The following is a 1142788-nucleotide window of genomic DNA, read 5'->3' on the forward strand; positions in this document are numbered from 1 at the left end:
GAAAATTCTCAACAGTCACCACATACTGCAACAAGTTCTGCACTTGGCACTTTCTTGTCCATGCTAAAACAATGCAAAATGAAGAGTCAACAAAGAGTGCATGAGAGAAAGCCATCTCAGCATAATGTTCACCCCAAAATGTAGAGAGTATTACTGCACAAGATGAGACATTCTATTTCAAAATAAAACACCAAAACATTTCTCCCTTTTCTTGAACCAGCTTATACAACCATCTGCACCAAGTAGTTCACAAGCCAAATGAAACAGATCATTTGTCAAAATGATTTACATTTCTCATCCAAATATTCTCCCCCAATTCGAATCCTTATCCTGTTGCACAAATAAACTTCGGATTCAATAAGATGATAGGAAAACTACTGTCAGAATCAAGAACTTCCACACAACATAAAGCCCAATTGAATTTCCAGTCTTGAGCTTCTCTACTTCTCCCCAAAAATACACCTCAGCTGTAAAAGACAGGTTACCAGCCATTAAACACACAGAAAATAACACAGCCTTAAAAATGGAAACGCCGAGCCAACAGTAAAATTTAAAGCTTTGTGGTTCAGCTACATGACATCCTTGTTTTTGTCATGAGTTCTACTTGCCTGCATCTGCCTGTCCTATGCTGATGCAGAAGTATCCTGAGACCGCATGGTAATTGCTGCTAAAAGTGATTTCTAATCTTGAACACGAAGTCACTGTCGACTCTTTTGCACTTCGATTTCACAGATCCATTAGCCATCATGCAAGATGGCCAATTTAATACCAAACTGTGACCAGCTGAAGAATAGTTCATGCATGGTTCAATGGCTGGCAGAACATGGATTTAGGTAACCTACACAAGTACAAACACATGAACCTAACTCAATATGTATATCTACCTCTTCTGATATTATTTCACAATGCAAAATCAAAAGTTAAAAGAAAACTTAGACAAATGTTTAAATTGTAAGATAAAGTCAATGAATCATTTTCAAGTAAACAAGAATAAAGCTCATGATCATTCTGACTCGGTCTTTGTTAACAATGATTTGCTCATGATTTAGCATTTAAATTAGTCTGCCAGTTAAAAAGGATTTATGACATCTTGGTGACAGAATTTCTAATACAATAGCTGGATAATAAATGCTACTGGCAATTAAAATTAATCTTAACTTGCAAAAGCATAAAAACAGTTGAGGCACCCACTGTCAAAACCAAAATCACTCAAGTGAATTACAGAACTGCCGATACCATGTCCACCCATCTATTCAATAATATCTTCAGTCACCAATAGCAAGCAGCTTCCATCACATCTTTTTAATTTCCATACCAATTGCTTCCATTCATTCGCTCAGTGAGTTCTGAAAAAGGGTCAATGGTCCCAGAATGTTAACTTTGATTTCTCTCCAAGGATGCTGCCCAACCTGTTGAGATTTTCCAGCAATTCCCGTTTTTGTTTGATTTCCAGCATCTGCAGTTCTTTAGTTTTTTATTCTCTCAGTTAGAATGCTGATTAGGACTGAATTGGGTACAGTTTTGTCCATGTTCAGTAAGGACTACATCAAGATTGCTGAAGCTCAGTTTGAATACTACACTTAGCAAAAGAAAACATTTAACTCTGCAATTTATGCTTGATTTTCATATCCAGGAGGTGAGAAAAATCTAGCTCAATGTACTGAGCTACCCAGTTCACTAAAGCAATAGTTATAAAGCCCAACAGGATCTCACAGGTCACTCCAGGGCAATAATGATGATTGTAAAAGGCAGATATAGCGACACAGCCATGGACTATTGGATCTGTGATACCACAGTGACTTCAACATGCTCACAGGTTAGAAATCACTTTTAGCGACAAGTAGCACGTAATCTCAGGATACTTTTGCGCCAACTTAAAACAGGCAGATGCAGGCAAGGACAACTCATGGTAAAAACCAGTTGAACCACAAAGCTGACTGGCAACTTCAAATTTTATTGTTGGCTGGACTTTCCCATTTTTAGGCCAAGTGTTTTTTTTCATGGCTGGTGTCCTGTCATGACTCTCAGAGGCATTTCTCATGCTATCTTCCATTCCTCACCTCATGAATGATGCTATCACTTCCTGGCATTCTTCTCATGCAACATACAATAAAATTCCTGCCAATGCCAGAATCTTCAGGAATACAAGCGGCCAGTGCACATCACATCAGATACTGCACGCCAGGAACTACCTTATACATTGTCCTTTTCAGAAACTGAAATGTCTCAAAGAGAAGCTGGCACTCCTCTTTTCAAATAGGAAGCTAAATGGACCAGGTGGTTGAAAGGAGGGCCATCATCTACCTGGTTGATCAGCAGAGTAAGCCAAAGTATCAAATACAACTGGTCTGGTCACAGATAGTGGCCTATGTTATTGCTATCTCCAGAGTCAGGCAGAACACACAATAGGGAAGGAAAGAAACCAATGTCACACACTCACTCCAATCTGCCACTGCACAGAAACTTTTCCAAAGTTTTGGCTTACCAATCTCATTATTGCATGCAGCCTCCCCACTCAATAGCTCTTACCCACCTCATCCTCCAGAACCACTAAAATTTTTCTGCCCTCTGGATATAAAGCTGTGCAATCCAGAGAAGCTGGCAGCCTCCTAGCAAGCGAGTGAATGCAAAGAAATTAATTCCAAGAGCCATAAGATGCATCATTGGGGTGCAGTAGTGTTGGATTTGCCCATGGCTGAAATGAATTGTTAGTTGAGGCAGCATTTTCCAGTCAGAATAATGGCTTTCATACACATGGAAACCGATTAGATAATGAATTGTCTCACAGACATCTTCGTGGGAAAGAGACAACTTGCAGAAGGGAAAGTCTGATTCCATCATAATTAAAGGCTTTTTTAAGTAATTGCCTTATATATGCAGGTATACTGAAACTATAAATGCCCAACTAACAAACTCCAGTTAAGGAATTTAACTGAATTCCTTTAAACAAATGTCTGTAGCAGTCGAGAGAAGCCCCCATCCCATCAGCAGGGGGATTGAATGACAAATGATGCAAACACTAAGAACTGGAGAACACAGTGAATACAAGGATTGAACAAAGTACAAAGGGTATAAATAGATAAGTTTGTGAAATGATGCCAAAAAACAGATAGCATTGTAAGAGAATAATTGCAAAACATTACTTGGGTCATTATAACCTTAGGAAAACAAACAATTACACTTCACAGGTACCAAATAGTATTATGCAGCTGGCAAATATCTGGGGAGGGGTCTAAAAGATATAGGGGAGATGGCAAGCGGTGATGTCAATGCTGCAGGTAAATCATCATAACAAAGAATACATAAATGTACTAAACCAGATTGTGCACGTGCATTTGTCTCTTCATGTCTTCTGGAGATGTCTAGCTCCAGGAACTCTTTCCCAGGCTGGTTGGTAAGGAACTTCAAATAAAAAATCAGTTTGTGCTGATGAACACAGGACTTGAGACTCCTCTTTAGAATCCCTCCCCAACAGGTAGGTAATTGTCAGCGGAAGTTTCCTTGCCCATGATTGACTCGACACCAGGACACTTCATGGAGGTCCACAACGTTGAGGATTCCCAGGGCAACTCCCTCCTACCTGTATGTACACAACTGTGCCTATCATCTTTCATGGGTCTGACCTGAGAGCAGGACAGGACAAATGCAGAAAAGGTGATAGTGGTGTCCAGTATATTGTCTGTCAAGTTTGATTCTGAGAGTATGGCTACATAAGGCTGTTTTTTTGACAGCCAATGTGTTATGGGACAGCTCTCCTAGTACACAAGTTTCCAGATGTTAGTAAGGAGGACTTTGCTGGTTTGACAGGCTGGGTTTGCTACTGTCATTTTTTTCCAGGTGCCAAGTTGATGCTCACTAATCCATCTGGTTTCAGAGTCAACCACACTGCTGTAGATCAGGAGTCTCATGTAGGCCAGATCAGGTAAGAACAGATCATCTATAATTGAAAAAACCCATTTCTGTCCTTTTGGAAAGGAAATCTGTCATTCTTACTTGGTCTGGCCTACAGGTGATTCCAACACTATTAAAGTATCTATTTGAGACGGCTCAGTGAATCCCTGATGGACGCAACTGTAAGCCTCTCGGTTTGTCCTGGAGACTATATTCTGTGGTAGTCTGGAACAGACAGTTTAGTTTAAATTATTACTTTTATTTACCAATGGCATCAATGTTACACTACAACACTGATACTCATAAGCCAAGCTTGAGCTAAGGTTCTAAAGCCATTAGCAGAGTAGCGACACCAGCTCTTACCCCTAAGAGCTCTCTCAGGTTACTCTCCTTATTGCTGCACACAAGCTGTCTTTATAGAGAATTTGGTATTAAAATTACAAAAACACCACACGTCCTTAAACAGTTAAGCAGCAATAAAATGGCAAAAAGTTTACAGAGGAAGAGAAACTCATTGACAGGTCTGAGCATGTTTGACTAATTATGCTACATGCACATCAAGTGGGAAATCTTAATCCAGCCAGGTCCCAAATGACTGATTGCTTTGGCTAGATAACCTTCCCTTTTAATAGTGCATCATAGCAAGGGACAAGTCTAACCTATATGGGAAAGGTCATGAGGTAACCTTGCTCAGCTAACATGTCCAGGATCATTGCACCACAAAATGGCTTTTTCTTTTAAAATCATCTTAGATTCCCAGCATTCAAATTTAATTCATAACATTCCCAGATCTCAAGTTTCAGGGAATAATGCACAAACATTCAAGCCATGAGAAGCCAGTGTTCACTCAAATCAGACCACAAAGAGTTCATCTTTCCACCAGCTTCCATCCTGTCTCTCTCTCTCTCTCGCTCTTTCCAAGACCCTTGAACCCTTCAGTCATCGAATGTAATTTACAGAAGAATGTTTTCTCTCTCAGTCTCACATGAACATCTTCCAACTTCCTCACCATATCAGTTTCAGCCTGTGTTTTCCTAACCTGGAAGAGCGATGAGACATTCGAGGGAGCTGTGCTTCATAAAATCAAATCTGCTTAGTGTGGTATACATGAAAATGCATCAGGATTGTTCTATTACGTGCAAATTCCACTCAGCTTATTAAATTACAAGTTATTTTCCTATTGAGTAGAAGTTTTGTTAAGTGTTTGATATAACCAGAATTTTTAGTTATCTAACACCCCACTGTGAAATATGTACACCTCCCGCTACTGGGGTGAGAAGGATGTACTGCCACACATTTCACAAGTCAACAAATCATAAGAATAAGTGAACACCTTATTTACACCAATCCATTGACACTAAGAACAGATGTCCCCAATTCTTCTGAATAAATTCACCCACCATCACCTGCACAATCATAGTCTAATCTGTCCCACCTTCAAGATATTCAGTAAGAATGGTCCATACTGACAAGCGTATTTCTAATTTCTAGATGTTCTGCCATTTTCCCCTTTGAAAACGGACTTCATTATTTTTCCTTTACTGATGTTAAACTCATTGGCCTGTAATTGCCTGGCATTTTCTGACTCCCTTCTGAGATAAAAGTAAATTCCTACATTTGTTTACTAATTCTCTGGATATTTGACCAATTTTGCCAAAGTACTCCCTGAATTTCCATTTACGTTATTTTTTCATTTAACTTATTTTCTAATCTAATAAGTTAACACACATCTCTGGAGCAGAAGGGACTTGAACCCAGGCCTCCTGGTCTAAGGGTAGGGACACTACCACTGTGTCACAAGAGGGTTCTAACTGATAACACACAGCCACAAATGAATTATATTTTTTTGAATCAACTCGTTCAGAGAGAGCATCATACACCTGGGGAGCAGGTGGGCTTTGAACCTGGGTCTTCCAGACTAGAAGTAGGGACTAGTAGTAGCACTAGCGCCCCACCACAATCAAGTTGAAAATGTCATTATTTCTTTCGCCTATTTTTCTAATCAACCTCTTTGGAGAGGTTTTTAGACACCTTTGGAGCAGGTGGGACTTGAACTCAAGCATCTCAGTCCACAGTTGACCCCCAAAACACCAACCACAATGGTCCAGATGCAAGGGTGTTAACTAACTGAGCTACAGTGGAGTTATTTTTTTAAACAGTGAATTTAATTAACAAAACCGAGGCAAACGTAAGGTAATAAATTTGGTAATAGCATAAATTGAGGGATACTGTATAAATCAAATAAAACAATATAAATATTTAAGATTACAAAAAGATCTTGATCAATTGGGTCAATGGGCTGAGGAGTGGCAGATAGAGTTGAATTTGGATAAATGCTAGGTATTGCATTTTGGTAAAACAAACAAGGACATGGCTTATACAATTAATGGTAGGGTTCTGGGTAGTGTTGTAGAACAGAAGAGACCTAGGGTTCAGGTACATAATTTATTTTAAATTTCCTTCACTGGTAGACAGAGTGGTTAAGAAGGCACTTAGAATGCTTGCCTTCATTGTTCAGCATTTGAAGTACAGGAGTTGGGATGTCAGGTGGAGGTCGCACGAGATGTTGGTGAGGCCTCTTCTGGAGTAATGTGCGCAGTTCTGGTCGTCCTGCTATAGGAAGATGATTATTAAACTGGACAGAGTTCAGAAAAAAATTTAGATTAGATTCCCTACAGTGCAGAAACAGGCCCTTCAGCCCAACAAGTCCATACCGACCCTCCGAAGAGTAACCCACCCAGACCCATTTCCCTCTGACTAATGCATCCAACATTATGGGCAATTTAGCATGGCTAATTCACCAGACCTGCACATCCTTGGACTGTGGGAGGAAACCGGAGCACCGGAGGAAACCCATGCAGACAGGGGGAGAACGTGCAAACTCCACACAGTCGCCCGAGACTGGATTCGAACCTGTAATGTTGCCAGGAATGGAGGGTTTGAGTTATAATAATAGGCTGGGACTTCTTTCACTGGCATGTAGGAGGTTGAGGGGTGATTTATAAAAGGTTTATACAGTCATGAGGGGCACAGTTAAGGTAAATAGCAAAAGGTATTTTCCTGAAGGTGAGGGAGTTCAAATGAGGGGCACACTTTTAAGGTGAAAGGAGAAAGATTTAAAAAGGACATGAGGGGCAACTTTTTTTTTTGTTTACAGAGTTGTTAGTGTTTGGAATGAACTACCAGATGCAGGTACAGTTACAAATTTAAAAGACATTTGGATAAGTACACGAATAGAAAATGTTTGGAGGGATATGGGCAATACGCAGGCAGGTTGGACTGGTTTAGTTTGGGAACATGGTGGGCAAGGACTAGTTGGACCAAAGAGTCTGTTTCTACACTGTATGACTCTATAATATATTTCATGTTTAGGTGATCGGATCTATAAAATATCATGGAGGAAGTGATGATTGCGGATGCTGGAGATTAGAGTCAAAAGGTGTGGTGCTGAAAAAGCACAGCCGGTGAGGTAGCATCTGAGGAACAGGAGAATCAATGTTTCGAGCATCAGTTCTGATGAAGAGCTCATGCTCAAAACGTCAACTCTCCTACTCCTCAGATGCTGTCTGACCGGCTGTGTTTTTCCAGCACCACATTTTTTGACTCTGATAAAATAGCAAACATGATATTTTACAATGTGTTAGCAAAGCCGACACCAGTGAGATGTGGGATTGAAAATTCCCATTAAGTCAGAGTTTTCTATTTGTAAGCCGTTGGATTACAGAAGTATAATTTATTGACACAGATCTTAACTGTTTAGTCATCATATTACCACAGAAATAAACTACTTACATATTTAAACTGAATAATCTTGCAAAAAACAAAACAATTCAGTTTAGCAAGATTTTAAAATAAAATTCTTCCAACAAGCTAATAACCAGATACACAGGGCTACAAAATATTCTTTAATCAAATGTTATAGAGATATAATTGGATCCCATCCTAACTCACCCAAGCATACCAGAGGCTGTCAGACAAGATCATGAACACACTGACTGCTTGTCATACGTCCTTCAACACTCCTATTGGTTTCCCATTCATTCCCTAATACTTGAAGACATTTTTGTCAAATGGAATCTTTTTCTTTAACATTTAGAATAATTTAAAATCAGATTCTGAGTTGATGTCTTGATGGAAAAGCAGAACTATTGTTACCAAAGGCCAACACAAAGTCAATTCAGACCTCTAATGTGATGCAAATCTGAGCAGAGCAAAGGCATGGTGACTTTAAGTCCAGCTAATTACTGTACCAGTACGGTCTTCTCTCACTGTTTGGCAGGAATGGCAAGATAGAATTATTGGAATTTCAAAGCATGCTCAGGACTCAAACTCATTGGTAATGTCTGCTACTATTGAATGCATCAGAATTATAAAGCACTGAAGGAAGCCATTTCATCAATGTATAATGCCTTAAATGGTCTTAACAAGGTTAGATGTGGAAAGGATGTTTTCTCTTGTGACGAGTCCAGAAGTACAGGTTACTGTTTTAACATTAGTGATCACTATTTTGAGACTGAAATTAGGAGAACTCGCTTTGTGTAGAATTACTGTATCTGCCTCAGAAGGCAATGGTAGTAAGGTCAGCAAATATTTTTAAAGTAAAGTAGAGTTAAATAGATTCATGGAAGGCCTGGTAGTCAAAGGTTATCACGAGTAGATGGAAATTTAGAATTTGAAACAATTGTTTACTGGTGATCCTACTGAATAGCACAGCAGGCTTGAAAAGGTCAAAATGGTCTACTTCTGCTCCTATTTCATATTTCACATGGTCCATCATGCTTGTGTACCAGCTCTTTGGCAAGTTCTGATTTCACCCTAATCCCTCTGCTTTGTCACTCCTCTTTGCCAAAATCTCTATCACCCATGTAAAATAATGGCCTTCAGAAATGCATCATTAAACAGCCACATGTGCCCTTCATAAACAGACCCATCTCCAAATCTTGAGAGCTGTTAATAACTACAACACAATTTTTTAAAAAAATTATTTGACACACTGTACCAATTAGAACACAGAAAATTTCGAAGTGAAACTGATCTGAATTATTTATAACCAGGTCATTGGACAGGGTCTTGTCTGCAAGGTCAATAAATCATTTTGTGGAGAAAAACAGGAATCTAGCAATATTAGCCGTATAACTAGGGAGTGTTGGTAATGAAGTAGATATATAATCAAAAAACTCATCAAGATCAAATAAGGCACCATGGATGTAAATGATCTAATTTGCTCACAGTGGCCAGAAGGGTAAGAGAACAGGGATTTTTTTGGGTACTGAAGGAACAAAGTACAAAAATCCAGAGTGACTCTCTCATGAAGTGCTAAGGAAGTTCTATACTGCTAGGATTTCTAGTTTTTCAGATGAGGTATCAAACCAACGCTTGGTCTGCTCTCTCAGATGGATCTAAGTGGTCCCATGCCATTATTTCAAACAACTGCAGGGGAATTATCACTGAATTCCAAGTCAATGTTTATCCCTGATCCACTTCAACAAAACAAAAACTATCTAGTCATATCACATGGCTATTTGTGGAAATTTGTATATGGCTGCTAGATTTTCTACAATAAAGTAGTAATCAGAATTGAAAAGGTACTTCATTAATTAAGGAGTGCTGCAAGATCTTCCACAGGCATGCAAACTTTTTCTCCCCTCAATTTTCCCCAGTATATAAACTAAAAACCTTTTACTCAGAGTACCAAGACAAAAGAACCAGTGTCCATAAAAGAGAAACTGCAGGGGATTGAGGTAGCCAGTTGTTAAATAAATCAAAGTCAGCAATAATAATTAGAAGTTATCTACAATTCATGGAGTGTGGTGTTATCCGTGATTAGCATTTTATTTATAAAACAGTGCAATTAATTTCTCAAAATAATGTGGCCCAATAATTACTCAGTTTATCTTTGTCTAAGTTTCTTTTATTCACCTTCCCCTTGCATATTCATGAATCGTGAACAAAAGATGATCACAAATTCATCTTCTTATACAGCTCACACAATTTTCTATTAAATATAGTACATCATTCTTTATTTTTTCATGTGAAAAGAGGCTTTATGCAGATTTACTACAACAAATTTTAAACTTAGCGCTTATGGTTTCTTCTTGAGCACCTACTCAGATAAATGTAGCAACACGGTGAAAAGCTGACAGCAAACATAGAAACCATTTGTAAGTTTGCTTCACCATGTATCATAATGCATGAGCTTAATGATTTATTTTATACTAAGAATTATCAATTAACTACCAAAATTTCATATAATTACTTAAGTCCATCAGCAGTAATCAAATCAAGTTCAATTGAAGGTTCAGCTGCTTAAAGCTGCATCAGTACAATTTGGAATCAGTCTGTACCCTGCTTGATAATATCCAACATCAAGATAAAACTTTCAACACTAACATTCTCATACCAAATCTAAAGGTCTAAGCCTCAACTTTGGGCTCGAAAGGAATCAAAGAATGACAGGCTAGTAATTGCAATTCATCTTCTAAATCTTTTTTTATTACAAGTTATCACTTGTAACTGAATTAAAGGCATAACCTTAAAGCAACTACAACTGAAAACAGTCTTATCTGAAGTAAAGCTTTCTTAACAGGAAAACTATATACATTCCAAACACAGGATCCTGTATTAAAAACAAAGTAGCTGAATGACTCAGCAGATCTGGCAGTATTTATAGAGAGAAAAATACAGTTAACTCCATTTTGAATAGGAGTCATACTGGATTTGAAACAGTAGCTGTTTCTCTCTCCACAGGTGCTGTTAGTCCTCCTGAGTTTTTCCGGTGCTTTGTTTTTATTTGAGATCTCCGGCATCAGCAATACTTTGCTTTTGTTAGTGTTCTGGATGTCTTGCTTCAATTAACAAGTACAAACCGGACTGATTACAATTGCTTATGTTCTTTGCAATCTATTACAAACACTAAACTACATTTTTGCTTCGTAGTTTCCAACTTCAATGAAAAACTGTATTAATGCTGAAGCAAATTGGAAAGGAGAGCCAGATAATTGAAGAGGGAGAAAGGAATAGAAAAATATGAAGGCAAGGTCAGATGACACAGAATGGGAGGAGGCAGCTATGAAATTGTGCTAAATGACCAGTTATTTTGTTGCTATTAATGTTATGTAAAGAACTGTTAAAAAAGGGTTAGAATAGAATCAAAGAATTTACAGCACAGGAAAAGGCCCTGCGACCCATTCTGTCCAGTCATCAAGCACCTATCTGCTCGAGTCCTATTTTGCAGCATCTGGCTCATCGCGTTGTATGCTATGCAACTTCAAGTGGTCATGTAAATGTTGTTTGAATATTTTGATGGTTCCCATGTTTATCACCTTTTCATGCAGGCAGTTCCAGATATCTTATATCCTCTCTGCCTCTTTCTTTAAATCTATGCCCCTGGTTATTGATGACTCTACTCAGGGGAAAATATTCTTCTCTACCCAACCATGCCCCTCAAAATTTGAATAATGCAATACTCAAATAAAAGGGCTAAGAAATGAGACAACCTCATTTGTATGGAAAGTAACGGATATACTTCCTTTTAGTTATTTCATCCCTGCCATAAATAGGAATATATACTAATGCTAGCCAAATTATTTAATTCTGCTGTAACTGGTTCTCGACGCATATGCAAACATACATTAAAAATTAAAAGAATAAAACTAAAATGAAAAATAATCTTTAAAGTTTTACCTGTTCAGATTATTCAATTTTTCAATGAGAATCTCAACCACGTTATCTTGATGGTCGGCCAATGAATTTGCCGCTTACTAGAGGTTTAGGCCCATGGAATAAATATTTTACTTAAATTGGGAACAGAGTATTATTTAAACACTAAATATCTGATATCACAAGATAGCAGAAAAGAGCCAATACCCTTTAGCATCGGGTTTAGTCTGACCTTCAGATAAAAGGCAGTTTGCGCAATCACAAGCAAGCATGGAAGTAGACATCTGTCCCCTTGTGCATACCATTTATGTGCCTCCTCAAAAAAAATAGAAAAATGGCATATCTCAGTGAATACCAACAGCAGAAACTACTCAAGTCAGATTTAATTCTTATATTGAGACCACAGAAGCAAGACAAACAAGTAAATGGTAAAGTAGCTTTAAAAAAAAAATCAGATTTAAGCAACTGTTAATATATCAGAGAACATTTCTTAGATTTTGAAAGTAACAAGAGGCTTTTCAAAGAAATTGGCCTGTCTTGATGAGTCTTCAGGAAGCTCTGAAGTATTTGACCAAGGAGTTCTGAAGTCCTGCTACAAATAACGCTAAGCAACAATGTTTATAATAATGCCAAAGGATATATTTTTCACTTCACAATAATTTCTTTGCATCAAAATACTTGGCACTGTATCAAAAGTTGACCCATTATAATACGGCTAACACAAATAGGTCTGATAGTATGTAGCCAATTATACCAGGTTTTACCTCATTATAATGGAATCCTCCAGGTATAGTTGGCTGGAGCTATTTAATTTATCCAGCAACTTGAATGTGCAAACTATGTAAAAGTTTGTCTATTTATAATAATCTTTTTTGTTCCTCCTAGAATTCCCCACTCCCCACTGATGACTCAGCTGAGATTAGTCAAATGTTCTGAATTTCTATACAGTCATGGGACAGCCTGAGAAGTTTCAGCATTTCTGATGAAAATAATTAAAAAGAGGACTCATTTGTCCAAAACACAAGAGAGAGGCTCAGCTTTCCTTATCAGTATCCCTGTCCAGATGGACCCTCCCTCACAGCACCAAGGACCCAGGGTTCGATTCCAGCCTCAGGTGCAAGTCTGTGTGGACTTTGCATATTCTCCCCGCGTCTGCCTGGGTTTCCTCCCACTGTCTAAAGATGTGCAGGTTAGGTGAATTGGCCATGCTAAATTGCCCATAGTATTCAGGGATGTGTAGGTTAAGTGCAATAGTCAGGGGTAAATACGGGATAGGGGAATGGGTCGGAGTGGATCAATGGAGGATCAATGTGGGCTTGTTGGGCCAAATGGCCTGTTTCCACACTGAAGGGATTCTATGAAACAAATACTCAATGTTATTACATGGGACACTAAGTATGTAAGCAGACTTGAGTAAATTACAAAACTTGGAAATAATCATAACAGAGATTAGGTTGTACTGACTGAATATAATGACTAAAGAATCTGAATAAGACAAATCATTTGAAATCAGGTCATACACATATTAACAACAATTAGTCTTCAAAAGCAATATTTTGTAAATTTCCAGAAAACAGATTTCATTCAGATATAGACCAGCTTTACAAGCTTCTGTTAGTACATGATTTCAAACAAGTATGGGGATTCTTATAGTGCAGTGGAAGTGTTCCTACCTCGAGGCCAGGAGACCTAGGCTCAAGCCCCACCTACTCCAGAATGATTTAATAACACATTTCAAACAACTGAACTCACTAAACAGATTTCAATGGTCTCATTTACTGACTTCAATTAAACATTATTAGCCAACATATTCCAGCAGTTATAGTGAAGTAGGTTTAGGTCAGATGGTTAAGAGAACTATAGATGGCAGGAATGATTTTACACTGAGAATCTCTTTCAATTCATCATAATTGCTTTCATCCAGAAGGAAAACATAGTTCTGACTTGTACTTGACAAAGCTAACGTTGTTTCATATTGGTTCATCACGAAAGGGAGGAAACTAAAAGTGCTAAGTCAACGACATAACAATTCCAAGCTCTCTGAAGCAGAATTACTCATATTCCTCTTTCAACACATACTACATCATACTTGCACATGCTTTGAGCACCATCTGTCAGTGCTCTGCCCACTTACTCCTTTTGCAAGTCCTTTACTAGATCAGTCTTTTCCACCCAGCCCGGTATTTAGTACGACAATTTTAATCAAACTACGTGGGAATTCTTGTACAAAAAAATTTTTTCACATGAATTAGAAAAAGACAACATCCCAGTCATTGTCCATCAGGTAATCTACTAGCAAGTTCCAAAAATAAACTTTAACCTTTAGTTAAACATCTATCATATGTCATAACCAAATGTACAAAAAGTACCTCAAATTTGTGAATGTGACGTCTTTTCTAATTAGATTAGTCAAGCAGCAAAGATCGCATCATTGCAGCCACATCTATGGCTAATCAATGATGTCTACTGTATATTGCTACATCAGCCCCCAATCATATAGAATTTTGAAGTTAAAAATGAAATACAAAATATAAAGAAATTTAACAGACATTTTATTCAACATTCCTTCTAAACTATGCAAGGGAACATTAACAAACCATCTCAAAAGTAAATACAAACATCAACATCTTTTAAAGCAAGCAACTATAGATTGGGAAATTTCTTATGATGCACTCCTTCAGCTTTCAAAACATTTCTGGAGAGAACATGTACTAATTAAGCCAAAAGCCATAAGAATTTAGAATACAACATGGTTATTTGACCAAGACCTGGGTTCAATCCCAGCCAGTATTAGAATTAAAGTCCATGCACGTTAACTAAGCACTTGTATGAGTGAATTTATGTAGTCTCAATCCAATTCTATGGGGACATGGATCAGAAATGCAAAACTCGCCCAGTATTTGGACTTTGAATTACAAGGTCACCAAGAAATAGACCTGCCATACAAGTACATTACAAGAAGAATCGAGGAACTTGTTTTTAGAAACAATGCTTGCAATTTGATTCACTCAAGGGTTAACGACATGGTGCAATGAGAGCAACCTCTCTCAACGTCAGCAAAACTAAAGAACCGATCATTGACTTTAGTAAGAAAGGATGAGAATACAACCCCATCTACATTAACAAAACTGAGGTTGAGTGGATGGAAAACATCAGTTCCTTGGACTGACAATAACAGAGGACTTGTCCTGGTCTTCCCACAAAGTTGCAATGATCAAGGAGGCACAACAATGCCTCCTCTTCCTCAGGCAGCTCAGAAAATTTGGCATGTCCATAAGGATCCTCACCAACTTCTACAGATGCAGAATTGAAACCATACTGTCTGGGTGTATAATGGCCCGATATGGCAACTGCTCTGCCCAGAATTGTAGGAAACTGCAGAGGGTGGTATGCATGCCCGGGCCATCACATGAGCCAATCTTCCATATATGGACTCCATTTACATGGCTTGCTGCTGTAGAAAGCAGCATCACAGACCCTTCACACCCCGGTAATATAAGTGGTGTGTTCAAGCAACTGCTAGCCTCATCCTTCTAGCTAGTAAAAGCCACAGGTTGGGAAGGTGCAGTCAAAAGGAGCTTTCAGTTGCTGAAATGTATTTGCATATGGTATACTTTGCTACCACTGTGTAGTGTTGGTGAGAGTTAATTGTTAAGGTGGTTGGTGGTCTGTTTTATCCTGGATATTTGAACTTCAAGTGTTCTTAGGAACCACTCAGACAAGTGAAGAATGCTTCTGCACATTCCTGACTTGTGCCTTGTAGATCATGAAGAGACTTTGTGGCATGAGCAATGATTACTATTCACAGATTTCCCAGCTTTTAGGCAAGCTCTTGTAGCCACAATATTTATGCAACTGATCCATTTCAGTTTCTGGTCAATGGTAACACCCAGGTTAGTGATAACAAAAATTCAGCTAAAGTAATGCCAATGAACTTTAATGGGAGATTGTTTGGTTTTCTCCTTTTGGAAACTGTTATTGCCTGGCATTTGTGTGGCATGAATATTCCAAGTCACTTATAAGCCTAAGCCTGGATGCTGTCCAAACTTGCTGCACAAAGACACAGGCTGCTCCAGTGTCCAAGTCACTGAAAATGATTCTGAACATTTTGCAGTCAGCGAATATGCCCAGATGGTTATAAGTCTTATCCCCACTCAAATGTGAATTCTAGCGCAGAGGGAGCGGATGTTCAATCGCTGAGTTTATTCAAAGCAGAGATGAACACATTTTGGATACAAAAAAAAAATCAAGGAACAAGATGATAATGTCAGAGGCAGACTTGAGACAACATTCATGAATCGTGGAGGATCAAGTGGCCTATTCCTGCTCAGATTTCTTCAGGAAGGATATAGTTGAGAACAAGACTGATCCCAATTGCCAACGAAATTAAGCTTTGCAAAGATTTAAGCAGCGCAAGTTCCACTGTCCAATAGTATAGTGATTGAAAGGAAGATCTTACTGGGGTACTATACATTAAGTTAAATCTAGAATACTGAAGAATAAACCAAAAAAAAGGCACCAATGGCAGAAAATAGTTTAAAACAGCAAGTCAACGGTTTAAAATGCGAGACAACTTCTTTGCTGAAATAGTAACAAAATATTTATAATTATGTACTCAAGAGCAGAATAAACACAAAATTACTACCGTTGTTCAAATTGCAACTGGATCCAGAGATGCACAAAACCATACTGCCACAGAGATAACCCAAGATTAGCTAAATAGCTGTTATTATGTATAACTTCAACATTTCAGACAAGCAAGAGGAAATTACAGTTGACATTCTTCCCAGTAAATTATGTTTCAAGCTCAAATCCTTATACCCTGCTGTCTAGGTACATGAACACAAGACTTGTTAAACCCACTTGTTACCCTATAATTGTCCTGGATCAAACTAGTAGCATAAAAAGTCAAAAGCAATCATTTATGAAAAAATATAAATGTCTTTCAAGTCTAACATATTGGCTAAACTGTGGTGTATAAATGTTTATTTAACATATTTCTGATTTCATATTAAAATTAATCAGCAGATTAATTTGTCATACAAAATGAAAAATACCAATAGTCTTCTCTAGACTTAATTACTTTACTAAATCATATACTTTGAGTCTCTGGCGCTTTACTAAAAAAAGTCTAAGATGTTAATTCTCAAGCCCCTTCCCCCACTGCATTTTTACAGCTCACAGCTCCATTCCAAAAGAGACTCAAGATTCTCCCGGACACAAGGCAGGATCATTGAGTGTTTACTGCACAGAAAGCACTCCCCAGCTATTGCCCTATATCTGTAACTTTCTCCTACACAATGCCCTTTTCAAAGTTACAATTAACTCTACCTGGACCACCCTTTCAGAAAGTGCATTCCAGATCATAACCACTCTCAGCATAAAGCACCTTCCTCAGATCGTTTTTGGCTCTTTTGCCAATCACGTTAAATCTGTCTCATCCAGCTCTCAATCCTTCCGCTGGTGAATAATTTCTTTCTAATCTGTTGTTGCCAATGCTGTCCAATGGAAGTTCAGTGCTTGCCAAATTTGTAAAATCAAGTCACATGATAAAATGTATGAAATATTAAATGAGCTTACATGTATTTTGATAAAAAAGGATAGAGGTTTTAAATTATCACGACGAATATAATTACTGTCACAATCATGCATACAACTTGTAAAGGGTCTTTCAATCCAATTATTTCACAAATGAGGAAGGGTCACTCGATCCAAAACGTTAACTCTGATTTCCCTCCACAGATGCTACCAGAGCGGCTGAGTTCTGGTTTTGTCTCTGATTGACAACATCCACAACTCTTTCGGTTTTTATGTTGTATTTCACAAAGGAAGCCTGCTGTAAACCTTCAAAGGGTAATGACAAATGCTAATTAAAGTGATCTCTTGCTGACAGCGTGCTCCAGTTTGTTTTTAAATATATCTCCAAGAGTAATCTGCCTCTTATCTCTGATGAAATATATTAGGAAACCAAAGACTAGAAGGGAATCAACTGATCTCTACATCATGGTTTCTGTATGCCACCTCTCACTTGCTCATGCTCCACTCCATGTCACTTTCAATCACAGCATCATGATTAATGGACCTTGAACTCTCAGCAAATCTCCTGCGATCTCTTCATTTACAGTAATAATACCCTCTCACCCCATGTTTCAATAGGCCTATCAAGATAAAGGCTGACCGCATCACATCAGCTGGCCAATAACATACATTTCAACTCTTGGCAGCAGTCATACAGTGCTATCCACACACACCTCAGTGGTTTTCCAAAAACAAACTACCAACTACTACCCAAACCAAGTAATCAAATTGTGAATTCAGAATGAAAAAACTTCTTTATCCAAACAATGGTGAGAATGTGGAACTTGCTATCACAAATGAATGACTGAAGTGAATAGTATAGGTGCATTTCAAAGGATGCCAGACAAGCATGAGGAAAAAAGGAACAGAGGGTTATGGTGGTGGATTTAGGAAACAAAAGGGTCAGAGGAGGGTCAAATGAACTACAAAGTCCACTGGACACTGGTCACAGCCAAATGGCCCATTTCTGCGCCCTACATCCTGTGTAAACAAAACCAAAAATTCTTCTGTGAGCATTCCTTGCATCGCTAGATTTCGAACAAAATTGTGAATAACCGGACCACAATCCTCCCACGTGGTTAACCTTGTTTACACGGTACTTCTCAAAACACTTCCTGCAGAACAGGTTTCAAAACATATCGGGACAGCAGACAAATTCACCCAGAAAATTCAACTGTAAGGACAACAAATGGAGGAAAAAAAAACTCACCCTCCTAAATAGAAACAACTATTCACTCTCTTATCCAGTACCAAGGTCATAAGAACACCAGATTGTAGGAGCAGCAAGCAGTTAAGAAAATATGGGGTACAGTAAGAGTGTCACCCGAGCAGTCTTTACCCCAGGGCAATGTCTCTCATCAAGACTGCTGTATGTAGGGGGAGACTCTTGCCAAGAATGCTTGCCAAGGAGCTTCAATACGAATACCTATTTCTTTAAAAATCGCACCACAAGATAACAAGTCAGGCCAATCTCCTCTGATTCCCTTACATAGTACCTTCAGTTCTGTAGCATTTACTATTTCCTCCTGAAGTTGGTTGCATTTATGCAACCAAAATGCATTAGATTGATCATTTACCTCAATGTCTACCCAGTCTATCCAGTATTCATAGTATTTTGCTTTAATCAACATAGTCTACTAGTACATCTGGTGAAACCTCCAATCTTTTTCAACTTTGGTAACCTGCTCAGTCCAAATGATGCCAAGTTTGTAGTAGACAAAGTCATACCCCCAAACTTCTACCAGAGGTCATATAGTGTACTCGTCCTGTGGCTTGCAGCAAATCACTTTCAATGGATTATGATCAGTTTCCACAACGAACTGCTTACCAATAGTTACATGTGGATTCTTATGATAACAAATTCCAGTGCAAGTGTTTCACACTCTATTTTCAAATAAAAAGGACAGGTCCTTGAGGATAGCAATACCTGGATTGCTCCCGGTGCTACAAGCTAGTGAGGGTAGGAATAGGAGGATAGAGCAGATGAATGCATGGCTGAGGAGCTGGTGCGGGGAGAAGAGTTCACATTTTTGGATAATTCGAATCTCTTCTGGGGTGGAAGTGACCTATAAAAGGAGGATGGATTGCATCTGAATTTGAAGGGGGCTAATATACTGGCAGGGAGATTTACTAGAGCTGCTTGGAAGGAATTAAATAGTAAGGTGGAGTGAGTGGAACCCATGGAGATAGTGAGGAAACAGATCAGTCTGAGACTGTTACAATTGAGAAAAGGAACAAGTCAGTCAGGGCAGGCAGGAACAAAGCAGAGAATGAGGTAAGACTGACAAATTAAACACATTTATTTCAATGCAATAGGGAAGGCAGATGAATTCAGGCATGGTTAGGAACATAGGACTAGGTTATCATATCAATTATTGTGATGAAGGTCAAGGATAGACAGGACTTGTAGCTTAATGTCCCAAGATAGAAATGCAATAGAAAGGGTGAGGGGGCGCAAAAGAGGAGGGGGAAGAGCATTTTTGGTAAGGGATAATATTACAGCTGTACTTAGGTGTTATGAAGATGTGGGTGTACTGTACATTAAGAGAGTTAAAAGCTAGCAGTACTACCTGACAGCACCAAGTCTTCTGAATACAATACAATGTAACATGTGGTCCAGTAGCTAGAGTAGCTGGCTGCCTGGATACAAAAACAAATTTGAATTTGGCCAACCAGTTTAAATTGTATCCCAAAAGAAATACCAAACTCCAATCAAGTTTGAATTTAGTATATTGACAATATTAAAATCCAATGACACAATCCGATGCTTTGGGGGTATACGACTGGGAAAGATTTAGCAGTTGGGAGAGAACTGCCAAAAGACCAACAGGTGTAGGCTACTAGGCAGAACTCAGAGGTAGGAGAAAGCAAGGACTACAGGTGCTGGAGATCAGAGTTGACAATGTGGTTCTGGAAAAGCACAACAGGTCAGGTAGCATCTGAGGAGCAGGAGAATCAAAATCTTGGGCATAAGCCCTCCATCAAGAATGGCTAGAACTGCTCAGAAGGATTTAAACTAGTAACGTGGAGAAGATGGGACCCATGGAGATAGTGAGGAAAGAGATCAGTCTGAAACTGCTAAAGTTGAGAAAAGGAGCAGGTAGACTTGTTACAAAAGGTCAACAATTATTGTTACAGGAAAGCACTCCCTCATGGTACACGTCATTAGTTCTAAAAACAAAATTTGCCACGTCAGTAGCCAATCTGCCATAATGCAGAAAGCATATTGGTCTGGGCACTTCATGACTTGAACATCTCAAGCAAATAGAGTCATGGGGATGTACAGCACGAAAGCAGACCCTTCAGTCCAACTCATCCATGCTAACTAGATATCCCAACCCAATCTAGTCCCACCTACCAGCACCTGACCCATATCCCTCCAAACCCCTAATGCTCAAAAACCCATCCAGATGCCTTTTAAAAATTTGCAATTGTACTAGCCTCCATTACTTCCTTTGACAGCTCATTCCATACACGTACCACCCTGTGTGAAAACGTTGCCCTTAGGTCCCCTTTATATCTTTCCCCTCTCACCCTAAACCCATGCCCACTAGTTCTGGACTCCCCACTCCAGAGAAAAGACTGTCTATTTATCCTATCTATGCCCCTTCTAATTATATAAACTTCTATAAGGTCACCTCTCAGCCTCCTACTCTCCAGGGAAAACAGCCCTAGCCTATTCAACCTTTCCCTATAGCTCAAATCCTCCAACCCTGGCAACATCCTTGTAAACCTTTTCTGAAACCTTTCAAGTTTCACAACATCTTTCCGATAGGAAGGAGACCAGAATTGCACGCAATATTCCAAAAGTGGCCTAACCAATGTCCTGTACAGCCACAACATGACCTCCCAACTCCTATACTCAATACTCTGACCAACAGAGGAAAGCATACCAAACGCCTTCTTCACTATCCTATCTACCTGTGACTCCGCTTTCAAGGAGCTATGAACCTGCACTCCAAGGTCTCTTTGTTCAGCAACACTCCCTAGGACCTTACCATTAAGTGTATAAGTCCTGCTAAGATTTGCTTTCCCAAAATGCAGTACCTCACATTTATCTAAAATAAACTCCATCTGCCAATCCTCAGCCCATTGGCCTATCTGATCAAGATCCTGTTGTAATCAGAGGTAACCTTCTTCACTGTCCATTACACCTCCAATTTTAGTATCATTTGCAACTAACTATACCTCTTGCAATCATGTCCAAACCATTCATATAAATGACGAAAAGTAGAGGGCCCAGCACCAATCCTTGTGGCATACCACTGGTCACAGGCCTCCAGTCTGAAATCTCTCCTCAACCTTCCTCTTCTCTCAGGGGGAGAAACCTTCTCAGTTATATACATCTGGTGGCATTCTTGTAAATCTTTTCAACACCCACCAAAGGCCACACATACTTCCTAAATAGAACACGAAAGCACTGCTTTAAAACAATATTAAAATCTTCTCATTTTTATTTGAGCTTTATTTATAAGTCCAAGAAACAGGTGCATTTTTATCCATTTTTTCAATGTATTGTGTACTCAATGACTTATGCATTGGTTTCCCTGCTCCCTATATGCTGTTTAGAGAATTGTACCCTTCATTCTATATTGTCTCTTGTCATTCGGACTCACAGAATGTTAAAATTTGAACTTGTTAAAATTAATGTAAAGCCCATTTCATCTTGGATTTTCTCAATGTTAATCATTATCCTCCTTAGTTCGCAATACAGGAAGTCCCCTGGTTACGAACAAATTCAGTTTTTTTCCCCGCTGTTCCTAAGCCAGATGATTTGTGCTTAAGTTGGAACAGATACAGGCAAATTAGTCTGCCCATTCATTAGGATGAAACATTATAGGCAACTCAGATTTTTTTAAAATAATACTTAAAAATGAGAAGCCAGAGGTTGATTCCTAAGTACGGAACATTTGTAAGTTGGGCATTCATAACCTGGGGACTTCCTGTACTTCCAAATCTTGTGTCATCTGCAAGTTTTGAAGTTATCCTTTGTTATTCTCATTCCAGATTTGTGCATAAATCAAGACAAGTAGTGATCTTAGTACCAACCCTTTACGTATATAGTGCAAATATCTAGTTAAATGTTCATACGTTTTAGAATATATGTTTTAGTTTTAGGAACTAAAGTTTTATATGGTAATAAATAGAGAATCTATTTGAGAAATTGATAACCAACCCTGAAGCAGGTGCAATTCAAAGCAGGCTTGGAGTTAATTATATTTAACTTGTAAAGGTCAGAGTTGATCCTGCAAAGATCATTAGACAAAGGATCAGAAATGAGGCCATTCAGCCCACTGAGGCTGCTCTGCCATTCATTCATGGCTGATAAGTTTCTCAAGGCCATTCCCCAGCTTTCTCCCCTTAATCCTTGATCCCCTTGACAATCAGGAATCTATTTATCTCAGTCTTAAATACATTCAATGACCTGGCCTCCACAGCCTTCTGTGGCAATGAATTCCATAGATTCACCACTCTCCAGCTGAAGAAGTTTCTGCCCCACTCTGTTCTGTAAGGTATTTGCTTTACTCTCAAGGGTGTGCCCTCAAGTACTAGAGTCTCCTACCAATGGAAACATCTTCCAAACATTCACTCTGTCCAGGCCATTCAATATTCTGTAAATTTCAATTAGATCCACCCCCGCCCCCCCAATCCTTCTAAACTCCATCGGACCCAGAGTCCTCAAACGTTCCTCATATGTTCAGCTTTTCATTCCTCAGACAAGTCTCATGAACCTTCTCTGAACATGCTTCAGGACCAATACAACATTCCTGAGTGTTCAGGCCCAAAACTGCACACAATACTCCAAATGTGGCCTGACCAGAGCTTATAGAGCCTCAGAAGTACATCCTTGCTTTTATATTCAAGTCCTCTCAAAATAAATGCCAACATTGCATTTGCCTTCTTAACTATTGACTCAACCTACAGGTTTACCTTGAGAGAACCCTAGACTAGAACTCCCAAGTTTCTTTGCACTTCAGAATTCTGAATTTTCTTCCCATTTACAAAATAGTCCATGCTTCTATTTTCCTTACCAAAGTGTACGACCTCACATTTTCCCATGTTGTATTCCATCTGCCACTTCTTTGCCCAGTCCCACAACCTGTTCAAATCCTTCTGCAGCCTCCCCACTTCATTAATACTATCTGTCCCTCTATCCAGCTTTGCATCGTCTGCAAACTTAGCCAGAATGCCCTCAGTTCCTTCATCAAGATCATTAATGATGAAAGTGAAAAGTTGTGGTCCCAACACAGCCTTGTGGAACACCACTTGTCACCAGCTGCCATCCTGAGAAGTACTCTTTTATCCCTACTGTTTTCTGCCAGACAGCCAAGCTTCTATCCATGCTAGCACCTTGCCTCTAACATCATGGGCCCTTATCATGCTCAGCAGTCTCCTGTGCTGCACCTTGTCAAAAGCCTTCATGAAGTACAGGTAGGTAACATCCATTGGCTCTTCTTGGTTTAACCTGCTCATTATTTTCTCAAAGAATTCTAGCAGATTTGTCAGGCATGACCTCCCCTTGAAGAAACCATGCTGACTTTGCCTTATCTTACCATACACTTCCAAATATTCAGAAATCTCATGCTTCAAAATCAACTCCAAAATCTTAGCCACAATTGAGGTTAGCCTAAGCAGCCTGTAATTTTCTGTCTTTTGCCTTAATCCCTTTTTTAAACAGGGGTGTCACATTAGCGATCTTCCAGTCCTCTGGAACTCTCCCTGATTTTAGCGATTTTTAAAGATCACCACGAACGCCTTCACTATCTCTTCAGCTACCCCTTTTACAACTATGGTGTGTAGTCCATCTGGTCCAGGTAACTAATCCATATTCAGTTTTTCTAGCACCTTCTCAGAAGTGATGGCCACCATATTCAGCTCTGCCCCCTCACTCTCTTGAATATTTGGGGTATTACTCACGTCTTCCATCATGAAAACTGACGCAAAGTAATTATTCAGTTCCTCAGCCATTTCCTTGCTCCCCACTATCATCTCTCCAACGTCAGTTTCCAGCAGCCCAAAGTCCACTTTTGCCCCGTACATATCTAAAGAAACCCTTACAGTCTTTCTTTATATTACAAGCTAGCTTACACTCATTTAATCTTCTCCCTCATTTATGCTATCCCAGACTTCCCTAGTCAGCCACGGTTGCCTCATCTTCCCTGTACCATACTACTTTTTCCTAGGGATGAATTTTTGTTGTGTCTCCTGAATTACTTCCAGAAACTCCTGATATTGCCGTTCCACGGTCTTTCTGCTAGACCCCTCTCCCGGTCAATTCTGCCCAGCTGCTCCCTCATGCCTCTGCAGTTGTCTTTATTCAGCTGTAATACTGTTACCTCTGATTCTCCCTTCTCTCTCCCAAATTGCAGAATAAATTTGATCATACCATGATTACTACCTCCTAAGGGTTCCTTCACCTTATACACCCTTATTGAGTATGCCTCATTGCACAACACTAAATTCAGAATTGTCTAGAAATTATGAAAGAAGTGACATGGAAGGAGAATTCAGAGGTTATTAAAGTCTCCAACACAGACACAAACAGGACAGTGTGTTTGGAAAGGGTTAGCAATCAAACTTCAAGCACAGTGGACAAACGACTGACAATGAGAAGAGGGATGGTTAGTACAGGACTGACGGTGTTATATCTGAATGCACATAGTAGAAGGAGTAAGGTAAATTAGCTTGTGACAAAGATCAAAATTGGCAGGTATGATATGGTGGGCATCACGGACGACATGGGAATCAGAACTAGGAGCTGAATATACAGGGATACGCATCCTATTGAAAAGGCAGGCAAGTGGTCAGAAGGGATGGGGTGCCTAATTACTAAGATATGAAATTTAATCAATAGTAAGAAATGAATAAGGGTCAGACGTGTAGAATCTGCGTGGGTAGAAAAACCATAGTTGGAGTTATGTACAGGCCTCCAAACAGTAGTCAGGAGCTGGGACACAAGATACACCAGGAGATAGAAAAGTTACAGTGATCATGGGGGATTTCAATATGCAGGTGGACTGGGAAAAATCAGCTTGATAGTGGATTGCAAGAAAAGGAATTTATGGAATGTCTACAAGATGGCTTTGGAGCAGCTTGCACTAGAGCCCATTAGGGAACAGACAATACTGGATTTAGTGTTGTGCCACGAGGCAGACTTAATAAGGGAGCTTAAGGTGAAGGAACCCTTAGGAGGCAGTGATCAAGACAGAGATGTACAGTACAGAACGAGTCCCTTCAGTCCGACCTGTCTATGCAGACCTGATATCCTAAACTAACCTAGTACGGGATGTAGGTTTGCTCACTGAGCTGGTAGGTTCATTTTCAGACATTTCGTCGTCATTCTAGGTAATATCTTCAGTGAGCCTCCAGACAAAGGACTGATGTTTCCTGCTTTCTATGTTTGGGTTTCTTTGGATTGGTGGTGTCATTTCCTGTTCTTTTTCTCAAGGGGTGGTAAATGGGGTCCAAGTCAATTTGTTTGTCAATAGAGTTCTGGTTGGAATGCCGTGCTTCTAGGAATTCTTGTGCATATCTGTCTGGCTTGCCCTAGGATGGATGAGTTGTCCCAGTCGATGTCACCACTGGAAATGACATCACCAACCCAAACATATAAATAGAAAACATGAAACATCAGCAGTGCTTCATCCGGAGGCTCACTGAAGATGTTACCTAGTATGGTGACGAAGCATCTGAAAATGAACCTTCAAGCTCAATGAGCAAACCTACATCCAGAACATCAGCCTGAGCTACAAATCTTCTCAAAACTCACTAAAACCTAGCCCCATTTGCCAGCACTTGGCCCATATCTCTCTAAACGCTTCCTATTCATATTCAACCACAGCTAGCCCATTTCCAGAACTTGCAGTAGAGCCAGGGAATCTATCTTTACTTTCATAAAAAGTTGAAGTAATCGAGAAAAGAGTTGTAAACTTAATTAGAAATACACATTATTCATAAATTCCACAGAATCAAGGAAAACCAGAATTATAAATAGGTAAGGAATGTGCATGCCCTAGTGAAAACAAGTCGTGTGTGTCACATGCTACTGAAAGCCACTCGAAGTGGAGCCTGGATTACAGAGTTCTTTTATTTATATCTGTCTGTGTGCATTTGCTGGCAGAAACCTAATTTTTAGCCCATTTACTGTCATAACCACCAAACTTATGACTGACATTTCCAGCATCTTGATCCTTGGATAGGACAGATGCAAAACACTCATTACTACCTCAGCTATAATCTCTGCCTCCATGTGGGACACAGAGAGGGAAAGAGAAAGACTAATGACATTACATCAATCTGATCAATTAACTCTCTCTCCACAGATGCTACCCTGCCTGATTATTTGCAGACTTTTTTCTCCCCTTTCACTTCACTAGAATATTGGAAAGGAACTGACTCTCTCCAAGCTTATGGTCAGTTCAGACTGCAAAGGACAGATACACCACTCCTGTGCAAGGAATAACTGAACAAGTCTCTCTAACTTGTCACTATTTGGAGATGCCAGTGTTGGACTGGGGTGTACAAAGTTAAAAATCACACACCAGGTTATAGTCCAACTTCATGCAGTCTCAAAAACTGCATGAAGTTATGTAAAACTTATTATCTCACTTTTTGGATTAGAATCAATCTAAACATCAGGTCATAGACAGAGAACAGGGGGCTAACACCTTCAACATATTGTCTAGCTATCACCATTGTTAACAGCTAACCCGAGAATGCAACTTTAAAAAAAGGGTTTTGTGATTTACACATAGAATACAGTGATAGTTTCACTTCTTTCAACAGATGAAAGGCTTAACGGACAATCAATTTTTCAATGTATAATTTCAGTTACATCACACTGCAAATTTTTGCTATAAATTCTGTGTTACGATCGAGCCCTCCACAATCACCTGATGAAGCAGCGTCGCTCCGAAAGCTAGTGCGCTTCCAATTAAACCTGTTGGACTATAACCTGGTGTTGTCAGATTTTTAAACTTGTCACTGGCTGCAAGCTACTCAGTTACTCAAAAGCCAATCACACAGTTGTGGGCAGGCAAAAAAAAGTCTCTGTCATCCATCAATGGACTAATGACCAATTATCAAATCAACTACTTGTTACCAGCAAAATCTGCATCAGTATATTCCCTCAGCTCCAAATTATTTGCAACTATACAGTTACTGCTTGTTCAAATAATCATTTACATGATGCACGGCATGGGGGGGGATCATATTACTTTTCAAGACTGCAGCCGCTCACTCAAACACTAGATTTTAACAGTTCACTCATTCTACATTCAAGTTTTTGAAAACAGAAAACAAAAAAGACACAGTCTTTACATAACAATCAGATGGTTGGTTCTCAGGTAAATGAATAACCTGTGACTGGGAACAAGTTATGCAGAAGTGACCAGATTTCCACCAGCTCAGGAATTGTCTCTCTGCTCTCTCTCCAGTCAAAACTTTAAACCTGAAGAAAGCCAGTTTATCTTTCCTTCAGCAGTTCCTGTAAGTTGTGACCCTTATCTGATAAGTCAGAGACCATTTACAAGTGAACCAGTCATTTGTGTCACTTGCAAACAAGAGAAAGCATTCAGAAAAGGAAGGCCAAGAAGAAATCTTTGATGAGCAAGAACAAACTCAATATATCTTGTGAACAAAGACACTAAACAGCTTTCCCAATTTTCCCTCCACTCTCATGTCTTTTTTCTCCCCATCTGCATCTAAATGAGTGAAAGAGGAAGTTTATAAAGGGGATTGGTTTTAATTAGTCGCATTATTTTCCAACAGTTTATAACTCTTTACCTGTAGAGTACAATTACTTGTATTGAACAGCAATTCTTGTTAAGAACAGAAACCTGGTCCATTGCTGTTAATCAACCGGAGCCTCAAAATCAGGTAAATTGGTGAATCTGCGTGTACTTGAGAAGATTCTGGGAAAAGCTGAGTTTTATTTCCAGCAGTGGAGTCAAGACACTTTCCAACCCATAATATATGTAATTCCAAACTCAAAATAGCATCCACTATTAACTAAAATGAAATCTCAAACCTGCAAAAGCTTCAACAAAATATTTTAAATACAACACAGAATTCACCTTAGGAAAGGGAATTACTAAAATTTCTTCAAACACCATTGATCGCTGCTCACCGAAAGTCTGACAACTCATAACACAGAAGGAACAGACAAAACTGTAGTGAATTTCTATTGTAGATAGCATATCCAAACAAAAGACTTTGTGAAGGAACTGACACATACTTGTGAGCAAATGTCACTACATATCTCTGATTACATACTGTCACAAATTTTAATAGCTTTCCAATTGTACTTTATGCTGCTAAATGGACAATTAGACTAACTGGAATCAACTTCAACAGAAACTTGTGCTGCTTTTACACCCTTTGTTAAATGCAACTGACAATTCAAAGTCTGGACAGCCCTCTACCCCCCGCTCAGGCAGAAACTTAAACTCCAACTTCATAAGTAGTCACATCACCCCCAAACAATAATATAATTTGGCAATGCTAAAAGCATCTATCTCAAATAATCAGGACCATTTAACAAAATACTGAGCAAGAGAAGTTACAAATTTCAATAACAATGTTCAGCAGCATACAAGATCCATGCAAGTCAACCTTTCATTAGCCACAACTGGCATTTGCATTAAGCCTCAATCTTTCCACCCCATAAATACATGCTTTACTTACCAGTACCTTATAATTGGATACAAGGAATAAACCAGGTGAAAATGGGTTGCATTGCCAAGATGCATAGGAGTTTAAGACAGTCACTCTTCGTATAAAATGCCAATGACATTTCAAATATTCAAACACCCATGTCACTGGTACATGCATATAATGGAAATAAGAGTCAACTCTCCTATTGGAAGGGAGTTTTTGGCTTCAAAAGACAACTTGCATGCCATGATCCAAGTTACATAGCCATTTGTTTCCATTAAAGACGACGACAACACAAAACAGATGCAACTTATGTTTGAAATTACCCCTTAAGTGCCTGCTGACTTCTCATTCAAGATCACATGAATACTCAAGCAGCAAGTCCTGAATCTTGGCCATCCCGTCACAAAGAATGCCAAATAAGGTCTGGCACCATCATGGGCACAAGTGGAAAAATAAAGTTTCTCTCAAGTCTCCAAACAGATGAAAAGAATGATTACATGACAAAAATGAAACTGGGACATGGCAAATAAACTTGAAGACTGTTATTGTTCCATTGCCCAGTCTCTTCTTTTCCTATTACCATCTTCATCCTGGTCAGTTAAAATGATTTCTGTCTTCCATCCTAGCAATCAAATCCCAAGCTCAGTCCTCATTTAAATGATTACCAGATCTTCACCTTTTGTCAATCTCAACAAAAAGCCATCGACCTGAAACATTAAACATTGCTTACCACTGATGGTGTCTGAATTTTAAGCATTTTTCAGGGTTTTTTTGTTTTTAATCCAACAATTTTATGCACATAGCTTGTTTTTATTCCGCCTTGAAAAGTGATTTTCTAAAATATCAACTATAACACTCAAACAAATATACAACCACTCAAATTTCATTTGACTGGATTACTTTTTCATATCTTTAGCACAGCAAAAAGCTCATCATTTAGTTTTAAGGTTGTTAGTGCATTACTGGAAAAAGGTTAGCCCCAGCTCTGAAAAGGAGTCATAATGGACATGAGACATTAGCTATGTTTCTCTCTCCACAGACGCTGCCAGATTGGTTACATTTCCTCAGGATTCTTGGTATTTGTTCCAGATTTCCAACATCCGCAGTTAGCTGGTTAACTCAAATGACTAGAGAGCTGACACGTGGTTCAAAATAAAACTAACAGCGTAGATCTGATGCCCATTCCAGCTAAGATAGACATGTAACCTGCTTCCTTGCTCTGACCCCCGAGATAGGTAAGCAATGGAACTAACCACAGATTGCCAAATACTCAGCTCAGGATGAAATATCAAGACAACAAGCTAAGGGCCTGCCTTCAGACAGAGGACAACATGAACGAAAGAAATTTATTGTCATGGCATCCGGTGTACAATTATCCTTTGCCAAAATAAAATACAAGTAGAGAAAACTAATGTGATTTAACAGGAAAATTTCACATACTGAAACTTTTCTTTGGTATGAAATCTGAAAAGCAGGGATAATAACAACTACCTTTCAGGTGAAAGGATCTTTTCTGTGACAGCCAATTGCTAAAGAAAACAAAGACTCTTTCTTTAAAATTAATGGTCTTAATCAAGGGACGAAATCTCAATCGCATATCAGTACATAATTCAACTGTGCAGGATATTAGAACTGAACCAAATCTGATGACTTTCCAAGCTCATGCGATTTACATCTGATGACATTTTGTGGCACCTCCACAAGATTGGTTGCGATCATTGATCAACCAGGAAATTTCATGACTTGTTTACTTAAAATAGAAAAGATTTTAACCTCCAAATGAAGACAGAAGAAAGTAATCACATTTAAAATGACACTGACTAACGTATTAGCAGGCATGAAACCTCCAGTTAATAACACTTCTTTGCAACACAGCTATATGTTACAATTCTACATCTGGATATTCATTGCAAAGTTTGTCCCCGAGGTACAGCATTTGGATCACTCACATAAAACTAACCCTTCATAAATAAGTTGGATCAAATCTTATATTCTCTTTAGCAAAATAACATGGAATGATAGATACGGCTCAAAACTTGCATCATGGAATAATCTCTGACCCTCAATTAATAGCTAGTTTACATCCCTCTTTTAGAAGGGCAGGGAAGGTGGTAAAGAAGAAATAACATTAAAGGGATCACAGCTTTTCAAACACTGAAGTTACCCAGTTACACTCATGCTCCCAGGAACATCAAGAGCTGCATTTTCAATGAGACGATGGAAAGTGGTACCATCTTTAGATTTTGGTCCTTGATTTTGACAAGGAAGTTGAATTACCTTAGATGACACACGAAACCCAATTCTATTGTTTAGCTATGCAAGTGGACAAAACAAAAAACAGGTTCTATGGCACTCTTTGCAGATAAATCGAGGAATTCTTTCAGCGGCCTGACCAACATTCAACCCCTACCAATCACCACAGACATAATTTGGTTTTTAATCAGTGTCACTGGAAGGTAATTTTTCATTCTTGTTTATTAGTCTATTAGTCTCTTTGTAAATAATATCCCTCAAAAATGAATAAAGTAATTTCAACAAAATTGGGTACACACATATGGGAAAACGAATTAGTTTTGGAAAAAGCTGTAGATCTTGATCCAGGAATTTTAATTGAAGCATCCATTAACATAGGGAGAAATTGCTAGAAAAGCTCCAAATCTGTGGAGAGAAATCAGAGTTAATGTTTCGGGTTGAGTGGCCCTTCCTCAGAACATAAGCAACACCAGTTCTGAAGAGGGGTCTCTCGGCCAGAAACATTAATTCCAATTTCTCTCCATGGATGCTGCCAGACCTGCTAAGGTTTCCAGCAATTTCTGTTTTTGTTTCTGATGTAAAGCATCCCCAGTTCTTTCAGTTCTTACTAACACTGGGAAATGAAACAGATCGACTTATTTTCAAAAAGTATAGAATAAAAAAATTCTATGCATTGTTCGCTTTAGAAATGTTGTTGCTTATTAACATCGTGGATTGTCTCAGCTGTTGCACTGGAGTTTGCCACTGTCAAAATATGAACAAAGTTTTCAGAGCAGGCTATTCAATATGGATTGAGGCACTGTGGGCCATCAACAGTAACATAACTGTACTCCAGCACAATCTCCAACCTCATGGCCTGGCATATCCCCCACTCAACCAACATCATCAAGCCAGGAGATCAACCCAGGCTCAATGGAGAATGCAGGAGGGCATGCCAGGAGCAGCATCAGGCATACCTAAAAATGAGGTGTCAACCTGGTGAAGCTACCAAATAGGACTGCCTGAATGACAAACAGCATTAACAGCAAATGATAGACAGAGCTAAGCGATCCCAACATCCATCAGATCCAAGCTCTGCAGTCCTTCCACATCCAATGTGAATGGTGGTGGACAATTAAACAACTGACGTGAGGAGGAGGCTCCACAAACATCCCCATCCTCAATGACAGAGGAGCCCAGTACATCAGTACAAAAGATAAGCTAATGTATTCACATCAATCTTCAGTCAGAAATACCTGGCTCCTCCAGTGGTCCCCAGCATTACAGGTACCAGTCTCCAGCCAATTTGATTCACTCCACATGATATCAAGAAACAGCTAGAGGCACTGAATACTGCAAAGGTAATTAGCCCCGATAACATTCCATCAATAGTACTGGACATGTGCTCCAGAACTTGCAGCTCCCCTAGCCAAGTTCTTCCAGTACAGTTACAACACTGGCATCTACCTGACAATTGGGTCAAGAGCGTGGTGCTGGAAAAGCACAACAGGTCAGGCAACATCTGAGGAGGAGAATTGACGTTTCGGGCAAAAGCCCTTCATCAGGAATGGGGGCTGAGAGATAAATGGGAAGGGGGTGGGGCAGGTAGCTGGGAATGCGATAGGTGGGGAGGTGATGGCGATAGTTCAGAGAGGAGTGTGAAGCAGATAGATAGGAAAGATAATGGACAGGTCAAGAAGGCGATGCCAAGTTGGAGACTTCAGACGGGGATAAAGTGGGGGGGGGAGGGGAAATGAGGAAACTAGAGAAATCCACATTGATCCCATGTGGTTGCAGGGTCACAAGGCAGAATATGAGGTGTTCCTCCAGGCGTCCGGTGGTAAGTGTTTGGTGGTGGAGGAGGCCAGAACTCTCACGTCCTTGGCAGAGTGGGAGGGGAAGTTGAAGTGTTCAGCCCCCGGGTGATGGGGCTGGTTGGTGCGAGTGTTCCAGAAATGTTTTCTGGGACGATCCGTAAGTTTGTGCCCTGTCTCCCTGATGTAGAGACCACATCAGATGCAACAGATAAAGTAGATGACATTGGAGGTGGTACAGGTAAATTTCTGTCAGATGTGGAAGGATCCTTCGGGGCCTTGGACGGAGTAGAGGAAGAAGGTGTGGGCACAGGTTTTGCGCTTCCAGCTGTGGCAGGGCAAGATACCAGGAATCAGGTGTGGGTGCCACCTACACACACACACCCCACCACCAGAGATAAATTTCCCTCCCCACACTTATCAGCGTTCCGGAGAGACCATACCCTCTGTGACTCCCTCGTCAGATCCACATCCCCCCCCACCAGACCACACCCCACTCCCGGCACCTTCCACTGCCACCGCAGCAAGTGCAAAACCTATGCCTACATGTCTCTCCCTTCACCTCCGTCAAGGCCCAAAAGGATCCTTCCACATCCGACAGAAAATTTACCTGTACCTCCACTAATGTCATCTACTGAATATGTTGCACCTGATGTGGTCTCCTCGACATCAGGGAGACAGGACGTCAACTTGCAGATCATTTCAGAGAACATCTCTGGGACACCCACACCAACAAGCCCACCACTCCATGGCTGAACATTTCAACTCCCTCTCCCACTCTGCCAAGGACATGCAGGTCCTGGGCTCCTCCACTGCCAAACTCTTACCACCCAACGCCTGGAGGATGAATGCTTCATATTCCGCCTTGGGACCATGCAACTATATGGGATCAATGCGGATTTCTCCAGTTTCCTCATTGTCCTTCCCCCCCACATTATCCCAGTCCCAAACCTGCAACTCTGTACCGCCCTCTTGACCTGTCTATCACCTTTCCTATCTATCCACTCCACCATCCTCTCCGACCTATCACCTTCTCCCCCACCTTCATCTATCTATCTATCACATTCTCAGCTACCATCCCCCCAACTCCATCCTCTTCCCATTTATCTCAGCTCTCCCAGCCCACATGCCTCATTCCTGATGAAGGGCTTATGCCCAAAACTTCAATTCTCCTGCTCCTCAGATGCTGCCTGACCAGCTATGCTTTTCCTCTCGACTCTGATCGCCACCATCTGCAGTCCTCACTTTCTCCCAATATGGAAAATTGCCCAGGTATGTCCGGTACACAAAAAGCAGGATAAATCCAACACTGCCAATTACCACTCAATCAGTCTACTCTCCACCATCAGTAAATTGATGGAAGGGGGCATCAACAGTGCTATCAAGGAGCACCTACTCAGCAAGAACCTGTTCAGTGACGCCCAGTTTGAGTTTCGCCAGGGTCAGTCAGCTTCTGATCGCATTACAGATTGGTTCAAACATGGACAAAATAGCTGAATTTCAGAGGTGAGGTAAGAAAGACAGCCCTTGACATCAAGGCTGCATTTGACCGAGTATGGCATGAAGGAGCCCTGGCAAAACTGGAATCAAAGGGTATCAGGGGCAAACACTCCGCTGGTTAGAGTCATACCTGGCACAAAAGAAGATGGTTGTGGTTGTGGAGGGTCAGTCACCTCAGCTCCAGAACACCTCTGCATGAGTCCTTCAAGGTAGTGCCCTAGGCCAACAATCTTCAGCTGCTTCATCAATGACCTTCCCTCTGTCAGAACGTCAGAAGTGGGGATGTTCATCCATGATTGCACAATGTTTAGCACCATACATGATTCCTCAGATACTGAAGCAGTCCATGCTCAAATGCAACAAGATCTGGACAATATCCAGGTTTGGGCAGACAGGTGGCAAATAACATTCGCACCACACAGACAATGCCATCACCAATAAAAGACACTCTACTCACTGCCCCTTGACATTCAACGGTACCATAACGGAATCCCCCACTGTCAAAACCCTTGCCGTTACCATTGACCAGAACCTCAACTGACGTCACCACACACACACACACACACAGTGGCTACAAGAGCAGGTCAAAGACTAGGATACTACAGCGAGCAACTGACCTCCTGACACCCCAAAGTCTATCCACCATCTACAAGATACAAGTCAGGAATGTGAAGGAATACTCCCACTTGCCTGGATGGGGCATCTCCAACAACACTCAAGAAGCTTGACACCATCCAGGATAAAGCAACCCACTTGATTGGCACCAAATCTACAAACATTCAATCCCTCCACCACCGACGCTCGGTAGCAGCAGTGTGTACTATCTACAAGATGCACTGCAGAAATTCACCAAAGATCTTTAGACAGCACATTCCAAACCCACAACTACTTCCATCGAGAAGGACAAGGGCAGCAGGAATTTGGGAACACCACCATCTGCAAGTTCCCCTCGAGGCCACTGACTACCCTGACTTGGAAATATACCGCCATTCCTTCACAGTCATTGGGTCAAAATCCTGGAATTCTCTCCCTACCGGCATTGTGGGTCGACCCACAGCAAGTAGGCTGCATCAATTCAAGGCAGCATCTAATCACCACCTTTTCAACGGCAAATAGGGAATGGGCTATCAAGGCTGGCCAGCCAGCGACACCCAAGTCCCACAAATGTATATTAAAAAAATTTTGTCTGAAAGCTCCTCAGTAAGGAGGAAACAATTGTGTTGTTCAACTCTACAGTCACAGAGCATCAACCAGCAGGAAAAACTGCATTACTGCACTAAAACTGAGTGAATAGATGGTACCAAAGGTACACATTCCTGCGAGTGTCCTTTTATCTTGTGATAACATATTGTGAGCAAACTGCATTCCATACTTCTATTTAAAAGACAAACGTGTCTAAACTTAATTGAATGGTTATGAGCTGCTCTGAAATTTCCTAAGAAAGGAAAGAACATTAAAAGAACTGCAATTGCATTAACGATTTTGAAACATGCAAACATTTAGCCTGTTTTTCTTTGCAAGAACCAACTTTAGAATTATTCAATGTAACAACATTTTAAGGTAACTGAAAAAATAAATAGTTTTAGGTATAGCCTTGCTGTAAATCTACAATAATGAGTAGAGTGGGTTTTTCTTGATTATATGTTTTTATTGGAATCTGTCTCTTGAGTAAATTTTAAAAATATAAGCCATAAGTATTAGGTTAGCCTGGTGCAGAAAGGAGCAAAATGGCTTTAAGAAGAGTGATATGCTCTTCTTGTCAGATGTAGGAGTTGCGAGAGAGTTTAAGGGTAACTGAAGATTATATCTGCAGCAAATGCCGTTGGTTGCAAATCCCATCAGATTGAATGGATCGGTCGGAGTGACAGTTAGACACAATGAGGAATTTATAAGAGCTAGGGGATGTGATAGATAGCAGTTATAGGGAGGGAGAAAACCTGCTGTTACAGTCAGGTGGATGGGCCAACTCCAAAAAAGGTAGTGTCGTTCCCCCACCCCACCGTTGAAGCAAAACACTCAGACACAGTATAGTTTTACCTCCATTTTCATTCTGGGCCCTGGAGGGAGATAGTACAATCACCCATGCACACACAGACATGAGCTCACAGTCTTCTCTCTCGAACAACACAGTTTCTTAAGGAATTATATAGTCACTTACAGGGATGAGCATCCAGATAAGGCAATATATACATTGATTGGGTGACCGTTACAATCAACGAGTGTCAATAGTAAAGATTAAGCCATCTGCTGTTACACAATAAATGTTCTTAACCTTACCTGGCTTCACATAACGAATACTTTTCACCTTGTTAAATTGGCCTTAAATACTGAATGCTTCCAATATTGTTAAATGGATCTACATCATGAATGCTTTTTCACCTTGTTAACCTATTACCCTTGCCTCCAACACTCCACTATTAATTTTAAGTTCTTATCTGATCTGATCTGATCTGATTCATGCTCAGCTGAACCTCTTGTTTCACAAAACACAACTTAACTCTTTCCCTACCTATTAATATCCTATACACATTCTCATTAGGAGAAATAGGCAGTTAGTACAGGGGTATTCTGTGGCTATCCTCATTTCAAACACGCATACCATTTTGGAAAATGTAGGGGGTAACGCACACTCAGGGGAATAAAGCACGAACACCTAAGATTCGGGTATCAAGACTGGCTTTAATGTAACAAGGAATACACTGGGTTCCAAGTTATCAATTGTGTTAGGAGACTCAAGTCAGGGGCACAGATAAGACGTTTCTGCAGTCAGCAGCAAAAAACCAGAATAGTGTGTTGCCTCCTTGGTGCCAAGATCAAGGACGTGTCAGAAAGGATACAGAATGTTCTCAAAAGGGAGAGGGACCAGCAGGAAGTCATTGTACACTTTGCTACCAACAACATTAGAAGGGAAAATGATGAGATTCCGAAGAGAGAATATAGGAAGTTAGGCAGGAATTTTAAAAATGAGGCCCTCGAGGGTAGCAATATCTGGATTACTCCCAGTGCTACAAGCTAGTGAGGGTAGGAATATAAGGATAGAGCAGATGAATGAGTGGCTGAAGAGCTGGTGTATGGGAGAAGGATTCACATTTTTGGATCACTGGAATTTCTTCTGGGGTAGAAGTGACCTGTACAAGGAGGATGGATTGCACCTGAATTGGAAGGGGACTAATATACTGGCAGGGAGATTAACAAGAGCTGCTCAGGAGGGAGATACTGAGGAAACAGATCAAGTTGAAACTAGTACAGTTGAGGAAAGAAGCAAGTCAAACAATCAGGTCAGGCAGGAACAAAGCAGAGAACAAGGCAGGACTGATAAATTAAACCGCATTTATTTCAATGCAAGAGGCCCAACACAGAAGGCAGATGAACTCAGGGCATGGTTAGGGACATGGGACTGGGATATCATAGCAATTACAGAAACATGGCTCAGGGAAGGACAGGATTGGCAGCTTAATGTTCCAGGATACAAATGCTATGGGAAGGACAGAAAGGGAGGCAAGGGAGAAGGGGGGAGTTGCATTTTTGATAAGGAATAGCATTACAGCTGTACTAAGGGAGGATATTACCGGAAATACTTCCAGGGAAGTTATTTGGATTGAACTGAGAAATAAGAACAGGATGATCACCTTATTGGGATTGTATTATGACTAGTGGAGGTCTAGAGGGGATTGAGAAACAAATTTGTAAGGAGATCTCAGTTATCTGTCAGAATAATAGAGTGGTTATGGTAGAAGATTTTAACTTTTCAAACATCGACTGGGACTGCCATAGTGTTAAGGGTTTAGATGTAGAGGGATTTGGTAAGCGTGTACAAGTAAATTTTGAGTCAGTATGTGGATGTACCAACTAGAGAAGGTGCAAAACTTGACCTACTCTTCGGAAATAAGGCAGGGCAGGTGACTGACGTGTCGGGGGGAGCACTTTGGGGCCAGCAACCATAATTCTATTAGTTTAAAATAGTGATGGAAAAGGATAGACCAGATCTAAAAGTTGAAGTTCTAAATTGGAGGATACTAAAACAGTATTTTGCATCAGCATTTACTGTAGAGGAGGACATGGAAGACACAGAACGAGGGGAAATAGACGGTGACATGTTGAAAAATGTCCATATTGCAGAGGAGAAAGTGCTGTGTGTCTTGAAACACAAAGGTAGATAAACCCCCAGGACCTGATCAGGTGTTCCCTAGAACTCTGTGGGAACCTAGAGATTGATTGCTGGGCCCCTTGCTGGGATACCTGTATCATCAATAGTCATAGGTGAGATGCCAGAAGACTGGAGGTTGGCTAACATTTTTTTTAAGAAAGGTGGTAAGGACAAATCAGGGAACTATAGAACAGTGAGCCTAACGCTGGTAGTGGGCAAGTTGTTGGAGGGAATCCTGAGGAACAGGATTTACACGTATTTGGAAGGCAACAACTGATTTGGGACAGTCAACATAGCTTTGTGCATGGGAAATCGTGTCTCATGAACTTGATTGAGTTTTTTTTTGAAAAAGTAACAAAGGGGGCAGAGCAGTGGACATGATCCAAATGGGCTTCAGTAAGGCGTTCAACAAGGTTCCCTATGGGAGACTGGTTAGCAAGGTTAGATCCCATGGAATACAGGGAGAACTAGTCATTTGGATACAGAACTGTTTCAAAGGTAGAAGACAGAAGGTAGTTATTTTTCCAGACTGGACCAGTGGAGTGCCACAAGGATCGGCGCTGGATCCTCTTCTTCATATCAGAAATAATTTGGATATGAACACAGGAGGTAGAATTAGTACATTTGGAGATGACACCAAAGTTGGAGATGTAGGGACAAGGAAGGAGGTTACCTCAGATTACAACAGGATCTTGATTAGACGGGCCAATGGGCTGAGAAGTGGCAGATGGGGTTTAATTCAGATAAATGCTGGGTGCTGCATTTTGGGAAAGCAAATCTTAGCAGGACTTATACACATAATGGTAACATCCTAGAGAGTGTTGCTGATTCTCCAAAGAGATCTTGCAGTGCAGATTCATAACTTCTTGAAAGTAGAGTTGCAGGTAAGTACGATAGTGAAAGCGACGTTTGGTATGCTTTCCTTTATTGGACAGAGTATTGAGTACAGGAGTTGGGAGATCATGTTGTGGCAGTACAGGACGTTGGTTAGGCCACTTTTGGAATATTGCATGCAATTCTAATTTCCTTCCAATTGGAAGGATGTTGTGAAACTTGAAACGGTTCAGAAAAGATTTACAAGGATGTTGTCAGGATTGGAGGATTTGAGCTATCGGGAGAGGCTGAATAGGCTGGGGCTGTTTTCCCCAGAGTGTCAAAGGCTGAGGACTAACCTCACAGAGGTTTATAAAATCATGAGGGGCATGGATAGCATCAGTCGATAAAGTCATTTCCATCGGGGTGGGAGAGTTCAGAATAGAGGGCATAGGTTTAGAGTAAGAGGGAAAAGATATAAAAGGGACCTAAGGGGCAATATTTTCACGCAGAGGGTGGCGCGTGAACGCAATGAGCTGCCAGAGGAAGTGGTGGAGGCTAGTACAATTACAACATTTAAAAGGCATCTGGATGGGTATATGAATAGGAAGGGTTTAAGAGGGATATGGGCCAGGTGCTGGCAAATGGGACGAGATTAGGTTGGGCTATCTGGTGGACATGGATAAGTTGGACCAAAGAGTCCGTTTCCGTGCTGTACATCTCTATGACTCTAACACTGGCATAATGAAGTAGTGAATCTGCTTCACAAAAGCATAATAACTGCAACTGGTCTAAAACTGAATCAAACATCCTTCAAAAATTACTGGGGAGATATCACAGGTATCATAACCATTCTGTAGTTACATGGTTGTATCATATAATGTGGTTAAATCTTCTATCCAGAAAACATTCAACCGTCAAAGAGATCAGAAATTTTTTTCCTCTATTTTATTTAATCAATGTTTATTCCCTAGGTATTTAGTGTCACAAGCTGAAAAGTTGATAGGTATCATTTTCAAAATGCAGTAGGTCTTCTGTTAATGGTAAACCCCCTTGCATTTGATATTCAAATTTTTTGATCCAGCAAGGATTCTAGAATGGCAGCATTTAATTGATCTTGGAAATAGTACATGATTTCAGAAGGGCTTGTTGTCCCCAAATTAATACAGCAAGATCCATGGCTCTTGATGGCAAATGAAATACAAACTTGCCTCAAGAACTAGTGAATTGTACGTGCAGCTTTTAGAGTCATAGACATGTACAGCATGGAAACAGACTCTTCAATCCAACTCATCCATGCCCACCAGATACCCCAACCCAATCTAGTCCCACCTGCCAACACCTGGCCCATATCCCTCCAAACCCTTTGTATCCATATACCCATCCAGATGCCTTTCAAATGTTGCAATTGTACTAGCCTCCGCCACTTCCTTTGGCAGCCCATTCTATACATGCACCACCTTCTGCGTGAAAAAGGTGCCCTTAAGTCTCTTTTATACCTTACCTTTCCCCTCTCGCTCTAAACTTATTGGGCTGAAAAGTGGCAAATGGCAATGCAGTCAAATGTGAAGTGATTAATCCTGGGAAGATTAATAGGAAGGCAGAGTACTGGGTCAATGGAAACATTCTTGGTAGTGTGGATGTGCAGGAGAATCTTGGTGTCCATCATGTACATAGATCCCTGAAAGTTGCCACCCAGGTTGATAGTGCTGGTTAGAAGGCATATGGTGTGTTAGGTTTTACTTGTAGAGGGACTGAGTTCCAGAGCCGTGAGGTCATGCTGCGACTGTACAAAACACTAGCACAGCCTCAATTGGAATATTGCAATAAGCTCAGCTCACCCCATTACAGGGAGGATGTGGATTCACCAGGATGCTGCCTGGTCTGGAGCGAAGGTCATATGAGGAAAGGCTGAGGGATTTGGGTCTGTTCTCACTGGAGAGAAGGAGGCTTAGAGAGGATTTAACAGAGACATACAAGATGATCAGAGGATTAGAAAGGGTGGATAAAGACAGTCTTTTTCCTCGGATGATGACGTCGGTTTTTATGGGGGACATAGCTGCAAATCGGGGGGCCTAACTGCAGACCTCAGTAAATTCATTCGTTGTTCTTATTGAAAATATCGTGACAATGGAAAATTAAGCAGCTCACAAAGAATTTACACAAGAAAGAACACAAAAAAACCAAACAAAATCAGCACTTGCACAGAAAGAATATCACTAATGGTTTAGAAGTTCATCATGGGACATTAAGTATATACACGGGCAGACTCAGTCACGCCCATGTGAACAGTGTGTCATATTGTGGGACTGAAATGGGAAAACACCAGCCACGACTCAATTGTCACATTCCAGCACTGAACGAACCCAGAGAAAAGTCTGGAGACATTCATATATGCGAACACATGTAGCACATTTAGGAGAAGTGGTGGTGACAGTTCAACCACAAAGAAGGTGTGTTGTAAAGTGCGAGTGAAATGTTAGATCCTTAATATTTATAAGCACTCAACATGAACACAGGCAATTCTGATCATTTAATATAAAACTCAGCGCAATGTTTAGGGGTAAGGAGACAGAAATCCTATGAAATTCTGTTGTGGGAATGCACACAAAAGGCTCATTTGTATAAGCTTAGGGGCCCAGTTAGTCCAATTCCTGTGCAGTACGGAGTAGTGTTTGACCTAAATCCCCCGTATGTCAGTTGACAAAACTATCCAGACTCATGCGCGTAAAAGCTTGGAAAACACTTGTCACTAACTGGGATTCATCATCCATGCCCAACAAGACACAGTAACCACTTGCCCTTGACATACAACTTTAGAATGAATATGGTTCTCTCTTCTCTCCTCGCAGATAATGGCAAGTTATCTTGCTTGACTGGCAGCCCATCCACTGGTTTAAATATTCAATCCTCCACCAATGTGCATCATCTGCAAGATCCATTGCTACAATGCTCTAAGGTTTGACAGCATATTCCAAATATATGAATGCTACAATCAGTGCAAAGGCACAGGCACATGAGAGCTCCTCAAAGTGATCCAAATCTTGCACTGTTTTACTAGACTGAAAATCAAAAAAACTCCCCATTCAAAAGCATCCTGAAAAGTTCCTACAGCACTAGAATTGCAGCAATTTAAGAAATAGCCCACCATTACATTCTCAAGGGCAACCAGGGATGGGCAATAAATGAAGCTTTTGACAGCAACACCTATATTCTGTGATTACAAAAGTAATTCCTGCTGACTCCTCCACAAGTGTGTGGATTGGAGCCATAAAGATTTTGTTTTTTGCTCTTATCCTTTCAATCAAGAGGCTATTAGTTAAAACTGACAGTCTCATGGCACTAATTTAGAGCCAAAAAGCAGAGTTCAAGTCACACCAACTTCAGAGCAATTTCATTTACAAACAGGCTAATTGTCAAAAAATGTATCTAAGGACCCAATTAGAACAGTGGTAATGTCCCTAACTCTGGATCAAGAGGCCAGGTTTCAAATCCCACTGCCTCAGAGGTATCCAATAACATCTCTGATCAGGTTGATGAGAAAATAAAACTAACAGTGCCCTGTTTAATGACGTATGTGCACAGTCTGTTCTCCTCAAAAAAAAGCCTAAACCAAAGAAAGACACATGTTAAACATATTGAAGGGGGGATCCAAGATGGCGACGACCCAGCAAGTCTGAGTCTACAGTGCTCCTCCCAAGACTTGGGCAAAGTGGGTCACCCACCCTGACCACACTCACCAAATCATTTAAAATATTTTTTTTACTTAATGCAATTAGTTGTTTAGTATTGAATTTAAACAATTTAATCTCCAGTAAAAATGACTAAAGGGAAGGGAGCCCGCAGCTCTAAGCAAGCAGGAACCCCTCCCACATCCTCTCCAGCTGCAGCCGCCCCCAGGGGACTTACCTACGGTGGCGAGCCTCATGGAAATAATCTCCAAACTCGATGCGAAGACCGACGTTTTTAAATTGAAGAATCCCGAAGACGATGGGACTCACTCTCGGCTGCGCTGCAAAAGCACAACCGAGACATCAAGGAAATCAAGCGCCGAGTCGGAGGGGCTGAGCTAAAGGCCGTGACCTCCGAAACTACAGCACAATCGGCCATGGATTGGGTCCAGACTCTCGAACAGCGAGTCCGGACCTTAGAGAACCGCACTGACAACCTCGATGGTTGTCAGCTTACAGTATTCCTTGAACAGTGGCTTCCGCAGCTTTTAAATCTGGAGGCTGGATCAGGCCAGGTAAGGGTGGAATGGGACTACCGGGTTGCAATACGCAGGCCCGGCTCAAACCAGCGTCCCCGCCTGGTCCTGTTCCGGCTGCAGAGTTTAAGAGTATCTGCCTCTTCTTGTAACTCTGAATGCTTTTAGAAGCCTCTAGAAATCTTGGAAGAGATCCCCAAGCCATGATCTATAAAGGATCCAAGATCATGTTATTCCAGGACTTTTCCCCAGCTCTGGTCCGAAAGAGCAAGGCATTTGATGAGGCGAAGAAGTGTTTAAGGGACTTAAATATTCAGTACTCCTTGCGCTACCCAGCGACACTATGCTTTAACCATGAAAGGTCCATGTAGAACTTTGGATCGCCAGAAAAGGCCAAGGAATCTTTGGACTCTCTTAGATAAATTGTAAGAGATAATTGATGTTGGTTTGCTTTCCCCCCACTCCAGTTTACATCCCCCTCCCTTTTTTAATATATTAATCCCTTTTTTTTTAAAACCTGTTTAATATTATCTTGGGGGATGGGGAGAGGGATTTATTTATTTGTTCTCAACTTAACGATTTTCTCCCACCCCCATGTTTTTGTTTTATTCTATATCAGGCCAGGGGGTCTAGTTAATGTTGATGGGGGGAAGTGGTTACCTTATCCTATTTTACCTCTGTCTCTAGGAGCAGGGTTGTTTTCCCTTGTTATTTTGTATTATTATATTTAATTATTACTTGTTGAGGTTGTAATTTTATAGTTATATATGTTTATATATGGTATTAACATTACCAAATATATCCAGGTGTTGGTTTGGGGTGGGGAGAGGGTAGGGTGCTCAATGTTAACTCCAGCTCTGCAGTTTATTTGAAATTTCCTTCTTCCTATTGAGAAGCGCCTAGGTCAAGGGTGGGGCACTGGTTGGGAGAGGATGTAACTCTGAAGATGGACAAGGGAGATCCAGTGGATGTAGTGTACCTGGACTTTCAGAAAGCCTTTGATAAAGTCCCACATAGGAGGTTAGTGAGCAAAATTAGGGCACATGGTATTGGGGACAAAGTACTGATTTGGATTGAAAGTTGGTTGGCTGACAGACAGAAACAAAGTAGTGATAAACGGCTCCATTTCGGAATGACCAGTGGGATACCGCAGGGATCAGTGCTGGGACCACAGCTTTTTACAATATATATTAATGATATAGAAGATGATATTAGTAATAACATTAGCAAATTTGCAGATGATACTAAGCTAGGTGGCAGGGTGAAATGTGAGGAGGATGTTAGGAAATTACAGGGTGACCTGGACAGGTTAGGTGAGTGGTCAGATGCATGGCAGATGCAGTTTAATGTGGACAAATGTATGGTTATCCACTGTGGTGGCAAAAACAGGAAGGCAGATTACTACCTAACTTGACTCCATTTAGGTAAAGGGGCAGTACAAAGAGATCTAGGTGTTCTTGTACACCAGTCAATGAAGGTAAGCATGCAGGTACAGCAGGTAGTGAAGAAGGCTTATAGCATGCTGGCCTTCATAACAAGAGGGATTGAGTATAGAAGCAAAGAGGTGCTTCTGCAGCTGTACAGGGCCCTGGCGAGACCACACCTGGAATATTGCGTGCAGTTCTGGTCTCCAAATTTGAGAAAAAAAAACAAAAACATTCTGGCTATTGAGGGAGTGCAGCGTAGGTTCACAAGGTCAATTTCTGGAATGGCGGGACTACCTTACGCTGAAAAACTAGAGCGACTCGACTTGTATACCCTTGAGTTTAGAAGACAAGAGGGGATCTGATTGAGACATACAGGATTATTAAAGGACTGGACACTCTGGAGGCAGGAAACATGTTTCCACCGATGGGTGAGTGCCGAATCAGAGGACACAGCTTAAAAATACGGGGAAGACCATTTACACAGATGAGGAGAAACTTCTTCACCCAGAGTGGTGGTGATGTGGAATGCTCTGCCCCAGAGGGCAGTGGAGGCCCAGTCTCTGGATTCATTTAAGAAAGAGCTGGATAGAGCTCTCAAGGATAGTGGAATCAAGAGTCATGGAGAGAAGGCAGGAACAGGATACTGATTAAGGATGATCACCCATGATCATATTGAATGGTGGTGCAGGTTCGAAGGGCAGAATGGCCTACTCCTGCATCTATGGTCTATTGATATGATGGACTTTTGGAAAGGAAGTGAAAGCCCCTGGGAACAAGGGGGAAAATCTCCATTTAAATATGTTTTATATTTTTTTTAAATTTAGAAATAGTTTTTTATTATACTGCTACGATGTATTAGAGAGCCTTTATTTTTGTGAATTTTATATGCTCTATGCTCGGGATGCTCTGGATAGGGTCTCCCCTCCTGAGGGGTCTCGGATTTGCCCAGACGATTATGGTTGATCAGTCGGTTAAGTGGTGCACTTGGAATGTCAAAGGGAGTAATTCACCAATCAAAAAAGGAAGAAAATATAATCAAACCTCAAGAAAGAAAGGGTTGATATAGCTCTCCTACAAGAGAGGCACTTATTGGATAAAGAACACTTGAAATTATGACAGGGTGGATTTGATCAGGCCTTTTTTCCTTCTTTTAGCTCAAAAAGCAGGGGAGTTGTTATTCTTATTCGTAAGAATTTCCCTTTCAAAATCCTAAATCAGATAAAAGACGAATCTGGACGATATATTCTGATTAAAGCCCTTATAAATGGAGAGGAATATGGGATTTTAAATGTGTATTGCTTCCCCCGGCATATGCTTTTAAATTTATAACGGAAGCCTTCTCAAAACTGATGGCTCTCAGTGCTCGTCATACAATTATAGGGGGAGACTTTAATTGTATTATGGATCCAGAAATAGATAGGATTCCCAAGAGTACTGCAGGAGTATCTCCCAGATCTAGATAATTGGTGGATTTGAACAAAGAATTAGGACTAATAGATGTATGGAGATGCCTTCATCCACGGGGCAGAGATTTTTCTTTTTACTCCAATCCACCTAAATGCCATTCCAGAATCGATATGTTTTTTGCCCCCTTGATTTTTTTTAAATTCCATATCATCCTGTAAAATTGGCAGTATAGTAATTTCTGATCATGCTGCTGTATATATGGAAATCAAAGTGAGAAACAATGAGACATCCCCCCAGCATTGGCATATGGACCCCTTCCTGATTAAGGATAGTAAATTTGTAAAGTACTTCTCTCAAGAATTTAAAACGTTTTTAGAAATCAATTTAGGTACGACTAGCAACCCATCAATGATGTGGAAGACCATCAAAGCTTACGCGCGAGGTTTGATCATCTCATACTCAGCAACCCAGAAAAAAATTAAAGGGAGAACAACAGGGTCTGCCTGAAGCTCGCTTAAAAGCAGCTGAAACTGCATACACTAACAGACCTTCTATTATTAAATTGCAAAGGATTATGGCCCTTAGGACAGCTCTAAACACCACGCTTACCCAAACAACTAAGAGGAAAATATTATTTGCAAAACAAATGTTATATGAATTTGGCGATAAACCTGGTAGATACTTAGCATTTCTTGCAAAGGAAAAGGAGGCCCCTCAAACTATCACATCTATCAAGGAAAGTACGGGTATTTTGACTCATGATCATAAAAGAATTAATGCAATCTTCAGAAAATTTTATTCCGATTTATATAAATAGCAGGATTGTGAAGTCCGGACTAGGAGGATGCAATCATTTTTTAAAAACTTTACCTGTTCCAGAGTTAGGTCCGGAACAGGTATCGGTCTTGAATGTTCCTCTAATAATCCAAGAAATACTTGACACAATCAGGCAACTTCAGAGCGGTAAGGCACCTGGCCCAGATGCTTTCAAGCTGAATTCTATAAAGAATTTACAGGAATATTGGCTGATCCACTTATGGACATGTATAACTACTCATACAGTCAGGGCGCTCTCCCACCTTCACTGAAAGAGGCAAATATCTCTCTCATCCTTAAAAAAGGAAAGGACCCAGAAGATTGCACGTCATACAGACCAATGTAGATTTGCTAAATGTAGATTTTAAAATCCTCTCTAAAACATTAGCATTGAGGCTAGAAAAGGTATCGTCACATATCTTAAAGGAGGATCAGACGGTGTTTATTAAGGGTCGTAGATCATCCAATAATGTCAGAAGGGTTTTGATTGTGATTCAAGCCTGCCATCAGGGAAAGATACCAGGAGTAGTCATCGCATTAGACACGGAAAAGGCATTCGACAGGGTTGAGTGGTCATATTTGTTTTACACGTTGGACAGGTTTGGCGTTGGAAAGGTGTTTACCAAATGGGTCTCAACACAGTATAGTGATCCAAAAGCAGTTGTGATTACTAATGGATTAGGCTCGGATACCTTCAGTGTGGATATAGGCTGCTGTCAGGGATGTCCTCCCTCACCATTGCTATTTACGCTAACAATTGAGCCACTAGCAGAAGCTATACGGGCTCACCCTAATATAACAGCCCCGAGAATTGGTATAGGTAAACATAAAATTACCCTTTACACAGATGATGTTCTTCTATTTCTCAGTAATCCTTTGTTGTCCATGCCTTGCTTAATCCAAGTTATTAATACATTTAGTGCATTTTCAGGCTACAAAATTAATTTCTCAAAATCGGAGGCTATGCCAATGGGTGGCCTTTCTAGTATACCCCACTTATTGGACGGATCCACTTTCCCTTTCGGTGGTCCCTGGAGAGTTTTTTTTATATTTAGGCGTTGTTATTACCCCAGTATTTGGTCAGTTATACAAGGCTAACTTTGTGCATTTTCTGGAAAGGATAAGGCAGGACCTCCAGCAATGGGGAGACCTTCCAATTTCCTGGCTAGGCAGAATAGTACGAATTAAAATAATGTCCTGCCCCGTCTCCTATACCCTATGAGAATGCTTCCGGTGATGCTGTCAAGGCTGGCACTATGTAAATTATATGGCTGGTTGGGTTCCTTTATCTGGAATCATAGACGGCCCCTCATTAAGCTGAAGAAGCTACAGCTTCCACAGGCAAGGGGAGGATTGGATTTCCCAGATTTTAGGAAATATCAGTTAAGTTCCCTATTAAGTTACATAGCTGATTGGGTCTTGTCTGACCCGCAATCAATCTGGCTGGACATCGAGGCTTCTCAAGTAAAATGCCCACTTATTAACCTTTTATTTTCAGACAAGAGGAAAATCATTACGGATCACTGTAAAAACCCTATAATACTAAATACAATTAAAGCTTGGAATATAATGCGGCACAACGAGGGCAACTCACATAAAACATCCCCCTATGCTCCTATAGTGGGAGCATGGGGAGTTCAAACGGGGTTTAGAGATGCCACTTTCAAACTCTGGAGATCCACGGCTATCTCTTGTTTAGGGGATCAATTTAAAGAAGGGGTCCTGATGTCTTTTGAAAAGCTGTGTCAGAAATTCAGATTACCTAATGGAGACCTCTTCGATAATTCCAACTTCGAGACTACATACAGAAGAAGACTACGTCATTAGATAGTCTTCATAAATCAGATAGAGAATGTAAAGTGCTATGGCCAATGGGGGTATCTTCCGTCAGTACTATTTACCATTTACTACAAGAAGTAGTTTCGGGAGATATGGACAATTTGCTTAAAACATGGGATCAGGATTTGGAACTAGAAATGTCTATAGAAACGTGGAATGACATTTGGTAAAACGCCAGAAGAATCACCATCTGCAACAGAACTCAGGCTATTCAGCTGAAGATACTTCATTGGGCCCATATAGCACCGGATCGATTGGCAAAATTTAAGGCAGGAGCATCTTCAATGTGTCCCAAATGTAAAATAGAGGTGGGCACTCTTGTACATTATCTATGGATCTTATGACAGGTCCATAGGCATTGGACTAAAGTAGCAAGTGCTCTGACAGAAATCTTAGGAACGGAAATTAGTGGACCCTGTATCTCTCGTTTTGGGCTTTTTGAACTTACCCTCCCTGGATATGCACGGAAAAGATTTTCTATTCTCTCTTTCTGTGCAAGGAAAAATATTTTGGTAAACTGGGTGGCTGAGGGCCCCCCTGGACTTTCAGATTGGCACAGATTAATTATGGAATGTATTCCCCTTGACTTCTTTACAAATAGGGTGCACCAAAAGACCGAATTATTCCATAAAATGTGGCAGACCTTTCTGAATTATATAAATACAGATATTTTGGCCATCCTAACAAGGGTTTTTATTTAACTGAGATGGCGAACCTGGCTGGTCCAGGGCCCCTTGGGAGAGGAATCCCGCACGAATATGGGTTTTGTTACATTTGATGTTAATACATTCCGAGCATGTATCTCACTACCCAATTTCTGTGTTATCCGTCCTTTTTTTTCCCCTCTTATTTGAATAATGTAAGAGACTTAATTATACACTCTGGTCAGTCGTAGGTTAGATTAGTAGTTAGTTGAGCTTTGATTTTTTTCTCTCAGTATTTTTCTTTTGTTAAATTTTGATTATTATTTACTTAAGATTTAATTGTATATCAATGTTTATACTTGGGTTTTTTTTATTTTGTAAACTTATAAAAATGTTAAATTTTCAATAAAAATATCTATAACATGTTGAAAATACACTAAATAAAGTCCTAGAAATATCAGTCACAACTCCTCTATATTAGCTCCAGCTCTTCAAAAACGCATTTCAATCTAATCCAACAAGCTACTGTTTTTTTCATTATCCTGCTAATTAGCTCTGAAGAACACGTCCAATTCCTTTTTTTAAATGTATCTACAAAATGAGACTCCAGGTACTGTATCCTTTCAGCTACTGTCCTCCAAGTCTTGTAATTCTAAAATAACTTTTAGTTTTCTACCAATTTTAAATCTCTTGTTTGATTAACAACTCTTCAGGTGGAGGTCTGTTAAACCTCTCTAGTCCATCAGGAAGTAGTCAGCACATAATGTCCTCAAGACCCAGCAGGAAAAGGAGAGTGTGGATCTTGTCCCTGAGCAGATCAAGTCATTTGGCAAATGAAGTATCCTTATGCTGTCATGCCAACTTTGTTTTAAGACCAGAGCCATAACACTTCTACATCAAATTATTAAAAATTGGTCTGATGTAAACTGTGAGATTTAGATCTATAAAATTTAATATCTGTTGCAAGTATGGGTTTCAGGTCTTGGAATTAGTAACTGGTAGGTTTTCTGGTTGTCTTCTGCCTACTACCTTGTAAGCATTTCTGTAGCCATTATGACTTTTTAAAAGTTTGAGGACTAGTTTTATAATGAATTGATTTTGTGCACTATTTATTGTATAATGTTCTGCCATGTAGCATGATAAGCTAGAATACAATAGCTGTTTAGAAAAGTGCTATCGAGAAAGGTAGGGTTTGCAGTGAACTAAATTACTTTAGAGTCAAGAGGTAGCGTTAGTCCCAGACCTGATGCACCTGAAGAAGATTAAACCTGAGTCAATTTGAGTGGTGTGTGACAGTTTCTTCCAGGACTATCTGCAGTCCAGTCTAAAAGTCTCAAAAGACCCAAACCTCAAGGTGTTAAGTTACTTGGACACTGGAATGAGTATTAGCACGGGCGGTATTTTGGGTACTGTGTTTTAGGTACCTTACCAATACAGTTTTTGATTTGTTAAAGGAGCATTTTGGAATCATACTTATGATGTGTTTAAAAAATGTTGTTATCAAGAGATGGTTTGCTATATACTATCTTATAACAGAAAAGCAAAACATGCTTATAGAAACTTAGCATGTCTAGCAGTATCTGTAGATAGAAAGAGAGCTAGTGCTTTGAATCTGATGAAGGGTCACTGGACACAAAACATTAACTCAATTTTTCTCACCACAGATGCCATCAGAGCCAAGTTTCTCCAGTATGTTGTTTTTGTTTGTTTCAGATCTCCAGCATTCATTGTTGGAGTTATTTGATTCAATAAACTTTTGTTTCATCATCAAAGCAAAACATGCAGCATTGTGTGCTATGCTTCAGCGAGAAAGTACTTTGTTAAAACCAAATCATGCAAGAATATGATCCATCAGACCAGATTCATGTCAGGGATCTTACTTGTCTAGCAATAACATCATACAGGATAATAACAACATCGGTCAATCATGCAAAGAACTGGCATAGTTCTGGTGGTAGACACAAATATCAGCAAATAACTGCAGAAGAGAAGCACATTAGTTACGAGCTATCCATCCTACAGTTCAAGTTATTAGTGAGTCACCTCTTCCTAAACAATTACCCAGAGTCTTTTAAATTTAATATGAAATTTAGAACTCAATATGATGCACTCAAAGTAATCTCAAGGGTGGACAAATTCATACTTATCTACTGGAATTTTAAGAAAATGGCAACCAATCCAAGTATAGATTAAACAGGTATTAAGGGAACAAAAATCATACAACATTAAGCTGGAACATAAACAACTGTAATGGATTGTGGTGGAAGAAATAATGATTGATTATCTAAAACTTTCTCAAGCAGCACAGAAACTTATAGACTTAGTTGCATCTTCTCTATAGTACAATATACTAAACAGCGTCTGGAGAACTGCTATATGATAACCATTTAAGCAAGAGAAAAATGGATGATGTGCTCAACAGGTTAATGATGGCAAGGACCATAAATTTACAGAAATTTTACAAGAGATCTTAAAATAGAATATCTTGTTACAATAAGTTTTTTAAAAAATCTTGCTCGCAACAGGCACAAGCCTACATATTTGAAGGTGGCACGGTGGCTAATTGGTTAGCACTGCTGCCTCACGGCCCTGGGGAACCAGGTTTGATTCCAGCCCCAGGAGACGGTCTTTGTGGAGTTTGCACGTTCTCCCCATGTCTGTGTGGACTTCCTCCAAGTGCTCCAGTTTCCTCCCACAGTCCATAGATGTGCAGGTTAGGTGAATTGGCCATGCTAATGTCTTGTTATCTAATGCCTTAATTAACATTCTTTAAGCTGAGCACTGCAACCGATAACTTAGCATACAGATTACAAAAACTCAATACAAAAAGCAATCCCTTTAAAATATGATATGCAATGCAATCTCAAAGAGACAATGCAGTGCAAAAGGGCTGCTCATAACAAAGGGAAATTAGATGGAATATAATTTTAAATCGACAATGTCTCAGATTTCTTGATCTGTGATAAATTATTAGGAACATAGCAAATATAATATTACAGTGGGTCTTAGCACACTTCAAAATTACCTTGGAAGTTGCCATAATTTATTCTGCAAGTAATACCTCCTCCAGCCGTAATATGGTGGGATGGATATCCAGAGTTAGAGGCTTTCTAGCAGAAGGTGGCAGTGCATATATACCGTAAACTAAACTGGGTCTTAAGACAAATTTCACCAGCTAGTAAGAATGTGTATTTATGTAAATGATTCACTTTGTTCCCATTCAGAAATACTCACTGTGTAGGTGCAGAGCAAACATCAAGACCTTTTAAAGAGATTTGGAGAGAAATTAAAGGCAAATCCTGATAGTCAGTACATTTCACCACAGTATCCCTATAGTATGGAAACAGGCCCTTCATCCCAACAAGTCCTCAATGATCCTCTGAAGAGTAACCCACCCAGACCCATTCCCCTATCCTACATTTACTGCTGACTAATGCACCTAACCTACACATCCCTGAACACTATGGGCAATTTAGCATGGCCAATTCACCTAACCTGCACATTTATGGACTGTGGGAGGAAACCGGAGCACTTGGAGGAAACCCACGCAGACATGGGGAGAATGTGCAAACTCCACATAGACATCACCGGAGGCTGGAATCAAACCCGGTTCCCCAGGGCCATGAGGTAGCAGTGCTAACCAATTAGCCACCGTGCCACCTTCAAATATGTTTTGTGCCATCTTCAAGTATGTAGGTTTAATGTGGCATGAAAAGTTGCAGCTTGGTGATTTAAAAAAAGAAAAACTGTTCAAGCTATTTGCAATAGACTAATAATCAAAGCAGGTTTTGTCAAATATTTATTCACATAGGGAGAAGAGCAGAAACTGCCTGTGTGGGGCCAGTGCAAAAAAGGACTGCCCTGAAAGAGATTCCATGGGGTGCAAAATAATTGAACATATGCCAAATCAGTCAAAGGCAGATGATTACTGAAGTATAAAAGAGCCCTTTAGGTCCAAAGGGTTTTGGAGAACGGAATACGTTTCTACTTCTCCACCCCCATCTACTGATTCATCCTACAGTACGTTTAAGACAACCAGGTGAGGACAAAATTTAAATCTACTGCTGATGACTTCCCAGGGCTGTGCAATTTACTGTGCAGAATTTTAACTAACAGTGAAGCACTGTGACCATCTGTATAAGGATATTCCAGAAATCACTGCATTTTGAGCTATTAACTGGTATGAGTTGGTTCAAAGACAAAAAAAAAATCATTCACAGTGTTTGTAAAACTTTTGGGACTAAATGACTAATGTAAAATTCTGGGATTCCAATACTGGAAAACTGAGCTACTGACTCAGCTATTTTCTGGCAAAATTGCTGAAGCAGGTTCAAGAGCCCGAATAGCCAACTCCTATTCATTTTGCCCTTTACTACCCTTTAAAATAGAACTTGTTTGAGTTGCACTGACTTTGCCACTTAATGACTTGAGTCCTGGCTTTAGAAGCAGAAGCAGAGAACCATCAAGAACTAGAAGTTTGAACAAATTGGTCAATGTCATTTCTGATTCAGTAGGTTGATCAAAAAGCAAAGGACATACAGAATAGAACAGTACAGTATACAGGCCCCTAGGTCTGTGCTGACTATGCTGCCATTTTGGGCGGCATGGTGGCACAGTGGTGAGCACTGCTGTCTCACAGCGCCTGAGACCCAGGTTCAATTCCCGACTCAGGCGACTGACTGTGTGGAGTTTGCACGTTCTCCCCATGTCTGCGTGGGTTTCCTCCGGTTTCCTCCCACAGTCCAAAGATGTGCGGGTCAGGTGAATTGGCCATGCTAAATTGCCCGTAGTGTCAGGTAAGAGGTAAATGTAGGGGCATGGGTGGGTTGCGCTTCGGAGGGTTGGTGTGGACTTGTTGGGCCGAAGGGCCTGTTTCCACACTAAGTAATCTAAACTAAACTAATCCCATCAAACTGCACATAGTCAGCCTCTCTATTCTCAGTCTGCTCACGTCTTTGAGTGCCTCTTAAACATTGCTATCATTTCTGCCTCTACCGCCTTCCTTAACATACATTCCAAGTACACACCTCCCTGTGTGTAAAAACAAAAACTGCATCACAAATCTCCTTTTAACTTTTCCCTTCTCACCTTAAATCCACACCCTGCAGTATATGACATTTCCACTCTGGGAGAAAGACTCTTACTATCCACCCAACCCATGTCTCTCATAATTGTAAATTCTTCTATCAACTTGACCCCTAGTCTCCGACACTCTAGCAAAAACAAACCAAGTTTGTCCAACCTCTCCTTCTAGCTAATACACTCCAATCCAGGTAACTTCCTGGAAAACCAGCCTTGCACCTTCTCCAAAGCCTCCACATCATAGTGCGGCGCACAGTTAATCAAATGTGGCAGTCTTACAGAGTTGCAACGTAACTTGTCAAACTTTAGACTCAATGCCTCATCCAATCAATGAAGGCTGTATGTCTTCTTTATCATCGTATCCACTTGTGTTGTCACTTTCAGAGATCTATGGGCTTAGATCTCAAGATTGCTCTGTATATCAATGCTCCTAAGAGTCTGGCTATTTATCATATACTTTCCTCTTGCATCCGAACTCCCAAAATGCATCACTCTCTGGACTAAATTAATCCCAACCCACCTGCCATTTTTCTGGACACTTTCCAACTGGTCTATATCCTGTTGCATCCTTTGATATTCTTCCTCACTTTCCACAAATCCCATCAATTTTCGTGTCATCTGAAAACTTATTAGACTACCAACATTTCATCCAAATCATTTATCCAACTCGCCCAAATATCACTCCAACAACTAATGCAGGATTAGGATGGCCAACTGTACCAGGACCCCAGTATTCTAATTATAACTAGTATACTGAGAACAAGTAAACAGAAAATTTATTTCTCTGAACTGTCTGATGTGAAGAGTCAGGTTAGTTTCTGATTGATTTGAAACATGCAAACTGTTTTGTCAGCTTACTGTTCTTTTATAAGAACTAAAAATCTCTCCTTTCCTTACTGTTGGTTGGTGGTTTTCTCGTCCTTCTTTCCTGAAGAAAGTGATTCATTGTCTGATACACATCCAACAACAGCAGTCTCTCTCCATTAACTCGTTCAACTTTTCAATGTTGAAATTTCAATGATTGTCATACTTCAACTCAGTTTCTTCCACAGCAATTTTAAAAGTTTTAAAATCAGAATTAAAAAGAATCAAAGTTAAACAATATGATGTTTCATTTGGATTTTACAAGCTCACATTCTGCATAGTTTCATTGTTATTTTGAAGAATTTGGCTACCCCTTTCCGGTGTACAGTTTAACTAGCCTTGATTAAATTATTAGTCCCTGGTGTACTTTATACAGAGACAAACCACAAATGTTACACTTTCAGATTAGCACCAAGAATACTAAACACTCATATAATGCATAAATTCAGACTGATTTCAAGGATGGCAGCTTAATTTCCACCATTGTAAAAAAACTGAATGGGTTTATGTAAATGCATCCTGTAGTGTGATACAAAAGCATCATATGTCAGAGGGCCAAACGTAACAGTCATGTCAACATTCTCTCCCAGACAAAGCAGAACTGCTGGTCACACTTATATTGACCTCAAAATGTTCTTAGACAATGGTTAGAGAAAAATTAACCAGGTTTATCAAGCCTTAGCAACTACCAAAATAACTCAGTTTAATAAATCAGAGGACTTTTTAAAAAGTGATGCCAGATCCACTAAAATGTTCTATTTCTAGAATAATACCACAGGAAGTATTACCAGTGGTATTATTCTAGATATGGAACATTTCTAGTCATAGAGACGTACAGCACAGAAACAGATGTTTCAGTCAAACTCATCCATGCCAACTAGATATCCTAAATTAATCCTGTCCCATTTGCCAGCATTTGGTCCACATCCCTCCAAACCTTTCCTAATCATGTACCCATCCAAATGCCTTTCAAATGTTCTAATTATACTAACCACCACTACTGGCTCTGGCTGTTCATTCCATACAAAAAGCACCCTCTGCACAGAAAAACTGCCTCTTAGGACCCTTTTAAATCCTTCCCCTTTCACCTTAAACCCATGACCTCCAACCCCAGGGAAATAACCTTGACTATTTATCCATGTCCCTTAGGATTTTATAAATCTCTATAAAGGTCACCTCTCAGACTCCAATGCTCCAAGGAAAATAGTGCCAGCCTGTTCAGCCTTGCCCTATTACTCAAACCCTCCAGCCCTGACAACATCCTTGTAAATCTTTTCTGAACCTTTTCAAGTTTTGCAACATCCTTCCTATAACAGGGAGACAGAATTCAGTGTAATACTCCAGAAGAAGTGACCTAACCAATGTCCTATACAGTTACAACATGACTTCTCAACTCTTCTACTCAATTAATTGACCAATAAAGGCAGGCCTGCCAAACACCTTCTTCACGATCTTGTTTACCTGCGAGTCCACTTTCAAGGAACTATGAATCTGCACCTCAAAGTGCCTTTGTTCAGCAACATTCCACAGGACCCTACCATTATGTGTATAAATCTTACCCTACCAAAGTGCAGCATCTCACATTTATCCAGATTAAATTCTATCACTCCTCAGCCCACCAGCCCATCTGATCACGGTCTCATTATACTTTGCTATCCACTATACCACCTATTTTGGTGTCATCTGCAAATTTACTAACCACACCTCCTATATTCACATCCAAATCATTTACATAAATGACAAAAACCTAACTGAAGAATTTTATGAATGTGTCTATTCTTCACTTTGACAGGCTGAACTCCAGTAGTTTCTCATCAAGACAGTCACAAACCAATTCATTATTTTTGCAGACCCATATTTCTTTTATTTTCACTGTATCTGTTCTACAGTCCAAGATAGTGTTTGTTGGGCACAGTAATAGAATATTCAGCTCAACCACAGTTTGCATGCTACAAGATTGATCTTATCCAAAACCAAGTGAATAGGGCTGCACATCATTTTCTCACCATGCAAACCCATTGCTAAAAGGGCTCAAGCCATTCTGCAGAACAATGGCTATCTTGATCAGATCATTTCTCAGTGTACTTTGTGCAAACTTGAGAAATCCCAAGACATTCATTCATTCGTGGGCCTGTGAACTGCCCAATCCACCTCAGATTTCAAGGGTAAGATAACATATCTCTAAACTTCAACAAACAGGTGAAGCCAGCTGTTTCATCGTACTACTAAGCAGGAGCAACATGGGAGGCATTTGTCACTAATAGGACATTGTCTATTTGGCTTAATGCCATTCTGCCTATAACACAAATGAGTTATCTGATACACGATTCTCAGTGCTGTTTTACAGTAATACTAGGTACATAGTCCCAAAGACTGACATATTCTATTAAACTGCATATCCCTTCTGCTTGCAACAAGAAAGATGCTGACCATACCCAACCAGTCCACACTTAAAGAACTCACAGCACTGTCCAATTAGATGTGATTCTGTAACTGGACAAATTTGCTGAACGTGTGAAGAATAACACTGACAAGTAATTTAGGTTTGTCAGTAATGCTCAGAGTTTAGTTCACATGCTTGTACAGGAATCTATATACTAATACAACATGGTTTTGTTCTGTGCAAACAAAGAACACATGCATGCACTGAGTTTGATACAACTCAAAAAAACTATTTAGAGGTCTGTGGTTCATTTCTCAGACTAACGCCCTATCCATTCAATACAATTTGGAGGTGCCAGTGTTGGATTGGGATGAACAAAGTTAAAAATCAGGTAGGCGAAAGTGAGGACTGCAGATGCTAGAGATCAGTCAAGATTAGAGTGGTGCTGGAAAAGCGCAACAGGTCAGGCAGCATCCAAGGAGCAGGAGAATCGACGTTTCAGGCAAAAGCCCTTCATCAGCGAAGAGGCAGGGAGCCTCCAGGGTGGAGAGATAAATGGGAGAGGGGTGGGGCTAGGGAGAAGGTAGCTAAGAGTACAACAGGTGGATGGAGATAGGGGTGAAGGCGATCCTGATGAAGGGCTTTTGCCCGAAACGTCAATTTTCTTGCTCCTTGGATACTGCCTGATCTGCTGTGCTTTTCCAGCATCACTCTAAAGTTAAAAATCATACAACATCATGCTATAGTCCAACAGATTTTATTTGGAAGCGCTGCTCCTTCATCAGGTGGTTGTGGAGGTTAAGATCACACTCACAGAATGTATAGTCAAAGGAGTCCAGTGTCATGGTGATGTGATACAGCAAACAACCTTAAATAAACACTTTCATCTTTTATAATGGGATATGCTGGTTTCTGTTCTTTGATATGTAAATCCATTCAGAATCAATTTGCCTGGTTTGAAATCTAAACAAAACCTAGCAGTGAATGGTCGGTCAATCATTAATGGATGTACTCTTCATGACAATGCCTCTACCAGAGACATTCTACCAACCAATCAGTACTCTCCTTACATTATAAATGTGGGCTTTCTCCTTTACCGCCGAGAATTGTCCTGTTTAGGGCAAGACAAAAATGTATCTTTTTGCAGCAATTCTTTCTGGTTAACCACAAATGGAGAGTCCTCTCTTTGGAAATTTTCTCTTGTGGGGAATGGATCTATTTTATGTAATCATACATTTCCCTTTAAATTTATGACTCTGCATTTCTATTGATCTATCCCTTAACCTAAATTTGCCAGTCTATTTCAGTTAGCTCTGTTTTCATACTCTCATTACTCCCTTTATTTAAAATATTAGCGTTTGCTCCACCCTTCTGTCCCTTAGACTGGACGTTAAATTCAATTGTGATCACTGCAACCTAGGAATACATTCACCATGATGTCACTAATTAATTCTATTTGTTGCACAATTCCAAGTCTAGTGCAGCCTGCTCTCTGGTTGACTCCAGAATGTGCTGTTTTGAGAAACTCTTGCAAAAATATTTAGGAAAAGCCTCTCTGATTTCTCCAATCGTAAATGGTTTAAAATCTTCCATGGTTATGACCTTTCTGACAAGTTGCCACCATTTCTTCTTTTGTATTCCATTCACAGTGTGGCTATTGTCAGGAGGCCTATGTACCACTCCCACAAGTGACTTCTCACTTTTATTTCTAAACTCTACCCAAATCACATTTATATTATGGTTTCCTGAACTTAGTTAATCAGTTTGATAATATCTACTTTAACTAATAGAGCTCCCCCTTCACTTTTCCTAGCTTCTGGTCCTTCATAAGTGCCCCATATTTTTCAATATTCATGCTCTAATCGAGATCATTCTGCAGCCATAGTAATCAGAAAGCTATCAGATTTCATTTACTGATTTCTACTGTACCAGCCCATTAGAAGCACTTATTAATGGCCTTCTGAAAAACCAGATAAATTGCATCCAGTCTGCCTGTCAATCTAGATGTTCCCTTTCAAAATCCATGTTGGCTATTCAATAGCATTTTTTAAAAATTTCTAGATATTCTACTACTTTCTCTTTTCATAGTGAAAAATTCATAATTTTTCACATTTTTAGCCAGCTTGGCAATGGTAAAGAAAGAATGTGCAGATTTCGATGGGGAAAGAGGGAGGAGAGGACAAAAGAAGCATATGTTTTCAGGCAGGAAAAGATCCAAGAATAGGACTGAGGGAGCTGAAGAGGCTGCAGCCAACAATAGGTCAAATGGTGGTGTTGCACTGAAGACCAGAATTAGAAGGGTAGCATATTTGGGTGGTGATACAATAGTCTTCAGTGCTGGGAGCAAGGCCATGAAGAATGTTTAGAAGACAATCCAGAATGTGTTGAGAGAAAAGTAGTGTGGAATCTGCCAAACAAGATTTGGACAACCATGGATCCAGGAGGTATACACTCCTCAAAAAGGAGTGGAAGGTTGAAACTGAAGTAACATTTGAAAAACATATGAGTAACTGCAAGTTTTTGAGGAGTGGGGTAATTGCTGTGGTTTTGATCAGGAGAGGGATGTGGCCCAAGCAAATAGAAACAAGTCACAAATGGGCATCAAGTAGCCAACAGAGAATCAAGGGAGAAGACAGGTCAAAGGTTGGAAAGAGCAGGGAAAGAAGAGATGAGTGAAAACCAACAAAAACAAAAAAAGAGACCTTGAGTTAGGACTAAGCAGATAATTGCGGAATAAAAATAAAATGCTAGAGAAACTCAGCAGGTTTAGCAGCATCTATGAAGAAACAAAGTTAATATTTCAAATTCAACATGATGTCTTCAAAACTGTGTATCAGGTTTGCCACTTCAATATTGCACAGGGAAGTCAACATTGTGTCTTTAACAGCAGTTCTTGAACAAACAAATGAATTTCACAAATACATACATTTAAAACATCTAAGTCTTCTCACTGTATAATCAACAGCATATCATAAAATCATACAGTACAGAAGAGGCCCTTTGGCCCATCAAATCTGCACCAAAAATCAGAAAACTAAGTATAATTAGAAAAGAAACATAACCCTTTCTCTCAGTAATTTGTCAATTCAAGCAAGTCCAGTCGCAATTCATGTTAATTCTTTATTACAATTAAGTATTGTTGTAACCAACAATATCTGTATAAAGTTAATTAACATGTTATTGTGATTAATGTATTAGAGATTCATTCGTGAAACTAAAAGCCAAGTATCACCAGAATTAAAACGAATTAGGTTTCTCCAGTTGCACTGATAAAAGATATATAAAGACTTTGAGGAAGCTATTTTTAAAATCAGGTATCACAGACCACAATGGTATTATGTTCAATTTATAGAAGACAAAAAGATGTTTCCAGGCATTGCTCAAAAAAATGAGGCAGCCATGGGGAAGTCATGCTTACTACCAGTTAACGAATGCAGAAGCAGATTTTTCCAGATGAAAAATGTGTTTTTAACTGGTTCCTAAATTTGTTTTTAAAGCTCTACACACAAATTCCACATTTACATGAATAAATCTCTACATGTGAAATTTCTGTACAAAAAAAGTCACGAAGAAATATACAGTGTGATTTTTAATTTGCAGTTTTCTTTACCAAATTTATCTACAATAACATTGGCGGTATTTAAGAGAACATTTTAAGACATTTTAAATACAGGATATTTATTTAGAATTCCTTTCCAATGGAATTATCAAGCTCAATTTAGACACAAAGATCTGTCATATAAAATGACAAGGAATGTCATTATGCAGTAACTTGTTTCAAATGGAATAACAAAGGTTTTTGAAATTATGCACAACATAAAAGGCTCAGAATGAGGAGGATGAGGCAGAGGGAACTGTACTAATTACAAGAAATTTTAGTCCAGTAATTGCTGTTTTAGTTGCAGATTCATTCAACTGCAGTGTGTTGGACAGTAGATGCATGTCCAAAATGTGAGGAGTATACTAGTTTAAATATTACTCAGCCCTTAATGAATCTAGATATGGTTGATGCAATTTGAGAATTTAGTCAGTTTCAGATTTGGGGTTAATCATTGACATTTTATAAATTCCTACTTTGGAAATAAAACCAGTCTTACTGCAGATTGGGATACAAACTGTCTCTAACCTCACACCTTCAATGCACTGAACACTTTTTAAAATATACTGATAAAACCTTAAGTTATGTTGAGGCAGTGACTGAAAGAAACTCTGGGATTTACAGATCAATGAATCAAATCCTGCATCCCTATTCTAAGTGGTTAAAGTTTTAACAGCCATCTAGGTTTGTCTCTCACATCATATCAGTTGTATGACACTTTGATCTTTTACTTATAAAAGTATGTCCAATGTATACTACTCCACCAGCTACCTGACAATGGAGCAGTGCTCCGAAAGCTTGAACGTTCAAATAAACCTGGTTGACTATAACCTGGTGTCATGTGATTTTTAACTTCTTCAATTCAGTCCAGCTCTCACATCTGTGGCTATATGCACGCATTGATCAGTGGAAATTTTTTCTGCAAGTTCAGTCTCAACATTTTCGTCATCACTTGTTTCTTCATTTCTTACTTTTACTCTTCAATACCATTTTAACAATCACTTCAGCAGGTGATTCACAGCTGGAGCATCTTTGTCAACATCCTTCTAGTCCTGTAAATTTTTTTCAATTTTTTTTTAACTACACTGTAGGGCTGGATATACTGTTGGTATGCTTCCATCAACTTGAGAATAAACATATTTGTTTGAGACAGTCTGAATCCAGCAAAGTCAGTCTCTTGAGCTACACCAGGACGATCTTCAAACATTAAAACAAGCTACACAGCGCACCAGCTATTATTCAGAGTGAACAGAGGTACATTTGACCAGCTACGAGGTACTATCCAAATCATATCCTGAAGGTTAAGTTCTTTCCAAAATATTACCACAGATCTCCCAGTATTAAATTCACAAAAGCGACTGGTGCATAAATTTGGACCTGTACTTAAGTTACTTAAGGGATCAGGAGATACCCTGATCACAAAGCTAAATCAGAGGCATACACAGTTAGAGGATAAATACATTCCTGTCACATTGCTCTTTAAAGAACAGTTCAGCTTTAGGACAGGCCAAAGAATCAAATTTTTTCAAAGTCAGATGCAGTCCTACACTTATTTCATGGATTCTAGCCTCCATTACAAAAATATTTCTTGAACCACTTGGAAATAACTGTGATTATGCAATCTCTCTTGTCACAGTACATAAGCAGGAATATTTTTGCCCTTTTGAATACTTTTGGGTGACATATTTGCTAATGATGCTCAGGAGCTTGCACTTCTGCATAGCTGTAGCATTACAACAAGTTACAAAATAAAGTCATCCTGTCCTTTGGTCCCTCACTCCAGTAGGCACTGCCATGGCCTTTTGCTAAAATTTGCAAGGCATACAAAGCCAACAAGAATCAGTTTCATTGGCATTGTATACCTGCTCTGGGGATACCTATTCAGTGCTAATTAACTTACAAATTCAATAAAATTGGCAGTTACGCATCAACACTTTTTTTTCCCCCATCAGACGCACACTAACATCATGCCCATTTTTAAACTTCTGCAGCCATCCTTGTAACTATTCACACATGCTGCAGGTTAAGTTCTTGGTAGAATATTTTTGCTTGGGTACTTATCATCTTACTAGAAATCTTCATTCCAATAAAGCATAAATTAATGCAAATGTGCGCTCTCCAAATCAATCTTTCATTCTTTTAATGTCTTACAAACTATAATAACTAATCTAGTTAAAAAAACTCAAAGCAGCAAAAGAATAAGACCAAGTCATATACTGTGGACAACCCAGCAGTGTGATCAAGCAAAGCCTACACTAACTTGTTTTTTCTTTCAACAATTCAACCTTTTATTCTACGAACGTATGAAATAAGAGCAGAAATAAACCATTCAGCCCTTCAAGGGTGCTCTGCCACTCAATAAGATCATAAACTGATCTGCTTGAGTTTCAAATTCCACATTTCATTTACCTTCAATAGTCCAAATCCGACTGCTTAACAAAGAACCTATGCACCTCAAATTCAATTTCAATGATCCCAAGCTATCACTTTTCGAAGCAACTTCCAAAGTCACACAACTGTCAGAAAAACCAATTTTGTCTTCATCTTGAAAAAATGACCTAAAGCTTTAGAACAGTACCCCCTACTTTTCAGCTGATGACCAGAGTATACATTGTTTCTGACATCCAATTTATCAAGGCCATTCAACATATCCTATGCACTTCAAATCACGCCAATCCATGCTCCAAACTCCAGTGGAAACAAGCCCAGTCTGTTTTTGGTAACATGGGTGTTTAAGAAGTTAAAAATACATATAAAACAAGTTGCCCTTACATAAATAAAATATATTATTTTGAATAAGTTCTATAATCTAGTTTGCATCACTTATAAAATATGTGTAAGTATAGAATGTCTAAAGTTAAAAAATCTCATTTGCCTTGATGAAAGTATGTAATTCATTATGTAATTCCATGAAGTATGTAATTCATTATGGGAGGGGGAGAAGAGAGTAGGATGAAAGGTGTACAACACAAATTCTCATTTATACAGCATCTTTAATCAGTATAAATGCCTATTGGTGATCAAAAGACAGACAGATATTAAGCAACAGGAGAGGCACCCAGAAAAGAGATCATTTGGAATGAATAAAATTGGCTGAAGACTAGTATCTGTGATGCTGGGTACTATGGAGGAGGCAGAGGTGGATCAGCCACTTGGCACTCCTGGCTGAAGATAGCTGCAAATGCTTCAACCTTTTCTTTTGCACTAATGTGCTGGCCTCTTTCATCATCGAGGATGGGGCTATCTGTACAGCCTCCTCCAATGAGTTGTTTAATTGTTCACCACCATTCATAACTGGATACGACAGGACTGCAGAGCTTAGATCTGATTGCTCACAACCAGCCAATCAGCTCCATCACTTGTTGCTTATACTGTTTAGAATGCAAGTAGTCCTGTTTGGTAGCTTCACCAGGTCGACAACTAAATTTCAAGTACATCTGGTGCTGCTCTTGGCATGCTCTTCTGCACTCTCCATTGAACAAAGATTGAGCTCTTGGCTTAATGGTAATGATTGAGTGGGGAATATGCTGGGCCACGAGATTGCAGGTTGTGCTGAAGTACAATTCAGCTGCTGTTGATGGCCCACAACACATCATGGATACCAAGTCAAGTTGCCAGATCTGTTCAAAGTCTGTACCATGTAGACAATGATAATACCACACAACACAATGGAGGATATTTTCATTGTGAAGGCAGGACTTCGTCTCCATAAGGACTGTGCAGTGGCCACTCTTATCAATACTGTAACGGACATTTGTATCTGCAGCCAGCATATCGGTAAGGAGAACATAAAGTCTGTTTTCCATCTTATTGGTTCTCTCATCACCTGCTGCAGACCCAGGCTAGAAGCTACGTCCTTTAAAATCCAACCAGCTTGATCGGGAGTACTGCTGCTAAGCCACAATTGTCACCACCAATAGAAATCCATCACCCAGGGTTTGTGTCCTTGCCATCCTCAGTGCTTCCTCCAAGTATTGTTTAACATGGGAGGAGTACTAATTCATCAGCCAAGGTAATTAACAGGATTACCTTGTCTGTGTTTAACCTGATGCTATGAGACTTCATTGTGTCCAGAGTCAATATTGAGGACTCCCAGGGCAACTCCCTACCAACTGTATACCACTGTGCCTCCACCTCTGCTGTGTCTGTCCTGACAGTGGGACAAGACATATCCAGGAATGGTGGTGGTGGTGTCTGGGACATTGTAAGGTACAATTCAATGAGTAAGACTATATCACGCGGTTGCTTGACTAGCTTGTGAGATACCTCTCCCAATTAATGCACGAGCCCCAAGACATTGGTAAGGACAGTACTGTTTCTGCCGTGGTCTTTTCCAGCACCTCGGTCATTGCCAGGTGATCCACCCGGTTTTATTTTGAGACTTTGTAGCAACTGGTACAACAGAATGGTTTACTCAGCCATTTCTGAGGGCAATTCAGAGTCAAGCACATTGCTGAGAGTCTGGAGTCAAATATAGGCCAGATCAAGTGAGGATGGCAGATTTCCTTCCCCGAAGGACACTAGTGAACCAGACAATTGTTTCATTATCATCTGCAGATAGTTAATTCAAGATTTTTTTTAAATTGAATTAAAATTCGCCAATCTACCACTGAGGGATTTGAACCTAGATCCTGCTCCTTGGATGCTGCCTGACTTGATGCGCTTTTCCAGCAACACATTTTCAGCTCCCTAGAACATTAGCTGCGTTTCTGGATTAACAGTCTAGTGATAATACCACTAGGCCATCACCTCCCCTAAAATGTTTTTACTCCAGTTAAGTAAAATATAATAGATAATTCTAAACTCATTAGTCTGGTTTTCTACTAGGTTTGTCAGTGAAATTCATGTGAAAAATCACACAAAGAGAAATTTTGTGGAAGTTACATCACAAATAGTATGAAGTGGCTTCAACAACATGAAGCTGAAAGCCAGCCTTGCCTATAGAACTCTCATTTATCTCTCCACTCTTCAGGCTCTCTGCCTGTATTCCTGATGAAGGTCGTTTGCCTGAAACGTCGATTTTACTGCTCCTCAGATGCTGCCTGAACTGCTGTGCTTTTCCAGCACCACTCTAATCTTGCCTGTAGAACTAGGCACCTTTCCCAAATCAAAATAATGAGTACAGCAGGTTTCCACCATTTGCGTCTTCATGAAAAAGCTCTTGAAATTAAACTGGTCTTTCTGTGCAAAGGCAAGTAACAAAAAAATTTACACCATTTAATTTATTAAGAATCTGACTGCAACACAATGATTGTAGTAAATGCTGGTGTGTTTTTAAAAAGTCATTTTCAGCAATTTAAACTGAGGGGGTACATTCAAAAGTTAGGTTTTTCTGCATTTTACTTCTTGTTACTAACTTTTAACGTGCCTTTCGTCAACGCAAATTTGCTGTACCACAATTGACAAATTAGGCTCGCTGTTTCTACAATGCAAACTTTTAAAACATATGTTGTCTGTAACGCGATTACAGGGCCAACACTTTAAGCACTGCTTCTAAAGCACAATTTTTCTATCACACCGGTTGCACAAGAACGTAACTATCACATTATGTAAAAACTGACTGTAATCTTGCTACTATGTTCAAATTCTACAGCTCTTGTAACTAGTCAAGGTTCATATCCCTGCGTGTGAAGATAACTCTTATTCCATCAGCTCACACACACCACCCAGTCACGTCTACTACATCAAATAATAGTCTCCCAAAGTAGCAACCTCAACTGCTAACCCAGCTAGTTTGCAGGCTCAAATCACTAAACCTTCCTCTCATTTTACTGTCTCTCCTAACTTTCCACGTGGCTTTTGACAGACCTGTTATGTGCCTCCCGCCAGCATGCTGGCTCTTGTGATTGCAGTCCTGCGCTCAGGCACCCAAGCTTCCCAAGTCTGTCAAAACAGTAGTCTATCTGAAGCCCAACTTGGACACTGGCTCACTTTCCGCAAAGACTTGAAAGGCTTATTCATCCCCTTAACCATCCAAATTTTCCCAAACTCACTACACATGCCTTAATTTGTTAAATATTTGCTCACATGATAAGAGCATCACAAGCAAAAATCAAGCATTTAGCCCCCCTCCAACATTAATTGCCCTTAAAAGGAGTGGTGAGCCATCTTTTTAAATTGTTGTAGTGTAGATTCATTCGCGGTACATTTACAAAGGGAATTTCAGTGAAATGGAAATACATTTGTTAATCAAGAAGGTGCATCTGGGACAGGAACGTTTTGATAGTGGCTTCCATCTGGTCTGCTGCCTTGTTCCTTATAGGTGCACAGGATGTGGATTTGGAAAGTCAGCCCCCATGAAAGGGCCGAGGATGAAAACTGGAAACTTTAGGCCAGTTACCTTGACATCTATCGTGGGGAAGGAGTCAGACTCAATTAGAGATTATAGTTGTGTTCTTAGGAAAACCCAAGGTACTGAAAAAGAACTAAAGACAAGCAGCACCTGAGGAGCAGAAGAATCGACATTTCGGGCATAAGCCCTTCATCAGGAAGGAAGGCGGAGGACTGAGATTTAAATGGGAGAGAGTGGGTCTGCGGGGAGGGTAACGGAGAAGGTAAATAGGTCAGAAAGGAGGGTAGAATGGATAGATAGGAAATACGAGGGATGGGTCAAGAGGGTGATGCCAACTAAGACACGTGGGACTGGGATGAGGTGGGGGAGGGAAAATGAGGAAACTGGTGAAATCCTTTGGGTGGTTAGGGTTTGGCAATGGAATAGGCCATCTCTGTGTCTGTCTGTGTAGTGTTCAGCCAGAGGGCGGTATGGTGACGGAACATCTGAAAACAAATCTTCAACTCAGTGAGCAAACTTGCATCCAGAACCTCAACCCGAGCTACAAATCTTCTCCAAACATGCTAAAATTAAGGATGTTTCAGTTATACAATGCATTGGTGAAACCACATCATAAACAATGCATGAAGTGTTGGTCACTTTATTTAAAAAGGAAGAATGTAAATGTATTGGAGGTGGTTTACTAGAGTTTTATCTGGAATAAGTGGATTATTTTAAGGACAGATTGGGCAGGCTGGGCTTGTTTCGACTGGAATTGAAAAGAGTGAGAAGTGACTTGATTAATCAAGATTCTATATGGTCTTGACAAGGTGGAAATGAATACGATGGTTTCTCTTGTATGACAGTTCAGATCACTGCTCTAAAAGGCAGGGGTCACTCTTGCAGGATGGAAATGTGAAAGTTTGGAACTCGCTGCCTCAAAAGATGGTAGCAACTACTGAATATCTTTTAAGATGTGGTGCCAGTGTTGGACTGGGTGCACAAAGAAATCACAAGACATCAGATTATAGTCCAACAAGTTTATTTGAAATTACAAACTTTTGGACTTATCTACCTAAGTTCTTGGTAGGCAGAGAAAAATCAAGGGTTAGTTGGGGTAGATGGGAATGGGGAATATGAAACAAAGGTCAGCCACACTAACCGAATGGTGGAGCAGGCACAAAGGGCTGCACTTCTGCTCCTATTTCATGTGTGCATATTTTCATTAGATGTTACCAAAGAAAGCTTTGCTTATTTCTTCAAAATATCTTGTGTACGGTGCATACTGCTGCCACTGTATACCAGTGACCGGTGGTCTGAATAGACAGCACAGTGGCTCAGCAGTTAGCACTGCTGCCTCACAGCGCCAGGGACCCTGGTTTGATCCCAGCCTCGGGTGACTGTCTGTGTGGAGCTTGCACATTCTCCCAGTGTCTGCGTAGGCCTCCGGCTGCTCTGGTTTCCTCCACAATCCAAAGACATGCAGGTCAGGTGGATTGGTCAGGCTAAATTACCCATTTAGTTGGGGGAAATGGGCCTGGGTGGGTGACTCTTCGGAGGGTCGGTGTGGACTAGTTGAGCCGAAGGGCCTGTTTCCACACCGTAGGTAATCTCATCTAAAAATGAGAAAAATCGGGTGCCAAACAAATGACTGCTTTTTGACAGTATACAAGCAACTCTACCCCATCTAGCATAAAGCAAAAACTTACTTGGACTGATGCTCAACAGCCACACTTACGCCACCAGCACACAACAGTAGAATGCATAATCGAAGAATACACAATAGTATATGTAGTTCTTCTATAAGATGGTTGCATTCTCGTGCAACCCTGCATTATAGAAAAATCACGCTTTAAAAAAAGTGCTTATATAGTGTTAGTGAGAAAACATCCAAAAATCGTGTTACAGCCAACACGTTTGCCCTTTAGAAACAAACAGTGTCCCCAGTTCATCAATTCTGTTACAGCAGAATGACCTATAGTCCACTAACAGAATCACTGTGACACCTATCACTGACAAAGACAACAGCAGTTAGGATCATTAAAACCTCACTGCCTCAATGCACTTCTCCAATTTGCACACCATCCTGACTTGGACAAGTTCTGCTGTGTCTTCAATGCAGCTGGGTACACATACTTGAAAACCTTTTGCCATCAACACTATGGAAACACCATTAGCATAAGGATTGAAGTATTTCAAGATATACTTTTAAGTTCAATCCTATTTTCTCTGAGAAGTCAAAAACACCAATCTACTAAAACTAGAGAATAAAACGTTTAAAAATGGAACCTCAGGTAAGATAGAGGAGGACTGCAAATTTTGCTCAAAGTGTGCAAAATGTTATTGTCAATGCTACTGGCAGTTGCTCCACTAGCTGTTGTTCTTAAGATTTCAAGTGCTATATTATATTTGACTAAAGTTAAATAAATAAAAAAAGCTGCCCCATTACTCTAAATAATTAGTTTTAAGAAAATTCAAAACTACTTTGGAAGATGCATGGACTGACTTATCAAGGACCAGATCAAAAAACTTTTTTCATTTTAAAACAGAGATACTAATACACAGACCTCACGAGGACAGAACTGGTTTTCACTTACGATTCTTAATGTCAGTACAACCTGTCGCCATTCACCAATAGGCTCATACTTTATTGACTATTGGGATTTATCTACAAAGTAATTTTGTCTCCTCTCTCAACGAGAGCTCAAAGTTTTCTTGCCAATGCTATTCTCTCTTCCATTGTACATACTGTTCAATGAAAGGTAAGAATGCTTAACTTTATTTCCTTAAATTGAGATACCTGTCCTAGCATTCTTTTTTCATTTTGGTCATACGCCAAAAGTGAATAAATTTTATTCTCCTGTATCATCCAGAAATCCACACCCTTCAAAAACAACATGACTGAGCAGGCTCAATGAGTCATTGTCATATGTAAAACTAAGCTTTTATACCAGACTGTCACAGCTTTGTTAAATTAACTGAATTTAGAAAGAACAATGGTTTCCCCCAAATCCCTGGAATAATAAAGCAAAAAAAAAGTAAACATAGAAGTAAAATAAATCGGGCAAGAATCATGTCCCTGATTCCTAACTCAATAACCCCTGTAGATCAATGCAATCTTATGGAATCCAGATAAAAACTAGGCTTGGTTTTCATAGCACAAGTAACTTGCCAGCACACACTGCTCGGTCTGAGGCATCAAGAGTAGTCACTTGGGTGAAGTACTGAAATGTTGGAACCACCCTGTGAAACAATACTTCTATAAGTTTAGGCATTGCATGAAGATGTACATTGCATTGCCCTATAAATGGTTTAAAGATTTGTACCAGTTTTGAATCTGAAGGAGAGGAGGGTAAAGTGGACTGTGGACAGAGTTATTTCATCAATCTGTTCAGACATGTTATGGGTACATCTCTCAAACAGGTGGGACTTGAACCTAGGCCCTCTATCAGATACAGGGATAAGAGTCCCTTCAAGAACTGCATAGATACACTATTCAAAAATATGCATTATTCTCCTAAAGAAAGATTTTCTCTACATTTTACTTCATCTTGATTGCACAAAATGCCTGAAAATAATGATTTGTTAATCTGAATTTTGCTTTGTTCTTCAATTTCTCTTTCATTCCATCCAAGAGATTGCTCTCATTTTATGCATATTCATTTCTATTAACTACCCCTTAGTACAAACTTGTCAAATGCTTCCTAGCAATCTATATGAACAAGGGCAGCACGATGGCTCAGTGGTTAGCACTGCTGCCTCACAGCACCAGGGACCCAGGTTCGATTCCCTCCTGGGGTGACTGTGTGGAGTTTGAACATTCTCCGTGTCTGCGTGGGTTTCCTCCCACAACCCAAAGATGTGCAGATTACGTGAATTGGTCATGTTAAAATTGCCCATACTGTTCAGGGATGCGTAGACTAGGTGCATCAATCAGGAGTAAATATAGGGATGGGAAACATGTATGGGTGGGTCACTCTTTGGAGGGTCGTGTGGACTTGTTGGGCCGAAGGGCCTGTTTCCACACTGTAGGAATTCTAACAGACAAAATCATTTCCTTTTCTACCATCTCATTTATCTCCTTAAAAAAGGATTCATTAGACATAACTTGCACTTTACAAAGTCAATAAAGCTTGGCGCTAGAAAGAACACAACAGGTCAGGCAGCATCCAAGGAACAAGAGGATGGACATTTTGAGCAGGACCATTCAAGACTGGTGAGGGGGGAAAGGAGGTGGAGGGGTTGCCCTATAGTTTGAAGGTGACGGGTAGGTGGACATACATATATTTCATTAGCCATTTCAGACATGTTATGGTAAACCTCGCAAGCCGATGGGACTTGAGGCTGAGCCTTCTGGATCAAAGACAGGGATAAGAGCCCCCTTTTTTTTCTCCCCCCCATCTCTCAATCCCCTTCCCCACCCCAGTCCTGAAGAAGGGTCCTGCCCGAAATGTCAATTCTCTTGCCTCTTGGATGCTGCCTGACCTGGGTGTGCCCTTTCCAGCACCATACTTTATCAACTCTGATTTCTCCAGCATCTACGGCCTCCATTGTCTCCTAGCCGCACTTTACAAATTCTTGCTCTGATCAAACCAATATTTTTCAAATGCTCAGTCACTATCCAGAAGAGCAGATTCTAAGTCATCTATCATTGATGTTAAATCATAGGCCTAAAAACACCTTAGTTTATCTCTCGTCATTCTTAATGTGACTAGCAAAGGCATAAAATATAATATGCAGAGAGACAATTATACAAAAAAACCTATTTAATGCCACTATATGAATCTGATTGCCTTAAAAAGGAGGAAGAAATAATGAACAACCAGTTGTGTCTTAAACTCATTTTAAGACTATGCCACTAACAATCTGTACTAAAGTTTTACTCAAAGCAGAACAGGAGAAAACCACAAGAATCTTCCAAATACTTTTATGGTATCTAGCTTTGGTCCTAATTAAAAGTGAATGTCTCTACAAAAGCTTAAACACCTAGGAACATTTTCCAAATGAACCTCAGTTAAAACAGCAAAAAAGATTGCAGACCAATCCAAAGTTAGAATAGCTAAAGAATGACAGCAAAGTCCAACACCCCAAAATGTGAAAGTGAGGGCAAGAGAGAAAAAGATTGTGCCAAACAAACAAACTTGCACCATATGTCTACTTCCTGCATTAACGATGCAGAGTTTCTGCATCCTTCAACACCAAGAATCAGAAGCTGAAATCTGTTGTAATGACAAAACTGTAGAGCTGCCAATCATCAAGTGGCAAATTCACTTGGGTAACATCAGAATGTAACAGTGAGCATGAAGATGGATAGAAAGCAAGATGGGACCAACGTCTGATAAAAATCCTAGATAAAAACAACGCATAACTGATTATTTAATAGAAACTCATTTAGGAGCAATAGGCATGATCTGTTGCACTTCGAAGTAAGTTTTCAAGCAGCTTTAAACAAATTGGTGAATTTATATTGAAAGCATAGCATCGCATAAAACATAAAGATCAGTATTATTGGGCTCATACAGCCATTTAGTGAACATTTAATGAACTAAAATCTCAACTTAGAACTTATCTGGCTATCAGAACATTTGATTACTTAAATGAAGTTTAAAGATTCCAATGAAATTCACAGAGCTAATCAGGCAACCTGAAAACTTGACTAGTTTGGAACCCTCTAGCACAGTTTCAGTGGCTATGACAACAGTCAGTCAGATTATTCAGCAAATTTAACAATGTTATTGATTTTAAGCATCAGGGATGGAATGAAGTTATTAGCATTATTTGAACATTTCCAACATGATTATCTTTGGAATAGCTCGAGTTCCAGAAAATGACAGCATGGAATATGTAACACAAAACACTGTTTCGTGGGGAATTTTTCATTCACTTATTCTCAGAGTAAGAGAATCTCAACAGCACCAGCATTTATTGATCATTCCTAGTTGTTTTGCCAACTACTGTAAGTAACAGCTGACAAATTGGTGAAGCATTGAATGTATTCTATGGTGTAGCATATCAGAGACTGATCACAACAGGCCAAAAGACCATTTCCCTCAGTGTGCTCACGTCAGTTGTCTAGAAGGACAACTTACAGCTTCTTTTGCGCACTTCACAGTCCTTCGCATTTTTTTTCCCGACTTCAGTTGATTATCCAATTCTCTTCTGAAGGCCCTCAAAAGAATCTGCCTCCACCACGTGCTCAGTTGGGAGCATACCAGATCCTAAACAGTTCTACGTGAAAAGTTTTTTCTTGTCACCGTTGCTTATTTCCAGTCACCATAAAACAGTGTCCTCTGGATGTCAACATACCGTCAAAGAACAGCTCTGTCCCTACTTTTTTATACCCAGACACGTTTTGCAAACGTCTCCTGTTAAAATTCTCTCTTTTACACAAGCCAGACCTGGGTGGGAACAAAAGATTTTCTTCCCTAAGGGCGTCACTGGGATTTTGACAACAGATTTGTTGATTTTCGTGTTGGTTCTACGCCGACTTCGTTACTTCAAAGGAGAAAAACCGAATGACATTTGGGAGTTTTGTGTGTGTGTGTTGGGATCTGAACTTGCAAATTGCGACTGGCCCTGGAGCCACACAATACTAACCGGATCCAGCCTGAAATTCCCGCACTAGGAAAAGTGGCGGAGGCCAGGAAGGGAGCAAGTTTTAAGCAATCTTATGGACGTTTTTAAAATTATTAAAACACAGAGACACCCAACGCAGTCGCACTAAGGCTGCGACCCTCCCCGAGATAAACAAGTCAGTAACTAACCCCCCCCCCCCCCCCCCCCAAACCCTTCAGAGCGGGAGGAAGGGCCGTTCCTTCACCTCAGACACGGTGGCGGCTCTCTCCCCTGAGGGGGGGGGTCAAAGGGTCCGGGGACCCCCCACAACAGGCCATTCTACCCGCTCGGGCCTAGTATCGTACACAAACCTTGTAAACGTCGCCGTAGGTGCCGCTCCCGATCCTCTGGATCAGCTCGAAGTCCTCCTGCGGGTTCCTCCGGGACAGGTCGAAGCTTCCCTGAGAGTGGGAAGACATGGTGGCTCCGGGCAGAAAGAACTAGAACAAGTGCCGGGGGGGGGGGGGGGTCAGCGGGGACCTTCCAGCGGGAGGTGGTAGTGCCTCTCAATCATCCCAAACCCCCCTCCCTTAACATTCAGCACACACGGAGCCAAGACAGCAGCGGGCGAGAACAAAGACTCCGACGACCCAGTTTAAACACCCCCCCCCTTTCTCGTCGTCGTCCCCACAAACAACAACAACAACAAACAGCAGCAGCTTCTTCCCTGAACCCCTAAAAAAAATCACGATCCAACACTCCAGCCAAACATGGCCTCCGAACGGCTGCAACTGCGCGTGCGCACTCCGGTCTGACGCGGCCGGGAACCGGACAGTTCTGCCAAGGCTGTCTGAGGCAAATGCACAAATCCACATAGCTCATTAGAAGTGTTTATATACTGTGTCCAAGACAAATGCACACATGCATATAAACTTTAAATGTTTTTACTGTGTCCAAGGCAAATGCACGAATGCATATAAGTTATAAATGTTTTACTGTGTCCGAGACAAATACACACATCAATATAAATTTAAAATGTTTTTACTGCGTTTAAGGCAAATGCACACATGCATATAAATTTTAAATGTTTTTACTGTGTCCAAGACAAATTGACATTCCATACAGATTATAAATATTTGTATGCATGGAATTGCCATATGGATAAAGATAACGTTTCGGGTCCAGTGACCCTTATTCAGAACCGGAATGCCGAAAGACTGTCAGCTGTCTTCAGAAGACAGCTAACATGACTTCTATGTAAAACAGTGAGAATAAATTGCACTGGAAAATATAGAATATTTAGTTTAACACCAGTATAGAAAGCTAATGGAATCGTTAGTTAAGAATGAAATAGAAAAAAACGAGAAATTAAAATTACAATAGCAAATATCAAAAAGGAAGGTCATGTTGAGGAACCTTGTTGCTTCTTGCATGAAGTAACAGGCAGGGTACAGAGAATAATGCAGTAGATATTAAACTTGGATTACAAAAACATGCTTCATAAAGTAGGCTACAGAAGAGTCAGGGGCTACTAGTAGAAAGTATCAAGCTAGCTACAAGGAAGGAAATGGTCAGGTTGCCAAATGTTAGAAAGTGGTGTTCCAAAATTATGCTGGGACCATTCTTGTTCACCATTTATTTAAACAATTTGGGCTTGTTAATTGGATGTATAATTTCAAAATTTGCAGATGCACCAATGTAAGTTGTGTAGTTACACAGAGAATTTGCAACAAAATATAGGAAGACATGAATAATTTTACAGTATAACTTGAGAGGAAGAATAAAGTGATCACATTTGGAAAATAAGTGCTGAAATGGGGTAGAGAAACAAAGCAATCTTGGTACTCAAATTCACAGATCAAAAAGTATATCAGCACTGGTTAAGAAGGCTGTAGGGGAAAAAGTCAAAGAAATATCCTATAACAATAGAATTAAAAAGCAGAAAGCATATGTTAAACTTGTATAGAATTTGGTTCAGCCACACCTAATTCTCATTTTCACATTATAAACTGGACATGTTGGCAATGTAAAAGATGCAAAAAATTACTACCAGGATACCAGAATCAGACAAAAAGCAGTGAAAGGAGGCTTGCGTGGAGTCACAAACACAAACATGGCCTGCCAGACCAAATGGCCTGTTGGTCTACTGTACAAACTTTTTTTTATAATTAAACATACTATTATCTGCATGTAAATTTTGATTCAATATGAATACAAATGTCAACATTTTTCCTTAGAGATACTGGCTGGCATTGTTTTAGACTTATTCTTGAGGATGTGGGAAACACTTCGCAACTTAGAATGTGTCATGCATTCCCAGCTGTCTTAAGTATCACATACAAAGTGTGGGACTGGAATCTCATATAAACCAGACCAAATAATATTTTCTTAAATGTGCATGTAACACTTCTGAACTGTCCTCCAATTTGTTGCTTGCTTTCTACAAGATGAAAGGTAATCTTCAGATGTTACAACTTCAAGCAAAGCATTGTGACAGGCATATCCCTAAACCACAGACTATCCTGTGTGCTAGTAAGTGGCCATGCATCATATAGCCATGCTCTGTTATCATGATTTAATATCTCAAGCCCTATGAAGATCTGTAGGACCCAAAGCTTTCAATTGTAGGTTGAGAATTCACTGCCAAAATATGTATACGTACAAGAAGCGATGTGAAATCTATAAAGCCAAGCTTTATGAACATTCCTTTATAAAATACCCATAAAATATGTTTGTCACTAGCAAGGGTAACATTTATTGCCCATTTGAGCAAGTATATTGAGCCATTTTTGAGAATCACTGTCACCCATCATTGATGCTGTGAGAAACAAAATTAAAGAAAAAAACAGAAAATCCTGGAAATCTCAGTTCTGGCAGCATGTGTGGAGAGAAAGCAGAGTTAACACTTCAGGTCCAATAACCCTTCTTCAGAACAGTTCTCCGCATTCAGGAACAAGAAAACTTATCCAGTTTTTTTCCCAAAAATGTAGTTTATTTTAAAAAATTGTGAAAGTGCATTACAAAACATTTGAACTTGAAAATTACAGAAAATGCAGTAAAATTCAACTTCTCTTCATACAGCATTTACGTCTCTGAGGTGCATCAATATAATTTCAATGTTTATGATATTCACAAGGTACATTCTTAGTCAGATATACAACCTGAGGATTTCTAAACAGTTTTAGCCCTCAGCATATGATGACTGAAAGGCCTTAAACAGCGACATTTCACTTCTGCTGCAGGTAGCCCCACAGGTTTTTGGCGGACCAGAAAGAGTCTTTCATCAGTGGATGGTCCTCCAATTGCAGCTGATCTTTATGTCTGTGTGTTTCTCTGGGAACAACCTGTAAAGCAAAAGATCTTGCTTCATGGAGTTACTTGGAAAGAACTTCAAGAAAAAACACTCCATATCTCTCCAAATCTTCTTCAAAAAGAAAAATTCCTCAAGCAGATGTACAATAGTCTCTTCCCCACCACAGCCTATGTAGTACCATGTGGAGAACTTGAGATTCCAGGTGTTACCAGCCAAACTATGTCATGGTTTGTAAGTCTTTGTCATAGAGTCATAGAAATGCACAGCATGGAAACAGACCTTTCGGTCCAACTCATCCACGCCAACCAGATATCCCAACCCAATCTAGTCCCACCTGCCAGCACCCGGCCCATATCCCTCCAAACTCTTCCTATTCATGTACCCATCCAGATGCCTTTTAAATGTTGCAATTGTACGAGTCTCCACCACTTCCTCTAAGAGGGATAGTTAGTAAGTTTGCAGTTGACAGCAAAATTGAAGATGTTGCAGTCAGTGAAGAAGGTTACCTCGAATTACAACGGGATCTTGACCAGGGCCATTGAGCTGAGGAGTGACAGATGGAGTTTAATTTACATAAATGCAAGTGCTGCATTTTAGGAAAGCAAATCTTAGCAGGACTTAAATACTTCATGGTAAGATAGGGTTCAGAAAAGATTTAGAAGAATGTTGCCAGGGTTAGAGGAATTGAGCTAAGGGAGAGGTTCATTAGGCTGGGGCTGAGGGGTGACCTTATAGAGCATCAGAGACTGAGGGGTGGCCTTATAGAGATTTACAAAATCATGAGGTAGTCTGCTTAGGAACCATGTGACACAAACTCCGATATTCTTTTCCTGCAGAACTTGAAGACTTTACATGTTGACCGCTTTCTGATGAATTTATGGTGTTTTTATCCATATGATTTTCCATGAAGGGAGTTCAATAACTTTAAGCATTCTGCAGCAACCTATCTACATGCATTCTTCACAAAACTGGGAACAGAAAGAACCTCAGCACAGAACCAGAAAATTTACATTATAGGATTCCTTTCAGGTTTAATATTCCCAGTAATTTGTAATGCAAACAAGGACAAGTAATTTTAAAGCCACATTAAAATCAGTATCACCTGAATTACTTTCTTCTCAAAAAAAATGGTCTGCCATACACATGCTATTAGGTTTAAGCTCATTTCAAGTTTTTTTTAAAGAGGTGATGAGGAACTCATGAAAGCCCATTCAAATGGTAGTTGTCAAGTGTTTCCAAGAAGCTGTGATCCAACAATTAATGGCAGTTGTTTTCCAAACTATCAGTTTCCTGTTGAAGAGCTTTGGCAGGATGAATCTTAGAAGTGTGCACATGACACTCCTTCAGATAACAGGAATCACTGTGCTGACTAATTTCCCATTAACTTCCAGATCGTATTGTCCACACACATGCAGTTGGCTAACCATCAAAGCAGTACTTAGTTAAAGGAGGTCTGTCAAGGAAACTGTTAACATGGCCCTGACAATTAAGCAATGTTGTAAGTAAAATGTTAAGTGAGAAATGGGAGTTAATTGTCAACAGAAAAGGCAAAAGGCAATGCTCACACATGAAGAGGTGATCAATCCTGTGTCTATACTTCAACTTTTCTCAGGCAGGAATATGAGACCAGCCATGATGGATTGTACAAGATTTCTCATTTCAGTTCACTCAACAAAGTGTGACAAGTAATGTTTTGATCATTTTTATTTTAACACATGTAAGTTTTATTTTGAGATACACTTCATTGCTTAGATGTGGAGGAGACAGTGTTGGACTGGGGTGGACAAAGTTAAAAATCACACAATACCAGGTTACAGTCCAACAGGTTTATTTGGAAGCACTAGCTTTCAGAGTGCTGCTCCTTCATCAGGTGGTTGTGGAATATAAAATCATAAGACACAGAATTTAAAGCAAAAGATTACAGTGTCACATCACTGTGTGACATTGTGAAGAGTGCAGGGTGCCCTCCACAATAAAGCTCAGAAGGAGACAGCAGACATCATGGAATCACTACAGTGCAGAAAGAGGCCATCTGGATCACTGATTCTGCATGACCTTCCAAACAGCATCCCACCCAGACCTCTACCCTTTCCCCATAAACCTGCATTTACCCTAGCTAATCCACATGGCCTGCACACCCTGTAGACACTACGGAAAATTTAGTGTGGCCAACCCACCTAACATACTCATCTTTGAACTTTGGGAGGAAAGCAAAGCAACCAGAGAAACCCACACAGACACGGGGTGAAGGTAGGTTGTCTGGAATTGAATCCAGGTCCCAAGTACTGTGAGGCAGCAGTGCTAACCACTGAGCTATCATGTCACCCATGGACCTGGAGTGTTCAGGACTTGGATCCGGAATCACAAGTTTATTATCAAAATTATCAAAATCAGACAATACATCTTCAAATTCTAAATCCTTCCAAACATAGAACGTGCTTCATAATAGCACTCTGACATACTTATCGAGTCTTCTGTCTACAACACAGAAGAAGGCTCTTCAGCCCATCAGATGGTCATAAGCAAACACATAACTATTCTAATCCCATTTTCCAGCACTTGGCCCATTACCTTGTTTGCCTTGGCACCACAAATGCACAGGTAAATACCTCTTAAGTGATATGAGCATTTCTGCCTTTACCACTCTTTCAGGCAATGAGTTCCAGGGTAATGGACATTGACCTGCAAAGTTGGTATTTGGTCACACACCAATTGGACATTAAGGAAGTGAAACCTTTTACTTTTCTGATTTAGGGCAGAGTGAACAAGTGATGTGTATGCAATCACTGAAATCTTACAAATTGGCAAAGCCTGCATTCCAGCAAAGCATAATGTTGACTTTTTGTGCTTCTTTCTAGCAACAGGGAATTAAGTATAATGAATAGAGAAATATAATGAATATTGAAAAACACAGAGCAGCCATTTCAATGTATCAAATACTTCCAAATGCAGCCTGGAGGAGACAGGTGCGTAAACGTTTATCACCATGATTACTTCAGCTACTAGCAATATGGTCCAGGTCTTGTTCTAGTTCTGCAGTTCTGGTTGCAACACACGGCAGATTTTGGTAAAGATGCCCTTATGAAAATAAAGAAGCCTCAGACACTTGTCTGAGCTGAAGTTCAGATAGGAAACCTATTCCTGACCACTCTCTGCAATGGGGCCCTCTCTGCCTCCATTTTCCAGCAGTTTTTCCTGTTTTGCTCTGTTTCCCTCTTCCAGATTTTATTCTATGGTAGAGGCTAAACTGCACATAATAGCTCGCTAATACTTGTGAAGATTTTCCTTTGTGTTGCCACAGGTTATACAGCAGGTAGACTGAGCAGGTAGAGATAAAGATTTGGATGGGAACCCTTCACAACAGAGCCCTACCCATCTTAAATCAAATAAATGTTCAGTTTAGGCAAAAATTATGAAGTTAAAGTGTCAGACATCTGAGGCATTATTACTTCATGTTGTTACACTATGCATATATACATTGACCTCAATTTTATTGAGTGACAGGAAAGGTGTTTTGCATGCAGTGGGCACTCCACTAAGGGAAATTCCTTACTGGTAGTAATTTTGCGGCTACAGTGAAGGAAACTGAATAGAAAATTGTGACAATGCTGCTTTGGCCCTTTAAGTTGATGCAGGTTGAAATAATACCCTCCCAGTGCTCTATATTGGTTTTCCCAGTTATTAGCACATCATCCAGACAAATGGCAACCTGGGATCGCCCTTGTAAAATATTCTCCATGGTCCGTTGGAAAGAGGTGCATACTGATGATATCCCAAATGGCAGTCTTGTACATTGGTGTAAACCCTTATGGGTGTTAATTGTATGTGCTTCTGGAGCTCCTCATCCAGTTGTAATTGTAGGTAGGCATGACTCATGTCCAGCTCCGTAAAGGATAGCCAACCCCCTCATCAACTCTGTGTACAAGTCCTCTATGCGAGGGATCAGTTATTTATCAAGCTGTGAGATGCGGTTTACCATTTGCTTAAAAATCCCCACAAAGGTGAACTGAGCCATCAAGCTTCACTATCAGAATGACAGCTGTCCATTCTACGAACTGCACTGATTTGATGGTTACTTTGCTCTCCAGCCTCCTGATTTCTGCCTCTACTTTCACCCACATGGCAAATGGCGGCAGGTGGGCCTTGCAAAATCTCAGAATTGCTTCCTGGTCAACATGTAATGTGGCTTTGGCCCCTTTGATAGTCCCAAGCCCTTCTTGAAAAATGCCTGAGTATTTCACTAGAACTTCACTGAGGCAGCCATTTTCTAATTGAAAAATGTTGAGTCAATCCAGGCAAATCTTTTCCAACCAATTCCACCCCAATAGACCTGGGCCTGAGCCTTTCACTTCCATCAGTGGTTGCTGCACCAACTACTTCTCATAGGAGACTGGAGCTGAAGTCATACCCTTAATCTGCAGTGGTTCTCCAGTGTATGTTCTCAGTCCGGCTGAGGTCTTATGCAAATGTATGGTTTGGAGTCCCAAGTGAATCTTGTTAAAGACAGATTCTGCAATCACAGCTGCACCAGCATCAGTCTCCAAGAGAACTTGGTGACCATTGAACCAAACATTAATTTTAATCAATTCCAACTTGGATGTTGTTAAGCAATTTGCAATTTCCCACAGATAAGGGAATTTTCCAGGCCTAGGCTTGGCTTTGTTGTTGGGTTCTGTTGTGGGCTTGCTGAGGATCCCACTCTCATTGGCACTGAAAAGCTACACAGAGGTCAATACCCCATCACCAAGTCACCCTTCACGTACTTGTCTGCAGTATACTGACTGTGGCCAGCCAGCTCAGAGTCATTCCCCTGAACGTTATAAATTCCCTATTAATTTTTTTAACTTTTATTAACCAGTACAAATTACAAACAAACTGTTAACATGAACAGCCATATACAAGAAACAGCAATTTACAGGGGAAAGGAGCAGCAAAGCCAAACCCCAAACCCCACTGTACAATCAGTTCACAGGGAAACGAGGACGAACCTTGAATCCCAGCTTACATTAATAAAGGAGGAAACAGTAAATGCAGTCACATACAGACAGTCTCATAAGCCAAACAATAAATCAGTGTATATATCGTAGACACCCCCGGCAACCCAGCAAACCACCCATCCCTCCCACCTTCTGGCCACTCAAAGGCAGCCCGCCCTTCCGGCTCTCAGACTGCCCAAGCTCCTTCTGGCTCTCAGTCCGCCCTGACACACCTTCCGACCACCTCTCGGACAGCCCGTCCTGTTTCCCCACCGCCCCCCCAAGATCAGGACAGCCTACCACCTTTTGGCTTCCCTAAACGTCCTCTTGCGCCTTCCGGCCACTTGTAGGACAGCCAGCCCCAGTACCTGCCCAGGTTGACAGTGCTGACGATGGCTTACCTGCCTGCCCCTACAGACCATCTGGCTCTCACCCACCCTGATGCACCAGCTAGCTTGTGGATTGCCCTGACACACCTTTCAACGACCTCTAAGACACCCAGGGACGACGGCACACCGGGCAGCCCACTGGCCTTCTGGATTTCAGCCTGCCCCAATGCACCTTCTAGCTCCCAGCTGCTCTGACACACCTTCCAGCCGCCTTAAGGATAGTCCATCCCTATTACCCCTTCTCGGGACGACAGAGCTCAGAACAGCTGACCCAGTTTCCGGCCTCGGGGCGACTGGCATCAGGGTAATCTACCCACCTTCTAGCCTTCAGGGCAGCCTACCCACCTTCTGGTTCACAGGACAGCCTGCCCACCCTCCAGCTGTCAGGCTGACAGCATTTGAGGCGACCTATGAGCCTCCCAGCTCACAGTGAGGCCTGCCAAACGCCAACAAACAGAGTCCTTTCTGGTACACAGAGACCATTACCATAAACAGTTCTCTTCAAAATGCAGAGTCCATTCCCAGGAACAGAGTCCACTCCAGTATACAAAGTGCATTGTCAGAGATAGAGTCCACAACCAAAATCAGAGTCCACTCCTGAAGGCAGCAGGTGCACACACCCCACAGCACACACACAGGTGTTCAGTCTCCATAGAGGCCTGGTTTATCCACAGAGAACCAGGCCCACTCACAGGAACACAGTACATGCAGTTAACTCACAGGGGTTTGGTCCACTCTCAAACTCCAGGACACAGCGAATGCTCACCTCCCAACACACACACATACACACACACACAGGTGTTCAGTCTTTACACAGGCCTAGTCCACCAACAAAGGGGCAGGCCTACCCACAGGAACAGCTCATCTGGAAAGGTGCACTTTCTCACAGAGGCTCAGTCCAAATGCCAAAAAAGTGAAAACACACACAAAAAACAAAGAAAACCAAAGTGTAAGGCCTAAGCTCTGCCACAAAATCAGCACAGTCCTTTTCTCAAGTAAAAGAAAAAGAATAACACACAAGCTGTAACCGGCCAGTGAAACAACAGTTCTCCAATAAGAACTGAATTACACCCGTAACACATTGACTGTGTAAGTCAGCCAGTTTAGAAGTCAGGATCTAGATTAGAGTAGTGCTGGAAAAGCACAGCAGGTTTTACCCAATTTAGAAGTCAGTCCTCAGTAAAAGGAATATCAGTTAACAGCCAATTTAGGAATCAGGTTTCCCAAAAAAACAGAAACCAACAGCATCAGAACACACTGGCTGTGGCCAGCCAGCTCAAAGCCAGTCTGAGGAGATTCTAAATCCCCTGTTAATTTTTTTTTGGGGTGTGTGTGTGTGTGTGTGTGTGTGTGTGTGTAGGTGTGAGACGCAGTGAAAGACACAAAGTGTACAAATCTTTATTCAATTTCCACCACCAGGAAATCCCCTGTTAATTTTTTTAAGGGAAGACCCTCTTTTTTTTTAATCTTTTTGTTAATTTTTTAATTTTATAACCCCCACACTACCACTATCCCATGTTTATTTTTTTTTGTTTGTTGGACGGTCCTCCTAATTATATATTTTTTCTTTTTTATATAACCCCACACTACCGCCTAACTGCGGTAGTGCTTATTTTTTCCCCAGCACCCATAGTGTGTGTGCAGGTGTGAGACACAGTGAGAGACACAAAGTGACCCCCTGTTTATTTTCATTTTTCTTCTTGCAGGTATGAAGATCTCCTGTTTTTTTTCTTTTCTTCTTTTTTTTAATTTTTTTATTTTACCTTCAGCACCCATGATGTGTGTGCAGGTATGAGACACAATGAAAGACACAAAGTGTACAAATCTTTATTCAATTTCCACCACCAGGAAATCCCCTGTTAATACTGGTCAGCCAGGGCTTCTTTACTGGTCCAGGTTAACAACCCCAATCAAGGATCTCGTAATCAACAAGATCCACCTAGTTCCAATCACTATTTAGGTGTTGCAGTCCAGCAGCAGTATCTTATTCTGCTCCAGAGTGAACATAGGAAGCAGTATTGGGACTTAGCTAAAATATCTAAACAAGGCTGATGCCAGAAGATCAGCTGAAATCAGAGTCCTGGTGAAAAATCACAACAATGTCCCTTCATTTTAGGTCTCTCTTAAACAGTACCAAAAGCTGGTGACATTCTTAAAAAAGCCTTTGACACATTTGGTTTGAAATTTTGGTATTTTTGTCTTCACTTAGTGACATCCATGCACAATTCTGTCTATACTAAATTAGAAACTATCTATTTTGAATCTCTTTCCCAAGGACATTTAACTCCTCCTCGTCTCCACCTCCCCATCAGCCCTTTTTAATCATTAGCTGCAGTTTCTCATATGGCAGGCTCTCAAGCTGGCATTTCTCAACAGAGAGGAAGAAACGTTTGAACAGCAAATTGAAAACTGCCCTTAGGGCATTTCCAAGATTTTAGAGCATTATGGGCCGAGGCCAAGAATTAGGCAATCTTCCCTTTTTCCTCAGATAATAGAAAATAGAAATACTGTGGAAGTAAAGTTCTTTTAAAATAATAATTGATACAAAATAAAATATATATTTGTACAGAACTCAGATGGTGACAAAGCATGGTTCTGGTCAACTGGAGTCTCAATGGAAAATGTCTGAAGTTCAAACACAAACATGTTCCCCTTGATAGGCAAATATCTAGTTCGCCATTATAAGGCGTTAACAAGAATAAAAACAATCCCATAGTACAGAATCACATGCAAAAAACACAAGGAAAACCACAGGAGACCATTCAATCCATCATATGCTGGCATTTTCAAAGATGTTTATAATTAATCCCGATGCCTTAATCTTTCTCCGACAGTGTACAAAGTTGACCAATGCATGTATTCATCTAGTTTCTTTTTGGAAGCTACAATTTAATCTGCTTTCATGATCCTTTCAAGCAGTGCACTCAATGTCATTAAAAATCTGCTGAGTAAATAAATTCTTCTCAACTTCCCTCAGATTCCTTTGTCAAATATTTTACATCCCTGTTACCAACTCCCTGTTACCAACCCTCCCACCAGGAATTAGCTATCCCTCATCTGCACTATCAAAATCCTTTTCTAATATTGAATATCTCCATTAAAACTCTTCTTAACATTCTCTGCTCAGTGGAAAACAATCCCAACCTCTCTATAACTGAAGTAAGCTCAGTGCTCACTGCATTCCAATAAATCTCCAAGGCTTTGACATCCTTCCTAATTTGTGGTGCCCAGAATTGAACACAATGCACCAGCTGGGGCCAAACAGTTTTAGAATAACTTCCTACATTTGTCCTCAATTTATTTCAAAACTTTACAGGTCATGTTCACAGGAGATATGTATTAGTGGTGTATACACACACAAACAGATGTTGTCATCATTCTCCATTTACTATACAACAGCGTCCAAGTAGTGATCCTAAACAACAGATCCACAGCAGCTCTAATTCATATTCAATCCAAGGTCAAACAAGGCTGCATGATCGGACAAAGGCACCTCTCGATCTCCCCTGCAGAAATGCTTGACCTCAAGCTCCCCACTGAAGTAGAGTTTGTCCACAGAAGAAACAGGAACACATTCAACCTCCGCCACCTGCAGATCAGATCTAAGATTATCTCATCCTCTGTCATTGAACTACAGTATGCAGATGGTACTTGCTTTTGCATAGATTCAGAGGTGTATGAGAGCATAGACCTTCCACAAAACATATGTAAGGCAGCAGTCCTCTACTAACCTGCCCCTGCTACACAACACTGCCATAGTTAGCAAAATCCAAAATAAAGACTTTAACAAATGAATCACTTTCCCTACATTGGGCACCTAATGCCAGCAAGGGCTGATGATGACAAGGTTCAACATTGCCTTTAGTGTGCCAGCATAACCTTTGGTCTCCTGAGGAAGTGAAGACCAGTGCCTCAAAACCTTCACAATTCATGATCTACAGAGCAGTATTGATCCTGTCCTGTACGGTTCAAAGATGTGGACTGTATGGCAACAGGCACCTCAACACCCTGGAGAGGCTCTACTAGAGCTGTCTCTGCAAACCCATCAGCTAGATCAGCATAATAATGATTTCACTTTCACTCAAACTAACATTCCCAGCATTAAAGCATTGAGCTTGTTCAACCAGCTCCATTGGGTAGTCCACAGCAATCGCATTCCTGCAACAAAACTCTCAAACCAAGCTCACTACTTGGAACTGTGGCATGGCAAACTAACCCCAGGAGAGCAGGTGAACTGCTTCAAGAATGCCTTCAACGTCTCCTTGAAAAATTGCAACTGTCGCATCTACATCAGGGAAACCCTGGCCCAAGATTACCCAAACTACAGGGAAAATAGGGAAGGATTTTTACTGCTCGAGTCTCATCATAAATGGCAAGCCGAAGGCAACACAAAGAGAAAGGAGCACATGGTAAACTGGACATCCCGTTACCCAATCACCAATTGTCCCATCTGTGTAGGTTATGTATTGGACTTTTCAAGTCACCTGAGCACTCATCTTTTGTGTGGAAGCAAGTCATCTTTGATCATAATGGACTGTCTAAAAGGAGGTTGCACATGCATGGGAATGCTGAGGGAGGGGAAAGACCAATGATGTCAGAAAAGTCAAGGTTGTACAGTTGTCAAGCTTGCTAGGAACATGCGATGCTGGATATGTTCTGAGCAGATCAGGTTCTCAGCTGCCATGTTCTTGCTCAAGAGTGTGGGGCTCATAAAGCTCTGAAAAATATCTTCACCTCACCCACATTGTTCAGAGTTTGCAATGAAACACAAGATTTTCACTAAGCATCTGCATGAACCTGGCATACTTTCAAAGTCACTTCCTGCTGTTCAGGACAAAAGCTTCGAAAGGTGGAGTCCCCTAACTTCCTAACTGGCAATAACATCATTTCTTTCTTTTATTTATTTCACAGAATCAGGTGTACTGTATGATTTTGTGTTTTAAAGGTTAATTTAATGGCTTATTCTCTAGTTCTCCCTCACCTTTTCTTTTCTCTGCACAACTCTGACCCCATCAAATACTCCACTTTTTTAAGCATGAGTATGTAAAGGTGTTATTCTGTTGACCGTAGCGCCTGCGCTGCTAGACTCTTTAGAAAGTTAGAGTGTAAGGAACAGTTCTTGATTGGAAGACTTTCTTGAAAATGTGATGGGTGCCAGAGACTATCTGTTACCCAGGTATGCAGTTCCACACACTCCACATGAATAGGCACCTGACAGCATTACCATGTTGTCTCTCAAGCGTTGCAAAGGAAAGATCTACTCTGCATGTTGGGACTGGACCTTTCATATGCTATCTTGTTTCTCAAGCAGTAACATAATAATGGAGTGCTTAGTAGTGACATAGTCCATACACTGTGACAAAGTGCACAAACTGCACACCAACTCAGATTTTAGCCAATACAATGCTGAGCTATGCTGCACTCTCAGGGTAAGTACCTTTTGGATGAAACTTTAATTTGAGGCATCTTCTATCCTTTCAGATGTCCTCAGCAGAAGATTTCATGACATTATCTGAAGAAGAGCAGGGGAGTTCTCCCTGGTGTCCCGACTGATATTGATCATACTACTAACAAGTAACACCAATATTAACAGAACCTCCAGCAGCAATTAGTGATAGTGAGGGAAGGCAGCTGGCACAATTGAATGGATCCTCTCTGGAAAAACATGGTGATTTTGGGAGAAGGAAGCCTGATGGGAAGAAACAGCAGATAAACAGAGGATTCCTCATCCCAATGTAAACCTCAGGCTTCATTCTATATAAGTACTTCTCTGTTTAACCTTAATTTCCCTTCACGTTTGTGATAACCTGATTCCAGTGACAAAAAGAATCCTTGCTTCATGATCTTTGCACTGTCTGTATGTTCAATTATCATTTTATATTTCTGGTGTAGTCAGTAGGATTCCATAACACAGGCATCAAGTCATGGTGGATGAACTTGAAAGGTGCCTGGTCCAAGTGCAGCTGATGATGATGAGCATAAGTTTGGCAAGTTGAAGCATTGTGCCTAATTGACACAGGAGTGGAGATGTCAGCCATTACTCAGCATTTTTTCAATGAGTGCATTCTCATTGATGTGTTAACCCTTATCTGTGTCTCTACTTCCCAGAGTTGGACATCCTCTCTCATGGCTACCTCAAGGTTTCCTTATATGTCCTCAATCACACTTTTCATAGACTGGGTTTTCAGATAGTTTGTGATTAATGATGCAGTGGCAGTAAGGAAGTTAAGAATACTCATGGTGTTGGGGTCAACTCTGATAAGAGATATCTGGAAATCCTTGGCAACTTTTATGAGCAGGTCAGCAAATGGGCACAGGATCAGTGGAAGTTTGAAACTAGGATGAGGTGGGGGAAGTGGAAATGATGAAGCTGTTGAAGTCCACATTGATGCCCTGGGGTTGAAGTGTTCCAAGGCGGAAGATGAGGCGTTCTTCCTCCAGGTGTCCGGTGGTGAGGGAGCGGTGGTGAAGGAGGCCCAGGACCTCCATGTCCTCAGCAGAGTGGGAGGGGGAGTTGAAATGTTGGGCCACGGGGTGGTGGGGTTGATTGGTGTGGGTATCTCGGAGATGTTCCCTAAAGCGCTCTGCTAGGAGGCGCCCAGTCTCCCCAATGTAGAGGAGACTGCATCGGGAGCAACGGATACAATAAATGATATTAGTGGATGTGCAGGTAAAACGTTGATGAATGTGGAAGGCTCCTTTAGGGCCTTGGATAGAGGTGAGGGAGGAGGTATGAGCACAGGTTTTACAGTTCCTGCGGTGGCAGGGGAAAGTGCCAGGATGGGAGGGTGGGTTGTAGGGGTAGCACGAGGTGGCGCCAATGCAGTCATCAATGTAGTGGAGGAATAGGTGGGGAGTAGTGCCGGTGTAATTACGGAAGATCAACTGTTCTATGTAGCCAACAAAGAGACAGGCATAGCTGGGGCCCAATGGCTACCCCTTTGGTCTGGAGGAAGTGGGAGGATTCAAAGGAGAAATTGTTAAGGGTGAGGACCACTTCGGCCAAACGAATGAGAGTGTCGGTGGAAGGGTACTGTTGAGGATGTCTGGAGAGGAAAAAACGGAGGGCTTGGAGGCCCTGGTCACGGCGGATGGAGGTGTAGAGGGATTGGATATCCATGGTGAAGATAAGGCGTTGTGGGCAAGGGAAATGGGACTGCATTGGCGCCACCTCGTGCTCCCGCAAGGAGGTTGAGCAATTCATCAACTTCATCAACACATTCCACCCTGACCTTAAATTTACCTGGACCATCTCTGACACCTCCCTCCCCTTCCTGGACTTCTCCATTTCCATTAATGACGACCGACTTGACACGGACATCTTTTACAAACCCACTGACTCCCACAGCTACCTGGATTACACCTCTTCCCACCCTATCTCTTGCAAAAATGCCATCCCGTATTCCCAATTCCTCTGCCTCTGCCGTATCTGCTCCCAGGAGGACCAGTTCCACCATAGAGCACACCAGATGGCCTCCTTCTTTAGAGACCGCAATTTCCCTTCCCACGTGGTTAAAGATGCCCTCCAACGCATCTCGTCCACATTCCGCACCTCCGCCCTCAGACCACACCCCTCCAACCGTAACAAGGACAGAATGCCCCTGGTGCTCACCTTTCACCCTACCAACCTTTGCATAAACCAAATCAGCCATCGACATTTCCGCCACCTCCAAAAAGACCCACCACCAGGGATATATTTCCCTCCCCACCCCTTTCCACCTTCCGCAAAGACCATTCCCTCCGTGACTACCTGGTCAGGTCCATGCCCCCTACGACCCACCCTCCCATCCTGGCACTTTCCCCTGCCACCGCAGGAACTGTAAAACCTGTGCTCATACCTCCTCCCTCACCTCTATCCAAGGCCCTAAAGGAGCCTTCCACATTCATCAAAGTTTTACCTGCACATCCACTAATATCATTTATTGTATCCGTTGCTCCCGATGCGGTCTCCTCTACATTGGGGAGACTGGGCGCCTCATAGCAGAGCGCTTTAGGGAACATCTCCGAGATACCCACACCAATCAACCACACCGCCCCGTGGCCCGACATTTCAACTCCTCCTCCCACTCTGCCGAGGACATGGAGGTCCTGGGCCTCCTTCACCGCCGCTCCCTCACCACCGGACACCTGGAGGAAGAACGCCTCATCTTCCGCCTCGGAACACTTCAACCCCAGGGCATCAATGTGGACTTCAACAGCTTCCTCATTTCCCCTTCCCCCACCTCCTCCTAGTTTCAAACTTCCAGTTCAGCATTCCCCCCATGACTTGTCCGGACTTGTCCAACCGGTTTATCTTCTTTTCCACCTATCCACTCCACTCTCTCCTCCCTGACCTATCACCTTCATCTCCTCCCCCACTCACCCATTGTACTCTGTGCTACTCTCTCCCCACCCCACCCTGCTCTAGCTTATCTCTCCATGCTTCCAGCCTACTGCCTTTATTCCTGATGAAGGGCTTTTGCCCGAAACGTCGATTTCGCTGCTCGTTGGATGCTGCCTGAACTGCTGTGCTCTTTCAGCACCACTAATCCAGAATCTGGTTTCCAGCATCTGCGGTCATTGTTTTTACCTAGATGGGCACAGGAGTCTGTAACCTTCCTCAATGCACTTAAGGTGTATGAGCCTGAACCAAATTCTGGAGCTGTTCAACTAGAGGAAAATAAGGCTTTTATTTTATCTGTCCACACTATCACTATTCTTGAAGGCTCCTACCAGCCATCTGCAACTGGTCAACATCAGACGTTGCTAGAGCATCATATATCACATATGGCAGAGCTCCCAATTTGTGTAACTCTGGGAGCATCCCCCATCACTGTGGGAGAAATGCCTATGGTAGCCATGCAGATGTACAGGTTCGGCAACAAAGATGTTTAACTCCAATCAAGAACACTCATAGTTGGCTTTAAACTTGCCAATGTCGTGGCTAGTGGATTGACTCGTGGCAATATCCATAAGCTCATTATAAAGAAGGATATTGGTAAGTCAAAGGAGACCTCAAGGAGGCATTGTACTTCTACTGTTACAGAGTGCAAGACAAATTTCAGAAAGATGAGGATAGCATAGGATATTGTGACCTAGTGAACCACAGTGTAGTAGCTAAAGTTGACCTCCAGTAAAGACTCCTTATCGCTGGAGAAAATCTGAGACAACTTTCAGTAGTCTTTTGAGTGAGGTGTCATCCAAGAATCATCAAGTCTATACATCTGTGTTATAGTTCTCATGAGGAAGAAAGATGGAAAACTGATGATCTATGTCAATTATCTATGTCAAAAGGACATTTATCCTCCAACTAGAATTGAAGAAGTATTACATGTCCACAAAGGTGCAAACTATTTCTGAGATCTCAATTTATCCCCTGGTTATAACTGGCTATCCATCCCTGAACAAGACATTAAAAAGACAGCATTCCAAATAGGCCACTGGGAACTTCATAAAATCAAAAAAATGCCATTTGGGTTCTGGAGTGCACCACCACCTTAAAGTTCATGACTTTAATTTCCAATCCCTCCTTATCTATCTGGACAACACGCTCAAATTCAGCTTGACAGTCAAGGAAATGCTTGTGAGATTCTATACCATTTTAGCTTGCTTGTTGCAGTTTAGCTTGAAAGTTAAATCAGAGAAGTGATAACTTTTTCAGTCAAAGGTATAATAATTTGGCACTTCATTGCCAAGGAAGGCCTTACTACTGACAATAAGAAACCTGAGTTATAGAGTAATAGTCCCAACCTAAGAAATCGAGAGAAATGCCAGGGATGTTTTGTATATCTGGGGTTGCTATAAGAGGTCAGTGTAAGATTACGCAATGTTGGCTGTCGCACTCTGCAACTTGATAAGGAGATCAGAGAATGATGAACGAGTGAATGGGAAAGGATGTGCTACTTCATAATGCATTACAGCAAGTTGGACCTCAGCAAGTAAAAAATGAGGTCTGCAGATGCTGGAGATCACAGCTGCAAATGTGTTGCTGGTCAAAGCACAGCAGGTTAGGCAGCATCTCAGGAATAGAGAATTCGACGTTTCGAGCATAAGCCCTTCATCAGGAATAAGAGAGAGAGAGCCAAGCCGGCTGAGATAAAAGGTAGGGAGGAGGGACTAGGGGGAGGGGCGATGGAGGTGGGATAGGTGGAAGGAGGTCAAGGTGAGGGTGATAGGCCGGAGTGGGGTGGGGGCGGAGAGGTCAGGAAGAGGATTGCAGGTTAGGAGGGCGGTGCTGAGTTGAGGGAACCGACTGAGACAAGGTGGGGGGAGGGGAAATGAGGAAACTGGAGAAATCTGAATTCATACCAGACTCCATCTGCACCCTCAGGCAGAAGCTTGTCTTATCAACTGTCCTTGGCTACCCAGAGTTCCAACTCCCTTCCATGTTGGAAACCAATGTCAATTCCATTGGGTAAGGAGCAGTGCAATCACAGATTCAGGGTAGAAAGGTGTAATCATCACTTATACCAGTTGTAGTCTTAAGCTAAATGGGAGGGATAAGAAGAATTATTCCATATTAAACTCAAACTGCTAGCTTTGAAGTGGGCTATTTCCCAGAAATTCAGAAGCATTCATATCTGTGCGAAGTTTAAAATGTTTACAGACAGCAACCTACTCAGTTAGTTTTAACATCCACCAAACTTAGAGCAACAGAGATACAATGGGCTGCAGAACTCATACAGTTTCAATCGTTGCTTACATAATGCAAATGCTTATGCTCTTAGTCAAAAAACTAACCACAGGAAGAAACCTACTCTGCCCAGCTTGAGGGGGCTGTGTCTAATGTTGTGCCCATACTCATGTTTAAGTCAAAGGCAGCATCTGACCCCAATGCCCTATGACATTTAGGCTAAGATTCAGTGGAGTATCACCAATGCACTTATATATGAGATACAAACCAGGTCCAAACAGGTATGCTTTCACCTTTGCCATCTATCTTGAAAGAGGACCTCAGGTAACATTATCTGAATGACACAGACATCAGTAGACAGCACCATTATTAGAAGACCCAATGTCCACCAAACCAGCACCAGATGACAAGGGCATGCCAAGTAAACATGGAAATTATCAAAGTGCTGGAAGACAGTCATGAAGAGGATGGGGTTCTCTATCAGCTGGTTCAAGACAAGGAGTGAGAGGTGAAGCAACTCGTCCTTCTTAGTTTCCTTTGTTTCTTATTTTGTCCGTTTCAGTGTTCCATGTCAGATTCACAGTGATGAGGGAACAAGATTTTCCAGGAGTTTTGCAAAGTTGTGACATTGCCAAGAGTCGCACCATCCTCTATCATCCAGAGGGTAATGGACAGTGGAAATGGTTCAAATGTACTCCACAATGACTGTTGTACAACTTGCCTTCTGAGAGTCAATGAAAGCAGCTGAATACCTTCTCTGGTTTAATTTTACTCAGCAACAAACTATTCTCTATACTATGTCTTCTTTGGATGAGACCCATTTCTTCTCATGGACCACCACCAGGACCCAAAATGCCTTCCAAAGAGAGATGGCCGGTTTAATGAAAAGATAGCTGAACATCACATGAGCTTAAGCCTGACAATTGACAGGTTGTCTGTGAGGACTGAGAGAGAAACACTGACAAGAAAAGCTTTGGATAATCGGAGGGCTGATAGGAGTGACCTTCCAATTAGTACAAGTGTATTCCTCTGAAATAGGAATATCCTGAGTTGGAATACGACACAGGACATGTGGAACCCTGAACTCCACAGAGTCATCAACCAGATAAACACAGGCAACCACAGCTACATTGTTGAACCAAGGCAGCCTCAGAAAATAGTTCACGGAGGGGAGTTGTTTGAGGCGAGATGGCTGGTGGATGATGTGGAGGAAAGCTGCTCACTATTTGCTATTGCAGAACCGTAAGTGTCAACGGATGGATATTACAAATGAAGTGCAGTTGGATAGAGATGCAGAATCCTGGAATGACCTGTGTGCTGTGAGTCCAGGGAGTACATCCAGCATGCAGAGGCTTACTCCCACACTGGAAAATGTGCAGGGACAACCTGCTGAGAGATGGAAACCGAAACAAATTGAGTACTGACTGATCTAAACCCCAATGTGGGTGATCAGTCGCAGAGCCTGAAAGGAATCAATATAGGTAGAAGGCTGAGGAGGTCTTCTTGCACAAATGCTGGACATCACTCCTAACCTCACCATTTGCTCAGTTTGATGATACAAGTAAAGAATGTTCCCACTAAGGTAGACTCAAACATTCTAGCCATCATGGCACAATCGAACTTCTTAATCAAGCATGCTATGCTTATACAGTTGTCAATGAATAATCTATCAAACTCATTGCCAAAGCTTACCTGAATCTTGGAGCCATTGCTTATAACATCTACTTTATGCAATTTTATTGATGTGACACCACCCCTTTCAGTAGACTGAAATACAAAATGTCATGATAGAATATGATCACATCAAAGTGAAAACTTGGTACAAAAAGAAACACAATTTTAGACATTTTCAATAGGAATGCTCCAAAATGACCAGGACAATATCAATTAGCTTCAGTCTTTAAAAATCAAAATCCAACATGGTTGAATAGTTACTTTTAGGATTGGTACATTTAGAAAACTCTTAGGGTAGTTTCCCTAGTGTACCAAACAGGACTGTGCCAATTACTGAACTGTCTAACACTACTAACATTTGTAGGGTCTGGGTAGAGGAATCGAGAGAGTTACATATTTAGCAGTTTGGAAATGATTGTGTAGTGATTCGCTGCTGAAGGAACTGCTCATGTTGCTGACAGCTTGTTTAGATTAGATTAGATTAGATTAGATTACTTACAGTGTGGAAACAGGCCCTTCGGCCCAACAAGTCCACACCGACCCACCAAAGCGCAACCCACCCATTCCCCTACATTTACCCCTTTACCTAACACTACGGGCAATTTAGCATGGCCAATTCACCTGACCTGCACATCTTTGGACTGTGGAAGGAAACCGGAGCACCCGGAGGAAACCCACGCAGACACGGGGAGAATGTGCAAACTCCACACAGTCAGTCGCCTGAGTCGAGAAACTTAGTTGGGAAACTTTGTTGGGAGAGGAGAGTTTCTGAATTTTGACCAGAAAGAAAGATACACTTCCTCAGAGTTGGGTCAGAGTTTAAAATTAAAGGGAAAAAATGTTGTACAGATTTTTCAGGTTTAGATCTAGTTCTACTTCTTTGTCATGATGAGGACGTGTGACTGGTGGAATGGGAAAGTCTCCACTGCTGTAATGTCAGGTTCCAACTGAGGGCCAGACTGCAGAGGGTCTCAGACAGGCTCCATCCATTCTCTACCTCTTCTACATTGATGGTCTTAAGGGAGCAAGCAGATTCTCAAAGCTAGGCCAAAGACCTTGAAAGATTTGAGGTTGTTCCAGAGCACACCCTCCAGAGTGTGCTTCCAGCTCTGTGGAAGGAAGGACTAAAGAATTTGGGCTTCCATTATTTGAAAATGGGAGACTAAGGCAACCTAATTGAAAACAGACTTCCAACCTGGAGCAGGTAAATTGTTAACGATGATGAACAGTTTAAATTCTAGAGGACACAGTTAAAAATTAACAAGTTGCAAACAAAATATGTGAGGTGGGACCTTTTGACCAAAAGTATAAGAGTGATATAGAATAATTTTTCAAGGTAGTTATCCAGTCATTGTATAAAGGGTTCAAGAGGTCATTTATGGCTCTGAGGGGAGGAGAAGGCTTGATACATTTAGTATTAAAAAATAGTTTTAAAAATCTGAGTTCTGACCCCCAACATGCATCCAATTTCCCCATTCCAGTGTTAACAAAAATGGGATGTAGGGGGCAGGTGACCAACCCCACTACCAGAATTATAATGAAGCTACAGGCCTCAAAACACTCTTGACCTCCAGGTCTCCAGGGCCACAGAAAATCCACAGATACATTAATGCTAAGGCTAGGGCTAATGGACCCAAATTCCCTGTCTTTTCATTTACTTCCAGGATGAAGACCTTACCAAATCCTTTACAATGGGCATCGCACAATCTTTTAGATTTCCCCAAAACATCCCCCCAACCCTCCACTGAGAAAGTCACTACACCCATCCCATCAAAGCATCCTCACTCCATTTTATACTGAGGACCCTGATTTCTTACCTCCTACTACGAGAAAGCAAAGACTGCAAACGCTGGAGAGTCAGAGTCGAAAAATTTCTCTCTCAATTTGTAACTGCCAAGATAGTTTTCACTCTTTCTCTCTCTCTTGTTACATGTGTCACATTGTTTCTCTTTCTCAGTCATTGGGCCGAAAATTAGTTTGACAGCCTGTCTCATTGTGTGTAGGAGAAAAACATCATTTGGTATTAAACAGGGAAACAGCCGTAAGTTAGACAACCAAAAATAGAGCTCCTGGACTATCCATTTTAATACATATAAAAGCAAGTTAGTAACCTCTGGATTTACATTTCTCTGCTCTACTTAACAAGATTTTGAAGAGTGAGAGTAGAATTACCAGAGAAACGGACTGAATTCAAGCAGTCAGCAGATATTGATAATAGTCATTTGTAGCAGTAGTCTGCTTTCCAGGAGAAGGTCATGTGGTGCCTCTTAGTAAGGAGTTCAAGTCCCCCTCCAGCATGTGATGGCTACAAAAACTGGCAGATGAATAGAGTAGGAGAGTCTCTTGGTCAGCCACGCTGATGAGAGCAATACCCTCAAGCTATAGTCTCTGGTGACATGCGATGGAAAAACTAACCATAGAATTAGACATAAACACATGCTTTGTCTGTTTTGTACCTCTTGAAATGGAAGAGAACAAAAATTATTTTTATATACCTCAGTAAGCTTCTTTGTCAAATTTATAAGATTCCAGTTATGCTAAATTATCATAATAATTGTTCCTGCTTATAGGTAGAGTTTCAGGTCACTAACACTTGCTGCTTTACAAAGTTCTTCTTCACAACACCCTATATCTCTTGCCTAACATCTTAAAACTGTATATCTTAAGCCTGTGTACCATCAGATAATGGGAACCTTCTTTGGCTACCTTATCTCTGTCTGATGTAATCTTGTATGCTTCCCCTTAACCTCCTTTGTTCTAACATTGAACACCCCCTGCTTCTCCAACCTAACATTGTAGCTAAAGTCCTTCACCCCGGACCATCCTGGTAAATTTAATCTGCAACCTCTCATAGACCCTCACATTTTCCTAAGTGTGATAACCAAAACCTAAACAGAGTTTTATAAAAGTTCAGCTTAACCTCCCTATTTTTGGACTTAATACATCTATTTGCAGTGCTCAATATCTAGCCATCTTCAAAGACACATCGATATGAATTCTCAGGTCCCCTATATTTTTGCACAATCTTTAAAACTGTGCCATTTTCTCAGTGTTGCTTACATTTCCAACATCAGTATCATTAGAAATGTGTACATTTCACTGCATATTCATATATCTAATCAGTTACAGTTGTTTCATTAAAGCAGTGGATCAAGAACTGAATCTTAGGGAACATCTCTGAATATCATCATCCAAATTGAAAAACAAACATTTAGCATGCATCACTGTTTTCTATCCTTATGCCTTGTTTTTTAATCCAGCATGATACTAACCCTTCTCTTTTACAGAACTCGATTTTAATCAGTCTTTCATCAGGTACTTTGCCAAATGCTTTCTTAAAATCCATGTGGAAACATTGATTGCATTCTTATCACCACTTACTTCATCAATATTCATTTAGATTAATCAAGCACTATCTTTTTTTTAACACATTGGTTCCAGTTTCCTCAATTAACTCAAATCACTTTAAATGCTTGTTGATTTTTTTTCACTGATTGTAGTTTCCAAAATCTAAACGCTAAGCAGCATTTAATTAATAGATTTAACAGTTACCTCCCTCTGTACTTTGAATCATTTAATTAATTATAGTATTACATCATCTTTGATCACTCCTACTAATGAAAACATTCCTCACATATTTTGTAATGCGTGAAGAACACCCATAGAGCTGTTTAACAAAAAATTTGACAATCTACAAGTATAGTATATTTATAAATTAAGAACTGCCAAATAAGGCCGTATTTATAATAACAACTTATATTTAAATAGTGCCTTTAATATAAGAAAATGTCCCAAAGCGCTTTGCAGGAGCATTACAAAGCCAAGTATGACATCGAATCGTGACAGGAGTTATTTGGTCAGATGATCAAAGGCTTTATCAAAAACGTACAGTTTAGAAAGTGTTTCACAGGAGACAAATGATGCAGGAAGATATAGGGGCTGCATTCTAACAACTGATGCCAAGGCACGATAGGGATAGCCACCAACGATGGAACAATTAAAATCTGAGGCTAGAATTAGAGAGGCACAAATACCTCAAAGGTTTGTGGGTTGAATGTTACATAATAGGGAGGGTTGAATACTATGAGGGTTTTGATGAGAATTTTAAAATCAAGTCATTGCTTAACCAAGATGCAATGTAGGTCAGCTGGTACAAGGATGAAAGAGAAACATAAGTTGGTATGAGTTCGGACCAGGGCAGCAATTTTTGGCTTACATCAGATTTAAGGAGAATAGAATGTAGGAAACGAGCCAGAAATGTGTTGTCTAGAGGTAATGAAGACAGCGGATGAGTTGAGATGGGCAAAGTCAGGTGATGCTACAGAGTTGAACTTTAGTTGAACTTGATGATGGCTTGATTGTGAGTTTGAAAATGAGGCTGTTGTTCTGATTATGGAATATACAGGAAAACACTCACAGCCAATGCCCACCATCTATGGAAAAACAATTTTGCCTCTGCCCATCTATCTGAAAATCCATTCTCACCTATAATCCCAGTATTCAAATAAGACCTCCTCTCCTGAGCACCATATCATATCTGATACTTTATAATCTACTTAGCCCAAACGGCATTCAAAGGTTAATTGTCTTTCAGGCAGTGAGGTCCTATGAGCAGTCATTTGATTACGATCAGGCAATCTGGTTGAAGGACACATATTGACGAGGACGCTGAGAGAACTCTCTGGCTTTTCTTCAAGTAGTGCCAAGTCTTCCTGAGAGAGAAGATGAAACTAACACTGGAAATGTAAGATGGACAGGCCATCATAGGCAGGCAAGTGGCAGATATAATTCAATACAGATACAGAGAAGTAAAAGGTGATGCAGTTTAGCAGTCGGGAGCGATGCTGTAACTTAATGGCACAGTCTTAAAGAAGCTGCATAGGGAACCTGGAGCATCATGTCAATAGATACTTGAAGGTGACATATTACAGTGTGAGACCAGTTAGTAAAACACTCCTCTGTTTGTGGGCCCTAACTTTCTAAGGACTGTAAAATTCTGTTGTAAAATTAAACTATGAGTACAATTAGTTTCACATTTAGGCACAATTGGGATTTTGCAACACAGGCATGCCTACAGGTATGTATGGAGAGATAGAATTGGAACAGGTAAAGAGGCTATTCGGTGAGTAATGCCTGAAGTATAAAATAATTGAGGAATACAATGTAAAAGCAAAGAAGTCAACAAATCATTTGGAGCATTGTGTTCAGTTCTGGGCACCTTAATTAAGGAAGGATGTTAAAACCCTAGAGAGAGCTCAACAGATATTTACTAAAATGATACCAGGAATAAAGGATTTTAGATACAAGGAAAGATTAGAGAGATTGGACTTAATCTCCAAGAGCAGAGATTAAGAGGTGACCTTATTAAGGTGTTCAAAATTATGAACAATTTTGATAGTGAAAAGAAGTATATTCTATTTCCACTAGCTAATATGTCAGTAATCAAGGGTCATAAAATTAAAAAATCATAAAATTATAACAATTATAAAAAAAGGAGTGAGATGAGGAGAAACTTCTTTACTCAGAGATTTGTTAGGATTTGGAATGAGCTGCCTGGGAGAGCAGTGGAAGATGGATTCCATTGGAAGGTTCAAAAGAGAGCTGGATATATATTTGAAAATGATGATGTTTGTGGGTTAGAGAGTGGGAGTAGCTGGGCAGGTTTTTTGAGAGCTGGTACAGACACGATGATTCAAAACGGCGTGCTTCTTTACAGTAAAAAGAAATTTAATTCAGAATCTTGGGCACATTAAATAGAAAAGCAGCTTTATAAAACTCTGTTTAGGCCATGACTAGCATATTGTGTCCAGTCTTGGTTGTCACACTTTATGAAGCATGTGTAAGTCCTCAAGGAGGTGCAGAGAAGATTTACCTGAATTAGAACATAGAACATAGAACAGTACAGCACAGTACAGGCCCTTCAACCCTCGATGTTGTGCTGACCTTTTATCTTACTCTAAGATCAAATTAACCTACATACCCTTCATTTTACTATCATCCATGTACCTATCCAAGAGTCACTTAAATGTCCCTAATGAATCTGACTCGACTACCACTTCTGACAGTGCATTCCATGCACACACCACTCTCTGTGTAAAGGATCTATCTCTGACATCTCCTCTAAACCTTCACCCAGTCACTTTAAAATTATGTCTTCCCGTACTAACCATTTCTGCCATGGGAAAAAGTCTCTGGCTCTCCACTCTATCTATGCCTCCCATCACCTTGTACACCTCTATCCAGTCACCTCTCATCCTTCTTCACTTCAATGAGAAAAGCCCTAACTTCCTCAACCTTTCTTCATAAGACATGCCCTCCAGTCCAGGCAACATCCTGGTAAATCTCCTCTGCACCCTCTCTAAAACTTCTGCATCCTTCCCATAGTGAGGTGACCAGAACTGAACACAATATTCCAAGTGTGATCTAATCAGGGCATTATAGAGCTGTAGTATAACCTCACAGCTCTTAAATGCAATGCCCTGCTAATGAAAGCAAACACACCATACACCTTCTTAACAACTCTATCAACTTGGGTGACAACTCTGAGAGATCTATGGACGTGGATCCCAAGATCCCTTTGTTCCTTCACACTGCCAAGAATCCTGCCCTTAACCCTGTAATCTGCATTCAAATTTGACCTTCCAAAGTGAATCACTTCATAATTTTCCAGGTTGAACTCCATCTGTCACTTATCAGCCCAGCTCTGCATCCTGTCAATGTCCCATTGCAACCTAAGACAGCCCTCCACACTATCCACAACTTGACCAACCTTTGATTCATTGGCAAACTTATTAACCCACCCTTCCACTTCCTCATTCATGTCATTTCTAAAAATCAAAAAGAACAGAGGTCCCAGAACAGATTCCTGTGGAACACCTCTGGTCACCAAGCTCCAGACTGAATACTTTCCATATACTACCACCCTCTGTCTTCTATGGGCCAGCCAATTCTGTATCCAGACAGCCAAATTTACCTGTATCCAATGCCTCCTTACTTTCTGAATGAGCCGATCATGGGAACTGTATCGAACGCCTTGCTAAAATCTATATACACCATTTTTTTTAATTACAAAAATATACTTTATTCATAAAATAATTTGATGGTCTATACAGTTGGTCATGCTGCACATTTGGTATGTCATGTAAACATTTACATACAGAGATCAGAATTTATCATTTGTATATACAGGTCTGTACATTTATCAATCATACGTCCATATATTTAGCTGAGGCGTCAGTAGAGCCCAAATCTATATACACCGCATCCACTGCTCTGCTTTCGTGAATCTGTTTTGTTACATTCTCAAAGAATCCAATAAGGCCCATGAGGCATGATCTACCCTTCACAAAGCCATGTTGACTACCTCTAATCAAACTATGCATTTCCAAATAATCATAAATCCTGTCTTTCAGAATCCTCTCCAATAATTTATCCACCACCAACGTAAGCCTGACTGGTCTGTAATTCCTAGGGTTGTCCCTATTCCCTTTCTTGAACAAGGAAATAACATTTGCTACCGTCCAATCATCTCATACTGTGCCAGTAGACAGTGAGGACGCAAATATCATCGCCAAAGGCACAGCAATCTCTTCCCTTGCTTTGGCTATATCCCATCTGGCCCAGGTGACTCATCCATCCTCATGTTTTTCAAAATTTCAGCATATCCTCCTTCTTAACATCAAGCTGTTCTAGCATGTCAGCCTGGTTTACATTGTTCTCACAAACATCAAGGTCCCTCTCATTAGTGATACTGAAGCAAATATTCATTAAGGACCCCCACCTCCTCTGACTCCAGGCACAAGTTCCCTCCACTATCCATGATTGGCCCTACCCTCACTCTGGCCATCCATTTGTTCCTCACGTAAGTGCAGAATACCTTGGGGTTTCCCTTAATCCTACCCGCCCAGGTTTTCTCGTGCCCCCTTCTAGCTCTCTTAACTCCATTTTTCAGTTCCTTCCTGGCTACCTTGTAACCCTCTTGAGCCCTGTCTGATCCTTGCTGCCTCAACCTTATGTAAGCCTCCTTCTTCCACTTGATTAGATGTTCCACATCTCTAGTTGTCCGAGGTTCTTTCAATGGACCATCCCTTCCTTGCCTCAGTGGGAAAAACCTATCCAACACTAACAACAAGTGCTCCCGAAACAACCTCCACATTTGTGGGCGGCACGGTGGCACAGTGGTTAGCACTGCTGCCTCACAGCGCCTGAGACCCGGGTTCAATTCCCAACTCAGGCGACTGACTGTGTGGAGTTTGCACGTTCTCCCCGTGTCTGCGTGGGTTTCCTCCGGGTGCTCCGGTTTCCTCCCACAGTCCAAAGATGTGCGAGTCAGGTGAATTGGCCATGCTAAATTGCCCGTAGTGTTAGGTAAGGGGTAAATGTAGGGGTATGGGTGGGTTGCGCTTCGGCGGGTTGGTGTGGACTTGTTGGGCCGAAGGGCCTGTTTCCACACTGTAAGTAATCTAATTTCTCTTCTGCATTTCTCTGAGAATATCTGTTTCCAATTTATGCTTCACAGTTCCTGCCTAATAGCATTGCCAATTCCCTCTCCCACAATTCAATACTTTCCCATACAGTCTGCTCCTATCCCTCTCCATGAATTGTCCTGGGATGAAGTATTTTAGCTATAAGATTGTGGAGGAATGATGAAAATCTGGGATGTGTAAAAGATTAGAATTGACGGCCTGCTGAGATTAGAGCTGGTTACAGAGTGATAGGGAGAGGGGCAAGGCCATTGAAGGATTTGAACACAAGGTTAGGATATTAAATTTGTAACATTGCTGAACAAAACACAACCAATATGGTCCAGCGAGTGCAGGGAGATGGGTGAACTGACTTGAGATTTATTAACTTTGCAAAGACTAGAGGTTGAACACAGAAGTGTCTTTGGTCTACAAATTTGGCCTGTGACTGTCTTAATCAACCCTTTAAAGTTTTATTTTTGTGCAAATTAAGTCTTTTTGAATCTTTTGACTTTTCTCTTGCTTGAAATTATTAGTTGAATGGACTGTAGCAGCTAAGCTGAAGTAAGTGATTGCATTTTTTTTCAACATTTTACTGTGTGATTTTCTTTCATTAGGGTTAAAAATAGACTTCCCTTATCTTCAGCAAATTAGAATGTCTGGTATGTGTTGTTGCTATGTTTAGTTCAGTGAACTGTGATTTGATAATGTTTTATGTCCAGTCATTTCTGCAGTCTGGAATTTTTTTGCTTTTAGTTCCTTTCTTAATTCTTCTATACTGAGTGCTTAATGTGTTTTTTTTTGTTTATTTACATAATATTCTTTACTATTACATTTATAATCCTGTTTATTCCTTTATTTCATCAATGTCTGTATTTTAGTACAGCTTTAGGAGCATGTAACATAATGGCAGGAGAAGGACGTTTGACACTTGAATCTGTTCCTCCACTCATTAAGATCATGGCTGATCTGCAACCTAACCATGAAACAAGAATTTATGGATTACCCCCTTAGTTAATATCAGAATAGGCAGATAGGGTGGATGAATTTGTTGAAGAAGAGTTGGTACTGGAGGGACAGCATTAGATTCCTGGATCATTGGGTCCATTTCTGGGGATGGTGAGAACTGCACAACTCCAACGGGTTGCACCTGAACTGCAAATGAGGCCAAGTCCTTGCAGAGGGAATGGTTTGCTATTACTGTTGTTGTGGTTTAAAATAATTAGACAGGGAAATGGGATACACAGTGGAGGTAAAATAGTGGTTGATGTACAGACAAATGTAAAAAGAAAACCAAGTCAGACTGGCAGGCAGAGTATATTTGGACAAGTTAAAATGCAAGAGAGATCTGCGAGACATTTATTTTCAAGCAAGGAGTCTTGCATGTCAGGCAGAAGAGTTGAGAATGTTGAGTATGCATGGGATATAATTGCTGTCTTGGAGACATGGTTGAGGGAGGAACAAGACTAGCAACTCATTACTCTGGGATATAGAATCTTCAGGTGAGATTGCGGGTTGTAAATGTAGATTTAGTGTCACCATACTGATCAAGGAGTCAATTAATGCAGTAGGAAGAGATACTATTTAGAAGTGTCCTCAATTGAGGCCATTTGGGTCAAATGTAAAACAAAAAGGGACAATCACATTGTTGGGAATATAGATCCCTAAACAGTCAGGAAGGGAAAGAAGGGTAGATATGTAGGCAAGTTTCAGAGAAGTATAAAACAAATAAGTTAATAACAATAGCAGATTTCAATTTGCCAATACTAACTGTGATAAGACAAAATGTCAAGTGCTTAGAGGGATCAAAGTTCTGAAAAGATATCCAGGAGAGCTTTTTAAGGCAGCTTCTAAAAAGTTCTACAAGAGATGGGGCAATTCTGCACCTCATTTTTGGGAATTAAACCATGAAAGTGGTAGAAATGTCAGTGGAAGACCATTTCAGTGACAGTGACAATAACTTGATAAACTTCAAGGTAATCACAGAAAAGGACAAAGATGGACCCAAAGTAAAAGTTCTGAATTGGGAAAAGGCTGATTTTAATATGATAAGATAAATGTTAGCCTAAATTGTCTATGAGTGAAGTTGAAAGACACAGGCGAGTTTTTAAATGAATACGTTATATTTGCATTCATGATAGAGAAGAATGGGTAGATAAAGAAATCAGGAAGAGGACTATGATATACTTGAACACATTAGCATTGAGAAGAAGGAGGTATTAGCAGCGTTAGCTTGTTTTAGCACAAGAGTACAACATTTCCAGTTCTTTTGTCTCTTGCATAATTCCCTCAGCAGGATTGGAAAATTATGGCCAGAATCTCCACAACATACATGGGCCTGGATGAGGTGTAGGAGGCAGGGCAGGAAATTTCAAGGGCCCTGACCTTACTTTTTAAATCCTGTAGGACAATGAGCTTCACATCAAAAATCCACATAGACAATATTAATCTCCACTTAGACAGAGAAGGCTTAAATCAAACACCACTTTGTTAGGAGGAGATCATGTCCGACAGGTTTAATTGAGTTGTTGGAGGATGTAACTAGATATGTCGATGAGGGCAGTGCAATAGATATTGTCTACATAGACTGTTGACAAGATCTTGCATGAGAGGCTGGTCAACAGGGTAAGAAACCATGGGATCTTGGACAATTTGGCAAATTAGATCCAAAATTGGCTTAGTGGCAGGAAACAGAGGATTGTTTTTGTGAGTTAAAGTCTGAGTCCACGGGCAAATCAGTTCCCTTGCTTTTTGTTGTCTACAGTGATGATCTAGATATGAATGTAGTTGAGTTGATCTATAAATTTGCACCTCACATGGAAATTAGTTATGTGGTAAATAACGAAGAGATAATGCCTTCATTAATTCAAAACAATGAATACAAGAACTGGAAGACAATGATGGAGGTGTATAAGACATTAGTTAGGCCACAGCTAGAGTATTGTGTACAGTTCTGGTTGACACACTATAGGAAGGATGTGATTGCAATAGAGAGAGTGCGGGAAAGGTTCACTTGAAAGTTGCCTGAGCTGGAGTGAATCGGTTATGAAGAGAAACTCAATTGGCTGGAGTTGTTTTCCTTACAGTAGAGAAAGCTGAGGGGGGAATGATTGAGGTGTAAAATATAATGAGGGCATAAGTGGGGTAAATAGGAAGAACTTTTTCCCTTAGTAGAGGAGTCAATATCAGGGGTACAGACATCTTTTTCTAAAAAGGCAGGAAGTTTAGGGAGGATTTAAGGAAGAATTGTTTTCATCCTAGTAATGGTGGGTATCTGGAACACACTGCCTTAAAGAAAGGTAGAGGTGGGAACTGGCATAATATTTAATAAACATTTAAATTATTTCATGAAATGCCATAAAATCTATGGGCAAAGTGCGAGAAAATGAAAATAGATAAATACTTGATGACAGGTACCCACATGATGGGCTGAAGCTGTTAAGCTCTATGACTTTAAGAATCTACATTCATAATCTGCAAATGTGAGCTATGATCTGATGGATTTCCATGTTTCACACACTTTTTTGTGTATAAACGTGTGCCTCATGTGCCTTTATATATATGTGCGTGTGCCTTCAGATGAGCACAGTTTTTCTCATGCCCCTCATTGTAGGTTGTTTCTGGACGTTTAATAAACCTGCTTCTCCAAAAACAACCTGCATTTATATAGTGCTTTTCAATGCAGTAACACATTTGAAGACTCTTCACAAGTGTATAATCAGATAACAATTGACACTGAGGCAAAGAGGGAGGCATTAGGATATGTGACAACATGTTTTATCACACAGGTAGGTTTAAGCAAAGGCAGGATGGAGAGACAGGAGTGTGGCCAGACAGCTCAGAGCCTGAACGGCAAGGCCTGAAACCAGAATAGGCAGCTTTTGAGCAGCCCAGGCCCGATGGGACTTTCAGGTCAGGTCAAGCACAAAATATCCACACAAGACAAGGGCAGGCAAGGAGACTTTCCGTAGAGAGTGAGGCTGGTTTGTGATTTGGAGTACAGTCGGCAGACTTGGGTTCCCACCATGACCATGTATGGAAAGAGGGATGGCCCTTGACTCATCAGAGTATGAATGCTGAGGGTAGCCCCAGCATCATTCATACATGACATTGGGGATCCAATTGGACGCCGTGGCCTTGACCTGGAAGAATGATTGGCTGAGGGCCAAAGAACATTCTGGAAGAGTAAAGCAGGGAGGGATAAGAACAGAAACCTGGTGATCATTCCCTCAATGAAGACTAGGTCTGGATCGAAGCTCCAATCACCTGGCGGGGGTGGGGGGGGGGGGGTAGAAAGAAAGAAGACAACCAGGGTGGCACGGTGGCACAGTGGTTAGCACTGCTGCCTCACAGCGCCAGGGACCTGGGTTCAATTCCTGCCTCAGGTGACTGACTGTGTGGAGTTTGCACGTTCTCCCCGTGTCTGCGTGGGTTTCCTCCGGGTGCTCCGGTTTCCTCCCACAGTCACAAAGATGTGCGGGTCAGGTGAATTGGCCATGCTAAATTGCCCAAGTGTTAAGTAAGGGGTAAATGTAGGGGTATGGGTGGGTGGCGCTTCGGCGGGTCGGTGTGGACTTGTTGGGCCGAAGGGCCTGTTTCCACACTGTAAGTAATCTAATCTAATCTAATCAAGTTCATCAGAGCCAGTTACAGCTTGGCCAAGTTCAAGTGCACAGATCATATTGTTGGTAAGCCAACAATAATTTAGATATGAATTGCAACAAAGAGTTAACTTTGAGATTGGCAGAGTAATTAATATAAGAATTGGAGTTTCATCGTGAATGAGCAGAGGTTTAGATAATATTTGGTCAAAAGGCCCCTTTTTTGTCCTGTGTATTTTGTGCATGAAATTACGTTAAATTGCAAGTCAACTCTAACCCTTTTGTCTGCTGCACAAGTATAGTAGGAGAAGGTGAGGACTGCAGAATCTGAAGATCAACGTCAAGTGTGTGGTGCTGGAAAAACACAGCAGGTTAGGCAGCATCCCAGTAGCAGGAGAATCAACGGTTCCAGCATAAGCCCTTCATCAGGCATGAGGCTTGTGGGCCGAGAGGCTGAGAGATAAATGGGAGGTGTTTGGGGCTGGGGGGAAGGTGGCTGGGAATGTGATAGGCAGATGAAGGTTGGGGAGAAGGTGGTAGGCCAGAGAGGAGAGTGGAGGGGACAGATGGGAAGGATGATGGACAGGCGCTGAGTTGGAAGGTTGGATCTGGGATAGGGTGGGGGGAGGGGAAATGGGGAGCCTGATGAAATCCACATTGATGCCCTGGATTGGAGCATCCCAAGGTGGAAGGTGAGGTGTTCTTCCTCCAGGCTTTGGGTGCTTAAGGCTTGGCGATGGTGGAGGCCCAGGACCTGCAAGTCCTTGGTGGAGTGGGGCTGGGCTGTGGGGTTGGTTGGTGTGGGTGTCCCAGAGATGTTCTCTGAAACATCCTGCAAATTGGTGTCCTGTCTCCCCGATGGTGCAATGGTTACAGTTGATAACATTTGTGGAAGTACAGGTAAATTTCTGCGGAAGGTTCCTTTGAGGCATTGTACGGAGGTGAGGGAGGAGGTGAGGCACAGGTTTTGCACTTCCTGCAGTGGCGGAGGAAGGTGCTGGGGGTGGGGAGTGGGCTGATGGGGGTGTGGATCTGACAAGGGAGTCACGGAGGGAATGGTCTCTCCAAAATACTGATAGGGGTGGGGAGGGAAATGTATCCCCTGTGGTGGGGTCTGTTTGTAGGTGGCAGAACACAGACATCTATTATACGACCTGAAATTCACCTGGACTGTCTCAGACTCCTCCCTCCCCTTCCTAGACCTTTCCATTTCTATCTCGGGCGACCGACTCAACACAGACATCTATTATAAACCGACTGACTCCCACAGCTACCTGGACTACACCTCCTCCCACCCTGCCCCCTGTAAAAACGCCATCCCATATTCCCAATTCCTTCGTCTCCGCCGCATCTGCTCCCAGGAGGACCAATTCCAACACCGCACAACCCAGATGGCCTCCTTCTTCAAGGACCGCAGATTCCCCCCAGACGTGATCGACGATGCCCTCCACCGCATCTCCTCCACTTCCCGCTCCTCCGCCCTTGAGCCCCGCTCCTCCAACCGCCACCAAGACAGAACCCCACTGGTTCTCACCTACCACCCCACCAACCTGCGCATACAACGTATTATCCGCCGCCATTTCCGCCACCTCCAAACGGACCCCACCACCAAGGATATATTTCCCTCCCCTCCCCTATCAGCGTTCCGCAAGGACCACTCCCTTCGTGACTCCCTTGTCAGATCCACACCCCCCACCAACCCCACCTCCACCCCCGGCACCGTCCCCGGCAACCGCAGGAAATGTAAAACTTGCGCCCACACCTCCACACTCACTTCCCTCCAAGGCCCCAAGGGATCCTTCCATATCCGCCACAAGTTCACCTGTACCTCCACACACATCATCTATTGCATCCGCTGCACCCGATGTGGCCTCCTCTATATTGGTGAGACAGGCCGCTTACTTGCGGAACGCTTCAGAGAACACCTCTGGGCCGCCCGAACCAACCAACCCAATCGGGCTCAACACTTTAACTCCCCCTCCCACTCCACCGAGGACATGCAGGTCCTTGGACTCCTCCACCGGCAGAACACAACTACACGACGGCTGGAGGAGGAGCGCCTCATCTTCCGCCTGGGAACCCTCCAACCACAAGGTATGAATTCAGATTTCTCCAGCTTCCTCATTTCCCCTCCCCCCACCTTGTCTCAGTCGGTTCCCTCAACTCAGCACCGCCCTCCTAACCTGCAATCCTCTTCCTGACCTCTCCGCCCCCACCCCACTCCGGCCTATCACCCTCACCTTGACCTCCTTCCACCTATCCCACCTCCATCGCCCCTCCCCCTAGTCCCTCCTCCCTACCTTTTATCTCAGCCTGCTTGGCTCTCTCTCTCTTATTCCTGATGAAGGGCTTATGCTCGAAACGTTGAATTCTCTATTCCTGAGATGCTGCCTAACCTGCTGTGCTTTGACCAGCAACACATTTGCAGAGGTGGCAGAAGTGGCAGAGGATGATGCAATGTATATGGAGGTTAACGTGGTGGAAGGTGAGGACCGGGGGGGTTGTATTCTTGTTGCATTGGGAGGGTTGGAGTTCAAGGGCGGAGTTGTGGGAAGTGGAGGATATGCACTGGAGGGCATCATTGACCATGTGGGAGGGGAAATTGTGGTCTTTGAAGAAGGAGGCGATCTGGGATTTTCTATGGTGGAATTGATCCTCCTGGGAGCAGAGGCAGACTAATTGGGAATAAGGGATGGTGTTTTACAGGAGCCAGGGTGGGAGGAGGTGTAGTTCAGGTAGCTGTGGGAGTCGGTGGGTTTTGTTGTACATGTACATGGTTAGTCGTTCGCCCGAGATGAAGATGGAGAGGTCCAGGAAGGGGAGGGAGGTGTCTGAGGTGGTCCAGGTGAATTTGAGGTCAGGGTGAAAGGTGTTAGTGAAGTTCATGAATTAATCCAACTCATCATGGGAACATGAGGCAGCACCAATACAGTTATCGATGTGATGGAGGAAAAGGTGGGCATCCTGGCCCACAAGCCTCATTCCTGATGAAGGGCTTATGCCCGAAACGTCGATTCTCCTGCTCCTTGGATGCTGCCTGACCTGCTGTGTTTTTCCAGCACCACACTCTCTACTTACAAGTATAGTACTCAAGTGCTAGAAATTGATCAAAAAATCCAACAGAGGTTAGGAGGTTTAGGAAGGGAATTCAAGGACCTTAATAGCCGAGGTCATAGCTAAAATTGTGCAGATGCATTTTTAAAACTGTAATATCTTGATAATATTAGTAGAAATCTTTTCACCATTATATTTTTTAAAATGTTGTTTTACTTTAAAATAAAAGTGTCAGCCTTGGCTGAATTGTAGCATTATCTCTTCTGAGACAGGAAATTGTAAATTCAAGTTCCATTCCAAACACTTCTGTTTAGGGAATATTGCACTGTCTGAGGTGGTATATTTGGGATTGGGATGAGGCCCCATTTGGCTTCTCCTTTCATATGGATAGAAAAGATCTCATGTCACAATTTCAGAGAAGAATGATAAAGGTAGAAGTCAATTTGAAGTCAACAAGTGACTTAGAAACAGATCATAAAAGCATCCATAGATTTTTAAAAAGGAATAGATTTGTGTAAGTAATTGTAAGTCCTTACACAGATAGACAAGACAAACTGCAATCAGAATAAAGCAATGGCAGAGAACGAATTAATAATGTGTTTCTTTTTACAATGGAAGACACTAGAATTCAGATATAATAGAGAACCAAGGCTTGAGCAAGTAGGTGATACTTCATGAAATGATTGGGAAATAATACTGCAGAAAGTAATGGGACCAGAAGACTACATTGAAGTCATGGGAAATTGGAAACATTTCTGAATGCTAAGCAGATCATGGGATTTGGGGGTAGAAACAGAAGGTGATGTTGAGATATAATCTCAGACCTGATCTTATTGAATGGCAGGGCAGCTGAAAGATAGAAGGCTCCTATTTCTTATGAGTTGGAGATGTCGGTGTTGGACTGGGGTGTACAAAGTTAAAAATCACACAACACCAGGTTATAGTCCAATAGGTTTAATTGGAAGCACACTAGCTTTCGGAGCGCCGCTCCTTCATCTATCACCTGATGAAGGAGCGTCACTCCAAAAGCTAGTGTGCTTCCAATTAAACCTGTTGGACTATACCTAGTGTTGCGTGATTTTTACCTATTTCTTATGTTCTTATGAAAGAACAGTGGAGGCAACATTTCCCAATAATGTTCTGACCCATATTTGTTCCTCAAAGAACATCACTTGAAACAGATTATCTGATAATGCATCTCACTGCTGTTTGTTGGAGCCTTGGAATCCACAAATTGACTGCCAAATTTCTTACGTTACAACAGTAAATGTCAAAAATATGTCATTAGCTACAGAATGTGCAACATAACTTCAAGTTCTTATACTTTCTAATGCTCTGAAGACTTGTAGTTGTGTTTCTAATTGTTGTTAGTTTACAGTTAGAGTTAATTTTCCATTTGTGTATAATGCATATATTCTGTCCTGCCTGACAGCTTGGAGGAAATAAGGCACTGAAACAAATCTAAAGCTATCCCTGTAGTATGTCAATATTTGAACTCTCTGTGTTGTCACCAAAACCAATATATGTATCCACCTCCCCTTTTCAGGAATGAATGAGATCAGCTGGACAGCTTGTTTTTAGCTAGCTTCCCGCTAAGTCAGCCTCTTCTTAGCAGGCTTCTCTCCAACTCAGCAAGATAAAACAAGAAACTCTGCAAGTCATTGTTCAAGAATGGTCTCAGTAGGGTCTACAGATCACCAATGTTCAAAATTCTTCAATGTCCACAGTAAACTTTGAATGATTTCTTTTAAAGAAGCCATTGCAGATCTGTCCACAAAACCTGATATAAATTTCCTTTTGTGTAATCATGCAAAATGTAAATCCTCCAAGCAAAGTTAAATTTAAAGCACCTTCATAACACGAGTGTTTTGTGAAGTATAACTTTCATGTTTTTGTATTTATGGCTCTATGTATGAAGCCTGAATTGCCCATGTCTTTACAACAGTCTTCTTGACTTGGCCTGCCACTTCCGAAAAATCTCGGTTTTATTATACCATAAAATATCTTTATTATATCAGTTTATTTTAAATGCAAATATATTTTAACATTTTCAGGAAAATATTAAAGGTTTTTAAAAATGCATGCATTTCTGCTTTTATTAATTGACTAAATCATTGATTGAAATCTCAGTTCAAATGTATAGGAGGAGGAGGAAAATGAATGTATTTTTAGCAGCATAGTCTGTTGCTTCCTTATGGTGCAGTATCTTGATTTGTTTTCATTGGTTGCATGTTTCCATGGTAATGATTTCAGTAGCTGAATGTGCAGTGGGTGGGATTTGAAAATTGCCTTGGGTTGATAATAATTTGCTGACAGATGCATGTCATTTGACCTAGGTAATATATCATTTTTTTAAGTTAATGAGTTTCATAGAAAGGCTGGAGGAGATTGGCTCCTAAAATGTACATATGAGCCAAAAAAATTTTGTGTTAATTAACTTTGTTGTAAATGAGCATGATAAAAGGAAAAGTACTGCATTCTTCTAGCAGCTTTCATGATTTCAGAACAAGCCAAAGAATTCTACAGTCAATAGGTTACTTTGCAATATTTTGACTGATTATGTAATACTTAAAATACTTTGCCTAATTGTAATTTTGCAGCTCAACAAATTCTCACAAGTTGCTGGCATCTGGAGCATTGCTGAGACCAGAGACTTGCTCAGCCCCAGGCAGGAGAGGACTCTGTAGTGTCAACTTTCAGGAACTTCATCCAAAGGCTCTGCTGGAGCAGCAGTGGCAGATAGGGATCTGAGATGCAATAGCCTTATTTGCACAGAAGCTGCATCATGCAGCAAATCATGCCACTGTCTGGCTGCCTCCATGGACAGGATGGTGGCATCAATGGACTGACAGGGCCAGCATCCTCAGGGGCTGCTGAAGATGTGCTCACAACTGCATTCCATGACCCCAACCCATTGGACTCCAGGACAGAAGGCATGGTGACAGGGGCTGGAGTCTCCCATCCCCACAAGGAGACAGGGCAATGCCAGGAGGCACCCAGGTGGAAGTGGAATCATACACAAACACCACCCCCCCTGCATTTTGTACTCAGGACCTTGCAGAGGTGGCTAGGCCTTCCATCTCCACCCTGCCTGCTTCCCTCCAATTCTTGGAGGCACAAGCCAAAGACAGTCAACTTGCCATTGACCAGTGGCATGTCTGGCCCACCTGGACATGTGCTCCTGGGGTCCCCACCAAACTTCAAAGCTAATGGGCTCTATTGCCCAGAAGCTCCCTCTAACCCAGCAGAACCAATGAGATACTATGTTGTAGTAGAAAGGGAGAAAGAAGAAAACCCAACTGCGAGCGTTTTGGTGGTAGAGGTAAAAAAGGTTTGTATGCCCAAATTGGTTTCACTCGTGGGATGTGAGTGTTGCTGACTGGCCAGCATTTATTGCCCATCCCTATCTGCCCTTGAATTGAGTGGCTTGCTAGGCCATTTCAGAGGGCAGTTGAGTGTCAACCACATCATTATGGGTATGGAGTCACATGTCACCCAAACCAGGTGAGAGTGGAAAATTTCCTTCCCTCACATTAGTAAGACAAATGGGTTCTTCTGACAATTGCCAATTTCATGATGATAAGTATGTTCTTAATTCCAATTCTTTTTCCTCACTAAATTCAAATTCCACATCTGCCATGAGCTGAATTTCTGGATTAATAGCCGTGATAATACTGCTAGGCCATTGCCTTCCCTCTGTCTCTCTGTGTAAGCACTTCACGCCATCAGGCAGCATTTCATGGCCACAGGTGAGACTTTATAGATGGTGGTCTGTGCTGAGAACCTGCAGCATTACCTGGAAGTAACAGGGAAAATGCATACCTCTGCTATTGGCTCATGATGACACCTTCATCCTTCCTCATTCAGCATCCTTTATGTTTTGCTCCTACCATGCACAAAAGTATAGCTGTGAATGAATTGTCCACCAGGAAGCTTTAACTCACAGAGAGGGTCAATGCTGTAAGATGGCCCAGGAATAAGCAACCTGCATGTCTTTGTGCTGTACATCACATGGGTGTGTCCAATGCTATTTTCTTTTTAGAACCCTCTGATCAGTATTTACCACAGCATCATCCCTCAGAGGTGACGTCATTTACCCACCCACTCACAGCCATTTACTTCCACATTGCAGACTTTAGAATTGCATCACAATGTTAGATGACAGTGAGTACTCCTCTTCCAGTAGCTTTTAGCCTCAGCCTGAATGTGCCAGTGAGACCTTAAATATCCAGATCGCCTTCCTAGCAGCCCATCCCATGAACTCCACAGGCTTTCCAATTACCCAGACTCCCCACCCATTGTGTACCACGCCTGTCCACCTTCTCCACCCAGTCCCTCTCTGGAAGCCAGAATGTTCCCAACTGTGGACAACACCTCCTCCCACATTACGTTCTTCCAGGGTCAAGCCTACCCAGGACTTACATCCGCCAGTTCAAGGGCTAACCTGCTGAGGCTCAATCCTGTGGCATGACTGAATAGCCCTGGGCAAGCTGTGCCCAGACTGGTGTTTATATATCCGAAAGATTTGCTCTGGAGCCAATGGTCTGACTGTGACCCACTCACTGATCTGCACAAGCATGGGACCTGGGGGCAGCAAACACCCTAACTGGACATTTGATCTTGGCCAATTTCCTGGGTGGCATCGAAGGCTTCTCTTGATATATAATGTGTTAGACACCCTGACTGATGGGTGACTCCAGGGACTTCCGTGAGGACTAGTCCTTTAGACTCTGAAACTGGCTACACATTTGCTGCATATGCAGTGTGTTTGCCACATAAACTCACTGGCATAGTCCAAGGTCCAGGTGCTGAGGGACATCCTAACATTTGGGGCAGCTGCCGCCAAGGCGCAGTGGGGAAAGATCACCACTTAAGATCTTTCTGTTGAAGATAAATGGAGGTTGTTCAATTATTGGACCCTCCTGGTGCCTCAAATGTATGTAAATGTAGTCTTGTATAAGTAAGAAATGCCTTGCATTTGTTCTCCATATGTAAAGACTGTACAGAGCAGGACTGCTTTAGTAACTCTATATGTATGTAAAGTTTTTTTGCATATTTTTGAAACAAAAGAAAAACTGCCAGCACATGGTGCAGGTTTGAGATTGATGTAACACACCGCCTTACAGCCCCCCTTAGACTAAGGACCATTAGTGACAGAGCAAACTGCCTGTGTTAATTGTCCAGACAAGACAGGGATGCTACAGATAGGCACTAAGTGAATGAACGCAAACAGAGCAAGTGAACATTCGAGAGATGCAGCCTGGTCCAGTGTCTGGGCTGGGTGCCTGGCCCTATGTGGAATGCTCATACTCATATGGCCTGCAATACATATGTATGCCAATGGATAGGAGAAGTGCCAGAATGGTCGTGATAAGGTGGCAGATGCCAGTGTCCGTGGACAAAGTCTGTGTGTGGCTAGTGCCTGTGGATCATGCCCTGAGATGTTGTTGCCCAGTGTCTGACTTAGAGGTCATTTGGAGCAAGTGGCGAGCTGATTCTGCCAGATATGTGCCCTGGTTTACTTAGCGAGGTTTCCTGACATCGAGCTTGTTTGGTGAGTTTGATAAGATGAGGTGAGTTATGGTGTTAACGAGTTGCTTAACAAATCACCTTCAATTGCCACGTCACCAATGCCTAGTGAGAATCTTGCAACATCGCTTGTGAAAAGTATAAAAGATGTTGAGAGATGACCTGGATGTTGGCTTGGGTCTGGCTGGTCTTCTCTGACTCTGGCCACACCTCCCCCACATCACTTAGACCCTGTCAGATTCCTCCAGACAGGTTAAAGTTTCATCTTGCATGATGAGGCATCCTCAGTTTGTCTGTCTGTGTGTGTGTATATTGGGAGTGTGGGCGGAGAGGCTTGTTTCAAGTCAAGGCTTCACCAAAGGGGACACAGGCGTTGACAGTGTCACTCTGAGAGGGAGAGAGGAGGAAGCAGAAGTTAACAGCCGGAGTTCCAGGGAGATGCCAGCGAGGAGTGGAGTGTGAGAATCTGCAGACCAACAAACACAAAGGAAGAAGGCAGTGTAGGAGCAGAGCAAGGCTGAGCCCTGGATAGGCTGTGCCATTGTGTGTCTGAGCCAGTGCAGCCTAGGCCCGGACAGGTGACCCTGGGCAGTCCCGGAGCCTCGTCCACCATGTAAAATAGACACAGGGCCGGGGTGCTGGGGGGAGACAACCTGAGCTTTGGGGAGGAGGGATAGATAAGGGAGAGGGGGGGTGGCAGGCTGGGGGGGTGGTGGGTAAGCGGAGAGATGGAGAAGGGGGTGTGGATGACTGGAGTCAGCCTGCTCCTCAGCGGCTCTGCCCTCCTGCTGCTGACCACGGCCATCTTCACTGACCACTGGTACGAGACCGACACCCGGAGGCACAGGGCGGGCTGTGAGCGCGCTCCCATCCCGGGGGCCGGCGGCGGAGGAGGAGGAGGAGGCGGCGGCGGCCGGGTCATGCCCATCCCGAACCTGCCGCTGAGGGAACGCAGCAAAGCCGAGGAGCCGGTGGTCCCGGGGCCCCGGGGTCCCCTGAGAGCCCTGGCCCCGTTCACCCCGGGCCCGGCCAGTGAGCAGGAGCTGCTGGAGAGCTGGCGGTCGGTGCTGGGGCTCGGCGTCTTCGAGTCGGACTGCAGCCGTCCCCTGTTCGCCAGCTACACTGGGCTCTGGAGGAAATGTTACTACATGGGCATCGACCGAGACATTGACCAACTCATATCCAAGGGTAAGATCACCCTGGGCAAAACGGGGGGCCCGGAGATCCTCCTTTTCCGAGTCGGTTTGTTTCCACAAAAAAAGGTGGATTTAACAAAACGAGATTAGTTTTTTTTATTAATAGCAGCCGGGTATTCTTTGAATGGGAAATATTCATCCCTCTCGTTACTAGGGGTCAAAGAATTGACCTGGGGGAAAATGCTTTCGTCTGAGCGAAATGAGCCCCTGTGCCTGTTTTTAATTTTGGATTCAAAGACACGTTCCTTCACCGAACAAGGAGACGCGGGAGTTGCGCTTGAAGCTGGCGTTAGTGGGTTTTAAATCGAACTCCGTGTTCTTCATACCCGTGTGCATTTTTATTATCTCTCCCCAAGAGCACTGAACGTGCTAAAATGATCTGAAATTTCATAGTTTCGGCTAATTTGTGGAGGTCAGCGAGCGCCTAGGAGAGTTCGGTGCAGAGTTGTATTTTTTTTTATAAATAAGTCAGCCGAATATTTCAAAATGTCAAAAGAAATTCTGCCAATAATTTGAGGCACAGCAACGTTCTCTTTAGGTGTACACGAGGAATGATCGATTGAGAGATTTAACTCCTCTGTTCTGCTTCCAACAGAACCTTCAAATCTCCTGCTCAAACCTGCGGCTTGGGACTTCAGTTCATGGAAAGTGAGAGTGTTACTTCTGAGTCAAAACTCACACTTGCAAAGCAGCTTATCTCGTGTCCTTTTTTATGTATCCCGAGCATTTGATCTATTTTTAGTTGTATTTCTTTTGAATTTGGGGGAATTTCTAAGTGTCTGGACTGGAGCTCCCCTGAAATGCAGTTGTTCCTGGACAATAGAGGCATGGGCATCCCAGCACTTGTCTGTGTTTAATTTCAGGTGGTTGGTAGTTAATGTAGCATGGGCTGAATTAACAAGGATATAACAGATAACAATATTGTTTCTTTATGGCAACATATAGTGCATTTTTTTATTATTCACATGGCTGGGAAAACTGTTATAGTTTGACAGAGAAAGTGAGGACTGCAGATAAAGGGCTTGTGTCCGAAATGTCGATTCTCATGCTCCTCGAATGCTGTCAGTTATAGTTTGATGTCAAGTTTAACAATCTATTCAGCAGCTGAGCTCGGACATTGTCATTAATTATGCTTCTTAAGAATGTTATCAGTATTTAGCTAAAACAATTAAATATATAAATGACCCTGATTTCGTTGAAATATGACAAGAGTCCTGTATACCACTCAATCTTGAAATCTTTCCATCAAGAAAATATATTTTTCTTGAAAATTGTGTTTGGAGGATGACGCTCAGTGCTGGAGACAGAGATAGTATCATATCTTAATTCAAGTCTCCCTGCTAAAGGGAAGATGTTGTGAAACTGGAAGGGATTCAGAAAAGATTTACAAGAACATTGCTGGGATTGGGGGGTTTGAGCTATGAGGAGAGGCTGAATAGGTTGGGCCTGTTTTCCCTGGAGCATTGGAGGCTGAGGGGAGACCATATAAAATCATGAGTGGCATGGCTAATGTGAATAGCCAAGATCTTTTCCCCAGGATATGGAAGTCCAAAATTAGAGAACATAGATTGAGGGTTAGAGGGAAATGATTTAAAAGGGACCTAAGGGGCATCTTTTTCATACATAGGGCCATGTGTGTATGGAATGAACTGACAGAGGAGGTCATAGAAACTGGTGCAATAACATTTTAAAGGTTAATGAGTTGGAGGGGTTTGAAAGGAAATTGGTCAAATGCTAACAAGTGGGGCTAGATTCATTTAGGATTTCTGACTGGCATGGATGAGTTGTACCAAAGGGTCTGTTTCTCTGCTGTACATCTCTATGACTGTATGACTCAGTTTGGAATTGAGTACTCCCTGGTCCTCCATTGAATCACTGGGAATTCAGAGTTATGCTTAAGAGTTATGAGTTGTTTGAATCCCAACATTTGTAAAACCACATGAAGAGATCCAATATATAGCATCCATCAGAACCTGAGGGACTCCCTAAAGCACGGTGGCTCAGTGGTTAGCACTACTGCCTCACAGTACCAGGGTACCAGGTTCTTTTCCAGCCTTGGGCGACTGTCTGTGTGGAGTTTACACATTCTCCCCATGTCTGCGTGGGTTTCCTCCCACAGTCCAAAAATGTGCAGTTCAGGTGAATTGGCCGTGCTAAACTGCCCATAGTGTTTGGTGCATTAGTCAGAGGGAAGTGGGTCTGGGTGGGCTATTCTTCGGAGAGTCAGTGTGGACTTGTTGTTCTCCACACTGTAGAATCTAATCGAATCTAATCTAATCACTTCACAGTTAATGACTTACTTATGGAAGTGCAGTCACTGTTACATAGGAAAAGACATGATTTGGAGATGCTGGTGTTGGACTGGGCTGTATAAAGTTAAAAATCACACAACACCAGGTTATAGTCCAACAGGTTTAATTGGAAGCACTAGCTTTCGGAGCAACACTCCTTCATCAGGTGCCAACCACCCGATGAAAGAGCAGCGCTCCGAATGCTAGTGTGCTTCCAATTAAACCTGTTGGACCAGAACCTGGTGTTGTGTGACTTTTAACTAGGAAAAGGCACCAGTTTACAAGGTTCTGCAAACAGCAGTGATATAAATGACAGTGTTGGTGGTTGAGGGATTACTATTGGCCAGGATACAGCAAGATCTCCCATGTGCTTCTTCAAATAGTGCTATGTCATATCTTACACCTAGTTGATCAGGCAGTTGCATTTTTGGTTGAATATTGCAACCAAAAAAATTCCAACATTGACTGTGCGGCACTCTATAAAGCCAGGATTAACTTCTTAAATACTGGAATGAAATTTGAAAGCATTACCTTCAGATTCAGAGCAAGGAAGTGCTACCACTGATATAAAGCTAACACCTGTATGACAGCATAATAATATAAAACAACTGTTATTGTTGGACATCTGAAACAAACACAGAAATTGCTGAAGACACTCAGCAGGTCTGGCAGCACTTGTGGAGAGAAATCAGCTAATGTTTCAGATCCGATGGTCTTTATTCAGAACCTCTTCAGAGCTTCTGAAGAAGGGTCATTGGATTCAAAATGTTAATCCCATCTTTACTATAACAGTTCATTCTCTGCTGTTTGAGAAACACGATTAAATAAATTGATGTCATATTTTAGGATTTTATGTGACTGATTTGCACTATCATTTAACTTCGTGGCCTTACATGAGCTAAGACAATTTCAAATTATTTCTGAAGAAGTGCAAATGATTCAGAATTCAATACAATTGACCCTGAATTGCCATTTAGTTATTGAAATTAGAATTATGCCTCTATGGAAATTATCAACAAAAATCAAGCTGGTGAAATAAGGCATAGAGTTAAGACATAATTGGGGGAAAATTTTTCAAGTCTCTATCAGCAGTGGCCAAAGCTAATCCTTGAATCCTTGTCCACATCTCAGCCTTTACATGTGCTTAACATGATCTGGTAGCGTTGAATGCCAATACACAGCATGCTGTCAGAAGTGCAAGGCATTCCATTCCTCACTATAGACTCCTCAGCTTTAAATTTATGTTGTGCTTTTAAGTCTTGCTCCAGAGGCCAGTGCTGTGTTGACGGAGTGCTGCTCTATCAAAGGTGCCACAGCTGAGTTGTGAAACTGAAATCCCACGTGCCCTCTAAGGAGGATGTAAAATACCCCACAATACTAGTCAACAAAAGTAAGTGTGTTGCCCAATCTCCAGGTCAGTCATCACTAGATTAGTTCCTGGGATGAGAGTGTTTTCCTTTGATTTGAGAGGCTGAGTAAATTGAGCTGATACGTTATGGAGTTGAGAAGAATGAGGGATGGTCGCAATGAAACATAGAAGGTTCTGAAGCAGCTTGTCAGAGTAGACACTGAGGTTGCTTCTGCCACCTAGAGAATGTAAAACATGAGGCGACAGTATCAAAGTAAGGGGATGATCATTTAGGATTGAGATGTGGAGGAATTTCTTCTCACAATGGGTTGTGAATTTTGGGATTTCCTGCTGGAGAGTTTGTGAATGGTCCATCATTAATTATATTCGAAGCTGAGGTGATCAGAATTTGGTCACTCCAGGAACCAAGAAATGTGATGAATTGATGGAAATTCAACTGATGGTTGAGCCAGAGGACCCGCTGTGTCAGACCATAAGACCATAAGACATAGGAGTGGAAGTAAGGCCATTTGGCCCATCGAGTCCACTCTGCCATTCAATCATGGCTGATGGGCATTTCAACTCCAATTACCTGCATCTGATGCCTCAGGAAACGTTAGGCTCCTAATAACTAAAAAACTTGAGGTCCACATTCTTCTTGAATGGCAGAGTAGTCTTTAGGAGTCACATGGTGTACTCCTGCTCCTATTTCTTATGTCCTTGCGTATTTATCCCTCAACCTATATTCATCCCTCAACTAGCACCACAAATTGAAAACAGCTTTTTCTGACACGAATGTCTGCATTTCAAAAAGTACTTAAGGTTGTGAAGTCCTGAAACAACACAAACAAAACTTATGTTCATACACCGGTTTTAACATACTAAATATTTAAGACTTCTGCATAAAACAATATTTAACACAAAGCAATGTAAGGAGATGTAGAACAGCTGTCTGAAAGATTGATCAAAATATTTGGATTCAGGGAGGAGAGATAAAAAGAAAAGCAGAGTCGTTTAAGGACACAGTTCCACAAATTAGAGCTTAGGCATTGGAAGCACAGCTACCACTAGTGGAGAGATGCCAAAGAATTTGAGGAATGTAGCTGCGTAGTAGGGTTGTGGAGCTGGAGGATGTTACAAAGCTCAAGAGAAGTAAACTGTGTCTCTCATTTAGAGGAGTCTTGTGTCCAGCATGGACATCCCCGGGATGGCAGGACTATCATATGTTGAAAGATTGGAGTGACTGGGCTTGTATACACTTTAGAAGGATGAGAGGAGAATCTGATTGAGGCGTATAAGATTATTAAAGGATTAGACACTCTGGAGGCAGGAAGCATGTTTCCGCTGATGAGTGAGTCCAGAACCAGAGGACACAGTTTAAAAATAAGGGGTAGGCCATTTAGAACAGAGTTGAGAAGAAACTTCTTCACTCAGAAGGGAATAAGGCAGGAATAGGATACTGATTGTGGATGATCAGCTATGATCATAATGAATGGTGATGCTGGCTTAAAGGGCCAAATGGTCTACTCCTGCACCTATTGTCTATTGTCCTGATGCCATTTAATTCTTCCCACCAAGGTCCAGGAAGATCGGATTTAACTTGATGCAGAACCTTCTCCCCAGTAGCAACTTTGCTGGAGCTATGCCATGAAGGGGTGCCCGATAATCAAACAGGAATAGGGACAGTTTGGTATCTAGTGAAGCTGTAGGCTGTTTCTTTAGGCCTGCCTTCACAGTTTGAATGGCTTTTTCCACCAGTCCATTGGACGGTGGATGGTTTGGAGCTGTCCTTTGATGCTAAATGCCATTCAACTTTAGGAAATACTCGAATTCCCTGCGGGCTAAATGATATCTTGTTGTCCGTGACCAACACTTTCAGGAGCCCATGTATTGCAAAATATTCTTGCAAGTTTTTTATCGTTGTCCATGTGTTTGGCTATGTGCATCCAGTGCTTTGAGTGGTCTCCACAATGACTAAGAATATTGACCCCATGAAAGGATCTGCGTAGTTGCGGTGTAACTGAGTCCAGGGTTTCCCCCACCATTCCCACAATTGTGGGGGAGCTGCTGGGGTAATGCCCACCAATGTGGCTAGGTCTACATCCTGTTCTGGCCACCAGACATAACTTCTCACCAACATTTTCATTTTTGAAACCCTTGAATGACCCTGGTAGAGTTCAACCAGTGTCTGGTGGTGACCTTTGCTCAGGACAATCGCCCTTGCTTCCTATAATAAAATGTCAGCCTCTGTTGTGATCTGGTTTGGCCTAGTCCAAAAAGGTTTCAGTTCTGACTGTGATGGCCCTTTTTTTCCTTTCATCACCACCAACTGTTTTAGTTTTGCTAGCACCGGATCTTTGTGTCCACAGTTTGTTCTTGTCAGCAGTGACTGGAAAGGTGTCCAGTAAGTTTAAAATCAGAAAGGACTTTTCCTGCAGTTGCACCATTGGTGGAGTACCTTTCAGCAGGAGGCAGCTCAAGGCATCTGCATTTGCTACATGTCCTCCTGGATGGTGTTCCAACTTGTAATTGTATGCACCATTGAATTCGACCTGAAGCTAATGAGTGGCATGGTCTTGTCCTCTTTGAGCAGCCCTAGCAGATGTTTGTGGTCTGTTACTATTACAAATTTATGTCCGTAAAGGTATTGGTGGAACTTTTCTCACACCAAAGATGACCATCAAACCTTCCTTCTCTATTGATATTAGCACTTTGCATTGGCCGAAGTCCGGGAAGCATACACTACTGGGCATTCCACTCCATTGGGCCATCTGTGAGCCAATGTTACCCCAATACCATACAGGGAGGCATCAATCATGTTTGGGATCAAAGTGTGCCAACTGATGATGATGATGATAGCTGCTTCTTCACTTCCCTAGAGGCTCTTTTAGCTATGAGACCATTCCCAAGGCTAACCCTTTTCAGTGGCAGATTTAAGGGTGCCAAGATAGATGCCAGATTATGACCGAACTTTGCATAGTAATTCACCAACCTAAGGAAAGACTTAAGCTTAGACATGGGGAGTCGGGACACATATCGATTGCCCGCAACAGTTCAGTCTTGTTGACTCTGTGGCCGAACATTCACTTGGAGTGGCTGGAACACACATTTTTCCCTTCTGAGGCATATGCCCACCATGGAAAAATGTGTAAGGACTATGTCCAAGTTCTCCAAGTGCTGTTTATTGGTCTTCCCTATTATTAGCAAGTAACCCAGATAAATGGTCATCTGGGGTTGACTTTGTAAAATGTTCTCCATTGTCTGCTGAAAGATGGCACAGGCTGATAATACCCCAACTGGCAGTTCTCGTTTATTGGTACAAACTCTTATGGGTATTAACTGTAGTATACTTCTGGGAATCCTCATCTAAGTGCAATTGCAGGTATGCATGGCTCATGTCCAGTTTTATGAAAGACAGCCTCCGCTTGCCAGCTTTACACGTAAGTCCTCTATGTGACAGACTGGATATTTATCCAGCTGCAAGAAGCAGTTTGCCATGTGTTTAAAATCCGCATAAAGGCCAAACCTATCGGGCTTCACAATCAGTACATTCTGCAAACTGTACTGGTTTGATGATTCCTTTGTTTTTCTGCCTCTTGCTTTCTGCCTCTACTTCTGCACATAAGACAAATGGCATTGGGCAGGCCTTGCAGAGTTGTGGAATTGTTTCCTGGTCAACATGCAAGGTGGCCTTGGCTCCTGTGATAGTCCCTAGACCTTTCTGAAAAACTTGCAGGTATTTAATTAGGACTTCACTCAGGCAACCACTTCCTAATTGAAATATGTTGAGCAAATCAATTTGAATTTTCCTCAACTAATTTCACCCAATTAAGCTTGGGCCCGAGCTTTTTACTACAATCAGTGGTAGCTGAACCAACTGTTCTCATATGAGACTGGAACCGAAGTTGTAGACTTAATCTGTAAAGATTCCCCAGTATAGGTTCTCAGTCATTCAGTCCATTAAGTTACACAAACTTAAGAACTGGAGTCCGGAGCGAATTTTGTTAAAGACTGATTCTATATTCACTGATACAGCTGCATCGGTATCACCCTCCATTAGAACCAGGTGACCATTAACCAGACATTTATATTGATTGGTTCTGATTTGGATGTTGCTAAACAATCTAACTGTTCCAAAGGAGATGTAGATGAGTTTTACAGGATGTGCATTCTCCTGAATATTGGCCTATGAAGTAGCTGATTCAACTCAGGCCTATGGGGCCTTTTTGCTGTCTCAAGTCCACACACTGGCAGCAACTACAATGGCTTGCAGGCCCAGTTCCTGAAGAAAATGTTAAGCGTTTGGCCAAGGCTTGTCTTTGCTTTGGGATTTTGTTGAGAGGCGACCTAGAGTCCCTCTGTTCAGGATATGTCTTGAGTGAGGCTATGCAATTGCCTTCATTCCAGTGGTGTTCCCAAGCTCAGTTAGCTTGGCGAGGGTGTCCACTTCCATCTGAATCCCCTGCAACTCACATACTCCACTTGCCACAATTTCTAATGACAAAGCCAATTGTAGTGTAACGTTTGAAGTCCAGTTGGGCTTCAGCAAGTAGCATCTTTGCATGGTTACATCGTTAATTCCTCATACTAAATGGTCTTTCAGCATCTCATTAAGCGTTAAACCAAAGTCACGTAGCTCTGCCAGTCATCTTAACCTTGTAAATAATCCTGACATGGATTCCCCTGATTCTCAAACTGCTAAGTCAAACCGATAGTGTTTCAGAGGCTTGGGTTCCTAATATTCTTTAACTAAATCCATCATCTCTTGAAAGGTTTTAGTATCTGGTGCCTTGGGAAATGTTAGACTCATAATAACCAAAACATTTGCGAGTCCACAAGCTGCCAGAATAATTACACGTTGCTTTTCATCGTCCCCAATCTCATTGTCCAGAAACAGTAGTGCGTTCTTTCCACAGCGGATCGAATGAGTCAAGCTTCCCAAATAACAGCGTGATGCCAGAAATGCTTACCTGCCTCAGAGACAGCAGTTGCGAGCAAATGTCTTCAAATGGATTTTTTTTCTCTCGTCACCACTGTAATAGCTCCACAGAGGCCAGAATCCCATCACCAAGTCATCCTTTATTTACGTGTGCATGGTATTTGACACTGGTCCAGCTTCCTGAAAGCCAGCACTTAGAGTGAACAGAACCATTGAACCATTGACAGTTCTGTTTGTTTTTTTCTTTTCTTTTTTTAGAATAAACAGAACCTTTGACACTCCTGGTTTTTTTTTGTTTTACCCCCGCACTACCACCTAACTGCGGTAGTGCTTATTTTTTCTCCAGCACTCATGTTGTGTGTGTGCAGGTGTGAGACACAGTGAAAGACACAAGGTGCACAAATCTTTATTCAAATTTCCACCACCAGGAAGAAAAGAAGCACCCGAGTGGCCTGTAACAAGCAGTGCCCTTCACATCAAAGGGCAATGCTGTGTGATCAAACAGTGAAGGGGAGGGCAGGGATTAAATCAAAATAGAGTTGGAGGGGGAAATAATGCACTCCACACCCTGCGGCACCCACCTCTCCCTGAACAACTCCAGGGTGTCAGTGGACACTGCGTGCTCCTTTTCCAGAGACACCCAGGCTCTAACGTAACCACGGAAGAGGGGCAGGCAGTCGGCCCTAATGACCCTCTCCACGGCTCGCTGCCTGGACCTGTTTATGGCCAGTTTGACCAGGGCACTCCTGTTTATTTTTGGTTTTCTTCTGAACCCCTGGCACTCCTGTTTTTTTTCCTTTTTTTAACTTTTTTTCCCCTTTTTTTAAACTCCCCCACACTACCGCCTAACTGCGGTAGTTCTTATTTTATTTCCCCAGCACCCATGTTGTGTGTGTGCAGGTGTGAGTCACAGTGAGAGACACAAGGTGCACAAATCTTTATTCAAATTTCCACCACCAGGAAGAAAGGAAACGCCCGAGTGGCCTGTGACAAGCAGTGCCCTTCACAAAAGGCAATGCTATGTGATCTAACAGTAAAGGGGAGGGCAGGGATCAAATCAAAATAGAGTTGGAGGGAGAAATAATGCACTCCACTCCCTGCGGCGCCCACCTCTCCCTGAACAACTCCAGGGTGTTGGTGGACACCATGTGCCCCTTCTCCAAGGACACTCAGACTCTAACATAACCGCGGAAGAGGGGCAGGCAGTCGGCCCTAACGACCCTCTCCATGGCCCGCTGCCTGGACTTGTTTTTGAACTTGAATCTTTATTGCTTCTTTGAAAAACTGTTCAGAGTCAAATATGATACCAAGGCCATCAACAGTTTGATTTAGTTGCCTGATATAATAATAGTTAGTAACTGGGAAACAGAGTTTGGGGTCTGGATTGAACACAGTGAGCTTTGGTCTTTCCAATATTTGGTTACAGGTAGTTCATGTTTGCCTGTTGCTGAATCGCCAACAAGCAGTCTCACAATTTCAAGGCAGTGGAACCATCAAGAATAGGTGAGGGTGTGGTAGAGCTGTGTGCTGTCAGTGTAGATGCGGAAAATTATGCTGGGTTTTTGGATGATATAGATGAAAAAAAAGGAAGTGGTCAAGGATATATCCTTGGGAGATATCACAAGTAACAGTGTGGGAGCAAGAACTGTAGTCTTTTTAGATGATACTCTTAGAGCTTTAGACAGATAAGATCCAAACCAGGAGAGTACAGTCTGCCAGAGGGATGATGGTGGAGAGATGTTGGAGAAGGATTTGTTTTCAACCATGTCAAAGGCTGCAGGCAGGTCAGGAAGGACATGAATAATCATTTCTCTTTGTCGCAGTAGGATGTAATTTGTGATTTTGTTAAGTGTTTTCAGCACCGAGGCAAGGATGGAAACTTGACTGAGGGGATTCCAAAATATAGTCCAAAAAAGACGGGCACAGATTTGAAAGACAACATGATCAAGACATTGGACAGGCAGATGTACTGGGGATAGGGTGGTAGTGGTATAAAGATTTTACAAGTGAATGTTCTTTCTTTCATTATTTTAAACATGTTATTCTCTGGTCATCAACCAGCAATGATCAAAGAATGATGGCTTTTGATACATGCATTTATGTATGTTGAGCACATCTTGCTTGGTTGCATGTGGGATTTCAGTGTTTTAGTAGTGTGGTTTGAATTGAAATAACATCTTTTCATGTCAAAGTGCCCCATATGCAAAATATTATTGTGCTTTAGATAAACATGCAACCTTTAGACACACATTTTGAACACATCACAATCCTACAAACAATAGTTGAAAAAAACCGTCAATTTATTTCATGGTGTGAGTTGATGAGAAAAACATCAGCTAAGAGACACAAAAACCTTTCTGTTTCTTCAGTTTGTACTGTAGGCTCTAATATCCATATGACTATGGGATCAGAATAGAACCTTTGTTTATTATCCCATCTAATCAGTGACACCTTCAACAAAAAAAAAGTTTAAAAATTGCTGAGAAAAGACACATATTGCCAAAGCTTTTGCCTTGCACTCAACAGGACATTTCACAAGAACACCAATTCAAGGGGAAAATCAACATTTGGAAAGCTAAGGTATCTTAAAGGTTTGAATAACATGTGAAGCTAGCTGTCTCACACTGCTACTGTGCAATAGCAACACAAATGGTGTTTATCACTAACAGGATGCTGCCAACAAGTCAAAAAGGTGTTCTATCAACAATGTGTAATGTGTTTTATGAATTGCAGTGCCAGTGTGGTGCCAAGTACGTAGGTAATGCATTACAAAGATCAGGTCATACCAAACAGTATATTCCTTCAGCTGTGCACAAAGTACTGACCATACCAAACGAGTCCCAATTTGCAAAACTAGTAACACAGTGTCCAATTTGGGTTTTGATTCTGGAGTTGGACATCTGCTGGATAATCATGAGTGAGCATGCATGCAATATGCTGACAACTAATTTCGGATTGTCAATCTGGTCTGTGGTGTGGTGTACTTGTATGAACTGGAGCCACATATATTAATACAAAGAGTCCTGTACATTGCAAGGGGAAAGAACATATACAGATACATTGCACCTATTTCAATTCAACAGAATAGGTGAGAGCCATTCGCTGGTTCGTTTCTCCAGGTGATGTCTTGACCAATTTGAGTCAAGTTTAAAATTTAAATAAAGCCTGCCAGCTAACTGCCAATCAGCATTAATGAATGTATTCTACATGGTAACACCCCTACCAACCAATCAATCCTGTATGACATATATTGTAAATGTTGGATTTCCACTTGAATCGGTATTTTTGTGAAATGTCCTGAAGTGTTCAAGACAAAAAGCTTTGACAAAACGTATCTTTTTCAGCAATATCCAATTTCTGTATCGTCAAATGATTAATTTAAAAATATACATACTTTTATCATATTGTCATCACTAATAATATTGTCGAGCCAGTCCCTTACAGTGTCTGGTGAATCACAATAGTTCCACATCCCATCCCACCCATAAGTTGTGCAATCCACTGAGAAAATTGAGACGGATAAGGGAATAAAAATCTGGAGTTTTCTTCTCTGATTTTATTAAGTGAACAGAATTGGCCCTAGAGGCCACTTTGGTTATAATTAATATTATACTTTTGCTGCCTTATAGTAGATTTAGATGAAGAAAAGTGGGAGGAGCTTGATTAGAGCACAGTAGACCATGAACTGGGTGAATCAAAAGATCTGTGTTTTATATCCTATGTAGCTCTAAGTAAATGTGATTTCTTGTTGTCTTGAGAATATCTTGATCTGACTGAGTACCTTGTGAAGCCACTTTTAAAAATTTGTTTTTGATATACAGGTCACTGACTAGGCCAGCATTTATTGCCCATCCCTAACTGCACTTGAGAAGGTGGTAATGAGCTGCCTTCCTGACCAGCTGCAGTCCTTGAGGCATAGGGTCACCTGCAGTCCTGTTAACAAGGGAGTTCCCAGAATTGGACCAGCAGTAAGGAAACGGTGAAATGTTTTCAAGTCAGAATGGAGATTTGGGAATCAGTTAAGAGTCAGTCATTTTGGTGTAGGACTTGAGTTGCATTATATAAGACCATATGACTAGCTAATAGCTTTAAGCTCATTGATGTTAAAAATTGAATTCCAATTCTCAAAGCATTATGATGGAATTTGAACATGCATTATATTGTGCTGAAGTGTCACTGTAGATGAATTCCTTATATCCTGACTGGAAATTAATTTTATGTTAGAGGTAAGAGTGTACCTCATGTCTGGATGCATCTCAGCAAAGTGTGGCAAGCCCAAAAGAAACTAAGAAAGTTGTGAAGACAAACCACCTCCTCCTCCATCCATTAACTTCATCTATACTTCCCTCTGCATCTGGAAAGCAGCCAATGTCCGACCCCGTTATACTCTCTTCCATTGGGCAGAAGATATGCAAGTTTGTATACATGTACGAACAGTTTCAGGAACAGTTTTTGTCCTGGTGTTATCAGAGTTTTGAATGGGCCTCTTTAATGTTAATGTTGATCTCTCTCTGCACCTTCTCAGCAGCTGTAACATTGTAGCCTGCATTCTGTTCTGTTACCCTGATGCACTCATATAATAGAATCTGCCTGTAAAGCATATAAGATAACACTTCTCACTGTACCTCAGTACACGTGACAGTAATAAATCAAATCAAATCAAAATCATGAGACAAGCCAATACAATAGTGATGTTGGCTTTTCATGTTGTGTACAAATTTCATAATAGGCTTTCAGAAAATGTATATTTACAATCTTCTGAAAACAAATTCCAGAACACAAATATTGAAGTGCTATTCTTTCAATGATTTATATCCTTTTATCAAAATCATGTATTTTATACCAATGATCAAATATGGACATTATTTACGTCAAGATATGGTTTTGGTGACCCTTAGTGTAGCTTATAGTTACTACAAGTTCTGGTATGTTTTTGTACTTTAAAGCTAGACTTCCTCATTTTCTTCTTTGTATTGAGAGTAGGATTTGACTTTTGCCTTCTCCACTTCTCAGGTGATAATGAATCATCTTTTATCTTTTTAAATAATATGCTTTATTCAGGATGTTTATAAAAATGGATTACTGACACTATACATCGAGTGTAAAACAAATCAGTTTCATTCACGACCATATGTTACTTCTAACAATTACCATTGCAGTCAATCTTTTCTATGCTCATTATGTGTTAAACAAACAGCTCAAGAGATTTTACAAAGCTTCTAACCCCTTGAAGAACCTTGGACTGTGCTCTTTCTCTTTGTGATAGCTGCCCAAAGTTTAATATCTCCCTCAGCATGTAGTCTTGGACCTTAGAATGTGCCAATCTGCAGCAAACTGTCAAGGACAACACTTTGCACAGGAAGATTAAGAAATTTTGGGTAGACCAAAGAGTGTTTGTCACTGAATTAATTGTTCTCCAGGTGTAGTTGATGTATGTCTTGGTGTGTATCTATGGGAACAGGCCATAGAGCTGCAATAGAACATAGATCAGTACAACACAGGAGCAGGCCCTTCGCCCCACCATGATTCTATTATCAGCTAATCCCATCTGCCTGAGCATGATCTGTACCTCTCTATTCTCTTTCTGTTCACGAATCTGTCTAAATGCCTCTTATACTTTGTAATCGGATCTGCTTTTACCATCTCCTATGGTAGCCCACTCCAGACACTTACTACCCTCTATATAAAAAAAGCATTCCTCACACATCTTCCTTAACCTTTTCCCTCTGACCTTAAATATGTACCCCATAATATTTGACATCCCCATCCTGGGAAAAAGACTATCCAACCTATCCATGTGTCTCATAATTTAAAAACTTCTACCAGGCTTCCCCCTCAGCCTCTGCGCTCTCATGAAAACAATCCAAGTTTTGTCTGATCTCTCCTTAGAGTTGTCACATGATGAACATTCCCAAAGTAAAAAAAACACTGTATATTTTCTGAAAGCTCCTTTGCAAAGGCACATTTCACAAGGAAGGGTGAAACTTGGGGTCTGGAGGAAAGATCTGGCAGGAAGGGCCTTCTGACCTGCAGCCATGCTCTGTCTTGCTGCTTGTTTGAAAGGTTTGTTGATGAGACATTCTGCCAAATGGACTTGATGGTCTGTTCAGGGAACCATTCAGCAAGATCAACTGTCTCCCTTCTCCAAGGACATTATGTGCTGACCACTGTCTGATGAACTTGTGGTCAAAGGTGTTTGTTAAGAAGAAATGGTGCAGCTTAGATTACTTACAGTGTGGAAACAGGCCCTTCGGCCCAACAAGTCCACACCGACCCAAAACCCACCCAGACCCATTCCCCTACATTTACCCCTTCACCCAACACTATGGGCAATTTAGCCTGGCCAATTCACCTAGCCTGCACATTTTTGGACTGTGGGAGGAATCCCACACAGACACGGGGAGAATGTGCAAACTCCACACAGTCAGTCGCCTGAGGTGGGAATTGAACCAGAGTCTCTGGTGCTGTGAGGCAGCAGTGCTAACCACTGAGCCACCATGTCGCCCATAATCACTATGCCACCGTGCCGTATGATCCAACTGAATGGAGCATTCCCGGCAAATGTGCTCAGACCAGTCCTTCTCATCACTAGACACAGGCAGAACCTCAGCTCATAGTGACACTTGGTATTTGCAGATTTAAAGTTTATGTACAGCTGGATGCAGCTGCACACAAAGGTGGTCATCAAGATGAGGATGATACTAGATATGTTCCTTCCCCCATTACCTAGGTGATTGTACGTCATGTCCTTATGAACCTAGTCCATTATTGATCTCCAAATAAAGCAGAAGGTGATTTGACTGATTGCCATGGATCAGGAAAGTGGAATGAGCCTGACTTGCATCACGTGCAGCAACATCAAGAGCACTTCACACCTAATGACCAGTAGTTTCCCTGCAGTGAAGAGAAGTTTTGTTACCATCTGCCCAGATTTTATTTTAATATGGCTACTCTTCCCGACCAGGTTTTAGTACTCAACTCAGCCATTCAAAGCCATATCCCTAGCATCATCTTTAATTAATTTGACCAAAATGAGTCATGAAGAAGAGTCGTATTGGACATGAAACACAAACTTTGCTTCTGTCTCTTTGACCGATGTCAAAAACACTATAAATATGTCTTCTACCACATCAGTTTAATTAATTAACCCATTAGGATTTGTTTGTGTTGCCTTAGAAAGAGACTTATTTCTTGCTCTATGTGAGCTTTAGCTTGTGTTCACTTTATGGCATCCAATGTATGATATTTACACAGTACAATTCCCTGACAATCACAAATTCAGCTGATAAATAGTCCACATTATCACATCTACTTCTCTGTGTTTTGAAAAATGTCAGCTATTCTAGAGTTATTGTGACAATTCAGTCCATTACTGCAAAGTTGCAATGCTTGATGTAAACACGCACACATTTCTTTAGCTAAACACAGAAACACATTAAAATCAGTGACCTTTCTAATCATTATGTCAGCACAAGGCTTCATATGTTTTCTCCTCATTTCATTTAATTTCATTTGGCTATCCCAGCAAATTTTAGGTTAATATGTTCAGCCCTTTTCTTGTGCATGAGAGTGATGATGCCTTTCCTTGTGCATTCCGGCATATTGCCACCAAAAAGCACATTCCCATGCAGTAGGTCTTGGTTGATCTGATCCCAAAGAGTCAATTGCAATTCACCAGTAAATCATCATTTCCGGGAGCTTTGTTTTGTCTCCAAAGACCTGGAAGACTTTGTCAGTTCATCAGAGATAGAGACTATTCCAGCATCCCATATACTGTCATCTAAGACATCCGTGACAGAGGACAGGAAAGACTGAGAGGCCATACTGTCTGTGGCTTCATATCATACAGACAGGGATAAAAGGATTTGCTGAGCTTCGTATGTAAGCCTATGATAATGTTATTGAATCTCTTTTTCCTTAACGTGGTAGATCACCGTCTTCTCTATCTGAACTTCTTTGATAGAAGGGAAACTAATGTGTCTCATCCTTTGCTCTGGACCAGACTGTGTGCTGGAAGATGATTGTCAAGTAAGTAATGAGTCTTGTTGGATCTTGACCTGTTGGAGATCCTTCTCAATGGTAACCTACATTGCCTGCAGCAGGTAGAGATTATGTTCTGGAGGTGGGACATTTCCCTCTGTTCCTCTCTTGCATTCTGAACATCTCTGAGTGTGATGAATCTTTGGATTTTTGCCTTGATTGCTTGCCACCAATTAACTCAAAGAAGAGTTTTACAATGTTTTCTGGTCTCAACATAGTCTCAACATGTTCAGCTTCCACGTCCCTCAACCAATCCTCTGGTCAATTTGTTGGTGATAGTCAATAGGAAGTAGAAGAACACAGGCTTAATTTTGACAGATCTGTCCATGAACGTTTGGGACACAAATCATCAATCCTGGAACAGGGAGACCCATCTGGTCTCAAACAGGTGGACCTGTATAGTGCTCCATTGGCAAAATTGAAGAAGATGTTGTACAGCGTGTCATCTTTTCTTGTTTCCACAGGAGTGTGAATGTAGCATCAGCCTGCTGTTGGCCCTGTTGGAATGTCCAGCTGTAATCACCACCTGGATACCACCAGCACTAATAAGAGCTGCTGAAATCTGCCCTGTCAATTACTGTTCTGAACCGGGGCCACATTGACATTAAGTGGAGCAGAGTGCTTTTGTACATTTCATCCTCTGACTACAAGAAGATCGAAGCAGCAATCCCTACATTCCCTTACTTGTCACTGCCTGCCACTCAGAAAAAGACACGTTGTTTCCAGAATGCAAATCAGTTCTCTATCTATCTCAATACACTATCTCGATCCCATGCATTTTAATTTTATTACATCTTGAATCATTCCAATAAATTCGTCAAGCATGATTTCCCTTCTGTAAATCCATGCTGACTCTGTCCAATCCTGTTACCATTTTCCAAGTGCTCTTCTAGTAAAATCTTTATAATGAACTCTAGTATTTCACTACTCCTGATGGTGAGCTAACAGACCTATAATTCCTTGTTTTCTCTCCACCTTTCTCTTAAATAGTGGGGTTACATTAACTATCTTCCAATCCATAGGAGCTATTCCAGTGAATTAGACAAAAGAATGAGCGAATTACAGACAAAAGTTGTAAAGGACACAAAACAATTAAAAAGCACACATTTTGTGCTTTACTTCTCAACATTTCAACAACAAATACACAAAAATGATTAAACTACACATGCATACATCATACAATATGAGTATCCAGATCATTGGTCCAATGTCAATGTCTACAATTCATATTTTATTTACTAATGAAAAATACAATAATCTAGACCTGGTTTCTCAATTAACTACATGTTAATAATGGCTAACATATTGTACAACAATGGTGTATGTGGAATTATGATATTGTCGGGAAGAATATTTTATGAATCTTTTATTATTATATCAGCTGTATACTGTATTCTATGTCATTGGTAATTATTATTCTGATATGAACATAATGCCATTTATAACACAAGTATTTAAATCAGTCAATATATAAACATGCCAGTTGTGATGGGCAGTACTTCACAATAATGTTTATTCTGTTTATTTGATTATGACAGATTTCCATTGATATTTAAGTCCCGCTGTCTCAGGTTGATGAATTTTACTTTCCTCTTAGGAATTGCGCAGAGATGCACATCTGTCAAGTATCACTACTCGCAGCCTATTCGTCTAAGAAATATTCCTTTCAATCTTACGAAAACCATCCAGCAGGATGAATGGCATCTGCTGCGTAAGTGTGAAATAGCATTAAACAATGCTAAACTAAGAATAAGCTGTGCTTTCCATTTCTGCCTCAATGTAGTGGTTCTACCTGCTCTGTCAGAATTACTTCACCCACATTCATGCCTCTATTCGCTGTTCATATGACAGGAAATGTGAGAACAGGGAAAGTGGCAGGAATTTTCTTGGGACTACTTCTGTTCCATGATCAGATCTACAATGGAAGTTCAATGGAAACCTCATTCATGGGCATATAGATTGTAATGCTGAGTGGAAGAAGGCTTGAGGAAATTATTGACCATAATATGAAGAGCTTTTAAGAGAAATAGAGTTAAGAGTATAGTCTTTTTTCTCTCTTCCTCTGTCTCAGGATGTAGCCATTTCTCCAAAGGCTATATTTGTTGCCAGCTGCACTGAAGAAGCTCGTAGTGAACAGTTTGTGGTGAAAGTGCACTCACAGTGCTGTTAGGTAGGGTGTCCCATAATTTTTAGCCAGTGACAATGAAGGAATGGGGGTATATATACATCCTTCACAATTTGGTCTGTGACCTGGTGGGGAAGCTAAAAGGGTACCTGTTGACCTTGTCCTTCTAAACAGTAGATGATTTTGCTACGTGTTATCAATGAAGCTTTGACAAGTTGATGCAATGTATCCTGAGAGTTATGTGTATTGCAGCCACTGCTAACAACTCAACAGGTTAACGTTGCCTCTGTCAAAAGCCAGATCTAGATAAAGGTTTTTGGTGGCATTCTGCAGGCAGGGACAGTTAGTAGGATACAGCTTTCCTTATCTATATATCCATTGAATTGTCCAATGTCACGTCTGTTGGATGTTAGGTTGGAACCCTAACTCTATTCAAATAAGGATAAGTATCGTTACTTGAGGTGAAAATAGTACCATTCCACAGAACCCATTTTTTGTTTTACCAATTCAATTGCATTGAACATTAATTATTCTTATATAAAGTAGGCCTGCACTATATAAAGTGTGGACCAGCTTAAGAGTGTAAGTTGATATGCAAACAATGCCAGTGGCAATCCTAACCATTAATTATTTTGATTCTCAACTTTGGGTCTGATAAATATTTGTGGGGTGCTTGAATCCCCAGCTGTGTACTGGGGATGGGAAATTAGAAACTACACTGGCAGCAATTGTACCTGCCTCTTTAAGAACTGATGCTTGCCAATTCAATCAATTTCACTCCTTCAATATAGTTTGGGTAGATTGGGAACTCATAGCCTGGTGAATTACAACAAATAATCACTTTGTCTCATTTCTGTGTGACCTAGCATGCATTAGTGATGTTGAAATGAATAATTTTATGGATATTGGTCAGTAGAATGCTGTCAAAGCTATTCCTTAGTGGGGTTTTCTTCTGAAGAAATACTAATGAGGTTTATTTTTCTTTTTCCGCTCTACAACCACAGATTTGAGGAGAATCACAGCTGGATTCCTGGGCATGGCAGCTGCTGTCCTGCTGTGCGGGTGTATTGTCGCATCAATGAGCTTCTTCTGGGAAGAAAGTCTCACGCAGCATGTGGCAGGCCTCCTTTTCCTAATGGCAGGTCATTTTCCAGCATTTTACTTCAGCAGTTTATGTGTCTGCAGTTATTTTTTATAACATTGGTAGCTTTTACTTCTAAACAGACACTTTATAGAGATACCTTTTGACAGTGGGTCAGGTGAACAATATTTTGCCTTCTGCATCTGTTTAAGCCAGTTAAGTACTTCTGAGGTCACTGCTGGTAATGTAGGAAATACAGTAACCAAACTGAGCACAGCAAAGTCCCAAAAACAGTGATGTGATAATGGCTAGACAATAAGTCTCAGCAATGGTGGTTGATATAGGCAAGGAAGAGAAAGTGAGGACTGCAAATGCTGGAGATCAGAGTTGAGAGTACGGTTCTGGAAAAGCACAACTGGTCAGGCAGCATCCGAGGAGCAGGAGAATCGGCTTTTCGGGCATAAACCTGATTCATGATGAAGGGGTTATGCTCGAAACATTGATTCTCCTGCTTCTTGCTTGCTGCCTGACCTGCTCTGTATTTCCAGCACCACACTCCCGACTTTGGTTTATGCAAAGATCTAAGAAGAGCTTTCTCTGTTCCTCTATATATTTACCTAAAAAAGTAGATTAGATGACACTTTCAGGATTCCCTGATTACTGCATTGTTTAGTAGCTCCAGCGTTTGTCCACAAGTCCACGGAATAGAGCATTACACGTGTATCTAAGTGGTGAGAAGAAGAAGAATTTTGCTAGGACAGCAAAATCATCTCAAATCCCAAATAGTGGCATCAAAGGAAGGCAGCAGAGAGCTTTTTAAATAAAATCATAGAGATGCACAACACAGAAACAGTCCCTTTGGTCCAACTCGTCCAGGCCAACCAGATATCCAATATAAATCTAGTCCCATTTGCCAGTGTTTGGCTCATATCCTGCTAAATCCTTCCTATTCATATACTCATCCAGCTGCCTTTTAAATGTTATAAGTGTACTAGCCTCCACCACTTCCCTTGGAAGCTCATTCCATACACACACCACCCTCTGTGTGAAAACGTTGCCCCTTAACTCTCTTTTATATCTTTCCCCTCTTACCTTACCCTCTAGTTCTGGACTCCCCCACCCCAGGGAAAAGATCTAGCGTATTTACCTTTTCAGTGCCCCCTCATGATTTTATAAACTTCCATGAGGGCACCCCTCAGCCTCCGATACTCCAGGGGAAACAGCCCCAGCCTACTCAGCCTTTTCCTATACCTCAAACCCTCCAACATTGGCAGCATTTTTTCTGAACCCTTTCAAGTTTCACAACATCCTTCCTATAGGAGGGAGTCCAGAATTGCACACAATATTCCAAGAATGGCTGAACCAACTCCCTCAACAGCTGCAACATGACCTCCCAATTTCTACACTCAATGCACTGACCAATAAAGGTGAGCATACCAAATGCCTTCTTCATTATCCATCCATGTGCGGCTCCACTTTCAAGGAACTATGAACTCCAAGGTCTCTTTTTCAGCAACACTTCCCAGGACCTTACCATTAAGTGTGTAAGTCATGCCCTGATTTGCATTTCCAAAATACAGATCTCACATTTATCTAAATTAAACTCTATCTGCCACTCCTCAGTCCATTGGCTCATTTGATCAATATCCCCTTGTACTCTGAAATATCCTTTTTAGCTGTCCACTGCACTTCTAACTTTAGTATCATCTGCAAACTTATTAAACATACCTCCTATGCTGACATCCAAATCATTGATATAAATGACAAAAAAAGTATACCCTGCACCAATCATGTGACACACCGATGGTCACAGCCTCCAGTCTGAAAAGCAACTCTCTACCACCACCCTCTGTCTTCTACCTTCGAGTCAGTTCTGCATCCAAATGGCAAGTTCTCCCCACATTCCATGTGATTTAACCTTGCTAACCAGTCTACCATGAGGAACCTTGTCAAAATCAAAAATGCAACCTTTACACTGTAATATTTTCTGTCCTTGTCAGGTGAAATGAATCAAGGCTTCCTCTTGAAGCTATTTTTATTTAACTGAATGTGATTGTGTAATTTCAGTTTAATTGTAGGGGCAACACAACATGTATGGAATGCACAATGTATTTGTTAAGTTAAAAATCTCAATTCACAACAGCACTTTAGCAAGAAAAAAGGAGTGCATTACTGACATCCCCTTCCTGCAACATATAAAGGTTTGAAATTTGCTTCTCTGCTTTAAGGAACATAATTAAAACTCATGCAACACCAAGTTATAGAGTCCAAGAGTGTTAATTGGAAGCACTAGCTTTCGGAGTGCTGCTCCTTCATCAGGTTGTTGTGGAGGTACACAATTGTAAGACACTGAATTTATAGCAAAAGTTTACATGTAATGTAACTGAAATTATATATTGAAAAATACCTTGGTCAACACTTTTATCCTGGTCTTTGACTCTTCAACTAACAAAAGTAGTTCTCTCTATCTACCTTAACTACACACTTGCAAAAAGAAAATCTTTGATCAATTTACCCCATAGCCGTTGAAGTTCCAAGGAATGCAAGTTTGGTTTGCTCTACTTTTGTAATTTAACCTTTGTTGTTCCGATAAATCTATACTGCTATTCCACACAGTTCTCAATCAGTGGTTAACTAGGGCTTTCGAAAGCTTTAGCATAACTGTTGTAGTCCTCTAGATGTAACCTTTTTGATTACTTTTCATAGCTGTCCATGATATTTTAACAATCTATGCATATGGATCTCTGAGTTATATTTGAACTTCTAAATTTCAAGTTTATTGCCATTTAAAAAGTGCTTTATTCCAATCTTTTAAATTCAAAAATAGCTGGTCTCACATTTGTCTATCTGAAATTTAATTGCTACAGTTTTGCCTTCATTTCATTTATTTTGTTTATTTTAATTTATCTTATTTATGCTGTTACCTGTAGTATTGCAATGCAAACTGTTTTTGTGATAGATTTTTAAAATCTCTTTACTCATATTGTTTAATCAATTTTTTCTGAACCTTTTCTGACATGTGGGAGAAAGCTTTACATGTGTATGCATTTTCTAAAATGATTTATTTAAAGTGACCCTGGACATTTCACAGTACACTCAAATACCTGTCAAAATGTATTGACTTCAACCACTGAAACTAATTTGTCATATTCACTGTCTTGTTGCACATTTCCTTTAGATAGTAAAATATACTACAGTGTCTGAATTGTATTATATTTTGGATAGAAATAACAGCAATTTTCTTTTCTTTCCTTTAGGAATCTTTTGCACAATTTCTCTTTGCACATTTGCAGCCAGCATTTCGTATGATCTTTCACGTCAACCAAAATTTATCTATGGCCTACCAAATGATGTTGACCATGGGTACAGTTGGTCCATTTTCTGTGCATGGTGTAGCCTAGGGTTAACGATGATGGCAGGCTGTTTGTGCACTGCATTGCCATTCCTCAGCAGAACCAAGACAATCCATCAAAAGTCCATCAGAGATTCTTCTGTTTGAGCACCATTTGAAAAATACAGTTGATTTTATGCAGGATCTGTGGTTCTCCAGTCTGATCTTGTGTTGGGAGTGTGGCATATGAATCATGCATCTGTGTTTTTGATTCTCTGTAGATTCTGCCATAAACTACTTTCAATAAATCTGCATTTGTGTCTTTAGAACACAAAATTGTTATTTAAAAGAACTGCACCATTCAATGTAAACTATACAAAAGAAAACTCATCAAACAACTACTGATAATATGCCACTTGAAATTACAAATACTTCATGACTAACCACTGCTGCCTCAGTTTTTCTTTGGTCTTACCTGTTCTGAGATGAGTTGAAGTTATTTTATTGTGGTGGTTGTTTTCTGTGCAATACCAGTTGTATTATTATTGTTGTTGTTTTCCAAATGCAAAAAGGTAGGAATATTAAACTGGGCTCAGCTATTGAAATATATTGAATATATTGAAATTGTACCTTCAATTTTACAATGTTACTTTATTGATATCCAACAGAAAAACATATCAATATGTCTCTATGAGTAAAGCACACTGGGAGTACAATTGATCTTTGGTGATCATGCAAAATGGGCAATAGGAAATTTGGAAACCCAAATGTTTTTGCAGTTGATTTCAAAGAAAATTGAGTGGGATGCAAAATGGGCCAATGATTCACCATCACTCACTTAGCACAACCATCTACTTTGAACTGCCAGGTCCAAGCATCAGTTTGCACTTTTACATTCCAAGTATTGCCTCTCTTAAAGCTGTGGTGATTATTTAACTAAACCATGTACTTTGAGTAAGGTTCAACTGTAATTATTTGACAATACTGTGCTGTCAATTGCTGTGTTAAATTTTGTGAATGAAAATGTGAATAATTGGTACAATTGTTACAATATTTCCATAATCTGGTACTGAGTGTAAATTCTTTGTGCTGTTCCTCTGTAGACACTGCTTTTATTTTGATAAACTTTAAGTCTCAGTAGGTTAGAAATTGGATTGCACCTGGTTGTATCCCTATATACAGTGTATCTAATCCAGGGCTGGACCATGCAAAATTGGCCCACTGGCCTCCTCTGTTTACTGTTGACAAACTGCAGGTGCCAGTGAAGGCCTTGGAAGCAATTCATGGTTCTGTGAAGAACAATAATCAGACTTTTGAGATGGTAGGCAGAGGAGGAGGGCGGGGGGGGGGTGAGATCGGAAGGGAGGGAAACTTAACGTGGAGCTGTGAGGAATACTCTTCCTGTCTTCGCAATAAGGTGAGCTACAAAAAAATAACTTTCAGGGAGCAGCTTCCAGCAGACCCTTGCCTTTGAGAATAGTTAGTTTCTGCCTGCAACCTTCATAGTGTATATAAGTCAGTTGCTAAAGAGGTTTAGAGGATGAGCCGTTCATTGCATATACAAAGGGACGATTGCCTTTTTGGGCACAGGCTGTGGATACCTTTACAATTTAATCAGCAGTACATGTTAAGTGTGGAATGCATGCCACCCATGATATTGATACTTAGGTGCCCATTTTACAGGTGCAAAAGGTTTGACACCTATGAATTTCTGGGCAAGTACGTTTATTTTAAATAAATAGTCTCCAAGATAGCTATTCCTTTGTAGGTATGAGATACCATCCGAGAAAACCTGCTTAGCTCCAATATGAGATAATATTGTGCCGCTTTGTATGAATTGTGTCCATACTTGCATATTGTGCAATGATTCTGTACGACGCAAAAATTTTAATGTATTTATGTTAGAGAAGTGACATTTTTATTTTCAAAAGTGAGATAAACATATCTGGTAACAAAAATTTTTTCTTCCAATAAAAATTATCCAATGGAAATTTACTTTTTCTTCCATTCATTCTGAATTCTACAATTTTAGTCTTGAACCATAAAACATTGTCACAACATGAAGTTAACACAATAAATGTACCATAGGAAAGTGACAGTAGAGAAAGAGCCCATTCCACCCATTGTAACTGCACTAGCTGAATAAGCTAGCTGCCCATTTTAATCACACTTTCCAGGGTGTTGAAGCAGAATGACTAAATAAATCACTTGACATCAAGAGTCCACTTCCAACATCAAAGAGTTTATTGACGTTTCACTGTTGGGAAGAAATCTCTGGTGGTGCAGAAGCTTGTTCCTTGAACAAAGGAAAAATGTAAACTTTTATACGTTTGTTTTCAGCCTAACTTTGATGATTGCAAACCAATCATATTATTAATTAATTACATACACACCCAACCAAATTAATCATATGACTGTACAGTCAGGTATGGGCAGCCTTATGGACAACATCAGGTATTTCCATGATCAAAGTATTAATTAGACATCCTTATCTTTATCCTTGGGCCTTTACAATGCATCTTATTCAATCCACATTCCAATGCCTGCTGTTTTCTGCAATTCTTGCGGTAAGCAGGTTGGCTACCTTTATTTTTGTTTAAGGCTGTCTGTCCAGGGACCTGGGTTCAACTCCACCCTAGGTGACTTAACAGGCATCTGGATGGGAATATGAATAGGAAGGGTTAGAGGGGTACGGGCCAAGTGCTGGCAAATGGGACTAGATTAGGTTGGGAAATCTGGTTGGCATGGATGTGTTGGACCGAAGGATCTGTCTCCGCACTGTACATTTCTATGACTCTATGAATGTCTGTTCAGAGTTTGCACATTCTCCCCATGTTAATCTGGGTTTCCTCTGGATACTCTGATTTCCTCCCACAGTTCAAGGATGAGCAGGTTAGTGGATTGGCAATGCTAAATTGCCCATAGTGTCCAGGGATGTGCAGGTTTGGAGGATTAGCCATGGTAAATGTGGGGTCACAGGACTAAGGTAAGGGTGGGTTGTTCTTCAGAGGGTTGGTGTGGTCTCTATGGGCAAGTAGCCTGCTCCCACACTATAGGGATTCGCTGACTCATGGAAATGATTTTGATTCCCAGATCAGTAACGGAGTAACTGGTGAATTCCATGCTCCAACTATTAAAAATAGCTACCAGTACTCCTTATTTTCAGTCCCAAGGTCAGGTTGAATTAATTCATATTGGGTGACCCAAGAAGAACTAAGAAGGCCGATGAATTCTGAGATGAGCTGCCTCTAGTCTCCAGCGCCATATCTAATAATTAAATCAAAAGAATAAAATATTCTTCCAACCCTCACCCGTCATGTCCCTTTTCACCCCCACACACTCCATTTGCCCCATTGATGACAACCCCGCCTCTTAAAAGTTTGACGGTTCTATGACACCTTGACAGGTCCGAGGGCACTTTTGGGCGCAATTTTCTGTACTGTTTGCAACCTAAAGATCAGCAGGCTGCTCACCCCCTCCTCTTTCAAAAGCTTCCTTTCAGGATACCTTATCTCTCCAAAGGAGTACCCTGGTTAGATATTTTAACTAAACCACAAAGTTCCAACCTGTTTTAGCAGCTCTAATGCTCACACTGCAGGTTCTAACAGAGATAACAACATCCAATTTCAGTGGAGTCAGCTGGTGGTTTAAATGGCCAATACATCCAAAAAATATGCATTGTAAGTCCCAGCCTGACACCAGTCCTCCCCCATGAAAATGGGAAGTGCCATGCTCAGTGTTGGGTCTTGCTACTTATTCCACTTCTGATATTTTTGTAAATTATGAAATTTACAACTGTATATAATGGTATATATTAAAGCTCCAGTCCCCTCATAATCTCACAGACCTACATAGATGCAGTCAGGTTAATGAAACATGGGTGTTATGAATGGAGGGAAAACTGGAAAAACAGTTCAGTTTCCTCTGTGCATCAGTTCCAGTGAGATAGTTCCTGTGCTGATCAGAACACTGCTTCTCTGCCTTCCTCCTCCAGATGTTTTCACTGGTTTGCAGGCAGCATAGAGGAGCTGGTTCACACTTATGAAAGGTCCCTGACATTTTTCATTAAAAGTCATGGTTTACAGCAACTGCTAAATGCATTTTTTCCCCATTTTAAAATTACATTTACTGCAGAAATCAGAGAGAGTCCTGAGCTGGTGGACATCTGATGGCGTCTCAGTATCTTGTTTACAGTCACAAGATGTTTAGCTTCCTCAGAACCAATTACACTGTTGTTGGCAAGCAGGAGGCCTTTGTCGCCACTAGTTGGTGACAAATCCAAAGTCATTAATCAACTACTTGCTGCCAATCAAAGCTCTGTTTATACAGAGGTATGTGACCCCAGCTAATCTTCAAACAAAATACAAAGACAGTTCTCCACAACATGTTATGGTTACAGTTAATGAACATTGGCTGGGCCATAAACTCATTCATAAAGTACTAATCACCTCCTTAAGTAAGCCAACCGCTGAGACATGTATGAAGATAATTTGAGATCGCTAGCATGACAAGCAAAGCAGTAAAGAGCTGTGGGGATGGGAATGACAACCAGATCAGCTATGGTCTTGTTGAATGTCAGCACAGATAAAAATACCAAAATGCCTTTGCTTGCTTCTAATTCCAATGTAAAATTGAACGTATAGCTGTACTTAATATTCTCAAAATAGAATACCTTGTTTCTGATTTTCAGCTTCAGTAATGTATTTGACTCTTAGCGAAAAGAGAACGTGGTCAGCACAAACCCTGCCCCCATAATCTGCAACAGGTTAGGCCCCACCCTTGTACTTACATACCTAGAATATCAGACTGTCTTCATGAAGAAGGTTTTGTTGGAGTGTTGCAGATTCTAAGCAGCAGAAATCTACTGCCTGCGGAATTTCCCTAGTGCAAGGTATATTGATGTGACCTTCAGGAGCTTGATGCAGTGTGAGCAGGTTTTAAGGGTATTCAAGGACAAAAAGAAAGGGAGCCTCTGTTCTCCATCATGTCAGCGGTGCACTTCCTACACAGAGGAGTCAGGTTGTTACAACCTATATGTACAACTCCCACGTCCCAGCAGCTGATGTCCTAACCTTCCTGGGAAGGTATGTGCAGGTGGAAGGAGACAGCACTGTCATTGTGGACTTCTTTGGAATCTGGACCAGCAAACAGCAAGTCAAGGTGACCCTGAGGGTGGATGCCAGTGGGAACATCCTCAACCCACTCCCCAGCTTTGCAGTTGGGGGGAGCAGGAGCTACCTGACGTATGCAGGGCAGCCTAAAGTGTGCCGAACCTGTGGGAAAGTTGGACACATGGCAGTGGACTGTAAGGTGATCATTTGCAGGAATTGCAAGCAGGAGGGTCACCTGACCAAGGACTGTAAAGAGTCAAAGAGCTGTAACTGTGTGGAGAGGTGGGCCGCATGTACAAGGCCTGCCCAAGACGGGTGTGGGGAATGCTGGGGCACTTACGCACAGATGGCTGGAGGTGGCAATGTGAGCTGTGGACCCCCAAAGATGAGCAAGATACCACCAACAAGCAGGGGAATGGAGTCTGCCAGCACCCAGAAGGAAGGGTGGGCTGGAATGGAGCAGCTGGCATCCAGCATGGAGGCACAGCAGCTGAACCAAGCTCCAGTTGGACAGACAAAGGCAACGGAGGAAGAGAAAACCGAGGAAGCGGGGAGAGTGGATTCCAGTGAAAAACAGGAAGAGGAAAGCCCGCCAGGCCTCTAAAGCCTCACAGCAAAGAGGGAAATGACAGCCAAATGGAGAGGAAACGGGCAGCTCCTCAGATGGTGAAGACTGGTGCAAGGAGGGTCATCACCAGCAGAAGAGGCAGAGCACCACTGGGGAAAAGGAGGATAGTATCCCCCAATCGGGAAATGACAGACTTCTGAGGGAACTGGTAAAGCCCAGCCCCACCCGGTGAGAACCAAGGGTTATCAATTGCCCCACAGCTCCAGGTAACTGGGAGCCACGATCATCTGGCAGCCCCACTGTCAGATGCTGAACTGGACTCTGCGAACCCTGGTCTCAACCCGATGACACCAGATAGGGAAAATGACCCCAGTGAGGAGCCAGACATCTACCTCAGCCAACAGTTCACCTACACCACGGAGATGCAGACAGTCACCCCAGAGAGAGGACCATCAGTAAATGGACAATAGTAACCTGATAAACTGTAAAATGGGAGTCAAAATTGCCATTATTAATGTGCATAGTGTTAAATCTTCTATGCAATGTGTTTCTACGATGGCCTTCCTAGCCAACGTTAAAGCCAATGTCCTATTTCTGCGGGAGTGTGGGATACCACACCTCAGCAGCTACAGGAGATGGCCAAGTTTGTGGGCCCATAGGCCGTCAGTTTGGTCAGGGTGAGGCAATGATAATCGTTCCTCCGGCCTGGGTGTCCTGCTGCAAGGGGACAACTTCACTATCTCTGAGGTTACAGAGGTGGTGGGTGGGTGCCTCCTCGTCACTGATGTTACATACAGAAATGCTCCCCTGAGACTAAGTAACGTGTACACCCCAGCAGGTAAGAGTGAACGGCTGGCTGTTTTGCAGCAGCTTCCACTGTTGCTGGCTACGTCCAGGCCGGTCATTCTGGTCGGAGACTTCAACTGTATCATTGATGCAGATGGACAATCCGGTGGGGGAGTCAATAAACTGGATGCCATGCCCAGAGTCCTGGTGGAAATGGTCAAATTTGCCAAGTTGCACGACGCCTTCAGCACCCCTGCAGATGGAGCGCAGTGTAGATACACCTGGTCACAGGCAGACGTATCTATCTGCTCAAGGATAGCTTATCTGTTTGTGTCCCAAACGTTCTCGGTCAGATCCACTGACATCAAGCCTGTGTTCTTCTCTGACCACTGCCCCCAGTGGGGCCTGTGCCAAGTCTTGAGCATGTCTCCAAAGTGAGGCAGAAACTGGGCAGATGAGAGCAACGATCGCTCTCCGTCATGGGTAAAAACCTGGTCATCAGGTGTGAGGTACTCTCAGCGTTGTTATATGTGGCACAGGTCTGGCCTATTCCCCGAACCTGCGCCGCCGCAGTCCACCACTTCTTGTGGAGATCAAAGATGGACCGGGTCTGAAGGGAAACAACGTACAAAGACCTGGACAAAGGCGGGTAAAAAAACACACCCAACACTACCCTCACCCTGATGGCCACCTTTGTGTGTGGCTGCATCAAGCTGCATGTGGATTCCCAGGGCACAACACCAAGTGTCACTACATACTGAGGTTCTAACTGTCCCTGGTGTTGCAAAGGATGTGCCTGGCCCCCTCCCATGGGATGCTCCAAGTAGTTGGACTGTTCTATATCACCTGTCCCTCGTGGAGAAATTTGTGAAGAGAAACACCTTTGACTACAGATCCATCAGGAAGTAGTCAGCACGTAGTGTCCTTGAGACCCTTCGGGAAAAGGAGAGGGCGGAGCCTGTCGAGTGATTCCCTGAGCAAACTGTGAAAGCCATTTGGCAGAATGCCTCATCGCCAGAACTTTCCAACAAGCACCAAGGCATGGCTTGGCTGGTGGTGAGAAGTGCAGTGCCAGCCTGGACTCTCTGTGCTACCGCATGATACCCTCAAAGCGGCTGTGGAGGGGACAAAACGGTCACACACCTCCTTCTGGAATGTGCCTCTGCAAGGAAAGTCTGGAGAGCAATGCAGTGGTGTTTGTCGAGGTTTGTCTTGAGCAGCTCTATGATGCAGCATTCTGTGCTCTATGGTCTGTTCCTTGGGACACACACTGAGACGAACATCAACTGTGCCTGGAGGACCATCAACTCGGTCTGCCCGAAACTTGCTGGTCTTCCAGCTGAAGGAACTGACCCTGACTGAGTGTTGCAGACTGGCACATTCCAAGGTCCAGGACTAGGTGCTGAGGGACGTGCTGAAGCTTGGGACAGATGCCGCCAAGGCGCGATGGGGAAAACCCACTGTATCAGGTCTTTCTGCCAAACAATAACAATTCAGTAATTGGGCCCCATGGATGCCTCAGCTAAAGGCCAAGAAGTCAGATGGTTAACAAATAGAATTGTAAATACCAATGACTCAGTCTGTTATCTGAATATAAAGACATATAACGTGTACATCTGAATGGCATCATCAACTATACAGGTACCAAAGATTTCTATGAATAAAGCATATTCATAGAAATGTCATAGCATATTCATAGTCTCCAAGAAGAGCACTCAGCTATAGTTCATTTTGCTTTTGTGGTCTGTTTTATAATCATGCAGAAAGATATATCATTTTTTTTTCATTTTGCTCACAGTCTTGTGGGCTGTAGTGATTTTCTTGCTTTTTCTATTTCCTACTTCTCCAATTCTTTCAGGGAGAGTTATGAATATCTACTATACTTTAGAAACTTTTTAAGTTCCTGCTCCATATTGTTAAAGCTACATCCTCTTGCTAATGGCCAGAGTTTTCACTTTTTTTTTGTGATCCTGCTTTTGTGGGTCTTTTATTGCCATAAAGGAAGCTTTTGTTGCTTTAGCCGAGGTCTTAATTTTGTGGGCGTCTGTATTGCTACCATTTGGTAACTGTGTAAGTCATTGTGTAAACTATAGAGGGAGCACTAGACATTGTATTATATGCAATGCAATAAAAAAACCTTTTTTTATTAATTAAAGCATTTCGCCAGTATCTTAATGATCCTTATCTTACTCCTTCATGGGAATAGTGTGTCAGGAGGCAGGAATCCACATCACATTTACCACAATGGTTTGAAGTGAAATGTTTAAGGCTTAAACATCAAGGATAAGAGGCTTGTCATCACTTTTATGCCTAACACAGACATCATCTGCTGAAGGGCTTCCTTCCGAGGCATAAGTGTTTTGTATTTAGATTTTTTGGCAAACGCTATACTTTATTCATCAAGTATGGAGAGGGACATTTCCAACTGGACATTGCAGAAATAAAGGCAACAATTCTTGGCTGAGCACATTTTACTTATAGGTGTTAATACATGTAAGATCTGCTGTATTGTGTACTTGTACATGATAGTAATGATGCCCTTTTACATGGATTTGTAAATGCTACTTGGCAGACGCATACTGTCATACAACTCCAGCAGGTCTCAGACTATCAAATCCTACAGAGCTGAATACAACTCGGCCAGTAAACTGTCACTTCCGGCAGTTTTACTCTTCTTAAAGGACTCAAGAATCTGAGCTCATCCAAGTGATAATGGTTGGTCCAGGCTCTTCCACATGTGTGTTGTATAAGATATCCATGATAGAGGACAAGAACTACTGAGAGGCCGTATCTGTCTGTGGACTTTGTGTCATACAGTCTGCCATAAACAATTTGCTGATGCTCTAAATGTCAAACTGAGCTGATGTTTCCTCACAGCCTTCTTCCTTCAGGATGATGATCACAGAGATCTCCTTATGTGTCATATGAAAGAAGACATGCAAACACTTTTCATTCTATTCCATGGATGGACCCTGGACCAGAGAGTTACCTTGGAGGCAGACAGTGAGGCTTGCTGACTCTTCACCTCATAGAAATCCTCCTTGAAAACAAACCCCTTCAGCTGCAGCAGAAGTAGGTTCTGCATGTTTTGCTGGAGTTGGGACAATTACATTGTTTTTTTCTCTGCCTTGTGAATAACTTTGAGGATGAGCTTCCTACCAGTGCACTGAAGACTACCAGCAGGAGTGAGGAATGCTGAAAAATGACCAGCTGCTTGCTGGTAAGAGAGCCTTTGTACATAATGCACACTGCTAGATAGTGCCCATCCACCAGCTCCTTTTGTACAGAGATAGTGAAAGTCATTCCCTGCAGCACAATAAAAACCAAAAGAACTGCGGGTGCTGTAAATCAGAAACAAAAGTAGAAATTGCCCCTCAGAGATCTGTAAGGTAGCCTGTGTGTGGAGCCACAGTAAATGGGGAAATATTAAACAAGTATTTTGCATCAGTGTTTGCATCAGTATTGAGAAGGTCATGGAAGATATAGACTGTGCGGAAATCGATGGTGATATCTTGAAAAATGTCCATATTACAGAAAATAAGATGCTGAATGTCCAAAAACACATAAAGTTGGATAAACCTCCATGACCTGATCAGGTGTGCCCTAGACCTCTATGGAAAACCAGGGAAATGATTGTACAGCCCCTTGCTGAGATATTTGTATCATTGATAGTCACAGGTGAAGAACCAGAAGACTGGAGATTGGCTAACGTGATGCCACTATTTAAGGAAGGTGGTAAGGAAAAGCCAGGGAACAATAGACAGGGTGAGCCTGACATCATTGGTGAGCATGCTGTTGGAGGGAATCCTGAGGAACAGGATTCACTATTTTTTGGAAAGGCGAGAACTGGTTAGGGATAGTCAACATGGCTTTGTGCATGGGAAATCATGTCTCACTGACTTGATTGAGTTTTTTGAAGAATCCTATTGGAAGGATGTTGTGAAACTTGAAAGGTTTCAGAAAAGATTTACAAAGATGTTGCCAGGGTTGGAGGATTTGAGCTACAGGGAGAGGCTGAATAGGCTGGGACTGTTTTCCTTGGAGCATCAGAGGCTGAGGGGTGACTTTATAGAGGTTTATAAAACTATGCGGGACATGGATGAAGTAAACAGACAAGGTCTTTCCCTCGAGTCCAGGGGAGTCCAGAACTAGAAGCCATAGGTTTAGGGTGAGAGGGGAAAGATGTAAAAGAGACCTAAGGGGCAACATTTTCATACAGAGGTTGGTATGCGTATGGAATGAGCTGCCAGAGGAAGTGGTGGAGGCTGGTACAATTACAACATTTAAAAGGCATCTGATTGTGTATATGAATAGGAAGGGTTAGAGGGATATGGGCCAAGTGCAGGCAAATGGGACTAGATTAAGTTGGGATTTCTGGTCAGCATGGACCAGTTGGACCGAAGGGTCTGTTTCCATGCTGTACATCTCTATGACTACCCTGATGGAGAATGGATGTATCATGGGATATTATGTTGATGTTAAAGAGGAGGTGCTTGGAGCCTGCAAACTGCAAATCTGAAACTGATGAAAAAGTGTCAGGGCTTAAATTGAGTTGAGAAAGGAAGAGATGAGCCCTGTGGGGCAGGAGTAAGTAGAATTCTTGCATCTGCCCAGGCAATTGTGTTCATAGAGTCATAGAGATGTATAGCATGGAAAAAGACCCTTCGGTCCAACCTGCCCATGCTGACCAGATATCCCAACACAATCTAGTCCCACCTGCCAGCATCCAGCCCATATCCCTCCAAACCCTTCCTATTCATATACCCATCCAAATGCCTCTTAAATGTTGCAATTGTACCAGCCTTCACCACATTCTCTGGCAGCTCATTCCATACTCGTACCACCCTCTGTGTGAAAATGTTGCCCCTTAGATCTCTTTTATATCTTTCACCTTTCACCCTAAACCTATGCCGTCTAGTTCTGGACTCCCCCACCCCAGGGAAAAGACTTTGCCTATTTATCCTATCTATGCCCCTCATAATTTTGTAAACCCCTATAAGGTCATCCCTCAGCCTCCGACGCTCCAGGGAAAGCAGCCCCAGCCTGTTCAGCCTCTCCCTGTAACTCAGATCCTCCAACCCTGGCAACATCCTTGTAAATTTTTTCTGAACCCTTTCAAGTTTCACAACATCTTTCCGATAGGAAGGAGACCAGAATTGCAAGCAATATTCCAACAGCAGCCTAACCAATGTCCTGTACAGCCGCAACATGACTTCCCAACTCCTGTACTCAATACTCTGACCAATAAAGGAAAGCATACCAAATGCCTTCTTCACTATCTTATCTACCTGCGACTCCACTTTCAAGGAACTATAAACCTGCACTCCAAGGTCTCTTTGTTCAGCAACACTCCCTAGGACCTTACCATTAAGTGTATAAGTCCTGCTAAGATTTGCTTTCCCAAAATGCAGCACCTCCCATTTATCTGAATTAAACTCCATCTGCCACTTCTCAGCCCATTGGCCCATCTGATCAAGATCCTGTTGTAATTTGAGATAACCCTCTTTGCTGTCCACTACACCTCCAATTTTGGTCTCATCTACAAACTTACTAACTGTACCACATATGCTCGCATCCAAATCATTTATGTAAATGACAAAAAGTAGAGGGCCCAGCACCGATCCTTGTGGCACTCCACTGGTCACAGGCCTCCAGTCTGAAAAGCAACCCTCCACCACCACCTTCTTCGACCTTTGAGTCAGTTGTGTATCCAAATGGCTAGTTCTCCCTGTATTCCGTGAAATCTATCCTTGCTAATCAGTCTCCCATGGGGAACCTTGTCGAATGCCTTACTGAAGTCCATATAGATCACATCTACTGCTCTGCCCTCATCGATTATAGAACATAGAAAAGTACAGAACAGAACAGGCCCTTCGGCCCATGATATTGTGCCAAGGATTATTCCTAAAATAAAACAACTTAACCTATGAACCCCTCATTTCACTGTTGTCCATGTGCATGTCTAGCAATCGCTTAAGTGTCCCTCATGACTCTGCTTCCACCACCACAGTCTTCTGTGGCTATCTCCATTTCAAACCAATACACTGTTTTGGAAAATGGTTTCTCAGGGGAATGTAGCACGAACAGCCAGGTTTCTGGTATCGACACTGGCTGTAGTGCAATGAGGCATACATCAAATTCCAAGAGATCAATTGTGTTAGGGGACTCTCTAGTCCAAGGCACAGATAGACATTTCTGTGGCCAGCAGCGAAAAATCAGAATGGTGTGTGCCAGGATCAAGGATGTCTCAGAGAGGGTGCAGAATGTTCTCAAGGGTGAGAGCGACCAGCAGGAGGTCATTGTACACATTGGAACCAATGACATAGGAAGGCAAAAGGATGAGATTCTGACAGGACAATATAGAGCATTAGGCAGGAATTTAAAAAGGAGATCCTCAAGAGTAGTAATATCTGGATTACTCTTGGTGCTGCGAGCTTGTGAGGGAAGGAATAAGAGGATAGCGCAGATGAATGCATGCCTGAGGAGCTGGTGTATGGGAGAAGGATTCACATTTTTGGATCTTTGAATCTCTTCTGGGATAGAAGTGACCCGTACAAGAATGATAGATTGCACCTGAATTAGAAGGGGACTAAAATACTGGCAGGGAAATTTGCTAGAGCTGCTCAGGAGGATTTAAAGTATTAAGGTGGAGGGGTGAGACCCAGGGGAATACTGAGGAAAGAGATCAGTCTGAGACTGGTACAGTTGAGAAAAAAAGCAAGTCAAACAGACAGGGCAGGCAGGACAAAACAGAGAACAAGGTAGGACTGATAAATTAAACTGCATTTACTTAAGAGGGAAATCAGGAGGGCAAAAAGGGGACATGAGATAGCTTTGGCAAATAGAGTTAAAGAGATTCCAAATTTTACAAATACATTAAGGATAAAAGAGTAACTAGGGAGAGAATAGGGCCCTTCAAAGATCAGCAAGGCGGCCTTTGTGTGGAAACGCAGGAGAGGGGGGAGATACTAACTGAGTCTTTTGTATCAGTGTTTACTGTGGAGAAGGACATGGAAGGTATAGAATGTAGGAAATAGGTGATGATTTGTCTGGATTAAACTCCATCTGCCATATCTGTGTCCAAGTAGCCAATCTATCTATATCCTGTTGTTTCCTTTCAAAATTATTGGCACCATCAGCAACTCCACTGTGCCATCTTCAAACTTACCAATCAGTCCACCCACATTTCCTCCAGATCATTTATATACTACAACCAACAGAGGACCTAAGACTGGTCTCTGTGGAACACCACTAGTTTCCGTTCTGAAAAAAACATTCTTCCACCGTTACCCTCTGTCCTCTATAATGAAGTCAGTTTTGGAGGTTCTGAGAAAATTTATTTAGCATGGTAAATTAACAGTTTTGCCACAGGCAACTGTCAGTGTGGGTTTCCTCTTGGTGCCCCGTCCTCCTCCCACAGTCCAAAGACATGCAGTCTGGGTGAACTAGCCATGAGATCTTTGCTACTTCTTCAAAAAACCCAATCAAGTTTGTGAGACATGATTTCCCACTCACAAAGCCATGCTGACTATCCCTAATCAGTCCTTGCCTTTCCAAATACATGTATATCCTGTCTCTCGGGATTCCCTCCAACAACTTGCCCACCACCAACGTCAGGCTCACTGGTCTATAGTTCCCTGGCTTCTCCTTACTGCCCTTCTTAAACAGTGGCACAACATTTGCCAACCTCCAATCTTCTGGCACCTCACCTGTGATTATCGATGATACAAATATCTCAGCAAGGGGCCCAGCAATCATTTCCATAGCTTCCCACAGAGTTCTCGAGTACACCTGATCAAGTCCTGGGGATTTATCCACCTTTAACCGTTTCAAGACATCCAGCACTTCCTCCTCTGTAATCTGGGCATTTTGCAAGCTGTCACCATCTATTTTCCTACAGTCTATATCTTCCATATCATTTTCCACAGTAAATGCTGATGCAAAATACTCATTTAGTATGCAAAATGTTGTGGATTTTGAGAAGGGAGACAGCACATTACATGCAGCACAATACCCAGACTGAAGGACTAGAAATTGTTACTTCCTGACTGAGGCAATGACCCAGGGAACAACTTGCTCAAACATTGTGGATATATGTTGCAGTGTCGTATCCTGCACTACTGCTTTGATGTATAGTGTCTTCAGATTATGCATGTTGATACGAGCAATTTTGAAACTCATACTTTGATTTATAGTTACCAATCCAAGTATGCTCCAGACCTAGCCATCATCTATCTTCACACAAGAAGTAGGGCAAGTCGAACCCAGCCAATTACCATCTTCTCAGTCTATACATCCAGCAGCAAACTGATAGAAAGGATTGTCGACAGACCCTGTCAAGTAGCCATTGTTTCTCCATCTCCTGATGTTGCCTGGCTTGCTGTGTTCTTCCAGACTCCTGCTTGTCTAACTTGGATTCCAGCATCTGCAGTTTTTTTGCCTCTAAGTAGCCATTGCTTAGCAATAACTTGGTCAGTTTGGGCTCATCAAGGGTCACTCTGTTCCTGACTGTATTACAGCCTGATCAAAAAGACAAAAACACTGAAACTGACTGCAAGTTTCCGACATGCATCAGTGGGATGTCAATGAGACTCATAAATCAGACAATTAAATAGATCCTTGAACCCACTACAATATTGTGTTTGTGCAAGGATTGCCATGATTTTGATTTTGATTTTGTCAGCAGTTTTCCAGGGTGACTTTTGAGGGACCTGTGTGATGATGTTGCTCCTTTAACAAGGTTATGTTGTCCTTGGCGCTTTTTCAACGAGGTTGTGAAATACACAGACTCCAAAAAGTCTAAGTTTGAAGGGTTTCAGGGCCAGTTTGACGATAGCTAACAAACACTGCCTCAGGAAACATGCTTTCAAGCTTTAAAAAAATCTTGTACAATGAAAGGAGAGTGGCCAGTTCTCCCAGCTCAGCTTTTCTCTGGTCTGGTTTGCTTTTTAGCAGTTGTGTTCAGAAGCTGCTCGATGCAAAGAAGCAGATCCAGGCCGGTACTCTCTCTCTGACTTCTCTCCTGTAAGACCGTGTTTGATTTTACCTTTTGTGCCAAGGGGTGTTCATGGGGATTGTTGCAGGTATTGGGAGCAGCATCATTAAGTTGGGATGATCTATTGGGTTTTTGGATTGGCTAAATTATTCAGTATTCTGCTCTCTTTTATTTGTGTTTCATTCAATAATCTTGTAAATAAATTGTTTTTTTAATATAAAACTAAGTGGTTTGACCAGCTGCATCACAACTGGAATATCCACCACACACCTGCTTAAAACAACTAACAAAGTCAGGGTCTGGGGATGAGGTGATGGGTGGGGAGTTTTGAGGGGGTCTGGTCTGGTCCATAACATCTGGAATCACAATGTGGGGAGTAGCAACACCAAACCCTTTCCCCAAACCCATCCATCACGTTTTCCCTGAACACATTTGCTACTTTCATGCCCTTTAGTTTTGGGGTACCATTGTAATTCTGACCCTCTGGTACTTTACCATCAGCTGCCACAGCTCTGCCTGATGACATGAAAGCCAAAACAATTCCCCAAACCCTCTGATCTAACCACTTAATGATCACTGGAAAGCTGAGGCCTGATCTGATGAAGGTGTATAATGCTCCTAAGAACATAAGTAAAGAGGGAGAACCTGTTCCCCTTCAGACAAAGGTCAGTAACAAAAGGGTGCAGCTTGCAAGTGTGGGGAAAAATCTTAAAATATAACACAGCCAGTAGTTTCCAAAGGAGGGTCAGTGTGGACTTGATGAGCCAAATGGCCTATTTCCACACTATAGCATTTCCATGATATTCCAGGTGATCTATGAACGTATTAAAATATTCAAGATTCTTAGGGTGTTTGAGCAAGTTAAGGGAAGTGATTGCTTCCCATTGTGGGAGAGTCCAGGATTAAAAGATCTAATTCCAGAAACAGATGAGAATAATGAATTGCTGGGATAAGACTCCGGAAGTGATTGGGAAGCCTTCTAATTGCCACTCTGTGATTGAGACTAGGGGGATGGCATATAACCAGCAGGGCTTGGGGCTGGGGTTTAGAGTTGAGCTGAGGTTGTGAGTGGGGGTGGAGTTTCTCTCCAGCATGGGTACGTGAGTGGCAATGATCATGAGATCAGCAGCATTATTCCTTCCTCCTGATGTGATCTCATCTACATCAGGGAGAGCACAAAGTCGGGAACCGGTTCAAGGAACATTTATGGTCCATATGCTCCAATCAACCACACCTTTCAGTTGCCATCAATTTCAACTTCCCCAATAAAATGTCCAGCCTAGGCCTCCTCCACCATCATCACAAGGCTACATGCAAACTGGAAGAAGAACATTGCATCTTCCACCTCAGGAGCATACAACAATATGGCCTTAATATAGAATTCACCAACTTCCAAATCTCCCCACCCATCACCTCATTCCAGGCCCAGCCCTTCCTTTCTATCCTGCCCCCTTAACCGGACCCTAGCTGTCTATCTTCCTTCCCACCTGTCCAACCTTCCATTTTGTCGAGAGCTGAGAGCAAGGACCAGAGGGCTGCTGGGAAGGTGAGTGAAACCACTTTTAAAAATGTACCTTGAGCGTTGGGGGCCTCCATTTGTCAAGAGGTGAGAGCGAGGACCAGAGGGGTGCTGGGAAGGTGAATGGAACCGTTTAAAAAACTTACCTCGGGTGTCAGGGCGTCCATTTGTCGGGAGGTGAGAGCGATTACCAGAGGGCTGCTGGGAAGGTGAATGTAACCATTCAAAACACTTACCTTGGGTGTTGGGCCCTCCATTTGTTGAGAGGTGAGGGTCCCTGACAGCTGATGTCCCTGGCTCCTTCATGTGCAGGAAGTGCGTCCAGTTGCAGCTCTTGTTAGACAGCATGATGGCTCTGCAGCTGTGAATGGACTCACTTTGGAGCATATGCGATGCTGAAGTGGTTGTGGATAGCACGCTTAGTGAATTGGTCACACTGCAGATTAGGATTGATGAGAGAGAAAGGGAATAGGTGACCAAAAGGCAGAGAAAGAGCAGGAAGGCAGTGCTCCCTCATCTCCCTCCAAAACAGCTATACCATTTTGGATACTGTTGGGGGAGATGGCTCACCAGGGGAAGGCAGCAGTAGCCAGGTTTACAGCACTGTGGCTGGCCCTGCTGTATAGAAGAGCGGTAAAATGAGTGGAAGGGCTACAGTCATAGGGGATTCAATTGAAAGGGGAGTAGATGGGCAGGTCTGTGGTTGAAAACGAGATTCCCAAATGGTCTGTTGTCTCCCAGGTGCACAGGTTAGGGAATTCTCGGATCGGCTGCAGAACATTCTCAAGGGCGACGGTGAACAGCCAGTTGTTTTAGTGCATATTGGTACAAATGATACAGGTAAAAACCAGGATGAGATCCTACAAGCAGAATTTAGGGAGTTAGGAGCCAAGTTAAAAAGTAGAACCTCAGATGTAGTAATCTCACAATAGCTACCAGTGCCACGCGCTAGTCAGAGTAGGAATGATAGAATAAGCAGGATGAATGCATGACTTGACAGATGGTACAGGAAGGAGGGGTTCAGATTTTTGTGACATTGTGACTGGTTCTGGGGAAAGTGGGGCTATTACAAATCGGACCGTCTCCACTTGGGCTAGACTGGAACCAATGACCGAGATGTGTTTTTGCTAACACTGTTGGGGAGGGTTTGAACTAATGTGGCAGGGAGTTAGGAACCAAACGAGGAGGGTAGTGAACAGGAAGGAGGTAGCAACTAAAGTCTGCAAGGAACTAGATAATGAAGTCAGTGTGACTAAGGGGAAGTGGAGGTAGAGAGCAGATGATGAATGCAAAGGGACTGGTGGTCTGAGGTGCATTTGTTTTAATGCAAGAAGTGTGGTAGGTAAAGCAGATGAACATAGGGCTTGGATTAGTACCTGGGAGCGTGATGCTATTGCTATTACTGAGACTTGTTTGAGGGAAGGGCATGATTGGCAATTAAATTTCCCAGGATATCGATGCTTCATGCAGGATAGAATAGGAGGTAAACGGGTGGAGGAGTTGTATTACTATTCAGAGAAAATATCATAGCTGTGCTGAAGGAAGGGCTTGAGCAGTGAGGCAATATGGGCAGAGCTCAGAAATAGGAAGGGTGCGATAACAATATTGGGGCTGTACTACAGGCCTCCCAACAGTGAGAGTGAGTTAGAGGGACAAACGTGTAAATAGACTATGGAAAGATGTAGGAGCAAAAGGATGGTGGTGATGGGAGATTTTAATTTTCCCAACATTGACTGAGATTCACTTAGTGTTAGTGGTCTCCATGGAGCAGAATTTGTAAGGAGCATCCAGGAGGGTTTTCGAGAGCAGTATGTAAATAGTCCAACTTGGGAAGGGACCATAATGGTCCTGGGGTTGGGGAATGAGCCCGGCCAGATGGCTGATGTTTCAGTAGGGGATTACTTTGGGAACAGTGACCTCACTTCCATAAATTTAAGAATATTCATGGACAAAGATGCAAGTGGTCCTAAAGGAAGAGGGCTAAATTAGAAGGCCAACTATAGCAAAATTTGGCAGGAGCTGAGGAATGTAGATTGGGAGCAGCTGTTTGAATGTAAATCCACATTCAATATGTGGGAGGCCTTTAAAGAGAGGTTGATTAGAGTTCAGGAAAATTATGTTCCTGTGAAAATGAGGGATCGAAATGGCATAGGGACTATGGATGACAGGTGAAATTGTGAGACTAGCTAAGAGGAATGCGTACGTAAGGTCTAGACTACTGCAGACAGACAAAACTTTGGAAGAATATTGGAAATGTAGGACCAATCTGAAATGAGGAATTAAGAGGGCTAAAAGGGGTCATGAAATATCTTTAGCAAACAGGGTTAAGGAAAATCCCAAAGCCTTTTTTTAATATATAAGGAGCAAGAGGGTAACAAGAGAAAGGGTTGGCCCACTCAAAGACAAAGGAGAAAAGTTATGTCTGGAGTCAGAGAAAATGGATGAGATTCTTAATGAGTGCTTTGGATCGGTCTTCACCAAGGAGAGGGACATGATGGATGTTGAGGTTAGGGATAGATGCTGGAGTACTCTAGATCAAGTCAGCATAAGGAGGGAGGATGTTTTGGGTATTCTAAAAGGCATTAAGGTGGACAAGTCCCCAGGTCCAGATGGAATCTACCCCAGGTTACTGAGGGAAGCGAGAGAGGAAATAATTGGGGCTTTAACAGGTATCTTGGTAGCATCGTTGAACATAGGTGAGGTCCTGGAGTACTGGAGAATTGCTAATGTTGCCCCCTTGTTTAAGAAGGGTAGCAGGGATATGCCAGGTAATTATCGACCAGTGAGCCTGATGTCAGTGGTAGGGAAACTGCCGGAGAAGGTACCGAGGGATAGGATATATTTCCATTTGGACGAAAATGGACTTATCAGTAATGGGCAGCATGGTTTTGTGCGGGGAAGGTAATGTTTTACAAAGGTGACAAAGTTGACTGATAGGAGAAGGGCTGTAGATGTCATATACATGGACTTTAGTAAGACATTCACCATGGTCAGCTGATGGAGAAGGTGAAGTCGCATGAGGTCCAGGGTGTTTTAGCTAGATGGATAGAGAACTGGCTGGGCAACAGGAGACAGAGAGTAATCGTTGAAAGAAGTTTCTCAAAATGGAGATCTGTGCTGGGATCACTGTTGTTTGTTATATATATATAAATGATTTGGAGGAAGGTATCGGTTGCCTGATGAACAAGTTTGCAGATGACACCAAGACCGGTGGAGTAGCAGATAGTGAAGGGGACTGTCAGACAATGCAGCAGAATATGGATAGATTGGAGAGATGGGCAGCGAAATGGCAGATGGAATTTAATCTGGACAAATGTGGGGTGATGCATTTTGGAAGATCCAATTCAAGAGTGAACTATACAGTAAATGGAAAAGTCCTGGGGAAAATTGACATACAGAGAGATTTGGGTTTTCAGGTCCATTGTTCCCTGAAGGTGGTAACGCAGGTCAGTAAAATGGTCAAGAAGGCATATGGAATACTTTCCTTCATTGGACAGAGTTGGCAGGTCATGTTACAGTTGTATAGGACTTTGATTCGACCACATTTGGAACACTGCGCACAGTTCTGGTCGCCACATTACCAAAAGGATGTGGATGTTTTGGAAAGGATGCAGAGAAGGTTCACCAGGATGTTGCCTGGTATGGAGGTAGCTAACTATAAAGAGAGGTTGAATAGATTAGGACTATTGTTATTAGAAAGACGGAGGTTGAAGGGGGACCTGATTGAGGTCTACAAAATCATGAGAAGTACAGACAGGGTGGATAGTAAGAAGTTTTTTTCCCAGAGTGCAGAACTCAAATACTAGGGGTCATGAGTTCAAAGTGAGAGGGCAAAGTTATGCATGGGGAGATATGCGTGGAAAGTCCTTTATGCAGAGGGTTGTGGGAGCCTGGAACGCATTGCCAGCAAAGGTGGTAGAGACAGACACAATAGCATCATTTAAGATGTATCTAGACAGATACATGAATGGGCAGGGAGCAGAGGGATACAGACCCTTAGAAAATAGGTGGCAGGTTTAGATAGGGGATCTGGGTTGGCGCAGGCTTGGAGGGTCGAAGGGCCTGTTCCTGTGCTATAATTCTCTCTGTTCCTTGTCGCACTGACCAATCACAGCCATCTCCTACCTGCATTCTCCTTTTGCCATCCCACTCACCTTCCCCCAGCCTCACCACCCCTCTTTCTATTTATTTCGCAGGGCCCTTCTCCTCCCCTTCCTGCAGTCCTGATTAAAGTTTCCCACCTGAAACTTCGACTCTCCTTCTCCTCTGAAGCTTGCTTTTTCCAGCCCCACTGTTAATCCACTCTGACTCTTCAGCATCTGCAGTTCGCACCATCTCCTAACAAAAAAAGCAGCTTTGCGAAAACAGGCACAATGTAGATGCCCACAAAATTAAGACCTAGGCAATAGCAACAAAGTCGTCTTTTATGTCAATAAAAGCCTAAGAAAAAAAAAGGTTAAAACTCTGGCCAATAGGCCAATATTAAGAGAATGCTGCTTTAATAGTACAGAATAGGAAGCTTAAAAAGCTTCCAAAATATAGCAAGTATCATCCAACCTGCCTGAAAGACTTGGAGCAACGGGAAACACAACATAAGACACAAGACTGGAAACATAAAGCAACACAAATATAATTTCTTACATTGCAATTATAGAACAGCCCGACAAAAGCAGGGCCATAAAAATTGATTCAAACTCTAAGTGTTCCTCTCCATGGAATTTTTTAGTAAAAGGTGAAATATTTCTACTATCTGAAAAGAAACCAGAGTATACTGAAAAAAAAACTAACCACACCCTCAAACCACTACACTTGTAGCTCTATAGCATTATGCTGACTGACCACACTGACAAATAACATCATTTTTATAATGTCATTTTTATAAATGACCTGGGTGAGGGTGTAGAAGGAGGGGTTAGTAAATTTGGGGATGACACTAAGGTCGGTGGAGTTCTGGATAGTGCAGAAGGATGTTGCAGGTTACAGAGGGACATAAATAAGCTGTAAAGTTGGGCTGAGAGGTGGCAAATGGAGTTTAATGTGGAAAAGTGTGAGGTGATTCACTTTGGAAGGAGTAACAGGAAAACAGAATACTGAGCTAATGGTAAGATTCTTGGTGGAGAAAGTGAGGTCTGCAGATGCTGGAGATCAGGGCTGAAAATGTGTTGCTGGAAAAGCGCAGCAGGTCAGGCAGCATCCAAGGAACAGGAGATTCGCCGTTTCGGGCATAAGCCCTTCTTCAGGAATGAGGAAAGTGTGTCCAGCAGGCTAAGATAAAAGGTAGGGAGGAGGGACTTGGGGGAGGGGCGATGGAGATGCGATAGGTGGAAGGAGGTCAAGGTGAGGGTGATAGGCCGGAGTGGGGTGCCCATGGCAACTCCTTTGGTTTGGAGGAAGTGGGAGGATTGGAAAGAGAAGTTGTTCAGAGTGAGGACCAGTTCAGTCAGTCGAAGGAGGGTGTCAGTGGAAGGGTACTGGTTGGTATGGCGACTGTATCGGCACTGCTTCGTGCTCCCACAAGGAGGTTGAACAGTTCATCCACTTTACCAACACCTTCCACCCCAACCTCAAATTCACCTGGACCGTCTCAGACTCCTCCCTCCCCTTGCTAGACCTTTCCATTTCTATCTCGGGCGACCGAATCAACACGGACATTTACTATAAACCAACTGACTCCCACAGCTACCTAGACCTATATATTGAACAAACCTAGATTGCTGTTAAGTCATTCATCTGTTAGAGTGGGTTGCAGGTTTCGGTTAATTAATATTTGGTTCCCATGGCTGTTCCGTGTATCTGGATGAAGCACTGGTTGTCAAAGGTGAAAATGTTGTGGTCGAAAATGAAACAGATGAGTTGTAGAATGGTGCTCAGAGATTGGCAGTTGTTGGTATTGAGTACTGAGGCTGTTGCAGCAATGCCATCACTGTGGGGTATGCTGGTGTAGAGTGCCAAAACATCCATTGTAACAAGGTATGTTCCAACTTTGACTCGTCTGTAGGTGCTGAGTTTCTGAAAGAAATCTATAGTGTCACAACAGAAGCTGGGGGGTCCCCTGTACAATGGGTTTCAAGATGCCCTCGACATAGCCAGAGAGGTTCTCACACAAGTTTCCATTGCCTGACACGATGTAACATCCCAGTGTGTTGGCTTTGTGTGTCTTTGGAAGGCAGTAGAAGTCCCCTATCCGAGAATTACGTGGGATGAGAGTGTGTAAGGAACTCTGTAGGACTGGATCAAAAGTCTTGATCAATCTGTTTAGTTCATGGGTGTGTTCTTCGGTTGGATTGGTCGGTAGTCTCCTATAGTATTCCTGGTTGATCAGTTGTCGGTACACTTCCTTGCAGTGATCCATTTTGTTCTGAATGACATTTTCGATGAGGATGAGCACCTTGCTAAGACCTTCCCTATGCCTCCACTTCTCCCCTTTAAACAACCGCCAAACCTGAAATAGACAAGGTTCACAGCAAACTGCCCAGCCTTCAGGACAACATCAATCACAACACTGCACAGCCCTGTCATGGTAGCCACTTTATTCCTCTTTCTGTGGGATATTACCTATGTTTTGCTATTGCCCCGGATTTAATTGTCATTGTTGGTTCTCTGGTATTTATATATCAATTGTCAGTGTGGTAAGTCAGCATATTAGCAAGTTCCACACTAATCTCACTATACTCCAAGTCCTTCTCTTGGGTGAATGCCGAAGCAAAGACTCCATTTTGGATCTCGCTCACATCCTTTGCGTCCAAGCATACATTCTGTCCTTTATTCTTGAGTGGTCCTACATTCTCCCTAGTTATCCTCTTCTTTATAATGCATGTATAGAATGCCTTGGGATTCTCTTTCACGTGACTTGCCAAGATCACTTCATTCTCTCCTAATTTGTATACCTTTTTACAATAACTTCCAGCTGATCTTTGAGACAGAATAGGTGTGAGATGTTTCTGCTGTTTGGTGGAATTCTCCCCTTTCTCCCCTAATGTTTTCTTACCTCCATCTCTCCTTAGCTGCAGCTGCCTACAACATGGTCAAGACCAGGAGGAGAATCTCAGAGAGACTCTGAACTGGCTGCCTTAACTTATTACACTGGGAAGTATTTGCTGGTTCTTGGTAGAACCATGTGGTTTGGCAGGCAGGGAGGAATTAGCTGTGGAAAGGGAGTGTTTTTATTAACTCCCAAGAATGAGCTGCCAGACTAAGTGGTTGAGGCAGGTACAATAGCAACATTTAAAAGACATTTGGATAGATACATGGATCGGACGGATTTAGAGGGATATGGACCAGCGTGGGTAAGTTGGAATTAGCTGAACGGGTGCCAGGTCAGCGTGGACCAGTTTGTGTCAAAAGGATTGTTTCCATGCTGCGTTACTCTATGTCTCTATGACACTACGTGGAGATAAGCACTGCCTCTCTCATTCTTTGTCCTCATCAATTTTTTTTTAAATGTGGGAACCTGTGAAAAGTGAGGAGAAAGGAAATTTAAAGGTGGGGGTTGTGGTCATGTCCCTCAGAAATTTCAAGTTTTCATGATTTTCAGATTCTGATGTTTGAATTATCCCACAACAAAAACCATTCAGATGAAATCAAAGGTAGCATTTAAACACAAAACATTCGAAGTGTGAGGGAACTGCCACCTACCCCATTCACACAACTTGAGTCATGTGAGAAAGACAGGCTTTTCGGGTGTTCAGAGCCCATCTCACTAAGACTAATAGGAAGGTCAGGCTTTTCATCCATTATTTGAAAGTCTATTGTGAGATGATTAAGTAACTGTAAAAGCAATAGTGCCCATTTTAATTTGAATATAATGGGTCTTAATGATGCCCTTCATTCAGAGCTGGTTGGAGGCAAGCAGCTCAAGTCTAAGATGGTTCTGATGAAATGTCATTGCATTTGATAAATTAACGCTATTTCTTCTTCTACGCATCCTGCTAGACATGGTTATCTTTTTTTATGGCTCTTTCTAACGGCTCTCTTTTTTCTCGTCTCTAAATCCCTTATGTCAGCTTTAGCTGAACTGTCTGTGCAATGCAGGTGGTATGGAAGATTCTGGAAATATAATAACATGATCAATTTCAGCTAACTTGTGCATCTGGCAATGTTGGGAATTTTTTTTTAAAGAAGCAGCACTGAAACACGAAAAATGCAGAATATTATACATTTATGTGCAATTTCCACTTATGGTCTCTGGTCTTTGATTAAATTTCCTTAAGATAGGTTAGTAAGAGTACAAAACTGAGATGTATAGATGGGGTTAAGGTGCAGATCAGCCATAAGTTAACTCAATGTTGAAACAGGCTAGAGAGACTGCACTGCCTACTCCTGGGGCTGCACAGAATCAAATTTTGATTCTTGAATTTTCCCACAGCAAAAACCACTCAGATGAAATCAAAGGTAAGGTTTAAACACAAAACTCTCAAAGTACCAGGCAACTGCCCACAGAACTACCCCATTCACTCAATTTGAGTCATGTGAAAAAGAGAGCCATTTCAGGTGCTCAGAGCCCATCTCACAATGACTAATAGGGAGGTCAGGCTTCACCTCCAGTGTTTGAATTTCCATTGTGAGATAATTAAGTAACTGTTAAAGTATTAGTCTCATTTTAGTTTGAGCATAATGGGTCTTAATGATCCCCTTCATTCAGAGCTGCTTGGAGGCAAACAGCTCAAGTCTTAGTTGGTTCTGATGAAAGGTCACTGCATTTGATAAATTAACTCTGTTTCTTCCTTTACACGTCATAGAATTTCTACAGTGAGGAAACAGGCTATTTGGCCCAATAAGTCCACATCAACCCTCCAAAGGGTAATCCACACAAACCCATTCCCTTACCCTGTTACTCTACATTTACCCCCGACGAATGCACTCTGCACATCCCTGAACACAGTGGGCAATTTAGAGTCATAGAGATGTACAGCATGGAAACAGACCCTTCGATCCAACCCATCCATGCCGACCAGATATCCCAACCCAATCTAGTCTCACCTGCCAGCACCTGGCCCACATCCCTCCAAACCCTTCCTATTCATATACCGTTCCAAATGCTTCTTAAATGTTGTAATTGTACCAGCCTCCATCACTTCTTTTGGCAGCTCATTCCATACGCATACCACCCTCTGTGCGAAAAAGTTGCCCCTTAGGTCTTTTTTTACATCTTTCCCCTTTCATCCAGTTCTGGACTCCCCCATCCCAGGGAAAAGACTTTGCCTATTTATATACCCCTCATAATTTTGTAAACCTCTATAAGGTCACCCCTTGGCCTCCGACTCTCCAGGGAAAACAGCCCAGCCTCTCCCTATAGCTCAAATCCTCCAAACCTGGCAACATCTTTGTAAATCTTTTCTGAACCCTTTGAAGTTTCACAGCATCTTTCTGATAGGAAGGAGATCAGAATTGCATGCAATATTCCAACAGTGGCCTAACCAATGTCCTGTACAGCCGCAACATGACATCCCAACTCCTGTACTCAATACTCTGGCCAATGAAAGAAAACATACCAAACACCTTCTTCACTATCCCATCTACCTGCAATTCCACTTTCAAGGAGCTATGAACCTGCACTCCAAGGTCTCTTTGTTCAGTAACACTCCTCGGACCTTATAAGTGTAAAGGCCTGCTAAAATTTGCTTTCCCAAAATGCAGCACCTCTTATTTATCTGAGCACAGCCAATTCACCTAAACTGCACATCTTTGCACTGTGGGAGGAAATGGAGCACCCAGAGGAAACCTGCACAAATGCAAGAAGAAAGTGCAAACTCCACAGAGAGTCGCCTGAGGCTGGAATTGAAACCAGGCCCCTTGCAGTGTGAGGCAGCAGTGCTAACCACTCAGCCACCATACCACCCATGCTGCCAGACATGCTGAATTTCTTGAAATCTTTTGTGTCAGCTTTAGCTGAAATATCTGGGCAATGCAGATGGTACAGAAATTTCTGAAATATAATCACATGGTCAATTTCAGCCATTTTATGCATCCAGCATATTGTGATAGTTTATGAAAGCAGAATTGAAACGTGATAAATATAGAAGATGATATGTTTATTTGTCATTTCCTCTTGTGCTCCCCAGCCATGGTTCTTTGATTAAATTTACCTAAAATACCTAAGAGTATGAAACTGAGATGGGTAGATGGGATCAAGCTGCAAATCAGCCATAAGTTAACTCAATGTTGAAACAGGCTGGAGACGTCATGGCCTATTCCTCGGGCAGCCCAGAAGTAAGATATCCAAGAGCCTTTCTTGGAGATATCATTGTCCAATACAAGACAGCAAGTGGACATATGTTCCAGCAGCTTAGACTACTAGGGTTTTACCAGAAATTCATACATCTACAGGAGATTTTAAAGGATCTAATAGCAGAGCGTTTACGAGATAGAATAGGGGATCTCTGAATACTATTTCAATGGAGAAAGACTGGAAACCACAGAATAGTGGGACTGAAGAATCCTCATGCATGAATGAAAAAAAGCTAAAATTCAATTTTGGCAGCAATCGGAAGGCATGCAAATTGAAATACTAACTCTTATTTCAAAGGAGATTAAATAAAAAAAGTAGGGAGGTTTTGCTAAAACCAAACGATGCACTAGTTGGACCTCAGCTGGAATTGTGTGAACAGATTTGGGACACTGATCTAGGGATATTTGCATTTGGAGCAGTCTACAGAACGTTCATGAGATTGATACCCCCTTTAAAAGGACTGCTTAATGTGGGGACTTTGAGTACTTTGAGCCTCTACTCATCGGAATTTAGAAGAATGAGAAGCAACCGAATTAAAACAAGGTTAATGGAAAAAGATTGGTTCCCCTTGTGGGAGAGCCCAAGACTAAAAGATCTAATCCCAAAATAAGTGGTTGAATAATCAAAACAGATGAGGGTAATGAATTTATGGGATCAGACATCTGAAGTGATTAGGAAGCAGTCCATCTTCCTTCCCACCTATCCCTTCCACCCTGCTCTCTGACCTATCACTTCACTCCCAACTTCAACTACCAGCTCGCATTCCCAGCTACCTTCCCTCCAACCCCCACTGCCATTCATCTCCTTTAGTAAAAGGCGAAATTTTTTTTTAATTTCAAAAATATACTTTATTCATAAAATAATTTGATGGTCTGTACAGTTGGTCATGCCATACATATGTAAACAGTTACATACAGAGATCAGAAATTATCATTTTTATATACAGGTCTGTACGTTTTTCGATCATACGCCCATATATTTAGCTGAGGCGTCAGCAGAGCTCAAATGACTGCGTGGGCCCCCTGTTCTTAGGCAGGCAGATGTTACACAGTGGTCTTTCCCCACCGCGCTTTGGCGGCAGCTGCCCCAAGCTTCAGCGCGTCCCTCAACACATAGTCCTGGACCTTGGAATGTGCCAGTCAGCAACACTCAGTCAGGGTCAACACCTTCAGCTGGAAGATCAACAGGTTTCAGACCACCCAGAGAGCGTCTTTCACCAAGTTGATGATCTTCCAAGCACAGTTGATGTTCGTCTCAGTGTGCGTCCCGGGGAACAGGCCGTAGAGCATGGAGTCCCGCGTCACGGCGCTGCTCAGGACGAACCTCGACAAACACCACTGCATTCCTCCCCAGACTTTTTTTGCATAGGCACATTCCAGAAGGAGGTGTGTGACAGTCTCGTTCCCCCCCCGCAGCCGCTTCGAGGGCAGCGTGCGGTGCGGCTGAGAGTCCGGGCGTGCATAAAGGATCTCACAGACAGAGCCCTTCTCACCACCAGCCAAGCCATGTCTTGGTGCTTGTTGGAAAGTTGTGGTGATGACGCATTCTGCCAAAGGCTTTGACATTCTGCTCAGGGAACGGCTCGATAGGATCCGCCCTCTCCTTTTCCCGAAGGGTCTCAAAGACACTATGTGCTGACCACTTCCTGATGGACTTGTGGTCAAAGGTGTTTTTCTTCACAACCTTCTCCACGAAGGACAGGTGGTACGGAACGGCCCAACTACTAGGAGCGTACCACGGCAGCGAGGCCAGGCCCATCCTTCGCAACACCGGTGACAGGTTGAACCTCAGTACATAGTGACCCTTGGTGTTTGCGCACCGGGGATCCACGCACAGCTTGATGCAGCCACACACAAAGGTGGCCACCAGGTTGAGGGTGGCATTGGGTGTATTTTTTGCCCCGTTGCCCAGTCATTGTACAGCAAGTCCCTTCGGACCTGGTCCACCTTTGATCTCCATATAAACTGGAAAATGGCCCGGGTGACTGCAGCGGCACAGGTTCTGAGAATAGTCCAGACCTGTGCCACGTATAATAGCAATGACAATGCCTCACACCTGATGACCAGGTTTTTTCCCGCGATGGAGAGCGACCGTAGCTTCCATCTGCCCAGTTTCTGTCTCACTTTGCTGATACGCTCCTCCCAAGACTTGGCACATGCCCCAGCCCCCCCAAACCAAATACCCAGCACCTTCAGGTAGTCGGTCCTGACGGTGAAGGGGATTGAGGATTGGTCGGCCCAGTTCCTGAAGAGCATGGCCTCGCTCTTGCCTCGGTTTACCTTGGCCCCCGAGGCCCGTTCGAACTGGTCACATATGCACATGAGTCTGTGCACGGACAGCGGATCCGAGCAGAAAACAGCGGCGTCATCCATGTACAGGGAAGCCTTAACCTGCAGGCCCCCGCTGCCCGGAATAGTCACCCCTCTCAGGCTCGCATCCTTCCCAATGGACTCGGCAAATGGCTCTATGCAGCACACAAACAAGCATTTAGGAGGTAGAATAGAGGAGCTGAATACTATTTCAAAGGAGAAAGACTGTGGAAATCGACAATATAGTGGGAATTGAGAACCCTCTCGCAAGAATTCCAAAAACCTAGTACAGGTATTCAATTTCAGCAAGTAATCGGGAAGGCAAATTGAATATTTACTCTTATTTCAAAGGACGTCAAGTATAAAAGTAGGGAAATTTTGCTAAAACTATACAATGCACTTGTTGGACCTCAGCTGGAATACTGTGAACACATTTGGGACACTGATTTAAGGATATTGACACGTGAAGTAGCCAACAGAAGGCACACGAGGTTGATAGCCCGTTTGAAAGGACTGCCTTACGTGCAGACGTGGACGAGTTTGATTTTGTACTCATTGTAATTTAGATGAATGAGAAGCAACCTCGGTAAAACATTCAAGATCCTTAGCGTATTTGAGCAGGTGAAAGGAAAGAGATTGTTTCCCCTTGCGGAAGAGTCCAGGAGTAGAAGGACAAAACCTCGGAATTGGAGAGCAACGACAACTTTCAAACTAGGTGAGGGTAATGAATTTATGGGATCAGCCTCCGGAACTGATCGGGAAACTTTCTGATTCCCACTCTGAGATCGAGACTGCACTAACACTGCTGGTCTAGAGCTGTCGGATCCAGCTGTGACATCCCAGCAAAGTCCATTTGGAAGAGCACGTCCCACGACTACGTGCGTGATATCCTGGCAAAGGTGTTCCCCTGGTCGAGACTGATGAGGCAGGTATTCAGCTCCTGACTTGCACCCAGCTGATCATTCCCCTGAGGAGTGTGAGGCTGTCAGAGATCATCCTCCGTGGTACAGCACAGGTCTGGTCGGGGCGATTCACCAATCCCAGATCAGACCTGACCCGGTTGGCGAAGACCTTTGACCTTGTCATCCGCATTCAGCAGTGAAAGTGATTGCCAATGTCTAATTTCCTCACCCAACCACTTCCGCTCACAGTTGAGTTTGGGGATAGCTTTCCGCATACTGTGGTACACCTCCAGCAGATCCTGGCCAATCAAGCCTCACAGAGCCGAATACAATTCGCTTTCAATCACCGCGGTGCACAAGTTTGCATTTGCCAGCAGTTTCCCAGAGTGAGCCTCGAAATTGAGGATCAACAACACCAAGCACATTCCTCAGTCAGGAGAGAGCAAGGACTGCAGCTGCTGGAGATCGAAGTCGAAGGGTGTGGTGACGGACAAGCGCAGCCGGTCATGCAGCAACTGAGGAGCAGGAGAGTCGAGGCTTCGAGCATAAGCTCTTCATCAGGAATGACGGGGTGTTCCAAGGCAGCTGAGAAATAAAAGGTGGAGGGGTGGGGCCGGGAAGCATTTGGGAATGTGATGAGTAGATGAAAGTGGGGTTGAAGGTGATAGGTCGGAGAGGAGAGCGGAGCGGATAGGTGGGAAGGAAGGTGGACAGGTAGGACAGTTCAAGACTGCACTCCCAGATCGTCTCCTACGCCTGAACGTTTTAAGTGGCCCTGGCACTCCGCCAAGGACATGCAAGTCCTGGGCCTCCTCCACCGCCAAACTCCAGCCACCCGATGTCTGGAGGAAGAACGTCTCATGTTCCACCTTGGGACGGTCTAACCACACAGAATATCATCAGTTTCCCCATTTCGTCTCCTCCCACCTTATTCCAAATCCAACCTTCCAATCCAGCACCGCCCTCTTGAGCTGTCCTACCTGTCAATCTTCCTTCCCACCTATCCCTTCCACCCTGCTCTCTGACCTATCACTTCACTCCCAACTTCAACTACCAGCTCGCCTTCCCAGCTACCTTCCCTCCCCCCAACTGCCATTCATCTCCTAGCCCCCTCGGGCCACCCCCTCGTTTCTGATGAAGAGCTTACGCTCAAACCGTCGACTCTCCTGCTCCTCGGACGATGCCTGACAGACTGTGCTTTTCCAGCATCACACTGTTCGACCTCCCACATTCACTATTCCGAAGACAATCCTCTTTCTAGGTTAAAACTCACACGACACCGGGTTATAATCCAACGGGTTTATTTGGAAGTACCAGCTTTCGGAGCGCTGCTTCTTCATCGGGTACATCCACATCAATATTCCTTCTGTCACTCATCTTTTCTGAGACCTAATAGACCAGCACTGAGGAGTAGATGGCGAGAACCATTCCCGATCAACAATGAGATTTATACACAGGATTTATCTAACAATGAATGGAAATACTCTATCAGATCTGTTTGCAGCCAACAAAAGCAGCCTTGCCAAAACAGGTAGCAATGAAGACACTCATAAAATTAAGACCTAGGCAAAAGCAACAAAGTCCTCATTTCTGATAAAACAAAATCCAAGAAAAGAAAAGCTAAAAGCGTGGCCAATAGCACAAGGACTCTGCTTTAAGAGGTAAGAGAAGGAAGCTCCCAAACCGTAGGAACCATTCTCAAGACTACCCACTAAACATAGCGAAATACAGAAAACCACACAACATAAAAGACAGAAAGCACAAAACAAAACAAACACTTCATATCTTTCTTTGCAACTATTGAACAGCCCTACAAAAGCAGGGCCACAAAAAATTGATTCAAACTCTGAGTGTTCCTCTCCACGGAAATCTTTAATAAAAGGCGAAATTTTTTTTTTATTTCAAAAATATACTTTATTCATAAAATATTCATAAAATATTTGATACACTGTACATTTGGTAATGCCATACATCTGTCAACATTTACATACACAGCTCAGAATTTTCATTATTACATACAGATCTGTGCATTTCTCACTCATATATTGAGCTAAGGCGTCAGCAGAGCCCAAATGACTGCAGGGCCCCCTGATCTTCTTTAGACAGGCAGATGTTAAACGGTGGTCTTTCCCCACCGCGCTTTGGCGGCAGCTGCCCCAAGCTTCAGCGCGTCCCTCAACACGTAGTCCTGGACCTTGGAATGTGCCAGTCTGCAACACTCAGTCGGGGTCAACTCCTTCAGCTGGAAGATCAACAGGTTTCGGACCACCCAGAGAGCGTCCTTCACCGAGTTGATGATCCTCCAGGCGCAGTTGATGTTCGTCTCGGTGTGCGTCCCGGGGAACAGGCCGTAGAGCACGGAGTCCCGCGTCACGGCGCTGCTCGGGACGAACCTCGACAAATACCACTGCATTCCTCTCCAGACTTCCTCTGCATAGGCACATTCCAGAAGGAGGTGTGTGACAGTCTCGTCCCCCCCGCAGCCGCTTCGAGGGCAGCGTGCGGTGCGGCTGAGAGTCCGGGCGTGCATAAACGATCTCACAGGTAGAGCCCTTCTCACCACCAGCCAAGCCATGTCTTGGTGCTTGTTGGAAAGTTCTGGCGATGAGGCATTCTGCCAAATTGCTTTGACAGTCTGCTCAGGGAACCACTCAACAGGATCCGCCCTCTCCTTTTCCCGAAGGGTCTCGAGGACGCTACGTGCTGACCACTTCCTGATGGACTTGTGGTCAAAGGTGTTTTTCTTCAGAAATTTCTCCACGAAGGACAGGTGGTACGGAACGGTCCAACTACTCGGAGCGTTCCGCGGCAGCGAGGCCAGGCCCATCCTTCGCAACACCGGGGACAGGTAGAACCTCAGTACGTAGTGACACTTGGTGTTTGCGTACCGGGGATCCACACACAGCTTGATGCAGCCACACACAAAGGTGGCCATCAGGGTGAGGGTGGCATTGGGTGTATTTTTTCCCCCGTTGCCCAGATCTTTGTACAGTGAGTCCCTTCGGACCCGGTCCATCTTTGAACTACATATGAACTGGAAGATGGCCCGGGCGACTGCAGCGGCGCAGGTTCTGGGAATAGGCCAGACCTGTGCCACGTACAACAGCAATGACAGTGCCTCACACCTGATGACCAGGTTTTTTCCCGTGATGGAGAGCGACCGTAGCCTCCATCTGCCCAGTTTCTGACTCACTTTACTGATACGCTCCTCCCAAGACTTGGCGCACGCCCCAGCCCCCGCGAACCAAATACCCAGCACCTTCAGGTGGTCGGTCCTGACAGTGAAGGGGATCGAGGATTGGTCGGCCCAGTTCCCGAAGAGTATGGCCTCGCTCTTGCCTCGGTTTAGCTTGGCCCCCGAGGCCCGTTCAAACTGGTCACAAATGCACATGAGTCTGCGCACGGACAGCGGATCCGAGCAGAAAACGGCGACGTCATCCATGTACAGGGAGGCCTTAACCTGCAGGCCCCCGCTGCCCTGAATAGTCACCCCTCTCAGGCTCGCATCCTTCCTGATGGACTCGGCAAATGGCTCTGTGCAGCACACAAACAAGGCAGGAGAGAGACGGCAGCCCTGCCTGACTCCAGATCTGACTGGGAAGCTATCTGATTCCCACCCATTGATTGAGACTGCACTGACGTTAGTAAAAGGCGAAAGATTTATACGATGTGAAGAGAAACCAAAGTATACTAAACAACTCACTAACCTTACCCTCAACCCACTACGCTTGTAGCTCTGTAGCATCATGCTGACTGACCACACTGACATGTATCATCAATACCAGAGTACAAAGAACTTCATTCATAATAGGTTCAATAGGGAAAAATAGTTAATATCCCACAGGAAGAGGGGTAACTATTTCCTGTCGCACCGTTATGTTCCAGGTAAGTAGATGAAGGGGCGGGGCCTCCCTCTCGCCCCGCTGGAAATCATATTGCTGGTTGTCGGTCCTGTGCTGTTTATGCTTTGGATGGCGAGACGAGCACCGCCTCTCTCACTCTTTGTCCTCCTCAAGTTTTTTTTAAAGGTGGGAGGCCGAACGAAATTTAAAGCGGCCGGGGGTGCTGATGCCCCTCAGGAATTCCATGCTTTTAAAATTTTCAGATTCCGAGTTTTGAATTAGCCCACACCAAAAACCGTTCAGATGAAATCAAAGGTAGCATTTAACTACAAAACATCCCAAGTGTGAGGGAACTGCCCACCAAGCCCATTCACACAACTTGAGTCATGTGAGACAGACAGGCTTTTCAGGTGCTCGGTGTTGAAACAGGCTGTACCGACTGCATGGCCTAGTCCTGGGGCAGCCCAGACCTGGCTTGAGCATTTAGGAGGTAGAATAGAGGAGCTGAATACTATTTCAAAGGAGAAAGACTGTGGAAATCGACAATATAGTGGGAATTGAGAACCCTCTCGCAAGAATTCCAAAAATCTAGTACAGGTATTCAATTTCAGCAAGTAATCGGGAAGGCAAATTGAATATTTACTCTTATTTCAAAGGACGTCAAGTATAAAAGTAGGGAAGTTTTGCTAAAACTATACAATGCACTTGTTGGACCTCAGCTGGAATACTGTGAACACATTTGGGACACTGATTTAAGGATATTGACACGTGAAGTAGCCAACAGAAGGCACACGAGGTTGATAGCCCGTTTGAAAGGACTGCCTTACGTGCAGACATGGACTAGTTTGATTTTGTACTCATTGTAATTTAGATTAGATTACTTACAGTGTGGAAACAGGCCCTTCGGCCCAACAAGTCCACACTGACCCGCCGAAGCGCAACCCACCCATACCCCTATATTTACCCCTTACCTAACACTACGGGCAATTTAGCATGGCCAATTCACCTGACCCGCACATCTTTGGACTGTGGGAGGAAACCAGAGCACCCGGTTTAGATGAATGAGAAGCAACCTCGGTAAAACATTCAAGATCCTTAGCGTATTTGAGCAGGTGAAAGGAAAGAGATTGTTTCTCCTTGCGGAAGAGTCCAGGAGTAGCAGGTCAAAACCTCGGAATTGGAGAGCAACGACAACTTTCAAACTAGGTGAGGGTAATGAATTTATGGGATCAGCCTCCGGAACTGATCGGGAAACTTTCTGATTCCCACTCTGAGATCGAGACTGCACTAACACTGCTGGTCTAGAGCTGTCGCATCCAGCTGTGACTTCCCAGCAAAGTCCATTTGGGAGAGCACGTCCCACGACTACGTGCGTGATATCCTGGCAAAGGGGTTCCCCTGGTCGAGGCTGATGAGGCAGGTATTCAGCTCCTGACTTGCACCCAGCTGATCATTCCCCTGAGGAGTGTGAGGCTGTCAGAGATCATCCTCCGTGGTACAGCACAGGTCTGGTGGGGGCGATTCACCAATCCCAGATCAGATCTGACCCGGTTGGCAAAGACCTTTGACCTTGTCATCCGCATTCAGCAGTGAAAATGATTGCCAATGTCCAATTTCCTCACCCAACCACTTCCGCTCATAGTTGAGTTTGGGGATAGCTTTCCGCAGCTGAAAATGTGTTGCTGGTTAAAGCACAGCAGGTTAGGCAGCATCTCAGGAATAGGGAATTCGACGTTTTGAGCATAAGCCCTTCATCAGGAATGAGAGAGTGTGTCAAGCAGGCTAAGATAAAAGGTCGGGAGGAGGGACTTGGGGGAGGGGCGATGGAGGTGGGATAGGTGGAAGGAGGTCAAGGTGAGGGTGATGGGCCGGAATGGGGTGGGGGCGGAGAGGTCAGTAAGGAGATTGCAGGTTAGCAGGGCGGTGCTGAGTTGAGGGAACCGACTGAGACAAGGTGGGGGGAGGGGAAATGAGGAAACTTGGAGAAATCTGAATTCATACCTTGTGGTTGGAGGGTTCCCAGGTGGAAGATGAGGCGCTCCTCTTCCAGCCGTCGTGTTGTTATGTTCTGCCGGTGGAGGAGTCCAAGGACCTGCATGTCCTCGGTGGAGTGGGAGGGAGAGTTAAAGTGTTCAGCCACGGGGTGGTTGGGTTGGTTGGTCCGGGCGGCCCAGAGGTGTTCTCTGAAGCGTTCCGCAAGTAAGCGGTCTGTCTCCCCAATATAGAGGAGGCCACATCGGGTGCAGCAGATGCAATAGATGATGTGTGTGGAGGTACAGGTGAACTTTAGATTAGATTTACAATGTGGAAACAGGCCATTCGGCCCAACAAGTCCACACCGACCCGCCGAAGCGCAACCCACCCATACCCTTACATTTACCCCTTACCTAACACTACGGGCAATTTAGCATGGCCAATTCACCTGACCCGCACATCTTTGTGACTGTGGGAGGAAACCGGAGCACCCGGAGGAAACCCACGCAGACACGGGGAGAACGTGCAAACTCCACACAGTCAGTCGCCTGAGTCGGGAATTGAACTCGGGTCTCTGGTGCTGTGAGGCAGCAGTGCTAACTACTGTGCCACCGTGCCGCCCCTTGTGGCGGATATGGAAGGATCCCTTGGGGCCTTGGAGTGAAGTGAGTGTGGAGGTGTGGGCGCAAGTTTTACATTTCCTGCGGTTGCAGGGGAAGGTGCCGGGGGTGGAGGTTGGGTTGGTGGGGGGTGTGGATCTGACGAGGGAGTCACGAAGGGAGTGGTCCTTGCGGAACGCTGATAGGGGAGGGGAGGGAAATATATCCTTGGTGGTGGGGTCCGTTTTGAGGTGGCGGAAATGACGGCGGATGATACGATGTAAGCGGAGGTTGGTGGGGTGGTAGGTGAGGACCAGTGGGGTTCTGTCTTGGTGGCGGTTGGAGGAGCGGGGCTCAAGGGCAGAGGAGATGCGGTGGTGGGCATCGTCGATCACGTCTGGGGGGAATCTGCGGTCCTTGAAGAAGGAGGCCATCTGGGCTGTGCGGTGTTGGAACTGGTCCTCCTGGGAGCAGATGCGGCGGAGACGAAGGAATTGGGAATATGGGATGGAGTTTTTGCAGGGGGCAGGGTGGGAGGAGGTGTAGTCCAGGTAGTTGTGGGAGTCAGTCGGTTTATAGTAGATGTCTGTGTTGAGTCGGTCGCCCGAGATAGAGATGGAAAGGTCTAGGAAGGGGAGGGAGGAGTCTGAGACAGTCCAGGTGAATTTCAGGTCAGGATGGAAGGTGTTAGTAAAGTTGATGAACTGTTCAACCTCCTCGTGGGAGCACGAGGCAGCGCCGATACAGTCATCGATGTAGCGGAGGAAAAGGTGGGGGGTGGTGCCAGTGTAGTTGCAGAAGATGGACTGTTCCACATATCCTACGAAGAGGCAGGCATAGCTGGGGCCCATGCGGGTGCCCATGGCAACTCCTTTAGTTTGGAGGAAGTGGGAGGATTGAAAAGAGAAGTTATTCAGGGTGAGGACCAGTTCAGTCAGTCGAAGGAGGGTGTCAGTGGAAGGGTACTGGTTGGTGCGGCGGGAAAGGAAGAAGCGGAGGGCGTTGAGTCCTTCGTGATGGGGGATGGAGGTGTACAGGGACTGGATGTCCATAGTGAAAATAAAGCGTTGGGGACCGGGGAAGCGAAAATCCTGGAGGAGGTGGAGGGCGTGGGTGGTGTCCCGAACGTAGGTGGGGAGTTATTGGACTAAAGGGGACAGGACCGTGTCGAGGTATTGGGAGATGAGTTCGGTGGGGCAGGAGCAGGCTGAGACAATGGGTCGGCCGGGGCAGGCAGGTTTGTGGATTTTGGGCAGGAGGTAGAAACGGGCGGTGCGGGGTTGTGGGACTAGGAGGTTGGAGGCGGTGGGTGGGAGATCCCCTGAGGTGATGAGGTCATGGATGGTCTGGGAGATGATGGTTTGGTGGTGGGAGGTGGGGTCGTGGTCAAGGGGGCGATAAGAGGAGGCGTCCGCGAGCTGGCGTTTGGCCTCAGCGGTATAAAGGTCAGTGCGCCAAACTACCACCGCGCCTGCCTTGTCTGCGGGTTTGATGGTGAGGTTGGGATTGGAGCGGAGGGAGTGGAGGGCTGCACGTTCTGAGGGTGAGAGGTTGGAGTGGGTGAGAGGGGTGGACAGGTTGAGTCGGTTAATGTGACGTCCCTCCGGCAGGTCCTGGCCAATCAAGCCTCACAGAGCTGAATACAATTCGCTTTCAATCACCGCAGTGCACAAGTTTGCATTTGCCAGCAGTTTCCCAGAGTGAGCCTCGAAATTGGGGAGCAACAACACCAAGCACTTTCCTCAGTCAGGAGAGAGCAAGGACTGCAGCTGCTGGAGATCGGAGTCGAAGGGTGTGGTGATGGATAAGCGCAGCCGGTCATGCAGCAACTGAGGAGCAGGAGAGTCGAGGTTTCGAGCATAAGCTCTTCATCAGGAATGACGGGGTGGCCCAAGGCAGCTGAGAAATAAAAGGTAGAGGGGTGGGGCCGGGAAGTATTTGGGAATGTGATAAGTAGATGAAAGTGGGGTTGAAGGTGATAGGTCGGAGAGGAGGGTGGAACGGATAGGTGGGAAGGAATGTGGACAGGTAGGACAGTTCAAGACTGCGCTCCCAGGTCGTCTCCTAAGCCTGAACGTTTTAAGTGGCCCTGGCACTCCGCCAAGGACATGCAAGTCCTGGGCCTCCTCCACCGCCAAACTCCAGCCACCCGATGACTGGAGGAAGAACGTCTCATGTTCCACCATGGGACGGTCTAACCACACAGAATATCATCAGTTTCCCCATTTCGTCTCCTCCCACCTTATCCCAGATCCAACCTTCCAATCCAGCACCGCCCTCTTGAGCTGTCCTACCTGTCCATCTTCCTTCCCACCTATCCCTTCCACCCTGCTCTCTGACCTATCACTTCACTCCCAACTTCAATTACCAGCTCGCCTTCCCAGCTACCTTCCCTCCCCTCAACTGCCATTCATCTCCTAGCCCCCTCGGGCCACCCCCTCGTTTCTGACGCTCAAACCGTCGACTCTCCTGCTCCTCGGACGATGCCTGACCGACTGTGCTTTTCCAGCACCACACTGTTCGACCTCCCACGTTCACTATTCCGAAGACAATCCTCTTTCTAGGTTAAAACTCACACGACACCGGGTTATAGTCCAACGGGTTTATTTGGAAGTACCAGCTTTCGGAGCGCTGCTTCTTCATCGGGTACATCCACATCAATATTCCTTCTGTCACTCATCTTTTCTGAGACCTAATAGACCAGCACTGAGGAGTAGATGGCGAGAACCATTCCCGATCAACAATGAGATTTATACACAGGATTTATCTAACAATGAATGGAAATACTCTATCAGATCTGTTTGCAGCCAACAAAAGCAGCCTTGCCAAAACAGGTAGCAATGAAGACACCCATCAAATTAAGACCTAGGCAAAAGCAACAAAGTCCTCATTGCTGATAAAACAAAATCCAAGAAAAGAAAAGCTAAAAGCGTGGCCAATAGCACAAGGACTCTGCTTTAAGAGGTAAGAGATGGAAGCTCCCAAACCGTAAGAACCATTCTCAAGACTACCCACTAAACATCGCGAAATACAGAAAACCACACAACATAAAAGACAGAAAGCACAAAACAAAACAAACACTTCATATCTTTCTTTGCAACTATTGAACAGCCCTACAAAAGCAGGGCCACAAAAAATTGATTCAAACCCTGAGTGTTCCTCTCCACGGAAATCTTTAGTAAATTTTTTTTTTATTTCAAAAATATACTTTATTCATAAAATATGCATAGAATAATTTGATACACTGTACATTAGGTAATGCCATTCATATTTCCACATTTACATACACAGCTCCGAATTATCATTATTCCATACAGATCAGTGCATTTCTCACTCATATATTGAGCTGAGGTGTCAGCAGAGCCCAAATGACTGCATGGGCCCCCTGCTTTTCTTTAGACAGGCAGATGTTAAACGGTGGTCTTTCCCCACCGCGCCTTGGCGGCAGCTGCCCCAAGCTTCAGCGCGTCCCTCAACACGTAGTCCTGGACCTTGGAATGTGCCAGTCTGCAACACTCAGTCGGGATCAACTCCTTCAGCTGGAAGATCAACAGGTTTCGGACCGCCCAGAGAGCGTCCTTCACCGAGTTGATGATCCTCCAGGCGCAGTTGATGTTCGTCTCGGTGTGCGTCCCGGGGAACAGGCCGTAGAGCACGGAGTCCCGTGTCACGGCGCTGCTCGGGACGAACCTCGACAAATACCACTGCATTCCTCTCCAGACTTCCTCTGCATAGGCACATTCCAGAAGGAGGTGTGTGACAGTCTCGTCCCCCCCGCAGCCGCTTCGAGGGCAGCGTGCGGTGCGGCTGAGAGTCCGGGTGTGCATAAACGATCTCACAGGTAGAGCCCTTCTCACCACCAGCCAAGCCATGTCTTGGTGCTTGTTGGAAAGTTCTGGCGATGAGGCATTCTGCCAAATTGCTTTGACAGTCTGCTCAGGGAACCACTCAACAGGATCCGCCCTCTCCTTTTCCCGAAGGGTCTCGAGGACGCTACGTGCTGACCACTTCCTGATGGACTTGTGGTCAAAGGTGTTTTTCTTCAGAAATTTCTCCACGAAGGACAGGTGGTACGGAACGGTCCAACTACTCGGAGCGTTCCGCGGCAGCGAGGCCAGGCCCATCCTTCGCAACACCGGGGACAGGTAGAACCTCAGTACGTAGTGACACTTGGTGTTTGCGTACCGGGGATCCACACACAGCTTGATGCAGCCACACACAAAGGTGGCCATCAGGGTGAGGGTGGCATTGGGTGTATTTTTTCCCCCGTTGCCCAGATCTTTGTACAGTGAGTCCCTTCGGACCCGGTCCATCTTTGAACTCCATATGAACTGGAAGATGGCCCGGGCGACTGCAGCGGCGCAGGTTCTGGGAATAGGCCAGACCTGTGCCACGTACAACAGCAATGACAGTGCCTCACACCTGATGACCAGGTTTTTTCCCGTGATGGAGAGCGACCGTAGCCTCCATCTGCCCAGTTTCTGACTCACTTTACTGATACGCTCCTCCCAAGACTTGGCGCACGCCCCAGCCCCTCCGAACCAAATACCCAGCACCTTCAGGTGGGCGGTCCTGACGGTGAAGGGGATCGAGGATTGGTCGGCCCAGTTCCCGAAGAGCATGGCCTCGCTCTTGCCTCGGTTTACCTTGGCCCCCGAGGCCCGTTCGAACTGGTCACATATGCACATGAGTCTGCGCACGGACAGCGGATCCGAGCAGAAAACGGCGACGTCATCCATGTACAGGGAGGCCTTAACCTGCAGGCCCCCGCTGCCCGGAATAGTCACCCCTCTCAGGCTCGCATCCTTCCTGATGGACTCGGCAAATGGCTCTATGCAGCACACAAACAAGGCAGGAGAGAGAGGGCAGCCCTGCCTGACTCCAGATCTGACTGGGAAGCTATCTGATTCCCACCCATTGATTGAGACTGCACTGACGATGTTGGTGTAGAGCAGTCTGATCCAATTGCAGATTCCCTCCCCAAAGCCCATTTTGGAGAGAACATCTCTCATATACATGTGTGATATCCTGTCAAAGGCTTTCTCCTGGTCCAGGCTGATCAGGCAGGCGTCCAACCCTCTGTCCTGCACGTAGGCGATCGTATCCCTGAGGAGTGCGAGACTCTCAGCGATCTTCCTGCCTGGCACAGCACAGGTTTGGTCAGGGTGAATCACCGACCCCAGAGCAGACCTGACCTGGTTGGCAATTACCTTTGACAGGATTTTGTAATCTGCATTCAACAGTGTGATCGGTCTCCAATTTTTGAGTTCCTCCCTCTCCCCCTTCCGCTTATAGATGAGGGTGATGATGCCTTTCCTCATGGATTTGCTCATGGTACCTGCCCGAAGCATACTGACATACACCTCCAGCAGGTCCTGGCCAATCAAGTCCCACAGAGCGGAATAGAGCTCGACCGGTAAGCCATCGCTTCCGGGAGTTTTATTCTTTTCGAAGGACTCGAGGGCCTTGGTCAGCTCGTCCAGAGATAGCGGCTGGTCCAGCCTCTCGCGTGTTCTGTCGTCTAAGACCTCCGTGATAGACGACAGGAACGACTGGGAGGCCGCGCTGTCGGTCGGCTTCGCGTCATACAGACTGGCATAGAAGGATTTACTGATCCTCATGACGTCAGCCTGAGATGACGTTGTCGAGCCGTCTTCTTCCTTCAGGCTGCTGAGCACAGAGCTCTCTTTGTGCACCTTCTGGAAGAAGAAACGTGAGCACGTCTCGTCCTGCTCCACCGAGCGGACCCTGGACCGGAAGATTATCTTGGAGGCCTCTGAGGCAATGAGCGAGGCTTGCTGGCCCTTCACCTCCTTGAGGTCCTCTGTGACATCGACCCCCATCGTCTGCAGCAGGAGCAGGTTCTGCATACTTTCCTGGAGCTGGGACAGTTTTCCCCGCCTCTCTCTCGCCTCCTGAACACCTTTGAGGATGAAGAACCTCTTGATGTTCCCTTTAACTGTTTCCCACCAGTCTGCTGGAGACTCAAAGAGGGGCTTCACGGTTCTCCAACCTGCGTAGTCCCTCTTGAGCTCCTCAATGTTTCCCGGGGTCAACAGCTTAGTGTTCAGCTTCCACGTTCCCTTACCCGCCCGCTGCTCGTCCTGTAGGTGACAGTCGGCCAGCAGGAGGCAGTGGTCAGAGAAGAACACCGGCTTGACGTCGGTGGATCTGACCGAGAGCGTTCAGGACACAAACAGGTAATCTATCCTTGAGCAGATAGACCCGTCTGCCCGTGACCAGGTGTATCTACGCTGCGCTCCGTCTGCAGGGGTGCTGAAGACGTCGTGCAGCTTGGCATCTTTTACCGCGTCCATCAGGGCTCTGGACGTGGCGTCCAGTTTACTGTCCCCCCCGCCGGATCGTCCATCTGCATCAATGATACAGTTGAAGTCTCCGGCCAGAATGACCGGCCTGGACGTAGCCAGCAACAGTGGAAGCTGCTGCAGGACGGCCAACCGTTCACTCTTACCCACTGGGGCGTACACATTGATCAGTCTCAGGGGAGCATTCCTGTACATAACGTCGGCGACGAGGAGGCGCCCGCCCACCACCTCCTTAACCTCGGAGATGGTGAAGTTGCTTCCTCGCAACAGGATACCCAGGCCGGAGGCGCGGCTATCGTTGCCCCCCGACCAAACTGACTGCCCATGGGCCCACAAGCTCGACCATCTCCTGTAGCTGCTGAGGTGCGGTATCCCACACTCCTGCAGAAACAGGAGGTCGGCTTTAACGCTGGCCAGGAAGGCCATCGTTGAAACACATCGCGTAGCCGATTTGATGCTACGCACATTGATGCTGGCAACTTTAAACCCCATTTTAACAATTTACAAGGTTAATAGTGTCCATTTGTTGCTGGTCTTGCTCCTCTGGGGTAGCTGCGTGCATCCCCGTGGTGACGGCAAACTGCTGGACCATCCCAGGGCTGAGGTAGCTGTCCGGCTCCACGCTGGAGCCATTTCCCCGCTCTGGTGTCTTTGTGTCAAGCCCAGGGTCCGCACCGTCCAGTTCTCCATCTGACAGTGGGGCTGTCACAGGACCGCTGCTCCCAGTTACCTGGAGCTGTGGGCCGGTGGACACCTCTTGGTTCTCACCGGGTAGGGGGAGGCCTTTACCCATCCCCACAGAGGGATCGTCTTTCCCTTCTTGGGTGGTGCTGCCCTCCTTTCTCCCCATGGCGCTCTGTCTCTTCCTCTGGTGGCGACCCTTCTTGCGCCCGTCCTCACCATCAGAAGAGCTGCCTGTATCCTCGGCTTGGAGGTGTCGTTTCCCCCTTCTCTGGGTGGCTTTGGGGCCCGAGACAGGTTTCCTCTTCCTATTTCTGACTGTGATCCAGTCATCTGTCTCCTTTGATTCCTCCTCTTCCATTTCCTCCGTCTGCCTTGAAGGAGCTTGGATCGGCTGCTGCACCTCCCCGCTGTCTGCCGTCTGCTCCGCTACCGCCTGCTCTTCCTTCTGGGTGTCTCCAGGCACCGTTTCCGTGCTATCTTGTGGTGCCCTGCTGTGCTTTGGCGGTCCCCGGCTCGTGTTGCCACCTCTGGCCATCTGTGCGTAAGTGGCGGCTCCTCGTCTTGGGCAGGCCTTGTACATGTGGCCCGCCTCTCCGCACAGGTTACAGTTCTTGGCCTCCTTGCAATCCTTGGTCAGGTGGCCTTCCTGTTTGCAATTTCGGCATACAGTCACCTTACAGTTGGCCGCCATGTGGCCTGACCTCCCGCAGGTTCGGCACACCTTCGGCTGCCCTGCGTATGTCAGGTAACCTCTGCTTCCTCCGATGGCGAAGCTGGAGGGTGGGTGGAGGATGTTCCCGCTGGCATCGACCCTCAGGGATACCCTGACCTGCTGCTTACTGGTCCAGATCCCGAAAGGATCGACCACATCGGTGCTTTCGCTTTCAACCTGGACATACCTCTTCAAGAAGGTGAGAACATCTGCCGCTGGGACGTAAGGGTTGTACATTTGGATTGTCACAACCCAACTCCTCTGCGCAGGAAGCACACACAACGGGACCGCCGACAAGATGGAGAACAGAGGTTCCCCTTCCTTCTCCTTGAAGACCTTCAGGAGCTGCTCACAATGCTTCACGCTCCTGAAGGTCACGTCGAAGTAGCCTGCCCCAGGGAAATCCTGCAGGCAGTACACATCCGCTGCTGCAAACCCACAGCACTCCAGCAAAACCTTCTTCACAAACACCATCCGATCGACCGGTGTGTGCTCCTCCACCTTCTTCACAGTCACCCTGACTGTGCTGCGAATGCCCTGGCCAGGGCTGCGAGCGCCTGCTGAGGCCATAGCTCTGAGGTTGGCTGATACCTGAATTGGCGTTAGGCCGAAGCCAGCATAAAGATCCACCAAGAGCAGGTCAGCACAACCAAACGACCCTCCAGCGGCCAATCACGATCCAGCGATGGTCTCCAGCAGCTCCAACGACTCGCAACACGAACCCCTTGGTTTTTCTCCCGCCAGCGCACTTCTGCAGCGTCGAACCTGCAGGTCTCGAGCAGAATCTCTTCCTCTGGACCTCAGGAACTACACATATTCCAAGCCAAAAGGCCGAGAAGCGAAGTCTTCAGATAATGACCAGGAACAGATCATTTCCAGCCAAAGGCGAAAGATTTAAACGATCTGAAGAGAAACCAGAATATACTAAACAACTCGCTAACCTTACCCTCAACCCACTACGCTTGTAGCTCTGTAGCATCATGCTGACTGACCACACCGACACGTATCATCAATACCAGAGTACAAAGAACTTCATTCATAATAGGTTCAATAGGGAAAAATCGTTAATATCTCACAGGAAGAGGGGTAACTATTTCCTGTCGCACCGTTATGTTCCAGGTATGTAGATGAAGGGGCGGGGCCTCCCTCTCGCCCCGCTGGAAATCATATTGCTGGTTGTCGGTCCTGTGCTGTTTATGCTTTGGATGGCGAGACGAGCACCGCCTCTCTCACTCTTTGTCCTCCTCAAGTTTTTTTTAAAGTTGGGAGGCCGAACGAAATTTAAAGCGGCCGGGGGTGCTGATGCCCCTCAGGAATTCCATGCTTTTAAAATTTTCAGATTCCGAGTTTTGAATTAGCCCACACCAAAAACCGTTCAGATGAAATCAAAGGTAGCATTTAACTACAAAACATTCAAAGTGTGAGGGAACTGCCCACCAAGCCCATTCACACAACTTGAGTCATGTGAGACAGACAGGCTTTTCAGGTGCTCGGTGTTGAAACAGGCTGTACCGACTGCATGGCCTAGTCCTGGGGCAGCCCAGACCTGGCTTGAGCATTTAGGAGGTAGAATAGAGGAGCTGAATACTATTTCAAAGGAGAAAGACTGTGGAAATCGACAATATAGTGGGAATTGAGAACCCTCTCGCAAGAATTCCAAAAATCTAGTACAGGTATTCAATTTCAGCAAGTAATCGGGAAGGCAAATTGAATATTTACTCTTATTTCAAAGGACGTCAAGTATAAAAGTAGGGAAGTTTTGCTAAAACTATACAATGCACTTGTTGGACCTCAGCTGGAATACTGTGAACACATTTGGGACACTGATTTAAGGATATTGACACGTGAAGTAGCCAACAGAAGGCACACGAGGTTGATAGCCTGTTTGAAAGGACTGCCTTACGTGCAGACGTGGACTAGTTTGATTTTGTACTCATTGTAATTTACATTAGATTACTTAGAGTGTGGAAACAGGCCCTTCGGCCCAACAAGTCCACACCGACCCGCCGAAGCGCAACCCACCCATACCCCTATATTTACCCCTTACCTAACACTACGGGCAATTTAGCATGGCCAATTCACCTGACCCGCACATCTTTGGACTGTGGGGGGAAACCGGAGCACCCGGTTTAGATGAATGAGAAGCAACCTCGGTAAAACATTCAAGATCCTTAGCGTATTTGAGCAGGTGAAAGGAAAGAGATTGTTTCCCCTTGCGGAAGAGTCCAGGAGTAGAAGGTCAAAACCTCGGAATTGGAGAGCAACGACAACTTTCAAACTAGGTGAGGGTAATGAATTTATGGGATCAGCATCCGGAACTGATCGGGAAACTTTCTGATTCCCACTCTGAGATTGAGACTGCACTAACACTGCTGGTCTAGAGCTGTCGGATCCAGCTGTGACTTCCCAGCAAAGTCCATTTGGGAGAGCACGTCCCACGACTCCGTGCGTGATATCCTGGCAAAGGGGTTCCCCTGGTCGAGGCTGATGAGGCAGGTATTCAGCTCCTGACTTGCACCCAGCTGATCATTCCCCTGAGGAGTGTGAGGCTCTCAGAGATCATTCTCCGTGGTACAGCACAGGTCTGGTTGGGGCGATTCACCAATCCCAGATCAGACCTGACCCGGTTGGCGAAGACCTTTGACCTTGTCATCCGCATTCAGCAGTGAAAGTGATTGCCAATGTCTAATTTCCTCACCCAACCACTTCCGCTCATAGTTGAGTTTGGGGATAGCTTTCCGCATACTGTGGTACACCTCCAGCAGATCCTGGCCAATCAAGCCTCACAGAGCCGAATACAATTCGCTTTCAATCACCGCGGTGCACAAGTTTGCATTTGCCAGCAGTTTCCCAGAGTGAGCCTCGAAATTGAGGATCAACAACACCAAGCACATTCCTCAGTCAGGAGAGAGCAAGGACTGCAGCTGCTGGAGATCGAAGTCGAAGGGTGTGGTGACGGATAAGCGCAGCCGGTCATGCAGCAACTGAGGAGCAGGAGAGTCGAGGCTTCGAGCATAAGCTCTTCATCAGGAATGACGGGGTGTTCCAAGGCAGCTGAGAAATAAAAGGTGGAGGGGTGGGGCCGGGAAGTATTTGGGAATGTGATAAGTAGATGAAAGTGGGGTTGAAGGTGATAGGTCGGAGAGGAGAGTCGAGCGGATAGGTGGGAAGGAAGGTGGACAGATAGGACAGTTCAAGACTGCACTCCCAGGTCGTCTCCTAAGCCTGAACATTTTAAATGGCCCTGGCACTCCGCCAAGGACATGCAAGTCCTGGGCCTCCTCCACCGCCAAACTCCAGTCACCCGATGTCTGGAGGAAGAACGTCTCATGTTCCACCCTGGGACGGTCTAACCACACAGAATATCATCAGTTTCCCCATTTCGTCTCCTCCCACCTTATCCCAGATCCAACCTTCCAATCCAGCACTGCCCTCTTGAGCTGTCCTACCTGTCCATCTTCCTTCCCACCTATCTCTTCCACCCTGCTCTCTGACCTATCACTTCACTCCCAACTTCAACTACCAGCTCGCCTTCCCAGCTACCTTCCCTCCCCCCAACTGCCATTCATCTCCTAGCCCCCTCGGGCCACCCCCTCGGCTCAAACCGTCGACTCTCCTGCTCCTCGGACGATGCCTGACCGACTGTGCTTTTCCAGCACCACACTGTTCGACCTCCCACGTTCACTATTCCGAAGACAATCCTCTTTCTAGGTTAAAACTCACACGACACCGGGTTATAGTCCAACGGGTTTATTTGGAAATACCAGCTTTCGGAGCGCTGCTTCTTCATCGGGTACATCCACATCAATATTCCTTCTGTCACTCATCTTTTCTGAGACCTAATAGACCAGCACTGAGGACTAGATGGCGAGAACCATTCCCGATCAACAATGAGATTTATACACAGGATTTATATAACAATGAGCTAAAGAGGGAGCTAAGAGCAGCGAGAAGGGGACATGAAAAGTCTTTAGCTGGTAGGATTAGGGAAAACCCAAAGGCTTTCTATAGGTATGTCAAGAATAAAAGGATGACTAGGGTAGGTATCGGTCCAGTCAAGGATAGTAGTGGGAAGTTGTGTGTGGAGGCGGAGGAGATTGGAGAGACATTAAATCAGTACTTTTCATCAGTATTCACTCAGGAACAGGACACTGTTGCTGATGTGAATATGGAATCACAAATAATTAGAATGGATGCCCTGGAAATATGCAGGGAAGAGGTTTTGGGAATATTGGAAAGGATGAATATAGATAAGTCTCCTGGGCCTGATGGCATTTACCCCAGGATCCTATGGGAAGCTAGGGAGGAGATAGCAGAGCCATTGGCCTGGATTTTTATGTCGTCATTGTCAACGGGAATAGTACCAGAGGACTGGAGGATAGCGAATGTGGTCCCATTGTTCAAGAAAGGGAGTAGGGATAGCCCTAGTAACTATAGGCCAGTGAGTCTGACTTCAGTGGTGGGCAAAGTCTTAGAGAGAATGGTAAGGGATAAGATTTATGAACATCTGGGTAGGAATAACGTGATCAGGGATAGCCAGCATGGTTTTGTGAAGGGCAGGTCGTGCCTCACAAACCTTATTGAGTTCTTTGAGAAGGTGACTAAGGAAGTGGACGAGGGTAAAGCAGTAGATGTTGTGTATATGGATTTTAGTAAGGCGTTCGATAAGGTTCCCCATGGTAGGCTAATGCTAAAACTACGGAGGTATGGCATTGAGGATACATTAGAGGTTTGGATTAGGAATTGGCTGGCTGGAAGGAGACAGAGGGTAGTAGTTGATGGATTATGTTCATCTTGGAGCGCAGTTACTAGCGGTGTACCACAAGGATCTGTTTTGGGACCATTGCTTTTTGTTATCTTTATAAATGATCTAGAGGAAGGACTTGAAAGCTGGGTAAGCAAGTTTGCGGATGACACAAAAGTCGGTGGAGTTGTGGATAGTGAGGAAGGAAGTGGTAGGTTACAGCGGGATATAGATAAGTTGCAGAGCTGGGCGGAAATGTGGCAAATGGAATTCAATGTAGCTAAGTGCGAAGTCGTTCACTTTGGTAGGAATAACAAGATGATGGATTACTGGGCTAATGGTAGGCTACTTGGTAGTGTGGATGAGCAGAGGGATCTTGGTGTCCATGTACACAGATCTCTGAAAGTTGCCACCCAGGTAAATAGTGCTGTGAGGAAGGCATATGGTGTACTGGGCTTTATTGGCAGAAGAATTGAGTTCCGGAGTCCTGAGGTCATGTTGCAGTTGTAGAAGACTCTGGTGAGGCCTCATCTGGAGTATTGTGTGCAGTTTTGGTCGCCATACTATAGGAAGGATGTGGAAGCTTTAGAACGAGTGCAGAAGAGGTTTACCAGGATGTTGCCTGGAATGGTAGGAAAATCTTATGAGGAAAGGCTGAGGCACTTGGGGCTGTTCTCATTGGAGAAGAGAAGGTTTAGGGGAGATCTGATAGAAGTGTATAAGATGATTAGGGGTTTAGATAGGGTAGATACTAAGAACCTTTTACTGCTAATGGAGTCAGGTGTTACTAGGGGACATAGCTTTAAATTAAGGGGTGGTAGGTATAGGACAGATGTTAGGGGTAGATTCTTCACACAGCGGGTTGTCAGTTCATGGAATGCCCTGCCCGTATCAGTGGTGAACTCTCTTTCTTTATGGTCATTTAAGCGGGCATTGGATAGGCATTTGGAAGTTATTGGGCTAGTATAGGTTAGGTAGGATTCGGTCGGCGCAACATCGAGGGCCGAAGGGCCTGTACTGCGCTGTATCCTTCTATGTTCTAATGAATGGAAATACTCTATCAGATCAGTTTGCAGCCAACAAAAGCAGCCTTGCCAAAACAGGTAGCAATGAAGACACCCATAAAATTAAGACCTAGGCAAAAAGCAACAAAGTCCTCATTGCTGATAAAACAAAATCCAAAAAAAAAGCTCAAAGTATGGCCAATGGCACGAGGACACCGTTTTAAGAGGTAAGAGAAGGAAGCTCCCAAACCGTAGGAACCAGTCTCAAGACTACCCACTAAACATGGCAAAATATAGAAAACCACACAACATAAAAGACAGAAAGCACAAAACAAAAACTTCATATCTTTCTTTGCAACTATTGAACAGCCCTACAAAAGCAGGGCCACAAAAAATTGATTCAAACTCTGAGTGTTCCTCTCCACGGAAATCTTTAGTAAAAGGCGAAAGATTTATACGATCTGAAGAGAAACCAGAGTATACTAAACAACTTGCTAACCTTACCCTCAACCCACTACGCTTGTAGCTCTGTAGCATCATGCTGACTGACCACACTGACATGTATCATCAATACCAGAGTACAAAGAACTTCATTCACAATAGGTTCAATAGGGAAAAATCGTTAATATCTCACAGGAAGAGGGGTAACTATTTCCTGTCGCACCGTTATGTTCCAGGTATGTAGATGAAGGGGCGGGGCCTCCCTCTCACCCCGCTGGGAATCATATTGCTGGTTGTCGGTCCTGTGCTGTTTATGCTTTGGATGGCGAGACGAGCACCGCCTCTCTCAGTCTTTGTCCTCCTCAAGTTTTTTTTTTAAAGATATTTTTATTAGAAATTTAATATTTTGACAGATTTACAAAAATAAACAGAACTTTCAAGCACAAACATTAATATAAAAATAGATCTTAAATATATAATCATCAAAATTCAAAGGAATGATACTAAAGAAGAAAGAAAAACAATGAAACTCAGTTAACTACTAATCTAATCCACAATTATCCAGAGTGTATAGTTGAGTCACTTACATCCTTCAAACAAGAGAAAATGTTCTCTAATACACTCATAACAGTATAATAAAAAGGAAACTATTTCCAAACAATAAGAGCAAAAAAAAACATGTTTGAATGGAGATCCTCCCCCCTGTTCTCAGGGGGCCTTACTTCCTTTCTAAAGGTCCACCATATCCTCTCCCAAACAGTGTCCCACCCTTGACCCGGGCGCTCCTTAATAGGATTTAGATATAATACCGAGCTAGAGTTGACAGTGAGCGCCCCACCCCCACCCCTCCCCACCCATACCTGAGTATATCTGATACATCAATGCCACGTACAAACACACATAACTATAAAATTACAACTCCAACAAATTACAATTAAGTATAATAACATAAAATAGCAAGAGAAGACAACCCTGCTCCCAGAAGCAAAAGTAAAGTAGAGTAAAGTATCCACTTCTCCCCACGGAGTGTGGAAGAGGCAAGCCAACATAAATTGTCTCTTACGATTTATTTAAACGAGTCTAAAAGTTCCTTAGCCTCTTCTGGTGATCTAAAATTATACTCGGATCCTTCGTGGGTAAAGCATAACGTCGCTGGGTAGCGCAAGGTGTATTGAATATTTAAGTTCCTTAGACATTTCTTCACCTCATCAAACGCCTTCCTCCTTCGGGCCAAAGCCGGGGAGAAGTCCTGAAATAACATAATCTTGGATCCTTCATGAATCATAGCTTTAGGATCCTTTCCAAGCTTTCTGGAGGCATCCAGGAGTATCTGCCTCTCCCTATAACTCTGCAGCCGGAACAGGACCGGGCGTGGGCGCTGGTTTGGGCCAGATCCGCATGCTGCGACCTGGTAGGCCCACTCCACCCTTACCCGGTCAGTTTCAGCCCCCAGGTTTAAAAGCTGGGGCAACCATCGCTCCAGAAATACTACTAACTGTCCCTTCTCTTCTTGTTCAGGGAGGCCCAGAAGACGGATATTCTTTCTCCGATTTCTATTATCCAGGTCATCCATGTAGATTTCAAAGGCCCGGACTCTCTGCTCCAGAGCTCGCACCTGTTCTGCAGCTGTTTGTGCTGCAGCCTCGGAGGTCATGGCCTTTAGCTCCGCCCCCTTCACTCGGCCCTGTAATTCCTCGAGAGCCTGGCTGTACTTTTGTAACTTTTCTTCGAATGCATTCCATCTCTGTCTGGATTCTGCGATGAAATTGACGAGTGTCGTTTCCAGCCTGGCAATCATCTCTTCAAGGCCTGTTTTTAAATCAGCTGCAGCAGGAGGAGAGGAGGGTGGGGGAGGGGTCTTTGTTTTCTGAGAGCTGCGGGATCCCTTTGGTTTACTCATTATCCACTTAATATTAAACTGCTTAAATATAATAGTAAACAGCTAATTAAGGTTAGAAAATGTTTTTGGGTGGTTTGGTAAGTGTGGTGGGGGTGAGTAACTCACTTTACCCAGGTTTTGGGAAGAGCACTGTAAACTCAGACTTGCTGAGTCGCCGCCATCTTGGATCAACCCAAGTTTTTTTTAAAGGTGGGAGGCCGAACGAAATTTAAAGCGGCCGGGGGTGCTGATGCCCCTCAGGAATTCCATGCTTTTAAAATTTTCAGATTCCGAGTTTTGAATTAGCCCACACCAAAAACCATTCAGATGAAATCAAAGGTAGCATTTAACTACAAAACATCCCAAGTGTGAGGGAACTGCCCACCAAGCCCATTCACACAACTTGAGTCATGTGAGACAGACAGGCTTTTCAGGTGCTCGGTGTTGAAACAGGCTGTACCGACTGCATGGCCTAGTCCTGGGGCAGCCCAGACCTGGCTTGAGCATTTAGGAGGTAGAATAGAGGAGCTGAATACTATTTCAAAGGAGAAAGACTGTGGAAATCGACAATATAGTGGGAATTGAGAACCCTCTGGCAAGAATTCCAAAAACCTAGAACAGGTATTTAATTTCAGCAAGTAATCGATAGGGAAAATTGAATATTTACTCTTATTTCAAAGGACGTCAAGTATAAAAGTAGGGAAGTTTTGCTAAAACTATACAATGCACTTGTTGGACCTCAGCTGGAATACTGTGAACACATTTGGGACACTGATTTAAGGATATTGACACGTGAAGTAGCCAACAGAAGGCACACGAGGTTGATAGCCCGTTTGAAAGGACTGCCTTACGTGCAGACGTGGACTAGTTTGATTTTGTACTCATTGTAATTTACATTAGATTACTTACAGTGTGGAAACAGGCCCTTCAGCCCAACAAGTCCACATCGACCCGCCGAAGCGCAACCCACCCATACCCCTATATTTACCCCTTACCTAACACTACGGGCAATTTAGCATGGCCAATTCACCTGACCCGCACATCTTTGGACTGTGGGAGGAAACCGGAGCACCCGGTTTAGATGAATGAGAAGCAACCTCGGTAAAACATTCAAGATCCTTAGCGTATTTGAGCAGGTGAAAGGAAAGAGATTGTTTCCCCTTGCGGAAGAGTCCAGGAGTAGAAGGTCAAAACCTCGGAATTGGAGAGCAACGACAACTTTCAAACTAGGTGAGGGTAATGAATTTATGGGATCAGCCTCCGGAACTGATCGGGAAACTTTCTGATTCCCACTCTGAGATTGAGACTGCACTAACACTGCTGGTCTAGAGCTGTCGGATCCAGCTGTGACTTCCCAGCAAAGTCCATTTGGGAGAGCACGTCCCACGACTACGTGCGTGATATCCTGGCAAAGGGGTTCCCCTGGTCGAGGCTGATGAGGCAGGTATTCAGCTCCTGACTTGCACCCAGCTGATCATTCCCCTGAGGAGTGTGAGGCTCTCAGAGATCATCCTCCGTGGTACAGCACAGGTCTGGTTGGGGCGATTCACCAATCCCAGATCAGATCTGACCCGGTTGGCGAAGACCTTTGACCTTGTCATCCGCATTCAGCAGTGAAAGTGATTGCCAATGTCCAATTTCCTCACCCAACCATTCCGCTCATAGTTGAGTTTGGGGATAGCTTTCCGCAGCTGAAAATGTGTTGCTGGTTAAAGCACAGCAGGTTAGGCAGCATCTCAGGAATAGGGAATTCGACGTTTCGAGCATAAGCTCTTCATCAGGAATGAGAGAGTGTGTCAAGCAGGCTAAGATAAAAGGTAGGGAGGAGGGACTTGGGGGAGGGGCGATGGAGGTGGGATAGGTGGAAGGAGGTCAAGGTGAGGGTGATAGGCCGGAGTGGGGTGGGGGCGGAGAGGTCAGTAAGGAGATTGCAGGTTAGCAGGGCGGTGCTGAATTGAGGGAACCGAATGAGACAAGGTGGGGGGAGGGGAAATGAGGAAACTGGAGAAATCTGAATTCATACCTTGTGGTTGGAGGGTTCCCAGGTGGAAGATGAGGCGCTCCTCTTCCAGCCGTCGTGTTGTTATGTTCTGCCGGTGGAGGAGTCCAAGGACCTGCATGTCCTCGGTGGAGTGGGAGGGAGAGTTAAAGTGTTGAGCCACGGGGTGGTTGGGTTGGTTGGTCCGGGCGGCCCAGAGGTGTTCTCTGAAGCGTTCCGCAAGTAAGCGGCCTGTCTCCCCAATATAGAGGAGGCCACATCGGGTGCAGCGGATGCAATAGATGATGTGTGTGGAGGTACAGGTGAACTTGTGGCGGATATGGAAGGATCCCTTGGGGCCTTGGAGTGAAGTGAGTGTGGAGGTGTGGGCGCAAGTTTTACATTTCCTGCGGTTGCAGGGGAAGGTGCCGGGGGTGGAGGTTGGGTTGGTGGGGGGTGTGGATCTGACGAGGGAGTCACGAAGGGAGTGGTCCTTGCGGAACGCTGATAGGGGAGGGGAGGGAAATATATCCTTGGTGGTGGGGTCCGTTTGGAGGTGGCGGAAATGACGGCGGATGATACGTTGTATGCGGAGGTTGGTGGGGTGGTAGGTGAGAACCAGTGGGGTTCTGTCTTGGTGGCGGTTGGAGGAGCGGGGCTCAAGGGCGGAGGAGCGGGAAGTGGAGGAGATGCGGTGGAGGGCATCGTCGATCACGTCTGGGGGGAATCTGCGGTCCTTGAAGAAGGAGGCCATCTGGGCTGTGCGGTGTTGGAACTGGTCCTCCTGGGAGCAGATGCGGCGGAGACGAAGGAATTGGGAATATGGGATGGAGTTTTTGCAGGGGGCAGGGTGGGAGGAGGTGTAGTCCAGGTAGCTGTGGGAGTCAGTCGGTTTATAATAGATGTCTGTGTTGAGTCGGTCGCCCGAGATAGAGATGGAAAGGTCTAGGAAGGGGAGGGAGGAGTCTGAGACAGTCCAGGTGAATTTCAGGTCAGGATGGAAGGTGTTAGTAAAGTTGATGAACTGTTCAACCTCCTCGTGGGAGCACGAGGCAGCGCCGATACAGTCATCGATGTAGCGGAGGAAAAGGTGGGGGGTGGTGCCAGTGTAGTTGCAGAAGATGGACTGTTCCACATATCCTACGAAGAGGCAGGCATAGCTGGGGCCCATGCGGGTGCCCATGGCAATTCCTTTAGTTTGGAGGAAGTGGGAGGATTGAAAAGAGAAGTTATTCAGAGTGAGGACCAGTTCAGTCAGTCGAAGGAGGGTGTCAGTGGAAGGGTACTGGTTGGTGCGGCGGGAAAGGAAGAAGCGGAGGGCTTTGAGTCCTTCGTGATGGGGGATGGAGGTGTACAGGGACTGGATGTCCATAGTGAAAATAAGGCGTTGGGGACCGGGGAAGCGAAAATCCTGGAGGAGGTGGAGGGCGTGGGTGGTGTCCCGAACGTAGGTGGGGAGTTCTTGGACTAAAGGGGACAGGACCGTGTCGAGGTATTGGGAGATGAGTTCGGTGGGGCAGGAGCAGGCTGAGACAATGGGTCGGCTGGGGCAGGCAGGTTTGTGGATTTTGGGCAGGAGGTAGAAACGGGCGGTGCGGGGTTGTGGGACTAGGAGGTTGGAGGCGGTGGATGGGAGATCCCCTGAGGTGATGAGGTCATGGATGGTCTGGGAGATGGTGGTTTGGTGGTGGGAGGTGGGGTCGTGGTCAAGGGGGCGATAAGAGGAGGCGTCCGCGAGCTGGCGTTTGCCCTCAGCGGTATAAAGGTCGGTGCGCCAAACTACCACCGTGCCTGCCTTGTCTGCGGGTTTGATGGTGAGGTTGGGATTGGAGCGGAGGGAGTGGAGGGCTGCACGTTCTGAGGGTGAGAGGTTGGAGTGGGTGAGAGGGGTGGACAGGTTGAGTCGGTTAATGTGACGTCCCTCCGGCAGGTCCTGGCCAATCAAGCCTCACAGAGCCGAATAAAATTCGCTTTCAATCACCGCAGTGCACAAGTTTGCATTTGCCAGCAGTTTCCCAGAGTGAGCCTCGAAATTGGGGAGCAACAACACCAAGCACTTTCCTCAGTCAGGAGAGAGCAAGGACTGCAGCTGCTGGAGATCGGAGTTGAAGGGTGTGGTGATGGATAAGCGCAGCCGGTCATGCAGCAACTGAGGAGCAGGAGAGTCGAGGTTTCGAGCATAAGCTCTTCATCAGGAATGACGGGGTGTTCCAAGGCAGCTGAGAAATAAAAAGTAGAGGGGTGGGGCCGGGAAGTATTTGGGAATGTGATAAGTAGATGAAAGTGGGGTTGAAGGTGATAGGTCGGAGAGGAGAGTGGAGCGGATAGGTGGGAAGGAAGGTGGACAGATAGGACAGTTCAAGACTGCACTCCCAGGTCGTCTCCTAAGCCTGAACATTTTAAATGGCCCTGGCACTCCGCCAAGGACATGCAAGTCCTGGGCCTCCTCCACCGCCAAACTCCAGTCACCCGATGTCTGGAGGAAGAACGTCTCATGTTCCACCCTGGGACGGTCTAACCACACAGAATATCATCAGTTTCCCCATTTCGTCTCCTCCCACCTTATCCCAGATCCAACCTTCCAATCCAGCACCGCCCTCTTGAGCTGTCTTACCTGTCCATCTTCCTTCCCACCTATCCCTTCCACCCTGCTCTCTGACCTATCACTTCACTCCCAACTTCAACTACCAGCTCGCCTTCCCAGCTACCTTCCCTCCCCCCAACTGCCATTCATCTCCTAGCCCCCTCGGGCCACCCCCTCGGCTCAAACCGTCGACTCTCCTGCTCCTCGGACGATGCCTGACCGACTGTGCTTTTCCAGCATCACACTGTTCGACCTCCCACATTCACTATTCCGAAGACAATCCTCTTTCTAGGTTAAAACTCACACGACACCGGGTTATAGTCCAACGGGTTTATTTGGAAGTACCAGCTTTCGGAGCGCTGCTTCTTCATCGGGTACATCCACATCAATATTCCTTCTGTCACTCATCTTTTCTGAGACCTAATAGACCAGCACTGAGGAGTAGATTGCAAGAACCATTCCCGATCAACAATGAGATTTATACACAGGATTTATATAACAATGAATGGAAATACTCTATCAGATCTGTTTGCAGCCAACAAAAGCAGCCTTGCCAAAACAGGTAGCAATGAAGACACCCATAAAATTAAGAGCTAGGCAAAAGCAACAAAGTCCTCATTGCTGATAAAACAAAATCCAAAAAAAAAGCTCAAAGTATGGCCAATAGCACGAGGACACCGTTTTAAGAGGTAAGAGAAGGAAGCTCCCAAACCGTAGGAACCATTCTCAAGACTACCCACTAATCATAGCGAAATATAGAAAACCACACAACGCAAAAGACAAAAAGCACAAAACAAACACTTCATATCTTTCTTTGCAACTACTGAACAGCCCTACAAAAGCAGGGCCACAAAAAATTGATTCAAACTCTGAGTGTGCCTCTCCACGGAAATCTTTAGTAAAAGGCGAAAGATTTATACGATCTGAAGAGAAACCAGAGTATACTAAACAACTCGCTAACCTTACCCTCAACCCACTACGCTTGTAGCTCTGTAGCATCATGCTGACTGACCACACTGACACGTATCATCAATACCAGAGTACAAAGAACTTCATTCATAATAGGTTCAATAGGGAAAAATCGTTAATATCTCACAGGAAGAGGGGTAACTATTTCCTGTCGCACCGTTATGTTCCAGGTATGTAGATGAAGGGGCGGGGCCTCCCTCTCGCCCCGCTGGAAATCATATTGCTGGTTGTCGGCCCTGTGCTGTTTATGCTTTGGATGGCGAGACGAGCACCGCCTCTCTCACTCTTTGTCCTCCTCAAGTTTTTTTTAAAGTTGGGAGGCCGAACGAAATTTAAAGCGGCCGGGGGTGCTGATGCCCCTCAGGAATTCCATGCTTTTAAAATTTTCAGATTCCGAGTTTTGAATTAGCCCACACCAAAAACCGTTCAGATGAAATCAAAGGTAGCATTTAACTACAAAACATTCCAAGTGTGAGGGAACTGCCCACCAAGCCCATTCACACAACTTGAGTCATGTGAGACAGACAGGCTTTTCAGGTGCTCGGTGTTGAAACAGGCTGTACCGACTGCATGGCCTATTCCTGGGGCAGCCCAGACCTGGCTTGAGCATTTAGGAGGTAGAATAGAGGAGCTGAATACTATTTCAAAGGAGAAAGACTGTGGAAATCGACAATATAGTGGGAATTGAGAACCCTCTCGCAAGAATTCCAAAAATCTAGTACAGGTATTCAATTTCAGCAAGTAATCGGGAAGGCAAATTGAATATTTACTCTTATTTCAAAGGACGTCAAGTATAAAAGTAGGGAAGTTTTGCTAAAACTATACAATGCACTTGTTGGACCTCAGCTGGAATACTGTGAACACATTTGGGACACTGATTTAAGGATATTGACACGTGAAGTAGCCAACAGAAGGCACACGAGGTTGATAGCCTGTTTGAAAGGACTGCCTTACGTGCAGACGTGGACTAGTTTGATTTTGTACTCATTGTAATTTACATTAGATTACTTACAGTGTGGAAACAGGCCCTTCGGCCCAACAAGTCCACACCGACCCGCCGAAGCGCAACCCACCCATACCCCTATATTTACCCCTTACCTAACACTACGGGCAATTTAGCATGGCCAATTCACCTGACCCGCACATCTTTGGACTGTGGGGGGAAACCGGAGCACCCGGTTTAGATGAATGAGAAGCAACCTCGGTAAAACATTCAAGATCCTTAGCGTATTTGAGCAGGTGAAAGGAAAGAGATTGTTTCCCCTTGCAGAAGAGTCCAGGAGTAGAAGGTCAAAACCTCGGAATTGGAGAGCAACGACAACTTTCAAACTAGGTGAGGGTAATGAATTTATGGGATCAGCCTCCGGAACTGATCGGGAAACTTTCTGATTCCCACTCTGAGATTGAGACTGCACTAACACTGCTGGTCTAGAGCTGTCGGATCCAGCTGTGACTTCCCAGCAAAGTCCATTTGGGAGAGCACGTCCCACGACTCCGTGCGTGATATCCTGGCAAAGGGGTTCCCCTGGTCGAGGCTGATGAGGCAGGTATTCAGCTCCTGACTTGCACCCAGCTGATCATTCCCCTGAGGAGTGTGAGGCTCTCAGAGATCATCCTCCGTGGTACAGCACAGGTCTGGTTGGGGCGATTCACCAATCCCAGATCAGACCTGACCCGGTTGGCGAAGACCTTTGACCTTGTCATCCGCATTCAGCAGTGAAAGTGATTGCCAATGTCTAATTTCCTCACCCAACCACTTCCGCTCATAGTTGAGTTTGGGGATAGCTTTCCGCATACTGTGGTACACCTCCAGCAGATCCTGGCCAATCAAGCCTCACAGAGCCGAATACAATTCGCTTTCAATCACCGCGGTGCACAAGTTTGCATTTGCCAGCAGTTTCCCAGAGTGAGCCTCGAAATTGAGGATCAACAACACCAAGCACATTCCTCAGTCAGGAGAGAGCAAGGACTGCAGCTGCTGGAGATCGAAGTCGAAGGGTGTGGTGACGGACAAGCGCAGCCGGTCATGCAGAAACTGAGGAGCAGGAGAGTCGAGGCTTCGAGCATAAGCTCTTCATCAGGAATGACGGGGTGTTCCAAGGCAGCTGAGAAATAAAAGGTGGAGGGGTGGGGCCGGGAAGTATTTGGGAATGTGATAAGTAGATGAAAGTGGGGTTGAAGGTGATAGGTCGGAGAGGAGAGTGGAGCGGATAGGTGGGAAGGAAGGTGGACAGATAGGACAGTTCAAGACTGCACTCCCAGGTCGTCTCCTAAGCCTGAACATTTTAAATGGCCCTGGCACTCCGCCAAGGACATGCAAGTCCTGGGCCTCCTCCACCGCCAAACTCCAGTCACCCGATGTCTGGAGGAAGAACGTCTCATGTTCCACCTTGGGACGGTCTAACCACACAGAATATCATCAGTTTCCCCATTTCGTCTCCTCCCACCTTATCCCAGATCCAACCTTCCAATCCAGCACCGCCCTCTTGAGCTGTCTTACCTGTCCATCTTCCTTCCCACCTATCCCTTCCACCCTGCTCTCTGACCTATCACTTCACTCCCAACTTCAACTACCAGCTCGCCTTCCCAGCTACCTTCCCTCCCCCCAACTGCCATTCATCTCCTAGCCCCCTCGGGCCACCCCCTCGGCTCAAACCGTCGACTCTCCTGCTCCTCGGACGATGCCTGACCGACTGTGCTTTTCCAGCATCACACTGTTCGACCTCCCACATTCACTATTCCGAAGACAATCCTCTTTCTAGGTTAAAACTCACACGACACCGGGTTATAGTCCAACGGGTTTATTTGGAAGTACCAGCTTTCGGAGCGCTGCTTCTTCATCGGGTACATCCACATCAATATTCCTTCTGTCACTCATCTTTTCTGAGACCTAATAGACCAGCACTGAGGAGTAGATTGCAAGAACCATTCCCGATCAACAATGAGATTTATACACAGGATTTATATAACAATGAATGGAAATACTCTATCAGATCTGTTTGCAGCCAACAAAAGCAGCCTTGCCAAAACAGGTAGCAATGAAGACACCCATAAAATTAAGAGCTAGGCAAAAGCAACAAAGTCCTCATTGCTGATAAAACAAAATCCAAAAAAAAAGCTCAAAGTATGGCCAATAGCACGAGGACACCGTTTTAAGAGGTAAGAGAAGGAAGCTCCCAAACCGTAGGAACCATTCTCAAGACTACCCACTAATCATAGCGAAATATAGAAAACCACACAACGCAAAAGACAAAAAGCACAAAACAAACACTTCATATCTTTCTTTGCAACTACTGAACAGCCCTACAAAAGCAGGGCCACAAAAAATTGATTCAAACTCTGAGTGTTCCTCTCCACGGAAATCTTTAGTAAAAGGCGAAAGATTTATACGATCTGAAGAGAAACCAGAGTATACTAAACAACTCGCTAACCTTACCCTCAACCCACTACGCTTGTAGCTCTGTAGCATCATGCTGACTGACCACACTGACACGTATCATCAATACCAGAGTACAAAGAACTTCATTCATAATAGGTTCAATAGGGAAAAATCGTTAATATCTCACAGGAAGAGGGGTAACTATTTCCTGTCGCACCGTTATGTTCCAGGTATGTAGATGAAGGGGCGGGGCCTCCCTCTCGCCCCGCTGGAAATCATATTGCTGGTTGTCGGCCCTGTGCTGTTTATGCTTTGGATGGCGAGACGAGCACCGCCTCTCTCACTCTTTGTCCTCCTCAAGTTTTTTTTAAAGTTGGGAGGCCGAACGAAATTTAAAGCGGCCGGGGGTGCTGATGCCCCTCAGGAATTCCATGCTTTTAAAATTTTCAGATTCCGAGTTTTGAATTAGCCCACACCAAAAACCGTTCAGATGAAATCAAAGGTAGCATTTAACTACAAAACATTCCAAGTGTGAGGGAACTGCCCACCAAGCCCATTCACACAACTTGAGTCATGTGAGACAGACAGGCTTTTCAGGTGCTCGGTGTTGAAACAGGCTGTACCGACTGCATGGCCTATTCCTGGGGCAGCCCAGACCTGGCTTGAGCATTTAGGAGGTAGAATAGAGGAGCTGAATACTATTTCAAAGGAGAAAGACTGTGGAAATCGACAATATAGTGGGAATTGAGAACCCTCTCGCAAGAATTCCAAAAATCTAGTACAGGTATTCAATTTCAGCAAGTAATCGGGAAGGCAAATTGAATATTTACTCTTATTTCAAAGGACGTCAAGTATAAAAGTAGGGAAGTTTTGCTAAAACTATACAATGCACTTGTTGGACCTCAGCTGGAATACTGTGAACACATTTGGGACACTGATTTAAGGATATTGACACGTGAAGTAGCCAACAGAAGGCACACGAGGTTGATAGCCTGTTTGAAAGGACTGCCTTACGTGCAGACGTGGACTAGTTTGATTTTGTACTCATTGTAATTTACATTAGATTACTTACAGTGTGGAAACAGGCCCTTCGGCCCAACAAGTCCACACCGACCCGCCGAAGCGCAACCCACCCATACCCCTATATTTACCCCTTACCTAACACTACGGGCAATTTAGCATGGCCAATTCACCTGACCCGCACATCTTTGGACTGTGGGGGGAAACCGGAGCACCCGGTTTAGATGAATGAGAAGCAACCTCGGTAAAACATTCAAGATCCTTAGCGTATTTGAGCAGGTGAAAGGAAAGAGATTGTTTCCCCTTGCAGAAGAGTCCAGGAGTAGAAGGTCAAAACCTCGGAATTGGAGAGCAACGACAACTTTCAAACTAGGTGAGGGTAATGAATTTATGGGATCAGCCTCCGGAACTGATCGGGAAACTTTCTGATTCCCACTCTGAGATTGAGACTGCACTAACACTGCTGGTCTAGAGCTGTCGGATCCAGCTGTGACTTCCCAGCAAAGTCCATTTGGGAGAGCACGTCCCACGACTCCGTGCGTGATATCCTGGCAAAGGGGTTCCCCTGGTCGAGGCTGATGAGGCAGGTATTCAGCTCCTGACTTGCACCCAGCTGATCATTCCCCTGAGGAGTGTGAGGCTCTCAGAGATCATCCTCCGTGGTACAGCACAGGTCTGGTTGGGGCGATTCACCAATCCCAGATCAGACCTGACCCGGTTGGCGAAGACCTTTGACCTTGTCATCCGCATTCAGCAGTGAAAGTGATTGCCAATGTCTAATTTCCTCACCCAACCACTTCCGCTCATAGTTGAGTTTGGGGATAGCTTTCCGCATACTGTGGTACACCTCCAGCAGATCCTGGCCAATCAAGCCTCACAGAGCCGAATACAATTCGCTTTCAATCACCGCGGTGCACAAGTTTGCATTTGCCAGCAGTTTCCCAGAGTGAGCCTCGAAATTGAGGATCAACAACACCAAGCACATTCCTCAGTCAGGAGAGAGCAAGGACTGCAGCTGCTGGAGATCGAAGTCGAAGGGTGTGGTGACGGACAAGCGCAGCCGGTCATGCAGAAACTGAGGAGCAGGAGAGTCGAGGCTTCGAGCATAAGCTCTTCATCAGGAATGACGGGGTGTTCCAAGGCAGCTGAGAAATAAAAGGTGGAGGGGTGGGGCCGGGAAGTATTTGGGAATGTGATAAGTAGATGAAAGTGGGGTTGAAGGTGATAGGTCGGAGAGGAGAGTGGAGCGGATAGGTGGGAAGGAAGGTGGACAGATAGGACAGTTCAAGACTGCACTCCCAGGTCGTCTCCTAAGCCTGAACATTTTAAATGGCCCTGGCACTCCGCCAAGGACATGCAAGTCCTGGGCCTCCTCCACCGCCAAACTCCAGTCACCCGATGTCTGGAGGAAGAACGTCTCATGTTCCACCTTGGGACGGTCTAACCACACAGAATATCATCAGTTTCCCCATTTCGTCTCCTCCCACCTTATCCCAGATCCAACCTTCCAATCCAGCACCGCCCTCTTGAGCTGTCTTACCTGTCCATCTTCCTTCCCACCTATCCCTTCCACCCTGCTCTCTGACCTATCACTTCACTCCCAACTTCAACTACCAGCTCGCCTTCCCAGCTACCTTCCCTCCCCCCAACTGCCATTCATCTCCTAGCCCCCTCGGGCCACCCCCTCGGCTCAAACCGTCGACTCTCCTGCTCCTCGGACGATGCCTGACCGACTGTGCTTTTCCAGCATCACACTGTTCGACCTCCCACATTCACTATTCCGAAGACAATCCTCTTTCTAGGTTAAAACTCACACGACACCGGGTTATAGTCCAACGGGTTTATTTGGAAGTACCAGCTTTCGGAGCGCTGCTTCTTCATCGGGTACATCCACATCAATATTCCTTCTGTCACTCATCTTTTCTGAGACCTAATAGACCAGCACTGAGGAGTAGATTGCAAGAACCATTCCCGATCAACAATGAGATTTATACACAGGATTTATATAACAATGAATGGAAATACTCTATCAGATCTGTTTGCAGCCAACAAAAGCAGCCTTGCCAAAACAGGTAGCAATGAAGACACCCATAAAATTAAGAGCTAGGCAAAAGCAACAAAGTCCTCATTGCTGATAAAACAAAATCCAAAAAAAAAGCTCAAAGTATGGCCAATAGCACGAGGACACCGTTTTAAGAGGTAAGAGAAGGAAGCTCCCAAACCGTAGGAACCATTCTCAAGACTACCCACTAATCATAGCGAAATATAGAAAACCACACAACGCAAAAGACAGAAAGCACAAAACAAAACAAACACTTCATATCTTTCTTTGCAACTACTGAACAGCCCTACAAAAGCAGGGCCACAAAAAATTGATTCAAACTCTGAGTGTTCCTCTCCACGGAAATCTTTAGTAAAAGGCGAAAGATTTATACGATCTGAAGAGAAACCAGAGTATACTAAACAACTCGCTAACCTTACCCTCAACCCACTACGCTTGTAGCTCTGTAGCATCATGCTGACTGACCACACTGACACGTATCATCAATACCAGAGTACAAAGAACTTCATTCATAATAGGTTCAATAGGGAAAAATCGTTAATATCTCACAGGAAGAGGGGTAACTATTTCCTGTCGCACCGTTATGTTCCAGGTATGTAGATGAAGGGGCGGGGCCTCCCTCTCGCCCCGCTGGAAATCATATTGCTGGTTGTCGGCCCTGTGCTGTTTATGCTTTGGATGGCGAGACGAGCACCGCCTCTCTCACTCTTTGTCCTCCTCAAGTTTTTTTTAAAGTTGGGAGGCCGAACGAAATTTAAAGCGGCCGGGGGTGCTGATGCCCCTCAGGAATTCCATGCTTTTAAAATTTTCAGATTCCGAGTTTTGAATTAGCCCACACCAAAAACCGTTCAGATGAAATCAAAGGTAGCATTTAACTACAAAACATTCCAAGTGTGAGGGAACTGCCCACCAAGCCCATTCACACAACTTGAGTCATGTGAGACAGACAGGCTTTTCAGGTGCTCGGTGTTGAAACAGGCTGTACCGACTGCATGGCCTAGTCCTGGGGCAGCCCAGACCTGGCTTGAGCATTTAGGAGGTAGAATAGAGGAGCTGAATACTATTTCAAAGGAGAAAGACTGTGGAAATCGACAATATAGTGGGAATTGAGAACCCTCTCGCAAGAATTCCAAAAATCTAGTACAGGTATTCAATTTCAGCAAGTAATCGGGAAGGCAAATTGAATATTTACTCTTATTTCAAAGGACGTCAAGTATAAAAGTAGGGAAGTTTTGCTAAAACTATACAATGCACTTGTTGGACCTCAGCTGGAATACTGTGAACACATTTGGGACACTGATTTAAGGATATTGACACGTGAAGTAGCCAACAGAAGGCACACGAGGTTGATAGCCTGTTTGAAAGGACTGCCTTACGTGCAGACGTGGACTAGTTTGATTTTGTACTCATTGTAATTTACATTAGATTACTTACAGTGTGGAAACAGGCCCTTCGGCCCAACAAGTCCACACCGACCCGCCGAAGCGCAACCCACCCATACCCCTATATTTACCCCTTACCTAACACTACGGGCAATTTAGCATGGCCAATTCACCTGACCCGCACATCTTTGGACTGTGGGGGGAAACCGGAGCACCCGGTTTAGATGAATGAGAAGCAACCTCGGTAAAACATTCAAGATCCTTAGCGTATTTGAGCAGGTGAAAGGAAAGAGATTGTTTCCCCTTGCAGAAGAGTCCAGGAGTAGAAGGTCAAAACCTCGGAATTGGAGAGCAACGACAACTTTCAAACTAGGTGAGGGTAATGAATTTATGGGATCAGCCTCCGGAACTGATCGGGAAACTTTCTGATTCCCACTCTGAGATTGAGACTGCACTAACACTGCTGGTCTAGAGCTGTCGGATCCAGCTGTGACTTCCCAGCAAAGTCCATTTGGGAGAGCACGTCCCACGACTCCGTGCGTGATATCCTGGCAAAGGGGTTCCCCTGGTCGAGGCTGATGAGGCAGGTATTCAGCTCCTGACTTGCACCCAGCTGATCATTCCCCTGAGGAGTGTGAGGCTCTCAGAGATCATCCTCCGTGGTACAGCACAGGTCTGGTTGGGGCGATTCACCAATCCCAGATCAGACCTGACCCGGTTGGCGAAGACCTTTGACCTTGTCATCCGCATTCAGCAGTGAAAGTGATTGCCAATGTCTAATTTCCTCACCCAACCACTTCCGCTCATAGTTGAGTTTGGGGATAGCTTTCCGCATACTGTGGTACACCTCCAGCAGATCCTGGCCAATCAAGCCTCACAGAGCCGAATACAATTCGCTTTCAATCACCGCGGTGCACAAGTTTGCATTTGCCAGCAGTTTCCCAGAGTGAGCCTCGAAATTGAGGATCAACAACACCAAGCACATTCCTCAGTCAGGAGAGAGCAAGGACTGCAGCTGCTGGAGATCGAAGTCGAAGGGTGTGGTGACGGACAAGCGCAGCCGGTCATGCAGAAACTGAGGAGCAGGAGAGTCGAGGCTTCGAGCATAAGCTCTTCATCAGGAATGACGGGGTGTTCCAAGGCAGCTGAGAAATAAAAGGTGGAGGGGTGGGGCCGGGAAGTATTTGGGAATGTGATAAGTAGATGAAAGTGGGGTTGAAGGTGATAGGTCGGAGAGGAGAGTGGAGCGGATAGGTGGGAAGGAAGGTGGACAGATAGGACAGTTCAAGACTGCACTCCCAGGTCGTCTCCTAAGCCTGAACATTTTAAATGGCCCTGGCACTCCGCCAAGGACATGCAAGTCCTGGGCCTCCTCCACCGCCAAACTCCAGTCACCCGATGTCTGGAGGAAGAACGTCTCATGTTCCACCTTGGGACGGTCTAACCACACAGAATATCATCAGTTTCCCCATTTCGTCTCCTCCCACCTTATCCCAGATCCAACCTTCCAATCCAGCACCGCCCTCTTGAGCTGTCTTACCTGTCCATCTTCCTTCCCACCTATCCCTTCCACCCTGCTCTCTGACCTATCACTTCACTCCCAACTTCAACTACCAGCTCGCCTTCCCAGCTACCTTCCCTCCCCCCAACTGCCATTCATCTCCTAGCCCCCTCGGGCCACCCCCTCGGCTCAAACCGTCGACTCTCCTGCTCCTCGGACGATGCCTGACCGACTGTGCTTTTCCAGCATCACACTGTTCGACCTCCCACATTCACTATTCCGAAGACAATCCTCTTTCTAGGTTAAAACTCACACGACACCGGGTTATAGTCCAACGGGTTTATTTGGAAGTGCCAGCTTTCGGAGCGCTGCTTCTTCATCGGGTACATCCACATCAATATTCCTTCTGTCACTCATCTTTTCTGAGACCTAATAGACCAGCACTGAGGAGTAGATTGCAAGAACCATTCCCGATCAACAATGAGATTTATACACAGGATTTATATAACAATGAATGGAAATACTCTATCAGATCTGTTTGCAGCCAACAAAAGCAGCCTTGCCAAAACAGGTAGCAATGAAGACACCCATAAAATTAAGAGCTAGGCAAAAGCAACAAAGTCCTCATTGCTGATAAAACAAAATCCAAAAAAAAAGCTCAAAGTATGGCCAATAGCACGAGGACACCGTTTTAAGAGGTAAGAGAAGGAAGCTCCCAAACCGTAGGAACCATTCTCAAGACTACCCACTAATCATAGCGAAATATAGAAAACCACACAACGCAAAAGACAGAAAGCACAAAACAAAACAAACACTTCATATCTTTCTTTGCAACTACTGAACAGCCCTACAAAAGCAGGGCCACAAAAAATTGATTCAAACTCTGAGTGTTCCTCTCCACGGAAATCTTTAGTAAAAGGCGAAAGATTTATACGATCTGAAGAGAAACCAGAGTATACTAAACAACTCGCTAACCTTACCCTCAACCCACTACGCTTGTAGCTCTGTAGCATCATGCTGACTGACCACACTGACACGTATCATCAATACCAGAGTACAAAGAACTTCATTCATAATAGGTTCAATAGGGAAAAATCGTTAATATCTCACAGGAAGAGGGGTAACTATTTCCTGTCGCACCGTTATGTTCCAGGTATGTAGATGAAGGGGCGGGGCCTCCCTCTCGCCCCGCTGGAAATCATATTGCTGGTTGTCGGCCCTGTGCTGTTTATGCTTTGGATGGCGAGACGAGCACCGCCTCTCTCACTCTTTGTCCTCCTCAAGTTTTTTTTAAAGTTGGGAGGCCGAACGAAATTTAAAGCGGCCGGGGGTGCTGATGCCCCTCAGGAATTCCATGCTTTTAAAATTTTCAGATTCCGAGTTTTGAATTAGCCCACACCAAAAACCGTTCAGATGAAATCAAAGGTAGCATTTAACTACAAAACATTCCAAGTGTGAGGGAACTGCCCACCAAGCCCATTCACACAACTTGAGTCATGTGAGACAGACAGGCTTTTCAGGTGCTCGGTGTTGAAACAGGCTGTACCGACTGCATGGCCTATTCCTGGGGCAGCCCAGACCTGGCTTGAGCATTTAGGAGGTAGAATAGAGGAGCTGAATACTATTTCAAAGGAGAAAGACTGTGGAAATCGACAATATAGTGGGAATTGAGAACCCTCTCGCAAGAATTCCAAAAATCTAGTACAGGTATTCAATTTCAGCAAGTAATCGGGAAGGCAAATTGAATATTTACTCTTATTTCAAAGGACGTCAAGTATAAAAGTAGGGAAGTTTTGCTAAAACTATACAATGCACTTGTTGGACCTCAGCTGGAATACTGTGAACACATTTGGGACACTGATTTAAGGATATTGACACGTGAAGTAGCCAACAGAAGGCACACGAGGTTGATAGCCTGTTTGAAAGGACTGCCTTACGTGCAGACGTGGACTAGTTTGATTTTGTACTCATTGTAATTTACATTAGATTACTTACAGTGTGGAAACAGGCCCTTCGGCCCAACAAGTCCACACCGACCCGCCGAAGCGCAACCCACCCATACCCCTATATTTACCCCTTACCTAACACTACGGGCAATTTAGCATGGCCAATTCACCTGACCCGCACATCTTTGGACTGTGGGGGGAAACCGGAGCACCCGGTTTAGATGAATGAGAAGCAACCTCGGTAAAACATTCAAGATCCTTAGCGTATTTGAGCAGGTGAAAGGAAAGAGATTGTTTCCCCTTGCAGAAGAGTCCAGGAGTAGAAGGTCAAAACCTCGGAATTGGAGAGCAACGACAACTTTCAAACTAGGTGAGGGTAATGAATTTATGGGATCAGCCTCCGGAACTGATCGGGAAACTTTCTGATTCCCACTCTGAGATTGAGACTGCACTAACACTGCTGGTCTAGAGCTGTCGGATCCAGCTGTGACTTCCCAGCAAAGTCCATTTGGGAGAGCACGTCCCACGACTCCGTGCGTGATATCCTGGCAAAGGGGTTCCCCTGGTCGAGGCTGATGAGGCAGGTATTCAGCTCCTGACTTGCACCCAGCTGATCATTCCCCTGAGGAGTGTGAGGCTCTCAGAGATCATCCTCCGTGGTACAGCACAGGTCTGGTTGGGGCGATTCACCAATCCCAGATCAGACCTGACCCGGTTGGCGAAGACCTTTGACCTTGTCATCCGCATTCAGCAGTGAAAGTGATTGCCAATGTCTAATTTCCTCACCCAACCACTTCCGCTCATAGTTGAGTTTGGGGATAGCTTTCCGCATACTGTGGTACACCTCCAGCAGATCCTGGCCAATCAAGCCTCACAGAGCCGAATACAATTCGCTTTCAATCACCGCGGTGCACAAGTTTGCATTTGCCAGCAGTTTCCCAGAGTGAGCCTCGAAATTGAGGATCAACAACACCAAGCACATTCCTCAGTCAGGAGAGAGCAAGGACTGCAGCTGCTGGAGATCGAAGTCGAAGGGTGTGGTGACGGACAAGCGCAGCCGGTCATGCAGAAACTGAGGAGCAGGAGAGTCGAGGCTTCGAGCATAAGCTCTTCATCAGGAATGACGGGGTGTTCCAAGGCAGCTGAGAAATAAAAGGTGGAGGGGTGGGGCCGGGAAGTATTTGGGAATGTGATAAGTAGATGAAAGTGGGGTTGAAGGTGATAGGTCGGAGAGGAGAGTGGAGCGGATAGGTGGGAAGGAAGGTGGACAGATAGGACAGTTCAAGACTGCACTCCCAGGTCGTCTCCTAAGCCTGAACATTTTAAATGGCCCTGGCACTCCGCCAAGGACATGCAAGTCCTGGGCCTCCTCCACCGCCAAACTCCAGTCACCCGATGTCTGGAGGAAGAACGTCTCATGTTCCACCTTGGGACGGTCTAACCACACAGAATATCATCAGTTTCCCCATTTCGTCTCCTCCCACCTTATCCCAGATCCAACCTTCCAATCCAGCACCGCCCTCTTGAGCTGTCTTACCTGTCCATCTTCCTTCCCACCTATCCCTTCCACCCTGCTCTCTGACCTATCACTTCACTCCCAACTTCAACTACCAGCTCGCCTTCCCAGCTACCTTCCCTCCCCCCAACTGCCATTCATCTCCTAGCCCCCTCGGGCCACCCCCTCGGCTCAAACCGTCGACTCTCCTGCTCCTCGGACGATGCCTGACCGACTGTGCTTTTCCAGCATCACACTGTTCGACCTCCCACATTCACTATTCCGAAGACAATCCTCTTTCTAGGTTAAAACTCACACGACACCGGGTTATAGTCCAACGGGTTTATTTGGAAGTGCCAGCTTTCGGAGCGCTGCTTCTTCATCGGGTACATCCACATCAATATTCCTTCTGTCACTCATCTTTTCTGAGACCTAATAGACCAGCACTGAGGAGTAGATTGCAAGAACCATTCCCGATCAACAATGAGATTTATACACAGGATTTATATAACAATGAATGGAAATACTCTATCAGATCTGTTTGCAGCCAACAAAAGCAGCCTTGCCAAAACAGGTAGCAATGAAGACACCCATAAAATTAAGAGCTAGGCAAAAGCAACAAAGTCCTCATTGCTGATAAAACAAAATCCAAAAAAAAAGCTCAAAGTATGGCCAATAGCACGAGGACACCGTTTTAAGAGGTAAGAGAAGGAAGCTCCCAAACCGTAGGAACCATTCTCAAGACTACCCACTAATCATAGCGAAATATAGAAAACCACACAACGCAAAAGACAGAAAGCACAAAACAAAACAAACACTTCATATCTTTCTTTGCAACTACTGAACAGCCCTACAAAAGCAGGGCCACAAAAAATTGATTCAAACTCTGAGTGTTCCTCTCCACGGAAATCTTTAGTAAAAGGCGAAAGATTTATACGATCTGAAGAGAAACCAGAGTATACTAAACAACTCGCTAACCTTACCCTCAACCCACTACGCTTGTAGCTCTGTAGCATCATGCTGACTGACCACACTGACACGTATCATCAATACCAGAGTACAAAGAACTTCATTCATAATAGGTTCAATAGGGAAAAATCGTTAATATCTCACAGGAAGAGGGGTAACTATTTCCTGTCGCACCGTTATGTTCCAGGTATGTAGATGAAGGGGCGGGGCCTCCCTCTCGCCCCGCTGGAAATCATATTGCTGGTTGTCGGCCCTGTGCTGTTTATGCTTTGGATGGCGAGACGAGCACCGCCTCTCTCACTCTTTGTCCTCCTCAAGTTTTTTTTAAAGTTGGGAGGCCGAACGAAATTTAAAGCGGCCGGGGGTGCTGATGCCCCTCAGGAATTCCATGCTTTTAAAATTTTCAGATTCCGAGTTTTGAATTAGCCCACACCAAAAACCGTTCAGATGAAATCAAAGGTAGCATTTAACTACAAAACATTCCAAGTGTGAGGGAACTGCCCACCAAGCCCATTCACACAACTTGAGTCATGTGAGACAGACAGGCTTTTCAGGTGCTCGGTGTTGAAACAGGCTGTACCGACTGCATGGCCTAGTCCTGGGGCAGCCCAGACCTGGCTTGAGCATTTAGGAGGTAGAATAGAGGAGCTGAATACTATTTCAAAGGAGAAAGACTGTGGAAATCGACAATATAGTGGGAATTGAGAACCCTCTCGCAAGAATTCCAAAAATCTAGTACAGGTATTCAATTTCAGCAAGTAATCGGGAAGGCAAATTGAATATTTACTCTTATTTCAAAGGACGTCAAGTATAAAAGTAGGGAAGTTTTGCTAAAACTATACAATGCACTTGTTGGACCTCAGCTGGAATACTGTGAACACATTTGGGACACTGATTTAAGGATATTGACACGTGAAGTAGCCAACAGAAGGCACACGAGGTTGATAGCCTGTTTGAAAGGACTGCCTTACGTGCAGACGTGGACTAGTTTGATTTTGTACTCATTGTAATTTACATTAGATTACTTACAGTGTGGAAACAGGCCCTTCGGCCCAACAAGTCCACACCGACCCGCCGAAGCGCAACCCACCCATACCCCTATATTTACCCCTTACCTAACACTACGGGCAATTTAGCATGGCCAATTCACCTGACCCGCACATCTTTGGACTGTGGGGGGAAACCGGAGCACCCGGTTTAGATGAATGAGAAGCAACCTCGGTAAAACATTCAAGATCCTTAGCGTATTTGAGCAGGTGAAAGGAAAGAGATTGTTTCCCCTTGCAGAAGAGTCCAGGAGTAGAAGGTCAAAACCTCGGAATTGGAGAGCAACGACAACTTTCAAACTAGGTGAGGGTAATGAATTTATGGGATCAGCCTCCGGAACTGATCGGGAAACTTTCTGATTCCCACTCTGAGATTGAGACTGCACTAACACTGCTGGTCTAGAGCTGTCGGATCCAGCTGTGACTTCCCAGCAAAGTCCATTTGGGAGAGCACGTCCCACGACTCCGTGCGTGATATCCTGGCAAAGGGGTTCCCCTGGTCGAGGCTGATGAGGCAGGTATTCAGCTCCTGACTTGCACCCAGCTGATCATTCCCCTGAGGAGTGTGAGGCTCTCAGAGATCATCCTCCGTGGTACAGCACAGGTCTGGTTGGGGCGATTCACCAATCCCAGATCAGACCTGACCCGGTTGGCGAAGACCTTTGACCTTGTCATCCGCATTCAGCAGTGAAAGTGATTGCCAATGTCTAATTTCCTCACCCAACCACTTCCGCTCATAGTTGAGTTTGGGGATAGCTTTCCGCATACTGTGGTACACCTCCAGCAGATCCTGGCCAATCAAGCCTCACAGAGCCGAATACAATTCGCTTTCAATCACCGCGGTGCACAAGTTTGCATTTGCCAGCAGTTTCCCAGAGTGAGCCTCGAAATTGAGGATCAACAACACCAAGCACATTCCTCAGTCAGGAGAGAGCAAGGACTGCAGCTGCTGGAGATCGAAGTCGAAGGGTGTGGTGACGGACAAGCGCAGCCGGTCATGCAGAAACTGAGGAGCAGGAGAGTCGAGGCTTCGAGCATAAGCTCTTCATCAGGAATGACGGGGTGTTCCAAGGCAGCTGAGAAATAAAAGGTGGAGGGGTGGGGCCGGGAAGTATTTGGGAATGTGATAAGTAGATGAAAGTGGGGTTGAAGGTGATAGGTCGGAGAGGAGAGTGGAGCGGATAGGTGGGAAGGAAGGTGGACAGATAGGACAGTTCAAGACTGCACTCCCAGGTCGTCTCCTAAGCCTGAACATTTTAAATGGCCCTGGCACTCCGCCAAGGACATGCAAGTCCTGGGCCTCCTCCACCGCCAAACTCCAGTCACCCGATGTCTGGAGGAAGAACGTCTCATGTTCCACCTTGGGACGGTCTAACCACACAGAATATCATCAGTTTCCCCATTTCGTCTCCTCCCACCTTATCCCAGATCCAACCTTCCAATCCAGCACCGCCCTCTTGAGCTGTCTTACCTGTCCATCTTCCTTCCCACCTATCCCTTCCACCCTGCTCTCTGACCTATCACTTCACTCCCAACTTCAACTACCAGCTCGCCTTCCCAGCTACCTTCCCTCCCCCCAACTGCCATTCATCTCCTAGCCCCCTCGGGCCACCCCCTCGGCTCAAACCGTCGACTCTCCTGCTCCTCGGACGATGCCTGACCGACTGTGCTTTTCCAGCATCACACTGTTCGACCTCCCACATTCACTATTCCGAAGACAATCCTCTTTCTAGGTTAAAACTCACACGACACCGGGTTATAGTCCAACGGGTTTATTTGGAAGTGCCAGCTTTCGGAGCGCTGCTTCTTCATCGGGTACATCCACATCAATATTCCTTCTGTCACTCATCTTTTCTGAGACCTAATAGACCAGCACTGAGGAGTAGATTGCAAGAACCATTCCCGATCAACAATGAGATTTATACACAGGATTTATATAACAATGAATGGAAATACTCTATCAGATCTGTTTGCAGCCAACAAAAGCAGCCTTGCCAAAACAGGTAGCAATGAAGACACCCATAAAATTAAGAGCTAGGCAAAAGCAACAAAGTCCTCATTGCTGATAAAACAAAATCCAAAAAAAAAGCTCAAAGTATGGCCAATAGCACGAGGACACCGTTTTAAGAGGTAAGAGAAGGAAGCTCCCAAACCGTAGGAACCATTCTCAAGACTACCCACTAATCATAGCGAAATATAGAAAACCACACAACGCAAAAGACAGAAAGCACAAAACAAAACAAACACTTCATATCTTTCTTTGCAACTACTGAACAGCCCTACAAAAGCAGGGCCACAAAAAATTGATTCAAACTCTGAGTGTTCCTCTCCACGGAAATCTTTAGTAAAAGGCGAAAGATTTATACGATCTGAAGAGAAACCAGAGTATACTAAACAACTCGCTAACCTTACCCTCAACCCACTACGCTTGTAGCTCTGTAGCATCATGCTGACTGACCACACTGACACGTATCATCAATACCAGAGTACAAAGAACTTCATTCATAATAGGTTCAATAGGGAAAAATCGTTAATATCTCACAGGAAGAGGGGTAACTATTTCCTGTCGCACCGTTATGTTCCAGGTATGTAGATGAAGGGGCGGGGCCTCCCTCTCGCCCCGCTGGAAATCATATTGCTGGTTGTCGGTCCTGTGCTGTTTATGCTTTGGATGGCGAGACGAGCACCGCCTCTCTCACTCTTTGTCCTCCTCAAGTTTTTTTTAAAGTTGGGAGGCCGAACGAAATTTAAAGCGGCCGGGGGTGCTGATGCCCCTCAGGAATTCCATGCTTTTAAAATTTTCAGATTCCGAGTTTTGAATTAGCCCACACCAAAAACCGTTCAGATGAAATCAAAGGTAGCATTTAACTACAAAACATTCCAAGTGTGAGGGAACTGCCCACCAAGCCCATTCACACAACTTGAGTCATGTGAGACAGACAGGCTTTTCAGGTGCTCGGTGTTGAAACAGGCTGTACCGACTGCATGGCCTAGTCCTGGGGCAGCCCAGACCTGGCTTGAGCATTTAGGAGGTAGAATAGAGGAGCTGAATACTATTTCAAAGGAGAAAGACTGTGGAAATCGACAATATAGTGGGAATTGAGAACCCTCTCGCAAGAATTCCAAAAATCTAGTACAGGTATTCAATTTCAGCAAGTAATCGGGAAGGCAAATTGAATATTTACTCTTATTTCAAAGGACGTCAAGTATAAAAGTAGGGAAGTTTTGCTAAAACTATACAATGCACTTGTTGGACCTCAGCTGGAATACTGTGAACACATTTGGGACACTGATTTAAGGATATTGACACGTGAAGTAGCCAACAGAAGGCACACGAGGTTGATAGCCTGTTTGAAAGGACTGCCTTACGTGCAGACGTGGACTAGTTTGATTTTGTACTCATTGTAATTTACATTAGATTACTTACAGTGTGGAAACAGGCCCTTCGGCCCAACAAGTCCACACCGACCCGCCGAAGCGCAACCCACCCATACCCCTATATTTACCCCTTACCTAACACTACGGGCAATTTAGCATGGCCAATTCACCTGACCCGCACATCTTTGGACTGTGGGGGGAAACCGGAGCACCCGGTTTAGATGAATGAGAAGCAACCTCGGTAAAACATTCAAGATCCTTAGCGTATTTGAGCAGGTGAAAGGAAAGAGATTGTTTCCCCTTGCAGAAGAGTCCAGGAGTAGAAGGTCAAAACCTCGGAATTGGAGAGCAACGACAACTTTCAAACTAGGTGAGGGTAATGAATTTATGGGATCAGCCTCCGGAACTGATCGGGAAACTTTCTGATTCCCACTCTGAGATTGAGACTGCACTAACACTGCTGGTCTAGAGCTGTCGGATCCAGCTGTGACTTCCCAGCAAAGTCCATTTGGGAGAGCACGTCCCACGACTCCGTGCGTGATATCCTGGCAAAGGGGTTCCCCTGGTCGAGGCTGATGAGGCAGGTATTCAGCTCCTGACTTGCACCCAGCTGATCATTCCCCTGAGGAGTGTGAGGCTCTCAGAGATCATCCTCCGTGGTACAGCACAGGTCTGGTTGGGGCGATTCACCAATCCCAGATCAGACCTGACCCGGTTGGCGAAGACCTTTGACCTTGTCATCCGCATTCAGCAGTGAAAGTGATTGCCAATGTCTAATTTCCTCACCCAACCACTTCCGCTCATAGTTGAGTTTGGGGATAGCTTTCCGCATACTGTGGTACACCTCCAGCAGATCCTGGCCAATCAAGCCTCACAGAGCCGAATACAATTCGCTTTCAATCACCGCGGTGCACAAGTTTGCATTTGCCAGCAGTTTCCCAGAGTGAGCCTCGAAATTGAGGATCAACAACACCAAGCACATTCCTCAGTCAGGAGAGAGCAAGGACTGCAGCTGCTGGAGATCGAAGTCGAAGGGTGTGGTGACGGACAAGCGCAGCCGGTCATGCAGAAACTGAGGAGCAGGAGAGTCGAGGCTTCGAGCATAAGCTCTTCATCAGGAATGACGGGGTGTTCCAAGGCAGCTGAGAAATAAAAGGTGGAGGGGTGGGGCCGGGAAGTATTTGGGAATGTGATAAGTAGATGAAAGTGGGGTTGAAGGTGATAGGTCGGAGAGGAGAGTGGAGCGGATAGGTGGGAAGGAAGGTGGACAGATAGGACAGTTCAAGACTGCACTCCCAGGTCGTCTCCTAAGCCTGAACATTTTAAATGGCCCTGGCACTCCGCCAAGGACATGCAAGTCCTGGGCCTCCTCCACCGCCAAACTCCAGTCACCCGATGTCTGGAGGAAGAACGTCTCATGTTCCACCTTGGGACGGTCTAACCACACAGAATATCATCAGTTTCCCCATTTCGTCTCCTCCCACCTTATCCCAGATCCAACCTTCCAATCCAGCACCGCCCTCTTGAGCTGTCTTACCTGTCCATCTTCCTTCCCACCTATCCCTTCCACCCTGCTCTCTGACCTATCACTTCACTCCCAACTTCAACTACCAGCTCGCCTTCCCAGCTACCTTCCCTCCCCCCAACTGCCATTCATCTCCTAGCCCCCTCGGGCCACCCCCTCGGCTCAAACCGTCGACTCTCCTGCTCCTCGGACGATGCCTGACCGACTGTGCTTTTCCAGCATCACACTGTTCGACCTCCCACATTCACTATTCCGAAGACAATCCTCTTTCTAGGTTAAAACTCACACGACACCGGGTTATAGTCCAACGGGTTTATTTGGAAGTACCAGCTTTCGGAGCGCTGCTTCTTCATCGGGTACATCCACATCAATATTCCTTCTGTCACTCATCTTTTCTGAGACCTAATAGACCAGCACTGAGGAGTAGATTGCAAGAACCATTCCCGATCAACAATGAGATTTATACACAGGATTTATATAACAATGAATGGAAATACTCTATCAGATCTGTTTGCAGCCAACAAAAGCAGCCTTGCCAAAACAGGTAGCAATGAAGACACCCATAAAATTAAGAGCTAGGCAAAAGCAACAAAGTCCTCATTGCTGATAAAACAAAATCCAAAAAAAAAGCTCAAAGTATGGCCAATAGCACGAGGACACCGTTTTAAGAGGTAAGAGAAGGAAGCTCCCAAACCGTAGGAACCATTCTCAAGACTACCCACTAATCATAGCGAAATATAGAAAACCACACAACGCAAAAGACAGAAAGCACAAAACAAAACAAACACTTCATATCTTTCTTTGCAACTACTGAACAGCCCTACAAAAGCAGGGCCACAAAAAATTGATTCAAACTCTGAGTGTTCCTCTCCACGGAAATCTTTAGTAAAAGGCGAAAGATTTATACGATCTGAAGAGAAACCAGAGTATACTAAACAACTCGCTAACCTTACCCTCAACCCACTACGCTTGTAGCTCTGTAGCATCATGCTGACTGACCACACTGACACGTATCATCAATACCAGAGTACAAAGAACTTCATTCATAATAGGTTCAATAGGGAAAAATCGTTAATATCTCACAGGAAGAGGGGTAACTATTTCCTGTCGCACCGTTATGTTCCAGGTATGTAGATGAAGGGGCGGGGCCTCCCTCTCGCCCCGCTGGAAATCATATTGCTGGTTGTCGGCCCTGTGCTGTTTATGCTTTGGATGGCGAGACGAGCACCGCCTCTCTCACTCTTTGTCCTCCTCAAGTTTTTTTTAAAGTTGGGAGGCCGAACGAAATTTAAAGCGGCCGGGGGTGCTGATGCCCCTCAGGAATTCCATGCTTTTAAAATTTTCAGATTCCGAGTTTTGAATTAGCCCACACCAAAAACCGTTCAGATGAAATCAAAGGTAGCATTTAACTACAAAACATTCCAAGTGTGAGGGAACTGCCCGTAAAAAATGAGGTCTGCAGATGCTGGAGATCACAGCTGCAAATGTGTTGCTGGTCAAAGCACAGCAGGTTAGGCAGCATCTCAGGAATAGAGAATTCGACGTTTCGAGCATAAGCCCTTCATCAGGAATAGTATTCCTGATGAAGGGCTTATGCTCGAAACGTCGAATTCTCTATTCCTGAGATGCTGCCTAACCTGCTGTGCTTTGACCAGCAACACATTTGCAGCTGAGGGAACTGCCCACCAAGCCCATTCACACAACTTGAGTCATGTGAGACAGACAGGCTTTTCAGGTGCTCGGTGTTGAAACAGGCTGTACCGACTGCATGGCCTAGTCCTGGGGCAGCCCAGACCTGGCTTGAGCATTTAGGAGGTAGAATAGAGGAGCTGAATACTATTTCAAAGGAGAAAGACTGTGGAAATCGACAATATAGTGGGAATTGAGAACCCTCTCGCAAGAATTCCAAAAATCTAGTACAGGTATTCAATTTCAGCAAGTAATCGGGAAGGCAAATTGAATATTTACTCTTATTTCAAAGGACGTCAAGTATAAAAGTAGGGAAGTTTTGCTAAAACTATACAATGCACTTGTTGGACCTCAGCTGGAATACTGTGAACACATTTGGGACACTGATTTAAGGATATTGACACGTGAAGTAGCCAACAGAAGGCACACGAGGTTGATAGCCTGTTTGAAAGGACTGCCTTACGTGCAGACGTGGACTAGTTTGATTTTGTACTCATTGTAATTTACATTAGATTACTTACAGTGTGGAAACAGGCCCTTCGGCCCAACAAGTCCACACCGACCCGCCGAAGCGCAACCCACCCATACCCCTATATTTACCCCTTACCTAACACTACGGGCAATTTAGCATGGCCAATTCACCTGACCCGCACATCTTTGGACTGTGGGGGGAAACCGGAGCACCCGGTTTAGATGAATGAGAAGCAACCTCGGTAAAACATTCAAGATCCTTAGCGTATTTGAGCAGGTGAAAGGAAAGAGATTGTTTCCCCTTGCAGAAGAGTCCAGGAGTAGAAGGTCAAAACCTCGGAATTGGAGAGCAACGACAACTTTCAAACTAGGTGAGGGTAATGAATTTATGGGATCAGCCTCCGGAACTGATCGGGAAACTTTCTGATTCCCACTCTGAGATTGAGACTGCACTAACACTGCTGGTCTAGAGCTGTCGGATCCAGCTGTGACTTCCCAGCAAAGTCCATTTGGGAGAGCACGTCCCACGACTCCGTGCGTGATATCCTGGCAAAGGGGTTCCCCTGGTCGAGGCTGATGAGGCAGGTATTCAGCTCCTGACTTGCACCCAGCTGATCATTCCCCTGAGGAGTGTGAGGCTCTCAGAGATCATCCTCCGTGGTACAGCACAGGTCTGGTTGGGGCGATTCACCAATCCCAGATCAGACCTGACCCGGTTGGCGAAGACCTTTGACCTTGTCATCCGCATTCAGCAGTGAAAGTGATTGCCAATGTCTAATTTCCTCACCCAACCACTTCCGCTCATAGTTGAGTTTGGGGATAGCTTTCCGCATACTGTGGTACACCTCCAGCAGATCCTGGCCAATCAAGCCTCACAGAGCCGAATACAATTCGCTTTCAATCACCGCGGTGCACAAGTTTGCATTTGCCAGCAGTTTCCCAGAGTGAGCCTCGAAATTGAGGATCAACAACACCAAGCACATTCCTCAGTCAGGAGAGAGCAAGGACTGCAGCTGCTGGAGATCGAAGTCGAAGGGTGTGGTGACGGACAAGCGCAGCCGGTCATGCAGAAACTGAGGAGCAGGAGAGTCGAGGCTTCGAGCATAAGCTCTTCATCAGGAATGACGGGGTGTTCCAAGGCAGCTGAGAAATAAAAGGTGGAGGGGTGGGGCCGGGAAGTATTTGGGAATGTGATAAGTAGATGAAAGTGGGGTTGAAGGTGATAGGTCGGAGAGGAGAGTGGAGCGGATAGGTGGGAAGGAAGGTGGACAGATAGGACAGTTCAAGACTGCACTCCCAGGTCGTCTCCTAAGCCTGAACATTTTAAATGGCCCTGGCACTCCGCCAAGGACATGCAAGTCCTGGGCCTCCTCCACCGCCAAACTCCAGTCACCCGATGTCTGGAGGAAGAACGTCTCATGTTCCACCTTGGGACGGTCTAACCACACAGAATATCATCAGTTTCCCCATTTCGTCTCCTCCCACCTTATCCCAGATCCAACCTTCCAATCCAGCACCGCCCTCTTGAGCTGTCTTACCTGTCCATCTTCCTTCCCACCTATCCCTTCCACCCTGCTCTCTGACCTATCACTTCACTCCCAACTTCAACTACCAGCTCGCCTTCCCAGCTACCTTCCCTCCCCCCAACTGCCATTCATCTCCTAGCCCCCTCGGGCCACCCCCTCGGCTCAAACCGTCGACTCTCCTGCTCCTCGGACGATGCCTGACCGACTGTGCTTTTCCAGCATCACACTGTTCGACCTCCCACATTCACTATTCCGAAGACAATCCTCTTTCTAGGTTAAAACTCACACGACACCGGGTTATAGTCCAACGGGTTTATTTGGAAGTACCAGCTTTCGGAGCGCTGCTTCTTCATCGGGTACATCCACATCAATATTCCTTCTGTCACTCATCTTTTCTGAGACCTAATAGACCAGCACTGAGGAGTAGATTGCAAGAACCATTCCCGATCAACAATGAGATTTATACACAGGATTTATATAACAATGAATGGAAATACTCTATCAGATCTGTTTGCAGCCAACAAAAGCAGCCTTGCCAAAACAGGTAGCAATGAAGACACCCATAAAATTAAGAGCTAGGCAAAAGCAACAAAGTCCTCATTGCTGATAAAACAAAATCCAAAAAAAAAGCTCAAAGTATGGCCAATAGCACGAGGACACCGTTTTAAGAGGTAAGAGAAGGAAGCTCCCAAACCGTAGGAACCATTCTCAAGACTACCCACTAATCATAGCGAAATATAGAAAACCACACAACGCAAAAGACAGAAAGCACAAAACAAAACAAACACTTCATATCTTTCTTTGCAACTACTGAACAGCCCTACAAAAGCAGGGCCACAAAAAATTGATTCAAACTCTGAGTGTTCCTCTCCACGGAAATCTTTAGTAAAAGGCGAAAGATTTATACGATCTGAAGAGAAACCAGAGTATACTAAACAACTCGCTAACCTTACCCTCAACCCACTACGCTTGTAGCTCTGTAGCATCATGCTGACTGACCACACTGACACGTATCATCAATACCAGAGTACAAAGAACTTCATTCATAATAGGTTCAATAGGGAAAAATCGTTAATATCTCACAGGAAGAGGGGTAACTATTTCCTGTCGCACCGTTATGTTCCAGGTATGTAGATGAAGGGGCGGGGCCTCCCTCTCGCCCCGCTGGAAATCATATTGCTGGTTGTCGGCCCTGTGCTGTTTATGCTTTGGATGGCGAGACGAGCACCGCCTCTCTCACTCTTTGTCCTCCTCAAGTTTTTTTTAAAGTTGGGAGGCCGAACGAAATTTAAAGCGGCCGGGGGTGCTGATGCCCCTCAGGAATTCCATGCTTTTAAAATTTTCAGATTCCGAGTTTTGAATTAGCCCACACCAAAAACCGTTCAGATGAAATCAAAGGTAGCATTTAACTACAAAACATTCCAAGTGTGAGGGAACTGCCCGTAAAAAATGAGGTCTGCAGATGCTGGAGATCACAGCTGCAAATGTGTTGCTGGTCAAAGCACAGCAGGTTAGGCAGCATCTCAGGAATAGAGAATTCGACGTTTCGAGCATAAGCCCTTCATCAGGAATAGTATTCCTGATGAAGGGCTTATGCTCGAAACGTCGAATTCTCTATTCCTGAGATGCTGCCTAACCTGCTGTGCTTTGACCAGCAACACATTTGCAGCTGAGGGAACTGCCCACCAAGCCCATTCACACAACTTGAGTCATGTGAGACAGACAGGCTTTTCAGGTGCTCGGTGTTGAAACAGGCTGTACCGACTGCATGGCCTAGTCCTGGGGCAGCCCAGACCTGGCTTGAGCATTTAGGAGGTAGAATAGAGGAGCTGAATACTATTTCAAAGGAGAAAGACTGTGGAAATCGACAATATAGTGGGAATTGAGAACCCTCTCGCAAGAATTCCAAAAATCTAGTACAGGTATTCAATTTCAGCAAGTAATCGGGAAGGCAAATTGAATATTTACTCTTATTTCAAAGGACGTCAAGTATAAAAGTAGGGAAGTTTTGCTAAAACTATACAATGCACTTGTTGGACCTCAGCTGGAATACTGTGAACACATTTGGGACACTGATTTAAGGATATTGACACGTGAAGTAGCCAACAGAAGGCACACGAGGTTGATAGCCTGTTTGAAAGGACTGCCTTACGTGCAGACGTGGACTAGTTTGATTTTGTACTCATTGTAATTTACATTAGATTACTTACAGTGTGGAAACAGGCCCTTCGGCCCAACAAGTCCACACCGACCCGCCGAAGCGCAACCCACCCATACCCCTATATTTACCCCTTACCTAACACTACGGGCAATTTAGCATGGCCAATTCACCTGACCCGCACATCTTTGGACTGTGGGGGGAAACCGGAGCACCCGGTTTAGATGAATGAGAAGCAACCTCGGTAAAACATTCAAGATCCTTAGCGTATTTGAGCAGGTGAAAGGAAAGAGATTGTTTCCCCTTGCAGAAGAGTCCAGGAGTAGAAGGTCAAAACCTCGGAATTGGAGAGCAACGACAACTTTCAAACTAGGTGAGGGTAATGAATTTATGGGATCAGCCTCCGGAACTGATCGGGAAACTTTCTGATTCCCACTCTGAGATTGAGACTGCACTAACACTGCTGGTCTAGAGCTGTCGGATCCAGCTGTGACTTCCCAGCAAAGTCCATTTGGGAGAGCACGTCCCACGACTCCGTGCGTGATATCCTGGCAAAGGGGTTCCCCTGGTCGAGGCTGATGAGGCAGGTATTCAGCTCCTGACTTGCACCCAGCTGATCATTCCCCTGAGGAGTGTGAGGCTCTCAGAGATCATCCTCCGTGGTACAGCACAGGTCTGGTTGGGGCGATTCACCAATCCCAGATCAGACCTGACCCGGTTGGCGAAGACCTTTGACCTTGTCATCCGCATTCAGCAGTGAAAGTGATTGCCAATGTCTAATTTCCTCACCCAACCACTTCCGCTCATAGTTGAGTTTGGGGATAGCTTTCCGCATACTGTGGTACACCTCCAGCAGATCCTGGCCAATCAAGCCTCACAGAGCCGAATACAATTCGCTTTCAATCACCGCGGTGCACAAGTTTGCATTTGCCAGCAGTTTCCCAGAGTGAGCCTCGAAATTGAGGATCAACAACACCAAGCACATTCCTCAGTCAGGAGAGAGCAAGGACTGCAGCTGCTGGAGATCGAAGTCGAAGGGTGTGGTGACGGACAAGCGCAGCCGGTCATGCAGAAACTGAGGAGCAGGAGAGTCGAGGCTTCGAGCATAAGCTCTTCATCAGGAATGACGGGGTGTTCCAAGGCAGCTGAGAAATAAAAGGTGGAGGGGTGGGGCCGGGAAGTATTTGGGAATGTGATAAGTAGATGAAAGTGGGGTTGAAGGTGATAGGTCGGAGAGGAGAGTGGAGCGGATAGGTGGGAAGGAAGGTGGACAGATAGGACAGTTCAAGACTGCACTCCCAGGTCGTCTCCTAAGCCTGAACATTTTAAATGGCCCTGGCACTCCGCCAAGGACATGCAAGTCCTGGGCCTCCTCCACCGCCAAACTCCAGTCACCCGATGTCTGGAGGAAGAACGTCTCATGTTCCACCTTGGGACGGTCTAACCACACAGAATATCATCAGTTTCCCCATTTCGTCTCCTCCCACCTTATCCCAGATCCAACCTTCCAATCCAGCACCGCCCTCTTGAGCTGTCTTACCTGTCCATCTTCCTTCCCACCTATCCCTTCCACCCTGCTCTCTGACCTATCACTTCACTCCCAACTTCAACTACCAGCTCGCCTTCCCAGCTACCTTCCCTCCCCCCAACTGCCATTCATCTCCTAGCCCCCTCGGGCCACCCCCTCGGCTCAAACCGTCGACTCTCCTGCTCCTCGGACGATGCCTGACCGACTGTGCTTTTCCAGCATCACACTGTTCGACCTCCCACATTCACTATTCCGAAGACAATCCTCTTTCTAGGTTAAAACTCACACGACACCGGGTTATAGTCCAACGGGTTTATTTGGAAGTGCCAGCTTTCGGAGCGCTGCTTCTTCATCGGGTACATCCACATCAATATTCCTTCTGTCACTCATCTTTTCTGAGACCTAATAGACCAGCACTGAGGAGTAGATTGCAAGAACCATTCCCGATCAACAATGAGATTTATACACAGGATTTATATAACAATGAATGGAAATACTCTATCAGATCTGTTTGCAGCCAACAAAAGCAGCCTTGCCAAAACAGGTAGCAATGAAGACACCCATAAAATTAAGAGCTAGGCAAAAGCAACAAAGTCCTCATTGCTGATAAAACAAAATCCAAAAAAAAAGCTCAAAGTATGGCCAATAGCACGAGGACACCGTTTTAAGAGGTAAGAGAAGGAAGCTCCCAAACCGTAGGAACCATTCTCAAGACTACCCACTAATCATAGCGAAATATAGAAAACCACACAACGCAAAAGACAGAAAGCACAAAACAAAACAAACACTTCATATCTTTCTTTGCAACTACTGAACAGCCCTACAAAAGCAGGGCCACAAAAAATTGATTCAAACTCTGAGTGTTCCTCTCCACGGAAATCTTTAGTAAAAGGCGAAAGATTTATACGATCTGAAGAGAAACCAGAGTATACTAAACAACTCGCTAACCTTACCCTCAACCCACTACGCTTGTAGCTCTGTAGCATCATGCTGACTGACCACACTGACACGTATCATCAATACCAGAGTACAAAGAACTTCATTCATAATAGGTTCAATAGGGAAAAATCGTTAATATCTCACAGGAAGAGGGGTAACTATTTCCTGTCGCACCGTTATGTTCCAGGTATGTAGATGAAGGGGCGGGGCCTCCCTCTCGCCCCGCTGGAAATCATATTGCTGGTTGTCGGCCCTGTGCTGTTTATGCTTTGGATGGCGAGACGAGCACCGCCTCTCTCACTCTTTGTCCTCCTCAAGTTTTTTTTAAAGTTGGGAGGCCGAACGAAATTTAAAGCGGCCGGGGGTGCTGATGCCCCTCAGGAATTCCATGCTTTTAAAATTTTCAGATTCCGAGTTTTGAATTAGCCCACACCAAAAACCATTCAGATGAAATCAAAGGTAGCATTTAACTACAAAACATTCCAAGTGTGAGGGAACTGCCCACCAAGCCCATTCACACAACTTGAGTCATGTGAGACAGACAGGCTTTTCAGGTGCCAGCGTGCCTGCTTCAACCATCCTCCACTGGCAAATATTCCTGGCTTCCACTATTCTCTGGGCAAAAGATTTTCCCCGTACATCTCCCCTAAACCGTCCTCCCCCCCCCCCACCTTGTCTTTTGCTGTCTCACAGTTGATCTTTCATCCAGCTTCTCACAATGTGCCCCATCAAAGCTTTTCATAATTTTGTAAACCTCAATCTAGCCACCCCCTAAGCCTCTGTATTTCCAGTGAATTTATCCAACCTCTCCTCATAACTGAAATTTCAGACCGGGCAATATCCTGGTAAATCCTCTCTGGCCCTCTCTGAAACCTCCATACCCTTCTGTTAGGTTGGCAACCAGAACTGCACACAACATTCCAAAAGTAGCCTCACTGAAGTTTGTACCGTTGTAACAGAACTTGCCAACATTTATATTCGATGTGTTGGCCGATGAAGGCAAGCGTGCTGTATTCCTTCCTGACCATGTTATTAATCTGTGCTGCCACTTTCAGGGTCTGTCGACCTGTACACCCAGAATCCTCTGTATGTCAATGCTCCTAAGGGTTCTGCCATTTATTGTACAATTCGCAACTGAATTTGACCTTCCAAAATGCATCACCTCACATTTGTCCAGATTAAACTCCATTTCTTTACCCAAATCTGCAATCTCACTACATCTCGTTGTATCCTTTGATAATCCTCCTCACTATCTGCAACTCTCACCAATTTTTGTGTCATCCACAAACATACTAAACAGACCACATGCATATTCCTTCCAGTTAATTATAGATACAACAAACAATATAGGCCCCAGCACTGATCCCTGTTGACAACTGACTGATCTCCATTCTGAAAGGCACCCTTCCACAACTACTCTGTCTTCTATGACCAGCATGTTTTCTGATGGACTTGGCAAACAGTTCTGTGGGACACAAGAAACAGGCCAGAGGAGGAAGGTTTGCCCTATCTGACACATGGTATGAAAGGAAAGATTTATGTTTCCCATCCATTCTTTGAAACTATTTTGAAATTTGTAATTGACCACACTTTTTAGAGAAGTGTTGTGCCGGTTTCATTGCCTATTGTATGAATGAAAGTTTTATTGCATATCCCTGAAAGAGTGAGATCAATTTTAAGACTTAATCTATATTTCTATATTTGAAAATAAGTTCCCTCGTCCATTCTACCAACTCCTTTCTTCCAGAAAACAGCTAAATTTTGTTATCCCGTCATCTTCTATAGTCAATGGAGTCTTTTTAAATGAATACTTAATTGTACAACTGAGATTGATTGAAATTTTTTAGTAACGGATACAGTTGGTTGCAAAACTTAGATGGGAAGATGGAGTTAATTGGAGAATCAGCCATGAGTTAAAGGGGTTGGAACAGGCAAAAGAGACTAAATAGCCAACTCCTGTTCCGATGTTCCCATCTGCACAGTTTACTCTGCCATCGACTGTCCTGCTCCTTGGATGCTGTCTGACCTGCTGTGTTTTTTCCAGTGTCACATGTTTTGATTTTGACTCTCCAGCATCTGCAGTCCTCACTTTCTCCACATTATATTGATGAGCAATTTTGGAAAGGCGGTCCTTTCAAGCTTTACAATAAAAGCTTTTAAATATCGTAAAAATACAAGAGTCCTGAGGGACATCACAACACTCTCCTTTAAATTGACTTTCTCCTCACTCTTCACAGGTTCTTTCATTAAAAAAAAACTTGATGAGAACAAAGAGTGAGAGAGGCAGTGGTCATCTCCTCGTCTGAACAGTAAACAACACAGAACTGACTAGCTGCAATGTCATTTCCTGCAGGGAAAGACATGGAGGCCCCACTCCTTCATCGCTAGAATATAAAAAGAAAATAGTTATTTCTCAAGATACAAGGTAATGAGAGGAAGAGTTACAATGTACTAGGTAATGAGAGGCATAGATAGATTAGATAGCCAAAGACTTTACCCTAGGGCAGAAATGGCTGTCACGAGCAGTCACAATTTTAAGGTAATTGAATAAGGTAGAGGTGAGATGTCAGAGGTTGTATCTTTATGCAGAGAGTGGTGTGTGTGTGAAATGCACTGCCAGTGGTGGTAATGTAGTCAGAGACATTAGGGATATTTAAGTGACTGCTGGACAAGCACATGGACGGCAGTAAATTGAGGCATGTGTTGGTTAGGTTGATCTTTGTTAAGATAAATGCTCGGTACAACATCATGGGCTGAGGGGCTTATACTGTTCTATGTTCTATGATCCTTCTGTGGAAAATGAACTATTTTCCACTATTGCACTCAATTTTATTTACATTGTTTGTTCCTTAGTATTGACATTGATTGTCAGTGTGGTCACTCAACATGATGCTAAAGAGCTACGAATGTAATGGATTGAGGGTAAAGTTTGAAATTTATTTAACATACTATAGTTTCTCTGCAGATTGTATAAATCTTTTGCCTTTTACTAAAGACTTTCAGTCTCCAGCAGACTGGTGGAAAGTCAAGGGGAACATCAAGAGGTTCTTTATCGTCAAAGGTGTTCACAAGATGAGAAAGAGACAGGGAAACTTGTCCAAATTCCAGGAAACATACAGAACCTATTCCTGCTGCAGACAATGGGGTTGATGTCACAGAGGATCTCCAGGATGTGTTGAGCCAGTAAGCCTCACTCTTCACGTTGGAGACCTCCAAAATAATCTTCTAGTCCAGGGTCTGCACAGTGGAGCACGATAAGATATACTCACGTTTCATCTTCCAGAAGGTGCACAGGAAGAAAGAGCTCTGTGCTCAGCAGCCTGAAGGCAGAAGATGGTTCGGTATTGTCATCTCAGTCTCATACTGAGAATTAGCAAATCTTTCGATGCCAGTCTGAATGAAATGAAAGCCACAGACAGCATGATCTCCCAATCTTTCCTGTCCTCTATCTTGGAGGTCTTAAAGGACAGCATGTGGGAGAGGCTGGAACAGCTGTTATATTTGGATGAGCTGATCAAGGCCCTTGCATCCAGCAGATCAGATCAAATTCCCAGAAGCGATGGCTTACCAGCCAAGTTATATTCAGCTCTGTGAGTCTTGATTTGCCAGAACCTGCTGGAGATAGATGACAGTATGCTTCTGTTAGGTAGCATGTGCAAATCCATGAAGAAAGGTATCACTCTCATCTGCAAGTGGAAGGGGAGAGGGAAGAAATCAGAAATTGGTGACCAATTTCATTGCTGGACACAAGCTACAAAATCCTGTCAAAGGTCATTGCCAACCAGATCTGCTGTGGGATTTGTGATTTACCCTGACCAAATTTGTGCTGTACTGGGCAGAATGATCTCTGAGAGTCTGCAATCCTCAGGGGAATGATCGCCGAGGTACAGGACAGGAGGATGGATGTCTGTCTCATCAGCACCTGGACCAGGAGAAGGCCTTTAACAGGATATTGCACACCTACATGTGGGACATGCTCTCCAAAATGGGCTTTGGGGAGGGAGTTTGCAACTGGACTGACTACTTTATTTCTCATTTCCTCCCCTCCCCACACTTTATTCCAGTCCCAAGCCTCCAACTCGGCACTGCCCCCTTGATCTGTCCATTGTCTTTCCTATCCATCCGCTTCGCCCTCCTCTTCGACCCATCACCTTCTCCCCCACCTTCATCTTCGTATTACATTCCCAGCTACCTCCCACAGCCCCACCCCATCCCCCTCCCATTTATCACTCAGTGCCCCCTTTCTGGCCCACACCAAGCCTCATTCCTGATAAAGAGCTATGCCTGAAACGTTGATTCTCCTGGTATTCGGATGCTGCCTGACTTGCTGTGCTTTTCCAACATCACACTCTTGACTCTGATCTCCAGCATCTGCAGTCCTCACTTTCTCCTGACTATTTTATAGTCGTGCAGTCTCAATCAATGGGTGGGCATCAAAAAGCTTCCTGATCAGATCCGGGGTCAGGCAGGGTTGCCCACTCTCTCCTGCCTTGTTTGTGCATTTGCTGAATCTATCAGGAACGATGTGAGCCCAAGAGGAGTGACTATTCCAGGCAGCAGAGGTTAGTAGCTCAAAGCCTTCCTCCACATGGACAATTTACTGTTTTCTACTTGGATCTGCAGTCAGTGTGCAGACATCTGTGACCAGTTTGAACTAGCCTTGAGAGCCTAGATAAATCGAGGCAAGAGTGAGGCCATGATTTTTGGGAACTGGGCCAATTGATCCTTTACCCCTTTCACCTTCTGAACAGATAACCTGAAGGTGCTGGAATGTGGTTCGGAGGGGCCGGGGCATGTGCAAAATCTTGAGGGGAATGCATTGCCAAGGTGAGGCAGAAACTGGTCTTGTGGGAGCATTGTTCCCTCTCCATTGTGGGTAAAAATCTGGTCAGCTGGTGTGAAGCACTGTCTGTTGTTTGTGGTACAGTCTGGTCCATTCTCTGAAACTGTGTGGTGTAGTCACACGAGCTATCTTCCACTTCATCTGGAGGTCAAAGATGTCCGCAGGGACTATGTACAAAATTCTGGACAAGAAGGTGAAGAACGTACCCAACATTATCCTCATCCTGATGACCACTTTCATACGCAACTGCATCAAGCTGTGTGTAGACCCTTGGTATGCAAACACCAAGTGTCACTACATACTGAGGTTCTATGTGTCCCCAGTGTTGTAGGGGACTGGCTTGTTTGCTTGAATGCTCCCCATAGTTGGACTGTTTCATATCCCTGTCCTTTGTGGAGAAACTTGCAAAGAAAAACACTTTTGACCACAAGTCCATCAGGAAGTGGTCAGCGCGTAGTGTCCTTTAGATCCTGAGGAAAAAGGAGAGTGGATCCTGTCGCTTGGAAGCCAACTGGCAGACTGCCTCATCACCAGAACTTTCCAACACGCACCAAAACATTGCTTGGCTGGTGATGAAAAGGTGAGAAGGACACTACCTGTGAGATCCTTCATGTATGCTTGATGTGTGTGTGCCACCACATGCTGCCCTCAAAGCAGCTGTGGTGGAGTAGAGACTATCACACATCGCCTGCTTGAAGTCTGGAGAGAGATGCAATGTTTTTTGTTAAGGTTTGTCTTGAGCAGCTCTGTGACACAGGATTCCGTGCTCTATGGTCTGTTCTCAAGGACACACAGCAAGACAAACATCAATATTTCCTGGAGGACTATCAACTTGGTGAAAGCCACTCTTCGATCTGTCCGAAACTTGTTGGTCTTCCAGAACAAGGAGTTGACCCCAACCGAGTGTTGCAGACTGACGCATTCCAAGGTCCAGGACTACATGCTGAGGGATGCAGAAATGCTTGGGGCAGCTGCCACCAATCTGCCCTAGGTCTTCCTGTTGAAGTTAAATTAGGGGTTCATTCAGTTATCAGAGCCTCTGATTGCCTCAAATGCATGTGAATATAGTGTGGTTTAAACCAGAGACGCTTTTGGTTTGTTTGGATAGAGTCAAACTCCCATGTTTGTTTATTTCCCCGATATGCTACTGTACAGAAGCAAATTGCTTTTGTGACCATGTGTGTATATAGGTATTATTTTATGAATGAATTATACTTAAAATAAGAAAAGCATGTAAATATAATCTTGGACAAGCCTTTGGTTTGTTGTTGGATGAGCCAAACTCCAATGTTTGTGTCTTCATATGATAATTTACAGAACTGACTGTTTTAGTGGCTGACTGTGTACATAAAGATATTTTATGAATAAGGTATATATTTGAGAATAAAACCTTGTATCTGAAAAGATGAGTGAAAGAAGGAATGTTAACATTGGAAAAGTGATTGGGGAAGGTGCTTGGCTTCTATGTTCCCCATTTCCCAATTCCAGGTCCCTCAAGGGTCTCTCTGGGAAGCAGATGGTAAACTCAGTCTGACCACATTGTAAGAGAAAACCACGTGATTCCCACTGAATCCCTGTACCATCACTATATTGCAGTGATCTCAAGGAAACTGTGTTAATTGTCTCATTAATGAGTTGAATTGACATCCTGATGCAGGTGGGAATGTTGCACTCTGCTTCATTTCTGAACTTTAGCCCTTTTGTTTTTCGGACCTAGACTGCAGTGAGGCCATGAGCACCTGGAAGAAACCAAACTGAGCAGATAGAGTCAGAGAGTTATACAGCATGGAAACAGACAGTTCATTCCAACTCATCCTCAGTGACCTGACATCCTAAACTTATCTAATCTCATTTGCCAGTGTTTGGCCCATATCCCTCTAAACCAGTCTATTATATGGCAATTGAGATGCGTTTCAAATATTGTAACTGTACCTGCCCTCACCACCTCCTCTGGCAGCTTGTTTCATGTATGCACTAGCCTCTGCGATAAAAGGTTACCCCTTAGGTCACTTTTAAATATACCCCCCCACCCCCCAAATTAAACCTATGCCGTCTAGTTTTGGACTCCCTTACCCTGGGAAAATAACCTTGGCTGTTCACCCTATCCATGCCCCTCATGATTTTATAAACCTCTATAAGGTCATCCCTCAGCCTCCAACACACCAGGAAAAAAAAATGCCCCAGTCTATTCAGCCTCTCCCTTTGGCTCAAACCTTCCAATCCTGGCAACATCCTTGCAAATCTTATCTGAACCCTCTCAAATTCAACACTTCCTACCGTACAGAGACCATTATTACTAAGCAATTGCCACTTGTCAGCTCTGCAGACAACCTCTATTATCAGTTTGCAAATGACTAAATAGACCGATAAGATGGAAAATAAATGGGTTGGAATTGTCCTGCTTTTTCTGTTAAGCTAGGTGTATGACTAGGTCTGGAGGACATGAACTGGAAATCTTTATCTTAAACATGGGGTTCAAAATTACTGGCATCAGCATGTACATTAATAAAGCAGCTACATAAGAAGTTTCCCCACTGGCATATCTGGCTAATATAAAATCTACAGCACTACAGCAGATACAGAAAATGTTTGAGCTAGTGGCTCCAATGGATCAGTGATTTGGTCAGGAGGTAATAATGCCATTCCTTCAGCTTGGATATTGTGCTGCAGGGAGCTACTCTTACCGTCAGAAGGAGGTGGTGGGTGGGCACCTCACACAGCACATATTTTGTATGAAACAGTCTAAGATAAACTAATGTGCACATCTCACTGGTAAAGTGTGACCAACTGGCCATCTTCCAATACCTCCCACTGCTGCTGTCAGTCACACAGGTTAATGATTTCAGCCACACAATTGAAGTGGTTGGATGACCTGGAGGGACTTACAGCAAACTGGATGTCACGTGTAGATTCCTGGTAGCAATGGTAAAAGATGCCAAGTTGCATGACACCTTCAGCATCCTTGCAGGTCAAGTGTAGCTTAGGTGCATCTATTTGTGGCTAGAAGTCTTTGTCTGCTTCAGTATAGACTTCCACATTGTGTCCTGAGCATTCCTGGCGAATCCACCAAAGTCAAATGGATGTTCTTCTGTGACTACTGCCTTCTACTGGCCAATTATCATCTACAGGAGGTTCAGAGGGATGACAGGGGAACACAGAGGCTGAATGCCAAACTGTTCACTCCAGAAAACATTGAGGAACTCAAATTTGCATACAATGGCAGAAGAATAGTGAATTCCCTTATTAAGTCTCCAATATATGGTTTGGGAAGCAATCAGGTGAACATTGAAAGGTTCTTCATCTCAAAGGTGTTCAGAAGATAAAAGGGTGATGGGTGAGATTGTTCTGACTTTGGAAAAGCATGTAGACCTGTTCCTGCTGCAGCTCATTGGGGGTTAATGTCAAGGAGGATTTTTAAGATATGTGAAGACAGCAAGCCTCGTTCTTTGTCTCAAAAACAAACTTCAGTTCCTGTACCCGTTCTGTGGAACAGGATGAAATATGTGCGTGTTTCTTCTTTCAAGAACAGTGATCAGCAGCCTGAAGGAAGAAAATGGCTCAGGAACATTATTTCACTGGCATTTTGAGGATCAGAAAATTCTTTCATGCAAGTCTGTATGATGTGAAGGCTCATGATATAATGTATGATATGGTAGTTTAGCGCCTCAGTAATTTTGGTCCTCCATCATGGAAGTTTTAGATTATAGTATGTGGGGATGTCTGGAAATGCCACTACCTCTTGATCTAAGATAATGTAAGACCCTTGAGAACAGTTGAATTCCTGAAAGCAACAGTTTACTCGCCAAGTTGAATTGTAATCTGTGCAACTTGTTTGGCCAGGACCTGCCAGAAGTATGCAAGAATAGGTTTCTGACTGGCAACATGTGTAAATCCGTGAGGATCCATCACTCCCATCTACAACAGGAAGAGGGAGAGGCAGGCAGTTAGGAATTAGCAACTAATCTCACTCGAATGTAGACTACAAAATTCTATCCAGGGTCATTGTCAACCAGGTTAGACCTGTTCAGAGGTTGGTGATTAACTGGTTTTAGTTGGCGACATCAACTGTATCATCAGTTGGATGATCCAAGAGAGTTTACAGCAAACTGGATGTAGGAGCAGATTTTTAATGGATCTGGTAAAAAAAAATACTAAGCTTCATAATGTCTTCACTAATCCTGCAAACAAAGTACAGCACAGACACTATTGGACAAGGCCAGACTCTAAAAGGTAATATTGTTTAAAACTAATTTGTTTTTATGTTTCTCCCTCTCCCCCCAATCTTGTATATAAGTTCCACTGTTGAATTTACTCTATGTAAACATGTTTATTTGTATTTTTTGTTTCCTCTTTTCCTGTTTTTTTTGGTTGCTGAGTGCAAATACCTGGCCAACAGGTCATTTATTCAAAATGTCATTCAGTTTTAATTAGAACAACTAAGTCCCATCCTGAGAAAACCAAAAAAAAGTCATACAATTAAATTAATGGTAGGAGCAAAATGTTATGGCCGATTGATTATCAAACTGTTGCTTGATATTAAATTGAAAGGTTCTTACTAGTGAAGATCCACAGTACATTAATATGCACTATAAAAAGCAAGGGCCAATACTATGATTTATACTCAAATATAGTGGTATCATTAAGAGTTTGTCAATGATTTTTAATGAATGGCCATGTAATAGATAGAGGGAAAAGAAATACACTCAGTGGACTGGGTAAGGTGTACAGAAAAATAGCAAATGGAATTCAACAGAAAAGTAAGAGGTAATGTATTTGGGGAGGGCATAAGTAATAAATGGTAAGTTACTGATAAGTGTGAAGATACTGGAAGGTCTTGGAATGCATGTGGATACATTCCTGGAGGCAGCAGGATAGTTAGCTAGGCGGTTGTGCTAGGACAAATTAAGTACTGCATAAAATTTCTATTCAACGCATTCCAGGAACAATGCGATCCTACTAGAAAGGCTAGAGGATATTTCAAGTTGTTGTGGGGACGAGAGAACTGTAGCTCTGAAGTAAGATTGGATAGGTTGGAGTTGTTTTCTCTTGCATTGATGTTTCAAAACTATCAAGAAAAATACACATTCTTCAACTGCAAATAGACACATTTTCAAATCAGAGTTGAGTGTGTGGTGCTGGAAAAGCAGAGCAGGTCAGGTACATTCTTGATGAAGGACTTATCAATTCTCTTTCTCCTTTGATGCTGCCTGACCTGCTGTGCTTTTAACCGCGCCACGCTCTCGATTCTGATCTCCAGTTTCTGCAGTCGTCACTTTCTCCACATTTTCAATATAGACCAGTTCAATATCAGTTTCTATTGTGCGCCTCCTTACTCTGCGTATGCAGTTTCTACTGATGCAGGAAATAGGATTTGCAATTAACACACATGTTCATATTAATTGGCTCTGTGCACGCACAAGCAGGCTGCATAACAGAGCAGATTTTCTCTTCTACACACACACTCGTGGTGTCGAGTCTCGAGCACATGATAGATCAGAAGCCTAAGCATGCGTGGCTCTGGAAGCCTGCACATACACAGTTGATAGGGCAGCTGACATTAGCAGATACTGCCTTCATTTGACACTGGCGCACTGGAGGAGACTGAAGGCATGGACAGGGCAAAGATGTTTGGGTAAAGCGGCATTGCTTCCTGAAAACGTTGCTGCTTGTTTCTCATCTTGGTGCAGAGTGGTTGGGAAACTAGACCAGAGCAGAGAGCAGTTAAAAGTCAACTGTACATATATTTTTGAAAATATACTTTATTTATAAAATTTGTAAATAACAATAATTCAACTTGAACATTGCAGGATTTTCAAGAAAATTTAATATTTTCCAAGAAAAATATGCCTCACTCAATAACATTTCAACTGTCTTAAGGTTTACAAAATATATTTCATGTCAGGTATACAACTTGGAGGCAAAATATTTCAAATTTGAGTTAATAAGTGTAGCAGATATAATGTTCTCCACACAACGCATGAAGAGATGGCTCAATAAAATTTACAACATACATTCTTGGGTAGACACAGTCTGGGTGATCTACAGTTTCTGACCCTTAGGTATACTGTGGCCAAATGGTCCTAGAGCGCAATTTTTCCCCATTGCACCCCTGCAATGGCTACCCCAAGTTTTAGTATGTCTTGCAACAAATAAACCTGGAACTGGAAAAATGCTGGTCTGTAAAACTCAGTCATGGTCAATTCTTTTCACTGGAGGATCTGCAAGTTTCTGGCAGACTTAGAAGCATCTTGACAGAGGTTTCTTCAGACACAGTTGGAGTTTAAGAGTCAAACACACTGTGGATCTGAAATAACAGATAGGCCAGACCAGATTTCCTTCCTTAAAGTTGATGAGTTTTATGATAATTGAGAATAGTTTTATACTCACAATTACCCAGATTAATTTTCAATTCCAAAAGTCCTACAATGGTATTTGAACCGGATGCTTAGGATTACTCACATATTGATATTAGCATTGCGCCACCTGTTTACACACTAAAAACAAAGCAGGAGTGATTTCATTGATTTTTGTTCAACTTGAGTAAATAATACTCTTGTATTTGTTTCTGAAAACAAACTAAGCCAAGAGTAACGACACAGTGATGAGTGAGTGTTATGGAAAAGCACAGCAGGTCAGACAGCATCAGAAGAGCAGGAGAATCGATGTTTCAGGCATATGCTCTTCATCAGGAATACAAAAGTAAACCGTATAGCTTGGTATGTTAAAATAGTTTAGACCAAGTTAACAGAAGTAGGTACAGCTTTGTTACCTCACAGGAGTTCTTCTTTGTTGTTTACGGCTGTAAGATTTAGCCGACAACGCCCTGGCATGAGTAACTATGACTCTTTGTGATGGGATGTCCCCAAAGCATCTTGCATGTAAAGTTACTGCTGCAAGAGTTTTCACATCTTTTGCAGTAATTGATCGATCCTCCTCCTGCTTCTCACTGGTAACAATAGATTTATCTATTACTGGCTTATTGATCACATAAAAAGTATGACATGGTTGCAGATCTACACGGATCATTAGAGGTGCCACCTTGCCAAAAAATAAATCTACAGTACGGAAGATTTTACAGATCTCCCCAAGTCCAGTTGAGGGTATTCCAGACAAACAACTGCCCTGCTAGTTCACTGTTGGTGGTGACTGGTGTAAAATATAGCAGTCACACTATACCAGAGATATAAAAAAAATCACAACACTAGGGGATAGTCCAACAGGCTTATTTGGAAGTACAGGTAGAAGATCCTTTATTCCAACATCCAAAAACGGAAAAGCTCCGAAATCCGAAGGCTTTTTTGTGAAGCTTTTTCTCATTAATAAGGTGAGCAAACAGTTAACCCAAGTCAACATCCACTCAACGAGTGTCACTCAGATCCGATGTGTGTGTGTGTGGGGGGGGTGGGTGGCCAAGCACCGACAGGCCTGGGGTCTCTCTGTAAACATCCCCAAATTGACACCCACTCAACGTGTATCACTCAGATCCGATGTAGGGGGCGTGGCCAAGCACTGTTGGCCTGTTCTTACTTAGAAGTCTGCTCTTCCAGTAAGATTCTTGAAACTTTCACCATTAAATTTACTCTGAAAACTGAAAAGTTCTTGTGCATTTTGGACAAAGGATAGTCTTGTTCCTTTGTCAGGTAACTAGTGGGGCAGGATCACAGGACACAGAATTTATAGTATAAAATCAAAGTGTCAAACAACTGATGCGATGTATCGAACAAACTTGGAAGGGGGTTGCAGGTTTTGATTCATAAATATGTAAATCCCAGAACTTCTTTCAAGTCACATGCTTGAGATAACTTAAGGTTTATTAAAAAAAGTGATATCTCAGCTCAGACAATGCATTGAAAGGTGAGGTTAGAATCTGTCTGTATCCCAATCTTGAGTCAGACTGGTTCTATTTCCAAAGTAGGAATTTATAAAGTGTCACATCCATTATAAAAAAAATTGACTGCCTACAGATTGTGTGCTTTTTAAGAGCTATAGGGAGAGGCTAAATAGGTAGGAAGGCACAGTAGCTCAGTGGTCAGCACCTCTGCCTCATAGCGCCAGGGATCTGGGTTTGATTCTAGCCCAAGCAACTGCCTGGGTGGTGTTTGCGCATTCTCCCAGTGTGTGCATGGGTTTGCTACAGGTGCTCCGGTTTCCGCTCACGAGTGTTCAGGGATGTGTAGATTAGATGCATTAGTCTAGGGGAAATGCAGAGTAATAGGGGAATGGATCTAGGTGGGTTGCTCTTCAGCGGCTCAGTGTGGACTTGTATAGGGATTCTAAGGCAGAGAATTATAGACTGGTTAGCCTGCTATCAGTGGTGGGTAAGTTTAGATTACTTACTTACAGTGTGGAAACAGGCCCTTCGGCCCAACAAGACAACAAAGTGCAACCCACCCAGACCCATTCCCCTACATTTACTCCTTCACCTAACACTACGGGCAAGTTAGCATGGCTAATTCACCTAACCTGCACATTTTTGGACTGAGAGAGGAAACCCATGCAGACATGGGGAGAATATGCAAACTCCACACAGTCAGTCGCCTAAGGTGGGAATTGAACCCGGATCTCTGGCGCTGTGAGGAGCAGTGCTTTGCCCCCGTGCTGCCCAGAGGAAATTCGAAGGGACAGGATTGACGTATATTTGGAAAGGCAAGTACTGTTTGGGAGAGTCAACATGGCTTTATATATGGGAAATCACGTCTTATTAACTTGGTTGAGGTTTTTCAAGAAGTGACAAAGATGACCGAAGATGGCAGAGCAGTGGATGCTGTCTATATAGGCCTCAGTCAGGCATTTGGCGAGGTAGACAGGTTAGCAAAGTTAGATTACATAGAACACTGGGAGAACTTGACACTTGGATATAGATCTGGCCCGAAGGTAGGAGGGCTGCTTTTCAGACTGGAGGCCTGTGACCAGCAGTGCGCAGCAAGGTTTGGTGCTGGGTCCACTGCTTTTTGTCATTTATATAAATGATTTTCATATGAACATAGAAGGTATGGTTAGTAAGTTTGCAGATGACACCAAAATTGGTCGTGTAGTCAACAGCAAAGGGGGTTACCTCAGAGTACAGCAGGACCTTGGTCAGATGGGCCGAGGAGTGTTAGATGGAGTTTAATTTAGACAAATGTGGGGTGCTGCATTTTGGAAAGGCAAACGGGGCAGGACTTGTACACTTAATGGTATAGGCCTGAGGAGTGTTGCCAAACAAGTAGACCTTGGAGTGCAGATTCATAGCTCCTTGAAAGTGAAGTCACAGATAGACATGGCCATGAAGGCAGCATTGCATATGCTTGTCTTCATTGGTCAGTGCATTGAATATAGGAATCAGGAGGTCATGTTGTGGTTGTACAAGACATTGGTTAGCCTACTTTTGGAATGATGCGTTCAATTCTGGTCTCCTTGGTGTGGGAAGGATGTTGCAAAATCTGAAAGGGTTCAGAAAAGATTTAGAAGGATTTTGCCAGGGTTGGGGTGTGAAGGTTAAGCAATAGGGAAAGGCTGAATAGGCTAGGACTATGTACCCTGGAGTGGAGACTAAGGGATGACCTTATAGAAGTTTATAAAATTATAGGGACATGGATAGGGTGCATAACCAAGCTCTTTTCAGGGGCGTCCAAACCTAGATGGCATAGGTTTAAGGTGAGAGGGAAAAGATTTAAAAAGGACTCAAGAGGAACCATTTCATTATACACAGCGTATCTGGAATGAGCTGCCAAAGGTAGTGAAGGCTGTACAATTACAACATTTAAAAAGGCCTCAGGATGGGTATATGAAAGGAAGGGTTTAAAGGGATATAGGCCAAATGGGACTTGACTTATTTAGGATACCTGGTTGGTACAGACGACTTGTAGCAAAAGGGTTTGTTGCCATGCTGTACAGCTCTATGATGCCATCAGCTCTAAGTGTGGGAAATGTATTTGTTTTGAACAAAGCATATTTTTGCAAAAAGTACAGCATCAGGATTAAATGGGCTATATCAGATATGGAAACAGGAAAGGCTGGAGGAACTCAGAAGATCTCCCTGTATCAATGAAAAGGAAAAGATATTAAGGTGAAGCACGATAGGATTTCTTCAGAATTAACAGAGTCCAAACTTCAATGTTTTAAAGTAGTATTGACACTGGACTTAAAATGTGAACTTTGTTCTCTCTCCAACAATGTTTCCAGTTTTTTTCCTGCTTTATTTCAGATTTCCAGCAACCACTTTATTCCGCTTTTATATATGAAGCAACCTGCTGCGGCAGTTGTCTCAACAAATACAAGTAGCAATAAAGTCTTATGCCACCTGTTGGATTAAATTAGAACTGCAGGTCATTGCTAACTACACATTTAAAGTATTTCCCAGGAGCTGAAAAATTACGCCATGTTCTTCTTGACCTGCAACACATTATCAATGAGGATGAGCACCTCACCAAAACCTTCCCCACACCTCCACTACTTGCCCTTAAACAACTGCCAAACCGCAAAGAGATCGTTGTTCGTAGCAAGTTGCCCGGCTCTCAGGACAACTCCATACAACCCTGTCACGGTAGGCCCTGCGAGACATGTCAGAGTGTGGACATAGATACCACCATTATGTGTGGGGACACCTCCCACCTTGTACATGGCAGGTACTCATGTGACTCAGCCAACGTTGTCTATCTTATATGTTGCGGGCAAGGATGCCCGGAGGCATGGTACATTGGGGAAACTGAGCAAAGGATGAATGGGCACCGCACAACAATCAACAGACAGGTGGGCTCCCTCCCAGTTGGGGAACACTTCAGTGGTCCAGGACATTCAGCCTCAGACCTTCGGGTGACCATCCTCCAAGGTGGACTTCGGGACAGGCAGCAGAGAAAAGTGGCTGAGCAGAGGCTGATAGCTGAGTTTGGTACCCATGGGGAGGGCCTCAACCGGGATGTTGGGTTCATTACAGGTGACCACCATTGTACTATACACACACACACACACACACACACACACACACACACACACGGACACACGTGCACTCAGACACCCACACACACCCTTACATTCACACACACTCCCACAATCTCACATGCACTCCCTCACAGACTTAAGGCACTCTGCACTCACTACACACACATACTTTCTCACACTCTCAATCCCCAACCCAGACAAGACACACACAGAGACAAAAACCTACATGCACACACATATTTTGTGGAATGAATTTGTACGTGCAGGATTACATTGTACTTTGCTCAAAAACTGCATGCATTCATGGAGAACTCCGTTATCTCACTTCTTAGATTAGAATCAATCTAAACATCATGGCATAGACAGAGAAGACAGGGGACCAACACCTTCAACATATTGTCTAGCTATCACCATTGTTAACAGCTAACCTGAGAATGCAACTTTTTTTTAAAAAGTTTTGTGATTTACACATGAAAGAAGTGAAACTAACACTGTATTCTAACAGATGAAAGGCTTAATCAATTTTTCAATGTATAATTTCAGTTACATTAGACTGTAAATTTTTTTCTATAAATTCTGTGTTAGGATTGAGACCTCCACTATCACCTGATGAAGGAGCGTCACTCTGAAAGCTAGTGTGCTTCCAATTAAACCTGTTGGACAATAACTGGTGTTGTGTGATTTTTAACTTTGTACACATTTAAACAATTTTACAGATGGCAATATGATATTGCTACCAAATTCCTTAAGTGTTAATAATGGAATTTTAAGTTCTTTCCCATATATTTGTTTGATCATTAGAGGGACTCATTATGCAGTTTATTTGCATAAAAATGATGGAGACTCAATATCTCCACAATGAGGCAGAAATCACCATGTGGATTTCTGTGAAGAATTATGCTTCGGTGGCTGCTTAAAGAATCTACAATAGGATCACACCAATTTAGGAAAATCTGGAGAACAGAAAAGGTCCTTTATTGATTTTGCAGCTTATTTAGCCATTCAAACCAAGCCCAGTACCTCTTATAAAATGGGAAATCTCAAAAATTCCTGCTGCATGTAGTAGACATACATGGAACATCAAATCAGTTTCTAGTATAATTTGATTTAAGGCAGGCTGATTGTGCTTTAACATATTGAAACATTTATCATACTTCACACAATAATTACCTGGTACACATCTGAATTTAGTGTTTAAGATCCTCTATCAGTTGAAAAAATTATGTGTTACTAATGCAGGGAAAATGGACAATCTTGCTTCAATGGATGGAAGAATAGTTAGGGATCTTAATTTGGGAATGAGCCAATATCACGTAACATTTACTCCTGCCCATCAACAGTTCAGCTGATGCAATACAATCCTCTGCTCTATCACAAGCTGTCATCCTTTAGGAATGTTCTGACTCAGTCAAGCTGGAATTGAACCAGCAACCTAAGGATGATAGTTTTGAGACATAATAGTCTTTTGCTCCATCAACTTAACTATTGACAGGCAAGAGTAAATTTAATGCGATTGTCTCATTCCCAAATTCACATCCCTAATTATTCTTCCATCCATTGAAGCAAGGTAAGCCATTAATCAATTTCCCTGCATTAGCAACAAATACATTTTTCAACCGATAGAAGATCGTAAACACTGAATTCAGATGAAGGGCTTATCGCCAAAATGTCGATTCTCTTGCTGCCTGACTTGCTGTGCTTTTCCAGTGCCACACTTTTCGACTCTGATCTTCAGCATCTGCAGTACTTTCTCTGGAATTGGAACATTTATTGCCATAGACATGATGAGCTAAATGGTTTTTTTTCTCTGCTGTAGGACTGTTTAAATGACTAATTTGGGCCATTTCTACACTATCTAGTAATTGAAAATGGAGTGTGTCTGTAGGGACAAACCTCTCAATGCATACACCTTTGGATCAGTGGGTAAACATACGTATTGCTGCTCGCATCCTGAAGATTACCTATGTGAGTATCAAGTTGTGTGTAGACCCTTGATATGCCAATATTGTTTCATAACATGCTGAGGTTCTGTCTGCCCTAATGTCAAGGAAGGACCTGGTTGGATGAAATGATCTGTTCAGTTGGTCTGCAGTACAGCATGGGCCTCTTTTGAAAACGTACGGGAAAAGGAATATGGACGAGAGTGAGTGAGAGTGAGTGTGTGAGTGTGTATGTATGGTGAGGTGGGAGAAGGAGGTTTAAGCTGAGTCAAAGGCTCTATGAGGAAAGGCTACGTCATACCCAGGAACTGGAAATCATGTTGAACCCTTGAAGCACTAGAGTCCAAATATCCATTTGTGGAATAATCTGCCAAGGCAAGTGCAATGAATGAAATCTACTTTGTGAGGAAAAAAAATGGGTTTATATTTTGGTAGTGCCAAATTTGAATTATTATACCTTAAAAATTATGGATACAAGATAATTTTGTAAAATCTTCTGGTATATTAAATTGTAATTCAAGTACTTAATCAACCACATTGCTGTAGGTCTGCAGTCACATGTCGGCCAGACCATTCGGCCTCTAAAGTGAACCAGATTTAATTCATTAAATAGCCTAACATTGCATTGACTATGATGAAACAAGGTAAACAGATCAATACAGCCTCACATGCAATAAAAAGCAATGATGTAATAGTTAGTTTTCTTCAAAATACAAAGAGTGATCAGCAGTATAAATAAATACCTTGCAATGCATGATTAAACATAATTTTCCTTGATGCCGTTTCTATAGTTCTCCTGCTATTCTGACTGCCTACATTAGCATTGGAAGTTTGAGGGCTGTGGATCAGAATTGTCATTTTTCAGTCCCACTAATTCTGCACTTACTTCCCACAAATGCTTGGCTGTCTCATCATCCAGAGCCTGCGGAGCAGGGTCTTTTTCTTCATTAACATCAAAGTATTTTCCAGATACCCCTTCCAGCTCCTCTGCTACAGCCAGATATATGGAGGGTTGTGCTCCTAAAAGTGGGGATTTTACGAGAAGAGAGAAAAATGGTCCTGAAAAAGAACAAATGCAATTTTGAAATAAACAAATATAAATAATCAATGTCTTCATGACACCCAGTGTATCAGGAAACACTATTTAGATACTCACAAATACTCCCAAGTGAGGTTTTGACGGAAGATTTAAAAAAATTCCTGAACATTGAAAACAAGTTGAAAGATAAAATGAAAGATTACAAATGGTAATCTACTGATAGCCAAGAGGATCCCTCATTTTCCTCAGTGAGGAGAGGCAACAAAATCTTAATAGTACAATTTTAAAGGGGGGGGGTCAGACATGGGGGGGGGAACGACCTTAGAAAGTGTGTACATATTCAATTCTATAAAAAGATACTAATCAAATTGAGGTGGTTGTTAAAAGCCACAAGAGATCCTTGCCTTTATTAAGAAAAGCTTAGGACTAATAAGCAATTGAAATTACACTAAACAGTTCTTCTGTAACGTGATAATTGGATTCTTGTGCAACCCTGCGTGAGCAGAAAAATCGCACTTTAGAAACAGTGCTTAAACTGTAGGTGCTATAACTGAGTTACAGCCAACACCTATTTTAAAAGTTCACACTGTAGGAAGTGTTCCCAATTCGTCAATCACATTACAGCAACACATTATAACAGATTGACCTGTATTTTTATGAAACACTGGTTAAAACCACTTGTTGCTGACATATGCCTTTAGTTTTGTTTTAATTTAAATAGTGTTGTGTCTTAAGAAATTAACGCTTTACTTGTGCATTGTGCTTTGATACGAAACGGCTGTGTTGGTTATTTAGGATATTGATTAATTCTTCTAACTCTTATCAGCATCGGAATTAAAATATCCTATTATATCAACACAAATAAAGAAAGGTATTTTTACGAGGTGATGGCATCACCTAATGAAGAATTGAGAGAGACTGGAAATATAGCCCAAAAGAAATTGAGCCCTGGCATGGTGTCAATGCAAATAGCTAGCCGAGTTCCAATGTCATCACAATTTTTCTTGGAGTCAATGTTGTCATTAGAATGTTTACAAGATGATAGAAGTCTGAGTGTGGGAAGCCAGAGACCTTGACAGGACAGTATTTTAAGTTATATCTTTTGTATGGGTTATTCAAGTAATAGAAATTTAAAGATTGGATTATATTGATCTTTTGTGTGAGAAAAGACTTAAGAGGAGATGCCTTGAATATTAAAACTGATGGTATTTTATTGGTCACTGACTGGTGTAACTGTACTTGGGGTATACAGTCATTGCATGGGGATAATAATTCTACTGAAAGTTTAACTGTCACAACTGAAGACTTGAATAAAGTATTAAAGGGTTAATTGAATCTGATAACCCAAGTTCCAAAATGACTTTTAGTATTTGCCAAGCAGGAAAAGATAATGGTAGATGCTGTTAATTGGTTCGTTAGTAAATGAAGGTCATTTGGGAGAATCTCTCATTGTCAGAAGTGACAAACACACACCAAGACACAGCTGGTGTTGGAAGGGCCATCCTACCTGATCCTTCTTATATTCAGGTATCTCAACCACTTGGCATGTTGCCCTCATGGTGGCTGTGGCAGAGAAGAGATCATTGTTTATTTCCACGTGGAAAATACTTTTGCAAAAGAGGTCTGGAGAAAGATGCTGTAGTTATTAAAGCAAGTTTAATTCTGAGCAGCTCCATGGTATAGGACTGAATAGTGTATGGTGTGCTTCCATGAGAGCAACCAAGGTAAATAACAAAAGTGGTTGGAAGACTGTTAACTCTGAAGGATGCTCTTTCCCAGAAAGACTCTTGTCATTTAGAAAAGTGAAATGAAAGCAGTTTCCTCTCTTACCCAATGTTGTCCTGGAAAATTTTGATTTATGCATCCCTGTGTGTCTGCCTAGTTCAGTGTTCACCACTCCTGGGTGCACAGCATTGACTGTAACTTTACTTCCTTTATTCAGAAAATAAAAATAAATTGTTGTTACTTTTGCTGTGAAATTACATTTGAAGCATCAAAAACGCATCTACACTCCTCCTGATGGTTCAGCAAGCTAATGCAGCAAGTAGCTGTGACATTCGAACTGGATATTGTTCAATGGTTCTCACTGTCAAGGTTCATAAAGAATAATGCTCAAAACTTGCTTGGAGATCAGTCAAGTCAATATACACCGGTTGTGAAAAAGATAATAAAATAGAGTCTGGGAATTGCATTTTGGGATCTTTCTGGTTAGATAATTTTGAGTCAGCTCACCTTACTAACTGAGTCATTAGGGAAGTTCACATTGCATGCGTTTCGCGTTTTGTTTTAGTTGTGAAAGGAAACCTTCCTCAACAGTGACAAAACACACTGTAGGTGAGAGAGGGAGATACAGGCTGAAATGCATTGACTCCCCCGCCAAAAAACTGAGTATTTTGGAAATTCCTCATGATACTAATCCTTTGGCTTGTTATAGACTCATCCTTTTTCTGCTGTGTGTTTAAGTATCTTTACTGGTTTATTTCTCTATAAGGAAATGAAAGTAATCAGAAACAAAATTTGCAAAGGTATTGCTATAGCCGCTAATTTAGTGTAATGTTAACTTATCTAAAGTCAGACAACAATGTTTTATACAGCTCCATAAATGACATTTCGTGGAAGTGATAACCAACTTGGAGCATGTATATGTGTGAACTGCTGGATTTAAGAATGCAGTTCAACTTCATTTGATAATGATCACTGTGTTATGACCGCAGCTGAAGTTATTACTTGACAAGACAGCTCCCAAACAGAAACCTTGCTTGATTCATCATATTTTGAATTTTTTCAGATTCTAACAATTCAATCTCTCGCTGAAATATAAGTATGCTATCCTGCATACTTTGCAGTAACAATAAAACAAAAGTTTAACAACAAAAGACAGTAAAATAAACCAAACCGTTTAGTGATTCAAACATGTTTAAACACAAAAATATAATTCCACTAAACCCAAAACCATCTGCATAAATTGAAAAATAAAAATCAAAACTGGCTTTGTATTATACCTAAACACCCTTAGGTACAGTACCCAAAATAGCACGCAGAGTCCCTTTATCAAACACTTGAGAAGATTTAAATTACTATAACGTCAACTTTTAGATGAGAACTGAAGGTAGCTCCAGGAATTAGCTTTCACACACCTGATTTTTACAACATGGAGACAGATCGAACCAAATCAGTCCTTTCTATCTTTGCATTCACAACACTAAAATTAAACTGAACACACTCAAATATTCACTGCAAGCATTTGTAACCAGACCTTTAAAAAATCAATACTAGCACTTGTGAATAATTGCAGACATCGGTTTTTCATCTTAACTATTAAATACACAATAATTTCAGCAGAGAAATTAAACACCACATTAATAAATTAATGCCTGTGCTCTAAATATGAAACATTTGTTCTTAGCCCTACTTACATAAAAGACAAACAAATGCAGTTAAGGGATGATTGAAAGAAAACAACATTGACTTAAATGGCTTTCATAATAAGTTGTTTCACATGCATAAATAGACTCCTTGGTCATTTATCAGAAATGTTTCTTTGGTCATCTTCTCAGTTCAGAGTTGAAAAGTTTGGTGCTGGAAAAGTACGGCCAGCCAGGCAAAATCCAAGAAGCAGTAAAGTTGACGTTTTGAGCATTAGGTCTTCATCGGGAATGGGGGCTCACAGATAAATGGGAGGGGGTTGGGGAGAAGGTAGCTTGGAATGTGATAGTAAGATGAAGGCAGGGGTGAAGGTGACATGTCAGAGAGGAGTGGAATGGCCAGTTCAAGAGGGCTGTGCCGAGTTAGAGGGTAGAATCTGGGATAAGGTGGGGGGCAGGGGAAATGTGGAAACTGGTGAAATCCACATCAATCCAGTGTGGTTGCAGGGTCCCAAGGCGGAAGAAGAGGCATTGTTCCTTCAGGCGTGAGATGGCTAGAGTTTGACGGTGGAGGTGGTCAAGGACTTGCATGTCCTTGGCGGAGTGGGAAGGGAGTTGAAGTGTTTGGCCACAGGGTGGTGGGGTCGATTGGTGCGCACCCCCAGAGATGTTCTTTGAAACATTCCACAAGTTGGCGTCCTATCTCCCAAATGAAGAGCAGACCATATCGAGAGCAACAGACATGGTAGATGATGTGTTTGGATGTACAGATTTGTCGCCTCAACCACTTCTGCCTTCACCGACACCACTCAGAACACTGCCCAAGACATCACAAGTGTCATCTGTTAAGTCACTTCCGCCCCTGTGGATGCCACCAAAGGCACCGCTTCTGCATACCCCCACCCCCAAGGTGAATGTCACTTCCATTGGTGAGGTCAGCCACGATCCCAAAACCACCCACTCCAGAGAGTCTCCGCCCTCACTCCCAACTCTAGCCCCATATCAGGTCCTAGCTCCCAGCACTGCCATGGTTTTACCCCGCGTCCCCATGACCTCGCCCTCCCTGAAGATGAACAATGAGTCCTCAGTAAAGGTCTCACCTGCGCCCCTTACGGTCCTGATCAATGAATACAACACAAGTGACAACCTCGAACTTTACTTCTGTCGCTTCCGCACTTGCTTTTTGCCAATCAGGATACCAGTCCACCTTCCGATGACCCCTTCTCCCACCTCCAACACACCCCATCCACGTGGGCACCCTGTTCCTGTCTATTACCCATACTCAATCTCTTCACCTCCAACAGTCGCCACGATATTGACTGCCTCAATCTGTTCACCTCTCTCACCTACCCCAATCTCACTCTCGCAACGCACAGCCCTCCATTCCAACCCCAACCTCCCATCACCAAACCATCTCCCAGATGTCCCACCACCAGCCTCCAACCTCAGTGTCCTTGAACTCCACACCACCTGGTTCCTCCTTCTACAGAAAATTCACAAAACATGACTGCCCTGGTCAACGCATTGTCTCAGTCTCAGCCTGCCTCACTGAACTTATCTCCTCGTATCTTGACACGGTCTTGTCCCCCTTGGTCCAGGAATACTCCACATACATTCGGGACATCACCCACGCCCATCACCTCCTCTGTGACTTTAATTTCCCTGGCCCCCAACCCCTCGTCTTCACTATGGACATCCAATCCCTGTACACATCTGTTCGCCATAACTAAGGCCTTCAAGCCCTCAGTTTCTTCCTCTGCCACCGACCCAATCAGTATCCTTCCCTTGACACACATTTGACTGACTGAACTGGTCCTCATCCTTAATCTCTCCTTCGAATCCTCCCACTTCCTTCAGATCAAAGGGGTGGCCCTGAGCCTCTCTCTCTTCGTTGGGTACATGAAACAGTCCATCCCCCACAGTTACCCCGGTACCATTCCCCACCTTTTCCTCTGCTACAATGACTGCATTGGCGCCACCTCGTGCTCCCACAAGGAGGTTGAACAGTTCATCAACTTCACAAATACCTTCCACCCTGATCTCAAGCTCACCCAGACCATCTTGGATACCTCCCTCCACTTTCTGGGGCTCTCTGTCTCCATTTCCAGGGACCGACTTAACAATGACATATATTTCAAATTACCAACCTGCTAATACTCCCTTGCAGATTCCTTATGTCTGCATCACCATATCGCATGCCATCTATTTTTGTCTTCAAACTCACTGACTCACACAGCTACTTGGACGACACCTCCTGCCACCCTGCCTCCTGCTAAAACTCTATCCCTTACTGCCAACTCCTCTGCTGCACCTACTACCAGAACCAAATACACCATAGAACATTGGAGATGGCCTCCTTCTTCAGGGGCTGCAATTTCCCCTCCCACATGGTCAACAATGCCCTCCAATACATCATCTCCACTTTCTGCACTTCTGCCCTTGAACCCCACCCCTCCAATCGCAACAAGGACAGAACCCCCTGGTCCTCACCTTCCACCCCATCAACCTCTGGATACAATGCATCATCTTCTGCCATTTCCACCATTGACAAACAGACTCCACCACCAGGGAAATATTTCCCTTCCCACTCCTGTCTCTTTTACAGAGACTACTCCCTCCTTGACTCCCTTGTTAGATTCATGCCCCCCACCAACCTATCCTCCCCTCCTGACACCTTCCCTTGCCACTGCAAGTGTAAAACCTTTGCCTACACCTTCCCCCTTACCTCTGTCCAAGGCCCCAAGGAATCCTTTCTCATCTGACAGATTCACCTGTACTTCCACACACATCATCTACTCTGTTCATTGCTCTCGAAGTTGTCTCCGACGTTGGTGTGGCAGGACACCACTTTGCGGAATGTTTGAGAGAATATCTCTGGGACTCGCATCAGATCAACCCCATTGCCCTGTGGCCAAAAACTTCAACTCCCCTTCCCACTTTGCCAAGGACATGCAAGTCCTTGGTCTCCTCCACCACTAAACTCTAGCCATCTGACACCTGGAGGAAAAAGTGCCTCATCTTCTGCCTTAGGATCCTGCAACCACACAGGATCAACGTTGATTTCACCAGTTTCCTCATTTCCCCAGTCTCCATATTATCCCAAATCCAACCCTCTAAATCAGCACCGCCCTTTTGAACTGTCCATCTCCCTTCCCACCGACCCACTCCACCTTCCTCTCCAACCTATCACCATCACCCCCACCTTCACCTACCTAACCCCCACCGGCCTCACCTCCCTCTCATTTATCTCTCAGCTCCTTTGGGCCACTCCTCATTCCTAAGAAGAGCTGATTCTTGAAACATCGACTCTTCTACTCCTTGGATGCTGCCTGACCACTATGCTTCTCCTGCGCCATACCTTTTGACACTGATCTCCAGCATCTGCAGTCCTCACTTTCTCCGACCTTCTCGGTTCATCCAGGCAATACTTCTAACACCTCATAGAAACAGTTTAAAAAAAACATTAATTCTTGTTCGACAGAGACAGAATGATTTACTATTCAGCGGCCTCAATTGCCAACTGCTTGAACGTAATTCCAGCATATCTGCAAGAGACCCTAATTCCCAGGTATTAACCTTGTTCAGGTTAACCTTGTCAACAAGTCATCTCTTTTGTTGTCTGAATGCAGACAGCATTTGTAAAGTGTGTTAAATTTAATTTTTAAAGTATTGTTACCATTTCTAATTTTGGCAGCACTTGTTTATATTTTTTTTAACCCTTCCTGTCACAATTTAATTTGCCTGATTACCCTGCATCTCTGCTTTCTCGCTTACTTTGGATTTTTTTATTAAAAAACACTTCACTCCAACTGAACCCTTCTCCTCCCTAAATTAGTTTAACATCCTATCTACAGGATAGCTTCTTCCTCACTGTTATCAGAGTTATGAATAGGCCTCTCATTAGAACTGCTGATCTTTCTCTGTACCTGTAATGTTAAAGGCTACACTCTGTTTTATTACCCCAGTGTACTTATGTCAGGTATGATTTGTCTGGTTAGCACACAAAACACTTTTTCACCATCTCAGTACATGTGACAATAATAAATCAAAATCAACGCTAGTTAGGTTTTGCCAGGACATTGCAGCCCATCCCAACAGAACAGCTTTCTCTTCAACTGCTGGTACCAGTACCCCATGAACCTGAACCAATTTTTCCCACAATCTTTGAGTCAAACATTTAACTCTAACTTTATTTACACAGTACCAATTTGCATGCAACTCAGGTAGCAATTTTTGGTATTACCCTTCAGGGATCTGCTTTTTAAATTTAAGCCTGAGCTGCTCATAACCACTCAGCAGGATCTTTTTGTCCTACCTATTTATTGGTAACTAACATGGACCACAGGAACTGGATCCTTCCCCTCCCATCAAGTTCTCTCCAGCCAGAAAAGATGTTCTGAACCATGGCATTAGTTAGGCAACATAGCCTTCAGAATTCTCCGTTCTTAATACAGAGTTCAGCATCTGTTCCCCTAACAATACTATCATCTTTTTCTATTAAGTTTCTCTTTCTTCTCCCCCCCCCCCTCCAATTTCACCTCAATTTAATGGTGCTCTGCACCATGGTGCTGTGGTCAATACATCAAATCTTCCTGCAGTCGGTACTCCCGTCCTCATTGAAAAAGGGCATTGGCAAAGGCCCCTCCAAAGCTGAAGTCCGATCTCCATACCTGCCTCATTTGCAGTCACATCTTCTCACCACTGACCACAGATCAAATTCAACATAGTTAATCTAAGGAGGGTGTGACTTCCTCCTGAAACTATATATGGGTACATCGTCCCCTATCTGATGTGTACAAGAGCTTGCAGCTCAGTCTTAAGCTCATCAACTCGGCACGGTGGCACAGTGGTTAGCACTGCTGCCTCACAGCGCCTGAGACCTGGGTTCAATTCCCGACTCAGGCGACTGACTGTGTGGAGTTTGCATGTTCTCCCCGTGTCAGCGTGGGTTTCCTCTGGGTGCTCCGGTTTCCTCCCACAGTCCAAAGATGTGCGGGTCAGGTGAATTGGCCATGCTAAATTGCCCGTAGTGTTAGGTAAGGGGTAAATGTAGGGGTATGGGTGGGTTTCGCTTCGGCGGGTCGGTGTGGACTTGTTGGGCCGAAGGGCCTGTTTCCACACTGTAAGTCTAATCTAATCTAAACTCGAAGCCAAAGTTCCTTAAGCAGCCAAAACTTGCTGTAGATCTCATGAAAGCACCCTACTCACAACAGGTCACGCAAGGTCTTGGTGCTTGTTGGACAGTTCTGGGGATGAGGTGTTCTGCCAAATGACTGACATTCTGCTCAGGAAACAAACAACCTGACAGAACCCACCCCCTCTTTTTCCTGTAGGGTCTTGAGGACACCATGTGCTGACCACTTTCCAACGGCCTTGTGTTCAAAGGCGTTTTTCACTGCAGATTTCTCCACGAAGGACAGGTGATACAGAACAGTCCAACTATTTTAAGTGTCCATGGCATCAAAGCCAGTCCCATCCTTTGCAACTCCAGGCACAGGTAAAATCTCAGTACACAGTGACATTTGGTGTTTACAAGGTGAGGGTCTAATGACCATCTTGATGCAGCTGCAAAAGTGGTAATCGGGATGAGGGAGGCGCTGAATCCATCCTTCCTAGCCAAGAGAGAGCACCTCAGACCTGATGACCATGTTTTTACCTGCAATGGATAGGGAGCAGTGCTCTCAAAGCCCTATTTCTGCCTCACCTTGGCAATGTGCTCCTAGCAAGTTTTTGCACAGGCCTCGGCCCCTGCAAACTATATTCCCAGCATCTTGAGATAATCTGTTTTGTTAGAAACGGGGAAGAACTCCATGAGGTTCATTCTCAATAAATTACTCCCAAAGAAAAACCTCTTGCTTCTGCTCAAGCAGAAATTGTTTCAGCGAATAAAAAGGAGATATTGAGAATAAAAAGGACCCCAAAAACCAAAAAAGTAGCCAACTAAAATTAAAAAGGCACTGCAAAAAAATTTGAGACTGTATTAACAACTATTTTTGATCCATTTACACTTGTTTTTTTTATTTCAAAAATATACTTTATTCATAAAATAAATTTGATGGTCTGTACAGTTGGTCATGCCATACATATGTAAACATTTACATACAGAGATCGGGATTTATCATAGTTATATACAGGTCTGTACATTTTTCAATTGCATGCCCATATATTTAGCTGAGGTGTCAGCAGAGCCCAAATGACTGCATGGGCCCCCTGCTCTTCTTTAGGCAGGCAGATGTTACATGGTGGCCTTTCCCCACCGCGTCTTGGCGGCAGCTGCCCCAAGCTTCAGCGCGTCCCTCAGCACGTAGTCCTGGACCTTGGAATGTGCCAGTCTGCAATACTCAGTCGGGGTCAACTCCTTCAGCTGGAAGATCAACAGGTTTCGGACCACCCAGAGAGCGTCTTTCACCGAGTTGATGATCCTCCAGGCACAGTTGATGTTCGTCTTGGTGTGCGTCCCAGGGAACAGACCGCAAAGCACGGAGTCCCGCGTCACAGCGCTGCTCGGGACGAACCTCGACAAACACCACTGCATTCCTCTCTAGACTTCTTCTGCGTAGGCACATTCCAGAAGGTGGTGTGTGACAGTCTCGTTCCCTCCCCGCAGCCGCTTCGAGGGTAGTGTGCGGTGCGGCTGAGAGTCCGGGCGTGCATAAAGGATCTCACAGGCAGAGCCCTTCTCACCACCAGCCAAGCCATGTCTTGGTGCTTGTTGGAAAGTTCTGGCAATGAGGCATTCTGCCAAATGGCTTTGACAGTCTGCTCAGGGAACTGCTCGATAGGATCCGCCCTTTCCTTTTCCCGAAGGGTCTTGAGGACACTACGTGCTGACTACTTCCTGATGGACTTATGGTCAAAAGGTGTTTTTCTTCATAAACTTCTCCACGAAGGACAGGTGATACGGAACGGTCCAACTACTCGGAGCGTTCCGCGGCAGCGAGGCCAGGCCCATCCTTTGCAACACCAGGGACAGGTAGAGCCTCAGTACGTAGTGACACTTGGTGTTTGCGTACCGGGGATCCATGCACAGCTTGGTGCAGCCACACACAAAGGTGGCCATCGGTGTAGTGGCATTGGGTGTATTTTTTCCCCGGTTGCCCAGATCTTTGTACAGCGAGTCCCTTTGGAACCCGGTCCATCTTTGATCTCCACATAAACTGGAAGATGGCCCGGGTGACTGCAGCGGCACAGGTTCTGGGTATAGGCCAGACCTACGCTTTTTTTTTATATTTCAAAATATGCTTTATTCATAGAAATAAATCTTTGGTACCTGTACAATTTGTCATGTCGTTCATAGATATATACTTTGCATGTCTTAACATTACAAAGAACAGATCGAATTAATCGAATTTACAGTTTTCCTACTTACAGATCCCGTCCTCCCCATCCTAAGAGCTGGCCGTCTCTCCTTCGTGCAGCTGTCTTTTCCCCCTTTGCTGGGAGGCTTTGGGGGCCTGGCAGGATTTTCTCTTCCTGTTTTTAACAGGTATCCACTCCTCTGCCTTCTCGATTACCTCCTCCTCCATTGCTTCCATCTGCCCAGCTAGAGCTAGGATCAGCTGCTGTGTGTCTCTGCTTGCTGCTGTCTCCTCCACTCCAGCCTGTTCTTCTTTCTGGGTGCCACCAGACTCCGTTTCCCTGCTGTCTGGGTGGACCTTACTGGTCTTTGGGGGTCCATGGCTCACATTGCCACCTCCAGCCATCTGTGTATAAGGGGGGCCCCTCTGTCTTGGGCAGGTCTTGTACATGTGGCCCGCCTCTCCACACAGGTTGCAGCTCTTTGCTTCCTGACAGTCCTTAGTCAGGTGACCCTCCTGTTTTCAATGATTTATGTATGCCACTAAAAGCAACAGACCTCCTATCGAGCCTTGCAGAAATTCCACTGGCAACAGCCATCCAGTCAAAAACGCCACTTGGGTGTAATCGTTTGGTTCCCGCCATTAAACCAATTTTGGACCAAACTTTGCACTTTTTCTTGGATAACATGGGCTTACTTTTCAGACCAGCATGCCAAGTGGACCTTGTCAAAAGTTTTGCCAAACTCTGTTGGAGATATCAAACACTATTCATCATCAAAAAAAAAGCCATCAAGTCAGTCAGATATAAACTTCCCTTAATCCATGATGATATCCTTAATTAAACTTTGCCTTTCTAAACAATGATTCATACTGTAACTCAATATTTTTGTAATAACTTGCCCATGACAAAGATCAGGCTGACTGGCCCTTAATGACATGGTCAACCCATTCTTCAATGTTTTCACCAATTATACCACATGCCATCTGGTATCAGCTTTGCAACCAGAAATTATTTTAAAATGATGGTCAGAGCTTCCATTAATTCTATCCTTTCTTCCCTTAGCTTGTGGAATAAATTTTATTCAGATGAATTACCAACCTTCAAACTGAACACCTCGACATTTCTTCTCATTTTACACCAAATCTTTCACACTTAATTACACCATCAACATCAAGCCCTTCTTTTGTGAATACAGACACAAAGTACTCAAAGAACACTTTCCATGGTCTTCTTCCCCCATCTGTCAGTCATTCTTTTCAGAGCTGTTGCAGCACAATGGGAGATGCACTAAGCCAGGAGGCCCAAGTTTCAAGTCCCATCAGGTGTTGAATAATAACACCTCTGAGCAAATGGATTAGCAAGCATTTGCAAGTTACCTATTTGATCTTTAATCTTTTCTGACTTTATTTGTCCTTGAAAGCTTTATTTAGCTTTTGATCATCTTTGGGTCTTTCTTGATTTTACTTACTACCAATGTTGGAAACTTTCCCTGACTGGTAACTCACTCCCCTGGGATTGTTTTCTAACTGTTTAGTGTAATATTTACCTCCGACAATAGAATATCACCCTGGAGTCATATCTACAGCTGTAAAAAGTGTGTCTGTTCCTTGAATTAATGAATCCCTTTCATTGTTGCTTTTCTGACTTGCCTCCTTTCTCTGCTCAAATAGAGCCACTGATGGCATTGTAGACTAGGTTCTGACTGTAGTCACCAAAGGAACCAATGTCAAAGCAGTATTCAAAGCTGAATACTGATTACAGAGCAAGATGCTCTTGGGGAATTATTGTACTCTATGCCTGGCCCTCATATTATGCCCTCTGTCTGCAACTTTTAAGCTGAAACATGCTATCCAAACAACTTCTGTAGCTTAGCAAATGCACAACAGTGACACAAGCTAGTGTTCATGTTCCAAAACCTGATGACACCACTTTTCGCACATGCAGTTGTACTGGGCATAAGAAATGTACACCTGGTAATCCAGACTAAAATTTACTTACTTTAGTTCTTACTCTCTGAAACCATCTTTCTTAATGAAAATCTGTGCCCATTTGCCCTCAGCTCAAATAGACTCTTCCATGCAAAAATATAGGGCTGATAAACACACAATCAAGCCGTCAGCTTGATTAATTATATACCCCTAATCACAACAAAAGACAGTTGATTAAAATACTTTTCATGACCCTAGTATGCCAGAAAAAGAAAACCCAGCTCCTCTCTTATCACTCCCACTGTAAGTCTGCACTTCACTTCCATTTTCTCTACTCTGCTATAGTTGCTCATCTACAACCCCCACAACACATACACTGACATCAGAAACATTTGACGGGGGAAAAGGTAAATACTAATTGTTAAATATGAGGATAACAGTAGTTCATGGTGTAAATTGGGGACCAATTGCACTATTGAATGCAGATTACAAAACCCTGTTTAACATCACTGGGTCAGGTCTGCTCTGGGATCAGTGATTCACCCTGACCAAACCTGTGCTGTACAGGGCAGGACGATCTGAGAGCCTTGCACTCCTCAGGAATACAACCGTTATGTGTAGGATAGAGGGGTGGATGCCTGCCTCATCAACCTGGGTGAGAAGAGGTCTTTGACAAGGTATCGTACATTTACATGTCGGGTGCATTCTCCATAATGGGCTTTTGTGGGGGGGGTGGGGGCTGGAGGAGGAAATCAGATCTTCTGCATGCAAGCACCAGATGTCATGACATACAGTGGACTGTCCCTCGTATTGCAAAAAGATGGGACTGGCCCCATTGCTGCAGAATGCTCCAAGTAGTTGGACTGTTCCGCATCATCTGTCCATCATGGAGAAATTTGCAAAGAAAAACACCTTTGACTATCAATCCATCAGGAAGAAGTCAGCACAGTGTCCTTGAAAACCCACAGGGAAAAAAAAAAGAGGGTGGATCCAGCAGACGGTCATAGTCACTTGGCAGAATGCCTCATCATAACTTTCCAACAAGCACCAAGACATTGCTTGACTGGTGGTGAGAAGGGCATTACCTGGGAGATCCTTCATGTACACCTGGACTCTCTGTGCCACCACACTCTGCCCTTGAAGCAGCTGCGATCAGTAGAACCTGTCATACATCTCCTGCTGGAATATGCCTTTGCAAAGGAAGTCTGAAAAGAGATGAAGTGATTTTTGTTGAGGTTTGTCCTGAGCAGCTCCATGCCACAGGGCTTTGTGCTCTACGGTCTCTTCCCCAGGACTCACACCAAGACAAACAAACAGAGTCCACGAGAGGACCACCAACTCAGTGAAAGACACTCTGGTCTGCTGGAAATTTGTTTGTCTTCCACAGCAGAGGAGTTAACCTCAGTGTTGCAGATTGGCACATTCCAATGTCCAGGACTACATGCTCAGGGATGCACTAAAACCTGGGGCACCTGTGCCAAGGACCTGTGTCTGAGGTCTTTCTGAAGTTAAAGGGGGGCCCATTCAGTTATCAGATCCAACTGGTGCCTCAATTGTATGTTAATATACAAGTACGGAATGCTTTTTGGTTTGTTTGTTAGATAGAGTCAAACTCCAATGTTTGTGTCTTAGTATGCTACTCTGTAGAATCAAACTGCTTCAATGACTGAATAAATTATGTTTTTGAAATAAAATAACTTACAAGCGATAGTTATTTGTTGTAGATATTGAAAGATTATTCACATGCCACCTGGTCATGATCTCACATCAAGAAAAAGTTCTGATTCAGCCGGTGACATTGGGACCTGTTTTGAGTTTTTGAGAAAAGGAGACAGCAACTGATCGGCTGAAGACCTCTACAAAGACAGTAAACCTGCTGAGACTACATCTTACCAATCAATATTAGCAGAATTCCAGTCAGCATTTGAGTCTCACAGCAAACAGCGACAAGCACAAGGTAACCCGACAGTCCAGCCTTCCAATTAAAGAAGGCATCTAGGCATTCGTGTTGAAATTTCTCCATTCCTTACTTCCCTTCATCTGTAATCTCCTCAAACCACATGATTGAGATACTGCACTTCTCTAGTTCTTGCCTCTTCAGCATTCTTGATTTTAACTGCCTTCAGCTGCCTTGGCTCAAACCCTGGAATGGGAAAAAGTGAGGACTGCAGATGCTGGAGATCAGAGCTGAAAATGTGTTGCTGGAAAAACACAGGTCAGGCAGCATCCAAGGAGCAGGAGAATCGACGTTTCGGGCACGAGCCCTTCCTGAAGAAGGGCTCATGTCCAAAACGTCGATTCTCCTGCTCCTTGGATGCTGCCTGACCTGCTGCGCTTTTCCAGCAACACATTTTCAGCTCAAACCCTGGAATGTTTTGAAACTACCCTCCCCACCACTGTACTGCTCATTACTTCTTTATGGCACTGCTTAAAATTTACCTCTGACATAACATTTGGTCATTTGCTTGAATATCTCTGTGAGGATTAGTGTCAAAGTTTGTCTTATAATGCTGTGAAGTGCCTTGGTATATTTTTAATATGCTAAAGCAGCTATACAAATCCAAGTTCTTATAAATGTACAATTGGGTTGAGACAACACCTTAGAGAAAAAAAATCCTAAAATGTATCACTTTTGTTTTTTCAAGGAGTGTAGACAAATAAACTAACTATATAACACAGTAATGTATGTTTGGTAAATGAAGCCACTTATGATCAATGTCTCATTCAGTGGGTCTTTCCAACAAGTTATTTGAAGGGAGGGCAATTACATTGTGCCATGTCAAAAACTTCAGTTGCTCAAGTATGATTTACTCAACTTACCATAAAGTCTTTTAGCCAGTTCCCTTGTAAACAATATGTTTGCAAGTTTGCTCTGACAGTATGCTGCCTTGGTGTCATATTTTTTATTTTCCCAGTTGAGATCATTGAAATCAATTTGTCCCACTTTGTGAGCAAGTGACGATACATTTATGATGCGACCATTTCCAGAATTCTTTAATTTTTCAAGTAGCAGGTTTGTCAACAAAAAATGACCTGCGTTAAAAGAGAAACCTGACATCACTAAGCTTTAAAAACAATGTTTTAAGACAGAAAAGCATAAACCTGTTAAAAAATGGTCTAAAATTAGTTGCAGCAAATCTAGTAACTGGTTCATTTCACACTTCGGATCAGCTTTTACCCTTGAAAACTTGCAATTTGCTGCAAATTTGTAGCCCCAGATTTTAAAAAAGATTAATTACTCTCAAATTGTTTGCAATGATCAAATGTGTCCTTAACAGTGTTATCAAGCAACACTTACTCAACAAAAGTTTCACTGATGTACATTTTGGACTCTTCCAGGTCAGCTTAGCCCTTGAACTCACTATAGCTTTGTTCTAAACAAGAGCTTAACTCAAAAGGGGAAAGTTACAGCAACTAACTTGACGTTAACTACCTTGACATTAAAAGGCACCATTTGACCAAATGCAGCATCAGAGACCTCTAGCAAAACTGGAATCAAACAGAATAGAGAAAACTCTCTGCTGGTAGGAAAGCTCCCAGCATGAAGGAAGATGGTTGAGATTGTTGGTGGCACAGCTCATTCATGTTATTCAGGGTAGAGTCCACCTTTAATGATCTTTGATAAAGCAGATAAAGGTCAAAGGTGGGCATGTTTGCTTATGATTCAACATCATTTGCAGCTCTACAGATATTGAAGCAGCCCATGTGCAAAAGCACCATGTCCTGGACAACGATAAGGCCTTGGCTGATAAGTGAGCACGAACATTTCTGCTACACAAGTATTGTGCATCTCCAGAGAATCCAACCATTGTCTCTTGACATTCAATGGTATTATCATTACTAAACCCTCCCAACTCTTGTAGGCCATCAATGGCTTTAAACTTAATATAAATATCATGGCTCCATGAGTAGGTGAAAAGCTTAGAATTCTGAGTGATAACTGACTAGCTTCCACCCCCTCTGAACAATCCAAGAAGCTTAACACTAATCAGAACAAAACAGCTGTCTTGATTGAAGCCCTCACCTAACATCTTCAACATCGCTTTCATTGCACATGCGTGCAGCAGTCCAAGTGTATGAATTACAAGATGCACTACAACATCTCATCAAGGCTGCATGTACAGCAACTTCCAAACATGCAGATTCTATCAGCGAGAAGGACAAGGTCACCGAGTACTTGAGAACTACAAATTCTCCTCTGAGCCACATCACCTTGATTTGAAACTGTATTACCCTTCCTTTAACATTGCAGGATTAAAATTCTGGAATACCTTCCCAAACAGCACTCAGCAGAAGGCAGCTCACTACCACCTTCTCTAGGGCAATAGAGAGGGGTAATAAATACTAGCCCAGCCGTAAACATTTGCATACCTTGAATTAATTAAAAATAAATTTGTTCTTGTGTGAGCCTAAGCACAACGTTCAATTATCAGAGACTTAGTAGCATCTTCCAATCTTACTTTAAAATGAGTGTCTGTTTGTCTGACCAACATCCAGACCAAAACGTTATTGGTGATGTGAATTAATTCTTACAGGAGTGAAGAAGTGTTGTTTGGGTTTCAGCAACTCCAGTCAATCTTATCAACTTTCCTAACTGATGACTCGACTCAGCTTATGAGAACAAGTCAATATCCCTTGCTCTGCCTTTATACATGCTCAACTCGTGTGAAACAAAATGAACTGTGAAAAACTATAAAGTCAGTTTTAAAACTTTCGGTGACCTTTAAACATGCACGTGTTTCGAAGTATTCTGCAATTGAATTGAAAAATAAATCTATGTCAAACTAAAATTTTTCAGACCTTTGGACTAAAGATAACATGACAGCTTCTTCAAATACATGCAGCCCTGCCTTCCAGAGAATCGACCAACGCTTTTATTTGAATCATAATTTACTTTCACACATGACTGAATGATCAAACTTGGCAAGTCTTTTCAATTATATTTCATTAAGGAACAGGTTGAAGTGCAAGTTTCTCAGTAACAGGTAGTGAAGTGGAATTCCAACTAATCATAGAAAACTGCCAAAAGTTCTCCAATAGCTATACCAAACTGAGTAGCACAGTGAAATCTGAAGACCTTCCACCAAAAGGGCATGGTGCCTCAGTGATTAGCATTGCTACCTCACAATGCTAGGGATCTGGGTTCGATTCCAGGCTCAGGTGACTGTTTATGTGGAGCTTGCACAGTTGCCCCATGTCCGCGTGGGTTTCCTCCGGGTGCTCTGGTTTCCTCCCACAGTCCAAAGATGTGCAGCTTAGGTGAACTGGCCATGCTAAATTACCCATAGTGTTCAGGAATGTGTAGGTTAGTTGCATTAGTCAGGGCAAATGTAGAGTTATAAGATAGGGGAAGGAGTCTGGGTGGGTAACTCTTCGAAGGGACAGTGTGGACGTGTTGGGCTGAAGGGCCTGTTTCCACACTGTACGGATTCCATGATTCGAAGAAAAGGAGAGAATGAAATGTTGGAATGTGACCTAACTCTTGTGCATCTCTAGTTGACTTCATAACAGAATATCAGCAGAGGACTGAGAGTAAGTCTGCCTTCTCATTTGGGGAATAGCAATGGGACACTTCAAGACAAGATAAAAAACAAAAAAAACCTACCAGTTGAAATAAGGCAGTAAATTTAGCCTAAATGGGAGGAGACAATTAATTTGGTGGGGTACAATAGGCAAAGCTGATTTGATTCCATTAGTTGTTTGCCAGGCAAGTTAAAATTATCCCCAGTTAAAATACTTTCTAACTCTCAAACAATTATACTTGGAATAAACTGAAAGGAAAGCCATCATCACAAACCTGAAATCTTTCTACAGAGCTTACCAAGGTGATTTACGCCAAACTGCATTTCAAATCCATCTTCTGTTTTCCAGTGAGGACATCTCATAATACCAGCATTGTTAATTAACACATTTATATTCTCTTCCTCTAAACAAAAAGAAAAACAAACCTTAGGAGGTTTGGAATTTCAGACAAAATTACCATAAGTGTATCTATTGTGGACACACCAATTCTCGGCGAGCAGGGAAAGGGAGCGTGCAAGAAGCAGATAAGAGAATTGTTAAGAGATAAATGTTGAATGGTTCCTAACAGAAAACAGTATTTCAAAGTGGGTTGCCAACCCAAAAAGATGATCTGGGGTGCGGAGTTGGAGATTAAACATGGACGAAGGTGATCACACTCTGAAATTTAAATGAGTCCAAAGGCACTCTTAGGTACCAAAGCAGAAGATGAGAAAGTGTTCCTGCAGCTTGTGTTGAACTTCACAGCAGTAGACCCGAGACAAACACTGTATGGGTACAGAGTCTTTGGTGTGTGGCAGATGATTGGAAGCTCAGGGTCATTATTACATACCAAGTGGAGGTGCGCTGCAAAACGGTCACCCAATCTTCATCTACCCAGTGTAGAGGGGGCCACATTGTGAGTAGCAAATATAGTCAACAAGACTGAATGAAGTGCAGGTAAATCACTGCTTCAGCAGGAAAGTATGCTGAGGACATTGAACAGTGAGAAAGGAGGTGGCAAAAATGTAAATGTTGTACCTTCTGCAATTCCTTCAGAAGTTACCAAAAGGGTGAGGGGAGGTGTTAGGGAGGGAGGAAGAATGATACAGAGTGAACACTCCCTGCAGAACGTTGACAAGGGAGGGCAGGGGAATGTATGACCGAAATGGTACTACATGATCCTTTGGATGTGGAAGCTGGTAGGATGGTAAGTGAGGATTTGGGAGGGGAGGGATCTGGTTAGAAAAAAAAGTTACCAGCAATCAATCAATATAAACTTCTTACAAATGGTTGATGTGCCAATCAAATTTTTTACCTTCATTTACTTGTTTGGCAAACTCTCGAATTGATTTCAGCGATGCAAGGTTAAGAGGCTTTGCATACACATGATGATTCAGGGTTTCACCTCTAATTTCTCGAGCAGCTGTTTCACATTTCTCCATATCTCGACATGCCATTATAATTCTGCCACCTACAAGGAGACAGAAAGAATTGCAAATAGCTTTCCAGCCCTTGTTCATTACTACAGAGGAACCTCAATTATCCAAATGGGTGGGCACTACTTCGTTCAGATAAGTGATTATTCGGTGAATTGATTCCATACCCTTCCGCTGGGGCTCAGAGTTTTCTGTTAACCCTACTTCCATTCAGGAGACTAGGCAGCAGCACACCGCCCGTGACTGCCCGCAACCCCCAATCCCATCCAACACACCCTCCCCCCTGCCCCTCAACTTCGTTCAACACCACCCCATCACCTCTCCTCCCCCGCCCTCGTCCAGGGCAGCTGGACTGGAGACCAACAAGACTACTGCTGCCTTCTGTGTGTGTTGGGTGGGGGGTGGGGTGGTCGGTCTCTTCAAATTGTACCTGCGCGCGCGCACACACACACATGAGAGATAGAAACAGACAGAGAGAGGGCTCCCATCAGTCTAGGATTGTTCTCAGCAGCATTTCAGTAATTAGAGTTCACTTTTAATCACTATAAACAAAAGATGTGATCAGTATTGGAAACACGCCCTTGATGCAATGTTTCTATTGGGACTTCAAGATCTCCTTCAGATAATTGATATTCGGATAACCAAGGTTCCTCTATACTTGCTTTCTTTTAGAATTATCAGCACCTAATGGGCTGAGATTTCACAGGTCCCAACAGCATATATTTCATCTTCGTGACCATTCTTCACGCATATATTTCAACTACAGCAGAACTGCATGCCATTGGCTCCGGGTATCACCCCTATATGTGTTGCCTTCAAGGTGACTATCGGGGAAAGAGATGGTTGTCCAACTCCTTGTGGAACATGCCCTCACAAGGAAGGTCTGGAAACAGTGGCAGTGATTTCTGTCAAGGTTTATCGCAACCAGCTCCTACCAACTGGACTCTACACTCTGCGGGATGCTCTCCAAGACACATACTGAGAAAAACATCAATGGTGATTTGAGCAATGAACTTGGTAAAAGACTTTCAATGATCTGCCTGAAACTTGCTGATTTTAGTGCAAGGAGCTCTTTATCAACTGTTTCAAACTGGCACGTTCCAAACGGAAGGATTACATTTTGACTGTTGCATTAAAGCTCTAGATACCCACTATTGAGACAAAGGAGAAAGCTGATTGTTTAAGGCTTTTCAGTGAGACTAAGAATACAGAAACTGTCAACCCTTTGATTAAGCACCTTACAAATAACATTGTATACATTGTAATCTTGTTTACAAAGGGTAATCTTGTTTACAAATTGTAAAAGATTACCAATAATGTTTTCAGGCAGATAATAATGTGACCTGCAGATACAGGAAAACTTCATGACTTCAGCAGTTACTATTATTACCAATTCCATTTGTGCATCATTATGCCTAACATGGAATGCATTTTGTGAATATTACAAGCATATTGATTGGAACATGCTGTTGGTGGCAACTTGAATATTACTGTAAATTCAGCAAGGTTCAAGTTGGAATGATTGTTTTTTTAAACAAATTTTATGCATAAAATATCTCTTTCTGGAAAAATGTGCAGAGTGTAGATGGTTATAGATAGAATATAGAAAGAGTAGGTAATTTAGTTCTTTGAGCCTGCTCTGCCATTCAATATAATCATAGGCGATCATCCAACACCTAATGGGCTGAGATTTCACAGGTCCCACTTATTTCCACTTTGTCCTTAAACTTTCTAGGGGTAAAAAAATGAGGTCTGCAGATGCTGGAGATCACAGCTGAAAATGTGTTGCTGGTTAAAGCACAGCAGGTTAGGCAGCATCCAAGGAACAGGAAATTCGACGTTTCGGGAAGGGCTTATGCCCGAAACGTCGAACTTCCTGTTCCTTGGATGCTGCCTAACCTGCTGTGCTTTAACCAGCAACACATTTTCAGCCCTAAACTTTCTAATCAATCTGTGCAGAGATATTATTATACATCTCTGGAGCAGGTAGGACTTGAACCCAGGTCTCCTGACTCAGAGGTAAGGGCACTACTATTGCCACATAGACCCTCTTCCCTCTAACCATTAGGAGGCACTATATTGACACACAGCTGAGACTCAAGGCTCATGATTGAAGTTCCCATGGTTAAGATAAGCTAATTTGGTCACATTTCTGGTTTTTGTCATTTAATGCTGTGCTAGACAATTCCCAGGCCTACAAAGCAGTCAGTGTAGCATACATAAGCAAGCAGTAAAAAAAATTTCATTTTACTTCAAAGCAGCCTGCAATTCTCTTGCGATAAACCGCTCCCAGGCTGGTACCATTCGATTCATCACTAGGTGGAGCAGCTTTGATGATCTTTCCTCATTCAGCAGGCCAACATACATTCAATCTAGCACTGCAAATATATTACTGGCGTGATGTAATTAAATTTTAAAAATCCTCTCACGAGAGCATAATAAAACAAAACAAACTGAACAGTCAAAGATGAAATTAAACCATATAATCAAAGGAAAGAACTAGACTTTAAAGGAATGTCTTAAAGTGGTAGAGTTATAGGGAGGGTATTCCAAAGCTTGGGGCCTGAACAGTAGAGTGCAGAGCTGATGGTATAATAAAGACCATGAGGCCAAAATTAGATGAGCATCAGAATCTTGGAGGGTTGTGGGGCTAGACAAGTTTATAGTTATAGGTTGGAATGAGCTCTGGGAGCAATTTGGAAGCAAGAATGAGAATTTTAGAATCAATGTATTCTTGATCAGGGGTCAATGTAGATCAGCAAACAGATCAATGTGACCAACTATGATTTTCCATGAAGGAAATGGGCAAAGTTCTTGGTGACCTCATGTTTATGGATAGAATGTGGGCGATCAACAAGATGTGCATTAGAGTAGTGAAGTTTAGAGGTAACAAGGCACACATGAGGTTTTCAACAGCTGTTTAGTTGCAAAAAGAGAAGTTGGGCAATGTTTGTGGAGGAAATGGGCACTGGTGGTCAGAAGTCCATTTTGAGTTCAAATATTATACCAAGGTTGAAACCATTTAGTCTTAAACAGTTGCCAGGGTGAGGGATGAAGGCTGAAGCTAGAGAGCAGAAATTGAAGTGTGGAAATTGAAAAATTATTTTTCTTCTGGTTCTTTACAGGTTTGGTCATGTCGTATTCCTTGATTGCTTGGGCCATGGGAATTTGAGCAGAGTGCCTCAAAATACTGTTTTGTTATCAAAGGTACGCAAAAGTATTGACTCAAATCTACTGTAAGCAAGCTTCTTTCACCCTTGGCACCAGTTTGGCACCACCTCAGATGATAAACAGAAATTTAATATTTGTGGAATACTATGGGTCATCTTCATTCTACAATGAATGTAATAAACGAGCAACAGGTCCACCTACAGAACTACACAATTGTTTTTGTTCACTTTTGGTTTTGACATATTATCGTCACTAGATACCAACGAAATGTCATGTCAGTAACTGTTAATATCCATAATTTGTTCAATTAGAAAAGAATACAGCTCAATGCAAGATCGTATGGGAAACGGCTTATAACGTCTTTACTGAATACATCCTTTGGAAGTGATGGTTACATGATTGGTCTCTTTATTCAGTGTTCAGTCAAAATACCAGTCTATGACGCTTCACAGCTGACCAGGTCTTTGTGTCTGCAAGAGTAATTCAATTGTTATTTTTGATATTATTCTTCGTTCAAACATCAATTTATCCTAAAAAGAGATCTTCTCAGGTCTATTAAGTTTCATGGGCTCTTCTGAAAATTCAAAATTACTAGTTAATAGCCTGGGGGTCAAAATTGATTAATCTATGCACTCTCATTTCCAGCGAATACCTGAAATCTTATTGCAAATCTCGCAGGATGGACAGCTGTGAATTGTAGCCTTGAAATTAATACCTTCCATGAAATGTCGATACTAAAGAATTAGAAATTAAAAAGTAAAAGTAAAAAAGTGCAGGAAAGAAATCCAACCCCCTAAATATGCATTGTAATTTTTACAATGGCAGATATTGAGTCCTACAAATACCTTGCTATGGCATGGTGGGACTTTTATTAACATTGTTAAATTGAACACCCCTGCAGCCCTCTAAGCCTACGCCAATCCAGATCCTCTATCTAAACCTGTCACCTATTTTTAAGGGTCTGTATCCCTCTGTGCCCTGCCCATTCATGTATGAATCGAAATAGATTTTAAATGTTGCTATCGTGCCCACCTCCACCACTTCTGCTGGCAATGCATCCCAGGCACCCATCACCCTCTGCATAAAGAATGTTCCACTCATGTCTCTCAAACGTCCCCTCACCTTGAACCCATGACCCCTAGTAATGGAGTCCCCGACTCTGGGGAAAAAAAGCTTCTTGCTATCCACCCTGTTGAAACCTCTCATGATTTTGTATAGCTCAATCAGGTCCTCCCCCTCAACCTCGGTCTTTCTAATGAAAATAACGCTAATCTACTCAACCTCTCTTCGTAGTTAGCACCCTCCCTACCAGACAACATCCTGGTGAACCTCCTCTGCACCGTCTCCAAAGCATCCACATCCTTTTGGTAATGTGGCGACCAGAACTATACGCAGTATTCCAAACACAGCCAAACCAAAAACCTTTACAACTCTAGCACGACCTGCCAACTCTTGTACTCAATACCCCGCCCAATGAAAGAAAACATGCCGTCTTGACCAATCTATCTACCTGCATTGCCACCTTCAGGGAACAATGGACCTGAACACCCAGATCTCTCAGTTCATCAATTTTCCCCAAGGCTTTTCAATTTACTGTGTAGTTCACTCTTGAATCACCTCACATTTGCCTGGGTTGAACGCCATCTGCCATTTCTGCACCTAACTCTCCAATCTAGCTATGAAGTGAGGTTGAGTAAATTAAGGTTATTTTCATTCAGCAGATGGAGGTTGAGGGGGGAATATGTTTGAGGTCTCCAAAATCATGAGATATAGACAGGGTGGATAGCAAAAATGCTTTTTCTCCAGCATGGGTTCTCAATTTGCCTGAATTGAACTCCAACTGCCATTTTCCACCCAACTCTCCAATGTATATACTGGTGCATTCTCAGACAGTCCCCTTCACCATATGCTACTCCACCAATCTTCGTGTCATCTGCAAACTTGCTAATCAGACCTACACAAAATCGAGAGAGGTATACCTTCCTCCAGATCATTTACATATATCACCAACAACAGTGATCCCAACATGGATCCCTGTGGAACAACACTGGTCACAATTCTCCATTTTGAGAAACTCCTTTCCACTACTACTCTCTCACCTGCTGCCCAACCAGTTCTCTATCCATCTAGCTAGTACACCTTTGACCCCATGCGACTTCACTTTCTCTATCAGCTTACCATGGGAAACTTTATCAAATACACGGACTTCAGTAAGGTGTATGACATCTACTGTCCTTGCCTCATCAATCAACTTTGTCATTTCCTCAAAGAATTCTATTATGTTGGGAAGACATGACTTTCCCTGCACAAAACCATATTGCCTATCACTGATAAGCCCTATGTTTCCCAAATGGAAGTAGATTGTATCCCTCAATACGTTCTCCAGCAGCTCCCCTACTATTGATGTCAGGCTCACCAGTCAATAATCACCTGGAGTATCCCTGCTATCCTTCTTAAGCAAGGGGACATTAGCAATTCTCCAGTCCTTTGGGACCTCAGTGTTCAAGGATGCTGCAAAAATATTTGTTAAGGCCCCAGCTACTTTCTCTCTCGTTTCCCTCAGTAACCTGGGATAGATCCCAACTGGAACTGGGGACATGCCCACCTTATTGCCTTTTAGAATATCCAACACTCCCTCCCTTCTTATGCTGACTTGACCTAGAGTAATCAAGCATCTATCCCTAACCTCAACACTCATCACGTCCCTCTCCTCAGTGGACGTTCATTAAGAATCTCACCCATTTTCTGACTTTATGCATAACTTTCATCCTTTGCCCTTGAGTGGGCCAACCCTTTCTCTCCTTATCCTCTTGCTCCTTATCTTTGAATAAAAGGCTTTGGGATTTTTCTTATTCCTTACCTTATCTGCTAAAAGATATTTCATGACCCCTTTTAGTCCTCTTAATTCCTTGTTCCTGATATTCCTTCAAAGCTTTGTCTGTCTTCAGTCACCTTATGTAAACTTCCTTTTGCCTCTTAGCTTGTCTCTCAAATTTCACCTGTCATCCATGGTTCCCTAATCTTGCTATTTCTATCCCTTATTTTTCACAGGGGCATACATCTACTGAACTCTAATCAACCTCTCTTTAAAAGCCTCCCACATATCAATGTGCATTTACCCTCAAACAGTTGCTCCCAAACCATAATCCCCAGCTTCTGCTCAATCTTGCTACCCTTGGCCTTCCCTCAATTTAGCACTCTTCCTTTAGGACCACACTTTTTTTTTAAAAAAAGAATACTCATGGACACATGAAATTGTGATCACTATTGCCAAAGTAATCCCCTACTAAAACTTCAACCACCTGGCCGGGCTCACTCCCCAACACCAGGTCCAATACGGCCCCTTCTGAGTTGAACTATTTACATTCTGCTCTAGAAAATCCTCCAGGGTACAGGTTACAAATTCTGCTCCACCTAGACCTCTCTCACTCAATGTTGAGAAAATTAAAATCTCCCATCACCACCACCCTGTTGCTCCTACATCTTTCCATAATCTGTCTACATATTTGTCCCTCTACCTCACTCTCACTGTTGGGAGGCCTATAGTACAGCCCAACATTGTAACTGCACCCTTCCTAATTCTGAGCTCTGCCCATATTGCCTCATTGCTCGAGTTTTCCATAGTGCTCTCCTTCAGCACAGCTGTGATATCATCGCTGACAGTAATACAACACCTCCACTGCTTTTACCTCCCTCTCTGTCCTGCTTGAAGCATCTATGTCCTGGGATTTCGCCAATCTTGCCCTTGCCTCAATTAGGTCCCAGTAATAGTAAAAACATCATACTCGCAGGTACTAATCCAAACCGTACCTACTACACGTTGCGCATTAAAACAAATGCATCTCAGACACCTGTCCCTTTGTGCTCATCATCTGTTCCCTGCCTACGTTACCCCTTCGTCATGCTGACTTCATTACCTAGTTCCTTACAGGCTTCAGTTATTAACTCCTTACTGTCCACTAACCACCTAATTTGGTTCCCATCCCACTGCAGCACCAACCCCTCACCAACAGCATCAGCAATAGCACCTCCATGACATTGGTTCCAGTCCTGCTCAGGTGTAGACCATCTGATTTACAATAGTCCCACCTTTCCCAGAACTGATCCCAAATATCTGAACCCCTCCTCGTGCACCCTCTCTCAAGCCACTCAGTCAACCTGCCTATTTTTTTATTTCTACTCTGAATAGCATGTGGCACTGGTAGCAATCCTCAAATGACTACCTCTCAGGTCCTATATTTTAAACTTGGCTCCTAACTCCCTAAGTTCTGCTTGTAGGAACTCATCCTGTGTTTTTTTTTAAACCTATACCACTAGTGCCTGTATATGCACCATAACAGCTGGCAGTTCACCCTCCCCATTCAGAATGTCCTGCAGCCCATCTGAGACATGCCTGACCAGTGCATCTGGGAAGCAACAGGCCATTCAGGAGACTATTTTGACAACAAAACCACCTATCTACTCCCCTTAAAAGCCGTGAACCTGGCTACTGCTGCCTTCCCCTGGCGAGCCATCTCCCCTCACAGTATCCTAAATAGTACATCTGTTTTAGAGGGAGATGACCACAAGGGACAACTGCACAGCCTTCTGATCTTTCTCTGCTTTTTGGTCACCTATTCCCTTTCTTTCTCATCAATCCTAATCTGTTGCGTGACCAATTCACTAAATGTGCTATCCACGATGCCCTCTACATCACGGATGCTCCAAAAAGTGAGTCTACCTGCAGCACCAGAGCTCTCATGCAGTCTAACAAGAGCTGCAGGTGAATGTACTTCCTGTATGTGAAGGAGTGAGGGACATCAGCCAAGTCCTTGAGCTCCCACATTAAGCAAGAGCAGCATAACACGGGTTTAGGATCTCCTGCCATTTTTATTCTTCAGTATTCCAACTATAATATCAGATACTAGATAAATTAAATCAAATTAAACAAAAACATTTTTTTAAAAAAACAGTCACACTACTTATTAGCACACAATAAAAAAAGGAAAAGAAAAACCTCATCAACACACCAGTCTTTTTTTGGGTAGAGGGCAGTGGCAGGTTGGAAACACTACACGTGTAGTGTCTCAGGTTTAGTCACTGCCCAAATATATCAGTTCACTCACCTTCCCACAGCGCAATTTGATCCCTTCAGGGCTCAGTTCAAATGTGCTTAAGTATCCAGCTTCACCACCACCGATTTCCAGTCCACTTTCCCCCAACCCTGACAGCCCATCCGATTGCTGACTTTGTTACACTCCACCTGAATGCTGGCCTTCACTGGCCAAAATTTCCCCAGCTTTCCAATTACTGACCCCTTCTTTATTTCCTGATATCTAGGACCATTCCCAAATGAATAGAAGGAGACCTTGCTTGGTAATATTTATTCCATGCCTACTGTCTGGACTATCCCTTTGCCTAGCAGCCAGACTGAAAGCAGACTGACAAGACAAAAATGAGTGACAGCAGTGCCACTTATCCAGCCTTGCCACATTCTTCATATTTCAGCTTCACCAGCTATTTCACTGCCTTCTGATAAATATCAAGGGCTGTGCATTAATACAATTAATGATGGTTTATTGTTGAAACTTGATATTCAACTTCTTCACAATCAATTTCTGTAAAAGCAGGGAACAGCGAGAAAAGTTGGAAAGAAGGTGGGAGAAAGCTCCATGGCAACCATTGTGACCTTAAAGCTTGCAAACCGTAAGATTACAGCTCACAACTCCAAATAGGTCCTGAACCACATTTTCAGAAACCCCGCTTTATGGAGAAAGGAAGTGAGTTCATGGTTTAGGTCAATGATGTGTTATCAAAACAACCAACGCTGGGTTCAAATCTTCTCAGCTCTTTGGAGGGGAGGGCAGTCAAAACGGCAGTGAGACAAGAGCCACATATTTAACAGTTTACAGACATGAAACTTGCAAAGAGCATTTGGCATTCAAATGGGTTAATCTCTCTGATTTTGGTAATGTTTGCCAATATCAACACGTGCTTTGGCCGCTTTACCTACTGCAGTTGGACTAACTTCTTGGAATTCTTGGGAAAGGCAGATAGGCATTCTTAATCAAACAATGGCCTTGGTGGCAGCAGGGTAATAAGTTGCCTTATGTCCCGGTTCCAGATCAAGTGGTCACTTCTAACTTTCAACCCAGTTAACATGGCTTCCCCACTAATTGCAAAATATATTGCACTGGTCCTGTTCCATTCTCCACAGATGCTGCCAGATCAGTTGAGCACTGGCAACATTTCTTGTCTTTATTTCAAATTTCCAGCAACCACACTAATTCCCTTTCATTTAAATTTTAGGTAGACTGGTTTGGCCAAATACATTGCTCCTGTGTTGCAATTCTGTGCTTTTCCACTCATTATATAGTGTTAATACTGAGGATTCAGGACTGAGAAAAACATGGTACATTGATTAGCTTGGCAGTAGACTGATGATGATAATGCCAATTTAACAAAATGGTGCTGAGAGATTCAGGACAAAAACACAGACAATAGTCCAAGGATTCTTTCCCTGCTCCTGGTCCTCTGACTTTACCTCTGCTGGCCAGTTCTCGGGCAGTTTCTTTTCCAATACCAGTGTTTGCTCCAGTTACGATTATAGTTTTTCCTGATACTGTTGCTTTACTTGGACACATTCCACCCGTTGCATAGTCTCTAAAAAGGTAAATTAGATCACATTGAACTAGTGAGCATTTCAAAAGAAAAAGTAATTTATAAGCACTTTCATCACCACTGGACATCCTAGTACTTTACATCAAATTCAGCACCTTTTAAAGCGCAGCCATTGTTGCACTGACCGCAATCTTTTTACCAACGTGTTTCCACAATACTTCCACTAACAGCAACATAATGGTAAGGTAAAAAGTAGATTAATGCTAATTTGGGATAAATAAAGGTAAACTCGCCATAGTCCTACCAGACCATAAGTTTACTCTCTCATAAGAGACACAACTGATGGTGGTTTAACCAGAGGGTCACCACTCCTTAAGGGAGGGGAATAGATTGAGATTAAACATTCACAATAACCTCATTCAGTGCAGGAATTGAATGCGTGCTGTTGGCATCAATGCATCACAAGTTAGTCATCCAGCCAACACCAATCCCCCCTGAGAGGGGTCAGTTTTAAGAATTGATTATCACCAGGCATAACTCCATGAGATTTTTTTACATGCATTCAAGCATTTGGTTTAATATCTCATTTGGTCCATTTGACAAAGCAGACTTTCTTCAGTGCTGCAACACTGATTTGTGTGTCCACGCCTTAGCCTCCTTTGAACCCAAAATCCTGTGATTTCCAAGTGAGTGTGCGATCAGTGGAGTCACAGCAGACTTTCAATGACATAAGCATGAACTTGATAAAGCAACAGAAATTTATAAGGGAACTCTGCATCTAAAACAGACACATTGCATGACCCAGTGCTGACCGAAGTGCCTGAAACAGGTAGAATCTGTCTGTTCTTTGCTGATACTCCATCTGATGTGAGAGGAATTCTATTCCAGAGGGCTGAACCTGATGCTTGGAATGGAAAGACTGTCATTGTACAGAATTAAAAGGCTCAACATGATTTTTAAAAAAGCTATTGCCTTAAGCTAAAATGTACTTCAAGTTAGGTTACTCTATTTGCAGCAGTTTGCACTGATCCTTGAATTCCACTTTGACTGAACCAGAGGATGGTCGCAGATAGCCTCAACTTGAACTACCCAGTGCTTTCTCTCGTGCTCAATTAGTACATAGTGCTGGAAGAATTGCACTTGCCGACAATTTTTCTCCCTCAAATCAATTAGCTATTGCCCTATTTGTATTACATCACAAAGACAGACTTGAAGGGCTTCCAATGCCTTAATGAGTAGAGAGGCTCCGTACAGCATAACGACAAACAACACCAGACATTCCATGGTTCAAGTTTTAACTATGAGCCAAATTAGATAATCTCAATTAAGGCAATGGTTGGGGTGCCATAATTGATGTAATACTTCAAGGTATGGAAGGGAATAATTTAGAGTAGGGTTTCCAGAGGAGGTTGAAGGTTTTTTCAAGGACCCTTCCCAAACATTCTTTCTTGAGGTTTGCATGATCTTTTTTCAACTTTCAGATGCTCTTTTCTCAATAACTACTTTAATATTGATAGTCACTTGGCAACCTTATCTTCTGTATTTGTGTTGACCTTAATGTTTACTTCTTTCAAATGGACAAGACAGCACAAATTCCAAAGACTGTAGGTTCTTGAGAATTATACATAAATCTCTGATTTCTAATTTAAAAATAAAAATTAGAACTAGTTGGCACTTATTGTGAATGCCTATCACATCTGCATCCTGTTTAAAAATAAATTGCAAGTTACTAGCCTCTCCAGCATTCTTTGTTTGTTCGAGCAACTTTAAGTTTCTTTCCTCCTAATATTTGATTAAAAATGAATGCTGACAAATGCAGTGTACTAACTTTCAAAAGGTCTAACTGTGCCACAAGGGGAATACACAAATTAATTCTTTAGCACAAGATAACAATTCAATGAGGAATGATTTAACTCTCATGCTTAACATTTCAATGATTTTCTTTTACCCCAGTGAATGCATCGCCTTGCATGATTGCTATACTGCACTAAGAGTTTGCTTGAAGTGCTTAACGTTACGAGGATGTTCCTGTGCTAAGAACACAAATCACTTTAGGATAAAAGGTGAACTCACAAACTACATCCGCCTCCCCCAATATAGTGTCATACCTTTTGCCATACACATTTAAAGTTTTACACTATGACAGAAATGGTGATTGTCTCCAACTGCTTAAATCATACAATACCATGGCATAAAGAGGACATTTAGCCTTTAATGTCCATGCTCAGTTCGACCTACTCTTTCCCCATGGCACTGCAAATAGTCTGAATATTTATTGAATATCTATCCAAACCTTCACATCTTGCTAATCATGAATTAACATAAGTTTGACAATCAATTTAAGTAAAGTACAAAGTTACAAAATGAAAGAAGAAAAAAGAGAAAAGGAAAATGTTATCCAGAATCATTGCATCCAACGTACCAATTTCCAGAGGCATCCTTAACTTTAACTGATGTCAATTGAACAAATCCATTTGATTGCGTAAAACTGGCCAAAACACCTCTATTTCCAAGTCTTATGAAGAGTCCTTTCAGACTTGTCGATATATATTCCAATAGCCGTTTATGTTATGACACCACTCTGGTAAAAGGTGGGACTTCAACCCAGGCCTCTTGGCTCAAAGGTGTTGCCACTACCACTACAGCCCTTAAAAATTATATCATGCTTTCTCTATTTCAAGCGTTGGTGTAATCCTTCTCATGATGCAAAGGAAGTCAAACACAAATAGTACTCAAGCGTCTCTGAAGGAACTAAGTGCCATTGTCACAAAAGAATTTAAGAGCCAGACAGCAGAGTCTCCAGTATTGCTCCACTAGCTCAACATGTCTCTCCATCACTGGCATCCCAGTTTTGATGAAAGCGTTGGATGTTGCTGGAATCTGGCTATATGAAGGTTAAACCCTTCAATAAGATGCTCAGAATATGAGCTTAGACAGTGAATGTTAAGGTGTTATTTGATTAATTTGGGAGCAGGGAAATAGCCAGGCTCATTTTACCCTTATCTGGTCTCTACATGTTTGCCTTCCAGAGTTGGAAAATGCAGTAAGAAGCAGAAACTTTGGTTCAGAGTATACTGGGGAGGTCAATGAATTCCCCTAGAAAGGACCAAGAAATGGTTCCTGAATTGGGTCTGGGATGTTCCCATTCTCTCCTTTTCTTTCCTTCTTATATTATCAACATGATTGTCAAAACATGACAATGATCCACAGAAAAAAAATTAAGCAAAGTTACTTTACAAGGCTAGATTTCAAATCAGTGTATTGCTCCACGTTAAAATATTACCAAAGATGTTAAGTATTTGTGATGCCAATGAGCCGGCTTTGAGAATATTTCTTTAATTTATCATCGAAGACATTTAGAACTAATCACTACATTAAAAACAACATTCAAATACTAAAATATTAATTTTATAATGGGTGGTTTTCAACAGTTCAGTTGAAGAAACAAAAACTCACACAGTACCCACACTTCACAGAAATCTTAGTGACAAAAATAACTTGTGGCTTTTCTAACCAAAGAAACAAAAAATACCCTTGCACTGCTGAAAGAGGTAGCAAAGTCCAAAACATATGATTCTTGCCAGGAACAAAATGTAGCTGCACGAAACCACTGCATGCCTGCAATCAAACATTGCTGAATACTTCAAAAGAATACTGGTGGTTTCCTTTCTCACACTTCAAAAAAGGTTATGATACTGTAAATGCATTGAAAGGCTTTTATAAATATTGAACAAGAATTATCTGAAATGTGAAATCGGTCCAGTTGTGAGACTTACATGTTACCTTTCAAATTCATTTTTTAAATTTTAGATATTGATTATACAATATTAGCACATGTTTCTTCAGTAAAACTCAAAGGCTATCAGACAGGCATGTCGCATATTAAACTAAATTTAAAAAAAACTCCTCACTTTTGCTGTGAACTTTGATGGAAATGTCAAGATACAAAGTTCAGGTGTGGACACAATTGTAGCACAATATTCTGAAGATTGTGGCCTCAAAGCTGGTTAACTGTGCTATATTTAACAAGCCTGAAGGGCTTTTGCCCAAAACGTCCATTTTCCTGCTCCTCGGATGCTGCCTGACTTGCTGTGCTTTTCCAGCACCACTCTAATCTTGACTCTGATCTCCAGCATCTGCAGTCCTCACTTTCGCCTAATTGTGTTATATTTGTCAAACATTAAGTGAATTGAAACATGGACTTTAATAAAAGACATAGGGCTGAACTTTTCCACCAATCCACGCAGTGTCAATTCTGGCAAGCAAAGCAAGTTTTCTCATGCTGAGTTCCCTCATTACCTGTGCACCACACTTTATGGCAGCCCACTTTTCATATTCTCCCACTCACCATTGGAAGTAGGTGCAATTACTGGGAGACATTGGATACCTGGTTCCAGCACTGTATTTAAAATGCAATTATGCACCAAGTCAAGCATTGGCAATTTGGAGATGCCCAGCACAGTTTGTGGTATTCACGCGAGACATGCCAAACAATTAGAAGTTGGCCCTCCTGGAGGTTCTGGTGGACACAGTGGCACGAAAGAGGGGCTCCACTTCCTACAGGACCAGCAGAGGAGATGGCAACACCAGACCCTGCCAACCTGGTTGTCACCTAGTTCAAAGCAATGTTTGCAGTCCAGAAAGACATTCAGCGTTTACCATCTTGTCACGTTACATTCACTCCACTATTGTGCCCACCTCCCACAAAGGCTCAAGGTCACTCACTCCAATTGTCCCACACCACAAGGCCTTCATGACCTCTCTGCTGCCTTCACTCAGTCTTGAGATATTAAAGGGTTAATTTGCTCTGCGGACCTGCAGGAAATTGGGTGCACCGAGGCTATGGTGGGATGCCTCTGACTTACAGGTAGATTGTAAGGAACTTACATTCCCATCCCTTACCATTCAGAGCCATTTGCATGGTCATTTCCTAGTTATTCAGAATAAAAAGAACTCAACAACCTATTCAAAAATCACTAAGAACATTACAACTGGAATTTTGACTACTCTGCAGCTAAAAAAATGATTCACAACAAATTTGACCATTAAGGGATGATTTACATTATATTGTTTCTGGAAATGTGGTCACTGCCTTGTGTAACTGTGACATGCAACTGGGGGGGGCTGGGATTGTCTTCTGGGCATTACTGACTCTAAAGTAAAGACTTTGTGTCAAGGAAGGACAGTTTCCTTTGCTCAGTGAGATCCCTTGAAATGGCGAAGTGTTACGGGTTTTTCCAGAAAGCTTGTATTGTACTGTGCTTAAATAAATTTTGCTGTTCAAAGTTGTGTGTTGCAGTTGCATCAAGTGTCTAAGAATTCCAACGAAAAAGAAGATAATCTCACAACCTTGTCCCACTTGCATCTACTCTTGCTCAGCCCAGTCAACCCCAGCACCTTTAACCTTGAATGGTCTACATGCTGCCTACTCATTCACACAGAATACCTCACCACCATTTCCCCACATGGACCAACACTAACAGTTGTGTTAGCCACATTCTCTTTACTTAATCCCTCCTTTGTCTCATTCCATAACAAAATAAACCACAATAAGGAGTCAGCCAGCACCGCTGACAGGTGTCTGATATTTACTCATCATCCATGAGGATCCTGGTACTGTCTGCTGAGGACAACAACCAGTGGAGTAGCAGGTAGAAAGGATAGTGAAGGCGACGTTTGGTATGCTTTCCTTTATTGGCCAGAGTACTGAGTACAGGAGTTGGGAGGTCATGTTGCAGCTGTGCAGGTCATTGGTTAGGCCACTGTTGGAATTTTGTGGGCAATTCTGGTCTCCTTTCTATCGGAAAGATGTTGTGAAACTTGAAAGGGTTCGGAAAAGATTTACAAGGATGTTGCCAGGGTTGGAGGATTTGAGTTATAGAGAGAGGCTGAACAGGCTGGGGCTGTTTTCCCTGGAGCGTCAGAGGCTGAGGGGTGACCTTATAGAGATTTGCAAAATTATGAGGGGCATGGATAGGGTAAACAGGCAAAGTCTTTCCCCTGGGGTCGGGGAGTCCAGAACTAGAGGGCATAGGTTTAGGGCGAGAGGGGAAAGATATAAAAGAGATCTAAGGGGAATCTTTTTCATGCAGAGGGTGGTAGTGTATGGAATGAGCTGCCAGAGGAAGTGGTGGAGGCTGGTACAATTGCAACATTTAAGAGGCATTTGGATGGGTATATGAATAGGAAGGGTTTGGAGGGATATGGGCCGGATGCTGGCAGGTGGGACTAGATTGGGTTGGGATATCAGGTCGGCATGAACGGTCTGTTTCCACGCTGTACATCTCTATGACTCTACATCCTGGGAGGTGCAATCTATGAAATAAATACCTGACCTGATATGCAAAGAGTCTTTGCAGCAGCATTCAAAAATGGTGGGTGCATATCTACGTACCCGGAGGCATTGGTGGCTGATGTCCAAGATGGAGGGCCAGAGAAGTTAGCAACAAATTGGATACGCAAGGCAACCACTCAAATTTGCATGCCAGTAATTGTCATGATTCAATGTCTATCTGACACACAGGAGAATGGGAAGCTGCGTTTAAATGAAACAAGATTCAATAATGAGATGTTAATACATGCTACTACATGCACTATGCTGCTCACCACTCACTGTTGAGAAGCACACCTCGTCATTCTCAACACGAAGAATTCCAAACTGGCCATCTTCTAAGACTTTCCGAACATTCTCACTAAGACCATGTCAGTGATGATGAATATTCTACAATTTTTGTCATTGACACTTCAAAAGAATAAACTTACCCACAACTTGAAAGCTATTTCTGAATCCCTCTCTCACTCTCAGACAATACATTCTAAATCCGAACTATGCACTGCCTGAAGGTTAAAAGCAGCACAGCATGTGCACGATTCCCAGATCCCCACAATTTTTGGACCCATAAATAAAAAATTTGGGCTGCAATTCATCTGATTTTGTTGAGGTACAGTTGCCTGTTTAAAAGTTACTAGACAAATTAAATCAGCCTCAAGCACACTTCAAACAAGCAGTCAGCAGTAAAAAGTTGAAAGCACAGTTCCATACATTCCAGCCAACCTTGAAGTATTGAATGACTAGAACCTGCATTCAATATTACATGCTAATCAAGGTAGGCTGATTCTAATTATCCTTCTCTTACTGCTTACCTTTATTGAGGTGAGCAATTCAATACAGTACAAGAATCAAAAGGCTTTTAAAAATGGTTATGTGCAGTAACTTGAAAATATGATTTGATTAAAAAGTAATTCAAGAAAAAGTCAGATGATAGAAAACTTGACAAATAAAACAAAAGAGCATTTGATCCTTTGCATCTGTGCCAACTGACAAAGAACCATCTGGCATAATATACCTCTCTCCACAAAGTCTACATTCCTGCAAGTCACAGTTCACGTTGCAACATTTAAATATTTGGGAAAGCAAATCTTAGCAGGACTTATTCACTTAATGGTAGGGTCTTAGGGAGTGTTGCTGAACAAAGAGACCTTGGAGTGCAGGTTATTAGTTACTTGAAAGTGGAGTTGCAGGTAGATAGGATAGGATAGGATAGTGAAGGCGGCGTTTGGTATGTTTGCCTTTATTGGTCAGACTATTAAGTACAGAGGTTGGGAGGTCATGTCCTGTACAGCCACAACATTGGTTAGGCCACTTTTGGAATATTGCGTGCAGTTCTGGTCTCCTTCCTATTGGAAGGATGTTGTGAAACTTGAAAGGGTTCAGAAAAAAATTACAAGGATGTTGCCAGGGTAGGAGGAATTGAGCTATAGGAAGAGGATAAATAGGTTGGGGCTGTTTTCCCCAGAGCACCAGAGGCCGAGGAGTGACCTTATAGAGGTTATTAAAATCATGAAGGGCATGGATAGGATAAGGTAGGTCTTTCCCCTGGTGTGGGAGATTGCACAACTAGAGGGAATAGGTTTAGGGTGAGAGGGGAAAGATATAAAAAAAGAGACCTAAGGGGAAACTTTTTCATACAGAGGGTGGTACGTGTATGAAATGAGCTGCCAGAGGAAATGGTGGAGGCTTGTACAATTGCAACATTTAAAAAGGCATCTGGATGGGTATATGAAAAAGAAGAGTTTGGAGGGATGTGGGCCGGGTGCTGGCAGGTGGGACTAGGTTGGGTTGGAATATCTGGTTGAACCGAAGTGTCTGTTTCTGTGCTATGTATCTATGTATTTTGGATGTCAAGTGTCTTGACCTCCACAATACTGAGGCACAGTGTTCCAGGTCATTGCAGCTATTTAGTTGAAAAAGAACATTTCATAAAATGCCAAATTGGTCAAAGAGGCTATTTGGCCCATCGAATCTGTATTGACCCTCCGAAGAGCACCCACCCAGTCCACTCCCCCACTCTATCCCCACAATCCCATGTTAACCATGGATAATGCCGTTCTTTTACATATCCCTGAACACGGAAGGGCAATTTTGCTGAGTCAATCCACCTAATCTTCTTCCCTCTAATTATACTTTTTACTTCAAGCCTACATCTCTTCATTTGAGCTCTGCTATGATAAACAGGTCATGTCCAAGTACCTAATCAAAGTCCCTCTATTTTAAAGTCCTTAATTAGACCAATCCCCAGCTTTTTCTGCTCTTAAACAACAAGTGTTCCAAAACTGCCACATATTTTCTACTCCTAGCATCTTCCTTTTACACCTCCTCCATGCCTCTCCAATGCAATTATAACTTAGCTACAACATTGTAACCATAATAGCAAGTGGAACTATTGTTGCATATGGTTCCAGTAAAATATCAGGTGGGCAGAGGGGGTACGATTACCTTATTGGCAAAAAATGAAATTAAATCAATAGTAAGAAACCAAGTAGGGTCAGATGGGGTAGAACCTGAGTGAGTAGAATTGGGGAACCACAAAAGGTTAGAAAATAAAACAGCTGAAGTTATGTACAGACCTCCAAACAATAGTCAGAAGCTGGGGCACAAGACACACAAGGAGATAGAAATGATGTGTAGGAAAGGGAAGGCTGCAGTGAACATAGGGGATTTTGACGTGCAGGTGGATTGGGAAAATCAGGTTGGTAGTGGATCACAAAAATGGAATTTGTGGAATGCTTTTTCGAGCATCTTGTGGAAGGGTCCACCAGGGAACAGGCAATTCTGGATTTAGTATTATGCAATGAGACAGACTTGATAAGGGAGCTTAAGGTGAAGGAACCCCTCAGAGGCAGTGATCATAAAATGATTGAATTTACTCTGCAATTTGAGGGGAAGAAGATAGAATCAGAGGCACATTATTACAGTCAAATCAAGGCAAGTACAGAGCAATGAGGGAGGAGCTGGATAGAATTGACTGAGAGGGGAGCTTAGCAGAGTTTCATTCAGATAAATGCAAGGTGCTGCATGTTGGGAAAGCAAATCTTGGCAGGACTTATATACTTAAGGGTAAGGTTCTAGGGAGCGTTGCTGAACAAAGAGACCTTGGAGTGCAGGTTCATAGCTCCTTGAAAGTGGAGTCGCAGGTAGATAGGATAGTGAAGGTGGCGTTTGGTATGCTTTCCTTTATTAGCCAGAGTATTGAGTGCAGGAGTTGGGAGGTCATGTTGCAGCTGTACAGGACATTGGTTAAGCTATGTTGGAATATTGCGTGCAATTCTGGTCTCCTTCCTATCGGAAAGATGTTGTGAAACTTGAAAGGGTTCAGAAAAGATTTACAAGGATGTTGCCAGGTTGGAGGATTTGAGCTATAGGGAGAGGCTGAACAGGCTGGGGCTGTTTCTTCTGGAGCGTCGGAGGCAGAGGGGTGACGTTATAGAGGTTTACAAAATTATGAGGGACATGGATAGGGTAAATAGGCAAAGTCTTTCCCCTGGGGTCGGGGAGTCCGGAACTACAGGGGATACGTTTAGGATGAGAGGGGAACGATATAAAAGAGACCTAAGGGGCAACTTTTTCCACACAGAGGGTGGTACATGTATGGAATGAGCTGCCAGAGGAATGGAGGCTGGCACAATTGCAACATTTAACAGGCATTTGGATGGGTATATGAATAGGAAGGGTTTGGAGGGATATGGGCCGGGTGCTGGCAGGTAGGATATCTGGTCGGCATGGACGAGTTGGACCGAAGGGTCTGTTTCCATGCTGTACATCTCTCTGACTCTAAAAAACAGTGATAGGAGAGACAGCAATGGCAGGAGATTCTGGAGTAATTCAGGAGACACAGCAGAGATTCATCCAGAGGCCAAAAAAGCATGGTACAGGGAAGATGAGGCAACCATAGCTGACTAGCGAAGTCAAAGACAGTATAAAAGCAGCAAAGGGCAGTGGGAAACTAGAGGACTGGGAAGCTTACAAAGGGCAAAACAAGGCAACAAAGAAAAGAAATAACATGAGAGAAGATTAAATATGAGGGTAAGCTAACCAGTAATATAAAGGAAGACTGTCAGAGTTTCTTTAGATACATAAATGGCAAAAGAGGCAAAAAAGTGGACAATGGGCCACTGGAAAGTGACTTTGAAAAGAAAGTAGTGAGGAACAAGGAAATGGCTGAGGAACTGAATAATTACTTAGCATCAGTCTTCATGGTGGAAGATGAGTAATGTCCCAAAAATTCAAGTGAGGGGGAAGAGCTGAGTGTGCTGGCCATCACCAAGGAGAAGGTGCTAGAATAATGGATGGCCTGAATGTGGATAAATCACCTGGACCAGATGGATGACACCCCAGCTTTCTAAGGGAAATAGACGAAGAGATAGTGGAGGCGTTAGTGGTGATCTTTCAGAATCGCTAGAATAGATGGGTGAGAGAGGACTGGAAAATTGCAAATGTGACACCCATGTAGATTACCCTGGTAGTCTAGTGGTTAGGATTCAGCCCTCTCACCAGCGCAGTCCAGGTTCGATTCCCAGTCCGGGAATGGGAGGAGTGCTCTGCTCATTTATAAGGATGGCATGGTGGCTCAGTAGTTAGCACTGCTGCTTCACAGTACCAGGGACCCAGGTTCAATTCCAAACTCGGGTGACTGTGTGGAGTTTGCACATTCTCCCGGTGCCTGCGTGGATTTCCTCTGGAATGGCCATGCTAAATTGCCCAAAGTGTTCAGGGATGTGTAGGTTAGGTGCATTAGTCAAGGGTAAAGAGAGCGCAGGGGAATGGGTCTGGGTGGGTTACTCTTCAGAGGGTCAGTGTGGCTGAAGGGCTTGTTTCCACACTTAGGGATCCTATGCTGGCAAAAATGTGAAAGCTTTTCAGAATTAGCACCCATGCAGAATCCTCTACATTAGCTTCTTTTTCTTGAGATTCTTACACACTTGATGCAACCGCAATAGGCCAACTTCTGTGAACAGTCAAAATGTATTAAGTACAAGCCGTGGGGAACCCTTAACACTCTTTACAGTGCTTGCGAAGACATGTGAAGGGATCTCTCCGAATAAAGGAAACATCCTTCCTTTACAGAGTACAAGAGCTTCACATTACAGTCAGTAACGCCCACAAGACAACCCCCAGCCATTCCCCCACAGTCACATGCCACTTAAGTAAAAATGTAATGATCACATCATTTCTAGAAACAATATAATGTAAATGATCCCTTAATGGCCAGATCTATTGTGAATTGGTTTTTCAACTGTTGGGAGTAGTCTGAACTTGAATTGCAATGTTCCATTGATTTCTGAATTGGGGATAAGAATGAAATTCTTGTACCCTGAATAACTAGGAAATGGCCATGCAAATGGCTCTGAAGAGCAAGGGATGGGAATGTAAATTCCTTACATTCTACCTGTAAGACAGAGACATAACATCCTAAGACAGAGGAATACTGCCCTAACCTCGGGACATGCAATTTCCTGCAGGTCAAACCAAATTAATCCTTTATTTCACTCTACAGGATAAAATAAGCTGATGCGTGAGCAAATTTTGGGGAAATTCAATTTCATGGAGTTTCACTCCTTGAGCAGTGGTGAATTTTCTTGTGCCTTTTCAAAGGTGTGATATTCTGTATGCACCACATCTCCTCTCCTACACCATCTGCACTCAGTGGGGGAGGTGGTCATTGCTGGAAAAAGCTTGCAACATTCATGCTATGGATACCATACTTAAAGCCCATCTGCACACCAGTTCAACCATTGCAAGCCAGCAAACAGAGCCCCTCATGTGCAAGGGGCTGTCTTGTGACAGTGGTGGTGGCCCTACGCCAGACCAGGAGGCTCAGGTTCAAGTCCCATCTAGTTCAGACATGTGTTCTAACATCTCTTAACAAGTTGATTGGAAAAGCAAAATCAGCCTTTCATACTTCCAGTATGCAAAGACCTCCAAGGGACGTAGTTGGTTGAGACAAATTAACACTGGTTTGTGGATAGGGACCTGGAAGTCCTGGTGGATGGGATGTAAGGTTGTCTTCATCAGTCAGGATTTGAAGTTGCCATCTAGGTTAGTACTGTTTCCATGGTCTGAAAGAAAGCCCAGCAACACAGGATGAACATTAAAGATCTTATGCACCCCACAAGGCTAAGTGCCACCATTTAATTTCTATTACCTCTCCTCATATTTAAACTCCACTACTGCACCAATCATCCACAGGGCTCTAGCACTCTCACTGTTGCACATGGTATCTTTCCTCAATGGTTCTCCAAATCATTGTACTTATTTTTAACCAACCTGTTCAGAGATGTCATGACATGACACACCTCGGGAGCAGGTAGAATTTGAACACACCTCCTGAACCAAAGGTCAGGATACCAGCACTGCACCCTCTACTAAACTTGTAATCTATCCTGCACTCGCCAATCCCTGCCACTCAATGGACACCTCATCACCTTTCCTCCAGCAACACTAACACTAATCTGCCATTTGCATTTAGCTCAGTCCCTGCCCTTGGCTCATCCCAGAGGAAGCAGCCCACAAAAGGGCAGAGAGGGCCAAGATGAGTGGGTGGGGTGACAGATATTTGTTTGCTTACTGACTACAAAGAGACAATCCTTACATTAGACAAACAGGATGGAGACCGCTCAGGTGGAGATGCAGAGATCTCTATGCACTAGCTATCAAGTCAAATTAATTCTGATGTGCGGTGTAGTACTGCCATCCTATTACAAGAGGAAGACACCACAGATGAAGCACTGTCAATAACGTCCCCTGCAGCCTCCACCAGCTCAGATACTGACACCTTGGTAGATTCTTCAGCTAGATCGGAGTAGGGAACACATTCTGATAGGTACGTCTCCAGAGTTGGAGAGAGGAAGAAACGTCTCAGAGCGTGAGTACTCGAAATTGCCTAAAACGAGGCACCTGCACAGCATCAGGCAGGTGAGGACCTCATAGTTTTAGCCGTTGCAAATATACAAACAGACAGAAGCAGCAGACAAATAACCACTGTTTCTGTGGATAGGTTTGCGGTTACCATGGAGAAGGTAATTTATTGACTGTTAGAGATACATGCAAATCTGCATTCCAACACTGTCACCATTGGTGGTCAAGCAACAGGAAGACAAGGGAACTTAACCTCATCCTGAGACAGGGTGGTGCCAGCTTGCACCCAGTCAGAACAGGAACCAAACACAAAATCCCAAGATATCCTCTTTCAGAATATTCCAGAAGTGATCAGCCTCTCCATTCCCACTCTGCCCACAATTCTCAACTTTGAAGTTCAAGTCAAGGAAAGTGAACTTGCATCTGGCCAGGACCGACTAGCCACAAATACCCAAGGATCATCCCTAGCACCCATCACAGCATAAAACATTGTCATGTTTGGATTTGGAAGTATCAGATGTTGTGAAGCCTTTCAACAGTTTACAATGTTCACTTCTATTACACAACAGTGTAACAGAAATGAAGAGACGTCAGCACTTGGAAATAAACAGTGACTGCTTGCTTTTGCAGCATGAACACGCTTAGTAAATGATGACTTCATTCAATTCAGTTCCATTAGAATCGGTCATGAAATATACCCTATGGTTGATTGTGGTGGACCATGGTGATGTTCTCCGTGATCAATGTTCCAACATCTTCCTTTCTTGCGGCTTTCACAGCTTACTATCCACCCCCTATATTTGTGTCATTGCCAGCTCCACATCACCATATACAAGGATTATACAGCACAATCTGTGGGCATATCAATGAACCCCCTGACCTGTCTCAGCTTGGGAACGGCAACTCAAGCAGGTTGACTGTCTGGCCTTCAATGATCCCAACTGAAACTGCTGCACTGTATCTATGCACAGCCTCAGTCAGGGAGCGATGTAGTACATCATGAGCGATGTTTGATAAGGGTAGTCTTTGTCACTCAAAAACCACCCTTTAAGGCATGTGGCCTTTGAAATGAAGCAAAATCTGAGAATCATCAAATGTATGGGATCGTGCATGCTTGCATTTGGAATTCAGCATTCTATTTTTTTAGTGGGATTCTTTCCCTGTTTCAGTCCCACCCAGCTTCTTGTTAAATCAAGAAGATCAAACAAAGATGATATATTTCATTACTGTTAATTGTGACAGATCATTAATTATGGCTTCTCAGATATTTGATTAGCTGTTATTTCTCCCAAACAAGGAACAAAATTTTGCTTTACTGGAGATAATAAATTCCTATTATACTAATCTCAGAGATCACATTCAGACTTGTACTGAAGCCTCCTACAAGGGAGGATCAATACTACAGGCCAATTTACTAAGTCCAATTCATCTAACCTGCACACCTTTGGACTGTGGGAGGACCCAGGAAGAAACACTCACAGACACGGGGAGAATTTGCCAACTCCATACATCTAACCTGCATATTTTTGGACTGGGTGAGGAAATGTTTGTCATAAAATTAATTGGAAATATTATGATCATCTGAAAAACATGCAATTTGGAATTTAAAAATTAAGCCTAAGAGTTAATATTTAACAGTTATAACTAATCATTTGTGGACACCTGTTGACAATCTAGCCCTCAACTTTTCTCAGGTCCACAACCTCTACAATTAAAGAAGTCTTGGAAGTGGAAAAATGATTGAAGAGGAAATGTTTACAGCGTGAGGAGTGGGGCTATTTGGAGCTCCTTCATCTTGAACCAAGTGACCTCTTCTTGCTCTAAGAGTGTAAGTGATCCCCCTGTGCTCATTGCACTGCTGTGGGCATCAATTAATGACTCAGCCATCTATCACCCAGAGGAGATACAGTGGAAAACAGGAGTGAAGGCAGGTAAACGAGTTTAACAGAAGCAGGTGTTTTTTAATTAAAATGTATTTTGTGCAATGTAGATATCACTGGTTATGTCAACATTTATTGGTGATCCTTAATTGACCAACAGGCAATTAAGAGTTAAATAATCCAAAGGGGTTTTACAAATATATTAAGCACAAAAGGGTAACTAGGGAGAGAATAGGACCCTTCAAACATCAGCAAGGTGGCCTCTGTGTGGAGCCACAGAAAATGGGGGAGATACCAGATGAATATTTTGCATCAAAAAGGATTTGGAAGATGTAGACTGTTGGGAAATTGACATCTTGCAAAATGTCCATATTACAGAGGAGGAAGTGCTGGATGTCTTGAAATGTATAAAGGTGGGTAAATCTACAGGACATTATCAGGTGTACCCAAGAACTCTGTGGGAAGCTAGAAAAGTGATTGCTGGGCTTCTTGCTGAGATATTTGTAAAATCGATAGTCACAGGTGAGGGGCCGGAAGACTGGAGGCTGGCAAACGTGGTGCCACTGTTTAAGAAGGGTGGTAAAGACAAGCCAGGGAACTATAGACCAGTGAGCCTGACCTCGGTGGTGGGCAAGTTGTTGGAGAGAATCCTGAGGGACAGGATGTACATGTATTTGGAAAGGCAAGGACTGATTCGGGCTAGTCAACGTGGCTTTGTGCGTGGGAAATCATGTCTCACAAACTTGATTGAGTTTTTTGATCAAGTAATAAAGAAGATTGATGAGGGCAGAGCAGTAGATGCGATCTATATGGACTTAAAGTAAGGCATTCGACAAGGTTCCCTGTGGGAGACTGATTAGCAAAGTTAGATCTCATGGAATAAAGGGAGAACTAGCCATTTGGATACAGAACTGGCTCAAAGGTAGAAGACAGAGGGGGGTGGTGGTGGAGGGTTGTTTTTCAGACTGGAGGCCTGTGACCAGTAGAGTGCCACAAGGATTGGTGCTGGACCCTCTACTTTTTGTCATTTACATAAATGATTTGGATGCGAGCATAAGAGGTACAGTTAGTAAGTTTGCAGATGACACCAAAGTGGACAGCGAAGAGGGTTACCTCAGATTACAACAGGATCTGGACCAGGTGGGCCAATGGGCTGAGAAGTGGCAGATGGAGTTTAATTCAGATAAATGTGAGGTGCTGCATTTTTGGAAAGCAAATCTTAGCAGGACTTATACACTTAATGGTAAGGTCCTAGGGAGTGTTGCTGAACAAAGAGACCTTGGAGTGCAGGTTCATAGCTCCTTGAAAGTGGAGTCGCAGGTAGATAGGATAGTGAAGGCGGCGTTTGGTATGCTTTCCTTCATTGGTCAGAGTATAGAGTACAGGAGTTGGGAGGTCATGTTGCAGCTGTACAGCACATTGGTTAGGCCATTGTTGAAATATTGCATGCAATTCTGGTCTTCTACCTATCAGAAAGATGTTGTGAAACTTGAAAGGGTTCAGAAATGAATTACCAGGGTTGGAGGATCTGAGCTACAGGGAGAGGCTGAACAGGCTGGGGCTGTTTTCCCTGGAGCATTGGAGGCTGAGGGGTGACCTGATAGTGGTTTACAAAATTGAGGGGCATGGATAGGATAAACAGGCAAAGTCTTTTCCCTGAGGTCGGGGAGTCCAGAACTAGAGGGCATAGGTTTAGGGTGAGAGGGGAAAGATATAAAAGAGACCTAAAGGGCAACTTTTTCACACAGAGGGTGGTATGTGCATGGAATGAGCTGCCAGAGGAAGTGGTGGAGGCTAGTACAATTGCAACATTTAAGAGACATTTGGATGGGTATATGAATAGGAAGGGTTTGGAGGGATATGGGCCGGGTGCTGGCAGGTGGGACTAGATTTGGTTGGGATATCTGGTCGGCATGGACGGGTTGGACCGAAGGATCTGTTTCTATACTGTACATCTCTATGACTCTATAAAGATGGTTTTGTACAGCCTAAATGACAGCGCTTGTGTTATGCAGGCCTCGTGCCCCCATGAACCATGAGGCCTGGGTTCAAGTATCATCTGCTACATCGGTCCATTCGAACACCTCCAAACAGATTGACTGGAAAGCACTGTACAAAGTAAATAAAAAAAAACTTTAAAAAAAACAGGTGTTTAATAACACGAAAAGCAAAACCCCTAACTCGCTGTTCTGTGCAGACGTCTTCCCTCAATCCTCATATTAGTATTCAAAATTCTTATCTAATTTCCTAGTTTAACAACATTGCCCCTTTCCCAAATCTCTTGCCTTCATCAATGCTTCTCCTCGTACAAATTATGGCTTAAGGCCAATTTTAATTATCACACCCAATGCACAAGTTTTCAGAAACAGACGTAGGCTACATTTTCATTTCGTTTAAAAACTGCAACTTACAAATTAGAAAGTGCAACTAATGGAATCAAGTGGGACCACCCGTGGCTGGACCCAACTGGCAGCACCCAAACTCGAGAGTAAAAGCCAAATATTGTGGACATTGGAAAAACACAAAAAATTCAGGAGTTACCTACTCGGTCTGCAGCATTTTCTATCATCCCTCCAAACTAAGAGTGCCTTTAGGAGCTACTCCCAGCTTGTTAGCGCCGATCACGAAAGGAATATTACAGACCAACTCCAAGCAAATTTACTCACTTGACTAAAACTGCTCCACCAATTACAGTTCCAGCAATTGATAGCGGCAATATATATTTGCTCATCATGCTCGCTCTGTAACTGAAAAAACGACTGCTACCACAATCCCGATTTAAACATCAGTTACCACCAACTACTGAGTATTACGTCATTCGTCTAACGCCGCTGGAAGCAACCAACCAGAGCTCGGCTACCGCTGCGGGCAAAGGTCATACCCCAGCGTGCACCAGAAATGACCTTCGCCCTTTTCGACCCTCACTCCCCTCCACCCCACGTCATTAGAATAAAATCGTAAATCGAAACTTAAGGGGGTTGTTCACTCATCTGTTAGCTTTTGTGAGAGTGTCGTGTTGTGCACCGAATCGTAGGATAGTTACAGCAAAGATGAAGTCTATTTCAGCAGTTTTTTTTTGATTCTGCAAAAGCATCTTATTTTTTCTTCTTTCCTGATAATTACAGAATTCTTTTTTGAAAGTTTGGATTGACTCCACTTCCATCACCGTCACACACGGTGCATTTCGGATTATAACTTGTGACGTGACTTTTTTTGTGTCGATCTGCGGTCCTTCTACCATTTACTAAAATCGGTATCCTCTGTTTTCTGATGTTTATGTTAGGGAGAACATTCTCCCGAGCTACTGTTTTGAACACCATTATTAAATATCTTTGCGTCTTCCCAAAAGAGAATCCAGCTTTTCCAACGTATGCAATCTTATGTCCTTATCCGATATATTTTATTTAAAATCTAGCTTTTCAATAGAAGAATCTGGGTCTTAACAGAAATTCTAATAGCGAGAAGAAAATGATCAATTTTCTCACTGGCCCAGGGATCCTTGGGTGCAGTCTTCTTCCCGGCTATACGGCAGTTTTGGGGAAAAATCCAGAAAGACTACCATTAAAAAATTGGAAGTAGGATTTTAACCAAATCTGAAAAACATTCTAACGCCAAGTGGCCTTGAGAAACCAGAATACCACCACAAGCAGCTTAAAATTGCATATTTCCAATATGTGGCATGGATTTCATGGTCAAATGGTTCAGAATTACTTCTCAGGGAAGTCATTCCTCTACTTTTCATAAAGAGATTATATGATGCCTTATTTTGTCTCAGGTTGCTTGTGTAATGTTACCATTGTGCTCAAACACTTAAGGGCTGTTTGCTTCTTAGAAAAAGATTACTTTTGGTGGTTTAAACTGAGGGTTATTATGCCTCAGGTGAGGGTAGAGTTTGAGAAGAAATGTCTTTCACAGTAATCTAGCTTGTGTGGGAATTGAATCTATGTTGTTAGCACTACTCTACATTGCAAACCATCTATCCAGCTAACTGAACGCCTAACCCCAAACCAGGCACTTGTCAACCAAAGAATTGTTTCTGAGAAGCTGTTCTGAAGGAAACCTGGCATCCAAATTACACAACAGAGCAAGAACCCACAAACAGCCATGTTTTCGTGATTCAGAAGCCAAATACTGCTTTTTAAATAAAAATACAAAATGCTAAATGCTGCCTGACACACCAACAAAATTGTTTTCATTCTGTAGATACTGCCAGACCTGTTTCCAGCACTTTGTGTTTTAGTGATGTTAGTTGAGGGATAAATATTGGTCAGAACACTGAGTAATTTATCTGCACTTCTCCAAAACTGGCATGGGATGTTTTACATCCGCAGGAGAGGACAAGACATGGATTTAACATCTCATTTGAAGAACAGCATTTCCAATACCACTTGCTTAAGAATTCAGAAGTGTCAGTCTAAATTTGTACTTAAATTTCTCGAGTGGGACTTGAATCCACAATTTTCCTACTCAGAGGCATGAGTCTTTCCACTGAGCCACAGCCAACACCAATGGTACCAGTCCAGAAAGCACAGGGACATTTCTTGCAATCTATAAAGTTATAGTGCCTTCGGGGGAGACCTTACTCCCACATTTTTCATATCAATGACAAAATTAATGTTTTAAAAGCATCAAATATGTTTGATACATGGTTATTTTGTTACATCCACATGACAACAGTCATTTTGAGGGTAAAGTCCGTTAAAGTAAACTGAACTAAGTGACAACTTTAATCTCACTTTTTGCGAAAAGTAAACATGTCAAAGCTTTTCATCTTCCACTTATCAGAACCAGGATACAGAGTGCTGATAAACTCTGAGCCAAAGCTGCTTAACATCAAACAGTTACTGTCGACATGTTTGTTGTATACCAAACTGACATCCAGGAACTGCCACGTACTAATGCTTGATACCTGATGAGTCTTGCCATCCTAAATGTGTTCTAATCATCTACTTCATTATTGAATTCTTTATTTACTTATGCTAATTTATTTTGTTAACTGTACCACCAGTTGCTATCCTTTGTTGGACCATAGAAATACAATAAACCTAAGTCATTTTGGAAATACTCAGCAAATAATTAGCTTTTCCTGTGACAGACAAACAATTGTTTTCAGAAGGCTGAACAAGTTAGAAAGGCAAAAGCAATGCAGCATCTCTTTCATGCCCTATTTCCCTTTACGTTTGACTTTGGCTTTCTATTAAAAGTCACATTTCCTAAATCAACTAATTCCAGCACCTTATTGTAAGTCACACTTGAATCCTAAAATGTACTGAGTTGGCAAGTTTCATATACTTGAACACAAGGACCAGCAAAAATGAGTAAAAAATGAGGTCTGCAGATGCTGGAGATCACAGCTGCAAATGTGTTGCTGGTCAAAGCACAGCAGGCCAGGCAGCATCTCAGGAATAGAGAATTCGACGTTTCGAGCATAAGCCCTTCATCAGGAATAAGATGAAGGGCTTATGCTCGAAACGTCGAATTCTCTATTCCTGAGATGCTGCCTGGCCTGCTGTGCTTTGACCAGCAACACATTTGCAGCAAAAATGAGTAACTAGTTTGAGATGCTTAATTAAGCCCAATTGCTTTTCCACTGGCAGCCTTGTTTAAAAATCCTGCTTAAGGTTGGGAAATATCTGGAGATGCTTGAAAGCAATTGATAAAAAAAAAGTTGGGAACTACAGAATTTAAATTGTAGATCTCAGTTAATTGCCGACTATATGTTATGAACAAGATTAGATTTGTGTAAAATAAAATGTAAACTTTCTTACCTACCACTGCAAGCACTCAGTCCTCAAATGGTATGTGAGAATTCCGAGATGTTGTTTGGTCCAAAGCAAAAACATCAGCAACAAGTGTTTAAAGTTCAAGGAGGTTCAGCTCAGAGTTCATGAGCTGGAGACTGAATGACAGAAACTGTAATAAATCAGTGAATTGAAATGTTATCCTGATTTTTCACACATGGAGGCAGTCTTGGATCGGGTCATTGATTTGGTCAATGTTTAGGGTCAGGAAACTGACTAAGTGAGGCAGGTAATGAGGTACAGAGGGCAGGGGTACAGGAACCTCAGCCTTTGTAATTGTCCAAAAGTTCAGAGGTTCTTTCAACTTGTCTGAATGAGAATGAGGGCTGCAGGGTAGATGAATTGACTGACCAGGTTCAAGGGAATGAATGGTTTACTCCTGCTTTTCTGTTACTGAAGACTGTACACATTTTTATTTGTTGATGGGAGATGGGTGTTGTTAAATAGGCCAACATTTATTGCCCATCCTTAAATACCCTGGAGAAGTGGTGGTGAATTGTCTTCTTGAACCACCGCAATTTTTGAACTGTAGGAACAACATGAAGGGAATTCCAGAATTTTGACCAGCAATAATGAAGAATTGGTGATACATTTTCAGATAAGTATAATGTTTGGTTTGGAGGATACTTACAGTTGATAGTGTTTCTATGCATCCCCAAACCTCGTTCTTCTACTGGCAGAAGCTGCAGATTTGGAGATGCTGTCAGAGGAACCTTGGTGTGTAAACTGCAGTGCAGCTTGTAGATAATATACACTGCTGCCACAGCACCTCAGTGGTGAAGGGAGTCCCAGTCTTGCGAGCTGCTTTGTCCTGGATGGTGTCAGGTTTTGTGGAACTGCATCCATTCAGGCACTGTGAATATTCCACCATAGTCTTTGTAAGTTCCTTGTAGATGGTGAACAGGCATTGGGGTAACAGGAGGTGAATTGCTCATTACAGAATTCCTTGCCTCTGACCTGCTATTGCTACAATTTTATTTGGCTGGTCCAGTTTAGTTTCTGGTAATCCCCAGGATGTTCATAGATGGGGTTTCAGCAACGGTGGTAGCATTGAATGTCAAGGGGCAATGGTTAGATTCTCCTTTGTTAGAGATAGTCATTGTGTGGCACTTGTGTGTGCAGATGTTACTTGTCACTTATCATCCCAAGCCTGGATACTGTCTAGATCTTGCTGCACATGAACAAAAACTGCTTCAGTATCTGAGATATTGTAAATGATGCTGAATATTATACAACCATCCATGAACAATCCCACTTCTGACCTTAAGATAGAGGGAAGGTCATTGATGAAGCAACTGAGGATCTCATGCAGTTATGAACTGGAGCAGAGAATTGAACTCCAGCAATTACAAACAACTTCATTGATACTTGGTATGACTCCAACCAGCTATTTAGATACAGGCAGATATCCTAATTTTGGCAAGTTAAGAACCTGAGAAGTGTTGACAATAAAATATAGTGCTGCAACAATGATTAAAGAAGAGGAAGTATCTTGAACCAAAAATATTTCTGTACACTTTACTTCCTCTATATGACTTGGATGTTTCTTCCAAATGATGAATAATTTTTGAATTGATAATTAATGTGTTGCTCAGTCATCAAAATTGAAACTGAGTCTTGTTCTTAAAATATAAATTCAGAATGCTGAAAAACAATAACAAATAGCTAAAATTTCAGGAGCATTTGCCAGGTTCACTAGTACCCAAAAAGAAAGGAAGGAAAAGTTAATATGTACATTGGAAATTCTTTATGCTCTTTCAGGTATCTTTTTTCCTTTGCTGTTCTTCAACTGGAGAAAAGCAGATGTAATTGACCTAAGTACTGAATTTCTATAGCTGTCCAGAAAGATTTCTTTCAAATTTTGTTTTCTAATTTAGAAGTAACTTGGAAACGCCACTTATAGTGGGTTTTTGCAGAAAATGGAAAAAAAAACTCTCTCTACTGGAAAAGAGGGCACTTGTGACATGATGTAAATAGAGGAAGCAGCAACTGCGAGTATTCCACCAGTCTTTACATGTTCCTTTAGACATTGGTGCTTCACTCAAGGTGTGAAATCCCTGAAACTGTCAATGCTAACTAAATTAGAGTGATGATCCATAATGTCAAAGTGGCCCCCATTTATGTGCAGATGTTGCCAGTGATATCACCTGGCTCCAACAGGCCACTGATGTCACCACACCAAGATATATTTGCACATGCACACTAACATCACAGAGTGCAAATGAGTGGGCTTGGGCTAGGGGGCATGTGGAGGAAGGAGGGTGAAGCTGATTCAGTGGAACCTCCCCACCCCAGGGCTGCTTGGCCATCACTCCTTCACCATGCTTATTTTATAATCCAGCACCTCCATCCATTGCATAGCCCAGAGCTTCACTGTTGCAGCTGCCCTTCAAAGACCTCACAATCTGATTCACACTCGATACAAGATATGGTTCAGGCCACCAAGTCCTGGATTCCTCTTCTTTGATTGTACACACTTCGTGTAGCACCATCATTGAGACAGACTGATGGTTTTGAGTGTTTCCAAAAGTTATGAACCAGACCAAACCTTCTCAAAATATATTAAAAAGATAGCCTAGATCTGAACTTTTCTTATTTTGAAGGCAAGTGCCAGGCATTTCATTCTAGATGCAATTCAATTAGTCAAACTACCAACCTTGATGCAAATCACACTTTATTCATATAATAGTTAAAATCAAAACAAAAGAAGAAATTGGAATAACAAGTCTGTTGGAAAATTTAACAGAATAGTAGATTATTTAACTGTTAAATAATAACTGTTTAAAAATAGTAACATTCCATCAACACACTCTTGGCAAAGACAGATTCGACAAAATTGATTGTGTCACTGGCAATTTTCCAGTCCAGGAGCAAAACACATCAAGATGAAACTCTGAGAAAGGAGAGAGACGCAATTCAGCCTCCAAACCCAATTTCAAGACCCCAGCAATTTAGGAGCTTGACCCCACCCATTCAGACTGCTTTTGTTGTTCCAATTTAAAAAAATAAACAAGTCCTCACAAGCTGTTTACTTTATTGGCTTTGGAACAGACCGCTTTGCATTTCCATCTCAATGGCCGAGTGGTATAATCACTAGACTATTAATCCAGAAACTCAGCTAATGTTTAGGACCTGTGTTCAAATCCTGCCATGGCAAATACTGGAATTTGAATTCAATTAAGAGGGTCTGTTAATGACCATGATTTATAAAAACCCACCTGTTTCACTAACGTCCTTTAGGGAAGGATATCTGCCATCCAGGTGGATGGGGTGACCCCTTCTCCCGCCTCCAACACACCCCATCTACCTGGACACCCCGTGCTGGCCTCCTACTTGCCCTTGATCTCTTCATAGCCAACTGCCGCTGCGACATTAACCGCCTCAACCTCTCCACCCCTCTCACCCACTCCAACCTCTCACCCTCGGAACATGCAGCCCTCCACTCCCTCCGTTCCAACCCCAACCTCACTATCAAACCTGCAGACAAGGGAGATGCGGTAGTAGTTTGGGGCACCGACCTTTACACCACTGAAGCTAAATGCCTGCTCGCGGACACCTCTTCCTACTGTCCCCTTGACCATGACCCCACCTCCCACCATCAGACCATCCATAACCTTATCACCTCAGAGGATCTCCCATCCACCACCTCCATCATCATAGTCCCACAACCCCACACTGCCCGTTTCTACCTCCTGCCCAAATTCCACAAACCTGACTGCCCCGGCTGACCCATTGTCTCAGCCTGCTCCTGCCCCACAGAACTCAACTCTGCATACCTCGACACGGTCCTGTCACCTTTAGTCCAAGAACTCCCCACCTATGTTCGGGACACCACTCACGCCCTCCACCTCCTCCATGATTTTCGCTTCCCCGGTCCCCAACGCCTTATCTTCACCATGGACATCCAGTCCCTGTACACCTCCATCCCCCATCACAAAGGACTCAAAGCCCTCCGCTTCTTCCTTTCCCGCCGTACCAACCAGCACCCTTCCACTGACACCCTCCTTTGACTGACTGAACTGGTCCTCACCCTGAACAACTTCTCTTTCCAATCCTCCCACTTCCTCCAAACCAAAGGAGTAGCCATGGGCACCCGCATGGGCCCAGCTATGCCTGCCTCTTCGTAGGATATGTGGAACAGTCCATCTTCCGCAGCTACACTGGCACCACCCCCCACCTTTTCCTCTGCTATATCGATGACTGTATCAGCGCTGCCTCGTGCTCCCACGAGAAGGTTGAACAGTTCATTCACTTTGCCAACACCTCCCATCCCGATCTCAAATTTACCTGGACCATCTCAGACTCCTCCCTCCCCTTCCTAGACCTTTCCATTTCTATCTCGGGCGACCGAATCAACACGGTCATTTACTACAAACCGACCGACTCCCACAGCTACCTAGACTACACCTCCTCCCACCCTGCCCCCTGTATAAACGCCATCCCATATGCTGCATCTGCTCCCAGGAGGACCAGTTCCAATACCGTACCACCCAAATGGCCTCCTTCTTCAAAGACCGCAATTTCCCCCCAGATGTGATCGACGATGCCCTCCACCGCATCTCCTCCACTTCCCGCTCCTCCGCCCTTGAGCCCCGCCCCTCCAATTGCCACCAGGACAGGATCCCACTGGTCCTCACCTACCACCCCACCAACCTCCACATGCATCATATTATCTGTCATCATTTCCGCCACCTCCAAACGGACTCCACCACCAGAGATATATTTCCCTCCCCTCCTCTATGAGCGTTCCGAAAAGACCACTCCCTCCATGACTCCCTCGTCAGGTCCACACCCCCCACCAATCCATCCTCCACTCCCGGCACCTTCCCCTGCAACCGCAAGAAATGCAAAACTTGCGCCCACACTTCCCCCCTTACTTACCTCCAAGGCCCCAAGGGATCCTTCCATATCCGCCACAAATTCACCTGCACCTCCACACACACATCATTTACTGCATCCGCTGCACCTGATATGGCCTGCTGTATATTGGGGAGTCAGGCCACCTACTTGCGGAACGTTTTAGGGAACACCTCTGGGACACCCGGACCAACCAACCCAACCACCCCGTGGCTCAACACTTCAACTCCCCCTCCCACTCCGCCAATGACATGCAGGTCCTTGGACTCCTCTATCGCCAGACCATAGCAACACGATGGCTGGAGGAAGAGCGCCTCATCTTCTGCCTAGGAACTCTTCAACCACTAGGGATGAATCTAGATTTCTCTAGTTTCCTCATTTCCCCTCCCCCCACCTTGTCTCAGTCAAATCCCTCGAACTCAGCACCGCCTTCCTAACCTGCAAGCTTCTTCCTGACCTCTCTGCCCCCACCTCGACTCCAGTCTATCACCCTCACCTTGACCTCCTTCCACCTATCGCATTTCCAACGCCCCTCCCCCAAGTCCCTCCTCCCTACCTTTCATCATAGCCTGCTGGACATACTTTCCTCATTCCTGAAGATGGGCTCATGCCCGAAATGCGACTCTCCTGCTCCTTGGATGCTGCCTGAACTGCGCTTTTCCAGCAACACATTTTCAGCTGTTTGCAACCTTGGTCTTGTATATCAGATTTGTGCTGTTACTATGACTGTGCATTTAAAACACTATTATCATCCAACATTACTCCTATCTCAGGTCATCTGCTGCTGAAATTGTCATTCAAACTTTGTTACTTCAGGATTTGACTATTTCAGTAAATTCTTAGCTTATCTCTCATATTCTGTCTTAATTAAACTGACATAATTAAGAATTAAACTTGAAGCAATCCAAAACTCTGCTGTCCATATCCTAACTTACACTGAGTCTGATTCACCCATTATTCGTATGCTTGCTAATCTACTTCAACTGGTGATCAAATAACAACTTGATTTTTAAATTCTCATCCTTGTTTTGAAGTGACTCCATGGCCTTTTTCTTCCCTAACTGTGTAATCTTGTCCAACTGTACAACATTCCAAAATATCTGCACTCTTCTAATTTTAGTTTCTTGTGTTTCTCCAAGTTTAATTATTAGCAGCCGTGCCTCAGTGCCCTGAGTTCTGGAATATCACCACCCCACCCCCCTCCCCTTGCCTCCTCAGCGCACTTTCCTCCTTAGGATGCCCCAGAAAACCTATCTCATGTACATGGTAACTTGTGCAGAAAATGTGAACACGGTTCTAAATAGGTATTTTGTCTCTGTCTCTCTGGAATGGTGGATAAATCTCCAGGATTGTGTGAACTGCATTACAGGTTGTTAAAGGAAGCCAAAGAAGAAATATTAGATGTTCCAAGGAAGTCAGTCCCTCTGTATTAACCTTTTCTTACGCCCAACACTGAGGTAAGATTTACATCTATAATTATTTGGCCCATCCCTTGCAGCCTTTTTTGAATAATGGTACAACATTTAGAGACCTCCAATCCTCTGGTACTTTGCCTACATCTAGTATTGAATTACTGGAATCAATATTTAGAAATAGGATTAATTGTTAGTTGGAGAGGTATAGATTAATCACTGATAATTAGCATGATTTTATTGAGGCAAGGTCTTTGAATTCCAAAATTAACCAAATATTTTGTGCAATTAACAAGGAGGACTGATGAGATTCGTGCAGTGGACGTTGTCCACATGGACTTTAGTAATGTATTGGAAAACTGTTATTTGGCAGTTTATTAAGTAAAATAATTTTAGGGCCTGAACTCTTTTATATCCCAGCCCCCTATCCCACACATCAGATGTTGTTATCACAAAGTCTGCCATTACACACTACCTGTTATTAGGCACTAACAGTCTCTATTAACAACCTCTCACTGTCTGGACAGATCGTTATCCACTCGTTTATGTGTCCAACTATACTCTCTCTTTGGGTTCTATCCCCATCTATTTTTTACTCCTTACCCTATCCCTCCACCCTATCGTCTGCATATAAACCAGTATTTTCCTAGCTACCATCATTTCTGAGGAAGGATCACTGGATTCGAAATGTCAACTCTGATTTCTTCTCAAAGATCCTGCCAGACAGATTGAGTTTTTCCAGTAATTTCCATTTTTGTTTCTGATTTACAGTACCTGCAGTTCTTTTGGTTTTTATGGAATATGGTGAATTGAAAGTAAAATTGGTTCAGTGACAGGAAATATAGGGTAATGCTTGACATTTTTCGGAATGGAAAAATTGCCAGTGATGTTTCACAGGGTTCAGTTTTTGGTTATTTGCTGATTGTGGTGCATATTAAAGATTTGAATAAATGTAGACGGTATGATCAGGAGACAACTCGGAGAAAGTGAGGACTGCAGATGTTGGAGATCAGAGTCCAAATGTGTGGCGCTGGAAAAGCGCAGCAGGTCAGGCAGCATCCGAGGAGCAAGGGAATCAACATTTTGGGCATAAGCCCTTCATCAGGAATGTATGGCAGTGGGGGAGGGAGGGGGTGGGTTGAGGAGGAAGGTAGCTTGGAAGGTGATAGGTAGATGCACTTGGGGGGTGATGGTAGTAGGGTGGAGCAGATAGATGGGAAGAAAAATGGACAGGTGGGACAGTTCAAGAGGGTGGTGCTGAGCTGGAGGGTTAGATGAAGAGGATGGTTGTCAACTGCAGGAAGATGTCAATGATTTGGTTGAGCTGGTAGAAAAGTGACAAACGGAATTCAATCTGAAGAAGTGTAAAGTTATGCAGTTGGGAAAGGCAAACAAATCAATGTGTTCTGGTGCAACTTGACAAACCACCAAAAGACCAGGTACAAGTTACAATCATTTATTCCAGTTAACTCAGGGACACCCAGTTTTAAATAGTCTAAGACAGTACTCAGCAAAGTCAAAAACACTCATTCTTTATACACCTTAAGTCACATATACATATATCAGTGTTTCCTGTGAAGAAGGACATGGAAGCTAAAGAATGTCGGGAAATAGATGGTGACATCTTGAAAAATATCTATATTACAGAGAGTGAAGTGTTGATGTCTTGAAACACATAAAGGTGGAAATAATCCCCAGGACCTGATCAGGGGTACCCTAGAACTCTGTGGGAAGCTAGGGAAGTGATTGCTGGGCCTCTTGCTGAGGTATTTGTATCATCGAGAGTCAGAAGTGAGGTGCTGGAAGACTAGAGGTTGGCGAACGTGGTACCACTATTCAAGAAAGGTGGTAAGGACAAGCCAGGGAACTATAAACGGTGAGCCTGACGTCGGTGGTGGGCAGGTTGTTGGAGGGAATGCTGAGGGACAGGCTTTACATGTATTTGGAAAGGCAAGGACTGATTAGAGATAGTCAACATGGTTTTGTATGTGGGAAATCATGTCTCACAAACTTGGTTGAGTTTTTAGAAGAAGTAACAAAAAGGATTAATGAGGGTGGAGTGGTGGATATGATCTTTATGGACTTTAGTAAGGCGTTCGACAAGGTTCTCCATGGGAGACTGGTTGGCAAGGTTAGAACTCATGGAATACAGGAAGAACTATCCATTTGGATACAGAACTGGCTCAAAGGTAGAAGACAGAGGGTGGTGATGGAGGGTTGTTTTTCAGACTCAAGGACTGCGACCAGTGGAGTGCCACAAGGATTGGTGCTGAGTCCACTACTTTTCATCATTTCTATAAATGATTTGGATGTGAACATAGGAGGTATAGTTAGGAAGTTTGCAAATGAGACCCAAATTGGACGTGTAGTGGACAGCAAAGAAGGTTACCTCAGATTACAATGGGATTTTGATCAGATGGGCCAATGGGCTGAGAAGTGGCAGATGGAGGCTAATTTAGATAAATGTGAGGTGTTGCATTTTGGGAAAGCAAATATTGGCAGAACTTGTACACTTAATGGTAAAGTCCTGGGGAGTGTTGCTGAACAAAGAGACCTTGGAATGCAGGTTGATAGTCCTTGAAAGTGGAGTCGCAGGTAGATAAGATAATGAGGAAGACGCTTGGTATGCTTTCCTTTATTGGTCAGAGTAATGAGTAGAGGAGTTGGGAGGTCATGTTGCGGTTGTACAGGATGTTGGTTAGGCCACTTTTGGAATATTGCATGCAATTCTGGTCTCCTTCCTATCGGAAGGATGTTGTGAAACTTGAAAGCGTTCAGAAAATATTTGCAAGGATGTTGCCAGGGTTGCACGGTTTGAGCTACAGGGAGAGGCTGAACAGGCTGGGGCTGTTTTTTCTGGAGTGTCAGAGGCTGAGGGGTGACCTTATAAAGGTTTATAAAATCATGAAGGGCATGGATACGATAAATAGACAAAGTCTTTTCCCTGTGGTGGGGGAGTCCAAAACTAGAAGGCATAGGTTTAGGGTGAGAGGAGAAAGACATAAAAGATACCTAAGGGGCAACATTTCCACACAGAGGGTGGTGCATATATGGAATGAGCCGCTGGAGGAAGTGGTGGAGCCTGGTACAATTGCAACATTTAAAAGGCATTTGGATGGGTATTTGAATAGGAAGGGTTTGGAGGGATATGGGCTAGATGCTGGCAAGTGGAACTAGATCAGGTTGGGATCTGTGATTGGCATGGACGAGTCAGACTGAAGGGTCTGTTTCCATGCTGTACATCTCTTTGACTCTATGACATATCTTGGTCAATTCTAGTCTTGTCAATTTACAATCACATGTTAAATGGATGTCTTGGCATCAGTTCACTTAGTTCCTCTGGTACATACATCAGGCACTACACTTTATCCATCCAAGGACACACCCATCCTTATCTTGGTGATTCTGCAGTCTGGACTGTGTCCTTGTTTTTAATTATCTAGTCTTTGTCCTGGCCCTCTGCCCTAGTCTAATTCTTTATCTTTCTAAAGTACTTTTGCTCATTATTTTCTGCTGTTTTCTGCTTACAGCTTGTTTTACTGAAAGACACTTCTAAATGAAACCATTCAATCATTTCAGTCCCCCCTTTTAATTGTTTCCAATCCCAAGATATCCAACTTTGCGTTGTTGCCTTTCTCCCTTTATACTCAGCTGCCCATGAATACAGGCCAAGCTTCAAGCTAAGAATTGGAAATGATTATATCATCTCTACAGGCTCTGTAACACGGGCTCTTTCCTTATCTGTAGAGCCATCACATTCCCCAAATCCCATATTCCTTGCCATCTTTTGTGTGTCCTCCTTTGTGGGTAAAGCAAATAGATTAAGTGCACAACTAGTACTAATTGGGTGATAACCAAATTATGGGATGTGATCCTAATTGATGTGTGTTTCTGTACATTCTACCTCCAACTTCACAGGTATTCCCACCAGGTGGTGGTGTCTGTTTGCTCTTTAGCATCAGCCAATGTTCTAACCTGTCGAGTTAGTGTCTAATATGTCCTGTGCACATGCTGGGCCTCACTTCAGTCAACAATGGGATTTCATTGGAGAAATAGCTCAGAATCTGTTTCAGGTTTTTAATACTTTCTGTCACCTCTCAGTTAATTGTTTTTCTCCTGGAGATTTTCACCAGTTCTATCTTTCCCACACCATCTAATATCTGTGGATACTATAGGACTAAGACAGGACATGACTGATTTTTCCCACATTAGAACTTTTCTTGTGATGTGATAATGCAATATCTCTTTGTACAGACATAGGTTACAGAGATTGGTTCCATTGCAGACTATATAGCATCCACTGTGTAATTAGCTATTGCATAAGATCTACATCTTCTTTCTTTTGTATCATATATCAGATGTGAACTCACTACCGAAGAATTTTCTATACTGCATCTATCTGAATGGCACTTATCACATAATTGTCTATTTCTATGGCATGAGGTACAGTACCTTGTAATAAAACCCCAAAAATATACCAATATTTGCTACTCCATGTTAAGCCCCTGTGCTGACAATCAGGCCTTGTACCATGACAGGTTAAAAAGATATGCATGTTTGTATACAAAGAGATATTGCATCATCCTTGCAACTTTTTCTCCGATTTTCCCATGTTTGTTTAAGTGCCCATGATCCAAAGATGCTCAAGATGTCATTCCTGACTGCAGAGTCCAAGAGATTTTTCTCTACATTCGTCAACCTGTTTGTGGTCCATATATGACTCTCTAGTACATTGCCCAAGCTCTGAATTATCCATATCAGCTTGGTTAACTCTCTTGTTAACATTCCTAGTTTGCTGACCTGGTCACTAAACTACTTAGGCATGCAGACCATCCTTGGGGTTCACAATTAAATGTTTCTGCCCAGTTATAGTCAAGTATGCAGTAGTCAAACTGTCATCATCATACTTGTTGGCGTACTGGAGAAGGATCCAAGTGTTACTGGAGTTCAGTTTGTAAACTTTCAGCATAGAACAGCAACCTCATTACTCATTCCTTCTCCTTCCATTTTCCTCAAAGTTAAGGAAACTGTTACAAGTCATGCACAGGAGCTGGTTTACCAGAAGGTTAAGCTGCCCATGGTCCAGGCAGAAAGCAGTTCCATTGTACATTAACAGTCATTTATTGACAGGTACTCAAGAATTACTGGTGAGTCAGATAGTTAGTCTCCCCACAATACATGTAAATGTCATTAGCATGATTCAAGTTCTTCTGTGACTAATTATTCTGAAAAACATCAATCAGTTTATGACATGCTTCAATTGCAACTAGTGCTTCCAGCATTCCTTCCTGTTCGTGTCTACACGTCCATAAGTATTTTGAAGTATTATCTCATAAGGTCTTATCCACTTCAAGGCAAAACCTGATTTTTCAGTTCACATTCACCATCACCTTCCCCCCACACTGCTTAACCAACCTGCTCCATTCCCACCTCTAGTTCCATGTCATGTATGATTTGTTGATCACAAAATTGTCTTAATCCATGCAGCTGCTTGCACAGCTCTTTCACAAACTGATTAACTTTCTCTCTCATGGGCATTGCTTCCTCAATACCAAGCAGTTTACCCAGCAATCTTATTGTCCATCCTGTTGTTAACTCATATGAAGTAAATCTTGTTACCTTGCTGGGTGTTGCCCTGCTTTCTGAGCCTCAGTTTTGATGGGTGACTATTTTCTTGGGGAATGTTCTGACTCTGACACATGAACTGATGTAATCTTGACCCTTGCCTGCAGGTTTGCCAGAACAATCTGCCTCACCAACAATGGCATTCTCATGGGTCAGTCTCTGTTTTGCTCAGCACAGTTAGTTTTAAAGGAATTCATAGGGGTACTGTCTATTTTGAAAGATCCTGCATTATTATCTTGCCATCTCAAGGACTAATTCATGTTTGTTTTATTCAATGATCCATGCCAAGGTCTTCCTCCTGTCACTTTACATACCCATATTTGGAGAGGGATCATTAGCCCACCCACTTTGAAGGGTGGGTCTCACTCATCTTTGCTCTCAGATATGTTACCCCCTGTTCCATGCATAATGGTATCATGTAATGTTATTTGCAAATCCAGATCTGTAATTGGGATAAATGCCACAGTTTTTATTAATATACTGAACTGTCATCCTCCCACAGATCTGTCAGTAAACGTGAGGTCTCTAGTGGTCCAAGGGCCAGTGTAATCCATTCATTCTCTACTAAGCTTCTGAACAGGCTCTGTCAGAAACTTCTGTTTTCGGCTGTTATAAGATATTTACCTAATTTCCTGTCCTTCTTTTGTCTCTTCTGGTGTGCCACCATCATTCCTTCTGTAGCTGGTCTTCCTGCCATTTGTACAGTAGTACTAGCCTATCCTTTCTTTAGGAGTTGGCAGTCTTGTGCAAAGAGACATTGCCTGCCACATCACAATCATTGCCCTTTTTGAGGATTTACAACTGCCACTAACCCTATCTTACCCCTGGTTTGGAGGGTCATTACATGATATCGATATACTTTCCACCACCAATACCCTGTGGTGTTCTGAACTGAATCCTTTATTTAAGAACTTTTGAATATTTCATCATCATTCTTGGGATGTTCCTGCCTGAGAGCTGTACATAAGTTTCCCACTTTTGTTCAATGTGACTGAAAATCCCTGCAGTGCAAAAATAGGCAATTTGGCCCATTGAATCTGCACCAACCATCTGAAGAGAATTCCACCCAGACCCAGACCCCACACTCTCCCCATATTCTTGCATTTCCCATGGCCAATCCGCTTAACCTGCACATTTTAGGATTGTGGAAAGAAACTGGAGCATCTTGTTGAAACCCACACATTCACAGGGAGAACATGCAAACCCCACATAGACAGTTGCCCAAGGCTGAAACCAAACCTGTGTCTCTGGTGTTGTGAGGGACCAGTACTAAGCAGTGAGCTAACTATGATGACTAACTATTACTGGGAGTCCAAAATCAGAGGGCATGGGTTTAAGTTGAGAGAGAAAGGATTTTAAAAAGCACCTGAGGGGTAACTTTCTCATACAGAGGGTTTGCATGTACAGATCAAGCTGCCAGAGGAAGTGGTGGAGGTAGGTACAATTATGACATTTAAAAGGTATCTGGATAGGTTTATGAATAGGAAGAGTTTAGAGGAATATGGGTCAAATGTTAGCAAATGGGATTCAGTCAGATTGGGATGTCCAGTCAGCGAGGATGAGTTGGACCAAAGGATCTGCTTCCATGCCATATGACTCTATGACTCGATCTACTACTGACTCCCTAGAGCTCTGTGGGAAGCGAGGGAAGTGACTGCTGGGCCCCTTGCTGAGATATTTATCTCATCAATAGTGAGGTGCTGAAAGACTAGAGGTTGGCTATCATGTGCCACTGTTTAAAAAGAGTGATAAGGACAAGCCAGGGAACTATAGACCAGTGAGCCTGATGTCAGTGGTGAGCAGGTTGTTGGAGGGAATCCTGAGGGACATGATGTACATGTATTTGGAAAGGCAAGGATTGATTAGGGATAGTCAGTATGGCTTTGTGCATGGGAAACCATGTCTCATAAACTTGATTGAGTTTTTTTGAAGAAGTAACAGAGAGGTTTGATAAGGACAGAGTGGTGGACACGGTCTATATGGACTTCAGTAAGGCGTTCGACAAGGTTCCCCATGGGAGACTGGTTGGTCAGGTTAGATCTCATGGAATACAGGGAGAACTAGCCATTTGGATACAGAACTGGCTCAAAGGTAGAAGACAGAGGGTGGTGGTGGAGGGTTGATTTTCAGACTGGAGACCTGTGACCAGTGGAGTGCCACAAGAATCGGTGCTGGGTCCACTACTTTTCGTGGACATAAATGATTTGGATGTGAGCTTAAGAGGTATAGTTAGTAAGTTTGCAGAAGACACCAAAATTGGAGGTGTAGTGGACAGTGAAGAAGGTTACCTCTGAGTACAACGGGATCTTGTTCAGATGGGCCAATGGGCTGAGGAGTGGTAGATGGCATTTAATTTAGATAAATGCGTTTTGGAAAGCAAATCTTAGCAGGACTTATACATTGCATGCTAAGGTCCTTGGGAGTGTTGATTAACAAGGAGACCTTGGAGTGCAGGTTTATAGCTCCTTGAAATTAGAGTCGCAGGTAGATAGGATAGTGAAGAAGGCATTTGGTCAGAGTACTGAGTACAGGAGTTGGGAGGTCATGTTGCGGTTGTACAGGACATTGGTTAGGCCACATATGGAATATTGCACGCAATTCTGATTTCCTTTGTATTGGAAGGATGTTGTGAAACTTGAAAGGGTTCAGAAAAGATTTAAGGATGTTGCCAGGTTTGGAGGATTTGAGCTATAGGGAGAGGTTGAATAGGCTGGTGCTATTTTCCCTGATACGTAGGGGGCTGAGGTATGACCTTATAGAGGTTTATAAAATCATGAAGCGCATGGATAGGATAAATAGACACCCTGGGGTGTGGAGTCTAGAATTCAAGAGCATAGGTTTAGGGTGAGAGGGGAAGATATGAAAGAGACCTAAGGGACAATGTTTTCATGCAAAGGGTGGTACATGTATGGAATGATCTCCCAGAGGAAGTGGTGGAGGCTAGTACAATTGCAACATTTTAATAAAAAGGCATTTGGATGGGTACATGAATAGGAAGGGGTTTGGAGGGATATGGACAGGGTGCTGGCAGGTGGGTAGATTGGGTTTTGATATCTGCTTGGCAATGACGAGTTGGACCGAAGAGTCTGTTTCCATGCTGTACATCTCTATGACTCACACTTCTTTTGGCAGATGGACATTACATATGCCCATTTAGGCTCTCCTTTCAGAGCTTTAATCATACCGTTCGTGAGAACCACCTATTCATGTGGCGGACTTTGTCTTTTCCATCTCAGCCCACTCCCCTGTTTTGAAGTCATCAGGAATTGTGTTCCACCAATCTGATTGACAGTTAGCTTTTTGGGAATGCATGGAATTTCCTAAATGTAGTTCAGATCTCATGACTGTTGTTCCAAGGCTTGAGCTCGGATAGTTCCTTGCATAGCATGTGCTTCTCGCCTGGAATAAAGAGGATATTCAGTCACAAGGTCTGTATCTTCCCCTTATTCTTCACTCGCAACCCACTCACCCTTAAGTTTCCTTCTTTTCAACTTAGTTTTTCAGTTGTTATAGTCATGTGGGCTAACGTTTTCTCAAATGATGATGCTGTGGGAGTCATGCTTTCATATGGGGTGGTTCTTTTCCATATTTGGCCACTTCCACTTCTAAACTTCCCCAATCAATTTCCTCCTCCCTGTCAGTGATGGGCAACAGTGCTGCCACCAGCTGATCTTTTTTTCCTTAAACGTTCTAACTTATTCACCTGCACAGTTATAAATAAAAAGTGTTAATTATTACTGTTTTTGTTCCGTTGCCTTATTTTGGCTTATCCATCAACTTTTCTGTTCCTTGGTGTCCCTTTGAGGTTCCACTCATTCTTCTGCATTTTCTTAATCTTCTTTTTCTGGCGCTTGATAATGAAACTTGGAGAGTCCTGTGGACCCCATCAAGGTCCACAGAAGCCTTTGGTTCCTTCCTGTCTCCAAAAAACATCTTTTTGTCTTTTTTTCCAACCTTTGCCCACATATATGATGTTTGTTTACCAACTTGTGTGTCTTTGGCTCATACAGTTCTGTTAAAGCTTTTTGGAGTCTGACCTTTCTGTATGGCATTGGCTTCCTAACCTGCCAGTGCAGTTCTGCCTCCTTACTCTGTGCCCCTGTTCTGAGTACGCCTTTAGATACTTTGGATCTCACCCACAATGAGGCTAATCGTTCTACCATGGGGGGGTAAACCAAATCTTGTTTTAACATTCATTCACGGGATTTAGGTGTCACTGGTTGGGCCAGCATGTATTGTCCATCTGTAGTTGCCCTTGAAAACGTGGTGGTGAATTGTCTCACTTCGGTACCCTGTATCCTGGAATGCTGACTACCAATCCTGCCCCCTATCTCAGTGACAGCAATGACATCATGGCCCAACATTTTCATTTGCGCCCTCAACTCATTTGCCTTGTTTGTCAGACTGCTTTCATTAAAATAAAAAATCATCCAACCGTGCCAAACTCCCTTGTGCCTGAACCGGCAATAATTTCGATGCCTTTCTTACTCACTTGCTATCTCATCTCATTTTGGTTTTGCAACTTGTCTTGCAGAATATTTTTTCAGGATCTACTCACCTGAAAAAAGCATCAGCAAATTTCCCAGAAGGATCCTGGTAGCAGTCTGTTTTAGATGCAACCCTTGTACTGGTCCCATTGTCCCAGAAATCTGAAGGCCTCCCTCTTGCACCATCTCTGCAGCCACACATTCATCTAGACTAATGCATTTCTGTTCTCACAACCACATAGAGATTGCTAGTTTTTGGGTCCTGCTTTTTATACCTACTTCCTGGCTTGCTAAATTCTGCCTGAATGACATCATCCCTTTTTCTACCAATGTTATTGGTACCATTGTGTGTCACAGTATCCATCTGTTTGCCCTCCCCCTTCAGGATGCCCTGCAGCTGTGCAGTGACATCCTCGACCCTGGCACTAGGGAGGCAACATACCATCCTGAAGTCTTTCTGCAGCTGCAGAAATACCTGTCTGTTCCCCTTACAAGTGAAACCCCAACCATTATTGTCCTGCCTTTCTTTTTTCTCCCCTCATGTGCAGCAGACCCACTCACATACCATGAAGGTTCACACTGATTTCCCATGTGCAGTCATCTTCTCTGATGGTATGTAAACTGAATATCTATTAAAAATGGAGATGAGCAAAAGACACCCCTGTAGTACCTGCCTTCTTCTACTCTGTTTGGTGGTCACTCTTTTTTCCTGTTCGTTCTTCCCCTGCAGTGTGACCACTTCACTGATAGTGCTGTCCACGACATACTCAACATTGTTGCTGGACACACTTCCTGCTTGTGTGGCCACGAGGGGCAACTAGAGCTTTCATGATTTGATACATAGCACAGAAGCAGCATATCACAAGTGCAAGCTCTGCTGCCACGACTTGCCTTAAGCTCTTCAGTTACTTCCCTTCTTTAAAGTATTAATTATAGATTTACAGAGTACAGGAACACTATACACTTACTTCCCTTACAGTAACTTTACTTCCCTTACTCTACTTTGTTTAATTATATTACTTTATTATATTGGATCTGACTTTTGCCTATTCTTGTGGTTTCTCAGTTAATCCCTTCTTAAAAAAAAAATTCACCGCTTCTCTGTGATGTCACTGTTTGACTTGTTTTCCCAACCAATAAACCCTGAAGCTGCAACTATTAAACCCACTTATCATGTTGCTGCCTCCCTTGCTCTGCTGAGTTGAAGCTGATGTTCTGGAACTAAAATGACTGACCTTTAATAACCACAACCATCCATCTTTGTGCCAGGCTTGATTCCAATCAAAGGAGAATTTTCTTCATGATTCTCATTGCCTCCAGTTTTGCTAAGGTTCCTTGATGTCATTCTCAGACAAATACAGTCCTGATGTCAAGGGCAGTCACTTTCACCACACCTCTGGAATTCAGCTCTTTTGTCAATGATTGAACCAAATTTGTAATGGGCTCAGGAGCTTGGTGGGTCTCACAGAACCCAAACTTGGCCTGAGTGTTATTGCTAAGTGAGTGTTGCTTGGTCACACTGTTGAAAACATCTTGACAATAAAAAGGAAAACAAGAAATACGTAACAGGTACAAAAGGAGCAAAACAATGGAGGCCCTGGAGGAGTATAGAAAGTGTAGTGTGGGAGTTCAAGCAAGTAGGACAACAAAGAGAGGGTTTGAAAAAATGCTGATGGGCAAGATGAGGGAGAATCCCAAGATATTCTACAAGCATATCAAGGGAAGAGAATAACCAAGGAAAGAGGGCCTATTAGGGACCAAGGAGAAACTGTGCGTGAAACTGCAGGACATATGTAGAGTGTTAAATTAAAACTTCACTTCTGTTTTTACTCAGGAGGAGGAGGCTGCAAGTACAGAATTTGAGAATGCTAAACAGACGTCCTGGCATCAGTTGAAAATTCAACTTTAGAATAATGTCAGCAGGGAAACAGACTCTTCAGCTCAACATAGCCATGCCAACCAGGTTTTCTTAGCTGTACTAGTTCCATTTGCCTGCGTTTAGCCCATATCCTTTAAACTGTGATGTTCTTGAGCAGATAGATATAAGAACTAAGGAACTATTGGAGGTTTTGGCAGATTTAAAGCAGTGATATCTCAATGTCCACATGAGTTGTATCCCATGCTGCCATGGGAGATGAGGGAGGATATTGCAGGGGCCCTGACCCAAATTTTTAAATCTCTGGCCATAGGGGAGGTACCTAATGTCTTGAGGACAGCTAATGTTTTCCAATAACAAGGGTGGTAGAAAAAGATGAAGGAACTATAGACCAATGAGTTTAGCATCAGTGATAGGGAAGCTATTGGAGAAAACTGTGAAGGACAAAATTAAACTCTGTTTTGAGAGACAAGTTTTGATCAGAGATAGTCAACATACTTTGTCAGAGGGAGGTCATGCCTAACAAATCTAGTGGAATTTTTTGAGGAGGTGACCACATTTTTGGGTGAGGGTAAGGCAGTTAATGTAATTTATTTGAATTTCAGCAAAGTCGTTGACAAGGTCCCACTTGGAAAACTGATAAAGGCAAAAATCTTGTGGGATCCAGGGTAATTTGGCAAGTTGGATCCAAAATTGGGTGTGTGATAGGAGACAATGAGCAGTGGTGAAAGGCTGTTCATGTGACTGGAGCCTGGTGTGTAGTGGTATACCACAGGGATCAGTGGTTATTGTGTGTAATGTTCATAAAGATGTAGATGAAAATTTGGGGGTGAGTGGGGATGAAAAGTTAGATTGCAGATGCCACAAAAGTTGGCTAGATAGTTCAAAGTGAGGAGGAAGGTGTCAGGTTGTAGGACGATATGTATGGATTGGTCAGATGGGCAGATCAGTGACATCTAATTTAATCCTGATAATTCTGAGGTGATGCACTTTGGCAGAAAGTGGCAGGACAGGTTAAGGGGGTATTTAAGAAGATATACAGGATACTTTCTTTTTCAGTCATGATACAGAGGTCATGATACAGGAAATATATGGAACTTTGGTTGGGTTACAGCTGGAGTACTGCGTGCAGTTATTGGTCACCATGCTACAGGTAGGATGTGATTGCACCGGAGCGGGTACAAAGGAGATTGATCAGGATATTGCCTGGGATGGAGCTATTAAGAGATGCTGGATAAGACACTGTTTTCTTTGGAGCAGAGAAAGTTGAAAGGGGATTTGATAAGGTGGATAAGATTAAGACGGCCATGGACAGGGTGAATAAAAAGCAGCTTTTCTCCTTAGTCTTAGGATCAATATCATGGGAGCATAATTTTAAAGTGAAAGGCAGGAGATTTAGTGGTGATTTGAGGAAAATATTTTCACCCAGAGGGCAGTGGGGGTCCATAATGCACTGAATTGAGGTGGGGAAATCTCACAACATTAAAAAAGTATTGGGATGAGCACATTAGGTGTCATAACATTCAAGGCTATGGGCTTAGTGTGGGAAAATGGGACTAGTAGTGTAATTTTGGCAGTACAGACTCAATGAGCCAATTCTATGACTGTCCATCACTTTATTAATGATTGAGGGTAGATTGATGGGGACAGAAATTAATTGGATTGGATTTGTCCTGCTTTTTGAATACAGGACACGTGGGCGAATTTCCACATCATCAGGGAAAAACCAGTATTGCAGCTGTACTGGGTTAAACTAGCTCAGCAGGGGGATGAGAACCTGTGGTGTAGTTCCAGTGCTCAGGAAGATGTGAGTAGGGAGGACATAGACAGGATTTCACACGGACAGTCACAGGATTGTGCTGGCAGACAGCAAGCTGGTTTGGAGTGTGTCTACTTCAACGTCAGGAGTATCCGGAATAAGGTAAGTGAGCTTGCAGCATGGACAGGTACCTGGGACTTCGAATGTTGTGGCCATTTCAGATACATGGATAGAGCAGGATCAGGAATGGATGTTGCAGGTTCCAGAGTTTAGACCTTTCATTAAGATCAGGGAAGGTGGTAAAAGAGAGGGAGATGTGGCTTTGTTAATCATGGACAGTATAGTGGTGGCTGAAAGAACTTTTGACGAGGACTCGTCTACTGAGGTGTTATGGGCTGAGGTTAGAAACAGGAGAGGAGAGGTCACACTGCTGGGAATTTTTTATAGGCCTCTGCAAATTTCCAGGGATGTGGAGAGAGGATTGGCAAAATGATTCTGGGTAGGAATGAAAGGAACAGGGTGGTCATTATGGGGGACTTTTAACTTCCCCAACATTGACCGGAAATGCTATAACTCTAGTACATCAGATGCATCAGTTTTTGTCCAATGTGTGCAGGAAGGTGTCCTGACAGTATGTTGAAGGGCTGACAAGATGGGAAGCCACACTGGATCTGGTACTTGGTAATGAACCAGGCCAGGCATTTGATTTAGTGGTAGGTGAGTGTGGAGAGAGTGACCATTATAATGAGGGGGCATAGCTGCAAATTGAGGGGTGATAGATTTAAGACAGATGTCAGGGGCAGGTTCTTTACTCAGAGTGTTAAGGGTGTGGAATGCCCTGCCTGCCAGTGTAGTTAACTCAGCCACATCAGGGGCATTTAAATGGTCCTTGGATAAAGATATGGATGATGATGGGATAGTGTCAGGGAATGGGCTTAGATTAGTTCACAGGTTGGCGCAACATTGAGGGCCGAAGGGCCTGTTCTGCGCGTATTGTTCTATGTTCTATAACAGCTAAGCTTGGGGTGCAACAAGTTCTGCAGCATATCCTCAGTATTATTGCCAGAATGTTGTCAGGGCCCATTGACTGCCTTTCTTGACATCACATGGAGTGAACTGCATTGGCTGAAGACTGGCATCTCTCACACTGGGGACACCTGGAGGAGTACAAGATGGATCATCCACTTGGTACTACTGGCTGAAGACTGTTGCAAAATACTGCTGCCTTACTAAAATATATTTATCAGTTTGGAGGCCTGGTCCCAGCAATGTTACACAATACTTTGCCAACGAGGCCAATATTGCAGTGGTGCAAGCTGACAAACTACCAGAATCAATGTTACAATTCTTATTCAAGGGTACACAGAGGAATCCAGTTTTCGGCAGTTGAAGAAAGTTCTCTGCAAAGCCACAAACACCCATTTTCTTTATACACCTTAAATTACATAAACATAGCATTACTCAATTCTCATCTTGTCAAAATGCTAAACAGAAGTCCTGGCATCAGTTGAAAGTTCGACTTTAGAGTCATATAGCGGGGGAACAGACCTTTCAGCCCAACTTGTCTCTGCTGATCTGGTTTCCTAAACTGAACTATTCCATTTGCCTGCGTTTAGCCTGTATCCCTCTCAACCATTCCCATCCATGCACCTCTCCAATGTCTTTTAAATGTTGTAATTGTACTCACGTCTACCACTTCCTCTGGCAGATTGTTCCATACACGCACCACACTCTGTGAAAACATTACCCCTCAGGTCTCTTTTAAATGTTTATCCTCTCACTTCAAGTCTATGCCCTTTTGTTTTGGATCCCTTACACCGGGGATAAGGCCTTGACTATTCACTTTATTCATGCCTCTCATGACTTTATAAAACCTCTATAAGGTCACCCCTCAGTTTCCTATACCCCATGGCAAAAACATCTCAGCCTCCTTATAACTGAAACCCTCCAGTCTAAGTAACATTATTGTAACTCTTTTTTGCAATCTTTCCAGTTTAAGAACATCCTTCCCACAGCAGGGCAGCTGTGTTAGCAAATTTATCTGCATTAAAAACCATCTGCCATTTCTCAACCCACTGGCCCAGTTGATCAAGATCCCATTGTGCTCTTAGAAAATCTTCTTCACTGTCCACTAAACCACCAATTTTGGTGTCATCCACTAACTTACTAATCATGCCTCCTACATTCTCGTCCACGTCGTTTATAGTTCACCAAGTTGCTGCAGTACGGACGTCAGGAAATGTTCTTTGGCCATCCAAGCCCTCCTTTACCTGCTTTGTGTTGCCTTCGGTCCGTTAGATCATCTCAACAATGATAATATCCGGAGCAAAGCTAGAGAAAACATCAATATTCAGGAGTCCTGCTGTTAGCTGACGTATTTGTATTTTTTTAAAAAATGATTCAGTTTTTTTAATGGATCAGTCCTAAGGATCGTTCGCTCAGGAAAGCCACACTCAATGAAATTATTAACGTGAATAAACTTGCTGCAATTGCAATCAAGAATGAACTCTGTTTCCCAGAATGCACGGAACACGGCAGCGTAAACAGGGCAATCTTTTCTCCTGTTCCTTTTCCGTGTTGGGTTGAGAAAGAAAATGCGGCCCCCTGGCTATCCGGCCGCATGCGCAGACGTTTGAAGCTCTCAAGTTTGAAGAACACACGGGATATTTTTGTTATATTTATCGTTAGAAGGGGTGACTTGTTTCTCCTTTTTAAAAATTATTCTCGGCCAGTATTTGACGCCTCGGGGGGTTGGCTCTCAATATGTAATCGTGGGCGTTCACACCAGTGAAAAGGGAGTTTCAAAGAGGGGAGGGGTGGTGGTGGAAGAGAGACAAATCGAAATTTATGTGTGTATATAGGTCAGCTGGCGACTGGCTCCCCCGCCTCGATCCAGGGCGACCGTTGAATTTTCGTCTCGAGATCGCGCCGTCTTACTCTCGCGGCCCCCACCCCCCTCCCTCGTCTCGAGCCTGAGCCGTTGGTTGGCTGTCGTGTCCAGCGTCTCGCCGTTTGCTTTGCAGCCGAATGGTGTCCCCGGCGTGCGAGAGAGGTGAACGGGAGCACCAGCGACGACAGCAGAAGGGGCTGGTGGGGGTAACAAGAAAGGGGAACGATCACTTTGAAACTTTTGGGGAGGGGGGAGGGGTGGAGGGGGGAGGGGTGGTGGGGGGCTGTGCGAATAAGAAGCTGTCGGCGAACGCTTTAGAAGTCGGACAGGGAGCAAAAGGCGGAGGAAGAGAATAATTTTAAGATCGGTCCTAGGAGTGGCGATCAAAGAAGAAAACGTCCAATCTTACTGACTGAAAAAAGGCTGCGGGTGCGCGTCCGGGGGCCGGAGGCTGCACCATGCAGCAGCCACAACAACAGTACGATTTCTTCAGTGAGGACAATGCACCCAAATGGCGGGGTCTACTCGTCGCTGCTCTACGGAAGGTAAAAGTTATTTTGAAGCTCCAGTATGTGTTTATATTTGAATTATGAATTTGCGAGATTTATTGTAGTTTTTTTTCCAAGAAATTCGAGGCTTGACGTATCGAACCATGGACCTGATGTTTTTGATATTTTAGAGCAGCAGTGAAGGATGCTAAAATGCCGTTTTACAGGCATTTTTATATTAAATCAGTTAAATATTTCAGTAATAGGAACGGAGAACTTGTGAAAGAAATATGTTGTTTCCTGTACCATTGTCAACTGGTTTGACAAATAAGTTTGTTAATTTGGTGAATTTGACTTTTTTGAATCGTATTTTGCTGATTATGATATGACATTCTGTTTCGGAAGCAACTTTTATTGTGTGCATACGAATTTTTGCTATTGGTTATCACAGTTATTAGCTTTCGACATATTAAACTATAATTAAGTGAAGTTATACCTGATATGTTTTGATCTTCTTCCTTAGTGAGTTCTATTTCCCCCTTGTGGTTACTGTGTTGCAAATTACTTTGGGGTCGGGGTATTTTGGAATCAGTTGCAACATGGTGCATGTTCATCATGTGGTTTTTGCTTATGGGGTTTTGGACGGTGAACAGAATGAAAGTGAATGCGAGACTGAGATTTCAAGTTTCAAGCCTGTGTGCTGCTTTTAGTGAAAGGTTCGATTGAAGGCAAATTGTGGACTTTATGACGTTAAAAAGTAGCCTGATACCTGGAAGGGATTATTGGGCAAGTGAGATAGAATTGTCAACAATTTTGGTCAAGTAAATCTCAATTTTGAAAAAAGAATGGAAATGACCAAGTATCTTCAGGATAAGCTTGATTCTGTTTTTTTTAATTTAAATCAGAAGAACTCTTAGATTAGACTAGACTACTTACAGTGTGGAAACAGGCCCTTCGGCCCAACAAGTCCACACCGACCCGCCGAAGCGCAACCCACCCTAACCTAACACTATGGGTAATTTAGCATGGCCAATTCACCTGACCCGCACATCTTTGGACTGTGGGAGGAACATTGCTGGAAATGCTGAGGTTTGGCAGCATCTGTGGAGAAAAATCAGAGTTAACGTTTCAGGTCCAGTGATCCTTTGTCAGAACTGCTGAGCTTTTCCAGAAATTTAATGCTTGGTTGTCCTGACTCTTGAGTGTAGTTTTTGTGAATTGTTTTAATATTAGCACTGGTAGTTTTTGTGATTTCTGAAACACTCAAGTGAAATATCTGATCTAACTCAACGAATCTCCATCTTTTTGGAGTGGGGAACACTTTGGAATACTGTAATTATTTGTCAGATAAGTAGAAAAAGCTGTACATTGATAAGACCATAAGACATAGTAGCAGAAATTATACCATTCAGCCCACTGAGTCTACTCTGCCATTCAATCATGATTGATAAGCTTCTCAACCCCATTCTCCTGCTTTCTCCCCATTACCTTTTATTCCCCTTGACAATAAAGAAATCTATCTATCTCCATCTTAAATATACTCTGACCTGACTCCATTGACCTCTGGGATAATGAATTGCAGATTCATGACTCTGGCTGAAGAAGTTTCTTTTTTACCTCTGTTTTAAAAGATCTTCCCTTCACTCGAAGGCTGTGCCCTCTGGTCCTAGTCTGTCCTACCAGTGGAAACATCATCTGAGCATCTATTCTGTTCAGGCCATTGAAAGATACAGAATACTGAATTAATTCCCCCTTCATCCTTTTAAACTCCATTGATTATAGACCCTGAGTCCTCAAACATTCTTCATGTTAAGCTTTGCATTCCTGGGACCATTCTTATAAAGATTGTAGAAAGCAGTCGTGTAATTAATTGCTATAAAAATAACTAAATATAAAGAACACAATTATTGTGTTGCTGCCATCGTAATACTTGATTATGCTGGATTCCAAGGTTGATCAGAAAGTCTCCGGACTTCTTCGGATACTCTGGACCAAGCTGATGGTCTGAAAGAATAATTGGCATGATTGGTGTAATTATAAAAAAGGCTAACTTTTTGGCTTATTAAACAATAGAACTTCAAGACTGTAGCTGATGCTGCATGTGGATATACTTTGGGTTATAAACTGTTGCAAGGGGGATGTCTCTCACCTGTCATATCCAATGTTGACAAATAAAATGATGGGCTCCAGTATGTCCATTCTTGTCTTTTACCTGGACCGTCTCAGACTCCTCCCTCCCCTTCCTAGACACCTCCATTTCTATCTGAGCGACCGACTCAACACGGACATTCACTATAAACTGACCAACTCCTACGACTACCTAGATTACACCTCCTCCCACCCTTCCCCCTGTAAAAATGCCATCCCATATTCCCAATTCCTTTGCCTCCGCCGCATCTGCTCCCAGGAGGACCAATTCCAATACCGAACAACCCAGATGGCTTCCTTCTTCAAAGACTGCAATTTCCCCTCCGATGTGATCAACGATGCTCTCCAATGCATCTCTTCCGCCCTTGAACCCCACCCCTCCAAACGCCACCAGGACAGAACTCCACTGGCCCTCACCTACCACCCCACCAACCTTCAGATACATCGGATCATCCTTCGTCATTTCCGCCACCTCCATACAGACCCCTCCACTCCCCTATCAGCGTACCGGAAAGACCACTCCCTCCGTCGCTCCCACACCCCCCGCCAACCCAACCTCCACTCCCGGCACCTTCCCCTGCAACTACAAGAAATGCAAAGTTTGTGCCCCCCCCCCCGCTTACTTTCCTCCAAGGCCCCAAAGGATCCTTCCATATCCATCACAAATTCACCTGCACCTCCACACACACCATTTACTGCATCCGTTGTACCCGATGTGGCCTCCTCTACATTGGGGAGATAGGCCGCCTACTTGCGGAAAGTTTCAGTGAACACCTCTGGGACACCCGCACCAATCAACCCAACCGCCCTGTGGCTGAACACATTAACTCCCCCTCCCACTCTGCCAAGGACATGCAGGTCCTTGGCCTCCTCCCTCGCCAGACCATGGCTACACGACACCTGGAGGAAGAGCGCCTCATCTTCTGCCTAGGAGCCCTCCAACCACAAGGGATGTATGCAAATTCCTCCAGCTTCCTCATTTTCCTCTTTTTCTACCCCCTCCTCCTCCTTTATCTCAGTCCCAACCCTCGGACTCAGCACCAGCTTCTTGACCTGCAATCTTCTTCCTGACCTCTCCGCCCCCACCCCCTCTCCAGCCTATCACCCTCACCTTAATCTCCTTCCACCTATCGCATTCCTAATGCCCCTCCCCCAAGTCCCACCTCCCTATCTTTTATCTTGGCCTGCTTGGCACACCCTCGTGAAGAAGGGCTTATGCCCAAAACGTCGATTCTCCTGCTCCTTGGATGCTGCCTGACCTGCTGCGCTTTTCCAGCAACACATTTTTCAGCTCTGATCTCCAGCATCTGCAGTCCTCACTTTCTCCTGGAAGGTCAGTGTGGACTTGTTTAGCTGAAGGGCCTGTTTCCACACTGTAGAGAATCTAATCTAATTAACCTTCTCTGGACTGTGTGCAATGCCAGTATATCTTTAGACAAGGGGACCAAAGCTTGTCACTATATGCCAACTGTGGCCTGACTTGTTCAAACAAGACATGCCTATTTTTATATTCTGGATTAGTGGTGCTGGAAGAGCACAGCAGTTCAGGCAGCATCCAAAGTGCAGCGAAATCGACGTTTCGGGCAAAAGCCCTTTGTTAGGATTGGTGGGGTTGTGTAAATTTTGAAGTAGAACTAATGAACGGACAATGTCTGCAGTAAAAAGTCCTCCTTTTTTTTGGTTGATTAGTTCAACTTCTATACCTTATCAATGGTAATCTTAGAAATTGAATAAAGACAGTTATATGGAAAGGATGTTACATTATGAACAGGAAGATGCTGTAGGTTGTTATGATCGGGGACAGAATAAGTGGCTGTAAGGTTTAAAATGTTTGACAACACGTTTAAAGGTTCTTAAGTCTGCAACCTTATTTAGCTTGGTTGTTAATGCTGACATTAATTATTATACTCTTCATGTTTGCTAATTTCAAAAGTAGAGGCTTCCCATTCTCAACTAAAACTTGCTTGTTTTTCAATGTATCTTTGTGCCAATATGGCTCTAATGTTAAAAGAACTTATTCAGGTTGAAGTCTAACGCGTGGAAAGTCTCTGACCTCTGTTTGACATCTGTTATGCTATGACAGTTTGAGATCTGGGACCAGTCACATTTGCAAGAATAGAAGTCCACACTGACCTTCTGAGGAGTAACCCATTCTCCTACATTTACTCCTGACTCGTGTACCTAACACTATGGGCAATATTTTGCTGTACATGACCTTAGAAAGACCTACGTCACTTCACAGTTTAAGAAGTAGTTTTCAAGTGTACCCATAATTGCAGTATATGAAACGCACAGCAATCTGATAATGGCCATGTAATTTTTATTTTGTGGTGGTCATTGAGCAAGATCCTACCTGCACTTTTTAATAGTGTCATGCAATTGTTTTTCCATCCAGTTGAGACAGCAGATGGAGTTTTAGTTAAACATTTTGCCATTGAGTGAACTCTGTAGTACTGGGGGAAAAAATAGTCTTCCATTAATATCACAATAGACTTTCTAGTTTGATTTTTCTGTATTGAAGTCTATGTTTTGGGACTATGGTTTTCCGGTAAAGCAAGGGTTCTACAAATGCAATCATGTTAACATCTGAAGACAATTGAATGCTGCATGGCACATACACTAGTCATTATTTTTAACCAGTCCTTAACCTGTTAAATTGATTCCAGAGTGGACCATAACATTTTACTGCATATCCTCACTCCTCCACAACAATTAAGGAAATATCACATAATTGGCTACCTAAAGATAAATAGATGGAATCATAATACAGGCGAAGTGTAAGTATTAAGTCTAACTGCATGCAAAATTACCACCATTGTGCACATTCCCTTCTCCCCCCAAAAAACACTGATTTCCTTCTTAGGATCAGCCAATTATGGTGTTTTCCACCCTGTGCTTGTCCTCCATAATTAATCCACTTAGTTCGTTGTATTCATGAGTCCCACAGAATGCAGTTCAGAAACGAATTTCCACTACAGAATGGTTAGTTCAGACACCAACATCGAGATTGTAATTCATGGATTCAATTTTTCCATTCGGTAGTGGAAGAACTTCAAATACTTGAGGGGATCCATTATGGTACCCTTCTTTGAACTTCAATGTTGCAAATGTTCCCTGGACTACCATACCTCCATGTCAGGCTGTCTAACTTTTACAAATCTAAATCTTCTGAACTTGAATTTCCATGTGTACTGAGCTTTTGCATGATTTCCATCTCTTTTAAACACTGTCCAAATGCCTCTTAATGCTGAGCTTGTGCTGTGGAATTCAACTTTAAAGTCGTCATCACACTGCACTCCTCGTTCACTACCACTACCCTGTAGCATCTGATGACAGTGTGTCATTAGATTAGATTCGATTCCCTACAGTGCGGAAACAGGCCCTTCAGTCCAACAAGTCCACACTGACCCTCTGAAGAGTAACCCACACAGATCCATTTCCCCTCGGACTAATGCACCTAACACCTATGGGCAATTTAGCATGGCCAATTCACCTGACCTGCACGTAGTCATAGAGATGTACAGTATGGAAACAGACCATTTGGTCCAACCTGTCCATGCCGACCAGAAATCCCAACCCAATCTAGTTCCACCCTCAGCACCCAGTCCATATCCCTCCAAACCCTTCCTATTCATATACCCATCCAAATGCATCTTAAATATTGCAATTGTACCAGCCTCCACCACTTCCTCTGGCAGCTCATTCTGTACACGTACCACTCTCGGCGTGAAAAGGTTGCCCCTTAGGTCCCTTTTATATCCTTCCCCTCTCACCCTAAATCTATGCCTTCGCGTCTGGACTCTCCGACGCCAGGGAAAAGACTTTGTCTATTTATCTTATCTATGCCCCTCATAATTTTGTAAACCTTTAAGGTCACCCCTCTGCCTCCGACGCTCCAGGGAAAACAACCCCAGCCTGTTCAGCCTCTCCCTATAGCTCAAATCCTCCAACCCTGACAACATCTTTGTAAATCTTTTCTGAACCCTTTCAAGTTTCACAGCATCTCTCCAATAGGAAGGGGACCAGAATTGCACGCAACATTTCAACAGCGGCCTAACCAATGTCCTGTACAGCCGCAACATGACCTCCCAAGGACTGTGGGAGGAAACCGGAGCACCTGGAGGAAACCCACGCAGACACTGGGAGAATTGTGCAAACTCCACACACAGTTGCCCAAGGCTGGAATCTAACCAGGGACCCTGGTGCTGTGAGGCAGCAGTGGTAACCACTGAGCCACTGTGTTACCCCTGTTGTCATGCTGTAGAAAATTCCACATGGGCCAATTTATGAATCTGGACTTGGACTCTGTGTGTACTTGGTTTTAATATCCACGCCTTGTTATCAGCCATGTCCAAACCCATGGCAATGCTCTTTATTTGTGCATTTAGAGAAAAGAAAAGTCACTAGAAATGAAAACAAAAATTGTGCAAGGTGAAATGCTGTTCAAATACATAATTTTCGCTGAAAGAAATAGAATTATATGGACACTTTGAATCTGCTCAATTTGCACCTGCTTCTCCTTTATACACCATAAAAACTTGGGAGCCCACAGACAGACCGTTTCTTAGGTTGACTGACTGAAAGACACCCACCTTGCCCAACAACTTCTCTCTCTCAGAACTAGGATTATTGTGTTTATGCTTTCGAATTGGAAATCTCATTTACAAAAGAACACTTTACAAACAGTTTGTTTCCAAAAGAGCAGGCAGAAGTTTGTATTGTACACATGATTTACAGCTCCATGGTTTTTTGCAAGAGAAAGAATGACCTTACATTTATAAAGCAATTTTTCAGGGCCTCCAGTACTCCCAAAGCACTTAGACATCCATGGTGTGTTGTCACTGTGATAGAGTGGGAACACGACTGGCAGTTTTATATGCAACAAGATCCCAGAAACAGTAATGAGATGATGAGTAGGTAATCTGATTATTATGTTGATTATTGAATTAATATTAGTTACCTTAACAGAAAGATATGGTGCAGTTCACAGTTGTACCGTGGGATCTCTATGTTTATTTCAGAGGGAAACTTCAATATAGAAGACTTGATTCGACTTCCGAAATACTGTAGTATGCCTAAACACTCCGCCTTTCTGTAGGATGCTCCAGTGTTGACTCCAATTTTACAAATATAAGGCAGAAAGAAAAGGTTGAGTCTGGTACCAAAGTATTGTTCATGTTCACAATATTGTTGCCTTTGTTCCTACTTCTCTCTTTTAACAAACATGCATTTTTAGTCTGATTTTTAACTTTTTTGCTGTGCATCTAGCTTGTGGTAGCAACAAAGTTGTAGTTTGTATTCTTGGCACAAAATTGAGGTGTCTTGGAATGTCTTTGGATTTGTGTCATGATCTAGAGGAGTAATTGGTAGGTCAATACCTAATATACTATGTTGGAGGAGGTGATGGTGCCTTCTTGAACTGCTGCAGTTCATATGAACACTGCTAATATGAAGAGAATTCCACTATTTTGGAACAGTGACTTGGAGTAAGGATGATTGATATGGAGGGGAACTTGCAATTTGTGGTGTTTGGTGTGCATTTTTCGTATAGAGGTCATGGATTCAGAATGGGTGGTTCAAGGAGGTTTGGTGATTACTACATAAGTGTCATTTACTGCTGCTGTTTGAGTGGGTTTCAGTCAGTCTAAGTAATGATCTGTCTCTGTGCTCCCAGCTTTTCTTTAATGTTCCATACGGGAATGGCAGGTGCAAATTGGGCATGTTCATGTTGTGCTCATGGGAAGAAGGGTACACTTTTTTTGGGTGTGAGCATGTAGTATATTTGTTTGAACAAAATGCTCAGTCATGGGGAGATGGGGTTGAAACAAAACTGGGAATGATGGGTTTCAAATACAAATCCCTTGTACGTTTTGAGGGAGCAAACATTTTAGAAATGTGCAAGTATAGTTATACCACAATTTCTCCTTGTAAGACATTGATTAAATTAACAACTGAAATCTAGTCTGACTATTTGGCTGTTTTTGCTGCATGAGGATGATGGTGTTGAAATTTGCTAACTTTTGTATAGTTAGTTAGAATGCTTTAGTTTCTCAACAAGCAGTGTTAACATTTTTTTTTCTGGCTCCACTTCCATTCTGTTTGATCCTGAAGAGGTCACCTCCCTCAATCAATCTGCCCATTACCATGTAAAGTTGTGTGTTTATCAGCACGAACGAGTTCATTTTTTGGATTTTTTAAAATCCTTTTTAAAAAAATTTTGATGAAAACCAACAATATTTATGAATGGATGTTCAGTCTTTACCTTTTAATTTCTTCAAACAATATCGTGAGTTGAGTAGGAGAAAGTGGGGACTGCAGATTGTGGCGAGTCAGAGTTGAATATTGTTGCGCAGAAAAAGCACAGCACGTCAGGCAACTTCCAAGAAGCAGGAAAGTCATTGTTTTGGGCAAAAGCCCTTCACCACGTTTTTTTTTTGACAGGGAGTTGAGTGCTAACTATTTGGCTCAGTTAGTAGCACTCTTCCCTTTTGACTGCTAAGATTCTGGATTCAAGGCTGAGCCTTTGACAATGCAACATTCCCTTTATAAATGCACAGAGATGTTGGCTCTTGGATGATCTGTTTAAAATGATGCTTTACATTCAAGAAGGTCACTGAAGTCCAGCTACAATAAATTAGTTTGTGGGCAAATTGGTCACTTGGTTTAACATTGCCTAGACTTCAAAAGACCTGAACAGGTTGTAAAATGGGCTGAAATTTTGTGACATCCAGTGGTCATGGCAAGCGTGATATAAATGCAAGTTTTATTTTCTTAAAATTTTAACAAGGTATATTCCTGTGGTGTTGACAGTTGGTTGGATTGAGATGTTTATCATTCTTATTTAGCAAGAAATACTGTTAGATTATTGAAACAGTTTGAGGGTTATAACATTTTATTGTTGCCCTGTTCTCAATTAGTTGGAAGTTTCTGTCTGTGGCCAAGTGATGATGAAAGTGGTGTACAGTAATTTGGTGAATTCTGGCTTGTGAATCAAACCTCAAATGTTTGATTCTGCCTTTACCTACACCATCCCTCATGATTTTATAAACCTCTAAGATTTGTGGGCGGCATGGTGGCACAGTGGTTCGCACTGCTGCCTCACAGCGCCAGAGACCCGGGTTCAATTCCCGACTCAGGCGATTGACTGAGTTTGGAGTTTGCACATTCTCCCCGTGTCAGCGTGGGTTTCCTCCAGGTGCTCCGGTTTTCTCCCACAGTCCAAAAATGTGCAGGGTTAATTTGCCCGTAGTGTTAGTTAAAGGGGTAAATGTAGGGGAATGGGTGGGTTGCGCTTCGGCGGGTTGGTGTGGACTTGTTGGGCCGAAGGGCCTGTTTCCACACTGTAAGTAATCTAATCACCCTTCAGCTTCTGACACTCCAGGGAAAACAGTCCCAGCCTATTGAACCTCAACCTCAAATCCTCCAACCCTGGCAACATCCTTGTAAATCCTTTCTGAACCCTTTTTCAAGTTTCACAACATCTTTCCGATAAGAAGGAGACCAGAATTGAACACAGCATTCCAACAGTGGCCTAACTAATGTCCTGGGCGAAAGTGAGGACTGCAGATGCTGGAGATCAGACTCCAGATTAGTGGTGCTGGAAAAGCACAGCAGGTCAGGCTGCATCAGGAGCAGGAAAACTGATGAAAGGCTTTTTGCTCGAAATGTCAATTTTGCTGCTCTGATGCTGCCTGACCTGCTGTGCTTTTCCAGCACCACTCTAATCTTAACTAATGTCCTGTACAGCTACAACATGATCTCCCAACTCCTGTACTCAATACATTGTCTAATAAAGGAAAAATTACCAAAGGCCACCTTCACTATCCTATATACCTGTCACTGTACTTTTAAAGGAGCAATGAACCTGCACTCCAAGGTCACTATTCAGCACCAGAAATAAAAATAGATCTTTCAGGGCAAGAGAAATTGTTTAGCTGTCAATTGTAACTTTTTGTTTGTTGTTCTATTCCTACCTATCTGAACGACATGCGTTCCAGCAAAGAATCTTTTTCCAGGTGGATAATGAAAATGTTAAATACAGGATTTAAACCATTAAAATAGTCAGACCATTCGGCCCACCTTGAGTCTGCATTACCATTTGATCATTTGCTTCCCAACCACATTGTCTTGCCTCTTACCTGCCATAACCCTTCTTCCCCACCCATGAAGAGCCTATCATCTTATATGCATTCGATGACCTGGCCTGCACTGCCTTCTGTGGTAATGAGTTCCACAGATTTACCCAAGCTCCCCCTCATCTCAATTCTTTAAGGGTCATCCCTTAGGTGCAAACATCTTTTCCATGTGAACTCTATCCAGGCCTCCTTCTGTAAGTTATGAAGAGATCTCTGCCCCTCTTCTTCCCCCCCCCCCGCTGCCCACACTGTTTTTTTAAACTGCATTAAGTACAGGCCCAGAGTCCTAAATTGCTCCTCTTGCAGCAAACAATTTATTCACAGGCGAGTTCTTGTAAACCCCCTCTAGACTCCTTTCAACACGAGCACATCTGTCCTTGGATAAAGGGCCCAAAACTGCTCCAAACGCAGTCTGACCAAAGCCTTAAACTCTGGTCCTGATGAGGTTATTTTACCAGGGATCCTTTCCTTGTAGATGTCTATCTCCCGATGAAACTGTACTCCAGTTTTAAATGGAGCCAAGCTTCTTTGAATACACCAAGAGTGAGTTTATTAATTACTAAATTTAAGAAGTCGAAATGAAACACAGATTGGAAGTAGAGAATAAAATCAAAAAGATTAAAAAATAACCAACTTTTTTTAAGAGAATGTACATTAGTTTTTGGTTTTATTTTGAAGAACAGACTCCAAGTTGCAACTGTTATTAGATGGCACCAGTAGCATTGACATTGGCAGTTAAGTGGTGAGTCTTCAGATTCTTTGGTTTTGCAAATTGGTTAAAATTCCTTTTGAACTGGCTGCCACCACTTTGTGCAAAAAAAGTGTTTCCTCTTTTTGTTTCACTCCGTATGCAGTGTTGTTTAAATGTCAGTTCTCAAAGATATGGCCCTTAGCATAACACATCTCTGCTCTTGTATTCTAGCCCTGTTGAAATGAATGCTAATGTAGCATTTGCCTTCCGAGCTATCTTATAATTCTGCATGTTAGACCTAAGAATCCTGGACTGGGACTCCCAAGTGCTATGGTGCTTCAGATTTCTGAAGCCTTTCCCCATGTAGAAAGTAGGTTATGCCTCTTCCTATCGAATTGCATAACTTCACCCTTTTCCCATATTGCATTCCATCTATTACTTCTTTGCCCAGTTGCCTAGCTGTCCAAGTCCTTTTGCAGCCTCCCTGTTTCCTCATCTGCAAACCTCGCAACAATGCCCCCCGTTCCTTTGTCCAGATTGTTCATGTTTAATGTGAATAGTTGTGGTCCCAACTCAGACTTGTGTGGGATTCCACTAGACACTGGCTGCCGTCCTAAGAAAGACCGCTTTTATACCTCCTGTCTGTCTTCTGCCAGTCAGCCAGTCTTCTACCCATGTCACTCCCTTGTTCCTAACACCGTGGGCTCTTATTTAGTAGTCTTCTGGAAATCCATATAGCTGAAGTCCACTGGTTCTCCTGTGTCTTGCTGGTTACGTCGTCAAGGAATTTTGACGTTTATCAGGCATGGCCTTGCCTTGATAAAGCTCTGCTGGCTCAGCCTTATTTTACCATGCACTTTCAAATACTCCATAATCTCATCTTTTATGATTGACTCTCCAATCTTTTGTTTTTGTAAGTATATTTATTCGCAAAAACCTTTTTTGACTTTACAAATTTTTGTAATATTTTCAATAACTTTATGTATCAGTATAATTAAAAATGCAAATTACAAGACAACTACTGTCTACTAACTATTAACCTACCCTATAATACAAAACAAAACATAACACCGATAAATAAGTGACTAATAAGAACAAAAAAACACTCTCTCGGGAGATTCTCTCTCTCTTCCACCGTGCCCCCCCCCCCTCACCCCCACAAAAAGGACTCAGCAAACCTAACCACCCTGGTTAAATGCATGTCCTAGTTAAGATCGCAGACAGATCTGTATATGAATAACTCAAAAAGGGCTGTCATGCCTTTAAAAAGAAAGAAAGGTCTGTTGTGTGGTGCACCATATTTGTGAAAAAATCCAAGGGAATGTGCTCCATAATTAATTTCCACCAGCCCAACAAGCCCATTGGGTTCTCGGGTACCCAATTCATCAGAATAATCTTCTGTGCACAGTAAGTAATAATATATAGTTTCTTCCCATGCCCATCTAAAGATAAATTTGGTAGACCTCGGAAGAGAGGTATCAGGTCTACTTTACTTCAGTCCTCAATACCCTCCCGATCGCTCCAATAAAACAGAGTCTTCATCACCCGGACACGCCTTGGCATGCTCATTTGCCACTGGGCAGTGGGGATCCCCAGTGGAAGGATCTCTAAGCGGTGGTCCTCCCCCTTTTTCTTGGGGATTTGGAGTGGAGGGTGCTGCATGCGGCAGTACCCTGCAACTGCAAATTGCGGTGGTTCACTGACTCCCGGCCCAACTGCTTGTTCTGTGGAGTCTGTGGACCATGTATATATTGGGTGTGGGCGTTTGTACTCCCTTTTTGATTTCCTTAAAAACCTTCTCCTCTGTTTTTGGTTGCACTTCAGTCCCATGCTCCTGATCTTTGAGGGGAGGGTAGGTCAGGACCTCCTCTATTCTGCTCCTGGGCCTGGCCAAACTGCCCATAAACCCAGGCAGCGGGCTGTGAAGGCGGGTGTTATGGCCGATTGCCTGCCCCTCTTCTACGATTATGTCAGAGCCTGGGTGTCCCTGGAGAAGGAGCACACGGTGTCCACAAACACCTTCGAGATTTTCACAGTAAGGTGGACACTGCAGGGAGTGGAGTGTATTATTTTCCCCTCCAACTCTATTTTGGTTTAATCCCTGCCCTCCCTTTCACTGCTTGATCACTCGGCATTGCCCTCTGAGAAGGGCACTGCTTGTCACTGGCCACCCTGGTGTTTCCTTTCTTCTTGGTGGTGGAAGTTGAATAAAGGTTTGTACACCTGTTGTCTTTCACTGTGTCTCTGAACTGCGTGCACATGAAAAAGACACTGAGCCTGTGGCATGTCCAGAAGCAATGGGTAATAGCACCTAGATTTAGTTTACATTTGGGCACATTGGCAAAATTTAAAAAAAAAGGTGCATCTCCAGACAGTCCGGTGCCAACTGAACTCTGTGCAGAACTTTTAACTGCATAACAATTAAAAATTACAAATAGAGATCTTTTGCACGTTCTCCCATATGTCCTCCCACGTTGCAGAAGAAATCTCCACTCCTAGTTCTTGCTCCCAAATCTCTCACAACCGATTAATATTCTGCCAGGCCCTACCACCCAGCAGGCAATAGAGGGCACTAACTGAAAGGGTGCTGTGACACGTAGCACCAACCCCTCTGTATTTGCCTTATATGGCTTCCTGAGAAGGGTAGTCGTCTTCTGGATGAAATCCCTAACCTGAGAAAATGGAAAAGGTCTCTCTCCTGGACAGCCTGTCTTTGCTGTTCAGTTGCTGGAAAGACATCACAAACTCCCCTCAAACAAGTCTCCCGAACTGAAACACTCTTGCTGCCCAAATTTTTAACCCCGAGTCCATCATCCCTGGTTGGAACCCCAGCATACCAACTATTGGAGTGAGTGGTGAAGTCTTGGATAAGCAGCCTTCACTCTGAGGCATTGCCCTCCATGCCTTGACTGTACTATTAACAATGGGGTTCTGGCAGTGGTCCATAACTGTCCTAATCTTATCTGTGAACAACAGGTTAATAAGCGGGCACTTTGCCTGGGAAGCCTCGATATCCAGTTATATTGAGTCTAGATCAGTACCTGTCCAATTGTGTGCACAGGACAGCATGGGACAGAATTAATACCTCTTGATGTCTGGGAAATCAATTCCTTCCCATTGTTGCGGCAACTGCAACTTAGTAAATTTGAGGGGCCACCCATGACACCAGATGAAGAAACTAAACCAACCCATAAGTTTCCCCAACGTTGACTTGGGAAACAACATAGGGAGCATATGCATAGGATAAAGCAAACGAGGGAGGATATTCATCTTAAGGGCTATTTGGCCGAACCATGAAATTGGAAGAGCATCCCATCTCTGAAGATATTGCCTAATATTGTCAAGCAGGTGAGCAAAATTAGGCCAAAATAACCAATTAAACATGTGGGTAATAATGATAGCTCGGTATCAGAAACCCACCAGTGACCACTTAAAGGGGAACCTCGGGCCACCTTCAACCTCTGGCACTTCCTTGAGGTCCCCCAAAGGCATAGCCTCCGACTTTGGAAAGTTGATCTTATCCTGAAATACCCCCAAAGAATTAATACTTTGTATCAGATGGGGTATGGAGGTCATGGGGTTCGGTTTAAAAACAGAAGGACATCATCTGAATACAGTGTAATCTTGTGTACCCTTGATCCCACTTCTGGAGCGGTTATGTGGACATTCTGACGAATGGCCTCTGCCAAGTGGCTCTACCACCAACATAAACAATAGTGGTGAGGGGGGGCCAGTCTTGCTAACACCCCTACCAATCCTAAAATTCCCAGGTTTCACCCTGTTGGTGATGTCTGCGGCCAGAGGGTGGCAAGATAAAACCTCCATCCAGCCAGCAAAGATCCTGCCTGATCCAAACTACTCGAGGACATAAAAAAAGAGATGGCTGTTCCACCCGGTCAGTTGCTTTCTCTGCATCTAAGGAAATCATCAACCCCTGTATCGATTGTTGCTGACATGCTTAGGTCATATTCAGCAACCTTCTAATATTGTTAGAAGAACTACAGCCCCTGATAAAACCTGTCTGGTCCTCTTTGACAATATAGGGCAACAGCTTTTCCGATCTCTGTGCCAAAATCTTAGAATTTTGAATTGTGAATTTAATAGGTGGGGGCGCAGTCCTTAGGAACCTTCCCCTTCTTAAGAATTAAGGAAATATTAGCTTCTCTAAGATGGTGGTAGGCATTCAAGCATATACATCAAGTGATTATACATTTCCAGCATCAGCCCTGACAGAATCCCTATAAACTCCTTGTAAAATTCTCCTGGGAGACCATCAGGGTCAGGCAGTTTCCCACCCTGAAGTTGCCTATCTGCCTCCTGTATTTCCTGAACTGTCAAGGGGGCATTAAGGAGAGAGACATATTTCAGGGTTACCTTTGGGAGGTCCAGGCTCTTAAAAAAGGTTTCCATCTTGGCCCTCCTATCGTCTCAACCTTCAGACCAATACAGTTCAGAGTAAAAGCTCTGAAAGCCTCGTTTAATCCACTTGGCATTGTATGTAAGGACCCTGGCGCTGTCTCTAACTCCAGTAATGGATTGGGGAGCACGCTTTTTCCTAGTTAAGCTAAATACTCCCCTGGCCTATCCTCATACTCGACCAGCCTTTGTCTAGTAAAAGCAAGTTCTTTCTTTGCGGATTGTGTCAGTACTGAATTCCAGGCAGCCTGTGATCTGCTGTGGTTTGGTCACCAAAGGTCTTGCAAAATGTGTCCCCTTAGTGGTTTCAAATAGACACTGCTGTTCCCCCTTCTTTCGTTTCTGGCTAGCTGAATAGGAAATAGCTGATCCCTGAGCAAAGGCCTTAGTGGTCTCCCATAGTATAGATGGATACTAGCTGTTCCTGAGTTGATAGCCAAGAATTCCTGAAACTCCTTGAAAAGATATTCCACAAATTTAGAATCTTTTAAGGAGAAAAATATCCAGATGCCAGTGCCGCAAACCTAGCTCCTCACTCTTGGCCTTAACCTCCAAATGATCAGAGATAGCTATGTTTCCAATTTTACAACCCATAATCGAATACAGAAGGGTCAAGGGAACCAAAAAAACTCGATCCTTGTGTGATATTTATGTGGGCTTGGGAAAAAAAGGTGAAGTCCCTGCCGGTAGGGTGAAGACCTCTCCAAATGTCCACCAGCCCCAACTCCTTGCCTAAGTCAACCACCTGCTTGGCCTGTGAAGAAATTGTTGGGGGCCCACTAGTTATCCTGTCCACTATTGGATCCAAAAGGCAATTGAAATCCCCAGCTATAATAATGTGCCATGTTCCAAAAGCACTTAACTTACAAAAAGTATGAACCAAAAATTTGAGGGGATGTGCCGGAGGACAGTAGACATTTAAAATACTGCGTTCCTCCCCATGTATCAGGGCCTTCAGTATCACAAACCGCCCTTGCTCACCTTTCACCTTCTCTAATAATGTGAACGGAAGATTTTTCTGGATATGTATCGCCACTCCCCTACCTTTTTAGTAGTAAAGGATGAAAAGAATACTCAATCATAACCCCCCTGTTGTAACTTCAGGTGTTCCACATCCTCCAGATCGGTTTCCTGCAACAGGACAATATCAACCCTTTCTCTCTTCAGGCTAGAAAATGCTTTTTTTTTCTTTTTAAGAGGCGAATAACGTTCCTTGATGTTCCAGGTGCACCATTTAACAGAGATCCTTGAACACCCAGGTGGAAGAACCCTGCTTGCAGTGTGCCAAGCACAAGTAAATGGAGACTCCGAGAGTTGTGAATACAAAAACAGTTCTATCATAACTGCAAACAACTATTGCTACCAAAAAACTGCAAAGAAAACCAACTGTAAAACCTTGAACGGAAGGGCTTATGCCTGAAACGTTGAATTTCCTGTTCCTTGGATGCTGCCTGACCTGCTGTGCTTTTCCAGCAACACATTTTCAGCTCTGACAATACGTGGGGCCTGATGAACTTAGTCTGGGGATCTTAAAAGAAGTGGCTAATATAATGGTTCATTACATTTTCCAAAACTGTTGAGGTTCAAGAAAGGTTCCGTTAGTTCAGAAAATAACAAGTGCAAGTCCCTTTCTTCAAAAGGGAAGGAGACCGGAGGCATGAAACGATGGGCCAGTTAGCTTAATAGCGGTAATATTGAAGATGTTACCAGTTATATTTAAGGCATTGAAGCAGGGCACTTAATGCTGAATTCAAGGCAACCAGGTGGAGTTGACTTTTTTTGAGAAAGGAAATAATGTTTTTATCTGTTTATTGGAGTTAGTTGAAGAGGTAACATGATGTGAATAAATGGGAACTTGTGGGTGTACATGGATTTCTACAAGGCTTTAGAAAGGTGTCAAAAAAATCAAACAAAAATTTTTCCGCGTTTTTTTTAACTCCATCTTATTCCCGATTTAGCATTTGTGTATTCTGTTACTACTTCTCATGTTTTGTCTCGCTAAATCAAGAAAGCCTGGTTAAGTTTGGTTCCATTTATAAGACAAGGTAATTTCAGTCTGTGAGATAACCTCATGAGAGCCAACAGAGGGACAAGTCAATAAATAACCCAAGGGAGCTAATTCACCCCTTCTCACCCAGAAGATTAACAATTTGGGAAAATGTTATGCTGGACTATCAAATGGAAGAGAAGGACAACTGGCTGGTGAACAGGAAGGAGTGGTTGGAAATGGGTCATTTTTCAGGTTGGCCATCATGTGTAACAGATGGTGTGACATGCTGTTGCAACCATAAAAAGTTGAAGGCACTCAGATCCTGGGCGAAGTTTCCTAATTTATCCCAGACTGGATACCCCAAATTGTTAATCTTCTGGGTGAGAAGGGGTGAATTAGGTCCCTTGGGTTATTTATTGACTTGCCCCTCTGTTGGCTCTCATGAGGTTATCTCTGACTGAAATTACCTTGTCTTATAAATGGAACCAAACTTAACCAGGCTTTCTTGATTTAGCGAGACAAAACATGAGAAGTAGTAACAGAATATACAAATGTTAAATCGGGAATAAGATAGAGTTTAAAGAAAAACACAGAAAAATTTTTGTTTGATTTTTTTTGAAGAATGAGCATGAAGACGCTTCAACTATTATTGGATGGCAACAGTAGCATAGACATTGGCAGGTGAGTGGTCAGTCTTGAGATTCTTGGTTTTGCATGTTGGTTAAAATTATTATCGAACTGGCTACCTGTACTCAGTGGAAGATAGTGATCGCTTTTTCCTTTTACTCGCTATGAAGTGTCATCTAAATGCCTGTTCTCAAAGTTGTGACCCTTGAAGTTAATAACACACACCGGTTAATGTTGCAGTCAATTTTAAACCTCTTTCTTTCTTTTATATTCCTAGATGGTAAAACAGATGTGTTGGCAAGAGGCGGCTTTGTGTTCAAGGGGAGGGTTGTCAGCCTTCTTGTCATAACTAAAATAAAAACCAAAGGACGACGGATGCTGGAAATGTGAAACATTAAAGAGAAAATCCTGGAGCAGTCCAGGTCTGGCAGCATCACTGCAGAGAGCAACAAAGTACTTGCGTTTCAAGTCCAGTGACCCTTTGTCAGAAAATAGCTTGGAAATCACTCTTCACTTTGTCCTCTACCTCGTAATTGCCACAACATGACTATCATAAATTGACCCCATTTCCCAGCTATTTTTAGTGCTGACCAAGGGCCACTAGACTCATGTGTTCTTTCTGCAGATTCTTCCAAACATACTCAGTTTCTCCAGCACTTTTTTTCCCTTCATTATCTCCTTTCTTCTAAGTATTTTCTGTGTTTGAACTTGGCCTGACACTTAACAAATGTGATATTGCAATGGCTTCATGGGCCGACAGTGACTGAATTTATAGCTCTGGAGCGTTTGTTGTGGTTCTGTTCGCCGAGCTAGGAATTTGTGTTGCAAACGTTTCGTCCCCTGTCTAGGTGACATCCTCAGTGCAAGGGATCCATGAACACCAACTAGCCACAAAACGACACGACCAGCTATCCTTAAGAGCCACACACGCAGATGACAAGCAACATGAATTCGACTGGGACAACACTACTATTATAGGGCAAGCCAATCAGAGAACAGCCAGGGAATTCCTAGAGGCATGGCACTCATCCACAAATTCTATCAACAAACACATCGACCTGGACCCAATATACCGGCTACTGCAGCGGACAGCTGGAACTGACAATCGGAAGCGGCAGAGACAAGCCACTATAAATGCTGGAGGAAACATCACAGAAGCGCTTCACAGGAGGCTCCCAAGCACTGAGGATGTCACCTAGACAGGGGACGAAACGTTTGCAACACAAATTTCTGGCTCGGCGAACAGAACCACAACAATGAGCACCCGATCTTCTCCCAAACTCTGGAGTGTTTCTTCCTCCTGTTGCAATTCATAATTCACATTCTTTAAAGAACAAACACGTGTCACATTAAAAAAATTAACAAGTGTCTGTATGTACTTGGGGATTCTGATCTGTAATTGTAACGTTGCTCCTATGTAATGAACAATCCCCATTGTCATGCAAAGACTGTGGGAGAAATAAACATGTTTGAGTACATATTTCTTTCATCTGTCCTTCACTCCGTCCTTCTTATTGGGTCTAAGTTCTGGGCAGTTTCTTGGCAACATTAGTAATTTTAAGTGATATAGTTGAAAAAACAAGTTACATTGGATGTTTTGGATCTTCGTACAAACTTTTCCACAAAAGTTTAATGGATTATTACAGACTGCAGTGTCTGAACCCACTTTAGACAAACATCTCTTTGTAAGCCAATAATAAACTAAGGATTTCCTTTATCTGCTGTGGAGTGTAGCTTCAATGTTTGTTTTAATATTTTGGAAAAGATATAACTTTAGAGATAACTTGATTGTTATCTCTATTTGGGATTAGTCTTCCTTCTGAATGGGCTACTTCAAATACCTGATTATAGTTGGGAGCTGCAAGTACAAGCTTGCTTATGAAAAATGGCCTTCAGGTTTTCAAAAGTTCCCTGACATTCCTCAGTCCATCCTAGCTGTGCTTTTTTTCTGTAGCAGGTCCATCAGTGGCTTTGGTCCAAATTTCAGCACAAACTTTCAAAAGAACTTTACATTCCCATCTCTTATTGAGTGCTGCCAGCCATTTTAAAAGGAATCGAGACAAAGGCATTTTGATCAAATCACAAAAGCAAGAATCTTGACATGAACTGCCAATGTAAATGCAACTGGTGACTTCTAACAATGGCTACAGTATCTTCGTACAAGCTCTTCAGGAACAATTCAGAGACTGAGCGATTAATTTTTTAAAAAAGTTTTTTTGGAATGGCTTCTTAGAATTTTGTGTTATTTTTGCTTGTGTTTAGCAATTAATAAACCTGCTTTATTGTTCATTTCAAGAAGGTTGACTCCTTTTTGTTTAAAACCCAAGGAAATGGGTATCCATAAGGAAAGGTTTCTTTTTCTTTAATCTTGTTGCTATAATCTGAGGGTGGGTGAATGATCAAGGGAACCAGTTCATCCCTCCTCACCCAAAAAGTTTGATTTGGAGTGTCTTTCTGAAACTATAGCAAATGAGAAAACCTCATCTGGGGTCTGGGCATAATGCAGTTATGTAAATTAGTTTGACGAAGAGATTGTAAGTATAGTTGCTAATTATATCTTCAAAAGGAAGTTGTGAGGACCCAAAAAGGCTCCATAGGGTTAGATTAAGTAAGTGGGCAAAAACCTAAAAGATGGGATTATATTGTGGGGAAATGTGAAATATTTGAAGGAGGAATTTTAAAACCATTACAAATAATGGGGTTGGAGAGCTCTGAGATGCCGAAGAATCTCATGTGCTATTTCAAAATCACAAAATCCAACAACATGCTGGTACATCATGTAACCAGGAAAGCAAATAGAATATTGTTTGTTTTATTCTGAGGGGAATTTAGTTCCCAAGTAGGAATGTTGAGCTGCAGTTATAAAGGGCATTGAGCCCACATCTAGAGTACTGTACACAACAATATTAGTTTCCTTTTTTTAAAAAAAAGTACAAGTTCATTGGAAGCAGCTCTGATAAGATTTACCAGAAAAACACTTGGAATTGGTGGTTTATGAACTAAGGTTGGACAAGCGAGACTTGCATCCAAATAAGTTTAGAAGAGCAAGAGATGACTTGATTGAAATTTACAATATCATGGGGAGTCTTGATATGATAGATGTATAATATTCTATAGTGTGTGTATTTAACAGCATTCTCTCTCTTCAATCACCAACCCAAATGCTATCATCTCCGAGTCCTCTAGACTCTATCCTTGATTGTTGTTTGATTGAAACTACCGGAACCAAGGTCTGCTTATACATAGATATTAATGTTTTTACACTGACCATCATTCTTACCTTTTTCAGTTGTTTCTATATTGTCAAATTGCGTGTTGGTCGTGGCTTTGTGCAGCTTATTGAAGCCATTTTCTTCAGCCTGTAGTGTTGATACTTCTCACTAATTTTATCCTCCTCTGGTCTGCATCTCTAATGTAGATTCTCCTTCAGCCGTTGTATACTTTATGGCCATATGGCTCAATTGCCCCTGGCTTGTTATACATCTGTCATCCCACTATCAGGCAGTGTCTTTGGAATTTCATCTAAAAACCTCTTCAGTACAAAATCCCTTTCCTTCCTTTTTTGGACTCCTACTTGTGCTGCACAATCCTTTTATCCCTTTCTTGATCCCCACCCTCTTCTGTCCTCTTCCCAAAATGACATACAATTTGATTCTGTATTATATTTGGTGATTTTAGGATAGATAGGTTTTAAGAAACAAATTAACTGCAGACAGTGTTTTGGAGGAAATTCAGTGTGTAGCACACCAGCTGACAATGTTGACTGATCTCGGGGAGTTGATAATGAAATGTTGAGTTCTTTTTCTCCTGAGATTTCTTAAACACTTGATGCAATAGCAACATGCCAACTTACATGAACAAGCAAAATTTATTAAGCACAGCTCAGTACAAGCTTTGGAGAAACCCTGAACACCTTTGCCATGCTTGCGAGTCGTCTCTGGAGGAATCTTTAATGCATGCCTCGCAGGGCTTACAGGGTCGTGGCAAAAGCGCTCTCTGAACAAAGGAAACTGTCCTTCCTTTATACCAAATCTTTACATCACAGCTAGTAATCCTCACAAGACAACCCCCCCCCCACCCCCCCAGTCAGTCCCTCACAGTCACATGCTACGTAAGGCAATGCAGTGTACCCATAGGGGAGTAGTTAAATTCCAACTGCAATGTTCTTTATTGATTCCTGAGTAGGGGATGAAAATGTAAATAGGCTGTTGAATGGCAAGGAAATAACCATTTAAGTTTATGTACATTCTACTTGTAGAACAGAGGCATCACACTTTGCCCCAGGGGCATTCAGTTTCTTGCAGGTCAGTGGAGCAAATTAACTCTTTAATATCACCTGAGGTGTGAGGCTTTGGGGTGGTTTAAAATGATGAATGAGAGCCATGTTCATAGCAAGTACAAGATGTGAAATTGGCGACAAGAACATGGTTTCCTTTTATATTTGCCTCTTACAAAGGCAGGAATGAGCCGAGGCAAGGATGAAATCAATGAAAGTAGGTTACCTTACTACTGGAGCAGATAAATGTTTGGAAACTTCTCTGTAGTTGAAATGTGATACCAAGGTTTCGAGTGTTCTAGTTCAGCCTCGACAGGTGCGAGGGAGCACATTAGGATTGGCTTGGGAATGCAGTTTTTTTTTAAACGAGGCACTGAAGATGAGGGCTTCAGTCTCTGCACCATTTTAATTGGAAGAAATTTTAGTCCAGAGCTATATTGAGCAAGTAGTGGGACAAATTAGAGACACTTGAGGTATGTAGTGATACTGATTAGAGCTTTTACTTCACTATTTCGTGTGTGTGGATTCTGATGTGTGTTCAATTGGATGTTGACAAGGGGGAGAATATAGATGAGAAATAGGATGGGTGAAGGTAAGGATAAATCTTTTTTTGGTGGGCCTCAAGATGTAATAGCTCTGGACAAGGCAGCTGGAATATATTGTTTAATGTAATAGAATTGACATTGTGAACTCAGGGTAATATTAACTGAACAATAATACTTGACTGCTGAGGTGAGGTTCTGACTCTACTTTCAGACTATTATCAAGATTGCTTGCTTCCACCTCCTTGCACCTGACTTAGATTCAGCAGCAGATTAGGAAATCAGTCATCTGTGCCTTCCATCCTCTAGTCTAAGTAACTTTATAAAGACTTTGAGCTCGTTCAAATCTCTGTTCCTTACTGCTCACCAAGTATTGTTCATGCAGTGCTCCTATTTGCATCTTCAGTTAGCTCACAGTCTGGTGTCTCACTTCAAAACATTTTTATCATTGTAGATCCGTCCATAGTCTTGTGTCTCTGTTATCTCAGTAACCTTTTGTAACTGAACACTGTTGGATAGTTGCTCTTCTCCAATTCTAGTGGTTGTGTTTACGATTGCAAAGATTCAAAACTTTGAATTTCCTTCCCTGTGTCTATATTTAACTGGTTTCAGTTAAGATGCATATTTAAGAGTTGACTGATCCAGTTACGTTCTAACCATGTCTTTTAAGCTGTGTGTTTTGTTTTAACCCCACCCCTTTTTCCCCCTTTTCAAAAGTCTGCTTGTTCTGTGTTCTCCAAGTAGATTATTTAATTTTAAATGTCAAATGTTGCAGTTGTGTGGAGAATTCAGTGGGTGCTACATTGAATTGAATTGTTAACAGAACAAGGTCATTTGGCACACTGTCTGTCATTTCTCTGTAAGATTACTTGATCACTTAATGCTATTTCTTTGCATTTTCCCTGTAGCCCTACAATAATATGGGTGGGAGGGAAAAGGGTAACCACTGACAAGGAATCACACCAATATACCAATATAATGGCTACAAGAGCAGGTCAGATACTGGGAATTTTGAGGTGATTTAACTTGCCTGATTCATAAAGCCTGCTTACTATTTACAAAGCACAAGTTAGGAGTGTGACCAGAATATTCTTCACTTGCCTACATAAATGCACTCCAACAACACTTAAGCTTGACCCCATCAAAGATTGAATTGAATGATTTATATCCTGTGTATTTTAGAATGAATAACACACTGAAATAGTGAAATGCTTTAACTATCACCACAATCCGCTGGCATTTTGAATAGTTTAAGAATACAAAGAGTGAGAAGATACAAGTTTAACAAGAATCTATCTTCGTTTCGCTGCCTCCATCATGAGCTCTGAGCAGGCTGACCAGTGACACCTGCGATACTATCCATCCTTCACCTCAGAACCAATGACTATCAGAACCACCAACGTAGGAGTAGCCACACTCTTTAGGCGTTAGCTTTCTGAACATCAACATAAAGTGATCTGTGCAGGAAATCACTCGAATTATGCCTCGGATAAACTTGCATCCTGTATACCCATGTTATTGAAGGGCCCTTCTGACATTCCATCGTGTGTAATGTTGTAACTCCTCTTTTGTTAGCTCTCTTGGACCCTTTTTTTTGTATTCTCCTTCCAATTTTCATCTCCATGTACAGGCATGCAAACTTTGTTTTACCCCTTGAACTTATTAAGGTCCTCCTTTTTAGCAATCTCCAGGAGCAGTATTCTCAACAACTGTTATTTTGTCATTAACTGATTTTATTTTTAAACTGAGGACTGACCTTCGTAATCACCTTCCTGTCTTCCTCATCTGATCCACCATTTAGCTTTTTTGATTCTGTCAACTATACAACAATCATGATGTTTCGGATTGTCAGTTTATTGACCGTCGCCCATGTTATTTTAGCTAATTGTGGAATTCAGGCTTCGATTGAGACTTGACTCTTGGATAGTGAAACTGTGTTCTTTTATGAAAGATTGTCTACCCGGTTTTGGGACCGGCATCAACTTCGCACAATTGGCTGGATATGTGTGTGGCTGTAGTAATGACGTCAAACCATCGGTTTTTGCACTGACTTATCAATTTAAATCATTGCTACATTCTTGTCCTGACACTACTTTTGAAATTCATTTCTTCACCTGTGCACTTCCTACCCCGCTATTTGTTTCCAAAATTTCTTGTTTCCTGTTTCGGACTGTGTACTGAAGAACTTGTCTCCTTGTTGATTGGAATATCCATCTTTGTTTCGATTTTCTTGGCATCTCACTTCAGATTTCACTGTTTTTCCCCCCCTAAATCTTGCTTTTATCTGGTATCTCTAAACCTGTAGTCCTTTTGAGTGTGCTGTATTCTGCAGCTTTTTAATCACTGACAAAGCCATCTCCTGAACGCGCTCATCACCAGATCCTCTGTATTTGCTCTTGGGGAGCAGCTTTCCACATGTAGATGAGAATTGAAATTTTAATCTTCCAACTTTGATCTTCGCCTTCATTAGTTTGCTGAATGACATTCTTGTGTCAACGTATTGAGATCCTTGACTTTATTGAAACCATTGCTATCTCCTATTTTGTTTGTTAGCCTTGATATGCTCTCTCGTTGTGGTGCAGAATTAAAAATCCTGCACAACTGTTTCATTTTCTCCATCAGCATTTCCACTGGACCACATTGTTATGTTGGGCCTTACTTTCTTTCACCTAAAATGGCATTTTATGCCAGTATTATATGCAACATTGAAATATATCCCTCCAACTTAATTTCTTCATCGTTGGTTGTCATAACAGAACAGTGTCCTTCCTCTTCCTCAAGAATAAATCTGAGAAATCTTCTGCTGCCTGTGCATTTGTGACTTTTGTATGCTTGATAACTCAAACCTCCTCTTTATAGCCCTGAATTTATGTCTCTACCTTCTTTGTCAACTTCCTCATCAGAGTCAAAAGTGAGGACTACAGATGCTGGAAACCAGAGTTGTGTGTTGTGCTGGAAAAGCGCAGCAGGTCAAGCGGCATTTGAGGAGCAGGACAATTGATGTTTGGAGCAAAAGCCCTTCTTCAGGAAAGAGCATGCTGATGAAGGGGTCTTGCCTGAACCGTTGATTCTCCTGCTCCTCCGATTGCTGCCTGACCTGCTGTGCTTTACCAGCACACACACTAGACTTCCTCATCAGAACCACCTGCACGATTCTATTGCCCGACATGTTCTGGAAAGCAAGGGACAAGATGTTATCATTATGTCTTTAACGCATACCTAATTCCTCCTGCTCAAGCTAATCATTATTTGACTTGCTCCGTCTCTTTCTTAAATGTTGCAATGTATTGTTGCCTTCCAAGTTCCTACTTGCTCTCCCTTTGTTTGCACGCAGTGCCCAATTAGTTTTTTTTCCCCTCTTGTTCCTGCGGCAAACAACACGAATCAAAGTTTGGAGTGATATTATGTGATTGAAATTTTATTCTTTGTCTGTTTTTTGTTCAGTTTTGTGGGACAGCCTTTCTGATTTTGCACTTTTTCCTGTCCAATTGTGTTTGGAGTAAATGCACCAGTTTCTTCCTCAGTACCCGTTCACTTGGAATTCTTAATTATCTATCTTCAATCTCCTCTTCCTCAGTCATGTTCTCCCCATCAGCCATAGGCAATGTTTTCCATGTGACATGTGTTAAGCTAACTGGCCTGTAGTTTCTTCCTTTGCTTTATTCAAAAAGGAGGTACAATTATGTTGTCTAGTTTCTAATCTAAAGAAACCTTGCCTGAATCAAATGAGCCTTGGAAAATTAAAACTAAGGCATCAATTATCTCTCTAGCCATTTCGTTCAAAACCCTAGAATAAAATGCGACAGGACCTGTGGACTTGTCAGCTTGCAGTTACACCAGTTTACTCAGTACTATGCCCTGGTAACTAATTCCTCCTTCCTTCCAATTCCTGATGTACAGCTGTATTGTTTGCACCCTCTGTAGTGAAGATCAATGCAAAATAGTGGGCGGCACGGTGGCACAGTGGTAGTGGGCGGCACGGTGGCACAGTGGTTAGCACTTCTGCCTCACAGCGCCTGAGACCCGGGTTCAGTTCCCGACTCAGGCGACTGACTGTGTGGAGTTTGCACGTTCTCCCCGTGTCTGCGTGGGTTTCCTCCGGGTGCTCCGGTTTCCTCCCACAGTCCAAAGATGTGCGGGTCAGGTGAATTGGCCATGCTAAATTGCCCCTAGTGTTAGGTAAGGGGTAGATGTAAGGGTATGGGTGGGTTTCGCTTCGGCGGGTCGGTGTGGACTTGTTGGGCCGAAGGGCCTGTTTCCACACTGTAAGTCTAATCTAATCTAAGTCTAATCTAATCTAATCTGTTCAATTCATCTGCTAGCTCATTATTTTCAACACATGTTTTTCAAAACTGTGTAAACGTAGTTTCTTAAGATACTTATAAACAGATGTAAAATGCTTTTCATTTTTATTTTTGGCTAACTTGGTCTTGTATCCTGGTTTTTCACTGCTTTATTAATCTTGTAGTCTGTATTTGCTTTTTTAAATATTCTGTCCAATCTTTTGACCTGCCATTTATCTTTGCACAACTATCTGTTTTCTTTTGAGTTGAATACAACTTTGCCTTTTTTAGTTAAACACAGATAATGGCTCTGTCCCTCAGAATTTTTCTTATTCGTTGAAATGTATCCTGCGCTTTCTACAACTTTTTTCTTTTTTAAATTTTTGCCACTGCATCTTTATTGACCTTAATTGCGGACTCCCTTTCAGTAACTGTGCTTTTATGCCCTCCATTGTTCTTGTTTAAATTTTAAATTTAAAATTTGACCCTGCTCTCACTTAAACTGTTACAATGAGGTCAGTAATTTAATTCTATCTTGTTGGTCAAAACCAGGTTATATAATGTACTTTGCTGTTGAGTGGTATAAGATGCTAGTCTAAAAATTGTCCCAAAAATATTCAATGAGTTATTTAACTCAATGGTTTTCACACCTGATTTTAAAAAAAAATTTTCTTTTTCCTGTCTGTATGTAGATTAAAATTCCCCCATGATAATAGCTGTACACTTCAGACAGGCTTCCACTATTTGTTCTTTGATACCCTGTCCTGCTGTATGGTTTAGGGTCCTGTACACAGTTCCTTTTAAGTAAACTCTTACCTTTTATTATTGTTTACCTCTATCTTGACTTTTGTGACTGAATTTAGACCATTTTCTTCCTACTGTGCTAATATCATCTTTTAATAAAGAGCTATTCTTCCACCATTTTTCTAGCCCCCTGTCATAGCCTTTGATACTCTGATCCCAATCTAGGTCATTCTCCAGCCATGTCAATTATGGCCACGAGATCACACTACTTAATCAAATTATACTACTTGTTCATCTGTTTTGTTTTGCATGCTATATGTATTCAAATTCAGTGCGCTAAGTTGTGCCCTTTTATTGTTTTTGTAACCTCTTGTCTTATCTGCTGATTCTGTCTTAGATCTGAATTCTTTGTCCTTCCTATCACTGTCTATGGTTTTTCCATATTAATTCCTTCCTCTGTTTCGCTTTCCCCATTTTTTGATTCACCACAACTTCCCAAATCTGGGCCGTTACCTCGACTATTTAGCTTAAAATCTATGCTACTTCCCTCGTTATGTACTTGCAAGAACATCAGTCTCCTTATGGATCATCAAGTGGCACACATCCCACTTTCCCAGCACTGGTTTCGGGCCCCACAAACTGGAACCCACTTTTCCCACAGGAGTGGTTGAGCCACACATGGGTCTCTAATTTTGTTTACCCTATGCCAATTTGCATGTGACTGAGATAATAATTCAGTAATTATTACCATTTTGAGGTTCTGCTTAATTTAGAGCTGATCCTGTAGTATTGGCTATGTTGAGCGCCTTTGCTAATTCTACCTATGTCATAGGTGTGTCAAAGAAAACGTCAAGTCCTGAAATCTGGCACCTGGGCACGCAATGTAGCTGTCTGGCCTCTTGATGTTTGCTGTGGAGAATGGCATCAATCCCCCTGACCGTGCTGTCCTCTATTACCTTTTAGTTCTCCCTACATTTCTGTCTTGATGGCAGTTGCTCTCTGACCAAGTTTCAAACAGCCCCCCCCCCCCCCAATATCGATTGTTACATTGGTTCGATGTTGGCAAAACAATAAATTCAAACTTGATTGGGTTTTAGTATCGGGGCAAAATTTAAACTGGTTAAATTTGGATTGTTGTCAAAACAGCGTCCCAACCTCAGGTATCCATTTTGCAGCCAAAAGTTACATATTTTCAATTTTCCAGTGCAGGTTGGGACTGCCATTTGTCATTATATTCAGGTGCTTGTAATCTCTCAGTTCAGAACAGCATTCACTCTCTCTTAAAGTTACAGTATACGCCTTCAACTTCATAACACCTCTCATCCTAAACTTCTAGTTCAACACTTTTTTTTTGCCCCCCCCCCCCCACCCATATACACACCCACACCAAAATCATTGTAAGTGGACTCAGCGGCACACCATTGGTCACATGCCTCCAGTCTGAAAAACAACTATCCTCCATCACCGTCTGTCTTCTACCGAACCAGTTCGATATCCAAATGGGTAGTTCTCTCTGTATTCCATATGATCTAACCTTGTTAACCAGTCTACCATGGGGAACCTTGTTGAATGCTTTGCTGAGGTCTGTATAAATCAGATCCACCATGATGCCCTCATCAATCCTCTTTGAGTTTTTTTGAAGAAGTAACAATCAGGTTCGTGATAAGTGCTTTCCTGCGCGCAAAGCCATGCTGACTATCCCTGATCAGACCTTGCCTTTCCAAATACATGTACATCCTGTCCCTCAGGATTCCCTCCAACAACTTGCCCACCACCGACATCAGGCTCACTGGTCTCTGGTTCCCTGGCTTCTCCTTACCACCTTTTTAAATAGTGGCACCATGTCAGAGGACTGGAGGTTGGCTGACAACACACCTGTGACTATCGATAGTACAAATATCTCAGCAAGTAGCTCAGCAATCATTTCCCTAGCTTCCCACAGAGTTCTAGGTTACACCTGAACAGGTCCTATGGATGTATCCATCTTTGTGCGTTTTGAGACATCCAGCACCATCACCTCTGTAATATGGACATTTTTCAAGATGTCACCATCTAGTTCCTTACATGATGTATCTTCCATGTCCTTCTCCAAGATAAACACTGACGCAAAATACTAGTTCAGTAGCTCTCTCATCTTGCAGCTCCACACGGCTGCCTTGCTTATGTTTTGAGGAGCCCTATTGCTTGCAGAGACTGATATTACATACACTCCTGCCTTCTGACCTGCTTCAGCTGTAGTCACACCCTCCCATCCCTGATCACTGACTGTATCAGCCCACCCTGGTAGAAAGAATCCAGGTAACTTTTTGCACCCTCGATGCATTAGCTCAGTCACCAGCTCACAAACAGAATTGAAGCTGATTGAACTTGAAAGACTTAGACACTTATTGCAGACATATTTGCTGTGGATTAGAATTGTATTCTTGATCTCCCACATAATGTAGCTTTGACATGCCACCTGCACTACCATTTTTAATGACATCTTAAAGGAAACATTTGTTTAGTTGGTATTCACATTTTATCCTGTGTATAATGTGTTAACTTTACCATATTAGCAATGTGAAAACTTGAAATTGGAATAGGCTTCAATCAATTAACAGATGCTCACTCCTGATAAACCGATTTTGGTGTCAGGTCTGATATTTGGTTTGACCTCTCCGTCACACATACTCCCTTTACCAATGAACTTTAGACTTTGTGATGTCACCTTTTTCTCCATGTCAAACTAACTGTCGACCACTCTTCCCGATTATATCAATGTAATGCTGACAACAAACCACGTAGCCCCAGCTGCTTCACTGCAATGCTGATTGCAGGCAACTTTGCCCAGCATGATGTTAGCATCTTTCTGTAATTTCTCAGAAGAATTTTGTCTAAATTCTTCCCATTCGTTGGTGATCTGTAGACTACACCCTTTTGTTCTGTCGCTCTAATGACATTGATTCTGTCCTTCAGCCCTCTGAGAGATCCTTTTTCTCCAGTACTGAAATTCTCTATGTAACCAGTGCTGCCAACCCTCCCTTTTTCCACTGCCAAAGTTATTTGGATTATGAAGTTGTATCTCGTCTAGTTTCCCAATCTTTATCCTTTTTGTAAACCTCAGCTCGTCTAAAACTTTTTTTTCACTTTGCACCAAGTCACACATGCATGTTGCTTCTCTCTCTCCTTGCTGACTAGCCTGTTTGTCATTTTATCAGAACTAAAACTTTTATTCTGTTTTAAAGTCCTGGATAATCCATGTTTTCCCTAACTTTGTAATTTTCTCTTGTCTTGCAAGCCTCTTTTTGTTTCCCTTCACCTACCTACTTTTTTTGTTCCTTTGACCTTAGCTTGCTATGCAGCCTCCTATCCCTAAATGTCTCTTGTGCCACACTCCTTTGTCCCTCTGAAACTAGTCGTAAAACCCTTCTTTTTGACCAAGTCTGTGTTTGCCTTTCTGACATCATCTTTTGGCTTGCTATCCATTTATTGTCTGCTTTTAAGAAGCACAGTGGGACAATTTTAATGTTAAACATGCTATTGAAATCTTTTTTTTGTAATTTGAAATCTAGTTCTGAATTTTGATCAAAAGTTTTCTTCTGTTTGCAGATTTCTGCTTGACTGTACTGATGTGGAAGTGGTCAGGCTTTTTGTAAACTTCGCTGTTTCAAATATAGAATCTCCAATTACATTTCACTTAAGCAGTTTTAGATTTGAAACACTCAGGATTTGTCTCCTCAGATTCTGCCAAACCTGCATTTCCTCAGCAACTTCTGTTTTTATTTCCTTGCCTTTTTGCTGTCTATTGGTGCACATAATTGGATATCTTTTAATAGTTGGATTAACTGTGATATTCACCATGATTACACAATGACAAAACTCTGACATGAAGAGTGACTACCTGGACAAGTTACTGAATGCAACTAGTTTTCATCTATCTACTTTGTAGAAAGAAGCTGCTTTTAAGTAAAACAAAGGGGAATTTTTTAGGATAGACTGAAGTTCAGGAAGAGAGCAAGTCCAAAGTTCCTGTCTGATTGATGTCTGCGAGAAAATCTGAAGATTGCAATCTCTTCCAAGGTAACTGGTCAGCTCCAAAGCTGAACAATGGGTGAAGTATTGGATTTGTGAAGTCCTTGACTTGAGCATAGTCTTGTTGCCACCTGAAATATTTAGATTTAAATGACTGTTGTGAAAATACTTGCTCTCCTATAGTTGCAGATTAGGAGATGTGAGCTCCATCTATAAATGGAAAAGCAGTAAATTTGACCTGGTCCGTATTTCTGAAGCATTCCTTCTTTACTAGCTTGACATCATATGACAGTCTTGTGCATATAGGGGGCAATATTTGTTTTCATATCCAGTATAAACTTGTAACACATTTCCATTAAATTGCGTGTTGACACCAGTCAAGTGCAAATTTGTTGGCAACTGAGTAGAATCAGTCACCCTTACTGAAGTTTGTAGATTTTACTGAGGTTCCAGGTAAAGGATCTTTTATTTTTTTTTCAGAGGATAAAAGAGAGGATGAGGAATTTATTCATAAGGGGAATAAAATATTGCAGGATACGAGACTTTAACCAAATTTGGTTAGCCTCTCAACATGTTGGAATAAGACATGGTCTTTTTGATAACGTTCCTGTGAAATACCTCAGTTTCTTCTGTTAAAGGCAGTTATATGAATGGACTTTGCTGATGTAATGATAATTTAAGTCTAACTTTTATCTAACTTGTTGCGTGGAAATATGACTAGATTTTAATGAGGTACTGTATTGTGATAAATATTATACTGTTTATAAATTGAGGACATGAATATTGGCAGAAATTCCACGTAAAATGTCATAAAAGTACATGGCTGAAGCATTCTCAAGATTGAAGCTCCACTGCCATTATAATATGCTACAGTGGAGGTCTTCTGGCACAGTGGGTAACTGCCCTTCCTCATAACCAGAAACTTGAGGTTTGAGTCATATTTCAGGCTTTGATAGCCATTGAAGGGGCATTTCTGGCAATGGTCAAACACAGGTTGAACATCAATCTGTGAAACCTTGCTTTATATGGCCATAATAGGTGGTAACAATGAGCTCCTGGTCAACCAGAACTATGTGGTAGCAACAGTGAAACAGCATGCCCATGTTAATAGACTTCATTGATGAGCTACTGTGGCAAGTTCTCGTTTCAAGTGACTTCCAGAGAGAGAGAGAAAACACGCCATGAAAATGAAGGGGAAAATCCAGAATCCAGAAGAATTTGAATATTTGCTTTCGATTCAGACAAGCTCAACAGAGAGGCCACTGTGATTTGAGAATTCCTATTTGTCTAACCTGTCACAGGCTGTCCAGTGGTTTTCCAAGTGAATACTAAATATGTAAAATCTGAAAAATGGATTAGAGAATTGCATTCTGAAGAGTTCAACTTGTGCTAATATTATTGAAGTTCTTGCACAAGCTAGAACCATCAGGAACATTTAACTTAACAGAGCTTATGATGTAATAAGAGATTCTGTATTCCAATACTGTATTGATTGCTAGTCCCCCAAATATCAGAAAAGATTTACAAGGATGTTACCAGGGTTGGAGGATTTGAGTTATAAGGAGAGGCTGTACAGGCTGGGGCTGTTTCCCTGGAACATTGGAGGCTGAGGGGTGACCTGATAGAGGTTTACAAAATCGTGGATAGGATAAATAGAGAGTCTTTTCCCTGGGGTGGGGGAGTCCAGAACTAGAGGGCATAGGTTTAGGGTGAGATGGGAAAGATATAAAAGACACCTGAGGAGCAACTTTTTCACACAGACGGTGGTACGTGTATGGAGGAAGTGGTGGAGGCTGGTACGATTGCAACATTTTAAGAGGCATTTGGATGGGTATAGGAAGGGTTTGGAGGGATATGGGCCGGATGCTGGCAGGTGGGACTAGATTGGGTTGGGATAACTGGCTGGCATGGATGGGTTGTTTCTGTGCTGTACATCTCTATGACTCTATAAATACTTATAATGGATTGCTTTATCAATTTATGTGCCTTCAGTACAGATGTTAGAGCTGTCAGTTGCGTAGTTGAATGTGGAATTACCAAATGCCTTGTGTGCATTTCATGACCCTCAAATTACTTTGAGCCAGTTACATTCATTACGTTGTATCAAGCGCTAACGAAGTGTGAAATCTCTCAAACATGGTGCTGAAAACTAAACTGTACTAGTTTAATCTTTTGGTTATTGCATTGCATGACTTAATGTTGTGACCTAAAATTTTGGAGGATAAAAAGAATACAGACAAATTGTTGATACGTATTGACAGCTAGGGGTCTTGGTGTAGATATTTTTAGATCATGTTGCAATGTGTTTTTTTTTAAATCACCTTGGTCAGACATGTTATAAAACACCTCTGGAGCAGGTCAGACTTGACACTAGGTCTTCTGGCCCAGAAGTAGGGAAGTTGTCAATATACCTCAAGACCTTTTGAAGGGACTCTGTTCATATGTGTTGTATCACTCCTGGAGCAGGCTGGATTTAAATCCAGGCCTTCTGTTTGAGGGTGAGGCAGTACCTGTGCCCCACAAGAGCCGTCTGGGGCTTCTAATGCTTTCTAATCAACCTGTTCCGACATCTTTTCAGATACATATGGAGCAGTTAGGGCTGGCATGTTGGCCTCTTGGCTTAGAGATATGGATACTACCATCTCGTCACAAGAACCATCAATCGTTTCTAATCACGCTGTTAAGAGATAATATAATACACTTCTCTGGAGCAAGTAGGACTTGAACTTTGGCCTCCTGACTCAGAACTGGAGACACTACTTCTACCACAAGCCCTAGGTCTCGGGTGTCTGCTTTGGATTAGCCTGACCGCAATCAACTGAGACCGTGCTTGAGAGAGAGCTGGGTGCAAATTGATGATTTTGGTCTCCTTGAATATCCTACCAATTGTTAAATATGGAAGAGTAATGTAGATATTGTGTTGTAAAAATTGCAACCTTGAAGCTGAACCAAGACTGACATTAGTTCCGGTCTAGTGTGCATGATTTCTGACAAGGTTGATTGGATTGTATCTAGGAACTTGAGCCTCAAGTTGGTTATATTATCTTTGCCTCAAGTTGAGCAGCTATAATTTTGAACAGCTATAATTTTTTAAAAAACCAAAATGGGAGGAAAATTAGAGTAGACTGTCAATTTAAAAAGAAAAGGGAAATAAAATGGGGACAAAGATTATAGTCTGGAATTGTTGAACTTTGTGGGTGCTGAATACTGTCAAGTATCCAAACAAAATAAGATCTGCTGTTAAACTTAATTTGAGTTTGATTGGAATTGGTGGAGGCTAAGGACAGAGGAGAATTAAAATGACAGCTGTGCAGAAGCTCAAGGTCATGTTTGTGGTGGGTATTCAATAAGGTGGTTTTCCAGTGCATTTAGCCTCAATGTAGAGAAGACCATATTGTGAGTAGTGAAAACAGTACACAAAATTGCAAGACGTACATGTAAATTATTATTTCACCTAGAAGGAGCCTACTGGTTGAGAAAAGAGGTAAACTGAACGGTGTTACATCTCTAATGTTGCTAACGCATGAACTGGTGCTGTGGAATGAGGAATGACTTTGGGATTAGTTGTGGAGTGAACCAGTGAATCATTTGAAGCATTGGTCTGTTTGTTGTCAATTTTTTATTTTTTGTTTACAAAAGGAGCTTTTAACAAGATTGCTCTTGCCTCCTCAAGATGTAACTTTTTTTTCTCTTGCTCCATTACCATGCCTCTTTGACCTGCACCAACCTCATGTATCATTTAACCTTTTTCCCTCTCCAATCCACCGTTCACCTTCCCTTTTTTTGGAATTCTACTCTTGTAAGATTTTAAATTTAAGTAAAAATTAGCAACAGTTTCCATCCTTTCCCAGTTTAATCGAGGATCGTAGGTTGAAGTGTTAACTTTATTTCTCTCCCTTCAAATCTGCATGATATTCAAGTATTTGCAACCATTCTGCTTGTCTTTGCATTCGTAATAGTGTGCATTTAGACATGAAGCATTGGCAGTTAACCTTTTTGTCATGATCATTTAACTCAATTGTCAAATTAGGTTCAACCTTTTCGATATTCAAATTTTGGTATGTTTTAATCATCATTATTTACTGACTTGGAACCATATCGATGAAATTTTCTGACAACTCGCATGTAGAATATCAACATTATGCGGACAAGCACTGTAAGGGAAACAATCTGTTACATATACACTTGCTCAGAGAATGAGCAATTGACCTGATACCTCTCTGCATTCTCCCCACAGCCTTGCATGTTTTCCTTGCAGATGAATTAAATTCTCTTGAATGTCTTGATTGAACCTGCTTCTGAAGACACAAAAGGCTTCCTTTTACACACATTTGCTCTGCCAGTTTCAAATATTTGTTTACGTGTACACCCAGAACCTTCTGCTTCTGCAACCCTTTTTAATTTGTACCCTTTTTAATTTGTACCCTTTTTATTAATCTTTCTTCATATTCTTCCCACCAAAATGAATCACTCCACATTTCTATGATGAAGTTCGTCTGCCACTTGTCTACTCATTTGACCAGCAGCTTGCAATCTTTGGAGAACCTGAACAAACCTGGTTGCATTTCTGGAGAGAAATCCGAGCTAATGTTTTGGGTCCTTCTTCAGGACTGATAACCAGGAAAAGAGCTGGAGGTGGTGGTTGAGTAAAGAAGTAAATGATAAGTGGAGACGGAGCCTCGAAGGAGTGTAATTACAGTTAGGCAGATTTTTTAAATCGCTGAAACAGAAAACTGATAATGGGGAATATATGTAGGTGAGAAAGGGTTAGCTATGCTGAGAGCAGCCCCATGTGATAACAGGACCAGGGGTTTGGGGTTGGTAAAGGGCATGGACAAAGGTTTTTTTAGGTCCTCAAATAGTTGAACTTGGTATTGAGTCCTGACTGCTGTGGGATCCCCGAGTAGCAAATGGATTCTTTTCTTTTGGCTTGTACTAAGCCAGCAAGCCTGTGACAAGATCTTGACCAGGGATATAGTGGTGTGTAGAAGTGGCAGTTAACTGGAAGTTACTCTTTTTATTTTGTGGACAAGGCCTACACATTCTGCAAAGCAGTCGACCAGTATGAACAGCAAATACCATACATTAGAATGAGTCAAGTGCAGGTAAATTGCTGCTTCACCTGGAAGGTGTGTCTGGGGTGGAGAGCATGGTGCAGCGCAGCACAGCACAGCAGTTCAGGTAGTATCCGAGGAGCAGGAAAGTCGACGTTTCGGGTAAAAGCCCTTTGGAGCCTTGACCAATGAGGAGGGAGGAAATAAATGTGCAGGTGTTGCACCTTCTGGGATTGCAAGAGGTGGTGTCTGACGATACAGTGGACCAGACCAGATCCTCTCAAAAAATGTGAAGAAGAAAGCTGAGACATTAACTTTTTTTTCCCTTACTTTAAAGGGAAATGTTGGGTGCTTTGTTGCAGGTGAATTTGGATTGGTCTGACTGCTAAACACCATTTATTCCAGCACTACAGTTAAAATAAAACAAGACTATGAAATAACTTAACCCTACTGGAAAAATTAACAGAATAATAGACAAATTACCTATTACTAATTAACTGTTCCAAGGTAACATTACATAAACACAACTTTTGGCAAAAAAAGGCAAATTCAGAAAATTGTCTTGCATGCAGTTCAGCAACCCAGGAAGAGAACCTCAGCTTTTGGCTGTAGTTGAGAGAGGGGAAAATATACCTTTCATTTCTCCAAGATCCCAATAGCAACTGCGGCTGAAAATTACAAATCCCTGATTCTGTGGGTGGGAGCTTGACCGTGCCCAATCAGGCTGCTTCTACTGTTGCATCTTTTTAAAAGTAAAAGCACTGAAGGCTTCACAAGACCATGATATTCTCTCAGACTGCTTGGCATCTGTCCTTTGCGCATTCACTCTCGTGTTCACCTGTCCTCACTCCCTCTCTCCTGCTTGCCCGCTGAAGGAAACTAGGGCATAATACACCTTTTACAGCTACAGTATTGTCACTAAGGGGAGGAGTGGACTAAGGTGTGGCAGAAGGACAGCCCCTGCAGAATGTTGATAAGGGAAGAGAGGATTGTGTCTCGTAATGGCATCCTGCAGCAGGTAGTGGAAATAGTGGCTTATGAGTTTTCTGGATGTGGCAGCTTTTGGGTTGGAAAGTCAAGACCAGGAGATCTTATCAGTGTTGTTGGGAGCTAAGAGAAAGGGCATGAGCAGAATTGTGGGAAATAGGTTGAAATCAGCTGAGGGCCCTTTCAAGCAGGTTGAGGAAGAAGATGGACATTTTTAACACCCACCATTCCCCCTCTCAGGGAGGTTCATATCATCGTCGCAACAGGTATGATGGAGATGGAGAAGCCGGGAGAATGGAATGAAGTCTTCACAGGATGTAGACTCCAGGTAACCAGAGTTGTTTGGTTTCTAGTGGATATCAGTGGTCAGCCTCTCCCCAGAAATGGAAACCCAGATATCGAGGAAGGGAGAAGACTGAGATGAACCAGATGTTGGTGTGAGGAGGGTGGAAATTGGAAGTGAGATTAATAAATTTTTTTTCAATTCCAGAAAAGCATCGATGTACAGGAGAAAGTTGTGGGGTGCGACCTGAGCAGGGTTGTGACCAGCAATATTCCATACATCCCCCAAAGAGAAGCATAACTAGAGTCCATGTGGGTACCTGTGGCCGCACCTTTGATCTACAGAAAGTGAAAGGCATTAAAGGAGAAGTTGTTTGGAGTGAGCGAGTGCTTGACCAGGTGGAGGAGGGTGATAGTGATTGTGGGTGGTTTGTGCCTTTTTGATCAGGAATAAATAGACAACCTTTTGAAATCATCCTGATTGGGATGGATGTGTGAAGGAATCACATGTCCATGGTGAAAAGGCAGTGACTGCTATCTGCGAACAAGAAATTCTGAAACTGACGCCAACTGTTGGGAAATTACTGATGAAATGGGTTGGGACTGAACAAGGGGAGAAAAATTGAGTACCTAGATCTTCAATTTCCATCCACCAGCATCGTACAGTGAAAGGATCAGAAGCCACCAGCTCTGCCAGCAGACATAGATTCTCATTTCCTTCCTTTTTTGCATTTTGCAGGACCCTTGCCCTCTTGCATACCCTAGTTAATTCCTCCTCCATTCATAAGACTGATTACAGATAGGGGGGAGGGGTGTTGGAAATGCCCCTCCTTTTATCTTAGCCTGCTGGACATACTTTCCTCATTCCTGAAGAAGGGCTCCTGCCCGAAACGTCGATTCTCCTGCTCTTTGGATGCTGCCTGACCTGCTGCGCTTTTCCAACAACACATTTTCAGCTCTGATCTCCAGCATCTGCAGTCCTCACTTTCTCCTCACAGTATTCCCTGGCCAACATCTGTCTTGGACCAACTGTAGTGCTCCAGCAAGGCTCAGTGCTAGTTGAAGAATAGCATCTTGTTTTCTGCTTGGGGATCCTGTACCTTTTTCAGGACTCCATTTTGAGTTCAATAATTTACGGGCCTGAATTCTTCATTCTATGGCCCACCCACATCCCTGGCCTATCCACACTGGCTGCTTTCAGCATGACCAACCCACTTTGACATGCTTATGGTCCCCATTATCATCATTTGTCCATGCCTGGCTTAGCATCATTCTTCAGTTTTCGTCTGCTTAACTGTCTAGCTCTTGTGCACTGTCTGTCTCTGTTGTCCACTGGGCTCTACCTCCACCTTTCACTTAGCCTTTTACCCCTACTCTCTGTCATCAGTGTATATACCACATTTTCCTGGCTGAAGTGTCTTTGGACCCAAACCATTAGCACTGCTTTCTCTCCATAAATACTGCCAGACCTGCTCAGTTCCTCCAGCAATTTGTGTTTTTGTTTTAGACTTGCGATAGCTGCACTTCTCTTTTTTTTCTCACAAGCCTCCAGGCTTGGACTGATGAATGGCAAGTAACGTTGATAGCACACAAGTGCCAAGGAATTACTGTATTTAAAAGAGAATTTAATAATTGCACCTTGATGTTCAAAGACATTATTGTCACTGAATTACCCACTATCAAAATGCTGTAAATTGCCATTGATTACAAATTGAATGGGGTCAGTATTTAAATAAGATGGCTGCAAGATTAATATATCTACAGTTAGAAATTCACTTCTGTATTCCCAATGTCTACCCACGATCTTCATGGTACAAATAAACAGTGTGATGGAATCCTTTCCATTTATCTTATCGTTCTGTTTTTCTCCTCAGTCGAAGCAAAATGCTCTGAGACACAATATAGTTTTTGCTCCTTCATCTTTATTCCAGGCCCTAGAGGGAGTGAGATCGATCGCCCATGTGTACAGGGACATGAGTTCTCAGTCTTCTCTCTTGAACAACAGTTTCTTAATGAATTGTATAGTCACTTTACAAGGAGGAGCATACAGATAAGACAACATCCATATTGATTGGGTGACTGTAAGAATCAGCGAACAACAACAGTTAAGATCAAACCATCTGCTGTTACATAATTAATGTTCTTAACCTTGTTAACTGGATTCATACAATGGATACTTTTCACTTTGTTAACTGATGTTCCATACTGAATGCTATCTCATCTCGTTAAATGGCTCTGTGTAATGAATGTTTTTCCACCTTGTTAACCCATTACCCTTGCCTCCAGCATCCCATTGTTAACTGTATGTTCTTGTCTGATCTGAGTCATGCTCAGCTGAACCTCTTGTTTCACTAAATTCAGAACCTAACTCTTTCTGCCTGATGGGCGAGGTTCCAACAAAACTCATGCTCAACTCTATCCAGGACAAAGTATCCTGCTTGATTTTGTACTGTATCTACTACCTTAAGTGTTCTACTGTTCACCAGCAGTGCACAGTAGCAGCAGTGTGTACCATCCATAGGATGCACTTCAGTAACTTAGCAAGCTTTCTTTCACAGCACAAACCTGTGACCTCAGCCACCTCAAAACAGTGAATTTATGGGAACACTGCGACTTCAAGCCAGGCATCATGCAGACTTAAAAGTATATTGCTCATCCTTTCCACTTGGGTCAAAATCCTCGACGTACTTGGGATAACATCACTCTTGGAACACCTACAATCCAAAGACTATAAGAATTCAATCAAACTGTTCACCACCACCTATCTGCAGTTCATTGTGATCCCATGTGCCAATTTTGAAATCATGACATGTCCTTCAAGGTCTTGGTCATTAATCTATAATGGGAAGGGCAAGGGTGTCAGCAGCAATCACTCGAGAATTCCCAAAACAAACTTTTTTTCTTCCAGCTTGAAACATCCATTGGCCACCTCTCTGAGTGACAGGAGACAATTTAATATCCATGTTGCTGTGACTCTTTTACTTCAAGATGTGTGACTTTGCTCACAAGTCTTTTGAGGTGGCACTGCAATAAATGTCTTTGGAAATCCATGTGTACAATATCAACAGCATTGGCCTCATCGATCCCTTCTTTAGGCTTTTCAATTAACTACTGTTGAGATCTTCACAATTTTTTTCTCATTGGGTTTGGAACTGAGAATTGCTGTTGAGAATGGACTATTGAATAACATTTGCTTTTTAAAAAAAAATGAAGTGCCGGCAAAAGAGACTAGATTAGTTCAGGATATCTGCTCAGAATGGACAAGTTGGACTGAAGGGTCTGTTTACATGCTGTACATCTCTGATGTGACTCCTAGATACTGAAGCTGTCCATGTTCAAATGCAACAAAATCTGAACAAAATCCAGACTTGAGATGACAAATGGCCATTAACATGCATGTCACACTTGTGCCAGGCAATGGCCATCACCAATAAAAAGTTCATTTCATCATTGCACCTTAATGTTTGATGGTGTTATCATTATTAAATCCCACACTATCAGCATTCATGGGGTTGCCAATGACCAGAAACTCAACTGGCCTCGCCATACAAGAACAGAGGCTACAAGAGTGGGATGGAGGCAATGAATACTGTAATGTGTCCGACTACGACTGCGACAGGGGAATCTCCCTGCTGTCGACCATTGGAAAAGTCATCGTCAAGGTCCTCCTCCACCATCTTCCTGTGGCTGAGAAATTGCTTCTGTAATTAGTGTGGCTTTTGACCATGAGGTGGCACAACGAATGCTACCTTCACTGCACAACAGCTGCAGGAGAAGTGCAGAGGAAAGAACCTAACCTTGCACATGTCCTCATTTGACCTGTATAAAAGTCTTTGACACCATCAATTAGCAACCATTATGGGTTTGCCACTGACCCATTCTTCTTTTGGACCGGTGACCAGCAGGGCTGTGTCATTGAGAACAGTATTAAGGCAATTTACCTCCATTGCAATGTTTCACTTTACTCCTGATAGCTTCACTCCAGCAGGAAGCTTAACTTACAGAACCAATGGGAAAGTATTCAAGCTACACCACTTTAAAGCCAAAACCAAAGTCACCCCAAACTATTGTCACAAAACTGCGGTATGCAGATGATACATGCCTTTGTGCGACCTCACAGAATGTACTCCAGACTATCATCAGTACTTTGAAGGAGGCATATGAGAGTATTGGTCTCCGTGAACTTCTGCAAGATTGAAGTCCTCCACCAACCTGGCCCGGAAATCAACGTCCACAGGGAGAACTTGGAGAATGTTGACCATTTTCAATACTTCGTCCCGTCAGCAAAGTGGCTATTGATGAAGAGATCTAGCTCCACTTCTAGTGCACAAATGCAGCATTTGGACATCTGAGGGAAAAGGGTGTTTGAGGATAACAAACCATGAACAACAAGATCATGGTTTACAGAGCTGTGGTGGTACCGCCCTCCTAAGTGGCTGAGAGATGTGTGTCTATAGCTGATACCTCAAGGCGCTGGGGCAGTATCCATTGGGAAGAAAGGTGCATCAAGTGAGGCAGACAGTCATAGAGACGTACCACACGGAAACAGACCCTTCAGTCCAACTCGTCCATGCTGACCAGATATCCCAATCTAATTCAGTCCCATTTTCCAGAACTTGGCCCATATCCCTTCCTATTCATATATCATTAAGATGCCTTTTTAAATGCTGAAATTCTCCCAGCCTCCTCCACTTACTCTGGCAGCTCATTCCATATATGCACCACCCTCTTGTGAAAACGCCCCTTAGATCCCTTTTTAAATCTTTCCCTTCTCAACGTAAAGCTATGCCCTCTGGTTCTGGACTCCCCAATGCCAGGGAAAAGACTTGGTATATTTATCCTATCCAAGCCCTTCATGACCTTATAAACCTCTATAAGGTCACCCCTCTGCTTCCTATGCTCCAGGGAAAACAGCCCCAGCCTATTTAACCTCTCCCTATAGCTTAAATCCTCCAACCCTGGCAACATCCTTGTAAATCTTTTCTGAACCCTTCCAAGTTTCACAACATCTTTCCGATAGAAGGGAGACCAGCATTGCCCACAATATTCCAAACTTGGCCCCACCGATGTCCTGTACAGCCGCAACATGACCTCTCAACTCCCGTATTCCATATCCTGACCAATGAAGGCAAGCATACCAAACGCCATCTTCACTATTCTTTCTATCTATCCCTCCATCCCTCCATCCCTATGAACCTGCACTCCAAGGTCTCTTTGTTCAGCGACACTCCTCAGGAGCTTACCATGAAGTGTATAAGTCCTGTTCTGATTTGCCTTTCCCAAAATACAGCATCTTGCGTTCATCTAAATTTAAACCCCATCTGCCACCCCTCAGTCCATTGGCCCATCTGATCAAGATCTTGTTGTACTCTGAGGGTACTTTTTTTTTTTTGCTGTCCACTACATCTCCATTTTGGTCTCATCCGCAAACTTACTAATTATACCTTTTATGTTCACATCCAAATCATTTCTATAAATGATGAAAAGTAGTGGACCTAGCATTGATCCTTGTGACACTGCATTGGTCATAGGCCTCCAGTCTGAAAAACAACCCTCCACCACCATCATCCGTCTTCTACCTTCAAACCCATTCTGTATCCAAATGGCTAGTTCTCCCTGTATTCCATGAGATCTTACCTTGCTAACTAGTCTCCCATGGGAAACCTTGTCGACTGCCTAAGTGAAGTCCATATAGATCACGTCTCCTGCTCTGCCCTCATCAATCCTCTGTTACTACTTCAAAAAACTCAGTCAAGTTTGTGAGACATAATTTTCCATGCACAAAGCCATGTTTACTATCCCTAATGCCTCCCTCCCCTTCCTAGATCTCTCCATTTCTATCTCAGGCAATTGACACAACACGGACATTCATTATAAACCGACCGACTCCCACAGCTACGTAGATTACACCTCCTCCCACCCTGCCCCCTGTAAAAATGCCTTCCCATATTCCCAATTCCTTTGCCTCCACCGCATCTGCTCCCAGGAGGACCAATTCCGATACCGAACAACCTAGATGGCCTCCTTCTTCAAAGACCTCAATTTCCCCTCAGACGTGGTTGACGATGCTCTCCACTGCATCTCCTCCACTTCCTGCTCCTCCGCCCTTGAGCCCCGCGCCTCCAATCGCTACCAGGACAGAACCCCACTGGTCCTCACTTACCACCCCACCAACCCCCAGATACATCAGATCATCCTTCGTCATTTCCGCCATTTCCAAACAGACCCCGCATCAAGCATATATCTCCCTCCCCTCCCCTATCAGCATTCAGGAAAGACGACTCCCTCATCAGGTCCACAACCCGCACCAACCCAACCTGCAGTCCTGGCACCTTCCCCTGCAACCGCAAGAAATGCAAAACTTGCGCCAACCCCCCCCCCCCCCCCCCCCCGCCTTACTTCCCTCCAAGGGATCCTTCCATATCCGTCACACATTCACCTGCACCTCCACACACATCATTTACTGCATCCGCTGCACCCAACGTGGCCTCCCCTACATTGGGGAGACAGGCCATCTAATTGCGGAACAAGTCAGAACACCTCTGGTACACCTGCACCAACCAACCCAACCGCCCTGTAGCTGAACACTTCAACTCCCCCTCCCACTCTGCCAAGGACATGCGGGTCCTTCACCTCCTCCATCGCCAGACCATGGCAACACAACGCCTGGAGGAAGAGCGCCTCATCTTCTGCCTAGGAACCCTCCAACCACAAGGGATGAATGCAGATTTCTCCAGCTCCCTCATTTCCCCTCCCTCCACCTTGTCTCAGTCCTGACCCTCGGACTCTGCACCGCCGCCTTGACCTGCAATCATCTTTGTGACCTCTTCGCCCCCACCCCCTCTCCGGCCTATCACCCTCACCTTAATCTCCTTCCACCTATCGCATTCCCAATGCCCCTCCCCCAAGTCCCTCCTCCCTACCTTTTATCTTAGCCTGCTTGGCACACCCTCCTGAAGAAGGGCTTATGCCCGAAACGTCGATTCTCCTGCTCCTTGGATGCTGCCTGACCTGCTGCACCTTTCCGGCAACACATTTTTCAGGTCTGATCTCCAGCATCTGCAGTCCTCACTTTCTCCTATTCCTAATCATTACTTGCCTTTCCAAATACATGTGCATCCTGTCCCTCAGGATTCCCTCCCAACAATTTGTCCACCTTCAATGTCCAGCTCACTTGTCAGTAGTTCCCTGGCCAGTCCTTTGGATTGTGGCACGTCCTCATTTCGTTGTCTAACGAAGTTGCATCAGGACATTATTCAAAAGGGCCACAACTGCAGGTCACCAGAACTACAAAAAGAAGAAGAAGAACACCTATACAAGGTATTCACCAAAAACGGATACCCGCGCAATTTCATCAACCGATGCCTAAGGGAAAGACAATGAAATGAGGACATGCCACAACCCAAAGGACTGGCCACACTCCCATACATCAGGAGCTTTTCTGAACTGATAGCCAGACTGCTGCGACCACTAGGACTCTTAACAGCACACAAACCAACAGCCACTCTCGGACAACAACTCACCAGGACAAAGGACCCGATACCCAGCATGAGCAAAACCTACGTAGTATACAAAATCCCATGCAAAGACTGCACAAAACACTACATAGGACAAACAGGAAGACCGCTAACAACCTGCATCCATGAACATCAACTAGCCACGAAACGACACGACCAGCTATCCTTAGTAGACATACACTCGGATGACAAACAACATGAATTCGATTGGGACAACACCACTATTATTGGACAAGCCAAACAGAGAACAGCCAGGGAATTCCTAGAGGCATGGCACTCATCCACAAATTCTATCAACAAACACATCGACCTAGACCCTATATACTGGCCACTGCAGCGGACAGCAACTGACAACCGGAAGTGGCAGATTCAAACCACTATAAATGCCGGAGGAATCAGCACAGAAGCCCTTCACAGGAGGCTCCCAAGCACTGAGAATGTCACCTAGAAAGGGGACGAAACGTTTGCAGCAAAAACCCCCAGCTCGGCGAACAGAACCACAACAGATAGCATTTCTCTCAAGACCTTGGGAAAATAGAAAAGCACAAAGTGAGGGAGGTGTCAGAACAATCACTAACTGAGTACAACTGAACATTGAAAAATTCAAAAGATAAACAAGAAGGTTGAGCATGGTTTTGTCAAAGGCACATCCGCTGTACTGGAGCTATTGAATGAGTACTATGCGTTGTAGATAAAGGGGAGCCTGTAGACAAATTTAACTTGGATTTCCAGAAACTAGCTGATAAACTGTCAGCAAATGTAATTGTAAAACTTAAAGCTTACACTATATAGGAAGTGAATCGAAGAATGGTTGACTAGCAAAAACAAAGTATGCATAAATGGTTCTCAATCTGTGGGTTCTCAATCCCACAGCGGTCTGTACTTAGGGCTCAACTTTGTACATTTTACATCAATGACTTAGATGAGCAAAGTGAAACCGTTGTAGCTAAAGCCACAGATGACAGCAAGATTGGTAACAAAGTATATTGTGAAGGCAATGAGTTCGCAGACAGATGTAAATAGATTGAGTGAGTGGACAGATGGAGTATAGGCGCAAGGAAATGAAATGTTGTTCACTTTGGTAGGAAGAATCAAAGTACGTAACTGTGGAATTTAAAGATTCAGAAAGATTTCAGTGTCCTGGGGATGAGGCAGAAGAACTTAGCACCAGGTTTGTAATCAAGAAGGCGAATGGGATCCTCTCCCTTTCTACAAGGGTACTTCATTCTAAAACTAAGGTTGTTGTGCTTGAATTATTGAGGACATTAATGAGACCATATCTTAAACAGTGTGGAGTTTGGGTTTCCTTATTTGAGGAAGTATGTAACTGCATCGGTTGTGGCTCAGGAGCTTTGCTCAAATTACATTTGGAATGAGTGGACATTTTTTTAGTCAGAATTGATTGGACTGGCTGAGCTTGTTTCCACTGGAAGTTTAAAGGTGTGAGAAGTGACTTGATTGGAGTGAACACTATCTCAAATGCTATTGACCAGGTGGATGTGGAAAGAATGTTTCGTCTTGTGAATCAGTCCCAAACCATTTTAAAATGAGGACAGAGGTGAAGAGAATTTTTTGCCTCTGCATGTCTTCAGAACTCGGTCACGAAATATATCTGGATAGATATCTTGTTCTGCAAGGGAATTAAAATATTATGGATGGTGGTGGTATTAGGCTGAGGAGGGTGGTGATGAAGTGGCAGTATGAAATGTGATACTCAAAATAGATCAGCCTTAATCTGTTGAAAGGCAGAGCAAGCTTGAGGGACCAAATAGTCTACTTGTGCTCTCAATTCATGTACTAATTTGAAATTTGGAAGAGAGAGGAGGAGTTAGTCATCAAATACCTAAAAGAACGGCAGAAGCTGTGCTTATAGTTGTTCGCAGGCTGCAAAAGACTCTATCTAAGTATTTACAGCTTGAGCAACTTGGGCTCTGGGTCACCAGCTACAGATGTAATAGTGTAACAAACAGGAAGAAAGTTACGTGGATACTTGGTCTCCCCTTCATTCTCCCAAGTTGAGTTGAATTTGAAAGTTGGTCAATGTTTGTGGATGAGATGGTGTGGCTCGAATCATGCAGCAATGGGAATCCAGCTGCTCAGAAGACTCCGTCCACAAATTTGACCAATAGATACAAAGATAATTGTTATCGGTTGGATGCGGACATGGACAGGTACTGCAAGGTGAATGTGCCAAGTGACCATAGTGTCCAATGCCTTTCAAGGAGGTGCAATGAAGAGAAATGTGGTATTGATTGAGACAGTACAGCCGGTGGGGGGGGGGGAATATGTTGTCTGCACCTCGGAGTTCTGAACTTTATGCTGTGTCTAATGCTGAATAAGATGAAGGCTATTTCATCACTTCCTAGAGAGGAAAATGGAGAAGAAAGGGATACATGCAGTTGCAGTAGTCCACGTAGGAACAACTAACCATCCCACCTACACTATTTCATCTATGTCCATATGCCTATCCAATGACGACTTCAATGCACTTAAACTTGGCGAATCTACTACCATTGCAGGCAAAGCATTCCATACCCTTACTATTCTCTGAGTAAAGAAACTACCTCTGTCCTATACCTATCTCCCCTCACTTTAAAGTTGTGTGTCCTCTCATGTTTGCCATTCCCATACTTGGAAAAAGGCTCTCCCTGTTCATCCTATCTAATCCTCTGATTATCTCACCTCTCAACCTTCTTCTCTCTCACGAGAACAGCCTCAAGGCCCTCAGCCTTTCCTTGTAAGACATTCCTTCCATACCAGTCAACATCCTTGTCAATCTCCTCTGCACCCTTTCCAAAGCTCCCACATCCTCCTTATAATGCGGTGACCAGAACTGTACACAATACTCCAAGTGCGGTGTACCAGAGCTTTTTACAGCTGCAGCATAACCTCCTGGTTCCTGAACTCAATCCCTCTATTAATAAAGGCCAAAACATTGTATGCCTTCTTAACAATCCTGTCAATTTGGGTGGCAACTTTCAGGGATCTGTGTACATGAATAGGGAGATCTCTCTGCTCATCTGCATTCCCAAGAATCTTACCATTAGCCCAGTATTTTGCATTCTGATTACTCCGTCCAAAGTGTATCACCTCACACTTTTCTGCATTAAACTCCATTTGCCACCTCAGCCCAGCTCTGCATCCTATCTGTCTCTCTGCAACCTACTACATCGTTCGTCACTATCCACAACTCCACCGACCTTAGTGTCATCCACAAATTTACAAACCCACCCTTCTAAGCCCTCATCCAAGTCACTTATAAAAATGGCGAACAGCAGTGGACCCAATACCAACCCTTGCGGTATGCCGCTAGTAACTGGACACCAAGGTGAACATGTTCCATCAACTACAACCCTCTGTTTTCTTTCAGCAAGCCAATTACTGATCTAAATTGCTTTATCTCCCACACTCCCATTCTTCAGCATTTTGTAAAATAGCTGACTGTGGGGAACCTTTATCGAACGCCTTGCTGAAATCCATATACACCACATCAACCGGTTTACTCTCATCTACCTGTTTGGTCACTTAGTCAAAAAAGTCAATAAGAATCGTTAGGCACGACATACCCTTCACAAAACCGTGCTGACTGTCGCTGATGAGATTGTTCTTGACTAGATGGTTATAAATCCTATCTCTTATAATCTTTTCCAACACTTTACCAACAACTGAAGTGAGACTCACTGGTCTGTAATTACCAGGGTTGTCTCTACTGCCCTTATTGAACAGGGGAACCACATTTGCTATCCTCCAGTCATCAGGCGCTATTCCTGTAGACAATGATGATTTGAAGATCAATGCCAAAGGCTTGGCAATCTCTTCCCTTGCTTCCTAGAGGATCCTAGGATAGATCCTATCCGGCCCAGAGGACTTGTCTATTTTCACACTCTGCAGTATTTCCGATACCTCTTCCTTGTGAACCTCGATCTCTTCTAGTTTAGATGCAAGTATCTCTGTATCTTCCTCGCCAACATTTTCATTTTCTACAGGGAACACTGTTGGAAAATATTTATTTAGTGCTTCCCCTATCTCTCTGACTCCACACACAACTTCCCACTATTATCCTTGATTGGCCCTAATTTAACACTCGTAATTCTTTTATTCCTGACATACCTATGGAAACCCTTGGGGTTAACCCTGATGCTATCCGCCAACAGCTTCTCCTGGTTCTTCTGAGCTCTCTTCTTGGGTCTTTCCTGACTTCCTTGTAACCCTCAAGCGCCCTAACTGAGTTTTCACATTTTGTCCTAACATAAGCCGCCGCCTTCTTGACCAGGGATTCCACTTCCTTATAGAACACGTGAGCCGTGGTTTACTATCTTCCTCCCTACCTGACAGGTACATACCTATCTAGGACACACAGGAGCTTTTCCTTGAATAAGCTCCACATTTTTTTTTGTAGATATTTTTATTGAAATTTAACATTTTTGCAAATTTACAAAAATAAACAAAACTCTCAAATACAAACATTGATGTACAATTAAATCAGATATACAATAGTCATAATTTAACAAAGAAAAGAGAAAGAAAGAAAACAAAAAGAGAAAAAAAGAAAGAAAAAAAACCTCAACTTTCTACTAATCTAACCTAACCTATAACTAACCAGAGTGTATACCTAAGTCTCTTACATGCTCGGAATGTATAAACATCAAATATAATAAAACCTGTATTCGCGCAGGATTCCTCTCCCAAGGGGCCCCGGAGCAGCCCGGTCTGAAATCTTCACTAAATAAAAGCCCTTGTTAGGATAGCCGAAATATCTGCATTTACATAATTCAAAAAGGGCTGCCATATTTTATAAAATAATTCAGTCTTTCGGTGCACCATATTTGTGAGGAAGTCAAGGGGGATATATTCCATAATTAATCTGTGCCAATTTGAAAGTCCAGGGGGGCCCTCAGCCACCCAGTTCACCAAAATATTTTTTCTTGCACAGAAAGAGAGAATAGAAAATAGTCTCTTCCCATGCATATCCAGAGATGAGAGGTTCGAAAAGCCCAAAAGGAGAGATACAGGGTCCACCCCAATTTCCGTTCCTAAAATTTCTGACAGGGTATTTGCCACTTTAGTCCAGTATCTGCGGATTTTCTGACAAGTCCACAGACAATGTACAAGAGTACCCACCTCTATTTTGCATTTGGGACACATTGGAGATGCTCCTGCCTTAAATTTTGCCAATCGAGCCGGAGCTATATGGGCCCTATGAAGTATCTTTAGTTGGATAGCCTGAGTTCTGTTACAGATAGCAATTCTTCTAGCATTTTCCCAAATGTCATTTCACATATCCTCAGAGATTTCTAGCCCCAAGTCCTGCTCCCATGTTTTAAGCAGGTCATCCATGTCTCCTGAGACTCCATCATGCAGCAAATGGTATATAGTACTAACGGAGGATGCCCCCGCTGGTCGTAAGACATTACGTTCTCTGTCTGATTTATAAAGACTATCTATTAATGTAGTCTTCCTCTGTATATAATCTCGAACTTGGAAGTATCGAAAGAGATCCCCATTAGGTATTCCGAATTTCAGACGCAGCTGCTCAAAGGACATCAGGATCCCATCTTTAAATAGGTCCCCTAAGCATGAGATGCCCCTGGATCTCCAGAGTTTAAAGGTGACATCTGTAATCCCCGGTTGGAATCCCCATGCGCCTACTATTGGTGCATGGGGGGATGTTTTATGTGAGTTACCCTCATTTTGCCGCATTATATTCCAGGCCTTAATTGTGTTTAATATTATGGGATTTTTACAGTGGTCTGTAATGATTTTCCTCTTATCTGAAAATAAAAGGTTAATAAGTGGGTATTTTACTTGGGAGGCTTCGATATCCAGCCAAATTGATTGTAGATCAGATGAAACCCAATCAGCTATGTAACTTAGTAGGGAGCTTAACTGACATTTCCTAAAGTCTGGGAAGTCCAGTCCTCCCCTTGCCTGTGGAAGCTGTAGCTTCTTCAGCTTAATAAGGGGCCGTCTATGGTTCCAAATAAAGGAGCCCAACCAGCCATATAATTTACGTAGGGCTAGCCTTGGCAGCATCAGCGGGAGCATTCTCATAGGATATAAGAGACGGGGCAGAACATTCATTTTAATTAATGCTATTCTCCCTAGCCAGGAAGTCGGAAGGTCTCTCCATCGCTGGAGGTCCTGCCTTATCCTTTCCATTAATTGTACAAAATTAGCCCTATACAGCTGATCAAATACTGGCGTGATAAAAATACCTAAATATAAGAAGCCCTCCAGGGACCAACGGAAGGGAAAAGGGGATCCGTCCATTAAGTGGGGTATCATAGCCAGACCACCCATTGGCATGGCTTCCGATTTTGAAAAATTAATTTTATAGCCTGAGAATGCACTAAATGTATTAATAACTTGAATTAGACGAGGCACTGACATTAAAGGATTACTGAGGAATAAGAGAACGTCATCTGCATAGAGGGTAATTTTGTGTTTACCTGTACCAATCCTCGGGGCCGTTATATTAGGATCAGTCCGGATGGCTTCTGCTAATGGTTCGATTATCAGTGTAAACAACAATGGTGAGAGAGGACATCCTTGACGGCAGCCCCTACCCACACTGAAGCCATCCGATCTTAACCCATTAGTAATAACAGCTGCTTTGGGGTCATTATACAATGTTGAAACCCATTTGGTAAACACCTGTCCAACGCCAAACCTTTCCAATGTGTAAAATAAATATGACCATTCAACCCTATCAAATGCCTTTTCCGCATCCAATGAAATTACTACTCCTGGTATCTTTCCCTGATGACAGGCTTGGATCATATTCAAGACCCTTCTGATATTATTGGATGATCTGCGGCCCTTAATAAATCCCGTCTGGTCCTCCTTTATAATATATGGCAGTACCCTTTCTAGTCTTAGTGCTAACATTTTTGAGAGAATTTTAAAGTCTACATTTAGTAAGGATATTGGTCTGTAAGATACACAATCTTCTGGGTCTTTTCCTTTTTTTGAGGATAAGAGAAATATTTGCTTCTTTCAGCGTGGGCGGGAGACAGACCTGACTATGCGCAAAATTATACATATCCATAAGTGGGTCAACCAATATTCCTGTAAATTCTTTATAGAATTCAGCTTGAAAACCATCTGGGCCCGGTGCTTTTCCGCTCTGAAGTTGCCTAATTGCCTCAAGTATTTCTTGGACTGTTAAAGGGGTATTTAGGGCCGAGACCTGTTCCGGAGTCAGGCCCGGGAAGGTCAAATTTTTTAAAAATGACTGCATCCTCCTAATCCTATCTTCACAATCCTGCGATCTATATAGTTCAGAATAAAATTCTTTAAAGGTCGCATTGATCTTTTTATGATCATGAGTCAGGGTACCTGTACTTTCCTTGATGGTCAGAATAGTTTGAGGGGCTTTCTTTTTCTTTGCAAGAAATGCTAAGTATCTACCCGGTTTGTCGCCATATTCATATAATCTTTGTTTCGCAAATAATATTTCCCTTTTAGCCGTTTGAGTAAGCGCGGTGTTTAAAGCTGTCCTAAGAGCTGTAATCCTCTGCAATTTTGTGATAGAAGGTCTATCAGTGTATGCTGTTTCGGCTGCTTTTAGGCGAGCTTCGAGCAGACGCAGTTGCTCTCCCTTCATTTTCCTCTGGGTCGCTGAATAGGAGATGATCAAACCTCGTGCATAAGCTTTGATGGTCTCCCACATCATTGACGGATTGCTAGCCGTACCAGTATTAATTTCTAAAAAAGTTTTAAGTTCTTGGGAGAAGTATTTTAAAAATTTGCTATCTTTTATCAGGAAAGGGTCCATACGCCAATGCCGAGCGGATGTCCCATTGTTCTTTACCTTAGTTTCCATGTATACAGCGGCATGGTCAGAGATTGCTATAGTACCTATTTTACAGGTTGCTATAGAATTTAGAAAAATCGATGGGGCAAAAAACATATCAATTCTTGTGTGACATTTATGTGGATTAGAGTAGAAAGAAAAATCTCTACCCTGTGGATGGAGACATCTCCATACATCTACCAATCCTAATTCTTTATTCAGGTCCGCCAGTTGTCTATATCTGGGAGATACTCCAGCGGCACTCTTGGGAATCCTGTCTATTTCCGGATCCATAATACAATTAAAGTCTCCCCCTATAATTGTATGACGGGCACCAAAGGCCATCAGTTTTGAAAAAGCTTCCGTTATGAATTTAAAGGGGTGTGCCGGGGGGCAGTACACATTTAAGATCCCATATTCTTCTCCATTTATGAGGGCTTTAATCAAAATATATCGTCCAGATTCGTCTTTTATCTGATTTAGAATTTTCAAAGGGAAGTTCTTCGGACAAGGATAACGACTCCCCTGCTTTTTGAATTAAAAGAGGAAAAAAAGGCCTGGTCATATCCGCCCTGTCGTAATTTTAAGTGTTCTTTATCGGACAGGTGTGTCTCCTGTAGGAGAGCTATATCAACTCTCTCCTTATTAAGATTTGATAATATTTTCTTCCTTTTTAACTGGCGAATTACTCCCCCTGACATTCCAGGTGCACCACTTAACCGACTGTTCAGCCGTAATCATCTGGACAGATCCGAGACACCTCGGGAGGGGAAACCCTATCTAGAACATCCCGAGCATGGAGCATACAAGATTTACAAAAGTAAAGACTCTCTGATACACTCAAAACAATATAACAAAAAACTCTTTCTAAGTATAAAAAATATAAAACATTCCGAATTGGAGATTTTCTCCCTTGTTCCCAGGGAGCGTCACTACTTCTCCCACAGTCCATCTTACCCTCTTCCAACCAGTGCCCCACCCTTGACCCAGGTGTTCCTCAATAAAATGAGGAGAATTCAAATATAATATAAAGCTAGAGTTAACAGTGAACACCCCACCCCCACCCACACCCACATCTAAATATATTTGGGAATATTAATACCATATATAACTATAAGATTACAATCTCAACATGTAATACTTAAATATAATACCACAAAATAACAGGGGAAAGAAAAACAACCCCGCTCCTAAAAACAGAAGTAAAATAGAATAAGGTAACCACCTCTCCCCATCAACATTAACCAAACGCCCCAACATATATATATATACATACACACATAGGGGGAAAGATAAGAAAAGATGAAGGGATGTAAACCAAAATAATGGGAAAGGCAGACCAGCGTCCACAATCTCTTAGTTTATTTAAGAGAGTCCAAGAATTCCTTAGCCTTCTCCGGTGATCCGAAGTTATATATGGATCCTTCGTGGCTAAGGCGCCGCGTCGCTGGATATCGTAAGGAGTACTGGATATTTAAGTCCCTTAAACGCTTCTTCGCCTCATCGAATGCCTTCCTCTTTCGGACCAAAGCTGGGGAGAAGTCCTGGAACAGCATGATCCTGGATCCTTTGTGGGTCATAGCTTGGGGATCTTTTCCCAGATTTCTTGAGGCTTCCAGGAGCATCTGCCTCTCCCTATAGCTCTGCAGCTGGAACAGGACCGGGCGTGGGCGCTGGGTTGAGCTGGGCCCACGTACTGCGACCCGGTAGGCCCATTCTACCCTTACCCGGCCTGATCCATTATGCAGATTTAAAAGTTGTGGCAGCCAATGCTCTAAGAATGCTGTCAGCTGACCTCCCTCTTCCTGCTCGGGCAGGCCCAACAACCGAATATTTTTTCTACGACATCGATTTTCGAGGTCATCAATGTGGTTTTCTAGGTTCTGGACTCGATTCTCGAGAAAACGGATATGGTCGGCTGCAGATTTTATCGCAGTCTCTGAGGCTGCGGCCTTCGACTCCACCTCTCTGACTCGGCACTCCAATTCCTGAATGTCTCTGCCCTGCTTCTGCAGCTCGGCTGATAGTGCTTCTCTGCTCTGCCGAGACTCATCGATAAAAGCATCAATCTTCGCCTCCCACCTGGCAAACATCTCCTCAAAGCTCATCTTCGTTGGTAGGTCTCCTGAAGTAGCTGAAGACACCTTTGTTGCAGCTGAAGAGGGAGAGGGTGGGGGAGGGGTCCCTGCTTTCTTAGAGCCGCCTGTTCCCTTCCCTTTACTCATTTTCCAGCTAGTATTAGACTATTTAAATGTACTAATAGGTAACTATTTAAGGTTAACAACTATTATAAATGGTTTAGTGAGTGTGGTGGGGGTGGATAGCCCACTTTGCCCAAGTTTTGGGTAGAGCACTGTGGACTCAGTCTTGCTGGGTCGCCGCCATCTTGGATCCCCCAAGCTCCACATTTTTAATGTGCTCATTCCCTGCAGTTTCTTTCCCCATTCTACGCTTCCTAAATCTTTCCGAATTGCATTGTAATTTCCCTTTCTTCCCCCCTCAGCTGTAATTCTTGCTTGGTGGAGTACACCTATCCCTTTCCATCACTAAAGTAAACCTAACAGAATTGTGATCGCTGTCTCCAAAGTGCTCATCTACTTCCAAATGTAACACCTGGCCAGGCTCATAACCCAGTACGAAATCTAAAGTGGCTTCGCCCCCTGTTGGCCTGTCTTCCTGACACAGTATGTAGTCCTCTTGCACACACTGAATACAGGAAGGGTATCCTTATCTTATTTGAGAGTCAAGTGTTATAGTTGAGTGTGTGTTATGATGAGTAAACTGGGCCTATACTATGAAATTGAGGATAAGAGGTGATTTCATGAAATCTACAAGAATCTAAAAATAAGTTTGAGAAAGCAGATATTTGCTGGCTTAGTTTTTAAAAAAAAAACAAATTTCACTAATTAAAATATCTAATGGCTAAATGGAATAGCTCAAATACTGTCATTCACTCACAGATCATGACATTGATAACCTGGTCAAAAGGTCAAATGAACATTCATCTAAGGCACAAATTGTAAAATCTCATGGCACTGTATTTTTGCGAGCCAATGATTTTCCTGCTAACTTACAGCCACTTGGAGTAATTATAATGACAGCAAACAGAGATGACATATGAAAATACAGGTCAAAATTAATAGAAGCAACATTTCAACATATTTTCTTGGATCAAATTCTACAAAACTAAAATCATCTTGTGTATATCATGTTTATTTACTTCATAAATAATATTTGGAATTGGATTTCTATTTTTAACCTGTTGATTACAGATGTACTGAAATGTTATAGCCTGGGAGCACAACTGAATTTTCAGTTAATCCATGAAATAGACCCTAATTTTACTACTAGTTTAGTTTGAGAAATAAGACAGTAGCTAATTTTCCACTCTCCAACCAAGGACATCTGCCAAATGTTGCTGTCGAACCAGTGTTCTAGCTAGGATCACCTAACTGCATACAAACTTGGCCTAAGGCCAGTGAATTTTCAAGACTGAGATTTAGAAATCATTTTTAATGCAGTCAGAAGTGTTTCTTTATGCTTTTTAATGTAATATTACCCTTCCATTCTTCTTTTTTTCTGTAGCAGAACACCCAGCTTTTCTGGGAATTTCTAATGAATCCATGTTAAACATCCTGAGAAGCTAAGTAATTGGGTAACATTTTAATCACATTATCAGTTCCACCAACCAATGTATGGATAGGAGATAATGAGAACTGCAGATGCTGGGCAGTAAAAATTGATAAAGACTTGAGCTGGAAAAAGCAAAGCAGGTCAAGCTGTATCAAGAAAAAGGTAATTCGACGTTTCAGGTCAGAATCTTTTCATTAGGAGTGGGGGAGCGGATAGGAGCTGCAAAATAAGTAGAGGGAGGGGTGGTGTCATCCCATTTCTGCCTCAGTTGAAGCAAAATGCTCAGACAGTGTAGTTTTACTTCCTTCACCTTTTTATTCTGGGCCCTGGAGGGAGAGAAAACAATTGCCCATGTGCAAATGGATGTGAGTTCATGGTCTTCTCTGGAACAGCAGTTTCTCAATGCACTTTTTAGTCATTTTACAGGGAGGAGCATCCAGGTAAGGCAACATACATATTGATCGGGTGACCGTTACAGTCAGTGAGTGGCAATAGTAAAGATTAAGTCATCTGCTGTTACACAATGCATGTTCTTAACTTTGTTAACTGGCTTCACACAATGAATGTATTTCACCTTGTTAACTGACTTAACGTACTGAATTCTTCTTCATTTTGTAAAGCCATTTAACAAGGTGAATGCTTTTCCATCTTGTTAACCCACTACCCTTGCCTTCAGCACCTCGTTTACTGCAAGTTCTTATCTGGTCCAAGTTAAGGGAGCTGAGCCTTTGTGACACAACCCAAAACTTAACTCTTTCCCAACCTGGTCACACCTAATACACTTTCTCAGTGGGGCTGGGCAAATGGTAGGTGGTATGGTAAAAGACTGATGCAGATAAAAGGTGGCTGTGATTCTTCAGTGAGAAGAGTGGAGCGGATCGGTGGGAACACTTAGGAAGCAGCGATCATAATATGGTAGAGTTCAGTCTGCAGTTTGAAAGAGAGAAGGCAAAATCGGATGTAATGGTGTTACAGTTAAATAAAGGTAATTATGAGGGCATGAGAGAGGAACTGACAAAAATAGACTGGAAGCAGAGGCTAGCGGGGAAGACAGTAGAGCAAAAATGGCTGGAGTTTGTGGATATAATTGAGGACGCTGTACAGAGGTTCATCCCCAAGAAAAGAGAGATTATCCGGCAAAGGATTAGACGGCCATGTCTGACAAAGGAAGTCAAGAAATGTATTAAAGAAAAAGAGAGATCCTATAAAGTGGCCAAGAGCAGTGGGAAATCAGAAGATTGGGAAGGCTACAAAAACAAACAAAGAGAAATAAGGAAGGAGAGGATCAAATATGAAGGTAGGCTAGCCAGTAATATTAGAAATGATAGTAAAAGTTTCTTTCAATACATAAGAAACAAACGACAGGCAAAAGTAGACATTGGACCACTTCAAACTGACGCTGGAAGCCGAGTGGTGGGAGATAAGGAAATAGGAGAACTTAACAAGTACTTTGCGTCAGTCTTCACAGTGGAAGACATGAGTAATATCCCAACAATTAAAGGGAGTCAAGGGGCTGATTTGAGTATGGTTGCCATTATAAAAGAGAAAGTGTTAGAAAAGCTAAAGGGTCTTAAAATTGATAAATCTCCTGGCCCCGATGGGATACATCCTAGAGTTCTGAGGGAGGTGGCTGAGGAAATAGCAGACGTATTGGTTGAGATCTTTCAAAAGTCACTGGAGTCAGGGAAAGTCCCGGATGATTGGAAGATCGCTGTTGTAACCCCCTTGTTCAAGAAAGGATCAAGACAAAAGATGGAAAATAATAGGCCAATTAGCCTAACCTTGGGTGTTGGTAAAATTCTAGAATCCATCATTAAGGATGAGGTTTCTAAATTCTTGGAAGAGCAGAGTCGGATTAGAACAAGTCAACATGGATTTAGTAAGGGGAGGTCGTGCCTGACAAACCTGTTGGAATTCTTTGAAGAGGTGACAAGTAGGTTAGACCAGGGAAACCCAGTGGATGTGGTCTATCTAGACTTCCAAAAGGCCTTTGATAAGGTGCCACACAGGAGGCTGCTGAGCAAGGTGAGGGCCCATGGTGTTCAGGGTGAGCTACTGGTATGGATTGAGGATTGGCTGTCTGACAGAATGCAGAGAGTTGAGATAAAAGGTTCTTTTTCGGAATGGCAGCCAGTGATAAGCGGTGTCCCGCAGGATTCAGTGTTGGGGCAGCAGCTGTTCACGTTATATATTAATGATTCTGGATGAAGGGACTGGGGGCATTCTAGCGAAGTTTGCCGATGATACGAAGTTAGGTGGACAGGCAGGTAGTACTGAGGAAGTGGGGAGGCTGCAGAAGGACCTAGACAGTTTGGGAGAGTGGTCCAGGAAATGGCTGATGGAATTCAATGTGAGCAAATGCGAGGTCTTGCACTTTGGAAAAAAGAATACAAGCATGGACTACTTTCTAAACGGTGAGAAAATTCGTAAAGCCAAAGTACAAAGGGATCTGGGAGTGCTAGTTGAGGATTCTCTAAAGGTAAACATGCAGGTTGAGTCCATGATTAAGAAGGTGAATGCAATGTTGTCATTTATCTCAAGAGGGTTGGAATATAAAAGCACCGATGTGCTACTGAGACTGTATAAAGCTCTGATTAGGCCCCATTTGGAGTACCGTGTCCAATTTTGGTCCCCACACCTCAGGAAGGACATACTGGAGCATCTCCAGTGGAGATTCACACGGATGATCCCTGGAATGGTTGGTCTAACATACTAGGAATGGCTGAGGATCCTGGGATTGTATTCATTGGAGTTTAGAAAATTAAGTGGAGATCTAATAGAAACTTACAAGATAATACATGGCTTGGAAAGGGTGGATGCAAGGAAATTGTTTCCGTTAGATGAGGAGACTAGGACCCGTGGACGCAGCCTTAGAATTAGAGGGGGTCAATTCAGAACAGAAATGCGGAGACCTTTCTTCAGCCAGAGAGTGATGGGCCTGTGGAATTCATTGCCGCAGAGTGCAGTGGAGGCCAGGACGCTAAATGTCTTCAAGGCAGAAATTGATAAATTATTGATGTCACAAGGAATTAAAGGCTACGGGGAGAATGCTGGTAAGTGGAATTGAAATGCCCATCAGTCATGATTGAATAGTGGAGTGGACTCGATGGGCCGAATGGCCTTACTTCCACTCCTATGTTTTCTGTTCTTAAGGAAGATTGACTGACTGACTGAGAGAAAGTGATGACTGCAGATGCTGGAGATCAGAGCTGAAAAATGTGTTGCTGAAAAAGCGCAGCTGGTCAGGCAGCATCCAAGGAGCAGGAGAATCAGCATTTCGGGCATAAGCCCTTTTCAGGAATCTGACTGACTGTCAGGTGGAGATAGAAGGCTGGGCCTGGAATGAGGTTAGGGGGATGGTGGAGAAGAGTTGGAAGCTGGTGAATTCTATATTAAAGCTGAATGGTTGTATGCTCTGAGACAGAAGATGAGGTGTTCTTCCTCTAGTTTACGTGTGGCCTTCTGTTGGAGGATGTACATGTTGGGGGAGTGAGAGGGGCAGTTGAAATGGTTGACAGCTGGAAGGTGGAGTTGATGGGAGTGTGCAGATTATAAATGTTCCCTGAACCGGTTCTGGAGTTTGCGCTCACTCTCTCAATATAGAAGAGACTACATTGGGAGCGACAGATGTAACAAATAGATTTGAGCTGCTCCATTTAGCCGTTGGGAGTTTTAGTTATTCAAGTGTTTTTTCTTTTTAACCCATCAACATAAACAACCTTTCAGCCTCTGCTCTTTTAAACCTCTTTCGATTCTTGTAGATGTCATGAAATCATACCTTATCCTCAAATTCAGAGTATAAGCCCAGTTTACTCATCATTATACAAGCTCGCATCTATAATGTTTGAGCAGTGTCCAAGGTTAGCTCATCCTGATTTCCTGCATCCGTTGCTACCGATGTGGTCTCCTCTACGTTGGAGAGACCAAGCGCAGACTCGGGAATCAATTCCGGGAACACTTACGATCCATATGCTGTAAATCAACCCCACCTTCCAGTTGCCATCCATTTCAACTCTGGCAATGACACGTCTATCCTGGGCTGCCTCCACTATCAATACAAGGCAACTTGTAAACTGGAGAACGAACACCTCATCTTCTGTCGCAGAAGCTTACAATCATATGGTCTCATCCAAAAATTCATCAGGGCCTCATCCAGCAGATTGTTGAGGCATCTAAGGAAGAAGCCGTGAGCTCTCGGGCCATCCTGGTGGGGAATGGAGGGAGAGAGGTATTGGATCTCCATGGTGAACAGGGGGAGGGAACTGGAAATTATCAATAGGATGGAGGACACAGGAATCATGGATGTAGGTGGGCCAGGTCTGGGCAAGTGGAGAGAGGAGTCATGTTGGGAGGGAATGAGCTCAGTGGGGCTGGAAGATGATGATATGACGGGTCTACCGAGACAGTCTGATTTATGAATTTTGGAAAGGAGGTAGAAAAGGCAATCCAGGGTTTTGGGAGACCACTGGATTGGAGGTGAGGGTATTTCTGGAAGTACTGCGATCGAAGACTGTCCTGGCAACAGTAGCTTGATGTTCACATCTGGGATCATGGTCCAGGTGGCAATGGAAAGAAGTGTCTGAAAATTGGTGATGAGTCTTTGAAAGGGACTGATCACTGCGCCTGACTACAGTAACACTACGTTTGTCAGCCAGCTTGAAAACAAAGTTAGGGTTGGACCTATGTCAGTGAAGTAAAGCAATTTCAGAAGCAGAGAAATGAGGACTGCAGATGCTGGAGATTAATGCTGAAAATGTGTTGCTGGAAAAGCGCAGCAGGTCAGGCAGCATTCAAGGAGTAGGAGAATCCACGTTTCGGACATGAGCCCTTCTTCAGGAATGAGGAAAGTGTGTCCAGCAGGCTAAGATGAAAGCTAGGGAGGAGGGACTTGGGGGAGCGGCGTTGGAAATGCGAAAGGTGGAAGGAGGTCAAGGTGAGTGTGATAGGCCGGAGTGGGGGTGGGGGCGGAGAGATCAGGAAGAAGGTAGCAGGTTAGGAAGGCAGTGCTGAGTTCGAGGGATTTGACTGAGACAAGGTGGGGGGAGGGGAAATGAGGAAACTGGAGAAATTAGTTCATCCTTTTGTGGTTGGAGGGTTCCTAGGCGGAAGATGAGGGGCTCTTCCTCCAGCTGTCGTGTTGCTATGGTCTGGCGATGGAGGAGTCCAAGGACCTGCATGTCCTCAGTGGAGTGGGAGGGAGAGTTAGTGTTGAGCCACGGGGTGGTTGGGTTGGTTGGTCCGGGTATCCCAGAGGTGTTCTCTGAAACGTTCCGCAAGTAGGCAGCCTGTCTCCCCAAAATAGAGGAGGCCACATCGGGTGCAGCAGATGCAGTAAATGATGTGTGTGGTGGTGCTGGTGAATTTATGGCAGATATGGAAGGATCCCTTGGGTCCTTGGAGGGAAGTAAGGGGGGGAGGTGTGGGCGCAAGTTTCGCATTTGTTGCGGTTGCAGGGGAAGGTGCCGGGAGTGGAGGTTGGGTTGGTGGGGGGTGTGGACCTGACGAGGGAGTCACGGAGGGAGTGGTCTTTTCGGAATGCTGATAGGGGATGGGAGAGAAATATATCCCTGGTGGTGGGGTCCGTTTGGAGGTGGCGGAAATGACGATGGATGATACGATGTATGTGGAGGTTGGTGGGGTGTCAGATGAGGACCAGTGGGGTTCCGTCCTGGTGGCGATTGGAGGGGCGGGAGGTGGAGGAGATGCGGTGGAGGGCATCGTCGATCACGTCTGGGGGAAATTGCGGTCTTTGGAGAAGGAGGCCATATGGGTTGTACAGTTTTGGAGCTGGTCCTCCTGGGAGCAGATGCGGCGGAGACGTAGGAATTGGGAATATGGGATGGTGTTTTTACAGGGGACAGGGTGGGAGGAGATTGTCGTCAGAAGCGGCCAGGTGAGTATGGGAGAGAGGGGCAAGAAGTTTGAGATGGCTGATGTCACGTCAGCAGTTTTCAATGAAGAGATCGAGGGCAGGCTACGGGCCAGATGGAGATGTCCAAGTGGAGGGTAAACCATGAATGTGGGTGAAGGGATCAGTGGAACGTGGAGAAACTTTTCTCGACCAGTACCCTACACCCACCATCACCATTCCTGCCAACTAGAGCACAAATGTTGTACCTCCACACTTCAGCTCTGAAGAAGTCATTTAAATGTTAGCTTGCTATCTCTCCATGATGCTGCCTGACCCTTTGTGATCTCCAGCATCTGTTTTCAGAACAGATTCCAGTGTCCTCAGTAATTTGTTCCTATCACTTCATTATGCAGGATAGGCCATTAAGAACGAAGTTGAGAAATTTCTTCACCTTAAGAAGTTTCCCTTTCAGGCTAAGGGGTACACAAATAAAGCAGAAACAGTGTCCAATCACTGTTGGATAATCACCCATGAATATGCGGAATGGCAGAGCAAGCTTGGAGGGTTCAATAGCCTGCTCCTATTATCTATGCTTCCAACTGAATTAGATGTTTTGTGTTCACTGCTAATGTGTCAATAATATTCTGCATAAATATAAAAGGTACAGTTTTCTCCAAAAGGAAAAATACCTCAAATTAAGCAACAACAGAGTATTGGTATTCAGCATTTTTTTTCTCTCGTAGCCTGTGAAGAAGAAAGCACTAAATGACTGGGTTTGGTGAAGCTAACAATTAATGGTACCATTTAGTTGTATTCCAGATTTTGAGTACGAGCCTTTTTATGAATGATGAATTATAAGTTCATCTGCGCAATTATTAAACAAGATGGTGGGCAGAATGTTGGAGGGAATCCTGAGGGACAGGATTCATGTGTATTTGGAAAGGCAAGGACTTATTATGGATGGTCAGCGTGGCTTCGCATGTGGGAAATCATGTTTCACGAACTTGAGTTTTCTGAAGAGGGAAGGAAGAGAATTGATGAGGGCAGAGTAGTGGACGTGATCTAATGGACTTTAGTGAGGCATTTGACAAGGTTCCTCATGGTGGACTGGTTAGCAAGGTTAGATCTCATGGAATACAGGGAAAACTAGCCATTGGGATACAGAACTGTCTCAAAGGTAGAAGACCAGAGGGTTGTGGTGGAGGGTTGCTTTTCAGACTGGAGGCCTGTGACCAGTTGTGTTGGATCCACTGCTTTTTGTCATTTATATAAATGATTTGGATGTGAACATCGGAAATATAGTTAGTAAGTTTGTCGATGACACCAAAAATTGGAGGTGTAATCGACAGCCAAGAATATTATCTCCGATTCCAACGGGGTCTTGATCAATGGGCGAATGGGCTGAGGCATGGTCGACTAATGCGAGGTGCTGCATTTTGGAATAACAAATCATAGCAGGACTTAATGGTAAGGTCCAATGGAGTATGGCTGAACAAAGAGACCTTGGATGCAGGTTCATACTTCCTTGGAAGTGGAGTCACAGGTAGATCGGATAGTTTAAAAAAAAAAGGCATTTGGTATGCTTTCCTTTATTGATCAGTGTATTGAGTACCGGGATTGGGAGCTGTACAGGACATTGGTTTGGTCACCTTTTGAAATATGGTATGCAATTCTGGTTTCCTCCCTATTCGAAAAGATGTTGTGATACTTAAAAGGGTTCTGTAAAGATTTAGAATGATGTTGCCAGGGTTGGAGGTTTTGAGTTATAGGGAGGGGCTGAATAGGCTGGGGGTGTTTTCCTTGGAGTGGAGGCTGAGGGTGACCTTTAAAGAGGTTTACAAAATTTATGAGGGACATGGATAGGATAAATAGACAAAGTCTTTTCCCTGGGATCAGGGAGTCCAGAACTAGAGGGCGTAGGTTTAAGGTGAGACAGGATAGATATATAAGGGACCTAAAGGGGTGACGTTTTCATACTGTGGGTGGTGCATGAATGGAATGAGCTGCCAGAGGATGTTGTGGAAGCTGGTACACTTAGAACACGGCACGGTGGCTCAGTGGTTCACACTGCTGCCTCACAGCACCAGGGTCCCGGGTTCAATTCCAGCCTCTGGCGACTGTCTATGTAGAGGTCGCACATTTTCTCCGTGTCTATGGGTTTCCTCCGGGTGCTCTGGTTTCCTCCCTCAGTTCAAAGATGTGCAGATCAGGTGAATTGGCCATTCTAAATTGCCTGTAGAGTTAAGTGCATTAGTTAGGGGAATGGGTCTGGGTGGGTTACTTTTCAGAGGGTCAGTGTGGACTGGTTGGGGCGAAGGGCCTGTTTCCACACTGTAGGGAACCTAATCTAATCTACAACATTTAAAAGGCATCTGGATGGGTAAATGAACAGGAAGTGTTTCAAGGGAGATGGGCCAAGTGTTCGCAAATGGGACTATATTAGGTTTGGGTATTGGTCGGCATGGATGAGTTGGACTGAGGGGTCTGTTTTCATGCTGTACATCTCTATCACTCTTGTAACTTTAATTAATCTAGTGGGTACACTAACTGTCATTTCAGTGCCATTGATGCTGAGCAATACACCAATTCGTGCAAAGCTGTTCAGGTGAATTAACTCCTAAAAGGTGGGAAGATTGTTGCTCCTGTGATGTACCTTGGAAGATGTTAAGGAAATAATTCCTTTTTAAGTCAAAAAAAATCTCATAACACTGAGTTATCGTTCAACGTGTTTATTAAAACCTCATCTAAAAAAGAAAAACTCATGCTCCTGAAAATATTCCATTATGTCAGTAAGACAACAAGAAAAGACAACTTCCATTTTGTCATGATCTAGACTTGCAGAACGAAAACAGCGAGTTCCTTCATGCCATGATAAAATTAATCATTGCTGTTCCTCAATTCACTGGAGGTCCAGTTTCAAATTTTACCTGTAGTTTACAAATTGATGCCACTTATGTTTAAATGGCTTTTGGGGTTAAGCATTCAGTCAGGACAAACTAACGGGGCTTGTATTCCCTCAAATGTAAATTATTAAGAAGAGATCCAAGTGTTTAATAACACAGAAACAGGTTTATCAGGTAGATGGAAATTAATTTCTGTGGTCAGAGAGATCAGAGCAAAATAGGTATTCTTTTAAAATTAGATGTAAGCTGCTCTGAGCTGGTATCAGAAAGCACTCCTCATACAAAGTATTGGACATCTGAAAGTACTTCCTCCAAAATGGTGTTGAGCCTTGATCAACTGAAGATTCACAAACTGAGGTTTGGTAGCAGCCTTGCCTAACAAAATCAAAGGGCTGCAAAAATAAAAGGTGGTTTGACAGAATTAAAATGTTGATCAGCAAAGCTACAGATCCAAGGCTGCAAAAGTTTACATGTATCCCTATATTTAACAAGCTCACTGCCAACATCTCAATGCAAATCTTGACTCCAGCTGGAAAGATGGCTCGGTGAGCACATGATCAAGCCTGGTTGTGACCAACATAGACAAGCAGGTTTCTGATAATCTCAACAGAAGGTTGTGGAGAAGTACTGAATGACTGACTGAAAACACTGTGCAAAAGGAGGAATGATTCCAGACTTGGGGGGGAAAAAAAAACTGAATGTAATAAATAAAGCCATTCTTCCACAGATCCTATTTAATCTGACAAAAGAAGATAGATGACCGTTGTGCCCTGGGCTCCCTCCAACAGTTTTTTTCCTAGCAAATCTTGAATAAAATGTTGATAGCATGCTGTGAAAAGCATGTCTGGAGCATTATCACTGTTTGACTGGCCTGTTTCTGTGTTATTACACAACTATTTAAATAAAACCGAGTTCAGCCTCCTGTGACTAGCTTCCAGCTTCCATAAAGTCAAATGCCAACAACAAATCTTACTTGTAGACCAACTTTCCTGCTTGCTGATTTTCGAAAATTAACAGTGATCTTTTTCCTCAATCAAAGCTCCCCAAATCTTGTGATCTACTATGCCAGAAAATAACATTTTAGAAATGAGTAATTTGATCTGTTGAATGTGCCCATCAAATCCAAAAATCACCCTCTTCTAATAACTAAAAGGTAAAAGTAAAATACCAACAATCTTGAAACAATGCAAGTGTAAATAGGGCACAAATGAGGACAAAACACCACACTTCCTAACCCTCTTGACACATTCAAATGCTTCAGCATTCCATCTTGTTCCATCCAAACTTTGAACATTTTTAAAAGAAAATGCAGCATTGCCCCTGTAAATTCAAAAGCTGAGGAAGTTACATGATTTTAAATGCTAAAATACATTGTTTATGAAAAAGATTTGGCACTTCAGCTTCAAAACTACACAAAGTGAGTATACATGGTTGAGTAGCTGCAGTTTGTGATCATACACAAATGCAAAACAAAGTGACATCACAGGGAGGTGATGGGTTGATTGGATCATGATATCGAGAATACTTTCTTGGAAGAAGGGGTTGATTGAGAAACGAGGAAAAGTACAAGACCAGTAAATAAGCAAGAAAAGAATGGTAAAGGGAAATAAAGTTTCACACTAATGAAGATTAAGCATGGTGACACAGGTCACTCAATTGGAATGCTTCGTCTGTACTGTGTGGGAAGTCATGGACCCTACCAGGTTTTAGATGATTACATGCACAGTGTTTCCAGCTTCAGAAACCTAGATTTCATTTTAGAATTATTTTATTCTTCTAGTAGTTCTGAACGTAGCTTTTCCTCCTCTGTCAAAATTGGGAGGGTGCACCCTGCAAAGAAAAAGGAACAGAAAGATGGTATAGTAGCTCGATATTGGATGCTTGTTTTGTGGAATAAAAACTCTGAGTCACTGATAGGTGCAACCTGACCAATCAGAAAGCTGATACTGAGTTGAGCTCTCCTGAAACCACAACACATGGTATCATTTTGTCTGGACTCACTGTCTTTTTTTTAAAAAGCCTGTTATTTGCGTCATGTTTCATTTTATAATAAAGGTTTAAAAAAAGCAAAGCTTTGTCCATTTTTCTCATTTTCCATTCATGGTGTAAAGTGAAAAGATGTAGCCTTTGCAACACTTCAGAAAGTGACATGCACAATACGTGTTTCAACTCAACAGAATAGATAACAGCCTTTTTCGATTCATTTCACTACAAAGCCTTGTCTAGACTTGCCTGGTCTAAAATCAAAGCCTGGGCGTTAACAGTCAATCATGAACTGGTTTCTGCTTAATGACAACACCTATAGTAGGGTCAGTTTACCAATCAAATTAACAACGTTTGCTTTTCCAACTGGCTTTCCATCTTCTCTCTGTTCTTGACCATTGTTCTGATAAGCACGAGGCAAACCGTTTCAAAGAAACTAATAAATTTCAAAACCCCAAAAGTTTGACTGCCAAATTTAAATTCTGCTCCAGTCATTTGAATAACGCCTAACAAATTGTACAATTCCATCGATAAGAAATCGCATTCATCATGAAGATAGCCAAAATATTACCTTTATGCTATCATGCATGAGAAATCAGCTGTTATTTGTACCAGACCAATCTTCAACAAAACAGGTAACTGAATACCAATACCAGAAGCATCATCAAGCAGGAAAACTGTTGAATTTTCAGTCTACTGGGTAATATAATTTTCCCATGCTCTCAAGAACACTTCTTGAAAGTATAACCTGCAGAATTACAGTCTTTACATCAAGCAGTCTACACTCACAGAACATATAGCTGAAAAAGAGCAAAAAATATTTTTCTGCTTACTTTCACAGCCACATGAAAATTCATTCTATTTTGTCTAATTCCATTTCAAAACTGTGAGCTGTTACACATACTTTATCCTCCTGTCTTAATTGCAATTTATAAGTTTGCCGTTGACACCACCATAGTTAGTCGAATCTCAGATGGCGACGAAACAGACTATAAATGGGAGGTGGAAGACCTGAGAAAAATGATGCAGTGAGAACAACCTAGCGCTCAATGTCGGCAAAACCAAGGAACTCATTATTGACTTTTGGCACTCGTTCCCTCCTTCACATTAACCGCACAGAGGTGGAACGAGTGTAGATTGTCAAGCTCCTGGAGTGGTCATCAACAACAAGCTTTCTTGGACTGTTCAGGTGGATGCAGTGATTAGAAAGGCCCAACTATATTGCTTCTCCTCAGGCAGCTGAGAAACTTTGCCATGACAGTGAATACCGTTGGCACCTTTTTATAGGTGTGCCATCGAGAGCATTCTGTCTGGATATGTCACTACCTGGTATGGTAACTATCATTCAAGATCGGAGACTGTTACAGAGAGTGGTGAACTCGGCCTGGACAATAACCAAGGCTAACCTTCAGTCTATAGAATCCATCTACCAGGCCTGCTGTCAAGGAAAGGCTGCCAGCATTCTCGAAGATCCATCTCACCCTGGCAATGTTTTTCTACAGCCTCTACCATCATGGAGAAGATACAGAAGCCTGAATGTACGCACCAGCCGATTTTGCAACTGTTTCAACCCATGTTGTTAGAATACTGAATGGACTCTCAAACTCTTAATATTTGCCTGGACCTGTGATTTTGTTTTTGCCACTATTTACCTATTATTTACTTTAGCTACTTAATTATGTGATCTGCCTGTATTGCCTACAAGACAAAGCTTTTCACTGTGCCTCTTCAGTAGAAATCCACTATGGTAGGAAGCTCTTGCTGTTATTCCTCTGAATAAACTTTAAATAAGCACAATTTATCCTCAATGTTTATTGCCACAAAAACATGACAATAAGAAGGACTTTTAGTTCTGTACCAACACTGTTCCATCGCTTACATTTTGTTGTCTACTCTGTGAAAACTACTTTCATTTTACATCTGCCAGACTCCTATTATGGAGTCACCCACTTGCATTGTTCAAAAGTTCCTTCTCCAGTTTACAACTATTTTCTAAAGCAAGTCACCTCCAGATTCTCTCAATATGTGTACTGCACTTAACTATTTTCCACGGCATCTAATTTGGTGAGAAGCTTGTCAGCTATTGTTAAAACACAGCAGTGAATCCTTAAGTTAATTAAACCAAACACCCAGAAGAGCTCACCTCTCCTTGTAACCTGTTGAAATATGATTGACTGACTGAACTCCCAAATTCCACTATTTAAAGAAAATAGTATCAATTTATTCTTTAATTCTAAAAGTGAACATTAAACAGCAACTCTAAGCCCCCCTTTCTCTTAACTGCTTATTACCTGCCTCCAACTCTGTAACAATATGCTGTTCCAATAAAACACTTATTAAATCACATCAATTTAATTTCAAAACCACACAGCCACTGTTATCTACAGTGTCTGTCTTCCAGCTGAAGATCTCCCTGGGTTGTCTTCTTTCTTTTTACTGTGATTATGTTTCATATGAAAAAGATACCTTGGATGGAGAGTGTTTCTTAATTTCTTGGATCTGTGTTGTTGGCAGTTGCTCTGCCTGATTTTCAAAATTCCTGCCTTTTTTATATCCCCAAAATCGATAGTCTCATTGGTTTGATCTTGGCCAAACAACAAATTTAAACTCAATTGGGTTTTAGTGTCCTGGAGGATAATGTAAACTGATTAGTTCAATTTCAATTGTTGTCAAAACAGTAACCAACTCAAGTATCCATTTCATGGCCAAGTGTTACGTATTTTCAATTTTCCAGTACACGCTGGGACTGCCATATAGTCATATACACAGGTGCTTGTATGCTCTGTGCCGAACAGCATTCATTCTCTCTTAAAGACACAGTCCATGTCTTCAATTTCATAACATTTGAAAAACTAATATTTAAATATATGTGTAGCTTTTTCTTCATGTGCCACATTGTTGTCATTTTTATTCATTAAATTCTTCTGGAATATTTGCCAGTTCAGTACGCATGTTATACAATTGGCCTATGAACTTGATAGTTCTGTGCTGAATGTCATTGTCTTAATTTTACCACCAGCCAGTCCTGTTCCTCGGGACCATCATCAATAAATGTCAGCTGGTAAGAGTCTGAGGTTTTTTTAAAAATTCCAAGTGATTGTAAGTGAATCTTATGCTGCTATTTTTGATTGGTACTGTAATTACTCAATCAAAATCTATTAGCTCATATCAAATCAGGCTCAAATGGTCAGTATTCCATGAATTTTCTGAGTCCATATCTTGTATAAAAGCCTAACATTCTGCATACAAGGCACTCAAATGTGTAGGAGGGAAAGAAAAACTAATTGCAGTGTTGCAGGAGGACGATCACAAAGGATGCAAACCAAGTTTGGATTCCAGCCATAAGCTAACTGGAAAGGATATCTCTCCAACGGGAAAAGGTTCCTGGCATGCACTACCTATGCCAGGTGTTTGCTAATTCAGTCTGGTTATTCTGGTTATAATCAACACATCACTTTATCTCCACATGATTCCTTTCATAAAAAGTGCTACCAAAAAGTGTGTTCATGAGTACGAGAGTCAGGTTCTCACTACCACTGATATTTGTCATAAGCAAAATTTATCTTCATTATCTGTCAATTCCCATAAACTCGTTCCCATAGAACACTTCTTGTCCATTTCTCCACAATTTTGTTGATGAAATTCTTCTGTTCACATGATGTATCAGTGTTGAAATACGAAATCTGTTTACCAAGTCAATAACATGTTTAAATTCTATTTGAATAAAATAAAAGTGGGGGGCAGAACCAGATGGTGAGTAGCTTGGAGAGGAACTTGCAGGTTATGGCGCTCCCATTTGTCTGCTTCAAGCTGGGAGTGGTCATGGATTATGAAGATGCTGTCTGAGGATCTTCAGTCAATTTCTGCACTGCAGCTTTTGGATAATACACACTGCTGCTACTAAGCATCAGTAGTAGAGGGAATGGAAGCTTGTAAATGTGAAATGAATTAAATGGGCTCCTTTGTCCTGGATGGTGTTCAAGCTTCTTGAGTGTTCTTGGAACTTCTCCCATCCAGACAAGTGTGGAGTTTTCCATAACACTCCTGACTTGTCAATGATGGCAGAGTTTGGGGAACCAGGAGGTGACTTAGTCAATGCAGTATTCCTGGCCTCTGACCTGTTCTTGTAGCTACTGCGTTTACATGACAAAAAGGTAACTCACCACCAATTTCTCAAGGGTGACTAGGACAGGCAATAAATGCTACACCCACATATCTCAAATGAATAAAACAAAAGTTCCATGGAACAAAGGGACCTTAGGCATTATTGTCCATAGATCTCAAGGCAGAAGGGCGCATCAGTTGGTTAGTGAAAAAAATAAATTGGGCACTTACCTTTATCAACTGAGGCACAGATTACAAATGCAGGGAAGTCATGATGGAGTTGTATCAAACTTTAGATCTCAGCTAAAGTACAGTGTGCGGTTCTGGTTGCCATATTACAGGTAGGATGTGATTGCACTAGAGTGAGAATGTGTATAGGGATATGGGCAGGCAGGGAAAGAGTTATGTTCTGAGTTTTGTGAAACAAGAGGTTCATGACTCCGATCAGATAAGAACTTAGAGTTAACAATGGGATGCTGGTGGCAAGGGTATTGGGTTAACAAGGTGGAAAAGCATTCATTATGTCGAGCCATTTCGCAATATTGGAAACATTTAATGTGCATGGTCAATTTAACAAGGTGAAAAGTATTCATTATGTGAAGCCAGTTAAGGTGAAGAACATTCATTGTGTAATTGCAGATGGGTTAATCTCTATTATTGACACTTGCTGATTGTAATGGTCACCTAATTAATATCCACAGGAAGAAAGTGAGGACTGCAGATGCTGGAGATCAGAGCTGAAAATGTGTTGCTGGAAAAGCGCAGCAGGTCAGGCAGCATCCAAGGAACAGGAGAATCAACGTTTCGGGCATAAGCCCTTCAGGCTTTCCTGAAGAAGGGCTTATGCCCGAAACGTCGAATCTCCTGTTCCTTGGATGCTGCCTGACCTGCGCTTTTCCAGCAACACATTTTCAGCTCTAATCAATATCCACAAGCTGCCTGATCTGGATGCTCTTCCCTGTAAGTGACTATATAATTCCTTAAGAAACTGCTTTTCCAGAGAAGACAGTGCACTCACATCCATGTGCACATGGGTGAACGTTCTCTCTTCCTGCAGGGCTTGGAATAAAAATGAAGGAGGTAAAACTACACTGTTTCTAAGCATTTTGCTTCAATTAAGGGGGGGCGGAAGATGTGATGACCGGAGAACATGCAGAATAGATTAACCACCGTACTGCCTGGGGTGGAAAATTTAAGTTATGAGGAAAGGTTGGATAGGTTGGGTTTTGTTTTGGAGCAGAAAAGAGTAAGAGATGATCTGATACATAATACGACATCATGAGGGTCACGGACAGAGTTGATAAGGAGTGGCTGCTTCCTTTATTTTAAGGTTTAGTCACAAAGGGGCACAGGGTCAAGGGAATGCGCAAGAATTTTTTTTTAAGGGGGTGGTAGAGTTGCATCATGTAGTTTAACTGGGATTAGGTTGATGGTCAACTGTTTCCCACATCAGTGCAGTCTCGATGGGCCAAAGGCCTCTTCTGCTCTCTACGATTCTATAATCGAACACGAAGAAATGTTCCAGCATGGCAAATTGCAGATTAGCTGATTTTTCCAAAAGTAGTTGCCTCCGAATGCTTCATGTGAAGTTTCGTTTATGTCAAGAAGAAGTTGACTCAACAGTGCAAGTGTCTGTCTAAAAATGGACTATACTTACTTGAGTATCTTGCATTCATTTACAACTGTCTTTAGTAGCTTCTGTATTATCAATACAAACCTAAAGCAGCACTTTTAAAAGGCTAATCTTGTGTAGATCCTCACCCTAGTTAACCAAGTAACATTTTAACCAATCTGTTTCACATATTGTTGGAAACAAAGCACAATTGAAGGAATATCTGCCAAAATGTTCACTTTAGTACTAAACTCCTCTTCACTAAGGAATATTACAGTACTACAGAAAGTTCATGGGATGTAAAACATTATGGGCTGCTGCCACAGCTTCCAAATTTCTTCAGCACTTTGCAATTTTTTTAAGGATTATCAACTTGAAATATTAACGTTTTCCCTCCCCAGATGCTGCTGTAATAGCCAGATCTAAAGGTATTTTTCTTGTTTTACTATTAATTTTATCCTCTTGTTATAATGACACCTGCGTCCAATATCTGAACTATTTCCATTGAGCCTTTTTATACTTTGTGACAGGACAGTTCATTTCACTAGCTAAAAGTAAACACTTCTGGGCATTTATTTTAAGGCAGTAGATATCTGATCCAATAACATTGCCTTCTCAGAAAACTAAGCACCAATTAGCACCAGTTTGCTGTTCATATCACTCTAGCACAATTCACCCATCGAAATACTGATAGCTCTCGTATCCCAAAATTGAATTTTGACATCTTTTAATAAAAATTTATTAAGGTCCATGACATTTTTTCCATGGAATCTCAAACTTTCATCATGCATCATAGGCATTTAACAGGAAGTTTTTTCTTTTATGTTCAACCCAGGAAACCAAAGAGCAAATGCAAACTTTGATCACTAATCATTTGGAAAGCAGCCATCTCAACACATATTTTACTTCTGATTTTGCTTTGAGTAGGAAGCAACAACTACAATGCCTTGACTTTTCTTTGGTATAATCTTAACTAAATCTTCATTTATTCTACTGATCACGTGGTTCACATTCCAAGAACATGGGACGTAAATCATACACTACAAACGAAAAACTTGCCTTTACCATTTTCCACAATTGTCACGCAAAATTTAATTTAATGACTGGATTTCAAAAGAAAACTAACTACATCCTTCAGCATCCTTCCATTTTTTATTTGGTCATAGGATGTGTGAAAGTCAGTACAAAATCAGCATTTAATCCTCTTCCAAAGGATGTCGTGGGTTACAGCGGGACATAGATAAGCTGCAAAGCTGGGCTGAGAGGTGACAAATGGAGATTAATGTGGAAGCGTGTGAGGTGATTCACTTTGGAAGGCTGAACAGGAATACAGAGTACTGGGCTAATGGTATGATTCTTGGTTGTGTGGATGAGCAGAAAGATCTGTGTCCATGTACATAAATCCCTGAAAATTGCCACCCAGGTTGATAAGATTGTTAAAAAGGCATATGCGGTGTTAGCTATTATTTGTAGAGGGATTGACTTTCAGAGCCATGAGGTCATTCTGCAGCTGTACAAAATTCTGGTGCGACCACACTTGGAGTATTGCATACAGTTCTGGACATTGCGTTGTAGAAAGGATGTGGAAGGTTCGAAAAGGGTGCAGTGGAGATTTACCAGGATGTTACCTGGTATGGAGGGCAGTTCTTATGAGGAAAGACGGAGGGATTTAAGGCTGTTTTCGTTAGAGCAAAGGTTGAGAGGTGACTTAATTGAGACATATACAATAATCAGAGGGTTGGATATGGTGTACAGTGAGAGCCTTTTTTCCTCGGATGGTGATAGCTAGCACAAGGGGACAAAGCTTTAAATTGGGGGATGATAGATATCGGAGGTAGGTTCTTTACTCGGAGTATTAAGGGTGTAGAACGGCCTGCCTGCAAGAGGAGTAGACTCTCCGACTTTAAGGGCATTTAAATGGTAATTGGATAGACATATGGATGAAAATGGAATAGCGTCAATTAGATGGGCTTCAGATTGGTTTCACAGGTCGAGTCAACATCGAGGGTCCAAGGGCCTTACTGCACGGTAATGTTCTATGTTCTATCCCTAACTATCCATGACAAGGCGGTGAGCCATCTTCTTCTACTCCTGAGAAGCTGGTGTATTCAGAATATTGTCAGAGTGGGGAGTTGCAGGATATCCAGTTGCAGTGACAAATGGTGATATTGTTCCAAGTGAGAAAGACCCACAAGACCAGAAGAAATAGTAACAGCCGTAGCTATCCAACTCCTTGAGTCTCCTCTGCCTTTCATAGGATCATTGCTCATCTGACATTTATCACATCAACTTTTCTTGCCTTACCCTGGTGACTCTCTCTTCCCCTACTGATCTAAGAACTTAACTCAACCTTAAATACACATTGGATAAAAGCAAGTGACTGCGGATACTGGAATCTGAAACCAAAAGAGAAAATGCTGGAAAATCTCAGCAGGTCTGGCAGCATCTGTAAAGAGAGAAAAGAGCTGACGTTTCAAGTCAAACTGACCCTTTGTCAAAGCTAAAAGGGAGAAATAGGGAGGTATTTATACTAGGCTGAAAGAAGGTGAGTCATGGCTCCAGAAGTAAAGGTAGCAATAAAGAGGTGATAATGACAGTGCACAGAGAGATTAGAGGGAGATTAGGAGCTGTGAATGACCAAGGCTGAAGTCAGTGCAATGTGACAAAATATGTGGGAGATGGGGTGAATGGGTGAAACAGGCAAAATGGAAAACAGGGGAGAAGGGCAGCAAAGGGGGAAGAGACGAGGAAAAAGGTGATGAGAGAGTGGGGAGCGAGGGCAAGGGAGACAATCAAGAAATAAGACGTACCGAACAGTGAAAAAAACAGGTAAATAAAATAAATGAAATAAAATTATGGAGCAGAATGAAAACAGAGGGGTCGAGATGGGATAGTCATCGGAAGTTGTTGACTTCAATGTTGAGACTGGCAGGCTGTAACATGCCTAGTCGGAAGATGAGATGCTGTTCTTCCAGTTTGCGCTGAGCTTTACTGGAACATTGTAGCAGGCCAAGGACAGACATGTGGGTATGGGAGCAGGATTGTGTGTTGAAGTGGCAAGCCACAGGAAGGTCCGGAACCTGATTGCATACAGACCGAAGGCACTCAGCAAAGCGATCACCCAGTCGGCGTTTTGTTTTTCCGATATAGAGGAGACCACATTGGGAGCAACGAATGCAACAGACCAAATTTTAAGAGGTAAAAACAATGACGGCAGATGCTGGAAACCAGATTCTGGATTAGTGGTGCTGGTAGAGCACAGCAGTTCAGGCAGCATCCAAGGAGCAGCGAAATCGCGTTTCGGGCAAAAGCCCTTCATCAGGAACAAAGGCAGAGAGCCTGAAGCGTGGAGAGATAAGCTAGAGGGGGATGGGGGTGGGGAGAAAGTAGCATAGAGTACAATGGGTGAGTGGGGGAAGGGATGAAGGTGATAGGCCAGGGAGGAGAGGGTGGAGTGGATAGGTGGAAAAGGAGATAGGTAGGACAAGTCCGGACAAGTCATGGGGACAGTGCTAAGCTGGAAGTTTGGAACTAGGATGAGGTGGAGGAAGGGGAAATGAGGAAACTGTTGAAGTCCACATTGATGCCCTGGGGTTGAAGTGTTCCGAGACGGAAGATGAGGCGTTCTTCCTCCAGGCGTCTGGTGGTGAGGGAGCGGCGGTGAAGGAGGCTCAGGACCTCCATGTCCTCGGCAGAGTGGGAGGGGGAGTTGAAATGTTGGGCCATGGGGCGGTGTGGTTGATTAGTGCGGGTGTCCGGAGATGTTCCCTAAAGCGCTCTGCTAGGAGGTGCCCAGTCTCCCCAAAGAAAAGGAGACCGCATCGGGAGCAACGGATATCACTTCCTCCAGACCAAAGGGGTAGCCATGGGCATATGTATGGGCCCCAGCTATGCCTGTCTCTTTGTTGGCTACTTAGAACAGTTGATCTTCCGTAATTATATCCCCACCTCTTTCTCTGCTACATTGATGACTGCATTGGCGCCACCTCGTGCTTCCGCGAGGAGGTTGAGCAATTCATCAACTTCACCAACACATTCCACCCTGACCTTAAATTTACCTGGACCATCTCTGACACCTCTCTCCCCTTCCTGGATCTCTCTATCTCCATTAATGATAACCGACTTGACACTGACTTTTTACCAACCCACTGACTCCCACAGCTACCTGGATTACACCTCTTCCCACCCTACCTCTTGCAAAAATGCCATCCCGTATTCCCAATTCCTCTGCCTCCGTCGTATCTGCTCCCAGGGGGACTAGTTCCACCACAGAACACACCAGATGGCCTCCTTCTTTAGAGACCACAATTTCCCTTCCCACGTGGTTGAAAGATGCTCTCCAACGTGTCTCGTCCACATCCCGCACCTCCACCCTCTGACCCCACCCCTCCAACCATAACAAGGACAACGCCCCTGGTGCTCACCTACCCATCCTCGCATAAACCAAATCATCCGCCGACATTTCCACCATCTCCAAACGGACCCCACCACCAGGGATATATTTCCCTCTCCACCCCTTTCCGCCTTCCGCAAAGACCGTTCCCTCCGTTACTACCTGATCAGGTCCATGCCCTCCTCCAACCCACCCTCCCATTCTGGCACCTTCCCCTGCCACCGCAGGAACTGTAAAACATGCGCCCACACCTCCTCCCTCACCTCTATCCAAAGCCCTAAAGGAGCCTTCCACGTCCATCAAAGTTCTACCTGCACATCCACTAATATCATTTATTGTATCCGTTGCTCCCGATGCGGTGCCCTCTACATTGGGGAGACTGGGCACCTCCTAGCAGAGCGCTTTAGGAAACATCTCCAGGACACCCGCACCAATCAACCACACCGCCCCGTGGCCCAACATTTCAACTCCCCCTCCCACTCTGCCGAGGACATGGAGGTCCTGGGCCTCCTTCACCGCCGCTCCCTCACCACCCGACGCCTGGAGGAAGAACACCTCATCTTCTGCCTCGGGACACTTCAACCCCAGGGCATCAATGTGGACTTCAACAGTTTCCTCATTTCCCCTTGCCCCACCTCACCCTAGTTCCAAACTTCCAGCTTAGCACTGTCCCCATGACTTGTCCGGACTTGTCCTACCTGCCTATCTCCTTTTCCACCTATCCACTCCACCCTCTCCTCCCTGACCTATCACTTTCATTCCCTCCCCCACTCATCTATCATACTCTATGCTACTTTCTCCCCACCCCCCAACTTCCTCTGGCTTATCTCTCCACGCTTCAGGCTCTCTGCCTTTATTCGTGATGAAGGGCTTTTGCCTGAAATGTCGATTTCGCTGCTCTTTGGATGCTGCCTGAACTGCTGTGCTCTGCCAGCACCACTAATCCAGAAATTGAAAGAGGTACAAGTGAAATGCTGCTTAATCTGAAATGAGTGTTTGGGGCCTTGGATGGTGAGCATGGAAGAGGTAAAGGGGCAGATGTTACACCTGCGATTGCATGGGAAGGTGCTGTGTCTGATGGGAGAGGTGTTAGGTGTGATGGAGGAGTGGACTAGGTTGTCCCAGAGGGAACGAACTCTGCAGAATGCAGGCAGGGGGAGGGAAGAGAAGATGTGTTTAGTGGTGGCGTCGTGTTGGAATTGACGAAACTGGCGGAAAATTATTCTTTGCATGTGAAGGCTGGTGGGGTGAAAGGTGAGAACAAGAGGGACCCTATCCTTGATCTGGGAGGGGAGGGAGGGGGTGAGGGTCGTGGTGCGGGAGATGGAACGCACGCTGTTGAGAGCCCTGTCAACAACTGTAGGTGGGAAGCCATGGTTGGAGAAGAAGGAGCATATATTAAGACCACCACTTTAAGGACTCTGCACTCTTAGCTCTGTGTGGCAAGTTTCAGAGACGCTCAATTCTCTGAAGAAATTCTTCCTCGATTTTAAATTGGCACCCCTTTATTCTGAGGCTATCCCCTCTGGTCACAGACTTTCCCATGAAGTGAAACATGTTCTCAGCATTTACCCTGTCAACCCCCAAAGAATCCTATATGCTTCAATAATATTATTTCTCATTATTCTGACTGTCAAAGAGTAGAGTCCTAACCTATTCAGCCTTTGCTCACTGGACAGTCCCTCTATACGGAGTTTCATCTGACTGAAGCTCTTCTGAATTGTCTCCAAGGGAATTATATCTTTTCTTGAATAAAGGGAAACAAAACTGTTCACAGTACTCCAGATGTGGTCTCACTTGCACTTGCATTTTGTACAGTTGAGATAAGACTTGCTTACTCTTATACTCCAAACCCTTTGAAAGAAGGGCCAATGTTCCATTTGCCTTCCTGATAACCTATGTCACCTTTATGCTAGCTTTGTATTTGATGTGCAAGTACCTCTAAATTCTTCAGCTTTTTGTACATGTTCTTCATTTAGATGCTGTTCATTTGTTCTCCTTCCCAAAATGACCTTCACCTATTGTTCCACCGTAAACAGTTGCATCCAAGCACTGATCCCTGTGGAACCCCAGTGGTTACATGTTACCAACCTGGAAACAAAAACTCCTCATTCCCACTCCGTGTTTCCTCCCTATTAGGCAATCATGTATCCCCAACAACGTACTACCACCAACAGTATGGAGTCTTATTTTTATGACTTTGCCTTTGAGATACTTGTTAAGTGCCTTCTGGTAGTCCAAACACAACACATCTACTGGTTCCCCTTTATGCACTCTTGTTTTTTGAGGAAGTCTAAACCAATAAATTGTATGAATTGTAACTTCAAAAGTGATCTCTCAGATGCTGATATTCTCATGCAACTACACCTTTAATCTTACAGGCAGTAGAAGTTTGGGGGTTTGGAAAATGGATATTACAAGAGCATTTTAAAGGATATTCCATCGCATTCTGGAACTGTATCTTGTAGATCGTAGACAAGGGAGACTACCTAGCTGAGGAATTTTGATCAGTTCTTGTAACCACTGTATTGGTATGAGAAGTCCAGTCAAGTTTCTGGTCAAGGGTAACCTTGAGGATGTTGATGCTGGTGGATTCAGCAATTATAGGTATAGTCGATGCCAGGGGGAGAAATGTTACTTACCATTGATCAGCCCAAGCCTGAAATGTTTCCTTGTCTTACTGTATGCAGGCATGAACAACCTCCACTCTCAGTTGTGAACAACATGTGCAGTCACCAGTTTCATTCATATTTCTTCTCTGATTATATAAGAATGACCATTGGAAGATGCTCATGTTGTCGGGCCTAGTACGTGACTAAGAAGCCTCTGCACTGATGTCCTGGGGCTGCGAAGACTGGTTTCCAAGCACCATACCTATCTTTCTTTGTGTCCAGTGTGATTCCAACAGTTGAGGGTTTTTCTCCTGATTATCATTGACTTCAAACTTTACTAGGGCTCCTAAATAACAAATTCAACCACTGCACACGTGCAAAGATTCGTCCTTCTGTTTTCAAATTCAATTTTAAAACAAAATCTTTTGACGAAGGCTATGAAGAATGCAGAAGTTGTATGGTCCTGGCAGAGCAGAGACTGAGCAATATGTTGCTGAGTAAATAAATGCTGCTTCATCGCAACCCTTCTCTGGTATGATGGTATGTTCGAAAAAATCAGATTGAGGAAGGATGGAAATACAGCCTATTCTTCTTACACTGTATAAACTATCATTTACAGAGATCACATTACGAAGATGTGATTCAAAACTAAATGGAGATTGTGTCGTTACCTTCAAACTGGACAATCGATAATGGATCTTAATGTCTCATTGCAAAAAAGAAATCAACTGAATAAGCTTGGAAACATTGAGAAGTAACCAGAACAAAAAAGGAATGGTGGCATACTGATTGGTGGGCACTATAGAAGTAATTAAGTTTGAAAATTGGTTCTTGGGGAAGTAAGAAATAAAACAGGAGTGTATAACACACAGTTATGAGTCATTATTGTGGTTGTATATGAAAAAATCAAATAAAACTAAGTTTGTTGTGTTAAAATAACTGAAATCCTGTTGCTTCAAACTAATATGTTCTTGATTCATTTAACCTACCTGTTCAAACACATTATGACACTTCCAGGACAAGTCGAGAGGCTACCAAAGACTGATGTTGATAGAACCTAACTGGACTGCATTGTTTGTGAATAACCTTTTCAGGTTTACTACATCGTAAATTTACTCAATGTTACTGGAAAATACAGAGAGATGTGCATGAAACTGAATGAATAGCTCCAATTCACCAAATATTCTAGATTCTTCATCCAAATTAAGGAGTAAATCATATGCTGTCCTCCACATATGCTTTCCAATATTTTAGTACCCAGGCCTATAACATGGTACTTCAGGTCAATCTCATCTTCCATGTGAGATTCAAAATCAGACAGCAACTTGGGCAAGAGTCAATAGGTTATTGCTGAGCAGGTGATGCTGATAGCACGATCGATACTTTCCATTACTTCACTTATCAGGAGTACATTGATGGGGTGGTAATTTGTCAGGATGGATTTGTCCTGCTTTTTGTCAACAGGGCATACCTGTGCAGTTTTCCATATTGTCAGGTAAATGCCAGATTTTATCTCCAATTCTGTCCTCCAAACATTTCACATGATTATAATATTTTTAAAAGCTGAGTACATACGGATACTTCAAGAATCAGAATGATTTCTCTTCCTAAAATCAATTCCTCGGCAACTGTTCATTGAACCATAGCTATGCATATGCTATGATTTTTTTTAAGCATGGAAAGGGTAAGGAAACAGTCTTCAAGATGATCTGAGTTGGAGTAAAGTTTAAGCTCTTGATGTTAATCTGAACCCATAGGGTAATCATATGGCTAACTGGGATACATAGAGTCATAGAGATGTACAGCACGGAAACAGACCCTTCGGTTCATTCTGAGCAGATATCCTGAACTAATCTAGTCCCTTTTGCCGGCACTTCATTTTTTTTTAAAAAGCAAATGTTATTCAACAGTCCATTCTCAACAGCAATTCTCAGTTCCAAACCCAATGAGAAAAATTGTGAAGATCTCAACAGTAGTTAATTGAAAAGCCTAAAGAAGGGATCGATGAGGCCAATGCTGTTGATACTGTACATGGATTTCCAAAGGCATTTATTGCAGTGCCACCTCAAAAGACTTGTGAGCAAAGTCACAGGTCTTGAAGTAAAAGAGTCAGAGCAACATGGATATTAAATTGTCTCCTGTCACTCAGAGAGGTAGTCAATGGATGTTTCGAGCTGGAAGAAAAGTTTGTTTTGGGAATTCTCGAATGATTGCTGCTGACACCCTTGCTCTTCCCATTATAGATTAATGACCAAGACCTTGAAGGACATGTCATGATTTCAAAATTGGCACATAGTATCACGATGAACTGTGGATAAGGTGGTGGTGAGCAGTTTGGTTGGACTCTTAGAGTCTTTTGATTGTAGGTGCACCTAGAATGGTGTTATCCAAGTACATCCAGGCATGAGTAGTGCTAAATGTTATACAATCTTAGACAAATATCTCTACTTCTAACATTATGATCGCGAGATGGTCATTGATGTAATAGCTGAAGATAGTTAAATTGAGGACACTACCCTGAGCAACTCATTCAGAGATATGTTGGAGCTGATCTCCAACAGCCACAATCATCTTCCTCTGTGCGGATATGACTCCAAATGGTGAAGAGATTGCCCCAATTCACATTGATTCCTGTTCTGTGAGGGCTCCTTGATGCCACTTGAACTAATGTTGCTGTGATGACGTCAAGGCTTGTTAAGCTTACCTCTGAAATTCAGTGTTTCCATCTATCTAAAAACTAAGGCTGGAAGGAGATCAGGAGTTGAGAGGCCCTCGCAGAACCCAAATTGGGCATCAGTCAATAGGTTATTGCTGAGCAGGTGATGCTGATAGCACGATCGATACTTTCCATTACTTCACTTATCAGGAGTACATTGATGGGGTGGTAATTTGTCAGGATGGATTTGTCCTGCTTTTTGTCAACAGGGCATACCTGTGCAGTTTTCCACATTGTCAGGTAAATGCCAGTATTGCAGCTGTATTCAAAGAACTTTGCTTGGGGAGTGGCAAATTCTGGTGCACAAGTCTTCAGTGTTATTGCTGCAATGTTGCCAGGGCTCATAGCTTTTGCAGTATCCAGTGCCTCCAACCATTTCTTGATATTAAGTTGCCTGAGGACTGGTGTCGAATAATGTTGGGAGCTACTGGAAGAGGACAAGGTGGATCAGCCACTGGGCGCGGTGACGAAAGATTACTGCAAATACTTCAGCCTTATCTTTTGTGCTTATGTGTTGTCTGTTCCATTAATCAGATGGGGATATTTGTGGAGCTTTCTCCTCTGTTGAGTTCTCCACCATCATTTACTATTGGATGTAGCAGGACTGCAGAGCTTAAATCTAACCTGTTTGTTTTGGGATCCCTGAGCTTTGCTTTTGCTGTTTTGGCTTACAAGTAACCCTGTTTGGTAGCTTCATTGGATTGACACCTCATTTATTGGTACACTAGATGATGATCTTGGTCTTCTCTTCTGTACTGTCCATTGAACCAGGCTTGATCCCTTGGCTTGATGGTAATCGTTGAATGGACGGGGGTTGTGGCGGAAGCAGATATGTCAACACCTGAGTTTGTGAATTTTGCTGGAGTACAATTCTGCTACAGTTAATGGTTCACAATGCCCCATGGATGCTCTGACCTGAGTTGCTACATCTGTCACAATCTGTTCCATTTACCATGGTGATAGTGCCACACAACATGATGGAGGCTGGACTTCATCCCCACAAGGATAGTGCAGTGGTTGCTGTTAGCAATAGTGTAATGGACAGATGCATCTGCAGGCAACAGATTGTTAAGGAAGAAATGAAGTATGTTTTTCTCTTGGTTCTCCTTAGCTGCCACAGAACCATTTAACAGCTGTGTCCTTATAAGGCCTGTTGGGATGGAATGACTAAATGAATCATTTGACACTTTTGAAGTCCACTTTCAGCATCAAAGATTGTATTAAAATTATACGAGTGGGAAGAAACCTTGGTGGGGGGGGGGGCGGGGCAGGGTGGTCAAAGGCTCCTTCAGTGACTGAAGGAAGCACATAAACTTGTACATTTTTTTCAGCCCACCTTTGGCAATTACAGAGTAATCATGTTATTAATTAATTACATAAATAGCTGAAAATGTGTTGCTGGAAAAGAGCAGCAGGTCAGGCAGCATCCAAGGAGCAGGAGAATCGATGTTTCAGACATGAGCCCTTCTTCAGGAGGGCCTCTCCCGCTCCTTGGATGCTGCCTGACCTGCTGCGCTTTTCCAGCAACACGTTTTCAGCTCTGATCTCCAGCATCTGCAGTTCTCACTTTCTCCTAATTACATAAATACCCAATCATAGTCATACAGCACAGAAATACACTCCATTGCATGTGCTGACCAGACATCCCATTCTGACCTAGCCCCATTTGTCAGCATTTGACCCATATCCCTCTAAACCGTTCCTATTCAAATAGCCATCCAGATGTCCTTTAACTGTAACTGGATCCAACTCCACCACTTTCTCTGGTTGCTTGTTCCATAGATGCATCACCCTCTGTGAAAATGTTGCCCCTTGGGTTGTTTTTAAATCGTCCCCTCTCACCTTAAACCTATTCCTGTCTAGTTTTGGACTACTCTGCCCTGGGGATAAGACCTTGGTTAATCACCCACCATAATTTTATAATCCTCTAGAAGGTTATCCCTCAGTCTCTGATGCTCCAGGGAAAACAGCCCCAGGCTATTCAGTCTCAGCAACATCCTTGTTTTATTTTAACCCTCAAGTCTTTCCCTCGTTTGTTTTACCAAAATGCAACATTTCAAATATATCTGAATTAAAGTCTGACTGCCTTTCCTTGACCCATTTGATCAGGTTGCAATGTACTCTGAGATAATCTTCTTCACTGTTCATACACCACCTATTTTGGTGATATCTGTAAACTTAGTAACCGTGCCTGTTATATTTACATCCAAATCATTTGTATAAATGATGAAAATCGGTGGATCCAGCACTGATTCTTGTGGCACACCACTGGTTACAGGCCTCCAGTCCTAAAAGCAACCCAATGTCTCCTTCCTTTGAGCCAATGTGATCTAACCTGACTAACTACTCTACCATGCGGCATCTTGTTGAGTGCTTTGCTGAAGTCCATATATTACTATACTAAGACATCTACTACTCTGCCTTTTTCCATCTTCTCTCTCTTTTTTTTTAAAGAATACTGAAGTTTCTGAGAAACTATATCCCATGCACAAAGTTTATGTTGACACTCCCTAATTAGTCATTGCCTTTCCAAATGCATGTGAATCTTGTCCCTTATAATCTCCTGCAACAACTTAGCCAATACTCACACAAGGCTCACCAGTCTATAGTTCCCTGGCTTTTCCTTAGTCTGTTTCTTAAATACTGGCACCATATTCGCCAACTTCCTGACTTCTGGCACCTCATTCATGGCTGCACTTGATGCAAATATCTCAGAAGGGGCCAAACAATCTCTTCTCTAGCTTCCCACGAAGGTTTGAGGAACATCTGATCAGCTTCTGTGGATTTATCTACCTTTGTGTTTTAAGAACTCCAGTGCCCTGTGTTGTGTAGGATGAACTACTTTCAAGATGTGACTGTTTACTTCCCCAAGTTCCCTAGTATTCACGTCCTTCTCCATTGTGAATACTGCCGTGAAATGTATCTTCCCCCATCTCGTGTGGTTCCACGCATAGTTGGCCACATTGAACTTTAAGGAGTCTTATTCTCTCCCTATTTATAGTTTTACCATTAATGTTTTTTATAGGATCTCCATTGGATTTTCCTTAACTCTATTATAGTCATAGTCATAGAGATGTACAGCACAGAAACAGACCCTTTGGTACAACCCGTCCATGCTGATCAGATATCCCAACCCAATCTAGTCCCACCTGCCAGCACCCAAAGCTATCTCATGTCCCTTTTTTGATGTCCTGATTTCCCTCTTAAGTATACTTTGTGATGATACAATAGTCCTGATTTTTTTTCAATGAAGAAAGGTTGAGACAGAGGTACTGAGCAATCAGCTTCACAGCCCATGAAGTCAACAGGTTGTGAGGTCTTGAAATTCTTTTCTAAAGTTAGAACAATAGAAGCAGCCTGAATATGTGGTGTCAAGAACCAGGATTTTTACTGGTAGCTTTTCACTCACAGTCTTGAAGCTGGGTTTGGAGGCTGTAATACGTCTTTCCCTGCTACTGTCTGAACTTTCTCTTGATGTGGAGGTGCTGGTGTCGGACTGGGGTGGACAAAGTTTAAAAATCACACAACACTACGTTATAGTCCAAACGGTTCATTTGAAAGTACTAGCTTTCGGAGCACTGCTCCTCAAGGTAGCTGATGAAGAAGCAGTACTCCGAAGGCTAGTACTTCCAAATAAACCTGTTGGACTTTAACCTGGTGTTGTGAGTTTTAATTACGTTTTTCCTCCTGGACTGGAGAATTGCATGTGAAACCATCTATTTTACTGAACTTGTCTTTGCCAAGAGTGCGTTTATGTCATGTTACTATATTGAAACCGATATTGTTGAGTAGTTAAATAATGTACTGTTCATGTTAACTTTTCCAATAGACTTGTCAGTCCAACTTTTTCTTCCTTTCATTGTATTTTGACTAGTGTGCAAATAAAGACTGATAGTTTGACAAGTTAAATTGCATATGGAATGCAATGCCTGGCACTTACCTTTAAAGTTAGAAAAAGTTAAGGTCTAGGCTGTCTTCTTAATACATATTTTGCGGGAGCTTGGTCTGGTCCATAACAACTCTTAGTACTCTTATACTCTAAGTATTCACTCAATCCTAGCTGTCTATAACTTGTGTATGCTCCCTTTTTCTTGACCAGAGCCATAATTTCTCTCGTCATCCAGCATTCCCTGTATCTATCAAAATTGCCCTTCATATTAGCAGGAACATATTGTCTCTGAACTCCTGCTATCTCATTTTTAAAAGGCCTCCCACTTCGCAACTATCCCTTTTAGCTGTAAACAGCAGCTTCCCTCAATCAACTTTTGAAAACTCCTATCTAGTAGCCGTTAGCCGTACTTCAATTTAGACCTTTTAACTTTTCGATCAGTTCTATCCTTTTCCATAGCCATTTTGAACTTAGAGCATTACGATCACTTGTACCAGAGTACTCCTCTACTGACATCTGATTCACTTGCCATGCCTTATTTCCCAAGGAAACGTCAGGTTCTTTCTCTTGTCAATTTATGCATATATTGAATAAAAGAATTTTCTTGCACATACATCAAATTAATTATGTGACTGTATGGTCTTTGGGCAGCCTATGGACAACACTAAGTCTTCCATGATCTCATGATGTTTACCAGATACCCTTGTCTCTAACCTTGGGGCTTTCACAATGCATGTTGTATTTAATCACATTCCAATGTACTTGACTTCTGCGCCTCTAATTCAGTCCTCCCTGAGAGCAGAGTGGGGCCCTGTCTACTGTCTATGGCTGTCTTATCCAGAGTATTTTAAGTGGCATCTTTTTAAAGCTTATTGTGTGTGTTTTTTAAAGGGAATTACATATGCATATTCAAAATTTCGAAGTGATTATCTGGGATTGACTGAAGTAAACCTATTTATGATAGATCATACTTCAAATCAGCATACTGAAGGGTATCCTTATCCAGCTATGTCTCCATTTAAAAAAAGGTGCAGCTGTGTGTTTGCAACAGGAACCTTTATGTGCAATCGTAATCTTGTTACCTTGGATACATTCTGTCCACAAAGCTGTAATTGTCATTAACTTGTGGTTTGCTTGAATACTACACTAAATAAGTTATTTTAAGTCAACTGAGAACCACTTTCGGCTATCTTGTGCTGCTTTCAGCCATGGACAGCTCCAGCAAGGCATGACCAGCTTGATTAGTAGTGCTGCTGCTGAGCAACTCTTGATGGTGGACACTCATCTCACATGTCCGGAGTACGCTTCTCAACCTTGTCACCCTCACAGTTCCACACATCGTTGGTCTATCTAGGTTGTCTTATAGAATAACTACATTGAGGCTTACAGCTATGTGTTGCCTTCTTTTAGCAGTTTGATAATTTATTTTTCTATGTCCAGACTTTAAATGTGAAATACAGTAAGACCATTGATCAGATAATGTGTTTTATAGGAACTGTTTGAGTTAATTATTTTCTGAATTGTCTATAATCTCAATTTTTCTCAGTTTAGATTAGATTAGATTAGATTACTTACAGTTGGAAACAGGCCCTTCGGCCCAACAAGTCCACACCGACCCGCCGAAGTGCAACCCACCCATTCCCCTACATTTACCCCTTTACCTAACACTATGGGCAATTTAGCATGGCCAATTCACCTAACCTGCACATCTTTGTGACTGTGGGAGGAAACCAGAGCACCCGGAGGAAACGCACGCAGACACGGGGGGAATGTGCAAACTCCACACAGTCAGTCGCCTGAGACGGGAATTGAACCTGGATCTCTGGCGCTGTGAGGCAGCAGCGCTAACTACTGTGCCACCGTGCAGCCCGAAGTTAAATCTTTCTGGCTCTCACTGCCATGATATTAGCAACAAACTGTCTCCCTGTTTTGACCAAAATATGTTTTTGAGTTTATGGTCATATTTAAGCTTCAGATTTTACATTGCAGTTCAAAATACTTTTCTGCAGCTGAGTTTGATTTTTCTTTTTTGAAAGTCAGACTGTTGAAATGCAGCTTGAAGCCTAGTTTATTTCCTTAAATTACTTTAGGCATATAAAGGAGGATGACAAGCCCCAGATTTCAGATTAGCTTTTCATTCAACTGGGTAGCTTGGACATGATCATATTTTGTGTTACTTGCTGATTCTCAGAAATTACTAGGAAATTACATTTGTATGAAGGCTATCTCCTGGCTTAAGGTCAAATGTTATTGAATGTTGATCATGCTTGCCAATCAAGTTCAGTTTAGCTTTGTGGATATAAAAACCTATGAACTAATATTATAATTTAGCTTTGTGTCACAATTTTTTGTACGTGGAAAGTCAAAATCAAGTATGGTGCTTCAATGAAATGGGCCTAGAGGCCAGGGATAATTGGACTATGACTTACAATACCATTGTTTTCATTATAATAGGATCATAAATCAGTTATCACATTTTCATGGTTGATCTACATAAGCATAATCTGTTCACTTCAGCTTGCTTAATTGCTCGGTCCCCAGCAAGTATTTAAGAAAAACTGCCAGTGACAATACTTAACTCATAGAAAAACTGATCATTGTTTTATGATCATGTTCTTGCATCTGTTGCCATTGGAATTAAGGGTTGACTGATGACCATGAAACCATTGTCAATTGTTGGAAAAACCTATTTGGTTCACTCATGTCCTTTAGGGAAGGAAATCTGTGATCCTTACCTGGTCTGGCCTACACATGATGCCAGAGCCACAACAATGTGGTTGACTCTCCACTGCCTTCTGAAATGGCTGAGCAAGCCACTCAGTTGCATCAGCCATAAGAAAGTCACAACAAAGAAATGAAACCAGATGGACCACCTAGCATCGACCTTGGAACCAGAAAAGACAACGGCAAAAACACAAACAACCCTGTCTACCATGCAAAGTCATCCTTACCAACATCTGGGAGACAATGCCGAAATTGGGATTGCTGTCTCACAGACTAGTCGAGCAACAGCCTGACATAGTCATTCTTACAGAATCATACCTTATTGATAATGCCCCAGACACCAGCATTACCATCCCTGGATATGTCCTGTCCCACCAGCAGGATAGACCCAGTAGAAGTAGCGGCACAGTGGTATGCTGTAGGGAGGAAGTTGATCTGGGAGTCTTTGTATGAAGTTAGTCCTTGTATTAGTCCTTTTTCTGAGGTTTCACACGTGAGATGCAATTTGCACATACCAACTTCAGCAAACAGTTAAAGTTTGCTAAAGCTTATACAAGCTAGGTGACCCCCTTTGACCTCCCTCGCAGGTGTGCAAGGCTGAGTCAAAGTGAGGCCCTGAACAAAGAAAACACATTCCCTTTATACAAGCCAGTTGACAATGCTTACAGATACTCTGGCCACTCCCCCACAGTCACATGCCACTCATGGCAACCCCAAGTTACTCTCCGGCACCAATTACGTACAGTCACCAGTTACCCCAGGTACAATGGCAGAATGAGGTCATCCTCGGTCCTAATTCTAATGCCCTAATCCTACTAAGTTGTTATGCAGACAATTTCCTGACTCAGTGGTTTCCCCAAGACAATGCAGGTGCTGCATACCGAGCTTGAAGGGATGGCCAGAAAGCATTTCGAGCTGGAAGAGATTGAATGATAGTTTCACTTGACAATAGCAGGGGAGTAGTAGCAAAGGATGTCTTAAATAAAGTATGAATTACAATGGATGGTCATCTGTATTCTTGCATGATTGTCGTCCCCGCTCGCATCCAGAATGCTTACTCAGTGCAGTTTAACTCTTTAATATTACATAATGTCCAGAGAGAGAGATTCCAATTTAACCTTTTAACATTATACTTGACACTGACTTTGGACCCCATGAAGTCTCATGGCTTCAGGTTAGACATGGGCACGGAAACCTCTTACTGGTTACCATGTACCATTCTCATTCAGCTGATGAATCAGTACTCCTCCACATTAAACAACACTTTGAGGAAGCACCGAAGGTGGTAAGGTTGCAAAATGTAGTTTGGTGGATTTCAGTGTCCACCACCAGGAATGGCTTGGCAGCCACACTACTGATTGAGCTGGTTGGGTCCTAAAGGGTAAAACTGCTAGGCTGGCTCTGTGGCAGGTTGTGAAGGAACCGACAAGAAGGAAAAAAACATACTTGACCTCATCCTTACTAATCTGCTGGCTGCAGAAGCATCTGTACATGAAATTTAGGTAAAAGTGACCACTGCACTGTCCTTGTGGAATCGAAGTCCCACCTTCACGTTGAGAATAACCTCCATTGTCTTGTGTGCCATGATCACTCTGGTAAATGGGATAACTTCAAATCAATGAAGCAGCTCAAGACTATGCGTCGATGAGACGCTGTGGACCATCAACAGCAGCAGAACTGTATTCCAGCACAATCTGCAATCTCCTCGCCTGGCATATCCTCCACTCAACCATTATCATCAAGCTAGGGGATCAACCTGGGCTCTTTGAAGAGTGCAGGAGAGCATGCCAGGAGCAGCATCAGGCATACCTAAAAATGGGGTGTCAACCAAACAAGACTGTGTGTGTGTGCCACCAACGGCATAAACAGCAAGTGATAAACAGATCTAACTGATCCCACAGCCAATGGATCAGATCTAAGCTCTGTAGTTCAGCTGCATCCAGTCATGAATGGTGGTGGACAATTAAACAAGGCTCCACAAATATCCCCATCCTCAATGATGGAACAACCCAGCGCATCAGTGCAAAAAACAAGGTTGATGCATTTGCAACAATCTTCAGTCAGAAGTGCAAAGTGAATGATCCATCTCTGACTCCTCCAGTGGTCCCCAGCATATGGATACCAGTCTCCAGCCAATTGGATTCACTCCGTGATATCAAGAAACGACTAGAGGCACTGGATGCTGCAAAGGCAATGGGCCCTGATAACATTTCAGCAATAGTATTGAAGACATGTGCTGCAGAACTTACCGGTCCCTTAGCCAAGCTCTTCTAGTACTGTTACAACACTGGCATCCATCCAACAATGTGGAAAGTTGCCTAGGTATGTCCTGTACATGAAAAATAGGACAAATCCAACCTGGCCAATTTCTGCCCAAACAGTCTATTCTCCATCATCAGTAAGGTGATGGAAGGGGTCATCAACAGTCGTATTAAGAAACACCTGCTCTGCAACAACATACACAGTGATGCCCAGTTTAGGTTCTGCCAGGGCCACTCAGCTCCTGACCTCATTACAGGCTTGGTTCAAAGATGGGCAAAAGAGTTGAATTCCAGAGGTGAAGTGAGAGAGACAGCCCTTGATACCAAGGCTGCATTTGACAGAGTATGGAATCACTGGGTGTCGAGGAGCAAACACTCCGCTCGTTAGAGTCATACCTGGCACAAAGGAAGATGGTTATAGAGTCAGTCACCTCAGCTCTAGGACATCTCTGCAGGAGTCCCTCAGGGTAGTGTCCTTGGCCCAAACAACTTCAGCTGCTCCATCAATGACCTTCCCTTTGTCATAACATCAGAAGTGGGGATGTTTGCCAATGGTTGCACAGTGATCAGCACCATTCACGACTCCTCAGGTACTGCAGTAGTCAGTGCTCAAATGCAACAAGAACTGGACAAAATCCAGGCTTTGGCCAACAAATGGCATGTAACATTCACATCACATAAATGCCAGACAATGACCATCACCAATAAGAGAGACACTCTAACCACTGCCCCATGACATTCAATGGTATTACCATAACTGAATCCCCCACTATCAACCTCCTTGGGTTACCATTGACCAAAAACCCATCTGGGCTCACCATATAAACATGGTGGCTACAAGAGCAGGTCAGAGACAAGGGATACTGTGGTGACCTTCTGACACCCCAAAGTCTATCCACCATCTGCAAGGCACAAGTCAGGAGTGTGTTGGAATACTCTTCACTTGCCTGGATGGGTGCAACTCCAACAACACTCAAGAAGTTTGATACCATCCAAGCAACCTGCTTGATTGGCACCACATCAACAAACATTTAATCCCTCCACCACTGGTGCTCAGTAGCAGCAGTATGTACTATCTACAAGATGCACTGCAAACATTCACCAAAGATACTCAGACAGCATCTTCCAAACCCACGACCGCTTCCGTCTGGAAGGACACGGACAGCAGGTACTTGGAAACACCGCCACTTGCAAGTTTCCCTCCAAGCCACTCACCACTTTGACTTTGGAAATACTCCTCCGTTCCTTCACAGTTGTATCAAAATCCTGAAATTCCATCCCTACCAGCATTGTGGGTCAACCAACAGGAAGTGGAATGCAGCGATTCAAGAAGGCAGCTGACCACCACCTTCTCAAAGGAGATAGGGTTGGGTTATCAATGCTGGCTAGTCGGTGACCCCCAAGTCCCATAAATAAGAATTTAAAAAAACCCACTACTTTGGCGTAGCTCCAGAAATCAAATGCTGTTTAAATTTATGTGGTGTGTTGCCACTCTTATTGACGTTTTGGACATAGAATTATCAACCTTCTCCTATGTAAGATGTAAGTTAGTCATTTTGGTTATTCTTGTGTTAATAATTAAATGGCTTTCAAACACACGTGTGTCTTAACTTGTTCTGGTATATTGATAGAAAGCAACTGGATGGGATGTGGCTATCTGACAATCGGTGGATGTGAGATTGAGCAGCGCTAAACTGTCCATCTGGGTTTGGGTTGGAATAGGAACTAGTGCTAGGATCTAGCAGTGCCTTCACTGCTGCAGAAAATTTTTAGCAGGGGCACTTGATACCCTAAGGTTTGCAGTATTATGAAAGGAGAACCGAAGAGATGCCATGGTGGATTTGGTTTGCAATCAGACAACAGGGGGAGGTGAAGGTCAAGGATCTGATACATTGTGCAGATCCTGGCTCTGTCAGTAAGATTTTTAAAATTTTGAGTTCATCACTGCAAATACTTGTTTAATTATGATTGATTCTTGGAAATTTTCTGTATTTTAAATATCAGAGCTGATAACATATTTTACCTTCTTTCACTGGGATTGGAAAAAAACACAGCACTTTCAATTAAAAGAAATTCATTTGTGAAGTTCAGGCAGCATCTGTTTTTAAATGGACAAGAAAGGTCGTATTTGTACCCTCTGTAAATGATTAGCCTTACTGTCAAAACTGTGCTCATCGAGCAATTATCTAAAGTTATTATCCAACTAGAAGTCTCAAAGCTTTGTGGATTTAAAACAAAGGGCTCACTTTATCAGATTAATCATTTCTCATTTACATAATAAATAATACTTGACTAATGTACAGCAGCTGTGTAAACAGTGACTGAAATCAACAGTTGGAGTTTGCTTTTTTTAGTCTAGTTTCACTTTTTATTTCTTGCTACGATAGGTTTTCTTCAGGTAAAACATGACCTAATAGGTTTTCTTTAAATATTTATTTCTTATCCTCTTTGAATCAAATGGTTTTAATGCATAAAAACTAAAATATTATTACCTAGGAATAAGTCATGCTTATTTCCTGTTTAAAAAGGGAATTAATAAACTATTCAAACACCAGCTTCCATCTCATACGGTCTAGAATTAGTGTTGTCTGTTAAGCTGCACAGAAACTTAATGTCGAGAAAGAGATTTATTTGGACCACAGTGTCTGCCTAGGCTGTTTTGAAAGGGCCATTGTGTTCAATTTGACTATTGTCCATAATCCTGTAGGTTCTACATTATCATCTAATCTATTTTATTTCCTTTTAAAATTATTTATGAAATCCACTTCCAACTATTTTTTTGAAGAGACCAGTACAGATCCCAACATCTATATCAATAAAAATATTATTGTTGTCTTCTGTTTATATTTACTGCTCATGATTTTCAATCTGATGTTTTTAGTTTTTCCACACACTTCATTTAATTGAGTCTCATGTATTTTTTTCTGCTTTTATTGCTCCAGGTACTTGCTTTTTTGAATAAGTGAGCATCTTATGCAAGCATCTAATCTTGGTATTTAAGTGAACTTCACGTAATATGTCCCAAGATGGCAAACTGAACAAAATTTCTGTTGATCATGAGTTACCTTAATGTTCCACAGTCTTCAAATAAAACCGAGTATTTTGATGTATCATGTCGTAAGCCCAACCATCTTCATCAATGATGTTCCCTTCATCATAAGGCCAGGAATGGGGATGTTTCCTGATGATTGCATGCTGTTGAGGACCATTCATGGCACCTGAGATACTGAAACAGTCCGAGTCCAAAAGCTGCAAGACTTGGACATTATTTAGGCTTGGGCTGACAAGCGGCAATGAGCATTTCTTGCCACACAAATGCCAGGCAATGAACATTTCTAATAGGTAACAACCTAACCACTACACAGTGACATGCAATTGTGTCACCACCACTGAAACCCTCACTATCAACATCCATTGCAGATGGTGGAATTTGAATTCCAAAAAGAAAATCTGTAAGAGTCTAATGATGACCATAAATTGATTGTCAGTATCGGAAAGCTAAATGTGCTTACCTGGTGTGGTCTTCATCTGACTCCAGACCCACAGCAATGTGGTTGACTCTTCACTACCCTTTAGGCAATTAAGAATGGACAATAGATGCTGGCCTTGCCCATAATGCCCACATCATGTGAGTGAATTTAGGAATAAGTATCAACCCATTGACTTTTCGTAATGTTAGTTTTATGACATCTCTTCATCTGATGATGTACCAGTATTAATAAGTTTGTTTTACTAATGCTCCCATTTTTCTCCATGTTAAACTTGTTCATTTTTTTGTCAAAATTAATGCTTTAATTAATGTTGGCTTGCTTTACTTGTCGTAACAAACTTTGTGACCAAGATCAGCGCTTAATGCCCATCCTTGATTTGACTTTGACTTTAAGTATCATTGGGCTGTTGCTTCGAATCGCTGCTGTGAGGTTCTTTTTGTTGAGATTCTTACACACTTGATGCAACTGCACTACGCCAACTTTTGTGAGCAGCCAAAATTTGTTAAGCAAGTACAAGCTTTTGGAAGAATCTTTCATACTCTTCACAATGTTTGTGAGGCTGTGTCAAGAGAGTGCTTCTAACCAAAATGGGTGGCACGATGGCGCAGTGGTTAGCACTGCTGCCTCACAGCGCCAGAGACCCGGGTTCAATTCCCGTCTCAGTGGAGTTTGTGCATTCTCCCCGTGTCTGCGTGGGTTTCCTCTGGGTGCTCCGGTTTCCTCCCACAGTCCAAAAATGTGCAGGTTAGGTGAATTGACCATGCTAAATTGCCCATAGTGTTAGGTGAATGGGTGGGTTGCTCTTCGGAGAGTTGATGTGGACTTGTTGGGCTGAAGGGCCTGTTTCCACTCTGTAGGTAATCTAATCTTCTCTAAACCAAGTTTTTCCATTATACGAAATTTTAAATCATAGTCAATAATGCCCACATGACAACCTCTAGCCACTTCCCCCATAGTCACATGCCGCTTGAGAAATAGTGTGATTGAGATCATTCCTTAAGGGCAAGATCATTTGGAAATTTTTTAAAAATCTGCAGGGGGTGGTTCGAATCTTATCTACAGTGTTATTACTGATTCTGAATAGCAAGAGATGGCAATGTAAATTTTTAACGTTTTATCTGCAAGACAGAGAAACATACCACCCTCTACCTGAGACATCCAATTTCTTGCGGGTCAGCAGAACAAATTAACCCTTTAACATTTTAGCGGCAATCTATATGATGCAGCTATGTTCATGGAACTGTTGCGAAGTTACTTCACTTTCCCTTGATAATAGGGAGGAAACAGATTTGCTTTCTTGTCAGGAAGGTTTGCGATTTGGAGGGAAAATTGTAGCTGCAGCTGCTTTTCTTTCTTGTGTTCTTGGTGATAAAGGTTATATGTTTGGGAGGTGCTATTGAAGGAGTTTTGGTGATTTAATTCCATGCAAATGTTAGATGGTGCCAATGGTAGAGAGAATGAATGTTTAAGATAAAGGGTGGGGCACTTTGTTCTATCTGTTGTCAAATTTATTGTGTTGTCGGAACTGTGCTCACCCATTGTCTGCTAACTTGTATCTTACAGATGAAAGGCTGGCTTTGTAATTTACAGGACAAGGTACTCATTACAGAATACCCAGCCTCTGACCTGCTCTTGTAATAGTATTTCGACATTTTGTCCAGTTATGATTTTGACCATTGTGGCATCCTGGTTGTAGCTAGAAGGAAATTCAGCAATAAAAATGTTAAGTAAGGTAGTGCCTTCTTTTGTTGGGGTTGGTCATTGCCTGGCAAATATGATATGAATGTTTCATGCTACTTTTCAGCCAAAGCCAGAGTGTTGTCCTGGTGCTTCAGTATCTGAGAAGTTGTGAATGATGCCATGCACTGTGCAGCTACCCAGGACCATTGTCAATTTTGCCCTGATGAGAGAGGGATGGTCATCAGTGAAGTAGCTGAAGATTTGTACTGGGGCATGCCCTGCATTATTAACTAGTAAATGCTGTCTGATTGTATTGTCCATGACGTGCCCTCAGTGAGAATGGACTGCTGGTGAAGTAATTGGCTAGATGGAATTTATACTAATTTTTGTGGGTAGGATATCCTTAGGTAACTTTCCAATGGTGCACATGTCTGCACATGTACAGCTGGGATCTTGTCTCATCCTGTATTCCTTGGTATATCCAGTGTGCTTGGTTGTTCTGGGATAACATGTTGTGTGGACTGAATTAAATTGGCTAAAAACTGACTAACGTGCTATTCAGGTCTGAATTGTAGTGAAAGAATGATGTCATTTTTAGTTAGGCTTGGTACTACTTGTGGAATATTGTCCTACACTTGACTTTTCCTAGAACCGAATTGATCCCCTGGCCTGCTGGTAATGGTGAAGTAACAGGTATGCCAGGTCATGTTGTGAGATAAGAGATTGGTGGGAATACTGTTCCACAGGGTGCTTTTGCCTAGCAGTGCCTTTTGGATATTTTGAACTGCTGGATCTGGTTTTAATTTATTTCATTTACCAAGATAATAGTACCACACATGATAGCTAGTGTTCTCACTGTGAAGATCATCCTCTTGTTTCTGTTTTGACAACATTGGAGGTGTTGTGGATAGCGAAGTATAACCGGATTTTGGTCAGATGGGCCAGTGGGCTGAGGAGTGGCCGATGGCATTTAATTTAGAAAAATGTGAGGTGCTGCGTTTGGGAAAGGCAAATCAGGGCAAGGCTTAAACATTTCATGGGAAGGTCCTGGGGAGTGTTTCTAAACAAAGAGACCTTGGAGTGCAGGTTCATAGTTCCTTGAAAGTGGAGTCACAGGTAGGATAGTGAAAGTTCCGTTTGGTATGCTTTCCTTTATTGGTCAAGAGCATTGAGTAGAGGAGTTGGGAGGTCATGTGGCGGCTCTACAGGACACTGGTTAGGCCACTTTTGGAATATTGTGTGCAATTCTGGTCTTCCTCCTACTTGAACGATGTGAAACCTGAAAGGGTTCAGAAAGAGTTGACAAGGGTGTTACCAGAGTTGGAACGTTTTGAGCAATAGGGAGAGGCTGAATAGGCTGGGGCTGATTTCCTTGGAGCGTCGGAGGCTGAGGGATGACCTTATAGAGGTTTATAAAATCATGAGGGGCATGGATAGGGTAAATAGATAAGGTCATTTCCCTGGAGTTGGGGAGTCCAGAACTAGAGGGCATAGGTTTCGGGTGACACAGGAAAAATTTAAAAGGGATCTATGGGATAACTTTTTCACGCAGAGGGTGGTGTGTGTGTTTGGAATGAGCTGCCAGAGCAAGTGGTCGAGGCTCATACAACTACAACAAAAGGTATCTGCATGATTATTTGAAATGGAAGGGTTGAGATGGATATGGGACAAGTGCTAACAAATGGGACTAGATCAGTTTAAGATATCTGGTTTGCATGGAGGAGTTGACCAAAGGATTTGTTTTCTTGCTGTACGTCTTATCTCTGTGACTGTATGACTATTCAGTTATGTGTACCAGTGCTGTCATGGACAACTGCATCTGCAAAAGGTTGTGCTAGATCGAATAGGTCTTTTTTGTTTGTTTTTTCACTATCGGCTGCATGCCCAATTAGACAACCTTTATGTTAAATTTGTTCATAAGGTTGGATAATTTGGCTTGCCAGCAACACCCACATCCCAATTTCCTCAAAGGCCGTTAAGTGGCTGCCACATTACAGTCAGTCTGGAGTCACAAGTCGGCCAGACCAGATGAGGATGACAACTTCCTTCCCTCATGAACATTAATGAACCAATGCCAACAATTAGTATTGATTTCACGGTCACTATCAGATTCATAATTCCAGATTTTTTAAAAAAAAGATTGAAATTCTGCTATTTGCCATGGAACATTACCTTGGTCGCCAGTGGTAATACTACTATGCCACTCCCTCCCTTTCACCATTCAGTTCACAAGTGTGCTACCAAGCCACTATTGGTGATGCACATTGTAGACATTGACCCAAAATGCATTCCAGGATCTTGCTGTCCTTGGTTCACTTTCCACTTAGTGTTCAGCATGGGCATGGAAGAGTATTGATTACAAATACAACAAGATGGGAGAAATATAGTTTTCTTTCATGTCATGACTCCATTTATGTTGTGATCTGCTAAGTTCTTTTATCTAGTTGTTGAAATGGTCAAATGTATGTTTTTTTCTGGAGTTGGAATAAAAGTATCCACCGACCAGATTGCTTTAGCAAGTGCACGATTATGATTTTGTTATGAAGCTTATTCGACAAAGGTGCAAAACCAGTTAACATACCCAATTTGTGAAATGAAAATGTAATTGTTTACTCTCAACAATCCAAAACACCAATGTTCACGCATGCATTCATGCATACACAGTGAACAGAAATGTAAGGATTCCTCTCTGCAGAGGGACTACTAAGAGAATTTTTAATTTCACAGGACCCCACCACCCAGGATGTATTTCCCTCCCCTCCCCTATCAGAGTTCTGAAAAGACCACTCCCTCCGTGACTCCCTTGTCAGGTCCACATCCCTCCACCAACCCAACCTCCACTCCCGGCACCTTCCCCTGCAACCGCAAGAAATGCAAAACTTGCGCCCACACCTCCCCCCTTCCTTCTCTCCAAGACCCCAAGGGACACTTTCATATCCGCCACAAATTCACCTGCACCTCCACACACATCATTTACTGCATCCGCTGCACCCGGTGTGGCCTCCTGTATATTGGGGAGACAGGCCGCCTACTTGCGGAACGTTTCAGGGAACACTTCTGAGACACCCGGACCAACCAAGCCAACTACCCCGTGGCTCAACTCTTCAACTCCCCCTCCCACTCCACCAAGGACATGCAGGTCCTTGGACTCCTCCATCGCCAGACCATAGGAACACGACGGCTGGAGGAAGAGCGTCCCATCTTCCACCGAGGAACCCTCCAACCACAAGGGATGAACTCAGGTTTCTCCAGTTCCCCTCCCCCTACTTTGTCTCAGTCCCAACCCTCGAACTCAGCACCACCTTCCTGACCTGCAATCTTCTTCCTGACCTCTCTGCCCCACCCCCACTCCAGCCTATCAGCCTCACCTTATCACCCTTGCCTTAACTTCCTTCCACCTATCGCATTTCCAACACCCCTCCCCCAAGTCCCTCCTCCCTACCTTTTATCTTAGCCTGCTTGGCACACTCTCCTCATTCCTGAAGAAGGGCTTATGCCCGAAACGTCGATTCTCCTGCTCCTTGGATGCTGCCTGACCTGCTGTGGTTTTCCAGCAACACATTTTCAGCTCTGATCTCCAGCATCTGCAGTCCTCACTTTCTCCTAAAAGACATTTCATGGTCCCTTTTAAACCTCCTAAATTCTTGTTTGAGTTTTTTTCTGCTTTCTTTGTATTCTTCAAGCACTCTGTCTGTCTTTGGTTTCCTGAACCTTATATATGCCTCCTCAATCTTTTCAACTAATATCGCAATTTTTCTTGTCATCCAAGGTTCCTGAATCTTACTATTTTCATCCTACATTTTCAGAAAAACATACTAGTTCTGAAGTCTAATCAACTGGCCTTTAAAAGGTTCCCACATACCATATGTAGATTTGCCCTCAAACAAACCCTGTCTACATTTCCCCAACCTTGCGTATTATTGTAAAATTTTGCCTCCCCTCCCCCCCCCACCACTCCCAGTTGAGTGCTTTCACCTAAGCACTATCCTTATCTTTATACCTAACTAACTTAAAACGCAAGGAGTTGTAGTCACTTTCTCCGAATGCTCTCCCAGTGAAATTTTGATCACCAATAGCACATTTAGTATAGTGCTTTCTCCAGTTGGACTAGTTGTTGTAAGATACCATGATGGATGCAAGTAACAAGTTCTCCTCTATCCCAAGTGAGTCCTAGTCAATGAAAGTTAATCACTTAGCACAACAAGCCTTCAGTTTTCACATTTTTCCATAATCTATCGACATATTATGGAATCATGGAATCCCTACAATGTGGAAGCAAACTATTTGGTCCATTGAGTCCATCCCGATCCTGTGAAGAGCATCCCACCAAGTCACATCCTCCTATGCTCTCCTTATAACTCTGCATTTCCCATGGCTAATCCACCTAACCTACATCCTGTTATCACTCACTGGCTGCTGGGGTGGTGGTGGTGGTGGGGTCTGCAGTAAAAGTAGTTGAACAGTTACTATTTCTGAACTCTATCCATTTGGCCTCACTGGATGAGCCTCCAAGGTGTCCTCCCTCCGAGTTGTGATATTCTGTCTAATCAGTAACGCAACTCCCACGTCCCTCTTCATCATGCCTGAAACTTGTAAATCTCAGAATGTTAAGTTGCCAGTCTTGTCCCCCTCTCAACCAAGTCTTTGCCATGCTACACCGTCATGTATTAATCCAAGCTTTAAGTTTATCTGCCTGACATGTCATACTCTTTGCATTAAAGTAGACTGACCGTCCCAATATATTCAGTAATTTCCCTCAGTCAGTTCTTCCTCTTAATCTAACTGGCCTGAATCTTCTACTCCTCCTTTGCTTGCTGGCCTTGCAGCCCCTTATCTCCGAGTGATACTAGCAAACTTCCATGCAAGGGTACTGGTGCATCTCTAGTTTCGGTGCAACCTGTCTTTGTTGTGTAGGTCCCATGTGCCCCAGAAAACATTCCAATGATCCGTATACCTGAAGTCCCCCAACTCCTGCACCTGCTCTTTTGCCACTTACTTAACTGTACTATCTCCTGTTCCTATACTCACTGGCATGTGGCTCAGGAAATGATCCTGAGATTCCAACCCTAGAGATGCTGCTGTTCAACTACTGAACTACCCCCTGAACTCCCTTTGCAGAACTTCATCTCTCTCTCTGCCTATGTTGTTTATAGCAATATTGATCACCACCTTTGGCTACTTACTCTCCCCCTTCAGAATATCCTGTGCCAAGTTCGAGACATCCTTGTCCCTGGCACCAGGGATGCAACACAGGAATCTGGTGTCTTGTTTTCAGCCACAGAAACGCTTGTGCTCCTGACAGTAGAATCCACTATCACTCACTGCTCACGTACACTTCAAGCTTCTCTGCTATATAACAGCGCCAGTCATGGTCCCACTGGTCTGGCTGCTGCTGTTACTGCTTTCCCTTGAGAGGCCATCCCCCTTAACTGCATCCAAAATGATGTATCTACTTGAAAGGGGAATGACCATGGGTCACTCCTGCACTGCCTGCCCATGCTTACTCTTGTTTCTGGTGGTCATGGGTCCATGGGTCAGTTTCTTCTGCTTGTGTAGTCTTACTGGTGATATGACCTGCTTACTAGATGTTATATACATGACATTTTCAGCCTCCGGGACGTTCCATGTCCTTGTACAAAACTTTGGTCACAGGCAAGGTCCCAAACCCCAGGGGAATAGCCCATGTTCTTCCTTTCTTTAAGAAGAGCAGCAGAGATAATCTGGGAAATTACAGGCTGGTGAACTTTTCATTAGTGATAGCAAAATTATTGGAGAAGATTCGTCAAGATAGGATTTACTCACATTTGGTAAAATATGGACTTATTAACAATATACAGGATAGCTTTGTGCGAGGAAGGTCATGTCTCTGAAACATAACGTGAATTTTCTGATGTGACAAAGATGATTAAGAGCAGTACAGAAGATGTTATCAATATGGACTTTAGCAAAGCCTTTGACATGGTCTCTTATGTTAGGCTGCTACAAAAGATGAAGTCACATGGGATCCTTGCTGGGCTGGTAAGGTGGATGCAGATCTACCTTAGTCATAGAAGATGGAGTAGAGGTGGAAGGGTGTTTTTGTGACTGGATGTCTGATGATCCAAAGGGGTCAGTCCGAGGTGATACATTTTGGCATATCTAATGTCGGAGGGAAGTATACAGTATCTAGCAGACTATTGTCTAGCATAATAGGCAGAGGGATCAAGACATACAGGTTCATAGTTCACTAAGTGGCAATGCAAGTGGATAACGTGGTCAGGAAGGCATATTGCATGCCTCCCTTCTTTGGTTGGGACATAAAGTATAAAACATGTAATGTTGCAGCTGTATCCAATTTTAGTTTACTCACATTTGGAATGCACTGTACGCTTCTGGTCACAATGCTACCAGAATGATGTGGAGGCTTTGGAGAGGGAACAAATGGTTGACCAGGACACTGCCTAATTTGGAGGTTATTGGCTGTGAAGTGAAATTGGATAAACTTGGTTTGTTTTCACTTGAAGGATGAGGGAGTGACCTGATAGAAATTTCTAAGAGGCATGGACGGAATGGATAGGTGAAGTCTTTTTCCCAGGGTAGATGAGGGATAAGTTTAAAGGAGATGTACACCAGAAGGTGGTCAGTGCCTGGAATGCACTGCCAGAGGAGGTGATGGAGATGAATACAAAATAATGTTGGCAGATTTGTAACTTAACAGCTATATGAATAACAGGGAATAGAAGGAAATGGACCAGGTAGAGGCAGCAGACTTAGTTTTGAAAGGCATCATGTGTCTGCACAATCTTAGTAGGTTGAATGGCCTATTTCTGTATTGGACTGTTCTTAAGAACAAAGAAAAAATATCCTTTTGTTGACATCTTTTACATAATGGGGAAAAAATGGCCAGAGACCACAGTCCCTCAAACTTAATTCTGTAAAAGCTATAAGCCTTCATCATAATTCATCAGTTGAGGGATGGCACCACCACAAGAAAGCCCATTTGGCACCACCACAATTAAGAAAGCCCATTTGGCACAAGTGCCCAGTTATTCAGGGAAAGTCTTTGCAGAGCTGGTGAGGCTAGGGTTTGCTTTTATTGTACATTGTACTTGGGTTAATGCTAAGTGGCCTGTCCTATTTGAGGACAATGCAATTGAGGTATTATGCATAATTTTCAGCTTCAAATTATTGGAATCATATTAAGTCAATCGAAAGTAGACTTGAGGAATAGGAACAGGAGTTGGTAATTTTGTTCTCGAACCCGGTCTTCCATTCAATAAGACAGTGGCTGGTTTAATTGTGGTCTTGACTCCAATCTCATGCTTGACCCTGTAACATTTGATTTCTTCATAGATAAAACCCATCTAATTCAGTTTGCCTGAAGGAGTGAGAATGCGCTCTAGATTGACAAATGTTGGTGAAATTTAAAAAAAGAAACAAATCCTGAAAAAATGTTATAGGAAAACATCTTGACAGAGTGGTTTGACATTGATATGGAAACTATTCCTCATTTTTGTTTAAGGGAACAAACACAGAGATAGGAGGTCTAACTTAAGGTACTTAAGACATAGAGCAGGGTGAGGCTTCCTTTTAATGATATGATAATGCAGGGAACTAGGGTTAAAAATTCCAGAGGCGCTAGCCATAGTCTTCCAAACCTCCTTGAATATAGGGATGGTGACAGAGGACCAAAGATTTACAGATGTTCAAGAAAACATGTAAGGTTAAACTGAACAACTCGGTCAGTTTAAATTCATGGTTTAGAAATAATAAGCAGGGATGACATTCATGAGTTGCTTGGGTAAATGTGGATCAATTAACAAAGTTAGCACAGATTTGTTAAGGCTGATTGGGTTTTAACCAACTTGCTTGAGTTTTCTGCAATATTTGAAAAGGTAGATGAGGGTAATTGATATATATACATATGACTTTCAGGCAATTTTTGATAAAGTGTCTAACACTTGTGATATTAGAGCTCTTGGAATAAAAGAGACAGTAGCAACATTGAGACAAAATTGATTGATTGACAGAAAACAGATGGTTGGCTCTCAAAGTAGAGTAATGTATGCAGTGTAACTTCCCAGGGATCAATGCTAGAACAATGCTTTTTTTGACATATATTCAAGAGTTGGACTTTGTGCAGTACATGATTTAAAAATTTTTGAATGATTCGAAGTCTGAAGGTATTCTCAAGCGTCTGGAAGATAATGATTAAATATTAAGAAGTTGCTGAAATAGTGGCTAAGTGGCCAATGATATTTAATGCAGATAAGTGTGCAGTGTTTGAGATTTGGTTTCACTTGGACCAATGAGGAGAGGTAAGGGTGCAGAAGCAGAGGAATCTATGGACACGTGCACAAACTGTTGAAAGTGATAAGGCAAGTTGGAAAATTGGTGATTGAAGCATAAATCCAAGGATCCCATTAGTAGTGGTGACGAATACAACAGTAAAGAATTTATGCTAAACTTGTACAAAACATTTGGCTGGTCTTGATTGAATTAATGTGCCAAGTTCTGGTTGCCACACTTTAGGAACAATAAGAAGGCATTTAGAAAGGGTGCAGCAAAGCATCAAAAGAATAGTTGTTGATATGAAATAGTTCAGTTATATGGTTATGTTGGAGAAGCTGATCTGTTCTCCTTGGTTCAGAGGAGACTTAATAGAAGTGCTAAATATCATGGGAGCCCAGAGTGAGGATAGGGAGAATTTGTTTCTGTTGGTGCAGTGATTAATAACCAAAAGATGCAGGCTTAAGAACATGGGCAACAGAAGAAATGATATCATGAAAATGCAGCCCATTGTTAGAATGCACTCCTGAGAGTGTACTAGAAGCATTTTCACTTGTGGCTTTGAAAAGACAATGGTTAAACAGTTGTGCAATTTCACTTGCATGTATGAGAGAGTAGGAGCCCAGGTGAGTTGTTGTCTCTCAGAGACTGCATGTAGATTTTGATTAGATTAGATTCCAAACTGTGTGGAAACAGGCCCTTCGGCCCAACAGGTCCACACCGACCCTCTGAAGAGTAACTCACCCCCCTCTGACTAATGTATCTAACACTATGGGCAATCTAGCATGGCCAATTCACCTAACCTGCATACCTTTGGATTGTGGGAGGAAACCTAAGCAGACACTGGAAGAATGTGCAAATGCCACAAAGACAGTCTCCCAAGACTGGAATCGAACCAGGGACCCTGGCGGTGTGAGGCATCAGTGCTAACCACTGGTGGGGCTGAAATGTGAATAGTGTGAAGACCATATCAATATTGTGAAATAGCATAGATATATACTAAGCTGCTTATTTGGTGCATAAACATTGAAAGGAATCTGCTGAACCAAATAGCCATTTCTATCTTGAAATTGTAGACTACTTGCATGTTACTGTTTGCTGTCTTTGGATTCAAAATGGAAAGTAAAACCGAGAAACTTCTCAACTTCTGTAGTTAGATATGTTAATTCGGCTGATTTTTTTTTTAAAGATTTGCTTTGTTTTGCCAAGTAAATTATTGGTGTTAACATTTAAAAATAATTTGTCAAACATGTCCAAACTTGGAAAGTTTAATACACTAACTCATGCTAGTGTTTAAAATTTATTAAATGAACTACTTCTATGTTTAAATACTGTTTCAGAGAGATGATTTGGAGATGCTGGTGTTGGACTGGGGGTGTACAAAGTTAAAAATCACACAACACCAGGTTATAGTCCAACAGGTTTAATTGGAAGCACACTAGCTTTTCGGAGGGTCACTCCTTCATCAGGTGATAGTGGAGGACTCAATCCTAAAACACAATTTATAGCAAAAATTTACAGTGTGATGTAACTGAAATTATACATCGAAAAATACCTTGATTGTCTGTTGAGTCTTTCATCTGTTTGAATACCATGATAGTTTCACTTCTTTCATGGGTAAATCACAAAACCTTTTTTAAAAGAAAGGTTACAATCTCCAGTTAGCTGTAACAATGGGTGATAGCTAGACAATATATTGAAGGTGTTAACCCCCTTTGTTCTTTGTCTATGTCATGCTGTTTAGATTGATTCTAATCTAAAAAGTGAGATTACGGAGTTTTACATAAATTCATGCAGTTTTTGAGCAAAGTATAATGTAACTCTGCAAATTCACCCCAGAAAATATATATGTATGTGTGTGTGTGTGTGTGTGTGTGTGTGTGTGTATGTGCACCTGCGCACATGGGTATCTGTCTGTCTGGGTTGGGGGTTGTGAGTCTGAGAGTGTGTGTGTGTGGTGAGTATAGAGTGTCTTGAGTCTGTGAGGGGATGTGAGTGTGGGAGTGTGAGTGCATGTCTGGGATGGGGGATTGAGTGTCTGTGAGAGAGAGTTTGTGTGTGTGCATGAGTGTAGAGTGGTCTAAGTTTCTGAGAGGATGTCTGTGGGAGTGTGTGTGTCTGTAAGGGTGTGTGTGGGTGTCTGTGTATCCGTGTGTATGTGTATATAGGAGTGTGTGTGTGTGTGTATAGTGCAATGGTGGTCACCTGTAATGTGACATGAACCTAAGGTCCCAGTTGAGGCCCTCTCTATGGGTACCGAACTTAGCCATCAGCCTCTGCTTGGCCACCTTTTGCTGCTGCCTGTCCCGAAGTCTGCCTTGGAGGATGGTCACCCGAAGCTCCAAGGTCGAATGTCCTGGACCACTGAAGTGTTCCCCAACTGGGAGGGAACTGTCTGTTGATTGTAGTGCGGTGTCCATTCATCCATTGTCATAACCTTTGCTCGGTTTCCTCAATGTACCATGCCTCAGGGCATCCTTGCCTGCAATGTATAAGATAGACAATATTGGCTGAGTCACATGAGTACCTGCCAAGTACAAGGTTGGAGGTGTGCCCTCGTGTAATGGTGGTATCTATGTCCACACACTGACACGTCTTGCAGCGCCTACCGTGACAGGGTTGTATGGAGTTGTCCTGAGAGCTGGGCAGATTAAAAACAATGACTGCAGATGCTGGAAACCACCACCAGGGATATATTTCCCTTCCTACCCCTTTCCACCTTCCACAAAGACCATTTCCTCCATGATTACCTGGTCAGGTTCATGCCCCCCTACAACCCACCCTCCCATCCTGGCACGGTCCCCTGCCACCGCAGGAACTGTAAAACCTGCACCCACATTTCCTCCCTCACCTCTATCCAAGACCCTAAAGGAGCCTTCCACATCCATCAATGTTTTATCTTCACATCCACCAATATCATTTTTTGTATCCGTTGCTCCCGATGCGGTCTCCTCCACATTGGGGAGACTGGGCACCTCCTAGCAGAGCGCTTTAGGGAACATCTCTGGGACACCCGCACCAATCAACCACACCGCTCCGTGGCCAAACATTTCAACTCCCCCTCCCACTCTGCCGAGGACATGGAGGTCCTGGGCCTTCTTCACTGCCGCTCCCTCACCACCAGACGCCTGGAGGAAGAACACCTCATCTTCCGCTTCAGAACACTTCAACCCCATGGCATCAATGTGGACTTCAACAGTTTCCTCATTTCCCCTTCCCCCACCTCACCCTAGTTCCAAACCTCCAGCTCAGCACTGTCCCCATGACTTGTCCGGACTTGTCCTACCTGCCTATCTCCTTTTCCACCTATCCACTCCACCCTCTCCTCCCTGACCTATCACTTTCATCTCCTCCCCCACTCATCTATCGTACTCTATGCTACTTTCTCCCCACCCCACCCCACCCTCCTCTAGCTTATCTCTCCACGCTTCAGGCTCTCTGCCTTTATTCCTGATGAAGGGTTTTTGCCCGAAACGTCGATTTTGCTGCTCCTTGGATGCCGCCTGAACTGCTGAGAGCCGGGCAGCTTGCTATGAACTATGATCTGTTTTGAGGTTTGGCGGTTGTTTAAAAGCATATAGTGGAAATGTGAGGAAGGTCTTGGCGAGGTGCTCATCCTCATTGATAATGTGTTGCAGGTCACGAAGAACATGGTGTAGTTTTTCAGCTGCTGGGAAATACTGAACAATGAAGGGTACTCTGTCAGTTGCTGCATGTGTCTGTCTCCTGAGGAGGTCATTACAGTTCCTTGCTGTGGCACGTCGGAACTGGCGGTCGATGAGTTGGGCATCCCTGATACTTCAGGTGCCCGTCACGTCCCTCCTCATCTGAGTAGATCCGGTGTACATGTAGGGCTTGTCCATAGGGGATGGCTGTTTTAATATGTTTTGGGTGGAAGCTGGAGAAGTGTAGCATTGTGAGGTTTTCTGTGGATTTGCGGTAGAGTGTGGTGCTGAGGTGTACACCTCAAAACCAATCACAACATTGTCATTAAACCAGCAGATAAAGGAGGAGTACCACACTCTATTGATCAAAACATGTTGAAAATGTTGTACAGTTTTTAAAGCATATTTGTGTTAATTATTAGAGTCCTACAGAAGTAAGCACAGAAACAGACCCTTCGGTCCAACTGGTCCATGCCGACCAGATATCCCAACCCGACCTAGTTCATATTCCTCCAAACCATTCCTATTCATATATCCATCCAGATGCCTTTTAAATGTTGCAATTGCACCAGCGTCCACCACTTCCTCTGGCAGCTCATTCCATACACTTATCACCCTTTGTGTGAAAAAGTTGCCCCTTAGGTCTCTTTTATATCTTTTCCCCCTCACCCTAAACCTGTGCCCTCTAGTTCTGGACTTGCCCAGGGAAAATACTTTGTCTATTTATCCTACTCATGCTCCTCATAATTTTATAAACCTCTATAAGTTCACTCCTCAGCCTCTGGTGCTTCAGGGAAAACAGCCCCAGCCTATTCAACCTCTCCCAGTAGCTCAAATCCTACAACCGGCAATATCCTTGTAAATCTTGTCTGAATCCTTCCAAGTTTCACAACATTCTTCCAATAGGAAGAGACACCAGAATTGCCGTAATATTCCAACAGTGGCCTAACCAGTATCCTGCAACATGACCTCCCAACCCCTGTACTGTATACTCTGACTGATAAAGGAAAGCATACCAAATGCCGCCTTCACTACCCTATCTACCTGCGACTCCACTTTCAAGGACCTGCACTCCGAGGTTTCTTTGTTCAGCAACACTCCCTAGGACCTTACCATGAAGTGTATAAGTTCTGCTTAGACCTGCTTTCCCAAAATGCAGCACCTCCCATTTATCTAAATTAAACTCCATCTGCCACTTCTCAGACAAAGTCTTTTACCTGGGGTGGAGGAGTCCAGAACTAGAGGGCATAGGTTTCGGGTGAGAGGGAATTAATTTAAAAGGGACCAAAGGGACAAGTTTTTCATGCAGACAGTGGTATGTGTATGGAATGAACTGGCAGAGGAAGTGGTGGAGGTTGGTACAATTTCTACTGTATTCAACTGATAAAGTAAACCAAGACAACATTCCCCCTGGGCCAAGGGTGCTACATGGACAGCACAAATTACACAATTGTACACTGCATAAAGTGCATAAGACATCCAAAACATGCAAGTTGTAGTGTAATAGAAGAATTACAAATAATAGACATTTTTCTGGCAGCAATTCAAAGTCGTGCAAAGAATTTCAGATGGAAAAGAGTTTGATCGTACTGTGGTAAGGAGCCTGATGGCTTAGGGGAGAAGAAACTGTTGCACAGTCTGGCCATGAGGGACATATGCTCCGTTATCTTGTGCCAGATCGCAGGAGGGAGAAGAATTAGTTTGAGGGGTGTTTGTGTTCTTCCACAATGCTCTTAGCCCTTTGGATGCAGCGTGAGGTGTCAATGTCTAATGGAGGGAATAGAGACCCCACTGATCTTCTCAGCTGTCCTTAATATCCGTTGTTGGGTCTTGGGACCTGAGACGGTGCAATTTCCAAACCAAGCAGTGATGCAGCAGCTCCGGGTACTCTCAATGAGCCCTGTGTAGAATGTGGTGAGGATGCGGGATGGAGTGGGCTTTCCACAACCTGCATAGAATGTAGAGATGCTGCTGAGCTTTCTTGACTATGTATCTGATGTGGAGGATCCAAGTGAGATTGTCCACCAGGTGTACACCAAGAAATTTGGTGCTTTTCACGATTTCCCCGGGGAGCTGTCAATGTTCAGCGGAGAGTGAAGCCTCTGTTCCATCCTGAAATCAACAACCATCTTTTGCATCTTGTCCATGTTCAGAGATAGGTTGTTGGCCCTGCACCAATCCAGTAGTCACTGCACTTCCTGTCTGTATGCTGACTCATCGTTCACGCTGATAAGACCTACTACAGTCGTATCATCAGTGAACTTGATGATGTGATTCAACCTGTGCATCATTGCACAGTCATGTGTCAGCAGGGTGAACAGCAGTGCACTGAGCACACAGCCCTGGGGTGTCTCCATGCTCAGTGATGGTGTTGATGATGCTGTACCCAATCCGGACTGACTGAGGTCTGCCAGTCAGGAACTCTGAGAATCAGTTACAATGGGAGCTTTTTAGGCCCAGCAGACTCAGCTTTCCAATCAGGTGCTGAGGAATGACAGTGTTAAATACACAACTGAAGTCTATGAACAGTAGTTTGATGTAGGTGTCATCTTCACGTGGGTGAGGGCCAGATGAAGGGTGGTGAAAATAGCATAATCTGTTGAGCAGTTTGGTCAATAGATGAACTGCAGGGTGTCCAGGGAAGAGGGCAGCAGGGTCTTAAAATGCCCATCACGAGCCTCTTGAAGCACTTCATGATGGGTGTAAGCGCAACAGGAGGGTAGTTGTTGAGACAGAATGTTGAAGACTTTCTTGTAACGGGGTTGGAACTATGGTGCAGCTCAGGGAGATGTTTAAGGTATCCGTGAGAACATCTGTCAGTGTGTCAGAGCATCCTCTGACCACTCTGTCAGGGATATTATCTGGTCCAGCAGCCTTATATGGATTGACCCTGCATAGGGTTTTTCTCACATTGGCCATGGTAAGACACAGCACCTGGTTATTGGGTGGGATGGGCTTCCTTGTTGCCATGTCATTTTGTGTCTCAAACCGTGCTTAAAAGTTGTTCAGCTCATCCAGGAGGGAGGCATCACCAGCAGGCGATGCTGTTTTGTGCTGGGTCATGCTCTGGATGCCCTTCCACATGCTGCTCATATTGCCGCTGGTTAGGAGCTCTGGTTGGAAGGACTGAATTCAGTTATGATATCTGGTCGACCCAGACAATTTGGACCGAAGGGTCTGTTTCTGTGCTGTACATCTCCTCTTATGACTCTGTGTCTGTATTTACTTCATTATGTAATGTAGTTGAAATGCTTATATTGACAGTGCAGTAACAATATTATGATGTTATCAGCCTTAATAAAGTAATATGAATTTATTTTAAGAAGGAAGTTCGTTGAATATTTCCTCATTGTATCTTGTGTTCGTCCATAGATGTTCTTTCACTGGACACAAATCTCCCCTTATCTCCCAAGGCAATGGATAAGTAAATCTTAATTTAGCTTTCATGTGCCCCGTCACTTACATAGCAATGTTCCTCCACACAGGATCATTGTTATGTAAATAGTGGGGCACCTGAAAGCTAAATTAAGATCTACGTTCATTGCCTTTGGAGATGAGTAGTGGTTTGTGTCTGGTGAAAGAACATTTAGTTTCTTAGCTACTTGCAAAGGATAGATACTTTGTTTAATTATGTATTGTAAAATATACTTTATTTCTAAAATAATGTCTCCTTCTTCCAGATTCTTTCAGGGTAGATGTTTGTTTTGTCCATACTTGAACTCTCCAAATCCACATCCATCCTTTTTGCAACCGCTTGTATGAAAGATTTCATCTGAAATATCAGTTGCTCTAATGGAGCTGAAAAATTTAGATCCCAAATGGGAGTATCCATAACTGTGACTACAGTATGTTTTTCCTTATTGATCTTGTTCCATTGGAGGTGTGGAGGAGTATGCTGTTACTGGTTTCTCATTCCTCTGTGGGTCACTACATAAAATAAAAGTACTCTTTCCAGTAACCAAGATGACCAATTAAATATCTTGTCTTTGGAAGATTTTAAACGGAAGATATATCAACCTGGTTTCTAAATAAGAATATTCGAGGAGAAAGTGAGGACTGCAGATGCTGGAGATCAGAGCTGAAAATGTGTTGCTGGAAAAGCGCAGCAGGTCAGGCAGCATCCAAGGAGCAGGAGAATCGTCGTTTCGGGCATAAGCCCTTATGCCCGAAACGTCGAATCTCCTGTTCCTTGATGCTGCCTGACCTGCTGCGCTTTTCCAGCAACACATTTTCTGTTCTAAATAAGAATGTTTGTTGGTTCGTTATCAAAACAAAACTCACAATAAAAGTACAATAATTGGTCAATGCTGAGAATCAGTAATTTAGAAGCTTAACTGCTTATACATTTTAAAAATCTTCAGAACACACAAATGTACACAAACAGGTACATGCGTATATACATGCGCGATCTTTTTACAGGGGAAAAAAAAATCCTTTGCAGTGATTGGCTTTCTGAAAAAAAATCTTTTTAGCCCATATGTTATTCTTGAAGGCAAAGAGAAAATGTATAAGATTGTTTGCTGTGATGTTTTGGTGCATTGGATAAAATCATTAATCATGCACAATCGCCTCTGAAATCTTGCAGTCACTGAATTTTCCAGAATCAAGCTATCTTGATGTTCTTTCACTCAAAAGAACATGCAGTTTTCAATCTGATCTGATGTAATATGTTTTCAGTTCACAAATGGGAGAGATCAGCTGGACAACTTATTCTTATCTGGTTGCTTCCAACTCTGTTATTTGTTAGCTTTCCTGCAGCATAACTAGATGCAAGAAGTACATCTCCAAGCTCATCGCTGTTAACAAACAACCTCAGTCAGGCCTACGACAAATGAAATAGTAATCACTAATCATTGGTTTCTCAGAAGTCTTGCTTTTTTAAAAGAAAGTGTCATTGTCCACAGTGAACTTGGAAAGTTTTAAAGAAACTAGTCTAGGTATGTCCACAAAATAAATTCCTTTTTATACATTCCATCAAAACCTATGTATCCAAATAGTGTTAAATGTAAAATGTTTTTGCAACATCCTCTTTGAAGTTTATGCAAACTCTTGATACATGGGCTGTGTCATCCCTCTCCAACTTAGTTCCCCTAATCTGACTCAGTTGGATTGCGTTTAACTGATTTCACTGTTAGCTTTACAGTTGTAGCTGGAGAGTATCTACCAATGGCTTCTGTTCTGTCCTAGAACTGATATTTCGAGAGCATCTCTGCCCCTTGGTCTTCGATCCCCTGATCTTCCTCATTTACATACAGCCCCTAGGTGACAGCATCTAAATATCTGGGTCAAATACAACAGGTTTATTGAGTGATTATATCTATTGCTACATCTCTACCAGTTTTGTTGACATGTTCGCTGTGTCTGTTATTAGACTGTTGATCAAGTCTAGGATCAGCCACAGTTTTTCCCAATTAAAATATGAATGTTATAAACCTTGGTATTGATTTTTCCCTATTAGCAGCCTTAGGTTGGACAATAATATTCAAAATATTGTTTTCTCATTTTTCTGGAGTTTCCAATTATTTCTCTTCTGAATTGCAGAAGTTTTTATCTCTAACATGGCTGCCCTTTGGCCCTGGCTCAATGCATATGCTGCTGCAATGTGCATTAATGTTTTGACATGACAAAATCAATGGTTTCATTGATGTTCTGGCCACCCTCCCATATTCATGCTCTGTAAACTTCTGCCCATTGAATATTTGCTCAGTTCATATGCGTTCTTGTTCACTGCTGCTCTTGTCCTTGCCCCATTGGGCAGTCCCTTGTAGTCCAGGATTACTTGTTTCAACACATAAATTGAGTTCTTGGGTGCTGAAAGAGTCCAGTGCATGACCTGCAGTCTCTGTCACAGGTTGGATAGGCAGTGGCCGAGCGACTAGGAGGGTGGCATATCTAGGATCTCTTGATGCTTGACTTGAGCAAGCTGTTGGCGATGAATTGTGAGGTATACAAATCTTTCCCTGTAGCCTACCCTCCACTTAGGGTGGTCAGAAGCCAGGATTTCCTCGGTATTGTTGGGTACTTTTTCAAGGAGATTTTGAAGTCCTCTATCCTCTTTGGATTTGCTTGCCATTATTAAAGCTGATCAGCATTGATCTCAGCCCTCCAATGCTTCAAACATAAAATTATTATTTTACGTACTTAAATTCTTTCATGCTATGAGTTATTCAATAGAGGCATAGCAAGTTATGCCGGATGTTATGAAACATTGGTTTTATGTCTGCTGCAGTATTGTGTTCAATTCTGCACTGCGCATTTTAGGAAGGATGCGGAAGCTTTGGAGAGAGTGGTTGCAGGGATGAGAGGCAGCATTAACGCAGAGATTAGAAAAGATGATGTTCTCGTCAAAGAGGAAATTGGATCGGTGTCAAAGTCATGAGGTGTGTGAACTAAGAAGACGGGAGGTTTCGGTGCTCAGTATTGTTACTGGAAATGTGCTTTTTTTGTTTCAATGCTTGTCTAATTATCGCCCTGTTTTTGTCCTGTGTGATGCTATTTGTCATTTAATCACTACCGCCTTTCAATTTATTGTCGATCTTATCCCAAATCCTCCACCTTTTTTTGGTTTAATTTTGCACAGCATAAACACTATGCAGTTCAACCAAAACAACAGCTGCTTAAGGGTTGATAAATTCCTGAGACCTGATCAAGTATGTCCCAGGACATTGTGGAAAGTGTATCCGTTGCTCCCGATCCAGTCTCCTCTACATTGGGGAGACTGGGTGCCTCCTGGCAGAGCGCTTTAGGGAACATCTCCGGGACACCCGCACCAATCAACCACACCGCCCCGTGGCCCAACATTTCAACTCCCCCTCCCACTCTGCCGAGGACATGGAGGTCCTGGGCCTCCTTCACCGCCGCTCCCTCACACCAGACGTCTGGACGAAGAACGCCTCATCTTCCGCCTCGGGACATTCATCCCCAGGGCATCAATGTGGACTTCAACAGTTTCCTCATTTTCCCCTACCCCCCACCTCACCCTAGTTCCAAACTTCCAGCTCAGCACTGTCCCCACGACTTGTCCGGACTTGTCCTACCTGCCTATCTCCTTTTCCACCTATCCACTCCACCCTCTCCTCCCTGACCTATCACTTTCATCCCCTCCCCCACTCACCTATTGTACTCTATGCTACTTTCTCCCCACCCCCAACCTGCTGTAGCTTATCTCTCCACGCTTCAGGCCTTTATTCCTGATGAAGGGCTTTTGCCCGAAACGTCGATTTCGCTGCTTCTTGGATGCTGCCTGAACTGCTGTGCTCTGCCAGCACCACTAATCCAGAATCTGGTTTCCAGCATCTGCAGTCATTGTTTTTACCCCTAAGAAATTGTCAGGCACCTAGTGGAGATGTTTGTATTATTGACAGCCACAGGCGAGGCGAGGTGCCAGAAGACTGGAGGGTAGCTAATCTTGTGCCATTATTTAAGGCATCAAAGAAATAAACAGAACTACAGACCAGTGAACCTAATGTAAACAGTGGGGAATTTGTTGGAGAGAATTATGAAAGGCATAATTAGGGATAATCAAGATGGGTTTCTGTGTGGGTAATTGTGTCTCACTAATTTGAGTTTTTTGAAGAGGTGATGAAGACAGATGAAAGCAGAGTCGAAGACATTGTCTACATGCACTTCAGCAAGGCATGTGACAAAGTTCCATGGTTAGTAAAGTTAGATCACATGGGATGCAGGGAAAGCGAGCCAGTTGAATACAAAATTAGCTTTAAAGTAGGAGACAGAGTAGCAGTAGAGGGTTGTTTTTCAGACTAAATATTGGCATAGGGACAAGTTTGTTTATAGTTCATCGAAATGTAAGTTTCAGGTTTTCTTGAACTCTCAGTTTGACATATTTGAGCAGATGAATCTTGGTTGTAGGACTATTTTATGTGCCAATCTTTCATTCACATGTATGTTAATATTTTTAAGGAGACTTGTTTGAACTTTACACAAGAGTCAGCAGCTTTTATCGTTAAAGGTTGCAAGTGGAGGTTATTCATTAAGTCCAGGCTTTAAAGAACCCCAGAAAAGTTGGGGTTGAAAATGCTGTCCTTCTCGATGAGAAGGACAAGGGCAGTAGATACATCGGAACACCACTACCTGCAAGTTTCCCTGTAGGCCACTAACATCCTGACTTGGAGAGGTGTTGCTGTTCTTTCACTGTTGCTGAGTCACAATCCTGGAACTTGCTTCCTAATTGTTAGTCTACTTAAACAGATTCCAGTGGTTCAAGAAGTCAACCCATCACCATTTTTTCCAGGGCAATTAGTGATGGGCAATAAATGGTGACCCAGCCAACAATGCCAGCATCCTAAGGATGAATGGAAAACAAATTAGAAGGAACAAAAATTTAGGAAGGCTGTGGGAAAGGGGATCTTTGGGGAAAAAACAATCATTTGGTGAAATCAAGTGAAATTTCCGAACCCTTCTTGCAGAAATTCAAATCAGGAAAAGTTATTGGAGAAGAACTGGAAAATAACATGCAGTAGCTCTGAAGAAATACAGTTTAAGTAGTTGTGGGAATTTGTGGCATTGTGAAACATTTTGGTGAGTCTTTGACTAATAATGGGTAGAAGGAAACCCAAGGTTTGAACTGTCTTGAATTTTTTGGTTTACATTTGTTACTTTCCAATCTATTCAATGAGGATTCTTTCAGAATTGAAGGAATTCTGGAAGATCAAAGCCCAAATGTAATCTGTAACTATTTTGATAATCCTAGGATGCAGGCCGTGAAGTTGAGGTGATTTATAATTTTTAAATCTCCATTTTGTTTAAGTTGCTTTATGGATGGAAATCTACTTGTAGCTGTCCTCAGCTGGTCTGTTTTCCATGATTGCCTATAAACAAGCTTGATGTGAAAAAGGATCTTTGATGTAGGTTTGCTCACTGAGCTGGAAGGTTCACTTTCAGACATTTCATCATCATACTAGTTAACATCTTCAATGAGCCTCCGGACGAAGCACTGCTGGTGTTTCCTGTGTTCTATTTGTATGTTTGGGTTTCTTTGGGTTGGTTATGTCACTTCCTGTTCTTTTTCTCTAGTGGTGGTGGTGGTAAATGGGGTCCAAGTCAATGTCTTTGTTAATCGAGTTCCAGTTGGAATGCCACTAAAGAGGAAGAAAACAACAAGAAACTGCCATTCCTGGATGTCACAAGTAGAGCGAACAGCCAATGGGGAACTTCAATCCAGCGTGTACTGGAAAACAACACATATGGACCAAATATTGAACTACAGAAGCAATCAGCCCAATATCCACAAACAAAGCTGCATCAGAACATTATTTCAATGAGTCACCATTCACTGCAACACAGAGCAACTATGTAGAGCAGAGGAAAATCACCTATACAGTGTATTCAAAGAGTGGGTACCTAATGAACACACACTGCCGATTTCTCAGCAACGAACCCAAACAAGCAGACAAAACACGTCCTGAAACTCTAGCCACTCTCCCCTACATTAAAGACATCTCGGAAATGACTGCCAGACTACTCAGACCTCTTGTGGTAGTCCACAAACCCACTAGCACACTAAAACAGTTGCTAATGAACTTGAAAGACCCTATTCAGACAACAAGCAAAGCTAAGATCATTTAGAAAATACTGTGCAAGGACTGTAACAAACACTACATTGGACAAACAGGCAGAAAACTGCCCACAGGGTACATGAACATGAACTAGCCACAAAATGACATGACCCTCTCACTAGTATCCTTACATACAGATAAGGAAGGACACCACTTTGATTGGGACAGCACATCCATCCTAGGACAAGCCAAACACAGACATGCATGAGAATTTCTAGAAGCGTGGCTTTCCAACTGGAACTCTGTCAACAGCCACATTGACTTGGGGCCCCATTTACCAGCCCCTGAGAAAAAGAACAGGAAATTATATCACCAATTCAAAGAAACCCAAACATGGAATGCAGGCAACATCAGCAGTGCTTCGTCCAGAGGCTCACTGATGATATTACCTAGTATGGTGACAAAATGTCTGAAAATGAAACTTCCAGCTTAGTGAGCAAACCTACATCTAGAACCTCAACCTGAGCTACAAATCTTTTCAAAGCTCGGATGGAATATTTTGGATCTTCATATTGAGATTTTTACAAGTTGTCCGTTGTATTAATGGGTTTATATTCTTGTTATTTTTCTTGGTAATCAAGTTTGATGTTGCTATGTTAGAGGTACATAGGTTGTGAATATTTTCACTCACTGGCCATCATGCTAACAAAATCACACATGTACAACTTGTAGTTTATCAAGCTACTTTCTAATCCACTTCGTCCAGTATTACCATCAGTTGAATCAGAACATCTTTGACTTCATAGTAGGGCTGCAAATTTTTTTAATGCAGTTATAAGCCTACTGGTGGTGTTGAAGCATGGAAGGTGCCACTTGCTGTATCCTGCATGACGCAAGGCAACAGAAGGAATGTGCGCAAAGGGGCTGTCTCTGTGCTTGCAAAGAGATTTGAAGCAACAAGAAGATCATGTAGTGGGTGTTTATTAGCTAATGCAATGAATGCTAAAATTAATGTACAGTTAGACATTAAAGCCTCTGAGTCACGCCTAAAACAAAATGTTTTAGGAAGCAAGATTGGTCTGGTTCTGGCACAATTTCAGAAGTTGGTCAGTAAATTGAAGCAGAAATGCTCTTGAGTGATTTGTGCTTGGGCAAAGTTAGTTGAAGCACTGGTTTGCTGGAAGAGTTGCAATGTGTTCTGCTGACCGTACGCACCAAAATTACTTTGCCCTGATATCAATGCAAGAGGATAGTTGGATGGATTTCTTTTTCATGCATGCCTGTCATAAGTCTTAAAGGTAAGCTTATTTGGTCAACTAGTATTTTAAAAAAATGGCGTAATCATCAGCCCTATGGAAAGCACATCCTGCACCATGTGGTAACTTACGCTCCTGGGCAACTACATTGATAGAGTATCCATTCAACTGGACAACCTTCATCTCCAGGTTTCTGAACCTAAACTGGCAGATGGTGTCACAGCAATTGATCTGCAAGTCTGCATGTTTATATGGATTGCACTTTTCTGGATGTGTCATTCTGCAGGTTCAGGATATGCAGGCAGGTAGCTAGGGAGAGGGTGACTGCCAGACTGATGGTATGGGAACCCCCAGAGCGTTGTTACTAGAGGTGAGAGGAATGATTCTTTTGGGGATTTCATGAAATCATTCATGGATGTGGGCATCACTGGCTGGCCAATATTTATTGCCAATCCCTAGTTGCCTTGAACGGTCATACTGCTATAGTCTATGTGCTGTGGGTAGATCCACATTTTTAGGGAGGGAAGTTGAGGATTTTGACCCAGTGATAGTGAAGGAACGACAATATATCTCTGAGTCTGTGTAACCTAAGTCTTGGGTGGTTCACTGTAAGGGTGGGCGGGAGAAAGATTGGGAGGGGAGAGATGAGGTAAGGTTGAACAGCCAGCAGAAATTTGGTCACGATGCCCATAACAAAGGTCTGAAGAGAAAAAGTACTTAAGGGAACAGTTTGCTAGTGCTGCTGGTGAGGGTTGAAACTGATTTGATAGGGATATAGCAACTGTGAGTTAATATTAGAAAAGATTAATTTGCGTGAAACATTTGGAGAACACGGAGTTAGCATCAGAGTAAAAAATAATGAAGTATCAAGTTGCTGGAGGGAATGCAGGCAGGCCTCATGCTCTGCAAGGGATAATCCATAAAGGGGTAGAAAATTACCAAGATTCAGAACCCTTTGAGTGAAAAGACTTGTACTCTTTTAAAAAAAAGCATCCTGTTATCGTAAGAATGCCTACAATGTTGAGCCTTTTTGAGATTTTGCTAATCAATCCCTTCAGAGATGGCGTTACACACTTTTGGAACAGGTTGGACTTGAACTGGACCTCTTGGCTCTGGTGCTATCGCTGCATCACAAAAGCCCCAAACCCCTTTTCATAATTTGGTTTTAATGGGATCACAGTTCATTTTTATAACCCCTAGGGAACCTATCATCACAGGGATCAGTGATAAAAGTAATAAGCCTCGAATGTAATGTCTTAACTACAGGTTTGTCCGTTTTTTAAAAAAAAGCACAATTCACCAACTATTGTTTCACCAAAATCATATATACCTGTAACAAGACTCCTTTATTTATTCATATCAGTCCTCTTGCAGTACATATTATGTTATTTATCTTTTGTTTTACTTTTTGTCGAAGTATGCTAACTTGGTGTTCTTTGTCTGAGAGCATTGATGTCTCAACGTTTGGAAGTTAGTTTTTAAAAGTATTGTTTTGTGTTCTGAGTACCAGAGTGAATTACTTCACACGTCCACATTATACTCCATCTGCCAATACCTCTTTGCAGCCTCCATGTCCTCCTTAAAACTTATTTTTCCACCTAACTTTGTACAAAGTCAGAGTTTTTATAGCATGTAAAAGACTCTGTTCCATTTGTCTGTGATGGTCATTAAGCATCTATCTAATCTAATCCCATTGTATGCTGTGGCAGTTTAAGTTATTAATAAATATCTCTTGAGTGGTTCTTGCATCTGTTGCCCTTTCAAGCAGAATGTTCCAGATACACAGCTCCTTGTGAGTGAAAGCATATTTCTTCTAAATTATCTGCTCCTTAATTTAGAACTGTGTCCCATGGTTCTTCATCCCTCTGCCAAGGGGAAAGGTTTCTCTCTATCTACCTAAGCATACTCCATGTTACTTTGTACATCTCAATCGTGCCCCCTTCAGTCTTTTCTGCTTTCGGGAAAACAGCTGAATGGCTTCAGCCCAGGTGACATTCTGGTGCATCTCCTTCTCTTTCGTGCATCCTCCCGATAGTGTGGTGACCAGAACTGCATGCACTACTGCAATTGTGGCCAAACTAACACTATCTTGCTCTCGTATTCGCTGCCTTGGCTAATAAAGGCAAATATAATGCATCATCTTCCGCTATGTCTGCTACCTACAGTCAAACCCCACCACCAGAATAATATGTTCCTCCCCTCCCGTTTCAGCATTCTGCAGAACCCAATCCCTTTGCACCTCCTTTGTTATGCCCCCATTAACCCACACTCCACTCCTGCAAGTGATGTAAAGCCTATGCCCACACCTCCGCCCTCACCTTCATTCAAGGCTCAAAGGATCCTTTCAAATCCGGCAGAAATTTTCCTGCACATCTGAACACTTCAACTACTGTATCCATTGCTTTCGATGTGGTCTCCTCTACACTGGGGACACAGGATGCCAAATTGTGGAATGTTTGAGAGAACATCTCTGGGGGTGGGGGGGAACACCAATCAACCGCACCGCCCTGTGGTCGAACACTTCAACACCTTTCCCCCTTGCTGCCAAGGACATGCAAGTCCTGGGCCTCCACCTCTGCCAAATCCACGCTACCCGACACCTGGAGGAAGACCGCCTTCTCTTCTGCCCTGGGATCGTCTAACTACTTGGATCACCACTTTGATTGGGACAAAGCACGCATCCTAGGATAAGCAAATCAAAGACACACACGAGAATTTCTGGAGGCTGACACTCCTGGAGGTCTAAACACATCGATTTAGACCCCGTCTATCTTCTCTTGAAAAAAAAAGACTGCGAAATGTCATCACCTACCTTAAGAAACCAAAATGTATAAATAGAGAGGCGGGACATAGCCTCCAGCGAAGCACTGGTGGTTTCACTAATGTTGTTACCTCGTTCTGGTGATGAAAGATCTGAAAACAAACCTTACAGTTCAGTGAGCTAACGTACATCCATATCATCAACCTGAGCCACAAATCTTCTCAAAAATTGCTAACATGAAGTGTGTTTCCTCAACCACCATAGACTAATAAGACTCCTTAGTTTCTTGCACCTTAATAAGGATGGCAGCATAGTGAGCTAGCATGCTACTCCAACATTTCACACTGTTGGTTTTCTGCAATGCCTTTTGGTCTGTTTAGCCAATCAACCTTTGCTAGCTCTCCTCAAACATGTCAAAGTTAAATATTCTTGTTTGGGATTGGAATCACAGATGGCCTTTGACTTTAGGAATATCTGATCCACAAATGAGATCACATACAGGGATGTATTCATATTAATTTTAAAGATGTAACAGGCAAACAGTTCCTCATTTGTGAACAATTATTTCATGTTATCCTGTTTTGTGTTCTGACTTGGAAACGTACTCGAGGGTGGGACTTGTTCACAACCTGGAGATTGCTGTATTTTTAAAATGTGAAATCGAATTCAGCTGCGTTATGGTAATTCTTTCTTCGCCAATCTCTCTCTCAGTATGGGATTACTTATTAAACTGATCTCTGTTCACAATGCTAATCTAAAATAGCGTTATCCCAAGTAAATTTTGTGATCTGTTATTTCAAGAAGCAATCTCAAGAGTATTCCACAAACTCATCTTCTAGCCTGGATTTGTCTCATTTACAAGAAGGTTACATTTCCGAATTTTTTTTTTGATTTGAAGGTGCCGGTGTTGGATTGGTGTGGACAAAGTTGAAAATCATATAACAGCAGGGTATAGTCCAACAGGTTTATTTGTAAGTATATGTTTTCGGAGTGCTGCTCCTTCGTCAGGTAGTTAGATAGTTAGTGAGATAGTCAGGCACTAACTACCTGACAAAAGAGCAGCGCTCCAAAAGCTTGTACTTCTAAATAACCTGATGTTGTGATTTTTACATTTACTTTGTTTTAAATCAAAATGATTTGTTAATAAACACTGTCCAATAGTACAGTTATTGATGTACAGCTGATAAAGTACTTCTCCAGTGCTTCACACCTCTTTTATTCCTAATTTCCACCAATGCTGATTCTATTTTCTAATCTCTAAAATGAAATCATTTTCACTTTTTTCTGTACTTTGGGCACTATCTCTTTTCTTCCATTCTATTTCCTTTTGACATGTGTAACTTGGTATATTTATTTTGTAGCCTTGATCATTTTGTAACCATGTTATTGTAAAGGGGATTAGATGTTAACTGTTTCTCTACATTTATACCTGCTGCACCCACCAGTTACAGAGAATTTTTAAAACTATACTTCTACATATTTTTAAAATAAACTTTTGCTGTATTTAACATGTCTGCTGATGACTGCAGATTGGCTGCTTCTAGATGTTTCCAGCAATGACTGGACAAAATCTAATCATCATCTCTCTCTCTGCAATTTCACACCAACTATTGCATGAACATGACAATGAAACCCACACAAGAGGAGCAACAAACATTGCGTATTTGGTGCTAAGAGCCCATGGTTGTCTTCTACAGCATGTAATGGTTTTTGATCTGAGAAATGGAAATCACCTCGTGACTGTGAAATATCGAGGAACTCTGTCGCATGTTTGAAGGTTCTGTTTTTTGAACAGCTTTAATTATACGACTCTGAGCTCTTCACTGTTTTCTAATAGCAGCAAAATACTGTGCATGATGGAACAGGTCTGGTGGCATTGATAGAGACAAATACTGTTAATACTTTCAGTTCAGTGACAACTTGTGAGGATGTGTTAGACTAAAAATATTAACACTGTTTTGCCCTGCATCAATGCTGCCAGACTTAGTAAGTGTCTCCAGCACTTCGTGTTTGTACTTACTCTTCTCAGTTTGCTTTTTATTATCAGAAAACAAGAAGTGCTCCAGACTCTCTCATAACCTGTCTCTAACGTCAGCCTCTCTTGAAACCTGACTACTCCCAATTTTTAATTTTCTGCAATCTTTCTTCCTTGTATGTTTGTGTCTGTGTTGTAAAAATTATCCCCCAGGTTTTGAATGCATGATTTAACATCCTGTCTTGGTACCCAAAAGAATTTATTACAGACCATTTAACAATTGGACTCAACAGAGGCCTTTGGGGTGATCCACCACCATCCATTTCAAAAGGAAAATAAATGAGAAAAGTGTTACATGTCAGCTAAAAACTTAGTTAAAATGTCTGCTGATGACCACAGATTGGCTGCTTCTCGACGTTCCCAACAATTCCTGGACACAAGCCGACTCCTCCTCTCTCTCTGGAATTTTGCACCTCTTAGAGTACTGCTTGTATATATGCTCAGAAGTAAATTTTTAGCTGCATCCCAACCTCATGCTATGCTTCTGTTAGGAATATGGGCATTTTAGGGCGGGTGAACAAATACCGATTTATCAGTGGTTTTCACTTCCTTAGGACCAGTATGAAAACCCAATAACAGATTAATCTAAGTTAGGACAATAACACTAGTTGAAATTGTGTTCGTTGCTGCGATCAGACTGTATAATGTACATGAAGCAGCAATGTGCTTGATGTGAGGCTGAAAAAAAGCATGCTTTATTTTTGTTCCTGAGATCTGAAGTTTTGGTGGTCTGTATGTCAAGGCACTGTTTCGAGATCAAATAGGGCTTTTGAAATGCAGTGAAAATTATTGTTGGCATAACTTGTTGTTTGGTCCTCTCCACTTGACTCAAGTGGGTTAAGTCAATCATGTAATGTGGAGGCAGGTTTGAGAACAAAACTTAGTACATGTGGCAGGCTTCCTTCCATGAAGGGCATGAATTAATTCTTCAGATGATAATGACTAGCGGCATTTACAGTTATTTTTCTTAGACTGAGGTGCAATTGAATTTTTAAATTTTTTGCATCAAGTCTGGCTGATCTGGATTGAGGCCAAAAACTTTTTGGGTTGCTTATATTACTGGCTTGGTGGTGGTATATGGATTATCCCTGACAGCTTAATAAAAGCACCTGTACTTACCTGAAGTATTCTCTAAAGTAGGTTTCTTCATGTGCAGACTTAATTTCTCCAGCTAACTTGAGCTGAGGAGGCAATGATAATGAGGTACTGCCTCAATAGTTGTTGAAGTTTCAACAGTACTGTTGCTTGTGAGTATTAGTGTTTTTTTTCTTGGTTTAAGGTTTGGAAATGTGCTAAGTTAGAAATGTTAAGTTTTAAAAGGAAATGCATTTGCACGGGTTTAAATGATAAAATTATATCTGAAGGTTCACAGATTTTATGTTAACTTTTTGCAGTTTCTGTGTTCACAAGAAGAAAAAAGAATTTGTTGCTTTTTCTCAAATGGCTAAACAAAACATCTACCCCAATTATAATGGTGATGATTTTGTTTATGTGAGCCAACTTGGGGATTCACTGGGAGTATATTCATGGAATTAGGATGCCTGGGTTTGATTGAAAGATTTTCTTTTGAATCCCTGAACAATGAAGGAGTTGGAGGCACTGCCTTCTGTTTTCTGTTGAACAGAAAAAAAATAGACAAATGCCAAAAGGAAGAGTGGAACTAAAATCAATGACCACTAGAGAAATTAATCAGGCTAAAGACTGCTAATTCCTCTGAACCTGATCAGATGCATTCAAAATAATAAAAGTAGCAGCTGGTTAGACTTTGGCAGGAAGATTTTTGTGAAGCTGAATTTTATTTAAGTGAAGAAAGACTGCCAAGCACTACAGCACAGTGATTTGGGAGTCTTTGCACATGAGTCACAAAGTACAAGTTCAGGTACTGTGGAATGCAAATAGAATTTTGGTATTTCAAAGAAAGTACAGTATAAAATTAGCCAAGTGTAGCTCATACTAGAGAATGCGCACGTCAGAAAATGGGGAAAAAGCAGGAAGGTGGAGTTGAGGATTAGCAGTTCAACCATGATCTAATTGATTGGAGGAGCAGATTTGACGGTCTAAGTGGTCTACTTTTGCATATTGTTTAAAAAAAACACTTGGCAGTTAAACTGATTTTACAGCAGGAAATAGTGAAGGGAAATCTTTTTGTCTTGGATTAGATTAGGTGTTATATTTACACTTGTCTGGAGGACTTAGCTTTTGAAGGATTGTGGGAAAGGAGTTATTTCAAGTTTTGTGGACATAACTGGATCATTTTTGTTTTAAAATGGGTCATTGAGCATTCACTGTGCATGTTGGTGTATTTTGTTTTAAATCGGGCTTCTTAGAAATCATACAATTGATCATAATTGCTTCCTTTGTTGTAGACACTTTTGGGGTTGCTTTTGAAAAGAGACTGCTTGGATAGATGGTTCTTTTGTTTTGAGCTAGAAGGAAGCCTGCTAAGAACAAGCTGAGTTGGAGGAAAGCTTGCTAAAATTAACTGATGTTTCCCATTTCTGAAATTAAACCGCTCTCCTTCATATTTAGGGTAAAATGTACAATTTCTTCTGAAAATATTGAAAGAACATCTGAAGATGATATTTCCTGAGATAAGCTGGTCTGCTGGTATCTAAGTAACCATTGCCAACTGTTGTAAACGCATCTGGTTCACTCATGTCCTTTAGGAATGGAAATCAATCAATCTTACTTGGTCTGGCCTGTGAGTGACTCCAGACACCACAGTAATGTCTCTTTAATTGTGATCTGGGTAAGTAGAGATTGATAAATGTTATCCCAGCCAGTGATACCCATGTTCTATGGCCAAAATAAAACAGGCAATGACAGCTTTCTATCAGCAGCAAATACATTCAAGACCCAGCTATTGATTGGAGGAGCAGCTTCTTACTATTTTTGTTCTATTGAACATATGGGTTTCCACCCATTTTGTCTTGCCCGTGAATGTATGCTGCTCCTGTATATTTTGAGCATTGGTCTCGCTAGGTAACCTTGGAGGGAAAATAAAGCCAGCTGTTACGACACACTGTAAACCCCTGTGTTAAATTAAACTTGACACACAGAGGAGCGCACCTCATAGCGTAATCTGTTAAATTTTGAGAGATAAAGAACTATCCCAAAGAACTATTTAACGTCAAAATGAACAATTTTATTGTTTAAGTCTAACAGAAAATATTAAAACCAACAATTATTTACAACTCCTTTCTCTCAAACCTAACTTTTACCTCTCATTCTACCATACTGGTCCAATTTAAAAACCCTGATGAAGATTTACAAAAAAAAATCATGTTTCAAAACCAGTTAGCTTTGTCGATGATTCTTTGTAGCTTCTCCTCTGTAGATTTTTCTCTAGGTCGGCTTTGATGTTCTGCTGCACAAACTTGTTGTAGACAAGTACCTTTCAGAGAGCTCTTCAGCTTGCAGTCTACTTGTTGGTGTCCTTAGCAATTCTCCCCCTAACTGTTCAGTATCTGGTTTTATACTCTGATTGAAGATTTGTAGCTCGGGTATCCGTTGTTGTGGTTCTGCTCGCCGAGCTGGAAGTTTTTGCTGCAAACGTTTCGTTTTATACCCCAAAACATTGGGTCATTTAACTGGTCTGATGTCATCCCAAACATTAAAATACAAATTCTGTTGGATTTTGATATCTCGGGCATAATTTAAACAGATTGGAACGAATTTGAATTTGCTTTGTTCCACAGCAACACAAAACCCATTTGTTTCAATCTGGTCTTGCAGTTTCACTTTGCTCAGGACCCTGTGCTTTTAATCAGTCCTTGTTAGCTTTTCAACTCTGCTAAAGGTACTGTACACCTCCACACCTTCATAATACAGCCCATAAACTGACCAGGGTTTATTTTCTCATTTTGGCAATGCAGATGTCTTCCTGTGGTTAAGATGCTTGTACTGCTTAAGCAAGTTTTCAAGAGAATATCTAGAGCACAGTAAACTTTTCATCAGGTCCAAGAATTAATTCATCCAAAGAATGGTGGTAATAGTGCAGTTTGGAATCCATGATGGTTATGTTTTGGAAATTCTGATTGGTTTGGGGACTTTGATTCTGTTCAGATTGACATAATGAGTGTAAATCACACATTTAAGGAGAATTTTATTGTAGTTTAAACACATTTTCCTTTAGCTGTTGTTCAGCAATTCTGCTTGTGTTTGAGTTTGGGCTTGTCATGTGAAACTGACCAAATCTTTTATTGCCCAGAGATTTTAACAACATCGTCCCCAGCATCTTTAATTTTTTTCCCCCGAAGTAGTTTAATTGTCTTTTAAAGAAGGTTGAGTATTAAAATTATTGAAGGATTGTTAGCACAAAAATATTTTTCAGGTTTATAAGCAATTGCAAAATTATTTATCTTCTGCCTCGGACAATTAATGCATCTATGTAATTTTTTTTCTCTCCTAGTGCTTGAATTTTACTTTTGCAGGCCTGCACTGGCAAAATTGCATTGCAGAAGCAAATTCTTAGAATAACTTAGGCTTCATCTAGTTTGTGCTACACCCTCCACACACAAAAATTTGAGTGACAAGCAGAACGTTTACCTGAAGTGTGGTGAATAGTGGGGTTGCCAATTGTTGTTTAGAGGCAGTGCTACTTTTTAATAAAATGACTGTGTTTCAGGTACTGCACCTTTTTTAGTATCCTTTGATCAGATTTCAGGTGGCTTTGTTTCAAGAAGAGCTCTTTGCATGCGTTTAGGCATGCCTGCCTTGAAGGAGCCTTTAAAGATTTTCTTTCCTTGACAGTAGCTGCTGTTAGGTTCCCTTCTTGATTCTTACATGTTTGATGCAACTACAATATGCCAACTTCTGTGAACAGCCAAAATTTATGTAAGCAAGTCCAAGTTTTTGGAGGACTACTTAACACCCTTCACAATGCTTGCAGAGCGTGTCAAGTGAGATTCCCTGAACAAGGGAGCTGTCCTCCCTTTATACAGGGTTTTACATCACAGTCAGTCATGCACACAAGACACAACCCCCTGACACTCCCCCATAGTCACATGCCACCCAAAACCAACATACATTGTTTTGAGAGATAATCACAACAATTTATGTTTAGGTTGTTCCTTAAAACAGAGTGATTAGATTGTCACATCCTGTCTGCAAGACAGAAAAACCACCTTCCCAGGTCATCTGATTTCTTACTTGTCAGCAGAACAAATTAACCCTTTAACATCTCATGGTGAATGACATTGTGATTATCTAAACAATAAATTGGAGGACCAGTCAGCATGTATGCAGCAAAGTTGAGTGTGTGTTGCTGGAAAAGCACAGCAGGGCAGGCAGCATCTGAGGAGCTGGAAAATCGACATTTCAGGCCAGAACTTTTCATCAGGAAGGGCTTCAGCCTGAAATGTCGATTCTCCTGCTCCTCGGATGCTGCCTGATCGGCTGTGCTTTTCCAGCAATGTACTCTCAACTCTGATCTCCAGCATCTGCAGATCTCACTGTCTCTATGTATGCAGCAAAACCTGGATAATCTTTCAGGCTAGGGCTGAAAAATGGCAGCTATTATTGCCACCCCACAAGTGCTAGGAAATTACTGTCTCACCGACAAGAAAGTGTAACCATCTCCTATGGACTTCCTCAGTATTACATCAATGATTCCTGTTCATTGACTAGATCAACTAAAACCTGCATAAGTACAGAGATAACAAGAGCAGGCTGCAGTGAATGATTTACCTCGAGACTCCCAGAGCCTTGCCATCATGTACACTGCTATGAAAAAAAATTGCTGATTTATCTGCAAGTGCAACTTGAACAACACTGAAAAACTAGGCACCATCTAATACAAAGCAACAAGAGTAAATAGTCATTTGGTAGAATAAGCCTTGAGCACTGCTTAAACAAAATGCGTTCCCTGAGCTTTTCATTGTGCACTCTTCAGGACAATTTGTAAGGAATACGAAAGTAAAGGGAATATTACAATTGTGCCACTGCTGAATTGGTTGCCAAGTGACCTCTTGTTGTCATATTTGTTGTCATGGAGCATAGGCCACCTAAAAGATTGACAATTAACTGCCAGACTCTGAATTTTAATCCAGACCAGTTCACCATGTGGTTAAGGCATTGCCTAAAGAATTACACAATACATCTGCATGTTCTTTGTGTCTACAAAGGCATATTGTTTCTTAGATTCATAAGTGAGCCACATTACACTGCGAGTCCAAGAGGTAACGCTAAATGTAGTACAGAACTAGTTGTGTCGCTAACCAAAATGTTCCAGTCCAGCTACAACATTAGAACCCCCCCCCACAAATGCAAAATTGCCCAAGAATGTTGTGTCAGTTATAAAGCAGAGCAAATATAACCTGGTCTTGTAGTGTCCAACTAATCTACTCTTTATCTTTACTAAAGTGATTGATGGGATCATCGACAGTGTTGTCAGCAGCTCTCGCAAAAGATTAACAAACTCACTGATGCTCAGTTTGGATTTCATCAGGACCACTTCACCTGACATTATTACCAACTTTGGTCCAAGGGTAGACATGTGCTGAACTCCAAGATGGAAGTGACTGCCTTTGAAATAAAGTTTACATTTGCAGAGTATGGCATCAAGGAATCTGAATTGCGTGGGTTTCCTCTGGGTGCTCCAGTTTCCTCCCACAATCCAAAGTTTAGGTGAATTGGCCATGCTACATTGCCCATAGTGATCAGGGATGTGTAGGTTAGGTGCATTACTGAGGGGTAAATGTAACGTGCTAGGGGAATGGGTCTGGGTGGGATACTCTTCGGAGGGTTGCTGTGGACCCAATGGGCCTGCTTCCACACTGTAGGGATTCGATGATTCTTTGAATGAAAATGTGGCTGATGTGAACTGTGGAAAGCTCTCTTGTTACACCAAGCATGAAGGAAGATGAGTTGTTGGAGGAGAATGAGCTCAGTGTGGGACATCACTGCAGGAGTTCCTCCGGGTTGACCCAATCATCATCATTTGCTTCAGCAATGACTTTCCCTCCAGTTTAGCGTCAGGAGGCAATTTATTTGCTTATTACGCACAATATCCATTACCTTTCTGAAGCAATCAGTGTCATGCAGTGGTCATGCAACAAGACCTAAGACCTAATAAGATCTAAGCTTGGGCTGATGAGCGCCATGTAACATTGGCACTAAACAAATGGCAAGCATTGACCATCACCGACTAGTGTGAATCTAACCGTTGTGGCTTGAATCTGAATGTATTGCCATTGCTGAATTTTCCACTGTCAATGTCCTGGGGAGGGGAAGATGGGCGAGGTGTTGTCATTGACTAGAAAATTAACTGGATCACCCTTTAAACACTGGCTACAAGAATAGGTCAAAAGTTCAGGATTCTGTTGCAAGAAACCTACCTTAAGTCTTCCCAATGTCTGTCCACCATATATAAAACACGAGTCAAAGGTTTTATGGAATATTCCATCAAACCTGGTTGAGTGCAGTTTGAAGAAGATTTAAAAAGCTCGGAAACCATCCAGGGCAAATCACCTTAGCCACCACCTTCCTCATAACTGGACCTCACTGGCAGTAGTGTGTACTGTCTTCAAGATAAACTGCAACAACACACCAAGCTCCTTTGACAGAACCTTCCAAACCCATGATCGTTGCAACCTAGAAGGACTATCACTTGCTGCATGTTCCCCTGCAATCTGCATGCCAGCCTGACTTGGAACTACATTGCTTCACTGTTGATGGGTCAAACCCTGGAACCCTGCCTCATAACACTGTGAACACAGACCAAATGGACAAGAATGTGGGTCAGTCTCAATAATTTTGAGTTTCGGCTTGGCAATATATGCTGTTTTTCTGGTGCTGACACATTCCACGGGAATAAATACCAACTATGACTTCAATCTTCAACATTTATCTTAATTTTGCAGCCCCAAGCTCCTTCCCACTAGTGTTCTTCCACACAGCCATGTGTTGTCCTTAACACTCCCCAACATAACAAGGTACACAATGCTCCCCGCTGCATAAATAGCATTCCTCATGACATGTATTCTTTTCTTCCTTTCATATCCCTTGATGCACACACATTGCCATTCGCTCCATTTCAGACATGGAAATGAGAAGATATCTTCCACGCAGTCAGTCCCCTACCCACTTTGCATAAACTTTCACTTTTACATGCTTCTCGTGCCCAACAAATGCTACTCTTACATGCAATCCCCTCCACACACACCTGGACCCCACCAGTGCATATGCACCATATAAATTTCTGGATTTTTACCTCAAACATAAAGCAAATTGGCACAGGGCAAATATAAGTTAATTAAATGAATGCATAATTTTAAAGACTGGTGTTGGAGAAATGGGTTCTGGTTGCATGGTTGCTGGCAGTAATACTGGCAGTAATACTGGCTGAGTAGGATCTGCATTGTTGGCACGTTTCATGTCTGAACTACGTTGAGGTTGCAGATTGAGTAAATTGTGTAATAAAGCAGGTAGCAAGGTTTTTAACCTAATAATAGCAAGAGTGAAAGTTATAAAGTGATAAACTGTGACATGAACGGATAGAAAATATGTATTTGAGAAAATAAACAGATTAGGCTGGCGGTTAATGTGATCACGCTAAGCTAAAAGCTGTGTATTTGAATAAATGTAGCACTTCAGAACAAAAGAAATGAATTGAGAGAGAATATATGAATTTCAATTTGTGCTGTGACCTAATCGGACACCTGGCTTCAGGATGACAAAAGTTGTGTCTGAATACTGAACAGCATATGACATTTAGGATGCACGTGAAATTACGAAAAGGTGAAGGGTGAGCTCTTGTTAATTAATTCTGATGTCACAGTAGAGAGAGTAACCCAAGGTCAGAAAACGATAATGTAGGGTTGGTTTTAGAAGAGGTGAGAAATTATAAAGGCAAGAAGTTACTTCAAGAAGTGGTGTACAGGTTCTATTGAGATACAATAGGACTTGGGAGTTTGTCAGAAAGGATCAGCAATCTTGAGTGAGTTTCATGGACATAACGCCAGGAATAATCAGATGAACTAAGGCAATGTGGTTGAGTTCAGGGAAAGGTTTTGATGTTGTTTCTCAGAACAGCAGGTTCTGCGGCCAACTGGAGAGCAGGCTATGTTGGACCTGGTTTCATGCAGTGAGTTGAGATTGATTAGTGGCCTCATAATGAAGTGAAGCTACATCTCAACAAATCATCGGGCAGACCTCATTTGTAGTATTTTGTTCAGTTCTTGGCACCTTATTCAAGGATGGACATCAAAGTCCTGGAAAAAGTGCAAAGGAGATTTAGTCGAATAATACCAGCAATGAAGGATTTTATATACAAGGAAAGAGGGGAGAAATTGGGCCTACTCTCCTTGGAACATAGAAGATTCGAGGTAAGCTCATTGAGGTGTTCAGAGTTATGAGCAATTTTAGTTGGTATCTCAGCAACTAAGGGTTGCAATTTCAAAATGGTCATCAAGGAAGGTAAGAGTAATGTGAGGAGAAATGTGTTTCCTCAGATTTAGGATTTGGAATGTGCTCACTGGGAAAGTTGGGGAGACAGATTCTAAGGGAGGTTTCAAAACATAGCTGGATATGTATTTAAGTGATGAATTTAGAGGGCTGCAATGATGGGTTTGGAGAATGGTATATTGGACCAGACAAGACCCCTCAAATTATTTTAACTACCTGGATTCTAACTGTTGCTTATTTTAAAGGCAAATGAGAATGTTATGTTCCAGATGCAATGTGACTAATCAAATTCCTCAACGTTAAGCAAAAACACAACTTATTTAAACACTTTTTATTTCTTTTGTTTGTATTTTAACTAAAACTTAACTATGGATAATTGAACGGAATAATAGATGGAGCAATCATTACTAATTAACTGTTCCAATATAGTAACATCCCATAAACACCTCCTTGGCAACAAAGGCAATTTCAGAAAAATAGATTTGTCTAACGGGTAACCTAGCTTCTAGCTGTAATGGAGAGAGAGAAAAGATAGTTTCTACTACTTCAAGCACACAACAGCAACTGTTTAAAGTTTAATCAAAAATTTAAAAATAACACTAGAAATCCTGGTTTGAGAGAGCTGGCCACACCCATTCAGGCTGCCTCCATTGTTTTAACTTTCAAAAAAAAAAATCCCAAGGCCTCACAAACTGTTTACCTTTATGGTTTTGGTACACTGCTTGGTGCCTCTGCCTTACAACCGGTCTTCAAAAAAAAATCTGAACAGATTAACCTCTTCAAGCCACAACATCGCTACAATGGGACTAGCTGGATAACTCTTTCAGGAGCTGGTACAGATGTGATGGACCAAATGATCACCACCTGTCCTGTAAATTTTTAAGATTTCTATGCGTTCCTGAGCAAGTAACATGGTGTGGATGAAGAAAATCTGATGAATGTATAGGAGTTGGATTTCTAGTATTTGATATGCTGCCACATATAGTATTGTAGAAAATCAGGGGTCATGGTATTGGTGGTAACCTTCAGATTGTAGATTGATAAACTAACTGGAAACACATTAGACACAAATGGATCATTTTCTGTCTGGCAAGATATAATGAGTTGTGTGCCACAGCAAGCAATGCTTAACTTATCAATTGTATATTAATATCTTGGATGAAGGTACTGAAAGTATGCTTGCTAAATTTGCTGATGTCACAATGACGGCAAGGAAAACAGTTTGTAAACTGGACATAAAGTGGCCACAAAGATTTAGAGAGGTTCGGTGAAATAGACAAGATCTGCAAATGGAGGATAATGTTGAAAAAACGTCAAATTGTCCATTTTTGGTAGGACGAATGAGTGTGCAAATGAAATGATAGAACTTTCAGATGCAGTGGATGTAGGTGCTGATGTCCATTGAGTCACAAAAGACTAATATGGAAATACAGGAACTGCTTAGGAAAGCTGTTAGAATCATCTTGTTTATAGTGAGTTGAATTGAATTTAAAATTCAGGAAGTTATGCTTTACTTTCTGGGGCATTGGTGAGACAATCTTATAGATTTCAATGTGTCATAGTAATTTCTCCCTTTTAAGGAAGCATGTAAATGCATTGGAAGCAGTTCAGAGAAAGTTTACTAAACCAATTCTTGCCATCGATAGGTTAACATGGAGTATTATTTGGACCAGCTCAGCTCGTATCCGCTGGGGATAGAAGTTCGAAGAGGCAATTTGATTGACTAATAGAAGATCTTTGAGGAGCCTTCACAGGGCAGATGTAGAAAGGATGATTTTTCTTTTGGGAGAATTGGAAGTAGAGTTGATTTTTGAAAAGAAAATGTTGCTCATTTGTGACAAGAAGTGAGGAAAAATATTTTGTGAGAAAGTTGAGTCTGAGAAACTGTCTTTTTCAAAAGGCGGTAGAAACAGAATCTTAGAATATTTCGAAGGCAGAGGCAGAATGTTCTTAAGCATTGGGTTAAAAGGTGATTGGGGGTAAGCAGGAACATAGTTATCAGATGAACCATTATCCTGTGATTGGCAGAGCAGGCTCAATAGGCTGAGTGGTTTTTTTTGTGCTCCCGACTTTTATATGTTCACATGTATACCCTACACCAAACACATGGACCCCCCATACAGCATGCGTATATGCATTCCATACCAAACACACAACATTGTGATTCAGGACAGGAATTGCTGCCAATAAAGGCTGTTGAAAATGCATTAGCATCCTGTCTTGGTCAACCCATGTCAATGCAATGGTCAAGAAAGAATAACGTCATCTCAACTTCCTCAATAGGCTAAGGAAATTCAGCATGTCCACAATGACTCCTACAATTTTTACTGATGCTCTTTTGAAAGTTGCATCACAGCTTGGTATGGCAACTGTTCTACAGAGGGCCATGGACACATCTCATTCCCATCATACAGATCAGCCTTCCATCCATGTCCATATCATCAAAGCCCGCTCCCTTCCCAGTTATACTCTATTTCCCTCCTCTTCCATCGGGCAGAAAGTATACAAGTTTGAATGTACACGCAAACAGATTTGAAGATCAAATTCTTCCCCAGTGTTACCAAACTTTTGAACCACCTCTCATGTTAAATTTGACCTCTGTCTCTGTGCCTTGTGAAGATGCTTTCACTTTAAAAAAGGTTCTTTTGTTTTGGATTTTTTTTGTGAAGAGAGGTTGTAAAGGCAGAAGTGTTAAATCAGCTATGACAGACAGCCTAAATAAACCACTTAGGAGGCCTTTACTTTTTGTTTTAAGAAGTTGGAACAATTGGAACAACTTGAATAGGAGTGGCCAGTTCTCGCAGCTCAGACTTTCTAGTTTGCTTTTGCTTTAGCAATCAGAAGCTGTTTGGGATTCCAGAAAAGATGGTGCTTCTGTGAATGATTCCTAGTTGCTACTTACTCTGAAATCTCTCTTAATGTTGTTTTCTCCTGGATTGAAGAACTGCACTTAAGAATTTGTGTCTGAATTCACCTTGTTGCCAAGAAATGTGTGAATGGGGTATAACAATATTGCAACAGTTAATTAGTAATAGTTACTGCATTTGTTATTCAGTTAAACTTTTCAATGGTTTGGTTACTCGAAATTCCTCTGTTTTGTTTTGTATTTTAAGTATTGTGTTTAAATAAATTGTTTTGCATAAAGTCACAACACATCTGGAAGGTGCACTTGACATCTATCTTTTAAAATGAGCAAAAGTCAGGGTTGAGGCTCCTTTTTTAAAATATTTTGAGGGGTCTGGTTTGGTCCATATCTACCTTTTTTGTGGCTGTAACATTGTACTCTGTACTCTGTTCTGTTACCCTGATGCACTTTGTATGGTATGATCTACCTGATTATCACACAAAGCAATACTTTTCACTGTATCTCGCACAAGTGACATGAATTAATCAAACTCAAACCACTGGACTTAGTAAATGGGAGGATAAAATATAAAGGTAAAAAAGCTATGATAAACGGTTTGGCCCCAGCTTGACAATTGTGACCACTTCTCTGCACCACTTTAGGATGTATGTCATTGCTTTCCAGAGGATGTAGAGGACATTTACAAGAATATGGTTATTCTCCCAGTAGTGGAGTAGGCTAATTGGAGATTTAGTTGGGGTGTTCAAAATTTTTGGTGGAACAACTGAGAAATTGTTTCTGGTGACAAAGTGTTGGTAAATGACTCAGTTTAAAGTTGATTTACAGATTAGACATTGGCCAAATGGGGAAATTGTTTACCATGTAGTGAGGCATTGTGATCTGAAGTGCACTGCCTGAAAGGATTGTGGAAGCAAGGTGGGAAAGAGCTTTCAAAGAGGAGCTGGATAAATGCCTGCATGAAAAACACAAGGATTCTGGGTAATCCAAGATGGAGGATGGGATAAATTTCTGGCTGTAAATGGCTGCTTTTTTTTTGAGGTATTTTAGGTAGTGGAGGTGATTTGCCTCTAATTCCAGGAGCAGCAATGACTGTTTTATATACTGGAGAAAGAAACCCACACTGCTAACTGACAGCACTGAACCTCCACTGTTACTGCCTTTACTGTTTGAATTCCTGTATTGCTGGATATTGGAGTGCATCTAGGAAAACTTAACAAGCAGTGAAATTCACAACAGATTTTAGAGGAACCTGTTTGGGAGCGGTCACGGCACAGAAACAGATAAGTGAATAGCTTTAAGTATATTGCTATGATCTACAATAGTGAGTAGAATGGGTTCTTTCTTGATTATATGTTTTATTGATGGTATTAGGCAAGAACTTTCAAAAGCTGATTGGGGGTAGATGTTCGCAGGTAAAGTGACGGCTGGAAAACAGGAAGCCTTCAGAAGTGACATAATGAGTTCAGGTGAAAGGAAAGGCTGGTAGGTATAGAAAATGCTGGATGACTAAAGAAATTGAAAGTTTGATTAAGAAAAAGAAGGAAGCATATGTAAATTTATAGACAGGATAGGTCGAGTGAATCCTTAGAGTATAAAGGCATTAGGAGTATACTTAAGAGGAAAATCAGGAGGGCAAAAAGGGGACATTTAAGGACAAAAGGGTAACTAGGGAGAGAATAGGGCTCCTCCAAGACCAATAAGGCGACCTACGTGTGGAACCGAGGAGATGGGGGAGATAGTAAACAAATATTTTGCATCAGTGTTTACTGTGGAGGAGGGCAGGGAAGATATAAAATGTATGGAAATAGATGGTAACAGCTTGAAAAATGTCCATATTACAGAGGAGGAAGTGCTGGATGTCTTGAAATGCATAAACCTGGATAAATCCCCAGGACTTGATCAGGTGTACCCTAGAACTATGTGGGAAGCTAAGTAAGTGATTACTAGGCCCCTTGCTGAGATACATGTTTCATCGATAGTCACAAGTGAGTGCTGAAAGACTGTCGGAAGGTTAACATGACGCCACTATTTCAGAAAGGTGGTAAGGATAAGCCAGAGAACTATAGACCGGTGAGCCTGACATCGGTGGTGGGCAAGTTGTTGGAGTTAAGAATGTGTATAGGGTATAGGCAGGCAGGGAAAGAGTTAAGTTCTGAGTTTTGTGCAACAAGAGGTTCAGCTGAGCATGACTCAGACCAGATAAGAACTTAATTAGCATTGGGGTGCTGGAGGCAAGGGTAATGGGTGAACGAGGTGCAAAAACAGTCATTATGTAGAACCATTTAACACGATGAGGTAGCATTAATTATGTAACATCAGTTAACAAGGTGAAAAGTATCCATTGTATGAATCCAGTTAACTGCCAATGTATAACGGAAAAGGGTTTGATCTCTGCTATTGATACTCGTTAATTGCAATAGTTACCAATTAATATGGATGTTGCCTTATCTGGATGCTTCTCCCTGTGAAATGACTGTATTGTTCATTGAGAAACTGCTGCTGAGAATTCAGGCCCCTGTGCACAGGGGCAATTGTTCTCTCTCCCTTCCAGGGCCCGGAATAAAGATGAAGAAGGTAAAACTATACTGTGTTTTTGAGCATTTTGCTTCGACTGGTGGGTTGGGAGTGAGATAATATTTGCGTAGTCGGCAGGATCCAAATGAATAGTTACGATTGGATGGTATCAGTGTCCACCCAGAACATCGGTGTTTTGAGGTGGACGAACCTACAAGGTAAGATTTTAGTCCTTGGTACCTCTTGATATTCCTATGTGCCGGAGGCGATCCCCTCACTCAATCGTTCTCTGTTCTGCAATAATTAGCTCAGTCAAGATATACAATTTTGCAAGAGCGCTAACAGGCAGAGATTCGAGTCCTCTGCGCTGCATTGTGGGTGGGGGTGTGTGATTGAGGTTAGAGTCCTCTACGCGGTACTGGGGTTCAAGTCCCCTGGGTTGGGTTTGGTTTGGTTGAGGTTCAAGTCATCTGCGCGATACTGGGGTTCGAGTCTACTGTGTAGATTGATTTCAGGTTCAAGTCCTTCGCACTGTACTGAGGTTTGAGTTCTCTGTGTTTCTCAGTAGGATTTGAGTCCCTGTGAGGAGTAAAGTGAGAAAGGAGTTAAAACCCCCGAGTGGTGAAATTTGAGGCTTTGCGAGTCTTTGTTCTAGGGAAGAGAGTGGCTTGGATTGTGGCGCCATGTGATCCGCAGCAACGGCTTTCTCTTTTTATTAGTGTGATTTCACTGAGGAGATGCAAAAAAATGAGAAGTGCTGAAATTAAGGTTGTATTAATACTTGGGTTGGAAAGTGTGTTTTGTGGGCTAGGTAATGGGGCAGATTTTGTTTTTACATTGAAACTGTACAACATTATGTCCTTTTTAAAATTATCAAACTTGTAACCTTAAAATAAATTGAGTGCCTTGAGCCCCTGATGTGTTTGCAATCCTGCACTGTTTGTTTATAAAAAGAATATTGGGTCAAGTGATCGTGCTGTAGACAGATGAGAGTATTGTATTATAATATTTTTGCTGCTGTGTTTTTAATGCGGAGTGTTCACAAAAGGAAGAGTGCATTTTTTTGTTTGATGTTTAGTTAGGATTTTTGAGAGAATATTAGAACTTGAGGCTGAGCTGCATAAATTTTGTTAATTATTGTTAAGTCTTCATTGGCCCCCTTCATATTGCAAATTCAAAGAATGTTGATCTCTACCAAAGTTGCCACTGTAATTTCAACTGTTTTATTTGGGAAGTTTCATTTGGAGACCATATTTTAAAATATTCAGCATTTGTTTCTCACAAAAATTTAAGATTAAAATCTGAACTGAAACTGCCTCTTCAATTGCTAAAGCACAGAAAACATTTTGTTGTCTTCTTGCTGTTCCAGACTTTTGAAATACTTCTCCTGACACCTTTCATATTAGCCAGGTATCAATTTGTAAAATGGAAATAATTTTTGAATAACCTGAACAGAGGCAACCGAGGGTTTGATTTTAGCACTATTGATTGTTGTTTGTAATTGACTGAATTGTTTAGGCAGTACAATTTAGAAGTCTATGGATTGTATAAAACTTGATAATGTCATAAATACTGAACAGAATAACAGACTTCAAGAATTCAGAGAAGGTTGACATAGGCAGACACAATTTAGTGTAGTTAAATGTGTGACTGTCTTCATACTAATATCCACCTTGGTAAGGAAGGTATGAGAGAGGAAATGCAAAGATACTTTCAGCACCTAACATTGTCTCTAGAGTTTCTCCATTCACAGGTAAAGAACACCTTACGACCACCTCCCAGCCCTCCTCAGCCTGATCCAATGGATTCAATCAGCTCCCTAGTTAAAAGTGAAGGAGCTAGCAACAATGAAGAGGAGATCAGTACGCTTTTTGTCAGTGGCCTTCCTACGGACATTAAATCATGTGAGCTTTCCCTTGCCTTTCTATCATTTAAGGGATATGAAGATTCACTGATTAAGCTAACATCACAACCTCCAGTTGGCTTTGTTACATTTAACGGCAGAGTGGGAGCAGATGCAGCAAAAAATGCTGCAATCACCTAGCCTGCAGCTGCTCCACTGCACCCACTCAGATGTGCTGGTATCCTCCATCTGAAGCATCTCTGGAAGGACAGAAGTCTTGTCACTGTTGTCATCCAAGAAATCAGATTTCTCTGAGGAGTGATGCAAGAACAGACTGAATTTTGTTTTCAGGTTGGACTTTACTGAAGGAGGTTTTAGAGAACTGGCTTGTTTCCACTCGACTTGGAAGGGATGGAGTGGTCACTAAGGACTGTGGATTTAAGAACTTCACTGGTGAATCTTTTTTCCACATGGGAGGATTCTTGAAACTCTAATTACTGTAATGGACTAGCAGTTTTTGTTGTTATAATCATGGTATGCTGTGTGTCAATAACTTGCTTAAATACTGGCTGTCAGAGTCTTATGAAAGCTGGTAGTACCATCTTGATGATGATCATGTGTTGATAAAAGGAGGGAATGAGAATGCATATCGGTTGTAAGTGGGCAGGGAAAGAGTTCATTTTTGTGTTTTGTGAGGCAGGAAATTCAGCTGAGCTTGACTCCAATCAAGAGAGGAGAAAGTGAGGTCTGCAGATGCTGGAGATCAGAGCTGGAAAAGCGCAGCAGGTCAGGCAGCATCCAAGGAACAGGAATTTATATGCTGGAGGAATCTGATTCTGAAGAAGGGCTTATGCCCGAAACGTCGAATCTCCTGCTCCTTGGATGCTGCCTGACCTGCTGCGCTTTTCCAGCAACACATTTTCAACTCAAATCAAGAGAAGTTTGTGAAGCAAGAGGTTCAGCTGAGCATGACTCAGTTCAGATAAGAACTTACAGTTAACATTAAGGTGATGGATGCAAAGGTAATGGGTTAACAAGGTAGAAAAACGTTTATTATGCAGAGCTATTTAACAAGATGAGGTAGCATTTGGTATGTGAACGCAGTTTAACAAGGTGAAAAGTATTCATTATGTGGAGTCAGATATTCATTGTGCAACAGCAGATGGCTTATTCTTTACTATTGACACGTTGATTGTAACGGTCACCCAATCAATATGTATGTTGCTTTATCTGAATGCTCCTCTTTGTAAAATGACTATACAGTGCATTAAGAAACTGCAGTTCCAGAGAAGACCATGAACTCATGTCACAGTGCACATGGGCGATCGTTCTCTTTCCCTCTAGGGCCCAGAATAATGGTGAAGGAGGTAAAACTATACTGTGTCTCTGAGTGTTTTGATTTGACTGAGGCAGGAAATGGGAAGGCAGGTGATCACTTTCATGATAGTGACCACAATTCAGTTATGTTTACTTTAGCAATGGAAAGGCATGGGGAAATACATCAGACAAGATTGTAGCTGGGGGAAAGGCAATTATGACGTGATCAGGCAAGATTGAGGGTGTATCGGATGGGGAAGGACACTTCATGGGGTGGACACAATTGAAATTTGGAGCTGGTTCAAGGAATAGCTATTGTGTGTCCTTGATAGGTATGTACCTGTCCAGCAGGGAGGAAGTGGTTTAGTGAGAGAACCATTGTTTACCAAAGAAGTTGAATTTCTTGTCAAGATTCTGAAGGAGGCTTATGCTGAAAATGTGTTGCTGGAAAAGCGTAGCAGATCAGACAGCATCCAAGGAGCAGGAGAATCGATGTTTCGGGCATGAGCCCTTCTTCAGAAGCTCTCTTCCAAAATCACTTTCTCCTAGAAGATTTTAATCTACTGCGAATTCTCTTGCAAGGATGCCTTCCTTGAAGAAGCGCTCTTCCAAAATTTCCAGCAATACATTTTCAGCTCTGATCTCCAGCATCTGCAGTCCTCACTTTCTCACTCACTAAGAAGGAGGCTTATGTAAAGATGTGACGTGAAGTGGGTGCTTGAGAGTTACAAGTTAGCCAGGAAGGACCTAAAGAGCTAGGAACAGACAGGAGATATCTTTGGCAGGTAGGATCAATGAAACCCCAAAGTTATCTATTGGTATGTCAGGAGTAAAAGAATAACTTGGATAAGATTAGGGGCCAGTCAAGGACAGTAGTGGGAAGTTGTGCGTGGAACTCAGAGGTAGGAGAGGTGATGAATGAATATTTTCAGTATTCACGCAATAAAAGACAGTTTTATCAAGGAGGATACTGAGATACAGCCTATTAGACTACACGGGTTTGGGGTTCATAAGGAGGAGGTGTCAGCAATTCTAGAAAATGTGAAAATATGTCTCCTGGGCCTGATGGGATTCATCCTAGAATTCTCTGGCAAGCTGGGGAGGACATTGCAGAGCCTTTGGCTTTGATTTTTATGTTGTCATTGTTGACAGGAATAGTGCCAGAAGACTGGATGATAGCAAATGTTGTCCCCTTGTTCAAGGAGGGGAGTAGAGACAATCCTGGTAATTATAGACTAGTGAGCCTCAGTTCTTTTGTGGGCAAAGTTTTGGAAAGGAGTATAAGAAAGAGGAATAATTTGATTAGGGCTAGTCAACACGGTTTTGTGAAGAGTAGTTTGTGCTTCACAAGCCTTATTGAGTTCTTTTAGAGGATAACTAAACAGATGGATGAGGGTAAAGCAGTTGATGTGGTGTATATGGATTTCAGTGCAGCATTTGATAAGATTCCCCACAGTAGAAAATACGGAAACATGGGACTGAGGGTGATTTAGTGGTTTGGATCAGAAATGGGCGAGCTGAAAGAAAGCAGAGGTGGTGATTGATGGGAAATGTTCATTCTGGAGTTCAGTAACTAATGGTGTACTGCAATGATCTGTTTTGGGGCCACTCCTGTTTGCCACTTTTTTAATGACTTGGATGAGGGGGTTAGAAGGATTGGTTTATAAAATTGCGGACAACACTAAAGTCGGTGGAATTGTGGACGGTGCGGAAGGATGTTGCAGGTTACAGAGGGACATAGATAAACTGCAGAGCGGGGCTGAGAGGTGGTAAATCTAGTTGAATGTGGAAATGTGTAAGGTGATTCACTTTGGAAGGAATAACAGGAATATAGAGTACTTGGCGAATGGTAAGATTATTGGTAGTGTGAATGAGCAGAGAGAAATCTGTGTCCATGTGCATAGATCCCTGCAAGTTGCCACCCGGATTTATAGGGTTGTTAAGAAGCCATATGGTGTATTCGCTTTTATTGGTAGAGGGATTGTGTTTCAAAGCCATGAGGTCATATTGCAGCTGTACACAACTCTGGCGTGGCTGCACTTGGACTACTGTGTACTTGTCTTGTCGCTGCATTATAGGGAGAATGTGGAAGCATTGGATAGAGTGCAGAGGAGGTTGCCTGGTGTGGAGAAAAGGCTGAGGGACTTGAGGCTGTTTTTGTTAGGGAGAAGGTTGAGAGGTGATTTAACAAATGCAGACAAGATGATCAGAGGGTCAGGTGGACAGTGAGAGCCTTTTTCCTCTGATGGAGATGGCTTGCATGAGGGAATGTAGCTCTAAATTGAGGGGTGATAGATATAGGACAGATGCCAGAGGTAGGTTCTTTACTCAGAGTAGTAAAGGATGGAATGCCCTGTCTGCCTAAAGCGAGAAGATTCCCTCATTGGCTTGATAGACGTGCACTGAAATTCTGCAGGGCAAACAAGAAGCAACTAATTATCAGAAACTGATTTTACAAGTCCATTAGTCACCAGCATGACACGTGGTAAACATCCATGTCACAAGTGTAGAATGGTTGTAGTAGTATGCATTATGATTGAAGCCAACATTATTACTGATTAAGTCAGATCCCAGACTGAAACCAGGCATGACTGTTCGGTTTATTCTATTTTATGTTCATTTCCTTTATTAATTAACTTTTGTTTTACTGAAGCAAAATCTGCAGGGTTGCATACTTATGTTTCAGCAAGAACTGCTCAGTTCATTGTTTGATTTATTTTGATTCTAAATACTTAATTGACTGCAAAATACTGATAGATCCAGTGGTTAGGGTAAGGTTGTGAAAGATGCTATACAAATGCATATCTATCTTGTTAACATCACCCTTGTAATATTAGGGTTTTGATTCATGTCCTCAGCAGTTTGATGTCATCTTTCAACCTTGAGGTTAGCTATAGTTTTGTCTGAATTAGACTAAAATTTGTGGTTATTTGGTTCGATTTTTACTTGCATTATTGATTTATTTGGCTTGTTCTTAAAGTAAAATTTTAAGTGATTCCACTTGTAGAAAGCTTTAAGTTGACGCACATTATCCTTTGATTGTAATGCCTTGTATAAAATACTTTTGAGTATCATTGGCAAGTTGAAATGTAATCTGACAGGAGTCATGCTTTTACTTCTGGAGTAGGCTTGAAAGTGTAACCTTCTGAAACTCACATTTGACCTCACTGTTCTGGCTGACACTCCTATGTAGTGTAGAGGCCATCTTTTCATTGAAATACGAAGCCAAGGCCCAGCCTTGAATTTGATAAAATTTAATAGGAATCTCCTGGTGTCTTGACCAACGTATATCTCTCATCCAAAATCACTAAAAAAAAATTAGTGTATCTGGTCACTGATCTCATTGCTGTTTGTTGGATCTTGCAGTCTGAAAACTAGCTCTTGTGTTTGGCTACATTGGAACACTGATTACATTTCAGTCCTAAAACAGTTGGCTGTAAAATGCTTGGAGATGTTCTCTTGTCATTAAAAGCACTATATATCTCTAAATCTTTTCACATTATTTACTGAAGATAATTTATCAGAATTTACATGCAAGGCTGAAAAACTGAAGTTTCTCCACTCTTTGCTCTGACTTTTATGTGAGTTATGGCTAATTTGGTACCAGAATCTCTCTGCATAAAAAGGTTACACATAAAGTTGGAGCTGGAGTCTTTCAGTTTTTTTTATTCCTTCATGGACGTGGGAGTCACTTGCTATGCTAGCGTATATAGCCCATCTCCAGTTGTTCTTGAAAAGATGATGAGTTGCCTTCTTAACTGCTGAACTCCATGTGATGTAGGTAGACCCAAAATGCCATTGGGGAAGAAGGTAATGCCATTGACTGGACCTAACGCCACATATACCACCGATAATGCCAAATCGCTGCCACAGCCATAAAGAACAAACTAATCCACCAGATCACCTCTGCTGAAACTACCATGCCCAGGAGGAATGGAATGGACCCACTGAATTGCCTGTGCTGAAGCTACAGTTGTCATAGCCACAAAGAACAGATCAGATCCACCATGCTGCAGCCGTTGCAACAGCCCTTCGCAATCATCTTCATCCACTGTAGACACTCAGAAGATCAGATGAAGTTTGATATGAAGTATACATGAAGAAATTTAAAAAATAATGCAGCCCCATGAGTGATATTGTATGAAGTGAATTGAACTGGATGAAGATCTCCTCTGTGCTTGGTGACCTCTGAAGTGGGCAAAGTCGGATCATCTGGCGAAAGATTGTTATAAATGCTTAAGCCTTACCTTTTAGTCTGGAGTGCTAGGCACCTACATCCTTTTGAATGGAAGTATTTATGAACCTTCCACATGTCATGAGTTGTTAATTTTCCACCATCGTTTTTACTGGAAGTAGTACAAGTGCAGAGCTTCGAGCTGATCCATTTTTGCTTAGCTCTGTCTATCAGTTGCTGCTTGTGGTGTTTGGCACACAAGTAGTCTTATTTTGCAGCTTCACTAGCTTGAAATACCATTTTTAGGGATGTGTGATGCTGCTCATGCACTTTCCTTTGAACCAGCATTGAATTGTGGTATTGCTCGAGTGGAGCCATGCCAGACTCTGAGATTGTAGATGGTGTTGGAGTGTGATTCTGCAGCTGATGGCCTGTTGTGCCTCATGTATGCTGAGTCTTTCACTGCTAAATCTATTCAAATTCTATCCCATTTAGCATCCGGATGGTGCCACACAACACAGAGGTTTTTCTCAATGTGAAGATGGAACTTGGTTTCCACAAGGAATGTGTCCGTAATCATTCCTACAGATAGGAATGGACAGATGGATTTGTGGCATCGGATTAGTAAGGATAAAGTCAAGTATGTTTCTCCCTTTTGGATCCCTCACAACCAGTTGTGTTGTTGTCTTGTAATAATGTCGTTTAGGTCTCAACCAGCCCGTTCAGTAGTGCTGCTATCAAGCCAGACTTGATGGTGGATGTACAAATCTTCTATCCAGAGTACATTCTATACCTCGCTACCCATAGTGCTTCCTCCACATGATGCTTCAAATGGAGGAGTACTGATTGAGCTGAGAAAGGACAGCACGTGCTAATTTGTTAGAGGTTTCTTTATTCGTGTTTGATGTGATGCAGTGAAATTTTATGGGGTCTGAGGTTGATATTGATGGCTCCTTGGAGAGCTCCCATCTGACTTTATACCACTCTGCCATCACTGTTGCTGGGTCCGTACTGCCAATGGGATGGGGTATTCCGGAAGGATGATGGGGTGGTGGTGGTGGTGTCTTGAGATCTTGTTTGATTCTTTTGCGCTGTTGCTTGGCTAGTCTGTGAGACAGCTCTTCCAATTTTGGCACTAACCCCCAGATTTTCAACAGAAGAAGCTTTTTATTACTCATGCACAGAATTTGTCTGTTACTGGGTAGAATTTATTGCCCATCCCAAATCACCCAGAGGACAGTTAAGTACACCATATTGTTGTGGGTGTGGAGTCACATGACGGGCTGCCATTTCTGGTGCCTTAGTGCATACCAAGTGGTCCTTCTCATGTCAATACTTTTTTTAGCCTTTCTAGCAATTAATTAAATTGTACGGTGTGCTAGAACTCAGCATTGAGTTCAATAACATGAGAGCCTGATTCCATTCTTCCATGTTTTTTTTAACCACACACACCCATTCCTGTTATGACATGGGAAGCTTTTAGCACATCCACCCATTTATAAGTACTGCTACACCCATTACCATGTTATTATGCATTCAGCACAGCCATACCATTTCTCATTTGTACTTCTGCTTATCTGTTATTCACCGTCTCTTCTGCCTTGGCCTGCTATTCAGTTCTTTACCTATGCAATTTGTCTCTCTCTCTGTCTCTCTCTGTCTCTCCGGCTGTCTCTCTCTCTCTCTCTCTCCATACCGCGCCCCCCCACGTGCACGTGTGCACACATACACAAAATGCTTCAAACAGAAGGTGTTGGCAGAGGGTTGCATTTCAGAAAAGACCCCTGTGACCACTGGTATGCCACAATGATTGGTGCTGGGTCCACTCCTTTCTGTCATTTATACAAATGATTTGGATGCAAACGTAGGAGGGAGAGTTAGTAAGATTGGAGGTGTAGTAGACAGCAGAGAAGATTATCTCTTACTATCTTACTCCAAGGGGAGCTTGATCAGATAGGCCGAGGAGTGACAGATGAAGTTTAATTTAGATAAATGTGAGGTGCTGAATTTTGGAAAGGCAAATCAGGGCAGAACTTACACACCTAATGGTAAGGTCCGAGGGAGTATTGCTGAGCAAAGAGACCTTGGAGTACAGGTTCAGAGCTCCTTGAAAGTGGAGTCCCAGATAGATAGGGTCGTGGAGAATGCTTGTGATATGCTTTCCTGAATTGGTCAGTGCATTGAGTATAGGAGTTGGGAGGTCATGTTGCGACTATACAGGACATTGGTTTGACCACTTTTGGAATACTGCATTCAGTTCTGGTCTCCCTGCTCAATGAAGGATGCTGTGCAACTTGACAGGGTTCAAAAAAGATCTACAGGATGTTGCCAGCGTTGGAGGGTTTGAGCTATAGAGAGAGGCTGCATAGTCTGGGGCTGTTTTCCCAGCATTGGAAGCTGAGGGGTGACCTTTATAAAGGTTTATAAAGTCATGAGGGACATAGATAGCATGAATAGCTATTTCTCTTTTCCACAGGGTCGGGGAGTCCAAAACTAGAAAGCATAGGTTTAATGTGAGAGGGGAAATCATTGAAAGGGACTGTAGGGGCAACTTTTTCTCTGGCAGCTCATTGCACACACTCACCACCCTCTGCATGAAAAAGTTGCACCTTGGGTCCCTTTTAAATCTTTTCCCTCTGACTTTAAACCAATGCCCTCCAGTTTTGGACTCCCCTACCCTGGGAAAAAGTTATTATCGATTTACCCTATCCATGCCCTCATGATTTTTTTTCAATTTCTGTACAGACACCCCTCAACCTCTGACACTCCAATGAAGATAGCCCCAGTCAATTCAGCCATTACCTATAGCTCAAACCAACCCTGCCAATTGTAAATTGCTTGTAAATTGCTTCTGAGCCGTTTTAAGTTTCATAACATCCATTCTTTTGGAGGAAGACCAGAATTGCCCACAGTAAACCAATAAAGGCAAGCATTCCAAATGCCACCCTCACTATCCTGTATACTGTATCTCCACTTTCAAGGAACTATGAGCCTGCACTCCATTGTCTCTTTGTTCAGCTGCACTCCCCAGGACCTTAGCATTAAGTCTATATATTTTCTGCTTTGATTTGCAAAATGCAGCACCTCACATTTATTTAAATTTAATTCCACATGCCACTCTTCAGCCATTGGCCCATCTGATCAAGGTCCAGTTGTACTCTGAGGGAACCTTCTTCGCTGTCCACTGCACCACCAATTTTGGTGTCTTCTGCAATCTTATTAATTGTACCTCCTATGTTCACATCCAAATCATTTATGTAAATGATGAAAAGCAGTGGACCCAGCACCAATCCTTGTGGCACAACACTGGTCACAGGTCTCCAGTCTGAAAAGCATCCCTCCACGATTAACCTCTGTCTTCTACCTTTTGAGCCAGTTCTGTATCCAAATGGCTCGTTCTTCAAATGTTCCATGTAATCTAACCTTGCTAACCAGTCTCCCATGAGGAACCTTGTCAAATGCCTTGCTGAAGTCCATGTAGATCACATCCATTGCTCTGCCCTCATCAATCTTGTTTGGTTTGTCCTGGTGTTTTTGAAATCTTGCAATTGTTGATAAAGACCACTTATCTAATTTTTGCCCATTTCCTGAATGTGTAATACTCCAGTTATATTTGGGTTCAGAGTATCAGCTCATTTTATATTTGGCTTCTTATTGCTTCTTCAGCGAAAGTACAATTAACACTGAAGCATCCTTTTTGCTGCAACTTCATGTACTTTTGAACCAACAGTGATTCTACATTGTTTCAGGAGTGGTGAGATAAAGGTTGAATGTATGGCAAATATTGGCTCAAATCCAGGAATCTCAAATTTTAAATTCCAAATTGCAATGCCAGTTATCCAAAAGGAAAGTGTCTTTATTCCAGAGAACCATTCTTGTCCTTGGTTCGTTCTTTTTGCCTTGCAGCTGTTGATTTTCTCAACCAATTCCCATGGATAAACTTTCTCAACCAATCCTTCTCTACCCCCACCTCTCTCTCTACCCCCCCTTCTCTCTCTACCCCCCTCTATTCCCCTATCTATACACACACACACACACACACACACACACACACACACACACACACACACACACACACACACATATATATAAATAAATAAAAAACTCTCCCTCTGCCTCTATTTCTGTTTCTCTATCTCTCTCTCTCTCGTGTGCTTTCTCTTCAGTCTTGTGCGCTCTCTCTTTCTCTGTCTGTCTGTCTCTCTCTGTAGCTCTCTCTCTCTCTGTCACTCTCTGTCTGTCTGTCTCTCTCTGTCTCCCTTCCTCTGTCTCTCTCTCCCTCTCTGTCTCGTGTGCTTTTCAGTCCCGTGCTCTCTCTATCCCTATCTCTGTCTCTCTATCTCTGTCTCGCTCTATCTCTACCACTCCCTCTACCCCCACCTTGACCCCCCCTCAACCCCCCCCTCTCGACCCCCCCTCCCCCCACCCCTCTCTCTACCCCCCACTCTCTACCCCCTCCCTCTACCCCCCTCCCTCTACCCCCCTCCCTCTACCCCCCTCCCTCTACCCCCTCCCTCTACCCCCCTCCCTCTACCCCCCTCTCTCTACCCCCCTCTCTCTACCCCCCTCTCTCTACCCCCCTCTCTCTACCCCCCTCTCTACTACCCCCCTCTCTACTACCCCCCTCTCTACTACCCCCCTCTCTACCTCCCCTCCCTCTGCCCCCCTCCCTCTACCCCCCTCCCTCTACTCCCCCCTCTCTAACCCCCCCTCTCTAACCCCCCCTCTCTAACCCCCCCTCTCTAACCCCCCCTCTCTAACCCCCCCTCTCTAACCCCCCCTCTCTAACCCCCCCTCTAATCCCCCTCTCTCTACACCCCCCTCTCTCTACTCCCCCCTCTCTCTACTCCCCCCCTCTCTACTCCCCCCTTTCTCTACTCCCCGCCTCTCTCTACTCCCCCCTCTCTCTACTCCCCCCCTCTCTACTCCCCCCCCCTCTCTAACCCCCCCTCTCTCTACTCCCCCCTCTCTCTACTCCCCCCTCTCTCTCTCTGCCCCTCTCTCTACCTGTACATATCTCTCTATCTATCTATATATATTATATATATATGTATATATGTATGTGTGTGTATATATATGTATGTATGTATATGTGTGTGTGTGTGTGTATATATATATATATAAAAAAAACTCTTCCTCTGCCTCTATTTCTCTATCTCTCTCTCTCTCTCTCTCTCTCTCTCTCGTGCGCTTTCTCTTCAGTCTCGTGCTCTCTCTCTGTCTCTGCCTCTCTGTCTCTGCCTGTCTGTTGCTCTCTCTCTCTGTCTCTCTCTCCCTCTCTGTCTCGTGTGCTTTTCAGTCCCGTGCTCTCTCTATCTCTGTCTCTCCATCTCTGTCCATCTCTACCCCCCCCCACTCTCCTCCCCTCTACTCTCCCCCCCTCTACTCTCCCCCCTCTCTACTCTCCCCCCTACTCTCTCCCCCCTACTCTCCCCCCTCTCTACTCTCCCCCCTCTCTACTCTCCCCCCTCTACTCTCCCCCCTCTCTACTCCCCCCTCTCTACTCCCCCCTCTCTACTCCCCCCTCTCTACTCCCCCCCACTCCCCCTCTCTATTTCCCCCCTCTCTATTTCCCCCTCTCTATTCCCCCCTCTCTATTTCCCCCCTCTCTATTTCCCCCTCTCTATTTCCCCCTCTCTATTTCCCCCTCTCTATTTCCCCCTCTCTATTTCCCCCTCTCTATTCCCCCCCTCTCTATACCCCCCTCTCTATTCCCCCCTCTCTATTCCCCCCTCTCTCTACCCCCCTCTCTCTACCCCCCTCTCTCTACCCCCCTCTCTCTACCCCCCCTCTCTCTACCCCCCTCTATCCCCTCTCACACTCTACCCCCTCTCGCGCTCGACCCCCCTCTCGCGCTCGACCCCCCTCTCGCGCTCGACCCCCCTCTCGCGCTCGACCCCCCTCTCGCGCTCGACCCCCCTCTCGCGCTCGACCCCTCCCCTGCTCTCTATCCCCCCCTCTCTATCCTCCCTCTACCCCCCTCTCTACCCCCCTCTCTTACCCCCCTCTCTCTCCTCCCCTCTACCCCCCTCTCTCTACCCCCCTCTCTCTACCCCCCTCTCTCTACCCCCCTCTCTCTACCCCCCTCTCTCTACCCCCCTCTCTCTACCCCCCTATATCCCCTCTCACTCTCTACCCCCTCTCGTGCTCGACCCCTCCCCTGCTCTCTACCCCCTCTCTCTACCCCCCCCTCTCTACCCCCCTCTCTCTACACCCCTCTATCCCCTCTCACTCTCTACCCCCCCTCTCGCGCTCGACCCCTCTCTCGTGCTCGACCCCTCCCCTGCTCTCTACCCCTCCCCTGCTCTCTACCCCCCTCTCGCTCTCTACCCCCCTCTCGCGCTCTGCCCTCCTCTCGCGCTCTGCCCCCCTCTCGCACTCTCTGTCCCTCTCTCTCTCTATCTCTATATCTCTATTCCTCTCTCTCTCTCTCTCTCTGTCTCCCCCTTTCTCTCTGCCTCTCTATATCTCTCTGTCCATCTCTGTGTGTCTCTCTCTCACTATCGCTCTCTCTCTCTCTCTACCGCTCTTTCTCTCTCTAACTATCTTGTGCACTCTCTGTCACTCGCACTCGCCTTCTCTCTCTCTCTCTCTCTCTCTTTCTCTCAGAAACTAAGCAGAATTTTCCATCTATAATGCTCTAAAAATATTTTAAGTCACAGTTTTATAATTCCCACCCTTTATGAAAGGGCTTGGAGGAGAGGCTGCTATTACATATTTAGGTCTGCATTGGCAGCAATACAGTATGAGAGGTTTTTACATTTCCCAGCCCCTCTACACTATGACTGAAGATCCTGGAAAACAACCTTTCTCTGTGATCCTTTTGCTCCTCTTTGCCACTCAGACTATTTTCCAAGGGAAGTGTGACCTCATTTCTCCTATTAAAGTGTACCGTGATATTCTAACACTATTGAATGTCACCTGCCAATGATATGCCCATTCTGCAAGTTCCCTTCTTGAGATTCTTACATGCCTAATGCAACTGCAATGTGCCAATTTCTGTGAATATCCGTGATTTATTTGAGCAAGTACAAGCTTTTATTACACAGTCCTCCCTTTACACAGGGTTTTCCATCAATCAGTCATGTATGCAAGACACAACCCCCTACCACTCCCCCATAGTAATGTGCCAACCAAAAACCATCTAAAGTGATTAGATTATGTCTCAAAACAATGTGTGATTAGATTATTCCTCAAACTGCAACATTTACAGAGTATGATTAGACAGTCACGTCCTGCCTATAAGACAGAAACCCTCCTCCCGGACATCCACTTTCTTACATGTCAGCAGAACAAATTAACCCTTTAACATCTCATACAGTGTGAGAGATTTTTACATTTCCCAGCCCCCCTGTACACTGTGACTGAAGATCCTCAACAACAACTTTTCTCCATGACCTTTTTGTTCCTCTCTACCATTCAGACTGTTTTCCAAGGGGAGTGTGGCCTCCTTATTTCTCCTATTAAAGTATACCGTGATATTCTAACTCTGTTGAATGTCACCTGCAAAGATATGCCCATTCTGAAAGTTTATTGCAGTTGATATTATGATTTAGTATTCTATGTTTCAGATATGAAGAAGAATTTTAAACTTAACAGGGAAAGGTGGACATATGCAAAGACGTACTTATTTATCTCCTGTTCCAGCAAATCTGAAGTCTCATCTCAACTCTGATTTTTCTTTTTACCACCCGAATTATCTTGGGGGAATTAGATTATAATTTATTTTAAGTTGTATTGAAACATGATTTTTGCCATAAGTCTCTGTATTTAGTGACGCTGATAACATACTGTGGCACAAAATTTATGAGCAAAGGGAGTGGTCAATAAAACAAGTGGATTATATTGTAGGTATTGCTTAAGCATATTGGTCATTTTCTGTTAAGTTGTGTACTTCAGTACAACAGAAAAGGAGTTTTGAGTCTGTGGCTGCATTTTGTGCTGAATATCTGATCATTCTAAGGTTGAGTTGACAAATAGGGTAAATATTAAAACTTCAACATTTTAAAGTATCACAGTTTTCCTAATGATACAGTTTTCCTTAACTTGACACGTGTCTGATTGATCGACTTTACTGGCCAGAATAAGCCATTTTGCGCTACGCCAGTTAATAGCACTGACGAGTTAAAAGATTGTGAGCTGTAGGCAAGTCCAATTCAAGAGATTTAAGCACAGAATTGGATACACTACCAAGGGAATGTTTGTACTGTCCTTCAGATGAAATGTTGAACTGAGGTTCTGTTTGCTATTTCAGGTGAACATTAAAGGTCCCCCTCGCATTGTTGCTGGAAGAACCAGTAAGTTATGTAGTCCAATATTTATCCTTTAGTTAATATAGTTAAACCAGATTATCATCATTTCCTCATTAATACCTGTGCTAGATAGTTTTGTTGGGAGCAGCTATGGGAATGGACAGACCTGTGAAGGAATTGGCTGCAGTGGTTTCAGAAAGTCTTGAGTCTTGAGGCTCTCCAAACCAGTTGAGAGCAATAATAGAAGTGTGTGAAATTTGTTTTTAAATCAAGTTTGAAAAAATAAGAAAGTCTAAGTATCACCTAAATATACCTTTGCTACTATCATAAAAAAGCATTTGACTGATTGGTTAGTCAGTGTTTTTCTTGTTTTCTCCCTGAGGTAGAGCTTCAGTTTGAACTAGGAGCCTGGACAGCAAATACCAATGAATATTGCCAAATTGGGTCATTATGTAACAATAATGGCTGTGATGTGTTGAAAGATCCATCTACCCCGGAGATATCAAAACATGTCCAAATAAATTAATGAAAAATAATTATTTTAATGTGTAAAGACATGTGCCTAGTAAACAGGGGCTGCTGAGTTCTCTGACCAAAATCTGGTTTCACATCCCATCTGTGTCAGAGGTATGTCATAACATGTATGTCATAACATGTCTGAATAGGTTAATTAAAATAACTTTAAAAAATGCAAGGTTATTGTCTGGATTAATAACTGTAAATAAACTAAGCTTGTAAACCTTTTTAGTCGAAGAAAATGGCATATGAATGGCAGGGCAGGTGATGTGTTGCAGCTGTTACATTTTGAGTTGATTTGATATCTGTATGATCCATAACAATGTCTGCAGCTAGAGTTTATGACTTTGTATCTGAACTCTGGACAATGTGACATTTCAGGGAATGTGAAAGTTACCTGAACGCTTTATTGCAGGAAGCAGTTGCATATCTCATGTCAAATACTTAAATGAGAGTTCAGAGAATGTGAAAAGTGAAGCAGATATGAGGATTCAAAAGGTGACATTGAAAGAGCCCCAAGGTTTTGCACACCTCCAACAGGTTAGTAGTATTTGCAATCTGGAAAATGGCAGATAAGAATTGGCAGGCATTTTAAGGGACTGTGTCATATTTTTCAAAAATATCTTGAGAAAAGAAAAACTCGTGAAAATGGAAAAATCACACAACACCAGGTTATAAGTCCAACAGGTTTAATTGGAAGCACACTAGCTTTCGGAGCGATGCTCCTTCATCAGGAGATCTAACAGATGAAAGGCTTAACAGACAATCACTTTTTCAATGTATAATTTCAGTTACATCACACTGCAAATGTTTGCTATAAATTCTGTGTTACGTTCGAGCCCTCCACAATCACCTGATGAAGGAACGTCACTCCGAAAGCTAGTGTGCTTCCAATTAAACCTATTGGACTATAACCTGGGGTTGTGTGATTTTTAACTTTGTACACCCCAGTCCAACATCGGCATCTCCAAATCGTGAAAATGGAGGTACTGTTCATGACTAACTGAAGAACTGACAGATAGCAAGAAATTGAAAGAAAATCTACGCAATTTGAAACTTCGTGATAGGCCAGAAGTTTAGGAAAGTGCTAGAAATCAACAAAAAAATGGGATTTTTTCCTTTTCTTGTTTGGTGAGCAAGTGTGCACAAAATAGTAAAACAGGTAGTTGGTGCTTCTATGGTTATATTAAATAGGCAAGGAGTAGATGAAGAGAGTTTTACTGTCTTAGAGGATTAGACTTGGAATTGTGATGAGAAGTGAGATGGCAAGAAGTTTGAACAAGTATTTTCTGATCTGTTCAAAACAGAGGTACTAAAAGCATATAATAGTCATAGTAAATGAAGGGTTAGAAGGCAAAAAGAACATTTTGGGTGGGGAGAGACATGAGAGGTATTTGGGAAAACGAATAAGAGGAAGAGCTGACTGATACTATAACTTGCATTACAGGATCTTGAAAAAAGTGGCTGCTGAGATTGTAGATGCATTCATGGTAATTTTATATAATTCCCTACTTTCTGGAACAGTCCCAATGGGCATGAAAACTGCACATGTAACTCTTTATTCAAATAAGCACGTCTCCATTTTGTGGGGTTCATACACTGGAAAGCAAGTCATGCTATTCCTTGAGTTATGACAAAGTTAAAGATTTTGAAGCAAATATACAAAATTCCCCAATTTACCCATTTTCAGACCCTGGTTCACAGATAACACAGAAAAAGTTTCCATAATTAACAAGAATTAGCATTTATCATAAGTAATTAGATTCTAGCTACAAGTGAACAGATATGAACGATTTGCATACAACTCTCCAAATTAAAACTTTAATGTTTTCATAAACTCACCCTTACACACACAGAAAGACAAAGAAAATTTGTTTATTGGCGAAGCAAAATTGGAATGCATTTCAGTAGTTCCTATTCATGGTGACTGTTGTGATTCTTATGCTGGCCAGCAAGTTACTGTTCAGTTGTCTTTCTCTGGATGCTTCCATTGTTTTGCAAGAGACACAAGGTAGCTAGCTCACATAAAAACAAAGGGTCTTTGATTGACTCATCAATTAAAAGTCCCTGCTTATTACTACTGCTTAAAGAAAGATTTACTAGTTTTCTTCAGCTTTTAAAAAAAATGAGTTTTGACTACAGAGAGTGAGCTTTAGTGCTAGTGGAGTTTGGAACAGTTCTGTCTCTTGATCCCTACTTCAAGCTGTTCATTTACTGGAGGCCTAATGTAATTGTTCCTGGCAAACAAAAGTCTTTCGTGATTGATAACTGGTCATTATTTCATGGCATCAACTTTTTGTTGCCACCCACCTGCATCTTTACACAATCCCACATATCCAATTTCACATATCGAATGCAATGTTGTCACTTATCTCAAGAGGGTTGGAATATAAAAGCACCGTTGTGCTACTGTGACTTTATAAAGCTCTGGTTAGGCCCCATTTGGAGTACGGTGTCCAGTTTTGGTCCCCACACCTCAGGAAGGACATACTGGCACTGGAACGTGTCCAGCGGAGATTCACACGGATGATCCCTGGAATGGTTGGTCTAACATACGAGGAACGGCTGAGGATCCTGGGATTGTATTCATTGGAGTTTAGAAGATTAAGGGGAGACTTAATAGAAACTTACAAGATAATACATGGCTTGGAAAGGGTGGACGCTAGGAAATTTTTTCCGTTAGGCGAGGAAACTAGGACCCGTGGACACAGCCTTAAAATTAGAGGGGGTCAATTCAGAACAGAAATGCAGAGACATTTCTTCAGCCAGAGAGTGGTGGGCCTGTGGAATTCATTGCCGCAGAGTGCAGTGGAGGCTGGGACGCTAAATGTCTTCAAGGCAGAGATTGATAGATTCTTGATGTCACAAGGAATTAAGGGCTACGGGGAGAATGCGGGTAAATGGAATTGAAATGCCCATCAGCCATGATTGAATGGCGGAGTGGACTCGATGGGCCGAATGGCCTTCCTTCCACTCCTATGTCTTATGGTCTTATGTCTGACCTAAACCTCAATTACTGTTTGTTCACAACAGCTGTTTACTTGATGCTTGCCATGACTGACAGCTTAGTAAAAACAAGGACTGCAGATGCTGGAAACCAGAGTCAAGATTAGAGTGGTGCTGGAAAAGCACAGCAGGTCAAGCAGCATCCTAGGAGCAGGAAAACCAATGTTTCGGGCAAAAGCTCTATTCCTGATGAAGGGCTTTTTGCCAGAAATTCGATTTTCCTGCTCCAGGAATGCTGCCTGACCTGCTGTGCTTTTCCAGCACCACTCTAATCATGATTACAGCCTACATGCTTTTCAGTTTATGTCGCAGACTTTTAAAATACCAGTTTTAACCGTTCTTTATGATTTCAGTCAACAGTTGTGAAGCACACAAAAATGCAAAAACATGGCATTTACAACATTACAAATAGAAGCAGGAATGGGCCATTATCTCCTTAAGCCTGCTCCACAATTCAAAAAGAACTTGGCTGACTTTCCCTTCTTGTCTGCTTCCTATAATCCTTGATTCCTTTGTCCATCAAAAATCTGTCTAACTCAGTTTTGAATATATTGTACACATATTCCCCATAGCTCACTGGGAAAGAGAATTCTAAATACTAATGACTATCTGAGAGAGAGTATTCCTGCTCATTTCTGTCTTAAGATCCATTTATTTTTCAACCGTACTCACTACTTCTAGTTTCTCCCAGATCCTGAGCATCAAAGGGAGAGAAAGATGAGTAGGTGAAGAAATGCTTAATGCTAAGTGAAGAAGGAACAAAAAATTGATCATTGAGACCATAAGTAGGTAACTCTTCTGAGGCTTCCTGTCGGGTTCAGAATTTCTAGTTCGTGGGCACTAGTTGCTTCCTCTTCACCATTGCAAAACAATTCCATAATACATCCATCCCCATCAAGATGGTCTGAGTGAGGGCTTTCCACTTCTCGGTATCAAAACCTAAATATCTCCATTCTCCACCATCCTCCTCTGCCAGTCTGAGCTCGTCCTCACTTTGAACAACTTGTTTAACTCTTTTCACTTTGTCCAGATCAAAGTTATGGCCATCGGTATCTGCATGGATCCCCATTATGCGTCTCTCTTTGTGGGTTCCAATCCTGCTCTGGTTTCTCCCCACAACTGTTTCTCCTGTACATCAATAACATTGTTGATGGTGCTTCCCCTTCTCATTTTGATTTGGAAAAATTTATCTATTTCACTTCCAATTTCCACCCTAATCTCACCTTCACCTGGTCCATCTCTTGGATTCCTCCCTTCCCTTCCCTCCATGTCCCCATTTCCATTTCTGGGGATAGGCTGGCTACTGATACCCACTGACTCCCACAGTTACCTTGGCTATACATTCCCATGCCATGATGATGCTGCTTCCAGAGGGCAGCCTCAGAAAGTTTCTTCTTTTTCCCCCAACTAAGAATTCCCTGCTACTATGGTTAAGAGGGCCCTCTGCTTTCACACCTCTTTTCCCTCCCACAACAGGGAAGGATCCCCTTCTGGCCTTCACTCTCAACCCGCTAGCATCCTCTTCCAAAGGATTTAAGCTGTCATTTCCGCCACCTCCAGCAGCGTGCCACCACAAGCCACATTCCCCTCCCCTCCCTCATCAACATTCTGCAGAGATTGTTTTCTCTGGAACATGCTGGTTTGCTCCTGCTCTGCTCCCAGCACCTGCTCACACCCCAACAGCATCTTTACTACCCTACCAATTTTTGATTATCCACAATGAACTTATTGATTAACCTTCCAACAGTGAAGTCAAAATCATAAATTAACGGTTTGACATTTGTGGTGACGAAGTTTTTGGAAGTCCACTTGCTTGAGATGTTGGAGAGATTTAAGAAACAAGCATGGTTTAAGGATAAATGGAAATATAAACAGGGAACAAAGCATTTGATGTTACAGTCGCAAAAATGTTGATCAAATTGAAAGTTGTTCTGCTTTGTTGACAAACCAATTGCTGTTCAAGGTTTTGGGTTTTTATTTTTGACTTCAAGGATTTGCAGTACTTTCCTCTTTCCGCTTTTGATTAGAGCATTATTGGCTTTCTTAGTTGCTTCTACTTAAAGTATTTACAATTTTCTCCATTTTATCTTACCCATTACAAATATAGATGTTTAATTTTAGAAGGGTGCTCTTGGGTAGCATTTTGAAAACAACACTAATACAGTGTGATACTGTAGCCAATCCATTAAACAATTCAGATCAGATCAGTCAGGCATTCATAACTGTAAGGACAAAGAATACAAATAATATAATTTTCAGATCACATGGGGCAGGATCTGCTTCAAGGAACTGCAATTAGAGTACTTATAAAGTTGAAATTCTAAGGTTTTCAAATCACCTTTCCTATATTCTTGGAACATCCTTGAACACTCAACGAGCAGTCCCTGGGGTTTGAGCAGGTTCTCTTCTGGAGTCTGTTTGCAAGTTGATTTATACACAAATCTGAACACTATGTGGCACAATGGAAAGCAGCTGTTTGTAGGTACAGGAATTGTTCATGTGTTGAATCTTTATAATTACGGCCACGTACAGGATTGCTTTTGTAAGTTGGACATTGACAAGTTGCAGACCCTCTGTATGGACAATTCTGATAGGTTGGAATGAGGTACATTACGTTGAGTCTTTTCGAAAACACGTGTTTGGTTTAATGGTCTTTGTGTTATTTAAAATTTACACGGTTAACTTCTGACATTAAACCATTAGCAACTTGAAAGTAATTTTTCTGTAACTTAACACAATTTCATTCATATTACAAATATCATAATTAGCATATTACTCCGAGCAATGATGCATTGCTGGTACTGGAACTGACAATAACCAGTTATCTCCTTTCAGTTAATGCTTACAGGACGTTGGGAAATTGCTGGAGTGAACAGACCTTAATTAAACTGATTTCAGAACTATAACTCACTAACCTAGCAGTAAGTAAATGGGAGAATAATGTGGAACCACCTAATATAAATGTTGTTACATATTTTTAGCTTTCAATAGTAGAAGTACTGAAGTATTGGAATCAATTATTAAGGAATTCATGCAGTATTTGCCAAATCTTAATTTAATCAAGCAGAGTAAGCATGGCTCCGTTAAAGGGAAATTGTGTATGATTAATTTATTCAAGATTGCCAAAGAAGTCCCAACCAGGGTAGATAGCGGGGAAGCTGAAAATGCACTGCTGGTTAAAGCACAGCAGGTCAGGCAGCATCCAAGGAACAGGAAATTCGACGTTTCGGGCCAGAGCCCTTCTTCAGGAATGAGGAGAGTGTGCCAGGCAGGCTAAGATAAAAGGTAGGGAGGAGGGACTTGGGGGAGGGGCGATGGAGATGTGATAGGTGGAAGGAGGTCAAGGTGAGGGTGATAGGCTGGAGTGGGGTGGGGGCGGAGAGGTCAGGAAGAAGATTGCAGGTTAGGAGGGCGGTGCTGAGTTCGAGGGAATCGACTGAGACAAGGTGGGGGGAGGGGAAATGAGAGTAGATGTGTTGTGTTTGGACTTCTAAAGGCATTCCACAAAATATTTCACAAAGTCTAAGTCATGCGCTAAGAGCCCACAGAGTCGGATATCATATATTGGCATGGAAAGAGAATGGGCTAAAGGGCAGGAAATAGCAAGTGAGGATAAAGGGTTCTTTGTTAGCTTAGTGACTTGGGGCATGTGGGATTCTACAGCATCCATACTGGGACTGCATTTGTTTATGATCTGTATTAAAGACTTGGAGGAAGGAAATCAAAGTATGATAGCCAGATTTGTAGATGACACAAAGTAAGTGGAAGGGCAGGTTGCAAGAGAGATACAAACAGTTAAAATAAGGTATTGATAGGTTAACTAAGTGGGCAAAATTGGCAAATGGAGTGTAATGTGGAAAAATGTGAAGTTCATCATCTTGAAAGGGTGAACAAAAGAAAAAATGAATGTTTAAATGGACAAAAAAATGCAGAGAGTGCAACATAAAGGGATTTGGGTTACTTCTGCATGAATCACCGAAAACTAGCACGTAGTAGCCACATAATCAGGAAGGCTAATGGAATGTTGGTCCTTAATTCAAAGGGCTTGGAATAAAAGAGTAGTGAAGTCTTCCAGCAATTGTACAACGTGCTATTGAGACCATATCTGGAGTACTGAGAGCAGTTTTGGTACGTTTATTCAAGGAAAGATATCATTTCACTGGAGGCAGTTCAGGGAAGATTCATTCGGCTAATCCATGGTATGGGGGAATTGTCTTATGAGCAAAGGCTGAACAATTTGGGATTCTATTGACTGCAGTTTAGAAGAATGAGATGTGATAGCATTGAAACAGAGTTCTTAAGGGACTTGCCAGTGTAAATGCTGAGAGGATGTTTCCCCTCCATGGGGGAGTCTATGGTATAGATTCAGAGTAAAGATAAGATGACTCTACTCTGACGTTTGAGAATCTTAGAGTAAGAATCATACAACACAGAAACTTGTCCATGTCAACCAAGTTTCCCAAACCAAACCCGTCCCACTTGCCTGTGTTTGGCCCATATCCGTCTCGACCTTGCCTATTCCAATACCTATCCAATGTATTTTAAATGTTGTCCTCTGACAGTTTATTCCACATGTGAACCACTGTGTGTGAAATGTTGCCCCTCCGGTCCCTTTTAAAAATCTATCTTCTCTCAACTTAAAAAATATGCCCCCTAGTTTTGAACTCCCCTATCCTTGGGAAAAGACCTTTGTTATTCACCTCATCCATGGCCCTCATTATTTTATAAACTTGTCTAAGGTCACTCCTGAACTTCCAATGCTCCATGAAAAAAGTTCCTAGTTTATTTTTAGCAATCAAACCCTCTATTCCTGGTAACATCCTGGCAGTTTTTTTCTGAACCTTTTCCATTTTAATAGTATCCTTCCTACAGCAGGGTGAGCAGAACTGTACACAGTACTCCAAAAATGGTGTGTTAAATATCTTCTTAACCACTCTGCCCACGTGTGATGCAACTTTCAAAGAATGTGGAGGTATTTCCAAGAAAACTGAAAACTTGAATTCATGGACGAATGGAGCCAATGGAGATTAACTAGACTAGGAATGAAGTGACTAGGTTTGTTAACGTGTCTGTTCAATTAACATGAAATCCAGTATCCATATTCTAATTGAATTTCATGGTCAACACAGTGACTCAGTGGTTAGCACTGCTGCCTTAACAGTGCCAGAGACCTGTGTTCCCTTCCAGCGGTTGACTGTCTGTCTGTGTGGAGTTTGCAGATTAGAGTCAAAGAGTTGTATAGAATGGAAACAAACCATTGGTCCAACTAGTTAATGGGTGACCATGTACCCAAACTAAGCTCGTCCCACTTAGCTACTTTGGTCCTATATCCCTCAACCTTTCCCATTCATACACCCCTCCAAGTATCTTTAAATGTTGTACCTCGATCCTGCACTTCCTCCGGCAGTTCATTCCATACACTAAACATTCGGTTTTCAAAAAAAGTTGCCCCTTGTTCTTTTTAAAACTTAATCTTCCTACCTTAAAAATATGCCCCCTAGTTATGAACTCTCCCGCTTGAGGGAAAAGACCCTTGTTATTCCCTTTATTTGTGACCCTTAGGATTTTATAAACCTCTATAAGATCATCCCTCAACCTCCTAAAAATGGAGATAAAAGTCTTTGCCTATGCATCTTATTTTTATAACTCAAATCCTCCATTCCCAGCAATATCCTGGTAAATCTTTTCTGAACCCTCGCCAGTTCAATAATTCCCTTCATATGGCAGGGTGACCAGAATAGTACACTGTACTCTAGAAGAGACCTTACCAACATACTGTGCAACCTCAACCTGACATCCCAACTCCTACACTGATGAGGTCTGAACAATGAAAGCAAGCATGCTAAAATGCCTTCCCAACAACCCTGTGACACAAATTTCAAAGAATTCTCAACTTGAACCCCTTGGGGGGGGGGGGGGTCCCAAGGCAGAAGACGAGGTGTTCTTCCTCCAGGCGTCAGGTGGCTTGGATTTGGTGGTGGAGGCGGCCCAGGGCTTGCATGTCCTTTGTGGGATGGGCAGGGGAGTTGAATGGTTGGCCACAGGGTGGTGGGGTTGTTTGTCCCAGAGATGTTCCCTGAAATACTCTGCGAGCATGTAAACTAGGCTGATGATAATGCAACAAAGAAAATGCTACATTGGTGATGGTGTTGACTTTTGACTGCTTAGTTTGCTATGTACAATGCTAAAAAGCGATGAGGGACCTTTTTGGTGTTCTGTCTTGTATTTATTCTCCAGTCACTGTCATCAAAACAGAATGATTATTTCATTGCATTTTGGAAACTTGGTGTTTGGAATCTGGCACCTACATTTTTCAGCATAACAGCTGGGAATTTATATTCATAAGTTGTGACTTGCTTTGTACTGTCTATAATTACATCTTTTTACTTACTGTTAGCATTTTAAACTTCATTACTTGAGACTCTCTGCAATAGAAACCAGCTGCCCTTGAGGACCTGCAGGTTTTGTGCTGTTAAGTTCTGACTTGACATTGTTGTCAAAACTTCTTAAACCAACACAGAATATTGTTTAGGAACTTTTTTTATGAATGGACATGTTAGTTCCAGAGAGTACTTAAAAATGTGCATCTAAAGCAGTTAATTTCCATTTGGTAGTATTATTCTCAGTAGCATTTTTTAAGAAAAGATTTTTGCTCTCAGCATGATTAGTCTGTAAGAGTTTGTTTATAGAGTAGTAGAGCTTCTGGAAAATATGTTATAGTTTTATCTGCTGTCAGTTATGTTATGTAATGCAATGCTTCACCATACTTGTGATGCAGACCAGCAGATTCCTCCTTCTGTTTGGGCTGTGCTAAAATCACAGTAAAAATATTAGAGAACACCAGGTCATTTGTCATTTTATAAAGCTATTCATCTAAAATGCAGTTCAGATATTTGTGATCTCACTGCAGCCCTAAGTTTGATCAAGCCTTGCTCATTGTCTCATGTGGACTTTGTAAAGTGTTAAATGTGCTTGGGAAAAATGGTTGGCATGCACAGAATATGAATAGGTGCTCAGATAAGAATAAAGTTAAAGTGGTTGAGAAACCTTAGTAGACATGATGCTTTGAAATATAACCAGTACAGAGCGGCAATTGGCAAAATACTTAATATTGAATGGTGGAGTCATAACTGAGAAAATAAATTATAATCATAATGCACGGATACAGTCTAATTTCGCTTTCAACACTCTGTTCAGTTCTAATCATGGAGGCATGAAGAGGGTAGACAAAGGCTGGAAGCATTGCAAAGAGGCTGATTCCTAATGTTAATAGTATGAATTCTGATGGAAGGATGGAGAGATTTTAGAAGCCTGTAAATTCATAGACAGAATTGACAAAGTAAATCTGGAACATAATTTTGAAATTTAATTTGGAGATCAAAGCAAGGGGACATTGGTTCAACTGATTAAATCCTAAATTTAGGACTGATTACTAGAAATTCTTCTCTCAAACTGATCAATGCATGGAATAGACTTCTATATAGAGAAGAGGATTGAAAGAAGGGAATGTGTTGGCACAGTGGTATGCCAGAGATGCAGTTTCATGTTCTGGAGACATAGATTTGAATCTCACCACAGCAGATGGCGAAATTTGAATTCTCTTAATAAGTATTGGAACGCAAAAGGCTCATTTCACAATGGTTTACTGGGAATCTTATCGAAGGAGGACAGTTTCCTTTGTTAAAGGAAAAGGAACCAAATAGGATTTACGTCAACCCACTGTGGATATCTGTCTGTCATTCATTTCATGCTTTCACTGAGTTTTGATTTACTGGTGAGATTTCAACTTCGAATGTTGCATTGGGGTTCTGGATTACCAGTCCTGTAACATTACCATTATGCTGCTTCTTCCCCTGACTTCAGCTTCACCCACCCACCTATTCCATCTGTTCATGACCGTAATGGTAGGAGTAACCAGTGCACAATACTTGTGGATTCAAAGTCTGGTCCTCATGTTGAGGTTGACTTCCATTGTGTCATGTAATACAATCACTGTGCTAAATGGGGTCAATTTTGAATGTGTCTAGCAGCTTGATTTGGTATCCTAAAAGTACTTCAGGTCTTCAGCAGAATCTTATTCAAACACAATTCATTCCACACAACCCACTGTCCTATTGCCACTAAGATAGTTACCACCCGTAGTTCAATTAAAAGTGCAGGACGATGTGCTGGGCATAGTAGTAGACATACCATGGTAATGAGGTGTCAACCTGGTGAAACTGCAGCACTGCACTGCTTAGATGCCAAAAGGTGGAACCAGTATGTCATTGAGTTAAGCAGTTCCAATACCAATGGATCAGACCCAAGTATGTTGGTTCTTCCATATCCAGTCATTAGCAGAAGGAATAGGCTTCACAAATAACCTATCCTTGATGGGGGCCCAGTTCATCAGTGCAAAAGACCATGCTTGAATCAGAAGTGAATAAAACAGCCCATGTCTGGAAGAGGCAAGATCTGGACAAGATTAAGGCTTGAGCACATGAGCACTCTACAAGCGGCAAGCACTGGGTGTCTCCGAAGGAGAGAGTCTAACCATTCAAAGGCATTCTCATCACTGAATCTCTCACTGTCTACATCCTGGAAATTAATATTCACCAGAAACTCAATGGCTGCAGTTTCATATTCTGCTGCTGCAAGAGGAATTCAGAGGCTGTGAATTCTGTGGTGAGCAACTCATTCCTGTCTCCCCTGTGCCCACTGCCACCTGTCATCTGTAAGGCACAAGCCAGGAGTGTGATGGAATATTCCCCACTTGCCTAGATGTATAGCTCCAACACCACTGATGAAACTCAACGCCACCCAGGAAAAAGCAATTCATTTTGTTGGCATCCCATTCATTACAATCAATGTTCATTTGCTTCACCACTGCCATATAGTGGCAGCAGTGTGCTCAGTTTTCAACATAAACTGCAGTAAGTTACCATGGCTCCTTAGCAGTTTCTCAATCTGTAACTGTTACCACCAAGAAGGACATTGGCAACCATTTCAAGTAAGTGTTACTATCTGCAAATTCCACTCAAAGCCACACACCTTCCTGATTTGGAACAATATTGCTGCTCCATCATTTGCCAGGTCAAGATCCTGGAACCCACTTTCTAACACCTTAGGACTGCAACAAGGAAGCAACACATCACCACCTCAAAAGCAATCAAGAATGGGCAACAAATTCTGCCTCACAAGTGATGGCCACATCCCACAAATGAATGCAAAAACAAGTAGGACTCATTTAAGAAACGATATGAATGTTACATTGTGCAGCAAGGTTGTCAGATTTTGAGATTAAAAATATCGCTACTTAATTCTAAATTCACAAGATAATGAATGGTAAATGGAAATAACATTTCAATTCAAATAATGGTGACTTAATATTTAAGGGGGCTTTTCTGGACATTTGGTGCTGGAACAACACTTCTCCTTCGATCAACAAGCATCATTACAAGGTTAGGTTGGTGAATCCTAATCTTCCAAGTGCATATTGACGAACAGCTTACATTGAAGTAGGAATGGAAAAAGGTGGGGAGACACTGTCTAGACTCCAGGGTAGTAAAATTCTGTTCATATCTAAGATGGTCAGGTGTGGAGTAGTATCTTGTATTCAATATTTTACATTCTTATGTGAAGACAAAAATTCAATATTTTACGTTCCTGTATGTTGATAAAAGTGAATCTGATGATGTGCAAGTAAGTGAATCAGCCTAGTGAGTTGTGCAGAACCTGTATCTCATTTATTGTTCACTTGATCTGTCTTAATAAAGTAACAAGTGTTTGTGGAAAAGATAAGAATATGCAGTTTGAGTTACTAGAGGGTAATACTGTTACATCTCTAGTTATACAATCGTACAAGTAAATGTAGAAACATAGGAGCAGGAGTAAGCCATTCATCCTTAAAATCTCACTGTTCAATAAGTTCATGGTTGATCTGTTTGTGTCTCCAGTCCACCTTTCTGTCTACCCTTCCAAAAACCCTTTACTCCTTTGTCTGTCAAAAATCTGTTCCAGCCTTCACTGGTATCTGAGTAAGATTATTCCACAGACAGAAATTTAAAAAAAAATTCTCATCTTCATGTTAAAAGAGCATTTTTTTTTATTAGTCTCATGCAGTTTTTATAGCTTCAAAAGAAACTCTTTGGCACATTGTGTCCATGCTGGTCATCATAATATCCATCTGTTGTAATCCTCTTTACCAGCACTTGGCCCTTGGCTTTGTATGCTTGGGGGTTTCCATCTAAATACTACTAAAATGTCTTGAGGGATTCCCCCCTCTACCACCCTTTGTGGCAGTGACTTCCTGATATCCATCACACTTTTGGTGAAAACATTTTTCCTCAAATTCCTTCTAAACATCCCACACCTTATCTTAAAACTATATCTCCTGGTTTGTGACCCATCTACCAAAGGGAAAAATGTTTCCCCATCTATTGTGTGCCTCAGTACTTTGTACATTTCATTCAGATGTCCCCTTCGGCTTTCTCCCTCTCGGGGAAAACAACTCCAGCCGAGTCAGCCTCTTTTCGTAGCTGTGTTGTTCCAGTACAGACAACATTCTGGTGAATCTCTTCTCCACCCACTCTAGTGCAGTCACATCTTTCTTACAATATGGTGATCAGGACTGCACATATTCATTCATTTGTGGCCCAACTAACATCATGAATCGCTCCATCATAATCTCCTTGCTCTTGTATTAGCCAATGCATTGAATACACTTACCTTGGACTGGATCTTGCATGTTTCAATAAGATGAGCTTTGTTTCTAAACTGGATTGTATAATATAGATAAGGATGAGCAGTTAAACTGTTCAATGTTTCTTCCTGAGAAAAATTGTGCATTCTGGAATTAACCTCTGAGCTACTTCTAAGCAATTGTCTCTTCATTTTCAAATAAGACGTCCAAACTGTAATTTAGATGGCGAAGTTCCACTTGTCTTCATAATCATTGCTCTCTTTACTTTCTAAATTTTTGGACTCGTGTTTTAAGGTACCAGGAACCCTCTAAACCTGAGTTTTAATTTTTTTTCTGGATATAAATAACACGTTGCTTTTCTGCTCCAACCAAAGTGGAAAACTGCACATTTTCCCACTTCTGGCAATTTTTTTCCCCCCACACTCCCTTCAGATGCACACATCTCTTAGTATATGCTCTTCTTGACAACTTACCTCACCTCCCGACCTACCTTGGTGTCTTTCACAAATTTTGCTACCATATGTTTGGTCTCAGGTGGTCAACTTGCAGAGAAGTGAGACTCTTAGACAGTATATGTCAGTGACTGATACCACTGTGCCAAGAGGATACTGTTTGCCAGACCAACAGTTGTAATCTTGACTTGATCTTTCTGTATAAATGAATTTGGGTGAGCTCTAAGACCTTCCATGTCTGTAATGATCCAGTGAAAAAAAAAATTGTTTCTATCAAGCAATTTTAAAGCATGCACCTGAAATGCCACAGGTGTGGATTGATTTTTCTTTCAGTATTTGAAGTATGACATGAAATTTTGTTTGTTTGATTTGCATTAATTAACATTTCATTTGTGTTTGCTCTTTAATTGTTAATTATTTTTCCATTTGCTATTGTCAGGTTCAACAACAGGTACATCCCAAACTTGCCTCTACTGAGGATGCCTTGCAATATATTGAAGAGCTAATCCTGCAATTGCTGAGCATGCTTTGTTTAGCCCAACCTCGTAGTGTTCAAGATGTGGAGGTAAGGTGATATCACGTTACAAGCGCTTGAATTGCATCGGGAGGTCCAATTCTTTCTCTTTGTAAACAATTTCATTGCTCATCCTTACTGATGTTCATTTTGCAATGATGAACTTGTTTGGATAACCTTTCCATTTTATTTCATAAGTTAGGACTTTTCTTCATTGTCTTTGCTTTCGGTTCAAAATTGTATAGTTCCCCTTTTCTTCATTTACCTTCCACGCCCCCAGGCTCAATCTAATACTCTTCTTTACACTATCATCATTCTTTTTTGCTCCTACCATGCTACCATTATTGATTTTCCCACCTTAGTTTCAAACTGACAGTCCCGCCTTCAGCATGGCACCCAACTCCCACACTAGTTATTATTTCCCTTACTACTGACATCATGATGGAAGATGCAGCTAGGAATGAACCAATATTGTTAAAGTTCCATCCTACAGTAAATGAAGATGAAGATAACAGAAGCACAAACAAGCATTTCATCTGAAGCTGGGTGATCATAAAGGTGGATAGGCTGGACTTTGTAATGCACCATGACGTAAGTTCTGCAGCTTAGGTCAGGGCTGGACAGGATTGCAGTCTTTTCAGTTTTTCCCAAAATGATAACTAGGAAAGGGTAGAAACTGGTGGTGCTTTAAGTTGTCTAAGGTTGTAATCAGCATACATTGTTGAAACTGAGACTGTGGCTTTGGATGGTGAGAAAAGCAAGCAAATATCTTTGAGGGAGTGCATGGGCAGTTGGAAACAGATGCCATTACTAAAGGTTCTTTGGGTCCAACTTGGATAGGTTAGTGGTAATATTGGAAGAGGTGGGCATGGATGGGAGATAAGGATGGAAATTGGAGAGATTTTTAAATTAAATCTGCGACCAGATTGTATATAACATTAAACATCGATCCTTTTCCTGATAAATTTATTAACAGAATGCAACATTATGTGCTGTATGCTGGTATTAACGTTTGGTCCCAGCCAGTAGTCTTTGTGTTTTCAATCAGTCTGTTCAGATATGATATGACACACACACACCTGGAGCAGGTAGGTCTCAAACTTGGACCTTCTGGTCCAGAAGTAGAGACATTACCACTTCACCACAAGACTTACCAACCGAAGTAACTCTTCAAAAGTGACTCATACTACTTAGCCAAACATTTAGCCTTCATCTATGTGGATCGACTGGTTCAGAGGTGTCACCACATGACTCTGCAGCAGGTTGCCCCTGAACCTGGACTGGAGAAAGTGAGGTCTGCAGATGCTGGAGATCAGAGCTGAAAATGTGTTGCTGGAAAAGCGCAGCAGGTCAGGCAGCATCCAAGGAACAGGAGATTCGACGTTTCGGGCGTAAGCCCTTCATCAGGAATGAACCTGGGCTTCTGACTCAGATGTAAGGACACCACCACTGCAATTTAGGAACCCCAGAATGTTTTCAATCAATCTATTTTGAGACCCCTCTGGAGCAGGTAGGACTTCTGGCTCAGGGGTAGAGACGCTACTAAAAATAAATTCTAATTAGCCTGTTCAGAGATACAATTGCATACTTCAGGGGAGGGTGAGATTTCAGATCGGGCCTTAAGGCTCCAAGATAACTACGCTAGAAATTTCCTAATCAACTCGTTCAGAGCTGTTATGATACACCTCTCGAACAGTTGGGCCTTGAACCCAGGGTCTCCTGGCTCAGAGATAGGGTAACTATCATTGCACCACAAAAGACTTTCACCTGAGTATCTTGTAAGTCTAATTACATAGCTGTTAAAACACTTGGACCAACCTCCATTCAATAAGGATTGGAAAGTAAGCTGAGAGAACTGGGAAAGTGTAAGATTTACACCCTTGTTCATAAAGTTATAGATCCAACAGTTATAAATCAAGCTGTTGAAACTGTGCTGGGAAGGCTTTTAAATTAATATTTTCGAATCAGCTTACCGGTCATTTGATCAAATCTGGACTCTAAAAGGGAAGTCAGCATAAATGTAAGGGCAAATTCTTGTGTTTAACTAACTTGATTGAATTTCTTTGTAACAGATTTGATGAGATGTGTGTTTTTGTAGTTTGTGGAACTACAAATGATATTATTAAAGTGCTGTGTGTCAAGCTTATCAGCAATTCGAAATCCATTTAATAACTGTACTGTTACTGTCTCTCTTTTATATAGTTGACTGAGGGTTAGGAAACAGTAATGGTTAACAGTTAATCTTCAAACTTGAGATTTCCAAGCACTGGTATTTTGACTGCTGTTCATCTCGGTTAATACCTGGACTTGGGAATATAAAGCATAATTTGAAACTTTTTGGATGAAGATGCAAAACTTCGAATATTGTGAACTGAGAATTAGATGTTGGTAGACTTCTGTAGGGCTTGTGTGAGTGGAATGGGTGGATATGTTCAAGACAAATTTAATGTAGGGAAATGTGAAGTGTTTCATTTTTCTGGAAAGGAGGAGGAGAGTCAGTACAAATTGAAGAGGACAATTCCACAGTGAGTACAAGACTAGAAATACCTAGGCATGCATGTGCATGAGTCATTGAAGATGGCTGGGCAGTTTGAGAAAGTGTTTAAAAAGACAGATTCCTCAGATTTATGAATAGAGGCATGGAGTTTAAAAGCATGTTATACTGAACCTTCATAAAACATTGGTTCATCCTGAACTGAAACATTGTGTCCATTTCAGGGCACTGAACTTGAGGAAAAATGTCAATGGTTTAGGGATGATGCAGAGAATTTTTGCAGGATGAAGGTCTTCAAATATATCCATGTAACCATGAAGAGAAGATTGAAAGAAGATTTTGTAGAGATGTTCAAAATCATGAGAGGTTCAGATGGAGTGCATCAAGAGAAACCATTCCCATTTGCAAAAGATTTGAGAACCTGTAGGGACTGATTTTGTGACTGGCAAAAGCACCAAAAGTGACATGAGAAAATGTTTAACACAACAAAGTGATAAGGCTCAGGACTAGAATGTCTAAGTGTATGAGGCTGTTTCAATTGTGTACTTCAATAGAAAATTGAATGAGCATCTGAAGATGAAAAAGTATTTGTGGGGATAGGACACATGTACGACTTGCTAAATTGCCCTATTGAAGAATTATCACAAACCGAATGAACCACATGGTCACTTGTTCTGGAAGCTAACTATGATGGAAAGTCTGAAGGAAGAAAGAGAAGGGGAAATCTTGAGGATATTAAGATAGGTGGTCGGCGGTCCATAGATAATTTTAAAAGTGATTTGAGAGGTGTGGAACAGATGAGATGCTCAAAGCAGGAAGTAGTGCCACTGAACTATGCAGAGCAACCAAAATGTGACTTGTATTATGAAGGCCCGATCACCATTGATTTTTGTTGTCATGAACCGTTTCTGCTTTTTCCTATCTTAAGTAATTACTCGTATAAGAAGATATCATCTCAAATGCCAAATTAAGTTTGATTTAAGCATTGTGACCTTTCATGAGGCTTGATTTCATTTTAGGACTTTAAGGCATTACAATTTATTACCTGTTTGTTTCCTTTTAATTATTTAAAATTAGGGTCTGTATAAAATACATTTGCATTGAACTGTCATTCTTTAATTTGCTGCTGCCTGAAATTCAATAAATCCAATATATTACCTTCTGCAGTACTTTCTAGGTCTCTGCACCAAGTACAGATTTTATTGAAATTTTCAAAGCTATACCCTGATTTCAGTTATATTTTGGATTCATCTAAGTTCATGTTAAGCTACAAAGATTTCACTAGATGTATGGTTTCAGCAGTTCATGATTGAAATGCACAGTAGTCTGCTTGCAATGAGGATTACGTGATACAGTGAAGCTTGGACTTTGCTGAGGTCTCAGAAATTTTAACACCTCTCAAGCTATGATTATGTAGTATTCCTGGTTTAATCCAACAAATTGGATAATTGCTACACATATTCGTATTTAAAATGGCTCATACATCCAAGAAGAAACATCTTATTTAAGAAAATAGTTATTTGTACTAGAGCCAAACGTTCTTCTTGAAACTTGCTGCATCAGCATTTGAATCAAAATGCCTCACCACTTCAGCATCAGTTGTGCTTTCATTTTGACTGTATTTAACATTTATTTTATTTCACTGATCAAATGCTTTCAGAATAATAGCAATTTATAGCACGTGAGACCTTCTGATTCCTATATTGCTTAAGTTCTATCAACTTGTCATTTTTCCTCAATTCTGTAAGATTTTCATTTTTTTTAAAAAGGAGTTACTGTATGTGCCATAATTAATGAATTTATCAGCGTTGTTTATTTTAATTTGTATTTATTGTGTCAATGCAGCACCTATAATAAAAGAGCAGACTGAATCCAAAGTCACAGTCTGGAGGCCACGCTTGCACTCATTTGAACAAGATTGTATCTATACTATATCGTTTGTTCAGTCATCGCAGAGAACAGTGCGGTGTAAATATAATTCTCAAGAGGTTGACTTTGAGCTTGATAGTATTTAGCAACATTGCTGAGAAAAGTCAGTTTTGTCATGCACTCAATATAAAGTTCAAGAAGAAACCAATATTTATACTGCATGAGAGGAGACAGCTAATCAGTTGGCAACTGGGCTGTGATGGGCAGAGGCATTGCAGCAGAGAATTTAACCATTAGTGCTGATTGCCAGTTTACAGTTAGGCTTTAAGTTTGAAATCAGACAGGTTGACCTGTCCTGAAGAGTACAAAATAAAAAGCTTTGACAGAATGTATTTTTTCCATAATAGTCATGTTCTGTACGACCAAATGATTATTTAGCACTACATGGTCATTGGGCTTAAATGTTTCCTGTTTCTGTATTTGTTCGAGTGGAAATTATATCTGTCTGATTTTAGTGTTGTTGCAGATTTGATCAATATTATTTAAGTAGTGCAAGAAAATTTTCTTGAAACATTCAAAGAACTGTCTTCTGGAGTATTCATGTGTAGGGGAGGATGGCTTGTTGAGATGCATATTCAAATTTTCAATTTAGTATTCTATGTAAATTACTGGTACAATTTGAATACGTTAATAAATGTCAGTGTCGTGCAAGTGACTAATAACTGAAATTGCAGAATACAGCTTTATTAAAAATCTGTTTTTAGGAACGTGTGCAGAAATCATTTCCTCATCCAATTGACAAGTGGGCCATAGCTGATGCTCAGTCCGCCATAGAGAAACGTAAACGTAGAAATCCTCTTTTGTTGCCAGTTGACAAAATTCACCCTCTTCTAAAGGTAAGATTAGCATAATTAAACTTATGATTTTTGAAACATTTATGTGGCAGTTAAATTTAATTAATGAATGGGGAGTTTGTCTACCGATATTGCTGTTATGGCTACAATTTTCAGTGACCATCAGACAATAATCATTGAACAGTCCTCAATTATTTTGCCAGTATTTAGACTGCCCTAAAACTTTGGATTAAGTTTATACTCGTAGCTTGTCCCTTTGTAGAAATTCTGTTTGTTATCCATCACACTTTTGTTGACAAAATACAGATTCCACTGTGTTTACAAAGAGGATCTGGAGTTGTTGGGACATTCTTCCCTGTTTGAGCCAAAGGCATATGCTGCAGGAAATGTGGACTTTATTGTATCTTTTCTTTGTCTCTGGACTGCTGTTCAGGATACCTGACCACTGGGCATAACCATTATAAGTACACTATATGCTTCTGATTACAATCCCTTAAACATTCATCTTCCAGGGAAAGGATAGAATTTCTGAAATGTGTGTGGTGACATTGAATATCTCAAGCTAATAGCATAGGTTTCAGGTGAGAGGGAAAAGATTTAAAAGGGGCCTGAGGAGCAAATTTTTCATGCAGAGTGTGGTGCGGGTGTGGAATGAGCTGCCAGAGGAAGTGATAGATAAGTGATAGTACAATTAGAATATTTAAAAGTCATTTTGACAAGTACTTGGATAGCTAAGATTTAGAGGGACATGTGCCAACTTCAGGCAAATGGGGCCAGCTCCGTTTCAAAAGCCTGGTCAGTATGGGCAAGTTGGGCCAAAGGGCCTGTTTCTGTGCTGTATGACTGAAGAACTAAATTGATTTCCACGTTGTCTTGAATTTTTCTGTTGTCTTTGGAAATGGAATACAGATGTTGTGACACATAGGAAATATTTACTTTACAAATAGTGAAGGTTGAATTTGCTCACCAACTTGTTGGAATGGGCATTGTTGCTCATTTGGCAGATGACACACAGATAGATGGAGGGACAGGTGGTGTTGAGGAAGTGCGAAAACTGTAGAAGAACCTTGAGGAGGGGAGAAAACATTGGCAGATGAATTGCAATGTGGCCAAGTATGAGATTATGCACTTCGAAAGAAAGAAGTGGTGAAGACTCTCTTCTAAATGGGGATAGGCATCAGAAATCTGAAGCACAAAGGGACTTAGGGATCCTTGTCTCTGAAGGTTTACATGCAGGTTCAGTTGGCATTTAGGAAGAGAAATGCAATGTTAGTATTCATTTCTGGAATACAAGAGCAGAGATGTACTGCTGAGGCTGTAAAAAGCTTTAGTCAAATCACTTTTGGAATGGTGTGAGCAGTTTTGGGCCCCGTATCTCCTAAATCATATTGGAGAGTGTCCAAACATGGTTACAAAAATGAAGAACTTGCCATTTGAGAGGCCTGGATAGAGTGGATGCAGAGAAAATGTTCCCAGTAGTAGACTAGACCACGACCTGAAGGCACAACCTCTGAGTGAAGAGCCAAGCCTTCAGAGCTGAGATGAGGAATTTCCTCAGCCAGCGAGTGGTTAATCTTTGGAATTCGTTGTTGCAGAAAGCTGTGCAGGCCAAGTTCATGAGGTGTATTTAGGATGGAGTTAGGTCCTTGATTGATAAAGGGACCAAGGGTTGCAGGGAGAAGACAGGAGAATAGAGTTGAGAAACTTATCAGCCAAGAGTGAATGGCTGGGTATACTCGATAGGCCAAGGGACCTAACTCTATCTTATGGTCTTATGGGATAATTTGCTCATTCGCAAAAGGTTGACCTAGCTGGGCAATGTCATTCCTGTGTCAAATACAAAATCTACCAGAGTGAAATGATGCGGTGATGAACATGCTTTACATTGGTCCCATCTTGAACTTATTCAGAAGGTATCCAATTTTGACATGTCTTAATGTCATTTGTACAGAATCAAAATGCTGATATAGTCTATTTTGGTTCAGATACTCCATCTTAACTCTAATTTACTCCAGTCAATTAAATGTATTCTCGAATCAGTCTGTCCAATGGAACAGGTGTGATTTGAAACCAGACTTCCTAGCTCATAATCATTGAACAGTCCTCAATTATTTTGCCAGTATTTAGACTGCCCTAAAACTTTGGATTAAGTTTATACTCGTGCTCAAAAACCCTTCGGCAATGAAACATTTTTTTAATCAACCCGTTTGAAGATGGTATTGCCCAGTTCTGGTGCAGGTGGGACTTGAACCTGGGTCTGTGGCTCCAAAGAAAGACACCACCATTCCAGTAATTGTTTCCACTTGCTTCTCTGTGAAACCATTCTTTTGAACTCATTGCAGGGTCATTGTCACATAATACCAGTGGTTCTGTTCTGAAGTGACTGGATTAGTCAGTCGGCTCAAAGTATACTGGAGGAAACAAAAGCTGAGGTGGTTCTGCCCTTAGCTGAAGGTCAGAATGCAAGGCATAGGTTTCTTAAATCCAGCAATTGCACAGAAAGATGAATGATTCTGCAAGTGCAAGTAAAGCACTGTACCAAATGAAAAATGGCATTATGGGTTCATTATTTTGCCTTCAATACAGAAAGATAAATGAAACTGATGAAAGAAGTGTGCTTTTATGACTGTTGGCAAGGTCAACATCTGACAGACACATCCATTAGACAACAGCATAAAGGAATATTTTGGACATTAACTAGGCATTAAAGACAGTCCTGAATTTGTAACAGCTTTCATACAAGGTTGCATTATTGCTGCTGAGTTTGTCTGGGAATGGGAGAAACGTTTGTGGAGCAGGGTGCAGCAAACAGTTTCAGATACTAGGCATTGATATAGAATGCAACAGTCTTGCAACTGTGGCTATTCATCATTTCCTAGATTTTAAGGAATTCCAACCACTACCACTGCCAACACATCACCTCTACATCTACTGAGCACTTAAAACTTAAATTTCTCACTACTCATACAACAGTTGAAACATTTGGAACTCTTGTCCTATTTTGAGATGTGCTCATATTAAGCTGAGGGCTACTAAAATCTGCCTCTAATGAAAAGTCATCAGTCTGAAGCACTAACTCACTTTCTCTCTCTACAGTGCCTGACTTACTGAATATTTCCAGCAATTTGATCTGTATTTTGGTATCCTAGTGGCTAGCTTGGGGAAGACTGCCTCCAGTCTTGTGCCCCACATGATCTCTAGGATCAATCCACCTAGCAATTTCTCTCTTCATGGTGACAAAACCGTCATTACACTTTGAAGGGTAGGGATCTTGAACTGATCTGTTCCAAGAGAATGTGTAAAATAATTTAAAATTCTACTGGAAAACTAAAATCTTTTAAGTAAAAGGAGCATTTTTCAATTAGATTTAGATTCAATAAATACAAACTAATTATGAAAATAAACTCCAAGGGATACCAAGAGAAGCTGTTAGTAGTTAACTCTGTTCTGGAGAAATGTCATTCTGCACTCAAAACATTTTCTGTACAAATGCTGCCTGGCCTACTGAATTTCTCCAGCATTCTGTTTGTTTCAGATTCTCAACATCTGCAGTATTTTGCTTTTAATCACATATTCTTTTGTTTATTGTCATCACTTTTTTTTCTAAAATAGATGTAAAACTTAGGTAGTTCTTTGTGAAGGACATGAACCAATATATTTTTAAAAAAAACCTCAAGTTATTGTACCTTGAGGATTTTGTTTCTGCTCTTTGAATCTATTCCAAATCTAAACTGGTGATACTCTGAATTTAAGAATGAATGTTGAAGATCAGTTTACTTTTTAAGTCCAATATTTGATTGTTATTTTGCTTAATCTTTCAGGAGGTTCTTGGTTACAAAGTCGACCATCAAGTTTCTGTTTACATTGTTGCAGTGTTGGAGTACATATCTGCTGACATACTTAAACTAGCAGGCAATTATGTACGAAACATACGGCATTATGAAATCACTCAACAAGACATTAAAGTGGCTATGTGCGCTGATAAGGCAAGAAAAAAATCCATTTTGTTTAACCGACTTTTTCTTTTAAAACTGTTTTACCAATATTTTTATTTACTCTTTCAAAATCACTCCTTTCACTGACAAGAAAGGAAATATGATTGGTTTGGTTCAAGGAAATCTCTTACCTAGTTTGGAAACATCTTAATGCCAACTAGCAAATGCAATGTCTGCCCTTAGATTTCTTCTCTCCTTACCATTCAAACCACTAACCACTCCTCCTCAATGAAGCAGTAATTTATGGGCAATACTTTCAATCGTGTATTATATTCAAAGCTCAAAATGAGTGTCTTCAAAACAGATTGGATGACTGTTTTACAGAACATCTCCATTCAGTCCAAAAGCAAAACACTGAGCTACAGTTGGCCAGTTTTTCAAATTTTCTGCCTTGCTGTGATGTTTGCATTGCTACCCTCTGCACTCCCTGAGAAGCTTCATGTAAGATTCAAGAACAGCAACTCACCTTTCACTTCTACGCTTTATGGCCTTCTGAGCTCTACATTTAAGTTCAGCCATTTCAGACATTATGTCTACATTTTGCTTTTGATGTTTTTCAATCAGCAGTACATCTGCTCAAGATGCATCTTTTGCTTCTTTGTTTCTTTTTCTTGACCCATCACATCACTTTTGCCCTGTAAGCTATGAACCATTGGCTTATTCAATCCCTGTTGACTTTCACCTTATCATAAAACTTGCTTTGCCCTGTGTTTCCCCTTGCCGCTTACTCAAACCTATTATGTCTATAACATTTCCCAGTACTGTGGAAATGTTAACTCTGTTTTTCTACACAGATGCAGCCCTAATTGTTGAGTACTTCTCGCTGATTTTGTTTTTATATTAATTAACAGAATCTGTTCTGAACTGCAGATAATGAGACCAGCTGTAATCAATCAGCTGTCTATACACTCTTGTTTTTTAACTTGCATCCCCGAAGCAGTCTCAAATCAAATGGGCATGTTTTGAAATTTAAATGCAAAGGTGTCCAATTACATCCTTTTCAGGACAAATCACAGTTTTATTTTTGGATAAAAAGAAATTGCAAGCTTTTCTCAAAGCATCAAAGGCCATCACACTAGCTGGAGAAATTTGAGCTCAACTGAAATACCAGGCAAACTTTTACAACCATATTTTTTATTGCAAATAAGGTACATAAATGCTTTTCTATTCTAAATGTGCTTAAATATTTGGATTTTGTTTTGAAATATGCTTTTTTGGACCTCAAAGCAATACTCATTTGCCTCCAAGTCCCACTTTGAGCACATAACACAATTAGTACACTGCATTTAAAACCCAGTGATTTAAATAAACCGCAATAGTGATGACATAAAAGAAATTGAGTAAAAACACTATTCATCCAACCTTATTGTCTTTAGTGGCAAGGGCAAATCCCCTTTCATCCTTCCCACCCCAGCTTAATTCACAGACACAGGTGCCCAAACTTGGTTCATTTGCCTGTTAAAGAAGCATATGGTCAATATTTTATGACCTCAAACTGAAGACACCGAAGAATGCATGACATCGTATCCAGATAAGTATGATCCAGAGATTAACATGCCTTTTTTCCCCCATTTTTCTTCTTCCCAAAGTGCATTGGAGAAAGTGCATGTGCGACACAAGGGGGCATAGCCTCAAAATTAGGGGGAGCAGATTTATAAATTAGATTAGCTATGATCTTATTGAATGGCAGAGCAGGCTTGAGGGGCCAGATGGCCTAACCCTGCTTCTAGTTCTTATGTGTGTTCAGTACAGGTTATTGCTTTGAAACGCACTCCAAAACCGGAAGGTATCTTTCTTTCCAATACCACTCTCTTGTACTTTCCTACATATTGGGAGATTTCATGAAATGGCAGTAATAACTTAGTTTGACGTCTTCCATGTTCGACCTCATAGTATTTTATTTACATTGAACTAACCCATTTAAACTTGAGATTTTAATATTTCGTGTCCCTCATTGGCTTTAACACTAACCACGAGAACATTTAATGCAGATGTGTAGATTTTCACCCCACCTTTGGCCAAAGCTGAAACTACGTAATCATGGAACACTTATGCCCTCTAGGTATCCTAAAACATGATGTTTTACGTTTTTTTAAGTGTGAAGTTTCAAGTTGTCAATGCTTGGTGTGTATGTCGGTCTTTCCCCATGGCTTTGCAACTTAATTCTATTCATTCTGTGCAATGCTTCCTAGATTTATGTGACTACTGTCTGTACTTGTAGTAAAGTAGCAAGTAAGTGTTGTGACTACTGGAGACTCATCTCAAGATTTTATTGTATCAGTTGCTATTGTGTGTCAGGCTCAGGATGATATATCAACATGGAGTCAGCTATAAGGTTTAAAATTGAGCTCATCTATTGTCCTTGGGTTTTATTCATCTTCTGATACACTAAAAACCCTTTTTATGCCAGATTGGTGAAGGGAAAATCCCAAGATTAAGACAAATGGATCACCTGTAATATCAGTGTCGGACTTGAATCTGGCCTCAAATAAACCTGTAATGTTAAATTGAAGGCAACTTGTCATTTGGAAAATTCTTTAAAGTTATCCTGAGGTAAATCTGCAGGAGTGCAATTATGCTCAACTTGGCTCAACTTCTTTTAATTGGAAATTCAGCAATGTGTTTACTTTTTTGTGTGTCAGTGCCTGAAAAATTCAAACCTTTCTGCTGTGCATTGTCAATTTTCTCCAGTTGAGCAGTATAGAAAATGAAAACAACAACCATGTTTTCTAGGTACTCATGGATATGTTTCATCAAGATGAGGAAGATCTAGGTGTGATTGAAGAGGAACCCATTGCAACTGGCGAGCAAACTTATTATGATTTAGTGAAGATGTACATGTCTGAGATTCGGCAGTATCTAAGGGAATTGAATCTCATCATCAAAGTCTTCAGAGAACCTTTTGTGTCAGATGTTAAGCTGTTTTCTGCAAATGTAAGTTGAAACTTAATGAATACCTTTTTTCAAATTGAACTGCTTTGATAATTCAAATCCCAGCTTTTTCCTACTCTTAGCTGAATTACATTGGCTAAAATGTTGTACATAGAACATAGAACATAGAAGGATACAGCGCAGTACAGGCCCTTCGGCACTCGATGTTGCGCCGACCGAATCCTACCTAACCTATACTAGCCCAATAACTTCCAAATGCCTATCCAATGCCCGCTTAAATGACCATAAAGAAGGAGAGTTCACCACTGATACGGGCAGGGCATTCCATGAACTCACAACCCGCTGTGTGAAGAATCTACCCCTAACATCTGTCCTATACCTACCACCCCTTAATTTAAAGCTATGTCCCCTAGTAACACCTGACTCCATTAGCGGTAAAAGGTTCTTAGTATCTACCCTATCTAAACCCCTAATCATCTTATACACTTCTATCAGATCTCCCCTAAACCTTCTCTTCTCCAATGAGAACAGCCCCAAGTGCCTCAGCCTTTCCTCATAAGATTTTCCTACCATTCCAGGCAACATCCTGGTAAACCTCCTCTGCACTCGTTCTAAAGCTTCCACATCCTTCCTATAGTATGGCGACCAAAACTGCACACAATACTCCAGATGAGGCCGCACCAGAGTCTTATACAACTGCAACATGACCTCAGGACTCCGGAACTCAATTCCTCTGCCAATAAAGCCCAGTACACCATATGCCTTCCTCACAGCACTATTTACCTGGGTGGCAACTTTCAGAGATCTGTGTACATGGACACCAAGATCCCTCTGCTCATCCACACTACCAAGTAGCCTACCATTAGCCCAGTAATCCATCATCTTGTTATTCCTACCAAAGTGAACGACTTCGCACTTAGCTACATTGAATTCCATTTGCCACATTTCCGCCCAGCTCTGCAACTTATCTATATCCCGCTGTAACCTACCACTTCCTTCCTCACTATCCACAACTCCACCGACTTTTGTGTCATCCGCAAACTTGCTTACCCAGCTTTCAAGTCCTTCCTCTAGATCATTTATAAAGATAACAAAAAGCAATGGTCCCAAAACAGATCCTTGTGGTACACCGCTAGTAACTGCGCTCCAAGATGAACATAATCCATCAACTACTACCCTCTGTCTCCTTCCAGCCAGCCAATTCCTAATCCAAACCTCTAAAGTATCCTCAATGCCATACCTCCGAAGTTTTAGCATTAGCCTACCATGGGGAACCTTATCGAACGCCTTACTAAAATCCATATACACAACATCTACTGCTTTACCCTCATCCACTTCCTTGGTCACCTTCTCAAAGAACTCAATAAGGTTTGTGAGGCACGACCTGCCCTTCACAAAACCATGCTGGCTATCCCTGATCACGTTATTCCTACCCAGATGTTCATAAATCTTATCCCTTACCATTCTCTCTAAGACTTTGCCCACCACTGAAGTCAGACTCACTGGCCTATAGTTGCTAGGGCTATCCCTACTCCCTTTCTTGAACAATGGGACCACATTCGCTATCCTCCAGTCCTCTGGTACTATTCCTGTTGACAACGATGACATAAAAATCCAGGCCAATGGCTCTGCTATCTCCTCCCTAGCTTCCCATAGGATCCTGGGGTAAATGCCATCAGGCCCAGGAGACTTATCTATATTCATCCTTTCCAATATTCCCAAAACCTCTTCCCTGCATATTTCCAGGTCATCCATTCTAATTATTTGTGATTCCATATTCACATCAGCAACAGTGTCCTGTTCCTGAGTGAATACTGATGAAAAGTACTGATTTAATGTCTCTCCAATCTCCTCCGCCTCCACACACAACTTCCCACTACTATCCTTGACTGGACCGATACCTACCCTAGTCATCCTTTTATTCTTGACATACCTATAGAAAGCCTTTGGGTTTTCCCTAATCCTACCAGCTAAAGACTTTTCATGTCCCCTTCTCGCTTCTCTTAGCTCTCTCTTTAGCTCCTTCCTGGCTACCTTATAACTCTCTATCGCCCCTACTGAACCTTCACGCCTCATCTTTACATATGCCGCCTTCTTCCCTTTCACAAGGGACTCCAATTCCTTACTAAACCACGGCTGCCTCACAAGGCCCTTTACACCATGCCTGACTGGTACATACCTATCGAGGACACGCAGTAGCTGCTCCTTGAACACTCCCCACATCTCATTAGTGTTCTTCTCTTGAAGCCTGTTTTTCCAATCCACACATCCTAAGTCATGCCTCACTGCATCATAATTTCCCTGCCCCCAGCTATAGCTCTTGCCCTGCGGCACACGATTATCCCTCTCCATCACTAAAGTAAAAGTCACCGAGTTGTGGTCACTGTCCCCGAAGTGCTCACCTACCTCCAAGTCCAACACCTGGCCTGGTTCATTACCTAGAACCAAATCCAATATAGCCTCCCCTCTTGTTGGCCTGTCGACATATTGTGTCAGGAAACCCTCCTGCACACATTGTACAAACACCGACCCATCTAATGAACTCGAGCTATAGCTCTCCCAGTCAATATCTGGGAAGTTAAAGTCCCCCATAACAACCACCCTGCTACCTTCACTCTTTTCCTGAATCATCCTCGCAATATTATCCTCTACTTCTCTAGGACTATTAGGAGGCCTGTAGAAAACACCTAACAGGGTGACCTCACCTTTCCTATTTCTAACCTCAGCCCAAACTACCTCAGATGGCAAGTCCTCTTCCATCGTCCATTCCACTGCTGTGATACTGTCTTTGACAAGTAATGCCACGCCTCCCCCTTTTTTACCCCCATGTCTGATCCTACTAAAACATTTGAACCCTGGAACGTGCAACAGCCATTCTTGTCCCTGTTCTACCCACGTCTCTGTAATGGCCACAACATCGAAGTCCCAGGTACCAACCCACGCTGCAAGTTCACCTACCTTATTCCTTATACTTCTGGCATTGAAGTATACACACTTCAATCCACCTTTCTGGTTACAGTCACCCTCCTTAGAGATCGCTGCATTATTCCTAACCTCCCTACACTCAAGGTCCTGTACCCTAAAGCTACAGTCCTGGTTCCCATGCCCCCGCGGAGTTAGTTTAAACCCTCCCAAAGAGCACTAGCAAACCTCCCCCCAAGGATACTGGTGCCCCTCAGGTTCAAGTGTAGACCATCCTTTTTATAGAGGTCCCACCTTCCCCAGAAAGGACCCCAGTTATCCAGAAACCGGAATCCCTCCCTCCTGCACCATCCCTGTAGCCACGCATTTAACTGCTCTCTCTCCCTGTTCCTCGACTCTCTATCACGTGGCACGGGTAACAAACCAGAGACTACAACTCTGTTTGTTCTAACTCTGAGCTTCCAACCTAGCTCCCTGAAAGCCTGCCTTACATCCTCACCCTTCTTCCTACCTATATCGTTGGTGCCAACGTGGACCACGATCTGGGGCTGCTCCCCCTCCCCCTTAAGGACCCGGAAAACACGATCAGCGACATCACGTACCCTTGCACTCTGTTGTGCAATCTGTTTCAAAGTTTTTTGTTTATGCCTTATCATAGCCACATGCTGAAATGTACATGCTCTGTTCCTCTCCTTTGTGTACCCTTATAATTGTGAGAGTTAGATCTGGAACTAATTTTGCTACTGGATCTGTCCATTTTCAATTTCGCGCATCCTAGATAGATTTTCTTACATGATGTAGAGATATTTAATTTTGGCAAACTAGAAATTTCACTCAGTTCTCCAAGTAAGAGAATAGTTCGCCATGGTATGGCTTTTTTAAAAATTGCCTGTGTGAAGTATGTTGTTGTTGTTTGATAACTGGCAAGAAAAAAGCCTGTTTATTTTTTAATGTTCTATTTTCCCAAGCATCTCACCTTAAGAAGTAGGGTTATAGTCTTAATTTTATATGTTTTAAATCTTCTCTATTAATGTAGAGAAAATATGCTTTTTTAATCAGTAATATTATATTTGTATTTTGGAATGTGAAAAGCTGCATTTGCAGTATTTAGCACTAGATGGCAACATGTTTCCAAATGTGATTTTTAATCCTGAAAATATTAAGTTGATTTCCATTTTATTGGGATGCTATAGCAGAGCATCTAAAAATCTATTTCATTGAGTTGTAATACAAATATTTCAACATAGAACAGGTTAAATACATTCTGCTGATCTAAGATTATACCTTTAGCGTTATAAGTTGTCCACAAGATCTTTGCTTACAGAAGTGTCTCTCGTAGGATGGCATTACTGAATTTTTCACTATTTAGAAGTAGGTTGATTCTGTGAAATAGTGAGTTATTTCCACTGGAAAAATTGTTCTTAATAATGATAAACCTTGTCAACATGCAAGTTGTTCATCGCCTTTGGTCAGATGCTGTTGCTCTTTGGTGCTTAAATCCTTTGATAATAAACATAGCCATTGCTTGTACTTCTGGTTTGCATTTTTTTGGTGATCTTGAGAAACTTTAGTTTCAAGATTTGATTGTTGTCTTCTCACAGGATGTAGAAACCATATTTAGTCGTATTGTGGATATCCACGAGTTGACTGTGAAGTTATTGGGCCTAATTGAAGACACTGTGGAAATGACAGATGAAGGTAGCCCTCATCCACTAGTGGGAAGCTGTTTTGAAGACTTAGCTGAAGTGAGTTGTAACACCACAAAAAAGTACTTATCTGAATTTTTTAATGCATTTTTTTATTAATAATTGTTTGATTTTCCCATTTTATCATAAAATCACATTTACTGAAAAGTGCAGTTTATAAGTTAAAAATTTGATTTTTAACTTCATATCAAAATTGGAAGAATGGAAGTCTTAATTGGACTGTGGTTGTGTTGTATCAATTTGGAGTTGGCTTAGAAATTCTCATCAAATGGCCTTGTCCTGTTCCTTTATATTCTGTGATACAAGGATACTTTTAACTCCTAAAATGGCAAACCACTTGTATTGGGGTTTTTCTGATTACAGCATTACACTTACTTAAGATAGGTTTTGTGAAGTGTTGCCTCTAGATCAGACCTGGAAATATATATTTTGCATTCTTCAGTCCATTGGAAGGTGGATTGAGCACAAGTGAATTTCAAAATGATTAATTTCCCGGTGTATATAGTCATACAGCACAGGACAAGGTTGTTTGGTCCATCATGCTTGTGATAGCCAATTGAATAGAATTAGTTAATTATTTTAATTCAGCTGGTCTTTCACAGCACCTCTGAAAATATTTACAAAGTCTATCATGACTACTGATCCTTTCCCTACTCTGATTCCTGTCTGAGACTGATCCAGACAATTTGCTCTCTTGCCATCCCTTTGATCCTGAGATAGGCTTCTGGCAAGGTTCTCTATTGTCATGACTGCCAGTTTTCACCGCTGAAGCATCACTTATCTCCGACTCTGTCTCAGCCTATCATATTTTGAAATTTTGTGTTGTCTGCCATCTTTGAAACTGTACCTAGGTCGAGGATGTAAATAAATGTTTCCAATGTCCAAATACCAACAGCCAGTGTCTCTTCCCTTTACATTTGCAAAACATTTTTCATCATTACTTTATTTTCTATCCCATAGTCACTTTTGTATCATGCAGCCGTTGCCTACTGACTTAGAGTTACTGGGCTTATTGCTCTTCACTTTTTGAACAGGAATGTAGCATTTGTCGTCCCGTTGCACCACATCCTTACTCCTTCTAATTTAGGTGCCTTGAGTAAGTAGCTCCATGGGGGCTATGCTGGAAGCTATCTTGTCCTTAAACTATGGAATTTGCTCTCTAAACCGTACTAGCTTTCAACAATTGCTTCTGTCCTCAAAGTCATTTAGTAAAGCCACCCACTTTGACAAAATGTTCAGCCACCTACCCTAATATGACATTAAATGGTTTGGTGTCAAATTATGCTTCCTATCACTCTTGTAAAATCCTTTGGAACATCATTATTTTAAGGGTGTGTATCAGTATAAGTTATTTTTGTTTTAATGCAGATTCATCAGCTATAAATACCGGTGGCAACACTAGTATTAAAGGATAACAGTCTCTCATCTTCAATAATTAAATAGATTATGACACTTTGGACAAGGAAATATCTGTGCTTCCAGTCTTCAGTGGTTGTGAAGTTTTTAAGAGTTTTCCGTTCACTTTGGAAATTCAGATCAATGTTACTACTAAGCTCCGCAGGTGTGCAGTCAGGTGTGACAAACAGGCAACTGCTGGGCAAGAAACAAATATGCCATCTAATAGAGTAGTTCTTTTAAAATGATGTGCACAACACATCATTCTTTAAAGAGACTGAGTAATGCAACAAGCAGGACATGCACCATAAATAGAAATTAAAGGTACCTTTGCCTCAGACCCCTGACTAACCAGGAATGCTTGCTTCCAGATGACATAAGAACAGAAGCAAAAGGAGCAGGAATAAGCCACCTGGCCCCTCAAGCCTGCTCCACCATTCAGTAAGATCATGGTTGATCTTTTTCATGGATTCAGCTCCACTTATGAGTCCACTCATCATCATCCTTAATTCCTTGACTTTTGAATAATCTATCTTTGCCTTAAAAAAATCTTATGAAATGGTCTCAACTGCTTCACTGGACAGGGAATTCCACAGATTCACAGACCTACACAATCTGACCTCAGAAGCCACATCCCTCAATTCTGGAATCATCCGAGTGAACCTTCTCTGTACTACCTGCAGTGCCAGTATATCCTTCCTCAAGTAAGGAGATGAAAGCTGTATGCACCATTTTATTAAGCCACGAAATGCTCATAAATTGCAAATCAGCCACAGTTGAAGCAGATATATGTCAGAATTTAATGGTTCAATCTTAAAATCTTCTCTGAAGGAAGGTCGATTTCATAGTTACATAAGCATTTCTGATGTTCTTAGTTTGCCCTCAGAAATGGATGGATCCAGAAATGATGAGGAACATGTTTTTATTTCAAAAGGATTATTAATTTGTAGGTTTAATATTTCCTTGAATTTATTTGTTTTTGTTTTTTGTTCAAACATTGGCTGTCAAATAAAAATTGGGAGCATACTGTGTGCAGTATACAGAGTATTATGTGACCAGTAGCATGTAGAATAGTAAGAAGTAACAGCATAGAAGGCCTGGTCGGCTATTCAGGAAGATCACAACTGTCTAAAGTATGGCCTTAATTTCACTTTCCTGCAGATCTCCCAAACCTTCAACCCCCTTGCAGTTCAAAAATCAAGTTGAACTCAACTTGTGAATTTATTCAATAGTCTAATCTCCACTGCTTTAGGATAGAAAAGTTTAACAAACCCAGAGAGAAAAAAAATTCTTCTTTTCAGTCTTGAATGGAAACTCCAGTTTGAGAAAACTGAGGACTCTGAAGCATCTAGTCCATGCCAGTTGGGAGGAAACCAAGGGAAGCAACATTCCCACTGAGGAACAAGAAGAAAGGGCAGCAACAACAGAGGACAACCTAAACATCCTGCTTACATGACTGTTCCACTGCCACTTTGATGGGACAGCCCTTTCATTAGTGACCAGGTTTACTATCTCAGCCCGCAGTCACGTATCAATTTGTGAATGCTGTGGGTATTCAAGAATAAACTCAAGGGCTGGGGTTAGTATTGAGAATTGGACTGGTAAACTCTACACAGTTGCCTGAAGTGAATGGATATTGCATTCATTGCTACTGCCATGAAAATACTTGCAATGTCTTTTAACTGCCTGACAGCTGGAAATTTGGAAAAGTAGTTAGTGACCATCAGAAAATTGGTGCATAAATCTGAGAGATTTTGCATCATGAGATTGACATGATCATATGAAAGTGTAGAGTTCTTTTAGGAAAAAAAACAGAAATTGGTGGAAAAACTTAACAGGCCTGGTGGCATCTATGGAGAGAAAGCAGAGTATCTTTGCCCATTGTCAGTTTAAATTAGTCTTCTCTCTATAAGCATGAATGGTGTTAGGGTCACAAAATGATGTGTTTCCTTCTTCGGCTACTCCACCTAAGTCAAAATAAGCTTACTGTTTCTCCAGGAATGTGGACTATCACACTTCAGTACTTAGGGACAATGGTGATGGTAGCCCTTTGGTCCACCAATGTGGTGGGGACGAAATGATTGCTGTTGTTCTGACCCAGGTATCCCGCTGTAAGGAGGCAATTTTACTGCCATCAGAGTTGGTAGTGGTAGTGGAATGGCTGCCTGCTTTTCAGGTTTATTGGCTCTTTTTAGCTTTATTGGCTAACTTATAAAACGTAATAGTTTAATACAACTAAAAGTACCTATTTACAGAGTACATTATACATCCTTGGATGCTTAACTCTCCAATTCAACTGCTGGGCAAGTTTCATGCTCATCCAAATTCCCCATTCAGTCCCTGATTGAATTAATGGGTCACATGACTCCTCCCTCAGAGATCATCTTTAATGGGGTCAACTACTACAAGGTTGATCACCATGTCTGTCCTCATTCTAAGCAACAATTGACTGTCTTATACCAGCTCTCTGCTACAGCTGGCGCCCAAGCTTGTCAGTTTAGGTTGGGAACTCAACTATGGCATCAATCTGGCAATGTCCACAGCAAAACCAAAGCTATTTTGATTTGATTCTAATAAATAAATGTGATATATTCAACAACCGTACAGACAGATGGCTACAAAAATATATGTAGACAAGACCATATGAGCCCATCTGTTTCAGGATAGGCATTTTGTTTATGTCCAGAGCAATCAGTCAGATTCAACATCAAGCTAGTATTTATCTCTGGCCACTCTGTCCTACTGTTTGAGACCATAAGACATAGGAGTGGAAGTAAGGCCATTCGGCCCATCGAGTCCACTCCGCCATTCAATCATGGCTGATGGGCATTTCAATTCCACTTAACAGCATTCTCCCCGTAGCCCTTAATTCCTTGTGACATCAAGAATCTATCAATCTCTGCCTTTTGAAGACATTCAGTGTCCCGGCCTCCATTGCACTCTGCGGCAATGAATTCCACAGGCCCACCATTCTCTGGCTGAAAAAATGTCTCCACATTTCTGTTCTGAATTGACCCCCTCTAATTCTAAGGCTGCGTCCACGGGTCCTAGTCTCCTCGCCTAACGGAAACAATTTCCTAGCGTCCACCCTTTCCAAGCCATGTATTATTTTGTAAGTGTCTATTAAATCTCTCCTTAATCTTCTAAACTCCAATGAATACAATCCCAGTATCCTCAGCCGTTCCTCGTATGTTAGACCAACCATTCCAGGGATTATCCATGTGAATCACCGCTGGAGACGTTCCAGTGCCAATATGTCCTTCCTGAGGTGTGGGGACCAAAACTGGACACAGTACTCCAAATGGGGCCTAACCAGAGCTTTATACAATCTCAGTAGCACAACGGTACTTTTATATTCCAACCCTCTTGAGATAAATGACAACATTGCATTCACCTTCTTAATCATGGACTCAACCTGCATGTTTACCTTTAGAGAATCCTCGGCTAGCACTCCCAGATCCCTTTGTACCTTGGCTTTACGAATTTTCTCACCGTTTAGAAAGTAGTCCATGCTTGTATTCTTTTTTCCAAAGTGCAAAACCTCGCATTTGCTCACATTGAATTCCATCAGCCATTTCCTGGACCACTCTCCCAAACTGTCTAGATCCTACTGCAGCCTCCCCACTTCCTCAGTACTACCTGCCTGTCCACCTAACTTCATATCATCGGCAAACTTCGCTAGAATGCCCCCAGTCCCTTCATCCAGAATCATTAATATATAATGTGAACAGCTGCTGCCCCAACGCTGAACCCTGCGGGACACCGCTTGTCACTGGCTGCCATTCCGAAAAAGAACCTTTTATCCCAACACTCTGCCTTCTGTCAGACAGCCAATCCTCAATCCATACCAGTAGCTCACCTTGAACACCATGGGCCCTTACCTTGCTCAGCAGCCTCCCGTGTGGCACCTTATCAAAGGCCTTTTGGAAGTCTAGATAGACCACATCCACTGGGTTTCCCTGGTCTAACCTACTTGTCACCTCTTCAAAGAATTCCAACAGGTTTGTCAGACACGATCTCCCCTTACTAAATCCATGTTGACTTGTCCTAATCAGCCTCTGCTCTTCCAAGAATTTAGAAACCTCATCCTTAATGATGGATTCTAGAATTTTACCAACACCCGAGGTTAGGCTAATTGGCCTATAATTTTCCATCTTTTGTCTTGATCCTTTCTTGAACAAGGGGGTTACAACAGCGATCTTCCAATCATCCGGGACTTTCCCTGACTCCAGTGACTTTTGAAAGATCTGAACCAATACCTCCACTATTTCCTCAGCCACCTCTCTCAGGACTCTAGGATGTATCCCATCGGGGCCAGGAGATTTATCAATTTTAAAACCTTTTATCTTTTCTAGCATTTTCTCTTTTGTAATGGCAACCATACTCAAATCAGCCCCCTGACTCCCTTTAATTGTTGGGATATTAGTCATGTCTTCCACTGTGAAGACTGACGCAAAGTACTTGTTAAGTTCTCCTGCTATTTCCTTATCTCCCACCACTAGGCTTCCAGCATCAGTTTGAAGTGGCCCAATGTCTACTTTTGCCTGTCGTTTGTTTCTTATGTATCGACAGAAACTTTTACTATCATTTCTAATATTACTGGCTAGCCTACCTTCATATTTGATCCTCTCCTTCCTTATTTCTCTCTTTGTTATCCTGTTTGTTTTTGTAGCCTTCCCAATCTTCTGATTTCCCACTGCTCTTGGCCACTTTATAGGATCTCTCTTTCTCTTGAATACATTTCCTGACTTCCTTTGTCAGCCATGGCTGTCTAATCCCTTGCCGGATAATCTTTCTTTTCTTGGGGATGAACCTCTGTACAGTGTCCTCAATTATACCCACAAACTCCTGCCATTTTTGCTCTACTGTCTTCCCTGCTAGGCTCTGCTTCCAATCTATTTTTGTCAGTTCCTCTCTCATGCCCTCATAATTAATTAACTGTAACACCATTACATCCGATTTTGCCTTCTCTCTTTCAAACTGCAGACTGAACTCTACCATATTATGATCGCTGCTTCCTAAGGGTTCCCTTACTTTAAGATCTTTTATTAAGTCTGGTTCATTACATAGCAATAGGTCTAGAATAGCCTGCTCCCTTGTGGGCTCCATGACAAGCTGTTCCAAAAAGCCATCCTGTAAGTATTCCATGAATTCCCCTTCTTTGGATCCACTGGCAACATTATTTACCCAATCCACCTGCACATTGAAGTCTCCCATGATCACCCTGACCTTGCCTTTCTGACATGCCTTCTCTATTTCCCGGTATATGCTGCGCCCCTGGTCCTGACCACTGTTAGGTCTGTACATATCTCCCATTATGGTTTTTTTGCCTTTGTGGTTCCTCAATTCCACCCACACAGACTCCACATCATCCGATGCTATGTCATTCAGTGCCATAGATTTAATTTTGTTCTTAACTAACAAGGCAACCCCACCCCTTCTGCCCACCTCCCTGTCTTTTCGATAAGTTGAAAATCCTTGGAGGTTTAACTGCCAGTCCTGACCCCCCTGTAACCACGTCTCTGTGATGCCTACCACACCATAATTATTCACTATGATCTGTGCCATTAGTTCATCTGCTTTGTTATGAATGCTACGAGCATTCAGGTAAAGTGCCTTAGTGCTAACTTTAGCATTAGAGATATTGGAAGTCATAAGATGTCCTAGGTTATCCTTCCTTTTTGCTGCATTCCCAGTCTGCCTCGAGTTTAAATCCGTTTGCACATATGCTATCCTGTTGCTTATTTTTCCATTTAACTCCATACTCCCTGTCGCTTTAACTTTTCCTTCCCCCCCCCAACTCAGAAGTTTAAAATCCTACTGACCACCCTATTTGTCCTCTTCACTCAAACATTGGTACCTGATCGGTTCAGGTGGAGACCGTCCCAACGGTACGGATCCATCCTGTTCCAAAACTGATGCCAATGCCCCATGAAGTGAAATCCCTCTTTCCCACACCAATCCCTTAGCCACATGTTTACTTCCCTAATTTTCTTATCCCTATGCCAATTGGCACATGGCTCGTAATCCGGAGATTATGACCCTTGAGGACCTGTACTTCAATTTCCTTCCTAGTGCTTCATAATCCCCAAACAGGTCCTCCACCCTAGATTTGCCTATGTTGTTAGTACCAACGTGGACCACAATAACTGGATCCTCCCCCTCCCGCTCCAATATCCTTTCAAGCTGGTCGAAGATGTCCCACACCCTGGCACCGGGCAGGCAACACACCATGCGAGACTCCCGATCTGGCTTGCAAAAGATACCATCTGTCCCCCTAATTATAGAATCCCCTATAACCACTACTTGTCTATTTGCTCCCCCCTCTTGAATGGCCTTCTGCACCATGGTGCCGTGGTCAGCTCGCTCATCCTGTCCAGAGCCCTTTTCCTCATCCGTACAGGGAGCAAGAATCTCATACCTGTTGGACAAGGTCAAGGGCTGAGGCTCCTGCACTCCTGAACTCAGGTTCTCCCTCCCTGCCTCACTTACAGTTACATTGTGATGTCCCTGATCACTAGTTGAATGTGAATTACTTAATCTCCCAGGTGTGACTGCCTCCTGAAACAAAGCGTCCAGGTAACTCTCCCCCTCCCGGATGTGCCGCAGTGTTTGAAGCTCGGATTTCAGTTCATCAACTCTGATCCAGAGTTCTTCCAGCAACCAACACTTGCTGCAGATGTGGTCACTGCCATTCACAATGGGATCAGCCAGCTCCCACATCATACAATTACAGCACATCATCTGCCCAGCCATCTCTGCTTAGTTAATTACTTTGTTACTTTGTACAGGTTTGAGTTAAAATACTTTCTGATACCTCTCTGCTATAGTCTTTTCCTAAAAAAAGAATTAATAGATATACAAAAAAAGTAAATTTTTAAACAGTCACTGGTAAAGAAATAGAAAATCTTTACCTTAAAATAACCAGAGTACTTAAGGAGGTTAGAGGAGGAGGGTGGGTGGGAGATACTACAATTGTAGAGTCTCGGGTTTAGCCGCCTTCCTGATTTATATACTCACTGCTTTCCTTCCCGGCTGCCCCTCTGGTCATTGTCACTTCCCCCTACTTCTCCCGCTCTTTCTGTGAAGAGAGAGAAAAAAAACACCGCTGCCCGGTACCAGTAAGTAATTTTAAATAAACTGTCTTACCTTGACTGTCAGGAAGACCAGAAAATTGGCAGAAGAACATGGAAGTTGAATGTGCAAGTGTTGATGTCAGAAAATATTGGGGAACTGAAACTTGAATGCAAATGGTGGAGAACTGTGCAACAAACAGATGAAGGTGAATACCAGAAGATAACCCTCAAAGGTGTTCTAAAGGCAAGAGAGAGAGACACCACACCAAAGGAAATGTCTCAACTCCGGAAACTGAATCAAAATTTGCTTTTGTAGTGGCTATTGGTCTAAGTTGAAAATGACCACCAATAGGGGATAAGACAACAAGTCTTGCTTTTTGACTTTGAAACCTCCCCATTCACCTCGAGGTTGTGAGATGACTTTATTGAACCAGATAAGTGCTTGAATCTCCTCTTCCAAAAGATATACATCTGTCTGATCAGCAGGTTGAAGGCTGTAGGTGGATTGAGCTTGTTATTGACAGCCTGACATAATGGCTGGATCTTATGGAGTTATAAAGTTAAAAAATCACACAACACCAAGTTATAGTCCAACAGATTTACTTGGAAGCACTAGCTTTCGGAGCGCTGCTCCTTCATCAGATGATTATGGAGAATAAGATTGTACGGCATAGAAGTTATAGCAAAAGTTTACAGTGTATTGTAACTGAAATTATATATTGAAAAAGACCCAGAGTGTTTGTTAAGTCTCTCATCTTTTAGAATGACCATGTTGGTTTCAGTTCTATCATATGTAAATCGCTAAACCTTTTTGAAAAGTTACATTCTCAAGTGCACTTTAACAATTGGTGTCATGTCAGCCCAGATCAGGTATTGAAGGTTTAACTCCCTGTGAGGCTGTCTGTGCCACAATGGTCAGACTGATTCTAATCTAAAAAACTGATTTACAGAATCTTACATGGATACATGCAATTTTTGATCAAAGCAAAATGTAATTCTGCAATTATAAATTCACCGACAAACTTATATGTGTATGTGTGCATGTGGATTTGTGTGTGTGTGTGTGTGTGTGTCGGAGGTGGTGTTATGAGTGTATGTGAGAGGGTGTGTTTTTTTGTGAGAGTGCAATTCTAAAGGGGTTTAAGTCTATGTGTGAGGGTATGAGAGAGAGTCTGATGTGTGCGCGTGTGTATGGAGGAAAAGCAAGTTTTTTTAAAAAAAATTAGTTGAGAAATTTTTGGTTTCAGTTTCAAGGAGATGTGACTGAAGTCAGATGCAAGTATTGCCCTCCCTCTCTTAGCGAGGGATATTGTTTAGAAAAGTTAAGGGAATAAGTTAACTGTCAGTGAATGAGTTTACTTTGTGAAACTGTCTGACCAAAAGTGTTTCTTAGAACTCTGCAGGTTATTAAAAAAAATCAAGGAAGTATAAACCCTCATTTCTATGAGGATTAAAGTTATAAGTCTTCCCAGCTCACTAGACCAGAACTGGAAAAATATCAATTAAGCCAAACTTGCAGATTGGATAGAGAAGGAAACTGTTTTTTTGGATTCTAGGCAGCTGTGAAGTGATGGTGAAGTATATGGGATTTTGATTTGTATGTTTTGAAATATTTCAAACTGTTCTGTCAATAACTTGTTTTATTTTAATTTTTATTTCTTTTGTGTAATAAACTTCAATTACTGTTGAACCCAAATCTGTAACCTTTTTTGTCTCTATTTCATGAAAGAGCACCACATTTTTTTTTAAAAGTTAAAAATATGCTCTATCAAGTCAGATTTGTCAGGCGGCACGGTGGCTCAGTGGTTAGTATTACTGCCTCAGTGCCAAGGACCTTAGTTCGATTCCACTGTATGGATTTTGCACATTCTCTCCTTGTCTGTGTGGCTTTCCTCTGGGTGGTCCAGTTTTCTCCCACAGACTAAAGATGTCTAGGTTCGTGGATTGGCTATGCTAAATTGTCCTTAGTGTCCCAGGGTGTGTGGGTTAGTTGAGTTAGCCATGGGAAATCAAGGTTACGGTGATAGGGGAGGGCAGTCAGCCTGGGTGGGATGCTTTTCGGAGGGTTGGTGTGGACCTTTGGGGCAACTGGCCTGCTTCCACACTGGAGAGATTCTCTGATTTCACTCTGGGATCTGATTTGTCCAGTAGTAACATCAGCTTGGATCATAACACGGGACCTTGGCTTGTTAGCATGCTAACTCTTAAAGCAGTAACACAACATCCCATTCTCCTACATAGATTTTTATTCTTTGTGCATATAATAATGTAATCATTATTTAGTAGCAAAACTACTAACATACAAAAAGGATTGTAAAATTTATTACTTTAATACTCTCAATAATGTATAGATTGTTTTCCAGTTATTCCAGATCTCCTCATGGTATAAGCTTCTGGTGATCTGGACTTGACATTTGGGTATTCTCGACTTATCTGTTGGTCAGCTGATGTTGATTTGTGATTTGATATCATTGTGGTCTTCCAAGTCTTCATTACCTGAGTGTACCTTTGTGTTCTAAATAGTAGTAGTACTGTCCTGTTCCCTGAGCTGGCTTCTGTCCCTCTGTTGCACTTTCCAGTGTTGTGCCTTCAGAGAATGTAGGTTCATAACCCAGCTTGGAAACCTTTGCGAGTAACCATATGACCTGTAAAAGATACATATAAATTAGGTCATTCAGCATCTGCATGCTAGTCAAGCACCATGATCATTCTATCCTATTTTGGGGAGAAGTCCTATATTGCTGAGAATTTGGACAGCTGATAGCTTGGCAGTGCTGTCCCACACTGCCTTCTGTGCCTGACCTCTCCTGACCACAATAAGCCAGAGGTGTAGCTCTTAGGTTTCACACAACAATAAGTACTTTAATAATGAACTGTTAGTTTGCTGAGACTGTTTTATCTGGGATAATGTGGTGTGGCTGATGCATGGCTTATGTTCCATTTAGAATATATGTCGCTAAAACGTCTGGTCTGCATTTGCATTGTGGCTTATTGTTAGATATGCTCATTTTAGTTATACTGAAGTGACTGGATGTTGCATTCATTGTGTCTGCCATAGAAGTACTTCAGATGTCTTTCAAATGTCTGACAGCTGGAAATTTGGAAAAGTAGTTCGTGATGAACAGAAGATTGATGTGTGTATGCTGCATAAATCTGAGATTTTGTACTACTAAACTGACATAATTGCATAAGGATGTAGAGTTCTTTGTTTTAAAAAAAGCAGGGATTGGTGGAAAAACTTAGCAGGTCAGGTGGTATCTATGCAGAGAAAACAGAGTGTCTGTGCCCATTGTCATTAATGTGGCTGTGACATTATTTCTTGGGGAAGAGCTTTAAGTACAAGCACTTGTTTGCCTATAAAAGTTATGCCTTTTGAGATATCTAGTTCATCTGTGTTCAAAAGTCACCTGAAAGTGTCTGTTATCTCTTTAGTTGTGTCAGGCCATCCTTCTGAGATAACTTTCCATAGTGCCTTCACTTGTGGGTCGTTACTTCCTACTGAAGTTAATTGCATTTGTGCTGACCAAAATTAATCAGACCAACTTTAGGTGCATCTACCACTTTGAGGTCCATTCTCTTTACTTGTAAATCTAGACAAATTTCCACATTCTTCTTCAGATTTGGTAATGTGATCAGTGTCAGAGGGAAGTATTCCAGTATCAAGTTTGTAGGAGTACATTGTAAGTCACTCCTTTTTGCTTTTACTCGAAGTGGTCACATTCTGGGTAATGCAATTGTTACAGGTTTGTGCTAAATCATTTTCATTAGTTTGTGGTAAGTTTCTGCAGAGAACTATTACAAACCAGGTATAATATATGGAAGTTTGTTATGCTAGAACAACTGTTTCATGCTTCATTTTCATGCCCCATCGGGGTGGCATGGTTGCTCAGTGGTTAGCACTGCTGCCTCACAACACCAGGGACCCAGGTTCAATTCCAGCCTTGGGCAACTGTCTGTGTGGAGTTTGCACATTCTCCCCGTGTCTGCGTGGGTTTTCTCTGGTTTTGTCCCACAGTCCAAAAATGTGCATGTCAGGTTAATTGGCCATTCTACATTGCCCATAGTGTTAGGTGCATTAGTCAGAGGGAAATGGGTCTGGGTGGGTTACTTTTCGGAGGGTCGGTGTGGACTAGTTGGCCGAAGGGCCTGTTTCCAGTCTGTAGGGAATCTAATCTGATCTAATTGGATTGTGAGAAAGCGGTGATGCTGAAGATCACAGTTGAGAGTGTGGTGCTGGAAAAGCACAACAGTCAGGCATCGTACGAGGAGAAGGAGAATCGGCGTTTTGAGCATGAGCCATTCACCTGTACTTGCCTTTTAGATTTGGATTGGTTTTCCATTTTCTACGGTGCATGGTCCTTGACCTTTGAGATGCATTGGTTTCCAGGATTGACTTTTTTTCTTTGGGTTGTAGCCCTGTGGAACACATAATATTGCTACCAGTGTTCATTTGAGTGATTTGAACAGGTGTTGATGCTCTCCCTGTCATACATATGGATGTTTTTGTTGAGGAGCTCTTAATGATGGTGCTTTCCATGTTTCCTTTGTATGGTGCTAGGAATTTAAAAATTTGAGAATTCTTTGCAGGTCATTTCTAACTTTGTCTGGGTTGAGACAGATCCCATAATCTATATAAATAGAGCCAGAAAAATTGATCTGACTTGCATTCATCTAGCACTACTTCTGGTTGAGTTCTCCTTGATGAGCTGGCGCCATCAAAGAGTGTAGATTTTGGTTATACTCTCCTTTTGGTTTTGCCTATCACTGCAGTATCATCAGAAATGCATACACATCCAGGAATACTTTGCATAATATTAAGCTGCTGGACAACAGACCAAAAAGTGGTGTCTGGAAGTGATAGCTTCGAAATGGTGTTCTGGCAGTAGTGATTTCTAGAGATGACTTAGTTGAATGAACTGTCTAATATGTATGTTTGGCATCCAGTTGAGGAAAGAATTTACCACCTTGAGGGATTTCTTTAGAGAAAGGTTTGGATGTCTTGAGTCAAAACATACCCTGATTGTGCTAAAGAAAGATAGCACAGAGAGTAAATCCGTTGATTCCATGAGCTCACGGCTTGCAATTTCTCCTACCTGAGCTTAAAAAAAAGCAACAACAAAATTCATCATCCACTGGCTAAAGTCGTGTATCAGCGATTTTAAAACAATTTTTTAACCAACTCCACACTTTTGAATTCCATCATTCACTGTGGTTCTCCGGCATGGAACCCTCGAGCTTAGAGGAATGATTGTAAAAGCACACAAACCGGTGCTGCTATGATGTAATCAACAGATTAAATCATTAGGTTTCAGTCATCTCGCTTGCTGGTAAGCTTCTCCTGTAGGTGAACACTGCACTTTTTTTTATTCACTCATAAGATGTGGGCATTGTTGGCTGGCCAGCATTTATTGCGTGTTCGGAGTTGCCCTTAAGAAGGTGGTGAGCTGCCATCTTCAACCACTGCAGTTCATGCATTTTTGGTGGACCACAGTGCTGTTAGAGAGGTAATTCAAGAGTTTTGACCCAGCAGCTCTTTAAAGAACAGTGATAAATTTCCACGAGAGGATGATGAGTGACTTGCAAGGGCACTTGTTAACTTCGTAGAATGATTGACAAAATTGTTTTCCCTGAGCTGTAAGACAAGTTCACATTTGAAGTTTCTATAGTGTTGAATTTGTCTAGGTACAATTGCTGCAAGTCCAGAATCAATTCAATGTGCAGTTATTATCTTATGATTTTTGTGGATGCTGACAGTATTGAATTCCATGCGTGCATGCTGATAACCGCTTGCCCTCTAATTTTCTTTCTGACTGTACAGGCCTATGAGGTCCATGCACTGTAGTGATTTCTAGAACTGGAAGTCAAAGCTGCAATCAGTGTACCGACACAGATCACTGTGCATAACCATAGAGCAACTGCATGCGCAAATAACTTAGAGGACACTATATGCTTTATTTTGTACTCTCCCTCCTGTCCTGCCACTTTTCAATGATCTGTGCATATATGCATCCGGGTCTCTCTGCTTCTGATCTGCACCTCTAGATTTGTACCCTTTTTTAAAAAATTATCTTTTAATGTTCTTACCAAAACGAATCACCTCTCTGCCTTGAAACACATCTGCCCAATCCACCTACTTGGGTTTGTCCTTCTGGAGGTCTACATCATCTTCCTCACAACTTATAATTCCTGAGTTTTGTGTTGTCTGCAAACTTTGGAATTGCCTTTTGCACACTGATGACCTACATTATTAATATATATGAGGAAAAACAAGAGTCTTAAGATCAGTCCCTGGGGAGCTCCATTACAAACCTTTCTCCGGCCTGAAAAACCCTGATTGACCATTCCTTCTGTATTTCTTATCACTCGGCCAATTTTGTATCCATATTGCTGCTAACCATTTTATTCCATAACCAGTAACATTTCTCAAGTTTTTTTGTGCAGTACTGTATCAAATGCGTTCTGAAAGTCCCATGTACATCACATATAAACTTTACCCTAATCAAGCCTTTTGTGTTGCCTGATCCAAAAACTCTACCAAATTAGTTAAACACGAGTTCCCTTTTAGGATCTTATTTGGTGCTATTGCCAAGTCTCCTCTGGAGTTGGTGATCTACCCTGGTCAAACGTGTACCTTGTTATCAGGAAGGTCATAACCATGAATAGCTTGAGGCTGTATGCAGGGCAGGGGGTAGTCACTTGCCTTATCAACTTGTACCAAGAGAATGCTTTTGAAACAAAATCTCACAATATGGACTCACTGTTCAAAATGTTTTGAGGAGTGAATTCACAAATGGATTGAACTGCCCAAGCAAATATAGTAATACGATTCCAATCACTGGTCAGAATTGGAAAACTTTCTCATCAAATCTGGAGTCAAGTAAATCTGTCTTCTCTGCCTTGTTTATGTGCTGCACCAAGTCTTTTGCCAAGTCCATCTGAAAGAATGCAGCCATGAGGGGGTAACAGTCTTGGGCAGTGGAGACACTCCGGCCAAAGCTTCCCGTACAGTTTGTTCTGAGAAATGTAATAGTTTTGTTCCTGTATGATCCCACATTATAAGAAAATCGTGTAATAGCAGCACCATTTAAACCAATGGGACCGGAATTGCATTGTAACCAATGCAGGCAAGGAAAGTTGACATTCTACAAAGAATGGTTTAAGTTTTTCAATCGCGTTATAGCCAATTTGCGTTGAAGAAACACGCGTTATAGCAGAATCGACTGCACTCGTCAGATGTCTGTCATGAACCAAGTTTATGGACTGATCAGCATATGCAACCCTTACGACATTCCCTTGGCAACCCAATTAAATTATGACAGGAGCAAGGCCATGTTCTTTGGGAACTTGGTTGACCGATCTGCTCTTCATCATTGGGTTAGATCACATGAAGATACTGGTTTAATCGGAAGAACCAGCATGCATCAGAAACTGGAAGGAGCATATTACCAAGTAATAAACAAGTTTGGAAGTGAAATAATATGTTAAGAACCTGATCATTGGTTGTAAGGTGCTTTCGGTGTTAACATATGTTGTTGGTCCGTCACATGCTCGTCTTCTGCACATTGTGTCACAAAGTCATTCTGCATTAAGTCAATCAAAAGTGGATTGTGTCCACATGAATATGATGTTCCAATCTCAAGATCAAGGCAAGGGAGTGAGAAACCAAACACCTATGCTCATTCTGATGATCACCTTTGCGTGTAATTCCATTAAACGGTGCCAAGATCTTTGGAGGACAAGTATCAGCTTTATTTCAAATCTTAGTCTATGAAACCCTCTTTGCCGTAGTCATTTGTTTTCAATTGCAACTCTTGCTCACTGGTCTGAAATTGAGAACAGGAGATGGGTTTTTTTCCTGTTGGAAGGCCATTCAAGTGTCCATTTAGTACTCTTAACCAAATTCCAAAGGCACAATTGTAATCTGACATGACACTTGAAATTTAGCTTGGTCCAAAACTGCTCTGGATAAAACTTTTGCTCTGACGTTTCCTGGAACTATCTTGTTCAATCCTGCCATTCTTCTCAAATATTAACTTTATCCATAATCTCCTGTGGATTGTATTATAATTCTTAATCTTGTTTACAATTTCTCCATTATTGTACTTCTATCTGCAACCGTGTCAGTCCTTTATTTCAGTTTATATTCATGGTGTTCAGAATCTGATTGTTATTTCCTCTTTGTTACTGTAAATGCCAGACTTTGAGCCATCATCTTGCTTTACTGTGGAATTTTTTTGCTATCTTCTCTCTCTTTCTATAACTTGACACTTTAAAAATCTTCTTTTGACTATTTCCTCACCTCCTAACTGTTTGACTCTTCTAGTGTCCTTTGGTCTGTTGACATTTTATAATATTTAGTGTGTTATTTAACCAAAGTGGTTTCACTTGTAGTGTTATCGTTTGGAAGCAAATGTTTGAAAATTTTACATTTTTAATTGGACTGGGACTTGTTTTAAAACAACATAGGAAATTAAAGTGGTTGATTCTGTGCAGTTGTCTTTGAATTCTTGAGCTGTTTCAAATGCGTTCATCTAAATAAACTGAAGATAGACTACATTCGTTCATGAATTGTTTGCTTCTGAATTAATCATCATCTCAAAGCTGCTCTTAGCTTGACTGATATCATCTGTTTGCAGATGTATTGCCTTGTCCAGAAATTGAGTGCTTACTCTTCTTACTATAAATTTTACATGATCAGTGCAAAAATTCAAGTTAATTTCCAGATATATTGACAGCTACCTATGTCTACTTTTTTCAGGAGTTAGCATTTGACCCATATGAGAACTATGCACAGGACATACTGCGGCCTGGCTTTCATGATCATTTTCTCAGCCTTTTATCAAAGCCAGGTGCTGCATTCTACTTGCAGGTGAGCATTTCAACAACTTAAATTCTGCTGCTTAGAAAGCAATTACAAATGTAATCTAGATTTTACGTAACAAATTGATGGATTTAATTTCATTTCAGTCAATTGGTGAAGGTTTCAAGGAAGCTGTGCAATATGTTCTTCCTAGACTGTTACTGGCACCTGTTTACCATTGCCTGCACTATTTTGAACTTCTAAAGGTATGAATAGGAGCTATTGTATTTAGTTAAAACTTATCTTAATTGAAGAAAATGATCCACAACATACATATATATATTACAATACTGTTGTGACAGACACATCATGAAATAACAAATGTAATTAATTTTTTGGTAAATAATTACTCGTGTCTCAACTCTGAAGAACTGTTAGTTGCAAAACCATACAATAGACTAACAGCTTTCCATACTACCACTGCAAGAAAAATAAAATGATAAAATAAATGCTACAATTGGAGGGCCTTTATGGCACAGTGCTAATGTCCCTATCTCTGGGCTAGAAGGCTCAGGTTCGAGTCTAACTGCTCTCAAGGTATATTATAATAACTCTGAAAAAGTTAATTTGAAAATATCTGTGCTATAATTGATGCACTTGTTACAATTCCTCACCAGGAATCTGTCTAAGTGGTCAGAAATTTGCTCAAAATTCTAAATGTATCATGATGTTGATCTTCCGGAATGTAATGTAGACCGCCTTTGCAGAATTTAGTATGACATGAACAGGTACATACTGGAACAGAGTTCTTTGGGACATCATTACTCACGTCGTTTGACTAGTTCGAGAACCTGGCATTATTTGCTCAGAACCTTACTTTACTTTGATATTCAACTATGTGGCAATTTATCAAGATTTCTGAAATTTGATGTGAATTTTCCACATCCACAATAACCTGACACACTCGAAAGTAACTCTTAGGTTTGTTAAGCCTGGTCTTCCTTCTGAAGATCCTTCTGAGATAATGGATGTGCTGGTAGTAATTTTCCAAGAATCTTTGGATGTTGGAAAAGTTGCAGAGGTTTAGAAAACTGCCAATATAACATCCTTATTCAAAAAAGGAAGGAAACCAAAAAAACCTATTATCTGTGGACCATTGAACCAGTGTCTTTTACTGGAAAAATATTAGCATCTTAAAGGATACTATAGCAGAGCATTTAAAAATGCATAACTTTATCAAGCAAATCAGGATGGCTTCATGATGTGGATTTCATGCAAATTTTACCTAACTATTTTAGTATTCTTTAGAGGATGTAACAAGCAAGATAGATCAGGGGAGCCAGTGGATATGATGTTTGGATTTTCAGAAGGTTTTTGATAAGGTACTACACAATAGGCTACTGAATAAAGTAAGAGCTCATGGTGTTGGGGTCATATATGAAAATGGATACAGTATTAGTTGACTAATAACCAAGTTGGAATAGGGATTATTTTCAGGATGGCAGCCTGTTAACTAGTGGACTGTCACAAGGATCCATGCTAAGGCCACAACTATTTACAATATATATTAATGATTTGCATGCGGAAAATGAATGTACTACAGCCAAGATTGCAGATGACACAAAATTAGAAAGCAAGGCAACTACTGAGGATGGCAGAGTCTACAAAGGGGTTTAGACAGGTTAAGGGAGTAGTTAAAAACTTGTCAGATGGAATATAAAGTGGAAAAATGTGAGAATCTGCATTTAACCTGGAAGAATAGGGGAGCCACATATTATTTAAATGGAGAAAGACTGAAAAATTGCTGTGTTGTGTAATTATAGTCATAGAGATGTACAGCATGGAAACAGACCCTTCGGTCCAACTTGTCAGATATCCTAAATCAATCTAGTCACATTTGCCAGTTTTTGGCCCCATATCCCTCTACACCCTTCCTATTCATATAGCCATCCAGATGTCTTTTAAATGTTGTGATTGCACCAGTTACCTCCACTTCCTCTGGCAGCCCACTCCATAACTACACCACCTTTTGTGTGAGAAAGTTGCCCTTAGGTCTCTTTCAAATCTTTCCCCTCTCGCCTTAAACCTATGCTGTCTAGTTTTGGATTCTCTCGCCCTGGGAAAAACGACCTTGACTATTCACCCTGTCTATGCCCCTCATGATTTGAACAATTTCCATAAGGTTACCCCTCAACCTCTGACACTCCAGGGAAAATAGCCCCAGCCTATTCAGTCTTTCCTTATAGCTCAACCTCCACCCCCCAACATCTTTGTAAGTCTTTTCTGAATCCATCCTTCCTATAGCAGGGAGACCGGAATTGAACACAGTATTCCAAAAGTGGTCTCAGCTGCAATATGACCACCCAACTCTTAGACTCAACATACTGATCAATAAAGGCAGCGTATGAAGTGCTGCCTTCACTGTCCTGTCCATCTGCGACTCCACTTTCAAGGAACTATAAACTTGCACTCCAAGGTCTCTTTGTTCAGCAGCATTCCCCAAGACCTTGCCATTCAGTGTATAAGTCCTGTCCTGACTTGTCCTACCAAAATGTAGTGCCTCAAGTTCATCTAAATTCAAAGCCATCTGCCAGTCCTCAGTTCATCAGATCAAGATCCGTTGAACTCTGAGATAATCTAAGTCCACTACACCACCTATTTTGGTGTTATTTGCAAATTTAGTGACCATTACTTCCAAATTCACATCCAAAGCATTAATATAAATGTTGAAAATCAGTGAATCCAACACCGATCCATGCAATGCACGACTGGGCACAGCTTTCCGGTTTGAAAAACAGCCCTCCACCAGCACCATCCTCTGTTTCCTACCTTTTTGGGAGACTTATGCAAATATCACGAAAAGCTAGCATTCAAGTTCAACAGGTAATTGGGCAGAAAAACGAAATGTTAGTTGTCATTTCAAATGAATGTGAAAATAAGGACATCTTGCTAAAACAAAACCATACACAAATTAGACCGCACCTAGAATACTGTGAAGGGGTTTTGGTTCCCTTACCAAAGGAAAAATATACTGGCATTGGAGGCAGTCCAGAGAAGGCAGACTTGGTTGATTGTGACTATAGAGGAGCTGTTTTATGAGGAGAGGTTGAGTAGGCTAGGCCTGAATTCATTGGAGTTTAAAAGAATGAGAGGCAATCTTTTTAAAACATTTAAGATTCTTTGGAGGCTTAACACGGTAAAGGCTGAGAGGTGGTTTCCCCTTGTGGGAGAGTCGAGGCACGATGGGCCTAATCTAATGGTAAGAGGTCACCCAGTTTGAATAAAGATCGGAGGAATTTCCTCCTTTTAGATGGTGTGCAGTGAAGCTGTGAAATTTGTTACTGCAGAGGGCAGTCAAGGTTGGATTGTTAAACAAGGTGAAGGTGTGATATACTTTATAGAATCAAAGGTTATGTGAAAAAGGCAGGATTGGCAGAGTTGATCAGATCAGCCACAATCTCAGTGAATGGGAGAGCATACTCAGTGGTCTGTGTGCCCTACTTCTGCTCTTACATCTTATTGGCTTGTGGTTTTCATGTGTAAAAGTATTTACTAATTTCTCTCCCAAAAAGGCCCAACTCTGATGTTTAGGTAATCTAAGTTCTAAACTCTTCAACCAGCAGAAGTAGCTTCTACCAACACAGTTCCTGAATGTCTTAACCCTCAATCAAATCATGTTTTAAATTTTGAAATTCCAGGGAATACAATCTTGGTTTGTCTAATCTGCCCATATAATTTGACCATTGGAAGCCGTAACATTATGATACATTTCTTCAAAGCCTATGTATTCTTTCTGAAGCTGTGGTATCCAGAAGTTATCCCAGTACAATAGATGAGGTCTAAGCAGAAGTGTGTGTTGCTGTGGAATAACTGAAACCTCTGCAATCTAAACTTCTGAAGATTTAGTTAGCATACATGTTATGTCTTGTCTCAGTTATTTACTCCCTTCCCTGCAGGATTTTAGCCCTTTGAGTGTATTAACTTTTATGGGTGCTGTATTAATACAGATTTTGTAGTTCAAAAGGTTATGTTTTATATATCCATAGCTGAAAATGTGTTACTGGTTAAAGCGCAGCAGGTCAGGCAGCATCCAAGGAACAGGAAATTCGACGTTTCGGGCAAAAGGCGTTCCTGATGAAGGGCTTTTGCCCGAAACGTCGAATTTCCTGTTCCTTGGATGCTGCCTGACCAGCTGCGCTTTAACCAGCAACACATTTTCAGCTCTGATCTCCAACATCTGCAGACCTCACTTTTTACTTTATATATCCATACCTGAGATTGGAGATAATTTTGCAGTTCAGATGGGAGGTTTCTGTGTTCTCAAAGGTAATTTCCTTTGAGACATTTGGTTTATAATTAATTTGTAGATTTTATTGGCTAAGATAAATTTTGTAAATCCCAGAACACACTTTAAATAATAGGGAGTGCTGCCAGTGTCCTGATCAATTTTTTTTTCAAGTACCTGGTCAGTTTTTAAATTCCTGTTTGAGATTGCACTGCTGTAGAATGTCTGCTGTATTTGAGTGCACTACTACAAATTGCAACAATACTTTGTTTTTGAAATACTTTCAATATGTTTAAGTGTAATGCATGCTTGAATTTATATAATTAATTTCATATACAGTATATTTTTACGTTTGTACATTAGGAAAGTGTTGAAAGATGACAATTTTATAGTGTACAATGTAGCAGTTTATGTAAGATTTCAGTTCCCGAGGTGTACAGCATCTTCTGTTTGGAGCTGATTTAGTAAGGGTCATTGCTTATAGCACATTTTAAGTTGGTGGACTTGTAAGTTCAATCTCTTGTTTGTTATTTACTGCTAATGAAGATATCATAATTTAGACAATAAAACTCTTGGAAATCTGTGTTATATAGGCACTCATCATGGTTGTCTCTTTGGTAAGAATTTCACAGAGAAATGTTGTGAAACCAAAACTTTAAAAGCATCCCTTTGGAAGATGTTCTATTTTTGCATTGTAAATAAAAAAATGTTGTTAACAAGTTGCAAAAACCTTCAATTCAGTGCAGAGTAATCTTTGGGAGAACTTCAAATCATGTGCCATGTTGTGAAATGTCTACATGTTATATACCCTTTTGAGAAAAATACAAGAATCACTTCTGCAAGAAGTAGACATGCATCATCTTCAAAATAAAAATAGTCTTTGCTGTTATTTAAATCATGCTGTTGTTTACCTTGTGAATTTCATAAATCTCCCTACTCAGCATAATTGTGTCTTAAGAATATAAATTAGAAGCTGTGATAGGTCAATCAGCCTAAGCTTCTCTGCCATTCAACAAGACTTTTACAGCACAGGTGGACGCCATTTGGCCAAGTGTCTGTACCAGTCAAAAAAGATCTGACAAAACTATAAGGTTTGGTTTCTAGACCTGCAGGTTCTGCCAGTGCAAGTGAATATCTACAAACTGCTTAAATGATGAGTTTCTAACCCAGCAACCCTTTAGGTAGTAAGTTCTAGGCTCCCATTACTCCGAAAATAATTCTCCTCAACTGTCAACTTAGCAGTCTACCTCTTAGCATAAATCCATGCACCACCCCCCTCCAACCCCAAGTTCTCCATCGTTACTCTAGCGAGGAATATGGAAAATGTTCTGCGCTGCCATGAAAGTTGAGTTGCCTACCTGGAAACTTGGAGGGGGAGGGAATGGATCCAGTCAATGACATTGATGCGATTAGAAAGGAGGTTTTGCTGAAAATCTTTGAATACTTAGGCATCAGTACTGGGGTAAAAGGGAGCTGTTCTGATAGGATAGGCTTTTCTTGAAATGTGCTGGCATCACAATGGTGGTGAGTTGAATAACTAGGTCTGTGGAGAGCTTTAAACTAATTAGATGTGGGGAAGATTGGGAGATGGGGACTCTAAGTTTATAAAACCAGATATGGCAGAAGTGCACCCAGCTGCAGCTCCTGGCAGAGTGTTAAGGAGCTGGAGCTGGACGCAGTCAGGATCATCTGAGATCCTGAGTGTATCATAGGTAAACGTTTGAATGAGGTGGTCACACCTAAGATAGCAGCAGGATGACCATCAGGAACGGCAAAGGGAGTCAGCAGAGAGTGCAGGAATCTTCTGTGGCCATTCCCTTGAAAACAAGTATATTGTTTTGGATACTGTTGGGGAGGATGACCATTCAGGGGAAAGCAGTGGTAGCTAGGTTGGTGGCACTACGACTGGTTCTGGGTCACAGTGGGAAAGGGTAAATGTTAACAGGACCTTCGTGATAGGAGACTCAGTAGTCAGAGGGACAGACAGGAGATTCTGTGGCCGCGAACAAGGATCCAAGATGGTGTTATGTCTCCCAGGTGCCAGGGTCCAGGAGGTCTTGGAGTGGCTACAGAATGTTCTCAAGGGGGAGGGTGACTATCCAGAAGTGCAGTGCACATTGGCACAAATGACAGGTAGAAATAGGGAGGAAATCCTGTGGAGTGATTATAGAGAGCTAGGAAAAAAGTTAAAAACCAGGACCTTGATGGTAATCTCCAGATTACTTCTAGTGCTATGTGCTAGTAAAGGTAAGAACAGGAGGATGTGGCAGAATGAGTAGCTAAAGAATTGTTGCAGGGTACAGGGATTCAAATTTTCAGATCATTGGGATCTTTTCTGGGGCCGTGGTGACCTGTTCAAGAGAGATGAGTTGCACCTGAACTGGTGGGTGACCAATATCTTGGCAGTCAGGTTTGCTAGTGCTACAAGGGGAGGGTTTAAACCAGATTGACGGGGTGGGATCCTGAACAGCAGGGAGGCAAGTGCGAGGCTGGAACAAGATGCAATAATCAGAAATGCTACGTTGAAGGGACAGATCAGACTGGAACATGACAGGGAGTGAGGAAAGTCTGTTGAATTAAATTGCATTGATTTCAGTGCAAGAACGCTGATGAACTTGGTGTGGAAAGTACATGGGATTGGGATATTATAGCCAATATAGAGACGTGGCTAAGGGAGGGACAGGACAGGCAGCCTCATATGCCAGGGTACAGGTGTTTCAGGCGGGACAAAGGTGGTGGAAAGAAGGGAGGGGGAGTTGCATTTTTGATTAGGGCAAGTATCACAGCAGTAGTCAGAGATGAAATAACTGAAAGATCAACCAGTGAGGCTTTTTGGGTGGAGCTAAGAATTAAGAAGGGGGTGGTGATGTTATTGTGGATGCACTATAGGCCTCCAATGTCGATTAGAGGAACAAATATGCAAGGAGACTTGCAAGAGCAATGGTCTTACTAGGGAATTTTAATTTTCCTAACATAGACTGGTACTGCCAGAGCATTAAAGGTTTGGATGGGGTGGAATTTGTGTGTTTGGGCGTTTCCTCAAGCAGTATATAGAGGGCCCGATTCGGGAAGGAGCAAATCTTGACCTACTCTTGGGAAATGGGGCAGGACTGAAGTGACAGTGGGAGAGCACTTTGGGACCAGTGACCAAAGTTCTATTAATTTTAAAGTAGTTATGGAGAAGGACAAAACTGGTCGACAGGTTCAAGTTCTAAATTGGGGCAGGGTGAATTTTGATGGAATTATACAGGAGCTTGCAAGGGTTGATTGGAGTAGTTTGTTTGCAGACACAGGGACCTCTGGCATGTGGGAGGCCTTTAAAAGTGAGATAACTCGAGTTCAAAGTCTACTTGTTCCTGTGAGGATGAAGGGCAAGTGTTGCAGGAATAGGGAACCCTGGGGAATTTTGGATGACAAGAGATCTTGAGGCTTTGATCAAAAAAAGGAGAAGGCATGGCTCAGGTACAGGCAGCTGGGATCTAGGGAATCACTGCAAGTAAATAGGGGATACTGGAGTTAACTGAAGAAGGAAATTAAGAGGATGAAAAGAGGGCACAAGATAGCTTTGGCTGAGAAGGTAAGGGTGGATCCAAAGAAGTGCTTTAAGTATATTAAAGGCAGAAGAATAACTAGAGAGAGAATATAACCCCTGAAGGACCAAAGTGGATATGTATGCATGGAACCGCAGGAGATGGGCGAGGTCTCCTCTGTTTACTGTGGAGAAAGACATGCAGAGCTGAGGAATTGGGGAAGTTACTAGTAATATCTTGGGAACAGGCCATATCACAGTAATGGTGCTGTTGGACATAATAGAATGTATGAAGGTGGGTAAATCTCCTGGTCCTGACCAGATATATCCAAGAACCTCACAAGACATGAGAGAAATTGTGGTGGCCCTGGCTGATGATTTTTACATCGTTGTTAGTCACCGGTGAGGTCCTGGAAGATGGAGGGTAGCAAATAATGTGCCCTATTCAAGAAGGGCTGCAAAGAAGAAATTGGGAACTGTAGACCTAACATCTGTTACTTGAGATGGTTCTGAGGGCGAAGATTCATTTGGAAAGACAGGATCTAATCAGGAGTGGTCAGAGTGGTTTTGTGCATGGGAAATCATGCCTCACAAATTTGTTGGAGTTCTTTCCTGAAATGACCAGCAAGATTGATGAGGGCAGGATGATGGTCACCTATATGGATTTCAGGAAGGCCTTTGATCAGCTTCCACATGGTAGACTGCTCTGGAAGATTAGATCACATGGAATCCAGGGTGAGGTGGCAAATTGGATACTCAATTGGCTTGATGGTAGGAAGCAGAGGGTAAGAGTGGAAGGATGCTTGTCAGACTGGAGGCCTGTGATTAGTGATGCGCCACAGGCATTGGTGCTGGACCCATTGCTGTTTGCTATCTATATCAATGATGTGGATGAGAATGTACAAGGCATGATTGGTAAGTTTGCTGGTGACACGAGAATAGGCAGTACAGTGGACAGTGAGGAAGGTTATCAGAAATTGCAGCACCTTTACCAGCTGGGGAAGTGGGCCGAGAAATGTCAAATGGAATTCAATATAGATCAGTGTGAGGTCTTGCATTAAAAGTCAAGGTCAGAATTTCATGGTGAATAGTAGGGCCTTAAGGAGTGCTCTGGAACGGAAGGACACTGGGATTCAGGTGCACGATTCTCTGAAGGTGGAGTCATAGGTCGATAGGACAGTGAAGAAGTCTTTTGGCACATTGGCCTTCATTAGTCAGGACATTAAGTATAGATGTTGGGAAGTTACGTTGCAGTTATATAGGACATCAGTGAAGCCACACAAGGAATATTGTGTTCAGTTTTGGTCACCTTGTTATAGGAAGGATTTTATTAAACTGGCAAGAGTGCAGAAGAAGTTTATTAGGATGTTGCCAGGATTCAATTGTCTGAGTTATAGGGAAAGGTTGGACAAAGCTAGAATTTGTTTCTTTAGGGTGTAGGAGACTGAAGTGCGACCTTTATAGAGTTGTATAAGATTATGAGAGGCATGGATAGGGTGCATGCACTCAGTCTTTTTCCCAACGCGGGGGAATCGAGGACATGGGGACATCAGTTTAAGGTTAGAGGGGAAAGAACAAAGGGAACCTGAGAGACAACTCTTTTACACTGAGGGTGGTACACTTATAAAGTCATAGAGATGTACAGCATAGAAACAGACCTTTAGGTCCAACCCGTCCATGCCGACCAGATATCCCAACCCAATCTAGTCCCACCTGCCAACGCCCGGCCCATATCCCTCCAAACCCTTCCTATTCATAAACATCCAAATGCATCTTAAATGTTGCAATTGTACCAACCTCCACCACATCCTCTGGCAGCTCATTCCAACACGTACCACCTCTGCATGAAAAAGGTGCCCCTTAGATCTCTTTTATATCTTTCCCCTCTCACCTTAAACCTATGCCCTCTAGCTCTGGACTCCCTGACCCCAGGGAAAAGACTTTGCCTATTTATCCTATCCATGCTCCTCATAATTTTGTAAACCTCTATAAACCTCCGACGCTCCAGAGAAAACAGCCCCAGCCTGTTCAGTCTCTCCCTGTAGCTCAGATCCTCCAACCCTGGCAACATCCTTGTAAACCTTTTCTGAAACCTTTCAAGTTTCACAACATCTTTCCGATAGGAAGGAGACCAGAATTGCATGCAATATTCCACCAGTGGCCTTACCAATGTCCTGTACAGCCGCAACGTGACCTCCCAACTCCTGTACTCAATACTCTGACCAATAAAGAAAAGCATACCAAACGCCACCTTCACTATCCTATCTACCTGCGACTCCACTTTCAAGGAGCTATGAACCTGCACTCCAAGGTCTCTTTGTTCAGCAACACTCCCTAGGACCTTACCATTAAGTGTATAAATCCTGCTAAGATTTGCTTTCCCAAAATGCAGCACCTCCCATTTATCTGAATTAAACTCCATCTGCCACTTCTCAGCCATTGGCCCATCTGGTCAAGATCCTGTTGTAATGAGATTACTAACTGTACCTCTGATGCTCGCATCCAAATCATTTGTGAAATTACAAAAATTAGAGGGCCCCGCACCGATCCTTGTGGCACTCCACTGGTCACAGGCCTCCAGTCTGAAAAACAACCCTCCACCACCACCCTCTGTCTTCTACCTTTGAGCCACTTCTGTATCCAAATGGCTAGTTCTCCCTGTATTCCATGATATCTAACCTCGCTAATCAGTCTCCCATGGGGAACCTTGTCGAACGCCTTACTGAAATCCATATAGATCACATCTACTACTCTGCCCTCATCAATCTTCTTTGTCACTTCTTCAAAAAACTCAATCAAGTTTGTGAGACATGATTTCCCACACACAAAGCCATGTTGACTATCCCGAATCAGTCCTTGCCTTTCCAAATACATATACATCCTGTCCCTCAGGATTCCTTCCAACAACTTGCCCACCACCGAGGTCAGGCTCACCGGTCTATAGTTCCCTGGCTTGTCTTTACCACCCTTCTTAAACAGTGGCACCATCTTTGCCAATCTCCAGTCTTCCGGCACCTCACCTGTGACTATCGATGATACAAGTATCTCAGCAAAAGGCCCAGCAATCACTTAGCTAGCTTTCCACAGAGTTCTAGAGTACACCTGATCAGGTCCTGGGGATATATCCACCTTTAACAGTTTCAAGACATCCAGCACTTCCTCCTCTGTAATCTGGACATTTTGCAAGATGTCACCATCTATTTCCCTACAGTCTATATCTTCCAGATCCTTTTCCATGGAATGAACTTCCAGCAGAAGTGGTTGATACAGGTATCTTGACAACATTTAAAAGACATTTGTACAAATGCTTGGATAGAAAAGATTTAGAAGGAAATGGGGTTAGAGTGGATGGTCATTTTGGTTGGCATGGACCAGTTTGGGCTGAAGGTCCTGTCTCCATGCTGTAAGACTCAATGACTCTATAGCACTTTTTTAAAACAATACCTAGGCAAAATTTACAGCACTGACAAATAGCACTAATTAGGATCAAAAGAAAAAAGAATGGTATAAGTGTATAATTATTGGCTCTTTATTTGAATGTATAATGTATTCAGAACAAAATTGAATTAACGATGTAAATGCAGATTAATGGGTGTGATCTTTATAGCCATTATGGAGAGATAGTTACAAGGAGATCAAAGCTGGGAACCTCGAGTAATGTAACTTTCTGAAAGATCACGCAAGAAGGAAAGTGGGATGGGGTAACCTTTTTGGGATGGGATAGAATAAGCATGTTAGCAAGCAATGATGTTAAACCTGAAAGTGTAGCATTCATATAAGTTTGGGTAAGCAATAAAAATGGAAAGAAGACACTGATGGGAGTTGTCTTTAGGTCCCGTAATAGTAGCTATACAGTGTGACAGAATAAATCCAGAGAAAATGGGGATGTATAACAAAGAAAATTCAAGAATTATGGTTGGATTTAATACGTTGGTAGTTTGAGATGGTCAGATTGACAGAGGAAGGTTGTGTATGAGTGAATGTGTTTGGGACAGTTTTCTAGAGCAGTATGTTTTGGATCCAACCAGGGTCAGAATAGTTTTGATCTGATGATGCAGATTTAGTAAATGATCTCCAAGTAAAAGATCCCCTCAAACAGTGACCATAGCATGACAGATTTTAATATTCCATTAACATTGAGAGGCTGGGTCTTGGATTAGAAACAAGTGTGCTCAGCATAAAACAGTTGGGGAACAGTAGCAGATATTGAAGAAAATAGTTCATGGCTGATATCAAAAACATATTCCTATGAGGAAGAAGGATTCTTGGAGGTGGATAAGCTTCCATCCATGAGAAGCAGAGAAGTTAAAGTTAGCATCCGATTGAAAGAAAAATCATACAAATTGGCAGAGATAAGTGGTAGAATCATGGAGATGTACAGCACGGAAACTGACCCTTTGGTGCAACTCATCCATGCTGACCAGATATCCTAACTTAATCTAGTTCCATTTGCCAGCACTTGGCCCAAATCCCTGTAAACCCTTCCTATTCCTATACCCATCCAGGTGTTTTTTAAATGTTGTAGTTGTACCAGCCTCCAGCACTTCCTGTGGCAGCTCATTCCATACATGAACCACCCTCTGCGTGAAAAGGTTATCCCGTAGGTCCCTTTTAAATCTTTCCCCTCTAACCTTAAAACTATGCCCTCTAATTCTGGACTCCCCCACCCCAGGGAAATGACCCTGTGTATTTACTCTATCCATGCCCCTCATGATTTTATAAACCTCTAGAAGTTCACCTCTCTGTCTCTGAAGCTCCAGGGAAAACCGCCCCAGCCTATTCAGCTGTTCCCTACAGCTCAAACTGCCCATCCCTGGCAACATCCTTGTAAATCTTTTTGAACACTTTCGAATTTCACAACATCTTTCCTATGGGAGGGAAACCAGAATTATATGCAATATTCCGAAAGTGGTCTTACCAATATCCTGTACAGCTGCAACATGCTTGCCCAACTGCTATACTGAATGCTCTGACCAATAAAGGAAAGCATACAAAACACCTTCACTATCCCATTTACCTCCGACTCCACTTTCAAGGAAGTATGAACCTGAACTCTTTGTTCAGCAACACTCCCCAGGACCTGACCATTAAGTGTCTTAAGTTCTGCTCTAATTTGCCTTTCCAAAATGCAGCACTTATCTAAGTTTATCTAAGTTAAACTGCATCTGCTAATCCATGGCCTATTGGCCCATCTGATCAGGATCCTGTTGTAATCTAAGGCAACCTCTTCAGTGTCCACTACACCTCCAGTTTTGCTGTCATCTGCAAACTTACTAACTCTATCTCTTACTTTCACTTCCAGATCATTTATGTAAATGACAAAAAGCAGTGGACCAGCAATGATCTTTGTGGCACACCACTGGTCACAGGTCTCCAGTCTGAAAAGAAGCACTCTACGATCACCATTTGTTTTCTACCATCAAGTCAGTTCTATACCCAAATGGCTAGCTCTCCCAGTATTCTATGTGATTTAACCTTGCTAACCAGTGTCCCATGGAAAACCTTGTCGAATTCCTTGCTGAAGTCCATATAGATCAAATCCACCGCGCTGCCCATATCAATCCTCTTCGTTACTTCTTCAAAAAACTCAATCAAGTTTGTCAATGAGTGTTAACTATCCCTAATCAGTCCTTGCCTTTCCAAAAATGTAAATTCTGTCTCTCAGGATTTCTTCCAACCACTTGCCCACCATTGATTTCAGGCTCACCGGTGTATAGTTCCCTAACTTTTCCTTATCACCTATTTTAAATAGTGGCATCACGTTAGCCCACTCCAATTTTCCTGTGCCTCACATGTGACTATTGTTGATAAAATATCTTCGCAACGGGCCCAGCAGTCACTTCCCTAACTTCCCACAGAGTTCTCGGGAACACCTGATCTGGTCCTGGGGATTTAGCAACCTTTGTGCGTTTTCAGGCATCTAGCACCACCATCTCTTTAATATGAGCATTTTTCAAGATGTCACCATTTATTTACCCATATACCTTCCATGTGCTTTTCCACAGTAAACACTGATGCAAAATATTTGTTTCATATCTCCCCTGAGGATGGGGGAAAATGGAGGGGGGTGGGGAGGAAGGGGAATGGGTGGGGGGAAGGGGGGTGGCAGGGAAAAGTGGGGTGGGGGAGGAAGGGGGGAGTGAGGGGTGGTAGGAGAAAGGGGAGGGGGGTGTGGAGGGTGGTAAGATGGGGAGACTTATTCCCAGGAGTATCCTCCCTAAGTACAGCTGTAATATTATCCCTGATCAAAAATGGCAAGGTTCCCTAGATTCACCACCCCTCCAACACCGCCACCACCACCATCACCCACCCCACCTTATTGGTTTAAATTCTCCCAAACTGCTGTAGCAAATCTCCCTTCCAGTACATTCGGCCCCTTCCAATTCAGACGCAATCTGTAACCTTCTTATACAGGACACTTCTACCAGAAGAGATTCCAATCATCCGAAAATCATAACGTTAGGAAAATTTTAAAACCTAATGTAACATAATTCAAATAATAATAAAAAGGGAGAAAATAAACTGAATAAACTTGCAAGTAATAGCAAAATGGACAGCAAGAGTTTCTCTAAACATAGGACAAGGAATGGAGAAGCCAGAGTGAATATAAGCTCCTTAGAGATTGAGGTTGGGGAAGAAATAATGGAGAACCAGGAAATTGCAGAGGAGTAGAATAAATACTTTATCAATCTTCAAAGTAGAAAACACTAATACCATTCCAAAATTACCAAATATTTTAGGGGTAAAAGGAAAAAAGGATTTTAAAAATGCATTAAATAATCACTGGAGAAGCAAATAAATGGGAAACTGATGAGGCTAAAGACAGATGATGGCTCTGGACCTGAGGATTACATCCTAGAATATTAAAGGAAGTAGCTACAGACATAGTGGATCTGCCGGTTGTAAGCTTCGAGGAGCTTTCAATTCTGGAAAAATCCCAGAGAATTGGTTAACTACCAATTGAAGAAAGGAAGGAAACAATGAAACAGATAACCAAAGACCTATTAGCTTAAGGTCTGTTATTGAGAAAATGTTTAAGTCTACTATAAAGGCTGTAGAGCAGGGCATTTAAAAATGAAGGGGAAATCATGTCTGACAAATTTATGAGACTTCTTTGAGCAGGTAACAAGCAAGATAGAAAAGCAGAAGCAGTAGTTATAATTATTTGGATTTTCAGAAAGCTCCATATTAAATAAGGGACTTATAAAATATAATGGAGAGGGTAGCCATTTTCAGAATGGCAACCTGTAACTGAAGGTGTGCCACAGAAATCTGTGCTGGGGCCACAATTATTTATGATATTTGTTAATGATCTGGATAAGGAAAGTGAATGAATTACAGCCGAGTTTGCAGATGACACAAAAATAGGTGGGAAGACATGTGGTGAGGATTAGATAAAATAGATTAGATTACTAATGCTTGTGCTTTAAAAATATTCACGTATTCTGCTCCCGCCACCTTTTCAATAAGAGAATTCCAAAGACACTGAACCTTATGAGAGAAAAATATTTGACCTATTTTTTAAAAAAATGATCCAAGGGTATGGGCCTGGCTTTCTCACCTTTCCTCACAAGACAACTGTGTCATTCCAGGTACTAGTCTAGTTAACCTTTGGTTGAGCTGCCTCCAACACATTTGCATCCTTCCTTAAATAAGGTGACTAGTACTGTGCTTTGTACTCCAGATGCAAACTGTATAACTGAAGGATAACCTCAGTTCCCCTTGCAATAAATGGTAATATTCTGTTAGCTTTCCTAATTACTTGCTGTATCTGCACCTCAGAGATCTATAATCTCTCACTATTTAGATAATTGGTTTCTTTATTCATAGAATATGAATCATAGAATTCCTGCACTTCAGATAAAGGCCTTTCGAGTCCTCACTGACCCAGACTCCGTAACCTCACATTTGCCATGGCTAATCCACCCAGTTTGCATATCCCTGGACACAATGGGACAATTTAGTAAACCCAATCCATCTAACCTCCACATGTTTGAACTGTGGGAGGGAATCAGAGGACCGAGCAGAAACCAACACAGACAACTCAACACAGGTTAAAAATTACATGACACCAGTTGATAATCCGATGAGTTTATTGGAAACACAAATTTTTGGTGTGCTGCGCTGCTCGAAAAAATAGTATTTTCAAATAAACCCGTTGGGCTACAAACTGTACAAACTGGTGTTGTGTGATTTTTGACCTTGTCCAACCCAGTCCAATACTGGCACCTCCACATCAAACTCCACACAGTCACCTGAGAATGGAATTGAACCCTGGTCCTCAGCACTTGAGGCAGCAGTGCTAATCACTGTACCAACTAATTCTTCCTGCCAAAATGTACAGTTTTACATTTCTTCACATTATACTCCATTTGTCTCATTGTTGCTCAATGAACCTATCCGTATTCCTTTGTGACTACTTTTATGTCCTCTTCATAGCTTATTTTCTTACCAATCTTAAGGATATTTAATTTGGATGAGGAGAGACATTTTGTTTTTTCCTTACCCACTCCATGCTGTCCCTCTTCTTCTGTCTGTCTCTTTCTCTCATATGTTAGTGTTTGGAGTATTTACATTTTCTAACTGTCAGTAGAGCATACTTAAAGCAATTGGACGCATTTTGTGTCCTTCTAAATTCTACTTTTATTTGAAAAAGTCAACAATAATTAGAATGATGAACGAACTTGTCTTCCTTTGAATTAAGCATGCTTTTTGATGCTTACTACATTGCTGGAGCACTTCTGGGAAATTCAAGTTTTTTTTTCTAAGCATGCTGCACATAGCATGTCATGTCTTGAATTATTCTGATACACTAGCCAGAAATTATACCTCGTAAAATAAATTTCAATTTGTACTTAATTAAATTAATGCAGACTACTTTCAACAGCCTCCTAGGCAGTTCTCAATAGGTGGGCACTCCATTATTGAAATATTGGACAAAATCTTGTTGAGCCATTGGGTAAGTCTTGCCTGTTGACTGGAAAGTGAGCAGGAGACCTGTGCTGTCCCTTTTTGGGTAAACCTGCTAAGCTACAAACCAACCATGCAGTGATTGGCGAGCCCAGAGCTGGTCCTTCCCCTGAAATCAAAACAGTAGGGTGAATGTCTTCGCTGCTCAGAGCTGCTAGATAATCAGAACTTGGCAGCTTATGCTCAGAGGCATGGGGAATTGTGGCAGCTGCTGGAAGGATAGGCACTAGGAGGTAGCAGTGGCACAGAATGGTGGATGATCCTGTTGACAGGTCAGTAATGTGGGATGGTTTTGATGAAGAAAAGGTGCAGAGGCCTTGTCACCAAGGAACAGGAAACTGACTTACTGGAGGTGTATCATTGCCATGCCTTACAATGATAGTCCCTTAGAAGTGACAAGAGATGTATGTGATTTCATGTGTTGTCAATGCCACATGGCTATATGTCTGTCCAATACAATGTTAATATCAGCAGGAGCAAGATGTGTCCTTTGAACAGTCATCAATTGGATATTTCAGGGTTTCAGTATACAGTAAGGCGTAATGGTTGACCATGGACCTTCCTGTCAAGTATTACATTCTGACAAAGGCGGGAAGGTGGCAGGGTTCAGGTAGGTCACCATCCCATCTAACTAGATGCTCTTCTACATAGCAACAACAGCAGAGGATTCCGCCAGTTGTTTCTGCAGATTACTTTTAAATTTCTATCCGGTCTGTTAAAGAGTTTGTGTCTTTGGTGCAATTGTTATGGGAAAGGTGAAATAGCTTGTTGTGATACATGCTCCCAATTTCTTTAAAATATGAAGAACAACAATCAGAGCACCTCATAATTGTTTCTTTTCTGAAGAACTTGTCCATCTTGCATAATCAGTCCCATAACCCCTTGTACATTCCGATTGCTCTTTTGTTCAAATAAATTTGCAAACTAGCTGAAAGTAGACTGATGATGAGTAAAGAGAAATAGACCATTCGTTCAGATAACAGTTCATGCCATATCATGGAAATTTAAGTACATTAACCTGAAAAGACCTAAGAAGGCTGAAAAAGGTTACAATTGAAAATGAGGCACAAACATCTCAAAAAACACTTTTAATGCTTGTATTAAAAGATTAAAATATATTAAAATGTAATATATTAAATAAACTTAGTCATTATTGCAAAATCAAAAATCAATCATTGACATTAGTATTCAAGTTGTGCACAGAGGATTTTTAATGTATGGATTTGAAACAATGATAGAATATGCATTGTTTACTAACGGGTAAAACTAATAAAACTAATAACCCATGTCATGAAAGTAGCAAAGAAAAATTAGGAATGGGAAAATTGGAACAGTGCCTATAGCGTGCGAATGCCCGATAGCTATATTCTGTGTACTATGGAACTGTTTAAAAAGATAATTGAGCATTTATGTTCAAGAGAGAAAAAAAATCAAGCCTTTTCTTTTTCAGTAGCAGAGTGGATAATTAAGTTTGCTTGATTCGTAAGTATTGAAGGTTGTTGATTTATAGGTGAGGAGTGCGAGTGCATCTGAAATGCACAATAAAATTCATTCATGCAGTCCATGTGCTGTAGGTAAGACGCATACTGCCATTAGGGAAAGAGATCCAGGATTATCTTTGTCATATTTGAGGATGGCATAATGGTTCAGTGGTAAGCTCTGCTGCCTCGCTTGGAGTTTGCAGGTTCTCCCTGTGTGTCTGTTGGCTTCCTCCTGCTGTTCCAAAGGGTGGATACTTCCAAGTACAACGGGACCTTGATCAGATGGGCAAATGGGCTGAGGAGTGGCCGATTGAGTTTAATTTAGGTAAATATGAGGTGCTGCATTATGGGAAAGCAAATCAGCAGAGGTCTTTTACACTTAATGGTAAGGTCCTGGGAAGTGTTGCTGAACAAAGAGACTTGGGAGTGCAGGTTCATAGTTCCTTGGAAGTGGAGCTGCAGGTAGATAGGATAGTGAAGAAGGTGTTTGGTATTCTTTCCTTCATTGGTCAGTGCATTGAATGGAGGAGTTGGGAAGTCATGTTGTGGTTGGATAAGTCATTCTTTAGGTCACTTGTAAAATATTGTGTGCAATTCTGGTGTCCCTCCTAAAGGAAAGGATATTGTGAAACTTGATAGGGAATGGTGGAGGTTGAGAGGTGTCCTTATAGAGGTTTATAAAATCCATGAGGGGTATAGATAGTCAAGGTCTTGTCCCCGGTGTAGGGGAGTCTAAAACTAGAGGGTGAAGGAAAAGATTTAAAAGGGTTCCAAGGAGCAACATTTTCACGCAAAGGATGGTGTGCGTGTATGGAATGAGCTGGTGGAGGCTGGTATAATTACAAGATTTCAAAGGCATCTGGATGGGGACAAGAATAGGAAGGGTTGAGAGGATATGAGCAGAATGCTGGCAAATGGAACTAGACATTAGACATTTAGGATATCTGGTTGGCATGGATGAGTTGGCCCAAAGGTCTATATCCAAGCTGTACAACTCAATCACTGTATAGTCAGGGTAGGTGAATTGGCCATGCTTATTGCCCATAGTGTCCAGGAATGTGCAGGCTAAGCAGGTTAGCCATGGGAAATGTAGGGTTACAGGAATAGGGTAGGAGTGTGCATCTGGGTGATGCTCTTCAGAGGATTGATTATGGATTTTGTGGGCCGAATGGCCAAGTTCCATACTGGAGGGATTCTAGGATTATAACATCAGCTACCATAGATGACATGTGAGACATGTCTTATTGTCATCGAAACAATAGCAAGCATTCTGATGTGTATTGGTTTTAAGTATGTGTTCTGGCAGTTTTCTTATCCCAGTTACTTTCGACAAAAAAAGGAAGGTTATTGTTGCAGTAAAAGAATTGACATGCCCTTCTACTCCAGACTTATTGGAGGGTTTCTTTGCTCTGCTCTTGCTTTCCTTGAGCTTATCTTTGCGCTGTCACCAAGATTGACTAAAGATTAGTGATTAGGATTCTCTTGTCATGGCTAAAGATAAACAGTAAAAACATGTTGGGACCTTGAATATCTATTGTATCTTATTTATATCTAACCCTGTAATAGCTATAAAGTACTGAAAACTGACCTTTCTAAACCGTCTTATAATAACAGCAATTAGAGGAGAAAAGTGAAGATGAAGAAGACAAAGAATGCCTGAAGCAAGCCATAACTGCTCTTCTTAACCTCCAAAGCAGTATGGAAAGGATTTGTTCAAAGTCACTTGCGAAAAGAAGGCTGAGGTAAGCAATTTCCATTCATCCCTGGGTTTTTTCCTGGTTGATCACATCTGTAAGTTCCTGTGGTTCCCATTTCCTCTTACTGTTAACAAAGAACAGTGTTTTAGTTTTAGGGCTCCGTTTACGTAGGAAATGATGTCAGACACCAAGAGCTTGTTTTTATTCAAAGCATTTTATGCTTTTAAGTTGCTGTACAACTGAAGCTTAAAACCAAAACAGCATCTTGAGAATGAGTATGACGACTTTGCTGAGCATTGGGTGGTAAGCTTGATATTCTTAAAAGGTTCTTCTTTAAAGGGAATTAGCTACATTGTTGTTTTTTAAAATTGAAATCATTCCATGAAAATATTAATCAAAAGACTTTGTTTTTATATTTGATACTGCAAAGGAACAAGTGGATGCATGCATCTTTTAATTTAGTTGTTTTCTCACTTTCCTTTTCGATAAGACAAAGTGAATGGAATTGTTTTCTTTCTTGGAATTTGTTGACGTTCAACAAATTATTAGCAACACTGCAGGAACAAATTGAATAACTTGACAGTTCCACTTGTTCAGCAATGATTTCTTTTCAGCAGAGAGCCTAAACTTAAATCCCAAAGTGACCTAGAGGGTGATTTACTTGCCCATTTGAACTACATGATGGAATATTTCAGAGTGCATACAGGTGTGACTGGCCCACCAATGCAGAAGTATGCTTTGTATTGAGCAAGTGTTCACTTGCTGACAACCCAAAAAGCTTTTGTGACATGGATTTTTCTGACTAGAGGTTGAAATGTGCATGTGGTGCTCAAAAGATTTGATATTATTTTAGACTACTTAAGGATATTTTTTGTGTATTAAACAGATGAAATGTATTAGGAAAACTAGCTGCACCTTGAAAATATCTGTTTTAATTTTGTAAGTGCATTGTCCAAAAATCTGTACTTTTCAGTTATGTGCATTGGTGCATGGGTATTTGAGTTCACTTCTCAGGATTAACAGATTGAGATTTGGTAATTAGGGCTTTTTACTCTCTTTCAGTGAGTCTGCATGTCGTTTTTATAATCAACAAATGAAAAGCAAACACCTTGCAATTAAGAAAATGAATGAAATCCAGAAAAATATTGATGGCTGGGAAGGCAAAGACATTGGACAGTGCTGCAATGAGTTTATAATGGAAGGCACACTGACACGTGTGGGTGCAAAACATGAAAGGCACATATTCCTATTTGATGGCTTGATGATTTGCTGTAAATCAAATCATGGTCAGCCTAGATTGCCTGGTGGAAGCTATGCAGAATATCGTCTCAAAGAGAAGTTTTTCATGCGTAAGGTACAGATCAATGACAAAGACGACACTAATGAATACAAACATGCTTTTGAAGTTATCTTGAAGGATGAAAATGGTGTAATTTTTGCTGCTAAATCAGCAGAGGAAAAGAATAATTGGATGGCAGCTTTAATTTCTTTACAATATCGTAGTACACTGGAGAGGATGTTGGACACCACTATGCTACAGGAGGAAAAAGAGGAGCCACTTAGGCTCCCAAGTCCTGAAGTATACAGGTTTGCTGAGCCAGATTCTGAGGAGAACATTGTGTTTGAGGAGAATGTGCAATCTAAATCGGGAATTCCCATTATCAAAGCTGGAACTGTTACAAAACTGATCGAACGGCTTACTTACCATATGTATGCAGGTAGGTACAATCTTTTTGCAATAGGGTGCTGTATTAAGAGATTTGATAGATTTATGCAGAAAGATTAAGCATCAGATGCTATAAGAAATATAAATTATTGCTTATTGTATCTTAATAATAGTTATAGCAACCCTGCTTTTTTTATTTGTACAGCTTAAAAAACGTTTTTTCTATTGCTGAAACGGACCTGAGCATCTTTCGAACTTTGCTGTGTTGAAGCTAATAAAATGTTACATTTCAACACGGAACAATTGTACTAAACATTGAACAATTCAACAAGCGCACTGTAATAGCTAGCCCTAAATAGGTGATTCTATCCACAATTTTAAAGGGATAACGGCGTAACAAGGAAGAAAACTTGTCCTGTTTAAATCACTCTTTAGGGAAAAATGTTTTGTTTAATTTTCAAGATTGCTGGGCTCAGGTTAAATATCATAAATTGAAATCATGGCAATATTACTGCATATGTTTCACCAATAACAAGTGCTATTTGAAGGTACATGTATTAATGGGAATTCATTGATTTGTTTGTCCAGTTCATTACTTTCCTGCAATAAGTCTTGCTTGGCAAATCTAATTCCTTTATTTCAATAATGTGGTTATTTTGTTCCAGGAGTTTGATATTTGTGTATATTTAAATGTTGATGTTGTTAGGACAAAGGTCACTTCTAATGTTGGAACTATTTGTGACCCAGCCTTTTGAGCCACATTTTCCTTTGTTCATCTGGACAGATGAAGCAGGAAAGTTAAAAGTTCAGTTTTGATCATTGCCTTTTCTGTGGTGAAATGCAGCAGTTGATTGTGTAGATGTCTGTGATCTTCATTTATCATTTTTTATAATTTGATATGAGAAGCATACCATGTATCAATATCTTTGTCGCCATGATTAGAAGCAATTGACTACAAATGATAATGTAAAATTGTGTACTAGTTGATGTTTAATTTTTGCTTCACTTAAATTCCATTTTGAGAAGTGACTTTCAAATGCCAGAACAATTCATATTTGCCTTTGGTAATGTAAAGCCTATGTTGGTTACTACTTGATTTATATAATTTTGTGCTTTTGAAAATGAAGGCATGAGAAAATGCAATAATTTTCTCTTCCATTGCCAATGGATGAATGCTCATGGGTCACTTAATTGGAAATTCAAGTTTGCTCCTGTGCCTCAACAAATTGTTTTAACTGAAAATCCAGAGCAAGAGCTCTGACTGCACCGTTATGATTTTTATTCCTCTTGTGTGCCAGCATTATGTGCTTTATTTTACTACTATTAGATTGTTTTCTACTTTGGATTACATTTTTGTCAACAAAATTAAGAAGGTTGCAGTTTTTGAAAATGCCAAGTTAAAAGTTACAAAATATCCATGTTGTGTTAGTGAGACACTGGTTTCATTTTTGAATTTGTATGGATTTCCATCTCATTTGTGTCAAATATGGTTAATTTGGTATCTATGCGCACATAAGTACAAATATATATGTTCCATGTGGGATGTAAGCAAATTGTGTATTTATATTGGCGGGATAAAGGTGCTTCCTGTTCATTGCACCTGCTGCAACTGAGTCAATCACAAGGGCTGTTCCGACCATTCATGAACCTCATTTTGACTTCCTGTCCAAAAAGAAGTAAATATTTTTTTCCTTTTATTTCAAGTTTTAAAAAAAGAATACGTTGAGCAAGTGGGCACAGGTTTGCTAAAGTTATGAAGCTGTTGACCTTTACCCATCATCTCTGTCACTGTTATATTCTATTTTTTGTGTTCTATTTCTTTGGTATACTGCTGTTTCCTTTCTTGGGTTGAATTTGAGGGTGATTGTTTGCAAAGAAGCTTATTGTTCATTCTTCATTCAAAACTGATGAAGTTGGGTGGGGTAGTTAACACTTGGGAAAACTCTTCATGCTAATGAGCAAATAAGCTTTCGAGAAAATACTTTGCAGCTCCAATAAAAAAAGCTTCAGTATGTTACTTGTACCAAGCAGCTGAACAGATGACAGTATTTATGCTGAATGAGAACAGTTATGTGTAAGCTCTGCTGCAAGGAGTTATACTTTTATTTCCTAGAAGTAATCTGAATAAATCTGCAGATCCACAATTTGTGAGAAAAATGAATTGTGTAGCTCATTATAGTAGCATGGAGTTTTACCGTCTGGTTTGAGCATAAATTTAGCAAAGGATTTGTATTGACTGTATTAACAATTCTATTTTTGTGTGCATCGCCATTAAATAATTTGCAGGGGGATCCTGTGGGTATTGAGAGATCTGAACAAATTCATTTAAAAAATTGAAAACAGGATGTTATGATACAACGGAGCTTACTTTTGAAAGTAAACATTGTTTAAACTTACTTTAAAATTTCCTCAGTATCACCTTGAGGACTCCCCAGCAAATAAAAGATTAGAACGAGTCTTGATTCACCCAAAATATATGAAATAACCCATTTATACCCCGGAAAGTAAATCGAAAACAAATTACACCAAGTTCACTTTAGGTCTGCAGGACTGATGTAAGGCTTGTTTCTCCCAAACCTAATGTTTACTGTAAAGTGTATTAAATGTCTTTCCCCCCCATTCTCATGTCATTGACCAATTTTATTTCCTGCATCTGCTTAAAGAATATTCAATATATTATCAAAGTTGCTGATTTTCCATCACACAAAATTATTATATAGACTGTAAAATCTTTATTTTGCATGAACAGTGGGAGTTTCCTTTTTAGCTGTTGGGGTTTTGTATCCAATATTCTAGTTCGATCACTTAGAAAGATCAATGTTTGCACAATTGTAGCAATTCAACAAATTGGGAATCTGTTTACAATTGCAGACATAGTCACAATGGAGATTAAGTTCACAAGGCTGAGTTGTTCTGGCAAGGCAGTGCACAAATGATCTTCTATTTTGCATTATATATTACAAAACGTTTTTCAAATATATTTTTATTGAAAAATAGATTTTTTTAATGTTACAACAGATACAAAGCAATACAATTCAAAACAATACAAAGAAAGAATACCAAAAAAATTGTAAAATCACATATACAAATGTATAAATATTTGTAAATATATGTTTTAGAAAACCCCAATTAACTACTTAACTAAACTAATAATAACTAACAACAAACTATTAAATAATAGTAATGCAGCTCAGCAAAACAAAACACTAACTCTCGAATATTGAGAAAATTAATTTTCACCTATTCATATGTTCACAGTTCCCCTCTCTGGATATTGGACTCGTAAAGCACAATCATTCTGACTATCTAAAAGCCCTTATTAATGTGGCAGATAAATCTATGTCCAGGTATTCCAAAAAGGGCCACCGTGTCCTATAGAAATTCTCAGTTTTGTGGTGTACCATACTTGTAAGAAAACCCAAATAGATATGCTCATTAACAATCTTATACCAACCCAGTAGGCCTGGGAGATTTTCAGATGCCCAACTTAACACGATAGTTCTTTCTTGTGCTCAAAGTGAGGATGTTGAAAAGGTTTTTTTTATGCACATCCACAGGGAATACACTGGGCAGACCAAGACGAAGAGAGGTCGGGTCTTTCTCCACCCTTACACCCAAATACCCTCCATTGCTCCCGCCACAGCGCTCTAGTATGTTTGAAACCTACCACTGAACCAGAGACAATGGGTAAGAGTGCCAGTATAACTTTACACTTGGGGCATGTCGAAGATACCCTTAGTTTAAATTTTGACAAATGGTTCGGAGCCAAGTGGACCCTGTGGAGAATCATCAACTGTAAAGCATGGGTCTGATCTCAAAATATCTTTCTTGCGTTTTCCCAAATATCATCCCATGCCTCTGAGGAGACCTCAGCGCCTAGCTGTCCCACACCCTGCAAAGTTGATCAAACTCATCTGAGGGGCCGCACCCCACTTGATGATATAAAGTGCTGACAGAAAGTATACTCTTAGCACTGAGCACCTCCTCTCTCTGTCGGATTTGTCGGGATCGGTCAAAACTGTAGTCTTTCTTTTTAAATAAAATCCGTAACTTGAAGAAAATGGAGGTGGTCCCTGCTAGCCTCATATTTCTGCGCTAACTGATCAAAAGACATCATTTTGTCTCCCTCAAATAAATTACCATGCAAGACACACCCCTAGCTGCCCAATGTTTGAACCCTGAATCCATCATCCCTGGTTGAAAACCCAGCATACCCACTGTAGGTGTAAGAATAGGTGTTTTGTCAATACTGCCTTCCCTGTGCCTCTATGCTTTAACTATCGGGTTATGGCAATATTCCTTAGCTGTCCTCTTTTTGTCCAAACTAGTAAGGGAGCACTTTGCCTGAGAGGTTTTGATATCTAACTAAATTGAAAAAGGGTTCCCACAAACCCAGTCACCCACGTAAGATAAAAGCAAGCTTAGTTTTAATATCCGGGAGATCCACTTCCCCCAGTCTGAGGCAATTGCAGTTTAGCTAATCTAATAAAGGGCCGATTACGATTCCAAATAAAAGAGATCAACCAGACTTTTCCATAAGCAAACGTTGAGGGGAGCATCCGTATAGGGCACAACAAACAGGGAGACTATTCATCTTAATAAGAGCTATCTGACCTAACAATGAGACTGGAAGCGCCTCCCACCTTTGAAGGTCTTGTTTGATTTTGTCGAATAATTGAACAAAATTAACTTTGAACAGCTGACCAAGAACTGGAGTGATGAATATGCCCAAATACATAAAACCCTTCTGTGACCATTTAAATGGGAATCAAGATTTTCTCTCAAGACCTAGCACCTTCATAAGACCACCCATAGGCGTAGCCTCTGATTTTACAAAATTAATCTTCTACCTCGAAAAGGTGGCAAACTGGCTGATGCATTGTATCAGGCGTGGCACCGAAACTGCTAGATTTGACAAAAGGAATGACATCATCCACGTACAGCAAAATCTTATGTAACTTTGACCCAACTTCTGGAGTCGATATATTAGGATCCCTACGAATGGGCACTGCCAACAGTTAAATCACCAATGTAAAAAGCAGTGGCAAAAATCAACAGCCCTGTCAGCTGCCTCCAAAAAGGTTAAAATTGCTTAATCATTACCCATTGGTGATGACCACAGCGATAAGGTCACCGAATAGAACCTTTATCCATCTTATAAAGGCTTTACCCAAGCCAAACCACACTAGAGTATAAAAAATGTTTGGCCACTTAACTCGGTCAAATGCCTTCTCTGCATCTAGAGAGATCACCAATCCCTGTACAGACTGTTGCTGAAACGCTTGAATTACATTAAGCAGCCTCATAACATTATTGGAGGATCTGCGGCCCTTTATAAAGCCCACCTGATCCTCTTTAATGATAGATGGTACCACAGTTTCCAGCATTAACGCAATAGTCTTAGAGATGATTTTAAAGTCAACATTTAAGAGTGAATTGGGCCTGAAAGAAGCACTGTTCTTCAGGACCTTCCCTTTTTTTTAGAATAAGCGAAAAATTGGCCTCTGTTTGAGATGACAGGAGACGATCATGACTGTACGAGTCATGGAACATGTTGAGCATTGGGCCTGACAATATGCTTATAAATTCCTTATAGAATTCGCTGGGAAGTCCATCAGGACTGGCCGCCTTTCCACTCAAGATGCTTTACAGCATCCTGCACCTTTTGCTCTGATAAGGGGGCATTGGAGAAAAGACTCTTGTTCGTGGGTCACACATGGGAGCTCCAGATCCTTGAAAAAGGACTCCACCCTGGCCCGTCCCTCTTCACAACCCTCAGATTTGTATAGTTCAGAATAAAATCTGAATGCCACATTAATCTTTTTGGAATCGCATGTTAGTTTCCCAGACCCTTCCCTAATCAATGTAATGGCTGGAGGGGCACTCCTTTTCCTGGTGAGATATACTAGGTGCTTGCCCAGTTTGTCACCATGCTCATATAACCTTTGTTTTGCGAAAGTAAGCTGCTTCTTTGCTGTCTGCGTGAGCATGGAATTCAATGCAGACCACAGTGCCATAATTCTCTGTAGCTTGGCCTGTCAAAGTAAGCTTTCTTGGCTGCGTTCAACCGTACTTCAAGGAGATGTTGTTACTCACCCTTCTGCCGCTTCCTACAGGCAGAGTAGGAAATAACTAACCCCCTGGCATAGGCTTTGGCAGTTTCCCAGAGGGCAGACTGGCGACTAACTGAACCTGAATTTATGTCGAGGAATGCCCTAAATTCCTTAAGAGAAGTACTCCACAAATTTATTATCCTTAAGGATAAAGGGATCCATTTGCCAGGCCCACCATAGCATCCTTAATCTTAAATAACAGGTATACTGGAGCTTGGTCGGCGATGGTAATATGACCAATCGTACAAGATGCCACCAAATCTAGGGAGTCAGAAAAAAATCAGTCCTCATGTGACATCTGTGTGAATTGGGAAAAAAAATCCTTGCCTGTAGGGTGGAAATGCCTCCAGACATCCACCAATCCTAACTACACACACACATTCACTAATTGTTTAGTTTGTACAGAGGGCTTCAGTGGAGCCTTTGGGTAACCTGTCTACCATGGGAACCATAAGACAATTAAAATCTCCCCCTATAATGATATGCCAGCTCTTGAAACTGATCAATTTGGAGAACGCATCTACTAGAATTTTGTGGGTTTGGGCCGGAGGGCAGTAAACATTTAAAACACCATATTCTTCCCCGTTTATCAGGGCTTTGAGGATTATAGACCTCCCCTGTGTGCCTTTTAACACACACTTTTAAATGGGAGATTCCCCCTAAACAATATAGCCACTCCCCGACTCATATTAAAGGATGAAAAATAAACCTGAACAAAGTCATTGTGCTGTATTTTCAAATGTTGCCTATCATCCAAGTGTGTCTCCTGTAATAAAGCAATATCCACCTTTTCCTTTCTAAGACTCGAGAGTACCTTCTTCCTTTTAATTGGTAAGTGACTCCTCGGTGTTCCAGATACACTATTTGATCAAGTCATTAGCCATAACTTTCTGCAGTAACATTTAGATTCCAGGGAGGAGGAACTCGAATTGCAAATCGCCGAGCTTTAATGTCGCAAGATCCATCGAACATAAAAACTACATAAACTAAAATTGCTACAGTTAACAAATTTACAAAGTTATCAAAAACGATATACAACAAAAACCAAAAAGAAAACCAGCATATAAAGCGTCAATGGCATTGAAGAGGGGAAGCCGCCTGCTGCCCAAAGGGGGCATCTAACACATCTTAAAACCAACTTCCCATCCTGCTGCCAGTACTGCAGCCAGGGCATTTAAATACCTGAACCAGGCATAAACTGCTCATAAGTAGACATCTAGCCATCCCAATCATTTTCTTTCTTCCTAGCTAGAGCCGCACGGCAAATACAAGCAGAAAATAAAGAAAATATACCATGACATAACAATGTGAACAAAGAAATTTTGCAAGAAAAAAAATGGCAAGTACCCCACCCATCGTTTGGTATACCTCAACTTAGAAACTGAAAGCACACCTCCCAACTGCCCCAAACATAGCTTAGACCAGATTATCACCAATAAAAAAAAGTCCCGTCCAGACTTCCTACTTTTTAAAGTAAAGTAGCGATATACTCAAACAACACTACTGTTTCTACATACTAAATTGTTTAGATTAAGTTAATTTGTCCACTAAAATCGCTACAGTTAACAAATTTACAAAGTTATCAAAAACAATATACAATAAAAACCAAAAAGAAAACCAGCATATAAAGCGTCAATGGCATTCTCCGACATGTCAAAGGGTTGTACAGATCCATCTAAGATGATCTGATGCACTATTGGATATCTCAAGAGTACTGGATCCCGAGTTCCCTCAGTCTTTTCTTGACGCAGTCATAGGATTTTCATTTCTGGATCACCATTGCTGAGAATTCCTGGAAAAACATGATCTTAAAACCCTAGAAAACTAGGGCCTTGGATCCTTTCCCTGGATTCTGGAAACTTCCGTGTTTCTCTCCTTATCTCTACAGTGATGAAACTGTACCAAGATAGGATGAGGACATTGGTCCAGATCTGACATCCGTGCCGTGACCCAGTGAGCTTTCTCAACCTTCAAGCTTCTCATTCCAGCTTCCAAGTTAAGGAATTTTGGTAACCAGTCCTCAATAAATTCCACTGGCTGCTCATCTTTACCCTCTGGCAGACCAATGATCAAAATGTCTTTTCTCCTGCCCCTATTGTTGAGGTCATCAACCTCGTCTAGCAAATGGTGGACCTGCAGCTCCAGGGCCTGAATTCTATTCTATTGGAGGAACCGGTATCAGCTTCTACCACTGTGACTCTGTGTTCTACCTCATACGTCCTTTTCTCCAGGTCTCCCAGCGTCAGTAGCACAACAGAGATCGGAACCAGCATCTGCTCTATGTGCTTGCCCAACATCTTGCGAAATTTCGTGAGCTCCTTTACCAGGACCTGGTAGGAAATAGAGTCCGAGGATCCTGCAGGCTGGGCTGCGAGCCTGACCTCGGCTGTATGTGCTCCCTTCTTCTACCTCCCCGGACGGCGAAAACCAAGGTAAGTTGCTCCCTGACTCCATGACATTTCCAGGTGGTCCAGGTAGGGCAGATTAGGACTTCGTCCTGCTTACGATATGGTGTGGAGCTCTGCAGTGCAATCTTTGTAGATTGCCACCATCTTGGATCCCACAAAAAGGCTTTTAATCTGGATCCTGCTACTTCCAGAAGTACCAAATATTAGCTTTCTTTTAAAAATGAAATGTGTTTAACATGTTACACCACATCTGTAAAGCCAACTTATATGTTGTTCATTCATAAATTTCTCCCAGAGGCAAATTGACGTCTCACTAAAAGTCCACATATTCTGGTATCCAGTGGTAGATCTTGTTAATAGTTTTCCATCACAAGTCATTTGATTATATTGGAGTCTATGACTATAAACAGGCTGATATCTAATAGGTCTTATGGGAGTTCAGAGCAAGAATGGCGAAGAAAGTATTTTGCAAACTTGGACTGTTTAAAAACCTAAAAGCAACTGATACTTTCTAGCTTTTCTAAAGTCTTCTTTCATTCAGGAATTGTGAATGATTTTGTTTTTCTCCACCTTGACCCAATTAGAACTTCAGCTTCTTGGTTATCAAACCACTCCAAAATACTCTGCAGCATGCCATTTTGAATAAGTAGTCATCTATACTGCAGCTGACGAGCAACTGACAAAATTACCAAGGCTCGTACTGCCAAAATTTCTCCAAATTGAGAATATTTCTTTAGATGATGGATTATCCTATGAAAAAAAGGCTGGGCCTGAATCCTTTGGAGTTCAGAAGCATGAGACTTGAGCTGTTGAAACCTATAGCATCTTGAGTGGAATTGATAGAGTGGATGGTGAGAGAATGTTTAACCTTGTGGATCGAGGGTTCACTGTTGAAAAATGAGGCACGTCACATTTAAGACAGAGATGATGAGAATATTTTGCCAGAGTTTCTGCCAGGTTTGTTAATTTTTGGAAGTCTCTTTCCTGGAGATTGGTGGAGCTACAGTGTGTTAGGTGGATTGACTAAAAAGGGATTTGAATGTAGTAAGCAGGAAAGTGGAGTTGAGACTACAATCAAATCAGCCATGACCTTTTCAAGCAGCAACGCAGATTTGAGCAGCTGAATCGTAAACCATCAAATTCATCTGGACAGTGAAGAAGGTTCCTTCAGTACAATGGGACCTTGATCAGATGGGCTCAGGGGTGACAGGTGAAATTTCAAGTAAATAAAAGTGAGATGCTACATTGTGGTCGGCTGTTAAGTTCTTTTTGTTGAGATTCTTACACACTTGATGCAACTGTAATGCACTAACTTCTGTGAACAAAAAACAAATTTTAGTCAGCAAATACAGTATAAGCTGTGGAGAAACTCAACATTCTTCACAATGCTTGCGAAGCGTGTCGAGAGGTCTCTCTGAACAAAGGAAACACTTCTTCCTTTATACAAAATCTTTACATCACAGTTGGTAATGCTGACAAGCCAAGCACCAGCCACTTCCTCACAGTCACATGCCACTCAAGACACAATGCAGTGACCTGATCATCTCCAGAAACATTCCTTAATGGCAAGACCTGGTGCGATTTGTTTTTTTCTCTGCACTATAGGGTGCAGTCAGAATTGTAATTAACATGTTCTACTTGATTCTGAATAGGTGATGATGCAAATGGCTCTGAATGGCAAGGGATGACTATGTAAATTCACTTATATTCTACCTGTAGAACAGGGACATTCCCACCCTGCTCCTGGGGCATTCAATTTCTTGCATGTCAGGAGAGCAAATTAACTCTTTAATATCTCACTGCCAAATCAGGAAGGTTTTCTAAATTTAAGGTAATGTCCTTAGGACAGTGGCTGAACAAAGACACCTTGGAGTGCAGGTTCATAGTTCTTTGAAAGTGGAGTTGCAGGTCGACGGGGTAGTAAGAAGGCATTTTGGTACTCTTGCCTTTATTGGTCAGTGCATTGAGTATAGGAGTTGGGAGGTCGTGTTGCAACTGTACAGGATATTGATGAGACCATTTTGGGAATATTGTGTGCAATTCTGGTCTCTCTGCTAAACGAAAGATGTTGTGAATGTTGAAAGAATTCAGAAAAGATTTAGAAGGATGTTGCCAGGATTGGTTGGTTGGGGGTATTGAGCTGCAGCGAGAGGCTGAGTAGGTTGGGGCTATTTTTCTGGAGTGTTGGAGGCTGAAGCTTCATGAAGTCTTGAGGGGCATGGATAGTGTGAATAGCCAAGGTCTTTTCCCCAGGGTAGGGGAGTCCAAACGAGGTTTAAGGTGAGAGAAGAAAGATTTTATAAGGGCCCTAGAGGGCAACATTCTGGCGCAGAGGATGGTGCGTGTATGGAATGAGCTGCCAGAGGAAGTGCTGGAAGCTGGTACAATTTAAAAGGTACTTGGATAGGTACAAGAATAGGAAGGGTTTAGAGGAATATGGACCAAATGCTGGCAAATGGGGCTAGATTAATTTAGGATAGCTGGTCAGCATGGATGAGTTGGACCAAAGGGTCTCTTTTCATGCTGTATATTGCTATGACATTCTATGTTTGTTTCTGTTCCCCAAATTGTCATGCATATCTTTGCTGCTTCTTAATTATTCCAGTGCTGTCCTGGCTGGCCTCCTGTTTTCCACTCGACATGGACTTAAGATCATACAGAATAGTATTCTGACTTCATTGTTCCATTCATCCATCACTCATGCTCATTGACTTAACTTGGTTCCCAGTTCACCAGTACTTTGATTTGAAAATTGCTGTCTTAGTGGCCCCTCAGTGGCCTTAACCCTCCCTATCTCTGTAATTCCTCAGACTGATAAATCCCCCACATCTCTGCTCTACTCCAATTCTTGACCTGGCCTCAAGTGTATCTCAAATTTGAATCCCTCCACCATTGAACAAGTTCCTCAGCCCTAAATATTTTTCATCAACCTACATGGACGTGTTATGACACAGCTCTGGCCCAGAAGTAGGAACATTACCACCCACCTCAGCCATAAACTGAGATTTCCTTCAGTTAGCCCCTCTCCTATTTTAACATTTTAAAAATTAATTGGACCATATAAATACTGCGGCTACAAAAGCAGACTAAATCCTGAGAATTCTGTGAAAAGTAGCTCATATCCTTGCTCCTCAAATGTAAATGAAAGCAGTTCAAACAACTTCCATGAAATAGATCACCATCGAGGACAAGATAGTCCATTTGATTGATATGCCATTCATCATTATCAGTGTTCTCTTTCTTCACCCCTGCATATAGTGGCCTCAGTATATCCTATACTGTAGAATGTACTGTATGCACAAGATGCACTGTAGCAACTTGCCTAGGCTCTTTTAACAGCATCTTCCATATCCACATCCTCTATCATCAAAAAGAACAAAGTGGGCGGTGGTACAGTGGTTAGCACTGCTACCTCACAGCGCTAGAGACCCGGGTTCAATCCCCGCCTCAGGCGACTCTCTGTGTGGAGTTTGCACATTCTCCCCGTGTCTGCGGGTTTCTTCTGGGTGCTCCGGTTTTCTCCCACAGTCCAAAAATGTGCAAGTTAGGTGAATTGACCATGCTTAATTGCCCGTAGTGTTAAGTGAAGGGGTAAATGTAGCGAAACGGGTCTGGGTGGATTGAGTGTCGGTGTGGACTTGTTATGCCGAAGGGCCTGTTTCCACACTGTAAGTAATCTAATCTAATCTAATCTAAACCCCACAGATGCATAGGAAAATAATTATCACCATCCTGACCTGTAGTTTCTTTAGTGTTGCAGTTTCTAAATCCTGGAGCTCCATCTCAAACTGCACTATGGATTACCTGCACCATGTGGACTGCAACTGTATAAGAAAGGAGCCCACCACCACCATAAAGTCGCATTCCCACTAATTTGTTTTACTACTGCACAGACCTCTAATGTCTGTGTGTGGCAATGACTTTGGAATCAAGGTCAGTTCTGTGAATGATCTCGACATACTAATCACTATGCGTGGCCCGTCAGAGCGACTGCATGCATGTATAGCTCAGCAGGAATATTGTTCTCAAAGCATCGGATGCACAATAAATGCTGAAACAAAAATATAAATTGCTGGAAAAGCTCAGCAGGTCTGACAGCACCATCTGTGGGGAGAAATTAGAGTTAATATTTTGGGGTTAAGTAACCCTTCCTCAGAACTGATTGTAGCGAGAAAATTTTTTTATGCCGAAGTCAGGCTGGAGGGAGGGGGTAATGATTAAATGATAGGTGGGGATGGAGCCCAAAGAAAGATAAGAATAGTTGGACAGACAAAGGAATGGGTAACGATCTGGCTATGAGAGTTGAATAGCTATTAATGGGGACTGTTAGTGGCTAACAATAGGTTATGTATAATTGTTGAAAAGTGTGGTGCTGGAAAAGTCCAGCAGGTCAGGCAGTATTCAAGGAGTAGGAGAATTGATGTTTTGGGCATTAGCCCTTCATCAAGAATTTCTGATGTAAGCTTATGCCCGAAACGTCGATTCTTGTGGTGCTGGAAAAGTCCAGCAGGTCAGGCAGCATTCAAGGAGCAGAAGAATTGATGTTTTGGGCATAAGCCCTTCATCAAGAATTTCTGATGTAAGGCTTATGCCCGAAACGTCAATTCTCCTGATCCTCAGATGCTGCCTGACCTGGTGTTTTTCCAGCGCCATACTTTTCTATCTGATCTCCAGCATCTGCAGTCCTCACTTTCTCTGAGTTATGTGTAATAGCAGAGTATTGATAACAAGACCAGGTGTGTGGGGGTTAGGGTAAGGACGTGAGAGCTCAAGCCCTAAAGTTATTGAACTCTTGAGTCCAGAGGGCTGCAGGGTCCCTAAGCGGTCAATGAGGTGCTGTTTTTCCAGCTTGCGCTGAGCTTTGCTGGAGCACTGCACCAACCTTGCCAATAACATACTCAGCCAATAAATGGGGAAAAAAAACACCATAACATTTTCTCTGTTGGCCGAATACTTTTTTATATGACTAAGTATCAGATTCTGTTTGATAACTTTGGCTGTGTTATCACATTAAACATGCTACAGAACTACAAATTATTGAAATGGTCATTTGCACGACACTATTAATGTCTGTTTTCTAATAATGTATGTTGTATGAATGAAAACGTATGTGAGGTTATTTATTATTGCTAATTTTTCCTTATTGCAACAAATTAATTTACTAACACAAAACTTAATTCCTGTCTATCTCTCTCTCTTTTTGATCTGGAATGAGTTTGTGCTATTACACTGATAGTGCATAAAGGATAAATCAAAACTTTCTGGTTTATTGTGTTTCATTGCAATCATTTGCAGTGAGTGAAAGGCCTCAGAAGGACAATAAGAGTGAGATTGTTCAACTGCTGATTGCCCAAGACTTGCACTTGCATTTATTTTTCTCATTTTGATGTCAGACTAGGCCATTTGGCCAATCAAGCCAGCCATGTCAATCAACAAAATCATGAGTTCTATTTTCCGTTGGTTTCCTCAATCCCTTTCATGCCCACACAAGATTTGTGAAGACATTGCTTCCATGGCATGATATCCATTTGGTATGTTTCAATGTCCACTTTTTTCCTGTTTTCTACAAATACAAAATAAGAGTAGAAGGGATTCAATCCCTTGAGCTGACTCCTCCATTCAAAAGGATCAAGGCTGATCTGTTCTAAATTCCCATCTAATCCTGACAACCCTTGATTTCTCTATCTATCCACCTCTTGTTTTAAAAAAAAATTCAATGATCCTACCTCCACCACCACTTGAAGTGCAAAATTCCAAAGTTGTACAACCCTCTGTTTCCTTCTGCCCCAAAAGGGCGATTCCTAATTTTAAACCATTGTACCCTCAATCTGGACTGACCCGTAAGTGACAATATTTTGTTGAAGTCTACCTTGACAAGACAGTTGAGGCTTTTGTTTGTGCACGCACTCTCACCAGCATGCCCATGCACACTCTCATGCATACTCTTACTCTGTCATGTGCACACTCGCTCTCACGCGCATTCTCATGTGCTCTCTCGCATTCCCGCTCTTAGGCACACGTGGTTGCACTCATCCCAAACAAATCAGATCATTAGTGGATATCATACCCCTAAGAGCAAGCATTTCTCAGACCTGGATTTCTCTCCAAAAATATTGGTTCTGGTAAGACAAAACAAAACTGCTAATTGGAGTGAAGAACACAACTGAAACCACATTTGTTGTTTCAAGTGCAGTTTTGGGCATTCTCATCTTGAAAAGGGCTTTAACATGTGGCAAGGGCTTGGAAAAGACTGTCCAAGAATAATCTAGATTCAGGCTACAAAGAAACAAAGAGAGGCTTCTGCATAGCCAAGTCCTCCTTTGTAGAAAAATTCGATCATTAGATTGCAAAGAGGTATTTGAGTTTGAAAAGAGCAATTTGAAACATATCATATGAATACAGAGTGACTGGTTTGAAAATGTTCATGAGCTAAAGATTAGAAGAAATATATTGTCTTGCAGTGTAGCAAATATGTATAACAGATTTTGTCAAAACAATTAATGCAGAAGAAGGAATGCTGGATGATGAGAGAAATTGAGGTTTTGGTCAAGCAAAAAAAATGAAACTTATGTCAGGTATAGACAGCAGAGATCAAATGAATCCTTGGAGTACAAAGGCTTTAGGAGAAAACTTAAGAGGGAAATCAGGAGGGCAAAAAGCGGACATGAAATAGCTTTCGCAAATGAAGTTAAGGAGAATCCAAATGAATTCGACGAATATGTTAAGGACAAAAGGGTAACAAGGGAGAGAATGAGGCCCTTCAAAGATTAGCAAGGCAGCCTGTGGGTGGAACCACAGGAGATGGGGGAGATACTAAATGAGTATTTTTCATCAGTGTTTACTCTGGTGGACTTGGAAGATATAGAGTAAGAACATAAGCACGAGGAGCAGGATTAGGCCATCTGGCTCTTCAAGCCTGCTGTGCCATTCAAGGCTGATCGTTTCATGGCCTCAGCTCCACTTACCTGCCCCCTCTACATAACCCTTTAATTCCTTTACTGTTCAAAAATTTATCTTGGCGTTAAAAGCAAAGAGGAAGCCTCAACTACTTTGGGCATGGAATTCCATGGATTCACAACCCTCTGAGAGAAGAAGTTCCTTCTCAATTCAGTCTTAAATCTACTCCCCCTAAGTTTGAGGCTATGCCCTTGTGTCGTAATTTCACCCACCAGTGGAAACATCCTCTCTACTTCAATCTTATCTACGGTGGCTTAGTGGTTAGCACTGCTGCCTCACAGCACAGGGTCTCTGGTTCGATTCCAGCCTCGGGCAACTGTCTGTGTGGAATTTGCACAATCTCCCTGTGTCTGCTTGGGTTTCCTCCGGGTGCTCCAGTATCCTCCCACAATCCAAAGATGTGCAGGTCAGGTGAATTGGCCTTGCTAAATTGTCCATAATGTTAGATGCATTAATCAGAAGGGGGTGGGTTACTATTTAGATATGCAGTGTGTCCTTGTTGGGCCCAAGGGCCTGTTTCCACACTGTAGAGAATCTAAGCTAATCTAACAAAAAAATAATTTTATGTTTCTATATGATCCCCCTTCATTCTTCTAAATTCCAATGAATGTAATCCCAGTCTACTCAGTCTCTCCTCATAAGCCAAACCCCTCAACTCCTGAATCAACCTAGTAAGCCTCCTCTGCACTCCCTCCAGTTATTTCTCAAGAAAGGAGGCCAAAACTGCACACAGTACACCAGGTGTGACCTCACGAGCACCCTATACAGCTGCAACATAGCCTCCCTGCTTTTAAACTCAATCCCTTTAGCAATGAAGCACAAAATTCCATTTGCCTTCTTAATTGCTTGTTGCATCTGCAGACGAACCACGCTGATGCCTAGACTCTTAGTTTAGTGAAATTCGCACGTTATCTTCTTTATTAACAGAAGATTGACTTAATTGTTCCAATATAGTGCATCTTTTAGTAATATATGAAAATAACATCACCAAAGTAACATGCTAAAACTATGAAATGCATTAATTCAGGGGAAAAATGTTGAAGTTCACCTTGGGTGGGTAAGGAGAAATGTGGGGAAATAGATGGTGACATCTTGAAAAATGTCCGTATTACAGTGGAGGTGGTGCTGGATGTCTTAAGATGCATTTAGGTGGATAAATCTTCAGGACCTATCAGGTGTACCCTCTAACACTATGGGAAATGATTGCCGGGCTCCTTGTTGAGATATTTATATCATTGATAGTCATAGGTGAGGTGCTGGAAGACTGGAGGTTGGCCAACATGGTGCCAGTATTTAAGAAAGGTGGTAAGGAAAAGTCAGATAATTGTAGACTGGAGAGCCTGACATCCGTGGTGGGCAGGTTGTTGTAGGGAATCCTGAACGATAGGATTTACATCTGTTTGGAAAGGCAATGACTGATTATGGATAGTCAACATGGCTTTGTGCATGGGAAATCATGTTTCATGAAATTGATTTAAGTATTTTGAATTAAGAGGATTAATGAGGGTATAATGGTGGGCGTGGTTAATAGGGACTTTTAGTAAGACATTCAACAAGATTCCTCATGGTAGACTGGTTAGCAAGGTTAGATCACATGGCATAAAGGGAGAACGAGCCACTTGAATACAGAACTGGTTCAAAGGTAGAAGACGGAGGGTGTGGTGGAGGGTTAGATTTCACACGAGAAGCCTGTGACCAGTGGTGTGCCACAAGGATTAGTGCTGGGTCCACTGCTTTTCATCACTTTTGTAAAAGATTTGGATGTGAACATAGGAGTTATTAAGACTGTGTAGAGTGTATAAGCCAGCAGGGAAAGAGTTAAGTTCTGAGTTTTGTGAAACAAGAGGTTCAGCTGAGCATGACTCAGATCAGATATGCATGTACAATTAACAATGGTGTGCTGATGGCAAGGGTAATGGGTTAACAAGGTGGAAAAGCAGTCATTATGTAGAGCCATTTAACAATATTGGAAGCATTCAGTATACAAGGCCAGCTAACAAGGTGGAAAGTATCCATTGTATGAATCCAGTTAACTAGGTTAAGAACATTCATTGTATAACAGTAAAGGGCTTGGTGTCTGCTTGTTAATTTTAATGGTCGCTTATCTAAATATGGTAAAAACAACGACTGCAGATGCTGGAAACCAGATTCTGGATCAGTGGTGCTGGAAGAGCACAACAGTTCAGGCAGCATCCAACGAGCAGTGAAATCGACATTTCGGGCAAAAGCCCTTCCCCGAAACGTCGATTCCCCTTATCTGAATGTTCCTCCCTGTAAAATGACTATGTAGTTCTTTGAGAAACTGCTATCCAGAGAAGACTGTGAACTCATGTCTCTGTGCACATGGGTGATCGTTCTCGCTCCCTGCAGGGCCAGGAATAAAAATGAATGAGGTAAAGCTACACTGTGTCTCTAAGCGTTTTGCTTTGACTGAAGGGAGGAGCAGGACGACAATATTGGTGTAGTCAGCAGGATCCAAACGGATAGTTACAATCAGACAGTGTCAGCGGTTGCTCGGAACATTGGTATCTCGAGACGGACAGGCCCACAAGGTAAGATTTTAAACCTTGGTCCCTCTCGATATTCCTGTGTGCCAGAGACGGTCCCTTCCTTCGATCGCTCTCTATTCTACAGATTCCTCCAACGGTAATTAGTTCAATCTAGAGACACAGTTTCGCAAGCATGCTGGAGGCAGCGTTTTGAGTTCTCTGCGCTGCATTGTGGGGAGCGGTGTGTGATTGAGGTTGAGTCCTCTGCACGGTACTCTGTTCGAGTCTACTCAGTGGGTTGATTTGAAGTTAAGTCCTCCGCACTGTGCTGAGGTTCAAACTTTCTTTGTTTATGTGAGCTTTGAGCCTACTGTGTTTAATTGGGATTTGACCCTTCTGTGTTTTATTGGGATTTGACTCTTCTGTGTTTTATTGGGATTTGACTCTTCTGTGTTTTATTGGGATTTGAGTTTTCTGTGTTTAATTGGGATTTGAGCTCTCTGTGTTTAAGTAGGATTCGGGTTCTCTGTGTTTAAGTGGGGTTAGAGCCCCCGTGAGGAGTCAAGTGAGAAACCGGTTAAAGTCCCTAGTGGCGAAATTTGAAGCTCTGAGAGTCTTTGTTCTGGTGAAAAAGAGTGGTTTGGATTGTGTGGCGCCATGTAGTCCGCTGCAAGGGACTTTTTATAAGTGTAATTTCAGTGAGAAGATGCAAAGAAAAACAAGAAAACGCTGAAATGAAAGTTGTACTAATACTTGGGTCAAGGGGGCAAGTTTCAGTGTAAATTGTGCTATGCTGAGAGTGTTTGATGTTTAAAAATTTTGATTTGTTAAAATACAAGTTCAGAAAATCCTTTCAAGTAACTGTTTTGCCTTGTTTGAATCAGGATCTCAATTCAGTGTGTTTTGTGGGCTATGTAGTGGGGCAAATTTGTTTTTACATTGAAATTATACAACATTATTTTCTTTTTTAAAATTATCAAACTTGTAACCTTAATACTAATTGAGCTTCTTGAGCCCCTGTTTTGTTTGAAATTCTACAATGCCTCTTTAAAAGAAGCAGTTGGGTCAAGTGATCATGCTGTAGCCAGATGAGAGTATTGTATTATAATATCTTTGCTGTTGTGTTTTTAACGTGGAGTGTTCACAAAAAAAGAGTGCATTCTTAGTTCAATGTTTTAAGATTTTCTAAAGAATATTAGAACTTGAGGCTGAGCAGCATAAATTCTGTTCATTATTGTTAAGACTTTATTGGCCCCCTTCATATTGCAAATTCAAAGAATGTTGATCTCTGCCAAAGTTGCCACTGTAATTTCAACTGTTTTATTTGGGAAGTTTCATTTGGAGTCCATATTTTAAAATATTCAGCATTTGTTTCCCACGAACATTTGAGATTTAAATCTGAACTGAAACCGCCTCTTCAGTTGCTAAAGCACAGGAAACGTTGTGTTGTTTACTTGATGTTCCAGACTTTTGAAATACTTTTCCATATTAGCCAAGTGTCAATTTGTAAAAGGCAAATAATTTTTGAATAACTTCAACGGAGGCAACTGAAGATTTGATTTTAGGACTATTGATTGTTGTTTGTAATTGACTGAATTGTTTAGGCAGTACAATTTAGAAGTTTATGGATTTTATAAAACTTGATAATGTCATAAATAGTGAACAGAGTAACAGATTTCAAGAATTCAAAGAATATTGAAATAGGCAGACACAATTTAGTGTAGTTAAATGTGTGACAGTCTTCATACTGAAATCCACCTTGGCAAGGAAGGAATGAGACAGGAAATGCAAAGATACCTTCAGCACCTAACATCATCTCTAGAGTTTCTGCATTCACAGGTAAAGCATGCCTTCGGACCACCGCCCACCCCTTCACAACCTGATCCAACAGATTCAATCAACTCTCCAGCCATGAGCACAAAAAGTGAAGAAACTAACAACAATGAAGAGGAGGTCGGTATGCTTTTTGTCCGTGGCCTTTCTGCGTGAGCTTTACCTTCCCTTTCAATCATTTAAGGGATATGAAGGTTCACTGATCAAGCTAATATCACAACATCCAGTTGGCTTTGTTACATTTAACGGCATAACGGGAGCAGATGCAACAAGGAATGCTGGTTCACCTAGCCTGCAGTTGCAGCTGCTGCACTGCAGGCTCAGATGCGCTGATATCCTCCATCTGAAGCATCTCTGCGAGGATGGAAATCTCGCCAATTTTATGAAGCAATTAACTGTCTTTATCCAAGAAATGAATTTTCTCCGAGGAGTGATGCAAGAACAGACTGAGTTTTGTTTTCAGGTTGGATCTTACTAAATGAGGTTTTGGAGGTCTGCATCGTTTCCACTCTGTTTGGAGGAGATGGAGTGGTCACTAAGGACTTTAGGAACTTTACTGGTGACTTTTCCTCCATGAGAGGATTCTTCAAACTCTAATTACTGTAGCGGACTAATAATTTTTGTTGTTATAATCATTGAATGCTGTGTGTCAATAACTGCTTAAATACTGGCTGTCAGAGTCTTATGAAAGCTGGTAGTACCATCTGAGTGGTTATTATGTATTGATAAAAGGAGGGAATGAGAATGTGAATAGGGTAGAAGCAGGCAGGGAAACAGTAAAGTTCTGAGTTTTGTGAAACAAGAGGTTCAGATGAGCATGACACAAATCAGATAAGAACTTACAGTTAACAGCGTGGTGCTGGAAGCAAGGGTAATGTGTTAACAAGGTGGAAAAGTAGTTATTCTATACAGCCAGTTAACAATATTGGAAGTGTTCAGAAGTATGTAAGGTCAGCTAACAAAGGGAAAAGTATCCGTTGTGTGAATCCAGTTAACAAGGTTAAGAACATTCATTGTATAACAGTAAAGGCTTGGTCTCTGCTATTGATACTCATTCATTGTAATGGTCGCCCAATTAATATGTATGTTGCCTTATCTGGATGCTCCTCCCTATAAAATGACTCCAGGGCCAGGAATAAACATGAAGGAGGTAAAACCATACTGAATCTAAGCATTGTGCTAAGATTAGAGGTGGGGAAAGGGGGCAGTGGAGAGAATAATAGGATAGTTAATAAGTTTGTAGATGACACCAAATTTGCAAAAGTACTGGACAGCAAAGAAAGTTACCTCCGAGTACAGCGGGATCCTGATGAGACAGGCAAATGCACCAAGGAGTGGCAGGTGGAATTTAGTTTAGATAAATGTGAGGTGCTGCATTTTGGAAAGGTAAAACAGAGCAGAACTTATACATTTAATGGTCAGGTCCCGGGGAGTGTGGCTGAACAAAGACCTTGGAGTGCAGGTTCATTGTTTCTTGAAAGTGGAGGTAGATCAGATAGTGAAGAAGGGATTTGGTGTGATTTCCTTCATTGGTTAGAGCATTGAGTATAGGAGTTGGGAGGTCATGTTGCGACTGTACAGGATGTTAGTTAGGCCACTTTTGGAATATTGCATGCAATTCTGGCCTCCCTCCTATCGGAAGGGTGTTGTGAAACTTGGAAGGGTTCAGAAAAGATCTACACAGATGTTGCCTGGGTTGGAGGGTTTGAGCTATAGGGAGAGACTGAATAGGCTGGGGCTGTTTTCCTTCAAGCGTTGGAGGCTGAAGGATGACATTCTTGAGGTTTGTAAAATTATGAGATGCATGGATAGGGGGTACAGACAAGGTCTTTTGCTTGGGGTGGGAGAGTCCAGAGATGGAGGTTTAGGGTGAGAGAGGAAAAACTTGAATGGGACCTAACCTAAGGGGCAACGTTTTCACAGAGAGACTGGTGCACGTGTGGAATAAGCTGCCAGAGGAAGTGGTGGAGACTCGTGCAATTGCAACATTTAAAAGGTATGCGTGTATGAATAGGAAGGGTTTAGAGGGATATGGACGAAATGCTGGCAAGTGGGACTAGATTAATTTAGGATATCTAGTTGGCGTGCATGAGTTGGACCGAAGGGTCTGTTTCCCTGCCGCACATCTTTATAACTCTTTGACTTTAATAGATAAGACAAAATATTTATTATGTACTGAAATGACCAAAACTACTTGTACAGTTGAATAGGTGAGGGATTTAGTAGAGTGGTAAATAGGGTTTCAATATGGGATTGAATTGAATTCTTGCAATTTTTGTACTGATTTTCGAGATTTGAACTGATATTTGTTTCATATGCTCAGTCTTTATTCGGGGTTTCAAATAGAGTAGGGCCATAATGCGTGATTGTACAATCTTTATCGTAGAACTTATTTTATAGTACTGACAGGCAAGTAAGCACGACTTAAAAATTGCCCATTGCTGCATGGAAATAATTGGAACATCATGATAAGAAAATCAGCAAATATATTTTTTTCAGTCACCGTGTCTTTCATGAGAATCGTCTGCAAAATCAGTCTTTCGATCTTGCCAGCTTACTACAGTAAGCTTATTTTAAATGTTTAGTGAAACAAGGGGCAACTGCACTAATTTCAACATTTGATTGGATCCATACCAAATGCATTTTAAATTTACCACATGTAGACTGTGTGAAATGTCACAATTTGACATGTGGAAATCCAAGTTAACCATTGGGGAGTTTTTGGCAATGCGATGTTCACAGACTGGTGATCAATATTTATAGGAGTTTAAAAAATGGAACAAACTTTCTTTTTGAAAATGTGTAAAAGCTTTTTTTAAATTTGCAGAACTAAGGTGGCTCCACAGATTTTGTTGCTGCTCTGCTCAAATTGTTGTAAGCAAAAGACCTCAAACGGTGTGTCCAGTGCGCCGTTCCAATACCAATCTGGCGTCCACTTTGTATTCCTGCTGCAGGAAATTAGGTAGGCCTACAACCCAAGGTCTCAAAGGTAGGAGGTAAGCAGCAATGACATCCTCTGAGGAATTGACACAGAAACTAGAAAGGGAAAGGTGAAAAAGTGCACAGTAAGCTCATGTTGGCGAAATAATGCACAGCGTTTCTCACTGTCACTTGGATATGCATCTGTGAGCAACTAGAGCAATAACACTGCATGTGTTTCGTAAATGTGATGTTTTTTCCTTTAGAAAATACTGAATACATTTAGCGAAAATAGCAACAATTATTTGAATGATTTACCTGGTCAGCTATCAGATACTGGATGACAGTGAAATACGTTGCTTGGTGAATCGTATGGTCTGTTCAGAGAAGACAGGTTTAGTGATTGATCAATTCTTTATTGATTGAAATATATTCTGCAATGGTAGACAGATAGAAATACCCTGGCAAAGTAAAAACCTGGAACATGAAAATAACATTTGCTCAAACTGTTTGCTGGTACACTTTGGATTTGGAATACCTTGGGAGAACTAAAACAAAAGAAAGGACTTGTCTTGTAATCAGATAAGCTGTCACAAGAACAAATTTAAAAATCACATAACACCAGGTTATAGTCCAACAGGTTTATTTGGAAATACAAGCTTTCGGCATAGCTACCTGACAAAGGAGCAGTGTTCTGAATGCTTGTACTTCCAAATAAACCTGTTGAACTATAACCTGATGTTGTGATTTTTAACTTTGTCCACCCTAATCCAACACTGGCACCTCCACAACAAAGATAAATGTTTATCAAAAATCCGAAGATGGTTTTGTTGACTGAGCACATCAAAAAAAAGGAATTTTATACTCATATTCTCAACCTGAAGATAGTTTCACAAATGAATCCATTTTATTCTAACATGTCATATATCTGTTTTAATTTTCATTACACCTGCAACTTTTGCTTAATTATTTGACAGTCACTTAACAATTAGATACTTCCTTGTAGCTTATACTCCATAGGAGAGATGTGGGATATGTGGTTAAATCTATGCTCCCTTTCTCCCCTAGCATCTCCACCTACAAAATTTATGAAATGAACACTGTCAGCAAAATTTATAGGTCACTTGCACACAAGAAATCAAGTAATCTGTTCAGGTTGACATCATTTCCAAGGTGTATCGCAGGCACTTAAGTGTGATGAGAAAAAATATGCTTCAAAAAAAAGGGCAGATATACTTCATGTAATATACAGGGGAATCTCAATTATCCGAACGTGATGGGCGGGCACTATTTTGTTCGGATAATCGATTATTCGGTTAATCGATTAAATGCCGTTCCTCTGGGGCTTGGAGTTTTTAAAGTCTGCTCCCCGTTCAGTAGACTGCAGAAGCACACAGCGCGCGAGGCCCCACCTTCACCACCACCCTCCCCCACGCCTGAAGCCATCCGACACCGCCCCGACCCAAATCCGTGCAACACCTCCCCCCACCCTCAACTGCATGCCACACCTCCCTGCCCCCAAAACTGCCCCCCCCGCCCCCAACCCTGTGCAACACCTTCCCCCGGCCCAAAACTGCTCCCCCCACGCCACCAACACCACCCACCCCCCTCCAAACCCCATGCAACACACACACACACACACCCCGGCAACAAACCCTGTCCAACACTGATTTCCCCCCCCCCCTTCCCTGGAACAGCTGGATTGTACACCAACAAGACTGCTGCTGCAGTTGCCTTTGTGGGGTACGTCATCAAATAGCACACGCGCGCACACACACAGCCACACACACAACTTTTAGTGCAATTTTTTGACACCTTCCATCTTTGTCCTGTACAGGTCAATGTTAGTGGGATTATGTGGTGAAGGGGGGTTGAGGGTACACCCCTGTGTAGAATTCCAGGGAAAGTGTGGGGAGAGAGAGAGAGGGCGGGCAGTCAGTCATTTGGAGACTGTGCCTGTTTAATCACTGTAAACAAAAGATGTGATCACTGGTAATTGGTATTCAAATATTCTAGATTCCTCTGTAAACAGAAAAATGCTGGAGAAACTCTACTGTATGTCTGGCATAATCTCTGGAGAGAGAAACAGTCAATGTTTCGATCCAATATGACATCATCAGAACACCTATTTCATATATGCAAAAATGGCAACTCATCAGTTTTTTTTCTTTTTTAAAACAATGAATTTTTTGAGGCATCATGTAATGGAGCTAATAAACAAATATTTGGAAACGATCCTTTCAGTATCATAAAATAATGCATCTTTTTATTTTCAGAAAAGAAAGCTTTTATTTTACGGGTATCATTTTAAGCAAATCACGCTCAAAATACTTTGTGTTTCTCCAGATCCAAACTTTGTTAGGACATTCCTCACAACGTATCGGTCCTTCTGCAAACCTCGGGAGTTGCTAGGCCTTTTAATTGAAAGGTATGATATTGTGATAGTTTTTTTTAGACAGTTGTTCTTTGAAAATTTTACATTTGTTATTAATTCATAAAATTATCCTCTGTAATTGTAATAGATATGCAATGGCAAATGCTTAACTGAATTCAATAATTTTACTCACTCAACAGTACAATTGCACAAGGGCAACATTTGAAAGCTTTAAAGTAAACACATATGTTACTGAAGAAAACTAACCACTTCATATGCTTGGAGGAAAAACTTCTTTGTTTACTGATATTTCAGTTTGTAGAGCATTTGTTTTCTGCATTGACTTGATGGCAGTTTACATTGAAATTTTGCAGTTGTCTCTAAAATGCTTTATTTATTTGTACAGGTGTGGAAATATTTGTGGGTGTGCTTTATCCTACAAATTAAAGTGGTCCCACTTTGTGCTGCATCTCGCCTCCTTTGTACTTTCTGGATTGCAAACATTTCAGTACTAGGGAGACATCTCTTCCATTGTGATTCATGGTCTGTCTTCAAGTTCCCAAATATAAACAACCACTTAGAGTTCTGGGACTGCCAGATCTCTTCCCTGACTCTTATAATCTCCATTCTTGTCCTTAATTTTTGTCCTTTTCTCCTGTTGGCCTGAATTTTCTGTTTGTACAGTTGTTTTTCCAGCAAAAATGGGAACCTTGCAGAATCCCCATGGTAGCAAGATTACACTGGGCAATTCCTCAGTGCCTCAAACTCTCCACAAGTCTGCATTTAAATCACAAAATTCTGAGGCTTCTCATTAAATTAAGCAAATACTGTAGCTATTTAGAAGTCGTTAGAGTATTAAAACTATAGTCTGACTCCTGAGTAACAATTCAAATAACCCCATACTTAACTCTTGCATCCAAATATACACCTCCCCCAGTATACTTATAGACCCCAGAAACTCCCATTCCCTAGGACCTGACCACCTTTCACTGGCTGTGCCCCCCAACTCCCTACACCTGCTTTGACCCCCATTTTGCATACTTAGGGCTACATCCCCACCTTCATCCACTCTAGCCCTGACTCTCACCAACCATTCCCATCCCAGGAGTTAACCTCCCTTCACTCACTCCAGACCTGACCAAACTTCCTTCACCCTTCCAGATCCACTTATCCCACCTCCAGTACTTGTCTGCATCAGGCCATTGCCCCTCACAGCTCCAGACTGAGCTCTAGACTGAACTCCACCTATAACTCCACCTATTTGTTTCCCCTTCCCTGCTTAAGACTCACTCCCTCTTTCACCAATTAGCATCCAATCTGCCCCCACCCAGACCCCACCACCAGACCTGGCTCCCACTCACCCTAACCTACTGTAAACACTGATCAGTTACATAGCTCCCTTATCACATTGCACCCCAGCACCCTGCCTACCACCAGTTGGTACCTTAGTTAGTTGGCACTCTACCTCCCTACCTATCTGATACCTTACCCTCACTGCACTCTACCCCTCAAACTTAATTTATGCACTTATCTTTTGACAGCAGCTGTCAAACTGGCTGTCTGAGATTCTGGACCTTGGAAGTTCCAGATTTCAGCAGCTGACTGCTTTCAAAAGAGGATGTGGTTTGCCTCCCCCAGCAATTCTCACTACAAAAGCACTGGCAGAATAGAAGTATGGTGCTATTTTTCTGAAAAGGTCCTGCACGGATATCTCCTATCAGAAATGCAACTGTCTCCTTTTATTTAAAAAGAGAGATAAAGTGGCAATGTACTCAGAAAATTCACCCTGATGTTTCTTTTATTGTCCTTTTTTCATTTATATTTGTTACTTAATTGCCATTTAGTTTCATTTTGTCTTCAAATAGGCGCAGAATGGTTGATATAAACTTTGGTCTTTTCCCTTCAACCATCTCTTGCAAAATACCAATCAGCCTACACTAAAAGCGTAACAATGAGGAGTAGTCAGGAGCATGACTGAACCAGAACATTGAGTAGAGCACAGTTTGTCAGCAATGAGCTTGATTTGAGTTAGATTCTGGAATGGAGTAATATAAATGTGGTGCCTTTTATAAGGAAAGGTCAGAGTTTGAGGTTGTTGCTTTTGAACTGTGTGGATCGTAGAAATTTGATTTGCTTTAAACAAAGATTTTGAAAGTTGTGAGTTATTTATGTTTTTTTGTGTTAATTGAGCATTTTCTGTGTCTGTCTTTTGTGTCTTTAAGGTAATTGGGTGATGAATTATTATGGTGTTTTGAACTTGGATAAACTTTTTCAATACCTTGTGATTGAACAGAAAATCATTTTGAGTTTAGTTGGATGTGTGGTGTTTGCTACCAAAGTTGTGCTTAAAGGGTGAGCTATGAAGTATACCGTTTTGGATACTTGTGGGGGGGATGACTTACCAGGGGCAAGCAACGAGGTTCAGGCCTCTGGCACGGAGCCTGGCCCCGTTGCTCAGAAGGGTAGGGTGGAGAAAGGTAGAGCAATAGTTCTTGGGGACTCGATAGTGAGGGGTACAGACAGACGGTTTTGTGGGGGCGACAGGGACTCACGTTTGGTATGTTGCCTCCCAGGTGCAAGGGTACGTGATGTCGCTGATCGTGTTTTCCGGGTCCTTAAGGGGGAGGGGGAGCAGCCCCAGATCGTGGTCCACGTTGGCACCAACGATATAGGTAGGAAGAAGGGTGAGGATGTCAGACAGGCTTTCAGGGAGCTAGGTTGGAAGCTCAGAGTTAGAACAAACAGAGTTGTAGTCTCTGGTTTGTTACCTGTGCCACGTGATAGAGAGTCGAGGAATAGGGAGAGAGAGCAGTTAAATGCGTGGCTACAGGGATGGTGCAGGAGGGAGGGATTCCGGTTTCTGGACAACTGGGGTCCTTTCTGGGGAAGGTGGGACCTCTATAAAAAGGATGGGCTACACCTGAACCTGAGGGGCACCAGTATCCTTGGGGGGAGGTTTGCTAGTGCTCTTTGGGAGGGTTTAAACTAACTCCGTGGGGGCATGGGAACCAGGACTGTAGCTTTAGGGTACAGGACCTTGAGTGTAGGGAGGTTAGGAATAATGCAGTGATCTCTAAGGAGGGTGTCTGTAACCAGAAGGGTGGATTGAAGTGTGTATACTTCAATGCCAGAAGTATAAGGAATAAGGTAGGTGAACTTGCAGCGTGGGTTGGTACCTGGGACTTCGATGTTGTGGCCATTACAGAGACGTGGGTAGAACAGGGACAAGAATGGCTGTTGCACGTTCCAGGGTTCAAATGTTTTAGTAGGATCAGACATGGGGGTAAAAAAGGGGGAGGCGTGGCATTACTTGTCAAAGACAGTATCACAGCAGTGGAATGGACGATGGAAGAGGACTTGCCATCTGAGGTAGTTTGGGCTGAGGTTAGAAATAGGAAAGGTGAGGTCACCCTGTTAGGTGTTTTCTACAGGCCTCCTAATAGTCCTAGAGAAGTAGAGGATAATATTGCGAGGATGATTCAGGAAAAGAGTGAAAGTAGCAGGGTGGTTGTAATGGGGGACTTTAACTTCCCAGATATTGACTGGGAGAGCTATAGCTCGAGTTCATTAGATGGGTCGGTGTTTGTACAATGTGTGCAGGAGGGTTTCCTGACACAATATGTCGACAGGCCAACAAGAGGGGAGGCTATATTGGATTTGGTTCTAGGTAATGAACCAGGCCAGGTGTTAGACTTGGAGGTAGGTGAGCACTTCGGGGACAGTGACCACAACTCGGTGACTTTTACTTTAGTGATGGAGAGGGATAATCGTGCGCCGCAGGGCAAGAGTTATAGCTGGGGGCAGGGAAATTATGATGCAGTGAGGCATGACTTAGGATGTGTGGATTGGAAAAACAGGCTTCAAGAGAAGAACACTAATGAGATGTGGGGATTGTTCAAGGAGCAGCTACTGCGTGTCCTCGATAGGTATGTACCAGTCAGGCATGGTGTAAAGGGCCTTGTGAGGCAGCCGTGGTTTAGTAAGGAATTGGAGTCCCTTGTGAAAGGGAAGAAGGCGGCATATGTAAAGATGAGGCGTGAAGGTTCAGTAGGGGCGATTGAGAGTTATAAGGTAGCCAGGAAGGAGCTAAAGAGGGAGCTAAGAAAAGCGAGAAGGGGACATGAAAAGTCTTTAGCTGGTAGGATTAGGGAAAACCCAAAGGCTTTCTATAGGTATGTCAAGAATAAAAGGATGACTAGGGTAGGTATCGGTCCAGTCAAGGATAGTAGTGGGAAGTTGTGTGTGGAGGCGGAGGAGATTGGAGAGACATTAAATCAGTACTTTTCATCAGTATTCACTCAGGAACAGGACACTGTTGCTGATGTGAATATGGAATCACAAATAATTAGAATGGATGCCCTGGAAATATGCAGGGAAGAGGTTTTGGGAATATTGGAAAGGATGAATATAGATAAGTCTCCTGGGCCTGATGGCATTTACCCCAGGATCCTATGGGAAGCTAGGGAGGAGATAGCAGAGCCATTGGCCTGGATTTTTATGTCGTCATTGTCAACGGGAATAGTACCAGAGGACTGGAGGATAGCGAATGTGGTCCCATTGTTCAAGAAAGGGAGTAGGGATAGCCCTAGTAACTATAGGCCAGTGAGTCTGACTTCAGTGGTGGGCAAAGTCTTAGAGAGAATGGTAAGGGATAAGATTTATGAACATCTGGGTAGGAATAACGTGATCAGGGATAGCCAGCATGGTTTTGTGAAGGGCAGGTCGTGCCTCTCAAACCTTATTGAGTTCTTTGAGAAGGTGACTAAGGAAGTGGACGAGGGTAAAGCAGTAGATGTTGTGTATATGGATTTTAGTAAGGCGTTCGATAAGGTTCCCCATGGTAGGCTAATGCTAAAACTACGGAGGTATGGCATTGAGGATACATTAGAGGTTTGGATTAGGAATTGGCTGGCTGGAAGGAGACAGAGGGTAGTAGTTGATGGATTATGTTCATCTTGGAGCGCAGTTACTAGCGGTGTACCACAAGGATCTGTTTTGGGACCATTGCTTTTTGTTATCTTTATAAATGATCTAGAGGAAGGACTTGAAAGCTGGGTAAGCAAGTTTGCGGATGACACAAAAGTCGGTGGAGTTGTGGATAGTGAGGAAGGAAGTGGTAGGTTACAGCGGGATATAGATAAGTTGCAGAGCTGGGCGGAAATGTGGCAAATGGAATTCAATGTAGCTAAGTGCGAAGTCGTTCACTTTGGTAGGAATAACAAGATGATGGATTACTGGGCTAATGGTAGGCTACTTGGTAGTGTGGATGAGCAGAGGGATCTTGGTGTCCATGTACACAGATCTCTGAAAGTTGCCACCCAGGTAAATAGTGCTGTGAGGAAGGCATATGGTGTACTGGGCTTTATTGGCAGAGGAATTGAGTTCCGGAGTCCTGAGGTCATGTTGCAGTTGTATAAGACTCTGGTGAGGCCTCATCTGGAGTATTGTGTGCAGTTTTGGTCGCCATACTATAGGAAGGATGTGGAAGCTTTAGAACGAGTGCAGAGGAGGTTTACCAGGATGTTGCCTGGAATGGTAGGAAAATCTTATGAGGAAAGGCTGAGGCACTTGGGGCTGTTCTCATTGGAGAAGAGAAGGTTTAGGGGAGATCTGATAGAAGTGTATAAGATGATTAGGGGTTTAGATAGGGTAGATACTAAGAACCTTTTACCGCTAATGGAGTCAGGTGTTACTAGGGGACATAGCTTTAAATTAAGGGGTGGTAGGTATAGGACAGATGTTAGGGGTAGATTCTTCACACAGCGGGTTGTGAGTTCATGGAATGCCCTGCCCGTATCAGTGGTGAACTCTCCTTCTTTATGGTCATTTAAGCGGGCATTGGATAGGCATTTGGAAGTTATTGGGCTCGTATAGGTTAGGTAGGATTCGGTCGGCGCAACATCGAGGGCCGAAGGGCCTGTACTGCGCTGTATCCTTCTATGTTTTATGTTCTATATGAACAGTGGCATAGAACTGTTGGGTTGTCTGATTTGATTCACAAAGTGAAATACAGAAGCAAATAATTAATGAAGGAAAAGAAAGATAATGAATGTGAAGACAGTCATGACATAATATTCACTCACGTTTAGAGGGATATGGGCCAAATGATGGTAAATGAGCCCAGGTCAGATTGGGTTGTCTGGGCAGTGTGGATAAGTTGGACCGAAGGCTCTGTTTCCATGCTGTATGATGCTGTTCTAAGTCAGTTTATTCTGTCAGTATGTACATTTTGATTCCAAGCCAAATTTAATTATGTTTGAATTAAGCTTGTTTTGCTGCATTTATTACCTGAGCAAAATGCAGGTTCAATGACGTAATACTTATTTGGCTGAATGAATTAAAGTTATAACTTATAACACATGCACATTATGACTCTGTACATAATACGATTTTATATTTTTATATTGAATTTGATGTTAGATTTGAGATTCCAGAGCCGGAGCCTACAGAAGCTGATCGGAAGGCAATGGAGCATGGTGATCAGCCTCTCAGTGCAGAATTGAAACGTTTTAGGAAAGAATATGTTCAACCTGTGCAACTTCGGTAAGCAGTACTTCATGACACTGCATGTAAAATTGAGATGCTATAGGATTTTCAGTACTTATGAAATGATATATTTCAACAAGATGCTAAATCAGTTTAATATCTGGCTAATAAGTAATATTAGTCTTCTGCAGTTGGTAAAATCTGACTGAGGGAGCCCTGAAACTGATTGATTGTTTGGCAACCAAGCCTTGCAACTAGTCTGCGCCGTTCTGATTCTAGAGATCCAACAGCAAGTGAGGAAACACACCGACTTCTATCCAGTGTTCTGTTTCCAAAACAATCTGGATCCTATGGTGAAACTTCTTCCCACTCTACCTTGACGTTATTTAGTTTACCTTGGACATTGACTTGTGACCACAGTTGTCAGTGCTTCATTTTGCACATTCAAGAAAGAAATTAACACTTGCATGCTTTCAGTCGTATTAATAGAGCCTGCTATTCATATAGTTGTAATGCAGTTACCATTGTAACACTTGCACACCTACTTCATAAATGATCTCTGTTCTGAGGCCTTCAGTTTCTTATTGACAATAACAATCTAATTTGGAATCATATGTTGTTTTGCATTTTTAGATGCCATGTTAGGCTTATTTAGGAATTATTTCTTTTTTCCTAGCAGATTGTTTTTCTCAGCAATGTTTTCATTTGAGAGGCAATGAATTATTAGCAGAGCATTATTTTATATGCACAAAGATGGAAGTGGTTTTGTTTCACTAAAACTAAAGTTGGTCTCTAGACTTCTCCATTTATGTTACTTTACCTAGTAAAATCACCCGTGTCCACTTAGTCAGATTTTGCCTTGGCTTTCAAAAGGTGGAGCCCATTGAGATTGATGTTACATCCTTTATCATTCACGAGCAAGCTGGAGACCTGGAGCTTTAATTTCCTTCAAAGCTGTATCTTCAGACTTCAAATATTACAATTAAGATTGTGGGACATTAAATTTGAGACTGTGCAATTATATGATTTAACCTCATGATCAGTACAACTTATTCATGCATACCTCTTCATTGCATAGAAATGAACCTGTTTTATTTTGATTGACCATGGAATTATGACAGCAATCAGCTATCTAGATGCTCAAGCCATAAGAAAACAAAAGTGTAATCCTGTGATAAAAATCATGGGGATTAGTGATTCAACTGAATCTTTAAGAAAAACCTTTCATAAAGAAGTATGTCATGTCTTTGTGATATTGCAATTTTATACAAAATCTCGCATTAATCTGATTGTGTTTTAAAGAAAACTGGGTGTCAAACCACTCTGAATCTGCTAGTTCATCATCAAAGCATATCTAGAGCAAAGTGTACAAAGGACTGTGAAACTTTGCAACGGGACATGGATAGTTTAAGTGAATGGGCAAAGGTCTGGCAGATGGAATACAATGTTAATAAATGTGAAGTCATCCATTTCAGTAGGAATAACAGTAAAAAGGACTATTGCTTTAAGAAATTGCAGCACGCTGCTGTGCAGAGGGACCTGGGTGTCTTTGTGCATGAATCACAGAAGGTTGGGCGACAGGTGCAATAGGTAATTAAAATGGTAAATTGAATTTTGTACTTCATTGCTAAACAGGTTGAGTTTAAAAGCAGAGAGATTATATTGCAGCTGCTCTGGGTGCTGGTGAGGCCACACCTGGAGTATTGTGTGCGGTTTTGGTCTCCTTACTTGAGAAAGGATGAACTGGCACTAGAACAGATGCAGAGGAGGTTCACTTAGTTGATTTCGGAGTTAAAGGGTTTGGCTTATGAAGAGAGACTGAGTAGACTAGGATTATATTCATTGGAATTACAAAAAATGAGAGAAAGTTTTATAGAAACATAAAATTATGAAGGAAATAGATAAGCTGGAAGTAGAGAGCATGTTTCCACTGGTGGGTGAAACTAGGATAAGAGGATATAGCCTTAAAATTAAGGGGAACAGATTTAGGACTGAATTGATAAGGAGCTTGTTCATCCAGAGTGTTGTGAATCCATGGAATTCTCTGCCCAGTGAAGTGGTTGAGGCTCCCTCAGTACATGTTTTTCAAGCTAAGATAGATTTTTTTTAATGGTAAAGGAATTAAGGGTTATGGTGAGAGGTAGGGTAAGTGGCGCTGAGGCCACGAAAAGATCAACCATGATCTTATTGAATGGCGGAGCAATCTCAAAGGGCCAGATGGCCTACTCCTGCTCCTAGTTCTTATGTTCTTATGATTGCTGAATCCTCTGAATTGGAACTAATGCCACATCTAAGAATCCTACGCATATCAAACTGTTTAATTTCAATTTTGTGGTGCAAGATCAATACTTTTGTCATGCATGATCATATACATCAAATTGTAATGTGCATAATGACCATCTTAAATTCTTCCAATTTTTAAATTACCAGTGGTCATCTACAGGTAGTATTGCATAATATAGTATTGTATAATGCTGTATTTATGTGAACTTGCAGACCAACAGCTCAGATAATATGACCAACATAAGTCAGACAGCTTAATTCATTGCTGCTGTTTGCACTGATCAACAAATATCTTAATGATGATTCTGAAATTCACTTGAAGGGGTAGGTGAGGTGCAGTATTGATAAAAGAGATTGCAGTAGGTAGCTTAGAGCAGACTATCAGTAATATAGAAGAAGAACAGAATTTACTTTGAATATATACTTACAGACACAGAAAGTTTGTACTTTCCATAACTAAAAAGTACACCATGAGGTGAAACCTAAATAGCTAAATGAGAAACTCAAGGAAAACTAAGCACAAAATAAAATAATTCCATTAACGAAACATAAGTAGTTGTTGAGACTTGTAGTCAGGTTAACAATACAGTTGAAAATAATTAAAGCAAATATTCAAACTTTAAAATGGACATATGATAAGTTTTGCATTTGTTGAGACAGAAAGGTTACATACCATGAGCACACTATACTTCATATTATGCCTTCGGATCTTCATTGTCAGCCTGAATAACTAGAACAGAGCGAGATAACATTTGGAAAAACATTACTCTTAATCTTGCACTGTAATTTTTACATTGTGTTTATTATGGATTGTGACTTGACAATCTTTTAATTCAGTGTTATGATACATAAATGTTTAGAAAGTATTGAAAGTCAAAGGCTCAAAGATGGTGTGAATATTTATCCTGCTGAATGAAATTCAGTATTTTGTATGAATTTTAGCAAGTTCTTATTCAGCAAAATATAATTCAGGATAAGCTTGTTCCTGCCTATTGAGCATTAAATGGTATTAATGTGAAAACTGGTTAAAATTCCCAATATAGATTTTACATTTTTTAAATTGTTTTCTCGAAGAGTTCTGAATGTATGTCGACACTGGGTGGAACATCATTTCTATGACTTTGAAAGAGATGCAGAATTATTATATCAACTTGAAGAATTCATTGGGACAGTTCGAGGTGAGGAGCCCTAAATTATAGAAAATCTGCCTTTAGGAATATGCAATAACAATAAAACTGTGGTATTTTATTAATAGAGCGTGATCTCCGTGACCTCTGCTGTTTTGTGATACAGGTAAAGCCATGAAGAAATGGGTTGAATCTATCAGTAAAATCATCCTAAGGAAAAAACAGGCACAAGCAAATGGACCGTCACATGCTATCACGTTTGAAAGTTTGCCCCCTTCCATAGAATGGCACATAAGTAGAATTGGTCAAGTTGAAGCATTTGACCTGCTAACTTTGCATCCAATCGAAATTGCACGGCAACTAACTTTATTAGAATCTGATCTTTACAGGTATGGTTTTTCTGGTGCGGTTAAACATCAATGTCCCTATTATCAATGAAAAGCTTTTGTATATAAGATGTGGAACATTGTCATTCTTTGCATGAGTACAGCTGTATGATTGAAACTTCAAAATTATCAGTGATTATATATGCAATTAAGATATGTCTGTCACATTTTAACATACAGTTCAAGCCATTTTGCAAGAATTTTCAGTTTGCAATGCTTAAAATTGATTTGTTATATTTTTGACCAAATGTGATTTTAAGAGTTGAGAATGGTGATATTGTATTGTTTCCCCATGATATTTAATTTCATTGAATCCCCTACAGTGTGGAGAAAGGCTATTTGACCCTACTCTCCAAATAGCATCTCCCCCAGACTCCATTCCTCCCAATCCTATCCTTGTAACCCTGCATTTTCCATAGCTAATCCACCAATCTACATATCCCTGGACACTGTGGGCAATTTAGCATTGCCAGTCCACTAACCTACACATCTCTGGACTGTGGAGGGAAACAGGAGCACCTGGAGGAAACCAATACAGACAGGGGAGAACGTGCAACCTCCACACAGACAGTCACCTGAGGCGAGAATTTAACCCAGGAGCCTGGCAATGCGAGGCAGCAGTGCTAACCACTGAGCCATCATGCTGCCCCAGTGACTGTTTTAGTTTTAGAGCATTAAACTTTCAACCAGCTTATAGCTGGGCAAGAAATTGTGCCAATATATTGTGCCAATATATTGAAATAGTGAAAATGTTATTGGAAGATTTATCAAAGAAAATTAACTGATATAGTTTGAATGATGTAATGATCTCTGAAAACTATACAACCCTCTTGTGGCACAGTGGTAGTGTCCCTACCTCTAAACCAAGAGGCCCAGGTTCAAGTCCCAAATGCACCAGAGACATGTTATACCATCTCTGAACAGGTTGATTAGGGCGAAAAAAAGATTAGCTAAAGAAAGCAAAATTTATGCTATGATCTGAAGTTTTATGTGCTGAAATTACTTTATATTCAGTTTCTTATATCAACAATGGAGTAAATTCTTCAATTTAACAATTTTGGTGCGAAGCCTATGTGTAAGTGCATCTGGGATGCAGATGTCAGTAAATACCGCTCATATTCTGTTCAATCTTTCATCAATTTTAATATATGAAAAATTGTGGGTTGACACAATAGATGAAGCTCTGTGCGTGGAGTGCTAAATGACCTTCTAGAGGTTAACAAAATTATGAGGGGCATGGATAGGAGAAATGGGCAAAGTCTTTTCCCTGGGGTCAGGGAGTCCAGATCTGGAGGGCATAGGTTGAGGATGAGAAGGGAAAGATATAAAAGAGACCTAAGGGATAACTTTTTCACACACAGGATGGTACGTATGGAATGAGCTGCCAGAGGAAGTGATGGAGGCTGGTATAATTGCAACATTTAAGAGGCATTTGGATGGGTATATGAATAGGAAGGGTTTGGAGGGATATGGGCCAGGTGCTGGCAGGTGGGACTAGATTGGGTTGGGATATCTGGTCGACATGGACGGGTTGGACCGAAGGGTCTGTTTCCATGCTGTGCATCTCTACGACTCTATCTGGACTGGGCACAGCAAGCTTTTCATTTGTTAAAGCGCACAAAATTTGAGATCCCAATTACTTAATAAGCGAATAAAGTCATTAAATTCCACAATGTTTAAACAAACAAAATAAACTTCGCTATACAAAGTTAGAACTATAAGACAACCTACTATGTAACACGTACAATTTGTAGTCTAACATTCAGAATGAACATAAGATAAATGTTAGTTAACACACAAACTGTTGCTTTGCACCTCACAAATCGTGGCAGATAGGAGGTGTGGCCAAGCCAGATCCGAGGATTTCTCAGCAACACATCTACAGGAGTGACATTCTATATCACCCAATCTCTAAATTCTTCTCTTGTGAAAGACATAACTTTGAAATTCCCTCCAATTTCCCTCAAACAAACCACTGCTTGCTGATGCCTGGTTTAGGTTCTGCCAGGGTCACTCAATTCCTGACTTCTTTACAGACTTGGTTCAAACATGGACAAAAGAACTGAATTCCAGAGGTGAGGTGAGAGTGACTGCCCTTGACATCAAGGCCACATTTGATTGGATGTGGCACCAAGCAAAATTGAAGTCAATGTTAATCAGGGGAAAAGAATCACTGCTGTTTGGAGTACTATCTGGCACATAGAAAAGATGGTTGTGATTTCTGTAAGTTAGTTAACAACACATCATGTTTGTAGTAGCTTCAGAAACAGCTATCCAGCTTGTTCCATTCTCCGACCCTGTCTCTGTGGTCCTCTGAATTCATTACTTTTAAATATATATCCAGCTCTTTTTGAAGCCTCCGATGAAATTTGCCCCCACCACTCTCCAAGGCAACACATTCCAAATCCTAACAGCTCTGAGTAGGAATGTCTTTCCTCATCTCATTCCGAACTCTTTTGCTGACAATCTTGAAATTGTGACTGCTAGTTACAGTGATACCAACCAGTGGAAACAGTATACTCTTTTTCACTCTGTCAAAATTGTTCATAATTCTGAACACCTCAATAATGTCACTTTTATTCTTCTCTGCTCCAAGAAGTATAGGCCCAAATTCTCCCGTATTTCCTTGTATTTAAAATCTTTTGTTCTTGGTATGATTTCAGTATGTCTCTTTTACACTACCTCCAGGATTTCCTTAAATAAGGAGACAAGAACTAAACTTAATAGTATAAATGACGTCTTCCCAGTGATTATTGCATCAGCTGCACCCGATGTGGCCTCCTCTATATTGGGGAGACGGGCCGCCTACTTGCGTCCACATACATCATCTATTGCATCCGCTGCACCCGATGTGGCCTCCTCTATATTGGGGAGACGGGCCGCCTACTTGCGGAACGCTTCAGGGAACACTTCTAGGACGCCCGGACTTACCAACCCAACCACCCCGTGGCTCAACACTTTAACTCTCCCTCCCACTCCACCAAGGACATGCAGGTCCTTGGACTCCTCCATCGCCAGAACGTAACAACACGACGGTTGGAGGAAGAGCGCCTCATCTTCCGCCTGGGAACCCTCCAACCACAAGGGATGAACTCAGATTTCTCCAGTTTCCTCATTTCCCCTCCCCCCACCTTGTCTCAGTCGATTCCCTCGAACTCAGCACCGCCCTCCTAACCTGCAATTTTCTTCCTGACCTCTCCGCCCCCACCCCACTCTGGCCTATCACCCTCACCTTGACCTCCTTTCAACTATCACATCTCCATCGCCCCTCCCCCAAGTCCCTCGTCCCTACCTTTTATCTTAGCCTGCTGGACACACTTTCCTCATTCCTGATGAAGGGCTTGTACCCGAAACGTCGAATTTCCTGTTCCTTGGATGCTGCCTGACCTGCTGCGCTTTAACCAGCAACACATTTTCAGCTCTGATCTCCAGCATCTGCAGACCTCACTCTTTACTCTTTCCAGTGATTTGTAGAGGTGGAACATCACATCCTTGCTTTTATACTCAATGCTTCTGTTTATAAACCCAAGGATCCTACAAGCCATAACAAATGTTTCAACTTGCCTGACCACCTTAAAAGAATTATACACTTGAATCCCAAGGTCCATTTGCTCATATGTTCCCCTCTTAAGTTGCACCATTGAGCCTGTATTGTCTCTCTTTCTTTTACCAGAATGCATTACCTCACATTTATCTGCATTGAAATTCATGTGCCAGGTGTCTGGTCATTTGGCCAACTTGACACTGTCCCTCTGAAGTCGCTCAGCATCATCCTCACAGTTCACTATTCTCCCTAGCTTAGTATCAACTTCAAGTTGAGAAATTTTGTTGATTGTCTGGTATTAGTTTATTTTTCTATAAGTGTATATTTTATCTTATCCTGTATTATGGCCTCCTTGGATTTTTCCTACTCTTGATGTCAAGCTGACAAGTCTGTAGTTTCCTAGGTTATCCTTTGCCCCTTCCCAAAACAAACGTGTCACATTTGCAATCCTTGAGTCCCTTGGGACTAATCTTGTGTTCAGAGAGGCTTGGATAATTGACATCAATGGCTTCACAATTTGCTCTCTCACCTCTCTCAGCAATTTAGGATGCATCCCATCTCCATCGAGTCAGTGCCACTTCCCTTTCTATTGTAATTTTCTTGATTTATTTCTTCTTTTCCACTTTCTGATTTTACAGCTATTTTGGTGTTGTTTCTTGCACCTCCTTTGGTGATGACAAATGTTGGATCACCTGACATCTTATTTTCCACTATTGATTGCTGTGACTTATTTTCTATATCACCAATGGTCAATGTTTTAGCTCTTTCCTTTTTTTAAGTATCTATTGAAACCTTTTTGTATTTCTAGTTAACTTTCTTGACTCTGATTTCTTTGATAATGTCTTTCTTATTTATCTTTTAGTTAATCTTTCCTGTCTTCTATATTCTGTGCAGCCACCTAAGTTTGTGCAATTTTATGCCTTTTCTTGAAATTTGATACTTTCCTTAGCACTTTTAGTTACCCAAGGGTTGTAAGTCCTCTCTTTGGAACATATCTTTTCAGTGTTCATCTTAAATGTCTGCCATTGCATCGCTGACCTGCTCCTGAGCCTAATTTTCCAATTCACTTCAGCTAATTCTGCTTTCACGCTCTCACGGTTGCTCTCATTGAAGTTTGAAGTACCAGTCTTAGACTGGCTCTCCTCTTTCCCAAACACAATGTAAAATTCATTCATATTATGACTTCTGCTAACCAAGGATGTTTCCACTATGAAATCGTCAATTAATTTTAACTCACTGCATTATGCCAGGTCCAAAATAGCCTGCTCTGCAGTTGCCTGCAGAACCTGCTGTTCTGAGTATCAATAACAAAACCTTTCCCTAAACTGCTCGACTAGATTACCTTGGCCCATCTGATTGTTCTTGTCATTATGTACATTAAACTCACTCAAGATTGCAATACCTTTCTTACAAACTCCCTTTATGTCTTCCTTGATACACAGTCCTTCTGTGCCTTAACAAGGGCTTGCATATCACTTCTAAAAGTGGCTTCTTGCCTTTATAATTTCTCTTCTCTTCTGAAACCAATTCTACTTTATAATTTTCTGACCTTGGGTCACTTATTGTACTGTGATATTAGGATTAATTAACAAAGCTAATTCCTCACTTTTTCCCAGCTTCCTGTCCATCCTCAATGTCACATACTGTTCAGTGTTCAGGCCCCAATTTCATCATCCTGCAGCCAAGTCTCCAATCAGCTAGCACCGCAAATTGAAATTCAAAAATGATCTGTCAATTCATTTCTTTTGTGCCTAGTACTACATGCATTCAAATGTACAGCCAGATTCATCAGCGTAGTGTCCTCAGTCCAATCATCTTCATCTGCTTCATCAGCTACCTTCTTTCCATCATAAGTGCGGATACTTACTGATTGTTACAAAATGTTCATCATTTGTGATGCCTCAGAAACCAAAGCAGCCCATATCCAAATACAGCAATATCCGGGTTTGGGCTGAAAAGTGGCATGTAATATTCATGCCATACAAATGCCAGACAATGAATGTGTCCAGTAAGAGACAATCTAACCATTGCTCTTTGACATTCATTGACGTTACCATCCCCGGATCCCTCACCATTGACATCCTGGTGGTTACCATTGACCAGAAACTAAACTGGACTAGCGATATAAATATAGTGGCTACAAGAGCAGGTTAGAGATTAGGAATACTGCAGTGAATGGCTCATCTTCCAATTCTCCCAAATTTTGTCCACCATCTGCAAGGCTATTGTGAGAAGTGTGATGGAATACTTTGTACTTGCCTGGATGAATGCAGCTCCAACAACACTCAAGAAACTTGACATTATCCAGGACAAAGCAGCCTGCTTGATTGTACTGCATCCACTCCCTTCACCACTGATGCTCAGACACAAAATGTACTGCAGAAATTCACCAAACATCCTGAGGCAGCACCTTCCAAACCCATGACCACTACCATCCAGAAGAACAAGAGTAGCAGATACATGAGAATACCACCGCCTGTAAATTCCCCTGCAAGCCAGTCACCATCCTGACCTGGCTTGTGTTCTGTCACTGTCATTAGGTCAAGACCCTGGAATTGTCTCCTTTACAGCATTGTGAGTGTACCTACAGCACACAGACAGCAGCAGTTCAGAAAGGCAGCTCACCTCTTCATTCTCAATGGCAACTCTGGACAGGCAATAAATGATAGATTAGCCAATGGTGCCTTTGTTTCATGAATGATTAAAGAAAAAGCTGTCCCAGACTGCCCAAGTGACTGCACACATCCTGGTAATTCAGTCTTTTCCCTGGGACTGCATTCCACTGAATTCTTTCAACTGCACTCCTATGCCTGCTCACAAGCACATCCCATCTCTTCTGCAGACAGCTAGGTTCACGAGGTTGGCACTGCTCATTAGACTTCTGCAAGCTCCAATATTTTTTTAGCTGCAGTAATCAAATGCTGTTTCCTTCAACATCCCAAACTCAGCTGCACTGAACCCTCAGTGGTTTCCAAGGATGCATCTGATCCCATTTGCTCCAATGGCTCCTGACCATCTCCCACAGCTTTCTGTTAGTCCTAACTTCATGAAAGTTTTCATAGGATCCCTACATTGTGGAAACATGCCCTTCGGTCTATAGGTCAACACAAACCCTCCGAAGAGTAACCCCCCAACCCTCTATTTACCCCTGACCAAAGCACCTAACCTACACATCCCTGAACACTATGGACAATTTAGCATGGCCAATTCACCTAACCTGCACATCTTTGGATTATGGGAGGAAACTGGAGGATCCAGGGAAAACTCACGCAGACACTGAGAGAATATGCAAACTCCACACAGACAGTCACCTGGGTCCTGGCGTTATGAGGCAGCAGTACGAACTACAGCCATTGTGCTGAAACTGCTTATGGAGCTGTTCCCTTGTCCCTGAATACCTGTTTGGCCAGTTGCCTGAATGTTAACATTTTCTGCTTCAACTCCCCCTTAGTAACTGACAGTGACCCTTCAACTATTTTGAGTAGTCTGTTGAGAGCCTTGCAGGATCAAATGTAGCAACCACTGGAACATCCTGTTGAATCCTATTGGAAATTCTATGCCCATGTTACAACATTGACAGTCTGCCCAACCTAACAACACAAAAGTATATTAGAAAAAAGGGATGGAGTCACAGTAACTTAGCAATACTTCAAGATTAGTTACTTGGTGATTAGTTACTTGCCAAGAAATTTGCAAAGTTTCTGTTAGCAGAAAAATTTATGCTTTTATGTATCTGGATTTCAGAGCCGTTCAGCCTTCAGAACTAGTAGGAAGTGTATGGACGAAGGATGACAAGGAAATAAATTCTTCAAACCTCCTGAAGATGATACGACATACTACTAACCTCACTTTGTGGTTTGAAAAGTAAGAAAAAGTTGTGTATAAATTTAGTTGATGTGCACTTCGTGCAAGTATTAGGAAGAGCAGAAATACAGATGATGACTGAATAAAGTGACATAATTTCTATTACAGCATAAATATTACAACCAAGTTCAACTAATGATCTCTTTTGCAAAAAGGCGATGCACTCTAGGTTTGGAATATCAAGAAGCTGCTTGGTTTCACTGCACAGTACAAGGGATGCATTGCAAGCTTATTTTATAATCAGAATAACTTTTAGTTAGCTGTGTATGTTTGGCATTGAAATATTATGTTTGTTACCATACCCTGATGCAAAACTTGATATTATTTTCTTGGAAGTATAATTGTTGCTTGGTAGTTGAGAACAATCACAATAATGATGACCTCTAAACAGTTGAAAACTGATGATGGCAAGACAATCATTTTGGCAACATGTCTTCAGAAAAATTGAAGAAATGTAATAGAGGGTATCTGTCATATGATCCCAAATATTTTCAGTTTTTTTCACATTTAATGAAGATTAACTTATAACTTTAAATAAGCATTTAATCATTGTCTAGCACAAAATATGACTGCATCGTTTGAAAGGGCTTTCTAGTGAAGTAATCTCTAGTTTTGGCTGCATCTTTCAGTTGGTATTCAGTTTCTGAAAGTCTGTAATATCATGTTTGTTTTTCAATCCTATGCTATATGGTTTTAAAATGAATTTATTTCTAATCTTTGTGACAATGCTGTGGGTGGTGTGAGTTGCAATTTTCAACCTTTAAATGTTGCTTCAAACTGTCACTTGTATTACTCACACAATAGTACACAAAAATGATATCATGCATTTTTAAAATTTCAGATGCATAGTAGAAACTGAAAACTTGGAAGAAAGAATAGCAGTTGTCAGTCGAATAATTGAGATCCTGCAGGTTTTCCAAGAACTAAACAATTTTAATGGAGTTTTGGAGGTGGTCAGTGCCATGAATTCATCTCCTGTGTATAGACTGGATCATACATTTGAGGTTTGTGATTCAACCAAATGCAAAGTAAATTTTATTGATGAGGTGCACAGAATTATTTGAAGGATGGACAGTGTAATTTGAGAAGGATAAATGAATGTCATTGAACGTTGCCTTTTTTGTTGTCGCTGTACATGACACATTCAAATAAACTATTTTCCGGATTTCTTAATGTGAAAGAAACTAATTTCTATATTGAAAGTGGAATGCAAGTATTGTACAATACTTAGCATGTGGGAAGTCTCAAAGGGATACATTTGCTGATGGTTTTAGTGTGTGACATGCTATACACAGAAAATGGAAATTTACTGTGATGAATAATAAAACCTTGTTCAAAGAATGCATTTAAAAATACTGCTGAGAAAAGCAAGATCTACAGAGACTTGGGAACACTACCACCTGCATATTGCCCCAAGCCATACACCATCCTTTCTTGGAACTGCATTGCCATTCCTTCATTTCTACAGATCAAATTCTGGAACTTGCTTCTTAACAATGCTGTGGGTTTACCTACACCACATGGAAAGCAGTTCCTTGCCATCTTCTCAAAGGGTAATTAGAATAGAATAACAATTTATTGTCACTTGTAAGATGTGCATCAGTCACCACAATTCAGCATTATTTTAATTACAGAAAATATAAAGAGAGATAATTGAGACAGAATTAGGACAAAGTTCATCTTTTTTTCCCCCTTCATGGCAATCTGGGTTTATAGAGTGGTTATGGAACGCTACCCCTGAGGCTGCCAAAACATGGATTTTCACAGTGGATCCATCATGCTGCTACCACGGAAACTGACACCAAAGCCACTGCATCGCTGTCGTAACAAAGTAGGACAGACCAGACCCACCAGGTTACCAAAGCTGAAGCCGTCACTCAAGCCATCGCTACTTCAGTTACCTCCCGAATCCCCCCTTTTGTTGCAGTAGCCATGAGGAACAAACCAGTAGCACCATGCTGCCACCATGGGATCAGACAGGAGAATGGACAAGACCATCCACGATGAAAGCTTTGATAAAGCCACAGCCAATACGGCCACAAAGAATGGACGATTGGATCTATGGCACTACTGCCATTGCAGCAGGCCCTTGCAACCACCTTCCTCCGCCGTAGCCATGGAAAATAAGAAAAGGCAAACTTTGATATAAAAGAGAAATAAAACAAAACAAAAATAAGAAGAATGCGGCCGGCCAGGTGCGCGGGAACATATGGGCATAGAGCACGAGTACTTCCTACCATGCTGCTGCTACCATCTTCTAATGTTTGTTCAGAGTTGGGCAATGAATGCTGGTCCAACTTATATTGCCCACATCCTTTCAATAAACAGTGAAAAAAAAATCTGTAGTTAGTTAAATGATTTTTCTTAGCTCTGCTTTTCAGCATTGGAAACTCAGTGAATATCATGATGAATATTGTTTGTTTTCACTAAAACTTAATTAAAATAAATTTTCATGCAGCATTTTGATAGATGGATGAAAAAAAACCATGCTCCGATTTCCCAACTTGCGAATTTTAAGTCTCCAGCATGCATCATGCTGACCAAAAGTATAAAATCTGTTGTAGTATTTCTTGAAATATTTACAGCAGTTTTACGTAATGGCCTAAGGTGCTTCAGTATATGTACATATGTATTAAGAACAGGAGTGGACCATTTGCCCCCTTGAGACTGCTCCACCCTTTCATAAGATCATGGGCTTCAGGGACAAACTCCACATTTCTGCCCACCTCAACTAGTGTTACTAAATATGATTTGGCATTATCAGAAGTAAGAAAGAAATATTACCAAAAGCCTGGTCAAAGAGGTTGGATTCAAGGAATGCCATGAAAGAGTAGATTTGGGCAGAGAGGTTTGTGGAAGTAATTCCAGAGCTTGAGACCGAAATAGCTGAAAACACAGCTGTCAGTGGTGTATGAAATTATGTTTGGAAAGAGATCAGATTTGGAGAGTTTTTGGTTTATAGGTGGTACAGAGGTAGAAATGAATGTGGCTGTGGAGACATTGGAACATTATGAGAACCTAAAATTCTTAATGGTGCTGATTTGGGACCAAATTTAAGCTGTTGTCCTGGGTGTACAGGAACTGGGCTGCATGTTTCAGAGTTTGTACTGAGATTTAGATAAATTCAAGTTTATGAAGGACATAATATTGGTTGGTGGCCAAGACAGCATAAGAATAGTTGACTCTAGAGATAAGAGCAGTGTAATGGCTATTGGATGAAAGTTATCTGGTGGATTTTTAGCTTCCTAAATATCAAAGGAGATGTATTGAGATTCTCCGCAAAGAGACCGATGACTAATGAGAAAGTTGATTTGTATTGATCTGAAAATGCAAGTAGGATTAGAAAATGAAGTTAAATGTATCAAAACATTATCCAGGTGCAATAGGTGACCGACTGACGTGTGGTATGGTAAATGAGACATAATAATAAGTTTCTGTTCTAATGATGCCACCTTACTCCGGAGGTGGGGGGGGGGGGGTGCAGTCCTGAGAAATGCCTGCCTTTTTCCTCAAGTGAGATTCCCCACAAGCATGGTTGACCACGCCATTAGTTGTCTTTGACCCATCTCCTGCACTTCTGCCCTCACCCCTTCTCTTCCCTTCCACAACAGGTTCTTTTCATCCACACCAGCCTCAACATCCAGAGGATTGTAAGCTGCTATTTCTGTCACCTCCAACAGTATGCCACAACATATTCCTCTTCCCTCCTTTGTCAGCACTTGCAGGAACCATTCTCTCTGGAACTTACTGGTCCATTCCTCCTTCATTCCCAGTACTTCCCGACTTCCCCATGGCTTCCTTCTCAAGCAATTACAGACGTTGTAACAGCTGCATGATTACTTCTCCCTTCCTCACCAGCCAAGGGTCCCTGACAGACCTTCCAAATGAAGCAGCAATTTACCTGCACTTAATTCAATTTAGTCTGCAATATTCGCTGTTCATATTGTAGTCATCTCTAATTGGGAAGCCAACGCAGACTGTGTGACCACTCTGTAAAACACCAACTTTTTGTCCATAAAAATGACCCTGAATTTAGAGTTGTCTGCCACTTTTAATGTACAGCCATGTTCCCACGTTCACATTTCTGTTGTAGGCCTAATGCAGTGAAGCAGCGCACCTTGGTGCAAGCTCGAAGAATTGCATTACATTTTCATTTGGGGTCCCTGTAGCTTATGGGATTCAGCATTGAATTTAATAACTTTAGAACTGATGTCATCTTTCTAATATTTTTTAACTAATCCCAGCACTCTGGTCCTATCATGATATGGGTTGTCTTCAATACAGCCAGCTCAGTGTCACCCACTCATTGCCTAATTGGCTTGGAGGAAGTGATGGTGAGCTTCTGCAGTCATTGGTGTGGGGATCCCAACATGCTGTTAGAAAGAGAGTTTGAGGATTTTGACCAAATGGCAGTGAAGGAATGGCAATATTGTTCTATATCCAGATGACTTGAAGGTGAACTTGCAGGAGGAAGTGTTCCCATATGTCTGCTGACCTTGTCGAATGACATGGGTGGCTTTCAGGACAATCTACCTGTTCTTTTTCGCACTCAACTCAAATTATCACTTATTCAGCTTTTTATCTGCCCCTTTTCATTCTCTCTCTCTCTCTCTCTCTCTCTCCCCCCCCCCCCCCCACCCCGCACGCTGTCTCCACCTGTCCACTCCTCAACAGATATCCCCTCCACCCTGCAAACCTTGTCTTCAGAATAAAAATCACTTTGTTTTTAGGTGCTGTCAGGTCTGATGAACAGTCACTAGATTCAAAAATAAATTCTGTTTTTCCCACAGATGCTGCCAAACCTGCTGAGTTTCGTCAACAGCTTTGGTTTTGTTTCACAACTCTGGCATATGTAGACATTTCTTTTACTGTAGTAGGTAAAAATGCATTCAAAAGATAAACTATTTCAGAGAAAATCACTGCAGTTCTTTTCAAATTTGAAAATGTATTTACGTTGGCACCTCCAAATCTTATTCTGAGTACCTAAGGAATGTTTTTGGCACTGATATTATAACATCATGATGCATACATGCTGATTAATCCTTTAACACACACAATTTGAAAACATGAGGTTTTTTTTCTAATGTGTTCATGGGATGTGGGCATTGCTGGCTAGAGTTTTATTGTCCATGCCTAATTGGCCCTGAGGTTATGATGAGCCCCTGCCTTGAACCATTGCATTCATTGGTGGAGTGACACCCAACATGCTGTTAGGAAAGGAGTTTCTAGGATTTTGACCTCCTGACAGTGAAGGAATGACAATATAGTTCCATGTTGAGATGGTTTAGACATGAACATGCAGGAGGTGCTGTTCCCATACATCTGCCATCCTTGTCCTGATGGATGGTGCAAGTTCAGAAGTTTGGTAGATGCTGAAGTAGGAACCTTGAGATGATGCACATAGCTGCCATTGACTGTCATTGGTGAAGGGAGTAAATATTGAAGTTGATGGATGCCCGGCGAATCAAGTAGCTGCTTTGTCTGGTTGGTTCCAAGTTTCTTGAGTGTTGGAGCTGCATTGAAAAGAGAAGTGGTGAATATGCCATCATGCTTCTGATTTGGGTCTTAGAGACAGTGGACAAGCATTGGAAGACAGGAGGTGAGTTATTTGGCACAGAAGTCCTATCTTCTAACTTGCTTGTGTAACTACCATATTCATATGGGTAGTGCAGTTCAGTTTCTGCTCTATGGTACCCTCCCACACACCCCCACCCCCACCCCCCTTCCCCCACCCCCAGAATTTTGGTCATGGGTAATTCAGCAACAGTAATGACATTGAATATCAAGGGGTGATTGTTAGATTTTTGTCTTGTTGGGGATGGTTATTGCCTGCCACTGTGTGGCGCTAACATTACCTGATGCTTTTGCATGATGGATAATTTACTGATGAGTCTTAGTAAAAGTTTTGTCTCCTTAATACTGCTGAACTTTGCTCTTTGGGACCTGAGCAGCTGAAAGCAGCATTTATGCTGTGGCCTAAGATCTTCAGTTAGAATTGAAACCATCACAATACCGAGTTATTCTGTGATGAAGTCCATGTAAAGATCTAGCTTACATGCCATTCTTTAGTGTTACTTCAAAATATTACTATACTTGAGGAGCAACATGAAAGGTTCTGTATTAGTTCTGTGTTAATTCTGTCTAAGTTGTTCCATACAGCGTGAAGCAAATAACTGTTTTTGATCATTTATAAAGTTAATTGATTTCTTGCCTAATGTATTGTTTACAGTCACTATACTGAAGAAGCAATGAAAATGATTCAATGACTATTGCGACAATTAATTTTATTTGGCAATAAGAAATCGTAAAATGTTAATTCCATACTTTTAAACCACAATAAATTTAAGAATTGAAAGAAAAGCTTTCAAAATACAAGGGGAATGATCTTGAAGCAAAAGTGTACTTTGTGCAAAGTCAAACTAGAAAACCAAAGGACATGATATATAAATTGAAGAACCACAAATTTATTATGGTTTCGGGGATAATTTATTCATACTTGACTATTGATATGTTGATTACCCCACATTACCAAGAAAAGCAAGTCATTGTTGAAACATTGCAAAAGCAATTTAATCAAGTCCAAATTCAGAATTGATCAGGTTTGCAGTTTTGTAATTAGGAAATAAACAGCTGATTAGGCCAAATGGATTTTTACCAATGCTGCCTTTAAATGTATATTCTGCATTGCTTACATTTATAGCAAATACCAAGTCGTCAAAAGAAAATTTTAGAAGAGGCTCATGAATTGAGTGAAGATCACTATAAAAAGTATTTGGCTAAACTCAGATCCATCAACCCTCCATGTGTGCCTTTCTTTGGTAAGTTTTGATTCATTTTTTTTCCTATGGTAGCTGACATTATAGCTATTTTCATTGTCTGTCAAGCAGCAGTAACTGGTCGTCAATATGTAATGTGACTCTTGTTGCATTGATGTTCTGATTCTATTTTTTTATCCATTTATGTTCTTAAGTCATTGCTATTTCTTAGTCCCGATGTGGACAATTTACAGTAACTGGAGGGAACTTGTGTTCAGTCGATACAAGATGTCAGATAAGCAGTCTGTTAATCAACCAGCAGTGGAACAGTGACTGTTGGCAGTAACATAGATCCAGCTGTTGCCAACTTAATAAATAAAACTCCAACTTATAAATAAAACTAACGTGCAATTTCAAGTAATGTTTTTAAAGTACAGAGTGTGGATGAGAAATAAGGAGAGGCAAGAAATAAAGGGGCAAAGGATTAAGGGTGGCACAGTGACTCAATGCTGCTGCCTCACAGCACCAGGGACCTGGGTTTGATTCCAGCCTTGGGTGACTGTATAGAGCTTCCATGTTCTGTCCTGTTCTGTGTGCTCTGGTTTCCTCTCGTACTCCAAAGATGTGCAAATTATTGGATTGGCTATGCTAAATTGTCCTGTAGTGTCCAGGGCTGTGCAGTCTGAGTAGATTAGCCATGTGAGCTTATGGGGATAGGGTAGGATGCTGTTTGGAGGGTCATTGCAAACTTGATAAGCAGAAAAGTCTCTTTCCGCACTGTAGGGATTTTATAATTCTATTGTATGATTGATAACTATGAAATCCTCGAGGAAATAGAGTGGGAAAAGGGAACAGTAATTGATACTCTGGCTATGGTAATATAATGAAGAGTGGAACCAAGAAAATGCAGTTCATGTAGCTGTAGAAGTTGAGAGGTTGCAAAAGGATGGTATGGTCAACTGTGTGAAAGGCTCCTGACAGACAAGAAGGAAGAAGAGTGATAGTTTATCCTTTACTTAAGATTGTATTTACTTAAGATGTTATTTGTGATTTTAACTTAAAATGTTTTAGGACCACAATAGGGACATAAACCTTTGTAGAGGAATTCAAATATGGAGTTTTGGAAAATGGGCACAGATTTAGAAGTTAACAATGTACTCAAAGACTTTATAACAAGAAATGGAGTTAAGGGATGGAGTAGTTTATTTATTTGAGAAGGATGGGCGATGATGCCAGATTTTAAGTAGGGAGAGCACCGCTAAGAATAAAACCATAAGAAATAGGAGCAGAGTTGGTTATTTTGCCCCTTGGACGTGTTCTGCCAGTCACTAAAATCACGGCTGATCTGATATGGCTTTAATTTCGACTGTATCCACAACTCCTGGTTCTCTTGGCACTCAAAGTCTGTTATTATTCAGTGACCCAGCCTGCACTGCATTTTGGACAAGGGAATTCCTAAGGTTAAAACCCGCCAGGGAAAAAAAATCTTCCTCATCTCATCTTGAATGGGAGATCTCTTATTTTGAAATTTACTCCCTCACTGCCCTTCATGGAAATGTTTGTTGCCTCCCAGCACCAAGTTCCCTCGATCCTGTGTTTCGATTCGATCACCTTTCATTATTTTAAACTCCAGCGAGTATAGGTCCATCTTGTTCAACCTTTTTCCAGAAGATACCTTCAACTCAGGAATCAGTAAAATGACCGAACCATCATTGAACTGTTTCCAGTGCAGTTATATACTTCCTGAAGAAGACCAAACCTTCACACAGCATGGTAGAAGTGGTCTAACTGAGGTTCTGCACAGCAATAATCACCCTTTCCTACTTGTATACTCTATTTCCTTTGCAATAAAGATCAATACTCCATTTGCCCTCCCAATCACTCCCAACCTAAATGATAGCATTTTGAGAGTTGGTGCCAAAGTAAACAGAATCCTTTGTATGAAAAAGTTTTTATGCAGTCACTTAATTTATTCTTCTAGCCAAAGTACAGAAGCTCACATTTTTCCACATTGTACCATGTTTCCCTATCCACTTAATCTACCCATGTCCCTTTGTGGACTCCATGTCTTCCTCACAGCTTGCTTTTCTCCCATCTTTGTGTCATTGGTAAATTTTGCCAGCATGTACTTAGTTCCTTCATCCAAGTTATTAATGTAAATTAGAAATAGTTGATGCATCAGTACTGATTCCTGTAACACTTAACTGGTTAGAGTTTAACAACCTAAAACTGATCCACTGATACTAATTCTCAGCTTCCTGTTTAATAATCAATCCTCTATTCATGTTAATGTAACACACTCAGCACTTATGAGCTTAAAGCTTGTTCAGTAGCCTTTTATGTTTCACATAATCAAAAACCTTTTGGACATCTAACTATACTATATCCATTGGTTCCCTATTATCCATCTTGCTTGTTACTTCAAGAAACTCTAGTAAATTAATCAAGCATGGTATTCCTTTCCAAAACCACCTTGACTTTTCCTGATTGTAGTATGATTTTCTAAATGAATTAGATTCAGATAATTTCCCTATGATTGATGTTAGGCCAACTGATCAATAGTTTCTTGCTATCAATCATCACCTTTTCTTGAATAGGGACATTTGTTAAGGTGCAAAGATGGCCTTTAGTAGAGTGATGTGCTCTCACTGTCAGATGTGGAAGATTAGGGAGAGTTTCCATGTTTCTGATGATTATGTCTGCAGGAAATATCTTTGGTTGCAAATCCTATCACATCGCATAGATCGGATGGAGCAGTAATTTAGATTAGGAATTAGGAATTTGCAGGACTGTGGGGTGTGATCGATGGCAGTTATAGGAAGGGGGCAAAAACCACAGATACAGTCAGGGAGATAGGTTACCTTCAGGAAAGGTAGGAGAGGGAGGGAAGTAGTGCAGAAGTCTTCTGTGGTGATCACCATCTCATAAGTATGCTGTTGTAGAAAATGTATGACTGTCAGGGGACTGTCAGAGAAACAGCCAAGTTTCTGGTACTGTGACTGGCTCTAATATAACGAGTAGTACGCCAGGTTCCAACCAACTGATTGTGATAGGGGACTCTATAGTCAGGCACAGACAGACATTTCTGTGGCCAACAGGGAGAAATCAGAATGGTGTGTTGCCTCCTTTGTGCCAGGATCAAGGATATATTGGGGTTAGTGCACAATATTCTCCTAGGGGAGAGGGACCAGCAGGAGGTCGCTGTATACATTCAAACTAATGATATATGAAGGGAAATGGATGAGATTCTGAAAGGAGAATATAGGAAGTTGGGCAGGAATTTAAAAAGGAGGTTCTCGAGGATAGTATTATCTGTATTACACCTGATGCCACGGGTTAGCGAAGGTAGGAATAGGAGATAGAGTAGATGAATGCATGGCTGAGGCGCTGATGCAGGGAAGATGGATTCACACTTTTGAAGCATGGGAATCTCTTCTGGGACAGAAGTGACCTGTAAAAGAACGATGGATTGCACCTGAATTGGAAGGGGACTAATATACTGGCAGAGGGATTTGCTGGAGCTACTCAGGAGAATTTAAACAAGAAAATTGGAAGTGCGGGGTGAGACCCAAGGAGATAGTGAGGAAAGAGATCAGTCTGAGACTAGTACAGTTGGGAAAAGGAGCAAGTCAAACAGTCAGGGCAGTCAAGAACAAAGCAGAGGATGAGGCTGGACTGATAACTAAAGTTATCAGCACAAGGCTTAATAGGGAAGGTTGATAAACTCAGGTCATACTTAGAAAAATGGGACTGGGATATCATAGCAGTTACGGAGACATGGCTCAGGAATGGGGCAGGATTGGCAGCTTACTCTTCCAGGATATAAATACTACAGGAAGGATAGAAAGGGAGGCAAGAGAGGAGGGGAAACGGTGTTTTTGATAAGGGATGTTCTGGCAGTACTTAGGGAGAATATTCTTGCGAATACATGCAGGGAAATTATTTGTGTGGAGCGGAGAAATAAGAAAGGGATGACCACCTTATTGGGATTGTACTATACACCACACCCCCAACAGTCAGTGGGAAATTGAAAAACAAATTTGCAAGGAGATCACCATTATCTCAAAGAATAATAGGGTGGTTATGTTGGGGGATTTTAACTTTCCAGATATAGGCTAGGACTGTCACAGTGTTAAGGGTTTAGATGGAGAGGAATTTAAGTGTGTACCAGAAAATGTACTGAATCAGTATGTTGAAGTACCTACTAGAGAAGGTGCAAACCTTGACCACCTCTTAGGAACTAAAGCAGGGAAAGTGACTGAGGTGTCAGTGGGGGAGCACTTTGGGGCCAGTGACCTAATTATTTTAGTTTTAAAATAGTGATGGAAAAGAATAAACTGGATCTAAAAGTTAAAGTTGTAAGTTGAAGGAGGCCAATTTTGATAGTATTAAGCAAGAATTTTCAAAAGTTGATTGGGGGTGGAGATTTACAGGTAAATGGACAGCTGGAAAATGGGAAGCCTTCAAAAATGAGATAATGAGAATCCAGCGACAGTATGTTTCCGTTCAGGTGAAAGGAAAGGCAGTTAGATATAGGGAATGCTGAATGAATGACCAGAGAAATTAAGGGTTTGGTCAAGAGAAAGAAATTCGTCATCGTAGACTGGTTAGCAAAGTTAGATCACATCAATTACATTGAAAACTAGCCATTTGGTTACAGAACTGACTCGAAGGTGGAAGACAGAGGGTGGTGGTGAATGGTTGCTTTTCAGACTGGAGGCCTGTGACCAGTGGAGTGCCACAATGATTGGTGCTGGGTTCACTGCTATTCGTCATTTATATAAATGATTTGGATGCAAACACAGGAGGTACAGTTAGTAAGTTTGCAGCTGACACCAAAATTGGCGGTGTTGTGGACAGCAAAAACGGTTACCTCCGAGTGCAATGGGATCTTAATCAGGTGAGCCAATGGGCCGAGGAGTGGAAGATGGAGTTTAATTTTGATAAATGTGAGATGCTGCATTTTGAAAAGGCAACTCAGGCCAGGACTTGTACACTTAATGGTAAGGTCTTGGTTGCTGAACAACGATACCTTGAAGTGCAGGTTCATAGCTCCTTGTAAGAGGGATCGCAGGTAGATGGGATAGTGAAGAAGGTGTTTGGTATGCTTTCCTTTATTGATCAGAGCATTCAGTATAGGAGTTGGGAGGTCATGTTGCAACTGTATAGGACATTTGTTGGGCCACTTTTGGAATATTGTGTGCAGTTCTGGTCTCCCTCCAATAGGAAGGATGTTGTGAAACCTGAACACGTTCAGAAAAGATGAACAAGGATGTTGCCAGGGTTGGAGGGTCTGAGCTGTAGGGAGAGGCTGAAGAGAGTAGAGCTGTTTTCCTTGGAGCATCAGAGGCTGAGGGGTGACCTTACAGAAGTTTATAAAATCATGAGAGGCATGTATAGGGTAAATCGACAAGGTCATTTCCCTGGGGTGGTGGAGTCCAGAACTAGAGGGCATAAGTTTAGGGGCAGCGGGAAAATATTTAAAAGGGGATGTATGCAGTGAGCTGCCAGGGGAAGTGTTAGAGGCTCGTATACTTATAACATTTAAAAGGCACCTGCATGGGTGCATGAATATGAAGAGATTATAGGGATATGGGCCAAGCGTCAGCAATGGGACTACATTAGTTTAGGATATCTGGTCGGCATAGACAAATTGGACAGAAGAGTCTGTTTCCGTGCTGTACACCATTATGACTCTCTATGACTCTATTTGCAGTTTTGCAATTCACTGGACCTTTTACAAAATCCAATGAGTTTTTAGTGAACTTGGGTGATTTTTCAAGAGCTATCAGGAAGGGACTTCAGATGATTGATAGTTTAATGAAAATAGATTGAGGGAGCTCGAGTTCAGTCTCATCAGCACAATGAGCTTGGAGAGATCATGGGCAGAAAATGGGGTAGAATGTTGAGACAGTGTAAGTTCAGGAATAGTGTTGAGTGCTTGGGTCACACGCTTTCCCTTCTCCTGAGGCAATAGTGGCCACGACAGAGGGAAGTCACTAATAGGCCCTGGGCCCACCGGATTCATGCTATTAATTGGCCAAGTGCAGCGGGACTCAAAGCACTCTTTAACTTCAGAAAACACTTAAGTTGCAAGTACTCAAGTGATAGATAAATCTCCCTGAAAATGAACTCCAAATCTCGAAGGAGTAACTCCAACAACAATGGTTGGTTTTCTCCTGCATTTACAAACTCTTGGGGGTGGAGCAAGGTTGCCAAGCTGGTGGTGGAGGAAGCAAAGTTGATGCGACTAGAGTCATCAAATCTGTGGAGGGGAAATGAGAGATTACCACTCAGCCCATCACAGTGGATGAGAAGTGAGAGTAGGATGGAGTAATTAGAGTTGCTGTTCATCATGCCATATGCCCTGAGGATCCCTTTAGGGGATTCCAAGAGAGGCACAGAGGCAGCTGTAGGCTTATTTAACTGAGTCAAACCTGGGACAGTAGCTCAAGAATAAAAAAAGGTGGACTGAGTGTTGGGTTAAACATTCAGCAAGTCATTGTACTTGAGAGGGATGAACTGAAGAGTTTAGTCTAGATTGTTTAAAGGGAAGTCTTTATTTTTTGAAAAAGTTGAAACAGATTGGATCCAAAGAGGGCAACCAAAATGAGTGTGTGCATGGATCCGTTATTTGGGTTGGTTATATAAAAATAGGATCTGTTTTTAAAAAGAAAAGAACATGGCTCTGGTTTTCTCCCACAGTCCAAAAATGTGCAGGTTAGGTGAATTGGCCATGCTAAATTGCCCGTAGTGTTAGGTGAAGGGGTAAATGTAGGGGAATGGGTCTGGGTGGGTTGCGCTTCGGCAGGTTGGTGTGGACTTGCTGCTTCGAAGGGCCTGTTTCCACACTGTATCTAATCTAATCTTAAAAAAATGGATACAGGATCATAGGGAGGTGTTTGGTTTAGTGTAACAATGGGAAAGATATGGAGTCAGCTTAGTTTGGAGACATGTCTAAGCAAGTAGAGTGTAGAAGCTTTGAAAATTGGGAATTGGAGGGAACAATGTGCCTAAAGTGCAAAGAACTACTTTCAGGGTCAGAAAATTGGCGGCAAAGCTGGCAGATGTAACACATGTACCTTGACCCAGTGAATTTCTGACCAGGAACTGAACTGAAGCTGAAGAATTTGGAAAATGTAATAACTGGTTGAATCCTGCAGAGGTCTAATCAGCGTTCCACTGTTCACATCACCTGCTGACTGAATGGATGCTAAGTGTTATGTGAAATATGCTGATAACACCAAGCTGCATATTGCAGTGTTTAATTTGAGAGGCATTGAAAGCTTGCAATGGATATGGAACAATTTAAATTCACAGACTAGGGAAAGATGTATTAATTTAGTTACAAATGTGTAGTAATACAATGTAAAAACATGAAACACACTAAGTCAAGTATGAAGTCCCAAAACTGGAGGAAAGATTCAAATTGTGGGATTGACCATTTATGGAAAGTATTCAATTAATTATGAAGCATTTTTGTAAATGGGATGTGATTGTAAACCTTTCATGCTAATTACTTCAGCCTTGCATTGATCATTAGCTACGTCATATTCCGCTTACTTTGTATTTGGTATTCATGTGTTCAAATGGATACGGAGTTTTAGAGCCTTTAGAAATAATTTGGTTATGGATCTTGGTAATTATTCAGTTCAACCATGGGGAACAAAAACAAAAGTGGGAATAGGATCATAGCATCCCTGCAGTGTTGAAACAGGCCCTTCGGCCCAAGAAGTCCACATCGCCCTTCGAGAGTAACCCACCCAGACCCATTTCCCAAACCTATTATCCTATATTTACCCCTAATTAATGCACCTAACCTACACATCCCTGAATGCTATGGACAATTTACCATGGCCAGTCCACCGAACCTGCACATGTTTGGATTCTGGGAGGAAACTGGAGCACCTGGAGGAAACCCATGCAGACATGAGAATGTGCAAACTCCTCACAGTAAAAAATGAGGTCTGCAGATGCTGGAGACCACAGCTGCAAATGTGTTGCTGGGCAAAGCACAGCAGGCCAGGCAGCATCTCAGGAATAGAGAATTCGACGTTTCGAGCATAAGCCCTTCATCAGGAAGCTCCTCACAGGCAGTCACCCGAGGATGGAATCAAACCTGGGTCCCTGACGCTGTGCGATAGCAGTGCTAACCACTGAGCCACCAATGCTGCATACAATAGTTAGGATGTTGTCTTACCACTGCCCTGTACAGTTGCAACAAGACATCTCTGCACGTTCACTTGAATCGTATTGCTAAGAAGGCTATTTTCCTCCTTCACCATTTGTTGCTCCTGAATTCTTGCCATCAGCAACTTGTATACAATGTCCTTCCTTTTCTGACTCTATCACCATTCAGGTAATATCTGTCTGCCTGCTTTTGTTACCAAAGTAGATACCCACAATTATTCACATTAAACTATGTCAACATTTGCCCACTTAATTTTTGCAAATCACATTGATGCTTCTCTGCCTTCTCCTCACAATATACCCCTCCCACCCAATTTTGTATCATGCAGGATATACTCAGAAGTGGCATCCTTAGTTGGGGGAGAAAACGTTCAGATGTTGTCAATTATTTTTCATTCGGACTCTTATCTTTATTTGTTCCTGGTGAGGAATAGGACTGAAGCCCTGGTGATGTGTTCAGAAATAATTTCTTCTGATGATTATAACTGGATGTGGAAGTAAAATTTGCAGTATATTCCGTCAGAAGTTTAAATATTTGAGGAATTCATGGTGCATCATAAAAGTGCATAATTTAAGGCAGGTTCAAATCTGTTGGGCCTTTCCTTATTTAATACTTTGATTGAGTAATGAAACTGAACCCATATGTTCAGTTAAAGATTTTGTTTAATGGTTTATGGGAATGAAGGCCATATAATTGTAATCAAACTTTTACTAATTCTTGCTTGCAGAATCGATAAGCTGAGCACTTCAATTGTAATGTATAATTTGCAAAACATTGTCATTATTGTGATTCAATAAGTTTCCTCTTTAACATCAAATTTTATGATTAGAAAATATTTCTATTAATATTTCCTGCTGTATTTGATTTTTCAAACCCAGTCATTTCTATAAAATAGATATGTTTTATATTTAATTGGAACAATAATGAGGGTAGGATGTCAACTAACAGATCTTCGGGTAAAAAATGAGGTCTGCAGATGCTGGAGATCACAGTTGAAAATGTGTTGCTGGTTAAAGCACAGCAGGTCAGGCAGCATCCAAGGAATAGGAAATTCGACGTTTCGGGCATAAGCCCTTCATCAGGAATGAGGAGAGGGTGCCAGGCAGGTTAAGATAAAAGGTAGGGAGGAGGGACTTGGGGGAGGGGCGATGGAGATGTGACAGGTGGAAGGAGGTCAAGGTGAGGGTGATAGGCCGGAGTGGGGGTGGGGGCGGAGAGGTTAGGAAGAAGATTGCAGGTTAGGAGGGCGGTGCTGAGTTGAGGGAACCGACTGAGACAAGGTGGGGGGAGGGGAAATGAGGAAACTGGAGAAATCGGTCTCAGTCGGTTCCCTCAACTCAGCACCGCCCTCCTAACCTGCAATCTTCTTCCTAACCTCTCCGCCCCCACCCCACTCCGGCCTATCACCCTCACCTTGACCTCCTTCCACCTGTCACATCTCCATCGCCCCTCCTCCCTATCTTTTATCTTAACCTGCCTGGCACCCTCTCCTCATTCCTGATGAAGGGCTTATGCCCGAAACGTCGAATTTCCTATTCCTTGGATGCTGCCTGACCTGCTGTGCTTTTACCAGCAACTCATTTTCAACTGTCAACTAACAGATAATAACCATGATGATGGAATAGGGGAAACTGCCTGTATCTTATGCATCAACAAAATATTGATCCTTTGAAAATTGAATTATTTATACATTTTCTCATGTTACATGCATTTCATTTGATCTGAATATTGAATTTTATGTTAAAAGGGAAACCAGTAAATATGAAATAAATTTAAACTGATTTAAAAGTGAGATGTTTGGCAATATCTTGATGATACAAGATACAAGAAAATTTGCTTGAGGAATGGTGACAGTGCAGAATAGGGTTGGAGGCATAGTTTTGCAAGACTGTTAAATTTCCAGTATCAATTGTACTATTGTGTGCCAGTGCCAGGTGGAGACACTGTTTTCCTGGAGGGTACAAGTGAAAATCATATTCAGTACTTGCAACTCATTCAGTTTAAGAGAGCTCTGGAAAGCACATTATGGTGATGTAATGATGCAGAGAAAGCAAGGAGAAAAATATTTTGTACAAAGAGGTCTGTATCGTCAGGGAAACATTTTTTTAAAAAGCTTTTTAAAAGCATAGTTTTGTTCTTGTGACAGCAGGAAAGGTCACATGAAAGTAAGCTGTCCACACTTCTTGCAAGGGCAGATTGGGGGAGTAGTTTCAGTTTAAAGCTGATGTGTAATATTGGGGTTTTAGATTGTCAGTATAGAACATGTTTGCCCACACATGCACCTTGAGGAAAATGAGGAAATTGCGAATATTGGCTTTGTGGATAATTGAGAACTTTATGTAGTTTGCAAATATTGTTTGAATCTTAAAATGATCAGTCAGCCTGAAATTAACGCATTAATTTTGTATTTAAATAAACTGATAGGAATATATTTGACGAACATTCTGAAGACTGAGGAAGGTAACCCTGATTTCTTGAAAAGACATGGTAAAGAGTTGATAAATTTCAGTAAGAGAAGAAAAGTGGCAGAAATAACAGGAGAGATCCAGCAATACCAAAACCAGCCATATTGCTTACGAGTAGAACAAGACATTAAGGTGAGTACCACAATTGGAAGAACGATGGCAAGAGAGGAAAATGCACAGGTGTATTGCTGTGCATCAAAAGTTGCAGAAATTATTCATTCTGATTAATGTTTGAGTTTTTTTTAAAAATCTACATTCTTTTGTATGTTAAACCATTGCAACATGTTCCCTACCATTTTATATATATATATGTAAGCTGCACTTGATGTTTGAGCTGTTCCTGGTAACTCAGCAGTAGGTGCATTAAGTGCAGAGAAATGAATTCTTACAAATGCTATTTCTTTTTGCACCTTCCAAAATAATACTTTGTTCACCATTTTACAGAGCTTCACTTAATAGTTCAGCCAAATATTCAACTTAGGCACAAAGAAATTTTTTGTGATTGTGAAATGTATAGCTTGCAACTATCCAGAAAACATTGTGTAAAATTTGGAATGATTTGATCTTTGTCCCTAAGATTGGATACTCCAGACATAGCAGCCAGGAAAAATTGGTGAATCTTTTCAGGCTAAGGAGCTTGTACTTGCCTGTTGGATATTTCACTTTATAAACAAAAGACTGCATAATTCCAACTATTAACCAGTTATTTTCATCGTAATTCCAGCACTTCAAATGCCTGTCTTGCACCAAAATAAAATACTTTTAATATCTTCCCATACATAAATTTTACATCAGTGATTTTGTTTCACTGCAAAAAAGGAAGAAATTATAGCTTTCTGAAATTCTGTGTAGGTGAGATTACTGTGTTTCAGTCATTCATAAATTCCAAAGTCAGATATTTAAGAGTAATTTTTGTTAAAAGTATTAAAAGTGTTAAAAGTGGCACAGTGATTAGCACTGCTGCCTCACAGCGCCAGAGACCCAGGATCAATTCCCACCTCAGGCAACTGTCTGTGTGGAGTTTGCACATTCTCCCCGTGTCTGCGTGGGTTTCCTCCGGGTGCTCCGGTTTCCTCCCACAATCCAAAATGTGCAGGTTAGGTGAATTGGCCATGCTAAATTGCCCGTAGTGTTAGGTGAAGGGGAAATGTTGGGGAATGGGTCAGTGTGGACTTGTTGGGCCGAAGGGCCAGTTTCCACACTAAGTAATCTAAAAATAACTGAAGAGGATCTGTTCTATTTTCCCTTGAAATTCTCCTTCTCTGTCCTCAACATTTCATGACCCAATCATCTCCTTTATCTGAATGACATATGCTATAAGCTGCTTTTAGCATTTCTTTGGCACAAATTTCTGTTTACCAATGAATGTTTCTGTTTAATTTTACAGAAGTTTTTTGAAAATTTAAATCCAATGGGAAATACTTTGGAGAAAGAATTTACAGATTATTTGTTCAATAAATCTTTGGAAATAGAACCTCGTAATGCCAGATCTTTACCTAGATTTGTAAGTATTTGTTTTAATCATTTATTATTAGTGAGTAACGTTTTCCTCTTACACTTATGTTGGACAACTTATTGGCTATTTTCCATATAGGAGTAAACTACCAAGACAGTGTCCATTTCAGGCTTAGCCATTGTCACACTACTCAATTGATCTACACATTATTTGCGAACTGCCAGCTTTGCAAGTTATTTTCTTACTAAACAGGAGGAAATGTCATAAGCTTTTAGTTTTAAAGTTTGAGCTTTTATTTTTTTGTTGCTGTTTTGATGATTTATCCACTTTAGATTTGTTCTTGAATTCACTGGATTCCATGTTCGCAGATCTATATATCTGCGCAAAGTGCACACAGTTTTTCCTGTACACTGTTTAGATGTGTAACCCCTGCTAAACGTGCAAAGGTATATCCAAGTGCAACATTCATATTTAGATGGTTCTGTAGGAAAGGAGTTGTTTCACTTGATTTTCCATGTAATGAAGATTAGGTTTGTATTAGTCCAAAACATCAGCACTGATTCTGGTATATACTGCCTTGTTGCAACTTCACAGGTTACACTTGTACAATGACTTTCATCTGAAGCTGTAAACTCAGCAGAACAAAAATTCTTAATATCATCTGACAGTGGAGCAGAAAGCATTATGGCATCAGGGATATCATCATTTTGCAATCTCTTTAAGAATATTTTACAGATACTTGTATAGCTTATGCCAAGCACAGGTAGCATTGACGTGAGAAAGCTTTAACTTTGGTAAGCAACATTTAGTGTCACTGCTGCTCTGGTATGTGCTGATTGTCTGTCCTACTAAATTGACTCTAATAAAATAGTTTCATCTCTGTAGCTGTATTGAGAGGTTTCCTCTGAAATGGTTGAACGGGTACCTTCTCAAAGTACCAGGCTATGAGCAGAGAATGCTAGTGCTTGCAATCTAAAAGTCAAAATAATAGATTATTACCCATTCTCCTTCAGGGAAGAAATACAATAAGTGGGTGAGGAAAATCAACAAAGATTGAACTACTTTCAGACAAGTACAAAACTTCACCTGCAGTGGAAATGTGCTATTTTGATTCAAGATACTGGTAGTTTTAGGTTTTGCTATCAGGATGGCAGTTAGTTGAAGATGAAATTAAATTGTAAGTTCTGTTGATTTACCTAAGTTTCTCTTTATGGCTTGAGGTAGTATTTCAATTTATTTGAAATATTTAAGATTTTGCTTGGAAAAGCTTAAAAAACAGATCTAAGTGAATAATGTAAATAAGTGAAAAAAAAACTCTCCTGGCTCAGCATTAGATTGTTTAGTTATCATCCATGAGGGGTATGATCAGTTGCTGTGAAGAGTTCTGTTGACCCAGCCTCCTTCATTTACTGATTTTTGTTTTTAAATTGAGCTGAATGCTAAGCCTGCCTAAAGAATTTGAAAATGTTAGCTGGTTCAAGTTCACATAAAACATTAATATGAAGCCAAACTTAAATTCTTTTAGTTTTAGTAATTGATGTGGCTATGTAATAGGCTGAGATTTAATTCAGTTTCTATAAGTACACTTTTACGCGAGTCATGATCATTGAGAGATATAGTTCATATAATGTGAACCTTTTCCACGTATTTGCATCTTTTACTATTTTGTTTTCGAGTAAACTCTAAAGTATAGATTGCAAAATACTTCTCACGATGCAGTGTTGAATGATTTTATTGCACAGATCTATTTTTCAAAATGTTATATATGTGTTTAAATGTTCCTTTCATAGCTAATAAAACCTTATTATAATGGACTTCGAATGCATATTAACTTCTTGTTATGTTAATACCTTAATTTACAATATTTCAACATTACTCAGAATTTGCCTTATATATTTACCATTTAGGGATAATCTTTGATTATATAATTTGTTATTCACTGGGAATGTGACTTAAATGACTTACATCTAATTGACCTTTCATATTGAATCTTTATAGGCAAAGAAATATAATTACCCACTGAAATCTCCTGGTGTCCGACCATCTAACCCTAGACATCCAGTGTCAGGCACATTGCGTGGGCATCCTACACCACTACAGCAGGAACCACGGAAAATCAGTTACAGCCGCATTACAGAGAATGAGAACGAAAGTATAGCATCAGCACCAAATTCCCCACGCACCCCTCTGACGCCACCACCTGCTTCTGCTGCATCCAGCTCGACAGATGTCTGTAGTGTGTTTGGGGATTCTGATCCAGCTAGTCCGTTCTATTCAAGTATGTCAGTTAATTTCAATAACTGCTTGGTAACAAAATTAATGTTTTGGAAGTGGTTTCTATTTGTCAAGTAAATGCAAATTTGACTGTTTTATGTTACATTGAAGTCTGTATGTTTGATTTGCATATTTACTGTAAAACTGAAATCGAGAGTAAATTTTGAGACCACATTTAAGATGCATTTATCAGGAAAAATTAACAGCATTTTAAGAGATTTAAAGTATCCAAAAGATTTACTTTACTTGACAGAAGCAGAGGAAATGTTTTGAAGTGTTAGAAATTGATTTCTCACTCGATATGTTGGTAATTCAATAAGGAAGGAAGTGTTACATGACTTGATGTGAGGATGAAGTTTGGCAGATATGCACACAGCAGTTATGGACCATCAAAATCTAAATAACCAAAGTAGAAATTATTTTGAAAACTCAACCATTTGGCAGCATCTTTGGAGAGAAAGCAGAGTTAAAGTTACAGGTCCAGTGACCTTTCTTCAGAACCTTTTTATATTTTAAAGACAGGTCATTGGACCTGAAGCATTAATACTATTTTCTCTGCACAGATGCTGCCAGACCTGCTGAGTTTTCTTAGCTTTTGATTGATTTCCAGCATCTGCAGTTCTTTTTTTTTTTAATCAACATGTAATCACCATCAGTATAAAAACAGGAAGGCTAAGTAAAATCAAAATATGGTCCAGATCAGTTTACTGGAAAGTAGCAAATTTTAGTAATAAAGAGACTTTGCATATGAATTGGATATGAATTATATGTAGATGATGGGTATTAATTGGAATTTCACTTCTAAATATACAAAGATTTACATGTTGAAACTCTTGTAGGATTGAGCTAGGATGCATATGCTTTTAATGTTTTATTTTCAAATGCATGTAAGATTCAATAAAGATTGACATCAGCATTCTGGAGTAGAATATTTGGCTAAATTGAATGGAAACAAGATATAGACAGTAGATCTGTATACATCTACAGAAAGAGCAAGAGTACTAATCAAGCTATTTAAGTGAGTGAAAAAGTGAAGTTTTGTAATTTAGCAAGTAAAAAAAAATGTATTGAAGACTCATTTTTACTAGGATTCATTTAAAACCTGTCCAAGCTGATTGTGAGAGAGTTTTTTTTTTGAAGACCAGTTTTGTGACATATGATCAAGGAGAAAGCATGGGCTTTCACATTCAAATAATATTTCATTTATTTTTGCCATTAAATCACACCTTTGGGAGGTGCCAAAGATATACCAATATTGTGTAATATCGGAGCATCTTTCCTGCAATCCACAGGGCAATTGCTATTGTCATTTCAAAGGCCACTAAAGTTGTCTGACTGCAAACTTGCCTCAAAAGAGCTAAACATAAAATGGCATTAACAAATATATCCATCTAGCATCCACTGCTATGATGACAAATATCATTGGGTACTCAATTTCAATTAAGATGAACTTATCAAGTATAAAGTCCTTTTGTTTTTGAGAAGTGGGCAAGTCAACCAGATATAAATTCTTGGTTGTACATCATCTAACTGTTTGAAGTAAACTAATTTAGCTTCTTTCTCTACTCCTCCCTGAGATACCTGCAGTGAAATGCAAGCACCTGTTTCTCAGCCTTGTGCCTGGAAGAGAGAAGTACTTTCTTAGATGGTTGCTTATATTTTAGGAGATGATACTCAAATTTTCTTCAGATTATTGCTTGGAAATAATCGGAAAACATGCTTCACCTTGGAACTCCTGTCATTTCTTGGCTAAAAATTTAAGAAAGTCAACACAAGTAGTTATTTCATTTGTCAATAAATGTTTTCATTTTGTTGAAAAGTGGCATGTACCTACATATTGTAGGAGCAACAGATATCATGACTACTAATGAAATAAAAGCTTAATTTACTGGAACGTAACTTTAATGAACATTATGTAGTTTTGAATTTGACTTGTCAAATACTTTATGCCATTTCTTCCATTTTCTATGTTAATACAGGTGGCTGGGAGAAACCTTGTGGGTTTTATTTTGTAAATTAGTTAGTTATCTGGTAGCCTAATCAAAAGGAAAGGCAATTGGTATGCCCATCAATGGTCAAATCCATTTAACATATTGGTGATTATAGATCACTTTATTTGTGTTTGTCTGTTTGTTATTGATTTGATTTTGATTTATTGCTATCATTCCTAAGGAATTTTTGCATTACCTTCATTTTGTAGTCCGAAAGTGTAACCGGATTAAAAATCAAATATCTCCAAATTGTTGGTGTACTATCAGTGGCAAATTTAAATAGCTAACAACCTCAAGAAGCTTATAGCTAACATATGCAAATTGTAAAAGTGGATAAATCTGCTGGGCTTGTGCCATCCTTAGTTTTTTCTATTTTCTTCCACAGGCAGTGATACCATATTTGCCCCAGTTACACTGGCCCATGGTGCAAGTTAGTATTGGGCTTTAATGTTGCATATTTAATACGCAGCATGGCTTTTTGAAGCTGACCATACACTTTTTTATGCTAAAAAGCAGCTTTGTTTTAACATGGATGACAGCATGCATGCTAGAACATTGAATATGTTCGCTTTCCTTCATGCTGATAATTCCATTTGCATCTGGATTTTCTGAAGTTTTTATATTCAAAAGTTTAAAATGAATAGCATTACAATCAAATATTATTCAGGCAGTTTACATTTGGTAAACATTTTTGTACAGTTGGATTTTTAATTTCCCATCTAATTTTAAGCAATAATGCTTTATTGTATGTAACTTGCAAGTTATACGTTTTAGCATTTAGGTTTCAGGTTATAATAACTCTAATATTTTCATGAGAACACACTAGAGGAGGTTCTTAAATTGCTGTGCCCCAGAACTCAGAGCTTCTACTAATGCTTTTAAAACTTTTTTGAGATTTTAGTCAATACTGTAAGTTAACCTTCAACTTGCATGTTTATTATTGCTTTTCCTTTTCTAGTTTTCTACAAAATTCAAAATGCAGGTTGCCCTAGTTTAATGCATGTACTAGAATATGAATGCAGCGCTATTCACTTGATGGTAAATATTCAAGGCAGCCTTGGAACTTGCTAATAAACTTAATTTGCAACTTAATCTTTAGTATCATATGAATAGTTTTTAATGCATCCTATTGTTAGCAAAACTAAAGAATCCTTTCTCACAGGGCCAGCATCAATTTCTTCAATAACGAGCTACAGTAGAAGTGTTGATGAAGCTCACATCCCTCCTCCTGTTCCACCACGTAGGCGACCTGAATCTGCCCCAACAGAATCTTCTCCGTCCAAGGTAAGCCAATTAAAATATAACGACAATATAATTTATCCCATAATGTGACGTGTTGCTTAGTATGTCTAATGCAGAAAAATCAGCTTTCGTTGGCCATTTGAAATCACCAGTAAAACAATAGGAGTCTAATGATTTTACTATAAAGTAGTATCTTCTGAAATTGTCATTCAATTTGAGTTCTACCACATTGACCCCTTGACTCCAGACATTGATCCAGAGATGTGCTACAATATTGAGGCATCTTTTGACTGAGTATGGCACCAACCAATATTTAGATTGATTTCAAGGGTCAGGAGCAGTCCAAATGAAAGTGCTTTAGTGACTGTAATTGTACCCGTTAGACAAAACAAAGATGGTGTGGTTATCAGCAAAACACCTTGGTATTGTTTCAGAGGTCTACTGGAGTTCTGACCATATGTTGTTGCTTTATTAGCCATATGGTCAGGATTGGGCTAGAGATTCCAATTTTGCTCTCTATTCACTGTTCAGAATAATGAAACAACTACAGAAACATTTTGACAACATCCAAGCTTAGACTGTCAAATGCCAATACTACTTGTACCATCTCAAGAGAGAACTCAGTTACCTTCCCTTGACTAATTTGACTCCATTCTTGACTCCATTATTTTGTATTCAACAATTGACACAAAAATTTGACTATGTGTTGCTGGAAAAGCGCAGCAGGTCAGGCAGCATCCAAGGAACAAGAGATTCGACGTTTTGGGCATAAGCCCTTCAGTTTCCTGAAGAAGGGCTTATGCCCGAAACGTCGATTCTCCTGTTCCTTGGATGTTGCCTGACCTGCTGCGCTTTTCCAGCAACACATTTTCAGCTCTGATCTCCAGCATCTGCAGTCCTCACTTTCTCCATAAAAATTTGACTAGACCAGCTTTGTCAATACTGTGTTTAAAAAAGGATGGTGAATACCAGCTCATCTGAGCTTGAATAGTTTGCAATACGTAAAATACGTTTCAGTGTCCTAAATTGGTTTTCCACAGACCACTGAGGTCAAAGCTCATATTAGTCTCTAAAATAGTCGCTGTGTCTCAAGTAATTTGCAGTACGTCAGACAATTTCGTATGTGAAAATACATAAATTTTAATCTTTTATGAAATAAAAGTATTCATTATTAAATGATCAGATTACATAGTGGTTATTGCAATAGTATCCACAACTTTTTTTTTAATATCAAAGCTAATGAAACTCTGCAGTATTAAATGAGGGACCCACCTCCATTTGTCTGAGTGACTTTAAAATTTGCTGATTCCCAGTTCGCTGAGTATTCCTTTTTATTTTAAAAAAAAGTTGCTCTTGGATCCAGATATTGATTTCTGGTGGAAACACCCTCCTGTCAAATTAGGCCTTCAGCTGTTACTCTTCAATAAGGGTTCAACATACGGGTTCCATGTTGGAAGATGTGATGTTTGCTGGGTTGCAGTCATTGAAAAAGGGAAAGCTAGGGTTACAGAATATTTCAGTAACTTGCCTATTGTAATTGCCTTCCTTGCTCTTAACATTACTATATATATGTTATTGAAACTCAAGCATCTCTGTCAAGCTATTTGGTTGGTACATAGTTTTAACAGAGCTGTTCTTTCTGTTTCAGATCAAGTCAAAACATTTGGACAGTCCACCTGCCATTCCACCCCGTCAACCCACAGGCAAGGTTTACTCACCTCGGTATCCATTGTCAGAGAGGTCATCTATATCAGAACCTCCCGATAGTCCTCCCAGCTTGCCACCCCGTGAGCCTGTACGAACACCAGATGTATTTCCAGGCTCACCTCTACCCCTGCAACCTCCACCAATGGGTAGAAAAGCTGAGCATCCGAACACTTTTTTCCCCAATTCCCCTGTGCCTTTTACTCCACCACCTCCTCAGACACCTTCTCCTCTTGGAACTCGCAGGCATTTGCCATCACCTCCTTTACCACAAGATGTTGATATTGGTACTACTGCTGGACCACCCATTCCACCAAGACAGAGCTCTACATCTCAAATAATTCCAAAACTTCCACCAAAAACCTACAAAAGGGAGCATACGCATCCATCGTTCCATCGAGATGGACTACCACTTCTGGAAAATGCCCACTCCTCTTAGCTCTGAAAAATGTTCCTTAAACACTACAAGTTCCTGAACACTGCTAAGGTTGCAGCATTGGCAGTGCTGTAAGAACTTTAAAATGTTTTATGCCTGGCTTGGTAAGTCTTTATTGCTTCTGGTATGAACCAGTGTTTCCATCAATTTGGATTCATACAATGGGAAACAAAAATTGAAAATGCAGTTGTCAGTTTGCTGTACCCATGATAAACTTACGTTGATGATAAAAGTTGGAACACCTGATATCAACTAGCTGAAAAGAAGAGCGTTAGCAGAAAAAGTGGTTTTGCACCTCCATCTTAAAAACAGGATTGATATTTCACATGATCATGTCTTGTTTAAATACTTTTAAATGTATCAAAAAGGGGACTCCTGGAAATGCATTTTTGGTACCTAGACTAATGAGCAAATATTTGTTCTGCAAAGTAATTGTAAATTTTTTGTTTGTTGAAATTTGGGTACCTGCTACACCAAAGAGGCACATTCTTTGTGGAGACTGATTCAAGAACCAGTCCTACGAGAGAGATCCTTCAATGAGAATGTAGCACCCATCTTCATTAGACAAAGGAGAAAACATTCATCTGATTTTATTACCATTTAAAACAAAGTGAATTTAACCCGGATGTAACAATGTGTGGAAACTAGTGACATCTGTATTTACATCTCTGATGAGCTCTTGATCTCACAACATTCTTTTAATTGTGCATTTCCTGACTTTTAAAGCCTAGTGATAGCCCATGTCATAATATCATTGCAATGTCAGAAATTCCTTGCAGACTATATTAGAAAGCTGTTTTTTGTTTAAGAGCATACAATGAAATGGTTTAATCTGGAAGTGGAGATTTGGGTTTATTACAAAGTAATCCATTAACCTTTGTTTTATTTCACTGATACTTATAAAGCTGAAGTATTTATTCAAATGACCCCACATTCCTGTACTCCATGTGCCCAAACATCATACCAGTCTAAGTTGTTACAGGATATTGAGGAAAAAAATTTGAGCCATAACTGAATAGTGTGTGTTAATTCCCAGTACATATTATTTGCTAAATGATTCGTGTGTTGAGCACTGAACAAATTAGATTCAAATTTATAGAGACCACAGTATTGAACTAAGTCATGATGCTGAATGCAAATGGACCTGTTGAGTGCTTTCTGCGGTGTCTTATTTAAGAGAAAGAAAGCAATCTTGAATTCACAAATAACTCTTGAATTCAGATGATAATTGACTCTTAAAGCAGATTGACATAGATTGCAGAGTATATAACACTAGTGCAGTATTACAGCAGGATGCATGAGAGTATTGGGATGCAACATGTGCTTATCAGACCATTAAATTGCTAACCAGTTAGCATTGGAATGCATGGATGACAATGTACAGGTCAGACTAAATAGTGCAAACTAGGTAATTTTGTTAATAATAGATTGCTTATTCCAAGCCCCATTCAAAAATGCAGTTTTTAGCAACAAAATAAGATTTACAAATAGCTTTTGGGCTCCATATATGAATCCTGCTGTTACCCTAAAAAGATATCACTTTTTAATCGGCCTGTCTATATTGTATTATGACCTTTTCCAAACATGCTACTTCATAATTTAGTCAAAATGATCCATTCTTAATGTTGGTATTTGAATTTGATTCACACCTTCTTGTTACAACTGTACATTACTTCTCTGCAATAGCTTAAGTCTTTAATTCACATTATCTCAGAATGTCACTAGTCCCTGTTTTTAATTTTTCCAAAAGTGTTAAAACCATCATGATCATGAGTCAGGAAATAGGGGTGCAGGCCTTTATAACAGAACTAAATATGAAAAATGGTTGATATAGTATATAATTTGTTTGCAAGCCTTTGGCACATTGAAATAAGGGCATAATCCTGAACTCTGGTTCAAAATGTACTGATGTTATGATTTGAATTATCCACAAATTTTCATTCCAGTAGCTTACATTTGTGATTTGAACAAATACACTTATGCATGCTAATTTTAAAATAAATCACTTTATTGCCACTAGAATAAATAAATTCAACAAGCACTATTAAATCTACTGTATCTAATTAGACTTCGTGTTGGTAATTTATCATACTTTATTCAAAACACTTCATCTATGGGACAACCGAACAATATTAAAATGCTATCATTTCAACAAGCCATTTTAAGCACTTTTACATATCAGTGGCTATACTGTTTCAGTTAATCTATTGATAGGGCTGCCAAATATAAACTGTTATGGGTATTTTTACAATATTTAGTTTGGGGGAAAAGGCTTAATTGGCATTAATTTTTTTATATAAGCCAGTAGATTTCAGCTTCAGGTGCTTTCATTGATCTTGTAAATTTGGAAAATGCAGAAGGGAGCATGGAGGGTTGGGGTAAAGTACAAAATGACTTTGGTAACGGATTTACGCAATTATAATCAGCAAGTCAAATAAGTCTTAAAACTGCTTGATTTTTGTTGGCATGATATTTAAAAAGTGCTGTATCATAAAAGTATCATATTTAAGCCCATTAACTCAGTAGTTTTGGACACTATTTAGGAAGTTTTTTTTTCGTTCATGAATGGCAGTGTCATTGAGAAACCTTTGTATGTTGTCATTGAGTCAAAATTTGTCAACTCTTTGCCAATTGTTACTTTTCTCTTGATCCTATCAAGTGTTTGTTAGATCTTTTAAACCTGGCAACACTTAAACTACATGTAAGTCATAAGCATGCTGTTTAAGTTGAATAATGATGCCACTATAAAAGGCAGTGAGTGCACAGAAGACTGAATTTGGAAGACTTCACTGAAAAATATACGGGCAATGAAAATTAGCAGACCAGTCAGATTAACTTTCAGGGTTACATACCAGTTGGAAAATACCATTACCAGTGTGCATTTCTGTTTGTACTGTAAATGTCAATTAGATATGGTTCAGCTATTGAAAGAAAGCACTTGAAAAATATATTCCCTATTTATGCAAGCTTGGCTGTCTATGGCTGGAATCCATAGTTGTCATATTGCAGCTGACTAATGAGGCAGTATTGCTGTATATCTAACAGACTTCAAATTAAGTCTATGAGAACTACTTTCAGTACATGTCAGCATGGTAAATATTGGTTAGTTGAAACTTCAGATTTGATACAGGTTCAGCAGACCTGTTCAGAAGTAATAGATGTTCTCTCTGTACTGCTGACTTTATTTTCTGCCAAATTTTATATTTCTAGGTATTGATCACATAATGCAGGAAAGAGAAAACAAAGTGTAATTTATTATTTTTAAAAAATAAGTCCAACTATGTGCCTCCTTAAAAGTGCATTGACTTTCAGAGTATAATTTGTAAAGGAATATAAACAGATTTAGACCATTCAGTTCTGCAAACCTTTTCCACCATTCAACCAGATAATGGATGATTTGTACCTCACCTTCATTTACTCATTATTTCTTCATGTCCTTCTTGAGGAATATCTGACCGAATTAGGCTTCCTCCCTAGAGAAGAAATTGCAGCAACAAAGCTGGTGGTCTTTAATGCAAAGCAAACTAAGATTCACTCTGATTTGGTTAGGAACCTCCTACATTATAAATGAAGTCATTTAATTGTAGTTGAATGTGTCGTGATGCGCCCTGTACTGTTCGTGCCAGACGCATGCCAGTTTTAGTAGCTGCCAAATGTGCCTTTTTATTATGTCTCAACCTTCTTTTCTGACTTCTTGAACTTTTTTTAAAATCCTCTTTGTTTTAGGAAAAGGGAGGTGGGGCAAGTTATATTTCTGGTTATATGCATCAGAAAACAAACCTTTTCTGCTATAAATATAAAATGTATATATCAGTGGTTAAATTTTGTGTGTGTGTGTGTGTGTATATTTTTATATATATATATATATATATATATATAAAAATGCATCAGTTTGAATGGCATAGTTATTTGCAGCTATGATTATATGTAGTCATTAGATAGAAGTTGACCAGATTTGAGAACAAATGGTAGTCTGTCTTGGCACATCTAAAACGATTTGTATACTTTAACCACGTCTGTAGAATTTTGTATTCGATGTTAGGAGTAACAGTATTCATTTTGCAATTCAGTATCATAATTGTGGTTTCCCCTGCATCGATTACACTGAAAAGTTTTATATTCAGAAAGAATGGGAACAAGTAAATAATGGCAAAGCAACACTTGACTTACAAAATAGGACCCAGATGAAATGTACACAATAATGAAATAAAATCGATTTTGCCTTACTTTTGTTCCAAGTGTATTAGACTGACATGTTTAATGTAACTCACCAGGATATTTTGTTTCTTTCCTGCAACAATTATTTTTAACAATATTCTAAGTTGTTTTTCAACTGGTATGTAAATCCTAGAATGCTTCGCAATGGGAATTTTTGCATTTGCCTAATTTTTTTGTGTGTAATTGGTTTTTATTTTTAAATGGTTATGTTAAATTTCAAGGTGTCAGATGTTCTGTTTTTCCTTTTTAATTTATATTTTAAAAAAAATGAAAACTGTGTATTAAATATGTTTGAAACCTTAGTGTTTCATTTAGTGTTTTCATTTTTAATCTTGGGTATCTGTTTTTGCAGAGGTTTAATTCAGGAGTAAAAATCAGTGTTTCTCATTTATATGCCAAGTTTTAGAACAATAGATGGGTTATGTCTTCAAGGAGTAGTAATTTGAGTCATTGTTTAGACAAGTTCAATAATTAATGAAGGATTTTTTTGGTTTCTGAACCAGAATAAACATGCGTCCAATTAATGAACTTGCCCTTTTCTCTCATAATAATAGATCTAGACAGTAAACGCCATGGTTCATTTTAGTTGTATAGTTTAATTTTATATTGGTTCAATTTCTTATAGTTCAGGTTTCTATATACTATTATCAATGCTGTTTTGTCTTAGATATATCTTTAGTCTTTAATATATAGATCATGTTCTGACTCTGAACAAGAATTTTCATTACGTTGTGTTTTTTTATTGCAATTTGCTAGGAATTAGCTAAACTGAGACAGTTTGATAAATATTAATGGAATTCACATACACCCCTGCTCATTTGGTTTAAAGCCGCATTTGAGGCAACAAACGACGAGGTATTGAACAGTTGGTCTTGCTGACTGCTTATCCATCAGAGTAATGGATTTCATCAATAAGCTGCACAAAGGTACCACTCCTAAAAAAAAAACAAGGAACATCTTAATACAAATTTAATTTATTTCTAAAGCTGGACCATGCCAAACTTTGGCAGTATATAAATTAACATGATCATTATTTGTTTTCTGGCAGGAGGTGGAAGAAAGAGAACACAAAATTTTGATCGCTGATTGGGCCAAAAGTTTCTTTATCTTGCACTTTCTCCGTCTCTATCTACGTGTGTGTATGCATCTCACTCTCACTCTCCTTTTATGATGCTTATTTCACACTCTCCAGTTGTTAATGGTTCTGCTCAGATCGCCCTGCTATAGGAAAGATGTTATTAAACTGAAAAGGGTGTAAAAAAGATTTACAGAGATGTAGCTGAGACTGGAAGGTTGAAATTCTAAGGAGAGGCTGGATATCCTGGGACTTTTTTTTCTGTGGAACATATGAAGCTGAGGGGTGATCTTATACAAGTTTATAAAATCATGAGAGACATCGATAAGGTGAATACCAAAAGACTTTTTCCAGGATATGGAAGTCCATAACTAGATGGTGTAGGTTTAAGGTAAAAGGGGAAAGATTTAAGAGACGTTTTCACATAGATGTTGCATATATGGAATGAGCTGCCAGAGGAAATGGTTGATGCAGATACAATTAAAGATTTTAAAGATATTTGAATAGGTACATGGATAGAAAGGTTTAGAGGTATATGGGCTAAACACAGGCAAATGGGACTGATTCGGTTTAGGAAACCAAGTTTGCATAAGCGATTTGGGCTTGTTTCCATGTTGTATGATTCTGAGATTCTATTTACACTCGTCCCCACCATGCCACACAAGGTAAATCTATCCAGTCCAGCCTTAAACCACAACAAAAATAAATTAAACAAACTTAATCAACTTTGCCTGCAGAAGACGGTTCTGCAACATAATATCCTTTCTGCCAGGAGTTTTCAAGTCAGCAAAACTATCTTAGCGGAGTATATAGGTCACCAGTTAAAGTATATCTGGGCTTTGAGGACTTGTGTATTCTACCCTCATAATGTATTATATGTATGAACTCTAAATTACATTTTAATGGTTAATGTATATACTGTACCATGAATACTATTTCATAGACTATCAAAGATAGTTATAATCATAGAATCCCTTTCATATGGAAATAGGCCCGTCGGCCCAAGTCCACACCAACCCTCCGAAGAGTAACCCACCCAGAACCAATCCTGTGCTTCTCTACATTTATCCCTGACTAATGCACCTAACCTACACATCCCCGAACACTATGGGCAATTTAGCATGACCAATTCACCTAACCTATTCTACTTTAAATTTATACAAAATGAACTGAATTTCCCAAAATTTAGCTGTATCAATTTCAGGGAGTCTCATATAAGGTTTTCCTTCATGAGCCCAAGTGTTTTTTCTCAGTACATTTATGCTGCTCACCTGATTGAAGTATGTAGCACACTGCTGTCTTGCATTCAGCTGCAGTGGAAATACTTACTGATGCCATATTAAAATGCAGCTGTACACCACTTCAAATGGTGTAAGCTAGGAATGAAAATCTGAGAATGAAAATCCAAAGGCAAAGATTGACAGAGGGGAATTGATACTCTTGGGTCACTTACAGGAACTGAGAGGTCCTGTTGGACTAGGTCGTAGAGAGGAGGGCTATCCTTTTATTCTCAGAATCATCAGGGGAGACTACAGCAGCAGATTTCACCAGCATGTTCTGAGGTTGCCATACAGGTTATTGGGATGTCAAATGGGCCAGAGGATCACCCAGCAGTTCATGAAGATGACTTTCTGTATTCAGCAAGTATAAATGCAGAAATACAGAAAGAAATGTTCTCTACTGTCTTGCACTCACTATAATTTTGCCATTGTATGCACCTTCTGAGGTTTGTGATCTGCAACTCTCATTATTGTCATGCAGTATGTTCCCTTGATGGTTCTCATCTCTCCTATTCCCCCAAACTACTAACATTTTTTTTTCCTCTGCACTCACTATGCACGCACACACCTCATTCACTTACACTAGCTCCAAGAGCTCTGGTTGACACTTTTATCTTACTCAATTCCTCCCTTTGCCTCATTGCAGAAGAAAATGGCCCATAAGCAGCTGAAAGAGCTAAGATGTTTGTGGAATGGTCGTCAATTGTCTTCTTGCTCAAATGAGCAAAAGCTCTTTGAGCTGGGAGGAGAGGATAGAGACAGCTTGTGGGCTGCTGAGATCCTAACAGCAAGTAATATTCATTTTGATTGCTGCATTGTTCTTCCATTGCCATCATGTGGGCATATTTTTGACATGCTCCAGCTTTAAATATGTTGTGCAACTTATTCTCTCACTTGTCTTCTATAGGCACTAGTGGCATCCAAACATCATCCTCTTAGAAGAGACCAGTCTTTCTATCCATCATCTCCTCCTCCACTGCTGAGGAAGAAGCCACAGATCCTTAAAGCACCTCAACCAGCTCAAATACTGTAACCTGAATGGCACACATGACTGACCTGTCTCTGTAGCTGGCCAAGAAAGAAACCCCCAGGTTTCTGGGACTTAGGACTGCCAGAGACTAGGTACCTCCCTAGCCTGTTCAGGACAGGATGTTAGCCACATAACTGTTAAAATACATCAGCTCACAGGTTTGTTGCACACTGAATCAAAAATTGGAGGAGTTCACCAATGCACTCTGCCCTGCCAGCTCCAGTATGCATGTATCTGGCTGCTATAGAAACCCAGGTCTAGCAGGATGCTCATTGGCACTCAGATTTGTACTCCATTGCTGCAGCCATTAATTAAAAGGCGACAGAAATACAAGGGACCTTGACTTCACCCAGGTGTCTCTTTCTCACAAGGGAACAGAATGGTGTCAGAAGACATCCAGCAGAGGAGGAACCAAATGTAGGCCCTCTTTACCATCTTTTCCTCAGTCAACTGCCACTCCCCCAAATGTTCAGTGTCCATGACATCTTTTCATTGCTTCTGGTGTTCACACCACAGCATTCAAAGATGTTTGTGGAACCTGCCTGTTTTCTTTCGGAGACACAAAATGGCTTCAGCATTTAGACAAATTGGCTGACCAACTGATTTAAAAAGCCTACTTCAGCATTTAAGTGAAAAATAATAGTGCCTTTGGGAAGGGGTTATTCCAAGGCAAAAGAAAGCATTATCTGAACAGCAAGATTCCAAATAATGTAGAGAAAGCGTGATAAGGAGATTCAGGGCTGAACAATTCAAAGATTTGTAACAAATACAAGAAATAATGGAATTATAACTGATTTTTAAAAAATCTTTGAAAGATCACTAAACTACAAGTAATTAATTCAAGTCTCATTAAAGAATGGAGGTGTTTGACCTGAAAAACAGCAGCTAAAGTTATCTCCTAGAAATTAGCTGATTATTTGTAATATTAATAGGTTCTAGTTAAAGATTATTTAAATAAGCACAGAGATTTCAACGTAATTATAAAACTATATAATGAAAGCACTAAGGGAAAACATTAAAGAGATGCCTTGCATATCTTGTCTCATTAGCTAAAGAATGTTAACAGTAAGAGTAATTACAACATTTTATAATAAAACTAAAACTATGAATTTTATAACCGAACCAACTGCCTTTTACATAAAAAGAAGTAATGGAATTTGATAAAGATAGCAAGTAAAATGAACAATAGAATTCAAGGATGCCAGGGACGTGACCAAAAGAGAACAGCTAGTAACTTTGGAATGCAACATAGAAAGACTCCAAGGCCTAGAGATTACAGTAATTGTTTAAAGACTAAGGAACCTAGGATTGTCTATATGAAAGCCCATCGTTGATATCAGGTGTTTTACAGAATCGGTCCCATTGAGGAGCGGGTAGGCAACAGTAACTGTATGCATGATCATTGTAACGCAATGTATAAAAAATACTTTTTTCACTGTAAAAATCAGGGTGTGCCATTGATCTCTCTTCCAATCTGAGCTGAAGTGAATGATTATGTTCACACGTCGAAGCCAGAATCGGGAAGTTCCTTTGGCCCTTTCCCTGTCTTATCCGATATTTGCTTGAATAAAAGTCTGCTGCGTGTCTGTATCCTGTCTGCCTCCTGAATCTTTGTCCCCAGTCAGGGGTCACGCTACTACAATGTGTGAATTCGGTAGAACACTGCAAGGTCACTTTCTGTTTCCAATTCCTGAAGAAGGGCTTATGCCCAAAAAGTCGATTCTCCTGCTCCTTGGATGCTGCCTGACCTGCTGTGCTTTTCCAGCAACTCATTTTTTACTCCAAGGTCACCCCCAGACCCATCCAAGCATTGGAACCTCATTTTGTGAAGACTTATTGTCTGCCTCATGATCTCCCTGATGGAAGAATGTGCTGCACTGTATCTACTAAGAGAAAGTGAGGCCTGCAGATGCTGGAGATCAGAGTCAAAAAGTGTGATACTAGCAAAGCAGAGCCTGTCAGCCAGCATCCGAGGAGCAGGAGAGTCAATGTTTCGAGCATAAGCTCTTCATCAGGAATGTGGGGGTGCCCTGGGGTCTTAGAGATAAATGAGAGGGAGGTAGCTGGGAATACGATATAGATGAAATTGGGGGTTGATGGTGAGGACTCCACTCTAACCTAATCAGCTGTGGCACTGTCTTGTATGTATGGAAGCAGTGGTTCGAGGACAAAAAAAAATTAGTCCTCTATCTCTTCTACAGCTTGAGATACCCTGCAAATTCTTTATTTGGAAGCTTTTCAGTAGCCACTGCAGGTTGCTGCTGGGCCTGGCCTCAGTGACATGAGTTCTCAATTTCTGTGGCCCTTTGTAGTGCTGCAGCTACAGCAATGATGATACTTAGTGTGGTTTGATCCATTGGTGAAGAATACAATGATGTTACTGACTAGCAATCCAAAGACCCAGTCCAATGTTCTAGGGACATGAGTTAAAACCCCACTGCAGCTGATGTAGTTTCAGTGCAATAAATCTGAAATCTCTAAAGTATCACAACATTTGTATTCCAATTTCAAAGACAACAGAAAAATTGAAGTTAATGTAGAAATCAGTTTAGTTATTGAGTCATAAAGTCAGTCAAACAGCATGGAAACAGATCCTTTGGCCCAACTTGTCCATGCTGACCAGCTTTCCTAAATTGAACTAGTCCCATTTGCCTGTGTTTGGTCTATATCCTTTCTAAACCTTTCCTATCCAAGTACCTGTCCAAATGACTTTTAAATGTAATTGTACCAGCCTCCACCACTTCCTCTGGCAGCTCATTCTATACATGCACAACTCTGTGAAAAGATCCCTTTGAAATCTTTTCACTGTCACTTTAAACTTATGCCACATAGTTTTGGATTCCCATACTCTGAGAAAAAGACCTTGGCTATTCACCTTATCTATGTTCTTCTTGCTTTTATAAACCTCTATAAGGTCACCACTCAGCCTATTCAGCATTTCCCTCTCACTCAAACCCTCCAGTCCTGGCAATATCTTCATATATCTTTTCTGCACCTTTTTAAATATAGCAACATCTTTCCTATAGCAGGGAGACCAGAATTGAACACAATATTCCAAAAATGACTGTACCACCATAACATGACCTTCCAATTCCTATATTCAATGGACTGACCAATAAATTTACTACTGCTGTAGAAATTTGGATAATTTGTAACTAAATAAATGTTCGTACGAGTATGATTGGTTCCACTCATCAGCTGGCTTTTTCATGTAATATTGATACTTTCCCTCTTATGCAGGGTCTATTAGATTGTGACAATTTTAAGTATGTGAGCTAAACTCTCATTACAGCACACATTTCAGGATAAGTGCTCCCACCAACACAGCCTCCCATCTGCAACACATGATGAATGCCTTTACATAATTTGATCAGGATACAACAAGAGATGGACAGACAGAATATTCCAGTTAATGTTGTATTGTTTTATTAAACATGTTAGAACCAACCAATTGAATGATTTCATGTAAACCAAACAGAATTTGTATAAGGCAGATTCTTTGAAATAAAACTATATTTTTCTTTAATGTTTTAGTTGCATAAAAAGTACTTTAAAAATCAAATGCCAACATTCCAGGAACAAGTTTCATCCGTTCAGGGATTACATATCCATTTTCAACTTGAGAGCTGGTGCAGCTCTGTTATGAAATGTGCCAACCCATTCATAACCTTCTGAATCTATGAACTTGCCTTCCCCTTCCAATCTGCAAAGGAAGAACTTATGAAAAGGTATATATTTGAAATGACATTTAAATTTTCTCTACATAATTTTACAGTAGAAATACTATCAAGTAGGATGGAATGAACATTATAAAATACAGATAAACTTCACATGGCTTCTTAAAAGGTCAGTTTTTATGCATGTTAGTGAGTTCTCAAAGGAATCAGTAATCATAAAATACAGATTATTAATCTTTAAAATCTCATTGATTAATTTAAAAAGTCTTGGGACAGAATTTTCCCAGGCCTTAAACAGCATAGGGAATCGTGAGAAAGTCGGAAAAGTACATTGAGAATGAGAAAAATCAAACTCCCAGTGTCAAGAAAAAGAATTACAATTTTGTGGTAACTTCTTTATTTCAATACATTTGAATCTCATAAACGGCTAATCTCACCTCTTTCTATGCAGCTCCCTATCCTTCCTGAGAAAATAGAATGTGAGAATACCAATTTCTGATACCCTTCCTTCACTAGACCTTCATCCAGCAACAATGTCACTATCACTTAGCTTTGTTTGCCTCATGGTGACACTCCTTTTTCACCCTTCCTCCAAGCAAGTGGGAATCACCAACTACTAGCCTCATCACATCATGATGGTTACTATTAATCAACTCACACTTCTTCAGCCTTTCAGAACTCCACTTTGGAATTCATGAACATTTAAGTGTTGCATTCTTCTGCCAAATTGTCTTGCACATATTAATACACATGCAGCACATGCATTTACATAGGATTCATCTTATGCCTGTTAGCTTGTTTTCTTAGCACTCACTCACTTTATGCTTAATTTGAAACAGCATTTCTGGTTTGCAATGACTTTTAGCAGGTGGCTTGACGTGCTTGGGCAGCATTGAACAGTCATGGGGATACTCATGTTGCAGCATACATCATACTACATCAATTTAGCTTCTGGCATATGCTGTAGGTATTAATGTGGCAAACACATATGCTTCAACTGAAATTCAAAAAGTACCAATCTACAGAGAGGCCAAGGGGCACTAGAATCAGTCAGAATGTGTCATCATAGTCAGTCAATGGGTTTGTCTGATTACAGTACTGAGATTGGCAATGATCGGTCAGCCTCTTGGTCTTACTGCTGTCGGGGATCATTCTATTTGGTATCCAGGAATTGGGTTCCATTCAGTGCTTGGTCAAGTCCAGTTTGTTAGAAGATTACAGGTAAGTCCGTTGTGAAGCTGAAGGGACATCAGTACAGGGGCTGTCACCACAAATCAGTCCTGAGAGTTTGGCAATAATGGTCAGAGTCTCATCAGAAAGAAGTCTAGTTGGGTAAAGTGAGAAGTTCACATTTGAGGCAAGGGTGATACTTGTGATTTAAACTGTGTGATCATAGAATTCCTACAGTGTGAAAGCAGGCCATTCAGCTCATTGAGTCCACACCAACCCTCTGAAGAGCATTCCACCCTTATTTTATCCCTGTAACCCCACTAATCAGGCTAATCTACCATCCCTGGATACTTCAGGGAATTTAGCATGGCCAGTCCACCTAAACTGCACATCTTTGAAATGTGGAAGGAAACCAGAGCACATGGAGGAAACCCACGCAGACACAGGGATAATGTGCAAACTCCACACAGTTACATGAGGGTGGAATTGAATTTGGGGCCCTGGTGCTGTGAGACAGCAGTGCTAATCTGAACCACCATGCCACTTATACATAATTTTAAACATGAATTATCTGTACATCTGAAGGAATAAATAATTAACTTTGAGTGTTTCTGTCGCAATGGTGATTTTTAAAAAACAGTTATGAGTTTTTAAGCCCTTTAATTTACCTTAGGGCATCTGATGTAATAAGATAAACAATTGTGTATCAAGGTTTCTTGAGAAGTTTCTGGTTTTTTTTAAGCTTGAGTGAAACCTGTATAGTTTAGAGAGAAAGACCCTTTTCAGTTTTGGTAGTTTGGCAGATATTTTCCGGTGTTAAGTTGTTCTTGAGGAAAGGGGGAAAGCAGTTAAGATTTATTAACATTAGATTACCTTATGGTAAGGAAGTACCGAAAGCTCCACACTGGACAGGTTTGGATAAAACCCTGGGATTTGTCAAAGAGTGTTTTGGGTTTAATGAGATTATATTTCACTGCGTGTTTCAAAATCTTACAACACAAATTTAAAGTAAATAGCCTGGTTTGTTTTTATTTCTTTATTTCTCTTGTTTAATATATTTATGTTTATTTATTAAAAATAAATCTGTAATATTGGATGCTTATGTTTCAGTGAGAAACCACCACATCAAAATCAAAACAAAATACAATATGATCTATCAAGCCAAATTTCAGTTAGGGATCAGAATTGTCCAGTAATAACATCAACTGGGATCAGAATGTGTGGAGAGGATAATGACAATGACAAGTGGCAATTCTAAATATAAGGGTGGAACCTTACATTGTCTTGGGAGTCAGGGTATGGGGCATTGTGTGACGATTTTATTTTTACATGTCACAACCACTTTGACTTCAATGGAACCAAAGTGGATATGACAATGCAATAAGCCAAATACTGAGAGGAAAATTGGGATATTTATGATCAGATAAAAAGGTTGGGCAGGGACATAGGGATCCTGAAAGCTGAGGGGTTGACAGGGGCAGCAAAACAAACTGAAGAATTGGGGGACAATCATGACTATCTGGTGGAGCCTGTAACTTACAACAACAAAAACAGATAATGCTAGAAAAGCTCAGCAGGTTTGGCAGCATCTATGGAGAGAAATCAGAATTAACCATTCCGGTCATCCTTCCTCAACTGTAAATTTATGGAGTAAATTTATGTTTGGTCTGCAGGGACAAGGTGGACATGTTTGCAATGTGAAGTCCTGGTAGAAACAAATGCATTAATCAGACATCCAGAGATTCAACTCTGAGAAAGTGAAGACTGCAGATGCTGGAGATCAGAGTTGTGAGTGTGGTGCTGGAAAAGCACAGCAGGTCAGGCAGCATTCCAGAAGCAGGAGAATCGACATTTTGGGCATAAGCCCTTCATCAGGAATGAGGCTTGTGGGTAGGGGCTGAGAGATAAATGGGAGGAGGGTGGGGTTGGGGGGAGGTAACTGGGAAAGCGATAGGTGGATGAAGGTGAGGGAGAAAGTGATCACCTTCTCCACTTGCTTATCATTGGACTGTGGGAGAAAACCAGAGCACCTAGCAGAAACCCACGCAAACTGCTCACAGACAGTCAAGCTGAATCAAACTCTGGTTCCTGGCACTGTGAGGCAGCAGTGTTAATTACTGAGACAGCATGCTGAGCTATCTTGGCCTCAAGCAATCCTGGCAGTTCCATTTCTTATAATATTTGAATCCTTGTCATCTCTGTAAAGTTGATGGTCACAGGCAAGCTCATAAGCATTGCCTGCATTTGCCAATATTCCACAAGTTTCATTACTACATGCCTTGGAGGAGCTGTCTTTGCACCTATATAATGTAAGAATATGGTCAGTTATAGTCAGTGGTGCATTTTTTTGGATGTGTTGGTGAGTGGAGGGACAATGAGCCTTATAACCTTCTGATGGTGTTTGATCAAATGGCTTGACCCACATGTATCTCAATAAAGTGAAGTATCTCAGAAATCCATGAAAAGACATTACATTGTCCTTTTTCTGACAGGGATCCATGCAATATGCTTTATGGCTGAAAGTGGAACCTTGTTTGTGTTTGCTATGATTATGGAAACATTATTATGGTTTTGATATTCCCCACATAGTATCAATGCACCCATCCTGAATGCACGCAGCAAGTTTTGGTTGTATTATCCCTGTTGCAAACCAATGCAAATAGTGCAGGAAAAGGTATAACATGACTGATAGTAAATTACATTGATGGCTGGAGAAGGTAAGCACCACTGACAAACCTACCAGGTGTTCCTGTGCCTGTCTATACAGTTTCATAAAATTATTAATATCCAATGCCACGAGATGATGTTTTGACTGAGCCTGAACAAATGCCTGGTCTCCAGTCCTCTGAATGCTAGTGACTGGGGGCATTTTTTCCTTGACCAGCTGCAGAGTGTAGAAGATCAATGACCTTCATCCTGCACTGACCCTGGCTGCTACCTAGGTCCAGGCTGGTTTCATCTGGTTGGGTAGTGTTCTTTGACAGTCCTCTCACCATTCTGTCCACCAGCTTCTCCAAATTCCTGTTGAAAAAGCAAGGCTCAACCTTTCCTTTCAAGCCTGAACCTTCATTGATAATTGTCGCACACACAAGTAGATGGGCAGTTGCTGGCTTTCAGTGTCTGAAGTACTATGAAGCTGGGCTTTAATTTGGCTTCAGTGACACAAATATCGGAACATCCCAGCAGCAGCAAACACTTCCATCACTACTTCTGAACAAACTGGTTGCATAATGAATGAGTTGAAGAGCAGACAACTGCTTGATAAAAATTGACGTGAGAGTCCCCACCATGAAGTTATCATAAACAACACTCAAAATTAGGGCAAACCCAGTTCTTGGACTTTGATGCTGAGCGAGAAATAGTTAAGAATAAGCTTGGATACTTTCAAATGGCTACCAACGTCTGATTTGAAAGTAGCCAAACTCTTAGGAATCAGGTCATTCTGCTATCATGTGTGTTTCGTCAACATGAATTCATTGGAACGTGATTGATGAATTGATGCTATTTGTAGTGCACACTTTTAAAACCTAATGCTTTAAGCACTGTTTCGAAGATTGATTTTTCTATAATGCGGGGTTGGATAAGAACATAACTATGAAAGAACTGACAGGAATTATTACTATTCCTAGAAAGGGCTGTCTAAGGGCTGATTGCATTTACGTTGAAATTTATCATCCAGAATAGATAGGCCACAATGAGATCTTCAAATATTTCTGCATGGGAATAGGATTTCTTAACTACAGGTATTGATAGAGGAAAAAAAAACTTAAATCAGAACATAGTTTTGCAAAGAAGTGGATTGAAACCCTCCCCACCCGTTATACCATCCATTCCCATGATCCCTTACACAATCCATATCAATTCTCCCAGAATCCACCACTAGTAAACTTCAGGAGCCATGTTGAGATGAAATAAAATGAAGGTCTAAAAAATTTAAAAGACTTTCACTACCTTAAAAAAACCTCATATGTGAAAGCCTATTTTTAATCTCATTTGGTTAATCTCTAATAAAACTTAACATTTATTCATAACTCCACAAAACCAGCTAATTTTTAAAAAATCAATGTCAACAAATAGCTCTAATTGTTTCAAGAGTATTTTAAACTCTTGCTGGAAACCTTTATTATTTTTTGAAGGGCATGGTATTTAAATAATTTTACATCATTACAGTTAATCAGGCTTTATCTGTCCTTTAATAGTCTTTCTATACAGCTATTCCAAAATCAGAATCCCTACAATGTGTAAACAGGCCTTTTGGCCAAACACCAAACTTCTGCAGAGTATCCCACCCAGACCCAAATCCCTATCCCTTCCCTGTAACCCAACATTTCCCATTGCTTATGCACTTAACCTATATATCCCTGAACACTATGAGCAATTTAGCATGTCCAATCCAGCTAACCTGCACATCTTTGGACTGTGGGAGAAAACTGGAACACCCGGCGAACACCCGGCAAAAACCCATACAGACACTGGGAGAATGTGCAAACTCCACACAGACAATTGTACAAGAGTAGAATTGAACCTGGGTTTTGGTACTGTGAGGCAGCATTGCTAACCACTGAGCCACTATGCCTATAAATTCATGACTTCAGCATTGAGTCATTGCTACAGCAAAAATGAGGACATTTGCACATAGTTCAGGGGGTCTAGCTGAACTTGGATTTCCCTGATCCCTTTCTCTGACCAGCAAAAAAAATGGGATCAATCAGAAGTGGACTTGAGAACTCCATACCTAGGACCTGCCTTCCGTTTTAGGAGTGCTGCAGAGTCTCCATGATTCCAGATATAAATTGCTGGACTCACACTTGTAAGAGTCAGTTTGTATTGTGTCACAGGAAAGAGTCAATTACTTCAGAAATCCAAAACAAGGATGTTATTAGTAAAATTAATTTATTTCTATTTCATTGTTTCCAGTTGAAGACCTAAAATACAAGAATTTCATTCCTTGCAAATGAGACTATTAGTTCAGAAGCATAATAGTTACATATTGGAATACTATAATGTTGGCCTGGGCTAATATTGCACAGAACTTTTTTTTATCCCCTCGGCAGTTTGAAAATGAACTCTAATTTTAAAAACGTGGAAATAAAATGGTGCTATTAGTGTAAGAATGAATAAACAGAAACCAAACTATTTAACTATTTTTCTGTTCGGAAGAAAATCCTCCTCTTCCCTTGACCTGACTTTCATGTGACTCCAATGCAACGCCAGAGAGGTTGATTCTTAATTGTTCTCCAAAGTAGTTGAGCAAGCACTCAACTACATCAAAACTGGCAACTAGAGTTGGGTAATTAATATCCACTTTGCCAATGATGCTCAGATCCCAAGAATTAATTAATTTAAAGAAAGGAATAAGGAGTTGCTTGCACTTGATAGGCCAGTCCTAATAGAAGCAGTACACTTGAATGATAAATAGTAATTTTAGACTGTAAGCATATTGCCAACTACTACATTGTGAGCAGAGAGAATGGGGCTATGTTTAATTACTCATATTGTTTGTCGCAGAGTATGTATTAGGATTGCAACCTTCCAGAATCATCCCTGGAGTCTTCCCAAAATTGAAGATTTACCTCCAGTTAACCAAGGAGAAAAATCATAGGTGCATTATGAAACAAGTTATTTTCTTTCAATACTTTTGCTTATCAGATATAAAGTTGTGATTTTGGAAAGAAAAAAACTAGTTATACTATTAAGGATAACAAAGAGTCTGTTTGCTTTCCAATTGATATAAAATGGCATTGCATAGTAAAAATGGACATATTAGTTGATCAGTGGAGAGCACATGCAATGCATCCAATCTGTGTTTATAATATGGTGTGTATCTATAGAAACCTATTTTTGCATATCTTCCTCTCTAACTAAATAACCAGATTCTATTTTAATGTCTGCAGTCACTCACTTGTTCTCATGGAAGCTTCCAATATATTTGAACTGATTTGGCCATGTGTAGGTGCCTGTCCCATGGAATTTGTTGTCTTTAAATTCTCCTTCATATATCGCACCTGATGGATGCTCCAGTTTTCCAGTGCCATTTATCTTTGAGAAAGAAAAACTCTCATTAAGGTAATATACTGTATTAAGCACAATACTGTAAAATTATTACTTTTTTAATTGAAGGAACAAAGGAACTGGAGTAAATCATTCAGGTCTTTGAGCTTGTACCCCTAATCATAACTAGACTATATCTTAACTTCATTCATCCAGCCTGCTTCCTTGCCTAATAACAATTTATCAATTCTAATCTGAAAATTTTCAATTTGCCCAGCCACAACATCTCAATTTGGAAGACTTCCAGGTTTCCAGTTTCCTTAGGATGAATAATTACTTCATGATATTATCAATGAATAAGTTTATCACCACCTTCAGTCACGTCAAATGCCCTGAACATACAGGGTATCTTGAACTTCACAAACAGGAAAAAAATGTATGATAAAAGATCAGAAAATAAATGAACCAACTTACAAAATAAATTGACCTTTTGATACAAATTCACAAATTACTTAAATCCTTTGCTTCAGTATATCTCACACCATTACCATGGAAATATGCCAAGACTGTATTGGATATGAAAAAGTAATCTCATATTGGAATCATCTGCCCAAAATAGGTTCATGGGTAGTTTACAGGCCAGCAGAGTCAGAATGACTGCAGGATGGCCATAATAGTAGGACATGCAGGCAAGATTACAGGGAGACATAAAATGTCCAGGAGACAGTGTGTGGATACAGAAGACATGGGCACAGGCCCCAGTGAATACTTTGTATCAGGCTTCACAATGGAAAAGAATGATGCACGTATAGACATTAAAATAGAGAGGTTTATGGTGAGATGGGAAAGATTTAAGAGGGACCTAAGGGTCAACTTAGGTTGTGGTGGTGCATGTATGGAATGAACTGCCAGAGGAAGTGGTGGAGGTTGGTTCAACTACATTTAGTGAACATAGGAGGTATAGCTAGTAGGTTTGCAGATTACACCAAAATTGGAAGTGTAGTGGACAGTGAAGACAGTTACCTCAGAGTACAACAGGATCTTGATGAGATGGGCCAATGGGCTGACCAGTGGCAGAAAATGGTTAATTTAGATCAATGCGAGGTGCTGCATTTTGGAAAGGCAAATCATGGCAGTACTTATACATTTCAATGATAAGGTCCTGGGGAGTGTTGCTAAACAAAGAGACCTTGGAGTGCAGATTCATAGTTCCTTGAAAGTAGTCACAGATAGATAGGATAGTTTGGTATGCTTTCCTTTATTGGTCAGAGTATTGAGTATAGGAGTTAGGAAGTCATGTTGCAGCTATATCGGACATTAGTTAGGCCACTAACCATTGTGTGCCATTCTGGTCTCCCTCCTCTAGGAAGGATGTTGTGAGACTTGAGAAGATTCAGAAAAGATTTACAAGGATGTTGCCAGGGTTGGAGGGTTTGACCTTTTGGGAGAGGCTGAATAGGCTAGGCTGTTTTCCCTGGAGCATCGGAGGCTGAGGTGTGACCTTATGGAGGTTTATAAAATCATGAGGGCCATGGATAGGGTAAATAGACAAGGTCTTTTCCTTGGGATGGGGAGTCCAGAACTAGAGGGCATAGGTTTAGAGTGAAAAGGGAAAGATTTAAAATGGATCTAAGCGACATGTGTGTATGGAATGAATTGCCAGAGGAAGTGGTGGATGCTGGTACAATTGCAACATTTAAGAGGCATTTGGATGGGTATATGAATAGGAAGGGTTTGGAGGGATATGGGCCGGATGCTGACACCTGGGACTAGATTAAGCCCACCCAGACCCATTCCCCTACATTTACCCCTTACCTAACACTACAGACAGTTTAGTTTGGCCAATTCACCTAACCTGCACATCTTTGGACTGTGGGAGGAAACCAGAGCACCCGGAGGAAAACCACGCAGACACTGGGAGACTCAGGGGTGGCACGGTGGCACAGTGGTTTGCACTGCTGCCTCACAGCGCCAGGGACCTGGGTTCAATTCCCGCCTCAGGCGACTGACTGTGTGGAGTTTGCACGTTCTCCCCGTGTCTGCATGGGTTTCCTCCGGGTGCTCCGGTTTCCTCCCACAGTCCAAAGATGTGCGGGTTAGGTGAATTGGCCATGCTAAATTGCCCGTAGTGTTAGGTAAGGGGTATATGTAGGGGTATGGGTGGGTTGCGCTTCGGCGGGTCGGTGTGGACTTGTTGGGCCGAAGGGCCTGTTTCCACACTGTAAGTAATCTAAAAAAAATGTGCAAACTCCACACAAACAGTTGCCCGAGGTAGGAATTGAACTCAAGTCTCCCGTGCTGTGAGGCAGCAGTGCCAACCACTGTGTAACCATTTAGATTCAATGTTTATTGAATTAAAAGAATCGCTTATCATTCAACAAAGTGAGAGCTCATAACACATTGTGCGTGTAGCATTGGTAGTCACATTCAAATTCCAATCATCAACTTTTCAATCATCTCGATGTGTGAATGTTTTACAAACTGCTTTTGAAAGAGTTTCTCTTTTCAATGACATTGAATGTTGTTAATATCAAAAACAAACAAGAAATACACAGCATGTCCAGAAGCATTGTGGAAAAAGAAACAAAGTTAAAGGCTCTAAGTCTGTGATGTGAACAGGTCAAAAGATGCGAGACTTCCTGAATATTTCTAGGTTGTATTTCAGGGTTGCTCTGCTGTGCTTTATTGAGCTAATTTCAAACTTACCATCAAATTTATTTCACTTTTTTTCCCAATTGCTGCACATAGAATTGTGCCAGAACATTTCGAAGTGAGGAGTTTGCTACTGAAAGTTGTGCAAAACTGGTGGCCAGTCGTTCCAAATTGATTTATCCATCTCTAGTGTAGCATTGGCAGGAATTAGTATTGCCACTAACCTCCAACCAGTTGAATAAAATATGTGGAATAGTGCAGTTACAAAGGAAAATGGATAAAGCAAATAATTAATTAAAAGAATGAGAAAGAGATGTTTCCGGAAATGCAGAAACGTGTACGTAAAAGCACTTCACACCAAAATGGTCCACTCGCATGTGTAGACGCAGCCTATGACAAGCGTAGTTCAGAGTCTGCGTGTATATGCACCGCTGACACTAGGAGGCTGGGAATGAGGGTGCCGGGGAGGTGAAAAAGTGGGGTCTTCCACCTGCCACAGTGGTATTTGCGGAATAGAACTCCTCGACCACCCAATCTTTGTCATAATTGTTCTGCTGCCGCTGCCTCACTCACTACCCGGCCATGCTGCCCATGTAGGGGCTCTCTCTGGACCCGGAAGGCCATGACGCTGACTGGGGTTGCTCCTGCACTTACTCTCTCTCATCCAGGCGGTGAAGTGTATGAAATCGTGGCAGTGGACGTGTGCTGATGGGATAGATAGTATCGGTGGTTACAACAAAGTTACTTGGATTGCGTGCTCATTGCTCCACCTGGTGGTGGTTGTGTTCTAAACGCAATGAAACTGCACACTGGAGCAGGATAGTGTTTCAGTTCCCGACAAGACTGCTCTCCACCCTCTTTGATCAAATCCACTCAACATATTATTTTATTTATTTCTCCCGTATATGCTTATATCTCGCTTCCTCTCAAATCCTCGGGTAAAAAAATGAGGTCTGCAGTTCCTGATGAAGGGCTTATGCCCGAAACGTCGAATTTCCTATTCCTTGGATGCTGCCTAACCTGCTGTGCTTTAACCAGCAACACATTTTCAGCTCCTCTCAAATCCTCTTCACTTCAACAACTCCTTATGGTAGCGAGTTCCACATTCTAATTATTCCCTCAATGAAGAAATTATCTTGAATTCCCTGTTACATTGATTTATCTTTATCTTATATTTATGGCTGCAAATGTGTTGCTGGTCAAAGCACAGCAGGTTAGGCAGCATCTCAGGAATAGAGAATTCGACGTTTCGAGCATAAGCCCTTCATCAGGAATAAGAGAGAGAGAGCCAAGCAGGCTGAGATAAAAGGTAGGGAGGAGGGACTAGGGGGAGGGGCGATGGAGGTGGGATAGGTGGAAGGAGGTCAAGGTGAGGGTGATAGGCCAGAGTGGGGTGGGGGCGGAGAGGTCAGGAAGAGGATTGCAGGTTAGGAGGGCGGTGCTGAGTTGAGGGAACCGACTGAGACAAGGTGGGGGGAGGGGAAATGAGGAAGCTGGAGAAATCTGAATTCATACCTTGTGGTTGGAGGGTTCCCAGGCGGAAGATGAGGCGCTCCTCCTCCAGCCGTCGTGTAGTTGTGTTCTGCCGGTGGAGGAGTCCAAGGACTTGCATGTCCTCGGTGGAGTGGGAGGGGGAGTTAAAGTGTTGAGCCACGGGGTGATTGGGTTGGTTGGTTCGGGCGGCCCAGAGGTGTTCTCTGAAGCGTTCCGCAAGTAAGCGGCCTGTCTCACCAATATAGAGGAGGCCACATCGGGTGCAGCGGATGCAATAGATGATGTGTGTGGAGGTACAGGTGAACTTGTGGCGGATATGGAAGGATCCCTTGGGGCCTTGGAGGGAAGTGAGTGTGGAGGTGTGGGTGCAAGTTTTACATTTCCTGCGGTTGCAGGGGAAGGTGCCGGGGGTGGAGGTTGGGTTGGTGGGGGGTGTGGATCTGACAAGGGAGTCACGAAGGGAGTGGTCCTTGCGGAACGCTGATAGGGGAGGGGAGGGAAATATATCCTTGGTGGTGGGGTCCGTTTGGACCATGGTTCTGGTTTCCCTTGCAAACAGCAACATCTTCTTTAAATCCACTCTATCGAATTTTTCGTAATCAGGTCACTCTTCATTTTTAAGGTGAGAGCAGAAAGATTTGAAGGGTTGGATAGTAAGGGCAGCAGATACTGGAAGTCAGTCGATAAAATGTGGAGCTGAAGAAGCACAGCACATCAGACAGCATCGGAGAACCAGGGGAGTTTGCATTCCAGGTCAGGACCCTTCATCAGAGGGTGAAGGGAGCTCACAAATAAATAGGAGGGAAGGGCTGGGGAAAGGTAGGTGGGATAGTGATAGGTGGACACCAGAAAGATCAGTGGGGTGCTGATAGGTGGATGCAGGTAGGGGTTTATTGAGATTGGTCAATGGGAAGAGTGGAGTGGATAGGTGAGAAGGAAGATGGATAGGTTAGGTTAGGTCAGGTCAAGAAGGCAGGGAGGGAAGGTTGAAATGGGATGAGATTGTGGGTGGGGAGATTTTGATGCTTGTGAACTCTATGTTGAGGCAGCTACTGAGGTGGAATATAAGGTGTTGTTTCTCCAGTTCATATGTGACCTCATTTTGACGATGGAGGAGGCCCAGGATGGACATGTTGCCAAGAGATTAGGAGGGGTGAGTTGAAATGGCTGGTAACCAGAAGGTGGTGCTGATTGGAGCGTACAAAGCGCAGGTGCTCCACAAACCAATCCCCGAGTGTGTGCTAGAGGAGACCAAATCGAGAGCAATTGATGCAATAGACCAGGATGGAATTGCAGGTGAATCTCTGCCAGATTTTAAATGATTGTCGGGGGCCTTGGACAATGGTGAGAAGGCAAGTGTAGGGGCAGATGTTGTACTTCCTGCAGTTGCAGGGAAAAGGGCCTATTATGGAGAAAAGGTTGGAGGGGAATGTGGAGCTGACGAGGGTGTCATGGAGACAGTGGTCCTTACGGAAAGCAAAGAGGGGTGGGGAAGGAAATATCTTTTTGGTGTTTGGGTCTGACTGCAGGTGGTGAAATTGGCCCGTTTCGCCACCTACAGTCAGACCCCACCACCAAAAGGAGCAGCTTGTGATGGAGCAAAACAGACAATTCTGGAGATCCAAGATGGCGGCGACTCAGCAAGTCTGAGTCTACAGAGCCCTTCCCAAAACCTGGGAAAAGTGGGTTTCCTGCCCCCACCACACTTGCCAAACCACCCAAAAAATGTCTTTAATCTTAATTAGCTGCTGAATATTATATTTAAATAGTCTAATACTGAGTGGATAATGAGTAAATCAAAGGGACCCCGCAGCTCTCAGAAAACAAAGACCCCTCCCCCACCCTCCTCTCCTCCTGCTGCAGCTGATGTAAAAACAGGCCTTATAGAGATGATTGCCAGGCTGGAAGCGACACTCGTCAATTTCATCGCAGAATCCCGACAGAGATGGAATGCATTCGAAGAAAAGCTGCAGAAACAGAGTCAAACTATTGGAGAATTACAGGGCCGAGTGGAGGGGGCGGAACTAAAGGCCACGACCTCCGAGGCTGCAGCTCAAACAGCTGCAGAACAGGTGCGAGCTCTGGAGCAGAGAGTCAGGGCCTTTGAAATCTACATGGATGATATTGACAACAGAAATCGGAGAAAGAATATTCGGTTGCTGGGCCTTCAAGAACAAGAAGGGAAAGAACAGTTAGTAGTATTTCTGGAGCGATGGCTGCCCCAGCTTTTAAACCTGGGGGCTGAAACTGACCGGGTAAGGGTGGAGTGGGCCTACCGGGTCGCAGTACGCGGATCTGGCCCAAACCAGCGCCCACGCCCGGTCCTGTTCCGGCTGCAGAGTTATAGGGAGAGGCAGATACTCCTGGATGCCTCCAGAAAGCTTGGAAAGGATCCTAAAGCTATGATTCATGAAGGATCCAAGATTATGTTATTTCAGGACTTCTCCCCGGCTTTGGCACGAAGAAGGAAGGCGTTTGATGAGGTGAAGAAATGTTTAAGGGACTTAGATATTCAATACACCTTACGCTACCCAGCGACGTTATGCTTTACCCACGAAGGATCCGAGTATAATTTTAGATCATCGGAAGAGGCCAAGAAACTTTTGGACTCAGTTAAATAAATCGTAAGAGACAATTTATGTTGGCTTGCCTCTCCCACACTCCGTGGGGAGAAATGGATACTTTATTCTACTTTACTTTTGCCTCTGGGAGCGGGGTTGTCTTCCTTGCTATGTTATTATACTTAACTGTAATCTGTTGGAGTTGTAATTTTATAGTTATGTGTGTTTGTACGTGGCATTGATGCTATTAGATATACTCAGGTATGGGTGGGGAGGGGTGGGGGTGCGGCGCTCACTGTTAACTCTAGCTCGGTATTATATCTAAATCCTATTAAGGAGCGCCCGGGTCGAGGGTGGGACACTGTTTGGGAGAGGATATGGTGGAACGTTGGAAAGGTAGTAAGGCCCCCTGAGAACAAGGGGGAAGATCTCCATTCAAACATGTTTAATTTTTTTTTCTTCTTATTAGTTGAATTTTGATGATTATATATTTAAGATCTATTTTTATATTAATGTTTGTGCTTGAAAATTCTGCTTATTTTTGTAAATTTGTCAAAATGTTAAATTCCCAATAAAAATATCTATATAAAAAAAAACAGACAATTCTGGATTTGATGATATGGAATCAGACAGACTTGATTATGGAGCTTAAAGTGAAGGAACCCCTAAAGGACTGTGTCCATAGTATAGAATTCACCCTGCAATTTGTGAGAGAGAAGCTGGAATCAGACGTAATAGTGTTACAACTGAATAAAGGTAACAACAAAGACATGAGGGAGAAACTGGCCAGAGCTGATTGGAAGGGAAGCCTAGCAGTGGAGCAGCAATAGCAGCAGTTTCTGAGGGTAATTTGGGAGGAAATTCACCTCAAGGCAGAAGAAACATAAAGAGAAGAATGAAACAACCATGGCTGATGAACATCAGGGACAATGTAAAAGCAAAAGCAACATAAATGCCTACAACGTAGTGACGATTGGAGAGAAGCCAGAGGATTAGGAAGCCTTTAAAAAACCAGCAGAGGACAACTATAAAAGCATTTAAGGGGCAGAGAAGATGAAATACGAAAGTAAAGTAGCTAGTAATATGAAAGGAGATTGCAAGAGTTTTATCGATATGTAAAAGGTGAGAGAGAGGCAAGAGTGGACATTAGACCATTAGAAAAAGAGGCTGCAGAAGTAGAAATGGGAACAAGGAAATAGCAGAGGAATTGAAGAGATACTTTGCATTAGTTTTTACATCAACAGCGTATCAGAACTTCAAGAGAGTTGGGGACAAAGGTGGGTGTAGTAGCCATCACTAAGGAGGAGGTGCTGGGGAAGCTGAAAGATCTAAAAGTGAATAAATCACTGGACCAGATGGACTACATCCTAGAATTCTGAAAGAGGTAGCTGAGGAGTTTGTAGTCATTGATGGTTATCTTTCTGAAATCATTGGAGTCAGGGGGGGTCCAAAATGACTGGAAAATAGCTAATGTAATGCCACTGTTTAAGAAGGGGGGGGAGGAGAAGACAGGAAACTATAAGCTGGTTAGCCTGACCATGGTCATTGATAAAATATTAATGATGAGTTTGCAAAGTATTTGCAAGTGGATGGTAAAATGGGGCTGAGTCAGCCCAGCTGCCTCAAGGAGAATTCTTGCTTCACAAATTTGTCAGAATTCTTTGAGGAAGTAACAAGCAAGTTAGAACAAGGAGAGCCATTGGACATAATCTATTTGAATTTCCAGCGGGCCTTTGACAAGGTGCTGTGCAGGAGGCTGCTTCATAAGATTAGAGCCATGGTGTTAGGGGCAAGAAAGTGGCATGGATAAGGGATTGGCTGATTGGCAGAAGACAGAGAGTAGGGATAAAGATGTCTTTTTCAGATTGGCAGTCAGTGACAAATGGAGTACTGCAAGGGTCTGAGTTGGGACCACAACTATTCATGTTAAACATGAATGATCTGGATAGAGTCATACAGCATGGAAACAGAACTACTGGCCCAATTCGTCCCTTTCTGAACCAGCCCCATTTGCCTGCGTTTGGTCCTTATCTCCCTAAACCTTTTCTATCCGTGTGCCTGTCCAAATATCTTTTAAATGTTGTAATTGTACTCTCTCTATCACTTCTTCTGGCAACTCATTCCATATATGCACCACCCTCTGTGCGAAAAAGTTGCCCCTCAGGTCCCTTTTAAATCTTTCCCCTGACACCTTAAATCCATACTCTCTAGCTTTGGACTCCCCTACCCTGGGGAAAAGACGTTGGCTATTCACCTTACCTATGTCCCTCATGATTTTATAAACCTCTATAAGGTTTAGAGTTATGCTCCGGGGTAAAAGTCCCAGCCTATCCATATAACTCAAACCCATCTCGGTATCATCCTTGTAAATCTTTTTTTGCACCATACCCATTTTAATAACATCAGTCATTAAACTAAGTTTGTAGATAACAGAAAGACGGGTGGATGGGAGGACTGCAAAAAGACTTGGATAGGCTAAGAGAATGGGCAAAGAAGTGACAGATGGAATATAATGTGGGAAAGTGAGAGGTTATGCATTTTGATAGGCAGAATAAAGGCATAAATTATTTTTTAAACAGAGAAATACTTCAGAAATCTAAAGCACAAATGGGCTTGGGAGTCCTAGTTCAGAATTCTTTTAGGTTTAACATGCACGTTAATTTGACAGTTAGGAAGGTAAATGGAATGTTAGCATTCATTTCAAGAGGGTTAATAATACAAGAACAGAAATATACTGCTAAGGCTGTATAAAACTCTGGTCAGACTGCATTTGGAATATTGTGAGTTGTTTTGGCCCTTGTACCTAAGGAAGGATGTACTGGCATTGGAGGGGGTCCAAAGGACATTTACAAGAATAATCACAGGGATGAAGGGCTTGTCACATGAGAAGCTGTTGAGGACTCTGGGTTGATGGAGTTTAGAAGAATGGGAAGAGATCTCACTGAAACTTACAGAATACCAAAAGACCTGGATAGCGTGGAGTGCAGAAGATGTTTTCACTAGTCAGTGAGACCAGGAACCAAAGTCATAGCCTCACAGTGAAGGGACAACTCTTTAGAACTGAGTTGAGGACAAATTTCTTCAGCCAGAGAGTGGTAAATCTGTGTAAATCATTGCTGCAGAAAGTTGAGGAGGCCAAATCATGTGCCTAATAGGTTATGATAGATAGGTTCTTGAATAGCAAGGGGATTAAGGGTTACAGGGAGAAGGCAAGAGAATGAGGTTGAGAAATATATCATGATTGAATGGCCTAATCCTGCTCCTATGTTTTAGGGTCTTATAGTTATGAAAACTTGATCTTAACAAGGCCATTTGAAATTTGTGCTCATTCAAACAGATCCATTTTCACTCTTCCAAGGGACATTTGTCCAAGCTCTTGTCTTGCAGTAATCAGGACTGGGTCACAACAAATCAAACTTAGAAAGGGAATACCAGTTTATACAGCAATGAGAAGAGGGGCTGCTTGGTTGGACCATGGTTAACATAAGAATGCTGCAAAACAATTAACAGTCAGTTTTAGTTTGCTGATTATACTCAGACCAAGCAGGTACAACTTTATTGATGAGGGTGTTGGCAATAAGGAATGTAGCAAGCATTGGCAGCCTCCATAACCCTCTCTTCAATGAAAAAGGTGCAACTTATGGAAGTTCTTCGTGCTTTCAAAGAATAGGGTCTAAGAATATGTAACTGAAATGACATACAAATGAATTACACGGCGAGGCCCAACTGATAATCTGAAAGTGATTTCCAATATATTTCTTAATACCATCAGGGTTACTTAGTAAATGTTGTCCAAAATCAGAGTCGCATCTAGAGTTGGATGCAGTGTTCTAATGTTTGCAAACACAGGTTGGTTGAGCATGGTTGGCATGGTTTCCATGTCAACATCAGAAACATGGAATACCCAGCACTTCTGAAAGTTTGATGGTCCTCTCAGTCAAGTATAGCTAAATTATATAAAATGAGTTGTCGTGGCCTGAGAAAGATTATAATTTTGATTATAATTATAAAGCAGTTCACGGCAAATTGACTGATCTGCTCTGTGGCTCTCTAGTTTGGGCTGATAATATAGTTGATGAGAGTTATGATCATTTTCTCTGTGTTGTAAGAACTGTCCATGTCATGACCCTTGGCTCCAGAAGCCTCCACATTACATGGCTGAAATAGAGCCTCTCAAAAAACTGTTGATAAAGTCTCAGGGAGTATGCCTACTGCCCGGATGTTATCATCTATGCATTCGATGGCCTATCACTTCTCTGCTGTCTGGTTAATTTACCTCTCTTTACAGTCTCTTGGTTCCTCTTCTTCCTCATGCATTTATATCACAAAAGGTGTGATTTCATTGGACAGTCACCAGCTACTAACTCAGGAACACTTTTCAACTACTGCACCTTCCAAAACTATTGCAAAATGTAAGGAAGTGAGTAGAGATAAAACTAGAAACTTCAGTATCTGCAATAAATCCCAAGACATGACCAAAAGTACCTACAAGCAGTTTCAATATGTAGCTAAATAGTTCTGCCTTGTGAACAGGCCTTGACAGACTGTAGTTTGGAGTGCATGAGGAAGGCAGCAATAACAGATTTAGAATATATGATGTCGTCCTAGCGTAATGCTGAAAATCTCTGGTGTTTAAGCACATCGAGAATATGGTGCTGAAAAAGCACAGTAGGACAGGCAGCATGAGAACTGATGGCCCGGGCATAAGCCCCCCACCTGGCCATTCCTGATGAGGGGCTCGCGCCCAAGGCACCCCCCCACCCTCGACGCCGCCCGGCCTGCAGTGTCCCCCTGGCACTACACCCCTGAGTCTGGTCTCCAGCATCTACAGTCCTCAATTTCTCCAAATGGTTATGCATGCTAAGGTACTTCAACAGATGGAGATGCAATGTACATTAGCCCTATCTGAAATTTCTAACTTGGTTGAAATGCAATACTGAGCTCATCTATCCAAGTAGAGTCAGCAATCAGGGAAGAAGCTCTAGCAGAATTTTATCAAACTTGGTCTACCTAGGCCAAATTAATGGTCCAATCATAATTGATTCATCACCAGCTAAAGCTATAACATGGGTCTGTAAGTAACTTGCCCAGTGAGTAATGACAGTGAGTGTTCTTATGTACATTTTAAAGATTTTGAAACAAGAAAAATCAAATTGTGAAGCTGCTTTTAATGAACTCTTGCTATGTAATTCTCAAATAAAAGCAAAATGCTGTGCTGGAAATCTGAAATAAAGATAGAGAGTTCTGGGGAACCTCAGCAGTTCCAGCAGGATCTATGGAGAGAAAAACTTGAGTCAATGCGCTAAATTCATTCATCCCCAGAACTGAAGACGATGCATTTCGGACCCAAAACACCACTCTGCTTCCCTCTTCAAAGACGCCGCCAGATCCACTGAGCCTCCCCAGCCCTTTCCATCTTCTTTTATAAAATGTAATACTGTTTGGCAAAAACACAATTTAAAAATATTTTGGAGAGGTCTATTATAAACTAATTTCCAGTGTGGTTGCAGGTGTAGGCACTTATTTTAAGTTTAATCTTACAATACCGAAACACAAAGCTTAAGTGGCTGTCATGATTCATAGAAAGTTTCTCAGGAACAGAACTCCTTTGCAATTTCCTTTATTTGTTAGAGTCAACAGCCTTGACTTGTTCTTTGATTGATAAGAGAAAAAAACCTGGTCATGGTTTAAAACAGGATGTGAAACAACACAAAACAATAAATTTTTTGTAGAACAGATTGCTGCTGCACATAATTGAGCAAATTGTTGGGGTAATACCTTTCTAAACCTGTATACCTGACAACAGTATTGCTGTCTAATAGACAGTAAACTATTAGACAGCCACTAACTCCAATGTGCTGGCTTGAGGGGTCTCGGATGAAATGAAAAATTGAGATTTCACAGACAGTTCTTACATTTTTAACAAGTCATTTAAATAGACAGATTGAGTCACTGTAAGAAAAAAGTAATCATCTAAAATTCCCATTTCTCGTCTGCTTTGAGGAAATCCATTTAAGAAAAACCTTTTTAGAATTATTTAAGCAAACGTTGTGATAGTACTTAACAGCTGGCTATCACATGTCTTTCATTCATGCTTGCTATTGTTTGTTTTTTTTTCAAACATTAACAATAGATTGTTTAAATATATCACTTACTTTGTCATTTTTCCATTGGCCTGTGTATATTATACCATTGTGTGTTGTATGAGTTCCAAATCCATTTCTCTCTAGTGCACCATCTTCGGTCCTTGTGCATTCCCCATCTACAAAATTATGTAGAACAAATTGACTTGGCCAAAGTTCCCCAAGGTTGGAGAGAATACGTAATTGAAGTGATGTATCAAACCTGGACAGTAAAACTTCAGCACTTGCAATATGAACTAAATCTTGAGATACTGAAATATAGAATCTAGCTTGCCTGCTCAGCTGGTTAAGGTGATGATTAACTATATAAGAGAGAACAGGAGCAGAATTGTAGCAGGTATAAGATGGAGGGAGGGATAAGGAAATTGGATTCTGGTGCTTATGGAAGGGAATTAAGTAAGCAAGAAATCTGACATGTCTGAAACTTGATAGAATCCAATTCACTTCCACCCACTAACTAGCATGTACCTGGAAAACACTAGATATTGAAATTTATTAAGGTGCAATTATTTCCTAACATATCACAGCATTACTGCTTTAATAGTTAAAGATTCACATGATATGCTGAGCAATGTGAAATTTGCCAGGGTCAACACATGAGGGCACAGGAGTGATTGACGGGTTTGTGAAACTGACATACTGGACATTATGTACTCTCATGGTGGTCTAAACGTCGTGTGAATCAATATTTATTAAACTTATCAACTCAATAACTTGCATTCACTTTTAAAGACACTGTGTATGTCCAAATAGATGGTGCTGCCATGGGATCTCTGTGAGACTTCGTTCTCATAAATTTCTTTGTTGGATTCCATGAGAAATACGTCCTAATGAAATGACAACTAGTTTCCTAACTGTTTCTTATTTCTAGTATGTAGATGATATCTTTACTGTACTTGAATCTGTAACTGCACGTAAGAATTTCCTTATATGTCTTAATGAGCTCTGTCCTATGCTTGAGTCCCCCTTTGAAATGGAACAGTCAAATTAACTCCTTTTCATCGAAGTCCTGGTTGAGAAGTCAGCTAGGGGTTCTTTCCTGATCTATCACCTTCATCCCCTCCCCCACTCACCCATTGTATTCTATGCTACTTTGTCCCCACCCCCATCCTCCTCTAGCTTATCTCTCCACGCTTCAAGCTCACTGCCTTTATTCCTCATGAAGGGCTTTTGCCCGAAACGTCGACTTTGCTGCTCCTTGGATGCTGCCTGAACTGCTGTGCTCTTCCAGCACCACCAGTCCAGAACCTACTTTCACAGGCTATTCCTATCGTTTCACATGTTTAATGATTGGCCTAATGGCAATCTTATAAATAGTGCATGAGCCATTTGTTCACTATAAAAATGTGATACTGAAAAAGGGTGCATTAAGGTTATCTTGTGGGATAATGGCTCCCCTACTGAGATAATTCCTTGCTATGTAATGAAGAACCCAAGGGTAATCACTCTTGGTCCTGAAAAGTGACCAGTTTACCTCAGATTACCGTGCAACAGTAAAATATATCAAAAATTTGAAAAACTTTTGCGCAGAAGCAACACAAATGGTATTCACTGTTAACAGGATACCGCCATCTAGCCAAAAAGATGTTTTGTCTTTCACCCAATTAAATAATGTGGCATATGAATTTCAGTGCTGATGTGATGTCAGGTACGTAGGTCATACAACCTAAAGACTGGTGGATTGTATCAAACAGAATATTCCTTCAAATTTTGGGGGCTGCACAGTGGCTCAGTGGTTAGCACTGCTGCCTCACAGCACCAGGGTCCCAGGTTCAATTCAAGCCTTGGGTGACTGTCTGTGTGGAGTTTGCACATTCTCCCCGTGTCTGCATGGGTTTCCTCCGGGTGCTCTGGTTTCTCCCACAGTCTAAAGATATGCAGGGCAGATGAATTGGCCATGCTAAATTGCCCATAGTGTTAGGTGCATTAGTCAGAGGGAAAATGGGTGGGTTGTTCTTTGGAGAGTCTGTGTGGACTGGTTGGGCCGAAGGGCCTGTTTCCACACTGTAGGGAATCTAATCTAAGGTACTGACCATACCAAATCAACTCAGGCTTACAAAACTTGAAACACTGTGTCCAGTATTAGATGTGATTCTGCAATTGGACAACATTTGCCGTATAATCCTGAGTATGCAAACCAACCTATGATTGAAATGTGGTGCTGTTCGGTGTTTTGGAAGCTACATGTATGTTTTTAAAAATTCATTCATAGGATGTGGGTGTTACTGACTAGGCTGGTATTTATTATCCGTCCCTAATTGCCTTAGAGGTCAGTTAAGAGGGGAGCAAGGTGGTTCAGTTGTTAGCACTGCTGCCTCATAGCGCTAGGGACCCAGATCCGATTCCAGCCTCACGCAACTGTCTGTGTGGAGTTTGCACATTCTCCCTGTGTCTCCATGGGTTTCCTCCAGATGCTCCAGTTTCCTCCCACAGTCCAAAGATGTGCAGGTTAGGTGAACTGGCCATGCTAGGTTGCTCATGGTGTTCAGGGATGTGTAGGTAAGGTGCATAAGTCAGGGGTAAATATAGGATAATAGGGTATGGGAATTGATCTGGGTGGGTTACTCTTCGGAGGGTTGGTGTGGAATTGTTGGGCCAAAGGGCCTGTTTCCATACTACTTGATTATATTCTATTCTAGAGTCAACCACATTGTCGTGGTCAGAAGGCACAGACAGGTGAAACCAGATAAGGATGGCAGATTTCAGGTTAAACCACCACCAGTCAACTCTCTCTAATGAGTGGGACTATGGTGACAATGCCTTTACTCCTAATACAGGTTATACAAATACAGAATCAGTTCCTCAACATAACTCAGCAGCTGCACATTAGGAGAGTAGGATCATCACAGCAGATTGTATGATGATCAGCTGATCAATGCCATGTTTGCATTGTGTCAGCACTTTGCTACTGATGAGATCAACCAGATTGAGAAGGTTTTTGTGTATACTACAGCAATGCATTCCCATAGGTACAGGAATAAATAAACTACAGATATATATGGTAACCAGTGCACCTTCAAATCAACCAATATCTGTCAACTGAAAGGGATCCAGTCCTCAAGGTTCAACTGGTAAGTGACCACTTGTTTATACAAGATATCCTGAAAACTGCCACAATTGTTTTATATCGTGAAGAAAAGGGGACTACTTGCGAGATCCTTCATGTACACCCAGACTCTCTTGCCCCACACCAGTGCGCTCAAAGCAGCTGTGTGAGGAAGAGATTGTCACACATCTCCTGCTTGAATGTACCTTTGCAAAGGAAGTCTGGAGAGAGATGCAGTGATTTTTGTTGAGCTTCATCCCAAGCAACTCCTTAACACAGGGTCTGTGTTCTCCCTGCTGTAGCCTGGGAGAGACTTCAAAATAAACAATGACTCTGCCTGGAAGGATATAAACTCATTGGTCTGCTTGAAACTTGTTGGTCTTCCAGTGCAAAGAGTTGACCTCAACCTAGTGTTGCAGACCGGCACATTCCAAGGTCCAAGGCTACGTGCTGAGGAACACACTAAAGCTTGGCACAGCTGGCACCAATGCGCATTGAGGCAAGATTACTGATTGAGGTCTTTCTGCCGAAGTACAATGACGGTTCATTCAGTTGTCAGACCCTTCCAGTGCCTCAATGTATTTAAATATAGTCCTGCAGAAGTACAAAATGTCTTGGGTTTTATGGAACTGCAGTGAATGTCAAATTCCAGTGTTTGTTTCTTCTTCATGTTCTTCAATATTTTGACCTCAACCGCTTTCTGTGGCAGAGAATTGCACAGGTTCACCATTCTCTGGGTTAAGAAATTTCTCCTCACCTCAATCCTAAATGGCCTACCCCATATCCTTAGACTGTCCCTTGGTCCGGGACTCCCATATATCTGAAATCCTTCCTGAGTTCACATTGTCTAGTCCTGTTAGAATTTTATAGGTTTCTGTAAGATCACTCCCCATTCTCCTACACAACACTGAATATATAGCTAACCAATCCAAATTCCCTTCATATTATTATGAAGGTGTAAAGGTGGACTATACCTGTTCCTCTTTAAGAGAGAGAGGAAGTTAGCAAGGACTGACTGAAAGCATAGAGTGTTCTGAACAAGGTAAAACTGTAACATTTGGTCAAAACAAATAGCTGGAGTTGTGTTGCCATGAAACAAAAACAAATTCAAGTCCGGCCAATCAGTTTAAATTATGTCCCAAATACCAAAATCCAATTGAATTTGAATTTATAGTCATGGAGTTATAGGGATATACAGTATAGAAACAGACGGTCCAACCCGTCCATGCCAACTAGATATCCCAATCCAATCAATTCCTACCTGCCAGCACCCGGCCAATCCCTCCAAACTCTTCCTATTCATATATCTATCCAAATGCCTTTTAAATGTTGCAATTGTACAAGCCTCCACCACTTCCTCTGCAGCTCATTCCATACACGTATCACCCTCTGTGTGAAAAAGTTGCCCCTTTGGTCTCTTTTCTTTCCCCTCTCGCCCTAAGCCTATGCCCTCTAGTTAGTGTTCTGATGACATCAAATCAATGAAATGATCCAATGTTTTGGGGTATAAAACCAGACATTTTGAACAGTCAAGGAGAAATAGCTCTCTGAAAGGTATCTGTTCATATGAAAGCCTGTGGAGCAAAATACTGAAGTAAAGACGACTGAGGAAAATCTACAGAGGAAGATAAAAAGAGAAGATTCGACAGCTGACTGATTTTGAAATTGAAATTTTTTTGTAATTTTTTATCGGACGGGTATTGCAGAGTGGGAGGTAAAAGATAGGTTTAAGAGAAAGTTGTAAATAGTTGTTGGTTTTAATATTCTCTGTTGGGCTTAAAGAATAAATTGTTATTTTTTACTTTAAATGGTGATCTCTAGGACAGTTTAGATTAGATTAGATTAGATTCCCTACTGTGTGGGAACAGGCCCTTCAGCCCAACAAGTCCACACCGACCCTCTGAAGAGTAACCCACCCAGACCCATTCCCCTATATTTATCCCTGACTAATGTACATAACACTATAGGCAATTTTGCATGGCCAATTCACCTGACTTGCACGTCTTGGGATTGTGGGAGGAAACCAGAGCACCTGGAGGAAACCCACACAGACATGGGGAGATGGTTGACTGAGTTAATTCCAGGCATGGATGGATTTTCTCATGAGAAGAAGTGGAGTAGTTTGGGTTTGTTACTCACTGTAGTGTAGAAGTATGAATGGCAATCTTATTAAAAGATGCATGATTCTTCACAGATTTGACAGGGTAGATGCTGAAAGATTGCTTCCATTTGTGGGAAAGTCTAGATATCATAATCTTGACTAAGGTAACCCATTAAAAAAACAGAGACGAGAACATCTGTCTACCTTGAGAAAAGAAATTTAATCTAGGGAATTCTTTACCATGGAGGGCTGTCAAAGATATGTCATTAAGAATATTAAAGGATGAGACAGACAGATTCTTAACCAATATGGGAATCAATAATGTTCTTTGCCTCTCAAAATTTACTAGATTATGGCGCGAGATGAGCTTCTCCATGTGTCAGGTTTAAATTAGCAGACTGGTTTACCCCGTGTCATAACAATATGTCAGCACTGCCATCCCAGGAATCAATCCAGTAAATCTTTGTTGCATTTCCTTCATATCCAGAATTTTGTTGCCCAGATAAGGAGACCAGGTCTATGCATAATACTCCAAGTGTAGTCTCACCAAGACCCTGCAAGACTGCAGCAAGACACTCCTGCTCCTGTATTTGAATCCTCTTGCTATGAAGGCCAACATACCAGTCACCTTCATTTACCTGATGCACCTATATGTTTACTTTCAGTGCCCTGTATACAAGAACACACAGGTCTCATTGCACCTTCACTTTTCAAATCTTTTACCATTCCGATATTATCTGCTTTCTTATTTATGCGCCCAAAGTGGATAACCTCAGATTTATCCAGTTTATACATCACCTGTAATGCATTTGCCTACTCACTGAAATTGTCCACATCACACTGAAGCATCTGTGCATTCTCATTGCTGTGCATCCCCCACCCACTTTGTGTTCATATAGCATGAAGGTCAGTGACACTGGTGGATTGTCAACTTGGGATGCAACAAAAAGGGATGGGTGCAGCTGCAAGATTTACTGGTAGAAGAAATGATGTAGAGAGGAAGGCTATAATAGGCAGAGTAAGGTGTTTTATGCTATACTGCACTATATTAAACTTTCTTGCCCCAATTGTGTTATTGAATCTTCGTGGCCCAGCCTCCAGAAACAAGGCACTACTTCTGTTGCTGATCCCCACTGGAATGGCTGCATGTTTTTCTTAGGATACCTCCTTTCTCCAATTTATAAAGAATAGAATCTCCTTGTGGCTCTTACAATATTATCTCCAGTGTGATGCCATCTTGGCACCTGTGCAGATTGTGGCTCTATGAAAAAATATTAACAATATCAATTCTAACCTCGGCAGAATTCCTTTAAATATTGGAGCTGAAATAGACTGATGAAAGTTGCCTTTACACTCACCTGCTCTAATTAAGAAGCCAGCAGGTCAGAAGCAAATGAAATGGCTGGGTTAAAAAGTAATTGACAAAATGCCACTGAATCTCCCAGTGTCCTGATTTACTGCTGATCTTCCCCACTGCAAATGGTGTCTAAATGTAACATTCAGCCTATTATTACACCTGTAAATAAATATTGAATGATAGTTTAGGACCTTTTGTAATTATACAGTAATTAGGAATTTTCTGCCATTCCTGTGACTTGAGGATCAACCCATGTGTGTTTCAGTCAGCAGCTTACTATGGTTTAGGAGTTAATCGTTACATCTGAATTATGCAAACCAAAAGATGGCAAAAGAAAAAGACACAGGTTTCAATTCATTGGCTAGTCACAGAAATAATTTTGTTGAAAGATACTAACAAAACATTTTCATAAAACATATGTGTACATGATTAGCAAATGACAGAATTTTAGTTCACTTTCCCTAGCATCCTAAATGGCTTAATCCATATGGCTACTGCAGAGGTAGTGGCAGACTGCTCTGATCTCTGTGACTTTGAGATGCTTACAGCTGACAGCCACTGGGGCTTTTGAAACTTGAGTGCCCTGCCTATGATTGTTTCACCTGCACCTGTGCAGGGAAAGATTTGGCAATTGAGAGGCAGCATGGTATGTATATCTGGAGTGATGGTGGAGGCAGTGGGTGAAATATTTCACTGTTTCAAATAGAATTCCTGCTTCCATGCCCTTTTTCACAATCAGTCCTTTTCTGGGTCGGTGGCATATCATTCCTATCCCTGTGGGACTGGAACTTAGAGTTGGTGAGGAAGAACTTGTAAGACCACGACTAATGTGTTTATCAGCCTGATTAAGGTGACACAAATGGCGGAATCCATAGTTTGTACTGTTGTCATCAGGACCTACAAAGATGGTTTAAAGTTCCATAGAGAAGGCCACTATCTCCACAGAAGCCTTCCTTGCCATGGGCCAACAATAATAATCCACAAATGTTTGAACTGGCTTCCTCCATCCTTTTTGATATTGTGGAACATGGAACTGGCAGGACTGTTACCTTGCACATTGCTAATGTCATAGAGTCATAGAGATACATAACATGGAAATAGATCCTTTGGGGGTCCTATCCATCCATATCCCATGTAAATGTTCCTGAGTTATTTTCCTTTTCATTGATGCCTCCCCATGTTCAACATCTCTGTTCAGCTGTGCATGTCTTGCAAGGAGCTATGTCCTTTGAAATGGATAATCACCACTTTTTGTACTCAATTGTGAACTATGATTGTTGTTAATGCAGCTGTTTTATGGCATGACTGCTTCATAATTGGGCAACTGTATTACACTGAAAACTTAAAAAATAATCCCTTACTTGTTAACAACAATTTTATTTTATAAATATTTTGAAAAAATGTGTCAGTGTCCAATGAGCAGCAAAATGTTCACAAAGTATAGTTAACACATCAACCTTTTGACTTCCATACTTGAATGTCTGCCTAGAAAACAAACAATCATCCTTGGAAAGAAATGGAAGGAAGCTTATGTGACAGCGAGAATGCTGTTTTTTTTTTTAAAAATTTAAAATAATCGTTGTGTATGCATACAGAATAGATTTTGGACAACAGTGTATGCTTCAATGTATCAGTTTACGAAGAATTACATAACACATTCACTTAACAATGTTATCTTCCATAATTAACTGATGAAATGAACTGTCTATTTCACACTTCTCATACTTTTTCCAGTCGTGACTAAAGCTTTAAAAAAAATCATTAAATTCACTAAAGAAAAATTAGGATAAATTTATCAAGACTTCTGTTTCAAGTGATAGCCAGAAAGAAAATCTTCTAACCTTAGATCACAATGGTGCAATAAAGTCACAGTTTTATATCATTTGAATCCAGACTGGAGTTTAATCTCCCATTCATGTGATTAGTTTCTAACACCAAACACATCAAATCCAACTGCAGCACTTTTGAGAAGTTGTACATGTCAATAACTTCTTGTGAAATAAAATACTGTTTAAGTATCCTAAACCTGATAATTCTAAACCATAATTAGGTTAGAAAAATATTGTGAGAATATTCAACCCACAAAAGAACATTTTTAAATGTTATGATAGAATTCTGCTTTACTGCTGTCAACTACCATTTGGAACACAACTGGAACTCCCTCCCTAGTGGCATTCTGGGTGTACTTACATTAAATGAACTGCAGCAGTTTGCTATTCTGTCAAGGGCAACCATGAAAGGGAAATAAATGTCAGTCAGTGACACCCACATTTCCTGAATTAATTTTTAGAAGTCAACTTATTGACTTACCATATCTATCTTGATTGGGAAAGATGACATGCACATTGAAAACTTCAATAATTGCTTAAAGAAAGACAAAGAGAATTGTGACTTTAATTAATGTTGTATAGTAGATGTATTAAGACTTTTTTGCTTAGTCTCCTGATTTTGACATTGCATAAATAAAAAATGAAACTGCACTCTGTGAATCAATGTTCATGTTGTGCACTGGTAATAATTTATTCAACACATTTCTCCTTGCCTCTATTGCGTGTTAAAAATATGCATTTTCCCTGTAAACAATTTGGAATGAGTTGGAGGAGGGGAAGCATATTTCCTCTGTACATTGTGAGTAATAAAACATAACCCTATATTTTCTAAACATGTTTACTAGAGATTGAACTTATGACTTTTGAAGTCTGCATTAAGTACATTTATTCACTGGCTAAATTTAACAAGACTTTTGTTTGATGTAACAGCCAGAAAGTACATTTAAACTTTACATTGTGATGGTACAATAAAGTCACAGGTTCATATCCTTTGAATCCACTGTAAAAACAGTACAATGGAGTGATGTGGGACAAGCTTGCAAAGTTAGATTTCGGGATTTAGAAAATAAGACAAAGAATTTCAATCTGAATCACTGAGAGGCAGGATAGCAGCCAAGTTTATCAAGGATAAAGGTGTTGGCTGAGTGTGGTGCAGTATGTGAATGGTGATATTTTGAACAAGATGGACCATGCCGGTGAAGGATTTGGTCAAGCAGGTCACAAGGGAGGTCCAGAAATAAAGATGACTTAAGAAAATAAGAATTAAAAGTTTCAACACTGATGTGGTTGAGATCAGGGTGAAAACAGGCAATGTCACGAAGGTAGAGGTTTGATAAATGATTCAATTCTTCATTCTGAATCAGAGTAATAATGTCAGGATATACCATTGCAATGCTCTGGCCACTTTGTGTGTAAACCAGGCAGTAAAATGGATCACTGATTCAAAGTGAGTGAGCAGTTCACAAAAGGTGAGCTAAAGGCAGGAAGCTTTTACCAATGGTTCAATAAGATGACTTTCCTTTCCCTGATGATCAACTGCAGAAGTCTGAGTCATATGTACAAAGCACTTAAACACCTTTGCCTAAATTGATATTATTACATGGAGCAAGCTGTGGATATCAGTGAGGAGAATTGAAAATTGTTCTACTTTTGTATAAATGTCAGTATCGAACACCCAGAGATTAGGAGAAGTACAAGCATTCTCTTGTTGTGAAGATGTGGGGTGCACTGTACCATTAAGATAGTTAAAGCTGGTAGAGCTACTTGACAACACCAAGTGTTCTTAATAAGGTAACAATGTAACAATTGGTCAATTATCAGGTTGCCTGGAAATGACAAAACAGATTAACATTAGGCCAATCAGTTTAAATAATACCCCAAAAAATACCAAATTCCAATTCAGTTTGAATTGAGTATATTGACAATTTTAAAAGCCAATGACAAAATCTGATGCTTTGGGAGTAAAACTCTAAGGAAAATCAAGCAGTAGAGAGGAGAACTGCCAAGCCAATGATATCAATCACACTGCCCAGAAAATAGCTCCCTTAAAAGGTACTGTTATCGATCATTAATTTGTGAAGCAGGATCCCCAAGAAGAAGAAAAGAAGACCGAAATACAGAGTAGAACAAAAGCTGCCTGGTTTTGAGATAAGATGTTTTGTTTTGTAAATCGTAATCGGGAGTTTTATCGGACTAGTATTGTATAAGGGAAGGTAAAAGATAGGTTAGAGTAATGACTTGTAAATAGTTAATAGCTAATTATTCTTTGTTATAATTGAAGAAATAAAGTTGTTAATTTTTACTTTAAATAGTTCTTGGCCACTCGAATTTTACAGATTACTGCACGAGATAAATCTTTTCTCTGTTGCAGGTTTTAAATTATGCAGGAGAGTTTACCCGATGTTGTAACACTCTCTATAAACATCAACTCTCATTAACTTAGCAAACTAGGAAGGGCTAGTGTGAATTATGCTGCTTCTGTTTCTGGCCCATCTCAGCTGTGTGGTTGACGTTTATTGCAGTGGAATCATGCCGGCCTGCAATGCCATTGACCTTTCTCAATTTTATTGAATTTAAGACACAAGAGATGAAAACCCTGACTACTAGGAAACACTATTCTAATCCTGTGTACCAACCTGACTTCAACTTTAAAATCTATTGAAATCAAAACATTTAACAGCAATTAAATAACATTGTCTAATCCATTTAACTTTGTCTGAAGTATTCAAATTTTCTGAGTTGGGATGAACAATAATTTTCCACTTAAAATAGAAAGGTGTTGAAATAGGTATCAAACAAAAGCAAGAGGTTATAAAGAAGCCTTACCTGCTTTTTCCTTGGACTGAGCTTTCTTTCTTGGTTTCACTACAACAAGACAGGAAATATAGAAATTGATGGCAACTTGAAATATAGTCATGAATATCTATGCAAAACACTGGAGTTTATGCACTGCCAATGGCCAATATGGTGATGAGGAGGGACTGAGATTGGGGTCTGTGCCACCTTCCTGCCTCCACGCTGGTTAGGATTGTGCCGTCCATTTCGGGGATGATTAATACCTAATTATGGGTTTTTATCACTGCTGCTGGTATGGTCTATTGCCATGTGGGCAGCACACCATGCAAACTTGTGCAAGTTACTTGAAATCTCCTGAGTTGGATTCCTCATCTAAAGGCACTCTATGTTTGATTGAGAGACATTGTTTTAATTTTAAATATATACTTTATTCATAAACCCATCTCTTTATAGATATTGTCACAAATCCAATTCAGTTCTGTACAGTAGCATATCAAATAAACAAAGAAGTATTTGAGATTAACTCCATCCAAACAACTGACAATCTCGCCAAAGGCAACAATGGGGCTTGCTTGGAGCTACAAACCATCTTCCCAACTCATTCATACACACCACATCTAACCAGTGATCGGGTATGGTAAAGTTCATAGTGAAGGGTCATGCAGGGTGGTTTGTTCAGCAAGGCAGGAACAGTCTATGACTATGACTGGCATTGATACCTTATAAGTTAGGGGCTGAGGGGAAAAGATGGGCAGATAAAAGCTCATGTACGTCAATTAGCTTACAAGGTTTAACTTCAGCATTGACGTTCTACTTATTCCTCATTATTTTAATCTGTCCTGCAAAGGTATTACATAAACATATGTAATATAGAGAGATAAGTGTGGTTCCAGCTTCATATAGAGGCTATAAATTTCGAGCCTCTCAGTTTGATTATTTTAAACATATGAACAAGATAAAGATGAGATATGGAATTTCTGCATATAACAGAGAAATAGAACTAATACTGAAATTAAAGAGTTTCTAGAAGGAGAGGAGGGCGGCCTTACAATTTTAGTTAGTCGCTACAATTTAAAGTTTTTGTGAGGAATGCAGTTTGAGAGTAAAAGTTAGAAATTAGGGCCTAGAGATACTGTTACGGCTGGTGTTGAGGTTGGTTAGTGACTAGTGACTAGGATTACAGTTAGAAGTTGGTGGCCCGGGATTAAGTTTAGGATTACAAACAGGGTACAGTGACGAAAGTTAAGGTCAGGGGCTGGAATTAGAGGTCAGTAACAAACGGTAAGATTAGGGTGAGGGTTGGGACCCACTATTGACAACGGTATTGTCACTCGTTTCTTTTAAATCTAAATAAACAACCATTGGACAAAAGCAGCATGAACGGGCAGTGGGTAAACTGTGCATTGCCCCCGTCCCGAGGTCCACGATCCAGGAGATTAACAGCAGGCGGCACTTACCCGGCATTTTCATCGGCCGGGACGGTTAAAGTTTTAGTTTGACGAAGTGCCCCAACTGAAGTGGTCCCTATGTTCATCAAAAACGCGGTGACTTTAATTGGGTGAAGTGAGGAGACGGACGCCGAGTCGTCTCCCTGGTAACCAGCGCCGCGTAAACCCGGAAAGAGAAGGAAGTCATTTCCGGGTCAGCCGGCATCCCCCTGCCAACCTGGGCTTCTGTGTCAAACCAAGCTGCAAATGGGCTGGAGGAGCATGGAGACTTGGGCTGTGTGAGAGGGTCGTGCAAGTGTTGGATGTTTTGCAAATGTTACACGTACCAGCCTTAGATTTGAGACGCCTTTCTTCACTGGAAGTGGAATAACTAGCGACTTTAAGAGCGAGTTTCTTCCTTAAAACGTCTTTCACGACCTCGGGGTATTGCAAACACCTGGCAGCCAATGAGTATTTTTTTTGAACTATCTGTTGTAATGTAAGAACGGAGCTGGCAATTTAAGCATAGTAAGGCCCATCAAGGAATGTTATTGATCAGAAAGTGTCTTGTAGTGGTGATGTGCCTCAGAGAAGGTCCGCAGTTCATTTCTCCACATCTTTCGCTTTCCTCTTTCTGTATGAGTCTCTCAGTTTCGATTTCTGTGAACAACGTGACTAGGGAAAATAATAATACGTTCCTGATGCTTTCCTCATTTGAAGGAAACGCGTCATTATTCACGCAAGATCCTTTGCCAAAAGGTAGCAGTTGCTGTTCGAGCACCATCGCCACCGTTGGCTAAGGCTTGTCACCCTGAGCGTGAGCTGTCTTACAAAACGGCAGAAATGAGCACCCATTAATGCTTTAACTAAACTTGCTTCCTTGGGTGACTGTTCTTGTGTGGGGAGAAGACAAGTAACAAAGAATGTCACCATTGAAGAGCCAAGATCACAGGGAGGTTGAGGGCTACTGTCTATATTGTCCTTTTGGATGAGTAGGGAGGTTTCTACCGATACCGTAGGGAAGGGCAGGGTGCTGCCAATTCGCAGCTGTTAGCAGCTGGCAGGGAGGAGGAAGCAGACACAGAATAAATTCAGGACAAATGAATACCTGAGAAAACTCAGAGCTGGGATGCAGGGCAGAAAGCATTTGGGATTGTCATGGCAAATCCCTAAATCGTACATGCTAGTGATGTTGTTGACTAAGTATTTAGACCTCAGGTCTTAATTTAATGCCCCGTTTGATAGTGTCTCTGGTACTACGTCATTCTTTCAAGTGCTGCACTTCTGAATCAACCTGAAATTTTGTGTTCCAGTGCTAGGTGTGGGATTTTTCATTACCAAGAATTTTGACTTGGAAATATGAGTGTTATCATTGTGATGTCGGTTCTAGTTCAATGAGAATGACTGATCTCCACAAGAACAATGAAACGCTTGTATTGATGTTGACCGCCACTCTCAAATCTTTCCTTTTTCTTTATAAAAAAGTGTAATTGGTGTTTGTCATTCTCAAAAAAATGTAACTTCCCATGTTAGAAAATAAACTTGTAAAATTAGAAATCAGAAAATCATGGAGGTAGCATCTTTTTTCTGATAATTTGAAGTTTTTTTTCTGCTGATCTGATGAGATTTGATGATAGCTGAAAATGTGTTGCTGGTTAAAGCACAGCAGGTCAGGCAGCATCCAAGGAACAGGAAATTCGACGTTTCGGGCCAGAGCCCTTCATCAGCAACACATTTTCAGCTCTGATCTCCAGCATCTGCAGACCTCACTTTTTACTCTGAGATTTGATGATATAATTGATGAGAAGCTGATTCAATTTGTATAGAATAGCTGAAGAGCAGCTTGGAGAGTAAATTGAAAGTTAATCTAAGATAGCAATATTTCAGTGGTTTAGTGGCTAATTTATGGACCAGGCTAGGGAGATGTTGAAATACTGTTGATTCAAAGGAAATTTATATTTATTTCAGAAGATGATGTTTTGGAAAATTGTATTGCATGATATTAATATATTGGGTATAATATGTTTGAGAGTAACTAATGACTTTGAAAATATAATTCCCAGAGCTCCCCTATACTTTTTTTTCATATTTGTAGTTCAACTATCGTTACTGAGATGATCAGTGAATGAGCTGAACTATGGTCTTTTTATCCTGGGCCCCTACTTAACAGTTGAATTATTGAATTTTTAAAATTCAAATTATGCAATTTTTGGACTGTGGGTGTGGCCATACCAAATTGCTCTTGAGAAGATGGTGAGCTTTATCACTAAATGTAGTAGATCACTTAAATTTTCTTTTGAAGTAAAGGAACATGACTGTCCTTAGCAGCTCATGCAGTAGCAATCTTTCCAAAAAAAATTAATCTAATATCTTAAAAGGTCTGATCTTTTATGTGAGGGTCAAATTTGTAAACAAGTTGCAAAAAAATGTCAGGCTTTTATTGTTGATAGTAGTAATTTGCCTTACACTTTCAACATAATAAGTGGATTCTGGAAAATAAAGTTTGAAGAATTATGAAATATGGAAACACAAAATAATCCATTCATAATCTGCCTTACAAAGCTCCCAAGTTGATTGTGTTTTTTGTTTTGTATAGCTGTATTCCTCACCACAACAATTCGGATAAGTATAGTGAAGGCAATTTGCACTTTTTGAAGTATAGTCATTCATGTAATTTTGGAACAACAATAGTTTAGATGTGCGCAATACAGTCCCACAAACAGCAATGTGATAATGACCAGATAATCTCTGTTTTAGTGATGTGTTTGAAGGAAAAAGATTGGTTAGAACTGTAGGTAGAACTTGCCTCCATGTATTATAAGTACTCAGAATTGATAACTATTTAGTTGCAATATATAATAACTGATTCATCTTTTGAACAGTGATCACCAAAAATGAATTTTGGAAGGAGACCAAACAGAGGAGGAGGAAACTTCAACAAATCTCGTAGTGGTACAGGAGGAGGAAGTAGGAAAGCCTCAGGAAAAGCATGGGATGATGGGGATGATTTTAGTTTTGCCCAAAAACCAACTGTCCCAACCAGGACTCGGAATAGAGGAAAAGGAAAATCTGGAGTTGGAACTGGGGCCAGAAGTGGAACAGGAGCCAGATCTGGAGTTGGAAGTAGAGGAGGAGCCACATCCGGAGTTGGAAGCAGAGGAAGAACAAGAACTGGAATTGGAAGTGCAGCAAGAACAGGAATTAGGAAATTTGCTAATGAAGGGATCGAGGACCAATCAGAGTTCAACTTATTTGGCAATATAAAATCACAAAGGTAATTGCAGAACATAACCAACATGGGTTAAGAATTTGGCTGTGCCTAGATAATTTGAATCTGCTTGCTCAACAAATAATTTAGAATGTACAACAATCCAGCATGGGAGCAGGCTCTTCGGCTGACTATGATGCCATTCTAAACTAATCACATTTGTCTGCACAGGATCTGTATCCTTCTATTCTTTGCCTATGCATATGACTGTCTAGATGCCTCTTAAACCTTGCTTTTGTGTCTGCTGTGCTATCTCCCCTGGCAGTGTTCCAAGCACCCACCATCCTCTGCAAACAACGTGCCTTGCACATTTCCATTAAACTTTCCCTCTCTCACCTTGAACCTCTGTCCCCTGGTATTTCACATTCCCATGCTGGGAATAAGACTCCAACTATCCACCCATCCATACCTCTTGTAATTTACAATATACTTCCATCAGGTTGCCCCTCAGCCTCCAAAGCTGTAACAAAAACAATCCAAGTTTGTCCAATCTCTCCTTCCGCTAATTCACTCCAGTCCAAACAACACCCTGATAAACCTCTTGGGCATCCTCTCCAAAGCCTCCACCTTCTTCCTATGGTGTGGTGACCAGAACTACACACACTGCTCCAAATGTGGTTGAACTGAAGTTTTATACTACCACGTCATGATTTACCACCTTCATATTCAATACCCTAACTGATGAAGGCAAGTATGCTATACCATCTTATCCACTTGTGTTGCCACTTTACGAGAGCTATGGACTTGTACCCCAAGGTCCCTATGTCTATCAATACTCCTAAGGGCCCTGCCCTTTGCTGTATATGTTCCCTCTGTATCTGAACTCTGAGTGCAGTACCTCTCACTTGTCTGGATTAAACTCCATTTGCCATTCTCAATTCAACTTTCCCACTGCTTTATCCTGCTGTATCCTTTGGCAACCTTCTTCACTATCCAAAACTCAACCAATTTTCATGCCGTCAGCAAACTTACTAATCAGGCCACCTAAATTTTCATCCAAGTCATTTATATATATATTGCAAACAACAGAAGTCCCAGCGTTGAACCTTGTAGAACACCACTGTTCAGAGACCTCCATTCAGAAAACACGCCTCCACAACTGCCTTCTGTTTTCTATGACCAAGACAATTTTATGTTCAACTTGCCAACTCACCATGGATTCCATGTGACTTTATCTTCTGGACAAGCCCTACCAAAGAGGGACCTTGTCAAATGCTTTAGTAAGTTCATGTAAACAACATCCAGTGCCCTACACTTATCAATTATCTTTGTCACTTCCTCAGCAAGCTCAAACTTAAGAGACAAGAACTCCTCTGCTCAAAGCCATGCTGACTATCTCTGATAAGTCCATTCTTTTCCAAATGTGAGGAAATCCTGTCCCTAAGAATCTTCTCCAATAATTTTCTTACCACTGATATAAGGCTCACTGGCCTATAATTTTCTCGATAATCCTTGTTGCCCTTAAAGGAATGCCACTAGTTATTCTCCTGTATTCTGGGACCTCGCATGTGGCTAAAAAGGATACAAAGATCTCTGTCAAGGCCCCAGCAATCTCCTGTCTTATCTCCCTAAGTATCCTGGGTTAGATTCCATCAGTCTCTGGGACCTATCCATCTTAAGATTTTCAAGACATCTAACACTTCCTCCTCCTTGATATCGACATGCCCCAAAATATCAACACACCCTTCCCGAATCTTATCGTCTTCCATGTCCTTCTCAATGAGTACTGATGCAAAGTACTCAGTAGGATCTCACCCACTTCCTCTGGCTACTAGCCTCCTTGAATGGACCTACTCTTTCCCTAATAACTCTCTTGCTCCTAATATATGTATAAAATGCCTCTATTCTCCTTGATCTTTCTTACATTTTGAGGTCCCCCTCTAGCCCTATTCATTTCTCAAGTTCTTTTCTTTTCTTTTGTATTCAAACCTTGTTTGGTTTCAGTTTTCTAAACCTTACACATGCCTCCCTTTTCTTTTTGACAAAACTGTCAATATCTCTTGGCATCCAAAGTTCCTGAATCATGCCATCCTTCTCTTTCATCCTCACAGGAACATGCTGGTCTTGAACTCTGATCAACTGACGTTTAAAAGACTTCCACAGATGTAGATTATGCTTCAGTTGATTTCTCCAGTTACTGTCTACTTTCTCCAGATAGTTCCTGCCTAATACTGTTGTAATTAGCCTTCCCCCAATTTATCATTTTCACCCGAGGATCAGTCTTATCATTATCCATAACTATCTTAAAACTTACAGAACAATGACCACTATTCCCAAAATGCTTCCCCACTACAGCTTTGATCATCTGCCTCATTCCTCAAGACAAGGTCTAGTATGGCCTCTTCCCTAGTTGGACAATGACATGTTGTTTCACAAATTCCTTCTGGACGCATCTAACAAGTTCTGCCCCAGCTGAGTCCCGGGACTAAGGGAATCTTAAATACTAATATATTGGGCAAGTTAAAATCACCTACTACAACAATCCTGTTTTTACATCTTTCTGTGGTCTGTTACATTATCTGTTCCTCTATCTCTCCCTCTGGCTATTGTAGAATCCCAACATCAAAATTGCTCCTTTCTTATTCCTGATTTCTACCTAAGGAGAAAGTGAGGACTGCAGATGCTGGAGATCAGAGTCAAAAAGCGTGGCACTGGAAAAGCACGGCAAGTCAAGCAGCATCCGAGTAGTGTGAGAATTAACGTTCCAGGCACAAGCCCTTCATCATTCCTGAAACGTCGACTCTCCTGCTTCTCGGATGTTGCCTGACCTCCTGTGCTTTTCCAGCACCACACTTTTTGACTTCCATCTAAATTACTGAACATATTTGAATTGTGACTTGCTATACTAGTGATCTCCACCATTTAGTCAACAAATCTCTCATACAAGTCATATACAATACATCATGAATTGAAAAGGAAGCCCAAAATCTCTTAACCCATTTGATTCTCATGGTGTTTGTAGCAATTGTTAAAGAAGTGACATTTGAGGATGCATGTGCACGAGTCATTTAACTGGTTAGTTTGTTGGGAAGTGGTTCTTTGGAACTGTAAATAAGAAACAAGTTGTTTTTAAAGTGGTAGGGTTTTAAAACAAGTGAAAATGTAATCAGTATAATGTCTGAAATGAGTGGATTACCTTTATGAGGAAAAGATGCACAAGTAGAGCCTTTATCGCTGGAGGTTAGAAGAGTCAAAGATGACTTAATTTAAACATATATAAGGCCCTGACGATGCATGACTGGGTGGATGAAAAGATATTTCCTCTTGTGGGAGAATCTAAAACTAGGGGGTCAGAGTTTAAAACAGAGAAGAGGACTTCCCCAATATTAGTATATTTTCTGTGAGCGTTGAAAATCTTCGGATTTTCATCTCTCAAAAGGCAGTGGATGCAGAATCTTTAAATATTTTTAAGGCAGAGGTAGATAGGTCCTTTAATTATTAAGAATATAGAATTGAGGTTAAAATCAGATCAGCCATAATCTTTTATTGAATGGTAGAGCAGGCTTGAAGAGCTGACTGGCATACTCTTATTCCTTCGTACATTTGTACTTAATTGCTTTTGTCTGACATAATAGCTTTGTACTTATTTTGATTGATCTATTCAGACATGTTATGACACATCTCTGGGGAGGTGGGAGTGGAACCCAGCCCTTCTAGCCCAGAGGTAGGGATAACTACCACTGCACCTCAGGCACCCTTAAAATGTTTTGTATACTTGGGGCTGGAGGTGTGTGGTTAATAAGGTGAGAAGGGAAACACTTGTCTCATTCAGAATAAAAAGATCAAATAAATATTTTCGCTTCTTGTCCAAGTAGTCAGGCGGAGAATGTTGAGCTGTGTGTGCTTCAATGTCCATTGAATTAACGAGAGGCTTGGGTTGAAATTGGTGTTCATTTTGGCATGAATTTCAGTGAAAAAGAAATTCAAGAGTGCAATAAAGCAAACTGCTGACTAACTGCAATTAGTGTCTGTCATATTGAACTGATCCTGTGTCGCTTTTGAAGCAATGCTTGAATGTCATTTAGTGCTAAGAAGAAATTAACTAATCTGCTATATCTAGCAAAATTATAATTCACTTCATCCATAGATTTTAAATGAATGCCTTTGATAAGAATAAATGTTGCTGCAATTGTTCTGTTGACCTTTTTTGGTAACTTTCCTTTCTGCAGCTCAAAAAGTGATAGCCAAAGGGGAGGAAGACTTGGATCCAAATCCAATGATCACCGAGTGCTTTTGCAGACTATAAACATGACCACTGAAAACCAGAAGGATGTCAAGCAACTTCTCCAAGAACTGCAAAATTATGAAAAGGAAGTTGCAGTTCAGTAAGTTTATTTCCTTTGCTATCAAGCTCCCTGTTTTCGTTCAATCACAGAATGAAAGCACTAAGTGTATCCTGTCCTTTATTTGGACATTTTTGTGAACTGGGTTAAATTTCTGTCCTAGTTTCACATTGATACGTTGAGCATCGTACTTCTCAAACGGAGGAGTGAGTGCTGTCATAGTCATAGAGATGTACAGCACGGAAACAGACCCTTTGGTCCATCCTGAACACGCCGACCAGATATCCAAATCCAATCTAGTCCCACCTGCCAGCATCCGGCCCATATCCCTCCAAACCCTTCCTGTTCATATACCCATCCAAATGCCTCTTAAATGTTGCAATTGTACCATCCTCTAGCAGCTCATTCCATACACATTCCACCCTCTGCATGAAAAAGTTGCCCCTTAGGTCTCTTTTATATCTTTCCCCTCTCACTCTAAGCCTCTGCCCTCTAGTTCTTGACTCCCCGACCCCAGGGAAAAGACTTTGTCTATTTATCCTATCCATGCCCCTTAATTTTGTAAACTTCTATAAGTTTACCCTTCAGCCTCTGATGCTCCTGGTAAAACAGCCCCAGCCTGTTCAGCCTCTCCCTATAGCTCAGATCCTCCAACCCTGGCAACATCCTTGTAAACCTTTTCTGAACCCTTTCAAGTTTCACAACATCTTTCCGATAGGAAGGAGACCAGAATTGCATGCAATATTCCAACAGTGGCCTAACCAATGTCCTGTACAGCCGCAACATGACCTCCCATTCCTGTACTCAATACTCTGACCAATAAAGGAAAGCATACCAATTGCCGCCTTCACCATCCTATCTACCTGCGACTCCACTTTCAAGGAGCTATGAACCTGCACTCCAAGGTCTCTTTGTTCAGCAACACTCCCTAGGAACTTACCATTAGGTGTATAAGTCCTGCTAAGATTTGCTTTCCCAAAATGCAGCACCTCACATTTATCTGAATTAAACTCCATCTGCCACTTCTCAGCCCATTAGCCCATCTGATCCAGATCCTATTGTAATCTGAGGTAGCCCTCTTTGCTGTCGACTACACCTCCAACTTTCGTTGTTTTGTGATAAGTTTACTCAGTTTGAATCCAAAGAGGTGAAAGGGAGGGATGAACTTAAAACCATCACCAGGGAAGAAGTACCTGGCAAGCCATTGCACCTAAAGGACTAAATGGCCTGTGTCTAAATAGTGGAGTCACAAATAATAATCTTCTGGAATCTTGAAGAATTTTGGAAGATTTCTAATGGGTTAGAAAGTAGCAAATGTAACACCTGTATTCAAGAAAGGAGCAGGGCAGGAAGCACAAAACTATCGGCCAGTCAGTCTAACCTGTCATCGGGCAAATGCTAGAATCCATTATTAAAGAGGTTGTAGAGGATACCTAGAAAATCAGTGTGATCAGACAGATTGTGAAAAGGTTTCACTACCTATTATAGAGTGAAAGAGAGGGGAACATGTTGCTATGGATAAAGAATTGATTAGCTAACAGATTAGGGATAACTGGTTCTCTTTGGGACGGCAAGCTTTGAGTAGTGAAATGCTACAGGAATCTGTCTGTAATCTGAATCAATTAATTTGTTGATTGGACCATATACATATTAACTGTACTTGTCAATGACATCAAAGCAAGTAGGAAGGAAAGTAAGTTGAGAAGTGGAGATAGTGTGCAGTAGTGTGCAGACAGCTTTAATGAGTTGATAAAAGGATTGGCAGATTAAGTATAATATGGATAAATGCAAACTTGTCTGTTTTGGCAGGAAGAATAGAAAAGCACTGAACTATTCAAATGGGGAGAAAGTGGAGGACACTGGTGCAGAGGGATCTGGATGTCCTGGAACCTGAATCACAGAAAATTAGTTGGCAGATGTTTGGCAAGTGATTAAGAAGGAAAAGGTAACATTTTATTTATTGAGAGAGGGACGGGATATGGATATAAGAGAGGAGAAGACTTCCGGTAGCTGTACACATCCAGAGTACTGTGTACAATTCTTGTCTCATAGAACACCTCCGTAATTAAAATAAAACATTACATTTGCTTTAGAATCCATTCAGAGAAGATTGCACCCAATTCATTCTTGATTGAAGGACTTGCTTTATAACAGAAGGTTGAACGGGTTAGGTTTATATCCATTGGCATTTACAAGAATGAGAGATAATCTTATTAAAATACAAATGTTTGAGGGAACTAGTTTTAATAGATACGAGAAGGATTTGCATTTCTAACTTTGAATTCATGTAGTAGGGCATCCAGATCATTCTGTACCATAAATCACTGAAAACCCTGTCTATTTAAATAGTTTATGCTTCTCTATTCTGCCAGCTTCTATTGTGTGCCAAAATTTTGCCCAACCACTTAACCTATGTGTCTCCCCTTGCAAATTCTCTAATTCCTCTTTAAAACTTATTCTTCTGTGTACTTGGTGTGATCAGCAACGTAGCTACAATAGATTGAGTCCTTTCATGGAAGAAAATTTGGCACTGAGTTGAGATATTAAAACTTGTTGCGAGAAAGACGTTTTAAGGAACACTTAAATGTTGGAGAAGCTTACAGAGGGATTACCAGGTTTTACAGCTTGTGGACCTAAAAGTATAGCCATTAATGTTAGAATGAAGAACTTGAAAGCTGCACAGTTAGAGGAAAACAGCATTCCTGGAGAATTTTAGGTCTGGAAGAGACTATAAAGATAATGAGGACTGAGGTCGTGGGATTTGGTCAGAAGATGAGATTACTTATCTATTAAAGTAATTTGTTACCTTCGCTTTTACATTGGCACAAAATCAATTTTAAAAGAGTCTGAACAATTGTGTTCATGCTATGTATGATATTGTTTTCATTATGATTGAAGTGAATGAATTTTTCTTAATGGTCAATTTCTTTCCTTGTTTGGGCTATTGTTACAGTTTTTCCTGAAATTTACTTTTGCAGGTGCAAAAATATCTTTTCTTTTCCCATTTACCATTATGTCTCCAATATGATTTTGTTTTAGTGCACAATGTATCTTTTTTTAAAGTAACTTGCAAACCTGTTTCCCTTCAAATAAAGTGAAACTTTATTCTCAATTTCAGGAAATCTTGTGTTCCTGTCGTGATTAGAGATAAGATTCTGACCATTTAGACATTTTTGTAACAAAGGGAAAGAAATCCTGATATTCAGCATTGCACACAAGTTATTGGAAATCACTCCCTCCCCACACTTGTCTTAGCTTCCTACAGAAAGAATTCTCAGTGCAGATGGGAAATGTATAATTTTTGTGCACGTACACAGTCAGATGCATGCTCATTTGCCCTATCGTCCTTAATGTTTTCCATAAAATATAACAAATGCACTAAAGAATTGTGGTGTTCAAACTTTGAACAATAAAAAAATTCATATTCGTTGGAATGATTTGGAGCAACTTAAAAAAAAATAACATCACTGCTGCTTAAACTTGGACTGTGAGATGTGCGATTGAACTGTAATCTAACATCATTTAAAGACCATCTCCATCATTGATAATGGTCATTAAGTTGCAATTATATCATCACTGAAATAATGTTTGTTTTTCTAAGTAATTTATATTTTCAACTGACAAAATTTGTCATTACCAGTGCATTTGGAGTTCACAGAACTCATCAGTACTTAATGATTAACCTGTAAAAACATGATTTCAGTTTCTGCTGCTATTTGTCTACTAAAATGTTATTACATATCAGTCATGAAATCCCTACAGCCTCTCAGATTACATAAATTTGCAATTCGCACACACCAGCTTCTGCAAACAGTTAATCTATTAAAGTCTGTACAAGCTAGGTGACCCCTTTTGACACTCTTTGCAAGTGTGCGGTCAAGTCTAAATAGGCCCTGAACAAAGGAAATACATCCCCTTTTATACAGGTCAGTTGGTAATGCTCACAGGTACTCCGGCCACTCCCACAGTCACATGCCATACAAGACAACCCCCTAGCCACTCCCTCACAGTTACGTGTTAACTTGGGTACAATGGTAAGACGAGATCTTCTCGCAGATAATGTAAATGTTCTCATCCTGGGGAATTGCTATGCAGGTGATTTCCTGGCTCGGTGATTTCCCAAGACAATGTAAGTGTGATATGCCAAGCTTCAGGGGATGGCTATGAAAGCATTTCTGAATGGAAGAGATTGAATGACTGTCTGAATGGGGTGAGAGTCATCCGCATTCCTATGTGAATGTTGTCCCCACCCACTTCCGGAATGTTCACTCAGTGCAGTTTAACCTTTTTAATACTACGTTAATGTCCAGAGAGAGAATCCCATTGAATCTTTTAACATTACACCTTTCTCTAAATGTCCTTCAGACGGTGCTGGTGAACTGCTTTCTTGAATTGCTGTGGTTCATGTGGTGTAGGTACGCTCTCAGTACTGTGGGGAAGGGAGTTCCAGGATTTTGACTCTTATGATGTAGTTTCACGTCAGGGTGGTGTGTAGCATCAAGGGGAATGTGCAGATAATTAATAGTGTGCCCATGTATCTCCTGCCTTGTCCTTCTAGATGGTGGAAGTTGCAGGTTTGTCGAAGCATCTTTGGTGAATTTTTTAAGTGCATCTTATAGATAGTACACATCATTGGTATTGTGCATATGTAGTGGGTGGACAGAACATTGAAGATGTCAGCTGGGGTGTAAATAAAGCAGATTGCTTTATCCTGGATTTTATTGAGCCCGAGTGTCACTGAAGCTGTACTCATTTAGGCGCGTATTCCGTCCTGTTGAACCTACCTGGGAATAGGCTGTTTTGGATCAATTTAAAACTCAGTTTGAGGGAGAACAACTCAAGCCTCAAACCAGTATCCTTAGCTTAAATAAGTCGATTAGAGTAATGAAGAAAGGATTACCTAAAGTATATTGAAAAAATAGACTAAGGGAAAGTCAGTGAATGAGCAGTAGCAAACATTTAAACAGGCATTTCATAATGCTCAACAATAGTTCCTTCTGGTCAAAAAGAAGGACTTGATGAGAACAATGAACCACCCATGGTTAACAAAAGTAGTCAAGGAGATTATCCAATAAAAAAACTAAGGCTTACAAAGTAGCAACACTAGTGACAGGCCAGAGGATTAGGAATATTTTAGTAATCAGCAGAAGATAATTAAAGAGCTAAAAAAGATGCAGAAAATTGATTTTGAAAGTAAATTAACAAGAAATATATTTTTTAAAAAAGCAAGAGTTTTTGCAGGGATGTGAAAATAAATTTGGGAACCTTGGAGGATGCAAATGGGCAATTAATAATAGGGTACAGGGAAATGGCAGATAATTTAAACCATTATTTTGCACCAGTCTTCATGGTGGAGAGCACTACAAACATCCCAAAGATAGCAAGGGGCTAGTGAGAGGAATGACCTAGTAACAGTTTATATTAAAAGGGGCAAAATGTTTGACAAACTAATGGGACTAAAAGCAGACAAGTCACTAGGACCTGATGATCTGCATCCAAGTGTTTTAAAGAAAGTGACCACAGATATGGTGGAGGTATTGTTCAAAATATTCCAGGAGGATTTCAGTGCATTAGAAAACTATGAATGTAACTCCCCTGTTCAAGAATGGAGGGACGTAGAAAGTGAGAGAACATAGGCCAGTTAGCCTAACTACTGTCATTGGGAAAATGCTAGAGTCCATTAGGAAGGAAGAAAAAAAATAGTACATTTAGAAAGGTTTAAACAAAGTGGTTTTTTTGAAAGAAAATAGTGTTTGACAAATTTGCTAGAGTTATAGAGTCAGAGATGTACAGCATGGGAACAGACCCTTTGGTCCAACCCGTCCATGCTGACCAGATATCCCAACCCAATCTAGTCCCACCTGCCAGCACCCCCTGCGCATCTCCGTCCAAACCCTTCCTTTTCATACACCCATCCAAATGCCTCTTAAATGTTACACTAGCCTCCACCACTTCCACTGCAGCTCATTCCATACACATACCACTCTGTGGAAAAGGTTGCCCCGTAGGTCTCTCATATCTTTCCCCTCTCACCTTAAACCTATTCCCTCTAGTTCTGGACTCCCCGATCCCAGGGAAAAGACTTTGTATATTTACCCTACCCATGTCCATCATAATTATGTAAACCTCTATAAGGTCACCCCTCAGCCTCCGACGCTCCAGGGAAAGCAGCCCCAGCCTGTTCAGCCTCTCCCTATAGCTCAAATCCTCCAACCCTGACAACATCCTTGTAAACCTTTTCTGAACCCTTTCAAGTTTCACAACATCTTTCCGATAGGAAGGAGACTAGAATTGTACGCAATATTCCAACAGTGGCCTAACCAATGTCCTGTACAGCTGCAACATGACCTCCCAACTCCTGTACTCAATACTCTGACCAATAAAGGAAAGCATATCAAACGCCTTCTTCACTATCCTATCTACCTGCGACTCCACTTACAAGGAACTGTGAGCCTGCACACCCCAGATGATCATTGCCTGGCATTTATGTGGCATAAATCTTACTTGCCTCTTATCAGTCTAATCTCTTGGATATTGTCCAGATCTTACTGCATTTGGGCAGAAACTGCTTCAGTATCTGAGGAGTTGCAAATGGTGCTGAGCCGGTGAAGGGGCTTCTGCAGAGAGTTGAGATGATTGACAGGTGGCACAGTAACTCTGGGTTTGCACTGCTGCTTCACAGCGACAGGGACCCAGGTGACTAGATTGGGTTGGGCTATCTGGTCGGCATGGATGAGTTGGACCAAAGGGTCTGTTTTCATGCTGTATGTCTGCCTCTCTGACCCTCTCTGATCCTTGAACATTCTCCTCATGTTTGCATGGGTTTCCGCTGGGTGCTCCAGCTTCCTCCCACAGTGCAAAGGTGTGCAGGTTAGATGGATTAGCCGTACTAAATTGTCCTGTAATGTTCAGGGATATGCAGGCTAGGTGGAATAGCAATGGCAAATGCAGGGTTACAGGGATAAGGTGGGTTCTTGGCCTGGGTGTGATATATGGTGCACACTCAATAGTATGGTCTATTTCTGCATTGTAGGGATTCTGATTCTATGACCTCTAACAAACACAACCATCTTTCTAAGTGTCAGGTATAACTGCAACCAACATGATTCCAGTTCTGCACATGCTGCTTGATGCCTCGCTCAGTTAAATACAGCCTTGATATTAAGGACAATTGCCCTCACTTCCCCTCAAGATCTTTGTCTGTTGTCCATGTTTGGTCCAAGGCTATAATAGGTTAGGAGCTGAGTGACCCTGGTAGAACCCAAATTCAGTTTCAGTGAGTAGGTCATTGTTGAGCAAGTGCTTCTTAATAGCACTGTCAATGATATCACTTTGCTGATGATTTTGATTAGATTGAGTGAAAATTGGCTTTGTTGGATTTTCTGTGCTTTTTGTGGATGCTGCATACTTAGACAATTTTCCACATGCCAGGTGGATTCCTGTGGTGTTACTACTTGAACTGTTTGTTTAGGGATTGCAGCTAGTTATGGAGCACATCCCTTCAGAACTGTTGTTAGAATTTTGTCAGGGCTCATAGCCTGGTGTACATAGTAATCAACTGGAGGTTTCTTTGCCTGACCTGATGACTATGAGACTTAATGGGGTCTGGAGTACATGTGTGGGTTCCCAGAGCAACTTCATCTGCACTAAAAGGATGATAGATTTTCTTTCCATAAAGGGCATTAGTTAACCAGATGAGTTCTAATTGCTGCCTTCTTTTGTGCTAGGTACAATTCCAAACAGCAGGGAATTTGACCTCTGATTCCCATCATCTTGAGATTTGCAAGGACACCTTGATGTCACATACTGCTTAGTGTTTTGTGTTTGATTGTACTTAACTTTTTTTATGTTCTCTTCACACTTGTTTCCTGTTTTACTTTTTCTCCTTCTCTATTCTGTAGAAGTGACAATTCTGAAGAGGAATGTGAGGTGAAGGAAGAGTATGATGAACTGGATTACAGAGATGAGGATCAGTACTGGTCCACGAAGGAAGAGGGTTTGGCAGTTGCTGAAAATGTTCCCTTGGTGCATTATCCTGTTGAACAACAAACCAGTTTTGAGCAATCTGAGATCTCTCCTTTTGCTGTGCGGAAGCTGACTAGGTTTGTTGGTTTAGATTTTTGTTGAATCCATGTTTAAATGTATTAGTCAGTTGCGTTTTAAAGCTTCAGATCATTGATGTGAACAAGGAGCTCATTGCCAGTTAAAATTGTTGAACAAACACCGTCGATGTATTTTCGGGTTAACATCCGAGAAGTTTAAGTATACGATGGAGAAACAAATAGGAAATATTGATCAAGTAGAATGAAGTAATTAGTGAAAAGAGATGTATGTGGCACACACTAATTCCATGTCAGAGACTTGAATGCCTCAGTGCTTTTGCAGGTAGTTATACAGATAGCTAGAATACATTCAACACCTTTTGAGACATGTATTTGGAATGAAGTTATTTTGCTAATATTTTAATCCTTTTTGTAATCTTAATTAAGTATATCTTGCTTAGCAATTCTTCTGATTGAGAAGAATTAGTGGGAAAATGCAACACTAACAAGAAAAACATTAAAAATACAAAATATCTTCCCAAGTTCAATTGAGTCTTTGTGTTCAGCCTGTGAAACCTTACCAAAATGGTTTGGTGAACTTTAGCTGGACTGAGCCTGGAAGGTACACTTTACACCGATTTTAGTAGCTTCAGTACATTCAGCTTAATCATTACATTATAGAAAAATAGAACAAAGCAGCAGTAAAGGGGGCCATTTGGCTCACTGTGGTTTTTGTTGACTATTTGAAAGAGCTACCAGTTAGTTCCAATCTTTTGCCCAGTACATTCAAGCTGGGGTTAAACCAATGGTTTGAAATGGTTTTGAATAACCTCCTTCCTTTTGTGTTGTAGACCTCTGTTTATAAGGCTAAGAATCAGCATGTTTTTTTAATACAGATTTCTGTCCCTGAAATTTATTTCTAATGGTCTGCATTTATTTTGTCCTTGTTTGTTCAATCTCTTTCAATATGCATGTGGGCTCTTCTGCTACCTGCTGTCAGTTTAAGTCCATCCAGTTTTCTGACTACTTGCTTCTCTATCTTGATTCCCCACCAGAACTGCCTGTATGTTACTTCTTCGCCTTGAAAGAAGGCTCAAACAGTCTTACCTTTTTGATATGGGAAGCAGTATTGGTCCTAGCTATGCCTGCCTTTTAAGTGAAATGCTTTTTTGTCCCAGTCCTTAAGGGGCCGTGTCTCTCAATAGTATCTCTGGTGCATTGAATATTAAGTTTGGACAGCTTCCTGCTGTTACCCCAATAGGAAAGTTTCCTTAACTTTGCTTTTCTTTTCTCAACCTTCAGTACTGTTCCAATAAACCTCAATGCAAGCTTAAGAAACAGCACCTCTTCCTTTACTAGGGAATTTCACAGCTTTTTCACCTAAACATTGTTGCATTTAATTGAGTGAATTCAGTGCTCATCATAACTGGAACCCTCACTCAATACCCCTCCATTGGCTCCCTCCCTGTTCTCACAAATATCACTTTGCAACACATCTGATTTACAAAAGCCCACAAGCTTGTTGAAGTCATTTGTGCTATGCTTCATTTATTACTCCATTATGATATGTTCAGGCTCACCTTCCATCTCAGTGCCTGCATGGAAGAGTCTCTCTGAGAAAAAAATTACCAGCAGATATCTTTGAATCAAAGAATGGAAATGTGGAAAGTTGGTAGCCAATTTGTCGTGATAAACCCTGTGTTATCAGGTGACAGTCTTTGAATGACCATGACTCAAGTGGTCCTTGTTAAACAACTGCAGAACAAACCATAGCCCCTGTGCAAGCTATATCCACTGCTGGGACCCCAGCATAGCCATTTATGCACCTATTCAGAGACACTAACAGACTAGCAGTGGACTTATGACCCCAAATCAGATAACGCGGTAGCAATCATTTGGCTCGGGATTTGCATTTGCTGTATAAAATTAATTGAATCCAGCAACTTTAAATAATAACTTCTGCTCTCATTTATCAGATACTGGCTCCACGTAGTTGGTCTACAATTACCACTGTCACCTCTCCTAAGCTGATTTTTTTCTGTCTTTAATTTGGCCAAGTACCACCCACTTTCAAAACTTCATTTTCATTCCTTTTGTCATTTAATTCATCCTGCCCTCCATCCTGTAAAAAAAAAAATTTCCCCTTTTATTTGTTCTTAACGTCATCTACAACTTTTTAACCTGGCTCTGTTCTTGCTTATAAACTATTAATTCTCTAACTTTCTTGTGTTCTGATGAAAGGTTGTTGACCTGAAAGGTTAACTGTTTCCAGCCCTGTAGCTACTGTTTGACCTCCACAGTATTTACAGCATTTGATGTTTTGTTTCTGTTTTTCCAGAATCTGTGCTATTTTAGTTTCATATTCTTCTTGAAATTTATTACGATCCTCTTCAATATTTTACTAGATTGGAGTTTTATGTCATCTGCAAACCTGCCTTGCTATTAAATGCACAGTGAAAAGAGCAGCGGTCCTAATACCAGAAGATGGTATCATTTCAATCGGTCTGAAAAGGTCTATTCATCACCAGGATTGTAGAAGCTGCAATTAGTTCTGCTTTTACTCCAAATAAGCTAGGAAGTGCCATATATATTCAGCAAGTTATGCAGCATTTCTAGGAGAAAAAGTCCAAGTTCATGAGCCAGATTTCTTTTCTGGAGTTGGGATCCGAATGTCTGGAATACATCTGGGTTCCAAGCCCACACTATATCAAAAATAGACCTTGATGCAGTATTTTCTAATATATTCAAAAGTTTTATCTCGCACAACTGTGCAGCTTTTTCTCCACGACCAAATTACCTGTGGTACTTTTCGACTATTATCCACCACCAAATCACCAGTGTTTCTAATTAATCAGATCACATGCAATGACCAGCTAGGGTAGTGCATGTGATGCAAATTTTAAAGAAAAGACCAATTGATAGTCCAAAGATGTGCAGGTTAGGTGGATTGACCACACTGCAGTTGTCTGTAGTGACCAGGGATGTGCAGATTAGGTGGATTAACCATGGTTTGGATATGATGCTCTTCAGAGGGTAGATGCAAACTTGAAGGGCTGGACAACCTCCTTCCACACTGAATGGGTTCTCTGACTCTGATAGCTGGGGGTAAGTTGACAATCCAGTTAAGGATGATATGGGCACCTGATGCTGGAGAGTAGGGAAGGGAAAGAGACCATTGAAAATCGAGACACATTCTCAGCACTTATTAATATTTTAGAATTCAAGATATTCACAATTGGCAGACATTGTGGAAAAAGACTGCTGTTTCTCTCTTTAAGGAGATAATTGGAAAACTTTATATCATGCTTTTCAGGAACATTGGACAGATCATAGTACTTTATAGCCAAGAAAGTATTTTGGATGTATAATCACTGTTGTAAAAGGACTATAGAAAGATTACAGCATGCACAGAGCCATTCAGCCTATCATGTCTTTACCAGCTGAATAAACCAGCAGCCCATTCTAATCCTATTTTTCAACACTTTGTCCACAGCCTTGCAGGTTACATTATTTCAGATGCATATTCAAATTTCCTTTTAAATAGTTGATGATTTCTGCATCAACCATACAAACTGGGAAATGGATTCCAGACCCTCTGGGTGAAAAAGGTTTTGCTTGTGTTTTCTCTATTCCTTCCATCATTTACCTGAAATGTCTGCTTTCCGGGAATTGATATCTCCACTAAGGGAAACAGGTCATCTTTGTTTACTTTATCCAGGCCCCTCATTATTCTGTACACCTCCACTAACTCCCCTTTCTCTGCACTAATGAAAACAACCTTTAGCCCATCTAATCTTTCCTCATAGGTGTAAATGTCTGGCACTGGCAATATTCTTTTAAATGTACTTTCTCAAGCAATTATGGCCTTCCTGCAGTGTGTTTGTCAGACCTTAGAAGATAGACAGGCAGGAGGCTGGAAGAACGCAGCAAGCCAGGCATCATCAGGAGGTAGAGAAGTCGATGTTTCAGTTGTAATAATTCTTCAGGATTGGCTGTAAGGGGAGCTGCAGATAAAGGGGGTGGGGCAGGGTGGTGAGGTGGGGATAGGTGAAGATAGTCGGTCAAATGGGAGGAATGAATCAGATAGTTGGCTGGGAGGAGTGGAAGGGACGAGGGTGTGGCAGGAAAGGGAGTCAGGAGAAGGGAAGCGAGATTCTTTGAAAATTAAGAACTCAATATTGAGTTCTCCAGGCTGTAGGCTGCTCAGGTGGAAGATAAGGTATTGTTCCTCCAATTTGCAGTTTGATTCGTTGTGGCAGTGGAGGAGGCCAAGGATGGTCATGTCAGAAAGGGAGTGGGAAGGGGAATTAAATGGGCAGTGACTGGGAGGTCCAGTCGGCCCCTGCAGGCCCAGCTGTGATGCTCAGCGAACTGTTCCGTAAGTTTACATTTGGTCTCCCTGAACCCCCTGGATTCCAGCATCTGCAGTTTTTATTTGTCGCTAACCAAGAACTTAGAAGGTAGACAATGTGATGGCCAATTGCACTCAACAACCTCCCATAAAGAGCAATGTGATAATGAGCACATCATCTACTGTGATTTTGTGATGGATTACATAGTGAACAGGCCTCCTAAGAGAACTGTTTTTTTCCTCCCCCTCCAATATCTTGATTGAAGATAGACTGTGGAGATCGTTTGAACCTGGTCAAGTAGGCAGATGAGGCCTTTGTTTAATGTCTCATCTGAAAGAAGGAACCTCCAACAGTGCAATGTTCCCTCAGCAATAGACTGGATCATCAGCCTAATATTTGTACACTAGTGTGCATTTGAACCCCAGAGTCTTGTGACTTGGAGATGAGAGCACTATCAGTTGAGCCATAGCAAACATGCTGCCTGACCTGCAGAGTATTTCCTGTTTTATTTCCGACTTCCAGCATCTGCAGTTTTTTTTTGTGTAGTTTTTATATTTGGATTATTTAGTAACAAAGTTTAATAGCTATTTAAATAACTAGTTTTAGCTCAAATGCATCAGGTGTTAACTTTGACAATGTAACTTGTACTGTTCTTCTAATTGCACTGAAAAATTATGACTATTGCAAGAGTTTTGGATAATATTTTGTGTTAGAGAGACATTTTATGTTGCATATACTCGATAAACTGAACAAATAATGTGCTTATTTTTACTTTTAGGTTTGGTTTTCATGCAGAACATTGCAAAGCAGCTCTCAAGATGTTTGATGGAGATGTAGGAACATCTTTGGAACAACTGTTGCAACTGTGCTTTAGGGAAAAGTTCAAAGATAGAATCAAGGCCCCTCCCAGATCTGGTAGTATTAGCTTAGAGGATTGTGTGGAGCGGAGACAAGAAGAAGCACTGGTTCTTAGCTCCATATATGAGAACAAATTCTCTGAACGTATTCAAAACCGGATCTGGACTATTGAATTGGCACTTGCATTCTTGACACAGAGACTTAATAAATCTGCAAGATGTGAGACTGCAGACGTGGCTGTGAAAGACGTTTGTCAGTATTATCTCAAAGGCGGTTGCCGTTTTGGGTCAAGATGTAAGTTCAGACATGAGCTCCCTTCAAAGAGAGAAAGGAAAGAGGATAGCCATTTGCGTTGTGACAGCAATGCACTCCTGTATATGCTTGAGATCCGATTTCCGCCTGATAATAGATATCCGTATGAGGCCCCACTTTTAGCCTTCTCTTCGACTAATGACTGCCTGCCTCAAGCTTGCCGTTTGCACATAACTGAACATCTCTATGGAGAGGCCTTGCTAGCTGCAAAAACTCAAGAACCAGTGGTTCACACTTTGATCATGTGTTTGGAAAATGAAGTGAAAATGAATGAACTGCTTCTTGAAACTGCCCATAAATACAGTGTGCCTCCTGTTCCACACACGCTCTTGCCTGAACAAACTAATGGTGAACAAACACCGCGTAAATATCCTCTTGATCAGCAACTGGCAGGTATTATTGTGACCTACGATCCTTGAGATATTTTGTGGTATCTATTTCCACTCTGAAAAGTTTAATTGCAAACTAAGGAAAGTATACGTTATGACTTGTTGGTTTAGGAGTAACTTCTTCAGTATTGAACAAGTTAATCTATTGAATAGCATGATACTTCTTGCAGTGCAAGTTGGAACCTGAATTTTGCCTCGTTTAAAATACAGGCTGCTGAGGGAGCAGTACAGCATGCAAATCCTGCATTGAATTCATTGTTAGAGGTTGGGAAGATGCTGAGTGGATTGTTTATATTTTGTTTTAGATAACAAAAAATAACAGTAACAATTTGAACACAATTTACTTTTCATTTGTGCTTCTTCAAGATGTTTCTTGTGGATGATTTTTTTTTACTTTATCATTCTCACTAAATTATTTTGGTGATGCAGTTACATAGTTATAATATTTTCTGCATTTGTGTTGACAGCAGGTGTATTTGGAATTGTACAGAAGCAGAGTTCATCAATGTCTTCATAAATTTATTGGCAAGTCAATACTTAAAAGTCACAATACACAATAAAGCATTAATTTCGTAGATTGCATTATTTAATTTGACTCGAGGCCGCAGGCATAAGTTAGCAAGAACAGAGTTTTCACAATAACTAATGCACACTTCTAAACTCAAAGCCCTAAACACACATTCCATAGATTGGTGACATTGTAGCTAGTCACTTCTGTCACAAGTGCACAAAGCCAGAATATTTTAACCAGGCAGTTACTATTCATTTTATTTCTCAATCTCAAATTTAAATTTACAATTGATATAATGTTCGCTATAATAATATCCTTTCTTGAGGCAATTAAGGATGGACAATAAATGCTAGCATAAGTATCCTATGAATAAATTTTAAGCAAAACTCCACTGTACTTTTTCCTCATACCAAAGTCCTATCTGGCTACAAGGCTGCCGCTCTCACTAGAGAGAGAGATACAACTGATGGTGGTTTAACCAGAGTGTCACCAAGCCTTAGTCAAGGGGATAAGTTGTGAAGTAGAGTTCTTCATAGTAACCTCACATGGTCAAGCAATTGAACACATTACTGCATCACTCTGCATCGCAAACTGGCTATCTTGCCAACTCAGTTAAATGACCCCCTTTTCCCCTCCATATAGTTGCTAGTGAGGAAAAGCAGCCTTAAACTAGAAATTCCTTGCTTGTTTTAAAGTGTTTCATTACCTCAGGGAGTTGAAGTTTTCCTGGATCCTAGTTAGTGCTATACTTCCTTTCCCTCCCACCTCCCAGCCACAACCACCCAACACTTGCATCCAGATGACTAGTTTGCTCACTTATTTTGCTACTCACTCAGTTGATTGTTCACTGCAACTCCAATCATGGTTTCTCTCCTGCGTTTTGCTGCTAATAGGTTCAGCATATGAGAAAATCTGTGATTCGCAGATCAACTCCTCAATTCTGTCCGTCCTACTGATGGATGACTCTCCTCTCCTCTCCTCAGTTGAACTCCTGATTGAATTTTCCCTAGTGATGTCGGGGGGTGACTTTGCACACTGACCCATTTAGTTTGGTATTGATGCCATTCATCACCTTGGCATGTCCCAAAATACATCATAACGAATTAAGCATTTTTGAAGTATTGTTCCTATGAGCAATGTGCAAAACATAGCAGCTAATCTGCAAACGTCAAGCTTCCAGAAATACTGATTAAATTATTGACTAAAAAAATTACTCTTGTGATGGTGGTTGAGGACTAAGTATTGGTGATGACACCTGCAAGAAACATATTTGACTGACTTTGAAAAGGTAGTGGATTCTTTCACATCCACAAGTAAAGTGACAAGAGCAGTTTATTGTCTCATCTGAAAGACAGCACCTCCAACAGTGCAGCACTCCATTATTGCTGAAATGGGAGTATCAGCTCAAGTTTCTGATCTAAACCTTGAATCCAAAGCCATTTGACTTGGAGCCAGGAGTGCTATCTCTGAACTAGAGGTAGTGCTTGGCTTTGGTATGGTTTTCATAGTTCAGGTTTTGCTTTTTATAACTGACATAGTTGATGTTTTGTAATTGCAGTTAAACCTGATACTGGAGCAGAATTGGATGATGATGACTTACAGGAAGAAGAGCCTGAGGCTGTGATTATGGAAACGGAGAGTTATGTGTATCTTAAGAAGAAACAGTTGAAGAAGTATAACTGGAAACTAGAGAATGTATATAAGGAAAACCAAAAACTCTGTAAACAATTTCAAGTGAAACAGGTAACTTCATCCATGTTCCAGTTTGATTTGAGAGAGACAGCATGTAATGTTATGTCATAGTTAATAGTGGTGTATTTTAATCTTTTTCTCATAAGTATTAGGCGCGAAATATTGTGAATTTTAATTCGCAAAAGGAACTGCTTCTTTAATAAAAGCACGGACAACCAGTAAAATGGAATTTCCTCTTGCGTGACCTTTTAAAATATTTAATAGCAATGACTGCTTCTACAATTCAAAGTTAGCATCTCCTATCATGGTATGAGAAAATACAGCTGAAGACACAAAGAAATTGGTTCATGTTATATTCAAGCACCAATTTGTATTTATATAACTCCTTTCACATAAAATATTCTCACATCCCAGGACAATTTTGATTCCAAATTTGGCCCTGACACCATTTGAATAAGTGATCAAACACTTGGTCAAAGAGTTTTAAGTAGCATTTTAAAGTTGGGAACATAGGCAGAGCACATTGGGGTGATATGTCTGGCAGCTGTTGACTGAACGAACAATGCAAATTGTGGGTGAAAGAGGATTTTATAGAACATTATGTAAATAGTCCAACTTGGGAAGGGGCCATACTGGACCTGGGGTTGGGGAATGAGCCCGGCCAGGTGGTTGATGTTTCAGTAGGGGATTATTTTGGGAATACTGATCACCACAATTCTGAGATTTTTAGAATACTCATGGGCAAAGATGAGAGTGGTCTGAAAGGAAGAGTGCTAAATTGGGGGAAGGCTAACTATACCAAAATTCGGCAGGAGCTGGTGAATGTAGATTGGGAGGAGCTGTTTGAAGGTAAATCCACATTTGATATGTGAGAGACTTTTAAAGTGAGGTTGATCGGAGTTCAGGAGAATTATATTCCTGTGAAAATGAGGGATAGAAATGGCAATATTAGAGAACCATGGATGAAAGATGAAATTGTGAGACTAGCTAAGAGGAAAAAGGATGCATATGTAACGTCTAGGTGACTGAAGACAGACGAAGCTTTGGAAGAGTATCAAGAATGTTGGGCCAATCTGAAATGAGGGCTAAATGGGGTCATGAAATATCTATAGCAAACAGTGTTAAGGAAAATCCCAAAGCCTTTTATTCATATATAAGGAGCAAGAGAGTAACTAGAGAAAGGGTTGGCCCACTCAAGGACAAAGAAGGAAAGTTATGCGTGGAGTCAGAGAAAATGAGTGAGATTCTTAATGAGTACTTTGGATCGGTATTCACCGAGGAGAGGGGCATGACGGATGTTGAGGTGAGGGATAGATGCTTGATTACTCTAGATCAAGTCAGCATAAGGAGGGAGGAAATGTTGGGTATTCTAAAAAGCATTAAGGTGGACAAGTCCCTAGGTCCGGATGGGATCTATCCCAGGTTAATGAGGGAAGTGAGAGTGATTTAAAATGTATCCAGGCAGATACATGAATGGGCAGGGAGGAAAGGGATACAGATCTTTAGAAAATAGCTGACAGATTTACATTGAGGATCTGGATTAGCGCAGGCTTGGAGGGCCGAAAGGCCTGTTCCTGTGCTGTAATTTTCTTTGCTCTTTATAATTAAGAAAATGTATGTGATTCTTGGCTGTGTAAGTAGTGCATTGAGTATCTTGGATGGAGTTTATAGAATAAGTATGCAAATAAGGTAGCCATACTAATTATTTACAAGCTTCTTAGTTAGGCCCCACCTGGAACCTTGTGTATAATTCTGGACACCGTCATGACGAAGGTTGGCCAAGGCCCTAGAACGAGTACAGAGGATGTTTATCAGTATGTTACCAAGGTTAGGGATTTCATTTATGTAGAGAGCTAGCGGAAACTGGAATTGGTCTCCTTTTAGATTAAATCATGTTATTGGATGTCTAATAGAAGCTTTCAGAAATGAGGAATTTTGATAGAGCTTGTGTTAAGGAAGTATTTCCTCATAAGTGTGCCATAACCAGACATCCTAGGTTCAAAATAATTGCCTAAAGATTTACTGGGGGATATAGTAGAATTTTATTTTTACACAAAAGGTTAAGATCCTGAATGTGTTCCCCTGAAAGGATTGTGGAATCAGATTTTCTAGGAATCATTTAAGAGGCAATTGGATATGAAGAAAACTAGTTTGCAGCAGGATAGGGAAAAATGCTGCACAAGGGATTAGACTAGATGGCTTTATTCTAAGACCCCACAGATGCGATTATCTGGATGATCTCCTGATGTTCTGTAAGATTCCATGATCTATTGTTGTATAAGCTGAGCTGCAGTGTTAATGGGCAATGTTACAAATGTGAAAAAAGCAATTGTATGGGATTTGGAAGCTCAACTCAAGATCATATAGGGCACCAGCCTTGCTAAAGTTCAACCAAGGATAGTAGCTAGGGAGAGGGGTGTGCTCATTTGTTAGTGAATCTGCAGACCTGATGGGCTGGAGGGTGAGGAAGCGAGTTGGGAGAGACCAGGAGGCCACAGGATGTTGTAGAAACAGGGAAGTTGCAAGGGAGCTGTGGAGAGACGAGGAGGCTGCACTGTGGAGAAGAAGTGGGTGACTGCCAAGGGTGTCAATGGGCAGGTCGGGGCAAATGGAGTTGCTGCAAGGTGATGACGAGAAACTGATGGGGAAGTTGAGGAGTTGGCAGAGAGGGAGGCTGCAATGGGAGTGGGAGAAGAGGGAGGCTGCGAAGAAGAGAGAACAGTCGACATCCAAGGAACATTGTGCTGACTAGGACTGGGAAAACTTGAAATCACCAGAGCTAATTAATTACTTGCAAATGAATGTGGTGAGTCATCTGAGAATCATAAATCCCTACAGTGTGGAAACAGACCCTTTGGCCCAACAAGTCCACACACACTCTCCAAAAGAGTAACCCACCCAAACCCATTCCCCTACCCTATTACTCTACATTTACCCCTGACCAATGCACCTAACCTACACATCCCTGAACACTATGCGCAATTTTAATATGGCCAATCCACCTAACCTGCATATCTTTGGATTGTGGGAGGAAACCAGCGCACCCAGAGGAAACCCTCGCAGACACAGAGAGAATGTGCAAACTCCATATGGACAGTCACCCGAGGCTGGAATCAAACGGGCGTCCCTGGTACTGTGAGGCAGCAGTGCTAACCACTGAGCCACTGTGCTGCCCTGCTGTGTTGAGCTTAAGACTGTATGTGTCCAGGTGCTACATGGAGAGAAATGTAGTGGATGCTATTGTAATATACACTGTCAATTGTTAAATTTGAATCTGAGTTTGAGAGATTTTTTAAGGTGCTGTAAAAGAGTAGAAAATGCCCAGTTGAACAATTTACTATGAAATGCTTTAGCTGTGACCTCACCAATCTGGAAGGTGTGTTTAGAGTGCTTTTTTACCCACTCCTGCATTATAAAACACTGGGTGTCACACACAGCCCAATTTTAGAGTGGTGGTTTTGTGTTTTTGCCAGTTACTGTCGTTTGGCAATTTAAATACTGTGGTGGACAAGAAATTAATGTCGTCTTTGTGTGTTGTGGCTTTAAATTTAGTGGATTGTTGATAATTAATTAGGATATGAATGAATCCTTCCAATTCTACTTCAGTGAACATCCAAACAGCCTATGCATCAATAAAAAATACAAAAGGTATTGTTCATAGAATCCCTACAGTTTGGAAACAGGCCATTTGACCCAAAAAGTTCACACCAACCCTCTGAAGAGCATCCCATCCAGACCCATCCCCTTGCCCTATCTCTCTAATCCTGCATTTCCCATGGCTAATCCACCTAGCCAGCACATGTTTGGACATCTTTGTGGAAGGCAATTGGAGCACCTGGAGGAAACTCTCAGACATGGGGAGAATGTGCAAACTCCACATAGAAATTTGTCTGAGGGTGGAATCAAGCCTGGGTCCCTGGTGCTGTGAAGCAGTCATGCTATCCACTGAGCCACAGGTGCGACTTTATCACCTAATAAAAAATGAGTTAGTGAGATTGGAAAAAGTAGCCCCTGAAAAGCAAAAGGTAATGCTTGATAAAATCTTAGGAGCATTGGGACAAAGAAAATTATTTAAGTTGGGCTTTGTGTGACACCGAGTGTTTTATGATGCAGGAATGGAAAAAAGCCATTGCAGAGATTCTCTAGGTATGATTGGATATGTTAGATTAAATATCAGTGCATGTTTTAGAGCAATAGGACCATATTTAAAATTATGCAGAGTAGTACAGAATAGACAGATATTTTCAAGTAGTTTAGGGGTCAAGAAAAAGGCAACATCATTGTAAGTAGATGTAAATAGAAAATAGAGCTGGAGAATCATCTTGGGGAAATTGTTAGGCTATGGGATTCACTTTGAGTTAATGATTGAAGCAGAAGCAATTTCAGTGTTCAAGATTCAGTTGGACAGTTGGCTAAGGAAAAATTATTGAATATATATAAGAATAAGGATGATAAGTGTGATCAGAGTTATTTGCTCAATTGGAGAGTAAGTACTGATATAAACCAGTTCAGCGAAATGGCTTGTTTCCTGTTGTGAGTTCTGTGTCATCTATAAGATATATTCTCTGAAATGTATTACTCTTTCAGTCTTCCAGACAATATCAGGCAATGTTCCAGGAAAGGAAGAAACTTCCAGCGTTTCGTGAGAGAGACACAATCTTGAATTTACTGAACAAGGCCCAAGTCCTGGTAGTGAGTGGTATGACAGGGTAAGTTTAAGGGAAGGGCATATTGGCATGTTTGATTACTTTTATGTTTGCATAAATTTAATGGTTCAAGTATGGACATCATAGGAATATAATATTTGGTCATTAGCTATAGCAGATTACAACATGGTAGTAATTTGACCACACAAAATGCATGTGAAATAAATTGAGCATTTGTTGCCCATTCCATATTGCCCTTGAGAAGATGATGGAACAACTTGAATACACTTTGAATATGATGGAATATATTCAACTTGTGTAAGTGGATATGTTTTCAGCAACTCTCAAAAAGCTCTATCCCATTTAGGACAAAGCAGACTGATTGATTGTTTGGCTTTTACTACCTTGAATATCCACTCCATCCACCACCTGTGTACTTTGGCCACAGAGTGCATAATCTTCAGATTGCACTATAGCAATTTGCCAAGACCTCATAAATAAATAACCTGTCCAAAACTCTTGACCAAAGTTGACAAGAGCAACAGATGCATTGGAACACCATTATCTCCAAGATCCACACAAATCACATATCATCTTGACTTGGATCTAGAAAGCTGTTCCCTGAGTCAAAATGCTGAATCCCTTGCCTAACAGCACTGTTGAAGAACCTTTTATTAGACATTCTAAAGCAGTTCAACAAGACTGCTCACTACCAACTTCTCTGGGACCAAGAGAAAATACTGCATTTGCTGGTGACGTCCCTGAACAAATTAATTTTTAGAAGTCCTTAACAGTTAGTGGTCACTATCATCCTCAACTTACTTTGTTTCAAGTTTCAGACTCTGCCTCTGATTGTTTGTCGGTACTCACCGTATTTTGTTAAAGCAATGGAAGTATTTGAACCTAAGGCTGTGTTTTTTTCATATTCATTCGTAGAATTTGGGTGTCACTGGTTGGGCCAGCTTTTGTTGTCAGTCCCTAGTTGCCTTTGAGAATGTAATAGTGAGCTGTCTCGCCTGAAGACCCAATATCCTGGAATATTGAGCTGGCAATCCTTCCCCCTCTCTCAACCATGTTTCAGCAATAGCAATAACATCATAGCCCAATTAGTGCTCTCAACCCTCTGCCTTGTTTATTAGATTCCTTGCCATTAAATAAATGCCATTTAACTTTGTCAAACCCCATTGTGCTTGAACAGGCCTGTAATTTCTCTGCCTTCCTTACTCATTTGCTATCTCTTCTCATTTTGGCTGTGCTGCTCCTCTTGCTGGACATTCAGGATCCCATCCCACCCCATCCCACAGATTAGTTTAAACTCACCCCACAGCATCAGCAAACCTCCCCGTAAGAATCCAGGTCCCAGTCCGCTTCAGGTGCAATCCATCCACCTTGGTCCCACTGCCCCAAAAAACAGTCCCAACGTCCCAGAAATCTAAAACCCTCCCTTTTACACCATCTCTGCAGCCACGCATTCATCAGGATCACCTCCTATTTCCGTATTCACAAGCACATGGCACCAGAGAGTGCTGCCTTTTGGGTCCTGAGTTTTAATCTACTTCCTAACTCCTTAAGTTCTGCTTTAAACTCTTCACCCCTTTTCCTACTCATGTTGTTGGTACCAATACGTACCACAGTTTCTATCTGTTTACTCCCACCCCCACATCCCCTTCAGAGTGCCAAACAGTTGTTCAGTGACATCCTTGATCCCCACATCAGGGAGGCAACATACTATCCTGGAGTCTTTTCCCCGGTTTGTTCCTCTTACAATTGAAACTCCAACCACTATAGCCTTGCCTTTCTTCTTTCTTACCTCGTGTGCAGCAGACCCATCCATGTGCCATGAAGCTGGTTCACATTGCTTTCCCATGCACAGTCATCTTTTCCAATGGTATCTAAAACTGAATATCTACTAAAAAAGGGGGGATGGGCACAGGAAATTCGTATAGTACATGCCTTCCTCTACTCTGTCTGGTGGTCACCCATGCCCTTTCTGCCTGTTAATTCTTTCCCAACAGTGTGACCACCTCACTGTGCCATTCGCAAATACTCAACATTGGGATGCTCCAAGATAAAGTTGCTTGCAGCTCCAGCTCCAGAATGCAGTTAGCCAGTAGCTGTAGCTGGACACACCCTGCATATATGACCACCGGGGGGCAACTAAAGCTTCCATGATTTGACACACAACAGAGAAGAAGCATATCACAGGTGCAAGCTCTGCTGCCACGACTTCACTTAAGCCCCTTAGTTACTTCCCGTTTTAAAAAATATTCATTATGTATATATGAAAATACTGTATGCTTATTTCCCGTAGGGTAACTTTACTTCCCTTACCCTACTTGTATTAATTATATTACTTCATTATATTGGCCCTGACTTTGACTTATTCTTGTTGTTTTTCAGTTAATCGCTCCTTCGGAAAAAAATACGCATTTTAAAATCGCAAACAAATTAATCCACCACTTCCCTGTGATGTCACTTTGTTTTGTTTTCCCAATCAGCAGTCCCTGCAGCTGCAGCTGTCAAACTAGGGCATCCCTCTCAATTTATCATGTTGCTGCCTTCCTTTCTGAGCTGAGTTGAAGCTGATGTTCTGGATCTGAAATGATTGACCTCCAATAACCGCAACCATCATTCTTTGTATAATGACACATTAGCTATTTAATGTATTAATGAATTATTCAAAATTCAAAATATGTTTTTGTGCTTTTTGTTGGATGATTGATTTTCCACAAACATGCAGTTTCTTAACCCTTATTCTGCTCAAATATAGAGGAAGCTATTCATTTGCATTACCACAGCCTTAGAAAGTTCAAAAGATTTGGAAATAAATTATTTTAATTTCAAATTTCCTCAGATGTGGAAAGACAACACAGATTCCTCAGTTTATCCTGGATGATTCTCTTTACGGTCCTCCGGCAATGGTTGCCAACATCATATGTACTCAACCTCGAAGGATTTCTGCTATTTCTGTAGCTGAGCGTGTAGCCAAAGAACGGATCGAGAGGCTAGGAAGTAGCGTAGGATACCAGATTAGACTTGAAAGTATGAAGGTTGGTATATATTTAGCAAATAAGTAATGTTTTCAGTCTTTCTTCCTTCCCAGGTAAGTTTAGATATTGCAGGTGGACAAAGAATGCTAGTTTGCGTTGATATGAAGAGAACCATTTAAATGTGGAGACTTTCTCATGTATTTCTTTGACCAAGTAGCTTTGTAAATCGTAGTTTTTTAGATCGACACTGCTATTTGCTGACTAATGGGAGGCACTGTCCTTCTCACTAGTTTGTCAGCCGCACAAACTGCTACTTCAGAGAAGTGCTGCCATAATTGCATAACAGCCTCTCTATGTAACCACTCAAATGGGACCTCTCAGTCGTCACAGTCTATTCAAGAGTGGCTCAGTGCCAACTGAATTTCAGACTTGCCCTTCCTGATGATCTGTTTGATGTTATCTGAAACAAGCCCCATTTTCTTAATTGCTGCCTTCGCCTCTGTTGCTGTCAGTCTAATATTGCTGTACTGCCTCTTCAATGAAGTATACCTTTACACATGCCTTCAGATAACCTCGCTGAATAGTTATAGAGTCAGAGTCAGAGATGTACAGCATGGAAACAGACCCTTCGGTCCAACTCCTCCATGCTGACCAGATATCCCAACCCAATCTAGTCCCACCTGCCAGCACCCAGCCCATATCCCTCCAAACCCTTCCTATTCATATACCCATCCAGAACCCTCTTAAACGTTGCAATTGTACCAGCCTCTACCACTTCCTCTGGCAGCTCGTACCACTCTCTGTGAAAAAGTTGCCCCTTAGGTCTCCTTTATATCCTTGTCCTCTCACCCTAAATCTATGCCCTCTAGTTCAGGACTCCTCCTTCCCAGGGAAAAGACTGTCTATTTATCCTATCCATGCCGCTCATGATTTTATAAACCTCTGTAAGGTCACCCCTCAGCCTCTGATGCTCCAGGGAAAACAGCCCCAACCTGTTCAGTCTCTCCCTACAGCTCAAATCCTCCAACCCTGGCAACATCCTTGTAAGTCTTTTCTGAACCCTTTAGGAAGGAAACCAGAATTGCACGCAATATTCCAATAGTGGCCTAACCAATGTCCTGTGCAGCCGTAATATGACCTCCCAACTCCTGTACTCAATACTCTGACCAATGAAGGAAAGCATACCAAATGCCTTTTTCACTATCCTATCTACTTGCGACTCCACTTTCAAGGAGCTATGAACCTGCACTCCAAGGTCTCTTTGTTTGGCAACACTCCCCAAGATCTTGCCCTTAAGTATATAAGTCCTGCTAAGGTTTGCTTTCCCTAAATGTAGCACCTCACAGTTAACTAAATTAAACTCCATCTGCCACTTCTCAGCCCAATGGCTCATCTGATCAAGATCCTATTGTAATCTGAGGTTGACCCTCTTTGCTGTCCACTACACCTCCAATTTTGGTGTCATCTGCAAACTTACTAACTGTACCTCTTATGCTCGCAACCAAATCATTTATGTAAATGACGAAAAGTAGTGGACCCAGCATCGATTCTTGTGACACTCCACTGATCACAGGCCTCCAATCTGAAAAGCAACCCTCCACCACCACCCTCTGTCTTCTACCTTTGAGCCAGTTCTGTATTCCATGAGATCTAACCTTGCTAACCAGTCTCCCATGGGGAACCTTGTCAAACGCCTTTCTGAAGTCCATATAGATCGCATCCACCTTTCTGTCCTCATCAATCCTCTTTGTTACTTCTTCAAAAAACTCGATCAAGTTTGAGCCATGATTTCCCACACACAAAGCCATGTTGACTATCCATAATCAGTCCTTGCCTTTCCAAATACCGGTAATCCTGTCCCTCAGGATTCTCTCCAACAACGTGCCCACCACTGACGTCAGGCTCACTGGTCTATAGTTCCCTGGCTCGTCCTTACCACCTTCCTTAAACAGTGGCACTATGTTAGCCAACCTCCAGTCTTCATCCTCAGGATCATTCTTCTAAACCGCGTCTGATCCCTGTCCGTGGCTTGCACATCCTTCTTTAGATCTGGCATCCAAAATTGTTCACCATATTCCAAGTGCCATCTGACCAGCGCCTTCTGCATTTGGAGAGGTACATTTCTGCTTTTGTATCTACTGTCCCAAAGTGTGTAGTAATATGTTACTTTTACCTCTTTGTATTTTTTCTTGAGTATATGAGAGCAAAACTTTAATACAAGAAAACACTTAGATCTCAAGATAGTTACTTAGAACGGGCGAATACTAAGTTGGGCTGCCTTTTTAGTGTGTGGTTGAGATTTAGTATTTGAATAGAAGTAAAAATCGTGCGTTAAATGTAAAGCACATTAAAAATGATTTATTTGTGGGATACACTATGCAGTTATGGGTTTGAGAATTTTGTCCTCTTGGCATGCCCATGATTGAAAGATTTTTGCCCTTGGTGGCTCAGTGGTTAGCACTGCTGCCTCAGCGCCAGGGACCTGGTTCAATTCCAGCCTCTGGTGACTGGCTGTGTGGAGTTTGTGCATTCTCCCCATATCTGCATGATCCTCTGGTGCTCTGGTTTCCTCCTACAATCCAAGGATATGCAGGTTAGGTGAATTGGCTATGCTAAATTGTCCATTATGTTCAGGGATCTGTAGTTGGGTGCATTAGTCAGGGGTACATATAGAGTATAGGGTAGGGCAATGAATTTGTCAGGGTTACTCTTCGGCGGATCAGTGTGGACTTGTTGGGCCGAAGGACCTGTTTCCACACTGTCAGGATTCTATGATTTTATGAAAGGCTTCCTCGAAACATTTTAATCTCAATACAATTCCTAGGAGTGCTCTGAGATTGATCAAAGGGAGATTGATTCTTCCTCACTCTTCGCTACCTTCTAGATGCAGAACAGGTGTCCAAACCCATGTCCAAAAAATGTGTGTCTTTGGAAAATACTTAATTCATGCTATGAAGAATTATAATGCAAACTGTTCTGTTGTTAACCAAATTACACAATGTCTGTATGGTCTCCTAAACATTGCATTGATTAATTGTCCTTCTCTTACTTTTTCAATCAAGTTGGTGCAACTGATCATTTCTATGCTGATTGTTCTTAGTATTTCAGAAATTATTTTGAATCTGAGATTTAAAATGTAATTATAAGTTAACTATTCAATTGAAGTATACATTTTAATCATATATTGAATAAATCCAACCCTTTTGCATCCTAGTTTTAATTTCAGCCATTTGGTCAGAGTTGAGAAACTATGGAGATCTCTTCTAGAAGGCAGAGTGAATGTCTCGAGAAAGAGCAATCAACCTAGGCTTGGTTAGATGGCAAATGTCACAGACTTGTTGCAGATGGGCTCCAGTAGGTGTGTGAGGATTGTTCAAGACGGGCGAGCATGGCATACTTGGACAGCAGGTCACCTGGCAGGAGTAGCTACAAGCTGTAACTCCAGTCTAAATTTATTGACTATTCCAAATATTTATCACTTACAAATAAAAATAAATTACTGACTGCTTTATTTGTTCTAGATTTTCCCTTTCCTCTCTTTTTGGTATGGTCTCAATATTCTACGTTTGTTTGAATTAAAAATCTACGGTTTCTTTATTTACAAATCTATCTTGCACTTCAGTGACGATCACTATTGAATTCTAATCTTTCTGGACTGTACGCAGGTAGATAGGATAGTGAAGAAGGCGTTTGGTATGCTTTCTTTTATTGGTCAGAATATGGAGTACAGGAGTTGGGAGGTCATGTTGCGGCTGTACCGGACATTAATTCGGTCACTGTTGGATATTGCGTGCAATTCTGGTCTCCTTCCTATTAGAAAGATGTTGTGAAACTTGAAAGGGTTCAGAAAAGATTTAGAAGGGTGTTGCTAGGGTTGGAGGATTTGAGCTATAGGGAGAGGCTGAATAGGCTAGGGCTATTTTCCCTGGAGCGTCAGAAGTTGAGGGATGTCCTTTTAGAGGTTTACAAGTGGTGGAGGCTGGTACAATTGCAACATTGAAAAGGCATTTGGATGGGTATATGAATAGAAAGGGTTTGGAGGGATATGGGCCAGTTGCTGGCAGGTGGGACTACATTGGGTTGGCATATCTGGTCGGCATGGACGGGTTGGACCAAAGGGTCTGTTTCGATGCTGTACATCTCTATGACTCTAAGGTTAAATCAATGTAATCTTTCCTCATCCATTTTGTGCTGGGGATTATGTTGTTTTTAACTCTTAATTGTTTATGCTTTACTTTACTATCCTGCCTTGGTCATTGCAAGTATATCAATGATTATGCCACAATCCTTTACCAAGTCCCTATTTTCTAATTCATTCTAATCATTGTACACTTTTGTCCCAAATGTTAACTATTTTAGTATTTCATGTGTTATTGATATTTATTTGCCTTTATAGTCTCTATTGAAATATTAATCCTAAATCTTCTTGTAACTCTCTCGTATATTGTTTTGCTACATGGCCTTGTCATAGAGTCAAACAGCATGGAAACAGACCCTTCTGTCCAACTCGTCCAGGCCCACCAAGTTTCCCAAACTAAGCTAGTCCCATTTGCCGGCATTTGGCCCATATTCTTCTAAACCTTCCCTATTCAATAGCTATCCAAATCTCTTTTAAATATTGTAACAGTACCTGCTTCTACCACTTCCTCCAGCAGTTCTTTCCACACATGAACCAGCCTCTGTGTGAAAAAGTTGGCCCTTGGGTCCCTATTAAATCTTTCTCCTTTTTAGTTTAAAATTATGTCCTCTGATATGGAATTCCCCAACCTGTGGGGGGAAAAAATCTTTTGCTATTCACCTTTTCTATACCCCTCATGATTTTATAAACCTCTTCAAGGTTACCCCTCAATTTCCTATGCTCCAGTGAAAAATGTCCCAGCCTATCTAGCCTCTCCTTATAACTCAAATCTTCCAATCCCAATAAACCTCCTTGTAAGTCTTTTCTGCACCCACTCCAATTTAATAATATACCTCCTATAGCTGCACAACCAGAATTGTACACAATACTCCAACAATGGCCTCACCAATGGCCTCTACAAGAATCACAGGGAGTCCCTCTCCCACTGCAACTCCCAGGTCATTTCCTCTGCCCTGAAGCTCTTTCTTCAACAGCTTCCTCATTTCCCCTTCCCCCACCTCATCCTAGTTTCAAACTTCCAGTTCAGCACTGTCCCCATGACTTGTCCGACCTGCCTAGCTCCTTTTCCACCTATCCACTCTACCCTCTCCTCCCTGACCTATCTTCATCTCCTCCCCCACTCACCCATTGTACTCTATGCTACTCTCTCCCCACCCCCACCTTCCTCTAGCTTATCTCTCCATGCTTCCAGCTCATTGCCTGTATTCTTGATGAAGGGCTTTTGCCCGAAATGTCAATTTCACTGCTCGCTGGATGCTGCCTGAACTGCTGTGCTCTTCCAGCACCACTGATCCAGAGTCACCAATGTCCAGTGCAACCGCAACATGCTGTCCCAACTCCTAAATTGTTTCTGCACTTTAAGCAAATGTGATCAAATGTAGTTTTAAAAATGAGAAATAATGGGACCCATTCAGTGATCTTGATAAAACTCGACTGAGCATTCTTTCTCCCCAGTCAACTGTGACATCGCGCATCTTGAGTATTTTCAGTTTATTTTAAATCCATGGAGAGAAACATTTACTTTTTCAGCAAACAGATCACATCCAAATCACATTTTTCTGTGCAAAGTCATAACCTGAAGTTAACTACCTTCCCTCCCCCTGCAATGCTGCCAGACCTGGTGAGTATTTTCAGCATTTTGTTTGGTCTTGGATAATCTTTATATTAGACAGTGCCCTTACCATTTTCATGTCCTACCCTGGATCCTGTGACTTTTAGTTTATCTAACAACCCTTTTGATGTAGAAGTTTCTGGAAGTGCTCCAAGAGTCCAAATTGTATTTCAGGGATCAGATTACATTATCTGAAGTGTCTATTCAGATACCCTAATGATTTGCCAAACATTTCATATCATATATTGTTAACTCTTTGCTGGCTCTGACTGTATTTCATTATTATTGTAAGCATATTACTCTAGTACAGTATGCAGTTTAAAGTAGATTCTATTTTTACTAAGTACTGATGTTGACTGATAACTTTCTCAAGCAATCTTTTTGTACTTTAAATTTATTTTAGCACTAATCCTACTAAGTCTTAATAGTGTTTAACAGTTTGTTGTTCACAGTTAAAGTACTTTTTTGTTTCTTACCTGCTTTACTGCAGCTTCTTCAAATACATTCATTTTGCACAAGGAATAAGCTTACGTTCAGTTTTGTTTGCTGCCTCGAATTGTAATAGAACCCTCAGCACCCAAACATAAATTGTAAGATATGTATGTCCTTTGAAAAGTTGTAAAACTGATCCACTTCGATTTATATTATATTTTCAATCTCATGAGCACTCATATGCTCGCTCTTGTTCTAATTCCTTTCTACCTGGATGTGTGTCAGCTGTACTGAATCTCTTGTCTCCAAGTCAAAAGATTCTGTGTTCAAGTCTCACTCCAGGGGTCAAGCACAAATCAAAACCAACACTATAACTTCCAGCTCCACTGGAAGTGCTGTTTTTCAGCTAAGATTGAGGTTCTTTCTACTTGGGTGCATGTAAAAGATTCCATAATTTACTCTTGTGCTCTATTTCCCCCCACTTAATCAAACGTTTGTCCTTTTATTTGAACATGTAGAAATTCTGCACAGTCATCATTATAGATTTAAAAGTGATGTATTTTTCTCTAGTGGAGCTAATTTTCAACAATATTACCTGCTTAATTTATTGTTTTTATTCCTGTATTTTCATCAATTTGTATGCATTTAAAGACATTTAAGATTTCTACTCCTCAATCTCAAATATGCATTGGTGTATCTTACAAACTCATTTTGATTATGTTTTCAGACTTCCTCTACTAGGTTGCTTTACTGCACTGCAGGAGTGCTGCTCAGGCGACTGGAAGCAGACCCAGATCTCCAAGGCGTGTCCCATGTTATTGTAGATGAAGTTCATGAAAGAACAGAGGAAAGGTGATTCTGTTTTTCACATTGGAGCAGCTCATTGTGAATTTCAGTGCAGTTCAGTATCATGCATGAAGTCACCAAAGTGGAAAAGCATTTTGGACTGATGACCAGCTCAGATTTTAAAACAAAAGTGTTTGTGGAAAAAGTGAAAGAAAATAAGGAGTCATAGTTTTGAACTCATGAAGAAGTTTAAATAGTAGGCCACTGAGTCTTGATTTAAAGATAGCGATTGTAAGGAGGCAGAACATATTTGGAATTTAGAAAGAACAAAGAAAGGACTTCTCGGAAGAGTCTTGGCCTAGCTGATCATTCTAGAATAAGGAGAGGCAAGAATAATTACAATAGATGGAAACTGAGAGTGGATTGAATAGTGTTGGGGCGGAATAACTAAATAAATGACTCAATACCTGGATTCCACTTCCAGCAACTCCTTGCCACAAAGAGCTGTGGGGATAGAATCCTTGTGTATATTTAAAGCAAAGATAGATAGATTCTAGTGGGATTATGGGGAAAACTCAGGAAAGTGAACGTGACGAATGTCAGATCAGCCATGATTCTAATGAATGTCAGAGCAGGCTGGAGTAGCCAAATGGTTGACTCCTCCTTTTTCCTGTCGTCTTATGGGTATCTTTCAATAGTAATTTGTGTATAACAGAGAACCTGAGTTGCTCTGTGTTCTTGTGTGTTTCCCCAGAGAATGGCAGACTCCTGATCTGAGCTCGAATTTTGGGTGCAGAAGGAAGCATGAACACATGCTTCACAATATTTCTCCCCTTTTCCGAAGGAATTAATGCCAAACTGAGTAACAAGATGTTTAGGTCAACTAAGAATGCTTTATACAATTAGTTCCAATGAATGAAGTTGGGAATCAATGAGTAAAGAGACCAAATTATTTACTATTTTTTAACCTTAGAGCTAGATGAAACTATCTTGATCAAAAACAAGTGAAGTTTATGATATAGCTCTTTATCTCCACCTTGTGGAGGTAATTAAAAAGCTCATGCTTTCACATACGGTATTTTACTTAAGATTGTTCACGAGTTGTGGGTATGACAACATGTTTGGAAGTTAGGCTGAACCTCATTAGATCCAACAGGTGAGGTGGTGAGGGAACCAACAAGAGGGAAAAACATATTTGGCCTCACCCTTACCCTTACCAGTCTGCTGTTTGCAGATACATCTATTCATGACAGTATCAGTCAGATGACCACTGTACAGTCCTTTTAGAGATTAATTTCTAGCTACACACTGAAAATACCTTGTATCATGTTGTGTGGCACTATCACATTGCTAAGTGGGACAGACTTTGAACAGGTCTAGCAACTCAGGACTGAGCATTCAGGAGGTGCTGTGGGCCATCAACAGCCGAATTATACTCCAGCACAACCTGTACCATCAAGCCAGGGTATCAACCCTAATTCAGTGGAAAGTGCAAAAGGGCATACCTGAATGAGGTGTCAACCTGATGAAGCTACCAAATAAGGTGACTTGCATGCCAAACTGCATGAACGGCAAGTGATAGAGCTAAATAATCCTACAATCAATGGATCTGCAGTCCTGCCACATCCAGTCATGAATGGTGGTGGGCAATTAAACAACTCACTGGAGGAGGCTCCACAAATATTCCCATCTTCAATGATGGAAGAGCCCAACACATTAGTGCAAAAGATATGGTTGAATCATTCACAAGAATCTTCAGCCGGATGCGATGATGATCCATCTCTGCCTTCAAAAGATACCAGTCTTTGGCGAATTTCGTTCATTCCATGTGATTATCAAGAAGCAGTCGCAGGTACTGGAAACTGCAAAGACCATGAGTCCTGACAACATTTCAGAAATGGTATTGACAATTTGTCCTTCAGAACATGCCACTCCACTAGGCAAGCTACACCAGTACAACACTGGTATCTACCCAACAATGTGGAAAGTTGTCCAGGTATGTTCTGTATACAAAAAGCAGGGCAAACCCAACCCGGCCAATTACTGCCCATCGGTCCACTCTCATCGGTAAAGTAATGGAAGGTATTATTAAGCATGCTAGAAAGCATCATCTACTCAGTGATGCCCAGTTTGGGTTCTGCCAGAGTCACTTAGCTCCTGATCTCATTTAAAGCCTTGGTTCAAACATAGACAAAGCTCCCAAGATAGTTGAGGATGAAATAATGGTCTCCTTTGACCTTGCAGTCCTTTTCACATCAATCAACATTGACCTAGCCAAAGAAACACTGGCATCACTATTAGAAAAATGAGGACCACCAGACAGCCCCAATTTCATCAGCAAAGACAACATGCTCCAGCTAGTGGACCTGTGCCTCACCACCCACTTCTCATTCAATAACAAAACCTACAAACAAGTCAACGAAACACCAATGGGATCACTAATATCAGGGCTCAGAGCAGATGCGGTAATGCAGAGAATTGAACAAGCTGCCCTCCCATTTATCCAACCCAAACTTTGGGTCCGCTACGTAGATGACACCTTTGTCATCGCACAACGGAACAAATTAGAGGAAACCTACAACACCATCAACAATATTCTGACAGGCATAAAATTCACAAAAGAGGAGGAAAATGACAACAGACTCCCAATGCTAGATGTGACAGTTGACCGTACGGAGAGCTTCAAACCAGTGTCTACAGAAAAACAACAGACCTGGACCCACATACTTAACTTCATAAGCAATCATCCCAACACCCACAACAGAGCTGCATCAAGGCCGTATTTCAACAAGCTACATTACACTGCAGCATCCAAGAACTAAAAAAAAGCAGAATAAAAATATCTATACAACGTTTTCAAGAAAATCAAGTATCCAACCAATACAATCCACTGATTCCTCAGAAACAAACCCAAACAAGCAGACACAACACAGCCAAAAACTATAGCCACATAACCTTACATCAAAGACATATCAGAAATGACTTCCAGGCTACTCAGACCCCTTGGCATCATGGTAGCCCACAAAGCTACCAACACACTTAAACAGCGACTAATGAACTTAAAGGATCCAAAAGACGCCACCAGCAAAATTAATGTCATATACCAGGCACCATACAAGAACTTTTTTTTTAAACAAAGCACTACGTCAGACAAACTAGCAGGAAACTCACCACCAGCATACATGAACACCAACTGGTCACCAAAAGACACGACCCACTGCCACTAGTTTATATACGTACAGACAAAGAAGGACACCACTTTGACTGGGATAGCACACACACCCTAGGACAGACGAAACAAAGGCCCGTATGACAATTCTTAGAGGCATGGCATTCTAACCAAAACCCCATCGATAAACACACTGATTTAAACCCTCCCTACCTTCCCTTGAAAAAAAACAGAAATGACATCACCCACCTTAATTAAACCATAAATAGAGAGGTGGGACATAACAGCAGTGCTTCATCAGAGACTCTCACTGATGTTACCTAGTGTGATGAAATGTCTGAAAACAAACATTCAAGCTCAGCAAGCAACTTATCATCAACCTGAACTACAAATCTTCTCAAAAATGGACAAAATAGTTGTATTCCAAAGGTGAAGGGGGAGAGATAGCCTTTGACATTGAGGCTACTTTTGACCATAGTGCCATAGAATCACACAGCACGGAAACAGACCATTCATTCCAACTCATCCGCGCTGATCAGTCATCCCGATCTGACTCTATTTGCCAGTATTTGGCCATATCCCTCTAAACTCTTCCTATTCATATACCTATCAGGTGCCTTTTAAATGTTGCAATTGTAACAGCTTCCACCACTTCCTCTGGCAGCTCATTCCATACACCTACCACCGTCTGCATGAAAAGATTACCCCTCGGGTCTCTTTGAAATCTTTCCCCTCTAATTTTAAACCTATGCCCTTTGGTATTGGAATCCCTACCCTAAGAAAAAGATCTTGGCTATTGAACCTATCCCTGCCCCCCATGACTTCATAAACCTCTATAAGGTCACCCTGTCTCTCAAGTCCATGGAAAAAAGCTCCAGCCTATTCAGTCACTCTCTATATTTTGGTAACTATTAATATGCCTGTTTCTACATTTTGTAGTTAAGTGCTTTATTGGAAATAGCACAGAATAATATGATTTTTTTTTTCTTATTTCTTTGTGTGTTACTAAGTTGGCTATTCGGTATATCATATTAAATAGACGTTACGAGAAAGAGGGACAAGGAAAGATATTCTTACAGACCGATCCATTAAATATCCTTAATTCTTTGCTATGTCTTGTTATCTGTAGTCTATGTCTAATTAAGTGATAGTAAAGTGATTGAAATATCAAGTTTTTGTTTTTTTTTAAACACTAGCTTATAACGTTGAGCTAACTGGGTAAGAAAATGTTCCATGATTACAAAGAGCATTGGCAATTCTGCCAATTATTTGTTGCATTTTTATGCTCTTTTATCAAGGCCAACTTATGTTTAATTTGTGTGTGCATCTTTATCCAGTGTTTTAATCTGATTTAAATGCATGTTTTGTGTTTTAGTGACTTTTTGCTCTTGGTGCTGAAGGATCTGATAGTGTCTCGGCATGATCTGCGTGTTATCCTGATGAGTGCTACTCTAAATGCACAGCTGTTTACAGAGTACTTCAATTCTTGCCCCAGTATCCACATTCCAGGTAGTATTAGATCTGCATAACACAAATATTTGTTTTAAAGTTACATCCATTATCATCTAAAGATTACGTGAGTATCCATCCATGAACAGTATGTCTTTGAACTATCTGTTTAATGCAAGGTGTGATATAAATGGGTGTGTTCCGGATGTCTAGGTCATCTCTCTCCCATTTTTTAGCAAGGTTCAAATTTGTTATATGCCATTCTCAAAACATAAATGTCCAGCACCATAAACAATATAACACCCTGGCCACTCAGCAACAACAGTGGAGACGGGACAGAAGGGTAGAAAGCAAATTATCCCATGTGCTGTTGTGAATCTTGTGATCGTTCTCTGCTATCACTGGCATTCCCAAAGACCTCAGAGCAAATTGTACAGGACATTCAAAGGTATATATTAAACAAAATGATAAAGACTTTTTATTGAATAAATATGGGTAAGAAACTATAGCTTTAACTTGAAATGAAAGATATAATACAGCACAGGAACAGGCCTTTCAGCTCACCATGTCTATGCCAACCATAATTCCATTTGCCTGCACATGGTCCTTACATGTCTATTGCCTGTTCATATGTCTGTCTAGATGCCTCTTAAACTTTACTAACTTATCTGCTTCTACAACCTCCCCAGGCACATACTACCTCTGTGTTTTTTGACACATCTCCCCTAAACTTTCCCCTCCCATTTTAAACCTTTGCCCCATAGTATTTGTTATTCCCACCCTGGAAAAAAGACTCTGACTATCCACCCTTCCATGCCTTTCATAATTTTATATACTTCTATTAGGTTGCCCCTCAGCCTCTGACGCTGTAGTGAAAATAATCCAAGTTGGTTCCAACCTCTACTTATAGCAGATATGCTCCAATCCAAGCAACATTCTGGTTAAATCCTTTTGCACCCTTTCCAAAGCCTCCACATGTTTCCTATAATGTGAGCACCAGAACTGCACGCAATGCAGCAGCGCTAGAGACCCGGGTTCAATTCCCGTCTCAGGCAACTGTCTCTGTGGAGTTTGCACATTCTCTCCATGTCTGTGTGGGTTTCCTTCGGATGCTCCGGTTTCCTCCCATAGTCCAAAGATGTGCAGGTTAGGTGAATTGGCCATGGTAAATTGCCCGTAGTGTTAGGTGAAGGGGTAAATGTAGGGGAATGGGTCTGGATGGGTTGCTCTTCGGAGGGTTGGTGTGGACTTGTTGGGCCGAAGGGCCTGTTTCCGCACTGTAAGTAATCTAATCTAATCTAATCATACCCAAATGTGGCCTAACTGAAGTTTTATACAGCTGCAACCTGACCTGTGAACTTTCATACTCGCTGCCCTGATCGATGAAGGCAAGCATGCTATACACCATCTTTACTGCCTTATCTACTTGTGTTGCCATATTCAAGGAACTATAGACCTGGACTCCAAGATCCCTCTGTATATCAGTGCTCCCAAGGGTCCTCCATTAACTCTATACTTTTCTCTTGCAGTTGACCTCCCAAAATGCAATAACTCACACCTGTCTGATTAAATTGCATCTGATATTTCTCCGCCCAACTTTCCCACTGCTGTGTATCCTGCTGTATCCTTTGATAACTGTCCTGCTATCCACAACTTCACACTTTTCATGTCATCTGCAAGCTTACTAATCAGACAACCTACATCCAAATAATTTATATATTACAAACAACAGAGGTCCCAGCACAGATCTTTGTGGAACACCACTGGTCACAGATCTCCAGTCAGAGGAACACTCCTCCAATTACCTTCTGTTTTCTATGACCAAGCCAATTTTGTATCAAACTTGCCAACTCACTATGGATCCCACACAACTTAATCTTCTGGAGCATCCCGCTTTGAAGGACCTTGTTAAATGCTTTAGTCCATGTAGACAACATCCAGTGCCCTATCCTCATCAATCATCTTCGTCACTTTCTCAAAATTCTCAATCAAGTTTGTGAGACAAGACTTCCATATCCATGCTGACTATCCCCAATAAGTACATTCATTTCCAAATGCGAGTAAATTCTGTCCTTCAGAATCTTCTGCTATAGTTTCCTTACAACTGATATAAGACATTGCCTGAATTATCGCTGTTGCTGTTCTTAAACAAAGGAACAATATTGGCTATTCTCTAGTCTTCTGGGACATTGTATCCTCTTTCGCTACAGGCAAAGATCTCTGTCAAGGTCCCAACAATCTCCTCTCTTGCCTCCTTCAGTATTTTGGGACAACACCATAATGCCATGGGGAGTTATCTACCTTAATGTTTTTCAAGGCACCCAATATTTCCTTCTTCTTAATATCGACACGTACCAGAATATAAACATATCCCTTCCTAATCTTACCATTATCCTTGTCCTTCTTGGTGAATAGCACTGTGAAGTACTCAGTTAGGACCTCACTCACTTCCTCTGGCTCCACACATAAATTCCCTCCTTTGTCCCTGAACGGACCTACCCTTTCCTTAATCACACTCATGCTCCTAATATAGGTATAAAATGCCTTTGCATTCTCCTTGAGCTTACTTGCCAAGGACATTTTATGGCCCGTTCTAGTCCTCCTAATTTCTTGTTTAAATTCTTTTCTGTTTCCTTTTTACTCCTCAAAAGCCTTGTTTAGTTTCGGTTTTCTAAACCTTACAATTCTTCCTTTTTCTTTATGACAAACGTTTCAAATCTCTCTTGTCATCCAAAGTTCCCACATCATGCCATCCTTATTTTTCAACTTCATAGGAATCTGCTGGTCCTTAATTATGATCCTTTAAAAGGCCTTTTAAAAACTCCCAAAGATGTGGATCATTCTCAAACGGCTGCTTCCAATCTACTTTCTCTAGTTCCTGCCTAATGCTGTTACAATCAGTCTTCCCCCAATTTAGCACTTTTACCTAAGGTACCAATCGTGTGCTTATCCAAAATTATATCAAAACTTATGGAATTTTGATCACTGTTTCCAAAATGTTCCTCACTGAAACTTTAAACATCTGGTCAGGTTCTTCCACAAGACAAGTCTGGCCCTTGTGTTCAGTGACCTTACCCTGCCTGTTCTTCCTATTACACTAACTTGACATGATGTCAACTTTCTCCTCAATTGCTCCACATTCTGTCCTCTTGCTCTGGTGTCACCTCCCCTACCACACTAGTTTAAAGCTTCCTGAAAGGCACTGGCAGTATTTCTGCAAGGATATTGGTGCCCCTGTTCTTGTACATGTCCCACCTGCCCTAGAAGAGATCCCTCCTACACCAGCCCTTTAGCCACACATTTGACTACATTATCTTCCATTTTCTGTTCTCCCTAGCACATGCAGGGGGAGTAAACCTGAAATTACAACCCTAAAGATCCTACTTTTCAATTTTCTACCTAACTCACTAAATTTATTTTACAGGACCTCATCTCCCTTCCTGTCTGTAGTCAGTACTAATATGGACTGTGATCTCTAACTGCTAACCCTCCCCTTTCAGATATTATTGAACAGCCCAGACCCCCTCAAAACATTTCAAAAAGTAGCCCAGACCCTAACTTTTACCAGTTGTTTTAAGCAGGTGTATAGTGGATATTCCACAAGTGATGCAACTGGCTCAACCACTCAGTTTTAAACAAAACAAAATTTATTTGCAAGATTACCGAATGAAACACAAACAAAAGCGAACAGAACATAGGTTAAGTAATTCTATGTGAAAACTCAACAGATTATCCCAACTTAATGATGCTGTTCCAAATTTCTGAAACTATCCCCATTAACACCCCTTGGCCAAAAAGGAGAAATCAGACTCCGGTTCTTACAGGAGAGGGAGATGGCAGAGAGAATTAGCATGGAACCTCCATCCACTGTAGCTGTTTCTTTGGATTCTCCAGCTTAAACTGACCAGCAGCTCTGAACAGCCAGACAGTTAAAACCGAAACAAACCAGACAAAAGCTGAGCTGGGAGAACTGGCCACTCCACTTTCATTGTATAAGTTTTTTGTTTAAAGCTGCTTCTTTTAAGTTTTGAGTAGATAAACCCAGACGTCTTGGAACTCATGACTTTATGACCCCTCTGTTAAAACAATCTAAGGACAATATGACCTTGTTAAAGGAGCAACTTTGTCACACACAATATCCTGTGTCCATTCGGAAACATCTGGATCCTGATACTAGAGTAGCATTGAACCATATTTGAGTCTCGCTTGTGGCTAGAAAAATGCCTTTCTGTGCCAATAGTATATTAAAATTACCCTGTAAATCAAAATTTATCACAGTAACTCCTTGAAATAAAAGCACCTTTTATTACTACACAGGTACAATTTGACGCAAAACAAGATATTGAGAGGAGAGTAGGAAGTGGAGAGACAAAACTAAGGAGGAGGTTTTGAACTCAGAAGAAGGGAAGAGAATTGGCTTATAGAATGGCTTATCTTGAATAGGGAAAATAATGTCAATAGTCTCTGCCATTAATGGAATGTTTTGGCAAAATGAGGGTTGCAATTCTGCAACATAGTGTTCAAGAAGTAATCAGAATCTGAAAAAAGGATCACTGGTCCCAAAACGTAAACTCTGCTTTATTTCCATAGATACTTCCAGATATGCTGAGTTTTCCAAAAATTTCTGATGTTGAATCAGATAAGACATGTTTCAGGAGTGATTTATAGATAGGGATAAGAATTTTAATATCAATAATTTTTTTTAACATGATAAAACATTGCAGTGCACTTCACAGGAGTATTATGAATTGGACACTGAACCAATTAAGATATTCAGGCAAATGACCAAAGGTTGGTCACAAAGAGAAGTTTTAAGGGACAGTTAAAGAAGGAGTAAGAGGAAATGGTGTAGATATTAAACAGAAAAGATACATCACAGATTTGTTGGGAATGTTGTCTTGTTTTGTAAATAAAATATGAAATAAGTATGTTAAATTAGAGGTTTTTATTGATTAGAAGATTAAACTTGGAAGAATGTTGCAATAATTTTGGCCTGTTAAATTCCAATTCTTCAAAACCATGGTGCAAACTACGTATTGTGAACCTAAGTTGACAATTTCACTGTGATAGATCACGTGATAAATTATATGGAAATTGAAAATATTGCACACTGATTGCAAGCTATCTGACATAAGGGAGGGCTCTTTACAAAGCAGGATAGAGATGGCTTTACTTTGTGACAAACAGTGTTGTTCCTGGCCAAGAGCATTTAATGTAAAACCCCAATTTAAGTGTCTTGCTTTTTCTATTTCCTGATACAAGGCAACATCTTATTATGTCAGTGCAATATCCTCTCTAATAACCTCAATATTGTTCCTATCATTTGGAGTTCAAGTCTGTACACAGTATTCCAACTCTAGTCTTATAGGATGATCTGATGGTGTTGCTTCAAATTGGGAAGGGACAGAATAGGATTGAAGGAATCATCATTTTAACATTAATTATGAAGATTTAGGAAGGATTAGATTAGATTAGATTCCCTACAGTTGGAAACATGCCCTTTGGCCCAACCAGTCCACACTGACCCTCCGAAGAGAAACCCACCCAGACCCATTTCCCTCTGACTAATGCATCTAGCAATACAGGCAATTTAGCATGGCCAATTCACCTGACCTGCACATCTTTGGACTGTGGGAGGAAGCCCACGCAGATGCTGGGAGAACTTTAGGAAGGCGAGATGGATAAATGCGTAGTAGTTTATAACACTGGAATACACTATTAGAATTGGTGATTGAAAAATGATTTAATCAGACTATATCAACATTTTAGGGTAGGTAGTTGAAGAAAAAATAATGCATAAACACAAAAGGAATTTAGGCACATAGGATTAGGATTGCTGCATGTGCAAGAACAGTAATATAAGTTGATTCAACCAAACAGTTCTGTTCTTGAATTCTGTTCAAGAAGTATATTTAGAACTGGATTCAGATGTATTCATAAAGGAATAGTTTGAGTAAAGCTTTCAAAAATGTGTCAACACTAGTCAGACCTCAGGTGATGTATAGAGGAACCTCGATTATCTGAATACCGATTATCCGAAGGAGATCTCGAGGTTCCGGTGGAAACATTACATCAAAGACGTGTTTCCAACAGTGATCATGTCTTTTGTTTACAGTGATTAAACAGGCACCGTCTCCAAATGACTGACTGACGTCCGGCCCCCTCTCTCTCCCCACACTTTTTCCCTGGAGTTCTACAGAGAGGTGTTAGCTAAACACCCCCTTCCCCAGATGATCTCTCCAACACTGTCCTGTACAGGGCAAAGGTGAAACGTGTCCAAAAGTTGCAGGAATAAATTGTGTGGGGCTGTGGCTGTGGCTGCGCTATTTGGAGACTTACCCCACAAAGGCAACTGCAGCAGCAGTCTTGTTGGTGTACAATCTGACTCCCCCAGGGAGGGGGCAGGTGTGCATGGGGTTAGGGGGTGGGTGAGAGGTGGTGTTGGAAGGGTTTGGAGGTAGGGGGCAGTGTCTGACTGTGTTGGGGGCAGGGCCTTGCACACTGTCCTGAACGGGGAGCAGACTTTAAAAACTCCGAGCCTCAGAGGAAAGGCATTTATCGATTAACCGAATAATCGATAATCCGAACGAAATAGTGCCCGCCCATCTCATTTGGATAATTGAGGTTCCCCTGTATACAGTTCTGGGTCCAATGTTTCAGCAAGGATATGAATGCATTGGAGAGGGTGCAGAAGAGGTTTATGAGAATTATTCCGGGGTGAGAAACCTCAGTGATGAAGTTAGATGGGAGAAGTTGAGACTGGATTTCCTTGGAGAAGAGAAGGCTCGAAGGAGATTTGCTGGAAGTTCTCAAAATCGTGCAGTCTGGACAGAGTAGATAGGGAGAAACTATTCTTCCTTCTAAATGGATTGAGAATAAGAGGGTACTGATTAAAAGCAGTAGATAAGCAGATACAAAAAAAGTAAATGTGATATGGGAAAAAAGTTCTCACTGCCGTTAAGATCTGGAATGCACTGCCTGAAAGTGCGGATGAAGACAGGTTTAATCAAGGCAGCATTAGGTGATTATTTGAATAGAAATAACGTGCAAGGTTTTAGAGAAAATGCAGGAGAATGACACCATGTCATAATGCTCATTTTGAGAACCAGTGTTGACATAATGGGCCAAATAGCTTCCTGATTCTGCATTGTAACACTTCACTCCACAAGAAGTGGAATGGTTTATTTACCCATTCCATTTTTTGTGATGTTTTATGCTCTAATTTCTCTAAACATGATTGTACCTCAGAATAGCACTATTTTGATTTGATTTATTGTTGTCACATGCACCTAAGCACAGTGAAAAAATTTTAGCGTGCAGTAAAGGTAGATCATAACATAGAAGGACATACAAATCCTAGGGTGTTTAAACAGAGTGAAGCATAAAAGGTTATGACTGCATAGAAGGTGCACAAAAGTAGATTGGTATTAGATTTGAAATTCGAGAGGGCCATTCTAATTGTAGCAGGGAAGCTGTTCTTGAACGTGTTGGTACATGTGTTTAAGCTTCTGTATCTTTTGCCTGACAAAAGAAGTTGGAAGCGAAGTTTGACACCACCTGGAACAAAGCAACCCTCTTGATTGGCACCGCATCCACTGCCGCCATCACCAACTCTCAGTAGCTGCAGCGTGTACCACCTACAAGATGCACTGTAGAAATTTAGCAAGGTGCCTCGGACAGCATCTTCCTAGACCACAGTTACTTCCACCTACAAGGACAAGGACAGGGACAAGCAGATACAAGGGAGCACCACCACCTGCAAATTCCTCTCCATGCCACTGACCATTTTGACTTGGAAATATATCTCTGTTCTTTCACTGCCACTGGGTCAAATCCTGGAATTCCCACTCTAATCGCATTGTGGGTCTATCTACAGCACATGGACTGCAGTGGTTCAAGAAGGCAGCTCGCCACCACCTTCTCGAGGACAACTAGGAATGGGCAATAAATGCTGGCCAGCCAGCAATGTCCATGTCCCACGAATGACTAAACTTTAAAACAAAACACCAAGGATGTGCTTGGTGCAAAACACCAAGACAAAAGAGATAATGGTCAGCTGTGTCACACTTGCCACTAAGTCTTACAGTACAAATCTTTGTGAACTTGAGCACAAACTTTCAGCTGCAACAACTTTGCAAATTTATGGGAATTTGTTGGCTGCAGATAAAATCTGAGTACAATGCCTGTCCTTTCATACTTTTTGATTTCTAAACCTGTACCTATGAACATTTACCAACCTTTCCTGAGCTCTTGCTTCAAAGACAGAAATTTGAATTCACAAGCTCTGCAACATTAAGGACAAAAAATGTAAAAGTCAAAATTGTACAATTAGGTGAAAGTAAGAATACTTAACCTTGTCATTCTGTTATTTTAGGACATACTTTTCCAGTGGCTCAGTATTTCCTGGAAGACGCACTTACTATGACTAGGTAAGCATTATTTATGTTGTATCAGGACAAAGAGCTGTCATACTCCTTCATGTAATTGTGAATTACATTTTCTTTTGAAGCTTCACAAATTTGAAGAATGTAACTTTGATTTTAGTCAGTCACAAAATTTGTGCATTCAATCTTTTTACCTGCTTATGTGCTCTGGATTCTGAATGCAGTCTCTGGCTGGGGGCAGATCTGACCTTATCTGCTTACTCGTAGTAGCGCTTTGGTTAATATTGACTCTTTTTCATGCTAATTGTCTTCCTCTTGCGCAAATGAACAAAGAATGCTCACACCCATAAAACTGCATGAAAATGTAATCACTTTATACATTTAACAATGGAAGCAGTACAAAATTCAGCTCAACCGAGTACACTTTTCAGTGTATTTACTTACCTCAGGGAATTTGGTGAGTAAGGGAGGAAGAGTTATTCTAATCTATGCAGAATGAGGAATCGTCTGAGCAATTGGAGGACAGCAAGTCCAGAGGTATTAATAAGGTAAGAAGGTTGAATAGTGAGTTTTAATTTCTTTGTTGTCTAAGCTAGGATGATAGTTTAAACTAGGATCAGGAAAGTATACGCACAGTCTTAAATGTAGAAATTTTTCTTGTTAAACTGATTATGTAACTAGAAATCGTCAAATAATAAAATATGGCAGAGCGGGTTGTGTGTCTGGCCTGCAGGTAAAGGCATTTGTGCGCAATAATGCTGTGTCCTGAGCAAACATGCGGGAGATGTATCCATCTCATACGTCTCTAGCTGGAAGTCATTAAGTTGGAGTGCATGTTGGAGAGGCTCTGATACATAGAAGAGGTGAAGGAATGAATGGGGAATTTTAATCCAGAATATAGTCAAATTCTAAGAGAAAACAGTTTTGAGCAGTAGTGGGTGTGAGAGATAAAGCGAGCTGAGTAGCAGGGATTTAGAAGAAGAAGAGGTCCTACAGACAGTGGCCCTGACCAAAGGGCATTAAGTATTCTCTGGCTGTGAGAGCAATGAGGAGTGCTTCAGGGAATATAGCCACAATGCACTCCAAGGCACCGTGGATCAGAAAACGAAATGTAGGGCAGTTATGGAAGAGCAGAATAATAATGTGGTAGTAATATGCTATTTTAAAATGAGAGGGATAATTAGCCTCCTATGTGACACGAAGGAGATCTTGGACTCTAGACACAGAATCATGGTATTCCTACCGTGTGGAAGCTAGCTTTTCAACTCCTGTCCACACTGACCCTCCAAAGACCCACTACCTGCCTCCCCAGCCTATTTGTATATCCCTGTATTTCTCATGGATAATCCACCTAGCCTGCACATCTTTGAACTGTAGAAGGAAACTGGTGTACCCTGGGGAAACCAACGCAGACATAGGGTGAATGTGCAAACTCCACACAGTCACCCAAGGGTGGAATCAAACCCGGGTCCCTGGCGCTGTGAGGCAGCAGTGCCAGCCACTGTCCTGTCCTAAATACTGCAATATGTTCTGTTGTTTCATTCTCTGGATATGGACATCAGTGGCAGGGCAGTAATCTTCTGTCTGTTTCTAGTTGATGTTCAGAAGGTGGTGAATTAGACTCCGTCAGATAGTAAGGAAACAGACCCTTCAGTCCAACTCATCCACACCGACCGATTATCTCAAACTATACTAATTCCGTTTGCTTGCGTTTGGCACACATCCCTCGAAACCTTTCCTATTCATGTGCTATCCAAATTTCTTTTAAATGTTGTAACTGTACCAGCATCTCCTACATTCTCTGCCAGTTCCTTCCAGAGACTAACCACCCTCTGTGTGAAAAGGTTGCTCCTCAGTCCTATTTAAATCTTTCTCCTCTCGCCTTAAAACCATGCCCTCTAGTCTTGAACTCCCCTACCCTTGGGGAAAGCCCTTTGTGATACACCTTATCTATGCCCCTCATGATTTTATAAACCTGTACAAAGTCATCCTTCAACCTTCTCCATTTCAGTGAAAATGGTCCCAGCCTGTACAGCCTTTCCTTAAAACTCAAACCCTCCAGTCCGGGTAACATCCTGATAAATATTTTCTGAACCCTCTCCAATTTAATGATATCCTTCCTATAACAGGATGACCAGAATTGCACACAATACTCTTGTAAAACCACAACATATTGGCCTAACTCCTATGCTCAGTGGTCTGAGCAAGAAAGTAAGTATGCTAAACGCCTTCTTTACCACCCTGTCTCCATATGAAGGGTATACCCCAAGCATCCTTGGGTAAGGAGTGCCTGGTTTTTGGCTTTGTGACAGTGAAGAAGAAGAGAAATGTGCTCAAGTCAAGATGGTGTGTGACTTGGAGCAGCATTTCATGCGTCTGTACCCCTTTCCACCTCAGTGGTAAGAGGAACTACCAAAGAAGTTTTTTTATAGATGTTGCTAGGTTGTCAGTGTCACTGGCTCAGATTTATTTATTTCAGTTTTTATTTCTCATCATTAATTGCTGTGGAGCAGTGGTCACAAGTGGCTTTCTTGAACTGCTGTAGTCCTTGGGTGTAGGGATGCTCACAATATTGTTCAGAAAGGATTTCCAGGATTTTGACCCAGCGACAGTGAAGGAATGGTGATATAGTTTCAAATCAGGAGACCACATGACTTCAGTAATACAGAGATTTGGTTAGGCCACTTTTGAAGTACTGTGTTCATTTCTGGTCTCCTTGCTATTGGAAAGATATTGTTAAACTTGAAAGATTGCAGAAAAGATTTGCCAGGATTTTGCTGGGGTTGGAAGGTTTGAGTTATAGGTAGATGCTGAATAGTGTTAGGACGGAATTCGTCCAAGCGTGTTCTTTTAAGGAGTGACCACACTTACCCAATTATTTGATATAAAGCAGGTACATTTATTTAGCTGCAGAAACTTAGCTGTTACAGCGAAGCACGAAAGATCGAGTGGTTCGCTGGAGAAAATGTGCAAGTTCTGAAAATCTATCGATAAGCTCCGTTAGTTATACTATTTTCTAATCTCAATTCATGCAACGTGATCTTTCACAAACAAAAGCCTTCTTCAAAATGGTATAATTTGCAAACAAAGGTTCTATGTATTCTGGAAACATTTTTACAAAGGCTTTACATATATTTGAGACATTCTGTATCATAGACACAAAGAATTACTATATGTTCGAAACATTTTCCTAGTCTTATTATCACATAGTTTACCTTAATCTAATCGCTTAGTTTAGATGTTCTCTCATTTGAACATCAGCTTTGTTATTTGTTATGGCAATAATCCCAGAATTAAAAATTACTTTGGTCATCATTTTAAACTATAGGTTCACAGCGCCCCCAATGTCCTAAGAAGTAACTACATCTCTGTCCTTTCATGGGCTTCTATAATATCCTAACATTCCCCCCCTTGGCCTCTTCAGAGGCCATAACAACATAAACCGTTACAAACGCAATATTGTGCGGCAACCGGGGCCAAGTGTGTCTACGGACGCATTCTTCGTGTCCCTTTTGCTTTTCTGAACATATCATCTTGACCTGGCCGTCTGGTTCTAAGGAGACATCAGTTAAGAGTGTAGGGGTCCCTAAGCAGCATCTTACTACAAAAAAATCAACAATTAGTATTTGATTCTAAATTATTCTTATTTTAACAAAAGAACTACAAAAACTTTATTAAAATTAACAAAACATAAAGTATAAATGAGCATGATAACAAATAGTAGAGAACCATAGAGAAAAAAAATGAATGAGCTTGGATGCTTGTAGAGTGAAGGTCAGTTGTCCAAAGAACACCAGATTGTACACCCACCAATTAAACAGTCACACTACACTATATCATGAAATCCCAAAATAGCTTTTCATATTACTGGCACAATGCCGAATTTTCTTGTAATAGATTTAAATCGGCTTCAAAATCAGCCGCATAGCTGGCATTTATTTTTTTTCTTATCAAAAAACAGTGTGAATATAATGTGCTGTGTCCACAACTTCTTTATAACTGCTGCTCGGCAAGCCAGAGACTAGTCCAGATTCCCAAGACAGATGCCAAGGCCAGGCATCCGTTAAAACCACATGTCCACAGGCCACCACTTCTGAAGGTCAATGCGCGACTGTGCCTGTCTTAGGTTGTCCCTCAGCTCGAGGAATCTTACCCGTCATTGGCTAACCAGTCGTTGCTCAATGACCAATGCAATCCACTTCCATTTCAACGTACAGGGCAGTGGCACCTGGCTTATCATAGTGATCAGTGGCTCTCGATACCAGACGATGTTTAGGAATCTCTTGTATGATCAATAGTTTCTCAAGCCTCGAGACACACAGCACTTCAAAATTCCTGACTATTAAGGCACAAATTTAACTGTTTCTAATCTGTAACGGGAGAGGAAGAAACAAAACACAACTAGGGGGTCTCTGGACTACAGCCCTCATAATTAGAGCTTTGGAATGAGTAGGATTAAAAAAGAAATACAGTTATATAGTAAAATCATTAATTGTCCCGCGCTTCTCTTAGACATGTCTCCTCCATCCTCTCTGGTTCTGATTCCATAATCCTTCCCTGAGCTACCCCCATCACAGGCTCCTTCAGCACTGCTGTGGAGCACCAGTATGCAGGTGTTGAGTCATCCTTTCTTGTCAGGTCATGGTCAATCGTTCGTGTCATCAGCGTCCTGATACATGGCGCACACATAACAATAACCACAGGTAATAAAAGTAGCAGCAGGGATGCGTAAACCAAGGGTCTCTCTCTCTTTCCCCCCCCCCCCCCCCAAACAACAGAAGCTACTGACATGCAGCCAGAAAGTCACCAATTCTGTCTGACTTGTTTACTTTTCTAGTGTATGAGCTTTGCCAATAGTGATGGAACACTGCACAGAAGCATACCGTGTCATTCCATCTCCAATAGGGAGATTTAACTAGTTGTGCTACCCTTGAAACATGCTTCTTGCTGGATAGTGACAGAGTTTTGTTGGCATAAACTGTAGAAATGTTTTCAGCCTAAATTGAGATTGATACAGTATAGAATTCTGTAAGGATGGATTAACAAAGCTAGATGTATTGGTCTGCTTTGTACCAGGTAAAAAAATGTAACTGATTCAATCTTCTGGTGATTTTACACATACTTGCAACTATTTGGTACAAATTTTATTGATCTGTTGGTTTTGAAATTACTAAATGTATTGCTCTTCTTTAAGTAGGGCAGCAAGTACTCAATTGTTGCTATTGACAGAGCAATAATTCAAAACATCAATTGCGAGCAATCTTAATCATGCAATGATAAATTCAGAAATCTCATTTTTGGAAATGTATGTAATATATCAAAAACTTCATCAGACTTTAACAAGTAACTTTTAATCTAATTTTGTTAGTGAGCCCATACCAATTTTCCATTTACTAATTAATCACAGACCCATAAGCTCCTCCTTCAACAGGGGTAGGGTCATCTTCCAGTTTTTTGAAACCTTGTATTAAATTCATATCCAGTACTTAATAATGAACAAAGGGAATAAGTCCCTTACTCTTAACCACAACTAAAATTTAGTGAATGAAAAAGCTAAAGTTAATCATAGCTGTCTTTGTACAGCCTACTAGGTATGTGTCCAGATGCTTAATAACGAAGACCTGTTCAAAGTATTAAAAAGGTTTTAGCCACCATCAGATCTGCATAATTGAAAAAATGAAGAGAAAGTGCTTGACTTGAAGTCTGTAGGAATATAAATGCAACATTTTAGTACACAGTGTTATATTACCAATATGGAAAAATCTATCTGATTTCTTATCTCATCTTTCCTAGAACCGTCATAACCAGGTTTGGAATTGTGGAATTAAAATTAGGTGTTTGACCACAGTTGTATTAGGAATTGGCACAAAATCTGTGTGACCAGGACTGAATCCCTCCTGTTAGTGAATAGCTGTGAAAAGTACTATATAACAACCAGAAATTTAAATCCAGACTTTGTAATACAAAAATATAATATTACTCTATCATCCAAGCATCCTTAAGACTTAAAATTTATTCCTCTTCAAAAAATCCCATTTCCCTCTAGAACTAAATTTCGAATCAACCTTGTGCAAATAAACCATTTAGCAAAATTGATACCATAATGATTTCATTCACTGTAAAGTGCGAAGCTTGAATAGATAGAGTTTCAACACCCATTCCACGCAATAAGCTCAGCTCAGAATCTAAGCAAAACCGATGGCAGAATATTGGCATCTCAAAATCATTGGATGGATCATGTAAAAATGCTTGTCTGCAGGTCTTAGAAAAGACAGACATAGAGACCTACTAAACTTCCCCCACAAAACTAAATATTAAATTGAGAGAAAAAAATGCTGTTTGATTATTTTGATAAACTGCGAACAACTCCGGATGGTGCAAATGTCTTGTTAACACAAACAAAAGATACATCATTCCAGTCACTCTATGTGAATAGCCTGATAATTATTTACAATGTGGCGAGAAAATACAAAAAATAACAAAACGCATTGAAGTAGAAGACTATCTGGAGAGGGAGGGAGGAAAGAACAGCAGAAGGTTTCACTTTCCGTAACACAATGCTTTCAACAGACGAGCGCTCCAGTATCCCCATATAAGTCTCCTTTTTTCCCTAGTAAATAGTATATTTAAATTAGACATTAAACCAGCCCACATATACATACTGGGTTTTTATCATAGATTAATCTGTTCTGAAAATCCTATCAAATTCTCAACCAAGACCGTTATTTCCTCTTATATGTTCCGACCTCCCCACTGGTGAGGGGAACACAGATTCACCTCATCTCCTCGTCTCCTATCGGTACTTTCCAAAGGGGACAAATCATTACGTTCTTCCATTTTCCTTTCTTCTAAGAAATATTGCAATGTCCTTAGATTCCCATATCCTTAAACACCAATTTACCAATTCATGTTTGTCTTACTTTAATGCCTGTAACTAACTTGTAAGCATATTTATATATTTACGTCCATTTATCCAGTATTCAATTTTCAAAATGTAAAATGCATACAGTTACCAATTTTGAAGACCACTGTGATCACTCAGTTTTAGTTCCCCATTTTAGATCCAAAATTAGTTTTCTTAAGTACTTCTGGTCAATCATTACTCAATTAAAATACTTTAGGTCTTAAAATAATCAGAGATGTCTTACAACAATTTGTTGATTCCAGTTAAAAACTTCTAACGCATGCATAATGATCGAATCCAAGGTCACAGAATAATAACCATGGAAGTTTTTGTTTTTACAACTACCCACTGTTGAACTTAAACTTCAACTGACCTTCACATATTTTGTATGTAAAAAGATAAAAGAAAAAGACAGTTAGACAATCATGATTTGTAAAAGAACAGAAGTTATTAACCTTTAAAAAAATCATGTTAAGTTTTCATAAAAATCACATTTAAAACAATCCTGGAACTCAAGCTCCAGTGAATAAAACTTACTCATTCAATCATCAACAAATGTGCATTCAAACCAAACCATAAGGTGTTAATTGTTTTGCTAGCTGTACACACACTCTCCCTCTCTTTCCACAGTCTTTTGTGAGTATCCTTACCCCTAACCCTTATTTCTCGCAATCCTTCTATCCGTCCTTCTCTTGGTTCCTCTTCCCTTTGTCTCCTTCACCTTCCATTTTTCTTTATCTATCTCTGTTTGTTCTGAAACTTCAGTTTGTTATTGTGGTTAAAAGAAAAATTAACTCTGTCTGCAACTTGACCATGAAGTCACTGTCAACATAATACTGGATCCAGGGCACTACATATTTTGGCTTTATATTGTTTTAATTTTAAAAATATCTCAATGTCGCTTATACAACTGTGAATTAAACTCAATGGGAGTTCCTCGTCCAAATAGAAACACACACACACACACACACACACACACACACACACACACACACACACACCTGGGAGCCACAGTCTATGGAAAAAAAATCATTATAAACCACAAGCAATTCACACCCCAGTGGCAATGGAAACCAGAGAGAAAAGAAAAAAAAATTGAAAGTCAATGACTGCCAAACCATAAAAATATATACATTAAAACATATTTACAATTTATTTGGAAGTTGTACTTGCTATGAACTGACACAGGGAGTACATAAAAGGGAACTTTATAGGTTCAGTAATTATACCAAAGTTCAAAGCTTTTTTTTCGTAATGTTTTAAAAACTTTACTCACGCAAAATAGAGTGTCTGAGCTATAGCCGAATCCCATAATACAAGTACTCTAATATAATCCTTATCTGCAGCTTTAATACTATATTTTGAAATTGAATCAACAATTATTAATTTAGAACAATTATTAAAATCAGTTTGTATTTCATAACTGATTACTAAATTCCATATTAATTTAGTTGCTTTACTGTCCTGCTTCCCACAATACAGACATCCCAAGCTTTTTGGACCCTATCCAATAAGATGCACTCTAAACAAGATATTTTTTGAAATATTAATTTTGTTTTCCGACGTGTTACCTGGTGTGATAAATTTTGAGCACGATTACCTACTGTCTCTTCTATATTTATAAGAACATTGGAATAGTCGGATGGAAAACTTTTTTTATAATAGAACATAATCAAATCTGCCCTGTCTATCCCCAGCTAACTCTGCAGTCTCAATAGTGGGCAGCGTTAGTAAGTGGCTCTGGAATCGTGCCAATAATTCCCGTAGATAGACGTCCTCATCATCTATTTTCGTTGACAATTTGATTTTACTAAAAACATTTTCCTTTGCTTCCTCTTTTCTCTCTGTCAAATTATCTTGAATTTTTGATTGAAATTCGTCAAAATCAGCAGCTGTAAAAAACGTTTGGTCGTCTGCTGGGAACCAGTTTCTGCTCCGCCACAGCTTAAGATTCTTATCCAGATTCTGTATTTTTCTTTGAGCTTCTTTAAATGTATTATTTTTTTTTCAATAAGTTTCTTAATGTCTTCTAAAACCTTCCCTGCCTGTGTTATTGGGTTTGTCGTTACAGGTGCTGGGTTGGACTCATTATTTTTTAACTCCGGGGGGATGTACACAGATGCTACCAAACAGTTCAAATCCCATTGTGGTGTAAAAGTTACCACAAATTTGGTCTTCCACCCCAGTGACTCATTCGTGTCCTTACTTATCCCCTTGGTAGGGGGTTTGCCCAAGTCAATCACTTGGCGTACTAAAGTATTAGGAGACTCTCGGAGACCCTCTAGTATATTTATCAGTAATGTAACATTCTGAAAAGTCTCCTTAATCTTTTTCAGAATAAGTTCTTTTTGATTTAACGCCTGTCCTAAGACTAGGTCTAAAGTTTCTTTCTGTAGAGCTACACAGTTCAATAGCAGTCGACCCGCTAGGGTCGTATTCCCACCTAGACTGAGTCGCCACCAGGGAACTCCAGGACATTCTGTCCTGAGGTGGCGCAATTTCGGTGGTCCAAAATTTAAATCCTCCATCTTACTTTCTCTTATCTGACTCTAAGCTTGCCCCCCCTTTGTTTCTGTTTCTATCTTTCTTTGACACTTCCTCCTTTTTTTCACTGTAAGCTGTTGTCAAAAATAAATTTTTCTGCTGTCCACCTTATACTACTTTCATTTAAACATAAAATTTTCTCTCAAAAAATGGGGTTTAACCTTATCAGTTACCAACTAATCTTTTCTCCTTTCTCAATATCTATTAAAATTCTATCCTGAAAGAAAATCACGTTAAGCATTCATAAAATTCAAAAAAAAATAGCACACTGAATCAAATGACAAACAACAAGTTTCAAACATAAAACCATTAACAAACAGATGAATTCAAGCCAGAGCACAAAGTGTTAAACTGCTTGTTAGCTGAGAAGCCTTCTGCTCACAGACAGACACACTGATAAAGTTTGCAGCAGTAAAATTCTCTCTCTTTTTGAGATATGACACACAGTTTCTTAATTCCACAGACCCATACAAATTTTCACACAAACAGAGATTCTTTCTCACACAGATTTTCACACAAAAAGATTCTCTCACACACTCAAATTTTCACACACATAGAGACACTCTCTTTCTTGCAATCAGATTTTCACACACAGAGATTCTTATACAGACTTAGATCTTCACAAACACAGAAACTCTCTTACTCTCACAGATTTTTACAAACTTAAAAATACTTAAACACACAGATTTTACACACCCAGAGACTCTCTCTCTCTTACAACGAATAGATTTTTTACTCATACATACACATAGTCATTTATATTAGCAGCTTCCGTTCGTTCTTCCTATTCTGGCCGGCCCCTTTATCACATACTTACATAAACATACAAATTCAGATATCACTTCAATCATCTGACTCTTTTCCCTATTGGGATCCGCTTTCAAAACAGTACATCTTTAAGAACCTGACCTTCATGTGGCAGACCTCTGCTCTTAATAACCAGTCTAAGGTAGACTTCTGAGCGGAAAAAATCCCTACAAGGAAACGGTTCAGACTAATTCCTACTGCAAGTCTCCTCACTCCCAAGAATTTTTAGTGTACACTAGCGCGTCAAGGTTAGCCAAACCCCACACTTGGAAGAAGTTTAAACTGGCGGAGACAAATTCTACGACACTTTCCCTCCTCACTTCTAGGACTTTCACATTTGCACGGCGGAGATAGCTAATCCCCTCACCTAGAAGAATTTTAACGGCGGAGACTCCTCACTTCTAAGAATGTTCAGTGTACACTAGCGCGTCGGAGTTAACCAAACTCCTCACTTAGAAGAATTTTAACGGCGGAGACTCCTCACTTCTAGGAATTTTTAGTGTGCACGACGGGGTCCGCGGTTCCCCTCACCTAGAAGAATTTTAACATCGGAGAGAAATTAACATTAGAAGATTTAAAATGACTTACCAGCTAAGATTCTGTACCTTTGTGTCCAAATCAATTCAATTTCAAGTTGGTGAGGATTAAAAAGACAGACAAATGTCTAACTCAAAAGTTAACTACTGGAAGCTTTTGATGTAACAGGCGCTTCCTCACCTTAAAGTTTCGGCAGAAAAGTTTGTCTGCCTCCCAATCTGCCAACCTGTGGTCTCCTCCTCCACTTACAGGGTCACCATATGTTAGGACGGAATTCGTCCAAGCGTGTTCTTTTAAGGAGTGACCACACTTACCCAATTATTTGATATAAAGCAGGTACGTTTATTTAGCTGCAGAAACTTAGCTGTTATAGCGAAGCACGAAAGATCGAGTGGTTCGCTGGAGAAAATGTACAAGTTCTGAAAATCTATCGATAAGCTCTGTTAGTTATACTATTTTCTAATCTCAATTCATGCAACGTGATCTTTCACAAACAAAAGCCTTCTTCAAAATGGTATAATTTGCAAACAAAGGTTCTATGTATTCTGGAAACATTTTTACAAAGGCTTTACATATATTTGAGACATTCTGTATCATAGACACAAAGAATTACTATATGTTCGAAACATTTTCCTAGTCTTATTATCACATAGTTTACCTTAATCTAATCGCTTAGTTTAGATGTTCTCTCATTTGAACATCAGCTTTGTTATTTGTTATGGCAATAATCCCAGAATTAAAAATTACTTTGGTCATCATTTTAAACTATAGGTTCACAGCGCCCCCAATGTCCTAAGAAGTAACTACATCTCTGTCCTTTCATGGGCTTCTATAATATCCTAACAATAGGCTGGGGCTATTTTCCCTGGAGAGTCAAAAGTTGAGGGGTGACCTTATAGTGGTGTGTAAAACGATGAGGGGCATGGATAGGGTGACTAGCCAAGGTCTTTTTCCCAAGGTAGGGGAGTCCAAAATCAGAGGGCATAGGTTAAAGGTGAGAGGGGAAAGATTTAAAAGGGACTTATGGGGCAACTTTCCAACATAGAAGTTAGTGCATGTGTGGAATGAGCTGTCAGAGGAAATAGTAGGGGCTTGAACAATTACAACATTTAAAAGACATCTGGATGGATACAAGAACAAGAAGAATTTGGAGAGATATGGGCCAAATGATGGCAAATGCTACTGGATTAATTTAGGATATTAGGTCACCATGAACGAGTTGGACTGAAGAGTCTGTTTTCTGTGCTGTACATCTCAGTGACTCAAAGTGGAACTTGCAGGCAGTGGTATTGCTAAGTATCTGCGCATGTTGGCTGAGAGCACTAGGGACTCAGCATTCGATTCCACCCTCTGGAACTTTCTGTGTGGAGTTTGCACATTCTCCCCGTGCCTGCGTGGGTTTCCTCCCGATTTTCTCTGGTTTATTCCCGTAGTCCAAAGATGTACAAGTTAGGTGGATTGGCCATGCTAAATTGCCCATAGTGTCCAAGGATGTGCAGACTAGATGAATTAACCATGGGAAATGCAGTGTTACAGTGAAAAGAGTAAGGTTCTATGTTCTTTGGAGGGTCAGTGTGGACTCCATGGGCCAAATGGCCTGCTTCCACACTGTAGGGGTTCTATGATCTGCTCTTGTTTATCGTGGTGGTAGAGGTCATGGGTTTGGAGGGTGCTGATAGAGAAGCCTTGGTGAGGTACTGTACTGCAACTTGTAAATTGTACAGACTATTGCCACTATATGTTAATGGCAAAGAGTGTGAATGTTGAAGATGGTGAATAGGCTTCCAGTCAAGTGGGCTACCTTGTCTTGGATGATGCTCAGTTTCTTGAGTGTTGTTGGGACTGCACTCATCCAGACCAGGAATCTTCGATCACGTTGAGTTTCATAGATTGTGGAAAGGCACAGGGGGAACAGATGGTCATTCACTTGCTGCAGATTTCCTAACATCTGATCAGCTCTTCCAGCCACAATATTTATATTTCTATGTGATTGGTTGAGTTATTCTAATATGCACATACGTACAAATTAGGAGCAGTAATATGCCATACAGCCCCTACAGCCTGCTTTGTCATGAAGAAAGATCATGGCTTATTTGATTGTGACCTCAAATTGGAAGATTCTCCCAACTCATTCTTCGAAACTCCAAGGCATATAGCCCTTATCAGTCTTGTCTCTCTTCATATGTCAGTCCTACCAAATCAGGGACCAACTTGGTAAACATTTGTTGCACTCCCTCAATAGCCAGAACATTCTCCCTCAGATCAAGACACAAAAATTGCTTACAATATTCTGCTAATGATCTGATCAAGATCCAGTACAGTTGCAGCAAGACATCAGTGCTCCTGTACTCCAATCCCTTTGTGAGGCACATCAACGTACCACTCGCGTGCCTTCACTCCCTCCAGGTCTGCATGCTTAGTTTCAGCAACTGGTATACAAGGACACCCAGATCTCGTTGCATCTTGCCCTTTTCTAGTCATCACCATTGAAATAATCTGTCTTCCTGTTTTTGCTACCAAAATGGAGTGAATTGAAGGTGGCAATCGAGTAACATGACATTTTGTCTATCTGTTGTTTCTATTATTCCTTCTGTCTTGTCCTTGCATTCTTTGAAAATTTTCTTTCCAGAAATAAAATTGAGCTTCAAAATGAGTCATTCATTGCTATGCAGAACAGTTTGAAAGATATGGGGTAACTGTAATGAAGCATCAAGATTCAGATCTGATTTTCCTCGTTATCTGTGAAGTATTTTATTGTTGAAAGCATTACTGACTGTGCCATTTGAAAAGTGCACACAGGAGGAGTTGAGTCCAAGATCTAATAAATGTCAGTTGCTTGGATGCTCAAATCTGTTTCTCTTTACTGTATCATTTTAGCCCACATCATGTCAGCCATTAGCTTCTTTTAAGGCCACCTTAAAGTATTTCACACTAAATTACATATTGCATTAACCATGAGGTCTGAGTCATAATTTCATCCACGTCAACCAGTTGAAAACAGGAAGGGTGATGGAAACCTCACTGCTGTTTGTACATTAGATTTGTGTCTGTACTCAAAGATGTGCTTAATTGGCCATTTCATTTTGGAATATTCTGAGACTGAAAGATGCGATATATGTTGAATAAAGTTTTCTTTATTTTCTTTATCCCCTCCCTTCATTCATTCTCACCTTAGCTACAGAATTTATTTTCTTCAAAATCATAAAGTATTTTGGGAAAAACAATACTGTAATTTATATGCCACTTTTCAAAACATCCCAAAACATTTTAAAGCCAATGAAAAGCATTTTGAGGTATAATTTTAAATATACATTGTAGAGCTTCCTACATTTCAGTCAAATTGCACAGAAATGAAAGGAACCTTCACACCAAAAAGATGCTATAATTTAGGCAACAAAATAAAACTATGGTCTTAATACATTTTGAGAAATCTACTAAGGTCTTTGAAAGAGTAAATGATCCTGATCATTGCCAAGCTAGTTTTGTGTGTTTTTATATACACTGGGTGGAAAACATTTTTTTTCAGTAGTTTATTGTAAGCACATTACAATCTGGTATCTTGCCAGCTAGACATGTGACTGACATTCTGGTCATATTATTGTACATACAGCACCTTTAGAGTTCAGATATCAACTGGTTCAGGCAGTAAGAGGCACGTACATACGGCTCAGGTTGGCAGTATACTGTCTTCAAACTCTGAAATTAAGGGCGTTGATTTTGTTGAAAATAGGGGACGATCTTTCATTATGTCTGACAAATACTGCCCACTAACATTGCATGTTAGCCCAACTGTTTGTCTGCCCATGATGATTTCTTCATCCCAGTTTTGAGAAGTAATCACAAGCTCTGCTCTCTCAGTTCTGATTTCATTGTGGATTAATACAGAAATATCAAGCAGACTGTATTGTAACAGAAACCTTTCCAGTGTAGTGTAAACAGTAAATGGACTTTGGACTGTTTTGCAGTTTAATAAGCTTCAAATACCTTCACAACAAAAAAAAAATTTCCAAACCCCCATTTTGCACAGTATTTTGATAATGAAATATTAAACCTTTGGAATTGGACAAGTAGAAATGTATTTTGGTGGGGTGGGTTGGCATTGATTTCATTTTCTGGGAAGAGATCAAAATATCTGTTATGACCAATCCTCTGATGTAAACATCCACATTGTTATTCCAGATATGTTTTGGAAGATAAAAGCCCCTATGCACGAACAGGGAAGCTAAACCAGTATGCTGAGCTTTGGGGAGCTAAAGGTGAAAATAACAAGAAGTTGTTGGACACATTTGAGGAACAGCTAAGATCTTTACATCTACAAGATCAATCGTCAATCAAGGACAGCATCCCAGACCAGCATCTGACTGTTGATCAACTGATGATCCGATACAAAGGTAGGCTTCTGCAAAAAAAAACCAATATTTTCCTATGCGTGACTGCTATTCAAAATTTCAACAAAATTGCTAAACAAACCATCCTTATAGCTTTAGGAAGTGATTTAAATCTGGCTACAATATTAGTTATAGACTGCATCTCCCCAAAACTTGTTGGCATTCTTGGCCAATGTAACTTGGTTGCGAGTGAATATGTGACACAAGAATTGCAATCTTACTTAATGTGATGATCCAATGATGGTAATATTGGACATGTCATATCCCTGAATGAAACATAGCTTGACTGATCATATATTTCATTTTTACAATTGGTTATTGTGGTGGTTAGTCACTAAAACATACTCACTTGAGGCCACAGTTGTTCGTAAACAACAGAACGTAATCCTTACGAAAAGGGAAAAAAGACCTATGACAGAAAAATCTTTATACAAACAGCCTAACAAAGAATCATATCACTCCTATCTGAATTCTTTAAGCTTTTATTCAACTGGCTCTTTTCAGTTTCTTTACTTGGATGGCAGAGACAAGTCTTTTCTGATCAACTGGCATGAACATTGTGCAATCTGATATCCCACACCTTTTCATGTCCAACAATGTGATCAATATCCAAACTCTCCAGGCTTGGGAACTGCATCGAATATACAACTTTGGCTAGCGTGTCTGGTCACCTGAACTAAGATCTTGTACTCCTGCTAGGAAAAACTGTTTTGCCTTCAAAACTGATCTCTTGATTCTATTGAATTGAAAAACTTGAGCCTTCTATTCAGAAGTCAAAACAAAACTAATAGATTATTGGTCTGTTGGAAACTTAACAATACAAGCATTCCATCATAACATTACTGGAGTCCTTCTGAGCACTTCACTGCAGTAATATGGTTTGTTGAAGTTGATGCATTGGGTTGCTGTTCCAAAAACCATCTTCCAAAAAAATTACCTTCACAGGACAGAGCCACATTGATCTGCCTCTGTTTAAAAACTCAAATCATCAAGAATCCCATAAGGATAAAGGTTGTGAAAAACAGATATGTCATTCTTGGTGACCTTCTCCAGCCCGACAAATCTCATCTACGATTTTGCATTTCTCTAGTTCCGGCCTCTTGACCATCCATATTCTAAAATCGTGGTGCAGTCTTTGAATTTCCTCCCAAATTTCCCCACTGCTTTCTTCTCATTTTAAAGTACTTCATAAAATCTATCTCTCTCGACCAGGCTTTTTGGTATTTGTTGAAGATCTCCTTCTGTGGCTTAGTCTCCTACTTGGCTTTGTTACGGTCCTTTGAAGGTCTTGGATGTTTTACTGTGCCATTGCTGCATAATTGTATGTGTTTTATGTGAGAAACAGAACTTGCTCACAAATCAGCCTGAGACAAAGCCTTAGAAACAAGAACAATTTATTACTGCCTTGCAAGTACCGGACACATCTGCAATCAAGCAGAAATGCCCGCGAAAACAGAGCATGTAAGCATTCTTATTCAGTTTGTATGTTGCGGAGTCACGCCTCCCTTTTCCCATCCTATCATAAGCCGATTACCTCACTTGTTTTTTTTCTAGTTATTTTCTTATCCGGCCATCCTGCTGTCCTTGTATGTCTGCATTCTTTGTTCCTTGTTTGTTGCAGCTTGTTCTTTTATCCAGTTTCTCTTATCATACACTAAGCTTTATTGTGAAATGCCCCTGCTGCTTCTTTTTGTGGTCAGCTACAACCCTTCATAGTTATTTCCTATCTTAAAACAATTTCTTTAAAAGACCCTCTATATTCATTAAAGTCTTAGCCTTAAGTATGCTACATGCTACAAGAATTCCACGACCATTTGTATAATGTTCCCCTTCCCCTCCCTCCACAACACCACCTCCCCCACCTGCAGAAACTACATTTCTAATCTCCCATAATTCCCCCTTTTTCTTTTTCTCTAACTGTTGTTTCTGCACTTAAGTCTCCTTTAATTCATTTTCTTATGTCCTGCCCTCTTACACCTTTTGGCGATGAGGTTCACAATCTTACATTTTACATTTGTGTTGTTCGCTCCTCGAACTCTAGAAGCATTCTTTGACTTTCTCTTTGTTGCATATCACCTGCTGATTGTAAAAGCATCTGATGATTTATTTGGGTTCCTTCCCCAAGGGATGTCATCAGTCGGCTCATTATCCATTTTAGGACGTTGAACCCTACTACCAGACCGACTAATATCAATAATCCATAGATAGCTAGATTGACTAACCACCTTCCACAACCAGTCAATCCCTATTTCCCCCATTCCCATTCTTTTTTGTTCCAGTACCGATTACCGGCCTCCCTTATCTGGCAATTTTGTCTCTCACATGTTTGGAGATATTAGTAATGTTAGAGGAGACCTCAGGTATGTATGTACAACATTCCTCTCCAATTAGTGCACAGGTACCACCCTTCTCTGCTAGACTATAATCCAGAGCCATCCTGTTCTGAAGGGTCGTTAGCCTAGTGGCAATCATTTCGGTCGTTATGGCTGCTACTTGGGATTGGGTTTCGGCCAACACATCAGCAGTATTGTTGACCAACTCTTCCAGGGAAGCCGCCAACCTTTGTATTTCTACTCCTGCTCGAGTGGTCCCATACATAGGTATCAAAGTCCAGAGGAGGCGATCTCCTTCCGTTACTTTCTGAGTTACTCGCCTTCCTCCCTGTTTATTCTGAGGTATTTTTGGGGCTTTCTTTAACAGCCTCAAGTGGGGAATTATATAGGCAAGGTAGCAGCAGCCACGCCAACCTTTCTGGTTTTGAGGTTGTGTCTGAACTGGATGGTCCCAGCACCCATTCCCATTACATCCGCCACTCCAAACCTACGTCTTGCCAGGGAAAAATGGGTAGGCCTTTAAGCCACACACCCAAAATGTCCCATTCAATACTTGGGGAATGGTTGTGAGAGTAGCTTGGCTGGTGTAGACACAAGATGAATTTCCTAATCGGAAGAGTGCGGTGTCATTCTGATTACAAGTGGTATTTACTGCTCCTTTTGGTGGGGAAACTCTAAGGCCATCGATAGCACCCAGAGTTTTCGGGGCTGGTCGAGGGAACCACCCCGCAAAGTTATAATTACCTCTGTCACATCTCCAAGTTGTATCATTTGAGCCGGAGTCAAATTGTTGTACATCGTACACTTCTCTTTGGTAAGTGGTATTACCGTGAGAGGAATTCCGGATTCCCCCATAGTGTGGGATCTCCGCACATACCCAACAGTCAGTATGCCCCTCTAGTTTAGCATAATTTTGACATAAAGCGGTAAAATGATTTTTCCCACCCCCCTTGGCAGCTAGTGCCAATATTATCGTGACAATATAAAGCTGACCACTCATTTCAGCTCAGAACCCTATCTGTTCCCTAACCCCGTTTGCCAGAGAGGAGTGAGTCCATGCAACACTTACAATTGTTTTGGGATACAGTTTTTTTTAACCAATACTTAATAGTCTGTTATCTCAGTCCATTCTCTTTGCTCAGCTTGACTTTGAGGGTTGTCTGTAGGATGTGCTTGCCACTCTGCCAGAGGGGAAGGAGTGTCCACCGGGTCCTTAACACTAATGTGATGACTCCACCCTTTTTCAGCAGTTCGGACAGCTGTTTCAGTAATCAGGAGGGTTAGGAACGGTCCCTCCCAGCTTGGGTGCAGTTTGGTATCTTTCCAGGTCTTTATCAGGACCCAATCACCCAGTTGTATTCAATGTACAGCGAACTCAAGTGGAGGTGTCTGGGTCAACAGACCCTTCTTCCTAAGGACAGACAAAGAAGAGCCGAGCGCCACAATATAGTTCTTTAAAAACTTATCATTGAACTCTACAGTTGGTAATTGTCCTGTCACTTCCTCATCATTTCCTCTAATTAGGATTGGCTCAAAAACCTTAAGATACTCCTTAGTCAATTTAACACCGGTAGGTCCAATCTGCTGTGCTCTTCCAGCACCACTAATCCAAAATCTGGTTTCCGGCATCTGCAGTCATTGTTTTTACCTAAAACTTAGGGATGACCGTGCCGCTCCCTTGTCCACCAAAAATACTGCCTCCTACCCTTCAGGTCCCACCTTTAAATTTATCAAGTGTTCCCGGTGGGTCTCAGGAGGAAGGAACCCCTGACTCCCCTAATCTTCATCTAAGGTCATTAGGGAAACAGCATCCCTTTCTCATGCTAATTCCAAGCATTCCCGTTTAAAATGCCCCACTTTCCCGCAATGGTAACACTCTGCCTGTTGCCTCCTTTCCCAGGTATCTGACCCTTGTCTTTCATGTCCTCCCCTACCCTTCCTGTTATTCCTTGATCTCATTCTCCTTTTTGTTATTTCTTGTACTGCCGCCACCATCATTTTGGCTTTCTGTTTCTGCTTCTCGTCTTCCCTTTTCACATACGCTTTCTGTGCCTCACATAACAGTTCTTCCATCTGTCTTTCACTCCATCCATCTAATTTCTGTAACTTTTTTTGTATGTCTTGCCATGATTTAGTTACAAATTGGACCTTTAAGAGTCCCTGTGCTATCGGATTTTCGGGATCCATTCCCGAATACTTCCTTGTGGCCTCCTTGAGCCTTTTAAGAAATACGGAAGGGTTTCATCTTTCTCTTGTTGTACTTCAAAGGCCTTAACAACATTTTATGATCTAGGTGGCGCCTCTTTAATTCCTAATATTACCATTTCTCGTGGATCCCAAATTGACTCCACGTCTTCTGTCATTATTTTTCCAATGAGGGTCAACATTTAGGAATTTCTGTTTTGCTGGGGCCCCTTCTTCCCCAACTGGGTGCTTCTTTTCCCATTCCTGTAAAGCCGCTCTCCTAATCATACCTCGTTCTTCCCCTGAAAATAACGTTCCTAAAATTGCCATCCGTTCTCCCCAGGTATATAAATTAGGCCCTAGGAATTTATCTAATTGTTCGGCTAGTCCAACCGGATCCTGTTTTAAACTTTTCATTTCCTTTTTAAAGACCCTAACTTCACTGCTAGTTAAGGGAGCGTTTACATATCCGATTCTACCTTCCCCAGTTGGAACCTCTCGTAAGGGACATAATTTTACATTTCCATTATCTCTGCCCCTCCTTTACGTGTGGTGAGCCCCCTAGGTTCTGCATCTTTTGTTCAGAGTCCGTTCCCCTTGCTGTGTCTGCACTCGGTTCTACTTCGGGAGCTGTAGGCTCGTTCCGGGGAGTAGTATATGGGGGCGGCAAACACATTAAGGAATCTCACTGTGGCTTCCGTTGTTCATTCCTTTTCTGTTCTTTCCTTGATTCCTCGATATTCATGGGACATTATTTTACTCCCGCGCTCCCTATCCAACAAGCCACATAATCGGACTCTTCTTGACTGTATGGTTCTTTTCGATTGACATATATATTAAAATCGTGACACAGCCAATCCTGATCGGACCCATATTTGGGCCAAAAAATACCAGGCGCCTTAATACTTTCTCTAGTCGAAACGAAACAACAATAGTTTATCATTGTAGCCTTATCTTTCTCCCACATCCGGGAGTGGTGTTCCCAATTACCCAACATTCTCCCCAAAGACTGTCAGGCGGGATATATCCCCTTTAACGTTACTTACAGATCGATCGTTACACAGGCAACTCCCCGTGCCTCCCATTGTTGCTAATTTAATTAATCTTAACAAGGTCCAGTGTCACCTTCTTCTACACCCCCTTCAGGGTCCTGACTAGACACCTTACTCGTCCAATTAATCTGACCAATTATATGCTTTTTGAGACTTCAAGTGTTCTCCATAAATCACTTTTATGCAAGAATAAAGAGATTAGTTAGAAACTGATAGTAAGGCAGTCATGACCTGTAAAAAGAACAGGAGTTAACATTTTATTTCATAATCTGTAAAATCCTTAACCTTAAAAGAAATCATGTTAACCAGGGAACAAAGCACAAACATTCAATCACCAACAAACAAATGTGCATTCAAGCCGAATCTCAAAAGGTTAAACTCTCTCTCTCTCTAATCTCTCTCTCTCTCTCTCGCGCTCTCTCTCTCTCTTGCGTTTTCTCTCTCTCTCTCGTGCGTTCTCTCTCTCTCTTGCGCGTTCTCTCTCTCTCTTGCGCGCGTTCTCTCTCTTGCACGTTTTCTCTCTCTTGCACGTTTTCTCTCTCTCGCGCGTTCTCTCTCTCTCTCGCGCGTTCTCTCTCTCTCTCGCGCGTTCTCTCTCTCGCGCGTTCTCTCGCACTCTCTCTCTCTCTCGCGCGCTCTCTCTCACACTTTGAGCATCCCGTAACGTCTCCTTTAGCTTTTGAATATTCTTGACGTCTGGCCATAGATTAGTTACGAAGTGCACCATCAGTAGCTCTTCAGCTACTAGCCCTTCTGACACATGCTGTTTTCCATTGACATATGCTTTATTTTATATATCGCCAATTCCCTGTACTTTCGTGCATCCCAACCACCAAGGCAATACTTAAAGGTCTCTTTTCTTACCTTGGTCTGAGCACAGAGTTACCTGTGTGCCCCGCCCACGGCAATTCCTGCAGCAAATACTGCTACCCCCAGTCGCCCGGATATATACTTTAAGACCTTTCCCTACCCTGGTCTTGTGCACGAGAATTGCCCAACCGAACCCACTGCGTCTGCCCGCCTTGTTTCCAGGGTCTCCCAGTCCGGATCGTACTCTCCCAAACCGCGAACGACAAGCAAGGGAGTCGGAGATCACCGAAATCGGCGAGGTGCACCCCGTCGTCCCAAGAGTGTCGAGCGGTCGGAGTTTTGGATCCTGGAACGAGGCCCCCAATTGTGAGAAACAGAACTCACTCACAAATCAGCCTGAGACAAAGCCTTAGAAACAAGAACAATTTATTATGGCCTTGCAAGTACCAGATGCTTCTGCAATCAAGCAGAAATGCCCGCGAAAACAGAGCATGTAAGCATTCTTATTCAGTTTGTAAGTTGCGGAATCACTCCTCCCTTTTCCCATCCTATCATAAGCCGATTACCTCACTTGTTTTTTTTCTAGTTATTTTCTTATCTGGCCATCCTGCTGTCCTAGTATGTCTGCATTCTTTGTTCCTTGTTTGTTGCAGCTTGTTCTTTTATCCAGTTTCTTTTATCATACTATAAGCTTTATTGTGAAATGCCCCTGCTGCTGCTTTTTGTGATCAGCTACAACCCTTCATAGTTATTTCCTATCTTAAAACTATTTTCTTTAAAAGACGCTCTATATTCATTAAAGTCTTAGCCTTAAGTATGCTACATGCTACAAGAATTCCGCGACCGTTTGTATGATGATCCCCTTCTCCTCCCTCCACAACACCCCCCTCCCCCACCTGCAGAAACTACATTTCTAATCTCCCACATTTTATTTTCTTGTTCTGGAGTTAGAGTGCATTGTTAAGCCAGTTAGTTAGTTTCAGTCAACCAATTAATGCAAGGAACCTATTCCTATATGAGCCATCGGAAGAAAGACATGTCCTATGAAGCATTTACAGTTCCTTATTTGGGAAAAAAAAACAAATAGGCCTAATTAACAAAGATGAAGCTATCACCGGTTCAATTTTTCTACAATAAAAGTTTGAGATGGAGTCAGACCGCTTGGTAATAGACCTTTCAGTCCAAATTATCGAGGCCAACCAAGTTTTCCAAACTATACTAGGCCCATTTGTCTGCATTTGGTCCACATTCCTCCAAACTTCACTTATTCATATACCTATCTAAATGTTTTTGAAATATGGTAACTCTACCTACATCTACCACTTCCTCCGCTGTTCATTCCACATACTTACTAACTAACTAACTACTGTGTGAAAACATTGCCCCTTGGGTTCATTTTAAATCTTTTTCCTCTCACCTTAAAAATGTGCCCCTTAGTTTTGAACTCTCTCCCATTCCAGGGTAAGACCTTTGCTATTCACCTTATCTATGCCCCTTATGATTTTAAAAACCACTATAAGGTCATCCTCAACATCCTGTGCACCAATGAAAGAAAAGTTCCTAGCTTATCCATATAACTCAAACCCTCCAGACCCAGCAATATCCTGGTAAATCTTTTCTCCACTCTTTTTTTCCAATTTAGTAATATCCTTTCTGTAGTAGGATGACGAGAACTGTGCACAGTACTCTAAAAGAGGCCTCACATTGTCCTGTACAACCTCAATGTGACATCCCAACTCCTATACTCAGTGGTCTGAGAAATCATGACAAGCATGTTGAATGCAGCCTTAACCACCCTGTCTATTTATGATGCCTGAACCTCTAGATCTCTCTGTTCGACAACACTACCTAGGGCTCTGCCATTAACTGTACAAGTCCTGCCTTTTTCATTTCACCAAAATGCAATAACTCACATTTATCCAAATTAGATGCCATCTACCACTCTGCACCCCATTGGCAGAATTGATCAAGATTTCTTTGTAATCTTAGATAACCAATTTTGGTGTCATCTACAAAATTACTAACCGTGCCTCATAAATTCTCACCTAAATTTATATAAATGACAAACAAAAGTGGACCCAGCGCTGATACTTACACAACACTGTTGGTCACAGGCCTCCAGTTTGAAAAACAACCTTCCACCACCATCCTCTGTCTCCTCCTGTCAAGCCAATTTTGTATCCAATTGGCAAGCTCTCTCTGAATCCCATGTGATCTAACTTTACTAATTAATCTATTATGTGGAACCTTGTCAAAGACTTTACTGAAGTCCATGTAGACAATATCTACTGCTCTGTCCTCATCAATCTTTTTGGTTACATCTGCAAAATAAGAAGTTAGCCAAGTTTGAGAGACTTGATTTCCCATGCACGAAGTCATGCTGACAATCCCTAATCAGTCTTTGCATCTCCAAATGCATGTAATTCCTATCTCTCAGAAGCCCCTCCAACAACTTATCCACCACTAATGTCAAATTCACAGGTCTGTAGTTCCCTGGCTTCCCCTTACAGCCTTTCTTAAATAAATTAGCCACCCAATGATCCTCCAGCACCTCACCTATTCTATAGAAGTTACAAATATCTGAGTTGGGGCCCCACAATTTCTTCCCTAACGTCCCACGACATCCTGGGAGACACTTGATCAGGTCCTGGAGAATTATCCACCTTTTGTCTTTTAAGACCTCCAGCACTTCCTGTTTGTAATGTGGACTGTTTTCAGTCTGAAGTCACATGACACAGGTCATACTCCAACAGGTTTAGTTGAAATCACAAGCTTTCCTTCGTCAGGTGAAGTGACATGTCACCTGATGAAGGAGCAGCACTCTGAAAGCATGTAATTTCAAATAAAGCTGTTGGACTATAATCTGTCATGTGACTTCTGACTTTGTCCACCCCAGTCCATTACCAGCATCTCCACATCATGACTGTTTTCAAGGTGTCAGTATTTATTTCCCCAAGTTCCCTAGCCCACATTTCTTTCTCCACAGTAAAAACTGACATACAATATTCATTTCATATCTCTCCCATCCCCTGTGGTTCCACTCATTGACCTCCTTGTTGATCTTTAAGGGGACTTATTTTTCCCTGGTGGCCCTTTTGCTCTTAATGTTTTTGTAGAATCACTTTGGATTATCCTTATTCTGTAGAGATTCTATAATCTGGAACAACAGAGGAATACCCTAGGGAATGTGCAAATTTGCTTCAGAAATGTGAATTCAAAACCTAAACATGGAAGAATTTCAATTATTGGACAGCACGGTGGCACAGTGGTTAGCACTGCTGCCTCACAGTGCCAGAGACCCGGGTTCAATTCCCGCCTCAGGCGACTGACTGTGTGGAGTAGACACATTCTCCCCATGTCTGCGTGGGTTTCCTCCGGGTGCTCCAGTTTCCTCCCACAGTCCAAAGATGTGCGGGTCAGGTGAATTGGCCATGCTAAATTGCCCGTAGTGTTAGGTAAGGGGTAAATGTAGGGATACGGGTGGGTTGCACTTTGGCGGGTCGGTGTGGACTTGTTGGGCTGAAGGGCCTGTTTCCACACTGTAAGTAATCTAATCTAATCTTAACATTATCTGCCAAAGCTATCTCATATCCCTATTTTCCTTCTTGCTTTCCCTCTTAATGTCCCCATACCCCTTGTACTCTTCAAGAGATTCACTTGATCCCTATAGTCTATACATAATATATGACAACTCCTTATTCTTGAGCAGACCTTCAAAATCTTTATTCATCCATTGTTCCCTTCTCTTGCTAGCCTTACCCTTTACTCTAACTGGGGCATAATGCCTCTGAATTCTCATTATCTCATGTTTGAAAGCCTCCTATTTGCCAGTCACCCCTTCACCTGTGAACAGTCTGTTCCAATCAACTTTTGAAAGTTCTGTCTCATAACACCAAAATTTGCCTTACTCCAATTTAGAATTTTAACTTTTACACAAGGCCTACCCTTTTCTACAATTATTTTAAAACTAATAGAACTATGGTCACTAGTCCCTAAGTGCTCCCATACCAACACTCCAGTCACTTGCCTTGCCTTATTTCCCAAGAGAAGGACGTTTTGCTCCTTCTCTAATAATGTTGTCAAAGATCCAATATTCTACAGAATATTGGTTTGCCTAAACTGATATGCAAGATTACAATGTAATCCAGTTTCCCATACAGTCCTTGATCTTTGAAGCTTTTTGTGCATTGAGCACTCTGTCGATCTCTGCTCAATTGTCCAGAAAGTGGGGCTTCTTGCACATGATTTCCCTTGTAATTCTGTTTGTAGCAACAACATTCCTAGAAATTGATACTATTCTGGCATTGGTATTGCCAACATAGGGTCAACTTTCAAATATGTACTGGTACTGATGATGCAAATTTTATGATCCACTTCCTCAAATGATTCTTGCCTCAGTTCATAAGCCACTTTTTTCACTTTAAATAAACTATTTCAATGGTCTCCTGGCAGACCATCCTTCGTGAACCCTCAGATAACTTCAGTTTATCCCAAAACTTTGTTCTTTGCATCTTATATTGCATCAACCCCCATCTATCTAAATTAAATATATTTTAAACAGATCTAGCAACTCAAATCTAGACATCCACGAGGAGCTGTGGGCCATCGTCAACAAGAAAGTTGCAATCAAGAATAATCTGAAACCTCATTCCTCAACATATTGCCCAGTGTTTTATCACCAAGCCAGCAGGTCAACTCTTGTTCAAGAAGAATGTAGGAGGACATGCTGGGAGCAGTACCAGGCACACCTTATCCTGAGGTGTCAGCCTGTCAAAGCTGCAACACAGGACTACTTGGATGCTAAACTCAATAAGCAGCATGCAACAGACAGTTAAACAATTTCATAATTACCAGTTAAAATCTAAGCTGTGCAGTTCTGCCATATAGCTGTGAATGGTAGTGAACAATTAAACAATTCACTGGATAAGGAAGCTGCAATTATATTCCTTTCATCAACAATGCCTAACACATCCATTCAAAAGACATGTTTGAAGCACCTAAACTTCTCCGTATCAGTCTTCAGCCAGTTTGGTTAATTCTTCGTAATATCAAGAACAGCTGATAGTGCTGAATACTGTAAATATTGTAGTCTTTGTCAAAATGCTAGTAATAGTACAGAAGACTAGTGATCAAGAATTAGCTGCACCCCTTGTCAAACTCTTCTAGTCCAGCTACAATACAGGCATCTGTATAATAATGTGGAAAATTTCCTAAGTATGTCATATCTATGTAAAGTAGGAGAAATAGAGCCTGCTCAGAGACTGACTTTTTATGCTTTCTTTATGTTGGATCAAAAAATGGATTCTGCGTTCATGTGACCTATATGGACTACTATGTCTTGACATAGAATTTGTGGATTTACTACTTGTTTGCTTTTGTAGATTGTATTCCAATCAAATCCAAAATTAATCTCTGAATGGCAGAAAGGATGTGCTAGCTCAGGCACCTGCTAGACACATTCCAGCTACCAAGTGGTGGTCTCTGTGAGCTGTTGCAGCTGGTCATTTTCTGGAATAGCTCACTGAACCTATTGTGCTTGGCTGTGGCCAAAATGAGTAAGATTAAAGTTTAGTCTTATCTTCAAACTCAAATTCAATGTTGATCTGTAGGTCTGAAGGAATTACTTTGTTCTTAATGGGGTATGGAAGTCTACTAAAAGCATTGGTAATAGTCATTAAGGACTGAAGAAGGGCTCGTGCCCGAAACTTCGATTCTCTTCCTTGGATGCTGCCTGACCTGCTGCGCTTTTCCAGCAACACATTTTCAGCTCTGATCTCCAGCATCTGCAGTACTCACTTTCTCATAGTCATTAAGGAGCCTGGTTTTATTGTCCTCTAACGTCATACCCTTGCATCTTCACAAGTAGGGATTGTAATGAGGGAGGTGCACTTGAGAAGGTTTTGGTTGATCATTTCTAATGATTTGTGCTTGATATGATACAATTAAATTCTTGTCAAATAGGTACATATGAAACCAGTATAATCTGTAAAGTAGAGCAGAGAATTTATCTTTCAAATGTTGGAGCAATTTTCCTAAGCTGTCATAAGGACCAAACATAATTGGCTGGCTGTCCTGTAATAGATATGCTTCAAGGCTTTTCTGGGATGCATCTAGCTTTCAAAGCTCGAAGCTTTGAGGCATCATAATATTGAAAAATACATTTGGCTGGATGATGAAGCATTTTTGAGAAATTGAAAGATGTGCTGGTTATCTTCCTGCCACGTGTATGAACATAGACATAGTCATACAGCACAGAAGAGGTCTTTCCATCTAATGAGTCTGTGCTAACCTATCTACACTAATCCCACTTTTCAGCATTTGACCCATAGACTTGAATGTTATGACATTTCAAGTGCATGTCCATGTACCTTTTAAACGTTTTGAGGTTTTCTGCCTCTATAATGTTCCCAGGCATTGTATTCCAGATTCCCACCATCCTTTGAGTGAAAAATTATTAGCTCAAATCTCCTGTAAAACACATGGCCGTCACCTTAAAATGATGCGGCCTTGTTTTTGACCTTTCCACTTAGGGGTAACAGCTGCTTTCTGTCCACCCTGTCCATGCCCTATATAATCTTACACCGCAATCGAGCCTTTTCTGCTTGAAAGAAAACAGCACAAGCTTATCCAGCCTCTCTTCTTTGCTAAAGTGCTCTACCTCAGGCCACACCCTGGCAAATCTCCTTTGCACCTCTTCCAGTGTAATCACATCTTTCCTGGAGTGTTGCAATCAGAACTGCATTTAGTGTCCCAGCTGTAGACTCTCAATTTTGTACGGCTCCATAACAATCTTCCTGTTCTTATAATCTGTGTCATAACTGGCTAAAGGCAAGTATCCTACTTGAGGAACGTTTCAGGGAACACCGCTGGGACACCCGCACGAACCAACCCAACCATCCCTTGCCTGAACACTTTAACTCCCCCTCCCACTCCGCCGAGGACATGCAGGTCCTTGGCCTCCTCCATCGCCAGACCCTGACCACACGACGCCTGGAGGAAGAGCGCCTCATCTTCCTCCTAGGAACCCTCCAACCACACGGGATGAATGTAGATTTTTCCAGCTTCCTCATTTCCCCTCCCCTCACCTTATCTTAGTCCCAACCCCCGGATTCAGCACCTTCCTCTTAACCTGCAATCTTCTTCCTGACCTCTCCGCCCCTGCCCCCACCCCCTCTCCGGCCTATCACCCTCACCTCCTTCTACCTATCGTATTCCCAGCACCCCTCCCCCTACCTTTTATCTCAGCCCGCCTGGCACACCAGCCTCATCCCTGAAGAAGGGCTTATGCCCGAAATGTCATTTCTCCCGCTCCTTGGATGCTGCCTGGCCTGCTGTGTTTCTCCAGCACCATATTTTTCAACTCTGGTCACCAGCATCACCAGTCCTCACTTTCTCTTAGTTAAATTCCATCTACCACTGATCTGTCCATCTAATCAATTCTTCTATATCTTCCTGTAACCTTAGACCTCCTTCCTCAATTAACCAACCATCCAATCCTCGTGTACTTCTCAATTCTCGCCACCATCTCATCTATATCATGTATATATAACATGAACAGTAAGGGACTCGGAAACAGAAGCAGAAATTGCTCATCTGTAAAGAGAACGCAGAGTCAACGTTTCAGTTCAAGTGTTGAGAGTGTGTTGCTAGAAAAGCACAGCAGGTCAGGCAGCATCTGAGTAGCAGGAAAATTGATGTTTCGGGCCAGAGCCCTTCATCAGTTCAAGTGACCCTTGCTCAGAACTGATTGTAGCTAGGAAAATGTCAGTTTATAAGCAGAAGATAGATGGAGGGAGGGGTAACGAGTAAATGATAAGTGGGGATAGAACCCAAAGAGAGAGATGAACAGTTGGACAGACTTGAGAATGATCTGGCTGTGAGGATGAATGGTTATTAATGGGGACTGTTAGTGGCTAACAATGGGTTGTGTGTAATAACAGACTGTGATAACAAGATCTGGTTTGTGGGGCTTGTGGTAAGGACATGGGAGAGCTCAAGCCCTAAAGGTCTTGAACTTGATATTGAGTCCAGAGGCTGCAGGATCCCCAAGCAGGAACTGAACTTGCAAATGTCTCAGGGCAGAAGTGGGTACTGCAGATGCTGGAGATTAGAGTCAAGATTAGAGTGGCGCTGGAAAAGCAAAGCAGGTCAGGCAGCATCTGAGAAGCAGGAAAAATCGACGTTTCAGGCAAAACTTCCATCAGTAGACCTTGCAACGGTCTCAGTTTTATCCCTCTGTGTAAATTTCAGGCACGACATAATATTGAACTCTTTGTTCCATCATCTTCACCTCCATGCCTATTTCTTTGGACAAGAGTCCTCTCTCTGTCTCATAGACCCCTTTTCTCACCTCCAATGTTCTCTTGCCACATGGATCCCTCCCTCTGGCCTTTTATTTGTACTCGACCTGTTCATTGAGAAATGTCAACATGACTTTAGTCACCTCAATTTCTTTGTGCCCCTTACCCATTCCAACCTATCCTCCTGGGAACTGATTGCACTCCATTCTCTCAGATCCAACCTGACTTTGTAATCAAACCTGCTGATAAGGGTGGTGCTGTGGTAGTCCAGCAGAATGACCTCTATGTTGTAGATGCTGAGCACCAGCTCTCAGATACCACCTCCAATCTCCCTTGGACCATGGCCCTGCAATGGAACATCAGGCCATTGTGTCTACTACAGTAACCAATCTCATTTCATCTGACCACCACCATCACCGCCACCCCACCTCCTTGCCAAAACTGCCTCCAAGTGGATTGACCCCGACTTCCCAAAATCCACAAACAGGACTGACTGGATAGACCCATCGTTTCTGCCTGCCCCTACCCCACAGAACTGATCTCTTCTGACCTTGACTCTGTCTTTTCTCCCCTGGTCCAGTCCCTGCATGCTAACATCTGTATTTCCTCTGATGCCTTCCGCCAGTTTAAGAATTTTCAGTTTGCAGGATCTGGACACCACCACTTTACCAATGAAGTGCAATCCCTTTACACATTCATCCCCCATCAGGATGATCTCGGGGCTCTCTGCTTCCTCATGGAACAAGTGCCTGTACTGTCCCCACTCACCAGCTGCCTCCTCCATCTGACCGAGCTTGTCCTCACCCTAAACAACATTTCTTTTCACACTTGTCATTTTCTTCAGGTCAGAAGGTGGATGTGGGTACTTGCATTGGCCCCAGTTATTCTTTGTGGAGTATGTGGAACATTCCATGTTCCAGTTCTGTTTCAGCCCCCACCTACAACTCTTTCTCTGGTATATTGATGATATCATCAGTCCTGCCTCCCTCTCTTGTCCAGAATTGGAAATATTTATCGATTTTGCTTCTGGTTTCCACCCTACTTTCACCCCCACCTCGTCCATCTCTGATTCCTCCCTCCCTTTCCTTGACATCTGTTTCCATTTCTGGGGATAGACTGGCCACCAATGTCCACTACAAATCTACAGACTCCAATAGTTGCCTGGATTATACATCCTTGCTCCCTGCTTCCTGTAAAAGCTCTAGTCCATTCTCCCAGTTCCTCCATCTCTATCCCATATGTTCCAATGATGCCAACTTCATCAAGGGAGCCTCCTAAATGTCCCTACCATCCCACCAGATCCAGAGGACCATTAGCTGCCATTTCCACCATCTCCAGCGAGATGTCACTGCTGGACACACATTACCCTCCTATCCGTAGTCAGTCTTCCACAGTGACTGTTCCCTCCTGGACACCCTGGTCCACTCTTCCTTCACTCCCAAAACTACTCCACAGCCTCATGGCACCTTTCTCTGCTACCGCAGAAGGTGTTAGATCTGTCCAATTACTTCCTCCCTCATCAGAATCCAAGAGCCCAAAGTGAAGCAGCGTTTCCCACAATCTAGTCTACTGCATTCATTGCTCAAAATGTGGTCTCCTCAACATTGGAGAAAAGAAGCGTACGCTGGATGATCACTTCACAAAATACTTGCGTTCTGTCTGCAAAAAAGACAACTCGCAGTTGCCTGCCAATTCACCGTGTTCCCTGGCCGAAATCTTTGTCCCAGGCTTGCTGCCATTTTTCAGTGAAGCTCAGGACAAGCCAGAAGAACAGCATTTCAATTTCTACTTGGGGACCCTGTAGCCTTCTGGGCTCAATATCGACTTCAATAACTTTAGGGCTTGAGCTCTCCCATCTCCCATGTCCTTACCAAAACCTTCACATACCAAACCTTGTTATCACATTGTCTGCTATTACATACTACCCATTGTTAGCCACTAATAGTCCCCATCAATAGCTATTCACCGAGCTGGAAGTTTTTGTTGCAAACGTTTTGTCCCCTGGCTAGGCGACATCATCAGTGCTTTGGAGCCTCCTGCGAAGCGCTTCTTTGATGTTTCTTCCGGTATTTATAGTGGTCTGTCCTTGCCGCTTCCGGGTGTCAGTTTCAGCTGTCCGCTGTAGTGGTTGGTATATTGGGTCCAGGTCGATGTGTTTGTTGATGGAGTTTGTGGATGAATGCCATGCCTCTAGGAATTCCCTGGCTGTTTTCTGTCTGGCTTGCCCTATGATAGTAGTGTTGTCCCAATCGAATTCATGTTGCTTGTTGTCTGCATGTGTGGCTACTAGGGATTGCTGGTCGTGTCGTTTCGTGGCTAGTTGATGTTCATGTATGCGGATTGTTAGCTGTCTTCCTGTTTGTCCTATATAGTTGTTTTGTGCAGTCCTTGCATGGTATTTTGTATACTACATTAGTTTTGCTCATGTTTAGTATCGGGTCCTTTGTTCTAGTAAGTTGTTGTCTGAGCGTGGCTGTTGGTTTGTGTGCCGTTATGAGTCCTAAGGGTAGCAGTAGTCTGGCTGTCAGTTCTGAAACGCTCCTGATGTATGGTAGTGTGGCTAGTCCTTTTGGTTGTGGCATGTCCTCGTTCCGTGGTCTTTCTCTTAGGCATCTGTTGATGAAGTTGCGTGGGTATCCGTTTTTGGCAAATACCTTGTATAGGTGTTCCTCTTCTTCTTTTTGCAGTTCTGGTGTACTGCAGTGTGTTGTGGCCCTTTTGAATAGTGTCCTGATGCAGCTTCGTTTGTGTGTGTTGGGGTGGTTACTTTCATAGTTTAGGACTTGGTCTGTGTGTGTTGCTTTCCTGTATACCCTTATGGTGAATTCTCCATTCGGTGTTCTCTGTACTATCACGTCTAGGAATGGGAGTTGGCTATCCTTTTCTTCTTCTCTCGTGAATCGGATTCCTGTGAGTGTGGCGTTGATGATCCGGTGTGTTTTTTCTATTTCCGTGTTTTTGATGATTACAAACGTGTCATCGACATATCTGACCCAGAGTTTGGGTTGAATTTGTGGTAGGACTGTTTGTTCTAACCTTTGCATAACTGCCTCTGCTATGAATCCCGAGATTGGTGATCCCATGGGTGTTCCGTTGATTTGTTCGTATATCTGGTTGTTGAATGTAAAGTGTGTAGTGAGGCACAAGTCCAGTAGTTTAAGTATACCGTCTTTGTTGATAGGTTCCGCTTCCTGTTTTCTGTTCTGTATGTCCAGTAGGTTGGCTATTGTTTCTCTGGCTAGGGTTTTGTCAATCGAAGTGAACAGTGCCGTCACGTCGAATGAGATCATGGTTTCTTCTTTGTCTATGTGTATATTTCTGAAGATGTTCAAGAATTCCTGTGTTGATTGTATGGAGTGTTTGGATCCGCTGACCAGGTGTTTCAGTTTCTGTTGTAGTTCTTTGGCCAGTTTGTATGATGGTGTCCCTGGTAGTGATACTATGGGTCTGAGTGGGATGTCTGGTTTGTGTACTTTGGGTAGTCCGTAGAATCTGGGGGTGTTGTTGCTTTCCGGTTTCATTCTTTGTAGGTCAGCTTTGGTTATCTGTCCGTTTTTTTGTAGATTCCTTAGCGTTTTATTTATTCTATTGGTGAGTTGTGGTGTGGGGTCAAATTCCTTCATTTGGTAGGTGTTGGTATCTGCGAGTAGTTGTTGTGCTTTTTGGATGTAATCTGATTTATCTAGGATGACCGTCATTCTGCCTTTATCTGCTGGTAGTATGATTATGTTCTTATCGTTTCTTAGTGCTTTCAGTGCTTCCCTCTCCTTGGTGTTGAGGTTATGTGTTTGTCTTTTCCTTATCATCATGGGTACGACAGTTTGTCTCACTGTTTGTTGTGTCTCTTCTGTCAGTCCATTGTTCCTGAGTGTGCATTCCAGTGCTGCTAGGAAGTCTGCTGTCTTGGCATCCCTGTGGTTGTAGTTGAGTCCCTTGGCCAGTATTGTTCTTTCCATGTCTGTGAACTGTTTGTGGGAGAGGTTTTTAACCCAGGTGTGTGTTGTAGTGTCCTCTTTGTTGCGTGTTAGTTTGGCCATTTTTTCTTTTAGTGCCGTTTTTTTGCGGTGTATTGTCCTGTTCTGTCCTATTGTGACAGCCTGTTCTATGGTCCGGGTCCATTCATGATTAGTGGTTTTTGAAATTAACGACTTTTGGCGCGCAATTTCTTGTTTGTATTTGTGGAGTCAGTTGTGAGCGTCTGTGATCATCAACGCCACACTCACAGGAATCCGATTCACGAGAGCAGAAGAAAAGGACAGCCAACTCCCATTCCTAGACGTGATAGTACAGAGAACACCGAACGGAGAATTCACCATAAGGGTATACAGGAAAGCAACACACACAGATCAAGTCCTAAACTATGAAAGTAACCAGCCCAACACACACAAACGAAGCTGCATTAGGACACTATTCAAAAGGGCCACAACACACTGCAGTACACCAGAACTGCAAAAAGAAGAAGAGGAACACCTATACAAGGTATTCGCCAAAAACGGATACCTGCGTAACTTCATCAACAGATGCCTAAGAGAAAGACCACGGAACGAGGACATGCCACAACCAAAAGGACTAGCCACACTACCATACATCAGGAGCGTTTCAGAACTGACAGCCAGACTACTGCTACCCTTAGGACTCATAACGGCACACAAACCAACAGCCACGCTCAGACAACAACTTACTAGAACAAAGGACCCGATACCCAACATGAGCAAAACTAATGTAGTATACAAAATACTATGCAAGGACTGCACAAAACACTATATAGGACAAACAGGAAGACAGCTAACAATCCGCATACATGAACATCAACTAGCCACGAAACGACACGACCAGCTATCCCTAGTAGCCACACACGCAGACAACAAGCAACATGAATTCGACTGGGACAACACTACTATCATAGGGCAAGCCAGACAGAAAACAGCCAGGGAATTCCTAGAGGCATGGCATTCATCCACAAACTCCATCAACAAACACATCGACCTGGGCCCAATATACCAACCACTACAGCGGACAGCTGAAACTGACACCCGGAAGCGGCAAGGACAGACCACTACAAATACCGGAAGAAACATCAAAGAAGCGCTTCGCAGGAGGCTCCAAAGCACTGATGATGTCGCCTAGCCAGGGGACGAAACGTTTGCAACAAAAACTTCCAGCTCGGCGAACAGAACCACAACAACGAGCACCCAAGCTACAAATCTTCGCACAAACTTTGAGCTATTCACCCTCAGCCAGATTGTTATCCACTTCTGTCCGTCCAACGGTTCCTCTCTCATTCTTTGGGTGCTCTCCCCACCTATCATTTTTCATTTCCCTCTCTTTCACACCCCCCTCCCCCACCCCATCTTCTGCTTATAAGCAGACATTTTCCTAGCTATCATCAGTTCTGCGGAAGTCACTAAACCCAAAATGTTAACTCTGATTTCTCTCCACAGATGCTGCCAAGACCAGCTGAACTTTTTCAGCAATTTCTATTTTTGTTTCTGATTTACAGCATCCGCAGTTCTTTCTGTTTTTAAATTCGGGACCCAACACTGATCCCTGTGGTGCACCACTGTACACCAGCCTCCAGTCACAAACTGCTTTCCACTACAACGTCTGTCTCCTACCATTAAGCTGATTTTGGATTTGTCTCGTCAAATTGCCCTGGATTCCTTGTACGTTTACCTGCTTTATCAGTTTCCCATGTGGGAACTTACCAAAGACTTCGCTGAAATCCATATGAGTTACACCAACTACGCTTTACGCACCTACACACCTGATCACCACCTCTCAAAATTCAGTCAAATTTGTTAGGCATGACTGCACTCTATTGACTATTCGTGATCAAACCTTGCCTTTCCATGTGGAGATTATTTCTCTCCTTTAGAAGTCTCTCCAATAGTTCCTTGCCACTGATGTGAAACTCACTGGTCTATAATTCTCTGGTTTATCTCGAATATCCTTCTTGAAAGGTGGAATTATATTAGCTGTCTCCAGTGCTGTGGCACCTCCCCATGGCCACCGGTAACGTAAAAAATTAGATCTGAGCCCTTGTAATTTCCTCTCTCGAATCTGACAGCAGCCTGGGATACAACTCATCTGGACCTGGTGATTTGTCCATTTTTAAAGCAGCCAGAATCTCCAATGCCTCCTTGCTCTCCAAGTCAATTTGCTCAGGAACCTCACAGTTCTCCTCCCTAAATTATGTATCTACATCCTCCTTTGCCCGAGTGAAGATAGAATTTGTCCACAAGGTTTGCTGAGGATGATCCTTGTGCTTGATTCCCTTCTCCAAATACTTTTAGGTGTCTGCAAGAGGCATTGGGTGACTGGTTCCAACTTATTAAGGTCTTTTAACTTAACAATTAAAAATCACACTTTATAGCAACTGGAAAGGGGAAATAAACGGCTATCTTCAGTCGAGAGATGTTTTTCATTGCAGAAAAAAGAGCTATTGCCTTTGCAAAAATCCTCCCAGAAATGGATTTATAGCCTCAAGCTTTTTAGCTACCTGGGAGCTAATCTCAGTTGTTGGGAGGCAGAGAGTTTTTGTCATTGATCTGCAGACTAGTGATCAGTTACCAATCAGCTACGTTGTTGCCCACCAAAGCTCCATTCATACACACACCTTGGTTCCAGCTGGTCTGTAGACCAGACTTTTACTGCTGCTTGACCAAGCAACTGTGTAAAATAGTACAAGTGACAGGTTACCTTAAACACGTGCAGCAATCTTCAACAATCCTTGGTTTTTAAAACTGTTCCTTTTCCTATTAAGTTCTCGATTAAAAATACAAAAATGAAAAAATGCAATTTTACATCAGTATAATTTTTCTCGCATGCCAAATTATCCAGGAAGAATTGTCCACTTGTAAAATTGCATCTAATGTTGGATACTGTGCAGTAAATTTTGCAAATGTTGACTGGTTTTGGTGCTAGTGAGATGCTAGGTTTGTAGGCCATACTTCTCAAAGACTTTGAAATCATGATAAACATCATGTTCCTTTGACTGTACACAGCAAGTAATGTACAGATACTGACCATGCCTTACCAACCCGCATAGCAAAACTGCCTCCGTCAATATTATGAAGGTGAGAGGTAGCATCTTGTGCATTTCTATTCATGTGCAAGTAGACTATGTGAACGATGAAGCAACCAGCTGTGATCTATATAAGTTTGTTATAGGCAGTAGCTGTACTTCTGTTTATGTTGGTAAATCTGTTTCTTTTCCTTTCAGGGATTAGTAAGTCAGTATTAAAGACTATGGCTAGAATGGACCTGGATAAGATCAATTTGGACCTAATAGAAGCTCTACTCGAGTGGATAGTGGATGGAAAACACAATTACCCTCCAGGTAAGTGGAGTCAAATCCAGTCTGCTATTCGTATATAGTTGCAGTTACTTAGAAAAGATGTTGAAATGGTCATTGACCAACATGTGTCCAGTGCTTGAATCTTGCAAACTTTGAAGGTCATTTGTACTGTCAGAGTTGGCTTAGGATAAAGTGTATGGAGATACAGGCGGGAGGTGTAAGCAGTTGGGCTTCAGTTGAAACCTGTTCTGTGTTTCCTGTAAGATGATTCCCATGAGACGTTTGGTTGAATAAGAATATTTACTGAGAACAAATTTGGAAAGAATAAAACCATGGCTATAAGAAAATTGAGAATGAATGAATGAAAGAATTGCATTCTAATATATTCCTTGACCTCTGGCCATAACACAACCTTTTACAACTAGTTGTTCTTCTCCAGAAAGCGTGTCTGTGAAGGATACAACTGGAGCCAAGCCTTGTATTCTTTCTTATTGATTTACAGAGTTAAGCACTACAAATATACACCTCTTAACACAACAACTACTGTTTTCACTTGTGTCTTTTTTTGGGCTTAAGTGAATCCCTTTTTTTTCCTCTTTAAATAAGAATTAGAGCTAATATGCACAACTGAAATTTCAAACAAATTAAACCAAAAATGTCACTTAGTACAAGCTTTATATTGTGGGTGCCCTGTTCTAAGAGCCTAACAAATTTATTTGTACATTCACTTATTTTTGTAAAACAGATGATTAATTCTGACATTGCCTCGAGGGAAACTAGTTTTCCACAGTCAAAATATTTGCAGCAGCTTTTTGAAATTTTTTTAGCGTCCAGAACTAATGGACAATATTTACCATTTTCAAGATGTATTATGAAAGCTATTACACTAGAGTACCCATCAGAATGTGAATATTATGTGGAATATTATAAAAAATTAAGTTCTGTATGACACGTGAAGATCGGACATTAAAAATGTTCCTCTCAATATCATATTTTGTTTTCTCTTACAACGCTCTTCGAAGTTTTTTTTGTGTTGTACTTAAATGAGTAGATCAAACTGGCATCTTGACTGGCTTAATCGGAGTATAGGGGCAGAGAGGGGAAAGAATAGCAAGAGTATTATTAGGGGGCATAGGTTTAAGATAAAAGGAAGTAAGCTTTAAAGGAGATGCGAGAGCCTGTGCCTGGAATGTATTGTCAAGAAGGAGGTAGAATTGGACACAATAGCAACATTTAAGAGGCATCTTGATGGATGCATGAATAAATAGGGAATAGAGGGATAAGTTTCATTTTCTAAGACTAAATCCCCTCTAGTTGAGCTTGTTACATGCTGGTAAAATGGTTCTCTTGTTGCAGTTCAAGAATGTTGTGTCCTCTGAGTCTTTCATATTGCTTGTATCACAGTTGATGTTGGGTAGTTGAAGCCCCTGTTACTACCCTATTGTTTTTGAACACAGAAATTTGCTTCCGTATTTGCTAATCTCTCTGCTTCTCACTATCTAGAGGTCAATAGTACACTTCTAGAAGTTTGGCTGCCATTTTTGTAATCCTGATCTGAACCAATATGGCTCCACTTGATGATTAAGTTACTATATCATCCCTCTTTGCAACTGTATTTGATTCTTTAACCAATTACTCTCCGTTCTGATCTCCTCTTTATCTCCTGCATCACTCATTGGTCCAGTTAGTTGGAGACCAAACAAAGATGGGAGTCCTGACACATTTATTACATGGAAATTGCCTGGGAAGTTGTAACTTCCAATGGCCTGTTACCTAATGTCTTAAACCCTCTAAATACCTCTCTTACTTATGTTACAGTCAGAGACTTTGAAGGAGTCTGACTTTTTTACTTTTAAAGATAGCCAGAAAAGGGTTAAAGAGATTAAAAGCTGTTCTGATTTCTGGTTAACTATACATCCACCTCCACCCTTGACTCACCAGTAGACCCCACCCCCCCGCCCCTTTCCATGACTTCAGTACATTAGCACTTCAATTTCACCCTTTAAAAAATTCATTTGACCTACTGTATCTCCTCACCCATTTGCCATGAACTCCCACAACCACTTGTCTGCTTGGCCACTTGGCATCCTACCCCTCACTTACCTTACACATTTGTATTCTGTCCTTAGCCATCGAAATGACTTTAGGACCTTTAAACATGAATTAAGACAATTATTGCTGTTATGATGAGACATGTTTTTTGTGATGATTCACTCACTGTTGCTTGCATAGCTTGCTGGACTGCCCCTGCCTTGTAGTCTAGCTGGAAAACGTCTGACAGCAAAGTGACGGACAATTTTTTTTTGTCTGATTTGGATGGAAATAAAAAATATGGATCTGGATCAAAAAAAATTCAAGAATTATTTTCTCCTCACTGAAATGACTTGCTATTAATTATCTTCTCTTCAAGATCAACTTGTCAAGTAGTTTCAACATTTATTTTGGGTGGTTTGTGTTTAGAATGTCAAACTTTTGGACAGAGGGGTAGAGAGTTTCTAGTATGTTACTAAGAATGAAGAATTTCTGTTGTATAAACTTTGGGATTGTTCTCCGAGCAGAGAAGGTTAAAGAGAGATTATATTCAAAATTCTGAGGGATTTTCATAAAACAAATAACAAGAAATTGTTTCCATTGTGAAGAGAATCAGAACTCAGATTTAAGACAAATGGAGCTTGACCAGAGGAGAGCTTAAGGGAAATGTTTCTAATGTCCACAAGTTATAACGAACTGGAATGCACAGCTTGAAAGCATGGTGGAAACAGATTCACAAGTAAAAGGGAATTAGATATATAATAAAAAGGAACCTTTTGCATGGCTATGGGACAAGGTCAGGGAATGGCATTACTAGATAGCTTTTTCAAAGTTCCAGCATTGATGTGTTGAGCTCAATGGTTGCATTGAGTTCTGTATAGTTGTATGAAAATGTTGCCTGACCCTTTGGACAATTCTATTCTTTCAATTCTTTACATCTGATAGATAAACAAGCTATCTCATTCTGTTTTGCCTTTTGATATCTTTAAAATGTTGCTGAAAATGGTTTTAATTTTTCCAAACCAATTCCAGATCTGCTGAGTTTATACTAAATAGGGAAATTATTTGTCTTTTTTCCCCTTTTGTTTGGTAAACTTGGGTCACATGGGATTCAGGGTGAGCTTGTCAATTGGATACATAATTGGTTTACCGAGAGGAGACAGAGTGGTAGCTTTTTGGACTGGAGGCCTGTCACCTGCAGTGTTCCACACGGATCAGTTCTGAGTCCTCTTTTGTTTGTCATTTATATAAATGATTCAACTGAGAATATAGAAGGCATGGTTAGTAAGTTTGTGGACAACAACAAAATTGGTGGCATTGTAAACGGTGAAGAAGGTTTTCTAAGATTACAAAGGAATCTTGATCAAATGGGTCAATGGACTGAAAAATGGCAGTTGGAGTTTAATCTGGATAAATGTGAGGTATTGTGTTTTGGTACACAAACAAAGGTAGGGTTTATACAGTTAATGATAGGGCCTTGGCTAGTGTTGTAGGGCAGAGGGACCTGGGGTGCAGGTACGTAATTCTTTGAATTTTGTGTCACATTGAGATAGGGGTGGTTAAAAGGCATTTGGCACATGCCTTCATTGCTCAGTCCTTTGAGTAGAGAGGTTGGGAAGTCAAGTTGAGGTTGTACAGGACATTGGTAAGGCCTCTGCTGGAATACTGTATCCAGTTCTGGTTACCCAGTTATAGGAAGGATATTATTCAGATGAAGAGGGTTCAGAAGAGATTTATCAGGATGTTGCTGGGTATGGAAGGTTTGAGTTATAAAGATAGGCTGGGATCTTTTGCACTGGAGTGTAGGAGGTTGTGAAGCGACGTAGTAGAAGTTTATAAAATAACAAGGGGTTGAGATAGAGTTAATGGTAGTTGTCTTTTCCCTCAGAAGGGCCCTTTCAAGACTCTGGGACACTCTTGTTTAAGGTGAGAGGAAAAGATTTTAAAAAAGACATGAGGGGCAAATTCTTTACACAAAGGGTAGTTTGAGTGTGGAATGAACTTCCTGAGGAAGTGGTGGGTGTAGGTACAATTACAATGTTGAAAGGACATTTGGATAAGCTAATGAATAGAAAGGTTTGGCCAGGTGCAGGCAGGTGGGAGTAATTTAGTTTGGGATTGTGTTCAGCATGGTCTGATTAGACCGAAGGGTCTCATTTCCATGCTCTATGACTCTGACTTGAAGTGGTATAATGAATTGCCTGTTTTCTTTTATTAAGGATGCTTAATTGCATGAACATTATTCCAATTTAGAAATATTCCCGCAGTTGCGATGGTAAAAGTGTGAGAATAACGTGAGTAATATTTTCATATATGGTGTGTTAGGTTTTATTGGTAGAAGGATTGAGTTTTGGAGCCATGATGTCATGTTGCAGCTGTACAAAGCTCTGGTGTGGCCACATTTGGAGTATTGCATACATTTCTGGTCACCGCATTATAGGGAGGATGTGGAAGCATCGGAAAGGGTGCAGAGGAGATTTACTGGATGTTGCCTGGTATGGAGGGAAGGTCATGAAGAAAGGCAGAGGGACTGTTTTTATTAGAGAGAAAAAGGTTTATGTGACTTAATAGAGACCTACAAGATGATCAGAGAATTAGATAGGATGGACAGTGAGAACCTTTTACCACACATAGTGCTGGCTAGCACGAGGGGACGTACCTTTAAATTGTGGGGTAATAGATATAGGACAGATGTCAGAGGTAGGTTCTTTACTCAGAGTAGTAAGGGCGTGAAAGCCCTGCCTGCAACAGTAGTAGACTCTCCAACTTTAAGGGCATTTAAATGGTCATTGGATAAACATATGGATGATAATGAAACAGTGTAGGTTAGATGTGCTTCAGATTGGTTGAAAATGTGTTGCTGGTTAAAGCACAGCAGGTTAGGCAGCATCTCAGGAATAGGGAATTCGACGTTTCGAGCATAAGCCCTTCATCAGGAATTGGTTGCACAGGTCGGTGCAACATCAAGGGCCGAAGGGCCTCTGTTATGTTCTATGTCTTTGTTGATAATTTAATTTTAATGTTATTTTATTTTAATAGGTGCTGTTTTAATATTTTTGCCTGGCCTGGCAGAAATCAAGTTACTATACGAACAACTTCAGTCTAACCCGTTTTTCAACAACAGGCGTGACAAAAGGTTTGTGATTTGAAGAAGTAAAGAGAGCTCATTATTTGGGACACTATTGAATGCTCTCCTTCAGTGATGTTGAATTCATGAAAAGGAATCCACAAGGATTCACTAAATTGAACCCAAGGATAAAGGGTTTTAATTATGAAAAAAGTTTAGAAAAACATGGGCTTTTTTTTAACTAAATATTTTGATAATTGGTAATTAATAATTGAGTTGGCAGGAGACCTAGGACTGTCATTGAAAGAAAAGATTAAATAAGATTTAGTTCAAGACTTAATGGTCACATGGCCAAACTGATTATCAAACTGAAAATCTGGCTATGGCGGGCAGTATGAGTAGAAGTGTCGCCTGGTCAGTTACGTTTGATGCAGAGTGGCACCCCTTAATTTATAGTCTAGGGACAGGTTTGTGACTTGTTCCAGGAGAAAACTAGCTATGGAAACGGTTGATAGAATGTACTTTGTCTGCCTAATCCACCACTATGTTTGGGAAAAGAAAAGATATCCATTAGACAGCCCAAAACAATGTTGAGTATATATTTGAAAAAAGAAAAATGAAGAGGGATGGGGTAAATGTACTAAGTGAGTGGGTTACTTAGCTTCCTCAACCAAATTTCTATGACCTGAAAGAATAAAATGACTATAAATGTTGAATTTCTTCTTTTAAAATGCCCCAACCTTGTAGTTTTTACTGTTTGTTTGCAAGTAGATTTTAACCATAGTGAAAATTTACATTGAGATGTGTCTTGTGTATGTTGCAATGAAAATTCCAAATGGCTGTCTTTCCTTAAATGGAAGGGAGTAAAAGGGAACAACAGGGACATTGCCTGAAGCTAATCTATAAATACAGGGTTCTAACAAGGTGGGAAATAGTTACCTTTCAAAAAGAACTAATGTGTCAAAAATGAATGGTTTGGTTTGAAAAGGATTAAGATTGTAGGCGAAGAAAAGATTGAGAGGGGTGACTAATTTGAGATGAAAGGTGCGTGATTTTATATAATAAACGCACTTACGCATTTTAATATCATTTTTAGAGTATGGATTTATTGGCAAATGGGTGGATTGCTTTTGTGTAGTATTTTAAAAATATGTAAGTAAGTCGGAGTCTTTCTGGAACTGTAACCTAACCCAGTATGTGTCAGAGATCGGGCAAGTCTAGAGTATTAATGGAAGATTGTTTTTACTGTGATGGTTTATGACAGGTGGGGTAAATTTGAAGGCCATTAACTTGTTTTTGTTTCAGGATAATCAAGGTTTGGTTTCACTTTCAAAAACGAGTGACTGAAATCTCCTCATCAGCTTTGGAGGAGACCTTACTTGAGTCAAAAACATATAGTGTTTATTTCTTAGAAAGGAATTCAGGAAACTTTAGGAAAAGCACAGTTAATTCAGTGTAAAAGTTTTGTTTGTTTTGAAGCAAGTTGAAAATCTTTAATTTTATTAAAAACTGAGAAGATCTAAATTTTCAATTTTGAGAATATTTATGTAATAAAACCTCACAGTTCACATGAAAAAGCTGGGAAGAATCAGTTAAATAAAGCTTAAAGATTTGATATAGTAGGAAAATGTCACTGGATTTGATCTTCTGTAACAAATAGCTTCTGAAAGTGGGAAGAAACTTTATTTTACTGTGTACTGTATTTTAAGATTTTTCAGAGCTGCGTTCTGTATTTATATAGCTTGGTTTTGTGATATAAATATCTGTTCTATTGTTAAAGAAAATCTGCAGCCTATGTTTCAGTGAATGATCATTTTAACTAAAATTAGAAAAATATAATGAAGCCATGTTTCATCCTGTGACCTATCCAGCTGTATGATTAGGTGGGGTCATTATAAGTTCCACAATTTTGAAACTTGGTATATTATTGACCAAAAGTTTGTGTCATTAATCTTGATTTCAATACTGAAATCTAAGGCAGGTAAAGAGCATGAAGGATGATAAATTTGGAATTTTGGTGAAGCACTAGCCATATTAATATTATAGAATGAAAGCAGAAGTCACATTCTAATGGTGAGAGAGAGAAATTACCAATTGAACCACAAGCCTTTTCCTGTATCCTGGTCAGCATTGTAAGATATTTGCTAGAGAACTGTAGACAGCTATGATTGGAGTATTCACATCTTAAATAGATATCTTAGATTCCCAAGAAAAAGCAAGGGTTAACCAAAATTATGGACAGCTGATCCTCTACATGATGAGTTTTTAATCCCCTCAGATTGTAATAAGTGGTTGATCCACAGAGCCCAAAAAGTCTCATAAAAAGAAAGCCAGAGCAGAATTATCAGGGTTCTAATACCTGGCTTCAGACCAGCAAATGTACCTTGCGGCACCAGGGACCCAGGTTCAGTTCCAGCCTCTGGTGACTCTGAGTGGAGTTTGCACATTCTCCCTGTGTCTGTTTCCTCCCACAGTCCAAAGATGTGCAGGTTAGGTGCATTAATCAGGGGTAAATGTAGAATAATGGGGAATGGGTTTAGGTGGCATACTCTTCGGAGGGTTGGTGTGGACCTGTTTGGCCGATGGGCCTGTTTCCACACTGTAGTGATTCTATGATTCTACAAATTCATGCGACTCCAGTATTTTGAGCAGAGAGAGTTTGGCACAGCGATATGTGATTTTTCTAAACAATTTTATTTGTGGGTATTTAATAAATTTAATTTAGTCTTATTATTTCTTTGTTCTTGTATTAATACAGAATATTTCAAATAACTTGACCATTTTCAAAGTATTACTGATACACATTTTTCAGTGAAATAAACTGACTATTCCCTTCCAGGTGTGTGATACATCCACTGCACTCTTCACTGTCCAGTGAGGAGCAACAAGCTGTCTTCTCACGTCCTCCTAAAGGCACTATCAAGATTATAATTTCCACCAACATTGCTGAAACATCAGTTACCATTGATGATGTTGTTTATGTTATTGATTCTGGGAAGATGAAAGAAAAGAGGTACAGAATAATATACATATCTTTTTAAGAATTTATATATATGTTCAGACCTTTTGGAGACAGTGAAGCATGGGTTAAGGTGTCATCTTTTAAACTCTTAGCAAAATTTTAATTCCTTATACACTACCACCTTGTGCTCAGGGTTATTATGATTGATTTGGATTGTTATTAATCCAGACCTAATAAACTTGTGGCTGTAGATTACACACTCATTGAGACATGGATTTTTAAGAATGCTGATGTTCTTTGTTTGTGATAAACTGAGTATGTATGTGAGTGCTTATGAATCTGTGGCAAAAGAACTAGAGAAGAATTGTGAAGACATCCCTTCATGCACATCCAGAAAAAATGGTGAAAATGAAAACTTTGCAGGGCTATGGAGAAAGAGCAGTGGTGTAGGACTAATTAAGTTGCTCTTTCAAAAACATAATAGTCCTAGTCAACTCTGGTGCTTTGGAAACATCATTGTTGATCACCAACAGTAATTGAGAATACTTTTAACACAAATAACTGGCCTGAGGGCTATCTGCACTGAACTGAAGTAGAAAGAAACCTTCAACAAAATTGTAGCATTTGGAGTAGTTTTAAATAATGGATGAAGAGAGGTAATGAGATCCCAAATGGTACAGACCATAGGGCAGAAAATAGTAAAAAGGTGGATATGAATACAGAAGTCCAGAGACTTAGACCCAGGAGAAAAAAGACACTTGGACATTGGAAATGATCCCATACTCAAGAAGACATATACACAGGTATGATGAACAAGGTCAGAAATTAAACAACACCAGGTTATAGTCCCAACAGGTTAATTTCAAATAAAACTGTTGGGCTATTACCTGGTATCGTTTGATTTTTGCCTTGCCCACCCCAGTGCAACAATGGCATGTCCAAATCATGTATGATGGAAGCATGAATAGCCAGAATGCTGTATCATTAGGGAACGGTGATATAGCGCAACATGAGTCTTATTTGACTTCTCATATTCTTGTTCACTGCAGGTATGACCCATGCAAGGGAATGGAGAGCCTCGAGGACACCTGGGTGTCAAGGGCTAATGCCCAGCAGAGGATGGGCCGAGCTGGCCGTGTAGCCTCAGGGGTCTGTTTCCATCTGTTTACCAGTCACTGGTACCGTAACCAACTACAGGAGCAGCAGTTGCCAGAGATCAAAAGGGTGCCACTGGAACAGCTTTGTCTAAGGTGGAGACCGTTTTGATATAGTCCTATAAGTTACATATTCACTAAAATGTGAAGAAAATCATGTCAATTCCAAATTAACAAGTTGTAGCTGTGTAAAATGTAAAACTATAATTTGCATTTTTGTTGCATCTTTTGTGACCTTGGGGAACTAACACATTATGTGTGGAAATATTTTTGAAGTTTGTAATTCAGGAATGTGGAGCCAGTTTGCGTACAGGTAGATCCCTTAAACATTGTTGTAATGACTGGACTACTTGTTTTTAATACTAATGTTCGGGGGATGAATGTTGAACATGCAAATCTCACTGCTTCATTTTAAAATACTACCAAGGGATCTTTGATGCCTCTGTTTAATGTCTCAGGTGAAATGTAGATTCCTTGTTCTGGAGTGTTCATCTTTTATTTTTGTGCTCCAGTCCCTAGAGTTGAATTTTAACCACAATGTTTTTACTCGGAGTGCTGATTCATTTTAAAACCTTTCATATGAACAGATACATAGCAAACAAACATACAAAATAAGAGCAAAAGTAGACGTATTGGCCTCTCGGGTTTGGTCCACCATTCAGTAAGACCATGGCTGACCTACGTGTTTCAAATTCCATATTCTCATCTATCCCCAATAACCTTTAAATTTGGAATAAACAATTTTGCCTTAAAAATACATCATGACCTCACCTCCACCATTCCAAAGTTGCTCAAACCTCTAAGAGAAAAAAAAATCTCCTTATCTCTGACCCAACAGCGACCCCTAATTTAAAAATAGTGCTTTATCTTTCTGGACTGACCAAAGACAGGAAAGTTCTTTCTACATCCACTTTATCCAGACACTCAGGATCTTATGCACATCAATCAAATCACCCTGGATTCTTCTAAACTCCAGTAGAAATGAGTTAAGTCTGACCAATCTATCCTCAGAGCAACCTACTCATGCCATGTATCGGTCTAGTAAACTGCTTCCAATGCATTTCCATCCTTCCTTAAATTTAGGAGGCCTGAATTATATGCAGTGTTAAGGACGTGTTTTCACCAGTGTTCTCCATAACTAAAGCATGACATCCTTTTATGTTCAGCTGGTCTTGTTGTAAAGGGTAGCACCCCATTCACCACCTTACTTATGTGCTGTATCTGCATGCTATATTCTTGTTATTCACGCACTAGAATATCTAAATCCTTCTGAATCACAAAATTATGCAGCCATTCTCCATTTAAACAATACTCTGTTTGTCTTTCGTTTCTTTATGTGGAAGTGAACAACTTCATATTTTCCCACATTAGACTCCAACCACCAGATTTTTGCCCACTCAATACATCCATCTATGTCTCTGCAACTTAATGTCGTCTTCACAACATGTTTTCCTACCTATCTTTGTGTCATTTGCAAATTTAGCTACCCTGTCTTTGCTCCCCTCATCTCAGGTATTCATTTTAATTGTAAAAATTCGAATCCCCCTGTGGGACTTTTGTTTATCAATTATGCAGTCAGATTTTTGCATGCTTTCTTTTTTTTTCTGCCAGCCAACCAGAGCTCTAACCAAACCTATGTTATTCACCATACTAGAGCTTTTATTTTCCATTAGGACCCTGACCTCAAGTTCACATGGACATCTTCCAGCCTGACCTTAAGTTCACCTAGACCATCTTGGATACCTCCCTCCCCTTCCGAGACCTCTCCATTTCCATTTCTGATGTCTGACTCAACACAGACATCTACTTCAAATCCACTGACGCCCACAGCTACCTGGACCATATCTCCTCCCAACCTGCCTCCTGTAAAAATGCTATCCCTTATTCCCAAATCCTCAGCCTCTGCCACATCTGGAGGACCAATTCCATTCCAGAACACCCCAAATGGCCTCTCTTTCCACTCCCAAGTGGTCAACGATGCCCTCCAGCACATCCCCTCTACTTGCTGCACCTCTGCCCTTGATCCCCACTCCTCCAATTGCAACAAGGACAGAACCCCTCTAGGTCCTCACCTTCCACCCACCAACCTTCAGATACATCACATTATCCTCCACCATTTCCGCCACGTACAAACAGGCCCCACCACCAGGGATACATTTCCCTCCTAACCAGCACCCCCACCATCACCACCTGTGGAGACCATTCCTTCTGCAGCTCCCTTGATAGGTCCATGCCCCTTATCAACCTACCCTCCGCTACTGGCACCTTCCCCTGCGCCCAAACCCCCCCCCCCCAATTCCATCCAAGTCCCCAAGGATCCTTCCACATCAAACAGAGATTTGCCTGTGCTTCCACACATGCCCTCTATTGTGTCCATTGCTCTCGATGTGGTCTCTTCTGCACTGGGGAGACAGGGTGCCAACTTGCGGAACGTTTCAGAGAACATTTCTGGGACACCCACACCAAACAACCCCACCATCCTGTGGCCGAGCACTTTAACTCCCCCTCCAACTCCACCAAGGAGATGCAAGTCCTGGACCTCCTCCCCCACCAAACTCTAGCCGTCTGACAACTGGAAGAAAGATACCTCCTCTTCCGCTTTGGAAAGCCCCAACCACACTGGATTAATGTTGATTTCACTAGTTTCCTCATTTCCCCTGCCCCCACCTTATCCCAGATTCATCCTTCCAACTCAGTACCGCCCTCTTGAACTGTCCTATCTGTTCTCCTTCCTTCCCATCTATCCATTCCATTCTCTTCTCCGACCTATCACTTTCACCCCCACCTTCATCTATCTATCCCATTCTTAGCTACCTTCCCCTCCAGCCCCACACCCCTCCCGTTCATCTCTCAGCCCCCTTGGGCTATCTCCTCATTCCTGATGCAGAACTTATACTCGAAACGTCAACTCTCCTGCTACTCAGATGCTGCCTGACCGGCTGTGCTTTTCCAGCACCACACTTTTTGACTTTTATTTTCCACACTAACCTTTGATATAGCACTGTATCAATGCCTTTTACAAATTCAAGTACAGTTATGTGTACAGGCCCTTGTTTATATACAGTATATTTTACTTAACTTAAACAAAATAATTAACCTATTTTTCTAATCAACTTGTTCAGAGATGTTATTACACATCTCTGGAGTAGGTGGGACTTGAACCTCGGCCTCCTGGTAAGGTATTTGGTAAGAATTGTCACTGCGCCACACTGAATCCTTCCAAAAAGTTGGTGCAACTAATGTTTAGCCTTAAAGCGCTGATGGTGCAGCGTTTCGTCAGTATTGCATTAGAGTCTGGCAGAGGTACACAAAATGGAGAAAAGGCTGAAGGTAAATGATAATGGCTAACTTGCTTTAAAAAACTGCAACAGAATAATTTATGTATTCATTTTCCTTTTGATTTGTATTGCTAGTATTCAGTATTTAACAAATTCTTGCTGCTATGTACTAAAACTTAAGGAATTTCTTTCCCACAGGATGATATTATGATTTATGACTGCAGGCGTTTTAACTAGCTTTGCAGGTGATGCTCTGGATAATATTACATATTGATTGTGGAGAATGAAAGAAGAATTTCAGCGTTTTAATTCTTTTTTTCTTTGTTTAGGATCAAAGTTCTGGACATTTTTGCAGATCATGACTTAGAGTCTGTTCTTTCTCGTCTGGTCGAACTGCCCATGGAAGAAGGGTTGAAAGCAGCTAAGAATCGACTGCAGGATCTTGGGGCCCTCACACCAGATGAAAAGCTTACTCCCTTGGGGTATCACTTGGCCTTTTTACCAGTGGATGTCCGCATTGGAAAACTAATGTTATTTGGTGCCATTTTCCGTTGCCTTGATCCTGCACTTACCATTGCAGCCAGCTTAGCCTTTAAATCCCCCTTTGTAAGTAAAATTAATCCTTCAGATTGAAGCCAACACAAAAAAAGTACAGTTAAGCAATAACTTCTATTGAAACAGTTTGATATATAGTTGTACTTTATAGTTTAAGGTATCAGTTCTACTTGATCCTGTCTACGTATTGTAAAGTAACTGATTCACCTTGTAAAATGGATAAACTCCTTTTTTTGTGAAAACAAGAATGTAGTGCTTTGTAATACCTCAGGATACCTAGACTTTTACAGCCAACTTAAGTACTTTTGAACTGTAGTCACCTGAAGTACTATAGGCAGTTGGCAGCCAATTTATTCACAGCAAGATCACACAAACAATAATCTGATAACAGCCATATTATCAATTATTTTAGTCAAAGATTAAATATTCTCTTTTATGTGGATCTTGAACATACAACCACCTGACAGAGAGATAATTATGTTACCATTGCACATAGGTTGATACCTGAGACAAAAATAGAAATTACTGGAAAAGCTCAGCAGGTCTGTCAGCATCTGTCAGGTTTGTGGGCAGCACGGTGGCACAGTGGCTAGCACTGCTGTGTCTCAGCGCCTGAGACCCGGGTTCAATTCCCGACTCAGGCGACTGACTGTGTGGAGTTTGCACGTTCTCCCCATGTCTGCGTGGGTTTCCTCTGGGTGCTCCGGTTTCCTCCCACAGTCACAAAGATGTGCGGGTCAGGTAAATCGGCCATGCTAAATTGCCCGTAGTGTTAGGTAAGAGGTAAATGTAGGGGTATGGGTGGGTTGCGCTTCGGCGGGTCGGTGTGGACTTGTTGAGCCGAAGGGCCTGTTTCCACACTGTAAGTAATCTAATCATCTATGGAGAGAAATCAGAGTTAACATTTCGGGTTGAGTGACCCTTCCTTCCTCAGAATAACCCAAAACGTTAATTCTAATTTCTCTCCATAGATGCTGCCAGTCCTGCTGAGCTTTTCCAGCAGTTTATTTCTTGGTCTCTGGTTTACAGCATCTGCAGTTCTTTTGGTTTTTATCTAGGCTGATACCTAATTGGAACAGACAGACACAATTTGTACAAAGAGATGTGAAAATGAGAACATGTAGATATAACTCAGAATTGTTTTCACGATTTTTAGTTTTCCTATGGGCAGCACAGTGGTTAACACTGCTGCCTCACAGCGCCAGAGACCCGGGTTCAATTCCCACCTCAGGCAAATGTCTTTGTGGAGTTTGCACATTCTCCCTGTGTCTGTGTGGGTTTCCTCCAGGTGCTCCGGTTTCCTCCCACAGTCCAAAAATGTGCAGGTTTGGTGAATTGGCCATGCTTAAATTGCCTGTAGAGTTAGGTGAAGGGGTGAATGGGTCTGGGTGGGTTGCTCTTCGGAGGGTCAGTGTGGACTTGTTGGGCCGAAGGGCCTGTTTCCACACTGTAAATAAGTAATCTAATCTAATATGTAATCTAATCTTTTGCAGTAAGTGAGGTGTCAAACCTCAAACAAAATTAGGAGAATAAAACAATGATATTTGCAGATTTTAAGAGGTTTAATGAAAAACTGTTAATCGATGCTTCTAAATAGAATGGTCTGTACCATTGAAAGGTTTCTCCGTGGGATAAGAAGGAAGAAGCCAGAGTAAAGAAGTTGGAATTTGCTGTGGCACATAGTGACTTCCTTGCTTTTCTCCAGGCCTACAAGGTAAAACTGCAGCCTGTACCTCACTGCTGTTGTATTGTTTCTGCATTGCAAAGACAGTTTTTATTTGTAAATCTGTGAGTATATTTATCAGGGTGAAGAATAAAGAGCATAGATTTGAAGGCCGCTGAAAACCATTGAGTTTTTTTCTTTTGTGTTTGCTGTGCTCTCTCTGGTACATCTAAACCATTCAGCTGGGCAGCCTGTGATAACTGGCCATAGGCTTTCTCTCTCCATATGACTAAGAATTTGGTCTTTTGTTCACCATGTCTCACTTACTGTCAGAAGAGAACTATATGCATGCTTGTAAGGGAACATTTGCAGAGCCGTGAGGAAAGAAATGGATAGTGAGAATAATTGGTTTTTCTATAGTGCTGATGCAGAAATGATTGACTGAATGAAATCTTCTGAATGGTTTGACGATGAAAGGATGGAGACTGGAATTGCCAGTCCAAAAAAATCAATGTAGTTATGGGAGAAATGGATGTTGTGTGTTGATTGATTTGGGAGGAGGTTCATGGAAAGCTGAAAGACCAGCACTGGCCTGTTGGGCAAATGATTTTGTATGCTACATTCTGTTTAATGTCATTCTCATGCAGGTTGTCTGCATTCAAGACTTGTAAACAGTGTCTCAGTTTCCTAGGGATGTAATGTAAACAAGTCAGGGGCTGAGTTGTTGCTATGAACGTTGACAATCAACTTTAACAAGTTCTGTGCTGTTAATTTGACTTTCTCCCTAGAATATTTCCAATCCTTTGTCACTCACCCCATCTCATTCGTGCTTTGTGTGTAATCCTGTTGATTTACAATAGCATCCTTTTTGTACATTTTTCTGAATGTAGTTGCATGTGCTCCAAGGTATAATTCTAACAAATCCCATTTTATTTTGGAATGCATGATTCAAATATTTCTGCAGCTGTAGTGCAGTAAAGTTCAGCTAATTTTACAGCTGCTTTTTGAAGCTTTTGAGGCAGATGGATAATATATTAAGTTGATTCAGTAATGTATATGAAGAACTGAACCTCTAAAATATTAAAATGATTTGTTTTTTTAGCAACAGTGAATTACTCAAAAGTAATTTTGTTTACGCTTCTATGCGATGTGGTTTTGCTAGCTAAGCAAGTCTTTTGATTCAGCAATTGTCCTTAAGAAGGTGGCTTTATTTCTGATAGCTTTTCAAACAATGCTCGGATCATTGCAGAGGTCCAATGATGGCACCTCAAGGATCCTGACAGATTTGTGACTCTGAGGACTTGCTCATTGGGCACTCTTGCTGCACAAATTCTTGTTACATCATCATCTTGGTCAACTTTTAAATCTTCCATAACTTTTCAATGTCAAAACTAAACAGTCTTTCATTCACAACCTCTTGGAGCTGCCAGATCTTCCCCGCACTCCTCATGAAGATCTAGACCCCCTTGCAGGGCCTCTCGGTCTCTGGATCGGTCAAAAGAATCACTAGGAGTATGGTCTGTTTAAAGCAAGGTTACCAGTTTAATAAATTAAGGCAGCTTGATGCAAATTTGTCCAGCAACACGGAGGTTAAAAGCTTTTGTGTTCCGTGGAAAAGTGGCGCAATTACATTCGAAAGTTACGCATTATATAATTTTTAAGAGCGAGTACAGCCTTAATTACGAGAAAAGACCAATCACATATAATAAGGTGACATGATTTATGGCAGGTTAATCCAATGATATTCCCCGGGAAAAGATTCTTAATTTACATAGAGCACCAACCCATCCCAGTTCAAGATTAGTTCAAATACCAAATCATTGTCTTATGATTCATATTATGAAAAATCCATTGCTCTCTCTTATCTCTAAATACAACCAACTTAACAAAGCATCAGTTCAAGTTCAGTGTCAAATCATTACTTGCAGCCATTTTGTTGTGTTGTTTTAAATTGAAAAGCCATTTTGTGGTTAATAATAAATCTACAGATACTTGTTGGTTCTGACAACAGCCTAAATTCAAATTTTAGATCTTCACTCACAGTGAACCACCCTGGCTTGTTCTTTCTCTTGAATAATAATTAGGACTCTGTGTTTTAAGGAAACTCCTTCATATAGTCAAAATAATAGAAGCAGTATTAATAACGTTTTCTTGACAGTGGAGCAAGTGTGCTGATTGTTACTGAATCTGTTTCGATACATGCACTTGCCCCTGAACTTCCACGTAAAACTCAAAAGAATCGGAATTCTCCCACATTTACTGTGAAGAAGGATGTAAATGCTAGAGAACTTAGGGAAATAAATAGGAATATATTTAAAATAGTCCATATTATAGAAGAGGAGGTTCGGGCATCTTAAAATGCATAAAAATGGATAATTCCCTGGAACTGTTCAGGTATATCCTAGAATTTTGTGGGAAGCCAGATAAGTAATTGCTGGGCCCTTAGCTGAGATATTTGTATCATCAATGGCCATGGATGATGTGCCAGAAGGCTAGAGGTTGGCTAGCATGGTGCCATTATTGAAGAAAGGCTGTAAGGAAAAGCCAGGGAGCTATAGACCGGAGAGCCTGACATCAGTGCTTGGTAAGTTGTTGGAAGAGCTTCTGAGGGACAGGATTTCCATGCATTTGATAAGGCAAGGATTAATTAGGGATAGTCAACATGGCTTTGTGTGTGAGAAATCGTGTCTCACTGACGAGTTTTTTGAAGAGGTGACAAAGAAGATTGATGAAGGCAGAATGGTGGACATTGTCTATATGGACTGACACAAGGCATTTGATGAGGTTCCACATGGTAGACTGGTTAACAGGGTAGATCACATGGAATCCAGGGGCATCTAGCCAACTGGATACAAAATTCACTTCAAGGTAGGAGACAGAGGGTGCTGATAGAGGCTTACTTTCCAAACTAGCAGTCTGTCACCAGCAGTGTGCTGCAAAGTTCGAAGCTGGGTCCACTGCTTTTCTTCATTTATATAAATAATTTGGCTAGGAATATAGGAGGAGTGGTTAGTAAGTTTGCAGATGACACCAGAAATTGGTGGTTTTGGAAAGTGACGAAGGTTGTCTCCGAGTACAGTGGGACCTTGATCAGAGGAATGGCAGATGGAGTTGAATTTAGATAAATGTGAGGTGTTGCATTCTGGTAAGGCAAACCAGGGCAAGACTTATACAGTTAATGATATGGCCCTGGGAAGGGCTGCTGAACAAAGGAATTAGAGATGCAGGTTCATAGTTCCTTGAAAGTGGAGTTGCAGTTAGCCATAATAGTGAAGATGATGTTGGGCACGCTTGCCTTCATTAGTCAGATCATTGACAAAAGGAGTTGGGAAGTCATGTTGCAATTGTACAGGACTTTGGTGAGTCAACTTTTAGAATACTCCATTCAATTCTGGTCTCCCTGCTATAAAAGGACGTTGTTAAATTTAAAGGTTTCAGAAAAGATTTACAAGATGTTGCTGGGATTAGAAGATTTGAGCTACAGAGAGATGCTGAATGGGCTGAGGTGTTTTTCCCTGGAGCGTCAGATGCTGAGTGGTAACCTTAGAGGTTTATAAAATCATGAAGAGCAAGGATAGGATGAATAGCCAAGGTGTTTTTTCCCAGGATAGGGCAGTCCAAAACTAGAGGGCACTAATTTAAGTTGACTGGAAAGATTTAAAAGGTAACCTAAGGAGCAACTTTCTCACTGAGAAGTTGATGCATGTATGGAATGAACTGCTAAAGGAAGTGGTAGATGCTAGTAAAATTACAGCATTTAAAAGACATCTGGATGGTACATGAACAGAAAAGATGTAGAGGGAAATGGGTCAGCTGTTGGCAAATGGGACTCGGTCACTTTAGGTTATCTGGTAGGTATGTATGAATTGGACTGAAGGGTCTGTTTTCTGTTTTATCTCAGTGAAATTGAGTTCACACTCTGTCTCTGTCTCTGCTTTGGGATGCCAGTGATCTCCTATGTTCAATGTTGACTTTATTTATTTTGTGCTGACTGCCATTGTAATGTAAAACATTGATGTATTTGATACAGACAGTTTCCTGCATAGTAAGCCCTATCCAATCAAGTTTGTGAACTAAGTGGGAACCAGTGGGCTGTTGGTGCTGTCATAAATGGTTTTAGTCAGTAATTTCTAGAATTTGTACCCAGCAATGGTGAAACAAGATTGGTATGTGATTTAGAGGAAAGAATGAAAATTATGGTCTTAAAGAGTTATTGACAGGACAGATGGAGGCCATGCTGGCTCTCCTGCAAGTAATTCCTTGTTCAATTCCCATAACCTTGCAGATTTATATCCTTCGAGTAAACATCCAATTTTCTTTTGAAATCACTAACCGTTTCCCTATTCACCGTTTATATGGGCAGTGTTTCAGTTTAATACCACTTACTTGGTAAAAAGTTTATTTTTCTCACATCCTTCTGCAGCTCTGGCCCAAAATCTTAAATCTGCCCCTTAGCCCTTGTACTGTAAGCCAGTGGGAATACTTTTTCCTTGTCTACCTTATCCAAACCTGTCATGATCTTCTACGCTTCTATCAAATGTCCCCTTTAATCCCCCAGCTCCAGGGAGAATGGTTCTAACTCAGCCTTGTAACCAAGCACACTCATCCATGGAACCATTCTGAGAAATCTTTTCTGCAGCTTTTCAAACACCCTCACATCCTTCCTAAAATGTGACCAAAACTGGATGCAGCCCTCTAGTTAGGGTTCAACCAGAGCTTCAACTTTAACTTTCCTGTTGATGTAACCCTGATTTTGTTTCTGATACCCATTCCAATAGTGAAAGTTTGCAGTATATTGAGTGAGTTGCTGCTATACATCTTGCAAAATGCAAATACAACAATCCTAATGTGCTTATGGCAGTGTTTTGTCCAGTGGCAGATATGCCAAACAAATGGATGTTATGAGCTGCTTGGTTGAGAGCACGTCTCAGAATTGTTACAGCTGTCTAATGCCATTTCCTCCACCTTGTCCCCGTAATCCCTCGCATGTTTCCTTTTCAGGTAACAATCTATTTCTCATTTGAATGCCATCACTGAACTTACTGCCACCCTGCCTGCTGGCAGTGCATTCTGGATCCAAGCTTTCTGCTGTGTGAAAATCCTTTTCCTAACATCACCGTCACTTTTTAGCTAATTACCTTAAATCTCTGTTTCTGCTTCTTGATCTTTTCATGACCGAAAGATTATAGTGATAGATGCACCAGGATTTGAGCCTCCAAACTCTGTCCTGCTCCTGTTGTTAATGTAGTTGGTTCAAGTCAGTCTCTCGTGACCCCCAGGATGCTGATGGTGGGGTTTTGGCAATGACAATACAATGTCCAGCTGGTCACTGTTCTTTTCCATGTTGGAGGTGATTATTACCCGTTGAAAATGTTGTCTGTATAATTTCATTTAAGAGGTATAAATGTTATTCTAATTCAAATTATCCGTCTAGGGATGGAGTGTTGCCCTAAAGGTCAGCTCACAAGCAGGATACAAGTACTGCCGAGAAAACTTCTTATCTGGAAGAATACTACAGGTAGGTGCCTCCTAGCTGTTCTAACATTACAAATTCACTGAATGCATCAAATCGTAGTGATTTTTTTTAAAATTGTGTTTCTACACATTGTAGGAGATTTCGAGCATGAAGAGACAATTTGCCGAGCTGCTATCTGATATTGGTTTTGTGAAGGAAGGACTAAGAGCCAGATACATTGAAAAGATGTCATCACGAGGAGGGGATGGAATTATTGAGGCCACTGGCCAAGAGGTGAAAGAGATGCAGTTTCTTTTACATGCTTTTTTGATTACTGGCATAATGCAAATTGTGATATGATGCATAACTTTAACATTTGAAGTAGGCCATTCAGAGATGATAGCTGCAAATGTGTTGCTGGTCAAAGCACAGCAGGTTAGGCAGCATCTCAGGAATAGAGAATTCGACGTTTCGAGCATAAGCCCTTCATCAGGAATAAGAGAGAGAGCCAAGCAGGCTAATTCAGAGATGATATCAGAAAGTACTTTACACAAGAGGTGGTGAATATCTGCAGCTTTGTCCGTTGGAAAAGCTGTAGAGGTTAGATCAATTGAAAATACCCCAACTGAAATTGATTAGTATTTTATTGGGAAGGGAGATCAAGCCACCTGGAACAAAGACTGTTTAAATGGAATGAGTCGAAGTGAATGATGAAATAGTGTAAGAAAATTGAAGGACCCACTGTTGCTCCAGTTGTCCTATCTGGTAAATGACTGGCTGCTTGTTGCTTTATAACGCATGTCTTGAAAAGACACTTCTTTGGTATTACTAACTTGAAATTCCTTTGCAGACGTTAATGTGGAAGATGATAAGGAAATTGAGCTCTGTGAATTATTGAGTTAAGAGAGCATATGCTACCAAGTGTAAATTGGCATTGTCCATATCAATCTGCACAAAATCAGATTGGGAGAATGTGTGGCTATGCCCACTCATGCACCCACCTGCTCTTTTGTGCGCTGTTATGTTGTATCACTCACTGTCTTGTGCTCTCTCTCACCTGTGCTCTTTCTCGCCCATGCTCTCTCTGTGCTGAACTAAACTAATCCATGTAGTCAATGTCCCTTTATTCCCTGTCAGTTCATGTGTCTGTCAAAAGCCTCTGAAATGTTGCTAACATATATGTCTCTACCGCTTCTGACAGCATATTCCACTCAGAAGAACACCCCTCATACTACCCTCTGTCCTCTATGACCAAGCCAATTCTATATTTAACTTTGGATAACGATGGATCCCATGCAACTTAATCTTCTTCACCATCTAACCCATAATCATTTCTATCTAGAAGTACAAGGGCAGCAGATAAATAGGAATGCTATCACCTGCAAGTGACTCTGCAAGTCTCTCACATCTTGTCTGAAAATTCATTGCTTTTCTTTAAAGGTTGCTGGGTCAAAATCCTGTAATTTCCTCCATCCATAACAGCATTGCGGTCTACCTACAACACATGAACTGCAGTGGTTTAAAAAGGCAGTCCATCACCACCTTCTCAAAGGCAACTAAGGGATGGGCAATAAATGCTGGACTGCCAGCAACACCCACATCCAATGGATGGTTTAAAAAAAAAGATCCAGCTGCTGTTGTCATCCCTTCCCACCTTCCTGCTCATGATTTAGTAGATGACAAGCTGGTTTGCAGCACTGCAGAGGAAGTTCACAAGCACATTCTACATTTCACTCCAGGACTGTAACAATGGGCCCTAGATAAGAAATGATAATGGATGGGAAAAGATTAACTGAAGCAGGAGGCTGGAAGAACACAGCAAGCCAGGCAACATCAGTTGATGGAGAAGTCAATGTTTCAGGTTTAACCCTGCTTCAGGACAGGGTCTGCGGGAGGCAGAGAACGTCTTCAAAGTGGGCATTCTTTGAAGAGACTTCACAAACTCAGTTAGAAACAAGAAAACTGCAGATGCTGGAATCCAATGTAGACAAGCAAGAGGCTGGGAGCTGCTTGTCTACTCTGGATTGCAGCATCTACAATTTTTTTTTGTCTCAAAAAGATAAACTTAATCCTACTGAATGCTTCCAGCTGAGTTCTGCTTGAAATAGTTGTCCCATATTGAGCAGGCTCACCCAGTAAAAGTCATGTGGCCCAGATACTGAGAGTGGTATCTGAGAAACCAAACGAAAACAACAATTGTCATGGTGGTAGCAAAGAGATAAGAGGAAAGAAATGGAAAGATTTGTACTGTTTTCCAGTGCACGGGATGACTAATTATAGACTATAAATTGGATTTTAATGATTAAAGTAAATGAATTTTTTTTTGAAGCTCCTAACTGTTTTTGTTTGTGATTTTGTCCTTTTTTATTTTAGGCAAACTCCAATGCAGAAAACATGAAGTTAATTTCAGCAATGTTGTGTGCTGCCCTCTACCCAAATGTTGTCCAGGTCAGTTCAAAACTCTTTGAATTTCACTTGTGCTTTGACTCTGACCTAATTAGATAACATTGATTTTTTTTTCAGGTGTGAGATATTATGGGTTGGTAAAAAGAGCTCAGCTTTATTCACTCATGGCACCTGGGTGTCTTCTGTTTAAAAGGATGGTAACACTTCAACTACCCACTTTTCAGAATGTTTTTAAAAATCTGTGTTGAGAAAAGCTGCTGTACCCTCTGATTTCTAAATCCACAAGATAGGCCTAAGCAGAGAAATCCTTGCAGGAGGTAATGAATAATGAGTGGGATATCATGTGTACAAGAATTTTTGAAAAATCAGTAGTCGTTACTAATTTTATTTGAATAATATGAAGAATGGAAGTTAACAAGAATCAAAACTTGACTTGAGAGTCATAAACAGAAATGGCTGGAAAAGCTCAGCAGGCATGGCAGCATCTGAGGAGAGAAATCAGAAGCTTGAGAGTGGTGTTCCTTAACGATATTTGTAAAGGTGAGCTCTAGGGACTGTAGAGGAGCAGAGGCTGGGAGTTCAAGTAAACATTATTAAAACATTATTATTGTATTATTGAAAGTATCCAGTGAAAAACAATGAAAAATGTTGGCTGTTATTTTAAGAATAAAAGAAACCAAAGGACCATTTGGTTGTACAGATTATTGGTTAAACCCCATCTGGAGAACTGCATTACGCTGTGGATTCTGCACCTTGGGAATGATGTAGAGAAGATTCACCAGAATAATACCAGTGTTATACCGTTAAATTATGCGGATAGTTTAAACCTGGGTTGTATTATTTTGAATTTAGGAGATTGAGATGTTTGAAATTATAAAAGATTTGATTGCCGACACTATTACCTTGGGATGAGCCAAGCAAGAGCAAGGGACATAACCTTAAACTTTGAGCCAGGCTGTTCAGAGTTCACGTGTGGACTTAGAGCTTCCATAGAGTGTGCAGGAAATCTGAAACAGCTGCTAAGATTACATCAGCTGAAATTTTCAGAGTTAAGATTGATAGATTTTTAAAGGTAACAATATTAAGTAAAGATTGCTGATCCAAGGAAAAGTTTTAGAGACCAGTCAGCGCCAGTGATACTGAATTATGGGATAGTTTGATTAACTAAATCCCTTACTTCAATTGTTACGTGTAGGAATTTGACAATTGTTGTTGGGTAATGATATTGAGATATGAAGTACAATTGGGTAAATGCATTTGAGGTACAGATCAACCATTGAGATGAATGGAGCACATGGCCTTTCATTGGAATCTCTCAACTTGCAGTGCGTACAAAACTCTGCAGAGGTTAGGTGCCTGAAACATACAATCAAACCGTCAGTTGTACAGGAACTGACCAGAACACACGTTGACACATAGAAATGTAAAATTTGGTTTCTCTTCCACTTCATTGCAAACTGTTAATCTGAAATGGTAACTTGTCAATCCTCTCCCTTTGTTGTAATTTATAGCTACTTGCTTCTACTTCATGTCAACCTTCACAAAAACTATCTTCTCTTGTCAAGTTTGATGAGAAGTTTGTGTGACCTCCAAACCCCTGCTGTTCTATAGTTGATCTCTGGGAGGTGTGTAATACACGCTGACAATGACTGGTTTTATTTTTACCACTCCCTGAAGGAAAAGTGTCTGTCCTGTGTTCTGCAGTACTTCATAATTGGAAGGACAAAATTGCCATGTAACAAATTGCAAATGCAGATATCTATCCTATAGCCTGATGGTTACATGTTGTGTTTAATTGTTTATTTGGTTAGCTGATCTGTATTGGTGTTTGTTTCATGTGAGCTTACTTCATTTCAACACTAGATTTTGTCACCATATCTCCCCTCCTGTGATACACCACCATCTCCTCACTCCCCACCACTAATTCTGTGCTGGCTCACCTCTCCCTTTACCTATGCTCCCACTCCCCTAACTCCCACATGCTCAATCCCCTACCCTGCACTCACCCTCCCTGACCCCACATTCTCTCTAACCCCACACATGCTTCCTTCTCCTGCACACTCTTCCCCCACCCAGCTCGATCCTCTCTCCACACTCTCTCTTGCATTTGCCTTATTCTCCACTCCAAAACGCAACCTCCCCTCCCTTCTATCTCTCCGTTTTCCTTACCCCAGCATCTCTTCCCCCCCCTCCCCGGCTCTCTTTCTGTCTCTCTCTCACCCATTCCCCTCTCTCTCCCTCACTGACACTCTCTCCCTCTGCTTTTGATCGCTTGCTCTCTCGCGCTCTCTGTCCTTTTACCCCCCTCGCCCCATTTACACGCATTCACGCTCTGTCCTTCTTCCCCACTCATTGTATCCCTCCCACCCTTGTCCCATTTGTTATCTGGTATCCGATAGCATATGAATTTTAATAGCACCTTCTAAGGCCCCCTAATCCCATAACAACCTTGTTACATTGGCTTAGTACTGGACAGAGCAACCAGGAGGTGGCATGTTCCATTTTTATTTTGAAATAAAACAGACAATTTAAAATATAGCCATTATAAAACCTTGCTTTCTTGACAAGAACTAAAAGAAGGCGGTATGTCAATTGACATGAGGAGGATGTGTGAGTATTTAAGATTTCAAGGTTATTATGAGAATCTAAAGCCTCTAGAACTGTTCTCTATCAGAATCCAGTGTCTCTGTGAGCATTGGAGAAAGGTTACAATATGCATCAACAATACAGATCAACCTGAAAGCTTCATTTTTATTGCATTTAGGTGACCTCTCCTCAGAGTAAGTACGCAAAGACTATGTCTGGTACAGTGAAAGTACTACCAAAACCAGAAGAACTGCACTTCATCACAAAGAATGATGGAAATGTCCACATCCATCCTTCTTCAGTGAACTATCAGGTCAGTGTGTGTGGATATTTCCCAGTGAAAGGTTGTATGAAAGCCATCAAGAATAGATCAGACCACAGGGCATGAAAAAGGATGGGAAGGTCTTCTGTTGAAAACCTGTTGTCCTATGGGGAAAATGCAGCATATTGGCAAGGGCTAATAATGCTCATTTGAAGTCAAACGTAGATACAATGGGCCAAGTGTTGTCCTTCTGTGCCCTAACACTCCTGTGATTGTTTGAGACTGTTTATTAACTGCTTCATTAACTATTTGAGCAATTTGACATTGGCCAAATGAACATTCGCATTATTTAAAACTCTAGTAAATTTAATCTTAAAATCTTACAGCACAGCAGAGGCTATTGATCCCATCATGCCTGTGATGACACTTTGAAAGATATTTCCAATGGTCCTGAAAATGTTTTTCTTTTGAATATGTATCAACTCCCTTTTGAAAATAATCATTGCATTTGCTTCTACCACTCTTTCAAGGCAGTGCATTTCCAGTCATAGCTGTTAGTATTTTAAAAATATAAGTATCTTCAACTCCCCTTTGGTTCTTTTGCCCATTATCTAAAATTTGTCCCCTTTTGGTTATCCACTAGAATCAATTTCTCCTTATTTATCTTCACAAAACTGCCCAGAATTTTAAATACCTTTAAATCTCCTTAACCGTCTCTAAAGACAATAATCCCAAATTCTCTAGTCTCCACTAAATGATTAGGTACAAGTAATTACTACAATGCTCTATGTCAGTATTAAGGGTATTTTATGAAGTTAAACAGACTCCTGTTACCAGGACAAGATGTTGCAGCTTCATTTTTGTTTCCTAGCAATGAGTCAAATGATACTTATTGAACTTCAAAGTGACTTATCAAAGCATATGATGCATTTCTAAAATGTGATAATCTGCTGGACAGATAAACAAAAAAACTTTACTATAAAGTACCTTTCAAATCCACAAGACCGTTAAAAGACAATAAAATATTTTTAAATTGTAGTTACAGTTGCAATGTAGGGAAAATGTGTCCACCGTAGTTATGTCACAAACAGCACTGACCGTATAATCTGATTTTGTGATGCTGCTTTGAGGGATAAATATTTGTCAGACACTGGGAAGACCTTCCCACCTCTCCTTATATCTATTAATGTGGAATATTTTACATTCCCCTAATCTCTTGTAAGTTATTATTCATTTCACAATATTCTGAAAGTGAAAACTTAAACCATAATATTTAGTCTGTTGAGTTCAGACTGCTGTACAATGTGCCCAGAAGTGAGCTCAAAGCTTTTGTTTCTAAGGTGTACTTTGCTTAGTTCACACTTCACAACTGAAGTAAAAATTGAATGGGCTGGGTAACATCTAAAGGGTTTCACACTGTGACCCTCAGTCACACTTATCCATGCATATTGCTTTTTGCATTGGAAATACTTAAATTCAAAAGTGCATGGCAACCACTGGCCTCTTGATTGAAGCCAGCTCCTGAATTTGATGAGAGGGATACTAACTAAACCCAAACTGGTAGCTCTCATCATTTCTGCTACATTAGGTAATTCTTCAGCCTTGACCAGCTTTTGCATTTGACCTTAAACATCATCAAAACCAAGACAACGCATCAATGATAATTCATGCTTTTATAACACATTTTAAATGTAGTAAAACGTTCTCAGGCACTTAACTAGAGTGTATTCAGGCCAAACCAAGCCACATAAGGACATTATAGACCCAAGTGACTTGGTTAAAGAAGTAAGTTTTCATGGAGCATCATTAAAGATGACATTTTAAAAAATTGAGATTTAAGGAGCAATTTCCAGAGTTTGAGCATTTTTATAATGTCCCTCTACCCTGCTCCACATTTAATAAGGTAACAGCTAATCTGATTTTAGCCTCAAATCTGCATTCATTCATGCCCCTGATGATCTTTCACCACCTTGCTAAACACAAATCTACACCTTAAAAATGTTCAAGGACACTGCTTCAATCACTTTGCAGGAAGAAAGTTCCTAACACGCATAATCCTCTGAGAGAAACAAAATTCACAACATCTGTTTTCAATGAATGACCTATGATTTTTAAACACTGCCCCCTAGTCGTAGTTTCTTCCCATAAGAGTAAACATCCTGTCTACATCTAGTCTGTCAAGATGCCTCAGAATCGTGGATGTTTTATTCAAAATGCTTATTACTCCTCTAAAGTTCAGTGCATGCAAGTCAACTATGTCCAATCTTTCCACATAAAATAAGTCCCCAATTCAAGGTACTAACCTATTTATATCTTTTCAATTGGTCCCCAAATCTAACTTAGAGATGAGGTCGCACTGGTGACAGCCTGACAATGACTCATTTATTCTTACTGTCTACTTTCTGCCAGTTGGTTTAGTACATGCTAGTATATTACCCCAATCCGATGTGCTTTAAATTTTATTTACTAACCTCTTCTATTACACTCTATCAAAAGTCTTCAGAAAGTCCCTTTGTTCCTCCTTATTGACTTTGCTTATAACATCCTAAAAAAAACTATCAGGTTTGTCAAATATAATCTCTCCTTCATAAAATGCATGTTGTCTCTGTCCCACCACTTACATTCTAAATATCCAGTAATCAGATCCTTTATATTAAATTCTAGCTGACAACAAGCTATTGAAAATTAATAATGCATTTCAGAAGACACCAGGTTTGGATGAAAGCAGTGTATTTGAGGGTTATGGTAGTGGAGGAATTAATCCAAATTATGAACATTATGACTGGACAGATCCAAACGTGAAGATGTGAGTTTTAAATTTAAGACTTTGCTGTTTTGGGAGTGAATGTAAGTCAGCAGCCACAATACTAGTTGGTGAACAGGAATTGGTGTGAGTTAAGAAACATGCAGCAGAGATCTGAGTGAGCTGAAGCTTTACAGATGATGGAAAGTGGAGAATTTATCCAGACCTTTAAAATAGACAAATGAGGTAACAGAAAGATGGGCGAGGGGGATAGATTTACCAAACAGAAAGGGGGTGAGGAGGGGCAAGGCACGTAGGAGAAATATTGTTGACTGAAAGGACATTACAAAAACCCGAGTAGAAATAGTAATGAAGAAACAGAAAAACAGAAAATACATCAAAGAAGGAAAAAATTAAAAGCATTTTTAAAAAGCACTTTGAAATGGAGCTAAATCGGTTCTCTTTCACACGTAATTGATGAGCTAAACAGCCATGCTTTATATAGTAAATTTGGGTAAATCTATCTTAAAAGGATTTTCTTTAAAATAAATGCTTGACATTATGGTGGATCTCTCCACAACCAGCAATAAACCGGAGATATCTACACCTAAATTTCTAACGAATTTGTTTTCCTTCTTTGTTTACAACTACACAGACTAGAACAATTAAAGTATCTTTACAGGGGGGAGAATATCTCAGTCAGTCTGGCAACATATGTGGAAAAGAGTTAACATTTTTTTTAGTTCAATTACTCCTCTTCAGTTCCTTCATTCCAAAGAAGAGTAATTGAATTTGAAAACCTAACTGTTTTTCTCTTTTACAGATGCTGCCAGACTTGCTGAGTTTTTCCAATACTTTCTTTTATTACAGATCTCCAACTTCCGCAGTATTTTGCTTTGGTGACAGAAGATAACACTTTCTTCTTGAACAGAAGTTTGCCTTCAGAGTTTTCATAATGTCATTGCTTCCCTGAGGTAGATTAACTTAAATTGGGCACTTAGCTGAGTTGTGGCATTGAATATGTTTCCCAAAACCTCTGTTACATTGGTGCTTCAGGTGTCAGCTGCAGCTTAGTGGTAGCAAATGTGCCTCAATGTCAGAAAGTTGTGGGTTCAACCCTCACTGCAGCGACATTGGCATTCCTAGTCTAGTGCTGAAGGTAAGTCTCCTTTGTTGGAGTTGCTATCTTTTGGTTGAGACTTATCACTAAGGGGCCTCATGTCTCAGAATAAAGAAATCTTATTGCTGTTTTTGATGCTTTTCTGTGTACAAATTGGCTACCATGTTTCCTACAATTACATTGTAGTGATTACAACTCAATGACAGTTCATTAGTTGTCAAGTGCTTCTGAATGTCAGGAAATCATAAAAAGTGTTACACAAGTTTTTTTTAATACTGCAATGCCATTAAAATCTCCACTAAAATTGAATCTTAGGCCTATACTGATCAATGTTTATAACTCGCATAATGCATTTCCAGTGGATCTGTACAACAAACATGGATACTAAATCATCCAATATATTTGGATTCTAGGTTCGACACTTTGAAAGTCCTTATTTGGTATACCATGAGAAGGTGAAAACCAGCAGAGTCTTCCTGAGAGACTGCAGCATGGTTTCTGTATACCCTCTAGTGCTGTTTGGCGGTGGCCAGGTCAGTGTGGAACTTGAGAGAGGGCAGTTCATCATCTGTCTCGACGATGGATGGATTCGATTTGCTGCAGCTTCCCCTCAGGTACTGAAGCTATTTTCTTCTGTTGGTTGATGGTAATTTGTTATTTCTTTGAAACATGATTGAAATTGAACATGGTTCCACCAACAAAAACTCGATCTGCAAGTCCCTGCAGGCTGTACACCTGATCTGTATAAGTAGGAGGACCCTGCATTCCATCATTGTTAATACTAAATTAGCTGAATCAGCTAGCCAAATATTAACATTTGGGACGTTAGAATTGTCATCATTGCTTTTAGACTAGAAAGGGGAAATTGTGGTCCTAACCAAAACCTGGAAATTGTTCTTGGTGAGAACAGAAGTGAGGTTGATAATACTAAGCTAACAGTCTGTCAGCAAGCACTGGTGTCCATGCTTGGACAATATTCACTTATGGCAGGCACTAAAAACCATTTGGCCATTGAACTGTATTGCAGCAAAAATCAGCTAACTATTGAGATTATGCAAGTTAGAGAAAAAATAAATTGACAAATAAGATTATCATTTGAAACCCTTTTGACCAACAGTTCTCACAGTATGTATCCTCTTCAGAACTGAATCTCAATTTGACCTTGCAACTAATCTGCTGTTTCTGAATTGTTCAATCTAACTTTGAGTCACAGCAGAAGAGTTGAGAAGCACCTAGATTTCACCTACCAGAACACTCACCCCCACCCCCATTCCCATTATCACCACCACCACCAAAGCAAAGCGTGCAGATAGATGTCCTACTGAAAGTTCTCTACTTTGATATAGTGTTTCTGTGAATACTCGAGATGGCCTCCCTCCTTTTCACCCATCTCACTTGGTTTTGTGCCTGAGACTGTTTGTTTGATTTTAGCTAAACACAGGAAGGTATTTTCTGTCTGCAAATCAAGCCCATTTCCTGTGTTGGATCAAATAGTTGTTTTCTTCTTATGTCACACACTTTATTGTGTACGATAGCAGTGTTTTCCTGCCATAACTTTCCTTTGCAACCAACTTACCAAATTGTGTCACTCTTTATTTTCTTTATCCAGCTGCAAGGTACACAAATACGCACTGTAGATCTGTTTCTAATTCAGTTGCTCCTTTCGTGATCTCTTTAGAAAACCTATCAAGGACACACTTGTGTTTTCCATTATACATTTCTACAATTGCCAGTGCAACTCCTGGTATCAATACTTCTGTCTTTTCTGATGAACTATCAGACGCATACTAGAATATTCCAATGCCATTGTAAACTTCTGTTTCACTTGACAATTACTCAACACATGTTTAACTAAAATCTGTGACTACTATTTCTCAGCTTTGTGAATTTAAAGCACTTAAACTTCAACTTCTGATTTGTCCCATGTCTGACGCCGCTGTTAGATTTTGAGTGTTAATTAGTGCCTTCATGCTCTGTGTTATAGCGGGCAGCTGTAATTTGTTCATTCAGCTGTTTCCTCCTCCAAGTTTCCCAAGTTACCCTCTATCTCATTTTCATTAGTATCAATGCATCCCACAGCCATTGACTTGCTGTTTCTTTCCTTTCTTACTTGTTAAATACACTCATTATCTAATCCCTTATCATTCTGCCAGCTGCAGATGCATCTGTCTATGACCGTATCAGTAAGAGAGACCACCACACATTCCTTGTGGAGACAAAGTCCTGCCTTCATGTTGAAAATACCCTCCAATGTGTTGTGTAACACTTCAAGTCATTCTGCTATAACGCGCACTTCATCAATGCGACATCGCTGTAATGCGACTGATGAATTGTGGACACTGTTTTGAAAGTGCAAACTTTTAAAACTGTGGTGGCTGTAATGTGATTTAAGCACTGCTTCTAAGCGTGATTTTTCTGTAGAGCAGGGTTGCACGAGAGTCCAATCATTGCATTATAGAAGAACTGACTGTATCACCATGCTAAATGGGACAGACTTTGAACAGATCCAGCAACTCAAGACTGGGCATCCATGAGGCATTGTGGGCCATCAATGACAGTAGAATTGTATTCCAGCACAATCTGTAACCTTAGGCGTGGCATATTCCCACTCAACCGTTACCATCAAGCTAGTGGATCATCCTGGTTCAATGGAGAGTGCAGGAGGGCATGCCAGGAGTAGCACCAGGCATACCTGAAGATGAGGCACCAACCTGGTGAAGCCACCAAACAGGACCACTTGCCTGCCAAACAGCATGAGCAGCAAGTGATAGACAGAGCTAAGCAGTTCCACAACCAATGGATCAGATCTAAGTTCTACAGTCTTGCCACATCCAATCGTGAATGGTGGTGGACAATTAAACAACTCACTGGAGGAGAAGGCTCCACAAATATCTCCATCCTCAATGATGGAAGAGCCCAGCACATTAGTGCAAAAGATAAGGCTGAAGTTTTCGCAGCTATCTTCAGCCATAGGTGCCGAGTGGATGATCCATCTCTGTCTCCTCCGGTAGTCCCCAGCATTGCAGATACCAGCTTTCAGCCAATTCGATTCACTCCGTGATATTGAGAAACGGTTGAAGGCACTAGATACTGCAAAGGCTACAGGCCCTTACAACATCCTGGCAAGAGTATGAAGACTTGTGCTCCAGAAAAAGCCCCTCCCCTAGCCAAACTGTTCCAGTATAGTTACAACACTGGCATCTACCCGACAATGTGGAAAATTGCACAGGTATGTCCTGTAATTAGCAGGACAAATCCAATCTGGCCAATTACCACCCCTTCAGTTTACCATCGATCATCAGTAAAGTGATGGAAGGTGTTATCAAGTGTATCAAGCAGCACCTGCTCATGATGCTCAGTTTGGGCTCCACCAGGGCTACTCTGCTCCTGACCTCGTTGCTGAATTCCAGAGATGAGGTAAAAGTGACAGCCCTTGACATCAAGGCTGCATTCGACTACGTTGGCATCAAGGAGTCCTAGCAAAACTAGAATCAATCAGTATCGGGGGCAAACTGTCTAGTGGTTCAAGTCATACCTGACACACAAGAAGATGGTGTGGTTTTTGGAGATTGGTCATCTCAGCTCCAGGACATCTCTGCAGGAGTTCCTCAGGGTAGTGTCCTAAGCCCAGCCATCTTCAGCAGCTTCAACACTGACATTACCTCCATCATAAGATCAGAAGTGGGGACGTTTGCCAATGTTCAGCACCAATCACTATTCCTCAGTCAAAGCCTGTCCACCATCTACAAGGCACAAGTCAGGAGTGTGATGATGTAATCCCCACTTGCCTGGATGAGTGCAGTTCCAACAACACTCAAGAAGCTTAACACCATCCAGGACAAAGCAGCCAGGTTGATTGCCACCCACATCCAAGCATCTGCTCCCTTCATCACTAACACTCAGTAGCAGCAGTGAGTACTATCTCCAAGGTGCACTGCAGAAATTCACCAAAGATCTTCAGACAGCATCATCCAAACCACATGACCACCTCTATATGGGAATACTACCACCTTCAGTTTCCCTCCAAGTCACTCACTATCCTGACTTGGAAATATATCACCGTTCCTTCGCTGTCAGTGGGTCAAAATCCTGGAATTCTCTCCTTTAATGGCATTGTAGGGCATTCTTCAATAGGTGGACTGCAGAGTTTTAAGAAGGCAGCTCACCACTACCTTCTCAAGGGAAACTAGGGACAAGCAATAAACCTGTCTGGAATACTTTGCTGCACTAACACTGATGTGGAACAATGTTCACCTGGGAATTTGCTTACTGTGAACGTAGAAATATGTTTTTAACCTTCATAGTCTACTGCACTTATACCGTGTCATCGGGATATGGTTCAAAGGGATCTCAGTCTGCATGTTCAATGGATCTTATCAGTGCAGAGCAGAAAATTAATAAAGCAACTAAATTGTGTTTGATACTTGAGTCAGTCTGCACTGTGTATATTGTGTCCATATCTAATCCTAATCATGTAAATAATCTCTGTTAGTCCACAACAGACCCAGAGAAGAAAATAAAGAAATTACTCTGTGCCAGAGGACTTCAGGAGTTCAAAATTTACATCTGCAGTTTTCACTCAGCATGTCTCAATTTTCTCTGATACTGAAATCCAGATTTTTATTTTCTGGAATAATTATCTAATTTGTTGCAGTTGTTTTTGAATTAATAATTGCCATTTTGTCCAAATTCATAAATATATTACTTTTGCACTTGAGTAATATTTCTGTAAATTAGTTTTTATCGTTGCACAGAAGCTCACACTGTCTCCACTGTGTTCTACAATTTTTGACACAGTGAAATCATTTATCATGATCTGCAACAACTCATCCCTTTTGAATCCTAAAACAAACTTCCCTGTTCCAGAAAGAAGACTGAGATAACCTAATCCTTTCATTGCCTCGATATTTCTGGTTGCTGTCTTTCATATCATTTCAACAACATCAATATTCATTTGGTAATGTAGGAAAGAAAACCATTCACAGTATTCCAGGTGCACTTACACTGATGATTTGTAAAATGGCAGACTTTCCTCGATTTCACTTCAGTAATTGTCAATTAATAATTCCAACACTTGATGTGTGTTACTCATTGTCATGATTGCTTTAATTTTTAAGGTTCCAGTATCTCCATGCATTTTCTGTACACATTATTTTATCCCCATTTACGTACTTGTCTCCTTCCTTGATTTTGTGTCTGCGTATGAAGCAGTTTGCACTGCTCTACGTCCTAACATCTGCCACCTGTCACAAGTACATGTTAATCCTCTTGTAGCTTATCCTGGTCAGATTTGCAATGTACTGTAAGGTTTGTATCAAATTTAACCACTGTTCGTAAGCTCCAGATCATTAATAAAGATTTTAAGAAGAGGTCTCATGAAAAAAGGAATCCCTGTAGAATCTCATTGGTAACATTGTTTCATTGTGTATTTATTGTAAAATACTTCCATCGATCCCCGTGTGCTTTTTTTCAGCACTAGCTTTTCCAGTAAATTTGTATCAAAAATCTCATTGAAATACAAATGCATTACATGCTGCATGTTTCTTTGTTATATTCTCAAGAAAACCAGTAAATTGGATTGCAAGATTTCTCCATTGTAGGTCTGTATTGCCTATAATGATGATCCTATTATACAAATATTTCATGAACTTACCTGTAATAGAAATCTTCATAATTTTTACACATGATAAATGTCAAACTCACTGGTTCTAGCATCCTGGGTCATTTTTGATTTTTTTTTAATTTGGAGCAACAGGTCTTAGGGGTATCTCTCTTCTGTGATATTTGGAAAATTTGTTCCAGAGTTCCAGCACTTTCCGCCCTTAGATCCTCAAAAATTATCAGTATCATTGACTCAAACAGGACTTGAGTGAATATTTAACATCTGATTTTCAACTCCTCTTCAGTGGGCTACGCTGGAGTTATAGATAGGAATTGAACAAATTATACTTACATTTCAGCAATTTCATTCTTTAAATCCATGGTATTAAAATAAGCTATTGCATTTGACTTAATGAGATTTATAGATTCAGGGTACAAATGGACTCTTGAGGTTATGCTGAGAAATAATCTGGTCATCTAAACTTTTAATATTGTATAGAGTTGCTCCAATTGTAAAGAGATCTGAAATTGTTTTCGGATTTTCTTTCCCTTAACTTGCTGGACTTTTTTCTGATTTATTACCTCTTTCAGTAAATTATATGGCTCCAGGTGGGTGTGATGCACAAGAGTAAAAAATGAGGTCTGCAGATGCTGGAGATCACAGCTGCAAATGTGTTGCTGGTCAAAGCACAGCAGGCCAGGCAGCATCTCAGGATGCCTGGCCTGCTGTGATGCACAAGACACCACAACTATGTGAAAATGCTAGATTAAACTTTCTTTTGCTGATACCTTTTCTTAGGTTCATGTGTATGTATATATGTCTGCCTAAGTATGCTGTTTTTAACCAGTGTTTCTTTTGCCTCTTGTACTGTGTCAGATTGCTGAGCTTGTTAAAGAGCTTCGCTGGGAATTAGATCAGCTGCTGGAAGATAAAATTAAGAAACCCAATATGGACTTGTGTACTTGTCCACGGGGATCGCTCATCATTGACATGATTGTTAAACTTATAACCACTCAATAAGAACCAAGCTGGGAAAATGTTATTTACCAAGATGACATTTAGATGCACCGAGAACTTGGAGGAAGAACTGCTCAACCATTTGCACTATCTTCCTAAACACTGGCTACTGAATTTCAATTTCCTTGTAAGCATTTAAAGTGATGATAAAAATGATTGTGAACTGGTTGGTCTAGCTATGTCATGTATGCACAAGTTTTTGAATCATTGAAACAAACAAAACCTACAGGGTTGATTTAATAAATGATATGTGACTGACAATTCTGAGCTACACCAAGTTTTTAAAGGAAGTTTAAGGAAGTAGAACATTTTTACTGTTCAACACGATGCATTTGGAAAATTGCAGAAGTGGATCATTATGTTTACCAGCCAAAATCTTCACATTAATTTAAATGAGGGCTATCAGCTTCACTTCAGCAGCATGTAGCTTTTCCCAGAAAAATGCTAACTTGCAAACATTAGTTTTGCATAATGGAGTCACTGCTGCTGCATTTGAGATTTTGGTTATTTGGGCTGCTCTCAAAGTTTTTGAATCAGGTACAGAAGAAATATAAAATGTATGACTGTCACACTTTCATCCCTGCGATACAGGATAAATAAATATTTTAAGAACTAAGAAATAAACATCTAGCAATGCTATCACTGGAGTGATTAACAATGGTGTCAAAGTTATTGCATTTTTAAGTGTATTAGCATATAAATAGGTATCATAAATCCTTAATTATAATAGGTTTTGTAGGAATTACAAATATCTGTGTTCTCTGCTGCCTACTCCTTTTAAAATATTTTTTAGATTCGCTACATAAAAGGTAGTTGCCAAATGGCAACTTTCATGGCTCAAACCCAGTTTTACAGCTGGAGGTAACTAGAACTTGATATGATTTTAGAGGGGTTAACTTACTGGACAACTGAGAAGCCTGGATGAAAGTTCTGATGAATGTCAGACATTTAAATAATAAATCTGGAATAAAAAGTTCATCTGAGTAATGCTACCATGAAACTACTAGATTGTCATAAAATTCTATCTAGTTCACCATTGACCTTTAAGGAAGACCTTTCCTTCTCACCTGCGATTGACCCATGAGTGATTTCAGACACACACACTTGCTGAACTGTTAAAAAGCAGTCTGAAATGGACTAGTAAGCCACTGAGTAGTACTCAAGAAGATGGCTTGAGTATTGGGGATGGATAATTGCTGGCCTTGCCAGTGCTTGTGAATGAATTTTTATAACAGTTAAATGTCATCCAATGACTGGAAAAATGAGGAAAGAATGATAAGATTCTTAATATTAAACTTAACATGTCACATTTGAAGAGCTCACCACAAAAATTGGGTTAGAAAGGGTCATGCAATCACATATCATCTTTTTTGATCTTGGGCAAAATCAAAGCACTCTTTCACAATTGTTGTAGTTTAGGGAATGTGGCTCACAGCAAGGTTCCAATATGTTAAATAACCAGATAATCTGCTGTAATCTGTAGGTTGAGTATTAACTAGAATACCAGTTTAGCTCTTCTGTTCTTTGAAATAGCGCCATTGGATCTTTTGCATTCATCTAAGTATGCAGGCATTTAACATGTCATCTGAAAGATTGCAATTCCTTGAGGAAAAGATGTTTTTTCCAACAGTTCAGGAATTTCTCCGTTCTGCACTGAAATGCCAGCTGAGATTTTGCACTCAAGTCTCTGAAGTGAAGCTCAAACTGACAACTATCTGGAGACGGGGCTACCATTCAGCCATGTCTGAGACTAGGTGAAGTACAGCTTTAAATTTTACTTCCTGTTTACAACACAAGCTAAGTGGAAGGGATTTAAAAATAAATTGAGATGTAAGTAAGTGTGAAATTTCAAAATAAAATTTAACATCTGAAACGTGTAGCTATGCCCTTTTTGAATTGAACTTTGACTCTGAGCAATTCGAGCTGAATGACAATTAGTGTATCAGTAATTTTTCTCTACCCCACTCACCATTCCTGTCCTGAATGATTATTTAATAGGCAGTGGCCCTTTGGCTCAGGCAAGTCCAGTTAATTGAAACAATGCTTTTCAGGATGAAGATCATATATATGATCAATATAATGCTTTAACCACACTCTCCACTATTCCTGCCAACTTTCAGAGCTTAAAAGGAAATTGTATGTTGACAAAGAATCACAATTCATAGCCATATTTTCAATGCAATTACAAATGTATTGTGACTGTTTAAAAATTTAGATTTTTAACTTATTTGTACTGTATTCTTTATCTCTATCTCATTCTCTCTTTAGATATATGCAATAGCTTTACATCCAGGAACACCTTTGACAGTTCCACTGTTGAGATCAGTAGTCTGAAGATCTGTTGTTCTGTTGGTAACATTGATATTGCTTATGTTTGGTGTATAGACAAGCGGTACAGAATCTGCTAGACAGCTAGGTGGACACAGCAAGACAGAGTTCCCTGCTGGATATAGTGATACATTCAGGTTGAAATAGATTAAGGAACAGTTAATTAAAAACATGCCTTACCCAGATGAGAAGCTAAATGCCTGTTTTATTATGGGTGCATACACCCTTTTCCATTGTTCAGTTTTCATAATGATGCCTTACTGTGTGGTCACAACAGCTGACTGAACAAAGCATTTGGAAATCTCCAGGGAAGAATCATGTGGTTCACATTACACTGTTTGGTCATCTTTCCATTTGACTGTGTTAACCACATAAGAAAACTATGCAGTAGCACTAATGATGCTGTATGTTTTTTCCAGACCATATCTGAAATAAACTGAGGTATCCTTAATAGTACACATTAAGATGATCTACACCATGGGTTGCATGTTTCAAAAGAAATTTATCTTATTTAAATAGTTTGAGAATAGAATTTCAACTTCTGGTGACAAGACTTAATCATACACAACTGGTTCACCAGCTGCAATTTTTGATTGATTTCCTGAGTTCAAGTCACATCAGCCAAAGACATATCAGAATAGGTTGATTGATCCTGTTCATATTAAGCAGTTCAGATAATTCTGGGAGGATTTCATTCATCTCAACCAGGACAATCTTACCATTTCCTCTGCTGCATCTAATTACATATTTATTATTCAAGTCTATCTCTCTCTATGAAATGAACAGTCTGTATGTTCAGTAATTGGCCTCCAGCCATTAAAATCAACCTCCTGGCTCTTTCTGTCTGATGTATGAACATCTCTCATTTCTTCCTAGTCAACTACAGCTACATCACATGAAGTGATCAAAGTCACTGTACAGTTTGGTCAATGTTAATCCAGACTTGTTATAGAGTTTTAGTTGTATACTTTAACAACCCACTGTGAATTGATCAGGACTTTGCGTTGGTTGGTCATGTTAAAAATCAGATTTACCAACACTTAGAGCCTTTTGAACTTGGCCAAATGCCTTCTGGATGCCCATGTCCACTTTCTCAAATAAGTCAAGGAGTTTGGTCAGGATCCAAATGCTGTTGTGATAGTTGTTTATTAGGTAATTACTGTACAGAATTTTCAATTTTGTCCTAACAGTAAATAAAAATAAAATGCAGACATTCATGATTAATTTTAGTTTTTTTGTCAGTAAGTATATTAAACTGTTGCTAATCCAGTAGTATTTCCCTAGTGTCTATTGACTCCTTCATTAATGATTATCAATATCTCCCAAACATCCTGTATGCTATCAGTTCTATATGGGATTTGTTTAAATGCCTTACTGCATATCTAAACATCAACACAGATGAATGAAAGTCATGAATTTTGTCTTGATCATCTAAAAAAAATTGAGATTTTTGAGATTTGTATTTGTCCTGCACCAGAAGCATCTTCAAAGATATACCATAACAGGGTAGTGAAAATGCACTGGAGGAAAGATTGAGCAATTTATCCTAACAAGAACTGGTTGGGCTCAGCATTTGACAACATATTTTACCCTTCATTTGGAGGAATCAATGGATCTGATCAAAGAGGTAGTTATGTAAAGTGGCAATGATCTTACTGCTGATTAGACAGATTTTTACTTGCAATTTATTTACTTGCTAATATTCTTGGTGTTGATTATTTGATTGCAGTGGCCAATCATCAAAAATATTAACATATACTGACCTATTACAAATAATAATCTGACCATTCAGCATCAAGATATCACCCATATTTCCACCCTTCACTCCTTATACATCTCTTCATTCAAATAAATATAAAAACTATCTCCTGCACCTGTTCCAGTCATTCCTCCAGATGATGGACAGAAGGCATTGCTCAATGTTGAGACCTAACAGTTTGTTTAGAGTATACCTTTAGGATAACAATTGTTAAAATCTGCTCTTAAAAAGCACATGATGCAACTGTAAATATTTTCTTAATGTTACCTCTGTCACTGTGAAAACCTTCAAATAATTAGATGATGATAATGGAATGACATGGGAGATCACAATTCTGTTATAACCAGAACAGCTTCAGAACTTATACCATCTGATGACCTTCATCACTAAAGATGGGTGAAAATAATAATTCTTTCTCTTGGTTTGTTTTTCTGTAAATAATCTGAGCAGGATTATTGTGGAGGTAGAATAATTCCAGAGACATTTAAGAGTGGTAGGTTTTCAGAAATGGTACATCAATTTGGATAAGATTAGCTAGTTTTATTCTACAGACCAGCAAAAAGAGACATCACCAAATCATCATCAGGCTAGGGATCTATAATAGAAGTACATCTAATGTTTTAACAAAGGTGTTGAAGAACAGATGCCATATATACACAAGAAGAAACATATATTTAATAACTTCCCTTTCAATCAATCAGTTTTCTGATCAGCATTTGGGTTACATTTGATGAGGCTTTGAACTCTGGATAGGATAATTTCATTGGAGCTATTACAGTCTTCTGGATTGTATGGTGGAGATACTGTCAATACCCCAGCCACGCATAGCAACTTGTTTTGGTCCCCCTGCTCTGTAACAGGAATCCGATTCTTTTCGAGCCAAGATTTAAGGCTAGACTTTCTTTGTTCAAGCTCCTCGTTGCTATAAATCCTGGCAGCCACAGGCATAAATAAGGCAGATAGCTTCTCCTTTGTGATGTTTTCTCCTTCACTCATCAGTTCCACTGTCTGAACTGCATGGCCCATAATAGTCACAACAGATACCTTCCCTGTATCCACGAAGTTGACCAGAACAATGCTAAAATAAATTAAAAATCAAATTGGTTACTGAGCACAACTAGCAAAGGTAGAAGAAACAACTGAAATTGCCTATGTTTCAGCAGAAGAAATACTGGCTCCCAACAGATAACTACAGCCAAATGGGCACCTTCAATTCTACTCAGCAATTAATGAAACCTCAAATGTTCTGACTAACCTGAACTGTCCCCATCACTTTGCTTTTCTGAGTCAACTCACTGGAACTATGAACGTTAGAACATAATTAACAGTAGATCATATGGCCTTTTGAGCTTGCTGCATCATTTAATAATATAGTGGTTACTCCTTAACCTAAACTTCACTTTCCTGTCTGCTCCCCATATTCCTTAGTTTCCTGAGACCCAAAACTCTGTTTATCTCAGATGTGGACAAATTCAAATGATGGAGCATCAAACAACTTAGGTAGAGAATTTTAAACATTAAGTGAAGAAATGTCTGTTTATCTCCGTTCTTAATCTGAGATTGTGCCCTCATGCTGTAGATTCCCCAGCAAGGGGAAACCACCCTTCAGTGTCTATCCTATCAAGCTCTTTCAGAATCTTGTAAATCACATGAGATCACCTCTCATTCTTCTAAACTCGAAAGTACATGCCCAATCCACTCATCCTTGCATCAACTGATTCCTCGCCAATCTTGCGAACATTTGCTGCCCACCTTGAATGTAAGCACATCCTTCCTTAAATATGGACACTATGGAAAATAAAGAGCATGAAAGCATGGAAAGGGTTAAAGCATGAAGACCACTGGTGATCTGTTGTAAGCGGTCTGTGGAATGCTACACTTGTCAAAAGGTCACTGTGGCAGGATGGGATAAGAATAGTGGAATGCTCCTACACCAATTAGCAGAGTAAGGTTGAGGCTGAAAAGTCACTATGGCGGGATGAGATAACAACAGTTAGTAAAGTCAGCCTGGCCTGCTAAATATCATCATGGCAGGTTGGGACAGGTTATGACAATAAATATTTGAGACATGACATTAAATATTTAATTAATAGTTAGTAGAGTCAGCTTGCTTGAGACCCTTGACAGTAAAATATCTAATCACGACAGTAGGGTCTGGGATGAAAGACCATTGTTCTAAAGCAGATAGTAAAATATCTCTAATCGTGACATTGGAGTAATATTAAGTAGAATGTAGGAAAAACCATCGTGGCAGAAAGAGGGAGATAATGGAAATTAATATAATTGGTTTATTGTATAGCTGGAGTGAGGTAATTTTGATTAACACAGTTGGACATGCTGATAAGCTCACAAAAAATTGATTAAGAAAGGTATAAAGAGGTTCGGGGCATTCAAGAATTTGCTTTCCGAGTGTCACGGTTTTTTGTTTGCAAACAAAAGACCTACTCCTAGAAGAACTCTGCGACTCCTAGTGATTCTCTACATTTTTTCCACAAAAACACCAAAACAGAGTATGGTCTCACCAAAGCCCCGGGGAATTGAAGCAAGGCTTCCTCATTCTTGCACTCTAATCTCTTGCAATAAAGACCATCTCATTTACTTTCCTAATTGCTTGTCGTACCTGCATGGTGTCCCTTGTATCAGTAATCCAAGTCCCTCTGAACATTGACATTTACAAGTTTCACATGCAATAACGTACTCTGCTTTTCTACTCTCACTAGAAATGTGAATAATCACTCACTTTCCCACACCAGCTCAACCAGCTTGTTGCCAAGTCACTTAAACTGTCTACATCTCAATGCAGCCTCTTTATGACCTCCTCAAAGCTCTATTCAAAGCCAGCTCTTATTCTGGGGCTTGTATGATGCAGTGGTAGTGTCCCTACCTCTGAACGAGAAGACTGGGGTTCAAGTCCCACCTGCTCCAGTGATGTGTCATAACATGTCTGGACAAGTCGATTAAAATTATTGACATTCCAACTCAGGTCAAATCAGCAAATTTTTTTTCACTGTCTCTTTTTCTAAGTCATTAATATGTAATGTTGATGGCTCAGCACTGAACATTACAACATTTCACTATTCTCCTTCCTGCCAACTCGAAAGTGTCCTCTTTGTATCTAATATCTGACTCCTAACTATTAATCACTCTTTTATCCAGGCCAATATATTACCTCTAACTCCATGATCTTGTTTTTTTTTTGGCATCTTATCAAATAGGTTTTGGAAATCCAAGTATACAATACCTATTGTTTTCCTTCATCTATCCTTTTACTTACATTCTCAAAAACTCTATCAGGTTTGTCAAACACAATTTCTTTTTCGTAATACCATGTTGATTCTATCTAATTTGTATGTTATTTTTAAGTACATTGTTAGAACTTCCTTAACAAGACATACCCACAGCCCATAAAAAAAAATACAAATGTTCGGAAACTTGCGGGTACACACAAGTTAACGGTGATTCACTGTTAGTTGCAAGACTGTGATTGGAGTGTAATTCCAACAACATTGTCAGAACAACATTTATTTACATAGTTCCTTTCAGGTAATAAAATATCCTAAAATGCTTCACTTGAATTTTATGAAGTGAAATTTGACATTTAACCATGTAAGGAGATATTAGGTCAGATAGTCAAAAAGCTTGGTCAAGGAATGCCTCTGGGAAGAAAGGTGGAGATGTTGAGAGAGACAATTTCAGAGCTGAGAGCCCTGGCAGCTGAAGGCAAGGCAATTAATTGTGAAACAAAACCAGGAATGTTCAGAAGGCCAAAATTAAATGACTGCAGATATTTCAGATGTCGTAAGGACTCTTGTGGCACAGTGGTAATATCTCTACCTCTACCTAGGAGATTCAGGCTCAATTCCCACCTGCTCCAGAGGTATGTAACAGCATCTCTGAACAGGTTGACTAGGAAATACCTATTTCATATGATTTTGTGCCAAAGGAAATTACAGAGATAGGGGTGAGTGAATGATATATCTGAAAATAAGGATACGAATTGTAAAATCAAGGCATTGCCTGATCAGGAGTCAATATAGAAAGCAATGGATTAAAAATACATGATAGGAACAAGGAGATGGGCAAACTTCTGTATGACCTCAAATTGACACAGGATAGAATCTGAAGTCTAGCAGGAACATGATGGAAGAGTCAAGTGTAGGGATAGCAAAGGTATGGATGAGGGATTTCCACAGACATGATGAAACAAGGACACAGTCTGGCAATATCATGGAGATAGAATAGGCAGGTTAGTAATGACATGGGAATGAAGTTGAAAGCTCATCTTGGGGTCAAATGTGACATCAAGACTGCACACAGTCTTGTTCTGCAAAATTATAGACAATGACTTTTGTATTTCTAATAGTTAATTGGAGGAACTTTCTAATTTCTTATGATTAATTCTGATGTCAACTCAGCGGTTGAAAATTTAACATATGTGAAGGTGATGGTGAGGCAGAGTTGGATGTCACCAGTGTATATATGAAAACAATTGCTGCACATTCAGAACATTTTGCCAAAGGACAGCATGTAGATAAGAAACAAGACAGGCCAAAGATAGATCTTTAAAGAACAGAAATATTGTTGCAAGAGTGAATGAGAAGCTGCGATTAGATAGATAAGAATGGAATTACATTAAGTGGATTTTATCCAATTTGTTGCCAGTGGAGAGGATTAAAAGAGAATGGTGTGGGCAATCCGTCCAGATCTGCAAAACAGTTTGAGAAGGATTAGGATGACATCACATGATGCTATTTGTGACTTTGGCAAGAGCCATTTTGGCACTCTGACAGGTGGAAACCAAGACATAATTCCTCTGATTTGGACTTATTGAAACAGTGGGGATCTCAAGTAGGACAAGTGATGTTTGCCCTTTACATTTTAGTAGCACAGGACCTGGTAGGTCCAGACACATTGCAGATAGGGAAAACATAGTGAAGATGTTTCCACTCAAATGGAAGACCCAAACTAAGGGCTATAACTGGGATGATCACTTACAAACCCAATAAGGAATTCCCCAGAGTGCACTTAGTCATAGAGATATACTGCATGGAAACAGACCATCCGGTCCAACCCGTCCACGCCCACCAGATATCTCAACCCAGTCTAGTCCCACCTGCCAGCACTCGGCTCATATCCCTCCAAACCCTTCCTATTTATATACCCATCCAAAAGCCTCTTAAATGTTGCAATTGTACCAGCCTCCACCACTTCCTCTGGCAGCTCATTCCAAACACGTACCACCCTCTGTGAAAATGTTGCCCCTTAGGTCTCTTTTATATCTTTGCCCTCTCATCCGAAACCCCGACCCCAGGGAAAAAGACTTTGCGTATTGACCCTATCCATACTCCTCATAATTTTGTAAACCTCTATAAGCTCACCCCTCAGCCTCCGATGCTCCAGGGAAAACTGTCCTAGCCTGTTCAGCCTCTCCCTACAGCTCAAATCCTCCAACCCTGGCAACATCCTTGTAAATCTTTTCTGAACCCTTTCAAGTTTCACAACATCTTTCTGATAGGAAGGAGACCAGAACTGCACGCAATATTCCAACAGTGGCCTAACCAATGTTCTGTACAGCCGCAACATGACCTCCCAACTCCTGTACTCAATACTCTGACCAATAAAGGAAAGCATACCAATTGCCTTCTTCACTATCCTACCTACCTGTGACTCCACTTTTCAAGGAGCTATGAACCTGCACTCTAAGGTCTCTTTGTTCAGCAACACTCCCCAGAACCTTACCATTAAGTGTATAAGTCCTGCTAAGATTTGTTTTCCCAAAATGCAGCACCTCGAATTTATCTGAATTAAACTCCATCAGCCACTTCTCAGCCTATTGGCCCACCTGGTCAAGGTCCTGTTGTAATCTGAGGTAACCCTCTGCGTTGTCCACTACACCTCCAATTTTGGTGTCATCTGCAAACTTACTAACTGTACCTCTTATGCTCTCAACCAAATCATTTATGTAAATGACAAGATGCTGTAAGTACAACTATATTTAAGGGGGAGCTATAAATATGAGAGAAAAGTTAATAAAATGTTTTGTTGATAGTTTTAGAAAAAAATAGGGTGGAGTTTCAAGAGATGATATCAAATTTCACTTACCTTCCTGATACAGGGTCAACAGTAAAGACCCAACCTTGGTATGTATTTTTTTCATCTGCAGTGACTTTTACTTCTTTGTTCAGATATTTTTCCCATTCCAAAGGTTTTTGTGTAATCCATTCATTCATATTCACAGTAGACCTGCTTCTCCAATCTATCAAAACACAAAAATATACAAATCATAAAACACTGCACTCTTCATATCATTATGGGAGATCTTTGTGAACTGTAACATATTTTCTTAAAGTAAACTCTGAAAATAGAATACATTCACTCAATCATTAAATCCAAAAGCCATGTACATTCATTCCAAATGAAGCACCATAAAATTAAGGGAAATAAAACAGTGTTAAATGTAATATACTTTTTTTTCTCAAATTAAACAGCTTGTCCCCTTTTAGACCTTCAAAATCCTGAAGAACAAGAGAATAAGAAACCATTCAACACATTGTAGAAACCAACTCTTCAGACAATGCTATTGGGACTGCCACTAAACAAAGAAACAGCCCCTGGTGAAAGCGGAAGTTTCCTAATAGCAATTACAACGGGGATGGAGTAGATGGAGTTTAAAAATCAACAAGTTAGAAAAGAGGAGAGGATGCAATAATCGGAGAGGAGTTTACTCTTAACAAGACTTGGAAAACCAAATTATTTAAGTAATTTTAAAGTTTGAGCATCTGAGGTATTTTCTGAAACTACTAGAAACAGACTATTTTAAATCTAATTTTGTGAAATGAGAAAAAGATGAATAATCCTAAAGTAAAGGACCCTCTGGAGAAGAGTGATCAGGATGACAGAACTTGAGAGTTACATATTCAAGTTTGAAACTAGGATCTTTATTAAAGCTACGAATTTGTGTAGGAGGCAGCAAGTTAGCTAAATTAGGAACTAGATTAAAAGATATGGTTGCCAATGAGCAATGACAAATATTTAAATAAACACTTCATAATTGTGAACAAGTATTTGTTTCCCTCGAAAATAAATCTCCTCAGGAAAAGTGGTTCAACAGCAGCGAGAAGTTAAGGATAGTAATAGCTTTAAAGAAAACTTCCAATATTGTCAAGCCTCATGAAAAGCAGTAAAGGATGACAAAGGATTAGAAAAAGGGGAAAAAAAACTAAAATGAATATTAACAAGAAATATAAAAACAGAATGTAGAGGCTTTAATTAGTATGCAAAAATGATAGACTAACAAAAATGAAACATGACACAAACAGGAGAAATTATAGTGGTGTTAAGATATAATTAAATATTAATATATTATATAGCACATCAACGCTTCAAAAAAGGGCATTTCACTGAAACAAAGTGACAGGAACTCTCATTAAAATAGTTGCCAATTTACATCAGTACACAGTCACATTCTGTTCTATACAGACACAGGGGCTGTGAAAGTGTCAACAGAGATAATAATTCTAGTTCCAAGGACTATTTCTTGTTCTTTTTAAAAAATCATTTGCAGGATGAGGGCATTGCTCGCTGAACCAGCACCTATTACCCAAAGGACAGTTAAAAGTCAATTACTTTGCCAGACCATGTAAGAATGGCAATTTTCTTCCATAAATAATTTCCAGATGGGTTTTCCAACAATCAATAATGGATTCATGGTCATCATTAGATTCTTAATTCCAGATCTTTAAATCAAATTCAAATTCCATAATCTGCTGTGACAGGATTCAAACCGGGGTCCCTAGAACATTACCTGGGTCTCTGGATTAACAATCCAACAATATTACCACAAGGTTGTCACCTTCTCTACAGGTTAACAACACATTGAGACAAGAACCTAAATTCAAGTATTGGAAACAGGACATTTAAAAAAAAACACATTAGCCATTGTACTTTATTGCCAAAATTAAAAAGTGGTGTGTCACAGAGATCAATGCTGGGGGCTCACCTTTCTACAATATATAAAATTGAATTGGCTGACGGAACCAAAGATATGCTAAATTTGATGATAGCACAAAGATAGTCTAACACAAAGAAGCAGAGTCCTTCATGATAACCTCTCCCAGTGTGGCAAGTGAACCAAATTATTGGCTAAAGTTAAAAATCTCTTCATAGCCAACTGCCGCCGCGGCATTAACCGCCTCAACCTCTCCAACCCTGTCACCCACTCCAACCTCTCACCCTCGGAACGTGCAGCCCTCCACTCCCTCCGTTCCAACCCCAACCTCACTATCAAACCAGCAGACAAGGGAAGCGTGGTAGTAGTTTGATGCACCGACATTTACACCGCTGAGGCTAAACGCCAGCTCACGGACACCTCCTCCTACTGCCCCCTTGACCATGACCCCACCTCACACCACCAAACCATCATCTCCCAAACCATCCATAACCGCATCACCTCGGGGGATCTCCCATCCACCGCCTCCAACCTCCTAGTCCCACAACCCCGCACCGCCCATTTCTACCTCCTGCTCAAAATCCACAAACCTGACTGCCCGGCTGACCCATTGTCTCAGCCTGCTCCTGCCCCACGGAACTCATCTATGCATACAATCCTGTCCCCCTTAGTCTAAAAACTCCCCACCTACATTCGGGACACCAACCACATCCTCCACCTCCTCCATGACTTTCGCTTCCCTGGTCCCCAACGCCTTATCTTCACCATGGACATCCGGTCCTTGTACACCTCCATACCCCATCACGAAGGATTCAAAGTCCTCTGCTTCTTCCTTTCCCGCCGTACCAACCAGTACCCTTCCACTGACACTCTCTTTCAACTGACTGAACTGGTCCTCACTCTGAACAACTTCTCTTTCCAATTCTCCCACTTCCTCCAAACCAAAGGAGTAGCCATGGACACCTGCATGGGCCCCAGCTATGCCTGCCTCTTCGTAGGCTATGTGGAACAGTCCATCTTCCGCAGCTACACTGGCACCACCCCCACCTTTTCCTCCACTACATCGATGACTGTATCGGCGCTGCCTCGTGCTCCCATGAGGAGGTTGAACAGTTCATCCACTTTACCAACACCTTCCACCCTGACCTCAAATTTATCTGCACCGCCTCAGACTCCTCCCTCCCCTTCCTAGACCTCTCCATTTCTATCTCAGGCGACCGAATCAACACGGACATTCACTATAAACCGACTGAGTCCCACAGCTACCTAGACTACACCTCCTCCCACCCTGCCCCTTGTAAAAATGCCATCCCACATTCCCAATTCCTTCGTCTCCGCCGCATCTGTTCCAATACCTAACAACCCATATGGCATCCTTCTTCAAAGACCTACCAATCCAACCTCCACTCCTGGCACCTTCCCCTGCAACCGCAAGAAATGCAAAACTTGCGCCCACACCTCCCCCCTTCCTTCCCTCCAAGGCCCCAAGTGATCCTTCCGTATCCGCCACAAATTCACCTGCACCTCCACACACGTCATTTACTGCATCCGCTGCACCCGATGTGGCCTCTATATTGGGGAGACAGGCTGAATACTTGCAGAATGTTTCAGAGAACACCTCTGGGACACCCGGACCAACCAACCCAACCATCCCATGGCTCAACACTTCAACTCCCCCTCCCCCTCCACTAAGGACATGCAGGTCCTTGGACTCTTCCATCGCCAGACCATAACAACACGACAGCTGGAGGAAGAGCGCCTCACCTTCCACCTAGGAACCCTCCAACCACAAGGGATGAACTCAGCTTTCTACAGTTTCCTCATTTCCCCTCCCCCCACCTTGTCTCAGTCCCAACCCTCAAACTCAGCACCGCCTTCCTAACCTGCAATCTTCTTCCTGACCTCTCCACCCCCACCCCCACTCCGGACTATCACCCTCACCTTAACCTCCTTCCACCTATCGCATTTCCAACACCCCTCCCCCAAGTCCCTCCTCCCTACCTTTTATCTTAGCCTGCTTGGTACACTCTCCTCATTCCTGATGAAGGGCTCATGCCCGAAACATCGATTCTCCTGCTCCTTGGATGCTGCCTGACCTACTGTGCTTTTCCAACAACCCATTTTCAGCTCTGATTTCCAGCATCTGCAGTCCTCACTTTCTCCTAAAGTTAAAAATCACACACCAGGTTATAGTCCAACAGATTTATTTGGAAGCACTAGCTTTATGACCAGTAGTCCAAAACCTAGTGCTTCCAAATAAACCTATTGGACTATAGCCTGGTATTGTGTGATTTTTAACTTTGTCCACTAGCTCCTCCACATCAAATTATTGGCATCACTCTGCACCACAAACCAGCCAACTGAGCTAAGCAACCCCTTATAAATGCTTGGAATATGAATTGATAATTCTATGACTAATCTAGTAATTCCACTTTCAGATTCTAGCATCTGTCATCTTTTCATTCAGTACTGAAGATTTATTAAACTTGAAATATTAATTCCGCTTCTCTCGACAGATATTGCCAAGCCTACTGAGTTTCTCCAGCAATTTGATTTTATTTCGGAGCTCTGGCATGCACGATATTTTACTTTTATTTGGAGTCTTATAGTTTCTGTAGCACAAGCTGGATAGTGACGATACAAATCTATCAGTGCTGCCTCGCTGTAAGAATTTAGAAAGCACGACAATCTGATTACAAATAAGAAATATAATAACTGTTATAAAATCAAGATACTCCGTGCTGAAAATCTGAAGTGAAAGCAGAAAACGTTGGAAATAGCGGGTCAGGAGTATCCATTAAAATGAGGACTAATGTTTCTGGACATTTATTTTCTGTCAATATAACGTTACCGTTGATGCACTGAAATTTTGAAATATGATTCCATGTATCACTCAGCCCAGCATTTATACAATGTAGACCTTAAAAAAGCAGTTTTCATCACTCACTCTAACCACACTCTCCTCACCACTACAGCCCGGCGCTTCCCGATGACGCCGTCCGACCTGACGTCCCGTCTGAATGACGTGTACAAATATATTTGCATAGACGTCACACACACTTGATTGTTTGAAATACGGGACCGTTAGTCTCGTGGGGGCGGTTATCGGGTCTGAACGATTTCTTATTGTGCTGGAGGGAACATTTAAAGCTATGACGGGGAATATGCGGTCAATTTTTCTTTTCTCCCACATGGTGAAAAGAGAGGAAACTGCAACAATAATCGCTCAGAGACAGGATGCAGTAAGGAGTGAGTGAATGAGCGGCGCCTTCCACCACATCTCCACTCCCTTTCTGTGTGAAAATTGGGTTGTTTGGTGTTTCCTGCCTTTTTAAGACCATAGGAGTGGAAGTAAGGCCATTCAATCACGGCTGATGGGCATTTCAACTCCACTTTTTGTTTTCTACCTCGGGAATGCTGCGGGATGCCTGAGCTCCTTGTGGCGTTGTCATTTGCAGAAGTAGTTATTCCCAACTATGCCTAAACAATTAGCGTGGAGAAACTTGCCTTTGGGTTGGTCTCTTTTCCCCCTCATCCAGTCTTTTCCGAACTTGGGCAACATTACCCAAATATGACAAAGCCTCACCAGCGCAGCTGATTTTTATTTATAGCATAACAAAAATAGAAATTGCTGGCGAAACTTACTCTCGGCCAGTAACACTTGCATCAAAATCCTGGTGCCAAACCTGCTGAGTTTCGTCAGTAATTTATTTCAAATCTCCAACATAGAACAGTACAGGTCCTTCGGCCCTCAATGTTGTGATGACCTTTTACCTACTGTAAGATTAGACTAACCTACGTACCCTTCATGATGAACAGTTTTTGCCCGAAACGTCGATTTTCTTGCTCCTCTCCGCAATTATTTGTGTTATTTTATTTTTAGCATACTTCAAGCAAAATCTTCTTGCCCACAGATTAGTTGTTCTCCCAAGTGTTTTTTTGTGTGTGAAATAAAAAATGTCAAAGGTGCAATTCTTTTGTTTTTAGGAAAGGACAGTACTCTGAATACTGGAAATACTCAGCAGATTGGATAGTATCAGCAGAGAGAAATTTTGTTGTTAAAATATCATGCTTTTTATGGTGCAGTGGTGATGCCCCTAACTCGACACCAAAAATAGGCCCATTATGGTTCAAGTCCAAATTGCTCCGACGGTATATCATAACGTGTAAAATGAATTTTTTTTAAAAATGTACTTAATCAGATCAGTGAAGACTCTTTATTGGGACTGAAGAAGGCTACCAATAAAATAGGTTCTGAGCAGGGGAAGAACAAAAGGAAAGGCAGGAAAACTAAATGACACAAGTTGAAAGACCACCTCATGGTCACTTCGGCCTGGTCAAGGTATTATCTACCTGGACTTCAATAAGGCCTTTAACAATTTGCTACAAAGGAGGACCCGAGAATACAGCCTTAGAATAAAGGGAAGATCTTTTAAAATTGAGATAAGGAGAAACTTCTTCAGCCAGAGAGTGGTGAATCTATGGAATTCACTGCCCCAGAGGAGGCCAGATCATTGAGTATATTTAAGACTGAGATTGATAGCTTCTTGATTGTCAAGGGGATCAAGAGTTATGGGGAGAAGCGGGCAAATGGGTTTGAGAAACTTACCAGCCATGATTGAATGTCAGAGCAGACTCGATGGGCTGAATGGCGTAATTTCTGCTACTATGTTAGTACTATGTTACTACTCCTTGAATGTAGAGTCACACATAGATCGGGTATGAAGAAGGCATTTGGTATGCTTTCCCTCATTGGTCAGAGTATTGAGTATAGGAATTGGGAGGTCACATAGCAGCTGTACAGGACATCGGTTAGGCCATTTTCGGAATATCGCATGCAACTCAGGTCTCCTATTGGAAGGATGTTGTGGAACTTGAAAGGGTTCAGAAAAGATTTACAAGGATGGTGCCAGGATTGGAGGATTTGGGCTATAGGGAAAGGCTGAATAGTCTGGGGCGTGTCAGAAGCTGAGGGGTGACCTTATTGAGGTTGATAATATCATGAAGGGCATGGATACAATAAATAGAGAAAGTATTTTCCCTGGGATGGGGGAGTCCAGAACTAGAAGGCATAGAGTTAGGGTGAGAGGGCAAACTTCTTCTCGCAGAGGGTTGCGCGTGCATGGAACGAGCTGCCAGAAGAAGTAGTGGAGGCTGGTACAAGTGCAGCATTTAAAAGCCATCTGAATAGATATATGATTAGAAAGGGTTTAGAGGGATATGGGCCAGGTGCTGGGAGATTGGATGAGATTAGATTAGATTCCCTACAGTGTGGAAATAGGCCCTTCAGCCCAACCAGTCCACACCGACCTTCTGAAGAGTAACTCACCCAGACCCATTTCCCTCTGACTAATGCTCTTGACACTATGGACATTAGCATGGCCAATTCACCCGACCTGCGCATCTTTGGACTGTGGGAGGAAACTGGAGCACCCAGAGGAAACCCACGCAGACACAGGGAGAATGTGTAAACTCCACACAGATAGTCACCCGAGGCTGTAATCAAACCTGGGACCCTGGTGCTGTGAGGCTGCAGTGCTAACCACTGAGCCACCGTGCTGTCCCATTAATATATTAGGATATCTGGTTGGCATGGACAAGTTGAACTGAAGGATCTGTTTCTGTGCTATACATCTCTATGTCTTATGTTCTAAGATTACCATCAACAGTTCCAAGTAATTGGTTATGGAGATGTTCATAGATCCTCCTGTTTATATACACTTCCATGCCTACAACTGCATTTGGATGCCTGTGGAAAGGAGTGAATGCAGACCACTGGTACAGTACAGGACTTCAGGAACTAGAGATCTCCACAGGTCAGGGGAAGAAAATCACTCCTGGAGGTGATATTTCAGTTTAATTTTGATAAGTTTCCATTGTAATTCTATAAGATTCTATCAACCATTTGATTTTTCTTCATTACAGTGCTTTAGTAGGGGTTGTCTAATATGTTTAAGGTTTATTTTAAACAGTAGAAAAATCAGAATGAGAGAAAGGTGGAAAACTGAAATTACAAGTGACAAGTGATTCAAGCCATGCTTGAGGATTCAACAAGATGTTCTGCAAAGCAGTCACATGATCTGCATTTGGTTTCTGAAATGTACAGGAGGTTACTCCATGAGCAGAACATAGACTACAGTGAAAAAAAAAGTACATTTATATTACTAATAAAAACAAAATACTGGAGATTGTCAGCATTTAAGGAAGCATCGGTGGAATGTTAATCTTTCAAGCTATTTTGCATTGGACGTTAGAGCTATAATATATTTTCAGTAAGGGTTGAGTGGGACAAGGATAAGAGAAGGGCTGTGATAGGGTGTAAGACAGGAAAGATTGAATAACCTAAGGTTTAGTCTTAGGAAGCAAAAGGAATGGTGCTCAGGCATGAAAAGCAAATGTACCTACTGTAGGAGCCATGCTGTTTCATAGGCCTTGGATGGTGTGGTGACCCATGTACTTCAAATGCTGTATTTCATTTCTGCAGAGTTCCTTAAAGAACAAAATGTGCCAAATAGCTTTTTAAAGAAGGCTAATTGATTTCCTGTTTGTGACATTATTAGGTTCCAAGAAATGTGCTTGTGACCTAAAACTGCAATAGCGATTAACAGTAAAGAGACAAATGTTAAATAGGAAGCTAACTGCAGTTGGTGGAGTCAGCCTGTTCAGAAGACTGGGAATTCTGCAAGACTGCAAAAAAAAGTAAACACTCAAATAAAGTTTTCTCTGACAGTTTTAAAACAGAACCTGGTGTTGAAGCACAGCTCTAAAGTTATAGAAGAAACTGTGTCAGTGTGTGATATAGTTGGAAATAACAGAGCACCCAAGATGGGAAGAGTAAGGGATTTTGAATGATAATATTGTGTTTGAATTCTGGATTAGTGGTGCTGGAAAAGCACAGCAGTTCAGGCAGCATCCGAGGAGCAGTAAAATCAACGTTTCGGGCAAAAGCCCTTCATCAGGAATACAGGCAGAGTGCCTGAAGGGAGGAGAGATAAGTGAGAGGAGGGTGGGAGTGGGGAGAAAGTAGCATAGAGTAGCATGGGGACAGTGCTGAGCTGGAAGTTTGGAACTGGGGTGAAGTGGGGGAAGGGGAAATGAGGAAACTGTTGAAGTCCACATTGATGCCCTGGGGTTGAAGTGTTCCGAGGCGGAAGATGAGGCGCTATTCCTCCAGGTGTCAGGTAGTGAGGGAGCGGCGGTCCACCTATCCACTTTCTCTCCCCCCCCCCCCCCACCCTCCTCTCATTTATCTCTCCATCCTTCAGGCACTCTGCCTGTATTCCTGATGAAGGGCTTTTGCCTGAAACATCGATTTTACTGCTCCTCAGATGCTGCCTGAACTGCTGTGCTTTTCCAGCACCACTAATCCAGAACCTGGTTTCCAGCATCTGCAGTCATTGTTTTTACCTTACTGTGTTTGAAGTTGTGCCATAATCCACTAGTCGGTTTAAAGGAGTTTGACAAAATATTTGGATGCATTGGTGAAGGCATTGTTAATGGAAATTTCCTAGCATCCTATGTGTCGCTTATTCTGCACAGTCCTAGTCTCACTGCTGGACCGGAGCTTGGTAACAATAACTTGGTCTGACACTAAGATGTTTGTTCACTTGTGCAGGTCTCTGTGTCAAACAGTGGTTTCACTGGTTCACAGAAAGCTGAACTAACATAGCTTTTCTATGTAGGATTTCCTTGGCAATGTTGGCTTTTTGAGTGAAGTAGCTACCAAAGTACTAGATGTGCTCAACATATTTCAGAGTTTCTGCTCCAAAAAACATGGGTCTTGGAATATTTTGCTGACCACATGCAGATTGATATATCTAAAGAAGAGTCATACTGGATTTGAAACATTAACTTTGTTTCTCTCTCCATGGATAGTGCCAGGCTTGCCAAGAGGCAGCATGCCAACAATCTATATGGACTTCAGTAAGGTCTTTGACAAGGTTCCTCTGCAGACTGGTTAGCAACGTTAGATCACATGGAATACAGGGAGGACTAGCCATTTGAATACAGAACTGGCTCGAAGGTAGAAGACAGCGGGTGATGGTGGAGGGTTGCTTTTCAACCTGGAGGCATGTGACCAGTGGTGTGCCACAAGGATCTGTGCTCGGTCCACTGCTTTTCGTCACTTATATAAATGATTTTGATGTGAACATAGGTATAGTTAATAAGTTTGCAAATGACACCAAAATTGGAGGTGTAGAGGACAGCAAAGAAGGTTCCCTCTGAGTATAAAGGCATCTTGATCAGATGGGCCAAGGAGTGGCAGATGGAGTTTAATTTAGATTTGAGGTGCCGCGTTTTGGAAAGTACAATAAGAGCAGGACTTATACACAATGGTCAGGTCCTGGGCAGTGTTACTAAACAAAGAGACCTTGGAGTGAAGGTTCATAGTTCCTTGAAAGTGGAGTCACAGATAGGTAGAATAGTGAAGAAGGTGTTTGATATACTTCCTTTATTGGTCAGAGCATTGAGTAAAGCAGTTGGGAGGTCATGTTGCAGCTGTACAGAACATTGGTTAGGCCACTTTTGGAATATTGTGTGCAATTCTGGTCTCCCTCCTTGAGGAAGGATGTTGTGAAACTTGAAAGGATGCAGGAAAGATTTATAAGGATGTTGCCAGAGTTGGAGCGATTGAACTACAGAGAGAGGCTGAATCGGCTGGGGCTGTTTTCCCTGGAACATCGGCTGAGGTCCGAGGTTTATAAAATTATGAGGGACATGGTTAGGGTAAATAGACAAGGTCTTTTCCCTGGGGTGGGAGAGTCCAGAACTAAAGGGCATAGGTTTAGGATGAGAGGGGAAAGATATAAAAAAGACATAAGGGGCATGTATGATGGTGCGTATATGGAGTGAGCTAGAGGAAGGGTGGAGGCTGGTACAATTACGAGATTTAAATGGCATCTGGATGGGGATATGAATAGGAAGGGTTTAGAGGGATATGGGCCAAATGCTGACAAATGGGACTAGATTAGGTTAGGATAAAGGGTCTGTTTCCATCTCTATGACTCTAACTGAAGGCTCATGCCTAAAATTAAAGGACATGTAGTGTATATCAATAGTTCAGACTTAAATGTGGATGACACAAATAAATGTTTGTAGATCACACAAAAAATGGCTGTGTGATTGATACTCTGGAAGAAAGATGTAGACTACAAGAGGATACCATGGACTGGTCAGGTGTGTAGTAGCAAATACAACTCAACCCATAAGAAGTGTTACATACAGTGACATCCTGATTAGTCATAGAGTCATAGAGATGTACAGCATGGAAACAGATCCTTTGGTCCAACCTGTCCATGCCGACCAGATATCCCAACCCAATCTAATCCCACCTGCCAGTACCCAGCCCTTATCCCTCCAAACCTTTCTGTTCATATACCCATCCAAATGCCTCTTAAATGTTGTAATTGTACCAGCCTCCACCACATCCTCTGGCAGCTCATTCCATACACGTACCACCTTCTGCATGAAAAAGTTGCCCCTTAGGTCTCTTTTATATCTTTCCCCTCTCACCTTAAACCTATGTCCTCTAGTTCTGGACTCCCCGATCCCAGGGAAAAGACTTTGTCTGTTTATCCTATCCATGCCCCTCATAATTTTGTAAACCTCTATAAGGTCACCTCTCAGCCTCCGACGCTCCAGGGAAAACAGCCCCAGCCTGTTCAGCCTCTCCCTGTAGCTCAAATCCTCCAACCCTGGCAACATCCTTGTAAATCTTTTCTGAACCCTTTCAAGTTTCACAACATCTTTCCGATAGGAAGGAGACCAAAATTGCATGCAATATTCCAACAGTGGCCTAACTAATGTACTGTACATGACCTCCCAACTCCTGCAGTCAATACTCTGACCGATAAAGGACAGCATACCAAATGCCTTTTTCACTATCCTATCCAGCTGCGACTCCACTTTCAAGGAGCTACGAACCTGCACTCCACGGTCTCTTTGTTCAGCAACACTCCCTAGGACCTTACCATTAAGTGTATAAGTCTTGCTCAGATTTGCTTTCCCAAGATGCAGCACCTCACATTTATCTGAATTAAACTCCATCTGCCACTTCTCAGCCCATTGGCCCATCTGGTCAAGATCCTGTTGTAATCTGAGGTAACCCTCTTCGCTGTCCACTACACCTCCAATTTTGGTGTCATCTGCAAATTACTAACTGTACCTCTTATGCTAGCATCCAAATCATTTATGTAAATGACAAAAAGTAGAGGACCCAGCACCGATCCTTGTAGCACTCCACTGGTCACAGGCCTCCAGTCTGAAAAACAACCTTCCACCACCACCCTCTGTCTTCTACCTTTGAGCTAGTTCTGTATCCAAATGGCTAGTTCTCCCTTTATTCCATGAGATCTAACTTTGCTAATCAGTCTCCCATGGGGAAACTTGTCAAATGCCTTACTGAAGAGAGATGCTGCCTGGCCTGCTGTGCTTTGACCAGCAACACATTTGCAGCAAATGCCTTACTGAAGTCCATATAGATCACATCTACTGCTCTGCCCTCATCAATCCTCTTTGTTACTTTCAAAAAATGCAATCAAGTTTGTGGGACATGATTTCCCACGCACAAAACCATGTTGACCAACCCTAATCAGTCCTTGCCTTTCCAAATACATGTACATCCTAGCCTTCAGGATTCCCTGCAACAACTTGTCCATCACTGAGGTCAGGCTCACCAGTCTATAGTTCCCTGGCTTGTCTTTACCGCCCTTCTTAAATAGTGACACCACATTTGCCAACCTCCAGTCTTCTGGCACCTCACCTGTGACTATCAATGATACAACTATCTCAGCATGAGGCCCAGCAATCACCTCTCCAGCTTCCCAAAGAGTTCTCGGGTACACCTGATCAGGTTCTGGGGATTTATCCATCTTTAACCGTTTCAAGACATCCAGCACTTCCTCCTATGTAATCTGGACATTTTGCAAGATGTCACCTTCTATTTCCCTACAGTCTATGTCTTCCATATCCTTTTCCACGGCAAAATATTCATTTAGTATCTCCCCCACTTTCTATGGCTCCACACAAAGGCCACCTTGCTGATCTTTGAGGGGCCCTATTCTCTCCCTAGTTACCCTTTTGTCCTTAATATTTTTGCAAGGTTTGTAGCTCAGGTTGAGGTTTAGGGTGTAGGTTTGCTGAGCTGTAGGTTAGATATGCAGACATTTCATTACCTGGCTAGATAACATCATCAGTGGCGATCTCCAAGTGAAGCGAAGCTGTTGTCTCCTGCTTTCTATTTATATGTTTGTCCTGGATGGGGTTCCAGGGGTTTGTGGTAATGTCATTTCCAGTTTGTTTTCTGAGGGGTTGATAGATGGTATCTAGATCTATGTGTTTGTTTATGGCGTTGTGGTTGGAGTGCCAGGCCTCTAGGAATTCTCTGGCATGTGTTTGCTTAGTCTGTCCCAGGATAGATGCGTTGTCCCAGTCGAAATGGTGGGTTTTTTTTCTCCATGTGTAGGGCTACGAGGGAGAGAGGGTGGTGTCTTTTTCTGGCTCGCTTTTTGCCCTCCTGATTTCCCTCTTGAGTATACTCCTACTTCCTTTATACTCTTCTAAGGATTCACTTGATCTATCCTGTCTATACCTGTCAAATATGAGTTGTATCAAAGAATCAACTATTTCTGCTGGCAGACTAGCACACACAATGGTACAACAACTATGATAAATTGAAATTCTGCATTGGTAACTCTGAATTACCTTAACTCAGGTAAACCTGCATCAAGATTAGAGTGGTGCTGGAAAAGAATAGCAGGTCAGGTAGTATCCAAAGAGCAAGAAAATTGACGTTTCGGGCAGGAGCTCTTCATCAGTTTTTCAACCCCCTTCCGCTTTCTCCCTGTAACTCTTGATCCCCTTGACATTCAAGAACCTACCTTTCTCAGTCTTAAATACAGAGGAAACTTGATCATCTGGCATTCGATTAACCAAATTTCGGATTATCTGAACAAGATCGCAAGGTCCCAATGCTTGGCTAACTATGTTATCCGGCATTCGATTAACAGAACAAAATACTCCTGGCCTTGTCATAGAGATGTACAGCATGGAAACAGACCCTTCAGTCCAACCCATCCATTCCCACCAGTTATCCCAACCTAATCTAGTCCCACCTGCCAGCACCTGGCCCATGTCCCTCCAAACCCTTCCTATTCACATACCCATCCAAATGCCTTTTAAATGTTGCAATTGTACCAGCCTCCACCACTTCCTCTGGCAGCTCATTCCATATACATACCAGCCTCTGTGTGAAAAAGTTGATCCTTAGGTCTCTTTTATATCTTTCCCCTCTCACCCTAAACCTAAGCCCTCTAGTCTGGACTCTCTGACCCCAGGGAAAATATTTTGTCTGTTTATTCTATCCATATTCCTCATAATTTTGTAAACCTCTATAAGGTCACCCCTCAGCCTCCGACACTCCAGGGAAAACAGCCCCAACCTGTTCAGCCTCTCCCTTTAGGTCAAATCCTCCAACCCTGGCAACATCCTTGTAAATATTTTCTGAACCCTTTCAAGTTTCACAACATCTTCCCGATAGGAACGAGACCAGAATTGCAAACAATATTCCAACAGTGGCCTAACAAATGTCCTATACAGCCGAACATGACCTCTCAACTCCTGTACTCAATACTCTGACCAATAAAAGAAAGCATACCAAACGCCTTCTTCACTATCCTACCTACCTACGACTCCTTCAGATAACCAAGGTTCCTCTGCATACTCAGTGACCTGGCCTCCCTACATTTTGGGTAATGAATTCCATAGATTCACCACTCTCTGGCTGAAGGAGTTTCTCCTTATCTCCATTCTAAAATGTCTTCCCTAAGGCTGTGCCCTCAGGTCCTAGTCGAGAGTGTGGTGCTAGAAAAGTACAGGTCAGGCAGCATCTGAGGAGCATGAGAATCAACGTTTCAGGCAAAAGCCCTTCATAAGGCTGATGTGCTTTTCCAGCACCACACTCTCAACTCTGATCTTCAGCATCTGCAGTCCTCACTTTCACCCTCAGATCCTCGTCTCTCCTACCAATGGAAACATCTACCCTGTCCAGGCCATTCAGTATTCTGTATGTTTCAATTAGATCCCCCCTCGTTCTTCTAAACTCCATTGATATAAGACCCAGAGTCCTCAAATGTTCCTCATATTTTCATTTCTGAGACCATTCCCATTAACCTCCTCTGAACATGCTCTAGGGCCAGTGCCTCCTTCCTGAGGTACAGGGCACAAAACTGCACACAATACTCCAAATGTGGTCTGACCAGAACCTTCTAGATCCTCAAGTACATCCCTGCTTTTATATTCAAGTCCTTTCAAAATAAATGCCATCATTGTATTTGCCTTCCTAACTACTGAGTCAATATACAAGTTTACCCTGAAAGAATTTTGGACGAGAACTCCCAAGTCACTTAGCACGTCAGAATTCTGAATTTTCTCCCCATTTAGAAAATAGTCCATACTTCTATTCTTCTTACCAAAGTGCTTAACCTCACACTTTCTGTCACTTTGCCCACCTTCCTAACTTGTCCAAATCCTTCTGTAGCCTCCCTGCCTCCTCAAAGCTACCTGTCCCTCTACCTATTTTTGTATCATCTGCAAATTTAGCCAGAATGTCCTAAGTTCCTTCATCTAGACTATTATTATATAAAATGAAAGGTTGTGGTCCCAACACTGACCCTTGCAGAACACCACTTGTCAGCAGCTGCCATCCTGAGGACCCTTTTATCCCTACTCTCTGCTTTCTGTCAGATTGCCAATCTTCTATCCATGCTAGTACTTTATCTCTTAACACCATGGGCTCTTACCTTACTCAGTAGCCTCCTGTGCATCACCTTGTCAAAGGCCTTCTTGAATTTAAAGTAGATAACATCCATTGGCTCTCCTTAGTCTAACTTGCTCTTTACTTCCTCAAAGAATTCTAGCAGATTTTTCAGGCATGACCTCCCCTTGATGAAACCATGCTGTCTTTGTCCTATTTTACCATACATTTCCAAGTATTCAGAAATCTCGTCCTTCACAATAGATTCCAGGATCTTACCCACAACCAAGGTTAGATTAATCAGTCTGTAATTTTCTGTCTTTTGCCTTACTCCCTTTTTAAACAGGGCTGTCATGTTTGCGATTTTCCAGTCCTTGGGACCCTCCCTGATTCTACCAATTCCTGAACAATCACCGCTAATGCCTCCATTATCTCTTGAACTATCTCCCTTAGAACTGTGGGGTGTAGTCAGTCCTTGTCCAGGTCATTTATCCACCTTCAGGACATTAAGTTTTTCTAGCACTTTCTCCGAGGTGAAGGCCACCAAACTTAGCTGTGACCCCTCACTCTCTTGAATTTTTGAGATTTTACTCGTGTCTTCCACTGTGAAGACCGACGCAAAGTAATTATTCAGTTTGTCAGCCATTTTCCTTGTTACCAACTACTGTCTCTCCAGCTTCATTTTTTAGCAGCCCAATGTCCACTTTTGCCTCTCTTTGTTCTTTATATATCTAAAGAAACTCTTACAATCTTCCTTTATATTACTGGCTAGCTTGCCATCATATTTAATCTTCTCCCTCTTTATTTTATTGTTGCTCTTTGTAAGCTTCCCAATCCTCTGGTTTCCCACTGCCCTTCACCACATTATATGCTTTCTCTTTCACTTTTATACTATCCCTGACTTCCACAGTCAGCCTTGGTTGCCTCATCCACCCAGTACCATGCTTCTTTTCCCTTCGAATGAATCTCTGCTTTGTCTCCTGAATTACTCTCAGAAACTCCTGCCTTGTTGTTCCAATGTCTTTTCTACTAGGCTCCTCTCACAGTCAGGTAATATATCTCTGGTGGTGGGGTCTTTTTGGAGGTGGCGGAAATGTCAGCGGATGATTTGGTTTATGCGAAGGTTTGTAGGGTGGAAGGTGAGCACCAGGGGTGTTCTGCCCTTGTTACGGAAGCAGGAGTGGGGTCTGAGGGCGGAGATGCAGGATGTGGACGAGATGCGGTGGAGGGATCTTTAACCACGTGGGAAGGGAAATTATGGTCTCAAAAGAAGGAGACCATCTGGTGTGTTCTATGGTGGAACTGGTCCTCCTGGGAGCAGATACGGCGGAGGCAGAGGAATTGGGAATACGGTGCAAGAGGTAGGGTGGGAAGAGGTGTAATCCAGGTAGCTGTGGGAGTCATCTCCGTTAATGACGACCGACTTGACACTGACATGTTTTACAAACCCACCGACTCCCATAGCTACCTGGATTACACCTCTTCCCACCCTACCTTTTGCACGTTCCCTCCGTGACTACCTGGTCAGATCCACGCCCTCCCACAACCCACCCTCCCATCCTGACACTTTCCCCTGCTACTGCACGAACTGTAAAACCTGTGCCCACATCTCCTCCCTCACCTCCATCCAAGGCCCTAAAGGAGCCTTCCACATCCATCAAAGTTTTACCTGCACATCCACTAATATCATTTATTGAATCCATTGCTCCCAATGCGGTCTCCTCTACATTGGGGAGACTGGGCGCCACCTAGCAGAGCCCTTTAGGGAACATCTCCGGGACACGCGCACCAATCAACCACACCGCCCTGTGGCCCAACATTTCAACTCCCCCTCCCACTCTGCCGAGGACATGGAGGTCCTGGGCCTCCTTCACCGCCGCTCCCTCACCACCAGACGCCTGGAGGAAGAACGCCTCATCTTGCGCCTCAGAACACTTCAACCCCAGGGCATCAATGTGGACTTAACAGTTTCCTCATTTCTCCTTCCCCCACCTCACCCTAGTTCCAAACTTCCAACTCAGCACTGTCCCCATGACTTGTCCGGACTTGTTCTACCTGCCTAGCTCCTTTTCCACCTATCCATTCCACCCTCTCCTCCCTGACCTATCACCTTCATCCCCTCCCCCACTCACCCATTGTACTCCCCACCCCCACCCTCCTCTAGCTTATCTCTCCACGCTTCAGGCTCACTGCTTTTATTCCTGATGAAGGGCTTTTGCCCGAAACATCGATTTCACTGCACTTTGGATGCTGCCTGAACTGCTGTGCTCTTCCAGCACCACTAATCCAGAATCCTCTCACAGTCAATTCTACCCAGCTCTTCCCTCATGCCTCTGTAGTTGCCTCTATTCAGTTCTGATTCTATTTTCGCTCTCTCAAATTGCAGAGTAAATTCAATCATATAATCACCGCCTCCTAAGGATTCCTTCACCTTAAACTTCCTCATCAAGACTGCCTCATTGCATAATACTAAATCCAGTATTGCCTGTTCCCCTACACTGTAAGCTGCTCCAAAAAGCCATCTCGTAAACATTCCACAAATTCCTTTTCTTGTGAACCACTAATAACCTGCTTTTCCCAGTCTATCTGCATATTGAAATCCCCCATGATCCCTATAACTTTGCCTTTCCTACACATCTTTTCTATCTCCTCATGTGTCTTGCATCCCAGCTCCTGACTACTGTTTGTAGACAATAGGCAATAGGTGCTGGAGTATACCACTCTGCCCTTCGAGCCTGCAGCACCCCTAGGTCTGTATATAACTCCAACTTTTTTTTTAATCTTTGTGGTTCCTCAATTCTTTCCATACAGATTCAATACCGTCTAACCTTACTTGATTTCTAACCATTGATTTAATTTCATTTCTTATTAATAAGGCAACCCCACCCCCTCTGTCCACCTGCCTATCTTTTCAATAGGGTATATATCCTTGAATATTCAGCTCCCAATCCTGACCCCCTTGCAGTCACGTCTCTGTGATGCCCATGTCATACCTACCAATTTTGATCTGCACCACAAGCTCATTTACCTTATTCCCTATACTGCGTGCATTCAGATATAACATCTTCAATCCTGTATTAACCGTCCCTCTTCTCATTGTCATTCATTTGTCCAGTGTGCTTTAAGATTGATTGCTAACCCTTTCCAAACATTTTGTTCTATTTGTGTCTCTGCTGGAGATTTTAATAACTTCTCCTGAGTACTGTACTCTTACTTCATCCTTTAATTCAGGTTTTCAAATTTCCCCTAAATCTGAACCCTCCTCTTCCCCCCACCATTTAGTTATGTAATTCACTAGAACTCTCGTCCCAGCACAGTTCAGATGAAAGCTGTCTCATTGGAACAGGTCCTTTCTTCCCCAGTACTGGTGCCAATGTCCCACAAATTCAAACCCATTTCTCCCACACCAATCTTTGAGCTACGCAATTACCTGCTTAATCTTATTGACCCTGTGCCAATTAGCTCCTAGCTCAGGTAGTAATCCAGAGATTATTATCTTTTTGGTTCTGCTTTCTAATTTAGCTCCTAGCTTTTCATACTCCCTCAGCAGAACCTCTACCCTAGTCATTGATATCTATGTGGACCACAGTACTGGATCTTTACCCTTCCACTCCAAGTTCCTCTGCAGCTCAGATGAAATATCCTGAACCCGAGCAACAGGTAAGGTAACACAACTTTGGGATTCTCCATCCTAGTCACAGAGAATAGTGTCTATGCCTGTAACTATACTATCCCCAATCACAACATTTCTCTCCCCCCAACTTGAATAGTTCTCTGCACCATGATGCTGCGGTCAGTTGTCTCGTCCTCCCTAGACACCATTTCCAACCACACAAAAACTCTTGAATCTGTTGGACAAGGGCAGGTGCTGAGGCTCCTGCAACTCTACATCCTGGATCTCTCTACCTGCCTCACTCAGAACCAAACCCCCCCTGTCCCTGGCATGGAACAGAGAACCACAATGGGATCCACCAGCTCCAACATCATGCAGAAATAACACATCATCTGACCCTCCGTCCTTATTTAGTTAAAAATCACACAATACCAAGTTATAAGTCCAACAAGTTTAATTGGAAGCACACTAGCTTTCGGAGCGACGCTCCTTCATCAGGTGATAGTGGAGGGCTCAATCCTAACACAGAATTTATCGCAAAAATTTACAGTGTGATGTAACTGAAATAATACATTGAAAAATTGATTGTCTGTTAAGCCTTTCATCTGCTAGAATACAGTGATAGTTTCACTTCTTTCATGTGTAAATCACAAAACCTTTTTTTAGAAAAGGTTGCATTCTTGGGTTAGCTGTTAACAATGGTGATAGCTAGACAATATGTTGAAGGTGTTAGCCCCCTGTATTCTCTGTCTATGCCATGATGTTTAGATTGATTCTAATCTAAAAAGTGAGATAACCGAGTTTTACATAAATTCATGCAGTTTTTGAGCTCAGAGTTCTACACGAATGCATGCAGTTTTTGAGCAAAGTACAATGTAACCCTGAAAGTACAAATTCACCCCACAAAATATATGTGTGCATGTGGGTCTTTGTCTATGTGTGTGTCTGTCTGGGTTGGGTTTGTGAGTGTGAGAATGTGTGTGTGTGTGTGTGTGTGTGTGTGTGTAGTGAGTGCAGAGTGTCTTACGTCTGTGAGGGGCTGCATATGTGTGTGGGAGTGTGTGTGTCTAAAAGGGGGTGTGTGGGTGTCTGTGTGCGCATCTGTGTGTATGAGTGTATAGGAGTGCCTGTGTGTGTGCGTGTGTGTGTATAGTGAAATGGTGGTCACCTGTAATGTGACATGAACCCAAGGTCCCAGTTGAGGCCTTCCCCAATGGTACATTGGGGAAACCGAGCAAAGGCTACAACAACGGATGAATGGGCGCCACACAACAATCAACAGACAGGAGGGTTCCCTCCCAGTTGGGGAACACTTCAGTGGTCCAGGACATTCAGCCTCAGACCTTCGGGTGACCATTCTCCAAGGTGGACTTTGGGACAGGCAGCAGAGAAAAGTGGCCGAGCAGAGGCTGATAGCTAAGTTTGGTACCCATAGGGAGGACCTCAACCTGGGACCTTGGGTTCATGTCACATTACAGGTGACCACCATTGCACTAAACACACACTCAGATACTCATACACACACACACATACACTATCTCACACTCACAACCCCCAACCCAGACAGACACACAACCATAGACAGACAAAGACCCACATGCACACATATATTTTGTGGGGTGAATTTGTATTTGCAGGGTTACGTTGTACTTTGCTCAAAAACTGCATGCATTCATGTAGAACTCTGAGCTCAAAAACTGCATGAATTTATGTAAAACTCGGTTATCTCACTTTTTAGATTAGAATTATTCTAAACATCATGGCAAAGACAGAGAACACAGGGGGCCAACACCTGCAACATATTGTCTAGCTATCACCATTATTAACAGCTAACCCGAGAATGCAACTTTTTTTTAAAAAAGGTTTTGTGATTTACACATGAAAGAAGTGAAACTATCATTGTATTCTAACAGATGAAAGGCTTAACAGACAATCAGTTTTTCAATGTATAATTTCAGTTACATCACACTGTAAATTTTTGCTATAAATTCCGTGTTAGGACTGAGCCCTCCACTATCACCTGATGAAGGAGCGTCGCTCCAAAAGCTAGTGTGCTTCCAATTAAACTTGTTGGACTATAACTTGGTGTTGTGTGATTTTTAACTTTGTACAACCTAGTCCAACACCGACATCTCCAAATCATTATTTTATTTAATTAGTTTTGATTTTATTTTACTTTTAAACTTTTTTATCTCTGCTTATGCAAGTTGTAACCAATAAATAAGTTATAACTAATAAATTAACTAGATTAAACTTAGCACAGATTCAAATTTAGCAGACCTCTTCTTAGCCAATTAAATCCCAGCCCTTCTATGGTGTCACCTTTCAGTCGCTCTGCCCCAGTTGAAGCCTTCAAAATCAATCACTTACCTTCCCAGATTCCTCTCTGCATGCTCCCACTCAGCTCTGGTCCCAAAGTGAAGGCTGCAAATCCCACATGGTAAGTTTTTATAGCACTTACCTTCCCAGGCTACTCTCCACTCCCACTCAGCTCCAATCCCAAAGTGAAGTGAAATCATGAGTATAGAGCAAGCCATTTATTTGACATTTAACAAATATGCAAAGTCTTCAGGAACAGCTAAGTTATGGGAAAGTTAAAAGTGTTGTCGATTAGAGAGAAGGTGGTAACAGCAAATGTTAAACATTGGCACAAAGTAGAAAGCAGATGTTATGAAGAAATGGACATTCCACCATGGAGTTTGTCAGACAGTCTGAAATGCACATATTATGTTTCACTATTCCAACCTCTGTATGTTAAAAAATATCACTCTGTACCACAAGTAAAGTCAACAATAGTCAACTAGCAAGGCATTTTCCAAACTAGACTTAAAAAGTGGAAAACAGCTGGAACGTCATCCTGGTTTGAGGAAGGTGGTAACTTTTGTCACTCATAGTAGACTTCATCGATACAGAGATTGCTATTTGAAATCAATGTGGTGCCAGAGATTTTACCAATATGAAATCCATAAGGTCCAAAGGATCCTAGCAAAGGTCAATGTCTCTCATGACCTCAATATTTACTATTGGTTCTGTGAATAAGGTGATAACAGGTTGAGATTAGCATTGGACAGGTGGCGGTTATAGAGTCATGGAAAAATACAGCAGAGAAACAGACCCTTTGGTCCAACTCGTCCATGCCGAACAGATATCCTAACCTAATCTAATCTCGTTTGCCAGCACTTGGCCCATAGCCTTCTAAGCTGAAAAATGTGTTGCTGGAAAAGCGCAGCAGGTCAGGCAGCATCCAAAGAGCAGGAGAATCGACGTTTTGGGCATGAGCCCTTCAGGAATTCATGCCCGAAACATCGATTCTCCTGCTCCTTGGATGCTGCCTGACCTGCTGCGTTTTTCTAGCAACACATTTTTCAGCTCTGATCTCCAGCATCTGCAGTCCTCACTTTCTCCATAGCCTTCTAAACCCCGCCTATTCATATACTCATCCAGATGCCTTTTAAATGTTGTATCATACCAACTTCCACCACTTCCTCTGGCAGCTCCTTCCAAACACGCACCATCTTCTGCGTGAAAAAGTTGCCCATTTTAGGTCCCTTTTAAATCTTTCCTCTCTCAATCTAAACCTATGCCCTCTAGTTTTAAACTCCCCCACCCCAGGGAATAGAATTGTTGACTTACCCTATATTAAGACTCATCGTAAATGCAGATTTGCATGTATGATAGATTTAACATTCGTGGGCATAAAGTCAAGAGCGGTAGAATCAATCCTGCTAAAATCATGAAAAAAGCAGTAGCAAGGGCACATAACCATGAAATGCCAACAAAATGGAACATTTTGAGGTTTTGTGACCTACTATGCAAAGTACATGCCAAATTTTGTGAACCTCGCCAGTCTATTGAGAAAGTTGACCAGAAAGATTCGGTTCAGATTTAATGAAGAACAAGCTACTGTCAAAGCTTGAGAAGACAGCTTACAAGCCATTAAAGATGATTTGTTCTCTCAGGTCCAAACTACGTAGCAGAACTAAAAGATGGGTTTTGATACTCTGGCAATACAGTTCACATCGCTGGGAAGATGCAAAACCTGTTGTCTCAACTACTGGGGGAGAATCAAACAATGATACTAGAGAATGCATTTGTGTGGTGTCGGCAATTTATGCTGCAGAGCAATGACAACTAGAGTGGTTCACAGTCTCAGAGATCAAGAAATGGACATTGAAGAAAAAAAATCGAAATGGAAACTGGAATGGAATCTTTCACTTGCCCAATTCAAGATGTAGATCGCTGTACAAGAGGAATTCTGCACAATTGGGAAATGAATTCTCAGAGGCAGTAGTACGTACAGAATGTCAAATTTCATGAGGAAATCTGCAATTAAATCAATGTGTTTGCATTTTTTTTTTAGCCTTGCGTTAGCAACTTCAGCATCATGCCATCATTTGTTACAAAATAGTTTAATAAAAACTACTGAACTCCACAAACTGAAACAAAGGCCAAAGTCACAATAGCTCTTCAGTTTTAAAATAAGTTTTTTAAATACAGGTTACAAGGCTCAAATACAGGTTAATGGATATGATCTTCCGGCCATTATGGAGACAGTGGTTACAATGAAATGAAAGCTGTGAACAAAATATTCAGGGATGTGTGAATTTTTGAAAGGACAGGCAGGAATGAAAGGTTGGTGGGATAGCATTGTTGCTACAGTATGGAATATTACATTAGAAAATGATCTTGCATCGGAATATGTAGGAGGTAAGAAGTTAAAAAGGGAAAGAAGATATTAGTAGGAGTGGGCTACAAGACTCCGAACAGTAGCTATATGGTGGGACAGAGAATAAATCAAGAGATAATGAGGGCAGATAAGTGTATAATCATAGCTGACTTTAATGTAGATTGGGATGGTCAGGTTGGCAGAGAAAGCCATGAGGAAAAATTCATAGAAAGTATTCTGCACAGTTTTCTGGAACAATATGTTGTGAATCCAACCGGGCATTATGTTATTTTGGATCTAGTGATCTGTAATAAAACAGGTTTAATAAATTATGTCAACGTAGAAGATCCATTCGGAAACAGTGACCACACCATGGTAGAAATTAGCATTTGGTTTGAGAGGGAGGAACTTGGGTTGCAGACAACTGTACTAAACTTAAATCAGGCTAATTACAAAGGAATCAGAGCAAAGCTGGCTGGAGTGTACTGGGAAAGGAGTTTAGCAGCAAAGACAGTTGATGAACAATGACATACAATAGTTCATGGCTCATTGCAAAGATATATTCCAATGAGGAAGAAGGATTCTAGCAAGAGGATAAACCAACCACTGTTAACCAAGGACATTAAGAATAGCATCAGATGGAGAGAAAATAAACTTTCAATGTAGCAGACGTCAGTTGTTAGCCAAGGATAGGGAATATTTTAAAAATCAACAAAAGACTACCAAAAAAAAGGAGGTGCTACACTTTCACAGTAAACTTGTAATAATATTGGAAAGAACAAGAACATCTTTAAATATGTCAAAAGGAAGAGAGAAGCCAACATAGGCCTCTTAGAGAACAATGCAAGGGAAATAATAATGGGAAACCAGTAAATGGCAGAGAAATCAAATAAATACATTGCATCAGTCTTCAAAGTAGAAGACACTAATAGCATGCCAAGATTACTATATAACCAAAGAGGAGGAGAGGAAATAAGTAAATGCAATGACCATCCCGCGAGAAAACGTGCTGATACTAGACCTGATGGGATGCATCCAAGGATGTAGCTACAGAGGTAGTGGATGCATTGGAAATAATTATACTAAAATCCCTAGGTTCTGGAACTGTCTCAGAGAATTGGAAAATTGCCCAATATAACACATTTATTCAGAATAGGAAAGAGACAATAAACAGGCAACAATAGTCTAGATGGCTTAATGTCTATTATTGGGAAAATGTTAGAATCTATTAGAGTCATAGAGATGTACAACACGGGAACAGAATCTTCAGTCCAACCCGTCCATGCCGACCACATATCCCAACCCAATCTAGTCCCACCTGCCAGCACCTGGCCCATATCCCTCCAAACCCTTCCTATTCAAACACCCATCCAAAAGCCTCTTAAATGTTGCAGTTGTAGCAACCTCCACCACTTCCTCTGGCAGCTCATTCCATACATGTACCACTCTCTGTGTGAAAAAGTTGCCCTGTAGGTCTCTTTTATATCTTTCCCCTCGCACCTTAAACCTATGCCCTCTAGTTCTGGACTCCCTAACCTTAGGGAAAAGACTTTGCCTATTTACCCTATCTATGCCCCTCATAATTATGTAAACCTCTATAAGGTCACCCTTCAGCCTCTGACACTCCAGGGAAAACAGCCCAACCTGTTAAGCCTCTCCCTATAGCTCAAATCCTCCAAACCTGGCAACATCCTTGTAAATCTTTTCTGAACCCTTTCAAGTTTCACAACATCTTTCCGATAGGAAGGAGACCAGAATTGCACGCAATATTCCAACAGTGGCTGAACCAATATCCTGTACAGCCGCAACATGACCTCCCAACTCCTGTAGTCAATACTCTGACCAATAAAGGAAAGCATACCAAATGCCTTCTTCACTATCTTATCTACCTGTGACTTCACTTTCAAGGAGCTATGAACCTGCACTCCAAGGTCTCTTTGTTCAGCAACACTCCCTAGGACCTTACCATTAAGTGTATAAGTTCTGCTAAGATTTGCTTTCCCAAAACGCAGCACCTCACACTTATCTGAATTAAACTCCATCTGCTACTTCTTAGCCCATTGGCCCATCTGGTCAAGATCCTGTTGTAATCTGAGGTAACCTTCTTCACTGTCCACTACACTTCCAATTTTGGTGTCATTTGCAAACTTACTAAGTGTACCTCTTAGGCTTGCATCAAACTCATTTATGTAAGTGACAAAAAGTAGAGGACAAAGCACTGATCCTTGTGGCACTCCACTGGTCACAGGCCTCCATTCTGAAAAACAACCCTCCACCACCACCCTCTGTCTTCTACCTTTGAGCCACTTCTGTATCCAAATGGCTAGTTCTCCCTTTATTCCATGAGATCTAAACTTGCTAATCAATCTCCCATGGGGAACCTTGTTGAACACCTTACTGAAATCCATATAGATCATATCTACCTCTCTGCCCTCATCAATCCTCTTTGTTACTTCCTCAAAAAACTCAATCAAGTTTGTGAGACATGAATTCCCACGCACAAAGCCATGTTGACTATCCCTAATCAGTCCTTGCCTTTCCAAATACATGTACATCCTGTCCCTCAGGAAACTCTCCAACAACCTGCCCACCATCGACGTCAGGCTCACTGGTCTGTAGTTCCCTGGGTTGTCCTTACCACCCTTCTAAAACAGTGTCACCACGTTTGCCAACCTCCAGTCTTCCGGCACCTCACCTGTGACTCGATTTTACAAATATCTCAGCAAGAGACCCAGTAATCACTTCTCTAGCTTCCCACAGAGTTCACGGGTACACCTGATCAGGTCCTGGGGATTTATCCACCTTTATCCCTTTCAAGACATCCAGCACTTCCTCCTCTGTAATCTGGACACTTTGCAAGATGTCACCATCTATTTCCCTACAGTCTATATCTTCCATATCCTTTTCCACAGTAAATACTGATACAAAATACTCATTTAGTATCTCCCCCATTTTCTGCAGCTCCACACAAAGGCCGCCTTGCTGACCTTTGAGGGGCCCTATTCTCTCCCTAGTTACCCTTTCGTCCTTAATGTATTTATAAAAACTCTTTGGATTCTCCTTAATTCTATTTGCCAAAGCGATCTCATGTCCCCTTTTTGCCGTCCTGATTTCCCTCTTAAGTATACTCCTACTTCCTTTATACTCTTCTAAGGATTCACACGATCTATCCTGTCTATACCTTACATATTCTTCCTTCTTTTTCTTAACCAAACCCTCAATTTCTTTAGTCATCCAGCATTCCCTATACCTACCAGCCTTTCCTTTCACTAACAGGAATATCTTTTCTCTGGATTCTCGTTATCTCATTTCTGAAAACTTCCCATTTTCCAGCCTTCCCTTTACCGCAAACATCTGCCCCCAGTCAGCTTTCAAAATTTCTTGCCTAATACCTTCAAAATTGGCCTTTCTCCAATTTAGAACTTCAGCTATTAGATCTGGTCTATCCTTTCCATCATTATTTTAAATCTAATAGAATTATGGTCACTGGCCCCAAAGTGCTCCCCCACTGACACCTCAGTCACGTGCCTTACCTTATTTCCCAAGAATAGGTCAAGTTTTGCACCTTCTCCAGTAGGTACATCCACTTACTGAATCAGAAAAATTGTCTTGTACACACTTAACAAATTCCTCTCCATCTAAAGCCTTAAAACTATGGCAGTGCCAGTCTATGTCTGGAAAGTTAAAATCCCCAACCATAACCACCCTATTTTTCTTACAGATAGCTGAGATCTCCTTACAAGTTTGTTTCTCAATTTCCCTCTGAATATTAGGAGATCTATAATACAATCCCAATAAGGTTATCATCCCTTTCTTATTTCTCAGTTCCACCCAAATAACTTCCCTGTATTTCCGGGAATATCCTCCCTCAGCACAGCTGTAATGCTATACCTTATCAAAAATGCCACTCCCCCTCCTCTCTTGCCACCCTTTCTATCCTTCCTGTATCCTGGAACATTAAGCTACCAGTCCTGCCCATCCCTGAGCCATGTTTCTGTAATTGCTATGATATCCCAGTCCCATGTTCCTAACCATGCCATGAGTTCATCTGCCTTCCCTGTTAGGCCCCTTGCATTGAAATAAATGCAGTTTAATTTATTAGTCCTACCTTGTCCCTGCCTGCCCTGACTGTTTGACTCGCTTCTGTTCTCAACTGTACCAGTCTCAGATTGATCTCTTTACTCACTATCTCCCTGGGTTCCCCCACACCCCACCGTACTAGTTTAAATCCTCCCGAGCACCTCTAGCAAATTTCCCTGCCAGTATATTAGTCCCCTTCCAATTTAGGTGCAATCCGTCCTTCTTGTACAGGTCACTTCTACCCCAAAAGAAATTCCAATGATCCAAAAATGTGAATCCTTCTCCCATACACCAGTTCCTCAGCCGTGCATTCATCTGCTATATCCTCCTATCCCTGCCCTCACTAGCTCGTAGCACCGGGCATAATCCAGATATTACTACACTAGAGGACTTCCTTTTAAAATTTCTGCCTAATTCTCTGTAATCTCCCTTCAGAATCTCAACCTTTTCCCTTCCAATGTCGTTGGTTCCAATGTGGACAATGACCTCTTGCTGGCCCCTCCCCCCGTGAGAACATTCCTTGATCCTGGCACCAGGGAAGCAACACACTATTCTGCTTTTTCGCTGCTGGCCACAGAAATGTCTATCTGTACCTCGGACTGGAGAATCGCCTAACACAATTGATCTCTTGGAACCCAACGTACCCCTCGTTGCATTAGAGCCAGTCTCAATACCAGAAACTTGGTCATTTGTGCTACATTCCCCTGAGAATCCATCACCCCCTACATTTTCCAAAACAACATACCTGTTTGAAATGGGTATATCCACAAAAGACTCCTGCACTATCTACCAACCTCTCTTACCTTTCCTGGAGTTAACCCATCTATGTGACTGTAACTGAGACTCCCCCCCTCTCCCTTCTATAACTGCCATCCATCACATACTATTGCTGTTGCAAATTCCTTATTGCTTCTAACTGTCTCTCCAACCGATCCATTCGATCTGATAAGATTCGCAGCCAACAGCTTTTATGGCAGATATAATCCGCAGTATTAGCCGCAATCCCTTAAACTCTCTTTTAAACTCCCACACCTGACAAGAAGTATATATCACTCTATTAATGGCCATTTTTGCTCCTTCACAATCTGCAGACCCAGAGAGTAACACAGTCTTATTCCTCTACAAACACTGCCCCAGGTTAAATTAATAGTTATGGCTTATACTTTAAGTTTAATCAAGAGACGTATCTCCAAAAAACATATAATCAAGAATGAACCCATTCTACTCCCTACTGCAGTTTATCTGTAGGCCACACTTTAAAAACAATAATAAAGGATATAAGAGCAGAGAATTTAGAATTACATAATGTGATAAAGCAGTCAGTATAGCATCATGAAGAGAAAATGGTGTCTCACAAATTTACTAGAGTTCTTTGAGAAGATAAACAGGATAGATAAAGGGAAAGCTGTGGATGTAATGTATTTGTAATTTCAGAAGGTAGCCGCACATTAGGCTACTCATTTAGATAAGATCCCATGATGTTGGGGATAATATATTAGCACCAATAGGAAGTTGGCTAACTAGGAGAAGTCAGAGTTGGGATAAGGAGGACATTTTCAGGATGGCAACCTATGAATAGTGAGTACCACTGGGATCAGGACTGAGGCCTCCATTATTTACAATATTTATAAATGAACTGGATGAGGAAAGTGAATGTACTATAGCCAGGTTTGTGGATGACACAAAATAGGTGGGAAGGCAAGGTAAGATATAGCAGAATATACATTGGTAGGTAAAATTTGATAGATGGTATATAATGTGGAAAAATATAAGGTCATGCTCTTTGGCAAGAAGAATAGAGGATTTGAATATTAGTTAAATGGAGAAAGACTTCAAAAAGCTACAGAGGGATTTGAGAGTCATAGAGAGAGTCCTCGTCCATGAATTACAAAATGCTAGCATCCAAGTTCAGCAGGTAATAGAAAAGGCAAATGAAATGTTGGTCTTTGTTTCAAAGGGAATGGAATATTAGAGACGCTTGCTAAATCTATCTAAGGCACTAGTCAGACTACAACTGGAATATTGTGAACAGTTTGTGTGGCTTATCAAAGGAAAGACATACTGGCATTGGAGGTAGTCCAGAGAAGGTTCACGTGACTGATACCAGGTAGCAGGGGCCTGTACTTGTTGGAATTTAGAAGAATGAGGTGACCTCATTGAAACATGTAAGATTCTTAGGGAACTTGACAGAACAGAGGTGGTCAGATTGTTTCCCCTTTTAGCAAAGTCTAGGACCGGACAGAATAATCCTAGAATAAGCGGTTGCACATTTAAAACAGATAAGGATGAATTTCTTCTCTCAACAGTAGTGAATCTGTGGAATTCTTTACCATAGATGATGTCAATGCTGGGTTGTTGAGTATGTTCAAGGCTAAAGTTGACAGATTTTTCAACAATAAGAGAATCAAAAGGAAAAAGGCATGAAAGTGAATTTAAGGACCATCATACCAGCCATGATCTCACTGAATATTGAAGCAGACTTAGTGGACTCAAGTGCCTACTACTGCTCTGTGTTTTACAGTCCTCATTAATTATCTGTACACATGGAACTTACATGAAATTCAACAAGGAGAGGAAGAAAAGAATCCCTTCCCTTGATTTGAAATCCCCAATCCAGAATCACAGCTCAATTTAGCATGACAGGTATTGCATCAGCTAATTTTACAAATAGAAAATCTAAGCATGAAGTTTCCAGCCGGTACAGCTTAATGCAACACAAGTGCAGCTAAATTTTTTCCAAGGGACATCAAAGTCTAAGGGAAAATAATTATAAGTATTCCTTAACTGCACTTTTACAATCATTTTGTGCTGTATTTTATCATTACTTTTACAAAGAAAGAATTGAAACTATTTATTGACAGCCTGGTGTGTAAAAGTGTATGTGGATAGATCACTATTTTCAAATTAAACTCGACCAAAAAGATTGCTGCCTGGACAACATACAATGGGTTCTCTTTAGAACAGCAATTTTAAAAATATCACTGTTGCTATGGTAATGTATTTCCTTTAGTAAGTAAACAGAGGAAATGCAATGAGATGTAATTATGTCAGTCCTGCTAATTATTTCACAAAACTTTTAACAAATATGAAGACAAAAATGTTAAAATCACATTGTAAAAACTGACACTGAAACAGATGTGAAGTCTGAACTTAAAGCACTTTTCATGCTGGCAAAAATGGTGACTAGTATTTGTTATTGATCTACCTAAAAATCTCTTAGAAGTGATAATGACCTTTTTAATCTTTTCAGTACTCACTGTTTTTGGCTTTTCAAATAATCTTACTATTTAGAAATTTAGCTGCTCTGCAAATTGAAAACAACTGGAGCCACATTATTTTGAATACTTTAATGAAAAGGATTAATTTTATTTGCATTTTGTAGTCATCACAGTGAAGGATAGTGCTGGAAAATGCAGCATTTTGCATTTCAAACTCCAGTGTTAGCAAAAAATCCAGATATAACATGGTAACATGGTCAAGTTATCTTTTGCTGACCTCAGTAAAACATACTTCTTGTATCAGTGTGATCTTTAAACAGCTTCTATCTCTAAAGTAGGAGTTGGACTGAGATTCAAAATTCATTTCATAGAATTCAGTCTACAGCTAGTTGTCATGGGAGATATTTGCACATAGTCTGGGCTGGAATTGATTTCAGGTCCCAGAATGAAAGGCCAAATCCTAACCTTCATTACGACAAACGCCCAGAATGAATCATAGTCTTATTATATATTTTGGTGCAAAAATGCTAGTAAATCTTGTGGCTAAGTTAACATTAGGAGACCTCTTCTAAATTCTGCTTTGAAAATTCTCAACATTAGATACACATATAATGAGCAGTTATCAAAGGGGGAAATATGTTAAATGTTAATATGTCAAATAAATGAAATAACTTCTTATGAATCTATAATCTGTATGTTTAGTATCTGGTTCCTTCCAGAGATGTTGAAACTTTCCTATCTGCAGCAAATTTCGACTTTGTTCAAGAAGATAGAGGCTCAATCTGTTTCTGGACTACATTAATTTGAATTAAAATTGTTCCAATAGGAATTCTCATCAGGTAAGCAACTTCTGTTTAGTGCCTATCTAAATGCTATAACAAAAATTATCTTGAGGAAACTCATTTATTGTTGTTTAACACCAAACAGTCATCAATCCAAAATGTCATACCACCACCCTTGCCCAAAAGTAAATATTCCAAATGTATCATGATTTTTCAACTGAAGTTAAGTATTTAAAATAATTCTAAATTTTTAGATTAGATTAGATTACTTAGTGTGGAAACAGGCCTTTCGGCCCAACAAGTCCACATCGATCTGCCAAAGCGCAACCCACTCATACCCCTACATTTACCCCTTACCTAACACTACGGGCAATTTAGCATGGCCAATTCACCTGACCCGCACATCTTTGGACTGTGGGAGGAAACCGGAGCACTCGGAGGAAACCCACGCAGACACGGGGAGAACGTGCAAACTCCACACAGTCAGTCGCCTGAGGCGGGAATTGAACCCGGGTCTCTGGTGCTGTGAGGCAGCAGTGCTAACCACTCTGCCACCGTGCCATCCCAACCTTCCTGCTAATAACTTATTCTTAATTTGTTTTAAACAAGCATCTTATTGACAAGTCCACTCCCTCTCTGCCCTTTCTGTCCTTGGTCCTTATGCTGTTATAACTAGAATAGAATCCTAGAAATTCCAATGACTGAGCAGTTTACAACCCTCTAGATTCAACACTGATCTCAATAACTTTAAATCATGGCCTCTGCCATTTTTTTTTTCAGACTGCAGATGCTGATAATGTTTCTGCTGTTTACAACTCTTCTAGATCAATATTTTGATTGCTTACTTTGACCCTTTGAGGGGAGATATTAGGAAACTGTAAAGCAGAGCAAGCTCAAAGGGCCAAACAGTCCACCCCATTCCTATTTCTATGATCTTATTTAATTAATCCTACCCCACCATCCCATCAGAGACCTTCTTTATCTTTGTACACATACCCCACCACACAAGAGAGTGCTCATCCTTCTCCCTTTTGTCGTTTTAGTCCTTTGATCGAATTTTCTTGGATACTGTTAAAACTGTGCCTTCTTCTGCTTTTGAGGAATGGTGATCAACCTGAAATGGTAACTCTGTTTCTCTGTCATCCAATGCTACCTGACTGACTAGAGTCTTTCCAACATTTTCTGTTTTTAGTTCAGTGGATTTATGATCCATGTTATTGGGTAGCATTGTCAGAAGATTCAGAATCTTTAACAATAGATTTAAAAGGATCAATAACTAGTAATTAAGATTTCAAGACAGAATTAGAACAAAGAAATTCCAGATTTGATTTGATTTCTCAAAATCTACTTGCAAATGGAAACAATTGTACTTTGAGAGCTAACCAACAAGAATATATTAAAACTTTATTTTTCAAAACATATTCATTTCTTTCCCTTCCTGCTCTCCAACCAGCAGAGTTTGACACTGTAATGGCAGGTGGGAGATTTGCTTCCAGTTTTTTGTAGAAGCTCATTTATCTCTGAGTCAACTGCCAAGAAGCTAGCACGAGCTATCAAAACACAATGCTTCTTTTCATTTCCAACATTTTTTGCCTTCTTTGTGGTGCTTTCCTACAGTGACAAAGCTGAATTTAGGGACTTAGTAGAGTTGGATACTGATCCTGCATATTGTTACTGTGTGTCACTTTGTGTTAATGTTTAGATTAGATTAGATTACTTACAGTGTGGAAACAGGCCTTTCGGCCTAACAAGTCCACACCGACCCTCCGAAAAGCAACCCACCCAGACCCATTCCCCTACATCTAACAATATGGGCAATTTAGTATGGCCAATTCACCTAACCTGCAGATCTTTGGATTGTGGGAGGAAACCAGAGCACCCGGAGGAAACCCATGCAGACAGGGGGAGAATGTGCAAACTCCACACAGACAGTTACCTGAGGCGAGAATTGAACCTGGGTCTCTGGCGCTGTGAGGCAGCAGTGCTAACCACTGTGCTACCATGCCACCTCAAATGCAAAAACAAAAAAAATCTTTATGCAAAGTATTATGCATAGAACAAAGTAGTTTGTGAAGCACTACTACTAAAGATCCCCTGTAACCAATTTTTCCTTGTAGCCAATTAATAGAATTAAATAATTTACAATGTAGTCCTTTTAAGATTTGGTCAAACTCATTCAGCTGAATGTGGCAACTGTCCACAATGCAGAAGTCAAATTCACATTTGAAACAAACGAATTTGAGACAATGAAAAATGAGGTTATTATGTCATTACTATTATAGAAAAATGCAGGTCAGCTGAGTTCAAAACATAAAAATTGCATTCATAAACCATGTTCCAGGTAAATTCAAATTCTCAATTTAGTAACAGAATCTGGTTAAATTCCAGTGTTTCTTTTTGTTCTTATAATAACTTACACTCAGGCTCAGTAAGTGCTCCAAGTCCATTCTATATTAATGGCATCAAATGCACTGTTCATACAATCAATTGTGAGACAACTCAGTGATAGAGGAGCATCAGTCATGAGGTACATTAATTTTGTTTTCGATTGTGCAATTTCCCACTTTATTATTGGTAGGATTTCACATTATTTTATGAATCACAGAGAATATTCATGAACAAATTATCAAAATAAATATATCCACTCTAATATTTCTTTGATATTTCACACTTTTAAGTATAGTAAAACAGTAATATTACCACAACATATTGTTTCTGTTTCCATACCAGTGTCAGGAAGTAAACTTCTAATGTTTACTTTATAAGAACTTATACTTCTATCACTCTCAGCAAGCAATGATATTAAATCTGCATTTCAAAACCTGAAGTTTTTTTTGTAATGTAGCTTTAAAGATTTTTACCTATTCAAAAATAAACACGATATTTGTTACTATGGTTAGGCCACTTTTGGAATATTGTGTGCAATTCTGATTTCCCTGCTATAGAAAGGATATTGTGAAACTTGATAAGGTTCAGAAAAGATTTATAAGGATGTTGCCAGGATTGGAGGACTTGAGCTATAGGGAGAGGCTGAATAGGCTGGAACAGTTTTCCCTGGAGTGTTGGAGGTTGAGCGATGACCTATTAGAGGTTTATAAAATCATGAGGGGCATAAATAGAGTAGCCAAGGTCTTTTCCCTGGAGTAGGGGAGTCCAAAACTAGAGGGCATAGGTTTAAGATGAGAAGGGAAAGATTTAAAAGGGACCTAAGGAACAACATTTCCATGCAGAGGGTGTTGCATGCATGGAATGGGCTGCCAGAGGAAGTGGGGGGGGTGGGGGGGGAAGAGGCTGGAGCAATTACAACATTTAAAAGGCATCACGATGGGTATATGAATAGGAAATTTTTAGGAGGAATAAGGGCCAAATGTTGGCAAATAGGACTAGATTGATTTAGGATATCTGGTCAGTATGGATGAGTTGGACTAAAGAGTCTGTCTCCACACTATAGAACTGTATGACTCTAAGTAAACTTTTAACACATACGATGCTTAAATGTTCAACAACATTGGAGAATAAAAACAACTACAGTATATGGTTGCCTTTTTGCAAACTTTTGAAGTTCTTTATAAACACTAACAGTCTAATGTAAATTTAATACTTATTCTTAAAGATTATCCATTAAATGTAGCACACACACTGTAACTGGACTGCCAGGTATCAATACAGATTCTGCCAATAGATCAACAGTGAAAATAAAAATCTGACTTTTAATCAATCTGACATAGTCAAAGCCACATATAATAAAAGCTAACTGGGATAATAATGTTGCTGTAAGCAAATCTTTACCAAGTGCCAAGTTGCTCTTATAATGGTCTAGCCATTCCTCCTACATTGTTAAAAGCATCTTTTCTTTGAAGCAGTTCCACTCTGTTGCAAATTGAAGGCAACGGGTATGAAGTTCATATGCAACATCTCTGTAAGTTTTAACTTTGTTCTCAAGATGTTTTGTAATTAGAAGTTAGCCAGGTTAGCCCTTCATACAGTCCATCTCCAGTGGTTGCTGAGGAAGGCTGAACATACCAGTTACGATCTTGAATCCTATTCAGGCCCAGTTTCTCCTGGAGCTCAATGGGTTTCATGGCATTAGGCAGGTCTTGCTTGTTTGCAAAGATTAGAATAATAGCATTGCGCATTTCTCTGTCATTTATGATGCGATATAGCTCTTGTCTGGCTTCGTTAATGCGGTCTCTGTCAGCACAGTCCACCACAAAGATCAACCCCTGGGTCCCTGTATAATAGTGCCTCCAAAGAGGTCTGATCTTATCCTGACCACCTACATCCCAGACATTGAACCGAACATTTTTGTAAGTCACTGTCTCCACATTAAAGCCTACGGTTGGAGTTGTACTGACAGGCTGTCCCAGTTTGAGTTTGTATAGCACTGTAGTCTTTCCAGCTGCATCCAGGCCCAGCATCAGAATTCGCATTTCTTTGTTTCCAAAAATCTTTGACAGGAATTTCCCCATTATTAAAATAATCAATGCAAAATATGTTCTCACAAACAATACTGGATTAATACTGATATTTTAACGTCAGATTTCTCAAAATATTAACACAGCCTTTGAAGTATTTGAGGAAAAAAAGCACAAAGGAGTGACAACCTGTTGCAGAAAAGGTAACACCAAAGCGAAATCTCTCACTGTTCTCCCAGATTCTTCTTGCTTGTTAAGTCAAAATCAAATATGAATGAAAAAAGTTTTCCTCCTGCTCTAGTTGTAGCAGTAAATATCGGCTCGAGAAAGTAAGATGATTAGCTTCTGAAATTCATCAGCTTCACAATAACAGAGCAATTCTCAGTTTGTAAAGACCCCAATTAACCAAACAGATTAGCAGAAAAGTGCAGATCGAGTGAAACTGTTTTGACTCCTTCGTTCTCTTCTATTTAGTAGGTTTAAGGCCTTATTACTCAGGCCTCTAAACGCCACCTGCTGGAGGAGATGTAGAATTATTTCATTGGTCCATTTTTGCATCCATGTAACTATGGCAATACAAATTCAATAAACTGACACTGAAACACTGCATAAGGACTCTTGTAAATTCTGAGTTTAAGTAATTCCAACAGAGATTTTTGAAGATCATTTGCAGAGATTTATAAAATCATGAGGGGCATGGTTAGGATAAACAGACAAGGTCTTTTCCCTGGAGTGGGGAGTCCACAACTAGAGGGTATTGGTTGAGGGTGAGAAGGGAAAGATTTAAAAGGGATAACTTTTTCATGCACAGGGTGGTGCTGTATGGAATGAGCTGCCAGAGGAAGTGGTGGAGGCTGGTACAATTACAGCATTTAGCATCTGGATGAGTATATGAATAGGAAGAGTTTAGAATGATATGGCTCATGTGCTGGCAAATGGGACTCGGTTAGTTTAGGATATCCAGTCGGCATGGATGAGTTGGACTGAGGAGGTTTCTGTGCTATACTCAAAGGTGCATTATATAACAGTTCAAGCACTGCCAATCATAAGATCACAATGTACTTATAGGTGAGAAATGCCATTCAATCAAAATTCATTCATCCAAAATGATCATATGCTCCTCCATTTGCTGTATTTAACTATAACTTAAATTGAAGGTTTTGATCTGCACCATTCTGTGGCGATCAATTCCAAGTATTGATCAACCTTTAATTTCACAGTGCAGAACGATTTGAGTGTTCTTGAGAACAAAAAGCACAAAAGTTAGTTTGCAGGTACAGCATGAAATTAGAAAGGCAAATGACTTGTTGGACATTTTTGCAAAAGGATGCAGTATAAACGTAAGTTTTGGTACAACTGACAGGGAATTGTTAGAATGTACTTAGAATACTGTCTACAGTTTTGACTTCTTTACGTAAGGAAGAATATACTTGTCTTTGAAGCAGTTCAATATAGATTTACTAGGCAGATTCCTGGGTTGAATCAGTCTTGTTTACAATGTAAGGATATGATGGGCCCTTCTATGCTGTAAACGTCTATGAGCCTATACTCACTTACAAGAATGAGAGATGATCCTATAGAAACAAACAAGGTAGATCTCCAATGGGGGGGAACCTATAACTAGGAAGCACTGTTTAAAAATAGGTGGTCTCTCATTTAAGACTGAAATCAGGACAAATTTCTTCTCTGAGAGGGTTGTTGTCCTTTGGAATTTGCTTCCATAAACAGCATTTGAGTCTGGATTAATGAATGTATTCAAAGCGGTGAGATTTTTTTTATCTGCAAGAAAGTTGAAGGTTATTGGGAGCAAGGAGAAAAGTGATTTAAGGGCACAATCAGATCAGATATGATCCTCTTGAATAGTGGGACAGGTTGACGAATTACCTATTCCTGTTCCTTATGCTCTTGTTTTCAAGAAACCATTAATTTTCTGGGTCTCTCCATTTTGTGGCAACAATTTAACTTATATTTTGATTGGTGGGTCATTTTCAAATTATTATTATAATGGGGTAATTCCATATTAATTTCCACATTTGGCATTCGGATAGACAAATGCTGGCTTTGTACTTCTTTACTCATCTAGAAAAAAGACACAAAATATATAAATCATCCTAAACTCTAAACTGTCATCTTAACTAAAAAGAAGTAAAAGGTAGGCTTGTACTTATACAGCACCTTTCATGATCACAGGATGTCAGAAATAGTTTTACAGTCAATTAAATATTTTTGAAGTTTTTCATAATTGTAATGTAAGAAAAACAGCAACCAATTTGTGCACAGCATGGTCCCACAAACTGAAATGTAAAAATTATAAGAAAACCTTATTGCAACAAAACTTTGCAAAATATAGTAAAACAAGATTCCATAGTACTGAAGCAACATTCAACCCCAATACACGAGTTATTAATTTCTCTCCTTTTTCTCTTCATCGCATAATCCGACTTATGCAATTCAGAACTAATGCAAACCTGTGTTCCAAGCACATTGGGGGTGAAATTGGAATGAGGCTGCAGCATAAAATGGGCAACAATAACTAGCAATCATTTAAGTTCTCTTCCAGTAATATCAAACCAGAAGGAATAGGATAATTGTCAAATCTACACATTCAGAACGGAAGCAAGAGATGGAAAATCATGTAATATTTAAACAATATTGGCAAGCATTTTATGGTGACAATTATAAGGTATCATGACAATTATCATAATGAAGAACTACCACTTTTTTTTAACAATGACACATTTTGAGATGAAAATCTTGAAATTAAGATCAACATTGGCGGTGAACACTTGATATGTTCATTTAATGTGGCTTTATTTGCTAACCATGTAGATAAGGCCGTAATTTAAAAAGGAGTTAGGAATATTATACTAACATTGGCCACACTATATTTCGTCCAAACATATTTATGATGCCAGAAAGAAAATGGAAGTAATGTGTTACTTACTTTATCACAATGTAGGAAGGAACTAATATTTCACGTTCATGCTGTCCTGATGCAATTCACAACCAATCAATTACTTCTGAAGTGTGTCTACTGTCATAACTTTAGAAAATGTAAACGATTCACCATTACTGTTTTTGGCAAAGCTCAGAAATGTAGATTCTCTCACATGAAGCAACAAACAAATCAGAAACTACTGAGGTTAAGGTTTTGCCTTGGGCACAGTCTGCAATCTGGGCATTTAAACCATGCTAGTTTCCTGAAGTGAAGTTATAGTTCTCGTTTCGGTTCAAAATTATTAGTATGTTTCAAATAAAAAAAATCTATGAGCCAGTGCAATTAGGCAGTGTCACATTGGATGGAATTTTTGTGCTTCTCTTGCATTAAAAATATCCTTCATGTACTGTATTTTCATGGATCTGCTGCAGTTTTATAACGTAATACTGCAAAAATGAATTTATCACAAAAGGTTAACAACTTCTAGTCCCTTACCTACAAGTAACATGATATTGAATTATCAAAAATGTCTTTAGGCATCTATACAAAACTATTTGCTTCTTTCATTCGTCTGTTTCATAGTTAAGCCAACATAAAACACATATGAGCTGTAAATCGGGAAAGCTCAGTGGGTCTGGCAACATCTGTGAAGAGAAATCAGAGATAACGTTTCTGGTCCGGTGAGGAAGGTACACTGATTTCACTTCCTCTGCCCTAGAGGAAGTGTATAATCCTGGGACCACCCTCCTACAAAAATATCCTGTTTTATGATTTGTAGTACACTCACTTCTAAACACTACCAATATTATATGAAGTCCAAGCCTATGCCTGAGTTTTCCACAATCCCACTCCCATTATGTGAGTTTGACTCAGCAGTAGCACTCAATTACAACTGAATCATACAGTGAGTTTAAGCTACTTTTAGGATTTAATCACATAATCTTGGCTGACGTTTGAGTGTATAGACAGAATGCTTTATCAGTGGTATCATCTTGCCATTTGTTCATAAAACTGAGATCCCACAACACTGATAGTTATTATATTGGGCCAAACCTAGTTGTGAAATAGTGTAAATAAATCTGTAATTTTTTTTTGCTGGTGTCAGATATATTGAGCAGTGGCACTCTAAATTGTTACAGAAATCTTATAAGTCTATGGGAAATAAGAACACGAGTAGGCCATTCAGCCTCTCAAGCCTGCCTACTGTCAGAATCATAGCTGATCCGACATTTCTGAAGTCCACTTTTCAGTGTTTTCTCCATAATTGTTTATTTCCCCCTAATAATCAAGAACCTATCTCAGCTCAAATATGCACTCACAACTCTCTCTGGCAAGGAGTTCCAAAGACTCACAACCCTCTGAGAGAAGGAATTCCCTCCCATATCAGTCTTAAATTGACACTGCTTTATTCTGAGACTATGCCCTCTAGTTCTTGACGCTCCCATGGCAGGAAACATCCTCTCAACAATTACCAAGTATACCCCTTAAGAATCCTATATGTGTCAATGCGATCACCTGTTGTTCTTCTTAACTCCAATGAGTCCCAATCTGTTCCGCCTTTAATCATAAGACAATCTCTCTATACCCAGGATTATCTTAATGAACCTTCTATGAGCTGCCTCCAACAAAATTATATCTTTCCATAAATAAAGAGATCAAAACTGTGCACAGTACTCCAGATGAGATCTCACCAGCACCGTGTACAGTTGTAGTAAGACTTTCCTACTCTTATATTCCAACCTTCTTGAAATAAGGGCCAACATTCCATTAGCTTTCCTGATTATTACTGTACCTGTGTGCTAGCTTTCTGTGATTTGTACACAGATACCCCCAAGTCCCTTTGTGTTGCAGCTTTCTGCAGTTTCTTTCCATTTAAATAATACTGTTCTTTTATTCTCCCTATCAAAATGAACAATTTAATGATTCATTAATTGCCTTTAGGGAAGGGAGTGTACCATGACTAGCCCACATGTTATTCTGGTCCCATACTATTTCATTATTTTTGCCTTTTGAGGTAAGCTTATTGAAAAACAATTGTCTTTCAAGGACAACTATGTATGAGCAAATGCTGTCTTGCTAGTGCCTTATTTATGAACAAGAAGTACAGAAAGTTGACATCTCTGAGAAGATGTCAATTTCTTGTCACTTACATCTTAAATATATTAAAAGATGTTTGCTTGACGGTAAATAACTTGAGAAATGCTATTGAAGCTTTTGATCTGGCACTCAACGGGCAAATGTAACTTTCTCAAGGGAATCTACAGGGAAACTAACAGCCCAAAACTAATTTTATAAAAATAAATCGCAAACTTAAATTGAAATTGCCTAATGAAATTGCCAACTGAAACAGCACACCTAATGGATGAGTTCAGAATTACTGACAGCAACCTTCAAATTATTGTGTGCAGGGATTTGAAATTACTGTCAGTTTCCTTATAATGATGAATTATCCGCTGTGCTGTCATTTCTGCAACAAACTATATTGGAAGTGACTTCCTCAAATGAGGGGACACTTGTAGAGCAATTTTCTAATTAATAATACCAAAGCAGTCTAATATCGCCTATACTTGTTCAGTCAAAAATAGCTACAGCCTAGACTGAAACGCCAGTTACTGAAGGGGTCACGCATTGCATGAGATGCTCTTCTTTGGAAAAAATGTTAAAATTGTGTTCTTCAAGCATTCCTAGAGCTTAGTCCCATTCATTCTATGCCCAGTCACTACTGCCAGAAAGTAGATTAACTGACCATTCACCTATCTCATTGTCACTTGTGGGATCTTGCCCTGTCTAAAATAGCTTACAATAATTGAGTGAAATGGTTTGAGGACTTTCCAACAAGCACCAAGACATCATTTGGCTGGTGGTGAGAAGGGGCAATACTGTGAAATTCTTCATGTATGCCAAGACTCTCTGCACCACCACAGGCTGCCCTCAAAGTAGCTGCAGAGTAGAGACTGTCACACATCTCCTTCTGGAATGTGCCTTTGCAAGGAAAGTCTAGAGACAGATGTAGTGGATTTTGTCAAGGTTTATCCTGAGCAGCTCTGTGACGCAGGACGCTGTGCTCAATGGTCTGTTCCCTGGGACACTCAGACACAAACATTGACCACATCTGAAGGACCAGCAAATTAGCGAAAGACGACTGCCTGAAATTTATTGGATCTCCTACAGCAAAGAGTTGACTCTGACTGAGTGTTGCAGACTTGCACATTCCAAGGTCCAGGACTACATGCTGAGGGATGCACTAGAGCTTGGAGGAGCTGCCGCGAAGGTGCAGTGGGGGAAAAGGCACCATTCAAGATCCTCTGCCAAAGTTAAATGGGGGTCTATTCAGTTATCGGACTCCCCCATTTCCTCAAATGTATGTAAACTTAGTCTTGTAAAAATAAGAAATGCCTTGGGGTTGTTTGTCTTAAGAGTACTATAGCGACTATGTTTATCTCTAAAGGTTTTATATGAATAAAGTATATTTTTGAAATAAAAGTTTGGGGTATTTCAGAGATGCAACATCGCTCTATATGAATGGAAGTTTCTGTTTCGTTTCTAATACCTAAAGGAAGCAGTTGATTTTGTTTTACTTTCTGGTGTTTACAAGAGATCATTCTGGACTGCAAAATAATGTGCACGGTAGGAATAAAAGTTTCAAGTTTGAACAAGGACACAAAATCATTACAACTGCAGTGTGCTCACAATGAAGCTTCGTCGATGTTCGGTATCAACTCCGCCTACTTCCTCCGTCCGATCTAAATAACGAATTGTGGTGTGTACATTGCAGTTTCTGTTGCGTATTGGAAGCCATTTTGGAGCTGTTATTATTCAACGGAAAACAGTGATCAATATGGATCCCACAGAATACGACAAAGGTTCGGCGCGTACTGCGCACGTGATCTCAATTCCAAACTGCCATCCGTTCCAATCCTTTCAACCCGCTCGCGCCGCACTTTATCGAGTGCCCGTATGTGACTATGTCCTAAGCGCACATGCGCAAGTGACAGAGGCGGGGCGGGTTTCGCTCTCAGTTAATGGAGAACGGGCGAAGGGAAGAGTGAGTGTGTTATTATGTCCCGATACAACCGGTGCGGTGGAGGTGAGGATCCCCCCCTTTAGCACTGAAGGAAAATCCAAACGGAAAATAAACCCATCAAAACAGGCAAGCGTCTGATCCCCAGGCACCCCCTTCAAATCGGATGCTGCTTGTACAATCCCGAAAGGTGCGGAAGCTGCCATCCGCGCGATGGTGGCACGCCAGCCTCTTCAGCATGGAGGGGGTCGGAGCTGCGAAATGGCGGCCTCTTGTTCTCTTTCCTCTCATTACTTTCATTTTGGCGATGCCTTTTGCGATTTTGATTTTTGTTTTAAACACCGCTGTACCTTGACGGTTAAATGTAAATACTGTGAGGAATATACGGGGAGCAGCCACTGAATGACAATAGTGCGCGCTTTGGCGGGCCATGCAGGCGGCAGTGCCTCCATATTGTTTAAGGGTACACAACACATCTCCGGTTTATGCTTAAAGGGTTTGGGAGAAGTGATCACCGAATTGTGAGCCCGACATGTCGGTGATTCTTGACTCGGTCTGGGGACCGAGTAGCAAAGGAAGCACGGCAATGTATCAAGCGATTGGATCTAATACATCATTTTGACTTCCACCCCCAACACGGTTAACCGTGTTCTCGTCCAGTAAAATACGATTTAACATTGCTCATTGTGGGAATTTAACGATGCATTATTATTTAAGATCATAGCATACACCATTGAAGCTGTGACCCAGGTTTAGAATATCAATTTATATAATACGTTCGGTTTTCAAAATCAGTTTATTGAGAAATTGTTTATTAAAATTATAAAATTTGGAGTTGTGCCTTCTAGGTTTTTCCCTGTGCCTATAGTAACAGTTGAATTTTACTTTGATTTTTATGGTGAGCAATAAATTCACGAGAAATTGGTTGCCTTGAGAGATTAGGTTATTTTATACAATAGAAGTAAGCTTGATTATAATATAAAGTGACAAGCACAGACTTTTAAGAAACTGAATTACTTTCATAAGCAGCAAATAAAAAAAAGGCTAGTATATGGAATCACTTGATCCACACTACCTGTTCTGGTTCTAGTTCCACATTCTAATGTAACCTAAACTATTTTTGCTTACACTTTACGTCATCTCCCATATTTTTATTCAGTGTTTATATAACCCTTCCTGGGTACAGGTTTGTTTCCTTCATTGGCACTTGCTAGTGAGAAATTCCATTTCCTATTGATCTGAGCAATCCAACCATCTTTGCTTCAAGTGTCAGCCTTGACTATGGCAACACTCTTACAGCTGAGTGAAAGTAGGGATTTTCTAACTGCTATCTGTGGGACCCTGCTGTGCACAAATTAACTACCATGTTTCCTAATCTTATAACAGTGGCTGCACATGAGATCATGGAGCAGGAGAAAACCATTCAACCTCTCAACCCTGCTCCACCATTCTAGATTATAGCTGATCATCTACCTCACTGCCATATTTCTGCACTATCCCATGTCCTTTGTTGGAACCTGTTGGACTATAACCTGGTGTTGTGTGCTTTTTAACTATGCCCTTTGATGGTATTGAATGACTTCATTAGATGTAAAGTGCTTTAGACATTGTTAGGAATGGCACTGTAGAAATGCTTAATGTGTTATTAGTTCTGAGCTGGGTGCCCGTCATTTCCGATTCAACAGAAATAGATTTGTATTAATACATGAAAATATTTTCATTTTTACTGCAGATATTAGATTTCTTTTTATCTCAGCTGCAAACCTATTTATACTTTACAATATCCTAATTCTTAAGTCAATTGATATCACAATCTGCTTTTAAAATCTTAATTCTGTAATTTTTGTGATCTTCTGAGGTACTGTATCACTCTTCATTTAACTTCTGACCATTTTATGTTTCCTCTCTTTTTACAATTGTGCTGCGTATACCTCTGTATTTTACTGTTGCTGTCAGATCAACCAATTATAATACTACTTGTCTTGTACTGTTTGGTTCTCTTTTCTACAGTTTGCAAGGTCATTTTTATTTTCCCTGAGTATATGTCATCGTTTTTACAGCATAGAAAGAGGTATTTCGGTCAGTCATCAAACATCCATCTATTCTGATCATACGTTCTAGCATTTGGCCCATAGCCATGTATGCTTTGGTGTTTCAAGTGCTTACCTAAATAGTGCTTAAATCTCTTGAATGCCTTATGGGCAGAGTTCCAGATAACCACAACCCTTTGGGTGAAAAATATTTTCCTCAAATTCCCTTTAAACATCCTGCTCCTTGTCTTAAAACTATGCCCTTTTGTTATTGATCTCTGTACTAAAGTGTGTGTGTGGGGTGGGTCTATTTACCTTGTCTATGCCTCTCAGGGCTATGTACACCTCATTTGGATTCCTCCCACCTCAGCTGCCTTTGCTCTGAGGAAAGTAATCCCAATATCCGTAGTCTCTCTTTCATTAATTGAATTGCTGTAGCCCAGGCAACACCCTGCTGCATATCTCTTGCACTCTTTTTAGTCCAGTTTCATCCTCCTTATGCTGTGGTGACCAGGCCCCACAGTACTTCTCCTGTGGTGTAATTAACGCAGAATGCAGCTCCATCATAAATTCCTTGATCTTGTACTCAATGCCTTGTCTAATAAAGGCAAGTATCCCATATTCTTTCTTATTCATCTATCCTGCCTTTAAAGATCTATGGATATGTAAGCTGACGTACCTCTGATCCTCTGCACTACTTTGGTACTCCTTTGCTTTGTTAGTCCTCCCGAAACCCCTCCCCTTTCAGGATTAAATTCCATTTGCCATTATTCAATCCATCTGACCAGCCCATCTATATTGTCCCATAGTTTGTCTTTTCTCCTTGCTATCTACCAACCATTAATTTTCATGTCCTCTGTGAACTTAATGATCATACCTTCTACATTCATGTCTAGATCATTAATGTACTCAAAAAGCAAAGGACCTAGCCACTAGGTGCAAGCTTCCTGTCATAAAATACCATTCAGCCATTGCTGTCCACATGCTGCCATTATGCTAGTTTTGAATCCAAGTTGACCAGTTGCCCTGGTCCCCAGAATCCCTTAGCTTCTTACCAGCCCACCATGCAAAACGTAATCTAAAACCTTATTGAAGTCCACACAGACTACACCAACTGCACTACCCTCATCTGCACACCTAGTAACCTTGTAAAATTCAATTAAGTTGTTAGGTATGATCTCCTTATAAAATCATGCTGACTTCCTTGATTAATTTTGTCCCTTGGAACTTTTCCAGTAGTTTTCTTACCACCGATTCATTTATATAGAAATAAAATATCTTGGTATGTTCCTGGGATAAATGTTCAGTTACTGTGGCTGTCCTGCAATCCTGCAGTTAATTTTTTTTAATACCTAGTTTTAGTTTAAGAAATTCAGTGTCGCAGTTTCTCATACTTGGTTGTAGTCAAACTATAACATGACTTACGTATTTATTATCTTGCTTATGTAGGTTACTATTTTTATACATTGAGTATCATTGTCTCCCGATAAGTGACTGCATATTAAGTTCTAACTGAATAAATGTTTAAGTACTCCTATTAAACAAGAATAAATATATATCCATTCCTTTTATTTAGATAACTAATTGTCACTGTTTTGCAAGATGATAGGGCCATTAAATAAAGCAATTAGCCCAGAGTTGATTAGAGAAATAACACTGCTGATAAACATCAACACCATTGAAAAGTTTTGATAATGTTTTGGTCTGGTTCTAACTATTCATATTTTTTCAATATGTTTACTGATATCAGCTATCCAATAATCATTGCTGACTGCATGTGCTCAATGCTGATTATTTACAAATGTTATTAAGCTGAATTTTTTTTTCCTTTAACCTTTTGTTTAAATATATTTCTGTGATATGCCAGTGTGCATGTTCCTGGGTGTCAGTTAACAACCATTTTTCTTTCTACAAAATGTTGGTGCTCCCAACATTTCTTCACTTGACCAGAATGCGTATTGGCTTTTCATTTGATAAACCAGTGTACGTTCTCAAACTAGAAGAATATCTTAATTCGTTAATTGAATGGACCTTGAAGAGGGGTTTTCATTTTTGTAGCAAAGAGGTGATCAATACTGTTTTGAAAACATGCAAGAAAGTTTTCACAGCTGTAATGCTTCTTGCATATACCACAGAGAATGAATGTGAAAAACCCTCTTTGAAATAATGATATAGCAAAAATGTTTTTGCATAAGTTAACATGCGTGCCCTCTATTCTAAGAACCTGTTTTAATGTCATAGTTTCAACTGCTCCAGTGTATTGGAATCAGCTATTCATGTTTTTTGGCCTCTGTTCCTAGTTCATTTGTATCATGGTATTATTCCAAAAAAAATCAGAAATGCTATTACTCTAATTTTTAAAAAAATTATCATGTTTCTGATGTTGGGTGCGCTGCAATAGAAAAGTGAGCTCTAGTCACATATTCCCATAGTAAGGGGAAGTTGTAAGGAGGCTTGCATTAGAATTGTACAATTTTTAGTAACTAGTTCCCTATGCATAGATGTGATTTCTAGAGCCAGATCATAAAAAATGTGCAATCATGTTAATTGAAAATTTATTGTAGATCATCAAACATTTTGATTACATCTCATGCACAATATACAGTGGTTACCTTTTGTAATTGTGAACAGTCATCCATAACATACTAAACCCATTCAGTAATGCATTTCTAATCTTGTCTCCCTTCCCCATCTCAGTCTAAAACTGAATCCTTTGCTAATTTTGAAATTTTGTTCAGAAACTACATGTTTTGCTGTGCTTGTATGCAATTCATCTTCAATTTGACATATTGTCTAGGAATGAGGTGGTCTTTAGTAATGAACAATAGGACTTAATGTTAATGGGAAAACTTTGTGTTCAGAAAACAGGGTCCCATTCAGCAACGAACATTTTTGACCTGCATTATTTCAGACTGCCAATTTTGTTGCCAATTACACAGGAGGGCATCAAGCTGAAGCTAGTTACAAGGAAATTTATATGGAAATAACTGGAGACCTGTAGTTGACACTTTTGGTTGCTGACTAGAAATTACGAGAATGAGCTTTGACCAGATTCCTACCATTCATCTTTGTGGCTGACGAAAAAATGGTCCAGAGAACATGAGAAAAACTAATCAAGCTTTGAATCGAGATTCTAAGAATTTCCTAATTTGCAAGACCCCCATGTCACTATTGTACTAGTTGATTCTCATTTGTAAGAAATTTCTAAAATTCTGACAGTTTGGTATGCATACCAATATGCAACTCAGTTTTGCTGTTTGTATTAAAACTTTATGCTTTAGTTTGAGTTGTGACTAAGGGACTTTTCTGAGATATTCTTGCTGCCTGTGTGATTAAATGAACGCACCAAAGCACTGATGCAAGATGCCATTTGAGTGAGGGGGTTGTGATGAATGTTACAGTGGTGGTCTTGAGGCAGAGGGGTGTTGAAAAAGAATACAGTACAGTTCGGCCAAAGCTGCAATGAGCTGTTTTAAGCTCGTGTTACCTGACTGCTATCAAGACATCTCTTCGTGATTAGAATAGAACTTTGAAGTTGAACATTGAAGATCCAGTTATGGTCCATGATGGAACCAGTGGTAAAAGTTGAACTGAGAGTGATGTGCTGACAGTGGCTCAAAGTTTGGTGGAAATTAAAATATAACTTTGCAATTAATATATTTTGTTATTTGGGCAAATAAATTCGAGTTTTATAAAAGCACAATGCTAGAAGAACTCAGGTCAGGCAGCATGTGCAGATAGAAACTTAGTAAATGTTTCAGGTCAAGTGACCTTTTGTCATAAGTAAAGAAGGATTGTTTTGGAAGGTTTTTAACCAGTTTTAAAAAGGGATAGGGTAGAAAGAAGAAAAGGCAAAGAAACAATGCTGGAGAAATTCAACAGGTCTGACAGTATCTGTGTAGAGAGAAACTGAGTTAACATTTTGAGTCCACTATGATTTCTTTGAGAACGAAAGGCAAGTTCTTTGATAACAGGGGACCAAGGGAGATTTTAAAAAAAAGATTTCATGATGCAAAAGCTGAAGAGAATGGTGATGGGCAAAGAAAAATAAAGGTTTTGTCCAAATGGTGTAAATGGCTAGGCAAAAACATAATTAAATGCAACATGAGGAATAACGAAACAAAAGGCAAACAGAATGAACATAATTAGAAAGCACAATAAGCCGAAGGCAGAGTTGTGATCTAAAGTTGTTGAACTCTTGGGCCCAGATGACTATAGAGGTTTAAATTGATAATAAGGTGTTCTTGCGTTTGCATTGGAACACACCATGGACAGAAATGTCATTGTGGGAGCAAGGTGAAAAATGAGGATGAGCATCTGGAAGCTTGGGGTCAGTTAAAAGGAGTTTTGTATAAAGTGTTACCCAGTCATGAGTTTGAACCCTCCAAGGTAGAAATGATTGCATCATGAACTGAACGTACAATATGCTAATTGAAAGAGTAGAAGTAAATTGGTTCCATTTGGAAAAAAATATTTAGGGCATTCGATGATGAAAATGGCAAGTGTTGCGTTTCCTGTGCTTGCATGAGAAGCTACTGTAGGGAAGTATGTGGGTTTTAGGAGTGAATGAGAAGTGGACAAGGATGTCAAAAAGGGACTGATCAATTTGGAATTGTAAAAGTGCAGGCAGGGAAAATTAGTTTGGTTTAAGGTTGCCAACTTGTAGATGTATTATGATGTCATGGAATCAATGTCCTGTGGCACAATCCACTGGGCTGAGAGGACAATCAAAAAACCCAGGCACCTGCTGAACTGGGTACAGTCCTTTATAAGCAATTGCTGCTAAATCCTCAGCTCAGACCCCAGTTACTGTACTTTCCCCATACATATGGCTTCCTGAAAAACAATTTCTTAAGCAGGCATTGATGAGCTGCCTTGGGTTTTAGTCTCAAACCAGTGCAGTGCTTCCTCCTGTTTGTTGCATTAGCAGATATGGCATTGTAATGAATGTAAAGCAGCTAGGAGGTTTCCTCTAACAGACAAATTTTTGTAAATAATGCTGTTCTCCACAGCTATATGGGAGTGTTAATATATGATGGCAGGAACGGGTGTGAATGCGTTACATGTACATGACCCATGTCTGGTTCTGATGCATTTAAGTCATCACATTGGCAAAAATACTGTCTGATTGCTATTATACAATGAATAATAAGCTTTTGACTATTGTATATATTAATTTATTTTCTTAAAATATCACAGATTGCTTTCAATTGCCACATGCTGATTCTAGGAGATTCTGGACTATTCCAAGTGATTTGGTCGTATCATACTGGATTTGGTGGAAATGGCAGAGGATGATGCCCTGCTTCCTTTAATGACTGCATTCCATTTTCCCAGTCTTATGGTGGAATCTAATTTGATGGTGCAACCTTCTTTATCAATGCTTCTGACATTTTTTTTCTCAACTAAGGATTCTTGTCCAGCATAGTTGATGGGGGTCTCCAAACGGACTATTCCCTACATGCACCTTTGTGCACTTCTCAGTTATCCTAATACCCATGTCATTCCATGCAGCAAATACTGATGTAGGCGTATTATGTGTCCATTGCGTCAATTTTTTTTAAATTTCAATTTTCATCTGTATTTGGAGTTTATAATGTGTTTTCCTCTTTGAGGAGATGACAGGCTGGGTGACCACTTTGCAGACAATCCATTAAGTCTGCCAGCATGACCCCAGTTTCTAGTTGTTTGTCACTTTGATTCTTGACCTCACTCCCATGACAATCTTTCTGTCCATAGCCTTCTCCAACACTGGCTTAATGATCATCATCTTTCCTTTTGATTTGATCTCTACAGCCTCTGAACTCACCAAGTTATTTTGGATCATAACCTCTCTGTTCTTTTTTTTCTTTCATTTTATTTGTTTCTTTATTCATTTGTATTGCATTCAAATGATTTTTATCGTTCAGTTGGACTTTGTTCCTTTATCGGTCTCCATGCATCAACCTTTTAAGAAGATTTCTCTTAAGCTCTGTTTACAAAAATAAGGTATCGTCTATTTCAAGAAAATCTGTTACACTTCACCCTACCATGGAACTTGTCTTTTGTTCTTCTACCACCTCCCTTCTTTTGCTGTTGTAAAAACTCTTATAGATTTTTTTCTATTCTGGTGAAAGATAACTTACCTTTATGTGCTCTTTCTTTCTCACTCGCGCGCTCTCTTTCTCTCTCTCTCTTTCTCTCTCTCTCTTTCTCTTTCTTTCTCTCTCTAGACACCACCTGGCCCTGCCCAGTTTGCTGAGCTTTTCCAGCAGTTTAGTTTTTATATTAAATTAGGATTTCAGTCGCTTCACTGAGAGAAGCGTGTATGATGTGGGGCACTTGCACCAGTATGGGCAAAATAGGTTGTTTGATTAGAAAATATCTGAAACATGTTTAGAGATGTTATTACAATCCTAGAGAACAGTTGGGATTTGAACTGAGCTGTCCTGGCCCTGGAACACAATCACTGTACAACAGAGCCTTCCAAGAAATTACCCTGGAATATTTTTTAATCAACCTGTTCATGGTTATTATTACACCACCCTAAAAATAGTTGGGTGTTGAGCCTAAACATCTGGCTGAGAGGTTGGAACTGTGCCACAAGAGCCTCCCAAAAATTGTATTATTGAAATGGTCTCCATTTTAATCAACTAAGAGTAGAGGATAGAGAAAATTGATGAAGGAACAGCTGGGAGGATTCAAGTAGAGTACTTGCAAAGCAGTTAGAAGTATAAAGAATGTAGAGAAGCGTAATGATTGAGATTAAAAAATGTAAAGTGTGTCAGGAAGAGATGTCCAAGAGTTTAACAAGTTTCATATCATTCCTGAGATGAGGCCTTCGGCTAGATAGCATTTATTGTCTATTGTTAGTTTTATTTGAGAAGGTGCAGTAGTTGAAGTTGCCATCTTCAACCACTGCAATCTTTGTTGTTAAGATACAGCCACAGTGCTTCTAGGAAAGGAGGTCAAGGATTTTGTTCCAGTGTTAGTGAAGGAACAGTAATATCCCCTCCAAGTCGGAGGCAGTTGGCCTCCCATGCATCAGCTGTCTTGTCCTGCCAAATGGTAGGGGTTATCATTTTGGAAGAAGCCGTGAAAGGAGCCTGGATGAATTGCTATAGTCATTTAGTAAGTGCTAATGCTGCAGGAATAGATATTAAAAGGGGTCAGATGGCTTCCAGTCAAATGGGCTGCTTTGTACTATATTTGAATGTTGGTGCATTTATCGAGGCAAATGGAGAGTATTCCATCACACTCCTTTTTTTTAATTAGGAGAAAGTGAGGATTGCAGATGCTGGAGATCAGAGTCAAGAGTGTGGTGCTGGAAAAGCACAGCAGGTCAGGCAGCATCCGAGGAGCAGGAGAATCAAAGTTTCGGGCATAAGCACTTCATCAGGAATTTCCTGATTAAGGGCTTGTGCCCAAAATGTTGATTCCTGTGTTCCTTAGCTGCTGCCTGGCCTGCTGTGCTTTTCTAGCACCACACTCTTGACTCCTTTTTTTTAATGCCTTATGGATGGTGGTGAGGCATTGGGACTTAACTTGCTACATAATCAGTGAAGAATTACTTGCTGCAGAAGTCCCATTACCTGATTTGCTCTTGTATCAATGGTGTTCGCATAGATGGTCCAGTTCAGTATATCGTTAATGGTAACTCCCACGATGTTGATTGTGGGGATTCATTAGTGGGTGGTCATTCCATTAAACCTCAAGTGGTAATGGTTAGATGGGATTGACAGATGTCTTTAATTATTCTCTTTCCACATTGTGAATTTTGTATTTTTGATTTTAAATGTATAACCTATCTTAAAGAATTAATATGCTTTTAATATCCTATAAATAGTGAGTTGTATGCATGCTGATGTTGGGAAAAGTATTTGTGGCAGGAATTTGTATATCATGAGATGGGTTGTCAGAATGAAGAAAATGCAACCTACTGGTTTAAATCCACTCTACCAAATCATTATCTGTATTACTTTTGAAGTTGCATACTAATGTGGCCTTTAAGACCTTTCCTAATGTGTAGGAGAAAGTGAGGACTGCAGATACTGGAGATCAGAGCTGAAAAATGTGTTGCTGGAAAAGTGCAGCAGGTCAGGCAGCATCCAAGGAGCAGGAGAATTGACGTTTCAGGCATAAGCCCTTCTTCAGGATTCCTGAAGAAGGGCTTTTGCCCGAAACGTCGATTCTCCTGCACCTTGGATGCTGCCTGACCTGCCGCAATTTTCCAGCAACACATTTTTCACCTTTCCTAATGTGTGTCAATTTCAGCTATTTACTTGTTCCAAATTGCTGTTAGCTCTGGTTCTCCCCAGTTTTTGATATCCTCTTTTTTCAATATCTGATTGCTGGCTCAGGGTTACAGTGATGCGTGTCCAGTCTGTTCATCCCCGCACCACTAACAACTACGACAGAAAAATGTGTTTGTGTCCATTCGGGCATGCAAAACACTGTCACACTTGGGATGAGACCTTGTTTGACAACATTATCTTAATAGGTCTATCATCTATTTGAAAAAGTGTTGAGGGTTGTCCCTGGCCTTCTAAATTAGTTAACATAGGTGTGTGTGTGTGTGGATGACAATCTCAGCAGAGAAAAAAATTAGGAAATTACAAAACAAGCAAATAAACTGAGTACAGAAATGGGTCTCAGGTATTGAATTTTGTTCTGGGGTCAACTTTTTAAGAATAGCAGTATATAGACTTATAGCCTATCCACATGGTTGATTTGTTAAAATAACCAATTGTATTAGTTTTGTATTTGCAACAACAAACACATCTTTGAATTTCTCTCAGTTAATCAAAATTCAGATGATACTTTTGAAGCAACTTGTTTAGTGAATGAATGAATGTATTGAGTATTGAATTATCGTTAATTATGTGCAGTCAGTTCATTTAGTACTTGTGATTGAGTTGTATAATAATTTTTGCCATATTTTAGTCAGTCCTTTTGATATATTTTGTTCACACTTGTATATATGTGGATGTATTTCAATGTTTTTCCCCTTACTACAGAAGGTGGTGACCATACAACTTCTTAGTACAATAAATCCCATAATGTAGACATTGTCCACCAGTGTTAGTTACTTAAAAACTTGCAGGTTTAATGCCCAGTGTTCCCTTTGCATTTGCTGAGCAGCCCTTTCTGTATATTTTAATTTTTTTTTGTAATGGTTAAGAGAGGAATGTTTTTAAGTTATCAGAATAGTTCTGCCATGTATCTTTGTACTTAATTGTACGTAGGTTACCCAATTACTGAAATGTGTTTTGGTTACCTAATTGGCATCTCCAATTTTCTTAGGTTCTGTAACAAAATGTCCAAATAACTATGTACTCAAATTCAGAAGTAGAGTTTGAATTCAAAACTTGACTGAGAGGTGAATGCTGACAACTTAGCCACATTGACAGTTTCTGATCAAAGTATGTTAAATTATTAACATGTACAAGTTACAACCCATGGATCATTTCTATTACCAACCACATAGCCGTATTTTTCACTGGCCTGCTGGTGTTGATTATCGACCTACATTATTGCTCAGGTTTTTTAAATTACTTGCCTTCATGTTCATAATTCTTTTACTCTGTGTCTTTGTTTCACTTGTAGTCTCTTGTATTTGGATTATTAGCTCTTCATATGTGCAAGCGAAAGAAATACTTGACTTAACGTCTATGCCCTTTTCTATTTTTATTTTCAACTTTTAATTCTAGCCCTTACTAATCAATCCTCATCAACTCCACTACAGTCTGCAGTCAGTTCGTTATGCAGTATTTTTCTTTTCCATTCCACATTGAGTCAGTGGCATAAAAACAGTATGCTGACAATACAGGAGAGATAAGGCAACATTTGTGGAAAGCGAAATAATTAATGTTTCAGATTAATCATGGGTCTTTAAAAAATTGTTTCGTTGTGCACAGACATAACCATACTTTGGATATTTTCTGCATTTTTCATTTTTATTCAAGATTTCCAGCAATCTTAATATTTTACTCTGTGACTAAAATTCTGGTTCCAAATGAGTCTGCTGCCAAACATTCCCATTGTATCTGCACTTCTCAAGCAGTTTTCCCTGCTGTCATAAATTTGTTGATCTTGAACATAGGTATTTTGCCATGATGTTGCACTTCACATGCCTCCATAACACATAATTTTTGCATTCATTAACAGAGAACCTTCTTTAAAAATTGTGTAGAGATTTTTCACTTCATGTTAAGTCGGAGTAGTGTGGAATAGAATCCTTTATTGTCTTTGTATGCTAAACATTTCTGTTCTTAGATAAGAGATTCATTTTTATCACTTGAGATTTTCTCCCCTTTTCTGTTTCTCTTAGTACAATAAAACAGTGCAGTAAGGTTTATGTTTTTTAAGTATGTACGTAAAGTGCACAGTCCAATAGTTATCAGATAGTTAAGTGTTATATATTTAAAGTAGTTTTTATTTAGTGTTTTGTTTCGTAGACTAATGATGTCTGATGTGCATCTCAACAGAAACCAAGGTCTATGTAGGTAACTTGGGAACAGGTGCCGGTAAAGGGGAACTAGAGCGTGCATTCAGCTACTACGGACCACTGAGGACAGTCTGGATAGCACGGAATCCCCCTGGTTTTGCTTTTGTGGAGTTTGAGGAGCCTCGAGATGCTGAAGATGCTGTTCGTGGTTTGGATGGCAAGTAAGTAAACTTTAAAGGGGATCTATATCCCCTTGGTAAAGTCACTGCTTTCATTATTACTTGCTGATCTTTTGAATTACTTAATATGAATGTTTTCAGCTGTTTTTTAAAAATCTGCTCAGAGCACAGTTGTTTGGTTGTGAAGGTACTAAAGGGCAGGCTAGTTTCCTTAAAAGTAGTGGTAGAAATAATGGTGAATGTGCAACCTTTCCTATAATATTAATGTCAATATGCAGGAACTTTCAGTATTTAGGAACATAGTGGGCATTGTGTGCTCTGATCAGGAAAAAACAACATCTGAGGATCATTCACTGTACTTTAAATGAGGGAATGAATAATGAAAGGACTGACTTTATCATTTGGATTTAGCTCCCCTTTAAATATGGGCAGTTGTCAGTGAGTGACAAATGTATAAAACTGTTGTATATATGTGTGTGTGACTGTTGTGCTTGGTATCCATACATTTTTTTTATTTATTACAATAAATACAATAGTGTATGGATAAAAAACTATGACAGCTGCCATTACTGTAACCAAACCTAAATGAAACACTCGTGTGGTCTGACACCTGTGGAAATGATAAATTGTTTTCACAGTTGTCATGTCATTCACCAGCATACCAGTGCTATTTTCCCATCAGAGAGCCTGTCCAGTAACTGAATCTGTGTATGATTGTTTTTCTGTTTTTTTAGGTATTATCTGCCAGTCAAATTCTAACCAGTTAAGAGCCTTGTTTGACTGATTTTACTACTTAGCTTATTCTGCCAGTTTCTCCTTGTGTACTAAGCATTCAGTGGTTAGAAGGAATGGAGGTACTTGCTCCTAAATGTCTGCTAATACTGCACTGTAATCTTCCCATTTTGCAGGAAGTACCTAAATCCAGTATAGGCAGTCTAGAGTATAAATCTGTGTTGTTGATTAAAGGGTTCCAGACTTCTTTTGCCAATGCCTCCCCTTTCAGAAATTTGTATGGGCTCAACCTTTTGAGCAACAGTTGGGGGAATAATTATTATGAAACCAGCAACATCAAACCACAATGGTCTTTTGATTGTGTATGACTTCAATTGAAGTTAACAAAATAAAGAAGAACATGAAGTCAACTGGGGTGTTTGATATTGACTCTTTTTAGCATTATTGACAAGCAAATACTTCCCTGTGTTTTTGCTTGGAGGATTTTGTTTTCTCAGCACAATTAATATTGTTTCAGACAACATTATAAATTGCACTGACCTTGTATTATACAACTAAATAAATCAAACATAAAATAATCCTTGGTGATTTGCCTTATCTCAATTAGGATGAATTTATTGCAGTGGCATAATTTGAAAATTAATGCTTAATTTTGGAGAGTTTCAACCACAAATCAGTCTTTTAGGCTTCTATAATTGTTCAACTATGTAAATACTGAAAAAAAATCTTAATTCTCACATACTTTGAAATAACACAAGCAAATAATAAATAGGTTAATAGGGGCATTGGATTTGAAGTGAGATCCGGCATTAATCAAAAGGCAAAACTTGAAAATTCTCTGAAAACAAAATGATCAATATGTCTTTTAAGATCTGATGCCAGTCAGAAATTTACTACAGAATCCTGTTTTAATCCCAGACAAAATACTTCAGAATTATATCTTTAACCAAGGTCTGACATTTCTCAGTCCATAAAAGCAGAAGGCAATATTAGGAATATGGCTCATAGGCAGCTTTGAAAAGACTGATCCCAGCATATCATGCTGTTTCAGTAGTATCTGATCAACTTTAATTAGTCCAACTTCTATAGCTAGAAATCAGCATGAATTCAAACATCTTGTGATGTGATTGCCTTATGCCATGTTACATGTTTTACACTCTTCCTTTGAATTTCAACTTAAATCTGCTCAATTTCTTAACAGTTTAAAGTAATTTATATTTTCTGAAGTGCCTCCTGTCTGTAAGATTGTATTGGTGGCTCACCCTTCTGTCAGCCTGTGGTCAATGCTCCCATCCCCTGGCATCTTTGTTTGCCTAGGGAACTGCTGCTGCAAATAGCTTGACTGTCATATCCTTTTAATTTCAGGCTGTCTATTCTTGAAGATACATTTATCCATTTGTTCGTCTGAATGAACCTTGGATTCCCCTTGCCAGTTTCATTGCTGGGATTTGTCCCTATGCTTGTGCTAATGCTCCCTTCTGAATATTTTTGAGATACTCTAAAAGTGATTCCTTTTGGATTTTTGTTTTGTATGGAAAAGCGCTTTTGGCTTCACTTGTCCCAATCCCTTTATTGTATGCCAGAGATTTAGAATCTGTGTTCGAACTAGAAGTTTGAACATAATTTGGGCTTTAGTGAAGCACTTTGGCACACTGTCCAATTCTTCTATCCATTTCAATTTTTAATGGGTTCTGTTGTGGAGTTGAGGACTTCCTTTATTGCTCACTGAAATACATTTGAACTATGGCTAAGATATTGTAAGTTTAATGTTGCATCATAAGTTTGGTTGATTTTTGAAATATCATCCAGTTGTTTGTTGCAAGAAGAGTTTTGTATGGCCAACTAAAATATGTAAGAGTGCTCTCAGCAATTTCAGCAATTCTAATTAAAATGTTTTTATACATTTATTTAAAAATGACCACATGAGTATATATTCTGTGGAGGGAAGTGAAATACAGTTTTTGATTTGCACTTTGGGAGAGATTAACTCTCCTGCGACTTTGTCGCTCATGAATTGTTAACTTTGACAGTGGGCAAATTGTATTTCTTGCTTTTTATCCAGTATCTTTGGTCAGCTGACATTAATACGTTATTTAAAATCTCTCTTAAATAATAGTTCTGATCTGTGGTTCCAGATATTCCACAGGAGCAGAGATACAAATAACTGCCCCAACTCCAGTTTCAGAATAAAACTTTGATATGCGCATACAAGGCTTTGGCTTGACTTTTTGTCTCCTTTTTGCCTTTTCCCTTTCACAGAGAAAATAAAGATAACCCGTTTTTACTAAAATGTGGTAAATGCCATTAAAATCACTTTACTTAAAGTAAAAATAATAATGAATTTGCTTTAGATGCACAAGTGTTGGCATCAGTCCCAGTTAAACTTTTGTAATGATGATCTCATTTTCTTTCTTCAAAATGAATTCTCCTGTCTTCTGTCACAGCTTTATTGGTGTCTAATTTTTTAATGTGACTTCTTTCATGATCCTCACTTTCCTTTCATACCCCAAACTTCAAATTTAGTCAGACACCTGAGTCAATGGATAATACATTGCCACACTGGACCTTCTGTTTAAAAAGTAGAGGCACAGAGTACCTTTCTAAGATACCATATTTTGCTAACTTGTGAACTGAAGTTTGACTTTTTTTTGCTGTAAACGTAACTGCTCAAAGTGTTAAGATTTAATTTTCATTTAAGTGGATGGAGTTACTGTGCGACTCTGCTCAGTTAAATGGTGCAGTGCCTTTAACCTTACAAATACTGTTGATTTGCTTCTGTTTTGCTTTAATTTTGTGTGTTTTTGATCTGTCTCAGCTGTGATACTGTTTTTTTCCAGTCTAGTTTCAAGAAAGGTAGGTACTGTTTGTCGTCTCCTCTTCCCCCTGCCATGTACTTTTCCTCCTTACCCTCCCCATTCAAATTGTTTTTGATTTTGATTGGTTTGGATTTTATCCTTTAGGATGTCGGGAGACCTTTTTTTAGATTTTGGTCAGATCTTCAACTGCCTTTCCTGCTATTCTTCCCATGTCAGACAGGTTTGCTTATGCAAATGTTGCCAAGCGACTTTTAATGTGACGAGCTTCATCGTAAGTTTATATTTCCATATTTGGCCTTTCATGCATTGGTGATCTAGTGTTCACCTCCCTGTTGTAGGAGAAAGCTTGTACAGGGGTAAAAAGGAATCTGAATAATCTGATTTATTGATATGTGATAATAGGTGTTGAAACTATAGAAATTGCAGAGGTCCAAACAATTTGCATTTAACTGTATGTATCGTAAGGTGAGGGACAGGTTATGCTGTTGAAGCCTTCAAGTGCCAGCCATTTCATAGAGATAGTATTGTTTTAGTTACATCTTTTAACTGATGCTTTATGATGGATTGTCTTTGGCTTTATGTAAACACTAATTTCTTTAACTTAAGGGTAATTTGCGGCTCACGTGTTCGAGTGGAATTATCAACAGGAATGCCACGCCGCTCACGCTTTGAGCGGCCACCAGCACGCCGACCCTTTGACCCAAATGATCGGTGTTATGAATGTGGAGAAAAGGGTCATTATGCTTATGATTGTCATCGCTATAGCCGACGCAGAAGGAGCAGGTATGAGTTGCCAATCTCTATGATTTCTAATATTGCTTTAAAAATTTAAATTTAAGTATATTTAAGCAACTTTATTTTAAACTGAATAAAGAAATGCAATATTTATCATTTTTGCTTTATAATTAAGTGATAATCAGGCCTTGTGGCAATTTTTGCTTGACTTTTTGAGTTTCACTGTGAATGTTTTGAATATTAATGATCCACCTGGTCCAAACCTTTCAGGTTTCTTCGTTTGAGTCAGTCACCGCGATTCAGAATGTCGTGAGCCTCATGATATCAGGCTAAGGCATCTAGCAAATCCAACAGTTTTGATGCGCCTAGAGCATACGGTGATTGGCATGAGGCCAGATCCCCTCGAGAACCTGCTACAACTAGCTTCACCTTAAGATTCTTTTGAGGGCAGAAAATGTTTGAGAATGAGACAAGGTGATCGCCGTTATGCTGTAAATTGGCTTTCAATTGGGCCCCTTTCTAGAGGAACGCCAGATTGACCGCATTCCCTCGTAGACAAACCATCCTGCGTCAATCAAGCCTCACTTTGGCTCATTTGGCTGTCAGTTTGATCGTCGTTAGATTGAAGAACATCTAGATGCTGCGATGGTCTGATAGATACTTCTAGACCGCCTAGATCTGCTAGACCTTGGTCCAAAGAGAGGGTCGACTGACCTGCAAACTTGCAAGGTTTACTTTACGTACCACTTACAAAGTGTTTTTACAATGCACAGAATACTAAAAACTATGTAAAACTTTTAACTGAAATCTACGTTATGTAGATTTAATCTAAAAAATAGGGCCCCACGTTGTCTTCAAACTGACAAATGCATACTATATTGTAGCAATCTTGTTTTGACTCCAGCAGAGGTATTCCAAGATTTTAAATCTGAGTTGTTAAATTTAATACTGCATTCTTCTGTTAAACCAGGTCTAGGACTAGGTCACGTTCACGCTCACGGGGAAGAAGGTATACCCGTTCACACAGCCGTAGCCGTGGCAGAAGGTATATCTTTGATTATCAGGTTAAGATTTGAGAAATGAAGCCTTCAGTTTCTAGATATCCATTTAAAAATGACCAATTTTTAAATTAGGTCCAGGTCTTTTTCTCCTCGGAGGTCCAGGTCTTTCTCTCCAAGAAGGTCTCGGTCATTCTCTCCTAAAAGGTCCAGGTGAGTGAACATTTTTCTTTTTCTTCCTTTTCCAGTCGAAGTCAGTTTTTGAAATACATGATACTACAAATTGTATGGTTTTTTTTCCCCTCAGGTGCAATCACTAGGATTTAAGCATGTGTACTTTGTTGCCTGATAATTGTTTGAGAAACTTGATTTGCAATGAAAGAACTTATTTGTTAGTGGGACACTGAGAAGTTGCCATTATAAGAAATATATTAAGTAATTTGGTGTTGCAAACTTTGCGTTTTATACAAATAATCTTTCTCTTAATTTGCATGCATGTAGATGACAGCATTCTGGTCAATATAGTCATTTACTATCAATCTACCTTTACATTTGGGCAAATTGTAACTTATTTTTACTTAATCTTTTTGACTGTTGCCAGGCTATTTCCTTTCTTTGCGTCTAAGCTTCAGTTTATGACCACCTTTACTGTGGGCTTTTGACTTATTGGGTTTTTCTTCAAGATGAAGCATGGAAATGCCGTTTGGATGTTATAGTTTCCATGTGTCAAATGGAAAGATACTGTTGAAATGGAACTATTTAATGTAATATTAGTATTTTTATTTGTTGTTCATGGGATGTGGATGTCACTGGGTCAGCCAGTACTTTTTTACCCAGAGGACAGTTAAGTGGCAACCATGTTATTATCTGTCTCAAATCATGTGATAAGGGCAGCGGAATTCCTTCCTGAAAGTATATTAATGAACCAATCAGCAATGGTTTCATGGTCTTCATTAGAGTCCTAATTCCATGTTTTTATTGGATTTGAATTCCACCATCTGCGTGGCAGGATTCAAACCAGAGTCCCCAGACATTGATTAGGGTCTCTCGATTAACAGTCTGATAATATTGCTAGGCCATTGCCTCCCTTTTTAACTGGTTCTGTAAATGTTCTTTCTAGGAAGCTCTTGGTTTTCATTTGATAGTAACTCTGTGTAATGGTCGAAATTGAGTGATAGTAGTTGGTAATCTTAGCTGCAGACTTCATTCTGTCTTTCTCAGTTGCATCATTCTTAAGAATTTATTTTAAGTCTTCTGGCTTTATTGTGGTTTTGTTGACTTGTGACACCTGATGTGAATCTTTCTCAGCTATTCTGGACACTGCAATGAAGCAACACAGTTTACCCAGATTGAATGGTGCGCAAGTGCTACATCTGGGAAAACAGAAGCAAAATGTACTAATGCTGCCACTTTGCTATTGAGTTTGTATGAAAATGCTGTTGACATTGCCAGCCTAATTGAGCAATGCTAAATTTTAATATTTTTGAAGGCATGTCTGTATAGAGTCTCACTTGTATTTTAGAGGGATGATATAAGGTAATTTGCATATATTATCTGCTAGTACAGCCCAAAATCTGTAGCTTTTTATCCTAGCCATCTTGAACAGAATTGGTGTTCGTAGACTGATATGAAGCTGATTGCCATCTAATGCACGTGATTATGTAGGTGCTCATTTCTGCAAATACCTTACTATATTCTTGTAATGTGAAGTTGATGTAATCACAGCATGCAAATGCATTATTGCCCTTATCAGCTTCTGGGAATTGTAAGAGATTAGATGTGTACAAATTATCTGTCTACTAAACTTGCTTTCTTGATAGTTTACAGAATTTTGAATGTGGCACCCTTTGTAATCAAGAGAATTGGTATTTACTGGGATTCTTGTCTGACCACAAACATTATCCTATTATATTAAGTTTTCTTTGATGCATTATCCCTGCAAACACTTGGAGACATTGGCATCATGGTAGTGTTACTGGGCTAGTAATTCAAAATCAAGGGACGAAATTCGAATCCCACCATAGGAGATGGTGAAATTTCTATTGAAGTATTGGACAAAAAGCTTGTCTTGTGGCAAACATGTAATAATTGTTGATTGTCATTTAAAGCCCATTGGGATCGCAACTGTCCGTTAGGAAATGTGCCATCCATACCTTGTCTAGCCTACTTGTTACTCCAGACCCACAGCATTATGATTGACTCTTAACTACCCTCTGCACAGTTGGAGGTAGGCAATAAATGCTGGCCTGACTAGTAACCCCCTCGTTCCATGAAAAGGATTTAAAATAGGAGCAATGTTATGTGTTTCAACAGATTTTAGAATAGTTAGTGACATCCAGAAAACGATTGGCTGTCCCCAGTAGAAATGAGTCAAAAATTTCCTCTGCAGCAAACCTTTAAACTGTTGAAAATTGTCTCTTTTTTTTATGCTTGCAAAATGATAATACACGATTTATTTTTAAGCTTATTCTCAGCTAGGTTCTTTCCAGGAAAGATTGAGTTCTTTAAAATGCAAACTCAATTACAAAATTTCCTCACTGCTCATAGGAGTTATTGTATTGGCACTGCCTTGCTGGATTTGACTTGACTTGAATTTCTTTATGGGTGACTTGTAGATGCTTGAAGTGTTTTTTTTTCTCAATGTGCCCTGTGAATATTTCCTAGTAGCCTACTTTTCCTAGATCACCAAAGGGTCAATGCTTTTGTTTCTCTTCGTAGGTCTAGATCAAGGTCACGGTCCAGATCCAGGTCTTTGTCGAGACAGAGAAGCAGGTTAGTTTAGTTTTCTCCCTCCATTCTAATAATTGACAGGAGCACATTTGATAAGTTGTCAATTACGTAGGGGCTATGTCAGATACAGTTGAGTCGAATATGATGCCTAGTTAAAGTAAAATTTAGAAGCCTATTTGAAGAAAGCTGTTTCAACAGTGCCCTCTAAACCATGACCTTTGTGTATTACGAAGGATAAAGGTAGTAAATACCTGGAAGAAGAACTAGGAATAATTCAGCCCCTCAAATCTGCTCCGCCATTCCATATGATTATGGATGATCTTATCTTGGTCTCAAATTCAATTTACTGCCTGCTCCCCATAATCTTTCTACTGTTACTAATTTAAAAATCTTTCTTTTTCCTGGCATCAGCCACACTCTGGGGAAGTGAATTCCAGAGATTCATCTTCCTTTGAGAGAAGTAGTTTCTCATCACCTATTTTAAGTTGCTATCCCTTATCCTAAAGCTATGACCTCTTGTTATAGATTGCCTCAAAAGAGGAAACATCCTCTACATCTATGTTGTCCGTCCCCTTTGGTGTCTTACACTCCTCAATAAGGTGTCTCATTCTTAAATTCTAGAGAACATTGGCCTAAACTGTTCAATCTCTTTTCATAAGACAAACAATTGATCTCTGGTATCAATCTAGTGAATCACCTCTGAACTGTCTGCAATGCCTCCCTTAAGAGCATGAAGACTCTGCACTGTACTCCAAGTGTGGCCTCGCTAATGCTTTGTACAGTTATGGCAACACTTCCATACTTTCATACTCTATTACTTTCACAATGAATACCAAAATTCCACTTGCCTTTCTTATTCCCTGCCATACCTCATCCAGTTTCAGTGATTCATGTACAAAAGCACCCAGATCCCTCTGCACTGAAGTACTGTGAAGTTTCTCTCTATTTAGTCAATAGGGTTACCTTTCAGTTCCACTGACCACAAAGGCTGACCTCACACTTATATTATACTCCATCTACCAAATTTTGACCCATTCACAAAATCTATCCATAATCCATTGGTAAATTTCTTGCTTCTTTATTGCAATTTAATTTCCGACTGATTTGTGACATTTGCAAATTTGGTTTGTCTGCATGTCTGTGTCTGCATTCAAGTCATTAATGTAGATTGTAAATAGTTGGGGGCGAGGTCTAAACCCTGTGGTGCCCCAGTAGTTACATGCTGCCAACCAGAAAAAGGCCCATTTATCCTAATACTACTTTCTGTTGGTTAGCTAATTTTCTGTCTAAGCTAATAAATTATCCCTAATCCCATGTGACCTTACCTTGTGTAATAACCTATTGTGTGGCACCTTATCAAATGCCTTCTAAAAGACCAGATATAATATACGTGTTGGATTATCCACTTGTTAAAATGTTTGAAGAACTCTAGCAATTATTCAAACACTATTTACCCTCCATGAAGCCACGCTGACTCTACTGGATTGTGTTATGACTTGCCAGATGTCCTGTTACTAGTTCCGTGATAATGAATTCTAACAATTTCCCATTGACAGATATTCAACTAACTGGTCTGTTGTCTCATACTTTCTGCCTGCTTCCCTTTTTGAATAAGGGTCTTTATAATTGCAGTTTCACAATCCACTGGAACCTTTCCTACACCCAGAGAATTTTAAAGTATTATAACCAATGGATCCACTATCTCTGTCACTTCCTTTTATGTAGGCCATCAGGCTTTGGGGATTTGTCTGTCTTAAAACTTAATAATTTCTTCAATATATTTTCCCTACTGATCATTCTAAGTTCCTCCTTTTCTATAACCTTTGCATTATCCTTCAAGCAGGCAGCAATTACATTAGTTATAGGGAGGAACTCTACCAATTTTTCAAAATGTTAACAACTTGTTCATTAAGCTGCACCACATTTTGGATCACAAACCTTAATGTGAGGCAGAGCAGTGTCAGAGAAGGAAAGGAGATCATTCCTGCTCTTGGGATTATGAGATGCCCTGTTCTATGTGCCCAAAGATCTCTGGGTCAAGAATTGGCTTGTTTAGTCATATGAAGACCTGTGGCATAAACTCTTGGTCCTAAGTAGATGCAATCCTCGAGTCAAGGCAAAGCTGATGAAGAATAGGAGCTTACGAGGGAGATTCAGCAGATTCTACAGTATAAAGTGTCTTGTCCAAAAAATATAGAGACAAAGATTGTATGACAGGAGTTGGTGCTGCAATAAGCAATTACATTAAAAGCACAAAGAGAATAACTCTATTGGCTTGCAATGATGTTGAAAATAGGCAATTGAGAGACTTGCAGAGACGTGAAATAATTTATTCACAAGTGGAGAAATATGTTTAATCTGAAGGTAATACATTTTGTTGCTGTCAGCTAGCACCTTTATTTTGTTTTAATAGGTCTCTATCTCCCTTAAGAAGATCCCAGTCTGGATCACCGGTTCGAAGGTGAGGAAACTAAATAAAACTATGAAAACTTAAATGTTTTTAAAATGTTTGCCCTCCAATATCAGTTTATAAATGGGGCTTCTGATGCTTCAGGGTTTTCCATAACTACATACAAGGTAGTTAACTTGCTCCCGACTATCTAAAAGTAAAGTTGAGCCAGTTGGTGATAGCTGTGCAAAATTAGTATGGATAACTGTTTATCTGTCATTTCAGGGATTCTACTATTAAAATGCTGTTAAATTGCTGTGATCGGATGTCTTGCATTCTAGTCATTGCATGCTAAAATACACAAATGCTTTCTGTGTTATGGGAGCCAGGTTCCAAATGGGTATTGTTTTATCAGTGCGGCCTGAATTTGAATTATGCCCAAACTGATCATTTGAGTTTTTGATTAAGTCAGTTTGGTCATTCTGAACCCTTGCACTACACAATTGCCCACCAATTAGTGAAGTTGGTTAATACAGAACGTTTGAAAAAAGGTGATATTATTTTGAGATTATTCTGTTGTTCAGGTAAATTAAAGGGAGTTTCACTCTGCAGTTTTCTTTGTGGTACCTGATGGGGTATGATGCTACCCAGCTCCTCTCAAATAATATTCTTGAACGTTGGTGAGAAGAGAAATGTTCTTGTACCTTTTCATATTGCATTCATCAATTTAAATACCAGAATGCCAAATTTTAAACAATCTCGAGCAGTTCATAGTTTAGGAGAAAAGGGTTAGCTGATATGCGGTTGTGATGAAAGCAATAGGGAATTAGGTTACTCACACTGATAATTCAAAAAGTGTGCAGGACGTGAACAGTATTTTGTTTGCAGGGAAACTGTAAAATGTGCAGTGTGTTGTTTCTTGTAAGTGTAAATAAAGTAGGTTATAAGAGCAACACATTATCTTAAATTTATTTAGTATAACTATTAGTATATTCTGAATTGTCCTGTATGTGATTGATCTAGATGGTTTTGCTAACCTTTGTACTTTCATTTCTTAAAACAGTCGCTCAAAGTCAAGATCACTTTCACCAAAACGAAGGTAAGGAATTATTTTTTAAGTAACACTTTATGCTCCATTACCATACAGTCTTACTTTGGTTTGGGGCACAAAAGATTAGGTCAGTCAAAAAGTTGGTTAAGTGACAATTTTAAAGTGGAAATACTGTCTGAAGGAGGAGAATTTCCAACATAATTTAAGCAGATTGAATAGGTTTCAGTTTTGCCATTTTCTGTAATTTTGCATTGATTATAATGATCTGTGCTGATGAGAATCTTCCACTAGATGGAGCATGGTTAAATTAACAGTAATAGAGGTATTTCATTTTCCTTTGTTGAACAAACAAACAACTTAATTCACAAATCTTTAATTTGGTTTAGGAATTTACAGTACGTGTAGTATTGTATTTCAATTTTGATGGTGCAACTATAATTTTTAGTCTCTACAAGAACCTAAGTTCAATTTTACCATTCCGTCACTGAAGTTGCAATTTTCAGTAACGTAATCCTGAATTTGATGGCACCCTGTATCTAAAATCCTATCTGTCAAATTAGACACAGCCTTAATTCGTGATATTTAGATAAAAATTGTTAAAGGTGTATCTGCTACGTTAAATAGGATAGATTACTTTAAAGGATGTTAATACTTGAAGATATCCACAATTTACAATTAACAATTGAAACATTGTGTACAGTAGATTCACCTGCCATACTTATTAGACATTTTCATGAAAGTAATTTATTAAAGTGAATGAAATAATAGTGCTGTTTCATGCCAGATACCCTTATGTAAATGAAAGATTTCCCTTTAAAAATACAGCTTCTAAATTACTTTTTCAGTGAACAGCAATTATTTGGGATGGGAGGTTTCGAACATGTGGCATTGTCAAGCTCGTAGATGGCATATAGCGTAACATAGAATGTGATATTTTGTCAAAGTTCAGGATTCAAATGAAGAAGACACCGCATACAAATTCTATACTCTTGCTTAACTCACTATTTGAGATGGAGCATTTTATCGAAAAATGAGAGTTTGTCCACTTTGGCAGGAAGGATAGAAAAGTAGGCAATTATTTAAATGGAGAGACTGCAGAAAGCTGCAAGACCGCTACAGAGAGATTAGGGAAACGTTATATAAATCACAAAAGACAAGCATACAAGTTCAGGTAATATGGAAGGAAAATCAAATCTTTATTCCAAATGGAATAGAATACAAAAAAAGGAAAGTCTTGTTAAAACTGTAAAACATCGATTCGACAACAGTTGGAATAGTTTTGGCCCCTTTTCTCAGGAAAGATTGAAGGCAGTCCAGAGACGGTATGTTATGTTGATCCCATGTATGAAGAGATTGCCTTATGAAGAGAGTGAATAGGTTGAGCCTGTACACATTGGAGTTTAGAAGAATGAGAGGCAACCTTGTTTAAACATAAGGATTTTTAGGGACTTAAGGTGGATGCTGGGAGATTGCTTCCTCTTGTGGGAGAGTCTAGGACCAGAGAACATAGGGTAGTAAATCTGTGAAATACATTTACTGTAGAGGCTGGGCTATTCAGTATATTTGAGGCAACATAGAGGGTTATGAGGAAAAGAAGGGAAGTGGAGTTAAGGATCATCAGGTCAACCATGATCTCATTGAGCAACAGAGCAGACTCGATGGGCTGAATGTTATAGATGGGATGATGTTTCAGTACAGAGGAATGTAGATGTCCTCAAAAATAAAATTTTTTTTAAAAATCTAGTGTACAAGTACAGCAAGTAGTTAGGAAGGCAGAGAATATGTTGGCCTTTAAAGCAGAGGGATTTGAATATAAAAGTAGGGAAGTGTTGTTACAATTGTGCAGGACATCAATAAAACAACAACTGTGGTACTGTACAGTGTTTTAGTTGTCTTAAGGATTTGAGGCAGTTCAGAGAAAGTTCACTAGATTGATTCTTGGGATATCAAGGCAAGATAAAATTGGGATAAAGTTGCTCAACAAGGATGGTATTCAGGAGAATGAGAGCTGTTTACACCTTTTTTTTTAAAGATTAGATTACTTAGTGTGGAAACAGGTCCTTCGGCCCAACAAGTCCACACCGATCCCCCGAAGAGCAACCCATCCAGACCCATTGGGCAATTTGCACTATGGGCAGTTTAGCATGGCCAATTCACCTAACCTGCACATGTTTGGACTGTGGGAGGAAACTGGAGTACCCGGAGGAAACCCACGCAGACATGGGGAGAATGTGCAAACTCCACACAGACAGTTGCCTGAGGCGGGAATTGAACCCGGGTCTCTGGCACTGTGAGGCAGCAGTGCTAACCACTGTGCCACCACACTGCCCATATGTAGTTTGATGGGGACAATCTAGAATTGGGGGGCACAGTTTCAAAATAAGATGTCTCATTTAAGATGGAGATGAGGAATTTCTTGAGGATTGTTAACCTTTGTAAATCTCTTCCCAGGTAAGCAGTGGAGACGGTCAATGAACATATTTGATGCTGAGTTAGATTTTTGATCGGACGTTAAGGGTTATTAATGCCTACTTATGTGGAGGCAGGCAGGAACATAGAGTTGACACCTCAGTCAGATCTGTCAAAATTTTATTTAATGGTCTTTTCCAATTGTGTTCCAGCTATAGAAACATGTATTATAGCTCCTGGTTCCAGAGGAAGTGGTGGAAGCTAGTACAGTTGCAGCATTTAAAAGGCATTTGGATGGGTATATGAATGCGAAAGGTTTGGAAAGATATGGACAGGTGGGACTAGATTGGGTTTGGATATCTGGTAGGCATGGACAGGTTGGACTGAAGGGGCTGTTTCTGTGCTGTATGTCTCTATGACTCTGTCATTTTTGCAATTTGGCCTTCAGTGCAACTTAATAATAATGCAACTGATTAAATTCCAACTTCATTCATGAAATATTATCACCTAATAAGTGAGTTTGGCAAAAACCTTGTGACAAGATCCTTAACAGTTCTGTTGGTCAGTGTTATGGACCAAACCAGACCCCCTCAAAACATTTCAAGAAAGTAGCCTGGACCCTAGTTTTGCTAGTTGATTTAAGCAGGTGTAATGTGGATATTCCAGGTGTGATGCAGCTGTCCCAACTACTTAGCTTTAAACACAACAATTTATTTGCAAGATTACTGAATGAAACGCAAACAAAAGAGAGCAAAAATGAAGAATGCACTGCCAGTGGTGGTGGTAGAGTCAGATACATTAGGGACATTTAAGTGACTCTTGGATATGCATGTGGAAGATAGTATAATGAAGGGTATGTCAGTCTGTTTGATCTGAGTAGGATAAAAGATCAACACAACATTGAGGGCCAAAGGGCCTGTACTTTGCTGTACTGTTCTATGTTAACAACCTGTCTGAAAACCCAACAGACTGTCCCAACTTAATGATGCTGTTACAAATACTATGAACACCTCTTGGCACAAAAGGAAAAGTCTAACATATGAGAGTCCTCCAGGAGAGATGTCAGAGAGAGGAGGATCAGCATGGACCTGCATCTTTGGATCCAGCAGCTTCATAACTCTGCTAGCCTAAACTAAACCAAACCAGAGAAAAGCTGAACTGGGAGAACTGGCCGCTCCCCTTTCATTGTGCAAGTATTTTTGTTTAATATGAAACATTTTTCCTGAGATAGTGTCCATTATAATCAAACTGGCCCAAAAGCTTTCCTAAATGAGACCTCCTGAAGTCTGTGTTTAGGAATCCTCTGGGAGGAAAAAAACCAAGGACAACATAACCTTGTTAAAGGAACAGCATCATCATAGTTAATAAACCAGTGAGTTTTACTCTGAGAATAAGCTGAAGGAAATTGAGTCACATGAAATTAAGATGTAAAAATCAAATTAATTTTTCTAATTTTTAAATTTAATGTGATGAATTTTATTTTTCTCTTGCAGTCGTACACCATCTGAAAACTCTCGTAGAAGTGCAAGTCCTGACCGAAATGACTAAGTTGCAAAGCAGAACTTTAGAATGAATGTTTTTTGTTTACATTCTTTGAAGTTGTATGGGAATCTTGATTCTTTGTGGGATTTTGATTTGATTTTAAATGTAAGGGCTTATTTCTAAATTAATTTTTCATGCTTCCTTTCCCCCTTTGTGGAAAACATTTGGCGCGGGTAGGCCTGATTTTTTTTTAAAGAATACACATCTTAGAGTAGATACTAAATCTAGTAATCTGCATTTATTTTCCTGCATAACTGTGTTGTATTCTTTTGTTCTAATATCAGATTCCTCTCAGACCTGTTGAAGTGTATTACATTTTTGTATCTGGAAATAGAAATAAATAAATTGTCCTGAGAATTGTGACTTTAAATTTGCATGCATTTGTCAACCTACTGGTTGCAATGGTTGTGTTCTTGTGCAACCCTCTGTTATAGAAAAATCACACTTTGCTAACACTAAGTGCTGTCCCTAATGTAACTGCGTAATAACCAACAAGTTTTAAGAGTTTGCACTTTAGAAACACTGATCCCAATTCATCAATTGCGTTAGTGAATTCACATTAACAAAACGTGCATGATAGCAGAACAACCTGTAATTCTTTGGCATTGCTCAGGTTGGTCAAATTTCAGAATGGTGGACCATGGAATGTTTGATCAGAGAATATTGTGAACTGGATCTCAAATTACTGCAGCAGGAGCTTCTTGGAACATGCTTGATGAGGCAATATGGTAATTAGGCTCCTGAATTACAAATCAAATCCAAACACACAGCAGGGGACCTAAATCCTGTGGCTTTTTTTTGATTATCAGCCATGGTGAATGTGAAGCTATTTCCTGCATGTAAAAGCAAATCCAGCTTAATGATTTACATGACTAATTATTTTAGCTGTCCTGCAGCAATATAGTTGACTCTCTTCTTAATTGCCATCTGAATTGATCTAACAAGCAACTCAGTTACATAGGGCTAGTCTTGCCAACAACACCTGAATTGTATGAAATAATGAGGACCAGTGGGATGGGAATGAACAGCAACCTTGGAATTTGAAAACCATGAGAGATTCTGATAAGTTGAAACAGGGGACATGCTATTTTGTGCCTTGAGAGAAAAGGAGAACTGAGAACAGTAGGAAGAACAACCTTCTGGATTCCAGCAATAATGTGGGCAAGGGTGAGGAATTTAGAACCGCAGTGTGGAAGTATTGGCAGTTGCTGGGATATTCCAATATCGAGAAGGAAAATAGAATCCGGCTTCACTGGGGTGAATAGGATTGAAATTGGTATCACTGTTTCTCAAACCATCTACCCTTCAGCCTTCTCCCCAAACAAATCTAACAAATCCTTTTGTGCTAAAAATATTAAACCCATAACTGCTACAATCATCTGATATAACTTGGTTAAAAGAATTGAGTGCAAATTTAAAATTAATGAATAAAACTTCAGGGCTAGAAGTCTTTGAAAAAAAAACTGGAAAATTTATTGAACTTCAACATAATTGCTGTCGTCTAGCCTAACAATTTTCTGTAAAGGTGTTCTTACAAATTAGTTATTCATACTTTCCTATAAACTGTACTTAAAAGTCTCAAGGGTCAATAATTAGAGGGCACAAATTTAAGATAATTGGCTGAAGAACCAGAAAATGAAGGGGAGAAGATCAGCTGTGCCTTATGATTTGGAAAGCATGGCAGAAGTAGACTCAACACTTTTCAAAAAGGAATTGAATAAGAACTTGAACTGGAATATTTTTCAGGACTAATTTTGTGATTTGATTAATATAAATAGATACGAATTTTAGATACTGTTTGGCTGGGCTTTTGGTAAGAATTGCTGATATGTGAAGAACTGTGATTGCACGACAATGGCATGGTAACACTGGAATGCATGCCTTAGACAAGATGCACATAATAGATGCAATGTCATGAAGAGTGAATGAGGCAGTGGACAGACACTTGTCAGATGTGACTCCCTGTTGCCCCATGTCAGAGTCCAGGATATCTCAGAACAGCTACAGGAGTAAGCAAGGGCATTTTGAGTGGGGAAGGGCTGAACAATTGAGGTAATGGTCTATGTTGGAACCAATAACAGGAAATGAGGTCTTGCATGTGGACCTGTAGTAAACTGAAAAAGCAGGATTCTAAAGGTAGTAATCATAGGATTGCTCCTTATACCCACAGTAGTGAGTCTTGGAATAGAGCATTGGAGCAGATGAATTTGTGGCTGGAGAGACTGTGGGGACGGTTTAAGATTTCTGAGGCATTGGGAGCAGTGGGACCTACTAGGATGGGTTACAGTTGAACAGGAATGGGGCCAATACCTTGGCAGTGAGGTTTGTTAATGCTATTGCAGTGCTTGTAAACTACTGTATATTAAATGGAATTCTTACAATTAGAGGGCAGAGAAGTAGACGTGTTTTTGTAAGTTAAATGAGTCCAGTCTGAAAAACTGATGAAATGTTCTAGATAGGGTGAATTTGGAATAGCTTTAATGTAAGAAGCCTGAGGAATAAGATGTCACATGCAAGCAGCCGTATGATATCATCTGAGACTTGGCTGAAAGTTCAGCAGGATTGTCAGTTCAACATTCCTGGATATTGAATATTCAGCTGAGAGAGAGTAGAGTATTGCAATATTTATTGGAGAACCAATTAAAGTAATGAGAAGGGATGATTGATGTCTTGGAAAGATTCTCAAATGAGGCCATGTGGGTAGGAGTAAAATAAATCATAAGAGGCTATCTGCAGTGGTGTGTACTATAGATGCCAAAACAGAAGAGATAGAGGATGAAATTTCATAAAGTGTAAGAATAATAAGGATGGAATGCTGAAATATTAAAGAAATTAATTTGAGAGAAGAGATACTAGGGTTTAGCAGCCTTAAAAATTGATAAAGCTGGATGCCCAGATGCGATGTCTTCCAGGCTGTTAAGGAAGGAAATAAGAGAGGCCCTGGCAATAATTTTCAATTGCCCTCTGACCACTGTTGAGGTGCTTCTTATTTTAAAGGCAGGAAGGAATAGCCCAGGAGGTGACAGGCCAGGCCAATTAGTCTAACCTCAGTGGATATGGAACTTATTAGAATGTTCTGAGGGATATATCTTTAGATTACTTACAGTGTGGAAACAGGCCCTTCGGCCCAACAAGTCCACACTGACCCGCCGAAGCGCAACCCACCCATACCCCTACATTTACTCCTTACCTAACACTACGGGCAATTTAGCATAGCCAATTCACCTGACCCGCACATCTTTGGACTGTGGGAGGAAACCCATGCAGACACGGGGAGAACGTGCAAACTCCACACAGTCGCCTGAGTCGGGAAATGAACCCGGGTCTCAGGCGCTGTGAGACAGCAGTGCTAACCACTGTGCCGCCCACATATCTGTACTTGCAGAGACATGAGTTAATCGAGGTAGTCAAGGATTTGTTAAAGGATGGTCATTTCTATCAGATTTAATTAAATATTTTGAGATTGCCAGGTGTGTTGATGAGGACAATGCATTTGATGTGATTTATATGGACTTCAGCAAAGTTTTTGATAAGGTCCGTCCAAGCAGACTGGTCAAGAAAGTAAAAATCCATGGGATCCAAGAGAGAATAGCACATTAAATCCAGAACTGGCTGAGTATCAGGAAGCATAGGGTGATTGTAGACAAATATGACTGGAAATCTGATTTGAGCAAGGTGCCATGAGTGCTAGGGTCCTTGCTGTTTGTGATGTGCATTAATGATTTGGACTTAAATGTAGGGGTATGATCAAGAAGTTAATTGATGGTATGAAAATTGACAAAGTGATAAATAGCATAAATGGGGCTGGTTAGTTTACAGAGCAGTGACAAATGAAATTCAGCCTGGAAAAAAATAGAGCGGGCTAACAAGGCGAGGAATTCCACTATGAATGGTAGGACCCTGGCAAAGTACTGAAAACCAGAGGGATCTTGGTGTGCATATCTACAGTTCCTTGGAAATAGCAGGGCACTTCAATAAAGTTATGAAGCAGATATATGGAATATTTGCCTGTGATTAGCCAACGCATACATTACAAGAGTAAAGAAATATCCGTCTAAACCCTTCCTATTCGTGTATCCATCCAGCTGCCTTTTAAATGCTGTCATTGTACCAGCATCCTCCACTTCTGGTAGCTCATGCCATACACAAACTATTTATGAAGAAGCCATAACTGAAAAGTGTATGTTTTAAGAAACTAAAGATCCCCCAAAAAATGTCTGTGGTTCAATAATCTGAATGGTGTAATCATCCAGAAATTTATATTTCACATTGGTTTTCTCAACTCATAGGTGTTGAGATCTAGCATGTTGTTATGTGTTGACTGTTGTCCTCATGCCCTTTTTTCATTTTCCCATTAGCTGAGTGTATGTTTACATGTACACTATGCACAACTAAAATGTTGTACAGTTCCCTAAGTTAGCTTGTTTCTCCTCCATGTTCCACAAGATATTGCAACTTTGTAGGATCTAGGTTTACTGCATTCTTTAAGTACCCTTAATCTCTATGGCTACTCATATACCCTGTGCAAGGTGTATGTTTCTGTCATTTTAAACTGGATTTGACATGTATATCTGTACTCACGCACTTCTTCCATTGTAGCTTGTTTCTTGAGAGGTTTGAAATATATTGCTGAGAATTTGGACAGATTATGACTTGACTGACTTGTTCTCACTTACTGTCAAAACTTGGGCTTACCATCACCAGCACACATTGTTCCAGAGGTGTAACATAGCAATATGAAAATCTTTTTCGTCACTTTGCACTTTGACAGTGTGAACATTCATTTGGCCAGACTGTTAGATCTGAGTTAACATGGTGAGGCTGTTATGTGGCTTCTACTTGCTATCTTATGGCCCATTGTCAGATGTGATTCCTGTAGTGGACTAGACAAACCATACATTGAATCCATTATGTCTACCACCAATGCACTTGAAGTGTCCTTTAACTGTCTAACAATTATAAGTTTGTAAAGGTGGTCAGTAGCTAGCAGAAAATCTTCACCATGTACAGGAATAAATCTATACGATTTTCGACCAAGGGTTTCCTGGAAGCTTATGAGGAGGTACGACTGATAAATTAAACTGCATTTATTTCAATGCAAGAGGCCGAGCAGGAAGGTCGATGAACTCAGGGCATGGTTAGGAACATGGGACCAAGTTATCATAGCAATTACAGAGACATGGCTCAGGGATGGACAGGACTGGCAGCTTGAATAGGAAGGATTTAGAGGGATATAGGCCAAGCGCTGGCAAATGGGACTAGATTAATTTTGCATATCTGGTCACCATGAATCAAAGGGCCTGTTTCTGTGCTATATATCTCTGTGACATTATCTGTGCTTTAAAAATTCTTTGTGCTGTGATCAGTGACTCTGGTATTCCTTGCTGACTTTGTAGGACAGCCATCTCGTTCGTTCTATGTTCATGCTCTTAATATAGCTGTAACACAGATGGCTTTTTATCTGCCTTTAAAACATATGCTTCTTTGGATACCTAGTTCATGTCAGAATGTCTGACACCTTTTTTAATATGTTAGTCAACCCTTCTGTTTTTTTTTAAATAACTAAATTAGATAGAATTAGTGTAGATGACCTCTAAAGGGCATCATAACAAACATCAACATTTCGAGCAGAATTTACAGATTGAAATCAGTATAATCTTTGGGGTAGTGAGATGATGCACCCAAGCTCCTGTGGCAGCCTTGAATCATGGAAGGCCTGAAGTGTAACCAGGGGCATCTGGTTTCAGATGTAACCATAAGAGGAGAGGCAGGCAGAGTGATCCCCTCCATTATCCACTGCCCGACCTGTTCATTACTGCCTTGCCCAAACCCAAGAGCAAAGACGGTAAGAGGTCTGATGCACCAGGTGTCTAAAGATTGGGACCATGGGGCTAAAATGCAAGCAAAAGTTTAAAAGCAGAGCCTTTAGAAACTAGAAGATAAAGACTCCAGGCCTTATTCGTACATGGCTTGTGGGTTCTTTGGTATGCTGGTTAAAGCGCAGCAGGTCAGGCAGCATCCAAGGAACAGGAAATTCGATGTTTCAGGCATAAGCTCTTCATCAGGAAGGGCTTATGCCCAAAACATCGAATTTCCTGTTCCTTGGATGCTGCGCTTTAACCAGCAACACATTTTCAGCTCTGATCTCCAGCATCTGCAGACCTCACTTTTTCCTCTGGTTCTTTGGTATAGCAACAATTCCAGGCAGACTGAATCCATGAATCAACTTAATCTATGGTTGCATGGGACTGCTGTCTGCACACCCTTAATCCAAGATCCCTGATAAGGAAGAGGATTCCTGCATAGTGACCTGTCAATCAGGGACCTCCACCACTACTTTTAGGCAAAAATGGAAGGACACATAAGGTATTTCCTTGATATAGCTCAAGGTTTGGGGTACAGATTCCCAAGAGACATTTTGGGGACAATGTGAAGTTCCCTGTGAAAGGGGGTGAGTTTAGACCGATATCAAACAGTGAGAGTCTTTCATGCTGTACTTTGGAATAGTTGGATTATGATTGTATTTGTATCCAAAAATCTACCACAAGTGGTTGGCAACTCTCACGGTGTGCACTCCTAACACATTCTGGGATGCACTAATTTCCAGAATTGCCTTTTTCCTTGTATCAGAGTTCTGCAGAATAGACAATTCTGCTGACAACTCTTGAAGATTCAAACATATTGATGGTCCTTCTGCTACACGCAAGATACAACTTCCCTTAGTTCTCTGAACAATGATGCTTTATTAGAAAGTTTTGGTATGTATAGTGCTGGTAAGACTCTATACTCACTTGTAACTTATTATGGTTGACTACTATTGTTATGTAACATCAACCAGTCTATGAAGCAGATTAGCAGCTGTTAGAAGGGCAACAGCAGGAGATAAAAACCAGGAACAAAGAATCCCTTCAACCTGTTTCTACTTTTCAGAGGTGAATTGTAATGTCACAGGAAAACAGGTAGGTGATTGATAGGAGTTTCTTTTGGTTCGTCAAGGGGGTTTAAATCAGGAGACAATATTACAGCTGAAAAGTATAGTCAAGAAATTCTCTTCTGAAATATTTAACATTTAAACTAATTTGCTGGCAGGTGAGGTGGTGCAGCTGTAGAGTGTAGGAGCTGATGTATAATGATACATTCCACGGTGACCACATCTATAGCAATGTTGGCTATTGGAAGAACTTTGACTCAGAGTTAATGAGCTGGAGAGTGAGCTGCAGCCACTGCAACAGATCAGGGAGGGGGAAAAATTACCAGGATACTGTTTCAGGACACAGTCACACTCTTTAGATTAAGTGCATCAAATTTTGCCTGTAGTCAGGGACAGGAGGGTATGGAGATCTAGAATTTAGCTTTGGAAGACAGCCAATGCCCTTGTAAATAGGTTCAAAATTCTTGTTCCTGGTGTGGATGAGGGCACTGACCATTGCACCATATTGTAGAGTGACATTCAAGTGAGGAGCGAAAGGCACTGGCAATAGGGTAGTTCTCTGCAGCAAGGACAGAGTATCCCAAAGACTGTGTGCCTACTTAGTGCCATGATTCAGTACTTCTCCTCTGGGCTGGAGAGGAACTTGGGAGGAGGGGCAAGGATTCAATTGTCATTATCCATGAAGGTACAATTGACATTAGTAGAACTAGTAATTCCTCAGCAGGACCTCTTTCCAAGCATCTCAGGGCTAAATTAAAATACACATCCAAAAAAGTTCATATTCAAAATTATTTCCTGAGCCTCATGCAAATTGCATAGAATAGGAAAGAATAGCAATTGTCACTTGTATTAAGAAAAATACAGTGAGATGTGCATAAAGGACCACAATTTAGGGCCTGTTAATTACAGAAATTTTAAAAATTGGGACCAAGTTAGCATTAAGTTCATCTTTTGTTCCATTCACGACAACTTGGGTTTATGGAGTGGCTATGGGATGCTGCCAAAGCAAGGATTCCCAGCATGCCGCCACCACCACCGAAGCAGACACTAAAGCCATTACATTGCTGCCATTGCTACCAGACACAACAAGTTGCCGATGCTAAAGCCATCACCACTTCAGTCACCACCCAAAGCTGCTACATGAACATCACAGCAATGAAGAATTAATCAGAACCACCACACCCCCAGCAGGAGGAATGAACCAGACCTACTGACTGAAGTCTTCAGTAAAGCCTCAGCCACTATGGCCATGAGGACCTCCTGCATCGTGACCCCTCAATCTGGATCCACTACACGGCAGCAGTCCCTCATAAACGCCTTCCTCCACTGCAGCCAAAGAAAAGTTGAACTTTGATACCAAAGAGAAAAAAAAACAGAAGAATGTGGCTGGGCAGGGGAATGGGAGCATACAGGTACAGAGCCTAAGCACTTCCTAACGTGCTGTCAGTGCCATCTTGGAAAGAATATTCGGGAATAAATGTGTGGTCAAAGATTGCTCTGGGAGAAATGGGTTCTGATTCATGGAGGACTAGTGCCAGTACTAGGCAGAGAGCGGTTATATTTTTTTATATAAGCTTGGAGATTTATTATAACATTTGTGTTTTAGACACTATCAAATCAAAATATATCTGTACAATTGGTTGAAAACAAAGTACCCATTAAAAATAAAAAGGTGATAAATGATGCATGTATGTACAAAAAAAATCCAAAAAATTATATTTCTTCCAAACAAAAGCCTTTGATCCAGATCATTCTCTTTGTTTCCAAACAAGAATTCATGAACTTGTTAAACAGTAATAATTTGTACTGGCCCTGGAGCATGTTCAGATGAAGTTCACGAGAATGATCCCGAGAATGAAAAGCTTAATATATGAGAAACGTTTGAGGATTCTAGGTCTATTCTTGATAGAATTTAGAAGGATGAGGGGGGAAATCAATTAAAACTTACAGAATACATGTTGGGAAGATGTTTCCATTGACAGGAGAGACTAAGACTTGAGGGCACAGCCTCAGAGTAAAGCAAAGACCTTTAGAACAGAGATGAGGAGAAACTTCTTTCAGCCAGAGTGGTGAATCTATGGAATTCATTGCCACAGAAGGCTGTGGAGGCCAGGTCATTGAGTATATTTAAGACTGAGATAAATAGGTTGTTGTTTATCAAGATGATCAAGGGTTACAGGGAGAAAGCAGGAGAACGGGGTTGAGAAATGTATCAGCCACGATTGAATGGGGTGAATAGCCTAACTTTTGCTTGTATGTCTTATGGTCTTATAATCTTGTTGCTTTGAAGTTCGGTATGGTTCATGTGCTTTGTTTTCATCATTCTTTGAGAGCATGGAGAAAGCATGCTGTCAGTTCGACTCTGGAAGAATTAGAGAGCTGTTCTATTGAACAGACCTCATCTGGAATTATGCTGGAACTGGTGTCCTGGCAAATAATAGAACTAGGTTGTAGATTGGGATTTAAATTAATTAGTGAGGGGAAGTGAGAGAGCAGAGGTGCTAAGTAAACAATAATCAAAAGTGTGACAGGAAGGGTCGACAATATGAGCAGAACAATACAGCAGAAATTTCAGAGAAAGTAATATGTGAATGTACCTACTAGAGAAGGAGCAATACATGACCTTCTCTTGGAAAATAAGGCAGGGCAAGTGACTGAGGTGTCAATGGTGAACACTTTGGGACAAGTGATCATAATTCTATTCATTTTAAAACAGTTATGGAAAAGGACAAACCTGATCTTACAAATTAAAGTTCTAAATTGGAGTATAGCCGATTTTTATGATATTACACAGAAACCTCTAGAAGTTGATTAGGGAAGGCTATTCGCAGGCAAATGGACAGTTGAATCATGGGGAAGCCTTCAAAAATGAGATAAAAAATGTCCAGAGATAATGTGTTTCTGTTAGTGTAAACAGCAAGACTGGTAGGTGTAGGAAATGCTGGTTGACTGGATAAATTGAGACTGCTCAAGAAAAAGGAGGCATATGTCAGGTACAGACAGCTGGGATTGAATGAATTCATGGAGTACAAGGGCAGTAAGAGTATATCGAAGAGGGAAATCAGTAGGGCAAAAGGGGATATGTGATAGCTTTGGTAAATAGAGTTAAGGAGAATCCAAAAAAGGTTCTATAAATACTCTAAGGGAAAGAATCAACATTTCAGGCAGAACCCTTCATCAGGACACCTACTCCTCTGATACTGCTTGACCTGCTGTGCTTTCTGCAGCTCCTCCACATTTTATTGACTCTGGTTACTGTGGTTAGGTCACATGGCATCCAAAGGGAGCTCGTCGATTGGATACAAAATTGGCTTGAAGGTAGGAGACAGAGGGTAATGGTGAAGGATTGTTTTTCAGCCTCAAGGCTTGTGACCAGTGGTGTGCTACCAGATTCAGTGCTAGGTCCACTGCTCGTCATCATATATTTAAATGATTTAGATAGGAATATAGGAAATATGGTTAGTAAGTTCACAGATAAAAGTAGGTGTTGTGGACAGTGAAAAAGATCTCAGAGTACAATGGGACCTTGATCAGATTGGCTGATGAAGTTTAATTTGGATAAACATTAGGTGTTGTATTTTGGTGAGGCAAACCAGGGAGGACTTCTATCAGAGCCCTGGGCAGTGTGGCCAAAAAAAGAAACCTGTGGAAAAGATACATAGTTCCTTGAAAGTAATCACAGGTACACAAGGATAGTGAAGGCAGCATTTAGCACACTTGCCTCCATTGGTCATAACATTGACTACAAGAGTTGGGATATCATGTTGCAGCTGTATAGGACAGCGATTGAAGCCACTTTTGGAATACTGTACTACATTCAATTCTGGTTGCCCTTCTACAGGATATTACTCAACTTGAGAGAACATAGAAAAGACTTACAAGGCTGCTGCTAGCACTGGAGGGTTGGAATTATAGGGAGGTGCTGAATAGGCTGGGGCTTTTCTCCTTGGAGCATTGGAGATTAAGGGGTGAACTTATAGAGGTTTATAAAATCATGAGAGGCATGGAGAGGGTGAATAACCAAGATCTTTTTCCTAGGGTGGGAGTGTTCAAAACTAGGGGAGGCATAGGTTTAACGTGAGAGGGAAAGGACTTCAAAAAAGACCTAAGGGGCAGAAGGTGGTGTATGTCTAGAACAAAGAAGTGATGGAAGCTGGTACAATTACAACATTAAAAAGGCATAAGGATGGGTATATGAATAAAAAGGGTTGAGGGGGATATGGGCCAAATGCTGATAAATGGGCCTACATCAGATCGGGATATCTGGTCAGCGCAGATGAGTTAGACTGAACGGTCTGTTTCCATGCTGTAGGACTTGCTGTAAATAATACTTGGCCTTTCGGTTTTTCCTCATTGAAATGTCATTAGCCATGTTGTGTGGCATCTGCCACGTGTTTGCCCACTCACTCAACATGTCTAAATCATCTTGAAGGTGGTGAAGGGCTTATGCCCGAAACTTTGATTCTCCTACTCCATGGATGCTGCCTGACCTGCTGTGCTTTTCCAGCAACACACTTTTCAACTCTAATCACCATGAAGCCTACTTACAGCCTCCTTACATATTGCTCACACCGGGACTGTTTCAAAATATAGTCCATCCTAAATCTCTCTGAAGAGCAAAAAAAACACAGCAGAAAATGTCTAAAGCTATGAGGGGCATGTTTTTAGCCCCAAGTGAAGGGTATGTATTCAATACTAGGGAACAAAGTGAGAAAGAGTCTACAGATCAATACATAATGTAATTAACTCCATGTGCAGACCAGTGAATGCATGCAATTTAAAGGGAGGTGTTCATTAGATGCAGGACTCATGTTTAAAAATAAGGGATTTAAAAATGACAGCCTGCCTATGGACAGAAGACAAACTTAGGAGAGCAACGACAGAAGTACCAAAGTTGTGAATCAACAGACAGAGCAGATTCATGGCCGAGCAGACCAGTTCTTGCATTATGAAGACAGATAGTTCAGGTACAGAGGGCAAAACAATCACAAAAGGGATGCAAGTACTGCAGAGGACATCAGACAAGAACAAAAACACGCCTAGCATGAGGGAAGCAGTGTTCTCTTTCTACAAAATCCGAATAATCTTGCACACAGATGTACAGCTAAAAAGAGTCACAACAAGCAGGTACAGCTGGCCACTGAACAGATAGCAGCTAAAGATTCGGATGAATCCCTGTAGTCTACACGACAGGTTGATCCAGTCAAATCAAGAGGGAAGTTTTGGTTTGTGACTTTTGGAACGATGAATACAGAAGGAGAACATCAAGTCAACATAAAGTGTTAGATAAACACTGTTGCAACATGCAAATCATGACTTTGACAGACCTATGCAAAGTGGCTCCACATAGCAAGCTAAACAGTGAAGCCCTTCAAAGGTTAGGCTATATGATAACACCACACTCATTCCAAGAGACTAGCTTAATGAACTAGTAACTCTCAGAGTGCTGAAAGAGATCTGCAACGTGTTGCAGTGCACTAAACTACAGACTTTGAAACACAGTCCAGATAAATGCAAGAACGTGTCCATCTGCCCTCAAGGAAAATAAGACACAAGAGCTGGAAAAGATGGAAGGAAGCAAGAAAGTGATGACTCCCACTAAATACCAACACAGCAGCAATGAAATGACCTAGCAAACAGAGAATGCGTCAATCCATAGAATCCAAATGAAGTCTTGAAGAGATTGCAAGTCCCTCCAGCCAACCATTGAAGCAATTTTGCCACAACTTGGAGACAAACATTTTCACTAGCCTAAAGCAAAGGATGGTTACTGGCAAGTGACACTGGGTGAAAGCAGTCCTTTTCTAACCACATTCTGCACACACTTTGGGAGATGCAGATGGTTGCAAATGTCATTTGGCATTTCCATTGCTCCGGAAGAATATCAACACAGGCAACACAAGGGAGGCAGCGATTTTCCTGGAGTGGAAGCTAGTTTATGGATGGAGACACAATGGTAAAAGATATTTCTGACAGCGATCAAAACCTAGTGTGTGACTGATTGACAGAGCTCACTAGATGATACTGAAGGTGAAGAAGAAAAAAAACTACTTTACAAGATGCCTGAAATCTTGTAGATAGGCCATATACTGACAACAAAAGGTATCCACGCTGAAAATGTGTTGCTGGAAAAGTGCAGCAGGTCAGGCAGCATCCAAAGAACAGGAGATTCGACGTTTCGGGCATAAGTTCCTTGGATGCTGCCTGACCTGCTGCACTTTTCCAGCAACACATTTTCAGCTCTGATCTCCAGCATCTGCAGACCTCACTTTTTCCTCCAGCAAAAGGTATCTGCCTAGATTCAGAAAAAGTGGACGCAGCAACCAACAGACGTAAAGGCGGTGTTATGATTCATCAACTATATGACAAAACTCTTGGTCAATTTGTCATTGGAGTGTGAACCATTATATAAGCTCTGAGCCAAGGACCTGCAGTGGTACTGAGGCACAGACACAGATTCTGGATTAGTTGTGCTAGAAAAGCACAGCAGTTCAGGCAGCATCCGAGGAGCAGTAAAATCAACATTTCAGGCAAAAGCCCTTCATCAGGAATACAGGTAGAGTGCCTGAAGGGTGGAGAGATAAGTGAGGAGGGTGGGGGTGGGGAGAAAGTAGCATAGAGTACAATAGGTGAGTGGGGATGGGGATGAAGGTGATAAGTCAGGGAGGAGGGTGGAGTGGATAGGTGGAAAAGAAGATAGGCAGGTAGGACAAGTCATGGGACAGTGCTGAGCTGGAAGTTTGGAACTGGGATGAGGTGGGGGAAGGGGAAGTGAGGAAACTGTTAAAGTCCACATTGATGCCCTGGGGTTGAAGTGTTCCTCCAGGCATCAGGTGGTGAGGGAGTGGCGGTGAAGGAGGCCCAGGACCTCCATGTCCTCGGCAGAGTGGGAGGGGGAGTTGAAATGTTGGGCCACAGGGCTGTGTGGTTGATTGGTGCGGGTGTCCTGGAGATGTTCCCTAAAGCACTCTGCTAGAAGGTGTCCAGTCTCCCCAGTGTAAAGGAGACCGCATCGGGAGCAACGGATACAATAAATGATATTGGTGGATGTGCAAGTAAAACTTTGATGGGATGTGGAAGGCTCCTTTACGGCCTTGGATGGAGGTGAGGGAGGTGATGTGGGCGCAGGTTTTGCAATTCCTGTGGTGACAGGGGAAGGTGCCAGGATGGGAGGGTGGGTTGTGGGGGGGGGGGTGGACCTGACCAGGTAGTCACGAAGGGAATGGTCTTTGCAAAATGCAGAAGTGGGGGGGGGGAAATATATCCCTGGTGGTGGGGTCCGTTTGGACGTGGCGGAAATGTCAGCGGATGATTTGGTTTATGTGAAGGTTGATAGGGTCAAAAGGTGAGCACCAGGGGCGTTCTGTCCTTGTTACGGTTGAAGGGGTGGGGTCTGAGGACAGAGGTGCTGGATGTGGACGAGATGCGTTGGAGCGCATCTTTAACCAAGTGGGAAGAGAAATTGCGGTCTCTAAAGGAGGCGGCCATCCGGTGTATTCTGTGGTGGAACTGGGTCCTCCTGGGAGCAGATACGGCAGAGGCGGAGGAATTGGGAATAAGGGATGGCATTTTTGCAGGAGGTAGGATGGGAAGAGGTGTAATCCAGGTAGCTGTGGGAGTAGGTGGGTTTGTAAAAAAATGTCTGTGTCAAGTCGGTCATCATTAATGGAGATGGAGATGTCCAGGAAGGGGAGTGAGGTGTCAGAGATGGTCCAGGTAAATTTAAGGTCAGGGTGGAATGTGTTGGTGAAGCTGATGAATTGTTTAACCTCCTCGCGGGAGCATGAGGTGGCGCTAATGCAGTCATCAATGTAGCGGAGGAAGAGGTGGGGAGTGGTGCCAGTGTAATTACAGAAGATGGACTGTTCTGCGTAGCCAATAAAGAGACAGGCATAGCTGGGGCCCATACGGGTGCCCACGGCTACCCCTTTGGTCTGGAGGAAGTGGGAGGATTCGAAGGAGAAATTGTTAAGGGCGAGGACCAGTTCGGCCAAACGAGCACAGAGCAGCATTCAATAAAATCAAGTAGTGATAGCAATGCCAATGCTGAAAAATTACAACATAATTTATGAAGCAAAACTGTGGTGTGCTGCCAGCGAGACAGGCCTTTGTGCAACCAACATTTGAATCCAGGGTGCTTATACAAGCAGAGAGGCATTATGACCAGATTAAGCAAGAGGGCCTAGCCATTGTTTTTGCTTTGTGCACGTTTTCACCAATACCACAGGGAGGGACAGACAGACAGACAGACAGACAGACAGACAATTTAAAGCATGTTGCTCAAGCCTCTACCTGCTCCAAAAATATTACTGATTATAGAGCTACTACTTGGATGTGACACACAAGTGTTATGGACCAGACCAAACCCCTTCAAAATATATTAAACAGATAGTCTAGACTCTAATGTTTTCTTATTTTAAAAAGCTAAGTATAAGGCTTTGTATTCCACATGCAATTCTATTAGTCAAACTACCACGCTTGAGACAAAATACACTGTACATGAAGTAGCAACTCTCCATGCACTGAAGTCATTAACTTGCCAAGACACTGAATCTAATTGTAAAGTTCTTTGTTCAAATCAAGCAAATTATCCAAGACGCACACCTCCAAGGGGTGTAAAAAGTCAAGGTGAAAGGCTGGCCCGAGAGCATCAAGAACAAGCCTGTTGCTGTAACAGCATATTAGGCAGATAGAAGGGAATTAAAAGGTCAGAGTGGTATCCGGTGCAAAGGAAATATAGCCATTATCCTGAAGGAGTTGAGAGGAGAAATGCGAAAGTGCGTCCATGACAGCCTCAGGAATTAAGTGAAGTCTGAGAAAGGCATGAGATGTGCTCTATTGGCCAAAAATGAGGGCATTGAAATTGGAGACCACATCAGCCAGTGAAGTACTTGTAATGGGGACCACGCTAAGCAAACTAGACAGATACTGAGGGCACATGACATCCCAGACAGACCATGGATGAACAGGTGGTTTCATCCTAGTTTTTGGCTTATGGGTATACTTAAGAAACACACCTCTTAAAATACAACAGGACGAGAGCACAAAATTCCAGAATGACATCAGTGAGGGAGTGCTGCAATGTTTGTGGTACCATCTTTCAGATGGGATGTTACACTTAGGCCCTGTCTGCTCCTCTCAGGAGGAAAACTCATGGCATTCTTTCCAAAATGAGATGTTATGCCCTTACCAATATCTTTATCAACAAAACACTGATCATTATCATCTTATATTTGCTTTAAGAACTGTGGGAGTTTGCGGTCTGCAAATTGTCTCCCCATGCACAATTCAAAAGTAAACTAAGTGATTGTAAAGCAGTCCGAGACATCTTTCAGTCGTAAAAAATCTCCTTTCACTGCATTGGAACAGGAAATAAATGCCAAGGATTTCATTCCTGTGCACCCACTGTTGCTACCTCTGTGCTGCCCCACTTACAACTACCCTACTTGCCACATTCTCCCATTCAGTTCAGTCACTGCTCACTGTCCTGTTCTCTTCACTCACTGCTCAGCTTGCCACCTGGCTTGACAGCAGGGCAGCGAGAAGAGCAAAAAGGTGGACGATAGCAGGACAGTGAGTGAGCTGGGAAATATGGCAGTGAGGGATTGGGAAGGGGGCCAGCAATTGACAGGCATCATTGATCTTTCGTACATGCTGTGGCATCACAGATGCTGTTTCAGTGGCAGCAAACAGCCCCATATAAATTCAATTCACTCTCGTGTCTGTTGTGGCTCTTTGGAAATGAATTTCTTCCCCAAGAACAGCTGCCTCAGTACTCAACTTTCTCTGTCCTTTCTTCATAAGGATCACTAGTGTCTTTGATTGTGCAAAACTAATGTAAAGTCACATCACTAATGAACTAGAGTCAAGATGTTATCTGGAATGCATTGCTTGAAACGACTGCAGCCAAAAGATTAAAATTTATTCTGACTTAAATTTTGGCATGTAACATTTTCCTCATTAGTGAATGTGCTGTCAGTTAGACATTCAGGACAGTGATCATCAAGAACAGCAAAATGAAAATAAAAGTGAGTTCTTCAGCAATAGATGTGATGTGGAAATACTCTATGTCACTGGTCATAAATTCCAAGTATTTTATCTTTGAAGCAGCAGTTATCACATTTATAAAGATATTTTTTCCAAAGTTGCTTGTTTTTAACAACAAGGAAACCAGCAACAAGATGCACGGTCATTAAAAAATCTTAAATCGATTCCTGTAAATGAAATCAAGTCACTTTCCAATTTATACAAATTTTATTTTTATTAGAAGTACCAAGTTACAGATGTTAAGATTCATTTTACTCATTTACATGTATTTTGGTTCTATGGGAAATGCAGATCTTGGAGCATTTTTTAATTATGGGCAAATTGACAATTGCTAAGGGTTTGGCTAGTATTAAATATCCAATTTTCTAATTGTTTGTGCCTTCCCAAATAAATTATATACCAGCTCAGATTCAATCTAAGACCTCTCTGGTTTTTGGGAAATATTCTAAGTTAAGATAAATGCTCATTCTTGGTATGCATTGCAACGTATGGGCACAATGAGTAAATACTGCACACGATTTAATTTTCTTCACAAACAGTTAGTATTAATGTTTTACCTAACCAACACCCCACCACCGTGATTTTTTTTCAAAAAAATAAAAATAAAGCAAGTGTTTTGATTAAAATATGACAACAAACTCAACTGCTTACATTACAGCTGTTAAAGTACAGAGAACTTAAACCACGTTGTATGGTCATATTCCTTGCCGGGTCTCAACAATGCATCTGGGAAATTTGCCTGCAAAATAAAACATTTGAATGCATCAAATTAAAATGTAATGCAAGTATCAGAAACAGTAAGCAACAGTTTACTCTCCTGGCCAGCTGTCCAATGCTTTGAGCACCCCAGTACACTTAAATTCATCAAATGTTCTGCAACTTGCATCAAATTTTATCTGGTAATGTTCTCATGAAGCCCCTTAGGAGGTTTTACCACATCAAAGATACTAGGAGTGCAAAATGTTTTTCTAACAATTTGCAACTTGTCCTAATTTGACACATCTGCTTTTTCTTCATCTTAGCAGCAGCAAGGTTGCACAGTTGCAGGAAACATTATGTTATGCTTTTCTTTCAAGTTAGAAGTAAAGGTTTAACTTAAACTGTCTTCATAATCCATATGTCAACCTTGGGCACATTAACAGAAATTTTGTTCAACCAGAATTTTTATATTATTTCTAAATTAATGCATATTAAAATGCGAACAGGTTCCTTTCCCCTCTCCTTCAAACCTTGTTAACAGCATCAGGCCAATTCTGAGTTTCCAAACAAAAAGCTGAATGCTTCGGGTACACAGCCCCTCCTTTGCCCTTCAGACTCCCATCCAGGAAATTGGCAGTGTAGAACTGAACTCCAGGCTGCGTGGTCTCGACCTCCAGTAACCTGCCACTTGGCCGGTGGTAAACCCTGTAAATAAGAACAATCTGTCTTCACTGGCCATCCTTTTTTCAGCCTAATTCCACTTGTAGCTCAAGAAGCAAAATGCAATTAAGTTGCTCTAATCTGCCAACAGCAACTGAGACCTGAACACAGTCGATCTGTGAATGATACTGAAATCATGTCGGATTCGAAATATTAACTCCATGCTGCCAGACTTGCTAAGCTTCTCCAGCATTCTCGATCATTGTTTCAGATTTCCAGTATCTGCAGTATTTTGCTTTTATTTTAAATAGAATCCCTACAGTTTGGAGGCAGGCCATTTGAGTCATAGGTGAGTCAGAGCTGTTCAGCACGAAACAGACCCTTCGGTCCAACTCATCCATGCTGACCAGATATCCTAAATTAATCTAGTCCCAGGTGCCAGCACTTGGTCCATATCCCGCCAAACCCTTCCTATTCAGATATCCATCCTGATGCCTTTTAAAATGTTGTAATTGTAACAGCCGCCATCACTTCCTCTGGCAGCTCATTCCATACACACACCACCCTCTTTGCGAAAACGTTGCCCTTAGGTCTCTCTTAAATCTTTCCCTCTCACCATAAACCTATGCCCTCTAGTTCTGGAACTCCCCACCCCAGAGAAAAGACCTTGTGTATTCACCATATCCATGCCTCTCATGCTTCTATCAGGTCGCCCCTCAGCCTCAGACACTCCAGGGAAAACAGCCCCAGCCTGTTCAGCCTCTCCCTATAGCTCAAATCCTCCAACCCTGACAGCATCCTTGCAAATCTTTTCTGAACCCTTTCAGGTTTTCACAACATCCTTCCTAGAGGATGGAGACCAGAATTGCATATAATAATATTACAAAAATGGCCTAACCAATATCCTGTACAGCTGCAACATGACCTCCCAACTCCAATACTCAATGCTCTGACTAATAAAGGCAAGCATACCAAAAACCACCTTCCCTATTGTGTCTACCTGCGACATCACTTTCAAGGAGCTGTGAACCTGCACTCAGAGGTCTCTTTGTTCAACAACACTCCCCAGGACTTTATCATTAAATGTACAAGTCCTGCCCTGATTTCCATTTCCAAAATGCAGCACCTCACATTTACCTAAACTAAACTCCATCGGTCACTTCTCAGCCCATTGGCCCATCTGATCAAGGTCCCATTGTAATCTGAGGTAACCTCCTTCGCTGTCCACTATACCTCCAGTTTTGGTGTCATCTACAAAATTACGAACCATACCACCCACGTTCTTACCCAAATCATTTATGTAAATGACAAAAAGCAATGGACCCAGCACCAATCCTTGGTCACAGGCCTCCAGTCTGAAAAGCAACCTTCCACCACCAACCTCTGTTCTCTACCTTCCAGACAGTTCTGTATCTAAATGGCTAGTTCTCCCTGTATTCCATGTGATCTAACCTTGCTAACCAGTCTATGAGGAACGTCATACAATGACCAACTGGTCTATATAGATTACATCCACCGTCCTGCCCTCATCAATCCTCTATGTTGCTTCTTCAAAAACCTCAATCAAGTAGTGAAACATGGATTTCCCATGCCGCATCCCTCAGGATTCTCTCCAACAATTTGCCCACCACCGATATCAGGCTCACTGCTCTGTAGTTCCCTGACTTTTCCTTACCACCTTTCTTAAGTAGTGGCCATGTTAGCCAACCTCCAGTCTTCCGCCATCTCACCTATGACTATCGATGATATGAATATCTCAACAAGGGGTCCAGCAATCACTTTCCTAGCTTCCCAGAATTCTAGGGTACATCTGATCAGGCTCTGGATACTTATCCACCTTTATCCATTTTCAGACATTCAGTACCTCCTCCTCTGTAATATGGTGACATTTTTCAAAATGTCACCATCTGCTTCCCACATTGTATATCTTCCACGTCCATGTCCACAGTAAACACTGATGCAAAATACTCATTTAGTATCTCCCCCATCCCCTGTGGTTCCACACATAGGCTGCCTTGCTGATCTTTGAGGGGCCCTATTCTCTCCATACCCTCTGCTGAAGAAGGGTTCTTGCCCAAAACATCAATTCTTCCTGCTCCTTGGATGCTGCCTGACCTGCTATGCTATTCCAGCACCCCAGTCTCAACGCGGGTCCTATTGTCTCTCTAGTTACCCATTTGTCCTTAAATGTATTTATGAAATCCCTTTGGATTCTCCATCACCCTATTTGTCAAAGCTATCTCATGTCCCCTTTTTGCCTTCCTGATCTCCCCCTTAAGTCTCCTTCTACTGCCTTTATACTCCAAGGATTCACTTGATCTCTGCTATCTATACCTGACATATGCTTCCTTGTTTTTCTTGACCAAAACTTCAATTTCTCTATAGTCATCCCACATCCCTCCACACCAACCCACCAAAGAGCATTCCACCTAAACCTATCCTCGTACTCTATCCCTGTAACTCCCATGGTTAGTCCACCTAGCCTGCACATTCTTGGACACTCTAGGTAAATTAGCATGGCCAATCCACCAAACCTGCACATCTTTAAGATTGTGGGAGGAAACTCATGCAGACATGGGGAAACTGTTCAAATGCCACACGACAATTGCCCGGTAGAATTGAACTCGGGTCCCTGGCACAGTGAGGCTGCAGTGCCACCCAATGAACCACCATGCTGTGTCACATGGATGCTATTTGCTCTCTGTTTAGTATCTTTCAAGATGAAAATGGAAGTCATCAATTTGTGAACTGCGACTACATTCCTTCATTTAGCTGCATCTCACAACCACACAATTCTGCTTTTAAAATTCTATTGGAAACCTTAACGACACAACTTATCTTGTTGGTTGATCGTATTTCACAAACCTCCTAGGGTCAAGTCCCTCCAGAGACTTGAGCACAGAATCAAGGCTGATGCTTGGCGACAATACTGACAGTGTGCCACATTACCATAAATGTTGTTTTCCAGAATGGACATTAGAGATGCTGCTTCCCCTCTCAGATGGGAACAACTCGCTTTTAGCAACATAAAACATCTCAAGTTTTACAGAATATTTTGACACCGAGCCAAAGGAAAGCAAGTGTCAGAATGTGTGTGAACAAATGCTTAAAATAGACTCAGTTTGGTTGAAGTAGTATAAGAGAAAGATAAAGATTGAGTTTTATGGAGCACATTCTGTGACTGCATGGGTAAGAGTTGAACAAGGCAAGGTTAGTCCCTTTCATTTAGCCAGAGGCATTCAAGGAGAATGGTGAGCTCAAATGTGGCAAAGGCTAAAGAAGGAAGAATGAAAAGGAACACAGAATCAGCAGTAGGCCATTCAGCCCAACAAGCCTGCCTATCATTCAATACAATCATGACTGTTCATTTACTTTAATACCTATTCCCACACTATATCAGTGTATCATAGATAGATTTCTAAATACCAATCTCTAAACACATACAATGACAGAGCTTCCACTACCCTCAAGGATACAGAATTCCAAAGACTGATAATCCTGTGAATAGAGTAAAATTCTTCTCATCTTGGTCGTAAGTGGCTTCCCCCTTATTTTGAATTAACCCTTGGTTATAGATTCCCCAATAAAGGTTAAAAAAAAGGCTTGTCTGCATCTATCCTTTTAAGCATTTTGTAGGTTTCAGTGAAATCATCTCTTATTCTTTGAAACTCTAGAGAATCTAGGCTCAGTTTACCCAATCTCTCTTCTAGGACAGTCCTACAATCCCATGAGTGAACCTTTATTGCACTTCTATATGGCTGTAATATATTTCTGAAAGGGGACCATATTGCACATTAAGTACTCCAGGTATGAGCTATCAAACATCTATACAATTGAAACAAGACTTTGCTAGTCCTGCTTACTTAAATCTTCTTTCAAAAAGTCCATCATACCCCTAGCCTTCCTTATTACCCACTGCATGTTAACCTTGTGACTTAGTGGCAAGGATCCCAGGTTCCTTTGTACATCTACCATTTCTAACCTCTGCAAAAATATTCTACACATCTATTCCTCTGACCTAAGTAGTTAGCCTCACATTTTTCCCACAGTACATTCCATCTGCCAGGTTCTTGCCCACTTAATAAGTTTGTCTAAATCTTCCTTAAACCACTCTGCATTGTCCTTACAGCACACAAACCCACTCGGGACTAGTACTCCATGGTCACATTCACATAGAATGTCATTTGTGATTTTGATCAAATTTGTTTCATCATGGAGGTAGGGACAGAAACCTGATTGAAGAGGTTCAGTGACAGGATTGTGGGAAAAATTGGCACAGATTAGGGAGGCAGCAACACATTCTTCAAGGTCCTGGAAGAGAAAAGGATGGATGGAAATGGGACAGTAATTTTCCAAGGAGGAGAAGGTGAAGACTAGTATTTATTGAGGGCAAGGTGATGAGGACAGATTTGAAAGGAAGGGACTAGTGTTTGGAAATAGTAGACCATTAGTGATATCAGCTAACAACAGCATCTCTAAAATAGATTATTTCTTCATTCTCACCCAAAGTATTGTGGAATCATACAATGTTCAGAAAACTGCCATATTACGTATTTCAACAGTGATTACATTTCAGGAGTACTTTATTGGTGCTTAAAATAGTGAAAGACACTATGTCAATGGAAGTTTTTCTCTTTAAATAATCATTCCCAAAATTGCTACCGCTAAATCCCAGCAGTTGAGTTTGGAATAAAAACACAACATACCTTAGACTTGGGAAAAGATCAACTTTGGGGCGGCACAGTGGCTCAGTGGTTAGCACTGCTGCCTCACAGCACCAAGGGATCCGGATTCCAGCCTCGGGCGACTGTCTGTGTGGAGTTTGCACATTCTCCCTGTGTCTGCACGGGTTTCCTCCCACAATCCAAGGATGTGAAGCTAAGGTGAATCGGCCATGCTAAATTCCACAGTGTCAGGGATGCGTAGGTTAGGTGCATTAGTCAGGGGAAATGGGTCTGGGTGTGATACTGAGGGACAGTGTGGACTTGTTGGGCCGAAGGGCCTGTTTCCACACTGTAGGGCTTCTTTGATTTAAGTGCAGTAATATGAACATCTGGGGTTTTGGTTAAATAATTGTTTCAGTGTGGCTGTTTTATTTTAAAATAAAATAAGTTTGCATAATTTCTTCAGAAGTTATTTTTACAAAAATGAAGAAAATCACAAGTATAGCTAGCAGCACAAAACATACACCATTATGCAAATAAGGCAAACCTAAGTTCAAGAGGAATATAAGTTCTTTTCTCAGGTTGGTTACCTTGCACAAGGAGATTGTTGTTTTGAGGAATTTAAACAGAAGTTGTGGTCAAAGCCTCCAGGTAACCTATTTGCGATATGGTCTCCAAGAACTACCGGGTTCCTCAAGTCAAAACCTGTGTTCTCCACCGCAGCAATCTCTCCTTTATAAATGAGAAATACTGAATGAAGCACAGGACATTAAAAAAATGTCTGTTTGTCTTTTGTTAATAAGGAATAAAAGTACTGATAGTCTTCATAACCTTCAAAGTCTTCAAGTGTTAGCTGTGATGTGTTGGTTACCTTCCATCTCCGAATCAGAAGATTGTGATTTCAAGGCCCCCACCAGACATTTGAGCAACACATCTAGGCTGAAACTCCCAGCTCAGTACAGAGACATCACTGCACCTTCAGAGATGGCAGCTTTCAAATGAGATGTTAAACCGTGATCCTGTTGACCCTCTCAAGTGGATAGGAGATATCCCAGGACATGATTAAGGAGGAGCGTTCTCCATGCTGTCCTGGCTGATATTTATCCCTAAAAGCAGATTATCTGCTCAACATCATGCTTATGGGAGCCTGCTGTGCATAATCTGCTTGCTTCAATTCTTACATTGGGAAATCCTAAGGTTGTGAAATGTACTACATAAATGCAAGTCAGTCGTACTGTGTTGTAAGAATGTCATAACATTTATTTCCTCTGAAGGCTCTCTGCATAACTCTTCCTCATGTCCACCACAAGGTGGGTTTACTTACTGTATAACTTTAGTTTTACATCAAAATTGGAGAGACTAGAAAAAAACAGGTTAGTTCTTGTTTAAAGAGGAGATTATAAGGGGTGTTCAAAATAATGAAGGAATACTACAGAGAAAAGCAGCTGTTTTCTAACACAAGTGAGTCAGTAACCAGTTCATGGAATGCCCTGCCAGTAGCAATGGTGGACTCTCCCTCTTTACGGGCATTGGATAGGCATATGGAGGATAGTGGGCTCGTGTAGGTTAGGTGGTCTTAGACTGGCACAACATCGAGGGCCAAAGGGCCTGTACTGCGCTGTATTTTTCTATGTTCTATATTGCTGATCTACTGACAAAAAAAAAGTTACTGGGAGACAAAGAGGATTGTTTTACATGCGGTCAATTGTTAAGTCTAGAATGTATTGCCTGAAAAAAAGAGTGGAGGAGGCAGAATCCATAGGTACTCAAAATATTTGAAAATGAAATTGCAGGGCTACAGGGGAAACAATAGGAGAGTTTATCTAAAAGAGCTGATGCAGTAAAATTAATGGCTCCCTACACATTGTATGATTCTAGATTATATTGTACGTCTAGACTATTTAAACTGAAAATCAGAACCAGCTTCAAGAACCAATTGAAATGAGTCTCCATGTGCTAGCAGTTACTGCCTTTATTTCAGAAACAACTATGTCAAAAAGCTGTAAAACAGATTAACCTTTTTTTTGCACCTTTTATCGGCACTTAAATGCTGATGAGATACATCAGTTCCTAAATATCACCAAACATAAAGGAAACAGGATTTGTCCTCACAAAACAGGAAGTTGCATCATTCACCAACTGTTTATTAGATAAAATCAACACTGGTTTAATGATGCAGTATAAAAATTCACCTCTGAAAGGCAATTAGAACGAATGAGAGAATAGAGGAGGTGATTTTTTAAAAAAAAAATCAAGAGAAAGAGGCACACACAAAAAGAACATACACCAAGAAAAAAAATAAAGCTTTGTAGGTGCAGTTATCTTAGCGTGAAAACAGAATTGTGAAAAAATAAGTTCATTACCCCCTGACAAACAACAGGCAACACAGGATGCATACCCTTAATCTGTTCCTCTGAATGTATCTTCTGACAAATAGTTTCCCTGATCGAATAGGAGATAACTTGGCAAATTGGGTATAATTTGCCTCTGCTTTGACTCAATAGTTTGCACATTCACCCTGGCTGTGGTTACCTGTCTCAATCCACAGATGTGAGCTCATTGATGCTGACATTTCATGCTAAGGAAGGTGCTGCCCCTGTCTGCTCTCACAAACAGATACAAAAGCTCCCAATGCACTATTTTGAACAGCCTGCCATTACAGCAAACGTTTATCTCTGAAGCAACATCATTAGAACAGACTATTTAGTTCTGCATCACATCATTATTTGTTGAATCTAGCTTTGTACAAATTAGCTGTCATGGTTCCCACATTACAACGATCACTGACAACTTAAAGCGACAGTACATTGGGGGGTCATCCTGAAGGATTTAAAGGCACTATATAAATTCAAGGTTTTAAACACTACCAATTGTAACCACGATCATGTTTACCGTCTTTAAAGGCTATGTGTATATCCTGGAATCAACACAAACAGATTGACTAGTTATTTGTCTTTTTGCTTACAGCAGCCTTGCTGTTATTACTGATATACTAATTACCACAATAATTAATGGCAATTGATTCACAGTGAACCATTTTAAAAACAGCAAGAGGATGTGACCAATACTTTGCAAAGTACAAGAAATTTCTTCATCGCATTTGTGCCTGCAAGCTGAGAATTCAAATCTGACAATACAGATTGGAGCATAAAATTTGCAATAATAATTTGAAGCATTACAATGCTGCATTCTCAGAGCTGCAGCCTTTTGACAAACATCAAACCTATCTGCTCTCAATTAATTCACGCTGGACAAAATAAGTCTCTCAAACAGTATCTCTTAAACAGAGATTATTAGATCATTATCACAGGTGTCGGTGGGATCGTACTGTGTGATATAGCAGCCAGTTCACACAATGAGAATCTTGGAATTTACCTGGAAAATTGTTTGATTACAGAGATCTTGAGGACTGCTGAGAAAGAGATATGTCAAAGCTGTTCATCTTGCATTCATGTCAGACACAAGAATACTTAATATCAAACAGAACAACAATTTATACTGCCTGTGAAAACAATGAGCACAGAGACTGAGTGAAGCATTGCCATGCACAATGCAGCAGGGAACAAATATCCCAACGATTCAAATTCAGAGTCAAGTAGATTCTGATTGGTTAAGGTGTTGCTGTGGGAGCTGTTGCCCCTCGTACTTTTGATTAATATAAAAGATAGAAGACCTTATTTTACTTTCTTTCTGTTTACTGATGACAAGGTTTTACACAACAATATATATAACTCCCAATAAGCACTGGTGAACCACATTGCAAATCTAATTTATAATCTTACACTGGCTGTTAGTGCAATTCCTAGCATACTTGGGACTCTTCAGTACGTGCTGTCCTATACAGACTCCTGGACATTACGGGCAGAACCCTGTAATATTGGGGAGAGACCTGTACTGCCACTTCCAGGGGTGCCTCACTGAATCTAATGTGAAATAGAATTGGCAAAGCCAGTGGTAAGCCTTCACTTGGAACAAAGATCTCAGGGAGGGGAGTGCGTAAACATCCCATCCAGTAAATACTGCCAACCAATCTTATGTGCTGCAGCACCTCATACAGATGACCGTAACTAGTGCTGAAAGAATATTCAAGAATGCAGAAGATATTGGAGCAAGTAAATGATTTTTGAGTAGAGGGGAGATTTATGGGGATTGGGGCTTATGGCTGAAAATGTGTTGCTGGAAAAGCGCAGCAGGTCAGGCAGCATCCAAGGAGCAGGAGAGTCGACGTTTCGGGCATGAGCCCTTCTTCAGGAATGCGGAGGATCCAGAGGGAGGTCTGTTGTTGGAGGCTTCAGATTTTTGTAGGTACTGGTTGTCTTGGTTTGGTCCAAATTTTGTTGGTCTGAACGTAGTCCCGAGTCCGTGCGGGATTAGTCGGTTCCGTAGACAGGTGCCGAGGAAGGAGATGTGGCTGTGGTAGTGAGTCTGTTTGAGAATGTGGCTGAAGAGCTTCTTGGCAGAGGAGATGACTTAGGGTGTGCAGTGAGAGAGGGACTCACTGAAATCCTTGTAGAGGGAGGAAGAGAGTTTCTTCAAGGAAGGCATCCTTGCAAGAGGATTCACAGTAGGTTAAAATCTTCTAGGAGAAAGTGAGGACTGCAGATGCTGGAGATCAGAGCTGAAAATGTATTGCTGGAAAAGTGCAGCAGGTCAGGCAGCATCCAAGGAGCAGGAGATTCGATGTTTTGGGCATAAGTCCTTCTTCAGGAATCCTGAAGAAGGGCTTATGCCCGAAACGTCGAATCTTTATGGGCAAGGGCCAGTGATAGGAACCACAGGCAAGGAAATGGGAGCTAAGGTTGAGTGTGGGCACCCAGTGGACACTTCCCTGCTGTGTCCAATCCCTTGATCAGGTATTGACCACCTCTGATCAAAAGGACCACAACTATCTCCCCAGCTCCCAAACCACACAGCCCCAGCTGACAAACTGTCTGTACAAGTTGATCTGTTGGATGTACCACACGGTAACAGACCTGCTTGCGACTGGGTTAAACTGAGGATTAGTGAGCTAAGGCCCTAAAAAGTCTTCCCATAATTGGCTATTTGGCTTCAAATGGCAACAAGGCAACAAGTGGTCCTTTTTGTCCTGATCCTAATTCCAGTCAAAGCAAGAGCTGGCAGAGGTTTGGTTAATCCAGGATGGGACCATTCGCCACAGCAGATTCGCTGCCAACAATTAGCCACTGCCCTTTGACCACCGAGGATGCTTAGCCACCGCCCATTGGCCACTGAAGATGATTCGCCACTGCAAATAAGTTTAAAATGTTAGAGAACAAGCATAACTAAACTATATAAAATTGTCATTATATTGGTTAAGGTAGTGTTTGCGCTGTTTCAGTAACAACTTATTTTCGTTACAGGAGAGTTTTTTTAAGCTTGTATTTCTTTTCCCATTCACCCTCAAGTCTCCAAAATGGAAGCAGAAATTATTAGTAAACGCGGAAATAAGAAGTTTTACCACAATGATTTTATATATGGTTTTTGATTCTCAGAGAGCGCTCTCTATGAGAATCAAAAACCATATATAAAATCATCGTGGTAAAACTTATTTCCGCGTTTACTAATAATTTCTGCTCTATGAGAGCGCTCTCATTAACAAATGCGTAGCTGATGTCCCTCAGTCAGTCCTAGCATCTTTACCGATGACAAGCAGCAAGAAGAAAATAATAATTCGACAAGAAAGGAATGATAGGAGATGCAGACAATAGAATACAAACAATTGTTCTTGAATACGGTGAAAGAGATTGTTTGGAATATCTTAGAAGGATAGCACATTACAATCAAATTAACTAAAAATTTCATTGTTTAATATTAATGAGATTTTACTGCCATTATAACGATTTAAAAAATATATTTCCTTTTTCTGGTTAAAGTTTGTAACTCATTTTTATATATAGACCAATAAAATGATATTTATTTTACCTTTTCTAAAATCAATATGTAGTTGTATAAATAAAGGGGAATGAGAAGTATGAAAGAACAGGCGGGAGGGAAAACAATAAATACATATACACATACATATTTATTTATTTTTCCGGTGGCAAATAGTCTCCAGAGGTCAAACGACCCCAGTGGAGAAATGCTGGTGGAGAACTGGCCGTGGCTAATCATCGGCGGCAAATCATCACTAACCCGGTTAATCACCACCTCCAGGAATGGATAAATCTGCCATAGGTTCTGAGTTTTGCCATCAAGGGGCTGATTGAGTACAGTGTCTCCATGTTCTGAGCAGCTGAAGAGACAACTCGAGTGCAATATATATTGTTGTTCCCCTTGAACTTTGTGGTATTCTTGCTTACTTTTTTTATTTGAAAAATGCTTCCTTCCTTTAGTCTCGAATATTTCCCTTCACTAACTTTTACTGATCTCTTCACTGAAATACTCCAACCCAGGTAATACCCTACTGAATCTTTACTGCATCCTCTCTAGTGCAATTACATCCTTCCTACAGATGGTGACCAGAACTGCATGTACTACTCCAGTCATGGCCTATCTAAAATTACAGGGAGCTCCACCATAACCTCCTTGCTCTTATATTCACTGCCTCAACCAATAAAGACAGGCATCCCACATACCTTGACCACCTTGTCTACCTGTCCTACTGCCTTCAAAGATCTTTGGACATTGTTGATGCTGTTATTTTTATTGTTCTGCATTTTTGATTGTAGTTTGAAATGGGAAAAGCATAGTTTTAAAACTAAGGATTTAGGAAGGAATCACTGCACTTTTAAAACAGCAAGCTGTAAGTCATGCTTCTGCTGCTGCCTTGTCCAAATAGTGGGGAAGGACTGTTTACAGAACCACTGGCACTGGAGGGTGTATTTTAAGTGAGATTCAGCCAGCAACAGATTACTAACTAGTTTATGGAACTGTGAAGAGTTGTGGACGACAAAGGTCATTAGACTGACAACTACCCAACTGGCTCATGGGCAGCTGAGCAGTTTCTGGGTGGGAACAATACTGGCAGAAGTCTATGGACCTCGAGAAGGGAAAGTGGAGTGTCTGTGCAGCTTTAAAAAAGAACATTAAGTTTGAAGAAAGCCACTTTTATTCTCTCACCAATTGCTGCAAGCTATTGTTTTTAAACGAAGAGCTAAGAGACTTTGCAGTTAACTCCTGCAAGGTGTGAAAAGGTAGGGAGAGGTTGAAGAGCAGCAAGTCCTGACAAACAAAGAAAATTTCAACGAAACCTGTGGGCTACAGGCCATTAAACTGCTTTTCCCAGGATTTTCCCTCCATTTTTAATAGTACTGTTTTTTAATCTGTCTATACATGTGCACTAGAGTAAGCATTTTAACTGGGAGAGTTATTGAGGAATTTTGCATACTTTGATAAGTACTCCGGGAATAGCAAGGCTTGATTTCCAGTGCACTACCTCAGTGAGGTATAACAAAATGCACACTAAGGTCTCTGTGATATAATTCCTATGGTGCATTCATTTTTTTCTACATACATTCACATTCATCATATATAATCCCCCAAAAGTGCAACATCTTATACTACGCAGAGTTAAGTTTCATTTGCCACTGTTCAGCCCATCTAACAAGCCTGTTGGTGTCATTCTGTGGTCTTTTATCTTTGCTATTTACCACATCACTAATTTTTGTTAAAAATTACAACACCAGCTTATAGTCTAACAGGTTTATTTGGAAGCACTACTTCTTCATCAGGTGGTTGTCGCCTTCAAATTATAACTAATTTTTGTGTCATTTATTAAATTTATTCATCATAAATCCTGCAATCATGTAAAGATCATTAATGTACACAAACTGCAAAGGAGCCAGCACCGAGCACTGTCATATGCTGCTGGACACAGGCTTCCAGTCACAAAAAGAGCCATTAAACATCACCTTCTGCTTCCTACCATTAAGCCAGTTTTAGATCCAATTTGACAAACTGCCCCGGTCCCTAATGGGGTCTTAGCTTCTTAACCAGTCAGCCATTCAAATCATTATCTAAAGCATTACTGAAGTCCATGCAGGCTACATCAACTCCATTAATCCTCATCTCCACCTCAAAAATGTTCAAATTTGATACCTATGATCTCCTCCTGATAAGTCCATGATGAAAACATTAGATTAGATTAGATTACTTACAGTGTGGAAACAGGCCCTTCGGCCCAACAAGTCCACACCGACCTGCCAAAGCGCAACCCACCCATACCCCTACATTTACCCCTTACCTAACACTACGGGCAATTTAGCATGGCCAATTCACCTGGCCCGCACATCTTTGGATTGTGGGAGGAAACCGGAGCACCCGGAGGAAACCCACGCAGACACGGGGAGAACGTGCAAACTCCACACAGTCAGTCAGTCACCTGAGTTGGGAATTGAACCCAGGTCTCAGGCGCTGTGAGGCAGCAGTGCTAACCACTGTGCCACCGTGCTGCCCACCTGCCCACATTAATTCTGTCCCTCAGAACTTTTTCCACCAGTTTCCTGACCGCTGATGTTAGACTCACTAGATTGTATTTCCTGGTTTATCCCTCTCAACTTCCTTGAATAATTAAGCCACATTAGCTGCCCTCCGTCCTTTGGCACCACATCTGTATCTGGAGAGGATCTTAAAAGTAATTCATTGTCTCCCACACCAACATGGGATATATCCCATCTGAACCTGATGATTTATCTACTTTTAAGCCTGATAAAACCATTCATGTCCCTACCCACTGAGTGCTAGTTTAAGTATATCACAGACCCTGCTTTGATCTCTATACTTACACTGTCCTACTCTACAGATGCACAGTACTCAACTGAAACCTCACTTAAGTCTGCTGGCTCCAGACAAAGATGGTCAAATTGGTCCCTCACGGGCCAACTGTTTCCCTGATTATTCTCGTCCCTAGTATATTTTGGACTTTAACTAGACAGTATTTTTCATTACACTTGTCCCTTAAAGTTGTCAAAACTGCCTGGCTGTGTATGATGTCCGGATGCTGGATGACCTCTAAATTTGCCTAACAGGCCACTGTTCCGTATGTGTGCCTGAATGGTGAAAAACAAAGTGATAGGAAATAATGCAGTGAAGCCCAAACTCATTCTCAGCCACATTTCATTGAACGCTGTGTGCCTCAGTTCCAAATGTCACATGACGTACTGGAAAAGCATGTTCTTGCACATTCCTCCCACAGAATGAATCATCTATATACACTTTAGTTTTTAGTAATTCACTACCATAATTTTACACATCACAAGTTAAAAAGCTAGGCGTCTAAAAAGAATTTCACTGATTATAACAAGGTTTTCTTTTTAAGATCAATGGCAGTAGTGAAGTAGTAAATATCGAAGAAGAACATAGATCATTCCAGCACAGAACAGGTCCACCTACCCTGTGCTATTCCATTAGCATCCATATCAAACCTTAAAGTTGGTGAGTCTACTCAAAGTTTGTGAGAAGATTTGTAGCTCGGGTGCTTGTTGTGGTTCTGTTCGCCGAGCTGGGAATGTGTTGCAGACATTTTGTCCCCTGTCTAGGTGACATCCTCGGAAGCCTCCTGTGAAGCGCTTCTGTGATGTTTCCTCCGGCATTTATAGTCTACTACTATTGCAGACAGGGTGTTACATACCCTTACTACTCTGAGTAAAGAACCTACCTCTGACATCTGTCCTATATCTATCACCCCTCAATTTAAAGTTATGTCCCCTCATGCTAGCCATCACCATCCAAGAAAAAAGGCTCTCACTATCCACCCTATCTAATCCTCTGATTCATCTTGTATGACTCTAATTTACCTCTCAACCTTGTTCTTTCTAACGAAAACAGCTTCAAATCCCTCAGCCTTTCCTCAAAACCTCCATACCAGGCAACATTCTGGTAAATCTCCTCTGCACCCTTTCCAATACTTTCACATCTTTCTATAATGCGGTGACCAGAACTGTATGCAATACTCCAAGTGTGGTCGCACCAGAGTCCTGTACAGCTGAGACATGACCTCATGGCCCCGAAACGCAATCCCTGCAGCAATAAAAGCTAACACACCGTATGCGTTCTTGTTGGGAAAAAGATAACATTATTTGCCTGGAAGCCATTTTCCTGATTCGGCTGAGAGTTCCATTTTGTTTCCCCAGCCAGAACTTACTATTAGATTAGATTACTTAGTGTGGAAACAGGCCCTTCGGCCCAACAAGTCCACACTGACCGCTGAAGTGCAACCCACCCATACCCCTACATTTACCCCTTACCTAACACTACAGGCAATTTAGCATGGCCAATTTACCTGACCCGCACATCTTTGGACTGTGAGGGGAAACCGGAGCACCTGGAGGAAACCCACGCAGACAGTGTGGAGTTGCCACGTTCTCCCTGAGAGTTAGTGAGAAAGGTTGTCCTTCTCTTCCCTCTCAAGATAGTGTCTCCTCCCTTTGCTGAATGATCAACGCAGACTGCAGAACCAGTCAAGCTGATATAGACTTTCCAATTAGTCCCCCTTCCTTCTCTAGTTATTGCCTCTTCACGGTCATTCAGCCAATTCAGGATACCTCTGCTTAGTATTAGCAATCAGTGTAGCTAGAGAAGGTGGTGAAACAAGTTGATCTGTCCACTTGTGGAATGCATAACAGTGCTTTAGTTTTGACCTTAATGACTAACCTCTAATTTAGTACCAACTTGTAAGCATGCCAAACTGTGTAATTAACGATCAGCTCCTAACTGTTTTCTTTATATAATCCTGTAGTATCCTGATGTACTTTGGAATAACACTGAGCCACAGTTAGGGCGGTGAATTCTCTATGATATATCATGTAATAAACTAATCAGTTTGCAAAGTCCAAGTCTGAGAGTTTTCTTCAACAGTTCTTACAACCCTCTCAACCTTGGTGGCACCTTTCAAGGATATATGTACCTGGACAGATCTCTCTGCTCATCTACACTACCAAGAATCTTACCATTCACCCTGTATTCTTTATATCCGATGCTCCTTCCAAAGTGAATAATCTCACTTTTCCACATTAAACACTATCTGCTACTTCTCAGCCCAGTTCTGCAGCATCCTTCCACACTATCCAAAACTCCACCAACCTTAGTGTCATCTGCAAATTTACTAACCCATCCTTCTACGCCCTCATCCAGGTCATTTACAAAAATGGCAAACAACAGTGAATCCAAAACAGATCCTTGCAGAACACCACTAGTAACTGAATTCCAGGATGAACATTTCGTCATCAACCACCACCCTCTGTCTTCTTTCAGCTAGCCAATTTCACCCTCAATCCCATGCCTCCATATTTTCTGCAATAGCCTACCGTGGGAAATCTTATCAAATGCTTTACTGAAATCCACGTACACCGCACCAACCACTACCTTCATCCACCTGTTTGGTCACCTTCTTAAAGAACTCAATAAGGTTTGTGAGGCACGACCTATCCTTCACAAAATCATGTTGACTATCCCTAATCAAATTATTCCTCTCAAAATGATTATAAATCCTCTCTTCTAATCCTTTCCAACACTTTACCCACAACCAAAGTAAGGCTCACTGGTCTATAATTAACAGGGTTGTCTCTACCCCCCTTCTTGAACAAGGGGACAACATTTGTTATCCTTCAGTCTTCTGGCACTATTCCTGTAGACAATGACAACAAACATCAAAGCCAAAGATTCTGCAATCTCCTTCCTAGCTTCCCAGAGAATCCTAGGAGTAATTGCGTCCGGCCCAGGGGACTTAGCTATTTTCAATCTCCAGAACTTCCCACTCCTGTCCTTGACTGGCCCTATTTTATTCCTGACCTTCCTATAGAAAGCTTTAGGATTTCTTTGATCCTATATCAAGTCCTTGATCCAATGACTTCTCATGTCCCCTCTTGGCTCTTAGCTCTCTCTTTAGGCCCTTCCTGGCTAACTTGTGACTCTCAAGCACCCTAAATGAGCCTTCACATCTCACCTTTACATAAGCCTTCTTTTTCATCCTCCCAAAAGAGGCAACTTCCTTAGTAGACCACAGGTCCCTTGCTTGATCACTTCCTCCCTGCCTAACGGGTACATAAAGACCTGCAGTAGTTGGTCCTTGAATAAGCTTCACATTTCAATTGTGCCCATCCCTGCAGTTTCCTTCCCCATCCTATGCATCCTAAATCTTGCCTAATCGCATCATAATTGCCTTTCCCCTAGCTATAACTCGTGCCCTGTGGTATCTACCTATCCCTTTCCATCACTAAAGTTAACGTAACCAAATTATGGTCACTATCACTAAAGTGCTCACCTACCTCCAAACCTAACACCTGGCCTAGTTCATTACCCAGTACCAAATCCAATGTGGCCTTGCCTCTTGTTGACCTATCAACATACTGTGTCAGGAAACCCTCCTATACACACTGGACAAAAACTGACCTATCTAAAAGTACTTGAACTATAGAGTTTCCAGTCAATGTTTGGAAAGTTGAAGTTCCCCATAACAACAACCTTCTTAGTTTCGCTCCTATCCCGAATCCTCTTTGCAATCCTTTCCTCTACATCTCTGGAACATTGTGGAGGCCTATTGAGAACTCCCAATAGGGTGACTTCTCTTTTCCTGTTTCTAACCTCAGCCCATAGTACCTCATTAGACGAGTCCTCATCAAATGTCCTTTCTACCACCATCTTTAACTAACAATGCCAGATCTCCCCTTCTTTTACCACCTTCCCTGTTATTAGTGAAACATCCAAACCCCGGAACCTGCAACCACCATTCCTATCCCTGCTCTGTCTCTCTGAAATGGCCACAACATTGAAGTCCCAGGTACCAACCCATGCTGCAGGTATACCCACTTTATTCCAGATGCTCCTGGCGTTAAGTAGACATACTTCAAACCACTTTCCTGCTTGCCAGTGCACTCTTGTGACCTTGAAACCTTATTTATGACTTCACTACACTCAACATCCTGTAAATTGAAGCTACAATTGTCTCATTCCTGATGAAGGGCTTATACTAAAAAATGTCGATTCTCCTGCTCCTTGGATGCTGCCTGACCTGCTGTGTTTTTCCAGCACCACACTCTCGACTCTGATTTCCAGTATCTGCAGTCCTTACTTCCTCCTAAAATTAAGGTTCTCACCCCCCTGCTGAATTAGTTTAAACCGTCCCAAACAACATTAGCAGATTACACCCCCCCCCACCCCAAGATATTGATACCCTTCTGGTCAAGGTGTAGACTATCCCATTTGTAGAGGTCCCACCTACCCCAGAATGAGCCCCAATTATCCAGGTATCCAAATCTCTCCCTCCTACAACATTCCTGTAGCCATGTGTTCAACTGCTCGTTCTCCCTATTCCTTGCCTTGCTAGCACGTGGCACAGGTAACAAACTAGAGATAACAATTCTGTTTGTTCTAATTCTAAGCTTCCACCCTAGCTCCCTAAATCTCTGCCTTACATCCCTACCCCTTTTCCTACCTATGTTGTTGGTACCCAAGTGGCAATTGAAACCACTCCCTGTGCTCATCTCATAGCCCTATAACTTCCTTTGTTTGATTGACTTTTCTTATAAAAGCCACTTCACAACTTCAAATACCCCTGTGCTGAAGTAATCTGTGTCCTAATCACCCTTTGCACAAACAAATCATTCCTAACTTCTCTCCTCATTCTTCCTAGGACATCTATACTCCAGAACATTAAGCAGTCAGTCCTGTATATCACTGAGCCACATCTCTGCAATAGCTTTGATGTCCCATACCCATGTTCCCAACCATGCCCTCAGTTCATACTTGTTAAGATAACTTGTATTGAAGTAAGTGCAGTTTATTTAGTTTTACCTCGTTCTCTGCCAAGCTCGTCTGCCTTGATGAATAGACTTGTCCCCCTTATTTACCGTACCAGCATCAGCCTTTTCTCACCATCACTTTGGTTCCCACCACTGCATCTGCATCCCCCCACCCACGTACTAGTTTAAAGCCTCTCAAGTAGCACAAACAAATCTCCCAGCAAAAATATTGGTCCTCTTCCAATTCAGGTGGAACCCATCCTCCTAATATAGCTCATTTCTACCCTTCAAGAAATCCCAATGATCCAATAATGTGAACCCTTGCCCCCTGCACCAGCTCCTCAGCCACCCATTAATCTGCTCTCTCCTTGTATGCCTATTCTCACTAGCACATGGCACCGGTAGTAGATAGATATTATTACCTGCACATCCACAAATGTCATTTACTATATCCGTTGCTCCCAATGCAATCTCCTTTACATTGGGGAGACTGGATACCTTCTCAGAGTGCTTCAGGGAACATCTCTGGGACACCCGCACCAATCAACCCCACCGCCCTGTGGCCGAACATTTCAACTTCCCCTCCCACTCTGCCAAGGACATGCAGGTCCTGGGCCTCCTCCACCGCCACTCCCTCACCACCTCATCTTCCAACTCGGCACACTTCAACCCCAGGGCGTCAATGTGGACTTCACCAGTTTCCTCATTTCCCCTCCCCCACCACCTTGCCACCCCATTCCAACCTGCCAGCTCAGCACCATCCTCATGACCTGTCTTACCTGTCAATCTTCCTTCCCACCTATCTGCTCCACCCTCTTCTCCGACCTATCACTTCATCTCCACCTCCATCCACCTATTGCTCTCTCAGCTACCTTATCCCCAGCCCCAACCCCTCCCATTTATCTCTCCACCCTGGAGGCTCCCTGCCTCATTCCTGATTAAGGGCTTTAATCTAGACTCTGATCTCCAGCATCTGCAGTCCTCATTTTTCGCTAGATATTACTACCATCAAGGACCTACTTTTTAAACCTTCTGCCTAGTTTCCTATATTGTCTCTGCAGAAACTCATCCTTTTCCTTACCTATGTTGTTGTCAACAGCCTGCACAATCTGCTCCTGCTGGTCACACTCCCCTTTGAGAATATTCTTCACCCACTTCAAGACATCCTTGACCCTGACAATAGGGAGTCAACATGCTATTCTGATGTCTCACTAATGGCCTCAGAAACGTCTGTCCATACCTTAGACTAGAGGACCTTCTATTACAGTCGATCGCTTGGAATCTGAAATTCCTCATGACAGTAGAGCCAATCAGTACCAGAAACCTGGCTGTCAGTCTACACTCCAGAGATGCCACCCCTACTACAGGATCAAGTGGACCAAACAGCCTACTCCTATTCCTATATCTTATGGTCTTAAATCACTCCTTAACGTGCATCGAATACAATTTATATCATTCATTATAATTTAATTCTTGGAGGCCAGGCATCATTTTGGTAAATCTACACTGCACTCTCTCCACAGCCAACATGTCCTTCTATAGGCAAGATGTCCAAAAGTGCACACACTACTCCTGGTGTGATTGAACTATGGTTTTGTTATTGCTGAAGCATGACTTTTACCTCCTTGTATTTTAGTCCTCTAAATATAAAGGCCATCTTTGCATTAGTCTTCATGATTATTTCAAAGCCTGTTCAGTTAGGTATTTGGACCCTACTCCTCCCTCCTACCAACCTGCTCTGAAACAGATTTGAATCAAACCATTTTCTAGATTTTCACTATTTAAAAAATGCTATCTTTTTATTTAGTTTGAAATGTTGCTGACCTTATGTTTGCCTATACTGAAATACATTTGCCATAGATTTACTCATTTATTCAAATGATGAAAATCTCAATTTTTTTTGTATTCATTCACGGAAAAAGGAACACCACTGGCAATTTGTTACTCAACCTCAATTGCCCTTGAGAAGGTGAAAATGAGCTGCATCCTTGAACTGCTACAGTCCACATGCTGCAGACATACCCAAAGTCCTGACACAGAGGAACTTCCAGGATTTTATGCTTCTGGAAATACTGATTACAACTCTGGACATTTTCGTGTCATCGGCAATGTGGATATATGGCTTTCAATTTCATCATCTAAGTCATCTAAACACCAAATAGTTCAGACCCGAGAACAGATCCTTCCAAGCCACCATTTTGTGTGGCGTTAAATAAACTACCTGCCCATTATCCTTCTGCTGGCCAATGTTATGAAGATGTCAAAGTGTACTGTACCTTTAAGAAAGTTGAAAGCTAACAAGGACTTAGAGAAGCACAGAGTGCTAGAGAATTTACAATGTAACTTTTGGTTTAGAACAGCTAGCTCTGGCCGGGCTGCCTGGAGACAAAAACAAATTCAAATTTGGCTACTACAGGATTAGGTGGACCAAATAGCCTACTCCCATTCCTATATCTTATGGTCTTAAATCACTCCTTAACGTGCATTGAACCTCCAAATCAAGTTTGAACTTAGTATATTGACAATATTAAAAACCAATGAAACAATTGATACTTTGGGGTATAAGTCTAGGAAAAATTGAGCAGTTGGGAGGAGAACTGTCAAGCCACCAACATCTGCAGACTACCAGGAGAACAGCTCTCTTAAAGGTACTGTTGTCTATCAATGACCTGTGAAACAGAAATCCTTAAAGAGAAGAAAATCTACTGAGGAAAATACAAAGGGAAGATTCAATAACTGCCAGGTTTTGAAATTAGAATTTTTGGTAAATCTTACTCAGGGGTTTTATCGGACTAGTATTATGGAAGGGAAAGTAAAAGGTTAGGAGGAGGAGTTGTAAATAGTTGTAAGCTAATTATTCTGTTTCACTTTAAGCAATAAAATTGTTATTTTTTTTCCCTTAAATACTTCTTGGCCTCTTGAATTTTCACAGAATACAATCGTTTCTGTGTTGCTGGTTTAGGTTAGCAGAGGGGTTTATCAGTGTCATAACATCGACAAAGTCCTAATCAGGTCAATAATAATGCCATCAATTTCATGAACTTCAACTTTAACTATCAGTCTGTTATGGGGGACTTTATTAAATATCTTTCCAGGAGATCACAAATCACATCCGCAGGTAATCCTTATCCAGTACTTCAGCTGCCCCTTCAAAAGATCAGATGCATAAGGCGTGATCTAGTCTTAGTAAAAATCATGCCGGATCTCAGTCAAGTTTTCAAGGTCCCCAGAAAACCTGAGTACAGAGAGCTGACCCCTCACAATGTCACCTGGAAAGAACGTTAATGGCAAGCTGAACAGGTGGAGAACAAGATTTGCCACCTACCAGAAGGGGGTGAGGATTGTGAAGGGATAGGTTTTAAAGGCCATGCAAGTAATAACAGAGGGATGCAATACCTTGAGTGCCCATGATGAGCCTTCCTTCCTGCGGTTTTAAACACTTTCAAAAAAAAAAGTACAAGCTCTTCTGGCAGTGGTAGTGTCCCTCCGTCCAAGCCAGGAGACCTGGGTTCAAGTCCAAGTTGCTCCAGAGGTGTGTCATAATGTCTCTGAACAGGCTGATTAGAAAATATATACCCACTCCCACCTACCTGCCTATTTTTGATCTTTTTTGATCTCTTCCCCCCGCCTAAGTTCAGTTGGCCCTTAATTATTTACATACAGGTTCCAATTTCAGTATCCATTATCGCATCCTGTAAGAGTGAGTTCAGAAGTTGGTGGGAAGATGGTGAGCTATACACCTAACCTACTTCACTTGCCCCACCCCCAACAGCAATCCCAAATATGAAAATTCAGCTTGGCTAGGGGCATGGAATATCTAGCCCCAATTTCCTGACAACAGATGTTAGACTAACTGGTCTGTAATTCTTTGGTTTTCTCCACTATCTTTATCAGGCACAATTTTCCAATCTAAATAAATTGTTCCTATGTCTACAGAGCTCTGAAAGATCAGGGCACATGCAATGTCCTCATCTATTTTCTTTAAAACATTAGGATGAAACTTCCTAGTACTGGACAGTTTTTGATGCCAATTGTTACTTTGCTTAGCTTAATTATGGAGAATACTCCTGATTCAATAATTCCTAATACAGGAACCAAAATATAAATAAAATAACCTGCATATTCTTACCAGTTGGAATTGATGTTTTATCGACCGGCAGGTAGTTCTCTGCTTCTATAGAAACCTCATGATCATAGATATTAGGAAATCCCTAAATGGAGAAAGGAAAGTGAAAATTCTGATGTTAGAATATCTTCCTTAAGATAGAACAGAGAACAGCACAGTACAGGCCCTTCAGCCCTCAATGTTGCACAGACCTGTGGAACCCATCTGAAGCCCATCTAATCTATACTATTCCATTCTCATCCACACACCTATCCAATGACCATTTAAGTGCCTTTTAAAAGGTTAGTAAGTTGACTACTGTTGCAGGCAGTGCATTCCATGCCGTTACTACTCTGAATAAAGAAATTACCTCTGACATTTGTCCTATATCTATCACAAGGTATCAGACAGTATCTATCTATCCAAACAAGGTATCTATCAACAGTAATTATTATAGTTCATGCTCAAAACAACCCATGGTCTCATCTCATTTTACCTATGATCAGAACTCTCTCTCCCTCCATTTCTGGCCCCTTGCACATCAGACTTCCTACACCCCATCTTCAGTCATTAGGTAAAGACCAAAATGCTCTGACATGCTTATTCTAAGCTGGATTTTTAAATGAGGTGTTCACGTTAAAAATCCATGAAGATCCTGTGTGGGATCAACCTATCTAATACCTCAATATTTAACGCTAAAAATTCCTCCTTAAACCTCCCCATCCTCCACCAATCTGTCCCTTTCAGACTCTCCTTAAAATTTACCCAAGCCTTTGGTCACCATTCTTAATGTAATTTTTATTGAATTGGTGGGAAGTTCTTTTCTGTGGAGCATCCGGAGATCTTTTGTTACATTAAGAGGTGCTACTTAAATTCAAGTTATTGTTTTACTGCACGCAAGGAATTCTAGAAATGGCAAGTTACCGTTCTCTCTGCGGATGAGATTATTTACAAATTTACCTTGTGTATTTTGAATAGAAATGAAAACTATGTTGTGTCAAATGCAAGAATTTATAAAACTAATATTTCTGGGTTTCATAGTAATAGAACCAGCAGTAGGCCATTCATTAAGATCATGGCTGATTTACCCATCATCTCAGCTCCTCCTGTCTACATTATCCCCATAACCATCAACTCCCCTTTCATGCAAAACCCATCAACTGTGTCTTGAATATATTTATTGAAGCTGTCTCTACTGCTTCCTTGGGCAGAGAATTCCATAGATTCACTACTCTCTGGAAAATGCAGTCCCTCCTCATCTCTGTCCTAAACCTACACCCCTTAATTTTGAGGCCACAAACCCTAGATCTAGTCTCACCCACCAACAGAAACTTGCCTGCCTCCACCTTATCTAGCCCTTTCATAATTTTGTTTCTATAGGATCTCCCCATTCTTCTAAAATTATAGCAAGTACAGTCCCAGGCAGCTCAACCTCTCCTTGTAGGTGTAACCCCCTCATCTCTGGAATCAACATGGTGAACCTCCTCTGCACCACCTCCAAAACCAGTATATCCTTCTTCAAGCAAGGAGACCAGCACTGTGCTGAATGCTCCAGGTGCGGCCTCACCAACACCTTGTACAATTGCAGCAGAATCTCCCTGCTCTTAAATTCAATCCTTCTAGCAATGAAAGCCAATATTCCATTTGCCTTTGATTATTTGTTGCACCTGGAGGTCAACTTTTAGCGATTCATATATGAGTACACCTCAGTCCCTCTGCACAACAGCATGCTGAAATCTTTCACCATTTAAATAATACTCGACCTACTATTTTACTTCCAAAGTTGATAACCTCACATTTACTAATATTGTGCTCCATCTGCCACACCCTTGCCCACTTACTTTATCTAAATCTCTCTGCAAACTCTGCAGTTTGCCTTTCCACTCAATTTAGTGTTATCACCAAATGTCACACTGTCTCCTCTTCCAAATCACATATCACTAACAGCTGCGGGCCCAACACTGACCTCTGTAGCACCAGAGAAATACCCATTTATCACAACTCTGCTTTTTATTGGTTAACCAGTCCTCTACACATGCTAGTATATTCCCCGCAACTCCATGCATTATTTTATGGATAAGTCTTTTATGTGGCAGCTTGCCGAATACCTTCAGGAAATCCAACATGCATCCACTATGCTTGTTACATCCTCAAAGAACTCCAGCACGTTTGCCAAACACGACTTTCCCTTCCCTTCCTGAATCCATGCTATGTTTGCCTAATGGAATTCTTTCCATCCAGATGTCCCTCTATTTCTTCTTTAACGAAAGCCTCCAGCATGTTCCCGACTACAGGTGTTAAGCTAATTGGCGTATAGCTACCTACCTTTTGCCTGCACCCTTTTTTTTAGACAGTGGTGTGACATTTGCTGTCTTTCAGTCCACCAGGACCTGCACTGAGTCTAGTGAATTTTGGTAAATTACCACTAATGCATCTACTATAACTTCCACTATTTGTTTCAGCACCCTTGGGATACATTCCATCAGGACCAGGGGAATTTATCTACCTTTTGGCCCTGGAGTTTGCTCATCACTACTCCTTTAGTGATAACAATTGAATTGAAGTCTTCATCGCAATCAATCATTCTTTGACATGTTAGACATATCTTCCACTGAAGACTGACAGAAAATAGTTATTCAAGCCTTGGCCATTTCAACATTACCCAATATTAATTTCCTTTTCTCATCCTGAAAAGGGACACACATCTACTTTAGCCACCCTTTTCTGTTTTATATAAAAACTTTTCCTACCCGTTTTTATATTCTGTGCTTGCTTGCATTCATAATATAACTTTCCTTTCTATATTGCTTGCTTTGGGAAAACTTTAAAAAGCAACAAAAGAACCACACTTCCTGTTTCCCACTACTCTTGGCTATTTTGCAAGCCTGAGCTTTTAATTGGATGCCTTCCTTTATTTCCTTGGTTATCCAAGGCTGGCTCTTCCTCCTCTTGCTATCCTTGTTTTCGATTGGAATATACTTTCCTTGAGCTCTGAAAAATCTCTTTGAAAGGCCTCCACTGTTCCACCATATTACTGGTGTTCAGTCTAATTTAGCCAACTCCTTCCTCATCCCATAATAGTCTCCCTTGTTTAAGAATAACACCCTTGTTTTAGATGATACATTGGAAGGTGAAATAGTATCTTAAATTCTACCATAATGTGATCACTCTTTGAGAGGATCCTAACTACAAGATCATTAATTTTACCTGTGTCATTACACAGGACCAGATCGAAGATTGCTCGCTCCCTTGTAGGTTCAGTAACATGCTGTTCAAGAAAGTTATCACGGATGAGTTCTATGAACTCAACATTGGCCGAATCAAATCGGTAAAGGCAATCAATGTGCACGTTAAAGTCACCCATGACTGATGCCTTTCCATTCTTACATATGTCAGATGTTTCTTGATTACTGTCATGTGGATATGGTTTAGGGTTTCAGTCACTGATTTGACTAGATCACAAATGTGAGGTACCAACTGGATGCCACAGTTTATTCCAGCTGAGGGTAAGGAATAATAACAAGGAATGGTCAAGTCCATACACATCCTGGGCATCATCTTGGCCCAGAATTAGCAACAGTTTGTGAACAGACCATGCAACAACTGAACAGGGAAGTCCAGTTAGGCAAAGGAGGAGTTAACAATATTAGAGACAAAAAACCAAGTGGAAACTCAAATCAGTAAAATATCCACAGGGAAGAGGGACAATCATAAAAGTCTGTATTCCTGCAGCAGACTAACTTAAACTTGTTAAAAATCCTTGTTTGACAAATTCTGGTCAGAGACCACAAAACATTTCCTCTTGAACACTGATTAGAATATCACCGACTGATTAATTCAAGAAATACAAAGTTACAGCTACAAAGAGATGCACAAAAAGCAAGATCAATATTAGATTTGAAATTAGAGAGGTTCAAAAGTCTAATAACAACGGGAAATAAGCTGTTCTTGAACCTATTGGTACATGTGTTTAAACTTTTGTATCTTCAGCCTGATGGAAGAGGTTGGAAGAAATTATAACTAGTTCAGAAAGGGTTTCTAGCTGCTCCACTGGGCAGAAAAAATACCCTGGGATGTGTTCCCAGCAAGTGACTGATTTATTTTTGCATTAAATGATACAGCGAACTTTTTAAATCAACCAGCACTTATAGGACCAAGAGTGTGCCAGTTGATCAAATATCGTGGTTGATCAAGAGGGCCACATAATATAAAAACCATACACCAAGTAACAGAAACATATTGCAGGGGGTATACGCATCACTGATATACTTGATTTATAGCATAAATGACTTTAATAATAGTGCAACTTTGCCTTAAATAAAACTTAGTAGAGAGCACATGCACACACATACACACAATACAGTAATCTTCCTGTATTTGAGTTACACAATTTTTGCCATTTTTGAATTCATAAGATGCTGGTTAAAACAAAAACTGCTGTAATGTTTTCTTTTTTAAAAATTTACTGCAAAAAAGCTGACTCGTTAGGTATGAGCATTGGCTCAAATGGTGGCATGCATACTTCTGAGCTTGAAGGCTCGAACCCCATTCCAAATGTTTGAACACAAAGATTAGACCAACAATTCAAGGACTACTTAGGGAGTTCTGTATAGTCAGAGCTGCCGAATTTTGAATGAGATGTTAAAGTGAGCCATGCTTGCAGCTACTTCCAAAATATATTTTAACTAAAAACTTTTCTTTTCTGCCTTTGGTGGTAAGCAAATTTTCCAACAGAGAAAGGTAATTACACTTTTTAAGAGGTGCAGGTCATGTTTCCAGCTTAAATGCCTCTGTCCCTCCTTGGGTGACTTCATGATATTTATTGTACAATCCCTGTAACAGCAATATTTTTTAAAAGAAAGGGATTCCCACAAGATCAACAGAAAGTAGTGGACAAAACTACATTTTAAAAATTACTGCAACAAATCAGACAAAGCCAAAGTGCCTCAAACATTACTTGATGGGTGAAGGATATTTGAAACAAAAAGTCATTTTTATAATCAATACAAAGGTATACTTCACATAGTTGCAAACTCTTGCATTACCTTTGTATAAATGAGGCACACAATCTCAGTCTTTCCAAATTAATTTCAGTTTTGAAGCATTTCTGATTTTCCACCAAATAATTTTAGTCATTGAGTCACAATCACGAGCAACTGTATTCCATTCAAAGTCCGAGGACACCGTATACAATGCCAAGGCATACATCTATAAACCCTCTCTCTCACCCCTGTCATGACAGTCCTGATGGCACAGATTCCTCAGTGACTCCCTTCTCCAAGCCGTTTAAGTGGTCAGACAGCCCTTATATAATCGAAACAGCAGCAATGAAATTGTGTAATCCACAATCCATTGTATCTAAATCTGTCCCTTTCAAGTACATAACACACCCTTACAGTCTCTGCTATATTCTCAGAATATACCGTAAGAAAATTTCCCCATTTGGGGAGAACATTAATTTCTTCTCCTGATCCATTCATCTCCATGACAACTTCAAGTCACGTGTAAACCAATTAATCCTCTTTCAGAATACACCCAGTATACTTTGGTCTTCAAGGGATTATTGCACAAAAGTAAAATCCTGTTTTTAAAAAAAAGTTTCTCATTCTGTTTCATCAGGACAATTTAGAAAAAATACCAATATATAGGGAAAACAACATGCAAAACGTGCATGAGAAAGAGTGCTGATTGGCTGACAAGTGGACCCTGATTGGAAAAGTTACCATGCAGAATTCACCATTTAGTTGATGACTGACAAGTTTTATTTAAATTTTAAACAAGACGTTGACACTGATGGGTCAAGACATTTAAGTGAGTGTCAGCTATTTTGTTGAATTGAAACAGATGCAATATGTATACTTTTTTTCTGCCTTCAAAAGAATATTGTCCTGTGCATTAATAAATGTAGCTTCTGGTACATGAAAGTGTGCCATGCTCTAAACCCAACTGACATTCATCATATTCAGCATAATTCTTAGCACACTTAGTAAATGTTGTCCAATCATAGAATCTTAGTCAAAACACATGGTGCTGAAAAAGCACAGCCAGTCAAGCAGCATCCGATGAGCAGAAGAGTCTGTTTTGAGCATAAGGACGCTGCCTGACCAGTTGTGCTTTTCCAGCATCACACATTTTGACTCAGAATCATATCTAATATTGGACCTTGTGTTGAATTTTGCAAGTGCAGGCTGGTTGGGTAAGATTGACGGTCATACCAAACAGTATCTTTGTCTGTTATCAACTATGGAACCTGCAGCCTACGCACCCAGTGTCATAGACTACATTACTTACGTGTGATAGGCAGAAGATGGTTTGATTTGACAGCAGCTTCCTATTAGCGGTGAACACTATTTATGCAGTTAGTGTACAGTAGAGCATGAAACAGCAAGCTTCATCTTTTGCTCAAACTTCAAAAACACAAACATGGCCCCTCACATCCTAAGACCAATTCTGCAAAACTTAAATTGACCAAGAACAGATGAATTATTACCACCAGTTTTGAATAAGTTTTCACTCATATGGTGAAGGATTCCTTCATTTCAGAATTTTGTTTCCACACTGTAGGGAAACTAATCTAATTTTTTTTTAAATGGGCAGTGGCTCGATGGTTAGCACTGCTGCCTCACAGCACCAGTGACCTGGGTTCGATTCCAGCCTCGGGCGACTGTCTGTGTGGCAATTGTACATTCTCCCAGTGTCTGCGTGGGTTTCCTCCAGGTGCTCTAGTTTCCTCCCATAGTCCAAAGATGTGCTGGTCAGGTGAACTGGCCATGCTAGGTTGTCCATAGTGTTAGGTGCATTAGTCAGAGGGAAATAGATCTGGGTGGGTTACTCTTCAGAGGGTCAGTGTGGAGCTGTTGGGTCAAATGGCATGTTTCCACACTGTAGGGAATCGAATCTAATCTAAAACCTCCATACAGGACATGCATATCAATAGCAATATTGTACTGTTCCCTGTGCTCATTTGAGAGAACTAGCTTTTTCACCTATGTATCAATGTGAAAACAGGATGCATCATTGCCACCCTGTTCAGATCATTCCTTGCTGTTGTGTTATTCCTAAAAAGCACCTACCTCAGATAGATCGGAGATATCCTTCCAGGGTAATGGGCAACAGGTGAAGCTAGCAACTTACCAGATAATCCTTAGCATTTAAGAATTACAGTGACAACCAATTTTGGATTGTTAATTAGGCTCACATTGTGACCTACTAGCACATACTAGAAACTACAGATATTAACTCCCAGGGCTTTGCTCTTGTAGAGAGAACAGATCCATACATTGAGATTGTTACAAATCAACAAAACAAATGACAACCATTTTCTGGTTCATTTCTCAGGGAAATGCCTTGACCAGAGTCACTCTACCCAGTTCAAAACTTAAACAAAGCCTGGTAAATAACTATCATTCATCATCTCACTGGTATTCGCCATGTCAACACCTCTACAATAATCCATTTGCCAGCCAATCAACATCTCTTCTCTCATACATGTTGTTTTCGTTTACTTTAGCATTGTTCTGATGGTTGAAAGATTAAAGGGCTCAGCAAAATATCTTTTTTAAACCTCTCAGGTTCAATACTACAGGCTTTTCCCAATGCACATGGGTCATCACTGTGAACCTAGGTTCACCCGTAGACATTATCAGATTCCTCTGAAGATCCAGTGGACACATAACATATTACACACACACACACACACACCTCTCTGACTAAACATCTTGATTTGGGAGTCAGACAGAGGCTGCTCACCTCTCAAGGGGTCATCCCAAATATTCTGTTACAACCCAGATATCCATGATGCCTGGCAAATTAAATATTCCTCCAGCACACAATTCTTAAAATATTGATTTGTGGAAATTGGACACACCAGCAAGCTAACTGTTTGTTGCTTATTTCTAATCAACTTGAAAGATGTTGGTAAGTCTCTTCTTGAATGATGCTCCTTGAGATGAAAATATTCCCAGAGCCATTATAGAAGGGATATAAGCCATGGCCACTCACTTCTGCCACCACATTCCCCCATAATGGTCCGAGTTGGATAAGTGAAGAAGTGCCAGAGATGAGGAAACTGAGATGGGTAGATAGAAGCTAAAGATGCTAGAAATAGAACAGAGAGGTTAAAGAAAAATTTCAGAAGTACTCAAATTAAGAGTAATTCAGGAGAATTCAGTTCCAATTGACAACGTCGGCAATGAGTGAGCACAGATTTAAGGTAATAAGCAAAACATGATGTCATAACAAAGCAAATTTTCAGTTATGATCTGGAACGTGCTACTTTGGAAAGACATTAGAAACAAATTTAACACTAACTCTCAAAATGAAATTGAATGAGTAATTGAAAAAGGAAGGAATTTCTAGTATTTGGATAAAGGGCAGGATAATTGGATAGCTCTTTTAAAGAGCCAGCACAAGAATGGCTTCATCTATGTTCTCTGACTGTACGACTTCATCATTACTCAACCACTACATCACAATAAGCAGGAGGGGCTCAGGGTCCAAAATTTGCTAGTCACCAGTTTTTACGACAATAGGTTGCGGGTCAAGTTGTCCGGTCTTGGAGAAGCAGGGCAGTACTCTTAACTTTCCTATTTAAGTCCACTCTCAGTATCGCTGAGGACAAAATCTAAATATAAAAGCTCAAGTTGGGTTTCCCAGGGTTCGGGATATTGAACTGCTAAACAGTGACATGAAAAGCCAGCTGCAACAGCTAAGAATATTTTGGAGCATCTGTCATGAGCCAGGAGGTGCAGAAGGCTCTTCCAAATTCCTTGAACATTGGAATCCCTCAGTGCTGTGATCAGCCCAAATCCTCTTCTCCAACCAGCAAACTTGAACTTCTTCCCTTACTATTATTGTGCTCTGACACTTCTCCCAGCACCCTGATCCCAGGCTTTCCTCCTCTCTCTCACACACAAAGGCCTAACACTGACAAATATTGGATGATTGAACAGGGATCAATCACTTAGAATTGGGATTGGCAATTCACACAACTATATTAAGAATATTGCGTCACCGTGGTGCCTAAACGTTGAGGAGAGCTCCCCAGCCTGCCCCCCCCCCCCCACCAGCCCAAACCACCTACAGTCCTTGCAGACCATCCCAATAGTCCTCAGCTGTGGTCTCCTGTCATGGTTTTTAAATTTCGACAGGTTCTCCATGATCCCAATACTTCTAGATTTCCTTTTCCCTCTAATTCCTCACCTTACCTCCATGAATATTGGGCCCGGATATTCAAATAAATCCAAAACTGATGAACAATATGTAGCGAAGGAACTTCAATGGCTAATGGGACAAAAGGTCTGACTTATTAGGACCATCATGGGATGCTTATCTTCATTCCAATCACTTCAATATTAAACTTCAACAGATCAAGCTACTACAGTGAACTTGTTAAAGAAAATTGATCTTACGTGTCCTGCCAGATTGAAATAGGAATGGTTGGTCAGGTTTACAGGGGTGGTCTCAGTGGTTTGGGCCTTGTAATTAATAGCCAGCACTGCTCCATCAAGACTGTACGTCACACAGACTTTCAGCTCTCCAGGATACCCTTCTTCACCATCAGCACTTGTCATGGAAAACCTCACTCCGTTTGATAATATTTCAGATGTCCAAAGCACCTATAAGAAAAATAATTTGAATTAAAAATGCATTCAATTGAAATGACTAATCAATGACAAATCTAAAGAATAATGCAATCCAAAGATGCGCAGGTTAGGTGGATTGGCCATGGGAAACTCAGGGTTGCAGGGATAGGGTAGGGGTACTCTAAACATCTAACACTCAGGAACAGTTCCAGTTCCTTCACCATGCTCTTGCAGCTACTCAGCCTCAACGTTCAATGTCACAGACCCATCCACTGCCTTCAGGCTTCTCCGAGCATCCAACTACTCACATCCAAATCCATTTGCCCTCAGCATATAAAGTCTTTTGAAGGAAGACAGCTGGAGGCTAGATTCTGGACAGGATTCGGAGACTGATGTTGCTTTCACAAGTGCAGTGTTGGCAGCATTGGCTCTTTGCAGAAAGACCCACTGCATCACCTATCAAATCAGGCAATTGGTAGACTGTCCAGAAGCCTTCCTTCGCCAGCCTTAAATCAAGGTGAAGGCAGGAAGGTGCCACCACATGCAGTGAAATTAAATGGCTCCCTTGCCACTAGACATATTGCAGGGGACAGCACAAAACTCATTCATATATCTAATGCTTAGAAAAGATTTTGACATTCCAAACAGTAACTTCTAATAGTCCTATGTCACTTGTACGTGGGTCTTGAAGTTTAATTACAACTAAAATTAGGAATGTTACTCTAATCCTTCTAAAATATCACAACACAGTATTAACCATCTAAGGAAGTGTAATAAAGTAATGCAATATATTTCAAAAGGGGGAGAAAGGAAATTCTTCTTTGGTTTCAAAAATTGAATTTCTCTCAAACTCCCTTTCACTCCACTTGGATAAACAAAACAAATAATTAGTGATCAGGTTACAAGGCAGGTATGAAATAGACAGGGATGGGGAATTCCAATTGGAACAGACATCAATACGAGTAGTTCACAAATGTCTGTCAGACTTGCATTTACTTATTGCCTTTCATGACCATTAATGTCCCAAAGTGCTTTACAGCTAATGAAAAACTTTAGAAGAGTTATCATTGTTGAAATATAGAAACCATGGCAGCCAATTGACATAAAACAAAGTTCCATAAACAGCAAAGCAACATTGACAGAGATCTGTTTTAGTGAATAAATAAACAAATATTATAAATATCACCTAATACACCAATGAGCTCTCCATTTTGGATCTTCTGCATTCAGATGAGAGGACAGTTAACTCAAAAATAAAGGCATCTCTAACAGTACTGTATTCCTCCAAGTTTTACATTGGATTGCCAGCTTAGAACATCTGCTCAAGTCAGTTGGCATGTGCTAAGTATAGAATTACTTATTTCAAACCTATATCTACATTATGTATACAGCATTATCACAACACAATCCATAGACAAACATTTTGCAGTTTAGTTATACCAGAGGTTGAATTACCAACTTTTTCACGCAGAGGGTGGAATGAACTGCCAGTGAAAGTGGTGGAGACTGGCACAACTACATTTAAAAAGGTATTGGGATGGGAACATAAGTAGAAAAGGTTTAGAGGGATATGGGCTAAATGCTGGCAAATGGGACTGGATTAAATTTAGGGTATCTGGTCAGCATGGATGAGTTAGACTGAAGGGTTTGTTTCTGTGCTATATATCTCCATGACTCTACTGTACACTGTTGCATGTACAACATGATATGACTTGTTCTATCAGAAGATATCCATCATGGTATCAGATATTTCTCAAAAGTAATTTCCTGCCAGACAGCGTACATATGGACTGCGTCCATGTCGTGCTCATTGCAAACTTGAAACATAAATCAACAACTTGCATTTATATAATGTCCTTAAGACAAGTTCCATTTTGCTTTAGAAGGAGAGAAATACGAGACAAAAACTGACACCATGTTAAAAGACCAAGTGGTTACTAGGTTTGGTCAAAGGAGTAGGTTTAAAAGAAGGAAACAGAAATAGACAGTTAAAAGGAGGCAAATCCAAACCTGAAGTCAATGATAGAGAAATGCTTTATAGATTGGAAGAGCAAATATTCACAAATCAAAAGTACTAAGTACACATACACAATTCTCAAAGATGAAAGATCAGTTGGCAAATTTTAAAAAACAAAAAGGAAATCCTCTGTTGATGATCTATTCTACTGTACAGCAAGCTCCTCAGGCATCAAGAAATTAAATTTATATGACACTACTTACATTGATCTAACATTTATAATGTAGACAATCATTCCACAATATTTCAAAGTTGCGATCAGGGAAAATTGATGCAGATCACATCAGGAGTCCATAGAACAGTGACCCAAAGTTTGGTCAAAGAGGTGGGTACTTGGGACTACCTAAAAGAGGAGACAGATGGAGACATCTAGAAAGCATTTCAGGAGGGTGTACCAGAGTTTAAAGGCCATATAGGCTGAAAAGACAGATACCCAGTTAGAAGGTGAAAGACGTGGGCATGGGGCACGAGACCAGAATCTGAGCAACATGCGGGTTCTGAATGTTGTCAGGCTCAGGGAGATTACAGAAATGGAAATGGATAAGGCATGAAGGGCTTTGAACATTAGGAAGTATTGGGAAATTGAGAGTCAATGAAGATCAACAGGAATACGAGCGTTGGGTGAGCCGGAATTTGTGTGAAATAGCATAAAGGCTGTAGAATTTTAAATTAACTACTTTAAACAGAATTTGCACTTAGTGGAGATGCTTGGTAATCTAAAATGCAACAGTCTAAATAATGATTTGAGATCTTCTCTCCTTAACTAAAATAATATAATGTAAACACCAAATGGCGATCATAGACAGCCACAAATATTCTGTCATTAAAAGCACAATACACTGCAAGTGTGAAAACACCTGGAACAAAAATGTACAGAAACTCAAACTCTGTAACTGAGGTTCAGTTTGTTTACAAATAGACTGCGTTGAGTGTTATTTAACTTTCTGACAATGTTCTACTTATAATATAGATGTGGGTTTGAGCTAAGTAGTTCTATTTCAAAACAAAACTGCAATGAAGTGGCACAACATATTTCTGCAGCTCAGATCAGATCTATTTTTCAAGGGGTTTATTTAGTGCCCCCATTTTCAAACTGCATCAGCCAAAAGGAAGGGTTCAAAATCCCACATCGACTTAAGGTTGTAACAATCCAATGAGGTGGAACCTCCGATTCCAAATTTAGGAACAGATCAGTTAAATATGCTGGGTAGGTACACAATACCTGCACAGCCACAATGAAAGCCATCTGCCCCAATAAGACATTTACCATCTAATATCTGGCTTCTGATTTGCGGGTGACAGAAGATTACTTTTTTAAAAAAAAGTAATGAATTCCAAATGGATCAAATTCTGGTCAGCTATGATTTAAGATCAGGAAACATTCAGCTTTGGCTGATAAATGTCAAATACCAGACAACGTCCACCTCCAACCAGAGAATCAAACCATATCCCTTTGATATCAAACGCTATTACCATCAACGAATCCCTCACCATCAACACAGCAAGAACTGCAATTGATCAGACAAACCAGTTACATAAATTGTAGCTTTAAGAGCAAATCAGAGCTGAGAGTTCTGTAACAGTAACTCTTTACTCCCCACAGCTTTTCAAGACAATAAGTCACAAATGTTTTGGAATATTTTCCCCTTGCCGTGATCAATACGGATCCAAAAACTTTCAAGATGCTCAACCATCCAGGATAAAGCAGCCCATTTGATCAGCACCTCATCTCTTGCTTAAAAGTTCACTCCTTCCAAAAATGTCACACAGAGGCAGCAAAGTGTGCTATACTCAAGGTACTATATGCAATTGCAACACAGCAATTCAAAGGCTCCTTTAACAGCACATTTCAAACCCATGACCAGTACCACAAGGGCAGCAGACAAAAAGGGTGAAATCTTTCCAGGCACTGAACGCACTGGCATTGGTGAAAATGTGGACAAAATTGCATGGGATCAGCAATAAGGAAATTCCTAATGGAATGTCTTATTCTCCAACCAAGTGTTGAATGGAGATTCTCACTAGTCAGTGATGAGAAGCCTATTTGCATGTATTAATGTTCACATTATAAAGTCTTCTTGCCTTGTTGATTTGCAGTTTCCATTTTTCCACCCACTTATAGAAAGTAGACAGTGATAATCCCCAACATGAAAGTCAGAGCAGTTACCTAACAACATTAGCTTGCTCCTCCAGCCCTTCCTCTTGCACACCAGTGCCAACATCAAGGCAATCAACTGCATGCTCACCACTGTCCATTGGGAGCTCCATGGCCCTCTAAAGTGTGCTACCAATTTCCCTCTGTTCAACATGTCTAAACATTTGACAGGAACTGTGCTGTGCAAACAAAACCAGGCAAGTACTTTACTGGGTGCACAGCTAGACTTTAAAGAAGGCTTCAGTACCAAGAATCCTCAGAAATCCCAGCAGTCTCAAAAATTTGAAGAGGTTACTGAGAAGATGGATGAAGGCTGAGGAGTAGACATATCTACATGGACTTCAGCAAGGCCTTAGATGAGGTTCTGCATGGTGGACTAGTTAATAAGGTTAAATCACATGAGATCCAGGTAGAACTAGTCAACTGATACAAAATTGGCTTGATCGTAGGAGACAGAGGATGGTGAGAGAGAGTTATCAGACTGAAGGCCTGTGACCAATAGTACACCGCAAGGATCAGTGCTGGGTCCATTGTTGTTTGTCATTTATATAAATGACGTGGATGAGAACATAGGAGGCACGGTAAGTTTATGGGTGACAGCAAAATTGGTGAAACAGTGGACTCTGATGAAGGGTTTATGTCCGAAACAACGATTCTCCTCCCCCTGGATGTTGCCTGACCTGCTGTGCTTTTCCAGCACTACACTCTCGACTCTGATCTCCAGTATCTGCAGTCCTCACTTTCTCCTAGTGAAGAGTACAATGGGATCTTGATCAACTGGAGCAATGAGCTGAGGAATGGCAGATGGAATTTAACGCAGATAAATATCAAATGATGCATTTTGGTAAGGCAAGCCAGGGCAGATCTTACATGGTTAACATTAGGGCCCTGAGGAGTGCTGTTGAACAGAGAGACCTAGGGGTGCAGGTACATAGTTCCTTGAAAGTGGCATTACAAGTAGACAGGGTGATGAAGGCATTCAATTTGCTTGCCTTCATTGGTCACAGCATTGATTACAGGAGTTGTGAAGTCATGTTATGGCTGTACAAGCCATCTGTAAGACCACATTCAGAGTACTGCATAGAAGAATTTTGGTTGCCCTGCTAAAGAAAAGATGTTATTAGAGAGGAAAGGGTGCAAAAAAGATTTACAAGGATGTTACTGTGACTCAGTAAGTTATAAGGAGAGGTTGGATAGACTGGGGCATTTTTCCCCAGCTGCATCAGAGGCCGAGAGGGTCATCTTATAGAGGTTTATAAAATCAAGAAAGTCATGGATAAGGTGACTAGTTAAGGTCTTTCCCCCAGAATAGGGGAGTCCAAAACTATACAACACAGGTTTAAGGTGAGAGAGGCAAGATTCAAAAGGGGCCTAAGGGGCAACTTTATCACAGAGGGTGGCATGTGTATGAAACAAGCTGTCAGAGAAGTGGTAGAGGTGGGTACAATTACAACATTTCAAAGCCATTTGACAAGTACATTGATGGGAAGGGTTTAGAGGGATATGATGCAAGCAATTGGGATTAGTTCAATTTGGGAACCTGGTTGGCATGGACGAGTTGAGCTAAAGAGCTTGTTTCGGTGCAGTATGACTATGACACTGGTAAGTACTTGCAAGTGTGGCAAGTGAGAAAAAGTGACAAGTGGGAAGCCATAGGAATGTGGTGCTTCGATAAGGAGATGAATTTGGGAAGATAGTGAGAGAAAATTCTTTAGGGCTTGCAAAGTAACTTCCCAAGAAACTTAGCAAAATTGACATCTAGCCAATTTCTGCTTTTTTTTAAAAAAAGCAGCACATAGGAGTATCACCTGAAAGTTTCCCTACAAACCATGCACCATTCTGACTTGGAAACATCAGTTTCCTCACTGTTACTGGAACTTCACTTCTAACAGCACTGAGTCTATCTACACCAAACAGACAGCAGCAGTTCAAAAAGGCAGCTCATTACCACCTCCTTAAGGGTATTTTTAAAAACTTTATTTCTTTATTTTTCTACTATTATACTAAGCTTTAGTGATGAACTTTCTAAAACATTTCTTTATTTTTCTACAGCTGTAACTAATATTTTGTACCTGGGTACTTTTTACCTAAGATGGCTCTGTGTCTGGTGACATTCTACTCTTTTTACACCTGCCCTCTTTTTGGAGTTCACGTGACAATAAAACCTAAATCTAAATTTAGGATGGGTAATGAATATTGGCCTTGCCAGCAAATGAAAGAAGTAAAATAAAACTTCAATTCATTTGTAGCACTTTCAGCCAAGTCAACACTTTTGGGTTCAAATCCTACTCCAGTACTTAGGCACAATATTCAATGCTGACACTCCAGGTCAGTACAAAAGCAGTACTGTGTTGTGGGACTTGTTTTTATAGGTAACGTGGCCCAATGCCCTCTTAGATCACCACGCAAAAAAAGAAATCCCATGATACTATTTTGAACAGCAAAGAAGGTTCTCCAAACATCCTGGCCAATATTTATCTCTTAAATCAATATCACTAAAACAGATTATCTGAACTGGAATCTCAATGCTTTCTGTGGAGGGCTTCTTGTGCCTAATTCTGTTGCTGCATTCGTTACATTACATCATTTACATTTCTCTTAAAACAATTAATTTACTCACAAAACTTGTAGACTGAGACTTTACAAAATAAAAAATTCACTTGACTGTTACAGAAGGGGCAAGAAAAAGTTAATGTGTCCCAATACAGCATCACCTACTCTATACCATTGTAATAGTCTTAATATTGGCAAATTACTTACCATAACAAGTAAAAAGGCCAATGGCAAAACATTTCAATTTGAAAATTACAGACTTGCAATAAGTTTAAACTTTCTTCAACGTCAATTTCCAATCAGGGGTGCCTCAATACATTTTCAATACTCTTGCTATACAAGGTATATTCTTCGTAAGGCACCCAACACAAGGATACATCATGATTTGGAGGTGCCAGTGTTGGACTGGGGTGTACAAAGTGTACAACCACCTGATGAATGAGCAGCACTCTGAAAGCTAGTGCTTCCAAATAAACCTGTTGGACTATATCCTAGTGTTGTGCGATTTTTAACCAAGGACACAACAGTTTCCAACAGCTGGATTATTAAACACTTCAAAAGGACTTCACTGCACATAAAGTGCTTTAGCATTTCCTAAGACTGTAGAACGTGCAACACAAATGCAAGGCCATTCTTTTCCTTCGTGCTACCTGCTTTTTGCAATGTAATTTAAATAATAAGTTTTGAAAGAAAGCATTAACCTGTGCAAATCTATATGCAACGGAGCGGAAGACGCTGAGGTACTTTAGCCACAGACAACATGCAATACTTCCTTTGAAGCACAAGATGAAGCAGATAAGGACACAATCTTTGTCTTATTTCCAAAGTAAAAACTACAATAACAACACTTAGTTAACTTGTCATATTTCTGATTGAGGTGCTGCCAACTTCACTCAAATACAAAAGGTTTCTGTCCTCACCTAATTAAACTTCAACGGTATCTGCTTTTTAAAAGATACCTACTCCCAACCGATCTCTATACAGGGTTGTGATACAAAGGTACAAAGAACAAAGCATTACTCTCCATAAAAACAACAGATGATATCAAGCTACTCAAGAAATTATAGATTAGGTCTCGAGATCGAGAACAGACATAGAAATTGAGAAAACTAAAGAGATTATCAGATTCTGCACAGTGCACAGTGCAGAAGCTCCAACCTTCATGCACCTCCCTCACTTGTCTCGTTTGACTCCTACTACTCCTCCTGATCAAGGGTTTTTGGAGGCTGGACATCAACAATTCTTATAGCTAGTTACTGAAGCAGAGCTATAGGAACTAAATTAGATCATTTAGCCCCTCCATTGGAACATGAGTAAGCCTATGGTCCTTAAAGCCTGGTTCTGCATTCAGTCTCAATTCCAACTTTTTGTCTGTCCCAATAACCCTCAATTGCCTTGTCTAACTTAGCCTTGAGTAAATTAAATAACACAGTTTCCACTGTCTTATCTGGAAGTGAATTCCAGAAACTAATGATTTGGAGTGAATTTTCTTTCCCCCTCCTCTTCACCTGAAAAATGAAGACCTCTTCCTTTTAAAATTGTGCCCTCCAGCATTCACCATTATTTGATTAGATTTTAGCTGTTCTGGTATGGCACTCAACTCTAGTCAAGTTCAGGGAATGCAGAGAGTCAACAAATCAGAATCTTATCAAATGAAGCTCTAGAGACTGAATGGACTAATCCGTCCTCAAATTTGTATATCACTTTCTATGTTTGTCTGTATTAAGAAATAAAGATAAAACTGATCCAGTTCTTTTTTGAAAGATATACTGAATCTGTATCCATCATTCTATCAAACAGTGCACTTTGAATTCATGTTGCCTCTGCTTCTTTTTACAATTCCTTCAACTTGTGTCATCGCATTATTAAACCATCAGCCACTCGAAAAATTTATATTTACTCTACCTAAACCTTCAGGATTTTAAATATCTCTATCAAATCTCCTCTTAATTTATTCTAAGGAGAGCAACTCTAGCTTCACTTCACTTAACTGTAATCATACTAGCAAAAGTATTCTGCACCCTCTTCAAATCCTTTGCACTATTTCTAAACCAGTGTCTAAAATTGACTGTGATAGCTTAGCTTTGGGTGCATTAGAATATAGCTGTATATAGTACGAGCACGAATAGTGCTCTACACCTCTATTTATAAAGCCCAGATTCCCATCAATGCTATGAACCGCTTTGCTAAATTGTCATGTCATATTTAAAGATCTATACAAAGCCACCCACAGACCCTTTATACGTTTTTTAGATTAGATTACTTAGTGTGGAAACAGGCCTTTCAGTCCAACAAGTCCACACCAACCTGCCGAAGCACAACCCACCCAGACCCATTCCCCTAACACTACGGGCAATTTAGCATGGCTAATTCACCTAAACTGCACGTTTTTGGACTGTGGGAGGAAACCCACGCAGACACGGGGAGAATGTGCAAACCCAACATGGGCAGTCGCCCGAGGCGGGAATTGAACCCGGGTCTCTGGCACTGTGAGGTAGCAGGGCTAACCACTGTGTCACCATGCCACCCCTTCTTTCAAGTACACTCTTAAATAGTATCATTAAGCATATATCGTCTTTACACTCCCTAACAAAATACATCATTTCACTTTGTGTTGAATTCCTTCTGCTCCATGATCTCTCAAAGTCTATTGCTTACTTTCTCACCATTTACTGCATTTAAGGTCTATGTAATTTGCATATATCAAAATATAATTGGATACAAATCCAATTTATTAATGCTTAGCAAAAACAGTGGTATTCAAGTACTTAACCTTAGGAAATTCCAGTGTATACCTTCCTTTAGACCAAAACAAACCACTCATAACAAATGCTTTCTAATTTTTGCCAATTTTATATCCCTACTGTTACAGCTCATTTTATGCCATCAGCTTCAATTGTTACTGACAAGTTTGAAGTGTCACTCCATCAAAAAATGGTTGAATGTTCATATAAATAACAACTGCACTGCCATCATTTATCCTTTCTGTTAACATATTCAGATACAATATGATCTCGCAACTCCTATACTCAATGCTCTGACCAATAAAGGAAAGCGCCTTCTTCACTATCCTATCTACTTGCGACTGCACTTTCAAGGAACTACGTACCTGTACTTCAAGGTCTCTTTGTTCAGCAACATTTTCCCTATTGATTAGGCCACTTTTGGAATATTGCCTGCAATTTTTGTCTCCCTCCTTTCAGGAAGGATGCTGTGAAACTTGAAAAGGGTTCAGAAAAGATTTACAAGGATGTTGCCAGGTTTGGAGGATTTGAGGTATAGGGAGACGTTGAATAGGCTGGGGCAGTTTTCCCTGGAGTGTCAGAGGCTGAGGGGTGACCTTAGAGGTTTAGAAAATCATGAGGGGCATGGGTAAATAGACACGGTCTTCTCCCCAGGGGAGGGAGTCCAGAACTGGAGGGCATAGATTTAGGGTGAGGGGGGAGAAAAATTTAAAAGGGACCCAAGGCGTAATCTTTTCATGCAGAAGGTGGTGCATATATGGAATGAGCTGCCAGAGGAAGTAGAGGAGGCTGGTATAATTGCAACATTTAAAAAGGCATCTGGGTGGGTATATGAATAGGAAGGGTTGAGAGAGATATGGGCCAACTGCTAGACTAGATTAGGTTAGGATATCTAGTCGGCATGAATGAGTTAGACCAAAGGGTCTGTTTCCATGCTGTACGTCTCTATGACTCTAGTCAAATATAACTTATCCAAAACAAACCCTAGCTCTCTTATCCATCTGCAATTATGAAAGTGGCTACTAATATTTTCCTGCTTGTTTCTAAATGTTTCTCCATGAGTAGACTTACGTTCACTTGACTATAATTGTCATACTTACCCTTTGCCTCATCCTGAACAAGGCTGCAATACCTGCAGTCCTCCAATCCTTTTAGAACCACCTCTATATCTAAGCAGCAGAGGAAGATGCTCTGAACTTCTACCCTTACTTCCCCAGCATATGGCACACCTGGCTTGGATAACAATTCTAAATACAGCCAGCCTTGCACTGCCTATTTTTATGGCATCCAGTATTCCAACAACCTCATTTAGCTTGAGTAATATCTTCTTCATTGGTGAACACTTCTACAGACTACTTCTCAAAAATCGCAAACCTGTTTAGTATCTCAGTCATGCCGTCTATCTCCACCAGTAGACGGTCTTTTTGGCCCTTCATAGGCCCCAGAGCCTGTCTGATAAACCTTTTACTGCTATTATGCTTAAAGATGCCCTCTGTTAGATTTCTCCTTAATATGCTGAAATTATCTTCCTTTAGTTCAGCATTTTACTGGGGTACATGATGGCCTAGCAGTATTATCACTGGATTGTTAATCCAGAGGCCCAGGCTCTGATGACCAAAGTTCGAATCCTGTCACAGCAAATAGTAGAATTTGAATTGGATTTTAAAAATCTGGAATTAAGAGTCTAATGACTATGAATCCATTGCCAATTGTTGGCAAAAAGCCATTTGGTTTACTAATGGCCTTTAAGAAGGAAGCTGCCATCCTTGCCTTGTCTGGCCTACTTGTGATTCCAGACTCTCAGCAATGTGACTGACTCTTAACTAGTCCTAACTAATCTTCATTTTATTTAATACAATGGTCACGATTAGCTAGATGCTCCCCAACTTTGACGTTCACCAATTCATCCATCACATTCCTCAGGACAAAATCCAGCCGTACCTCCTTCCTCATTGGGCAGAAAGCATATTGACCAAGAACATGCTCCCAAACTTCAGAAATACCCTTCTCTACCGTTAACAAAACTACTATCCCATTCCATGCTGGGATAGTTATCTTATTATCATGACTCTATAGTTCCTGCACTTGTGTAATTTCTTTGCAAGCCTGTTATTTTATTCCCTTCCTACTATTCAGAGACTTATAAAATACAAGTGGTGTTGTGGCTCCTCTTTTTTTTCCCTAAATTCCAAGTAAATAAATCATCCCCTTAAAGGCAACATCTCGTCCAAACACCCAGGTTCACAAGTACAGCTGACAACACTGGATCTATTTCAGTACCACCTCTCTTCACCACTGATTTGTCACACTTCTTATCTGACCACTAGTACTAAATAAGTGTAAACTTTCTCCAATTAACCATTGAAAAGACTGAAACCATTGCCTTCCACCTCCAAAAACTCCATTCCCTATCCATTTTTATCCCTTTTCCCAACAGTTCTCTCTACACATCTGCCCCAGCCTACTTTCATATCTGTATCATTCACAAACTCAGATCTGACCTCAGAACATCTGCTACTGAATTCTTCACTAAACACTTCCTATTGCCTTAATTACCACGTTCTCCTCATCGACTTCCAGCTTTCTACCTTCCACAACCTTCAGCTCTTATCCTACGCTTTAGCACCCCATTCACCCATTACAGTTATATGGGGTTGGTTTGCAAAACAGTGTGATACTAACAGCTTGGATTCAATTCCCACACCTGCTGAGGTTACCATGAAGGACACTACTTCTCAATCTTCACCTCACCTGAGGTGTGGTAGCCCTCAGATTAGATCAATCATCTCTCTAACGACAGAGCAGCCCTATAGCCTGGTAAGATTATGGCGGCTTGACCTGACCCCTACATGCTTCCTGGCCAGACTACCTCTTAGTCCAGCAAGACCTCTGTTCTACCATTTCATCCTGGATTCCAAATCCCTCCATGATCTCATCCCAATTTTCTGTGTAACCTTCTCCAGCCCCACAACCTCAAAGATCAGTGGTTCTCCATTTCTAGCCTCTGATACAATCCTGATTTTAGTCACTCTTAGTTGAGATCATTTTCACCTGCTAGGGCTCATACCTTTGGAATTTCGTCCATGATAAATGGCAAAATTATCAAAAGCCATGTGCGGAGAAAGTATTTTTTAAAAAGGGTGCATTTAGGATCTTCAGTGCGGAGAAGGCAAATTCAATTTTGGTTTTCAAAAAGAAATTGGATAATTATCTGAAGAGAAAATATTTGCAGGCTACAGGGAAAAGATGGGAGAATGGGATTCTTGTAGACAAGATGAATAGGATGATTTGTATGTCTTCCATAAGACACTCCCTGCAGAGATCGGAACCAGACAGATTTTATTGACTAAGAGATCCCTGATTGGGGTTGTTAACCTGGGTCAACCAGGGAGCTGTTTCTGACTGATATAAACAGAAGATTCAGAATCCCCGCACTTCAGGGACCCACACCGAGCTGGCTGGCCACATGTAAATAAAGGGTGACTTGGTGACCTCTGCACAGTTATTTCAATCCCTAAAATCTAACTCTTCAATCAAAGGAAGATGATTTGAGGTGACTAGTTAAAAAGACAGAAATAGATACTGTAACATGGCAAGCCTACCCATCACAGAGAGATAAATACCACACATTGATTGGATTGAGCAACCTCTTCCTGCACTATAATTCCCATTATTGTTATAAAACACATTTTGTCCCGTTTACAAAGAGAGCAGAATGGTGGCTCAGTGGTTAGCACTGCTTCCTCACAGGGACCCAGGTTAAATTCCAGTCTTTGGCAACTGTTCGTGTGGAGTTTGCACATTCTCCCAGTGTCTGTGTGGGTTTCCTCTGGGTGCTCAGTTTTCCTCCCACAATCCACAGATGTGCAGGTCAGGTCAACTGGCCATGCTAGATTGCCCATAGGGATGTGTAGTTTAGATAGATTAGTCAGGGGCAAATATAGGATAGGGGAATGGGTCTGGGTGGGTTACTCTCCAGAGGCTCAGCGTGGACTTGGGCCAAAGGGCCTGTTTCCACACTAAGAATTCTAATTCTAATCCTAATTTAAATGTAGACCTAATGGTACTTTCAAAGTATTAACGTGTGGTTAGGATGATCATTTGTGTCTTCAAACAAACATTCAGTTTTCCAAAGTGCAAAGAGGCATAAGTTGCAGATTACAGTATATCTGCTATCAGTGGTGTTCCCGTAATGGGAAAGTACATTCTATTCAGTTTTCTAGTTCAATATTCGTTTGTAAGAATACGTGTATGTACAGGCAGACTGGTTAGTGACGGGTTCAACTTGTGCTTGAGCAAACATCAGCTACATTTAACTTTAACTCAGCACAATGACTCAAAGCCACAGGCGCTCTGACTTAAGTGCTACTTTGTTACCCAACAATTCCAGCAGTGAAACATCAAAATAAAAGGTATTGACACTTCTCTTTGCTGCTAACATATCTGCAGTTCTTCCCACATCTCCTGCACAATGACTGAAGAAGCATGCCAATATACTGTAAACATCTACCAATATAGCACTGGGATATAAATGGGGTCAGATATATCAGTTGGCTGGATGGCTGGTTTGTCACCAACATTGCAGGTTCAGTCCCTGTGCCGGCTAAGGCCACCATTAAGGTCCTATCTTAACAACCTCATCCATCACCTGGGGCATTGTAGCCCTCAGGTTAAACTCACCACTAGGCTTCCCCATCTAATGAGAGCAAACTTATGGTCCTCTGAGATGATAGCAACTTTACCTAAATGGAGGAAGCTCAATGGTTGGGTCTGGGCGAGTTTTGAGGGGATTTGTAGCTCCACGTAAGGTTCTGGATGTAGGTTTGTTCGCTGAGCTGGAAGGTTCATTTCCAGAAATTTCGCCACCCTACTAGGTAACATCTTCAGTGGGCCTCAGGCAAAGCACTGTACATGATTCCTGCTTTCTATTTACATGTTTGGGTTTCTTTGGGTTGGTGTTGTTATTTCCTGTGATGTCATTTCCTGTTCTTTTTCTCAGGGGATGGTAGATGGGGTCTAACTATGTGGTTGTTGATAGAGTTCTGGTTGGAATGCTGTGCTTCTAAGAATTCTCACACATGTCTCGGTTTGGCTTGTCCTAGGATGGATGTGTTGTCCCAGTCGAAGTGATGTCCTTTCTTATCTGTATGTAAGGATGCTAGTGAAAGAGGGTCATGTCATTTTGTCTGCTGCAAATGTGTTGCTGGTCAAAGCACAGCAGGCCAGGCAGCATCTCAGGAATAGAGAATTCGACGTTTCGAGCATAAGCCCTTCATCAGGAATAAGAGAGACAGAGAGCCAAGCAGGCTAAGATAAAGGGTAGGGAGGAGGGACTAGGGGGAGGGGCGATGGAGGTGGGATAGGTGGAAGGAGGTCAAGGTGAGGGTGATAGGCCGGAGTGGGGTGGGGGCGGAGAGGTCAGGAAGAGGATTGCAGGTTAGGAGGGCGGTGCTGAGTTGAGGGAACCGACTGAGACAAGGTGGGGGGAGGGGAAATGAGGAAACTGGAGAAATCTGAATTCATACCTTGTGGTTGAAGGGTTCCCAGGCGGAAGATGAGGCGCTCCTCCTCCAGCCGTCGTGTTGTTGTGTTCTGCCGGTGGAGGAGTCCAAGGACCTGCATGTCCTCGGTGGAGTGGGAGGGAGAGTTAAAGTGTTGAGCCACGGGGTGATTGGGTTGGTTGGTTCGGGCGGCCCGGAGGTGTTCTCTGAAGCGTTCCGCAAGTAAGCGGCCTGTCTCCCCAATATAGAGGAGGCCACATCGGGTGCAGCGGATGCAATAGATGATGTGTGTGGAGGTACAGGTGAACTTGTGGCGGATATGGAAGGATCCCTTGGGGCCTTGGAGGGAAGTGAGTGTGGAGGTGTGGGCGCAAGTTTTACATTTCCTGCGGTTGCAGGGGAAGGTGCCGGGGGTGGAGGTTGGGTTGGTGGGGGGTGTGGATCTGACGAGGGAGTCACGAAGGGAGTGGTCCTTGCGGAACGCTGATAGGGGAGGGGAGGGAAATATATCCTTGGTGGTGGGGTCCGTTTGGAGGTGGCGGAAATGGCGGCGGATGATACGTTGTATGCGGAGGTTGGTGGGGTGGTAGGTGAGAACCAGTGGGGTTCTGTCTTGGTGGCGGTTGGAGGAGCGGGGCTCAAGGGCGGAGGAGCGGGAAGTGGAGGAGATGCGGTGGAGGGCATCGTCGATCACGTCTGGGGGGAATCTGCGGTCCTTGAAGAAGGAGGCCATCTGGGCTGTGCGGTGTTGGAATTGGTCCCCCTGGGAGCAGATGCGGCGGAGACGAAGGAATTGGGAGTAGGGGTTGGCATTTTTACAGGGGGCAGGGTGGGAGGAGGTGTAGTCCAGGTAGCTGTGGGAGTCAGTCGGTTTATAATAGATGTCTGTGTTGAGTCGGTCGCCCGATCCCCTACGCCCTCGGATTAATGAGTTCAACACGCGCCGAGATATTGAGCAATTCTTCCGCCGCCTTCGCCTCCGTGCCTACTTTCACAACCAAGACTCCCGCCCACCCTCTGACGACCCCTTCTCCCGCCTCCAACACACCCCATCCACCTGGACACCCCGTGCTGGCCTCCTACCCGCCCTCGACCTCTTTATAGCCAACTGCCGCCGTGACATTAACCGACTCAACCTGTCCACCCCTCTTACCCACTCCAACCTCTCACCCTCAGAACGTGCAGCCCTCCACTCCCTCCGCTCCAATCCCAACCTCACCATCAAACCCGCAGACAAGGGAGGTGCGGTGGTTGTATGGCGCACTGACCTGTATACCGCTGAAGCCAAACGCCAGCTCGCGGACGCCTCCTCTTATCGCCCCCTTGACCACGATCCCACCTCCCACCACCAAACCATCATCTCCCAGACCATCCAGGACCTCATCACCTCAGGGGATCTCCCATCCACCGCCTCCAACCTCATAGTCCCACAACCCCGCACCGCCCGTTTCTATCTCCTGCCCAAAATCCACAAACCTGCCTGCCCCGGCCGACCCATTGTCTCAGCCTGCTCCTGCCCCACCGAACTCATCTCCCAATACCTCGACACGGTCCTGTCCCCTTTAGTCCAAGAACTCCCCACCTACGTTCGGGACACCACCCACGCCCTCCACCTCCTCCAGGATTTGCGCTTCCCCGGTCCCCAACGCCTTATTTTCACTATGGACATCCAGTCCCTGTACACCTCCATCCCCCATCACGAAGGACTCAAAGCCCTCCGCTTCTTCCTTTCCCGCCGCACCAACCAGTACCCTTCCACTGACACCCTCCTTCGACTGACTGAACTGGTCCTCACCCTGAATAACTTCTCTTTTCAATCCTCCCACTTCCTCCAAACTAAAGGAGTTGCCATGGGCACCCGCATGGGCCCCAGCTATGCCTGCCTCTTCGTAGGATATGTGGAACAGTCCATCTTCCGCAACTACACTGGCACCACCCCCCACCTTTTCCTCCGCTACATCGATGACTGTATCGGCGCTGCCTCGTGCTCCCACGAGGAGGTTGAACAGTTCATCAACTTTACTAACACCTTCCATCCCGACCTGAAATTCACCTGGACCATCTCAGACTCCTCCCTCCCCTTCCTAGACCTCTCCATTTCTATCTCGGGCGACCGACTCAACACAGACATCTATTATAAACCGACTGACTCCCACAGCTACCTGGACTACACCTCCTCCCACCCTGCCCCCTGTAAAAATGCCAACCCCTACTCCCAATTCCTTCGTCTCCGCCGCATCTGCTCCCAGGGGGACCAATTCCAACACCGCACAGCCCAGATGGCCTCCTTCTTCAAGGACCGCAGATTCCCCCCAGACGTGATCGACGATGCCCTCCACCGCATCTCCTCCACTTCCCGCTCCTCCGCCCTTGAGCCCCGCTCCTCCAACCGCCACCAAGACAGAACCCCACTGGTTCTCACCTACCACCCCACCAACCTCCGCATACAACGTATCATCCGCCGCCATTTCCGCCACCTCCAAACGGACCCCACCACCAAGGATATATTTCCCTCCCCTCCCCTATCAGCGTTCCGCAAGGACCACTCCCTTCGTGACTCCCTCGTCAGATCCACACCCCCCACCAACCCAACCTCCACCCCCGGCACCTTCCCCTGCAACCGCAGGAAATGTAAAACTTGTGCCCACACCTCCACACTCACTTCCCTCCAAGGCCCCAAGGGATCCTTCCATATCCGCCACAAGTTCACCTGTACCTCCACACACATCATCTATTGCATCCGCTGCACCCGATGTGGCCTCCTCTATATTGGGGAGACAGGCCGCTTACTTGCGGAACGCTTCAGAGAACACCTCCGGGCCGCCCGAACCAACCAACCCAATCACCCCGTGGCTCAACACTTTAACTCTCCCTCCCACTCCACCGAGGACATGCAGGTCCTTGGACTCCTCCACCGGCAGAACACAACAACACGACGGCTGGAGGAGGAGCGCCTCATCTTCCGCCTGGGAACCCTTCAACCACAAGGTATGAATTCAGATTTCTCCAGTTTCCTCACTTCCCCTCCCCCCACCTTGTCTCAGTCGGTTCCCTCAACTCAGCACCGCCCTCCTAACCTGCAATCCTCTTCCTGACCTCTCCGCCCCCACCCCACTCCGGCCTATCACCCTCACCTTGACCTCCTTCCACCTATCCCACCTCCATCGCCCCTCCCCCTAGTCCCTCCTCCCTACCCTTTATCTTAGCCTGCTTGGCTCTCTGTCTCTCTTATTCCTGATGAAGGGCTTATGCTCGAAACGTCGAATTCTCTATTCCTGAGATGCTGCCTGGCCTGCTGTGCTTTGACCAGCAACACATTTGCAGCTGTGATCTCCAGCATCTGCAGACCTCATTTTTTACTCATGTCATTTTGTGGCTAGTTGGTGTTATGTATCCTGGTGGCTAGTGTTACGGAACATCTAGAAATGTACCTTCCAGCTCAGTGAGCAAACCTACATCCAGGTTGGGTCTGGTTTTGATGCTGGATTGACTTGACATTGAATCGGATTTATGAACATAGGAATAGCCAGTCAGTCCACTAAACTTATTCTGCCATTTAGTGAGATCATGGCTAATCTAGGTCACCTATCTACTTAACTTGGAGCATCCATGTCCCTCAATGCAATTACCTAACAAAAGTCTATCAAACAACAAAATGATTAAGTGAGCTAGAATCTACTCATGTTTGTAGGAGAGAGTTCTACACTTTGCGTGAAAAGCTGCTTCTTAATTGTCACAACCAAGCGAGGAGGAATGAGTGCATCCCCCACTCTCCAACCTTTTCAGCTGACCACAAGGAAGATTTAATGATCTTTTTAGCCTGCAGCTCTACCTCACCTCAATAAAAATGTAGTTATTTAGTGCACACAAAAGATTACACAGCCAGTTACAAAGTTTTCTTGAGCACATGCAAGAGGAATCTTATTACTTTCAAATACTGATAAAATTAATAAAGACATAACACCAAAACACACATGTACAAAATTAAAGACGTGAGAGTATCCACTGCAAAGGGGAGGAAAGAATATCCTCCATAATGGGATAACTTTCTTTCCTGAATGGCCTAACTCTTATTTTAAGGTTATGTCCCTTTTACCAAATCAACTCACCATGAGAAAAGGTTTCTCTTTACCTACTCTATAAACTCCCTGCAGAGATCGGAACCAGACAGATTTTATTGACTAAGAGATCCCTGATTGGGGTTGTTAACCTGGGTCAACCAGGGAGCTGTTTCTGACTGATATAAACAGAAGATTCAGAATCCCCGCACTTCAGGGACCCACACCGAGCTGGCTGGCCACATGTAAATAAAGGGTGACTTGGTGACCTCTGCACAGTTATTTCAATCCCTAAAATCTAACTCTTCAATCAAAGGAAGATGATTTGAGGTGACTAGTTAAAAAGACAGAAATAGATACTGTAACATGGCAAGCCTACCCATCACAGAGAGATAAATACCACACATTGATTGGATTGAGCAACCTCTTCTTCTTCCTTAAGACTGTAACCAAACTTTCCATCTACATTCCAAGGAATACAAGCTTCACTTGTGCAATTTCTCCTTATATTCTAACTTTCAGAATTCCAGTAACATACTAATAAGTTTCTTCTATGCCTGTCCAAAGTTGATACTTTTTTTTTTAAAAAAAGGTGTGGTGCATCCATCTCTAAATATTTCCTGTACCCAGAGATTTGCATTACGATAGCAAAGTTTTTTCTCCATTATATTCTTGCTCTCAACTTGTAAAGGCCATACTTTCATTATGGCAGGACTCTTATCAGCATTGACGCACAGAGGGATCTTGGGTTCAAGCCCATAGCTCCCTGAAAGTGGCCATTCAATTATAGAGGGTGGTAAAGGAGGCACATGGCATGCTTGCCTTTTTTGAATGAGGAATTGAGTGCAAGAGTTATGGTGTTATGTTGCAGCTTTATAAGGCTCTGGTTAGGCCATACAGGGTATTCCATTCAATTCTGGTCGCCACATTACAGGAAGGATGGGAAGGCTTTAGATAACGTGAAGAAGAGATTTAGCTGGATGAGAGGGTATGTGCTATAAGGAGAGGGGAGTGAAACTGGTGTCATTTTCTCTGGAGTAGTGGAAGCTGAGTGGAGACTTGATAAGTCTACAAAATGAGATGCATAGATAGGGTTGACAGTCAGAATGTTTTGCCCCAGAGTTCATATGTCTAACACTAAGGGGCATGCATTTAAGGTGAGCGGAACAAAGTTCAAAGATGATGTGAGGAGCAAGTTTTTTTTAAAGCAGAGTGGTAGGAGTCTGAAATGCATTGCCAGGGGTGATAGTGGAGGCAGACATGATAGCAGCATTTAAGAGATTTTTAGATAAGCATATTAATATGAAGGAATGGAGGGATATGGACCAAAGGCAGGCAGAAGGGATTAGTTTAATTTGGTATCATGTCTGGCACAACATCATGGACCAATGGGCCTGTTGCTGTGCTTACAGTTCTATGCTCATACGTTATTGTACATATCAAATACATTTTAGTGATCCATTTGCCTGAACCCCTAAAACTCCACATTTTACACTCAACATTTAAAATAAAAATTATGAAAGGCATGCATAGGGTGAATAATCAACATCTTTTTGTGGGGGGGGGGGGGGGGGGGGAGAAAGAGTCCAGAACTAGAGGGCACAAGTTTAAAGGTGAGAGGCGAAAGATATATTAAAAAAAGGACCTGAGGGGTAACCTTTCCACACAGAGGGTGTTGCATGTATGGAACAAGCTGCCAGGGGAAGTGGTGGAGGTGGCTACAACGGCAACATTTCAAAGGCATCTAGATGGGTATATGAATAGGAAAGGCTTAAAACGCTGTGAGTCAAATACTGGCAAATGGGACTAGGTCAGAATGGGATGACTGATCAGTGAAGAAAAGTTGCACTGAAGGGTCTGTTTTTATGATTCTATAAGAAGTGCTAAAAATCCATCTTATTTTAAAAGTTAAAATGAGTTATCTCACACTTAACTACCAGTTACTTACTGTTACTTGAATACAACTTATTTTAGAATTTGGATATGAACTAGTAGTGTATAGGTTTGCTGTGTGTCTATGAAGGGTTGAATGATTAATTAGTAAATATTTCTATAACCAAAGTGATTTTTTTTAAAAAAACAGTCTGAGGAAGATAAATTTTGAAGGCTAATGGGAATTTGTTTTCATTGGGAGAATTTTTAATGAGCAAGTAAAGTACACTATTGTGCATTAGGCTTTCAAGTGTACATTTTTTTTTCTATTAGCAGAAGTATCCACACCTTGTCCAAAAATCCCGATTGTTTCAGTTTGGCAAGAAATCCTTGTTAGCTCTCGCTAATCTGTAAAAATTTGTTGGTTTTCCGTAGATTTGTCCTTTATTAAAAATTCTAATAACTTCCCCTCAATAGACGTTACACCAATAGGAATAATTTCCAATTTTTTCTCAAAACCTTTTTAAATAATGGAGTTACATTTTCAATTTTCCAATCTCCAACGACAACTCTTACATCAAGTATACTTTAGACTGCAGTTAATTCATTTGCAATTTGCTCACTAACAATCAGGCTCTTGAAAATCTTCATTTTTAGAGCCGTTGTGTTCCCCATCAGGTGTTGGATCAAGTTTGCTTACTTACTTGTGACTTTTTGGATGTCACACAGAATCATTTGGCAGTGGGAATAGATCAAGAATATATCAAAAAAAACTTCACCAGCAAGACAAACTGCATTTTTCAGGAAAGATCACCCAAGTGTCCTGGCCAACATTTATTTCTCAACAAACACACTGAAACAGATCACATGGCAATTACCACATTGTTCGTTGTGGCCCTTGCTGTGCGCGAATTGGCTGACGCATTTCCTGCATGAAAATGGTGACTGCACTGCAAAAGTACATTAGTGATTGAAAGTCATTTTGAGACATCTGTGGTCACGAAAGATACCACATAGATGTGTCTCTTTTCTTTACATATACTTCAATGCAAAGTGTCTAGCAAAGTAAAATGCAGCAAAAACAAAACTCAGAACAATCGAAGCTAAATAAATAGGGAGAAAGGGGGACTCGGCATCTGAGGTGGGCCCAGGGGCGAGGAGATGGCATAGAAAGGGAGAACAACTCTTATATTTAATTCAGAATTGCATTATTGTTAAGCAGCCCAGCAGACAGGACTAACATTTCAAACAAAAATGAGGCAGAGAGATTTGGAATAGTTGAGGTACTGAATACACATCACTTTTAGTATATTGCTGTATGCAACAAGTACATTCAGTCATCACAACGTTGGCTAAATTAATCCAGAAACTGAAAATAGTTTAAACCTTTTGACACAGGTGTACGAGGGTGGGGGAGGAGGTAGAGAAGCAAGGATTCTTCACCTACAACTGCCTGTGTTGCATCTGAAAAACAAGTGGTTGGCAGTTGGAGGTCTAACTTTGTGCATACAAGCGTTGAATGGGAATTTGTTTTTTCCCCCCACTGTGACCCCATTTCAAAGACTGAAAATTGCAGGATCCCACAGTTGAGCGCTGTTGGGCAAGGGGAATGCAGGACAGGGAGATGGTGGGGTGAGATGTGGCACAGAGATGATTTGGGGATAGCAAGAGGCAAAGCATTTAGTCCACAGAGGTTTTCATTAGCATTCTTGCAACAGGACAGTGGAAGCACTGGAAGTTGACCAGAGGAGGCTGCTCTCTACTTTCAATTCAAGTGCAGTCTGTTGTCATACATACCACCAAAGCCTCGGATAGGTTCTTACCCCATCCCCTGCCTGCTGCCAAAATTGCTAAACTGACTACATTTCTGTTTCTCTTTATAGAACATGTCTCTTCTTCCACTCCCAATGACAAACAGGATGCAGATAGTGCAAAACATACTAAAATAGTGCAGAAAGACTGGCAACAAAAGCTCTCCCCCAGAATACTGTAATCATATACTTTAGTGTTACGAATGTATCAAGGCTGATTTTTAGCATAACAATAAATATCAAAACATACAAAATAAAACATTTATAATGATTGGGTATAAACAATGACTGCCGATGCTGGAATCCAGAATTTGTAACGACTGGTCAACCATTGCAAAGACTTTCGCTATTCATCCTATCCATACTCATGATTTTATAAACCTCTATAAGGTCATCCCTCAGCCAACACTCCAGGGAAAACACTTCAGCCTTTTCAGCCTCTCCCTATAGCTCAAACCCTTCAACATCCTTGTAAATCTTTACTGAACCCTTTCAAGTTTCACAGCATCCTTCCTATAGGAGGGAGACAAGAATGGCACACAATATTCCAAAGGTGGCCTAACCAATGTTTTGTACAGCCGCAACATGACCGCCCAACTCCTATGCTCAATGCTCTGACCAATAAAGGAAAGCACCAAACGCCTTCTTCACTATCCTATCTACCTGTGACTCCACTTTCAAAGAACTATGAATTTGCACTCCAAGGTCCCTTTGTTCAGCAACACTCTCCAGGACCTTACCATTAAGTGTACATGTCCTGCCCGGATTTGCCTTTCCAAGATGCAGCAACTCATATTTATCTAAGTTATTTCTAAATTGCATTACCTGACAGAGCTTATCTGGCAACATTGTTGTAATGTCTTAAATTGCCCTTTGTTAATAATATCAATCCTCTTGTTGGCAATACTAAAGATCACAAAATAAATGGATAGAAACTGGGTCATCGAAAAAGTCCCCAGTTGAGATCATTTTCCCACTGGTGCAAAATAAAAGCTGCTCGAGATTGAACAAAAAAATATGTTGAGTGTTTTTTTTAAATAATACTCAACATCAATCCTCTAACTAATTATAACACTAACAAAAAAAAATACAAAAACTGCAGATTCTGGAAATCAGAAACAAAAATTTAAAAATTGCTGGAAAAACTCAGCAGGACCAGCAGCATCTATGGAGAGAAAGCAGAGTTAATGTTTCTGGCCCAGTGACCTTTCAGTTCTGAAGAAGGATCACTGGACCTAAACTTTAACTCAGATTATAACTGTATTTATTAAGGATAACTAGTGATGTCCTCTTGAACAGTCTCCCTCTTGTCAGCTCCTAACCACTTCCTGTTTAGAACCAGGTATTCATGTGTTCTTAATAACTGCTAATGTACTCAGGACTACATTCCACTTTCATTTCTTTCTCTTTTCTTTAACTCTTCAATCATTGTGTCTCCTTTCATTCTCAGCTCCACTCCCCCAACCACCCCACTCTGAAATACTGCTTTTGCAAATTCCTACCTCAAATCTGTAGTTTTCCCTCAGTGTCTCTCGATCTCATTGAGTCACTCTGCGTTGGCTTATTACCAGCAGCAATCCCACCCATCCATTCTATCCTCACTCTGCATGTCAAGCCCTGCACAGGAAAGGCACAAGACGACGACTTGGGGAAAGGAGCCTAAAAAGGAAAGTGGTAAGGAGGATCCCAAGTCCAGAAAACTTCCAGGGAGGAGAGACAGATAGACCAACAAGAGACACCTCGACACAGATAATGGATGTGACAAAACATCCAAGAATGCTCTCATAGGAAAACTAAGTGCGTTGGTTGGTAAGAAGCTGCTAAGTGAGCTAAATAGTTAAAATTTAGAAAATATGTATCATTTATTAGCTACTTCTACTTTAGGAACACTACCAAAAGAGAAGTAAAATAAAACAATAAAGTAAACCAAAGGAAAATAAAATTGACAAGCGAACTTAAGCTACCAGTAATTTTTATAATAAGTTCATACTTATTCTAAGGGTAACAAATAGTTTTTAAGAGAGTTATGAGATGGCAGCTCAGAAGAACCAAGTGGAGTGTACATCCCATTGTGTGTGAAGTCATGAACACAGCACATATCCAAAACACATCTGTGGAAAATATCACCAATTGCACACGTGTGGGTTTCTGGTTTTCTAGCTTCAGCAGCAGTGTGTTTGTAAGGCAGAGGACTTACTCGTATGGGGTGGGGTGGGGGAGGGGCAGTCACACTGCAGGTTTGCAGTGTGCTGTCAGAGACAGAATGGCTGACGACCAGATAGTCTGGGGTAGCCACGCAATTAGTGCAAGAGACCCCAGTCTATTCAACTTGCCAATCTGTATTTCATTTTGGAAACAGGTGAGCACAATAGTTCTTCAAGGGAGTGCAGCTACAGCCAAGTCCATGGCATCACTGGCATCAACCATATGATAGTGGGGAAAGGGTGAGTGGGCAGAAAAGGAGAAATGGAAGGGCAACTCCATAAGCAGGGGATCAGACAAGCATATGTGCAGGATTAAATGTAACTCTAGGATCATGTTTTGCCTCCCTGGTGCCAGGGTCAGAAGGCTGTTAGACATCCTTGTAAGAAAGGGGAAATCAGATGCAGTCATAGTCCATATTACTTATCCATGTTGGTATTATTAAAGTAAAGTTGCTCCAAAATTAGATTTCAGATCATTTGGAAGGAAGTTAAAAATCAGGACTGACCTCAAAAAGCTGTGATCTCAAGATCATTCCCAGTGTCACAGGCTAGTGAGCATAAGAACATGACAGATCAAATGAACTTGTGGCTAGAGAACTGGGGTAGGGGAAGGACATCAGATTTCTGAGGCACTGGGGCCAGATCTGAGGCAGGTAGGACATGTACCAGCTGGAAGGGTTAGATCTTAACAGGACTGGGGCTGATACACTTGCAGAGAGGTTTGCTGGTGCTGTTGGGGTAGGTTTGAACTAGTTTGTCAGGGTGATAAGAACCTGAAAGACAACAAATTAGAAGGGAGTAACAGGAAATAGAAAAGATTTGAGAGACTGGAAGACAGGGAAACACCACCATGCATCATGTACACATCAAATCCAGATTTTCATCAAAAAAGAATTAAGGATACTAACTGAATGCATGCAGGACTTGCAACAAGGCAGATGATTGAAAAGGCACAAACAGGCATAAATGTGGTCTAATTGCCATGACAGAAACATGGCTGCAAGGTGACCAGGATGGGGAATTAAATATTCAAGGACATTTGAAGTTTAAGAAGAACATATGGGGAAAGTGAAATACAGTTGCATTGATAATAAGGGACGGCATCAGTTTATCAGTGAGGGAGGATCTCAGATCAGTAGAGTAATGCATGGAATTGTGAGCTTTGAATGGAATTAAGTAATAGCAAAATGTATTAGATATTGGTTCGAATTATTTATAGGCCACGAACAGGAAGTAGCAGTGTGGAGCATGGTTCTAATCAGGAGATAAGAGAAACATGAAGCATGGGAATATTATCATGGATGACTCCAATTTGTAAATAGACTGGATAAACCCTGAACACTGAAGCTGTGGAGGATATGTTTCTGAAGAGACTTAAGGATGGTTTTTAAACTAGTATGTTGAGGCCTATGACTTTAGGATAGGCTATTTTAGATTTTGTATTTTTTTTAAATGAGAAAGGATTAGTTATGTTGTAAAAAAACCTTTATGGATCAGTGACCTACCGAAAGTGAGGTAGTTCAATCTGAAGCAAGGTTGTTAAGTTTGAAGAAGAGACATTATGAAGGAATGAGGCATCAATTAACAGATGGATTGGGAAAACATGTTAAGACCTTAAGACATAGGAGCAGAAATTAGGCCATTCAACCTGTTGAGACTGCTCTGCCATTAAATCATGGCTGATAAGTTTCTAATCCCATTCTCCTGCTTTCTCCCCATAACCGTTGATCCACTTGATACTCAACACCCTATCTATCTCAGTTTTAAATATATTCCATGATCTTGCCTCCACAGCCTTCTGTGGCAATGAATTCCATAGAGTCATCATTCCCTGGTTGAAGACGTTTCTCCTTATCTCCATTCTAAAAAGGTCTTCTAAGGCTGTGCCCTCGAGTCCTAGTCTCTCCTACCAATGGAAACATCTTCCCAACATCTATTCTGTCCAAGCCATTCAGTATTCTGTATGTTTTAATTAGATACACCCCTCATCCTTCTAAATTCCATATATTCCTCCTATGAAAGCTTTTCATTCCTGGGACCATTCTCGTGAACCTCCTCTGAACACACTCCTGGGCCAGTGCATCCCTTTGGAGATATGGGGCCCAAAACTGTACACAATACTCCAAATGTGGTCTGACCAGAGCCTTCTAGAGCCTCAGTACCTCCCTGCCTTCATATTCAAGTCCTCTCAAAATAAAAGCCATTATTGCATTTGTCTTCCTAACTACTGACTCAACCTGCAAGTTTACCTTGAGAGAATTCTGGACTAGAACTCCCAAGTCACTGTGCACTTCAAACCTCTGAATCTTCTGCCCATTTAGAAAATAGTCCATGCCTTTATTCTTCCTACCAAACCTTCCCACATTGTACCCCACTTGCCACGATGCCCAATCTCCCAACCTGCCCAAATCCTTCTGCAGGCTTTCCAATGCTACCTGTCCCTTTACCTACCTTTGTATCATCTACAAACAGAGCCAGTTCTTTCATCTAGATCATTAGTGGTTAAGATGAAAGGCATGGCTGTATAAAAGCAATGGATAGTCTTTAAAGAACAGTTACCTGACTTGCAACTATATATTCAAGATACAAAAACTCAAAATGTCAGTCATCAATTGCTGATGAAGCAAGTTAAAGATTAAAATAACAGGCATATAAAGTTACATAGAAACAGAAGATAGGAGAAGACAACTCGAGCCTCCGTCACTATAGCTGATTATCAAGCTTAATGCCCCAATCCCAACCAATTCCCTTCATCTTTAGCTATATCTACCACCTTCTTGAAAACACATGTTTTGACCTCAACCTCTTTCTATGGTAGCAAGCTCACCACTCTCTGGGTTTCTCCTTATCTCACTCCTAAAAGGTTTACCCCTTATCCTTAAACTATGACCCCTGATTCTAGATTCCCTCATCAGGAACATCCTTCCTGCATGTAACCTGGCTTGCCCTGTAAGACTGATAAGTTCTCTCTTATTCTTCTAAACCCATTCTCTCTTCACATCAGGCCTGCTATCTCAGTGGTCAACTTGGTAAATCTTCACTGCAATTCCTGTATAACAAAAGCATTTTTCCTCAGAAACCAAAACTGCTCACAATATTCCAGGTGTGGTCTCATTAATGCTCTGTATGACTGCAGCAAGACATTCTTGTTCCTGCACTCAAATCCACTTGCTACGAGGGCCAATGTATAGTTTGCCTTCTTTACTGCCTACTATACCTGCGTACATACTTTCAGCAACTGGTCCACAAGGACACCCAGGTCTCATTGAACATTCCCCTCACTCAATTTACAGCCTTTCAAAGAATAATCTGCTATTTTTGCTATCAAAGTGGGTAACGGCACATTTAACTGCATGGCCATTGACTCCGCCTTTTCAAATCAAACTGCAATATCTCTGCATCTTCCTCACAGCTCCCCCTTCCACAAAGCTTTGTATCACCTGCAAATTGAGATATTACATTTCGTTCCCTCATCAAAAACAATAGTAAATCTTAGGAATGGGAGGCTTTTAGAATGCAGTAAAGGAGAATAAAGAAACTGAGAAGGAAAAGGAAAATAGAATAGGAATGCAATCTAGCGAGTAACATAAATATGGACTGTAAATACTTCAAAGACTACACAAAATGGAAACTTTTCAAATGTGAGTCCATTAAATGCAAAGGCACAGAATTTATAAATGAGAAACACAAAAATGGAAGAGAAGCCAAATGATTATTTGAGTCAGAGATGTACAGCATGGAAACAGACCCTTCAGTCCAACCCGTCCATGCTGACCAGATAGCCCAACCCAATTTAGTCCCACCTGCCATCACTCAGCCCATATCCCTCCAAACCCTTCCTATTCATATACCCAAGCAAATGCCTCTTAAATGTTGCAATTGTTCCAGCCTCCACCACATCCTCTGGCAGTTCATTCCATACATGTACCACCCTCTGCGTGAAAAAGTTGCCCCCTAGGTCACTTTTATATCTTTCCCCTCTCACTCTAAACCTATGCCCCCTAGTTCCCTCCACAACCCCAGGGAAAACACTGTCTATTTATGCTATCCATGCCCCTCATAATTTTGCAAACCTCTATAAGGTCACCTCTCAGCCTCTGACACTCCAGGAAAAACAGCCCCAGCCTGTTCAGCCTCTCCCTGTAGCTCAGATCCTCCAACTCTGGCATCATCCTCTGGCAAAACCCTTTCAAGTTTCACAACATCTTTCCGATAGGAAGGCAACCAGAATTGCATGCAATATTCCAACAGTGGCCTAACCAATGTCCTGTACAGTCGCAACATGACCTCCCAACTCCTGTACTCAATACTCTGACCGATAAAGGAAAGCATACCAAACGCCTTCTTCACTACCCTATCTATCTGTGACTCCACTCTCAAGGAGCTATGAACCTGCACTCCCAGGTCTCTTTGTTCAGCAACACTCCCTAGGACTTTACCATTAAGTGTACAAGTCCTGCTAAGATTTGCTTTCCCAAAATGCAGCACCTCACTTTTATCTGAATTAAACTCCATCTGCCACTTCTCAGCCCATTGGCCCATCTGGTCCAGATCCTGTTGTAATCGGAGGTAACCCACTTCACTGTCCACTACACCTCCAATTTTGGTGTCATCTGCAAACTTACTAACTGAACCTCTTATGCTCGCATCCAAATCATTTATGTAAATAACAAAAAGTAGAGGGCCCAGCAACGATCCTTGTGGCACTCTACTGGTCACAGGCCTCCAGTCTGAAAAACAACCCTCCACCACCCTCTGTCTCCTACCTTTGAGCCAGTTCTGTATCCAAATGGCTAGTTCTCCCTGTATTCCATGTGATTAACTTTGCTAATCAGTCTCCCATGGGGAACCTTGTTAAACGCCTTAGTGAAGTCCATATAGATCACATCTACCGCTCTGCCCTCAATCTTTTGTTACTTCTTCAAAAAACTCAATTTACAGAGGAATAAACAAACTGTCGCCCAGAATTAAAGATCCAAGTGACGAGGGAGTTAAAGGAAATTAGTATTAGTAAGATGATTGTACTGGAGAAATTAATGGGGATGAAAGTTGATAGCTGCCCAGGACCTGACAGTCTACAGCCCAGAGCTTTGAAGGAAGTGGCTAGAGAGATAATTACCAGTGCATTTACTATCTTCCAAAATTCTAAATATTTGAGAACAGTACTTGCAGATTGGAAGCTAGCAAATATTACTCCACTATTAAGAAAGGAGCAAAAGAGAAAACATGGAACTACAAACCTGTTAGTCTTATATCAGTAGTAAGCAGAATCTATTGTAAAGGATGTGCTGAATGGATACTTGGGTAATAATCTGATTAGAGACAAAAAGCATGGTGCTCCTAATAATCTGATTAGGCGTGTCAGCATGAAATTGTAGATGGGAAATCAGATTTGCCAAATTTGCTGCAGTTTAATGATGTTACTAATAAAATTGACAAAAGGGAATTGATGGATGTTTGGATTTTCAAAAGGCTTTTGATAAGGACCTAAAGGAGGCTGTTTAGCAAAATTAAAGTACATGGGATAGAAGGCAATGTGTTGGCATGGATTAAAGATCACAGCTGCAAATGTGTTGCTGGTCAAAGCACAGCAGGCCAGGCAGCATCTCAGGAATAGAGAATTCGACGTTTCGAGCATAAGCCCTTCATCAGGAATAATGGCAGCTAGCATGTGTAAAACACATAATAGGAATGAATGGGTTATTTTATACTGAGACCTGTAACTAGTGGGGTATTACTGGATCAGTACTAGAGCCCCAGCTGTACACAATATTTATATAAATTATTTGGATGTGGAAATAAAATGCAATAGTTCCAAATTTGCAGACATTACTCTGGTGAAAATGTTTACATGGAGAATGTAGGTAAAGGAGATTCTAACATTTGATTAGCTACGATTGTATTAAATATTGGAGCAGGCTAGATGCGCTGAATAGTCTACCTCTGCAGCTATGTGTATCAGATGGGTCTATTTTTGTCAATTTCCTTCCTGTTCAAATCATCCATCCCACTGCTGACCCTGTGGACTCTGCAAGTGGCTCTGCTCTCACCACCCTATCCACGTCACCTTCCAGGTGATTCATTCACTTGTGGCCCTGGTCATCCATAAGGATATTGTGAAGGATTGCTTCAGCATCATTGCCTTGATGGAGTGTGACTGAAGGGATGACATTTTCTCCGTTAATGAAGTCTCATGTCTGGCTACACATTCTACGACTTGCCTCATCAAGAACATCGCAGTGAAGGTGTAGTGCTAATCATCAGATTACACTTTGTCCTGGCCCTCCACTCTTTTGGAACCAACACTTCCTTTGAGTATCTCACCTTATTCCACCCTTCTCATGTAAAATCCTCATTGTGAACTATCCACCCAAGTTAATAAGAATTTCCCCACTTTAAGACATTTTTGATAGGAAGAGGTTTTTCTATTGAACAAGCAGCACTATTTATTCCTCACAATTAGACTCTAGCTACTGGTAAACAGTTAGAAGCCATCTGTAAATATTATTACCAACCAAAACTCGAATCCCCTTGTAAACTCCCCGTTACATACACAAACAAGCAAATGGGGAAATAGATTATTGGACAGAGGGAGAAAATGGGACAGTTCAGTAGTTTTTGTTTCTAGATTCTGTTGTTGAGATGATCCTTATGATGTTTCTGTTGCCCAGCACAATGCTTCAATCACCTTTTGCTAATGCTTCCACTGGGTGTAAGAGACACAGATGGGCCAGTTCTTTATTAAAAGCCTCGGAATTATCAGTTGAAACAATTGTTTGGGAAGATAAACTGATTTTCTTCAGGTTTATAGTGAGTTTTGACTGCAAGTAAACTGCTCCTGAACTGGGAAGAAATAAATAATTCCCAGCTCCAAGCTGTTAAGTTACCAGAGAACCAATCACACACTGTTGGCAGGCAAATAACTGTCACTGATAGCTGGTCACCAGTCCATGGACCAATCAACTTTTTATTGACTGCACAAGAATGCAGTTTTGTTGCATTAGCGTGAAACTGGAGTATGATGAAACAGGGAGTTAGGTGCAAAAAGGGAGGTAAAAGTGACTCCTTTTCACTTATTGGTGAGTACTTCTGATTTTGAAATATAAAAGTAAGGTCTAAGGGCATAATGGGAAAGAGTGACCAGAAGAAACTCTTACAGTACAGACCAGAGGTCAGAGAGAGACTGAATCTGGCAAGGACCTTCTGAGCAGAACAATGAGAAAACTTTTGAAGGACCAGCCCAGAGGCAGAGCTTGTGAGATGGTGCCAAAGTGACACGGAGAAGTGGAAGCTGCTGAATGAGTGAGTAAGGGCAACAAGCATTATTGCATATTGGTTGTGAAGTTTTTTTTGTAGTTTATAATTTGTAAGGGCTATATTTTGTTTTAACAAGTGAAGAAGGGCTCTAAAGTAATTAATGTTATTTGAATAGTCCTTTAAAAATTTAGCCCAGAGGGGTACATCATGGCAGGTGAGCTCAAAGCCATGGTTTACTCCTCCTGAACTATGTGGGAAGCTGGGCACATTTACAATGCCTACGGCCAGGATGTGCGCAGGAAATATCACAAGCTGCAGTTCCTGGAGACCTGGGTTTTGGAATGGCAGCTGGGTACACTATGGAGCAAATGTAAAGCTGAGAATATTGTGGATAACATGTACAGAGAACTGTTCACACTATTAGCAAAGACTCCATAGGTAGAAAGGGAGTGGGTGTCCACCACAAGAGAATGAGAACTACATAGGCTTAAACCCATTGTGATTAATCCTCTGCAAAGCGGACATACCACTCCGGATAGTGTTTTTTGGGGGGAGTGCAAGGACTTCTCAGGGGAAACCAATAACAGCCAAATTAATTGTACCACAGTTGGTTCTGCTAAACAGGAGAGGAGAGAAAGTGTAGGAATGCAATAGTCATTGGGGATTCAAACGTAGGGGGAAAAGATGGGTGTTTCTGTGGCCGTAAACAAGATTCCATAATGGTATGCTTCCCTGATGCTACCGTTAAGAATGTTTTTGAGTGTCTTCAGGACATCCTGGAGGGGGAGGGTGAACAGCCAATTGTAATGGTACAGACCCTCCATGGCCTCACTCCTCCCTGTCTCTATTCTCCTTCATATCCTTTTATCAGTAATGTTCCCTACACAACAGCTGTGACTGCATTTCAAAAGTACTTCAGTATAAAAGTCTGAAGCATTTTAAGATATTTCCAGTGCTCATGAAAGGCAGAGTGTCTCTCTTATCATCTGCACTCCTCTAATTCTGGCCTCTTGAGAATCCACTATTTTAATTGTTCCATTATTGGTGATCATGTCTTCAGTTCCTGAATTCTCTCCCTGTATCTCTCCACCTGTCTCTACTCACTTCCCTCCTTTAAACACTCCCCAATATCTAACTCTTTGACCAGGCTTTTAGCTATCTATCAGAATATCTGATAGTATCAAAGTTTGCTTTGCAGTGCTCCTGTCAAATTCCAATGAATATTTTATTTCTCTTTTTCTATCCAGAAGGAAGGGCAATCACACACAGCCAAATGGCCTTTTCCACATCTAAAGCAACGGGTGGCAAGTTTCACCTATTAACCACCACCATTAAAACTACCAATGTGTTCCAATTGTTCAATGTCTTTCAGCTGTGAATTTTATTTTTTCCCCATATCCAGAAGTCCTCTCTCCTACAACTGAACATTTTTTTTCCTCAATCATAAAATCACCCATGCATTTTTCATCTATTAACCATCACCAGTAAATCATTGAAGTTTCCCAATTGATTAATTTATATGCAAAGTTCGTTAAGGGCAACGAAGACCAGCAAAGGGGAGGGAGAAGAAGCAGAGTTGGAAGGGAATGAACATTTTGTTGTTAATGTCCATTTATAAAACACATGTAGTTGCTGTTCCTGACTGTTAGACTGCGAAACTTCACATGAATCTAGCACATATTTTAGAGTTGTACTTACAAAATAAAGCAGAAGAAATTATGCATTTTGTAAAATTCTAGAAATCTGCAAGATGACATTTTGGCCCCTGTACTACTGTCAGCTCTTTGAAAGAGATATCCAATTAGTAACACTCCCTCTTTGTTGGCACAATCCAGAAATGCCTTACTTTTCAGTATATTTTAAATCTCTTTTGCAAATTTCTATCAAGTCTGCTTCCATACTTCATCCAGATCACAACTTGCGTTTTAAAAAAACTCCCAATGATTTTAAATCTTGGTCCACTGGTTACTAATGGTATCGGCAGCAACTACCAGACTAATGCCATTTACAAGTCCGCTGATAACACCACCAGAGTTGGTCGAACCTCAGATGGCAATGAAACATATTAGAGGGGAGGTGGAAGATGTGGAAAAATGGTATACAACCTAGCTCTCAATGCTGGCAAAACCAAGGAACTCATTACTGACTTCCAGTGGGATGTTACTCATGCCCTCCCCTACACAGTAACAGCAGAGGTGGAATGAGTGGGGAGTGTCAAGTTCTTGTGTTAATCAACAACAAGCTTTCTTGGACTCTTCATGTGGACACACTGGTTACAAAGGCCCAACAATGTCTCTTCTCCCTCAGGCAGCTGAGGAAACTTAGCATGATGGTGAATACCCTTGCCAACTTTTATAGGTGCACCATCAAGAAAGTTCTGTCTGGATGTATCACTACCTGGTATGGCAACTGTACCATTCAAGATTAGAGACGGTTACAGAGAGTGGTGAACTCAACCCAGACAGACAATCACAAAGGCCAATCTCCCATCTATAAAATCCATCCACTAGGCCTGCTGTCCAGGAAAGGCCGCTAACATTTTCAATGCTCATCTACAACCTCTACCATCAGGGAGAAGGTACAGAAGCCTGAACACATGCACCAGTTGGTTTTGAAACAGTTTTTATCCTACTGTTGTTAGGATACTGAATGGACTCAAACTCTTAGCATTCGTTTGTACTTGTGTTTTTGTTTTGCTGCTGCTTACCTATTATTTACTTAGCTATGCTATTTAACTATGTGATTTGCCTGTATTGCTCGCAAGACAAAGCTTTTCACTGTGCCTCAGTACAAGTGGCAATTAAATTCAAGGGTTTCATTAAAACTTTTCTGCTTTGAGTGCCTGTATCAATTCTCCCTGAACCTTCTATGCTTGAAACTGGGATTGTTCTGTTTCCACAATCTCTCCACCACCTGAATTGTAATATTGCTCAGCATTGTTCTATATTTGCCTTACCTTGTCAAATCCTTTCAAGCCACCATGTATACTGTTTGGCCCATTATTAATGGGCAGCTGATATTCCTTTCCATCAATGCTAAATTTCCCTTCTGCAATTCGATTTGCAACACGGCCAATCACTGCCCCAAAGTATGGATGCTTGTTAATATAACCTGTAAACATAATTTAAACAAGTTATCATCCAGGAGTGAGTGATTTTGACTTCTTAATACTTTTTGCACTTTACAAATTACATTGACACATTTTTTTTTTAGTTTCTTCCTCTGTAAAATTGTTACTGTTTTCCAATGTCTTTTGGAATGAGCAAAAACAACCCAAGTTTATAAAGCATTTTTTTTAATGTATTCAGACATCTAACATATCTCTCAGGAGCACTGTAAACTGTCTGACTTGTTGTTCTGTCCTGTTCAGAGGCAATGGGCCAGATTAGTGGGTGGCACGGTGGTTAGCACTGCTGCCTCACAGCGCCTGAGACCCGGGTTCAATTCCCGACTCAGGCGACTGACTGTGTGGAGTTTGCACGTTCTCCCCGTGTCTGCGTGGGTTTCCTCCGGGTGCTCCGTTTTCCTCCCACAGTCCAAAGATGTGCGGTCAGGTGAATTGGCCATGCTAAATTGCCCGTAGTGTTAGGTAAGGTGTAATGTAGGGGTTTGGGTGGGTTGCGCTTCGGCGGGTCGGTGTGGACTTGTTGGGCAGAAGGGCCTGTTTCCACACTAAATCCAATCTAATCATCTTAACATTGTATTCCATCTGCCAATTTGTTGTTCATTAGCTCAACCTGACTACATTCCTTTACAGATGCTTGTGTCATCCTCACCACTTGCTTTCCCAATTATTTTGGGTCATCCACAACTTGATGATAGTTCATTCATTTACCTCCGCCAAGTCATTAATATATACTGTAAATACCTGTGGTCCCAGCACTGTTCCCTGTGGTACATTGCTGGTAACAGATTGTCATTGTGAAATGCTATCCTTATGCCAGGGCCTGGAATAATGGAGGTGGTAAAACTACACTGTCTGAGCATTTGCTTTGACTGCGCAGGAGAGGGGAGAACAGGACAACATCAGATTGATCTTTCCTCAGTATCTCCCTGTGTCCCACCCCCCTACCTTCATAGTTTAAACCCTCCTGAGCAGCTCTAGCTAGTCTCCCTGCCAATTCCAGTGCAATCCATCCTTCTTGTACAGGTCACTTCTACCCCATAAGAGATTCCAATGATCCAAAAATGAGAATCCTTCTCCCAGATACCAGCTCCTCAGCCATGCATTCATCTGCTCTATCATCCTATTCCTGTCATCACTGGCTCGCAGCACAGGGAGTAATCCAGATATTACTACTCAAGGATCACCTTTAAGTTCCCGCCTAACACTCTATATTCTCCCTTCAGAATCTCATCATTTTCCATTCCTGTGTCATTGGTTCCAATGTGTACCATGTCCTCCTGATGGGCCCTCTCCCCCTTTGAGAACATTCTGCACCCTCTCCGAGCCATCCTTGATCCTGGCACCAGTGAAGCAACACACCATTCTGATTTTTCGCTGCTGGCCACAGAAACATCTGTCTGTACCTTGGACTGGAGTCTCCTAACATAATTGATCTCTTGGAACCAGATGTACCCCTCATTACATTAGAGCCAGTCTTGATACCAGAAACTTAGCTGCTCAGGCTATACTCCCCCGAGAATGCATCACCCTCTATATTTTCCAAAATAGCATACTTGTTTGAAATGGGAATAGCCACAGAAGACTGCTGCACTACCTGCCTACCTCGTTTACCTTTCCTGGAGTTAACACATCTATGTGACTGTATCTACACCTTTTCTTGCTTCCTGTAACTGCCACCCATCACACCCCCTTGCTCTTGTAAATTCCTCATTGTCTCCAACTCTCTCCAACCAATCCATTTGGTCTGACTGGGTTTGCAACCAATGATATTTATTGTAGATATAATCCTCAGCAACATGTAAACGCTCCCTACACTCCCACATCCGACAAGAAGAGTATATCACTCTACTAAGGGCCATTTTTGCTTATTTTAATCTACAGACCTAGAAAATAGACTGGAGCAGAAGAATAAGGCAGTGCCATCTTAATATGGGGCAGCATGGTGGCTCAGTGGTTAGCACTGCTGCCTCACAGCACCCAGGACCCAGATTCGATTCTAGTCATGGATGACTATCTGTGTGGAGTTTGCACATTCTCCCTGTGTCTGCATGGGTTTCCCCTCTTAGTCCAAAGATGGGCAGGTCAGGTGAATTGGCCATTCTAAGTTGCCCATAGTGTTAGGTACATTTGTCAGAGGGAAACAGGTCTGGGTGGGTTACTCTTCAGAAGGTCAGTGTGGAGTTGTTGGGCCGAAAGGCCTGTTCCAAAGTGCAGGAATGTAATCTAACTTAATACTTGTGGCTTATATTTTTAAGTTAATCAAGAAACATATCTCAATACAACATATAAATCAAGAAAGAACCCACTCTACTCACTATTGCAGACTTACTGGTAGACCACAGTTAAAAATACTCACTTATCTGTTTCTGTGCTGTGACCTCTCCCAAACAGATTCCTTCAAGATCAGTTATGAATGTCACTGTTTTAGTCTCTTGCGCTGCCTGACCATGTGCTGCCTTTGTCTGTTCCTCTCCTTTTTAAAAGTGCTGTTATTTTGACTTTTTTCCTCCAAAAGTTCCAATACAATGCAACAGTATTTAAAACAGTAATTGCTGCTCCTGGAATTTAAGGAAATCACCTCCAACACCTAAAATATCTCAAAAGAGCAGTCTGTTACAGCCAGAATTTTTTCCTGTCATCCATCTTGGATTACCCAGAATTCACCTTCCAATAATGGACATTAAGGTAACTGGCCTTTGTTACCGGTTTTTAATTCACTATTTCAATGAAGATGCTATATTTTCAGTTTTCCAATCTTCTGATTTTCCCAGAATCTAATTATTCCTACAAGATTACTATTCATATATCCACTATCTCTGTAGCTACTTCCTTTAATACCCTGAGACACATGCAAACAGAACCATGAGTTATCAGTCTCTAGCCCTTTTAGTTTCCAAAGCACTTTTTCTCTAGTGCTAGTTATTGCATTTATTTTAGCTCTTAAATATTTAGTAATTTTAGAATGTTCTTAACATTTTCTACTGTGAAGACTGAATTGAAGTATTTATTCAACTCCTCCACATTTCCTGGTTCCTATTATTTCCCAAGCCTCTTCTCGATGGGGGCCTATGTTTATTTTGGCTTCCCTCTTCCTTTTTTGTTTATTTGAAGAAGCTCTTGATGTTACGTGCAAGTTTATCCGCTCCCATTTAATTTATTTTTAGTTAGTTTTATTTGAAATTTCCCAATTCTCTGCTTACCATTAACCTTTGTGCTTCTTGTTCATGTGATAATCTGATGGTTGTTAACATCCTGGTTAACCATAGTCAGTTTATCCCCTTTTCAAAATCCTTCTGCCTCACTGGAATATATATCCGATGTGAGGTATGAACTAATTTCTTAAACACTTGCCAGTGTCTGTCCTCAACGATTTTACTGCTAAAGGAATTTAGCAGTAAAGTTCACTCCAGTCAGCTCTGCTCATTCCTCTGCAATTGCCCTATTTCAACCAAATCTTAGTTGCTTCCAGCCCAAGTTCTCAAACGATTGCTAAATTCTACATTTTATGGGTCCCTGCTTCCAAGTGGATCTTTTACACTAAGGTCATTTATTAAATCTGCCTCATCCACATCACCAGATGCAAAACATCCCTTCCTGGATCCACAACATACTGTATTGTTCCAGAAAACTGTGCTGAACAGCATCTGAATTCTTCCTCATGACTTCCTCTGCCAATCTGACTCTTCCAACCTACATTAAGGTTAAAGTTACCCTACCCATATGGATTCTACATCTTCCAACCAAAGATCACTTCTTGCTATCGTATTTACTCCATCCCATATTAACAATGCTACCCACCACTCTTTTTAATTCCAATGTGTCCTTTTGAAAAGTCACATTCCACAAATATTTACTTCACACCTTTGATCTCCTTGTAACCATGTCTCTAACGGTTATAAGCTCATACTTGTTAACCTGTATTTGTACGGTTAATTCATCTATTTTGTCTTCAATATTATGCAGGTTCAAGGAAAGAGCCATCAATTTTGCCTTTTACCAATTTTCCCTCTTTGACCTTATTTTGTTACCGTCACTTCCTGTCCCACTTTGGATATTGTCATCCAAATAACTGCCCTACAATGTCACCAGATTCTGGGTGCTAAGTTTACATTTCCCCTCTCCCAAAAACTCCCCCACTCTGGTTTCAAGCTTTCTGTACAGCACAAGTGAAACTCATGTCCAAACTCCTCCTCCACACCCCCACTGATCTCCAACATTGCAGGCCTCAATTTGCCCATGGCTCAAGTAATAATCCAGAGATTATTTTGGATGTTATGACTTCTAATTTAGCTTCCAACTATTCTAAGTCTTTCAGCAAAACCTCTTTTTTTCAGTCCTACCAGTGTCACTGTGCCATGTGGATGACTATTGGATTCCTTCCCTCCAAACCCTTCTTCAGTAGAGAAGATACTGCCTTAATCCTGCAGTCAACACAACCTTTTGGGCCTCTTGCTCATAGATCCAGGGAACAGTATCTATTCTCCAATGATATTGTTCCCTACCACAATTACATTCTTATTTCCTTCCCCCACTTGAATAGAGCTGCCATGGTTAGTTCTCTCATCCTCCCTGCAGTCCCCATTCTTGGCTGGATAACTTGCAAGAACCTCCAAACCCAACTGTAAAGACTAAGGACACGTTTTTAAAAGGTCAGGAGAGATTTTAAAAGACATCAGGGACAAAAAGATCATGGGGGAAAAAAAACACAAGAAGAACTGCAGATAGTGGAAATCAGAAACAAAAACTGAAACTGCTTCTAGAAGGAAGGATTAGGAAAAATGTTGTGGACCCAGGAAGGGATGTTTTGGATTTGGTGATGTATGAGGCAGGTTTAATAAGTGTTAGTGTAAAAGATCCACTTGGAAGCAGAGACTACAAAGTGCAGGATTTAGCAATCCGCTTGAAAACTTAGTGTCCACAGATGCTGCCAGACCTGCGGAGTTTTTCTAACAATTCCTGTTTCGGTTTGAGAAGCCGAGAGTTGTAGACAGAGCACTGATTGCAGAGCTTAAATTGGAATTTCTTCACAAGTAGACTAGGTGGTTTTTAAATAAACACGCGAAGGCCCGGTTTGTTTTGCCTCATGAGCAGCGACAAAAACTCTCCATTCTGGGGAGCTAGGGGGCTGAGTGAGAAGGCCTTGCGGTCGGTCGGTAGGTGTCTGCTAGCCCACCTTGCAAGTGGTCGAAGCCCAGGACGATGTCTGCCAGTTCTCCGCGCCGGTCCCTGGTCTCCAGGCTGGTTACAATGCCTCCGAAGCTCAACACTGACAGCTTCACCGAGTCGGAGCGCAGCGTGAACCGGTGAACCAGCCTCCCGTCCGGCAGCGCCCCGAACACATCGCTGCTGACCTCGGCCATAGTCCGAGCGGCCCGCGCGGCCTTTCTGCCGGGGTCACTCAGCAAACCCGGAGCCCGCGGCTGATCCACCAAGGCCTTCCCTCTCCTTATTCTCCACTCCTTTAGTGAGCAGATGTGGCAACTCCCGGCTTTAGGTCGTAAACAAAAAGTTCGTTAGGAATTTTGCAAATTCCTGTTTTCGGTTTAACTTCACGCTTTTTGCCGTTTTCTTATTCTCGACATTTAAACTGTACGGCGGGATCCGCTGTGTGGCTTGCCCTCCAACACCAGATCCCGCCTGCACTCTTTATCCTTGGGCCCCTACTTCCTTGCTGAGCTGGGAGGGCAGAGTCTACCTGCAAAAAGGGTTATCTACATCGATTAATTTATTCACAAGATTGCTCACAAAGTCTGTCACTTATTGCTTTGCTTCCCCTCCTAATTGCCCACGTGCCATGACCATATCAAATAGTTGTGAAATGGTAGCCTCGGGATGTTGATAGTGGGATGGACCGTGTTGCTATTAGATGATTAGACAATGATTAGATTCTGTCTTGCTGCAGATGGTCATTGCCTAGAAATTGGGTGGTGTGAATATTATAGTCATAATTAGATTCCCTACATTGTGGAAACAATCCCTTCAGCCCACCAAGTCTACACTAGCCCTCCAAAGAGTAACCCACCCAAAACCATTTCCCTTTGACTACACTACAGACAATTTTGCATGGCCAATTCATATCTTTGGACCCCCACAAACGCAGGGAGAATGTGCAAACTCCAAACAGACAGTCACCCAAGGTTGGAATTGAACCTGGACCCCTGGTACTATGAGTCAGCAGTGCTAGCCACTGTGCCATCCATGCTGTTGTAGAGGTCAGCAGCGCAGAAAAAAAGTCATTCAGTCCATTACTTGCTAGTTACCAACTCCATCCTGAATGTTGTCCAGGTATTTCCACTTATGTGGAGGTGCTGGTGTTGACTGGAGTGCACAAAGTTAAAAATCTCTCAACACCAGGTTATAGTCTAACAGGTTTGTTTGAAGGTACAAACTTTCAGAGCATTACTCCTTCGTCAGGTAGCTAGTGGAGTAGGATCATAGGACACAGAATTTTTAGCAAAAGATCATCATGCCATACGCTAATGTGATGTATTGAACAAATATAGATTGATATTAAGTCTTTCATCTTTTAGAATGGGTTGCAGGTTTCAATTCATTAAGTAAATCCCACATCTTTCAAGTCAGATTCCAGAGACAACTTAAGGTTTTAATTTTTAAGTGATTTCTCAACTCAGACAATGATGACCTCACAATGCTGCTCTTCATTAGCTTCCGCCTTAAACTTATTAAAACAGCCATCCCCTATGGACAAGCCCTAAACATACACAGGATCTGTTCAGATGAGGAGGAATGCGATGCACACCTGAAGTGCTGAATTCGACCTCCTAAGAACAGGATACAATGTTCAACTCATCGATTACCAGTTCCAACGTGCCGCACTGAAAAGTCGCTATGATCTCCCCAGGAGACAGACATGGGATGCAACCAATGGAGTACTCTTCATTGTCCAGTACTTCCTAGAGAGGAGAAACTATGCCATGCTGTTGGTGTACAACAGTTGGCATTCTGTGTCCCCGATGTACTGTATCCATTGCTCTTGATGTGGTCTCCCCTGCATTTGGGAGACAGGACGCCAACTTGCGAAACGTTTCAGAACATCTCTGGGGCACATGCACCACTGCCATGTGGGCCAATCACTTCAACTTCCCCTCTCATTCCACCAAGGACATGCAAGTCCTGGGCCTCCTCCACTGCCAAACCTTAGCCACCTGATGACTGGAGGAAGAACACCTCATCTTCTGACTTAGACAATCCAAACACACAAAATCAATGTCAATTTCACCAGTTACCTCCTCTTCCCATCACCTTATTCCAGATCCAACCTTTCAACTCAGTACTGCCATCTTGAGCTGTTCAATGTGTCCATCTTCTTCTTTCACACCTATTTGGTCCACCCTTTACTCTGACCTTTCACCATCACCCCTCACCTTCATCTACCTATCACATTCCCAGATACCTATCCCCCAGCCCCATCCCCTCCCGTTTATATCTCAGTCCCTTTGGACTGCTGCACATTCCTGATGAAGGGCTTAGCTCAAAATATTGACTCTCCTGCTCCTTGGATGCTGCCTGACTGGCTGTGCTTTTCCAGCTACGCACGTTTCCACTCTATTATAGTGGACTCACTGTCCAGCTTGTCCTGGACAGTAAAGTATGGAATGGCACTGAGAGCTTCTTCAGTGAAAATGTTCTCCAACATGTTGAGTTTAAGCTAGTGCCTCATCCACCTTTCCATTTGCCTGCTGAATTTAGTAATGTTTCTCACTACCTTTATCCTCAAGTGGGCTGATTTAGTTGCTGCTGAAGCTGTTGCTTTCTTGGTTCCTTCATTCATCCCTCTAGCATCTCTGATCTAGCAGATCATGTGCTGTGCAAAGTTTTTTAAACAATACTGATTGGCTCAGTTAAAAATAACCAAAAGAATTAGATGCTGGAAATCAAACAAAAACCCCCCGGGGACCTCAGTTCTATTCTGTGCAAACTTCACACAGACAGTCATAGCCATTCTCCCCGTGTCTGCGGGGATTTCTTCTGGGTGCTCCAGTTTCCTCCCACAATCCAAAGATGTGTGGGTTAGGTGAATTGGCCATGCTAAATTGCCTATAGTGTTGGGGCATTAGTGAGGGGTAAATATAGGGGTCTGGGTGGGTTACTCTTTGCAGGTTCGGTGTGGATTTGTTGGGCCAAAGGCCCTGTTTCCACACTGTAGGGAATCTAATCATAAGGCTCAGCTGGTCTGGCAGCATTTGTGGAGAGAAATTAGAGTTAAGGTTACGGTAAGAGTGGTGTTGGAAAAGCACAGCAGGTCAGGCAGAATCCGAGGAGCAGGAAAAGTGATGTTTTGGGCAAAAGCCCTTCATCAGGAATAGAAGCAGGGAGTTTTGACAAAGGGTCAGTTAGACTCGAAATGTCAGCTCTTATCTCCCCTTACAGATGCTGTCAGACCTGCTGAGATTTTCCAGCATTTTCTCTTTTGGTTTCAGGGAGCCTCCAGGGTGGAGAGATAAATGAGGGGGGTGGGGCTGGGGAAAAGGTAGCAAAGAAGACAATAGGTATATGGGGGTGGGGATGGAGGTGATAAGTCAGAGGGGAGGGTGGAGGGGATAGGTGAGAAGGGAGATGGACAGGTCATAAGGACAGTGCTGAACTGGAAGGTTGGAACTGGGATAAGGTGGGGAAGGGGAAATGAGGAAACTGCTTTGGGTCCAGTGACTCTTCCGCAGGATTGAGGACAATTAGGAAAATGTCATTTTTTTTAATGCAGAAGATAGGGGTGGGCAGATAGTGTAAGGGGTAAATAATAATAATTTTGGAGATGCTGGTGTTGGACTGGGGTGTACGAAGTTTAAAAATCACACAACACCAGGTTATAGTCCAACAGGTTTAATTGGAAGCACACTAGTTTTCGGAGCGACGCTCCTTCATCTGGTGATTGTGGAGGACTCAATCCTAACACAGAATTTATAGCAAATATTTACAGTGTGATGTAACTGAAATTATACATTGAAAAATTGATACTATACAGTGATAGTGTCACTTCTTTCATGTGTAAATCACAAAACCCTTTTTTATTAAAAAGTTGCATTCTCATGTTAGCTGTTAACAATGGTGATAGCTAGACAATATGTTGAAGGTATTGGCCCCCTGTGTTCTCTGTCTATGCCATGATGTTTAGATTGATTCTAATCTAAAAAGTGAGATTACGGAGTTTTACATAAATTCATGCACTTTTTGAGCAAAGTACAATGTAACCCTGCAAGTACAAACTCACCCCACAAAGCATGTGGGTCTTTGTATGTTTGTGTGTCTCTGGGTTGGGGGTTGAGTGTGAGAAAGTGTGTGTAGTGAGTCTTAAGTCTGTGAGGCAGTGCGTGTATGTATATAGTGCAATGGTGGTCACCTGCAATGTGATATGAAACCAAGGTCCCGGTTGAGGCCCTCCCTATGGGTACCGAACTCAGCTATCAGCCTCTGCTCGGCCACTTTTCTCTGCTGCCTGTCCCAAAGTCCACCTTGGAGAATGGTCACCCGAAGGTCTGAGGCTGAGTGACCTGGACCACTGAAGTGTTCCCCAGCAGTTCCCCTGTCTGTTGATTGTTGTGCGGTGCCCATTCATCCATTGTCGTAGCCTTTGCTCGGTTTCCCCAATGTACCATGCCTCCGGGGTTACATTGTCCTTTGCTCAAAAACTGCATGAATTTGTGTAAAACTCTTATCTCATTTTTTTAGATTAGAATCAATCTAAATATCATGGCATAGACAGATCACAGGGGTGAAAATGTGCTGCTGGAAAAGTGCAGCAGATCAGGCAGCATCCAAGGAACAGGAAATTCGACATTTCGGGCATAAGCCCTTCTGCCTGACCTGCTGCGCTTTTCCAGCAGCACATTTTCAGCTCTGATCTCCAGCATCTGCAGACCTCACTTTCTCCTCGAAGAGAACACAGGGGGCCAACACCTTCAACATATTGTCTAGCTATCACCATTGTTAACAGCTAACATGAGAATGCAACTTTTTAATAAAAAAGGGATTTGTGATTTACACATGAAAGAAGTGACACTATCACTGTATTCTAACAGATGAAAGTCTTAACAGACAATCAATTTTTCAATGTATAATTTCAGTTACATCACATTGTAAATTTTTGCTATAAATTCTGTGTTAGGATTGAGCCCTCCACTACCACCTGATGAAGGAGCGTCACTCCGAAAGCTAGTGTGCTTCCAGTTAAACCTGTTGGACTATAGCCTGGTGTTGAGTAAATAATAGGTGGAGACAAAGCCCAAAGAGAGAAAACAATAGTTGGAGTGGATAACGATCAGGCTCGGAGGGTGAATAGCTGCTAATGGGGACTGTTTTGACTAACAATGGGCTATGTGTAATAGCCGACAATGTGATAACAAGGCCTGGAGTGTGGGGGTTGGAGTAAGGACATGGAGACAGTGCCTCAAACTCTAAAATTGTTGAACTTGATATTGAGTCCTGAAGGCTTTTGAGTTCCCAAGTCAAAAATGAGGTGCTGGACCCTGTGTCCCCACCTAATGCATTAAAAGAATAACATTTTGCTAACTGCCATCAGTCTGAGGAAGGGTCACTGGATCCGAAACGTTAACTCTGATTTCTCTCTACAGATGCTGCCAGACCTGCTTTGCTTTTCTTGCAATTTCTGCTTTTGTTCCTGACTTGCTCAGCGCTGTGCATTCTACTCCGACTTGACTTTGAAAGCATCTAGATTTTGTTTGCCGCGGATCTGCTTAGATCATGAGGATTCTCATCTTGGTTTCAGTCACTGGTTCCATTTCTATCCAGTTAATCTCATACCAGTCAGCAGTGAGTCAAGACTTTTAGATGCAGTTGTGCGCAGGTGATCACATTTTGGGACTGCATCTTGGCTTTCAGTGTAGTTATCCAAAACCGCTTCAAGTCAAAGATGTACAGCACGGAAACAGACCCTTCGATCCAACTCTTCTATGCTGACCAAATTTCCTAAATTACCCCGCACCCACATGCCTTCATTTGACCCATATCACTCTAAACCCTTCCTATTCATATACCCATCCAATTGTCTTTTAAATGTAGCAATTGTACTAGCCTCTACCACTTCTTCTGGCAGCTCATTCCATAAACGTGCCACCCTTTGCTTGAAAAAGTTGCTCCTTCAGTGCCTTTTAAATCTTTCACCTCTCATCCTAAATCTACACCCTCTAGTTCTGGACTCCTCCACCCCAGGAAAAAAAGATCTTGCTTATTTACCTTATCTATATATCTTTTGATTTTATAAACCTCTATAAGGTCACCCCTCAGCCTCTGATGCTCAAGAGAAAACAGCCCAGTCTATTCAGCCTCTCCCTATAGCTCAAATCCTCCAACCCTGGCACTATCTTTATAAACTTTTTCTGAACCCTTTCAAGTTTCACAACATCCCTCCTGGGGAGACCAGAATTGCACACAATATTCCAACAATTTTCTTGAGCAACATCAGGGGCCTCTGATCAACATTTGCACTAAGAAGAACTTTTCTTCTAAGAGTGCCTTTACTATGCATCAGGAAGTGACCTGTGTCAGCAGATCAGTCAGCACTGTGATAGCTGAGTGATGAAAGCACTGTTAAGGGTGATACACATAAAGATGAGATCTAGCTGCTTCCTGTGGTGTGATCTCCATTGTCTCCACCACAATGTCTTGCATAACTTGTTTTGGAGGTAACTATTTATTACACCGAATCCCTGTCAACAGTATAGTTCCAGAAACCTCTTGCTCATTTTCGCTCACCTTGCCAATTGCCCAGACCCTCATGCATGTTGGTCAAGCTGTGTAATATGTAGCCAACCTTGCGTTGAGGTACAGTTCCTTAACGCAGGCAATCCTGCTCATAGCAGCATCAAACATTTCATAGAATCGATCCTTGATATCAGAGATGAAGTTGGGAGTTGGGGCCTAGCTGAAGTTGACCAGCAAATAAGTTTCCGGGGGGGGGCTTCAATCATCACGAGTGGGGTGTTTATTTGCTGTGAAATCTACATTGTTCTCATATGCTGCCTCTGGGGTCTTCCCTGTCAGAAAAAACACATGGGTTTCTTTCTAAGGAATCCCATTTGAGTGAACCTTTTTTTTTACTGTCCACCTATAGCCATATAGAGCTTTGTAAGTTCTTTATCGATCACAGGGGTGTATCTATCTGCAGAAGGTCAGTAAGGTCGAAACGCGTGGTCCTTACCTTTGAACTTTGCAATGCAAAATAACTGTCTTCTTGGCTGAGTTTATCTTGCTCAGTGCATAGATTATTGACCTGCCTGGATCAGTGGTGCTGGAAGAGCACAGCAGTTCAGGCAGCATCCAACGAGCAGTGAAATCGATGTTTCAGGCAAAAGTTGACCAGCCTGTTGACAAGAAAACTCTTCTAAACTTCAACTATAGAAGCAAGCAGACTGCAGAAAGAGAGCAGTTGGGTGCTGCTGGTTTGAAGCATGAAGTAACGAACCAATCAATACAATGATCTTGTGCTCTACCACCAATCAAGTGAGCTTAACCTTATATATTGCTTCCCTTGTTGTGTTGACATAAATATGATATGATATTGAATGAATTGAAAGCAGACATTGTGAGAGCACTGGCTATAAATTCCCAATTCTCCTTCAGTGCAGGGATAGTGCCAGAGGACTGGAAAATTAAACTCTTGTTCAAAAGACACAGCAAATCCAGGCCAGTTAAATCTCTGTGGGAACACTTTTAGAAGATAACTGGGGACAAACTTAGTGGGACGAATGTGGATTATTATGGAAAGCCAGCACAAATTCAAGGGTAACATGTTTAATTAACTTGATTGAGTTTTGTTTTGAGGTAACTGTGATATTTTTATGATCCCTTTTTAAAGTCAGGTTACTTTTATAAAGAAATGACAAAACAAGACTTCATGTGTTAAAACTTACTGAAACAAATGATTAAAAACATTATTGACGACTTTTTTTTGAGACAACAGTGCAAGAGACTCTTTTATAACACATAGCACCGTCCAGAGAATTACAGTCCTTAAAATTAAACAGTCCAGAGTGCTCCCACCTTCCAGTGAATTTCTGTGTCCCTGCTTCACTTTGGTTCTTTCCTCACTTTTTTTAGAGGGTGCTTAAATCCAGCACCAGCAAACTAAACTATTCTGATTCCTCTTCCCTCAGCCATGCCAGGACAAAATCTCTTGGAATCTGTTGAAGGCCGCTGAATGCATCTATTCAACTGGAGAACATCTCCTTCCTGCATCCTCTGTGATACCTCACAAATTAAAGTTGCTTTTTCTCTGACCACACAGAGCCTCTCAATCCTATTGAAAAAGCCTGAAACTGAAATCCATGCTCTCTGAATCACAGACCCTAGGTATAAGAATTTCACATCTCGTCCAGCAAGTTCCTCCTCTTGAGCTCCCATAGCAACCAGGCTTAATATCAAGCTAAAAATCTCTCAACACCAGGTTATAGTCCAACAGGTTTAATTGGAAGCACACTCGCTTTCGGAGCAACATTCCTTCATCAGGTGATTGTGGAGGATCGATCGTAACAGAATTTATAGCAAAAATTTGCAGAGTGATGTAACTGAAATTATACATTATCTGTTATACATTTTTCAATGTATAATTTCAGTTACATCACACTGCAAATTTTTGCTATAAATTCTGTTACGATCCAGTCCTCCACAATCACCTGATGAAGGAATGTCGCTCCAAAAGCTAGTGTGCTTCCAATTAAACCTGTTGGACTATAACCTGGTGATGTGAGATTTTTAACTTTGTACACCCCAGTCCAACACCGGCATCTCCAAATCATAATATCAAGCTGTGTTTGAACAGGTCACATGAGCCCCAACTTTACCGACATTTAAAGATACGGCCTCAAAAAAACTAAGTCTTTCAAACCTCAAAATTGGAACAGGTTGAGTTTAGTGTGGTTAACGTGATGTACATGGACTTCCAAAAGGCACTTGTTAAAATGCCCAATAGTAGTTTTTAACAGGAAAGTTAGAGTCCATAGAATAGAAGTGGTATGAAACAGAGTAATATGGAACAGATTTTCATTGGAATGGAGAAAGATATATACAGTAATAGGGTTCTCCAAGAGTCAGTGTTAGGACCACTCTATCCATCACTGATATGGACCTGGGTGCTCATGACACATTTTAAATTTTCCTAATATTACAAAATTCATAATTATTGATAAGTGTGAGGAGGATAGTGGTAATCTCAGAGGAAAGGCAGGCTGATGGCAAATGAAATTTTATTGCAGAACGGTGTGAAGAATGAGGAGAGGCAATATGAAACAAAGGGTATAATTCTGAAGTGTTGCAGGAGGACAGCAACATGGAGATGTCTGTACAAAAGTCATTGAAAGTGTCAGGGCAGACTGAGAAAGCAGTTAATAAAGCATACAGCATCCCAGGCATTATAAATAGGGCTGTTTTCTTGGAGAAAAGTGAAGACTTAGAGGAGATTTGATAGTAGATACCCTATAGTGTGGAAACGGGCCCTGCAGCCCAACAAGTCCACAATGCCCCTCCAAAAGGTAACCCACCAGACCCATTTCTCTCTGACTAATTTACCTAAACTATGGACAATTTAGCACAGCCAATTCACCTAACCTACACATCTTTGGACTGTAGAAGGAAACCCATGCAGGGGAGAACATGCAAACTCCACACACAGTCACCTGAGGCTGGAATAATACCCAGGTCCATGCTGCTGTGAGGCAGCAGTGCTAACCACTGAGCCACTGTGCTGCTCAACAAAATAATGAAGATTCCAGGCAGGTTTGTTAAGGAGAATGTTGTTAAACCTTCAAAAAAAAAATTTGATAGTTACCTGAAGAAACATTTAAATGGATGAGGGGGTCAAATTGAGTTGCTCTTACAGAGAACTGGCATGGATACATCTCACCAAATGGTATCTGTCTATGCTGTACTCACTTTTTTTGATTTGTCTTTCATATTGCAATATGACATTATTTCTTGTAATTTTGTTCCGGTAAAAATAACTTTCTAATTATCGTAGCATCTATATAGTGTGGAAGCAAGCCATTTGGCCCATCAAGTCTACACAGACCCTCAGCATCCCCACAACTCCATCTTCCTACCTTATCTCCAGATGATTTACTGAAGCTTTTGCAACAATCTTCAGCCAGAAGTGCTGAGTTGATGATCCATCTTGGTCTCCTCCATTGGTCCCCAGCATTACAGATATCAGTCCACTCCTCATGATATCACCAAACGGTTGGAGAAACCAGTTGCTGCAAAGGCTACAGGCCCTGGCAACATTTCCAGCAATAGTACTGAAGATTTGTGCTCCAGCATTTGCTGCTCCCCTAGCCAAGCTATTCCAGTACAGTTACAACACTGGCATCTACCCGACAATGTGGAAAATTGCCCAGGGCTATGTCCTGTACATAAAAAATCGAAATCCAACTAATTACTGACCCATCAGTCTACTATCGATCATCAGGAAAGTGATGGAAGGTGTCATCAACAGTGCTATCAAACAGTGCCTGCTCAGCAATATCCTTCTCAGTGACTTCTAGTTTGGGTTCTCCCAAGGCCACTCAGCTCCTGACCTCAAACAGGCTTGGTTCAAACATTGACAAAAGAGCTGAATTCTAAAGGTGAGGTGAGAGTGACAGTCTTTGACATCAAGGCTGCGTTTGACCTAGTATGGTATCAAGGAGTCCTAGCAAAACTGGAATCCTTGGGTATCGGGGGACAAACCTCTCCAATAGTTAGAGTCATACCTGACATACAGGAAGATGATTGTGGTTGTTGGAAGTCAGTCATCTCAGCTCCAGGACATCTCTGCCGGAATTCCTCAGGATAGTGACCTAGGCCCAAACAACTTCAGCTGCTTCATCAATTACCTTCCCTCCATGTCAGAAGTGGGGATGTTCACTGATGATTGTACAATGTTCAGCACCATTCACTACTCCTCAGATACTGAAGCAGTCAATGTTCAAATACAACAAGATCTGGACAATACCCAAGCTTGGGCTGATAAGTGACATTCAGAACAGACAAATGTCAGGCTTTGACTATCACAAGTAAAAGACAATCTAACCACCGTTCCTTGACATTCAATGGTGTTACCATCACTGAATCCCCCACTATCAACATTCTGGGGTTTATCATTGACCAGAAACACGACTGGACTCACCAAATAAACACAATGGCTACCAGAGCAGGTTAAAGGCTAGGCATACTGTGGCAAGTAAATCATCTCCTGATTCCCCAAAGCTTGTTCACGATCTACAAGGCACAAGTCAGGAGTGTGATAAAGTACTCTTCACTTGTCTAGATGAGTGTTGTTCCAGAAATTCACCAAAGATCCTTAGACAGCACTTTCCAAACCCACGACCACTTCCATCTAGAAGGACAAGGGCAGCAAGTACATGGAACCACTACCACCTTTCAAGTTCCAGTCGTCATACTGACTTGGAAATATATTGCCAATGTCACTGGGTCAAAATCCTGGAATTCCCTCCCAAATGGTATTGAGGGTCAACCCACAGCAGGTGAACTGCAGTTGTTCAAGAAGGCAGTTCACCACCACCTTTTTCAAGGGCACCTTTTCAAGACAAAGACAGTAAATGCTGGCTGGCCAGCAATGCCCACATCCCACAAATAAATATATGAAAAAAGTATTCCTGTGACCCTGTATTTTCCCATGGTTAATCTACGAAGCCTGCACATCCCTGGACACCATGGGCAATTTAGCATGGTCAATCCAACTAACCTGCCCTTCTTTAGACTGTCAGAGGAATCAGACTCCCTGGCAAAAACCCTCGCAGACATGGGGAGGATGTGATGTGCAAACTCCACATAGACAGTTGCCTGAGGGTGAAATCAAACTCAGGTCCCTGGCCGTGTGAGGCAGCAGCGTTAACCACTGAGCCACCATGCTGCCCAAATTAATTAATAATCAATCCTTTATGAGATCAAAGCTTTTATTCAAAACAAAAACAAAGAACTGTGGATGCTGAAAATCTGAAACAGAAACAGAAATTGCCGGAGAAATTCAGCATATCTGGCAGCAAATGCAAAGCCACGTATCAGGACCAGTGACCTTTTTCAGAATGAATATTCTGTGCTGATATTGTACACTGCCTATACCAGAGGGAGACTGAAATACTATGTGGTGTTTTTTCTATCTGCAAATGTGTTGCTGGTCAAAGCACAGCAGGTTAGGCAGCATCTCAGGAATAGAGAATTCGACGTTTTCTCTTGTAAACATGGAAAGAAGAATTGACTGTGGGCAAGTTAACACAAAGCATTCTTGAAAATATGGCAGAAACTCAAGATTTGTGTAGAAGAAGTGATTATAAATGCAAGTAATAGGCCATTTTTCAATATTATAATTTCTTTCCAGCCTTTGTTTCCTCTAGGCCTATTGAACTATCATTAAAGTGTTTGCCACATTGTGAGAATGTGTTCAAGAATGTCTTAAATGTTGGGTGTAACTGTTTACTGTGGCTTTTTTTTATTGTTGTGTACTATGGAAAATTTTTGTATTACTTCACATTACAAAGGGCTAAGTTTCAATTTGTTTGGGTGCTGTAGTTGAAGCTGTCACTTGGGATAGCTAGCTTTCAGTTTGATCAACGAGTTAATGATTAAAGAACATTAATCTGATCTCCCTGCTTTAGGAAAATTGTTGCCAAACTTGAAAGGGTGCAGAAAATATTTACAAGGATGTTAACTAATTAGAGGGTTTTAGTGAAAGGAGGAGGCCGAATAGGCTGGAATTGTTTTCCCTGGAGTTTCAGAGGCTGAGGGTTGACCTTATAGAGGTATATAAAATAATGAGGGGCATGTTGAGGGTGAATAGCAAAGATCTTTTTTCCAAGGTAGGAGAATCCAAAACAGGGAGCATAGGTTTAAGGTGAGAGGGGAAACATTGAAAAGGGACCTGAGGGGCAATGTTTTCACACAGAGCATGGTGTGTGTATGGAACAAGCTGCCGTAGGCAGTGGTGGAGGCTGGTACAATTACACATTTAGAAGACCTCTAGATGGACAGATGAATAAGAAGGCTTTAGAGGGATATGGGCTAAATGATGGCAAAGGAACTAGATCAGTTTAGAATATCTGGTCAGCATGGATGAGTTGGACTGAAGGGTCTGTTTCTGTGCTGTACAGTTTCATTACTCTGTCTGGAAAATGTTAACTTCCACTTATTTCAAACTATTGACTCGAGGGCCTTGGTAAGGATCTAAAGCAAGGAGGTAATGAAAGTATGGCTTCATAACTAATGTTCCCCATTCCCTATGACATATGAACCATTCAACAGTCTTGTGGTCTTATAGACTTCCTCATTTATCAGTATGATCTGTGTAATTATGAAAAAATGATGAAGAAAGACATTGACATAAGTTACAGATTTGTTAGGGAAAAGATTAAATAAAGTCTTATAATGTGAATGGAGACGTCCAAATCTCATAAAAGGGAAGTTTATATCAGACCTATCACAATGAAGTAAGCCTTGATATTTGGCAATGATGTGTGCAATCGTGGGTTATCATGACACTGAAAGGGATATGAGCCAAGTTTAATTCTTTTTACTGTAAAAACACAATTATAATACATAACAAAAGAACCATTTCATTCAGAAAATTTAAATCTTTTCATATCAACTTTCCACTTTATAGACTATTAGCATAAAAGGGTTTCAGACATTTATTTGGAAGAAAGTTTTCCCATTTCTCAATGGTTGCTTACTTTACCCCTCATAATGGGCAATAACTGACTTTCTCCGTCATGTTCTACTAGGCAATAATTCTGACAGAATTACTATTGAAGTTGCATTAGATCCACCCAACCTGATGGTGTCACATAGTCTTGGATGGAGAGATAATTATTCTTGGATGAGTTCCCATTGAAGACAAATGTAATATACACTATTTTTTATTTCAAAATATACTTTATTCATAGAAATAAATCTTTGGTACCTGTACAATTTGTCATGTCGTTCATAGATATATACATTGCATGTCTTAACATTACAAAGAACAGATTGAATTAATCGTATTTACAGTTCCCTTTATTAACCATCCAGTCTCTAATTATTTAGCTGTGGCTTCAGCGGAACCCACCTAGTGAGTGGGTGCCCTGTTATATGATAGCAAAGGAACCTTCTTTAATCCCCAGTTTATGGGGTTACCATTGTCCATTTGACTGTCCTGTCTCTGGGGTAGCTGTCTGCATCCCCATAGTGAGCACGAACTGCTGGACCTTCGCTGGGCTGAGGTAGCTATCCAGCTCCTCACTGGAGTCATTTACGCGCTCTGATGTCATTGAGCCAAGGCAAGGGTCCGCACCGTCCAGTTCTGTGTCTGACAATGGGACTGTCAGCTTTTAGTTACCTGTCGTTGTGGGGCAGTGGGTACCCCCTGGTTCTCACTGGGTAGAGGGTGGACTTCGGGGGGTCCGTTGTTTCCTGGTTGGGAGGAAATGCCCTCCTCTTTATCTACGGCACTTTGTCTCTTCTTCTGGTGGTGACGACCTTCTTTGCGCCCGTCTTCCCCATCCGAAGCGCTGGCCGTTTCTCCTTCGTGCAGCTGTCTTTTCCCCCTTTGCTGGGAGGCTTTGGGGGCCTGGCAGGATTTTCTCTTCCTGTTTTTAACAGGTATCCACTCCTCTGCCTTTTCGATTACCTCCTCCTCCATTGCTTCCATCTGCCCAGCTAGAGCTAAGATCAGCGGCTGTGTCTCTCTGCTGGCTGCTGCCTCCTCCACTCCAGCCTGTTCTTCTTTCTGAATTCCACCAGACTCCGTTTCCCTGCTGTCTGAGTGGACCTCGCTGGTCTTTGGGGATCCACGGCTCACATTGCCAGAATCCAGCCATCCGCGCGTAAGTGGGCCCCCCCCCCCCATCTTGGGCAGGTCTTGTACATGTGGCCCGCCTCTCCACACAGGTTGCAGCTCTTTGCTTCCTGACAGTCCTTAGTCAGGTGACCCTCCTGTTTGCAATTCCTGCAGATGGTCACCTTGCAATCCGCCATCATGTATCCCGCCTTCCCACAGGTTTGGCACACTTTTGGCTGCCCTGCATATGTCAGGTAGCCTCTGCTCCCTCCAATTGCAAAGCTCGAGGGTGGATGGAGAATGATCCCATTATCATCGATCCTCAGAGTTACCCTGACCTGCCGCTTACTGGTCCAGATCCCAAAGGCGTCGATCACATCGGTGGCTTCTCCCTCAACTTGGGCGTACCTTCCCAGGAAGGTCAGGACATCAGCTGCTGGAACATAGGGGTTGTACATATGGTTTGTAACAACCCAACTCCTCTGTGCAGGAAGCACACACAAGGGGAACGCCGACAAGATGGAGAATAACAGCTCCCCTTACTTCTCCTTGAAGACCTTCAGGAGCTGCTCGCACTGCTTCACACTTCTGAAGGTTACATCAAAGTAGCCTGCCCCAGGGAAATCCTGCAGGCAGTACACGTCCTTTTTTTTATTTCAAAAATATACTTTATTCGTAAAGTAAACATAAAATAATTTGGTCTGTACATTTAGTCATGCCATACATATGTCAACATTTACATACACAGATCAGAAATTATCATTGGTATATACAGGTCTGTGCATTTCTCACTCATATGCCCATACATTTAGCTGAGGCGTCAGCAGAGCCCAAACGACTGCATGGGCCCCCTGTTCTTCTTTAGGCAGGCAGATGTTACACGGTGGTCTTTCCCCACCGCGCCTTGGCAGCAGCTACCCCAAGCTTCAGTGCGTCCCTCAACACGTAGTCCTGGACCTTGGAATGTGCAAGTCTGCAACACTCAGTCAAGATCAATTCCTTCAGCTGGAAGATCAACAGGTTTCAGACCGCCCTTCGCCGAGTTGATGATCCTCCAGACACAGTTGATGTTCGTCTCAGTGTGCATCCCTGGGAACAGGCCATAGAGCACAGAGCAGGCAGTACACATTTTTTTTTCCAAAAATATACTTTATTCGTAAAATATTCATAAAATAATTTGATGGACTGTACATTAGGTAATGCCATGCATATTTCCACATTTACATACACAGCTCAGAATGATCATTATTACATACAGGTCTGTGCATTTCCCGCTCATATGCCCATATATTGAGCTGAGGCGTCAGCAGAGCCCAAATGACTGCATGGGCCCCCTGTTCTTCTTTAGGCAGGCAGATGTTAAACAGTGGTCTTTCCCCACCGCGCCTTGGCGGCAGCTGCCCCAAGCTTCAGCGCGTCCCTCAACACGTAGTCCTGGACCTTGGAATGTGCCAGTCTGCAACACTCAGTCAGGGTCAACTCCTTCAGCTGGAAGATCAACAGGTTTCGGACCGCTCAGAGAGCGTCTTTCACCGAGTTGATGATCTTCCAAGCACAGTTGATGTTCGTCTCGGTGTGCGTCCCGGGGAACAGGCCATAGAGCACGGAGTCCCGCGTCACGGTGCTGCTCGGGGCGAACCTCGACAAATACCATTGCATTCCTCTCCAGACTTCCTCTGCATAGGCACATTCCAGAAGGAGGTGTGTGACAGTCTCTTCCCCCCTGCAGCCGCTTCGAGGGCAGCGTGCGGTGCGGCTGAGAGTCCGGACGTGCATAAATGATCTCACAGGTAGAGCCCTTCTCACCACCAGCCAAGCCATGTCTTGGTGCTTATTGGAAAGTTCTGGCGATGAGGCATTCTGCCAAATTGCTTTGACAGTCTGCTCAGGGAACCACTCGACAGGATCCGCCCTCTCCTTTTCCCGAAGGGTCTCAAGGATGCTACGTGCTGACCACTTCCTGATGGACTTGTGGTCAAAGGTGTTTTTCTTCAAAAATTTCTCCACGAAGTACAGGTGGTACGGAACGGTCCAACTACTCAGAGCGTTCCGCGGCAGCGAGGCCAGGCCCATCCTTCGCAACACCGGGGACAGGTAGAACCTCAGTACGTAGTGACACATGGTGTTTGCGTACCGGGGATCCACGCACAGCTTGATGAGCCACACACAAAGGTGGCCATCAGGGTGAGGGTGGCATTGGGTGTATTTTTTTCCCCCGTTGCCCAGATCTTTGTATAGCGAGTCCCTTCGGACCTGGTCCATCTTTGAACTCCATATAAACTGGAAGATGGCCTGGGTGACTGCAGCGGTGCAGGTTCTGGGAATAGGCCAGACCTGTGCCACGTACAACAGCAATGACAGTGCCTCACACCTGATGACCAGGTTTTTCCCGTGATGGAGAGCGACCGTAGCTTCCATCTGCCCCACTTTACTGATACGCTCTTCCCAAGACTTGGCGCATGCCCCAGCCCCCCCCCGAACCAAATACCCAGCACCTTCAGGTAGTCGGTCCTGACAGTGAAGGGGATCGAGGATTGGTCAGCCCAGTTCCCGAAGAGCATGGCCTCGCTCTTGCCTTGGTTTACCTTGGCCCCTGAGGCCCGTTCGAACTGGTCACAAATGCATATGAGTCTGCGCACAGACAGCAGATCCGAGCAGAAAATGGCGACGTCATCCATGTACAGGGAGGCCTTAACCTGCAGGCCCCCGCTGCCCGGAATAGTCACCCCTCTCAGGCTCGCATCCTTCCTGATGGACTCAGCAAATGGCTCTATGCAGCACACAAACAAGGCAGGAGAGAGTGGGCAACCCTGCCTGACTCCAGATCTGACTGGGAAGCTATCTGATTCCCACCCATTGATTGAGACTGCACTGACAATGTTGGTGTAGAGCAGTCTGATCCAATTGCAGATTCCCTCCCCAAAGCCCATTTTGGAGAGAACATCTCTCATATACCTGTGTGATATCCTGTCAAAGGCTTTCTCCTGGTCCAGGCTGATCAGGTAATCGTCCAACCCTCTGTCCTGCACATAGGCGATCCACTGTGGCAAACCCACAGCATCCCAACAACACTTTCTTAATAAACAGGATGCGATCGAGTGGTGTATGACCCTCTACCTTCTTCACAGTCACCCTGACTGTGTTTCGAACCCCCCCCCCACCAACCGTCCCCGGCTGCGGGCAGCTGTTGAGGCCATAGCTCTTGAGGTTGGCTGGTACCTGCATTGGCGTTAGGCCAAAGCCACCATAAAGATCCACCAAGAGCAGGTCAGCACAACCAAACAATCCTCCAGCGTCCAATCACACTCCAGCGATGGTCTCCACTAGCTCTGATGACTCGCAGCTCGACACCGGCCCTGATAAAAAGATTAAGTGCCTGCAGGCAGTACACGTCCTCTGCGGTGAACCCATAGCATCCATACACGCCCACTGCAACAAGATCTTCTAGTGGTCCAACTAGTTTCACTGCTTTCATGAGGCTTTGTACTGATTTCATTATCTGTGGATCTGTATACTTACAGATTCATGTATTTTTAGACCTGTGTATTCGCAGATCCATGTACCCACAGATCCATGTATTCATGAGGTTGGCCCTAGACCCAATAAGACACAGTAGGGATTGGGTGTTGATGATCTTAAGTTGTTGAGTACAATGTTGAGTGGAGAAACCTATAAAGTGACCAAAAGGAATATGAAATGCTGTTCTTGCAGCTTGCTTTGGGCTTCATTTGAATACTACAGCAGGTTCAGGGCAGAAATATGAACGAGGGAGAAAAATGGTGTATTGAAATGGTGAACGACCACTTCCTTGGCTTGTTAAGCATTTCAATTGGGCTCGTGGTGGGTGGATTAATGGCTGCCTTGACCACCCCTTGTAATATGGGAACATGTCAGGGGGCTAATACCTGCCATAGTTTACATGTCTTCTCTCACCAAAAACCAACCCAACGTAGCACCATAACATTGAGCCCAATAACCTAGGAGAAAAATTAACAGCCACTGGGCATGTATAGACTAATAAAGGTGAACTAGCATGAATTTGTTTTGAGCAAAATGTTGTTTGACAAAATAGACTTTTTTTCATATAATTTTTATTGAGAAGAAGACTTTGAGTTTTTTTATAAAAATATAAAATTACTACAAAATAATAGAATAATCTTGCAATATAATAACAATAACAGTAAACAAATTACTACTCCACTCCACAAACAATCTACATTTCAATAAATAACTAAATCAAAATAAAAAGAAACTAAATTAAACCCAGCTGAACCAAAGCAAATTAAATGAAATTACATTAAGTTACAACACTCAGCGCAATCCCACCTAAGCTCCCCATCACTGGGAGCATCAGTTGGAATACCTGTATTTGTTCAGAATTCCCCCCAACCCCCAGGGACCCCAGGCACAGTCCTCATGGCTAACAAAGGCACTGATCAACGTAGCTGATAAGTCCGCGTCTATCTGGCTCAAAAAGAGCCGCCATGTCCTATAAAAAGGTTGGTTTTTTGGTGCACCATACTTGTAAGAAAGTCCAGGGGATGTGTCCCATAACTAACCTATGCCACCCTGAGAGTCCTGGGGGATTTTCCAACACCCAGCTCATCAGAATGTTCTTCCTCACACAAAATAAAAGAATACTAAACAATTTCTTCCCATGCGCGTCCAAAGAGGGGAGATTCGGTGAGCCCAAGAGGAAGGACACCAGATCCACCTTGACTTTGGTTCCTAAGACCCCTTGCAAAACATTCGCTATAGCGCCCCAATACCTATGAAGTTTGTGGCATGACCACAAGTGATGAGTAATAGTATCAATGTCTGTTTTACATTTGGAGCACATTGGGGACATTCCTGTCTTAAATTTCACAAGCCACTCTGGTGCCAAATAAATTATGTGGAGTACCTTCACTGCGTCCTGTTACAAATCGAAATCTTCCTTACCTTCTCCCAAATATCCTCCCACTCCTCTGGTGAGATCTCCACCCCCAATTCCTGAGCCCAGATTCCATGCAGCTGCTCGATGTCCTTCGAGACACTACCTCTTAAAAAATGATAGAGGGTGCTGACCGAGAGAGTGCCCGTGGACCGAAGCACTCTCCTCACCATATTCAACTTAAAGGGACTAACCATTAATGTAGTCTTTTTCTGTATAAAGTCCCTAATCTGAAAGTAACGAAAGAAGTCCCTCCTAGATAGCTCATATTTCTGGCTCAGCTGCTCGAAAGACCTCATGACCTCCCTGTAAAATAAGGTCTCCCAAACAGGAAACTCCTCTTGACTCCCAGGGCCTAAGGCTGGAATCCATTGATCCCGGCTGGAATCCTATCAATCCTACTATGGGAGTAAAAGGGAAAGTTTTTGAAAATTGCCCTCACTTTGTTGCATCATTCTCCATGTTTTAACCGTGTTAAGGAAAATCAGATTTTTGCAGTGGTCCATAACAGTCCTCATCTTGTCTATGAACAACAGATCAATGAGGGGACATTTTGCCTGGGAGGCCTTGATGTCAAGTCAGATTGAGCATGGGACCTGGCAAGCCCAATCAACCACATAGGATACTGGGAACTTATTTGGTATTTCTTAAAGTCTGGAAAATCTACGCACCCCATCCCCTGTGGAAGCTGCAATTTGGCAAGCTTAATAAGAGACCGCCTATGATGCCAGATGAAAGATCTGAGCCAACTGTTAGGCCTCCGTAGTGCCTGCCTGGGCAGCATCAAAGGGAGCATTCGCATGGACTATAATAAATCAGGAAGAACATTCATTTTTTCATAAATATTTTCATTGAAAAAAATATTTTAGGCATTTTACAAAATTACTAAACCAATACAAATAGTATGACAACTTCCTAATATAATAACAATAATAGAAAACGAACTACTACTCTACTCCATAGACTGCAGAAACACAAAAAAACCCTATAAAAACTATTGTTCAATAAATAACCAAGGAGAAAGAAGAAAAAAATAAATAAACAGATGAAATAAAATTAAACCAAGTTATAGAACATAGAACATTACAGCGCAGTACAGGCCCTTCGGTCCTCGATGTTGCACCGATCTGTCATACCAATCTTAAGCCCACCTAACCTACACTATTCCATGTACATCCATATGCTTGTCCAATGATGACTTAAATGTACTTAAAGTTGGCAAATCTACTACCATTGCAGCCAAAGCATTCCATACCCTTACTACTCTCTGAGTAAAGAAACTACTCTGACATCTGTCCTATATCTATCGCCCCTCAACTTAAAGCTATGCCTCCTCGTGCTCGTCATCACCATTCCTGGAAAAAGGCTCTCCCTGTTCATCCTATCTAACCCTCTGATTATCTTATATGTCTCTATTAAGTCTCCTCTCAACCTTCTTCTCTCCAACGAAAACAGCCTCAAGTCCCTCAGCCTTTCCTCGTAAGAAATTCCCTCCATACTAGGCAACATCCTAGTAAATCTCCTCTGCACCCTTTCCAAAGCTTCCACATCCATCTTATAATGTGGTGATCAGAACTGTACACAATACTCCAAGTGCAGCCGCACCAGAGTTTTGTACAGCTGTAGCATAACCTCATGATTCCAGAACTCGATCTTTCTATTAATAAAAGCTAAAACACTGTAGGCCTTCTTAACAACCCTGTCAACCTGGGTGGCAACTTTCAAGGATCTGTGTACCTGGACACCGAGATGTCTCTGCTCATCTACACAACCAAGAATCTTACCATTAGCCAAGTACTTTGCATTCCGGTTACTCTGACCAAAGTGAATCATCTCACACTTGTCCGCATTAAACTCCATTTGCCACCTCTCAGCCCAGCTCTGCAGCTTATCTATGTCTCTCTGCAATATCCTTCATCACTATCCACAACTCCACCAACCTTAGTGTCATCTGCAAATTTATTAACCCACCCTTCTACACCCTCATCCAGGTCATTTATAAAAATGACGAACAGCAGTGGACCCAACACCGACCCTTGCGGTACACCACTGGTAACTGGACTCCAGGATGAACATTTTCCATCAACCACCACCCTCTGTCTTCTTTCAGCAAGCCAATTACAGATCCAAACTACTATATCTCCCACAATCCCATTCCTCCGCATTTTGTACAATAGCCTACTGTGGGGAACCTTATCGAACGCCTTGCTGAAATCCATATACACCACATCAACTGGCTGACTCTCATCTATCTGTTTGGTCACCTTCTCAAAGAACTCAATAAGGTTTGTAGGCACGACCTACCCTTCACAAAATCGTGCTGACTATCCCTAATCAAATTATTATTTTCTAGATGATTATAAATCCTATCTCTTATAACCTTTTCCAACAATTTACCAACAACTGAAGTAAGGCTCACTGGTCTATAATTACCAGGATTGTCTCTACTCCCCTTCTTAAACAGGGGAACCGCATTTGCTATCCTCCAGCCCTCTGGCACTATTCCTGTAGACAATGACGATTTAAAGGTCAATGCCAAAGACTCGGCAATCTCCTCCCTGGCTTCCCAGAAGATCCTAGGATAAATCCCATCCGGTCCAGGGGATTTATCTATTTTCACACTCTGCAGGATTTCTAATACCTCTTTCTTGTGAACTTTAATCCCATCTAGTCTAATAGCTTGTATCTCAGTATTCTCCTCGACAACATTGTTGTTTTCTAGAGTGAATATTGTCGAAAAAAACAAGGTAGCTTAAATAACAAAATAACATAAATAATATTCAATTAAATTACTGCACTCAGTGCAATCTCATCACAGCTCCCCACTACAATGAGCAATAGTAAATAGGCCCCTATTTGTTAAGGATTCTTCCTCCCGGGGCCCCCAAACTGACAGACACAGTCCTTATGGCTAAAAAAAAAGGCCCTGAATAATATAGCCATTATAGCTACATCAATATAATTCAAAAAGGGCCACCACGTTCTGTAAAATAATTCTGTTTTCTGGTGCACTATATTCATAAGGAAGTCCAGGGCCATGTGTTCCATGACTATCCTACGCCAACTCGAGGGTCTAGGGGATTCTTCGACACCCAGCTCATTAGAATATTCTTCCTCGCACAGAAAGAAAGAATATTAAGCTATTTCTTCCCATGTGTATCCAGGGAGGAAAGATTTGGGAACCCCAAAAGGAGGGATACCGGATCCAAGCTAAACTCAGTTCCGAAAACCTTTACCAAGGCATTCGCTATGTCATCCCAATACCTGCGGATCTTGTGGCATGACCACAAGCAGTGAGTAAGAGTACCAACCTCTATTTTGCACATGGGGCACATTGGGGACAATCTGTCTTGAATTTTGCAAGCCGTTCTGGTACCAGGTGAGCCCTATGGAGTACCTTCAGTTGAATAGCCTGGGTCCTATTACAAATCGAGATCGTACTAACATATTCCCAGATATCCTCCCACATCTCTGAGGAGATTTCCATCCCTAATTCTTGAGTCCAGGTTTTATATAGCTGTTCAATGTCCTTCGAAAGATGACTACCTAACAAGTAATAGAGAGTGCTAACCGAGAGGGCGCCCGTAGACTGGAGCACTCTCCTCTCCATGTCCGACTTTTAGGGATTAACCATCAATGTAGTCCTTTCTTGTACGAAGTCTCTAACCTGGAAGTAACGAATGAGATCCTTCCTAGGTAGCTCGAACTTCTGACTCAGCTGTTCGAAGGACATCATGACCTCCCTGTCAAATCGACCTCCCAAACAGATGATTCCTCTGGACTCCCAGAGATTAAAGCCAAAGTCCTGAACATTCATTTTAACCAGAGCTATTCTACCCAACCAGGATATTGGAAGATCCTCCCAGTGCCGAAGGTTCTGTCTTATCTTCTCTTGCATCTCCACAATGTTAGCTTTATATAATGGATCGAATGTCAGGGTGATAAAAATGCCTAAATACAAGAAACCTGCCTGTGACCATCTGAAAGGGAATCAGATTCCACCCTCACGATCGGGTACTCCAGTAAGACCCCGACTGACATGGCCTCCGATTTCATTAAATTGATTTAATATCCCGAGAAAGAGCCAAATAAATTAATCACATATTAGATGGGTAACAGATATCGTTGGGTTATTTAGAAAGAGAAGAACGGGGGGGATCCAAGATGGCGGCGACCCAGCAAGTCTGAGTCCACAGTGCTCTACCCAAGACTTGGGCAAAGTGGGCTACCCACCCCCACCACACTCACTAAACCATCTATAATAGTTGTTAATTTTAAATAGTTGCCTATTAATACATTTAAATAGTCTGACACTAGCTGGAAAATGAGTAAAGGGAAGGGAGCAGGCGGCTCTAAGAAAGCGGGGACACCTCCCCCACCCTCTCCCTCTTCAGCTGCAGCAAAGATGTCTGCAGCCACCCCTGGGGACTTACCAACGAAGATGAGCTTTGAGGAGATGTTTGCCAGGTGGGAGGCGAAGATTGATGCTTTTATTGATGAGTCTCGGCAGAGCAGGGAAGCACTCTCGGCCGAGCTGCAGAAGCACGGCCGAGACATACAGGAACTGGAGCACCGAGTCGGAGAGGCGGAGTCGAAGGCCGCGGCCTCGGAGACTGCGGTTCAATCAGCAGCTGACCAAGTCCGGACTCTCGAGAAGCGAGTCCAGAACCTAGAAAACCACATAGAGGACCTCGAAAATCGAGGTCGTCGAAAAAATATTCGGTTGCTGGGCCTTCCCGAGCAGGAAGAGGGAGGCCAGCTCACAGTATTCTTAGAGCAGTGGCTGCCACAATTTTTAAAACTGCAGGCTGGATCAGACCGGGTAAGGGTGGAATGGGCCTACCGGGTCGCAGTAAGTGGGCCCGGCTCAACCCAGCGCCCACGCCCGGTCCTGTTCCAGCTGCAGAGCTATAGGGAGAGGCAGATGCTCCTGGAAGCCTCAAGAAATTTGGGAAAAGATCCCCAAGCTATGACCCACAAAGGATCCAGGGTCATGCTGTTCCAGGACTTCTCCCCAGCTTTGGTCCGAAAGAGGAAGGCATTCGACGAGGCGAAGAAGCGTTTAAGGGACTTAAATATCCAGTACTCCATACGATATCCAGCGACGCTACGCCTTAGCCACGAAGGATCCATATATAACTTCGGATCACCAGAGAAGGCTAAGGAATTCTTGGACTCTCTTAAATAAACTGTAAGAGATTGTGGACGTTGGTCTGCCTTTCCCATTATTTTGCTTTACATCCCTTCAACTTTTCTTATCTTTCCCCCTATGTGTGTATGTATATATATATATGTTGGGGCGTTTGGTCAATGTTGGTGGGGGGAGGTGGTTATTTTATTCTATTTTACTTCTGTCTTTAGGAGCGGGGTTGTTTTTCTTTCCCCTGTTATTTTGTGTTACTATGTTTAAGTATTACGTGTTGAGATTGTAATCTTATAGTTATATATTTATATATGGTATTAATATTCCCAAATATATTTAGATGTGGGTGGGGGTGGGGGTGGGGTGTTCATTGTTAACTCTAGCTTTATATTATACTTGAATTTTCCTCATTTTTATTGAGGAACACCTGGGTCAAGGGTGGGGCACTGGTTGGAAGAGGGTAAGATGGACTGTGGGAGAGGAAGTGAAGCTCCCTGGGAACAAGGGAGAAAATCTCCAATTAGGAATGTTTTATATCTTTTTTATTTAGAAAGAGTTTTTTGTTATATTGTTCTGAGTGTATTAGAGAGTCTTTACTTTTGTAAATCTTGTATGCTCCATGCTCAGGATGTTCTAGATAGGGTCTCCCCTCCCGAGGGGTCTCGGATCTGCCCAGATGATTATGGCTGATCAGTCGGTTAAGTGGTGCACCTGGAATGTCAGGGGGAGTAATTCGCCAGTTAAAAGGAAGAAAATATTATCAAATCTTAAGAAGGAGAGAGTTGATATAGCTCTCCTACAGGAGACACACCTGTCGGATAAAGAACATTTAAAATTACGACTGGGCGGATTTGATCAGGCCTTTTTTTCTTCTTTTAACTCAAAAAGCAGGGGAGTCGTTATCCTTGTCTGGAAGAATTTCCCTTTTAAAATTCTAAATCAGATAAAAGACGAATCTGGACGATATATTTTGATTAAAGCCCTCATAAATGGAGAAGAATATGGGATCTTAAATGTGTACTGCCCCCCGGCACACCCCTTTAAATTCATAACGGAAGCTTTTTCAAAACTGATGGCCTTTGGTGCCCGTCATACAATTATAGGGGGAGACTTTAATTGTATTATGGATCCGGAAACAGACAGGATTCCCAAGAGTGCCGCTGGAGTGTCTCCCAGATCTAGACAACTGGCGGATCTGAATAAAGAATTAGGATTGGTAGATGTATGGAGATGTCTCCATCCACAGGGTAGAGATTTTTCTTTCTACTCTAATCCACATAAATGTCACACAAGAATTGATATGTTTTTTGCCCCATCGATTTTTCTAAATTCTATATCAACCTGTAAAATAGGTACTATAGCAATCTCCGACCATGCCGCTGTATACATGGAAACTAAGGTAAAGAACAATGGGACATCCGCTCGGCATTGGCGTATGGACCCCTTCCTGATAAAAGATAGCAAATTTGTAAAGTACTTCTCCCAAGAACTTAAAACTTTTTTAGAAATTAATACAGGTACGGCTAGCAATCCGTCAATGATGTGGGAGACCATCAAAGCTTATGCATGAGGTTTGATCATCTCCTATTCAGCGACCCAGAGGAAAATGAAGGGTGAACAACAGCGTCTGCTCGAAGCTCGCCTAAAAGCAGCCGAAACAGCATACGCTAATAGACCTTCTATCACAAAATTGCAGAGGATTACAGCTCTTAGGACAGCTTTAAACACCGCGCTTACTCAAACGGCTAAAAGGGAAATATTATTTGCGAAACAAAGACTATATGAATATGGCGACAAACCGGGTAGATACCTAGCATTTCTTGCAAAGAAAAAGAAAGCCCCTCAAACTATTCCGACTATCAAGGAAAGTACAGGTACCCTGACTTATGATCATAAAAAGATCAATGCGACCTTTAAAGAATTTTATTCTGAACTATATAAATCGCAGGACTGCGAAGATAGGATTAGGAGGATGCAGTCATTTTTAAAAAATTTGACCTTCCCGGGCCTGACTCCGGAACAGGTCTCGGCCCTAAATACCCCTTTAACAGTCCAAGAAATACTTGAGGCAATTAGGCAACTTCAGAGCGGGAAAGCACCGGGCCCGGATGGTTTTCAAGCTGAATTCTATAAAGAATTTACAGGAATATTGGCTGACCCACTTATGGACATGTATAATTTTGCACATAGTCAGGTCTGTCTCCCGCCCTCGCTGAAAGAAGCAAATATTTCTCTTATCCTCAAAAAAGGAAAAGACCCAGAAGACTGTGCATCTTACAGACCAATATCCTTACTAAATGTAGACTTTAAAATTCTCTCAAAAATGTTAGCACTGAGACTTGAAAAGGTACTGCCATACATCATAAAGGAGGACCAGACGGGATTTATTAAGGGCCGCAGATCATCCAATAATATCAGAAGGGTCTTGAATATGATCCAAGCCTATCATCAGGGAAAGATACCAGGAGTAGTAATTTCATTAGATGCGGAAAAGGCATTCGAAAGGGTTGAATGGTCATATTTATTTTACACATTGGAAAGGTTTGGCGTTGGACAGGTGTTTACCAAATGGGTCTCAACATTGTATAATGACCCCAAAGCAGCTGTTATTACTAATGGGTTAAGATCGAATGGCTTCAGTGTGGGTAGGGGCTGCCGTCAAGGATGTCCTCTCTCACCATTGTTGTTTACGCTGATAGTCGAACCATTAGCAAAAACCATCCGGACTGATCCTAATATAACGGCCCCGAGGATTGGTACAGGCAAGCACAAAATTACCCTCTATGCAGATGACCTTCTCTTATTCCTCAGTAATCCTTTAATGTCAGTGCCACGTCTAATTCAAGTTATTAATACATTTAGTGCATTCTCAGGCTATAAAATTAATTTTTCAAAATCGGAAGCTATGCCAATGGGTGGCCTGGTTATGATACCCCACCTAATGGACGGATCCCCTTTTCCTTTCCGTTGGTCCCTGGAGGGTTTCTTATATTTAGGTATTTTTATCACGCCAGTATTTGGTCAGCTGTATAGGGCTAATTTTGTACAATTAATGGAAAGGATAAGGCAGGACCTCCAGCGATGGAGAGACCTTCCGATTTCCTGGCTAGGTAGAATAGCATTAATTAAAATGAATGTTCTGCCCCGTCTCTTATATCCTATGAGAATGCTCCCGCTGATGCTGCCAAGGCTAGCCCTATGTAAATTATATGGCTGGTTGGGCTCCTTTATTTGGAACCATAGACGGCCCCTTATTAAGCTGAAGAAGCTACAGCTTCCACAGGCAAGGGGAGGACTGGATTTCCCAGACTTTAGGAAATATCAGTTAAGCTCCCTACTAAGTTACATAGCTGATTGGGTTTTGTCTGATCCACAATCAATCTGGTTGGATATTGAAGTTTCCCAAATAAAATATCCACTTATTAACCTTTTATTTTCAGATAAGAGGAAAATCATTACAGACCACTGTAAAAATCCCATAATATTAAACACAATTAAGGCCTGGAATATAATGCGGCAGAATGAGGGTAACTCACATAAAACATCCCCCTATGCACCAATAGTAGGTGCTTGGGGATTCCAACCGGGGATTACAGATGTCACCTTTAAACTCTGGAGATCCAGGGGCATCTCATGCTTAGGGGACCTATTTAAAGATGGGATCCTGATGTCCTTTGAGCAGCTGCGTCTGAAATTCGGAATACCTAATGGGGATCTCTTTCGATACTTCCAAATTCGAGATTATATACAGAGGAAGACTACATTAATAGATAGTCTTTATAAATCAGACAGAGAACGTAATGTCCTACGACCAGCGGGGGTATCCTCCGTTAGTACTATATACCATTTGCTACATAATGGAGTCTCAGGAGACATGGATGACTTGCTTAAAACATGGGAGCAGGACTTGGGGCTAGAAATCTCTGAGGATATGTGGAATGACATTTGGGAAAATGCTAGAAGAATTACTATCTGTAACAGAACTCAGGCTATCCAACTAAAGATACTTCATAGGGCCCATATAGCACCGGCTCGACTGGCAAAATTTAAGGCAGGAGCATCTCCAATGTGTCCCAAATGCAAAATAGAGGTGGGTACTCTTGTACATTGTCTGTGGACTTGTCAGAAAATCCGCAGATACTGGACTAAAGTAGCAAGTAACCTGACAGAAATTTTAGGAACGGAAATTAGGGTGGACCCTGTATCTCTCCTTTTGGGATTTTCGAACCTTTCATCTCTGGATATGCACGGGAAGAGACTATTTTCTATTCTCTCTTTCTGTGCAAGGAAAAATATTTTGGTGAACTGGGTGGCTGAGGGCCCCCCTGGACTTTCAAATTGGCACAGATTAATTATGGAATATATCTCCCTTGACTTCCTCACAAATATGGTGCACCGAAAGACTGAATTATTTTATAAAATATGGCAGCCCTTTTTGAATTATGTAAATGCAGATATTTTGGCTATCCTAACAAGGGCTTTAATTTAGTGAAGATTTCAGACCTGGCTGCTCCAGGGCCCCTTGGGAGAGGAATCCCGCACGAATACGGGTTTTATTATATTTGATGTTAATACATTCCGAGCATGTAAGAGACTTAGGTATACACTATGATTAGTTATAGGTTAGATTAGTAGAAAGTTGAGTTGTGTTCTTTTTTCTTTTCTCCTTTCTTTTTTTTCTCTTTTTCTTCTCTTTGTTAAATTTTGACTATTGTATATATGATTTAATTGTACATCAATGTTTGTATTTGAGAGTTTTGTTTATTTTTGTAAATTTGCAAAAATGTTAAATTTCCAATAAAAATATCTATTAAAAAAAAGAAAGAGAAGAACGTCATCTGTATAAAGGGTGATCTTATGCCTTTCTGATCCTACTTCCGGGGCACTTACATTGGGTCATTCCAGATGGCCTCTGCCAACGGCTCAATCACCAATGTAAATAAAAGCGGTGAGAGAGGGCACTTCTGGCAGTTGGCTGCCTTTACAGTACTAAAATTGTCAGACCTTATACCATGAGTGAGAACCGCTGCTTTAGGGTCACTGAATAACACTGCCACCCACCTGGCAAAGGCCCCTTCAAGAGCAAACCATTCCAGGATATAAAAGAGGCACGGTGGCACAGTGGTTGGGTGGCACAGTGGCACAATGGTGGGCAGCACGGTGGCACAGTGGTTGAATGGCACGGTGGCACAGTGGTTGAGTGGCACGGTGGCACAGTGGTGGGTGGTATGGTGGCACAGTGGTTAGCACTGCTGCCTCACAGCACCAGAGACCCAGTTTCAATTCCTGCCTCAGGTGACTGACTGTGTGGAGTTTTCACATTCTTCCCATGTCTGCGTAGTTTCCTCCAGGTGCTCCAGTTTCCCCCCACAGTCCAAAAATGTGCGGGTTAGGTGAATTGGCCATGCTAAATTGCCCATAGTGTTAGGTGCAGGGGTAAATGTAGGGGAGTGGGTCTGGGTGGGTCTGCTTCGACGGGTCGGTGTGGATTTATTGGGCCGAAGGGACTGTTTCCACACTGGAAGCAATCGAGTAAAGGTACAGCCACTGCACCCAGTCAAACAATTTCTCTGCGGCCAGGGAGACTATCAAGCCCGGAACCAATCCTTGCTGGTATACCTGAACCATATTTAGCACTCTCCTAATATTATTAGAGGGCCTGCGAATACAAATAAAACCTGTCTGGTCCACCCTTACGATGAAGGGCAAGACCTTCTCCAGCCTCAATACCAGCATTTTCTGCAAAATTTTAAAGTCCATGTTTAATAATATTATGGGCCTATATGAAGTGCAACCCTCTGGGACTTTCCCACTCTTGAGAACAAGGGAAACATTTGCTTCTTGCAGAGGCTGGGAGCAGTCCTAACTGTATGATTGACTGTACATACCTAACATTGGCCCAACCAGCATGCCTATGAACTCCTTATAAAACTCACTCCGAAATCCGTCTGGGCCGAGCATTTTACCATTCTGGAGCTGCCTCACCACCTCCTGTATCTCTTAGATTGTCAGAGGGGCATTCAAAAGAGACGCTTGCTCTGAAGTTACACCTGGGAGGTCCAAGGTCCTAAAAAAAGGACTCAATCTTCACCAATCTGTCCTCACAGCCCTCCGACCAGTACAACTCACAGTAGAACTTCCTGAATGCTGCATTAATCTCTCCCTTTGCTGTCTGGGTGAGCGCAGTATTTAGAAGAGCCCAGAGGCCTATAATCCTCTGCAGCTTAGTTACAGACGGTCTGCCAAAATATGTTGTCTCAGCTGCCTTCAGCCGGGCAGGCCTCGAGCATACACTGCTGCTCTCCCTTCTGTCACTTCTGAGTCGCCGAGTAAGAAATAATCAAACCCCTTGCATAGGCCTTGGCGGTCTCCCAGAGCACTGACGGATTGCTGTTTGTACCTGAATTAATGTCTCAAAAAATTTTTAATTCCCGCAAAAAATACTCAATGAACTTGCTATCCTTCAGGAGAAAAAGATCCATGCGCCAGTGCCACAAGCCTGTCCCATCATCACTGGCCTTAACCTTCATGTACACTGCCGCATGATCAGAAATGGCTTTGTTCCCAATTCTGCAGGAAAGTACCAAATTCAAAAAGGTGGATGGAGCAAAAAACGTATCAATCCTAGTAAAGCACTTACGTGGGTTAGGAAAAAAGCCCAAGTCCTTACCCTCAGGGTGAAGACATCTCCACAAATCCACCAACCCCAGCTCCCTGTTCAGGTCCACCAGCTGCCTGGGTTGCAGCGATATGCTCACGAGACCCGTAGGCATCCTATCCACCACGGGGTCCATAAGTCAGTTAAAGATCCCTCCTATAATTGTACGACATGCCCCAAGGGCCATTAACCTGGAGAGCACATCCATTTAAAATTTAGGGGGTGTGCCCAGGAGGCAATATACATTCAAGATTCCATATTCCTCTCCACGTATTAAAGCTTTAAGGATCAGAAACTACCCACATTCATCCTTAATTTGATCTAACAATTGAAATGGAAGGTTCTTCTGAATGTGTATTGCTACTCTACTTTTCGAATTAAAGGATGAAAAAAATCACCTGGCCGAATCCTCCTGCTGTAACTTATTTTTTATATAATGTATTTTTAATTAAGAAAAAATAGATTTTTAAATATTACAACAAATACAAAACAATGCAATGCAAAATAGTACAAAAATAGTGCAAAACTAAACGCAAATAATAAAAAAACATTCCCCAGCCCACCCTCCTATTTAAAGTATAAACATATATAGAGAAGTATAAAATTTTAAAAAAATCTAAACCAGCTATTTAACTAACTAAATAAATACCTAACAACAAACAAATAAATAGTAATAACTCAGCCCAGCCAAACAAAACACTCATGCATTCACAATTCCTCCTCCCTGGATATTGGACTCATGAAACACAATCGTTGCGGCTATATAGAAGCCCTTGTTAGTGTGGCAGATAAATCTATGTCCAGGTATTTCAAGAAGGGTTGCCATGTCTTGTAAAAATTCTCAGTTTTGTGGTGTACCATATTTGTGAGAAAATCCAGGGGAATATGCTCCATAACAATCTTCCGCCAACCCGACAGGCCTGGGGGTTTTTCTGATATCCAACCTAGCAAGATATTCTTCCTTGCACAGAATGTAAGAATATTGAAAAGTTTTTCCTTATGCGAGTCTGCAGGAAATACAATGGGTCGGCCCAAAAGGAGCGAAATAGAGTCCTTCTCCACCCCTACACCTAAAATCCTCTCCATTGCACCCACCACAGCGCTCCAATATGTTTGAAGGCTGTCACAAGACCAAAGACAATGGGTAAGAGTGCCTGTGCAGACCTCGCACTTGGGACATGTTGAAGATACCCCTGGTTTAAATTTTGACAAACGGTCTGGGGCTAAGTGGACCCTGTGGAGAATCTTTAACTGTAAAGCATAGGTCCTATTGCAAATGGATATCTTCCTTGCATTCTCCCAAATGTCCTCCCATGCCTCCGATGAAATTTCAACACTCAGCTCTCTTTCCCACATCTTGCAGAGTCGATCAGACTCATCTGAAGTGACACCCCCACAATTGGTGATATAGAGTACTGACAGAGAGTGTGCTCTTAGCCCTTAGTACCCTTCTTTCTATGTCAGATTTGTAGGGATCAGTCAAAAGTGTGGTCTTTTTTTGAATAAAATCCCTAAATTGAAAAAAACGAAAGAGGTCTCTATTAGGTAACTTCCGTACTAACTGATCAAAGGACATCATTACATCTCCCTCAAATAAATCATCCATGCAAGATATACCACTAGCTGCTCAACATTTAAATCTTGAATCTATCATACCTGGTTGAAAACTCGGCATACCCACTAAAGGTGTAAACAAAGATGTTTTGCCAATATTACTATCCCTCTGCCGAATTGCTCTCCATGCTTTAACAGTATTGATGACTATTGGGTTATGGCAATATTCCCTAACTGTCCTCACCTTGTCCAAAAACAGCAAACTGGTAAAAGGGCACCTTGCCTGGGAGACTTCGATATCTAGCAATATTGAAAGAGGGTCCCCACAAACCCAATCACTTACGTAGGTCAAATGCGAGCTTAATTGGTAATTTTTAAGTTCAGAAGGTCAATTCCCCCCAATCTGTGAGGCAACTGCAGTTTGGCTAATTTAATGAGGGGCCGTTTACGGTGCCAGATAAAGGAGCTGAACCAACTGTTCAGTCTCCTGAGTGTTTGTTTACTGAAAATCAGGGGGAGCATCCGTATAGGGTATAGCAAACAGGGGAGAATATTCATCTTAATAAGCGCTATCCGACCCAACCATGAGACTGGAAGTGCCTTCCATCTTTGGAGATCTTGTTTAATTTTTTCAAATAATTGAGTAAAATTGGCTTTGAACAGCCAATCCAGAACTGGAATAATGAATATGTCCAAAAACACAAACCCCCCCTGTGACCACCTAAACGGGAATCTATAGTCACTCCCAAGGGCCAACTCTTTCGTAAGACCACCCATAGGCATAGCCTCTGATTTAGCAAAATTAATCTTATACCCTGAAAAAGTGCCAAACGCGTGAATGCATTGTACCAGGCAAGGCACTGAGACTGCTGGATTTGTCAAGAAAATTAGAACATCATCTGCGTACAGCGAGATCTTATGTAATTTTGACCCACTTCTGGAGCTGATATATTGAGATCCCCACGAATGGCCTCTGCCAACGGTTCAATCACCAACGTAAAAAGTAATGGTGAAAGGGCACAGCCCTGCTGGCTGCCCCTAGAAATATTAAAATTGCTTGATCGTACCCTGTTGGTAATGACCGCAGAGAGAGGTACACTGTAGAAAACCTTTACCCATCTTATGAAAACTTTTCCCAGACCAAACCGGTCTAGAGTATAGAAAAGATATGGCCACTCAATCGGTCAAATGCTTCTCTGCATCTAAAGAAATCACCAATCCCTGTATTGACTGCTGTTGGCATGCTTAAATTACGTTAAGCAGCCTCCTAATGTTTTTGGAGGATCTGCAACCCTTTATGAGGCCCGTCTGATCCTCTTTAATAATAGAGGGTAACACAGTCTCCAGCCTTAATGCAAGAGCCTTAGAGAGGATCCGTAACGTCCACATTTAAGAGTGAGATGGGCCTGTATGAAGCACAGTCTTCCGGATCCTTCCCTTTTTTAAGGATAAATGAAATATTGGCCTCTCTGAGATGGTGGGAGACAAACATGACGTATGAATCATTAAACGTATTCAGCACCGGGCCTGACAGTATACTTATAAATTCCTTATAGAATTCACTGGGAAGTCCACTCGGACCGGGTGCCTTTCCACTCTGAAGCTGCCTCACAGCTTCCTGCACTTCTTGCTCTGATAATGGGGCATTGAGAAAGGACTGTTGTTCGGGAGTCACACCCGGGAGCTTCAGATCTCTAAAAAAGGATTCCATTTTGGCCTGCCCCTCCTCACAATTCTCAGACTGATATGACTTGGAGTAGAATCTCTGGAATGCCACATTGATCTTTTTAGAATCACATGTTAGGTCCCCAGACCCTTCCTTAATCGCTGTAATGGTTTGTGGGGCACTTCTCTTTCTGGCAAGGTATGCTAAGTATTTACCTGGCTTGTCACCATGCTCGTATAACCTTTGCTTTGCAAAAGCCAGCTCCTTCTTTGCTGTCTGCGTGAGCACGGAATTTAGTGCAGACGCAGTGCCGTAATCCTCTGTAGTTTGACCAACTAGGGTCTGTCAAAATAGGCCTTCTCGGTTGCCTTCAACCACACTTCAAGGAGATGTTGCTGCTCACCCTTCTGCTGCTTCCTACTTGTGGAATATGAAATAACTAACCCTCTGGCATAAGCTTTGGCAGTTTCCCAGAGAACAGATGAACTAGCAACCGAGCCTATGTTGATGTCTAGGAATGCCCAAAATTCCCTAGAGAAATACTCCACAAACTTGCTGTCCATGAGAATAAAGGGGTCCATTTGCCAGTACCTTGAATCCACTGTAACATCCTTAATTTTAACCATGAGGTACACTGGAGCATGATCAGAGGTGGCAATATTGCCAGTTGTACAGGATGAAACCAGATCCAGGGGTCAGAAAAAAATCAATCCTCGTGTGACATCTATGCAGATTGGAGAAAAACGTGAAATCCCTACCTGTAGGGTGGAGACACCTCCAGACCTAATTCCCCACACAAACCCAATAACTGTTTATTTAGTGCAGAGGGTATCTAGGGACCTTTAGGCAACCTGTCTACTGTGGAGTCCATGAGGCAGTTAAAATCTCCCCCTATAATGATGTGCCGAAACTTGAGACTTATCAGTTTAGAAAAAGCATCTATCAAGAATTTAAGAGGATGAGCTGAGGGACAATAACTATTTAAAATGCCATATTCTTCCCCATTTATCAAGGCTTTAAGAATTACAAATCTCTCGTATGTGTTTTTAACACATTCCAACAATTTAAATGAGAATTTTTTCCTTACTAATATAGCCACTCCCCTACTTCTGGTATTAAATGATGAAAAATAAAGGCGGTCAAAGCAATTCTACTATAATTTCAGATGCTCCTTGTCATCCAAATGTGTCTCCTGTAACAAAGCAATACCCACCTTCTCCTTTCTAAGACTCAAGAGTACCTTCTTCCTCTTAATTGGTGAGTGACTTCCCTTGATATTCCAGGTACACCATTTAATCAAATCATTAGCCATAATCTTCTGCAATTACATTTAAATTCCAGAGAGGAGGAACCCGAACCACAAATTGCTGAGTCTTAGTGTCGCATGGTCCACCAAATATAAAAACTACATCAACTAAAACCACTACATTTAACAAACATACAAAATTATTAAAAATAAAAAAACAACAAAAACCAGAAAACAAACCAACATATAAAACGCCAGTAGCACTGAGTAGGGAACTCACCCCCTGCCCAGAGGGGGCAACTACCCGTCCCAAACTGCTCATAAATAGGCATCTAACCATCTCAACCACCTTCATTTCTCCCAGCTAGAGCCGCATCACAAGCACAAGCTAAAAAGAATAAACACTCCATAGGATATCAAAATGAATTTTAAAAATTCTTTCATAAAATAAAGGGGAATAAATACCCCACCCAGCCTTTGGTATGTCCTAACTTAGAAATTTAAAATGTACATTTTTTTAAAGATATTTTTATTAGAAATTTAACATTTTTACAAGTTTACAAAAATAAACAAAGCTCTCAAATACAAACATTGATATACAATTAAATCAAATATACAATAGTCAAAATTTAACAAAGGAAAAAGAAAATACTGAAATTGAGAAAAAAAAACTCAACTTTCTACTAATCTAACCTACAACTAACCAGAGTGTATATTTAAGTCTCTTACATGCTCGGAATATATTAACATCAAATGTAATAAAACCCGTATTCGTGCAGGATTCCTCTCCTAAGGGGTCCCGGAGCAGCCAGGTTTGTAATCTCCATTAAATAAAAGCCCTTGTTAGGATGGCTGAAATATCTGTATTTATGTAATTCAAGAAGGGCTGCCAATATTTATGAAATAATTCAGTCTTTCGGTGCACCATATTTGTAAGGAAGTCAAGGGGAATACATTCCATAATTAATCTGTGTCAATTTGAAAGTCCAGGGGGGCCCTCAGCCACCCAGTTCACCAAAATATTTTTCCTTGCACAGAAAGAGAGAATAGAAAATAGTCTCTTCCCATGCATATCCAGGGAGGGAAAGTTCAAAAAACCCAAAAGGAGAGATATAGGGTCCACTCTAATTTCCGTTCCTAAAATTTCTGTCAGGGTACTTGCTACTTTAGTCCAATATCTACGGATCTTATGACAAGTCCATAGGCAATGTACAAGAGTGCCCACCTCTATTTTGCATTTGGGACACATTGGAGATGCTCCTGCCTTAAATTTTGCCAATCGAACTGGTGCTATATGGGCACTATCTTCAGCTGGATAGCCTGGGTTCTGTTACAGATAATAATTCTTCTAGCATTTTCCCAAATATCATTCCACATTTCTATAGAGATTTCTTGTCCCAAATCCTGATCCCATGTTTTAAGCGGATTGTCCATATCTCCCGATACTTCATCATGTAGTAAATGATAAATAGTACTGACGGAGGATACCCCCACTGGTCGTAGGACATTACATTCTCGATCTGATTTATAAAGACTATCTAATAACATAGTCTTCTTCTGTATATAATCTCAAATTTGGAAGTAAAATGTACATCTTAACCACCGCCAGACATAGTTTGAACCAAATTATTATCAATAGAGGAAAAAAAAGGGGAAAAACAAAGCTCCAACCAGATTTCCTCCATTTCTTTTACAGAATGATAAACGCATACCTAAGCAACAATATTTATACATAGTACAATTGTTTAAATTAGAGTAGTTTGTCCACAAAGTCTCTTGCATTCTCCGATGTGTCAAAGTGATGCATGGATCAATCTAAGCTGATCCGAAGCACTGCTGGATATCTCAGGGAGTACTGAATCCCAAACTCCTTCAGTCTTCTCTTGATATCATCATACAATTTTCGTTTCTGGATCACCGCCGCTGAAAAGTCCTGAAAAAACATGATCTTGGACCCCTCATAAATTAGGGTCTTTGGATCCTTCCCCTGGAGTCTGGAAGCCTTCCTGACTCTCTCCTTATCCCGGTAATGATGAAACCGCACCAGGAAAGGACGAGGGCATTGGCCCAGACCCGACCTCCATGCTGCGACCCAGTGAGCCCTCTCTATCTTCAATCCTCTCATGCCAGTCTCCAAGTCAAGGAATTTCGGAAGCCAATCTTCAACAAATTCCACAGGCCGCTCACCTTCCTTACCCTCAGGTAGACCGATGATCTGAATGGTTTTTCTCCTGCCCCTGTTTTCAAGATCATCCACTTGGTCATGCAAATTACGAACCTGCGAGTTCAGGGCTTGGATCTCTTCCTTGAATGAACTGGCATCAGCTTCTACCACTGTGACCCTGTGCTCCACCTCATCCGTCCTCTTCTCCAGGTCTCCCAGCTGCTGCTCATGCTTCGGCAGCATGAGAGAGGCTGGAGCCAGCTTCTCTTCAATCTGCTTCCCCAACATCTCGCGAGATTTTGAGAGCTGGTTCACCAGGTCCTGGAGAGTAATCGTCTCTGAGGCTGCTGCAGGCTGAGCTGCAGGCCCGGCCTCAGATGCTCCTCCTCCCTTTTGAGGAATTTCTGGACAGCAGAAAATACAGGTAAGTCAATTTTTAAATGTTTCTTGGGGCTCCAGAATCTTTCCAACGCCCCAAGAAATCCTGATGACCTGGGTTGGATGGGTTAAAGAACCGTCCTGCTCCTGCTGCGATGCGAAGCTCTGCAGTGTGATCTTCTCAGATCGTCGCCATCTTAGATGCCCCTGCTGTAACTTTAAGTGCTCCTTAAATGTGTTTTTTGCAGCAATGCTACATCAACCTTTTCCTTTCTAAGGCTTGAAAGTATTTTTTTCTCTTAATCAGTGAATGACTCCCCTTAATGTTCCAGGTGCAGAATTTAAATGAGTGTTTAGCCATACCCATCCAAAACAACCCATGACCCCATGAGAGGAAGAACCCCATTTATCGCGCACTGAGTGAAGGAAGCAGTTTGTACAAGCTTGAAAATAAAATAGATTGATTTTTGATGAAGTAACAGAATTGTTGGATAGGACAGCACAGTTGATGGTATGGACATGGAGTTTCAAAAGGTGTTTGATAAAATACCACAGAATAGATCTCTTAAAGCTGTGCAAGTGCAGTTTGATAGCACTGTGGATATTGTAGTTAAATAGAATGTCCCTTTCAAATAAAACACTAAAAGTAACATTAGTCAACTGAATGACATGCTGGGAAAACTGGCGAACTGAATAGCATGTTGGGAATTGGATCAGTCCAGACAGATATGCAAACCATTGATTGATTATACTGAATAGGTGTTAATGAAACAGTGGAACTGAGTAAGCAAAAAAGCTTGCAGGATTCAGTCAAATTGGATTAAGCTGGACAGAAATAGAAGCCATTCACCTTGACTGACCATATTGAATAGGTGTTGATGGGACAAGGTTTCAGTGCAACAATAGATCAGTGTTTCAATAGAAACAAAAAGTGTTGGAGATCACAGTAGGTCAGACAGTATCCATGGAGAGAAAGCAAACTAACATTTGGAGTCTGGATGACTCTTCATCAGAGCTCAGCCATATTGCAGCAACTGCAGTAATTTCCTCCTATGTGGAGTTTCAATGAAATTGTTTTGAGACAGCCAACCTCCTAGGGTCAGCTCAATCATGAGTGAAACTACAATATCCAATACTGTCATTTGTAAAACCCTCGAGGAGAAAGTGAGGTCTGCAGATGCTGGAGATCAGAGTTGAAAATGTGTTGCTGGAAAAGCGCAGCAGGTCAGGCAGCATCCAAGGAACAGGAAATTCGACGTTTCAGGCATAAGCCCTTCTTCAGGTTTGTAAAACCCTTCCTGGGACAATGAATTATGTTGATTACATTATTACATCAAACTGGTGATACTTAGTGAAATTAAGTGAAGCTTGCCAAATGCCTTCTTCACCACCTTGTCTACAAGAGTGGACTAATTCAATTGGAGCAAAGCAAGCAAAAACCAGATTTAGTCAAAGGTTTCAAAATTAGTGCTTTAAGGGAGGCATAGAGGAATAACTCTGCTTTTATTTGGGAAGTCAGTGTCAAGAGGTCATCAGCGTAATATGGTACAGGATTTCCTAAGCTTGCGCAAAAGAAAAATAACAAACCAAAAATACTGTAGATGCTGAAGATATGATAACAAATGATAACGAGGCCTGGTATGTGGTTGTTGGGGTAAGGACATGGGAGAAGGTGCCTCAAACCCTAAAATTGTTGAACTCAATATTACGTCCAGAAGGCTGTACAATTCCCAAGTGGAAAATGTGGTGCTGTTCTTACAGCTTGCACTGTTTTCTAGAGCACTGCAGCAAGCCTGGGCCAGGGAACAAAGTGGTGTGTTGAAGTGGCAAGCAACTGGAAGCTCTGGGTCTTTTTTGTGGACAGAATGTAGGTGGTCTGTGAAGCGGTCACCCAGTTTACACTTCATATCCCCCATGTAGAGAAGACCACATTGTGAGCAGTGAATGCAGTAGACTTTGATTAAGTGAAGTACAGGTAAAGCGCTGCTCCATCTGGAAGATGTGTTTGGGCCCTTGGATACTGAGGAAGGAGGAAGTGAACAGGAAAGTGTTCCATCTTTTGTGACTGCAGGGGAAGGTGCCTTGGGGCTGTGGGGTCACTGGGAGTGAAGGAGAAGTGGACCAGGAAGTCCTGGAGGGAGTGGCCCCTCTGGAAGGCTGATAAGGGAGGGGAGGGTCTGGTTTTGGCATCCTGCCAGAGATGGCCAAAATGGCAGCTAATGATTCCCTGCTTCTGGATGCTGGTCGGATAGTAGGTTAAGAAAGGCGGACCCTTTTGCTGTTGTGGGAGGGAAGAGATGGAGTGAGAGCTGAAGTGTGATGGGTTGGACCCGGCTATGGTGCTGGGGAATCCTCGGTTGTGGAAGGTGGACATTTTGGAGGCTCTCTTGTCAAAGTTAACATCACCAGAAAGGATGCAACAGAGACAGAGGAATTGGGAGAATGGACTGGAATCTTTAAAGAAAGGAGAGTGTGACCAAGGTAACTGTGGGCATCAATGGGCTTGTAGTGGATATTAGTGGTCAATCTATTCCAGAAACAAACATTGAGATGTCAAGGAAGGGAAGAGAAGAGTCAGAGTTGGTCCTGATGATGGTGAGAGTGGGGTGGAAATTGGTAGTGTAACTGATACATTTTTCCACTTCTGGATGAGAGAGGGAAGCAGCACTGATGATGTCATTGATATAGCGGAGAAAGAATTGTGAGTGGAGGCTGGAATGGGCTGGAACAAGGAATGTTCCACATATCTCAGGTTTAATTCGGGCCATGTGGCCACTCCTTTGACCTGAGGAATAAGAGAGGAGTTAAAAGAGTAGTTAGGGTGAGAATGAGCTCAGCCAAGTAGAGGAGAGTGGTGGTGAATGGTTACGGTTCTGCCCAAGACCATCCTAATGGGGGATGGAATGTAAAGGGATTGCACGTCCATAGTAAGGGGGAGGCAGCAGGAGCCTGCAAACTGATGTAAAGCATCAGAGTATTCGCAGACATAAGTGAGAAGGGATCAGACAAGAGGAAAAAAAAACGGAGTCAAAGTAGGAAGCGATGAGGTCTGTGGGGCCAGAGCAGGCAGAAACAAATTGTCTGTGCGGACAGTCCTGTTTGTGGATTTGCAGAAGGAGATGGAAGCAAGTTACGTGGGAGACTATGTGCTTAGAGGCAGTGGGTGGGGGTGGGAAATCAACAGAAAAAGTGAGGTTAGTGACTGTAGTGGACACAATGGCCTAATGTTTCATAATGGGGTCATGGTCTGGGGGAGTTAGGAAAAGATATCTGGGAGCTAGTGCTCAGTGTCTGCAATCTGGAGGTCAGTTCGCCAGACTACAACAGCACCACCCTCGTCAGCAGGCTTAATTTCAAAGTCAGAGTTGGTGTGAGAGTTAGGACTGCAATCAGTTCATGGGGAGATAGTTTGGAATGGGTGAGGGGGCAGAGAAATTGAGGCAAACAATGTCATGTCGACAGTTCTCAACGAACAGGTCAAGTGCAGGTAAATTGCCAGGGGGAGGGGTCCAGCTGGAGGGAGAGTGTAGGAACTGGGCAAAGGGGTCTGTGGAATGGGGAATGGACTCTCATCCAAACAAAATGGGCATGAAGGTGAAGGAGATGGAAGAAAAATTCAATGTCATGTCATTCTCAAAATTCATTAAGGTGGGGACACAGAGTGATGAAACTGAGACCTTTGCTGAGGACAGAACATGCAGCATCAGAGAGTCGTCAGACGGGATGGTAAACTCTCATAAAGAGGTGGGGTTGTGAGAGGCTAAAGTGGGGTAAGAGAAGGAGAATAAAGTTAACACGCAGGAATTAGTTTAAGATTAAGCCAAGGCATGGCAGGGGAGCTCAATCTATGTATTGCACAGCCTGTGACATGTGGGAAATCTTAAATGCTCCTGATAGACTGGATGACTGGTTTGTCCAGCTCGATGGTCAGCTGAAGGCACTTCAGTGCATCCATGAGGCGAAGAGTTACTTGGACATCATATTTTTAAATGTGGACACAACACCCATAAGGAAGTGTAGTCAGTGAGGGAATGAGTAACTATCAATTAGAAGAAGGGAAGCAGACAGGTAATCAGGAAAGCCCACTGTGTATCTCACTCAATAACACATTTTCTGTGTTGGAAGATGATGAAAATTATGGTTCCACCTGGGAATGCAGCCAGAGTGCAATAATCCACATGTTTGAGATTGAATCTCCCTCCTCCCTGATGAAAGCTGGTCCTCTTCTACAAAAATCAGTCTCACAGTCAGGGAGGATCTTCTTAGGGTGCAGTATGGTCTTCTGACACAAGACTTCCTTAGGGGGTGGCTTCGAGGTGTGTGTTTTATTCCCCTCGCCCCAGGCATCTCTGATTGTTCTATGGTTTTTGGCCAATGGGATCATGAATACCGTTCAATGCATCCAACGGGGTCACGCCAACACACTTCACTGTTACCATCCTGAGGAGGTGGAAAGTGCATGCCCTGAGGCACTGACTGGAAGTCAAGGTGCTGGAAAGTCTGACCAATACTTTTCCAAAACACAATCCTCTGGCTGACCTTGGTTTCCACTATTCTCTGTAGCCCATAGCTGCTGGCTCCTGATTAATTTATTTTGGCCAATTATCAGTCAGGCACGATTTCTACAGCTATGGGTCGCTTGACCACATCCTTTTGTACCAACGAGAATTTTGAATTTCTTGGTTTTTTTTAAACAGGACGTGCCTCAAGCTGTTTTATATTGGGGAGTGCAAAACGAATGCGAAATGAACTGTAGTTTCTTAACAAACTGTAGTTTGTTTTGGGCATTTTGTTTTCAAGGTAAGCTGGAGAGAACTGAATCCAGAGGGGGAGATTTTCAGTAAATAAGTGAAGTGAAAGTATACTTTTATAGATAATGAATATTGCTTTGTGGAAGAGGGTTTGGGTGGTGAATAAAATAAATTAGGGTAGTTTCGGGTCTTTGCAAAGCTGCTCTCTTTAACAGAGTTGGCAATTGGCAAAGTCAACAATTCGGTTCTGATCCCGAAGAAAATGTCAGCGGCAGAAAATATCTGAAATTTCAGAGCTCTCTCGCGAGATCAAGAGTGAGGTTAGATTTTACTAAGAAACTGTGCCTCTGACAATTTTGCCAGAGATGGCATCTCTGGAAAATAAATATTTCTTGGTGCTAAAAGGCAGTAAAAACCTTTCCTCAAAATGCAGCAGATTCTAGCTAAACACAAGATCAGCGGATTTCCGCTGACCACGGGTGTGGAGTCGAGCTGGATCGAGTACGGATCAGCCACAATCCCATTGAATGGTGAAAGATTTCACAACCTCCCACTCCCCTCGACATTTCCAGCCGCTCTGACTCTGACTGCAAGGGGGCAGCCGGCAGCTGAGGAGGGCGGGAATAGATGCGGGAGTACTGACGTCCCAACAGCCAATAGAAAGACAGAGGGCTCAAGCAGCGTCTTGCCCCTTTGTTCTCCCCTTCAATCAAGGACGACCGCCGGGTGTCCCTCCGCCCAATGGGCAAGAGGCTGGGGGCGGGTACCTGCGCGCGGATTGTGCCGTGCCCCGACGATCCATCGCATTTTCGCGATCGTGGACAAAAGAGCGAAGCGTTGGGTCGGTTGCGCTAAGAGGAGCGGCGAAAGAAAACGGAGAGGGTGCCGGCTGAACTGAGGTGTTTTCACTTAGCAAGGCTTTTCTTCATCGAGTGGTGACTGACAAACTGGCCCCTTTTCAAACTGTCTAGTGACTGATTTAAAAAGAAGTTACATAACAGCTGCGGCCTCCGGTTTCCTCTCTCCCTCTGCAGCGCATTTATTTTGGGGGAAAATTCTCTGGAGAAATGTCTTCGGCGGACTATTACGAATCGACGGACTATCTGGACGAATATTACGAGTCCTCCCGGCACCCGTCTAAGCGGCTCAAGGTCGACGAAAGCGACACCGACTTCGATAGCGAGGAGGATGAAGGACGCGACGTTGGCGGCTCAGATGCCGGGGTAAGCTGCGAGATGGGGGGGGAGGGGTGGGCATGGGAGTCAGGATAGACGGTTGGGAAGGGCGGAGTAGGTGGAGTGGGTGGGCGGGGTGATTGGGATGGGGGAGGGGCGAAGTGGTGAAGGTTTGGCGCTCGAACGTTATGTAACAATGGGGGGGCGGGGACAGAGGTGAGCGTTCCAACTTTACACCTTTCACATACTCCGCTCCCAGGCCGTGCTGAAATTTCGGAGCAACTTTAAATACTGTAATTCCAGAGAGAGTACGCGTATAAGTTCTTCCCCCCCAATCCCGGCTTCGTTCGTTTGTTTCGTTGATCCCGACTCTGCTTTTTCGCAATGCACCAAATGTGCCAGCGTGACACTTGTTTTTTTAATTATTTTTCGCACTCCAGCCAAAGCGCGGCTGCTGATCTATCTTTAACGTGAATGCAATCACCACCTCAATCTAGAGTTGTGAGCCTGTATTTGCATATTACATTTTTAAACACTCATCGGTCTTACACCACCGCACGCTCGTTTACCAGCGGCTTGTTGCGGTAATTATTTTGGTTAGGCAAAGGCTGTTGTAGATGTCTGTCCAGCGTCCGCATTCCCTCTGCTTGCACCGCTGATAAAAATTGCCATATTTCCTGGTTAGATAACCTATAAGTAAAAAATGAGGTCTGCAGATGCTGGAGATCACAGCTGCAAATGTGTTGCTGGTCAAAGCACAGCAGGTTAGGCAGCATCTCAAGGGCTTATGCTCGAAACGTCGAATTCTCTATTCCTGAGATGCTGCCTAACCTGCTGTGCTTTGACCAGCAACACATTTGCAGCTAGATAACCTATAGATCCACTGAGACAACAGGAGGTTGCAAAGCCTATTTTATTTTAACGAATCAAATAAATTTTCATTTTTACAGAAATTGAAATAAAGACTCAATCAACAACTGTGTGGATTTTTTTTAATGTTGCTAAGTGTAACCTTTTAAACTACAATATTGATCCTAAAGCTCCGTTTCTCAGACCCTAAGAAACCGGTGCTTAATGTTCAAAGCTTAAAATATCCTTAAAATATACTGCTGTTTGCTGGATAAATCCGCTAACCACATTAGGTGCGAGATCATGATGGAGGGTTGGTGGGAGCTGAAAATGTGTTGCTGGAAAAGCGCAACAGGTCAGGCAGCATCCAAGGAGCAGGAGAATTGACGTTTCGGGTATGAGCCCTTCAGGAATGAGGAGAGTGTGCCAGGCAGGCTAAGTTAAAAGGTAGGGAGGATGGACTTAGGGGAGAGGCGTTGGAAGTGCGATAGGTGGAAGGAGGTTAAGGTGAGGGTGATAGGCCGGAGTGGAGTTGGTGGGAGCCTGTTATACCTTTAGATTTCTGCAGTATAAGCCAAGAATACAATATTTGCAATTTCTAAAGAAGTAACGCTGTTCCGGTGTCCTGAAATAGAAATGAGTAATGAGATGTCAGCCTCTGTAGCGCAGTATGCCGACTAGCGAGTGTTGGCGTGTTTTTGTTCTGCTTATAAACCAGTGAAGGGAATGAACACTTGTGATGGGTATTATTCCTTCCCCTCCATTAGGGACTTTCCTTAATTTATCTTTCAAACGTGAATTGCAAGTCTTTGACATACAATTTAAATTCATGTAACTTAATCTTCCATATTACAAATTATGGAAATTGTCTTTTCGTGCTATCTCCAAGATTAATATTTTTTCAGTCTCTAGTGAGAGAGCAACCCTATCGTCCTCTGGGACTATGGAGACATGATCCTATTTGACTAATGTTTCCTGTTATGCCAAGCTTTGTTCATAACTATTTTCCTTTTGACTTCTTTTCATGCAGTTGCTCCCAAATTGTAATAGTGTGATAATTTAGTACTTAGAGCATCCCCCCAGCAAGCTTCCAAACTGCATGATCAATTTTGACCAAGTACTTGAATGTTGATTTATTTTGCTGTAGACATACACAGACGAAGAAGTGCTTTGCGTTTCGTAGAGTTGTTGGGCAAATATAATCCTAAGCAATGTCACAAGACATCACCTGTGAAGTTCTTCTCTGGGTCATATTTTGTTAACTTATTAGTGACAGTCTTACTATATGTTTCCTTCTATGAATCATGGAATCCTGATAGTGCAGCTGTTAAAATACCTATTCGACACTGCTCAGGGAATCCCTGATGGACATGACCTGTAGCTTCTCTTGGTTCGCCCCAGAGATCGTACTCTGGAATATAAAACTTTTACAGACAGTTTAGTTTAAATTACTACCTTTTATTTACCAATGGCATCAGTATTCCACTATAACACCAATACCTACAAGCCAGAACACAGATACTTACAAGCTAGGCTTGTGCTAAGGTTCTAAAACCTTTAGCAGAGTATTAACGTTACAAGAATGCCACATGTCCCCAATCAGTTAAGCAGCAATAAAATGGCAAAAGTTTGCAGAGTAAAAGAAACTCATTGACAGGTCTGCATATGCTTGACTAATTAAGCTACATGCACATCAAAGTGGGAAACCTTGATCCAGCCAGGTCCCAAATGACTGATTGCTTTGGCTGGATAACCTTCCCTTTAAACAGTACCTCATAACAAGGGACTAGTTTAATCTATGTGGAACGGTCATGAGGTAACTTTGCTCAGCTAACATATATCCAGTATCATTGTCCTACAAAATGGCTTTTTGTTTTAAAATCATCTTGGACTCCAAGAATGCAGATAAAATTCATAACCTTCCTGAATCTTGAGCTCCAGTGAACAACATACATTCAATCCATGACAAGCCAGTGTTCACTCAAATCAGACTCTTTTCTCTCTCATTTGCTCTTGCATGCTCTCTCATTCACATGAACATCTTCCATCTTTCAAGCTTCGTGTTTTCTGTGCCTGTAAGGGTAGTGAGACATTCACGTCCCAGAGCAGTCAAGATGAGGGAGTTGAGCTTCGTAAATTCAAATGCTAGTGTGGTTTATGTGAAAATTTATCAGGATTGTTCTATTGTGTGCATATTCCACTCAGTTTATTAAATTACAAGTACATTTCCAATTGAGGAAAATTATAAATATTGAAAATCTAAAACATTTTCCAAAGACTGAAAAATACTCAGCTAAGCTAGGCATGGTTCCGTTGTCTTTGTTAAAAGTTTCAATTTAGAACTATTTAACTAATTTGAGATTAATATATTTTTGCTGGACAAATGTATCATTGATGTAAGAGACAAAGACCACACTTTTAGAAGAGACCATCACACACACCTCAACCACCATCAATCACATTACCACGAAATGTGGTAATCACGAAAACATCATGAAGCTTGTGGACCTGTGCCTCACCACCCACTTCACCTTCAACAACATAATCTACAAACAAACCAATGGCACACCCATGGGATCTCCGCTATCAGGATTCATAGCAGAAGCGGTAATGCAAAGACTAGAACAAACAGCCCTACCAACCATCAAACCAAAAATCTGGGTCCGCTATGTAGATGACACCTTTGTCATCACAAAACGAAACAAGATAGAAGAGACATTTAACATCATCAACAACACCCTCATAGGCATTAAGTTCACCAAGGAGGAAGAAACCTACGACAAACTCGCATTCCTGGATATCACAGTTGAAAGAAAGGACAACTGAGAACTACAAACCTGCGTATACAGAAAACCGACAAACACGTACCAAATAGTTAACTACACCAGCAACCGTCCCAACACACACAAATGAAGCTGTATCAGAACACTATTCCAACAAGCCACCACACACTGCAGCACAGATGAACTTTGGAAAACAGAGGAGAACCACCTATACAATGTATTCAAGAAGAACAGATACTCAAAAAATACAGTCCGCAGATTCATCAAGAACAAATCCCAACAAGCAGACCAAACAGCCAGAAACCCTAACGACCTTACCATATATGAAAGAAGTTTCAGAAATGACAGCCAGACTCCTAAGACCTCGCGGAATCCTAGTAGCACACAAACCCACCAACACTCTCAAACAAAAACTAACAAACTTAAAAGACCCAGTACAACCCATGGTCAAAATCCACGTCATCTACAAAATTCCATGCAAGGACTGCCACAAAAACTACGTAGGACCAACAGGAAGAAAGTTAGCCACTAGGATACACGAACACCAGCTAGCCACAAAAAGACATAACCCTCTCTCCCTCGTAGCCCTACACACGGATGAAATAAAATCACCATTTCGACTGGGACAACACTTCTATCCTGGGACAGGCTAAACAAAGACATGCCAGAGAATTCCTTGAGGTCTGGCGCTCCAACCACAACGCTGTAAACAAACACATAGATCTAGATACCATCTATCAACCCCTCAGAAAATGAACAGGAAATGACATTACCACAAACCCCTGGAACCCCATCCAGGACAAACCCATAAATAGAATGCAGGAAACGACAGCTTCGCTTACTTGGATGTCGCCACTGATGATGTTACCTAGCCAGGTAGTGAAACGTCTGGATATCAAACCTACAGCTCAGCGAGCAAACCTACATCCTAGACAAAGACCGGAAAATAAGTTCGAGCAAAAAGTCCTCAGCTGATTTTTCTTGACTATTACTACTTGATTTAGCCTGTATATTATTAAATGGACATTTCAACTAAAATAGTTAAGTGAATCTTTAACAGTTCAAGGCATAAACTATGTAAAATTATCATTCTTGCCATCCATCTTCCTATTATGTGTTGTGAGACTCTGGTTTCTGTGGTTTGCCAATAATTTATTTCCAGATCTTTGGAGTGTTAAAATTCCCCACCTTCAATATAAGAGTGCTACTAGAAATTTGGAGAATGTGATGCGCTGATCAGGTTTGTCGGTGAGAGAAAGATCATGTTCATGTGCTCTGTTGAAACCTGGTTTTCTTTAAAATGGTTGACATTTCAGTTTTCTTGCTACTTATAGCTAACTTGTGAATTGTTGGGTAATGTGTTACTTAACAATGTAACTTGTTTGGAAAACTAGTACTGTATTATGTACTTTGAATGCCACAACTATTTTGCACCTCGTAGCTGGCTATGGTTTCTGTCAACCAGATACACTTTTTATATTTGGAGCTAGATTAGTTTGTTACATCTGCTCTTTCCTTCCTACTGAAAAATAAAATTACATTGTATTTTTTCGAGTTATTATCCAGTAATTTAACCTTTATGGGCCGGTATAACAGAAGTGTTCAGTGCTTAAGAGCCTATTCTGCTATTGACTTGTATCACAATCAAAGTCTGCACCTTGACTGTTATTTTCCTGTCTTTGTCACTGACCTCCATGATAGTTTTACATTGAAATTTTTAACAAAGACAAAGGAACCATGCCTATCTTAGCTGAGTATTTTTCAGTCTTTGGAAAATGTATTCTAAGTGTTTTATCCTTGGCTCATTGGTAGTATTCTTGGCCATAAATCTGATGATTAAAAGCTCCAGTATCACTTGAACACTTCACCTTAGCTGACACTCCAGTGCAGAGCTCAGGAGTGTTGTGCTGTGCTGTTGGTATGTTCAGTTGAAATATTAAATCCCGCCTATCACAGCAAGGCTTGATAAAAGTACAATGTACAAATTAGCATCCAGAATTCCTACATTACATCAGTAAACATTGGCTGTCTTGTTCTTTTGAACTGATGCACATTGATGAGACATACACTAAATGCAAGCTCTTTCCTCTATAATGTGAGTCACCATTTGCAATGTGCATAATTTGCACCATTGTCATTGCACCCTCTTAGATTTGTTTTATTTGAACAAAGTAAAAGCTGGAATGAATGTGGGTGTTTCTGGTCGTTACGTGAAGTCTGGGCAGTTATCTTCAGCATTTTGATCATGCACTGTGTAATTGTATGTGGGATTTGCAACTTTTTAGAATTGTGTTTTTGTAAGTTGCATAAAGTAGGAATTCTGTAATGATTTTTGTGCAAACCTGTGCAGCTCTGTTCTCAAACTTTTTATTGAATCATTAAGTGCAAGAAAAGTCCAGTTAGTCTTTTGTGTTAGAGTTTGGAAAAGCTATTCATTTGTCTCTCTGGTGCTCTTTCTTTCCTTTAGCCCTAAATAGTTTCTTTTAAATATATACATTTTAAAATTGATATTGAGTCCATTTATATTGGACATATTTATTTAAAATCACAAGCTTTCAGAGCACTACTCCTTTGTAAGGTGCCAGTCCTGGCAACATGCTTATACATCTTCTCTGAATCCTTTCGTGGTTTCACAACATCCTTTCCATAGCAGGGAGACCTGAATGTTCATAAATTGTTGCATTTCTGTTAATAATTACCTGCTCAATTTTTTGCTAACTAGTCTTGAGTGTGAAATTGCATTCAGTTGCTCTGTGGCATGTATTACTTCAGTTCACTGTTAGTATCACAATCAGCCAATTACCTTGAATGGCTTTATTTGTGAGTTGGCAAAATTCAGGACTACTTTGATTTAAAAAAAAATTATTTTTGTCATTAATCTAAGTACAGTGTAAAGCTTTTGTTTTGCGAGCAGTACAGCCAAATCATCACATACAAGGACATACGGATCATAGAGTGTTTAGACAGAATGAAGCAGACATGGTTAGGACTAGATTACATTTGGTTCCCTACAGTATGGAAACAGGCCCTTCGTCCCAACAAGTCCATACTGACCCTCCGAGAATAACCCACCCAGACCTATACCCCTATTCACCCCAATTTTGGGCAATTTAGCATGACCAGTTCACCTCCTGTTGTTAGCCTATCTACCCCTCATGCTCATGCCTGGGGATCTTATTGAATCTGCTGGATCAGATTGTAGTGGGGTGGGTGGTGGTATGAAGGCGTGCCAATCCTGTGAATGGAGGAACCCTGGAGAAACTGTTAGGTGCTGAAAGCATCCTTGCATCTCCTCTCCCCGCCAAGGTGGCCATCAGTATGAAGACAGTCACACATCTAATTACACTAAATTACGTCTGTCTATCTCTCCCTTATTTGAATTCTTGAAGTCTGTTAATTATTTATGACATTATCAAGTTTTATACAATCCATCAACCTCTAAATTGTACTGCCTAAACAATTGTCAGTTGTAACAACAATCAGTAGTCCTAAATTCAAGCCCTCTGGACACCCCATTCAGGGTATTCAAAAATTATTTTCCTTTAACAAATTGATACTTGGTTAATGTGAAAGCTGGTAGGCAGAGGTTACAGTCCTCCTTGCTGCATTGAGCAGATGGGCGGGCGTAAGAGGTTAAGAGTCCTGCATGGTGCTGGGGCTTGAGTCCACTAGGTGAAAGCTGTCAGGAAGTCTGGAATGGCAAAACAATGAAAAAAGGTTTCCTGTGCTTTTGTAATTGAAGAGGCTGTTTCAGTTCAGATTTAAATCTCAAATATTTGTGGGAAATAAATGCTGAATATTTTAGAATGTTCTCCAAAATGAAACTTCCTAAATAAAAGTCAGAATTATAGTGGCAACCTTGATAGAGATCAACGTGCTTGAATTTGCAACATGAAGGGGGCCAATGAAGTGTTAACAATAATTAACAGAACTGAAACAGCTCAGCCTCAAATTCAAATATTCTCCAAATCTTAATAAAACATCAAACTCAAAATGCACTCTTTTTGTGAACACTCTGCATTAAAAACACAGCAGCAATACTATCATCTGGCTAAAGCATGATCACTGACAATAGTTTTTTTTTGAAACAGGCATTGTAGAATTTGAATCAAATCAGGGGCACAAGGCACTCGATCAATTTGTTTTAAGGTTACAAGTTTGAAATTGTACAACATTATGTCCTGTTTAAAATGATCAATGTAAACACAAAATCTGGCCCATTACATAGCCCACAAAACACATTGAATTGAGATCCTGATTCAAACAAGGCAAAACCGTTACTCAAAAGGATTTTCTGAATCAGTATTTTAATAAATGAAAGTTTTTAAACATCAAATGCGCTCAGCTTGGCATAATTTACATCAAAACTTCCCTTTTTTCTACCTAAGTATTAGTACAACCTTAATTTCAGCATTTCTTGTTTTTTATTTTTTTCATCCTCACTGAAATTACACTTTTAAAAAAAAGAGAGCCCTCTCAGTGAACCACATGGCGCTGTAGTCCAAGCCGCTCTCTTTTCCCCAGAGCAAAGATTTGCAGAGGGTCAAATTTTGCCACCAGGGGACTTCAACTCCTTTCTCATTCAATGGGGCTCGAACCTCACTTAAACACAGAGTTCAAACCTCAAATCAACTCACCCAGTAGACTCAAACCCCAATCCGCACAGAGGACTTGAACCGCAATCAACCCCGCCTAGGGGACTCGAGCCCCAGTACCATGCAGAGGACTCTAACCTCTTATGACCACCCATTAGCCCAATGCAGCAAGGAGGACTGTAACCTCTGCCTACCAGCGCGATTGCATAACTGTGTCTCTCGACTGAACTAATTACCGTTCGAGGAGTCCATGGAATAGAGAATGATTGAATGAGGGGACCATCTCTGGCACACAAATGTTGAGATGGACCAAGGTTTAAAATCTTACCTTGTGGACCCATCTGTCTCGACACCAAGTGACCACTGACACCGTCTGATTGTAACTATCAGTTTGGATCCTGCCAACTATGTCAATATTGTCCCCCTTCCCAACACGCACCACCAGACTTTGGATTTTGGAGCATTTTGGATTTTGGAATTTAAGATAAAGGGTTCTCTACTTGTACTTTCAACCTCCTGTACACTAGAGCTACAATTCAGGTTCACATCCCCTTGCAGAATTAGATTAAACCCTCCCAAAGAGGATTAGCAACCCACCCTCCCCTTCCCAAGGATAGTGGTACTCCTCTGGTTCATCTGTACACCACCCTTTGGTTCAGGTGCAGACTATTCCATTTGTAGAGGTCCCATCTACCCCAGAATGACCCCCAATTATCCACGTATCTGAATCCCTCCCTCCTCTTCCATCCCTGTTGCAGTTGAACATGTGGCTCTCTGTCCCTATTCCTTGCCATGCTAGCACGTGGCATGGGTAGCAAACCAGTGATAATAACTCTATTCTACTGCTAAGCTTCTACCCTAGTTCCTTGAATTTCTGCCTTACATCCCTATCTCTTTTCCCACCTACGTCATTGGTTCCTATGTGACCATGAACTGGGACTTTTCCCCCTCCCCCTTATGGATCTTGGAAAAGACAGTGTTGTTGAGGAGAATATTGAGACACAGGCTATTAGACTAGACAGGATTGAAGCTCACAAGGAGGAGGTGTTAGCAATTCTGGAAAGTGCAAAAATAGTAAGTCCTGCTGGGCCGGATGGCATTTATCTTAGGATTCTCTGGGAACCTAGGGAGGAGATTGCAGAGCCTTTGGCTTTGATCTTTGTCATCATTGTCTACAGGAATAGTGCCAGAAGATTGGAGGATTGCAAATGTTGCCCCTTGTTCAAGAAGTAGAGTAGACACAATTATAGACTAGTAAGCCTTACTTCGCTTGTAGGTACAGTGTTGAAACAGACTACAAGATATAAGATTTATAATCGTCTAGAAAGGAATAAGTTGATTAGGGATTGTCAACGCGGTTTTGTGAAGCACGACTTACTCTCTACAAACCTTGAGTTCTTGAGAAGGTGACCAAACAGGTGGATAAGGCTAAAGCAGTTGATGTGCATACGGGTTTCAGTGAAGCATTTGATAAGGTTCTGCATGGTTGGCTATTGCAGAAAATAGAGGCATGGGATTGAGGGTGATTTAGCGGTTTGGATCAGAAATTGGCTAGTTGTAAGAAGATAGAGTGGTGGTTGATGGAAAGTGTTCATCCTGGAAGGATGGTTTCGTAAATTTGCGGATGACACAAAGGTTGGTGGAGTTGTGCACAGTGCAGAACGATGTTGCAGGTTACAGAGGGACATAGATAAGTTGCAAAAATGACTGAGAGGTGAGAAATGGAGTTTAACATGGAAAGATGTGAGGTGATTCACTTTGGAAGGAGTAATAGGAATACCAAGTAGTGAGCTGCTGGTAAGATTCTTGGTAGTGTGGATGAGCAGAGACACCTTGGTGTCCATGTGCGTAGATCCCTGAAAGTTGCCACCCAGGTTGGATAGGGTTGTTAAGAAGGCATATGGTGTGTTACCTTTTATTGGTGAAGGGATTGAGTTTCGGAGTCATGAGGTCATGTTTCAGCTCTACAAAACCCTTGTGCGGCCGCATTTGGAATATTGCGTTCAGGTTTGGTCGTGACATTATTGGAAGGATGTGGAAGCATTGGAAAGGGTACAGAGGAGATTTACCAGGCTGTTGCTCTGTGTGGAGGGAAAGTTTTGTGAGGAAAGGCTGAGGGACTGGTGGCTGTTTCCATTAGAGAGAAGGAGGTTGAGAGGTGCCTTAGAGACATACAAAATGATCAGAGGATTGGATAGGATGGACAGTGAGAGCCTTTTTCCTCTGATGATGGCTAGCAGGAGGGGAAATAGTTTTAAGTTGAGGGTTTGTAGATATGGGACAGATGTGAGAGGTAGTCCCTTTACTCAGAGTAGTAAGGATGTTGAAAGACCTGCCTGCAACAGTAGTAGACTTGCCAACTTTAAGGACATTTACACGGTCATTGCCCTTTCAAGTTAAAGATGACCACTGTTTTGTAAATGTTGCAGTACTAAGTGTTGTTGCACTGTATCTGTCTGGTTTTTAAATCCCTGAATTGGAACTCATTCAAGAAGTGATTTGTGATGCCTACTGAACCACAGTTAAATTACTAAGCATCAATTAACAATTAAAATAGTTAAGTCTTATTACTTGATATTTGTTTAAGTTACTTCTTACTGTGCAAGTGTTTCAAATTAGAGAAATAACACTGGTTAGATTTGATTAGATTACTTAGTGTGGAAGCAGGCCCTTTGGCCCAACAAGTCCACACCGACCTTCCGAAGAGCAATCCACCCAGACCCATTCCCCTACAGTTATCCCTTCACCTAACACTATGGGCAATTTAGCATGGCCAATTCACCTAACTTGCACACTGAATATTTTGATTTGATGCAATGACCCATTCAGGGATAAAGTATTAAATAGAATTGTCTTGAAGATAATTTATTTACAGTAACAAACATTCCCCTTTTAGGATCGCGATAGAGATCGGGATCGCGATAGAGATAGAGACAGGGACCGAGATCATGATCGACCGAGAAGTCAACATAAGACTGCCCCATCACCTGTGGTTCATGTCCGTGCTTTGTGTGACTCTGTGATCGAAGCTGACCTGGTGAAAGGCGTTGATCGATTTGGGCTCATAAGGTAAGTGACTCACCTAATTAGCCAACATTAGTTGGTTAGAATTCTCATTGACCTTCATGCACCTCTTCTGTTTCTAAAGTGAACTATGTTGTATAAAAGTATTGTGGATCAGGTTGCATGGATTCCTCTTTCAGTGTAAGATGAGAAGACAAAGATTGGATTGGTGGAAGTGGGAGGAGTGAATTCTCCAAGAGTTTGGGAGGGGTTACTAAAGGCACTTTGTAGTTTAGATGTATGATGCGCTTACACATTCACTAATTTTGCATAAATGCGCTTCATCACCATATTGTATTTCAAATTCCCACGATGAAATGTCTGGCAACGGCAGCAGGTTTTTCTCAGCCGTTAGGATTAGAGTTGAAGTTATTTAATTGATGTTCAAGGTCGATATTGTGCATGAGATTCAAACGCTTAGATTTTACTTTTCTTTTAAAAATATATAATTTGAAAAATAAATTTCTGATATTACAAATACAAATATAAACAATACAATTCAAAACAATACAAAGAAAGAACAAAAGAAACCAGACTGCACTCATGTACAAGTGTATAAATCCGTATATAAAAAAACTAAATACTTTAATAAACAATAACTAATAAATAATCCATAATAATACAGCTCAGTGAGACAAAACACGAGCCCTCGACTATTGAGAACATTAATTTCCACATTCATACATTCGCAGTTCCCTATCTCTAGGCATTAGACTCTTAAAACACAACTGGTTTGGCTATATAAAAACCCTTATTAGTGTGGCAGACATCTATATCCAGGTAGTCCGTAAAGGGCTGCTATGTCTTATTAAAAATTCTGTTTTATGGTGCGTCATACTTATGGCACATATCCCTTTGGATATTCTAATAAGAATTTTATGCCAACCCAACAAACTCTGATGATTTTCAGATACTCGACCTAACAGAACATTCTTTCTTGTGCAAAAAATAAGGATGTTGAAAAGTTTTATTTTTTTCTGATGTGCATCTACAGGGAATACACTAGGAAGGTCAAGAAGAGGAGAAATCTGGTCCATCTCCACCCTTGTCCCCAAGATCCTCTTTATTGTACCTGCCACAACGTTCCAGTATGTTCAGAGCCTGCAGCAGAACCAGAGAGGCACTGAGACAGAGTGCTTTGCACTTGGGACATGTTGAAGACCCTGTGGGGAATCTTCAACTGTAAATTGTAAATCAAGATCTTATTTGCGTTTTCCCAAATATCTTCACACCTCTGTGACACAATCTCAATTCCCAACTCTCTGTAGCACCCTGCAAAGCTGTACAATCTAGTCTCGGGCCACCAACACCCCCCCCCCCCCCCCTCCCAATAGGTGATAAAGCTTGCTGACAGAAAATGAGCACCCTCTTCTCTATGTTGGATCTGTGGGAATTGGTTAAATGTTCCTTCCTTTTTTGAACAAAGTCCCTAATTTGGAAAAAAAATCAAAACTGTCCCTGCTATAAAGCTCATATTTCCGAGCTGACTTGTCAAAAGACGTCATTGTTTCCCCTCAAATAAATCACTCGTGGAGGATACACCCATAGGAGAAAGTGAGGACTGCAGATGTTGGAGATCAGAGTTGAAAGTCTGGTGCTGGAGAAGTGCAGCATGTCAGGCAGCATCCGAGGAGCAGGAGAACAGACATTTTGGGCATCGATTCTCCTGATCCCCTAGCTGCCAAAGCTCAAATCCTGAGTCCATCATCCCCAGTTGAAAACCCAGCATACCAACTGTAGGTGTTTTTAAAAAAAAATGTTTTGGCAATATTGCCTTCATTCACCCACACTGCCTTCCATGCTTTAACAGTATTGATAATTCATTAGTCTGTACAGGCAATATTTCATAACTGTCCTCATTTTGTTCAGAAACAGCAAGCTAGCAAAGGGGCACCTTGCCTGAGAAGTCTCCATATCTAACCACATTGAAAGAGGGTCCCCACAAGCCCAGTCACACTCATAAGATAAAAACGAGCTTAATTGATTTTAATGTCTGGGAGAATCACTCCCCCAGTCCATGAGGCAATTGCAATTTAGCTAACTTAATAATGGGCTGCTTACGATGCCACATAGAACTGAATCAGCTGTTCAGTCTCCTGAATGTTTGCCAAGTGAAAATCAAGGGGACCATTTGCATAGGTTACAATAAAGGGGAGGGGTGGCAAGAACATTCATTTTAATGAGGGATATCTGACCTAACCAAGAAACCAGAAGCGCCTCTTTGAAGGTCTTGTTTGATCTTTGTCAAATAAATGCACAAAATTAGTTTTAAACAGCTAATCGAAAACTAGAGTAATGAATATACCCAAAGCCAGAAAACCTCCCTGTGACCAATTAAAAGGGAATCGAGATTCACCGTCAAAGCCTAGCATTTTTGTAAGACTACCTATAGGCATAGTGTATAACTTTGCAAAATTGATCTTGCAACCCAAAACAGTGCCAAACGAATTGATACATTGTATCAGGCGAGGCACTGAAACTGCTGAGTTTGACAAAAAGATGAGGACGTTGCTCACATACAACGAAATCTTGCGTGCTTTTGACCCCACTTCTGGAGCCTATATATTAGGGTCCCTACGAATAGCCTCCGACAACTGTTCAGTCACCAATGTAAAAAGCAATGGCGAAGAGGGACAGCCCTATCGACTGCCCCTAAAGATTTTAAAATTGCTTGATCGCACACCATTGGTGAGAACTGCAACGAGAGGGTCACCATAGAGCGCCTTTGCCCATCTTGTAAAGGCTTTGCCCAAGCCAAACCTTTCTAGAGTATACAAAAGGTACATCCACTCAACCCAGTCCAATGCCTTCTCTGCATCTAGAGAGATCACCAATCCCTGTACAGACTGTTGTTGACACAATTGAATTACGTTAAATAACCTCCTGACATTATTGGAAGATCTGCGGCCCTCTATAAAGGCCATCTGGTCCTCTTTAATAATGGAAAGCAACACAGTTTCCAGCCTTAATGCAAGAATCTTAGAAATGATTTTAAAATCAACATTTAAAAGTGAAATGGGCCTATAAGAGGCACAGTCCTCCAAACTTTCCCTTTTCTTAAGAATAAGAGAGCTATTGGCCTCTCTTAGATGGCGGGAGGCAATCATCACTGTATGAGTCATTGAGCATGTTGAGCATCGGGCCTGAAAATATGCTTATATAAAATTCACTGGGAAGTCCATCAGGACCAGGCGCATTTCCACTCTGAAGCTGCTTCACAGCCTCCTGCTCTGATAAGGGGGCATTAACAAAAGACTCTTGTGCGGGAATTAAACCTGGAAGTTCCAGATTTTTGAAAAAAAAGGCTCCATCCTAGCCCACCCATCCTCTCTACTTTCAGACTGGTATAATTCAGTAAAATCTCTGAAATGCTGCATTAATCTTTCCAGGATCACAGGTTAGGTTTCCAGCACCTTCTCTGATTGATGTAATGGATTGGGGGGCACTCTTCCTGGCAAGATACACTAAGTACTTGCCCAGTTTGTCACCATGCTCAAACAGCCTTTGTTTTGCAAAAGTAAGCTCCTTCTTTGCTGTCTGCATGAGCATGGAGTTCAATGCAGACCAAAGAGCTGTGATCCTGTGACTTAGCCAACGAGGCCCTGTCGAAGTACCCCTTCTTGGCTGCCTTCAACCATGCTTCAAGCAGACGATGCTGCTCCCTCTTCTGCCGCTTCCTACTGGTGAAGTAGGAAATAACTAACTCTCTGGCGTAAACTTTAGCAGTTGCCCAAAGAACGGACAGGCTACCTGTCAAACCTGAATTGATGTATAGGAACGCCCTGAATTCAGTAAAGAAAAACTCCACAAACTTACTATCCTTCAGGATAAAAGGATCCATTCACCAGTGTCTGAGACCCACTACAGCTTCCTTAATCTTAACCAAAAAGTACACTGGAGCCTGATCAGAGATGGCAATATTACCAATCGTATAAGACATCGCGAAGTCCAGGGTTGCCTCGGGGCGGTCAAAAAAATTAATCCTGATGTGGCACCAGTGCAGATTTGGGGGAAAAAAAAGTAAATTCCCTGCTGTAGGGTGGGCACTCCTCCAGATGTCCACCAACCCTAACTCCACACAAACATCCACTAATTGCTTGAGGTTTGTGCAAAGATTTGTAGCTCGGGTGCTCGTTGTTGTGGTTCTGTTCGCCGAGCTGGAAGTTTTTGTTGCAAACGTTTCGTCCCCTGGCTAGGCGACATCATCAGAACTGACAGCCAGACTACTGCGACCCTTAGGACTCATAACGGCACACAAACCAACAGCCACGCTCAGACAACAACTTACTAGAACAAAGGACCCGATACCCAACATGAGCAAAACTAATGTAGTTTACAAAATACCATGCAAGGACTGCACAAAATACTATATAGGACAAACAGGAAGACCGCTAACAATCCGCATACATGAACATCAACTAGCCACGAAACGACACGACCAGCTATCCCTAGTAGCCACACACTCAGACAACAAGCAACATGAATTCGACTGGGAAAACACTACCATCATAGGGCAAGCCAGACAGAGAACAGCCAGGGAATTTCTAGAGGCATGGCATTCATCCACAAACTCCATCAACCTGGATCCAATATACCAACCACTACAGCGGACAGCTGAAACTGACACCCGGAAGCGGCAAGGACAGACCACTATAAATACCGGAAGAAACATCAAAGAAGTGCTTTGCAGGAGGCTCCAAAGCACTGATGATGTCGCCTAGCCAGGGGACGAAACGTTTGCAACAAAAACTTCCAGCTCGGCGAACAGAACCACAACAACTAATTGCTTGGTTTGTAAAGAAGGTATCGGGGGGGGGGGTGCTTTGGACAACCTGTCTACTGCAGGATCCGTAAGACAATTAAAACTTCCCCCTATGATATGCTGCGATTCAAAACTAATCAATTTAGAGAATGCATTTACCAGAAATTTGAGGGATGGGCCAGGGGACAGTAGACATTTAAAATACCATATTCTTTACTATTTATCAAAGCTTTAAGAATTACAAACCTCCCATGTGTGTCTTTAACACACACTATAGTAACTTAAAGGGAGATTCCTCCTAACCAATATGGCCATTCCCTAATTCCTAGTATTAAAAGTAAACCCGATCAAATCCATTCTGCTGCAATTTCAAATGTTCCCTATCACTTAAGTGCTTCTCCTGCAACAAAGCAATATCCACCTTTTTCCTTTCTAAGACTTGAGAGTACCTTCCTCTTAATTGGTGAGTGACTCCCTTTGATAGTCCAGGTACACCATTTAAACAAGTCATTAGCCATAACCTTTGGCAGTAATGTTTAGACTCCAGAGAGGAAGAACTTGAATTCGAAGTTGCTGAGCCTTAATAAAAGAAAAGCCACAGAACCTTAAAAACTACACAATTAAAATCACTACAATTAACAAACCTAGTCGAGAGTGTAGTGCTGGAAAAGCACGGCAGATCAGGCAGCATCCGAGGAGCAGGAGAATTGACATTTCGAGCTTAAGTCCTCCTCAGGTGCTGCCTGACCTGCTGTGCTTTTCTAGCAATGCACCCTCAACTCTGATCTCCAGCATGTACCGCAAGCAAGGCATTTAAATACCTGAACTGGCTTAAAGTGGCCGTAAGTAGGCATCTTGCCATCCCAACTATTTTGTCTCCTCCTAGCTAGAGCCACACCATAAACACAAGCGGCAATAAAAAAGAAAGTATAAGAAAGAATAATATTGTAAACAAAGAAGTTAAAAGTAAATAGTAAGTACCCCACTCATCCCTTGGTATAGCTTAACTTAGAAGTTGAAAGTAAATTCCCCATTCATCCCAGAGCATAATTGAACCAGATTATTTCCAAAAAGAAAGAGGAAAAGAAAACCCCAACACTATTTCCTTTTTAAAAAAAAGACATCTAAACAATGCTATTACCTGTACATATTAAATGATTCAGACTAAGTTAGCTTGTCCAGAGTCTCTTGCTATCCCTGAGTCAAAGAAGTGTATGGATCCATTAAAGGTAATCTGAAGCACTGCCAGGTAGCTTAGAGAGTACTGGATCCCGAGTTCCCTCAGTCTTTTCTTAATGCCATCGTAGGATTTCCTTTTCCGGATCACCGCCGTTGGGAAGTCCTGGAAAAGCATGATCCTTGCGCCTCATAAACTAAGGCCTTTGATCCTTCCCCTGGATTCTGGAAGGTTCCATGATTCTCTGCTTGTCTCTATAATTATGGAACCGCATAAGGATAGGGCAAGGACATTGGTCCAGACCTGGCCTCCATGCCGTGACTCAGTGAGCCCTCTTAATCTTCAGACTTGACCATTCCAGCCTCCAAGTTAAGGGATTTCGGTAGCCAATCCTCAATAAATTCCACTATTGCTCACCTCCCTTCCTCTCTGGCCGACCCAATGGTCTGAATATTTTTCTTCCTGTCCCTGTTCTCGATCATCAACCAGGTCAAGCAAATTACAGACCCGTGTCTCCTGGCCTGGATCTTATCCTTAAAGGAATCAGTCTCTGCTTCCACCACTGTGACCCTGTGTTTGACTTTGTCCGACCTTTTCCCGAGGTCTCCCAGCTACTGTTTGTGCTTTTGCAGCATAAAAGAGATCGAGGCCAGTTTCTTTTCAGTTTGCTTACCCAGCTCCGATATCAGGGCCTGGTAAGAAATCAAGTCCGGAGATCCTGTAGGTTGGGCCGCGGCCCTGGCCGCAGGCGAGTCTGCTCCCTTCTTAGGCATCCCGGGACAGGTAAGTGCCTTCTTAGGACTTTGCAACTTTTTCAGAGTCATAGAGTACTGCGATGACCTGGGTAGGGTGGGTTAGGGCTTTGTCCTGCCTGCGATGTGGTGCAGAGCTCTGTAAAGTGATCTTCTTAGATCGCTGCCATCTTGGATCCCCTCCACTGTTACTTTTAAGTTTATACAAATCTTGAAATACAGTAAGAATTTAAAACTTACAACATTAGTTATACCCCTCAGAAGCTGTGATGTGTCTTCTCAGTATTAGTCAAGTAAGCAATGATAATGAACAAAACAATTGTTGAAATTTGGTTTAATGCACTGCATGTGAGGGCAAAGTAGTGTACTTTATGAATAACCTGTAATTCTGAAATGACTGAGATCAAGTATCTTAGACTTGATGCTAAATGTATCTATTGCAATAATCAATAAAGGCAAGAAGGCATTAAACTCCATGGCTCATTATAAAAATTGATGATCCGAATTTGATCGTTCTGGTCAGATGCTACCTGGAGTAAAGTTCAATTTTGGAACTGAAAAACAAGGGGTCTTGAAAAACTGGACATGGTCCTGCAAAGAATTACAAAACTGCTTTCTGATCTTATGAGGCTGGACTGGAAAAAAAATGGTCGAGAAATTCGATTGTGGTCAAATATATGATTGCAATGTATTTCCCACTGTGAGGCCCACTGTGGATCATTTCAAAGTGACCCTCTGTCTTCATTTTATTTATGGCGCATCTTGTGTTCAGTTACAAAGAAATTTGTAAAACAAGTCCTGAAATAGATGTTAGGCTCTCCACTTGAAGAGGAGGTGGGGTATAGGGCAAGAAATTGTGGTCCTCCAGCTATCCTACATCTAGGCAAAGTGGAGAAATCTTTGGGGTGGGGCGGAGTGAATGACTTTACGCTGAACTTGAATAAAGTGTGATTTTGGAAGGGGTAGGGAAGATGTGTGGAGGTTGCTTTGGAAGGCAGATGTGTGATGGGACTGAAAAGATGAACACTTTGTGTGTAGGAGGAGGAACTTCACTGTTTTCTGTCTCCAGGGGAAGCAACCCACGTGAATGACTAAGTAAGAGATTTGCAAAGCATTTTAAAACATTTTCATATTGATATGATGATTGTGTGTTAATCTATAGCACATGAAATTTCAACCAAATGTCACTGTAGTTTTGTTTTTGTTGCCATTTTGGTTTCATTGATTTCCAATTCGTGGGTGTCACTGACAAGACCGGTTTTTGCCCATTATGTTTGCCTTTGGAACTCACCAACACTCTTTCATAGGGATCACATTGGATTACAGTATAGATTGCAGCCTGTGCAGTAATTTGCTCCTACAAGGTCACATTCTTTTGTTAGCAAAGACTTTGTCCTGTATTACATGCTATAACTGCAGTAAATGCTCTGGTCACTTTTGGTGATTGATACCATTGAAACTAGAGACCAACAGTAATAGATTTCAGAAGATTGCTTTGTCCCAATCTGACAAGAAAATTTTACCCACCTGAATAATTTGTGACATGTCCATCAGTTTAATAGTGTCATAGCAGAGAGTGAGGAACCATAAAAATATAACTGAACTGCCAAGTTCCCTCATTTTCCCAACTGTCCATTATGACACTTCTGTATATATACTGGTACTTTTGTCCATCTGATTAATTATTTCAAACATCTAAGATTTAGTTCTTCCTATTGTGTTTAAGATCAAGATCTAATTTAAATTTCGGCCCCAGATTTTTAAATTTGTCTCAACTGTTCAAATTCTTTTTATTTGTATACCTATGTTATTTACAATTAATAGTTCTTTAATGTGTTGTTGAGGTGAGGTAGTCTTGTGGTGCAGTGGATAATGTATCTACCCTTTGAACCAGAAGCTCTTGGCTTGAGTCTTATTTCTGGGACTGATGACCACAGGGAAGGTGTGTTCATAAATTAATCAAACAAGCTGATCATCCACTGTAAAGCTTTTATAGCAGGCAGGAGAGTTTGTTTGATTTGGAATGGTTTCCTCAAGCTATACAGCCTGTAGATATAACTGTACTTTGTGTCATGCACTGCTGGACAAGCAAAAGCCTCCAAGTCAAATTACTGTTTAATCTGCAGGCTAGATAACTGATTAAATACAGTATTTTACTTTTGTTAACTATTTCTTTACGTTTGTCCAATTAATTTTTGAAGAATTGGCATCTGGGTCTAGACTTGTACAAGTCATTTTCCTACAATGGTCTTTTTGTTAGTACAAATTCGCTATATCACGATTGGGAACACTGTTTCTAAAGCATGAACTTGTAAAACGTGTGTTGACTGTCATACAACTACATTGCCAACATTTTAAAGTGCTCTTTCTAAAGCACGATTTTTCTATAATGCAGGGTTGCACAATAATGCAACCATCTAGTTATTGAAGAACTAGCTGTATCTTAAAGGTTACCCTATCAACCCAGCAACCTAATTCTTAAATCATTAGATGGTTATGGCCTGTTGTGTCTGCGCCAGCTCTCTTCTAAAGAAAATAAACCAGTCCCACTCTGCTATATTTCCATTGTAGCCCTGCAAATGTTCCCTCTTTCAGAAATGAATCATTTCCCATTTGGGAAAAAGCTCTCAATTTAATCTGTTAAGAATAGTTTTGGGCAACTCACTGCAGAATCTAGCCTCTTACTGTTTTTTTTAGATAAAGTTTTGGTCATGCTCCAGCTGGTTCTTTAGATGTTCACTTTAAATCGATATCCTGGATGTGGTCCTTGTGCTGAGAGGAAACACTTTCTCCCTGTTTACTATCTAGTCATTTTATAACTTTGAAGAGAATGATGAGAGGAGAACAAGCCTACTCCAGACTATTTGAAGATGCTAATAAAGCATAATGTTACAAACTTTTAGGAAGCCTAGTGATTTAATGTTGGACTTGGTTGGGCATGTTTTGCTTTAATATCCCCTAAATACAGTTTGTCAAACGGTGGGTAAAGGGAGACCTGAGTTAATATGCCACCCCAATTAGAGAAGGTGAAGTGATAATGTTAACTTGTGCTGTTTTGCACTGCTGTGGAGATAGTTCAGGTGTTCAAATAAGTGTCTTTCCTCTTGTAGACTGCTTGGGCTACAGCAGTGTTTTAGTCCTAAGAGCAATTCTTCATAGCTGGACTTTTCATTACAGCTACGTGATGATGTTACCAAACAAACGACAAGCTCTGGTGGAATTTCAAGATTTGCGAAGTGCCCAGAAGTGTGTTGCTTATGCTAAACGACGGATTGTCAATATTGCTGGACATCCTGCTTTCTTTAACTTCTCCACAAGTCAACGGATTACCCGTCCTGGGGGTCCTGAAGATCCAAAGCATGTCAATAATGTTCTCTTCTTATCTATTCAGAATCCGCTATATCCAATCACAACGGTAGGTTTGTCTTAAATGCTTAACAGCTAAAGTCACAATTGTTTTTAAACGATTGAAACTCCTCATATGGTAGACTGACAATTTGTAAGTCATCGTAACTTATGTCTTTTATTTGGAGCATGTCTGGCCTTTTGCTAAATCTTCATTGAATGAAAAATAATAAATGAATTACAGTCTGGACCAAATTCTAATGGAAGAGACAAACCTTGAAAGCTGTTGCATCTTCGTCTTATTTATTATTTTGATCTTGTGTACAGTTCTGCTGTGTCAATCCCCATGTCTTTTTTTTTCCAGGATGTTCTGTATACTGTCTGCAATGCATGTGGTCCAGTCCTCCGTATTGTCATCTTCAAGAAGAATGGAATACAGGCTCTAGTTGAATATCTTTTTGCAGTAGGGGAAATGCACTGCCCCAGTGTGCAACATCCATTGGCTCTGACTTCCAGTTGATGATCACGTTTTAGAACAGTTTTTTTTATTTTACTACAGGATTGTTTATGGGTTTTTAAACCTGTAGTGTGTTCAAGTAGTTGCTTTACAGTATCATTAACTGTTTAGTCACCAATCCGTCCTTATGATCACAAATGTATTTCAGTGAATGAATGAGTGAGGATAATGAAGCTGATGCAGTTACTTGGGCTTCCAGAAAACCTTTGATAAAGTACCATGTAGCAGTCTTGTAAGCAGATGTAAACCCTTGAAGTAAGAGACTGTGGTAGTATGGTTGAGAAGTTGATTTCAAGACCAAGAAACAGTAGGGGTGAGTATGCTTATTTCAGGTTGGGGGACCATATAAAGTGGAGTTTCTAAGGAGTCTTATTCAGACCATGTCTTTTCCTGTTCCCTAAATAATTTGACCATGAGTAATTTCAAAATTTGCAGATTCCACAAGATTTGGAAGTACTGTGAAGAAGAGAATGATAGAAATTAAGAGGTATTTAGAATTGGTGGTTAGAGTGAGTGGTATACTCTGGTAGAAAGAGTGAGGAGAGGCAGTATAAAAGATTATTGCACAAACCTTTGAAGTTGACAGTGTAGGTTGAGAAAATCACTTATGAATATCTATCAGAATGATCCTGAGCTTCAATCAAATTTCTCCTGAGATGCTGAAAATCATGAGGGGTCCAGATTGAGTAGATCTTATTATTCACTTATAAAATGTAGGCATCACTGGCTCTGACAGCATTTATTGCCCAGAAGACAGTTAAAAAGTCCACCACATTGGTATGGGTTTGCACTCGCCTGTAGACTATTAGGTAAGGATATGAGTGAGCAACTATTCTCATTGGTTTCAGAACCACCATGCCCAACTACAATAGCGTAAGAATGAAATTTGAGAAATGTTTACAAGAGTGTATAAGGTCTGGGCTGCGCTGCCTGAGAAAACAGTCCATTTGTGGCTTTTAAAAGTGAATTGATTAATTACCTGAAGAGAGAATGTGTGGAGCTGTAAGGATGTGGGATTGGAAGATGTGCTCTTGCATTAAGTGGACATGGACCTTACAGCCAAATAAGCTCATCCAGTGCTTTTGTCCTTTTCTGGTTTTAGACCAGAATTTGTGTGGGTGGTCCAGAATCATGAGAGCACTGAGAAGGAGGCTACATGGTTGAAAGTGCTTGCTTTTGGGTGAAATATTAAACTGAGGCTCTGTCTTCCACTCAAAAATGGATATAAAACATTTATTGACGCCACTAGATGAAGAGAAGGGTCATTAAATCAACCCCTCAACCAGCATTACCAAAGCCATTTATATGACCTGTTGACTCACTGCTATTTGAGATTATTGCTCTGATCATATTGATCTTATGTTGAATGTTTGAATCAACTGGACATCCACAACCCTTGGATGGACAACTCTAGTGATTCACAAGCCTTCTAGTAATTTAACTTCTTCTCAGCACTGAATGGTAAACCACTTATGTTGAGTTCAAGTCTTCTAGGAGAAAATAAGGACATCAGAAGCTGGAGATCAGAGCTGAAAATATGTTGCTGGAAAAGCGCAGCATCCAAGGAGCAGGAGAATTGACGTTTCGGGCATGAGCCCGATTCCTGAAGAAGGGCTCATGCCCGAAACGTTGATTCTCCTGCTCCTTGGATGCTGCCTGACCTGCTGCGCTTTTCTAGCAACACATTTTCAGTTCAAGTCTTATACCCTGGGAAAATGAAAACGTTTTTGCATACCAACTTCCAGCTCAAGATGGAGGGACTGGATTGAGAAAGAACCTTTTATCCACATTCATAGGACAGAAATGGGTATGGTCATGACTGTTGTTTGTTAATATTTACTTACTGAAGTCACTGTTTGCTCCTTAACATTTTTCACATTTGATTCAGTCCAAAGTGCCCAGAAGGCAAAGGCCTCTCTGAATGGTGCAGACATTTATTCTGGTTGCTGCACACTCAAAATTGAGTATGCCAAGGTAATCTTAAAATGGTTCATTTTCTAAATGAGAATTCAATTCTTGCTTTTCACACACTAAAACAAGAAGGTGTTCTTTCAATTCACCAGCCTACTCGACTGAACGTATTCAAGAATGATAGCGAATCCTGGGACTACACTAATCCCGATTTAACTGCTCGAGGTATGGTGTACCCTCATTATTTGTGTCAGCCTTTTAGATTTTGTTTGCACATGATGCATCCTGTTACCATGTTAGACCTCCAGCAACAAACATCCATTTTGCCTCAAGTCCAGGAATAGTGATAGAAATCTCTCTTTAACTTAGCAACAGGGCATGTGCTAAAATAAGGATCTGTCATATAGAATGGCCTTAAAAATTATACAATCTATTGTACCGTGTTCAAACAATATTTGGTTTGCACTCATAACATTGACTTAACTTCTGTCTGTTTTAATTAGCAGTTGAGGATTCACATCTGTCTTTTAAAATTGTGGTTTTTTTTTGCCTAATGGACATGGGAAAATTGGCCTTTAAATAAGGGGTGATGACAAATGGTTCTTGATATTCTGAACTGTTGGGGGGTGCAATTTAGACTGAGTTTGTTCTAATTTATGTCTTCCCAGTGGAAATCAGACACAGTTAATAGCATAAACTATATATTTCTTCTGAATTAATTGACTTGTACCAGGCATTGGTATTTTTATTATATTACAACAGTTACTGTATTTCAAAAAGTGTTTAATTGGCTGTAAAAGCTTAGACATTCTGAGATTGTGAAAGACATGATAGAATAATTGGTCTTTATGTAAAAGCTGGTTATTCTCTCTTGTGGAATCAAAGCCTTGAGAGTTACTGGTTTCAGAAGAGAGCTGGAAATATAGGGAGTCCTTCAGTGCAACCCATGTGTGACCTGAGTGATGCAGATTGTTAGAACGGTTCTGTGATTCAAATTGAGTTGTCCAGCTCTTGTATTAAAAAATGAAGGGATCTTAAAATGGGGGTGTGGGGGAGGGGTCTTTATTGGCTTGACTTTATATTTAAGCTTTTAGCGATGCAGCACTCACGTTCTGTAACTTTGTAGCCTTAAAAAAAAAGTCAAATCCTCATTTCACAGTACAGCTTTAGTTTGGTTTAAATTCTTGCTACATTTTTCATAGTAATCCAACCCAGATTATGAAGTAATCAAGAAATTTAAATATTTTTTATTAAAGGAGGCTTGAGAAATGAAGAGCATACTAAACAAGTTAGCTATCCATTAGCTTTTTACCAAGAAGCTGAAATTTGATGCATTCGTTTTATGGAATTGAAGATATGATTCAAAGTGATAGTTTTTTTTAAATGGTTCCTACTGTTGTTGCATAATCATTTCCTAACTATTGTAACCACTTTGATGCTTGATGGTTTGTATATTTTTGCAGCAATTGCTGGTAGTCTAACATTTTTGGAAAGAATATTATTCAGGTTTAGCTGCCTGTGTTGACCTGCACTGTCCTCTGCTGGATGTTTTGAAGTTCACTTGCAACACTTGTTATAGCACTGTGTAGCTGCAACTCACCTACATGAACTGTACATGCAAACAAGGCTACGGCACAGAAAATCGCAGATTTCAAAGTCGCACGCAATACTCAAGAACATTTCACTCAGAGGGGAAAGAGAGAGAACCAAGACTTCAGTTACAGAAATACTAAATCTTCAAAGCTACATTCACCTTCTGCAGATTAATATCTTCACTGTTGGAAGGATATTGATCCTTTTTCCCCCCCTCCCTTCTGGAGCAAGACATTTTCTCAGGTACACCAGCGAAAGTGACACCACAGAGAGAAGAGGGGCAAGCCAGGCAAACTAATCAATTCATGCACCTCTCCAACGAATGCCAGCATTTCGCAGTTACAAATGACAACAATCCAGCCTTCAGAAACAGAACAGACTCTCAATAAATCTCAGATCACCCAGACTGCATGCAAACACATCCTCAGGAAACTTGATCAGGAAGGACACTTTTCTTTTCTCCCCATTCATCGGTGCACAGAGGATATGTTTGCAAAGTTTCATCGTAAGACTGAAATGAAATTCTATTTGAATGCATTTAATGCTGTGAAATAAATTATTTAAGGAAAAAGCTGCTCTTGTAAGTTTCTGTTGAAGAGAAGAAGTCCACTTAATGACTGTTTGTTTGCTTTTTAATTCTTGTGGAGACGTCTGAGTTTCAGTTCAAGATTGAAGTAATTTGAGCTTTTTGACAAATCCAGGAACCACTGTATGCTTGCTAGATGGAGGGCTATAAGAATTACCAGGGAATTTTTTTGTTTATAATAGCCATGTGCTATTAATGGTAAAATTTCTGTAGTGCATTCAGTGAGATAATGATCACTTGGAATTGTCATTTTTAAATTGGCACATTCCCAATGTGCCCTTTTGTTACTAATACATGTTTTTAAGACCTAAAACATCAGCGGTGTAAGATGTTTCGAAAGCTTGTTTTCACTTGCTTTACAACTAAATGAAGTCCTTGTCTTCCTGTGACTTTGTAGATATCACTCTTGACTAAGTGAGGCGACCATTGATGTGTCAAGTCCTACTGCAGAAACTTGAGTCCATTATGCAGGTTGACATTTTCACTGCAGTAGAAACAGAATGCTGCACTGTCGGGTGTGCTGTTTTTGAGATATAAGAGATGTTTAATTGAGATCCCGCGTGTTCTGTCCAGAAAATGTATAAGCACTTATTTCATTAGTAGTTTATTAAGTGCAGGGAAGTTTTCATGACTTCATCCAACCCTGAGAAACAGGTTATTTTGCCACTTCCATAAGACAATTTGGGATTTTGCTGTCTTGTTTTCTGTATAAGTCACTATGCTTCAAAAAGTAGATCATTGGCTACAATGCACTTTCAGCCATCCCAAGTTTATTTAGCAATGTTATATAAATGTCATCTTCATAAAGCTTCACAAGATGTTTACAAACTGGAAATGCTTTACTTTAAAAATAATTAAACCTTAATTCAATTAAGTCCAATTTGAACATCTGGCTAATACTACATTTAGAAGTTAATGAAGAAATAGCAAATTTTATTTAAGCCAGGAATTGTGCAGTTCTTTAAGATTCAGTAGAGTCTGCTGATGAAATTGAACTAACTCAAAATATGAGTTTATTTTCTAATTGTTAAACATGACATGTTTCAGTGTCCTTGGGGTTAGGCTATAAAATAGGGAGGAGGAGAAGAAACTGATGAGGGCAGTTACTGTATCAACTGCCAATGCGAGAAGGATATTTAGATTGTGGTACTGAAAAGTAAATTGGTGCATGCCCATAAAGCCCCTCATACTGTTATGCTTTCTCCTCTGTTTACAATTGTGTTCTACTGGCTTCCATATTTGAATGTCAAAGCAGAGATATGTGGGATTCCCCTTAAAATGGAAAGCAAAAATAACTGCTAGCGCAAGAAAGATATCTTCATTCTCATCATAAGCTGGCCCTTTTTTTTGTCATTATGGCAATGTGTTTATAATTGTCTTGATCAAATTCATTGTAGTTTTGTATCAATAATTGATTTTGAGAATACAAGTGGTTACTGTAATTCTTGATGGACCTTTTCAGTGCTCTGTTTTCAACCTAACCTCTGGCCATAAAATGCATTGGAAATGACAATCTGCCAAAATTGCTGAGTATTTGTAAGCATGACACTTACGGTTAATTCCAAAAAGCAGAGTTTATTTAGGTCTTAAAAGTTGTAGAAATGTCAGAAATGCCTGTTTCGGTTTATTCTTACTCCATCTTTGCACAACATTCGATTGTTTCTGGATTTGTGATCAAGCTTTGTTGGTTGACCATATCCATACATTAAAATAAATGGCTTTAGCTTCAAAGCCAAAATACTTGTTCAATATTCTGTTCTGTTATTACTCATCTAACTCGGCAAAGAAACCACTCCTAACATGTCTGCTGACTGAGGCAAATTTCTATATAGAATGAGCTATTTGTAATACGTTAAAGCCATTGGATTTGCCCAACCAACTATTCTGATTTTTATTTTACCACATGTAAAGATTTTTTTTAAAATTATGTATGTTTACCTTTTAAAACCCTGTATTTACTGATTATAAAACTGTAATGCAGGGGCGAAGCATCTCGCTTTTGCTGAATCCTCCTGCAAGTTATTAAGAAGGCCGTTTTGAAACTGCTGTATCTTGCTGTTTGAAGCTTATGGTACAAAAGAACAGGTACTGTTTTTTCAAAATTGTATTTTTATCAATTGTAAAATGCATTGTGCAAGTGTTTTTGACTTTCTGTATAATGTCTTCATGAAAAGTGTAATTTTTGTTTTTAAATAAATACTGTACAGGGGAACCTAAGTACTGAATCTCAGTACTGTACTTGCATGATTATGCAAGCATTTGCAAATCACTTAATTTCTGTTCCTTTCTTTAATTCCAGATGAAAGAAGGCGACAAGGACAGCCAGCCCTTCTAGGAGATCACCCTTCAACATATGGGGGTAATCAGCAGTTCTAATAAAATATTTAAGGACTCTTCTCTTTATATTCACTAACCCTAATATTGTAACCATAGACTGATTTTCACTTCGTCTTATTGAGAAAAAGGCTTGCTTTCATGGTCATCTGTTAAGCAGAGCGAAAATTCTTTCTTTTGAGCCTTTGTTTGAAAGCAGAGGAGAATATTTTGCATTTTTTAAATTTCCCGTTGCTATTGCAGAAACTCTCTTATTACTGAACCGGAGTCTGCCTTGTAGTATTGCCTGTAGGTTCCACAGGAAGAGGAACTTGCATAATTTGGGAACACAATGTGACCAGTTGAACAATTGTTCTAGTGCCATCTTTTCAAAAGAACTATCCAAATTATCCCATTCTCTTGCTCTTTATCCAAATCTCTACAAAGTTTCCCCATCCAAATGCTTATTCAGTTGTTTTTTTCTTGAACGTTACCAAATTTGCTTCAACTGCCTCCTCAGGAAGTAAATTGTACATTTGTTATTATTTACTGACAAGATAGTGCTTTCTTATCTCTGACTCTTTATTATCTTAAATTTCTGCCCACTTTTTACGAATCCTGCAATGGAAACAGTTTCTCCTCATCTTCCCTTTTAATATCTGTTTTAAACAGAGCAACTCAGTTTTCTGTAGTCACTCAAAATAACTGAAGTGTTTTGTACATAGGCTTGAAACCACACTGTTTTTTGGAAGAGTGTCTGGAATTGACAAACCACTCCAACTAGATTAGAATTATTATTTCATGTAAAGGTTTCCTTATTTTTATGCAGACTCCATAAGACTAACAATCTTCAATACCTTTTAAGCAGCTGTCTCAACTTAGACCAAGACACAGGAGCAGATATTAGGCCATTCAGCCCATCGAATCTGCTCCACTATTCAATCATGTGTGATAAGTTTCTCACTCTGTTCTTCTGCTTACTCCCATAACCCTTGCTTCCCTTGATACTCCAGAACCTATCTATCTCAGTCTTTAATGCATTCAATGACCTGGTCTCCACAGCCTTCTGTGACAATGAATTCCATAGTTTCACCACTCTGTGGCTGAAGAAGTTTCTCATCTCCATTCTAAAATATCTTTCCTTTACTCTACTCTAAGGCTGTACCTATTGGTCCTAGTCTCTCCTACCAATGGAAGGATCTTCCCAACATCTACTCTGTCCAGGCCATTCAGTATTCTGTATGTTTCAATTAGAGCTTCCCCATATCCTTCTAAACTCCATTGAGCATGGGCCCAGAGTCCTCAAACGTTCCTCATATGTCAAACTTTTCATTCCTGGGACCATTCTCATGAACCTCCTGAATACGCTCCAAGGTCAGTACATCCTTCTTGAGATATGGGGCCCAAAACTCTGCATAATATTCCAAACGTGATCTGACCAGAGCATTATAGAGCCTCAGAAGTACATCCCTGCTTTTGTGTTCAAGTCCTATTAAAATAAATGCCAAAGTTTACTTTGAGAGAATCCAAACTCGGACTCCTAAGTCTCTTTGCACTTCAGTCTCCTGAATTTTCTCCCCATTTAGAAAACAGTCCATGCCTCTTTCTACCAAAGTGAATGAGCTCACTCTTGCCCATATTTGTACTCCATCTACCACTTCTTTGCCCGCTCTCCTAATCTGTTCAAATCCTTCTGCACCCTCTCTGCCTCCTCAATGTTACCTGTCCCTCTACTTTTCTTTGTACCATCTGCTAACTTAGCTAGAATGTCCTCAGTTCATTCATCTAGATCCTTAACGCATAAAGTGAAAATTTGTGGTCCCAACACTGAGCCTTGCAGAACACCACTTGTCACCGGCTGCCACCCTGAGAAAGACCCTTTGTCCCCACTCTCTGCTTTCTGCCAGGCAACCAAGCTTGAATCCATGCTAACACCTTGTCTCTGACACGATGGGCCCTTATCTTAACTCTGTAGCTTCCTGTGTGGCACCTCGTCAAAGGTCATCTTGAAATCCAGGTAAATAACATCCATTGGCTCTCCCTGGTCTAACCTGCTTGTTACTTGCTCAAAGAATTCTAGTAGATTTGTCATGCGTGACTTCCCCTTTATGAAATCGTGCTGACCCTGCCCTATTTTATCATAACTTACAACTGTCTTGTACCTGCACCCTGTGTCTGTATCTTACCAGTTTGTGTTTCTCATTCCCCTCTCTTTTCAACTACTCCTCATTCTAATGCAGTTTGTTTCTGCCAACCCTCTGTGGAACATGCATTTATGTTTGGCGTCCCTTGGCCTAGTTCTTTTGGCTTTGCTTCATAATTAAATTGAGCACAGCCACAGCAGATATAAATTTGGTGTTTTAGTTCACATGTTTATCAAGAAGCTTTTCCATCTGTCAAAAAGCTTTCATTTTATAATTGTCATCTAGAATAGACCTTTGAGTTGTAACAGTTTTCCTATTTTCACTTCCACTGCTTCTCAGCTCTTCAAGAAGAAATACCACCCCAACATCACAGATTGACTTTTGTAATTTTTGTCAAAAAAACTTTTTGAATCATCAAAATAATAAATTAAATATCATGATGAAAGCCAATGAGGGCACATGGGTGTGTTGCTGTAGGATCATATGCAATGTTTTTGAAGGGGAGGAGACCAATGTGATAGAGAGAGAAAAACATATTCACTGATAGGTAAAGATTATAGTCAAAAGGAAGGAGATGAAAAGGCAGAAAGTCATTAAGCTGGCTGTTACACTTAAATATTTGCTTACTCTAATTGTGGTTACATGTACAGATTTGGAAGGAAATACATCTTGATGACAATAGAACATTTCTTCATGTCAAGGCCATGGGATAGAACTAGTTGGAAAAGGTGGAAATGAACAGTTTGTTTTTGAAGTTTGGTGTATTCAGAAATTAAAAATAACAACCAACGGTATTAACATTTCACCAATTTTTTTTTTTGAATGAAGCTTGTCCTTAAATGAAAGATGCTTTTCAGGAAAGTATTTATTTATTTCTAGTATTATATCTGTGCATAATTACAAATTTGACATAAAAGATAATTTTAACAATCTTTGAACAGGATATCAAACAAGCCCATTGGCATTAGCACATAGAATGGATCCACGCTCTTCCAGTAGTAGACCCATGCATCTCTACTCTGCTCCTGACTTTGAATTTGTGCCTCAGGGCAAGGTTATAATGGTTTATGGACTTAATCCACATAAAATGAATTGTGAAAAAATCTTCAATCTTCTGTGCCTCTATGGCAATATTGAAAAGGTAAGACTAAAGTTGTTTCTGTTTTGGTCTTGATTTGTAATGCTTACTTGCCTTTATTGTTGAATTTTCAGCTTGTCTGAATTGAATTTTTTACAATAGCTCTAAATTCCAGAATCAAAATGTACAGACTTGATGCCATACTTTAGAAACAATCTGGGATTGACATACCAATCAAACTGCAGCAGAACTATAATTTCACGTAAAGATTTCTTTATTTTTATACCCTAACTTCATGAAGCTAAAAATCTGTATGGGCCTGATTTGTCAGTAATTGATTTGAGATGCTAAATTATAAAAACTGTTTTCCACCTGAACCTGCAAGAACCTCTTTTAAACAAGGCTTTATTCCTTCTATGGACTGAAGAATATTGGTGCCAAACCATCCAAGCTGGGGTGAAAATCACAGCCAAATAGAAAATTTAATTTGTAATATTTAAAAAATAATTTTTTTAGTAAGATACTGTGCTACAGAATGTGGCTGCCTTTTAACGAAATTTCCAGTCTTTATAAATGATCTGTTGGTCCTAGGTCAAGTTCATGAAGAGTATGCCTGATGCTGCTATGGTCGAAATGGGAGATGAATTTTCTGTGGAGCGAGCAATCACCCATCTAAATGGTGTGGAGATGTTTGGAAAGAAACTTAACTTGTGGTAGGCAGTTTTCTTTGTTAAAAAATGCTTTCACATTTGTAGAGAATTCTCAGTTCAGTTTTTGTGATGTGGGCAGTTCCTGTAACTACTGTGCTGCTTCAGTGTCTCTAAACAGGCATCAATTGTGCCAAGCCAATCATATGAGTTGGTAGATGGTACTGATAGTTACAAGGAGTTCACCAATTCGAGGAATAACCGCTTCACTAATCCTGGGCAGGCAGCCAAAAATAGGATCCAGCCTCCTTCCAATGTACTTCACTTCTTCAATGCTCCACCTTGTGTTACAGAAGAAATCTTTCAAGAGGTAAGATGCCTAATGCAAGTGAAATAGTAAGACTTCCGTTATTCCCATATCAGAAGTTAAGACTGGAGAATTGAATTATATAGCAGAGAAACCGGCCCTTTGCCCCACCATATATATATATACCAACTAACAAACATCAAACTAAACCACTCTCATTTAGGTGCACTTAGTCCATAGCCTCCTATGCCCCTGCATTTTAAGTACTCATCCAGATGTTTAATAAATGTTGTGAGACTACTTACCTCCACCACCCTTTTAGGCAGCATGTTCCATATGTCTGCCACCCTCTGGGTGACTTTTGTTTTTCTCTTAGATGTCAACTCACTACTGCTCATCTTAAACATGCCCTCCAGTCATACAAAGTTGTAGCAATTTCCTTGCCCCAGCTAATGAAAGCAATCCTTTCATATGCTGCCTTCACCACCCTATCTACCTGTACTGACACCTTCAGGAATCTATGGACTTGTACAGCAAGTTCTTTTGTTCCTCATTCCTCCCTAGGGGTCTGCTATTCATTTGTATATGTTGCTCCCTTATTATGCATCATCTCGCACTATTAGGATTAAATTCCATCTGCCATTGCTCTGCCCAAGTTACCAGCTGATCAATATCAGACTAACCTGGGACTATCCTCCATATCAACAGTGTCATCTGCAGACTTGCTAATTAAACCTTCTACATGAACTTTCAAGCTGTTAATGTGCATAACAGCAAGGGCCGTAGCACCGATCCCCATAGTACACTGCTGCCCTCTACCATCAATCTTTTCCTCTATTTGTAAGGCAGTTTTGGATTCAGTTTGCCAATGCCTTAGATCCCATGGGTTACTGACTTTTGACCAGTCTTCCTTGCCAAACCCTGTAAATACCTTTCTGGCGTCAATGTAAACCACGTCCATTGTACCACCTTCACCATTTCAAAATTAAATGAAGAAATAAATTTATTAGTCAGACAGAATCTCCTTCTAACAAATCAGTGTTGACTATCTTTGATCAATTCCTGCCTTTATCTAGTATTGATTTAATCCTGTCCTTCAAAACTTCTTCCAATAAATTCTCAACTGCTGATATCCTTGTCCTTTCCTTGCTGTCCTCTTTGAACCAAGGAACCACATTTATCTATCTTCCAGTCATCTGGCATGTCACCTGTTGCCAGGGCAGTGTTACACACCTCTGCCAGGGCCCCAGCAATTTCCCCTCTTGCTTCCCTATCAGCCTGGGATACATACCATCTGGTTCTGGGGATTTATGCATCTGTATGCCCAATAAAATGTCTAATGCATCATCCTTATTAATCGTAACGTGTTTGAGAACTTCATCCCAGCTGATATCCCTGGCTACTAGATGTTTCAGTGAATATGAATGAAAAACATTCATTTAAGACTTCACCCATGTGAGCTGGCTCTATGCACAGGTTGCTACTTTAGTCTCCTACAGTTCTCAGTCTTTCCATGGTAATCCTCTTACTCTTAAAATACTTTAAGAAAAGCCTTGAGGTTTTCCTTGATCCCATCTGCCAAAGGTATTTTGTGGCCCCTCTTTGCCCTTCTACTTTCCTTTTTAAACAACATCCTACACCCTACGTTTGAAGGGCCTCCCCTGTTTTACTGTGCTGTACCTGGCATATCTTCTTTCTCTAATATCCCTTGACAACCAGGATCCCTTGAATTTACTTCCCTTGTCCTTTGCTCTTAGAGGAATATGCTGGCCCTGAATTCTCCTACTTTAAAAGACTTCTACTTTCCAAAAATAGACTTATCTGCAAGTAATTGCTCCTCGTCTGTTTGCTAAATCTTGTCTAATGATGTTAAAATCAGCCTTCTCTAATGTATACACTTAACTTCTGCATTATCTTTATCCCCTTCAGTAATGACAAGAATTCAGTCACTATCCCTAAAATACTTGCCCACTGGCACTTAAACCATTTGACTGGTTTCACTGTTTGGGATTCTGTCCAGCACTGCCCTCTCCTTAGCAGGCACTGGCACAATGCTCTCCTGGATGCATTTTAAAAAAACTTCCACCCCATCTAGTTCTTTCACTAAGGTAATCCCAGTAAATGTTGGTAAAATTGAGATGCCCTGCAACAATAGAGTCGTAGAAATGTACAGCATGGAAACAGACCCTTCGGTCCAACCCATCCATGCCGATCAGATATCTCAACCCAATCTAGTCCCTCCTGCCAGCTCCCGGCCTATATCCCTCCAAACCCTTCCTATTCACATACCCATCCAAATGCCTCTTGTAATCCTGTTTCTCTCAAATTTTCTGTGATTTGCCTACATGTTTGCTTCCCAACCTTGCTCTGACAGTTGGGAGGCCTGTAGTATAATCCCAGCATGGTTAATGTACCTTTTTATATTTGTAAGCTCTACCCATGTGCCTCATGAAGACGCTGCTATGACATCCGTCCACATATTGCAGTGATGGTTTCCTATGAATACAAGAATGCCCTGCTGTGTCCTCCTTGCTGTCCCTGTTGTTATTTCCCCCACCCCACAACAATAAAATGGTGTCTGAAATTTCTATACCTTAGTACTTGCTACAAGTCCCACACTTCCTTCATGTCTCTCTGTTTGCAACAATATCATATTCCCATATAGTGATCATGTCTCTTCCTGATGATTCTTGGTTCTGTATAAACTGTCCAGTTTTGGATTGCCAATCAGTTCTCCTCCAGTATGGCAATTGTACGACATGACATGGAGTTTCCTCGCTGTCTTATCTGTAGAGACTGTGCATCATACCAATGCTGTTATATCTGTGGCAATGTGGACAGATTCAAATAGGTTACACCCTCATGTGAGTTTCCTTATAAGTAGTTTGGTTTAGTGACTACTGAGCAATCTTGGTCACTCGTGTAAAATTCATAATTTTGCATCCATTAGGAATGCTTCGCAATTAATTGTAATGCACTGAGATGATTGCCTCACTGTTATAAAATCATTCATGCTCTCGTTAGCATTTAATGTAAACTGTTCTGTGTCGCACCTAGGTTTGTGAAGATTGTGAACTGAAACCTTTTAGAACTTTCAAGACATTTACTGGGAAATGTAAGTGAACAATTGAAAACTCAAGTCATAATTGTGTAATTCTATATTTTTAATCTCTACTTTTTTATGGAAACTTAATTTATTTGTGATTAATATTTTTAAATGCTTTGAGATTTGATCATGCTTTGAACATTGTGAAACCTTTTCAAAACAGATGTGATTTATGCAATTTCCATTTCGAATAATTGAAATCTAGCTTCAGCTGTTCATTACCTTCAATCTGAGCGTTACACCATTGCTTCCCAAAACTTTTCTCATTCCCCCATTTTGCTGCTTGAAAATTGTAATGATTCCAGACTTGTGACACTGAATGGGGAGGGGTAAGAGACCTGTGTTAGCGGGGATGGGTAGAGTATGTATCAGAAGGTTCAAAGTTTGGGAGAAGATTTGTAGCTCGGGTGCTCATTGTTGTGGTTCTGTTCGCCGAGCTGGGAGTTTGTGTTGCAAATGCTTCATCCCCTTTCTAGGTGACATCCTCAGTACTTGGGAGCCTCCTGTGAAGCACTTCTGTGATGTTTCCTTCGGCATTTATAGTGGCTTGTCTCTGCTGCTTCCAGTTGTCACTTCTTGCTGTCCGCTGCAGAGGCCGGTATATTGGGTCCAGGTCGATGTGTTTGTTGATAGAATCTGTGGATAAGTACCATGCCTCTAGGAATTCCCTGGCTATTCTCTATCAGAAGGTATGAGAAATCTGTGACAGTGGAGATAGGGAGGTAAGGAGAGGGCTAGTTGTGGGAGAGTGGACAACTGTTTAACTGACAACTTCTTAAAGTAAAATGTGCCTACCTTTCCAACGATTTTTTTCTAGATCAGTTTCAGGCCAGACCCACTGTTAGAAATGCAAGATTTAAAGGAGATCCACAGCTGTTAGCACTCAGTTGGAGCTCCATGGCAGCTGCTGGAGTTCACAGCCTTTAGTTTGGGAAGCCTGAATCATAAAAATCACACCTTCACTTTGATTAAGTGTCATAACTTAGAATAATATAACATTTGAATCTGTGCCAGCTTTATTTTCAAGAGTAATCTGATTAGTCTCACTTTCCCATAGTTCCTGCAATTATTTCTTGCAATACTTCCTTGCTACCCTATGTCTGTATGAGAGAGCTGAAATATATGCATGCCAGGAGGCACACAGAGGCATGTCCTCCACACCCAAACTTTTATTATTTGCCATTGCATAATTTGTGCCTGGCATTTTAAAGTTAAAATTACCATAACTAGCAATTTTTCATTTATTTACTGCTGTGGACCTAATCGCCTTGAAGGTGGTGAGGAACCCCTTTCTCAAATAGCCGAAGTCCCTGGGATGTAGGTATACCCATAGTGCTGTTAGGGAAGATGTTTGAGTATTTTGACTTCAAAATAGTAAAGAAATGGAGATTTAGTTGTAAGTCAGGAATGTGTTATTTGAAGAACTTGCAGCTGCTGTGTGCATGTGTATCTATTGTCCTTGTTTTCTAGATATGGAGATATATAATGTGATGTTTGTAGCCATAGTGAGTTGCTGTAGCACATATTGATGCACTACTGCATCCGTGGCGAACAGAGTGAATTTGAGTGTTAGATGGATGGCTAATCAAGTGGGGTTCTTTGTTCTGGATGATTTCGAGCTTCTTGGGTGGTGTTGAAGATGCATTTGACCAGGCAAGTGAAGATTATTGCATCACGCTCCTGCCCTGTGTCTTTCAGATAGTTGTTAGGCTTTGGAAAGTCAGGAGTGTCTGATGTATTCTTGTGTGTGTATGTATGTATGTGTCTGTGTATGTATATGGCTGGTCCAGGTCAGTTCATGGTAAGTGGGATCCCTGGATGTTGTCACACGTCTACAGAAGGTGACCACATTCCCTCTTGTAGGAGATGGACAGTGTCTGGCACTTGTGTAAATGAATGTCACTACTTATCAGTCCAAGCTGGGTGATGTTCAGGCCTTGCTGCATGTAGACACTGGCTCCTTCAGTATCTGAGGAGTCAGGATTGGTGCTAAATATTGTGGAACATGCTCACCTCTGACCTTTGTGGTGAAGGGAAAGCCATTGATGAATTGGCTGAAGGTGATTCAGTCTGGGACACATAAGAAACTCTTGAGTGATGTCCTGGGACTGAGACTATTCGTGCCTGACAACCATGACCATCTTTTGTGCCAGCTATGACCTTATGCCCATTAACTGAAAATGTGTTGCTGGACAAGTGCAGGAGAAAGTGAGGACTGCAAATGCTGGAGATCAGAGCATCTGCAGTCCTCACTTTCTCCTTATGCCCATTAACTCCAGTTGTGCTAGGGCTCCTACGTGCTACACTTGGTCAAATGCTACCTTGATGTCAACAGCAGTCACCTGCACCTCCTGTTTTCACTTTAGCTCTTCTGTCTATGTTCAAACCAAGTCTGTAATGAGGTTGAGAGCTGAGTGGCCCTGATGTAGTACAAACTGAATGTCATTGAGCATGTTATTGCTGGGTAAGTGCTGCTTAACAGCCCTGTGGACAAATCTTTCTATCGTGTTACTGATAATCAAGGGTTGATTGAGGCAATAAATTTAACCTGCTCTTTTGCGCTGAAGACACACCTACGCAATTTTCCACATTGCCAGATTAATATTGGCATTACAATTGTACTGGAACAGCTTGGCAAAGAACTAGGTGCTTTTTTAAAATCAGAAACCTTTCAGTGCTGTTGCTGAAGTGTTGTCAGGGCCTATAGTCTTTGCAGTATTCAGTTCCTTGAGCCTTTTTTTTCTAATATGGAGGGAATCAAATTGGCAGAGATCCTGTGCTGGGGACCACAGGAAGAGATCCATCATATGTTCAGCACTTATGACTGTAGATGTTTGCAAGTGCTGGAGCTTTGACTTTTGCACTGATGGCTGTGTTTACTTATCATTGAGAATATTTCTGGAGTCTGCTGTTCCAGTTAGATTAATTGTCCTTCATTCATGACTGAATTTGGCAGGTCTGTAGAATTTTGATCTAATCTGTTCGTTTGGAATAGCTGCATATCACAATTTTGTTTGGCATGGAGGTAGTTCGGTGTTATATTGTCACTAGGTTGATACGTCACTTTAGTATCATATTGCTTTTGCTGCTGGTATTTTCTCACTCATTGAACTTGGATTGGTCTTTGGGTTTGACGGTTATGGTAGAATGTGGGTTATGCTGTGGCCATAAGATTACAGATTGTGGTTGAATAAAGATGTGCTGTTGATGGCCCTTGGTGTCCCATAGATGTCTATGTTTGAGGTGCTAGATGTTTTGAAATCTATCTCATTTAGCATTGGTAGTGACATTCAAAATTGGCAGATATCCTTTCTCTGAAGACAGGTCTTTATTTCAACAAGTGTGTGTGGTGGATACCCCTGCTGATACTGTCATGGGCAAATGTATCTGCAGCAGGTAAATTACTGATAACAGGATCAAGTAGATTTTTCACATTTTGGTTCCGTTGCCACGTGTGTAGATCCAATTTAGCATTTATGCCCTTCAGGACTCAACTAATTGGTCACTTTATGCACTATTGAGCAAGTCTTGGTAATGAACATTGGAATTTCCCACCCAGGATGCATTCATCCCAGGTGGACAAATGTGGTGATACTAGCTTTTATAATGACTGACTGGGCTTTTGCTAGTTTGATGACCATGGGCTTGTGTGAAGTTCCATTTAAGCTTGCAGTGTATTTTTGATCTTATGTAAGACCTCCAGGAGACAAACTGCCGATTATACTACCACTCCTTTCACTGCCAGCATAGTTTTTATCTTCGTCTGTCACTTATTCTAAAATTTTTGGCTGTCTGATTTCATCAAATGCACACCTTCCAACTATCTGTTTCTTTTTACCGCACTGTCCTCTTCAAGTCTGTTAAGAATCTTGTCATTGTTCATTTTCTGAGTGTCAACCCAAATTCAAGTCATTTATATACATTTAAGAGAACCTGTGGTCCTGACATCGATTACCATTTAATGACGTGTCTTACAAATGGATTACTGAACAAAAGGGGTAGAAGTGGACGTTTAGGAACATGTGTATCTAGCTGAAGAAAAGCGAGTTTTGAAGATGTACTACTAACTGTGGACTCTGAGAAAGGACTTTCAAAGTGTGTATGTTGGACGTAATGGAGGAACAATACAATCTTTAAAACTAGAAGAGTGGAAAGTTGCAATCTAAAGATGTAAGGCAGGGGTTTTAGATGTAGCAAAGCTTCATTGACTAGAATTAAAAAGCTGAAAAATTGGAGTAGTGGATAGTGAACTTAAAGCCTGCATCTCACAGTGCACTTGAAGTTCAGTCAGGGTTACTGTTTAGAAAGCCAGTCTTAACAAAGAAAAAGCATGAGTCAAAGTAGAGACAGGAAATTGTTGAAGTGGGCTTGGTGATTGTCTTTTTGTGTATGGGGTCTGGGACAACACTTTTTAAGTTCACGATTAGAATGTGAATGGGAGATTTGTGAAGTCAGCATGGGTGTCTCTTAAAGTTTGGGAATTCTGCTTTGTATTAAATATCTTCAGCCTTGTTTGTTAATCTGCGCATAGGGTAGCTTGACGACAGACATGAGGATAGGCTTGCATCCATTTCATGGCAACGCTTGAGTGTGAACAGTCACTTCTGAGACATCACACTGACATTCTTTCTAGTATTGTTTTAATTCAATGTATAGTAATCTGGTAGTCTACTTGTTAGATGACATTTGGCAATCTGTCTGTTTTCTAGCTGATAGGAGTTTATCTGGCCTTTTGGAATGGGAGACGAAAAGTGACGCCGTGGAAGCGCTGACTGTCCTGAATCACTACCAGATGAAAAACACAAGTAAGTGTTCTATAAGTGGGAGTGAAAGCTTAAGAGGTTCAATTTGTGTAATAGGTAAGGATTATCTGAACCTCCCAGAGCCTAAGCTAGAAATGGATATGAAAACTTGTCCAATTGTGTAAATTTAAATTTGTCAATCTGTTAGGTAATATGGGAAACTTGAGGGAAGTGCTGTACAGCTGTGACTGTGACTAGATTACTCACATTGACTTTAGTGAGAAATTTTATCCTGTTGTTGCTTTCAACAATAACTTCTTTGATTTGTTGCGTGCAAATCCTACAGAAAAAATGCAAGTCACTGCATCAATAGGAAAGGGCCAAAAAAGCTGAATCTTCATTTTACTGAGTTAATTGGGGTAAATTACCCTACATGATTTAACGCATTTTAGAATGGGAGAGTGTTCCATCAATAAGGAAGGCAGGAAGGCTGACTTTGAGCAATACTTGAAATACCCTGGATGACAACAAATAATATGTGTAATAATCAAATTCACTGCTACGTTATCACTAAGAATGTCTATCAGACAGAAATTATTTCACTTTAGACTTGAACAAAAGTTTTTTTATTGAACAGATCATACTTTGGGAATATTTGATTGCACATCCAGGCCAGTGTGTCTTACTGATTTATGGATTATAGCAGCTTTTTGAATTGATCGAATTGAATTTTATAGGGATTTCTGGTAGTGTAGTTATGAATGGCAGAACTTGGTTGACAATTTTGTCAAAGATGGTAATGATTCTCAAATTCAAACTTTTCTAATTAGATTAGATTACTAACTATGTGGAAACAGAACAGAATTTTTTTTTGATTGTGGTATGCCCACACATTTGGTGGAGTAGCTTTTGTGACAAAATTATTTAATTGTGCAATTTGCCAGCTGAAAAATTTATCTTGCATAACACTTATGGAACAAGTATTTTTCAATGAGTTGCAATGAGCAAATAGCAAATTAATTTTAGTTCCCAAGTTGTAATTAGTAGCGGGGTATTCTACACCTAATGACTTTTTTACTTTGGTAATGCTATTTAAAATATGTTTTAACTTCTGTTTCAGTTTTGTGACATTAAGCCAAGAATGTTTTTTTTTAATTTTTAGATGGCCCATATCCCTACACCTTGAAACTCTGCTTTTCCACCATGTCCCATGCATGAAGATCCAAGTAAAGTCTGAAGATTATAAATTAACACTTGTAGTAAATATAAATGGGCCATTTACAAATTGCGAGAGAGGAATCCTATCTTGCAACTACCTACTAAGTGGAAGACATTTTCTTTGTTTTGTTCAAATTGTAATTTTTTTCAGAATTGTATCAATGTAAAAGTAGACATTTAACTAAAGTGTTCCTTTTCCTAGGTAATTTTCTTTGCAGTCAGTGTATCAGTACTTGGAGCTTAATGTTTATGCAAGTGACCTTGTATGTTAGAACTATGCAAGTGGTGAAAAATATCTGCTTGTGGCATATTTACAAATTTAAAGGCACTTTTCCATAGTGAGATGAAACTAGGATTTTTATTCTTTGGGAAATGTAGTTTGCAAGTTTGTTTTGCTATTAACGAAAAACAGTTGTCATCTGGAAGGTTATGTATTCTACAAACAGAAGTGCCAACTGAGCTGATTTTGAACACTATACCCATACTTGGTATATGTATAGCTTGTTGCCACATGTTGATTCTTGCTGTGGTTCAGTAATTCATTAAACGATTATTACAACTACCCTGTGGTTTGTTTCTCTAGTAGCATTAATAAAGGTTGTAAAACTAAACTTAAAATTGGTGGTCAACTTGTTGCAACTAAGAAACCAGTTGTCGCTAACTGTACTCTCAATATTTGCTTGTTTTGTTTCTTTTCTTTCCTCCCCTCACCCCACACATCACAAATCCAGTTCTGTGTTTGAAGCATGTGTTACAGAATTTGATCTTGATGTTGCTGGGAAATCTAAATGCATCATTTGCTTATAAGATGTGGAGTTCTCTTTCCCTAAAGAAGATCAATTGATTTATTTAAACTAGCTTGTGTTATCCAAATCCTCAATTGGGAGCCTTTCCAGTGGGCATGACAGTGGGAATTGAAATGTACAGCTTAACCATACAGAGCAGTTGTCTTGCCACTACACCTCTGAATTATCTCCAAGCACTGAGACTCTAAACTGGCTTAGCTATCACATTTAGGAAACAGCTATGAGGAGTTTTCACAATTCTGATACTTTGTTGCAAGGGATGTCTTTTAACCACCTGGTTAAATATATTCTGAATGTTCTTGCTGGTGAAAATGTTATAATCATTCACTGATCTTGTTAAACAGTTGATGATTTAAATTATTTCGTGTCAACATTATTCTTTAATGATTTAGAGCAATGCTGCGCACTTTCTGAATCTGACAGAAGCTATAAAATGGCAACAGCAATTTATATAATCTGTTAAATATATTTTAAGTCCATGTGGCCAAGGTGCATTATAGAACCATACTTTTTGAGATGAGTGGAATACCTTTTATAATCTGTCAAACACAGTCTTGCTGATGCTAGGAATCTACATAAAATAAAGTTCTGACCTTACATCAGAACTGGCAAAAGTTGGATTGTAACAAGTTCCACATGTATTCACAGGCAGGGTAAGGAGGGAATGAAAAAGAACATCTGTGATAGGATGGAAGACAAGAGAGATCAAATGATGAAATAACTAGTGGAAATAAGCCACATGGTGTTGCAAGCCATTCAGTAAGTTTATGGCTGGTTTGCTACTGGCCTCCACTCCTTTTCTTGTTTATTTTCTGTACTCGTTCCCAGATATGTAATATTGTTTTGAATATCCAATGACAGCTTAAATCACTCTCAGGTAGAGATTTGCTTCTCATCAGCCTTGATAGAAGTGACTCTCATTCTGAAACTGCTCAGGTCATCAATGTTCAGTCAGCCTCCTCACCCACACACATGTGTTTGTCTCATTTGACTTTAGACTTCATTAAAGCTTTGGTTCAAGCACAAGCTAAATTCTAGAGGTGAGTACAGAGTTCCTGCTCCACTGTCTTCAACTTTTTTTTTCCAATGTCTTTCTAACACAAGGTCAGAATGGGGTTGTTCATTGATTACATAATGTTCAGTTTCATTTACACTATTTCAGGCCAGTATGCAACAGGCCTACCTTGCATGCAGTAACCCTGGACAAGATTCAAGTTTGTGTGATAGGTGATAAATAATCATGTGTGTAATAATGACCATCTTCCACTTCAGAATCAGTGGTATTACCATCTAGCAACTCCAATTATCAATATTCTGGAATAGTCATGAAGCTAGGCTACACAATTAGGCTCAACATTGGGAAGTCAGGGAGTTACTTGCTCTGGAATTCTCAAAGCTTGACTACTAGTAAGTAAAAATGATGGAATCTCTTAGAACCGTAATTTGTCCCATTTTGTCAATTGTTGATCAAAAGATGCCAGATGCCCTTTTTAATTTTGACTGCATCATGTACTTCAACCAACACAGAAAATGTTTTGATTCCATTCACTATAAAATGTTCTAATGATTAGTATTTCAACCATAAGCTTAAGTATTCACTTGTCACAGTGGGCATGTGTACTGTTTGGAATTGGCCATGCAGCAAGCCTCTTTTCAAGCCTACAAGCTCTACTATTCCAGAAGACATGGGCAGCAGATGCGTGAGTGTGTGACCGCTTGAAATTCCTCCCCAAGTGACATATCAAATCTGAACTAGAACAATGTCACTGTTCCTCCATTGTTATGGGTCAAAATCCTGGTCCTATTTCCATAAAAAGACCATGAGTGTATCTAAACCACATGAACTGTAGCAGTTTAAGAATGCAGCTTGCCACTGCCACCTCGAGTATGTTAGGGCTGGACAATAAGTGTCAATGTTTGCAAGCAGCTCTTTCCATATCTAGGATGGCCTGGAGTAGAACTGCTCCACTTCTTGCACGTCTGCCCTTGAAACCCAGCCCCACAGTGGCAACACAGATAGACCACCACCCCACTAATCTCTGGATTCAGTGCATTATCTTCTGCAATTTTCCCCATGTACAGTCAGACTCCACCATCAATATATTTTCCTCCCCACATTATCTGTGTTGCACAGAAACTATTCCATCTGTGACACCCTTGTTAAGTCTACGCCCTCCCACCAACACACCTACACCTGAGTCCTTCCCCTGCAGCTGCACCTCCTCCCTCACTTATGTCTAAGGCCCTAAAGGATCATTTCAAATCTATCAGAGATTTTCCTGCACATCTTCCTACCTCAATTGCTCTGAAAGTGGTCTCCTGTACATTTGGGAGACCAAGCGCCAACTCACGGAGTGGTTCAGGGAACATCTCTGTTCTGCACGCACCAAACAACTCTAGTGCCCTGTGGCCAACCACTTCAATTCCCTAAGGACATGCAAATCCTGGGCTGCCTCCAGTGTCAAATTGAAGCCACCTGCCATCAGGAGGAAGAGCACCTTATCTTCTGCCTTTGAACCCTAGAACCACACTGCATCAATATTAATTTCACCAGTTTCCAAATCACACACCCACTTCAGCCCAGATCCCTGAATTGACCTATCTGTCCATCTTCCTACCATCCATCCAGTCTACCCTCCCCACTGACCTATCACATTCACCTCCTAACTATATCTCTTTCCCCCCGCCCACCAACACCACCTATATTTATCTCTCAGCCTTCCTCATTCCTGATGAAGGGCTTATGCCTGAAATGTCGACTCCTGCTCCTTGAGAGCATATGTTTTTACCATTGGCTGTTGGTATTGGGCAGAGTTACCCTTTCTCAAGTGCTTAAGTAATAAATGTAAATTACATTTAAAGTATACAAATACAATCAATAGGACATGTGTTTATAAATGTATAAAATATAGATGCATAATGTAAATCAGTGTGTAGAAGACCAAATAGTGAAGTCTATTTGACAATTCAGTTAATGCATATTCTTGAGTAATAGTCAAAAAGGATCCTAGTACAGCTACAAAACTGGCACTTACCCAACCATTTAGAATTTTTATTACTCATTCATTCATGGAATCTGGGTAGGCCAGCATTTATTGTCCATCCCTGGTTGCCCAGAGGGCACTTAGGAGTCAGCAACATTGCTGTGGGTCTGGAGTCCCATGTAGGCCAGACGAGGTAAGGTAAGGATGCCAGTTCTTTCCCCCCCCCCCCCCTTGAAGGGCATTCTATTTTATTTTTGACAGTAAACAATGCATTCATGGTTGTCATAAGACTCTTCTTTCAAGATTTTTATTGAATTCAAATTCCACCATCTGCTGTGGTAGGATTCCAACCCAGGTTCCCAGAACATTATCCTGGGTCTCTGGATTAACAAGTCAAGTGATGATACCACTCGACTATTGCTTCACTGGTACATAAAAGCAGGACAAATCCAATCTAGCCCAATTACTGTCTCATCAGTCACTCTCAATCATTAGTAAAGTGATGAAAGATGTAACCAATACAAAGGGTTATGGTAGTTGGAGGTCAGTCACCTCCACTCTTAAGACATCTCTGCAGGATGTCCCAGCCCAGCCACTAACATCTTCAGCTGCTTCATTAATTAACTTCCTTCCATTATGATGTCAGAAGTGGGGATATCTGCTGATGATTGCACAATGTTCAGCCCTATTGTGGGCGGCACGGTGGCACAGTGGTTAGCACTGCTGCCTCACAGCGCCTGAGACACGGGTTCAATTCCCGACTCAGGCAACTCTCTGTGGAGTTTGCACGTTCTCCCCGTGTCTGCGTGGGTTTCCTCCGTGTGCTCCGGTTTCCTCCCACAGTCCAAAAATGTGCGGGTCAGGCGAATTGGCCATGCTAAATTGCCCGTAGTGTTAGGTAGGGGTAAATGTAGGGGTATGGGTGGGTTGCGCTTCGGCAGGTCGGTGTGGACTCGTTGGGCCGAAGGGCCTGTTTCCACACTGTAATCTAATCTATTTGCATCTCCTCAGATACTGAAGCAGTCCATGCCCAAATGCAACAAGACTTAGGCAGCATACAGGCTTAGACTGAAAAGTGGCAAGTCACTTTCGTGCCACCAGACAATGACCATCTTCAGCAAGAGAGATTCTAATCATCATCTTTTGATAAACATTGATATCACCATTATTGAAATTATCAACATTGCATGGGATACCGTTAATCAGAAACTGAACTGGACAAGTCATATAACTACTGTGGCTACCAGAGCAGGTCAGAGGTTAGGAATCTTGCAGCAAGTAATTCACCTGACTCTCCAGAGCTTGTCCACTTTGTAAAAGGCACAATAGTCCTCACTTGCCTAGATGGGTGCAGCTCTGCTTGATTGACACCACATCCACAAACATCCACTCCCTCCACCACTGATACTCAGTAGCAGCAATATGTACTATCTACAAGATGTTGTGCAGAAATTCACTAAGGATTCTTAGTATATTCCAAATGCACAACCAATAGCATCCAGAAGGACAAGGGCAGCAGATACAGGGGAACTCAACTGCCCACAAATTCCTCTATGAGCCAGTCACAAACTAGATTTGGAAATGTATCACTGTTTCTTCACTGTCACTGAGTCAAAATCCTGGAATTACCCTCCTGATGGTATTGTGGGTATACCTACACCAAATGGATTGAAGTGGTTCAAAAGACTACCACCTTGTCGAGAGCAACTCAGAATGGACTATAAATGCTGGCTCAGTCAGTGAAACCCACAATCACTGAATTAATTTCAAAAATCACTAAACATCACAAAATATATAATTAGCAATAAAGTAATTTATTTGTGAGGATGCTATATAAAATACAATGTCTTTTATTCATAAAGCAAGTAACAGCAGATGCTGGAGATCTGGAACCAAAAGCAGCAATTCACTTTTGAACAAAGGTCACTGGATTTGAAACATTTACTCTGCTTTCCCTTCATGGAAGCTGCCAGACCTGCTGAGTTTCTCCAATATCATTTTTTCATTTCTAAATTTTGTCAAACCATGAGATTGCACAAACCACCACCATTAAGCTGAACCTGATCTATCTTGTTAACTCATACATCTGCATATGTCAGTGATCTATACATAGAGTCATAGAGATGTATTACACAGAAACAGACCCTTCAGTACAATTCATCCATGCTGACCAAACATCCTAACAATCTAGTTAAAAATCACACAACACCAGGTTAGAGTCCAACAGGTTTATTTGGAAGCCTTCATTGGTTATTTGGTACCTTTCGTTGTCCAGTACTTTCCGGGAGTCAAAAATCTATGCCATGTTCTTCACAGCCCACAACACATTACTGATGAGGATGAGCATCTCTCCAAGATCTTTCCTACACCTCCACTTCTTGCCTTTAAACAACTCCCAAACTTTAAACAGACGATTGTTTGCAGCAAACTGCCCAGCCTTCAGGACAACATCGACCATAACACCATACAACCCTGTCATGGCGACCACTGCAAGGTGTGTCAGAGTGTTGACACATATCACCATTACTCATGGGGATATGACCACCGTGTACACAACAGGTACTGGTGTCTCGGCTAACATTGTCTATCTCATATGCTGCAGGCAAGGATTCCCTGAGACATGGTACATTGGTGAGACCAAGCAGACGCTACGACAACAGGTGAATGGACACCGCACAACAAACAGACAGAGGTGTTCCCTCCCAATCGGGAAGCATTTCAGCGTTCAGGGACATTCGGTCTTGGAACTTTGGGTGACCATTCTCCAAGGTGGACTTTGTGATAGGCAACAACTCAAAATGCTCAAGCAAAGGCTGATAGCCAAGTTCGGTACCCATGGGATGGCCTGAACCAGGATCTTGGGTTCATTTCATGCTACAGGTGACCACACTGCACTATACACTCTCTCGCACACACTCTTGCATACTCACACACTCACGCAGACTCTCTCCCATACACATACTGTCTCTCATACGCACACACATATACTGTACACCCCCCATACTCACACCCACACACACACCCTCTCACATGCACTCACACTCGCTCTCTCTCACACATGCACACTCACACACGTATGTTTTTGAGGTGAATTTGAATTTGCGAAATTATACTTGCAGATACATTCTATTTTTCTCAAAAAATGCACAAACCGGAGGCAGTCAATGCGGGCTGTCAATACATGTAATATTTTGTAAATTCCACTTTGGAAATAGAACTGGTCTGACTCAAGATTGGGATACAGACAGACAATGACCTCATGCCTTTAATGTATTCTCTGAGCTGAGATGTCACCTTTTGTTATAAAACCTTAAGTCATTTTGAGAAGATGACTTCAAAGAAGTTCTGGATTTACATATTAATGAATTGAAACCTACTCATTATAAAAGATGAAAGAGTTAACGATCCAGGTTTGTTCCATATATTATTTCAGTTGCTTGACACTGTAATCTTTTGCTATAAATTCTGTGTCCTATCTTATATTCCACAAACACCTGATGAAGGAGCAGCACTTCGAAAGCTAGTGCTTCTAAATAAACCTGTTGGATTATAATCTGATGTGTGATTTTTAACTTTGTCCATCCCAGTCCATCACTGGCTCCTCCACATCATAACCTAATCTCGTCCCATTTGCCTGCACTTGGCCCATATCCCACTAAACCCTTCCTATTCATGTACCTATCCAGATGCCTTTTTAAATACTGTAATTGTACCAGCCTCCATCACTTCCTTTGGCAGCTCATTCCTAACACGCACCACCCTCTGTGTGAAAAGGTTACCCCTTAGGTCCCTTTTATATCTTTCTTCTCTCACCCTAAACCTATGCCCTCTCATTCTGGACTCCCCCACCCAGAGAAAAAATCTTGTCTATTTATTCTATCCATGCTGCTCATGATTTTATAAACCTCTATAAGCCTTTGATGCTCCAGGGAAAACAGCCCCAGCTATTCAGCCTCTCCCTGTAACTCAAATCCTCCAACCCTGGCAGCATCCTTGTAAATCTTTTCTGAACCCTTTCAAGTTTCACAGCATCCCTCTGATAGGAAGGAGACCAGAATTGTATGCAATATTCCAACAGTGGTCTAACTAATTTCCTGTACAACATGACCTCCCAACTCCTGTATTCAATACTCTGACCAATAAAGGAAAGCATACCAAATGCCTTCTTCAGTATCCTATCTACCTGCAACTCTACTTTCAAGGAGCTATGAACCTGCACTCCAAGGTCTCTTTGTTCAGCAACATTCCCTAGGAGCTTACAGTTAAGTGTATAAGTCTTGTTCTGATTTGTTTTTCCAAAATGCAGCACCTCGCATTTATCTAAATTAAACTCCATCTGCCACTCTTCAGTCCATTAGCTCATTTGTACAAGCTCCCATTATACTCTGAGGTAACCTCCTTCGCTGTCCACTACACCCCCAGTTTTGGTGTCATCTCCAAACTTAGTAACTGTACCTCCTATGATCACATCTAAATCATTTATATAAATGAGGAAAAGCGGTGGACCCAGCACTGATCCTTGTGACACATACCGGTCACAGGCTTCCAGTCTGAAACACAACCCTCCACCACCACCACACTCTGTCTTCTACTTTTGAGCCAGTTCTGTATCCAAATGGCTAGTTCTCCATTGTATTCCATGAGATCTAACCTTGATAACCAGTCTCCCATGAAAAATGTTGTCGAACACTTATATCTTGGACTTACTGAGGCCAACTGCAATTGACTAACTCAGCACTCAATGCTTGATTCAGTTTGGGACCTGACATATCATGAGCCATTCAAGTCATCCAGAGAGTCCATGTTTCTGATGTCAAATCTTAAAATTATTTGACTGGGACTTTGTTTTCCAGTATTTCTGGTCTGTACCACATGTGCTCACATGGCATTGATCAGCATTGCCTTGAAATCTGGTAACACAATAACTTTCAATTTCCTATCTTTGTTTTTAAATTCCTCTTGATTTCAACTCTCTATCTCTCTAGTCTTCTTAAAACTTGCAACCATTTGAGATATCTGCTGTCCTCCAATTCTAGGATCTTGTGCCTCCCAGATTTTAATTGCTGCTCCATTGGTAGTTATGCCTTTCAATAACTATGTCCGTAACTCTGGAATTCCTTCCTCCCTGTCCCTTGACCTCTTTCTTCTTTTGTCCACCTTCGAGGAAATAGAGGGATTTGCAAAGGAAAGTGTCATTTGAGCTACAGAAAGAGGCTGAATAAGCTGTGATTGTTTTCCCTGGAGTATCCGAGCCTGAGTGGTGTCCTTATAGAAGTTTATAAAATCATAAGGGGCATGGATAGGGTAAATAGTTAAGGTTTTTTCCTTGGGTGGGGGAGTCCAGAATGAGAGGGCATAGGTTTAGGGTGAGAGGGGAAAAATTTAAAAGGAACCTAAGGGGCAACTTCTTCACACAGAAAGTGGTGCGTGTATGGAATGAGCTTTGAGGGGAAGTGGTGGAGGCTGGTACAATTACAACATTTAAAAGGCATTTGGATGGGTATATGAATAGGAAGGTTTACAGGGATGTGGGCTAAGTGCTGGCAGGTGGGACTAGATTGGGTTGGGATACCTGGTTGGCATGGATGAGTTGGACCGAAGGGTCTGTTTCCATGCTGTACATCTTTATGACTCTATGTATTGGTGCAGACTTGGTTGGCTGAAGGGTCTGTTCCCTGTACTGTACTGTTCTTTACTCTTTCCTACTACTCTCAGCTTAATTATGGTAATTCATGCAGTCTAATGTTTTGTCAGCATTTAGACATGAAAGAAATAATTTGTATTTTATTATAGCACCCATATAAAATGACACCCTAAAATGATTTTATTTTCTCAATGTCAAGCGATGTCTATTAATATTCTAAGTAAAAGGCACTATACAAATGCAAGTTATTGTTAGGTTTCTAATGATTTTTGTTTTGATTTAAGAGCAGTTGGCACAATTAATAATAAGGAGCCCAATTTTGTGAAGCTACAATTCCAGTACCACATCACTCAGATGGTCATTATTGATCAGTGTGGACTGATGAACTGTTTGATCATGAGTAGCATCACAGCCAAGTCCTGTCTTCATCTGACTTCATTAAGAATCAGATTCATAGCTATTTTCCCACTCTCCATCTAGCTTAGAGTAACAGAAACCAGTGGTGCCACTGTTCCACCTGAGAACAGCCGACAACATAGAGAAGCGATCAAAACTGGGTCACCTGCCCTTATCGGAGTGGCTCAAGTCACCCAGCTGTTAGACCATTGAGCAAATGTAGCAATCAGTTAGGCCGAGACTTTATTAATAAATAGTAATCAGGGTTTAGAAAAGAAAATATAGACATTTATAAAAGCCATGTTGCCAGGACACTCAAAATCATTTACAATCAGAGAAGCAATTTTGAAACTGTTGGAATGTAATAATATGGCCTTATCACAGATGATATCACAAACTATATCAAAAAGCCACTTTGGTGTGAAGAACTGAACTTTATCGTCATGGATACAGAAGGGCAGTTCCTATCCTACAACAGGAAAGTGGGCTGGGGAATATGCACACAACAATACTCCATATGGGGCCTCATTGTTTTCGGGGTTTGATAAAGGGTGTGGTTGCCATGGTACTATTCTGTACACAGAAAAGAATGCGATGACATGATTGGCTGTAGCATGAAATCATCGTATTGTTTGCCAATTGCTTGTGGAATTATAATTCATCATCCTTCTAACTTATTCAAAAAATAATTGATAAAAGCTGCCAGAAAAGTTCAGGGTGGGTCAAATATATGTGGTGCATGAAAATCCCTATGCCACTGATTACCATAAAGACTGATTGTGGAGAACAGTAGGCCAGGTTTGAGTCATAGAGATGTACAACTCATCCAGGTCGACAAGATATCCTAAATTAATCTAGTTTCATTTGCCAGCATTTGGCCATACCCTTCTAAACCCTTCCAATACATAAACCCATCCTGATGCCTTTTAAATGTAATTGTACCAGCCTTCACCACTTCCTCTGGCAGTTCATTCCATACACATACCAGCCTCTGTGAAAGAAGTTGTCCTTTAGGTCCCTTTTAAATCTTTCCCCTCTCAGTTTAAACCTCTGCCCTGACAGATTCCAATTATACCTGAAAGTCAGAGAGTGGACTAGGCCCCGTTGTCAAGGGCAGTCTTGACTATGCCTCCAAATCACAAGTTTCCAGGTTCAAGTCCCATTCCAGGTCTTGGGCACAGAGATCAAGGCTGAGACTCCAACACAACATGTAAGGAACATGTGCTGAAAATGTGTTGCTGGTTAAAACGCAGCAGGTCAGGCAGCATCCAAGGAACAGGAAATTCGACGTCGAATTTCCTGTTCCTTGGATGCTGCCTGACTTGCTGCGCTTTAACCAGCAACACATTTTCAGCTCTGATCCCCAGCATCTGTAGACCTCACTTTTTACTCGAGGAACATGTGCTGTCAGCAATGCCATCTTTCAGATGAGATATTAAACCAAAATACTTGCTCAGGTGGCCATAAGTGATCAATAGCATTATTTCATAGAAGAACGTGGGGTATGTGTGTGTGTGTGTGTGTTAACCCTTGTGGCCTCATTAATATTTATTCCTCAACAACAGTGGTTAGCACTGCTGCCTCACAGCGCCTGAGACCCGGGTTCAATTCCCGACTCAGGCGACTGACTGTGTGGAGTTTGCACGTTCTCCCCGTGTCTGCGTGGGTTTCCTCCGGGTGCTCCGGTTTCCTCCCACAGTCCAAAGATGTGTGGGTCAGGTGAATTGGCCATGCTAAATTGCCCGTAGTGTCAGGTAAGGGGTAAATGTAGGGGTATGGGTGGGTTGCGCTTCGGCGGGTCGGTGTGGACTTGTTGGGCCAAAGGGCCTGTTTCCACACTGTAAAGTAATCTAATCTAATCTAAAAAAAACGAAAAGTTATGCTGCTGTTGGTGGTACTTTGCAATGCAAATTAAATGTTGCATTTCCTACATTATGGTTACGTTTTGTACTTCATTGAATGTAAAGCAATCTGAGTCATGCAGTGTACACGAAAAACATTATATCAGTGCAATTCTTTACATCTACAACAACATAAATTTATGTGATACCTTCTAAACAGTCAAACCTCCTCATGTGCTTCACAGGAGAATTAACAAACAGAATTTACCATCAATTCACATTAAAAAAAGATATTTGGACAGGTGACCAAAGAGGTAGGTTGTGAGGAGTATATTAAAGGAATGTGAAGCAGAGTGGTCTAGGGAGGAAATTCCATTGCTTAGAGCCAAGACCGTTGAAATCAAGGCCTCCTGTCAAGAGCTGAAGAAACTCGGGGATACACAATAGGCCAAATTTGGAGGAATACGGAATTCTCAGAGAGTTGCCAAGATGGGGGAGGATACAGAGATTGTACAAGGGTATTATCACAAGGGTAGGGGTTTCAAATATATGGTGTTGTTGGATTGTTGTACAGGGCATTGGAAGTTTGATTTAAAAAAGGCACAGAGTCATAGAGTCATAAACATCTATAGCACGGAAACAGGCCCATGCCGCCCAGTTTTCACAATTTAAATTAGTCCCATTTTGTGTAAGAGTTTCAGGAATGGGTGAACTGAGGCTGGAGCAGAGAGTGCTGACATTGTGATATAGAAAATAGCTGGCCTGGTGAGAGATGTGGCCTTGAAACCTTAAGTCAGAATTAAGTTGGACGCTGAGGTTGCAAATAGCCCACTTTAGCTTCAGACAGTGGTCAGGCAGAGGGCTGAAATTGATGATTAGGCAACTAAATTTATGGCAAGGGCCAAGGGCAATTACTTCAGAGTTTCCATTACATAATTGCAGGAAATTTCAGCTCATCCAATACTGGATGTCAGAGAAGCAACATGGCAGACCAAAGGAAGGAACAAACGAAGGGAAAATGAGGTAGAAACAGGTACCTGTATCGATCATTTATATGTGAAACTTGATATTGTGTTTTTAGAGAGTGTCACCAAGGAGCAGTATGTGGATAATAAATAGAAGGGGGCTAAACATAGATCCTTTGGGGGCTCCAGAGATAATGGAAGGGAGAGGTAAACTATTACAAATGATTCTTTGGTTATAACTTGCTGGATAAGAATAAAACTGGATGGTAGAAGAAAAGCATTGAATAAAGATGGAGCATTCAACTGTCTCAAAGTTGTAGACAGGCTGAGAAGAATGAAGAGGAATAGTGCACAGAGTCACACAATCTAATATAGACAACACTACTTTATTGTCAGAAGTGTTCAAATATTTCTAAAGCCAGGAGAAACTAAGTTGATATAAATTCCAATACTTGTACAATGCATTAAAGCTCCCTGTGTCGAGGAATGTAAAAAGCAGATTTCCAGTATTTTTCAGTTTGAAAACTGCGGAGTTCCAGATTAGATTAGATTAGATTCTCTACACTGTGGAAACAGATGCTTCAGCCCACAAGTCCACACCAACCATCCAAAGAGTCACCCATCTCATTGGGAACTTGCTTTTACAGAATTTAGAAAAATTTAAAAGTTTATTCTAATCAAGTTCCCCTCTTGACTGCAATTTAAGTTGGTGTTTGAGCTTTCATGCACAATCCATTATGGGTGGAGCTTAATTCAATGTGAAAAATGTGCTCTTACAGAAATGAATGCCAAAAATTGGACTGTTGACAAACCAATTAACCTGCTAGAAACTATGTGATAAATAACACAGGGTACAATTCTAGTCAATGTTATTGTCCACACAGTAATAACTTACCACAGTGCTTTAACTGGTCATACTTTGTTATTTTAGTTACTGAAGGTATTCCTTCATTTCAAAGATTTCTGGTGGAATTTTAGGTCTAATGTCATCCCTTTTACATTGTCTTTTGGTTCCTTACCTATTTCCACATTTTCAATTTTTAAAAAAATTTAATAGCTAGCCTTCAGACTGCCTACTAAGCATGAACATCCATCATTGTGGTGGGAGGGATCAGCATACTTTGGCCCGTTACTGTACTACAATTTCTTTCCCTCAGTCGATTATTGGCCTTCATCTACATACTCCCTATTGTGGGTCAGCTGTATAAATCACAGCACTGTGATCACAGGCCTATTAGCTCTTGACTGATCTGGTTGGTTAAAGGCACACTCAACTGTGAAACAGCATGACCCAGGAGTTGGAATTAAAGCTTCATTTCAGTGAAACAACATCCAGCCTGAGGGGAAAACAAGCTAGCTGGTGCCATCTTTTGATTTCTATATACCTCCTCTGTCTGGGTTTGACACTGAGAATAAAAGATTTTTAGAAAATTTGCTTTTGCTTTTGTCTTAGTTTGAAGTGAAGAAGTAGTTACCTAAGTGGCATGAGATACTGAGCAGCGACAAGTTAAAAGTTAAGTATTGCAGATTTGACAGCAGTGTCGGGATCCTGTTATTTCAAAACAAATGTTTGAAGAAAACATGAGTATCAACAAGAGGTGTCCAACGTTCTTCATCTCCCACATCCCGGAGACACCCTCTCATGATAAACAAAATCCTGGATTGGGATGTCGACCAGTGAACCTCTGGGATGGGCTGTCTATAGCTCACCTCGATCTCAGGAGAGCCTCTCTCACTGATTCCAGAAATAACCTGGTGACATTGGTCCGGGGAGTCTTGCAAAAGGAAGAGGAGGACTCAGCGAATGACACAGATGACCCTGAGATGAAGCCAACCAAGATCACTGGAGCTATCCCCTGCATGAGCCGGTCAATGGCTATCTTCTGCCTAATACTGAACATCATACTTCCAGGCACAGGTAGACGTGTTTAAATAGAAATCAACAATTAGTGTTTATAAGTAAAGTGCTTTGAGCAAACTTTTAAATAAAATATGTCCACATCAACTTTTCCCACTTATTTCCTTGGAATGTGCAGACTCTTTGGTGAAGGCCAAATCTATATGTCCTGAATGTTCACTATGTTAGATGTCCATTTAAGCTTGAACAGGGGCAACCTATTCCTGTGCAGGGTGCATCAGAGCCCAGCTCACATTTGATGTCTGCACACCCATTTTCAGCAAGTCTCTTGAAAGCAAGAATAGTCCAATGTTTCTTTCCCTAATCCAGGGCACTGAGGTGAATTATGGTGAGCTAACCCTCCAGTTGAGAGCCGTTAGGTCTGTACAGGTCAGGGATTAGGCTGGTCTCTTTGGCTGTGATACTTGGTTTGGGAGAGGGATAAGAGAGTTAAATTATGTAATATTAGAGGCAATGCTTTCAATTTATTGGGCATTATGCCATGTGCTTATAAAGAAATATTAGTTTAAAAACATAATCAAATAATATATATTAATTAAATATTGAAAACTCTAAAAAAGAGACTTGTAATTATATAGAAGCTTTCATTGCCTCTTGATGTCCTAAAGAATTCTGCGGTCAATGAATTACTCTCCACTGTAGGAAGAAATGTAGTAATAAATTTGTGTGCTGTGAGATACCACAAAAATTAATGTGATGATAATTAGGAAATGTTCTAATGATGTTGAATGAGGGATAAATATTAACCAGGTTACTGAGGGAAAGTCCCCAGATCTTCATCAAATAAAACCACTTGAGAGAAAAAAATAATTTTTAGGTGAAATACAGCACTCCAGCCATACCGTACTGGAAGCATTAGCCTAGATTTTATGTTCAAGTCACTGGAGTATGAATTGCACAATCAACTTTTTAAATCAGAGGAGAGAGTCCTACAAACAGAGCCACAACTTTCAGATATATCAAACTCTGCTTGATTGAATTTTGCTGGGGATTGTGATGGAGAGTGAAGGGATACCAGCTACAGAAAGCCACCTTTAAAAATAATATGTTCAAAGTTGGGTGTTTTGTGTTTCCGCCCCGTTGTGATCTGAAAGTTAAGTCTCCTGGAAACAGAGGTGAGGGAAGGGACCAGGTAGGCTGAAATCATGCAGGAAAAGACACATAAATATTTCAGTTGCTGCTGGTAAACTCTTTTCTTTATGGAGTCCAAGGTCCAAAGTGTATCGCATGAGTAGTTTAATAATGTTGATGCTGAGCAGAGCTGGAAAGCTATGGCACAAAGCAGGCACCCAAATGTCAAAAATGATTTCACTGGCAATGAAAGCATTTGTTTTAGAGACAGTGAAGTATTTTTGAAGTTTAGTCACAGCTGTAATGTGGGAATATGGCTTTCAATCCCCATAAACTAATATGATAATGTTAAGAAAAATGTGGAACTGAGTGAGACATAAATATTGTCTAGCACACAGAACAGAGCCTTCTTCCTCTTGTTTGGACTAGTACTTTGGCATCTTTAACGCTAAGCTGAGAAGATAGTTTCTCTGTCCCAAAGTGTCAGCCTGGATAATACACTCTAGTCTTTAGTGGAACTTAATCTATGACATTCAAATTCAAAGACAGGAGTGCGAGCCACTGAACAAAACTGACAACAGTATCTTGATGAGCTAATTCTCCAGAGACTTTTTCAGCAAGTGAATACATAGGGCCTCTAAAGTGGTGGATTCAATATTCATGAGGACTATTGGAAATGCTGGTTTGAACTAAAATTTCCATGAGAAATATCCTTCTAGACTAATGAGAAATAATATATTTGTGCAATGTAATCAAGCAACTCACAAACAAAAAGCAGGCAAATTTACAATACATTTGAAAAGATGATCTTTACTAGGCAAAAGGATTTGCTGACACACACTGTAATAATAGCTACTAAGCATGTGCATAGCAAGCTATGTCATAGCATTGAGACCTGATGGATTGGTGAAGTACCAGCTAACAGTATTCCTATGTGGTGGCAAGCAGTGACCAGATCATAAAAAACAGCTGAAAACAGTAACCAAAAGCCTGAACAAAAAAATGCAGTAGCAGAAAGCAGAAGCCGAAGGGTTTTGATGGTTAGCCTAGTAATTAGACTGTAGAAAGGGAAAAGCTTGAGGAGAAGCTAGCAGTGGCATCAGACAGAGAAGAACTTCAAGGTTGGCCCAGCAATCAGACCACAGAGAGTGCAACTGTGTGCAATACTGATAAACTATTAAAGACTTCAACCATCAGAATCCACCTCAAAAATTCACCCACAACAGTGACAAGAGCAGCACACCAATGGAGCCATCCATCAACAGCTAAAGCTGAAGATGCCAAAAACCTTGCCTTTACCCAAGCCTTTAGATTATGAGGAGGATCCAATCCAGTCACCTGCTGGATGAAATCTGTGGTGGTGCTTATGCCATTTTGATTAAACAGAGGATAGAAGAAGGAACCACCAAATATAACAACATAATTAAGGCCTCTGATTCTTATTTTAGTTTGAATTGCAATCATATTATAGACCAGGAGAAGTTTAATTGGTGCAGCCAGGAGCCAGGAGAAATTATTAAATCTTCTTATAAATTACTTGTTTTCGCGGATCATTCCCGCTATAGGACATTGATTGATGAACCTATAATGGAAGACTGGAATTTTGGAAAATTCTAAATTGGTGCAAAACCTGTTAATTTCCATGCCTGATATAAATGAAGCTATTTAAAGGGGTTTGCTGAAACAGCTGTAGCGGAGTTCCACCAATGGGACAAAAGCTTAAAACCAGATCACTGCCAAGTGCAACTGTCAAAGAAATAAGTTAACATTCCTCATGAAGGTAACAGTAGACCCACAAGATGATTTCCAATATAGGTGAATAACAAGAAAACTAATTTTAAACTGGATAGGAGACAGGTAGAGCAATTTGTTCAGACGCAACACTGAAGCTGAAGCTTTTAATTTTCCAACCATCTTTCATTAAACGTCAGGCTGCAGGGGGCACTGTAATAAGGGCAAAAGGACAATTGCAGGCTATACTTTACTGTATTGGGAAAAAGATCACTGATAACCTGTATGTCAACCTCATCAGCAATGTTCTTTATTAAAGTGTATAGCATTGAATCTTCTTCCCCAACTCCAGCAGAATTTGACGTTGACTCATTATTGTTGTGAGTCAGTCTTCTGGAAAGGAATATCATCCCGAGGACAAACAAAGAGGATGCTGGAGAAACAGTGTATGTGACAGGCATCTATTTTAGGAATAAAGTTAATGTTTTGAGTCCAATGTGACTTTACTTGAGAACGTTCAAATGAGACTTGGAAATATTAGAATTAAGCAAGATTGAAGAAATCCAAGCATCTAAAAGAGATTGCTGAACTAATACCCCACCTATTAGCAGTCACACAGCACCATCAAACCTCAGGAAGAGAAAGAGTCACACATTAGAAATGGTACAATAGAATAAAATGAATATATTGTAGTAAAGCAATGTACAAGTGCTATGCTGTATCTAAAGAGGTTACAGAGCATCAGACAGAAGTAAAAGTTATAGCACAACTATCTGAAGAAGTACCAACAGCAACTGTCCTTCCCGTTACCTGTGGTAAAATATGAGATGTTAAAGTTCAACCTTCATTTAAGTCTGTAGAACTTCCTTTAAATTCCAGTCCTGATTTGGGTATCTTTGAGAGTCTAAATTCCTCAAATCTTCACCTTTATGGTACATTATTGTTGATGATGGAACCCTCATTCTCACTGATGGAGTTTCCAAGATGTTGTTATCGGAAGAGAAGCAGCCTCAAGCTGAATAGAATATGCCAATAGTATTACTACTTACAGGAAGAGATCTTCTTGCCCTAGATTTACTAGGGAAATGATAATTTCTTCATCCTCAGAATGTCTTCAGAATGTTCTCTGGAATGCATTTTGTCTATCAGGTTCATTCCTGAGGAAAGTCTTGAATATTTCTTCATCATTGCAGCAGAAGTGGATATCGCACCTCTGGAGTGAACTGAAAGTGCTTCATTTCTTTTCCAGCCAGTGCTTTAGCCTTTATCTAGACTGTACATGGGAAGGGACGAGAAGTTTCACTTCCTCATCTTCATCAGGGTTCACTTCAGTGTCACAGCCCAAGTAATGTGTGTTGTGAGAAGCTATTATCTCACTTGCCAATGTGTTTACCTTTCAAGGAAACAACTATAGCATGTTCTATATTCATTGTGATGATGTCAGCCAGATGGAACTCATAGAGTATGAGTTCCCTGATTGGGTCCAAACTGGTCCAATCAGGGAGCCCTGGCTGACATATAAAAAACAGGAGTGTCGAAGGTTCTGATCACTTTGAGAGCTGGCTCTAAGGAAGCTGGATCAGTATCAAGGACTCTCCATGTGTAAATAAAGAGTGACTTGGTGGCAGGATGTTGACCTTTTTGGAGTTATTTCATGTATCTCCTACATGTTCCCTCAGAAAGCAGTGAACACTGTTGGAAATTGAAACCTTTAGTGAAAGTGACTCAGCTTGGGGACAGGAGAAATGCTACAGTCGGAGTTGGATGGAAACTGTAAATAGTTCATGTGGTTAGGTTAACAATTCATGGGAACTGAAAACTTGCAGGAGGTACGGCAAAGTTATTACTGTACCAAGACTCTTATAAAAGCTACTGAGTAGGTGTGTAAGAAGCTATGCTATGATGACATCAAATCACATATAGAGTACATAGAGTCATAGACATCTGATGGAATAAGGCCCAAGTGAGTTCTGTATCTAGTTTATTGGCAGTAAATCTTAATAGTTTGCATTAACCTTGTGCTCAGTTCTTACATGTCTTATGTTCCTCGAAGCTGATAATGTGTTTACTACAAAATTGATTGGCATAAGGTTGTACATTGAAATGATTTGAGCAGAGCCATAAGGCAATTGCCCAATATTTCACCAGAGGGCACTGTTATCCCTGTGGAAGGATTCCTTCATGCTGTGCACAAGTACTTTATTAACTCAGGTCAAAAGAAATGAGTGCTCATTTCATAAATTATTATTCTTGACTTTTATTGCTTTGAAATGATGTACTTTTCAAATAAATGATATACTCTTTAATAGATAATTTGTGTGGCAGTTTCACTAATGCTGTGCATAGGGACTGGAACCATCTTGCCTCAGGTTAAGCAACAGCTGGAGCTATTGCATTCTTCTCAGTCTTTGCCTTGGCACTGTGGGACATTTTCCTCCCAATGAGATTCCCTTCTCATCTCCCAGTTAACCTCTGCAATGCTAGGCTTCCCTCTTCTTCCTCTCCAGTGACAGGGTCAGTAACATCTCACAGCATATTAGGCCGATACAATCAATGAGTTTAATCTTTGCCATTTCTTTGTTTCCCATTATAATTTTAGTAATATACAGTGCTAATATTTTTAATGTAAAGAATGATGTACAGATTTTATAGTTAGACTGTCTTGCCAACATTGTATTTATAAGTTAATGTGTCTACAGTTAGAATGGGAGCTGACTTTATAAACATGCCATGCCCTGTGACCATGAAAGGGACTGATGCAGCACGTTGCCAAGGTAAAGGAGTTAATGTGGGTCCCACAATGCAGCAAGATGGGAAAGGGAGCTAGTTGTACCTGGAGGCTGCATTTAAATTGTGAGCGATTGGAAAGAGTGACCATCCATAGAACCCTTTCCCTTCCCAAACACATATATTATCTTATGTCCCCTTCCCATCACTTTTTCCTTTTCTCACTGCCCATTAATACTCACCTTTGACCTATCTACTCAACTTATTTCTCCCTTACACTGCAGTGTCTCTAATTACTCAACCTCCAAACTCTCCCCCTTTCCTAGTTCTCCTCTAAGGGTGGGTGACAGGAGTCTGGAACACATATTACGCATACGAAACCCTAGCATCAACAAACGGCAAAAAAAAAGTATCTTTTGACAAATTTTATAATATTCTTTTGATGCTTAAAGATTACATGGCCTTTAAAACATTGAGAATAAAAACTGACACTAAAGAAAACATAAATGCTGGAACAAATCCAATGTAATTTCTGAAAGATTAACAGTTCAGGTAGAGACCTACATCAGAATTGTAGAACTGATAAACTGCTATGAACTAACAGCAAATTTTGTATTTATTTCAAATTTTCATTATTTGCATTGTTTCTTTTATTGAATTCCCAAAACAACTAAATAATTGAGATGCTACTTCTACTGGAGCATCCACATGGTGGCTATATAGATTGCAGCAGATTAATTCCTACATTCCCTTTGTGATTGAGGGAAGATTGTGTGGGGGGAAGGGACAGAGCTTAACACCATTTGCTGTGCTCAGCACCTGTTCCTGCTGCTATGCATTCTTTTAACTGGCAGCTCAGTGCTGTTCACAGGAAGACGTAAAATAATAAAATACTTAAGATGCCAGTAGAAGATCTGTAGACCGTAACATTAATAAGGAATATTTCTTGTATTAGAGAAACATACACACAATGTGTATATTAGATAATAAGTGAAGCTTACTAAGATGCCACCAGAGATGAAGAGCACAGTTTTGAGGAAAGGTTTGTTAGAAAGTAGAACTAGGATTAGAAAATATACTAGAAAAATGAGAATTCTCAGATAAATTTAGCTACTTTGAACAAAAAGCCACAGATGGAAAAGATTACAAGTAGAATGAAGTTATGTTAGACTTTCAGTTCTCATTAAGTAAGATTAACTCAGAAGCTTACTGAAATATATGCACTGAGTGGTATGTGGAAGCATTAAGGTCATCCACAATGCACAACAGCCTAGTTCACCAGCCCAACAACAGGTAAAAACAGCTGTACTGAACAGTCATTTATGAATCTTCACCGGTGGCCCTTGTGAACAGGCCAAATAATAAATATCTGAAAATGAAATGAATACAACCTTTTGCATGTTGGTGCGGCACCAGAAACAGAATAAATATTAGGAAAGGGCTAGTCTGAGATAGACAACTTTATAGGTTAAAAGGGAAAGAATATGGCCAGAAAGCATGCAAAGTTCCAAAACATACTTTTTTTTCAATGAATGCATTGCCAACATCAGGAATGCTCTGTCTGAAAAGGTGGCAGAAACTGATTCCATAAATAATTTTAAAAGTGAGTTGGATCGATAAAGAGAAACTTAGAGTTACAGATAGAAAGTGGATATGTAGGACTAGGTGCAACCGTTTTTGCAAAGAGCCAAAGACATGATGGGCCAGTGGCAACTTAATGTGCGGGAAAAGACGTACTAATCCATCAAGTTGAACCTGTAATCAAGATGTTTGACCATCACAAAACAGGCCAACAGGGGAAAATCTGTCCCGTCAATTCATCTGCAACATGCAATCAAAATCAGTCCAGAAAATCAGATTGCCAATGTGTAGAATAATTGTTAATTCATTCATTAAGATGCAATCTCTGCCTCAGCACAGTTCCTTCTTGAAGGCCTGCATATATCTTTGGGATAAAATGCAATGCTATACTGATGCTTGCCATACCATTGTGTGATTGTTTCTCTAAGCACAAGAAATAAATGTACAACCTTTCTTATTAATTGTTGCTGTCTATCGATTCTTCTGCTGGCATCTCAGTGTTTTATCATCCACATATTCTAGTGAACAGCACTGAGCTATGAGTTAAAAGAATATCTCACAGCAGGAACAGGCGTTGAACACAGCGAATGTTGTTAAGCTCTGAAGCTGAACAGCTTGTGGGTGAGAATGATCCATGAGAAGCGTTTGGACCTTTGGAGGAAAGGTTTGCACCTCCCTCTCTGCAGTAAAAATACTGAAATCTGAAGAAAGCCAGCTATTTTCTTCTACCAGTTTCCAGTAAGCCATTGTCCTTAACCAGTAACAAGAGATCTTGCAGTTGATGTACCAACTGCTCTTTGCCTCCTGTGAAAAAGTGTAAGAGACTGGAGAACAGAAACGGAAGAACAGAAAGTCCTGACAAGCCAAAAGGATTATCTATGGACAGGTGTTATTGTACTGTGGCCCCCAGTTTTTTCCCCTCCATCCATAAAAGTATTTTCTTTGATTGTGTGTCCCTGTCTGTATGTGTGCAGGGGATTTAAAAGAGGGTTAGAGCTGTAACCAGTTTTAGCCTTCTAATTCCTAGGGGATTGGAGTTCAAAAATAGCAAAGTCTTGTTCAAGCTGTACTTTGCGATGGCATGGTGGCTCAGTGGTTAGCACTGCTGCCTCACAGCAGCAGAGACCTGGGCTCGATTTCATTCTTGGGCAACTGTTTGTGTTGAGTTTGCACATTCTGCCTGCATCTGCGTAGGTTTCCTCTGGGTAATCCAGTTTCTTCCCATAGCCCAAAGATGTGCAGGTTAGGTCGAATGGCCATGCTAAATTGCCTGTAGTGTCCAGGGTTGTGTAGGCTAAGTGGATTGGCCATGAGAAATTCAGGGATAGGGTAGGGGAAAGGCCTGGCTAGTATGCTCTTTGGAGGGTCAGTGTGGATTCGTTGGACCAAATGGCTTGCTTCCACACCACAGGGATGCTATGATTCTATGGACAGCATGTTGATGAGACAGCACATGGAGTATCATGCCCAGTTTTGGTTCCCCATTTAAGAAAACATGTACTGGGCACTGTTTAAAAGAGATTTTCCAGGATGATCCTTTGGATGAAATGGTTGATTTATCAAGAGTAACTAAACACATTGGCTCTTTATTTATTACCACTCAGAAGAATGTAGCGTGTTCTTCTTGAAACATAAAAGATTTGAGTGGGTTTGACAGGCTAGACTGTGGACTGCTAGCCCACAGTGGAAGCCTAATTTGAGTTGGCTGTAAATGAATGGCAATAAATCACTGATCTGCACACCAGTGATCAGTTATTGATGACAAAGACTTCTGTCTGCCAACAACTGTGTGATTGGCTCCCAGGTAGCTGGGAGTGTGAATGAGATAGTCAGAATAAATTGGACCTCCACAAAGGTCAGTAAAAAGCATCACAAGTGTGAAGTTAGCCAATTTGTTTCCCCTTGTAGACAGACAGGAGCCTGGAAGAATACAACAAGCCAGGCAGCATCAGGAGGTAGAGAAGTCAACGTTTCTTTAGGACTGGGGGGTAGATGTAGGGGGGGCTGCACATAAAAGGGGTGGTGAAGTGGAGATAGGTGAAGACAGGCTGAGGGTATGGCCTGGTTGGTCAATGGGAGGAATGAATCCAGTTGGTGGCTGGGAGCAATGGAAGGGAGAGGGGATGGGGGATGGGGAGGGAGGTTATTTGATATTGGAGAACTCAGTGTTGAATCCTCCAGGCTGTAAGCTGCCCAGGCGGAGGATGAGGTACTGTTCCTCCAATTTGCAGTTTGGTTTGTTGTGGCAATTGAGGAGGCCAATGATGGTCATGTCGGAAAGGGAGTGGGAAGAGGAATTAAAATGGACGGTGGTTTGGAGGTCCAGTCAGCTCCTATGGGCTCAGCTGAGATGCTTGGTGAACCATTCCCTATGTTTACGAGTGGTCTCCCTGATGTAGAGAAGACCAGATTGAGAGCACCTCATGCAGTAACCTAATTGGAAGAGAGGTAGGTGAACCTCTGTCTCACCTGGAAGAACTGTTTGGGGCTCTGAATGGAGGTGAGAGGGGTCGTGTACCACCAGGTTTTGCATCTTTTCTGGTTGTAGGGGGAGGTACTTGGGGGTTCTGGGGAGTTGGTGGGGATAGTTACGCAAACCAAGGATTGTCAAAGGGACCAGTCCTTGCGGAAGGCAGAGAGGGGTGGGGAGGGGAAGATGTTCTTGATGGTGGGGGCTAGTTGGATTTGGCACAAGTGTTTGAGGATGACGTATTGGATGCGGAGACTGGTGGGGTAGTAGGTGGGGACAAGGGAACTCTGTCTTTATTGCGTTTGGAAGGGGTGGGACTTTGAGCAGTGGAACAGGGAATGGATGTGGTGTGGTGGAGAGTTGTCTGGATGATAGACGGAGGAAAAGCACGTTGTTCGAAATAGATGGATATCTGGGATGCTTGGGAGTGGATCTTCTCTATCTCTGATCTCCTGGCTTGCTGTGTTCTTCCAGCCACCTGCCTGTCTATTTTGGATTCCAATATCTGCAATTTTTTTTGTCTCTAGCCAAGCTTATGTCTCCTTTTACCAGTCACCCTGTGCCTCTGTACCCCATTTGTAAAATAAAGCCATTCATGTTAAGGACAGAAACTGGGTCCATGTTTTCTGTCAATCTGTGTCTAAAAGACAGGTTAATTGGGGAATTCTATGTATTTTTCCAAATCTTTTCTTAGTGTGACACTCTAGGAGTAGCAAGGTTTTATTTCCAGCATTCTACCCCAGTGAAGTCCGATCAGAGCAGCTAGACAGCTTTTTGAAATATTGAGGAGTTGACGGCTATGATAGGTGGCACAAAAGAAGAGTTGAGGCCTGAGACTGATCAGCAATAATTTTGTTAAATATTAGGATAGGCTTGAAGGGTCAATGACCTACTCCTGCTCCTATTCTGATTTATTGTTTGTCTCTAACCAAACCTCAGTAGAATGAAAAGTTTTGTTTTGCATGCACTACAGGTTAATCATAACATACAAAGACATACAGATCATAGGGTGTTTAGACAGCATTACAGCTGCACAGGAGGTGCACAAAAGCAAGATCAACATTAGATTTGATATTAGAGAGGTCCATTCACAAAACTACTAACAGCAGGGAAGAAGCTGTTCTTGAACCTGCTGGTATGTGTGTTTAAGCTTCTGTATCTTCTGCCTGACAGAAGAGACTATTACTGGGGTGGGAGGGCACTTTGATGATGTTGGCAGCATTTCCATGGCAATAAGAATTTTAGATGGAGTCCATAGATGGGAGGTTCGCTTGCGTGATAGTCTGGGGTGTGTACACAACTATCTGTAGTTTCATATGGTCTTGGGTAGGCTGGTTGCCATATCAAGCCATAATGCACCCAGATAGAATTCTTTCTATGGTCATTTGTACAAGTTGGTGAGGATCCTTATGGACGTACTGTATTTCCCAAGCCTCCTGAGGAAAAAGAGGCATTGTTGTACCTTCTTAACCCTTGTGTCTACATGGGAGGTCCAGGATAGATAGTTGGTTATCATCACTTCTAAGAACTTGACGCTCTTGACCCTCTTCACTTTAGCTCCATTGATCTAGATAGGGGCATGTCCTCTCTCATTATTTCTGAAGTCTTTAGTTTTTAGTTTTGTGGACATTGAGGCAGAGATTGTTATCTTTGTACCGTGACACCAAGCAGACTATCTCCTTCCCATATTCTGACTTGTCATTATTTGACAGTGTATCTACAATGGTGGTGTTATCAACAAACCTGTAGACGGTGTCCATACAAAATTTGGCCACACTGACATGAGTGTAGAGGGAGTGTACTTCTATTTCCTATGTTCTCATATGTACCAAATCCAGCACAGATGTACAGAAAGCAATCTTCGAGTGGGCGAACATACTTATTGATGCCATGGAAAATGGTCCAGTGCAAAAGACTCATTTTATGTTGGACCCAATTACTCTTTTAATAACAAAATATAGCATGCCATCAATAGATCCTGAAAACTAAGGTGAAATGGCACAAAGTCAAATTTCATTTTATTAAACTGTTAAACCATTGCCAGCATTGAACACTACAGAATCAGTCAGACTCTAGGGCATCAATGTGGATTTCACCAGTTTCCTCATTTCCCCTCCCCCACCTTACCTCTGTTCCAACCTTCCAGCTCAGCACTGTCCTCATTACCAGTCCTACCTGCCAATCTCCCTTTCCACCTATCCGCTCCACCCTCCCCTCTGACCCATCACCTCCATCCCCACCCCCCATTCACCTATTGTACTCTTTGCTACCTTCTCCCTAGCCCCACCCCCGCAGCTTGCCATTTATCTCTCCACCCTGGAGGCTCACTACCTCTATTCCTGATGAAGGGCTTTTACCTGAAATGTCGATTTTCCTGCTCCTCGGATGCTGCCTGACCTGCTGTGCTTTTCCAGCAGCACTCTGATCTAGAATCAGTCAGAGTTCAAATCTTCAATGCTCTCAACAAGAGTCAGCTCATCTGACAACTTTGGGATCTGAGTAGACCAGTCTCAACCTCTATGGTATATTGTCAAAAGGGACAACCAGGTATACCATTACGTTTATGTTGAGGGTAACATTTTGAAATGAGAACAAATAATTGAGTTGAAGTTTCTAAAAAAAGAGTGTGGTGGAATCGATCACATCTTTCATAAATGAATTTGCCTTGCTAGTTACCAATTCAGAATGATTGTAAGGTATGATAAATAGCACAATAACGTGTTTCATTAGTCTCTGTCTCAGTTTATCTAAACTATTAACAAATGTTGATTGTGAATGGTGTCTAATTTTTTTTTAGGTACGATTTTGTCTGGGTTTACACTTCTGTGCTGTTCTGAACCAGCAACACCCTCAGGCCGCAAGACCAGTGATGAGATGATGGCCCTCGTGTGCCTGAATGTTTGGGTGGGAATCTCACAGCTTTTTACTGTCCCCTTCCTCCTGGTGGGCTGGTTATGGAGCATAACCTGGGGAGTGATGATGATTAACCTATCCTGTAAGTACTTGCCTGTGACTATAAGTCTTTGGTGATTCACCATAACAAGGGATCTATTTCTATTATCCTCTTCTCCTAAAAGTACTGATTCATGCTGAACTATGATCCATCATTGAGTCATAGAGATGCACTTCATCTTCAGTCCTTTATGTGTGAGCTTAGGCAGTATTTAATCACTGGTCTGTCACACCCAAATCCTATCATGTTCTGTGCCAGTCAATACCCAGGGGTGGATATCCAAGTTAATCTGTTTCCCATTTTCTAGATGACTGCTTTCATCTTCCCCTCAGCCCATCTAACTATACATTCAAATTAGGGACAACTTCCTTTCAAAGGTGTCCTTCATTAACTTCCCCATGAACAAATATAAAAGAAGAAACAAAACAGGCTTTTCTTTGCAACACTTTCCACCCATTGTTGTACCTATTCTGAATCAAAGCAGACTGCTAGGAGACCACATGTGTAGGAGCAGTTGAGAGAGATGGAAATGGAGGGTTGTATAAAGAACAGAGTGGTATAAAGAACAGAGCACATATCTGGAATAAATAGTTTTTCTTCATTCATACTCTCATATATTTTTACAACTTAACCTCTAGAATGGCACTAAATATGCTGCAAATTAGCTTAACATCTCTCGATAAAACAGCTAAGTTGGAAACTCATAGATTGAAGAGAGCACACAGAAACCTGAACTTCCATCAGCCAAAGGCACTGTATACTATTGTGCCAATGCAATGTGTTAAGGCCTCTTGGAAGTTAATATTTCTTATTTTTTTTATTTCAAAAACATATTTTATCCATAAAATTATTTGGGTCTCTTTACAATTGGTCACGCCATTCTTGCATTCCTGTGCACACACTACATTACTTTACATACAGACATCAAAATGTATTTTTCATATATACAAGTCTGTACATTTACTATCTAGCTCTTCTGCTGAGGTGTCAGCGGAACTCAAATGACTGGGTGGGCCCCCTGTTCTTCTTTGGCAGGCAGAGGTGGTCTTTCCCCACCGCAGCTTGGCGGCAGCTTCTCCAAGCTTCACCGCATCCCTCAACACTTAGTTCTGGACCTTGGAATGTGCCAGTCTGCAACACTCAGTCAGGGTCAACTCCTTCAGGTGGAAGATCAACAGGTTTCGGACAGCCCAGAGAGTGTCCTTCACCGAGTTGATGATCCTGCAGGCACAGTTGATGTTTGTCTCGGTGTGCGTCCCGGGGAACAGGCCATAGAGCGGAGTCCCACGTCACGGCGCTGCTTGGGACGAACCTCGACAAACACCATTCCTCTCCAGATTTCTTCTGCATAGGCACATTCCAGAAGGAGGGCAACGTGCGGTGCAGAAGAGAATCCGGGCGTGCATAATATTTCTTAATGTCCTCCCTCTCCTCCTAAACTACCTGCTGGAATCCAATCCCAATGGAAACCATGGTTCAAAGTTAACACTAGCACCTCTGTCAGACTGTCGTGAGCTTAAAATGTCAGATATTTTGCATATTTTACAAAGAGGAGCAGGGAAATTCTTTCCTCGGCCCAGGCAAATATTTATCTCTCAATCAAAACCTAAAAGCAAATTTTTTGATTATTATATTGTTTATTTATGTGCATGTAAATTGGCTGCAGCTTTACCTGTTTTATATTGGTGTTAAAATGCTTTGCATATCCTGAGGTCATAAAAGGCACTTTAGACATGAAAGTCATTCTTTTTCATTTACCAATACCGGTGTGAATAGATAAACTGGTTGGTTGTTCAACAATGTCACTGAACACCAGGCTGCCCTCAAGAGGAAACCATAGACATGAAATGTCTATAACATTTATAATTCATCTGCTGTCTTCCCAGGGCCTACTACGTACAAGGCAGAAGTCAAGAATAATGAAATACTCTCAATTTTCCCCAATGGTGTAACTCCAATGCTCAAGAAACCAACACCATCCAGAGTGCAGCCTGCTTGATTAACACTCGATCCACCATCTTCAACAGTAACTCCCTTCACCAATGATATACAGAGGCAACAGTGTGTACCCTTTACAAGGTGCAGTGCAATAACCCACAAAATCTCCTCCAACAGCACTTCCAAACTTATAACCTCAACTACCTTGATGGACAAGGGCAGCAGATGTATGGGAACACCACCATCTGCACGTTCCCAACCAAACTACATAGCATCTCCACTGTATAACAGTTCATTCACTGCCACCAGGTGAAATCCTGGAACTTCCTTCCTAAAAGCACTGTGGGTGTCCCTAAACCCCAAGCACTGCAACAGTTCAAAAAGGCAGCTCACCATCACCGTCTCTAGGGCAATTAGAGATAAACAATAAATTTTTGCCCAGCCAACACCCTCATACAGATGTCCCTCACACCTGGTACCTATTTAGTCAATATTTGCTCGTCCTTTCTACAAAGCCTTTATGTCGTTGAGGATTAAAATCTTTTCTGTAAGTTTCTTCTTGCATCTGGGCTACTATGTTTGTTTAAGTTCCCTATTTAAGGCTCCAAGTGCGTGTTTGTGGACATTACAATTGACTGTATTTATTTAATCAATAAAATCTGGGGTAATGCAAATTCAATGCGAATCAAGTATTAGTCATGGAGCTATGTCATGTCCTTCTACAGGTGACAGGGTCAACAATTTAGAGCATATGTTGTAAAAAGGTGAGACCGAAACTGTGAAACTGGTTTTAATTTCTAAACTTACACATTACCCTAGATATCTCACAAATTATATTGGATGGGAAGGGTGAAGAGGCAGAACTTCCTTACATTGTCCAATAGTTGATCCCAAAGGCATTTCCCAGAGTTGGGAATAATTTGAATATCCACGGATAGCTCTCTGCCCTGTTGGAGACAGTAGAATATAACACAGCTCTGTGCTACACTGATACACCTTTATTCCAATTCAAGGCAACTAAAAAAAGTTAATTTTAAAAAACTTTTTGGGTCAGCCAATGAGCATCTGCTGAAGCGATGCAGACTTATTTAGGTTTGAAATGTGGGTTGAAGATGTTCTCTTACTGGACAAATTCCCTTGAGACTATGAGGAGATAGCTAGATGGAATTTCTAGTGTAGAAAGAAGGACTTGACTTGAGTTCAGTGTCTTTTACAATCAGAGGTCATTCTAGAACACTGCACAGCCAGTGAAATTCTTTAGATACTTTAGAATTCTTTAGAATTCTTTAGTCACTTGTAATAAGTTGAACTGAAAATGTGTTGCTGGAAAAGTGCAGCAGGTCAGGCAGCATCCAAGGAGCAGGAGAATCGACGTTTCGGGCATGAGAAGGGCTGAAGAAGGGCTCATAACTGAAACGTCAATTCTCCTGCTCCTTGGATGCTGCCTGACCGGCTGCGCTTTTCCAGCAAGACATTTTCAGCTCTGATCTCCAGCATCTGCAGTCCTCACTTTCTCCTGTAATAAGTCGAAGCCAATTTGTTCACTGGAAGCCTTTACAAACAGTAATCTGATAATGCCCAGATAAATTGTTTTATGCTAATAGTAGAGGGATAAATATTGGTCAAGATATAAGGAATTGCTCCATTGCTCATTCAAATACAGCCTGGGATCTTTTCCATTCAGTGAAGATGGAAGCATAGTTCAATATCTCATCTGAGAGACAGTATCTCCAATTCTCTCAGTAGCACTTTGGTTGACCTGGGCCTTTATGCTTAAACTCTCAAGTGGGACTGGAGTCCAGAAATAGTCCCACACATGCTTTAATGTAATGTGTCTAGGCAGCAGCCTGCCCTAAATCAAGCTACTACGAACATATCAAAGGCAGAAGCCTGTTGCAGAACTGCTTCCCTTCCTCCTGCAAACTGGAATTTCTACTCTAATGTAAAGGGCTGACAGAAAAAGAAATGGACGTGCCTTGTTCAGTGGTTTTTTTTCAGATTTACAGGTATTTCCTTTTTCCTCCATGGGCGTAACTGATTCTCTTTTAGCAACAGATGTAATGCTCATTACATAGGCATAAGGGTAGAGTTCTGGATCAGTGGTGCTGGAAGAGCACAGCAGTTCAGGCAGCATCCAACGAGCAGCAAAAACGTCGATTTCGCTGCTCGTTGGATGCTGTCTGAACTGCTGTGCTCTTCCAGCACCACTGATCCAGAATCTGGTTTCCAGCATCTGCAGTCATTGTTTTTACCATAAGGGTAGAGTTGGCTGGAATGAGCTGGGAAAGGAGTTTAAAGCAAGTTTAGAGGAGTTTTGATGACAATGATAGACATCTTTAAAAAAAAAGTCGTGACTTCACAGCAATAATATATTCTAGTGAGGAAGAAAGATTCTAGAAAGGGGATAATCTGACCATGGTAACCAGGAAATTCAGCATCAAATGGAAAGCAAAAGCATGCACATGGCAAATATTAATATCAAATCAGAGAACTGCGTAAATTTTAAAAGCCAACAAAAGATTACTAATAAAACAGGTAAAATTAACTGTGAGGTCAAACTAGCAAATAACATAAAAAAGACAGTAAGATCTTCTTTAGATATATAAAAATGAAGCGAGAGGCAACAATAATGATAAGCCCCTTATAAAACATAGCTGTTGAAATAATGATGGAGAGCCAGGAAATGTGTCACAATACTATGGCTTAAAGAGATTTACTTTGTCTTTTTTTTAATGAAGAGAGGTTGAGACAGAGGTACTGGGTAGTTTTCTTCAAGCCAACAAATTATACAGTTTATGAGAATTGGACTTGTTAAAAAAAAAACAATAGAAGCAGCCTGAATGGGTGGGGTCAAGTTCCCACAGAAACTGGATTTTTAGTTTATCATTTGGTAGTTGGCTGCTGGGGTCTTGAAGCTGGATGTTGAAGCTCTTATCCTTTCTCTGTTACAGCTAAAAGCTGGGGCTCGCTTCCTGCTGCTAGAATTGCATGTGAGATAATCTATTTTATTGAGTTTGCCTTTTGCCAAGGGTGTTACAATATTGAAACAGTTAATGAATAGTTTATTATTTTGTTAAGTATTTTGATAGAGCTACAGTTAAGCCAAACCTTCTCTTTTCTTTGAATTTTACCTGTATATTAACTATAGTATACAAATAAAGCATCTTTTGCTTCAAACCTGAAGTGCCAGGTGTTGTATTCAAGATGCAATTTGAATGGTCAAATTCAAATTGCATCTTGAATACAACGCCTGGCACTTGCCATTCAAGTGATAAGTTGGGGTCCATGTTATCTCCATGACATGTTTTGAGGGGGTTTGATCTGGTCCCTAACAAATGGCAATATAGTTAAATAAATACTTGGTATCAGTCTTTACAATAGAGGATGCTAATAGCAGTCTGAAAATACTAAATAATCAAGGAGTTAAAGGTGGTGGGGTGATGGTTGGAAATAGACAAAATAATTCCCTTGAGAGAAAAATTATTAGGAAAAATAATAGGGTTGAAGACCAGTAAGTCCCTCAGACCTGATGGGTTGCATCCTAGGATTTTAAAGGAAGTAGCTACTGAGATGCACTGGCAGTGGTCTTTCAAGAGAGATCCCAGAGACAGAGCGAGAGAGAGAGAGAGAGAGAGAGAGAGAGCAAAGAAAAACAGCTGTCTATTGGCCATTTAGCTTAACATTGTCATTGGGAAAATTTTAGACTATAGAATGAAGGATTCAAAAATATAATATTTCGAAACATAATATAATCAAGCAGATTCAACATGGCTTCATGAAGGAGACATTTAATTTTGCCTGAGAAGGGTATTTATTTCTTTAAGGAGGTATCAAACAGGGTAGATAAAGGACAAGCAGATTAATATAATATATTAATTCCCAAATTTTGACAAGGTACCACGCATGAGGCTATTTAGTAAGTAACTTACCCTTATAAAGCCAATACAACAAGCATCTCACTGATTGATCAAGTAATCCCCTCAACATGAAAACAATCTCAGCCACTAAGTCCTTCGAAACTCTGCCATCCTCAGATTTCAACTTCTATTCTTCTCACAGAATTTGGTCATTGAGTTGCCTCCACTAGCATCTTTACTTTACTTTACAGACATGGTTGTCTCCACAAAGGCGTACTTCTGCAGAAACTCCTTGGCTTACCTCATGATAGTGTTTACAGCATGGATTCTGCAGGATCACCTTTATCCAAATACAGTCAGTTTTTCAATTTGTGATGGTTGCATTCTTGTGCAACCCCGCATTATTGAATAATTGTGCTTTAGAAACAGCACTTAAAGTATTAGTGCTGTAACTGCATTACAGCCACGCATGCTTTAAAGGTTCATGCTGTAGAAACAGCATCCCCCATTCATCAATCATGTTACAGCAAATTCATATTGACAAAAAGCACGTTATAACAGAACAAGCTGTACTCAGAAAAACACCAGCCCTGGTTAATCAGTTCCTTTAAAACTGAAGCAGCAATAGTAACTTCATTTCACTTTCTTTGCTGCTAAATCCATCCTTGTTGGAAACCTGAAACAAACACAGAGATTGCTGAAGAAACTCAGCAGGTCTGGAGAGAGAAACAGAATTAAGTTTTTGAGTCCAGTATGACTCTTCATCAGTACTTCAGTTCTTACATGTTCTTTAATTTGAATAGAGAGAAACTTCAGAGGCCTTTGATACCTAAGGATCTAGATGTCCTCTTCTATGTGTTGCACAAAGGTAGTCTGCAGGCACAGCAGGTAATAGGGAGGACAAATAGAATTGAGGCATTAGTTGTGAAACAAATGGAGTATAAAAGTCGGAACGTGTTGTTGCAACTGTACAAGACATCGGAGAGATGCATCCATAGCACTATACAGAGTTTTAGACCTATTACTTGAGGAAGGCTGTAATTGCATTGGAAGCAGTTCAAAGAGGGCTCATTAGATTAATTCCAGAGATGAAAGATTTGGTTTGATTTGATATGTTATTGTCACGTGTTGTGTGCACTGAAAGCGAGTCATGACATACAAAGAGTATTAGGGCAATAGAACAGATAGAAGAATATAATGGTAAAACGTGCACAGGGAGTGCGACTCAAGTTTAGGCATGAGTTCAAAGTGAGAGGGGAAAAATTTAGGGGAGAAATTTGTGGGAAGTTCTTTACTCAGAGGGTGGTGGGTGCCTGGAACTCGTTGCCAGTTGAGGTGGTAGAGGCAGGCACAATAATGTCATTTAAATTGTATATAGACAGATACATGAATGTGCAGGGAACTAAGGGATACAGACCCTTCGAAAATAGGCAACAGTTTCAGATAAAAGATCTGGATCGGCACAAGCTTGGAGGGTCGAAGGGCCTGTTCCAGTGCTCTAATTTTCTTTGCCCTTTGTTCTTGTTTGAGATCAACATTAAATTTAAAATTTGAGAAATCCATTAACAGCGAGGAAGAAGCTGTTTTTCGATCTATTTGTATTTGTATAAAAAACTTTTATATCTTAGCTCAATGGAAGAGGGTGGAAGAGAGTGTAAGAGTGTAACTGGGGTGGGAGGGCGCTTTGATTATGTTGGTTGCTTTGCCAAGGCAGCAGGAAGTATAGGTGGAGTCAATGGATGGAAGGCTGGTTTACGTGATGGACCGGACTGTGTTCACGACTCTCTTGAGGTCTTGGGAACAGCAGTTGCCAAACCTCGCTGTGATACTTTCAATTAGAATGCTTTCTATGGTACATCTATAAAAATTGGTAAGGGTCCTTGTGGACATGTCAAATTTCCTTAGCCTCCTGAGAAAGTAGAGACATTGTTGTGCTTCTTTGACCATTGCATCAATATAGGTAGACCAGGACAGATTGTTGGTGATTACCATTCCCAGGAGCTTGACGTTTTCAACCATCTCCACCTCAGCTCCATTCATGCAGACAAGGGAGTGCTCTCCAATTCGCTTCCTGAAGTCAATGACCAGCTCCTTTGTTTTGCTGACATTGATGCAGAGATTTTTGCCTTTACACCACACCACAAACCACTCAATCTCTTTCCTGTATTCTGTCTCATCGTTGTTTGAGATCCATCCTACAATGGTGGTGTCATCAGCAGACTTCCAAATGGAGTTTGGCCACATAGTCATGAGTGTATAAGGAATATAGTAGGGGGCTGAGTATGCAGCCTTGCAGGGCACTCATATTTAAATAATGGTGGTCTAATGTTTGTCTTGTGAGGAGAGATTGAGTAGTTTAGGACTATACTCACTAGAATGTAGAAGGATGAGAGGAGATCTAATTGAAATGTATAAAATGTTAAGGGGAATTGACAAAGTAATGTAAAGCAGTTGTTGCCCTTTGTGATGCAATCTAGAATCAGAGGTCATGGTTTTAGGCTCAGCGGTGACAGATTTAAGACAAAGATGCGAAGACATTATGTCTGCCAAAGGCTCATGAATCTGTGGGGCTCACTATCCCACAGTGCAGTGGAATGCCAGGACAGTAAATAAATTTAATGAAGAAATAGATTTTTAATTAGTATTGCAATAAAGGGATACAGAGAGTTGGCAGGCAAGTGGAGTTCATAAGATATAGGAGCAGAATTAGGCCATTTGGCCCTTCAAGTCTGTTCCGTCATTCGATTATAGCTGATATGCTCCTCACCCTCATTTACCTGCTTTCTCTCCATAATCCTTCAATCAGTTATCAATTAAAAGTCTGTGTAACTTATCCATAAATTTACTCACTGTCCCATCATCCACCTCCCTTTGGGGTAGTGAATTCCACAGGTTCACAACCCTTTTGGAGAAGTAGTTTTTCCTCAACCCTGTTTTAAATTTGCTACCTCTTATCCTAAGACTATGACCCTCTCACCCTAGAATGCCCCACAAGAAGAAGTATCTGCCCCATGTCTATTTTATCCAAATCTTTTATTGTCTTGAATACCTCAATTTGATCTTCCATCATTCTTCTAAATTCCAGAGAGTATAGGCCTAAAATTCGGGCCGAGATGAGATCAGCCACATTGTATTAAATGGTGGAGCAGCTCAAAGGACTAAGTTGCCTACTCCTGCTCCTAGATCTTATGTTTCTATGTTTCTTATGTTGCTAATCTTTTCCCATAAACTATTGAAAGCCAAATCCTCCAAGCTACATTAATGTCTAAAACAGAATAAGATAATGGCTGAAACTTGCTTGCTTGAATATGTTTTCAGCACATTGACATCAAACTGCATTCAAACTGTAGATATTCCCTATTAAGGTTAGTATGAAATCTCTGTAGAGTTAGTATAATAGTTGTGAAACACTCCGTGTTCAAACAATCTAGAGGGCAATTTTATTCAACCTCATCCAGTCCACAACCAATACCCATCAGACACTACTGGAAAAACATCAAATATAGGAAAGCCAAGGGGACGTAAAACAAAAATATTTCCAATATTCACTCCTCTGTCACCAAAGCATCTGACAAATGAACTATTGCTGTATGTGAATGTGTCACAGGATGGAATCTCAAAATTCCACCTACCTCCTATATTTACCAGTTCACGAATAAATTGGATGCCTTACTTGCTCACAACACTGTAGTATCTTGGACAAAAGACCATTCAGATTCTTGATGGTAAGGAATCTGTTCATCTACAAAAGACAAAATCAATGCTTAATCCAACCAACATTATCCAATCATCCAGTGCATAGACTTGTGAAAAAGATACACGTACAACTCTGCTGCAAACCAGATCTACCTGTATAAATGTCAGGAATCAGAGCTGGAATTAGTTTTAAAGCACAGTCCACATTAAAGCAGCTTTAACTAAACTTACCAGCCTATCTTGAACAGGTAGGGCCACCTCTGCCAATGAGTATTTAATTAAGTCAATCTAAACTGAATTCGAAGTCAGTTCTCATGAAGTGAATATGAGAAATGTCTTTATTTGCTCTGATCCCTCGTTGCTCTTCATTTTACATTTTGTCTGGTTACCATGCACCTATACTTTCTCAGGAAAACCAGGTAAACCTTCCAAAGATTCCAATGTAGATATTTTCTAATCAACCTCTTCAGAGATGCTATTGCAGACCTTTGGAACAAGTGGGACTTGAACCCAGGCCTTCTGGAAAATATGCAATGCAAAAGGTGACTTCACACGTGTATAACAGAACCTGTCTACAGGAGGCACCTGTTCAGGAGCAATTTAGACGGGAGCTTGGTTCACCTTTCAGATTTCAGTCTTGGATTTCTTTCAGAAGTTAATACTTCGGGACGCAGTGCTTGAGTAATTAGAGACTTGTCACATGGCAAGTGTAGTGTGCCTGACAGGAAAAGCAGCCTAGGACCCAATCTGTTTCCAAAACACCCCACATTAGAGGTTTTCCCATGTCATGTCTGGGTTGATTGTAAATTGATCAAAAGAGGTTTACTGCTATGAATACTTTTTAGTTTAGCAATGCCTTGTTGGCAAAAAAACTGGTTTAAACTAGTAAAGCACATTTTACAAATGCCACTTCATGATTCCTCATGAAGGCCCCATTACATATTTAAATGATTTAAATAACTAGCAAAAACAAATAGTGAAATAATTCTGAATGAAATGGACCTTATAGGAAAGTAAACAGACCAGTAAATAGGAAATATATTTCAAAGTAAAAAAAATTCAGTAATTATTTTATAATTCAATACTTATATAATTACGTAATCAGGACTCAGAGGCATGGACAGGTTTGTGGCACTCTATGTAGGTCCCTTAATTTCATGTACAACAATTGAATTTTCCATTAGCCACCTCTTAAAACAGTCAATCCAGTTGTGCCTACAGCTAAAATTCTCAATTGAATTCCATTTTCCACTTTCCACTTTATCAGTTCATTTATAGCTCCAGAGTACAACGTTATTCCTCAACTATCAATCATATGGTTAATTTTCATATCTGCAAACTTAATCATGTCTCCTTCATTCAAGTGTGAATTATTAATATACACCATGAAAAGCAAGAGACTCAGCAGAGAGCCCTGCAGAACCACACTGGGAACTTCTTCCCATTATAAAAAAAACCATGCTTTGCTTTCTGGTACCCTACCAATTTAAAATCTAACTTGGCTCTATTTACGATTAGAGTCATTGTGTCAAAGAATACGGAAACAGACTCTCCGGTGGGACCAGTCCACCATAATCCCAAACTAAATTAGTCCTACCTATCTGCACTTGTCCCACATCCCTCCAAATATTTCTTATCCATGCACTTATCTGTCTTTTAAAGGTTGTAACTGGACGTGTCTCCACCATTTTCTCTGGAAGATCATTCCATACACAAGCCACTCTCTGTATAAAAACAAAATGCCCCTATGTCTTTTTAAATCTTTCTCCTCTCATTTTAAAAATGTGCCCCCTAGTCTTGAAATCCCCCACCCTAGGAAAATGACCCATGCCATTTACCTTATCCCTTATGATTTTATAACTGTCTATAAGGTCACCACTCGACCTCCTATGCTTCAGTGAAAAAAGGTCCAGCCTGCCCAGCCTCTCCTTATAACTCAAACCCTCCATTCCAGGCAACATTGTGGCAAATCTCTTCTGAATTATTTTCAGCTTAATAATATCCTACCTATAACAAGGGCAACCAGAACTGGACACACTAGTCCAGAAGCTCACCAACGTCTTGTTGCTGAGGCTTCAACATGACGTCCCAACTCCTATACTCAAAGGTCTGAGCAATGAAAGCAAGCATGCTAAACACCTTCTTAACCAGCCTATCTTTATGTGGTGCAAAGAATAACATATCTGAACCCCTAGGTCTCTGTATTATACAACACTAATTCTCTTGTTGCTTGGCAGACTGACCTCCACATTGCAGAGGCTAAGTGCCAGATCTCATTTTTCTGATCAGCTGACACCAATCATTTGGTTGCTATGATGAGGTTTTCAAAAACGTTGAAGAATCTATTTCTGCATTAGATTAAGGTTTACTTGGGTTATGTTTGAGGGGCATACTTGAAGCAATATAGTTTTGATATGCACTGTGCCTAACTTAGACTTAATGTTAATACCAAGTTCCAAAAAATTATTTAATTGTCCAACAATTACTTCCTTTATCTGATGAGCACTAAATTTAAAAACCAAAGCACATTGATATGATTTTTCTTTTGGCATTTCATTCGATTGAACCAGCTGACAAATTTTGCATAATAATCTTTTTCTGTTTCAGATGAACAGAGGAATGCTGGGGAAGCACAGACCGTTACCATGGAGACAAAAACTGAAACTGTATTCCTTCCTTCTTGGATAAATGACTCTGTAAAATAAGATTAATTGGGTATTTATTCAGTGTTGGACCTGTGGGAATTGTGATACACCTACTTACCGTCAGTAATTATAATAGGTGAAGCTTATATTCACAAGCTTACAATGACAGCTCCATTTATTGGGTGGATCAATGGATCATACAAAAATGGATAGTTAGGTTCACAGTGCAGAATATCTTTTGGTGGCTTTCAGAATAGTAATATATTGCATTACATTATGGGTCTGCAATTCAAAATGTATTCTGGTAAATAGGTCTTAGGTTTATCCATCTGCGCCCCCACCCCTCAGTGAAATTTGGGCATGACATGACATCACCTCTGCCTCTGTGTCCATTTCTTTGGACAAGAGTCCTCTCTCTGCCCCAAGACCTCTTCATCCACCTCCAACACTCTCAACCAGGGTCCTTTCCTCTGGCTTTCTATCTGCTCTTGATCTATTCATTAAAATCTATCAATGTGACACTGATCACTTTAATTTCTCTGCTCCCTTCACCTAGTTCAAATCTATCTTCCTCTGAACTGACTGCAGCCCATTCTCTCAGATGCCACCCTAACCTTGTAACTTAACCTGCTGCCAAGAATGGTGCTCTTATTTCTTGGCCGACTAACCTCTACATTGAGAAGGCTAAATGCCAGCTCTCAGACACCTCCTCTTATCTCCCCCTGGACCATGACCCCACTATGGACCATCAGGCCATGTGTCTATAACTGTCACCAACCTTACCTTACTGACCCATGCCCTCCCATCCCTCCACTGCCCCCTGGCTCATTGCCCCCAACCCTGTATATCCCACTTTCACCATCTCCCTAAAATCTACAAACTGGACAGTCTGGACAGACCCATTGTTTCTACCTGTTCCTGTACCAAGGAACTTATTTCTTCCTGACTTGACTTGATCTTTTCGTCTCCCCTTGCCCAGTCCCTTCCCAGTTACATCTGCAATTCTTCAGGCACTTTGTGTCGCTTTCAAAATTTCCAGCATGCAGGCTCCAGCTGCCTCCTCTTTACCGGGGACATGCAAACCCATTACATGTCCATCCCCCACCAGATGGTCTCAGGGCTCTCCATTTCTTCCTGAGAAGAGGCCTGACCCATCCCATTCACCATCACCCTCCTCTTTTTGGCCCAAGTTCATCGTCACCCTGAACAATTTCACTTTCTTCAAAGGTGTGGCCACAGGTACCTGCATGGGCCCCAGTTATGCCTATACATACAGCATTCCTTGTTCTATTCCTTCTTGAGCCTCACCCTCAACTCTTTCTCTGGTGATGCCTTCACTGCTGCTTCCCCCTCTTGTTATGATTTGGAAAAAATTATCAATTTTGCTTCCAATTTTCACTCTGCCCTCACCCTGGTCCATCTCTGACTCCTCCCTTTCCTACCTCGACATCTCTGTTTCTAGTTCTGGGGATAGGCTGGCCACCAGTACCCCACTGGAAACCCAACTACTCCCACAGTTATCTGCACTATACATCCTCACACCCTGCTTCCTGTGAGGACTCTAACCCATTCTCCCTGCTTCTCTGTCTCCATCACATTTGTTCCAATGATGCCACTTTCCACGGGGGTGGCCTCAGAAATTCCCAACTTTTGTTTCAAGTGAGGATTCCACGCTACAGTGGTTGACGGGGTTCTCAGCCGCGTCTAACCCATCTCCTACATTTCTGCCCTCACCTCTTGTCTTCCCTCCCATAACACTGAGAGGGTGCCCTGGTTCTCACTTACTATCCCATCTAAAGGGTCACTGGATGCCATTTCTATCACCTGAGTGGTATGCCACCATCAGATATATATTCCCCTCCCCTCCTTTGTCAGCATTCTGCAGAGACCATTCCCTCCAGAAACATAGAATCCCTACAGTGTGGAAACAGGCCCAACCAAGACCACACTCACCTTCCGAAAAGTGAACCAACCAGACCCATTCCCTTACCCTATTACTCTACATTTACCCCTGACTAATGCACGTAACCTACACATCTCTGAAAACTATGGGTAATTTAGCATGGCCAATTTACCTAACTTGCACATCTTTGGATTGTGGGAGAAAACCAGAGCAGCCGGAGGAAACACACGCAGACACAGAGAGAATGTGCAAGCTTCATACAGACAGTCTGGAATCGAACTCGGATCCCTGGCACTGTAAGGCATCTGTACTAACCACTGAGCCATTGTGCCACTCTGGGACACCCTGGTCCACTCCTCCTTCACCCCAAACAACCCCACTGGCCTCAGGGCACCTTCCCCAGCAATTGCCAAAAGTGTAACACCTGCCCATTTACTGCCGCTGTCCTCACCATCGAAGTGAAGCCACAAGTTATCTGCACCTTATTCAATATAGTCTACTGTACTTGCTGTTTACATTGTGGTCTCCTCTAATTGGGAAAATGAAATGCAGACTCTGTGACCATTTTGCAAAACACCCCTATGTTCTATCTGTAAAAGTGACCCCAAGCTTCCAGTTGTCTGCCACTTAATGTACCACCATGTTCCCCTGTTCACATTTCTGTTTTAGGTCTCATACAGTGTTCCCGAGAGCCTTGGAGCAAGCTTGAAGGATTGCATTGCATTTTATGCTTGGGGACCCTGCAGCTTATGGAATTCAACATTGAGTTCAATAACTTTAGACCCTGACTGCATCCTTCCATGTTTTTTTACCAATCCCCAACACTCTGGTCCTGTCATGATATGAACCATCTTCAGCACAGCCTGCTTGTTCTTTCCTACCATCAACTCTCATTATCACTTATTCAGCTTCTCTTCTGGAATGGCCTACCATCAATAATTCCCTCTTTCATATCTCTCTCTCGCGCGCTCTCTCTCTTTCTCTCTGGGCTCTATCTCCACCTACCTGTTCACCACTCTCCTATCATCAACACCTCCCAACCTTACCTTCACCATAAGTACCATCCTTTCCCAGCTTTCTCTTCTGTTCTAATGAAAAATCACCAGACTCTGAACATTAACTCTGCTTTTTTCCCTCAGATTCTGCTGACTTGCTGAGCTTTGCCAGCAATTTATGTTTTTGTTTCTGGTAAATAGGTACCTAAGTTACTAATTTTTTTCTTTCACCAACATTTGTATGTTTTCTTTTCCATGTTTGAGATTCGCATTTATGTTTTATTGTCTCTTAACTTGTTAAAGAAAAAAGTAGCATTTATTTAGCTCCTTATGCGGGATATTCAGAAAGACTACACTCCCTTTTGAAGAGTAGTGTAATGTTGGAAACACAACAGCTAATGTGACACAAAGCAATGTCGGATAATGGTAGCAATATAAAGACAGAAAATTGATTTATGTGACAGTAGTTGAGAGACAGATACTAGCCAAGACATTAGGGAGAACTGTCCTGCTTTTCTTTAACAGAATACTTTGGGATCAGTTTCACCCACCCAAAAGCTATGGTTTAACATCTAATCAAAAGAATCTCAACAGGTCAGCAGCCCCTCACAACTCCATTCAAATGTCAAACTGAATATGTGCTGGAATAGAAACTGAACCCTACGGTTCAGAGGCAGCAATTCTGCCAATTGAGCTTAGGTTTACACATGTTGTTTACCATAGCTCATTCTCTTTTGTTATTTCACCGCTGGTATCTGAAAAGAAATTATTTGCTGCAGATGATCATGATGTGGAGGCGCCAGTGTTAAACTGAGGTGGACAAAGTTAAAAATCGCACAACACCAGATTATAGTCCAACAGGTTTATCTGAACGTACAAGCTTGTACTTTCAAAGAAACCTGGTGTTGTTAGACTTTTAATGCTGCAGATGATGTTATTTCATCTTGGTTTGAATAAATGACAGTCAGTTTCCTCCTCCCTGTGGGAGTCCATTTGCAGTCCTTTAACAATTGTACTATACATTAGAGGCACAAGGCACAACCCTGGCGATTACACTCCCTTTCCCCTTTTTGGAAAATGTTGGCTGCCCCTGGAATTGTGAATTTGGGGAGATGTGGCAGCATTTGAATTGGGATCTGTCTCCTCAATACAGTTGAATGTCAAATACAGTTTACTATTGTGGGTTTCACTCTGTCACCATTGTTTCTCAGTCTATGGAAGCAGAGGAGAAATTGAACTGACTGTCAATTTCATTTTCCTTCCGTGACATTAGTACCATCTGGAACCATCTGTTTGACAATCCTTCAACCATCTGCAGCATTGGATTTCTCAGCAGCTGATAATTGTTCATATTCTGTCCAGATCCTAGATATGCAACCATCCTCGCATCAGAGTAATGCCTCATTAATCTACTTTATTCAGTTTTATTGTAATGATGTGGGCATATATTGGAGTGCCTAGTGCCTTTTTAATAACTGAACATTAAAACAAGTGATTACTTTTGTGATGCAGAAGGCTCAGATTAAAATCATAACCTTCATAAAATTAGTCAATCGTTAAAGAGTTCAAGAGTATGCACAAGGGTCACCACACCAGGGAACAGTGAAAATGAAACCGAGATGGATTTCTTGCTGTTAATTGTATCCAGTAATGTTTAGTGGGAAGTACATGTGGACAACAATATATTTAGCATGACCAGTCTTAATATTTTTTGCTTCAAAAATAAAGTTTATTCATTAAAATAACTTTATATACACACAGTCACTTAAACAGTTTGGTTCTGCACAGTGGTATAAGTAGAAACAAAACAATCATTGGAGTTTAATTCTATTCAACAAACAACCTAAAGGCATTTTGTACTTGTGCAAGATTATATTCACATTTATTAGAGAGTCCAGGAGGGTCTGATAACTGAACAGACATCTACCTTCAGCAGAAAGACCTCAGACAGCTGCCCCAAGCTTTAGTGTGTCCCTCAGCATGTGGTCCTGGACCTTAGACTATGCCAGTCTGCAATATTCGGTCAAAGTCAACTCCCTGTCCCACTAGCTATCTGATGAAGGAGCAGCGGTCCAAAAGGTAGTCCCTCCAAATAAACCTGGAGAAAGTGAGGACTGCAGTTGGTGGAGATCAGAGTCAAGAGTGTGGCACTGGAAAAGCACAGCAAGTCAGGCAGTGTCCCAGGAGCAGGCGATTTGGCGTTTCAGGCATAAACCCTTCATCTGGAATGAGGCTTGTGGGCCAGGGGTCTGAGAGATAAATGAGAGGGAGATTGGGTCTGGGGAGAAGGTGGCTAAGAATGCAATACGTAGATGAAGGTGATAGCTCGGAGAGGAGGATGGAGTGGATAGATGGGAAAGACGAGGGATAGGTGAAGAGGGCGTTGCAGAGTTGGAGGCTTGGGACTGGGATAAGGTGGGGGGAGGGGAAATGAGGAAACTGGTGAAATTCACATTAATCCTGTGTGGTTGCAGGGTCCCAAGGCGCAAGATGAGGTGTTCTTCCTCCAGGTATCAGGTGGTTAGGCAATGGAGGAGGCCCAGGACCTGCATGTCCTTGGTGAACTGGGAGGGGGATTTAACGTGTTCAGCCATGGAGCAATGGTTGGTGTGGAAGTCCCAGAGGTGAAGCGATCTGCAAGTTGGCGTCCTGTCTCCCCGATGTAGAGAAGACTGCATTAGTGCAATGGATACAATAGATTACATTAGTGGAGGTACAGGTACATTTCTGTCAGATGTGGAAGGATACTTTTGGGCCTTGGATGGAGGTCCTAACCACCCAATGCCTGGAGGAAGCCCACTAGCCTCATTCCTGATGAGGGGCTTATGCCTGAAATGTCAATTCTCCTAGTCCTCGGATGCTCCCTGACATGCTGTTCTTTTCCAGCACACCCTCCAAATAAACCTGTTGGACTATAACCTGGTGTTGTGTGATTTTTAAAATTTTATCCACCCCAGTCCAACAACCGGCACCTCCACATCCTTGCTCTGGAAGGCCAATACGTTTCAGGCAGACCAAAGAGTGTCTTTCACCAAGTTAATGGTCTGCCCTCCTGAAACTTGCTGGTAAAAAAATCAGGCATGACAAAGGAGCACTTGGACAAGAGAGCTTCTAGTTATTGCAGAATTCCATTTCACCATGAGTCACCATCTTCAGTAGATGGCAAAAAATTCAAGGTTAAAAATATATGTTGGTATGTGGCAGTGTCTGCAGTTTTTCCAACTTGACATTTGGGTTAACACCTGGCATTGATCTGTCAGTACTTATTTGTATACCAATGAAAAATGCAAATAATTTTCAGCATGGTGATCATGACCTTTAAAATCTAAATTTTGCATAACCACATTTTCAGTGCTGTCTTTGAGTATTATGATGTAAAACATTTGATGACTGATTTCAAAATATTGTCTGCGTCGCAGCCTCTTTTGCAGTTCGTTTGTATAGGAAATGCTTGGTTTTTTCTGTTAACCCCGTGCTATCTCCTAACTGCGTTAGTGCTTATTTTTTAATAATGTTTGTTCACAAAACCCTCCCTAATCAATCACAATTGCTTACCTTTATCAACAACAACTTGTACGATTGCAACAAAGGGCAAGATCACTGGGCAATTAACACAATCATTATTAAACCAAACTTGACATCAAAGCAGAATAGCAAAATGTTGGCAATGAGGTAGGTTTAAGGAAACTCTAAAAAGGAGAAAAGACAGTCAAAGAGTTCAGGGAATTCACAGCTATTATAACACAATTATAATCAGTGACACTTAAGCAGTTAAAATTAGATAAATGCATTGAATAAAGCAAAGAGCCAATGATGCTGGAAATCTGAGAAACTCAGCAGGCATGGCAACATCTGTGGAGAGAAAGCAGAGTTAACACTTCGAGTCCAGAGATCCTTCTTCTGAACTTATTTGCTGAGTTTCTCCAGCAATTTGTGTTTTGTATAAGATTGCAATTTGAAGGGTTGAGAAGCTGCAGAAGAATACAGATGTCAGTGGGGGGGGGGGGGGGGGGGGGCAAGGCCCTCGAGGGATTTGAAATGAAGGATGAGAATTGAAAATCAAAATACTGCTAACTCACGAGTGAATATAAGTCAGTGAGCAGAGAGGTGAAGGGTGAATGGGACTTAGTCCAAACTAGGAAATAGACAGCTGAGTTTTGGTTGGCAGAGAATAGAATATGGCAGCACATTCAAGAGTGCATCGGTGATATGAAGGCAACAAACAGGGTTGGCACAGTGGCTCAGTGGTTAGCACTGTGGCCTCACAGCACCAGGGACCTGTGTTCAATTCTAGCCTCAGGTGACTGTGTGAAGTTTGCATATTCTCCCCGTGTCTGCATGGGTTTCCTCCGGGTGCTCCAGTTTCCTCCCACAATCCAAACATGTGCAGGTCAGGTGGATTGGCCATGCTAAATTACCAGAAGTGTTCAGGGATGTGTGGGTTAGGTGCATTAGTCAGGGTGGAAATGTAGAGTGATAGGGGAATGGGTCTGGGTGGGTTGCTCTTCAGAGGGTCAGTGTGGATTTGTTAGGCTGAAGAGCCTGTCCCCATACTGCAGGAATTCTAATTCTAATTCAAACTGGAGATTTGAACAGCAGATAGCTGATGCAGGAGTCAGGCAATACCACCCACGTGAAGTAGGTGGTATTGGCGATGATGTGGAAATATGGTTGGAAAGTTATTTTTGTGTTAAATATAACAGGAAGGTTGCAAAGAGACCGGTTTAGTCTCTGTTGTTAGGGAGAATAATATGGTCAGTGACTAGGGAATTGAGTTTGTGGCAGGGACTGAAGATAGTGACTCTTCCCAATATTTAGCTGGCAGTAATTTCTGTCCATTTGGTACTGAACATCTAAAAAAAATTCTGAAAACATAGACACAATGCAGGAGTCTAAGGGCAGTATTGAGGTAGACCTTGGTCAGCATGTAGATGGGAAATGGGAGATGGCCAAGCATAGATCCTAAACCAATGCAGGTGATATTCTGACTACAATTGTCTTGATAAGAACAAAACCAGACTAATGTAGTTCCATACAGCTGAATGACAAGGACACAGTTGGAGCAAGGTATTAGAGCCAACTGGAGACAATCGAGAAAGTTAAGGAAGGATAGACTATCTTTTATGGGCACATAAGACTTTATTTGTGACGTTTGATTGTGTTGTGATGTGACTATGACAGGGCAATATGCTGGGTACAGAATTTGAGAAGCAACAGTTTTAAGGTATTAGAGATGGAAGGTGGTATCATATATGGTGCAATAGAGGGTGCAGTTGTGAACTTTGCTTTATACATGCCTTGCAGGGGATGTTATATATAACAGCTACAGCAAAAAAGGAGGCAACATTGATGTCAGTTTTCCATTTCAGTGCGTGCCAAATTACTATTAGAAACATTGGCTTTTAGAATTAAGGATGAAAGCATTATTGGTGGAATCACACTAACCTCCCTGTGAGAGAGAAAGGCCGCCATCTTCTTTGGAGAAGTTTGATTTAAGAGTGGCCTCTGGAGAGCAGCTGAGAGGCATCTGTCCATTGATTTTTGGGTAGTGTGAGAAGTTTTTGCTGTCAAGGGGTAATATTAAAACTACAGAACTCATCAACTGATAAATGAAGAACTGCAGCTGCCTTAGATTTTTAATAGGGGATCCCAAGAATCACTTCAAGAGATAAAAGGCAGGATTTAATAAGGGTCTGAGCAACATGGACTATGGCAAGATGCACAGCAGAATTGGATGGCAAGGTCAGGAGCAATTGTGTCAACTTTTATCTATTCACAAGCAGCATGACATGATTCTCAACTGATAAACATCTTGTTAATGGCAGAACTCACCCTGCTACTATTCAGCCTGAAATCTTACAAAACTCAAACAAGCTCAATGTCAGGAAGACTCAACATGGAAAGTAGAGCATGTGCTTGGTGCATTCAGCTCACAGCTTGCTCCAAATGACATCCATGTTGCCTATGGCCAAACCACAGCTCACAGCGTGATTGACAGACACTAGCTACAGCACCCTTCAGCCACAGGTACTGGTACCTGAAATCTGCCATTTTCTTGTGACCAGCCTGCTACTTCTCCAATGCACTGGCAGTGAGGTCTTGCAATGCAGGGCTTACCATTAATTAGCATCAGAAGGCTGCAGTGGGGACACAACACACAGGGACAGACACCCAGCTCCCAGACTGGACCAGGCTACGATTCTAGGCTACTCAGTTGCTGTCTTTGTGTTTGCTCACTTACTGCCTACCTGTACACCCTCAGAACCCCAGCCTTGCCTTGCCAATGAACACAATCAGAAAAACAGGAAGCTTATCCCCTTGGAAATCACATGATTTGGTGCTGGGGCTTCAAATCTTTACAGTTTATGTAAATGATGTAGATGAAGGGACCAAAAGTAGTAAAGTAGGAATTGGAGTTGTGAAGAATACATAAAGAACCTACATAAGGATGCAGACAGGCTAAGCAAGTGGGGCAAATGGACTACACTTTGGTTAAATGTGAAATTGTCCATTTTGGCAGAAAGAATAAAAGGAAGCATGTTATTTAAATGGTGAACAGTCGCAGGGCTCTGAGATGCAGAGAGATCTGGGTGTGCTTTTGCAATGAATCACAGATGGTTAGTGTGCCGGTACAGTAAGTAGTCAGGAAAGCTAATAGAATGGTATGGGTTATTTGAAGGGAGTTGAATGCAAAAGTAGAGAGAGTATGCTTCAGCGTTGGTAAGACTACAGCAACTTAATGTTCATTTTATGCCTTAAGATAGAGGAAGTTTATCTTATGCTACTTTCCATTTTAACCCCTGCAACTAATATATAAAATACGGGTCAGGACATACATCAGTGACACAGCTGTTTCTAGGCAGGTTGCTTGTGATTAATCTGATCATTGACGATACCAGTAAACATAATCCCAAATTACCCCATATAATTTATTAATAGTCACTAATTTCAATATAGCAGACATTAAACACTACATACATTAGGATGTGTTGAGTCTTAGTCCCTCAAAGTGAAATGTAATGACCATCACCAATAAGGAATATTGTTTTAGAATGTGAGAATAAAGGGGTAAAGCAGAGATGGGGAACCTCTGGCCCAGGTGCTAAATTCAGCCCATTGCTTTAATAAATCCGGCCTTTGGCAAGATCCTGGGGAAATTGGTGCGTTAAATCACAGGAGCAGCTTGAGAGTGCAGGACTCACTGCCAAGAAAACAGAGTGAAAGCACTTGAATTGAATTGAATTGATTTGAATTATTGTCACGTGTACTCAAATGAGTACAGTGAAAAGTTTATAAGTCACCAATAACAGTGCCATCTTAGGTACGAGGTACCTAGGTACAGACTCTTCAGTCCAAGTTCTTGGGGAAAAAAACAATTAGAAAAATAAAAATGTTAGAAGTCCAGCATTGCAGATCATAGGAATAATGTTAAAAAATAGAGAAATAACAAGTTCAGAACAATAGTCCTTCCAACCCAGTTCACACTGACACTTCGTCTCCAGTGTGCCCAGAGCCTTGACTCTAGATTGTTGTGCTTCACATAGAGGATCTCAAGACTGGGAGATTGCTCTAGACTCACCTTGGAAGTTCATGCCAGACCAAAAGACCATCATGGGCCCCTGAAAGACAATCACGCTGGGCTGATAGACTGCCACCACCCCCAAAAGACCGCCACACCTCGTTGAGAGACTGCTATGCTGGGCCAAGGAAGGAGTTGCAAATTGCAAGAACCACATGTAAAGATGTACATCAGTGGAGCACAGTGGGACCCACTGACAGACAAACAGCAGGAGACAACAGTGGAGAACCACCAGCAGAGCTCTGTATCTAATGCGCAATGTAGGATGAACACAAGATGGCTCCTGTGAGTAAAGTGAGAAGGGTAGTTGCAGATTGTGGGGTGTTTAATGAAAAATGGGCAAGCAGCATTTCTTTGTGGAGGTGAAATGCAAGCCCTGAGCCTGTTTTGTGGAGGAAATATTTCTACCACGTTAAAAAAACCCAACATGGAATGACATTAGAGTACAAAGACTCAACAAATGTGAAGTAATAAAACAAAAACACTTAGAAAGAATTTGGACAGGCAGCATGCAAAATTCACAAGGTAAGGGTTACTCAAGCCAGTTAAGTGTTGAGTGAACTCATTGCAAAAAAAAAAGACCTCATACGAAGGGTGAGTTTCTAAAGGTGTGCATCATTGAGATCCTGGAGGAGAGATTTCTTCACCCAGAGAATGGAGAGTCTATGGAAGTCTCTGCCACGGAAAGCAGTTAAAGACAAAACATAGAACAATTTTTGAGAATATGCTAGATATAATTACAAGGGCTAAAGGGTCAAAGGATATGGGGACAAAGTGGGAACAGGGAATTAAGTTGGATGATCAGCCAGGATCGTATCGAATGGTGGAGTAGGCTCAAAGGGCAGAATAGCCTACTCCTGCTCTGTTTTTGTTTCTATGTTGAGATCACAGTTTTATTGGTTCCAGAGAAGCTTACATTATCTCAGAGTGCATACTTGTCTCCAGGATCGTGTTAGAGCGGATAGTGATTAAGGACTTTAAAGCCTCCTAAAGATTCTGCGGGTGATTTCAAATTCCAACCTCTGGCTATCAATGAGATAACAGACATAATAAGTGCAGGCCAACTGTAATTGTGGTGCATGGAATCACAGCAGAGTTTGAGAGCTAGAGAGGATTTACTTTCTTTAGCATCAATGCATGACACCACCAAAGGGGAAGATATTTTTGAAAAGGTTACATCAGCAGTGCACACATTTCAGTTATCATTTGACAAACCTAATAATCCTAGTATTTGCTGTGATGTTCTAGACCATGCTTGGATCTCAAAGGGGGTTAGTCACTCTCATCGAGAAAGAAATGGATCACCTCAAACTTGATCTGAGTTATTTGATTGGATGCCGCTGTTTCATTCAATAAGAGAATCTGCCCACAGCCCCAGAGTTGGATCAATGTAATGTTGAAAGTAGAATCAAACATCACATTTATTAAAAATAATTCTTTAAACAGCCATAATTTTAAAGTGTTACTGAATGACCTGGATTTTCTTTACTATTGTAAAGTGAGGAATGCTGATGGGGATTTATGAATAGAGGAACAAAGTGACAATTGTCACGGAGAGGAAGGTAATACCTGTGGTTGAACTGAACGATCCTAAGAGGATCTATGTCTTGACATTCAAAGTCATCTTTATGCAGCATCTATTTGCAGAGTCAATGCCAAACTGCAAAGGCCTTAAAAGCTACTTTTTTGTCTTTCAAATTTGAAATCCTTTGAAGCCAAATTAAAGTTGTGGCAAACATGTGGAAAAGAGAATTCATCCTCTTTAGGGATAATAGTGGCTCAGTGATTAGTACGGCTGTTCTCACTGTGCGCCAGGGACCTGGGTTCGATTCCACCTTCGGGTGACTGACTGTGTGGAGTTTGCACATTCTCCCTGTGTCTGTGTGAGATTCCTCTGGATGCTCTGATTTCCTCCCACAGTCCAAAGATGGGCAGGTTGGGTGGATTGGCCAAGGAAAATTGCCCTGTACAGACTTGGTAGATTAGCCAGGAAAATGCAGGGTTACAGTGCTAGGGTTGGGAGTTGGATCTGGGTGGGATGCTCTTTGGACGATTACAGTAGTCTTGATGGGCCAAGTGGCCTGCTTCCACACTATAGAGATTCTATAATCTGGAACAACAGAGGAATACCCTAGGGAATGTGCAAATTTGCTTCAGAAATGTGAATTCAAAACCTAAACATGGAAGAATTTCAATTATATATTTTTACCACAAAAGTTAATATTGAAGCTGCTGATTTACCCGAACACCTGATGTCATAGAACTGCAAATAAACAGCAGACTGAAGGTCAAATAGTGTAATCTGCCGCTGTTGGAATTTATAGATTTTACATAGGTGCCATTGACTTTCTGAACTTGAGGAGACATACACTGTAAACTGCAATCCTGTTCGACACTACCTATGGCTGTTACCAGATCTTTTGTAAAAACCTTCGCTGACAATTAACTGCGCTTCCCAGATTAATAGATGAGGATTGGGAACAATAGTTTTGAGAAGCAGCATCTTCACTGCTAATAGATATGAGAAGACTCACTAAGGAAAAGCAAACTCAGTCATCGTATTAAGACAGCGGGCGAGTTGAATGCTTTAGTTTTCTCTCAAAAATTAAATTAAACTGCTTTCTGTTTTGTTTGGCCCCTGACAGATATTGTACATATGTTATTTGCATTAAATACCAGACCTAATTTCTTCCACCAACCCTAAACATTGTATCACTCTCCTTGGCTCCCTTGTCCCATGCCCACATGTCAACTTAGCCCCTATTTAACAGGCATCTTATCCCTCACACTTATCTCATACCTTTGGACAGCAGTATTTGAAGTGGCTGTCTGTGATTCTGGACTTTGATAATCCCAGAATACAGCAGCTAACCGCTGTGGAAAGGTGGTGTAATTTACCTTCCTTTTGACCGTTCTGCCCTGTCAGAATGGAAATATGACTCCACACTTCTGAAGGAGCTCTAGTCGGAAACTCCCGGGTGGAGCACTTTCATCTTGTTTAAAGTGAACCTGCGGGAGATTGCCATTTGTTGGAAAATCTGGCCCAATATTTCCTCTTCGGTGGAAGAGCACCACTGTTAAGATAGCCCATATATATTCATTAGGAATTCAGGAGAAACTTCTTTACCAAAGAGTGGTAAGAACTTGCTGTCACAAGGGGCAAATGCACTGAATAGAAAAGATACATTTTAGGGGAAAGTAAGCAAGCACTTGAATGAAGGAAAAGGGAATAGATGAATAGAGGAACAAAGTGACAATTGTCACGGAGAGGAAGGCAATACCTGTGGTTGAACTGAACGATCCTAAGAGGATCTATGTCTTGACATGCCAGAGACCCAGGTTCAATTCTCACCTCAGGCGACTGACTGTGTGGAGTTTGCATGTTCTCCCTGTGTCTGCGTGGGTTTCCTCCGGGTGCTCCGGTTTCCTCCCACAGTCCAAAGATGTGCGGGTCAGGTGAATTGGCCATGCTAAATTGCCCGTAGTGTTAGGTAAGGGGCAAATGTAAGGGTATGGATGGGTTGCACATTGGTGGGTCGGTGTGGACTTGTTGGGCCGAAGGGCCTGTTTCCACACTGTAAGTAATCTAATCTAAAAAAAAAGTCACCTTTATGCAGTATCTATTTGCAGAGTCAATGCCAAACTGCAAAGGCCTTAAAAGCTACTTTTTTGTCTTTCAAATTTGAAATCCTTTGAAGCCAAATTAAAGTTGTGGCAAACATGTGGAAAAGAGAATTCATCCTCTTTAGGGATAATAGTGGCTCAGTGATTAGTACGGCTGTTCTCACAGTGCCAGGGACCTGGGTTCGATTCCACCTTCGGGTAACTGCCTGTGTGGAGTTTGCACATTCTCCCTGTGTCTGCGTGAGATTCCTCTGGATGCTCTGGTTTCCTCCCACAGTCCAAAGATGGGCAGGTTGGGTGGATTGGCCATGGAAAATGCAGGGCTACTGTGTTAGGGTAGGGAGTTGGATCTGGGTGGGATTGCAGTAGACTTGATGGGCCAAGTGGCCTGCTGCCACACTGTAGAGATTCTATAATGATAGTGTAATGATGAGTGTAATGGTATCTCTAGATGAGAAAAGATGGGAGGAAACTCAAGTGAAGCATAACCAGCAGTAGGGCCAGTTCAGCTAAATGTTTTGTTATCATATCATATGTCTGTCAGTGCTTCTCAAACGTCTTTCCATATGAGACCCAGCTGGAGAATTGAAAGTTATTGGGACCCTTATTCTGAGATGTGACAGCAGTTGGGGGCAGGGGATTCAGTGTGTGAGCAGATGCTGGCATTATATAACACAGTCGCTCGCTTACTCTCTTTCTTTCACACACTTGTTCACTATACATTCTCACTTCTTCACACTCTCTCACTGTCTACACACTATTGCATTCATTCTCAGCTAGTCATAATCACTTTCTCACACTCTTTCTCAATCTTTGTCACTCAGTCTCACACGAATTCTCTCTCATTCACACACACACTGACACATACTCATTCATTTGCTGTTTGTCACAGATGCAGTTGTTCTCTCTCACTCTCATTTACTAACTCAGACACTATCTCATCCTCTGCCATATGCACTCACACTCCCTCTCTGTCACATTTATTTTCTTTCTCTCTCACTCACATTTGCAGGGACAAGGAGTCATTTGTAGTCAGCCAGCATTAGGAAGAATACATCAATGGGTTTGTGAGGTGGGCTTTGAAAGAACTATCTGCAGCCACATTAAACTCACTGGTCAGAGCAGATTTCTTTATTCTCTGACAAAACCCAACAGGACAGGAGGCAGGCAGGAAAGAAAGGAGGAACATCACCAATTCTGGTGTGTCCTAATGGGCCAATGATTATAGAGTCATACAACACAGAAACAGAACCTTCAGTCCAACCAGCCTGTATTTGGCCCATATCCCTTCAAACATTTCTTTTTCATGTATTTATCTAAATGTTTTTCAAACATTGTAACTATACCTGCATCCATTACTTCCACTGAAAGTTCATTCCACACGACTTGTTTTAAATTTTTCTCCTCTCACCTTAAAGATAGACTCCCCATCATTGTTGAGTTCCCCAACACTTGAGAAAAGACCCTTGACATTCACCTTATTTATACTCCTCATGATTTTATGAACCTCAATAAATTCACCCCTCAACCTCCTCTGCTCCTGTGAATCAAGGTCTCAGCCTCTCCTTATAAAACCTCAAACCCTCCATTCCTAGCAACATCCTGGCAAATCTTTTCTGAACCCTCTCCAGCTTAATATTATCCTTCCTAAAACAGGGCGACATGAAGGTCTTCTCCAGATCGACTGTTTTAGTTCATGATTGTCATGATTGCTGGAGAACTTGGCCATTGAGTCTGTCCCCAGAGTTGAGCATTTCAGGAAATGCTCTGCTGTACTCCCTAGTTACCATTACAAAGTTGTGAGTCAAGACTCCCACATTTCATCAGCCAACCCCAGTGGGAGTTGCGACCCACAGTTTGGGAAGCCTTCTTTTGTAACCAGGAAATGGAAGGAAAAGGATGCAGAATTGCAGTTTTCAAGGACAGAGAGATTAAGTTTGGGAAAAGGGTGATGCTGGAAAATTTGAAGGAGTGTGGCATAGTATCCAAAGAGAAGGAACTGCTAATGATATCAGCTAATATTAGAGGTAGTTTTATGCTCCCAGCTAATGTTATTACCAGAAATATCAGATCCCAGACTGAAATCTGGCTTGATAAATAAAAGTAAAACAAAATATATTCTAATGAAGTAGTCTTTCACTGAAAAACAAGCATGGCTTTAACAATAAAACAGAAGTTTATTATGCTAAACAAGTGAAATAAAGTAGAATGAACAAAATTATTTTCATAACACACAATGTGAAATATTTCAAAACACAATAAAATACAATCCCATCTATACCAACAGCATACCTTTATAGTATTCAAACATTAGAGTTTGCTTCCCTATTACATCTACAGGTTTATCTTAACTGTTTCTTTCAACTCCTGGTCCTGAGAGGTTGGTAGCCTCTTCCATCATTAGTGACAACTGAGCTCAGCATATGCCTTCTGTTGCACCTTTGCTTGTCACAGAATCCCAAAATTGTTCTGCTGAAGCAAGTAATGTGGCCCATCATGTCTGTACCTGTCCTCTTTGTACATCCATGCAGAGCTCCCTGCAGTGGCTGCAGCATGGATAAAGTGAGGCTGTTGACCTTATGAGGGACACAACCAAAGGTCTTACAGGACACCTACAAGGGGTTTTGACTGAATTGTGGACCGCACTGTCTCAAAATGGATGACAACAATCTGAGCAGCTGTGAGAGGCTAAGTGCACAGCTGGTAAGAGGCAGCATTTACAGCTATATCTCCCTGTTAAGAGGTCAAAGTTGTTGTTAATTGATGCAAGCTAACCTTGTGATTTTGTAAGCTAGCTTAGATGTACAGTTACTTATTAGCAAACTTGGCAATGGTTGCATGTGAGGATCATTTTCACTACAGCAAGCAACAGAAAGTTTGCATTGCCTGAATTGGAAGCAACAAGTCATTGCACATTGCAATTCCTGTTCTCAATCCATATCCAATTTTACCGCCTGGTCTGTATTTATGTAGCAGGGTTTTACAATCTGTACTTTTCATTGCAAAGGTTTTGTACAGTTTGTGGCAATCCCAACTGAAATTTGCCAGATTCCCCAAGATTGGAACAGCCAAAGTGAAAGCCACTACCTTGTTTTAGGGAATAGCGAATAAACATTTGAAATAGTTAATGAAAGGAGAAAGCATGACAGTAGAATTAATTTCGGACAGCTCACCCCAAACTGCATTTTCGATGATCATCAAAACAATTCAGTAAAAAGCAAAGCATTGAGTGTAAATATATATATAAAAGGCTTACTGGTAGGATGGATTCTGACTGTGAGTGGGCGTGTCCTCAGCGCTCGGAGGTCACGTGGTCCTCTGTTGCGTGCGCAGAGGATGACCACATGGTGCTCTGAGACGCGGGCGCGGTCACGTGGTCTCCCTGTTTCGTGCTCCGGAAGAGTGCCGGGAGGTCACGTGATCGGCCATTTTGCGCCCCGGAAGTATGCGAGTCTGCCGTTTCGCGCCCGAATGGAGGCCGCGTGGTGTTCCTTTGTCTCAGAAAAGGGAAGGTCACGTGGGATCGGACATCCGGGAATGCGAGGAGGTGGGGAATGGAGTCAGAACAACGGCCAATTAGAAGTCAATTTCACTTGATTGATGGTATGATGTTTTGTATGGTATAAAAGACTTGGTCAGGGACAGATATACGTCTTTTGTCTTTGTGAACTGACTTAATTAGTAGTTTGTCAGGATAGAAAGGTTTAGACCCAGAGCTCTGTATACTTTATCCACTTACTGATAGAATAAAACTAAAAGTGTAAGATTAAATATCTTTTCTTATTACTTTATTTAAAGAGCACGCAGGACTTGGCTCACACGTAAAAGAAAATACGTTTGTAGATTGAGCCTAAAGTCCGTCATGAGCAATAAGTGGATTTAATCACCCAATTATTCATACCAAATCAGCTTAAGAGAATGGGTAATAGCAAGGTCCTGAATCATAAATGCAGTCTCCCTGCATCTGAAATAATCAGACACCAGGGGGATATTGAAACATTTTGTTCTAAACTGCATCTCCCATCAGTACATCAGAGACTAGTCTAATCTTACTATATAGAATTATAAATATAGCACCTTACTTTGCTGATGAATCAAATGTTTCTCAGCAAAATATTAATGTCTTCAAGCAAACTATCCTTTTCAGGAAACTGCTGACAAAATTAGGAATTTTGCTTGAACATCCTCAGTCATGTAGTCCGAGATTAAATTAAGTTCCAAACACCTTGACAAATTCTCCACTTGATTTAGGCTGTGTCTATTGATAAAATTCATGTGTGCGTTAAATGGAACTGGCACAAACAGGATTGACTTTAAGCTTGCAAATAAAAGCAGAATACTGCAGATGCTGCAAACCTGAAATGACCACAATGAATGCTGGAGAAACTTAATAAGCCTGTCAACATCTGTGAGTGAGAAGCAGTTAATATTTTGTGTCTGTTGTGAATCTACTTCAGAACTGAAGAGTAGAACACGAGGAAGGGGGAGGGGAAAAGGTAGTGGGGGAGTGTTGGAGATGGAGAGGAAGGGGTTGGGGAGAGGGAGTTCAAAAGAGGTGGCATGGGAGAAGGAGAGGGAGAGGGTGTAGGTTGTGGGGTGGGGCTGTTAATCTTGTCTCCTCCGTCACTGTCATCCTCCCACCACCATCCCCATCACCACATACCCTCTCTGCTCTTACCTGTTACGACACTGGGTAAACCTTGCTGCTTAATTTAAAACCAGCAACACCGAAAAGATTTATCCCTTGCAGTAATTTGTAAAAATTCAAGTGGCCAAGGACTATTTACGTAAAATTAACAACTTTATTTCTTAAAGTGTAACAGAGAATAATTAACTAACCACTATTTACAATTTCTTTCTCTAATCTATCTTCTACAATACTAATCCAATAAAATTCCCAATTAAGATTTACAAAACAACACTGCTTATCTCAAAACCAGGCAGCTGTAGGTTCTTGTCTTCGGATCTTCCTATGTCTTCTTTTCCCTTTGTTAGGAAATTCTGCACTACAGTTTACTGATTGAAAAGGTACTTTTAAGAGAGATGTTTTCTTCATGCAGTCTGGTACATGCTAGGATTGGCAGTTCTCCTCTCAGCTGTTCAATTTTCTCATGGTCTTATACCCAAGAGCATCGGAGTATCTAATTGGTTTTTATGATTGTCAATATACTCAATTCAAAGTTGTTTGGAAATTGGTATTTTTTTCAGGGTATAATTTAAACTGATTGGCTGAATTCGAATTTGTTTTTGTCTCTAGGCAACGAACTACTCGAGTTGTTCAACCCAGTGTTACATACATTGTTGCCTTATTGAGAACATTTGGTGCTGTGTCCGGTAGGTCTGCTGCTTTTAACTCTCTTAAAGGTACACCCACATCTTCATAACACTTGTCTACCCCTGTCCTCACTCCACCCATCCTCATTACCCTCCATCCGTCCTCACTACACTGTTTACTAACTCACTGTCATTACTATCACCAATCCTCACTCCCCTGTTCTCAATTTCCCACATCTCAACACACTCTGGCCTCACACCCACAGTCTTCACTAACCCCATCCTCACTCCCACAGTCCTCACTAACCCCATCCTTACTCCCACTGTCCTCACTAACCTCATCCTCACTTCCACTGTCCTCACTAACCCCATCCTCACTTGCACAAAACTCACTAATCCCATCCTCACTCTCATAGCCCTCATTCACCCCATCCTGACTCCTCCAACCTCACTAACCCCTACCTTCACATCCTCATTCTCAAACTAAAAAAAAATTAAAGAATCCTAAGACAGGAAAAGATCTAGGTCTACCCAATTAATCACTGAATCAAAGAACAACTAATGTTCTGGAAAAAACACTGTTTCATCTTTGTTAAAACCAAATAATTGAGAGACAACTCAACACACCCTTTCAAATTTACAGACATGGTGTTTCCTGTTTATATTTTTCCACCCATAACATTTGTAGCTACTGCCTGCCTTTAGTCTGTCTGATTTGTGAATGCATGTATTTGTATTTGGAGTTTTAAAGGGGTATATTTTAAGTTGCACAGCAGTAGATTAGTAGTTCTTTATTTTCCTCTGCCATTTGTTAAATAATATATGTTTGCAATAAATAGTTTTTTTTCTAGTTAATGATGAAAACTGGTGTGAATTGCTTTTGTCCTGAGTAGCAATCAGTTAGACAAGTTGATCAGCTTAATGGTTTAGGAGCAAATTAATGGTTTAATTGGGCACTTATACAGCACCTGTATGATGGCTCATGGATAAGTAGAGCTCACTCATTGGCATACTCTTCCAAGTTCAGTCAACCTGTGCGTACATCAATTTAACCTCAAAGGGTGATTTAGTCCAGCTGTGCTATTTAGTCATGTTTGTTTGGATTTTTTAGTTTGTCGTTGGTGATATTAGCCTAAACAAGTTATTCAGAGAATAGGCAAAATAGGTAGTCAAGTTCCTATCAAGGTCATTCCATATGGACTTTTCAAGTGACAAACAGTTGACTTTGCTTGACACTCAACGTAGCTTTTAATTTCAATTCATTATGGCAATATTCAGAATTACATAGCAACTCCTACCTAGAGAGTTTGCCTCTTGCCTACACCCTTTGATCTAAAATTAGAAATGTACTTGTATATATATTCTTCTCTATGAAACATATTTAGCTATTGAGAAACTGCTCAGTGAAACAAAGAACTTATATGGTGCCTGAGAGCATGCTGACAATGTTGCACAGATGTTCACAATTGAAAACTTGCTTTGAAGTGCAGGAACTGCTTTCTATTCAAACAAAGCAGGCAATTTGCACACAAGGTGCTGCAAATAGAAACATGAGGGAAGTGACTAGATAATCTACTTTTTGTGGTTTGGTTTGAGGGATGAAGTAGGAGCAAGGATCCAGACTCTAATTGTTAGCTTGCTCTCTCTTCATGGGTGCTGTCTGACTGCGGTGATTTCCAGCATTTGTTGTTTTTCAGTGCAGATTCCAGCATCTGCAATAATTTGCTCCTCCAGAACTACTTCCTTTCCTCAATCTCAATCAGGACCATGAATGCCTTCCATCTACACAAAACCCACATTTGGGACTGGTTTAGCATCTCCTTTAATGCAACACTCTGCAAAACCTGTTGAAAATAGCTGCCGGCGATGTGTAAAAACTGTAATAAAACAGAAGAAATACTTGAATCAAAGCAAAATGCTGTGGATGCTAGAAATCTGAAACACAGAAAGCTGGAAAAACTCAACATCTGTGCATAGAGATAAACCAAAATAATGTTTTCAGTTCGGTCTGATTCTTCTTCAGAACTGCAGTTGGAAGTATGTAACAGGGCAAGGTTCATCTGTGGAGTTTCAGGCCGTTGACTTTGTGTCAGAACTGGACAACACTACAGGTTTAGCTGGTTTTAAGCAAGTGAAGGGGGAGGGGAGGAAAGAAAGATAAAAACTGGTCTGTTGAAAGATGGAAAGTGATTAAATGATAAAAAGTTTGATGACCCATGTTTATGCTATTGCAATGCACAAGTAAGCAAGCACAAATTGGATTTAGAGAAAATAGAAATTGCAGAATCAGAAACATTACCACCCCGATGTCCGAGAAAGGCTGGAACATTTTTATAACACTATGATTAGCCTGGAGGTTATAAACTGCAGAAGTAAGATGTTGCTCCTTGAGATTTTAAATTGTCCCCCTCTCTCTCAGCAACTCTACTGTCTCTCAGCTCAGGAGAAAGTGAGGACTGCAGTTGCTGGAGATCAGGGTCGAGTGTGTGTGGTGCTGGCAAAGCACAGCATGTCAAGCAGCATCTGAGGAGCAGGTGAGTCGATATTTCGGGTATAAGCCCTTCATCAGGAATGAGGCTTGTGCATCAAGAGGGCTGAGAGATAAATGGGAGGGATGTGCTGGAGGGGAAGGTAGCTAAGGTGGATGAAGGTGGGGGTGAAGGTGATAGGTAGGAGAGGAGGGTGGAACGGATAGGTGGGAAGGAAGATAAATACCCGTTCTTCCTCCAGGTGGAGGGTGGTAAGGGTTTGGCGATGGAGGAGGCCCAGGACTGGCCTCTGTCCAAGGCCCCAAAGGAACCTTCCACATCCATCAGAGATTTGCCTGCACTTCCACACTTCATTTATACCCATTGCTCCTGATGTGGTCTTCTCTACATTGGGGAGACAGGATGCCTACTTGTGGAATGCTTCAGAGAACATCTCCAGGACACGCGCACCGACCAACCCTGTAGCCCTGTGGCTGAACACTTTAACTCCCCCTCCCACTGCTGGGCTTTCTCCATCGCCAAACCCTTTCCACCTGTCTCTCAGCGCAGACAGCTTGTTAGATATCTAGCACTGGACAAGCAGAAGCATCCTGCAACTAAAACCTGAATATTGTATGTCAAAGCAAGTCACCCTTTATTTACGCATGGAAGGTCGTTGACACTAATCCAGCTCCCTCAGGGCCAGCTCTCAGAATGAGCAGGATGTCTGACACTCCTGTTCTTTTCTTTTTCAGAACATCTGACTCTCCTGTTTGTTTTCTTTTATTTCCCTTTTTCTTTTTTTTCCCTTAAACCCCCACACTACTGCCTATCTGTGGTAGTGCTTATTTTTTCCCCAGCACCCATGTTGTGTGTGTGCAGGTGTGAGACACAGTGAGCGACACAAGGTGTACTAATCTTCATTCAATTTCCACCACCAAGAAGAAAGGAAAACCCCCGAGTAGCCAGTGACAAGCACTGCCCTTCACAAAAGGCAATGCAGTGTGATCAAACAGTGAAGGGGAGGGCAGGGATTAAATCAAAGTAAAGTTGGAGGGGGAAATAATGCACTCTACTCCCTGCGGCGCCCACCTCTCCCTGAACAACTCCAGGATGTTGGTGGAGACTGCGTGCTCCTTCTCCAAGGACACCCGGGTTCTAACGTAACACTCCTGTTATTTTTTTTTCCCTGCCATTCTCTCACCTTTATCTACATGTGCATATTAAATGACACTGACCCAGTCAGCACAGAGCCGTCTCCTAGAGTGAGCAGAACCCCTGACACGCCTGTTATTATCTGTCAGCCAGGACTCCCTGATTGGACCAGCTTAACAGCTCCAATCAGGGAACTCATATTCCATTAGGTCCAGCTCCAGACCTTGTTACAATCATTACATCTCTCCCCTTCTGAGTCCAAGGACGCAGGCTGGTTCTTTTCCTTGTACATCCTCCTGGGACATTTTAGCATCAGGTCAGGTTCCTCTGAACCTGCCTCTGATAGGGGTGGCATATAATGCACAATAGGTCGCCTCTTGCACCCGGAGTGATTAGATTAAATTCCCTACAGCATGGAAACAGGCCCCTTGGCCCAACCAGTCCACACCGACCTTCCAAAGAGCAACCCCCAGACCATTTCTCTCTGACTAATGTAGCTAACACTATGGGCAATTTAGCATGGCCAATTCACCTAACCTGCACATCTTTGGACTGTGGGAGGAAACTGGAGCACCCGGAGGAAACCCAAACAGACACAGGGAGAATGTGCAAACTCCATACAGACAGTCACCCAAGGCTGGCACTGAACATGGGACCCCGGTGCTGTGAGGCAGCAGTGCTAACCACTGAGCCACCGTGCCGCCCCAAGTATCTTGGAAGAAATTCATTTTCTTCTTCAGGTGGCAAAGGCATTGAAACGGTGACATCTGCTGTGTCCATCTCAGATTCTGAGGTGGCTTCAATGCTTGACAGAGAGGGAGAACCCACAGGTTCTGTCAGCCTTCCGATGAGCCCGGCACATTTTGCTTTCATATGGTGCTTGCTCAGGATCATCGCACCTAACCAAACTTTATCAAACCTTATCCTATATCAAACTTTGTCCCCTGAAGTAAACTGTCTCTCTCTCTCTTTGCAGAATCTTGAGTTCAGCAGTGGCATTCCTGATGCTGTTTCACCCTCTCTGCGCATGTCTCAGAAATTCAGATTTAACCTGGTGTGGAGTCTTCTCCCCATTAGCAACTCTGCTGGAGCTATCCCTGTAGTTGCATGTGGGGTGATCCTATAATCAAATAGCAACCAGGACAGTTTGGTTTCTAATGATGCTGTAGCATGTTTCTTTACAGTTTGAACTGTTCTTTCTGTCAGACCATTAGATTATGGATGGTATGGAGCTGTCCTTATATGGTGAATGCCATTCAACTCTAGGAAATACTTGAAATCCCTGCTGGTAAACAATGGCCTGTTATGTGTGACTAACACTCCTAAGAATCTGTATTTAAATAAATACACAGTTTTTGTATCATCATCCCCCCATTTGATGAATGAACTCTTCGCACATCCAGCTACTTTGAATGGGTGTCCGCAATGACTAAGCACGTTGACCCATGAAAACACCTGCATAGTCAATGTGTAACTGAGTCCAGGATTTACCTCATCATTCCCATGAATGTGGGGAGCTGCTGGCAGTAATTTTTGTTCTTATTGGCACTCTGGGCACTGCCTGCCAACATGACCATGTCTGCATCCAATCCTGGGCACCAGACATACCTTCTCGCCAACATCTTCATTTTGGAAATCCCTGGATGACCCTGATGGAGTTCAGCCAGTACCTCACTGTGACATTTGCTCGGGACAACCACCCTTGTTCCTCATAATAATATGCCATCCTCTATTGTGATATGGTCCCTCCAGGTCCAAAAAAGTTTCAATTTTGGTTGTGATGTCCTTTTGGTTTTGCCCATCACCACCAGCTGTTTCAGTTTTGCCATGATCAGATGTTCCTGCATGCAAAGTCTGACATTGTCAGCTGTGACTGGAATTGTGCTCAGAAAATTTAAAACCATTACAGACTCTTCCAGTGGTATCACCAGTGGTGTACTTGCTAGTGGGAGGGTGCTCAATGCATCCTCATTAGCTACTTGGCCTCCCGGACGGTGTTCTAACTTGTAATTATACACATTAGTAATAAAGCCCATCATTGAATTTGGCCTGAAGTTACAGGCAACACTGTCTTGTCTTCTTAAAGTAGAATAGCAAGAGTTTGTGGTGTGCTTGTTGGTGGAACTTCCTGACTCCAAATATGACCGCCAAACCTTCCTTCTCTATCTGGATGTTTTTACAGTCTGCATTAGCCACTGTCCTGGATGGATACACTATCGGATGTTCCTCTCCATTGGGCACCCATGAGCTAAAACTACCACGATGCCATATAAGGGAAGCATCACACGTCAATACCAGATCTCACTTGAGATCATAGTGTGCCAACACCTTAGAAGATGACAGCTGTTTCTTCATTTCCCTGAAACCTATGGCTCATCTACATGACCATTTCCAAGGCTGACTCTTTTTCAAGAGTTGATGCAAAGGAGCCAGCATGGAGGCCAGGCTATATATGAACTCTCTGTAATAATTTACCAGCCCAAAGAAAGACCTAAGCTCTGGTTGATGATTTTGCTCTCCAGCCACCTGATTTCTGTCTCTAGCCTGTAAGGCAAATAGCCTAGGGAGGGCCTTGCAAAATCATGGAATAGCTTCCTGGTCAAAATGCATGGTGGCTTTGGCTCCTTTGAGAGTCCATAGATCTTCCTGAAAAACCTCTGGGCAATTAATCAGGACTTCAGTAAAGCAGCTAATTGAAAATATTGAGCCAATATACGTGAATGTTTCTCAACCAATTTCGCCCCATCAAGTTTGGACCTGAGCCTTTCACTACAATCAGTGGTAACTAAACCAGCTGCTTCTCGTAAGAAACCAGAAACAAAGTTGCACCTTTAATCTAAAGTGGTTCTCCAGTATAGATTCTCGGTGTAGTCGAGGACTTGTGCAAACTTAAGGGTTGGAGTCGAGAATGAATTTTGTTAAAGACTGGTTCTACGATCACTGAAATGGCCATGTTGGTATTGACTTCCATTAGAACTGGGTGACCATTTAACCAGACATTTATTTTGATTGGTTCTGATTTGGATGCTGCTAAGCAATTTATCTAGTTCAATCCAGATGTAGGTGGATGTCCAGGGTCTGCACTCTCCTGAATACCAGCCTGAGTTCTCTTGCTCAAGGTCTAATGGGATACTTTTGCATGGTTATATCATTCATCCCATGCACCAAATGGTGTCTCAGCATCTCATAAAGGGTTCAATCAAAGTCACATGCCTCTTAATCTCAAAATTCCCATCTTGGTTCTCAAATTGCTGAGTAAAAGCAATAGCGACTCAGCATTTAGAGGAGGCTTGGGTCATAATGTTCTTTAACTAAATCCATCAACTCTTGAAAGGTTTAAGTACCTGTTGCCTCAGAGAAAGTTAGGTTCTTAATAACCAAAACAACTGTGGGTCCACAAGCTGTCAGGAGAATTACTTGTTGCTTTTCATCTGTCCCAGTGTCATTTCCCTGTTAAAAAAAAATGCATTCTTTCCACTTGTCCCTGCCCATTCTTCCACAGCAGGGACAAATGAATCAACCTTCACCAATAATGGCATGATGCAATCAATGCTTACCTCAACTTAAAGACAACTGTTGTAAATGAGTTTCTTCAGGACATGGCTTTACTCTCATAGCCACTGAAATAACTTCACAGAGGCCGGTATCTGATCACTAAGTCACCCTTTATTACCATGTGAACATCCTTAACTGATCCAGCTCTCTCAGAGTGAACAGAACCTCTGACACTTCTGTTTATATGTGTCAGCCAGGGCTCCCTGATTGGGACTGTTAATTTGGTCCAGTCAGAGAACTCATATTCTTTGAGGTCCACCTGAATGACCTCATGACAACCACTACAGTTACACTGGAGACTGTCTGTCCCCACTAACTGTCCATAGAACAAAGTAGCTAAAACTACTTTTATCAAATATTTATTTTCAATTTAGATAATGACTTTCATGGGTAGAGATATTCATTTCTGTAAACAAAATTGATTGCACTTATCAAATTCAAAAGCCATATATTCATATTTATAAACGTCATTTTTTTTTCTTTTTAATCAGTACAGAAAATGGGAGATATCAGCTCTACTGGCATTATCACTGGACTATTAATCATAAACCCAGGTAATATTCTGAATCTCATGACTGTAGTTGGCAGAATTTGAATTTGATTTTTAAGAAACCTCTGAAATTAAGTGTTTAATTATCAGAAAAAAACCCATCTAGTTCTGTTGAGAAGGAAACTGCCATCTTTACTTGGTCTGACCTCCATGTGACCCAGACCACAATAATATGGTTGATTCTTAATTATCTTCTGGGCAGTTAGGGATTGGCACAGTCAGTGATGCCCATGCCCCATGAATGAATAATAAAAAAAGAAAAAAATGCCATTTGGCAGCAAAGCCTATACAGGTCATGTATTAATATCTACAAATTGCCCCTTTCTTGCCTGCAGAACCAAGTAGTTCGTTCTAATTTTTTTCTTTAATGGCATCAGATGGACTATCAAAATTATCTTCAATCATTCATGTTGTCATGGGCCATATCATTCTCCAAGTAATCATTCTCTGTTCCAATGAGTGCATTGGAGATCAGCCATTTTAAAATTATTCAATGACAATCTCCATTCTAATTTTGTTCCAGGACTCTCCAACCCATACACAGGAATGCCAGTGTAAGAGTTTGAATGTTGCCTTCCTTGGTGAGTGACTTCTCTCCTCCAATCACCCAAACATTCCAATATTTTCTCACATTATCCTCAAAGGGCTTGCTTAGCAAAATATTCAATGGTTCAACAAGGCTCATTTGACCACCAGGAAATACTGCAGGATCACTATTTCACCGTCTCATTTCATCAACAAGCTTTGGTTGAAGTTTTGCTGGATAAGGAGACTTTTTCTTTACTTAATATTCCTGGTGTTCATAAATCTGGATGACTTGTCCTTTTGGGGAATTGCTATTTTAGATGGTTTTTCTTTTGAAGGTCACCATTGACTTAAGCTTTTTCCTACTGACACATATACAGCATTGAATGCATTGAACACCACCTCCTTCACGACTGAGCACTGTAGTGTCGAGCAAGACCTAACTGACACACCCAGTTCCAATAACTGGGTGCAGTGATCTGGGTGCAGTGATCACTCACTGAGTAATTGATGCCTGAAAGACCAGCAGTCTGTTTTTGTTCCCAGAGCGAAACACAGTTGTGAAGAAAGATCATGTTAACTCTGCTTTCTCTCCACAGGTGTTGGCAGACCTACTGAGTTTCTGTTTTTGTTGCTATTTCTGTATATTTGTTTTCGTTTGTTTTTGCCTTTGTTGAAAAGAGGTGAATGCTCTGAACTGTTTAAAGGCATTCCTGAATACTATGGCACCATGTTAAGCAATGAGAAGATGCTGTACTCCACTGAGTGTTGGGTCAAAAGTAGCACTGATTAAGACAGGGTTGTAAGATGGGACGAGGCTAAGGACAACTAAGCTGCAAGACTTTATTCTTGAATAGTAACAGATTAAGCAATTATTGATAGATCCCTGGGTAGTGTTGTAGAACAGACAAACCTAGGGGTTCAGGGACATAATACTTTGAAATTTGCATCACAGGTAGACAGAGCGGTCACAAAGGCATTTAGCATGCCTGCCTTCGTTGCTCAGACTTTTCAGTGTAGGAGTTGGGGTGCCATGTTGAGGTTGTACAGGATGTTGGTGAGGCCATGTCTGGAGTACTGTGTGCAGTTCTGGCCATCCTGTTATAGGAAAGATATTATTAAGCTGGAGGGGTTTCAGAAAAAAATGACCAGGATCTTGCCGGGAATGGAGGGTTTGAGATCTAAAAATGAACTGGAAAGTCTGGGACTTTCTTCACTGGAATGTTGGAGGTTGAGGGGTGACTTTACTGAGGTTTATAAAATTGTGAAGGGCATAGATAAGATGAATGACAAGGATCTTATCTCTAGGGTGGGGGAGTTCAAAACTAGGGGGCATAATTTTAAGCTGAGAGGAAAAAAGATTTAAAAAGGACATGAGGAGAAACTTTTTAAACTACACAGAGTGGTTCATGTGTGGAATGAACTGCCAGAGGAAGTGTGGATGTAGGTACAGTTACAATATTTAAAGGATATTTGAATAAGTTCATGAATAAGAAAGGCTTGGAAGGGTAGGGACCAAACGCAGGCAGGTGGAGATAGTTTAGTTTGGGAACATGGTTGATGTAGATTGTTTGGACCAAAAGGTCAATTTCTCTGCTTTATGGCTCTAAAGATTAGATTACTTACAGTGAGGAAACAGGCCCTTTGGCCCAACAAGTCTACACCAACACACAACCCACCCATACATTTGCCCCTCACCTAACACTACGGGCAATTTAGCATGGCCAATTCACCTGACCCACACATCTTTGTGACTGTGGGAGGAAAACAGAGCACCCCTACACAGGCACGAGGAGAACGTGCAAACTCCATATCGTCAGTCACCTGACGTGGGAATTGAACCCAGATCTCTGGTGCTGTGAGGCAGCAGTGCCACCCACACAGTGTACTTGTATACTTGTCTGTGCAATGAAGTCATGAAGAAGGGCTCTTGCCCGAAACATCGATTCTCCTGCTCCTTGGATGCTGCCTGACCTGCTGCACTTTTCCAGCAACACATTTTCAGCTGTGCAATGAAGTGTCAGCCATGTCACTTGGAGAAGCATTGATTTGTGGTTGCTGTCCCATGTATGGTAAAGGGCAATTTTGGACTGCCAGCCCTTGAACGGGTGTAAAGCTGGGCATCAAAGATGGTGCTGATTTTAGGGAAATTGAGATATCTGTCCATGGTACTTCTGCCCATGGTGAGTTGAAGAATATGATGAGAGGAATGTCACAGGGATATGGTCCATCAAGAACGAGGTGAGCATGTCAAGGCAATGTGAAAAAAAACTCACATAGGGAGACCCTTCCCCATGACACTCACTAAAATTTACACTTGGCCGATTTCTGGTCAATTTCAGGCTGCAGTGTTGGAAAACGTGGATAATTCAATGTAATCCACTGGTGCTAGAAGAATGACCAGTGCTCCAGAATGCCGCTCTTTGAACTGTGCTGTGTTAATGAAATCAGGCCCAACATTTCAAACTATCTCTCTTCCTTAAGGAAAAGTAAGTATTCAGAAGATCTCTAGCATTACTGATTCCTGTTAAGATCAGGAAGCTATCAAGTGCTCAGCAGAAAGATGAAGTACTTATACTGAAGCTTCTGTGGATTCTGTTTGGAACAGTATGAGATAGGGAGAAAACAAAGGCCAAGGCTCCTGCCTTTCAATGTGATTACAATGACCTGGACCTTGTGGTCAGTGGTGAAATGGAGATATTCACTGCTAACTTCACAGCTGTCTGGCAGTTATTCTTCCTTTCCCCACATAAGCTGAAATCTGGTTGGCAGTTCAAGAGGGTCACTTGGCATGTAAACAGGACTGTTGTCAGCAAGAAAGAAGGCAATAAATCAAACGGAAATATGCACCCACAGAAATCTAGAAAGTTATATAGACTTAAAGCCTTTCACTGTTAATTTAAGTTTTCAGATAGCAAAATAAATGTTTGCAAGCTTTAAAGTAGGAGCTAAAGGAGAAAAAAGTTTTAAATAACTTTTAATAATGGTGTAATGATAATTTGTAGATAAAATGACAATTCAAGAAGATTGTTCAACAGTATTTATGAAGTTAATCAATTAAAATCTCAGTTTTACCTGATTTGATGAGCTTTATGTTTTCTTATTGCAAAAATATACTTTAGCCATAAAATTAATTTGTAAATACATCTAAAAAAGTTGTCATTCTGTTCTGTACAATGTTTCCAAATGAGACAAAAGAAACACAAATGAGACATTTGTATATTTACATCCCACAGAACTAGCATGCAGTTGCAAATAACAAGGGTCTTTTAACTCATGCACAAATAAAATATTGACAATTTTTGTCAGTGGGGGGGGAGCTGACAACTGAACAGGCCCCTGTTATACTTTGGCAGAAAGATCTTAGATGGTGGTCTTCATGATTGCAAGAGAGATAATAACCATGGGAACCTCTACCAGTGCTTTGGAGAAGTGTACTCATTAATCCTTCAGATCTCTGCGTTTTTCAATCATTTTTGGGATATGACTGCTGCCAACTTTCTATCCCTAATTGCCCATGAGAGCTCGTTGCAAGTTTTCTTTTTGATTCACTCCTGTCTGCGTTTTATAGATTATGCCCCTAGTGCTTCCAGTCTGGTCCAGGATTTTAATCATGCAATAGTGAAGGAGTGGTAATATAATTCCAGCCGAAGATGGATTGTGACTTGGAGGGGTATATACAGGTTGCATTTATAGATTTGATTGAGAAATTAGTGCAAGTGGTTGAATGGGACACATATTGGCTGTTAATTAAGTTAATAGACTAATAGTATTCCTGATGAAGGGCTCTGACCCGAAACGTCGAATTTCCTGTTCCTTGGATGCTGCCTGACCTGCTGTGCTTTAACCAGCAACACATTTTCAGCTTAATAGACTAATACTCAGCACAGTCAAAACAAAAAGGCATAAAGATTAGTTTAGTCACAAGAAAAGGCCTTTTAAGAAGTAGACACCATCATACCTAGGTGTGCAAATAGGATGTTAACAACAGAAGAGGTATTGCAATGTTAAAACATTCAACTATTAACAGATGATATTCGAAAATCCTCATCACATGAATATCATTAGACACCAGGTTCAGAAATATTAAAAACTCTCAGATAATATTTCTCAAAAAATATTTTTTCTAACTAGGAGAAGGTATCTTAACTTGACCAGGGATTTAAGGTAAAATTTTAAAAGTTGATGGATATTCTGTTATGGAGTCATAGAGTTATAGAAATGTGTAGCACAGAAACAGACCTTATCATCCAACTCATCCATGCCAACCAGATATCCTATATTAATCCAACCCCATTTGCCACCACTTGGCCCATATCCCTCTAAACCTTTCCTATTCATATACCCATCCAGATGCCTTTCAAATGTTGTAACTGCACCTGCTTCCACCACTTCCTCTGGCAGCTCATTCCAGACATGCATCACCCTCTGCGTGAAATAGTTGCCCCTTAAGTCGCTTCTAAGTCTTTTCCATCTTACTTTAAACGTATGCCTTCTAGTTCTGGACTCTCCTACCCCAGAGAAAAAGACCTAGTCTATTTACCCTATCCATGCCCCTCATGATTTTATAAATCCCTATAAGGTCATCCCTCAGCATCCAATGCTCCATGGAAAACAGCCCCAGCCTCTTCAGCCACTCCCTATAGCTCACATCCTCCAAACCTGGCAACCTCCTTGTAAATCTTTTCTGAACCCTTTCAAGTTTCACATCATCTTTCTGATAGGATGGAGACCAAAATTACACACAATATTCCAAAAATGGCCGAACCAATGTCCGGTGCAGCTGCAAAATGACCTCCCAACTCCTATACTCAAAGCTCTGACCAATAAAGGAAAGCATACCTAACTCCCTTAGGAGTGTCAAAACCCTTTTAGAGAGTGTTTTTCAATCTCCTCCACTTTGGTATCCAGGACTTGTCCTACCCTATATTTTGTAAAACTAATTAACTCTCGTCATTTGTATATGATCAATACAACATTCACAGTGGTTTATGGTCTGTGTAGACTGGTTGGACTGAAGGGTCTGTTTCCATTCTTTAAGACTCTATGACACTATAATTGGCCATTGGTAGCCACATTCTGAACTTAAATTAAAGGAGCCTAAGGCTTGTAGATGATTTGGAGTCTAAATTGTTCTTTGACTGTAACTGTGTTATGAAAGATGTTACCAGAGTTTAACAATGTGATTGAAAATATACAATCTAATCACTTTGTATTGTCCTTTCTCGGTCTTATATTTTTGAATTGCTTATTTCGCAGGCAAACTAAATCACTTTAAGCTGATGTATTACCATTTAATTTTTATGACTTGATCTAATTTCTTACCTTTTGCCTCTATAAGTGCCTAGTTTTATACAACACAATCCCTATTCATTGTATGGTACCTTCTATTTACGTTAAAACTAATCAATGCAAATAACTTTTCACAAACCAATGGTTAACTCCCTTCTTGCTGAAAGCCCATCAAACATTTATGAAATACAGTACCTAAAAGTTGTAGTACACAGAAAAATATATGAAGATATTTTATAAAAGATACAAAAATCAGCATCATCTGGCAGAATGTATATCCTATGAACCGTAACTTTTGCATAAACTAGTTTATGTGACAAGGATGGTAAGAAAAATAAAGAAGAAATTGTGATTTTTGACAACATTGTAATGCACCCCCACACAATACTAAAATGTGAATTTATCCTTCAAGCTTTCAAAATTTCAGTTATAAACACCTTCTGACTTAGAAAAACTGTGGTAGAATAAAGGGCAATGAATTCTTAAAAGACAAACAAGAATTAGTTTTCAATTACATTACAGCTGCTGTCCTTACCCATGTTGAAATCTTCAGTAACAACTAGAATTTGTACAAAGCAATATTACCTATATCTTCATTCAATCTTTATTGGTAGTTCTGTCAGTAATTGGATCAGCAAATTTTCACTGACCAGTATTCTTTAAGTGCTTGGCAATAAGTATTTCCTGAAGATGTCATCACATGTGACTTCTCACACAATAATTTAAAATAATCCTTTTTTCCAGGTCCCCCTGTCCCTGAAAGCACAGGAGGCTCCAAAGCATTGAAGATGTCACCTAGACAGGGGACGAAACGTCTGGAAATCAACCTCCCAGCTCGGCGAACATACCCACAACTACAACAACTGGCACCTGAGCTACAAATCTTTAAGCAAACCTTGAAGCTTTAACTCTTTGTGACTGAGTTGTACTGAGGCCAACAGTTGATTTATCCGGTGGTCATTCCTTGTGACAGACAAATTATTTGATCGACGAGCCAAGCTTGATTCTACCCTTAGGTAAACACAAAGAACTGGGAATGTTAGCTCTGTTTCTCAATCCACAGAGGCCAGCAGACCTGCTGTATCTCCATTATTCTCGGATTGCTTCAGATTTCCAGCATCTGCAGCATTTTGCTTTCATCAAATTTGTTGATCATCTTATATAACAGCTCCCACACGATTAACGAGACAATAGTCTAATCTCAGCCAATTTCTCAGTTTTCAAGCAACCAGCCAATATGGTGCATTCATTACAAATTGAACATTAACTCTAAACTTATCAATTGAATATTTAATCTGATCTAAAACACCATTGTGCATGTTTTGTTTGTCCTTAAAAAATAATATAATTGAACTGCATACTACAGATTGAAGAGCTCAAACCCCACCTTCTTCAGACACTTGTCTCTTTGTTTTAGCTATTATGTATTATGTATATTACCCCCTCCTTCATCTGTCCTACAATCAAGCTACTATTGGAGGATCTATAGACTGCTCCCATCAACGTTTTCCCATGTTTTTTTATTTCTTACATGCACCTATATGGATTCTATATCTTCCAATCCAAGACAATTTGTTGCTTTTGCACTCGTTCCAATCTGTGATAATACATCAATTCCACCCCCCTCCTTCCTTCTCATCCTTTTGCAAAATCACATAGCCATGAATATTTGGTTCCCAGTTTTGATTTCCTTGTCACCATGGCCCTGTAATCATAGATCCATGGAATCATACAGTACAGAAGAGGCCCTTCTGCCCATTGAGACTGTACTGGCAATATTATATTACTACCTAAACCAGTCCCACTTTGTTGGACTAGGCCCATAGTCTTGAATGTTATGACATTTCAAGTGCTCATCCATGCACTTTTTAAAAGATTGTGAGGTTCCCTGCCTCAAGTACCCTCCCAGAAATGCATTCCAGATCCCTACCACCCTCTGTGTGAAAATGTTTTTCCTCAAATTCTCCCTAAACGTCTTGCCTTTCACTTTAAAATTTTGACTTTTTGTTATTGATCCTTTGACTAAGATCCTATTGACAATATACTTTCCTACATATCTTTATGGCAATAAAATTAGATGCATTGAACTCTATTTGCACCAATGATCTATTTATTACATTCCAAATACTGCATGTAATCAAGTAAAGAGCAATCAATTTTGCTTTTTATACTATTATTTCCTCTTTTTGCTGCTGTTTTTTCTGTGTTTGCACAGACTATCCCTTTCTGTCTATGTTTTTACTCTCTGTTCCTTCCTTCAGGATTACCCTGAGATAAATATAAATATAGATAGATTGCACTTTGAGCAACTTTCACCCTGAAAATCCTAAAATGCCTGCAAAAATTCAATTGCGGGAGGGAGTGATAAATTGGAGAAAGGTTGGAAAGACAGAATCTCATTCAAGCCTCTCCTCTTGTCAAAGACACCCATGAATGCTTCTCCAACTCCACCATTTATGGGTTCCCACTGTCCCTATTCCTCCATGTACAAAGGGTGGAATTTTCCCAATTCCTGGACAACATTGGTGATGACAAATCAGTTGGGAAAATATGGAGCGATCAGAAAAAAATGATGTTGAGAACAAAAGTCTGATTTTCACGGATGGGTGAGAATCTCCAAGTGAGTGGCAAGGGGTCTATTTGCATGAATGATTACCTCATTGTTACCTAATCTCACCTCATTTATACGCAATTTGCTATTTTCCTCAGTTCTGGAGAGAAACTGGACCGTGATACTCCCTGATGTCAAAGTCAGAGAGAGTACCTTGCTGGCACCTTGTCTCAGCCTTTGCTGAGATTCCCCAACATCTCAGGTCATTGGGCAGTGACCACCTGTAAATTGTATCTTTGGAGACCAGCATCGGCAAAGCATGAGGATGACCACTTTGTGGATTCACTTGTGACTCACCTTTCATTGTAATGCTACTGCTAGGCTGTGTTGTGTGCAGGGACAGCACTTCCCTCATATATTGGAATAGGGTGCGCTTCAAGGCTCTTTGCTTGCTTTCTTTGGAACCATTCACTTTGCACCTGTTTGAGTGCTCACAGCATCTCAGCCCCACTATGCCTTTTAGCACTGACAGATATTGAGGTCAATTACAGTCTGGTTGAAGATTTGTAGCTCGGGTGTCCGTTGTTGTGGTTCTGTTCGCCGAGCTGGAAGTTTTTGCTGCAAACGTTTCGTTCCCTGGCTAGGGAACATCATCAGTGCTATTGGAGCCTCCTGTGAAGCGCTGCTTTGATGTTTCTTCCGGTATTTATAGTGGTTTGTTCTTGCCGCTTCCGGGTGTCAGTTTCAGCTGTAGTAGTTTGTATGTGGGGTCCAGGTCGATGTGTCTGTTGATGGATTTTCAGCTGTAGTGGTTTGTATATGGGGTCCAGGTCCATGTGTCTGTTAATGGAGTTTGTGGATGAATGCCATGCCTCTAGGAATTCCCTGGCCACATCAGCTAGCCACAAAACGACATGACCAGCTGAGTATATGTCTAGGAAGGGTTTAGAGGGATATGGACCAAATGCTAGCCAATGGGACTAGATTAGTTTAGGATATCTTGTCTGCATGGATGAATTGGACCAAAAGGTCTGATTCCATGCTGTGTGGCTCTCTGATTCTATGATTGTAATTGATCTCAATATCTGTCAATGCAAAAGGCATAGTGGGGCTGAGATGCTGTGAGCACCCAAGCAGGCGCAAAGTGAATGGTTCCAAAGAAAGCAAGCAAAGATCCTTGAGGTGCACCCTATTCCAATATATGAGGGAAGTGTTGTCTCTGTACACAACACAGCCTAGCAGTAGCCATACACTCAGACAACCAGGAACATGAATTTGACTGGGAAAACACTACCATCATAGGACAAGCCAGACAGAGAACAGCCAGGGAATTCCTAGAGGCATGGCATTCATCCACAAACTCCATTAACAGACACATGGACCTGGACCCCATATACAAACCACTACAGCTGAAAATCCATCAACAGACACATCGACCTGGACCCCACATACAAACTACTACAGCTGAAACTGACACCCGGAAGCGGCAAGAACAAACCACTATAAATACCGGAAGAAACATCAAAGCAGCGCTTCACAGGAGGCTCCAATAGCACTGATGATGTTCCCTAGCCAGGGAACGAAACGTTTGCAGCAAAAACTTCCAGCTCGGCGAACAGAACCAGGTCAATTACAATCATAGAGTCATAAAGATACACCACATGGAATCAGACCCTTTGGTCCAACTCATCAAAGCAGACCAAATATCCTAAACTAATCTCGTCCCATTGGCCAGCACCTTTCACTAAGGCTTATGATCTCTCATAATCTCAATATTGCATGGAGCGTCTTTCTTCAATTGCTTTCACCTATTCTCCCAAACTACCAACCCTTCCTATTTTCTACTTCCTACTCACTTACTCAGGACTCCACACCAACTTTCCTGACTGACAGACTAAACCCCTGCCTGACCTTAGTGCTCAAAATGTGTTGTTGGAAAAGTGCAGCAGGTCAGGCAGCATCCAAGGAGCAGGAGAATTGACGTTTTGGGCATGAGCCCTTCTTCAGGATGCTGCCTGACCTGCTGCGCTTTTCCAAGCAACACATTTTCAGCTCTGATTCCAGCACCTGCAGTCCTCACTTTCTCCTAGATGACCTTGGTGATCCTTTACTGATCATTGCTGGCAAGGGGAAAGATTTAAAAGGGGCAGATTTTTCTTACAGATGGTGGTGTGTGTATGGAATGAGCTGCCAGAGAAAGTGGTGGAGGCTGGTACAATTACAATGTTTAAAAGGCATCTGAATGAGTATATGTCTAGGAAGGGTTTAGAGGGATATGGACCAAATGCTGGCCAATGGGACTAGATTAGTTTAGGATATCTTGTCTGCATGGATGAATTGGACCAAAAGGTCTGATTCCATGCTGTGTGGCTCTCTGATTCTATGATTGTAATTGATCTCAATATCTGTCAATGCAAAAGGCATAGTGGGGCTGAGATGCTGTGAGCACCCAAGTAGGCGCAAAGTGAATGGTTCCAAAGAAAGCAAGCAAAGATCCTTGAGGTGCACCCTATTCCAATATATGAGGGAAGTGTTGTCCCTGTACACAACACAGCCTAGCAGTAGCATTACAATGAAAAGTGAGTCACAAGTGAATCCACAAAGCGGTCATCCTGGTGCTTTGCTGAGGCTGGTCTCCAAAGATACAATTTACAGGTGGTCACTGCCCATGAAGCAGTGACCTGAGATGTTGGGGAATCTCAGCAGAGATTGAGAGAAGATGCCAGAAATGCAATAAGTATAAAGTAGCAGAGAGAAGGTGGTGACACTTAACCTTATGGAACGTAGTAGTTCATTAACCGTCTTTGCAGCATCACTGCGTATTCCTTTGGATTGTGGAGATGGCTACTCCAGTCTGGGCCAGCAATGTTTGACTCAGCACACAACTCGGGTTTAAGTATGGCGGCCACAGCATAAATACAGGAAGACCCTGGTGGGTGCAGAATCGCATGAGAGCAGCACCATGCTGACGTGAGGTGAGCAGCATAAAATTGCTCACTCAGGCTCACAGAAGGAAACCCTCCATGAAATTTCCCAAAGTTGATTTTTAGTAGATTTTTTGGAAAATTCAGCTCAGAACCTGTCAGGGGCAGGAGCATGGGAACTGGTGATTGGAGGAGCTATTATGATCATTATTATAATCAGTAGGATACTGATTAAGGATGATCAGATTGAATGGTGGTGTAGGCTCGAAGGGCAGAATGGCCTACTCCTGCACCTATTGTCTATTGCCATGCAGAGCTGCTTTGCTTGACAGAAATCTATCTAACTCACATTTAAAATTAACAACTGATTTACCACTACATTTGTGGAAGGGAGTTCCAAACATATATCACCCTTTGTGTAGAAGTGCTTTCTAACATCACTCCTGAATGGTCTGTAAAGTATCATCTAATAACAGAGTTAGTGAGAATGAAAAGGTGTCCCTTTAAAATCAAGAACTAATCCAAATGACAAAATCTCAAGAAAATCCTCAAAAAAAAGTATTTCTATCCTTTGTGGGTCAGCAATTATGAAAACTCTGTCCCCATCCTGAATAAATTATAATTCTTTATTTTCAAAGATTTAGCTTTGATTTGCCCTTACCACCTCTCCAACAGGGAATGCCTCAACTACTGCTCACATCTTGGTGGTTTAATCACTTCTCTGTGCCTGAGTTTCCACTCCTTTGAATGCTCCCAAGCTTCTGTTTATTTCAGCTTTATCGCCAGCTAATTTCACTCAGCTGCCTCTGAATTTTCCAAGCTCCAATCTTTCTCTGACTGCATCAAACAAATAGTGCTTGTGGGCTTCCTTTAGCTGACTCTCAGCTGCACTATATTAGCAATAACTGCCAGAGCTGCATTTTTGTCCTAGCCTTCTTCCATGACATGGAGCCATCATTCCTTGGGGCTTGTCCTGAGTCTTAACTGCCTAGATTAGCATCTCTTTGGCTTTGACACTCCGAGTTCCAAATTATAATAATGACAATTTCCAGCAAATACAGGGCCAGAGAATCCAAAATTTGAGAACCTTCTAAATTCCATCCATCTCCATTATGATGTATATTGCTCTGAGCTATCCTTAACCTGACTTTAAGGTTCAGTATCCCTCATTTATAATTCATTATTTATCTGATTATGTAAATGTGTTTTACACCCTTGCAGGGCTCACTGAACATTTAAACTGACTTGGGTTTAACTCCTGAATATAGGAGTTGGAACGTCATGTTGAGGTAGTACAGGATGTTGGTGAGGCCTCTTCTGGAGTGCTGTCTTCAATTCTGGTCTCCCTGTTAAACAAAGGATATTATCAAGCTGGAGAGGATTCAGAAAAGATTTACCAGGATGTTGTGAAGAATGAAAGGTTTGCCTTATAGGGAGAGGCTGGGTAGGCTGAGATTTTTCTCACTGGAGCATAGGAAATTGAGGGGTGACCTTACAGAGGTTTATAAAATAATGAGGGATATAGATAAGGTGAATGGCAGGTTTCTTTTACAAGAGGATTTCAAGAGTAGGGAGCATATGTTTAAAGTGAGAGGAGAAAGATTTAAAAAAGACATGAGAGGCAATTTTTTTACCCAGACAGTGGATTCATGTGTGGATTGAACTTCTGGAAGAAGTGTTGGATGTATACAGTTACAATGTTTAAAAGGCATTTGGATTAGGTACATGTATAAGAAATATTTGGAGGGATATGAACCAAGTGGAATTAGTTTAGTTTGGGATTATATTTGGCATGGACTAGTTGGACTAAAAGGTCTGTTTCTGTGCCTAATGACGTATGACTCCTGAAACATCCAAGTGGGAGATGATGATAATGTGGTGGTAATTTTACTGGGCAAGGAATGTGGAGGCCCAGACTAATACACTAGGTACATGGGTTCAAATCCCATTGCATCAGTTGATGGGAATTAAATTCAAAGTAATAAGAATCTGAAGTTGAACCATCATTAATTTTCATAACAAAAAGCATCTGATTCACTAATGCTCTTTATGGAAGAAAATCTACCATATTTCCCCGATCTGTCCTAGATGTGGTGTGCCAGTCACTAAGTTCAGAACAGGAAACAAATGCTGATCTTGCTGACTGCTCCCATGTCCCACAAAAGAATAAATAAAAAGTAACAATCTGGACTGTCATTATTGTAAGCAATGATGACAACACATCAGCAGCTCCATTAGCAAGCTGACCTGCTGTTTCTGATCCTATCTTTGTAGTTGTTAGCTTATAAAGACTCAGGAAGCCTTTAGAAAATAGGGAAAATATAAGGAAGAATGTATAATACAGTGGTAATGACCTGGGATTTGCTGACCAAACGGATGATGAAGTGGAAAATGCTTTCAAATGAAAATTGGTTGGCACTTAAAGGAGGCAAACCAACAGGGATTGAGACTGACTGGATTGCTCTACATGGGGCAAATATATATTTGATGGACTGGATTGCTTCCCTTCAATTCTGTAAATTACTCTATCCAATAGAAAGGCTTGTCTTGGACTAGTTCCCTACTATGTTGCCATCTCTTTTGTTTCTGAATGTTCATGATCTGGTATTTTGCATCAACCCATTCAAGGATGTTATGATACACCTCTGGAAACAGGTGAACCTTGAGCCCAGGCCTCCTGGCTCAGAGGTAGAGATACTACCACATTACCACAAGAGCTCTTCTGATCTATCGTATAAGTCATGGGCCCCACTAAATACTACATTGGCTCCTGAGGAGCTGATGGAAAGTTTGTTTAACAAGATCAGTTATCTGAATCAGGCAGCTTGCCTGCTCACACCCCATGTTAAATCACCAATGGTCAGAAAGACAGTAATATTACTATGGCTGTAAGGTGACTAATTTTTGTGCTCGCCTATCCCCATACAATGCTAAATGGGATGACTGTGTTTGATAAATTCTGCATTCTTTGTTTCTTTCACTGTGCTTGAACAATACAATATTTCACTTTTTAGAAGTGTATTAACATGAGATGAGATAAAATTCAATAACCATATCTTCATCTGCACATGACTACGACACAAAAATCGATGTATGCTTACTTTGGATGATGTTGCAATGAGATTGTTAGATTGTACTTGTTTTGTTATGTACAGATAATGGTAAACAACAGCACAAAGTTACATTTTAAACAAACAAAGCACAGCTTTTTTATACGTGCAATATGTTCCATAAGGTTAGGAAACTCAGCAGAAATTGCTAAGACTGGGGATTCTTCAACGCGGATATCAGGGTTCAGTGAATCATGGCACATATGATTTATAGAAATGAACTCCATTCAGAATAAAACAAAACCAAGAAGAGCACGTTTAAAGTGCTACCCCTCTATAATTAAATACTACAGACTGTTATTGTTGTTGTGTGTCCAGTAGGAGTGGGAATGTGAGGGTGGTCAGGCATTGTTCTCTTGGGGCACCTCACTGAGAATGCTGCACTCAAACACATGCATTCAATCTGTGGGGCAAAACACTGGGACTGATGTAGAGAAAAGGCCGTCTCATTAAATCAGTTTCTTTAAAAAAATCCTCACTGCGCACATTCAAGTCACTGGCCTCAAGACCAGGGTAGGATACACCAACTGACCTGATGAAGAGGAACTAAAAGTGATTGAACAAGTAAGAATAATGTTTGTAGTTCCGCTTTTTGTTTGCATTTGTTTCTTTAAATTGACCATTGTGAAGTCTGACGAGAATAAATTGTACCATTGCAGTTTGACCATAAGTGCATTTGAATAACTTTGTTCAATTCTCAAATTACTCTGATTCAATGTTGGATCACTGACATTTTCAGCAAAGCCTGAACTATCTTTTAAATAAAAGGCCTTTCAAGCTATTACTGCTGACGTTGGCAACATTGGAGAAAAATATTGCTGCTCTCTATGGCTATTGCCGTGTCCTTTAAGAGCAGCTTTCTGGTTAATAGTTCTTCGCACACTACAGCTACTTACACAACACTGGGAGCAGCTGCAGGGAATACACATTTTTTACAAGTTAAATGTAATAACATTGAAAACTGTGATAGAATGCCATGTGATAAACCATCGGGTTTTAAAATCCTGATAAGAGTTTCTGTATTGAAATCTGAGCTCTTCTCATGCTCAACTAAATAAGGCAATTCTCTGTTTCTTTTACTAAATTAAAAATAACTTTAAAAAAAAGTTGCACAATTACAATTTAACATTAAGTCTTGTTGATTTTTTTAAAGAATGTTGATAAAATTTGAGGAATCCAAAGATCTGTCTGGTAATCACTGCCAACTGCAATGCCATATACAGTAGTGACTGTCATTTGATATATTCAGATATAAATATTTTAAGTGTTATGGCATCGTGTAAAAAGGTGGTAGTGGCTAGATAGATGTGTTATTTAAAAAAAAACCTAAATCAACTTCAGTAATTATGATTGGGTGTGCCTTGATATATTGAGAATTTGAGCATTTTATCCCTTATATTTTAAAACTGAGCGTGCAAGGATATGCATATTTACAGATGCCTTGGGTTATTTTAAGAGCAAGTGAATCTCCTTGCTACTGCAGTCAGCATTATATCCTTCAGAGTGCAGATGTACTAAGTTTAGAGTTTCATTTACCTTTGCCCTTCACTTGGAAATCTTCTCCTCATCATAAAGCTTAGCACTTTGACCATCGGCCTCTAAAATAGTTATGTCCATATAAATCACATCATAGCAAAACTTTGATTTAAACTTAAATGTGTTTTTAAATGCATCATAACTAAACACTCTAAACTATCCAATTCAGGAACCTACTGTTTGGAAAAAACAGTTAAACACAACCTTTTGAGCGAATCCAACTGTCACATTGAATGAATGAATTAGCTTTATTGTCACATGTACTCAAATGAGCACAGTGAAAGGTTTATAAGTCTCCACTTACAGCATTATCTCAAGTACGAAGGCATCCAGGCACAATCCTTAGTTACAGAATAGGGAAATGAAAAAAAGAAAGTTACCTTACAGCTACATACAGTATAAACATCGGTCAGAAAAACATGAAGTTAAAAAGACAAACATCACAGTCTCTTTCCAAAGGCTCTCGGCAGCAGTCCAACACAGGGGGCTCCATGCGGTCTGACTGCTGGCTGCCAATGCACTCTGCACTGGACCATTGGTCGCCGACATCCCCTCTCTGGCTGCTGGTGGATGGCATCCCTGTTCCAACTGCTGGTATTCTCTGCTGACCAAACTTCAAAGGCCAGCTCCAGGAGTCTAAGGCTGACAGAAGGGAGAGAAGGGCAATCTAAAACAGAATTTTGGAAGCATGGACATTGAGTACTTGGATAAGTAAGACATATTTTGTTACTATTTTATCATTGTTTTATACTGAGCAGATATAATGTTTTTCGGTTGGTTAGGGACAATAACATCAGTCAACAGTCCAAAGGTAATGGCAAGTGACAGCCTTAAGACACTTTCCAACTGTCTCTTCACATTCACTTTGAGATTTGACTTCAAGTGGAAGCTGATGAAGGTGTCACTATGGAGCTCATGATGCTCACATTTCCTTGCCAACCCTGCCTGCTGTTATTTTTCAGAAAGTTATTTGGTGAAAACTAGAACTAAAGCTTGTTTTTACACACATTTATAAGTTTTTATGTTCAATTACACATTATAGCAAGCCTCCTAACCCCAGTAAAAGTCAATGACTTTCTACCAGTTATTCAGATTCACAGTTATAGCATTGTGCTTGAGCCCAGAGATTGGTAAAGGCATCTGCAGGACAAGCATTAATGGAATGTTATTATGATCAGTTCCTGGATGAGGTTCCCAATTTATTATGGTTCCATACAGAATATTCCCAATTGCCAAATTCTCGGGTGTGATGGATGCATTGTAGATATTTAAGATGTTATTTCAAAATACATAGAATAAACTGGAAGAAAATTCCAAAGAGAGGAGCAACCAACTGTGGTTAGCTAAACAATTTAAAGAAAGCATCCAGTTTAAGAAAAAGCATATGATTGTACAAAGATAAGTAACGGTCAGAAGATTGGACTGAATATAACTAAGAGCAAAGCATGACGTAAAGAGTAACAAGGGGGGAAATTAGAGTACAAGAGAAAGCTAAATTGAATATAAAAACAGAAATGGTTATAGTTTCGATAGATATTTGGAAAAAAAAATGTGAGCATTCAATAGTGGTAAGGAAAAGCTGAGGAACTATAGACCTGGTGTCAGTGTTAAGTAAGTTGTTGGAGGGCATTCAGAGAGACAGGAGTCCCTTTCGGCCTAACATGTCCACACCAACCGTCTGAAGGGCAACTCGCCCAGACCCATTCCCCGACACGTACCCTTTCACCTAACCTGCACATGGCTAATTCACCTAACCTGCACATTTTTGGACTATGGGAGGAAACTGGAGCACCCAGAGGAAACCCACACAGATACAGGGAGAATGTGCAAACTCCACACAGATAGTTGCCTGAGGTGGGAATTGAACCCAGGTCTCTGGCACTGTGAGGCAGCAGTGCTAACCACAGTGCCACCGTGCCACCCAGATATATTTGGAAAGGCAAGGACTGATTTGGGATAGGCAACATGGTTTTGTGCATGGGAAATCGTATTTTACTAACTTGATTATTTTGAAGAACTAACAAAGAGGATTGATGAAGGCAGACTGTTCAACTTTGTCTGTATGGTCTTCAGAAAAGCATAGGACAAAGTTCTGAATAGTAGACTGGTTAGCAAGGTTAAAATACATGGAATACATGGAGAATTAGCCATTTGGATACAAAATTGGCTTGAAGCTAGGAGACAGAGGGTGATGATGGAGAGTTGTTTTTCAAACTGGAGACCTGTGACCAGTGGTGTGCCACAAGGATTGGTGCTGGGTCCACTCCTTTTTGTCATTTATATAAATGATTTGGATGTGAATATAGGAGGTACAGTTAGTAAGTTTGCAGATGACACCAAAATTGGAGGTGTAGTGAGCAGCAAAGAAGGTTATCTCAAAGTACCATGCGACTTTGATCAGACAGACAAATGGGCCAATGAGTGGCAGATGGAGTTTAATTTAGATAAATGTGAAGTGCTACATTTGGTAGGGCAAACCAGGGCAGGACTTATACACTTAAGGTAAGGTCCTGTGAAGTGTTGGCAAACAAAGAAATCTTGGGGTGCAGGTTCATAGCTCCTTGAAAGTGGAGTCTCAGATAGACAGGAGAAAGCATTTAGTAAGCTTGTCTTTATTGGTCAGTGCATTGAGTAGAAGAGTTGGGAGGTCATGTTGTAGCTGTACAGGACATTGGGTAGGCCACTTTTGGAATACTGCATGCAATTCTGGTCTCCCTGCTATACGATGGATGTTGCGAAATGTCATATGGTCATAATGTCATAAAGATGCACAGCACGGAAGCAGACTGTTTGGTCCAACCCGTGCATGCCGACCAGCTATCCCAACCTAATCTAGTCCCACCTGCCAGCACCCGGCCCATATCCCTCCAAACCCTTCTTATTCACATACCCATCCAAATGCCTTTTAAATGTTGCAGTTGTATTCGCCTCCATCACTTCCTCTGGCAGCTCATTCCATACACATACCATCCGCTGCATGAAACATTGCCCCTTAGGTGTTTTTTAATTCTTTCCCCTCTCACCCTAAACCTATGCACTCTAGTTCTGGACTCCCCCACCCCAGGGAAAACACTTTGTCTATTTATCCTATCCATGCCCTTCATGATTTTACAAACCTCTAAAAGGTTACCCCTCAGCCTCTGATGCTCCAGGGAAAACAGTTCCAGCCTGTTCAGCCTCTCCCCATAGCTCAAATCCTCCAACCCTGGCAACATCCTTGTAAATCTTTTCTGAACACTTCTAAGTTTCACAACATCTTTCCGATAGGAAGGAGACGAGAATTGCACGCAATATTCCAACAGTGGCCTAACCAATGTCCTATACAGCTGCAACCTGACACCCTAACTCCTGTACTCAATAATCTGACCAATAAAGGAAAGCATACCAAACGCCTCCTTCATTATCCTATCTTCCTGTGACTCCACTTTCAAGGAGCTATGCACCTGCACTCCAAGGTCTCTTTGCTCAGTAACACTCCCTAGAACTTTACTATTAAGTGTATAAGTCCTACTAAGATTTGCTTTCCCAAAATGCAACACCTCACATTCATCTGAATTAAACTCCATCTGCCACATCTCAGCCCAATGACCCATCTGGTCAAGATCTTATTGTAATCTGAGGTAACCTTCTTCGATGTCCACTACCCCTCCAATTTTGGTGTATCTGCAAACTTACTAACTGTACCTCTTGTGCTCACATCCAAATCATTTATATATTGATGAAAAGTAGTGGACCCAACACCGATCCTTGTAGCACTCCACTGGTCACAGGCTCCTCCAGTCTGAAAAACAACCCTCCACCACCACCCTTTGTCTTCTTCCTTTGAGTCAGTTCTATATCCAAATGGCTGGTTCTCCCTGTATTCCATGAGATCTAACCTTGCTAACCAGTATCCCATGGGGACCCTTGTCAAACGCCTTACTGAAGTCCAAATAGATCACATCTACTGCTCTGTCCTCATCAATCCTCTTTGTTACCTCTTCAAAAAACTCAGTCAAGTTTGTGAGACATGATTTCCCATGCACAAAGCCATATTGACTATCCTTAATCAGTCCTTGCCTTTCCAAATACATATACATCCTGTCCCTCAGGATTCCTTCCAACAACTTGCCCACCACCGACGTCAGTATCACTAGTCTATAGTCCCCTGGCTTGTCCTTACCACCTTTCTTAAACAGTGGCATCGCATTAGCTAACCTCCAGTCTTCCGCACCTCACCTGTGACTATCGATGATACATATATTTCAGTAAGAGACCCAGCAATCACTTCCCTAGCTTCCCATAGAGTTCTAGGGTACACCTGATCAGGTCCTGGGGATTTATCCACTTTCATGCGTTTCAACACATCCAGCACTTCCTCCTCTATAATATGGACATTTTGCAAGATGTCACCATCTATTTCCCTACACTCTATATCTTCCATGTCATTTTTTCACAGTAAATACTGACACAAAATATTTGTTTAGTATCTCCTCTATTTTCTGTGGCTCCACACAAAGGCCACCTTGCCTTTGAGGGACACTATTCTCTCCCTAGTTACCTTCTTGTCCTTAATGTATTTGTAAAAGCCCTTTGGATTCTCCTTAACTCTATTTGCCAAAGCTAACTCATGTCCTCTTTTTGCCCTCCTAATTTCCTTCTTAAGTATACTCCTACTGCCTTTATACTCTTCTAAAGATTCACTCAATCTATCCTGTGTATACCTGACATTTGCTTCCTTTGTTTTCTTAACCAAAATCTCAATTTCTTTAGTTATCCAGCATTCCCTATACCTACCAGCCTCTCCTTTTACCCTAACATGAATATACTTTCTCTGGACTCTCGTTATCTCATTACTGAAGGCTTCCCATTTTCCAGCCATCCCTTTACCTGCGAACATTTGCCCCAATCAGCTTTTGAAAGTTCTTACCTAATACCGTCAAAATTGGCCTTTCTCCAATTTGGATCTTCAATTTTTAGATCCGGTCTAACATTTTCCATCACTATTTTAAAACTAATAGAATTATGGTCACTGGCCCCAAAGTGCACCCCCACTGAAACCTCAGTCACCTGCCCTGCCTTATTTCCCAAGAGTAGGTCAGGTTTTGCACCTTCTCTAGTAGATACATCCATATACTAAGTCAGAAAATTTTCTTGTACATGAATTAACAAATTCCTCTCCATCTAAACACTTAACACTATGTCAACCCCAGTCTATGTTTTGAAAGTTAAAATCCCCTATCACAACCACCTTATTTTTCCTACAGATTAAAAAAAAATTAAAAATCAAACGTGAAAGGTTTCGGAAAATATTTGTTAGAATGTTGTCAGGGTTGGAGGATTTGAGCTATAGGCAGAGGCTGAATAGACACGGGCTGTTTTCCCAGTAGCATCAAAGGCTGAGGGGTGACCTTATAGTAGTTTTTAAATTATGAGGGGCATCGATAAGGTGAATAACCAAAATCTCTTTCCCAGAGTAGTGGAGTCCAGAACTCGAGGGCCTAGGTTTAAGGTGAGGGGGGAAGGGACCTAAGGGGCAATCTTTTCACGCAGAGGATGGTGCATGTTTGGAATGAGCTGTTAGAGGAAATGGTGGGACTGGGACAATTACAACATTTAAAAGGCATCTGGATGGTTACATGAATAGGAAGGGTTTAGAAGGTTTGTGGGCCAAATGCTGGCAAGTGGAACTAGATTAATTTAGGATACCTGGTCAGCATGGACAAGTTGGACCAAAAGATCTGTTTCCATGCTATACAGCTCTATGACCTATTGTAAACACAGAAGTGAATATATTTTCTACAGATAGTTGAAAAAAAGAATTAAGTGAGCATTGAACTTGAACAAAAGTGAGTCTGTGGGATTCATAATGGAAAATAAAAAATGGAGAGGAAGTGCCGGATGTCTTGAAACGCATAAAGGTGGATAAATACCCAGGACTTGATCAGGTGTACCCTAGAACTCTATGGGAAGCTAGGGAAGTGATTGCTGGGTCCCTTACTGAAATATTTGTATCATCAATAGTCACAGGTGAGGTGCTGGAAGACTGGAGGTTGGTTAACATGGTGCCGCTGTTTAAGAAAGGTGGTAAGGACAAGCCAGGGAACTATAGACCAGTGAGCTTGACGTCGGTGATGGGCAAGTTGTTGGAGGGAATCCTGAGGGACAGTATATATATGTATTTGGAAAGGCAAGGACTGATTAAAGATAGTCAACATGGTTTTGTGCGTGGGAAATCATGTCTCACAAACTTGATTGAGTTTTTTGAAGAGGTAACAAAGAGGATTGATGAGGGCAGAGGGGTAGATGTGATCCATATGGATTAAGTAAGGCATTCGACAAGGGTCCCCGTGAGATACTGGTTAGCAAGGTTAGATCTCATGGAATACAGGGAGAACTAGCCATTTGGATACAGAACTGGCTCAAAAGTAGAAGACAAAGGGTAGTAGTGGAGGGTTGTTTTTCAGACTGGAGGCTTGTGACCAGTGGAGTGCCACAAGGATAGGTGTTGGGTCTACTACTTTTTATCATTTATATAAATGATTTGAATGTGAGCACAAGAGGTACAGTTAGTAAGTTTGCAGATGAGACCAAAATTGGAGGGGTAGTGGATAGCGAAGAAGGTTACCTCAGATTACAATAAGATCTTGACCAGATGGGCCAATGGGCTGAGAAATGGCAGATGGAGTTTAATTCAGATAAATGCGAGGTGCTGCAATTTGGGAATGCAAATCTTAGCAGGACTTATACACTTAATGGTAAGGTCCTAGGGACTGTTGCTGAACAAAGAGAGCTTGGAGTGCAAGTTCATAGCTCCTTGAAAGTGGAGTCACAGGTAGATAGGATAGTGAAGAAGGCATTTAGTATGCTTTCTTTTATTGATCAGAGTATTGAGTACAGGAGTTGGGAGGTCATGTTGCGGCTGTACAGGACATTGGTTAGGCCACTGTTGGAATATTGCGTGCAATTCTGGTTTTCTTTCTATCGGAAAGATGTTGTGAAACCTGAAAGGGTTCAGAAAAGATTTACAAGGATGTGGCAGGGGAGGAGGATTTGAGCTATGTGGAGAGGCTGAACAGGCTGGGGCTGTTTTCCCTGGAGCATTGGAGATTGAGGGATGACCTTATAGAGGTTTACAAAATCATGAGAGTCATTGAAAGATAAATAGACAAAGTATTTTCCCTGGGGTGGGGGAGTTCAGAACTAGAGGGCATAGGGTTAGGGTGAGAGAGGAAAGATATAAAAGAGACTTAAGGGGCACCTTTTTCACGCAGAGGGTGGTACATGTATGGAATGAGCTGCCACAGGAAGTGGTGGAGGCTGGTACGATTGCAACATTTAAAAGCCATTTGGATAGGTATATGAATAGGCAGGGGTTGGACAGATATGGGCTGGGTGCTGGCAGGTGGGACTAGATTGGGTTTGGATATCTGGTTGGCATGGATGGGTTGGACCGAAGGGTCTGTTTCCATGATGTACATCTCTATGACCCTATGATAACAGGTACTTTGCATCGGTTTTCAGTATAAATAGTAAGGGTCACATCCCAGATATAGCTGTGTTTCAGGAAATATTAATTAGGGAGGAACTCAAGATTAGTTCAATAACAAAAGAAGGGGTTATAAGCAAATTATTGATACTTTTTTTTGACTAGTCTTCAGAATCTGATAGATTTCATCCTATGGTATTGAAAGAAGTTGCTATTGTGATTGTTGGTTTCAATTTTACAGAATTCCTTGGTTTCAGGGAAGGTCCCATTATATTGGGAAATAATGAATAGAACTCATTTACACAAAAAAAGGTGGAGACATAAAGCAGGAAACTACAGACCAGTTATTTCAACATGTGTCATATGTGATCAAAATTATTATTAAAGATATTACAACAGGGTGCTTAGAAAAATTCAAGGTTATCAGGCAAAGTCAACATAGTCTTTGGAAGTGAAAGTATATCTGGCCAATTTCTTGGAGTTCTTTAAAATGTGTGTTGTGGATAAAAGTGAACTGGTGGATGTACTATACTTAGATTTCCAGAATATATTTGATAAGGTATCACATGAAAAGGTATTGTGAAAAACAAAAAGCACAGGTAAGATATCGGCATGGATAGAAGATTGGCTAGCTAACAGAAAATAATAGGCATATAGGTCATCTTCTGGTTGGTAAGATGTAACAAGTGATATGTCACAGTGATCAGCGCTGGGCCTCAGCTTCTTACATAATGTATAATCTACAATACGTACAAATGTACAGATAAACAGACTGAAGATATGGTCACTAAGGTTGTGATAACACCAAGATAGTTAAGAAAATAATTTGTGATGAGGATATAAGGAGAGTAGAAAGCGATATAGATAGATTAAGTGAGTGGGCAAACATCAATCAATTGATTTGTAATGTGGGAAAATGTGAAATTGTTTATTTGGCAGGAAGAAAGAAAAACACATTAACTGAATGCTGAGAGATTGTAGAATGCTAAGATGCAAAGTGATCCGGGTGTCCTAATGCATGAATTGTAAAAGATTAGTGTGAAGGAACAGCAAGCAATTAGGAAAATTAATGTAATGTTCCTGATAATTGTGAGGGCAATTTAAAGCAAAAGTAGGGAGGTTATGCTTCAGTTATGCAGGGCACATCTGGGGTTGTGGGTGCAGCACTGATCTTATTTAAAGATGAATATCTATGCTTTGAAAGTATTTCAGAGAAGGTTTACTAAACTAATGCCTGGAATTGATCCTGAGAAGTCGTGATAGAATCGATGTGGAAAGGATTTCCCCTCTCGTGAAATAATCCTGAACTGGGGCTCACTGTTTAAAAATAAAAGGTTGTCCATTTAAGACAATGTTTCAGAGGGTCATGAGTATTTGAAACTATCATCCTTAAAAGACAGTTAAAGCAGAGTCTTTGAATATATTTAAGTAGCGAGGTAGCTAAGCAAGAAGGAGCAATGTTATCACGGTAGGCAGGAATGTGGATTATGGTCATGCAGAATGGCAGAGAGGCTTGAGGGGCCAGGGGGTTTAAATACTGTTCCTAATTTATATGCTTGTTTGTCAGTTAAGAAGCATCCACATGTAAACCAAGACTGACAACTGTTTTTCAAGGTTTACTATCTGGAAAATTCCTGTCTTCTTTTCCTGTCCCCAGAAGGATGATCTTGCCTTATCTTGACCCAAATGTCTGAGTTTAATATGGTTCCCTTGGATTTTGGATTCTAACAAATTGTTGTTGATTGAACCTGGTATGGTTCCTTAGGGTGCTCCATTCAACACTTACTATTCGCTCTCCCACCTTCCCTTAAACAACCTCCTATGCAGACACAGGCATTACTTTAAATCCCATTATTTTGGGTTTCAGTAGCTATGTTTAACAAGAAACATGAAATAACTCCACACAGGCTGGTATTCTGCAACCAAATCACCCTTTATTGACACATGAGTAGTACATGATCTAAATAGGTCAAAGCCAGCTCCTAGAGTAAGCAGGACCCCTTACCCTCCTATTTATGTCTGTCAGCCAGGACTCCCTGCTTGGACCAGATGAACAGCCCCAATCAGGAAAGTCATTTTCTATGACATGTACCCGGCTGACCTCAATACAATCACTACAAAGCCTTTTCACAAAGTATTATAACACAAAATGTTCCAAAGTCCTTGGCAGCCAATGAATTGTTTTTAATATGTTATAGTGTGGAAAACATGGCAGCCTATTTACGCACAGAAAACAAACTCAAAAAGCAACAGCAAGCTAAGATGTTTTAGTGCCATAAGTTGAGGATATGTTTTCTAGGACATCAAGAACTCCCATCTCTTTCTCAAAATAGTTCAATGAATCTTTTGCTTGCATCCAAGAGCAATTAGGTTTAACCTCTGAAAGGAGAGGTGTCTCTAAGTACTGGAGCATCATATTCAAATGACGGGCTAAAGTCTCCATAGTGGGGCAGAAACTCACAACATTATTATTCAATGCAAGAAATGTTACCACAAAGCCACAGTTAACAAAGTTTTCTCAGAGCTTGAATGTTCCTTATCATATGGCCTTCCACTTCCTCATTTCTTCAGAAATGTTGAATAGGTTTCGCAAACCCATGTCCTTCTATCTGGTAAATAGTAGATTACTTTTATGCAATAAATCCTGAGTTTATATCAGAGAATTATTTACATTATTTTCTTATATCTAGTTGTTAGATTGATATGTATGAATTCACTTTTTTTAAGCACTGTTTGTTAGCTTTTTATGAATTTCTAGCTGGGCCTAAAGTTTGGCTCCACAGGCTTGTGACATGCTAAAGTATTTTCCCCTTTTTCAGTGGTTCTATTTCAAAATGGATATCTTCATAACTTTGCCCTTTTAGCACCTCCGTTGGGGAGCTATTGTATTAAAGTCCTATTTCTAACAATTGCTTTATACACGCAAGTTAGAAGGTGGAACTGGTGAACTTGCACATGGACATAAACTATAAAGACATCCATAACCTAGACAGTGGTGGAGGCTAGTACAATTACGACATTTAAAAGACATCTGGATGGGTATATGAATAGGTAGGGTTTGGAAGGATATGGGCCAGATGTTGGCAGGTGGGACTAGATTGGGATGGGATATCTGATCGGTATGGACAGGTTGGACTGAAGGGTCTGTTTCCATGCTGTACATCTCTATGACTCTATAATTTCTCTTAGGTGCAAGCAACTCTGGTTTATTTTGCACATGTTGTAATTCTGCTTGTGGTACCTAAAACAGCATTTACCACCTAGAAAAACAAGAACATCAAAAGCATGAGCAGACCACCATCTTCACGTTGTCTTCCAAGCCACATCATATCCTGACTTGGAGCTGTTTAAGCATTCCATCACTATCATGTGCTCAAAATCCTGGAACTTCCCAGCAGTGAGTGTACGTACACAAAATTAACTACAGCAGTTCGAGAAGGCAACTCACCGCAATCTTCTCTGGAACAACTAGAGATTTACAATAAATATCAGTGACATCCTTATTCTGCAAAAGAATAAATAAGAGCAATTTAAGAAGGAGCAATAAGTGCTGACCTAATCAATTAGAATTTTAATCCTCATTATCATATCTGCTTAACCATTGCAAGGACCATCTTCCCTTATTAAAATACAACACTGAAAAATTAATCTTTATATATGATGATGGGACATCAGCAGGTAGCAATGAAAATAGGACACTCATATACAATAACACATAATCAGTATAAATGGTGCATGTACAGAATCTACATATATTCAGTTATAGTATAACCAGCTTTCTCAGAAAGGATGGAAAATAAAAACGATCTGGGTTACTCCCAGATGATACTTATTAATTGAAATTTGTCTGTAATTAGAAACTAGGTTAGCAACCCCATTGACTGTAGAAAATTAGATTTGAGTTCTAATAAATTCTGATGAGATGCTATTTAGTAGTGTTGAAGGTTATCAGTTAACATTGGGCCCACTTTGTTCCTTTCAGTGGCACAATTTGGTGAGTGACATAAAATACTTATTGCAATTATTGGAATAAACCACAGGGACTGAATAGCATTGTGAACTAGCCCACAGTTAGTCGCTTGGATCCTGAATTTAAGTTTAATGCAGGTTGACGAGATGAGATTTTTCTATTAAAATCTACAGGAAATTGCAAATAGGATTTTGAGAAGGCACAGTCTTGGTAGATACTGTGGCCCATAATTTGACATTAATTGGCATTAAATTCCAGACCAGTGAGCCTGACCTCGGTGGTGGGCAAGTTGTTGGAGGGAATCCTGAGGGACAGGATGTACATGTATTTGGAAAGGCAAGGACTGATTAGGGATAGTCAACATGGCTTTGTGCATGGAAAATCATATCTCACAAACTTGATTGAGTTTTTTGAAGAAGAACAAAGAGGATTGATAAGGGCAGAGCGGTAGATGTGATCTATGTGGACTTCAGTAAGGCGTAGAACAAGGTTCCCCATGGGAGACTGATTAGCAAGGTTAGATCTCACGGAATACAGGGAGAACTAGCCATTTGGATACAGAACTGGCACAAAGGTAGAAGACAAAGGGTGGTGCTGGAGGGTTGTTTTTCAGACTGGAGATCTGTGGCCAGTGGAGTGCCACAACAATCGGTGTTGGGTTCTCTTCTTTTTGTCATTTACATAAATGATTTGGATGTGAGCATAAGAGGTACAGTTAGTACGTTTGCAGATGACACCAAAATTGGAGGTGTTGTGGACAGTGAAGAGGGTTACTTCAGATTACAACAGGATCTGGATCAGATGGGCCAATGGGCTGAGAAGTGGCAGATGGAGTTTAATTCAGATAAATGAGAGGTGCTGCAATTTGGAAAGCAAATCTCAGCAGGACATATACACTTAATGGTAAGATCCTAGGATGTGTTGCTGAACAAGGAGACTTGGAGTGCAGGTTCATAGCTCCTTGAAAGTGGAGTTGCAGTTAGATAGGATAGTGAAGAAGGCGTTTAGTATGTTTTTTATTGGTCAGAGTAATGAGTACTGGCTTTGGGAGGTCATGTTGCGGCTGTACAGGACATTGGTTAGGCCATTGTTGGAATATTGCGTGCAATTCTGGTCTCCTTCCTATTGGAAAGATGATGTGAAACTTGAAAGGGTTCTGAAAGGATTTACAAGAATGTTGCCAGGGTTGGAGAACTTGAGCTATGGGGAGAGTTTGAACAGGCTGGAGCTGTTTTACCTGGAGCGTCGGAGGCTGAGGCGTGACCTTATAGAGGTTTATAAAATCATGAGGGGCATGGATAGGGTAAATAGGCAAAGTTTTTTCCTTGGTGTGGGGGAGTCCAGAACTAGAGGGCATAGGTTTAGGGTGAGAGGGAAAAGATATAAAAGAGGCCTAAGGGGCAACGTTTTCATACAGAGGGTGGTACAGGTATGGAATGAGCCGCCAGAGGATATGGTGGAGGCTGGTACAATTGCAACATTTAAGAGGCATTTGGATAGGTATATGAATAGGAAAGGTTTGAAGGGATATGGGCTGGGTGCTGGCAGGTGGGACTAGATTGGGTTGGGATATCTGGTCGGCATGGATGGGTTGGACCAAAGGGTCTGTTTCCATGCTGTACATGTCTATGACTCTATGACTCATCATTTTCAGAAATAATTTAAGAAGAGCTTAATGGAAAAGACCTCAGGAAGTTAGATAAAAATATTCAGTATCCAGGCTCAGTGATAGCAGCAGCAGGATGCAGAAATTGGGCAAAATCAGCCCCACCCTCCTGTCACAACTTCCAAGAGGTAGGGAGTTGACTGCTACCAGCTGGCTGCTCCTTGGTGGAAGCAAGAGGTTGGGAGAGGTCTGTGAAAAGGTCTTCACTCAAATCTAAAGTGATATTTGCTATAATCCCCAGCCCACTCATCCCTGTTCAGAATTGGAATGACCAAAATGTTTTTCTTATTTGCTTTGTTGCTGACAACAACTTCAAAAACAGCCATTTAAATAAGGTAATGTTGGTGCAATTACAGTCAGTCTGTACCAGCAACAGAAGTGCCACTGGACTTCAGGATTTTATACCAGCTGACCTACAAACATCTAACACCCCCACTGGGGGATCCTGGCTAGCAGCCTTTTAAATTCTGTTTGGCCTTTAGCTGAAGCCAAGGTTACAGTAACAGAGTACTGAGCAGCTTAATGAGTTGCATAGCCTTACAGAGCTAACTATTAAACTTCTAACAGCCAGCCGTTGAAGTAGGAAAGCAGATACCAATATTTTACTTCATATTAAATTCATTTACTTACTTCAACATTACAAATTTCTGGTACCTCCTTAACTGACACACAGTGCCCCACAAGTGCTTCTTTAACTGTATATCCTTAACCTTATTGTACAATTAAGATACCATTAAAAGTTTTTCTTGCTTTCTTTAAAACTTTATGGCACACAAGGTATATTTCAAAACATATCAAAGAAAAAGAAGACAAATGATTTTCTGTGTTCTGTACCTCACATCATAATACAAGATATTCCTCTATTAGGATCTCCAAAAATCTGTCTATGCAACCATTCAAAAGCTCACCAGTGATGGCTTTTATCCACATATTTTGTTTTGGAGCTTTCGTTTTTTCTAGCACCTTATTCCAACAATCAAGATTAATCCTTAACCTCTCTTCAGTCATACTCTTTGTCAAATATTTGTATCCTAAAAGGAGTAGTTATCCATAAGATGTTCAGTGCACAAGTTATTCTCAAAATGTCCCTTTATATGATTAATTCCTTCTGGGTTAGTCAGGGTTGGAAATCTGAGTGTACACTGCCTCAAACTTCATTTCTTTTAACTCTTACGTGCCTTCAACACTTCTCTAATAGTGATATATTTTAAAATGCTGTTTAATTTTAATACATTGGAGCACAATTCTTGGCCAATTAAACTTCTCAACCAATCTGCTTCTTCCCTAGTTGTACATCTTTTGGGATCCTAGTAATATATTCTAGGTGTAACTGTTGATTCAGGGTTATTCCCAACTTAGTTTGCCTAATATTAAAACTTGTGGACAGCCAGCTACTGACCAACTTGGGCACTGGGAAGAAAGTTAGGAGAATCACATTAAATCAGCAGGAAAAACAGACTTCCAATGATGAAATTAAAAATTCCTATTCTCCGACCATATATGGAACAGCGAGTTGAGATTCTTACCAATGAGTGATGAGAGGCTTTTTCATTCTTATTCTCAATATTGGCTCTTCTCACCTGATGTATATGCAGTTTCCCATTCCCTCAACAGCTCCAATCCCTCCACCCCACCAACCAAGCACTACCACCAGGGCATAGTCCATGGGCAGGGACTGCATACAGGACATCCAGTCCCCATTGAGAAAGTGGTGTGCCAATTTCCCCTCTGCCTGACATGTCTGAGACAATTGCCAAGAACCGTGCAGGGTAGCTGCAGATTGCCAGCACCTGACTGGGCACATGACTGGGATTTTTGGTTTGATTTATTATTGTCACGTACTGAGATACAGCGAAAAGTATTGTTTTGCGTGCTGTCCAGACAAATCTTATCTTAGGTAAATACATCAGGGTAATAGAACAGAATACAGAATATAGTGTTACTATAAGTACAGAAGAAGTGCAGAAGAAGAGCAAGTCTACTATGTGAGAGGTCCATTCATGTCTGATTACAGCGGGGAAGAAGCTGATCTTGAGTCTGTTGGCACGTATTTTCAAATTTTTGTATCTTCTGTTCTATAGACGCGGGTGGAAGTGTGTATAACTGGGGTGCAAAGGATCTTTGATTATGTTGGCTGCTTTCCTGAGGCAGTAAGAAATGTAGACGGAGTTAATGGAAGAAAGGCTGGTTTTCATGATGGTCTGAGCTGCATTCACAACCCTCTGTAATTTCTTGTGGTCTTGATCAGAGCAGTTGCCATTCCAAACTGTGATGCATCTGTTTAGGATGCTTTCGAAGGTGCATCTATAAGAATTGGTAACAGTCATTGTTGGCATGTCCAATTTCCTTAGCTTTCTGAGGAGGTAGAGGTGTTTGTGTGGTTTATTCCTGTAGCATTGATGTGGATGGATAGGCTTTATAGGTGACATGGTACCAGGAATGCTGGACATCCCAGCAGTGCTCAGTACTTCTGCCTGTGGTGAGGGGAAAAGCACAATCATCGGGATGCAAAAGGGGTGTAAATACTGAAGCAATTTTGGGAAAACAGTGTGAGAAATTTCACTAGGACTTATGGAGAGAAACCCTCCATGACACTTGCCAAAATTGACACTTAGCCAATTTCTGGTGAAATTCAATGCTATATATTTAATAGCACCTGGGATCTGACTTCCAATTACGAATTCCATTAATAAGCTTACCTATCACTAATCTTTCCCAGAAGGAACTTGCCCACATTCATTAAGAAAATTCCTCAAGTTATCATTCACAGTTCCAATACAACATTGCTGGATAGACTTTTAGCTGAGTACAAGTTTTTAGTAGGAGAGAACTAATGGAAAAATACCACATCCTGTATGCATTTATCCCATAGATACCTTCATAATTTAACATCTGTATCTTCAGCTCCTTCTGGAGGATTTGAATATACTTCCTTTAGAAACTGGTGCCCTTGCAGAAAATGCTTTTTTCCACATTAATGGCTGTACAAGTTCATTAGTGTCTTGCTAAATGTGCTAGGAAAATCCTAAAACTTGCTTTCTGGCTGTTGAAGAGTCTACCCTCACTCCTTGTTGTCCATTTGTTTCTCAAGTTTCGTAGCAAGTCTGGCCTTGGTTCCAAATCATAGAATCGCAGACACGTACAGCAGGGAAACAGATCCAGCAAGGTTTTATTGGAACTGTGAATGATAACTCGAGGCATTTTCTTAATGAATGTGGACAAGTTTCTTCTGGGAAGCTCTGAAGCTTTTAAAAAATTAGTGATAGGTAAGCTTAATAATGAAATTCATAATTGGAAGTCAGACTCCAAGAGCTATTAAATACAAACCAGATATCCTAAACTAATCTACTCCCATTTGCCAGCACTTGGCCCATATCCCTCTAAACCCTTCCTATTCATATACCCACCAAGATTCCTTTTAAATGTTGTAATTGTACCAGCATCCACACTTCCTCTGGCACCACCCTTTGTGTGAAAAAGCTGCTCCTTTTGGGGACCTTTTAAATTTTTCCCGTTTCACTCTAAATCTATGCCCTCTAGTTCTGAATTGCCCCACTGGAAGGAAAACACCCTGTCTATTTACCCTATCCATGCCCCTCATGATTTTATAAACATCTATAAGCCCCTCAGCCTCCAACGCTCCAGGGAAAACAACAACAGTCTTTTCAGTCTCTCCATTAGCTGAAACCTTTGAACTCTGGCAACATCCTTGTAAATCTTTACTGAATCCTTTCAAGTTTCCTTCCTGTAGCATGGAGAACAGAATTGCACACAATATTCCAGAAGTGGCCTAACCAGTGTACTGTACAGACACAACATGACCTCCCAACTCCTTTACTCAATGCTCATTGCACTGACCCATAATGGAAAGCATACTAAACACCTTCTTTACTATCCTATCTACCAGCAACTCCATTTTCAAGGAACCTGCACTCCAAGGGCTCTTTGTTCAGCAACACTCCTTAAGCTCTTACCAATAAATTTATAAGTCCTGCCCTGATTTGCCTTTCCAAAATGCAGCACGACACATTTATCTAAATTAATCTCCATCTGCCATTCCTTGTCCCATCTGATCAAGTTCCCGGTGTACTCTGAAGTAACTTTCATTGCTGTCCACTACATCTCCAATTTTGAAGTCATCTGCAAACTGAGTAATGGCACAGTGGCACAGTCGAAAGCACTGCTGCCTCACAGTACCAGGGACCTGGGTTTGATTCCACCCTCGGGTGACTGCCTGGGTGGAGTTTGCACATTCTCCCGTTGTCTGTATGGGTTTCCTCTGAGTGCTCTGGTTTCCTCCCACAATTCAAACACGCGCAGCTTAGGTGAATTGGCAATGCTAAATTGCCCATGGTGTTTAGGGACGTGGAGGTTAGATGCATTAGTTAGGGGTAAATGTAGAATAATAAGGTAGGGGAAAGGGTCTGGGTAAGTTTCTCTTGGGAGGATTAGTGTAGACTTGTTGGGCCAAAGGGCCTGTTTCCACACTGTAGGGATTCTGTGAATGCATACCTCCAATGTTCACATCCAAATCATTTATACAAATGATGAAAAGTAGTGGACCCAGCACTGATCATTGTGGCACACCACTGGTCACAGGCCTCCAATCTGGAAGACAATCCACCACCGCTCTCTGTCTTCTACCTCTCTGTCTTCTACCTGCGAGCTAATTTTGTATCCAAATGGCTAGATCTCCCTGTATTCCATGGGATCTAGCTTTGCTAATCAGTCTACCATGAGGAATCTTATCAAATGTCTTACTGAAGTCCATATACATCAGGTCCACTGCATTGCTCTCATCAATCCTCTTCGTTACTTCTTCAAAAGGCTCCATCAAGTTGGTGAGACAATATTTCCCATGCACAAAGCCATGTTGACTATCCCTAATCTGTCCTTGCCTTTCCAAATATATGTAAATCGTATCCCTCCAACAACATGCCCACCACTGATGTCAGGCTCACCGGTCTATAGTTCCCTTGGTTTTCCTTACCAACTTTCTTAAACAGTGGCATCACGTTAGCCAACCTCCAGTCTTCCGACATCTTACCGGTGACGATTGATGATACAAATATCTCAGCAAGGGGCCAGCAATCACTTCACTCTCTTCCCACAGAGTTCTCAGATACCCCTGATCAAAGCCTGGGGATTTATTCACTTTTATGCATTTTAAGACATCTAGCACCTCCTCCTCTGTAATATAGACATTTTTCAAGATGTCACCATCTATTTCCCCACATTCCATACCTTTCAGGTCCTTCCCCACATTAAACATGATACAAAATACTCGTTTAGTATCTCCCCATCTGCTGCAGTTCCACACATAGGCTGCCTTGCTGAATTTTGAGGGGTGCTATCTCTCCCTAATTACCCTTTTGTCCTTAATATATTTATAAAATCGCTTTGGCTTCTCATTAACCCTATTTGTCAAAGCTATCGCTTGTTCCCTTTTTGCCATCCTGATTTCCCTCTTAAGTATACTCCTCCTGTCTTTATACTCTTCCAAGGATTCATTCGATTGCTGCAGTCCATACCTGACACATGCTTCCTTCTTTTTCTTGACCAAAACCTCAATTTCTCTAGTCATCCAGCATTCCCTATACCTACCAGCCTTGCCCTTCACCCTTCCAGGAACATTCTGTCGACTCTTGTTATCTCATTTTCCAACAATCCCTTTACCTGCAAACATCTGCTCCCAATCAACATTTGAAAGTTCCTGCCTAATACTGTCAAAAATGTCCTTCCTCCAATTTAGAACTTTTACTTTTACATCCAGTATATCCTTTTCCATTATTATTTTAAAACTATGAAGTACCATTAGGAAGTACTTTTTCCATATATATTCACTTATGAGGTAATGCTGGTTGTCCTTTAACTGGCACCCTTTCAATATACCCCAAATT

At 41.5% G+C, this 1142788-nt stretch overlaps 11 protein-coding genes and 12 non-coding genes across 43 annotated transcripts in view; 5 read left to right on the top strand and 18 right to left on the bottom strand.

Annotated features, from left to right (window-relative positions):
- LOC132819834 (mitogen-activated protein kinase kinase kinase kinase 3) overlaps positions 1–75158 on the bottom strand; it is a 416845-nt gene extending 341687 nt beyond the window's left edge. For all 8 annotated transcript variants that reach the window (XM_060831692.1, XM_060831690.1, XM_060831689.1 and 5 more), the window contains exon 1: positions 74756–75158. In XM_060831692.1, the coding sequence (XP_060687675.1) occupies positions 74756–74863 (108 nt within the window). In that variant the 5' untranslated portion in view covers positions 74864–75158. The remainder of the gene's footprint in view (positions 1–74755) is intronic.
- A 42564-nt stretch (positions 75159–117722) lies between these two features.
- On the top strand, positions 117723–141513 carry tmem178a (transmembrane protein 178a). Its single transcript, XM_060831030.1, has 4 exons — positions 117723–118182; positions 136406–136519; positions 137938–138075; positions 141272–141513. Exons 1-4 carry the CDS (start codon positions 117723–117725, stop codon positions 141511–141513), a joined length of 954 nt encoding a protein of 317 aa, XP_060687013.1.
- Positions 141514–162982: 21469 nt separating this feature from the next.
- LOC132819942 (U5 spliceosomal RNA) lies at positions 162983–163094 on the bottom strand. The gene has a single exon (XR_009645156.1). It is a non-coding gene; the product is annotated as a U5 spliceosomal RNA (small nuclear RNA).
- Positions 163095–173570: 10476 nt separating this feature from the next.
- Positions 173571–173683, bottom strand: LOC132819943 (U5 spliceosomal RNA). The gene has a single exon (XR_009645157.1). It is a non-coding gene; the product is annotated as a U5 spliceosomal RNA (small nuclear RNA).
- Positions 173684–192016: 18333 nt separating this feature from the next.
- Positions 192017–192129, bottom strand: LOC132819929 (U5 spliceosomal RNA). Its single transcript, XR_009645144.1, has one exon. It is a non-coding gene; the product is annotated as a U5 spliceosomal RNA (small nuclear RNA).
- Positions 192130–199360: 7231 nt separating this feature from the next.
- On the bottom strand, positions 199361–199473 carry LOC132819940 (U5 spliceosomal RNA). The gene has a single exon (XR_009645154.1). It is a non-coding gene; the product is annotated as a U5 spliceosomal RNA (small nuclear RNA).
- A 3326-nt stretch (positions 199474–202799) lies between these two features.
- On the bottom strand, positions 202800–202912 carry LOC132819930 (U5 spliceosomal RNA). Its single transcript, XR_009645145.1, has one exon. It is a non-coding gene; the product is annotated as a U5 spliceosomal RNA (small nuclear RNA).
- A 3331-nt stretch (positions 202913–206243) lies between these two features.
- LOC132819931 (U5 spliceosomal RNA) lies at positions 206244–206356 on the bottom strand. Its single transcript, XR_009645146.1, has one exon. It is a non-coding gene; the product is annotated as a U5 spliceosomal RNA (small nuclear RNA).
- A 3331-nt stretch (positions 206357–209687) lies between these two features.
- LOC132819932 (U5 spliceosomal RNA) lies at positions 209688–209800 on the bottom strand. Its single transcript, XR_009645147.1, has one exon. It is a non-coding gene; the product is annotated as a U5 spliceosomal RNA (small nuclear RNA).
- A 3331-nt stretch (positions 209801–213131) lies between these two features.
- LOC132819933 (U5 spliceosomal RNA) lies at positions 213132–213244 on the bottom strand. The gene has a single exon (XR_009645148.1). It is a non-coding gene; the product is annotated as a U5 spliceosomal RNA (small nuclear RNA).
- A 3331-nt stretch (positions 213245–216575) lies between these two features.
- On the bottom strand, positions 216576–216688 carry LOC132819934 (U5 spliceosomal RNA). Its single transcript, XR_009645149.1, has one exon. It is a non-coding gene; the product is annotated as a U5 spliceosomal RNA (small nuclear RNA).
- A 3331-nt stretch (positions 216689–220019) lies between these two features.
- On the bottom strand, positions 220020–220132 carry LOC132819935 (U5 spliceosomal RNA). Its single transcript, XR_009645150.1, has one exon. It is a non-coding gene; the product is annotated as a U5 spliceosomal RNA (small nuclear RNA).
- Positions 220133–223705: 3573 nt separating this feature from the next.
- Positions 223706–223818, bottom strand: LOC132819936 (U5 spliceosomal RNA). Its single transcript, XR_009645151.1, has one exon. It is a non-coding gene; the product is annotated as a U5 spliceosomal RNA (small nuclear RNA).
- Positions 223819–227391: 3573 nt separating this feature from the next.
- LOC132819937 (U5 spliceosomal RNA) lies at positions 227392–227504 on the bottom strand. The gene has a single exon (XR_009645152.1). It is a non-coding gene; the product is annotated as a U5 spliceosomal RNA (small nuclear RNA).
- A 17035-nt stretch (positions 227505–244539) lies between these two features.
- On the bottom strand, positions 244540–293407 carry LOC132819836 (retinol dehydrogenase 13-like). Of its 2 annotated transcripts, XM_060831694.1 has the most exons (7): positions 293298–293407; positions 275480–275598; positions 265665–265820; positions 264669–264773; positions 261668–261880; positions 248086–248187; positions 244540–246275 (listed from the first exon to the last, which is right to left on the bottom strand). In XM_060831694.1, exons 1-7 carry the CDS (start codon positions 293363–293365, stop codon positions 246034–246036), a joined length of 1005 nt encoding a protein of 334 aa, XP_060687677.1. In that variant the 5' UTR covers positions 293366–293407; the 3' UTR covers positions 244540–246033. The 2 variants fall into 2 exon arrangements, with proteins under 2 accessions (XP_060687677.1, XP_060687678.1); XM_060831695.1 differs by lacking the exon at positions 248086–248187.
- Positions 293408–319622: 26215 nt separating this feature from the next.
- On the top strand, positions 319623–619370 carry LOC132819837 (son of sevenless homolog 1). 4 transcript variants are annotated; one of them, XM_060831696.1, is made up of 23 exons: positions 319623–319883; positions 490142–490267; positions 495344–495475; positions 499255–499419; positions 502162–502362; positions 506844–506987; positions 524178–524288; positions 524387–524485; positions 544099–544226; positions 545244–545899; positions 570913–570994; positions 577361–577483; positions 580784–580887; positions 581003–581225; positions 588511–588630; positions 589472–589634; positions 595331–595448; positions 606001–606173; positions 607429–607545; positions 609496–609775; positions 612148–612192; positions 612925–613046; positions 614653–619370. In XM_060831696.1, the coding sequence occupies exons 1-23, from the start codon at positions 319797–319799 to the stop codon at positions 615145–615147; spliced, it is 4014 nt and encodes a 1337-aa protein (XP_060687679.1). In that variant the 5' UTR covers positions 319623–319796; the 3' UTR covers positions 615148–619370. The 4 variants fall into 4 exon arrangements, with proteins under 4 accessions (XP_060687679.1, XP_060687682.1, XP_060687681.1 ...); XM_060831699.1 differs by having other exon boundaries at positions 499255–499353; XM_060831700.1 differs by lacking the exon at positions 319623–319883 and adding an exon at positions 444340–444418.
- An 860-nt stretch (positions 619371–620230) lies between these two features.
- On the bottom strand, positions 620231–659128 carry morn2 (MORN repeat containing 2). 3 transcript variants are annotated; one of them, XM_060831032.1, is made up of 6 exons: positions 659022–659128; positions 657595–657633; positions 655250–655303; positions 646448–646554; positions 633497–633633; positions 620231–620297 (listed from the first exon to the last, which is right to left on the bottom strand). In XM_060831032.1, the coding sequence occupies exons 1-6, from the start codon at positions 659032–659034 to the stop codon at positions 620246–620248; spliced, it is 402 nt and encodes a 133-aa protein (XP_060687015.1). In that variant the 5' UTR covers positions 659035–659128; the 3' UTR covers positions 620231–620245. The 3 variants fall into 3 exon arrangements, with proteins under 3 accessions (XP_060687015.1, XP_060687014.1, XP_060687016.1); XM_060831031.1 differs by lacking the exon at positions 620231–620297 and adding an exon at positions 626287–626450; XM_060831033.1 differs by lacking the exons at positions 620231–620297; positions 655250–655303 and adding an exon at positions 626287–626450.
- Positions 659129–659278: 150 nt separating this feature from the next.
- dhx57 (DEAH (Asp-Glu-Ala-Asp/His) box polypeptide 57) lies at positions 659279–783980 on the top strand. Of its 2 annotated transcripts, none has more exons than XM_060831702.1 (24): positions 659279–659435; positions 661874–662265; positions 666429–666584; positions 674444–674644; positions 679715–680499; positions 682565–682749; positions 687286–687407; positions 690199–690394; positions 697244–697368; positions 701847–701980; positions 710295–710349; positions 725276–725487; positions 747386–747502; positions 752531–752627; positions 755398–755571; positions 756570–756770; positions 760282–760558; positions 762126–762221; positions 767605–767688; positions 767782–767919; positions 769999–770073; positions 772796–772930; positions 777156–777356; positions 783221–783980. In XM_060831702.1, exons 2-24 carry the CDS (start codon positions 661886–661888, stop codon positions 783362–783364), a joined length of 4290 nt encoding a protein of 1429 aa, XP_060687685.1. In that variant the 5' UTR covers positions 659279–659435; positions 661874–661885; the 3' UTR covers positions 783365–783980. The 2 variants fall into 2 exon arrangements, with proteins under 2 accessions (XP_060687685.1, XP_060687684.1); XM_060831701.1 differs by lacking the exon at positions 659279–659435 and adding an exon at positions 659894–659947.
- A 3987-nt stretch (positions 783981–787967) lies between these two features.
- Positions 787968–798412, bottom strand: gemin6 (gem (nuclear organelle) associated protein 6). Of its 4 annotated transcripts, none has more exons than XM_060831037.1 (3): positions 798344–798412; positions 793551–793704; positions 787968–788526 (listed from the first exon to the last, which is right to left on the bottom strand). In XM_060831037.1, exons 2-3 carry the CDS (start codon positions 793676–793678, stop codon positions 788142–788144), a joined length of 513 nt encoding a protein of 170 aa, XP_060687020.1. In that variant the 5' UTR covers positions 793679–793704; positions 798344–798412; the 3' UTR covers positions 787968–788141. The 4 variants fall into 4 exon arrangements, with proteins under 4 accessions (XP_060687020.1, XP_060687021.1, XP_060687022.1 ...); XM_060831038.1 differs by having other exon boundaries at positions 798364–798402; XM_060831039.1 differs by lacking the exon at positions 798344–798412 and adding an exon at positions 798248–798283.
- A 29375-nt stretch (positions 798413–827787) lies between these two features.
- Positions 827788–836716, bottom strand: LOC132819840 (ADP-ribosylation factor 6-like). Of its 4 annotated transcripts, XM_060831705.1 has the most exons (3): positions 836552–836716; positions 832868–832966; positions 827788–830439 (listed from the first exon to the last, which is right to left on the bottom strand). In XM_060831705.1, the coding sequence occupies exon 3, from the start codon at positions 829975–829977 to the stop codon at positions 829447–829449; it is 531 nt and encodes a 176-aa protein (XP_060687688.1). In that variant the 5' UTR covers positions 829978–830439; positions 832868–832966; positions 836552–836716; the 3' UTR covers positions 827788–829446. The 4 variants fall into 4 exon arrangements, with proteins under 4 accessions (XP_060687688.1, XP_060687687.1, XP_060687689.1 ...); XM_060831704.1 differs by lacking the exon at positions 832868–832966 and having other exon boundaries at positions 827788–830436; XM_060831706.1 differs by lacking the exon at positions 832868–832966.
- Positions 836717–836854: 138 nt separating this feature from the next.
- Positions 836855–865276, top strand: LOC132819839 (serine/arginine-rich splicing factor 7-like). The gene is made up of 9 exons (XM_060831703.1): positions 836855–836948; positions 849379–849559; positions 853672–853848; positions 854771–854845; positions 854934–855011; positions 857517–857570; positions 859942–859989; positions 860981–861016; positions 864871–865276. The coding sequence occupies exons 1-9, from the start codon at positions 836921–836923 to the stop codon at positions 864923–864925; spliced, it is 732 nt and encodes a 243-aa protein (XP_060687686.1). The 5' UTR covers positions 836855–836920; the 3' UTR covers positions 864926–865276.
- A 16816-nt stretch (positions 865277–882092) lies between these two features.
- Positions 882093–956381, bottom strand: galm (galactose mutarotase). The gene is made up of 7 exons (XM_060831040.1): positions 955758–956381; positions 950414–950568; positions 915112–915318; positions 905726–905807; positions 888511–888652; positions 883127–883301; positions 882093–882636 (listed from the first exon to the last, which is right to left on the bottom strand). The coding sequence occupies exons 1-7, from the start codon at positions 955942–955944 to the stop codon at positions 882559–882561; spliced, it is 1026 nt and encodes a 341-aa protein (XP_060687023.1). The 5' UTR covers positions 955945–956381; the 3' UTR covers positions 882093–882558.
- A 43233-nt stretch (positions 956382–999614) lies between these two features.
- On the top strand, positions 999615–1042082 carry LOC132819841 (heterogeneous nuclear ribonucleoprotein L-like). The gene is made up of 13 exons (XM_060831709.1): positions 999615–1000080; positions 1011156–1011328; positions 1021191–1021428; positions 1021723–1021808; positions 1023753–1023849; positions 1023939–1024011; positions 1028265–1028324; positions 1031364–1031563; positions 1032092–1032213; positions 1032316–1032517; positions 1035512–1035569; positions 1040270–1040365; positions 1041465–1042082. The coding sequence occupies exons 1-13, from the start codon at positions 999925–999927 to the stop codon at positions 1041518–1041520; spliced, it is 1617 nt and encodes a 538-aa protein (XP_060687692.1). The 5' UTR covers positions 999615–999924; the 3' UTR covers positions 1041521–1042082.
- The last annotated feature ends 100706 nt before the right edge of the window (positions 1042083–1142788 follow it).

This window comes from Hemiscyllium ocellatum, chromosome 10, assembly GCF_020745735.1.
Source record: "Hemiscyllium ocellatum isolate sHemOce1 chromosome 10, sHemOce1.pat.X.cur, whole genome shotgun sequence".
Classification (NCBI taxonomy): Eukaryota; Metazoa; Chordata; class Chondrichthyes; order Orectolobiformes; family Hemiscylliidae; genus Hemiscyllium; species Hemiscyllium ocellatum.

Bases quoted from the DNA above. Each gene is read 5' to 3' on its own strand.
- LOC132819837 (XM_060831696.1), top strand. From the start codon at position 319,797: ATGCAGCAGCCACAACAACAGTACGATTTCTTCAGTGAGGACAATGCA. The intron at 588,631-589,471 runs GTAAGAAAAAGT...TTAAAATTTCAG, and splicing joins CTCACTTTGTGGTTTGAAAA to ATGCATAGTAGAAACTGAAA. The intron at 613,047-614,652 runs GTAAGCCAATTA...TTTCTGTTTCAG, and splicing joins CAGAATCTTCTCCGTCCAAG to ATCAAGTCAAAACATTTGGA.
- morn2 (XM_060831031.1), bottom strand. The intron at 655,304-657,594 runs GTAAGGCTTCTT...TCTTTCTTTAAG, and splicing joins TCAGTCCAAGGAAAAAGCAG to CAATTATTGAAGTTTTCAAT. The intron at 646,555-655,249 runs GTAAGTCAATAA...ATAATTTTGTAG, and splicing joins TCCCAATCAAGATAGATATG to ATGGGGAATGCACAAGGACC.
- gemin6 (XM_060831037.1), bottom strand. From the start codon at position 793,678: ATGAATGAATGGATTACACAAAAACCTTTGGAATGGGAAAAATATCTG. The intron at 788,527-793,550 runs GTAAGTGAAATT...AATTTATTTTAG, and splicing joins GTTGACCCTGTATCAGGAAG to CATTGTTCTGGTCAACTTCG.
- dhx57 (XM_060831702.1), top strand. From the start codon at position 661,886: ATGAATTTTGGAAGGAGACCAAACAGAGGAGGAGGAAACTTCAACAAA. The intron at 682,750-687,285 runs GTAACTTCATCC...TTACTCTTTCAG, and splicing joins AACAATTTCAAGTGAAACAG to TCTTCCAGACAATATCAGGC. The intron at 767,920-769,998 runs GTGAAAGAGATG...TTTTTATTTTAG, and splicing joins TTGAGGCCACTGGCCAAGAG to GCAAACTCCAATGCAGAAAA.
- tmem178a (XM_060831030.1), top strand. From the start codon at position 117,723: ATGGAGAAGGGGGTGTGGATGACTGGAGTCAGCCTGCTCCTCAGCGGC. The intron at 118,183-136,405 runs GTAAGATCACCC...CTTTCCTCTTAG, and splicing joins TGACCAACTCATATCCAAGG to GAATTGCGCAGAGATGCACA. The intron at 136,520-137,937 runs GTAAGTGTGAAA...CTACAACCACAG, and splicing joins GGATGAATGGCATCTGCTGC to ATTTGAGGAGAATCACAGCT.
- LOC132819836 (XM_060831694.1), bottom strand. From the start codon at position 293,365: ATGATGAGCAAATATATATTGCCGCTATCAATTGCTGGAACTGTAATT. The intron at 264,774-265,664 runs GTAAAAAATTTG...CTTTTTGTTTAG, and splicing joins TGCCAAACAAGTAAATGAAG to AGGAAGAGAATATAAATGTG. The intron at 246,276-248,085 runs GTAAGAGAGGAA...GTTCTTTTTCAG, and splicing joins ATTTTCCAGGACAACATTGG to GACCATTTTTCTCTCTTCTC.
- galm (XM_060831040.1), bottom strand. From the start codon at position 955,944: ATGGCCGAGGTCAGCAGCGATGTGTTCGGGGCGCTGCCGGACGGGAGG. The intron at 915,319-950,413 runs GTAAGGCAAATA...TTTTTCTTATAG, and splicing joins GCTTGAAAGGATTTGACAAG to GTGCTTTGGACATCTGAAAT. The intron at 882,637-883,126 runs GTTTGAAGGAGA...TTTATTTTGCAG, and splicing joins GGCCTGATGCTGTTAACAAG to GCAAATTTCCCAGATGCATT.
- LOC132819841 (XM_060831709.1), top strand. From the start codon at position 999,925: ATGTCTTCGGCGGACTATTACGAATCGACGGACTATCTGGACGAATAT. The intron at 1,000,081-1,011,155 runs GTAAGCTGCGAG...TTCCCCTTTTAG, and splicing joins TTGGCGGCTCAGATGCCGGG to GATCGCGATAGAGATCGGGA. The intron at 1,011,329-1,021,190 runs GTAAGTGACTCA...TTTTCATTACAG, and splicing joins GATCGATTTGGGCTCATAAG to CTACGTGATGATGTTACCAA.
- LOC132819840 (XM_060831704.1), bottom strand. From the start codon at position 829,977: ATGGGGAAATTCCTGTCAAAGATTTTTGGAAACAAAGAAATGCGAATT.
- LOC132819839 (XM_060831703.1), top strand. From the start codon at position 836,921: ATGTCCCGATACAACCGGTGCGGTGGAG. The intron at 853,849-854,770 runs GTATGAGTTGCC...CTGTTAAACCAG, and splicing joins AGCCGACGCAGAAGGAGCAG to GTCTAGGACTAGGTCACGTT. The intron at 857,571-859,941 runs GTTAGTTTAGTT...TTGTTTTAATAG, and splicing joins TTGTCGAGACAGAGAAGCAG to GTCTCTATCTCCCTTAAGAA.